This window comes from Diabrotica virgifera, chromosome 1, assembly GCF_917563875.1.
Source record: "Diabrotica virgifera virgifera chromosome 1, PGI_DIABVI_V3a".
Taxonomy (NCBI): Eukaryota; Metazoa; Arthropoda; class Insecta; order Coleoptera; family Chrysomelidae; genus Diabrotica; species Diabrotica virgifera.
The window spans coordinates 263,992,861-265,146,293 of record NC_065443.1 but is presented as its reverse complement, the minus strand read 5'-3'; the positions used below and the strand labels follow the sequence as shown (position 1 = coordinate 265,146,293).

Here is a 1,153,433-nt window from a genome sequence, read left to right as displayed (position 1 = left end):
TGCTCTTTTATAGAGTATCTAGTATTGGCAACTGCTTTTTTCGCAGTATTATCAAAGCGTTTTTTATTATCTTTGTAGATGAGATATCTACGCCGTCAACCGATGTAGTATATTCATGACTGTCACCACGAGGAAATTCTTCATATCCGTATGTGTTGGTAATTTGCAATATGGTATCCGTTGCCTTTGAACTGTTTCCAATGATAATATTCCCCTTTTGGCATTATGTATAAGCAGCGGTACACCTGTATAATAATATCATGATGAAGAAGTAAATTTTGATGCTCTGGAATAATGCGAGCCAAACAAACAACTACATTAGCGGATGCTCCAAGATCGGTAGATGGCAAGCTTTCATTCTCCTGGATGATTTGCTCACTTTCTAGCATTTCCACATTTTCTGTTGTGTCTATCTTTAGCCCCATTGCACGTTTCTTCATCAGATTCGTCGCCATAGTAGGTTCAAATTCACGGTCTGCAATACTACCTTTGTCGGAGAAATCACTTTCACCTTCACTACTCAGGCCAGTGAAATTTGCCCAATATTCCTGCAGATCCTTGTCCGACAAATAATTCTGACGATGATTCTGTAATAAAGAATCAGATGTAAATATTCTGTGTCAGGGATTCTTGAGTGCAAACAGGATTCACTGTAGCAAAACAGCAACAAAAAATGTTTTTTAATTTTCTCATAAATGCGGTAAAAATAACAAGGGAGCATAATAAAAGTAAAAAGTAGATACCTTACCTACTAACTAGGATATTTTTTCAATAATAAATCATAAATCACTAAATATTCTAACTAGATACGACTCACAAACTTCATCAAATAATACACGACGTTACAGGACAGGCATATCAGCCAAACAATTCAATGGGTCGAAGTGCATGTTTATGCCATCTGTGCAAAAAGTGCCAAACTATTTAATATTTACACTATGTAGACTACAGGCAACGCCATGCAGTTACTTCAAATTCGAATCAGAATAGATATTTTATTGAATCGTTTACCTATGTTGCCGAACGGCAACACGATGCATTAATTTAAGGGTTAAATAAAGTTAAAAGTGGTCATAAACTATGCACTGGGCTCTATGTACTTAATCCTAATGCATAAAAGAAGTTTACGAGGACAAAATATAAATTATATTTCAAACAATTGGATTAAAGTATAAGTAAATATAAAATTGGAGGTGGAGGACGACTTACGAGTGTTAAGAGTAAAGAATTGGAAAACCAAGGTGAAGGAAAAGTTAAAAATAATAAGAATACTTAGAAGAAAAACCTTAAAATGTGGCGCATTTCTTTCTGTGAACCCTATTAGAACTTATTGAAAATATAAATTGCCACAAAGAAATTGTGCTGTTAGGAGATTTTAATGCTTGGACATGAAAACACTAATGTAAGAGTCTAAGGAAATGAAGAGGACAACGAAATTAAAGTGGGGTATGGTACACGGTTCTTAAACATTACTAAGACATTAATAAAGTCTAATAACCGTGGGTATGGTACAAAAATAAACAGTTCATCTAATTCTGCGAACGGCACACTCTAGAAATCTTACATAATGAAAACATACATACATAAATATACATAGTCCAACCAACGAAAAACACAACAGAAGTCAATGTTATGTTGTACTGAATTCGGTCTGCCGAAATTAACTTTGACATTCGGAATTCGCGGTGTGCAAGTACTTGGAAGGGAAACGAGAAACGACCGTGCGCGAGTCGCGGAGAAATATTGCAACTATCTTAAATAATTTATTGTCAATTGAAATTGTCAAATTGACGTATATTTCATACCTTCTGTCATTGAAGCAGAAAAATTATATATTGCTCCACAATATTGATATGATATGCAATTATTATATAAAGGTAAATTTAATTAATTGTATTTTGCTTGCAGTACTGCATTTTAATAACTAATTTTATTTACTACATACAATTGTTTACGTTTGCATAATATAACCTGCATCTTATTCTTTCTTCTTATTATTTTTTTGGACTATGGCCTTGACAATTATCCAGCAACCAGGACTAATATAATTGGCCAATATAATTAAAAGTGCGAATAAAAGTACAGAGCGTAGAAATAGAGGTCGCATTGCCGAACTTGCACGGTCCAAATAGGGCTTTTCATTCACAGTCATTTGTTTCGAGCTTCTGTCATGTGTCACATAATATTAATATATCTACGACATACGTTATTGGTATATACAATAATACAAACCAAAGACGTATGACGTAGATATATTAATATTATGTGACACATGACAAAAGCTCGAAACAAATGACAATCGATGAAAAGCCCTATAGGAAACACAACACAAAAATTCCTACCTCACACTATTAACTGCTAAAATCAACTTAATCTTTCATTAAAAAAAGAAGAATTATAAGAAATAGTGGGAGTGTCTATTAATCTTATAAAATTTTGTGGAGTTTATTTCTACAAAATATTTTTATTTTGGACAATAAATAATTTTCTCATTATGATGAAAATAAATAGTTATTGATTGGCATAAGGTTTGTTATTTAATCTTGTTTATTATTAATAATATTGGTAAGAGCAGGTATGTTTGGTTTTGTACTAATAGACGTAGAGGCAGCGTCGAAAAATCTATCTGAATTTACTAAAGCTAGTTTTTTCACACAGAAAAGCAGAAACTAATTAAACAAAAAATAAAAGTAACTAAAGAAAAATGGATGGAGGATAAATGCAAGGAATTAGAAAAGTTGAATGAAAAACATGATACGTTTAATATGTTTAAAAAAGTTGAGAAGTAGCTGGTCTTTATCATAAGAAAACTCCACAAACTATAACCGATTCGTCGGGAAAAATGATAATAGACGAACACGAAGCTTGAACTACCTGGTATAATTATATAAATGAACTGTATAATAATGATAGACCCGAAGAACTGGAGACTTTAGATGAAGGTGAAGGACCAGAAATACTACATGCTATAAAATTGGCAAAAAACAAGAAAGCTGTTGGTCCTGACAACATACCTAAAGAAATGTTAAAGCTCATAAATGAGGAAAACATTGGAATACTAGTCAAACTTTTCAATGATGTTTATTCGACTGGTGATATCCCTGAAGATTGGTTAAAGTCCGAATTCATAACCCTACCAAAAAACAACGTCCTTAGACATAGAATGATAAGCCTTATGAGCCACACTTTGAAAATCTTTCTACGTATCATCCACAGTAGAATCAAAGATAAATGTGAGGAAGACAAGGATGAAACACAATTTGGCTTCAGAAATGGACTGGGAACTCGGGAAAATGTACTAAAATGTATTATTGCAGAAATGCCGAGATCAAAGGAAAGACGTCTTTGCTGTATTTATTGACTATGAGAAGGCCTTTAATCGAGTAAAACATCACAAATTAATTAAAATAATAAAGGATAAAGGAGTTGATAGTCAAGATGTACGAATCATAGAAAAATTATACTGGCGTCAAACAGCGACAGCTTGCATAAATGGAAAATCAACAGAAATATGCAAAATACAAAGAGGTGTCAGACAAGGTTGTATACTGTCCCCACTGTTATTCAATTTATATTCAGATAAAATATTTAAGGAAGCGCTGCATAATTTGGAATGTGGTGTGAAAGTTAATGGAATTCTGATAAATACACTCAGATATGCAGACGATACAGTTATTTTAAGTGATGATATGAATGGATTATAACACCTTTTAAATGCCATTGACACAGTGGGAAGAGAGTTTGGCCTAAACATAAACTGTTCAAAAACAAAATACATGATATTTAGCCGTTTGGTCCATCAAGATTCAAGGTTATATGTTGATGGTCATATAATTCAAAGAGTGCCCAGTTTTAAATATCTTGGTTGCCATATTACTGAACAACTAGATCCAGATAAAGAGATAAAATGTAGAATCGGGATAGTCCGCACGACATTTTTAAAAATGAGGTCATTCTTCTGTAATGATAACTTGCAACTTCAACTTCGAAAGCGCATGATTAAATGTTACATTTGGTCAGTCCTCTTGTATGGTGTCGAAGCATGGACATTAAAAATATCCACCATTAATCGTTTGGAGGCCTTTGAAATGTGGCTGCACAGACGTATACTGAAAATACCATGGACGGCTATGCTGACAAATGTGGCAGTCCTTAAGAGAGCAAATGCTGCCCGCGAGCTGCTTGATAACATTAAGTATAGAAAGATGGCCTATTTTGGACACGTAGTAAGGGGAGACCGGTATAATATTCTTCAACTTATTATGATGGGTAAAATCGAAGGATGCAGAGGAATTGGTAGAAAACAGGCCTCTTTGGTTGAAGAATATCAGAGAGTGGACAGGAATAAAGAAAGCAGAGCAACTATATATGTATAGAATAGTTCGAGACAGAGACAGTTTTGCCATGTTAATCGCCAACGTCAAGGGGACTTGATAGGGCACGTTAAGAAGAAGTTTTTTCACAGTTTATTACCGTGATTGTGTAGAGAAACATACTGCGGTCGGTCAAGCGAAACGTAGAACAGGTGGTACTGTGACAGCTTGTCAAAATTGCTTACCTGCGGAGGTAATTAAATCCATTTACTAAGGCTGAAAATCAGTACACACATTCTAAATTGAGTATAAATAAAAGATATTATAGTCGGTCGGCCCCAGTGAATGTACAGGGTTATTCACTATATTTTGACCCCCTTGTAAACTGCTTTATTTACAGAATTAGAAAAAAAATGTAAAATACAAAAGTTATTCGATTTTTTAATTATATGATTTTTTGACATATATATCGTACTAGTGACGTCATCCATCTGGGTGTGATGACGTAATCGACAATTTTTTTTTAAATGAGAATAGGGGTCGTGTGCTCTCTCTCTCTCTCTCTCTCTCGTATTTTCCCCATTACTGAGGATTATGATTTCCTACAATACTTCTAACAAATTTTCTCAATTTTTCTCTATCTTCAGCGCTGCTCTAAGGCTTTCGCAGAACGAGTGGCGCGTTGAACTCTGAATTTGGTCGAAACTTCTGGTTGGTGACTGTTTTCGTGGTCTTCTCCCCCGGAACGTTTCCAAAAAACAATTAATCTAAATGGATATTTATTATAACAAATTTTTTTACAGGGTGGTCAAAGTATTATATTGTTCTATTGCCACATTCAGGCTGTAATAATGTACTTATTTAAAACGTAATACCTTGTAGTAGGGGAGGGAAGTATGCTAAATTTACAGTTACTCGAGCGTTATGGGAACCTATTGGGTTGTGAAGAGTAGGTCATAAAACCAAAAAAAGTTAAGTTAAGTTTTCCATAAAGTGGGGAAGTTTCCATTTTTTAATTTAATTTTCTATTTCCAACAATAGTTTTTCCGATTATAGCGCCATCTATCCATAATTTGAAAAAAATATCTCGAATAAAAGTTTCTTATTTTTACGTAAAGAATCCAAATCTGCAATTAAAATTGGGGGCCTTTATTTAAGATTTTAATGTAATCCCCCTCCCAACCTCCGTGGGGGTCGTGTTTGGTACCATTAGATATATTTTTCAAAAATATTGAATAAGTATGTGTATTTTGCAGTTTTTCGATTTGATGTTCATTTCGCGAAATATCGCGGGGTTCGTATTTAATATTTTAAATTTACCCCCACTTTCCGTGGGGTGTCGTGTTTGGTATCATTCGATAGATTTTTGAAAAATATTGAACACGTATTTTTTAGTCTTTAGATCTGACGTTCATTTCGCGAAATATTCTCTTTTTTTTGTGAAACTTTGTGACTCGCCCATTTCCTTACGCCCCGCTCAAATCGTCAGACTTTTGAAATATACACTAATTTGCATGTACTTCTTATCTTATCTTAATCTGACAATTTCTAGTTTATTTAAGGATATATTATTTTTCGGACCGCCTTAACGAACTCCTGGGTATTAAAAGACAATATATGGTAGAGGTACATTTACAGTGTGCAAGGTTTCTCCCCATGTGATAATGTGACGCGCTCGAGTAACTACAAAAATCCCCGCTTGGGCTCCCTTACCATTGTATTTATTAGTCTGTTATGGTAGTTTTTTATTAAAGCCCAAGAAAAATTTATCCCCAAATGTTAGATTCGCAGATTTTTAATATTTTCTAAAACTTTACATTTTCAGAAATATCGAAATAAATCAAAAACACTATTATATGTATTAGCAAAAATGTCATCAAATATAGTATGTTTCATAAGAAAACATATTATATAACTTTCATATAGGTACCTTCCTTTTTTGGAGCGCTGAAGAATTCACAATAATTTTTAAATCGTAGAGATAAACGGCCCTGTATATTGTATGAAGAAAGAACTATTGAATATTATGTTATTTTCCGTACAGTGACGTATATTTATTTATTTATACATATAAATAAATGCATTATTTTCGTCCAGGAGTAAATGCACCTAATATTACTCAAACCCAATTGCCACGCATCTAATTTATTCACATAAAACTGTCAGTATAAGAATAAACTGTCGGAATTAGGACAAACTCACAGACAGCAGCATCCTGTTACACAGCGCACGGAGCGATAGATCCTGCAGGATGGCGCCAAGACGTCCAGCGACCTTTCCTTCTCGTCTGATTCAAATCCGGCGCATTCACCAATCCCAGACTAAATTTACCATTCCCAAAGGCCCTTTTGCGGAAAATGCGGTGACCAAGAAAGAAACAGTACGGATTTTTAATAGTTTTTCGTTGAATATCGTGGAAAATATGGAGAAAAGTCGGAGAATGCGATTGTTTTGGTTTGTTGTGATGTTTTTCAATTTTGTAAGTAGTTTTTTTTTACATTTATTAATATTGAAAATATTTTGACCTACGAGTAGTATGACTCATAAATAGCAAAATATACAACAGGTTCAAATATTTTGTGCACTATTATAATATGATCGTAGTTCCTTATTAATGTAACTATTGTTATAGTAAAATAGTAACCCCCCTCAATGTTATAGTAATATTTGAATAATATTTAGAATGGGGTTCTAACTAATCCTCGACATTTTTGGAAATATAAAAAAAAAACAAACGAAAAAGTTACAATCTACCTGCCATCTATTATAGTATTTTCTTTGGTGATAGTATAAGTGATAATGCTGAAGCTCAAGACACAGTTAATTTATTTGGGTAGTTTTTTGTCAACTACCTACATAATTTTAATTCTAAAATTAATAATTAACTCGAAATTTTTAAATATCAGCAGTGTCAATGTGAATAATTATTAAAATATTGAGCTCTCTGACATAATTGCTAGTTTTTTTTGGATGCCTTGGAAATTATCGCTTGGACCAGATTATTTGCCAGCTTATGTACTCAAGCATTGCATTTTTATTCTTGTAAAGCCTATCCGCTACTTTTAATTCATCATTTTGTACTGGTAGCTTTCCTGATTTTTGGAAAACTCTTAGTTATTTAAAACCAATTTTTAAGTCTGACAAAAATGATATTGAAAATTATTGAGTTGTTTGTAACAAATCTGTATTAGGTACCCAAATTATTTGAGTGTCTTGTAAATCATTTTTAACATGGGATTCTGAAGATTTCTATATCTTCATTGCTAATTCAGTTGAACATAGGGGTCATGTTGACGCTATATACATAGACTTCTCTAAAGCCTTCGATAGTCGAGTTAACCATGATCTGGTTATTGCTAGATTACAGTGTTATGGATATGCAGGTAAAATACTTGAGTGGATAGGTAGTTATGTGTCTGGTAGATGTCAGTACGGACAATATGAAAATTGTTTATCTCAGCGAGTATCTGTGACATCAGGAGTTCCTCTCCACATAACAATTTCATGTTCTTAGTAGATTCATAGAACATAAGTATATATATGCTGAGAATATGCGTAATTACCATTGCAAATGTGCACAGCAGATACTGAGTATATACTAAATTACAGTATTTAAACGTTCTATACGTTTAAACGTGTATATACAGTAGAACCCCGCAAATCCGAACCCCTCAAATCCGAACTTTCGGCAAATCCGAACCAACGGAAAGTGAAAAATTTTTTAAAAATTCAAAATAAAAATTTAAAAAACTTATATGTACAGAGAACCAGAAAATTTAGCAATGTAAAATTAATAGGAATTTGGACATGTGAAATTTATTAAAAATAAATACAGGTAGTACATACTTATAAAAAACACAATCAATAAAGGAATGTGCATAATACACATTTCCCATGGTATACTATGAACGAAAATATTGAAAAAGATAAGAAACATGAGAAACATAGTGTAATCAATATCCAGATTACAAATTAAATTAATCCTTTACATAACCGAATTCCCATGTCCCGTGACTAAACAAAACTACTGGCGTTAGCGATTTAATATTTCAGTGATGTAAATATTTTTCAGCTTTAGAATATTGGAGGCATAAACGTGCGGATAAAGTTTCATAAAGGGATCGGGCGCAGTTCAAATCTTTTAAAAATCATCTTCGTTAGCTTCTTAGGCTAACTTTCGGATAATCCGAACTTTTCGGAATCCGAACAGGCTGTCCCCCCAATTAGTTCGGATTTGCGGGGTTCTACTGTACTTAGAATGTACTACCGCACTTCTTTTCAGTATATACTTTTTAGAATATTCCAAGGAGGTGCTATAATAAACTTTCTATTTATATACTTAGAACGTACTACCGCACATATTATTAGTATCTGGGAAGAATATACTTTTAAGAATATTCCAAGGAAGTGCTATATTGCTCAGAAGTATGTTTTCAGCATCACCTAATCTCATCTTAGGTTTTACTGGTTCTACCAAGTACCTAGTTGTTACATACCTATTCTAATTGCATATGAGAATGTAGTTAGTACATTCTACAATATTACTTAAAAAGTAAGTATATATAAATTTGTTATTTATATAAATATTATACAATATTTATCTAAACTAACCTATAAGTAACTAAAATTTATATACTTAAGTATATGTACTTACCTACTATTTAAGTAATATTGAGTTACCAAAATGAAGCATATTTTGAAGCAACGCAAACAAAATAAAGAGATTATGTATGTTCATAGTCCTAGTCCTTTTAGTACTTTATCGTTCGCATTCATCCTTAACACTGCATAATTAGACACAAATAATGTCTGTTTTCGTTTTCATATTTTACCGTTGTTTCCTTAATCCTTATCCAAGTAGGAAATTGTCAGAATGAGACTGGCCGTTTGGTTGGTTGTGGGTTTTGGCACGTTTTGATGTTGGAATGGCCCATATCACGTCGGTATAATTCCGCTCCGATCTTTTATAAATACTTGCTTTTACGATCTGGTGATAAAATGGTAGATGGTGTATTCTTTCAATTCTTTGTAACTGAATGTACCTAATCCAACGATGTAAAAATTACTCATGGTGAACTCGAAATGGTAAATTCATTTCAATTATGAAAACGAACATTTTTGCTTCGTTAATACAATTAATGTTTAAACTGTTTTACCATACAATAATTAAAACAATTTTAAGAAATTAGTTCGTCCAATACTAACTACATACATAAATTTTATTAAGTATTCTTAGGGCCGGTTGTTCGAACGCTAATCAACATTGATCACTATCAAAATACTTAATTACTGTCACAACTGTCAATGTCAACTTTGGTTGGGTTGCCGAAAACATAATTATTGATGACAATTATGAAATTAGTTAATCAATTATGTTAATAATTGTTATGTTAATTGACTAACTAATCTCATAATTATAATTAACTATGTTTTCAGCAACCCAACCAAAGTTGACATTGACAGTTGTGACAGTAATTAAATATTTGATAGTGATCAATGTTGATTAGCGTTCGAACAACCGGCCCTAAAAATAACGAAGTTAATAATCTATAAAGCTAAAATTATTATATAATATTTTTAAGATATTTTAAAAGTACTGATAAGTATGTGTTAAGAATATGCTCAAATATACTTTTAAAGAATATTCGATAAAGGTATATTCTAAGAATAAACTTTTACGAATATTCCGAGATACTACGCAGAGCCGCGCCATCCATAAGGGCGGAGAGGGACAGTGCCCTCCGGCGCCAGACCAAAAAGGCGCCGGTAGGTGTCGAAAAAAAAAAATGACCAATACTGAAGTTACCAGAAATATTGAAAAATATGTAAAATTGAAAATTTACCAATCGTAGGTAGATATAAAAATAGCAGTTATTATTACTTTGATCCCCTAAGTGTACGAACCGTTATTTCTCTCATTAAACTGAACTATTATTACTCCATTCACTCACAATAAAATATTGCAAAACTTCTGAATTTTAAAGAACAGCTTGGATTAACATGAAATTTAGCATATACATAGCCAACATGTCAAAGAAGAAAATGATTATTGTGTCGACGTGTGCTTTTGCCCTAGGGAGTACCACGTACGTTCCTAAGTCAATATCTACTTTTCGAGTTATTTGCGAGTGAATAATGTTTATTTTTCAACAAAAAAAACACGTTTTTAGACGGTTTTTCGCAAATAACTCAAAAAGTAAGTATTTTATCAAAAATATATTCTTGGGAAAAATTTTGAAAAAAAGGCACTTCCTTCAAAATTTCAAGTTATTTTTATTAATTTAAAACCAATTTTTTTTTTAAAATAAGCCCTTTGAAATGGTGAAACTTCCAGATCATATAAATATACATAAGTAAAGTAAATTTTAAAGCTGTAACGATTAATTTCATTGGAGATGCTAATTAAGCGGAGCTTTTTACGATGTTTTTGACGAAAAAAAAAGGACCAACTTTATTTTCAGCGTTACTGGCTTACTTTTGCTACTAGAAACTTTTTTAATAAACAAAAATAAAGCTTTTTCTAAAGACTTTAAAAAAAATTATAACGAGTTTTGCCCGAAAAGTTTTTGGTTATTTCACGTTGAAATGTTCGATTTGAAATTTGACGAATACGAACCCACTTTTCTCGAGCTACAACTCTTCCTCTACTAGATCTACCGAGTTCATGCGTGCATAAGTTTTTTTAATTTTTTTGTAACCTATATATTGCTAAGAACATTTTTTTAATAAAATATACACTTTTTGTGTTATTTGCGAAAAACCGTCTAAAACCGTGGTTTTATGTTGAAAAATGAACATATTCACTCGCAAATAACTCGAAAAATATTGACTTATTGAAAAAACTGTATCTGGAACAAAAGTTGCTTAGAGTTGGTCAGTTTATCCACTTCCGGAATTAATTTTAACGTATATTTTTTCATCCCCGACGACGCAATATCAATTGTTTTCTTTGTTATAAATAGCTATGCGTACCTATGTCAAATTTCATGTCAATCCAAGCGGTTCTTTAATATACAGGGCAAAAACCATGAGCAAATGAGCACTATGGTAATAATAATTATATATTTATTTCTTCTCTGATAATGTAATCGTTGTTTTTTGTAAATATTTATAGTATTCATAATAACTTACCAGTATAATATTACTTTACTGCTGCTGAAAATCTAAGAGCAGAAAATAAGGGTTGCCCAGCGAGGGCCATGCTAAGAATCACAAGGAGACAGAATACAAAATAATATCAGGCAAAGGACAAAAATCAAAGACATAGTAGAACATGTAGAAAAGAAGAAATGGAGATGTGCAGGTCAATGGCAAGAACATCGATCAACAGCTAGACTAGAAGAATATTGGAATAGCGACCGCCGGCGGACAATCGCATAAACGAAGCAGATATCGACCACCAACGCGCTGGAGTGACGATGTAAAGAGAACTGTCGGCAACTGGATAGCTGGTAGCTCAAGATTGGGAGACATGGAGAAACTTAGAGGATTCCTATGTTCAGCAGTGGACGATAACGATTAGGTTATGATGATGATGATGATGATACTTTCCTATCACATAAAAAATAGTTTGTAGGTATACCGTATAACGATTCACTAAGCTACAAAAATCTACTTACAAAGGAAGGAGGAAAGGGGCGCCTAAAATTACTTGCCCCAGGGCGCTTGAAAGCCTTGGCGCGGCCCTGATACTACGTACACGAATGTGCTCAGTATATTCGGTACGAGAATATTCTTTGAAGTACCTATCTGCAAAGAATATGAAATTTAGAATGCTTTTTAAGGTACATGCTATGCTTGTACTGCGCATATACTAAAAATAATATACTCCAGCCAATGTTGGTGGTATATGCTTTGAACATGACGCGAACATCATTGTTATGTGGGTCAGGGATCTCATATTGTTTAACATATTGTGTGCGAGTATCTTAAAACTTATACTTATGACTGACAAAAATAATCATCACTTCTTCCACTTCTTCCTATCCCTCGTCTTGGTTTTCCAATTTCGCACTACTAACACTCTCAAGTCGTCTTCCACCTGCCTCTTCTCCTCATTCCATCCGGTCTCTGACTATAAATATGTTTCGACGGCTCCACCTCATTCATTCTCTCCAAGTGACCTAGCCACCGCAGCCTGTTTATTTTGATAGATCTACCAATACTAGGCTCACTATAAAGGTGGTAAAGTCCAAAATTATATCGTCTACGCCATTACCCGTTTTCCTCCACGCCTTTATAGATATGTCTGAGGATTTTACCTTCAAAACAGCCTAACCGTTCTTCATCACTTTTGGTTATCGTCCACGTTTCTGAAGCGTAAGTGAGGGCGGGCTTGATTAGAGTTCTGTATATCAATATTTTTGTTCTTTTTGTGACGATGTTTGATGTTAAAAGTTTCTTCAATCCATAGTACCTACGCTCTATTTGCTGCTTCCAATGCCGTGAAGTCATTGACTTTACCACCTATTATATCGATGTCATCTGCATACGATAATATTTGTACACTCCTATTAATAATGGTCCCTCTTGTTGTTATGTTAGATTCTTTAATAGCTTTCTCTAAAGCAATGCTGAATAGAAGGCACGATAAGCTATCTCCCTGATATTTCATTCTGCACTCTAACCTTACACTCGACTGTTAAGAGGGTTGCTTTCAGCAATCTCACTAAGTGTATATTGGGATATTAAATTCTATCATTGCTTTGTATAGTGAGTTTCTGTTTACACTGTCATAGGCACATCTCAAATCCACAAACAAATGATGAGAATCAATTCCATACTATTATTGTTTTTTCCAAAGCTTGTCTTAGAAGGAATATTTGAAGAGTACAGGGGAAAAACAAGGAATGTCACATTTTATACATATTGAGATAAACACCAATAAAGGTTTAATTCTTATGTTATCTAAAAACTACTTAGGAGATTCTTAGTAGAATTCTAGCAATTATTGGTCTATAATCTCAATATAATATTAATCTATATTAAGTTATTAATTTAATAGTGCACCAAAAAACTGCTAACACTCCTTATTTTTGTCCAGTGGCGTGCGGACAATCCTGGTCCTTCGCCTGGATACAAATTCTTAAAAAATTATATTGACTTAGTCCAGAGAGCCACTGCGCATCCGCTAGGAAAAATATTCCGATTCGGATTTTTTGCACAATCTTACTCAAAAAGGACCCCTTTTAACAAATTTGCATGTTGCCAGGACCAAAAGCGGGTCAAAAATTGTTTAAACGTTTTTTTTTGTTTTTTTCCTAAAATTATTTTTTTTTGCATGGAACAAAGTTTTTTTAGGTTTTTTGGATCATTCCAAATAGAAAAGGTCTTTAGTGACATTTCTCTAAAGTTGATAGTTTTTGACATATAAGCGATTAAATATTGAAAAATTGCGAAATCGGCTATTTTTAACCCTCAAAAACTATGTGAAAAACTGAAAATTTGAATGTTGCCAAGGTAGGTAGATATTCTTTAAACATCGGTTAATGAAATCCCGAAGAGTTTTTTGCAATACAATATTCAAAACTCCTTTGTTTTTTAATTGATAATCAAGCGTGCGCGACACTATTTTCCACCGACAGTATGGTGCAAATGAAAAGAATAAATTCGTTAAAACAAAATCAATGGGAAAGTCCCCGTAGCTTCAGTATGGTTTAATAAATTCGTTATTTCGTAAACCGGCGACTTTAAGGAAAAATCCCGAAACAGGTCGATTTTTATTTTTAAGTTATGATATTGTGGCATATATGGTATACTAGTGACGTCATCCATCTGGGCGTGATGACGTAATCGATGATATTTTTAAATAAGAATAGGGGTCGTGTGCTAGCTCATTTGAAAGGTTCTTCAATTCTCTATTTAGTAATATAAACATTTATATAATTATTTATACAAGGTGTCCTTCTACTTCTTTTTTTGTCAAATAATTTAATTTAATAAAAATTTTTTGGACACCCTGTATAAATAATTATGTAAATGTTTACATTACTGAATAGATAATTGAAAAACCTTTCAAATGAGCTACCACACGACCCCTATTCTCATTTAAAAAAATCATCGATTACGTCATCACGCCCAGACGGGTGACGTCACTAGTATCCGATATATGCCACAATAACATAACTTAAAAATAAAAATCAACCTGTTTCGGATTTTTTCCTTAAAGTCGCCGGTTTACGAAATAACGAATTTATTCCTTTCATTTGCACCATACTGTCCATACTGTATACACATGCAACAAAACGGTGGAAAATAGTGTCGCGCACGTGTGATTAGAAATTAAAAAACAAAGGAGTTTTGAATACTGTATTGCAAAAAACTCTTCGGGATTTCCTCAATCGATGTTTAAAGAATATCTACCTTCCTTGGCAACATTCAAATTTTAAGTTTTTCACATAGGTTTTGAAGGTTAAAAATGGCCGATTTCGCAATTTTTCAATTTTTTATCGCTTATATGTCAAAAACTATCAACTTTAGAGAAAAGTCACTAAAGACCTTTTCTGTTTGGAATGGTCCAAAAAACCTAAAAAACTTTGTTCCATGCAAAAAAAATAATTTTAGGAAAAAAACAAATTAAAACGTTTAAAAAATTTTTTACCCACTTTTGGTCCTGGCAACATGCAAATTTGTTAAAAGGGGTTCTTTTTGAGTAAGATTGTGCAGAAAATCCGAATCGGAATATTTTTCCTAGCGGATGCGCAGTGGCTTTCTGGACTAATTAATAAAAATACAATAAGATATGATATATCTACATATATAATAACAATAATTGTTATATTCTAGATCTTTGGAGTAACTGGTGTAATAATCTGTAGCCTTAAGTTAAAACATTCCGATGACGAAGAGGTTCAAGCCGGATTCTTCAAGTTGTCCATGTTGTTCGCAGCATCTAATCTTATTCTTAGTGTTTTACTACTAGTAGCGGTTCTGAAAGTAAGTGAACTAAGATAGAGTTTAGTTAAACTAAAAAAAAAAAACAAGATCACTATATCATTTCAATGCATTTAAGACTGCATTACGTTACATTACATAAGACATTAAATTTGTTTTCTGCTTTTAGAAAGACCAAAAGTATGCATTCCTGTATGCCTTATTAATATTCATAAGTCTATTTGCAGCTACAATGCATATAGAAAGTCATACTAGCCATGACTTTACCTATCTCATCATATTTGCCGTTTTTGGTAAGTATATCAAAAATAAGTAAACACAAATATTGACATATAGGATCATTTACTATGTTTTATAATTTTTTACATTATAAGCTTCTTTTTCTTAGAGTGATTAGGGGGTGAAAGAGGGTTGGCTACTACAATTGGCAAACACTCGTCTGTCTTCAGCTGTTCTTATTAGGTGTTCAAAATTTAGTCCTGTCCATTGTCAGATGTTTCTTAGTCATGATCTTCTTTTCCTTCCAGTCCTCTCTTTCACTCGATCTTTCCTTTTGCTATTAGTTGAGCATTATCATCATAGTCATTAACATCTTAGTAGATGTGTTGTGGTTCATAATTGGGCTTCAGCAGCTCGGACAGTTTGATTGATAATATTTCTCCACTGGTCGCGGTCATCAGTTACATGTATTGCCTCAGTATACTGTTTGTTGAGAAGCTTTTTAGTAATGTCCGCCCATCGCTGTGGAGATCTTCCGCGTTGGCGTTGAGTCTGAGGCCTTCCTTGGACCACCAACCGCTCCATTTTGTGATCACTTCGATGGACATGACCAAAGAACTTTAAAATTCTAGAGTAAACGGTACTGCACAGACGCTGATCCGGCTTAATTTCATCCAGAACCGAGATGTTTGTACGGCGAGCCGTCCATGGAATTCGAAGCAGGCGTCTCCATGTCCACATTTCAAAGGCGTCTATACGTCGTCTATCTGATTCTTTGACTGTCCATGTCTCGCATGCATAGTAAAATATGGAAAAGACCAGAGTTGAAACGAGTCTCTTTTTGTTTGTCATAGTAATGTGACGATCACGCCAGACCCCGTTTAGTTCACTCATTGCTGCTCTTGCTAGTTGAATGCGTCTTCTAATTTCGGGTTCACAACTGCCCTTGTTGTTAACTAGAGCTCCAAGATATATCATAGATGAGACTACCTCGCATCCCGATATAGTTTGGGTTTCAGGAAACTGTTGTTGGCGATCAATAACCATGATTTTGGTTTTGTTGTAGTTAACCATGAGTCCAAATTTAGCACTTTCTACCTCGAGTTTTTTTAATAATTCAGTAATTTCTTCTGGAGTAGAGGCTAGAAGTGTAGTGTCGTCTGCGAAACGCAAGTTAGATATCTAAACACCACCTAGGTTTACTCCTCCCTCCCAACCATCCAAGACTCTGCGCATTATGAACTCCGAATAGATGTTAAATAATAAGGGAGATAAAACGCATCCTTGGCGTACTCCATTCTCCAAAGTGCATTTGTCAGACAGGTATCCGTCCATTCGAATATATGCCAGGTTATCTTGGTACAGTTTGCTAATAAGGTGAGTCAAGTGTTTAGGTACACCCATTGTCGTCAATATGTTCCATAGTTTGTCCCATCTAACTAAATTATCAAAGGCCTTTGTATAATTGACGAAACATATAAATATCGGGATCTGGTATTCTCTGGCTTTTTCTATGATGTTTCTTACATTAAGGATTTGTTCTCTAGTACCTCTGCCCTTTACAAATCCAGCCTGCTCAGGTGCTATTTGCCAACTTATGAAGTTTTCTAGACGCCGTTGCAATATGTAGAGGATCACCTTACTGGCGTGTGATATTAGAGCTAATAGCCTGTAGTTGTTACAATTATTTGTTGAACCTTTCTTATGAAGAGCTATGATTATGGTCTTTCTCCAATCCTCAGGCCAGACGCCTGTGTGCCATATTTCATTACACAATCGATGTAATATTTTCACTCCACATTCCGGAAGATGCTTCAAGACGTCTGCAGTAATGAGATCATATCCTGCTGCTTTGTTTAACTTAAGTCTTAAAGCGAATTCCACCTCGGAAAAAAGTATGTCAGGTTCAGATTCAAAACTAGTGTGGTGTGTCTCTGTTGAAGGAGAATGGAAAGTGGAGGTCTGGCAGTCAGGTACAAACGGGGTTCCCGCTGGCATCTGGTCCGTATTGGCGTATAAAGACTTACAATACGCCCTCCAAACATCAATAACCTTGTCCAGATCCGTCTGTACATTACCTTCATCATCTTTGATAGACCAAGATTTCTGCTTGAATTTACGTGTGAGTAGTCTGACTTTATCAAAGAGTTCTTTGGTGTTATTTGTGTCGGCATGTAGTTGAATTTCTCTGCAGATTTTCTCTATATGTTTGTTTTTGTCTCGTCTACAAGCAGCCTGAATAGCTCTAGATAGCTGTCGGTACTGGGAATTCCTGAGAGGGTTCTCGATTCCAGCAATTTTAAGTTTTCTACGTTCTTCAACGAGGTGAAAAGTATCTGCAGACATCCACACTTTTTTTGGTCCGGTTGAGAATGCATTAGACTGTGCCTCGCAGTCAGTCAAGGTCTGTATCAAGGTATTTTTAAAAGATAACCAAATCTTTTCGGAATCATGTGTGATGATAGTTGGTAAAATATTTTCGAATCTTTCATTACATTGGCTTTTAAATTGTTGTGTATCTTTTATTTTTGATATCCTCTTGTTTCGGATCCTAGCACATGCCTTGAATTTTTGCTTTAGCGTTGCAAAAAGAAGTTGGTGGTCAGAGCCGCAGTCAGCGCTAGGTCGTGTTTTACATTGGCTAATAGATGTTTTCCAGCGATGTTTAATCATTATGTAATCGATTTGATTTCGGTGTCGTCCGCTAGGTGAGATCCAAGTGTACAATCTTCTGGGGTGGTGCTTATACATAGAGTTCATTATTGTCAAGTCATTGTCAACGCAGAACTGGATAAGGCGGTCTTCCCTTGAATTACGTTCACCTATTCCATATCTACCCACAATATTTCGTATATGTTCGTCAGCCATAGTAACTCCGATTTTTGAGTTTAAATCACCCATGATGATAGCGATTTCTTTATTTGGGATATTTTGCAGATATGATTCCAGTTCGTTGAAAAAAGATTCAGTTGTATCATCATCAGCAGTTGAGGTAGGCGCATAGACCTGAATCAAATGGATAATAGAGGGAGATCCATTTAGTTTTAAGGAAATTATACGATCACTGATAGCTTGATATCCCAGTATATAAGGAGAAAGAGATTTTGAAACCCAAAAGCCAACACCATTGATACTTTTGTTAGTGTTGCCGGAAAAGCACATGAAATGTCCCAAACTAGTTATGTAGTGCCCCTCGTTACGGAAGTGAAGTTCAGAGAGCCCGGCCACAGATATATTGGTTCGTTCCAGTTCCTTCTCCAGAATAGCTTGTTTGCCCGGTTGTAAAAGACCACGGACATTCCATGTAGCTATGTTGTATGGTTTGCGGTTATTAAGTTTTTGTTTTTCACCAGTAGCACATTTCGCATGTAAAGCCTGATGAGTCACGTCTACATGCCCGGTAACTGATTTCACACATTCCTCCCCGGACGAGAAGATGCGCCGGGTGCCATCCGGATCGCGAAGCTCATCATCCGAGGCCTCGCAGCTCCAATTTATTTACGGTTTATGTTTTAAGGGTCCACGTTTCAAATTCATAGAGAAGAGCCGACCCAGTGCCGGATTAACCATTAGGCAAAGTAGGCAGTTGCCTAGGGGCCTCGCAGAGCTCAAAACGAAAAAGTAATAATTAGAATTAAATAAAACTTAAAACAAATCATTTTATAAAATAAAAATGTGTACCATTTTTATTCAGTTGCAATGCGAAGGCAAAACAATCTTACTTTTCAATTAGAATACGGAGTGCAGTCCAGTCCCTTGAATCGCGATTTTCGGCTCTTATTGGAGCCTCATCGGAAAGAACGTAGGCACTGTTATCCATATTTTAACTGATTCGCATCGAGAGCCTTTCCCACCCATTGCAACCGAAGTGATGATAGTAGGTGGCTGGCGCCATCTGGCATTGAAAGACGAAGTAGTTTTCAATCCTAATAGTAAATTATTAATATTGAAAATATTAAAAATATTACTAAAAGATTTTAAATTTTTTTTTTTAATGAAAACTTATTGGTACACTTTCCTGGTGACACCTCCAAGACTTCTACAATTTGCAAGTCAAATGGATGCTGCAGTGAAGACGAGAGGGAAGGAATTCTACACTATGCAATTCACATCCCCCGTCTGCAGCTGGTAAAGTTCCAACGGAAAACTGCACCTAGTTACTCTACGGAGTAATACGACTATAAAATAAAAATGTATACCATTTTTATTCAGTTGCAATGCGAAGGCAAAACAATCTTACTTTTCAATTAGAATACGGAGTGCAGTCCAGTCCCTTGAATCGCGATTTTCGGCTCTTATTGGAGCCTCATCGGAAAGAACGTAGGCGCTGTTCTCCATATTTTAACTGATTCGCATCGAGAGCCTTTTCCACCCATTGCAACCGAAGTGATAATAGTAGGTGGCTAGCGCCATCTGGCATTGAAAGACGAAGTAGTTTTCAATCCTAATAGTAAATTATTAATATTGAAAATATTAAAAATATTACTAAAAGATTTTTAAATTGAAAACTTATTGGTACACTTTCCTGGTGACACCTCCAAGACTTCTACAATTTGCAAGTCAAATGGATGCTGCAGTGAAGACGAGAGGGAAGGAATTCTACACTATGCAATTCACATCCCCCGTCTGCAGCTGGTAAAGTTCCAACGGAAAAATGCACCTAGTTACTCTACGGAGTAATACGACTATAAAATAAAAATGTATACCATTTTTATTCAGTTGCAATGCGAAGGCAAAACAAACATTTTTATTTTATAGTCGTATTACTCCGTAGAGTAACTAGGTGCATTTTTCCGTTGGAACTTTACCAGCTGCAGACGGGGGATGTGAATTGCATAGTGTAGAATTCCTTCCCTCTCGTCTTCACTGCAGCATCCATTTGACTTGCAAATTGTAGAAGTCTTGGAGGTGTCACCAGGAAAGTGTACCAATAAGTTTTCAATTTAAAAATCTTTTAGTAATATTTTTAATAATTTCAATATTAATAATTTAAAAATGAATAACCATTTTCAATTTCGTATGGCTTGCAAATTGTAGAAGCCTCGGAGGTGTAACCAGAGAAGGTTCCCATTGTTTTCATTCTGGTGGGATATGTTATATGCCATTAGAGTGAAAACTTAGTCTATTAATAATTTACTATTAGGATTGAAAACTACTTCGTAAATCATTTTATGTTAAGAAGTTCAAATATCACGCAATACCATAGAAGTGATAGTGGACGAAGTCAAACTACATTACAATGCATACCTTTGTTCACATAGAAAGCCTATGTTGTGAGAATTAGTCGCTAATATAGAAACCGTTTGGTAGAAGGAACAGTACTGCCTGCCAGTCTGCAGGGTTTCTCTCCCTACCTTCTCCACTTCTACCCATGCCTTTCGCTCTAGTTTCCGCGAAATGTATCATTCAGCCTCTTATTTATTCTTAGTTTGGTTTTGTTCTTGGGAAGAGAATGAATACTGTCGTGTAGTTAGATGTAGATGCAGTAGTTGATCAAATAGTAAGTAAGGTACCCACCGTTGGGAAGTTCTGATCAAATGCTTAAGTTAAACTCCACTAAGCGATCTCATTCGCCACGATCTAGTCCTTAAAAGAACAAGCAGCACTAGATGGCGTGCAAGGGCTGATGCAACAACAGCTTTGTCTAAGGGTTACAATACCTTCAAATCTGCCCTTCATACTCTTGCTGATAACACTAATCAGACAACTGAAACAGTTCATGAGGCTAAGTGTTTGTTAAAGTTATTGTCAAAAAAAGAAACATTCATATTGAATGAGTTTTGTACAGCAAATTTTAGAACGCATCAACGCTATCAGTAAATCATTACACACAAACAAAAGAGATTGGTTCAGCCCCAGTTTAGAGTTCTTAAAATCCCCAAAGGGATAATTTTTGTTATTACGAGCAGAAGGCCTGCCTCTTAATATTCCAACGAAATAAACGAAAGCCAGCAAGAAAACTACATTTTGATAATGCTAATTCCAGTGAAGTTTCTCTACAGGACGTATCTACCAACGGAATGGGACGTTTCATCGCCGCCGGTTCATCACCGCCGTTTCGATGCCGCTGGTTCATCGCCAGTCCATTTCATCGCCGGCCGTTTCATCGCCGGCCGTTTAATCGCCAGTTAGTCAGTTGATCTTGTATTATGGGAGATGACACGACACGACGTTAAATTCAGTTCAAAACTTATAACAAATAAATAGATAAAAAATATTATTATATTAATTTACTGTTCTATTTCTACTTCCCCTAAAGGGCCTAGCCGGGTAAGATGGTAAAAAGTGCCCCCAACTCGATTTAAATTACATATAGGCCACTTTTTAGCACATATAGAGGAACTCACTTTATGAAATTTTTAGCCCCCTATGTGGTCACGTGACCCCCCTAGAGCCTAATTAGGCTTTTTATGTTTTTATTTTTTATCTCAGCCGTATCAAGAGCTAGCCAAAAACTTTATTTAAAAAGTTGTAAGTTTTAAAAAGATCTATATGAAAAAAATTTTTTTTTTTATTTTTTGGCGGGAAATTCGAATTTTTAGAACAATTTTAAACTTTTAAATAACTCTGAAAAAAAAACTAAGACACTCGTTTTTACGAAAATCAATTATAACGTGTATTTTTGCACAATCTTTCACTCTGAGTTTTTTCAGATTTTTAAAATTGGTGAAACGTACCTTTAAAAATTAAAAACCGCATTTTTTCGGTTTTTTTTTCGTTTTGATATAATTTTATACATATTTTTCAAAAAAGGTAACACCGTCACTAGAATAGGTAAAAAACTGAAAAATAATTGGGGTTTGTTTTATAAAATTTTTTTGTAACGCCATCCATTTTCAAGATACAGGGCGTTGAAGAAAACAAAATTTTACACATTTTTTACGATTTTGCTGAAACTACTGGCAACATTGTAATAAAGCTTGGCGGGTTTTAAGAGGTCGTTATTGTGCATATTTTGACATACAATTAAGGATTTGATATTCATCATTGGCGCGCATAGGGGTAATGGTCTGAACTTTTTAAAGAATAAAGATAGTACGCCACTGACATATTTCAAATTAACAATCGTTTTTGAATTCCTCGTTCAATTTGTGACAAAAAATCTATCTTCTTTTTTTTTCATACGACGCGCCATTTTTATTCAAAAAATAAAAGATCTTAACCCTTACAAATCGTTCGAACTTCTAGTAGTTTCTACATCTACATACATGAGGAGCTTTTTTACAAAACTGCATAAATCCATTTCCGGCTAAAATACATGTTTTGTTGAATTTCGAGAGTTTGGTCTGCCTTAGATCTTGTGTATAAGTCTCATGTGTTAAAAGTTAATATTTTCCATTTAAAATGAGACTAACAATCACGTTTCTTCCACAAAACTTAATTAATCCACTCAAAAACCTTTACCCCATGTCCACTCTTTTTTTATACAAAATTTAACATCTCCTTCTTTAGCTAACCATTAAAATTAGTTTTTGTGTTACAAAACTGCATAAATCCTCCGGTCTGCAGAGCTATCCCTCTACTATTTTTGTTTGGTTTTAAAAGTATCCTCTAGAATTAGATGTTGATTCGTGAAACAAAATATAATATTCGTTAGTCTAAAACTATTCACGGCTCGCACTGATAGTGTGTAGCGTAGCCACGCTATGTCACGCTGTGCCCATCTTTTTTTACAAAACGCGATATCTCCAACAGACACATGGCTATATTTTGTTAATGCAAATCAATAACAATACTTAATGTTAATTAACGTTTTATTTCTCCAAATCTAACCTCAATTGATTACGTTCTCAGAAATTTCGAAAGTTTTAGTACAACAGCTGCAGCACGTTTTTACGTCTCCTGAAAATTTTTGAAAAGTGGATTTATGCAGTTTTGCAAAAAAGCTCCTCACATAAACTCGTACATCCATTATAAAAATTAATTCGAATACTTTGGAAGCTTTAAGATATTTTATTTTTTGCAACAAAACGGCGCGTCGTATGAAAAAATGGGAAGATAGATTTTTTGTCACAAATGGAACGAGGAATTCAAAAATGATTGTTAATTTGGAATATGTCAGTGGCGTACCATCTTTTTTTCTTTAAAAATTTCAGACCATTACCCGTACGCGCGCCAATGATGAATATAAAATTCTTAATTGTATGTCAAAAAATGCACAATAACTATCTCTTAAAACCTGCCAAATTTTATTGCAATGTTGCCAGCAGTTTCGGCAAAATCGTAAAAATGGATGGCGTTACAAAAAAATTTTATTAAACAAACCCCAATTATTTTTTATTTTTTTAACTATTCTAGTGACTATGCGGTTTTTTATTTTTAAAGGTACGTTTCACCAATTTTAAAAACCTGAAAAAATTCAGGGTGAAATATTGTGCAAAAATACACATTATAATTGATTTTAGTAAAAACGAGTGTCTTAGTTTTTTTTCAGAGTTATTTAAAAGTTTAAAATTGTTCTAAAAATTCGAATTTTTCGCCAAAAAATAAAAAAAAAATTTTCATATAGATCTTTTTGAAACTTACAACTTTTTTAAATAAAGTTTTTGGCTAGCTCTTGACGCGGCTGAGAAAAAAAATAAAAACATAAAAAGCCTAATTAGGCTCTAGGGGGGTCACGTGACCATCTAGGTGGCTAAAAATTTTAGAAAGTGAGTTCCTCTATATGTGCTAAAAAGTGACCTATATGGAATTTAAATTGAGTTGGGGGCACTTTTCACCATCTTACCCGGCTAGGCCCTTTGATACTAAACAGTATTAAATTTGTAGTGTTAAATTATATTTTATATTATAAAAGTTTAAAAGTCTATTAAAAGATTAAGTATGGCAACGGGAATGGTCATGTCTCGAATTTCCTAGAATTCCTAATTTATACTAAAAATAAATAATAAATGTAACTGTCGAAAATTGGTCAAAAATTCGGAAATATATCAGTTAGCGATTAACTGACTGGCGATGAACCGGCGGCATCGAAACGGCCGGCGATGAATCGGCCGACGATGAACTGGCGGCATCGAAACGGCGGCGATGAACTGGCGGCGATGAAACGTCCTAGACCCATCTACCAATTTTAAATAAGCTAACTACTGAGCTGAGTCGCCGGTTGACAGCGTACAAGTCACTGAACTCAGTGTTTTGGTGTTTTGCGCGTTTTTCCAAAACTGAGTGATACTCAAATAAAGGAGGGTGCTTTAAATCTAAATGAAAACTATCTGATGATACTTATTCTGAAATTGAAGATGAACTAGTGCAGTTTAAATATTTTATAGCCCAGCTCCAAGACTTGAAGGGAAAACAATTTATTCCTGCTTCACAATAATTTTGGGTTATTTATGAGAACAAACTCGAATCCACGTTTCCAAATGTGTCTGTAGGTACAGGACGACCAAGTTTACTTTATATTTGAGATTTGGACAGAGACCAACGACCACATTTGAATCGTTTATTTCAGAAAGGGGTCAAGTGACTAATTTTGACAAAATGAGTTTTTGGTGGAATTTTTTAATTTAAATGTAAATACAGCTTTTGTTGCAGAAAGGAATCAATTGCTGTCATAGTGCAGAAAGGGGCCATGCAACAACGCATGACTCCTTGCTTAAAAATTGTGTAACCACCAACTTTATTTCATAAAGGGGCCAACTGCAAAATATTATTTATTTTTTTCTTAAACAAATTAACAAGGTAAATTTTTGAAAAATACAATATTTTTTGACAAACACTACAGGCTATTAGTGAGAATTTTTATTATATATAAATAAAATTTTTGTTGAAAGTAAACACCAACTTTATTTCAGAAAGGGGCCAAGTGCAAAAAATTATTTATTTTTTTCTTAAACAAATTAACAAGATAACTTTTTGAAAAATACCATACTTTTTGACAAACACTACAGGTTATTAGTGAGAATTTTTATTTTATATAAATAAAATGTTTGTTGAATGTAAACACGTTTTTTTTGTTTTTCTCAAAAGCAGGTTTTTGTGACTTGACCCCTTTCTGAAATAAACGATTCATTTGTGGTCGTTGTTGTCTGATTTGGATGCGCACTGGTGTTGACGTTCGGTTTTTCCAAATTTCTTGAATTGTATTTTGGTAAAGTCTCGCCAAGTATAATACCTGCACGGTACCAAAATAAAATTCAGAAAATGTGGAAAAACCGAACAGTACACATCTAAATCTCAAATTAAAAGTGAATTTTGGTCGTGCTGTAGCTTTTAAGACTTATCTTACGCTAATGATTATAAATGCAACTACTCTGGGCTAATTAGCAAAATTCATGGAAAAGTCATTTACCAGCAATTTTATTGCTGGAATCGAATTATAAGATCCTATATATTAATAATATAGGTATGCAAAGTCCGCAGATAGTGTGCTATTTTTTTTATAAACAAAATGGCGCCGACAAATCGTATTTTTTTCAATTATTGCTCTATAACTCCGAAGATTTTAACTTTACAACAAAAACACTCAAATAAAAATTCACCGCAATTAAATTCTGCATAGAGGTATGTTTTTCACGATTTGCTCCGACGAATATTTTCCTCGGAAAATGCGGGTTTTCCTAACAAAAACTATAATTTTCAAATAAAGTTTTAGGTAAGTAATTATTAATCAATAATTAAATAACTTAGTGACATCAAAGATTTCTTGGTATAGATTGTAATTCCAGAAGCTGGTGAAAATTAAACGAATATTTTAGCAACAATTCAATTGTTAATTAACAATTTACGATCGCAATAATAACCAAAATAATCATGATACATTGATCAAACTTATAAAGATGAGACGCTTCTTTAATATTTTATCGACAAAATATAAATTTTTCTTTTTTTTGCATAATCTTATGCAAAAAAATAAAAAATTTATATTTTGTCGACAAAATGTTAAATAGGCATCTCATCTTTATAAGATTTCAAAGTTTGATCAATGTATCATAATTATTTTGGTTATTATTGCGACCGTAAATTATTAATTATTAATTGAACCCTTTTTTATCTTATTAATTAACAATTGAATTGTTGCTAAAATATTCGTTTAATTTTCACTAGCTACTGGAACTATAATCTAAACCAAGAAGGCTTTTAAGTCACCAAATTATTTAATTATTGGTAAATAATTACTTATCTAAAACTTTATTTGAAAATTAAAGATTTTGTTGGGAAAACCCGCATTTTCCGGGGAAAATTTTCGTCGGAGCAGATCAGGAAAAACACGTCTCTATGCAGAATTTAATCACGGTGAATTTTTATTTGAGTGTTTTTGTTGTAAAGTTAAAATCTTCGGAGTTCTAGAGCAATAATTGAAAAAAACACGATTTTCGGGCGCCATTTTGTTTATAAAAAAAGTAGCACGCTATCTGAGGACTTTGCATACCTATATTATTAATATATAGGATCTTATAATTCGATTCCAGCAATAAAATTGCTGGTAAATAACTTTTCCCAAAAATGGCCTATTCTCCGATAATCAGCCCGGACTAAACAGGCGAACGGTGATTTTCAAAAATGAAAATTTTTAAAAACTGTCACCGTTACGTCTTATATCTAAGGGATACCGCTCGAAGATGGTGAGATTATCCGTGGTTTTAGAAAGAGAAGGCTCAGGCTTCTTAAGGGGCCTCAAAGCTTGAGTTGCCTAGGGGCCTCATAGCTTGAGTTGCCTAGGGGCCTCATGACTCTTAATCCGGGACTGAGCCGTCCAGACCTAGAATTCTGATAAACGTAGTCGAAGTTCGAGTTTTATTCGAGAATCACATGGAAGTATTTTTCACACAGAAAATGTGCCCGTTTCTTGTGCGAGGTTGAGGTACATACTGGTTTTTTGTATTTACATCACTTTGGTTTTCTTAATATTGATTTTTATATCTAATTACTCACAGATCGAATTGGTCCTGTCGATAAATCGTTGTAGACCCAAGTCTCTCAAGGAATTCTAAATCAAGACCGTATATCATTAGCGTATCTGATGCTGTTGATACTTACGACATTTGGAATCCTCCAATGCCTGTTTAAATAGAGGCTCGGAATAAATATTAAATAGCAGGGGTGACAAAACACATAATTGTCTAACTCCAGGCGCGGATCCAAGGGGGGGTCAATGGGGTCAATTGCCCCTCCTTGAGACTTCGCCTGGTGTCGCCTTTTTTTAAGAAAGAGATAATTACGATTGAAAATAAATAGTGAGTTTTGTGTCCCGTTGATAACTGAATAACGGAATGAAACATAAAACAGAATTCCTTCTCCAAAGTACGTGTTCTCGGTCTTACTGTATGGTGTTGAGTCTTGGACTGTGAATAAAATCGATCTACTTACCTAAATCGCCTTGAGGCTTTCGAAATGTGGTTCTATAGAAGAATTTTAAAAGTATCTTTGGTGACGAAGATTCGAAAGTCCACAATACTAGAACGTCTCAGCAAGACTACTAAGATTATAGAAGGCATCAAGAATAGAAAAGTGGAGTATTTTGGACATGTAATGAGAAGTTTTAAATATAGAAAAAAAAATAGTAAATCCTTTATAAAAGGTATATATATTTAAAATCCCTGAAAAGGGCTACATCACAATCACATAACTAGTTTTCGACTAGTTTACCAGTCATCATCAGTGCTTACGTGAAGTTTACATGCTAACCACCAAGATATAGTTTAACAAAAATATGTGGGTCAAAGCCCTGTATAAGTGGTCCGTTAAGGAAACATCAGTTAAAAATGCCAATTAGAGCATGGATGTTTAAATTATTTTAAAAATAATGCCCCAAGTAACATCTGAGATGTGGTGTGACTAGATTACATGGTGAAGGTCTGGTAGCAAATGACTTTTGGTATTTTATAATTAAAATAATTTAAACATCCATGCTGTAATCGGCATTTTTAACTGATGTTTCCTTAACGGACCACTTATACAGGGCTTTGACCCACATATTTTTGTTAAACTATATATCTTGGTGGTTAGCATGTAAACTTCACGTAAGCACTGATGATGACTGGTAAACCAGTCGAAAACTAGTTATGTGATTGTGATGTAGCCCTTTTCAGGAATTTTAAATATATACCTTTTATAAAGGATTTACTATTTTTTGTATTACATGGTATACAGCCAACTACAGGAAAACTTTTTCCTTGTGGATTTTTAAATATAGGCTGCTACAAAATATTATGCAAGTGAAAATAGAAGGCAAACGCAGTCCAGGACGAAAAAGCACTTCGTGGTTGCGATTTAGGGTGGCAGTGAATAAAATTAAGATAGCTATGATAGTAACCAACGTTCTGAAAGGACATGGTACATGAAGAAAATTAAAGTAACAACCCATACCGAAAAAGAATCCTGCGTACGCAAGTGACGAGGAAATGTTTATTTCATTGCCCCCTCCTTGGAACGTTGCTGGATCCGCCGTTGTCTAACTCCCCTCCTAATTTCTACTTCTGCGGACGTGGAAACTTCGATCCTATGGTTGTTGCGCTTATAATGTTACTACATTATAAGCAACTTCTTAATAATAATTCTCTTGTATTCTAAAACTTATAAGGGAACTTAAGAGACTAAAAAACCATTAAAAATGTAAATTTCCCAAAAAGTATCCAGCATTTCTTAATCAAAGTGGCATCAATAAATGTCATAAAATGACACAATAATTTGGTATAGTCATTTTCTGCATGTCCCTTACATCTTCAGAAAGTATGTAGCAGATTTTGATTCTAAGTTCACATAATATTGCTCATTTTCAACTGCCTTTAGGCGCAATTAATGCACTAAAAGTGTGTATTGAACCATTTTGATAGGAAAACATACAAAATATACACGAGAAGTATTTTATTAATATAATAAATGATGATTTTGACCCGCTAGAGGGTTGCACACCCTCAGAGGGTTGCACACCCGCTAGACAGGCTGTTTCTACCATTTCAGGCGTCATCAGTAGCTTTTGTTAGCGTGCACACCTCTGAATCGAAAAATAGCTCCACCATCATTTTAAAGGGAATCTGAAAAATAATTCAAATTTCCCATTAGACGCGATACAGCGACATCTCATAACAAATTGAAGAGTCTCAGATGCAGAATCCACCAATTTAATAAAAATTAAAATGGTAAATAGTAATTTAAACCTGAGACTTTTCGCGTTGAAAGTTCTTACTGGTACATCCTTAATCTGCGACTTTTTCAATTAATAAGACAGCAGACGACGAATATAGAAAACGAAAGGGAAACGATCACATTCCGCCTTCATTCGTCTCGGAAAAGGACAGCAGAGGAACTTTTAGTTCTCAAACCGAGTAAAGAAAATAAAATAATAAATGATGGTTTTGCTTGTTTTCGATTCAGAGGGTTGCACACCCGCTAGACAGGCTGTTTCTACCATTTCAGGCGTCATCAGTAGCTTTTGTTAGCGTGCACACCTCTGAATCGAAACATAGGTCCACCATAATTTTAAAGGGAATCTGAAAAATAATTCAAATTTCTTATTAGACGCGATACAGCGACATCTCATAACAAATTGAAGAGTCTCAGATGCAGAATCCACCAATTTAATAAAAATTAAAATGGTAAATAGTAATTTAAACCTGAGACTTTTCGCGTTGAAAGTTCTTACTGGTACATCCTTAATCTGCGACTTTTTCAATTAATAAGACAGCAGACGACGAATATAGAAAACGAAAGGGAAACGATCACATTCCGCCTTCATTCGTCTCGGAAAAGGACAGCAGAGGAACTTTTAGTTCTCAAACCGAGTAAAGAAAATAAAATAATAAATGATGGTTTTGCTTGTTTTCGATTCAGAGGGTTGCACACCCGCTAGACAGGCTGTTTCTACCATTTCAGGCGTCATCAGTAGCTTTTGTTAGCGTGCACACCTCTGAATCGAAACATAGGTCCACCATAATTTTAAAGGGAATCTGAAAAATAATTCAAATTTCTTATTAGACGCGATACAGCGACATCTCATAACAAATTGAAGAGTCTCAGATGCAGAATCCACCAATTTAATAAAAATTAAAATGGTAAATAGTAATTTAAACCTGAGACTTTTCGCGTTGAAAGTTCTTACTGGTACATCCTTAATCTGCACGCTAACAAAAGCTACTGATGACGCCTGAAATGGTAGAAACAGCCTGTCTAGCGGGTGTGCAACCCTCTGAATCGAAAACAAGCAAAACCATCATTTATTATTTTATTTCCTTTACTCGGTTTGAGTACTGAAAGTTCCTCTGCTGTCCTTTTCCGAGACGAATGAAGGCGGAATGTGATCGTTTCCCTTTCGTTTTCTATATTCGTCGTCTGCTGTCTTATTAATTGAAAAAGTCGCAGATTAAGGTTGTACCAGTAAGAACTTTCAACGCGAAAAGTCTCAGGTTTAAATTACTATTTACCATTTTAATTTTTATTAAATTGGTGGATTCTGCATCTGAGACTCTTCAATTAAGTATTTTATTGTTCATAGAACTATGGACATAGCAGGGTTTGATTCTACGTTAAAATTTCAGTAGTATTTTGAAGAGGATTTAGATAGTTTTGAGGCGAAACCTTGTGCCTGTAGATTAATAGATACTTGAACTTTGAAACTATGTAAAAAAAGGGAAAACGAAAAATTTAGGATTTAGCAGGTTTTGATTCTGATTGCCTCATGTATTGCTTATAACTTTCAAAACATTACCATTTTATCACACTCTTGTGTGTTGTTTTGTTGATTGATTTTTTCATATTTCAGCTTTTGTCTGCTTCATGTGGTTTACTACATATGCTGCATATCAACTGTGGATAAAGGAAACCACATATGATACAGCTACAGCTACATCTTCCCAATGTCAAACACCTGTGGAGGAGGTTTAAAAGACAAGCAACTAAAAAAAATCTTCTTTTATTCACCAAAAATTATACTTGGTGTTATCATATTCAGTTTGTTTTAAATTCATAATAAGGTATAGGTAAGGTGTATTTTAATGGTCCATTATATAGGGTGTAACAAAAAGGTAGCTCATAAATTTAATCACATATCTGGAACCAAAAATAGTTCGGTTAAATGTAACTTAATTTTACCTTAGTACAAATGTGCACATAAAAAATTACAGTCCTTTGGAGTTACAAGATGAAAAGCAATTTTTTCTAATATATCCAAAAGTGTTAGATATTTTATTTTTAGTAAAATGGACATGTGGCTTTCTTATGGCAGGATCATCTTAAAAAAATAATAGTGAAATTTGTGCTCCTCATAAAAATTGTATGGGGTTTTGTTCCGTTAAAGCCCCCCAAATGTTTGTGTACGTTCCAATTAAATTATTATTGTGATACTATTCGTTAAAAACTTTAGTTTTAAAACTTTTTTGCGTCTTAGTATTTTTTCGATAAGCCAGTTTTTATCGAGATACAGCTTTTTATTTCAAAATTTCTGAGTACCTAACTACATGTTACTTATAAATAAATTCTCATATTATTATTATTAACTTCCTTAACTATTTACAAATAATATAGTCTTTTTTATATGGTGGATTTTACAAATGTTCAAAATATATCAATAAAAACTGACTTACTGTTTTAATGTGAAATTTAATTGGAACATACACAAACATTTGGTTAAGGTTTAATGGAACAAAACCCCATAAAATCTTTTTGGGGTGCTCAAATTTCACTACCATTCTTTAAAAGATATTCCTGTTATGTTATAAAAAGGCTACATTTTCATTTTTAACATAAAATCTCTAACAGTTTTCAATGTATTGAAAAACATCGATTTTCATTTTGTAACTTCGAAGGGCTGTAACCTTTTCTATGAGCACATTTTGTACGAATAATGTAAGTTAGGTTCCATCGAACTATTTTTGGTACCGGAATCATCATCATCATTCTCTTTGCCTTGTCCCTATGCGGGGTCGGCTTCCCTAATTGCTTTTCTCTACACAATTCTATCTTGGGTCATATCAATATTAATCCCCTTTACCAACATGTCCTGCCTAATCGTCTCATTTTGGCATCAATTGGTGCCACACCTAGACTTCCCCTAATATACTCATTTTTAATTTTATCCTTTTTTGTCACTCCACTCATCCATCTAAGCATTCTCATTTCCGCCACATGCATTCGTTGTTCTTCTTTCTTTTTCACTGTCCAACATTCAGTTCCGTACATCATAGCCGGCCTAATGGCTGTTTTATAGAATTTTCCCTTTAACTTCATTGGAATTTTCCTTGTCACACAGCACACCACTCGCTTCCTTCCACTTCATCCATCCAGCCCCAATTCTACTGCATGCATCTCCATCTATTTCTCCATTACTCTGTAATACCGATCTCAGGTACTTAAAACTATTGCTTTTTACAATCAGTTTACCATCCAAAGATACCATTTTATTTGTAGTAACTCCATCTTTAAATGAGCATTCCAAATACTCTGTCTGTGTCCTACTAAGTTTTAAACCTTTTTCCTCGAGAACTTGTCTCCACTGTTCCAGTTTTTGTTCTAAGTCTCTTTCACTATTTCCTAGTAACACGACATCATCAGCATACATTAAGCACCATGGAATGTTACCCTGTAGTTTCGCTGTTATCTGGTCCAAAACTAATGAGAATAAATACGGACTAAGCACCGAGCCTTGGTGCAATCCTACTTTCACATGAAATTTATCAGTCTCTCCCACACCTGTCCTAACACTAGTCGTTACTCCCTCATACATAGGTATCCCTCACAATATTTACATATTTACCAGGGACTCCTTTCTTATTGAGTGCCCACCACAGAATCTCTCGAGGAACTCTATCATATGCTTTCTCAAGATCAATGAATACCATATGAGCGTTTGTTTCTTTACTCCTGTATTTTTCCTTCAACTGCCTTATAATGAAAATTGCATCTGTTGTTGATCTGCCTTGCATAAAGCCAAATTGATTCTCGGATATTTCGGTCTCTTCACATATCCGTCTATCAGTTACTCTTTCCCATATTTTCATGGTGTGGCTAAGCAGTTTTATAGCCCTGTAGTTTGTACATTGTTATATATCTCCCTTGTTTTTGTAGACAGGTAGTAGTATACTGCTTCTCCATTCGTCTGGCATTTGTCCAACTTCCATAATTCTATTAAATAAACCTGCTAGCCACATTGTTCCCGCCTCTCCAAATGCTCTCCATACTTCCCCAGGAATATCATCTGGTCCTACCGCTTTTCCTTTCTTTATTTTTTGAAGCGCTTGAGCCACTTCCTCGTTTGTTATTTTGGTGACCAAAATAAAAAACCAGATACCATTCACATAAATAACATATTTAGATACCATTCTGGTATCTGAATATGTGAATTAATTCATGGCGTACCTTCATGTACCCTACGGTATATTTCATGTAGTTATTATAGGCCTAGATCCAGCGTACCAAAAAAAGTTGATTACTAGCAAGTTGAAAATTTGTTAATAGCTTAACGGTGTCTAGTCGGACATACTTTGATGTACGGGAACACTGGAACAAAGGAAGTTTTAATTGTGGAACAGGTTAAAAATATGAAACGTCAGACTACGAAAAAGTTCCATGTATTTTGTCGGACAGAACTTCCAATTGATTTGTTACCCTTAGTCCTGTCGCCAGTGGGGGTACAACGGCCTCCTTAATTCAGATGGACATACCCAAGTTTATTTTATGTATTTTGACCCGTAGAACACGAATTTTTTGGGTAACAGTCGATCCAGATATCGATAAGATTGTTATAAACAAAGAACTTGAGGAATCACATAACAGCGATTTTTCGCAAAACAAAACATTGTTTTGTATTTTTTGGGCCATTCTAAGCAAAAAATGTTTTTACAGCTTTTTTCGTAGGATGCATAGTTTTCGACATAAACGCTGATGAACTTTCAAAAAATCGAAAAGTTGCAATTTTTGAACCCGAATAACTTTTGATTGAAAAATAAAATAGCAATTCTGCTTACCGCATTTGAAAGTTCAAGTCAAATTCTATCGGTTTTGATTACTTTCATTGCTAAAAATTAATTTTTTTATTGTTAAACAAAGCTATAATCACATAGTGATTGAATGATGTTTTCAATGGATTTCCCATTTCAAATCGAACGAGTAGGCGCGCATACAGACAATTTCTACGTAGATTACGTACATTAAAACGCATGCATTGGGCACGGGAAACACTATGTGTTTATGGCTTTGTTTAACAAATAAAAACTTAATTTTTAGCAATGCAAATAATCAAAACCGATAGAATTTGACTTGAACTTTCAAATGCACTAAGCAGAATTGCTATTTTATCTTTAATCAAAAGTTATTCGGGTTCAAAAATTGCACTTTTTCGACTTTTTGAAAGTTCAACCGCGTTTATCTCTAAAACTATGCATCCTACCAAAAAACTTGTAAGATCATTTTTTGCTGAGAATCACCCAAAAAATACAAAAAAATGTTATTTTGCGAAAAATCGCTGTTATGTAATTCCTCAAGTTCTTTGTTTATAACAAACTTATCGACATCCGGATCAACTGTTACCCAAAAAATTCGTGTCCTACGGGTCAAAATACATAAAAAAATTTGGGTAAGTCCATATGAATTAAGGAGGCAGATGTACCCCCTCTGGCGACAGGACTACCCTGTCATTAAACTCTCAAATCAAAAATCAGACTGTCATTTATCACCAACATAATTCCTGTCATTTGACATTTCTACGTGTCGGACTTATTAAAGTGCCCAGTTGGTGATAAATAGCAGTCTGATTTTTGCATAAGGGTTTAACGAAAGGGTAACAAATCAATTGGAATTTCTGTTCGACAAAATACATGGGACGTTTTCGTAGTCTGACATTCCAAATTTTTAACCTGTTTCACAATTAAAACTTTCCCTGTTCCAGTGTTCCCATGCATCAAAGTTTGTCCGACGAGACACCGTTAAGTTATTAACACGTTGACGGACAGAACGTCTATAGACGTCTAATTTTCATTGATGTAATGTGACACAACGTCTAAAGAAGTTGCATTTTTCCCTATTCTACTTTGCAAAATACATAAATATAGTGTCACAACACTTGCTTATACATCTGACTCACTGTCCGTCAACGTGTTAACAAATTTTTAGCTTGCTATTAATCAACTTTTTGTTGTACGCGGAATCCAGGCCTTATTTATGGATTAAGTTTTCATATCGATTTATGAAATCTTTTTTGTTTTGGTTTGTTTTTATTTATCTTAAGATTATCACTTGTGTATAGTTTGTAAATTGTTTATGAATGTGATATTTTTCTTTATTAACTTGGAATATCAATGCTGTGTTTTATAAAAGATCTTCAATGGTATTTTAGCTATATGTGCTCTATATCCTTGTAATATTCATATTGGTGGACTTATATTTAAAATCATAAGATAGCAATTGTAGTTGATAGTGTATAATCAATATTTTGATGTTTTTTATTACATATTGAAATAACATTATGCAGTTTTAATAAAAATAATCTCACAAGTCTGAACAATTAAGAAACCTTCACCTCATCTTTTTTCATTAGAGGTCGCTATATGCATATCTACTTTGGTATATTATTTTCCTATAATTGCCAACTAGCTGGTACCTACGTTTTGATTCAGTTCAGTGTTCTTGCAAGTTTCTCTAATAATGGATAGACCCAGAAACATGTGTAAGAGAATGGTCAAAGACTTGAATTGAACCAAAACGCAACCCTCGATATTTATTTTAGTTAAGAAAAAATTTGGAGAAAACACACCATAACAAAAAAGATATATCTGTTACTCAGCTAGCATGTTTCCGTCCAGACAATCTGTTTACGGCTCCAACAATAGCCTGTCATCATATAGCGATCACATCACACCTTCCTTGATGACAAGTTTTCATAGTTTTAATATCTTTGAAGAAATGTTTCTTGAGAATCGAACTAGATGTAGTAAACTTTAATGCTCGTGTTACAAGCAAGAATATTAAAATTGGAAAACATATTTTCTAGTGCCTATTTCCGTACCTGCCTTATGATCCAAATAAATTTTGTATTAGGTACTTCTACAAATCAACACCAAGCATTCAATTCAACTTTGTTCATTAATGCTGTGTATTGTAGATTTTTAATAACCTGAACCTGTCTTATTTGAGGATCATAGAATATTCTGGATTTCAGTTTTTCTGTTCTTATTCCAGGAACCTTATGTGCTAAGTATCCAAAACATTGTTCATCTTGAACTAAAGCCTTTCTTGATCAGAGTCAGTATCAACCAATTAAGTACTTGTCTTCCAACTTTGTACAAATACTGGACGCCAGAGGTTGGGGGAGAGGGTTTATTGCTAGGCAGCACATAATTATTATCATTGACTTTATATTGTAACATTTTTTTTATAATAAGATTAGTAAATAATTAGTATACCTTTTAGATTAATTATAAATCCCTTTACAAGCAACAATGTTACGCCCATTGCCTAACTGCCGTGGTTATTTCTCTGTCGGAATGGCAATCGAAATTAGTTCATGGGATAATAACGGGCCTGGGTGGTCAGAGTTGTAAACGTTGCCGTTTTCTTATTGCAGCTTTGTCAAAACAAGGAGTTTTGAAAATAGATCAGAGCACTTGGCTACTGTTAACATTTTTCGGACGTAGCGAAATAACTGTTAAAAACCGCTCAACAAGTTCACTACTAAAATCCCGTTAAGTACCCTATTCAAAACGGGGATTTTTATTGCAATATTTTATAACTATTTTCAGTTTACTTTCGATTTCAAAGGAAACCGTAAGCAGGAAAAATGCTTTTTCGGCATTTTTTTTGTTCCGTTATATTGTTTAGATTACCGAGAAACAGCCTGGTTTGTGCGAAAGCAAAGTTTTAAATTTCTTGAGAGGGGATATATCCCCACCTTTTTTAAAGAAAAAGCATCGAAAAGATTGCGAATAGGAAGGGACTTGGTGGCTGAGTATCTTCGAGTGCAGACGTGTCCGTCTCGTATCTAATATCTTATCTGCAATATATCTTGGAAGTGAGAAGTCATTCTATTATCTTATCTGAGTGTGAATTCACTCTATCATCTTCCTGATTTAGATCTAACATCCGATTAGATCCAAATCACAATATAAGTAACTTCAGTGCTTGATTACTAGTTAAAGTAAAGTTAGATTCAGTGCAATTTAAGAGGCAACATCATCGGAATTACTGTAAGTGTCTTAATTATACTACCTACAACTATCTCCAAAAGTAGAGCCAATCTACGGGTTACCTACCTTAAACCTTTCTTCATCTGAGGTTAAGGCTAACCACCAATGTAATCTAGTTCACTAAAGGACAGCGATTTCATTAATAGAACTTTTTAATCATTAAATAAGAACTTTTCATTATCAAATATTAATTACAAACATTCACTATTGAATTAAAAGCTGTGCGACTGGCTTATTTATAAAACCGAGTGCGGGTGGTTTTTGATGTGTGAACTATAAACTTTTGGTAAACAATTTGTATGTTTTGAATTTAATTTTATTATATTTGCTCTTTATATTTTTTATCCATCAATAAATTTACCATATCAGTTATCTCGAGATAAGCCCTAATCAAAGAGAGTATCTTTTATGATAGATGCTTGATTGAATTTTCTTTTTTTAATTAATGGCTCTCTTTACTGTGCTTTTAATTGTGCATGATTTTATCATATGATACCTGTATTTATTTTATCATATTTATTGTTTATTTCTACAGGTACCCAACTAGACATTAATTGTTGGTGCAGTTTTGACTTGTGTATATAGTTTCATGTTTATTACTTGTTTTGTGAGATTCACCCTTCTGGTGAACCATTTGTTCAATATATTGTTTTTTGTTTATTTCACGATTTTTATTTATCTACTCCTAATAAGTTTCCTGATAAGAGATTACCTCTAAATATTTGCTAAGTAACGTAACCTCTCACTCACTATATTATCTTCGACCAGGAGAAAGATCACGCAGAATAAGTTTTGTAGGTAAGTAGGTGCAGTGGCGTGCTGGAACTTTTCAAGCGGCCCGGTGATTTTATAGAAAAGCGGCCTCCGATCCTTATTTTACCTTCTATTATCAGAATTTTTGTTTCCTATTTATAAAATAAAAATACTCCTTCTTCTTCTTCTTATATTTGTATAAATATGACTATCTGTTTTTTAAATGTGCCTCTAGTAGGTTGTCGTTCCATCGTTTTCATGGTCTTCCCACTGATCGTCTTCCTATTGGGAACCTGTCTCTCGCTATCCTTACTACTCTATTTGTTGTCATTTGGGGTATGAGGTCATTCCATTCTATTCTTCTGTTTCTTATTCAGTTATTAATACTGTCCAACTTGAATCTCCATTGTACATCTGTACTTCTAGCTCTGTGTCCCATAGAGTCTTACCATCGATGTTTCGAAGGGTTTTCATCTCCGCTGTTTCGAGCAATTTTTTCCCTCTCCGTGTCGGGTCGTGTTTCTGCATTGGTCTGATGACTACTTTGTAAATTCTGCCTTTCATTTCTTTTCCAATATTTTTTTCACTTGATCTTCCACTTCTGTTTCGAGCCTTCCGTAGCTAGATGATGTGATGCCTAGATATTAAAACTCCATCCCTTGTTCTATTAGCCCTCCAGCTCCAATTTACATCTTATTGGATTTGCTGTTATAACCATATATTTTGTCTTTTTGGGGGAAATTAACATGTTAAATATTCTGGCGGTTATGTTAAATTGGTGCAGCATACGTTGTTAGAAATGTTTGATCCTGCGAAGAGTTGAGTACGAAAGCAATAAAGTTGGTGTGATGTGAAAATCAATAAAGCTAAGACAAAAATAATGATGTTCGACAGATTCGACACTATTCAACTGATTAACATGTTACAGAAATACCAGATAGTAAACATCTTTGCCTATCTCGGGTCTAGTATAACTGACGATGGTAACTGTGAAGTAGGAGTTCGTAGACGTATTGGTATGGCAAAAAATGCGATGAATCGCCTAACTAAAGTTTGGAAAGACAGATTTATTTCTCAAAATATCAAGATGAGACTGGTGAATGCCCTTGTATTCTCAATATTTCAATACGGGGCAGATACTTGGACTCTTTGAGTCCAAGTGTGGTGCTTTTGAGAGCGGATGCCTTTGAGATGTGTTGCTGGAGAAGAATGCTGCGCATACCTTGGACAGCTCATAGGATAAACGTTTCCATTCTAAACCAACTCAAAATTAAAAAAAAAGGCTCTCCACAATATATCTGCAACGAATTCTGCAATTCTTCGGTTACGTGGTTCGCATAGGTGACGATAGTTTGGAGATATTAATTGTTTCTGGAAACGCTCCGGGGAGAAGATCTAAAGGACGATCACCAACTAGATGGTCCGATCAAATTAAGAATTCAGCTGGAAAGTCATTCTGCGAAGCTCTTAGAGCAGCTAAATATAGAGAGCAATGGAATAAAATTGTTAGGAATATTGGTGGAAATCACGATCCTAAGTAATGGGGAAACGACAAGCGAGAGAAATATGTTGTAAATCATCTTTACTTTGAGACATTAGTATTGCATCGTCTGGATAGCAAATTTATTTAAGTTGTTTTTCCATTTATAAAAAATATTATAAAATCTATATTATACATATATATTTTTAATGGATCTATCCTCGCCTATTTCAAGATAACCGTTATACACCGTCTGGTTCTGTCCACTCAGCAAAACCGAAAACATCCAAAAATACTTAACGAACTTTTCCCAGAAACACATATCTGAACAAAATATATACAATTGCTGAGTCGTATTTTGTGTAAAAGTTTGTGTTTATATTATCCTCCGATTAATGCCTATTCATGACTCAATTGAACGTCTTAATATTTTAACCGTTTTGAAATACAGGGTGTGTATAAAACAGAAAACTGGAATTAATGCAATATTTTTCAAATGGCTCGAACACTATGTATGGAAATAAAATATTTTTGAAATGTTTTAGTATCATTCAATTAGAAATTAAAAAAAATTGTTGCATCTAAAATTTTTTTGTGAAAAAAACTTATTTGACCGGCCTCTCGGTGATTGCACCGATTCGTTTATATGGCCAGCACGCCACTGAGTAGGTGGACGACTGTCACCGAATATATTTATTATTTCTTTATGTAGTGTGTTGACAACATTTATTTTTTTACTAATTAACTGTTCATATCTTTTCTCATATTTGGTCTCAGAACCTAATTATAAGTGGCGCCCTGTATCTCTTTTCTTTTCTATGGTAATTTTACCTACCTATCTTTTTATCTGTTTCTCTCTGCTCTAACCTACCTTCTCTTGTCTTATCTTTACCTGTTTCTTCTATTGGCCCCATTCCACGTTCCAAAAGCTAGTTTCGAACCCACGACTCGCTTTCTCCATTGGTGACCTTTCTAGCACCATCCAAAAAATGTTTCCGAGGTTACAATATATTCTTATTATATTTAGCAGAACTTAATCAAATACCTTCCTATAATTAACATAGGTAGTATAAAGATTATTTTATTGGCATATGCTTGACCAGAAATGAGTTCTCTATGAGTTGTTCTTTGCAGTCAATGGAACTCTTAGCACATTCTTTTTGTTGATGCTCTATGGTATTATTTCTGATACATGCACTGGGCTACACAGAATGTGACCAATTTGGCTGTCTGTTCTTCCTTTCCGATTTTGTATAATTTGTTGTTGTGTCTCTGACGTTGGTACATTTACTTCTTTTCCATATCCTAATATTTCTGAAGTATACCATGATGTAGGTGGTTTGACTTTCTCTCTTGCCTTTTTCAGGTCCTGTCATATATATTTTCTTTAATCTATTATTTCTTTTGAGAAGTCTTCATTTATAAATATGTTCGCACCCTCTAATTTCTTGCTTATTTGATAATTTCCCCTTTTATTGTTTCGTTTTTGAATTCAACCTTTACAGGTCTGTTCCTCGAATTTTGCTGGTTTGCAATCCTTTATATTTCAGTTGTATGTTTATCTCCATTTATTTTCAGGTTTATTTTAGATTTTCTATTAGTTATCTATTATTATAGATCTATTAATTATTTTCGTTACTTTGCTCTTTAGGAGTTTGCTATTTTCGTTATTGTTTTCTTCTCTTCCACGAATTATAATATTTTTTTTCCTAATTTTCTTTTCCAACTATTCAATTATTTTCTCTTGTGATATCAATTTTTCTTTCTTTTATTAGTTAATTATCAGCAGTAATTGCACAAGAGCTCTAAAATTATTGAATTTTCCCGAGTGACACTTTGACAGCTTTAATTTCACGACCCGAAGGGGAGAGAAATTATGTCAAAATGTCACGAGGGCAAAATTTCGATAATAATTTTAGAGATCGAGTGCAATTTGCTGCGATTATTTCATGAATAAAACTGTTCAAAACCAAAATTTTATTGTAATTTATTTATGTAAGTACAAATTAGTACAATTAAACACACAGTTTTGAGGGTTGAATGAAAGTCATCACTTTTATAATTTTACCCATGGGCAGGGGGGGGCCGTGGCCCCCTAGCTTTTCCGGTGCTGTTAACTATATATGATTATCCAAAGTATACAAAATATAATGTGCAACATCTTCACGTCTGGCCCCCCCTGAAAATTTTTATATGGGCGCCCGTGATGTCACTGAATGTATTTTTTCGTAGCAACGAAGGGCATCTGACGTAATATACTTGACGACGGGATATTATCAAAAATTATCGGGTATAATATCACCAGAAAGTGAGAATAAATTGAAAATAATGCGACAGTTTTTCGAAAATTTGTGGTCTGGCAATAGACACAAGAGCCCGCAGGGCTCGAGTGGCTATTGCCCAATGACAACAAATTTGAGTAAAAATGAAGCATTATTTTCTTATTTATTCTTACTGTCGTGTGATATTCGTAAGATTATTTTTTTAATACGTATATTATGGATATTTTCTTAAATGTGACAGTTGTCAAAACTAGGAAACTGGTTGCCATTAAACAGAAACAATCTACTTAAAAAAATTCTATCGGTAATTTTCTACAGTAGATAATTCTCAGTATAATTTTAATCTGATTGGACAGAATTTAACACGTGATCAAATATCTTACTATACGATTGGAAGTTAAAATCATTTAATTTTAATTTCTGTAGCTTTCTATTGGTCAGAATCTCCTATGAATGAAATAATCGGTATTATTTTTTTATTTATATAAGTATTTCTTATTTTTTAATCACATGAAATTATTTAAAATAAGGTCATTTGCTGGCCTGTGTTAAAAATATAATTAAAGAAATTAGATTAGTGAAGATTAGAAAATTGAATTAGAAAAGTGAATACTTCAAAAGTATTTAAATTTAAATGCAATTATTATTATAAAAATAAAAGATCATTTACAGACTAATGAAGTTCGCAATTCCATTGCTTCTTGGTAGGTACTAAACACTATACCATTAATACTTAACACTTTAACCAATAAAACCCGCTCAAATTTGATAATATTTGGAGACAAATAAAAATGTGTGCTTGGCCCGTGAATATCGAATCGGGGGTGTTCAAAACATAAAATTTTTCCGTAATTAAAAGCTTATAGTCCAAGAGATGGGAGCGGATTTTGCTCGTAATAAGTAATATGGACAAACTATACGGGGATATATTGAATTAGTTGTGTACATGACTTACCCCTACGGGTGAAAACCGGAGTGGGGGACGAGGGTAGTTATAAGGGGTCAAAATCGCGGTTTTTATTATTTTTTTTTGTGTCGCTCATGATCGAGATAGGGCACCAAAATTTGGAAACACGTAAGTTATGACGTAACTAAGCAAAATCTCCAGGGGTGGAACGTTGCCTGGGTGACAAAGGGGTGATCGGCAGGGATGAATATAAAAATTATAAGGGGTTTTATGTGACACTCATGATCGAGATATTGCAACAAAATTTGGGAATAAGTAGATCATGACGTAACTAAGCAAAATCTCCAGAGGTGGAACGTTGCGTGGGGAACAAAGGGGTGGTGGGCAGAGGTGAATGTAACAATTACATATAAGGACGAACGTCACAAAAAAACCCCGTATAATTTTTATATTCATCACTGCCCACCACCCCTTTGTCCCCTACGCAGCTTTCCGTCTCTAGATATTTTGCTTAGTTTCATGGTCTACTTAATTTCAACTTTGTGTGAACTATCTCGATCAAGAGCGTCACAAAAACCCCTTATTATTGTTATATTCACCCCTGCCCACAACCCATTTGTCCTTCACGCAGCGTTCCACCCCTGGAGATTTTGCTTAGTTATGTCATGATCTACTTATTCCCAAATTTTGGTGCACTATCTCGATCATGAGCGTCACAAAAAAAAATAATTAAAACCGCGACTGTGACCCCTTATAACTAGCCTCGTCCCGTCCCCCACTCTGGTTTCCGTCCATAAGGGAAAGCCATGTAAATACACAACTGATTCAACATATCCCCAATATCCCCATATAGTTTGTCCATATTACTTTAATTCGGTTTTGTTAGTAAATCATATATAGAACAGAACAGTTCAAAAAATACACTGGAATAAATATATTGTTTTCACCCAATTTTGAAAAAATGTGAAAACTTTGAATTATCCACGTCCGTCTGTCCGTCCGTCTGTCTGTCTGTGATCACAACTCCTCCGTCATTATACGTGGTAGAATGACAAATGAGGTGTCAAATGAAAGCTGATAATCCAAGGATGGCACTAAAGGTGAGAAATTTGACCTAGGCTGTCTGTCCGTCTGTCAGTCTGACCGCGAATATAACTCTTCCGTCATTATACCACGTAGAATGACAAATGAGGTGTCAAATGAAAGTTTACAATCCAATAAAGGTGAAAAATTTGACATAGGCTGTCTGTCCGTCTGTCTGTCCGAGCGCAAATATAACTCCTCCGTCATTATACCAGGTAGAACGACAAATATGAGGTGTCAAATGAAAGCTTATAATCCAAGAATATAAACTAAACGTGATAAATTTGACCTAGGCTGTCGGTCCGTCTGTCCATCCGACCGCGAATATAAACTCCTCCTTCATTATACTAGGTATATTCACTATTGACAAATGCGGTGTCGAATGAAAGCTTATAATCCAAGAATGGTACTAAAGGTGAGAAATTTAATCTATGACTTCTGGCTTTAGAAAAGCAACCATAAGTGCCGTGTTAAAGTCACCGGAATAGTAAAAGTGATATATTATTCGACGCGCCTTCGAAAGACGAGAATAAATATACTTTCGGTTTCATGACTGTCATATATGTCCGTCGCGTCGGCGAATACAACTCCTCCGTTATTAATACAGATAGAATGACAAATGAGGTGTCGAATGTAAGCTTATAACCCAAGGATGGTATTAAAGATAAGAAATTTGACATCAGATCTCCGGTTTTAGAGTTTACTGTTTTAAAGTCACCGAAATAGTATAAGCGATATATCATTTGACGTGCCTTAGCAAGATGAGAAAAATGTAAAATTTTGGTTTCAATACTATTTCCGGTTAAAAAGTTCTAACCAGAAGTGCCATTATCGTCGCAGAAATAGTACATGTAACACATCAATCGAAGCGCATTGAAGAGTTCAAATATCGACTTCCAGTTCTACTTTCGATTACTTTAAGTGAAAACCTAGGACTTACGAAGTCCAATTACTTGTTTTTAAATATAACTTCAACATCTTGCATTGTGTTCGGGATCGGGACCGAGATGACGCCAGGAAAATGTCTACAATAGAAAAATGGGTGAAAATGCTTAATTGCATTTACAGTGTATTAATGCATCCAAAAGTTCATAAACGTGTAAAAAATCAGTATATTAAGGGCAAAGTTTTGTTATTCGGGGTTTTTGGGTCGCTAAATATGAATACTCCATCAGAACCGACATCGGGAGCAATTTGTGCCCAGGATTGCTGCTAAGGCACGTCATATGGTGTTTCGAGGTTTTTGGGCACTAAATTGATGCCAAAAACACCTGGTGCTCAAGGTCACTGCTAAGACATGCCATCTTCTGGAGTTTTGAGGGTTTTCGGCACCAGAATTGATGCAAGCAGAATACTCTGAGCATTTTGAGGTTGCTGTAGATAAATACGCCATCAGAAACGACTCTCGGAGCACCTGGTTCCCAGGACGTGCATAGTAGTCATCTTAAACACTGGGATCAATTCTGATGTAGATGAAGCAGAGAGATGATGTCATATTCGGTTCAGCAACCCCAAAAACCCCTGAGTAATCTGTTTCCAACAATTAAGTGTCGAAAACCCTGAAACTCCATATAAAGTTCCTTATCTAGTATTAACCCTGGGCACCAGGTGATCCGGACTCCGGGGGTCGATTCTAATGACGCATTCGTGTTCAGCAACCCCAAAAATATCCGAGTAATCTGTTTGCATCAATTTGTGCCGAAAACCTTCGAAACTCCAGATAACGTGCCTTAGCAGTAACCTTGTGTACCAGGTGCTCCGAAAATCGCTTCTGATGGCGTAGCCATGTTCACCGATCCCAAAAACTCCTCTGTGTCTTGTCGTTTCTCATTAATCAGAATCGTGATTTCTTCCAATATTCCTAAATTTTTTTTTCCATTGGCTCTATCTTAAGCTCCTCTAAGAGCTTAGCAGAATGAGTGTCCGAGTTGGTCGGACCATCTAGTTGATGACCGTCCTTTTGATCCTCTCCCCGAAACGTTTCCAGAAACAATTAATCTCTCCAAACTATCGTCACCTCTGCGAACCACGGGACCGAAGAATTGCAGAATTCGTTGCAGACATATCGTCGGCCTCATATGAAAAGTGCCTTAGTCCCAAAGTAATCAAAAATGTTAAAAAAAAGCCAATAGATGTCGCTAGAACCACAAAAAAGAATTCTACCCAACTCCACGGCGTTGGGTGAATCACATGAAACTTGCCAAAGTCCATCATTGTCATTGAGGTTAAATGTACTTTTGCTGCGCTGCTGTGTTATATCTTCAAGAAAAGTATGTGCTAACATATCTCCATGGAAATAGTGTAAACTTATTGAAGGTAAGTTCAATTTGATCAGTTTTTTTGTTAACTACATTTAAGTACCTAGCATTATTATCCTCAAAACCCCACATTTGTTTTTCTTGTGGGACTTCACCATTTTTCAAAGATTATTTTTGGCGCCTTTTTATGAAAGTTACGCATATTTAAAAATGAATAACCATTTTCAATTTCGTTGCAAAACGAAAATACAGCCGAACCATATTCTAGTCCAATCAGAGAATGCTGCAAGCACCTCTACCGGTTTCGAAACTTATTAGTCTCTCATCAGGAGGCACATATACTGCTCTCAATGATCCAACCAAAACAAACCCCAGCGTGCAGTCCCGTTTCGTTCGTTGCAATCCGGGACTGCACGCTGGGGTTTGTTTTGGTTGGATCAGGGAGAGCAGCATATGTGCCTCCTTATGAGAGACTAATAAGTTTCGAAACCGGTAGAGGTGCTTGCAGCATTCTCTGATTCGACTAGAATATGGTTCGGCTGTATTTTCGTTTTGCAACGAAATTGAAGAATTCCCTCATCTTCCTTAGTCTCAGCATCCGTATGGCTTGCAAATTGTAGAAGCCTCGGAGGTGTAACCAGAGAAGGTTCCCATTGTTTTCATTCTGGTGGGATGTAGAATAGCATTATGTTGTTTTATATGCCATTAGAGTGAAAACTTAGTCTTTACGCATATTTCTTCATAATTTTCGTTATTAAATGTGCCTAACTCCAAAATTTTTTCTTATTTCAAAAATGAAAGTTGTCTAATTCCGTTTTTAAAGTAATAATATTTTAAATATAGATCTATCTTTATGAGAGCTGACGGACACTATTCTAAGTAACTGTGTCAAATAAGATAAAGTTTTTAGTCAAAATCATTCTTTAAATCAGTTTTTTTCGTCTCCTGTAAAATTTGTTAATTTTGACTTTGGCACTTTTCATATGAGGCCGACGATATTGTGGACAGCTTCTTTTTAATCTCGAGTTGGTTTAGAATGGAAACGTTTGTCCTATGAGCTGTCCAAGGTATGCGCAGCATTCTACTCCAGCACCACATCTCAAAGGCATCAATTTTTTGGCACTCGCATGCGAGAAGAGTCCAATTCTCTGCCTCATATAGAAATATTGAGAATACAAGGTCATTCTCCAGTCTCATCTTGATATTTTGAGATATAGATTTGTCTTTCCAAACTTTAGTTAGGCGACTTATCGCATTTTTTGCCATACCAATACTTCTCCGAACTTCTGCTTCACAGTTACCATCGTTAGTTATACTAGACCCGAGATAGACAAAACTGTTTACTATCTGGTATTCCTGTACCTAACATGTTATGTCAGTTGAATAGTGTGGAATCTGTCGATCACCATTATTTTTGTCTTAGTTTTATTGATTTTAAGACCAACTCTATTGCTTTCGTACTCAACTCTTGACTCTTGATTTTGACATGTTTATGACCATTCGGATGATTTATATATATATATATATATATATATATATATATATATATATATATATATATATATATATAACCGGTTATATAGCGTTCTACGCCTTCCGGTACCCAATCGCTAAGCCTGTCGATCTAGCCAGTCATTTTCTTGAAGATTTCTTTCTGATATGGCTTTTGTAATTCCTTGTTTCCAGGAGGTCGGTGGCCTTCCTCTTTTCCGTTTTTCTGGCGGTATCCATCTCATTGTAATTTTTGGTAATCTTTCATCTCCCATTCGTTGGACGTGTCCATACCAGGTAAGTTGGTTTCGTTGTACCTCGTCCACTATTGTTTTCTGCTTACCTACTTTTTCTCTGATCTGTTCATTTCGAACATGGTCCCATCCCCATCTCGATATTCTGGCAGATCTTCTAAAAAAATCCATTTCAGTGGTAAGCAGCTTATTTTCGGATTTTTTTGTCATTTGCCACACTTCGGAGCCATACGTTAAAATTGGTTTCAGAATAGCGTCGTACATCCTCATTTTTGTATTTAAATTTATGTTATGTTGCCATAAGACAGGGTTTAGGGCTCTAGTAACCTTTCTAGCCTTCGTCACTCTATCATCTATACTGGGTTCCGTTCTTCCACTATTTGTTAATTTAATCCCTAGATATATATACTCTGTACAACCCCTGATGTAGTCACTTCCGTCAAGATCTAGGTCCTCCTGTTGTATTTGGTTACCGATGTGTAGATATTGTGTTTTCCTTATGTTTACCTCTAAACCCCATTTCCTGTATTCTTCCATCAATTTTCTGGTCATATATTCTAAGTCTTCCTTATCTTGGGCAACTACCACCTGGTCGTCTGCGTAGTTCAAAGTGTATAATGTTATGTCTCCGATTGGTATACCCATACCACTGCATTTCTGTTTCCAAAGTCTGAGAGCACCGTCGGTATTTATATTGAAAAGAATGGGAGATAAGCAGCACCCTTGTTTAAGACCTTTTGTTACTTGGAAGCTAGATGACAGATGGTTACCTCTCTTTACTCTTGACATAGAATCTTTATAGAGGCATTGTATGGCTTTGATGACAGTTGCAGATATGTGTGTATTGTCCAAAACCTCCCACAGTTTTTTCACGGGCACTGTGTCATATGCTTTCGTTAGGTCGACAAAAAGTATATGTGTATATTATATGTATATTATATGTATATTATATGTATATTATAAATGCAATTATGCATTTCCACCCGATTGTCTACTGTAGACTTTTTTCTTTGGCTTTCACCTTTCTCTTTGTGAAGACAGAGAAATCGACTCAACCACCCACATGCTTCGTGGAATAGTCATATAATGCTGTGAGGTATCTCTCTAAATTTTATCCATTACACATGTCAATGTAAGACTTTTAGTCGACATTTTAAGGGTTTTAACCCATGTATTTTTGTTGGCTTAGCATGTAGAGCTTGCAAAGAACACTGATGATGCTCTCTTTAGAGCGAAAACGTCCTGTTTTTAATGTAGCCCTTTATTAGGGTTTTCAAATAAATATACCTTTTACACAGAAGATTTTTTTCTTCAATTTGTTTTTCTGGTATCATCTCGAACACAATGTAAAAAGTTTCAAGTCGATAGGTGCTGTACTTAAAAATCAATTTATTTTTTCCTAAATGCCCTGGTCTAATACAATTAAAGGTATATTTAAAATAAATTTTCTTTTTGTCCGTTAAAAATAGATAAATGTGATATAAAACCAAGTGATATGATAATTTTGAACGAAAAGATATTTTTAGAAAAAAATATTTGTTTATGAATGATCTGTAAAAGTATATTACTATCTGAATTTTCCCACCTCTAAACATAAAACTGATAACATAAACGGTAATTATTTTGTAATTTATGCAGCTTAGATTCATTAACATCCGGTAATTGTGTGAATGTAGAATATGAAGGCACAAAAAATCAGTTTAATTATGCCGTATTAAAAAAGAACATTATATATTTGTTTATTACATGGACAAGTACTCTTGACGTCTCTAATTGTGGTGGTATTATATTTAGTAATACAGATTAGAACCTTTGTGTCAAAGGTTAGTGTGATTATCTTGTATATTAGAAGAAAAATAGAAGAGTTTTGTGGATTTTCAAAATGACTTTACACAATTCTGTCTGTGTATTGTTGCGCACCTTTACCAGAAAATCTAACCTGACCAGAAGTTTTGTCAAGGTAAGAAAAAGTTAATTGATTTTAATAATTGTTTTTGAGTTTCCATTAGCTGGCGAAATTTTTAATTAAATGTCTGAGTTTCGCTTTTATTTATGTAAGAAAACAATGTTTCTTAATAAGGTTTTATTTGTCGTGTGGTTTGTATATTATATATACGATACTTGTATTTTTTTTTTATTTATATAATATTTCATTTTTTCCGACTCTCTCTTTGCCTTTATTCCTATGTGGGGTCGGCTTCCCTAACTGCATTTCTCTTTACGTGCCTTGACCGTTCCGAACGCCACAATTAACATGGCTATTATGACTTTGTTTACAGCAGATCTGAATAGTTCGGCAGATGGCACGCAAGTTTTGGAGCCACCCCCTGGTGTGTCTTCTCCCCCTGGACCCCTTCTGCTGTCTATTTTCCCTTGGATGATTAGCTGTAGCAGTCTATATTTATTGTGCCTCATGACGTGACCCAAGTATTCCAACTTTATTTTCTTTACAGTTATTGCTACCACTCTCTTCTTACCTATCCGGCGTAATACCTTCTCGTTGGACATCCTCGTTGGAGGAGGTCAAGGTCTTATGCATTTCTCCATAAGTTTCTATCTTGGATCATATCAACATCTCTCCCATTTACCGACATGTCTAAGCATCTCCCCTCAGGTCTTCTTTCGTCTTCCTCTCTTACTCCTTCCAGGATCCCCAATTCAGCAATTCTTCGTATTGGGTGATTAAAGTCTCGACGTTGAACATGACCAAACTATCTTAACATGCTTCCTTATTTGGCATCAATTGGTGTCACCCATAGACTTCCCCTAATGTACTCATTTCTAATTTTATCCTTCTTTGTATACCGACATGTCTAAGCATCTCCCCTCAGGTCTTCTTTGGTCTTCCTCTCCTACTCCTTCCAGGAACCCGCAATTCAGCAATTCTTCATATTGGGTGATTAACATCTCGACGTTGAACATGACCAAACTATCTTAACATATGCTTCCTTATTTGGCATAAATTGGTGTCACCCTTAGACTTCCCCTAATGTACTCATTTCTAATTTTATCCTTTTTGAAGTTATACTTCTTTACGGTAGAGAGTGAAATTTTCTAATGCCGGGCGCATGCGCACACAGACAGTATGTATTTCGTTGCTAATCTTTCAAAATATTTATGTATCAGCGCTGTCAGCGCAAATAAGTCATATTATATCATATAAAAGGATATATTAGTGTTCTTAGTAAATGTATTATTTATTATAATTTTTGTGTCTTTGGATTTGTCTTCATCGGGAATAAGATATTTTATAATAATAGTAAGTATATTTAAAGTATTTTTGTATACTTCACTTGGTCATTAAATTTGTCAGTATGTATGAGAAATCTTGTAACCTGTCAAAGCAAAAGTAATATAGCTCAGTGGTAGAGCGTGTGACCGGAGATCAAGAGGTCCCGGGTTCAAATCCCGGACGATTCATACTTTTTTTATATATATTTTTGGTATCGTTTTCATAAATTTTTTTTAAAAGTGGTAGGTAAAGAAAGTTAGTTTAATATTTAAATAAAATACAAATAACCTGTTAAGTATATTAATTTCGTTGAAATCATAATAATAAAAGTATAACTTCTTACGTGCGTACAAAGTACACACACATTCTTTTATTTGTTACTCTACTCATTCATATTAGCATTCCCATGTCTGCCTCATGCATTCGTTATTCCTCTTTCTTTTTAACTTGCCAAATTCAATTCCATACGTCATAACCAATCTTATGGCTGTTTTATAGAATTTTCATTTCACTTCATTGGAATTTTTCTGTCACACAACACACCACTCGCTTTCTTCCATTTCATCCATCCAACCCTAATTCTATTGCATGCATCTCCATCTATCTCCTAATTACTCTGTACCGATCCTAGGTAGGTACTTAAAACTTTCACTTTTCATAATCATATCCAAAAATATCATTTTATTTGTAGCAACTCCATATTTAAATGAACATCCAAATACTCTGTCTTTGTGCCGCTAAGCTTTAAACATTAATTCTCAAGAGCTTGTCTCCACTGTTCCAGTTTTTCTTCTAAGTCGTCTTCACTAATTCCTACCAACACCACATCCTCATCGTACACTAAGCACCAGGAAATGTTATCCTGTTGTTTCGCTGTTATCTGATCCAAAACTAAAGAGAATAAATAAGGACTACGCATCGAACTTTGGTAGAATCCTACTTTCACAAGAAATTTATCAGTCTTTCTCATACCTGTCCTAACACTAGTTGTTACTCCATCATACATATCTCTTATAACTTTTACATATTCACCGGGGGCTCCTTTCTTATTGAGTGCCCACCACAGAATCTCTCGAGAAACTCTTTAAAATGCTTTCTTAACATCAATGAATACCATATGAGCATTTGTTTCTTTAGTTCCTGTATTTTTCCATCAACTGCCTTGTAATGAAAATTGCATCTGTTGTTGATCTACCTTGCATATATTTTAGTATAGGCGTTACCTTTTCTGACTATAGTTGCTATTTCTAAATCTTACTTCCCTTCGCCTCTTATTGTTATGTCCAGAGTCCAGATAATCAAATATTAATACTTTAGAGATAATCTCGAAGCATGTATTTATTAAAGTGTACATTTTCCAGAAATATTCTTCGGCTCCACTGTTTCCAGGAGCCAGAACAACATGGACAGAAAAATTGGAGTTTACCGGACCTCACACGTATGCGCCCATTCCAGTTTACAGAGTATTAGATCGACAAGGAAACATCATAAACACAAAAGATGATCCGAATTTATCGGAAGACATATTAGTCAAGATGTACAAAGACATGACACTTCTCGGTGTAATGGATAAAATCTTATACGATGCTCAAAGACAAGGTATTTCATTTGATTTTATTTTTTCCCTTCATTCTCATTATTCTCCTTAAGGTTCCATCTTCTATCGAAGGTTGGATATCAACATGGCAATTCTTATTTTACTTAGAGCTCAGAATAAACCATTGCCTTAGATTTCGTAACCAGGAAGATCGTCCTCTTCCTAGATTTCTTTTACCTTGTATTTTACCCTCCATAATCAAAGGCAGCAAAATTTCTTCCTTCTTATTAACTCTAACATGGACCTCAATATGGCTAATCTTCTCTACCCATGATATTCTTAGCATTCTTAGATAACACCAACGCTTAAAGCTTTCAATTTCTTAATCTCTAATTGCTTCAATGTCCAAGCCTCAGATCCGTAGAGCAAAGTTGTAAGAACGTAGCAGCACAAGAACCTTAAATTTTACCCTTGCTATTTCTATATGGCTTTTAATCTCTTGTGTTTGTTCTGCGTTTTGACTAACCAATGTTACTCCATTGATTTTTGTATGTGTCTACCCTTCTATCTGTATATTATTAATATTGAGTGGCTCCAGTATATTTGTCAGACTTTTTAGAGTTGAAGTAAATATGACGGTGTCATCGGCATGTCTTATATTATTAAGCATTTCACCATTTATGATCATCCCATCCTTACACTCTTCTAAAGCTTCTTGGAATAACTATTTGTAATAACTTTAACAAATTTGTACTTCATGCAGGTCCTAATTTAATAAAAACTCAACCTCAAGCCACTTTTTCATGCAATATTCCATATAACAACAAATATTTTTCTCTTATACCAGTAACTATTTCTGAAATTCTTAATATCATATCAAAGCTAAAAAATAAAAAAATGCAGGTTATGATGGGATCTCAGCGAATCTGTTGAAACATTGCGCAGAAGAGATTGCAGAACCATTGTGCCACATTATTAATAACTCTTTTAGTCCAGTCGGGTTAGACGAATAACAGGCCTAACCTTGCATTAGGAGCTGCCCCAAATTTTATTTTTTTAATCTTTAGAGAGGGTCAATATTAGTCCAAATTTAAAATCTCGTCTAAATTCCACCATCTTGATTTTAAACGAGAACCGTTTTTGCTCAATATCTCCGCCATTTTCAATTTTTTGACAAAAAGTGTAGAAACTAAAATTGTTGGAAATGCGATTTTCTATAATTTCATTTATTATAATTTTTTCGTGCGGTCGATATTTTCCGAGTTATGAGGGGAAAATAGTGACAGTTGGAGCATAATTATTGTATTATTGAATTATCTCGTTTATTGTTAGTTTTACAACAAATATGTACCTATGTAAAAATGAAGAGAATTAAATTCTACACAATTTTTATTTCTTTCATTTTTTTGCTAAAATTAATATTTAAGGTAGTACGTATGCGTTAATGGCGCGAGCGTAAAACCGGATTGATTTTATAGCAAATGTTTTTGTTCAATATCTACGCCATTTTCAACTAAAATTGTTCAAAATATAATTTCCTACAATTTCTTTTTAACAATTTTTGTCATGCGGTTGATATTTTCCGAGTTACATGGGAAAATAGTAAAAAGTGGTGGGGGGAGCATAATTATTGAATTGAATTTCGTTTGCGAGCTGCCCCAATTTTTATAATCCTATCCTTTAGGAGAGATCAATAGTAGTTTAAATTTAAAATCTCGACTGAATTCCGCGGTTGCATTAGCCGCCATATTGATTTTAAATGAGAACTGTTGTTGCTTAATATCTCCGCCATTTTCAACTTTTCGACATAAATAGTGGGAAAGAAAATTGTTGGAAATGCAATTTCCTACAATTTCTTTGGCACAATTTTTTTATACGATCAATATTCTCCGAGTTAAGGGGGACAATAATTGAAGCGGAGGGGAAGCATAATTATTGAATTGTCTCATTTATTATTACCTTTACGACATAATTGTACATAAACAAAAATAAAGAGAATTATATTTTATACAATTTTTGAGACTTCCAATGAAACATCAACCAAACTAAGTATATAAAAGACATAAAAAGACATTATATGCATTAAGTTCACTTAATTTTATTAACTAGCGGGTTTTATTGGTTGAATTTGTCTGTCGATATTTTAAGTTTTATGTCAGCTAAAATATCGTGATGTTTCAACATTTTTTTTTTAATTTTGGACCCTGTTGGGGGGGAATTTTCCCATTTCCCCCCTTGTAGACCCGCCACTGGTTCTCCCGAAAAATTATAGTAAATCGTAATTGCAACAATTTCAGTTCTTACACTTTTTGTCGAAAAGTTGAAAATGGCGGAGATATTGAACAAAAACAATTGCTACAAAATCAATCAGGTCTTACGCTCGCACATTTACCACATACGTACTACCTTAAATATTGATTTTATCAAAAAAAATGAACGGCATCAAAATTGTATAAAATTTAATTCTCTTCATTTTTGTATAGGTATATATTTGTTGTAAACTAATAATAAACGAGATAATTTAATAATTCAATAGTTATGCTACAACTGTCACTATTTTCCTCTCATAACTCGGAAAATATCGACCGCACGAAAAAAATTATAATAAATTAAATTATAGAAAATCGCATTTTCAACAATTTCAGTTTCTACACTTTTTGTCAAAAAATTGAAAATGGCGGAGATATTGAGCAAAAACGGTTCTCGTTTAAAATCAAGATGGCGGCTAACGCAACGGTGGAATTCAGTCGAGATTTTAAATTTTTACTAATATTGACCCTCCCTAAAGATTAGAAAAATAAAATTTGGGGCAGCTCCAAATGCAAGGTCAAATGCTATCCCGACTGGGCTATTTTAAGTATGGTATTTTCCCTAACCAACTAAAGTTAGCCCTAGTGAAACCTTTACATAAAAAGGGAGATAAAACCAAATTAGAAAATTATAGACCCATCAGTTTACTACCGACATTTTCAAAAAGTTTCGACTGTGTGCACAAGACTTATAACGTTTTTCAATAATGACCACCTAATTGCTGAGTCACAACATGGGTATCTCAAGGGAAGGTCTGTTGAAACAGCTACATACGAATTCGTGGATAAGATTTTTAATGGATGGGAGAACGGGGAGATTTCCTTGGGAATGTTGCTGGACTTATCAAAAGCGTTTGACAGCATAGATTATAGATCATCATATTTTGATCGAGAAACTAGAAAGATATGGAATTCGTGGCCCTGCTCGAGACTGGATAAGAGATTACCTCACCAACAGACGACAAAAAATTATTATAACTCGAGAAGGACAGCAGTTTTCTTCAGAAGAAGGGAATTTGCAACTTGGTATTGCTCAGGGCAGTGTCATGGGACCACTTCTTTTTGTTTTCTACATTAACAATCTTGGTAGCGAAATACTGAGAAGTGAGTCTCACCTTGTAAATTTTGCAGATAATGCAAACTTATTAACAGTAGCATCAACGTTTGAGGATCTTCTGAGTATTTCTTCAGATCACTTAAAAACAGCTCAGAATTGGTTCTTAAAAAATAAATTGGTTTTAAATACCGAGAAGACTAACTGTGTTTGTTTTCACACAAAGCAAAATAATGAGATAATTCCAGAGGAGATTGAGTTGGATGATCAAACTGTTGTATTATCAACAAATACAAAATTCTTGGGTATTTACATAGATCAACATCTGAATTGGTCAGAGCATCTGTGTGTTGTTCGCAAAAGAATCAACACGGCATGTTATTCATTACGAGTAATGTCTAAGTATGTATTTGAATTTACAACACCTTAAGACAGTGTATTTTGCGAACATCTACTCAGTGCTCAGATATGGTATTATTTTTTGGGGCGGAGGAACTGATGTTGATAGAGTATTCATTGCTCAGAAGAGGGCAATAAGAACAATGCTCAAGATAAAAGGTCGAAGGACCTGTAGGGGAAATTGAAGGAGTTAGGATCATTAACGGTGGCAGGGCTTTATATATATGAGTGTTTACTGTTCCTGTTCGAGAATAGGGATAGGTTTACACATTCTGATCCAAAACACAGCATACCCACTAGATTCTACCCACTAGGTATCTAGGGCTCAATTTCCCTATACATAGGCTAGTCGCAACAGAGAGGGGACCTACATATTCGTGTATAAATTTTTTTTCTACGGCCGTGTTAAAAGAGCCACTTTCACGCACGCATTTCGTTTCCGAATGTTGCACTTTCCCGCACGGCGTGCGTGAATGTAAATTTTCCCGCACGGCGTGCGGGAAAATAAAATACTTTGTAATATGGCATTATAATATATTATAATACATGCAATAAAGTAATATTTAGATATTATTTACTAATTTATTTCAAATTTACCTTATTGTATTCATGTTTTAATGAAATTAGCGCGATTATTTCATTCATAGGAGATTCTGACCAATAGAAAGCTACATAAATCTAAATTAAATCGATAATTTTTGATAATTTCCCGTCGTCAAGTATATTACGTCAGATGCCCTTAGTTGCTACGAAAAAATACATTCAGTGACATTAACGACAATTAATGTTTTAAAATTTATAAAAGTGATGACTTTCAACCGTGAAATATTTATAACAACTGTGTGTTTAATTGTACTTATTTGTACTTACATAAATAAGTTACAATAAAATTTTGGTTTTGAACACTTTTATTCATGAAATAATCGCAACAAATTGCACTCGATCTCTAAAATATATAGAATTTTTGCGCTCGTGACACTTTGAAATAATTTGTGAAATATTTATAACAACTGTGTATTTAATTGTACTTATTTGTACTTACATAAATAAGTTACAATAAAATTTTGGTTTCCAACACTTTTATTCATGAAATAATCGCAACAAATTGCACTCGATCTCTAAAATATATAGAATTTTTGCGCTCGTGACACTTTGAAATAATTTCACTCGCCTTCGGCTCGTGAAATTAAAACTGTCAAAGTGGCACTCGGGAAAAATTCAATAATTTTAGAGCTCTTGTGCAATTACTACTGATAATTCGATGAAATAAAATTATTTTGACATAATATTTAAAAGTCAGATCAGTAGAAAATTACAATGGTTTTGAATCGTCGTCATGGAAACCAATATCGTCGTCGTGGTAACCCATTATATTGAAAGTTTGGTTTTGACAACCTTGCCAAAGAATTAATTTGTGTATTTTCACTTCTAAATAAAAATTGATATCTCCATTTTTTGTGGCTTTTTTAAAAACGTACGGCCCTAGAAAAATATTGTTTCTAACTCATGCGGAAAGTGTCTTCCCCGCACTCGACTGCTTGCCCGAACTCCGCTATCGCGTCGTTCGGGTCAACGGCAGTCTAAAATAACTATTTAACAAATTACCTGTTAGAAATAAATTGCAATAGAATTTTAATATATTTAGAACTGAAATAAAAAGCATTTTATTGGATTTAGAACCATATTCTGTGTATAAGTTTTTAAATCACACATTTTAGCTTTTAACTCATAGTAGTTGTAATTGTAATTTTGTATGTATAAGACACTTATTATTCAACTGTGGCAATTTGCTATAAGTGTGTTGTTTACATTTTTTTTTAATAAATGATACTTTGAATTTGAATTGAATTTGAAGACGGCTTCGCTGTATACAGGGTGTTTCATTAATAATTGTCCATATAGTAACTGGAGAAACTTTAGCACAAAATACGAAGATTTAACATAAAACACTTAAATAAAATGTGGTTGCTTACGGAGTTACAGGGTGTTTTATCTAAAAATTTAAAAACTATTTTTGCTCACCATTTTAAGACTATTTAGACATATCATTTTCATACTTAACAGAAAGTGCGACTACTATACACCCTACTAAATTATGATACACAAAAGTTTCTAGCTACTAACAGAGGCGTACGACAGGGGATAGTGAATGGTTGACCCTTCTCAAATTCTACGCCACTGGAGTAATTACTATTTTGGTTCCATTTTTAGATTCTCCAATACTTTCTACGTAAATAATGTACTCTTGATTGATAACGATAAAGTCATTAGTTTTCGAGATATTTGAAGTTAAATATGAAACGGCACAGTTATTTTGATTAATTGATCATATAATTCATATGATTAAAATTTAAAAAATATTTGTAGCCAATACTTTAAAACTGTTTGGCGTATCCATATCATACTTGGCAGACAGTGTAGGTACTGTACAACCTACTAAATTAAGATAAATAAACGTTTCTAGCTACTACCAGAGGCGTACGACAGGGGATAGTGGCTGGTTGACCCTTCTCAAATTCTACGCCACTGAAGAAATTGCTATTTTAGTGTAATTTTTTGATTTTCCAATACTTTTACGTAAATAATATACTGTTCATTCGTAACGATAAAATGATTAGTTTTCGAGATATTTGAAATTAAAAATGAAGCGACACACTACATTAATCAAAATAACCGTGTCGTTTCATTTTTAACTTCAAAGATCTCGAAAACTAATGACTTTATCGTTACGAATGAAGAGCATATTATTTTCATAGAAAATATTGGGGAATCCAAAAATTACACTAAAATTGCACATGCGTCAGTGGCGTAGAATTTGGAAAGGGTCAATCATTCACTTTCCCCCATCGTACGCCTCTGGTAACAGCCAGAAATGATTTTTTAACATAATTTAGTAGTTTCTACAATACCTATACTTCCTGCCAAGTATGAAAAGGATAAGTCGAATAGTTTTGAAATGCTGGGCAAAAATAGTTTTTAAATTTTTAGATAAAACATCCCGTAACTCAGTAAGGAACCACATTTTATTTAAGTGTTTTAGGTTAAATCTTCGTATTTTGTGCTAAGGTTGCTCCAGTTACTATATGGACAATTATTAATGAAACACCCTGTATATTAAACAGCAGTGGTGACAATATACAGGCCTATCTTACACCCTGAATAATTTATATTTCGTCCGACATTTTTGATCCCCTTTCTCATAATTGTTTGATTTTTCAGGTAGAATATCTTTCTATATGACAAACTACGGCGAAGAAGCTTCTCACATAGGTAGTGCTGCTGCATTAACTAACGAAGATGTTTGCTACGGTCAATATCGAGAAGCAGGTGTATTATTGTGGAGAGGTTTTACCTTGCAACAATTTGTAGATCAATGTTATGGTAATAAGGATAACTTGGAGAAGGGAAAATCTATGCCAGTCCATTATGGTAGTAAGGACATTAATTTTCTTACAATATCGAGTCCTTTGGCGACGCAGTTGCCACAAGCAGTTGGTAAGTTAGTACATACAACAGTACCTACATAATATTTTCATTTTATTCTTGCAGTCTTGGTCTTGTTTTTGTGTTCGAATATATGCTTAGAGACTCTATGAGACGCAAAAAATATGTAACAAAAAATGTGGAAAATTGGTTATGCGCATTATGAACAATACCATAAACATATACAGCGAATCAAAATATCCATTAAAAGAGCACTTGACACATTTGATATTTACTAAGAGGTCATAATAGTTACAATGTAAAAATAAAATATTTCGTACAATCTTTCCCAACAGACGACTTCTTCACTCTGAAATTAATTGTCCAGATTTTGAGAATAGCCGCCATCTAATCATAACATCATTAAATGTGGTACAAAAATCATTAAAATTGAAATGGGAATACCCTGGGCATGTAGCAAGAAGCGATCTAAACATATGGCACAGAACAATTCTAACCTGGAGAACATATCAACACAAAAGACCCAGAGGCAGACCTTCTATGAGATGGACAGATGATCCGAAATGGACTGCCCTGAAAAATTGGCTACAATCAATATTAGTAGGAATCTAAATACCACAACTTTCATCGGCCTAAGCCTAAATATCCTTTCTGCTGAGTGTGCGATGGGATCATTCGGTTAAACAAAATTCGCTGAAAGAGCGCGGTTAATAAATTAATAACAGATACCTAATGTCAGCCACCGTGTGAACAAAATACCGAAATATTTAAAGTAACGAAGTAACGATAATATGTGTAATTCTCGGTTTGGTATTCGGTAACTTAGAGTTTAGAGTATTGGATAGTAACGAGTATAAAGTAACGAGTAATTACATTTACAACATCGCTAAAAATTATTCCCAATTGAGCTTTCTTTTGACTGTAATGTAATACATAATTGAAATTGTCTTGGAACAATGATCAACTTCACAAATGATTACTTCCAGGAAAGAAAAATCAGAATAGAAAAGGCTAGAGCAAAATTTAAAAAAATGGGAAAAGTGCTCTGCACAAGAGATTTGAAGATGGAGCTAAGAGTTAGGTTGGCTAGGTGGTACGTTTTCTCGACTTTGTTTTATGGAATGGAAGCTTGAACCTTGAATGCGGTATCAATGAAAAAACTAGAATCATTCGGGCTGTGGGTGTACAGAGGAATTCTGAAAATATCGTGGACAGAACACGTCACAAACAAAGAGGTTCTGAGAAAGATGCATAACGAAATGGAAATATTAAATACCATCAAAGCAAGAAAATTATAATATCTCAGGGATATTGCACGTGGAGAGAGATACAACTTACTCCAATTGATTATACAGGGAAAGATTCAAGGAAAAAGAAGCATAGGGGAGACACAGAATATCGTGGCTGTACAACCTGAGAGAATGGTACGTTATGTACATCAAATGAACTTTTCAGAGCAGCCGTCTCTAAAGTTCGAATAGCTGTAATGATTGCCGATCTCCGTCGCGGAGATGGCACTTAAAGAAGAAGAATGTAATAATTGTTTTTCATCTAATCCTTGTTCTCGGAAAGTTCACAATTTGACAAGAATGACGAAGATTCGAATAATTCTAGTCGGAGTCATGAGAGTTGGAGTCATAGATCTAAAAGACCTAAAAGCAAATTTGAGGAGTTTTGCTCTGTGTACCTAAATTGTGCCAACATAGAAAGGTTCAAACCCCACCCGGTGTCATATGTTTAGATATTTATTAATTTGCTTGGTCTTTACTATGTCTATGATAATTATAATTCAAGCTTAAAATGTACCTACTCTGTTACGTAACTGCGCGACCTGCAAGACTCTTGCTGTAAGACCAAGACCAAAACCGGGAGCGCAGTACTAAGACCAAGACCAGGTGTATTGGCGCTAGACCAAGACCAAGACTGTCTAAGTCTTGTCTTGTTCTTGCATTTGGGCAACACAAACGAGATGGTACGCCTTTTTTATTGACTTGCCCCATATACTCCAGTTGAAAAATAGCGCCCAGTAATTTTTCGATTTTTAAATGCATCGTTTCCTGTGGGCTCAGCAGAATAGAGAATCTTAATATTTTTTCGGTTTTAGGATCTGCCTATGTCTTAAAAGGTAAAAACCGCGTCGTTATTTGCTATTTTGGAGAAGGCACAGCCTCCGAGGGTGATGCTCACGCAGCTCTAAACTTTGCGGCAACCCTAAACTGCCCAGTTATACTGTTTTGTAGAAATAACGGTTACGCCATCTCTACCCCTGCTGAGGAACAGTACCAAGGTGACGGAATTGCTGCTAGAGGTCCTGGTTATGGTATTAATACTTTAAGAGTAGACGGTAATGATGTCTTCGCTGTCTACAATGCTACGAAGATGGCTAAGGAATTTGCTTTAAAAGAAAACAAACCTGTTTTAATAGAAGCTATGAGCTACAGGTAATTTTAAAGACTGCATTGTGGACCTATCTGTCCATTATCTTTAGAACTCTCACACTAGAACGTTTTATACTTATTTTCAATATGACCAGATTTTATTTGTTCTACTGGTGATGTATTTTGGTCATTCTTAATAAATTGGCATATTTTACCACTAAGGTTTAAAATAATTAAGATTCATTAAATATGTTTTTTTTTTCGTAACTGGATTGAGATATTATAGCCACTTGTTAATCTAGAGGTCAAGCTAAATAGAAAGTAATTTTTCCGTAAATTCAAAAAAATAATTTGTATAGTCAACGGACATGATGTGACCACGGACTTGACAAAGTATTTTTATTTTTGATGTCTATGTACATACGTAGGGTACATAAAAAATAATTTTATATTAAGTTAGCAATAAACTAAGTTAAACATTTCCATTTTGTTTTAATCAAATAGATATAATGTTTCTTGTAAAATAAATCACGTCCGTGGATATTCTGCTACGTCCATGGAAAACAAGAATCTACAGACGTGACGAAAAACACGTTACTAACAATCCACAAATCACATTTTTGAGGTTAGAAAATGTTTTGACTGTGGAATATAAGCAGCTTTGTAAATTTTAGTAGACCGTGTGGTCCTGTTTTAAAATAAAATATAATTTTACTTGTACAATAAATTACATCCGTGGATATTCTGCCACGTCCGTGGAAAACAAGAATCCAAGGACGTGACAAAAATCACATTTTTAAGATTAGAAAATGTTTTGACTGTGGAATATAATTAGCTTTGTATATTTTAGTTACAGTGTGCTCCTAAGATCTAAGTTTAAAATTACACTTACTTTTTTAGGGGTCCACAGATGTGACAAAAGGTATTGACGAAACAAGGTTTCACCAAACAAATCGCTGTTTATACGCAAAATGCCTGTTGAAATAACTTCATTAACGCGTTTAACAATTTGTTTGGTTTTATGCTTGCCTCGCCTATGGTAAACATTTGTGATAATTTGTGCGCTAATTTTTAAATTTATTAAGAATGTCCACGGACATGACAAATATTTTGTGACAAGCTTTAAACCTATATAAATTATTAGCTGATCTAACTAAATTAATTTTACACAATTCGTTTTTTATTTCTAATATGTTGTTTAAAAACAGACTTTTAGTACTATTCACTACAGATGTGACTGTCCACGGGCATGCTAATTCACGTTCCGTGCACAAGATAAATACGCAAAAAAGTAAATTTTTAAAAAATATATGGATTATGTATAACGTTTTTAAAAAAGGGCAAATCTACCGATACAAAAAAATTGTAAGATTTCCTATTTGATAAGAACAACCTATTTATAATAATATTATATATTTTTTCTTAAAGGGTTGGAGATCATTCCACTTCAGATGATAGTTCTGCCTATAGATCATCAGAAGAAATCAATCACTGGAAGAGCAACGATTACCCCACTCACAAATTGAGGTATTATTTGGAACAAAGAAATATTTGGAATGATACTAAAGAAAAATTGTGGATGGAAGAAGCTAAAGGTGACGTGATGAAAGCCTTTATGGCAGGAGAAAAGAAACTCAAGTTAAATTGGGATGCAATGTTTGATGATGTATATAAATTTCTGCCCCAGCATTTGCAGTAAGTACAGTTGCACATCATCATATTTAATTATACATCAAACAATATACAAACACCTTATTCATTTTCATTTTTTTACCCAATTATTTTACTTACTGATACGATAATTATTATATGTTACATCTTCTCCTTCTTCCTCAGTTTTTTCCTTTTCAGAGGTCGCTGTTCATTACTCTTCTTCACCACCCATTTTAGACCAAGAGGCAGCGCTGAAAAATCTCTTTGAAATTACTAAAGCTAGATTTTTCACAGTTGATTACTGTCAGTGTGTAGAGAAACATACTGCGGTCGGTCAAGCGAAACGTAGAACAGGGGTTACTGAGAGGGTATCAAAGTTACTTTCCTACGAAGGTAATTAAATCCATTTACTAAGGCTGAAAATCAGTACACACATTCTAAATTAAATATAAATAAAAGTTATTATAGTCGGTCAGCTGTATGACGGGACAGAGCCGGTCGGTCGGCCCCAATAGTCGATTGAGGAAATGAAGTATTTTGGCTCGCAATTCTTTCGTCCAGCATGGATTTACTTGAAATTTTCACAGAAGGTAGGGAATAGTCCAAGGATAATTTTCTATATCATGCCGTTATCATACGCTAAAACCTTGGGGGTGGTTGCCACCCCATCTCGGAGGTGGGAATTTTTTATTATATGTTAACCATGTAATTCGATGGAAAAAGTGATTCGAAAAAAAAATATTTTTTACGTTTTCTTCGTAAAACTAATATTTTTCGAATTATTCGCGCTTAAAAATAACAGTTTTTAAAAAATCGACTTTTTATAGGGTTTTTTGAGAATACTTCGAAAAATATGCATTTAATCAAAAAAACTGTAGATATCAAAATTGTATATTTTAGTAACACAAACCAAATTCTTTTCCAATAATATCTTTAATATCAATACAAACCGAGATACGGCATGTTAAAGGTTAGCTTTTTTCGTCAAATGCATAATGAAATATTCAAAGCCAAATAATGGCAAATATTTGCATTTTTCGAGGAAAACTTTAATAATATTTTTTCAAGTATACAATTAGACCTTTAAAAAAAATAATAAAAAGTTTCTAGCATGAAAATTAAGCGACTTATAATCAAAAAAATGTCGGTACCTGCTTTTCTCTACGAAAAAATCAGTAAAAACAACCCCCTAACTACCTTCCTAATTCAAAATTGGTCTTCACCTTTCTGTAGTTCCTTTTATATTTATATTATCAATACACTCAAGGAGTTTGACCTATTACAATGCCTAATTTTGGAAAAATTGGAGTTTAAAGAAAAATTGATTTTTTGCAATTTGGTATTTTTCAATTTTTACTTCAAAATATCTCCAAAATACTGAAGATACTGTATTAAATAGTGTGTTGTTACTGCCTTCTGGTTCTAATTAATTAAAAAGACTAAACACGTCTTACTATACATTATATTTTATTCACTGGTATCCAATATCTAAACAATAACATTAATGATTCATAGCGCCTCGCCTTACTGCATACTAACTTCTAATAATTATTTGTATATCTATATCCATACTGATTGCTCAGCGTGTTTTTATACCTATCTGAACCATAACAAATATAGTTCAAGTTCACTCGTAATAAACATGTGATACAAACTATAAGCTATTGTTTTTATGTATGTTCAATACCCTAAAGGTTAATAACATCATATTTAAATTATGATTTATACAGAGGGTTCATAATATACCACATCTCCGCCGTTTTTAAAAAAGAAAGTCCTAAGAAGAGAAGAAGAATATCTGACCTCTTTCTCCTCTTTCCCTTTTACAAAATGTTTATGGTTATCTAATACTATTTTCAAAAATTAAATTTCCTAACTATGCTAACTAACTGTAACATGGTACGTTTCAGAGTTTTTTTTTTAATCCTAAAAATTGTTTATTATTATCACTAATTCACTTTCTGTTCCGTCTTGCTTTTTAGTATTTTCTCCATTCACAAAACAGTGTCTACATAAAAACAGTGACTAAACCTATCGGGATTTTTAATATAGTCTTTTAGTGCCTATATGCATCTCCTAAAAGCAGGGGAATAATCTAATCTACCTAACTAAAAATCTCGTATCTACCTAAAAGTCCTAAGCTAAGCTAATATTACTCGAATAAGTAAAAAAATGTATCCTTTACTCTATTAATAATTCCTATTTCAGTCTTCTTTTGATTTATTTATATATGTCTTACTAACTTTAAAATAATGTACCTATAATAAAAATGTAATCTCTCTAAACATTTCTAATATTTCTCTAAACTTCTAATAACTCTTTTGTAGCTATAATAAAGATTTAATCTCTGTTGCTGAATGTCTAAAAATTTCACTTTTTGTGTCCCTTTGCTTACTATCTACTAACACTTATTGTAAGATATTGTCTATCCTTAATTCAAACACTTCCATTTTCCGCGAAAATTTAACCTGAATTCATTATCTACATTTAAAAATAAGTTATTTATAATTTACGTTACTTTAGAAAAAAAATTTACAACTTAATTCTTAGACATAATTCAATGATTAGCTACTTATTTGCTTAGTATCTTCTTAATTTTGCTTCTTTTCTTGCAATTTTTATGTGTCTTCTTTCATTTTTCCCATATATTTTACTAAAAATTCTCTTTTTTTTTCTATTCTTCTTCTTGTCTGGTACTACAACTATATATTTCTTCATTTTTCTCCACATAATAACACTTATACAGTGTACATAATTCATCTTCATATACATATTTCATATAACAATCATATATCATTTATCTCATATATCATTTCATATAACATCATAATCATCACTTCATATACTAGCTCCGATACCTTCGTTTTACCTTAATAAAAGAGGTTTCACTCGGATGTCTTAGTTCTCCGCCAATATTAACCCGAATTTTCGCCCTGATCTGTACGCACCATTAAGGTGGTATAGTTAACTCAAAACACGAAATAGGTATTTTATGCGGTTCAAATTCTTCTAAAAATATCACAACCTCAATCCCTTGCTTTGAGGCCGTTGTTTATTCACGAATAATCATGAATAAAATAGGTACCCTTCAAAACACAGAGTGGGTCTCTAATAAGCGTTCAAGCTTCTGAGCGTTCTCAAGCGTTCAATGAAGGTACTAAATCATTAGTACCTTCCTAATTTGACAAGAGCAGTGGGTTTCTTATTATCTCAAATTGACTCGTAATATTTAGCTTATAATATTGTTAGTTCTTCTTCTAATCTATATAGTTCTTCTTCAAATTCCTTATCTCGACTCATCAGGTCGGTTCGTTAAAAATATATCTCTTGCTTATAGCAATGTTTGTTGTATGTCATCCCTAATCATTGTTTATTAAAAAAATCATTTATATATCATTTATCACACAAAATTATTAATTCAGGTTCATATCATACAAAATTTAACACAAAATCGATGAAAATGTATCTATATAATCAATAAATATCAATAATAAAATCAACTGGCTAATAAAAATTCAATAATAGTATACATATTCGTCAATAAAAAAAATAGCATATGCAAAAGTTAGATAAAAATATTCAAAATAAGTTTATATCTCAAACTTCGATAGAAATTTTTGGAAAAAAATTCGATATTCCATAAAATATTCAAAAATAACCGTACTAAAAATCGAAATCGGATAGAGATTTTTCAAATAAATTCAATAAAGATTCAAAATTCAATAAAAATTCAAGAATAGCATATATAATAAACTTTGATAAAAAATATTCAATTCAAAAAATCACTTCATGTTTCAAAATTCATAGATAAAACAAAATCGATACTTCATAAATTATTCAAAAATCAGCAAAGATAAATATTCAATGTTCAATAATAATATAAAAACGAGGGAAGCATTTTTAATAAAGATAGACATTCTTACTTACATTTTATTTCCACTTTGTCTTTACACTGTCGCTCACTGGGTTTCCTGTCCATCTTCGCCGTCTCCGTTTCCAATTTGTTGCCGCCATCTCTGCTCCTTTCAGAAGACCTCCTCTAATCTGCAGGATCAGCCATGTATTAAATAGTGTGTTGTTACTGCCTTCTGGTTCTAATTAATTAAAAAGACTAAACACGTTTTACTATACATTATATTTTATTCACTGGTATCCAATATCTAAACAATAACATTAATGATTCATAGCGCCTCGCCTTACTACATACTAACTTCTAATAATTATTTGTATATCTATATCCATACTGATTGCTCAGCGTGTTTTTATACCTATCTGAACCATAACAAATATAGTTCAAGTTCACTCGTAATAAACATGTGATACAAACTATAAGCTATTGTTTTTATGTATGTTCAATACCCTAAAGGTTAATAACATCATATTTAAATTATGATTTATACAGAGGGTTCATAATATACCACAATACGAAAAAAATTATAAACTACTAAATTGTAGCTTTTTAATGACTAAAATTACCCTGTGCATAAATTTTCATTACAGTGAATAGTTAGCCAGATATAGCTGTTTAAAACCTCTATTTACCAGCAAACATCCCCTTATTTGAGCCCTTTAAACCCGCCCCAATTAAAAACTAAGGGATCTTACGGAATTTAATTTACACAATCTTACAGCTCTTTAATAATCCTACAAAATCATTTTTGAAGAAACTTTTTATCGCCAAAAATATATAGAATATTTTTCGAGGTATTCTCAAAAAACCCTCTAAAAAAGTCGATTTTTTTCGTCGAAAAACTGTTATTTTCAAGCGCTAATAACTCGAAAAATATTAGTTTTACGAAGAAAATGTAAAACACATTTTTTTCTTAGAATCACTCTTTTCATCGATTTACATGGTTAAAATGTAATAAAAACTTCCCACCCCCGAGATGGGGTGGTAACCACCACCAAGGTTTTAGCGTATGATAGCTGCATGATATAAAAAATGATCCTTGGACTATTCCCTACCTTTTGTAAAAATTTCAAGTAAATCCATGCTGGACGAAAAAATTGCGAGCTAAAATGCTTCATTTCCTCAATCGACTATTGGGGCCGACCCACCGGCTCTGTCCCGTCATACAGCTGACCGACTATACCTAATAACTTTTATTTATATTTAATTTAGAATGTGTGTACTTATTTTCAGCCTTAGTAAATGGAAATAATTACTTTCGTAGGAATGCAACTTTGATACCCTCTCAGTAACCCCTGTTCTACGTTTTACTTGACCGACCGCAGTATGTTTCTCTACACACTCACAGTAATCAACTGTGAAAAATCTAACTTTAGTAAATTCAAAGAGATTTTTCAGCGCTGCCTCTCCGTCTATTTCTGTCCATCGTGTCTTCCTCGCCTAAGCCTTTCTCTCTCAAGTCCTCTGCCACGTAGTCCTTCCATCGATTTTCTCCTCGATTTTCCTCTACCTCTCCTTCCGTCAACTTCTAACGTCTCTATCCTCTCTATTCTTCGCCCCACCTAGCTTTCATTTCTAGGCACGTCTAACGTGACCCAACCATTGCAGTCTTTGTTCTGGAATCTTTTTGAGCCTGTAGTCATCCCGGCTCTTTTTCTAACCAAGTCGTTCCTATTAGGTATTCCGTCTCAGTCCTGTTTTAGTCTTATCCAGCATCTTTTTCTTTTTCTTCTTCTTATGCAATCCACTAATGGATGTTCGCGATCACGTTTGACAATTTTTCTCTATCCTTTGCCGTATGTATTAGGTCTCCTATGTTTCTTAGTTCTGTCCATTGTTTGACATTACGGAGCCATGACATTTTCTTCCTGCCCACTCCCCTTCTTCCTTCGATCTTTCCTTCAATTAAGGTTTGCAGAAACTCGTATCTTTCGTTTCTAATTAGTCGGCCCAGGTATGCCGTTTTCTCTGTTTAGTTGCGCACAGCAGTTGTCGTTCTGTAATAATTCTTAGAAACAGAACTGGAAAAGAAACTACAAACAGAGATGAAATATTAACAATAGTCGAAGAGTTTTACACAGAGTTATATAAATCGAGAAAAAAATATGACAATACGCAACCCCCAATTACAGTAAAAGCTGGGGTATTAAATCAAGGATCAGATTTAATTCCCGATATAACAAAAACAGAAATCAAAGAGGCTCTGAAGAAAATGAAAAATAATCGAACTCCAGGCTAAGATGGAATAGTATCAGAAGCACTAAAAATTGGAGGAAATATACTACTTGAAAAAATTAAACTACTTTTCAATATCTGCCTTCACAACGCCAATATTCCAACAGACTGGAACAACGCTACTATGATTCTATTACACAAAGCAGGAGACAAAGCCAATTTAGAGAATTACGATTAGCCCCCTCAGCCATTTATATAAGTTATTTACGCGAATAATAGTTAAGAGAATGGAAAGAAAATTAGAGACTTATCAACCAAGAGAACAGGCAGGATTCCGAAAAAGTTACGGAACAAATGACCATCTACAAAGTATAAAAACCCTAATAGAGAAAGTACTGGAATACAATAAACCTCTAGTTCTAGTTTTTATCGATTTTCATAAAGCCTTTGACACAGTTGAGCTTAGCAAAATATTACAGGCATAGGCGTAACCAGGGGGTAGTTTTGGGGGTTATAATCCCCCCCCTTGGATGCACTTTGAGCTCTATACGCTTAACATCATTATTATTCCATACCCCCCAGAGAGCTTCAAGTAGATGTAATCCCCCCCCTTAGGATCATCCTGGTTATACCTCTGATTACAGGCGCTTAAAGAATGCAGGCTAGATTATAGGTATACAAAATTATTACACAAAATATACTTACAGGCAACAACCACTGTTAAATTATATACTAACAGTAATCGCATAAAAATAGAACGGGGGGTTAGACAAGGAGACCCAATGTCACCTAAACTTTTTAATACGGTCTTAGAACATGCTTTCAAGAGTTTTGATTGGATGACAAAGGGAATAAAAATAGATGGAGAATACCTAAACAACTTACGTTTCGCCGATGATATAGTCATAGTAGCTGAGGATCTAGGTATGGCAAGAGAGATGGTACAGGAACTCGTTCTGGCTACAGAAAATGTAGGTTTAAATATAAACATCTCGAAAACAAAAATAATGACAAATTTGGTACCCAATCAGAACATCAGTATTGGTGGGAAGGAAATAGAACTCGTAGATAGATATAAATACCTGGGACATGAAATTACGATTGGCAGGGATAATCAGACTCATGAACTGAAGAGAAGAATAGGTCTTGGGTGGGCAGCATTTGGAAAACTGAGAGAAACTTTTAAAAGTGAGTTGCCCACGTGCCTAAAGAGAAAGGTATTTGATCAGTGCGTCCTCCCAGTATTGACGTACGGATCAGAAACACTTACCTTAACTAAAGCCTCGGCTACCAAACTAAGAGGCACGCAAAGAATGGAGCGGTCAATGTTAGGAATAACTCTGCGAGACAAAATCAGAAACGAAGAAATCAGAAGAAGAACAAAGGTGACTGACGTCATCGAGAGGATAGCCAGGTTGAAGTGGAGATGGGCAGGACACATAGCCAGAATGACAGATGGGCGATGGACGAAGAGGTTATTGGAATGGAGGCCAAGAGAAGACAGGAGAAGCGTCGGTCGACCGCCTACAAGATGGACTGACGACTTAAGAAAGGTAAATAAAAACTGGATGAGAGCGGCGTAGGATAGATGGGATTGGAAACGAGGGGAGGAGGCCTATGTTCAGCAGTGGACGTTTGAGGCTGGATGATGACCAATTCTTCTCAGGATTTCTTCATTTGTTATTCGTGCGGTCCAGGGAACTTTAAGGATTCGTCGATAAATCCACATCTCAAATGCCTCTAGCTTATTCATTGTGTTCATTCATTATCCAGCATCCACGGTAACATTTTCATTTCAGCTACCTTCATCTTTTTTCCTGAATCTTCTTTATAGACCACACTTCACCGCCGTAAACCAACGCATGTCTCACCACACTCTTGTATATCTTTCCTTTCACTGCAGAGGCGGCTTTACCTATTGTGCAGGGTGTGCGGTGCACACGGGCGCCGGCATGTTGGGGGCGCCGAGCGCCAAAGAGCGGGTCCTTTACTATGTTTCAACATAAAATAGGCTTAAAAACGATTAATGAAAAATTACATTGACAATTAGGAGCGATTTATAGATTGCCGCCCGCCCGTCTGTCCGTCCAACGCTCCAATGGACGGGCGTCAATCTTTTGATTCGTTTGAAGACATATTGAAATTGATTTCGAAATAGGTTGTGGAACCTATAAAGGTCAAATTGCTTGGGACTTGCCGGGCATTTTCAAAGGCGTTTGTACACGTGTCGCGGGGTAATTTTGCGAAATAAGCGTTGACGGAATGGATTATGTATTATATTTAAGTTATATAAATATAAAGTAAAACGGCTTTTCTTTTGATTAAAATTATTTAAAATGAAGATTTTCTTTTATTACTACCACAATTATTGCGACTTTCAGCTGAGTCAGAGCTTCTCAAAAATTATCCGTATTAACAATTTGTTGTTGGTTTTTTAGTAATACTGAAAATACGTAGTTCATCCTAGATTAGATTCGGGTAGGTTGTTCTGACGCTGTGAATATCTATTCGCTCCCTACATCATTTATATTGCACTATTTGCATCTGGATTTCTGTGTACATTATAAGCGTACATAACACCCTCTGTACCCTAAGTACTAGTACTAGGTAGGTACCTATTCGACTATTCCATTTTGACTGCGCGTCTACTAAATAGTCCTCGGGCCCACATATAACATTATTATTTATGACCACACCGTCGAAACTTTTTGTACTTGTTATTTGGGTGGAGTCGGACAAATTTGGAGCTTGGCGCATTATGGTAGTGGGGCGTTTGTCTGTCAAGTTGTCACGAAGTTGTCAATTTTAATGCAAGAAAAAAATTTATAACCACATTGGTCATTTTATTTTAATCAATGATATTTATCATATAAACAGCGAAAACAATTTTGTCGGACAAAATATTGGGCCATATGACGCTTCGGACACGCTAAATATGTCAAATTTATGAAAATAATAAATTTATTACCACATGGCTAATTTTAACAGAATCTGCCATAAAACATTTTTACAATAATGTGGTAACCTTGTCGGACAATTTCTACTGGGCTTATGTGCAGTCGGAGGCGCCGAAGATGTCAATTTCCTGGATTGTTTTTATTTACAACCATTTTCCCGACAAAAATAAGAGGTTATAAGTATTTATATTCTGAATCAAAAAATCTAAGTGTCCGACAAAAATATTTGGGCAAATCGACAGTCAGACAAAAAATTTAATTTTTATTAGTAAACTATACTTTTAAACTATGCTGGGTTCGTGCATCCGTTATCTTCACAACCATTTTTCCGACAAAAGTAGTAGGTTACAAGTAATTATATTCTTAAACAAAAAATGTAAATGTCTGATAAAAATGTTGGGGCAAACGAACAGAAAACTTAATTCTTTTAGGTTATCGACGCCCATAAGAGGAGACATTGTCAAAAAAAATTTAAAACAGATTTTCTCGGTTACTTTTGAATCGATTTAGCTGAAAATTGGTACACACACAAGTACAACATTTAAAAGAACGCGACGTAGAGTTGTACCCAAAATTTTCCAAAAAAATTTCCGACAAGAGGGAAAATTTTGGAAAAATTTTGATCTGAAAATTTGTGTACATACTCCTTGAACAATGACGAACATCGTTCTGTAGTTTCTTTTCTCGAATTTTCAAAAAAAAAAATCCGACAAGAGGGAAAATTTCGGAAAATTTTTTGAAAATTTTGGACCCATTATTTTTGTCCGACAAGTGATCCAATATGCATTACACATGTAAAAAACAGTACAAAATAAAAATGACAGCACAAGACAGACAAAATGACAGTAAAAAAAACAGTACTAAATAAAAAATTTCCAGGAAATTGACATCCTCGGCGCATCCGACTGCGCATAAGCCCCGTGAAAATTGTCCGACAATGTTACCAAATTTATTATTTTCATAACTTTGACATCTTTAGCGTGTCTGAAGCGTCATATGGCCCAATACTTTTGTCCGACAAAATTGTTTTCGCTGTTTATATGATAAAAACCATTGATTAAAATAAAATGACCAATGTGGTTATAAACTTTTTTCTTGCATAAAATTGATAACTTCGTGACTGCTTGACAAACGCCCCACTACCATAATGCGCCAAGCTCCAAAATTGTCCGACTCCACCCAAATAACAAGTACAAAAAGTTTCGACGGTGTGGTCATTAATAATAATTTTATATGTGGGCCCAAGGACTAAAAGGGCGCCACGGCATCAACTGCACACGGGCGCCACATGGGGTAGAGCCGCCTCTGCCTTTCAGACCTTCACCGATTCTTCAATCATAGAGTCAGTCCCGCTCATTCGCTTCCAATTAAACCAACCAGCCTGTATCCTGCAAGGTCCACAAAGAAAAGGACTTGCTTTTGTGGACTTCCATGAGGCCTTTGATACCGTTGAGCTGGACGCATCAGTCTTGAGAGTGCTTTACATATATGCCGTATCGATTATATTATCGATATGTTATAGTCAAAGCCCGAATTTCAGGCACTCCTAGGTTTGACTAGGCAATCCTCAGGTCTGACTGACGGTCTTAGTCAAAGCCCGAAATAAATTACAGTTTCGGCCTTTGACTAGTCGAACCTAGGAGAGACTAAGTTGGTCAGGCAAAGGTCGAAATTTAATTTTATGAAATCGGGGTTTGACCAGTCAAACCCCGATCAGCTATTAAAATATCGTAGTTTGTTAGATTAGGTTTAATAACATTTTTTAATTTTAATGTTAATTATTTTTTTTCTACAACCGTGTTAATAATGCAATTTTTAGCACTCCATAGCAGCGTTAAAAATGCTACTTTAAGGCACTAGTGATTTAAAAATTTTAAGGCACTGCAGTTAAAAGTGAATTGTCAAATTGTGAAACGTCAAAATATTTATATTTCATTTAATAACATTAATATTAATAGTACAACTTGCGCAATTTGAAAAAGGTGGTTTAAAAGGTTTTTTAAAATTTAATCTAAACTATATTATTGCATTTTTAACACATTTGTAGAAAAAAACAAGTTTATGTAACGGTATAATATTTTCGCTAAGAATTTTTTGACATTCCCCTCGAGTGTAGACAACCAGTTCTACCTTTTACGGGTCATAGGTTTTATGGTTTCAGCAATTAACAAAAATATTGTATTTTATAATGATATATTGATATTGATATATGATATATTGTATGATATACGTGTTAGAAAGTACATTTTTAAGGCACTCATGTGAATTGCAGAATTTGCTTCGCTCATTCTGCAAACTTTCACATGCGTGCATTAAAATTGTACTTTTAACACATATCATAAATAACTATTATATTGCCGTAATTAAATTTAAAAAATATTGTTTATTCTCGCATGTTGAGGCATTATGGCATTTAGAGTTGCACAATACGGTAGATCTTTTACACGTACATAATTTTGAAGAGAATTTCTTATTGCAGTAGCATTTTATAAAGCCTTTTCCTCCAAATATAGAATCTTTTATACTAATTTCTCTTAGAGACAGCTTAACGCCTGGAAAATCTTCGAAATCAAGAAAATTCTGTTAGGATTCTTTTATTCTGAAAAAAGTATGTTTATTGTTCCTTATTTTGTACCAACTCTGTAAAAACCGTCAATTGTTTTATCTTGTATGCAACCCAAAATATTTCGAGCATCTGCTTTGGCTCTATCAAAGCTGGGTATAGGTATTGTTACAGTTTTTCCGATCGAAATTGGAGGAAATTTTTTTTCACTTAATTGTTTCATAACATTAGCCTGGGCGTGAAGTCCTTAAGCGCATTTCCTTTATTTATTTTAATCTTTTCTGTCTGTGTAACAATACCTATCCCCAGCATTGAATGCTTTGATAGAGCCAAAGGAGATGATCGAAATATTTTGGGTATCACACAAGATAAAACAATTGACGATTTATATAGAGTTCGTATGAAATACGAAACAATAAACACACTTTTTTCAAGAAATCAAATAAGAGAATGCAAAGAGAATTTTTTTAGTTTCGAAGATGTTCCAGACGTTAAGCTGTCTCTAAGAGAAATTAGTACAAAAGATTCTAAATTTGGAGGACAAGGCTTTATACAATGCTACAGCAGTAAGAAATGCTCTTCAAAATTATATAAGTGTAAAAGGTCTAACGTACTGTGCAACTCAAAATGCCATGATGCCTCAACATGTGAGAATACACACTAATTTTTTTTATTTTAATTACGACAATCTAAAAATAATAAAAATTAAAATTAAAATTTTTTATTAAACCTAATCTAACAAATTACGACATTTTAATAGCTGATCGGGGTTTGACTTGTCAAACCCCGATTTCATAAAATTAAATTTCGACCTTTGCCTGACCAACTTAGTCTCTCCTAGGTTTGACTAGTCAAAGGCCGAAACTGTAATTTATTTCGGGCTTTGACTAAGACCGTCAGTCAGACCTGAGGATTGCCTAGTCAAACCTAGGAGTGCCTGAAATTCGGGCTTTGACTATAACAGATATACTAAGCTAATATACAACATCTACATGGGAGTGAAGCTGCATGAGATTACCAATGCCATAAGAATTGGCAGAGGAGTACGGCAGGGCGATACTATGGCTCCTAAGCTGTTTATCACCGTTCTGGAATATGCCTTTAAAATGCTTGATTGGAAAGGGAAAGGTTTAAATGTAGATGGACAAAATCTAACAAATTTGCGTTTCGCAGACGATATCGTATGTAGCTCTACTGGCAGATAATTTAAAGGATATTAGAATAATGTTGCAAGACTTTCAAGAAGTGTGCTGTCAGGTTGGGTTAAAAATTAACATAACCAAGCAGGGCCGCCGATAGGGCGGTACAGCCGGTACATTTTACCGGGGCCCGGCGATGTACGACGTCGACCAGACCAAAGACGTAATTTTTCCCGTCTTTTTGCTCTTCACTGTATGTTCATAATGCTTTAATACTGGGCTATATTTAATATTATGACCTTTTATCGATTTTTTTGTTTTAAAATTTTAACAGCAATAAATCACAGGAGTCAAATACTATACAGTGCAGTCAGATAAAACTATGTTATGGATATGGAGATTACAAATATATCAGGGCTTCTAGAAGATTTACAAAAAATTAGATGAATCTATTTTGAAGAATCTAAATTAGTTACCAGCAATTATGGGATAAATCCAGAATTTACATCAAACGGCCCGACGCAATATTTCGCTGGGAAATATTTAATATTGTCATATAATAAAGGAAAGTGGGGGAATGGTGCGCGGCGGGTAATCGTGCGCTGCATTGTATTTCAAATTCCGTGGAAGCTTTTACGAACTCAACCAATCCTACACCTTTCAACCGATCTCATGAACGGTTTACGCCATTATCTTCAGTGGACCATTGCACGTGGACTAATAAGTCAGATCCGATTATTGAAAATTGCAAGAATTCTTCTAGTCTTTCTGCTCCAAAAAATAGGACGGTAAGTCCTTAGGCTTTATTCAATTGCTTTGGACTTATTATTGATTTAAATCATGTTGTTTAACGTGTATTTTGGTGCATCTGTTGGTTGATATGGTTCAGTAGTTTTCCGTTTGTGATGATGATTAGTATTTAGGGCACAAAGGGGTAATAGTGCACAGGAGTGCGCACGATTACCCCACAAACAATGAAATGGTAAATATAAACATTACAATTTTTATTGCCAGATGCCACGAACCAGACAGAGAAAAGAAAGAAAAACAAAAAAAATTCAAACAAAAAAAGAAGACAGTGCAGAAAGAGCTAACACCTGAGTCGTCTGATGTAACAGATGGTTATTTGTCAGATATTATCGATGAAAATGAATTAGATGATGTTGAATGAAGCTTCATTCCACCACCATTAGAAAAACCAGCTGCACGTAACGAGACATGCTCTATTTGTGGGGAAAGAGGGAAAAAAGGATTATGATATACATGTGTGTTATGTGCCTCGGGGAATCATGCAGAATGTACAGCTGTAAATACCCCAAAAAATTATAAATGCAACTTTTGTTTACGTTAAAAATATGACATTTAAGTATACCATACAATTCTTATTTCTTCATAATATTTTTATACTTTTGAAAGAAGTGTTTTTATTACATTAATTTTAAATTAATGTTTTTTTTTTGTAACATTAATTTAGTGCGCACCATTTCCCAATATGTGCGCATGATTACCCTCAAGGGTGGGGAATCGTGCGCAAAGGCACTTCTTTCCTTTTTTTAATATTATGCTTTTGCACTTTGTATTTCTCTAAAACTTATTTTACATATGCAAAGTAAAATAGTTAGGGCTTACTCTAACGTACTGGATGTTATGATAGATTGAAAGAATTTACAACAGAATCGATTTCTGCTTAAGTGCGCACCATTCCCCCCACTTTCCCTTACGCAATTTAACCAGAAGATTTAATGTGGAAAATAAAATTCATTCGCTATTTAACATTTTATGGATATTCCGAGATGAAGATGACGACAATATTAAGAAAAAAATTGATACTTATATGTATTGCGCGAGTTTTATAAAGAAGACATCAGTGAAGAATTGATAAATGAAATTTTTCATTTGAGAGCGATATACAAGGACAATATTGGTGAATCTCAACTTTCTCCAATAGATTTGGTTAATAAAATTAAACATCTCAAATTTTAATCGTTATATTGCGTTAAGAATATTTTGAACCTCAACGGTGACAGTCGCAGAAGAAGAAAGATCCTTTAGTTTTCTTTTTCGCATAAAAAATACTATTAGGTAATGATGAAACAGGATCGGTTAGCTGCCTATCAACTTTGTGAATTGAGAATAATTTGGTAAAATCATGCGATTCTTCAAAAATTAGAGACATTTTTGTCAATCAGAAAACTCGAAAAACACCTGTATTATGAATATTTTCACTATTATAATTATAATTTTTTTTCCATTTTTTTTTCCAATTTTTGTGATTGATCCAACTACAGGAAATTTTTCTTTTCCTTATGGATTTTATTATAAATATAATCAAAATTTAATAAAATGTATATCTATTTGAAATGTTTATTATTTATTATTAATAATTTTATTTCTATAAAAATTAAACAATTTTTTTCGCTCTTCAGTTTTTGCCGGGGGCCCGCCCTTCACTTTTTACCGGGGCCCGTTCATCCCTCTCGACTGCCCTGTATCCAAGACAAAGCTAATGACAAATCTGGTCCCCAGTGAAAACATTGTCATTAACGACTGCGAAATGGAGTTTGCGAAAAAGTAGAGGAAAGGCGCCAATTATGGAATACCATTTTGTTTTGGGGACATAAAAAAATAACTATATAGAAATGAAAACAGTTTAATGTTATGACAAATCAGTCAAACATTTACATATCGTAATTAAAAGAATTCTATGAAATATCTTAATTAACAAAAAAAAATAAGCAAAAAAACAAAATCACATTTTAGTATCCAAATATGGAATAGGTACCCATATATGGAATACAAGCATAAATCAACATATATCAATAACAGAAACAAACATAACGTATATGAGATCAAATAAATTTAAATAAAAACGTTGTGAAAAATAAAAGAATACTTAATTCACTTGCAAAAATCACAGATCCATGTATCAAACTCTGGACCAGCACAATCATAATGAGCCCACTTACACTGAATCCGCTATTCCATAATTAGGCACCAACGACTGTCCATATTTGGATTTGTACATTAGTTCAAACTAGTATCAACATGTTTTCAAGTCGTAATGTTTTAATTACAGAAGGTCATAAAATATCAAAATAAAGGTACTATTGATATACGCAATAACATAACAAGTCTGTATTCATGCATAATAACCAATAATACTATACTGAATATATTTACGTTTGAAATTTTCTGCGAGACGAGAAAACAAAACGCGCCTGTCAGACACGTATCGTTCACGCATCTGACACAGAGGTGTGAATACGATAATAAAGAGAGCGACTGAAATAGAGGATGGTCTTGTAGTGCGCTTCCAACTTATATTTTCGGAGAAATCAAGGAATTCCATATTAGGGCACTATTCCATATTTGGTTACTTTCCTCTACACGTATCTTGGCCATCAAATAAGAATTACGAGAGACAATCAAACATGCGAATTGAAACGAAGAATTATCCCCTCCTGGACCGCATATTATGGTAAACTCAGAGACCTATTCAAAAGTGATCTTCCAATCTGCTTGAAACGAAGAGTCTTTAACCAATGCGCGTTTTGCCGGTTATGACCTACGCTGATGAAACTCGAACATTAACAACCACATCTACTAAGAAGCTAAGAATTGCTCAACGTAAGATGGAAATGTCGATGATTGATGTGTCATTGCGGGACCATATAACAAACGAAGAACTACGATTGAGAACAAGAGTCACAAATACATGTCAGGTGGCTAAACTTAAATAGAACTAGGCCAGTCATGTGGCCCGTCTATAGATGGGAGATGGACAAAGAGGTTGCTCGAGTGGAGACCAAAAGTCGAAAAAAGAAGTAGAGGAAGACCACTCACGCGATGGACGGACGATATAAAGATAATGACCACAAATTGGATTCAAAGCAGGACAGAAGACAGTGGACGGAAATACGGAAGGCCTACATCCAGCAGTAGATGCAAAGGGTTGATTGATAATGATGATGAACCAGGGTGTTTAAATTCTCCTACTCGTCAGAGTTTTTTCCAAGCAATTATATGTCCTCAACCATTCATATTCCTATCATAATTATTATAGCTTCAAATACAACTTAACTTATATTTATTGTATCTATGTACCTATATACATATTTGTAATTGATTCTTTCTATTTCAGAAAACAAAAAGCTGCTCAGATTGAACACGTAAAGAATTACAAAGAGCATTATCCCTTGGACCAATTTGAAAAACGAAAAGACTGAACCTGTGTACAGAAATAATTGATTTATTTCAATGTATTAAATAAAAATATATGTTTTTTCAATATTATTTTATTATTTCCTTTAATTTCGAAGTATACAACAACCTTAAAGTAGTTTTTTAACTAATCCTATAATTATCTATTATAGTCTGGGCTGATTATCGGAGAATAGGCCATTTTTGGGAAAAGTTATTTACCAGCAATTTTATTGATGGAATCGAAGCTTATGATTATATATAGGGCTTTTCATCGATTGTCATTTGTTTCGAGCTTCTGTCATGTGTCACATAATATTAATATATCTACGTCATACGTCTTTGGTTTGTATCATTGTAAATACCAATAACGTATGACGTAGATATATTAATATTATGTGACACATGACAGAAGCTCGAAACAAATGACTGTGAATGAAAAGCCCTATTATTGTGTTTCAATTTATCAATCAAAGATAGAACAAAAATTTTAATTTTTTTAATATAACGTGGGCACATAAATTTGATACACCCTGTGTATTGATTTGTAAATATTTATTAGAAGTTAGCTATCACGCAAGGTGGTTTCTCCTTAATGAATCTTTCCATGAAGAATATTAAAAACATTTGTAAATAAAAGTGAAGTGAAAGTTATTTAGGAATATTATTTGAAACAGATTGTTTACGGGAAATGTAAAACCACAGGTAGATGTAATTATTAGTTCTTAGAAAATTAAGGTAAAGAAAGTTTGGAATTTTAAGCTATTTTTGTTAGACCCCGAGTAAATTTTGTAGAATTTCCCGAAAGTAATTTATTATGATGGTAGGAATATTTTTGGAAAGTATGAGTGGATTTTCGAATGAAAAAAAGAATGGGGGAGAGAAATGTTTCTGATTGGCTTGGAAATTTGGAATGGGGAAAGTTTTGTTTTGAATGTTGAGATAGTTTTGGAAAGAGGAATTCATTGTGGTGTCGGCAGCCGAGAGGAGCAGTCAAAAGTTTTCGTGAGTAGTTCAGAAGCAAGTACTAGTGGTTGTGTTTGATAAGTGAGAGTAGCTGAAAAGTGGAACGAGAGACAAATCAAATCGAGAAGAAATACCTCTTTGATTCTGTAAAGTCCAAGAGAGTAAGTTACAAGAATTATCGTTATTAAAATTATTTGTGACACCAAGTAAAAAAGATACTTGGGTCTCAGGAGATTATTGTTGAGAGAAAGAGAGGAGAGAGATTTGGAGTTTATTGGACGAGTCCTGGTTAAAAGAAGCCTGGCTTGTGTTTTGGAGAAATAGTTGCTGGTATCCTGCTGGATTGTTTGCTGAGAACGGAGAGGGCTTTGATTGGTAGCCTAACATAATCAAGGAGGAGCTGTTTGGGTCAAGAGGAGACATCATTGTGTGTGAATCAAAAAGGTCAGTCAATAACCTATGTGATAGATTTTTTTTATAATCAGAAGTTAATTTTTTTACGTAAAAGCATATGAATTTAAGATTCCAACATTTCAAAAATTTAATAGGAAGTATAAGTAATTTTGCGAATACCAAATTTGTTTGTTTAGCTGGGTTTATTAATGGTATCAAGAACAAAGCGATAAATATTTGTTTGAATTAGATTAATTTATATGGTAAAAGTTTCTTTTGGACAGTTATGCCCACAGAATTTAATTGATAAATTTACAGAACATTGCTTTTGATAATAAAGGTAATTGTATGTTTTTATTTATGATTTTTCTATTTATTTCCTTTTCCTATTTTATCCCGATAAGGATCAACTAAGAGATACTGAAACCACGAGAGAAGATAAGTATAACATAAGATAATTTAGACATTTTTTTATATTATAAAAAGGCACCCTGAGATTCTTTCTTAATTTTTATGTATGATTTGCGTTAATTAAATAATTGATCAAGTAAATAATAATTAATATAAAAGTAATAGAAAGCAGATCACAACAATATATAATAATATAGGTATGCAAAGTCCGCAGATAGTGTGCTACTTTTTTTATTAACAAAATGCCGCCCCCAATCGTGTTTTTTTTTCAATTTTTGCTCCATAACTCCGAACATTTGAACTTTACACCAAAAACACTCTAATAAAAATTCAACGAAATTAAATTTTGCATAAAGACATGTTTTTCTCCCGACCTGCTCCGACGAAAACTTTCCTCGGAAAATGCGGGTTTTCCCAACAAAATCTTTAAATTTCAAATAAGTTTTAGATAAATAATTATCTACCAATAATTAAATAACTCAGTGACATAAAAGCTTTCTTGGTTTAGATTATAGTTCCAGAAGCCGGTGAAAATTAATCGAATATTTTAGCAACAATTCAATTGTTAATTAATAATTTACGGTCGCAATAATAACCAAAATAATTATGATACACTGATCAAACTTTGAAATCTTATAAAAATGAGATGCCTATTTAATATTTTTTCGACAAAATATAAATTTTTAATTTTTTTGAATAATCTTTAAATGTTAAAAAAAAAAATAGTTATAAACAAATTAACGTTTCTCAGAAAGTTTTTATTATATTCTAATTTTAATAAATAGGTAAAATGCGTATTTCAAAGATCATGAAAATGAATGCTTTAAAACTTTTTTGTAAAAAAATTATGAAACAGCAAAGTAAACATACGATTCCTACGTTGTTTGTAATATTTTTTAATTCTTTCAAAGCGTAAAAGTGAGTTTAAAGTACAAGCTAATTACTTACAGAAAATAACGATTATTAGTTTAATATTTATATTTTAATTAAAGATAATAAATATTTTTTTGTAATTTACACGCGTGAAAGTAGACTAATACAGTACCGTAGCTAAAATTTTCACTCGAAACGACGACCGCCGCGCGACGTGCACTAGTTAATAAATAAAATTATGTATTATAACCCTTCCACGGCTCTGTATCAAGCCTACTTTCGCGCTAAAGTTACAAAAAAAAACATTTTTAATCTTTAATTTAAATATAACCATTGAACTAATGTCGTTTGGTATTTTTGAGAGTAATTAGTTTGTACCACAAACTCACTTTTAAGCTTTGAAACAATTAAAACAAAGTTTAAACAACGGAGTAATCGTATGTTTATTCTGCTGTTTCATAACTTTTTTGGGAATGGTTGTAAAAAATTTTTAAAGCATTCATTTTCAAGACCTTTGAAATACGCATATTAAGTATTTTTTTAAATTATAATATAATAAAGAATTTCTGAGAAATGTTAATTTGTTTATAACTATTTTTTTTAAACCTTTAAAGATTATGCAAAAACAATGAAAAATTTATATTTTGTCGACAAAATATTAAATAGACATCACATCTTTATAATCTATCTAAGTTTGATCAATGTCTCATGATTATTTTGGTTGTTATTGCGACTGTAAATTGTTAATTAACAATTAAATTGTTGCTAAAATATTGATTTAATTTTCACCGGCTTCTGCAGTTATAATCTATACCAAGAAAGCTTTTATTTCACCAAGTTATTTAATTATTCATAAATAATTACTTGCCCAAAAAATTTATTTGAAAATTCGAGATTTTTTTGGGAAAACCCACATTTTCTGAGGAAAATTTTTGTCAGAGCAAATCGGGAAAAACATGCCTTTATGTAGAATTAAATTGGGCTGAATTTTTATTTGAGTGTTTTTGGTGTAAAGTTAAAATCTTCGGAGTTATAGACCAATAATTGAAAAAACACGATTTGGGGGCGCCATTTTGTTAATAAAAAAAGTAGCAGACTATCTGCGGACTTTGCATACCTATATTATTAATCTATAGGATCATAATATTCGATTCCAGCAATAAAATTGCTGGTAAATAACCTTTCTTTGTACTTTACTAATTAGACCAGCGTATAACTATTTTTTTTTTCAAAATTTAAAGATTATGTAAAAAACGAAAAATTTATATTTTGTCGATAAAATATTAAATAAGCATCTCATCTTTATAATCTTAATAAGTTTGATCAATGTATCATGATTATTTTGGTTATTATTGCGATCGTAAATTGTTAATTAACAATTGAATTGTTGCTAAAATATTCGTTTAATTTTCACCGGCTTCTGAAATTACAAACTATACCAAGAAAGCTTATTTAATTATTGATTAATAATTACCTACCTAAAACTTTATTTGAAAATTAGAGATTTTGTTGGGAAAACCCACATTTTCCGAGGAAAATTTTCGTCGGAGCAAATCGGGAAAAACAAATCTCTATGCAGAATTTAATTGCGGTGAATTTTTATTTGGGTGTTTTTGTTGTAAAGTCAAAATCTTCGGAGTTATAGAGCAATAATTGAAAAAAATACGATTTGTCGGCGCCATTTTGTTTATAAAAAAAAATAGCACACTATCTGCGGACTTTGCATACCTATATTATTAATATATAGGATCTTATAATTCCAGGAATAAAATTACTGGTAAATAACTTTTCCATGAATTTTGCTAATTAGCCCAGAGTATTATTTCCTATTTACCTATCTTTCTTACGAATTCAAATTAAAAATATTTGTAAAAATAAATTCTTCAAAAGTTTTGAATTTTTGCATTAATTAAAATTCTGACGTCATCAAATTTAACGCGAAATTTTGTCTAATTCTAATGTCAAAAGTCAGTTGTCAGCAGTAGAGGAGAGGTGTCAGGTGTCAAATCCAAGTCAATCAAACGTGATTGCAAAAATGGCTACAAATAATTATTTCGGATTTACTCATGGAGGAACGCAGTATACGTAAGTAGATCTAGTTTTCAAATTTAAAATAAGGGCTTTATTTCTAATATATCCATTCATTGTCTGCAAAACTGCATTAACGGCGCGAGAATCACATTTGTTTGGTTTGATTACCGGCGTCCTTGGTTGTTGAATATCCGGCATTTTAGTTTGCTATATTCGATCAATACTGGCTAGGTCGTCAATATTCTGCATTCTCAAAGTATATGTACTCTAGTCACCGAAAATAACTTTCTCCATGTGAGAACACATAGTTGGGCTTTTAAATCTAAGGGAACTGTTTGGTTACATCAAAATATTTCCGATTTTAGGGCTGCTGCCACCGGTGCTGCGTATCAGGCCGGGCAAGCAGGGTATGCTGTAGCAACTCCTGCGAGTGCCGCTGCTACGTATGGAACAAGGGCTACTGGCTACGAGACAACCTACCAGGCTCAACCAACCGCTTATGCCACTGTGGGTACTCCGGGGGCCACTTCCTATGACTATGGTTATGGTAACTATTCTTGACTTTTTTTAGTTTTCTGTCTATTTTTAACGGTCACTAAACATTTTGTAATCTTTATCTAACCATATTATTCATTTTGATAATATATTTTGACAGTTTCATCAAAGCTAGGAAACACTGGTTTGTTGGACTGTTAAAATATATTAGCCATTTTAAATGGCATATGTTAATTATAGATTTGTAGAGAGTGTTTATACAGTTCATAAATAGTTTTGTATATATATAGTCTGGGCAGATTATCAGAGATAAGACCATTTTTGGGAAAAGTTATTTACCAGCAATTTTATTGCTGGAATCGAATCTTATGATTGTATATATTAATAATATAGGTATGCAAAGTCCGCAGATAGTGTGCTACTTTTTTACAATTTTTGCTCTATAACTCCAAAGATTTTAACTTTACACCAAAAACACCCAAATAAAAATTCACAGTAATTAAATTCTGCATAGAGACATGTTTTTCCTGATTTACTTCAACGAAAATTTTCTCTGGAAAATGCGGGTTTTTCCAACAAAATCTTTAATTTTCAACTAAAATTTTAGAAAGTAATTGTTTATCAATAATTAAATAACTTGGTAATATAAAAGCTCTTTTCATATAGATTATAATTCCAGAAGCCGATGGAAATTGAATGGACAGTTTAGCAACAATTAAATTGTTAATTAAAAATTTACGGTCGCTATAATAACCACAGTAATTATGATACATAAGAATAATTATGATTTTTGTATAAAAGGACTCTGTACCTATCTAATGTACTTACAGAATTGAAATTGGACTATGAAGTGGCCTCAGGAATATTTTAAAATCATAAACAATTTTTTGACTTATAAACAAATAGAATAGCTCGGGAAATATTAAATTAAATCATGAAAAAGGTATTGGAAAAAAAGCGGCAGGACACTTCTTTTAAAAGAAAAAAACGTTTAATTGTGATGAGTGGTTCCTGAAATACAACCGGTCAAAGTTGACCGGCATTTACAGCAAAGATGTAAACAATAGGATCATAATTTTCAAACCATCACCCTTTTATTTTTGTCCAATACCGTTTTCATGATTTAATTTAATTTAATATTTCCCGTGATATTCTATTTGTTATAAGCCAAAAAATTGTTTATAATTTTAAAATATTCCTGAGGCTGCTTAAATAGTCCAATTTCAATTTTGTAAAGTACATTAGATAGGTACAGTGTCTTTTTATACAAAAATCATAGTTATTCTTATGTATCATAATTATTGTGGTTATTATAGAGACTGTAAATTTTTAATTAACAGTTCAATTGTTGCTAAACTGTCCATTCAATTTCCTTCGGCTTCTGGAATTATAATCTATAAGAAAGGAGCTTTTATATTACCAATTTATTTAATTATTGATAAACAATTACTTATCTAAAATTTTAATTGAAAATTAAAGATTTTGTTGGAAAAACCCGCATTTTCCGGGGAAAGAAGTAAATCGGGAAAACATGTCTCTATGCAGAATTTAATTATGGTGAATGTTTATTTGGGTGTTTTTGGTTAAAGTTAAAATCTTTGGAGTTATAGTGCAAAAATTGAAAAAACACGATTTTCGGGTGCCATTTTGTTTATAAAAAAAGTAGCACACTATCTGCAGACTTTGCATACCTATATTATTAATATATACAACCATAAGATTCGATCCCAGCAATAAAATTGCTGGTAAATAACTTTTCCTTGTATTTTGCTAATTAGCCCAGAGTATTAGTTTTTACCACTAGTACTGACAGTCTGAAAAAACTTTAGATACCTACAGTGTTTTTATATTTAGTATCAACTTACAGTCATCAAACATTTTTCTTTAAACAAAATACAATTAGGTATCACCCTTCTTTTCTTTTTAAATAAAATTATTTAAGAAATGATGTGCCAAAAACAAGTCTTGTATCAAGTGTTAAAAGTTTTGAAACTTCAGTTTTAAATTTCTACTATATTTTTTTGAAAGTATAATTAGTCTTTTAGTTCCATTTTATACGTAATACTTTTGTTTCTGTCTTAATTTTAAGTATATTTCATTTGTATTAAGATCTATTACGTAAATTTGAATGATTTTTAAAATGGATTTCAATCAGTTAGTTCAATTTTTGTGTAAGTAATTTGATATTTTTTTAATTATTTATTTCGTTCCTTTCAATTAAATATAATTATTTCTCTATAAAAGTAAAATTACCAAAATTGTGGTAATTGTGATGTCACTCTTTTGTTGTTTTTTTTCTTTTTATGTTCCAACTGGAATGAAGAATTTTCAATCAACATTACCATTATAATCCCCTCTAATGAATGCCTTTCCTATTTTTTGTTCCTTATGTGTGGGGGTTGTAGCTTTTCATTCACAGTAAAAGTTAATTTTTTGCATTTAAGGGGGGTATAGTATTTTTGATTATTTTTTTCGATTTTTTTTTATTGGCTTATTCGATTGTAAATATTTTCAAGAGTATACCATTAAAATTTCAAGTTAATCCGAGCAAAATTGACGGAGATATGGAGATATGTATACAGTCGAACCCGCTTATTGTAATAGCCTTCGTGCCAATCAAAAGTATTCCTATAACAGGGATATTCTAATAACCGATCATTGGTCCCTAGTAGAAACGTGTCAGGACCTCAAATTTGTATTCCTTAAACGGGATATTCCATTAAGAGGTATTCTAATAAGCGGGTTTGACTGTATATACAAAAATTTTGTTAGTATTGTTGACAAAACTACATTTTTTTTAAACGCGTTTTCTGAAAAACATGTTTTTTTGAGGCGGTGTACATCCTAACTCAAAAAATAATGCACTGATCTTTCTGAAATTTTGCACACTTCTTTTTTAGATATTTTACTAGGTAGTGACGTCGAGTTTTTGCTTATTTTAACAATTTTTTTGTTTATATTACCATTTTTCTCTTTACCAAACACACTTTTTTTTGTTTTTTTCGATTTTTCACTAAAGTTCATGAAATTAGAAATCAATATAATCATAAAAACTCGACGTCACTACCTCAAGAAACTCTTAAACTCAAATAATCTTTTTGGTTTATATGTTTCAAATGATTCTGTCCGAAGATATAGTGTACACTGCAAATCATCTTCTTTTTTGGATTGTCTACTTAAAAATGACGCCACTGCTTCATTTTTTAATATTTGTCAATAAAGATTTAACTGAATAATCTTCAAGTGTTGTTATTTAAAATATCTTTTTACCCATTTAATTTAACTCCACCACTTTCAAGGGAAAACGTTTTAAAATTATTCAAAAAAACTCCGAATTAACTATACCCCCCCCCCCCCCGCCCTTAAATATGCCTTATCATGTTTTTTGTAGTTTATATGAATCTTCCCTTTTGGATTTATTTCTACTAGCTTATGTACATTATTCTATAAGTACACTGACATCTGCTTACCTAAAATGGTGTATCTGGACCTTGGAGGTAAACTACATTACATCGACATGCTGTTGTTTTGAATAAGTTACTTTAATCCACTTATTTTATTAGCTGGATTGTACAAGTTTGGTTATACAGTAAGAGCCACCGTACTAGACACATGGGTATATCCTATTCCACGAATATACGGCCCTCTTGGATTATCTTGAAAACGAATATTTTGCTGTGTAAAATAAGAATGAAAGTAAATTTAAAATTACATTGCTGTTTATTGGAATAATTATTAGAGCCATTTACTTTCGTACTTTCTATGTTGTACACTAAAATATTCGTTGTTGCGATAATCCAAGAGAGTCGTATATTCGTGGAATGATCCATAGGTACCTAATTGCTATGCTTATTACTCCAAGCTGTGAGTGAAAAATAGGTTGATTTCAGGATATAATTCAGGAATTTTTGAAACCTATCAGGTGTTGTAAAGGATGATATCAGGAATAACTTATACTAAAATGTAACCAAAAATTTTGTGCGGTTTTTTATTTATGACAATTTTCATTTGTTAAATTTTCAATTTTTCAAGATTTTTAATTTTGCTGGTTAGGATATTCATTTTAGAGAAAAACTTTTAAATAGAAAATTGTAGTAAATTAAAAAAACCTACAATTTGAGCTATGGCAAGTTTAATTTCTTTAATACGTTAATGCAAAACAGCCTGCAAAAAGTCCAAAATGGCCGTTTTTTACAATTGCCTTATTTATTGTAAAAATAACTTTTATGTATTTTTTAAAGCTTTAAAATGAAAATCTTTCAATACTAAACATAAAAAAATTTGTAGTGCCCGATTGGTGAACTTGTTGCTTAGATATTATAACTTGTTTATCCCAAGAAGTCAAATGTCCAAAGCTATATAAATATACTTTTTGAAAAAAAAAATCGTAGATAGTTAATCCACAATCCACTCTCCTTCTAAAGACATATTTTCATATTCTGATGTAAATAAATGCGTATAAGATTTTTCAACCTCTTCTTTCACGTTTGAAAATAAGGGGGCAAATTTCGTTATAAACATTTAGAACTGAAGCCGGCCCTGTACATCCTATGAGTTTCTAACTTACAGATTATTGTTGCTGAAGATGAAACGAAGATTTATAAAAAATTTCTACAACAGGTCCTGTGTTTCAATATTTTTCTATTTGTTCTTTTCCATTACTTGTCCCGTGATGAATAAATATATTGTTTTGAAGCTATTTCCTTGTGGCATTATTCTAAATGGGAAATAAGCCACAATTGAATTAAAAAAAATAATTTTATTAATGTTTCGACATCCAAATCGGATGTTGTTGTCAAAATAAGGTATTTTGACAACTACATCCGATTTGGACGTCCAAACGTTAATAAAATCATTTTTTAGTTTAATTGTGGCTTATTTCCCATTTAGAATAGTTGATTAATAAATATATTATCTAGATATGATCTGGCTTTACGGAATCTGACTTGTTATTTGCCACAATGGTCTATGTGTTGTTCTATTATGAAGAAATGTTTGTAACTACTAAGGAATGATGTCAAAAGGTCATCTCAAATACTTAAATTTTGTTACTTTTATATAGAGTGTCCCAAAAGTAGCAGAACGGTTGAATATTTCGTGAAATACACATCCGATCGAAATACTGAAAAATATGTGTTCCATAATTTTCAAAAATCTATAGAATAGCACCAAACACAACTGCCCACTCAAACCCCGGGAAGTGGGGGAGGGGGTAACTTTAAAATCTTAAATGGAAAACCCCAGTTTCTATTGCAGATTTGGGTTCCTTACGTAAAAGTAAGCAACTTTTATTTGAGACATTTTTCCGAATTATGGATAGATGACGCTATATCGGAAATAACGATTTATCGTGATACCATAGGTAAATCATAGAAACAGTCTAATATCTCGAGAAATACACTTCCAAATGAAAAACCAAAAAACATGTCGGCTGTCCCAAGTAGAAACACTGTAAGCGCCAATTCGAAAAATGTTCACCAGAGTAGAAAACGTAAAGTGGTGAAGTGAAGATGGAATGTGATATAATGTGTTTCATAGCAATGTTAAATTGTGGTTCTACTCATTTTTTATTTTTTTTTCCTTGGTAAATGGTAGATAACAGCACCCTAAATCCAAAAATGCAATAAAAGTGATTTTGAAAAAAATGGATATACAGTGTTTCTACTTGGGGCAGCCGATGTGTTTAATATTTTTCAAAAACCTATCGAATGACACCAAACACTACCCCCTACTCCACACCCTGGAGGTGAAGTGGGGTGTAACTCTAAAATCTTAAATAGGAATCCACGTTTTGGATTCCTCATGAAAGACCAAATAGCATTTATTCGAAACATTTTTTAGAATTGTTTACAGATGGCGCTAATAAATCTTATCTTTCCGGTTATAGCGTCATGTATCAGCAATTCTAAAAATGTTACTTATCTTTTTACGAGGAATCCAAATCTGCAATAGAAAACGGGGGTTCTTATTTAAGATTTTAAAGTTACCCCCACCCCACCTCCAGCGGGTGGGGTGGGCTTATGTTTGGTGTTATTAGATAAGTTTTTGAAAAATATTAAACCCGTGTTTTTTGGTTTTTCATTTGGAAGTATATTTCTTGAGATATTACATCGTTTCTATAATATACCTATGGTATCATGATAAATTGTTTTTTTTTTCCGATTATAGCGCCATTTATCCATAATTCGAAAAAATATTTTGAATAAAAGTTCCTTACTTTTACGTAAGGAATCCAAATCTGCAATAAAAACTGAAGGTTTCCATTTAAGATTTTAAAGTTACCCCCCATCCCACCTCCAGGGGTTGGAGTGGGGGGTCATGTTTGGTGTCATTCGAATGATTTTTAAAAATTACATATTGAACATGTACAGGGTTATTCACTATATTTTGACCCCCCTGTAAACTGCTTTATTTACAGAATTAGAAAAAAATGTAAAATACAAGTTATTTGATTTTTAAATTATGATTTTTTGACATATATATCATACTAGTGATGTCATCCATCTGGGCGTGATGACGCAATCGACTATTTTTTAAATGAGAATAGGGGTCGTGAGCTAGCTCATTTGAAAGGTTATTCAATTCTCTATTCAGTAATATAAACATTAAGATAATTATTTATACAGGGTGTCCAAAAAATTTTTTTAAGTTAAAGTAATTGACACAAAAAGAAGAATGTATGTAATTTATTTATTTCAAAATACATTCTACTGCTGTCAGAAAACAGAAATAAATGTTTATTGAACAAATAAACATTACTTAAATTCAATATTACAGCTACCACCCATCTGCCTCTTGGCAGTTTGAACATTGAATTTAAGCAAAAAACAATGTTTATTTGTGGAATAAACTTTTATTTCTGTATACTAACAGCAGCAGAAGATATTTTATTTATTTATTTATTTATATACGGGATTACCCCCATTACAACACATACAGTATAAAATCAATCTATGTAATATCTACTTAACTAGAGTAAAATAAATCTTAATTACATATTAAACAAAAACGAAATATTAATAGTTATCCATTACACATATTACATCTATTACACAAATCAGTTCAAATAAACAAAAAGTACCTGTCAAGCTATTTAATCCGATTCTTAAAAGCAGCCAAGGAGACACCAAACATTTCCAAGTTATTCTCGTTTATAATTTTTAGTGTTCGCTCAATGGGCGAATGCATACCATAGTTTGTTCGATGAAAAGGTATATAAAACAAATCAACATGTCCGAGACTCCTGGAGGGAACATATAAATTAATAGATTGGAGAGAAGTTCAGAACAACAAATTAAACCATTTATTAATTTAAACACAAATACCAAATCAGAGTTATCTCATCGAGTTTTTAATAAATTCATGTTGAGTGTTTTTAAAATATAGGTATAATCATGATTAGTAATGCGTATGTTTAATTTGTATGCACAATATCTCAAAAATTTATTCTGCAATCTCTCCAACGTAGTAGAATGAACTTGGTATTGTGGAGACCATACAATAGATGCATATTCCACTTTAGATACAACCAAAGCATAATATACCGTTCTTAAAGCCCCCACAGATAGTCTCAGACAGTTGCGAATGATAACGCCCAAAGATTTTGATGCATTTACTGTTACAGTATTTATATGTTGCACAAAACGCAACTGCTCATCAAATGTGACTCCTAAGTCTTTTATTGTTGTAACATAAGACAATTCATTTTCATTAATTGTGTAAGAAGTATCATATTTTTATTACCCCTAAAAAAGCTTATATAACAGCATTTAGCAACATTTAAATGCAAAATATTATTCTCACACCAAATGCTCAACCAGTCTAAATCTTCTTGAATTAATGTTACATCAACATTTGAATCTACGGATTTAAATAATTTCAAATCATCTGCAAACATCAGGAAATCGCAATTTCTAAAACATTCTGATATATCGTTCACAAATATATTAAATTTTGAATTAAATAAATTACATACATTCTTCTTTTTGTGTCAATTACTGTATAAATAATTATCTTAATGTTTATATTACTGAATAGAGAATTTAATAACCTTTGGAATGAGGTATTACATGACCCCTATTCTCATTAAAAAAAAATAGTCGAATACGTCATCACGCCTGGATGGATGTCACTAGTATAATATACAGTGATAAGTGCACTAATAACCGGCCATATAACGCAAAAGATCGAAAACATATTAAGTTGTGAGATAAAAAGGGATGAAGTCGGTAGAGGCGTTAAATTTAGCGATAGTAACTTAAAAATTGACATTATATTGATTGTTTCCCACCTTTAGACGTATCGGACGAGTTTGAGAAATGCCACTGTCACAGTGACAGTTTTAGTTGACTACTCTTCTGAAAGGTCTAAAGGTGGGAAACAATCAATATAATGTCAATGTATCTGTTACTATCTGTAATTTTAACACCTCTACTAGTTTTATTTCTTTTTATCTCACAATTTAATATGTTTTCCATCTTTTGCGCTATTTTGCCGGTTATTAGTGCGCTCATCACTGTATATGTCAAAAAATCATAATTTAAAAATCGAATAACTACATTTTTTTCTAATTCTGTAAATAAAGCAGTTTACAGGGGGGTCAAAATATAGTGAATAACCCTGTACTTTTCAGTTTTTCGATCCAATGTTCATTTCACGAAATATTCGACTGTTCCGCTACTTTTGTGACACCCTGTATACCTTTAATTAACATAAAATAAAATGTATCTTTCTACAGATCTCTAATCTTTAAACAGCACAATTATACATATTTTCTGGTTATATTACTATTAGCTTGCACCCTGCTAATTTTTTTCCATAAACTATTGTGTACTCTTATATTGTAGTATAATGACATAATTGTAAAAGTAACTGTTTTTACTTTACAAAACTTGTTAATCAGGTCAGACAGCTGCCGCAGGCTATACTACTGGATATGATCAAAGTGCTGCTGTAGCTGCAGCAGCAGCTGCCAAGCCTGCTACATATGCCACAACATACAGCACTCAAAGAACTACACAACCACAAACTGTCCAAGTTTCGGTAAGTTCTCATGCATTTAGTAGACATCCAGTTTTTTACTTTAATTTAATTTAACAAATCTGTAGATAATATAGAGTAAATTTTGAACTGTTAACCAACTTAATAGATGTGAGATACAAATAAACCATTAGATGACTATATAATAATTATTTCTTGTATTGTTAAGCCGGCTTTACATTTACGAGTACTCAGATCTGAGTTATGAGTAGAGCTGTGAACGTTTACATTACATTGACTACGAGGGATTAAAGTAGTTTGGACAATCCAAAAATTTCTCCTTCAAGAAAGAAACGAGCTGTTGTCGTATTAACATTTTAAAGGAGAAAAATAAAGATAAAAGAATGAAGAAAAAGAGAAACATTTGAGTAAAGTAATATTTAGAAGAGCATCATATATTTGGCAATGAAGCCTTGTAGAAATGATTTTAAAAATTTTACTCTTTCTTTACTTGATCTGTGGATATGCCATATTCATAGCTTCATAATATGCATTATTTCTTTTGTTGATATCAGAATACTTCATGAGTTCAACATTCCACCAACATTCAAATGGTAAAGATCAATAAACTGTTCCATCTGTTCTCCAGAAAATCTGAGTTCCTCCATTTTCTATTTGTAATTTACACGTTCTTTCGTATTGCTACTCAGTTTGCATTCTACTTTGATCGTTACTTGTATCCGTAACTAGCAAATCCTCAGCAAAAACTCAGATCCGAGTACTGGTAAATGTAAAGCCGGCTTTAAATGCAACATAGTATGTGAACATTTAGTACTTTTCATTTAAGTTATTAAATTAACACAGGGGCAAACGGGGTAGGAACTTTCGACACCAAGCAGGTAGCGACTAAAATTTAATGGCAATTTTCTACACCAGCCCCAAAGGTCGGATTTATCTTACAGGAATATTCGACACCAAATAAATATAGCTGCGGCAGAAATAAAATACCATAATTAATTTATTTATTTATTTTAATAAAAATAATACACATTTTATTTCTTTGCAACTGTAATAATATCTGAGTATAATACAACTAGTAATTTTTGTACATTTTAGTGTTATGTATAAAATGATTTATTTGCTATTATAAGAATGATAAGATATAGCTTTTATAAAATCTAACCTACGTATTTGTTGGGATCCTAATTTGTCCACTATTTTCTCCAAAAATTCCAATTTAGCCTTAACTGTAGCATCTTTAATTTTTGCTGGTATTTGTAAACTATTTATTTTGACATACCTAAGTATCTACTTGAAATTCTTTTAACTTTTCAATAAAAATAGAAGGATGCGTTGAATAAAAAGACGAATTCAATCTCTAATGAAAGTATTCACAGGCATTCGGGGTCCTCGCAATAGATGAATTCTGATTAGACCATATCTGTGGTTTAAATAGAGTGCTATCGATTATGTAATTTTCCAGTAAATAGCATTCCAGCATTCTTCAACTTGCACTGGACTTAAATAAATTAAACCAAACGTATGCCTTAACCATTTTCCAATTTCTGAATTTGTATCCTTATTTTTGTACCAAACCCAAAGATTGAAATTTTTTAAACCAGTTTTGATGTAAGTGAAAACGGCATCGGCTAATTTTTACATTGAGCCACATATACATATAATAGAACACCATGAATTGCTTTTTCAAAGTCCACAAATGTTTCAGTTGGCTCGACTAATAATTGAAATGTTTCAAAAATCTTAGACTTTAATAAAGAGAATAAATGTTTCTATGTCATTGACAATTTGTCATTTAACAAACAGTATGCTAAAGGAAAATAATGTCCGTTTTCCAAGCCATGTATAGTAAATAATTGGAGAAAAATGTTGGTGGGTACTGTATAAAAATATACCATCCATATACAAAGTTTTTTTAATTTATACAACAAACGAATATTTGTTTCCCATGAAAATACAATTATGTTAAATTCAGAATGGTTTAAAAACACAAAATTTTCATTGCAACAGGTTACCTGCTTATATTACCTGCTCTGCGGTGTCGAAATTTCCTGAAATAAAATTTGACCCTTCGATTACTCAGGTACAAACACAATTTGGTGTCGAAAGTTCGCCCGCCGGGGCAAACAACACTGGATCTGACTGATAACAAAGGAAAAAAAAATCTGTAGGCACATTAGAACAAAGAATTGGAGTGAAAACGCAAATGATACAGAATTTCATAGGGAAGTCACCTGGAAGGAATTATCTGCAAACAGCAGATAATTGATAGGTAAAAACTAGAAGACAAAGTAGAACTATCAGCAAAGTAAAGCCCCCATAAATGATTGTTTTAACATTTCTTAAATACACGATTTCTTTCTAGATCTAAATAAATTTTAATTTGTTGATTGTCAGGCTACCTCCTATGTTCAGCCAGTAACACAGACAACAGTAGTAGCAGCTCCTCAAGTGACGACTCAACCGAAAAGTAAGAATTACCACAATGTTAAGCTTTTGTATTTATGCTTTTTTCAATAAAATCAGTGTAAAGGAGTCACACATTTGGTATTTTAGTGAATCAAACATGCATTATATACAATAGTGATGTTGATTATAGTTACTTTCGAGTATTCGTTACAAATTGTTACTTTTGTATAAAGTAATCATTTACAGTATTCGTTACTTTGATTACCTTTGTATTTGAGGAGCGGTAATCATATCGAGAATCGCATTTCTCAGTATTTCGTATAAGTATAAGATCCGATATAACAACAACCTTCACCAATCTATTTAATGGATAAAAATTAAATGATATGTAATTGTTCTGTCATTGCTGCTCCACAATATCAGTAATCTCGAGTAATCTGTTTGCATCAATTAAGTGCCAAAAACAAACCCTCGAAACTCTAGATGACATACTTTAGCAGTAACCCTGGGCACCCAGGAGGTCGGTTCTGATTGAATATTCGTGTTCAGTAACCCCAAATACCCCGAAATAAGAAAATCTGGCCTTAATATACTGATTTTAACATGTTTATGCTTTTTTTGATGCATTTTCTACTCTTTAAAATGTAATAATGCATTTTCACCTATTTTTCTATTGTAGACTTTTTTCCAGACATAATCCTATTCCTAAATACAATGCAAAAAGTTGCAAGTCTCTATGTACCTACTATATTTAAAAATAGATTTATTCCTGTGTTTTTAGTGTTAAATGCCCTGGTCTAATAAAAACAATGCCATACCTACATGTAAAATTAAAGTTGATGATCATAGTCTAGAAATATTATCATTTCTACATATTTTCCTGTCAATCTAAGCTATTTCTTTTTCTAGGCCTGATAAGAATAGTGTGTATTTATTATTAAAATCTAATGTGTGTGCATTTTTATTTTCAAAGGAACTAACATCTGTAAAATTCTATGAATTATCTTCCTCGACAAATCTTATAGACATCTGTTCTGAGTGCAAGCTTTGTTAAATGATATATAGTTCAAGCAATCTATATAGTGTAATAGGTAAGATTTGTAGCTTTCTTTGGGTTGTTCTTCTTTAATATTAGGCCGGCAGCTGGTGTTTTCTGGTAATTAAATATGTAGTTAAAAATATTTATTTATACTTAGGTAAATACCGTTAAAGCAGGACATAATATTGTATGTGTTAAAATTAATTTTATCAATTTTTTAATAACATTTAACCTCACAGGGACCTCCCTCTTACCGCGTGCTTGCATTAATAACTGATGTAGAATAGCTTTTATAATTAATCTTGTTATTGTTAGAATTACTGATACTAAAAGAACTTTATAAAAACACAGTTAGATCTAAAATTACTTTAGGTATACAGTTCAAAACTTTTAAAATTCAGCACAAAATGCAAGCATGTCCCCGCTCTTTTTTTTTATTAAAAATACAAAATCTAAAAATATTTTTTTAACCGAGTCTTTTCATTAGCACACTTATGCTTGGAAAATGAATTGCACAACACAACAATTAAAATACTGATAATACACTTAACTCATTTTTTCCTTTGTCCGTATTTTCTTCGTCACTATCATCGCCCAATTCAATAATAAATTTATTTCCACCATTAATGTGGAAGTGCCCAATCTTCTTATAATATTCTTCCACTTTGATCACTTTGGCGATTCTTTTCTGCCAGTCTACTTTGGTAATATTGGCTACTTCTTTTTTAATTATCTCAATTACCTTTTTGTCAAATTTAGGAAATTTATTTGAACGCCTTATACTTGGTTTTAATTGTCCCCAAATTAACTCAATAGGATTGAAAACACAAAATAGGGGGGAAGTCTCAATATAGTGTGTCCATGCTTTTTGGCAATACTCTCTAGAGCGTATATTTTCTAAATTGCTTCGTGTGTAGAACTTCAATAAGTTGTTTTTTTGTGTAAAAATCTTCGAAATACAAATCATTTTCCATTAAAAAATTTTGCAGGTCAGCTTTCTTTGAAGATGTATTTGGTATTTTAGTGAGTTGTCGGGAATGATAGGAAGCGTTGTCAAGCACTATTACGCTGTTTTTCTCCAAGTTTGGAATCAGCGAGTTTTCAAACAATCTTCAAAAATGTCAGCTTCCATATTCTTGTGGTAGTCAACGTTACAATCTTCCATTTTCTTCCCACATAATTTTAAAGCATTCGGAACCCATCCCTCACTTCCTCCGCAATGTACAATAATTAGTCGCGAGCCTTTATTTGCAGGCATTTCTGGTATGCACATGCTTGAACCATCTGTCCATCCTTTCTTTACTGTATCGTGGGTATTATACCAAGTTTCATCTAAATAATAAATTCTCCTATTTTCTTGCCTATATTTAGTAATTTCTTCTAGGTACATATTACGTCTGTTGACTATTCTTTGTCTTTCCATAATTGCTTGACGTTTATTTATTTTTTTGAACTTAAAGCCCATTTTTTTTATCCAATTTTGAAGAGTTTTCTCACAGCAGTTCATATTTCGACCGGATGTTTCCAATTTCTTTCTTATTATTTCTATTGTAGGTATTTCATTGCTTTTGTAGCAGTCGTATATTGTGGTTTTCAATAGTTTTACAAGTGAAGGATTTAAAGGTCTTGAAAATTTGTAGTCACATCGTTTCTTGCGATGATAGGGTTCATTTTTAACTATTTTATATACAGTAGAAAGTGGAATTTCTGTTAAATCAGAGGTGGCTTGTGCCAATAGTGTTTCATCGAAGCCGAATTTCGTACGTAGATTTTTGTATACATTCAAACATACTTGCTGTGTTTCTGCATTTAAATGCATTCGAATCTTCTTTACGATCTCTTTTTTTAGTAATTACATTCACACTAGCACTGGCAATTTCTACAATATCAGCGTTATCGTACGCGATATTTACATTATCCCACGGGCGCCACATCACTATTCACATTAATTAAATTACAATAATCAACACTTGACACTCTCTAAACGAAATACTAAACCAATATTCAAAATAATTACAGCAAACAAAACACTCGTATCACTTAACACACGTACACTCCAGTACTAATACACTGCTAGGCTACCGAACTAAAACTAATGTTTTGCACGAAACTTGTGAATAGATATGCGGGAGGTCTGGCCGTAAAAACACAGATGCTTTCACAAAGGGCCGCTTCTTAAACGTTTGACCTAACATCTATATTTGAAGAATATCATATTTCACCGGCTTAAAGCTATTCTACAGTATTTTTTACTTGGACAATACCTCCCTCTATTTCAGCTACTTCTCAGCGCCCTGTAATCCTGTAAAACTCGTCATAGCTTTCGCCCTTGATAGATAAAATTGCAGTTAACTGTACTGATACCGAACACTCGTGGAATACCAGTCTGACTCCGATATCAACTGATTGCAGATACAATACTCAAAATAGTTACTCGCTCTGATACGATTGGTACGAAGTAATCAGAGTAATCAAAGTAACGATTTACCTCTCTGAATAGTAATCGTTACTTTCGGTATTCGTAAGTAACGGTAATTTGTAACGAATAGTTACTTTTTCAACATCACTAGTATACAAATAATCATTGAATATCAGCAAAATTTTGCACTTTTCTACATTTTTTTTTACAATTACAATTTTAACAATAACTTTCAATGTCATAATTTATAATTATTGTAATTTGAATTATCTATTTATGTAATATTATTTCCATATTTTTCATATTATCAATTTCTTATTAATCTTTCCATATTAAATGTATTGCATTGGTACTTACTGGAGGGACTGTGGATGTTCGGATACAATTAGCGTCCCATTGTAAAGTCAATGAAGTCTTTGTAAAGTCGACTTTACTAAATAACAACAATTAATAACAATTTACACCATGCCAATGACCTTGTTTGTTGAGGCATTTAAGCAACATTAAAAAAATGTTTGTTTGATTCACTTTCACTGTACTACAGTACCTTATTTGATGTAGAATTCAATTTTAGGCATGCATATTGTGTATATAAATTGTAACTTTTAATGTTGTAGTATCTTAATTTTTATTTAGAATGTTATTTTAATGCTTTACGAAAAAATTAGCAGGGGTCAATGAATAATCACTTGGTAATGGTAATATTATTTAACGATGGGAAGTTAGATAAAGGAATGAGCATGTGTATAAGTTTTATTGTAGGTTATAGCTTTTGTACAAATTTAAATATTTGGATACATTTGGACACACTTTCTGTTTATATGTACTATTAAAAATATTCATTACTTGATTAATTTTTCTTAATTGTGATACCAATTTTTTTAGAATTGTGGTTTGGAATAACAAAATGTTATTAAATGTTTTTAATTATTTTAACTAATTTTTTTTGCAATTTTTTTATTTATCAACTTGATTCTTAATATAAACTTAGTCATCATCATTAGAGACATCACAACTCATTGTGAGCCAAAGCCTTTTTCAGAACAAGCATTCATTCGCCCCTGTCTCTGGCAACTCTTCTCCATGATCTAGCTCTAATAGATTTTAAATCATTGTCTAAGTTGTCTTGATACATGAATCTCAGTCTTCCTCTGGCCCATGCATCGGCCCTCTTCAATCAAAACCTTTTCTGACTGTTGCACCTTCATTTCAGCTGATTACATGGCCTATCTATCTAATTAAGGGTAAGAACAGAACAAGTGGGTCGAGGTGGAGGTGTAGGTCGCGGTGGATGCCACTAGTTAAGTCGCGGTCGATGTCGACAGCACATAGCAAGGAGATCACCTGCGCTGTCAGTCGAGCTAGAACCACTATCTAGTGAAGTAGTTTAATGAAATTTGAATGACAAAAGACTGTGCTTTTGCGATGTTGTGTCAGTCAAGTGATGATAGTGATGAAATGTCAGCTGTAAATAATCGGATGCTCCTTCATATTTCAAAAATTTACTGAATTTAATTACTTTTGAAATTCAAAAATTAACTGAATACAAAAAGGGATTATATACAAAGTATCAACTCAGATAGCGCAGGTAATGACAACTTGGCTTCGAACGGACCAATCACAGGGAAGCATCCTTGTAGGCCGCGCAGTAGACATCCATGTAAAACAAACTCATTTTATTTTCAAAAGCATCGACGTAAACCTCCTGGATGGCATCGCGCTAAACCTCCACCGCGACTTAACTGCTCTGTTCTCTTCCATTCACTACAATGTGTTTGTTTTACATGGATATCGACCGCGACATACTTTTTCTGTTCTTACCCTAGGGCGTGCTACCTAAATGAATTTTACGTCAGATTCCCTGAATATTCTATACAACTTAAATTTGCAACGGCTATGGTACAAATCTTGCTAATTTATTCTTCCATATACAGTTGAGTCCGCGAATCTTTACCCGTTCTTCATTAATACCTGGCGAGATAAAACACATACTTTTTATCTAGCATCATTCTCTTCCACGCATGAAAGTAATGACAAACCAGCTGCCGCCTGTTATTAAGAAAAAACACATATGTTATTTTTATGACACCTCACGGTAGAAGAGCACCGGATTATATATATACAGGGTGTCCAGAAACTCTACCGACAAACAAAGACGGGAGATTCCTCAGATAATTTTAAGACAATTTAACCCAATTCACCTAGTCCGAAAATGCTTCCTAAGGGAGCTAGAGCTCTTTGAAGATGGCGTCATGTAATTAGTTTTTCTTAAATACCTCCAGAACGGTTCTATTTAGAAAAACGAAAATTGGTATACATATTTACTTTCCAGAAATGAATCGATTCCATCCATTGCGAATTTCTAGTACAGGTCATAGGCGTCCGTTTTGGGTAGAGCAACGGATATTTTATCGCCTAACTTTTTGTCTTTAATTTTTAAGCATTTTTGACTCTGAATTATTAAATTGTGAGTTATTCTAGTACTAAAAGGTACTCTTAGTTTAAGTCGATAGGATACACCGTTTTCTAGAAAAATCGATTTGAAAATTTTTCGTTCCTTGAATTTAAAAAAAAAAATAAAAAAAAACTATTTAGAAAGATGAAAACTGGTACATTTATTTATATTCCAGAGATTAATCGATTTCATTAGTGGCTAATTTCTAGTATCGGTCATAGGCGTCCGTTTTGGGTAGGTCAACAGTTATTTTATAGCATAACTTTATTGTCTTTAATTTTTAAGTATTTTTGACACTAGATTATTCAATTATGAGATATTCGAGTACTAAAAGTTACTCTTGCTTTAAGTTGGTAAAATACATCGGTTTTTTTTAACTTTTTTTTTTCAAAATGCTTAAAACTTGAAGACAAAAAAGTTATGCGATAAAATAATCGTTACTCTACCCAAAACGGACGCCTATGACCGGTACTAGAAATTCGCAATGGATGGAATCGATTCATTTCAGGAAAGTAAATACGTATACAAATTTTCGTTTTTCTAAATAAAAGCGTTCTGGAGGTATTTAAGAAAAACTAATTACATGGCGCCATCTTTAAAGAGCTCTAGCTCCCTTAGGAAGCATTTTCGGACTAGGTGAATTGGGTTAAATTGTCTTAAAATTATCTGAGGAATCTCCCGTCTTCGTTTGTCGGTAGAGTTTCTGGACACCCTGTATATTTATTTTTATGAACAATCTAGACTCAGTGCATTGAAAATAGATAGGTACAAAGAAAGACGATTGGGGATGTTTTCACATATTTTAAGTACAATTTCTGACGTTTTGATTTGTTTACTTTTGTGGCTGTCAGTTTGTTGAATTTTTTGCTGTTATTTTGTCGAATTTTTGCATTTTGAACTTTTTCATAGTATACAAACAGTTGTTTTCACAACTAATTTTATATTGGAGTTAGAAATTTTATGATAAGTTTATGTTATTTTACGATAAATTTTGACAACGTACAAATAACTTCATTGTTGACACATTTAAGGAATGCTTGTGTTTAATGTTCCGCCAAAGAGAATAAAAAAACAAAAAAAAATACGTTTTCGATTTTTTTTATAAATTGTTTATTTATTTATTAATCAATGATAATAAAAGAATTTATTAAGCTACTTCAAATGTAGCTGTAAGTAATTATGCACCAAAATGTTAAAGCAAAACTTAAATTTGACATTCTATTTATTTGATAACGTCAAATTTTATACTATAATCCGTGATCGGAATGATACCCACTTTCTGTCACTTACTGTTGCATTTAGTAAATTTCCGACTTATTTCGTATGCTTTAAATGATGATGCACGGGTAGTCTGGGCTGATTATCGGAGAATAGGCCATTTTTGGGAAAAGTTATTTACCAGCAATTTTATTGCTGGAATCGAATCTTATGATTGTATATATTAATAATATAGATTTGCAAAGTCCGCAGATAGTGTGCTACTTTTTTTATAAACAAAATGGCGCCCGAAAATCGTGTTTTTTCAATTTTTGCTCTATAACTCCAAAGATTTTAACTTTAGACCAAAAATACTCAAATAAAGATTCACCGCAATTAAATTCTGCATAGAGACGTGTTTTTTCCGATTTACTTCGACGAAAACTTTCCCCGGCAAAAGCGGTTTTTTTCCAACAAAATCTTTAATTTTCAACTAAACTTTTAGATAAGTAGTTGTTAATCAATAATTGAATGGTGGGCTACAACAATGTTGTAAGCAACAGAATTAAGATTATGCAGGAGATGGAAAAAACTTATTGACCAAGTCATTTATGACAATACGGATACCAATATTGCGGTACGAAAAACTCGGGGAAGGTAAAATGTTTTTAGCCTGATTGAAAGATGCTCGCATTGGTCATTGGATATACAATAATATTGCATTAAAACCTCACTTTGACCCAATCTGTCGCTTACAACGTTGTTGTAGCCCACCATTCAATTAAATAACTTGGTAACGTAAAAGCCCTTTCCATATATATTATAATTCCAGAAGCCGATGGAAATTGAATAAACAGTTTAGCAACAATTGAAATGTTAATTAAAAATATGCTATAATAACGACGATAATTATGATGCATAAGAATAACTATGATTTTTTCATAAAAAGACACTATACCTATCTAATGTACTTTACAGAATTGAAATTGGACTATTTAAGCGGCCTCAGGAATATTTTAAAATTATAAACAATTTTTTGTCTTATAAACAAATAGAATATCTCACGAAATATTAAACTAAATTAAATTGTGAAAACGGTATTCGAAAGACAGCGGCAGGACGCTTCTTTTAAAAGAAAAAACGTTTAATTATGACGAGTGGTTCCTGAGATACAACCGGTCAAACTTTACCTAAATTTACGGCAAAGATATAAACAATAGGATCATAATTTTCAAACCATCACCTTTTTATTTTTGTCCTCTTTCTCCAGACCAATTTTTATATATTTAAAATCCTCATAACATATATTATTATAATAAAAACTATCGATAATACGTGTGAAAATTGCCAAAAATAGCAAAATTCCAATCAAAAATTAGGTTGGAGAAAATGTAACCCTCAAATTCAAAATCGGTTTACGTTAAAAAAAATGCATTTTCTCGGCTTCCCATGGAGCAATTTCCTTCATTCTTTTTTTGTTCCCAAGTAACTCGAGTAGAGCCATCGAACTAACGTATTATTAAATGTCAAACTTGCTTTTGTTTTGTTATAATAAATTAATTTATTTATTATAACACAATATTTTAATTTGTTTAAATAAAAATTGTTTAAATAATTATACAGCTTTCAAATGAGAATATTTATGTTTTTAACTTTAAAAGGTACACTTGTAGTAAGTTTATCTAAAAAAAAGCCTACAACTGGAAAAAATATGTAATTTTCTGTTCTTATAAATAAATTAATCTATTATAACAAAACAAAAGCAAGTTTGACATTTAATAATGCATTAGTTCGATGGCTCTACTCGAGTTATTAGGGGACAAAAAAAGAATGAAGGAAATTGCTCCATGGGAAGCCGAGAAAATGCCTTTTGTTAACGTATACCGATTTTGAACTTTGAGGGTTACATTTTCTCCAACCTAATTTTTGATTGGAATTTTGCTATTTTTGGCAATTTTCACACGTATTATCGATAGTTTTTATTATAATAATATATGTTATGAGGATTTTAAAGATATGAAAATTGGTGTGGAAAAAGAGGACAAAAATAAAAAAGTGATGGTTTGAAAATTATGATCCTATTGTTTATATCTGTGCCGTAAATTCCGGTCAACTTTGACCGGTTGTATCTCAGGAACCACTCCTCATAATTAAACTTTTTTTCTTTTAAAAGAAGCGTCCTGCCGCTGTCTTTCGAAGACCGTTTTCACAATTTAATTTAGTTTAATATTTCTCGAGATATTCTATTTGTTTATAAACCAAAAAATTGTTTATAATTTTAAAATATTCCTGAGGCCGCTTAAATAGTCCAATTTCAATTCTGTAAAGTACATTAGATAGGTATAGTGTCTTTTTATGAAAAAATCATAGTTATTATGCATCGTAATTATTGTCGTTATTATAGCGACCGTAAATTTTTAATTAACATTTTAATTGTTGCTAAACTGTTCATTCAATTTCCGTAGACTTCTGGAATTATAATATATACGGAAAGGGCTTTTACGTTACCAAGTTATTTAATTATTTATTAACAACTGCTTATCTAAAAGTTTAGTTGAAAATTAAAGATTTTGTTGGAAAAACCCGCTTTTTCCGGGGAAAGTTTTCGTCGAAGTAAATCGAAAAAAACACGTCTCTATGCAGAATTTAATTGCGGTGAATTTTTATTTGGGTGTTTTTGGTCTAAAGTTAAAATCTTTGGAGTTATAGAGCAAAAATTGAAAAAAACACGATTTTCGGGCGCCATTTTGTTTATAAAAAAAGTAGCACACTATCTGCGGACTTTGCATATCTATATTATTAATACATACAATAATAAGATTCGATTCCAGCAATAAAATTGCTGGTAAATAACTTTTCCTTGTATTTTGCTAATTAGCCCAGAGTAGGGTAAAGAACCCGGGACTCAACTGTATTTAAGATTTTTCACTCTAAACGTTTAAGCCGTTCTTGGTCCTTCTGTGTAAGTGACCACGTTTCTGCTTCATATGCTAGCACTCCCAGGTCTTCTTCTCTTCTTCTTATAAGATCAGGTGAGACTCGTTAGTTTCTGGCACTTGGTCATAAGTCCTTTGTACCATACCCTGATTTTTCCTTAGACTCTAATAAGTTCTTTGTCCTTAACGAAGGCCAATAGTTTTCTTATTGGTAGTTTTATGATCTCTTCTGATTTAAACATCAGTTGACCAGTGATCTCCTGCCTCACATCAATTAGCACACTGCAATGGCATAATATGTGTATGACAGTCTCTTCTTCCATTTCGCACTTTTTGCACCATGGTTCATTCTCCATAGCTAGTTTGTATAATTGGTTTCTTAAACGGCACTCACTGGTAGGTCTGGATCCCGCGTACCAAAAAAAAGTTGATTAATAGCAAGCTGAAAATTTGTTAATAGCTTAAGGGTGTCTAGTCGGACAAACTTTGATATATTGGAACACTGGAACAGGGGAAGCTTTAATAATTGTGGAACATGTTAAAAATTTGGAACGTCAGACTACGAAAACATCAGATCTATTTTGTCCGACAGAACTTCCAATTGATTTGTTACGCTTTCATTAAACTATCATGCAAAAATCGGACTGCTATTACTAACCAACATGATTACTGTCATTTGACATGTTCTTCGTGTTCCACTCATTAAAATGCCCAGTTGGTGATAGACACCAGTCTGATTTTTACATGAGAGTTTATTGAAAGGGCAACAAATCAATTGGAAGTTCTGTCGGACAAAATACATCTGATGTTTTCGTAGTCTGACGTTCCAAATTTTTAACCTGTTCCACCATTAAAACTTTCCCTGTTCCGGTGTTCCCATATATCAAAGTTTGTCCGACTAGACACCGTTAAGCTATTAACAAATTTTCAGCTTGCTATTAATCAACTTTTTTTTTCTTATGCGGGATCCAGACATAATATGGTCTTATTAGTGATTTATAGACAGGCACTTTAATTTGTGTAGTTATGTATAGACGGGCACTTTAGTAGGTAGTTTTGTACTCACCTATCTTCTGAAGCCATAGTAACACTTTTGGCATATTGGCAAGCACTATTCTTCTTTTAATTTCTTCGTTGACATTGTAATCTTTAGCCAATATAAATAAAAAAAAAATTTGTTTTTCAAATTTGGTTAGTGGCTCTGAAAAATTTTGATATCTAAGTTATGTTTATATTTATTATTTTTCATCATTATACAATGAATATTTTTGCTAAACTCTTTTATGTATTTAGTTAATATGCTTTATACTTACACAAATATGTACTAGTAATTGCATGTACTGAAAGGGTGATTCAAACAAATAAGAATTAATGCCACTAAATATTATGTTGTCCTCAATTGAGGACACGCTGAACGAAAGGGTTAATATTTATATCTATATTAAAAGTTAATTTGAAGAAAATATTTGTCACATGAAACTGATGTAATTTTTTTCACTTGTTTACATGCTAATAGTACCAATCTACCCATAAAAAAAGTTACAGCCCTTTGAAGTTACCAAATGAAAATCGATTTCTTTCAATATATCGAAAACTATTAGGAGATTTTTTTAGTGAAAATTGATATGTGTAATTTTTATGGCAGGACACCCTAAAATAATAACTGAAATTTGTACACCCGGTTGCGCACCCCCCCCCCCCCTCAGCCTTTGTGTATGTTAAATAATCATGGTAGCACCATTAGTTACACACAATGTTTCTAAAACTTTTGCCTCTAAAAGTATTTTTTTGATAAGCCAGTTTTTCTCGAAGTACGACTTCTTTTTTAATATGTTTACATAAAATTTTTATGGGGGTTTTGTTCCTTTAAACCCCCCAAATGCTAGTGTACGTTCCAATTAAACTATTATTGTGGTACCATTAGTTAAACATAGTGTTAAAACTTTTTTGCCTCTTAGTATTTTTTCGTTAAGCCATCTTTTATCGAGATGTGGCTTCTTTTGTAATATGTTTCAAAATATGCCTAAAAATGTAAATTATAAATAAATTTTCATATTACCAGGTCTCCCTAATCGTATTTAACCATATACAAATATGTGGTAGATTTGACAAATATTCAAAATATCTCGATAAAAACTGGCTTATCAAAAAAGTACTAAGAGGCAAAAAAGTTTTAAAAACATTGCGTTTAAGTAATGGTACCACAATAATAATTTAATTGGAACATACACAAAAGTTTGGGGGGGTTTAAGAGAACCAAACCCCATAAAATTTTTATGGGGTCTACAAATTTCACTGTTATTATTTTTTAAGATGTTCCTGTCATAAGAATGCTTCAAGTCAATTTTCAATAAAAAATCTCTAATGGTTTTCGATTATTGAAAAAAATCGATTTTCATTTGTTAACTTCAAAGAGCTGTAACTTTTTTTATGTGCACATTTGTACTAAGATAAGTTAGGTTCAATCGGACTATTTTTGGTCTCAGAATATGCGATTTAATTTATTACCTGTATTTTTGTTACACCCTGTATATATTCATTTTTTTAATTTCCAACCCTGTATATATTCTCATTGAATCACCTTTTATATGTCAGTTTAAATTAAGCAATATATAAGTTTTATATTCTCCAGCCACAATGTATGTTCCACAACATGCTACTCCAAAACCAGCAGGAGGTTGGCAGAACTTCAGAAAAGCTGGAGTAGGTGTGAAGGGCGTCAGCAGAACTAAAGCCCCTCCGAAACCACAGCAATTGCATTACTGCGAAGTGTGCAAAATCAGGTAACTATTAATAGCAAATATTTCGACTCATGCAGCGAAGTTTTCGAATAAAGCAAGATAAAGTTTTGATTAATGCAAAAAATCAGGGGTTCTTATTTACTAAATTGTTTTTATATTTATCCATTGTGTTTACCGTATTGTTCCACTTGTGCTTTTGAACATGTCAATTTTTTTTCTTTATATGGTTTTTGAATGAGTTAGTACAGTATTCGCTGGAAAAAATCGGGAAAATCCTGGATAGTACATCCTGGATACTTATTTATACTTATAAAATACACCTTCTATTCACATGTATTATTTTTAATAGAAATTTATACGCTGTACAACTTTTATAACGTAAACAATGTTGTTCATGTAGGCGTACTTTACTTAACCTTAAAATGCGAAAACTATACTAACTCATGAGACAACGACGCTTCCGTTCGGAATGCCGAGGAAGACTATACTAACTTTGAGATAGGATAGTTTTCGTTGGATAATGTAAAGATATACAAGTTAGTACAATATTTAAGTGCAAAATTGGTTGCCTAAACGTGAACAAATTAACTTAGAACTTTGTTCGTTGAAAGGCATCACAGTTATCTAATCTTTCAGGGGTGTAACTCAAAAGCGCCAAAAATTGAGTTGTACAGTCTTCGTTGGATGAGTCGATTTGTTGTTTCACATTATTTTGTATTAAATGGTTCTGATTTCTTAAGACTATCTATCTATCTATTAGCCTTGCGACATCCAATATTGGACATAGGCCTCCCCTGCGCACCTCCATCTTTCTCTATCCTGAGCCATGTGCATCCATTTTAAGCCTGCTCGGTGTTTTATGTCATCTACCCATCTCATCTGTGGTCTTCCTCTCTTTCGTTTATATGTCCATGGTCTTCACTCTGTAATAATTTTATTCCATCTTTCGTCTTTTTGTCTAATCACATGACCGGCGAATTTCCATTTTAGTTTAGCTCTTTGACGAGTAGCATCTTTAACTTTTGTGATATTTCTTACCCAGGAATTCCTTTTTCTATCTGACAGTCTTACGTTGATCATTTGTCTTTTCATTGCTCTTTGTGTTTTCGCAATTCTGTCCATATTCGCTTTTGTGAACGTCCATGTTTGACATCCATATGTAAGGACCGGAGGAATACATTGGTCGTAGATTTTCGTTTTTAGATATTAGGGTATTTTTTATTCTTCAATATGAAGCTGAGCTTACCAAACGAGGCCCACGCTAACTTCGTTCGTCTCTTTATTTCTGCTGTTTGGTTGTCTCTATTCAATTTTATTATTTGTCCCAAGTGTACGTATTCATTCACTTCCTCTATTTGGTTTTGTTTAACTACGATTCTTAACTCATCCTCTTGGTTATCACTTTTGTTTTGCTGTAATTCATATTTAATCCAACTTTACTGGCTTCGTGGTCTAGTTATTGTATCATTATTTGTAGTTGTTCCTTGTCTGTAGCGATAATGACGATATCGTCAGCGTATTTAAATGAAAAATTTTCAGATTTGTCTAGAATACATACTACACGGAACACTGGAACATTTCTTCTTCCGCGTCACAGAACTGCGGCTTTCCAAAAATCATTTTTTTATCTAGCTGTCAAAATGTGGAACGGGCTGTCAAAAAGAACAAAAAACTTGTCTCTGGTTAAATTTAGAAAGTATATAAGAAACATGTTATTACAAGAACAACTTAACTAAATTAAATTATTAACAACTATTTTTCTACCATCTATCCAGCTGTCGAGAATCTGCACACTGTCCGGCTTCTCGTCCTTGTCACTTTTTCGTTGGGTCTAGAAGTTATATTATAAATATTATCGTATTTGATTTGTTAATGCCCTTCTCCTTCAACACAGTTCAGTTTTGGTTTAGTTTATTAATTTTTTCTTTTGTCTTATATTAAATATTACTTCTCATTGCGGTCTTTTCGCAAAGGTCTACCTTTGTGGTGGACTTTTTGTAATCGGTTTTATAATCGTGAGAAGATCCTTTTTTGTCTAAAAACGTTTTGTATATTCTCTGTTGTATATTGTAATATTCTGTTTTTTTGGCAAAATAAACTTTTTGTATTGTATTGTATCTTAGGTGATTTAAGTAGTGGCCGTTAATGATGATTCCATATTCTTCCCATTAAGACTACTTCTTTTTAAATACACTTCTCCAAGAAATTAACGCACCACCTTAAAAATTGATCATTTTTAATGTCTCTAATTTCCTAAACCTGTTCTCCCACTTAAGTGGATTTTTTTAACATGTTCTAGCTTTATTCTTTAATAAATTCGCTGTAGTAATATTGTTGCTAGACAGGTAAATTGTCATTGTATACCGGGTGTACCAATCCAACTGTGATTTTTTCTCAAAGTTCGCGTCATCCTGTGGAATATTCTAACATTTATAAAATATTGAAATTAAAACCCAACTATAGCCTCATGTTTTCTTAACATTCTGTTTTTAAAAAATCTGAAAAAATCATATGGCATTTTAAAAAGGAAGGTTTCTTACGTGACAATTTACCACCGCCAGTGAAAAATTCCTCAAGAAATAAGATTTTACGGAAATTTGTAAAATTTTTGTGAAAAAATCTCTCGTTTTTCTTCAGTTTTTCATGTTTAAAAAATATATATTTTTTATTTTTTGATCAAGTTGTCGTAAATTGTCACGTAAGAAACCTTCTTTTTTCAAATGCAGTACGATTTTTTTGATTCATATATCCCAATCCTGAAATTAACTGTCCGCCATCATTTTTCGAGGCCTCGACTTTTGCGCCCTCTACAATATTAGTGTACGTGCATAAATGAAAAAAGATGTATTATTATTTGTATTTTATAAGAGTTAGGTATTAAGATGTAAAAAAAAGTTTATGTTCATTTTTAATAAACGTTCTGAGAAAAAAAATCTTGGAAAAAATGATTATTTTTGGTCTTCTAAAGTGTACTAGTACCTTAAGAGTTAGTTATTGTGCATTTTTTGACATACAATAATTAAGAATTTTATTTTCACCATTGGCGCACATGAGGATCATATTACCCGTATGCGCGCCAATAATGAATATTAAATTCCTACTTGTAGGTATATCAAGAAATGCGCAATAACTACCTCTTAAAACCCACCAAATTTCATTTGCATATTTTAACCGGTTTTAGAGCAATAAATAAATTGCCAGTTTGTAAGAAAAATTTCAACACTCCCTATCTCGGAACCGAAGCATTTGCGAACATTTTATAAAGCAAATTGTCATTATTTTTTCATGTAGAATTACCCCTTGAAAGTTTGCCATAATTATTTAAAAACACCCTGTATTGACGAAGAAAAAGACTAGTTGTTAAAGTACCTAACTTTTTTACTATCCAATATAAGCAAATTAATCAAAAAACAAAATATTAAGAAAACATGAGGTTATAGTTGGGTTTTATTTTCAGTATTTTATAAATGCTAGAATATTCCACAGGGTCACGCGAACTTCGAGAAAAAAATCACAGTTTGATTGGTACACCCGGTATACAACGACAATTTACATGTCTAGCAACAATATTATTACAGCGATATTGTTAAAGAATAGGGCTTTTCATTCACAGTAATTTGTTTCGAGCTTCCGACATGTGTCATCTAAAATTAGTATATTTTATTATTGTGTCATGTGTACAAAACGTCTTTGGTTTGTATCATGGGTATGTACCAATAACATATGACGTAGATATATTAATATTAGATGACACATGGCAGAAGCTCGAAACAAATGACAATCGATGAAAAGCCCTATAAGGCTATAACATGTAAATCACTTAAATTGGACAGCAGGTTTAAAAAATTACCTATTTTTAGGTGGTGCATTCATTTCTTAGAGAAGTGTATTGTACACATATTTTTGTTAATATGACAACTAAAGAATTTTTTTTAAATATCGTGTCTTAAATTATCACTCTAAAGTGGTAAAACTAATAATTGTGAAAAATAATGAAACAAAACCAGTTTAGTAATAATGTATTTATATACTATAATAATTAATACAATTTACATTACTATTTTTATTTTAAGACATACTTAATTTTAAAAATTTATTTCTCCACAAAATATGAAATAAGTCATGTTTATCGTGACGCTGGTTCGTTAAATTGAAGAGTCAGTTTTCACGTTAACAAAAATACAGAATAATTCAATTTTGACGTTACGAATTGTACCGTTACAAGTTGTACCGTTACGAATATGTATAGTTATGAGATATCTTGTCACTGGTATAATTAAAACTATGTTGTAAATTGTAAGGAAGTTTTAAATCTAATAGCACATAAAATAATACTAAAAATATTACTCTACATCCCACCAGAATGAAAACAATGGGAACCTTCTCTGGTTACACCTCCGAGGCTTCTACAATTTGCAAGCCATACGGATGCTGAGACTAAGGAAGATGAGGGAATTCTACAATTTACAATTCACTCCCCATCTGCTCAGCGCGGTAAAGTTCCAACGAGAATGGTTCCCTTCATACTCCACACAGAGTAAATGTAAATCAAAAATAAATAACCATTTTCAATTTCGTTGCAAAACGAAAATACAGCCGAACCATATTCTAGTCCAATCAGAGAGTGCTGCAAGCACATCTACCGGTTTCGAAACTTATTAGTCTCTCATCAGGAGACACATATGCTGCTCTCCCTGATCCAACCAAAACAAACCCCAGCGTGCAGTCCCGGTTTGAAACGAACGAAATGGCATAGATGGCCTAGCGGCAACTGCTACAACAAGACTAACAGCCGGTTTCCGAAAGGATGATCATCTCAAAAATTATGTAATCGATGGTTAATCGTTGATCAAATGCATTTTGAGTTTCAATAACACCAGTTAAACGGGAGTTCAATAACAGTCGATCATATGATTTAACAAACGATTAATCGTTAGTTAACAGCCGATCATAAGTGTTTTGAGTTTCCGAAAGGCTGATTAACCAATTTCGCATGTCACACGGCGACCAAAAGGAACTGTCACCTAATTTGAGGTTATTGGTTGATTAAAGGGCTGTTAATGTTTATAAATAGTTGTTTTTAGTTATTAAATAGAGTTTTTTAGTTATTATATGGGTTAAATAGTTATTAAATAAAGGGTATTTTAGTGTTTAATTAAAATTATTAGTTATTTAGTTATAATTTAATTTTTAAAATTAAATATAATATAGTGTAATTATGCAGTGAGCAGGTAAAGGTTGGAATAAATTCATTTTTTCATGAATGGGCAATTTTGGAAATAAATCCCGAAACAGGTCAATTTTTATTTTTAAATTACGACTTTTTGGCATATATGTCATACTAGTGACGTCACCCATCTGGGCGTAATGACGTCATCCATGATTTTTTTAAACGAGAATAGGGGCCTTGTGATAGCTCATTTGAAAGGTAATTCAATTATCTATTCAGTAATATAAACAATAACATAATTCTTTATAGAGGCTGTCCAAAAAAAATTTTAATTAAATTTATTAACATAAAAAGAAGAATGTGTGTAATTTATTTAATTCAAAATACATTTTACTGCTATCAGAATACAGGAAAAAATGTTTATTTGACAAATAAATATTGTTTTTTGCTTAAATTCAATATTAAAGCAGGTACCCACCTACCTCTTGACACTTTGACATTTAATTTAAGCGAAAAGCAAAGAATATTTTTCAAATAAACATTTCTTTCTGTTTTCTAAGAGCAGTAAAGTGTACTTTGAATTAAATAAATGACATACATTCTTCTTTTTATGTCAATAAATTTAATCAAAAAAATTTTTTTGGGCAGTCTGTATAAGTAATTATGTTAATGTTTATATTACTGATTAGAGAATTCAATTACCTTTCAAATGAGCGACCACACGACCCCTATTCTAATTTAGAAAAATCATCGATGACGTAATCACGCCCAGATGGGTGACGTCACTAGTATGATAATAATGCCAAAAAGTCGTAATTTAAAAATAAAAATTGACCTGTTTCGGGATTTTTTCCCAAAATCGTCCATTCTCGAGAAAATGAATTTATTCCAACCTTTACATGCTCACTGTATATTGGGCTGCACACTGCACACACATGTAGATGGTGCTACAGGGGAGCATTAGTTTAGCTCTACTTCAACATATTGTGTTAGTGTGAAAATAAAAAAATAATGTTTAATTTTAAATATTTAATTTAGAATTACTACTTACCTTTTGTTAAATAATTAAATAAAATAAGGACTCACTACATGGCAAGTAAGCAGATGCACCATCTGCAACTGTTGTATAAAGATTAGATTTGGTTGCCAATTAAATCCAACATTGGGATATGCAATATGATATCTGCTTGATATCACATACAATAGATGATATGAAGAACGTGATAAGGAAGCTGGAAGGAAAGGCAGATGAGGTTGATCTTAAAATCATCACTAATAAGATAGTAGAGATGAGAATAGGAATAAATGAGCATGGTAAACGATACATCAATCAAGAAGAAATAAAACAGGTTAAAGAATTCTGCTACCTTGATAGTATAATAGTACAAAAGTTGGAGTCCAGGCAAACATTAAACATAGAATAGGAAAAAGAACAACAGACAACAGACCTTTGAAATCCTCTCATATCATATCTCAACATAAATTAGCCAAAACACATTTAATAGTATCATCAAATCAATACTACTACATACACTGTGTCCGTAAAGTATGGAACAAATTCTTTTTTAGCTAAACAGAGCATTTTAAGAAATAATCCTGAAACACGTCGATTTTTGATTTTAATTTACCGTATTTTAAAACAATATTCTAATATACAGGGTGAATTACTTTCGAGTAATGACGTCACCGTCATTTTTTTTAAATGGAACACCCCCATTTTGTCTCAATTTTCGGATTACTCTAGCTGAGCTGATTCCAAAAATGTATCACATGTTGATTCAAATTGGTACAGGGTGGACAAAAATACAATAGATTTGTGTGTGTTCATACAGTAACGCGTTAGTTAAATTAACAATATTTTCAAAAATACTTATTTTATTTTTGATATTTTAATTTTAATTAATTTTTGATATTGTTTAGTTGAATATTTTAATTTAATATCAAAAATTAATTAAACTTTAATAATATGAGCATACACAAAACTATTGTATTTTTGTCCACCCTGTACCAATTTGAATCAATATGTGATACATTTTTGGAATCAGCTCAGCTAGAGTAATCCGAAAATTGAGACAAAATGGGGGTGTTCCATTTAAAAAAAATGATGGTGATGTCATTACTCGAAAGTAATTCACCGTGTATATCAGAATATTATTTTAAAACACCGTAAATTAAAATCAAAAATCGACGTGTTTCAGGATTATTTCTAAAAATGCTCTGTTTAGCTAAAAAAGAATTTGTTCCATACTTTACGGACACAGTGTATATGGGAATATGGGAGTGAGACATGAACAATATCAGAAGGAAATGCAAGGAAAAGTTTTTGTAAATAGATTCCCACAAAATATTCTGAAGATGTATTGGCCCAACACCATAACAAATGAAGAATTGTGGAATGCATTAAGACAAAGAAGCAGAGGACGAAGCTAGTAGGTAATAACTCATTCTAACAGGTGGGTAAATAAACTTTGAAAAATACATTTTTTATTAATTTTATTATTTAAAGAAATTACAATTTTTATTTAAAATTACTTTAGTAGGGACATACCTAACCACTATTACCTAATAATTTATTGAGTTCGAATTTTTTTATTTGAAGCTCTACTTCTAAAATTTCTCTTTTTCTTGTTGAAAAAAATACTATCTTACTTCTTTTCTCTAGTCTTGCTGTTTCAATTTTTTTTTGTAAAAGATACATTAAGGGTTTCGCTCCCTACATCTTTTAATTTTTTATTTTTTGAACGAGCCTGAGACATCTTGGCTGTCTTCTTGGGCAGGACAGCAGTTGTCGTGGGTGTACTGAGCAGCACAGTGGAAGTAGAGGGTACATTGGACGTCTGCTATGTGTCTTCCAATTGTAGGTAATCTACTTCCACTTGACTATCTTGTGCAACTATAAAAATAAAAAAAATTCAATTGTTTTAGATGTACCAGATAGTTTTTTCTTTATAAAAAATCTTTCTCGAATTAGGTAGGTAGTTACTTTTATTTATCTACTTTAGCTATCTTAATAGCTAAGTTAATAATCTACCTTAATTTATAATTGGAATAAATAATTATAATAATTAATTCATATTAATAATATTTATAGATATTAATTCTCATATTTTGAGTTTGCTTAAATTTGGTTTACAAAAGATCTTTTTTTGTTTAATGATGTCTATAGATAGGCCTATGTCTGGCTATGGGTAACCCTTGTTATCAGATTTATTATTGATCAACATAGAAATAATATCTTTAACAATCAAACTTTAAACAATAATACCTTTCAAAAAATCTTAAATTGGCTTAGAACTGTAGGATGCAATATCCATTTTAGATGGAAATCTTTCAGATGCCAAAAACATTCTAGATTCACTCAAAAACTTACATCCTGATGTACATACTTTGGAAACAATGGACAAACTTAAGTTTATCTTTAGAAAACCGGCTATACCATACCTCCCTCTTCTAATCATCCTTTTTAACAGAAGGTGGCTTCTTTCTATTGCTACATCCATAGAATACATAATAGCATTATCCGATAATAGTTTTAAATAGTTAAACTAATGGTCACTCTACTACATTTGTGAATAACGTGCTGAACAAAAAAATGTTCTAATTCAGAAGTTTTGTACAGATCAAGACCATATACAGGTTATTGTTCAGATAATATTGGAAATATTGATCAGGCTTTATATATAAATAAATTTAAAATTAGTTACCTTTATTTAAATAAATTAATAAAATAAGGACTCACCAGATGTGAAGAAACCAGATGCACTGTCACAACTGTTGGGTAAAGGTTGGATTTGATTGCCATGCCAATCAAACTCAACATTTGTGCCCCTACATCTGTGCAAGTATGTCTTTCTGAAAACAATTCATTAGTTCATTACTGATTAAGAAATGAATGGGTTAAAATCAAAGTGGTGTAAGTCATATTCTTGAAATGATGTAAGCCCTATTTTATAATCTTGATATTATATACATAGACCTCTTCAGAGAAAAAGTGGTGTGTAAGTTTTTACTGTAAATACTTACACCACTTTTCCTGATGAAAAAATGTCTGTTTATCAAAGTTATAAAGCAAAACTTCCATCATTTCACAAATATGAGTTACACCTCTTTGGCGGTAACACCCTCAAATACTAAACTTCTATTGTCTCAACACTAGGTTAGTTCCAATCATGAAATTAGTTTCATTCGATTATATTTTTATAAAAATATTCCACTCAGAAATAGTGTAATTCGACTGACCTGGTGTTAAGAGCTTTAAATTTAAGTATACCTACTTTGTCCGCAGTTTGGTCTCTCTTCAAATGGTCCAAAACCTTCTGCTCATTATATTTTTGAATCTGCAATGTAATTAATCCATATAGCTCTAAATCAACCGAAAGTTTTATACACTTACATTTTCCTCTTCTACTTTTCAGTGTTCAGCTACTTGGGAGTTCTGGGAAATTCAGCGCTGGCATTAAATTCCAGTGCTATTTTTTCCCAGGTTTCATTGTTTTGGTTGGTGGACATAGCATTGGTACATTATTTGTTTTCAATTATAATATGGTTGTATCTGAAAACAAAAATACAATTAGAAATTTGTTCTATAAGTTAGACAGTTTCGTACTTACTTTCCAATTACATATTTCCAACAGCAAACATTTCTCTCTCTCAGTATAATTTATGCGTTGAGGATTTCCGTTGGTATTGCTCATTTTTAATATATTTTTTAATTTTATAAATTATGTAGTTATTTACTATGGACTATGGATTGAAATTTTTTGGTTATAAAATGAAATTTTGAAGGATGACAGCCGATTGTGACAGTATCGATACCAAATCGTATGTCAGATAATCGATTTTCTACGATCATATAATTTTAAGATGATCGACGTTTGAGAAACTGGTCACTGGTTAACAGTTGATCAAATCTAACAGCTCGATTAGATGATCGAAGATTTGAATAACGTTTCGGAAACCGGCTGTAAGTTTTCACTCTAATGGCATATAAAACAACATAATGCTATTCTACACCCCACCAGAATGAAAACAATGGGAACCTTCTCTGGTTACACCTACGAGGCTTCTACAATATGCAAGCCATACGGATGCTGAGACTAAGGAAGATGAGGGAATTCTACAATTTACAATTCACGTCCCATCTGCTCAGCGCGGTAAAGTTCCAACGAGAATGGATCCCTTCATACTCCAATCAGAGTAAATGTAAATCAAAATTGAATAACCATTTTCAATTTCGTTGCAAAACGAAAATACAGCCGAACCATATTCTAGTCCAATCAGAGAGTGCAGCAAGCACCTCTACCGGTTTCGAAACTTATTAGTCTCTCATCAGGAGGCACATGCTGTTCTCCCCGTTCCAACCAAAACAAACCCCAGCGTGCAGTCCCGGATTGCAACGAGCGAAATGGCATAGATGCTCTAGCGGCAACTGCTACAACAAGACTAAGTTTTCACTCTATTGGCATATAAAACAACATAATGCTATTCTACACCCCACCAGAATGAAAACAATGGGAACCTTCTCAGCATATGTGCCTCCTGATGAGAGACTAATAAGTTTCGAAACCGGTAGAGGTGCTTGCTGCACTCTCTGATTGGACTAGAATATGGTTCGGCTGTATTTTCGTTTTGCAACGAAATTGAAAATGGTTATTCATTTTTGATTTACATTTACTCTGATTGGATTACGAAGGGAACCATTCTCGTTGGAACTTTACCGCGCTGAGCAGATGGGACGTGAATTGTAAATTGTAGAATTCCCTCATCTTCCTTAGTCTCAGCATCCGTATGGCTTGCATATTGTAGAAGCCTCGGAGGTGTAACCAGAGAAGGTTCCCATTGTTTTCATTCTGGTGGGGTATAGAATAGCATTATGTTGTTTTATATGCCATTAGAGTGAAAACTTAGTCTTTTTAAAAATATTGTCCGTAGAAAAAATCATTTTACATATTAGAAAAGCTGGTATTTTATACGAATTTTTAAAAATGTAGTTCAATTGGTGACTAGTCGTGGTAAGTGAAGGGGGAGCTGGGAGCCGATAAATGCACGAGTTCAAAAACTAAAAAAGGCAACTTAAAACTACTATCATTTTCTATATCTCGGGATCTACTGAATATATTTTGATCGTTCTTTTTTTAATTCGTATGTAATTTTTCTGTACATTACAAATGTGCAATTTGTCTAGACATTTATTAATTAATAAACAGTCTAATTTGTTTAAACAATTTTTGAAAAAATAATTTTTTCCCAAAAATCCATGATTTTAATCATACTATCGTTATTAATCAGAAAAATTAAGGTATACTTTAATAAATAAATTATTTGCAATAAATAATTATCTAATAAAAATCATTTATTTATTAAAGTGTACTTTAACTTTTTCTATGATCATTAATGATACTATGATTAAAAAAATAGATTTTTGTAGAAAAAATATTTTTTCAAGAATTGTTTAAACAAATTAGACTGTTTATTAATCAATAAATTTATAAACTAATTGCATATTTGTAATGTACGTAGAAATTACATACAAATTAAAAAAAATAAAGATTGAAATCCATTGAGTTGATCCAGAGATACACAAAATTATATTCGTTTGAAATTGCTTTTTCGGTATTTTAACTTAGTAGATTTGTAGGTTCCCCCTAGTAATCCTGCAACTACATTTTTGAAAAATCGTAGAAGGTGCTGTAAAGGTACAATTTTCGTGCAAGTTGTTTAAGAAAAAATACAAATCCCATTCTTTAAAATGGCATTAATGAGATTCCTTAATTATTATAAACAAATTAGCTGTGAATTAAAGAAAACATATGGCTAACTTTGTCCCAAATGAACCCAGGCTAAATTTTTTTATTTGATAATTCGTGTTAAAATATTATCTTTTCGAATATATAAAAAGATTGTTTCTACTGACAACATTTTTAGTTATTCTAAATGTTAATAAACTACAAAATTTCAAAAATTTGGCATTAGGATTTTAGACTAGTATATTAATTATTTTTTTTTTATCTTTTTTTAATACATTTTGATACTATCACTCTTCTACTTTCATTTGGCCTACTCAGAATTGCCCTATCTTCATTATTTTCTGTCTTATCTTATTGCAAAATAAAGGTCTCTGGGATAAACAAATAGAATAACTCTTAAACTAATTAATGGATCGACCTCAAATTTTGAACGTTTGTTAAGTACCCCAATACCCAACTTTGGGTGAAACACTAAAGTTCTAAAGTAGTTTTAGTAAAAGTTATTAATAAATAACGATTTTCACTTATTTTGCAGTTTGCGTAGCAACAAATTAACTTTTTAACTTTCAAAAATCGGCATTTTGAAGGTTTTTTAATGTTCTAAAAAACTGAATTTTGTAATTTTATGCCAACTATTTAGCTTTTGAATGGAGTGCAAAAAATCGAAAAAATCGCGATTTTTGCAATAAATTGTTAATACAGTAAAACCTCGATACAACGGACTAATTGGGGGGACGGGGTGTCCGTTAAAGCCGAAAGTCTGTTATATAAAAATAGGTTTAAAATAAGTCAGACCATTTAAAAATGTGTCCTCATTTTGCTATAATAAAAAGTGTATTGAAATTCTTTGTAAAATACAACGTTTGGGATCCACGGGGACCCCGTTGTTATGCAATGTATGTTAGTAAAGGCAGGGTTAAGTATGTATAATATTAACAGAACGTTTTTAATTTCTTTACATTTGACCTTATTTTTTGACCGTTATATCCGAAATCCGTTAAATAGAGGTCTTTTATATCGAGGTTTTACTGTAATTAAAAAACGGGCGCGAACTCTAGGCAGGAAACAGGTACGTTTTCTTCCTATAGATATACAATAACTAAAAGAGTAGTTAGATACCTGGATCTTTGAGTGTCCCGAGAAAATCCTTATTACTCTGGACTAATACGAGGCTTCTAAAATTTGCAAGCCATAACGGATGCTGAGACTAAGGAAGATGGGGGAATTTGACAATCAAAATAATTCGAGGTAATATCGTGTATTTAGGGCTTCAACGGACGGGACTTATTTTTTTCTTCCTTTCTTTTCAATGGGAATGATATTTAAGTTAGCCAGGTTCCACTACAGATATTATTAAAATGATCATGTGATGGTTTTCTATTTTGTATTTTGGATGTAGTTTGAATATTATTACATATAAGAAACAACAAAATTACACATTATGTAAATATTTTGATTGTCTAGAGAAACATTGTTGTAATCATTTTTAGCTGTGCTGGTCCACAAACATATCAAGAACATTTGGAAGGCCAAAAACACAAGAAACGAGAAGCAGCCTCAAAAATGGCAGCAGCTGTCACAGTCACAAGTCAAAACAGATCTGGAAACTCACTCAGATGTCAACTATGTGATGTGACTTGCACAGGTATGCAAAAAATCAATAAACGTTAAAGGTACATTCCATGTCAAATCACTTAGGCAAAAACTTTTGGATCTCCGATTTTCTGAAACTTGGTGTATAGCTTCTGCGGGACGTAAAAATAAGATATTTGAGGTCAAAAAATATTCTTTTTTTTTTTTTTTTTCAAAATGATATTTTTGAGAGAAAAATTCTTAGAAAGATTTTTGGGGCAGTAAATGAAAATGGGCTATGGCGTCGAAGATACAACTTTGAACTGTATCAGTTACACATCGATCCAGATATTGTGAAATTCGTTAAAGTGCAGAGACTTAGATGGGCTGGACACATTGCTAGGATGTCAGATCACGAATACACTAAGAGATTAACATTTTCAAAACCAGAGGGTACAAGAAGTAGAGGACGACCACCAAGAAGATGGATTGATGATGTGGAAGAAGACCTAAAGATTCTAGGGGTCAGAAGATGGAGGGAAGTTGCCAGGAATCGACAGGAGTGGCGACTTCTTTGTGAGCAGGCCAAGATCCACAACGGATTGTCGAGCCACTTATGGTGATGATGATATTTTATGTGATTTTACAGTGGTTTGGTGTTTATTTAAACAAATTTGCATTTTCTATCGTAAAGTATCATTGGAAAAAATAATATTTTAATAGAAGGGACTCAAAAATGTCATTATATGGCATTATAACAAGTTATTTTGATTCAAAACGAGTTTTTGATCAAATTTTATAGTTTAGACAACGTTAAAATACCGATTTTTACATTTTCCTCTATTCCCAAAATACATCATAATCGATTTGGTTAAAAATTTGACCACAGATAGCCAAAACATATGACTTTGACAAAACAAATGGTTAGAAGGATTTGAATTATATTACAATACCAAAAAAGTTACATGCAATAATATCAGACTCAAAAGTATATTAGTCCAGTCGGAATAGCATTTGACCTTGCATGCCGAGCTGCCCAAAATTTTATTTTTCTAATCTTTAGGGGAGTCAATAGTCGCCTAAATTACAAATCGCGAATGAATTCCTCCGTTACGTTAGCCGCCATCTTGATTTTAAAGGAGAACCGTTTTTGCTCAATATCTCCGCCATTTTTAACTTTTCGACAAAAATTGTAGGAACTGAAATTGTTCCAAATAAATCAGTTATTACTATTACAATTATTTTGTATTTACAATTATTACTATTTCTTTTTAACAATTTTTGTCGTGACGTCAATGTTTGCCGCGTTAATTGTACTTACAGTAGACGCCTATATTTTTTACTATGATATTGCATGTAACTTTTTTGGTATTGTAATATAATTCAAATCCTTCTAACAACTACTTAAAGTCGTATGTTTTGGCTATCTGTGGGCAAATTTTCAGCCAAATCGATTATGATGTATTTTGGGAATGGAGGAAATTGTAAAAAAAACGGTATTTTAACGTTTTCTACACTATAAAATTTGATCAAAAACTTGTTTTGAATCAAAATAACTTGTTATAATGCCATTTAATGACTTTTGAGTCCATTCTATTAAAATATTATGTTTTCCATTCATACTTTACGATAGAAAATGCAAATTTGTTTAAATAAATACCAAATCACTGTAAAATCGCTTAAAATACCATTTTGAGAAAACAAAAAGAAGAAGACAATTCGACCTTAAATGTTTTATTTCTACATCCCGCAGATGCTGTATACCAATGTCCAGACAAATCGGAGATCCAAAAGTTTTTTTGATCCAAAATTGAGTGATTTGAAATGGAATCACTCTAAAAACTTTTGATTTTAACGAATTTTCTTGTAATTTTTATTATCCTATTGTCTAGGTAATGATGCATATGCTGCCCATATCCGTGGCGCCAAACATCAAAAAGTACTTTTGCTTCACACAAAACTGGGCAAGCCGATTCCTCCACAAGAACCGGAAGTTTTAGGCGGTAGTAAGAAGTCGATTTCAGGTGATTCAAAGATCAATTTCGTGGCAGGGGGTGGTCTAGGTTCCACACCACAAGGCAATGGAGACGCTTCCAAAGATGACGATGATGACACTCCGGAAGCTGATGTGCAGCCGGTTGGACAAGATTATATTGAAGAGATAAAGAGTGATGATGGAAAGGTAGATTTTTTTATTTGAAATTATGTATTTATTCCTGGGTTATGTCAAACCTGTAGGTCATGAGTAGTATTGCCAGGTCCGATTTGTTTTTAATAGGTACATAAGCAAAAACAAATCGGGATTTAGGGTTGTAGACCGGGACAGATAAACAACAATAGCCCAGTAGTAAATAAAAGTCTCTAGCATTAAAACTGAGCGGGTTACGCTTAAAATAAAGTTGGGTCCTTTTTTTTGTAAAATAAAATCCTGAAAATCTCCCCCTATTTAGCACCGTAAATAAAATTAATCGTTACTGCTTTACCATTTACTTTATATGTGTCTTGTTTATACGATCTGTAAGGTTTACCGATTGGGAGTGCTTAGTTTTGAGAAAAGTTGGTTTTATAGTAAAAAAAATCCTAAAATATTGGAAAATGCCCTTTTTTCAAAATAACTTCAAAAGTATTAAGGATACTAAAAATCTCAAGGAGTAAAAAGTAGGTAGGTTTTGCTTTTATGATTCATTTTGTTTTTCCGTTAAAAAGGAGCCAACTTGATTTTGAGCACAACTCGCTTAGTTTTGATGCTAGAAACTTTTTTAAAACATAAAAATAAAGCTTTATTAAAAAAGTTTTAATTGTTTTTTCCCGAAAAGTGCTTCATTTCTTGGTTATTTCACGTTGAAATATTTGATTTGGAATTTGGCGAATAAAAACGTATTTTTCATGAGCTACAACTTTGCTTTTGCTGGGTCTATAGACTTTACGAGTTAACAATTTTTTCATTTTTTTTTATATTATACTACATTTTTGTTAAGAATATTTTTTCGATCAAATACTTACTTTTTGAGTTATTTGTGAAAATCGCCTGAAAACATGATTTTTTGTTGAAAAATAAACATTTTCATTCGTAAATAACTCGAAAAGTATTAAGCAAGTTAAAATTCTATAGAACTAAAATTGCTTAGAATTGGTCAATTTGTCCATCTCCGGACTTAGGGGTGACTGTCACCCCCCGAGTAAAAGCAACCAACGGCACAAGCCGTCCAAATTTTCATGCAATTCGGAGTTGATCCTGAAAATTACATGGTATCGCCGTATTTCCTGTTCATTTACTGGACTACAAGGTGTTTCTATAATCTGTATTTAATCCTACTTAATAATAATAATAATCAGACGGAATTACAAAAAAAAATCGTAGATTAAGTAAATTATTTATTTTTTAATAAAATCATATTTTTTGCATTCGATTTTGCCCCTTTTGGAGTGCCTTATTTTTATAACATAGTTGTAAAGTTCACTGCAAGTCCTCCTGAATTTGGTTTTCTTGGGTGAAAATCGGGACATTTAGTGTCCCGATCAGGTACAAATCGGTACGCGTCCCCAGACCCCTGAAAATTGGGACGTCCCGCGCAAATCGGGACACCTGGTAACGCTAGTTATGAGTGAAGTTATTTTTATTTCTTAGTTCTTAGTTATAGTGCTTTTGCGTTTTTTCAGATTGTTGTCCACTCGTTATTTACCTGCTTCCAATCATGAATTGTCCAATCTTTGTGGTTTTCAGCTCACTTTTTTCTACATGACTGACTGGTATAAGCAGCTGCCTTTTTGTAGGGCAACAGGTTGAAAGTCCCAGATTCTTTATTTGGTGAAATTTGTAAGCCAGACTCCTGCATCATTTTCATTACAATCTTGCGAGGTTGTTCTCCATTTGGCAAAACAATATTGAGAATTTTTCTTTTGTCCTGTGCTGTTGTAAAGTTTTTTTTCTGATGCAGTCCATGGTTGCCCCTGATACTTTAGAAACTGGTGCTATATTTCTGTTGGAGTGATTAGTGTTCAATATTAAGACAAATAAGTTCTGATTTCTGCTTTCTTACTTGGTGAGAAGTTACAGTTCTAGTACACTTGGTATAACTAGTGTGACCAACTAGCCCGAAAAATCCGGGACATGGCCCGAATTACGAAGTCATGTCCCGGCGTCTTGGACCCTTTCGGGTCATCCGAATTGTCAACGTTGTAGTAAAATTCTATTTTGAAATTTTGAATACTTAGTCCAGAAAGCCACTGCGCATCCGCTAGGAAAAATATTCTAATTCGGATTTTTTGCACAATCTTACTCAAAAAGGACGCCTTTTAACAAATTTGCATGTTGCCAGGACCAAAAGTTGGTCAAAAATTTCTTAAACTTTTTTTTTCCTAAAATTATTTTTTTTGCATGGAACAAAATTTTTTTAGGTTTTTTTGGATCATTCCAAACAGAAAAGGTCTTTAATGACTTTTCTCTAAAGTTGATAGTTTTTCACATATAAGCGATTAAAAATTGAAAAATTGCCAAATCGACCATTTTTAACCCTCAAAAACTATGTGAAAATCTGAAAATTTGAATGTTGCCAAGGTAAGTAGATATTCTTTAAACATCGATTGATGAAATGCCGAAGAGTTTTTTGCAATACAATATTCAAAACTCCTTTGTTTTTTAATTGCTATCAAGCGTGCGTGACACTATTTTCCACCGTTGCATGTGTATACAGTTATGGTGCAAATGAAAGAAATAAATTAGTTATTTCGTAAACCGGCGACTTTAAGGAAAAATCCCGAAACAGGTCGATTTTTATTTTTAAGTTATGATATTGTGGCATATATGGTATACTAGTGACGTCATCCATCTGGGCGTGATGACGTAATCGATGATTTTTTTAAATGAGAATAGGGGTCGTGTGACAGCTCATTTGAAAGGTTTTTCAATTCTCTATTCAGTAATATAAACATTTACATAATTACTTATACAGGGTGTCCAAAAAGTTTTTATTAAATTAAATTATTTGACAAATTGACAAAAAATTAAATTATTGTACACCCTGTATAAATAATTATGTAAATGTTTATATTACTGAATAGAGAATTGAAAAACCTTTCAAATGAGCTAGCACACGACCCCTATTCTCATTTAAAAAAATCATCGATTACGTCATCACGCCCAGATGGATGACGTCACTAGTATACCATACCATATATGCCACAATATCATAACTTAAAAATAAAAATCGACCTGTTTCGGGATTTTTCCTTAAAGTCGCCGGTTTACGAAATAACTAATACTAATTTATTTCTTTCATTTGCGCCATAACTGTATACACATGCAACGGTGGAAAATAGTGTCGCGCACGCTTGATTAGCAATTAAAAAACAAAGGAGTTTTGAATATTGTATTGCAAAAAACTCTTCGGCATTTCATCAGTCGATGTTTAAAGAATATCTACTTACCTTGGCAACATTCAAATTTTCAGTTTTTCACATAGTTTTTGAGGGTTAAAAATGGTCGATTTGGCAATTTTTAATCGCTTATATGTGAAAAACTATCAACTTTAGAGAAAAGTCATTAAATACCTTTTCTGTTTGGAATGATCCAAAAAACCTAAAAAAAAATTGTTCCATGCAAAAAAAAATAATTTTAGGAAAAAAACAAAAAAAAAACGTTTAAAAAATTTTTGACCAACTTTTGGTCCTGGCAACATGCAAATTTGTTAAAAGGCGTCCTTTTTGAGTAAGATTGTGCAAAAAATCCGAATTAGAATATTTTTCCTAGCGGATGCGCAGTGGCTTTCTGGACTAACTCTAGAATCTCTTTGAAATCTAGAGTGTAATACTAATACCACATCGAAAACGCATGCGTTTTATATCGTGGTATTATAGTTCTACGAAAACTAAAACAGTGGACTTTTTTTCGTTTCTGTATTTTAATTGTCTTGTGAAAAAAAATGGCCCGATTTTCATTGAAATGTCCGGATTCGACTCAATTGGAGTTGGTCACACTGGTATAACAAACATGTAATGTGTGCTAACTTCACAAAAAATAGTATGCAACAGTCAGAATATCAATAGATAACAATGGAAACTATAATCATTCTTCTTCTTAAGGTTCCATCTTCTATTGGAGGGTGGATATCAACATCGTAATTATTATTTTACTTCCAGCAGTTCTAAATAGTTCTTTAGAGCTGACTAAACCATTGCCTTTGATTTCATAACCAGGTGGTTCTTCTTCTTTTATTTTGCCCTCTATAATCTCTGTAGCACCTCTGAGCACCTCTTACTGTATACCCGAAATATTCCAGCTTTCTCCTTTTAATTGGCGGTATAATTTCTTCCCTATTACTAACCCTGTCCCATGATAATTGCTAATTTTGTCTACCCATAATATTGTATGTCTACCCATAACTATGTGCAAATGTAATTTCAAATTTGTTAATCTTCTACCGTCAATGTTCAGGCCTCTCTCTTCTCAGTTAAGTTTTTTACAAGCATATTCTAGTACTGCGGTAAACAGTTTGGGCAGTAGGTATCGCCCTGTTGGACTCCTCTGCCGATTGGGATATGATCCGTGTTTTTATGTAGTTTCAGTATGTAGTTATGTAGTGTCAAAGGCTTTATGGAAATCTACAAAAGCCAGAACGAGTGGTCGATTGTATTCGATAGTATTTTCTGTTACTGTTTTAATGCTCTGCAGATGATCATTTGTTCCAAATCCGGTAAGAAATCCCGCTTGCTCTATTGACTGGTAGAAATTAAGTTTTTTCTCAAGACGATTCGTTACTATTCTTGTAAGGAGTTTGTATAGGTGACTAAGAAGGCTTATAGGTCTGTAGTTTTCTAATTCATGGGGATCTCCTTTTTTGTACATTAGAATTACCTTAGCATTGTACCATTTGTCGGTTATTATTACTGTCGAAAAGGCACATGTTAAAAAGGTTTTTTATTTTCTTAAGTAGGCAAGTGCCTCCGGTTTTGATTGCATCAGTAACTACACAATCTTCGCCGGTTTTTAATAGTCCATATTAATGGTTCCGAAATTTGTTTCAGGTTATCAGTTTCAATTGTAAATTATGTGAATGCAGATTCAGTGATCCAAATGCAAAGGAAATGCACATGAAGGGTAGACGACATCGGCTACAATATAAGAAAAAGGTCGATCCCAATCTAGTAGTGGATGTAAAGCCATCGCTCAGACAAAGGAAGATACAAGAAGAAAAAATGAGAAGAGCCGTAAGTATATATATTCCCTCTACTTTATTATAATCATTAAAATCATAAGATTAAGAGGCTACATCAGCGCGTCATTAAAACGGAAAAGGCGTTCCAAGATTGCAGCTTTAATTTTGAATATTTTGTTGAGATATTTGGCACACAGATTCGTGGTATAAGGTGTAGTAAAGAATGGCGGTACAGAGCCCAATTTAATGGTCTAAGAGCTAGCAACGTTTTCGAGAAACTATTTTAAGACAGCTTCTTTTAATAATTTGTTTGTAATTGTGAGATTGTTTTTGAGTTATGTTCGTTCATTACTAGAGTATTGTTCAGTGATTTGGAGTCCAAGTTAACAAATATCGAATTGAATCGATTCAAAATAAATTCGTTAGATATCTGCGGTATAGATTAGGTACTAGAGGAATGCAATTGAATTCCAGTCAGATCATGCAGATGTTTCATTTGCACCGTCTAGAGGATCGCAGGCGATACTTTGACCTTAATTTCGTATTTAAGGTGTTAAATGGTACTATTGTTGCACCTAGCATTCTGAGTCGAATAGATTTTTATGTTCCAGCTAGGAATTTGAGAAGATGTCCCTTGCTATCCGCTAGATCATGCAATACACGTCATGCAGAAAATATACCTTTAAATAGAATTGTTTCTAGTGTAAATAAGTTTCCAAATATAGACTTTATGGGAGTCACACTAAATGCTTTTAAAAGGACTATTTCACGTGAATTATTTTAATTTGATTTTAATTTTTTGATGTCGTTAGTTTAATTGTAAGTAATGTAAGTTAACTTGTGTTCAATGTTTAATTTTGACTTTTAATTTTAATTATAAAATGGAGTTTTCCGTCAATAAATATTAATTTAATTTATATATTGTTCCCTATGCTTGCTCAAACACCGTACCGGCCATCTGGCTGCTGATTCAGCTTGCGTTCATTACTGCGCAGCACATTTGTACAGGTAAATACAAAATCAGGGTGATTGATTAGTATGATAAAGCTTAATAGATCCGCTATAGTAATATATAGCAATAAAAGTTAATAAAAATTGTAGTCAACTTTGAGCGTCACATTACAAAATTAGTTAGAATGTTACAGGGTGTTCGATAACATAGTGGCAGACCAAACTTTTGTTTTTTTAAATGGAACACCCCATATTTTATTTTATATTCTAAATGTTCTTAACTTCCCCCATTACAAAAATATTAAGGTTTGTTATGTTATACAGGGTATTTACAAAGTTATAACCAATGTTCTATGAAAATCGTAATAAGTTCTGCTCGCTGTATAAATAAAAATAAGCACAAGGTTTATTGGTGCCAAATTTTTTTGTTGATTGTCAAAATTTATAAAAATGGTTGATATTCTAATTTTCTTTATATCACAAAGCTAAACACAAGTACATTATTTTCTCAGTAATTTTAAATATAACACCTTAATTAATAACTTGCTCTAAGAAATGAAAATATCTCGAAAACTAACAAATTTAGGCATAGGGAATATTATACAAAAATTAAAGTACTGTAATGATACGTTTCTATGGTGATATAAAATACAGGGTGTTCCATTTAAAACTTCTGGGAAAAGAATATACTTGCCTTTTGACTCATCCTGTATTTGATATAAGGAAAATTAGAAATATCAACAATTCTTAAAAATTTTTATAATCAACCAAAAAATATAGCACCAACAAACCATTGCTGTTGTGCTTATTTTTATTTATACAGGGAGCTGAACTTGTTACGATTTTCATAAAAAAAAATTATAACTTTGTAAAAGCTCTATACAGGGTGAGGCAGATAAAGCGCCTATTAGAAATAGCTCGAGAACTAAAGGCAACAGACTCCTGAAAATTGGCATGTAGGGGTTTTGAAGAGTGATCTATTTAATGAAAATATTTTCATCTATTTGGTACTTCCGGTTATACCGGAAGTTGCTTATAACTTCGTTTTTTTAAATGGGACACCCTGTGTATTTTTACATTTTTGGATTCTCCTCGAAGTCTTCTCTCTTAAAATATCAGGTTTTGTATTGTTATACAGGGTAGTTTAAAAGATAATAACGTTTTTTTATTAATTTCGTAGCAACTTTCACACCCTGTAGAATTGGAGTAGTTTGACATCAAAAACTTTATTTATGTTCAAATGATTTTTAATATAGTCTACTATTGTCAGAAAGTATTAGTATAGCTAATCGTTGAATTTTAGTATACAGGGTTGGTCGAAACTCGGAATGAGTATTTTCTGAGTTTTCTTAAATGGAACACCCTACATTTTAGTATTGTAATGAAATGATATTTATATTAATTTTTTATTTCTTAAGCATTCCCTATACCTAACTGCTTTAATTTGTGCTTAATTCTTAATCGCACCAACAATCTTAACTACGTAAGTATTTTGATAGCTCAACCATTATTGGGAATTTTACCGAGCAGTCTAGATTAATATGTATTTATTTCCGAAAAATTATTTGTGACTGGATATTTTCAAGGCCAACCTAATTCAATTTCACGTATTTTTTGTTGCAATTAATGTTTGGCTTGAATCACCAATAACTCACAAATTAAAGCAGTTAGGTATAGGAAATGCTTATAAAATAAAAAAGTACCATAAAATATCACTTCATTACAATACTAAAATACAGGGTGTGCCATTTAAGAAAACTCAGAAAATATTCATTCCGTGTTTTGACCAACCCTGTATACTAAAATTCAATATATAGCTCTAGCTATATTAATAATGTTTAACGATAGCAGACTATATTAAAAATCATTTGAACGTAAATAGAGTTTTTGATGTCAAAGTACTACACTTCTACAGGGTGTGAAAGTTGCTACGAAATTAATAAAAACACGTAATTATCTTTTAAACTAGCCTGTATAATAATATAAAACCTCATATATTAAGAAAGGAGACATCGAGGAAAATCCAAGAATGTAAAAATATATGTCCCATTAAAAAAAAGAAGTTATAAGGAACTTCCGGTATAACCGGAAGTAGAAAATAGATGAAAATATTTTCATTAAATAGATCACTCTTCAAAACCCCTTCTTTTCAATTTTCATGATTATGTTGCCTTTAGTTCTCGAGATATTTCTATTAGGCCCTTTATCTGCCTCACCCTATGTAACATAACATACCTTTATATTTTTGTGATGGGAAAGTTAAGAGAATTTCGAATCTAAAATAAAATATAGGGTGTTCCATTTAAAAAAACATAAATTTGGTCTGCCACTATGTTATTGAATAAAGCTTAAAGTTGGCTACAATTTTTGTTTTCAACTTTTATTGCTATCTATTACTATAGCGGATCTACTGAGCTTTATGACACTCATCAATCACCCTGTATATTGAATTTAAATTATTTTAGGACGAAACATTTTTTTGTCATTACTTTTTAAACCACAAAAATGTCTGGCAATTATAGTTCATATTTCTATTATTGTTTAAAAAGTAATGACAAAATAATTTTTCGTCTTACAATAATTTTAAATTCGATATATTTACCTGTACAAGTGTGCTGCGCAGTAATGAACGCAACCTGTATCAGTAGCCAGATGGCCGGTACGGTGTTCGAGGAAGCATAAGGAATAATATATTAAAGAACCAGTTGTCTTAAAATCATTTTTTTTTCGACGTTGCTAGCTCTTGGTCCATAAGAAATATGTTAGTATGTGGAAATTACTCTGTAACTAAATAAAATATTACAAAAGCGAGCCTGTACCGTCATTAAGACGAACAAAAAATACACTTTTTTCAAATAAACTTTTTTCAAATAAACTTTTTTATCCCATGCCTAGATTTTGTGTCACATTGGAACTACTAAAATTGATTATCTATAACAAGAAATCGAAAATATTATAACTAATAACTGATTAGGCAACATAGCAAAATAGTCACTGTCATTTTGACAAACCTGCGTCGTTTTTCTAAGTGTAATAGCACGATTTTCTTATCTGTTGTGTTATCAGATCTGTTTCTTGTCTTGATGTGTTTCTTATCTGTTGTGGTATCGATATATATGTTCAGTGCAGTAGTGTATTATTTTCTAAGATATTGGCATTCGTTAATGTTGATCCATAGGGGAGTAGTGTTTGTTTATAATTATTGAGTTATTATATTTTTATGTAATAGAGCTAAGTTGTCGGACTATTTGAAAAAATAGATTACTATTAATTGTGAGTTTTATAGGTAAGTATATTTTACGTAAAAATATTTCGAATTCTAATGCGAGTATATAAAGTTTTAGGAGGATTTTTTATTCTAGAAATATCATCAATAGTTTAAAATTTAAATTTAAGTAAAAAACCAAAATACATGCTTTAATAAAATTTTCGCCTATTTTGGTCTATTTTTTTATTTACATACTAATAATAAAATTGCTTTCAATTACATATTTCCATTTAGCGCGCCTATGAGTATATTGTCACAATATTGAGCTAGTGTCAAATACTGCCGACGCACTGTTGCCAGAGTTTCGCAGAACTTTCAAAAAGGGTATGCTACTATCTCCCGAAGTAATAGTAATGACGCGATAATGTGGCCTCTTAATTCGATTAATGATTGATTTAATTTTGGATGTATTTCGTATGTAAACATCTTTGCTTTTTTGAACTTGGATCAGTTGGATTTGATTTTATAGACAGTAGACCAGGGCTGATCTGTGAAAAAACGTCTATTTTTGGATGTGAGAGGTGGCATTCGGATTTTTGCAGATAAAGTTAGGTGACACCTTCAGTAATAATAATTAATTTATGTTTCTTCTCAAATATGCCCGGAACAATAATAAAAAAATTAAAATATTTAAAAATTTCGAAAAACATCGATTTTTTCTACTTTCTTTGCTGATAACTTTAAAACGATTCGTTTTGGAACAAAGTCGTAAATAAATAAAATAAAGATAATTGAATTTTGTATGGTATACGACTGGTTAAAAATGTCTTAAAGTATTACCCTTTGCAATATAGCATTAAATACAAAATAAGGGCGCAAAATAAGCCTGCTGTTGTTCAATGTTTTTAACCACTTTGGTGGCACTTAGAACTTTAGTAATTCGCTTAGAAAATTCTTATAACTTACTTAAAACGTCTACCAAATTTGATTAAAATCGACCTAATAGATTTTGCATAATAAATTTGCAATCTAATTTTTTTTAAGTTCAAATTTTTTAAAAACTCTGAACAAAAAGTAGACCACTTAGAAGTTGGCTAAATTTTTTACATATAAAGAGACGCTCTGCCTATCTAATACACTTTACAGAATTAAAATCAGATTATTTAAGGGGCCTCAGCAATGTTTTAAAATTATAAACAATTTTTTGGCTTATAAACAAACAGCTATGTTTAAAAATAAAAAAATTAATTTTTAGCAATGCATATAATCAAAACCGATATTATTGGACTTAACTGTCAAATGCTGTCAGCAGAATTGCTATTTTATTTTTTGTTCAAAGGTTATTCGGGTTCAAATATTGCAATTTTTCGATTTTTTTAAAGTTCAACCGCGTTTATCTCGAAAACTATGCATCCTACGAAAAAAACTTGTAAGGACATTTTTTTGCTTAGAATTGCCCAAGAAATACAAGAAAATGTTTTATTTTGCGAAGCATCGATGTTATGACATGTAATTCCTCAAGTTCTTTGTTTATAACAATCTTATCGACATCCGGATCAACTGTTACCCAAAAAATGCGTGTTCTACGGGTCAAAATACATAAAAAAAACTTGGTTAAGTCCATCTAAATAAAGGAGGCGTCCCTCCTGGCGACAGCGTAGAGCTCCTGTTTATATGTAAAAAAGTAGCAAACTTTTAAATGGTCTACTTTGCAAAATTATTATGCAAAATCTATTAGGTCGATTTTAATCAAATTTGGTAGACGGTTTAAGTATGCTATAAGAATTTTCTAAAGCGCGTGATACACACGCAATCTTTAAGTACGCGGGTTTAAAGATCGCGAACTTACTCGGCTCGCCGTCGGTGATACACGGCAGACTTAAAGTACGCGGTTTTATAGATAGCGGTCGCCGTCGGTAGCAAAAAATTTAAAAAGTGTCCTCGTGGTTAAATTTTTTATTTTCTGTGTGCCTAATTTTGCTGAAATCTTAGGTTTTTTAGTAGATTTTGATTATTTTTTTGATCAGGTTTTGTTAAAAAGAAGAGTAATTTGATTTTTTATAAGTGTGGTAAGCTGTCAAAATCATGATGTGAAGTATAACACTTGTTTTTGATATATTTTAATTTAATACAAGGTAGGCATAAACAAACAAAATATCATAGAAGATGGTAATATTTTCATCAGGAGGATAAAACAGCCTATAAATAATTAGGTTTACTCAAAAACAAATAATCAAAATAATTTAGTATAGTTTAAAATAGTGTTTTACGGTTTTCTCAAAACTTATAAAATTTAATGTCTATTAAGCCAGATCATCCATTTCATAAGTCCATATTTGGAATAGTTTCATATTTTTTTGCTAATTTTTTGCTAATTTATTACCAAAAAAACAAATTTTTTACTCCACCCCTAACCGAGACACAATGGTTGATGTAGCTTAATATTATGTCACATCATCGATAGCCATATCTCGCGAACCTAAAGAGCTAGAAAATCGTACGACGCGGCATATTTTTTTGCTAATTTATTGCTGTCGATCTGCATATTCAACATACCCCAAAACCACCCCTGCTTTCCTTACAGCTAAACAACACCCCCAAAAAACAACGAAAAATCTTGAAAAATGATTTTTGTGATATAGTTGACGGTTGATATTTAATTGCTAATTTTTTGCTGTCATTAGCCGTAAAAAACAAATTTTTTGCTCCACCCCTAACCGAGAAACAATGGTTGATGTAGCTTAATATTATGTCACATCATCGATAGCCATATCTCGCGAACCTAAAGAGCTAGAAAATCGTACGACGCGGCATATTTTTTTGCTAATTTATTGCTGTCGATCTGCATATGCAACATATCCCAAAACCACCCCTGCTTCCCTTACAGCTAAACAACGCCCCCAAAAAACAACGAAAAATCTTGAAAAATGATTTTTATGATATAGTTGACGGTTGATATTTAATTGCTAATTTTTTGCTGTCATTAGCCGTAAAAACAAATTTTTTGCTCCACCCCTAACCGAGAAACAATGGTTGATGTAGCTTAATATTATGTCACATCATCGATAGCCATATCTCGCGAACCTAAAGAGCTAGAAAATCGTACGACGCGGCATATTTTTTTGCTAATTTATTGCGGTCGATCTGCATATGCAACATACCCCAAAACCACCCCTGCTTCCCTTACAGCTAAACAACACCCCCAAAAAACAACGGAAAATCCTAAAAAATGATTCTCATGATATGATTGACAGTTGATGTTCAATAACAAATTTTTTTCTATGATAAGTTCTATCGATCCAAAGCTTATTTTAAATGTTTTTTAATGATACTTATGCACGTATTATAAAAATTGAGTTATCCATCGCATTTTTTTCGGTATGTCAAAAAAAAAGTTTCATTTTTTGTTTATTACATTTTCTGTTATATCTCGAAAACTGCTCGATGGATTTTAATGATCCTCATCTCTTTTTATTTTGTTAAACGTGCAAAAATATGAATTTTTCATTTTACCATATCAATGTATATCGAACCATATCTCCGAGATTTATCGATCGATTTTTGACTATTATTAAATATAAGTCACTTCGATACCACTCCGGCTACACTCATAAAAAAAGTAGTTACCGATCTTAGAAAAAGCGTTCTTGAACGAAGAAAGGCTGTTTTCTACAGCAAAGAGTAAAATAAACTATAGCCAAGAACTTATTCTTCATAAGAATGTATTGAAAAAAAATTCTTGGTTGTAATTTATTTTACTCTTGGCTCTAGAAAACAGCCTTTCTTCGTTCAAGAACGCTTTTTCTAAGATCGGTAACTACTTTTTTTATGAGTGTAGCCGGCGTGGTATCGAAGTGACTTATATTTAATAATAGTCAAAAATCGATCGATAAATCTCGGAGATATGGTTCGATATACATTGATATGGTAAAATGAAAAATTCATATTTTTGCACGTTTAACAAAATAAAAAGAGATGAGCATCATTAAAATCCATCGAGCAGTTTTCGAGAGATACATATAACAGAAAATGTAATAAACAAAAAATGAAACACTTTTTTTTGACATACCGAAAAAATGCGATGGATAACTCAATTTTTATAATACGTGCATAAGTATCATTAAAAAACATTTAAAATAAGCTTTGGATCGATAGAACTTATCATAGAAAAAAATTTGTTATTGAACATCAACTGTCAACCATATCATGAGAATCATTTTTTAGGATTTTTCGTTGTTTTTTGGGGATGTTGTTTAGCTGTAAGGGAAGCAGGGGTGGTTTTGGGGTATGTTGCATATGCAGATCGACAGCAATAAATTAGCAAAAAAATATGCCGCGTCGTACGATTTTCTAGCTCTTTAGGTTCGCGAGATATGGCTATCGATGATGTGACATAATATTAAGCTACATCAACCATTGTTTCTCGGTTAGGGGTGGAGCAAAAAATTTGTTTTTTACGGCTAATGACAGCAAAAAATTAGCAATTAAATATCAACCGTCAACTATATCACAAAAATCATTTTTCAAGATTTTTCGTTGTTTTTTGGGGGTGTTGTTTAGCTGTAAGGGAAGCAGGGGTGGTTTTGGGGTATGTTGCATATGCAGATCGACAGCAATAAATTAGCAAAAAAATATGCCGCGTCGTACGATTTTCTAGCTCTTTAGGTTCGCGAGATATGGCTATCGATGATGTGACATAATATTAAGCTACATCAAAACCATTGTTTCTCGGTTAGGGGTGAAGCAAAAAATTTGTTTTTTACGGCTAATGACAGCAAAAAATTAGCAATTAAATATCAACCGTCAACTATATCACAAAAATCATTTTTCAAGATTTTTCGTTGTTTTTTGGGGGTGTTGTTTAGCTGTAAGGGAAGCAGGGGTAGTTTTGGGGTATGTTGCATATGCAGATCGACAGCAATAAATTAGCAAAAAAATATGCCGCGTCGTACGATTTTCTAGCTCTTTAGGTTCGCGAGATATGGCTATCGATGATGTGACATAATATTAAGCTACATCAACCATTGTTTCTCGGTTAGGGGTGGAGCAAAAAATTTGTTTTTGTGGTAATAAATTAGCAAAAAATTAGCAAAAAAATATGAAACTATTCCAAATATGGACTTAGGAAATGGATGATCTGGCTTAATAGACATTAAAATTTAACTTGTCTCCTTTCAACAATAAACGATTGAATTATTTCTAGGCAATTTGCTTAATTAGTGAAAATATAAGTGTAACTTTAAACGCAATAACATGATGGCTCGAGGCTCGTGGCAGTGATACACGTACGGGTTACGAGTAAGATTTCAAACTTGTTGGATCGACGGCGTACTTACTCGGCGGACTTAAAGTACGCGTACTTGCGGTGATACACGCGCGAAAAAGGTCGCGAGCCATAAGTTCGCGTACTTACTCGCGTGTGTATCACCCCTTTAAGCGAATTACTAAGGTTCTAAGTACCACCAAAGTGGGTAAAAAACATCGAATAACAACAGGCTTATTTTGCCGCCTTATTTTCCCTTATTTTGTATTTATTGCTACATTGCAGAAAAGGTAATAGTTTAAGACATTTTTAACCAGTCGTATATTATACAAAATACAATTATCATTATTTTATTTCTTTACGACTTCGTTCCAAAACGAATCGTTTTAAAGTTATAAGCAAAAAAAAAGTAGAAAAAAATCAATGTTTTTCGAAATTTTTAAATATTTTAATTTTTTAATGTTCCAGGCATATTTTGAGAAGGAGCTTAAGTCAATTATTATTACTGAAGGGGTCTCCTAACTTTATCTGCAAAAATCCGAATGCCACCTCTCACATCCACCTGAAAACAGATCCGCCCTGGTCTACTTACAGGCCAATTTTTTCTGAGCACTAAACAACCACTATGTTTTAATTTAAGCTCCTTATTGTATACATATCAGTGTATGTTGTGTAATAATTTTTATCCTTGTTTAGGCTATGCGTGAAGAGTTTTGGGCCAGGAGAAATGAAGAAGGATACTGGGATAATAGGAGATATGACGATGAATATATGGGCATAGGTCCCTTCCACAGAGGAAGACCCTATCAAAGTGGTCCAGTAAGTTTACTCGTTTTTTTTAAATAGGGAACTTGCATAAAATTTTAAATTCGAAAAAAATGCTATAAATCACAACACAACATAATTTAAAACATATCAAAGAAAAAAAAAAAGAATGTGTGTGTACTTTGTACGCACGTAAGAAGTTTTACTTCTATTATATGATTTCAACGAAATTAATATACTTTAAACAGTTTATTTATATTTTATTTAAATATTAAACTAATTTTAATACTTACTACTTCTCAAAAATTTTTATTAAAACATTGCCAAAAATTCAAAGAATAAAACACATTGAAAAATGCCACAAATGATTTCTAAAAAATTATATAATTATTCTGCCACAAAAATTATATAATAAACTCACAATCATAAAATCTATAAAAAAAATAAAAGTTTCCATTGGGGTTCGAACCCGCTTATCGGCGCAGTTAGTATTGAAATTCATTCACCTTAAACTTTTACCCACGGAGACCATGTGTCATCATGTGCGAAGATCAACTAACTAAACGGATTAAACTTTTAACGGTTCTGAATTTAACCAAATTATTTTGATTTTGAATTGAAATTATCTAGAATTGAAAGAAATATTAGAATACAACAAAACATAGAGTAAGAAAACAATATATTAGGTGAATATTGATAGAAATTTTGATGGTAATCAAAGTATGTAAATCAAAGCATTACATACTATTTTAGTAGGTTCTTTTTAAATTTTCCAAATAGGTAGGTCCTACCTATGAAATTTTTTATTATTAGGATACTGAAACATTTACAATTATTACGTACCTGTCGCTATTCAAAAAGTCACTACAATATCATAAACATTTTTCTCTGCCATCACAACAATAAAAACTAATATACACAACATTAATTTGTTTATCCAAATCCATATTGAACAACTATGGACAGATGATTTTAACACCCAATCAGATCCCGTATAAAGTTTATACCATACTGTCTGTGTGCGCAAGCGCGCAGAATTATGAAATTTTACTCTCAATCGCGCCTAAAGAAGTACACTGCGCGTCATAGAAAACGGGCACCCTAAAAAATGGGTCATTTTTGATGTCGCGTATCTCCTAAACCTGTTGTCCGATTTAAGTGATTTTTTGAGTATGTTATAGCCCTATTCTTTATTAATATCCCTGTAATAATATTTTTGCAAAACAGGTAAATTTTCATTGTATACCGGGTGTACGAACCAAACTGTGTTTTTTTCTCAAAGTTCGCAACACCCTGTGAAATATTCTAGCATTTATAAAATACTGAAATTAAAACCCAACTATAGCCTCAGGTTTTCTTAACATTCTGTTTTTTTATTTATTCGCTTATGTTGGATAATACAAAAGTTATGTACTTTAACAACTAGGCATGCTCTTTATCAGTACAGGGTGTTTCTAAAGAAGTACGACAAACTTTAAGGGGTAATTCTGCATGAAAACATAATGACCGGTTGCTTTATAAACATATGTCCGCAAATGCTTCGTTTCCGACATACAGGATGTTGAATTTTTTCTTACAAACTGACGATTTATTTATTTAAGACGTAATTTTTGAACATTTTTTTGACATGCAATGAAGAATTTTTTATTCACCATTGGCGTGCATACGAATAATATGATCGGTCATATTACCCGTATGCGCTCCAATAGTGAATATAAAATTCTTAGTTGAATGTCAAAAAATGCGCAATAACCATCTCTTAAAACCTACCAAATTTCATTTGCATATCTCAACCGGTTTTAAAGCAATAAATAAATCATCAGTTTGCAAGAAAAAATTTAACATCCCGTATCTCGGAAATGAAGCTTTTGCGGATATATGATTATAAAGCAAACTGTCATTATTTTTTATGCAGAATTACCCCTTAAAGTTTGTCGAACTTATTTAGTCCCTAAAATCCATTAGACTTATAACACCCTGTACTGATGAAGAACATGGTTAGTTGTTAAAGTACATAACTTTTGTATTATCCAACATAAGCGAATGAATCAAAAAACAGAATGTTAAGAAAACCTGAGGCTATAGTTGGGTTTTAATTTCAGTATTTTATAAATGCTAGAATATTCCACAGGGTGTTGCGAACTATGAGAAAAAAACACAGTTTGATTCGTACACCCGGTATACAATGAAAATTTACCTGTTTAGCAAAAATATTATTACAGGGATATTGACAAAGAATAGGGTTATAACAGTGCTTCCCAAACTGTGCGCCGCGGCGCCCTGGGGCGCCGTGGCTCGACTACAGGGGCGCCGCGAAAGTTTTCTTCCAATATTAGACATAATCACATAATTACCTTCAAGTATTAAACATTAAACTAAAGTTGTTATGACAACTTTTTAACTTTTAAAATATACCTATATAAAAATGTTTCCCATGATAAACGAGTTCAGTTATTAGTAATTTTATTTGATGCCGACAATATATCCTCGATATTTTAAATTCCACGAAACAATAATTCTCTTACTACTGTAAATTGACTTCGGACCGACAGGCCATAAATCACTGCCGGTCGGCAAATACAATCGTCTCCTTGCACGTGCACATTTTAAAACTATGAATTTTTACTTATCTAAATTTTAGTTAGTTGAATTTGTAGTTTCATAGTTTCATTTATCAGTGTGAATATAAACAGGGTTGTTTCACCTACTTGTGTACAAAAGTTGCTGTAAAAATGGAAAAGTTTTTGAATTTAAATAAACAAGCTGGTTCTAAAAATAAAGTGGATGCACCACAAACTAGTGGTAGAGTCGTGAAGAAACGAAAATACCGTAAATATGATGACAGCTATTTGGATTTTGGCTTTACATCAACAAACGTCAATGATGAAGAGAGACCAGAATGTGTATTGTGCCTGAAACTTTTGGCTCCAGAATGCATGCTTCCAAGTAAGTTAAAACGCCATTTGGAAGCCAATCATCCAAACTTTGCTGACAAACCTCGTAGCTTTTTTACCAGGAAGTTAAATGATTTGAAGCAACAAAAAGGTAACTTTTCCAAGCATTTGTCGATACCTAAAAATGCTTTGCTGGCATCATACAAGGTTGCGTATAAAGTTGCAAAGTGTAAAAAGCCCCACACAATCGCAGAACAATTAATTCTACCGGCTGCTGTAGATTTGGTAAACATTAGGTGCATAATTATACTAGGTAAATATACCTTTTATATTTATCTATTAACGATATTATTTATATCATTTTAAAGTGCGCATGCGTTTTGCTGATAATTTGTCGCCGATTAGTCGTCGACAGGCACCCGCGAACGCACTTAATATGATCGGAGAATCTGCGGGAAAACTTCTTTCTGCGGTGCCTTTATCTAACAACACCATCAGTCGCAAAATTCAGCGTGTGGCGGAGGATCTTAATGATCAAATAATTGAAAAAATAAAAGAAAGTGAATTTGCGTTACAGTTGGATGAGGCAACAGATTCTAGTAAAGATGCACACTTGATTTGTTACATAAGGTTCTTGGATGATAATACCATTGTGGAGGATCTTCTGTTTTGTAAAAAAATCACTGCAAGTACAAAGGCACAAGACTTGTTCGAGATCCTGAATACATTTGTGGTTGAAAACAATTTGGAGTGGACAAAGTGCGTTGGTGTTTGCACTGATGGTGGTCGTTCAATGTCTGGCCGTTATGGAGGATTACAGGCGCTTGTTCGAAACAAAGCTCCGGATTCAGTATGGACCCATTGCATCATTCATAGAGAAGCGCTTGCATCAAAGAATCTGAGTCCTTCACTAAATTTGGTCTTAGAACGTGTGGTAACTGTGGTAAATTATATAAAAACTAGGCCGGTGAAAGCAAGGTTTTTCAAAAAAATGTGTGAGGATATGGGTGCAGAACACACGTCTCTGTTATACTACTGCCACTCACGATGGCTCTCTCGTGTGGTAATGTTTTGTCTCGTATGTTCCAATTACGGCAAGAAATGTACATTTTTCTTGAAGAAGAAAAACACCAGTATGCCAAGTACTTTGTAGAAACGGATTTTTTGATTCAACTAGCATACTTATGTGATATCTTTGAAAAGTTAAATGCGTTGAATCTCTCCCTGCAAGGCCGCAACACGCACATTTTAAAATTGGCGGAGAAGATTTCAGCTTTCAGAAAAAAATTAGAAGTATGGAAGAGAAAAATTAATGATAATAATATCAATGATTGTTGTCCCTTGTTGCAGGAGTTTATTATCTCCAATGAAGTTAATATCTCTTGCAATATTAAATCTATTTTTGCGGATTACTTATCAGAGCTTATCAAATGGTTCGAAAAATACTGTTAAACTGATAATATCGACCAGTTTGCATGGATTCAAGATCCATTTAGAGCGGAAGCTCCTTCTGAATTTACTTCTTTAGAAGAAGAAAATCTCATTGATTTGGCTTGCGACAATACGTTGAAGACAAAGTTTGGCTGCACGGAACTAACTGATTTTTGGATATCAGTAAAAGATGAATATCCGCTGCTGAGTGGTAAAGCTCTGCGCATCTTAATTCCATTTGCAACATCCTATTTGTGCGAAGCTGGGTTTTGGGCGGTCGCTGTAATAAAAAGTAAATACCGTGCAAAAATTAGCGTGGAACAAGAAATGAGGGTAGCTGTGTCCAGTTTGATTCCGAGATTTGAAAAGTTGTGTAATGAACAAGAACAAGCTCATTTATCCCATTAATTACTGTAATTATTTTTTCAATAAATTGTTTGTGAATTTAAAGTATGTTTCATTATTATTAAATTAACCTAACCATATCAACTGCAACAGAAACCGTATTAACTACAGTTAAAGTTAGACGTTAAATCAATATTTTGACTCAGGGAGCCGCGGAAAAATTCTAGTTTATTAAGTGCGCCGCGAACTAATAAACTTTGGGAACCACTGGGTTATAACATATTCAAAAAATCATTTAAATCGGACAACAGGTTTAGGAGATACGCGACATCAAAAATGACCCATTTTTTAGGGTGCCCGTTTTCTATGACGCGCAGTTTATAATTTTTTTTTTTTTTCGTTTGGCCCCTAAAGACGATTAAAATGGAGAGAAAATTCAAATTATAGCAGGCGGCCCAAAACGCGCCCTCATTGGTCGTGACGTCATATCATTATAGTATTTGTTGTCCTCGCCATTAACCCATTAGATTTGGTATTCGTTATAACACTCAATTTTATAAATATTTTGATAGTTGCTATTTCTGACTATTATATTATGATTGTTTTTCTTAAGACATATATATTATTACAATGACATACGATAAATGTCATTATACAATATAATGGTGTGACGTCACAAGTGATCGCGCGCGTTTTTGGGTCGTTTGAAATGGTTTAAGTACTCATAAGATTTTAAAATTGGGAGATAGTAATTATTGATAAAAGATTATGCATACAGGGTCAGTCATGAGGAACTGTACATACTCCTACCTCGTATAGAGGCCCCTATGGAGAATAACAAATGACCATTAAAAAGTGTCTGCTCCCATTTTTTAATAATATACAGGGCGAGTTTCGCATTTTGATGAAATTTGTATTCGTCATAATTTTTGAACGGTCAGATCGATGTGTCTCTTATTTTGGTAAATCGTTACACTATTTCCACCTAATCAACTGATTTATTCAAACTAGAAAAAAATCAGGTCCGGCTTTAAAAAAATTAGTTCGTTTGGGTCTTAGAAAAAATTTCACACTGTATACCCTTTTTGAAAACTCTAATATGAATTTTACAAATTAGACAGATAGGCAATTAAAATGGCATATTTATTTTTTTCCGCAAACGATTATGTACTTTATTTTTTATAAAAAAAATCAAATTTGACTATGAATTAAAAGTTTGGTAAAGTGAACCATAGATTTAAAAAAAATAACTTTTATTACAAAAATTAATTTTTTTTAAACAAATATTTAATTTATGTTACCACCCAATCAACTGATTTATTCAAACTAGAAAAAAATCAGGCCCGGATTTAAAAAATAAGTTCGTTTTGGTCTTAGAAAAAATTTCACCCTGTATACGCTTTTTGAAAACTCTAATATGAATTTTACAAATTAGACAAATAGGCAATTAAAATGGCATATTTATTTTTTCCTCACACGATTAGTTAATTTTTTATTAAAAAATCAAATTTGTCAAAATCGGAATTTTAACTTAAAAATGAAAAAAAAAATGAAATCACGGTTTAACTCACTACAACTTTGTTCCATTTTAATATTTTTTTTTCTGAAATTTTTACAGCACATATCTCTTACCATTGATGAAAATTGTTGTAGACTTTCAGTCTTCTTCTCGTAAAAGTTATGAATTTTTAAAAATAAAAGGTGCAGATTCTTGAATTGCAAAGTTAAATCGCAAAAATTACGTGAAAAAATTTAAAATTTATCTATTTGATCACGTCTATGTTAAACTATAGAGTCCAAAAGAAGTGTTATGAGGAGTTTTAGATCTAGACGTTTTATACAAAAAAAAAAATAGTAAAACTTTTAATTTTAAGAAAACCGTTGTTTTTGTAAATTAATTTTTGTAAAAAAAGTTAATTGTTTAAATCTACGCAAAAACTTTTTATGCATAGTCAAATTTGATTTTTTAATAAAAAATTAAGTAATCGTGTGGGGAAAAATAAATATGCCATTTTAATTACCTATTTGTCTAATTTGTAAAATTCATATGAGACTTTTTAAAAAGCGTATACAGGGTGAAATTTTTTCTAAGGCCCAAACGAACTAATTTTTTAAAGCCGCACCTGATTTTTTTCTAGTTTGAACAAATCAGTTGATTGGGTGGTAACATAAATTAAATATTTGTTAAAAAAATTAATTTTTGTAATAAAAGTTAATTTTTTTAAATCTATGGTTCACTTTACCAAACTTTTAATTCATAGTCAAATTTGGTTTTTTTATAAAAAATTAAGTAATCAAAAAGCGTATACAGGGTGAAATTTTTTCTAAGACCAAAACGAACTTATTTTTTAAATCCGGGCCTGATTTTTTTCTAGTTTGAATAAATCAGTTGATTGGGTGGTAACATAAATTAAATATTTGTTCAAAAAAATTAATTTTTGTAATAAAAGTTAATTTTTTTTTTAAATCTATGGTTCACTTTACCAAACTTTTAATTCATAGTCAAATTTGATTTTTTTATAAAAAATTAAGTAATCGTGTGCGGAAAAAAATAAATATGCCATTTTAATTGCCTATTTGTCTAATTTGTAAAGAGTTTTCAAAAAGCGTATACAGTGTGAAATTTTTTCTAAGACCCAAACGAACTAATTTTTTTAAAAGCCGGACCTGATTTTTTTCTAGTTTGAATAAATCAGTTGATTAGGTGGTAATAGTGTAACGATTGACCAAAAGAAGAGACACATCGATCTGACCGTTCAAAAATTATGACGAATACAAAATTTCTGTCAAAATGCGAAACTCAATGGGAGCAGACACTTTTTAATGGTCATTTGTTATTCCCCAAAGGGGCCTCTGTACGAGGTAGGAGTATGTACAGTTCCTCATGACTCACCCTGTATAGGAAAAATGTCAAACAATAAGGAATGCACGTAATTTTCCCCTTTGTTGCCATATCATTCTAAATTTTTGAAAAAATATATAGGAAATAATTAGATTTTTTTGACATGCCTGACGCCATTCCTTTTACAGTGAGCATTTCATTCGGTAGAATTAGTGACGAGTTTATATGACGTCATTATTATATTTGAAGAGTTTCTAAAAGGTAACTGAATGTCAAATGATTGTTTTCAAATTATATTTTATTTATTTAGTTTATATTTTAACGACAGTCTATTTTTTAACCCTTTCCTATCTTTGATTGGTCGATTAGGTTCGTAATAATTTTGTTGTATGGTAGTTAGGCGTTAATTTTAAGAAATGTTGTTGGCTAAATGGACACAGCTCTCAAAGGCCATAAAAGAAGAAGAAAAAAAAATAAATAAACATAAATCTTACATAACCTTCTATATATTACAACATGACTTTGACACTTGTATTACAGATCTTTGTTTCACACTCTTAAACAATGTAGCCGGTAACTGTTTTGGTAAATACACATGTTTTTTATTCGGCAACAGCGGTTTCCTGCTAAACCCAACGGTAGCAAAAAAACTACATAATACATATATGAGGAAAAATTTGTTGATTTTGTTTATCGTCAAGTTTGTACTGATGGGTTATGATGTCATTAAATATGACGTGCATTCCTAATTGTTTTACTTTTATGTTACAAGAACATTTAACGGTTAGATTAAATTTAAACTTCAGTTTTATAACCTGGGGTCTCATTAAAAGTGTTTGTGTACATTGTACAAATAGGATGTAGTTGTTTTTTTACTCTGTGGGATCAATTAGTAGAATGTATATTGTAGTAATGTGTATGGTCCGTCTAATTTACATACTTACCGTTGCACGTCATTATTTACGTTAGAGATCCAAGTTGACATTGTTGCCCAATTACAAAAAATTCTTGAATTCATTTTAAATCAAATACATCACACAATTTTTGCGAAAGTGGATTATACAATACAGCAAAACAAATTAATATTCAATGTAAATAAATAAAAACTTTAGAAATAGGAAGAAGAGTTAAGTTATAATCTTACGTTAAAGTACATAATAAAAACAGTAAATATAATGAAACAAATACTTATAGTAAAGAATATAAACCAATATGAAGTGTCATCACCGCAACTGTAAAATAAATGTTACCAATTTATTCCAAAATATCACCTTCGTTCGATTATAGTTACAGTGTATTCCAAACAAATGTGCTTCATAAAATCGCTTTATAATCCATTTATACAAATTAAATGAAACATATGTGTATTTCTTTAAGTTAACATTGATAGAAATCTTTAAATATTATTTCTACGCGTATATAATAAAATATGCCTAGTGGCTGTAACGCCAATGTACTCGGCAAAGTGATTTTAAAAAAGAACACACCTACCGCCTAAATATTTCGTGTTGGTATCATGTGACGCCTCGGGCTATGACGCGGATGACGTGCAACGGTAAGTAAATTAGATGGAGTATATTATGTAGATATGCTTTAGTCTAATAAATGTTCAATACTATAAAAGTATTTTGTTATTGTTACAATTTTTGTTCGTATAGGCATCGTTCACGCATCATAAAAATGGGGTCCGTTCAGATCCCGGCCCGTCTTTTGTGTAATATTTTGAGGCCCGTCCGATGAAGGTTAAAAAACTGAACATCGTTATGTAATAAAAAATATGTGCAAGTTCCCTATTGCTATGATTGTAAAAATATACACATTTTGTTTTTTCTACTGAGTGATTTAATAATTGTATTTCTAGTTCTTCGTTGGTATGCCTCGCAGAACAGAATCTAGCGATGATAAACACGTGATGGCTCGCCATGCTGAAATATATCCTAAAGAGGACGAAATTCAATCTATCGAATCCATAGTTTCCAACACTGAACGGGCTCTGAAGATTGTATCAGATCAAATAGCAGACGCCAAGAATCCCGTCAAGAAGTTGGATCCTGCTGCAGCAGCCGCTGCGGCAGCTGCAGCCAAAGCTGAAGCAGAGGCCAAACAGTCAGATACTCCGCAGAAGGAAGACGGACGTGATAACCAACTGTAAGTACAATATTAATAATAATTGTTGCTTATATCGTCGATATACAGAGTAGGAAAAATTTAACTTGAGTATGCAGTTTGAATGCTAGAAAGTGAGAGAAACTTGATCGTAGGGGAGGAAAGTATGCTAAATTTTCAGTTACTCGAGCATTATGGGGACCTATTAGGTTGTAAAGATTAGGTCCTAAAACCAAAAAAAGTTAAGTTTTCCATTTTAGTGGGGACTTAACATTTTTTAATTTCATTTTCCAATTCCAACAATCCTTTTTCCGATTATAGCGCCATCTATACATAATTCGAAAAAATATATCTAATGAAAGTTGCTAATTTTTACGTAAAGAATCCAGATCTGCAATAATAATCTGTTTATATCCCTCGTATTTAAGATTTTAAAGTAACCCCCCATCCCACCTCCGTGGGGGGTCGTGTTGGGTGCCATTCGATAGATTTTTCAAAAATATTGAATACATGTATTTTGCAGTTTTTCAATCTGATGTTCATTTCGCGAAATATTGAGGGATTCGTATTTAAAATTTTAAATTTACCTCCCACCCCTCTTCGTGGGGGGTCATGTTTTCCATCATTCGATAGATTTTTGAAAAATATTTAACACCTATTTTTTAGTTTTTGGATATGACGTTCATTTTGTGAAATATTCGCTTTTTTGTGAAACTTTTTGACTCAGGTCTACCTTTGCAAATAGCAGGTGGGGGTGAGTGGGATCCTTCTTATGAAAAGTTAACCGCTTCCAAAGAAATTACATTGTTCTCCATATAAGTGAACTTTTATTTTCATAAAATTAAATAATCTGGTATCGTCGTACAAGAACTCATTCGTGACTTTAGAAATTTGAAACGACTTTAGAAATTTGGAACCCCTTGTTTATTTACTATTTGAGGTGTGATTTTAAGGTTTTTGACACCAGAAATGTAGGTACCTAGGCAACACAAAAAGTTTTATTTCACACGTTAATTTCAAAATATGCATTATTTTTGTCCGTGAGTGTATTTTGCGTCACCCCATTTCCTAAATACATTTTGCTAATGTTGACAAATTTTGTAATATCTTATCATCGTATGTTACGGACAACGTTAAAATTATCATATACATAAAACGATAATTCTAACGTGCTATATACTAAGAGTATAAGCCATAAAGAGATTTTTCTACGTTCTTCTATATTTTGAATTTTATAATTAATAAGGTATTATCAAAATAGAAAGTAAAATAGTTAATTATTACAGTTATTAATCATATTTCATTACCATTTTGATATTTATTTGTAAAATATATTTTAGCAGTGGTAATAAATACTTAAAAAAGCAGTATGTACCTATTGAAAATTTTTCATTTTTGACTTATACTCTTAATACTTATTAAATCTTATACTCTTATTAAATATGGAGGTGCTACCCTGACTAATCAAATATATAAAATAATACTAAGAGCCTGGAATGAGGAACAAATCCCGGAAGAGTGGTGTCTTGGAATCGTTTGCCCGCTACACAAAAAGGGTGATCAATTGGAATGTAGAAACTATAGGGGAATAACCCTCCTTAATACAGCTTACAAAATATTTTCGAGCATCTTATATGGTCGCCTAAGTGCATATTCAGAGGAGCTTCTTGGAGAATATCAAAGTGGTTTTAGGCCTGGTCGATCAACAACAGACCAGATCTTTGTGCTAAGACAAATACTGGAAAAAACCAATGAATTCAATATCGACACATACCATCTTTTCGTAGATTTTAAATCGGCCTATGATAGTGTCCTAAGAAATAAATTGTATGAAGCCATGGATGAATTCCACATCCCTGACAAACTGATAAGATTGGTTAAGGCTACAATGCGTAAAGTCGTTTGCAAAGTCGAAATACAGGGCGAACAATCACAGGCGTTTGAAACGAATATTGGGCTGCGACAGGGAGATGCGCTGGCGTGTCTCCTCTTCAACATAGCTCTGGAAAAGGCGGTCAGAGATGCCCGAATAGACAACAGAGGAAATATTTTTAATAAATCATCCCAAATTTTGGCATATGCCGATGACGTGGACCTAGTTGCCCGCACAACACGCAAACTAGAAGAAATGTATACCACCTTCTCAAATGCCTCAAAAAATATGGGCCTGACAGTAAACGAGGAGAAAACTAAGATGGTGGCTTCAACACCCAACAATAGAGCCAGAAACATCGGTCACCAATTCTCTGTTGATAACTCTACCTTTGAAGTGGTGGACAAATTCACATACTTAGGCTCCCTGATCCCCAAGGAAAACGTCATGACAGAAGAAATCAAGCGAAGGATAATCCTAGCGAACAAATGCTATTTTGGACTGAGTAGACATATGAGAAGCAGAAACTTAAGCCAAAAAACAAAAATAACTATATACAAAACCCTTATACAACCAGTGTTGACATATGGATCGGAGACATGGACCATCTCCAAGGCAGATGAAAACCTTCTGCTTATATTTGAACGAAGGATCCTGAGAGGCATATTCGGTGGCATCTGTGAAAATGGTAATTGGAGGAGGAGTTACAACTACGAGGTATACCACAGATAAACATATATTTGGTGGAAAAGACGTAGTATCTCTTATAAGAATAGGACGACTAAGATATGCAGGACATCTAGCAAGATCACAGCATAACAACCCTCCTAGAAGAATCCTTATGTCACAACCTGTGGGAAGTAGAAATAGGGGTAGGCCAAAACTTAGATGGAAAGATGGTGTAGATGAGGATGGGAGAAAAATAGGCGCAGCAAACTGGCAACGGTTGGCAATGGATAGGACTGACTGGCGTAATAGACTTGGGAAGGTCGAGGCTCTTTCATAGGGCTGTAGCACTATTGATGATGATAAGCCATAAAGAGATTTTTCTACGTTCTTCTATATTTTGAATTTTATAATTAATAAGGTATTATCAAAATAGAAAGTAAAATAGTTAATTATTACAGTTATTAATCATATTTCATTACCATTTTGATATTTATTTGTAAAATATATTTTAGCAGTGGTAATAAATACTTAAAAAAGCAGTATGTACCTATTGAAAATTTTTCATTTTTGACTTATACTCTTAATACATTGTACGATAGAATTATCGTACACCTGGCAACGCAGGGCGTTATTTTAAGCAGTGTTAAATTCGATAGAAAACATTCAGGTTTCAATCAGCAGACTAGGAGGAAATATAATTTTGATCACTCTCTATTAAGTGGGAATATAATTCGAGTAGCTTTGTTGGTATCTCTGGCTAATTTTGTAATACTAACGATAAACTTTTTGCGTATCTGTATAGCATATAATGGTATTTTTAGATTCACTTTCCAACAAGGCGACAACACCAGAATTCTCAAGGGCGTGATGCGCGTAGGACATCTCTCAAAGGGACTGATTCTCCGCGGCGAAATCAACGTCCAGCTGGTCGTCCTCTGCGCCGACAAACCTACCTTAACCCTCTTAAAGAAGGTGGTGGAACTGCTGCCTCCCGCTTTGAAACAGATCGCTCCTGAAGAGGCCTACAGAGTGGCCATCAACGCTCCCGAAGCAGGTTTGAACGTGACCGGCAAGGATGGCAACGTTTTGGTACAGTTCACGAGTCCTGTCATCAGAGAACAGCAAGGTAAATTCACGGAAATTGCGATGTGTAGATACGCCAGTCAATGAGATGAAAAACAGGATATTACCTCTGAATTCTATCCTACTGCATGGATTTTAATGAAACTTTGAGAACAGTCTCTACTTATCTTCTAATTCTAAGCAAAAACTGTTTTATATTTTTTTTTTTGAAAACTCAATACTTTTTGAGTTATTCGTGTGAAAATTTGCCATTTTCATTGAAAAATGTCACCTTTTCGGACGGTTTTGTGCGAATACTTTAAAAATTATGCATCTAACGAAAAAAACTATGTATAGTCGGTTCGCTAAACTCAGACACAACTGGCTAGTGATTTTAATAGGTAATTTTTTGTTTTTTGCCAATTTTGCCAACATTAGAAAAATTACTAACTATTTAGTAATTATTAACTATTTAGTAATTATTTTTTAACAATTTTTCCAAATTGGAAAAATTACTTACTAAAATCACTAGCCAGTAAGTTTAGGGAACCGACTATACATTTTTGTAGCTTATTAAAAATCAATGAGATTCATTTCTTCATAAATCTTCTAGTTATAAAGCCGGCCTCAAAGGACTCGTGTACTTCGCAAGTACAGAATTATTCGCCCACTTGGAAAGTATACGAGTTTGCGATTGCAATGACAAACAGGGCACTCACACGAGGTGTACAATTTACAAGTACGCGAGCGTAAACATTTGGCTTACGACCTTGACAAATGAATCAGTGGTATGATTACTAATAAATAGACCAGGACATTTAGGAAAAAATAAATCGATATTTAAATGCAGCACGTAGAAAGTTACAACTTTTTTCATTGTGTTCAGGATGACACTAGTAAAAAAGTCAACAATAGAAAAATGGCTAGAAATGCATAGTTGCATTTTAAAATGCATGATATGCATCCAAAAGTGCATAAACATGTCAAAATAAGTGTATTAGGGCCAGAATTTGTTACTCGGGGGGTTTTTGGGTCGCTGAGGATGAATACGCCATCAGAACTGACTATCGGGGCACCTGGTGTCCAGGTTCAGTGCTAAGGCACGTCATCTAAAATTTAGAGGGTTTTCGGCACTAAATTTTTGCAAACAGATTAATCGGGAGTTTTTGGGGTAGCCGAGCAAAAATACGCCATCAAAACCGACCCCCGTTGCACTTGATGCCCAAAAACCCTCCAAACTCCTGAAAATAACATGCCTTAGCATTGTGTACCAGGTAGTTGGGGGGTCGGTTCTGATGGCGTATTCGTATTCAGCGACCCCAAAAACCACCTAGTTAATCTATTTGCATACATTCAGTGCCAAAAACCTTAAAAACCCCAGAAGATGACTTGCCTTAGAAGTGACCACGGGCACAAGGTGCTACGGGGGTCGGTTCTGATGGAGTATTCGTGTTCAGCAGCACCCAAATCCCGGTATAATCCGTTTGCATTAATTTAGTACCAAAATCCCTCGAAACTCCAGATGATGACGTGCTACAGCAGTGACACTGGGTACCGGGGGGTAAGGGGGTCGGTTCTGATGGCATATTCGTATTCAGCGACTCCACAAACCTCCAAGTAAACTGTTTGCATCAATTTAGGGCCATTAGCCCTCGAACCTCCAGATGACGTGCCCTTAGCAGTGACCCTGGGCACCAGGTTCTCCGGGGGTAGTTTCTGATAGCGTAGTTATGTTCAGTGACCTCAAAAAATCCGCGAGTAACAAATTTTGGCCCTTAATATGGTTATTTTGACCCTTAATATGGTTATTTTGACATGTTTATGCACTTTTTAATGCATGTTAATGCATTTTTCTATTGTAGACTTTTTTCCTGACATCATCCTGAACACAATGCAAAACTGGCAAGTCTCTAGGTGGTGTATTTAAAAATCAATTTAATCCGGTGTTTTTAGTGCTAAATGCACTGGTCTAAATGAATAGTCGCAGTAAATGCCAATTATTTATACATTTCGTTTGACCGCCTCTGCAAGTATAGACAAGTATGTACTTCGCAAGTGTGCAAGTAATCGTGATCTCTTTGACTCGGGTCATTTTTACCGACAACAGTTGGAAGACGAACGAGTGGCAACGAGTGACAAATAATTGTACGAGTAACTCACTCAGACGACATGGCAAGTATACGCAAGTGACGATTATTCGCCAAGTACACGAGTCGTTTGAGTCCGGCTTAACACAAAAAGGGATATGGTAGGTGAAAAGAGATTTTTTTAACTAAGCGAGATTAGGTGAAAAAAAATTTATGACTAATTATAAAATCCGAAGTATATATATTCTACATACCTTTTATTATAGTGTTATTTCTATGTTCAAAAAGTTGGAAGGTTTTAAAATGCCCGGTTGCACCAACAGATCTTAAGCTTAAGTCGAGAATATCATAAGAATTAATATAATATAATTATAATGTATTACAACAAGAATACCATAATATAATAATAGATATAATCAGTGCTGTTTTTGTGACGGTACGCGCCGGTACGCCGTACCGGTACCTTTTGGGAAAAATAAAAAAAAAACAACAAAATTATAGACAAATTCCTGAATTTTTTCCTTGCTCCCAAATAACTTTAAAACGCCCTTATTGATGCTAAATTTAAAAAGTTTTTCCGGGGGCGGACCCCCCTTATGAACACTTCCAAGACCCTCCAGAACATTGCGTACCGGAACCTATATTATTACAAAAACAGCACTGGATATAATTGATAATAAGGTAAGAATCTAAAATTATGGTGCAACGTAAGTGATACTCAAGGAGACCCTATTAATAAGTAGAGCTTAGCTAAGCTGGAGCTTAAGATCTGTTGGTGCAACCAGGCATAAAATGCATGTTTTTTTTAAATAAGATTAAATTGTAGAGCGCATTTTTAGATTTTCTTAAAAATCTTCATTTTTCTCCATGTAACTTGAAATTGATTAATAGAAAATGATAAACTCGAAGAGATACTGTAATGAAAGAAAAAACAAAATTGTTATTTGAAAAAACCCTACATTTTTGTACTGTATCTTTTATTCGTATCTCTTACCAGTTTCGAGTTACATGGAGAAAAAGGAAGATTTAAAAAAAAAATTAAAAATGCGCTGTATAATTTGATACTATTTTTTTTTCAAAAACCATTCATGTTAAACCCGTTCAACTTTTTGAACATAGAACTGACGCTATAATAAAAGGTATTGTAGAAGGAAAACGATGCATTTAAATTCTGGTGAATAAGGGGTTAAAAACACTTCTCATTTTTCCTTAAAATACATTAGTGATCAATTTTTTTTTTACCATATGTCGCTTAGTTTGAACTTAATCGTCATTTAACGGTACTCATTTTAAAGGTCTTTTAAACCACTACAAAAGGTATTTTTAGCATTATACCCCTAAAATCGACTATTTCTGTTATTTTAAGTTAATAAACCGATTTGAGCAGGCACCAAAAAAATCTCTTCACCTACCATATCGCTTTTTGTATTATAACTAGAAGATTTATGAAGAAACGAGTCTCTTTGATTTTTAATAATTTTCGTTAGATGCATAATTTTTAAGGTATTCGCAAAAAACCGACAAAAACGTGACATTTTTCAACGAAAACGGCAAATTTTCAACCACGAATAACTCAAAAAGTATTGAGTTTTCAAAAAAAAATTATAGAACAGTTTTTGGTTAGATTTAGTCTCTAGCCACTTCCGTAGTTATTTTGACCAAAAAATTGTCCACCCCTTGCAATGGGTGGGAACCACTCCCAAGATAATAGCGCACATTGGCATAGGGTAGACTTTGAATTAGGTGATAAGTAGAGGCTATTTCCAAAATTTCACTAAAATCCATGCAGTAGGATGGAATTCGGAGCCAAATACCCTCACTGGCTGCACTAAGAGGGACGTGGGGGTGTACAGTACTGTGCAGGGTTTAAGCTGGTTCAAGCTGTCAAAGGTTAAGTTTGAGAAGGACGCCGTGGTTCCCGTAAAGAAATTTTTGTAATCAAAATTGTTCGCTACCGAAGGAGCTATTCTTACGATTTTGTTTGAAATTATGTACAGTATGCATTGATTCTTTCTGAAGATTCAAGATAAAATTGGAGACGTTTACTTTTACGTATAACCTGGGTAAACATTTTCTTTTTTAGTGTGTTCCAGATTTATTTATTTTTAAATTATTGTACTTAAATCTTTTATCTCTTTTCATTAGTTAAATCAGCAGCAATTTATCCTCATTTAATTTTGTACTTCTGGATTTGTTTCATCTTTGATGCAGTTAACTTTCTTGCCTTTTTCTTCTATCACATTTTTACGATTTCAACGATTCTTTTACTCATAAACATATTTTTTCTTTGTGGATTTCTGTTTTGTTAAAAAAAGTTATTTACAAAAAATACTTACAAATATGTCTTGTTCAACTGGTCGTATTCTCAAAGGTAATACGAGTATTCTTTCAAAATTAATGTTTCGAAGGTGATTCCTTCATAGGAAGTATTAAAAACAAGAGAGTGAAAGTATACCTGAATCTTGTTAAATTATAAGAATGGCCCTTCTGATGTGAAATTTAATGAAGGTACGCATATTTTTATAAAGAAAATATTTTACAACATGGTTTTAATATGGTTACAAATATTTTTTTAAATGCTTCAGGAATTGGTTAGATACTAACAATAATAATGACAATTATATAAAAAAAATGATAAGTATTTCTCGTTTCTGAATGTGTTTTTAAAAATTACTACATTTCTTACTGTATCGTTGTACTACAATTCAATGATTTTTACATCTTCTGCTTTTCTTAAATAGATAGTCAAAACATTTTGTTGGGAAGTATGAGGTCTGTACCAAAAATATCCAAACTTTACAATTATTCTTTATTTTCAATCCAGGAAGCATCCTTCGAGGTAATTCCCATTTTGCTTAACGCTCCCATCGGTGTTTGAGTTGCTGAAATAGTTCTGGAATTTAATTTTTAGCCCTTTCGCTCATGCATTTTTGTTTTTTAAGATTTATTTGAAATTAGGTAGACATATTCCTTTGATTTTTTTAAACTTTTTGGCGTATTCAAAATTCCCTGTTATCCCTTTTAAGGGATGTGAATTGTATAGTATATTGTACATTATGAACAAACGGTATATACGACCTGTACACTATACTGCACATTGTGAGTAAATTGTAGTGGTTCTTGCAACTTACGGAAAATAAAATACAATTCAATTAAAAGTCGTATATCTGCAACTAATTATTTATTGCCGATCGATATCTGCCTTTCACTTTGTAAAATTCTAAGTTTTCAATCTAATAGGACATAAAACAACATCCAAAAATGTTACTCTACATCCCTACTCTCCCTTATTATCAACAGCAGAACGAATAACTTCCCCGTTGTCTGTACTGCTTTCCTTCAACTCATTATCATCATTACTGCTATCTTCCTCCCCATCTCCCCAGCCATAATCGTCATTGTCATCATCATTAAGCCCGTCAATATCTGATAAGCCCGCCTCAATTAGCTCTATTAGTTGTTTTTCATTTAACGGCTTTCTTTTACTCATTTTTATATGTATTTTAATACTGCAAAATAAAAGAAGTATAAACAATAATTGTAAATAACATGTGGTTTTGTACCATACCTGTCGACCTCCGTTTATTCACAGTGTACAGTATACTGTACACTGTACAGTAATGTTTACTCAAATATAGAAAAAACAAACAAAATTAACGGAAATTGGACCGTAAATGTAGCAAATACAAGTGTTTCTTAACATCATCAAAAATATATCTAATGTTTAAAACCAATCTGTAAATTATTAAACGCCACCATACATCAAGACCATCACAACAACCTACTTCTTTGAATTTCATTTTTTTTTACTTACAACTAAATCAACGCTAGGTGGATCCAACCGTATAAAATTAAAATTAATATGTATACACTACCATTTACATTGTGAATAAAGCGGATAGAAACATCTGATCACGTTATTTTGATACCAGTAAAGTGATGTACAATATACTTTACACCATGAGCGAAAGGGTTAATATGATCTTTTGTGACTTTGTCACTTTCGTTTGAATTATCTTCGAATCACTGTCATTTAAGCGCAATTTTCAATTCTAAAACACGAAACAGTTTCTGTGTTATCTCGGGACTGTACGAAGACTGGGAGTTAACCTTATATTTTGCCAAAATCTGTTGCACAAGGTTCGAAACTGTTGGCTTATTATCGTCATAAAGAAACTAGTCGTCGCTGTTTCACGCAATCTTCTTAACGTGAATATAAAATAATTTTTTGACTGTCTAATTTCTTGGAGAATATCCATGGTGAACACCTTCATAATCGAAAACAACAAACACGGACGCTAGGATGGAGCTTCCATAACGAAGACTGTTTCTGTATTATAAATGTAAATCCACGATTATTTAGCGACTATTTCCAAGGTCGTCCAGACCCGTTTCAAGTGAATATTTTTCTGTTCTGCCATCAATGGTACCAATTTTAAAATTAATTTGGCACACACGCGAATCATTCCCAAGTTCTCAAAATATTTTTGTAATTTCAAAATCATTTTCTAGTTCGTGCACTGTCAAACAATGGTGTTTTGCAATCGCAAGTCTCATACTTTATCTTAGAAGGTTCTCCACAAAGGTTTCCAGTATGACACGCGGCCATTTTTAAATGATGGAACCATTATCTGTGTTTTGCTTGTACAGTAGACTCCCTCTATAACGAGAACTGAAATGGCGGACTAATTACCTCGTTATAAGCGGATCTCGTTATATCAGACAATAATAATATTGAAATGTTTTGACGCCTCTTACGTAGTTTATTAGGTGTCGATGGTCGACCTGAACAATGAGACTTCATCGTAAATTTCCTACACTATTCAATATCGGTCGATAGATAAACAGAAAGGATTTTATGACAGGGGGTGAAGTTTATTACATCACTGGCCTCGATAATAACACAGATGTTGGGCATTTCTATATACATACAGTTGGAGTATTTATTTATAGCCATTACTGCGCTAAAAACAGGTAAAGAAACATATTCTTAGATTTCATTTTTCCTCGTTAACACCAAATATGCCTCGTTATAGAGGTGTTATAGTTCAATAGGAATTTCATGGGACATCTATTGTACCTCGTAATATCCGTGTTCGTTATAGAGAGAGTCCACTGTATATTCTTACACAAAGGACTGTTGTATCATTTGGATTGTTTTCGAATACAGTAAAACCTGCCATATCCGGATCAATGTGGCGACAGACCGATCCGGATATGAAAAAATCCGGATATCAAGACCACTACTTCTTTTATAGTCTCTGAAACGTTTTCTCCTTCATACATTCCAGTAATCAACGCCGTCAATAACTTTCGTCGATAGACACGTTTTATAGATTCTATAATACATTATTTCGCCATCTTTTAGTTCTTCTTTTAGTGCGTTGTCCAACAGCAGGACTGCCTTTCTCGGTAGATTTCGGTAGATCCGGACGGCGCAGAACCGTCCGGATATGGCAGGTTGTACTGTATAAAATTTTTCCTGTTAAAAAAAATTTTACCAAATGAACCAAATTATATGATGGAGATGACCAAGATGCTGCATTCAGATGAAGAATAACAGAATACTGTCCATAAGATAAAGTTAATCACTTTTTTTGTATTAGAAAAATTGCCTCTTCTAACTTTCTTGCATAGCAATTGGGTTTCAATAGGATTTTTAAAAGGTAATATGTTACATGAGAAGTTTATCTTGTGTTTATGAGTTTCCATTAAAAGAAAAGTAGTAAATAAAAAACTTTATTTAATAGCCTATTTATAAATGTCTAACCACATCCTGTTAAATAACAATTTGCATTTTCTTAAACTCGGCGATAGCTAAATTTTAATGTTTCAAACTAAAACTTAATGTTATTGTAAGTACCTAGTAAGAGGGATACATTGCAGCCTTAAAAGTAATGCTAGATCTTTACATACACATGTAAAGAGAATCACCCAAAGTGTATTTAGGCTAGCACATGCTGAGTATATAAAATCTGGCGACTTGACTTAATTTCTAAGATTTGGAACAATGCAATTAATGGAGACGTCCATAGGCATTATGACTTCAAGAGAAGATTTAATTCTCAATATTTTAATATATAATTCTAAATATCTTCAAAATCGATTGTAAGTTGACACATAACGGAATAGTGAAAATGCCCTAATTCATGGGTCGATACACTTGAAGGACTACATCCGTCAAAAGTACAATATTCGTATTTACTGGTCGAAAATATTCATGACCAAATGCAATCAAAATATCAATGTAGAATAAGCCAATTGGCTGCAGTACCAACTGGTTCATAACAGATGGCTTCCAGGGAATAAAAGCAAAATAATATATGTAGGACACTTTAAGGCTAGAGTAGGAAAACAGGCCTATAGTAAACTGGTCGGAATATATGATGAACAATGAATAACAATGGCGAAAGTCTTATAAATATGTGCCAACAGTGTGATTTAAAGACTTAAAATCGATTTTTTGCATAGGCTACACAATAACAAGACCACATATTAAACTTTAGAGTGCAAGATGTAAAGGTAAACAGAGGAGCAGAGTGTGGCTCACATTACCACCTAGTAATAGGAATGCTGTGGTGTTACAGAAGGATGCTTAGAATAGCATGACCACAGAAGAAAATAAACACGGAAGTATTGCGAAGAATGGGCAAAGAATTCGAAATAATAAACACAATAAAAATAAGAAAGTTACAATATCTGGGACACGTAATGAGGGGACAGCGATATGAAAGGCTAAGACTGAGAATACAGGGAAATATAAGAGGAGGAAGTAGTATAGGAAGAAGGAGAGTGTAATGCTTGAAGAATTTAAGGGACTGGTTTAAATGCAGTTCTATAGAACTCTTCAGATCAGCGGTAGGTACAGTAAATATAGTGAGGATGATATCCAACCTCCGATTCGGAGACGGCACTTAAAGAAGAAGAATAGGAATTATATACATACCTTCTGTGGAAAGAGACAACCATCTAGAAGGCACAAAGAGTTCAGAAGCATGGAGAGAGCCATACAAATTATTAACACCTAATAGAAAACAATGTTAGATTAAGTGTGCTACTTTTTACAGAAACTTTATTCTTATATAATTAAATGAACAATTACATTACGTTGACCTTGAGATAGGTCGGGGATAACCCATTTCTCGCTAACTATATCCCCTGACTACGCGCTAGAGAGTGCAACAACGATGTCTCAGGTACTCGACCTTCCTATTTATATCTGTTATAGGTAAAAACAGTGCCAATATGTATGACCATATATGGTGAGGTACTATACGTACATTAAGAAGACGTGTGCTTTCTTTGCAGTCTTTCAAATGAGTTCAATACTTTGAACTTTGCTACTACATATCGTAATAAATTATACAAATTGCAATTATAATATTATGACCTTATTTTTATAACAAATAAATTAGGAAAATTCCGTGAGGGTTGTCGTGTACCATCACAATCTGAAGGCTGAAGAAAGGATAGAGCTATAAATCATGCATTTGGTGCAGCGTTTTCCAACCGGTGGGTCGCGACCCACTAGTGGGTCGCGGGCGGATTTCAGGTGGGTCGCGGCGTGGCTCTTACAGTAGCTGTGTAGCGTACAGTGACCGTGTTCCTTGTGAGGCATGGGTCGCGAATATGAAAAAGCATCAGGTGGGTCGTCAGATGTAAAAGGTTGAGAACCACTGATTTGGTGTATACATAGGTATACATAAAAAATTTTCCAGGTCGTAGTGTCGGGAAAGGAGAGTAATAAACAGAAAGGGCTCTCTTAATTGCGACAGTGATAATGAAAGATTCGCCATTCCTAACGGGTTCAGCACAAAATATATTAGAGTATTATAAAACAAATGAAAATGTTTGTTGAAAAGCAAACAGTAAGGAATCGCTTTATTTTCAATAAAAAAAGAGGCTTACAATATGTAAATAACCTTAAATTGTTGGTTCATAAAGATTGTTATTGTTTGTGTTATTGCCGAGTTTATTAACTGTTAGTACTTTAAATTTGTCACCATTTTCACAGTCGCCGTTGAATTTTATATACTTCAAGAAAATGTTTTAATTTTTATTTTTTGAACTCCTATTACGAATTGACAACTTTGGACAATTCCAAAATTATGTACTTCGAAAAGAAAATGGTGGCAAACATAAAGTACTCCCTTGATTTTACTTCATTATAGATTATACATTTTCTTTTCTTATGCAGCTTAAACCTTGAAAAGACGAAGTGATAAATATTGGACAAGTTGCAGTATTCAGAAGTGTCTTCAAATGTTTTATTTCATGATTATTTTACGATTTTAGTTTTTATTCCAAGATTTTAAAGAGATTTGTTACTAAATTTTTATTAATACTTAAATGTATGTGTTAAAATGTATTATTTGATTTGTGAGAATGAAATACTATTTTTCTTAAATTTGACTTGAAAATTATGGTTTTCAGTAATACTGCATCTTATCTCTCTAGTTCCATGTCTCCCTGTGGAGCATTGAGCACCTATGCGTTTCTTTGCATCTGCGTCTTATAAATAGGACAAAAAGTACAAATCATAACTCAAATACGCAGCCATCATCTTTTAACTATTTTTTCCAGAAACTCCTTCACACCAAATTCGATTTAATTCTTTGCACATACAAAAATTATCAAATTATTCAGCCATCAGTTGACTGGTATCTTTCCTGGCCATTATGTAGTCCTTGTTTCGAGTAGGGTGCAGTCTTTTTCCTGTCTTCTTTAACAGTTTCTTATAGTCCAGTTCTGGACACAGGCCTCTCCTTGTATTTCTCATATTCGATTATCTTGAGCTATCTGATGCCAGGTTCTTCCTGCCTTTTCTTTAATGTCGTCGATTCATTTTTTGCGGTTTTCCTATGCCTCGTTATGTGCTCTTGGTCACCATTGTATTATTCTCTTTGCCCACTTCTCTTCACTTTCTCTTGCCACATGTCCATTTCTATTTAGATTTTGCCATAGCTTCGATAACATCTTTTGCTTTATTTCTTCTTCTTAGATCTTCACACATTAGTTTAGTTTCACATGTAGTTTCTCACATGATATCTTAAGATTACATTTACCACAAGTCTCTCAATAACTCTTGTTGGTGTAAGTCTGGTTAGTAAGTGGTCATGGTCTCCATTCCATAAGTCATGACAGGAAGGATACATGTGTCAAAAACCTTTCGTTTTAAGTTAACTGGGATTTTTTAGATCTTTTATAATATATTTTGCCTACTGCTAACAAAGCTATTCTTATTCTTCTAGTTATTTCTGCAGTTTGATTTTCTTTGCTTTGTTTTATTTTATGTCCCAAGTACACACATATTCTTATACATTTTAAATCTTCTTATTGTCAAGAGTGATATCTACTTCTTCATCTAACATTACCTTAGATTTATCAATATTCATTGTTAGTCCTACTCTCTCCGATGCTTGTTTTAAGTCTATGTACAGTATGTTCTAACTTTAAGGCACTTTCAACATCGACCTATTTCTTACTATATTCTCTATTCTACGCTATGACTTTGTTGGATTTTCTATGCAATATCCGTGGCGAGGAATTTCTTTTGTACTTTGATTACATACCCAAATCATAATTTTTTAATTTTGATATTTTAGTTCTTTTTCTGTTGTCATACGTGTTAAGTTTATTATGAAATTCCTACGTTTTTTCTGGTATAGGCATTTCTCAAATGTGTCAATATAAACGTACAATAATTTTGTATATTGACTTCTTCTTGATGTGCCTATTCTTTGGCGAATGTTGGCGATCATCATGGTAATCTTTATCTTATCTGCAATAGCGTGGAAAAGCTGCACAAATGTTGTGTTGAACCATGTTCTTAAATTATTCAACCAGAATGTTCTTCTTGTTCCTGAACCTCGCTTTCCAAATATTTTTCCTTGCAGGATGGCTTATGGGAGTTCATATCTGGCTTCATTTCGCATCTTCTTCAGATACAAATCCGCTAATGGATGTTATCGATCACATTTTACATTAACTCTGTTTCTTGCAAGATGTATCAGAGATTTTATGTCGTTAATCCCTGTCCATTGCATTATGTTTCGGAGCCAAGACATTTTCTTGCGTCCCATTCCACTCTTACGTTCAATTTTACCCTCAATTATAAGTTTATAAGTAATGTCGCATAATATGTTGGAAGTATTATAACTTTCGAGATTTGATGGTGGTCAGTGCCTCTCAGTTCTTCTTCATTCTTCTGAGGACGTTCTCATTTGTGACCCGGTCAAAGAAGTAACAAAGATTATTCAATTACAATGAAAAACGCATTCATTTCAAATTAATACATCAAATGCAATTAAATGAAGATTATTATTTATATCAAATCTTGGGGTAGAAACAATTTAAATAAAATTAATGTTTAGTTATACATTCCAGTCCAATACTTATGTAACGATAACTGTACTATATCGCATTCCAAAGAAGCAATTTTAGGTGGTGTGGGACTGAAGGATTTTTGACCAACCGGTTCATCGTCGCCATGCGGTTCAGGACTCCGTATATCAGTCTGTGGGCCCCCTCTCACCGCCAATCAAACAGTTATCTGGGCAGGCCCATATAGGCGAAGAAATGAAGCAATATATCTACCAAATTTTTGCAGTTGCACCAATAAAACTTTTTGCATTCGATTCGTAAGAGCTTTAGGAAAGTATTGTGAACAAAAATGATGATGAATAAATGAAAATTGCTTTATTAAACAAGGAAAATGCATTTTCCAAAGGCAGGAAGTGATGAAAAACGATAAATTTGTAATTCAGAAATATTTGAAGGAAATGAGTTCAATATTATTATTCCGGAGTTTTTGGTTTCGCGAACACGAATATCATGACGGCAAAGGAATCCTAGACATAGGGTGGTGTCCATAATGGGTTTCTTGAGTTTTATGGAAATTCGATACAAAATCAGTTGTTCCTGCTTATCAACTGCCTTAAAGACTATCGCTGTCATGATATTTGTAATCAGCGACCCCAAAAATCCCCGAGCTACGAGTTTGTATTGATTTTGTATCAAATTTACATAAAACTCCAAAAGACGAAGTCCATCTTAAGCACCAGGTTCCTATGAGGCTATCGCCGACATGATTTTAGTGTTAATCAACCCCAAGAACCATGGAATAACGAGTTTACACTGATTTTGTATCAAATTTTCACAAAACTCCAAAAGGTGAGGCCCGTCCTACGCATCAGTTGCCTCGGTGACCATCGCCACAATCATATTTCTGATAGCATACCGAATAATGAGTTTGCATTGATGTATCGAATTTTCATAAAACTCCTTATGATACCCATTATGGGCACCAGTATGAGTAAATAGTTTGTATTTATTTTTTATCAAATTTCCATAAAACCCCACGAGACGATGGCCATCTTGGGCACCATGTACCCCAGAGACTATCGCCGACGTGATATTAGTGTTCCGCGACCCAAAAAACCACAAGTAATGAGTTTCTTTTCGAAATACAAATTTTCGTCATTTTTCATCACTTCAAAATGCATTTCCTTGTTCAATAATGCAATTTTTGTTCACAAAGTTTCCTAAGGCTCTTACGAATCGAATGCAAAAAGTTTCATTGAGATTCATCCAACTGCAAAAATTTGGCAAGTTTTGACTTTTCATTGCTTCATTGACTTGCCTAATAGACTTTTTGTTCTGCGGAGTCGTGAGCCGTACTGTATTGTCTTTGATGGCGATGGTGAACTTGTGATGGTCAAACACCCTTTTTCTTGATGTCTAGAAGCTGCAAGCGGTGGGTTCGACCGGGATGTTCTGTCACGCGGCAAGTGTCTCCAGGCGCTGGCAGCCCTCAGACATACCAAATGGTTCCAGGTTTGTGTCTTCTCTCACACCGTTGTCTCTCACCGTAAACGCATATTTTAACAGAAAAAATAGCAATATTATTATATTTTGTGTCTTGCTTGTTCATTTTGAAACAATTAACTGTTACAAGAATTAACAAAAGCTTTTGTTGGTAAAATATATGGATCTCACAAAATTGCAGTTCAAAAGGTACTGTGCAAAAAGTTCAAAAGGTACTGTGTTAAGAGAACCATTATATATAGAAATTTTGTTGTAAATAAATGTATATCCAGTATACTGGAAAAATCAAGTATATCTGCGGTTATTAGCATTTTTAAACTATGTTTCTACTTTCTATTTAGTTTATTTTTTATTATTCATCTAAAATCATTACAACTGTCGAAAAAACAGTCACTTGAATGGGCAATCTTGTCAAAGTGCTTTATTATTCAACATTCTCTCCTCTTATTTGGATATTATTTATTTTTTATTTAGCATATGGCATTTCGACACATTTATGAGAATGTAATAAACAAGTTATACTAAAATTGACTATAAAAATATTTAATCGGATCTAATTTATAGGCAAACATCGAGATTGTTTATGTAGTTAATTGAATCAGCATCGCAAACAGGAAATCTTGGGGACTGTCCTCGTAGTCCCGCTGGTGGCGCTCCTCCGTTTTATGCTTGATGGGTTGGACTGACCCCACCTCCTGTGCGCATATATGCACCTAGACTATGTTAATTTCTGATGAGGTTAAATGTTCACCAGATCTTACTTGATAGTAGTGATGTTGAAAAAGTAACTAATTGTTACTCGTTATAATAAATAAGTACTCGTTACTTATGAATACCGAAAGCAACGATTACTATACAGAGAGACAAATCATTACTTTGATTACTCTGATTACTTCGTACCAATCGCATCAGAGCGAGTAACGACTATTGTATCTACTTTGATTACTTCGGACCAATCGTATTAGAGCGAGTAACGACTATTGTATCTACAACCAGTGCACTTGATTACTTTCTATAAAGAAAATAGCAATCGTATCCCAGCGAGTAACGGACGGGACCGGTATTTTACGAGTGTTATCGAATATCGTTATCGGTATGAAGCGTTTTAAGGGTGTGACGGAATACCTATACAAAATACCTACCTACTGAGAAATACGATTATCGATATGATTACCGGTACTCAAATACAAAAGTAATCATAGTAATCAAACCATTTTTATCCCTTAAACAGATCGGTGAAGGTCGTTGTTATATCGGAATACCTATACAAAATAACTACCCACTGAGAAATACGATTCTCGATATGATTACCGGTACTTAAATACAAAAGTAATCATAGTAATCAAATCATTTTTATCCCTTAAACAGATCGGTGAAGGTCGTTGTTATATCGGAATACCTATACAAAATACCTACCCACTGAGAAATACGATTCTCGATATGATTACCGGTACTCAAATACAAAAGAAACAAAAGTAATCATAGTAATCAAAGTAACGAATACTGTAAATTATTACTTTATACAAAATACCTACCTACTGAGAAATACGATTCTTATGATTACCGGTACTCAAATACAAAAGAAACAAAAGTAATCATAGTAATCAAAGTAACGAATACTGTAAAGATTACTTTATATGGGCCATTCCACGAACATACGCCTGTTTTGGATTACTTCGACAACGAATATTTTACTGTGCAACATAAGAAGTACGAAAGTAAATGGCGCTAATAATTATTCCAATAAACAACAATGTAATTTGCCATTTACTTTCGTTCTTCTTATTTTGCACAGTAAAATATTCGTTGTCGAAGTAATCCAAAACAGGCGTATGTTCGTGGAATGGCCCATACAAAAGTAACGATTTGTAACGAATACTCAAAAGTAACTATAATCAACATCACTACTTGATAGGCCAAATCCAGTAGGTGTCTCTGTGATGCAAGCTATAATTGTATTTTGTTGAGCTTCCGACCATTCATAGGTCCATTGGTGATTATGTTAAACCCGGTGGCTGCGGCTGTTTCTACTGTTTGTATGGGAGATTTTCTGGAGGGTAGAATTATATTATTTGGTTAAGATTGAGTCGGCGAGGGGGGTGGTGTAATGTTGTTTAGCACTTGTAACCAATGAATTGGCGTGGATTAGATTACTCTGACGATCATTCTCATGATGTTATTTAGTTGCCCATCAATCTTTTGAAGATTTAACATTTTGAGCACTGTTAATCCATATTGGTGCGCAGTATTTAGCTACAGAATAAACAAGAGCCCAGCCTGAAGACGTGAGTGTGGATGCCGACGCCCCCATGTTGTGCTGCAGTGCTTCTGAATGATATTATTTATGGTTATATATATACAGGGTGTTCAGAAACTCTACCGACAAACGAAGACAGGAGGTTCTTCAGATAATTTTAAGACAATTTAGCTCAATTCACCTAGTCCGAAAATGCTTCCCGAGGAAGCTAGAGCTCTTTGAAAATGGCGTCTTGTAATTAGTTTGTCTTAAATACCTCCAGAACGCTTCAATAAGAAAAACGAAAATCGGTACGTATATATTTATCTTTCAAGGATTAATCGATTCCATTAATTGCGAATTTCTAGTGCCGATCATAAGCGTCGGTTTTGGGTAGGGCAACGGTTATTTTATCACATAACTTTTTTGTCTTTAACTTTTAAGCATTTTTGACACTGGATTATTAAATTTTGAGGTATTGTAGTACTAAAAGGTACTCTTGCTTTAAGTCGGACACACGGTTTTCTAGAAAAATCTATTTGAAAATTTTTGCCTTTTAAATTTCAAAAATAAATTTTAAAAAAATTCAAAAAACAAACGGTGTATCCTGATCGTAGCAAGACCAGGGCGTTAAGCAACACCACACTGCTGGGAGGAACGAGGGGAGGAATTCCTCGAATATCCCTTAGGATATTCAAAAGAAAAACGTCCACCGTTCCATCCATCAGAATGGTGCTATGCCCGACTGCTCAGCCCTGGGTTCGTTTCCTGTTCATTCTTCCCTCACACCCATCCCAGAAAGGTACAGGAAATAAAAAGTTTACCAAATCATTTTATATACACTATTTATTCAGATAAAAAAATTAACAAAAATCATTATATTATGTACAGGCAACTAAATTAATTTTCTGAAGCTGTGACCAAGACCCTGCTGGTCACCGTTATAAAAATTATAAAGTTAAAAAAGGTACTCAGCTTTAAGTCCTCTTGTCGGAGTCACACAGTTCTTATGGGAGGTCTCCAATCTCTGTAGAACTTTCTGTTGCTGTCGGTATTTGTGGGAATTCTAAGACTATCTTCTTGAAGCCATTCTTCTGATGCATCAGTAGATCAGTAGTTGGATTCAGGATACTGTGGGCTGTTGCGAGATGTCGCTGTCGCGTTCTCCTCTCCAAGATAGTTTTCTCCAGCTACAGTTGCTTCCCCATGTAGAGTTCTCCTGCAGCTTTATACCCAAGGAAGGATTCGCCTGCAGCTTTATTCCCAAGGTAGGAGCTAGAAAAATTCACAAAGATTAGTTTTCTCCCAAAAGAAAAACCTGATCAGAAATAAAGCTGAGTATACAAAAGTAGGTATCTGCTGTGCAAAAGAAATCAGTAAAAAACTTAGGCTTAAAACTAAATAGTCAAACTTACCCGTATATCTAACGGCCTACACACGAACACAATACATAATAATTTATCAGATATTGTCTCTCATTTACGTGGTAATGGAAAATGAGCCAGTACAAATTTGTATCGGTTCAAATACCTTAAAAGAATTGAAGAAATTAATTTGACGATAGTAGGGTCGCTTGTAGAAATATATAGTACGAGAGACAAAGACCAAGCGGAACTTGGTGTAGCGTTCAATCGGCTGATTGAAACGTTACAGTATTTTACCAACTTAAAGCAAGAGTATCTTTTGGTACTAGAATACCGCATAACTTAATAATCTAGAGTCAAAAATGCTTAAAAATTAAATACAAAAATGTTATGCGATAAAATAACAGACCTACCCAAAACGGACGCATATGACACGTACTAGAAATTCACTTTTTCTAGAAAACGGTGTATCCTATAAGACTTTAAACAAGAGTACCTTTTAGTTGTAGAATACCTCACAATTTAATAATCCAGAGTCAAAAATGCTTAAAAATTAAAGATAAAAAGTCATGCGATAATATAACTGTTGCCCTACCCAAAACGGACGCCTATGACCGGTACTAGAAATTCGCAATGCATGGAATCGATTTATCTCTGGAAGATAAATATTATGTGTACCAATTTTCGTTTTTCTAAATAGAAGCATTATGGAGTTATTTAAGAAAAACTAATTAAAAGACGCCATCTTCAAAGAGCTCTAGCTCTCCTAGGTGAATTGGGCTAAAATATCTTAAAATTATCTGAGGAATCTCCCGTCTTCGTTTGTCGCTAGAGTTTCGGGACACCCTGTATATATTATTTCGCTGCTCAACACTGGTACTGAAATGTTCTCTAAGGCCTCTTTCATATAAAGGCGGTTTGCCAACGTTGACGTCGCGGTTTACCTGAAAACCCCAACCGCCGCGGTTCAAGTTAACATAGAAACAAATGCAACCGCTCAGTATCGTACATATGCAACCGCCAGTTTACCAGCGTTTAAATTGGTAAATCGCGGCGTCGACGTTGGCAAACCGCTCTTATATGGACAAGCCCTAAAGCTCAACGTTCTGTCGAAAGTTACGGCTAATTATTTTGGATATAATATATTGTAGTTAAGTAAGGTTACTTCGGTTTTAGAGTCGATGGGTCAGAGTCTCCATTTTTGAAAGTGACTTCCCATAACTTCTAGGTCTTTCGTCAAAATCTCATCATCTTCTAGAAATTTTGGTTGGTTTAATAAAGCTTATTAAAAAAATTATTTTGCTCTTCAAACCAGGCAATCATAACTTCTATCACCTTTTCACTTGTATAAGATCTTTTTCAATCATAAAAAAATGTATTATTATCTTTATACTTTTCTTTAGTTGAGGAAAGACATGATAGTCGGAAGAAATCAAACCTAGTGAATAAAGAGGGCCTTCGATTAATTGAGACCCTAATGAATTGTTTGCGTTGCAATGTTCGATGTGTGCTCAGCGGCGTTGTTCTGCAAAGACAACATATTTTACAAATTTCCGCGTACTCCATCCCTTTTAATTTTTTCTCATGGAATGGTAACATTTTTTTTTTATTAGCGCACTATGTTAAACATTGTCCCTTCTAAGCAACAGATACTGTAGTCTAGGCGCCAAAGGGGTCACCGTGTCCTTTTTACTTCTGATGGACAAACTCAACGGTTTCTTATGAATTTTTGGCTGCTGATTTCGAGGGTGGATTTCGATCCGAGTGGTCAAAAAATTGTTATAAACAATTTAATTGTTTATAAATTGTTTATAAGGCTCTGGCTCATAAACTAAAAGAGATAAAAAAGAATGTTTTAAAAAAAATGTGTTCGTTAATAAAAAAACGAAGAAAAAACGTTTACTAAACTTAAATCCAACAGTTAGAACTCAAGATATTGAAGAATTAGTGCACAATGCAAATTGCAAAATAAGTATTTTTCGAAGCTTGATCGATCGTAACTCAGCTTCTACGCATGTTAATGAGCCTTAGGTCTCATTTTAAAGCTTTATTAATAGGCTTCCGAACAGAGTTTGTTGAATTACTTTATCTTTATTTGTTTTAAAGTTATACCCGTTTGAAGTTATAATTTTCTTAAAAAAATTGTACATTAATTTGTTTTTAAGGGTTTCAAGTAAATTTCAGCTATAAACATTTATACTTTAATAAACAATAATGATAGAAGAACTCAAAAGGAACATTTTGAGCTTTTTAAAATGTTCGTAAGTTTATTTTTGGTCAAGATATCGATATTTTAATGGCGCACTATGAGGCGCAAAATCGGCTCACAGTCAAGTATGTAAGTAGTTTTTGACGCTTTATCGATCGTAACTCCGCTTCTACGCATGCAAATGAGCCAATATGTGATATCCATATAAAAATGGATCGAGTTCTTTTACAGCATCATCATTGCATATAATATGAGCATTTATGTTGTGGCGGCATACACACAATTGACGTGCCTTGATGATGTTGCAAAAGAGCTAGATCCAGTTTATATGGATATCATATAGATTAGATAATTAGACTCTGAAGCCCCAGAAAGTTTTAGTTTTACTGCCTACAAGAACAGACTTAGTACCACCATGTAACTATAAAAATTGCTCTAAGAACTTATGCAGATGTAAAAAGCTGAGATTCTCTGTATATCTCGATGCAGATGCATGAAAGATAATGTTTGTAAAAATAGTATTAATAAATAATATCAACTTACTTTTTAGTTATATTTCTGAAATATTAGTTTTTAATGTTTTTTTGCTCATTTAGTACAAAAAATAGAAGAAAAAGTAAATAGAATGAAAGGTGATACGAGGTACAGTATGATGATTTAATTATAAGAATTATATGATAAAATTTTATTAGTATCTTCAAAAATGAAAAATGAAGATAGCGTATGTATACATAGAAATTATAATTTGCATTGAGAAGTTAGCGCGTGAACCTTTACGCGATGAGCCAATCTCGCGCCTCAGAGCGCGCTATTAAAATATCGATATCTTGGCCAAAAATAAACATACGAACATTTTCTTAAGCTCAAAATGTTCCTTTTGAGTTCTTCTAACATTATTGTTAATTAAAGTATAAATGTTTATAGCTCAAATTTGCTTGAAACCCTTATAAACAAATTAATGTACAATTTTTTTAAGAAAATTGTAACTTCAAACGGATATAACTTTAAAACAAATGAAGACAAGGTAATTTAACAAACTTTGTTTGGAAGCATATTCATTAAACTTTAAAATGAGATCTTTTAAGGCTCATTTGCATGCGTAGAAGCCGAGTTGCGATCGATAAAGCTTCGAAAAATACTTATTTTGCAATTTGCTTTGTGCACTAATTTTACAATATCTTGAGTTCTAATTGTTGGATTTAAGTTAAGTAAACGTTTTTTCTTCGTTTTTTATTAACGAACAAATTTTATTTGAAACATTCTTTTGTATCTTCTTTAGTTTATGAGCCAGAGCCTTATAAACAATTAAATTGTTTATAACAATTTTTTGACCACTCGGATCGAAATCCACCCTCGTAATTCGTAATCAGCAGCCAAAAATCCATAAGAAACCGTTGAGTTTGTCCATCAGAATTGAAAAGGACACGGTGACCTCTATTTGGCGCCTAGACTACTGCTGCAATTCAAAATTTGTCATATTAAGATTTCCGGGCATAGCATACTATGTAAATGTATTGAATCTAAATGTCATGGTTCTTTTAACAAAGAAAAACACTGATTTTGTTCTCCAGTATATTCTTAATGAAAAATGTCAACAATACAATTAATTAGTATAGATGCATTGCATAGTCTTTTATTTCGTGGTAATGTAAAGAAGCCAAGGTTAAAGACTTATCTCGAAATAATAAAAAAAAATCCTTTCGTCCCTTTTTGCATCGACAAGCCTTTTTGAGGAGATTAATTATTCAGTAATGTCGACAAAAAAGGTTTCGAACAATTAGTAATAAACTGTTACCTATAGTAACATTCACGTAAACAATTCAGCGTTAAGCTTATGACAGTTTTTTATGATATGAGGTGCTGTTTTTATGCAAAAAGAAATAAAACATATTCACTAATACAAGAACATTAAACCACAACAATAGCAATAACCCCCTGAAACGTGACCCAAGATTCAACGCTTAGCCTCAGTGGTTGTCATATTCGCGCAGATATTACTGGTTTATTTCTTATTTACAAAGTACTCAGTTAAATTGACTGAAACTTTTGAGGATAGGTAGCTTTGGTCATGCTGATCAAAAGTACTCAGTAACGCAAAAGTACTACTACTGATCAAAAGTACTCAGGACTTCAAAGTGTCTGTTTTTAATCGCATTTTTCAAAATCATAAATTTGGAAACCGTCCCACAAAGTCGAAACAATTACAATAATAAAAAAGTTTTTGATCAATTGGCTGCTTATTTTTATTTCCAATATTTACTAATCGATGACAAGCTGTTAAAATAACAGCAAATTTATTTTATTTCGATTCACAAATTTATTAATCTGTTTCTAATTGGATAATGTTAAATACCGAAAATGCCACACTTTCTTCATTTGTATCTATTGTCTTTTTAATTAATCGCATCACAAGTCGGCTCTGGCACGTCAAGTTTGGAGTACGAAATCGCGTAACATTGTAGCATCATCTGCTACTTGATGTACATTGTCCATGCCAACGATGAATTCGTTTCGTGAATTTTACTATAGTGAGTTACGAGAACATAACGGATTTATAGTCAGCAATCCGTGATTATATAAATATGCGAACAGTTACCAATAAGCTATAAGTTATGTTTGTTTATCACGAGAACATTGTACTAGGAAAATGTTCTGATACTGCGCAGTACAGTAATGTGACTTCACTGCGCATTATGAGAATGTTCTAAGGCACTAATACATTTCTCTTCACAAGGTAAGCGAACAAACCTATATAGTTTATTTAGTTTAAATCTGTAATGCAGACGTACCATATAAGCAAAGTATGAAATAATCGTTTATACTCATTGAAATGTAAAAGATAATTGATCACAAAATGTAACCGCGAATAAATACTTTTTTCTCACCATCTGTCTTAGTAACAATGATGTTTGATTGAAAAAAATATGGAACTATTATAATTTTTTGCCATTCTCAAATCAAATTGTTTTTAATTATATGTTACCTTTTAGGGGTCATCCATAAACTACGTCGTTGAGAAGAGGGGGGGCTTGATTATTACGATGGAGTACGACAGGGGGAGGGGGGATGAGTGCCCATTCGACGTCATTTAGGGCCGGTTGTTCGAACGCTAATCAACAATGATCATTATCAAATATTTAATTACTGTCACCAACTGTCAATGTCAACTTTGATTGGGTTGCTGAAATCATAATTATTGATTACAATTATGAAATTACTTAATCAATTATGTTAATAATTGTTACGTTAATTGATCAACTAATCTCATAATTATAATTAATTATGCTTTCAGCAACCCAATAAAAGTTGACATTGACAGTTGGTGACAGTAATTAAATATTTGATAGTGATCATTGTTGATTAGCGTTCGAACAACCGGCCCTTAATATATTGGTATATTTAAATTTGTCGCTATTGTGTCTATAAAAATAATTTTTTACTAGCTTCTACCAGCATTAAAGTATCAGATATTCATATAAAAACGTATAGTTTTTGATATGAAATTGAAAATAAAACAAAACGTTTACGAATAAATATACCTTTGTTAAAATTAAAAAGAATAATTCTGTTATAGATACTTTTATCGCATACTTTTCATTTCGTTTTTATCAGTCACGGCGTTAAAATAATATTAGGTAGCACTTTTGTACAGGACAACAAACAATAAGACATTGTTCTTTAGGTTTAAGCAATCGCTTCTATAGACAGAACAACGTGTGGAAGCAAAAAAATATTAAATTGTTAGTTCATTTATGTGCTGCATACTGTGTGTGAAACAACAGTTCTGAAAGAACGAATAGAAATAAAATATTGTTTTCTATTTAGTTAGTAAGTCGTATTTATACTTTAGAAGAAATGGCATCGAAATCAAAACAAAATAAATATAAAGATTTATATGATGCAGTTAAGAAAGCATCCCCGCAAAATCTTGGTCCAATGCTATTTAAATGCATTCATTTTTTTTTTAATACTAAGAAAACTAATAAAGATTTTTGAAAAATTTAAACGCAGATTGAAAGACTGCATTATTGCCGAGGGCCAAAAGTTCCTGAAAACCTCTAATGTTTATTTTAATAAGTTACAGGGGTGAAAAAAAAAAGAGAAAATTTTGTCTGATTTTTCATTTCAAATATTTCATTCATAAGAAACCTTTTGTTTATTCTAAGAGACTTTCAACCCTCGGTAATAATGTAATCTTTTATTCAGCGTTTAAATTTTTCAAATATTTATAAGTTTCCTCAGGATTCGAAAAAAATTAATGCATTTAAATAGCATTGGACCAAGATTTTACGCCTACCCCCTCATATTTGATAAAAAAAAAACAGAAATAATATTTGAAACAATGAAAGGGGGGTCGTGAGTTGCAACGACGAATTACGACGGAGAGGGAGGAGGAGGGTATTAAAAAGTTCAAATTTTTTACGACGTAGTTTATGGATGCTCCCTTATTCAGTTAATATATTTTTTCCAAGCAAACGTCTCTTGTATTTGTCTATGAGAAGTTATAAGTATGATATAAGTTTTTTATAATATAAATGTTTTCGGGGTTCATAGTCCATGGTCTGGGATTATTGCTTCCCTAAATAAATGTCGGCACATGAGTCTGGCATTATCAAGGGCGGTACGCCAATGGGAGCTCACTGCGCTATTTATAATAGGCTGCTCAAGTTTTGTAGTTCGATAAGAAAAACACAATTTTATGGTTTGAAATACACTTTATTATTCAGTATAGTCTCCCTGAATATCAATACACTTGTTCCAACGATATTCCGTCCCTGAAGTGAGAATGTGGAAGGGCTGCAAAATACCTCATCATGACCTCATCATTTGATGAAAAACGGTTTCCAAGCATGAACTTTTTAGGTATTGCAACAGATGGAAGTCGCTAGGGGCCAAATCTGGTGAATATGGTGGATGTTCCAACAATTCGAACTTTAATTCATGGATTTTAGCCATTGCCAAAAGGCTATGGCACTGTGATCCTTGTGACCCTTAATAAAAAGGGATTTTCTTGCTTCTGCAAACCGGCTTTTTTCGCGAATTTTTCCTTCAGCTGGTCTAAAAGGTTAGTTAGAATTTATTGTTTTACCAGTTTGCAAGTAATCCATAAAACATACAATAAACAAAATTCCTTTCGCATTCCAAAAAACTGATACCAATATTAGTCCAGAAAGCCACTGCGCATCCGCTAGGAAAAATATTCTAATTCGGATTTTTTACACAATCTTACTCAAAAAGGACTCCTTTTAACAAATTTGCATGTTGCCAGGACCAAAAGGTGGTCAAAAAATATTTAAACGTTTTTTTTTTTTGTTTTTTTCCTAAAATTATTTTTTTTTTGCATGGAAAAAAGTTTTTTTAGGTTTTTTGGATCATTCCAAACAGAAAAGGTCTTTAGCGACTTTTCTCTAAAAATGATAGTTTTTGACATATAAGCGATTAAAAATTGAAAAATTGCGAAATCGGCCTTTTTTAACCCTCAAAACTATGTGAAAAACTGAAAATTTGAATGTTGCCAAGATAGGTAGATATTCTCTAAACATCGATTGATGAAATCCCGAAGAGTTTTTTGCAACACAATATTCAAAACTCCTTTGTTTTTTAATTGCTAATCAAGCATGCGCGACACTATTTTCCACCGACAGTATGGTGCAAATGAAAGGAATAAATTCGTTATTTCGTAAACCGGCGACTTTAAGGAAAAATCCCGAAACAGGTCGATTTTTATTTTTAAGTTATGATATTGTGGCATATATGGTATACTAGTGACGTCATCCGTCTGGGCGTGATGACGTAATCGATGATTTTTTTAAATGAGAATAGGGGTCGTGTTGTAGCTCATTTGAAAGGGTCTTCAATTCTCTATTCAGTAATGTAAACATTTACATAATTATTTATACAGGGTGTCCTTCTACTTCTTTTTTTGTCAAATAATTTAATTTATTAAAAAATTTTTGGACACCCTGTATAAATAGTTATGTAAATGTTTATATTACTGAATAGAGAATTGAAGAACCTTTCAAATGAGCTAGCACGCGACCCCTATTCTCATTTAAAAAAATCATCGACTACGTCATCACGCCCAGATGGATGACGTCACTAGTATACCATATATGCCACAATATCATAACTTAAAAATAAAAATCGACCTGTTTCGTGATTTTTCCTTAAAGTCGCCGGTTTACGAAATAACGAATTTATTCCTTTCATTTGCACCATACTGTCGGTGGAAAATAGTGTCGCGCACGCTTGATTAGCAATTAAAAAACAAAGGAGTTATGAATATTGTATTGCAAAAACTCTTCGGGATTTCATCAATCGATGTTTAAAGAATATCTACCTACCTTGGCAACATTCACATTTTCAGTTTTTTACATAGTTTTTGAGGGTTAAAAATGGCCGATTTCGCAATTTTTCAATTTTTAATCGCTTATATGTCAAAAACTATCATTTTTAGAGAAAAGTCACTAAAGACCTTTTCTGTTTGGAATGATCCAAAAAACCTAAAAAAACTACTCCATAGTAATGAATCGACTCGTAAAATTCACTTTATCGAGAGAGGTTTCTCATGTCATAGATTCACATTCTGTGTGTTCTGCAGCTGCTAATATTTCGCATAATGAAGGTAATAGTTTCTACCGTGTTCAGTCAAATGAGTATTCACGGATGTTTGGAGAGACTATCGAAATCTTAAACCATCCGATCAACTTCAGTCATAAAGAAGAAGGTCTGCATCTGACAGATGTATGTATAGCTGAGTTAAGAAATATGAAACCTCCCCTCAGGCGCACCCACAATTTAATTCCGATTCGGAATAACCAACAAAGCCTCGTTGGCAAACGGATGATAAATAGGGGAGACATTCTAGGGACAGCAGTAATGGAAAGACAGATACAACTCTTACCGTATCACTTTTTGATATTGTTTGACCCAGTTGTAAACGAAACGACAGAAAGAAATAATTCCAGACCACTGCCTATTAACACCGAAAGCAATATACCATAACCAAACCGGGACGCGAATTTACAAAAGCTATACTAATTCAGTCATAGGGTCGACTGAATTCGAGTGGGTTTTGTATGCAGAATATTAGTTACATATTCTATGCTATTACGGTCCACAAATTAACTGTATTGGTGTATGATTTGTAAGCGAAATTTTTGATTATTATTGAGTAAATGTCTATACTGTTTCAGTCTTGGACGTATAAATAAAGATTTATACGTTTATATAAAGATACAAGCATCAGATATCAAATTTTAATAATAGTATACGAGGTATGTAAAAAATATGATTTTCTCTCGAGAGTAAAACACCTTTATATTCCACAATATTGAAAATTGTTATTATCGAAAGTTGTTTGGAATTAAAAATTATGTTCTAATGCGCAATTACATTCTTCTAATTGAAAAACAAATTTTTGAAGATACTAAGCATCATTTTTATTTAAGTATGATAATTCCGAAATTATTAATTTTACCAAAAAAAGTTATTCTTTATAAAAAGTTTTGTACATTCTACAAAATAAGCGTCAATCATCATATTTCACATTTTATCAATTTTATACGGGGTATGTCAAAATATGAATTTCGCTCAAGAGTAAAGTACCTTTATTTTGCACAATATTGAAATATTTTATTATAAAAAGTTGTTCAGAATTAGAAAACATATATGAGAATACAATTTCATCTTTTAAATTGAAATATTGTGAACTATAAAGGTACTTTACTCTTGAACGAAATTCATATTTTTGACAAACCTCACATAAAATTGATAAAATTTGATAAATTATGGTTGTATCTTAGTTTCCAGACCATACAAAACTTTTTATAAAGAATAACTTTTTTTTCGTAAAACTAATATCGGAGTTACCATAAATAAAATGATGTTGGGTCTCGGTAATTTGAGAAAAAATTTCAATTTTTCTTTCAATTTGAAGAATGTAATTGTATATTAGAACATTATTTTTAAGTCCAAACAAATTTTCGTAATAACAATTTTCAATCTTGTGAAATATATAAAGGTACTTTACTTTTGAGATAAATTAATATTTTTTGACATTCCTCGTATCCTATTGATAAAATTTGATATCAGATGATTACATCTTAGGTTTTAGACCACGCAGAACTTTTTGTGAAGAATAACTTTTTTTCGTAAAATCAATAATAAAAAAGTTTTCCATATGGTTCGAACTTACAGGGACATACTGTACATATATACTTGTACATTAGTAGTTATTCATTTGTTTTTAATTTTTAATCATATCCAAATATCTATTATTCATTTTAATTTTCAAAATATATCTAAATTTTATGATATAATAAATACACAACTAATATTCTGCATACAAAACCTACTCGAATTCAGTCGCCCCCATGACTGAATTAGTATAGCTTTTGCAAATTCGCAACCGGGACCGAACAACCAGAATTTTTTGATAACATAAGGCAGATTCAAATCTCACGTATGATAAAAAAATTATAACAATAATTACTAAGGTTAAATAAAATAAAAATCGCGAAATCACATATCGCATCATACTTACGACTTCTCCTTAAAAACCATGAACTAATAAAGATATTAATGTCAAGTTCGTCATATTTTTAGGCTAGGGCTCTGGGTCTACACTCCTGTGTGATCATTATAAGAATCTTGAGAGACTTATGCGAAAGAGTTCCCACATGGGCCCCGTTAACATCATGGGTAAGTATATTTAGTATTGCTTGTATAGAATATACCAAAATATTTTTTAATAAAATGTTGCTGTGGAAAATGTTGCTGTGTGCTTTTTCGTTTTGTGATAATAAATTCACTGTACATTTCTGGACCTCAGAGGTAAACTACAACTACACTATGTCGATATGATGTTATTTTGAACAAGTTCCTTTAATCCGCTTATTTTATTAGTTGGGTTATACAAATTGGTTATATATTGTCATTAAAATATGGCATATTGTCTTTCAACCAATGTTAGGGAATATAGCAGATTTTTATTAACATCCTAAGTGCTCTAAACTTTGTTGCAAACACAGACTAAACACAGTTGCTCGAAATGAGTAGTTTACCTCCGAGGTCCAGGTTATGTCACCTCTCCTCTTTAAAATGCTGGAAAAGGTAGTAAGAGCAGTACAAATTAGAACAGAACTATTGACAGTAGTTGAACCAATGTTACTGCGTTATTTGTCTATTTATACGCTACGCTCCTGTTTCGAGAATCCCACTGAATGCCGTGGAGGCAGACAGCCGTTTTTAAATCCAGTGTGATATCACAATATAATAAAATCTAATTATCATAATTATCTAATCATAATTATGTTTACTATACTGTGATAATATTCTGCAGACGATATGATGCCTCCGAAGCTAGGACAAATAATCCCCGGACAAATAATCACGGACAAAAAATCCCCATAAAGAATCCCCAGACAAAAAATCCCGGACAAATAATCCCCACAAAGTTTTTTGGACAAAATATCCCCACAAAAAATCCCGGACAAAATATCTCCAAGAAATATTTGCTGCCGAACAATTCTCTAAAAGTTTTCAGTAGTAAGCACAAGAGCTCTAAAATTATCGAATTTTTCCCGAGTGACACTTTGACAGTTTTAATTTCACGACCCGAAGGGTAGTGAAATTATGTCAAAGTGTCACGAGGGCAAAAATTCGATAATAATTTTAGAGATCGAGTGCAATTTGTTGCGATTATTTCATGAATAAAACTGTTCAAAACCAAAATTTTATTGTAATTTATTTATGTAAGTACAATTAGTACAATTAAACACACAGTTGTTATAAATATTTGACGGTTGAAAGTCATCACTTTTATAATTTTTAAAACATTAATTGTCATTAATGTCACTGAATGTATTTTTTCGTAGCAACGAAGGGCATCTGACGTAATATACTTTACGACGGGATATTATCAAAAATTATCAGTTTAATTTTTATTTCTGTAGCTTTCTATTGGTCAGAATCTCATGAATGAAATAATCCCGTAAATGCAATCGACGCAAATGTTTTTCAGCCTCAGTGCATGAGAGTTATAGATAGCAATCGCCATGAAACCGCGTTTCGGTACGAAAATATTGAATAGCAATTAAGATTAAACATGATTTGTAATTTTGATTGCCAAATTTCGTATTCCAATTCCATGTGAAAACTTCAAATTTTACATGACAAAAGAGTATATCAAAAGACGATATTCTTGATTGTAATGCAAAAAAATCCTGTTCCTTTTCCGCTGGCACTGAAAACGATAATCTTGATTGTAATGCAAAAAAACCTGTCCCTTTTTATAAATTTAACGTCAAAAATATTTAGTCATCATCATTCGAGATTCTTTGCCGCGTTTACTATTCCCTTCCATGTTTGTCGGTCATGTCCCATTGATTCTAGATCTTCTCTGTCTGCATCTTTCCACCTTTTTCTAGTCCGTCCTACAGACCTTCGATCTGGCCTCTCCCCGAGTAGCTATGAAAGATTTTTGAAAAAACTCACATTTTTTTTGTCATGTAAAATTTGAAGTTTTCGGCATGGAATTGGAATTCGAAATTTGGTAAAATTTCGGGAAAACTTTTAGAGAACTATACGGCAGCCAATATTTGTTTTTGTCCAAATATTAGGAAATATTTTGTCCAAAAAAATTTGTGGGGATTATTTGTCCGATGATTTTTTGTCCGGGAGTATTTGTCCGGACCCCGATGCCTCCATCCCGGCCTCGCATAATGGACTAGTTTTTCGGCAGGAGGGCCAGCACTACTATTAGCATACGCATTCGACATTAGCATTGTTTGAAACACCACTGTCAACAAAACTTTTAACAAAATAGCGGTCAATAATTAAGAGAAAACTAAATACATGTACATTAAAAGACAAAAGACCCATATATCTAGTATCTCGGAGCGTTAATCACCGCAGATAACGATATCACAGAAAGTTGAGAATTCAGGCAGAAAACAGATGTAAACTAAAAGTCAAACAATAAGGAACTTGCATAAAATTTAACTTCAGAACATAATTTAAAACATGTACTTACCAAAGATAAAAAAGTTGTTTTTGTGTTCCGTTTGGCCCCTAAAGACGATTCTAAATTCAAATTATTGCAGCTAGCCCAAAACTCGTGACGTCATATGGTTGTGTGTTTACTTTCTACACCAACAAAGTTAACAAAATTGTATAAAATTTTAAATTGGACATTATAAACGTCAGTAGAAAATACACCTATGTGACGTCACAAGTGTTTTTGATCGTTTGAACTATTTTAAACACATAGAAAACTTGTACTTTTACAAAATGGCACTAAACAACACTTCAGGTGTTTTATTTTCCATAGTAAACCTACTTTCCTTTCATTCAAAAACTGTATCAAACTCCAGTCACAATAAACTGGTATACAGTCGGAAAAATGAAAGAATACCCATGAACGAACATATAAAACACGCTGTATTTTCCTATCACCGTGTCACAAAGAAAATTGCCCAGTGCAAGTTGTAATAATCATTATTATATGTACTTGCGCTGGCCAATTTTTTTTGTGACACGGTGACAGGAAAATACAGCGTGTTTTATAAATATGTTCGTTAATGGGTATTCTTTCATTTTTCCTACTATATAGGGCTTTTCATCGATTGTCATTTGTTTCGAGCTTCTGTCATAATATGTTGTATAATCTGTGTATAATATTAATATACACGGATTATACGACATATGACAAAAGCTAGAAACAAATGACTGTGAATGAAAAGTCCTATATTATAACAATGGCATACGATAAATGTCATTAGAATATAAATATTTTCCCTTATTCCGCGACGATGAGCTGGCCAAATACCCAAGTAGGTGGAGGCCATTAAACTAAAGAAGAAGAATATACCTAAATATAAACTTAAATAAAGTTCAACTATGTGAAGTCAGGGGTTGTTTGAACTATTTTAAATCACAGAAGATTTTAAATTTGTACTTCTAAGTTATTATAAGTTTTTGAAGCGTGAACTTTTGGAAATCTTATTTTTAAAAAAAGCTGAACATTATTACCTATTTAATAAAAAAATTGTACAAGTTGCCTATTAGGAATGCACGTCATAGATTTATTGACATCATATCCCACCGGTACAAACTTGACGGCAAACAAATTCAACAAATTTTTCTCACATATGAGTTTTTTCGTTACTGTCAAGTTTAACAGGAAAGCGCTGTTGCCAAATAAAAAACATACGAAATCAGCTACCGGCTACACTGTTTCTCTTTGTCTTTAAGAGTGTGAAACAAAGATTTATCTGTACTATAGGCTCTGAGCTTCACTGGTGTCGCTCCTAGCGGATTACTAATGCAACTTTCACCGGTAATTTTTAAATTTATTATTTAATTGTTATCGCTTAATATTTACAACCCAAAAAAGTAATTAAATTGTATCGATTTTTTAAAGATTTTGCTAATCATTTTAACGTTCTGTTAATGAAATATTAATTTCTTACTTCGGATACTTTCACAATTATCGTGTAGATGGCGCTTAGATTAATTTATAATTACATATTACGAAATATTAAAAAAACTTAAATTCAGTATTTAAAACGTAAGTATATTTAAGGTAAAAATATACACCACAGCTTTGACCAACTAATATGTTTTCCTATTAATGTTTTTAATTTCAATGTTTTAAATTAATCACTTTGACATTTATGTCGAATTTCCACCGAACGTTCACTGATTTGTCACTACTGGCCCTCAGGAAATTTTAATTATCCCCTCTACCTACGAGCTCACAGCGTATAGGAAAAGTCAAACGATAAGGAATTCACGTAATTTTCCACTTATTGCCATATTCTAAATTTGAAAAATATATAGGGAATAATCAGATTTTTTTGACATGTCTGGCATTCCATTCCTATTACAGCGAGAACTTAATTTTGTAGAATTAGTGACGGAGTTTATATGACGTCATTATTATATTTGGAGAGATTGTAAATGGTAGCTGACGTCTGTCATAATATTGGAGGTTAAATATAATGTCAAATTGTTTTCAAATTATGTATATTTTATTTATTTAGTTTATTTTAACGACAGTTTATTTTTTAACCCGTTCATAATAGTTTTGTTGTATGGTAGGTTTAGTTAAGCGTTAATTTTAAGAAATGCTGCTGCTGCTTAAGACATAGCTTCCAAAGGCCATAAAAGAAAAGAAAAATAAACAAACAAAAATCTTACATAACCTTTATTACAACATGACTTTGACACTTATATTACAGTGAATATTTATCTTTGTTTCACACTCTTAAAGAAAACGAGAAACAGTGTAGCCGGTAGTTGTTTTGGTAAATATGCATGTTTTTTATTCAGCAACAGCGCTGTCCTACTAAACCTAGCGGCAATAAAAAATTGTTTAATTTATTTCTCTTCAAGTTTGTACTGATGGATTATGATGCCATTAAATCTATGACGTGCATTCCTAATTGCAGGGCCGCCGCTACCATGTGTGCAAAGTGTGTATCGCACACGGGCGGCCGATTATAGGGGCGGCCAAAAGCAGTCCACTGACGATAATTTTTTTTAAACGAAAATAAATTCAAAAAACAAATAGTAATGATTCAGATATTTCTATAAACTCTAATATTCCAAAAAATCTAAAAAAAAATTCCGGAAAATGTTATTTATTATATGAACTGCCCTTTTGCAGCTGTAGTTCCGGGCATGCTTTTTAATTCAAAGTGGCTGGCGGTTTTCGGACTTTAGAAGGATATTTTTATCTACGTGGTCCATATGCGAATTTTTCAAATTCTGAACATTTACGATTTGTTAAGAGAGTACGACACGACAATAGGATACTTTCCGAGAGAATTTAGATAAGTGCTTGTTAAGCTGCTCTCATTGACTTATTGACTCTCATTGACTCTCATTTTTTATTACTCTATGGTCTAAAAAAATATTTTTTATTACTCGATGGTTGCTCTGTTATAATATTGTTCCTTTATGCTTATGTATGGTTATAGATGGGTTATAGTTCAGTCTAAGTTGAGAATTTGATGATTTTAGACACGCTTTTGATAAACGATTTTGTTTGTAATAGATATACAGTGATGAGCGCGCTAATAACCGGCAAAATAGCACAAAAGATGAAGAACGTATTAAGTTGTGAGTTAAAAAGAAATGAAACAAGTCGAGCTGGGAAATTTACCGATATTATATTTACATTATATTGATTTAGTCCTGTCGCCAGTGGAGGCACAACGGCCTCCTTAATTCAGATGGACTTACCCAAGATTTTTTTATGTATTTTGACCCGTAGAACACGAATTTTTTGGGTAACAGTCGATACGGATGTCGATAAGATTGTTATAAACAAAGAACTTGAGGAATCACATAACAGCGATTTTTTGCAAAACAAAATATTTTTTTGTATTTTTTGGATGATTTTCAGCAAAAAATGGTTTTACAAGTTTTTTCGTAGGATGCATAGTTTTAGAGATAAACGCGGTTGAACTTTCAAAAAATCGAAAAAGTGCAATTTTTGAACCCGAATAACTTTTGATTAAAAAATAACATATCAATTCTGCTTACTGCATTTGAAAGTTCAAGTCAAATTCTATCGGTTTTGATTACTTTCATTGCTAAAAAATAATTTTTTTATTGTTAAACAAAGCTATAAACACATAGTGATTGAATGATGTTTTCAATGCATTTCCCATTTGAAATCGAACGAGTAGGCGCGCATACATACAATTTCTACGTAGATTACGTACATTAAAACGCATGCATTGGGCACGGGAAACACTATGTGTTTATGGCTTTGTTTAACAAATAAAAACTTAATTTTTAGCAACGCAAATAATCAAAACCCATAGAATTTGACTTGAACTTTCAAATGCAGTAAGCAGAATTGCTATGTTATTTTTTAATCAAAAGTTATTCGGGTTCAAAAATTGCACTTTTTCGATTTTTTGAAAGTTCAACCGCGATTATCTCTAAAACTATGCATCCTACGAAAAAACTTGTAAAACCATTTTTTGCTGAAAATCATCCAAAAAATACAAAAAAATATTTTGTTTTGCCAAAAATCGCTGTTATGTAATTCCTCAAGTTCTTTGTTTATAACAAACTTATCGACATCCGGATCACCTGTTACCCAAAAAATTCGTGTTCTACGGGTCAAAATACATAAAAAAAACTTGTGTAAGTCCATCTGAATTAAGGAGGCCGTTGTACCCCCCCCCCCTGGCGACAGGACTAATTGTTTCTCACCTTTAGACGTATCGGACGAGCTTGGCAACTGCCACTGTCACAGTGAAAGTTTTAGTTGACATACTCCTCCGATACGTGTAAACGTGGGAAACAATCAATATAATGTAAATTTATAAGTTAATATCGCTAAATTTCCCAGCTCGACTAGTTTCATTTCTTTTTATCTCTCCACTTAATACGTTTTCCATCTTTTGTGCTATTTTGCCGGTTATTAGCGCGCTCATCACTGTATAGTAGTGTGTCCGTTTCTTTTGCAGTAGTTTTTTTTTACTGTATTTCAAATAGGCCTGGATCCCGCGTGCCAAAAAAAAGTTGATTAATAGCAAGCTGAAAATTTGTTAATAGCGTAACGGTGTCTAGTCGTGCAAACTTTGATGTACGGGAACACTGGAACAGGGAAAGTTTTAATTGTGGAACAGTTTAAAAATTTAGAAGGTCAGATTACGAAAATGTCCCATGTATTTTGTAGGACAGAACTTCCAATTGATTTGTTACCCTTTCATTAAACTCTCATGCAAAATCATACTGCTATTACTAACCAACATGATTCCTGTCATTTGACATGTTCTTCGTGTTTCACTCATTAAAATGTCCAGTTGGTCATAGACACCAGTCTGATTTTTGAATGAGAGTTTAATGAAATGGTAACAAATCAATTGGAAGTTATGTCCGACAAAATACATGGAACGTTTTCGTAGTCTGACGTTCCAAATTTTTAACCTGTTCCACAATTAAAACTTCCCCTGTTCCAGTTGTCCATACATCAAAGTTTGTAAGACTAGACACCGTTAAGCTATTAACAAATTTTCAGCTTGCTATTATTCAACTTTTTTTTGGTACGCGGGATCCAGGTCTAAAATTAAAGTCGGGGTCAGAGCAATTATTTTTCATATACCCGTTACGGTTACGATGAATCTCCTGCACATTTCTTTAAATACTAGTACATACCTATGTTGAAACGACTAAAGTGTTAAAAGGGGGGCGGCAAATATTAAGTTGCACACGGGCGGCCAACACTTTAGCGGCGGCCCTGCCTAATTGATTGACTTTCAGTTTACCAACTAAATTTTTCTTTATAAAAATTAATTTTTATTATTATAATGTATTGTTATCTTTATTTATATTTACAATAACTGTGATACGCTAAATAAATATTTAAAAAATGTTGTCTCTATTTTTCTTTTTCTTCTTTACATTTGATTTTAAATAAAAAAAATGCAGTCTCTCAGTAGCGTAGCTGTGGTTATGTGACTGTTGTAATATTGCTTTATTTATGAGTTCAGCCCCGATCTTGTTCGTTTTGATTAATCATTTTATAAATTTACTTTTAGGCTATGGAACTACTAACAGAAAAAGTTATTTCTTCGGTGCCCGGCATGTCGCATTTGTCTCCTGGAGACGCCCTACGTCGAGTTATGGAAGCCGTTGCCAGCGGTATTCTTCTGCCCGGAGGTGTAGGGTTAGCTGATCCCTGTGAGAAGGACTCACCAGACGCCTGTATAACATTGACGGCACAACAACGCGAAGATCTCACTTGCTCTGCTCAACATGCTCTGAGATTGATTGCATTTAGACAAATTCATAAGGTGATAATGTTCAAAAGAGGAAAACTTGAATGAAAAACTATAATAATGCTTTAATTTACAGGTTTTGGGAGTGGAACCAATACCACCACCTAAGAACATATATAACAAAGAAAGATTTGGGCGTAAACGTCGTGCTGAAGAACAAGAAGGTATGAAAAAATGACAAATATTGTCAGTTATTATAATGAGTATAGAACTTTTCTTCCATATATGTTTTTTAACTCATTGTGAGTATAATGCCAACGAATATAGACGCATATAGCAGCACGTTTCAAATGGAAGATTTGGTCACGGTTATTATACTTCAAAATACTCCTGAAGGGGGCGACTTCATAAACTCAAATATCATGATGGATGGGCTTGGGGAAAGTGAGAAAGAGCGATTTAATATACAGTATTGTGTAGCGTTGGGAGCGTTCAAGTATTACGTAACGCGGTTTTTAAAGATTTTTGACCCCCCTCCCCCCTACGTAACGCACCTTAATGGGGCGTTCACGTGTTACGTAACGCAATTTTTGAAGATTTTTGATACGTAATACTTTTTGCGTTACGTAATACTTGATCGGTCCCTTTTCATAAGTTGGCTCACCTGCTGCTGTGCCTATTCTGTCAACTGTTTTGTCCAAAAAACAACATAACCTCAAAACGTTATTAGTATATTGTTCAAAACACGTGCTTTGTGTTTTATATCATTATTATATTTTGTTGTATCTCAGTTTATGTGCAAGTTGGTGTTATTTTCATTGATTTTGTGAAAACTGTGTAATCAGGTTTAACTTTTTAATATGGATATCAGTCCTAGGAAAAGAGAAAGGATCATAACACTTAGTGAGCATACACCAATGACTCAGAGGGACATTGCAAAGGAGTGTTGTGTAAGTTTGGGTGCAGTAAACAAAATAATTAAACAAAAAAAGGAAACAGGGTCAGTTGAAGTGCAGTGAAAAGGAAAATGTGGAAGAAAACGGAAGACTGCTCCTCGAGATGAAGCCTTTCTTTTGCGCGATAGCAAACTTCATCCCAGAAAACAAGTTATGATCTCCAGCAAGATTTAGAAAAGGCTGGAATAAAAATTCACGACTCAACGGTACGCAGACGTCTCTTAAAGGAGGGAGAAGAGCCGTGAGACCGCAGAAGAAACATCTTCTGACAGCGCCCATCATGAAAAAAAGACTAAATTGGGCAAAAAATACGCTCATTGGAGTGCAGAAGATTGGAGAAAAGTGTTATTTTCTGATGAGACCCACTTCTTAGTGCAGAACCAGCGATCAAAATTCGTACGAAAGGCAGCCAATGAGTCACTTTCAGCTAGCCATATCAACCAAACAGTTAAAACATCCCACCAAAAAAATGTTCTGGGGCTGTTTTTTATATTCAGGAACTGGCACTCTTATTCCTATTGAAGGTATGATGAACAGTGAAAAGTACAAAGCCATGCTAGGGCAAAGCTTAGCTATAGAGCTTGACAAAGTACAGGCCAAAGGGACTCCAATTTTTCAACAAGATTCAGCTCCGTGTCATGTATCGAAGGTTAGGATGAAATGCTTCAAGGATAATAATATTACCCTTGATTGGCCTGGGAATTCACCTGACCTTAATCCTATTGAAAATTTGTGGGCAATATGTAAGGCTAAACTGCAAAAATTTGACTGTACGACAAAAACAAAAATGGTGGAAGTAGTGATTAAGGTGTGGTTTAGAGAGGAAGCAATCACAAACAATTGCAAAAAACTTGTGGATTCCATGCCTAGAAGACTCCAGGAAGTCATAAAAGTAAAAGGGGGACATATTAAATACTAATTAATGAAAAAATCTCATGTAAGTGTACCTAAATTTACCTTTGGCGTAAATAAATCATATTTATAAATTAATTCTGTTTGTTCACATTAATTCGCACAGTACTGTACATCCAAGTTGAAGGAGCTATCCTAGTGTAAAAGTACGAAATTCATATACTTTTTTGGGAATTTCTAAAATAAAAAGACGTACATGCAAAAAAAAATTCATAAAAAATATTAAATTAAACGATTTATGCACCATCTACTAACTAGCACCGTGAAAATAAAAACATAGCTCCACTGCCAAGGTTGGTAGATATTCGGTAGGTTGTCTCGTAACTATAGACCAATCTAAGCCCCGGCGCATATTGAACCTAAGCGAGTCACAACCTGCGCCGGTGGGACGGGTGACCTGTGCAGTTATTTTTCTAGCGTGCCGCATATTAAACACAAGCTAACCCGACCATCGGCTGTCGCCGTAACGAATAGAGACGGGCAAAATAAGTGCTAACGTGTAACGGTTACTATTGATACCGGTTCTCAGTGATACTGAGTACAAATACTGATTACAAAATACTGATGTATCTGATCCTTGTACTGAATTGAGTAGGCAACTAAAAAACGGTAGTTCCATACATGTAACTAGTAACGTTTTAAAAATATCTTACATGTTCCTAGTAGTCGTAGCGGTATGACTTTCGAAAACATCGAATTTGATCATAAGCGGGTGCATAAAAAGATATCTTACACTGAGTATTCTATTTCTACGTACCTTTATAATAACAAGCATAAGTTAAACACTGCATTGATTGTGATTGCAAAAACGGTTCGCATGTTTTAAATAAGATTTTTGCTGATTATGTTTTTGATAAAATATTAAATCACACAAAAAATACAATTCCCAACCATCATTTAATTTTTAACGATAAACAAAAGTCTAATAAATATATGGTAAGTTTAAAATTGAGTCGATAACAGTGTCATTAATAAATATTTTTTACCATGAATCATTTTCCAATGATTGTGTGGATTTAGAAATACATACTAAACAATTTTTTGATCTGTATAAAGGAGATTATAATTATGACACATTATGGTACTCCTTATTTTTCAAATAATATGCTCTTGTAAACGCATAACTTTGATTTATTGGCTAAAGCCACACTAACTAGATACTTCACAAGAAATTAAAAATACTTAACATGTAAAAAATTCACTGTTTTAATCAGATATATTATATTCCCTACTATTGCGCCTACTATATAATAAAATACATATTAAAACAAATAAACGAAAACTTGTAGAGTAGTGCTGATTGATAAAACAGAGCAATAAAATGTTATTCATTCAAGATAGTGTAAAATATATCGCCGCTTATTCATTTCAGATATTTCCATCTCGCAAAACAAAAACACGTAAAAATTAACATCTGGCGCTGAGTCACCCGTCCCAAGCCCAAGAAAACTGTACGTCGACAGTGTTCCCAGATGACTTTTTTGATAATCAGTAGGTGTCGCTTCAAAAGATCAGTAGATTTCAGTAGTATCAAGTTGCCTCAAAAATCTATCAGTTTATAGGTAGACAACTAGATGTCGCCCCGAAAAATCAGTAGAATTATGGGGGAAGGCAACCAGATGCTTCAAAAAATCGGTGGATTCAACCGATTTTTCGTTAAATTTACCGAATCCCTCTATTAAAATAAAGTATTTTAATAATTTTTAGTATTTCAGTGGGTTTAAGGATGCCAACAGTAGACGAGGATCGAGATCAGTAGGTCTACTGATTTTTTAGTAGGTCTGGGAACACTGTACGTCGATGACAAACCTTCCCAAGCTCGACCTGCGAACGCATGAACTGATAGTAGGATGCGCAGAACGGTCTACGCAACTCGCCGATGCCAGGTTGTGTCTGCTTAGGATCAATTTGCGCCGGTACTAATGCTCGCTTTTTAAAGGCGGGAACACGTCATCCGTACGACAATTTTAAAGTTGTCATAAGTTTCAATGCTAATAAAAGGTTCAAAAACTTATATTTTGGGATTTTATTGGGTATAGGTATATTAAGTGGTTCTTATATCGGTAAATATATCAGTTTTCCCTTAAAAATCAATAGCTTGTTGACAAAAAACTAGAACTGATTTAACACTTTTTATATGTGTTTTAAATGGAGAAAACAGTTTAAATCGCACAAAAACCAAAAAAAAATAAAAGAAAAAGTTTAAAAGCAAAAATACTAATATGCAGGTTTTACCTATTATGTTTTTCGTGGAATGTACAGCATTTTTATCATTTCTAGTGGTATGCAACAACAAAAAAACTAATATAAATAATTTATTATTAGGTAAAATACAAAAAAAAACACAACATAATATTAACATAATCAGACACGAGAAAGTGTTTGCTACATATTTTCTTATGTTTAGAGGCCCATTTATCTTTATGGCAACATTTTATTACCCATTGTTTGATAATGTTAAGGTATTTGAGCAATGTAAAAACATCATTTTGTTTCCATCTGGTTCAGGAATTTTGGAATTGCTTTTACATATAGCGATTTTACAAATATTACCGCCACTCATCTAAAAAATATTTCATTATTATAATTATAACATACAAAACTACAGATTATAATTGTTAAACTAACCTTTATATCACAGCTACGAAAACACACTTCACAAGTCATTATTGTCTTTGTGTAGTACCCAAATAAGTATTTTTAGTAATATTGTCCGCATATGCTTAAAACTCAACAAATATTAAACAAATAAACGATATTATGAGAAACTTCCACAAAAATATGCGGAAATATAACCACAAATAACTGTCAAATTTGACTATCGTACGGGCATTCCCCTCCCCCTCACTTCCGCCCACATAGTTACGAGACAACCTTGCTAGTATCTATGAACCTTGCTTCACTGCTTCAGTGATTGGGACTAATAGAGATCCTAAAACAAAAAAATTCAAAGTTATTATTGAAATATAAGTTATTTTCTATACCATCCACTAGGAGTTTTTTTTATCGGATAAAAAATGTCAAATGTCAAAACACATTTTTAGAAATCGCGACTAGTCGCATTCGATTCAGCGACCAAAAATACACCAGAGAAGACCTTAATTAACACTATCAATTTATTTACTGGGCTTCTAAAAATTCCTGAAAACACCAATTTTGCAGTTCACCAAGAATAGCTGAAAGTCTGAACTTCTAACTGCCTGCGCGAACAATGAAGTGAGAACGCACTCGGAAGGAAAAAGATAGCCTGTACGCGCGGGTGAACTTTAAAATATAGGTACAATCGGAGACAAAAATATAGAAACGTAAAGTTTGAATAGTTTCTAATAGGTCCCGTACACAATTATTATTACTGTCATTACTTTTCTTCAGTATATTTGTAGTATTTTTTTACAAAGTGAGATGTAATAAAATAGATCCAACAAAAACCGCTTGTGTTGCTATAAATTATGGCATTATAAACCAAAAATTATATTTTTATATTGACTATTTATACTTTATATTACCATTATATTGACCAAAAGGTTTCGGAGAAAAAGGGCGTAAGCAGTAGGGTAATAAAGTAGTAATAAAATCGTCTATTGCAATACTAAATAGAAATTAGATGTTCGGTCCCGGTGAAGCATAAATATGGTGTCTTTGTAAATACCAGTACCTTTTGTTAAAAGAGATATTTATAACCTTTCTCTTTCTCGTATCCATTTCCATAGCATTTGTCGTCATCGTTTTATTCAGTCCACACAAACTTTTCACTAATTTAAAATCAAAACTGACATTTTTTTCAGCGACATATTGCTTCATAGAAGCCCATACTAACTCTATAGGATTCAAATCCGAATAATATCTTGGGTAACCGTAAAACTGAATGTCCTTTATCCTCGAGTATTTTGTCAATTTCATAGGTTTTAAACAGAGGTTTGTGTAATTTTATAATGTCGTATAATTCAAATTTCAACATGTCATCTGTAAAGGAAATATTTCGCGTTGTCAGCCACTGCTGCATTTCTGCTTTCCTGGAAGATATAGTTGGACATTTCTCAGTTTGTACGTTGTGATACGGTGCATTATCAATCACTAAAACGCTGTTAGGGGGCAAATTTGGTATCAGTTTATCCTGAAGCCACTTTTTGTAATTGTCGTAGTTCATTGCATCATAATAATCTCCTGTTTTTCTAGTAGCTTTGTAGCGCAGATAAGAGTTTTTAACAAAACCACTTTCACCTCCAGCATGCACTATCACAAGCATATGTCCTTTAGATACTGGTTTTTGTATGCCCTTGTTTGAACTATCAGACCAGCTCTTTTGGTAGGTATGAGATGAATGGACGTATGTTTCATCCATGTATATAATTGGGCGATTTGCGTTCCTGTAACGTTTCATACTACGTAAGAAATTCAGTCTAAGATGTTGAATATTGGGCTTTTTCATTAATAATTTTCTATTAGTTCTGGTTTTTCGCCAACGAAATCCCATCTTTCTAATTACTGTTCGTAGGCTTTCTATGGAACCTGAGTAGTTGTACTCCTCTGCAAATGTTCTGTGTATGCGTTTCACAGTTGGGACTTGTTTCTGTGTTATACAAAATTCCATTATATAACGTCGAAGACGCCCTATATCAAAATCGTCCAAGCACGTTTTTGAAGCGCTTTTTTTTTCTCTTTTTGTTTGGAGTTACAAATGAGGAATATTCGCCATCTTCAATTAATTGCATTTCCCGAGCAATTTTTTGAACGCTGCTTAAACTAACACCTGTTGCCAATACCACACGTTCCTGCACTTTTTTCAAATTTCTACACGGTTCATTGTTGTTCGCTTCATTTATCATAAAATGAATCACGTTTGCTATCACTTCCCATGTCTGATTATTTAAAACTTTTCCCTTCAGATTCGATTTAAACAAAATTTGCAAATTTTAAATTGATTCTCCTTTGCGGTTTGTACTTACAAAAAATATTTCGCAGACTGTACCGACTTGTTCACATTACAAACGGTAGATATTAAGTGAACGGTCAGTGCGAGATCCGTCGGATGACGAATGCGCATCATGGGCGTGGTTATTTTCAGACTTTCAGCTATTCTTGATGAACTGTACCATAATTTGTTAATGAAATTAAACGCACCACATTTGGGCTTCCGGACCACTTCCATTGGATTCAGCGACCCAAAAATAAAACCTATAATACTACCATCAAATCACGGCGAGCTAAAAGTGCCCACGGGACCCCCTATGTTGCGACTAGATTATAATGATTGAAAAAGAGTGATGTTTTGTACACACTTATGATACATGGGAAAAGAAAAGTATCTTAAATGTGTGTAGCGCTTTCGGCTTACAAAGGTCTTCCATCTTCGGAGCTATGGTCAAGAATTAAAAAGTACCACTACTAAAGACGGGTCCCATTGGTGAAAAATTTACAAATTCTTCCTCAGAAGTCAAAAATAGCTTGATAATTGTTAGAAAAAACATCTAGCCAACAGAGCATTAAAGACTTCACAAAAAAACAGAAAAAAGTTTTGATCATGGCACGGGTGCAAGCACCCAACCATCTGGATGGAGTTGAGGCGGCAGACAAAATGTATAATGACCAATAATTATCCAAACGATGTTTTCGATCTTATCAGACCATCATCAGTGAAAACATCATTAGTAATGGAAATTAACCAGATAATAAGGTGTAGTTGTAGGTTCCATATTGAACTTATTAAATGTTAAAAATGATGCGATACGAGTTCGATTTTAAAAGATTTCACTTTATGGGAACTACTTGAAAGAAGACTACGTGAGTGTCAAAATCAAAACGGCAGTAGCATTCATTGATCTGACTTAAACTACTACTTAAACTGTACCAGATGGTACCATGCCAATCATTTAATAAGCTAATAAATCAAATGCAGTGTGACAGATTATTCCAAGTTAGGTTAATGGGAAAACTAGTAAATACAGAAGTTTACAGAATGGGTTACCCCAAGGATCGGTTCTATCGCCGCTCCTGTTCAACATTTACACCTCAGACGCACCCACTATAATCTCACGCAAATTTATTTATGCAGATGACATGGCTTTATGCATACAAGAAAGAAACATCGAGAACGCCCAAGCTATCCTAGAAAGCGACCTAAATACTATTAACACATATTTTAAAAAATGGGGCCTTCAGCCAAATCCCACAAAGACAGAAGTTACTGCCTTCCATCTAAATAACCGGGAAGTGTTAAAGATTTTTTCGTGCCTGAGGGCATCATTAATATTTGCTTTATCGGGACTGTCGCACAGTGGTCCAAAAACCCGAAAAGACGGCCAAAATATGAAAGCTTTTTTTGATTTGCATGAAATTAGGCATCTATGGGTTTTTGAGGTCGCTAATTACGAATCCGAAGTCTAAATTGCAAAAAACAAAATGGCGGATGTAATATGGCGGGTTTATGTATTTTAAATATATGTAATACCTTCGAAATTTGATATCCGGGGGTTTTTGACGTTGCTAATTACGAATCCGAAATCGAAATTTCAAAAAACAAAATGGCGGATGCAATGGCGGATTTTTTATTCCAACGTTAAATTCGATTATTAATCATATGAAAGTCAAAACTAATTTTAATTTTATTTTTCAACAATACTGTACCTGACCCTTTTATCTCTGATTTTACCCTATTAAACTGAAATAAATAAAGATCTAAAGTCATAACAACTACCTGAATGCTGCGATATGATCTGTTTATTCTGCGTTGTTAACGATTCATATTGAAACTCATAGCGCAGAGCGCTTGTACAAATAATTCTCGCAAAACCAAAGGGGCAGATAGTGGCAGCTAATTTTTTTTAATCTTAAAGAGAGAAATATAAGTTAAAAGATGATTGTAGTAACATCTTGGAATTCAGTGGAATATATAACTATTTGCCTATCTGAAAATTTAATTTTTTTAAAATATATACTCTCTTATTACTTAATTTCCACTTAAAATATACTAAATATAACATATATAAATATTTTGATATTATCGGCTTTTATTAAAGATGGATCCACGAATATCTTCCATTTTGCAGAATTGAATTTGCGCACTTCGTTTTCGAGATACACGCACAAGACTGTGCGTATAAAATATTCGTTATTCTTAACTGCGCTTCTGTTCAGTAAAAGGGTCAACTTTGAACTGAACTGGAAATTCAGATATACGAGATATAGCTCTAGAGTTGCCAACATTGAATAGGGAATTTAATTCTCTTTTAGAAAATATAATAATATTCTCGAAACGTTGAATTTTTTTTTTGACTTTTGGCCAGCTTTTCGGGATTTTGGACCACTGTGTGTCGGCGTGAATAATGTTTGCAAGGCTATACTAATTGTTTACACATTTTTGTTTCAGGTGATGGTGGTAAGCAGTTCAAGACCGAGGCAGATATGAATTCTGTCAAGTAAGAAACTAGGAATCTGATTAGTATTTTTTTTTATATATTCAGAATTTAATGTAAACAAATAGATAGTTTATATTAATATTGTACCTATAACTACTTTCATATTAGAAATTCTGTGAAAAATCTAGTTTGGGAAAGATTAACTGGAATTTTTTGTATAAATGCATGATGAATATTTAATTTTTCATTTAGATGAAATTCTATTTTGTCCTCAATGAGTTTGTTTTGTAAGGATACACTGTAATTTAATCTGCCTTTTACTTGGAATTCATTCAAGCAAATAAAAAATTAACAAGACATTGTTCTTTTATTAATATAAACCATATACAGCTCCATTGTGTTTCATTCCGTAACAGAACGGTAAACCGATCACAGTAAAATCACGCAGACACAGTGCTGAGGGTGAACGCACCAAAATGAGGTGAAGAAGCTTTTAAACGATGAACAATAAACATTATTGAAGAAAGTCAATTCCATTTGAGGCCGTTGGGAAACAGTACCAATTTCATTTTATTCCTTTTGGTATTACCAATGGTGTTGCCAGTTTCCAAAGAACAATCGACTGACTTATACATACTCAAAGCCTCGGAAGGGTATACGCCTACCTTGATGACAACTGTTTTTGGCAAGTCGAAGCTAAAACCTGACAAAAATCTTGAGAACTTTCTGAAAGCCACCATTAGTTCAGCACCTACACCCTAAGCCTTAAATGACCCGTATTGAGCTGCCCCCCCCCCACTTGCAAAAATTAAAAAAAGATAGCCCTGATTTATGAGCTTTCATATTCCGCAAATTAAAATTTTTGAGCTCGTTACACTGAGCAGGAATTTAATATTTTAGTGGGGGGCCGAGTCAGCCCCCCCCCCTTACTTAAAAATCGGGATATTGAATCGGTTTTTGCGGCAGAATTACGAGCTATTTATGAGCTCTTGAAATCATATAGTTTCGATTTTTGAGCTCATCCCCTTCACCCCGAAACAACCCTTTAATTGATTTAACTTATGAGAAAAATTAAAATATATCGAATCGCGGATATAATTTGTATAGGTTTTATATTCTAAGAATAAACTTTTACATCACGCGCATTTCGATTATTGAGCTGCAACCCCTTCGCAAGAAAACCACCCCTTCTTCCCGGCTTAAGAGAGAGTTGTACTTAAAATGCATTCAATTAATTATTTGGCGACTACATATCATATATATATATATATATATATATATATATATATATATATATATATATATATATATATATATATATTAACTGTAGCTACAGGCACCCAGTAAACCGACGTCAATATAGCTCCCGGTGTATATTGTATATAGTAAATATTGATATTTAGGCACCCAGAAACTATTTGATAAATAGGCACCCAATCTGTATAAAATTTTGATAATATATTACAAACAAGCACCACGCAGCATTGCCACATTTATGGGGGTCATATTGACTGTTTTTCTGATTAAAGTGTATATTAGTTATTTAAACTCGACACTGATTTTACGTGTTCATAAAATATGTATGTAAAAGTGGGTGCCACTAATTATCGTAATAAAAAAATATGCAATTTTATTCGAATAAAGAAAGACCTCAAACTCATTAAACTTTATTTTATTTTAAATTTGTGCGTATATAATATGTTCATCAAAAATAAACTATCAAAATTGCATAACAGAAAGACATACTTGCTCAACAAACAAAATATACACTAAAGACAAAATAAATAATAATAAACTACGCAATATCTTCTTCTTATACTTGTTGTAGATCTGTCGATTTCTTAATTCCGACGTTGAAGTATTTCTTGAGAGGTAGACTACCAGCTATCACTCCATCTTTTTGGTGCTCTCTCCGGTGGACGCTTGCCTGCCGGCTTTCCTTCTAGTGCAATTCTTTGTAGTCTGTGCTCCTCCATTCTTTATACATGACTGAACCATTCTCTTCATTTTTGCCTACCCCATCTGACTACATCTTGCACACCATATTGTTCCCTGATGAAGTTGTTTCGTATTATATATCTTGTTGTCTTCCCTGCTATTGCTCTTAGTGTCTTCATTTTGTATGTATCCTAGTTGTAGCAATTCCACATCTTCTATTATTTCATCCATTAGTATATTGAATAGAAATGGACTGAGGTGTTAAATCCCTGTCTGATTTCCCCTGGTGTTGGTATGTTGGCCGTAGTGGTGTCGTCTGTTTTAATTTTTGTCGTGCTGTTATTGTTCATTTGTTTTATGACTGTCAAATGCTTTCGTTAGGTTTACGAAACAAATATATGCGGGTGTGTTATATTTTATCTACTTCTCTTTCACTTGTTTCATGAAAAATATTGCATCAGTCGTCGACCTGTGTTTTCTGAATCCTTCCTGTTCTTCTCTGGTCTTTGTCTGTGAATCCAATTTATCCTTGAATATGCCTGTGAATAACTTCATTGTCGTATTTAAGAGAGCTATTCCTCTGTAGTTATCCGGATATGATCTTTGTCCTTTCTTAAAAATGGGTATTGTGATACTGGTGTGCCAATCTTGTGGTATCTCTGTTCTGTCTAAAATTTTGTTAAACAATGTTGTGAGACAATAATTAGTGACTTTCTGACTGCTGTATTTCAGCAGTTCGTTCGGTATTCCATCAGTACCTGACGATCGTCTATTCTTTAAAATCTTCATTTTCGCTTCTCCTTCAGTTTCTTTAGTGATATACCTGTCTTCTGTTTTGTAATCGTGTTCGTCATTGGCTTCTTCACCTTCGTAGGGTTCTTTGAAATATTTTCCCATGTCTCAGTTGGTATCGCTGTGGTCTGTACAAATTCATTTATTGGTTTTTTTCTGTTTTTTAGCATTTTCCAAACTTTCCTCAGTGCGCCATAGATGTAGTGATCCATGTCACTTGTGAACTTGATCCAATGCTCTCTTTTTGTTGTACTTATTAGCGAATTTATTCTGTTTGTTTTTTCTATATAGATGGCGCGTTGTTCCTGCATTCCGGTGCTTTTGTAACACATATAGCATTTTCTTTTTTGCTCTGCGAGTTCTTTGACTTCTTGACAAAACCATGGTTTGTTGTTTCTTATTGCGCTGGTGTTTGTTTTTCTTTGAAGACAAACATTTTATTTTTTATATGATTTTCTATAGAATTTTTGCTTTCCAAGTGTATAAAAACTATATTTTTTTGATATACTGATCTTATCCACAGGACAACTTTTTGACGTCTTGTAAAATTCAAAGCTAAATAAAAAAGCTATCATTTCCACCCCAACAATAATAACTGTACCTAATATGTAGTAACTTTTGTATACATTGATGAGCGCGCTAATAATCGGCAAAATAACGCAAAAGATGGAAAACATATTACGTTGTGAGATAGAGTGAAATGAAACTAGTAGAGTTGGGAAATTTAGCGATAAAAACGTATATATTTAAATTAAATTTATTGTTTTCCACCTTTAGACGTATCAGAGGAGAATGTCAGCTAAAACAGTCACTCTCACAGTGGCATTGATAAACTCGTGCGATACGTCTAAAGGTGGGAGACAGTAAATATAATTTAAATTTATAGGTTTTTGTCGCTAAACTCCCCACATCTACTAGTTTCATTTTTTTTTATCCAATAACTTAATATGTTTTCCATCTTTTACGTGATTTTGCCGGTTATTAGCGCGCTCAGCACTGTATATAGTATATATACACTTGAGTCCACGAGTCTTTACCCATGCCTTATTAATACCTGGCGAGATAAAACACTTACTTTTTATCTAGCATCATTCTGTTCCACGCATGAAACTAATGACAAACCATGCAGTTACCGTCTCTTATTAAGTAAAAACACATGTTATTTTTATGAACGATCTACGCTCAGTACAACGAAAATATATAGGTACAAAAAAGACGATTGGGGATGTTTTCACATATTTTAAGTACAATTTCTGACGTTTTGGTTTGTTTACATTTATGGCTGTCAGTTTGTTGAAGTTTTTTATAGTATACAAACAGTTCTTTTCTTAACTAATTTTATATTGGAGTTTGAAATTTTATGATAAGTTTCTGTTATTTTACGATTAATTTTGACAACAAACCTCAATGATACAGTTAAGGAATGCTTGTGTTCACTGTTCCGCCAAAGTGAATAAAATATCAAAAAGAAAATATGTTATTAAATTTTTTTATAAATTGTTTATTTATTTATTAATCAATGATAATAAAAGAATTTATTAAGCTACTTCAAATGTAGCTGTAATTCTGCACCAAAATTTTAAAGCAAAACCTACATTTGCCATTATATTTATTTGATAACGTCAAATTTTAACCCGTGATTGGAACAGTAGCTACTTACTGTCACTTGCTGTTGCGTTTAATAAATTTCCGACTTATTTCATATGCTTTAACTTTAAAGGATGACGCACGGGTAAATACTCGTGGACTCACCTGTATAGAGATGTTTAAAATAATGGAATAAATTCAATTTATCGAAAACAGTCCACTTTGGAGAAAAATCCCGAGACAGGTCGATTTTTATTTCTAAATTATGATTTTTTTACATATTATATAGTACTATAATAGTGACTTCATTCATTCGGGTGTTTGATGTAATCGATGATTTTTTTAAAATTTAAACGGAGGTCGTGTGGTAGCTCATTTGAAAGGTTAGTCAATTCTCTAGTCAGTAATATAAACAATAACATTATTATTTATACAGGGTGGCCAAAATATATTTTTTTGCAATAAATTAATTGGCGCAAAAAGAAGAATATAATATTATTATTTCATACATAAACACTGCTTTTCGCATAAATTAAATGTCAAACAGTCACTCAACTCACCTACTTGTTGGCAGTTTGAACCTGTAATTTAAGCGAAAAGCAATGTTTATTTATCAAATAAACATATTTTTCTCATTTCTCACTGTAGTAGAATGTATTTTGAGTTAAAAATACATACATTCTTCTTTTTGCAGCAAATAATTTAATTCAAAAATAATTTTTTTGGCCACCCTTTATAAATAAAGATTATGTTTATATTACCAAATGGAAAGTTAAATAACCTTTCAAATGAGCTACTACACGAATCATATTCCCATTTAAAAAAATCATCGATTACGTCATCACGCCCTAATGGATGACGTTACTATTATGGCATATATGTCAAAAAATCATACTTTAAAATTAAAAATCGACCTCTCTCGGGATTCTTCTCCAAAGTAGCCATAAAATGAATTTATTCTATAATTTAGAATCTCTTTGTATATGGATTTTAAACCTGTACACTGTACATTTATCTTGGCGATTCTATTTCATCAAATAAATAAAAAAATTCATTAGATAAAAAACCTCGTTAGTTTCTCCACTTTATTCCACAATAGAATGACTCAGTTCTTACAAGAAAAAAATTAATGCTTTTAGAGTATTCTTTGTGGTAGGGGAGCAAAGTATGCTAAATTTGCAGTCACTCGAGCGCTTTGGGGACCTATTGGGTTGTGAAGAGTAGGTCCCAAAACCAAAAAAAAGTTGAGTAAAGTTTTCAATTTTAGTAGACGCTTGCCATTTTTTAATTTAATTTTTCATTTCCAACAATCGTTTTTTCCCATTATAACGCCATCTATCCATAATTCAACAAAATGTTTCTGCATAAAAGTTACTTATTTTTACGTATGGAATCCAAATCTGCAATAAAAAAAAATGGGCTCCAATTTAGGATTTTAAAGTAACCCCCCACCCCACCTCCGTGGGAGGTCGTGTGTGGTGCCATTCTACAGATTTTTCAAAAATATTGAATAAGTGAATTTTACAGTTTTTCGATCTGATGTTCATTTCGCGAAATATCGCGGGATTCGTATTTAAAATATTAAATTTACCCCCCATTCCCATCCGTAAGAAGTCGTGTATAGTATCATTCGATAGATTTTTAAAAAATATTGAGCACAAATTTTTTAGTTTTTCGATCTGTCATTTATTTCGCGACATATTCGCTTTTTCTTGTGAAACTTTGGGACTCGCCCATTTCCTTACGCCCCAGGTTCAAATCGTCAGATTTTTGAAATATACACTCTTTTTCATTTATTTAACTTGCCTTATCTTAATCTAACAATTTGGAGTTTTTTTAAGGATAGATTTTTTTCGGGCCCCCCTTAACGAACTCCCCTGTAAGAGCCAATATATGGTAGACGTACATCTGCAGGGTACCAGGTTTCTCCCCATATGATAATCTGACTCGCTCGAGTAACTGCAAAAATCCCCGCTTGGGCTCGCCTACCATTAGTGGCTTCCAATATAAACACTAAACGTTAAAGGGTTAATACTTTATTACTATTATTATAATTAGGTTAGGTTAGTTATCTTGTACTTTGTCGTCTAATAATTTAAGTATTCTTTTCGTTCTGTCTCTCATATTAACATCCAATTTAAAGTTTATTGCACTCACTTTGATTTAGGTATAACAAATCGGCGCGAAGTAACATGAGTTAGGTTATATTAGGGAAATGCGGGGTTGTCAGATTTATGGTGCCACTATGCCACTTTTTTTATTGGTGCCAAATTGACTAAAATTATATAGTTACATACAGTTGTATATAGTAGAGCGCCCTCTATCGAAAAATGCCTGAACAAATCAATATGTCCGTTTAGAAAAAGTCTCAATCTGGCACCATTACGTTTTTTACATATTCTGCATTAGGAACACTTGTACTCTCCTAGGACGAAAACATACACGCTGTCGTACTGGCACCCAAAATCGGGTGCCACATCGTCAAATTGGGTGCGACATTGACATGTTTTGCTTAAAAATGGTGCCAGATTGACAGAATATATCTGTATATATATATATATATATATATATATATATATATATATATATATATATATATATATATATATATATATATATATGTATATATATAAAAACACTTTTGAGTTTCGGTGGGTTGGAGTCAATAAAAAGGGGCTGTTAGAATACTATTTTTTATTACTCGAGCTTTCGAATGTGTTTACATTCATTTTCAAGAGCTAAAAAGTAACTGATAAAGTGGAAACAAAGATCATGTAAAAATATAACTCACCAGATAAATCTAGATTGGTTATTAAAACTTGCTAACATTAATACATATAAATAAGAGGAAAACTATTAATATCCATAAAATGAATTCTTCCCAGACTGCATAATATAAATTAATGGCCAAAAGATTTAAATTTTTGAAATGAATTTTGAATTTGAATGATCGGTAAATTGGAAAAAAATTTTAATACAAAAAGTCAATGTCAGTGAAAAAATCAGCCTACATCGACAAGTAGCTAAAAGTAATTTATTTAAATATATTATAACGTGATGATTTGTTAAAAAAAAGAAAGAAGAAATAAATAAGTAGAGAAAAAAATATTTTAGTAGTTTACAGAAGTACAAAAGAAATGTAATAAGGATGTGAAAAAAGTGAAATATTTATGGTGCTCTGAATATTATTTAAAATTATAAGGAAATGATGTAATTATAAATTTTGCTTAAATTTTGAATTTCTGATCTTTTATTTAAACTATGATCACTTCTACTAATAGATACCATTTCCAAAAAAGTCCTTTTGAATTTATTACCTTCATTGCACAAAATTTTTATGTTGTCAAAATCCATGATATGATCTTTGTCAATCACACATATATATATATATATATATATATATATATATATATATATAAGATGGTGGTATTCTTGACTGTAGATTTATATATCAAGTAGTGACTCTTGAGGATGCAGTCAGTTTATTTGGCCCACAAGACAAAGAAAACTCTTTGACTTACTGTCAAGCTTTCGAATTATATTTCATTCTTTTTCAAGACATCTACAAAATTTATAAATATAAAAATTAAGTAATTACAATGTATATTTTGTTTACTCACTAGTCGTTGAGATTGGTTGAAAAAGTTGAAACTTTACTAGAAGGACAATCACACACATATTAAAATATTTAAATAATTTTAGTCAATCTATTACATTATGTTGTGTCCATGGTTCGTTGTTCAACATGTATGAAGTGTATACCATTTCTTTAGAAGGAAAGCAAAACCAGTAACAATAGTTTTTTTTATAATTACAGTTATTAATTTGATTGATGTAAAGTAAATTAGTCCAGTCAATGTGTCTACCAGCATAAAATGAATTTTTAATGGTGGAATGTACGATAGAAAATCAGATTATGATGTTGTGTCAAATGTTTCTTGATATGCTAATATGTAACAATAAATGTTACTTAATTTGTCTATATCTGACTTTCTATTTATACATTTTCTATTTTTCTGGATGTGTGTCATTTCTACAAATAACCTTTTCTGTTCATTTTTCACCCTCTCTAAGATTGACGCTTGTGAAAAATTAAATGTATGATTTAGATTAATTGAGTGATCTGCTAATGCACAAGCTTGCGATTTTTTTGTATTAATATCACTTCTGTGGGAAATTATTCTGCTGTGTAATGTCCGAGATGTTTCTCCTATATAAACCTTATCGCAGTCTGAGCAAGGTATTTGATACACAACTTTTGAACTTTCCTTAGTCGTAAGTGGATCTTTAGTTTTGGTGTATAAATGTGCTATAGTTTTAACGTTTCTGGTAGCAATTTTTATGTTTTCGAGTCCTTTAAATAATTTGAGAAGTTTTGGTGTTAAGAATGGAATATAAGGTAAAGATCCAAATGTTTGTGGTGTTGTTGGTACTAAGGTGTCGATTGTTGGGCTAGTGTTTCTTTCTTGGCTTGCTATATATATATATATATATATATATATATATATATTTGTACAAATATTTTCGACCGTACTGTGTTATAGTGGTTTGAAGTTTCAGCAATTCGGTCATGTGAAATAAAAGTCTATTTGTTATTTCTCAATATTTCGTCACACTTTTGTGAAGAATTGAATTATTTTTCTCCTGAAGAAGTCACAAAAGTGTGACGAAATATTGAGAAATAACAAATAGACTTTTATTTCACATGACCGAATTGCTGAAACTTCAAACCACTATATATATATATATATATATATATATATATATATATATATATATATATATATATATATATATATATATATATATATATATATATGTTTTTATTTTTTGGTAAAAAAGGGTAGTTTTCACCCCTTAAAAATAAAAAGCACACATTGTAGTCATATCACTTTTGAAGAGGAGGGCAAGATAAATCGGACCGGTTCTTTAGAATTTAGAGGTTTGCAATATTTTACCGTTAAAGGACGTACTAAATGCTTTGATTTACATAATTTGATCACCAACAAAATTTCTACCATACTAAGAAGCTGAGGAAGCATTATGGAATATAAAAATAAATGAATATAAAAATAAGGATGCTAGAAGTGCGGCCCTAAAACGAATAAAAATTCACATGAATATTCCCGATTTCACAGAAAACGACGTATTAAAAAAAATTAATGTCATGAGAACTACGTATCAACTGGAAGCCGAAAAAATAAAAGCATCAACTATACTATAGCGTGGTTTGATATCGCAGATCGATTTTTATATGCTGTAAAAAAAAAAAAAAGATCAGAAAAAGATTCTTTAATCTGCTAAGTAATTACGTGTAATAATATTTTTTCATTATCAGTGTGTTAAAACCCATTTGTGGCAAAAGTGCGTAAACGCGACCAAATTGTTATTTTTTTTTGGCACGAGGATAATCTTTTTAATGTTTTCTTTTTGTTGAAGTAACATCTCAATAGATTCAGATTGTGGTATATGGTATCATTTTTCTTTTTCCATTTTATCATTTTTCTGTTATTAAAAATATTACTTATATTTACATATTTTGATTATTTCTATATCAATAACCGGTACTTTATACTCGTTATTTTTGGTACCGACTTAAAAGATAGAGTACCTAATCCACTCAAAGCAAACAAATTTCTCTTTTTATTACATACAGTTGTAGTACAGGTACAGTAATAAATCCATAAATAGTGCAATATCAAAACAACCGTAAACCCACACCTTTTGGCAGGCCATTTTTCATCTTTTCACAGACACCTACATACCAATTATGTTTGGTTCGGTATTACGGACATCTGGTTATTTCGCTATATAAATGGGTTTATTGTTTTATTCAGACTTCTTTTACTCTGTACACCAAAAGTAAGGAGCATTTCTGACAAGGAATCGATATTTATACTTAGGGTATTGTTATATAATATATTATGTACAAATATCCGTTACATTATGTGAGTTACACTACATGATAATTTAATGATTTATGCACATGTTCTTACAAATTTTTTCTCTCTCATATTTGTATCAACTTTTTTAATTTTTGGATTGGACATTTGCAATAGTTGTTCAAATTATTCGGTAGTTATTTTTAAATGTATCTTAATCTTCATTTTTACTACTTCACTTAGAAAATTAGACGAAGCTCCAAATACCTCACGTATCCAATTTTTTTCTGGATCTCAAGCTCATGTATTAACATATCAGCAGTCAGCAACCACTTAAATACCCTCCATAATCACTTTCGCCATGTTTGCAATGGTTATTTTATTTGACATCCAAGTAATTTACACGATCAAAGTAGCTTCCAAGTAGCGCGCGCAGCGTCTAAGTTGACTTAAACTAAGTACACTCGGATGCAACTTGGATCGTGTCAACCCGCTTTTAGCTTTTAGTAAACGATTGGGCCGGTTGTTCGAACGTTAATCAACATTGATCACTATCAAATACTTAATTACTGTCACAACTGTCAATGTCAACTTCGGTTGGGTTGCCGAAAACATAATTATTGATGACAATTATGAAATTAGTTAATCAATTATGTTAATAATTGTTATGTTAATTGACTAACTAATCTCATAATTATAATTAACTACGTTTTCAGCAACCCAACCAAAGTTGACATTGACAGTTGTGACAGTAATTAAATATTTGATAGTAATCAATGTTGATTAGCGTTCGAACAACCGACCCTTAGTGATTTATCAAGCTTATTATTATTGTAATTAATGTCGACTGCAACCAGTCCTCTGGGATTTTTCCGCTATTAGGTATACATGTTTTGGCAGAAGCATAATATAAGTGTATCGCCTCTATAGAGGCGATAGGATATATCCTCTAGGAAGTTTTCCACGACCTCTGCCTTTCACATTTCCTCTGTCAACCTTCGTATCGATATCCCTCATCACCAATGTTCCTTTTCTTCTTACGGTGTCTATCCGTTCCGGATGTTGGCGATCAGCATGGCTATCTTAACTTTGCTTGCGCCTATTCTGAATATTCTGCCAATTTTACTTCCTGTTTTTTATGCAAACATTAAAAAAACACTAGAGTTTATTCCAAAATCTTTATTTGTTCAAACTATGAGACAAAACATTTTTTAAGAAAAATAAACAGTGTTGATTATCAAAAATTTTTGTGAAAGTCTGAAAAGTATCCAGGTTAAGCAACTTCCAAAATGTAATTTTGTTAAATTAAGTTTGCACCTTCGTTTAATTATAACTAGAAAGTCCATTTTTCATTAGAAATAATAAGGACAATTAAAGAGATAATTACTTGACTTTTTAAACCTGAGGAAACTGATCCTTTAAGATTATTATACACTTGCTATTATTTCAACTAACAAATGGTACTGAATGAACCTAAAAACACTCATTAACATAAATTTTAATGTACTATACTCTGTTTTTAAACCAGGAGAACTTGTTTGTAATCGATCCAACCTCAGGCAAGTTTACTCCACTGTTATGAAATTTTGATACTATTGGCATTTTATAGGTTAATTAAGTTATATCAGCGATTTTTGTGTTTTCTGCGTTATTCCTTTAATTTTTAGATTTTTAGTCTGCTTTTACATATAAAACAGTTGTTTTTAAAACTCTTTAGCGACGTATTAGTACCTATAATAAAATATTTATGGATTACCGTTGAAAGCTGATATGATCAACCAAAAAAGATGTATTTGGTGATTTTTCTAGTGACTTTCTTGGGTTTGAATCTGTCTTTTTAGTTTACTCCTCCTGGTTTATGAACAAAGTATAGTCATTTAGATATTAGACTATCTATTGGATGCTAAAGGCGCGTTCTCATGAGTCAAGTTTAGTTGATCAACAAAAGTTGAAAGAAAACTCTAGTGAGAACCTGTCTTTCAACAGAATTGATTAATTTTTAAGGTGACTCAGTCAAATTTATATCCTTCAAGTGATGAATTGTTTTCAAGTTGATGCTTATCTTGAAATGTGTGAACTGGGCAATCAACATTGGTTGACTTTGAAAGCTGCCGTGGTGCACATGTGGTTTCTGTTATTTCAGACTTCTGTTATAAATTTCCAGCAATTTCAAACAACATGGAAGGAGAATATTGATAATATTTCATTTCAAATTATTCACACTACAGACAACAATGCAGGGAGAATTCGCAGAAGTCATCTGATATGATTACTACAGCTGTAGCAGATCTCACAGACTTAGAACAGACTCTTTTATAACATACTTTTGTTAAAAAAAGTTTTATATAAATAAAATCTAATAACACACCGTACATTGCTGTAAATACTACAGCTGTATAATTACTACAGCTATAGCAGATTTCAAAGACTTAGAATATACTCTTTTATAACATACTTTTGTTAAAAAAGTTTTATATAAATAAAATCTAATAACACACCGCACATTGCTGTAAATACTTCTTCCATAGAAATGGTATTTTTAGACACTCGGTATACGGAACTGAGCGTTGCAAATGAGTATGTCATAGCTAAATATCTTAAAGCAACTTGCAGCTTTCTTTAATTTTGGCGATATTGCTGGTCGCATCACTTTTTTATGGCATCCTACACTTTTGACAGCAGCTCCTTGACTTTTCTTCTGATATTCTTAAATGGTTTCTATACTCTTCTTTATCCTCTAATGCTTGCCTCTTGAGCAATGTTTCGAATGCTCCCAGTCTACTTCTAAGAACCCACTGTCTCACCCAAAAACAACGGCCCTTACGACTTTTGTTCGTATTATTAACAATTTTTTTCAATTCTTTTTTTTTTTAACTGCAACAATTTGTTCACATTCATGCACAACGACGTCATTATTAGATTGGCTCGTCGTGAAAAACAATTCATTCAAGTTGATTTCTACTTTTGTTGGTCAACTAAACTTGATTCATGAGAACGCGCCTTAACTAACATAGATATCCGAACACGATTATAAATTATTTTATTTTAATAAAATGTAGTATAAGGGCTTATATTTTTTCATTTCGACCACACTGAGTGCTACCTATTAACCCTGAACATTGATATAATCATCTTGAATAATGTAAAGAGCGATTAGCTTGGGACCAGGAACGCAATGGGGTTGTCTTCAGTAATGAATCTCAATTCTGTTTAGGGATGCATTATGGCCAAGCAACGATTAAATTCACAGTTTTTTGTCGAATAGCATGTAGACCACACTGTTGAGGTTATGATGCGGGGTGCCATTGCTTATGGTTTAACTCTTTAAATGTCAGTGGTAGCTATATTCACCACTGTAGTTAAAAGTAACATTTCTAAATTATAGAAATGAGTAGTAGATCGTAAGTACAAACACTACTGTTACAAAGGATCTTTGGTTAAATTGGACCACATGACTCACGTATATCTGCACCAATCTGAAGGTCGTTGAGCGGTAAAGATAAGTACCAGTGAGCATTTGTATAGGTTACTTTACCGGTGTTATTGCTACAGTAAATTATTCTAGTTTTTCATTAGTTTACTCATTAAAATATGAGATAAAAAAAGTAAGTATTATTGATTTCTAGAAGTTATTTCATTCTATTCAATATACATATCTGACATTTTTTTACAAACTTGACAATTATTTTTCATGAATACAAAAACAAATTGACAAATTGCATGCTGTATGAATGTTAGTATGCCTTCTAGTCTTTTATACAGGGTGTTTGGTAAAGAATGGGCCATAGCATAACCTTAAATTCCTGACTACCACCAGAGGCGTACGACGGGGGAACGTGAATGGTTGACCCTTCCCAAATTCTACGCCACTGGCGGAATTACTATTTTAGTGCAATTTTTTGATTCTGCAATACTTTCTATGTAAAAAACATACTCTTCATTCGTAACGATTAAGCCATTAGTTTTCGAGATATTTGAAGCTAAAAACGAAGGAGCATAATACATTAATCAAAATAAGTGTGCCTTTTCATTTTTAACTTCAAATATCTCGAAAACTAATGACTTTATCGTTACGAATGAAGAGTATATTATTTGCATAGAAAGTATTGGAGAATCTAAAAACTATACTAAAATAGCAGTTTCATCCGTGGCGTAAAATTTGGGAAGGGTCAACCATTCACTTTTCCCTGTCGTACGCCTCTGGTAGTAGCCAGAAACGATTATTTAACATAATTTAGTAGCTTGTACAGTGCCTACACATTCTGCCAAGTACCACACGGATATGTCAAATTATTTTAAAGTATTCTTTTTTTTAATAATTTATTCTATATTTAAAACTTTAAGAACTATGTGTGTCCGGTATTATAAAAGTATTTACCATATCCTTATGGTACTTGGCAGAAAGTATAGGTACTGTACACCCTACTAAATTATGTTAAATAACGTTTGTGGTTAATAACAGAGGGGTACGACAGGGGAAAGTGTATGGTTGATCCTTCCCAAATTCTACGCTACTGATGAAACTGCTATTTTAGCATAATTTTTAGATTATCCAATACTTTCTAGGCAAATAATATACTTTTCATTTGTAACGATAAAGTAATTAGTTTTCGAGATATTTGAAGTTAAAAATGAAAAGGCACACTTATTTTGATTAATGTATTATGGTCCTTCGTTTTTAGCTTCAAATATTTCGAAAACTAATGGCTTTATTGTTACGAATAAAGAGTATGATATATACGTAGACAGTATGGAAGAATAAAAAAATTGAACTAAAATAGAAATTCCGCCAGTGGTGTAGAATTTTGGAAGAGTCAACCATTCACGTTCCCCCGTCGTACGCCTCTGGTAGTAGCCAGAAACGTTTGTTTAACATAATTTAGCAGGGTGTACAGTGCCAGCACCAGTTACCAAATTTCGTGTTGTTGTCCCATGCCCGTCAGGAAATATTCAAAAATAAATAAAATAAAAGTTTAACTTTGACACCCTCTATTTCGGTTATTATCAACTTTCGTACTGAGGTAAGTTAGCTTAAATCGACCTATTTTAACCTCAGGAATCTAAGGTTAAGCTATGGCCCATTCTTTACCAAACACCCTGTATGAGAATAAGATATCTTGTAGACACGTTGTTATCCATTGAGCGAAAATACCACCGATGACGATGGCAACCGCGACATAAAGGAAGATTCAAAATCAAAGGTAAGATACTTACCCTAGATGTGCTAACTGCAGTTCAAATAAGAAACAGAAGAGGACCAATCTCATTTGCCAAAAATGCGATGTAGCATTATGCAATGAATGTTTTTTTATACTTCTATCATTAGAAATGAAGTTTGAAATTAATGGTTTCCTGTTTTACAACCTTTGTTTTAGTGTGTAGATGTAGTAAGAGCAAATTTTACCAGTAATTTGTAGGTGATGGTAAATGATCAGAGGCCCATTGGTAGCAACATTTACCACCCCATAAAAGAAATATTTGAAGCTAATTTCGTTTTTTTACTCAGTTAACTTACTAACTTCTATTTGATTTCACAATTTTCAAAAATATTCGTCTTAAAGAGAAAAAATGAGATCTGCGGCATAAAGGGTTAAGGTCACTTCTAATCTTTGTCAGAGAGAACATGACAGTTCAGCGACAAGTAGAAGAAATTTTGGAACGTCATCTCATACTCTACCTTCAGATTCTTAAACATACAAATTTTTCAGCAGGATAATGCAAGGCTGCACAATGGATAGAGTCAATTTTTTGCCCTGGCCCCCCACATCCCCAAATTTATCACCAATTGAACACATGTGGGGCATGATGAATTAAACACTTCTTAATTTAGAGCATCCTCCGAAGACTTTAGAGGCACTTCAGGAGAAGTTAATAAGGGCATCCTGATACCTGAGATTTTGCTACTCTGTGTAATAACTAATAATGGGTGATCGGATTTCTATGTCACGTAGTATACGTAAAATGCTAATAAAAAATAAAACAAAGTTGTTTATTAATCATTTGGCCTTCTTCCTGTTTTGTATCCAAAATAACAATTTTATTAATCCTATCCTTTTAATATTCCACTTAATGTATAATGGTAATTAACAACCTTTTGACAATTTGTGATTGAAATTTTAAAAAGCGATGTTCAATAAAGAAAGCTTGGGTCCAATTTCAATATAAATGTTTATAAAAACTATAAATTAAAATATTTTATCCACTTTGTAAGTGTTCTGTATAAACATTTGGAGTGAGCTTATACTCTATACACCAAATAAAGTGTAGATAACATACACAAAGAAAAATAAGAAAATAAAAAGAATGTATGCGTATAATTATACAACTTGTGACCAAAAAGGACCATGACCAAACCAAAAAGGACCATGACAAGGAGAACAACTCAAAAGATCCGTCTGGCTCAAAGGACGATGGAGCTTGCTATGTTGGGTGTTTCACTGTGAGACAAGATTCCAAACCGCCAACTACAACGAATATCAGGAGCGGCTGGGCTGACTGAAGTAGAACTGATAGTCCAAGAGGCAGCGCTGAAAAATTTCTGTGAATTTACTAAAGCTAGTTATTTCACAGTTGATTACTGTGATTGTGTAGAGAAACATACTGCGGCCGGTCAAGCGAAACGTGGAACAGGTGGTACTGACAGCTTGTCAAAGTTGCTTACCTGCGGAGGTAATTAAATCCATTTACTAAGGCTGAAAATCAGTAGACACATTCTAAATTGAATATAAATAAAAGTTATTATAGTCGGTCAGCTGTATGACGGGACAGAGCCGGTCGATCGGCCCCAATGAATGTACAGGGTTATTCACTATATTTTGACCCCCTCTAAACTGCTTTATTTACAGAATTAGAAAAAATGTAAAATACGAAACCTATTCAATTTTAAATTATGATTTTTTGACATATATATCGTACTAGTGACGTCATCCATCTGGGCGTGATGACGTAATCGACTATTTTTTTAAATGAGAATAGGGGTCGTGTGCTAGCTCATTTGAAAGGTTATTCAATTCCCTATTCAGTAATGTAAACATTAACATGATTGTTTATACAGGGTGTCCAAATTTTTTTTTAATTAAATTAATTGTTTAATTGATAATTCAAAAAAAACATTTTTGGACACCCTGTATAAACAATCATGTTAATGTTTATATTAATGAATAGGGAATTGAATAACCTTTCAAATGAGCTAGCACACGACCCCTATTCTCATTTTAAAAAAATAGTCGATTACGTCATCACGCCCAGATGGATGACGTCACTAGTACGATATATATATCAAAAAATCATAATTTAAAATTGAACAAGTTTCGTATTTTACATTTTTTCTAATTCTGTAAATAAAGCAGTTTAGAGGGGGTCAAAATATAGTGAATAACCCTGTACATTCATTGGGGCCGACCGACCGGCTCTGTCCCGTCATACAGCTGACCGAATATAACTAATAACTTTTATTTATATTCAATTTAGAATGTGTGTACTGATTTTCAGCCTTAGTAAATGGATTTAATTACCTCCGCAGGTAAGCAACTTCGACAAGCTGTCAGTACCACCTGTTCTACGTTTCGCTTGACCGACCGCAGTATGTTTCTCTACACAATCACAGTAATGAACTGTGAAATAACTAGCTTTAGTAAATTCAGAGAGATTTTTCGACGCTGCCTCTCCGTCTATGAGCAAGTGACGTGGCTCGAATGATATACAGGGTGATTCATTAAGAATTTCCAATCTCTGAGTTGTAGGTTCTAGACCTCAAAATAATAAGATTTAACCCCAATCACCTAAATAAAATGTGACTCCTTACTGAGTTACAGGGTGTTTTATTTACAAATTTAAAAACTATTTATACTCAGTACCTTAAAACTATTTGACATATCCTTGCCATACTTGGCAGAAAGTGTAGGTACTATGCATTCTACTAAATGATGGTAAATAAACGTTTCTGGCTACTACCAGAGGCGTACGACAGGAGACAGTGGATGGTTGACCCTTACCAAATTCTACGCCACTGGCGGAATTGCTATTGTTAGCACAATCTTTCGATTCTCCAATATTCTCTATGTAAATGATGTACTCTTCACTCGTAACGATAAAGTCATTAGTTTTCGAGATATTTGAAATTAAACATACAGTGTGTCTACGGATAGGGTGCCCAAGAGGAAAAACTTTCTTATTTTGAATTTTAGCGAAAAATGTCATTCTTAATAAAAAGTTTTGCTTGTTCTAAAACCCCATGAAATGAAATCAAATTCAAGTTTTTCAAAACCTGCTTAATTTTGTAGCCTATTTTATGTAAATTTCCTATACATTTTTGCACTAAGTTCCAAATCGTAACAATAATCTAGTGTTGCTAAGCTACAATGTTGCCTAAGCTACAATGTACCTAGCTTAGTAACTGTAAACTTCGATAAATAATTTGTGAATTGTCATTTTTTCGACAATGTTAAGCGTTCAAAAAAAATTTATGATTGGATGCTTAACATTTTCTTGTCAAAAAAATGACAATTCGCAAATTATTTATCGGAGTTGACAGTTACTAAGCTACATTGTAGCTTAGCAACACTAGATTATTGTTATGATTTCGAACTTTGTGCAAAAATTTATAGGGATTTGCATAAAATTAAGCAGGTTTTGAAAAACTTAAATTTTATTTCGTTTTATGGGGTTTTAGAACAAGCAAAAATTTTTATCAAGAATGACATTTTTCGCTAAAACTGAGAATAAGAAAGTTTTTCCTCTTGGGCACCCCATCCGTGGACACACTGTATAACGGCACCGATATTTTGATTAATGAAATGGTAAGTTAAATGGTAAGTTAAATGGTAATATTGTGATGTCTAGAATCTGCAACTTAGAGATTGGACATTCTTAATGAATCACCCTGTATAACAGATGGACAATACGGATACTGGAATGGAGACCAAGAGATGATGCCTACCGAAGCAAAGGTCATCCACCAACACGTTGGACTGACGATCTAAAACATTGCCACAGGGATTGGATGCCAGAGGCACAAGACCGAAATAGATATAAAATTATCGGGTAGATCTATGCCCAACAGTGAATACGCGAAGATTGATGATGATGATGTGACAAAAAAATGAATAAGAAAACTCTGCCTTAATATCCTTAATTTTGTTTTTCTATGAAGCCTATTTTTTGATAATACACTAAGCATTAAAATTAACGCACCACCTTAAAAATGGGACATTTTTGATGTCTCGTATTTCCTAAACCTGTTGTCCGATTTGAGTGATTTTTTTAGTATATTATAGTTTTATTCTTCAAGAATATCGATGTAATAATATTATTGCTAAAGAGGTAAGTGTCATTGTATACCGGGTGTTGTTTTTTCCTCCAAGTTTGGAGCACCCTGTGGAATATTTTAGCGTATATAAAATATTGAAATTAAAACTCAACTGTAGCCTTAGGCTTTCTCAACATTTTGTTGTTTGATTCATTTGCTTATGATGGATAATAAAAAAGTTAGGTACTTTAACAACTAGCAATGTTATTTATCAATACAGGGCGTTTCTAAATAAATGACCGTTTGTTTTATGAACATATGTCCGCAAATGCTTTGTTTGTGAAATATGGGATGTTGAATTTTTTCTTACAAACTGACGATTTATTTATCTCTCTAAAACCGGTTGAGATATGCAAATGAAAATTGGTAGGTTTTAAGAGGTAGTTATTGCGCATTTTTTGACATAAAATTAGGAATTTTATATTCACCATTGGCGTGCATATGGGTATAAACATTTTAGATACATCCCGTATGTACGCCAATGGTGAATATAAAATTCTTACTTGTATGTCAAAAAATGCGCAATAACTACCTCTTAAAATCTAACAATTTTCATTTGCATATCTCAACCAGTTTTAGAGAGATAAATAAATCGTCAGTTTGTAAGAAAAAATTCAACATCCCCTATTTCGGAAACAAAGCATTTGCGGACATATGTTCATAAAACAAACGGTCATTATTTTTTCATGCAGAATTACCCCTTAAAGTTTGTCGCACTTATTTAGAAACACCCTGTATTGGTGAATAACATTGCTAGTTGTTAAAGTACCTAACTTTTTTATTATCCATCATAAGCAAATGAATCAAAAAGTAAAATGTTAAGAAAGCCTAATAGTCGAGGAAATGAAGCTGAAAAATGGCAAAACCTCGCAATTTTTTCGTCCAGCATCGATTTGTACAAACATTTGGGATTAGGCTCATTACACCCTCTAGTTCATTTTCTATATTGAGCCGTTGTACGCTTTTGGTTTTGTAAGGGTGAAAACTACCCCTAGTTGTAAAAAATTATAAAATAACATTTTAAACTTTAATCCTGTCAACATTTGGTTCTTATTAGTTACATAATGAATGTTTTATGCTTTAAGATATACTATCATAATATTTCAACCCTTAAAACCACCCTTGTTGGAGCTATATATAAATAATTTACTTATCCTAAAAGAATAATTTCGGCTTGCATCGATTTACATAGAAATTTGGGATTAGGATCATCTCACCCTGTACTTCATATTCTATATCATGCTTAAGGGCGTTGATTATTTTTAGGGGTGTAAGCAACCCCTTATTGTCAAAAATTATAGTAAAACATTGTATACTTTAATATGGGTAAAATTTGGTTTTGATTGGTTAAATAATGATTGTTTTATACTTTAGGATATAATATCATAATACTTCAACCCTTAAAAACCACCCTTAATAACATTACAGTTTTTATAAGTAGATATTTTAATAGGTCTATACAGAAAAAAAAAGTAGAATTAAAGAATTACAAAAACATTTATTTACACCAAAATTTTATTTACACATTTATTTACTTACACAAAGATACGAATTTACAAATATGTACAAATACAAAATAGAAATAGTTTTTTAGTCACTTCCAGTATACGAACCGGTTCTGTGGTATTATACATACATTGAAAATTATCCATAAGCGGACTATCCGAATTTTTCGAAAAAAAAAATTCGTTTTATAGACATACCTCCTTCATTTTTGGCGGTGAAAAGATTTTTCAAAAATAACTTTGTAGGATTTTTGAAGAGGTATAAGACTGTGTCAACTAAATTCCGTAAGATCCCTCAGTTTTTAATTAGCGTGGGTTTAAAGGGCTCGAATAAGTGGGTGTTTGCTCGTAAATAGAGCTTTTAAACAGCTATATCTCGCTAACTGTTCACTGTAATGAAAATCTACGCACAAGGAAATTTTAGTAATTAAAGAAGCTACAATTTGGTAATTTATTATTTTTTTCGTATCTCTAGTATTTTCGGAGATATTTTGAAGTAAAAGGTAAAAAATGGGAAATTCCAAAAAATTAATTTTTCTTTAAACTCCAATTTTTCTAAAATTAGACCTTTTAGATAGGTCAAACTTCTTGGGTGTATTGATAATACAAATATAAAAGGAATTACAGAAAGGCGAAGACCAATTTTTAATCAGGAGGGTAGTTAGGGGGTTGTTTTCACTGATTTTTTCATAGAGAAAAGCAGGTACCGACCTTTTTTTTGATCATAAGTCGCTTACTTTTCCGACTAGAAACTTTTTATTATTTTTTTAAAGGCCTAACTATATACTTGAAAAAAGATTATTTAAATTTTCCTCGAAAAATGCAAAGTTTTTCTGTTATTTTACTTTGAATATTTCAAATTATGCATTTGACGAAAAAAGCTAACTTTTAACATGCCGTATCTCGGTTTGTATTGGTCTTAGCGATATTACAGAAAAATAATTTGGTTTGTGTTACTAAAAGATACAATTTTGATATCTACAGTTTTTTTGATTAAATGCATATTTTTCGAGGTATTCTCAAAAAACCACTTAAAAAGGTCGATTTTTTCATCGAAAAACTGTTACTTTCAAGCGCGAATAACTCGAAAAATATTAGTTTTACGAAGAAAATGTAAATAACATTTTTTCTTATAATAAATTTTTACATCGATTTACATAGTTAAAATGTAATAAAGAATTCCCGCCCCCGAGATGGGGTGGAAACCACCCCCAAGGTTTTAGCGTACAGCGGCTTGATATAGAAAATGATCCCTGGACTATTCCCTACCTTGTGTGAAAATTTCAAGTAAATCCATGCTGGACGAAAAAATTGCGAGCCAAAATGCTTCATTTCCTCGACTATAAGGCTACAGTCGAGTTTTAATTTCAATATTTTATATGCGCTAGAATATTTCACGGGGTGTTCCAAACTTTGAGAAAAAAACACACTATCATTGTGTATACAATGATATATACAATGCCTCGTATACAATGGCACTTACCTGTTTAGCAATAACATTATTACATTGACATTCTTGAAGAATAAAGCTATAAAATACTAAAAAAATCATTAAAATCGGACAACAGATTTAGGAAACAAGAGACATCAAAATGTCCCATTTTAAGGTGGTGCGTTAATGTTGATGCTTAGTGTATTTTTCGCAATATTGGAAAATGTTGAAAGGAAAGATAATAAAAATGTGATAATATAGCTAATAGAATTGTATAAATATGATTAGGAAGCTAAACAATGAATTACGAAAATATTTACAAAGATTTGATTAATTCAAAGACAAGTTCCTCTTCAAAACAAATTCAATATCTCTATAATTGCCTCTTGATATCAGTTAAATATATAAAATCACTAACTCTAAATGAATAACCTATATCTAATCACTCTTCTTTCAGCAAACTCTTATACTTTTTGCAAAATATGTATTTTAACTATAATATATTTAATCATTTATTCATTCACATAAATGCATTCTCCCTCCTTAAAGTGTGGCACTGTAAAATAGTTTAAGCAGGTACTAAAACATGGATGTGTCTTTCCCATCTGGAGGGGCCGTATCCTAAAAATGATAATAACAAGATAAATTAATCGCAATAAAATGGATTCAATCTACTACAGGCTATTGATTATGTTCAAAATAAGAGAGCTAAAAGGAACTACAATGTTAACTGGGTTTTATTGTTTCATACGGTCAATAGACATCTAATTGAGAAAAAGCCATTTAACGGGGTGCGTGTTTGAGAAAGGGGTGAATTAGTCCGTAGGCACAGGGTGCATTAGGGTGAGTTCCATGTACTTTTGGTACAAACACGTCTACAGAAAAATTGCTCCAGGTTAAATTTACTACCGAAATACCACTTTTAAAATTAATTATTTATATGGGAAATAAGCCACAATTAAAATGAAAAAAATAATTTTATTAACGTTTCGACGCCCAAATCCGGGTGCCGTTGTCAAAATACAAAATACTACTCGATTTTGACAACGGCACCCGATTTGGGCGTCGAAACGTTAATAAAATTATTTTTTTCATTTTAATTGTGGCTTATTTCCCATATAAATAATTAATCATAAAAATGCCACAAGGAAATAGCTTCAGAACAACACCACTTTTAAAGTCAAAAATATTTTTCTTTTACAAAAATACATATATTCAAAAAAAGCAAAAAAACACGAAAACGAAAGGAAGCAATTTTGTTTTTTGCCCCATAACTTTTTCTCCTCGGGGTTATAGGTATAGGCATTGCTTCACACAAACAAACTTCTACCCTTCCTCTTTAAAATGACGTTTGGTAGAAGTCTTTAGGATTTATAATTTTCGAAATATGATTTTTAAAAGTTCGATACTCGCAGCATTTTTGGGTCATTTTCCCTGTTATTTCGCAAACATTGTTCTGTAACTTTTTTCTACGCAGTTTTGGGTATATTCAATAACACTTAATATGAAGAGAAGTCAATTGCCTTTAAAATGGTCTAATATGGAAGATATAATGACTATTTTTAAGCCAGATATGGTTTTTCAAAATTTTATACTTTTAACGATTTTTGACATGTTTTACGATTATTTTTAAATTTCTCACTATAACTTTTTTTCTTCTAGATTTAGGTATATACATGGCTGAATACAAAAGAAAGCTTATTTTCTTTACTTTAAAATGGTGTATTGTAAAAAATTCTAGGACTATTTTTAAACAAGATATGCTTTTTCAAAGTGTGACATATACAAATGCAATATATCCCACTAAGTTGGAACCATATGGAAAACTTTTTTATTATTAATTTTATGAAAAAAAAATATTCTTCTCAAAATGCTTTGCATAGCCTAATACCTGAGATGCAATCATCAGATCAAATTTTATCAATAGTATACGAGGTATGTTAAAAAATATGAATTTTGCTCAAGAGTAAAGTACCTTTTATATTTCACAATATGGAAAAGTGTTATTAAGAAAAGTTATTTGGAATTAAAAATTATGTTCTAATATGCAATTATATTTACTTAATTTTTTTTAATTTTTCTCAAATTACGGATACTCTTACTCTTGGATATCCTACGGATATCTTGTTTAAAAATAGTCCCTAAATTTTTTACAATATGTACACCATTTTAAAGTAAAGAAAAGAATCTTTCTTTTTATTCCACAATGTATATACCTAAATGTACAAGAAAAAAAGTTATAATGAGAAATTTAAAAAATAATCGTAAAATAATAAAAAATCGTTAAAATTATAAAACTTTGAAAAATCATAACTTGCTTTAAAATAGTCTTACAACCTTATGCAATAGACCATTTTAATGGTAATTGACTTCTCTTCCTACTAAATGTGCCGTTGCATATACCTAGAAATGCGTAGAAAAAAGTTACAGAACAATGTTTGCGAAATAATGGGGAAAATGGCCCAAAAATGCTTTAAGCGGCGAACTTTGAAAAATATTATTTCGGAAACTATAAATCCTAGAGACTTCTACCAGACGCTATTATAAAGAGGAAGGATGTAAGTTTTTTTCTCTGATGCCTATACCTATATCCCCGTGGAAAAAACTTTTGGGGCAAAAAAACAAAATGGCTTTCGTTCGTGTTTTTTTGAATATATTGTAAAAAAAATATTTCTGACTTTAAAAGGTGATATTTCTATATTAAATTTATTCTGAAACAATTTTTATCTAGACGTGTTTGTACCAAAAGTGCATAGAACTCACCCTAATGCACCCTGTGCCTAGGGACTAATTTACCTCTTTCTAAAAAACGCACCCCTTTAAATGGCAGTACTCCGCGGTTTGCATATTTAGAGGTCCATTGACCATATGAAATAATAAAACCCCGTTAACGTTGTTAGTTAACAAAAGTACATGAAAAATAGCCTACAGTCAATAAGTACGGGGCCTCATCATGAGATAGCGATTCTAATGAATTTTCCATTTTACATTTCGCTAGTCCTAATCTTCAAAAGCATACTGTCAAAATGTTCATGTCATTCGGATTCTTATTTATCGAGTTACCGTGCTTGAAGTGAGGCTACTTTTTGTGATTTTTATAAACAATGAATTCAAAGCAATTTCATGTTTTGATTTATCACTGTTATTTGATGGGAAAAACACCGCCCAAACTGAGCAATGGCTCAAAAAGTATTACTGAGACTACTATATCTATTACAACAGTTAAACGATGGTTTACTGAATTCAAACTCGGCCGCTATTTTGATGAATAAAGAATAATTTTTTCAAAAAAGTGTTGTTTTACTAGTTAGGCCCGGAACTTACTGACTGACGTGTTATACAAACCTACCGGGTTGTGTCCTATATGGATCTGATGTGGTGAAAAGGGATTATAGTTACTAGTAGGGGGAGGTAGTGCGCCTAATTCATTAAAATGAGATAGTTGATTTGTCAAAGCAACTGTGCCTTCTTCTACTACAGTTACTATCACCCACATTGGATCTAAAAACCAGACAAAAGTGGACATATAGAATGTCATTGTATTAATTTGCAAAAAGTATAAACAAATAAAAGAAATGAGCTAAAAAAGTATACTAACAAATTGTAACAAATATCACTGTGTATACACTGTATACAAATGTAACAAATATCCCGCCCCGGAAAATAGTGCGTTCCTTAAAGGGATAGGTATCATGTAAAACAAAAAACTCTTAAAACATTTTTTTCTAAATGGTACCGTTTGACCAAAAAATTAAAATAAATTTTGGTATGCAAATTAAAATCTGGCAACTATGTGAGGTGGGAAAATTTAAACGTAGACAGTCCCATGTTTAGTAAACAGATACTTTGGAAGAATCCTGTGTAGTGAATGCCTAAAATGTTTTCGAATCGTGAGTTCATTACCTATTATGTTATTATGTTGATTATTTATGGCAGATCACTAGAGACATACTTACTATAATTTCTTTCAAAATGTTTTATCGTTATTTCTCGTCATATGAATGTATGTGTTTGTGAAAGTGAGCTACTTTGAACATTTATTGGGTATAATAATTATTTTCAAGTAAGTGCAACTTAATCTGATGTATTTAATTTCCACTGTAAGCTATGTTAAAGCCTTTAGCATTTAACACATTTAAAGCTTACCAAATACATAATACTAGTTCAGTTAAAAGATGTGTTTTTATGTTAAAGATGTATAATTCGTTTAAAATTATGCAATAAGTAAAAAACGCTGGACGGAAGGGCCGCCCGAGAACTTTATCGTACCGATCTATTATCGTTATCGTACTAGATACTGGCATTCTATAAAAATAACAAAGTTACTCGTTATTTTGATATTTTAGAAACAACCATATAACCATATAACCAGAATGGGGGAGACACGTGTGGTCAAAATAGCACGAGATAAATCACCAATCGGCAGAAGAAGTATCGGCCGACCGCGCAAAAGATGGAGCGACAACCTTCCATAGAGGTATCAATCCGCCAATGAACAAGCAGAATTGCTTATAAAGAGGAAGAAGAAGAAGAAGAAGAAGAAACACCTTGTATACTTGAAAATATTTTATGGTTCTACGCATCATTAATTCCCGCATTTGAGAAAATGTTCGGGGACACACTATAGATTATTGCATAAATCAATAGAATATTAGTCATACTTTCATTTCAAATTAGTCCATTTTTCTGAGAAATTAATAGTTTACAATATTTGCATTTTACTGCATGGATTGTAATGAAATTTTGGGAGTAGCCCAAAGCCCAATCTCCTAATTCAAAGTCTATCCTATATACTATGGCGCTTTTATCATGGGGGCGGTTCTCACCACTTCTCGGGGATAGAACATTTTTATTTTCGAATTGCATGGAGCAAAAGGAAGAATTTTAAGAAAATTTAAAAATGCGCTCCATAATTTGATCTTATTTTTTTCACCCGTCCAACTTTTTGAAAGTAGAAATAACACTATATTAAGAGGTATTGCAAAAGAAAAACAATGCATTTAAATTCTGGTGAATGAGGGGTTAAATGTATGTACTTCTCATTTTTCCTTAAAGTACATTAGTCATATATTTTTTGCACCATATCTCGCTTAGTTTGAATGTAACCGACATTTAACGGTGCTCGTTTTAAAGGCCTTTTCAAACACTACAAAAGCATGAGCACATTGAGCATGCACCAAAAAACAAACTCTTTTTACCTACCATATCTCTTTTTGTATTATAAATAGAAAATTTACGAAGGAACGAATCTCTTTGTTATTTATAATTAAAAAAAAATTTTATATAGTGTTTTTAGTTTGATGCATAGTTTTTAAGGTATTCACAAAAAACCGTCCGAAAACGTGTCATTTTTAAATGAAAATGGCCAATTTTCAACTAAGCATAACTCAAAAAGTATTGAGTTCTCAAAAAAAAGTATAGATCAGTTTTTGCTTAAAAATAGGTTCTCTAGCCACTTCCATACTTATTTTGACCAATAAATTTTCCACCCCCTTGAAGGGGTGGGAATTGCCCCAAGATAAAAGCGCCATAGTATATAGGGTAGATTTTGTTTCTTGAGCTATTCCCTACTTACTGTGAAAATATCAAGTACACCGATGTAATAGGATGGAATTCGGAGTCAAATACCCTCATTGACTGCCCTATAATAATGCTCTGCTATGATCGCGTGAGAGGGGACACACACAAGATTCTAGCAAAATTTCAATTTTCTGTAACTTTTCGAGTTTTTGAGTTACAGCAACGAGTTTTATGTCATTGGAAAGATAATTTTACATTCTTTCAAAATATGTAAAAAATATATAGGGCGTATGTAAAAAATTAAGATTTTTTTTCATTTCCGGTTAAACCGGAAGCCATATTGTGGGTAAAATTTATTGTGCTAATAGATAACAAAGTACTATATATGTCTGCCAAATTTCAAATTTTAGTTTCTATTACAGAGGTAGTTACGGGCACTCGAATATTTTTTTATAAAAAATTCATAACTCCCCTCCTATGAGGAGTTAAGAAATCTGACCAATGTTATTCAATTTACCGATAGGATATCAAAAATATATCAAAAAATAAACAAATTCCTTGGAGTCATTTTTGAGAAAATCTAGTTTAAATTTATGTCAAATTTTGACCCCTTAAATATAGGCAACCCATAACTTTTTCTGAAAAACGATAATATTCTTGTTATAGCCCCATCTTTAGGCTATATAAATGTTTTTTCAAATTAAATTTATCTTAAACAAGTTTTTAGATTGGTAGGGAAATGTATCGGGTGGGCGGTCGGCCATGCTGGCCGCCATTTTGGATTTGGAAATGTCAAATTCCGTATTTCTATTTACCTATCGATGAGCTAACTTTAAGTTAAATTTCATTCGTTTCGGTCAAAATTTGCAAAAATGGGCCCCAATAACCCCCCTATTCGGCCCCCCTTTGAGAGGTTTTTTTCAAAAGCTTAGTTTCTCGACAAAATTCTCTTAAACTTACTCATACCGAATTTCATCGAAATCGGTCCAGTAGTTTTTGCTGGGCGGTGGCGACATACGTACGTACGTACATACGTACGTACGTACATACGTACATACTTCCGACATGTTTTTTTTATTTGCTTTTTAGACTCAGAGGGACTCAAAACGTCGAAAAAAAGTGAAATCTGAAAAAATTTTTTTGCACGATCCTATAACTTTATCTATTATACTCATACTGCGTATGTAGTACGATAAAGTAAAAATAATTATAGTAAACAAATAACAAAAAAAAAACAAATAATAGTAAATACATAAATACTATTAGGTTGGATTCTTTTAAATATGCACTGTAAAAAATCACAAACGAGTTCTTATTATCTGTTATTATTCCGTAGTGTTTACGATGTTGCCAGGCTATTCAAATTTATACACATAGTAAAACAATGTAATCTTTTTTTTTGGAAACGGTTAACTTTAGAAAAAAAAAATGGTATTTAACTTTTTTGTACTAAATTGTGTATTCTATTAATACCTTAAAAGAACGCACTATTTTCCGGAACACTATGTATAAAAAAAATGTGCCGAACTATATATAAAATTAAAACTTGAGGGCCGGTGCTTTCTGTTCTGACTAAACTCCGATTAGAAAAATTTTGTAATAATAATAATAGTCTCCCGTTTTATACCGCTTTCGTGGCTTTGAGATTATAGCAGGGTAGTCTGCTATATCTAGGGCCTACGGTATACAAGGAAGGTAACAGGGCCAGTGCTACGTTTCAACCGCCTATTAATACCCCTGGTTTTACCCAAGGTACTCATTTTATTCATGCTGAGTCGACCTGGGGCCTATAGACTTTTTAAAAATGTCTAGTTGTTCTTGCCGGCGCGGCGGTAGGATTTGAACCTTGGCCTACCAGCACTCGAGTCTGAGCTACGCCGGAAAAATTTTGTAAGGCAATTAATTTTAATCAGCGCTAGTCGGTATAGTAGGCTCGGAAATCGGCTAGAAAATTTAAGAGCGGAGGCGCAAAATTTCGTGACAATGCTTTTTAAATCCATTTATTTTTTGGAATTTTTGAAAAATTTAAAAGCAGAATGAAAGATTACATTATTACCGAGGGCCGAAAGTCCCTTAGAATAAACAAAAAAAATCTTTTGAATGAGATATTTGAAATTAAAAATCACACTCAATTTTCTCTTCTTTTTCACCCCTGTAACTTATTAAAATAAACATTATAGAAGTTGTCAGGGACTTTCGAACCTCGGTAATAATGTAATCTTTCATTCTGCGTTTAAATTTTTAAAAAATATTTATTATTCTTCTCAAAACAAAAAAGGAATGTATTTAAAAAGCATTGTCTCGAAATTTTGTGCCTACGCTCTTAAACCGAATATACCTTGGCAACATTGTGTGAATACCAAGTCTTCTCGGATATCAACAGAACCGTAATTTAGTCCAGACAAATTAATATACTTTTTCCAACAAAAATGAGATGTTTTAACCAAATATTATTTCAAATATGATGGCAAAATAATTTTGAATTCGGTTCCGCTAAGTAACTTGCTTTTTTGTCCTAAAAAGTAGAAAAAAAAGTTTAATAATTTCTCTAGCTTAATATTTATCGTCTAATTATTTTAACTACTAATATGCAAGTGTTTACTGTAGATTGACTAATTTACAGTGATTAATGGGCTGTTAAAATACTGGCAAGTGTTATCTCTAAAGCCGCTACTCGAATATCTTAAACATTTATACCAAACATTCATACCGCCCCTTTGCATTCTGACCAATTTCCGTTTCTACTATACTTTCACACCCGACTAGACTTTATCAAGAGTTAATGGTTGAATAACTTTAACCAGCAAAAAGTAGTGTGATTATTATCCATTTAGAGCAGCGGTTCCCAACCTGGGGTACGCGTACCCCTTGGGGTACGCAACGACCTGGTTGGGGGTACGCCGAAAATATTTGGTAATGGCGGACTTTATGTGTTTGTCGTACGTTACGTGATAAATCATTACGTGATTTTATGTTCAGTTTACTTTTTACTTGCTTATTGTGCGTGTTAGTTTTTGACTGATTTGTAAACGATTTAATTGTAATCAAGAAGATGGAAAAGTGGTTAAAAACTGGATCGTTTAAAACAAATCAGACTGATACGGCAAGTCAGGTGCTTAGCAAGCTTAGTACGTCCCGGGACTCAGCAGCAGAACATTCTTCTTGTGTGAGTACCAGTGATAGTAAACCTCAGAAATCTAGTACTAGTACTGGAACTTCCTCAAAGAAACGAAAATATTCAAATGAGTACTTGAAATATGGCTTTTCGTTTACTGGAGAGGAGGAAAGTAAAAACCCACTATGTGTTGTTTGTGGAGAAGTTTTAGGTAATGGTAGCATGAAACCTTCCTTACTTTTGCGCCACCTTGAATCCAAACACGCCCACACAAAATAAAGAAATTACCTATTTTGAACGACTTTCAAAAAATTATGGGAAAGATGGCGTGGTTTCTTCTTATTTCGCATCAGTTAACAGAGATAATGAAAATGCTGTGGAAACCTCTTTCAAAATTAGCTACCATATTGCAAAAAGTGGTAAAAGCCACACAATAGGTGAGGATTTGATAGCCCCTTGTATAAAAGATGCTGTTCAGTGTATGTTTGGTCAGGACTTTGTTCGTAAGGTGAACTCCATCCCGCTGTCAAACAACACAGTTTCACGGCGAATTCAAGACATTTCTAAGTACATTGAACAAAAAGTGGTTCAGCAATTAAAAGACAGTGATTTTTTTTCCATCCAAGTTGATGAAAGTACGGACATTGCTGCCCTAACAATCTTACTTGTTAATGCAAGGTATGTAAATCCCAACAAGGAGTTTGAAGAAAATCTGTTGCTGTGCCATGCATTAACTGAGCGTACTACAGGGGAAGATGTGTTCAATGTGATTTATAGCTACTTCTGTGAAAAAGAAATAGACTGGGGTAAATTGTGTGGTATATGCACTGACGGAGGAAAATCAATGTCTGGCATATATCGATCTTCAAGGGCGCGTAAAAGAAGTGGCCCCCCACGTAGCATGGAGCCATTGTTGCATCCACAGACAGAGTCTTGCAGCCAAAAAGTTTCCGTCTTCTTTGAATGATGTTCTCAATGAAGCAGTTAAAGTAGTCAACTTTGTTAAAGCCAATGCAACAAACTCCAGACTGTTCAAAGTGCTTTGTGAAAGTATGGGTGGCATTCACTCCACGTTGCTTTTGCACAAGGAAGTAAGGTGGCTATCTCGCGGGAAGGTTCTTACAAGACTTTTTGAGCTCAGACATGAACTGCAAGTATTTTTTGAAGAGCATCCTTTTTATTTAGCCTCCAAGTTTCATGATAGTGACTGGCTTCAAAAGCTTGCTTATTTAGCTGACATTTTTTCTCAGATCAATAAACTCAACTTAGAGTTACAGAACAGCTCAATTACAGTATTCAAAGTTGCTGACAAAATTGAATCCATGCTGAAGAAAATTGATTTTTGGAAAACCTGTATTCAAAACAATCAAGCTGAAGTTTTTGGCACGCTTCATGATTTCTTGAGTGACAATAATCTGCCCATATCTGACAAAGTGAAACATCAAATAGTGACACATTTGACAAACCTGAAGGACTCTTTTAGAAAGTATTTTCCTAAACGAGGTGACGGAGAGAACTGGATTGCAGATCCTTTCAATGAAGAAAACGTCAAGACTGCTAGATTGACCGTTCATGAGATGGAAAAGCTCCTAGAACTTTTAAGTGACTCCTTGAAATCCGAGTTCAAGAAGAAACCCCTTGGACAATTCTGGGTGAGCATTAGGGATGAATATGGACCCTTAGCCACAAAAGCCCTTCTGGTTTTACTTCCTTTTACAAACACAGAACTAGTTGAGAGATCGTTCTCTTCCTATGATTTCATTAAGAATAAGTATAGGAATAAGCTAAATGCAAGTCCTGACTTAAGAGTGTATTTATCAAACTTTGATATTGATTTCAAAATATTATGTGCAACAAAACAGGCCCAAGGGTCACACTAAAACAGTTTTGGCTTGTTTTAAGAATAATTTTGATTTCTTTTTTTTTCAATAAACTTATTTGCTAATTCTAGTATATTTTTGTGATAAGAAATATTGTATTTACTTTGTTATTATTTTTTACAGTTGGTATTTAAAATTTACTAAGTTTACTAGAAACATATATAGGCCTAATTTTGGAACAATAACTTTATTGTCAAATAAAAGATAAAAAAAAACTCTTGCGTAAATATTTACTTTCCATGATTAATGTTCTTGCAACTTTTTTTTCTTGGGGGTACAATTTGAAATAAATTTATCTCAAGGGGTACGGCAGTGAAAAAAGGTTGGGAACCGCTGATTTAGAGGATAACCAAAGCATTCTAAGTTTAAATTTATAAAATAAATTATTGTTTTTTGTATTTGAACTATTTTTAGTTGGTGATGATGAAAGAATAATATAACGAAAACAAGTAATTGGACTTCGTAAGTTCTAGGTTTTCACCCAAAATAATCGAGAGTAGAACTAGAAGTCCATATCTGAACTCTTCATGTAACTTTGCGTCGATTGATATACGATTTTACTAATTTTGAGTTACTTTTACTAAACTTTCATCATTTTTTTAAACAGAAATGACTTCAAAACCGGAACTAAAGATTCAAACTCGACTTTTCAATAGGCTTCGATTGATGTGTTACATGTACTATTTCTGCGACTATAATATGGCACTTCTGGTTAGAACTTTTTAACCAGAAAAACAAAATTTTACATTTGTTCTCATCTTGCTAAGGCACGTCGAATGATGTATTGCTTATATTATTTCGGAGGCTTTAAAGCAGTAATTACCATCTTTATACCATCCTTGGGTTATAAGGTTTCATTCGACACCTAATTTGTTATTCTATCTGTATTTAGGAGGAATTGTATTCGCGGACGGACGAACAGACAATCATGAAACCGGAAGTATATTTTTGTTCTCGTCTTGCGAAGGCGCGTCGAATAATATCACTTGTACTATTCCGGTGGCTTTAAAACAGTACTTCTGGTCGCAATTCTAAAACCGGAAGTCCTTATTATTAAGGAAGGAATTATTCACCTTAAGTATCATCCTTTGATCACCTTGTCATTCTACGTGGTATAGTGACGGAGGAGTTATATTCGCGATCGGACGGACAGACAGCCTATGTCAAATTTCTCCCCTTTAGTACCATCCTTGGATTATAAGCTTTCATTTGACACCTCATTTGTCATTCTACTTGGTATAATGATGAAGAAGTTATATCCGTGGTCGGACGGACAGACAGCCTAGGTCAAATTTCTTACCTTTAGTACCATCCTTGGATTATAAGCTTTCATTCGAGACCTCATTTGTCATTCTACCTGGTATAATGACGGAGGAGTTGTGGAGTTGTGCTTACGGACAGACAGACGGACGTAAATAATTCAACGTTTTCACATTTTTTCAAAATTGGTGAAAACAAAATTTATTTGGAAAAATTTGATAATAACGAATTTATCTTATGGTTTCCTTTTCATAAAAATACTATGAGAGAATTTATACAAGAGCTGGGTCCTGTTTTACCTTATATAATTCTTCAGTAAATCTAATAGTTAAAACCATTTTGGTTAAGGTACCATGAGCTTGATATCATATACAGTGATGAGCGCGCTAATAACCGGAAAAATAACGCAAAAGATGGAAAACATAATACATTGCGGAACAAAAAGAGATGAAACTAGTGGAGGTGGAAATGATCGTTATAAACGTATAAATTAACATTACATTACATAGTTGCCCACCTTTAGACGTATCAGAGGAGTATGACAACTGTCTCTGTGACAGTAGAATTTATAAAATACTCCTGTCACAGACGTCTAAAGGTGGGAAAGTATGTAATGTAATGTAATGTTAATTATTTATACGTTTATAATGATAATTTCCACCTCCACTAGTTGCATCTCTTTTTGTTTCGCTATGTATTATGTTTTCCATCTTTTGCGTTATTTTGCCGGTTATTAGCGCGCTCATCACTATATATGTAAACACATGTGGCCAGATTTTTATTTTTAATCATATGGAATTCTTCAAAAATGATATTTGTTTATTTCTAAATCTCTTTTCAAAATTTATCTTTTTTAGCAACAAAAACAATAAGCCCAAATTATACACACAGTATCAAAATTAATTAAGCAACTAATTAAGTTTGATTAGTTATAGGCAGTAAATAAGAGATTAAGGGCCGGTTGTTCGAACGCTAATCAACAATGATCAATATATATAAAACTGATTATGGAGTACAAAGAATATTATCGTTTTTAATGATGTGTTTAATAAACGCTGTGTCTAGGTACACGCTAACGTGTACGCAAATAAAAAAGTTAGGTACACGCGAATTAAACTTCATCAAGCCATTGACGTCATTATTTAGCGTGCGCGGTGACTTTATATTTTGATACACGCTATTTTGATATTTTTAGTGTATTTTTTCCGCAAATCGCCAGGAAATTTTGACATTCCTGTCAAAATTTCTTGAAGAAAAAGTCAGGACTTCCTTACTGTAAGGAAATGTCATTTCCTTACTGTAAGGAAATGATATTTCCGTACAGTTGTTAGTGTTCTACATAAATCCATAAAACGTCTGTATGCATTTTCGTACTGTTCTCTTGATTTCTTTGGCAATAATTCTAATGAAGCAGTATTCACTGCCTCAACCAGCTCTGGAGGAGTCCCAGGAATGGAAATTTCATCATCACTTATCATTTTACTTTCGAGAACACCAGCAATTAAATTTATAAGCGTCAAGTTTGACAATTCAACCTCAATACGTTTCCATAGTAACCCAAGTAATTTTATTAGGAATTTCAAAGCACCACTTATTTGGGAATAAAATTATCGCGTTTTTTTAAATCAATCAATATCTGTCGAATTTTAAACGATTTGCGGAAAAATAGTATGTTTACCTCGTAGGAAAAGCCACATTCCTGGACTCTGTGTTGCTAAGTCTCGGCTTGCGCCTCGACTTAGCAATCTTCACAGTCGTCCAGGAATGTTAAGCTTTTCCTACCCGGTAAACAATGTACTATTATTAAGGGAAGGGGAAGGGAAGCAAAACTATTCAGATGTTTCAAACTTAATTGTAATAAAACAATATGCATATAAAAGTATATATTCAGGTTAGCAAAATAAATATTAGTTAACATGACGTGACATGACATATACAAAATACTGCTAAAATAATTTTTATACGTAAGTTAATTATACCAGTTTATATTGGTGTTTATTTTTATTTATACAGGGAGTTGAACTTGTTACGATTTTCATAGAAAATTGGTTATAACTTTGTAAATACCCTGTATAACATAATAAACCTTTATATTTTTGTGATATGGAAGTTAAGAAGATTTCGAACATAAAATAAAATATAGGGTGTTCCATTTAAAAAACATAAGTTTGGTCCGCCAGTATATTATCGAACGCCCTGTAACACTCTAACTAATTTTAGTAATTTTGTAATATAAAGCTCAAAGTTTACTAAAATTTTTGATACTAACTTTTATTGCTATCTATTACTATAGCGGATCTACTGAGCTTTATCACACTAATCAATCGCCCCGTATATTTTATCTTATTACTTCTGCTACCGTTAATCACGAATTTTTGTCTCTTATCTTTTTCATACTGTTTTAGAATGTTGTTAAACTCATTAAAAGAACTGAATAATTGTCCACACACCATATAGTTAATTAAAAAAAAACACTAAAAAAGTAAAATATAAGGAAACTCTTTACAAATCAATATTAAAGTGTAAACATAACATGATTAGACAAATTCTAACCACACTCTGACACTCGCGATACTTACAGATACTTAATTACCACAGCATACACGCGGCTCAAATTAGCGTGTACCAAAAAACCCAGTCATAGTACACGCTAAATAATGACGTCACTGACTTGATGACGTTTAAGCGTGTACCTAACTTTTTTATTTGCGTACACGTTAGCGTGTACCTAGACACAGCGTTTAATAAACTATTTTACATTTCCTTTAAATTACCTTATACCGGATGCCCATATGCCTCAAAAGGAAAATCTTTGACCAGTGTGTGTTTCCTGTACTCACTTATGGAGCCGAAACATTAACACTCACTGACTTGATGACGTTTAAGCGTGTACCTAACTTTTTTATTTGCGTACACGTTAGCGTGTACCTAGACACAGCGTTTAATAAACAATTTAACATTTCCTTTAAACTACCTTATACCGGATTGCCCATATGCCTCAAAAGGAAAATCTTTGACCAGTGTGTGTTTCCTGTACTAACTTATGGAGCCGAAACATTAACACTCACAAAAAAGGTAGTGAGCAAGATTCGCGTAACTATGGAGCGCCATATTCGCCAATTCGGACTATGAAGCGCCATATGTTGAGTGTCTCCCTGAGAGAGCAAATCCCAAACGAAGAAATGCGCTGTAGAACAAAAACAACAGACGCTGTCGAAAAAAACGTGTCGCTAAAGTGAAACTGGGCAGGACACGTCGCCAGATTGTCAGATGAACAAAACGTATTGTCGAGTGGAGGCCACGAGAAGAAGCACTACGGAGCAGAGGACGCCCACCCACCAACCAGATGGTCCAATGATGTGAAGTATGTTATCGGTAACTGGATGCAAGCCGCACAAAACAGAGACATATGGAAAGAGCTGAGGGAGACCTATGTCCAGCAGTGGAAGCGTACGAGTTGATGATGATGACCTTATACCGACACGAATAAGCGAATTTGGAGAAAAATCCCGAGACAGGTCGATTTTTGTTTTTAAATTATGACTTTTTGGCATATATGTATATCATACTAGTGACGTCATCCATCTGGGCGTGATGACGTAATAATTTTTTTAAATCAGACTAAAGGTTGTGTGATAGCTCGTTTGAAAGGTTATTTAATTCTCTATCTAGTAATATAAACATTAACACAATTATTTATACAAGGTGTACAAAACACATTTTTTGAATTAAATTAATTTACACAAAAAAAAAAAAGAATGTAAGTAATCTATTTAATTCAAAATACGTTTTACTTCTGTTAGGAAAACAGGTAATAATATTTATTTCGCAAATAAACATTGCTTTTCACTTAAATTCAATGTTCAAACTGATAAAAGACAGGTGGGTGGCAGTTTTAACATTGAATTTAAGCGAAAAACCATGTTTATTTGTTAAATAAACATTTCTTTCTGTTTTCTGACAGCACTCAAATGTATTTTGAAATAAATGGATTACTTACATTCTTCTTTTTTCTCAATTAATTTAATTTAAAAAATAATTTTTGGACACCCTGTATAAACAATTATGTTAACGTTTATATTACTGAATAGAGAATTAATAAACCTTTTAAATGAGCTATCACACGACCCCTACCCTCATTTAAAAAAATCATCAATTACGTAATCACGCCCAGATGGATGACGTCACTAATATGATATATATGCCAAAAAGTCATAATTTAAAAACAAAAATCGACCTGTCTCAGGATTTCTCTCCAAATTCGCCTCTTCTCGAGATAATGAATTTATTCCAACTCACACGTCCTCACTGTATAGCAAAATAATGTGAAATTGAAAAAAAAAATTAGAATTTTAATCATTATAATAGTTACACTTACCACCAAAATAAGTTCCTATGTCTGTACACATTCTCCATTTACTTTGATATATGCCAGGTACTGTGGGACTAACCATATCTACAGCCAAATGATATCCCTCTTCTGGATCTAAACAAGGGACAGGGACTCGATCAGCTCCGAAATTATCACCATCTGAACATTGAGCATAACAGTTTGCAGGCCACTTCTCTGTACCACTATTAACTAGGTTCCAGGATTTTGTAAACCTAAAAAATAAAATAAACAAATATTAAAAATCTGACATGGATTTTGTATGAGTACTATCATAATTACTAGATAATAATTATTTATCTTGCCACATACCTGACATTTGGTTCTACATCTGTGTGTTCACTTGCTACAGGATCTGAGATCAATTTCATGGATGGAAGAGGGCATGGAGACTCTATATCAAAATATGAGCAAATTGCTGCTTGTAAATTCCTTAAAATACACAAAAAAAATCATCACAATGTGAAACGATTCTAAGTACAATAAATTTTAATTCACATAATGTAAATGCGCTAAAAATTGCCACCGTACCAGTAGTTGATATATTCCATTTTAATCATAAATAATACACTTTTCAAATTACTTTTAATTTAATTAATACCATCATAGTTAACTAGTATCATGTATACATCTTCTCTGGAACTATAGAATCTTTTAACGTAACCCTCTAGTGCAGCGGTTCTCAACCTTTTTTGCTCAGCGACGCACTAACGTACTCCTTACAGATTCGCGACACCCTTATATGTACAAATTTTTGCTAGTGGTAGGTAAGTACAGATGAATATATTAAGCATATTATTTTTTATTTCGTAAGAACATAACAAGCAAAAAACAAAACAGAAAGAATACATAAAATGAGTGTGAAATTTGACCCTGATGACTTTTGCAAAGTATATCTAGGCGAGGACGAATTGTAGACAGACACACTCTCAGCTCGCTGTCCACATCAAGTAGTCGAGACCAGTAGCTAGATTTTATATTATTTATCGCAGAAAATGCAGATTCACATAAGTACGAGGTCGAAAACGGCAGTAAAAGGGATACTTGCTAAAAGGGATCTTTGCTAATTTTGGGTATTCATTCTTAACTGAAATCCAAAAAACATCCGGAGCTACTTCACTAAATTTTGATTTTAAAACTGTGTCAGAATACACTTCAATAAGTTGTTCCTTTTCAGAATAGGTTAATTCTGCCTTGTTTACGTTGTTCTCGTCAAGTGCAATCAACCATTCACAGTTAGCACTCAAGACAGAGGGAAAGTATTTACTTATCCCTTCTTGCAACTTACATAAGTGCTCTTTCATGCTCTCCTTTAGTAGAGTCTGTTCTTCAGATTTCAAATTAATTATAGTTATAGAGGTTTCGGGAAAAGCAGTCAAATCGTTTTTTTCTATAACCTAGTTCCAGAATGTAAGTTTTTTGGAGCAGGCACTTATTTTATCAGTTGATGATATTATGGTTTCCTTTCGTCCATGCATCGTTGCATTCAAAGAATTTAGCTTATTAAAAATGTCAGAAAGGTAAGCCAACTTAGCACACCAAAGAGGTTTTTTAAGATTTTTACAAAAATCACTTTGGCCATCTTCTGTTTTAAAAAATTCGAGTAGTTCGTCTTTAAGTTCTAAAATTCTGTTTAGTATTTTTCCTATAACGTGGTATAACGTGGTATATACCTAATAGTTAAAAAAAATGGTTGAATGCATGATTGGTATATTATAACAAGTGAAAAATATAAAAAAAAATATCGTATTCGTAAATCTCGCGACACACCTGATAGGTTCTTGCGGCACACCAGTGTGTCGCGACACGGTGGTTGAGAACCGCTGCTCTAGTGCCCTAGTCCGCCTCAAGGCGGACCGTAATAAAAGTTTCTTATTATCTAAGTAACTTTTTCCTTACTATTGAAATATTTTATGGCTGCATGCCCAAACCAGCCTCTGGACTAGATCCGATAAGCACCAGCTGTTAAAAATTTGGCCAGACTAATTTTTACGCTGTAATTTTCAGTTTAGTGTAAAATTTGGTAGTGGTACTGAAAAAATTTGGGCACTAGAGAGTTAAAAATGAAAATTTCCGCCAAATTTTAGTCAGAGATTTGAGTGTACATCAGTTGCAAGAAGTTTTCTAAATAAAAGTATGTAAAAAGAAGGTAAGTTTAAAAATAGTTATTTATGAAACAGTTCGTGAAGTATGCTTTTTGCAAACGCACGCGATATACATCGCGTAAGTTCGCAAAAAGTACTTCACGCACAGTTTCATATAATATTTTATCTACGATAAACAAATAAATAAACTGCAACTCTTCGCCACTGGAATTTATTTCTATTCTACAATTTTTAGAACTTTGACATTTAAAAATTCTAACTTCCTTCAAACCACAAAACTGTCAAAACTTTTGTTGTAATTTATTGCTCACATGTCATCACCATGACAACGCGAAAGTTAAGGATATTTGATTATACGAAACTGTGCCAAAAAACAGTGCGAAAAAGTAAATCCCATTTAAAATACATTGTTACTTCACGCACTGCTATCTATAATGACAGTTTTCACAAACTAAAAACTTATACATAATATGAGATAGAGTAGATAAAATTATTTATTGATTGAATTGTGAATTATTGTGATTATAGTTATAGCACTATATGAAAATTAAGGTAAATCAGGGCCGTGCCGTGCTATGATGCGGCGAGGCAATCGCATCAGGCGGCATCACAAGGGGGACGGCATAATCAGTAATATCAAAAAAAAATTGTCAGATTGTGTTAAAATGTTGTCAGAAACAATAGAAAAAATGAAAAGTTACAGACAATCTGGCTATGACCAAATGAAAATTACTGCTAATGAATATTGCAGAAAACCTTGATATAAGTTCCGAACTTCCAGCCAAAAATAAAATTCGAGCCAGGAGAAAAAAAAAGTTTATTTGATTACGAAAAATCTGTGGACGAGCTCTTAAGGAAGCTAAATTTATAATAAAAATTTTTTTCATCTATATTTTAGACATTGCCGTTAATTCTTTGATTCATCGATTTTCGTTTGTAGAAACTTAATATAAAAATTTTAAATTTTTATATGATATTTTTAAATTGAGGGAAATATATTATAAAACACTAGAAAAATATTGTATGAATCTTCATTCAATACTTTAAATATAAAAAGAAAAAGAATCTATATAGAGGCAAATGGTCTTCTAGAATAATTGATTTATGCCAAATTATGATAAATACCATACTCCATGAAAGCTTTAGAGATTTTGAACTTGTGCCAAAATAACCTAATTTCTTTATACACAAATGTATTGGTATCACAAACGCCCGGTTTCATAATCAATTTAAGTGAACATTAACTAAAGTTCACTTTAACGTTGACATTTACCCATAGGAATTGCATTGTAAAGCTACCAACTTAAATTTAAAGTCCACTTTTACTTTATTATGAAATCGAGCGTAAGAATTTTATTAACACTGCCTGTCTCGGTAGCTAGTGGGGAAAGAAGTTTTTTAAAATCAAAAATTATTAAAAACTATTAACGAAGACTATCAGATAAGACACAACTAAAAAATTTAACACTCATTTCATAGAGTCCTAAGTAATAGCTGCTACTTTAGACTACACCAATCTGATTAAGATGAGTTTGCCAAAATTAAAGTCGGAAGGGTAATATATTGCAATTTTTGTAAATGTTATTTAATGTAATATTAATATATTTAATTTAGGAGCGTAGGCGCAAAATTTCTGTCCAATGCTTTTTAAATTCATTCATTATTTTCGAATCCTGAAAAAAACTAATAAATGGTTTTCAAAAATTTAAACGCAGAGTGAAAGATTACATTACAATAAACACAAGTGAAAGTCCCTTAGAATAAACAAAAAGTTTCTTTTGAATGAGATATTTGAAATTAAAAATCACACTCAATTTTCTCTTTTGCAGCCCTTGAAAAATATTATTGAAATAAACATTATAGAAGTTTTCAGGGACTTTCGGCCCTCAGTAATAATGTAATCTTTCATTCTACGATTAATTTTTTAAAAAATACTTATTACTTTTTCAAGATTCGAAAAAAAAATGAATACATTTAAAAAGTATTAGACCGAAATTTTGTGCCCTTAAAGAAAGTATGTTTTGTTTTTAAAATAAGATTTGTCGTTCATTTTGTGTAGTTTCGTTTAATAATAATAATAGTTAAGTTTCAATAATACTAATTTAAGGGGCGGCATTTCTAAGACTTGCATCATATTTAAAATATGTACCGCGCGGCTCTGGGTAAAATCTTGTTAATGTTAAAGTTTGTTCCAACCTTAAATCTAAATATAGGCTTAGCGTCGAACAGTAACACACAGATACAAAAAAAATACTAATAATTGATATAGATGTCACGTACTACCATTTTAAACTGAAACTATAAAAACATATTTTATTGTTAGGTACTTTCGTCGTATATCGTGTGTATTCCTACATTTTCAACATCACGTAAATATATTTTCTTTATCTAGTAGTTGACACTATGTCAAATATTGAAACTTTTAATTTTCTGTTAAAAACATTCCCCGTATAAAGGGACAAATGTTCTGATATACAGAAGAAACTATAGAGATAGCTATTGTGGGCAACCGCATTTCCCAATAGCTATATGCAATAGTCGTCTCATGTGAGGAAAATTGTCTGTTAAAAGAAAGTTGTCCTCCTAGAAAAGTAGCTTGTATAATAAGGAGCTGTCTGATCTCAAAAAGGAGACAAGACGGCTCTTTAATAGGGCGAAGAAATCAGGCGATTGGGCAGCATATCAGGCTAAAATAAAAACCTATAATAAGGCAATCATATCCGTTAAGGAAAGATCCTGGAGAGAATTATGTGAAAACATTGAAAGTGAACCTGAAAATGCCAGGGTTAACAGAATCCTCAAAAGAGATGACTTTATAATCAACTATTTTTTAGGGAAATAAGTCACAATTTTACCAAAAAAATGATTTTATTAACGTTTCGAAGCCCAAATCGGGTTTCGTTGTCAAAATACAAAATACTACTAAAATAAACAAAAATGTTATTGCTAGGTAAAAAAATTCTTCTAATAATTTATTTAATCTAACTCATTTATATTGGCAATTCAGACGTATATTATACATTTAAGGTAGAAGACTTTAAGATGATATCGCCAATATTTCGTCGTCATGGATGTCAAGAGAGATAACCCACATTTGCATACAAATAAGCTAACTGCAGTATCGCAATCAGAAAGAAATATTTCATATTGTAGTGAAGAGATCTAAGTGAATAAGTTTCATATTCACTTAGAGCTCTTCACTACAATATGAAATATTTCTTTCTGATTGAGATACTGCAGTTAGCTTATTTGTATGCAAATGTGGGTTAGCTCTCTTGACATCAACGACGACGATTTATGAGTTGCGTTCCTGGGACGACTTTACTAAAAGATAGTTCATTCATATGCAACTCATAAATATTGGCGATATAATTTTAAAGTTTTCTACTTTAAAATGTATAATATACGTCTAAATTGCCAATATAAATGAGTCAGATTAAATAAATTACCTATTAGAAGAATTGTTTTACCTAGCAACAACATTTTTGTTTATTTTAGTAGTATTTTGTATTTTGACAACGAAACCCGATTTGGGCTTCGAAACGTTAATAAAATCTTTTTTTGGTAAAATTGTGGCTTATTTCCCATTAAAAATAGTTGATTGTCAAAAATGCCCAAGGAAATAGCTTCAGAACAACATTAAGATGACTTTATAGTCCAAGTAATGACTTAAAATAGGACAAAACCTCGCAATTTTTACAGAATGGATCGATTTGCGTGAAATTTTGAGAATAAGTAGTGGATAGTCCAAGGATCAAAATCTATATGATGCCGAAAGGCGCTTTTACCATGTGGGTGGTTGCCACCCCAACTCGGGCGTGGAAATTTTTTTATTATATTTTGACCGCATAAGTTGGTAAAAACGTTCATTATAAGCAAAAAACGTTCTACACATTTTTTTTAGTAAAATTAATAGTTTTCGATTTATTCGCTATCGAAAGTGTTAGTTTTATATCGAAAAGATCAACGTTTTTAATCAGTTTTCTGCTAATAACTCAAAATGTTTTCGTTTTATCAAAACAACTTTACTTAACAAAAATGTACCTTTTAAAAAAATAAACAAAACCGTTTTTTTAATTTTATTTAAGACCAATAGTAATCGAGCTATACTTTATTATATGTTAGCTCTTCTTCGTCAAATGCTAAATATTGATGTTTCAAAGTCAAAAGACGGGAAAACTATGCATTTTTAGAGGATAACTTGTTCAAACTAATTTAAAGTATTTAAAAATATCTATCTCCAGAAGTAAAAAAGTCTCTAGCTCAAAAATTAAGAAACTTATAATGAAAAGAATGTCAGTCCCTATTTTTTTTCAGCAAAAAGTAATCGGAAACAACCCCCTAACCACCACCCTAATTAAAATGAGTCATTGACCTGATTTGGTCTTCTTTATTTATGTATTGTTAATAGGTTCTAGAAGTTTGATCGGCTTAGAATGATTAGTTTTTAAAAAAATGGAGTTAAAATCGAATACCTAACGAGTTTTTGTAGATTGGTAAAAAATGCACTTTTCTTCAGAATAGAAAGATTAGCATCGGAGATACGAAAAAATATTTAAATATGAAATTGTAGCTTATTTAATTCCCAAAAACTTGGTCTGCAAAAACTTTTTCTACAGCAAGAATTGAGTGAATCGTAAATGAGTATACCATCGAAAACATTTATTTTTTAGATGTAAAACTAACACTTTCGATAGCGAATAAATCGAAAACTATTAATTTAATAAAAAAACGTATAAAACGTTTTTTTGCTTAGAATGAATGTTTTTTTCAACTTTTGTGGTCAAAATATAATAAAAAATCTCTACCCAGTGTAAAAATTGCGAGGCGAAAAGCTTCGGTTCCTGGACTATTAAAAAACCTAAGTCGATTAAATTGGCCAATGGGAAGTATACAGACAGACACAGAAAAGAAGGCCCTAGAGAGCATATTTTAGGTGTTCACTTCACAGGGTCGATGCAATTGGCTGGTATAGTCGGTTCGCTAAACTCAGACACAACTGGCTAGTGATTTTAGTAGGTATTTTTTTTGTTTTTAGCCAATTTTGCCAAAATTGGCAAAATTACTAACTATTTAGTAATTTTTTTTGCCAATTTTACCAAATAATTGTGTCTGAGTTTAGCGAACCGACTATAGTAATAATTATTAAGCCAACGTTGGGACTCTTTGACCTCTGAAGAGATCTTTGGTTCACAGAAGGTCAAATGGGCAATTGAAACTTTTAAACCTTACAAATTTTGTGGCTTATTCTCAACTAAAATAGTAAAATTAATTAAAATTAGTAATTAAAATAATAATTGTTCTGATTTATATGTTTTATCCACTTTGAAAAGATTTTCATTTTTGTGTGCAAACCCGTCTGAGAAAAGAGTATTGTGTCGTTTAGCTGCACAAGTATTCAGTGCCCACAAAAAAATCTTTACAAAGTAAATAAAACTCATAAATCACAAAAATTATTATTTTAATTTGTTGAGAATAAGCCATAAAATTGGGTTATTCTTGCACATAGGCGCCCATACCCATGGGCATGGGGGGCCTTGGCCCCCCTATCTTTTCGGGTGCTTTAAACTATATATTGTTACAGTACATTGTTATGTGTTACATTGTTATGTGTACAAAATGTAGTGTGCAAAATCTTCATGTCTGGCCCCAATGAAAATTTTTATATGGCGCTATGTTCTTGCATACTATAATAGATATGCACAGGTAGAACGCATCCTCGGGGTAGATGGCATAGTATCCACTGGAAGTGTTAACTATGATTATAGGTCATATGGTAGGTACATTCTGACATCAAGTGGAACAATTTTATGTGTATGTTTTATATGTGATTTACAAAAACAAGAGATTATTTAAAATTTTACTGTTAATTTTGTGCTAATGTACATTAGCACAGATTGGCTATACATACTTTATATGGTATAAAATGTCTGATGATGTAATACAAAATCTCAGTTTAAATATAGGAAATACAAAGAGATTTTAAGGCTGGTAGCCCAAGTGTGACGTCACAACTTTCGTATTATTATTATTTATCACTTTGTAAACCAAGGTTGAAAAGCCAGAGATTTGCCAAAGATTTGCCTAATCGCGAACCTATTTAATTCCTATAAAGTTGAAATTTTGCTTCCTCTGTTGCTTTTTCTGCTTAATTGTAGTGTTCTTAAGATAATACCACCATAATTCAGTCTTAAATTTATATGAACTAAAGTTTTTTAATGATATTCACCAAGCAAAGGTTAGGAACTTTAGTTAACCATTGTATTTTGTATAATAAAAATGATAATGTGCTTTGTCCCGGATTGTAAACACTATTTATAGTGAAAGGGGGATAGGTAGATTCTTTGTTTTTCCAAAGAATCTGGTTGAAAAGAAGAGGTGATTTCATTACTAAGCTATGAAAATATAGAGAAGAAAAAGAACTGAATTTATCGCCCATGGGGGACGGCTTACAAATTATGCCACCATGGGGAGCACTGTCAACATGGCATATCCCCTCCATGTTAACCCACACAGTGGATAGTAGCATCCATATTATTAATAACATTCCCAGTAAAGTCAGTTCGCTAATCTGAGACACAACTGTCTAGTGACATTGGTAATTTATTTTTTGGGAAGTTAGGTTGCTAGACGTGACTGGAAATTACTACACAACCAAACATGCCTGCTCATAACCAATATTATTAATAGTAAACAGACAGAAATAACATAAATGTTACGCCAATTAATAATTATTTATTTACATTTACACCATTATAACGTATTGATAATAAATGAGAAAATTATTTATTGTACAAAATAAAAATATTTTGTAGAAATAAATTCCACAAAATTTTATGAGTTTAGTATACACTCCCACTATTTCCAATAATTCTTTTTTAATGAAAGATTAAGTTGATTTGAGCAGTTAATAGTATGGGGTAGGAAGTTTTGTAAAAAATTGAAGAAAAAGAAATTACAAAGAAGAAATTTCAGAATTTTTGTGTTGTATGTTTCCCATTCCGAATGTGTCAAAATGAATTTCGGCTGAGCGAATATGTCAACTATACAGAATTCGCTCAGCCGAGATTCATTTTGACACATTCGGAATAGGAAACATACAGCACAAAAATTCCTACCTCATACTATTAACTGCTCAAATCAACTTAATCTTCCATTAACCGCTTAACGCACACATTTATTTGCAAAAATACGTCAAAAAATTACCATTTATTTTATTACAGTAAAATAAACTACGAACAAGACTATTGTCACTAGATATAATCTAAAGAAAAAAAACGCATATTTTATTAGAAAAATATAAAATAACAAATACCCTCATGCGCTCACCCGAGTTAACTCGGTCGTAACTTTTTACATACAAAATACTACAAGTAAGAGAAGAAAATCGCAATTATTCAAGTATAATACTTTTAAATATTGCTAACAGTGTGATACACTCTAAAACAAGGGGTTATACACAGAGGTACGTCACAGTAAAGGTAGAACGTGACGTCAGCAAAATAGAATTCTACTCATCGTGCTCCCACCCCAGTCGGCAGTCGATCGTAGAAAGTTTAAAATTAGAAACGAGAAAACAAGAGGGCACGGGCGCCCATATAAAAATTTTTAGGGGGGGCCAGACGTGAAGATATTGCAGATTACATTTCGTATACTTTGGATAACCATATATAGTTTAAAGCAACCGAAAAGCTAGGGGGGCACGGCCCCCCTGCCATAGGTATGGGTGCCCACGCAAGTTGGGATACCGTTATTTAGCGCTAGAGGAGTTAAAACGCGTAGACGCCTTATATATCGTACAAATATTTTAAACACGAGTTAACTCGGTTAAGCGAAAATAGAAACGTAGTTTAAACCCGAGTTAACTCGGGTAAGCACGTTAAGCGGTTAAAAAAAGAAGAATTATTGGAAATAGTGAGGGTGTAATTCGGCCACATTATGTGTAATGAAAAATACCGACTGCTACAGTTGATTCTACAAGGCAATGTTGAGGGCAGGAGAGGCCCTGGACGTAGACGTATATCCTAGCTGGCCAATCTTAGAAAGTGGACTGGTCTAACGTCAACTGATCTATTTCGAGCTGCCGTAAATAGAATAAGATGGGTCAATGTGGTCGCCAACATCTCCAGAAGATAGGCACCTTTAAAAGAAGTGAGGGTGTATACTTTACCCATAATATTTTGAAGAATTTATTTCTACAATATCTTTTTATTTTGAACAATAAATAATTTTCTCATTTTTTCTCAATACTTATTGATTAGCGTAAGGTTTATGTTATTTATGTCTGTTTACTATTAATAATACTGGTTGTGAGCAGGTATGTTTGGTTGTGGAGCAATTTCCAGTCTAGTCTAGCAACCTAACTTCCCAAAAAATAAATTACCAATGTACAGACAGCTGTGCCTCAGCTGAGAGAATTCAGTATACCAATCCTTTTCATTTTATCAGTACATTTTTTCAGTATACAGTAGAGCATCGATTATCCGAACTAATTGGGGGACATAGGTGTTCGGAAAACCGATTTGTTCGGATAATCGAACTACAATATATTGATACATATTTATAGTCATACATATTTATCCACAATTGAATAAAAGCCATATTTATATACCTACATATTTATTTATATCTTGATAATGACAACTAGCAACTAAACAAAAAAGTGCAGTCTTTGCAACAACATAATTATTTTTGGATACAATATTGAAGAAAATTGAAGATATTTTAAGCGTCAATTACTAACGCTTGCTTGGTTCGGCTTGATCGGAGTCGATAGTTCGAATAAGCGGTTGTTCGGTTGATCGACGTTCGGATAATCGACGCTCTACTGTACCTATTTCTTATTGACTACTGACACTTTTGCAACACTTTTTGTAAATTTTATAAAAAATATTTTAGAATGCAATTTTCCGATAATTTATTTGTTGAATATTCATAAAGGATTACGGATTAGATTACCTGAATATAAATAATATATTTTATAATTAAGTTCAACACTGTTGATTTGGGCTAAAAAATATTTTTTTATACCTATGTCAACTACGAGTACAGCTGGCTCCTAAAAAAACTGATACAACTCTTAAAGCGTATTTTGTAGAAAATTAAGCAGTGTATTTTGAAGGATAAAAACTTACAAGCTTTTTCCAATACTTCTTTTGTTTTCTTTTCATTAAATTGATATTCAGACTCGTTTTTGTTAAGTCTATTTTCAGCTATCGTAAAACAATTGCCACAAAACCACTTTAAATTAACACAATCTTGTTTAATTTTTAACACTTGATCTTTCACTTTAGCACAATGCAAATGATATGGTTTAATACACAAATCGCAAACGATATACTTATTATTTACAATAAAATTATCAGCACATTGGACACACGTCTGTATGCCCGGCGCCATCTTTGACTACTTAAAGTAGCATGTTCTACTTAAAGTAGCATGATTACTTAAAGTTCTTTGCTAGCATGTGGAGTCATTTTTTTGAGGTTGAACAGAATAGTTAATTGATCTTATTGAAAATAATGGTACACTAACAAACTGTCAGCGTCAATGGAGCGATGTTGTAAAAACGAAAAAAACCGAACCACTTATAAAACCAAAAAATCAAAATCAAAATTGTTTAACAACAAAAACTGTATTAGCACAAAAATTTAGTCCAGTTGATATAAATGTGTCGGTTGAAAATGTTAAATCTTGTGCTAAAGGGTCGATTGCAATTCATTGTAATAATAAGGAGTCTTTGGATAATTTGAAAATTAATGCTGAAAAAGTTCTTGGAGCAGATTATGAGATAAAAATTGCAAGTATATCTAAACCTAAGATCAAGATCATAAATGTCCACGAAAAAGACATTGAAGATATTGACAGCTTTGTTGATAGTTTTAAAAAACAAAATTTGACTGATGGTATAGAAACTTACATTAAAATATTACGTAAATATAAATCGAAAACTAATAGCCGTAATGCACTTAATGTAATAGTGGAAATTTCAGCAGATATATTTAATAATCTAATTAATGAAAAGGAAAAAATACATATAGGATGGAATAGCTACAGATTTTTTGAACACGTAAATATTATTCGTTGTTTTCGGTGCTGGAAGTTTGGACATTTTGCAGATAAATGTACTTCACAGGATGTTTGTCCATTATGTGGAGGTCAACACAAAAAAGATGAGTGCAGAATTACTAACGATAATTTTACTTGTGTTAACTGTAAATATGCAAATGAAACTCTTAAACTTAAACAGGTTAATTATAACCATAATTTATTTGATAGAAATTGTAGTAGTTATCAAAGACAGTTATTAAAAGCCAAAGAAAGAATAGGGTATTGTTGTATTTTCATTTAAATTTGAATTAACTTATTTACACGAGGAAGGCAAATAGTCCCAACAGGACCAAGCAGGACCTCTTTGCGCCTCATTTAATTCATCGTTTTATTCTTTTTTGCTTGAGTTTGGGTTTTTTATTGAACCGGTGTCAGAACTCCTTTAGAAAACAAAGAATCAGCCCCTATTTGAGATCCTAACATCAAAGATCGCACATTTTGGTCACTTCGAACGTGGATATTGTTTTTTTGAGGTGTTTTGATAGTCGGTTTTTAAAGAATTTAAACTTTATTGCTTTTATAATTAATTGTTCAATTATTGTTGGGGTGGCTTGTTTTTCCTCGCTTGTATACAATATTGCTTGTTAACAATTAATTTTGAATAATATAATAAAATTTGCATTTTGAAATAACGCCCAAAAAACATTGCGTACAGTTTTTGCTTCTTTTCTTGTGTAGCAGGTAATGTCAATTGGTTAACCTTGAATGAATTTACAGGTATTCAATAGGTACATAGAATTTTGTAAGTTTCTAATTTTAAAGTCAGTTTGCGGCCGCTTGATAAAAATTCTTGTTTTTTGATAAATTATTAAATTTAATTGTTTAGGTCATTAAACTTGTAAAATATTAGCTATTTGAATTTATTTATAGTTAAAATTGCGTTCTCTTTATGCCAGTGGCAGCTTGACCAGGGGATCGTTGATTATTTGTATTTTTAATTTTATCGTTGATTACGTTAAATAAATTTTTATTCTTTTTTCTCCACAATGGCTGACAAATTGAAAAAATATACCTTTCAAAGGAGAATGGCAATGAACGATTTAGAAACGTTATTGTCTTTATCCAATTCTGCTCTTACAGAGGTTCATAAGCAGTCGCTTTTTCGTGTTCGGTACTCAGAATTAGACGATGTTTTGGAGAGTTTTAATAAAAATCATCAAAACATCGTTACAAATCTTTTGAACTCTGAACCTACGGATGCTCAATTAGATTCTGAGGACATTATTCGTTCCCAATTTTTGAATGATTATTATCAGATCAAGGCTAATTTCGCGGATCTCTTTGAAGATGATGATAATAGTCAAAAGAATGAGGAAAATATCGCCGCTTCGAATGCAGTACAACCTCCTAGTAATGTTCGCTTGCCCCAGTTAGAATTAGTTAAATTTTCCGGTGATTTTACGTCAGCAATTACTTTTTTTGACTTGTTCGATGCGCTTGTGCACCGTAGACCTAACGTTGATGATACGGAAAAATTAACGTATTTGATTCAAAGTTTAGAAGGGCCTCCTTTAAAGTTAGCTAAATCCCTGCCTTTAGCTAGAGAAAATTATGTTAGGATTTATGATAAATTAAAAAATAGGTATTTAAATAAACGTTTGCGTGCAATGGCACATTGGTGCAAAATTGAAGAAGCTCCCGCAACTATGTTTAAGAATTCTGATAGTTATAGTAATTTAATTGATACCTTTTCGGAAAATTTATCAGCTTTAGAAAATTTGGGTTATAAAATTTCGGATTTTGTGTTAGCTTACAAAATTCTCACCAAGCTTGACGAGGAGACTCACCAACGTTTTGAATTATTACATGGGTCTAGTGAAATGCCTACTTTTATTCAATTATCTGATTTCCTAGAAAGTCAATGCATTTCGTTTGACTCATCCTTGTTGTCGCCTTGTTCTCCCAAGGATTCTAATAGAAAAAATAAATCGCCTTCTAAACACAATGCAAATAAAAATGGTTCTAAAGTCAATAATCGCTATAGTTTTTTTTCGAAGCCTAATGCGACGACTTGTTTGTTATGTTCTGCCGATCACCATTTAAAAGATTGTTCTTTATTTTTAAATAAATCTCCTTATGAACGGTACAACGCTTGTAAGAGAATGCGTCTTTGTTTTAAATGTTTAGAAAAACACGATTCTCGTAGTTGTAGTGTCACCTCTCGTTGTGGTCATTGTAATTCATCCCACCATAGTCTTTTACATTTTAACAGTTCTGAAAATGCCACTCCCGGCGCTACTTTTGTTGCTGCCGCTCCGACTACTGCTTCTTCTGATGCTCAGGTTAATAATGGAACATTGAGCTCACACGCTGCATCATTAGGTAGTGTTGCCTCAAAAAACTCGAGCGTTTTGTTAGCTACTGCTGTGGTAGAAATTATGGATGGTTGTGGATTGTATCAACCTGTCCGAGCTTTAATTGATGGGGGCAGCTTGACCTCTTTTGTATCTCAGTCTTGTATTCGTCAGTTAGGTATTAGACATTCTTCTGCTACCTTATCGGTACAAGGTATTGGTGCTATAAAAAGTACAGTGGTTGGTCGAGTTGATCTTCAGATAAAACCTGTGGATAGAGTGGATCCTATTTTTAATTGTGAGGCGTTTGTGTTGCCAAAAATTTGTGAGGACCTACCCGTTGTTAGTTTGGATGTTGGGCATTGGTCTTATATTGCTAATTTAAAGTTGGCAGATCCTCGGTTTCATCTATATGGTAAGGTGGACTTATTGCTTGGAGCTGATATCTTTTCTCAGTTATTATTAGAAGGTAAAGTTCAAACTCCTAGAGGTAAATATGCCTGATGCTCTTAATACCGTTTTTGGCTATGTCCTTATGGGTCCCTGTAGTTCGGTTCCTATGACATCTGCCACCTCGTTGTTTTGTCACGTGGATCAAATGGTTTCGTTGGAGGAGTCTGTAAAGCAGTTTTGGAGTTTAGAAACTGTTCCTGAAGTAGAATGTTCAGCTCCTGAAGATATTCTTTGTGAGAAAAATTTTGTTGAGAATGTTTGTCGAGACGGCTCTGGTCGTTATACCGTTGCTCTACCTTTCAGGGAATTATCTCCTGTTTTTCCAGGAATGTTTGAGTTAGCTGTAAATCGTTTTCTTTCCTTAGAAAAAAGGCTTTTGAAAAATCCTAGTGTTTATCAGGAATATTGTACCTTTATGAAAGATTATTTGGATTTGCATCATATGGAGCTTGTGTCAGAAACTTCTCGTCCATTATCTTGTTACTATATTCCTCACCATGCTGTATTAAAACCTGATAGTTTGACTACCAAGTTGCGAGTTGTATTTAATGCTTCTGCTCGAATTGGAAATCAGAATTCTCTTAATCAGTGCTTGTTTACTGGAAAGAAACTACAACAAGATATTTTAACTATTTTATTGGGTTTTCGACTTCATAAATATGTCTTATCCACGGATATTAAGCAGATGTATAGGCAGATACGAGTTGAGAAAAGTCATTGTGATTATCAGAGGATTGTTTTTAGATTCTCTCCTGATGAAGAGTTACAAGAATTTCGGCTATTAACAGTAACTTATGGTGTATTGTCTGCTCCTTTTCTTGCTTTAAGGACTTTGTTGCAGCTGAGTGAAGATGAAGGTAGAGAGTTTCCCCTTGCCGCTGAAGTTTTGCGTACGAGTACTTATGTTGACGATATAGTTTGTGGTGGTGATACCTTAGAAATTGCGCTAGATCTTCGGAATGAGTTAATATCCTTGTTATCTCGAGGTCAGTTTGAATTGCGTAAGTGGTCGAGCAATGATATGCGATTATTAGAAGGTCTACCGGAGTCGCATATTGGTAAGAAACCTATTTCCTTTGATGATAATAGTTGTTCGTCACCTCTAAAAATCCTTGGACTTGTATGGAATGCACAGTTGGATTGTTTTTCTTTTGAAGTGACAGCTCTGGACAAATCTTGTACTAAGAGAAGTATGTTGTCTGAATTGGCCCGAGTGTTTGATCCTGTAGGGTTTCTAGCTCCCATGACTTTGTTCACGAAGCACCTTATCCAACGTTTATGGTTGTCCGGAATCGACTGGGATGAATCTCCTCCAGACTCAATTTGTAAAGTTTGGAACCATTATAAGGAACAACTGTTATCCCTTGCACAGCTTGAAATACCTAGGTGCATGTTCGTGTCCAGGTATATTTGTTGTCAGGTACATGGGTTTTGTGACAGTAGTGAAAAGGGTTATGCCGCTGTTATTTATTTGCGTTTTGTTCTACCAGATGGTCAGGTTTGTGTCTTTTTTGTTTGCGCGAAGTCAAAAGTGGCTCCCATAAGAACTGTAAGCATTCCACGTTTGGAGCTGTCCGCTGCAGTTCTACTATCTAAACTCATGCAGTTTGTAGTCAGAGTATTAGATCCTAAACTTAAAATCGAAAAATTGGTAGCTTGGTCCGATTCTCAGGTAGCTCTAAGTTGGATAAAATCCTCTCCTCATCGTTGGAAAACTTTTGTTTCTAACCGGGTTTCATATATACAGGAACGCCTTTCTCCTAATAGTTGGTTTTATGTTCCTTCTGCTCAGAATGCCGCTGATTTGGCTTCCAGAGGTGTTTTAGACGCTTTCCATTCCAGACGCTTCCTATTGCTTTTCTGAGTGTGCTGAAATGCTTGATGAAGAGCGTACGGTAACTTTGGCTTGTGTTAATGATGATAATTTTCTTGAGAATCTATTGAATGACCTTTCCGATTTCTCGTTTATACGACGACTTATAGCTTGGATCTTAAGGTTTGCTTGGAATTTAAAATTCCCCAATGATAAGAGAGAAGGTCCCTTAAGTTCAAAGGAACTTTATGAGTCGTTGATTATGCTAGTTAAATATACTCAACATCGATATTTTGAAAGGGAGTTCGAGGGAAATGTTTTTTCCAAACCTTTTCGAAAGTTGTCCTGCTTTATCGATGATCAAGGAGTATTACGGGTTGGCAGTCGTCTTAGATATTTGTCTGTTTCGATTGATAAGAAATTTCCTTGCATCCTACCTCGCGAAAGTCGATTAACTTATTTGCTGATTGATTATTACCATAAACGATACTGTCATGCTGGGCTGCGTACAGTTAGTTTTTTGCTTGCCCAGTCATTTTGGATTTTGTCTCCTACGCGTGCTATACGCTCGGTTTTGTCAAAATGTATACAGTGTTGGAGGCCCAATCCTAGAAATTACCAACCTCCAATGGGTAACTTACCCCTAGTTAGAATTTCCCAGGTTAAACCCTTTCTGAATTCAGGTATGGATTTTGGTGGACCGTTTTATGTTGTGATGAATCGGTATCGAGGAGCTAAATCTTGTAAGGTGTATCTTTGCCTCTTTGTTTGCATGCCACCAAAGCTCTTCATTTAGAGTTAGCTAGTGATTTATCGAGTGAGACTTTTCTCTCTGCTTTGCAGCGTTTCATAGCTCGTCGTGGTAGGGTTGATAATTTATATTCTGATCGTGGCAGTAATTTTGTTGGCGCTGCTAAATACCTTAACCTCATGAAAAATGCTGCTTCAAATGAAAATATTTCCTTCCATTCTAATGCTGCATCTGCTGCCCACTTTGGCGGTTTATGGGAGGCGGGAATAAAGTCAGTAAAGACGCACCTAGCTCGCGTTATAGGCGATCAGATCTTGTCATATGAGGAACTAAACACGGTCGTAATTCAGATTGAATCGTATCTTAATTCTAGGCCCTTGACCCCTATAAGTTCTGATCCTAATGATTTGTCAGTTCTAACGCCGGGTAATTTTTTAAATCTAGAACCTCTTTCGGCTGTGTTTGAACCTCTTGATGGAGCGTATATTCCTGCATCTCATTTGATGAGATGGAAGTTAATAAATCAAATGCATAAAACTTTTTGGGAACGCTGGAGCAAAGAATATTTGCATACTTTGCATCAGCGCAGTAAATGGACTTCATCCGATAATTTAAAACCTATCGAACTAGGAACGATGGTCCTTATAAAGGATGATAATATCCCTCCGTCGCAATGGCGTTTGGGACGAATATCCCAAGTATTTCCGGGACAGGATGGAATTATAAGAGTTGCGGATGTTAAGACCACAAAGGGAATTCTTCGACGCCCCCTGGTCAAGCTGTGTCCTCTGCCTATCTAAATAATTCCTTAGTTTTTTTGTTGATCTTGTTATTAGTATGATATTGTTTAATTTTTTTTGGATTTATTCCAAAGTGCCATGATTTAAGTTATTTTTTTTTGTTTATTAGCTTGTAATAGTTTTAAAATGCACCATTCAAAGCTGCATTTTGGTGGGGGAGAATGTTGTATTTTCATTTAAATTTGAATTAACTTATTTACACGAGGAAGGCAAATAGTCCCAACTCTAGTTATTTTGCTTTTATCGCGATAGAAAAGAGGTTTGCTTTAATGAGTGCAAAAACTGGAGCCTAGTAGTGTTCGTCAAAAGTAAGAGAAGCTAGTGCCTCTACAATCAATGGCTCGCAAGTTGTTCTACAATCAACAGCTCGTAAGTTGCTACTCAACCAACGGCTCGCTAGTTTGCCGGTGTAAAAGCCTAGCTTGTAAGGCTTTTTTTGTGTACGGACTTGGTGCAGTGTTAAATGCAGGTGAGGGCCCTCTTGAAGACCAAATGCAGGGATTGAATTGGTAAGTGGACCTCTTTGCGCCTCATTTAATTCATTATTCTATTCCTTTTTTGCTCATGTTTAAGTTTTTTATTGAACCGGTGTCAGAGCTCCTTTAGAAAACAAAGAATCAGCCCCTATTTGAGATCCTAACATCAAAGATCGCACAGGTATAATATCTAGCCATCAAAGACGCCTTCAAATATTACACGCACAAATAAAAAGTGTACAGATAATCTTCTTCTTTCTTGTATTAATGCTGAAAGTTACTATAAATATTGCGATAAAATCAAACTTTATGTTCAGGTATATGACCCACACATTTTATGTTTAACAGAAACTTGTATCACTAGCGATTTTTCAGATTCTGAGCTACAGATCCCTGAATATGTAATGGCGCGTTGTGATTCTAGTAGTCGTCATACAGGAGGAGTTCTAATTTATACGAAAGAATACATAAAAGTCAATAATATCAAAACATTTATTATTGACAAGAGTTTGTGGGTTTTGTCTTTGGATGTTGTAATTAATGGATCATATTATGGAATAGTGGGTATTTATAGATCGCCAAGTGGTAGTATAAGTGAATTCATTGATGTATTTTTTAAGTGGATGGATGATTATTATGAATCACATAGTAGTTGTAGTATAGTCATTGCTGGAGATTTCAACATACATTATGATAAAAATTGTAAGGGTAAAAGTAAATTGAAAGAATATATAGAAAATAATGGAATGCAGCAACTTGTAAATGAATATACAAGAATTTTTAAAGATTCAAAATCTATGATTGATCTTGTCATAAGTAATGACTATACGTTAACTGCTCATGTAGAAAAAAAATTACATAATATCTGATCACTGTATTGTCCATGTGCTCAATAATAAAGTAACTAAAAGTGAAGTCATTGAAACAAAACAAATTCGTTCTAAAATAATATATGATAATATGGTAAACATGTTGATTGAAAAAGATTGGGCATATTCTTCGTTAAACATCGATGAAGTTACTGATACTTTCATCAATAATATCGTAGATGTTTTGAATAGAGTGTCACCAGTTAAAACTGTGGGAGTTAAGAACTTTGGTAATAAATGGTTTGACAGCACTTGTAAATTGGCAGTTAAGAATAAAAATCTTGCTTATAAAAGATTTTTGTTTACAAACGATTGCGTAGATTGGAATAACTATAAAATTGAAAGAAATAACTGTGTTAGAATTTTAAAACAAGTTAAAATTAGATTTTATGAGTCAAATATTGATAGGAATAGGGGTAATTCTAAACAAATGTGGAAACATCTCAAACAGTTAGTAGGAACTAATAAAACTATATCACAATTTCAAAGTCTTGAACATGAAGGTGTAACATATAGTGTAAATTTGGCAAACATATTAAATCAATATTATGTTGATAGTATTAAAGATATTATTGTAAGTTTTGACCAAAATAGTGATATTAATTTAAATTTGCAGACAGTTGTTTCATCTGATGTAAATTTTGAAACTTTTGAGAGCATATCACTAAACCAACTATATGATATAATCAAATTACAATATAAAAAAAATAGTACGGATGAAGTAGGTCTTGATATTATCAAAAATCTATTTCATGTGTTAGGTTATCCTTTATTAAATTTAATTAATATGAGTTTAGAGAAGGGCCTGGTGCCCAAGCAATTTAAAATATCAACTATAGTTCCTGTTCCAAAAGTTCCTAATACTAATAAACTTGATCAATTACGTCCAATAAATATGCTCCCATTTTGTGAAAAAGTTTTAGAAATTGTGGTGTACAATCAGCTGATTAAATTTATTACTTCAAATAATATCCTGTATAATTACCAGTCTGGATTTAGAAATTCTCATTCATGTGAGACCGCATTACAGTTAGTTGTCTCAGATATGAAAAGTATTTTAGATACGACAGGGGTCGGTATATGCGCAGTTTTTATAGATCTCAAAAGAGCATTTGAAACAATAGATCGTCATATACTTCTTTTGAAATTAAAGAAATATGGTTTTAACGGGACAGTTTTTAATTGGCTGGAAAATTATCTGTCAAATAGGTACCAAAGGACTAAATTAAATAGTGAAATGTCAAATCCACATTTAAATGATATTGGTGTGCCGCAAGGCAGTGTACTTGGACCTCTACTTTTCATATTATACATTAATGATTTGGGAAACGTATTAAGCAAATGTAAAATTCATCTTTTTGCTGATGACACATTAATATATTTTTATGGGGAAGATTTTGTTGATGTAGTGGACACGATGAATCGTGAATTGCATTTATTAACTGAAAGATTTAAGTTAAACAGATTGAAAGTCAATGAGTTAAAATCCAAATACATGTTTATTGGTAATAATACTCGTTTCGGGAAATTCTTAAGTTTGGATGTTCACATTAAATTAAATAATGAAAAAATTGAAATGGTTCAGGAAATAAAGTATTTGGGATTCATATTGGATAGGGAACTAACTTTTAGTAAACATGTTGATTACATTTGCAGAAAGATAGGGAAAAAAATAGGTTTTTTTCGAAGAGTATCACCATTTTTGACATTTCAAACTAAATTAACAATTTATAATTCGTTAATATTACCTCACTTTTTATATTGTTGTTCATTGATTTATACAGGATGTTCTAATTATGACAGGCTTCAAATTCTCCAAAATAAGGCTATGCGAGTAATATTGAGATGCAATCGATATACTCGAATTCAAGATATGCTGAAAACTTTAAATTGGTTAAAAGTTGAACATTTTATGTATGTCCAATCTATGACATTCTTATTTAAGATGGTAAACCATTTATTGCCCGAGTATTTGAACAGTCAGTTGGTCCCGATAGCAAATGTTCATGAGCATAGCACTAGAGCTGCAAATTCAATAAATTTTTATGTTAGAACAACCAACAAGTCCAGTTCAATGAAAAGCTTGTTTCATAAAGGAATTGTACAGTTCAATAATATACCTTATCACATTAAAAATAGCCATAATGCAACTATCTTTAAGAGATTATTAGTCCATTATATTAAAACTAAGACCTAGAAACCAATTGGCAATGTTTGTTGTACTTCCAGTGTTTTTATTTTTATTTTTATTTTATTTTTTCTATTTTTACTTATATATTAAATGTTTCTGTATATTAAATTTTTGTAATACTTTATGATAATTATACAGCGCTCCTTGCCTTGTCAATTCTTATGTAATTTGTACAGGTGTGGAGTGCAATGTTTTTGTTTTGTGTATTATCTATTATGATAAATAAATAAATATCTATACTAAAAGCAATAATTGTAACGAAATTGGAAGATGGTTGGTCACTATCTGCTGTAAAGAACCATAAGGTTCTGGAAGACCAAAAATATCTACCGCTCATGAAGATAGTACGCTTTTAGGAGAGATTAGAAGAGAATCCTTTTGAAGACGCGAAAACTGCAAGAATTCAAAATAATATTAATATTTAGACCTTAATAATTATAACAATTTTTATGAATTAACATATCGACGACTTAGTGTGAAAACCTCGTATCTCAATAAATTACAATTTTACAGGAGAGGCAAAAAACTGATTTTCTGCATAATATAATCTAAAAACAAAAACTACTGTTACACATTTTAATTTGAGCACATTGAGACAAATATCTGATCTTGACGCATAGCTGAAAGTGTTAAATGTTGCTATTAAATTGAAAATACAAATATTAACTATGAAAAACACGTAAATATCCTTGCAGTATATAGAGCCTTTGTCCAAGTAACTATGATAACCTCGTATATCTTGATATACGTGTTTTTCACCTAAAATGAGGTTGTGTTTATGATTATTTACGAGGTTTTCATTTTTCATAGCTTATTGCACACCTCCAAATACTAGGTTGATACAGTACAAATCTTTTGACTTAAGGTTCACCAAATGTTTCTATATGCCGGACTACCTTTTGTTGTTCACAAAAAAACATTTCTCCAAGTCGAATTTCATAAACAAACACTCCAAATTAAGTACCAAATTCTTAGTTATAAATATACGTGGTATTCACACTAAATCAAGAGAGCAACTGATATACGTGGTTTCTTTTTTCGGCTGTAGAAAATAGTCTGGTGTATTTGAATTTTTTCTAACAGTTGCAAATAGTGAGATACAAGGTTTTCAAACTAAAACCACCAAAATGTCATTTTCGAAAAAAAAAATGAGATAGTTGTTTGTTTATTTTATTATTTGTCTGTCATAATAAATATAAAATAATGTCAAACCAATCAAATACACTCAGTTTTTTTAGAAACCAGCTGTACATTTATCTTAGGTAATTGTTGTATTTTTCCATTGTTGTAGTTTTCTTTTTATTACCTTTATAAGACTTTAAAACCTATTCCTTATTCGCTTATTACCTTTCATTCACTTCTAGACTAGAAGTTCAGAATATGTCAAATTTTTGTTTGTAAAATATTAGGGATTTATTTTTGAATGGTAAAACATTCCCAGAAAATTGCATTTAGAAATGAGTGAATATTAATTACATTTATCAATTATCTTTATTGTTAGATATCATAATTGGAACCTGTTTTTTTAGTTACTAAGTGCAGCTTTTATCAAACTCTCACATAAAAATGTTACATCAGCTGACCTGACCTAAACAATAACATTGTCCTCTTACCAGTTGTTCATATCCAAGAAAAAAGCAGCTGTGGAGTAATTAAGTTGGCTGCCAACAAGCTTTTGCAGTTGTTGAATCAATTCATCTTTGTCTGTTGTCCCCATACAACTGAACTGTTGCAAGAAGGACTGTTCAATATCCACACCTGTACCACTGACTGGTACAGGCACCTCTGGTCCATTGTCTATGTCCATATTTAGAAATTGAAGATGAATCGGCCCTAAAATCATTTAGAAATCGACAATGACCTCGCAGTTTTACTGACAATGTCCACAAAATATTAACCTTCCATTTACTTCCTATACAGAAATTATCAGTCAGAAGAAATAATAAAAAGAATCACAGTAGTAGATACTTACAATAATATTAATTTATATTTAGTATACAATCCTCCACTTGTTACAATGTTTTACCAAAATTTTCATTATATCCAAATGCAAATGTCAAAGCAAGTTTTCTGTCTTAAAAAATTAAAAAAACAAAGGCTACTGACGTCATTTTATTTAAGCATGAACTGATGAAACGTGGGACTGGATTACGTTCTGTGCATTTGTTCCGAACCCCTGTTCCGAACACAATCGCATACTCTACTTTCTGTTTATGAAAAAAAAAACAAAGAGGAATATTTTTATTTAATTAACAAAACCGTTAACTGTTCCATCTATAAATTTTAATTGAAATAAATTCCCAAAAGAACGATGTTGTTGTTTAAAATAACATAATAATAGTTGATCACATTTAAACAATTTTTCAGACAGTGGCGGATCTAGACATTTACCTTGTGGAGGAGCAACTTCCAATAACCAATCAAAAGACATAAAATAATAGTATATTAAAGTTTAAGTGGATATTGAGGTCTGTATATTGAAATAAGAGTATATTGAAATAAGAGTATATTAAAGTTTAAGTGGATATTGAGGTCTGTGAAACACTTGAGATTTTTGTAAGTTCAATGTAAATACAGATCTAGTTTTTTACGGTATGATAAAGGGAAGTGCACTAATCAAGTAGTTGGCATAATACATTTCACTGGCGAAGCGTCCATGTAACCACTGTTACCATTGGTAACAGTTAAAAATCTTGCAAATAAATATTTTATGACGATGAATAATTCTATTTACCAATATTTTTACCAATAGAAATATATTATTATATTATGTGGTAATAGTACCTAACTCAGTAAATAGCCAACTACTAGTAGACACGAAAATATTGGCGAGTTTATGTGACTCGCCGATTCAACTAACAGTTGAATTTTTTGCGGTTTTTGTCGAATTTTTGCGTTTTGAAGTTTCTTTATATTACACAAACAGTTGTTTTCACACCTAATTTTATATTGGACTTTGAAATTTTAAGGTTAAGGTATAGTATTTTTACTACAAAAGCGATATTACGTAGGTCAAAATTTTTGACGTAAGAGAACTGTCAAAACATTAGAATGTGACTTTTCATTATTGCCATGTTTATTATAAACATGGCAATAATGAAAGTCACATTCTAATGTTTTGACAGTTCTCTTACGTCAAAAATTTTGACCTACGTAATATCGCTTTTGTAGTAAAAATACTATACCTAGTAGTTATATTTTGGCAATTAGTATTTTAACATACAAAGCTAACGTCATTCACACTCACACAGTAAAGAAATGATTGTGTTTAGGTTTCCGTCAAAGTGAATAAAATAACAAAAATAAAATATGTTAATCAATTTTTTTATAAATTGTTTATTCATTTATTACTCAATAATAATAAAAAAACACTTTACTTCATCACGTTAAGTAAAGGTGGCTATGTCACTGTCAATTAGTACAGACGTTTGAAAGTAGCTCAGTGTTATATTTCAATTTTAGTTTTGTATGAACTGCCTTTTGAACTTACTTAAAGTGTGATATTAGTGTAAATTATGGTATAAAGTGAAAATAAGAATAAAAAATTACAAGCGGAAGAGGCTGTAAGTAAAAAATTTTGAAAATTAAATAATATTAAAAACTGACAACCTATAATATTTATGTAACAACTATCAAATAAAAACATTTGGCTAGAGATAGGAGTAAACATTTTGGAACTGTAGAGGTGGGCGTTACTTCTTACGGTATAATAATAAAATAATAGCTGATAAAACTAAAATGCAAGTCAATATTCCGCCAGAACCACCTGACAGGCGAAAAAATTCTATGATGTCAACAAATGAAAATAATAAGGTCATAAAAAATCTGTACACAAATAATGATAACGGAACTTTTTACGTATATATCGGAAATAAAAACGGTAATTTTGGAAAATGCACTGAATCGGGACAGCCAGAATAATATTAAAGACAGTGCCGGAGGTACAAAATAATATTACATTAATAAGAGTAACTGGTAGGAATAAAGTAAAAGTCGAACTTAATTCTTTTGAAAGTGCAAATAAATTAATAATTAATAATATAACTATAATTTATAATAATAATATAATTTATAATAATATAATAAATTAATAATTAATAACAAAAAAAGGGAGTAATTAAGTTAGTTGATAAAGACCTGGATGAGAAAGAATTAATTAATATAATTCAACCTAGATATGGATATAAATTTGAGGTAGTTAATGTAAAAAGAATTAATAGAAGAGTTAAGAATTCAGATGGAAATATAGAGCAGCGGTTCTCAATCTTTTTGAGTCAGGTACCACCAAATACTTTTTATTATTTTTTGTACCACCTAACTAGAATACCTATCTAGCTAGGTGATCTAATTACCTATAATTGTGCCCATAGTGGTGCTGATATTTTGGCTGTTTTGAGTTTTTTGTACCACCTCAAATAATGAAATGTACCACCAGTGGTACATGTACCACAGATTGAGAACCGCTGATATAGAGTATATCTCTACATCTACCATAATAGTATCTTTTAAGGGTCAAACGATACCTCAGCAGGTAATTATAGAAAAAATTATATATGAAGTCGAAGCATATATCCCCAGATTAGTTCAGTGTTTGAAATGTTTGAGATTTGGACATATAAGTTCCCAGTGTAGAGGAAAAGATAGATGTAAATATTGTAGTGAAGAACATGAGAGTAATAATTGTACCGACAAAAAAGATATAAAATTTGCACTTTGTAGCGGGAATCATATGGCAACAGATATGACGGCACGTTGTCCAGAAAGGGAAAAGCAAAAAGATATTACAAATATAATTAACTCAGAAAAACTATCTTACTATGAAGCCAACGTCAAATACAAAAAAAAAAATTCTACAGTGGTTAAAAACAATCTAGCAACTACCTCGAGTTATTATACAATAGCAAAACGGAAGAGGACTGGAAGTATTAAGGCCGCGTCCCACCATCAAATAATTTGATCAAACTGGTTTGAGCAAACTGAAAGTGACAGTTAGTGACGTCACATCCTGAGTGTTCATTGTGGATAATAATGAAAAATTTTAATTTTAAATAAAGTACAAACAAGTTGGACAACTCAGTACAAAAAATTTGATCAAACTAGACTGATAGTGAGAGCACAGATTTTTAGAATTTCAAAAAACTGCAATTGTGACGTCACTTTGACGTACTTCCGGAGTTTGCTCAAACTGTTTGATCAAAATATTTGATGGTGAGACGCGTCCTTTACGGTACAATGATAAAGGGAAGTGCACTAATCAAGTAGTTGGCATAATACATTTGGATAATGTCCCTTGCAAATTGCACGTTATCTACTAAAATTGGACGATCCGGAGAAATATACGGGACATGCGTTTCGATGTACTACGTGTATTCTGTGTCCATACTACGTCCGACAGTGGCATGACAATAAATCAAATCCAACGACAAGTAGGAGAGAAATCGGCAGCTGTGGCGACTATGGTTACGCCACTATACGCGTTGAAGAGAGTATTACCGAAGAATGTTTCAAACATTATTGGGAGTGCCATTAATGAAAGTTCAACCTCATTGGCTTCCGAGAATGTCGATAGTATAATAGTATTATTTTGAACAGCATTTCTTCTGATTTAAAAAACGGAAGTATAAATATTTCGAACAAAAAGACATATACAGTACACAGCCCAGAGCACGCCAAATAGAATTCTATTTTAGTGACGTCACGTTGCCTAGCAACCGTCGATTCTCCCATTATGAATTTCTATTTTGTGACGTCAGCAAAATAGAATTCTATTTGGCATGCTCTGGGCTCAGGTACAGTATGGTGCAAATGAAAGGAATAAATTCGTAAACCGACAACTTTAAAAAAAATACCGAAACAGGTCAATTTTATTTTTAAATTATGATATTTTGGCATACATGTTATACGAGTGACGTCATCCATCTAGGCGCGATGACGTAATCGATAATTTTCTTAAAAGAGAATAGGGGTCGTGTGCTAGCTTGCTTGAAATGTTATTCAATTCTCTATTAAGTGATATAAACATTAATATAATTATTTATACAAGGTGTCCAAAAATGTTTTTTTTAAATTAAATTAATTGACAAAAAAATAATTTATTAAACTGAAAATACACTCTATTGCTGACAGAAAAAAAATTAGTTAATTCAAAATGCATTTTATTGTCAGAAAACAGAAAAAAATGTTTATTTCACAAATAAACATTGCTCTTCGCTTAAATTCAATGTTTAAGCTAGCTCCCAGCTGCCAGCTCAAATAGGTCTATTTTTATTTTTAAATTGCCATATATTTCATACGAATGACGTCATCCATATGGACGTGATGACGTAATCGATGATTTTTTTAAAAGAGACTAGGGGTCGTGTGATAGCTCATTTGAAAGGGTATTGAATTCTATATTCAGCAGTATAAATATTAACATAATTGCTTATACACAGTGTCAAAAAAAATTAAATTAAATTAATTGACAAAAAAAGAAGAATGTATGTAATTTATTTAATTCAAAATATATTTCGCTGCTGTCAGAAAACAGAAAAAAATGTTTATTTGACAAATCAGCATTGTTTTTCGCTTAAATTAAATGTTCAAACTTCCAAGATGCATGTGGTTCGCGGGAGCTGGTTTGAACACTGAATTTAAGCAAAAAACAATTCATATTTGTCAAATAAATATTTTTTTCTTTTTTCTGACAATATATAGTAAAATGTATTTTAAATTAAATAAATTAAATATATTCTTCTTTTTTTGGCAATTAATTTAAATTAAAAAAATTGTTTTTGGACACTGTACATAAACAATTATGTCAATATTTATATTACTGAATACAGAATTAAATACTCTTTCAAATGAGCTACCACACGACCTCTAGTCTCATTTACAAAAATCATCGATTACGTCCTCACGTCCATATGGATGACGTCACTCTTATGAAATATATGCCAAAATATCGTAATTTAAAAATAAAAATCAACCTATTTGGGGATTTTTCCTTAAAGTCGCAGGTTTGCGAAATATCGAATTTATTCCAGAGATTTGCACCATATACTGTATAATAAACAAAATGCATTAAGTTCCCTTAATTTTCCTAGCTAGCGTGTTTATTGAGTTGAATTTGTCTGTGTGTGGTTTAAGTTTCATGTGAGCTAATATATTTTTATGTTCCAACAACTTTCTTCTTAATTTTTGACATTGTTAGGGGAGAAATCTCCTCAGTTTCCCTCCCAGTATATCCGTCACTGTTTGAGAAGAAACTTTATATTGATCAAAGTGAAATGAACAGGGTAACGATGTAAAATACTCGAACAGAGCTATTAAAACGGTTTGAAATTTGACAGGCTAGCAGTGTAATGTCAATGTCTTCTGTCATTTTCATTTTAGCTTTTATCATTGACCAGAAACAATGTCTTCTGAGCTTGATAATTGGATAGAAATTGCAAAACAATGCAAATATTTACCGGAAAATGATCTTAAAAAGTTATGTGATATAGTGTGCAGTATTTTATTAGAAGAATCAAACGTTCAACCTGTATCTACTCCCGTTACTGTATGCGGTGATATACATGGTCAGGTTAGAGACTGAATTTACCACTTCCTGCCTAGTTCTGTATTAAATTACATCTCTTATGTTTCAGTTTTATGATCTCGAAGAGTTATTTCGGAAAGGCGGACAAGTTCCCGATACCAATTACGTATTTTTAGGGGATTTCGTCGATAGGGGCTACTACAGTTTAGAAACATTCACAAGACTTCTAACGCTCAAAGCGAAGTATCCAAACAAAATCACATTATTAAGGGGCAATCACGAAAGTAGGCAGATCACGCAGGTTTATGGCTTTTATGATGAATGTATGACTAAGTATGGAAATGTTAACGCTTGGAAGTATTGCTGTGGTGTATTCGATTTGTTGACTATTGCTGCGGTAAGTGTTTCATTTATTTAGTAATAATTCGTACATGTTGTTTTCACCCGTTTTACAATAATAAAATGTGAAAACCTTTCATTATCCATATCTGTCCATCCGTAGACAAAACTCCTCTGATATTAGAACCAACGAATATAGGTTATGCTTCTATGCTTATTTCTTATTGCTTCTATGCTTATTTCTTATATATATATATATATATATATATATATATATATATATATATATATATATATATATATATATATATATATATATATATAGAAGGTTATGCTTCTATACAACGAATAAGAAGGTTATTTATGTTTATATTTGTTGGTAGAACAGAAACAATAACAAATGAGGTGAGGAATGAGAGCTTATAAACCAAAGTTGGTATTAAAGGTGAGAAATTTGACCTCAAACTTCCGGCTTCACAGTAGCAACTGGAAGTAGTTTTAAAGTCGCTGTTTAATCACAAATTAGTCCCTTAATTTGCAATCTCATATTAATTTTAACTTTCTAATTTATTATAGTTTCACTGTGTATAATTGTGAGAGATATCAATTAATAGTTTAATTATCAATGATTATGAGTTTATTCAACTTCCTGCAAATTGAATAAATTGCCAAATAATGTTGCAATAGCGTCCTCGTTTAAATGATATTTGTGCAAGTATGAAGGTTCAAATTTTTGTTACTATGTTAAAGCCAATAACCTTTGTGATGAGGTGTACATTAATTGTGAGCATTATAAATTAGGGGTTTCAGACTCTTTTGAGTTCAGTCTGTATTGCCATTTTACCTCACCAACAACTGTAGTGTAATTATTATTAGTAGCTGTCAATAAACCCATTTCTTTACTTACGACTTCAACATTTATTTATCATCATCGATCGAGAAGAAATGGACACATGGCATTTAAATCATTTCGAAACTTATATTATATTCAAATTGTACAGCTGGTTCCAAAAAAAACTGATACGACTCTTAAAGCGTATTTTGTAGAAAATTGAGCAGTGTACTTTCTTCTTCTTCTTCTTTTTGTTTTTGGTCTCGCTGCAATGCAATAACCAGCACGATTTATTGGCGATCTTGATGTAGTCTGGCTCTAAGCCATATCAAAATCGCTGACTATGTTCTTGTAAAAAGCTTTTAATGAGGTCTGATATAAAGAATATGAGTTTAATTATATTTAATTTATTATATTTTGAAGGATAAATGCTTATTATTTACATACTGCCACTGTCACTGCCAAATCTTAAAATTTGTCAGATAACTTCAACCTCAAAAAATGGTTGTTTGTTTGTTTATATTATTATTTGTCTGTCATAATAAATATAATATAATGTCAGACCAATCATACACTGCCCAAAATGAACAAATCTTACTAAGAGTCGTATCAGTTTTTTTAGGAACCAGCTGTACATTGGTTTATTACAGTCGCTAAAACAGTACAAGCAATATATTCTTCAACACTCCTTTGTAAGACAAGAACAAATATATACTTCTGGTTTTTATATCTAAACTATATCCAAACTATTTGTTCTTATTATAAGCTCTAATTTCCAAATGTTACTCTAATATTTATTTTCTAGAATTTGTTTGTGTTTTTAGATAATAGATGAGAAAATTTTGTGTGTTCATGGAGGACTAAGTCCAGAAATTAAAACTTTAGATCAAATTAGAATATTAGAAAGGAATCAAGAAATCCCTCACAAAGGAGCATTCTGTGATTTGGTATGGTCTGACCCTGACTATATAGATACCTGGTAAGATTATTTACTATTTTATCTTATTATTTGACATGCATTGTTATGCTCTTATATATTATTATGATTATATAGATACCTGCAGGAAAGAGAGCAAGTGATGACCCCAGAGGCAGGCACGTAGCCAAGGGAGGGGTCCATGGGATCCGGACCCCTCCCAAAACTGCCTCAGCTTTTGTGCCAAGGCAGCGAGTTTATCCCCAAGTTATTTTTAATATTTTTGAAAAAGTGAACGTAATTATTATTATTTTTACTATGATTATTTCTGTTTTTATTCAGTGTACGGATCAACTTATATCCAATTTAAAAATCAGATTTAGCAAAAACGAAAGTATTCTATCAGCATTTCAAATTCTTTTACCTGCATTTGTCTCTACAGAGAAAGTAAAATTGCTAGAAAATTTGGCTTACTATTATTTCCACGACATTCTCCTTACAGCAATAAAAGCTGAATATATGTATGGAGTAACTAATACAATATCATCTTTGGAACCAAATACCGAAGTTCTCCACGTAATGGAACATTGTAATAAATATTTTTTCCAAACATTTACAAATTCCTTACAATTTTGGAAACTATACCTGTCACAACGGCCAGTGTAGAACCTTCATTCTCAACAATGAAGCGAGTAAAAACTTTATCCAGAAACAAGATGGGAAACGAAAGACTCAGTTTATTGGCTATTTGTTCCGTTCATTGGACGTCGAAAGCCAGATATACAGATATCAAATCATCCTCACAGATGTCTTACAGCGAATAGCATAGCTGAAGTGGAATTGGGCGGGCCATGTAGCTAGACTGAAGAACGGGGGTGGATCCAAAAAAATACAGTGTGGAGACCACAAACAGACAGAATAAATAGAGGTAGACCACCTACACGATGGACAATGTCAAAAGGGTTGCTGGGAATTGGTTGCTGGAAGCCCAAGACCAACTGGAAGAAATTAGGGGAGGCCTATGTTCAACTTTGGATGCATAAGGCTGGATGATGATGATGATGATATATCAAATAAGCAAAAATTTTTGGGTGGACAGCTGAATAGAAGATCAAGTGTACTAACATCATCAGGGACCCTAAAATGATATTAAACATACAATGGTGAAATAAGCTATTAAAAACAACTTACTTTATTAGGGTGAGACTCGTCATATTTCTTAGTAAAGTAGTAAACAGTTCTTATTGTAATTTTAAAATATTAATAAATATTTATGATATAAGTGTTAAAAGTACACATTTAAGGCACGCATGTGAAACTCGCTATCGCTCATTCTGCAATTCACATGAGTGCCTTAAAAATGTACTTTTTAACACGCATATCATACAATATTTTTTCTACAAACATAATTACAGGACAATATCTACAAAAACTTTTACTTGAACTTGACTGACATTCAATTTTTATATTTTTTTGACATTACATCAAAATTGGCTATATGGTCAATACGAACTGCAGTGCCTTAAAAATATTTTAAAGCACTAGTGCCTTAAAGTAGCATTTTTAACGCTCATATGGAATGCTAAAAATTGCATTTTTAACACGGTTGTAGAACAAAATAGTTTTTTCAAATTTTATTTTGCATACGGATCTAAAATTTAGTCTAAATATATTTTTTAATACCTTACCGTCTAAACTAACAAAAAATTTGAGTTGTGTTTGGACCCCCCTCAAGAACATTTCCTGGCTACGTGCCTGCCCAGAGGAGATGGGGAGATGACATTAAGGTACTAGTACACTTTAGAAGACCAAAAATAAGCATCTTTTCAAGATTGTTTTTCTTTTATTAAAACTTTTATTAGAACTTTTATTAAAAATGAATATAAAACTGTTTACATATTAAGGGGTCATATACGTTTCTCGAGCTTAAAAAGTAGTCTAAATGTAATGATAAATTGTACGAAAACTATTGGGCTAATTGATTTCATTTTTTTTAAATGTTAAAGGTGGACTCTTAAGGAGCATAAAGCATATGTTAAAAGTTAAAAAATAATTAAAAGCATGGCGGCTGCGTTCAGTGGCATAGAACTTGTTTTTTTTTCAGGCCAAATGGTGGGCATGATTCAGCTCGTAATGTTTATCTGAAACAAAAATTGTTTATTTGTTATGATTTTTTAGAGTAATAGTTCTCGTGTGACGAGAGGAATTTAAGAAAAAAAAATATTTACAGAAATGGTCGAAATTTAAAAAAAAGTCGTAATTCTCACCAAAAAAATAGTCTATTTTTTTATTGCTATTCGAAAATGGTTAATTTTATTTAAAAAAGCTTTGGTCACACGATAGTGAATCTAATTTAGAATATGTATGCCAAAAATGAAGTTAATCGGACTAACGGTTAAGCAGTTATCATGCCCACTGTATGACCTGAAAAAGATAACACGTTCTACGCAACTGGACGCAGCCGCCATGTTTTTAATTGTTTTTTAACTTTTAACATGTTTTTTGTCCACCTTTTAAATAAAAATAAAAAAAAATGAAATCAATTAGCCCAATAGTTTTCTTACAATTTATCATTACATTTAGACTACTTTTTAAGCTCGAGAAACGTATATGACCCCTTAATATCTAACTCTAAGAGAATACAAAAAATATATTCCTTTTCATTTATGCATGTATACTAATATTGTAGAAGGCGCTAAAGTCGAGGCCTCGAAAAACGTAGTTCCGATAGCGGACAGTTAATCTCAGGATTGGGATCTCTGAAACAAAAAAATTTTACGGCGTTTGAAAAAGGATGGTCTCTTATGTGACAATTTACCACCATTAGTGAAAAATTCTGCAAAAAAAAGATATTACGGAAATTTGAAAAAATTTTGTGAAAAATCGCCCGTTTTTCTTTAGTTTTTCATGGTTAAAAAATATTTATTTTGTATTTTTTGGTCAAATTGTGGTAAATTGTCATGTAAGAAACCTTCCTCTTGCAAATGCAGCACGATTTTTTTGTTTCAGATATCCCAATCCTGAGATTAACTGTCCGCCATCATTTTTCGAGGCCTTGACTTTGGTGCCCTCTACAATATTAGTGTCCGTGCATAAATGAAAAAAGATATATTTGTTGTACTCTCTAAAAGTTAGATATTAATATATAAAAAGTTTTATTTTCATTTTTAATAAAGGTTCTCAGAAAAAAATTCTTGAAAGAAATGATTATTTTTGGTCTTTTAAAGTGTACTAGTACCTTAAAAAGATAGGAGGAACGCACAGGAAACAGAAAGCTCCAAACAAAAGGTAATGGAGGAAACTGGGGGAAGCCTATGTTCAAAATTGGACGAATTAAAGGACAAAAGAAGTTTTTTTTATGAAACTAAGAATTAGAAGACAGGGCTTTTGTGTAATTAAGAAAAGGCGCCATAAGGAGGATCTTCTTACAAAGTTAACATAGAAAGAGAAATAAAACACATCAAAAATAATAATTTAGATTCTCTAATTACATTTTCTCCTTGTCGTTTTTCCATTTAAAAAGGAATAATAAAAGGCAAAAAGGTATCTACAGAAGGTACTAGTATATCAGTGTCATCATCATCATCAATGGCATTACAACTATCTGTGCATTTACCTTTACCATAAGGTACCTTCCATGTTTGTTGGTCCTGTGCCACTAATTCCCATTATCTCACTCCCATTTTCTTCGGAAAGTCCTCTCTGACTGCATCTTTCCACTCTTCCTACACACTTCCCATCTGGTCTTTCCCAAAACACATTGCTTATAAGACAGTTAATGCATATCTCATGTCCTGCCAATCTTAGTCTATTGACCTTTATATATCTCACTAAATTTTTCTTTCCTAAGAGATACTCTAACACTTCTGTTGTGTCTGCACATCCAGTTGTTTGTCAGACTATCTCTGCCATAGGGCCATTTATTATTCTAAGGGTTTTACATTCCCTCCCCAGCTATTTCTTTTGTTGTTAGCATCTATGTTTTGTTTCCATCCAAGGCTGCTGGTCAAATTATGGTTTTGTATATCTGGATTTTTGCATATTGTGAGTGAAATTTTGATCTCATTGATGGTTGCTGCTGCTAGATATTTAATTTCTTGAACCATTTCAAAGTTATGACCATTTATAGTAAGATATTTCCCTATTCAGCAACATTTTTGTTTTAAAGCGACCATATATTTTGTTTTGTCTTCATTTACTTTTAGACTGATATTTAATGCAGCTTCTTGGCAACAATGGCAACAAGAGTCTTTGCTTCCTGAGCAGCTATATCTGGTAGTCTGTTTGATTTTTGCATACATTTCTTGCTTGACATATTGTAAGGCCAGATTAAACAGCAATGTGAGTAGATCATGTCAACTCTAAGAATTTGAATAAAAATATTTATGGAGGGACATAAGTGGAAAAACATTCAAGATGATTTGAATTTATTCAATTGAGGACAATGGATATGGCAACCCGAACCAATGCTAAATAAATAATATCGTCGCCTCAAAGCAACAGTAGGATATGTCATATCCTACTGTTGCACGAGTGCACCGTATATGCGTATATACAAACACATCGCATCAGTCCAATATCACTTAACTGGTTGATCGGTGCACTTGTGCAACAGTAGGATATGACATATCCTACTGTTGCTTTGAGGCGACGATATAAATACATATTAAAATCAATCTAGTTATCAATACACTTTTGCCTTGTGTAACAAATAACAAATGTTAATTTAGTAATACTTTTTTCATTTGCAGGGCTACTAGTCCCAGAGGAGCAGGTTTCCTATTTGGAGCCAAAGTCACTAATGATTTCATGAGAATTAATGCTCTAACTTTAATATGCAGGGCTCATCAGTTAGTACATGAAGGTAAAACATTGATAAAATTGTATAATTTGAGAAGTCTCACAATTTGTATATCGAGGGGTTTGAGTGAAAACCCGATAACTAACAAAAACATTGTTTCGAGATAATCGCGATTAAAGATTTTAGGAAGTTTGAAGAAGATTTCAAATCGTCATAGGAAGTTTAATAAAACATTTGTTATAGCCAAATGGTAGAAAATTTAATATTTAGTTAGAATAATTTATTTCAAGTTTAATTTATAACAGCGTATTTACAAAAAAAGTGATATTTATTGGGTTTTACCTCGTTAAATGAGTATAACATTTGGTTTTATTGGTTTTTGTTTTTAATTTTTTTAATTATAAAATAAGATTTAACTGTGTATTACTCAAAAAAATTAATCTACATTCTTTTTAAAAAATTAAAAGGTAAAATGTCTTCTTCTTCCAATTGTTCTCCCATCATTACGTCTGGAATTCGATCTACGATCTTATTACCGGTTTTTAAATTTGTTATCTTTGCTTCCCTTATTTGAAGGGTACTTTTATATAACTTTGGTAAATTGCCCTGAGTTGATAAGTCTATGGTTGCTGTTTGGGATGAAATTTGTTTTTGCCTTTTATGGCATAGAGTAGTTTTTTTTTAATTCAAACCAATATCTTCTGATATTTTATTAACTGGTTACCGTTTTTCGCGATTGTCTTCTTTAGAATATCTTCCAGTAGAATCACTGTTATAGTCGGTTCGCTAAACTCTGACACAACAGGCTAGTGATTTTTGATAATTTTTTTGTTTTTGGCCAATTTTGCCAAAATTGGCAAAATTACTAATTATTTAGTAATTATTTTTGGCAAGATTACTTACTAAAATCACTAGCCAATTGTGTCTGAGTTTAGCGAACAGACTGTAGCTACAGCATAATTATATTCACAGGAATTCATTCATGGTAAGCTTGTGGAAAGAAACATTTCTTACTAAATGTTCCTTTCTTTCTTTGGGAAGTTTTAGGGACAAAGTTAGTCCTAATTAGTTTGACAGTTATACTGTACAAAATAAAAATTTGTCTAGACTAGACTACTACTACTACTAGACTCCAGTAATTTCTACAGAGTTTGTTTCATGTCCTTCATAGTATTCAGACAACTTTTCAGTACACTTAAATTTAAATTTACTACAATTGATTTGCTGTGGTACCTTGGAAGCTCTGATTTTGTTTTTAAACAAATAAATATGGACCCCATTCTAACCGTCTTTTTTTTCGTAATATTCAATTTCTAATTTACCAAGTTCTATTGGGTTTTCGCAGGAAAAAAGTTTACTGAAATTTAATAAACTATCATAGTCTAAAATTCTTTATAGGATTTTCGCATGAATATAGTTTGTCAAAATTAACAATTTTGTAATCTTCATCCCCGATAAAATTAATTATCAGTTTTTAACTCAGAAATATTTCTAATAAAATTAGTAACTTTACACAGGAAAAAGAAAATAAATGATTTTACCGGAATCTTATATTATAAATATATCTACAACAAAGTATTTTTATTAGTAAAGTTATATATCGGTTGGCTGTTATTTAAAAATAGCAGTTAACGGTTTTTACCATGTTTGATTTTTATTAGTTATTGTGCTTAAAAATGTTAATATCAAATAATAACATTTATCAGTGGTAGGAGACGTGTTTTTAATACCGCAGAAATAAAAATACCGGATTTCATAATTTTGGTACTTATCGGGTTTTCGCTCAAACCCCTCGATATGTAATAGATAGGTGTAGAAGAATATCTGTCTGAGTTTCCTATTTTCTTTAATATACTTTTTTTTTTATTATTGCTAAAGCCTTCACATGATTTTTGTCTGCTTAAAGATATGATCTTTTATTGGTTTTATTTTATATATTTTTTGTGCACTGTCATTTTAAAAACTGTTTTGTGCAAAAATGTTACTTGTTTTACTTGCTTGTGCATAAATTGCATTTACTTGGTATATATTTTTTTATCATGACGTGAGAGACTATTACACATTTAAATAACTTATCTTTTTTTAAGCTTAACTGCAAAAATTTGACACCACCAAAAATTATTTTGATAGTTGATTTTATCATGCATGGATTAATTGATTCTACTAATTTTTTTTATTTTAGATTTTTTATTTGGCATTTACATTGTTGAGCAAATGTTTACTCAAACTTCTCTTTTGAGCTTATACTGGGTGGAAAAAAGCAAATGATTTTCTTATCTTAAGTTTGAGACACCCTGTAGGGAAGATAAGGTACAAGGGTGGGTATTAGCCCGATCAAGGAACACAAAACTTTACGAAAGTCTAAAAAAAAATAAAGGAAGGATGAAAATTTGGGAATAGGCAGTTAAAATTGTCTATTATTATATAAAAAAAGTTTACAATTCCACATCCCCTCCATTTTACAAAATGGATTGAAATACCTCCTTCTTTGGGGGTGAAAAATATACATTCAAAATAAGTCCGGAATTGGATAAAATGACTAATTCTAAGTAACTTTTGTTCTATAGAGTTTTTTCACTAAGTCAATACTTTTCGAGTTATTTGCGAGTGAATATGATCATTAAAAAAACATGTTTTTGGACGGTTTTTCGTAAATAACTCAAAAAGTAAGTACTTTATCGAAAAAAAGATTCGTAGCAAAAATATAGCTTATAAAAAAGTGAAACAAATGGTGTATGCATGAAGTCTTTTGACCCAGTAGAAGCAGATTTGTAGGTAGGTTCTTATTCGTCAAATTTCAAATCGAATATTTCAACGTGAAATAACCAAAAAACGGAGCACTTTTTGGGGAAAACTCATACAACTTTTTTTAAGCATTAAAAAAAGGTTTATTTTTATTAAAAAAAAACCTCTAACATTAAAAGTAAGTGAGCTACGCTCAAAATATTGTTGGTCCCTTTTATTTTTTGGTAAAAAGAATCGCGAAAATCACCCCTTAATGAGCATCCCAAATAAAATTAAGCGTTACCGCCTCACAAATTATGGTAGGGTAGCCCAAGCGGGGATTTTTGTAGTTACTCGAGCGCGTCAGATTATTACATGGGGAGAAACCTTGTACCCTGAAAAAGTACCTCTACCATATATTGGCTTTTAATGCAGGGGAGTTCGTTAAGGGGGGCCGAAAAAAAAATCTATCCTTAGAAAAACTCGAAATCGTTAGATTAAGATAAGGTAAGTTACGTACATGATAAAGAGTGTATATTTAAATAATCTGACGATTTGAGCGTAAGGAAATGGATGAGTCCCAAAGTTTCACAGGAAAAAAGCGAATATTTCGCGAAATGAATGACGATCGAAAAACTAAAAAATACATACTCGATATTTTTCAAAAATCTATCGAATGATACCAAACACGACTACCCTCGGAAAGGGATGGGGAGTAAATTTAATATTTTAAATACGAACCCCGCGATATTTCGCGAAATGAACATCAGATCGAAAAACTGAAAAATACACTTATTCAATATTTTTGAAAAATGTATCGAATGGCACCAAACACGACCTCCCACGGAGGTTACTTTAAAATCTTAAATGGGAGCCCTCCATTACTTTTTTTTGCAGATTTGGATTCCGTACGTAATAATAAGTATCTTTTATTCGAGACATTTTTTCGAATTATGGATAGAAAGTCCCACTAAAATGGAAAACTTTACTTAACTTATTTTGGTTTGAGGACATACTCTTCACAACCCAATAGGTCCCCAAAGCGCTCGAGTGACTGCACATTTAGCATACTTTGCTCCCCTACCATTACTTTGATTATATTATATTCTTTATTTTGACCTGTAAGTTTCATCGGTTCAAAGTACTTGTTTTTGAAAAGGCTATAGTTAAAATGGCTTGAACGAGTCACTAATCACGAGTGTATGCAAATTTTGAACAGCCATAGCATAACCAATTTTTGTCTACCAGGAAAACAAAAAATCCAAAATATTCAGAAAAGCAAAACCAAAACGTACATTTAATTACTCTTATTATTTTTGCTATTACTAGTAATTTTTAAATTATTTTGAAAAAAAATGGATTTTTTTAAAATCTTTTTTTATTTTAAAACCAATTTTTTTCAATAATGAACACTTTGAACCAATGAAACTTATAGATCATAATATAAAGAATACATAAGCAAAGTAACTTGTGAAGCGGTAACAATTAATTTTATTTGAGATGCTAATTAGTTGCTTGGAATTAGTCATTTTATCCAACTCCGGACATGTTTTGAATGTATATTTTTTCACTCTCGAGCAAATATTTTTCACCCCGTATTTCCCAATTTTTGTAAATGGAGGGGATGTAGAATTGTAGAGTTTTCTTATATAATAATAGACAATTTAAACTACCTATTCCCAAATTTTCATTCTTCCTTTATTTTTTTTTGCGGTCAGATTATTATTTGATCAGGCTATATAGGTACATCGAAAAATCATGTAGTCTTATGTTTTGTGAACATTTTCTTATTTTAATTTCCCTAAATAAATATCTTTATTCTTAGAATGAGTTTTATCTGAAACAATACTAAATTAACAATGTAGATCTATGGAGTTTCACCTATCAATCATTACCATAGTTTCTATATCTTGCAGGGAAGTAAAAAAGAACTGACAAAGTCTTAATTGTGTACCGACAATGTCCCATAAGTATTTAATAAGATTTGTGTCAGAACTATGACGGGACCAAGTCATTTTCTGAATATTTACCTCACTTAAATAGTCAGTAATAGCATGTCATTTTAATGTGCAAAAGGAACAACATATCCAAAGAAACAACATTTGTGTAATTTACCTTTCATTATTTTGTAAAGAGCCTCCAAGTAAAGACACAAAAACGGTTCTTGCTGTTAAGGAAATTCAACTACAAAACATCACAGAGAAGGGGGAAACATGGGATATTAGTTTCGTTATCTTTCTTTGTATTATGTTGTATCAGTAAAAGAAAATGTCAAAGAATAAAGCCGTGTATTTTTGTTTTTAAAGATATCACGGTGTTCCGTGGTGGGTGTTAAATGGAATTAAAATAAGTGTAAAAACAACGAACAGTAATATTTATTTATTTTTGGTTAAAAATGGTGTGTGGTCTTATATCTCGTAAGAGGGAATGTTATTGTTTGAGACCAGCGAGGGTTGTATCACCGACCGATGCATGCTGGCTTGTGTATCGACTCGTTGTTGTGGATCGACTGACTGAAAACACATGTCTGTGGTTTTAAGAAAGACTAATTTATTGACATAAAGAGGCTAACCCTTTAGAAGCGTCTTCGAATGCATTTCAAAAGTGATTTATTAAGGTCTGATAAGGTAACTGTTTAATGGGGAATGTGTTTCCCAGAAAAAAACATTAATTTTATACAATCTGGTTTTGTATTTTAGGAGCGAAACACATGTGAATTTTAAATGACCCATATTATTTTCGGTTAGAAAAGCAAGTTAATATTTAAAATTAGCAATTAAAAAAATAATAAATAAAGCATATCGCTATAAGGGAAATGTTCACAAAATAGGAGACTGCAGCATGATTTGCAGTATCTTAATGCCAAAAGGTCAGGTCATCATTTACCTAATTCCTTATTTTACCAGGAACATACAGTTTGTAATGGTCTAGATATAGCCAAGTTGTTTATGAATTTCTTTCAGACAGTGTACATACCTAACAACAATCACTCTCAATTGCCTACAATTTCCAAAATTAAAAACTCAAATGTAAGCATTCATACGCATCCTATTTCTGTTTCTGATATTTTTAATTGTATTAGCTCGATTCCCAATAAGCTCACTACTGGTCCAGATGGCGTCCCAAATTTCCTGCTGAAAAAGTGTGTTTGTACGATTGTTGTGCCATTATTTTTATTATTTAATAATCCTTGGAGACTTCGACGTTTCCGATGACCTGGAAGGAAAGTTATATTGTACCTGTATTTAAGAGTGGTCTGAAGGATAATGTTGAAAATTACCGTGGTATCTGCATCCAATCTGCTATTCCTAAGCTGTTTGACTGCCTTGTGGCTAAGCAGCTTTCTTGGTCTTGTCGAAATTTACTATCTGAGTCACAACATAGTTTTTGCAAAAATAAGTCCACTGCGACAAATTTGGTATGCTATCAGTCTGACCTTACTCAGATCGAGGATCGTAAGCAAATCGATGCAATATACACAGATTTCTCTAAGGCCTTTGATCGTGTGGATCATCAAGTTCTTTTGTGTAAGTTGGTCTTGTTTGGTTTTCATGCTGGATTTGTGGAGTGGATAAAAAATTACTTAACGGATCGCAGTCAAAGGGTGAATATTGGTAGTCATCCCTCCGATGAAATAAAAGTAAGTTCTGGAGGTCCTCAGGGTGGTCATACTTCACCTCTCCTTTTTAACATCTTTTTTAATGATATAATTGACTGCTTTCGTAATAGTAAGTGTCTAATGTTTGCTGATGATTTAAAATTCTGGAGAGTTATAGAAACGATTAGAGACCAAGATTTGCTACAGGAGGATTTAGACTGTCTACATGTTTGGTGTGTTCAAAATATACTTAATTTAAATACCAATAAGTGCTCTTTCATAAGTTGTACACATAAGGTTGGGAGGGTTGAAACGAGTTATATTATATGTAACCAACCACTCAATCGCGTTTCTTCTATTAAAGACTTACGTGTCCTTATGGATGAAAAACTTTCTTTTGTAGATCACATTAATACTATTTCTGTAAAGGCATCTAAGTGTCTAGGTTTTGTTATGAGAAATTGTAAGTGTTTTTCTGTGGTAGCAACGAGATTGGTTTATTGCTCAATTGTTAAATCCTTGTTGGAGTACTGTTCGGTAGTTTGGTCCCCTTACTATCAAAACCATATCGATACGGTCGAGAGGATCCAGCATACATTTTTACGTTACTGCGCATTCAAATCTTATCTAACTATAGTTAACCATGATTACTCAATTGTAGAGTCCCATCTCTCTCTACTTCCTCTCAGATTACGTCGTGACATCTCTGGTGCGGTCTTTCTGCATAAGTTGATTAACGCACAAATTGTTTGTCCAAGGGCCGGTTGTTCGAACGCTAATCAACATTGATCACTATCAAATATTTAATTACTGTCACAACTGTCAATGTTAACTTTGGTTGGGTTGCTGAAAACATAACTATTGATGACAATTATGAAATTAGTTAGTCAATTATGTTAATAATTGTTATGTTAATTGACTAACTAATCTTATAATTATAATTAACTATAAAATCAATGGGAAAGTCCCCGTAGCTGGCTGTATACCATAGTTAAAAAACCATACAGAAATAAAAACTTCTTTTGTATATTGGTATAAAAAGTTTTATTAAAAAACATAAAAGTCCTCCAAAAGGATTTGCAAAACGTTTTCAATCTGAATCAGATCATCCTCAGTGCGTTCTGCTTCGTAAAAGAAACTAGCAACTTTTTGAAAAAGGTTACATCGATATTTATGGTTTACATAATAATTAAGTGGTATTTCTAGCGACTCCAAGTCGATGTTACCACGAAGAACCACGAGTTCTTAACGAGCCGGGAACCATGTTGCCCTTTGAGCACTCCTAACACATTTCATCTTGTAACATCGACTTGGAGTCGCTACAAATACCACTTAATTATTATGTAAACCATAAATATCGATGTAACCTTTTTCAAAAAGTTGCTAGTTTCTTTTACGAAGCAGAACGCACTGAGGATGATCTGATTCAGATTGAAAACGTTTTGCAAATCCTTTTGGAGGACTTTTATGTTTTTAATAAAACTTTTTATACCAATATACAAAAGAAGTTTTTACTTCTGTATGATAATTAACTATGTTTTCAGCAACCCAACCAAAGTTGACATTGACAGTTGTGACAGTAATTAAGTATTTGATAGTGATCAATGTTGATTAGCGTTCGAACAACCGGCCCCAAGTCTCTTGCGCCAAATTGATTTTAATATTCCCAATCGAGCCCTTCGCTATCATAAAACATTCAATGTCTCTTACCACAGAACATCCTATGGTTTTCATAGCCCAGTCGATAGGTATATGGGATTATGGAATATTAGTAATGTCGATGTTTTCAATATTTCATTGGATCAACTGAAGAAATCTCTGGCTTTATGATGTTCATTGTTGCAAAAATGTCTGTTTCATTATTGTTAATACGTCTTGTTAAATTTAGTGTTATAATATGTGAGGTATATTTGTTACATCTTATATTTTAGGTATGTTGTGATTGTTTGTATTATTGCATTGTATCTTCTTATGTGTACTACTTTTTTGTGTTGATGCTAGTTATTATTATTATTATTTACTTTATACTACACTTTTAATGAGGTTTTCCCGTATGATTAATAAATAAATAAAATAAAAATAAATAAAATAAAAATTTCGATGTACAGTAGAACCCCGGTTATCCGTGTGCGGATTATCCGGGCTGCGGATTATCCGTGTTATGAGTTTCTATTACTCAAATTGAATTTTTGAGGTTTTATCAAAGTAGCGTGACCGTATATCACTCGACTTAAACCCTATACGCCGAGAAGGAGACTCATAATGAAAGATTTATTTTTGCTGTTATACATTTATGGCAGGTACATATGTATGTATATACGTACATATGTATTATATATGAGAAATAAATGTTTGGATTATCCGTGCATTTCAATTATCCGTGCCAACGTCCGGTCCCGAGGAGCACGGATACGGATAATCGGGGTTCTACTGTATATCCACCCTTGTACCACCGCATCTGAAGTCATGTATAATAAAATATAGGGGTGAACTACCCTGGTGATGGGGTTGATTAACTGGAAGACACTATGTACTCATAACTACTTTATTCAGTTGATTGGTGATTACATTAATCTGCTCTAACGGTAGCAAACCTCCAAAATTAACTAACTAACTCGACTGACCCACTAATGACTCAAATCTGAACTGAATCTCAACGTGTTACCTTTATTTATCAATACATCGCTATGTACAGATGAGTCCCGGGTTCTTTACCCATGCGTCATCATTTAAAGCATACGAAATAAGTCGGAAATTTATTAAATGCAACAGCAAGTGACAGTAAGTAGCTAATGCTCCGATCACGGGTTGTATAGTATAAAATTTGACGTTATCAAATAAATGAGGCCCTTAGAACACAAGGGGTATAAGTGACAATTTTAGAAAATTATGTTTTAAATACAAAAATGGACTTCCAAACACATAGAAAACAGTGGCGACGCGTGACTTTTTCTAAAGTGTTACCAAAACCAGATGTAAAAAAATCCTCTTCAAAAAAATATTTTGAACTTACCAAATTTAAGTTTTTGTTTTCAATCCTGTGGAATAAAATAAAACAAATCACTATTCCCAAATTATATGTATGTAATTATGTATATGTAACAGGTATAACAATAAATAATAAACAAACTAAACATATTATTCTACCATAAAATTAACATAAAAATGAACCAGTAGGAAAAAGAACAGATTTTGAAAACTATTGTTTATATTTTAATTCGTCTCTTTTCAATAATATCATTTTTTTTTCTTTAAAATAATATATAAAAAAAATATACAAGTAGAATGACTTCAAGTAGTTGATCAATTACGCAATACGTAGCAACACTCTTCCATGTTTAAATGCACGCACACTGTAATCTGTAATAGGTACTAAACTAACTAAACCAACGTTACCAATCTTCAAAATGGTTACAATACTGATATGCACAGCGTGCCCGCGCGCCGTCTCTAGACCCGTCGCTCCTTCAAAATTTTCAGAGCTAGTCCCGAGCGACAGCGAAGTTTCTCCTGCGTTATTTTACCAGTGCCAGTATTGGTAACAGCATATGATAACGTGCCATGGATTCACATATCTCGCCAATATTTTCGTGCGCCTAGTTGGCTATTAACTGAATTAGGTACTATTAACAAGTATTTCTGTTGGTAAAAAATATAAATGGAATTATTTCGTAGTAGTCATAAAATATTTATTTGCAAGATTTGTAACTGTTACCAATGGTAACAGTGGTTACATGGACGCTTCGCCACTGATAGAAAACATGGTGGTTTCAAACTTTCTACATAAACTAACAATAAAATGATCAAAAATGACATGTCATTGAAAACATGCTAAGTAGTACTGCCGTCCTCAATTAAAACGCGGTACCTATCTGCAAAAAATTGAAAATCGACTTTTAGCTATGTTTGGTTTCCTTGTGACCTTATTTATGCTTTTTCCATGTCTGAAAGCGGTATAATTTTATTTATTACCAAAATAAACAAATTGGAATCGGCCGTATGTGCATACAGAATCCTGAGAAAAAAACTTTGAGAGCCGATTTCTCAGTTTTAAGTTGGCTGCACATATCGCGTTTTATCTGAGGACGGCAGAGTACCTACCTAGATTTTTTGAATTCGTCTAGAACTTTTTACAAAGTTTCCTCAAAACTTGGCGCTTAGACCCCTTGTGCTCTAAGGGCCTCAAATAGAATGTCAAATGTAGGTTTTGCTTTAAAATTCTGGTGCATAATTACAGCATGGTTTGTCATTAGTTTTATGCGTGGAAGATAATGATGTTAGATAAAAAGTATATGTTTTATCTCGCCAGGTATTAATGATGCACGGGTAAAGATTCGTGGACTCAAGTGTAAATATATTTGTCTATAGTTTTTCATTACTGTGTCAGTTTATTAAACAGCCTTGTTGATGTAAACAACACGTGCACTTTGTCCATGGCCGTAACTACCATTGGGGGATCCCAACCATAGATTTTAACGAGGAAAATAAAAATATGTATTTTAAAAGCCGACGAAATATTTTCAAATGACACAATTTTAAAAAGACCGCAACATAGTTTTAATTTTTCACTGGGGAAATTAGTCTTTTAGACTAAAATGCAATTGGAACAGAACAGGGCCCCTGAGGCATGAGTTAGCTGGGGCCCCGAGACCTTAACATAAAAATTTAAATTATTACTTAAGAAATTAGCTATTTTGGCGTAATAAAACCTAAAATGGCATTGGAAGAGGGGGTCCCGGGCTAAGCTGAGGCCCCGAGACCTTTAGTAAACATATACATTTTGACTGAGGAAATTAGTTATTTTGGCGAAATAAAAACTAAAATGCAACTGGAATAGGGATCCCAGGTCCCAGCTACTTTGTCTTAATCAATTTACCCCAGACCACATCTTGGTACGTGAAAGGAACCACATATTGGAAAGAAAGGTATACATAAGATAAATTAAGCACATTAGGATCAGTCCCACCAGTATACTGACCAGCTTCACTGAGTGTGCTTGGCTCACACTGCAGTAGCTTAAGGCACCTTAAGGTGCTTTTAAATCAAAGTGAACACGAACGAAGAAACGAATTCGTAGGTGTTCGCTTGGTTATTCGTTCGGTACAAAGTAAGACCATTTACATTGTAACGAACGAACGCATTCGTTGATAATCCATCCACAATGTCAGATACAGATGAAGCTGTAATTTTATAGTTATTGCAGGACATGCTGAAAAAAAAAAGAAAGAAGAAAGTGTGGTGTTCACATATGAGGGAAAATGCGCTTTCAAGGGGTTAAATATCAAACATTTTTTCGGACCCCCCTTGCGCTGGGGGTAAATTACCAGACCTCTCGGTAGGGGGCCCCAGATCACATTTGGCCCGGGGCCACCAACATCGTAGTTACGGCCCTGACTTTGCCTAAGGTTTTCTACTTATGCAATTAAAAAAAAAATGCCTGATGTTTATTGTTGTATAAATAAATATCTAACGATTACCTTAGTCAATTTAAGGATTTTGAAAGATCTTAATAAGTAGATAAATCCTATTACACACGTACAGCATTTCATGCGGTGTTCGGCATACGATAACAGACCGCAACTATCATTTATTGTATTAAACATACAGACGCGACCTGGGGCGGGACGCTGTACGCAGCCTACGGCATCTATTGGAGACCACCGCCTGAGCTTAATTTTTGGTGGTGCAAAACTTTTGCTGTTAGGTGTATATTTTCATGTCGTTGTATTTTGTTATCTAATCTTTTATTTATGTTCTAGGGTATAAATATATGTTTGAGGACCAGCTGGTGACAGTTTGGTCTGCTCCCAATTATTGTTATAGATGTGGCAATGTAGCTAGCATATTGGAATTCACCACTGCCAACAAGGGAAATGCAACACTGTTCAAGGCTGTGCCGGATGCTGAAAGAGTTATACCCAGTAGAAATATCACACCATACTTTTTATAATTTAATTTTAAATATATTTTTTAATACGTTCTTAATAGTTTGTATTATTACCTTTGGCCTTCATAACATACGGAAAAATAAATAGAAGCAGATAATTTCAAATGTGGCAATGGAGAAAACATATATTAATATAAGAGATGTTAGATACTAGAGATGTTAAAAAGTAAATAATGTAAAATATTAAGTCAAATGTTGACTTTTTATTATTTGACTATCAAAAGTCAAATTATCCTTCAAAAGGCCTCACCTTTGCAAAAGGCGCCTCGTGCAAAATGTATTTTTCCACCTCCACCTTTTACAGAGCATTGAAATAAATTGATGTATTTAAGGAAGTCTATGTAGTAGAAGCACAATTTGTGAGTCTCGGCTTTTGAATTGGAAAACAACACCGTGTTATGACGTCATTTGAGCCTCATCAGACACCGGGTCCCACTCAAATGCAGGGCCGCCGCTAAAGTGTTAGCCGCTCGTGTGCAACTTAATATTTGCCGCCCCCCTTTTAACACTTTAGTCGTTTCAACATAGGTACTAGTATTTAAAGAAATGTGCAGAAGATACATCGTAACCATAACGCGTATATGAATAATAATTGCTCTTATCTCGACGTTACTTTTAGAAAAATGATCAATAGCAAGCTGACAACTTGTTAATAGCTTAACGGTGTCTAGTCGGACAAACTTTGATGTACCTATGAGAACACTGGAACAGGGGAAGTTTTAATTGTGGAACGTGATTTTAATTGTGGAACGCGTCATCCTGGACACGGGATACATGGGACGTTTTCGTAGTCTGACGTTCGAAACCTGTAACCTGTTCCACAATTGAAACTTCCCCTGTTCCAGTGTTCCCGTACATCAAAGCTTGTCCAACTATTAACAAATTTTCAGCTTGCTATTAATAAACTTTTTTTTGGTACGCGGGATCCAGGCCTATAAAGCCAATCTACATAAAAGACAAATAATAACTTAAATTAAATTCCCTTAATTTTCCTATTAACTAGCGGGTTGAATTTGTCTGCCTATGGTTTAGGTTTAAGTTTCAAGTCAGCTAATATATTTTTCTGTCTAGCTATCTTATCAGCCCTAAACATTTATTTTTGGACATAGGCCTCATCTTCCATGCCTCTCTGTCTTGAGCATTTTGCATCCATTTTGACCCGGCGTGTTTCTTCAGGTTATCTGATTATCGCATTTGTGGCCTTCCCCTTTTTAGTTTTTGGTTTCACGGTCTCCAATGTATTAATCACTGCATGCCTCTGCCTTAGGGTATGTCCAGCGAACTTCCATTTAAGCTTTGCTACTTTGGTTGAGACATCTCTCACTTTTGTTTTGTTACGGATCCATTCGTTTCTTTTCCTGTCTGTTAGATTTATGTTCAGCATTTGTCTTTCTATGGATCTTTCTTTCTTTGCTATTTTTTTTCCATATTTTCGTTTGTAAACGTCCAGGTCTGAGAGCCATATATGAGGACAGGGAACCCAAGGGGGTTGCTAGTCTTCTACTGGGCGCCTTCTCAAGTGGCGGATAGAGTAATGTCTTCCAGATATGGGTGGTACCGGGGAAATGAAATATCCGGGGCTGACCAAAACTAGCCAAACAGCGCAGCGTCTGACTCAGAATGAGCGGCCGCAAACAGCGTCTGATCTAGAATGGGCGGAAAAACTCACTAACCCATCTGACAAACGTCGCGTTTTAAAGTAAAAAAACCCTTTTCAATAAACATGTCGCATCACAAAAACAAATGGAACATTACCCCAGGTGGGTAGAGATACTAATATTTTTAGTTTCAACAATTTTTGAAGTTATACTTCTTTAGGCGCGATAGGGAGTGAATTCTTATTATTCTGCGCGCATGCGCACAGAGACAGTATGTTGTTTGTTGCTAAATCTTTGAAGTTATAATATGTATCAGTCCAAAAAAGGTGTGGAAAAAATATATTAATGTTTATAAGGTAGGTTTGCCAAATAAAGCCCGGTTCCTAATAACCACTCGCCCTTATTCCTCAGGATGGACAAATAATGGCAGTATGCTGCAATGTACAGACGCAGTAGAGCCATCTAGGTGCAAATTGTTACACTAAGTTGAGCAGCGACGCGAACTGTCGCTTTTATATGATCATTCGTTTACAGTGGTCAATGGGTAAATATATGGTAAATATCCAATCTAATATTGAGGTTAGTATGCTTTTGTAATTTAATACGATTATGAGTGCGATTTTTTTTATTCTGCATGACATTTGTGTACTTATTAGTTGTACTTTCATAGTACCTGAATTATCTTATGTTTATTAAAATGTAAATAATGGTAATGTCTAAAAAACATTGATCACCTACAGTATTCCTAATAAGGCCCGGGTGGGCCTTATTAAGACTACGGGTGGGCCTTGTTAAGACCACTACAATAACACGTTTTATAAGTTTTTAACTTTGTTTTTTCAGAAAGAATACTAAAAAGCTTAAGATGCCTAGAGCTTTATGGACTGAAGAACAAATGGCTTTGGCCATGCAAGCAGTTAAAAATGGGATATCAGTAAGAACAGTCGCCAAAGAATTTAATAATCTGAGTTGTGTGGAAGAATTTTTAGGCTAGCTGACGTTGGAATGCCTCTGACATCAACAGTGATAAGACGTTCTGTCCATGAATATTGCCAAAGAAATGGCATATCTGCACTTTCTATCGATAAAAACTTAGCTGGTCGAAAATGGCTCAAACTTTTTTTAAATCGACATCCCGAAGTAGTTAAAAGAAAATCTCAATTCATGAATCCAGCTAGAGCCGCCAAATTAAACAGATTCATGGTCAATGACTATTTTGAAAAGCTACGCGGAGTTATGTTGAAGCTTGATATCCTGCAAAGCCCTCAACGCATTTTTAATATTGATGAGAAAGGTTGCCGTCTAAACCTTCATAAATCACAACAGGTATATGCTCGTAAAGGTGTCAAACGAGTTCATTTGATTTCGCAAGAGCACGCTGAGAATGTGTCAATCGTCGGTTGTGGAAATTCTATAGGACAAATAATTCCACCTATGATCTTGTTCAAAGGAAAAAGAAAGAAGAATGAATGGTATGACAATCTTCCTGCTGGAACAGTTATTGAAATGACCGAGAAAGGAAGTATGACTACGCCAGTTTTCATTAAGTGGGTACAACATTTTGCTAAGTACAAGCCAATAGGAAGAGTACTGCTTATTTTTGATGGAGCATCGTCCCATTTGGATGCAGGTATTGTTGATGAAGCCGAGTCGCATGAAATTACGCTTTTTTGCCTGCCAAGTAATTGCACACATGAACTGCAACCTATGGACAAGGCGGTATTTAAAGCCTTCGAATCTTACTGGGACGACGAAGTTATCACCTACTGGACAAATAAACCAGATCGAACGATCAATAAATTTTCGTTTGGCACAATTTTCTCAAAAGTATGGCCAAAAGCAACTGCAGCATCAAATGTTATTTCAGGTTTTCGTGCTATGGGAATATACCCGTATGATCCGAGTGTCATTCCTGACATAGCTTTTTGCCCATCAGAAATAACAGAAAATAAATTAGACTCAGAAGATTCTGCTATTCCATCAACTTCGACTTCCGCAACGAATAATCCTATTGGCAGCTCCACTCCAGACAGAAAAAAGAAAATAAAAGCTCTAAAGGAGAAAAATACGCAAGATAGCTCTGAGAGTTCTGACGGTTCTGACAATGAATTTTCAGTACATGACAGCTCAGAAGAACAAAACGAAATGTCAGTAAGTTTCAACGCGGTGTTAATAACACCAGAATTGGAAACTGGAAAACGCAAAGGTGCTAGAAAGAAATCCCTGAACTATCAAGCACAGGAAGTCACAAAATCATTGTTTGATGAAACTGGTTTAAATGACCCTAAAAACCAATCAAGAAAAGGAAAAAACTTGGCAAACGGAAAAATAGTCAAAAAACAACTAAAAAAAGGAGAAGAGAAAAATAAACACTGCTCACTTGAAACCTCAAAAAACAAAGAAGAACGAAAATATAGTTGGTATTGTTTCGTCTGCAATGAGGATGTCGTTAAGGATATTATGAGACTTTGTGACAGCTATATTCATGAAGAGTGTGTAGAACTTTCAGCAGATGATAAAGACTTAGTTTTCATATGTCCAGACTGTTTGGAATAATTATTTTAAGTACCTATTATTTTTTACAAAATAAATGTCCTACATGTCACCTTTGTTTAATTTGATTAATGTATAGTTGCACCAATAGACCTTAAGCTTAAGACGTGGAAACGTCAATGCGACATAAGCTGAACTGGGCTAAACTGGAGCTGAAGATCTGTTGGTGCAACCAGGCATAATTGTCACATTTAAAAAGTGGGCCTTATTAAGAACATGAAGTGGGCCTTATTAAGAACATGGTGTTCCTAATTAGGCCCAGAAGCAACCATTTTTTAAAGACTAAAAAGTAACAACTCATAAAACATTTGACAAAATTTAACAATCTCATATTAAATTTAAATATATGATTTATCTTCTCTGTGGTTTTCAGATATATATCGTGATTTTATTTATCAAAAAACAACTAACAAACATTAAGTGGGCCTTATTTGGTCAACTTACCTTAGTAAATATATTTATTATAATTTTTGTGTCTTTGGATTTGTCTTCCTCGGGAGTAAGGTAATACCTATTATTAAAACATTTTTATTTAATACTTCACTTCGTCAATTTGTTACCGTGGTTTGTCATAATGTCCGAGAAACCGTCAAAACAATGCCTTCGTAGCCTCGTTGGTACAGCATTCGACTACGAATCGAGAGGTCCCTGGTTCAAATGCGGACAATTGCTGTCTTTTTTTTTAACTTTTGGATGTTTGGATAGTGGTAAGTAACTATTAAACTCAGAACTCAGTTTTATATTTAATAAAATAAACATAAACTGTTAAAAATATTTTATTTCGCTGAAATCATACAGGGTGTTTCATGAATAATTGTCCATATAGTAACCGGATAAACCTTAGCACAAAATACGAAGATTCAACCTAAAACTCTTAAATAAAATGTGGTTCCTTACTGAGTTACAGGGTGTTTTATCTAAAAATTTAAAAACTAGTTTTGCTCAGCATTTTAAAACTATTCGACGTATCCTTTTCCTACGTGGCAGAAAGTATAGGTACTATACAAACTACTAAATTATGTTAAACAGACGTTTCTGTCTATTACCAGAGGCGTACAACGGGGGAAAGTGAATGGTTGAACCTTTCCAAATTCTACGCCACTGGCTAAATTGCTATTTTAGTTCAATTTTTAGATTCTCCAATACTTTCCATGAAAATAATATACTCTTCATTCGTAGCGATAAAGTCATTAGTTTTCGAGATCTTTGAAGTTAAAAATGAAACGACACGGTTATTTTGATTAATGTATTGTGTCACTTAAAATTTCATTTCAAATATCTCGAAAACTAATTATTTTATCGTTACGAATCAAGAGTATATTATTTACGTAAAAAAGAAAAATAAAAAAATTAGACTAAAATAGCAATTTCGTCAGTGGCGTAGAATTTAAGAAGGGTCAACCTGCCACTATCCCCTGTCGTACGCCTCTGGTAGTATCTAGAAACGTTTATTTATCTTAATTTAGTAGGGTGTACAGTACCTACACTTTCTGCCAAGTATGATAAGGATACGCCAAATAGTTTTAAAGTACTGGGTACAAATAATTTTTAAATTTTAATCATATGAATCATACCATAAATTAATTAAAATAACTACCGTTTCATATTTAACTTCAAGTATCTCGAAAACTAATGACTTTATCGTTACGAATGAGGAGCATATTATTTACGTAAAAAGTATTGGAGAATCTAAAAACTCCTAAAAATTCCTCCAGTGGCGTAGAATTTGAGAAGGGTCAATCAATTACTATCCCCTGCCGTACGCCTCTCGTAGTAGCTAGAAACGTTTGTTTATCATAATTTGGTAGGGGGTATAGTAGTCGCACTTTCTGCCAAGCATGAAAAGGATAAGTCGAATAGTTTTAAAATGCTGAGAAAAAATAGTTTTTAAATTTTTAGATAAAACACCCTGTAACTCAGTAAGGAACCACATTATATTTAAATATTTTAGGTTAAATCTTCGTATTTTGTGCTAAGGTTTCTCCAGTTACTATATGGACAATTATTAATAAAACACCCTGTATAATAGAACAATGGTGGCCAAGCTCCTTGATAATCAAGCCATTTTTCAAAATTTGAAATTTTTCGTGAGCCGCAATTAAACAATTATTTAAAAAGTGTAAAAAACGTATTTAATTTTTCTCATACTGTTTGGACTACACGAACTTTAAAGTGAAATAAAATGGTTCAAATCGTTGTTTTAATATGCAAATAAATCTACAAGCAGACTTTACTAATTCAGATCAGAATACTTCAATTCCTTATCATCCTTCCATATTTTTCTGGGACGGCCAACTGATCTACTACCGTCTCTCAAAAAAAACTGTCTTTAACACCCTGTCTTCCTCTGATCTTACCACATGACCTGCCCATCTTATCTTAGCTTTTATATCTCTTACGATGTTTTCAGTACCATACAGTCATCAATTCAGCTTTGCGGCGCCTTCTCCACTCTTCTGTCAATTCATCTCTTTGAGGGCCAAATATCATTCTGGGAACTTTCCTTTCAAACACCAGCAGATTATTTTTTTCCCGCTGATGTAGAGTCTATGTTTCACTACTATATGTAACAATTGGGCGAATAATTAACATACAGTCTTAATTTAGATTGAGTTTTTAGTATCTTAATAATGATGATAGGGAGTATGATGCTCTGTTCCACGCAGTTATTCTTTCCGAGATCCCTTTTTATATGTGGTTGTCATCTGTGATTACTGCCCCTAGATATTTAAACTCTTTTACTACTCCGAAGTTGTGGTCATTAATAGTTATGTTCTGCCTAACTCTTGGTCTTGGATTTTTAATTACCTTCATGTTTTTCGTCTTCTCTTCATTTATTCGAAGGCCCAGACTACCTGTTTCTTCCTCGAGTTGTGAAAACACCTCTCTCACGTCCCTTGTAGAATGAGCGACTGCACCTAGATCATCAGCAAAGGCCAACAATAGTTTTGATCCTCAATTTTCAAATCCCCCTGTCAGCTTAGATGATATTTTACTTATATTACCTATTCTAAAAGGGGTCTCCTTGTCTTTTATATTTTTTGTTATCAATCATTTAAGTAATTTTAAAACACAAAAATCAAAAGTAATTCAGGTACATGTATTGAGAGCTACAAATAATCCTTCAAAGAGCCACATGTGGCTCGCAAGCCACAGTTTGGCCACCGCTGTAATAGAAGTATAACTTCTTACGTGCGTACCGGGTACACACACATTCTTTTTTTTTTTTCTTTATTTTTGGACCTTGTTGGGGGAATTCCCCTGTTTTCGCCCGTAGATCCGCCACTGTATCTGTATCAACACAGTTTTCCAATATTCTTTATGCAGACACGTGTAATCTGTTTTCTTGTATATTTCTGTCCCTGTTACGCCCCTGTTTGAACCAGAATACAAAAATAAAAACCTCACGTTTCGAAAACAAACGCGTCCAGGTGCAGAGCCTGTTGCCAAGACAAATATCAAAAAACAGTGCTATTAGAGAAACTTGTTAGATTCGCGAAAATTAGTTTTAGTAGTTGTGTGATCTGGTGTGGTGGTCGCGTTCTAGTTATGGAAGCAGAGAGGCTTCTTGTGTAATCAGAACGGGAACGGGAACTGCTGTTGGTGTCGTTACGTTTATTAGAACAAATTAATTCCGATGGCTTTGGCTCTGGTTCAAGTGTGAAAGTGTTGCATCGACATTAGCGGTGATAGCGAACTTACTAGACCTATTTGTTTTCCTCTAGTTATCTGACGGTTTGAGGTGAGTGCGATAGTTGCGTTTGATGTGGATTTAGCGTAATTCTCTATTGCCTGGAGGAATTTAAGTAATTAGTTGAGTGTTTGAATTTATTAGGTAAAATTGCTATTTATTTTGTTATCTAAAATCTAGACACCGAAAGGTAGATAGATGATTATCGATGTTGGCGTGTTGAGATATTATATAAATACGTTTAAACACTTTCAAAACATAGGTACTATGTTTTCTCAAACATTTTTTTTTAATAAACACCAATAAGATGCTTAAGAACATTACAATCTGATCAAACAATACTATCAATGAGCAACTTTTTTCTACCCTAAATTACTACTAAAAACTTAAGACCAAGGAAGGAAAAACTCACTAGTATCCCTTAGACCTTAGACCTGTTAATTTATTGTGCAAATATTAACCTGTACCATCACTTACACTATACTTGCATTTCACTTAACTAATTCGGAGGGTTTCTTCCTCTTGAACCTTCTAGCCAGTTCCGTGTTGTCGAGGAGCTCGATGGCCTCAATATTGACGTGTTGAAGGAGTCGTTGTTTTTGACCCTTGGCAAATTTTCCAATGGTGTTGTTAACTGTATCCATTTCTAGGACCCTATGTACGGAGCGTTGACAATGCTCCTTAGCACTTTGTTTTGGAATCGTCGGATGACGTCCAAAGTAATTTAATTACTCTTACTAGAACAACCCCATAGCTGGATGCTGGATGCCCATATAGGTTTGTTTAAAGTTTGTTTATACAAAAGTATTTTGTTGTGGATTGACAGAGTGGATTGTCTTCCCAATAGCGAATACATTTTTTTATACTTGATGCTAAGCTGTTCTCTTTGCTTTTAACACGGATCCTCCAGCGTAACCTAGCGTTTAATGTAATACCCAAATTTTTACAGTATCGGCATAATATGGCATTTGAGTATTATTTACATTAATAGAACTGTGTTATTTGTTCTTGTTTGTAAAATTAATGTTTACGACTTCATTTCGTTTAATTTAATTGGCCAAAATTCACTCCAGTTGTTAAAAGAGGCTTGTAGTTTTCTTGCTCCTTCTTCATGATTTTCACCTACGGCCAAGACGGCAGTATCGTCAGCAAATGTAGCAAATGTTATGATCTAATTCAGGCACATCACTAGTAGGTATATAATAGATACAGGACTGCTCCTGTATCTATTATCAGGTTCCTGGTCCTGTATCCTGGTTCAAGTGTGAAAGTGTTGCATCGACATTAGCGGTGATTAGCGAACTTACTAGACCTATTTGTTTTCCTCTAGTTAACTGACGGTTTGAGGTGAGTGCGATAGTTGCGTTTGATGTGGATTTAGCGTAATTCTCTATTGCCTGGAGGAATTTATGTAATTAGTTGAGTGTTTGAATTTATTAGGTAAGTTGCTATTTATTTTTAAAATCTCAACACCGAACGGTATATGATCGATTATGCATATAACGTGAAGATATTATATTATATAAATACGTCAACATTTTCAAAACATAAGTACGGTATGCGGCAAAATAAACAGCACTGAAATGAGTATGCCCCAAATATGTATATTTTGTTTATTATGTCATGCACTGAAATGTACTGTTTGGTTTCCGAATTAGTGCAGTCGCTGAAGGTTTTCACCTCCGATTTCGTTGAACCTCCATCGATTTTCATGAAAATTGGTGAGTAATTAGAGGATACCTCAAGGAACAAAGGTGACATGATGCGAACTTGCGCTTTTACCCTGGGGGTGGATGCCACCCCTTCTCGGGGGTGAAAATTATTTTATTAAAAATAATACCGTAAGTCGATAGAGGGACAAATTATAAGCAAAATTTGTTATATAAAGTTATTAAAATAAATCAACACTTTTTGAGTTATTAAAGACCAAAGATTTTATTTTTTCGTAAAAAAATGCATGTTTTAAATCGGTTTTTCACGTATAAATCAAAAACTATAAGCTTTTACAAAAAAGTTATTATTACTGAAATTGAAGATAATAAAAAATTGAATACATTCCTCACATAAAGAACTAAACTAATGTTAGTTCAAAGTGAGTTATTGGCAATTGAATGTGTATTTTTTTCGACGAGTACTCAAATCTAAGTATTCAAGCGTGAGAACGATGCATAACGGGAAATCGATGCAATGTATAAAATATTCCTGTTAAACATTTGCCAAAGTACTTCGGAATTCCTATAAAATGAGCTTCAGAACAAGGTAATAGCGTCAAAATTAAGCAAGTTATAATGAAAATAAAAGAACCGTTTCGAATTTTTTAGGAAAAAGTGAAAAATAAAACATACGCCATTTCCACAAAAATTAAAATTTATAGTAATCCTTACAAGAACTTCTTTATATTAGCATAAGTAATGTGTTCGATAATTTTGACCGGTTTGGAATGCATATTTTTGAAAAAAAGATATAATTTAAAAAAATCATAATTTTTAAAATTATTGTAATTCTCATATTCTTTTGATAATAACTCCAAAAATACTCAATATACGTAAAAAATTATATTTAACCAAATTTTAGTTTTTTCTGTGCCAAATATTTTACCTGTTATACTATTTCTATAGGGTAAAAAATAACCGAGATAGAAACGTTTAAATCTTAAATTTTGCTGTGGGAACCATGCAAGCGGGGTCATTTAACCTTTAATTTTTAAAAAAGTAAGGGGTTTAAAACATTAGGTTCAACATGTTTAAATAGCACTTGGAATTAACTTTCAAACAGTTTTTAGACGAACCTGATATCGTAAACACGAACGGAGTTATTAAAAAAAAAACAATAACATTTTTTGGAAAAATTTTTAAAAGATAAATTTTGAAAAAATTTTGGAGCATAAATTTTAACGCTATCAACATGTTCGGGGGCTCATTCAATAGATATTTTTAAGTACTTTGACAAATGTTTAATAAGTTTATGCTATAAAATGCATCAATTTCCCGTTATTTCAGCTTGAATACTTACGAGTTTTTTACTCGCCGAAAAAAATATACATTCAATTACCTATAACTCACTTTTAGTTAACATTAAAAGGTTTTTGTAGTAAGGGGTTTATTTAATTTTTTATTAGCTTCAATAACTTTTTTGTAAAACTTACACTTTTTGAGTTATTGATGAAAAATTGGTTAAAAACATGCATTTTTCTCAAGAAAAATAAAATCTTTGATCTTTAATAACTCAAAAAGTTTTGATTTATTTTAATAACTTTACATAACAAATTTTGTTTGAAATTTGTCCCTCTACTGAGTTATGGGGTTATTTTTAATAAAATAATTTTCACCCCCGAGAAGGGGTGGCATCCACCCCCAGGGTAAAAGCGCAAGTTGGGACCATGTCACCTTTGTTCCTTGACATATCCTCTAACCACTCACCAATTTTCATGCAAATCGATGGAGGTTCAACGAAATCGGAGGTAATAGCTCATATCCACCTTCAGTGACTCCACTAAATGTCTATATAACGTTTGTGAATACCGTTTTAACGTTAAGCGCTTCAGGATGGTTCTCAGTTTTCCTGAGGTCGCAAAGGTCGCGAAATCGGTCCAAGCTTAAAATCAACAATGGTTCCAGCAGGATTGGGCAACCTGTCACACGGCCCGGGAGTCTCTTCGAATACTGCACGATCATTTTAAAAGATTCCTGCTCACCAGACCTAACGCTACCTGATGTGCACATATGGGGAATGCTGAAGGAGGCAGACAGATCCACCGTCTGACATTCCGGAATTACGGACTAGAATTTTTTACTACTAGAATAGTTTTTCATATTTGAATTTAAGGCAGGCCAATGTAGTTGCAAATCAGCATGGAGTATTACTTGACTTATGTTTTTGTAATGATGATGCTCTGGAATCAATTACTGTTGACACAGCGGAGGACACTTTATTGTCAAACAATTACCACCATGTTGCACTTTCATGTGAATTAATTGTTAGTGATATTAATCTTTGTCTTGCGATATTCTGTATTATGATTTTAAGAATGCTGATTATATAGCTTTAAATGATTATTTTGCTCCAATTAATTGGGAGTATTTCTTAGCTAATGATGATATTAACATTAGCATTGAAATTTTTATCAGATTCTAAAAATAGCATTAGATTTGTTTGTTCCTATTAGAAGATACGAACCATCTGTATATCCTCGTTGGTTCTCATCGGAACTTAAAAAGTTGATATCTTGTAAGAAGGCAGCTCATGCTAAGTTTAAAAATACTAACTCAGCTGGTGATTATTCAAACTTTTCTAATCTTCGAGCTCAGTGTAAAACTTTGACAAGAACATGTTATGATAATTATACAGGGTGTAACAAAAATACAGGTCATAAATTAAATCACATATTCTGGGACCAAAAATAGTTTGAATGAACCTAACTTACCTTAGTCCAAATATGCACATAAAAAAAGTTATAGCTCTTTGAAGTTACAAAATGAAAATCGATTTTTTCGAATATATTGAAAACTATTAAAGATTTTTTATTGAAAATGGATATGTGGCATCCTTATGGCAGGAGCATCTTAAATAAAAATTATAGTGAAATTTGTGCTCCCCATAAAAATTTTGTGGGGGTTTTGTTCCCTTAAACCCCCCAAACTTTTCTGTACGTTCCAATTAAATTATTATTGTGGTACCATTAGTTAAAGTCAATATTTTTAAAACTTTTTTGGCTCTTAATATTTTTTCGATAAGGCAGTTTTTATCGAGTTGCGGCTTCTTTTTTAATATGTTTACATAAAAATTTTATGGGGGTTTTGTTCCTTTAAACCCCCCAAATGTTTGTGTATGCTCCAATTAAACTATTACTGCGATACCATTAGTTAAACAAAATATTTTTAAAACTTTTTTGCCTCTGCATTTTTTCGAGAAGGCAACTTTTATCGAGATATGGCTTCTTTTTTAATACGGTTCAAAATATACCTAAAAATGTAAATCATACATAAATTTTCATATTATTACCAAGTCTCCATAATCGTACTTAACCATATACAAATATGTGATGGATTTGACAAATATTCAAAATATCTCGATAAAAACTGACTTTTCGAAAAAGTACCAAGAGCCAAAAAAGTTTTAAAAATATTTCTTTTAAGTAATGGTACTACAATAATAATTTAATTGGAACGTACACAAAAGTTTGGGGGGGTTTAAAGGAACTAAACCCCCATAAAATTTTTATGGGGTGTCCAAATTTCACTATAATTTTTTCTTAAGATAATACTACCATAAGAATGCCAAATGTCTATTTTCAATAAAAGATCGCTAATAGTTTTCGATATATTGGAAAAAATCGATTTTCATTGTGTAACTTCAAAGGACTGTAACTTTTTTTATGTGCACATTTGTACTAAGGTAAGTCAGGTTCAATCAAACTATTTTTGGTCCCAGAATATGTGAACAAATTTATGACCTGTATTTTCGTTACACCCTGTATTTCTAGTATTGATCTGAAGGTTAGTGAAAATACAAAATACCTACTTCTGGAATCACATTAACTCATTGAAACAAGATCACGGTATCCCCAATAAAATGCATTATAATGGTACAATTGCTGAAAGTGGTACAGACATTAGTAATTTATTTGCTACTCATTTCTCTAGTGTTTATAAAAATGATAATATAAATGTGTCAAATATGCAATATGTACGATATTTTTAGGCAGCCTGACATTCCATTTATACAATTTTTCCTAAGCGAAGTTTATGAAGGAATTAGCTTTTTAAAAGGTAAACTGGTTAGTGGTCCGGATGGTATCCCTGCGTATTTTTTGATACATTGTAAATATAGTCTTTTCAAACCACTAAATTATTTATTTAATTCTTCGTTAAAATTACAACAATTTCCTGTTAAATGGCGGGATAGTTTTATTACCCCTGTATTCAAAAATGGTCTGAAAAATGATATTGCTAATTATTATCGTCCCGTAGTATTACTTTCTGCAATACCTAAATTATTTGAACTGTTGTTATATAATCCCTTGTCATGGTATTGTAATAGTAGATTATACCACGAGTCAATAATGATTGCTATTATTCCCGAGGAATATTTACGAACCGAGCCGCGTTAGCGGCGAGGGAGTAACATTCCGAGGGAATGAGAGCCATTATTGCGAGTAGTATACTCTACTTTATCTACGACAAATTAATTAACTTAAGATTTTTAATGAACAACTTTATTTGTTAAAAACATTAAAATTAGTAATAGTACAATTAATAAACTGAATTGGTTGAGAATCATCATTAACTTTAGTAGAGTTTTTAATACAAATATTTGGGATCTCGATTGCTGTAGAACAAGAAGATGGTACATTACTGTTTATCTCTTTAGCGATAGTATCTGCTGTAGTTGCGTACGTTTTATTATAAATGGATTTCGATGTTTCAGGTATTAAGGTAGATGCTGTTGCTGTAGCTAGTTCTACAATTTCTGGTGGTGTACAATTAAAAGATTCTTCATTTTCGTCCATCTCAACACAAACTGTCAAATATACTATTCGTTTGACAGTGACACTTTTTGAGGTTGATTATTTTGTTTCCGTGGTGAATTTTGTCATTGTTGTGCCAGAGGGATTAATAGCTATTAATCCCGCATTATTAATCCCTAAGGGATTATTATATGGCATTATATTGCAAACAACAAAGAGTATATACATGAAAACAACAAATACAGTAAGAATGTTAAATATACAGTCAGAACCATTTGAAACAACTCAAGGAGTTAGACAAGGGGGAAGTCTCAGCCCAGTGCTATTCATAAATGTAATAGATGAGATAGTGAAAGAATGTAAGAAAACTTTCAAGAAATACTGCATCGGTTGGAACAGAATGCAAATGATAAACGCTGAGATGTGTATATTTGCAGACGACATAGTACTAATTGCGGAAACAGCAGAAAAACTGAAATACAACTTAGAGAAATGGAACCTAGAAGCAAGCAAATACAACTTAAACGTAAACAAAGAGAAGACTCAGATAATGAAAATATCAAGGAAACAAGGGACGGAAGATCAAATAGAAATAATGATAGACCAACATCAATTAATACAGACAAATTCATACAAATACTTAGGAACAGTAATCAACAACAAAGGAGACATAGAGGACGATCTTAACAACAGAATGGAAAACACAGGAAAACTATTCCAAGCACTAAATAGAGGATTCCTTAATAACAAAGAAATATCAACAAAGACCAAGATGACAATATACAAAACAATATATAGACCTACGGTGACATATGGAGCAGAAAATTGGATATTAAACAAAAGACACCAGAGCAGAATACAGGCAGCAGAGATGAAATACCTCAGAAGAACGATAGGAGTAAAAAGAACAGATAGAATCAGAAATGAAGAAATAAGAGAAAGACTCAAAATCAAGCCGATACTCGACTCAATCAAGAAGAAAAAATTGGCATGGTTCGGACATCTAACCCGGATGGACAATGATAGACAAGTGAAAAGAGTGTGGGAAGCCAAACCAATAGGTAAGAATAGAAGAGGAAGGCCCATCAAAGAATGGAACAGTGACATTTCGCAGATACTGCAGAGTAAGGGTAAGACTTGGCAGGAAGCAACACAGATGGCATCCAATAGGAAGGAATGGAGAAAGTTCGTTAAGAGCTAGGACAATTCAGAAGATTGTAAAATATTGTAATTTATTGAATTGTAATTTAATGAATTGTATTATAAATGGCCCTACACCGAAAGGTATTAATGGGTCTACTGATTAAGTAAAGTAAAGTATATTGCAAACACCACAAGTATAATACATATATTATGTATCAGTCGTAGATAAAAATATTCTGATTGAACAACAGCATGGTTTTACGAGTGGTAAGTCTACCAACACAAACTTACTGCTTTATCAACATTGTATCACTTCTGCCTTTGAAAGGAGGTGCCAAGTTGATTCGATTTACACTGACTTTTCGAAGGTATTTGATACAGTGAACCACGATTTACTCTTAGAAAAACTCGTTAAAATCGGATTTCCACACTATTTAGTGAATTGGTTGGAAAGTTACCTACAATTAGGATTCAGTATGTGAAAATAAAATTTTTACTTCGATTCCTATAAACGCAAGTTCTGGCGTCCCACAGGGATCACATTTGGGACCCTTACTATTTAATATCTTCATTAACGATGTAGCTTCATGTTTTAAATATTGTAAGTTTTTATTATTTGCTGATGATCTGAAATTATTTATGGAAATTTCTGAATTACCTGTTTCAGGTTACAAGATGATTAAAATTACTTTATTAATTGGGCTACCAATAATGCCATGTCTTTAAATCCACGCAAATGTTTTACAATAACTTTCTCGAGATCAACAAATCCTGTAAATTTTGATTATAATATTAATTCTGTTCCTTTAGAGAAAATTAGTGAAATCAAGGATCTAGGAGTAATTTTTGACAGTTCTTTGACATTTGTCTCACACTTAAGATCTATTACTAGTAGAGCTGTGAAAACTTTAGGATTTATAACTAGAAACTCTAGAGAATTTTCTGTTTCTACATTCAGGACTTTGTATTTATCTTTAGTACGCAGCATCCTATTATATGTTTCACCAGTGTGGTCACCTCATTATCGATCACATATTTTATCTTTGGAAGCAGTCCAGAATAGGTTTTTGAGAACTTGTCGGTGGAGATTACATATGCCTCAATTTTCTTCTTATCAGAGAATAAATAATCATTTAAAGTTGTTGTCTATTGAAAAAAACTTTAATTATTAATGATCTTTTATGTCTTCATAAAATCTTGGAGGGTAATATAACTTGCCGGATTTGTTGGAGCTAATCAACTTTAAATTTAACACTATAAATATTAGAGATAAACCATTATTCTCAATTAGTTTTCATTATACTAACTACGGATATAATAGTCCTATACCTAGATTTCATAGACTGGGTAATGAAATTAATAAAACTACAGATCTGCTGGGAGTTAGTCAAACCAGATTTAAGAACCAACTGAGGGAGTATTTAATGTAATATGTTATTGTGATATATTTATTTGTTAGGAACCAACTGAGGGAGTATTTATGTAATTTATGTATTTTATATATTTTAAGTATTTTATGTAGGTAATATGTTATTGTGATATATTTACTTGTTAGTAGGTTAGTGTTAAAAATGTCTATATATCTTTATATTGTAAAAAGGAGATTTTCCGTTAAATAAATAAAAAAAGAATAAAATATCTTTTTGTACTAATACTGATACGTTTGTATGCACTTTGTACTCACAGGGACCATTCCTTCGCTGGAAGGTAAAACATTGATTGTAAAAAAAAATAGTAGTTCATGAGGCTGGTATAGTTAACCTTGTTCATATTTCAGTACCCTTTTTCGATTATCTAACGTTGGCGATCATATTGGCAATAATAGCTTTGTTTACGGCAGTTCGAAACAAATTAGCGGTTGTCTTTTGATACTTCTCTCGGAGATTTCGGAGCCAGGATGTCCTTGGGTCTGGACCTCTTCTTCAGGTGATCTTCCCTTGTATTATGAGGTGTAGGTTATACCTCTCTGGATGGTTATACCTCTCTGGTAACTTTCGAATTTTTATTGTTTTTGTTATTTTTGTACTCTTTTTCATTCGATAAGTCGTTTACCCTTATAGTCGATGAATAACCTCCGAATTAACAACACATACTTTGTCCATCCAATACAACATAAGATCACCTGGACCGATACAAGAGGATGTAACTCTATGATTGACTACATTATAACAAACAGACAAATACACCGCAGGAATATAATAGATGTGCGCACTCTATCATCCGCCAATGTAGGATCCGACCATGGCCTGGTACTTGGAAAATAAATATAGCAATTAACACTCAAGGCAAGCGAAATACAAAAGTCAAAAAAGTTAAACATAGAAAGCTTAGAAGAAGAAGGGACACAAAACTTGTATACAAACAGACTAACAGAAAAGCTCAACAGCCATAACCTAGAGACTAAAAAAGATATAGAGGAAACCTGTAAGATTATTAGAAACCTGTAAAAGCAGCAGAAGAAGCTTTAGGTAAAAGAAAAGTCAACAGAAATAAACGGGAATATAAAACTTCATGGTATTATGAAAGGGTGAAAGGAAATCACTAGCAAATCAAAAGAAACAAGCTTTGAGACTATGTGAGACAAGACTATGTGAGAATCAGGAATAGAGTAAACCAAGAAATAGATAACATCAAAAAGAACACTGGGAGAAATTTACCAAAAATGTAAAATACGATATCTATGGATCCCAGAAAAAGGTGTGGAAGATGATAAGGAAACAAAAAACAGAAATAAATGAATTTGTACGGATGGATAACATTACGGAGGAACAATAGACTGAGCATTTCACGAAATTATATGGAGAAGGAGAAGAAGAGAACAGAGAAAGAAACATTAACGAAATTCAAGATAGAGTACGAATATCAGAGGAAGAGCTACAAGAACGAATAAAAAAAAGAATGTGTGTGTACTTTGTACGCACGTAAGAAGTTATACTTCTATTATATGATTATATGATTATATGATTATAAACGAAATTAATATACTTTTTATTTATATTTTATTTAAATATTAAATTAATTTATACTTAATACTTCTCAAACATTTTTATTAAAACAGTGCCAAAAATTAAAATAATAAAAAAATAAAACACACACAAACACATTAAAAATGCCACAAATGATTTCTGAACATTAATTGTCGGAAATTTTTTTAACTAAATACGTATTTTCTGAAAATAAAATTATATAATAAATATACTTACAATCATAAAATGTATAAAAAAAATAAAAAAATAAAAGTTTCTATTGGGATTCGAACCAACTTACCACGCGGCTGGTATTTGCGTTGTATTGGGATTCACCCGCATTAAAACTGCGCTACAGACACAGCTTGTCATTATGTGCGAAGATCGTCTAACTAAACAGATTAACCTTTTGACATTTTTAACTTATGTAAATCAAATTATTTTGATTTTGAATTGAAATGATTTAGAATTGAAAAAATACAACAAAACATAGGGTAAGAAGACAATATATTAGGTGAATATTAAGGTGTAAAATAAAAGTATTACATACTACTTATGTATTTTGGTAGGTTCAAGGTAGGTATCGGAGCCCGTATAACGACTAATAAATTTCGCAATCAATTGCGTCGTGCGAAGTGGCTATGTTCAAATATCATAACAAAATTTGATCAACTATTTATAAAACACTTACCAGTGAAAGATTATTTAGCTTTGAATAAGCGAGATCTGCGGCACTCATACTAGGCACAGTTTGATGAGCTTTCACATTGGCATGCAACAATCATCTCTTCTATGTAAATAAGTCCAAAAATATAATATGAAAACTATTTAAAAAGGCAGTATAACCATTAACTAACTTTTTGTTTGTTGTTTCTCTTCCTACAAATTTTAAAACGCAACAAGCATACATTATAACCAAACCATGCACAGTCCCACAGCTGTGTCACAGCTGCCATATCGGATAATTTTTGTCATGTCATTTGAACATCCAATCAGAACAAAGTTATAATGCGCATGCGCCCGGTCGCTAGGTTTTCCCATATAAAATTTCACCGTCATTACGCCCGTAAAGAAGTATAACTTCAAAAAATTAAAAAATAGAAAAGCATCTGGTCCTGATAAAATAAACAATGAACTGCTAAAATATGGAGGAACAACACTACTTAAATGGCTCCTAAAATTATTCGTCGATATAATAAATATCGGAGTAGTATAATACCGGGACGAGTTGAGTTCACTCCCAAAATATGATTCCGTAAAAGGTAATGTTTGAATTCACTCCCAGGTGATTTTAAGCCGCCATTAGTAAAAATAATTATTATGCCTTAAAATCTGGACACTGTTGACAAATTATTCGTTTAAAAGTAAAAGTCTTATTGGACGTTCTACATCTTCAGATCTACATCTAATTGGGATGATTTTTAAAAACGCAACTTTGTGATAATTCAAGAAAACAAGTTTCATTGTTATGTTCTTTTTAATATTTGGTCACTAAGTTTCATTGAATACATTAGAGGAAAGATGGAAATTATTTTATTTTTATTTTAAGAAATTCTAAAAACATTTTATATAAAAATTTAAATAAATAAAAAAAAACATGATATAAAAATTAAAAAAATTCGAAATTAAAATAAAATTGATTTATGAAAATTACATTTATACGTAAAATTTCTATTTAATAATTAAATTCTACATTTAACAGGAATTTTTTTTTAAATTAAAAATTGGTAAGTAGGTCATTTTGCAGTTCTTTCAAATCTATAAAGTTTTTTCTCAAAATCACTTTTCTATCGTACATTTTCACAACGGTATCTATACTTTGAAGTTTGATATAAGTATCTAATTGAAAATCTCGAACATGAATCAACTGGTTAAAATTTGGATGTGTATTGTAAAATAAAGCATTATAGCGAGAGTGAAAAGAGTCACATGCATTTCTTGTCCTTTGTAAAGACGAAGAATTTTCAGCCCAAATGTGAGGAGGAAATGTTGACGTTTCTTCAATATAGGTTTCAACTAAATTTCAACGCAAACAACTGGGTATTCACAAACAACTCGGTTTTGCCGAGATATTTTCAACTGCTTTAATTTTTACTAAATTATTTAAAGTTTGTCTGTTAAGAACATCTTTATTTTATGGATAAAAGTACTATTTGGCAACAATGTTTAAATTTCAGAAAAATAATATCATTTAATCATCTTTATTGTAAAATCGCTCGGGAGTGAATTCGAGTAGTGTCGGGAGTGAACTCGACTAATAAAATAACTACCTGCTCTCCTGCTCAAGACGGGAGTGAACTCAAAGGTGCCCTAATACCAGCGGAATGGAAGGAAAGTCTCCTGCTACCGATACTTAGAAAAAGACTCGAAAAATCCTGAAAACTATAGAGGCATTAGTCTGATGAATAGTACATCAAAATTGTTGAGGGCAGTTATAAAAGATAAAATCGAGGAAAAAGCGAACATGGCATGGAAGAACCGCAGCACAATAATAGACGCAATTTTTAGTATCAGACAAATAATAGAAAAGTCTATTAAATATGGAAAACCAGCAAACATGCGCTTTGTAAATTTAAAAAGTGCTTTTGACAGGGTGAGGCAAAAAGACATCTAACATTTATTACAAGCTGAACAAATAGACCATCAGATAGTAAGGATAATTAATGAAATTAACAAGAACAACAAGACCAGAGGTATGATGTCAACAGGAGAAACATAATACATAGAACTAAAAGGAGGAATGCGCCAAGAAGACTCGCTCAGCTCATTGTTATTCAATATGCTGATGAATTAAATAATTCACGAAGTTAGAAAACGACATGGATACCACATGGGAGACATACTAATGGCTGATAACGAGGATGACCTACAAAGGCAGCTCCACACCTTCGATATCACAGCAAACAAACAATATGAGAATATCAGTAGAATAGAACTAAATGTAAAGTAAAGAGCCGCGTAGATGCAAATTAGAAATAGACGGCAAAATTATAGAACAAGTAATGAAATTCAATTACCTAGGAGTAGAGATCACTAGTGATAGGAATATAAGAACAGAGACCACAAGGCAAGCAGCAAAAGCAGCAAGAGTAGGTTGCCTTCGTGCCTCCGAGAAACCATATGTAGAAATAAATATCTGACCACGGAAAGCAAAATAAAAGTAAACAAAACAACACTAAGACCAATCCTAACATATGCAGCGGAGACAAGGACCAATACAAGAAAGACGAAACAACAAATCAACAATATCTAAATGAAAGCATTAAGATCAACAGCGGGCATATCATTTAGAGACAGACAAAACAACAGAAGTATAAGCGAACAATGCAAAATTCAAAACATTAACAGGTGAATAAAAACAAGGAAAAAACTGGAACAAACATGTAAACCGAATGGGACCAGATAGATAAGCGAACATCTGTAAAAACAACAAGCCGTATAGCAGAAGACCCGTTGGAAGGCCGCCGAAAAGGTGGAAAGACAATGTACAGTCAACAACGACTGAAACAGAATAAGGGGCAGACAATCAGGAGTAATCCTAGTCGCACGAAGAAGAAGAAGAAGAACTCGAGTAGTTTGATTATTTCGCTGGGAATTTCATCTGGACCGGTTGATTTTCCCGGTATTTAACCACATATTCATAAATATTTGTGACAATTTTGAAGTAAAAATTTTATTGTGTATATGTTCTAGATTCTAGATCTACATGGTTGATCAATAAAATTTTAAATATAATTTATGAATAATAAAAACCAACATGAAATAACCTTAAAAACGATATCTTTAATGTTATCTACATATATTATTATCTACACTGTAGTAGGGTATGATTATTAGTTTTCAAATTAAAAATATGAACCAATAAGCGATTTTTTTGTGCTATAGTATACCTAAATTGTATTTTTCTAATATGTTTTCCTTTGGTTTTTCAAAACCATCAACATGCATTCACATAAATAGGCAACAATGTGGTGTACAGCTGACAGCACCCACACGTCTTTTATAAATAACCTCGAATAACAGTTTTAAAATTTGTCTGGCAAAAATTCTTGAACCTCGTGGTAGCCAGAAATTTTTTTATTGATAACTTTAAAAATTAAATCTCCCATAGTAGTTCTGTCGCCAGGGGGGCTACAACGGCCTTCTGTATTCAGATGGACTTACTTAAGTTTTTTTTATGTATTTTGACCCGTAGAACACGAATCTTTTGGGTAACAGTTGATCCGGATGTCGATAAGATTGTTATAAACAAAGAAGTTGAGGAATTACATAACAGCGATTTCTCGCAAAACAAAACATGTTTTTGTATTTTTTGGGCCATTCTAACCAAAAAGTGTTCCTACAAATTTTTTCGTAGGCTGCATAGTTTTCGAGATAAACGCGGTGGAACTTTCAAAAAATCGAAAAATTGCAATGTTTGTACCCGAATAACTTTTGATTAAAAAATAAAATAGCAATTCTGTTTACCGCATTTGAAAGTTCAAGTCAAAGTATATCGGTTTTAGTTATTTGCATTGCTAAAAATTTATTATTTTATTGTTAAACAAAAGTATAAACACCTAGTGCTGGAGTGATGTTTTCAATGATTTCTCATTTAAAATCGAACGAGTAGGTAGAGTAGGTACAAGTGCAAGCGAGGCTATTTCTACGTAGCATGCATGTAAACGCATGTATTAGGCACGGGAAACACTATGTGTTTATAGCTTTTTTAGCAATAAACACATAAATTTTTAGCAATGTATATATTCGAAGCCGATAGAATTTGACTTGAACTTTCAAATGCGGTAAGCAGAATTGTTATTTTATTTTTTAATCAAAAGTTATTCGGGTTCAAAAATTGCAATTTTTCGATTTTTTGAAAGTTCAACCGCGTTTATCTCGAAAACTATGCATCCTACGAAAAAACTTGTAAGAACATTTTTTGGTTAGAATGACCCAAAAAATACAAAAAAAGTTTTGTTTTGCGAGAAATCGCTGTTATGTAATTCCTCAACTTCTTTGTTTATAACAATCTTATCGACATCCGGATCAACTGTTACCCAAAAAATTCGTGTTCTACGGGCCAAAATACATAATAAAAACTTGGGTAAGTCCATCTGAATACAGGAGGCCGTTGTACCCCCCCTGGCGACAGGACTATAGGCGTTGTTTCTGCTAGAAATGGCATCAGTATTGAAAGTATAAATTAAAGTAAATGTCGGTAGGTACTACATTGCTTCTACTCTTTTTTATTTCTTTTCCTTCGTCTTCCTTACAGTCGGAAAAATGAAAGAATTCCCATGAACGGACATATAAAACACACTGTATTTTCCTGTCACCGTATCACAAAGAAAATTGCCCAGCGCAAGTACATGTAATAATAATTATTACACGTACTTGCGCTGGCTAATTTTTTGTGTGACACGGTGACAGGAAAATGCAGCGTGTTTTATATGTTCGTTTATGGGTATTCTTTCATTTTTCCTACTGTACTTATAATTGTGACCAGAGACGGATTTGAAGATTTGGCGCCCCCGGGCTATCCATAATTTGCCTCCCTCCCCCCGCCATTTTTTACTTTTTTACTAAAATTTGCCGCCCCCTGAATTTTGCCGCTCCCTGAATTCAGCCGCCCTGGGCTATAGCCCATTCAGCCCATATATAAATCCAGCCCATAATATATAAATCCAGGAATTATGTTGGTGATAAATACCAGTCTGATTTTTGCAAGAGAGTTTAATGAAAGAGTAACAAATCAATTGGAAGTTCTGTCCGACAAAATACAAGGGACGTTGTCGTAGTCTGACTTTCGAAACCTATAACCTGTTCCACAATTAAAAATTCCATTGTTCCAGTGTTCCTGTACATCAAAGTTTGTCCGACTAGACACCGTTAAGCTATTAACAAATTTCAGCTTGCTATTAATAAAATTTTTGTGGTACGCGGCATCCAGACCTATATCAATATTGAATTATCTGCGTAACAGGGAATTTTAAATTGATTGTTCTACATTCTGTATCCTCTTCCTTTATGGACGTTCTTTATGACTTCATCCATGATTAGATTGAATAGTATAGGGCTTGTGAATCGTCTTATTCTATTCTATTCTGACTTCCATGATGAAAGTTCCATCTTGTTGTCTTTATAGACGTTTTCAATTGTTTTATAATATTCAGCGGGATCTCTTTATTATACATGAGATGTAATACATTTTTATGTCTTAATCTGTCAAATGCCTTCTTCAAGTTGATTAAACATAGGAATCCGGATCTATTGTATTCTTATGTTTTCTCTGCAATTTGTCTTATGATGAATATTGCATCTGTATATGACCTTTACTTACGGAAACCTTTTTGCTTATCTGCTAAGTTTATGCTAAGTTTATTTATCTGTTAGGTTTGGATCCCGCGTATGAAAAAAAAGTTGATTAATAGCAAGCTGAAAATTTGTTAATAGCTTAAGGGTGTCTAGTCGGATAAACTTTGATATATGGGAACACTGTAACAGGGGCAGTTTTAATTGTGGAACAAGTTAGAAATTTGGAACGGTCAGACCACGAAAACGGCACATGTATTTTGTCCGACAGAACAGACTTAAACTCTTCGAACAGAGATTAAACTCTCATGCAAAAATCAGACTGCTATTTATCACCAAATGGACGTTTTAATGAGTGGAACATGTAGAATATGCCAAATGACAGGAATTATGACAGGTGATAAATAGCAGTCTGATTTTTGCATGAGAATTTAAGGGCCGGTATTTCAATAGCTACTTAAGCTTTTGCTTAGCTAAGCCTGTGTCAAAAGTTAAGGAGAGGCTTAAGCCAAGTGCCGTATTTCCATCATTTCCTTAACTAAACTGATGCTCAACTGTAAAGTTAATTGATTTGGTACCTCTGAATACGTCAAAATGCCAAAACTAACTGTTTTGAGGTAAAAAACACTACTGTTGACGTTTAATTTTATCTTGTCATCGGTATCAATGTCATTTACTTCACTTAATTTTGTGTACATGGTGCATGTGTTGTTAGTTTATTTTACTGTCGATATTTTCTCTGGTTATATAGTGGAGTCACTGAAGGTGGATATGAGCTATTACCTCTGATTTCGTTGAACCTCCATCGATTTGCATGAAAATTGGTGAGTGGTTAGAGGATATCTCAAGGAACAAAGGTGACATGGTGCCAACTTGCGCTTTTACCCTGGGGGTGGATGCCACCCCTTCTAGTGGGTGAAAATTATTTGATTAAATATAACCCCATAATTCGATAGAAAAACTAACTCTAAGCAAAATTTGTTATATAAAGTTATTAAAATAAATCAAAAGTTTTTGAGTTATTAGAAATTAAAGATTTTAATTTTTCGTGAGAAAAATGCATGTTTTTAACCGATTTTTCATAAATAACCCAAAAACTGTAAGTTTTTACAAAAAAAGTCATTATTACCAAAATTGAAGCTAATAAAAAATGAAATAAATTTCTTACCAAAAAAACGTTTTAATTTTAACTGAAAGTGAGTTATAGATAATTGAATGTCTATTTCTTTCAGCGACTATCCAAATCTAAGTATTCAAGCTTAAATAACGTGAAAATTATGCATTTTATAACATAAATTTATTAAACATTTGTCAAAGTATTTAAAAATATCTATCAAATGAGCCCCCGAACAAGTTGATAGCATTAAAATTTATGCTCCAAAAATTGTTCAAAATTTATCTTTTAAAATTTTTCCAAAAAATGTTATTGTTTTCTTTTAAATAACTCCATTAATTTTGAGACGTCAGACACCTAAAAATCATTTGAAAGGTAAAACTACGGGCTTTTAAACCGCGGTAAACTTAATCTTTTAGACTTCTTACTTTTTTAAAAATAAAAGGTTAAATGGCCTTGGTTACATGGCTCTCGCAGCAAAATTTAAGCTTTAAACGTTTCTATCTCGGTTATTTTGTACCCTACAAAAATAGTAAAAAAGGTAAAATATTTGATACAGAAAGAGCTAAAATTTGGCTATATATTTTTTTTCTTATATTAAGTATTTTTGCAGTTATTATTAAAAAAATTAAAATTACCATAATTTGAAAAATTCTGATTTTTTAAAATTACACCTTTTTTTTCAAAAATATGCATTCTAAACCGGTCAAAGTAGTAGAAATCATTACCTATGCTAATATAAAGAAATTACTGTAAGGATTTCTATAAATTTTAATATTTGTGGAAATGGCGTATGTTTTATTTTTCACTTTTTCCAAAAATTTCGAAAGGGTTCTTTTATTTTCATCATAACTTGCTTAATTTTGATGCTATTAACTTCTTCTGGAGCCCATCTGATAGATATTCCGAAATACTTTGACAATTTCTTAGTAGCTATATTTTGTAAAATGCATCGTTTTCCCGTTATTTAAGCTTGAATACTTAGATTTGCGTACTCGTCGAAAAAAATATACCTTCAATTACCCATAACTCACTTTGCATTAACATTAGTGTAGTTCGTTAAATGAGGAGTGTATTCAATTTTTTATTATATTTAATTTTGGCAATAATAACTTTTTTGTAAAAGCTTATAATTTTTGAGTTATACGTGAATAACAGCTTTAAACATGCATTTTTTTACGAAAAAATAAAATATTTGATCTTTAATAACTCACAAAGTATTGATTTACGTTAATAACTTTATATAACAAATTTTGCTTAGAATTTGTCCCTCTATCGCTTTATGGTATTATTTTTAATGACATAATTTTCATCCCCGAGAAGGGGTGGCATCCAACCCCAGGGTAAAAGCGCAAGTTGGCATCATGTCCCCTTTGTTCCTTGAGGTACCCTCTAACTACTCACTAATTTTCATGAAAATCGATGGAGGTTCAACGAAATCGGAGGTAAAAACCTTCAGTGACTGCACTAATATTGTTATTGTTATTTTGCATAAGCAATAGATCCGTATTTGTAATTTTGTTTATTGGATATATTCCTTAAAATGTCAAATTCGAATGTAAGTTTATTTTTGTAAAATAATTATACCTACCAAGCATTGTAGAAATAAATAATTTTCATCTACACCTTCCAAAAGTAGTAAGAATTTTAATAATCGTTATTACGATTAATAAATTAATAGATTAATAGATTATTTAATAATCTAATAATAACGTTATTACTCAAAAGTTATTTTTCAAAATAACTCTCTAATTAATAATCTATAGAAATAACCTCAAAAAACAGAAAACAAATTTTAAGCAAAGGCTTAAACCAACTCCTGCGTGAGCTTAAAATTATTTGGTTTAAGCCTAGGCTTAAGCCTCAAATTGAAGTGGAAATACAGGCATCTAAGCTTAAGCAAAGGCTTAAAGTAAGCTTTGGCTTAAGTGAGGTTGGAAATACCGGCCCTTATCTCTGTTCGGAGAGTTTAAGTCTGTTTTGTCGGACAAAATAAATGTGCCGTTTTCGTGGTATGACCGTTCCAGTTTTTTAACCTGTTCCACAATTAAAACTGCCCCTGTTCCAGTTTTCCCATATATCAAAGTTTATCCGACTAGACACGCTTAAGTTATTAACAAATTTTCAGCTTGCTATTAATCAACTTTTTTCTCATACGCGGGATCCAGAGCTCCTTACGGAAACCTTTTTGCCTATATGCTAAGTTTATGAGCTGATTTATTCGTTCTTGAAAAAGTTGCAGAGTAGTATTTAGCAAATTCATACTTCTGTAGTACTTTTCTGGCTGTCTTGTTGCCAGCTGATCGATCATTGCTCCTCCACCATAATTCAACAATTCATTTGGTATCCCCTCTTTACCTGCAGCTCTTCTGTTCTTTATTGAGGGTTATTAATAAAAACAAAAACAGAGAACTTAAATTTCATCTTTAAACTTTCAAACTTTTAAACTTTAAAATCAAATACGTACAATTGTTACAAGACAAGAAATCAACTTGTAAATGGTGATCAAACATGTCGCCCACTAATTTAAAGCAAACGTTTGTACGATTTATAGTCCAGGGCGGATCTGTTTTGAGATGGACGTTGACAGGTGACTCAAATTTTTTTGCAGAAATTGCTTGAAAATAAATCAAATAATAATATTTGAGTTATCCTCCCTCTCAAAAAGGTCCGGAACATTGTTTAAATAATCAAAATGTCAAAAATTGAAGGAAAAATTCGATTTTTTTCTTTGTTTTTTGATTATAACTTTAAAAGTATTCATTTCCGAGAAAAGTTGTACTGACATAAAAGTTGCGTAATTCAATTTACTACAATATAGAATTGGTTAAAAATTTAAAAAATAGTAACCCTAGTTGCAAAATAGCAATAATTGCGAAAAAACCATACAAAAACAAGTATTCGCATTTTACGTTTTTCAACCATTTATGCTACACTTAGGAGCTTCATATTTCTCCCTGAAAAACTTTATGACACAGTAAAACAATACTGTAAATTTCATCAAGATCGGTTTAATAGATTTTGCAAAATAAATTTTGCAATACAGCTTTCGCAAAAAAAATTCATTTTTTCAAAATGTTACAGCACTGACAATAAAGCAGATAGCAAGTTCAATTTTTTTTGCTTATAGAAGTGTACTGTACCTTTCATTTGCAATTTTCAAAATTAAAATCGATTAATTACCACGGCGTCAGAAAATTTTTGAAATAAACAATAATTTTTGGTGCTACGCGCAGGACAGCTGTGTTCGATTCACACAGGTTGATTTCCACCAAAATTTCTTCTAATCTTTATCTAATATATTACTTTCTTACTCTATATTTTGTTGTATTTTAATATTTTAATTCCACAAAAATCAAACTAATTTTATTATTGTTTGTGAAATATTGTTTAAACAATTGAATATGTTTAAAAATAATAAACTTTTATTATTTAAGTTAAAATATATGAACAAAGAAAGTTTTTGCTAATAAAAGTGTTATTTCAAAGGATAGAGTATGTGTTTTTATTTTGCAATAAACAAATTTATTTATTTATATCAAAATGTCATAAAAATTAAAATGTATCAATCATTATAAAAGGTCATTGAAATGCCCAATCAGAGCAACCTATCCGCTGTCCTGCGCGTAGCACCAATAATTAATGCTTATTTAAAAAAATTCCTGACGCCGTGGTGTTAAGCGCTTTTAATTTTGCAAAATTGCAAATGAATGGTACAGTACACTTCTATGTGCAAAAAAATTTTCACTTGCTATCTGCTTTATTTTCAGTCCTGTAACATTTTGAAAAAATGAATTTTTTTTCCGAAAGCTGTATTGCAAAATTTATTTTGCAAAATCTATTGAACCGATCTTAATGAAATTTACAGTATTGTTTTACTGTATCATAAAATTTTTCAAGGTGAAATATGAAGGTCCTAAGTGTAGCATAAATGGTTGAAAAACGTAAAATGCGAATACTTGTTTTTGTATGTTTTTTTCAAAATTATTGCTATTTTGCAACAATTGTGAGTATTCCTTAAATTTTTAACTAACTCTATATTATAGGAAATTTAATTACGCAACTTTTATGTTAGTACAACTTTTCTCGGAAATGAATACTTTTAAAGTTATAATCAAAAAACCAAGAAAAAAATCGAATTTTTCCTTAATTTTTTGACATTTTGTTTATTTAAACAATGTTCCGGACCTTTTTGAGAGGGAGGATAACTCAAATAATATTATTTGATTTATTTTCAAGCAATTTCTGCAAAAAAATTTGAGTCACCTCTCAACGTCCAAATGTACTAATATTTTTACAGATCCGCCCTGGTCTATTATAGTAATTGAATTAAGAACAATCTGTAGCATTTTCTCGTCTATAAAATGTAATAGCAGCGTAAATACGAGCTACTAGATCTCTCGGACTATTAACAGGTTCGAAGAAAACCTCTATTTTCAAGAATCTTCAGCAAAAAAAAAATCTAAAAGATTTAGATCTAGAGATCTTGGAGGCTATAGTACAAAGCAACTCTCCCAATAGTCGGGAAATTTTTGATTGAATAAAGTTATCTTCCATAATGTGCAGTATCATATTGGAACCAAGGATATACATAATCTAGTTGCTCATCGAACTTGATCGAGCAATGACAGTGGTCAATTGCCATTAAAAAAACCGAAAAAACCAAAAATTGCCGAATGGAAACAAGTTTAACAATAGAATTGGAGCATTATTTTCTTATTTATTCTTACTGTCGTGTTATATTTGTCTGATTATTTTTTAATACTTACATATAAAATTCAAGTCTTTGTATAAAAACATTCAGTGATTCAGATTTATCCCAATTAATGTAGCACATATTTTTCAACTAGTCAAAGCGAACAGCACAGTTTAGCAAATTTTCAGACGAAGATATCAATAAAACATTAATTAAAATTATTTATAAATACAGTTTTATTCATGAAATAATCTTATCGAAGTAAACTTCTTAAATGTGACCGTTGTCAAAACTAGGAAACTCATAATTTAAAAGAAACAATCTACCTAAAATTATTCCCACTATGATAATGTACAGTAGAAAATTACCTACCGCTGTAATAATAATTTGATTGGACAGAATTAAACACGTGATGAAAAATCTTACTATAATAAACGATTTAAAGTTAAAATTATTAAAAAATAATCATATTGAATTCTTTTGCTCTTATGTTAAATCTGTGGACTTATCTTTGCAGACTATCATTTTGAAACCAATAATTTAATCTAGTTGATAATGGAACTGAATCCAGCAATGCAGTGGTAAATTGTCATTAAAAAAAAATGAAAATACGACACTGAATTAAGTCGGTTAGGGAGAAGGTTTGGAACGAGTAGAATATTATATAGTAATCCAGTCCAAATGTTTATCAACCTAATGATAATCACCTAATGGAAGACGTTAAGCAGGAGATGTTTGTAAAGCTGATTCATTTTGGTTTGACCTAAAACAGAAATATGGAGAAACCTAATCAGGCTTTTCAAAGATTCTCATTTGTTTCGAGATTCTGTCATATGTTGTATAATCTGTGTATAATATTAATATACGACATATGACAGAAGCTCGAAACAAATGAGGATAGTTGAAAAGCCCTATTAACCTTCCGCCGGTAACGTGAATTCTTGTAACATAGTTGGTAACGTCGGTCTACGACACCGACTTTTTTAATAATGAATATCTTAGGTTGTGATTTTCTGTTAATATTTTGATGTGACTAAATGTTTAATATAACTATATTTAAATAACAATATAGTAAGAAATGATCAATATTTATTTATATTCAGGAAAAAAATGCACATTAAAAAAAAGTGGCTAATTTTAGATACTAACATAATTGACAAATAATTTACAAAAAACTGTCAAGTTTTTGAATACAAAATATCAACAAACATATCGACAAGGGTTGAAATGTCACAAAAAAAATAAAATTATTCAACAAATGTCCAACACAAACTGAAACTATTGTCCGTTTTTTTCCTCATTTTTTATACACACCACTGCACCGCACTGTACGGTTCTGGTTCGGAATTAGCAACAATTTCGTCAAAAAGTTGTTGCAACCTGATTTGTTCTCTTTCATAATCAATATTCATATACAACTCCTAAAATAAAAATCTATTATTTAAACTGACTATGGACCAAAAACGACAAAAACTGACCGTTAAGTATAACATAAATGGTAACCTCGGTCTCTCACACCGTCAGGTCAAATAACATATGAACTATCCACACTTGGCCACAGATTTTTTAAGAATAAATAGTGTGATGAGAATTTGAAAGCTACCTGGCCGCGGGGACAAAAAAAATGCTCATTTGAGTTTTACCGCGAAAAATCCGCTACGTCGGTGTCAGGGACCGTACGTTACCACTCGAAGGTTAAAGAATCTCTTAAATCTCATTCACTAAAAATATACTACACTGTTTGTTCATAATAATCAAGGCAGATTAAAGGAATTTTAACTATTTCTTCCTCATTAATATTATATACATTATTTTGGAACAGTGTCAAGTAGTAGACCCCAGTCCAAGAAAAATTATCACATCGAACGTCTATGTCTATCTATAAGTTACGTGTTGATCTGTCGTAGGAACACAAATCTTGTGCCAAAAATGCTTTTCGTTATTGTTTACAGCTCCTACGTAATGAGTTTAAACATACCTTCAAAGTGAATCATACAGTGGAGTCGATGTATATAGTATGTCTTTTAACACGTCATAACATAATGGTAAATGGGACGTTGAATCGGCCATTAAAACTGTTTATTTAGTATTGTAAAATAGGTTTTTGATGTTGAAATATTAGTTTTATCTTTTGTCGTTTTATTATTTGGCCTTTACTAATAATTGACCTAGGTTTTTACAAGCACTTTATAGTCTCGGTTTTTAATATAATATGAAACTTAAAGTTCAGAAGATCAATATTATTACAGGAATTAATATTAAAATAAAACTCGCCAGTCTTCCGGGTCGAACAGCGTCGATATTCACTATCCGAGCTTTCAATGTCCTCTCTGACGTCATCTTCAGGGCTTTCGGGTCTCAGTCTCCTGAGCCCCCAGACACTATACTGTTCACTGTTCACTACAATACTGCTGCTTCGGACGGGAGTAGTGTTGCCCAAAATCGGTCTTGGTCTTGTTCTTGCGTTTTCGCAAGACCAAGACCAAGACCAAGACCAAGACCGCCTAATTTTAGCAAGACCAAGACCAAGACTTACCGTGCAAGACTTGAGCAAGAACAAGACTAAGCCTGCGAGACTCTTGCGTCTTGCAGTTAGAACTGAGGGTCGTTTTAGGGAGTACATATATAAGTTTGGCTGTATTCTTAGATACTCTACGAGAAACAAAAAAAAATTGTAAAAAAAATTTGGAAATTGGATTTATGCGCATTACGAACAATACCATAAACACATACATAGCGAATCAAAATATCCATTAAAAAACACTTGACACATTTGACATGTACTCAGAGGTCATTATTATAATGTAAAAATAAAATACTTTGTTCATTCTTTCCCAGCGTCGACTTCTTCGGTCTGAAATTAATTGTCCAGGCTTTGAGAATAGTCGTCTTCTAATCATAATATAACATTCCTGCATTGCGACGCCTACAGTAATATCGAATAATATCGTATATGTACAAACTTTTTAAAATTAATTTATTAGTTTTCTAGGAATCCAAACACCAGAAATGGTGTATCCGTATACATATACAAACATAATATAGTAAGACCATTATGTATTGTTTATGCTGACTGGTCACTTGGCTAAACAAAATTTGTCGAAACAGCGCGGCTATTATTTAAAAGTATTCTAAGATAATGATACCAGACAAAAGTACACACAATACCGGATATTGTGTAAACAAAATACCGAAAGATTATTTTAACGATATACACTTCTCCAAGAAATTAACCCACCACCTTAAACGGGTCATTTTTAACGTCTCAAATTTCCCAAACCTGTTGTCCGATTTAAGTGATTTTTTTAAATATGTTGCCTTATTCTATATGTAATAATATTGTTGCTAGACAGGTCAATTATTGTCATAGTATACCGGGTGTACCAATCAAACTGTGTTTTTTCTCACTCTGTGGAATATTCTAGCATTATTCAAGCATGCAATAGCATACTAAAATTAAAACCCAACTATAGCCTCATATTTTCTTAGCATTATGATTTTTTATTTTCACTTATATTGGATAAGAAAAAAGTTATTCATTAATACAGGATGTTTTTAAATAAGTATGGCAAACTTTAATGGGTAATTCTGCACGAAAAAGTAATGAGAGTTTGCTTCATAAACGTTTACTTTTTAAATACTTCGTTTCCCAAATAGGGGGTGTTGAAATTTTTCTTACAAACTGACGATTTATTTATTGCTCTAAAACCGGTTGAGATATGCAAATGAAATTTTGTGGGTTTTAAGAGGTAGTTTTAACTTTAGTTAGTTAGAACATAATATGCAGGTATCACTTAGATCGTTGGTTCAAACCCCACCCGGTGTCAGTTGTTTAGATATTTATTAATTTGGCTAGTCTTGACTATGGCTATGATATTCAAGCTTAAAATGTACCTCTCTGTTACGTTGTTCTAAGATATGCAATAGGGTAATGGGCAATTGCGAGACTTGCAAGACTCTTGCTGCAAGACCAAGACCAAGACCGGGAGCGCAATACCAAGACCAAGACCGGGAGCGCAATACCAAGACCAAGACCAGGTATACTGGTACAAGACCAAGACCAAGACTGTCTAAGTCTCGTCTTGATCTTGAATTTGGGCAACACTAGACGGAAGACCGTTCATTTATACCGTCGATGGTATTATTCCCAACCAAAATGGTAAAATGCATTAAGATGCAACAATTAAATTCAGACCATATGTAAAGCTTCAGAAACACCTTTACATATGGTCTTGTTATTATCTTCAAATTCCTTCTTGTGAGCATTTCTGGATTGCTTTTGGTTTTATTAAAGAGATTTGACGATGAAATAGTGGGAAGACTTACGAATACTTGTACTGTGACAGGGCCGGATTTAAGGGGGGGGCAGGCTGGGCAGGTGCCCGGGGCCCCCACATTTTGGGGGCCCCCACAAAGCCCCAAACTTAAAAAATCAGCACATTATTCACATAGAATAATTTTTGTCAATCAATTAACTGTAATATTTCGTTATATGGAAGGTTTCTCTCCTATTAAAAATGTATTTTTGGCAAATTACGGTCATAAAGCAGAAGATATATTGAATACATTCTTGCAAGAAGATGATATCGATTTGAAAAGTTGCAAGGGACAGTCCTACGACAATGCGTCAGTTATGAGTGGAAAATACAATGGTGTTCAGCTAAAATTTAGATAACACAATATCTTGGCGTTGTAGATTCCATGTGTCGCCCACTCTCTAAATTTAGTTGCTAATGCTGCAGCTAAGTGTTGTCCTGCTGCCATAGAATTCTTTGATTTCTTGGAAGGACTGTATGAACCCTATGTATTTTTCACTTCCTCTACATATAGATACAACTTGTTAATCGACTGTTTAAAAACGTCTTTAAGCGAGAGCAACGCCGACCATGGCAGAAATATTATTGTTCCTAAAAAAGAGTAAATACATACTACTAGACGGTCGTCTAGAAGTGATGCCGCAAAAGAACTAGTTAAAGGTTATAATTTGATTAAAGGATTATTATCCAAAATTTCAAAAGACTATGGGCAACAATTTGAAACTCGTAGCGATACAAATGGTTTGTACAATCGAGTGTGTTTACTGAAAACAGGGATATTTGCAATATTTTGGAATGAAATCTTAGAGAGGACAAACAGCACAAGTCGTATTCTCCAAGATCCAAATATTGCCCTTAATTCAGGAGTGGCGGTACTTAAATCAATTAAAAAATTTATATTCTTTTAAGGAATATTTCAGAGACTGAAATGACAACATCTGAGACATTTAGGACTCAAAATATAGCTATTATAGATCACTTCATTTCATCTTCACGTCATAGGCTTTCGGCATATAAATCCCATATAAATCCATTCATTCCAATTTTGGATTTTTACATTATTTGGAAATTTAACTCCCAATGGAATTGAAGCTCACTCACTGAAGCTTACCCACAATTATAGCAATGATTTAGATAAAAAAAACTAGGTGTCGAACTAGTACAATTTGTAGAATTTTTCAATTCATTTAAAGAGGAAATCGGCTCATCAAATATAAGTAAAGAACTTCAAATGTACCGACGGGTAAATGAGAAAAATGTGAATGATGCGGTTCCAAACGTTCTGGTGGTAACTAACTGCAGTGGAGAGAGATCATTCTAAAAATTTAAGTTAATTAAAAATCGACTTCGGTCTATGATAGGCCAAGAGCGTTTGAACCATCTCTTTATAATGAGCATTGACCACAATGCCTTAAAGCAACTAGACATGCCCGACATATTCAAGGAATTTTCAGTTAAAAAATCTCGAAAAGTACCCGGACTTTAACCATACCACAGTCATAACAACAATTTGTTTAATGGTAGGAGGTAGGGCCCCACAACAATTCTGCCCAGGGGCCTCCACTGCCTTAAATCCGGCTCTGTACTGTGATTGATGATGAAGGTCTAGATATGAGACCAATTAGTACAATATCCTAAATTATAGGTTAAGATGATTATCTACCCATTTCTTCTTCTGGTGGTGCTTTCTCCTTTAGTGGAGGTTAGTGATTACACTGGCAAATCTCTCTATGTCCAATGTGGTTTTAAACAAAGATGTTGAATCAAGGCCGGTCCAGTCTCTGATATTTTTAAGCCATGAAATCTGGCGCCTACCGGGACCCCGTTTTCCTTCAATCTCCCCTGGATGATCAGGGTGCGAGGCGGTACATTTCGTTTCTGATTATGTCTTCTAGGTAACTAACTTTTCTAACGTTGATGAGTTTTATCAGTTTCCAATCTGTGTCTGTACCTATTCTCCTAAGGACATATTTTCGTTGGTGGTGTGGATTTTCCAAGGTATTTTCAAGATCCTTCTTGAAGCCAGAGTTCAAAAGCTTCTAACTTGTTCATCAACGTTTTGTTGAGCGTCCAGGCCTCCGTTCCATACAATAGTATTGACCATACATAGCAATTCAGAAACCAGACCTAAGCCTGATATTAATACTATGGTTACAAAATAAATTTTTCATTTTGATAAAGTCTTGTGGGGTTACCTCTATTTATTTATTTATATCCCCATTTTTTCACAACTCTCAGTGACCCTATTCAATATTATATACCCATTTAATAAAAGGAAAATGTTATGATGACGATGAATCCTAATTTCGCATGTTATTAGATACCGTCAGATGGTGAATTCTTTTTTTACAAAGTCAAAGATTTCAACCTAATAAAAATATTCAAAATATTTAAAAATATCCAAATAACTCTAAAAGATATTTAATTAAAAACTTATTGGACCATTTTCCTGGTAACACCTCCATGGCTTCTAAAAATTGCAAGCCAGATGGATGCTGAAGCAAAGAAGACAAGAGGGAATTCTAAAAATTTGCAATTCACGACCCCGTCTGTTCAGTTGGTAAATTCCAACTGAAAATGGACCTATGTGACTCAAAGGAGTAATACTAATATAAAAAATAAACATGTCTTGTTTTTCACTTAGTACAGAGAGCGCAAACCAGCACTCTAAATCGACGATTTTCGACTCTAATTGGAGTCATCATCAGAGAGCAGCAAACCTACGCCTCTCTGATGATGACTCCAATTAGAGTCGAAAATCGCCGATTTAGAGTGCTGGTTTGTGCTCTGTGTACTAAGTTAAAAATAAGACAGTTTTGCCTTCGCATTGCAACTGAATAAAAATGGTATACATTTTTATCTTTTCTTTTACATTTATATTTTTTTCCAGACAATGACAGCCGCGACGGCAGCTCATATGCCGGAAACTATTAAGCTACAACTGCGCAAACCAAAGAGCTGGCATTGGGAGTTGTCAACTTCGAAATCGTCTCCGAACATCATACTTCCCGTCATCCAATTATACGATTACAAAGGTCAACTACTGGTCGAAGCACAGGATCAAGGCAATACTGTCAGAAATGTTTGGGGCTCGAATCTGGGCCTCAACGAGGATGGCAGAAATGGGAGTTCGAAGAGGAGCAGACGTCTGCTGAGATCTAGGTAAGCAAGACACACAAATCGTTATCTAAAGAGTAAATAAGTATAATTTTATCTATGAAGTATTCTTTCTTATCGTCGGTTTATTGCCATTTCAGTAAATGTATTACAGGTATACCCCCATATTAGATAACACTAGTTTTACTCGGATACTTTGCGTATTATCCAAATTGGCTGGATAAAAGGCAAAGGATATTAATAACTTCTTGATTTATCCGGATTATCCAATGTTAAATGGACATAGTACATTTTAAACCTTGGTATACAGGGTGTTTCAAAAAGGTATGTCATAAATTAAATCACGCATTCCGGGGACAAAAATAAATTGATTGAATCCAACTTACCTTACCTAGTACAAAAGTCTACATAAAAAAGTTACAGCCCTTTGAAGTTACAAAATGAAAATCGATTTTTTTTTCATATATCGAAATCTCTTAGAGATTTTTCATTGAAAATGAACATGTGGCAATCTTATGGCAGCAACATCTTAAAAAAATTAAAGTGAAATTTGTGCACCCCATAAAAATTTTATGCTCCCTTAAACCCTCCCAAACTTTTGTGTACGTTCCAATTAAATTATTATTGTGGCATCATTAGTTAAACACAATGTTTTTAAAACTTTTTTGCCTTTTAGTACTTTTTCGATCAGCCAGTGTTTATCGAGATATTTTGAATATTTGTCGAATACACCACATATTTGTATATACAGAGTCGGTATTTTCTTATCGATGGTATGTGCCTTTAATAAGAGCAACAAAGAGACATGCATTTATTATACATTTAAAACGGGTTAGAAGGTATTGGGCGGCCGAAGTGGGAAGGGTCACCAAAAAATTTCGCGTTGTAGGTATGGCTTTGTCAGACAGCGTTGCCGAATTTGGAAATTATCAAAAGAAAATATTAAAGTAGAAAAAATAATATAGTTAACTTTTTGTAAACAGATATAATAAACAAATTATTTAAAAATAACGAAATATTGTTTTCACCCATTTTAAAAAAATGTGAAAACGTTGAGTTATAATTCAACGTTTATTTTTTTACTTATATTTTTCTTTTAAATAATTTGTTTAGTAGATGTACTTATTTGTTTACAAAAAATAATATAGGTACAGTAATGAGTGCGCTATTAAGAACCGGCAAAATAACGCAAAAGATGGAAAGCATAATACGTTGTGAAATAAAAAGAGATGAAACTAATAGAGATGTAAAATTATCGATAGGAACCTATAAATTTACATAACATTACATAGTTTCGCACCTTTAGACATATCTGAGGAGTATAACAAATCTAACCGTGACAGGAGAATTTTATAAAATTCTAAATGTTTTCTGTCACAGACGTCTAAAGGAGGGGAAACTATGTACCTACCTGATGTAATGTAAACTTATAGGTTCCTATCGATAATTTTACACATCTACTAATTTCATCTCTTTTTATTTCACAACGTATTAAGTTTTCCATCTTTTGCGTTATTTTGCCGGTTATTAGCGCGCTCATCACTGTATTATTTTTTTTTTCTACTTTGATGGATAATTACGCATGTCTGTCTCTCTCAGAGACTTTGTAAACACAACTTTTCCGTCATTAGATAAGACAGGACAACTGAGCTGTCGAATGAAAGCTCATTACCCAACGATCTTATTAAGGTGACAAATTTGACCTTGCACTTCCAGTTTTAGAGTTGAAACTTGAAGTACTATTTTAAAGTCGCCCAATAAATATTATAAACGACTTATTATTGGACGCGCTTTAGCAAGACGAAAACCATTATATTTTTCCGGCTTTGTGCAAGTCTGTCCGTCCGTCTGTCTATCGAATATAACTCCTACGTTATTAAAACACTCAACTCCGGTAGCGAGATAATATAGCAGGAGACCTGAAAGCTACGGGCGTGGAGAACTGGACAGAGATTGTCTAGAAGAGTGAAGGCATGCTGTCGAGTGGGCTAAAACCCACGAAGGGTTGTAACGCCACGTAGTAAGTATGAGGTGTCGAATTAAGGATGGTATTAAAGCTGAGAAATTGGACTTCACACGACACGGATACGGAGTTGAGCGTTTTAATAACGTAGGAGTTATATTCGATAGACAGACGGACGGACAGACGTGCACAAAGCCGCAAAAATATAATGGTTTTCGTCTTGCTAAAGCGCGTCCAATAATAAGTCGTTTATAATATTTATTGGGCGACTTTAAAATACATAGTACTTTAAGTTTCAACTCTAAAACTGGAAGTGCAAGGTCAAATTTGTCACCTTAATAAGATCGTTGGGTAATGAGCTTTCATTCGACAGCTCATTTGTCCTGTCTTGTCTAATGACGGAAAAGTTGTGTCTACAAAGTCTCAGAGAGACAGACATGCGTAATTATCCATCAAAGTAGAAAAAAAATAATACAGTGATGAGCGCGCTAATAACCGGCAAAATAACGCAAAAGATGGAAAACTTAATACGTTGTGAAATAAAAAGAGATGAAACTAGTAGATGTGTAAAATTATCGATAGGAACCTATAAGTTTACATTACATCAGGTAGGTACATAGTTTCCCTCCTTTAGACGTCTGTGACAGAAAACATTTAGAATTTTATAAAATTGTCCTGTCACGGTTAGATTTGTTATACTCCTCAGATATGTCTAAAGGTGCGAAACTATGTAATGTTATGTAAATTTATAGGTTCCTATCGATAATTTTACATCTCTATTAGTTTCATCTCTTTTTATTTCACAACGTATTATGCTTTCCATCTTTTGCGTTATTTTGCCGGTTCTTAAAAGTGTAATAATTACTGTACCTATATTATTTTTAATGTTGTTCTGAAGCTATTTTCTTGTGGCATTTTTATAATCAAGTATATTCAAATGGGAAATAAGCCACAATTTTACCTAAAAATGATTTTATTAACGTTTCGACGCCCAAGTTATTTTGTATTTTGACAACGACACCCGACTTGAGCGTCGAAACGTTAATAAAATCATTTTTAGGTAAAATTGTGGCTTATTTCCCATTTGAATATACTTGATTATATTATTTTTTGTGAACAAATAAGTACATCTATTAAACAAATTATTTAAAAGAAAAATATAAGTAAAAAAATAAACGTTGAATTATAATTAAACGTTTTCACATTTTTTTAAAATGGGTGAAAACAATATTTTGTTATTTTTAAATAATTTGTTTATTTTATCTGTTTACAAAAAGTTAACTATATTATTTTTTCTACTTTAATATTTTCTTTTGATAATTTCCAAATTCGGCAACGCTGTCTGACAAAGCCATACCTACAACGCGAAATTTTTTGTTGACCCTTCCCACTTCGGGCGCCCAATATTTTCTAACCCGTTTTAAATGTAAGTATAATAAATGCATCTCTCTTTGTTGCTCTTATTAAAGGCACATACCATCGATAAGAAAATATCGACTCTGTATGGTTACGTAAGTACCTATGATATACCTGTTAATAATCTGAAAATTTATTTATAATTTACATTTTAGGTATATTTTGAAGAAGAAGCCACATCTCGATTAAAGATGACTTATCAAAAAAAGACTAAGAGACAAAAAAGTTTTAAAAACACTGTGTTTACGTAATGGTACCACAATAATAGTTTAATTGGAACGTACACGAACATTTGGGGGGTTTAAAGGAACAAAATCCCCATAAATTTTTATGTAAACGTATTAAAAAAGAAGCCGCATCTCGATAAAAATTAGCTTATCGAAAAAATACTATGAGACAAAAAAGTTTTAAAAACGTTGTGTTTAACTAACTGTACCACAATTTTGAATTAATTGGAACGTACACAAAAGTTTGGGGGGGGGGGGGTTTAAGGGAGCAAAACCCCCATAAAATTTTTATGTGGTGCACAAATTTCACTTTAATTTTTTTTAAAGATGTTGCTGCCATAGGAATGTCACATGTTCATTTTCAATGAAAAATCTCTAAGAGATTTCGATATTATATGAAAAAAATCGATTTTCATTTTGTAATTTCAAAGGGCTGTAACTTTTTTTGTGTACACTTTTGTACTAAGGTATGTTGGATTCAATCAATTTATTTTTGTCCCCGGAATGCGCGATTTAATTTATGACATACCTTTTTGAAACACCCTGTACACAGGGTGTTTGGTAAAGAATGGGCCATAGCTTAACCTTAGATTCCTGAGGTTAAAATAGGTCGATTTAAGCTAACTTAACTTAGTACGAAAGTAGATAATAACCGAAATACAGGGTGTCAAAGTTAAACTTTTATTTTATTTATTCTTGAATATTTCCTAACAGATAATAGATATCAGACATCAGATAATAACACGAAATTTGGGAAACGGGGTTTTTTGGGACGAGAAATCTAAATTCGTCATCAAAAATGATGTATTACCCAGAGGGCGCCACATACGCCTTTCAGCGCTTATTTAATATGTTCAATTTTTTTTATTACCCACTCTACATACTTTTTGAATCAAAACTTTTATTCTCTTAATATTTTTACTTAAAAAAGGTATACTACATTCTTCTCGCTAAACTTAACCGTTTTCGAGATAAACGCATTTTAAATCTGCGAGGCAACGTAATTTTTTGCATATCATTGTAGTTACACCCAAAAAATAACACCCTTTCTACAGGTGTTTGCTTGATGTAAGGGTTGGCCTTCTGTTATTTTTTTCTTGCTAGTTATCATAAGCCTTGTCTTGTTTGCGTTTATATTGAGTCCTTATTGTTGACTGTAATACCTAATTTTGTTCATAAAGACTTGTAGGTTTTCTAGATTGTCCGCAAATAGGTACTATGGTGTCATCTGCAAATCTCATGTTGTTGAGACAGTACCCGCTTAGTAGAATACGTTTCTTAGTTTCGTGCAAATCTTCGATAAATATTTTTTCAGAGTAGTCTGATTCCAGTAAAGGTTTCTAGGTATTTCCAGATGTTGGTTGTTAATTCTTGCTTCTTTTAGTATTGGCATTATCTTGGCGTGCTGTACTCGATCAAACGCTTTCTTGTAATCAACCAGACGTGCGTATAAGTACGTCGTAATTGACATCTCTGGAATAAGACTTGAATTGAGAACAACGCTTCTCTAGTACCAAGAGCATTTATGAACCCGAAGTGGTTGGGGCGAATTTGGCTTTCACACAACTTGTAAATGGACATCCTAAGTCTTGACGTCACAAAATTGGGAGGAGCTTATATTTGACTCCAAACAATTTTGTTTATTGTTTAACACTCATAAGGAATTTTTAATCTTTTGTTTACGTGATTTGTGTGACAAAATAAGACTTTTCATTTAGGTATTTAGTTAAAGAAACGTGTCAATTAAGAGATTTTTATTCGATTTTGCCCAGGTGAGTTAATTTAATGCAATGATTAGAACGTAAACAGTTTTGAGGTTATGTTTATTTTAAACCACTAAGGAATAAAAACCACCTGAGCAAAAACGAATAAAAATCTCTTAATTAACACGTTTCTTTAAGAGGCTACAGTAGCGATCAACAGGTAGCAACAAACGAGTTCCAAGATTGCGGCTCTAATTTTGAATATTTTGTCGAGATATTTGGCACACATATTCGTAATATAATAAAGAATTGCGGTACAGAGCCCAATTTCAGAAATATGTTAGTACGTGGAAATTACTCTATAACTAAATAAAATATTGAAAAACGGAGCCTGTACCGCCATTAAGAAGAAAAAAAATAAACTTTCTTCAAATAAACTTTTTTATCCCTTGCCTAGATTTTGTGTAATCTTGGAACTACTAAATTTTTTTATTTCTAACAAGAAATCAAACATATTATAACTAAATAACTAATTAGGCAACATAGAGAAATTATCACTGTCATTTTGTCATCTTTATCGATATCTGTTCAGTGTAGTAGTGTGTTAATTTAAGAATTCGTTTTTGTTGTTTCATAGGAAAGTAGTGTTTATTGATAGTTAATTTATTATATATTTGTTGTTATATAAGTTGTTGGCCTCTTTGAAAGAATAGATTGTTTTTAATTGTGAGTTTTAGTTATATGTAGATAGGTAAAAAATGTAGATTTTACGTAAAAATATTTCGAATTCTAATGCGAGTATATAAAGTTTTAGGAAGATTTTTTATTCTAAAAATATCATCAATAGTTTAACAAAATGGAAAAAGTAAATCAAACGAAAAATAAAGTGAAACCGTCCAAGAAAAAGTTCATTAAAAACCGTGCCAAAATTATGCGAAAATCGAAATTTGTTTCGCTTCACAACAAAAAATGATTATTTATTATTGTTTTATTATTAGATATTTCATGCAAATACCTTTCTAAATACCTATCTTAACATAATATTTTCACCCATTTTGGTTTATTTTTATAAATATCTATTTATTAATAATAAAATCGTTTTCTATTACTTTCATTTAGCGCGACTATGATATTGTCAAAATATTAAACTTAGATAATGTCAAAGATTACCACTGTTGCCAAAGTTTATGATACTATCTCCCGAAGTTATATTTTTTTGTTAGGTACCTGTTGATCGCTACTGTTTACTCTTAACGAAATACCTAAATGAAGTCTTATTTTGTCACACAAAGTACATAAATGAAAAATTACTTATGACGATTTAACGTTACAAACAAAATTGTTTGTGAGTCAATATAAGCTCCTCCCAATTTTGTGACATTTGTGACGTCAGACTTAGGCTGTCCATTCTCTTTAAGAATATCTTAAGGAATAATTTTAGGAGATGACTCATCAGGCTTACCGTACGGTATTCTTCGCATTTTTTGGCTCCTGGTTTTATTGGAAGTACAATAAACTCAGACTTCAGCCATTCTGTTGGTATTTCTTCAGAGTTGTATATGTTGTTGAGTATCTTTTTGACTATTCCTATTAATTCGTTGTCCATTAGTTTCAGCAGCTCTGCTTGTATATTATCGGGATCTGCAGCTATGCCATCTTTTAGCTCTGTTATGCGGAACAAATTTCCTGCTGTAATATTCTTGGTCCACCATTTAACTCTTCTTCTAACTCAATGGTGTTATCTCTTTGATCTTCAAATAATTTCTCTAGGTATTCTAAATTATAAACGGATATTGAACAATTGAATAAGATAATATAGTATATAGTGTTAACCGGATAAATCCAGAATACAATAAAATATTCACAAATATGTAACTTTATCCAGTATGCTTGGATAATTCTAACTCTATCTGGGTAATTCTTGTATTATTCGGTATTCGCGTTTTAACCGTAATATTATAGGTATACAGTGATGAGCGTGCTAATAACCGGCAAAATAGCACAAAAGATGGAAAACGTATTAAGTTGTGAGATAAAAAGAAATGAAACTAGTCGAGCTGGGAAATTTAGCGATATTAACCTAAAAATTTACATTATATTGATTGATTCCCACCCATAGAGGTATATATTAACATAGAGTGAGCCTACCTTCCGCGCTTCTTGACGACAAGATCTCATGCACTGGTTTGCGGCATCTCTTTCTAACACATTGTATCGACAAACTAAGATTACATTAAGTGTGAGTATAGACACCGAAGGGGAGGACTACTGTCGCAGCTTTACTATGCGTAAGAGTGAAACAGCACTAATCCAAATAAAAAAGATGGTGTCGTCACTTCGCTCTGAATGACACTCTCTCTATGATAATATATAACTCTATGTTCCCACCTTTAGACGTATCGAACGAGTTTGGCAACCACCACTGTCACAGTGACAATTTTAGTTGACATAATTCTCTGATACGTGTAAAGGTGGGAAACCATCGATATAAATTATAGTGAATTAGTATGTCAATATTTCTTTTTATCTCACGACGTAATACGTTTTCCATCTTTTGCGCTATTTTGCTGGTTATTAGCACGCTCATCACTGTATAAAGTCCTTTTCATGAGCATTTTTGAGTGCGTCACAGTCTTTCGATTTCTTTCTAACGCATTAAATTGTATGTGACAGAAGAAAGCCACGACTGTGATTACAGACATTTATAACATTTATTCTAGTTATTCTAGTTGTCGGTAGATGGCGCTATAATCGAAAAAAAAAAATATTTACGAATTATATCATATATCTACGAATATAATCTGTACAATTTATAAGACTATACAAATCAAATAAAATACCATTTTATAAATGCAATAAACACAATTGATTTGTTTTTATGCCAAATTACAAATAAAATGTGACAAATATCAGATTTAACTAAAATGTCATGTTAGAATAAATGTCATAAATGTGTATTATCACGGACTTACCTTTTTCCTATTATTTGTGACGCACTGAAAAATGCTCATGAAAAGGATTTTACCTAAGATACGTTTAAAATTAAATTTTTTACGGTGTTTCTCATAAACTTCTCGGTAAATGGTTACAATTGTGCGCCTTGTATATTGAACTAAGAGAATTATGATAAAACTTTCTAAACGCCTTCTGCTCGAAACTTCTCTCATCTTTGCCTCGATAAATCTACCCAAACTAACGGAATTCTTTCTTTTTGCTTTCCGATATCATCCAGAAGCGACACGTCGAATTTTCTAGTCTCGCCGAACACAAAAACTTCCACAGTTTCTATAAATCCGCAAGAGAGGAAACGTCCAACACAAAGAGGCGATAACTCGGAGAAAGTCGGGACTTCCAAAGAAGGTGGAAAGGATCAAAGAAGCTATGCCGTGATCCGAGAGAATGGACGTGGATTTTGGGAGCATAGACGGGACAAGGGGGTGCTTGTCGACGAAGGGGTTAGGACGAATCCACTGGAGAAGTCGATGAGTGAATTGTTGGGCGAGAAAAGAGGTAAGTTGTAGTGAGTGTTTCTACAAGTTTCCTGTTATCTAATGGAACTATCCTGCTGTGCTGTTAACTTTGTTAAATAACAACTGTTATAAGATATAATTGAACTTTAACACGTTTTCCTGAAAAAACTATTCCGGCTTCCTTTCCGACCCTAGTACAGTCACTGAAGTTTTTCACTTCCTATTTCGTTGAACCTCCATCGATTTTCATGAAAATGGGTGAGTAGTTAGAGGATAGCCCAAGAAACAAAAGGGACATCGTGATAACTTGCGCTTTTATCCTGGGGGTGGATGACACCGCTGCTCGGAGATGATAATTATTTTATTAAATATAACCCCATAAATCGAAAGAGGGACAAGTTCTAATAGTATGATACAATTGATACAAAAGATGGCATAACCCAGACATCCAAAGTGAAAGTTATCCTCCAATACCAAATTGTTCTATATGGTCCACATAATGTTCAGAAAAAAGTCACACCATTTTGGGCGTCGGGTTGGGGGGGGGGGGAGAGGGGGAAGAAATCGGTAAATTCGTAGTTTTTTAGGATGTTCGTCAATATTTCTAAAACTATGCGGTTTAGCACGAACAATCTTCTATATAGGAATGTGCTACATTAAATTTGAAATAAAAAAGGTCCTATGCATAATCCTTCTAAAATGAACGGTTCCAAAGTTACGGAGGTAGTATAGTATAATTGGTCCAAAAAAGGCCTAACCCAGACATCCACAGTAAAAGTTTTCCTCCAACACCAAATTGTTCTATATGGTCCACATATTGTTCAGTAAAAAGTTACACCATTTTGAGCGTCCGGTTTGGGGGGGGGGGAAGTCGGTAAATTAGTGGTTTTTTACGTTTTTCGACAATATTTCTAAAACTATGCTTTAGCGTAAACAATGTTCTATACAAAAATGTTCTACATAAAATTGAAAACAAGAACGGTCCTATACATATAAAATTAACGGTTCCAGAGTTACGGAGGGTGAAAAGTGGAGGTTTTCGATACTTTTTATATTTTTTGGGAAATTGATGATGATTTTGGGTGGTGAGGTTGACGTTTCTTCAACGGCTTATAACTAACATACCATCGGCCTCTGAAATAGCAAATTTTATTTACAAAACACAATCCTGTTAAAGAAAATTTCTTTGATCAGTAATAATAAATTGCCCAAAAAATATAGAAATTATAGAAAACTTCCACTTTTCACCCTCCGTAATTCTGGAACCGTTGATTTTATAACAATTATGTTTAGGCTCTTTTTTGTTTTAAATTTTATGTAGAACATTTTTGTATAGAACATTGTTTACGCTAAAGCATAGTTTTAGAAATATTGACGAAAAACCTAAAAAAACTACTAATTCACCCACTTCTCCCCCATCTCCCCCCAAACCGGAAGCTCAAAATGGTGTAACTTTTTACTGAACAATATGTTGACCATATAGAATAATTTGGTGTTGGAGGAAAACTTTTACTTTGGGTGTTTGGGTTAGGCCTTTTTTTTGGACCAATTATACTATACTACCTCCGTAACTTTGGAACCGTTCATTTTAGAAGGATTATGTATCCAGCCTTTTTTATTTGAAATTTAATATAGAACATTTTTATATAGAAGGTTGATCATGCTAAACCGCATAGTTTTAGAAATATTGACGAAAAACTTAAAAAACTACGAATTTGCGGATTTCTCCCCCTCTCCCCCTCTCCCCACAAACGCCACGCTCAAAATGGTGTGACTTTTTTCCGATCATTATGTGGACCATATAGAACAATTTGGTGTTGGAGGATAACTTTCACTTTGCATGTCTGGGTTTGGGTCTAGTTATTGAGTAAACAGCATTGTATTTAATATACTTTGTTCCCATTAATTTTAATGGTGTTATTTTATTTTCTCTTTCAAGAACAAATTCCTCTAGTTCTGGCTGCCAACCAGAAAGACACAGCATTTAAGCAAATAACTCAAGTTTTTGCAAAAAAATTAACATCACCAAAACTGAAGTTAACAAAAAATCGAATATTCCTTACTTGAAAAACATTTTAATATTAACTAAAAGTAAGTTATACGTAATTGAATGTATATTTTTGTCGGCGAGACTCTAATCGAAGTATTCAAGCTTAAATAACAGGAAAACGATGCCTTTTATAAAATATAGGTACTTATTAAACACTTGTCAAAGTATTCAGGAATACCTATCAAATGAGCTCCAGAAGAAGTTAATAGCATCAAAATTAAGTTATGATGAAAGTAAGAGTATCCTTTGTAATTCTCTTGGGAATAAGTGAAAAATAACTGGTTCTGATTGCATATTTTTGCAAGAGAATATAGGTATATGATTTTGCAAAAATCAAAATTTTTAAAATTTTCGGAAATTTCATTTTTATTTGATAATAACTCCAAAAATCTTCCATCTATGTAAAAAATGATATAATCCGAAATTTGAGTTTTTTTTAACAAATATTTTACTTTTTTTATTTTTGTAAGATAAAAAGTAACCGAGATAGAAAGGTTTAAAGCCTGAATTTTAAAACGGGCCCTTTAACCCTTTATCTTAAAACAATAAATAATTGATTAAAAAAAAAATAAATTTAACACGATTTTATAGGTTTCTTTGAAGTTACCTTTCGAATGATTTTTAGATAAACCTAATGAACGTAATATCATAAAAATTAACGGAGTTAATTATAAAAAACCAAAACATATTTTGAAAAAAATTTTGGAGTATAAATTTTGTTAAAAATTTTTTGGAGCATAAATTTTGATGCTATCTACTTCTCCTGGAGCTCATTTGATAGGTATTTCTGTGTACTTTAACAAGTGTTTAGTAAGTATATGTTATAAAATGCATCCTGTTCCCGTTATTTAAGTTTGAATACTTATATTTGAGTAGATACTCTCCGACAAAAAAAAAAAAAAATACATTCAATTACCTATAACTTTAAATTAATATTAAAAGGTTTTTCAAGTAAGGTATTTATTCGATTTTTTATTCGCTTCAATTTAAAAAAAAACAATATTTTTGTAAAAACTTTCTTTTATAAGAGATATACTTCGACCGTTATAGGACTAGACTGTTTGACTCAACTTTCCATGCAATACCAAAGTTTTAAGTTCATTTTTGCAAAAGTTATGCAAAGTGTTGAGTACTCTAAATGAGTACTCTAAATAAAATATTTAATTACCCTATTTTCACCTGTGGCGATATAAACGAAAAAACTGCTATTTTGACCCTTATTTGTTAATAACTAAAATTGCGAACTGTGACTGGCATTTTTGTATTTATAATAATAATAATAATAAAGGCCTTTATTCATTCTATAATATTATTCACATAATGAATATTAGTTTAGAAAAAAGCTCCAGGCGAGTTTCAGTTCAGGAGATGTATAATGTACATATTTGGTATATAGTACCCAAAAACCCATTTGCAACCTGGCTGGTCAAGTGTCCCAAACATAGTATATTTTTGCCTTATTTCCCTTGAGTATTATTTCACGAGCTTGAGCAATCAAAATTTTTCGCTTCACTTTATACTGTTAATCAATTTTTAGATTAAACGAACAATTAGAAAGTTCAAAATCACTATTTTAAAAATTATTAAAAATTGAGATTTTAGGCAAAATCTGTCGACGTCGTGAATCGGCCTATAGTAAAACTATAGGGGAGCCCAAGCGGAGATTTTTGCAGTTACTCGAGCGCGTCAAATTATCATATAGGGAGAAACCCGGTACCCTGCAGATGTACCTTTACCATATATTGGCTCTTAATACTGTAGCACAACAAATTAAACAATCATAAAAATATACTTTGTGTTACGTAACTTTTCGGAATGCCCCGGTAAGCTACAGTCTCAGAGACCTAGGGGATAGATTCTTAACAGACTTTAAATATACAGTAGACTCCCTCTATAACGAGAACTGAAATGGCGGACTAATTACCTCGTTATAAGCGGATCTCGTTATATCAGACAACAATAATATCGAAATGTTTTGATACCTCTTACGTAGTTTATTAGGTGTCGATGGTTGACCTGAACAGTGATCGAAGGCTTCGCCATCGTAAATTGTAAATTTTCTACAATATTCAATATCGGTGGATAAACAGAAAGAAGTTTATTACAGGCGGCGGGGTTTATTCCGGCATTGGCCTCGATAATAACACAGATGTTGGGCATTTCTATAGTGTACAGGTAGTTGGGGTATTTATTTATAGCAATTACTGCGCTATAATCAAATATGCCTCGTTGTAGAGGGTTAGAGTTCAATAGGAATTTCATGGGACACCTAATGTACAGTTGAGTCCGCGAGTCTTTACCCGTGCGTCATCATTTAAAGCATACGAAATAAGTCGGAAATTTACTAAACGCAACGGCAAATGGATATTATTCCGATCACGGGTTATTATAAAATTTGACGTTATCAAATAAATAGAATGTCAAATTTAAGTTTTGCTTTAAAATTTTGGTGCATAATTACAGCTACATTTGAATTAGCTTAATAAATTATTTTATTATCATTGATTAATAAATAAATAAACAATTTAAAAAAAAAATTCAATAACGTATTTTCTTTTTGTTATTTTGTTCACTTTGGCGGAAGCTTAAACACAAGCATTCAACTGTGTCAACAATGAGGTTAGCTTTGTACGTTGTCAAAATTTATCGTAAAATAAAATAAACTTATTACAAAATTTCTAACTCCAATATAAAATTAGTTGTGAAAACAACTGTTTGTATACTATAAAAAACTTCACAATGCAAAAATTCGACAAAACAACAGCAAAAAATTCAACAAACTGACATCCACAAAAGTAAACAAACCAAAACGTCAGAAATTGTACTTAAAATATGTGAAGACATCCCCAATCGTCTTTCTTTGTATCTATCTCTTTTCAATACACTGAGTCTAAATCGTTCATAAAAATAACATGTGTTTTTACTTAATAACAGGCGGCAGCTGGTTTGTCATTAATTTCATGCGTGGAAGAGAATGATGCTAAATAAAAAGTATGTGTTTTATCTCACCAGGTATTAATGACGCACGGGTAAAGACTCGCGGACTCAACTGTACCTCGTATAAGCAAAACCTCGTAATATCCGTGTTCATTAGAGAGAGAGTCCCCCACTGAGAGGGGTGGGGGGTAAATTTAAAATTTTAAATACGAACCCCGCGATATTTCGCGAAATGAATATCAGATCGAAAAACTGAAAAATACACGTATTCAATATTTTTGAAAATTCTATTGAATGATACCAAACACGACCCCCCACGAACGTGGAGTGGAGGGTTACTTTAAAATCTTAAATATGAGCCCCCATTTTTTATTGCAGATTTGGATTCCTTACGTAAAAATAAGTAACTTTTATTCGAGACATTTTTTCGAATTATGGATAGATAGTCCTGTCGCCAGTAGGGGTACAACGGCCTCCTTAATTCAGATAGACTTACCCAAGTTTTCTTTATGTATTTTGACCCGTAGAACACGAATTTTTTGGGTAACAGTCGATCCGGATGTCGATAAGATTGTTATAAACAAAGAACTTGAGGAATCACATAACAGCAATTTTTCGCAAAACACAGCATTTTTTTGTATATTTTTAGTCATTCTAAGCAAAAAATGTTTTTATAAGTTTTTTCGTAGGATGCATAGTTTTCGACATAAACGAGGTTGAACTTTAAAAAAATCGAAAAATTGCAATTTTTGAACGCGAATAACTTTTGATTGAAAAATAAAATACCAATTCTGCTTACTGCATTTAAAAGTTCAAGTCAAATTCTATCGGCTTTGATTATTTTGATTGCTAAAAAATAATTTTTTTACTGTTAAACAAAGCTAGAAACACATAGTGATTGAATGGCGTTTTCAATGCATTTCTAATTTGAAATCGAACGAGTAGGCGTGCATACAGAATTTCTACGTATATTACGTACATTAAAACGCATGCATTTGACACGGGAAACACTATGTGTTTATAGCTTTGTTTGACAAATAAAAACTTAATTTTTAGCAATGCAAATATTCAAAACCGATGTAATTTGACTTGAACTTTTAAATGCAGTAAGCAGAATTGCTATTTTATTTTTTAATCAAAAGTTATTCCGGTTCAAAAATTGCACTTTTTCGATTTTTTGAAAGTTCAACCGCGTTTATCTCGAAAACTATGCATCCTACGAAAAAACTTGTAAGACCATTTTTTGCTGAGAATCACCCAAAAAATACAAAAAAATGTTTTGTTTTGCGAAAAATCGCTGCTATGTAATTCCTCAAGTTCTTTGTTTATAACAATCTTATTGACATCCGGATTAACTGTTACCCAAAAAATTCGTGTTCTACGGGTCAAAATACATAAAAAAACTTGGGTAAGTCCATCTGAATTAAGGAGGCCGTTGTACCCCCCTGGCGACAGGACTAAGACGGCGCTATAATCGGAAAAAACGATTGTTGGAAATGTAAAATTAAATTAAAAATGGAAAGTCCCCCACTTCATGGAAAACTTAACTTAACTTTTTTTGGCTTTAGAACCTACTCTTCACAACCCAATAGGTTTCCATAACGCTCGAGTAACTGCAAAGGACATCGCACACATCTTATGGAAAATATAATGTCACTCAAATTCAATAAAATTTATACGAATAGATTCGTTTTAAATTAACGGTCAAATCTTATCATTGCGCCAACTCTTAATTATGATTAATTACGGCGCAAATTGCAATTAAAGTTTATCGAAATCACATTTTTGGAGTCAGTAAAAGTGTCACTATTGCTCTGGGTGCTATTCAAAAGGAGCTTAAACCCCGCTGGGCCTAAGCGGATTAGTGAAACTAATCCGCTGATTTATGGAGTACCGAAAATTTGGGTATTTTAAAATATTTTTTCTCTCTCTAACTTATGTACGTACCCATTTGATTTCAGATTTATTTATATCAATTTCTGCTCTTATTATTGAAAATATAGAGTTGGCGCAATGATAAGATTTGACCGTTAATTTAAAACGTATCTATTCGTATAAATTTTATTGAATTTGAGTGACATTATATTTTCCATAAGATGTGTGCGATGTCCTTTAGCATACTTTCCTCCCCTACTATAGTATATCCACAAATTTGCTAGCGCGCACAGTATGTTCAGGTCTATTCCTATATCGGTTCACTTGTAAGTGCGCTTTAACACGTTTTCCGGAAAAACTATCCCGCCTTCCTATCATTTTCCCGCTTCAAAAACCTTTTACGATGTTTTCCTCATCGATTTCCCCTATCAGCACCGTTCTCCCCAAGGAATATCAGACTCATACTATACAATTATTGCAGGTCATTTATCGCTGTCAAAAGGCGTAGAAAGGAGTAAGACGGCTGCGGAAATAAGGGAGCGAAGGAGACATCGCAGATCCAAAAGCGACGATCTTTTTAGAAGGAAATTGAGGTACGAGTCAAGTCCTCTTTTTTTCTTTTTTTTTTGTATTTATTTATTTGGCCCAGAAAAAATATAAATTAAGGTTACAAGATGAAAAAGGGTCTTTTGACCTGTCTTCCTGCCGGTGTGATAATAATAAATCAAAGAATACAGTAGTATACAGGAAGGTTTTGCTTTATGAGAACATTTTATAGACACCTGCCATTTTGCTCTTTATCAAAATGATTTTTTTTTCAGTTTGCAGCAACCTTCAATTTTAGTATTTATTTAAAAGTAGAGTTTTTTAATCACATGCTGTGTTTAAGCAGAAATTAAATAATTAAATAAAAGAGAAATAACACGTTTTTAAAACAGACTACAATATTTAAAATAATTTGCCTATGCGAACTGCGAAAACTATCGAGGAATCAGAATTATGTCGTCTATGTGCAGACTGTATGGAAAGACCATAAAGGAAAAATTACAAATACATATGTATAAAGGAGAAAATTGGAAAAGACCAGGCGGGGTTCACAGCGGGGAGAGCATGCTTAGATCACATTTATACGGTCGAACAACTAATAGAAAAAATAATAGTCAAAAATAGATCCGCCCAGTGGATTTTGCAGATCTTAAGAAGGCTTATGACTCGATACCTAGAACCAAGCTATGGGAAGCAATGGAAGACATGGAAGTTCCACGAATATTAATAAGTAAAAGCACGAATAACAGTAAAAGCATTCTACAAGTATAACAAATTAGCGATCAAAACGAGCAAACGAATATGAATGCAGTCTATTTAAGACCACAAAGGGACTGCTACAGGGCTGATCCACATCTACCCTGTTCAAAATGTTCCTGGAAAATACTCTGAAACCATGGACAAGAAAGTGCGACGGAAAGGGTATACCGGTAAGAAACTACTACCTACATATTTGGCCGTCAGCAAAACTTAGGGTTTATATTATATACCCTAAGTTTTGCTGACGACCAAATAGTGATCGCACAAGGGTCAAACCATGCCAAGTGGTCCAATTTTAACTATTTAGAATGGGAAATAAAAATGCCACAAGAAAATAGCTTCAGAACAACATTAAGTGGTCCAATATAAATTAAGTTGTTTGCTTGACTATTTTTAATATTTTTAATTTTTCTACCTTATAAACTTCAGTCTATAGAGAGTATAAAATTGCATTCATTTTATTTTTAAAAAATTTATTTTGCCGATGACGGCCATTTTTGTTCAAGCGCATTGATCATTTTCACGGAAAACATGGCTTCGCTCTTTAGCCAATATTTTCACTAAGGTTTGTCCTAGAACAATAAATCAAAAACAAAACTTTTTAAAAAGTATGCTCTAAAAAATGGTTTATAGCAGTATTTAATTTCAAACTCCCCTTAAGGCCTTAAATGAACCTGAAAGTTTGAAAAGGTAAACTGATAAAAGTCCATTTTCAGCATTTTTTTAACAGCATAAGGCAAGCCGATAATGGTTTGTAATGTTTCTTTGGAAAAGACATACGTACATACTTTAAATAAAAAAAGTTTGAGCTTTGAGTAAATTATTTCAAAAAAAATTTCAAAAATGTATTTTTTTTGAAAAATCTCAAAGTTTGACCCCTTATATCTCTGATGGGCACGCATGAAAAAATTTGAAATTTGGCTTAATGTTAGCCCCTAGCAAGTAGAATAAGGAGTAAAAACTTGGAGTTGTAGACTTACGTCATATAGAAGTTACAGGTCTGAAAAAATGGTCAAAAATCAAAATGGTCAAAATTTGAGCGTTTGCGGGCAGGGTAATTAAAATTCAAATAAACTGTCTAATGAAATAAAACTTAATCTATTTTCACCAGATTTCACAATGAATACAAATTTATACAGGGTGGGCCAAAGAAAAGAGTTCACCTCGATATTTGGCAATCTATCAATCTATCTAATCAGCCCTAAACATCCATCCTTGGATATAGGCCTCCTTTTCCTTCTTCCATGCCTCTCTATTTTGGGAATTTGCATTAATTTTGACCCAGTGTGCTTCTTCAGGTCATCTGACCATCGCATTTGTGGCCTTCCCCTTTTTTCTTTGTGGTTCCACGGTCTCCAATGTATAAACCAAATAATATTTGGCAATAGTTACCTATTAAATTTTAAGGAAATACCAAAATAGGTCCATTTCTATTTTTATATTGCAATTTTTTGGCATATATTTCATACTACGTGGCGTCATCCATCAGAGCGTGGTGACGTAATTGATGATTTTTTTTAAATGAGACTGAACATATTACTGAATAGCGAATTGAACACGCTTTCAAATTATATATCACACGACCCACATTCCCATTTAAAAAAAATCATCAATTACGTCACCACGCTCTGATAAATGACGTCACGTAGTATGAAATATATGCCAAAAAATTGCAATATAATAATAGAAATGGACCTATTTCGGCATTTCCTTAAAATATAATAGGTAACTATTGCCAAATATCGAGGTGGACTCTTTTCTTTGGCCCACCCTGTATAAATGTGTATTCGTTGTGAAATCTGGTGAAGATACATTAATTTTTAATTCATTAGACAGTTTATTTGAATTTTAATTACCCTGCCCGCAAACGCTCAAATTAATGATTTTTGACCATTTTCTCAGGCCTGTAACTCCTATATGACGTAAGTCTGCAACTCCAAATTTTTACTCCTCATTATACTTGCTAGGGGCTAACATTCAGCCAAATTTAAAATTTTTTCATGCATGCCCATCAGAGATATAAGGGGTCAAACTTGAGATTTTTCAAAAAAATACATTTTTGAGATTTGTTTCGAAAAAATTTATTCAAGTCTTAAAGCTCAATCTTTTTCTATTTAAAGTACATACGTATGTATGTCTTTTCCAGAAAAAAATTACAAACTATTTTCGGCTTGCCTTATGCTGTTAAAAAATGCTGAAAATGGCATTTTATCAGTTTACCTTTTCAAACTTTGAGGTTCATTTAAGGCCTTAAGGTAGTACGAAATTAAATAATGTTATAGGCCGTTTTTAGAGCATACTTTTTTAAAAAGTTCTGTTTTTGATTTATTGTTCTAGGATAAACCTCAGTGAAAATATTTTCTAAAGAGTGAAGCCATGTTTTCCGTGAAAATGATCGACACGCTTTAACAAAAATGGCCGTCATCGGCAAAATAAATTTTTTAAAAATAAAATGAATACAATTTTGTACTCTCTATAAACTGAAGTTTAAAAGGTAGAAAAATAAAAAATATTAAAAATAGTCAAGCAACCACCTTTGGACCACTTAGCTTGGATTGACGCACAAGATGAAGATAACCTCAGTTTTATGATGAGAAAACTGGAACAGGAATATACAAAGAATGGGATGGAAATAAACCCAAAGAAAATTGAACATCTAACTACGGAAAATAGAGAAATAAAACAGCTGGAAATAGATTAATGTAAACAAATCAAAGGAACAGACAAGTACAAGTATTTAGGTTTTATAATATCAAAGAAAGGAACAACTGAAGAAGATATAAAAAATGGACTTGGACAAACAAGAGACTGCATAAGAAAATTGAACCCGGTACTGTGGGATAAGAACATCAGTATAAAAACAAAAAGAAGAATATATAACACCATGACAAGACGTATCCTCACTTATGGGTGTGAAAATTGGACAATAAATACGAAAACCAAAAACAAAATAAGAGCAACAGAGATAGAATTCTTAAGGAGAAGCTGCAGAGTAACAAGAAGAGATAGAATAAGAATAAATAACATAGCGATTAAAAAATGAATGGGAATGAAATCAGATATAATAAACTACATCGAACAGAAGAGATTAACCTGGTACGGACATGCCAGAAGAGCATACCAAAATTGTTGGATACACAGAATAATAGAGTGTCGCCCGATAGGAAGAAGGAAGATAGGCAGACCCCGAAGATCTTTCAGAGATACAGTGGACAAAGCCCTGGAAAGAAGAAAACTGCAGGAAAGGGACTGGCAAAACAGAAAGAACTGGAGAGAACGGTTAAGTGAAGAAATACAGTGAAAACTTTGGAAATCCTTAGTAAATATATACAGTGATGAGCGCGCTAATAACCGGCAAAATAGCTCAAAAGATTGAAAACATAATACATTGCGAAACAAAAAGAGATGAAACTAGTGGAGGTGAAAATTAAAATTATCGTTATAAACGTCTAAAATAAGATTACATTGCATCGTTTCCCACCTTTAGACGTATCAGAGGAGCATCACAACTGTCACTGTGACAGTAGAATTTTATAAAATACTCCTGTCACAGACGTCTAAAGGTGGGAAACTATGTAATGTAATATTATTTTAGACGTTTATAACGATAATTTCCACCTCAACTAGTTTCATCTCTTTTTTTTGCAATGTATTATGTTTTCCATCTTTTGAGCTATTTTGCCGGTTATTAGCGTGCTCATAACTGTATAATAATTTGCCATAAATCCATAAAGACTTATAAGCCCATTTATACCAATATCTGTTGTTCTCAAAAAATTTAATTCACTGTACCTATTAAATAGTGCATTCGTTATTTAACCCTTCGCAGGTAATCGTATGCAGTGACGCATATATTGTCGCTTGATATTGCCAGCGGTACTAGCGTATTTATGACGTGAGATTAAAGTTAAAATTAAAACTGCCATACGTTTGGTTCTGGAGCACCTAAAGCTTTGCTTAGATGCTTAAAATTTAGGCCTTCTTATCTATTTTAATAATTCGTCGAGTTTTAATATTGAAGAATAATAATCAAACAGATGAGAAACATCATTAAGCACAACGTATGTTGGCTTACTTATGAAGCAAAAAGATCAATTTTTAGGCGCTCAAAAAAATATTTAAAAGCTAGGACCAATAAGTAGACCTTGTACAGATAAGAACTACCTTCACCTAAATTTTTAGGCAATTTTAGTTTGTCAAGAAAAAGTACTATCAGTTTACAAATGACAAAAAGTGCGATTTTCAAAAAACGGGCTATTTTTAAAAAGTTGTATCTTCGAACATACTTAAAGGATCTTAATTTACAAATTAATGCTCTTTCGTAAGGTATACAGGGTGAGTCATGAGGAACTGTACATACTCCTACCTCGTATAGAGGCTCCTATGGGGAATAACAAATGACCATTAAAAAGTTTCTGCTCCCATTGTTTAATAATATACAGGGCGAATTTCGCATTTTGACAGAAATTTGTATTCGTCATAATTTTTGAACGGTCAGATCGATGTGTCTCTTATTTTGGTCAATCGTTACACTATTACCACCCAATTAACTGATTTAGTCAAACCAGAAAAAAATCAGGTCCGGCTTTAAAAAATTAGTTCGTTTGGGTCTTAGAAAAAATTTCACCCTGTATACGCTTTTTGAAAACTCTAATATGAAATTTACAAATTAGACAAATAGACAATTAAAATGGCATATTTATTTTTTCCCCACACGATTACTTAATTTTTTATAAAAAAATCAAATTTGACTATGAATTAAAAGTTTGGTAAAGTGAATCATAGATTTAAAAAAAATAACTTTTATTACAAAAATTAATTTTTTTTAACAAATATTTAATTTATGTTACCACCTAATCAACTGATTTATTTAAACTAGAAAAAAATCAGGTCCGGCTTTAAAAAATTAGTTCGTTTGGGTCTTAGAAAAAATTTCACCATGTATACGCTTTTTGAAAACTCTAATAAGAATTTTACAAATAAGACAAATAGGCAATTAAAATGGCTATTTATTTTTTCCCCACACAATTACTTAATTTTTTATAAAAAAATCAAATTTGACTATGAATAATTATTAAAAGTTTCGTAAAGTGAAGCATAGATTTAAAAAAATTTACTCTTATTACAAAAATTAATTTTTTTTAACAAATATTTAATTTATGTTACCACCCAATCAACTGATTTATTCAAACTAGAAAAAAAATCAGGCCCGGATTTAAAAAATTAGTTCGTTTTGGTCATAGAAAAAATTTCACCCTGTATACGCTTTTTGAAAACTCTAATATGAATTTTACAAATTAGACAAATTAATAGGCAATTAAAATGGCATATTTATTTTTTTCCCCACACGATTACTTAATTTTTTATTAAAAAATCAAATTTGTCAAAATCGGAATTTTAACCTAAAAATGAAAAAAAAAAAAAAAATTAAATCACGGTAACTCGCTACAACTCTGTTCCATTTTAATATTTTTTTTTTCTGAAATTTTTACAGCACATATCTCTTACCATTGTAAAGACTATGAAAATTGTTGTAAACTTTCAGTCTTCTTCTCGTAAAAGTTATGAATTTTTAAAAATAAATGGTGCAGATTCGTGAATTGCAAAGTTAAATCGCAAAAACTAAGTGAAAAAATTTAAAATTTATCTATTTGATCACGTCTATGTTAAACTATAGAGTCCAAAGAGAAGTGTATGGGGAATTTTAGATCTAGACGTGTTATAGAAAAAAAAAAATGGCGAAACTTTTAATTTTAAGAAAAACGTTGTTTAATTTTTTTTTATTTTTATGGTAAAATTCCGATTTTGACAAAGGACATCGCACACATCTTATGGAAAATATAATGTCACTCAAATTCAATAAAATTTATACGAATAGATTCGTTTTAAATTAACGGTCAAATCTTATCATTGCGCCAACTCTTAATTATGATTAATTACGGCGCAAATTGCAATTAAAGTTTATCGAAATCACATTTTTGGAGTCAGTAAAACTGTCAGTTACAATCACTATTGCTCTGGGTGCTATTCAAAAGAGCTTAAACCCCGTTGGGCCTAAGCGGATTAGTGAAACTAATCCGCTGATTTATGGAGTACCGACAATTTGGGTATTATAAAATATTTTTTCTCTCTCTCTAACTTATGTACGTATCCATTTGATTTCAGATTTATTTATATCAATTTCTGCTCTTATTATTGAAAATATGGAGTTGGCGCAATGATAAGATTTGACCGTTAATTTAAAACGAATCTATTCGTATAAATTTTATTGAATTTGAGTGACATTATATTTTCCATAAGATGTGTGCGATGTCCTTTGATTTTTTAATAAAAAATTTAGAAATCATGTGGGGAAAAAAATAAATATGCCATTTTAATTGCCTATTTGTCTAATTTGTAAAATTTATATTAGAGTTTTCAAAAAGCGTATACAGGGTGAAATTTTTTCTAAGACCCAAACGAACTATTTTTTTAAAGCCGGACCTGGTAATTTTCTAGTTTGAATAAATCAGTTGATTGAGTGGTAACATAAATTAAATATTTGTTTAAAAAAATTAATTTTTGTAATAAAAGTTAATTTTTTTTAATCTATGGTTCACTTTACCAAACTTTTAATTCATAGTCAAATTTGATTTTTTTATAAAAAATTAAGTAATCGTGTGGGGAAAAAATAAATGTGCCATATTAATTGCATATTTGTCTAATTTGTAAAATTCATATTAGAGTTTTCAAAAAGCGTATAAAGGGTGAAATTTTTTCTAGGACCAAAAGCCGGACCTGATTATTTTCTAGTTTGACTAAATCAGTTGATTAGGTGGTAATAGTGTAACGATTGACCAAAATAAGAGACACATCGATCTGACCGTTCAAAAATTATGACGCATACAATTTTCTGTCAAAATGCGAAACTCGCCCTGTTTAAACAATGGGAGCAGACACTTTTTAATTGTCGTTTGTTATTCCCCATAGGGGCCTCTATACGAGGTAGGAGTATGTACAGTTCCTCATGACTCACCCTGTTTAAAACTCCTTTAATCTGCCGATCTCTACATTTTTTCCTCGTTTAGTTAAATTTTGACAATTAATTAAAAATTATAACATTTTGTAAGTTTTCTTTTCGGGCTTCTTAACCTATACATAGTGTGACCAACTCCAATTCAGCCGAATCCGGGACAAGGCTGAAAAAAATACCTGAAATCCGGGACTTTTCAATAAAAATCGGGCCATTTTTTTTAGAAGACGATAATTTTTATCGTCTTCTAAAAAAAATGTCTTCTAAAAAATGTATCGTCTTCTAAAAATTATAATTAAAATACAGAAACGAAAAAAAGTCCACCGATATAAAATGCATGCGTATTGGATGTGGTACATATTAGAATTAAACTCTAGAAATTGTCGTCGACTTTTTTCCGTCCCACCAATTCAATTCGATGTGAATTAGAAGAATAACGTATTCAAAATTTCAAAATAGAATTTTACTAAAACGTTGAAAATTCGGATGGCCCGGAAGCCTGGTCCGGGACGCCGGGACACGACTTCGTAATTCGGGCCATGTCCCGGATTTTTCGGGCTAGTTGGTCACACTACCTATACAGGGTGTTTGGTAAAGATTGGCCCATAGCTTAACCTTAGATTCCTGAGGTTAAAATACGTCGATTTAAGATTTAAGCTAACTTACCTTAGTACCAGTGGTGTCATGGTGTGGGAACGCGTGGGAACGCCGTTCCCACACTGGTTAAGAAAAGAAGAAAAAAAAAATAAATAGAGAATTTAGGTTTTGTAAACAAAAATTAGCAGTGCGTTTTGGCACTGCTAATTTTGCCATGACATCACTGCTTAGTACGAAAGTTGATAATAACCGAAATACAGGGTGTCAAAGTTAAACTTTTATTTTATTTATTCTTGAATATTTCCTGACAGGCATGGGATAACAATACGAAAATTGGTATTGCCTAGAGGGCGCCACATACGTCTTTCAACGCTCATTTAATACGTTTAATTTTTTTTATCCCCCACTGTACATACTTTTTGAATCAAAATTTTTATTCTCCTAATATTTTTAATTAAAAAGGTATACTACATTCATCTCGCTAAACTCAACAGTTTTCGAGATAAACCAATTTTAAATCTGCGAGGCAACATAATTTTTGGCAAAATATCATTTTAGTTACACCCGAAAAATAACTTAAAACCATAAAAATTTACAAAAATGTATCGCAAATTTCTTCAAATGGAATTTGCGATGCAATGACATAAATATGCGAACTGGCACAATTATTATGGTTTCAAGTTTATTTTTCGGGTCTAACTACAATGATATTATGCAAAAAATTATGTTGTATCGCAGATTTATAATACGTTTATCTAAAAAACAGTTGGGTTTAGCGAGATGAATGTAGTATACCTTTTTTAAGTAAAAATATTAAGAGAACAAAAATATTGATTCAAAAGTATGTAGAGTGGGGGATAAAAAAATTGAACATAATAAATGAGCATTGAAAGACGTATGTGGTGCCCCCTGGGTAATACATCATTTTTGGTAGCGAATTTAGATTTCTCATCCCAAAAAAACCCCGCTTACCAAATTTCGTGTTGTTATCCCATGGCTGCCAGGAAATATTCAAGAATAAAGTTTATTAGAAACTTATATATTTTATTATATTAATACAGGGTAGCAAAGTCATATCCATGATGAACGGCATTCTGTGGGACCAGACAATATCTAAAGCGAACAAACAGCTCATATACAATAGCATACTTAAAAGTATAATCACATATGGCAGTGAAGTTTGGCCACTGAAACAAAGAACGGAGAAAATGCTACTAGTAACAGAAATGGACTTCTGGAGAAGAGCAGCAAACAAATCAAGAAGAGATCGGATACCAAATGAGAGAATACGAGAAATGATGGGAGTTACACATACAATAATTGATGACATAAAAACAAAATAACTAGTATGATACGGCCATGTACAGAGAATGCCAGATGACAGGATCCCTAAGCAGATTTTGGCATGGACACCACAAGGGAGAAGAAAAAGAGGAAGGCCGAGAAGAAGCTGGAGGGAGGGAATTGAAAAAGAACTAGAGGAAAGAGAAATCCCTCCAGGTCTATGGTTAAACAGAGAAGAATGGCGGTTAGGAGGCGGAAGGCGTCGAAGAACGCTGTAAACCGATAGTAATAGTAGTAGTAGTGTATTTTATTATCCAATATAAGCGAATGTAATGACCAATATAAGCGAAAATATGAGGTTATCGTTGTAATTTCAGTATTTTATAAATGCTAGAATATTCCACAGAGTGATGCTAGCTCTGTGAAAAAACACACTTTTATTGGTACACCCAGTCTACAGTGACAATAATAATTGACCTGTCTAGCAACAATAATATTACAGCGATATTTATAAAAATAAGACAACAAAAAAATTACTTAAATCCCACAACCGGCTTAGGAAATTCAAGACATTAACAATGACCTGTTTTTAAGGTGGTGAGTAAATCTTTTGGAGAAGTGTATATTGTTAATTTCGATATTTTATTTACACTGTTCCTTTGTCTCGTTATCATACTATTCATACTTTTAAATAATAGCCGCGCTGTTTCGGCAAATTTTCTGTAACCCAGTGATCTCATAGCATAGGTCATAGCACATTCAGCAAAAATAATACATAATAGTCTTACTATTTTATATACCGATAATTTATCAGCAAGTGACATATTTTTAAAAAGTTTGGATACGATATTTGATATTACTATCGGCGTCGCAAAGCAAGAATGTTATGTTATGATTAGAAGGCGACTATTCTCATAATAGGTCTGGATCCCGCGTTGAAAATAACAAGCTGAAAATTTGTTAAGAGCTTAAGGGTGTCTAGTCGGACAAACTTTGATATATGGGAACACTGGAACAGGGGAAGTTTTAATTGTGGAACAGTTTAAAAATTTGGAACGGTCAGACCACGAAAACGTCACATGTATTTTGTCCGACAGAACTTCCAATTGATTTGTTACCCTTTCATTAAACTCTCATGCAAAAAATAGACTGCTATTTATCACCTGTCATAATTCCTGTCATTTGATATGTTCTACGTGTTCCACTCATTATCATGCCCATTTGGTGATAAATAGCAGCCTGATTTTTGCATAAGAGTTTAATGAAAGGGTAACAAATCAATTGGAAGTTCTGTCGGACAATGTACATGTGACATTTTCGTGGTCTGACCGTTCCAAATTTTTAAACTGTTCCACAATTAAAACTTCCCCCGTTCCAGTGTTCCCATATATCAAAGTTTGTCCGACTAGACACCCTTAAGCTATTAACAAATTTTCAGCTTGCTATTAATCAACTTTTTTTCATACACGGGATCCAGACCTATAACCCGGACAACTAATTTCAAAGAAGTCGTCTCATGGGAAGGAAAGTACAAAATATTTTATTTTTACATTGTAATAATGACCTGAGTACGTGTCAAATGTGTCAAGTGTTCTTTAAATGGATATTTTGACTCGCTATGTATGTTTATGGTATTGTTCGTAGTGAACACAAGTCCAATTTTCAAAATTTTTGTTACAAATTTTTTTTGTTTCTCATAAAGTATGTAAGAATATAGCCGAACTAATATACATACTCCCTAAAACCACCCTCAGTTCTAACAGCAAAACGCAAGAGTCTCGCAGGCTAAGTCTTGTTCTTGCTCAAGTCTTGCACGGTAAGTCTTGGTCTTGGTCTTGCTAAAATTAGGCGGTCTTGGTCTTGGTCTTGGTCTTGCGAAAACGCAAGAACAAGACCAAGACTGCAAGACCAAGACCGATTTTTGGCAACACTACACCCTGTATTTCGGTTATTATCAACTTTCGTACTAAGGTATGTTAACTTAAATCGACCTATTTTAAGTTCAGGAATCTAAGGTTAAGCTATGGCCCATTCTTTAACAAACACCCTGTATAACACAACGTATCTTTTGCTGATTTACAAATTCTTTCATAAAAAAGTTGATATTATAACAAGAAAAATGAGTCCTTGTTCGATAAGATTAAGATCCATCTCTGGCCCAAGGTCACCTAGAGGGCTAAAAAACTAGCTATAGATAGGCTACTTTTTTAAGATACAAATACTAAAATTTGATAAAAATTCGTGAACCCACCCTACAAAAGTGGTCGAAAATTAAAAATATTTTGCTCATAATGTATATATTGTAACGCATATCAGAAACCCTCTCGTACATAGGTAACAACCTAGTATTACAGTTGTGTCGTTTTTACATAAAATTTTCCGTTCTGCTGGCAAACATTTTTACAATTCCCAAAACTTTTGACGAAAATGAAAGGATTTTTATTTATTTCGGCTCATATCGCAGATACAACAGCAGCGAGGAGAGCATAAAGCGTGCCGAAATGGACGGCTACAGGAATTTTATCACCGCCAACATTCCAGACGACGAAAGTCAAATCCGGACGGGAGAGCGGGATGGTGATACGGCGACGGGCAGGAGCAAAAAACCGAGCAGGAATAGGAATAGGGTTATGCAAACGGCGGAAACCGTTTCTCTAGATACTGGGGCGAGGAATATGGAAGTAAGACAATTAAATTGCTTAGATATTAGAACGGTTTGAGTTTGGTGGATGTTTTTTGGTGTGTGCTTCGGCAGAGTTTTAATATTTGATGCCTGGTTTTTGTAATAACCTTTAATTTTTTTTTCAATTAACTAAAAATATAGAAAACACAATAAATTGAAATCAGTCTCATGTAGAAGAAGAAAGAAAAGGATATAGGAAAAGACAATAGACAGCAGTGCTAATGACGATTGTTTTTTGAGTCAACTGTGTTATAATAATTTTCAATGTTGTTCTGAAGCTATTTCTTGTGACATTTTTATAATTAACTATTTACATGGGAAATAAGCCACAATTAAATTGAAAAAATAATTTTATTAACGTTTCGAAGCCCAAATCGGGTTTCGTTGTCAAAATACAAAATACTACTAAAATAAACAAAAATGTTGTTGCTAAGTAAAAAAATTCTTCTAATAATTTATTTAATCTGACTCATTTATATTGGCAATTCAGACGTATATTATACATTTTAAAGTAGAAGATTTTAAAATGATATCGCCAATATTTATGAGTTGCGTTCCTGGGACGACTTTACTAAAAGATAGTTCATTCGATTACGTGAAATCAATCCCAACTCAAGAATATCCGTCACAAAAAATCATAGCATGTGATCTGTCTTTAACAAGACAACCAAATGCAACGATGACAGTAAAATTCTCGCGTTAGAGATTCCATAGTAAATCACGAGGGAAAACCAGGAAAAAACCTCGTGATATGATCCCGACATCGTAAGTAAGTATTTGTAAGTCAATAACATATCGAGTTAGTACAAATTTTATATTTTAGTATTACTTATTGTATATCTATGTATTATTAGCTCGGCCAAGGCCATCAAATTCACTCAAAAAAAAAATGTATTATTAATATTATTTATAATTTAAACTATTAAAGTCAGAATTTGGTATTAGTTTTTTGAAAGTAAATTAAATGTAAGACCAAATACTTACGATGTCAAGATAGTATCACGAGGTTTTTCCTGGTTTTCCCTCGTGATTTACTATGGAATCTCTAACGCGAGAATTTTACTGTCATCGTTGCATTTGGTTGTCTTTTTAAAGACAGATCACATGCGTGACGGATATTCTCGAGTTGGGATTGATTTCATGTAATCGAATGAACTATCTTTTAGTAAAGTCGTCCCAGGAACGCAGCTCATAAATATTGGCGATATCATTTTAAAGTCTTCTACTTTAAAATATATAATATACGTCTGAATTGCCAATATAAATGAGTCAGATTAAATAAATTATTAGAAGAGTTTTTTTACTTAGCAACAACATTTTTGTTTATTTTAGTAGTATTTTGTATTTTGACAACGAAACCCGATTTGGGCTTCGAAACGTTAATAAAATTATTTTCTCAATTTAACTGTGGCTTATTTCCCATCTAAATAGTTAATAATAATTTTCAACTTGACTTATTCGGAAAAATGATTTGAGTTACTCTCTTGCATAGAAACAACTGCCACCAAGATGTACGCCAGGATGAATTTTGATAAAACGTAATATAATCCAGTCGGGTTAGACCATAGACATAATATAACCTAGACTGCGCGCTGCTATCTAAAACTAAGTGACGATTGCGACAGAGAAAATTGAGGTTATTAGGCGGGAAGTCTCTTTCTAATCCCCGACGGGGGTTTATCAAATGACGTTGGGTTTATCGATCACGTGACTTTCCCACTGTCGCCGATTTGATAAACTATTCCGATTAGAAAGAGACTTCCCACATAATAGCCTCAGTTTTCTCTGTAGCAATCGTCACTCATTTTTAGATGGCAGCGCGCACTCTAGATATATGTCTATCGGTTAGATCAAAAAAGGCCTAACCTTAGATGGTGAGCTGCCCGAAATTTTATTATTCTAACCTTTAGAGGGGGTCAATCGTAATGTAAATTTAACTGAATTCCGCCGTTGGGCTATCCACCCTCTTGATGTTAAAGAAGCGTTTTAAAGAACCGTTTTTGCTTAATATCTCCACCATTTTCAAGTTTTTGACAAAAATGATACGGGCTGAAATTGTTGTAAATGCGATTTCCTACAAATTCTTCTTTATAATTTTTTTTTCGTTCGGTCGATATTTTCCGAGTTAAGACGAAAATAGTGGAATATTAACTTTAAAACATAATTGTACATAAACAAAAATGGAGAAAATGGTATTTCAGCAGTTCCATTCAGATTTTTGTATAGACTCTGTCAAGGTATAATCTGTAAAGCCTAGTTGGCCCTAACCCTTAAATGATGAATTGTTGCATAGCAGTCCCCCAGGCAATCAAATGAGTAATTGTTGATTAAATAGCAGTCCCCAAGGCAACCAAATGAGTAATCGTTGATCAAATAGCAGTTCTCCAGGTGATCATATGGTTTCATTTGAGGCTGATGAGTGAATATTGTCTTATCCAAGCTAATGAAGTAGAAGGAAGAGTTTCTACTGCCGCTGGCAGTGATTGTGTATTTCCCCAGTCTTTGTTGGTGGACCTACCGTCTGACGCCTCCTGAAGAAGATCTTGGGGTGTAAATATACCAAAATAACACCGGAAAAAGCCTTCAGACCACCAGCTCCAGCACCAGCACCAAGTTCCTTAATGAAATCTATTACTTGCCTGCCAACAGAGACATATTATTTTTATATAAAGTTGCTCCATAAATACTAAAATAAATTGAATTGTGACTTTACTAAAGTAAGAAAATAAAGCGTTTACACCAAAGTTCATTCTTTTTACTGATAGTGTATTGTATGCGCCGATAATGCAGAGGAGTAGGATATAAGGACCAAGTTTGCAAGTTGGCACTTAGAAATGAATACAACATTTCATCCTCAATATGATCGTGACAGCATTTGCAATAATTTCAGTTCCTACCATTTTTGTCGAAATGTTGCAAAGGGGCGGAGATATTGAGCAAAAACAGTTCTCCTTTAAAATCAAGATGCTGGCGATTTATTTATGCTCTATGCTCTATGTGATTGTTTAAGGAGGTAAGGCGCAAAATCTTCATCCAATGCTATTTAAATGCATTCATTTTTTCAAATCCTGAGAAAAGTAATAAATATTTTTTAAAAATTTAAACGCAGAATGAAATATTGAATTATTTCCGAGGGACGAAACTCCCTTAGAATAAACAAAAAGTTTCTTTTGAGTGAAATATTTGAAATCAAAAATCACACTAAATTTTCTCTTTTTTTTTCACCCCTGTAACTTCTTAAAATAAACATTATAGAGGGTTTAAGGGACTTTCGGCCCTCGGTAATAATGTAATCTTCCATTCTGCGTTTAAATTTTTCAAATACACTTAAATATTAGTTTTCTCAGGATTCGAAAAAAAAATAAATAGCCCAATAAATGACCGTTTTGGAGTGTAATTTTCAGGGGCAACTGCGAATTGCATGAAAATTTTGATTTATGTTCTACTTACCCTCCACTTCAAAGTTGAAATTGTAACGTTGGTTGCTTTTAATTGGGGGGTGACAGTCACCCCTTCTCTGGGGTGAAAAACGCGTGTTTAAAGTAAGCCCGGAGATGGATAAATTGACAGATTATAAGCAACTTTCGTTCTATAAAGTTTTTTATATAAGTCAATACTTTTCGAGTTATTCGCGATGGAAAATGTAGATTTTTCGACAAAAAAAAAAAAAAAAACTACGTTTTCAGACGGTTTTTCGCATATAACTCAAAAAGTAAATATTTTATCGAAAAAAGTGTTCTTAGGAAAAGTGTAGCCTATAAAAAAATGGTGTATGAATAAAGTCTATAAATTGAGTAAAAGCTTAGTTGTAGCTCATGAAATATACGTTCTTATTCGTCTAATTTCAAATTGAATAATTCAACGTGAAATCACCGAAAAATTAAGCACTTTTCGGGAAAAGCCTATTAACATTTTTAAAGTATTTAAAAAAGCTTTATATTTGTTTTTTACAAAAGTTTCTAGCATTAAAAATAAACGAGTTACACTGAAAAAACCAGTTGACCCTTTTTTTTGGTAAAATATTCGTGAAAATCTCCTTCTATTTAGCACCCTAAATAAAATTAATCGTTACCGCTTTACCATTTACTTTAACTGTATGTGTATTGTTATATGATCTATACCTTTGATTGGTTTGAAGTGCTTATTTTTGGAAAAAAAATTGGTTTTATAATAAAAAAACATTACTAAAAATTTTTGAAAAATTTCCTTTTTTTAAAATACCTTAAAAAATATTAGCGGTAAGAAAAATCTTAAACAGTAAAAAAGTAGGTTTTGCTATTATAAATATGCTAGTTTCATTTTGTTTTTCCGTAAGACAAAAATTGGTTAAGATATGGGTGTTCAAAATTTGCATACACTCGTGATTAGTGACCCGTTCTAGCTTTTTCAACTATAACCCTTTCAAAAATAAGCACTTTAAACCGGTGAGACTGACATATCATACATAAAATAGATAAGTAAGTAAATTATTTGTAAATCGGTAAATATTAATTTCATTTTGGGGAGCTAAACATGGGGAGATTTTCATGATGTTTTGACAAAAAAAAGGGGGCGAGCTTTATTTTGAGCGCAACTCACTTATTTTTAATGCTAGAAAATTTTATAAACAATTAAAATAAAGCTTTCCTTAAACAGTTTAAAAAAGTTTAAATGGGTTTTCCCGAAAAGTGCTTAATTTTCCGGTGATTTCACCTTGAAATATTCGATTTGGAATTAGACGAATAAGAACATATTTTTCATGAGCTACTACTTTCTTTCTACTTGATTTATAGACTTTTGCTAAAGATAATTTTTAGATAAAATATTTACTTTTTGTGTTATTTGCGAAAAACCGTCTGAAAACGTAGTATTTTTGTCTAAAAATAAACATTTTCAATCGCAAATAACTCGAAAAGTATTGACTTACATAAAAAAACTCCATAGAACAAAAGTTTTTTAAAATCAGTTAACTTATCCATTTCCGGTCTTATCTTGAACGTATGTTTTTTCACTCCCGAGAAAGGGTGACTGTGACCCTCCAAGTAAAAGCAACCAACTGCACGATTTCAACTTTGAAGTGAAGGGTAAGTAGAACCTAAATCCAAATTTCCATGCAATTTGGAGTTGCCCCTGAAAATTACACGGTATCGCCGTATTTGCCGTTCATTTACTGGGCTAGAATGCGTTTAAATAGCATTGGACCAATATTTTGCGTCTACCACCTTAAGCGCAAATTCTGAGATCTTCTTGGAAAAAATATCAAACTTGCTTTAGATTTGGTCTATTACGCGCAGTAAATTTTTTGATAAGGCAAATAGAAAAAAATCAATTAATTTAATGTCGACAATTTCCATTTTTTCACCAATTCTAAATAAGCTTGGTAAATAAACTTTATAATAAACTTGGTGAGGGTTGCTGTGCGTAAAGTTATCTGTAAAAGTATGTATAAACACGGGACATCCGTTCAGAAACATTTGAAACATTTTTTATCGGACTGAAACAAAGAGATGCGTTGGCGTGTTTCGTGTTTAACTTAGCCTTTTAGAAAGCGGCAATTAATGCCAAATTAAACAACAGGTAAACCAATTTTAATAAATCTTCGCAAATTATGGCCCACGCAGCAGATTATTTGGATTTAACTATCCGTACAACACAAAAGTTAAAAGAAGTGTTACCATGTTTTCAACCGTTTCAACGATTATGAGTTACAAATAAATATAAATTAAAGGAAAATGAAAAAAAATGGAATTTGTGCCAGAAATATTGGCCATAATTTCATTCTGCACAATGCTAGGGTCGAGTAGTAGAGGAATTCACGTATTTATGCTCCCTTGTGACCAATGAGAAATTTATCTACTTTGAACTGAGTAGATAAGTAAACAGGAGAAACGTATCCAGAAAATAAAAATACCATATTATACAAAACACTAACTTTATAAATGCTGACAAAGTACTGGCAAATTTTGTTGTATAATAAATACTACTAATCACTACTAAACAAGATATGAATTGAAGATCTAATGACGGAAAAAATAGAAATTCTTCGAGGTGTAAAACAGGGCTATAAATATATTGTCACCACTGTAGTAAAGTGGACAGTGGAAAGGAGTGGAATCACCTTTACACTGTAAGACTTGAAGATTTTAGTCAGGTATAAAGAAGAAAGAAAAGCAAAGTTGTTCACTAATCCATATATTATTGAAAACGTTTTGTTCCGTGTTTACAGAACATCATCAGTCCATACATGTGAAGTGGTTATAAAAGATCTTATAAGCAACAGATCTGAATAAAGGGATGGCGGTTCAATTAGTCAAATTCACATAATACAATGAGAACTTGAAAGCTTATGCAAGCACGAACCTAAATTTTAAATATAATATGAACATAAGTGTGAGGAATAAAATTTCCAAAGTGGGTGTAAACAAAACCACCTGGATAAGTGAATTAATATGATTTGAAATACATAAATTTTGTTTATAAAATATTTAAACTAAATTGTAAAACACATGTGTTGCATTTTTTTTGTTAACCGATAAAATAGTTCAGGAACCGAAGCTTTTCACCTCGCAATTTTTACAGAATGGATCGATTTGCTTGAAAATTTGAGAATAAGTAGTGGATAGTCCAAGGATCAAAATATATATGATGCCGAAAGGCGCTTTTACCATGGTGGTGGTTGCCACCCCATCTCGGCGGTGGAAATTTTTTATTATATTTTGACCGCAACAGTTGATAAAAACATTCATTTTAAGCAAAAAATGTTCTATACATTTTTTTGACAAAATTAATAGTTTTCGATTTATTCGCTATCGATAGTGTTAGTTTTATATCGAAAAAATCAATGTTTTTAGATATACAGCTAATTTACTATTCACTCAATTTTTGCTGTAGAAAACAATTTTTCAAACCAAGTTCTTGCGAATTAAATAACCTACAATTTTATATTTAAACATTTTTTCGTATCTCTGATGCTAATCTTTTTATTCTGAAGAAAATGGCATTTTTTACCAAACTACAAAAATTCGTTATTCGCTTTTAACCCCAGTTTTTTTAAAACTAATCATTTTAAGCCAATCAAACTTCTAGAATATATTAATAATACATAACTAAAGAAGAATGAATAAGACCAATGACTAAAAACATCGCTAACTTACATTATTATGCTTCCCACTGGATTTCTCGTTTTGTTCAAATCAAATCTTCAGCCAATCAAACTTCTAGAATCTATTAATAATACATAACTAAAGAAGAATGAATAAGACCAATGACTAAAAACATCGCTAACTTACATTATTATGCTTCCCACTGGATTTCTCGTTTTGTTCAAATCAAATCTTCAGCCAATCAAACTTCTAGAATCTATTAATAATACATAACTAAAGAAGAATGAATAAGACCAATGACTAAAAACATCGCTAACTTACATTATTATGCTTCCAAGTGGATTTCTCGTTTTGTTTTTCAAAAAAATATATTGATTTTTTAAACGTAACTTTTTTATTTTTTATCTTAGAAAGTTTAGTAAATAAGAGTTTTGTAGGTTTTTACAATATATAAGTTTAGTAATAGTAAATCTTTTTAAAATCCTCCGTCGCAAAAAGAGGTGACTTTGAAAGGGTTGGTAAAGGTGGTTTTTGCATGTTATTACAAGTTTTAATTGTAAATAGCTCACTCAATTTTTTACGTAGAAAAATTTTTTGCAAACCATGTTCTTGGGAATTAAATATGCTACAATTTCATATTTAAACATTTTTCGAATCTCTGATGCTAAGCTTTCTATTCTGAAGAAAAGGCTATTTTTTTCCAAACTACAAAAATTCGTTATTCGCTTTTAACTCCATTTTTTAAAAATTAATCAGTCTAAGCCGGTCAAATTTCTAGACCCTATCTATAATACATAAATAAAGAAGACCAAATAAGGTTAATGACTAATTTTAATTGGGGTGGTGATTAGATGGTTGCTTCCAATCACTTTTTCGCTGAAAAAAAATAGAGACTGACATTATTTTCATTATAAGTTACTTAATTTTTGAGCTAGAGATTTTTTTATTTCTGTCTTTTAATAAAAAGTAAAAAATAAAAAATATGAAATTTTTTTTTCCTACGACCGTTTAATAACATGCTCATTATTCGCTATTTTTCCATAGATAATAGCACCCATTACTGTACCCGTGAGTAATAATTCATTACTCACGGGCTGAAGTTACTCACGGGTCATTACTCACGGGCTGAAGTTAGATTCAAGGGCGCATGCCCTCTTTTAATATTAATCGTATATAAACTGCATATAAAATTACTTAAACTTGTCTATTTAATACAATAGTTATTGTAATTTATATCAATAATTAACTTCGAAAAATTTTTAAAGTAATTTTAACTGTAACAATGTCAGTATATTTTTTACGTTTATATCTTGTTTACTACAAATTTTGACGTTTATCATTTATTTTAGTGACAGTGACATTAGCGCATTTTGTTTATGTTAATTGGAATTTATAACTAATATTGTGTTTATTTTTTAAGTTATATTGTGTTAAATATGTTATAACATATTAGTATAGTTATATTATTTTATTATATATTATAGTTAAATGTAAATATACAATATAACTATATTTTATAAGAAATATGTCCACCGACATCAGCCATTTCCTATTTATTAGATTCACTGACAGTAGGTACAAATTTAAGCTTATAATTTTTCGGAAACCAACAGAACTTGTATTGACTATTTCTAGTTGTATTGTTACAATAAATAAGAATTTGGTAACAGTAGGCAACCAATTATTCAGCCACGTAATAGGGGTAAATAGCATTTAGGTATTTTTGTAAATTATTGTAATTTAAATCTCGAGAAGTTAATAATTACATTTTTTACTAATTAAATAAAAAAAAAGGTCGTAGAAAAAGTATAGTATTCTACTCGCAAGTAATGGCTATTACTCACTCTGATGAATGCAAACTTCATCATCGTGAGTAATAGCCATCATTACATGCTCGTTGAATAATATACTATTCTTAAAAACGCTTTTCTTTAGTTACGAGTGACTACTATTAAAAATATAAAAAATCAACAAAAAGCAAAAAATAAAAAAAATCAAACTCAAAGGATTATTCGAAAAAAACTATTAGAGAGATTAAATATACAAAAATCTCACACATTCGTTAAAAAATTGAAAAAATCTAACACTTTCGTTAAAGAAAAACGTGGAGCGCGAAAAGTAAAAAAGTATCTATCTTCAAACCGTTTATTCGATGAAGACGCACTCCACGCTTTTCTTTAACGAATGTGTTAGATTTTTCCAATTTTTTAACGAATGTGTGAGATTTTTGTATATTTAATCAGTTTAAACAGTTTTTTCGAATAATCCTTCCAGTTTGATGTTTTTTTATTTTATACTTTTTAGTTGATTTGTTTATAATATTTTTAATTTTAGTCACTCGTAACTAAAGAAAAGTATTTCTTAAAAATTTTTTTTTCATATTTTTTTATTATATCTAAATATAGATATTTTATCTCGAAGTTCCATTAACATGCATGTATTTTGTATTTTAGTTGATTTCTAGTTTTCTCAACCCAGCTTCGCCTTCAATTTGTCGGAGAAGAATGAAATATTATTAACATTTCTATTTGTTTTAGCTCGAAGAATTCCTCCACAATAAACGTTACACGACAAGAACGAGCAGCGCTGGGACTCTTATCATTCCGGAAGAGAGTTTCAAAGAAATCGGAGACGATGTCCAGAAACGACGCCGCAGAAGACGCCGCGACGCCAATACTATTTCGTCGTTGTTAGAAGCGGTCGCCGAGAACAAAGATAAAAGACGTCTTGAAAGTAAGTTTAATTTACTTTTTCATATTATGAAAATATAATTAGTCCAGGGTAAGTGTATAATTATTAACAAGTTAGTGAAAAAACGCGATTTTTTTGATTTTATGCACACCAATCAGAAACTAAATAATTGACACAAAATTACAAAATTTGATATATTATTACATTGAAAAACTTCAAAATGGCGATTTTTTAAAATTAAAAAGTCAATTTGTAGCTTCGTATACTGCAAAATATAGCAAAATTGTTATTTGTTAATAACAATTATTAAAATTAACCAACAACTTTGGTATTTCACCCAAAGCTGGATTTTGGGTACTTAACAAACCCTCAAAGTTTGAGACCGATCCATTAATTAGTTTAAAAGTTATTCTCTTTGTTTTTCCAAGAGATCTTTTTTTTGCAATAACATAAGGCAGGAAATAATGAAGATAAGCAATTCTGCCGGTGCCAAACGACATTAGAAGACTATCGATATGTATTAAAAAAATATAAAAAATAGTCATTATAGTAGAAAATCTTAATTAAAAAATTATTGATATTTTTAGTCTATAAACTTTTACTTATTCCAAAAGCTGATCATTTTTCCACAACTTTAAAAGAAATACATAGTGAGTTATTTATTTAACAAGCTCAATAGACCTTGAAGGCCTAGGGCTAAAAATACAATTGATATAATACAATAATATAATACTATACTGGGTGGGCCAAAGAAAAGGGTCCACCTCTATATTTGGCAGTAGTTATTAGATTTTAAGGAAATGCCGAAACAGATCGATTTTTATTTTTAAATTACAATTTTTAGATATATATGTCATACTAGTGACGTCATCCATCTGGACGTGATGACGTAATCGATGATTTTTTTTAAATGGGAATAGTGGTCGTGTGGTAACTCATTATGGTGTTCAATTATCTATTCAGTAATATAAACATTAATATCATTAGTTAACACGGTGACCAAAAAAAATATAATTTTTGAATTAAAATAATTGACGCAAAAAGAAGAATAAGTGTAATTTATTTAACTCAAAATACATTTTATAACTCTCAGAAAATAAAAAGAAAATGTTTATTTAGCAAATAAACATTGCTTTTCGCTTAAATCAAATGCTCAAACTGTCAAGAGGTAGGTGGGAGGCTGTTTGTGATTTAATTTAGGCGAAAAGAAATGTTTATTTCTGAAATAAATATTTTTTTTCTATTTTCTGACAGTAGTACAATGTATTTTGAGTTAAATAAATCACATACATTCTTCTTTTTGCGTTAATTAATTTAAGTTAAAAAATATTTTTTTGGTCACCCTGTATAAATAATGATATTAACCTTTATATTACTGAATAGAGAATTGAACACCCTTTAAAATGAGCTACCACACGACCCCAATCCCCATTTAAAAATCATCGATTGCGTCATCACGCCCTGGTGCATGACGTCACTAGTATGAAATATATGCCAATAAATTGCAATATAAAATAAAAATCGATCTTTTTCGGTATTTCCTTAAAATCTAATACCTACTGAAAAAATATCGAGGTGGACTTTTTTCTTTGGCCCACCCTGTATATTACAACACTTGTATCAAGTGGGGTGGCTTCTTGTACAATCATGCTCCTTGGCTACTAAATTGACTTAAAATTCTCCTCCATTCTTCCCTGTTTGCTACTCTTTTTTCCCAACCAATAATTCCCTCATTTCTGAGATCTTCCTTTACACTAGCAAGCCATCTTTGTCTGGGTCTTCCTTTCCTCCTATTCGTTATTGGGCCCCTTTTTAGGATCAAATTTGGCATCCTCTTCCTTTCCATTCTCATCACGTGTCCCATCATCACACTATATGTGCCTTTATGAACCGACTGATGCTTGGTTCGTTATATAGTTCCTCTAATTCCCTGTTTGTTCATCGTACCCAAACTTCCTCCGAGTTTTTGCTTCCATATATAACTCTGACCATTTTCCTTTCCCATCTTTCCAATTTCTCCGTGTTTGCTTTTTTCATTGCCCATACTTTATTACCATACGTCACTGTGGGTCTTATTACCATTTTATGTATCCTTAGCTTTGTTTTTCTTGATACTATAACAATAAAACAAGCGATTCGTATTTATATACGACTTTATTAATTTATTTATACAAGTTTTCTTTACAAACTCTCGCTTAAAACTAAACTTATTTACAAAATCCGTTCCTATATAAAGCCCAGCCATTATTTCTCGAAGATTCTGCTCATCTCTAGTTATTGTCCCGACATTCTGAGAATTGCTCGCCTTCCGCTCCGCTACATCGCGTCTGATCTAAAAAAATCGACGTGAAATGCGTGTGTGGAGATGGGACCTGTTATACGAGGGTCGGTCAAAAGTAATCTTTTGTTACAATACATATTTGGATTTTATCAGTGGTCTAAGGCTTCCCATCTTTTTATTTCCCTGTGCTAATGTGGCATTCAGTTCCCATTCATCCTGACCTTTCTCATCTATAATAACCCCCAGATACGTAAAATGATAGTTATTCTGGGAAAAAAAGTAGAAATTATTTTTTAAATTCCCACTAATTTGTTTACAATAATTAAAAAAATATATATTGTTTGAACCGTTTTAACTATTTATATTGTTTGTTAATTAATAATATTATAGGTCTGGATCCCGCGTATGAAAAAAAAGTTGATTAATAGCAAGCTGAAAATTTGTTAATAGCTTAAGGGTGTCTAGTAGGACAAACTTTCATATATGGGAACACTGGAACAGGGGAAGTTTTAATTGTGGAACAGGTTAAAAATTTGGAACGGTCAGACCACGAAAACGGCACATGTATTTTGTCCGACAGAACAGACTTAAACTCTCCGAACAGAGATTAAACTCTCATGCAAAAATCAGACTGCTATTTATCACCAAATGGGCGTTTTAATGAGTGAAACATGTAGAATATGTCATATGACAGGAATTATGACAGGTGATAAATAGCAGTTTGATTTTTGCATGAGAGTTTAATCTCTGTTCGAAGAGTTTATGTCTATTCTGTCGGACAAAATAAATGTGCCGTTTTCGTGTTCTGACCGTTCCAAATTTTCAACCTGTTCCACAATTAAAACTGCCCCTGTTCCAGTGTTCCCATATATCAAAGTTTATCCTACTAGACACCCTTAAGCTATTAACAAATTTTCAGCTTGCTATTAATCAACTTTTTTTTCATACGCGGGATCCAGACCTATTATTAAAACATTACATATTTGCAATATACGCAAAAATACATACAAATTAAAGAAAAGATTAAATCTATCAACTAGAACCAGAGATACAGAAACTTCAGTATTTTTAAGTTCCTTAAAATAATTTTGAACCCTTGAATTTTTATTTCCCCCTTATTATGGTTCAAATAATTTTTATTTTAGCCCCATTTTTAGCAGTAACAGTCAATGCTGTAGAAGTTTAATCTCACCCCTACTTTTCTCATAATCGTTCTAGAATAACTTTGTTTACGATATACGAAATATTTTGTCTACGAATAATAGAATATAAGTACATAGTAATTTTACTTGTTTATATGTTAAAATTAATAGTAAATAGTAATTTTGCAAAACAATTTTTGGTTACAAAATGATTTTTTTAACCTTTTTTGATACATATTCATAATTTCACTCTTAAACTTTCATTTAATATTCGTAGAATTACCGTATCTTCATTTTTTTCTGACTAATATTATTAAAAAAGGGTCTCTGGGATAAACAAATAGAATAACTTTTAAATTACTTTATGTATTGTTCTGAAATTTTGAGGGTTTGTTAAGTATTCTAATACCCAACTTTCAGTGGAATACCAAAGTTCTTGGGTAATCTTAATTACAGTTATTAACAAGTATTGATTTTGCCTTATTTGCAGTTTTCGAATGAACAAATTGACTTTTTAATATCAAAAAATTTAAGGCACTCGTGGGAGTGCCGACAGAAGTGAAAACTTCTGGCGAACTAAGCGTCTTCGTGTACACACACTATCCCTCTTACAACCTTTATAACTTCGGTCGAACTTATAGGCAATTCAACTCATAATATTTATAAATATGATATATGAAAATGTGAAATATTGTAATTTAACTTGTGAAATTGCGTTAATACCAAACTAGACTGGCTAATTGGCTATGCCAAGGCCATAAAGGAGCAAAAAAACCTATAGTATATAAATTACTACTATCTCACCGTAGCGATGACGGTCTCGACCTCATCCAAATGCTTTTTCCCCATCCAAACAGAAGTGCTTATACCTATATTATATACGCGTTGCGTACGTCCTAAGCTAAATTTATGTATATATACACATAATATAAATACGTACAAAATTTATTTCGGCGAAGTGATGACGGTCGCAAATTCAATGTTTTTCCCCCATCCAAAAAGTGCACAACATCCCTAAAGAAGTTTTCACTTCAAAACTTTATTTCGCGGAAGCGGTGAAAGTCGCGATAACGGCAGCTAATTCAATACTGTTTCCCCATCTAAATAGTGCACAAGGTCCCTAAAGAAGTTTTCACTTTAAAAATTTATTTCGCAGAAGCGATGATGGTCGCGATGACCGTGGCTAATTAAATAGATTTTCCCCATCTAAAAAGTGCACAACGTCCCTAAAGAAGTTTTCCCTTCAAAAATTTATTTCGCCGAAGCGATGATGGTCGCGATGACGGCCGCTGATTCAATACTTTTTCCCCATATAAATAGTGCACAACGTCCCTAAAGAAGTTTTCACTTCAAAAATTTATTTCGCCGAAGCGATGATAATGGTCGCGATGACGGCTGCTGATTCAATACTTTTTCCCCATCTAAATAGTGCACAACGTCCCTAAAGAAGTTTTCCCTTCAAAAATGTATTTCGCCGAAGCGATGATGGTCGCGATGACGGCCGCTGATTCAATAAATAGTGCACAACGTCCCTAAAGAAGTTTTCACTTCAAAAATTTATTTCGCCGAAGCGATGATAATGGTCGCGATGACGGCTGCTGATTCAATACTTTTTCCCCATCTAAATAGTGCACAACGTCCCTAAAGAAGTTTTCACTTCAAAAATTTATTTCACAGAAGCGATGATGGTCGCGATGACGGTCGCTAATTCAATAGATTTTCCTCATCTAAAAAGTGCACAACGTTCCAAAAGAAGTTTTCACTTCAAAAATTTATTTCGCCGATGCCGAAGCGATGACGGTCGTGATGACGGTCGCTAATTCAATACTTTTTCCCGATCTAAATAGTGCACAACGTCCCTAGAAGTTTTCACTTCAATAATATACGTACAAAATTTATTTCGTCGAAGCGGTGACGGTCGCGATCACAGTCGCGAAGTCAATCCTTTTCCTCATCCCAAAATAGATCATACATTTATTTTAAATTTAAATACTTCTACACAATTTATATATACATCCACATAATAAATATACGTACAAAATTTATTTCGTCGAAGAGATGACGGTCGCGAAATAAATCCTTTTTCCCCATCCAAAAATAGGTTATACATTTATTTTAAATTTAAGTACTTCTATACAATTTATACAGTGAGCACGTAAAGGTTGGAATAAATTCATTTTCTCGAGAATGGACGATTTTGGAAAAAAATCCCAAAACAGGTCAATTTTTATTTTTAAATTGCGACTTTTTGGCATATGTATCATACTAGTGACGTCAGCCGTATGGGCGTGACGACGTCATCTTAAAAATTTTTAAATGAGAATAGGGGTCGTGTGATAGCTCATTTGAAAGGTAATTTAATTCTCTATTCAGTAATATAAACATTAACATATTTATTTATACAGAGTGTCCAAAAAATTTTTTTTTGAATTAAATTTATTGACATAAAAGAAAAATGTGTGTTATTTATTTAACTCACAATACATTTTACTGCTATCAGAAAACAGGAAATAATGTTTATTTGACAAATAAATACTGTTTTTTTGCTTAAATTCAATATCTAAGCCACCACCCCACCTTCCTCTGGACAGTTTGAACATTTAGTTTAAGCGAAAAGCAATGAATATTTTTCAAATACACATTTTTTTCTGTTTTGTGAAAGCAGTAAAATGTATTTTGGATTAAATAAATTACATGCATTCTTCTTTCTATGTCAATAAATTAAATTAAAAAAATGTTTTCTTGGACACCCTGTATAAATAATTATGTAAATGTTTATATTACTGAATAGAGTATAAAATTACCTTTCAAATGAGCTATCGCACGACCCCTATTCCCATTTAAAAAAATCATCGATGACGTCATCACGCCCAGATGGATGACATCACTAGTATGATATGTATGCCAAAAAGTCGGAATTTAAAAATAAAAATTGACCTGTTTCGGGAGTTTTTTCTATAATTGTTCATTCTCGAGAAAATGAATTTATTCCAACCTTTACGTGCTCACTGTATATACATACACATAATATATACGTACAAAATTTTTTGGCCGAAGTGATGACGGTCGCGATGATGGTCGCGAAATCAATCCTTTTTTCCCATCCTAAAATAGGTTTTACATTTATTTTAAATTTAAATACCTTTACACAATTTATATATACATACACATAATATATAACATAAGCGATGACGGTCGCGAATTCAATGCTTTTTCCCCTATCCAAAAATCGCACAACGTCCCTAAAGAAGTTTTCACTTCAAAAATCGCTATTTTGAAGATTTTTCAATGTTCTAAAAAATCAAAATTTGTAATTTTATGTCAGGTATTTAGCTTTTAATTCGAGTGCAAAAAATCGAAAATATCGCGTTTTGTGCACTAAATTGTTAATATGAAATTTAAGGACGGCTCCGAACTTTTGACAGGAAACAGTTAGGTTTTCTTCCTATACGTTTACAATAACTAAAAAAGTTGTCAGAGATCTGGATTAATTACAGTCCGCAACAGAGTCTTTTTTTGTTAATTTGCCTGGAGTAAATGTATTTAATCACTATTCCAATGCTATTTCCAGCTGTCCCATTATCAACAACGTTGTCTTATCCAACGTTGCTCAACAAAAACGATGGCGAGATTTCGGTTGATCCTGGACCACGTATTTTCCAAACTACAGGGAATAAAAGACATACCAGACAAACCAGCGATCCCACGACATTGCAAACTAAATGCGCTACTTTCAATCGATCACCAGCGTTCAAAGGAGCACAATCGACTGAGAAAAAGAGGTAAGCTGTTTCTTTGTCTTGACCGAGTTTCCTTTTTTTTGTATTGATGTTTAGTCCGAGAGATGATGATCAAATATATAAAAAAGAATGTGTGTATACTTTGTACGCACGTAAGAAGTTATACTTCTATTATATGATTTCAACGGAATTAATATACTTTAAACAGTTTATTTATATTTTATTTAAATATTAAATCAATTTGAATACTTACTACTTTCCAAAAGTTTTTATTAAAACAATACCAAAAATAAAAAAAAAATAAAAGAATAAAACACACACAAACACATTAAAAAAATGCCACAAATGATTTCTGAACAATAATAATTATTTTGCCAACAATTATTGTTGGCAAAAATTTTAACTAAATACGTATTTTATGAAAAGAAATTATATAATAAATATGCTTACAATCATAAAATGTATGAAAAAAATAAAAATTTGCATTTAGGATCGAACCCGCGTATATTAGGGCGATTAGATTTAAAATCCAAGCATCTTAGATTTTATCCACTTCGACACACCCGTTATGTGGGAAGATAGACGAACTGAACGTTTTAGATTTTTACAGTTCTGAATTTAATGATATTAGATTGATTTTTGTGGAATTAAAATATTAAAAAAAAAACAAAACATTCAGTAAGAAAACAATATATTAGATGAATATTGGTAGAATTTTGTTGGTAATCAAATTATGTAAATCAAAGCGTTACTTACTAGGTAGGTACATTTTAAATTTTTCAAATAGGTAGGTACCTACAGTCGAAAAAATGAAAGAATACCCATGAACGATCACATCAATAACATATTATTCAGATTATTAATAATATATATCTCTCTCGTTTGTTATTTATGGAAAATAAAAAAATATGAAAAAAAAATTTTTAAGAAACGCTTTTCTTTAGTTACGAGTGACTAAAATTAAAAATATTATAAAAAAAATCAACTAAAAAGCAAAGAATAAAAAAAAATTAAAAAAATCTAACACATCCGTCAAAGAAAAGCGTGGAACGTGTTCATCGAATAAACGGTTTTCGCCCCACGCTTTTCTTTAACGAATGTGTTAGAGTTTTTCAATTTTTTTTTATTTTTTGCTTTTTGGTTGAGTTTTTTATAATATTTTTAATGTTAGTCACTCGTAACTAAAGAAGAGCGTTTCTTAAAAAAAATTTTTTTCATATTTTTTTATTTTTTACTTTTTAGTCTTACACTTTTCAAACATTAGAATATATCGTCATGTTTATTAAAATATATATAAAACATAAATATGATGTACTAACATGAAAAGTAGTCGGAATCGGCAAAAAATTTAAAACTTTATTGTTTATTAATGAAGCATAACGTAAACAATTAACGTAAAAAGTGAGATTATGTATTGTTCATATCATTAGCTATACAATCCGTAAAAGTTTCAAGTTTTTACATTGTAAAAAACAAGAGAATTTAAGCGTTTTCCATTAAAATCGTTTTTTTTTTATTTAAACAATTAATAAACATGAAAACATTTTTTTATTGACTATTCGTGTATTGTTCCCGCTAATGCATATGTCTGCAAATTTTCATTCATTTGCATTGAAGAAAAGGCAGTCAAATTAACGTCTAAAGATTTGACGCACACTATTGAACTAAATAAAAGCGTTTAAAAAACAGCAAATACAAAATATATGATTTATGTGATCGTTCATGGGTATTCATTCATTTTTCCGACTGTATGTAATTTTTTTTACAATACTGAAACATTTACAATTACGTACCTGTTATTTTTAAAAACTATTTAAAAAGTCACTACAATTATAAACTTGCTTTTCTCTCTGTCCTCACAACAACAAAAATTAATATACACAACATTTGTTTACCTATAACCGACATATTGAACAATTATTGACAGGTCATTGTAATTACCCAATCAGAGCACGTATATCGTTTTAGGACCAAGACTTTTGATGAATTCGCGCACATATAAATTTACTCCCATACGCGCCTAACGAAGTATAACTTCAAAAATAAAAAATATTTACTTTTCTTGCTATTTTTATTTTGCCATACTTAAAAATAAATTTACTAGATCGTTCATTGGACAGTTGTTACCAACATACAAAAATCAATATGATTCGATGTTATGCACAAATTGCAGAAAAATAAATAGTTCTTCTTCTTATTGTGTAGACATGACTATGCCCGTTTTTTCAATGTGCCTCCAGTAAGTTGTCGTTCCATCGTTTTCGTGGTCTTCCCACTAATCGTCTTCCTATTTATTGGGGAACTGTCTTTCGCCGTCGTCACTACTCATCTATTTGTTGTCATTAGGCTTATGTGGTCGTTCCATTCTACTCTTCTGTTTCTTACCCACTTCTTAATGTTTTGTGTTTTGCATCTCCGTCGTATATCTATACCTACTTCTAGTTCTGTTCCATAGTGCCTTACTATCGATTTTTTGAAGGGTTTTCATCTCTGCTGTTCCTATGATTCTTTTTATCCTCTCTGCAAAGAGAGGCACTTTTGCAAAGTCTGCCTTTTGTTTCTTTTCCAATAATTTTATTTCTTTATATTGGTTCATTCAGGCCACCTGCAGCTCTGTTTGCTCTATTCACTTGATCTTTCACTTCTGTTTCGAGCTTTCAGGAGCTAAACAGTGTCATACCTAAATATTGAAACTCCAGATTTGCTGTTATAACCACGCATTTAATTTTTTTTGGGAGAAATTAACATGTTAAATTTTCTGGCGGTTATATTAAATTGGTGCAGCATACGTAGTAACTCTTCTTCATTTTGCGAAGTAAGTAGTGTATGGTTTTTGCATGGACACCACAAGGGAGAAGAAAAAGAGGAAGGCCGAGAAGAAGCTGAAGGGAGGGAATTGAAAAATAACTAGAGGAAAGAGAAATCCCTCCAGGTCTATGGTTAAACAGAGAAGAATGGCGGTTAGGAGTCGGAAGGCGTCGGAGAACGCTGTAAACCGATAGTAGTAGTAGTAGTAGTAGTAGTAGTAGTAGTGTGTGGTCTGCTTAGCAGATTTATTTAAGTTGTTTCTCTCATATTTGGTACCATTTTATAGTTCTTACTTTGTTAATATTTCATTCACGATCAGATTGAACAATAGAGGATTCCGGGAATGCCCCTGTCGTATCCAATTGCCAGCTTCAATTGGGTCAGTTAGTTCTTCTTCTACATTTACTTTTATTGTGTTGTTTTGGTAGATATTTTGGATTGTTTTAATTATTCCTAGAGGACTCTATCTTGCGTATAATAAATGGATAACGTTCTTTATCCTTCTTCTTCTTCTTCTTCAGGTACCATCTCCGCTACGGAGGTGGGCAATCATCATAGCTATTTTAATTTTTAAGGCAGTAGCTCTAAATAGTTGTTTGAGCTGCATTCATACCATTCTCGCAGGTTCTTTAGCCATGAAATTCGTCTTATTCCGATGCTTCTTCTGCCATCTATCTTTCCTTGCATTATGAATCGCAGGATGCCATACTTCTCGCCCCTCATCACCTGTCCGAGATACTGTAGCTTTATTTATTTAATTGTAAGTTAAACTTCCTTCTCTTTACCTATTCTGCTTAGTACTTCAGTACTTCGTTGTTCGTAACTCTATCTATCCAGGAAACCCTCATAATTCTTCTATAGGTCCACATTTCAAAGGCGTTAAGTCGTCTCATTGTTTCTACATTTAACGTCCATGATTCCACTCCATAGTATAGTACACTGTATACGTAACATTTTGTTTTGCGTATTTTAAGAACTAATGTTAAATTTTTGCTACATAGGACCTTTTTCATTTTCATAAAATTAGAACGTGATTTTTCGATTCTGACTTTGATTTCTGCGGTGTAGTCATTATTTTCTGTTATCAGTGAACCTAGGTAAGTGTACTTTTTTACTCTTTCAATCTGCTGACCCTCTACTTTAAGATTTCGTTAGTATTATGGTTGTTTTTACTAATTTTCATAAACTTCGTCTTCTTGATATTAAGAGAGAGTCCGTACTGCCTACTACACCTTACTATTTTACTCATGAGTCTTTGTAGGTCTTGTAAACTATCGGCTATTATTACTGTATCATCTGCATATCTGATGTTGTTAACTAAGACTCCATTTACTCTTATGCCGACTGTTTCATCTTCCAGAGTTTCTCGCATTATCTCTTCAGAATAAGCGTTAAATAATAGAGGTGATAGTATGTAGCCTTGCCGGACTTCTCTCTTTATTTCTATTTCTTTAAATGTTTCTTTTTCAATTCATACTATTGCTCGCTGATTGTAATAGAGGTGTGTCATTAGTCTTAAATCTCTTTCATCTAGGTTTTTAGTTTTCAGACTTTCCATTTTCCATGAGTTGATCATGTTTTACTTTATCAAACGCTTTATTGTAGTCTATAAAACAGACCTAAAGAGGACGGTTAACATCCAAACATCTCTGTGTCAGCACGTTGAAGGAGAATAATGCCTCTCTGCTACCCATACCATTACCGAACCCATATTGAGTGTCACTAATATCCAGCTCCAGTTTAGAGTGTATTCTGGCGTGGATAATTTTCAGCAGAATTTTCAAGGTATGTGACATTAAGCTTATGGTTCGGTAGTCACTGCATTCTTTGGCATTCACTTTCTTTGGCAAACACACAAATGCTGATGTCAACATTTCTCTAGGGATGATTCCCGTAGTATAGATAGCGTTGAACAGTAGTTCTACTATTATGTCCAGGTTTTTCTCGTTACCAACTTTATCAGATCAATAGGTAATTCATCTGGACCAGCAGATTTATTGGTATTCATAGAGTCTATTTCCTGACTAATCTCTGATTTGATTATCTCTGGGCCCACATCTCCGGTTTGGCTATCTACGGATGTACTAGCTTCTCTCTGGTAATGAAATAGTTCCTCGATGTACTCTTTCCATCGTCGTAGTTTTCGTTCTGTCTCCATTATAATATTTCCATTTTCCATATAATATATAATATTTTCGAGCAATGTATTTGACGTTCTTCTATTTCCTATTCCGGCTATTTCTTTGACTTTTTTATGTAGGTTTTTTATGTATGTTCTTTGTCCAGGAAACATAAATATGCCGGTTTGTTGTTCTTAATAAAAACTTGTTCTTCTGCTCGTGTTATAATTTCATTCAGTTTGTTTGTTATCACTTCGGCTGTTAACTTGTGTTAAATCAATTAATTCTTCTGAAACTCCCCGGTCCTATTTGTCTCTCTTTTTGAAGAGAAGTGTTAGGATGCTTGATTTCTATTTGTGTGGTAGTCTGTATCTATATTTACTTACCACGAGAGAATAAATTTTTGTTATTATTATAGCTGTACTTACCAATTCAAATGTTAAAATATGGTTTGAAGAGGGCTGTAATTTTATTTGTCACGTTTACAATGAAGGGCTATCTTTTGTATTTAAAATCTTCTGGAGAATCTCTATCCATTGGTCCATCATAAATAATCCGAGTCTTGGAATTTCATACTTTAAATGAATATTGCCATCTACTCTAATGGCTATGAATGAAATCTACTTGAATTGAGTAGATCTGTACCGAGTCATATTAAAATTGTGATGTTTCGTTGACATTTTCGATTGTAAACTTCTGTTTGCGGTTGTAAACCATTGGTACTGTATCTTGTAGATTAACTTTAATAATCAATATTGCATTAACAGCAACATTTTGGGTTTTGAGATTTTTTATGAGAAGTAACAAGTTTACAGTTAAAACAAAGTGCGATAGATATTATTGGAATACAATCTTCATCAATAGCGTCTATTCCCCCCTCTTTCAATACTTTCAATTAAGTTACGGATCACTTTCTGGTCGACGTTATCGTTATCCCATTCCTGAAATAACAACTCTCGTAGCTCCTGGACAGTTTTTGGAGCGGATGCATGGCTTCGGAGACTTCGACCCAACTCATCCCAGACATGTTCAATAGGATTCATGTCTAAACTGAGTGGTGGTCAATAAAACCGTCTAATTTCCACTTCATCAAAATATTCTCTGACAACTCTGGCAGTAAGAGGTATAGCATTATTATCCATGAAAATGCCATGTTCACTCATGATAGTCATGAAAGGCGTAACATGATCATCTAAAACTTCTGTAATGTATATGTTAGCCGTAAGGAAACCATTTTGTATGAAGACTAACTCTGTGCGTGCTTGTGAAGTAATTCCTGCCCAGACCATAACCGACCCACCGCCAAATGGGAGTCGCTCATTAATACAAGCGGAAGCATATCTTTCTCCGGGTGTTCTCCATACTCGACGACGCCGACGTCCGTCTGACCCATTGAGACAAAAACGCGACCCAGCAAACAGACCGACGTGTTAATTACGTGAATTTTGGGTACATTTGTCACCAATATACGTAAATTGATAACGTAAATTTCACGTGAAAATTTGGTTGGAATGTAACATTGAAAATACGTCTTTAAATTACGTGAATAACTCGTCTTCAATAGACGTGTTATTTACCTTAAATAGCAATAAAATCTTTCGGGAAATTCACGTTGCAAATACGTGTTGATTAACATATCTTTTAGGGAATGTATATATTAGTATTCACGTGAAAGATACGTCCTCGGTTCACGTAAATAATTCGACCTTAATTAACTTATGAATCACGTAATTATTATCCTCATAATATGATATAAATAAAACAAGCATATAAAGTATTAACAATGTATTTATTTAGTAGAATTTAGAGATTTTAAAACATTTGTCCTGTATAATTATTATACAAGATAATGAACCAAAAATGGTACCGACCTAAAGACACATTAAAAAATTTGCCAACATAAAACACAACACAGGTCACTTTTAATTTCGAGGACACTTCGACACTTTCTTGTTTTTTCTAATTGCATCAAGGCACTTCAACCCTCGAGCAGTGAGGTAAACGTTAATACGAAAGACATTACTATAAATAAACCCGCCTAAAATAAAACGAGGGAAATAAAGCCAAATAAAGCTCTTCACGTTTCACTTTTTGTTTTGTTGTGAGAAATGTGAGAAGCCAGAGAAGCTGATATTAGAGGTAATGATCATCGATTATAAAAATCGATTATTTTTAAATTACAGTTAAACTATTCTACTTACTTTAAATTAGTATTACGAATTTTCTTTTTGTTTTTAAATTTCTTCTACTATTAACTAATTGGTCTTACTAAAAATCTATTTCAATACCAGAATAATATAAAAAAATAATCCTATCGAAACGTATCTATTATTCGATAAATCGATTAATTTAGTTTTCGAACCAACTATGTTAGTCACGTGATGGTATTTAAAGGAGGAGAAAGGCTTGATAGTACTTCATCACCGCGCGCGATTTGAAAATAAGACTCAATATCATTTTAGCTCCTGTGATATTTTTAAAGAAAAAAATAGCTTCAAATCAAGGTTGGATTGAAATAGTTATGCTAAATGATCTTAAGGTGAAACAGTAGCGATCAACAGGTAGCGAAAACGCGTTCCAAGATTGCGGCTGTAATTTTGAATATTTTGTCGAGATATTTGGCACACGTATTCGTAATATAATAAAGAATGGCGGTACAGAGCCCAATTTGAAAGATATAATAATATGTGGAAATTACTCTGTAATTAAATACAATATTTAAAAAAACGAGCCTGTACCGCCATTAAGAAGAACAAAAAAATACACTTTCTTCAAATAAACTTTTTTATCCGATGCCTAGATTTTGTGTCATTTTGGAACTACTAATGAAATAAAAAATTTTAGTAGTTCCAAAATGACACAAAATCTAGGCATCAGATAAAAAAGTTTATTTGAAGAAAGTGTATTTTTTTGTTCTTCTTAATGGCGGTACAGGCTCGTTTTTTTAATATTGTATTTAATTACATAGTAATTTCCAGATATTAATATATTTTTTAAATTGGGCTCTGTACCGCCATTCTTTATTATATTACGAATACGTGGGCCAAATATCTCGAAAAAATATTCAAAATTACAGCCGCAATCTTGGAACGCGTTTTTGCTACCTGTTGATCTTTACTGTTTCCTCTTAAAAGCGAAATCATAAACTTTTTGTTTAAATATTGGTATTATTTACATTACTTTTACGTGAAATATATCTAATTTTTCGACGTCCATAAAATACAATGAGTAAAATTCAAGCGATACGTATTTAACCAACACCGTTGTAAAATTTTGTTTCCAAAATATTTCTCAAAATTAAACCAAAGGAAGTTATTTCTGTTTCGTGATTATTACGTGAAATAAACGTACCTTTGCGATGTAACCAAAATTCACAAATATTATAAAAAACATGTACTATATTCGTCATTATGATTTTATATTATTCTAATGTCAAACATGTATAAAGAAAGCACTAATATATAGGTGAATGATTTGGCACTGAAATACGTTTTTTTCCCGTCATAAATCACCGAGTTACGTATTCGTTGAAATTTGCCGTAAATTTAACGTAATTATCACGTAATTGGGCTCAAGTCTGTTTGCTGGGGACTCATCTGAAAACAATACGTTGCTCCAATTTACATTCTTTTAATGGAGGAAGGTCTGAGCAAAATTTGATCTTGCTATCCGTTGCCGGCGTTGTAATTGTGGGCCTGTAGCCACCTTTTTGCAGGATAATCCAGCAGCTTGAAGTCTTCTTCTAACGATCCATTTACTAACATTAACATTTCTCACCTCTTGAAGTTGATTTCGTAAGAAAACAGCAGAGACTCTTCTATTTCACAAACTTGCAGACACTACAAACTGATCGTCTCTTTGCGTGGTGATTCGATTTAGCCCGGATCCAGACTTTCTGGTAATCAGACCAGGCTCCTCATAGCGCTGGTACACATTTTGAACTGCACATAGACTTCTGCCAACAATTCTTGCAGTTTCGCGTTGTCCGCAGACATTCTGTATCAATGCTACAATTCTTGCCACAGTAAAGGATCTAAAGGCATTACGATTGACTAGATATACACCGTCAACAATACACTGTACCACCGATAGGTTTTACACACAAAAACTTACTTCTTGCTTCCACTAGAGACTAGAGTGAATGCAGATATTCATAAAAAGTTGTAAACGTCATAAATACGACGACAGTATGTCACTGAACTAACAGATAACAACAATAATGATACATTTCTCCACATTTCTCGGAAAGCAATGCATCGACCATAGATATGTATAATAACCTGTAGATAAGGTTAGCTATGGGCCACTCTGTGCATCGAGGTGTAACGCCGATATCAAGGACGCCATTCGTCAATATTCATTTAGAGTGGTCTAGCCATCTTTGTCCGTCATATGAGCGGTATCGCTTAGTAAAAGGAGATAGATAGACCACCGATCGACTGCCGCGCGTTACGCTTTTTTGCTCAGTATGCCTTGTCTACAGTTAACATGTCTCTTGACGTTTATGTCAAAGCTGGGAAGAAATTAATTAATGGGTGCGTTCGGACGACCACAGCGGCTGGACAGCTGAGCCACAGTAGCTGTCAGACGTCACCGCTGGAAGTCAGCCGCTGAGAAATTTACTAAGCTTTCCCTATCACGACTGGATACAACCACTCAGCCGATTTCTGCTGACAGTCAGCCGCTATGGTCGTCCGAACGCATCCAATGTATTCGCAGAGACAGTCAGGGACTAGTGGACGACAAGCGGAGCATGCCATGACTAAAAGTCCGCGTCAGGCTCCGCGAACGAACCGCGTATTCTATGTGTTTATATTTTTTGACATTTTGTTTCTTAAATTTTTTACCACTTTAATAGTTTTCTAGTTGTATTTTGAGAACAGTTTGCTGTTGATTTTGTTTAGTTTTTAGTTGTAGAAATACTTGAACGATTTTATTTAGTTTTAAATAGTGTATATGTTACAGTTCAAGTTGATTCTCAGTTAGAGTTGACTCCAACTAGTTGGAGTCAACTCCAACTGAAACGAGCAGTAAAAGTTGATTTTAAAAATTTAAATCAACTTTTACTAGTTGGAGTTGACTCTTCCTGGATCGATTCAGTAAATGTTGATTATACGAGAATCTCAAGTGCATTTTTGATGAGTGTGCGTTTCTTTGTTTTGACCGTTTCAACTACTTATTAGTATGGTCTGTAACGTCGCCCCCGTTAGGTAAATTATTCTAATTCGATTTTGTGCACAAACTTACTCAAAGAACAAAGAAATATATCCGTATAACAATCCTTATAACAAATACACAGGGTGTCACGCCGTACCGCAGTCGAAAAATTGTTTAACCAATTTTTGTTAACCAAAGTCACAAAAATAATTTTTATCTACTCTATCTCATATTATGTAAAATGTAAAGGTTTTATTGTGTGAAAATTGTAAATATAGATAGCAGTACATGAAGAGTTTAAAGTGTGTCTGAAGTAACAATGTATTTTAAATGGGTTTTACTTTTTCGCACTGTATTTTAGCACACTTTCATATAATTAAACATCCTTAACTTTCGCCTTCGGGAGGAAATCAGACACGCCCTTGCAACGGCAACTGAAATGCTCACAAAACAGCGACCACGGAAGCAAAGATGGATGACAGAGGAAATATTGGATTTAATGGATGAAAGAAGAAAATGCAAACAGCACAAAGCAATGTACAAAGCATTAAATAGAACCATTAATCAAAAAATAAAAATTGCAAAAGAAAAATGGATAATAGAACAATGTGAAGAAATCGAAAACTTATATAAAAAACATGATGACTTCCATCTGTATAAGAAACTCAAAGAATTCACAGGCACGACATACTCACAAGGACCAAATAATCTAATTAACGCAGAAGGCAAACTGATTTCAAGGCCTGAAGAACAAATAAACATGTGGGAAGACTATATAACGAACTCTACTATGACATCAGAGAACCTCCTACATTAAATACCGAAAACGACGAAGGTCTTCCAATACTGAAGTCCGAACTGGAATATGCTCTACGTCAACTAAAAAACAACAAATCTGTAGAAAAAGATGAAATACCAGCTGAGCTATTGAAGTTAATCAACGAGGAAAACTTAGAATACCTTGATAGAAAGATTGAACGACATCGGAGTCGACAAAAGAGATTCTAAAATTATAGAGGCTATTTATTGGAATCAGACAGCAATCATAAAGACCAATGGTAATACGACAATGCCAATTGAAAAACAACGAGGTGTTAGACAGGGTTGTGTGCTATCACCCGTACTTTTAACGTTATAGTTATACTCTGAGGTAATATTTGCGAACTCTTTATCGCACCCTTCAGAAGGAATCAGGATAAACGGTCAGAGAGTAAATAACATCCGCTATGCAGATGACACAGTATTAATGACTGATTCGGACCATAGTCTGCAGATACTGTTGGATAGGGTTACTGAGAGTTGTGAAAAAATGGGGATGAAGATCAATACAGCGAAAACCAAAGTTATAAGAATATCAAGGAACAAAAATTTACCTCTTCCAATAAATATGTGAAACACCAACAGCTTGAATACGTAAGCCAGTACAAATATCTTGGTTGCTGGTTCAACAATCAACTTGATTATAAACAAGAAGTCAAGAGCGAGAATAGAGGTAGCCCGACAGGGGTTTATCAAAATGAAAAGCTTATTTTGTAACAGTAGCATTAATATCAGCCTTAGATGTCGTTTTCTGCATTGCTATGTGTGGTCAATACTTTTGTATGGAACGGAGGCCTGGTCACAACACAACACTGATGAACAAGTTGGACGCCTTTGAACTGTGGCTTTATAGAAGAGACTTGAAAATACCTTGGACAACCCACACCACCAACGAATATGTTCTGAGGAGAATAGGTACAGATAGGGAACTGCTAAAAATCATTAAAGTCATAAATCAATCATAAAAGAAAATTGTTTAAACAATTTTTCGACCACAGTACCATCTGACACCCTGTGGATTCGTTATAAGGACCTCTTTTTGAGTAAGTTTGTGCAAAAAAATCGAACTGGAATAATTTACCTAACGGGGGCGACGATACAGCCTAGACTAATTTGAACATATTCAGTAACATTTAATTTCTAGAATCGGCTGTTTGTGTGAATCAGAATCAACTTTTACTAAATGGCATTGGGAAGAGTATACTTTTCCTAGTTGGAGTCTACTTTTACTAGTAAATGTTGAATATAAATCTTCATTTTATATTTATAATCAACTTTTACTGAAACCAGCCGTTAGAGTTGACTCCAACTAGTTGGAGTCAACTCCAACTGGATAATCAACTTGAACTGTAACATATACATAAAGACAAGTCATTATTTTCGAAAGTTGTTGGCAGACAATACAGATGTTGTTTGTAGGTACCCTAGTTAGTTATTTAGCATTATTATAGAAAATTTTATAGCTTTATTATTAAATTTAATCATTTTTTTTCTCTCAGATCATAACTTATTTAGTTCAGTTGGTTTTCTGCCTAAAATGTAGCACTGGTGGTATCCAATAAAACTGAACTTTATCACGATTATTTCGCATTACACACTTCAAAACACAACAGAAATTAAGCATATTATCGATTATTCCAGTAAAGATGTTAAAATAATCCTTGTACAAAACAAAATTACAAATAAATGCAACTAAAATGATCTAAAACCAATGAACTGTCAATACGGATGGAATGGCCATGTCCCATTCAAATAGTGAAGCAAGATTGACACCAACATACAAGAGAGAGGTCCTAGAAAGAGACAGACAAGGTGTTGGAGAATTTGACAGGCCGTGTAATTTGAGTTGCCTATATAAATGGAGCCGATTGAATCAGTATTTACAGTTCGTTGAATATTTTAACTTGGCTAAGGCCTAATGCTGATTGGCAGTACATATTTTAAAATTTAACCACTTTTTTGTATTTAGGGGATAAATAGAGTACACAGTGCCATACTTGGTGTTTAGATACTTTTCAGAATTGTTATTTGTATTTATCAAAACAAATACCTACTTTCCTAAAGTATTTGGGAGTTAAATAATTTTAAAACTATTTAAATACTAAATTAGTGACTGTTTTATACAAAGTGAAGAAGTCCTTGATTATGTTTTTATGTTTTTACTTTTATATTTCCCCGATTTAAGTTGATATAGGCAACTCAAATTACACGGCCTGTCAATGTTTCCACCACCTTGTCTGTCTCTCTCTAGGACCTCTCTCTTGTATCGCGGCTGCATTAGTTGACTTTGTGCCTATTCCATCCGTATAGGGCTTTTCATCGATTGTCATTTGTTTCGAGCTTCTGTCATGTGTCACATAATATTAATATATCTACGCCATACGTCATTGGCTTGTACTATTCGTATTACCAATACCGTATGACGTAGATATATTAATATTATGTGACACATGACAGAAGCTCGAAACAAATGACTGTGAATGAAAAGCCCTATTGACAGTTCATTGTCTAAAACACATTAAGAACTGATAGAATAAATTTATGTTTCCCTCCCAGCCGCCATATTGACTTAATCTTGACAGCATGTTGGAATGGTCTATTGAGAAATTGATACAACCGTAAACAAATTAGTACCTCAAAACACAAAATTTAAATGTGACCTAAATATTTTGCTCGCCAGTGCTAAATATTTATTCTGTTTCCTGGACTGTTCGCTCGTGTTTGGCAAAAAGAGTTTCGATAACTTTGTTACTTTGGCTAGAAGATGAAAGGAAAATGGAGCGAAATTTGTAGCGAAATTGAAGTATATTTTATCAGTTTATAAAGGGCGACCATTATAATCCGCCCTGGGCTCTACTTTTACAAAAAATACGGATACGAAGAAAGACAATATCTAAGCGCAGACAGACATATTGTGAAACAACACCAAAAATTTATTAATTCGTACAGACGTATTCCCTAAGGAAAAGCGTTTTGTAAGTATTAAATTAAAACTTCTAAAGAAATCTAGAAAAAGAACGGTTTACGAAAATGGTGATGCATATGGATTTAACTTGTATTAATAAAGGACAAAGATATTTGAAGGTCGGCTCAAAATTATTCAAGGTGTTAATTTTCGCGACTAGTTTCGGGGTTAAAAATATAACTGTCATAGAAATGAACCGAGGGAAAAAGATTGAAGATAATAATTAAATTGAAATAATTAAAATACTGTTTGAGTATCTACTATTTTTTTTTCAGTACTGTCTCTATTAATAGAGGTGTGCGATTCCTCTGTTAAACTTTTCCTATCCTCTGGTCCTAGTATAAATTCTTGGACGCCTAGTTTAGTCCATTGTCTGATGTATCAGATACAAGAAAAAAGATGACCGGATAGAGATTCTCTATTCGGTCATCTTTTTTTTTTCCAAGATCACGTCTTTCTTCTATCTTATCTTGACTTCATAAAATAATATTGACCATGTAGTATACCACCTTGAAACTTTTAATCTTTCATTGGGTTCATCTAGCTCATATTATCATATATGATAGGCAAAATGCCATAATTCCCAGAATTCATTTTTTTTATTTTTTTTATTTTGTGTATTATTTTATCAAAAACTATATTTCTTATTTTTTCCAGATTTTTTTCGTAAGATTTTTCGTGAGTTTTTGATGATTTTCTTCATTTTATAGACTTCATAATAAATCAAATCCAGGTGTTTTCATAGGCTATATATAATTTGAATTAACTTATTCCTTTAGGGTGTTCAAAAATTGAGCGACACATGTTCTATACAATCTGAATAAATATTTTGCATTTTTCTACGTGTCTGATATGATTAAAAATTAAGACAATGCAAGTTTATCCCAAGACCACCTCCCTGTACCCAAAAAACGTCGTCTATTTTTTAAGTTATACTTCTTTAGGCGCCATTGGGAGTGAATTTGTATTATTCTGCGCGCATGCGCACACAGATAGTATGGCGTTCGTTGCTACATGGTTTAAGTTATGTATGTACCTATTAGTCCAAAAAAGGTGTGGAAAGAATATATTATTGATTTTAGTAAATATATTTAATATAATTTTTGTATCTTTGGATTTGTCTACATCGGGAATAAGATAATAAGTAATATTTAAAATATTTTTATACTTCACTTGGTCGACACTGTGTCGAGAAATCTTGTAGTTTGCACCCGCACAAACACAAGGAGTATAGCTCAGTGGTAGAGCGTTCGACTAGAGATCAAGAGGTTCCTGGTTCGAATCCGGGTGTTTTCTATTTTTTTTTAATTTTTGGTATTGTTTTAATAAAAATTTTTGGAAAGCACTAAGTAAAAATTAGTTTAATCTTTAAATAAAATATAAATAAACTGTTCGAAAGTATATTTATTTCGTTGAAATCATATAATAGAAGTATAACTTCTTACGTGCGTACAAAGTACACACACATTCTTTTTTTTAGGTAAGATGCAATGAATTTAAAAAATTAAAAAAAGTTACAGGCATAGTTCAGGCTTTTAAAAACATGTCTATGTTTTTATAGAGGCCTAGGTTGAGTGTACATAACCTCAAAACCCCTCAACCCCCTTAAAATAGCCCCAACGTTTTTTTGGGATTTGAACTACAGTTTCGCAAAATACTTGAACGTCCTAAAAGAGTTACTTCAAATTATATAACCTACAGACAAAAACTTAATTTGATCTATTTTGAAACCAATAGCATTGGAAAAATCCCCAAAAAACGACTAAAAAATCAGTTTCTAGGGGTTTTGAAGAAGGCGTAGGTACTACGAAAAATCTGGAAAAAATTAAAAATTAATTTTTTGATATAATACATAAAATACACAAAAAAGACCTGCAAGCATCTCAAAAAAAAATTAAAAAAATAAATAAATTTCCGAAAAAAAAATGCATTTTGAGGATATATACCTACACTCAACCTACGGGTCCATAAAAAATATACAAGTTTTGTAAAAGCCACAATTATGCTTGTAAATTTTTTGACATTTTTAAATTTATTGCATTCCTCCTAAAAAAATGATAATAACGAAAAATGACGTCTTATTTTTAGTCTTATTTTTTGATCACATAGAACGTAAACAAATTAAAAAAAATTAATTCTGTGAGTGAGGACATCTTGCCCATCTTAATGATGGTACCTTTACCCTGTAGAAAGGGAACAGGAAGAGAATTAATTAATAATTTTTTTTGCACAATATTTTTTTAAAGCGTTTATTGTTTTTATTTTCAGTTTAATAACATCAAACACCACGCCAACTGGATTATTCTACCTTCGCAGCGAGATCTTTCCATTTCATGGTCTACTCGATCACGAAATTGACAAAAACAACAACTTTGTCTTGTCAAAAAATAACAACAATAATAGTGCAATCAAAAACAATCCTATCGCCGTCGTCGCTTCGTCGCCCAATCGTGAAATCGCGCGACAGAACTGCCAAAACGTCGCGTCACCGCCGTCAGTGAAACAAAATAATAAAAAGTGCCGCGAAAGGACAAAAGTGCCGAAAAGGAGAAGCAGGACTATCGAGAGGGCGAGTTCTTCGAGCAGCGAGGAAGAGCGAGGCGTCAGAAAAGGTGAGTCGATAAGGCGGTTTTTATTGGTTATGGTTTTTTTAAAGGGTACTTTTAGGTAATTTAACGATAATTGGATCGGAAGTTTATCGGTTTTTAGCTAGTCGTAAAAATTTAGAGCCATTATAGAGATGAGGCACAGTTGAATGTCATTATTATTTGCTTCGTTTTACAGAGTGTTCATTGCCTCTAAAACAAGGAAAAAGCGAAACATAAAATGGAGATAAAAATAATATTTTACGTAATTTTATAACTATTAAAAAGTGAAGTGTTGAAAAATGACACGAATAATTTAAGAAAAGAGGCGTATGCGCAAAAAAGAAGCGTTTGCGCAAAAACAAATAGAAAGCAGTAGAAAAAAAAGTCTCTATAGGAATATATAAAAAATATAGAGCAAATAAATCAAGGACTGAAGAAAAGATACAGATTAATACAAGTAAATTTAATGAAAACTTTTCTTGGTAAAAGGTATATTTATTTAAAAAAAAACCCTTAAAAGCCACAAATATCACAACGGAAAGTTTTCGCTTTTTAAAAAGAGCATCATCAGTGTTACAAGATTAACATGCTGAGCCACCCAAAAATACAAAAGTTAGAACCTTTTAAAAGTTGACTAAATGTCTTACATAGTTAAATAAATTTTGGAATCCAAAGGATGGCTACAATCCCTATGGACAAGGCCCTGAGGCAATATAATATGACTCCCACGAGGTACGTGGGTTGCTAGGTTATAATTAAGTCATCACATTGAGAGAAGTAAAAGGCAATTCAAGCTGAAGAAGCTGAGAAGGTTTAGTTGCATTTCACCTCTCTCAACGTAATGACTTAATTATAATCTAGCATCTCACGTATCTCGTGGGAGTCATATGTTACCCCAGAGCTTTATCCATAGGGATTATATCCAACCTTTGGATTCCATAATTTATTTAACTACGATGACATTTACACAACTTTTAAAGGATTTTAACCTTTGTATTTTTGGGTGGATCAGCATGTTGTGCTTGAAACACTTATTATGCTCTTTTTAGAGAGCGAAAACATTCTGTTGTGGTATTTGTGGCCTGTTTAAGGGTCTTTTTTTTAAATAAATATACCTTTTACTAAGAAAAAATTGTTCATTAAATTTTCTTGTAATTAATGGTATACAACCAGCTAGAGGAAATTCTTTCTTGTGGAGATTAATACATTACAGAATGAAAAAGACTCACGTCTTTCTATTAGACTGCCGATTTACGATTAATTCTCGATAGGATAGAAGCGGCATCGGCGCGCTTCTATCGTCCATAAGAAATAGGTAGCCCTATCTACGCAACATTCCGTTCTTAACGTGAAATACTCTACAGAATGAACCAAAACATACATAGACGAACTCGTTGGGAATCGGATTTAGACCGGGCCGCTCTACTATTAATCAGATATTCACAATAAAACAAATATAATAAAATAAATATGTTCATAATAATAAAATAAATAATGGAAAAATGCTGGAAGGCATTTGATATTATAGTATGCATCGTTATATAACTATGTGGATAGGAACTTATTGCCAAAAACTAGTCAATTTCATACGGATGTGTATGGAACGGTTACGAGTAAGGTGAGAGAGAAAGGTAGAAGGAGAAGCAGGACTATCGAGAGGGCGAGTTCTTCGAGCAGCGAAGAAGATCGAGGCGTCAGAAAAGGTGAGTCGATAAGGCGGTTTTTATTGGTTATGGTTTTTTTAAAGGGTACTTTTAGGTAATTTAACGATAATTGGATCGGAAGTTTATCGGTTTTTAGCTAGTCGTAAAAATTTAGAGCCATTATAGAGATGAGGCACAGTTGAATGTCATTATTACTTGCTTGGTTTTGCAGAGTATTCATTGCCCCCAAAAAAGCAAAATGCTGAACATAAAATGGAGATAAAAATAATATTTTACATAATTTCATAACTATTAAAAATATTTGATGGATTCGACCGTTACTTGATGGAAGTTCATTTTATCTAACAATAAAAAACTGAAAACGTTTGTTTTCTATACTTCCACAAAATTTATTATATCTAAGTGACTACAGCTGTTTCGGCGGAGTGCCTTTCTCAAGTAATATAGTTTACAATGTGTTTGCCTTTTTAATCTTCAACTGAAGAGGTTGAGGAGTGGGGAGCTGTTTGTCTCGAGTTGGTCATTCAGAATTATATCTGTATTTTTCAGTTTATTAATTTCCATAGATTCTAAAAAAGATAGCTTAAGGCCTTTATTTTGAATATGTAGAATTTTAAACTCTTCATTGAAAGAATGATTATGATCTAGAAGGTGAAGTGCGTATGTAGAAGTGTCTGTTTTTCTATTGTTGAATGCCCTTTTGTGTTCTGCTATCCGTTTGTCAAAAGTTCTGCCAGTTTGACCGATGTACGTTTTCGGACAGTCACCACAAGTTAGTTTGTACACACCACTCTGTAGTTGCTTTCTCTTTCGGCTTTTATTGTTCTTAATATATTTGCTTAAGTTGTTGTTAGTTCTGAAAGCTGGTGTTATTCCTTTCTTTTTTATGTATCTGGCTATTGTTGTTGTTATCTTGCCAGTATATGTGAGAGAGCAGAAGGTACTGGGTTCTTTCTGTGGTGGTGGATACACTAATTTCAGGGCTTTCTTATGGAGTTTTTGGTTTAAAATTTTGTTAACTGTTTGTTCGTTATAGCCGTTGTTTACTGCTATTTGTTTAATGATGAATGAATCGAAATAGAACTAAACATCATTAAACAAATAGCAGTAAACAACGGCTATAACGAACAAACAGTTAACAAAATTTTAAACCAAAAACTCCATAAGAAAGCCCTGAAATTAGTGTATCCACCACCACAGAAAGAACCCAGTACCTTCTGCTCTCTCACATATACTGGCAAGATAACAACAACAATAGCCAGATACATAAAAAAGAAAGGAATAACACCAGCTTTCAGAACTAACAACAACTTAAGCAAATATATTAAGAACAATAAAAGCCGAAAGAGAAAGCAACTACAGAGTGGTGTGTACAAACTAACTTGTGGTGACTGTCCGAAAACGTACATCGGTCAAACTGGCAGAACTTTTGACAAACGGATAGCAGAACACAAAAGGGCATTCAACAATAGAAAAACAGACACTTCTACATACGCACTTCACCTTCTAGATCATAATCATTCTTTCAATGAAGAGTTTAAAATTCTACATATTCAAAATAAAGGCCTTAAGCTATCTTTTTTAGAATCTATGGAAATTAATAAACTGAAAAATACAGATATAATTCTGAATGACCAACTCGAGACAAACAGCTCCCCACTCCTCAACCTCTTCAGTTGAAGATTAAAAAGGCAAACACATTGTAAACTATATTACTTGAGAAAGGCACTCCGCCGAAACAGCTGTAGTCACTTAGATATAATAAATTTTGTGGAAGTATAGAAAACAAACGTTTTCAGTTTTTTATTGTTATATTAAAAATATACAAAACAAAAATTTTAAGAAACGCTTTTCTTTAGTTACGAGTGACTAAAATTAAAAATATTATAAAAAAATCAACTATAAAGCAAAAAAAAATTCAAACTCGAAGAATAGTTCGAAAAAAAAAACTATTAGACAGATTAAATATACAAAAATCTCACACATTCTTTAAAAAATTGAAAAAATCTAACACATTCGTTAAAGAAAAGCGTGGGGCGCGTGTTCATCGAATAAACGGTTTGAAGATAGACACTTTTTTACTTTTCGCGCCCCACGCTTTTCTTTAACCAATGTGTTAGATTTTTTCAATTTTTTAACTAATGTGTGAAATTTTTGTATATTTAATCTGTCTAACAGTTTTTTTCGAATAATCCTTCGAGTTTGATTTTTTTTTATTCTTTGCTTTTTAGTTGATTTTTTTATAATATTCGTAATTTTAGTCACTCGTAACTAAAGAAAAAATATTCTGAAAATTTTTTTTTCATACCTTTTTTATTTTTTACTTTTTAGTATTACACTTTTCAAACATTAAAATATATCGTCATGTTTAAAAAAAGTATGTATATGATAGACACATTTTTTGAATTTATTTCAACATTTATTTGATACATAGATCTCCTGTAATTTCTTCAGACATTTCTTAAATCAAAATCATTATTTACACCTATTACAGTTTTCGCAGTCTCTTCATCTCTTCTAATGCTTTACTATTGCACGGTGACGACCCTGTTAATTTCTCGCGAATTACGAATTCTAATGTTAATTGTAGCACGAAACGTCTCTACCGGTGGTTTTTCTAAGACTACGTTAAAAACACGAATTTTTGGAATTCGAGTTTTGGTTGACGTTTTGTTTCGTATCGGATTGAAATTTGACACGAATAAGCGCCGATGTTTATATAAACAAAGATATGAGCGTTCAAAATCGTCGCCGCTTAGGATGTTTATAAACATGATGTACAAACATGAAAAGTAGTCGGAATCGGCAAAAATTTTAAAACTTTATTGTTTATTTATTAAAAATTAACGTAAAAAGTGAAATTATGTATAGTTCATATAATTAGCTACAATCTGTTAAAGGGTATGAATTTTTTTTGCGAAAGCTGGATTGCAAAATTTAATTTGCAAAATCTATTAAACCGATCTTAACGAAATTTACAGTATTGTTTAACTGTATCATAAAGTTTTTCTGGGTGAAATATGAAGGTCCTAAGTTTAGCATAAATGGTTGAAAAACGTAAAATGCGAATACTTGTTTTTGTATGGTTTTTTTGCAATTATTGCTATTTTGCAACAAGGGTGACTATTTTTTAAATATTTAACCAATTCTATATCGTAGGAAATTTAATTACGCAACTTTTATGTCAGTTCAACTTTTCTCGGAAATGAATACTTTTAAAGTTATAATCAAAAAACGAAGAAAAAAATCGAATTTTTCCTTAATTTTTTGACATTTTGATTATTTAAACAATGTTCCGGACCTTTTTGAGAGAGAGGATAACTCAAATATTATTATTTGAGTCATTTTCAAGCAATTTCTGAAAAAAAATTTGAGTCACCTCTCAACGTCCAAATGTACTAATATTTTTACAGATGCGCCCTGGTCTAGTACGAAATTCACCATCAAGATCAGGGGTTCCCAACCTTATAGCCACTGTGTACCACCTGATATATTTTGATGATTTTGGCGTACCACCAAACACCGCACCGGTGGAGGGGGAGGGGCATGGAATGGAAAGAAACTATGTTTTTAGAAACATATTTGCTATCAGAAATATGTCCATTGGCTTGTTTCATTTTATCCAGAAGTCAATTAAGCATTTATCTTTAAAACTGTCTTCTGCTGCAACAGGATTTCTGATTCAGTCAAGTTTGGAATAATCTTCAGAGAAATATTTATTAAAACTTTCTTTAAGAGATTCCAAGTGAAGAATTATTATATCAGCAACCACATCTGGTATTGGAGATATTTGGTTTTCGTTAAAAAATGGTGACAGCAAAGGAACTAGGAGACATCCTTCCCCTGTATTTGAGAACATAAAAGAACCAACTTTTTCTTGAAGGAGTTTATTTTCTCATTGGCTCTGAAGGGTGTTGTGTTTGCTCCCCGAAAGACTCATGTTCAGCATGAGTTTTTTACATACATTCCAACAATGAGTCTTAAACGATAAATGAGAGTCAAAAATCACTCCCAAAAACTTCACATCACTACAACTTAAAATACTCTCACCATTGATGGCAACACTTAGATCAGGTTTAGTAGAGTTTGCACGGCATGTAAATGATACAAATTTAGTTTTTTGAACATCAAACAGAAGCGACTGATTACTAGACCAGTCAGAGAAGGTCTTCAGTGAATTTGCTATTTTATCTTAAAAAAAAATTATGTCCTTATTACGATATAGCATTGTAGAGTCATCCGTATAAAGTGATACAAATGCATCAGACATTACATATGGTGGTTCATTAATATACAAGATAAATAATATCGGGCCCAATATGGAGCCCTATGGTACTCCATTCTTATTGACTATCGGATCAGACATTGAAATCTTGGAGTCATGTCTTATTTTAACTATTTGGTGTCGGTCTTTCAGATAGTATTCAAGTTAGAGACTTTAAAGTGCGGACACATAATATAATAGTAAATACATCATTTAAGAAAGGCACTCTGCCGAAACGGCTGTAGTGAAAATAAATTGTAATAAATTTTGTGGAAGTATGTACTGAAAAAAAACAGTTTTCAGTGTTTTATTGTTAAATAAAATGAATTTCCATCAAGTAACGATCGAATCCATCAATTTCTTATTACTTGAAATTACTTCTACAGAGGAACACTCGAATAAGAAAAATATTTCGCTCATCCGGAAGAACAGTGTCCCAACTCAAAAAACACGTTTTTCAGGGGAGACAAAAATAGATTTTTTAGATCTTAATTTAACTCTAAATTTTAGACGGTAACTGCTAAAATTTATAAATTATAGACGAAGAATGTGAATAAGTAAATGTTTCTAATTGTGTAAGAGGTAAAACCATAAAAACTATGATATCTGATTTAACAAAGAAATAAAAAAATATGAAAAAACATTTTTAAGAAACGCTTTTCTTTAGTTACGAGTGACTAAAATTAAAAATATTATAAAAAAAATCAACTAAAAAGCAAAACGCTGGACGGAAGGGCCACCCGAGAACTTTATCGTACCGATCTATTATCGTTATGGTACTAGATACTGGCATTCTATAAAAATAACAAAGTTACTCGTTATTTTGATATTTTAGAAACACTTTCTGTACTTGAAAGTATTTTATGGTTCCACGCATCATTAATTCCTGCATTTGAGAAAATGTTCGATGCCATATTTCGGGGATACACTATAGATGTATAGATTATTACATCAATAGAATATTATAGTCATACTTTCATTTCAAATTAGTTCATTTTTCTGAGAAATTAATAGTTTACAATATTTGCATTTCATTCTATTTCGATTACGCTAGTCAATGCGCGATATTAAGAACAAGATATTATCTTCAAATTCTATCCTACTGCATGGATTTTAATGAAATTTTGGGAGTAGCCCAATCTCCTAATTCAAAGTCTATCCTATATACTATGGCGCTTTTATCATGGGGGCGGTTCCCACCACTTCTCAGGGGTGAAATATTTTTATTTTCGAATTACATGGAGAAAAAGGAAGATTTTTAAGAAAATTTAAAAATTCATTTTATAATTTGATCACATTTTTTACAAAAACCATTCATTTTAAATCCGTTCAACTTTTTGAAAGTAGAAATAACACTATATTAAAAGGTATTGCAAAAGAAAAACAATGCATTTAAATTATGGTGGATGGGGAGTTAAATGTATATACTTTTCATTTTTCCTTAAAGTACATTAGTCATATATTTTTTTTGCACCATATTTCGCTTAATTTGTATGTAACCGGCATTTAACGGTGCTCGTTTTAAAGGCCTTTTCAAACACTACAAAAGGTGTTGGTAGCATCATACACCTAAAACCTACCGTTCCTCTGTTATTTCAAGTTGAATACACCAATTTGAGCATGCACCAAAAAACAAACTATTTTCACCTACCATATCTCTTTTTGTATTATAAATAGAACATTTACGAAGGAACGAATCTCTTTATTATTTATAATCTAAAAAATGTTTTATATAGTGTTTTTAGTTCGATGCATAGTTTTTAAGGTATTCACAAAAAATCCGTCCGAAAAGGTGTCATTTTTCAATGAAAATGGCCAATTTTCAACTACGCATAACTCAAAAAGTATTGAGTTCTCAAAAAAAATATAGACCAGTTTTTGCTTAGAAATAGGTTCGTTAGCCACTTCCGTGCTTATTTTGACCAACAAATTTTCCACCCCCTTGAAGAAGTGGGAACCGCCCCAAGATAAAAGCGCCATAGTATATAGGGTAGATTTTGTTTCTTGAGCTATTCCCTACTTACTGTGAAAATATCAAGTACATCAATGTAGTAGGATGGAATTCGGAGCCAAATACCCTCATTGACTGCCCTACAATAATGCTCTCCTATGATCGGGTGAGAGAGGACACACATAAGATTATAGCAACATTTCTATTTAGCGTAACTTTTTGAGTTTTTGAGCTACAGCAATGAATTTTATGCCATTGGAAAGGTAATTTTGCATTCTTTCAAAATATTTAAAAATATACACTAAAAAATTAAGATTTATTATTTATTTCCGGTTCAACCGGAAGCCATATTTTTGGTAAAATTTATTGTGATAATAGATAATAAAGTACCATATATGTCTGCAAAATTTAAAATTTTAGTTTCTATTAAGAAGGAAGTTACGGGCACTCGAATATTTTTTTATAAAAAATTCATAACTCTTCTCCTATGGGGAGTTAAGAAATCTGACTAATGTCATTCAATTTAAAGATAGGATATCAAAAATATGTCAAAAAATAAAAAAATTCCTTGGAGCCATTTTTGAGAAAATCTAGTTCAAATTTATGTCAAATTTTGACCCCTTAAATATAGGCAACCCGTAACTTTTTCTGAAAAACGATAACATCCTTCTTATAGCCCCATCTTTAGGCTATATAACGACTTTTTCAAATTAAACTTATCTTAAACAAGTTTTTAGATAGGTAGGGAAATGTGTCGGGTGGGCGGTCGGCCATGTTGGCCGCCATTTTGAATTTGGAAATGTCAAATTCCGTATTTTTATTTACCTATCGATGATCTTACTTTGAGTTGAATTTCATTCATTTCGGTCAAAATTTGCAAAAATGGGCCCTAAATAACCCCCCTATTTCGGCCCCCCTTTGAGAGGTTTTTTTTAAAAGCTTAGTTTCTCGACAAAATTCTCTTAAACTTACTCATACCGAATTTCATCGAAATCGGTTCGGTAGTTTTTGCTGGGCGGTGGCGACATACGTACGTACGTACATAATTCCGACATGTTTTTTTTATTTGCTTTTTAGACTCAGGGGGACTCAAAACGTCGAAAAAAAGTGAAATCTGAAAAAATTTTTTTTGCACGATCCTATAACTTTATCTATTATACTATACTACGTATATAGTACGATAAAGTAAAAAATAAAAAAAATTGAAAAAATCTAAAACATTCGTCAAAGAAAAGCGTGGCGCGTCTTCATCGAATAAACGGTTTTCGCCCCACGCTTTTCTTTAACGAATGGGTTAGATTTTTTCAATTATTTTTTTTGCTTTTTAGTTGATTTTTTTTATAATATTTTTAATTTTAGTCACTCGTAACTAAAGAAAAGCGTTTCTTAAATTTTTTTTCATATTTTTTTATTTTTTACTTTTTAGTCTTACACTTTTCAAACATTAAAATATATCGTCATGTTTAGTAAAATATTTATAAAACATATGATGTACTAACATGAAAAGTAGTCGGAATCGGCAAAAAATTTGAAACTTTATTGTTTATTTATGAAGCATAGCGTAAACAATTAACGTAAAAATTGAAATTATGTATAGTTCATATCATTAGCTAAAACACGTAAAAGTTTCAAGTTTTTACATTGTAAAAAACAAGAGAATTTAAGCATTTTCCATTAAAATCGTTTTTTTTATTTAAACAATTAATAAACATAAAAAAATTATATTGATTTTTCGTGTATTGTTCCCGCGAATGCATACCTATGTCTGCAAATTTTCATTCATTTGCATTGGAGAAAAGGAGTCAAAATTAACGTCTAAAGATTTGACGCAAACTATTGAACTAAATAAAAGCGTGTAAAAAGATCAGAATTTTGAGTTATGTCACTTTTCTTTTAAAATATTGGCCACTTTTGTTAAAATTAACGAAAAATACCTAGGATACTTCTCGAAATACAACGGTTTTTGTGTTAAATAACGATAAGTTTACGTCAAATGTCACACCATAACTGAAAAGTGTCATTGTTCCGGAATAAAAGTATTCATTTTACCATCAAAAGAATAATGACACTACCGTCATCTTTCGAAGTTGGAAGTAAATATCTATGTGACATTTTTCCTGATAAAAGTATAGGATATTTGGAGTCAATTTAACAAGATAACTCGATTTATGCATTTTTTGAGTTATGTCACTTTTCTTCCGGATGAGCGATTTATAATAAAAGTTCTTATACGAATTCTTGCCACTTATTTTGAGATAAATAAACATGCTATTTACTAAAATAAGTATTGCTTTTTAAACATTAGTTTCAACAGCTCAACAACTCGGAACTTTTTTTGCGATGACTAAGTAATAGCATTTCTCCACAAAGATATTTTTAAACCGAAAAGTTAATACTTCGTCGTTTCCTGTCCGAAAATCAGTCAAGAGGGAACAGGGTGACGAAGTCACAAGGATTTCAACTCATAGTTTTGTGGTTTCCCTTTTCTTCCCTTTGCGTTTTTTTCGGGATGTTTGTTCCGTTGATTGACGTGAGGGTTTCGGCATCGGATTATGGGGCCACTGTTGTAGAAAGGAAATAAATTGAAAAGGGAATTTTATAGAGTTACGTTATATTGGAAAAGAAATGAAAAGGAATTGTAAAGTCACTTTATGAATTCGGAAAGACATGTCTATCCTGTCGGCACGGATTCCTTGTACGTCCTTTTCTGATGCCAATATCGGGAGTTCCTTGGAAGATGGATGTAGGGAAGGCATCTGTTGTTGAGCGGGACTTACATTTCAAGTAATATTTGATGTATTGTTGCGTCTGTTTCATTATTCATATAAGTATTTCATTGTTTTTAATAAACATTATTTTCTTTGATACATATTTTTTCTTTTTTATTTAGTAAAGCTTCAGCAGGGATTTTATGATTGTTGCTATCTGATCATTACTATGATCAAAAAGCAAGTAGTTCTATCTTAATTTTATACTACAGGAAAACTATCTAAGGTCATATTCACCAACAATCCTTAGGCTCTAATACTAATAACACTATGTACTAACATCTACACTTTAGCCGCACTTTTAGCTCTTACTTTTTCACTTATTGCACTTATTGAACTTATCGCAACTTGAACGGATTCGTTCTCTTAAGTTTTCTTATGTAATTAGCGTTGTCTAGGAGTTTTATAGCCTCGACATTCATATGGTTGGAGAGCCTTTGTTCAAGACTACTTACTTAATAACAAACTAACCGTATTCATCTGGAGGTCTCGATGGAGATTACAGTTTCTGAAGTAGGTACCAGGCGGACTGGGACGTTTCGCCGTCGCCGTTTCGCCGTTGCCATTTCGCCGTCGCCGTTTCGCCGTCGAGCCACTTCGCCGTCGGCCGTTTCGCCGTCGAGCCAGTTCGCCGTCGTCCGTTTCGCCGTCGCCATCCAGGCATTGGTTAAGTTTACAAGAACGTGATAACATACTAAATTTTTTTTTACTAAATGTCGCAAGAACCTGATAACATACTAACTTTTTTTAATACTACATGTCAGTGTAAATAAAATGCGATGTGATAAACAATATTGAGAAAAGGGATTTCAATTTCAATTGTTTTACTGTATCAAAAATAAAAAAATTCATTATGCAAAAGTAATAGTATATAATCGTTCGAAAACCATTCAAAACTTATATACAAGTAATAATCATCCCGAAATTATAAGTACGAATGCTAACAACGAAATGACGACGGCGAAATGGCTCGACGGCGAAATGGCGACGGCGAAATGGCTCGACGGCGACGGCGAAATGTCCTAGACCCGGTACCAGGTAAGAGAGTATATTGTGTCATTACACACAGTTATTGCTACTTTCTCGACGAGATAATAGGCATGATGGAGCAACAAATTATCTGTGAAATCAGAAAAAAGATAAGAGAGACAAAACAAACTTACTATGAGGAAAAATTAAAAGAGATAGAAGATCTTCAGAACAAATACGACCTATTCAACCTGCATAAAAAGGTTAAAGAAATGGCAGGGCTGTAAAAAGCAAACCACAACACAACTCTTTTAGATAAAAATGGAAATACTATTATAACGACTGACGAAAAGCTAAAACGATGAAAAGAATATATGGAAGAGCTCTTCGAAAGAGGAAACCTACAAGACATATCTTTCGAAAACAGAGAAACACGTGTAGAAATTACAAATGAAGAAATATTGTATGCACTAAAGAACACCAGCAACGGAAAAAGCCCTGGATCAGATCAACTACCTATTGATATCCTTAAAATAATAGACAATGAGTACATAGATGTCCTCTTAAAGCTCTTTAATGAAATTTATCAGTCAGGTGACATACCCAATTAATGGTTGATCTCAACATTTATTTGTCTCCCAAAAAAGAAAAATGCTAGAGAATTCACCGACCATCGCACCATAAGCCTGATGTCTCACACACTTAAAATGTTTTTAAAGATCATTATGGCATTTACCAAACACTTGATATGGATATCGAAGGAACCCAATTTGGATTCCGTAGAGGCGTAAGTACCCGTGAAGCTCTCTTTGCATTCAACGTACTAATCCAGAGGTGCTTGGATGTGAACCAGAATATGTACGTCTGTTTCATAGATTACAAGGCTTTCGATAAAGTCCGCCACAAACAGCTAATGGACGCCCTCAAAGCAAAACAATTACAATACAATGTCCTTCGAATTATAACAAATCTATATTATAAACAACAGGCACACATACGCATTAACGAACACACATCAGAAGAGTTCGAAAGAGGAGTGAGACAGGGGTGTGTATTGTCACCACTACTATTCAATGCGTACTCTGAAGAAATTATGAAAAGAGCTCTTGAGGGAGAAACAGCAGGAATAAAGGTAAATGGAACGCCAAATAACAACATTAGATATGCGGACGATACTGTCATAATAGCAGACAACCTTCAAGACCTCCAAAAGCTAATGAACAAGATAGTTGAGTATGGAGAAGAATATGGATTATCAATAAACATCAAGAAAAGTAAATTTATGAGGATATCAAAGACCCAAAATAATGATGAAAGCCTGACAATTAAAGGTAAAACTTTAGAGAAAGTTGAAAACTACAACTATCTTGGTACAATAATTAGTCACACAAACGATTACTTCAAAGAAATCAAAATTCGAATAGAGAAAGCAAGAACAAACTTCAATAAAATGAGAAAGGTACTTTGTGCAAGAGAACTGAAATTAGACTTGAGAGTTAGGCTGGCAAGGTGTTATATTTTCTCGACTCTGCTTTACGGAATAGAAGCATGGACACGGGATAGAAGCAAGATATCATGGACCGAGCATGTAACAAACAACGAAGTCATGAGAAGAGTCAACAAAAGACTGGAAATATTGGAAACCATCAAGACACGAAAGCTGCAGTACCTGGGGAGTGTTATGCGTAATGAGAGATACAACATACTTCAATTAATTGTACAGGGGAAAATCCAGGGCAAGAGAAGTGTAGGAAGAAGAGGAAACTCACGGTTGCGTAACTTGAGGGTATGATACGGATGCACATCAACCGAACTATTCAGAGCAGCAGCATCTAAGATCAGAATAGCCATGATGATTGCCAACCCCCGTCGTGGAGATGGCACGTAAAGAAGAAGATTGCTACTTTACCATATTTCCGTTACCATAGTTTAAATGCTTCTTCCAATTATATTTTAAACAATAGCGACGTTGTGGAACATCTTTGTCTTAAACCTTTACTAATGAGAAAACCTTCAGACGTCGTTTTGTCTACTTTCATTGCATTGATATCCTGAGTACAGGAAATATACAGCTCTAATGTAACCTTTACTAACACCATAGTCACTTGGACAACCACAGCTTTTTTAATGGTACAAAATTGTAAGCTTTCTCGAGGTTGACAAAGGGTAAGTGGATCTGCGAATAATTCTCAACTTATATTGGAATCAGAAAGCTAACATCAAAATAGAAAACGAGATATCAAAAGCAATAGAAATACGTAGAGGAGTAAGACAGGGATGCATTTTGTCACCACTGCTATTTAATGTATATAGTGAAAGCATCTGTCAGGAAGCCCTTTTGCAAGCAAATGAAGGAATCGTAATAAATGGAGAGGTTGTAAATAATATTCGATACGCAGACGACACTGTACTAGTTGCAAGAACAGTAGAAGAATTACAACGATTACTTACAAACATAAATATTGCTTGCAACAATTATGGCATAAACATTAATATCAAAAAAACCAAGTATATGGTCTTCAGTAAAATCATGACACAACCAGCACATATTAGTATAAACGGCATTCAAATTGAAAAAGTATCAAGTTATAAATACTTGGGAACTTTAATAAACGAAACTGGAGACCAAAACAATGAAATAAAAAGACGTATCGAAATTGCCAGGGCCACCTTCATAAAGATGAGAAAATTCTTCTGCAACAGAGATATAAGCATCCCTCTACGATTAAGAATGCTAAGTGGCTACGTATTTAACACGCTATTATACGGTGTAGAGGCCTGGACTCTCAAACAGAACAACATAAAAAATATTGAAAGTTTCGAGATGTGGTGCTACCGTCGAATGCTGAAGATAAGTTGGGTTGAAAGAATCACAAATCTTGAAGTAATACGAAGGATAGGAAGAGACCCAAAAATTTTATTAACGATAAAACGAAGAAAACTCGAGTATTTGGGTCACCTGATGAGAGGTCATAAATACGCATTACTTCAAAATATAATGCAAGGAAAAATAGAAGGAAAACGGAATCCAGGCCGTAGAAGAATGTCGTGGATGCGGAATTTGAGAGTGGACATTTGATACTCTTTATGTGCATTTCCCTATAAGCTGTTACTAGTGAGTTCTCCTTCCATACAAGAGCGACCAGCTTGGAACCAGTTTTGATCTTCTGGTTTTTAACTTGTTCTCCATTTCGAAGCTTTAGTACCCACCTATAAAGCCTGGATACAGAACATATTACACTAACTAGCCTGTAATTTTTGCAGTCTTTTCTGCTTTTCTTCTTATAAGTGGAATATACGATGGCTCTATTCTATACTTAAACTAATAAAACACACTTAAAAATAACTACAACAATCTCCATTAATTTATCCAGAGCTGCTTGGAGTGTTTCCTTATTTATACTTCCTGAACCAGAGGTTTCCCATTTTTTACATGGACGACACTTTCGTGTATTTCTTATGCAGTTATTATTGTTTTTTGTTGAACATTCCGTATATCACTTTGTACACATCCTTTCTTTTTTTTGTTTCTGTTGAAGTTATTACCTATGTCTATATCTGGTCATCTTTCAATTTCTCTAAACACTTCTTCAGGTAAAGAAAAGTGGAAAATATAGGCGAGTGGATACTAAACGGTAAGGGCGAATGGAACAATCATATAAGCAGAATGACAGACGGTAGAACAGTTAAGATATTAAGAGTCAAATCATTGCTGGGTAAAAGAAGTGTGGGCCTACCACGGAAAAGGTAGAGAGACGATATAACATGAAGCACTATTTAAGAAAACAGAAACAGTCGGAGTTGCCCAATACGAAGATATAAGAAGAAGAAGAAGAAGAAGAAAAAGAAAAAGAAAAAAAAAGAAGAAGAATGGTTGAATTTTAGCAATGCATCAACTCCCTCGTTAGTATGAAATTTTGTTTCAAAATGGTTTGCAAAAATATTTGGGTTTTACAGATTGTTACAATGTTGAAGTTGTATTTTGTTGTTTTTTGAATTCCCCCCTTACTGTCAAAGCCGAATGCTGATTTTAAGTGGATAAACAAAAAATAGTTCCTCTTTTATTTTTTTATGTCCTGGGTATTTCCTTGCATCTTGTATTCATTACCTTAAATTCTTAGTTATCGTTTCATTCTTTTGTTGAATTTTCTTACATAGCAATCAATTTGTTATCTCCTGTTTGTGTTTTTACATTTTTATCTGAATTTGATGATTATATTTCGCTTTTCTTTACTTCAATAGTTTGCATCAAATCTTTAGACGTTAATTTCACTGACTTTTCTTCATGTAAATGAATGAAAATTTTCAGACATATTATGCATTCGCGGTAATAATACACGAATAGTCAATAAGAAAAAAAAAATTATGTTTATTACTTGTTTAAATAAAAAATATTTTAATGGAAAATGCTTAAATTCTCTTGTTTTTTACAATGTAGAAACTTGAATCTTTTACGGATTGTAGCTAATGATATGAACTATACATAATTTCACTTTTTACGTTAATTGTTTACGTTATGCTTCTTAAATAACAATAAAGTTTCAAATTTTGAACGCTCATATATTTGTTTATATATAAATCGGCGTTTATTCGTGTCAAATTTCAATACGACATGAAACAAAATTTCAACCATAACTCGAATTCCAAAAATTCGTGTTTTTATCGTAGTCTGAGAAAAACCACCCGTAGAGACGTTTTGTGCTACAATTAACATTACAATTCGTTTTGTCGTATAAATTAATTAAACGCTGTTCTTTAGTTTAATCGTTTGGGTCGAATTTTTGGACGTTAATTTGACTGCCTTTTCTTCAATGCAAATGACTAAAAATTTGCAGCCATATATGCATTCGCGGAAACAATACACGAATAGTCAATAAAACATTTTTTTGTTTATTAATTGTTTAAATAAAAAAATATTTTAACGGAAATTGCTTAAATTCTCTTGTTTTTACAATGAAGAAACTTGAAACTTTTACAGATTGTAGCTAATTATATGAATTATACATAATTTCACTTTTTACGTTAATTGTTTACGTTATGCTTCATAAATAAACAATAAGGTTTCAAATTTTTTGCCGATTCAGACTACTTTTCATGTTTGTACATCATATGTTTTATACATACATATTTTAATAAACATGACGATATATTTTAATGTTTGAAAAGTGTAAGACTAAAAAGTAAAAAATAAAAAAAAATATGTAAAAATATTTTTAAGAAACGCTTTTCTTCAGTTAGGAGTGACTAAAATTAAACATATTATAAAAAAATCAACAAAAGAGCAAAAAATAAAAAAAACTGAAAATATCTAACACATTCGTTAAAGAAAAGCGTGGTGCGAAAACTGTTTATTCGATGAAGACGCGCCACGCTTTTCTTTGACGAATGTGTTAGATTCTTATTTTTTTTTATTTTTGCTTTCTAGTTGATTTTTTATATGTTTAATTTTAGCCACTCGTAACTAAAGAAAAGCGTTTCTTAAAAGTATTTTTTTCGTGTTTTTTTATTCATTGGAACACTGTATACTTTAACGATCTTGTGTAATTTAGATATATACCCCCTTAATTAAAAATATTGATTAAAAAATCGCCAAAGAAAATTAAAATTTGAATAAGAAACTTTCAATTCTCAAAAACTTTCGTTTCTTTAGGCCTCTAGCAACGACTTTTTAAGGAACACAATCCTACAGAGTACGTATCATCCCCCGAGGACTTGGTAATTTATAAAGTCCTAAAATTCTTCGTCGTCTATCTTCGTCCCTTTCGGGCATTTTAATAAATTAGCGATGTAATCCCTCTATTTATCTGGAAACATTTCTGGAAATCTGGGATGCCGTTGATTGGGTTGTATTGAAGCTTTCCCCCCATTAATTAGAATCAGGCGGGCCTGTTGCATAAAGCCTGCGAGAATGAAAACCTTTCGCGAAAGGGATCTGGTGTGTTTTATAGATCTCGAGATTAGTGTTTATATATTGCTACAGGGTGGCTCCCCCAAATCATTAACCTCATTGAAGTTGTATCAGTGCAATAACGGATCAACTTTTAAACAGTTGAATAAAAGAATAAATAAAAAACTTAAAGATACTGACGTAAATACATCCGGACTTATAAATAAAAAAACAATTGAATAATTTTAGACCCTCTACTTGATTTTTCCTGGGGAAAGACGTGAAAAGAATTAATCAAATTAATTAGGTAACGTCTGTTCTACAACATATCTATTACTTGGTTTTATTTCATTCTTTTTCCACTATTTCTTTTGCTCCCATCTGTATACAGGGTGATCGGACAAAATAGAAACGCAGACATTATCAGGAACTACGACAACACTTTTGAAAAAGCCAGCGATAGATTAATTTTTTATTAAAGGGGGACACATTTTCCGGTATTTTCGATAATTTTACTTTGACCCCTAAGTCATGGTAAGAATGCATCTTAATTGCAATGGGGTTCATATAAGATAATATTTGAAAGCCCCTATGCCCTCTTGCAATTCTCTATACATTAGTCTTTAAATTTTTAAATTCGGTTTAATATTTTATTAAATTAAAAAAAAATAAATTCCTCTTTGTAAAAGTATATTGAAAATCCCTAAAAAGGCCTACATCACAACAGAACGTTTTTGGAATTATGATTCCATCATCATTGTTATCACAGGTCACATTACATGTTTTTAACCACCAAGATATATGGGTAATAAACCCTTGTGGGTAAAAGTGGTTTTAAAGTTATTAATAGATTACATTATATTATGAAAATTGATGCGATGTTAGAAATATTCCTGGATTAACTTTCGGCATTACATGAATCTCCCCATGCTGGTTGTAATATCCAGAGGTTGAACCTAACATCGCATCAATTTTTATAATCCAGTGTAATCTATTTATAACTTTAAAAAACTTAAGGGTTTTTAACCCATATATCTTAATGGCTCAAAACATGTAATGTGACCTGTGATAACACTGATGATAGAATCTTAATTCCGAAAAGCTTCTGTTGTGATGTAGCCCTTTTTAGGGATTTTAAGCATACCTTTTTCAAAGAGATATTTTACTATTTTTTGTGATTTATGGTATACAGCCAGATACAATAATTTATTTTCCTTGTAGATTTTATTTAATTTATTTAAAACAATTCATTTTTAAATTAATATGTTAAGCATTTGATAACTTATGTCTAGTTGGCCAAATGGTGAAACTCACGACCTCCAGTGTCCATACAGTGATTGTTGTAATGTAACCAAAGATTGGTATGCAAAGATGGTAAGGATATGCAAAGTGATTCGTAGCTATTCGTTGACGTAAAAATCCAAAACATACGGTTGGTCTTCTATACAGGGTGTTTCATTAATAATTGTCCATATAGTAACTGGAGAAACCTTAGCACAAAATACGAAGATTTAACCCAAAACACTTAAATAAAATGTGGTTCCTTACTGAGTTTTGGATTTACCTAAAAATTTAAAAATCATTTTTGCTCAGCATTTTAAAACTATTCCACGTATCCTTTTCATACTTGGCAGGAAGTATGGGTACTGTACAAACTGATAAATTATGTTAAACAAACGTTTCTGGCTATTACCAGAGGCGTACGACGTTGAAAAGTTAATGGTTGACCCTTTCCAAATTCTACGCCACTAGCGGAATTGCTATTTTAGTTCAATTTTTGGATTCTTCAATACTTTCTATAAAAATAGTATACTCTTCATTCGTAACGATAAAGTCATTAGTTTTCGAGATTTTTGAAGTTAAAAATGAAACGACACGGTTATTTTGATTAATGTATTGTTTCGCTTCATTTTTACTACTAAAATAGCAATTTTGCCAGTGGTGTAGAATTTGGGAAGGGTCAACCAGCCACTATTCCCTTTCGTACGCCTCTGGGTAGTAGCTAGAAACGTTTATTTATCTTAATTTAGTAAGGTGTACAGTACTTACACTTTCTGCCAAGTATGATAAGGATACGCCAAATAGTTTTAAAGTACTGGGTACAAATAATTTTTAAATTTTAATGATATGAATCATATCTTAATGTAATCAAAATAACTGTGCCGTTTCATATTTAATTTCAAATATCTCGAAAACTCACGACTTTATCGTTACCAATTAAGAGTATATTATTTACGTAGAAAGTATTGGAGAATCTAAAAATGGCACTAAAATAGTAATTCCTCCAGTGGCGTAGAATTTGAGAAGGTTCAACTATTTACTATCCCCTGTTGTACGCCTCTGGTAGTAGCTAGAAACGTTTGTTTATTATAATTTAGTAAAGTGTATGGTAGTCGCACCTTCTGCCAAGTATGGAAAGGATACGTCAAATAGTTTTAAAATGCTGAGCAAAAATAATTTTTAAATTTTTAGATAAAACACCCTGTAACTCAGTAAGGAACCACATTTTATTTAAGTGTTTTAGGTTAAATCTTCGTATTTTGTGCTAAGGTTTCTCCAGTTACTATATGGACAATTATTAATGAAACACCTTGTATATTATACTTTTTAGGTTTCTCCCCAAAAAAATTGGGGAGACAAATCTGGTGAACGAGGAGGCCAAAAAGTAAAGCACAATGCGGAGGAGCACCATCCTGTTGAAATGGTAAATAATCTTCATAATATTGATGATAATTTTCAATAGTTACAGTCAAGGCAGCAAATTGTCAGATAAAAGTCTTATCAGTTGATCACCCAAAATATTAGCCCATACTTTTAATTTTTGCGATTGTTTGCACAACCTGCAAACTCCTGAGGTTTCAACAGATTGCCAAACTGTGGATCGACTCATTGATTATTTCACAAAATTGTAAATGGCAGTTTATTCATCCTCAATAAGTTCCTGCACTAAATGTATTTATCATATAAGTTACTTAGTGTGACAAATGTGGCAAAAAACAAAATATGTGCGAATAAAGAAATTAAAATCTAAACCATTAATGTACTAAATCAACAAATTAAGAAGTTAAATATAGGTCCAGTTGTTTAAAATTATTTTTAAATAAATAAAATGTACCTAGTATGGAACAGAATTTAAAAATTTATTGACTTATGCACAGATAATTGAAGGGATTAGATGATAAGGGATACAAGTGATAAAATGGTTTAATTGAGAAAAACGAAGTCAAAGTTAAATTTACGTAGGAAATTCTACAGCGAATTAATCACTTATGGACTTATTTTGAATTAATTTTATACCTTTTCTTTATCTAATTGTAAAAATCTATTGTAAAGTTAGTACTTATTTTCATTCAAAATATTTGAAATTTTGAAAAAACATTCGCACTTGTACCTCTCTGCTTCAAATTTTGCACTTGTTTCTCTTTGCCACTTAAGTACCTTACGAATTTCTTAAATTCTTAATGTAAAATAAAAGAAAAATTACGTACAAAGTAAATGTTTTTATTTATCAATAATTACTTGGTACATTTTGTGTTATTATTTCACTTATTTTGAATACTTTTTTAAGAGCTTGATTTGCAAAGATACTAAACGATTCACCAAAAATAATATCCAACACTTTATAGGCAAAGGGATACAAGTGAAGTTATACGTATTTGCCGCAAACTGTTTTTAAATATTTTGTAATTAAAACCTGCGATATGTCACCACCAGTAGTATAATTCACCTGTATCTCTTTGCCACTAAATTTTTAGTACTATCTAGTATTATTTTGTGCACTTAACTCAGTTTACAATATTTTGTCACTTGTACCCCTTGGCATCTAATCCCCTCAATTGCAAGGGCTTTAAAATGATCTATTGTTTGACTACTTGCTATTTAAACATGTTAAAGTGATTCTTACCCTGTCGTATGGGTCAATGTAAAATAATCAAAAATACTGGAAAAAGTGTCAAGTTCTCGGGGTTTAAATAACCTACAATCTCATATTTAAACATTTTGTTGTATCTCTGATATCCGGCCAATGACTAAAAACACCGCTAACTTACATTATTATGCTTCCAATTGGATTTCTCCTTTTTTTTTAATTAATTGATTTTTTAACCGTAACTTTTTTATTTTTTATCTTAGAAAGTTTGGTAAAAAATAATTTTATAAATTTTTACAAGATCTATAAGCCTATTAATATTAAATTTTTTTAAAATTCTCAGTCGCAAAAAGAGGTGACTGAAAGAGTTGGTAAAGGTGGTTTTTGCATGTTATTACAAGTTTTAATTGTCAATAGCTCACTTAATATTTGCCGTAGACAAATTTTTTGCAAACTAGATTCTTGGGAGTTAAATAAGCTAGAATTTCATATTCAAACATTTTTTTGTATCTCTGATGATAATCTTTCTATTCTGAAGAAAAGTCCATTTTTTCAAACTACAAAAATTCGTTATTCGCTTTTAACTCCATTTTTTTATAAACTAATCATTCTGAGCCTGTCAAACTTCTAGAACCTATTAATAATACATAAATAAAGAAGACGAAATTTGGTCAATGACTAATTTTAATTAGGGTGTTGATTAGGAGATGGCTTCCGATCACTTTTTCGCTGAAAAAATAGGGACTTTGACATTCTTTTCATTATAAGTAACTAAATTTTTGAGCTAGAGACTTTTTTATTTCTGGAAATAGATATTTTTAAACACTTTAAATTAGTTTAAACAAGTTATTCTCGAAAAATGCATAGTTTTCCCGTCTCTTGACTTTGAAACTACAATATTTAGCATTTGACGAAGAAGAACTAACATATAATAAAGTATAGCTCGATTACTATTGGTGTTAAAGAAAATTAAAAAAAAAGTTTTGTTTATTTTTTTAAAATGTACATTTTTCTTAAGTAAAGTTATTTTGATAAAACGAAAACTTTTGGAGCTATTAGCAGAAAACTTATTAAAAACATTGAATTTTTCGATATAAAACTAACACTTTCGATAGCGAATAAATCGAAAACTATTAATTTTATCAAAAAAATGTATAGAACGGTTTTAGCTTAGAATGAATGTTTTTACCAACTTTTGTTGTAAAAATATAATAAAAAATTTCCACCCCCGAGATGGAGTGGCAACCACCCCCATGGTAAAAGCGCCTTTCGGCATCATATATATTTTTATCCTTGGACTATCCACTACTTATTCTCAAATTTTCAAGCAAATCGATCCATTCTGTAACAATTGCGAGGTTTTGTCCTATTTTAAGCTTCATTACTTGGACTATAATATACTCATACAATCAATTAGATTTTTCTTGATTACGTTATTATTTTTTAACTAATAATTACAAATTCAATTAATACACATTTTAGTACGCCATTACATATTCTACTACATTATTACACATTCTACTCCGGTAGTGTACATTCCAGTACACTACTACACATTCGGCGTCCTTAAATTTGATTAATTACTTTGCTACCTTGAGAAACTTTGTAACATTAATCGAATCATTTAAACGTTAATCGTTAGGTAGATCCGTTTCAAGTAGATTCACGCGTTAAACACTCATAGAACAATTCCCTTTGTAGTCATAAACCAACGCCTCTGGAAAATGGAAAAGCAGCAAGTTTAGAAGTCGGTGTCGGCTTCATCCTCTCGCTTGATTTACTTCAGAAATCAGATTCACACCCAGAGTCAATATTAGCCTAGCCCATATAAACACACAGCTCACTCCTCCTTTTATATTAGATCTATCTGGCTTCGTCTCCTCCCGTCTCGACTCGTTCTGGAAGAGAATGCGGACGGAATATAGAGACTGTGTAAATTGTCTCCGACTTTGAGCTAATTTAGACGTTATTGATGCCATGCCGGAGCTGTGGAGAACGCGCTGGATACGTTCTTTGTTTACTTGTTATAATAATGGTCTGTTTACTAAAGAAATGTCGAGATAGAGCGAGAGACAAATCGGCTTTGATATCTGGAATTGCTAGCTCTATTTATAACACTATATTGGTCGCAGCAAAACTTTAGGTAAAACACTTCGATTACTTTGTGAAGTTTCTGTGATAATGCTAATGAAGATTATGATCTTTTCTTTTATATTTTGTAATATTTACAATCTGTGCTTAACCAAGAACAATAGGTAAATTATTTGACCAAAAATTTTACCTGTTGAGGGTGATAGATTTATTCCTCTTTTTACATAAATTAAATTTAAACAAGATTAATAATTATTATAGGTTATTCAAAACTTCTTGCTAGTTCCACTATTTTGAATCTCTTCAAGCGTCTTACATGGATGTACTACATTTATGGATAGCACATTGTGGTCTTGCTCTATTTTGGTACATACTACGGGTCATTCAGCAGTGTTCTCATAATTTTGTTCTGTAATTTATGCAGTATTTCTAACATTGTTTGGCTGGCTGTACACAACAGTTGGATACCATTTGTCCACACTGGTTTAAATATGGCTTTATATAACATTAGACTGTTCTCAAAAGGTAGTTGAGATTTACGACCGATGATCCAATACATTTCTCAGAATTTTATATTTATCTAGTTATCTAACAATAAAACACTGAAAACGTTAGTTTTCTATACTTCCACAAAATTTATTACAACTAAGTGACTACAGCTGTTTCGGCAGAGTTCCTTTCTCAAGTGATATAGTTTACAATGTGTTTGCCTTTTTAAGTCTTTAACTGAAGAGGTTGAGGAGTGGGGAGCTGTTTGTCTCGAGTTGGTCATTCAGAATTATATCCGTATTTTTCAATTTATTAATTTCCATAGATTCTAAAAAAGATAGCTTAACGCCTTTATTTTGAATATGCAGAATTTGAAACTCTTCATTGAAAGAATGATTATGATCTAGAAGGTGAAGTGCGTATGTAGAAGTGTCTGTTTTTCTATTGTTGAAAGCCCTTTTGTGTTCTGCTATCCGTTTGTCAAAGGTTTTGCCAGTTTGACCGATGTAAGTTTTCGGACAGTCACCACACGTTAGTTTGTACACACCACTCTGTAGTTGCTTTCTCTTTCGGCTATTATTGTTCTTAATATATTTTTACACAAACTAACAAAATGGTGCAAACTGACATGTGGTAAACTTTCCAAAAACTTACATCGGTCAAACTGGTAGAACCTTTAACAAACATATAGTAGAACATAAAAAAGCTTTGAATAACAGAAAGACAGATTCAATGTACGCATTTCTCCTTCTAGACTATAATCCAGTGGCGTAGCGTGAGTGTCGGCCGCCCGGGGCGGAAGACAATTTTGCCGCCCTCTTATTTAGGTATTTAATTTATTGTATACTATACATACATTACATACATTAATTATAGAGAACTTTTTGGCCAGAACAGTCATCATTATTTTGCATTATACATGTTGGATTTTAAATAAAAAAGTTTATCTAAGTTTTAAAATCACGTTTATTAAGAGGAAACAGTAGCGATCAACAGGTAGCGAAAACGCGTTCCAAGATTGCGGCTGTAATTTTGAATATTTTTTCGAGATATTTGGCACACTATTCGTAATATAATAAAGAATGACGGTACAGAGCCCAATTTGAAAAGTATATTAATATGTGAAAATTACTCTGTAATTAAATACAATATTAAAAAAATGAGCCTGTACCGCCATTAAGAAGAACAAAAAAATACACTTTCTTCAAATAAACTTTTTTATCCGATGCCTAGATTTTGTGTCATTTTGGAACTACTAATAAAATAAAAAATTTTAGTAGTTCCAAAATGACACAAAATCTAGGCATCGGATAAAAAAGTTTATTTGAAGAAAGTGTATTTTTTTGTTCTTCTTAATGGCCGTACAGGCTCGTTTTTTTAATATTGTATTTAATTACAGAGTAATTTCCACATATTAATATATTTTTTAAATTGGGCTCTGTACCGCCATTCTTTATTATATTACAAATACGTGTGCCAAATATCTCGAAAAAATATTCAAAATTACAGCTGCAATCTTGGAACGCGTTTTGGCTACCTGTTGATCGCTACTGTATCACCTTAATACAAAAATTCTTTTATTTTAAGCAATTAGATACCTACATTGATATAACTTAGGTAGGTATCTATCACTTAAGATTAGGTACACCTTGACGATCGACAAAATTAATAAAATTAATTTTTAATTAGAACTAGAATGATAGCATAATGTTATATTTTTATCTTTATTGAAAAGTAGTATGAGTATTTTGTTAGAATTAAAAACAAAACTTCCGTCTTCAATTAAAAATTTATACTTAGGTCTACTTTTTGTAAGAGCAAAGTCTTTTATTGCACCTTCAATGTTGATCGCATCACACACCTCTTGCTCAATAGACAAAATAGCCAAATTAGTTAATCTTAGAGTACTCATTGTCGATCTTAAATAATTTTTAATAAATTTCAATTTTGAAAAACTCCTTCACAACTGGCATTGCTTATAACAACTATGAAAAATATTCGGAATATGTATTATTAAAATACTGGGCAGAGTATCTTCCAGCTTGGATTTAACAATAAATTTAAATAATTCAAGTAAGTCTGCATTAATCAATTTCGTCGCCTGTAGCAGCAACGAAAGTCCGCAGTCGAAGTTTTTATAGCTTGAAACCCTGCTCGTCAATTTCGTCAGATGCGTAATCTACATGTCTACATTCAGTGTTGTCTAGATCTAATAATATAGCCGCCGTTAGATAAACATACCTATCCGTTAAATTCTGTAGTTGTTGAAAACGCTCACGAATTTCTACAATAACTTTATCTAACGAAGAAAACAGCTTTCGTCATAACTAATTTTCACAAGACGAGTTAGCACCTCTAGTTCCGTCATCAAAAATATGCTTTCTTGTTATGGGCCTCCGAGGTGTTATGGAAATTCCAAGTTCTTCACATATATTTTTGCATAACCTACATCGAAATTTGCCCATTCCTCTCTTTTCTCTGTCAATATCATCTGCAAAGCATTTACTTTCTGAGCGCACAATCCTATGTCAAGTCCCCTTGTTTGTAAATATTTTTGTGCATCATTCACTTCATGTAGCACCGGTTGCCACAGGCCCAAAAAACAAAGAAAGGAAAATGACTGCATCGAAACTAGTAAAGCACCTGCATCTGTCCTAGTGTTTAAGCTTTCACCTGCCTCTGTCAGTTTTTCCAACGTGACGAGAATGTCTTTGTAATGATGCCATTACGACATCGCCTCTTGCACTCCACCGCGTGTCTTGAATCCTTCTTTTGCCTGTAGCTGTTATCAGAACTTCCCAACGATGTGTCGATGAGGAAAAAAAAAAGAATAGCAACGTTCTAAAGTGCCGAAAAAAGTTGTGCTGATTGTTAGTCATAAACGGGGAATTCCTACAAGTCAGTATAGACGTTGTTGCCAGTCGCTACAAAATATCATTCAAAGAAAAGGAATTCCCCGAATTCGTCACAAAATAAGTAATGAAAAATTCCGTGCTCCTTCCAATCGGCCCGAATTTGTAGCTGCGATAAAAATATAAAATGGTTCAAATATTTACAAAATGTTTTTATTATTTATTGTTAAATTTTGCCGCCCCCTAAAAAGTGCCGCCCGGGGCGAGCCGCCCCTGCCGCCCCCACTACGCTACGCCACTGCTATAATCACTCTTATAATGACCTATTACAAACTTTCCATATTCAAAATAAAGACCTTAACGTTAACCTATCGATCTAAGAAACTATGAAAATTGGTAAATTAATAAATACAGATATAGTTTTGAGTGACCAACTTGAGACAAGCAGTTCTCTCCTCCACAACTTATACAGATAAAGATTATAAATTCCAGGCACAGTAAAAATATATAACTTGAGAAAGGCACTTACTGAAGAAAATGAAGTGAAAGTAAATTGTTATATATTTTTTGGATATATACAGGGTGTCCAGAAACTCTACCGACAAACGAAGACAGGAGATTCCGCAGATCATTTTAAGAAAATTTAACCCAATTTACCTAGTCCAAAAATGTTTCCTAAGGGAGCTAGAGCTCTTTAAAGATGTCGTCTTGGAATTAGTTTTTCTTAAATGCCTCCAGAACCGTTTTAGTTAGAAGAACGAAAATTGGTACGCATATTTATCTTTCAGAGATAAAGCGATTCCATTCATTGCGAAATTCTAGTACCGCTCATAGGCGTCCGTTTTGGGTAGGGCTACGGTTATTTTATCGCATAACTTTTTTGTCTTTAACTTTTAAGCATTTTTGGCTCTGAATTATTAAATTCTGAGACATTATAGTACTGAAAGCTACTCTTGTTTTAAGTCGGTAGAACACACCGTTTTCTAGAAAAATCAATTTGAAAATTTTTCGTTTTTTGAATTTGAAAAATATTTAAAAAAATTTTCAAAAAAAGCGGTGTATTTTACCAACTTAAAGCAATAGTAACTTTTAGTATTAAAATACCTCATAATTTAATAATCTAGTGTCAAAAATGCTTAAAAATTAAAGACAAGAAAGTTATGCGATAAAATAACCGTTGACCTACCCAAAACGGACGCGTATGACCGGTACAAGAAATTCGCAATTAAAAAAATCGATTCATATCTGGAATATAAATAAACGTACTAGTTTTCGTTTTTCTAAATTTTTTTTTGAAATTTTTTTTTTCAAATTCACAATATCAAAAATTTTCAAATCGATTTTTCTAGAAAACGGTGTATCCTATCGACTTAAAGCAAGAGTACCTTTTACTAGTAGAATACCTTACAATTTAATAATCCAGAGTCAAAAATGCTTAAAAGTTAAAGAAAAAAAAGTTGTGCGATAAAATAACCATTGCTCTACCCAAAACGGACGCCTATGACCGGTACTAGAAATACGCAATAGATGAAATCAATTTATCTCTGGAAGATAAATATGCGTACCAATTTTCGTTTTTGTAAATAGAGACGTTCTGGAGGTATTTAAGAAAAACTAATTATAAGCCGCCATCTTCAAATAGCTCTAGCTCCCTTAGGAGGGATTTTCGGACTAGGTCAATAGGGCTAAATTGCTTTAAAATTATCTGAGGAATGTCCTGTCTTCGTTTGTCGGTAGAGTTTCTGGACACCCTGTATAAAACAAAAGTTTTGAGTGTTTTATTCTTTTAATCATAAGTATTTTTTTTATTCAACACTATCTATTTTGTTTTTTTGTTGATTTCTAGTATCTGAAACATATTCGAACTTTGTCAAATCCCTTCATTAATTTTATCAAACAATTAATCGAAGTAGCTTCTCAATCGATCTTTAATTACCCTATAATTACCATTTATATTAACCGATCGATTCGGTTTTCTTCTTCTTTGCAATGACGGTGAAATATCGAACACCGCCTCCCGGGAAAATTACTTCCAAGTGCTGTTTGTGGCGGAAAATGAAAATAAATAGACCTTTACTACACCACAATCGTAAAATTTGTAATGGAGAAAGTCTTAATTGCCTCTCCGATGGATTCTTTTTTCGTTTTAGCGAAGAGAAGGCGACGAAATATTGGTTTGAGGGGTCTATGTGTGTTCGTTGATAGAAAACTAAAATTGTCATTTAAGTTTTCAATTTCAGAGGTAAAAAGGTAATTAACCAGAAATTTAAATTTATAGATATCTATTATTAACCTTAATAACTTTTTATTTTCGGAGTCTTTGATCTTGAAACGTATCAGAGAATGTTCAGTGTTAAACTTAATATCTTATATTAGGGAATGTATTGCTTTTAGTTTAACAATTTGTTCAATTATATCTCTTTTTGAGTTATTCGTTATTTTTGTTCGTTCTGCCTCTCTGAATTAGTTTGATGGTGTTTCAGTGAATAAGAGTTTTTGCTACGTAAGTCATAAGTGGTAGCCCACATTTTTAAAGATGTCGCATTCGTTTTCGATATGCTCTCCAACGATGTTTATTCCTAAATGATCTCAATTGATTGTATTAACAAGTAATTGGACTTCATAAGTCCTAGGTTTTCACCCAAAGTAATCGAAAATAGACCTGGAAGTCGATATTTGAACTCTTCGTGCAACTTTGCGTGGATTGATATACGATTTTACTAATTTTGAGTTACTTTTACTAAACTTTGGGTCATCATTGTTTAAACAGAAAGTATTTTAAAACCGGAACTAAAGATTCAAACTCAACTTTTCAATACGCTTCGATTGATGTGTTACATGTACTATTGCTGTGACTATAATGGCACTTCTGGTTAGAACTTTTTAACCGGAAATGATATAAAACCAAAATTTTACATTTGTTCTCATCTTGCTAAGGCACGTCGAATGATATATCGCTTATACTATTTCAGTGACTTTAAAACAGTACTTACGGATGCAACTCTGAAACCGAAGTCCGATGTCAAATTTCTCATCTTTAATATCATCCTTGGATTAAAAGCTTTCATTCGACACCTCATTTGTCATTCTATCTGTATTAATAACTTCTTCTTCCTCTTCTACGGCACTACAGCCCAAATTGAGCCTTGGCCTCCTGTATTTTTTGCCTCCACCCTTGCTTGTCTGTGGCTGCTCTTCTCCATACACGGACTCCTAAAGGGCTTGTGCGTCGCTGTTTACTGTGTCTTCCCAGCGCTTTCTCGGCTTTCCAACCGGTCTCTTTCCCTGCATTTTAGCATTCAGTGCTCTTTTTGGTAGCATATCCTCTCCCATTCTTATCACATGTCCGGCCCATTGCAATCTTTGTATTCTAATGAAGTCTGACAGGGGTGCTTCTTTATAAAGTTGATAAAGTTCGTTGTTATATCGACTTCTGAAAATTCCGTTTTCTCTCACAGGTCCTAGTATTCCCCTCGGCACTTTCCTTTCGAATGTGTCGAGTGTGTTTTTGGATGTTTCTTTCAGGATCCAGGCTTCACTGCCATAGCATGTTATTGGTTGAATTAAAGTTTTATAGATTCTCATCTTTGTATTTCGGTGGACACTTTTAGACCGAAAATATGGGAGAGGGCAAAATAAGCTCTGTTTGCCTGCGTTATTCTCTTCCGCATTTCTCCATCTTCTGATCCGTCGCACATATTTCTACTCCCAGTATGTAAACTTTTCAAGCGTTTCAATGTCATCTTCGTGTTTAAATATTTTGTGGGACTATATTATTTCTTCTCGTCTGAGTCATTTTTTTTGTTTTTTTCTGTGTTAATTTCCAGACCTAGCATTTTTGTTTTTGTTTTTAGCTCTGTGTATGTTTCCTGTGCCCATGTTGATGTTCTACTCATAATATTAATATAATCGGCATAAGCGGCCAGTTGAACCGTTCGGTTGGTCAGTAGGTTTCTTCGTCCAGTTTGCATTTGCCTAACCGCATACTCCAGTGCCAGGTTAAACAATGTTGGGGCCAGCCTATCTGCCTGCTTTAGTCCCTGCGAAATTTTGAAATAGTCTCTCTGGTGGTTTTTTATTTCATCCAGAATTTCATCCATTCTGGTTTTAATGAGTCTTATTAGCTTAATGTTGTTCTGAAGCTATTTTCTTGTGGCATTTTTACAATTTTAACTATTTAATGGGAAATAAGCCACAATATTATTAAAAAATGATATTTATTAACATTTCGACGCCCAAATCGGGTGCCGTTGTCAAAATACAAAATACTACTAACATAAACAAAAATGTTTTTGCTTAGTAAAAAAAAATTCTTCTAATAATTTATTTAATTTGACTCATTTATATCGGCAATTTATGACTTTAGTATTACTTATATATCCATGTATTATTGATATTATTTATAATTTAAACAAAATTATAGTAAAGTCAGAATTTGGTATTAATTTTGAGAGTAAATTAAATGTAAGACCAAATACTTACGATGTCGGGATAGTATCACGAGGTTTTTCCTGGTTTTCCCTCGTGATTTACTATGAGATCTCCAACGCGAGAATTTTAATGTCACCGTTGCATATGGTTGTCTTTTTAAAGACAGATCACATGCTATGATTTTTTTGTGACGGATATTCTTGAGTTGGGGTTGATTTCAAGTAATCGAATGAACTATCTTTCAGTAAAGTCGTCCCAGGAACGCAACTCATAAATATTGGCAACATCATTTTAAAGTCTTCTACTTTAAAATGTATCATATGTATCTGAATTGCCGATATAAATGAGTCAAATTAAATAAACTATTAGAAGAATTTTTTTTACTAAGCAAAAACATTTTTGTTTATGTTAGTAGTATTTTGTATTTTGACAACGGCACCCGATTTGGGCGTCGAAACCTTAATAAAAATCATTTTTTAATAATATTGTGGCTTATTTCCCATTAAATAGTTAAAATCGTATTAGCTTGTGTGGTATTGCCAATTCAGCCAATATGTAGTATAGCTTGTTCCTTTTGACTGAGTCGTATGCCTGTTTTAAGTCTACAAACACGTTGTGAACATCAATATCGTGTTCCCATAATTTGCTCAAGATCTGTTTTACTGTAAATATTTGATCCAGTGTCGATCTTCCCCGTCGGAAGCCGGTCTGATACTCTCCAATAATATTTTCTGCTAGTGGTTGGAGCCGCTGGTTTATAATATACGTGAGGACTTTATATGCTGTACATAGTAGAGAGATTCCACGGTAATTTTTGCATTGGAGTTTGTCTCCCTTTTTATAGATCGGGCATACTATACTTTTCTTCCAGTCGTCGGGTATTTTCTCTTCTTGCCATATGTCTTTGATGAGCGCGTGGATGTGACTTGCTAGGTGGTCGCCACCTACCTTATACAGTTCTGCTGGTATTTCGATTTCGTCAACTCCCGGAGCTTTATTGTTTTTCTGGGCCTTAATAGCTTCGAGAACTTCCTCTATAGTTGGAGCTTCTAATAATAACGGATGAGTTGTATTCGCGGATAGACAAACAGACGGACAGACAGTTATGAAACCGGAAGTACCGGGTGTCCCAATAAGAATGGCTCTCGGCCATATCTCAGGAACCGTTTATAGTAGAGCTTTGAAATAAAAAATTTTATAACAAAAGTTGCCTCAGGAAAAGCCTGGAAATTATTTTCATAATTGTGGGACCACCGCTAGAGGGCGTAATTGAATATCAAAAATTAAAAAATCTAAATTTTACAAAATTTTCCTAATGAAGGGGCACTGGAAATCCGATCGTCGTATTCTTCATAAAATTCTACGCATATTTGATTTGACAAGTTTAGGTCTACCTTTGGAAATAAGAGGTGGGGGTGAGTGGGAACCTTGTTATGAAAAACTGGCTGTGAGTCCGGTTCTGCTTAATCAAATTTTGCAAACTTGGTCTTGTTGAAGACAGATCTTTTTCGTCAATGTAAAAGTTATGATTTCGAACAAACTTAATGAGTAATATGCCAGCTAGAAGGCGTTATTTAATTTTTTTCAGAAATCTAGTGTTCCTTGGAAAATATTAAATACAAACATGCATTTTTAATACCATATTACAAAATTAGACAAAATTAGTAACAGAATAGCGAAAACCGCATGTTAATACCTTTTTTCTATCTCGAGATATCTTACAAAACGTGTAAATTTAAAAACATAACTGTTACTGTCACCGGTAAACGAAATTCATTAAAAGTAGTGTGCTATGGAAACAACAAAGAAACATTTTCCAGCTGTCAACGTATATTAGGTCTTTTCAACGCTTCTCATTTGTTTAGAGCCTCGTTCATATCTCTTATATTAACATTATACACGGATTATACGGCATATGACAGAGGCTCGAAACAAATGAGAAGCGTTGAAAAGCCCCATTACAAAGAAATAAAAACAACTATTTAGTGATGACATAAACGTTCAAATTTTTGCCCATCATTTTCGTTGCAAACATTTACTCTTTCAAGAGTAGATTGAACAGCAGTCTCAATTTCTGCTCTCGATATGCTTTGAATGGCGTTTAGTATTCTCTGGATAATGTATTCTAGAGTAGTGTATGATCGGCAACAATTTGAATATTTAGGTCGTCACTAAGTAGTTCTTTTTGTTCTGTGTTATATTTAATTTTAATAGTATTGTTTCTCTTTATATTGTTGTTTTAATTGATTATATTTTTATACGTTGACATCTGGAAAATGTTATTTTGTTTTTTTCCACAGCACACTACTTTTCATTAACTTAGTTTACCGGTGATAGTAACAGTTATGTATAAAATTTACACGTTTCTCGAGATATCTTGAGATAGAAAAAGGGTATCGACATGCGGTTTTCGCTATTCTATTGCTAATTTAATCTAATTTTATAAAGTATGATTAAAAATGCATACTTGTATTTAATATTTTCCAAAGAAAACTAGATTTCTGAAAAAAATTAAATAACGCCTCCCAGCTGGCTTATTACTTATTAGGATGGTTTAAAATTATCACGCTTACATTGAAGAAAAAGATCTGTCTTCAACAAGACCCAGTTTTCAAAATTTGTTTTAGCAGAACCGGACTTACAGCCATTTTTTCATAACAAGGTTTCCACTCACCACCACCTCTTATTTGCAAAGGTAGAGTTAAACTTGTTAAATCAAATATGCGCAGAATTTGATGAAGAATACAATAATCGAATTTTCAGTGCCCCTTCATTAGGAAAATTTTGTAAAATTTAGATTTTTTTATTTTTGATATTCAATTACGCCCTCTAGCGGTGGACCCACAATTATGAAAATAATTTCCAGGCATTTCCTGAGGCAACTTTTGTTAAAATTTTTTTTATTTCAAAGCTCTACTATAAACGGTTCCTGAGATATGGCCGAGAGCCATTCTTATTGGGACACCCGGTACATATTTGTTCTCGTCTCGCGAAAGCGCGTCGAATAATATATCACTTATACTATTCCACTGACTCTAAAACAGTACTTCTGGTCTCATTTCGAAAACTGGAAGTCCTAGGTCAAAATTCTCATTTTTAGTACTATCCTTGGAATATAAGCTTTCATTTGACACCACATTTGTCATTCTACCTGGTATAATGACGGAGGAGTTATATTCGCGATCGAACGGACAGACGGACAGAGCGCCTAGGTCAAATTGCTCACCTTTAGTACCATCCTCGGAATATAAGCTTCCATTTGACACCTCATTTGTCATTCTACCATGTATAATGACGGAGGAGTTGTGTTCACAGACATACAGACGGACGGACAGACGGACGTGGATAATTCAAAGTTTTCATATTTTTTCAAAATTGGGTGAAAACAAAAATGTGTTCCAGCAAGACTCTAAACTGCTTGGATTAGGTGACATGATAATGCTTTGCCTGACATCTCTTTAGTTTCTTTTTTCCTGCGTGGTCTGTTATTATCGTGGTTGAGTTTTTGTATTGTAAATAGAAATTTCTGAAATCGATTCGGTACTCACTAATCCCTTCAGGACTGTTTTAAGTTCTACTGTTTCAAATGTCTGTAGGAAATCTACACAGTACTAAGGGCCTACTGAATTCCAAAGTTTGTAAATTGGTTGTTAATTCCAAAGTTAAACATTGTAAATAGACAATACCAAATCCAGCCTAGCAGGACTTTTTCAAGTCTTATTGTAATAAATCATAGACATATTAACAATAGACTAGGCTGAGGATATGCCACTTAATGCATCGGGGTGTAACGCCAATATCAAGTAGGGTGGTCTAGCTATATTTGTCTTTCATACGAGTGTGAGCGTATCTACCACGAGGTGGGAGTAATGGAACGACACAGACACAAAGGCAGCGGCCGTCATATGCTGGAGAGAGAAAGCTAAGTGCCGGTAGAGAGAGATAGATAGACCACTGACCCGAACTGCTCCGCGTTACGCTATTTTTCGGACCTCACCTAATCTATGTGTTATTATATCTATGTAATAAACACGGAGAATTAGCCATAAATTAAGAGACGAGGTGATATATTTCAAAACAGTATGTTATTGTATAATATACAACTTCGCATACAAGTCGCATCATATTATTATGCGACTGAAAATACAAAGAGGAAGACAAACACCGTATTTACGAGATACTGGAAGATGTGATGGATCTGACCGTTACCTGATAGAAGTTCATTTTATCTAAGAATAAAACAATGAAAACTTTCATTTTCGTTTTCTACACTTCAACAAAACTAATTTATTACAATTTATTTTAACTAGTTCTAGTTTTCACTAGCTTTTAGTTTAGTTCCACTTGGTAGTTGTGGCGGTTATCCATCGTCGACGATATAGGAAGGTATCCCTCCTAAGAAGGGGGAACAAAAATTATTTATTTAATCCAAACCAAAAGATTAAAGGCGATATAAATCAAATGCGCAGAGAAACACTGCCTTAAGAGGAAACAGTAGCGATCAACAGGTAGCAAAAACGCGTTCCAAGATTGCGGCTGTAATTTTGAATATTTTTTCGAGATATTTGGCACACGTATTCGTAATATAATAAAGAATGGCGGTACAGAGCCCAATTTGAAAAATATATTAATATGTGGAAATTACTCGCCTAAAACTACTAAAATTTTTTATTTCATTAGTAGTTCCAAAATGATACAAAATTTAGGCATCGGATTAAAAAGGTTTATTTGAAGAAAGTGTATTTTTTGTTCTTCTTAATGGCGGTACAGGCTCGTTTTTTTAATATTGTATTTAATTACAGAGTAATTTCCACATATTAATATATTTTTCAAATTGGGCTCTGTACCGCCATTCTTTATTATATTACGAATACTTGTGCCAAATATCTCGAAAAAATATGCATAATTACAGCCGCAATCTTGGAAGGCGTTTTTGCTACCTGTTGATCGCTACTGTTTCCTCTTAAGTAAAAACAAAAATTTTAAAAACACTCCCATCATGGAACTTCCATCTTGACTTACTTTCACAGAATCGGAAGAGAAGTTGACTGACACATGAAGTGTGGCTCAGAAGCATAGAAATTAATATGTCTGTGATCACTTAGTTGTCTTGGAATACGGGTAAGATAAGGACAAGAATAAAAAACCGCTAAACGCCGTAAAAATGAGTGGCGCATACAATATTCCAGCTACAAAAGATCTGATATGAATATTACGTGCCGCGAAAATGTGTTTTCATTTTGATGAAAAACAAAATTCTAGTTTTATTTTAAAATATTTTTCCATAATATTTGCTAACTTTGATACAGTTTGAATTTTGAAACTCTTTTGTGGCGCGTTTACTTCAAATTTAGCAAATATTATGGAACAATCTTTTAAAACAAAACTAGAATTTTGTTTTGCATCAAAATGAAAATACATTTTCGCGCCACGTAATATTCATATCAGATCTTTTGTAGCTGGACTATTGTATGCGCCACTCATTTTTACGGCGTTTAGCGGTTTCTTATTTTTGTATCAGGAGTTTTTCAAAGTTATTTATAAATTAAATATATGAAGTTAAATGCAATGTTCCTCTATTACACGTTAAGCTTTATAAATGGTCACCTTTGTTGCATTATCTCCCAAATGATCTAGTGTATATCGAATGTACACTAGGTTTTTTTCTATTCAAAATTGATTGAAAAAAAATATTGAGATGGCCGATAAATGAAGTCGGATTGCCCGTTGCCAGGTCAAATTTAGCGTCGTAACCACTACAACTACATAAACCATTTCGGGAATATTAGTTAATTGGATTATACTTTTGTAGCTTAATAACTTCTAAACGGCTTAGCCGATTTTGATCAGTAAACATGAGTTTGAAACGTATTGACCACATGAGTTTGAAACGTATTGACCAGTAGTATTTGATGGATCTACGTCAAGTATGATAACTGAAGCTATTACAGGAATTATTGAGCTTGAAAAACCGCTTTTCTTATAGGAAATAGATTTGATCATACTTTTGAAGCCTATAACTTAAAAATTCGAATTTTCCCGGATATGAGGTATACACCGTTAGATTTTTCTAGAGTCCTTCTACAAACGCTCAGTTATTGGCGCAATTCGTAGGTTGAAATTTTGAGTAATTGTCGAAAAACCAAAATTTTCAAAGTTTAGTTTTTCAGTTTTTCGGCTATACTGAACCGTGTGTATGTCTGATCCTGACGGCTTAAACACCATTTAAAAGCATAACTCAACACTATTGATTTGATATATTTGTGATTCTCCTGTCCCTTCTTGAGCCGAAGATATATACCCCCAAAAATATGCCGTTCTGTACCTACCGAGTCCTATAGCTGGTTTATGGGTGGTCAAAAGTCACAAATTAACACCGGTTCTGAATCGGTCCTGACCCCCTCTTTAAACAAAGAAAAAATAATTCAAATCGGTTTAACTTTTCCACACACATACATACATATCGACAAACATTTTCCCTTTTTTAAATAAAAATTGAGTCATAATTCTGAGCTCGGTAACTTTTGAATCGTATAACCGATTTTCAAAATTAAACATGCGTTGGAAAGGTAATGATCAGTACTATCAGAAGCCGCAAAGGCCGGACTTAAATTATTGAAGTTTTTGGAAGTTTTGGGGACGAGAACGAAAAACAGACCCTAAATAGGAATGGCCGTAAAATCCACACCCTTGGATCAAAATGAATGCTTGACATATGAATGGGTGAGTCTTTTCCTGAGCTTTAAGATGGGAGTTGGCCCAATGTTCAATTCAGTCAGACTTAGAAAATCGAAAATTTCGTGTATATATAGTGTTGCATGTAGGGGGGTTTTTGTGTGCGCCACTGTCGAGAACTGACGTTCTCTGGTAACAGTTAGCTAATAAAAAAGAAAAGAACGCCTACTATTTTTTAAAGAAAAAATAGTAAAATAAAACAGACGTTATAACGCTAAATCTTTCCTAGACCTTCAAGTATTCCTCACTATCATCCCTTTACTCTGCGTGGAGTCAATTACTCTTAATACATTGTCATTGCTCTCGGTATGTGAACTATCTGTCTTATTTAGAAGCAAATATTCATTTCCACGTTAAATCTTATATGTACACTTGTTTAACTTCCGACGATGTATGTTTATTCAACGTCGAGACTAGGAAATAGTTTCTTGAATTGAAAATTCCCTATTTCTTTTTATAGCGAAGTTCGTTGTCGAGGTCCGATTTCCTTCGCCACAATTGCATTTTACGAGGGGGAAATAAATAAATTATCTCCACACCGTTTATACACTTCCATAGCACTGTATGTGTGTGCGTGTGTTTGCTTTTTAGTCCAGGAAAATAAGGTTTTTGTTGGGCCACTGACTGAGCTAGAGTGCAAATGGGATATTTGGGTACTATATACCTAATTCTTCTTTTAGTGCCTATTCGTTTCGAATATTGGCGATCATTCTGGCTATAATTATTTTATTAACTGATGCTTTAAATAGATTAGTTGTTGTTGTGGAGAACCATTTCCTCAGGTTCTTTAACCATGATATTCTTCTTCTCCTCGCTTTCCGAATACTTAACCTTGAAGGATTACCTTCAGTAATCTGTATTTAGTGCCGTTTCTCATTATGTGTCCTAGATATTCTAACTTTCTCCTTTAAATGGTATACATCACCTCTCCTTTTTTCCCACTCTTCGTAATACGGTCTCGTTGGTTACCTTTTCCGTCCATGATATCCTTAGGATTCGCCTGTATAACCACATCCCGAAGGCTTCAAGTTTTTTCTCCATTGCTTCAGTGAGTGTCCAGGATTCAACTCCGTAATACAATATTGAGAAGATATAACATCCTAGGAGCCTTATTTTTACTTCCAGATTAAGGTTGTGGTTTTTAAAGAGTTTGGCCACGTTATTGAATGCACTCCTAGTCCTCTCCATTCTACATTTTATTTCTTGTGAGTGATCCCATTGTTCGTTTAGTATTGTTCCAGGATAGTTATACTGTTTTACTCGATCCACTGGCGTATTATTGATAAGTAGTTGGGCGTCTCTAATTTTATTTTTGCTGATGATCATAAATTTAGTTTTTAACATATTTACTTGAAGTCCAAATCTTTCACTTACTTCATTTACTACGTTTATTAGTTGGTGTAAACTGTTCAAACTGTCTGCAAAAATAACGGTGTCGTCTGCATAGCGGATGTTCTTTAAGCGTTCTCCATTTAGAAGTATTCCATGTTCGCATTTTTCCAAGGCTTCACTAAATATTTCCTCTGAATATAGGTTAAATAATATAGGTCAAAGGGTACAACCTTGTCTAACGCCTCGTAGAATCTGAATTGCTTCCGTTGATTCACCTTTAAGATTCGTTCTTATTGTGGCTGATTGGTTCCAGTATAAATTTTGTATTATACGTCGGTCTTTATCATCCATTTGGGCTTTTGTTAGAACATCCATCATTTTTCGGTGTTGAACTGTATCAAATGCTTTTTGGTAGTCCACAAAGCAGGTGTAAATATCGCAAGTCATATCTCTGCATCTTTGAAATAAAACCTATAGACTAAACAGTGCATCTCTTGTATCTACGCCTTTCATGAATCCAAACTGTGTGTCTTGTATTCTCTCTTCGCATAGCTTGTATATTCTACGATGTATAATTTTAAGAAAAAGTTTTAATGTATGACTTATTAGACTTATTAGCCTATATTCTCCGCACTTTTTTGCTCCCTGTTTCTTTGGTAAGGTAATAAATTCTGAAACTAGCCAATCTTTTGGGACATTGCCTGTGTCATAGATATTATTGAAGATTTTACGTAGTATTCGTAAAGATTCATCATCAATAAGTTTAAGAAATTCAGATTGTACTCCGTCTGGTCCTGGAGCTCTACCTTTTTTTAGTGATATTATGGCTGCTCTTATTTCTGCCACTAGTATAGATGGTACTGTTTCCGTAGGTATTGGGCACTGGTTCTCCCTCTCATCAAAAAATAAATTTCGTATGTAATTTTTCCAGGTATTATTGATACTCTCTTTGTCCACGATTATCTCTCCATTGTCATTAACGAGTTTACTTATTCTTCTGTTCTTACATTTGCCTGTAATTTCTCTTACCTTCTTATGCACGTTAAAGTCGTCGTATTTACTTTGCAGAATTTCGATTTCTTGGCATTTTTCTCCAGTTCTTTCTGTTTGGCTTCTTTGATCTTTCTCTGTATCTCTCGCTGTAATGTTTTGTAAATGGAGTTATCGTTCTTGTTTTTCCTTCTTTCTTCCATTAGTTTTAGAATCTCTGTCGTCATCCATGTCATATTCTTACCTTCTCCGTTCTTAATAAAATTGTCTTTAATGTTGTCTATCGTTTTATTAAAGGATTTTATCTTATCTTCTGTGCTTTCCGTTATATTATCGATTTCTTTGAATTTTCTATTTAATGTTTTGCTGACTATTTCTTTTACTTCGCTACATTTCAGTTTTCTCATGTCATGTTTTTTTTACAGTTTTTCCACGTATTTTAACTTTGTTCTATAAACGCCCACTAAAGGATTGTGGTCAGATTGAATATCAGCGCCTGGGTAGGTTTTAACACTGCTGAAACTATTTCGGTATCTTTTGTTAACAAGCATATAGTCTATTTGATTTCTTATATATGTACCTAATACAATTATAAGTACAAAGATCACTTTAACAGTTTGGAGGCATGTACTAGCAGTTATTAACAAATAAGGGTCAAAATAGCAGTTTTGTAGTTTCAATCTAGTATAGGGAAATTTAATATATTATTTAGATTACCTATTCATCTTTTAGTAAATGGACACAGGTTTAAAATAACAGTTTTTGCATTTTGGTCTCATCATTTTTTGCTTCAGAAGTTAAATAAGGCTACAATTTCGAAAACCAAAAATTTGTTATAACTTTTACAAAAATGAACCTACGACTTTTATATTGCATAAAAGGTTGAGGTAAGTAGTTCTTATAATGCAAAAAAAATTCAAGATGCGATTCTTAAATTTAAACCATGTGAAACAAGAAGACTTATATTTTCAATATATTTAAAAAAAATCAATATAATTCATTTTTACCATTGAAAAAACATTTGAATAACTTTATTAGTATCGACTTAATCCACTATGATATTTGAAAAGTTGGTATTTTTACACGAATTTTCACATAAAAGAAATTCGCATAGATCAATTAGGGTAAAAATTAACCCGTTTTTTTATTTCATTACAGCCACTTTCTTTATAAAAAATTCTCCTGTTACAGTGTTGGGCACGTTACTCCTCCGATACGTCTTGACCGATTTTTATGAAATTTTATTATATTCGGTAGGTGTGAGAATCGGTCTTAATCTATTTTTCATACCCCCAAGTAATAAGGGGGTCCCCTTATCATTTAGCCTTTTTCCTTACCCAACTTCCTCATCACCGTTCTATCACCAGCCTCTATTTTTTAATAGCCATCTATACAATATATGTAAATATTATTTACATCTATATACCCATATAAAATTTTTCTGTCACAGAGTTTGTTGCCATACTCCTCCGAGAAGTCTTGCTGACTTTTATGGAATTTTTTATGTATATTCTATAGGTTTGAGAATCGGTTGTAATCCTTGATCTTTAAGTAGCTGTGAATTAAATAAAAAAGTGGTTAACTTTGACCCTATTTGATTAGGCGAAATTTTTTTGTGAAAATTCATGCAAAAATATCAGCCTTACAAATTAATATCATAGTGGATTTAGTGTACAGTCAATATTAACAAAGTTATTCAAATTATTTATAGGCCAAAAATGACTTTATTGTAGTCAAACGTTATTGCAATGGTAAACATGAGTTTTGTTGATTTTTTTAAATACGTTGAAAATATAAGTCTTCTTCTTTCATGTGGTACCAGTAGAATTGCTGTATCATTATTATTTTCTGAGCAATAATATTGTAAAAAAAGCTCTGTGTGATAAATAAATTTTATAAAATTTAAACTAATTAACAAATCGTCTTGAATTTTTTTGTGCTTTATAAGAAATACTTGACTCAACTTTTCATGCAACTTCAAAGTCCTAAGTCAATTTTTGCAAAACTTATAACAATTTTTTGATTTTCGATTTTAGCCTTATTTTGCAATTTCTAAAGCAACAAATAATCAGACCAAAATTCAAAAACTTCTATTTTATCTTTGCCTATCTACTAAAAGATGAATACTCTAAATAATAGATATATTAAATTACCCTATTTTTACCTCTAGCGATGCAAACTACAAAACTGCCGTTTTTGACCCTTATTTGCTAATAACAGAAATATAGCTGACATCCATGTTTGAGCCCTTGAATTTATGAAATATTTTGGTCTCCATACATTTTCAAATATGGCGACAAGAAAACGTTGTAAGCGAGCCAAAATTGTTTTATTAGCATTTCGGAACAGCGTGTGTTTAATTTTGACCAGTAATTTAGCTCATATGTAAGTCAATTTAATAGTTATAAAGTCAAAAAAATTTCAATTTCAAATGCAATATGTCGCGGTTTAAACATTTCTTATTTAGCCGATTATTGTAAAACACAGACATTTTTATATGGTGTCCTATAAACAATAAAAACGTGGTATTATAAAATGTTCTTTATCTACTCTATCTCATATTATGTATAAGTTTTTAGTTTGTGAAAACTAGTCATTATAGACAGCAGTGCGTGAAGGATTTAAAGTGTGCGTGAAGTAACAATGCATTTTAAATGTGATTTACTTTTTCGCACTGTTTTTGGCACACTTTCATATATTCAAATATCCTTAACTTTCGCGTTGTCATGGTGATGACATGTGAGCAATAAATTACAACAAAAGTTTTGACAGTTTTGTGGTTTGAAAGAAGTTAGAATTTTCAAATGTCAAAGTTCTAAAAATTGTAGAATAGAAATGAATTCCAGTGACAAAAAGTTACGGTTTTTTTTATTTGTTTATCGTAGATAAAATATTGTACGAAACTGCGTGAAGTATTTTTTGCGAACTTACGCGATGTATAGCACTCGCTCCGATGTCGCTCGTGCTCTGAACATCGCGTGCGTTCACAAAATGCATACTTCACGAACTGTTTCATAAATAACTATTTTTATAAAAAGGTATATAGCAGGGGTAGCCAAATTGTGGCTCGCGAGCCACATGTGGCTCTTGAATAAATGTTCCTGAATTACTTTTAATTTTTGTATTTTAAAATGTCTTAAATTACGGACAACAAATATAAAAGACGCAAGTGTAACATCAGGACTTGAACAAGGAGACCCCTTATCACTGTTGCTATTCAATTTGGTCTTAGAATATGTAATAAGTAAAATATCATTTGAGCTGACAGGAGGATTTGTGAATCGAGGATTAAAACTACAGTAGACTCCCTGTATAAGGTTCAAGTTGAAGACTCAAATTCATCCGAGGTAAAATTGGGATTACAAAGGCTATCTGAAAACATCAGCGAAATATCTAATCAGATAAGTAATTTTTCCAGCAAACTACCTGCTATACAAACTGAAAAAGAGGTATCTAAAAAAAAGATAGTGTATGTCACTTCAAGCACCCAAACTGAAGGCCCTCAACATTTCCAAACCTGTCCAGAAAGAAAGTCAAAAGTTTCAGAAGATAAGTGTCATTTTGTTGTTATCAGTAACTTAACCGCAGCATACACCCCTATACAAATAGTACACTACATTAAAGAGAGGCTAGGTATCAAGGATTATATTAGATGTTACGCTCTCCCTAAAGACGCCAACACAGCAACTGGTTCCTCATTCAAAATAGGCATAAAATCCAAACCATCTATCGACTTATTATTTAATAAGGAAATTTTGCCACCTGGTGTCAACATTAAATGGTCTATAGAATCACCACACTCTGAACCAAAGACTTCATCTGAAGAAAATATGAATCCGAAGTACATCAGAAGCCAGGTTAGCTTGGAAAACCCAATTACCATTCCAAGCAACAACAAAAATGAAGTTGAAGACACCAATATATTTACAGACAAGCAGGCCATCACAATTTGCAAATCTCAAGAGCCTTTCCGTTCCCATATCAATTTTGTTAAGAAAGATACTTTGGAACCATCCATAAATTTGGATCCTTTAACACCACCAAGAGTTAGACTAACTAATAACTCGAACAGTCGATATCTTCTTGCAAGATTAAGGGAACCGGACATCTTAAAGGCAATTAAACTACATCTTGCTTTTCTTCACGATCAGCCTGCTTCTGTATTTTACGACGGATATACCAACACCAGCGTGAAACTCTTTTTGGCTTCCGAAGGACTACCTACTAAGACTGAAGAACTACGAAAAGTTCTTCTAGAATTTAACCATGCCTATGGAATTGGTCCAGCTGAAGTGGAAGCTGATCTTGCCGCTTATAGGTCCTATCTCACTTCGGAAAGAATTATACACCTACAAAAGTCAAGGGAATGTCACCGAAGTTATTATTCCACTGGCTCTCCAAAGCGAAATTTTTAAACAACACGACGTGTTCTGAGGGACTAGAAACCTCAAATTATTTTAGTGATGACAACTTTGGCATGGTTCTGATTAATATTCGTTCTATAAGAAATAAAACTGATGAATTGTTTTTGTTTCTGGAGGAATTAGGATTTCCTCCGACAGTTGCGGTTACAGAGCACTGGCTTGAAGTTAACGAGCCTTTTTTTGTAGAAAAATATACCACAATTGCCAGGTATGATCGTCCGAGTTCGGCTCATGGAGGCACCCTGATTCTCTCTAGAAATAATGATTTTTCTCTGGTAACAAAATATGACTTTTTGTTAAGTGAATCCTTCTTTGAGTTTTCCTTAGTTTATAATAAAAATCTTAATCTTTACATTATTTGCATTTATAGATCACCTGATTCTACCGTGGAACTATTTTTTCAGAACCTGCTAAATTTGTTAGATGACCTGCCTCATAAAAGCAGAAAAATTCTATGCGGTGATTTTAACATTAATTATGCTGCTGCTAGTGCTACCCAAGTGTCCCTGGCAAATATATTTGAATCGTATGGTATCTCAATGCACGTTGATTCTCCTACAAGGATTACAAAAACTACATCTACCATAATCGATTATATTGTCTCAGATTTCTCACCCCTTGATGTCTGCTCTGCTGTTATTAATGCGGGACTATCTGATCATGAAGCAGTGTATACGAAGTTTAACATCTTCAGCAAACCCTCCTCAAAAACCCGACGTTTAGGTAGGATTTTTTCCGCCCGGAATTTTCGTAAATTCCAAAATTTATGCTTAACTTCTGAGTGGCAATTTCCTTATATAGACGTGGACTATAATTTCAGTGTTTTTCTAGATAAGCTTCTCCACATCTTCAATAAGGCATTTCCTTTAATTCCTATTAAGCCAAAACATCGGAAACCTTGGGTTACGAAAGGTATTCGCATATCAGCTAAGAATATGCGTTCACTACACCCGTGTTGAGCTGGCCCCCCCCACTTGCAAAAATTAAAAAACAAATAGCCCTGATTTATGAGCTATTTATGAGCTCTCATATTCCGCAAACTAAAAATTTTGAGCTCGTTCCACTGAGCAGGAATTTAATACCCTAGTGGGGGGGGGGGGGCTGAGTCAGCCCCCCCCACTACTTAAAAATAGGAATATTGAATCGGTTTTTACGGCAGAATTACGAGCTATTTATGAGCTCTTGAAATTATATAGTTTAGATTTTTGAGCTCATCCCCTTCACCCCCAAACAACCCTTTAATTGATTTAACTTAAGAGAAAGATGCTGAGAAAACTTAAAATTTATCGTATTGCGGATATAATTCCTATAGCTTATATACTCTAAGAATAAACTATTGAATCAAGGGCATTTCGATTATTGAGCTACAACCCCTTCGCAAGAAAACCACCCTATCTTCCCGGCTTAGGAGAAAGTTGTACTTAAAATGCGTTAAACTAATTATTTGGCGACTACATATCATTTAATAATTTATAAGCTTCCAAATTACGCGCATTTAGATCAGTAAATTGCAATTTATTTTGTATAGTGCAGTCACTGAAGGTAAAAATCAACGATTACCTTCAATTTCGGTGAATCTTCATCGATTTTCACGAAAATTGGTTAGTGGTTAGAGGATACGTCAAGAAACAAAGGTGACATGGTACCACCTTGCGCCTTTACCCTGAGGGTGGATACCGCCCCTTCTCGGGGGTGAAAATTATTTTATAAAAAATAATTGCACAAATCAATTAAAGAACAAATTAAAAGCAAAATTTATTATATAAAGTTAATAAAATAAGTCAATACTTTTTAAGTTATTAAAGATCAAAAATTTTAATTATTTGTGAAAAAAATGCATGTTTTGAAGAGGTTTTTTGTAAATCACTGAAAAACTGTAAGTTTTTACAAAAAAGTTAATAGTAGTTTAATTCGTATAGCTTATATTCTAAGAATAAACTCTAAAATCACGCGCCTTTCGATTATTGAACTACAACCCCTTCGCAAGAAAACCATCCCATATTCCCGGCTTAAGAGAGGGTTGTACTTAAAATAATTTAAATTAATTATTTGTCGACTATATATTGTTTAATAATTTATGAGCTCGCAAAATATACGCATCTCAATTATTGAATTGCCATTTTCTTTCTATAGTGCAGTCACTGAAGGTAAAAATCAACTATGACCTTCGATTTCGGTAAATCTCCATTCATTTTTACGAAAATTCGTGAGCGGATTTTGATACTATCAACTTTTTCTGGATCTTATTTTTGATGGGTATTTCTAAGTACTTTGACAAGTATTTAGTACCTAAGTGTTATAAAATGCATCTTTTTCCCGTTATTTAAGCTTGAACCCTTAGATTTGAACAGTCGCGGAAAAAAATATACATTTAATTACCAATAACTTACTTTAAATTAACATTAAAGGTTTTTCAAGTAAGCAATTTATTATATTTTTTATTAGCTTCAATTTTAGTGATAAAAACTTTTTTGTAAAAACTTACAGTTTTTGAGTCATTTATGAAAAATTGCTCTAAAGCATGCATTTTCTTTCCAAAAATTAAAATATTTGATCTTTAATAACTCAAAAAGTATTGATTTATTTTAATCACATTATATAACAAATTTTGCTTAAAATTTGTCCCTCTCTCGATTTGTGGGGTTATTTTTAATAAAGTAATTTTCACTCCCGAGAAGGGGTGACATATACCCCAGGCTAAAACCCCAAGTTGTTATTGTCAATTCGTGAAAATAAATGGAGATTTACCGAAATCGAAGGTAATAGTTGATTTTTACCTTCAGTGACTGCACTATAGAAAGAAAATGGCAATTCAATAATTGAGATGCGTATATTTTGCAAGCTATTAAATTATTAAACGATATGTAGTCGCCAAATAATCAATTTAAATTATTTTAAGAACAACTCTCTCTTAAGCCGGGAAAATGGGGTCGTTTTCTTGCGAAGGGGTTGTAGCTATATAATCGAAAGGTGCGTGATTTAAGAGTTTATTCTTAGAATATAAGCTATACGAATTAAACTACTATTAACTTTTTTGTAAAAACTTACAGTTTTTCAGTGATTTACAAAAAACCTCTTCAAAACATGCATTTTTTTCACAAATAATTAAAATTTTTGATCTTTAATAACTTAAAAAGTATTGACTTATTTTATTAACTTTATATAATAAATTTTGCTTTTAATTTGTTCTTTTATTGATTTGTGCAGTTATTTTTTATAAAATAATTTTCACCCCCGAGAAGGGGCGGTATCCACCCTCAGGGTAAAGGCGCAAGGTGGTACCATGTCACCTTTGTTTCTTGACGTATCCTCTAACCACTGACCAATTTTTGTGAAAATCGATGAAGGTTCACCGAACTTGAAGGTAATCGTTGATTTTTACCTTCAGTGACTGCACTATACAAAATAAATTGCAATTTACTGATCTAAATGCGCGTAATTTGGAAGCTTATAAATTATTAAATGATATGTAGTCGCCAAATAATTAGTTTAACGCATTTTAAGTACAACTTTCTCTTAAGCCGGGAAGATAGGGTGGTTCTCTTGCGAAGGGGTTGTAGCTCAATAATCGAAATGCACTTGATTTAATAGTTTATTCTTAGAGTATATAAGCTATAGGAATTATATCCGCAATACGATATATTTTAAGTTTTCTCAGCATCTTTCTCTAAGTTAAATCAATTAAAGGGTTGTTTTGGGGTGAAGGGGATGAGCTCAAAAATAGAAACTATATAATTTCAAGAGCTCATAAATAGCTCGTAATTCTGCCGCAAAAACCGATTCAATATTCCTATTTTTAAGTAAGGGGGCTGACTCAGCCCCCCCCACTAGGGTATTAAATTCCTGCTCAGTGGAACGAGCTCAAAATTTTTAGTTTGCGGAATATGAGAGCTCATAAATAGCTCATAAATCAGGGCTATTTGTTTTTTAATTTTTGCAAGTGGGGGGGGGGGGCCAGCTCAACACGGGTGTTCACTACTATACATCAAGAAATTTACTACCGATGTTGCTGTCACTGAATATATCATGAAGTACAGGACAACATATCTAAAACTTGTCAGGTCAGCTAAAAAAGCATATGGTCCAAGAGCTGTGAGACATTTTTGAGTAGGTATTTTAGGCAAGCTGAAAATTTTTCAGGTGACTCTTCCATAATAGCCTAATACAAAAATGCCGGTCTGGCTGGAGGGTAGCGGTTATTTTCCCCAAAAATCCCCCCCAAAGTTAAAAAAAGGGTAAAAATTGTTATTACAAAAAATATCATTGACGTGACTTTAAAGTAAATTTAAATATTCAAATATTAGGAAAATAAACAAGCCAGGCGATTTGAGGGCGATTTTAGCTCTGCAAGATACTTGCATGGGCGTCCCAGGATTATTTTCAGGGGATGCATATTAACTTCAGAAGATTTTATCTGAATCTGTACATACTATTAACATGTATAAAATATACAACTATACATGCATAGCTATGTATATTCCTTCTGGACAGGGAGGTACAATTGTTATTTTGACAGGGTATTTTTTAATATTAAAAATAAATATTCTAAAAAAGGCAGCTTTTTGGTGAAATTTTCCAACTGCCATGTGATCAAACAAATTACGGGTTCATATAAATGAAAAGCGCTATAGGTAAGCAGCAGTGTGAGAAAGAGCGTATACCGATAGCTGTTTGCGTCCTCTGTTCTAGCGAAGTGAGTCCGTTCGCTCGAGAAAAATCACGTGACCTGGTGATACCCATGTTGTTGTGCCTCGAAACGTTAGAGTAATTGTTATATATTATAGTTTTTTAAGTAACTTTTCCTTAATTAAAGGAAAATAATACGTACTATACAATAGATTTTGCAAATATGATAGGAAATGACAAATTTATTATTATAAATATATAGGTAGAAAATTATAAAACTATAAACTAAATAAATTCTGTGTCCGAATCTTGTACTTCTTCTTCAAACTCCTCATCTGAGCTTAAATATTCATTCTTTTCTTCTTCGTCAGACTCCCCTCGAGACTCAGATTATTCTTCTACATGAACTGTAGATAGTTGTAATATGCATTTAGAATTTATTAAAAATTAATTACTGATTAATTAATTGATTTGCTACGTATTCTCTGTCATTTTGTACGGAGTCGAAGCCTGCACAACCACGGGCGCATCTGAAGAAAGACTTGCCATTGTTGAGATGTGGTGTTATCGAATAATGTAAAAAAATAATGTACACAACACGTAACAAACGCGGAAACATTAAGAAAGATGAAAATTAGACAAGAAATACTCAACACTATGAAGGAAAAAAATGAGCTACTTTGGTCATATACTAAGAAATAAAAAACCTGATGTGATTGGTTATATAAGGAAAAGTATTAAGTATTGGTTTTAAAAGAAAGAATACGTAGCAACTCAATTAATTAATCACTAATAATCTTTTAATTAACTCTAAATACATATTATAACTATTTACAGATTAGGTAGAAGACGAATCTGAGTCTTGAGGGGAGTCTAACAAAGAAAAAGAGAATGAATATTTAAGCTCAGATGAGGAGTTTGAAGAAGAAGTACAAGACACAGAATTAATTTAGTCTATAGTTTAATACTTTTCTACCTATATATTTATAATAATACATTTGTTTTTTTTTCTATCATATTTGCAAAATCTACAGTGATGAGCGCGCTAATAACCGGCAAAACAGCTCAAAAGATGGAAAACATAATACATCTCGAAACAAAAAGAGATGAAACTCTTTTTGTTTCGCAATGTGTTATGTTTTCAACCTTTTGAGCTATTTTGCCGGTTATTAGCTTGCTCATCACTGTATTGTATAGTACGTATTATTTTCCTTTAATTAAGAAAAAGTTACAACAACATGGTTATCGCTAGGTCACGTGATTTTTCTCGAGCGAACGGACTCGCTCAGTTAGAACAGAGGACGCAAACAGCTATCGGTATACGCTCTTTCTCACACTGGTGCTTACCTATAGCGCTTTTCATTTATATGCACCCGTAATTTGTTTGATCACATGGCAGTTGGAAAATTTCACCAAAAAAAAACCTGTCTTTTTTAGAATATTTATTTTTAATATTAAAAAATACCCTGTCAAAATAACAATTGCACCTCCCTGCCCGGAAGGAGTGTACATAGCTATGCATGTATAGTTGTATATTTTATACTCGTTAATAGTATGTACAGATTCAGATGAAATCTTGTGAAGTTCAGATGCATCCCCTGAAAATAATCCTGGGACGCCCATGCAAGTATCTTGCAGAGTTAAAATCGCCCTCAAATCGCCTGGTCTGTTTATTTTCTTTATATTTGAATATTTAAATTTACTTTAAAGTCACGTCAATGGTATTTTTTGTAATATCAATTTTTGCCCTTTTTTTAACTTTGGGGTGGATTTTTGGGGAAAATAACCGCTACCCTCCAGCCAGACCGGCATTTTTGTATTAGGCTATCATAGAAAAGTCACCTGAAAAATTTTCAGGTTGCCTAAAATACCTACTCAAAAATGTCTCACAGCTCTTATACTAATATTATCAAAATCGTCTGGAAAGCTCTAAAAGTGTTGCAAAAGAGACTTGGTCTATAATAAACGATCTTCCAAATAAAACTCACACAGCTCAATCATTTTCCCTTCCAAATCCTGAAAGTCTAAACGACTACTTCGTTAATGTAAGTAAAAATATAACATCAACAATTTTGCCGCAACAAGATCCTATTTCCTATCTTCCTAATTCAAGACAGGTCTCGAATTCATTCTTTTTACGACCAGTCGATAACTCTGAACTTATCCAAACAATCAATTGTATCAAAAGCAAATCATCCTGTAGTACTGATGGACTATCTATAAAAATTTTCTCTAATCTCACAGAAAATGTGTTGGAAATCCTCCTCTCACTAATTAATGATTCCTTCGAAAAAGGTAAATTTCCAGAGTGCCTAAAGACAGCCATTATTATTCCTCTTCATAAGGGTGGCGAAAAATCTGATGCCTGCAACTATGGACCTATTGCCTTACTACCGGTACTCTCCAAAATTATTGAGAGACTCATTAAAACTCGACTTATGTCCTTTATCGTTGATAACAACATTTTATCACAAAATCAGTTCGGCTTTTTAACAAATAAATGTACCACTGATGACATGTTTTCTGTACTACATGAGGTTTACCAAGCACTAAACAATAATCTTTATACTGCCACTGTTTTCTGCGACTATGCCAAAGCTTTTGATTGTGTAAATCACGACATCTTGATTACAAAACTAAATTTCTATGGAATTCGAGGTATTTCTTTGAATTGGTTCCAATCCTACTTGAATAATCGGAAACAACTTAGTTAGAGCAAATGATACTGACTCTAGTCTCAAAAACATCGTATGTGGAGTACCACAAGGTTCAGTATTGGGTCCTATACTGTTCCTTATCTTTATAAATGACATCACTAATTTAAAAATCAATGGGAAAATTTTTCTTTTTGCTGATGATACCAGTATCACTTGGAGCAACTCAACTATTGCATCTCTTCATGAAACTATAACTTCGGATCTACTGACGATAAAGACCTGGTCTGACTCTAATTTACTCTCTTTTAACGTAAATAAAACAGTAGCATTATCCTATAAAGGAGCTCTTCAACCTTTGCCACTTCATAACAGCCAGATCAGTACCGTTGATTCTGTAAAATTTCTTGGTATTTTTTTAGACAGAAATCTCAAATGGTCCCTTCATATCGATTCGTCAAGTAAGAAACTCGCCTCAGCTTGCTATGCAATACGATCTGTCTCAAGGGAACTCAATTTAGCATCTTCTAAAATAACATATTTTTCGTTGTTCGAGTCTCATCTTCGATATGGTCTTCCTTTTTGGGGTTCTAGTACAGCTGCTCAATTTGATGTCATTTTTAGATTGCAAAAAAGAGCAATAAGATATTTGTTTGGCCTCAGAAGATCTACACATTGCAGAAGTTACTTCAGAGATCACGAAATTTTAACACTTCCATCTTTATATATTCTAGAAACGGTTTGTTTAATTCGTAAACACCTTCATGTCTTTCCATCAAGGCCCAATCATCTTTACTCCACCAGAAATTCAATCTTTGATATTTATTTACCGATTCCATCCACTGAGTTAGTAAAGAAATCTATATTATATTCCGCAAAGAAACTGTACAATCATCTTCCGTTACAACTTAAATCTGCAACATCTTTCCCTAAGTTCCGAAAAATGACAAAAGCCTATCTATCCAAAAGACCATATTATTCAATAGAAGAATTTCTTAATGAATAACTAAGAAAATTGGGTTCCATGCGCAGTAGCATATACTTGTCAGTTCCTTATGTTGTACCTATTTTATTTTATTTGTTGTATGTTCAATTTGCAATTTATATATATTTTGCAATAAATTGTTTTTGTCTTGGCTTTTATATCTTATACTGTACATTATTGACGATTTATCTAATTTTAGTAAATTGTAGTTGTTATTTGTTATTTATATTATGTTTTTCTTTTGACTGTATGTAAGCTTTGTCCATAAAATTGTAAAAATTTTCAGTGGCAATAAAGCATATTTCTATTCTATTCTATAACGAGAACTGAAATTGCGGACTAATTACCTAGTTATAAGTGGATTTCGTTATATCAGACAACGATAATATTGAAATGTTTTGATGCCTCTTACGGAGTTTATTAGGTGTCGATGGTCGACCTGAACAATGAAACTTCGTACCATCGTAAATTTACCATCGTAAATTGTAACTTTCCTACAATATGTATTTAATATCGGTCGATAGATAAACAGAAAGAAGTTTATTGAAGGCGGTGTTTATTACACCACTGGCCTCGATAATAACACAGATGTTGGGAATTTCTATATACAAGCAGTTGGGGTATTTATTCTTCGATTTTATTTTTCCTCGTTATAACCAATTGTGCCTCGTTATAAAGGTGTTATAGTTCAATAGAAATTTCATGGGACATCTAGCGTACCTCGTTCTAAGCGAAACCTCGTAATATCCGTGTTCGTTATAGATAGAGTCCACTGTATTATTGGCCTTTGCTGATGATATAGCTGTAGTTGCTCATTCTACAAGAGACATGAGAGAGATGTTTTCACAACTCGAGGAAGAAACATGTAGTCTGGACCTTCGAATAAATGAAGAGAAGACGAAATAATACATGCTAATAACCAAAAATCCAAGACCAAGATTTAGGCAAAACTTAACTATAAATGACCACAACTTCGAAGTAGTAGAAGAGTTTAAATATCTAGGGGCGGTAATCACAGATGCCAATAACATAGCAAAAAGGGGACTCAGCAAGGAAAGCTGCGTGGGATAGAGCATTATGTCTCCCTATCATCAGTATTAAGATCAAAGCTGCTAAAAAGACAATCTAAATTAAGACTGTACAGCCAATTATTCGCCCAATTGTTACATATGGAAGTGAAACATGGACTCTACATGATGAATTGACAGGAGAGTGGTACTGAAAACATCGTCAGACATAAAAGCTAAGATAAGATAGGCACGTCATGTGGTAGACCAGACGAAGACAGATGTTAAAGACGGTGTTTTTTGAGAGACGATAGAAGATCAGTACGCCGGATCAGAAAAAGATGGAATGATGATGAAGTATCAAAGTATCTTGAATTAGTAAAGGCTGCTAAGAAAGTTATAATATCTCGGCCACGTTATGAGAGGGGATAAATATGTGTTGCTAAAAACCATCATGCAGGAAACCATCATTGCAGGAAAAAATACAGGGAAAACGAAGTATTGGAAGAAGACGCATCTTCTGGCTCAACAATCTGAGAAAGTGTTATAATTGCAGTTCCATCGACTTGTTCAGAGCTGCAATCTCAAAAGTGAAAATAGCTGCGATGATTACCAACCTCCTTAGAGGAGACGGTACCTAAAGAAGAAGAAGCTTGTAGAGTTATTTGCATATTTGAAACAATGATGTAAAATCGTTGATTCGTGAAATCAAAACAGTGAGAGAAAAATTTAATACCTTTTTTACACTTTTTAGATCATTTTTAATTGCTTGTTTACACTTTTTAGATAATTGTTTAATTGCGGCTCGCGAAAAATTTCAAATTTTGAAAAATGGCTCGGACCATCACGGAGCTTGGCCACCCCTGGTATATAGTATCCAAAATACCCATTTGCAACCTTGCTGGATCAGTGTCCCGACAAAAACCTTATTTTCCTGGACTAAGTTCCATGGCACTATACGTGTGTGCGTGTGTTTGCTTTTCTGAGAGAACAGGATACGATCGTAAATTGATGACTCCTCTGCGGTTATCTTTAATAGTTCAGTGCGGTGTGCTTAGGAATTTTCCAAAGCACAAGAACAGCTTTTTGGCAGATTTATACTGGTTAGATAAAGGCTTCCCTGGTACATATTTTTGATAAAGTAAACGCAGGGGAACTTTAGTACATTAACTTACCGTTCTTGAAATGAAAATAAAACTGGCAGGTTGGCATTCCTTAACTAAAATGAATTGTTCTACAAATTATGTGATAGTCATATCTAGAGAGCGGAATATATGCAACACAACATTACCAAAATATGCATTACTTTTACTACAAATATGCAGGTATTTTTTCTAAATTTGTCTAAATATGCAAATGCATATTAAAAATACTCAAAAATAAAACAATATATTAAATATAAACATTTATGTTTAAAAAATTCAACCTACATTTATGTTTAATACATATTTATTTTTCACATAAAAACAAATGAAATGACACACAAAAACTGATATAATTAAATTAAGAATCTAAATTATAGTATGAATTTATAATCAAATATTTTTCAAAATTTTCAACTAGCAACTTTTGCCTTCTATCACTAAAAACGTGTTTGGACACAGAAAAAGTTCGTTCTACATCTACTGATGTTATAGGACAATATTTTAATTTAGGCAGTAAACTAATTTGCCAAGTCGTAAGATCTTCAGAAAAGTTGCCTTCAAAAATACGTACAACTTTCCTCAAACAATCGAAGCCCTCATTTTTTTTCTAAAACATTTTTTAATTTATTTCTAATTATAATCCCTGTATTTCCGGGAATTTTTTGACAATGAGCAGAAAAAGTGTTAACAAGATTAACCGAATCACTTAATTGTAAATTCCTTTGTTCTAATGACTTTATTAGATCTGGTAAAAAACTAAAATTAACTTTTATGAACATAAGTTCTTTAGCAATTTGTACGTTACTTAAAAGTTCTTGACTTTCAGTTACACACTGCGAGTCATTTTGAATATCTAACACAACGTCTTTTATGGCATCAAAATGATTTGCGTAGAAAATTGCTGCTTTAATCCATGTTCCCCATCTTGTAATTACGGGCTCTGGAGGCAAGTTTACACCTGGTAATTTTTCTTTATACATTTGCACACGTAAAGGTGCTTTTAAAAATACTTTTTTAACGTTTGAAATTAATTTATTGACTAAATCAAATTCATCTCTAAGAACTTCTGCTACTCTGTTTATGCCATGTAGAAGACAAGTGACGTGTACCATATTTGGGTAAAATATTTTTAAATTTTGTCCTACCTTTACCATATACGGAGCGGCATCTGATAAAAATATTAAAAAATGTTCACTTTTTATTTCTGTTGGCAAAAAGAAAGCAGAGAGTGTTTGCTGAATGAAACGGCTTACAGTCACATTATTGGTTTTCTTCAGTTGTTTTGCAGCTATTAAATAAGGTTTCCCTGGTTCATCTTCTTTTAAGGCGCCGATTATAAGATGCACCATATATCGACCACATGCATCTGTACTTTCATCGACAATTACGTAAAAGGTGTTATCGCTTAAAGAAACTTTAATTTCCTCAATTACTCCATACAATGCATTCACATTGCCCTTTCTTAGCGTTGCCTCGTTAGGAATATTGAAGTTACAATATTTTTGCAAAAATTGCCTAAAATGTATATCTTGTAATTTTTTTAACGGAATGTTTGCTGCCAACAAAGCTTTACACAGGTCTTGATTAAACAAATGTTTTTCTTTTTTTGATTCATCTTGATCTTGAATATTTTGAAGAGATGTAAGAATGGACTGCTGAAGGGGTCCTAATGCAATCTTTTTTAGCTTCAACTTATGAGTAGCAGTTTTTAAATGTTGGTCGACTTGAAATTTCTTGTCACAGAAAATCTGTAAAAGAAAAAAATGTTCAAGCACCAAAAAGAAATAAATTTTCATACGAGAAGCTGAAGAACAAAAGCGGAATTGTCTACAATTTGATGGATTTTTGTATTTTGATGCTTCTCTCTATGTCCGTCTTTATAGAAGTAAAAACACTCGAAATTTGACGAATAAAAACACTCTTTCCAGAAAAATTTCTTTTGTGGGACATGATGCTTTTGTTTGTCAGTTTCTCATTTAAAAAATGAAATGTGAAAATGAATGTAACTTACGATTTTGGAACAGGCCTTGCAAAATACTTTGTCTCCACTTAGCTTTAACTCGGGAAAACACTTTATCCAAGCACTTTTTTGAATGGTAGACATATTTAAATTTAATATATACCAATCACTTCAAAAACACTAAATACGATACAACGTTTACTTTAAACAAATATTGGCCAGAAACTGACAAAATAAATATTAGACCCTTAAAAGCAGGTAGGTACCTACGACTTGCTACGCTAATAAAATAATATTTTTCTGGGAACACCCATAATTGTTAAATTCCGGTAGTAATGGGAAAGTCCATATAGATAATAATGAGCGATAGATAGATAAATAACGAGCTCGTTCATATCGAAGTTATAAAATTCCAACTAAGAGAGGAAAATTTTAACTTTTATATAATTTATTTTTAAAATATGCAAAATAAATCGTGTTTAGCTTAAATATGCAATGCTGTGTTTGTTGTCTGAAAATATGCAATATATGCATCTATATGCACTTTGCATATATTCCGCTCTCTAGTCATATCCTTTGTATTGAATATAAAGCGTCTGTCAAAAGATTCATATAAAATATATGGGTTTTCCACCATTTCCCCATTTCATATTTCCCCATTCACCCCATTTCATATGGGTGGGAAAACCTCTCGATACGAATCAGTTAAAATATGGAGAACAGTGCCTACGTTCCTTCCGATGAAGGCTCCAATAAGTGCCGAAAATCGCGATTCAAGGGACTGGACTGCACTCCGTATTCTAATTGAAAAGTAAGATTGTTTTGCCTTCGCATTGCAACTGAATAAAAATCGTATACATTTTTATTTTATAGTCGTATTACTCCGTAGAGTAACTAGGTGCATTTTTCCGTTGGAACTTTACCAGCTGCAGACGGGGGATGTGAATTGCATAGTGTAGAATTCCTTCCCTCTCGTCTTCACTGCAGCATCCATTTGACTTGCAAATTGTAGAAGTCTTGGAGGTGTCACCAGGAAAGTGTACCAATAAGTTTTCAATTTAAAAATCTTTTAGTAATATTTTCAATATTTTCAATATTAATAATTTACTATTAGGATTGAAAACTACTTCGTCTTTCAATGCCAGATGGCGCTAGCCACCTACTATCATCACTTCAGTTGCAATGGGTGGGAAAACCTCTCGATACGAATCAGTTAAAATATGGAGAACAGTGCCTACGTTCCTTCCGATGAAGGCTCCAATAAGAGCCGAAAATCGCGATTCAAGGGACTGGAGTGCACTCCGTATTCTAATTGAAAAGTAAGATTGTTTTGCCTTCGCATTGCAACTGAATAAAAATGGTATACATTTTTATTTTATAGTCGTATTACTCCGTAGAGTAACTAGGTGCATTTTTCCGTTGGAACTTTACCAGCTGCAGACGGGGGATGTGAATTGCATAGTGTAGAATTCCTTCCCTCTCGTCTTCACTGCAGCATCCATTTGACTTGCAAATTGTAGAAGTCTTGGAGGTGTCACCAGGAAAGTGTACCAATAAGTTTTCAATTTAAAAATCTTTTAGTAATATTTTTAATATTTTCAATATTAATAATTTACTATTAGGATTGAAAACTACTTCGTTTCGTGATTCATATAAAATTCTAACATTTATAAATATATAAAAGATAATTTGAAAAACACATGGACAGCAAGCTACTAAGAATGATACAAAAAATACACAATGAAAATAACAATGCCGTAATTAAAAATAAATTCAACATCAGATACGTTTACAATAAATGGTGGTTTAATGCCTGCTCTTCACTATCGCTAATGATGGCCGATCGTGTGATTGAATATGATTGTCACAAACATCATGCAAGTGTCCACATAATCGTCCAGCTTATCAACTTATTATTTATTACTCGGAGATTCCCTTTGAAATGTTTCCGAAAACCGACAATTAGATAGAGAGGAATCACTTAGTTCTACACTATTTCTCAATATATAGGGGTGATTCCATTTCAAATCACTCAGTTTTGGATCAAAAGAACTTTTGGATCACCGATTTGTCTAAAAATTGGTAGGCATATAGCATCTGCAGGATGTAGAAATAAAACATTTAAGGTCGAATTGTCTTCTTCTTCTTTTTCTCAAAATGTTATTTTAAGCAATTTTACAGTGATTTTGTATTTATTTAAACAAATTTGCATTTTATATCGTAAAGTATCAATGGAAAACATAACATTTTAATAGAAGGGACTCCAAAAAGTCATTATATGGTATTATAACAAGTTTTTTTTTATTCAAAACAAGTTTTTGATCAAATTCTATAGTGTAGAAAACGTTAAAATACCGTTTTTTACATTTTCCTCCATTCCCAAAATAAATCATAATCGATTTGGCTGAAAATTTGTCCTCAGATAGCCAAAACATAGGACTTTAAGTGGTTAGAAGGATTTGAATTATATTAAAATACCAAAAAAGTTACATGCAATATCATGGTCAAAAATATAGGCGTCTACTGTAAGTACAATTAACTCGGAAAATATCGAGCTCACGACAAAAATTGTTAAAAAAATTGTAATAATTCTAAACATTATCTATTTGGAACAATTTCAGTTTCTTCCATTTTTATCGAAAAGTTAAAAATGGAGGAGATATTGAGCAAAAACTGTTCTCCTTTTAAACCAAGATGGCGGCTATCGTAACGGAGGAATTCATTCGAGATTTTAAATTTAGGCGACTATTGACCCCTCTAAAGATTAGAAAAATAAAATTTGGGGCAGCTCGGCATGCAAGGTCAAATGCTATCCCGATTGGACTAATATACTTTTGAGTATGGTATTATTGCATGTTACTTTTTTGGTATTGTAATATAATTCAAATCTTCTAACCGCTTAAAGTCCTATGTTTTGGCTATCTGTGGGCAAATGTTCAGCCAAATCCATTATGATGTATTTTAGGAATGAAGGAAAATGTAAAAAACGGTATTTTAACGTTTTCTACACTCTAAATTTGATCAAAAACTCGTTTTGAATCAAAATAATTTGTTATAATGCCATATAATGACATTTTTGAGTCCCTTTTATTAAAATATTATTTTTTTCATTGATACTTTACGATCGAAAATGCAACTGTGTTTAAATAAACACCAAATCACTGTAAAATCACATAAAATAACATTTTGTGAAAAAAAGAAGAAGATTTTTGACCTTAAAGATCTTATTTTTACGTCACGCAGAAGCTATACGCCAAGTTTCAGAAAAATCGGAGATCCAAAAGTTTTTGCCTGAGTGATTTGACATGTAATGTACCATAGACTAAATGAATAATACATACACAACAGGGAGTAAAAACTGAATGTACGGTATAGAAATCTAATAAGAGTGAAAATTACAAAAATGACCATCTGGTGCTAATTGCAAAATATGAAAAAGAAGTTCAGAACAATTTGAAAATATGGAAAAGGAGTACCGAAAATGGAATGAAGATAAATATCACCAAAACGAAAGTTATGCAGATAGGAGAAACAAGAGAAGAACTTAATATAGAAATTTTCTCAAAGCAGTTTATAGACTTGTATGGCTGTTAAATAGTGCACGATATTGTTAATTTAGATAATATACCCTACTGGGAAAGCTCTTACTTATAAGGAACAGTCAACTTTCCATGCTTCTCCATCCTCCTAGATGTGGTTACACTTTTGTTTCAATGCATTATGTTATATGTTCTTCCGTGATATAATTCTAGATAACTTTAATTTTGGACTTCTTCACAACAGTGTCAATCTTGCTAAATGCTATACTTTGTTTGTAGACTGACTTCAACAAATGTCAGTCCCTAATTAATTGAGACTGTTTTAGCCAGATAATTTTCAATTACACCAAAAGTTCACACATCAACATGAATAATGCTGGCAATATTTGAGCATCAGTTAACATAATACCTATGTGTAGATATTTTTCTAATATTAAAGTTCCTGTTTTGTAGGCTATTGCGTATTTGTACCAACTCTCAGCCTCAGCCTTCTATGTTTCTTAGCACTTTTCACGGAACCGTATTTCTAAATTAAAATTTTAATAAACTCCGCAGCCATCGCCAGAGATAACCTAAGCATAAGTTGTGAAGGCGGAAATATAGGTAATACCATTCATTCGGTTAAACAATGTGGATGATTCAATGGCATTGTTTAATCAAATTGAAAAGCATAATATAGCCCAATAAATGACCATTTTGGAGTGTAATTTCCAGGGGCAACTCCGAATTGCATGATAATTTGGATTTAGGTTCTACTTACCCTCCACTTCAAAGTTGAATTTGTGCCGTTGGTTGCTTTTACTTGGGGGGTGACATTTACCCCTTCTCGGGGGGTGAATAACGCGTGTTTAAAATAAGGGCGGAAATGGATAAATTGACTTATTTTAAGCACCTTTTGTTCTATAAAGTTTTTAAGTAAGTCAATACTTTTCGAGTTATTCGCGATTTAAAATGTTGATTTTTCGACAAAAAAACTACGTTTTCAGACGGTTTTTCCCAAATAACTCAAAAACTAAATATTTTATCGAAAAAAATATTTTTAGCAAAAGTGTAGCCTATAAAAAAACAAAAAAAAATGGTGTACCAGTAAAGTCTACAAATTGAGTAGGAGCAAAGTTGTAGCTCATGAAAAATACGTTCTTATTCATCTAATTCCAAATCGAATAATTCAACGCGAAATCACCGAAGAAAGAAGCGTTTTTCGGGATAACTTTATTAACATTTTTAAAGTATCGAAAAAAGCTTATTATTTGTTCTTTACAAAAGTTTACAGCATCAAAAATAAACGAGTTACACTGAAAAAAAAAGTTGGCTCCTTTTTTTTGGTAAAAAAAATCGTGAAAACCTCCCTCTATTTAGCACCCTAAGTGAACTTAATCGTTTGGCTTTACCATCTATTTTAACTGTATGTGTATTGTTTATATGATCTGTAAGTTTGATTGGTTTGAAGTGCTTATTTTTGAAAACATTTGGTTTTATAGTAAAAAAAAAAATTTCTAAAAATTTTTGAAAAATTTCATTTTTTCAAAATAACTTAAAAAGTATTAGTCATAAGAAAAATCTTAAAGAGTAAAAAAATGTAGGATTTGCTATTTAATATGCTAGTTTCATTTTGTTTTTCCATAAGACAAAAATTGGTTAAGATATGGCTGTTCAAAATTTGCTTACACTCGTGATTAGTGACCAATTCAAGCTTTCTCAATTATAACCCTTTCCAAAATAAACACTTTAAACCGGTGAGACTGACAGATCATATAAAAAATAGATAGGTAAGTAAATTGTTTGTAAAGCGGTAGCGATTAATTTCATTTGGGGAGCTAAACACTTTAAAAAAGGTTTTTTACAAAAAAAAAGAGGGCCAACTTTATTTTGAGAGTAACTCGCCTATTTTTAATGCTAAAACTTTTGTTAACAATTAAAACAAAGCTTTTTATAAACACTTCAAAAAAGTTTAAATGGGTTTTTCCCGAAAAATGCTTAATTTTTCGGTGATTTCACCTTGAAATATTCGATTTGGAATTAGACGCATAAGAACGTATTTTTCATGAGCTACAACTTTGTTTTTATTTGATTGATAGACTTTACTGATACACCATTTTTTTGGGTTTTTTTTATAAGCTACACTTTTGCTAAGGATATTTTTTTCGATAAAATATTTACTTTTTGAGTTATTTGCGAAAAACCGTCTGAAAACGTGGTTTTTTTGTCGAAAAATCAACATTTTCAATGGCAAATAACTCGAAAAATATTGACTTAAGTAAAAAACTTTATAGAACAAAAGTTGCATAAAATCAGTCAATTTATCCATTTCCGGTCTTATCTTGAACGTATGTTTTTCACCCCCGACAAGAGGTGACTGTCACCCCCCAAGTAAAAGCAACCAACGGCACAATTTCAACTTTGAAGTGGAGGGTAAGTAGAACCTAAATCCAAATTTTCATGCAATTCTGAGTTGCCCCTGAAAATTACACGGTATCGCCGAATTTCCCGTTCATTTACTGGGCTAATATATACATGCCTCAATTATTTTTCATTCATTTCAGTTGAACAGTAGTGAAGGAAACAGAGGTTGAACCTTGCAAAATGGACACAAGTCCGGTTTTATTTTTTTTCTATTATATCAAGGGGTGCTTATTATAAGACTAACTTTTTCTGAAAAAATTTCGCCCCGGAACCCCCCTTTTCACCCCTTTAAAAGGGGTAATTTGTGGTTTTTGCGGAACGTAGCCCTTCCTGTACCTTTTACAAAAAAATTTTTTTATAGAAATATGAAGAGGACTATATTTTCTACGATTTATTTCCCGACAGCATTTGTCTATCATCCACCGTTTAGGGGGGGTGGCGCCCCAAAGTTGACAAGTTTTTAAAAAAGATGTTTTAAAAAAAATATATTTTTCCCTAACTGTCACGGAAATTAAGAAGAAATCCTGCGGCAATTATTTACAGATAATTGATCGATTTTTTGGTACAGGTTTCACTTAAGGCTAATAGCCCTTTTTTTAATTACAGGGTGTTACATTTTAAAAAACCCCTTTTTATACCATCTGACCCGTTTATGCTAGAGTAAAAAAACTTTCAGCGATTACCCATGTACTAATGCTATTTACAAATTTGTATAATGCACCCCCATTTTTCCCGGGAACCACCCAAAAAAAAAGAAGAGTTAATAAATAAAGTGATTTTCTTGGAATCCTTCACACACAATGCCCTTTATTAATATGCTTCATATATCATTTTGTGCAGGTTATTATTACCCATGCATGGACATCAAAAGCGATTTCCTAGTGCAACCCCTGTAACCAAAAAAAATAAATAAAACGGGGGGTTGAAATTTTTTTTTTGTTTTTTGCTTTTTGATCCATATGGGCATATGCTTCATCAATAGTGCTTTACAAAAATATATACGGTTATTGCAACATCCCTGCGGAACCCACCCCTATCCTTGAAAATATACCGCAGAAACTACCCCTAGCCCTTGGCGAGCATGTTTTTACGATTTTCTCATTACCTGTGCATTCTTTTTAAATAAAACTTATACAAGGTTAAAGACCACTATTTACTCTAAAAATTAGGTCCTATTCATTTTTTTCGTATAAGCAACCTTTACGGCACAGTGGCGCCGTAAACCTCATATATGCTTTGGCGGGCTCCAGTTTTTGTTTTTTATTTCGTCATATGTTCGTTTTATTGATAAAGTACTTATGTAAAATAAAACAACACAATGTAACCTACAAATTATGACCTATGCACATTTTACATTCTTTCCGCCCCAAAGCCAGTGGTGGCCCAAAATCAATTTTTGCATATTTTTGTCACCTACACGCATTTTATTGCATTAATGTTACTTTAATAGCACAATATTCACCCTTAAGTGTCACTAAGCAGTGGCAAATCCAGGGAAGGGTGATCGGGGCGATCACCCCCCCCTCTCAAACCAAGTGATATTCTATTTAAAGATTATAAAAATATTCATTTATTTTTGTAGAAATACTTATATTATATTATTATTTTTATAAGAATGGCGTACTTTTTATGCTTTAGCGACAGTGGCGGATCCAGCATCGTTAAGAGGGGGGTGCCAATTGGCTAAATTTTTATAAAAATAAATGAATATTTTTATAATCTTTAAATATAATATCACTTGGTTTAAGAGGGGGGGTGATCGCCCCATCACCCCTCCCTGGATCCACCACTACTTAGTGACCACTTAAGAGTGAATATTGTGCTATTAAAGTAGCATTAATGCAATAAAATACGTGTAGGTGGCGAAAATATGCAAAAATTGATTTTGTACCACCACTGTGGCTTTGGGGCGCAAAGAATGTAAAATGTGCATAGGTCCTAATTTGTAGGTTACACTGTGTTGTTTTATTTTACATAAGTACTTTATCAATAAAACAAACAGATGACAAAATAAAAAACAAAAACTGAAGCCCGTCAAAGCATATATGAGGTTTACGGCGCCACTGTGCCGTACGAAAAAAATGAATAGGACCTAATTTTTAGAGTGAATAGTGGTCTTTAACCTTGTATAAGTTTTGTTTAAAAAGAATGCATAGGTAATAAGAAAATCGTAAAAATATGCTCGCCAAGGGCTAGGGGTAGTTTCTGCAGTATATTTTCAAGGACAGGGGTGGTTTCCGCAGTAATGGGGCTCCGGGGAAAAAATGGGGGTGCATTATACAAATTTGTAAATAGCACCAGTACATGGGTAATCGCTGAAAGTTTTTTTACTCTAGCATAAACGGTTCAGATGGTATAAAAAGGGGTTTTTTAAAATGTAACACCCTGTAATTAAAAATAGGGCAATTACCCTTAAGTCAAACCTATACCAAAAAATCAGTCACTTATTTTTGAATAATTGTCGCAGGATTTCTTCTTAATTTCCGTTACAGTTAGGGAAAAATATATATTTTTTTTAACATCTTTTTTAAAAACTTGTCAACTTTGGGGCGCCATCCCCGCTAAACGGTGGATGATAGACATATGCTGTCGGGAAATAAATCGTAGAAAATATAGTCCTCTTCATATTTCTATAAAAAAATTTTTTTGTTAAAGGTACAGGAAGGGCTACGTTCCGTAAAAACCACAAATTACCCCTTTTAAAGGGGTGAAAAGGGGGGTTCCGGGGCGAAATTTTTTCAGAAAAAGTTAGTCTTATAATAAGCACCCCTTGATATAATAGAAAAAAAAACCGGACTTGTGTCCATTTTGCAAGGTTCAACCTCTGTTTCCTACACTACAATGTGGATGATTAAATTAATTCGTGATTTCTATTTAAGTCGAGAAATATCAGAGTCTTTTAGACTTTCCATCTATATTGTTAAATGAAATTACTACATATTTCTTGTAATGAAGTGCGAAATTCACACATCACAAGTCAAAATGAAATAAACGGTTGAATCGAACAGAATCGACAAACTTCTATAGACGCGTCAATGTGAATGAATGTGGATGAAACATCCCCGTTGTTCAACAAAGTTGAACGGAAGTAGAAATTGTCTCAACTTCTTTCAACGTTCAATTTTGTTGAACGCTTTTATTGAATTGCAAATACATGGTTCATTTTGATTGAATCATCCACATTGTTGAACCGAATTAAATAGTGTATTTTTCCCACTTAAGCAACTAATATCTCTCACGGTAATAATAATATCGTATGGCATTTTTGCCGGGGAGATCCTTTCGGACAGTTCCGGCACCATTTACATCTTTAACCCTGTTTTAAGTAACTAGTGCCGATGTACACTAGCCCAGGGGGACCGACGGCTTAACGTGCTCTCCGAGTCACGGTGAGACGGCTCGTGTCATTATTGGAAATGAAAATGGTTTGTCTTTGGCAGGGCTCGAATCCACGTGCACTAGCGTATGAGGCCAGCGTTTATGCCGTTGCCGTTACTCACGGCCGCTCACATAACTCTACGGTAGAATAACAAATATAGCGAGATAAGAAATAAGGTAGCAAGCAGCAGGCAACATCAGGCGGAGGTGAGGTGATAGTTTATGTTCGAATAATTATTCAAACATAATATAAAACTATTAAAAAATTCTTTGAATTTACTTGTACCTATATATAACTTCATCTTTAACAACACTGCTACCATTGTAAATATAAAAGACTGTTTAATAGTATTTAGTATTCATGTGTGCCTAACAGACATGTGTTTACAAAAAGACTACCCAATATATCAGGGACCCTTATACCATGAGAGCAAATTAAAACCTAGACCAAACAACATTTCTGTTTGGAAGTTCTCAAAGATCCGCCAAGAATCTTTGAGCGCGCTGTAATCTGTCATAGGTTGTCCGATTTGGTAAAAAGCAATCAATTAAAAATTGAGCAGTGCATCCTTTGTGTACCAAAGTATTCAGAAGTTTTCATCGCTTTTCGTAGTCTTAAACCCAAGGTTGCCACGTCTCTACACCTCTAACTTCATGGTAGTGATAGATAGACGATAGTGCACACAAACCTTTGAAAGACTTTTTTTGCCCTTTAAATCGTCCAATTTTGAACAAAGGCTTTCCTCACTTTCCTCCATTTGCTTCTGTTTAGTGCTTTCTGTTTCCAGTGCGTTCCTCCTATCTTTTTAATGTCGTCTCCCCATCTCATCTGGGGTCGTCCTCTTGCTCTCTTTCCTGTCCATGGTCTCCATTGTTGTATCGTGGTATTCCACCTATTGTCCGTTTGTCTGGCGTTATAACCTGCGAAGCTCCATTTTAGCCTGGCTAAAGACTTTAACTAGTAAGTAATATGGTACCTATAGTATTTTGTTTCCCTTGATGATCACATTTGTCGGAATGTCGGATCTATTTTTTGTTTGTATTTATTTTGTTTCTCTTTATTTCCTAGTTGGTTTTGCTTTATTTGTATTTTCGCTATCCAATAAATTGTTAGTACCTACCTTTGGATAGCTTTTTAAACCAGTAGTGTTTGAGATATTCTTGAATTACAGGTAATACTCTCATATTTTGCAAGCAGCAGCCTATGTTTTACATATCTCTCTCTTTTAGTAAGTTCTTCGTGTTCGTCCTATTGTTGTAGATATTAGTTTTATCTACACTGCCTTTTTGTAATAATTATACGTCTTCAATGTTTCTAAATCGTTTCACTGAACCGTATTTCTAAATTAAAATTTTAATAAACTCCACAGCCATCACCCCCACTAGCAGTTGAAGATAACCAAAGCATAAGTTGTAAGCAACTAATATCTCTCACGGTAGTGTGGGTATATAACTCTTTGGTAGAATAACAGATATAGCGAGATAAGAAATAAGGTAGCAAGCAGCAGGCAACATCAGGCAGGCGGAGGTGGAGGTGAGGTGATAGTTCATGCGATAATCAATTTTCCGGCTTGATACGGTTCTAGAATTAAATATCAGGTTTTCGGCGGCGGCGTGCGGAAGTTACCGGGAAATCCGTACGTCATAAAGAGAGAAAATGGGGCTAGGGAGGTTTAATTAAAACCGTCTAATGGCAGTCAGTTTTACATAAATTATGTTTTTTGATATACAATATGACAGGAGGGAAAAAATTTTCGGGGATACCTGTAAAATGTGTAAAAATACAGGTTAGAATGAAAAAAATCAAGTTTAAATCATATTATATGTGTTTATGTGGGTGATGCTTCTTGCGTTTTCATGCGATTTTACGTTTCAAAAAATATATAAAGGGTTTATGTTAAAATATTTTGTTTTTTATCGTCAGTAAACATATCTATACAGTATGGTGCAGATGTTTGGAATAAATTCGTTATTTCATAAAGCAGCGACTTTGAGGAAAAATCCTGAGACAGGTAAATTTTTATTTTTAAATTTTTATTTTTTGACGTATATATCATACTAGTGACGTCGTTCATCTGTGCGTGATGGCGTAATCGATGATTTTTTTAAATGAGAATAGAGGTCGTGTGCTAGCTCATTTGAAAGGTTATTTAATTCTCCATCCATTAATTACAGGGTATCCAAGAAAAATTCTTTGGAATTAAATTAATTGACACAAACAGAAGAATGTACGTAATTTATTTAATTCAAAATAAACTTACGTGCATAGAAATCGGCCCACTTAAAAATTTGGTCATTTTTGATGTCTTATATTTCCTAAACCTGTTGACCGTTTTAAGTGATTTTTGGAACATGTTATAGCACGATTCTTTAATAATACCAGTGTAATAATATTGTTGCTAAACAGGTAAATTTTTATTGTATACGGGGTGTACGAATAAAACTGTGTTTTTTTTCTCAAAGTTCGCATCACCCTGTGGAATATTGTAGCATTTATAAAATACTGCAATTAAAACCTAACTATAGCCTCAGGTTTTCTTAACATTCTGTTGTTGATTCATTCGTTTATGTTCGATAATAAAAAACTTAGGTACTTTAACAACTAGACATGTTCTTCATCAATATCATCAATATCAACGGTGTTTCTAAATAAGTGTGACAAACTTTAAGGGGTAATTCTGGATGAAAAAATAATGACAGTTGGCTTTATAAACATATGTCCGCAAATGTTTCGTTTCCGAGACACGGGATGTTGAATTTTTTCTTACAAACTCACGGTTTATGTATCGCTTTAAAACCGGTTGAGATATGCCAATGAAATTTGGTGGATTTTAAGGCTTAGTTATTGCACATTTTTGACATACACTTAAGAATTTAATATTCACCATTGGCGTGCATACGGGTCATATTACCCGGTCATATTACCCGTATGCACGCCAATGGTGAATATAAAATTATTAGTTGCATGTCAAAACATGCGCAATAACCATCTCTTAAAACTTACCAAATTTTATGTGCTAATCTGAACTGGTAGTCCTGCCGCCAGTAGGGGTACAACGGCCTCCTTAATTCAGATGGACTTACCCAAGTTTTCTTTATGTATTTTGACCCGTAGAACACGAATTTTTTGGGTAACAGTCGATCCGGATGTCGATAAGATTGTTATAAACAAAGAACTTGAGGAATCACATAACAGCGATTTTTCGCAAAACAAAACTTTTTTTGTATATTTTGAGTCATTCTAAGCAAAAAATGTTTTTTCTTACTTCCGGGCCTAAAGTGACAACTTCACTCCCTTGTGACAGGTACTAAAGTGTCACATTTAATCCCTCCGGGATTAAATATTGACGAAACTCCCGGAACGATTAAATCACAAACAAACGAATTTAAGGGATATTTTATTGAAAAATATAATTAATTAGAATGGTAATTAACGTTAATATTCAAATTAATATTGTGACAGTTCGTCATATTGACCAGTCTTTCCTGGGTTAATGCAGCAGGTAACTGACGAGTAACAGATAGGTCCTTTTCATATTGAACTGGTGTTTGTTTCCAAGATCCTGCGGAAACAGGAAGCGAGAATGAGGACTGTGGCATAACTATAGTGGACGAATCGGCGACTTGACCAAATATTTTATCTGAAATTTTTTGTTTATTTTTAATAGACGATTCAATATATCCCTCGGCCACGTTGGAGGATTTCCATCCTCCATGTCTCTTCAGCACGTCTATTGTTGCTCCCGAATCAGCTAACAAAGACGCAGATGTGCGTCTAAAACAATGTCCCGTATAAGACGTCGCATTTTCTAATTTCAAGAAAGCTGCTATTTGCCGTGGAATTGTACCAAACATGTTTTTTCCTACTACTCGCGTAGTACATTCTTTGTTGATGTATTGAACAAAAAATTTTGAATGAGTTGTCCCTGTCTTTCGCAATGCCACATATTTCCGAAATATCGCCACAAAACTGATGGCACTGTTTTCTGAATTTTTGATCACAAAATTTCGGTCAATTTTATTTTTGGTGTTTCTAATCGCAATTAGGAAGGAATCGCCCAAATCTCTCACATCGTCGATTTCTAAATCAACCAACTCTTTTCCACGACAAGCTCCCGCAACGCCCAAAATAAGTGCAACCTACAAAAAAATTGATTTCTTAAAATTTCTGAATATAAACAAATTTCCAAATTTACCTTAAGCATTAAATATTTATCATCCGGAGCCTCCCGTAAGAACTGATCTACCTGCTCAGACGTGAGAATTCTTGACTTCTTTGGCTTAAATCCCTCATTTCTTCTCTTCAAAAAAGCTAATAATTTTGGAAATTTACTTATATCAATATCTTCTCTAATGTTAATAACCGATTTCAGCATTGAGTAATGTACCCAGAGAGTTGAGGCACAAACCGCTTTTGATTTATCATCGAAGTAGACTAACAGCGCATTTTCAGTAGGTTGTCTCACATTTTTTAAGCGGCACCACTTTTTAAAAGCATCGTACTGCTGCTCGTATAGTTTTCTAGATTTCGGTGGTAACAATTCTTCACCTACTTCGGCTGCTCTTTTATCAATATCAGATACACCTTCTTCACTCATGATACCAATAATTATCAATAACAATGTTTCTTTACAATGACACTAGTAATGACAATGTTTCTAAATTATAACTGTCACAACGCAATGTTACTATGGTAACTTATTTTAAAGACAGTTTATTAAATGAGTTGAAGAGAGAAAAAACTGATTGAAATTATTGAAATAATTAATAAAATCATACCGGAAGTACGAAAAGTATCGTATATACCTTGCGACTGAAGTACATTTAATCCTTCAGGTAAATTATGGCCCTCCCTGCGGTCGAGCCATAAACTTTACCTTCAGGATTAAATGTACTACTTCAGTCCCGCGGTATATAATGTACTATTACAAGTTTTTTCGTAGGATGCATAGTTTTCGACATAAACAAGGTTGAACTTTAAAAAAATCGAAAAATTGCAATTTTTGAACCCGAATAACTTTTGATTGAAAAATAAAATAGCAATTCTGCTTACTGCATTTGAAAGTTCAAGTCAAATTCTATCGGCTTTGATTATTTTCATTGCTAAAAATACTTTTTTTATTGTTAAACAGAGCTATAAACACATAGTGATTGAATGGTGTTTTCAATGCATTTCTAATTTTTGAAATCGAACGAGTAGGCGCGCATACAGAATTTCTACGTATATTACGTACATTAAAACGCATGCATTTGGCACGGAAACACTATGTGTTTATAGCTTTGTTTGACAAATAAAAACTAAGTTTTTAGCAATGCAAATAATCAAAACCGATGTAATTTGACTTGAACTTTCAAATGCAGTAAGCAGAATTGCTATTTTATTTTTTAATCAAAAGTTATTCCGGTTCAAAAATTGCACTTTTTCGATTTTTTTAAAAGTTCAACCGCGTTTATCTCGAAAACTATGCATCTTACGAAAAAATTTGTAAGATCATTTTTTGCTGAGAATGACCCAAAAAATACAAAAAAAATTTGTGAGATACTCACAAGAGTACGTTTAGGTTGGGCTGAATTCGGAAAACTGAGAGAAGTGTTCAACCAGTATCTTCTACGAGTCTTCACATACTGAGCAGAAACCTTAACTCGCACAAAAACATTGGTGGAAACATTGACTTCTTCTTCTTCTTTGGGTGCCGTCTTCTTAGCGAAGATTGGCGATGACTTCTGCAAAGTCTTCTCTATTTTGGGCTTTTCTTATTAGACTTTGAAAGTCTAATCCTGTCCATTCTTTGATGTTGCGCAGCAAGGTCATTTGTCGTCTACCCGGGCCGCGTCTTCACTCAAAAAAAATTTGGTTCGTAATATTGATTAACAGTGATTATTGAATAGTATTTCGTTGTAACAACAATTTAATTTTGTGTTTTAACGAACTTTAAGGCCGTCCGCACATGGAGCGACGCTTGAAGCACTCGACTCGATTCAAATCGCATAGATCTCTCCCTACCACTCACTCAAGTTCCTTCGTTGTGGCATTGGGCTACGTACACGAGGCGTTTATTATTCGACAAATGAGACCTGGCGGCTGACCTTGCCTGAAAATACACAGCGATAAATGCACAATACGGCAAGGTCACGCGCCAGGTCTCGCTTGTCCAATTGTACGATTGCAAAATCTCCTCGTCTTGTACGACTCTCGTTCCGTGCGATCTGAAGCGAACGAGAAAGTTCGAGTGAGACGCACGTTTAGTCATTATTTTATTTGTTTGCTTCGCTTTTGTCGATTTTTGCTCTAAATTAAATTTTAGTCTTTTTAAAGATCGGTGAATGTTATGTTCGTTGATTGTAGTACTATTAGCTTTGTGGAAATATATTGTTTGTAATGTAAAATTGTGAAAACATTAAACTTCTGTTTCTAGATGTTTATTATAAAATTCGTTGAGGAAGTAGAAAAATATCCTCAACTGTATAATGCAACTGTATAAAAATGTAATAATACCGTACTCTTCACAGATCGAAATAGTTGTTTTGGTTACTATACAAAAAATGCGTTAATTTATAAAAACAGAATCGACTAGTGTGCGGAGGGCAATCGCTTTTGACGCAGGGTTCGTACAAGACGAGCAAGACGCGCGAACTTCGAGACGTGTCTTCGATCCACCCATGTGCGGACGGTCTTAGACATTGATCAATATATGTGGTTATTGTCACAATTATTGAATAATAATTGTGAAGATAACTAGAGTACACTAATTTATTCAGACAATAAGTTAGTTTCGTATATTTAAGAAGTTTTCGTGTATCTATTATCGTATTCATTTTTTTCGAATCCTGAGAAAACTAATTAGTATTTTTGAAAAATTTAAACGCAGAATAAAATATTACAGTATTATCGAGGGTCTGAAGTCCCTGAGAACTTCTATAATGATTATTTTAATAAGTCACAAGGGTGAAAAAGAGAAAATTTAGTATGATTTTTAATTTCAAATATACCATTCACAAGAAACTTTTTGTTTATTCTAAGGGACTATTTATTCTGCGTTTAAATTTTTCAGAAATACTTATCAGTTTTCTCAGGATTCCAAAAAAAAATGAATGCGTTTAAACAGAATTCGATCGAAATTTTGCACCTACGCTCTCCAAAAGGAATAAAGTGTTATACATTTTTATAATCACTATTTCAAACGCTTTTAAATGAGCTGTCACATGATGTACTTTCCCATTAAAAAAAACCAAAGTTGTGGCTGTCACCTGAAGAGGGATCGCGTACAGTTTGAAACATTGATGTTATAACATACTTTGATTATTTTAAAAATCGACCTGTCCGAGCGTTTTGCTTATGTGCTAAAAATAAATAAGTTAATAAGGGGACAACACTTTTTACAGCGCACTGTATAAGTGAAATCATATGAGAAATCACACAGTGTAAAGTCCATTAGGTTAAGGACCATTAGGTCCTAAACCTAATGGACTTTATACTGGTTTAGGACAAAAAGGGGGATTTGTAAAATTATTATTAATCAATTAATATCATACATTGAGCTAATGCATTCAGTAATTACTATCAATATAAAATACGTTTATAGTAGGGATGAATAGAATTGGTTGTAAGAATAACCGTATTTATTGTGGGAATGAACGGAATTAAGTGTAAGAATAAACGGAAATAATTGTAGAAATAAACGAAATACGTTAGGAGAAATATCACTGTTATTGACACAACGAATAGTCTTCGTCGGTCAATTAACGCCGTTGTTGTTTCAATGAATAGTGTTCGTTGTCTCAGTGAACAGTGTTCGTAATAATAATAAATGGATGTTCATCCATTCAATAAACGTAATACATTGGATCAACTGCCAAAACCTCGCAATTTTTTCGTCCAGCATCGATTTGTACAAAAATTTGTGATTAGGCTTATTACACCGTTTAGTTCATTTTCTATATTGAACCGTAGTACGCTTTTGGTTTTTAAGGGTGAAAACTGCCCCTAATTGTAAAAAATTATACAATAACATTTTAAACTTTAATATTGTCAACATTTGGTTCTTATTAGTTACATAATGATTGTTTTATGCTTTAAGATATAGTATCATAATATTTCAACCCTTAAAACCACCCTTGTTGGAGCTATATATAAAAATTTACTTATCCTAAAAGAATAATTTCGGCTTGCATCGATTTACATAAAAAATTGGGATTAGGATCATCTCACCCTGTATTTCATATTCTATATCATGTTTAAGGGCGTTGATTATTTTTAGGGGTGTAAACTACCCGTTATTTTTAAAAATTATATAAAAATATTGTAAACATTAATATGGGTAAAATTTGGTTTTGATTGGTTAAATAATGATTGTTTTATACTTTAGGATATAATATCATAACATTTCAACCCTTAAAAACCACCCTTAATAACATTACAGTTTTTATAAGTAGATATTTTAATAGATCTATACAGAAAAATAAGTAGAATTAAAGAATTACAAAAACATTTATTTACACAAAAATACGAATTTACAAATATGTACAAATACAAATAGTTTTTTAGTCATCTTCCAGTATACGAACCGGTTCTGTGGTATTATACAACTGTTGAAAATTGTCCATAAGCGGACTATCCGAATTTTTCGAAAAAAAAAAAAATTTTTTTATAAATATAACTCCTTCACTTTTGGCGATAAAAAGTTTTTTCACAAATTAATTTGTAGGATTTTTAAAGAGTTATTATAAGACTGTGTAAACTAAATTGCGTAAGATCCCTTAGGTTTTAATTAGGGTGGGTTTAAAGGCTCGAATAAGGGGGTGTTTGCTCGTAAATAGAGGTTTTAAACAGCTATATCTCGCTAACTGTTCATTGTAATGGAAATCTATGCACAAGAGAATTTTAGAAATTAACAAAGCTACAATTTAGTAATCCATCATTTTTTTCGAATCTCCAGTATTTTCGGAGATATTTTGAAGTAAAAGGTGAAAAATGGGAAATTCCAAAAATATAATTTTTCTTTAAACTCCAATTTTTCTAAAATTAGGCCATTTAAATAGGTCAATCTTTTTAGGTGTATTGATAATACAAATGTAAAAGGAACTACAGAAAGGTGAAGTCCAATCTTTTACTTAGGAGGGTAGTTAGGGGGTTGTTTTCACTCAGGTACCGGCATTTTTTTGATTGTAAGTCGCTTAATTTTTAGGCTAGAAACTTTTTATTATTATTTTTTGAAAGGCCTAACTGTATACTTGAAAAAATATTATTTAAGTTTTCCTCAAAAAATGCAAAGTTTTTCTGTTATTTTCCTTTGAATATTTCGAATTATGCATTTGACGAAAAAAGCTAACTTTTAACATGCCGTATCTCGGTTTGTATTGGCCTTAAAGATATTATAGAAAAAGAATTTGGTTTGTGTTACTAAAAGACACAATTTTGATATCTACAGTTTTTTTTTGATTAAATGCATATTTTTCGAGGTATGTATTCTCAAAAAACCCTCTAAAAAAGTCGATTTTTTCATCGAAAAACTGTTACTTTCAAGCGCGAATAACTCGAAAATTATTAGTTTTACGAAGAAAACGTAAAAAACATTTTTTTCTTAGAATTACTTTTTACATCGATTTACATGGCTAAAATGTAATAAAAAATTCCCGCCCCCGAGATGGGGTGGCAACCACCCCCAAGGTTTTAGCGTACAGCGGCATGATATAGAAAACGATCCTTGGACTATTCTCTACATTCTGTGAAAATTTAAAGTAAATCCATGCTGGACGAAAAAATTGCGAGCCAAAATGCTTCATTTTCTCGACTATAATATTACGTACCTTTTTCGTTGAGTGTTCCTTATATTTTCCCTTCCATAATAAGTTGAAGGAAGATATACCTGTCGTGTCTAAATATGTGTGCAAGATAAGATGTTTTACGTCTCTTGACAATTTCTGTGAGTTCACGTTCTCTATTCATACGCCTTAAAACTTCTTCATTTCTAACGCGGTCGGTCCATGGAATTTTCAGCATACGACGAAATACCCACATCTCAAAGATCTCTAAACGTCGAAACGAGCTGACTGTTAACGTCCAGGCTTCCACGTCGTGTAACAATACACTATATACATAACACTTTATCATGCGATATCGTAGGTACAGATCAAGATTGCGGGCAGTGAGTAACTGTCGCATCTTTAAGAAGGTGTTTCTTGCCTGTTCTATTCTGCATTTAATCTCTTGTTCTTGGTCTAAGGTTTCATGTATCCAACATCGTAGGTACTTAAACTTTTTCACTTGTTCAACGAGATTGTTGTTCACTAGGATGTTTATAACTGGTGTGAGCATCCTCGGTCTTGAATTGGTTTGAGAACTTATGATCTAGTCGTACTGTTGCTATATTGGACTGGTACAGATTTTTAATAAGTGTCACCAGGTGCATTGGTGCGTCCATTTCTATTAAAATTGGCCCCAGATTTATCCAGCTTACACAATCAAATGCCTTTTGGTAGTCAACGAAGCATATAATCATAGGTACTTGAAATTCTCTAAAAATTGACTACATAACGTAAATTGGAGAGATCAGTGCTTGGAGTAGGCCTGAGAACTAGACTAAGAAATGAGGAATTTCATAGACGAACTGGGGTGGAAGTACATTTTCGAACGTATTACAAGGCAAACATGGATATAAGCAGGACATATTGTAAGAATGAAAGACAGCCTCAAAAAACTTGTGATCAAAAGCCGCAGATAGCAGAGACGCAGAACAGAAATTGATAGACATATCTAGAGAAGATCTATGTTCAACAATGGACAAATCAGAGCTGATTGATGATGATAATGATGGTAATAGATAAGTGTTTAAATTTTCACAATCCAATTAATTATTAAACATCTGTCTGCTTGTTTAATTATGTAGTTCGGAAAATTTACTTTTTCATGTTTCACTTACAAATATTTTACTGCTTTATATATGTATATTCACTGCAATCCATTCTTCCTTGAGGTTCTTTAGAAATAATATCAGCTTGATCCACCCCTATTTTTCAAAGTGAGAATTTTTTAATTGTATAACTTACTAATTATTGCCTACATTATGTATGGCGTTAGATTTTTCTGTTTTACTTCTTACCAATCCCCGAAAAATTTCCATCTAGTATACATTTTTATGTCGAAATAGAGATATGTCTAGTCTACCTTGCAGAGAGGATTTCTTGTAAGAATGACGGGAGCATTTGGAACAACTGCAACACAGGTACTCACAGTTTTAACTGGAGTAATGCCAATGCATTTAGAAACACAAAAAAGAGCATGTAATTATTGGCTAAAAAAAGAAAAATATGAAAAAATAATACAAATAATAGGATTAGATTTAAGAAATAAAAGAGAATTAAAAGAAATAATAAATAGAAAAAGACAAAATGAATGGGAAAATTCAACAAAATCTAGACGTTTATACAATTTTATACCAATATTAGAAAACATTCCAAATTATTTTAATCCAAAACAAGGTTTAGTACACTTTTTAACAGGACATGGACCGTACCCAACATATTTGGAAAGATTTAACTTAAAAGATGATGCATATTGTGAATGTGGAGAACTAGGTACACCAGAACGTATAGTGTGAAAATACTATAGAAAATGAAAAACATAGAGAAATGAGAAGAAGATTAGAAATAATTGAAATAAGAGATATATTACAAAATGAAGAATATTTTGGAATATTAAACAATCTAACAGAAATAATATCTAAAAAACAACAAGAAATTTATAATAATAGAAGAAGACAACAAATAATCCAACCCTGATGAAGTTGAGTAAGATAAAGTTAAAATAAATAAAATAAAATATAAATTCAAAAAGAGATATTCACAATTATATTAATAATAATTCAATATAAAATAAATAAATAAAAATAATAATTCAATAAATAATTCATTAAATTAAAAAAAACTACCAACTCTTTTCTGAAAATAGAGGGACTGTCTTTATAACTTAGAAGGGAGTTGATAGTACCAAAAATATTTTAACAAATATATATTGTTTCTTTAACTTTGTTAAATGTAATTAATAGATTATGGCAAATTATTAATTGTAAAAATAGATTTAATAGTTTAGTAAAAAATGTAAAAATATAAAAAAAAATCTGTAATCCCATCAGGAAAAAACGACCTGGATTAGTCACTAGAGGCCAGGTCATATGTATGAACAATAAATAAATTAAAAAAAGTCTACCTTGCATTTTTATTTTTATCTGCCTTTAAGCAGTCTCATAAAACCTAATAACATACTTCACCTATTACAGAAGATTATGACTATTAAACCCCAAATTATTCTTAATAGTAATTCTCCATAATCACATTCGGTTTAAGTAAATGCCCGGAACGGGAGAATTATCTTAGCAATCCTCTTTGATGTGGAGCACTTATTGGATGAATTCATCTCTTAGCTGCTCTAAACGCCAAATCGGGTAAAACAATCTATTCAATCTGCAGTCAAATAAGTTCCGGGAAGCTGGCGTGTGGTAATGATTCTTGTCTAAGTGTTGCTATACCAGGGAAGTCGCTGGAAATCTGAAAATTGTTAAATAAGTTATTAATAAATGACATTCGGGTTACAAGCAAAACACACTAAGTCAAAAAAGTGGCTTTTGAGTTATTGTAGTTTTAAATTTGACTCCCAATCTTATTCATCATTTAAAGATCCGCGTTATTTTTTGAAGTTATACTTCTTTACCGGCGATAGAGGGTGATTTTTTTATATGTTAAAACCTATCAGCCCGGCGCATGCGCATTATAACTTTGTTCTGATTGGATGTTCAAATGACATGTCAAAAATTATCCGATATGGCAGCTGTGGTTTGGAGGTAAAGGTAAACAAATGTATAATATATTAGTTTTATTGTTGTGAGGACAGAAACAAAAAAGTTTATAATATTGTAGTGACTTTTAAATAGTTTTTAAAAGCAACAGGTACGTAATAATTGTTAATGTATCATGGGTATAAACCTACCTATTTGATCTGCCAAAATACATAGTATGTAATACTTTTATTTATATAATTTGATTACCATCAAAATTTCTATCAATATTCACCTAATATATTGGTTTTTTGCTCTATGTTTTGTTGTATTTTTTCAATTCTAAATCATTTCAATTCAAAATTAAAATAATTTGATCAATTTTCAAAATATCAAAATATCACAAGTTTAATCCGTTTAGTTAGTCGATCTTCGTAAATAATGACACATAGTGTCCGTGGCTAAGCGGAGAAGGCGAGTGAATTCCAATACCAACCGCTCTTATCAGCGCTGGTTCGAGTCCCAATAGAAACTTTCTTTTTTTTTTTTTTAATACATTTTATGATTGTAAGTATATTTATTATATAATTGTATTTTCAGAAAATACGTATTTAGTTAAAAAAATTTTCGACAATTAATTTTCAGACATCATTTGTGGCTTGTTTAATGTGTTTGTGTGTGTTTTATTCTTTTATTATTTTAATTTTTGGCACTGTTCTAATAAAAATGTTTGAGAAGTAGTAAGTATAAATTAGTTTAATATTTAAACAAAATATAAATAAAAAGTATATTAATTTCGTTTAAATCATATAATAGAAGTATAACTTCTTACGTGCGTACAAAGTACACACACATTCTTTTTTTTTTAATAAAATCTCCGCTCTGTATTAGGTCTGGATCCCGCGTATAAACAAAAGTTGATTAATAGCAAGCTGAAAATTTGTTAATATCTTAAGGGTGTCTAGTCGGACAAACTTAGATATATGGGAACGCTGGAATAGGGGAAGTTTTAATTGTGGAACAGGTTAAAAATTTGGAACGGTCAGACCACGAAAACGGCACATGTGTTTTGTCCGACAGAACAGACTTAAACTCTTCGAACAGAGATTAAACTCTCATGCAAAAATCAGACTGCTATTTATCACCAAACTGGCGTTTTAATGAGTGGAACATGTGGAATATGTCAAGTGACAGGAATTATGACAGGTGATAAATAGCAGTCTGATTTTTGCATGAGAGTTTAATCTCTGTTCGGAGAGTTTAAGTCTGTTCTGTCGGACAAAATAAATGTGCCGTTTTCGTGGTGTGACCGTTCCAAATTTTTAACCTGTTCCACAATTAAAACTGCCCCTGTTCCAGTGTTCCCATATATCAAAGTTTATCCGACTAGACACCCTTAACTTTTAACAAATTTTCAGCTTGCTATTAATCAACTTTTTTTTCATACGCGGGATCCAGACCTATATATCTTCACACAAGCTTTGAAAACAATATTTTATTAAAAAAATATTAAACTTAATAAAGGAAGAACTATAATAAACTAGTTTTTGTTAACGTCGCAATGACTTAGGCTACGGCTCCACGGGCTGGAAATTGACGCTAGCAGTAGCCGCAAAACGAACTTAAGGTTCCACGGAACGGAATAGGAATAGCCGAACTGAACCGACTACGCACAAGTCCTGTAGTCGGTACAGTTCGGCTATTTCTATTCCGCTCTGCGGAACCTTAAGTTCGTTTTGCGGCTACTGCTAGCGTCAATTTCCAGCCCGTGGAGCCGTAGCCTTAATGTGTTTTACCTGAAATTGAAAAATTAATGTATTTTGCTTGTACTTTTATATTTTTGCATTGCATTGCATTTTTATACTTTGCATTGTTGACTTATTCGTACTTTAAATTTTGGTCTTATAGAAAGTACTTAAGAGGATCGGTACGTTTTTTCGGCTGCAATGCTATTCAAATGGGGATTCATTTTTTTCGAATCCTGAGAAAACTAATAAGTATTTTTAAAAAATTTAAACGCAGAATGAAAGATTACGTTATTAGCGAGGGCCGAAAGTCCCTGAGAACTTCTACAATGTTTATTTTAATAAGGTACAGGGGTGAAAAACTAAAAGAAAATTTAGTGTTATTTTTAATTTCAAATATCTCATTCAAAATAAACTTTTTATTTATTCTAAGGGACTTTCGGCCCTCGGTAATAATTTAGTCTTTCATTCTGCGTTTAGATTTTTCAAAAATATTTATTGGTTTTTTCAGGATTCGAAAAAAATGAACACAATGCTGTGGTAATATTTTCCAACTATATTTGTCATACAACGCGCTTAGTCGAATAGAATATTGTCAGTCAGACACTGACAATCAGTGACAATTTTAAATAATTATTTGACATGAATCGGGAATATTTTTAGCTGTTAATTAAATAATATTGATATATAGTTTATTTGATAAATAATTGATTTAAGAGGTGAACTTTATAAAAAGTTATTTATTGTGTATTATTTATGGAAGATAGAATCAGAGAATACATTAATTAAGATATATTCTGTGATCCAAGTATTTTGTTGCTAAAGATGTTCAAAATTGTAAGCGTTCCATTGTAACAATATATTATTAAAAAATCACTTTAACACTTTTCCTTCTTTCTCGATTGAGTATTAGTTTTTGTTGTAGGTACATATAAATTATTACAATTACTGAATACATAGCTAGTGAAAAAATTATCAAATTTATTAACTGAATTAATAATTTGCAATTATACAAAAAATAACAGTTATCCAAGAACATTCAAAAGCCATCTCTTTAAGCTAGTTATGACATTGTTAGTCCTGTCGCCAGGGGGGGTACAACGGCCTCCTTAATTCAGATGGACTTACCCAAGTTTTTTTTATATATTTTGACCCGTAGAATACGAATTTTTTGGGTAACAGTTGATCCGGATGTCGATAAGATTGCTATAGACAAAGAACTTGAGGAATTACATAACAGCGATTTCTCGCAAAACAAAACATCTTTTTGTATTTTTTGGGTCATTTTAAGCAAAAAATATTCCTACAAGTTTTTTCGTAGAATGCATAGTTTTCGAGATAACCGCGGCTGAACTTTAAAAAAATCGAAAAATTGCAATTTTTGAACCCGAATAACTTTTGATTAAAAAATAAAGTAGCAATTCTGCTTACCGCATTTGAAAGTTTAAGTCAAATTATATCGGTTTTGATTATTTGCATTGCTATAAATTTATTTTTTTATTGTTAAACTAATCTATAAACACATAGTGTTTCCCGTGCCTAATACATGCGTTTTAACGCATGCTACGTAGAAATTGCCTCGCTTGCACTCGTAGCTACTCTACCTACTCGTTCGATTTTAAATGAGAAATCATTGAAAACATCACTCACATACTAGGTGTTTATAGCTTTGTTTAACAATAAAATAATAAATTTCTAGCAATGCAAATAATCAAAACCGATATAATTTGACCAAGGGCCGGTTGTTCGAACGATAATCAAAAATGAACATTATCAAATATTTAATTACTGTCACCAACTGTCAATGTCAACTTTATTTGGGTTGCTGAAAACATAATTATGGATTACAATTATGAAATTAGTTATTCAATTATGTTAATAATTGTTATGTTAATTGATTAACTAATCTCATAATTATAATCAATTATGTTTTCAGCAACCCAACCAAAGTTGACATTGACAGTTGGTGACAGTAATTAAATATTTGATAGTGATCATTGTTGATTAGCGTTCGAACAACCGGCCCTTAAACTTTCAAATGCGTTAAGCAGAATTGCTACTTTATTTTTTAATCAAAAGTTATTCGGGTTCAAAAATTACAATTTCTCGATTTTTTGAAAGTTCAACCGCGGTTATCTCGAAAACTATGCATTCTACGAAAAAACTTGTAGGAATATTTTTTGCTTAAAATGACCCAAAAAATACAAAAAGATGTTTTGTTTTGCGAGAAATCGCTGTTATGTAATTCCTCAAGTTCTTTGTCTATAACAATCTTATCGACATCCGGATCAACTGTTACCCAAAAAATTCGTATTCTGCGGGTCAAAATATATAAAAAAAACTTGGGTAAGTCCATCTGAATTAAGGAGGCCGTTGTACCCCCCCTGGCGACAGGACTATGACATTCTAGTAATACGTACATATCCATACCAGTGTGAATTTTACTACACGTAATTTGCCATGTAAAGACAGAAAAGGTAGGAATAGCCGTAAAATATTTTGCGAATTATGTACCCATAGCCTTAAATAACCTCATAGAAAATTAGTGAAAAAAATTAAAAAATGATTTTTTATTAAGTAAAATATAAAAATCATTTGAAATGTTGAGATTTTAATTGATACTATCTCTTCATCCTCTGAATGACTAACAGATGATGGTTCGGCTGCATTGTCCCTGACTAAGGTTGAAGTTGGTAGACTTGACTTTCATACCAACAGTCAAGAGCAGGAGGTAAAATATTTTTTTACAAAGTTTCACCAAGTCCCTTTTTTTGCTTCAGAAATTGGACACTGCTTAGTGTACAATTTAGGAATGGTTAGAATTTTTGAAACGTCCTCTTTAACGTTTCTCTTGCTAAGGGTTAGTTTAAAATTAACATGTATACTTTTATACTCATCTGCAAAATTATATTTATATTGTATAAGGTTGGACAACTGTTTTTGATATCTAAAACATTTCACGTTTAACCAATTAACAATATTTTCTTTATCTTTTAAATCTTTGTTTTTATTTATTATCATCATCTGAGCCAGTTTCTTCAAATCCAAAAATTCCTTATGTTCAATTTCTCTTATTTTGTAAGCAGATTCATCACCTTTTCTGTTTTTTCTTGCCATTCTAAAGACATTCTCGTATTCATGTACACTAAAAATATCTATTTTGTGCTTGGCGGTTTCGATAGTACTATGCATAGAATCCACTTCCATGTAGGAATGCCCACTATCCATAAACTTCTGTTCAAAGATATCAATGGTTGTATGGCATTGAACAGTACGAAACAATACAGCGGCTATTGGAATGTTTCGATTTTGGCCACCACACGTATCAGAGAAGATAGTTAAATGCATCACATTTTTCTATTATCTGTTAACGATTGTATATAAAGTGACAAACAGGTGCCAATTTCACAGATACCTCTTTTTCCATTTATACTTCTGTTCAAAAATATCAAAATGCGTCATTGGGTGTAGCAGCTTCATAAATTGTAAAATTGTACTAGTTTAGTTTCCGTAAATAATAAAGCAAACTAATTTCAGATGTTGGAATTTGTAACGCACTTTGCATGTCACAGGAAATGGTTATGAAACCATTGTCATCAGTTGCTCTCTGTTTGCCGGCTTCTTTTTCTTTCATTGCTGCATCTATTCTTTCTAAATGCATCTGATTATCTGATATTTTTGTTCCAGCTTTGTTCTGTCCTCTGGAGCGGCTTATTCATATTCGCTGCAAGTCATACATACCTTGATTTTTCTTTGGTTTTAAAAATGAAAAATTGTATTCCTTACAGAAGATTCGTCTGTAATAGTCTACAGTACATCGTCCTTTTTGGAAAATGATTACAAAAGTCTTAAAAAATGGTCTTAACTGCTTCATTTGAGCGAGTCTACCACTTTCTGAAAAATTTCAGTGTGCAGATTGGACACTGGGCACGTTTCCGCGTCCTGCGTTATTAACATAGTTACTTGTCGGACTAACGAAACGCAGCTGTAAATTTGTCGGACAAGAGATCGACAATCTTTATTAATTGAATATAAGTACCTACTTTAAATTGAAAATTAAGAGTTTTGTAATAACAAAATCCTAGAGTCCGACACCTACAAGCCCGCAGGATGTCACTCTCGCGCGGTAGTTTTGTTATTATAAAACTCTTAATTTTCAATTTAAAGTACTTATATTTAATTAATAAAGATTGTCGATCTCTTGTCCGACAAATTTACAATTTCGTTCTCAAATTTTTTAACGTTGCCAAATATTTTGTCAGTACGTTTCATAATGAAGTTTTTGTTTCAACGTCTGGGACTGGGACACGACTGACTAATCAATCACCATACATAAAGCGTAAATTTAACCAGTAAAATCCACTATGTCAAATAATTGCCTTCAGCAAAATCCACTAAATTACTTAATGGATTTTGCCTGAACCAAAATTCGTTGTAACGACTTAGTGAATGTTGAATTTTATTGTTTTGTGTTGTCAAAGATGAGAAAATACTTAGTGGACTTTGCTAGTACATAAACTAAACAAATTTCAATATCAATATGTAATTAAGTCAAAAATGACAAAAACTGACTTAGTGTATTTTGCTTTAGTCCATTGAAATGTTACATTTAGTGTGCATTTCTTAGAGGAGTCAATTTTATTTTTTTATGTGTAGGGGGGTTCAGCAAAAGCTTAAGTTCAAGTTTTTGGGGTTGAGGCCCTTGTCCCCGGCCGCCATCTTGGAAAAAGAGGTGCAAAGGGCTTTCGCGCTGTATCTCGTAAACTAGCTACCCTACAGAAAATTTAATTTCACATAAAATAAAGCAAATTAAATTTTCTACAATTTTGCATCTATTACTTTTTATCGTAAAGTGACCAACAAAAAAGTTATAAACAAAAATAAGAGAAAATTTTGTAAGAAATTTCCTTTTGGAGGTTAAAACTTTTTTTACGTTCATTTCACAATAAAATAACATCATGGCGATTTTGTAGAGGATTTTTCAATAAACAATTTTCACTATAAAGTTGTTTAATTTTATTTATTATCTAGGTTTTACAGCGCTCCAAACTTGACCAGATTCTCGAATTCTCGTAGAAAAATAATGCTTTTCTATCTATATACCGGGTGTCCATTTATTTTTCCCCCATTTTAACTACCTATAACTTCTAAACGGCTCAAGATGGAAACATGCGGTTTTCGCTGAAATGTTTTATTTTACTAAAAGTTTTGTATGAATCGATTGAGTTTTTATATCGCTTTCAATTACGAAAATAAAAATGGCGGATTTTTGAAAAAAACTTTGTTGACTTTTTTTAATGGAACACCCAGTATATTTTTTTGTAAATTGAAAGAACAATCATTTACCTATCCAGCGATATAAAGTTTTTTAAAATCGGTTGTCAAATCACTGAGTAATTACTTTTTAAAATGAGAGGTGCAGCGTGGATATCACATACCTAAATAACATGTATACCCTATTCCACGAACATACGCCTGTTTTGGATTACTTCGACAACGAATATTTTACTGTGCAAAATAAGAAGAACGAAAGTAAATTGCAAATTACATTGTTGTTTATTGGAATAATTATTAGCGCCATTTACTTTCGTATTTATTATATTGCACAGTAAAATATTCTTTGTCGAAGTAATCCAAAACAGGCGTATGTTCGTGGAATGGCCCATAACTAAGCAAAATGATATTATGTTGTGATTTTCACATTGCATCTCTCATTTTAAAAATTAATTTCTCAGTCATTTGAGAACCGATTTAAAAAAAAATTATATCGCTGGATAGGTAAATGACCATTTTTTTAAGTTACGAAAAAATATACTGGGTGTTTTAATAAAAAAGTCAACAACGCTTTTTTTTCAAAAATCCGCCATTTTTTATTTAAAAGCGATATGAAAAATGTTCATTTAGCTAAAAAATTGAAAAAAGATCATTTACCTATCTAGCGATATAAAAATTTTCAAAATCAGTTGTTAAATGACTGAGCAATTAATTTTTAAAATGAGAGATGCAATGTGGAAATCACATAACATAATATCAATTTGCTTAGTTAGAGAGTTGCACCTCTCATTTTAAAAATTAATTACTCAGTCATTTGACAACCGATTTTGAAAAACTTTATATCGCTGGATAGGTGAATGACTTTTCTTTCAATTTACAAAAAAATATACTGGATATTCCATTAAAAAAAGTCAACAAAGTTTTTTTCAAAAATCCGCCATTTTTTTTTCGTATTTGAAAGCGATATAAAAAATTTAATCCATTCAGACAAAACTTTTACTAAAATAAAACATTTCAGCGAAAACCGCATATTTCTATCTTGAGCCGTTTAGAAGTTATAGGCAGTTAAAATGGGGGAAAATATAAATGGACACCCGGTATTAGACGAGCGGCATTAACCGTTATGCCAACCACGAAAATTAGATTTAAGGTGAATGATCAATTTTGGTCTATTTTTATGTTTTCGAGGTCGCTGAATCCGAATATGAAGTTTATTTTTATCTAGAGTTGGTGGAACAAGTTAAAAAAATAAATTTTATACAAAAATGCCAAGAATGAATTTTGATGATTTTTCAAATTTACCTCGCTGTATCTTTGGTCGCTGTAAATATTTCCTTTTAAAAAATTTGACGTGTCATCTTTGAAGTATGTAGATAACAATGAAATTTGTCCAAAATGTTTAGACACATTAAAAAAGGAGTTGTTAATTTATTAACATTTTGTCATCATATTTCGTTAGTTTCATGTTTACTTAAAAAAGTTGAGTGACAAACTTTTTAGTTTATAATTTTAACCAACACAACAATAAAATATAATTCATGAAGAAGTTTTTTGGAAAATTTTGAGTCAAAATATATAAAAGGAAAAAAGTTATGTTACTTCATATACAAGCGGCACACCCCAAAAAAACGCTTGTATCTCGGGATCCTGACCACGGTGTGGTGAATGACTAATTTTTATCATACTTTAAGATTTTGATATCAAAAATCGTTTTTTTGCTCTGCTTAAGAATTTTGCATGTTGCGGTTGCGTCATTCTTCTTCTGAAGCGGCGAATTTGTCCTCAAACAACTTCTTGGGCCTTTTCTATATATGCTTAGAGTTATAAGTTTTATAGTGGGAAGAAAGGTCAAAAACAGATTAATAATAGCATAGTAATGTTAAAATCATAATAAATTGTATGAATAAAAAATATAAATAGATAGAAAAGTAAGCCTAACTTTTGTTTTTATTGTATCCCTATGAGCATTCGAGAATCTGGTCAAGTTTGGAGCGCTGTAAAACCTATATAAATAAATAGAATTAAACAACTTTATAGTGGAAATTGTTCACTGAAAAACCCTCTACAAAATTGGTATAATATTATTTTATTTTAAAATGAACTGAATAAAAGCTATAACCTCCAAAAAAGAAACTTGTTAAAAAAAATTTACATATTTTTGGCTATATCTTTTTTGTTGGTCACTTGACGATAAAAAGTAATAGAAATAAAATTGTGGAAAATTTAATGTGCTACATTTTATGTTTAATTAGATTTTCCGTAGGGTTAGTAGTTTACGAGATATAGCGCGAAACCCCTTTGCACCCCATTTCCAAGATGGCGACCGGGGGACAAGGATGGCGACCCCAAAAACTTGAACTTAAGCTTCTACTGATCCTCCCTACACATTAAAAAAATAAAATTAACTCCTCTAAGAAATGCAAGGTACGGCCTAAAAAATGTAACATTTTAATGGACTACTTGTAACCCGACGATATTATGTTCATACATTGAATAATTATTCAAACATAATATAAAACTATTAAAAATACTTTTAATTTACTTTCTTCTTCTTAAAGTGTGAAACGAAAACGCGATAGACTACCCCAGCTCATTGAAATAATATTCGAAAATAATATTCCAATCATCCAAGATAGCTATCGTTCACCCTGGCCTAGCTCAGTCTCCCAAGATGTGTGTTCGTCTTGTCCTAATCTAAAGTAGACTTTACACTACATGATTTATCATGTGATTTGTCATATGATTTTTCCTATGACGATCCGCGTGACAATGCTTATGACAAAAGGAGCCGTATAACAATGCAAAATCATATGACAAATCACACAGTGTAAACATGTAAATTTCACTCCATGACCAAATTATATGACAAATCACATGATAAATCATGTAATGTAAAGTCGACTTTAGATATAAACTCTGAAAATTTAGAATGGAAGGAAACAAAACAGTATTTTAACCAATCATGTTTACTGTTCAATGAAGATATAATAAAAATGTGACTTATTAAATGCATTAACAAATAATATTCATCTAACAATAAAACACTGAAAACGTTTGTTTTCTATACTTCCACAAAATTTATTACAACTATGTGACTACAGCTGTTTCGGCAGAGTGCCTTTCTGAAGTGATTTAGTTTACTATGTGTTTGCCTTTTTAAAGTCTTTAACTTAAGTGGTTGAGGAGTGGGGACCTGTTTGTCTCGAGTTGGTCATTCAGAATTATATCTTTATTTTTCAACTTATTAGTTTCCATAGATTCAAACAAAGAGAGCTTAAGGTCTTTATTTTGAATATGCAGAATTTGAAACTGTTCACTAGAAGAATGATTATGACCTAGAAGGTGAAGTGCGTATGTAGAAGTGTCTGTTTTTTATTGTTGAAAGCCCTTTTGTGTTGTGCTATCCGTTTGTCAAAGGTTCTGCCAGTATGACCGATGTAAGCTTTCGGACAGTTGACAAGTTAGTTTGTAAACACCACTCTGTATTTGTTTTCTCTTTCGGCTCTTATTGTTCTTAATATATTTGCTTAAGTTGTTGCTAGTTCTGAAAGTTGGTGTTATTCCTTTCTTTTTATGTGTCTGGCTATTTTTGTTGTTATCTTGCCAGTATATGTGATAGAGCAGAATGTACTGGGTTCTTTCTGTGGTGGTGGATAAACTAATTTCAGGGCTTTCTTATGGAGTTTTTGGTTTAAAATTTTGTTATTTGTTTGTTCGTTATAGCCATTGTTTACTGCTATTTGTTTAATGATGTTCAGTTCTATCTCGAAGTTATTTTTTGACATGGGAATGTCTGTCAGTCTATGTATCATGCTATAGTAGGCTGCTAATTTGTGTTGTGTAGGATGGGATGAAGAATTGTGTATAGTTGTATCAATATGGGTATGTTATGATATACGGAGAACTCATGTTTGTTGTGTAGTCTGGTAATTGAGTTCTCCGTATATCATAAACCTACCGATACTAATACAACTATACACAATTCATCATCCCATCCTACACAACACAAATTAGCAGCCTACTATAGCATGATACATAGACTGACAGAAATTCCCATGTCAAAAAATAACTTCGAGATAGAACTGAACATCATATTAAACAAATTGCAGTAAACAATGGCTATAACGAACAAACAATTAACAAAATTTTAAACCAAAAACTCCATCGGAAAGCCCTGAAATTAGTTTATCCACCACCACAGAAAGAACCCAGTACGTACGTTCTGCTCTATCACATATAGTGGCAAGATAACAACAAAAATAGCCAGATACATAAAAAAGAAAGGAATAACACCAGCTTTCAGAACTAACAACAACTTAAGCAAATATATTAAGAACAATAAGAGCCGAAAGAGAAAACAACTACAGATTGGTGTTTACAAACTAACTTGTGGCGACTGTCCGAAAACTTACATAGGTCAAACTGGCAGAACCTTTGACAAACGGATAGCAGAACACAAAAGGGCTTTCAACAATAAAAAAACAGACACTTCTACATACGCACTTCACCTTCTAGATCATAATCATTCTTTTAATGAACAGTTTCAAATTCTGCATATTCAAAATAAAGACCTTAAGCTCTCTTTGTTAGAATCTATGGAAATTAATAAATTGAAAAATAAAGATATAATTCTGAATGACCAACTCGAGACAAACAGGTCCCCACTCCTCAACCTCTTCAGTTAAAAACTTTAAAAAGGCAAACACATAGTAAACTAAATCACTTGAGAAAGGCAGTCTGCCGAAACAGGTGTAGTCATATAGTTGTAATAAATTTTGTGGAAGTATAGAAAACAAACGTTTTAAGTGTTTTATTGTTAGATAAAATGAACTTCCATCAAGTAACTGTCGAATCCATCAATTACATAATTTTCAAATTCTCGCCAAAAACTAACAATTTCTGGATTATACTTATGGCTTTTGGTATCGGTTGATGGTAACTTCTTGATGTCGAAAGGTGCTGCCTGTTTCTACAATTGATACTGGGGTTCTAGAGGCTGTATTCCACCATGCCCACAGTTGTTGGTCGTTGCAGTCTAGATGATATAGTTGCAGTCTAGATGATATAGTTGCAGTCTAGATGACATGTCCCTCGTTGTTGTATCGCCGGCGATTAAGGATTGTTGAAGACCAATTCTGTGCTCAGTTGGTTTGCGCTCATTGAACTGGCAAGAACCTAGTATTTTCGAGCAGGGAAACATGTTGCCCTTTGAGCATGTATTCAATTTAATCTACTAACATCGACTTGTAATCACCATATTTTCTTAAAATATACTATGTAAACCATATATTATGAGGTTACCACTTTAAATAGTGTGCTAGTTCCAATTACTCATCAGAATGCACTGAAGGTGTACTGAATTAGAACGAAAACATTTTGCAATCCTTTTGGATGACATTTTATGAAGTTTTTAATAAACGATTTTATACCTGTATACAACTTGAAGTTTTTACTTCTGTATGAGTTTTTTAAACTATGGTATACAGCCAACGATTGGAATTTTCCCATTGATTTTATTTACATATCTATTTAGTAGTTCCCAATACCACCAAACTTAATACACAAAATACCAGAAATTAGTATTAGTATAAAGATGACCTATGTCTCAATATAAAAGAAAATTATGCCTCATAAGCAAGCAAATTCCTCCCGTTATTTCTCTTTGCAATTCGTATTCTTAGTACAACTACACCTTACTTATTTTTATTATTGTTTATACAATAAAAGTACAAAAGTAAACAAGTTTCTAAAGTAAGTATTGGCGCCCTTGCTCTCTCTGGCATTCTTGGCAAACACGATTGCCAAATATGACGACTCTCTTTTGGAGATTAGATGTACAATAGAGAAGGCAAGAAGGCAACATCATATTTTCGGAGGCCGTAGAATTTATTGCGCAGTCATGACCTTAAAAGAAAAAATGAAAGTTGAGCTACTTAAAAGCTACGTTTTTCCAGTGCATATTAAATAATCCATAAAATAATTTAGAAAAAAATAGTTGTAAACGTTAGCAAACATCGTAAAAAGCAAAAAAACTTTGTAGAAACAAGTCTTGCCTAGAATTATTCTTAGAATCTACTACAATGACCATTTTAAAGGTAATTAATTTTTCTCACGAAAAATCAATCGTAGATTACTTTCTGGTCTCTCTCTCTCTCTCTCTCTCTGTCTCTCTCTCTCTCTCTCTCTTGTCGTTTCCCCATTACTGAGGATAGTGATTGCTTCCATTATTCCTAACACTGTTTCTCCATTGGTCTCTCTATCTTGAGCTGCTCTAATAGCTTCGCAGAATGAGTTTCCAGCTGAATTCTTTATTTGGTCGGACTATCTTTTTGCTGATCGTCCTCTGGATCTTCTCCCCGGAACGTTTCCAGAAACAATTAATTTCTCCAAACTGTCGTCACCTCTGCGAACCACGTGATCAAAATATTGCAGAATTCGTTGCAGACATATTGTGGACAGCCCTTTTTTAATCTTGAGTTGGTTTAGAATGGAAAAGTTTGCCCTATGAGCTGTCCAAGGTATGCGCAGCATTCTTCTCCAGCACCACATCTCAAAGGCATAAATTTTTGGCGCTCGCATGCGCGAAGAGTCCAAGTCTCTGCTCTGTATAGAAATATTGAGAATACAAGGGCATTCACCAGTCTCATCTTGATATTTTGAGTAATAGATCTGTCTTTCCAAACTTTAGTTAGGCGACTCATCGCATTTTTTGCCATACCAATACGTCTCCGAACTTCTGCTTCGCAGTTACCATTAGTTACACTAGACCCGAGATAGACAAAGGTGTTTACTATTGTCGACCACCATTATTTTTTTCTTAGCTTTATTGATTTTCAGACCAACTTTATTGCTTTCGTACTCAACTCTTCGCAGGAAATCAAATATTTCTTGCTAATTTGCTGCTATAAGTGTAGTGTCATCAGCAAATCTTAAATTGGAGATTCTCCTACCAGCTACTGTTACTCCACCGGCCCATCCTTCTGAAACCATCCTCATGACATGTTCACCATAAATGTTAAATAAGTCAGGTGACAACACGCATTCTTGTATAACACCTCTCTCGGTCTTGAATTGGTTTGAGAACTTCTGATCTAATCGTACTGTCAATATATTGGACTGGACAAGATTTTTAATAAGTGTCACCAGGTGCGTTGGTGCGCTCATTTCTATTAAAATTGACCACAGATTTATCCAGCTTACACAATCAAATCATTTGATTCAAATGCCTTTTGGTAGTCAACGAAGCATATAATCATAGGTACTTGAAATTCTCTAGACTTTTCAATGAGTTGTCTCAGGTTCAGGATTTGTTCCCTACTACCTTTACCATTTACAAACTTTACCCTTTACTTTCTGGTAAGCAGCAACAAATGGAAAAGAGTACAAGACACGAAAGTAAAAAGAGATTCAGAGATTGGTAGTGACCATCATCTAGTAATAATGAAAATGAGAACAACAGAGGAAAAAGAAGAAAATAGAAAAAAGATAGTAAGCAAAAAATAAAAAGTATAAATCAAAAGATGAAAGATATAAGAAGAAATTCCAAGAAAAATTAGATAATACTTTGAAAAGTAGGGCAAAAAATACAAATATAGAATAAAAATGGGAATATCTAAAAACTCGTATAATCAAATCAGCTGAGGAAACTTGCGGGAAAGCGAAAACTAGCAAATACTAACATGAGGAGAACGGAATAATGGACGGACGAAATACGGGAGAAAATAAAGAACAAAAAAGACAAATTGAAGAGCACAAAGCACCCGGAAGATTACGAGGCATATAAAGAACAATTGAAAGTGGTTAAAATAGCGGTGAAAGCAGGAAAGGAATAGTCATGGGAGAGGTTTGGACAAAAAACTACACTCTTACACTCTCATGTCACGCCTCTGAGCAAAACGCAGTAAATATTAAAAATATATTGCAATTAACGTATTGCAACCTAGAATTATGAAATTTAAGTACAATAATGAAAAAAGAACAATAAACAAATGATTATTTGCAAGCTTTAAAAATGAAAAAATAGACGGGAGTCCATTTAAATATTTTCGAGACTGTATTATATTTCTGATTTAATTTAGTCACTTCGGGTGGTAGTCACCCCTTTTATGCGGCCCGCCGCCGGTTAACCTCCAAGAGCACCATCATCGCCGCCGTCCACGACGTCGGATTTCCCCAGTCGTCGCTTCGACTATCCCGAAATTCCAGGCCCGATCCCAATTCCTCGGCGAATTTCGTGCGTTATTCTGTGGATATGTGTATGTCGTCATTATTAGCGAGGTTCACGGACGTACGCGTGCGCTCAGAGCGGCGCCGGTCCGTTTCACCGGTCGCCGCCGCCGCCACGGCCACCCCCGACCTCGCCTCTTCGCCTTACTGTCTTTCCAAGAGCAGATGCTATGTTGCCAATTCGAAAAAAAACTAAAAAAATGTGGATATTATATTCTCAAAAAAAGTGACACAATTATAATCTAAGATCCGAATATAGGTCGATCTGTACCCACCTGCTTGCCGAATGAAACATTTTTTTATGAAATTTCATAGATAGACAAATATTTTTAGCCGGTGGCGCCCAAAATCCCGACAGCCAAAATCCCGACGATCAAAATACCGACACTCCACAATCCCGACACGCCAGAGTCCCGACAGGCCAAAATCCCGACATGCAACAATCCTCGCATAAGTAAAAATTCCGACCACTACATTTTGAATTTTTATTTTGATTATTTGAATACCAAATCATATTTTAGAGTATTGAAATTGAAAAATTATTGCTTACTAATAAGTACGGGTACTAATTATTATGTATTTTAAAAGAAAAAATTATTTAAACACTTCATTTTATAATATAAAAGCTATACTTACTGAAATGGAAGGTTGTAAGTGACATGATAATATCTATTAGAATTTAATAGAACATATAACATATTATGAAAGTATACTTGAATTCAGGATTTGATTATTCATATATTATTGGACTATATATTGGCAAAACAAAAAAAAATAATTTAATTCATATACCCTTGTTAAAAATTTTATTTAGAAAATTAGTTCATATTAAATGGTGAATACTTTTGTTTAGTAACAAAAAATTAAAAACAGATGACCATAAACAAAAAACAAGAATAAATGTAATTATATGTTAAAAAGAAACTTATCAAACCTGTCGGGATTTTGGCCGTCGGGATTGTGGCTGTCGGGATTTTTGCTGTCGGGATTTTGGGGTAGACGCATTTTTAGCATGGGTTGCCTATCAAAATCGTGTCATAGCTATCCTTAAGGGGGGACCGTAGGGGTTGAAATCAATATTTCAATCACATTTTTTTAAAAGTATGGTAGAATTATTTTATTTTTAAATGAATTAGGCATATTTAGTACAGTTGATAGATTATTCAAGAAAAAATTCAAGGAAAAATATTGAAAAATAAGCCAACGGTGGCAAATTTTTAAAGACGTATCAAAAACCAAAGGATTTTGCGGTGGACATCAGAACTCATCATCGGATCACGGTAAACAAAAAATTCAAAAAATTTTATTAGCTTATGAGTTTATCTATGTAACGCTGTCGAGTTTTTTTTGACTTTTTGATATCACTCATAAATCAAAACAACAATTTTTTTTGCAAAAAAGGGTGAAAATCAACCTATTTATTATTGTTAAACAAAAAATAAGCATAAACAAATATCTCGACAGCGTTACCTCAAGGAATGTCTAAAGAAAATATATACAAAATTCCAGGTGGTTCGGTCAAGTAGTTTTTGAGTTACAATTTCTACAGCCTTTGAAAAAGGCAGTTTTGGGGAAGAAGCATTTAAAGCATTGTCAACTTTTATTTTAAATTTCTTTTTTGTCTGTTAAATCGTAAAATCATGCACACCGTAATATCTTTTTGAATCGCGGAGTACTTTACAAATGAAAATAAGAACAGCTGTTGACCGTCGTTCACTACGTTCAAGTGTGCTGGCGCGAACCTGCTGCAAAGCACGTAGAAGGTAGGGATATTCATCACTATCTCCCTACCTCCCTACCTTCGACTCGCTTTGCAGCAAGTTCGCGGCAGGTAAGGTAGTGAGGTAGGGAGATAGTGTTGAATATTTCTACCTTCGACTCGCTTTGCAGCAGGTTCGCGCCAGCACGCTTGAACGTAGGGAACAACGGTCAACAGCTGTTCTCATTTTTTTTTGTAAATTACTCCGCGATTCAAAAAGATATTCCGGTGTGTATTATTTTACGATTTGACAGACAAAAATGAAATTGAAAATAAAAGTTGACAATACTTTAAACGCCTTTTCCTCAGAACTGCTTTTTTCAAAGGCTGTAGACATTGTAACTCAAAAACTACTTAACCGACCCACCTGGAATTTTGTATAATATATTTTCTTTAGACATTCCTTGAGGTAACGCTGTCGAGATATTTTCTGATTTATTCTTATTTTTTGTTTAACAATAATAAATATGTTTAAGTATTTTCTATGGGAAATAAGCCACAATTTTACTAAAAAATGAATTTATTAACGTTTCGAAGCCCAAATCGGGTTTCGTTACGTTAATAAATTCATTTTTTAGTAAAATTGTGGCTTATTTCCCATAGAAAATACTTAATTATAAAAATGCCACAAGGAAATAGCTTCAGAACAACATTAATAAATATGTTGATTTTCACCCTTGTTTTTGCAAAAAAATTCGTTGTTTTGACTTCCAAGTGATATCAAAAAGTCAAAAGTCGATAAAACTAAAAAAATCGACAGAGTTACCTCGACTATTTCACTAGACTGTTTTTAACTGAAAAAACGTCATAGCAACGCATCGTTTCCTACTGACAAAACTCCTTAGGCTACGGCTCCACGGGCTGGAAATTGACGCTAGCAGTAGCCGCAAAACGAACTTAAGGTTCCACAGAACGGAATAGGAATAGCCGAACTGTACCGACTACAGGACTTGTGCGTAGTCGGTACAGTTCGGCTATTCCTATTCCGTTCTGCGGAACCTTAAGTTCGTTTTGCGGCTACTGCTAGCGTCAATTTCCAGCCCGTGGAGCCGTAGCCTACGTGGAGCCGTAGCCGTAGGCTACGGCTCCACGGGCGGGAAATTGACGCTAGCAGTAGCGGGAAAATTACGGCAGCAGCACAGCTGTAAAATCTTGGCTCCACGAGAACGACAATTTACAACATGCATAGCGCCGCATCTGGCCGCATCTTGGTTTGTAGTGGTTCCATGCAGAGTCGGCGATAAAGGGCCTGCGATGGATGCACTGCAGGCGGCGAGATTTCAGTTTCTCCAGGACTTGTGTTATGGAAGAATTTGGACCAATCACGGGTCACAGATTTTCGATTTGACACTTGACAGTTCGATCAACTTTTGAAAATATATCCATTTACCACAATAAAAACAAATTTGTTTTTAATACTGTGTGTTTACCTCTTTAATTTTGTTTTTTTTGGTGAATTGGATTTTAGGTGAAGTATAATATTGGATTTACATTTATCAAAATGTAGTGAACTGGAAAAATGAATTCAAATTCAGAAGATGTAAGTGTAATGATATGTAGATATTAATATTAATGATAATAATTTTAATTCTATGAAGATGTAAAATAAATACACCTTAAATATAAATACAAGTGTTTTAATTTATTACCAAAACAAATTTTAAATAGTAATAGTAAATTTAAATAGTACACTTGTTAGATCCAAACCCCCCAAAATAGAAAAGTTACAATCAAAGAAATAAAATGATTGGGGTTTTTTAATTTCCTAATATGTAGGTATGTATTTTACCTTTCATTATAAGACTTTTTCTATGCTTGGAGTCACACAAAATAATAAGATAAATACTTGTGGATTTTCTATAATTTTTTTATGAAAAAACAGCCAATATCATCTTGTTCTTATGGTATTCCCTACAGTACATAGTACATCTATACTTATACAATACTTTTGCTTATATACCTATGCTTATATAAATAAAATATATAAAACTATAATGTAACCAAAAGTGCATTTATACTTTTAAATACATATACCTATACAATTTTATTTTAAGTATAATCATACACATTACCCATTAAACGTACACACAGTTAAAAAATGGACAGGAAAAAACCTACAATGAAATAAACACATAAGTAGGTATCATTCTAAAATTCTTTACCCAAATCCAAATTATTTATTAAGCTAGATTTATAGTTTGACGGACTGTAGACATAGACACTCTGAAAAAAGATCAACATAGAAGTTTGTGTACTCTTGTTTATAAAGCTTGCCACTTGCCACGCATGGGGAGCTATACTATAATAATATATATTATATCATATCGCTCACTATAACGATTCCTAACTAGGAACCTAATTAGTTTAGAAACTAATGGTTCCATGTGTGCAGGTTCACTCATCATTAGATACTATAGTATCATATTGCTCACTACAGCGATTCCTAACTAGGAACGAATGGTTACATGTGTGCAGGCTCATTTATTTACTATAGTGAGCGATGTGATATATTATATGTAGTATAGCTCCCCGTGCGTGACAAGCTGTATAATCAAGAGTACACAAACTTCTATGTTTGACTTTTTCTGGCTATTTTTTAAATGTGTGTATGTTTAATGGGTAATGTGTGTGATTATATATCTTCGCTGATTTGTAAAAAGAGGCCAAGTAACATTTTTATATTTTTACTAAGTGGAACTTTAGCTCCCTTTTACACAACCAGTTTAAAACAAAATGTTACTTGGCATCAAACATTATGAGGCTATCTCAACAACAATAAGTAATACACTTGGCCCCTTTTTACAGAATAGGTAGAACCTTCGTACCTACCTATACAATACTTTTGCTTATATAAATAAAATATATAAAACTATAATGTAACCAAAAGTGCGTTTATACTTGTAAATACATACCTATACAATTTTACTTTAAGTATATAATCATACACATTACCCATTAAACTGTTGAAATGTGCACACAGTTAAAAAATGGACAGGAAAAAACCTAAAATGAAATAAACACAATATAAGTATCATTCTAAAATTCTTTACCAAAATCCAAATTATTTATTAAGCTGGATTTATAGTTTGACGGACTGTAGACATAGACACTGAAAAAAGATCAACATATAAGTTTGTGTACTCTTGTTTATAAAGCTTGCCACGCATGGGGAGCTATACTATAATATATTATATCATATCGCTCACTATAACGATTTTTAACTAGGAACCTAATTAGTTAGGAACTAATGGTCCCATGCGTGCAGATTCACTCATCATTATTATAGTATCATATCGCTCACTACAGCGATTCCTAACTAGGAACAAATGGTTAGGTGCGTGCAGGCTCACTCATTTACTATAGTGAGCGATATGATATAGTATAGCTCCCCGTACGTGACAAGCTTTATAATCAAGAGTACACAAACTTCTATGTTGATCTTTTTCCAGTACGTCTTCCTCTACAGTCCGTCAAACTATAAATCCAGCTTAATAATTAATTTGGATTTGGGTAAAGAATTTAGAATGGTACTTAATGTGTTTATTTCATTTTAGGCTTTTTCTGGCTATTTTTTAAATGTTTGTACGTTTAATGGGTAATGTGTGATTATATATTATTTAAAATAAAATTGTATATGCATTATGTATTTAAAAGTATCAAGGCACTTTTGATTACATTATAGTTTTATATATTTTAATTATATAAGCAAAAGTATTGTATAAGTTATAAGTAGATGTACTATGTACTGTAGTGAATACCATAAGAACAAGATGACATTGGTTGTTTTTGTATAAAGAAATTATAGAACATTCAAAAATATTTACCTTATTATTTTGTGTGACTCCAGCATAGAAAAAGTCTTATAATGAAAGGTAAAATACATACATACTATTTTTTTTTATAGAAAATTAAAAAATCCCAGACATTTTATTTCTTTGATTGTAACTTGTCTAATTTTTACTGGTTTGGATCTATAATAACAAAAATATCTCATTTACTATTTAAAATTTGTTTTGGTAATAAATTAAAACACTTGTATTTATATTTAAGGTGTATTTTATTTTACATTTTCATAGTATTAAAATTATTATTATTATTTATCTACATATAATTACACTTACATCTTCTGATTTTGAATTCATTTTTAGAGTGCACTTCGATAAATACAAGTAAGTAAATCCAATTAAACTTTTAAATCATCCAATTAACCTACAAAGATCAATAAAAGTACAGAATACTACAGAACAAAATAAAAATGGATAAAAATAACAAAATTAAAGAGGTAAACACACAATTATTAAAAACAAATTTGTTTTTAGTTTTATTTTGGTAAATGGATCTATTTTCATTTTCGAAAGTTGACAATCGAACTGTCAAGTGTCAAAAAATCGAAAATCTGTGACTCGTGATTGGTCCAAATTCTCCCATAACACAAGTCCTGGAGAAACTGAAATCTCGCCTGCAGGCGGGCGCTCTTATTTGATGGGCTCCAAAATGAGCTTTTTCTGTATACATGTTAAACAAAATATTGTACTAATTAAAAAAAAACCGAAGGGCGTCTGTGCTAATTTTGCAGACGGGACCTTATGCCCTGGCGCCGGGACCGACTCCACGAGCTTCAGTATGACGCGACTACGCTGACTCTGATTTAAAATCATACAGTCATTATTTTGCACTTCCAATATTAATAGTTCACTATCAATCTCAAATTTTGTTTCCATTATCAATGAAATACAAAATACCAAACACAGCAAAATAAACGTAAAAGAAGAATAGAATCTGATTGAATGGCAATTGCACCTACGAGCGACAAGACACAATACTGCAGTTGAACAGTGAATTGTGGATTCAGAAATCGGCTAGTTGAACCCCAGAATTTTATAATCTGTCTTTACAATAGCCGAGTTGAGTTCCGAAGATGGGTAAATTGATTCCCGTTGCCATCTGGGGCTTGGTCGGTGTACTTAATGTTTTCTAGGAATGAGAAAACAATAAATTATTTTATAACATATTAGTTTTGTTACAAAAATGTATACCTATATATTTATAATAAAAAATATAGCCTACATTGACATGCTAAATCTATGCTAAGGTATTTAAATGCCAGTCTAGGTGTATTATGTACGTTTTTGTCTACTTCGCAATAAGAAGAAAACCAAAGGTACTATCCCTTGCAAGATAATTCGGATGGAATTCCCCAGATTTTTTGTGCTTGATATCGGCCCAGTCTCTTAATCTGGGGAATTCCATTCGAATTATCTTGCAATGGAGAATATATATATATATATATATATATATATATATATATATATATATATATATATATATATATATATATATATATATATATATAGACCATGGATGGAGAACACTTACTTAAAAGAACTTTGGGCAATATTCAAAAGTTCCATCTATATTCATAAATGGTGTCCAAACCTGTTAAAAATTGTAAAATGCTGTTACAGGAAAACATAATAGTTTGGTTTTCTATGTCGTTTACCATTAGAAAATCCTCGTTTTTGTTGGTTTTCACCTAGAAATGTTTTAATGTTTATGAGTTTCTTCCATACTTTTTGGTAATTTAAGCAGAAGAGATCGTCGGGCGTTATACATATTTTTCGGACCAATTCCACATCTTTGGTAGTCAAGATACTAATATCGCCATTTCGTAATTCCTCATGCAAAATTTTCATATCACCCATTTTCATAGGTCCACTGACATCTTCTACGGTCTTTCGCTTCAAGGAGTTACTTAACATTTGACGATTGAGCACATCTTCGTTTAATTCACAATGATTGTGGTCATCCATAATTTCCGTCACTACGTTGTCCCCTTGGGTTTTTAAAAATGCTTTACATTTTTCTTTTGTCTGCGCACAAAAAATCAACGCTTGTCATCATGCCGTCATTTTTTAAAGATTTGTGAAAACGCTATTTGAAGCCATTCCTGAGAAGACTAATAAATATTTTTGAATAAATTAAACGCAGAATTAAATATTACAGTATTATCGAGGGTCAAAAGCCCCTGAGAACTTCTATAATGTTTATTTTAATAAGTCACAGTGGTAAAAAAAAGAGAAAATATAGTCTGATTTTTAATTTCAAATATATCATTCAAATGAAACTTCTTGTTTATTCTAAGGACTTTTAGCTCCCCGTATTAATGTAATCTTTCATTCTGTGTTTAAATTTTTCAAAAATACTTATTGGTTTTCTCAGGATTTAAAAAAAAATTAATGCGTTTAAAAATACTTCGATCAAAATTTTGCGCCTACGGTCTCAAATAGGATTAAAGTATTATCCATTTTTGTAATCAGTATTTCAAAAGCTTTTAAATGAGGTGTCACATGATATACTTTCCCATTTAAAAAAATCAAAGTTATGTCTGTCACCTGAAGAGGCATCACGTAAAGTTCGAAACATTGATGCTATAATATACTATGATTATTTTAAAAATCGACCTGTTCCAGTGTTTTGCTTATGTGCTAAAAATAAATAAGTTAATAAGGGGGTAACACTTATTCGAGCGCACTGTATGTATTACATTTTATATTTGATTACCATAAATGCATAACCAATAAAATACTTACAAATTAAAAGCTATTAAAAGGTTTACGATTCCCGGGATTCAATTCGATCATCTAAATATTTTGACCCTTCTTAATTTAGATATTTATCTCCGCCCCTGTAAATTACTGTAAAAATGGGTCTGGACTTATCCATCTGCGACATGACCTTGACGACGCGTCTTTTACCGATCTTGAGCGATAGTTTACAGCATCGTGGAGCCGCCCAGTATTATCGCTGTTGGTTTCATTTATCACTCTTCATTTTGCTGCTACTGCTAGCGTCAATTTCCCGCCCGTGGAGCCGTAGCCTTAGCGACGTGATTTCTCAGCGACAAAATTATGACAGATCCGTCACGAAAGTGTCTGGTAATAACAAATAAATAAAGATTATATTTCGTTGATATGGTGCATTAATTGTCTCGTGAAATAGTCTTGTCGAATATCATTCGAGAGAAAATTATTTACCGGCAAAATTTTCTCCTGGTTTCATTCAAGTTCGTTGCCTTTTGGTAATTTTCGCTTATGAAATTTTGACAAAATCACTCGACTGACGTCTCGTGATTTAAGTCAAAATTTAATTCGCGAAAATTGCCAGGCAACAAACTTTCATACCAGTCGAAAATATTGCCGCCAAAATTTTCTCTCTTGTGATATTATATACGAAAAAACTCATAAGCTAATAAAATAAGAAATATTTTTGAATGTTTTGTTTAACATGAGCCAATGATGAGTTCTGATGTCCACCGCAAAATTCATTATATTTTGAGGTGTCTTCAAAAATTTGCCAACGTTGGCTTATTTTTCAATATTTTTCTTTGAATTTTTTCTTGAATAATCTATGAATTGTACTAAATATGCTTATTTAATTTAAAAATAAAATAATTCTACCATACTTAAAAAAAATGTTCTTCAAATATTGATTTCAACCCCTACGACCCCACCTTAAGCATAGCTATGACACGATTTTGGTAGGTAACCCATGCTAGAAATATTTGCCTATGTATGACATTTAATAAAAACAGTGTTTCATCCGGCAAGCAGATGGGTACAGATCGACCTATATTCGGATCTTAGACTATTACAGTCGGAAAAATGAAAGAATACGGCTTTTCACTCACAGTCATTTGTTTCGAGCTTCTGTCATGTGTCACAATATATTACTATATATACATCATACGTTATTGGTATATACCAATGATGTAAACCAAAGACGTATGGCGGAGATATATTAATATTGTGTGACACATGACAGAAGCTCGAAACAAATGACAATCGATGAAAAATCACTTATTTTGTATTTGCTGCCTTTTTCTGTAAATAACAAACGTTTGTTATAGAAAAGATAGCAGATACAAAATAAGTGATTGATGTGCTCGTTCATGGGTATAGGGCTTTTCATGCACAGTAATTTGTTTCTAGCTTCTGTCATGTGTTGTCTAATATTAATATCTACGTCATACGTATTTGATGTGTATCATTGGTAATTACCAATAACGTATGACGTAGATATATTAATATTAGATGACACATGACAGAAGCTCGAAACAAATGACAATCGATGAAAAGCCCTATTCTTTCATTTTTTCGACTGTAGGTATCAAATAAGTTACAGTTTTCATGAACCCAAATGTCATCAATAAGTTAAGTAGCATAATAATTTTGCCCACACCCAGCACAGTTGTGTTGTCAACTTTTGGTATCAATATCTAAATCACAGAGTATTGGGTTCTTCTTGTCGCTGCTTTCTGAATTCTTTCGAACAGCCTTTAGCTTTCTAGCTACCACAATCTTTAAAATCTTATAGTTAAACTGTATATATAGGTAATCTGTAAAGTTTACAAAATGACTGCATTGAAACTCTCCGAAAAACACCTCCGAATAAGATATAGTCTGGAGTTCGCACGTTTACAAATAGACTGAATATGGTCGGACCACGTTAGGCTGCTGTTTACGATAACGCACTGAGGTCGTTATACGAGAACACTGAATCTAATAGTTGTCGGTTAACGAAGTACGGCACAAGTGGATTATTTTTACCAATTCTAAGCACTACACATTTTTCTGCGTTTAAAGGTAGTAACCACTGGGAACACCAAGTAAAAATAGAGTCCAAGTCTCTTTGGAGGGTTAACTGGTTTGTGATAGGATTGGCATATATTTTTGTGTCATCAGCATATATAACGATATTTTACTTGAAACATACTAAGGAACATCGCTGGTATAAACCGTAAAAAGCAGAGGTACAAGAACAGAACCCTGCGGCACTACACTTTCCACTAACCTGTCCTGTGAGAAAGATTCGCCAACTCTAACTTTGTAATGTCGATCTGTTGTCGATGAAGGAAATCATCAATCCAACATAATAAAGATTTATGTTATATTGCTGAAATTTATTTCAGAATTTCTTTCAGAAACAGTTTTAACTTTAATGGCATATTAGTCTTTTTGCTAGCAGTTGCCGCTAGGGCATCTATGCCATTTCGTTCGTTGCAATCCGGGACTGCACGCTGGGGTTTGTTTTGGTTGGATCAGAGAGAGCAGCATATGTTCCTCCTGATGAGAGACTAATAAGTTTCGAAACCGGTAGAGGTGCTTGCTTCACTCTCTGATTGGACTAGAATATGGTTCGGCTGTATTTTCGTTTTGCAACGAAATTGAAAATGGTTATTCATTTTTGATTTACATTTACTCTGATTGGAGTACGAAAGGAACCATTCTTGTTGGAGTTTTACCGCGCTGAGCAGATGGGACGTGAATTGCAAATTGTATAATTCCCTCATCTTCCTTAGCCTCAGCGTCCGTATGGCTTGCAAATTGAAGAAGCCTCGGAGGTGTAACCAGAGAAGGTTCCCATTGCTTTCATTATGGTGGGATGTAGAATAGCATTATGTTGTTTTATATGCCATTAGAGTGAAAACTTAGTCTTTTTGCTAGCAGTTGCCGCTAGGGTATCTATACAATTTCGTTCGTTGCAATTCGGGACTGCACGCTGGGGTTTGTTTTGGTTGGATCAGAGAGAGCAGCATATGTTCCTCCTGATGAGAGACTAATAAGTTTCGAAACCGGTAGAGGTGCTTGCTTCACTCTCTGATTGGACTAGAATATGGTTCGGCTGTATTTTCGTTTTGCAACGAAATTGAAAATGGTTATTCATTTTTGATTTACATTTACTCTGATTGGAGTACGAAAGGAACCATTCTTGTTGGAGTTTTACCGCGCTGAGCAGATGGGACGTGAATTGCAAATTGTATAATTCCCTCATCTTCCTTAGCCTCAGCGTCCGTATGGCTTGCAAATTGAAGAAGCCTCGGAGGTGTAACCAGAGAAGGTTCCCATTGCTTTCATTATGGTGGGATGTAGAATAGCATTATGTTGTTTTATATGCCATTAGAGTGAAAACTTAGTCTTTTTGCTAGCAGTTGCCGCTAGGGTATCTATACAATTTCGTTCGTTGCAATTCGGGACTGCACGCTGGGGTTTGTTTTGGTTGGATCAGAGAGAGCAGCATATGTGCCTCCTGATGAGAGACTAATAAGTTTCCCAACCGGTAGAGGTGCTTGCTGCACTGTCTGATTGGACTAGAATATGGTTCGGCTGTATTTTCGTTTTGCAACGAAATTGAAAATGGTTATTCATTTTTGATCTATAGAAATGGTTCTTGGTCGGCATATTATCCAATCAGTCCACAGGGATGACCCATCTCGAGATGATTCTCTTATTCCCAAGGGTGGGAGTTGCAAGATTTGTCGAAAGTTTCACCAAAGACAACGTAAAACAAGAGAACTGTGCCACGATCCATATCAGCCGGTTTGTTATTGTAATGAGCAATCTATAAGCAAATCAATATGTAAACTGACACCCAACATAACGAATAACTTAAATTGTATGTACTTTTTTACGTTTGAATTACATGGTGTGTTTCCATATAAAGACTTGTAATTCATCTTATTCCGTGCAAAAACTATAAAGGCACCCGGGTACCTAGACCATCATTCGAGGGTGTAACAATTTCAGATGTAATAATTTAAACCTGAAAAAACGAAAAATGTTTCATACCTCCTTCTTCCATTCAAGAATCGTATTTTACATGTTACATACCACCGTCATCCACTAGAATATCTCTTATTAAGCTTTTCAGAGGTACAGTATAAGTGTCATATGATAGTGAAGTTACATACCACCTTCATTCACTAGGAAACTAAAAATTTTAGAAAATGTGACTTATTCCTTTCCTCCACTTAGGTGTTAATAAATCATTTACCTACAAAAATGACAAAATAGGTAACAGAAAAGGATATAGTGAACTACAAGACTATCTACAGATGTCACGGAACACGAACTCAAGGCGACTTTAAATTCTTACAAATACATTATTGTAAACTACAAGTACCTTGTAGTTTACTACAAGTACTTTGTCAGTCACGAGTCACATAACGGGATAACAAAAAGTAACAGGAACTCAAATATTGTACACATTCAAATAGTAGTATTTTCTGAAAATCCTGCTACGTAGCTGGCAACGCAGCATTTGAACCGGCAACGGCACTTTATCGCGCGCCGTTTCTGCCACAAGCACCAGCAGCATAGCAGGAGTAATTTCAGCAAAGCAGAAACGCAGCAGACCAGTCGACGATTCAGTTAGTCTCGGTTGTGATGTAGAAGGATTCCATCGCACTCCGACTGGGTTCGTGTAACCACCGACTGTCAAACCAGAGTCACCTCGAAAGACTTAAACAGACATGTTTTTTTAGTTGTCCGGTCAATTTTCGATGTAAACAGATATACATGTTGTCTTAGATAAGTGCGTGTTTTGTGAGTTTTTCCTTTGGTTCGTTTTCTTTTTCGTTGTTTTTTTTAGTTGATTTGTGTGTGATTGTTTGAGAGTGCTGGTGGATTACGTTTTTTTAATCTGGGCCATCGTAATCTTGGAGGTTGTTGGTGCAGCGAAGCAGGTATATAGTTTACTAGACCAGTTATTTTCTAAATTAATGCTATTTCTTGTATAAATCTATTCATTTATTTAAATATTATTATTGCTTTTCTGCCTAAAAGGAACCAAAAAAACACAAAAACCTCAAGTAAATAAACAATAAGTACCTCATAATTAGTTTATTATTGATAATGTCATGTAGGTACTTGTACCTATAAAATTCTTAATGTTTTTTATATTAATTTTTGTACAATTGTGTTGGTAAAAACCGTTGTACAAGAACTACAAGACGAACTATAGTATTATTTTGAACAACCGGTTTTTCTGTTTGGTTCTGTCAACATCATTTTTCTACACTCATTTTCTTCAAATTATCTTATGCCAGTAACTTCTTATTTTATGATATAAGTGTTAAAATTACACGTTTAAGGCACGCATGTGAAAGTTTGCAGAATGAGCGAAGCGAGTTCTGCAATTCACACATATCATACAATATTTTTTCTACAAACGTAATTACAGGACAATATCTACAAGAACTTTTACTTGAACTTGACTGACATTTCATTTTTATATTTTTTTGACATTACATCAAAATTGCCTATACCCCGTCAATACGAACTGCAGTGCCATAAAAATTTTAAAGCACTAAGTAGTGCCTTAAAGTAGCATTTTTAACGCTCGTATGGAGAGCTAAAAATTACATTTTTAACAAGGTTGTAGAAAAAAACATTTAAACTTCATACCTAATTACTTATAGGTCTGGATCCCGCGTATGAAAAAAAAGTTGATTAATAGCAAGCTGAAAATTTGTTAATAGCTTAGGGTGTCTAGTCGGACAAACTTTGATATATGGGAACACTGGAACAGGGGAAGTTTTAATTGTGGAACATTTTAAAAATTTGGAACGGTCAGACCACGAAAACGGCACATGTATTTTGTCCGACAGAACAGACTTAAACTCTCCGAATAGAGAATAAACTCACATGCAAAAATCAGACTGCTATTTATCACCAAATGGGCGTTTTAATGAGTGGAACATGTAGAATATGTCAAATGACAGGAATTATGACAGGTGACAAATAGCAGTCTGATTTTTGCATGAGAGTTTAATCTCTGTTCGGAGAGTTTAAGTCTGTTCTGTCGGACAAAATAAATGTGCCGTTTTCGTGGTCTGACCGTTCCAAATTTTTAACCTGTTCCACAATTAAAACTGCCCCTGTTCCAGTATTCCCATATATCAAAGTTTATCCGACTAGACACCCTTAAGCTATTAATAAATTTTCAGCTTGCTATTATTCAGCTTTTTTTTCATACGCGGGATCCAGACCTATTAGTTGTGCTGATGGACACGATAAATAATTTTTAAAGAGAGACAGAATGGTAGTCTAAAAAATCAGTAAGCAAAGAAAGATTTATTATTTGGATTATTGCAAAATATTTTTATAGCAGATATAGTCTTACAATTATTCTAAGGGACTCAGGGACTCATTAATATTCTGTTCAGAGGGGTGCTATTGATCTAGGTGTGAAATTGCATAAACAAGGGATTATTCCACAAATCATGTAGGTAGATCCCTTGTTTATAGACTTTCACACTTCGAACAATATCAATCTGATAGGCTGAATGGGAATGAGTCTATTAGAAAGATTGTAAGACCATATACCTAGTAAGAATCTAGATGTAGGTCCATTTTGAGTGAAAAGTGCTTCAGCAGTGAGGTGTCCTTACCCCAGTCGAGGAAGAAAAAAAGCTGAAAATATCTCATACAGATATTTGAAAATCCTAAAAAGTATGTGAGCTGATTTTGCTTTATTTTTTTGAAAAAATCTAAAAGTGAAAACAAATTTTTTGGCGTTTCTTATGTGTGGGTAGATTTTAGGGAAAAATGATTCAAATAGAAGTTGCAGATCAACAAAAGTTGTTTAATTTTGAGAGTTTCCAAAGTCTTCTTCTTTTGGTGCCTATCGGTTTCGAATATTGGAGATCATTTTGTCTATAATTATTTTATTAACTGATGCTTTAAATAGATTAGTTGTTGTGGAGAACCATTTGCTCAGGTTCTTTAACCATGATATTACCTTCAGTAATCTGTATTTAGTGCCGTTTCTCACTATATGTGTCCGAGATATTTTAACTTTCTCCTTTTAATGGTATATCTCACCTCTCTTTCTTTCCCCATTCTTCGTAATACGGTCTCGTTGGCAGGGCCACGTTTAGGTCAATTGACGCCCTAGGCAATTCTCTAGTAGCCGCCCTTCAAGCATATACCATTTTTGCGAAAAAAAAGTTGCAAACAGATAAGAAAACATAAAAATTGTCATTTCAGTTCGATCACATCAGATTTCTTTCTTGATTTTTCTTTGGAAAAATCATCTATAATGTCGTCATAATTTATCGCCTTTGCTACGCCACTTTCTATGGACAAAATCGACAAAATGTTAAGACGTTCTTGCGTCATACTTGATCGGAAATTATTTTCATGACTATTTTAAATTCTTGACATTTTCGAAAATGACCTTTCAGCGGACACATTGGTTGGCAACTGGGAGGCACAAATAAATGCGCAAAGCAATATCAAAATTAGGGAAAAGATCTTTCAATCCACTCTTCTTTAAATATTTAGATATGTCAATTGTTGGTGATTGGTGATTTTATTGTGGTATCCAAATGAAGCTTTAAGTGAATGCATTCATGTATTTATTAGTGCAGTCAATGAGGGTATTTGGCTCCGAATTCCATCCTACTGCATCAATTTACTTGATATTTTCACTGTAAGTAGGGAATAGCTCAAGAAATAAAGTCTACCCTATATCCTATGACGCTTTTAACTTAGGGGTGGTTCCCACCCGTTCTCGGGGGTGGAACTTTTTTTTATCAAACTAACACCGGAAGTGGCCAGAGGACCTAATTTTAAGCAATAACTGTTTTATAAATTTTTTTGAAAACTCAATACTTTTGAGTTATTCGTGGTTAAAAATTTGCCATTTTCATTGAAAAATGACATTTTTCGGAGACTGTTTTTTTGGGAATACCATAAAAATTGTGCATCTAACGAAAAAAACTATATAAAACATTTTTGTAGCTTATGAAAAATCAAAGAGATTCGTTCCTTCATAAGTCTTCTAGTGATAACATAAAAAGAGATATGGAAAAATCAGAGAAATTCATTTTTTCATAAATCTTCTAGTTTTAATAAAAAAAAGATGGTAGGTGAAAGAAGTTTTTTTTTGGTGCATGCTCAAATCGGTGTATTCAACTTATAACAAGCGTGTATAATAACAGAGAAATTGTCGATTTTAGGGGTATAATCCTACGAATACCTTTTGTAATGCTTGAAAAGACCTTTAAAACGAGAACTGTTAAATGTCGGTTACATTCAAACTAAGCGAGATAGGGTGCAAAAAAACTTATGACTAATGAATTTTAAGGAAAAAATGAGAGGTAACCCTTCATCCACCAGAATTTAAACGCATCGTTTTTCTTCTAGAATACCTCCTACTATAGTGTTATTTCTATATTCAAAAAGTTGAAGGGGTTTAAAATGAATGGTTTTTGAAAAAAATATGATCAAATTATAGAGCGCAATTTTAAATTATCTTAAAAATCTTCCTTTTTCTCCATGTAATTCGAAAGTGATAAGAGATACGTAAAAAAATACCTTACAAAAATGTAGGTTTTCTTTTAGACAAAAATTTTATTTTGCTTTCATTACTGTATCTCATTATCATTTTCGAGTTACATGAAGAAAAAGGAAGATTAAAAAAAATTAAAAATGCTCTATATAATTTGATCTCATTTTTTTTTTCAAAAACCATTCATTTTAAACCAACTTGTTGAACATAGAAATAACACTATAGTAAAAGGTATTGTAGAAGCAAAACGATGCATTTAAATCTGCTGGATAAGGGGTTAAAATATACACATTTCGCATTTTATCTTAAAATAAATTAGTCATCCTTTTTTGTTGCACGATATCTCGCTTAGTTTGAATGTAATCGAAATTTAACATAGCGGTCGTTTTAAAGGTCTTTTCAGGCAGTACGTACTTACAAAAGATATTGATAGCATTATACCCTTAAAATCGACCATTTCTCTGCTATTAAGTTGAACACACTTATTTGAGTATGCACAAAAAAATTTCTTTTCATCTACCATATCTCTTTTTATGTTATCACTAGAAGACTTATGAAGGAAAGAATCTCTTTGATTTTTCATAAGCTACAAAAATGTCTTATATAGTTATTTTCGTTAGATGCGTAATTTTTAAGGTATTCGCAAAAAACCGTCCGAAAAGGCGACATTTTTCAATGAAAATGGCAAATTTTCAACCACGAATAACCCAAAAGGCTTCAGTTTAAAAAAAGTTATAAAACACTGCGCCCGCCGCCTTTGCGGTGCTGCCGACGGCCCAATAATCCCTAAATTTACGACTTCTGTCCTTTTTGAATGAATAGTGTTAAGAAAATGCAATTTGTTTTCTAGAAATGAATGCCCACTTATATTCCATTGATGGATGTACCATGTAGATGTACTTAAATGTTATTCGATTTTAATTTTTATATACAAATATTTTTTGTACAGTATTTTTGCCGCCCTCTCATAATTTGCCACCCTAGGCAACTGCCTATATTGCCTAATGGATAAAGCAGCCCTGCTCGTTGGTTATCTTGTCCATCCATGATTTCCTTAGGATTCGCCTGTATAGCCACATCTCGAAGGCAAGTTTTTTCTCCATCGCTTCAGTGAGTGTCCAGGATTCAACTCCGTAGTATAATATTGTGCAGATATAACATCGTAAGAGCCTTACTTTTATCTCCAGATGAAGGTTGTGGCTTTTAAAGACTTTGGCCATGTTATTGAATGCACTCCTAGCCTTCTCTATTCTACATTTTATTTCTTGTGAGTGATCCCATTGTTCGTTTACTATTGTTCCAAGATCGATATACTGTTTTACGCGGTCCACTGGTGTATTCTTGATAAGCAGTTCTTCTTCAAATGCCCTGTCCGTTGCGAACGTTGGCTATTAACATGGCAATTCTGATCTTGCTTGCGGCTTTTCTGAATAGTTCGACTGATGTGCATAGTTTGACTGTTCGACTGATAGTTGACTGATAAGCAGTTAGATGCTCAAATTTTATTTTTGCTGATGACCATAAATTTAGTTTTTTGATTTATTTACCGTAGTCCAAATTTTTCACTTACTTCATTTACTTTGTTTATTAGTTGCTGTAAACTGTGTCGTCTGCATAGCGGATTTTGTTTAGGCGTTCTCCATTTAGAAGTATTCCATGTTCGCATTTTTCTAAGGCTTCACTAAATATTTCCTTTGAATATAGGTTAAACAATATAGGTGAAAATATACAACCTTGTCTAACGCCTCGTAGAATCTGGACGCTTCCGTTGGTTCATCTCCAAGATTTGAGATGAATCTCCTTTCTTATTGTGGCTGATTGTTTCCAAAGTTAAAAAACATAAACAATTGACTGAGATAATTGCAATAAACCCTTATTCTTGCAGTAATTTATAAATGTTCATAGCTTTGTTTTTTGCATAACAACATGTAATATATTAGACCAAGAGGCAGCGCTGAAAAATCTATTTCAATTTACTAAAGCTAGATTTTTCACAGTTGATTACTGTGAGAGTGTAGAGAAACATACTGCGGTCGGTCAAGCGAAACGTAGAACAGGGGTTACTGAGAGGGTATCAAAGTTGCATTCCTACGAAGGTAATTATTTCCATTTACTAAGGCTGAAAATCAGTACACACATTCTAAATTAAATATAAATAAAAGTTATTATAGTCGGTCAGCTGTATGACGGAACAGAGCCGGTCGGTCGGCCCCAATAGTCGATTGAGGAAATGAAGCATTTTGGCTCGCAATTTTTTCGTCCAGCATGGATTTACTTGAAATTTTCGCAGAAGGTAGGGAATAGTCCAAGGATCATTTTATATATCATGCCGCTAGCATACGCTAAAACCTTGGGGGTGGTTGTTACCCCATCTCGGGGGTGGGAATTTTTTATTACATTTTAACCATGTAATTCGATGGAAAAAGTGATTCTAAGAAAAAAATGTATTTTACATTTTCTTCGTAAAACTAATATTTTTCGAGTTATTCGCGCTTGAAAATAACAGTTTTTCGACGAAAAAATCGACTTTTTTAGAGGGTTTTTTGAGAATACCTCGAAAAATATTCTATATATTTTTGGCGATAAAAAGTTTCTTCAAAAATGATTTTGTAGGATTTTTAAAGAGCTATAAGATTGTGTAAATTAAATTCCGTAAGATCGCTTAGTTTTTAATTGGGGCGGGTTTAAAAGGCTCAAATAAGGGGGTGTTTGCTGGTAAATAGAGGTTTTAAACAGCTATATCTGGCTAACTGTTCACTGTAATGAAAATCTATGTACAGGGTAATTTTAGTCATTAAAAAAGCTACAATTTAGTAGTTTATAATTTTTTTCGTATCTTCAGTATTTTCGCAGATATTATGAAGTAAAAGGTGAAAAATACCAAATTGCAAAAAATCAATTTTTCTTTAAAACTCAAATTTTTCCAAAATTAGGCCACTTAACTAGATCCAACTCCTTGAGTCTATTGATAATATAAATATAAAAGGAACTACAGAAAGGTAAAGACCAATTTGTGTTCTCACTGATTTTTTTGTAGAGAAAAGCAGGTACCGACATTTTTTTGATTATAAGTCGCTTAATTTTCATGCTAGAATCTTTTTATTATTATTTTTTGAAAGGTCTAATTTTTTACTTGAAAAAATAATATTTAAGTTTTCCTCGAAAAATGCAAATTTTTCCCATTATTTGGCTTTAAATATTTAAAATTCTTCATTTGACGAAAAAAGCTAATGTTTAACATGCCGTATCTCGGTTTGTATTGGTCTTAAATATATTACTGGAAAATAGTATGGTTTGTGTTACTAAAAGGTACAATTTTGATATCTACAGTTTTTTTTAATAAATGCATATTTTTCGAGATATTCTCAAAAAACCCTCTAAAAAAGTCGATTTTTTCGTCGAAAAACTGTTATTTTCAAGCGCGAATAACTCGAAAAATATTAGTTTTACGAAGAAAATGTAAAAAACATTTTTTTCTTAGAATCACTTTTTCCATCGAATTGCATGGTTAAAATGTAATAAAAAATTCCCACCCCGAGATGGGGTGGTAACCACCCCAAGGTTTTAGCGAATGATAGCGGCATGATAGAAAATGATCCTTGGACTATTCCCTACCTTTTGTGAAAATTTCAAGTAAATCCATGCTGGACGAAAAAATTGCGAGCCAAAATGCTTCATTTCTTCGATCGACTATTGAGGCCGACCGACCGGCTATGTCCCGTCATACAGCTGACCGACTATAATAACTTTTATTTATATTTAATTTAGAATGTGTGTACTGATTTTCAGCCTTAGTAAATGGAAATAATTACGTTCGTAGGAAAGCAACTTTGATACCCTCTCAGTTACCCCTGTTCTACGTTTCGCTTGACCGACCGCAGTATGTTTCTCTACACACTCACAGTAATCATCTGTGAAAAATCTAGCTTTAGTAAATTGAAATAGATTTTTCAGCGCTGCCTCTCCGTCTATATATAGCTACTCAAAATTTTGGCTTTTATTAAAGTGTGCTAATTTCAAACAGATCAACCAACTAGTGACTAGTGTATGATATAAGTTGTTTTATTAAGTTATTCTATTATAATTACATTACTTGCCCAAGCAGTTACTCTAGCCCGGTAGCTACCCTAGCCTTAGCTACATTTTTAAAAAAAATTTAAACAGATGTGATGTGTACCAATAAATAAATAAATAAATTAAAAAAAAATCAAATTTTTCAGCCTGTGTTTTTAGGTTCTTTTGATCATTGGAAACAAAAATGGTCTCTTGTAATTTTTCTCTAAAGTTAATAGTTTTCGAGTTATAAACAATTTAAACCTGAAAAAGACGAAAAATATTTCATACCTCCTTCTTCTTCTTCCATTCAAGAATTGTATTCTACATGTTACATACCTCCTTCATCCACTAGAATACCTCTTATTAAGCTTTTTAGAGATACAGTAAAAGTGGCATAATATGATAGTTAAGTTACATACCACCTTCATTCACTAAGAAACTCAAAATTTTAGAAAATGTTTCATACCTCCTTCTTCCACTTAGGTCTTCAATTTATTTAATCTGACTGACTCATTTATATTGGCAATTCAGACATATATTATACATTTTAAAGTATTTTTTACTAACCAACAACATTTTTGTTTAATTTAGTAGTATTTTGTATTTTAACAACGACATCCGATTTGGGCGTCGAAACGTTAATAAAATTATTTTTTTCAATTTAATTGTGGCTTATTTCCCATCTAAATAGTTAATTATAAAAATGCCACAAGGAAATAACTTCAGAACAACATTATTTTTTATGTTGTTCTTTTGTGTTATTTGTGAATGTACTGTTTTTCCAAACCCTAATTAATTTCAAAACCCTAGTGTTAACACACGCTAGCATCTGTAAACGTACTGTTTTTCCAAACCCTAACCGATTTCAACACCGTAGTGTCAACACGCGCTAGCATCTGTAAATGTACTGTTTTTCCAAACCCTAACTGATTTCAACACCCTGGTGTCTACACACGCTAGTATCTGTAAATATGCGCCCGGGAACAAGTAGCGCTCTATTCTGTCATGTAATCGGTCGCGCGTTAGATTTTGTCTAACAATACGAATTTACACGCGAATTTACAACAAATCTTTATGGTAGGTATTAATATTTACTTGTAATGTTAGAAATATTAAAGCTAATTTTTTCTCATCAAAGCCATAAATTTCAAAAAAAGAAGAAAAAAAAATAAAGAAAGAAAACTATGCATTACTACACCCTTCCTCGAGGCACTTACGAGTGGAAAGTTATGTTGCAAAATTTTGCAAAAAGGATAAAATGTTAGATTTTTCCTAACGGCGCGACCGCTCGCGGGCTAGAGGTATTTTGTAAATCGCACTGGATTCTTTGAGGCTTCATATTTAAGGTATATTAAAACAACTTCAACATTTTATTACATTTTTTATCAGAAAACAGTTTGAAAAATGACTGATAGCCTATAAACTTTTATAATAACGTTGATATTGTTTATGTCGCACGTTTGTCACTAGGCTGAATGAAAACCTGGAGAAAAAACCACTTTCCAAATAACATAAACTTCTGTGACCAATAACAAGAAAAAAAAGATATTGCAGCGGAAATTTTTCCCCTCCACTTTTCCGTGGCGTTATTTTACTAGTACCATTACTTTAAGGGGTTATAACTTTTTACTCTTTCATTGTTGGTACCATCTACAAGTTGGATCATAAAATTTAGATGTTCATTTAGGAACGTATGGGTCTTTAATGTTAATAAAAACTGAAATTATTATTCCGTTGATTAATTAATAATTAATTATATAGGCTATCTTTAATAATTTATAATAACATTGATATTGTTTATGTCGCACGTTTGTCACTAGGCTGAATGAAAACCTGGTGAAAAAACCACTTTCCAAAAAACATAACCTTCTATGACCAATAACAAGAAAAGAAAGATATTGCAGCGGACATTTTTCACCTCCACTTTTCAGTGGCGTTATTTTACTAGTACCATCACTTTAAGGGGTTACAACTTCTTACTCCTTCATTATTAGTACCATCTACAAGTTGGATCATAAAATTTAGATGTTCATTTAGGAACGTATGGGTCTTTAATGTCAATAAAAACTGAAATTATTATTAAAAAAATGCTGTCGTGTTTCCTGTTGGTCATGAAGGTTGTGTATTTTTTTGGAAAGTATGTTTTTTCACTAACTTTTCACTGAGCCTACTTGTAAGTCTATGACATAAAAAATGTCAAAGTAATAATTATAAATGTTTAAAAGCTAAAAAATGAACATTTTTCAAATTGTTCTTTAATAGCAAGTTTAATATAATGTTGAGGTTTTTTCTTTAATAGGTCTACATTAAAAATCAAGCATTGAAGAATCGATTGCCATTTACAAAATAAACTAAATTCGCTCAGCCGAGATTCATGTGACGGGTTCAGAGTAGGAAACATACAACTAGTCCGTTCTTTAACGGTAAAATATTGCAAAACCTCTAAATTTTAAAGAACCGCTTGGATTGACATGAAATTTGGCATACACATAGCTAACAAGTCAAAGAAAAAAAGTGATATTGTGCCGATATGTGCTTTTGCCCTGGGGGTGGTTTTCACCTCCTCTTGGGGGTGAAAAAATATTCGTCCAAAGAAAGTCAGGAAATGGATAAACCGGCTAATTTTAAGTAACTTTTGTTCTATAGAGTTTTTTCACTAAGTCAATACTTTTCGAGTTATTTGGCAGTGAATATGTTCATTTTTTCAACAAAGTAACCACGCTTTTATACGGTTTTTCGCAAATAACTCAAATAGTAAGTATTTTGTCGAAAAAACATTCCTAGCAAAAATATAGCCTGTAAAAAATTTAAAAAAGTAGTGTATATATCACGTCTCTACACCTAATAGAAGCAAAGTTATTGCTAATGAAAAATAGGTTCATATTCTTCAAATTTCAAATGGAATATTTTAACGTGAAATAACCAAAAATAAAGCACATTTCGGGGAAAACTCATTACAACTTATTTAAAGTGTAAAAAAAAAGTTTCATTTTTGTTTTATAAAAAAAATTTCTAGCATCAAAATTAAACAAGTTACGCTCAAAATAAAGTTAGTCCCTTTTGTTTTTGGTAAAAAAATCGAGAAAATCATCCCCTAATTAGTATCTTAAATGAACTTAATCGTTACGACTTCACAAGTTTCTTGACTCGTGTATATATTGTTTATATGATCTGTAAGTTTCATCGGTTCAAAGTCCTTATTATTGAAAGGGCTGTAGTTAAAAGGGGTTGAACGAGTCACTGATCACGAATGTATGCAAATTTAGAAACACCAAATCTTAATCAATTTTTGTCCAACAGAAAAACAAAAAAATACATGATATTCAGAAAAGCAAATCTGACCTTTTTTGTTTTTCGAGTTTTTTGGTATCTCTAACAATTTTTAAGTTATTTTGAAAAAAAGCGTATTTTTCAAAATTTAAATTTTTAAAAATTTTACTTTGAAACCAAATTTTTTCAAAAATAATCACTTTGAACCGATGAAACTTACAGATCATATAAACACAACATAAGTAAAATAATTTGTGGAGCGGTAACGATTAATTTCATTTAAGTTGCTAATTAGAGGGTGGTCTTCCAGATTTTTTTTTTGTAAAAACAAAAGGGACCAAATTCATTTTGAGCGTAACTTGCTTAAATTTAATGCTAGAAACTTTTTGTAAAAACAGAAATAAAGCTTTTTTTAAACAGTTTGAAAAGGTTCAAATGGGTTTTCCCCAAAAAGTGCTTAATTTTTTGGATATTTGACGTCGAAATATTCTATTTGAAATTTGGTGAATATAAATCTATTTTTCATTGGCTATAACTCTGGTTCTACGAGATCCAGAGACCTAACGCATACACCATTTTTTTTACTTTTTTATAGGGTATATTTTTGCTAAGAACATTTTTTCGACAAAATACTTACTTTTTGAGTTATTTGCGAAAAACCGTCTAAAAATGTGGTTATTTTGTTGAAAAATGAATATATTCACTCGCAAATAACTCGAAAAGTGTTGACTTGGCGAAAAAGCTCTATAGAACAAAAGTTACTTAAAATTAGTCAGTTTACCCATTTCCGGACTTATTTTGGACATATTATTTTTTCACCCCCAAGAGGGGTGAAAGTCACCCCCAGGGCAAAAGCACACATCGGCACAATATCACTTTTTTTCTTTGACATGTAAGCTATACGTGTGCCAAATTTCATGTCAATCTAAGCGGTTCTTTAAAATTTAGAGCAAAAACCGTGAAATAATGGACTAAACACAAAAATTCCTACCTCACACTATTAACTGCTCAAATCAAGTTAATATTTCATTAAAAAAAGAAGAATTATTGGAAATAGCGGGAGTGCATACCAAACTCATAAAATTTTGTGGAATTTATTTCTTCAAAAATAATTTTCTAATTTGTTATCAAAACATTATATAATGGTGTAAATAAATACAATTATTAATTGGCGTAAAGTTTATGTTATTTATGTCTGTTTACTATTTATAGCATTGGCTATAAGCAGGTATGTTTTATTGTGTAGAAATTTACAGTCATGTCTAGTCACTTAACTTAAAAAAAATACCAACATCCAACCTCACTAAACAAACAGTTGTGTCTCATTTAGCGAATCGACTATATCTCTAGAGTGACTTTTTGGGGAAGTACAATGGTTTAAATATTCGCTCTATGGCATAAACAAATTGAATAATCTATAAACTAGTTGCTAGATCTATTTGAAATTTAGCACACAACTCATTAAGAGCGCAGGCGCAAAATTTCGGGCCAATGCTTTTTAATGCATTCATTTACTTCGAATCCTGAGAAAACTAATAAGTATTTTTGAAAAAAAAAAATACGCAGAATGAAAGAATATATTATTATCAAGAGCCGAAAGTGCCTGAAAACTTCTATAATGCGTATTTTAATAAGTTACAGGGGTGAAAAAGAAGAGAAAAGTAAGTGTGATTTTTAATTTCAAATATTTCATTCACAGAAACTTTTTGTTTATTCTAAGGGACTTTCGGCCCTCGGTAATAATGTAATCTTTCATTCTGCGTTTAAATTTTTCAAAAATATTTATTAGTTTTTCAGGATTCGAAAAATGAATGCATTTAAAAAGCATTGGCTCGATATTTTGCGCCTACGCTCTTAACTGCCACAATTTTCAGTAGTTCTGTTACATATCATTATGCAAAAAACAAAGTTCATATTTTTAGCATTTATAATTTACTGCAAAAGAAGGATTTTTGCAATTATCACGATCAATTGCTGAAGTATTTTAATTTGAAAACTCTCAGAATTAAAGAACTTTTCGTGATCTAGAACTTTTATTTGAACGATTTTTCTTTAAAATGTATAAAGGTACGTATCCATCAGTTGGTGCTCCGTATACTCTGTGTAGCTGCTCGAATGGATATGACATCCGCCACTCTACATTATAATATACAGTGGAACCTCGATAACTCGGATTAATCGGGACCACGGCCGATCCGGGTTATCTAAAATCCGGGTTAGCCGGAGAATACGGTAAAAATTAATAAAGTACGGTATACTTACAGATAAACTCCGTTATAATTGAAGTACGATTGTACTACACACAATACGGTCACAATCGGAACGATGTTATGTTATTTAAGAACAGTGGAGGTGGAGACTAAGATGAGCATCAAGTTAGCTAAACACCTATCACAAATCGATTCGAAAGTAGGTGGATAATTTGCCGCTAATTAGTCGTTAATTAGTTGTGAAAATACCGATTTTGTCGTTTCTTTTTTTTTTTTATTTTTTTAGGTGCTTTGCTAACTTGATATAAAGTTAGCAAAGCACACCTCCGAAAAATGACTTTAGAGCGTTCGTAGGAGAATCGGAATAGGATTAGTTTTTGCCGCTAATTAGTCGCTAATTAGTTGTGAAAAAATTAATTTTCTAAATTAATTTTTTTTTTGTTTTTTTGGGTGCTTTGCTAACTTGATATAAAGTTGGCAAAGCACGCTTCCATAAAATGATTTTAGGGATTTCGTAAAATAATGAAAATAGAATGAGAATTTGCCGCTAATTAGTCGCTAATTAGTTGTGAAGAAATGAATTTTCTAAATTAATTTTTTTTTTGTTTTTTTGGGTGCTTTGCTAACTCGATATAAAGTTGGCGAAGCACGCCGCTATAAAATGATTTCAGAGTTTTCGTAAGGGAATGAGAATAAAATGAGAATTTGCCGCTAATTAGTCGCTAATTATTTGTAAAGGAATTTTATTCACAAAAATTTTTTTTTTGTTTTTCACGGTGCTCCGCTTACTCCATATAAAGTTGGCAAAGCACGACTCCATACAATCATTCTAGGGTTTCCGGAGAAGAATAGCAATGGAATAAGAATTCTTTGCTAATTAGTCGTGCATTAGTTGTGAACACACCAATTTTGTCGTTTTTTTGTTTTTGACGGTTCTTTGCTGACTTGATATAAAGTTCGCAAAGCACGCATCCATAAAATGATTTAGGTTTTTTTGTAGTAGCATGAAAATAGGATCAGAATTTGCCGCTAATTAGTCGCCAATTAGTTGTGAACAAATTGATTTTCTAAATTAATTTTGTTTTTGTTTTTTTGGGTGCTTTGTTAACTTGATACAAAGTTGGCAAGCACACCTCCGAAAAATCATTTTAGGGTTATCGTAAATGAATGGAAATAGAAAAAAAATTTGCCGCTAATTAGTCGTGAATAAGTTGTAAGAATACCGATTTTGTCGTTTATTTATTTTTTTTTATTTTTTTAGGTGCTCTGCTAAATTGATATAAGGTTAGCAAAGCACAACTCCAAAAAATGACTTTCGAGCGTTCGTAGAAGAATGGGAATCGAATGAGAATTTGCCGCTAATTAGTCGCTAATTAATTGTAAAGAAATTAATTTTTTTCAAATTCTCATCCTATTTCCATGCTTTTACGAAAAAACTTATCATTTTAAAGATGCGTGCTTTGCCTACTTAATGTTGAGTAAGCGAAGCACCGTAAAAACCAAAAAAAAAAAACAGAATTTATGGATGAAATACCTTCACAACTAATTAGCGATTAATTAGCGGCAAATTCTGATTCTATTTTCATTCTTTTACGAAAACACTAAAATCATTTTAGGGAGGCGTGCTTCGCCAACTTTATATCAAGTTAGCGAAGCACCCAAAAAAACAAAAAAAAATTAATTTAGAAAATTCATTTCTTCACAGCTAAGTTGCGACTAATTAGCGGCAAATTCATATTATATTTTCATTCTTTTACGAAACCCATAAAATCATTTTATGGGGGCGTGCTTTGCCAACTTTATATCAAGTTAGCAAAGCATCCAAAAAAACGAAAAAAAAATTCATTTAGAAAATTCATTTTTTCACAACTAATTAGCGACTAATTAGCGGCAAATTCTTATTCTATTCTCATTTTTTTACGAAAACCCTTAAATCATTTGATTGAGGCGTGCTTTGCCAACTTTATATCAAGTTAGCAAAACACCCAAAAAAACAAAAAAAAAATTAATTAAAAAAATTATTTTTTTCAGAACTAATTAGCGACTAATTAGCGGCAAATTCTCATTCTATTCCCATTCTTCTACGAACGCTCGAAAGTCATTTTTTGCAGGTGTGCTTTGCTAACCTTATATCAAGTTAGCAAAGCACCTAAAAATAAAAAATAAAAAATAAACGACAAAATCGGTATTCTCACAACTAATTCACGACTAATTAGCGGCAAATTTTTTTTCTATTCCTATTCTTCTACGAAAACCCTAAAATGATTTTTCGGAGGTGTGCTTGCCAACTTTATATCAAGTTAGCAAAGAACCCGAAAAAACAAAAAAAAATTAATTTAGAAAATTAATTTCTTCACAACTAATTAGCGACTAATTAGCGGCAAATTCTGATCCTATTTCCATGCTTCTTAAAAAAAACCTAAATCATTTTATGGATGCATGCTTTGCGAACTTTATATCAAGTCAGCAAAGAACCGTCAAAAACGAAAAAACGACAAAATTGGTATTCTCACAACTAATGCACGACTAATTAGCAAAGAATTCTTATTCCATTGCTATTCTTCTACGGAAACCCTAAAATGATTGTATGGAGTCGTGCTTTGCCAACTTTATATCGAGTAAGCGGAGCACCGTGAAAAACAAAAAAAAAAATTTTTTCTGAATAAAATTCCTTCACAAATAATTAGCGACTAATTAGCGGCAAATTCTCATTTTATTCTCATTCCCTTACGAAAACTCTGAAATCATTTTATAGCGGCGTGCTTCGCCAACTTTATATCGAGTTAGCAAAGCACCCAAAAAAACAAAAAAAAATTAATTTAGAAAATTCATTTCTTCACAACTAATTACCGACTAATTAGCGGCAAATTCTCATTCTATTTTCATTCTTTTACGAAATCCCTAAAATCATTTTATGGAAGTGTGCTTTGCCAACTTTATATCAAGTTAGCAAAGCACCCAAAAAAACAAAAAAAAAATTAATTTAGAAAATTAATTTTTTCACAACTAATTAGCGACTAATTAGCGGCAAAAACTAATCCTATTCCGATTCTCCTACGAACGCTCTAAAGTCATTTTTCGGAGGTGTGCTTTGCTAACTTTATATCAAGTTAGCAAAGCACCTAAAAAAATAAAAAAAAAAGAAACGACAAAATCGGTATTTTCACAACTAATTAACGACTAATTAGCGGCAAATTATCCACCTACTTTCGAATCGATTTGTGATAGGTGTTTAGCTAACTTGATGCTCATGAGACTAAGACCATTGTTTAAAAAATAATTTTTTAAATAGTCTCTTAGTCTTTTTTAAACAATGCCAAGACAGTTTGAAATAAATAAAGGTGCCTGTTGTTTCCGATAATCCGAGACAATGAACGTCTCTCTGCCGCCGTGTGCCATGAGTCATTTTTACTATCGTATAGTTCAAATTACACAAATACCGGAGGTGCCAATTGGTGCTCGGAGCACCGAGCACCAACCTAATGAATAAGTACCTTTATAAACGTTTTATAGGAAAAAAATATTAAGAGTGTTTAAAAAAAAATCCATAATCACCTTCAAGTTTTCACGGATTTTTCATCAGTTATCCCTCATATGATACCTTTTAGAAATTTAGAACCTTCAAATATATATCTGTATAAGATTTTTACGTTAAATCAATGATTTTTTCATAGATGGACTGGTGTACTAATAATAATTTAGCTGTATTTAATTAAAAAAGTACTTCAGCAGTGAAGTGCCCTGATTAATAGTCTACACATACAGACGGTTACAGTTTAAAATTTCGAAATTTTTATTGAAATAAAAACGCGTTGAGGAATTTTCCCCGTAATTCATTCAACTAGACGTTCCATCCAAAGAATGTGTTTATACATTCTTTATGTCTTGGGTAAACTTTTTTCACACATTTCCCAAGTACCTTTGACGTCTTTGATTTGTTGGAAGTTTCGTGAATAACTTTAGCAAACAAACAACCCCCCTTTATGTCCCAACCTCCTATGCTATTTTTCCTGCATTCCATGTTCTGAATGTTCGTCTCATGACTCATGGCTTTGGTTTCGATCGTTTCTTATAGACTAAGAGCCGAGATAGATAAAATTTGAGAATCATTTTAGACATTGTAAGAGTCTATCCAAATCAAAAGAAATAGGATTAAAAATAAATCAATAAAAAACTAAATATCTAACCAACGAATCTCTAATAGTATAACTGTGAATATAACTCTTGGATAATAATAATATAGAAAAATTTGAGCCGTATATAATTAGGACAAAAAATCAAACTGTCAAAGCTTAACCTAAAGGCCGAATTAAATAGAAGATGTTCAACATGATGGGTAGCATTTGTTCGATTACAAACAGTATTTAAATCAAACTTTGATCAGTACGTGTTACTACTTCTGAGGTATGGAACTGAAACATGGGCTTTTAACAACAGCATAGTCCACAAACTTCGGAACAGTGTAGTCCACAAAGTGACTCAGAAAGCTATGGAACGGAGAATGCTCAACATTAAGCTCAGAGATCGGAAATTCAATGAAGGGATAAGAAAACAATCAAAAGTAATAGATGTGATCCAGAAAATTGCCATGTTAAAATGGCAATGTTGAGATGGACTGACGACATCAAGCGAATAGCTAGCCACAAATGGATGCAAAAAACAGCAAATAGATATGAATGGACACACCTACGGGACTCTTACATCCGACGATGAATGGAATAGCTGTTAATGATGATTAAGAGTCTGTTCAGGGGTGTTCACGGAAACACATAAATAAAATAATATTAATAAAACGCAAACAACTGTCAGTAATATATTTATTTTTGGTAAAAAAGGCGTGCTTTGTTTGTATATCGCAAGGGTTTGTTATTCTTTTGCCCAGCGAGGGTTTATGACCGACCGACGCCTGCTGGGTTGTGTGAACCGGCTGGAGGCTGTGTACCGACTGAATTAGACCACAAACACTAATCTGTCATTATGTGGTTCTACCATATGGCCAGACAGGCGACAATTTACTAGGCCAGGGGTTTTAAAAACCGAAAACATTTCTGTGGTTTTTAAGAAGTTGACATAAAGAGGGTGGCTAATCTAGTACCGTAATCTATTATGGAATTTGTGTTTCCCATGAAAAAGCCATTAACTTTATACATTCTGGTCTTGTATATTAGGAGCGAAACACATATGAATTTTAAATGACCCTTATTATTTCGTTTAGAAAGAAAGTTAATATTTAAAATTAGCAATTAAAAAAATAGTAAAATAGTAATTGAAGCGTGTCGCCACAAGTCTATAACTTACGCACATGCGTCGACAGTAGAAAATGAAACTTTCCACTTATGGATCGGATAAATACATTAAAGAGTACCCTCAATAAATAGGCAAAATGCCCTCAATCCCAGAATTCAATTATTTACATTCTATGTGCTTAAAAAATTCCACTGCAATTTCCTCACCTCTCCTTCTTTCCTTCCTTCCTTCCTTCCTTCCTTCTGTCCTTCCTTTCCTTCCAAACTCAACACCTGCTTTCCCCCTCCTCCCACCATAAAAACTTCATTTTCCATTTTTATGTTTTTTAGGTGGTATGCAATCAATTTTGAAATTTAAAAAAAGTCACACGCATAATTGAGGCTTTTACAAAACATACAGTCGGAAAAATGAAAGAATACCCATGAACGAACATATAAAACACGCTGTATTTTCCTGTCACCGTGTCACAAAGAAAATTGCCCAGCGCAAGTACATGTAATAATAATTATTACATGTACTTGCACTGGCCAATTTTTTGTATGACACGGTGACAGGAAAATACAGCGTGTTTTATACAGAGAGGATCTAAATTATAGAATAAATTCATTTTCTCTAAAATGGACGACTTTGGAGAAAAATCCTGAAACAGGTCGATTTTTATTTTTAAATTACAATTGTTTGGCATATATTTCATACTAGTGACGTCATCCATCTGAGCGTGATGACGTAATCAATGATTTTTTTTAATGGGAATAGGGGTCGTGTGGCACCTCATTTGAAAGGGTGTTCAATTCTGTATTCAGTAATATAAACGATAATATCATTATTTATACAGGGTGACCAAAAAATAATTTTTGAATTAAATTAATTGACGCAAAAAGAAGAATGTACTTATGTAATTTATTTACCTCAAAATACATTGTATGGCTGTCAGTAAATAGAAAAAAATGTTTATTTCGCAAATAAACATTTCTTTTCGCTTAAATTAAATCACAAACAGCCTCTCCCCTACCTCTTGGCAGTTTGAACTTTAATTTAAGCGAAAAGCAATGTTTATTTCCCAAATAAACATTTTTTTTCTATTTTCTCGATAGAATGTATTTTGAGCTAAATAAATTGCATACATTCTTCTTTTTTCGTCAATTAATTTAATTCAAAAAATATTATTTTTGCCACCCTGTATAAATAATAATATTAATGTTTATATTACTGTATAGAGAATTGAACACCCTTTCAAATGAGGTGCCACACGACCCGTATTCCCATTTAAAAAAATCATCGATTACGTCACCACGCTCAGATGGATGACGTCACTAGTATGAAATATATGCCAAAAAATTGTAATTAAAATCGACCTGTTTCGGGATTTTTCTCTAAAGTCGTCCATTTTAGATAAAATGAATTTATTCCATAATTTAGATCCTCTCTGTATGTTCGTTCATGGGTATTCTTTCATTTTTCCGACTGTATCTATTTTTCGTATACCCGTAGGTTCAGTGTACATAACCTCAAAAAATTTTTTTTTGAAGATGGCTGCATTTTATTTTTTTTTATTTTGTGTACTTTATCGAACACTATATTTCTAATTGTTTCAGATTTGTCTGTTACGTTCGCCACCTTCAAAAATTCGAAAAACTGTTCTTTTAGGGTATTTTTGAGGGTTTCAACGTGTTTCACTACTTTTGAATGTTAGGTAATTTTTATATAAAGAATTTAGTTACTTTAATTTATCTATAACCTATAAAAAAAACCTTGATTGGATCTATTTTGAAGTCTATAAAATAGGGAAAATTCCCTAAAAAAACAGTTTTCCGGAGGTTTGAAGGTGTCCAACCTTGTCGAAAAATCTGAAAATAATTAGAAATATAGTGTTTGATAAAGAACACAAAATAAAAAAATAGGCCTGCAGACATTTCCAAAAAAAGACTTATATGCTTTTTTCCACAAAAAAATAAAACATTTTTTTTGAGGTTATATACACTCAACCTACAACGAGTCTATAAAAACTAGACATGTTTTGCAATAGCCTGAACTATGCATTTGAATTTTTGAAATTTTATATTTGATTGCATCCTATCTTAAAAAAAAACGAAAATTGACGTTTTTAATGGTGGGGGAAGGGGAGATCTTAACGGGGGTACCGTTTAATTTATTTATCCCTTCCATAAGTGGACAGTTTAATTTTCCATTGTCGGTGCATGTGCCACTGATAGCCGAGGGGTTTACCCCTCAAAAGAGGCTTAGAAACAGAATAACCGACTATTTTTTTTTGTATTTCTTATGCACCAAACCTTTTTTATTCGATCCTATATATTTTTCTAATTTGAAATGTATTTTTTTTTAATTTTTCCAATTGGTCCGGCAATTGTTATTAACAAATAATTATAACAAAAAAGTAATTTCACCGAATTGCTTCGGAATAATTTTTTTTAGGTTTATCTCATCGAAATAAACACTTTTTCTCTCTTAGTAATTTTTGTTTTCGAAAATTGCTTCCTTTTCGAGTTATTTGCAATTTTTTGTTGAAAAAATGCCTTAATTTGTAATTTTTGGGATTTTTTTTTCTAAAAAATTACTAAATGAATTGCAATTCTACAAAAGTTTTATAGTCTTTAAACCTTCAAGTACAAGTAACAATATTCTGACAAGGATCAATGGATTCTATCTCGCTGAAAACACGGACCCAAATACACACAACGCAAAAGTCTAAGGATATTTTAATAATTTGACAATACCAATGACACAAATTTCATAACCACATAAATTTGCTTGTACTATAATTGTTGATGCAGACACTCACTTCTTAAAAAAAATTGTAAAACTGATAGCAATACGTGTTTTAGAATGTTTTATATAAGGGACAAAAAATCGACATTTTTTATGTTTTGTTCATTTTTAATTTTAGTCACTTTATACCATTTTTGCTTAATAGGTGAGTTAAACATATTGTCTTTTTACCATGCAACGACAACATTTAACGTTGGACGAGATGAATAGAGCCGTGGGCCTTCTTCAAGCTGGTATGCGACAAACTCAAGTTGCTGACCAGCTGGGTGTCTCACAAAGCGTCGTAAGTCGTTTGTGGCGTCGGTTTAGAGACACTGGGAGTCCAGCCGAGCAGCATACAGGACGTGGTCTCTCTACAACCGTCGCTCAAGACCGATATTTAATTTTAAATGCCAGAAGGCAGCCAACAATACCTGCACCCGAGCTGGTTAATGAATTACAGCTTGCACATAATGTAACAATTAGCCGCAGTACTGTGAGAAATCGTCTCCATGAAGCCAATCTTCGTAGTCGGCGACCACTGAGATGTCCACCTCATTTAGAGGCAATCGCGCTGCAAGATTAACCTGGTGTCAAGAGTTTCAGAATTGGACTGACAATGACTGGGCCACAGTTTTGTTTAGTGACGAGTCTAGATATGGATTTCATCCAGATTCTCGTCGGACAAGAGTTTGAAGACGACCCGGAAATGGAGAACGATTACGACATCTTCAAGAAGTGTATGCATACAGAGGTGGTACCATAATGGTATGGGCGGAATCATGATTGACGAAAGGACTGACCTCATTTTCCCACGTGGCTTTCTCAGAAGTCAGCAATATTTGGACACTATTCTTGAACCTGTTGTGCGCCCGTTTGCTGCTGCTGTTGGAGAAAATTTTTACTTTATGCATGATAACGCTCGTCCACATGTTGCGCATATTGTAACAAACTGGTTGGATAACGAGGGTATTGATGTATTGTAATGGTAAAATCTATATTCAAAAAGTATGTATTGAACCTTGATCGTAATATTGTACATAAGTTATTTGATTGACTTAACAAGTGAATGAAATTTAAAAAAAAATAAAAAAAAAGTGATAAAAAAAAAGAATGTTTGCAATACAGTAGTTTGTTAAATTTACCCAGTTCCTTTATTTATAATATAAAAAAAATAAAAGAAAATAAATAAATACATGTAAGATAATAGAATGTTTGTACCTTGGCATTTAGTATACACATGCTATATTCAATAACTAAACATTGTCACACACTATCCCCGTGTTCGACCAATATGTTTTAACGGGTAGTGAGTAAATGTTTCTTTATTTTTCAGGATTAACATGTAAAATTAAAAAGTAGAATGTAATAATGTAAAACGTAGAATATAAAGTTGAAATGTATGTATTTAATTCTTGTACTGTGAAATTAATAAACATCCAGATTTAGCCATACGGCTCACACTCCCTCTAAGGGGAAAATTGACTCATCCCAGATACCTACGGTATCAAAAGGATTGAGCTCTGGTGGGACTCTTTCCGTGTTATCGAGCCCTAGGTGACTTGGTATGCAGGTGTATCCCCCAAAAATTTTCGTACACATCTGGCCGTTGCGAGTAGTACTGCTTTCTGCATGGTCTTATAAAGATGTTCATTAAGACCCAGCTTTTTTATGCTTTCGAGGAGGGTCTTCGGAATGACTCCAGTAGTAGACATAATAATCGGTATCGTCTGGGTACTTTGCATTCTCCATTGCCTCCGTATTTGAATTTCCAGATCTCTGTACTTGGCGATCTTTTCAGTAAATTTAGTACGTAGATTATTGTTGTTAGGAATCGCCACATCAATGAGGGTTGTTTGTCTCGTTAATTTATTGACTAATACGAGATCTGGTCAATTATGCGCCACTGTTTGGTCTGTGAGCACAGTGCGGTCCCAGTATAGCTTGTAGTTGCCATCCTCAAGCATACTCTCAGGGACGTATTGATAATATGGGAGATGGTCGGTTTGGAGAAGTCCCAGCTTGATAGCTATCTCCTGATGAAGGATTTTTCCCACTGCGTCATGCCGTTCCTTGTACTCAGTTGCAGCAAATGCCTGGCAGCCCCCTGTAAGATGTTGGATGGTTTCTTGGGCTTGACATCCATATCGGCATCTGTCGTTTTGAATATGAGGGTCTTTGATGATATATTTCAGGTAATTTCTGGTTGGTATAACCTGATCCTGAATGGCCAGTAATGAACCCTCCGTTTCAGGGAACATCTTTCCTGATGTCAACCAGTAGTTCGACGCTATATTGTCGACATAATCTTGGCTGACCTCATTGGGATGTCGCCCGTGCAGAGGTTTACCCATCCAGGCGCGCACTTTTTCGTCCTTGGTAAGGTGGTTGATGCGAAGTTCTGCTTCCCTCAGTTTGATCGGTGTTGTGTCATCTACTGCGCAGATAGCGCGATGTAGAGTAAATGTTTCAGCCTGCATCTGAAAATAAGATCTTAAATTAGCAATTTGTTTGTCTAATTGCTCACCTATATCCATAAGTCCTCTTCCTCCTAAATTCCGTGGTAATGTCGTTCTTTCTACTGCACTTTTTGGATGGTGTTTTTGTGCCTTTGTGAGGTGCGTTCTTACTTTTCGCTGAAGATTCTCTATGTCTGTTTTTGTCCACTTAACAATGCCAAATGAATAGCTAAGCGCGGAACATGCGTATGTGTTTAGTGCCTTAAACAAATTTCTACTATTAAGGTGTGAGCGAAGCAGCTGTTTTACCCTTCGTATAAACTCAGTAATTATCTCTGTTTTCATTTGTTTATGGTCAATTCTCCGCGCTTGCTTTACTCCAAGATATTTATACATATCGTTTTCACCCATGGCCTCGATGTTTTGGCCATTTTGCATATCGAATCCTCCGGGCTGTACTTTTCCTCTGACTATATTTAAAATACGGCACTTGTCTAGTCCGAAGTGCATGCTAATATCATTAGAAGAAGTTTCTACAGTTTTTAGCATCTCATCGAGTTGGTTTCGAGTGGAAGCCATTAATTTCAAATCATCCATATACAATAAATGATTAAGCTTCGCCACCACATTGTTGTTATTTTTGATGCTAAAACCTGCGTCTGTGGAGTTCAATAGCTGAGATAATGGGTTCATAGCTAGACAGAACCACAGTGGACTCAACGAATCTCCTTGAAACAGGCCCCGGCTGATTGCGATATTTTCAGTTTCGATGTTATTTTCACCAGGTATTTGAAGGTGAATTCTAGTCTTCCACTCCGTAATTATATGCTCTAAAAAGGTCACTATATTATCATCGACTTAATATATTCTCAATATATCTATAAGCCATTCATGCGGCACTGAATCAAAGGCCTTCTTGTAATCAATGAAGGCAGTAAAAAGATTCCTCTTTTTGGAATATGCCTGGTTAGAAATGACTGAGTCGATGATGAGTTGTTCTTTGCAACCCATGGAACCCTTAGCGCATCCTTTCTGTTGAGGCTCTATGATATTGTTCAGAGCACAGTGTTGGTAGATACGCCGGGCTACACAGGATGTGACCAATTTGTACAAAGTTGGAAGACAAGTAATTGGGCGGTATTTGGCTGGATCTTGGGTGTTATTTTGATCCTTCGGAATTAAATAAGTGGTTCCCTGAGTTAGGAATGATGGTATATCCTGCGGATTAGAAATAACATGATTAATTAGTGTTGATAAGCATTCATGAACACTCCAAAACTTCTTGAGCCAAAAGTTTTGAACTCCGTCTGGTCCAGGAAATTTCCAGTTGTGAAGCTCTTTGATGGTATTTGAGACTTCTTCAGTAGTGAAGGGTTCGTAAAGGGTGGTAATATAGTGTTGGCAGTTTTTTGTCGTTTCTTCTATCCATCCAGCATTGTTGTTAAGAGCAGCTGGCGTGGAAAGTTGATTTCCCCAAAACTCATGAATTTCTTAAAACATTATTATTATAAAATAAACATTAAATAAACATTAAATAAACATTATTATTATTATCCAGATTTAGCCATACGGCTCACACTCCCTCTAAGGGGAAAATTTACTCATCCCAGATACCTACGGTATCAAAAGAATTGAGCTCTGGTGGGACTCTTTCCGTGTTATCGAGCCCTAGGTGACTTGGTATGCAGGTGTATCTCCCAAAAATTTTCGTACACATCTGGCCGTTGCGAGTAGTACTGCTTTCTGCATGGTCTTATAAAGATGTTCATTAAGACCCAGCTTTTTTATGCTTTCGAGGAGGGTCTTCGGAATGACTCCAGTAGTAGACATAATAATCGGTATCGTCTGGGTACTTTGCATTCTCCATTGTCTCCGTATTTGCATTTCCAGATCTCTGTATTTGGCGATCTTTTCAGTAAATTTAGTACGTAGATTATTGTTGTTAGGAATCGCCACATCAATGAGGGTTGTTTGTCTCGTTAATTTATTAACTAATACGAGATCTGGTCTATTATGCGCCACTGTTTGGTCTGTGAGAACAGTGCGGTCCCAGTATAGCTTGTAGTTGCCATCCTCAAGCATACTCTCAGGGACGTATTGATAATATGGAAGGTGGTCGGTTTGAAGAAGTCCCAGCTTGATAGCTATCTCCTGATGAAGGATTTTTGCCACTGCGTCATGCCGTTCCTTGTACTCAGTTGCAGCAAATGCCTGGCAGCCCCCTGTAAGATGTTGGATGGTTTCTTGGGCTTGACATCCATATCGGCATCTGTCGTTTTGAACATGAGGGTCTTTGATGATATATTTCAGGTAATTTCTGGTTGGTATAACCTGATCCTGAATGGCCAGTAATGAACCCTCCGTTTCAGGGAACATCTTTCCTGATGTCAACCAGTAGTTCGACGCTATATTGTCGACATAATCTTGGCTGACCTCATTGGGATGTCGCCCGTGCAGAGGTTTACCCATCCAGGCGCGCACTTTTTCGTCCTTAGTAAGGTGGTTTATGCGCATTTCTGCTTCCCTCAGTTTTATCGGTGTTGTGTCATCTACTGCGCAGATAGCGCGATGTAGAGTAGATGTTTCAGCCTGCATCTGAAAATAAGATCTTAAATTAGCAATTTGTTTGTCTAATTGCTCACCTATATCCATAAGTCCTCTTCCTCCTAAATTCCGCGGTAATGTCGTTCTTTCTACTGCACTTTTTGGATGGTGTTTTTGTGCCTTTGTGAGGTGCGTTCTTACTTTTCGCTGAAGATTTTCTATGTCCGTTTTTGTCCACTTAACAATGCCAAATGAATAGCTAAGCGCGGAACATGCGTAGGTGTTTAGTGCCTTAAACAAATTTCTACTATTAAGGTGTGAGCGAAGCAGCTGTTTTACCCTTCGTATAAACTCAGTAGTTATCTCTGTTTTCATTTGTTTATGGTCAATTCTCCGCGCTTGCTTTACTCCAAGATATTTATACATATCGTTTTCACCCATGGCCTCGATGTTTTGGCCATTTTGCATATCGAATCCTCCGGGCTGTACTTTTCCTTTGACTATGTTTAAAATACGGCACTTGTCTAGTCCGAAGTGCATGCTAATATCATTAGAAAAAGTTTCTACAGTTTTTAGCATCTCATCGAGTTGGTTTCGAGTGGAAGCCATTAATTTCAAATCATCCATATACAATAAATGATTAAGCTTCGCCACCACATTGTTGTTATTTTTGATGCTAAAACCTGCGTCTGTGGAGTTCAATAGCTGAGATAGTGGGTTCATAGCTAGACAGAACCACAGTGGACTCAACGAATCTCCTTGAAACAGGCCCCGGCTGATTGCGATATTTTCAGTTTCGATGTTATTTTCACCAGGTATTTGAAGGTGAATTCTAGTCTTCCACTTCGTCATTATACGCTCTAAAAAGGTCACAATATTATCATCGACTTTATATATTCTCAATATATCTATAAGCCATTCATGCGGCACTGAATCAAAGGCCTTCTTGTAATCAATGAAGGCAGTAAAAAGATTCCTCTTTTTGGAATATGCCTGGTTAGAAATCACTGAGTCGATGATGAGTTGTTCTTTGCAACCCATGGAACCCTTAGCGCATCCTCTCTGTTGAGGCTCTATGATATTGTTCAGAGCACAATGTTGGTAGATACGCCGGGCTACACAGGATGTGACCAATTTATACAAAGTTGGAAGACAAGTAATTGGGCGGTATTTGGCTGGATCTTGAGTGTTATTTTGATCCTTCGGAATTAAATAAGTGGTTCCCTGAGTTAGGAATGATGGTATATCCTGCGGATCAGAAATTACATTATTATTATTCAGATTTAGCCATACGGCTCACACTCCCTCTAAGGGGAAAATTGACTCATCCCAGATACCTACGGTATCAAAAGGATTGAGCTCTGGTGGGACTCTTTCCGTGTTTTCGAGCCCTAGGTGACTTGGTATGCAGGTGTATCTCCCAAAAATTTTCGTACACATCTGGCCGTTGCGAGTAGTACAGCTTTCTGCATGGTCTTGTAAAGATGTTCATTTAGACCCAGCCTTTTTATGCTTTCGAGGAGGTTCTTCGGAATGACTCCAGTAGTAGATATAACAATAGGTATCGTCTGGGTACTTTGCATTCTCCATTGCCTTCGTATTTGAATTTCTAGATCTCTGTACTTGGCGATCTTTTCAGTGAATTTACTACGTAGATTATTGTTGTTAGGTATCGCCACATCAATTAGTGTTGTTTGTCTTGTTAATTTATTAACTAGTACGAGATCTGGTCTATTATGTGCCACTGTTTGATCTGTGAGCACAGTGCGGTCCCAGTATAGCTTGTAGTTGCCATCCTCAAGCATACTCTCAGGGACGTATTGATAATACGGGAGATGGTCCGTTTGGAGAAGTCCCAGCTTGATAGCTATCTCTTGATGAAGGATTTTTCCCACTGCGTCATGCCGTTCCTTGTATTCAGTTGCAGCAAATGCCTGGCAGCCCCCTGTAAGATGTTGGATGGTTTCTTGGGCTTGACATCCATATCGGCATCTGTCGTTTTGAACCTGAGGGTCTTTGATGATATATTTCAGGTAGTTTCTGGTTGGTATAACCTGATCCTGAATGGCCAGTAATGAACCCTCCGTTTCAGGGAACATCTTTCCTGATGTCAACCAGTAGTTCGACGCTATATTGTCGACATAATCTTGGCTGACCTCATTGGGATGTCGCCCGTGCAAAGGTTTACCCATCCAGGCGCGCACTTTTTCGTCCTTAGTAAGGTAGTTTATGCGCAGTTCTGCTTCCCTCAGTTTGATCGGTGTTGTGTCATCTACTGCGCAGATAGCGCGATGTAGAGTAGATGTCTCAGCCTGCATCTGAAAATAAGTTCTTAAATTAGCCATTTGTTTATCTAATTGCTCACCTATATCCATAAGTCCTCTTCCTCCTAAATACCGGGGTAATGTCGTTCGTTCTACTGCACTTTTAGGGTGGTGTTTTTGTGCCTTTGTGAGGTGTGTTCGTACTTTTCGCTGAAGATTTTCTATATCCGTTTTTGTCCACTTAACAATACCAAATGAATAGCTAAGCGCGGAACAAGCGTAGGTGTTTAGTGCCTTAAACAAATTTTTACTGTTAAGCTGTGAACGAAGCAGCTGTTTTACCCTTCTTATAAACTCAGTAGTTATCTCAGTTTTCATTTGCTTATGGTCAATTTTCCGCGCCTGCTTTACTCCAAGATATTTGTACATATCGTTGTCGCCCATGGCCTCGATGTTCTGGCCATTTTGCATATCGAATCCACCGGGCTGTACCTTTCCTCTGACTATATTCAAAACACGGCACTTGTCTAGACCGAACTGCATACTAATATCATTAGAAAATGTTTCTACAGTTTTTAGCATCTCTTCTAGGTGTTCTCGAGTGGAAGCCATTAATTTCAAATCATCCATATACAACAGATGATTGAGCTTCGCTACCACAGTATTATTGCTTTTAATGCTAAAACCTGAGTCAGTGGAGTTTAATAGCTGGGAAAGGGGGTTCAAAGCTAAACAGAACCACAATGGACTCAACGAGTCTCCTTGAAATAGGCCCCGGTTGATTGCGATATTTTCGGTTTCGATATTGTTTTCACCAGGTATTTGGAGGTGAATTTTAGTCTTCCAATCTCTCATTATATGCCTTAAAAAGGTCACTATGTTATCATCTACTTTGTATATTTTCAATATATCTATTAGCCATTCATGCGGTACTGAATCAAAGGCCTTTTTATAGTCAATAAATGCAGTAAAAAGGTTCCTTTTTTTAGTGAATGCCTGGTTAGAAATGACTGAGTCGATGATAAGCTGTTCTTTGCAACCCATGGAACCCTTAGCGCATCCTTTCTGTTGAGGCTCTATGATATTGTTTAGACCACAGTGTTGGTAGATACGCCGGGTTACACAGGATGTGACCAATTTATACAAAGTTGGAAGACAAGTAATTGGGCGGTACTTGGATGGATCTTGGGTGTTATTTTGATCCTTGGGTATTAAATAAGTAGTTCCCTGAGTTAGAAATGATGGTAATTCCTGCGGATTAGAAATAACATGATTAATTAATGTTGATAAGCACTCATGAATACTCCAAAACTTTTTAAGCCAGAAGTTCTGAACTCCGTCTGGTCCAGGAGATTTCCAGTTATGAAGCTCTTTGATGACATTTGAGACTTCTTCAGTCGTGAATGGTTCGTAGTTAGCAGTGACGTAGTGGTGACAGTTGCGCGTCGTATCTTCTATCCAGCCAGCATTGTTGTTAAAAGCAGCTGGTGTGGAAAGTTGATTTCCCCAAAACTCATGAATTTCTTCTTGGCTTGGGTAAGACTTGTCGACACTTTCTACGGTGGAATTGAGTTTTCGGTAGAACGCCTTCTCAGAGTTCTCAAAAAGTGCATTGTCACATTTTCGGTTGTTACTAACTTTATACCTTCTTAAACGTCCTGAATAGACGGAGAGTTTTTGTTTTAATGTATCCAGACACTGTTGGGCTGTGTTATTTATTATTATTATCCAGATTTAGCCATACGGCTCACACTCCCTCTAAGGGGAAAATTGACTCATCCCAGATACCTACGGTATCAAAAGGATTAAGCTCTGGTGGGACTCTTTCCGTGTTATCGAGCCCTAGGTGACTTGGTATGCAGGTGTATCTCCCAAAAATTTCCGTACACATCTGGCTGTTGCGAGTAGTACTGCTTTCTGCATGGTCTTATAAAGATGTTCATTCAGACCCAGCTTTTTTATGCTTTCGAGGAGGGTCTTCGGAATGACTCCAGTAGTAGACATGATAATCGGTATCGTCTGGGTACTTTGCATTCTCCATTGCCTTCGTATTTGAATTTCTAGATCTCTGTACTTGGCGATCTTTTCAGTGAATTTACTACGTAGATTATTGTTGTTAGGTATCGCCACATCAATTAGTGTTGTTTGTCTTGTTAATTTATTAACTAGTACGAGATCTGGTCTATTGTGTGCCACTGTTTGGTCTGTGAGCACAGTGCGGTCCCAGTATAGCTTGTAGTTGCCATCCTCAAGCATACTCTCAGGGACGTATTGATAATACGGGAGATGGTCCGTTTGGAGAAGTCCCAGCTTGATAGCTATCTCTTGATGAAGGATTTTTCCCACTGCGTCATGCCGTTCCTTGTATTCAGTTGCAGCAAATGCCTGGCAGCCCCCTGTAAGATGTTGGATGGTTTCTTGGGCTTGACATCCATATCGGCATCTGTCGTTTTGAACCTGAGGGTCTTTGATGATATATTTCAGGTAATTTCTCGTTGGTATAACCTGATCCTGAATGGCCAGTAATGAACCTTCCGTTTCAGGGAACATCTTTCCTGATGTCAACCAGTAGTTCGACGCTATATTGTCGACGTAATCTTGGCTGACCTCATTGGGATGCCGCCCGTGCAGAGGTTTACCCATCCAGGCGCGCACTTTTTCGTCCTTGGTAAGGTGGTTTATGCGCATTTCTGGTTCCCTCAGTTTGATCGGTGTTGTGTCATCTACTGCGCAGATAGCGCGATGAAGAGTAGATGTCTCAGCCTGCATCTGAAAATAAGTTCTTAAATTAGCAATTTGTTTATCTAATTGCTCACCTATATCCATAAGTCCTCTTCCTCCTAGATTCCGTGGTAATGTTGTTCTTTCTACTGCACTTTTAGGATGGTGTTTTTGTGCCTTTGTGAGGTGTGTTCGCACTTTTCGCTGAAGAGCATCTATATCTGTTTTTGTCCACTTAACAATACCAAATGAGTAGCTAAGCGCGGAACATGCGTAGGTGTTTAGTGCCTTAAACAAATTTCTACTGTTAAGGTGTGAGCGAAGCAGCTGTTTTACCCTTCGTATAAACTCAGTAGTTATCTCTGTTTTCATTTGTTTATGGTCAATTTTCCGCGCCTGCTTTACTCCAAGATATTTATACATATCGTTTTCACCCATGGCCTCGATGTTCTGGCCATTTTGCATATCGAATCCTCCGGGCTGTACTTTTCCTCTGACTATATTTAAAATACGGCACTTGTCTAGTCCAAAGTGCATACTAATATCATTAGAAAAAGTTTCTACAGTTTTTAGCATCTCGTCGAGTTGGTCTCGAGTGGAAGCCATTAATTTCAAATCATCCATGTACAATAAATGATTAAGCTTCGCCACCACATTGTTGTTATTTTTGATGCTAAAACCTGCATCTGTGGAGTTCAATAGCTGAGATAGTGGGTTCATAGCTAGACAGAACCACAGAGGACTCAACGAATCTCCTTGAAACAGGCCCCGGCTGATTGCGATATTTTCAGTTTCGATGTTACTTTCACCAGGTATTTGAAGGTGAATTCTAGTTTTCCACTCTGTCATTATATGTTGTAAAAAGGTCACTATATTATCATCGACTTTATATATTCTCAATATATCTATAAGCCATTCATGCGGCACTGAATCAAAGGCCTTCTTGTAATCAATAAAAGCAGTAAATAGGTTCCTCTTTTTGGAATATGCTTGATTAGAAATGACTGAGTCGATGATAAGTTGTTCTTTGCAACCCATGGAACCCTTAGCGCATCCTTTCTGTTGAGGCTCTATGATATTGTTCAGAGCACAGTGTTGGTAGATACGCCGGGCTACACAGGATGTGACCAATTTATACAAAGTTGGAAGACAAGTAATTGGGCGATATTTTGCTGGATCTTGGGTGTTATTTTGATCCTTCGGTATTAAATAAGTGGTTCCCTGAGTTAGGAATGATGGTATATCCTGCGGATTAGAAATAACATGATTAATTAGTGTTGATAAGCATTCATGAGTACTCCAAAACTTCTTGAGCCAAAAGTTTTGAACTCCGTCTGGTCCAGGTGATTTCCAGTTATGAAGCTCTTTGATGATATTTGAGACTTCTTCAGTGGTGAAGGGTTCGTAGAGAGTAGTAGTGTAGTGTTGGCAGTTCTGTGCCGTATCTTCTATCCATCCAGCATTGTTGTTAAGAGAAGCTGGTGTGGAAAGTTGATTTCCCCAAAACTCATGAATTTCTTCTTGGCTTGGGTAAGACTTATCGAGATTGTCTACGGTGGAATTGAGTTTTCGATAGAACGCCTTCTCAGCAGTCTCAAAAAGGGCATTGTCGGATTTTCGGTTGTTACTCACTTTGTACCTTCTTAGTCGTCCTGAATAAACTGAGAGTCTTTGTTTTAATGTATCTAGGCACTGTTGGGCTGTGTTGTTTTCTGGATCGAATCTTGAGTGTCTGGGAGTATTCCGTATTATTTCTTCAGCTCTTCTGATGACTCTTGTACTTCTTACACCTCGTATATATTCTGTGACTTGACCAATATCCCTACGCAGTAATTCAATCTTTCCGAGCAGTCTTTTTTCCCAGGGTGCAATTCTGCTACCAGTCCTTCCGTTATTAGTACCCCGTCGTGTTCTGATCTTAATGCCCATTACATTAGCAATTGCTGTTGCTGCACAGTAGATTAGCATGTGCAGATACTCTAATGTGTGGGCTTCTACGACATAATTGGGTAGGACTTCAGTGTTCACAATTTGTAATAGCACACCTAGTCTCTTACAAGAGTTTATTCGTGGTAGCGGTGGTCTGCTAAGTGGGTTTGTTCCATTAAACTCTTGTACAGCACGTGCCATTTCGCTTACTAGGTTATCATGTAGCTCGTTGTTTTCCTGCTCTGTATTGTCAGGTTGAGTTTCTTGTATGGCAAGCTCAGGAATCTGCTCATGAACTTCATTGGGGACTTGATCTTCAATTACAATATTGTTATGAATCTCCCGTTCGACTTCGCTTCTGATGGTATTGCGTCTAGTCTCTGGGATAAGGTTGTTTCTTATAATTACCCGGTATTGGTCTGATACTCGTTGCTCCGATACTTGAATATCTGGGTACGTCCTGCAAAATTCGGCATACAGCTGTTGTCGGTAGCCGATTGTTTCTTGACCGAGGTTTGTCACCTTGTAGTAGAAGCGCAAAATATTTTCATTAATGGACACAGTCCATTTCATGCGCTGCCTCGGTCGTCCCGCTTGAGTGAGCGCCGGCTGATGATCCAGCGCAGCACCTTCGGCGGGTGGAGCTCTTGTTGTTGTTTGGCTCGCTTGTGGTTGTGGTTGTGGTTGGGCTGTAGCTGATTGTATGACAGGGGCCCGCCTCCTCAACACCCTGCCACCGACGTCCCGCATGCTGTCACGTCCAGCGCCGGCTCCAGACGTGCCCTGGCGATCCCCAGGCAGCGATCCTAAACATAAATTATTATTCTCCATTCTCATGGGTGTGCATTTTATACCTACTGCCAGGTGTCAGTTTTTGTTCCACGGCAAGTATCTCTGCTACTCTCTGGGTATTGGCGCTACGAATACCCAGAAAGCATCCCCCATTCGCAGGGGGCCGCGCCTGATAGAAGAACTGACAAAAAACTCCCACAGGTTATTATTATTCTCCAGATTTAGCCATACGGCTCACACTCCCTCTAAGGGGAAAATTGACTCATCCCAGATACCTACGGTATCAAAAGGATTGAGCTCTGGTGGGACTCTTTCCGTGTTTTCGAGCCCTAGGTGACTTGGTATGCTGGAGTTTCTCCCAGAAATTTTCGTACGCATCTGGCCGTCGCAAGTAGTACAGCTTTCTGCATGGTCTTATAAAGGTGTTCATTTAGACCCAGCTTTTTTATGCTTTCGAGGAGGGTCTTCGGAATGACTCCAGTAGTAGAGATAATAATTGGTATCGTCTGGGTACTTTGCATTCTCCATTGCCTTCGTAATTGAATTTCCAGATCTCTGTACTTGGCGATCTTTTCAGTAAATTTACTACGTAGATTATTGTTGTTAGGTATCGCCACATCAATTAGTGTTGTCTGTCTTGTTAATTTATTAACTAGTACGAGATCTGGTCTATTATGTGCCACTGTTTGGTCTGTGAGAACAGTGCGGTCCCAGTATAGCTTGTAGTTGCCATCCTCAAGCATACTCTCAGGGACGTATTGATAATACGGGAGATGATCCGTTTGGAGAAGTCCCAGCTTGATAGCTATCTCTTGATGAAGGATTTTTCCCACTGCGTCATGCCGTTCCTTGTATTCAGTTGCAGCAAATGCCTGGCAGCCCCCTGTAAGATGTTGGATGGTTTCTTGGGCTTGACATCCATATCGGCATCTGTCGTTTTGAACCTGAGGGTCTTTGATGATATATTTCAGGTAATTTCTGGTTGGTATAACCTGATCCTGAATAGCCAGTAATGAACCCTCCGTTTCAGGGAACATCTTTCCTGATGTCAACCAATAGTTCGACGCTGTATTGTCGACATAGTCTTGGCTGACCTCATTGGGATGTCGCCCGTGCAGAGGTTTACCCATCCAGGTGCGCAGTTTTTCGTCTTTAGTGAGGTGGTTTATGCGCATTTCTGGTTCCCTCAGTTTGATCGGTGTTGTGTCATCTACTGCGCAAATAGCTTGATGTAGAGTAGATGTCTCAGCTTGCATCTGAAAATAAGTTCTTAAATTAGCAATTTGTTTATCTAATTGCTCACCTATATCCATAAGTCCTCTTCCTCCCAGATTCCGTGGTAATGTTGTTCTTTCTACTGCACTTTTAGGATGGTGTTTTTGTGCCTTTGTGAGGTGTGTTCGTACTTTTCGCTGAAGATTTTCTATATCTGTTTTTGTCCACTTAACAATACCAAATGAATAGCTAAGTGCGGAACAAGCGTAGGTGTTTAGTGCCTTAAACAAATTTTTACTGTTAAGCTGTGAACGAAGCAGCTGTTTTATCCTTCGTATAAACTCAGTAGTTATTTCAGTTTTCATTTGCTTATGGTCAATTTTCCGCGCCTGCTTTACTCCAAGATATTTGTATATATCGTTTTCACCCATGGCCTCGATGTTCTGGCCATTTTGCATATCGAATCCACCGGGCTGTACCTTTCCTCTGACTATATTCAAAACACGGCACTTGTCTAGGCCGAACTGCATATTAATATCATTAGAAAATGTTTCTACTGTTTTTAGCATCTGCTCTAGATTGTCTCGAGTAGAAGCCATTAATTTCAAATCATCCATATACAACAGATGATTAAGCTTCGCTAGTACAGTATTGTTGTTTTTAATGCTAAAACCTGAGTCAGTGGAGTTTAATAGCTGTGATAGAGGGTTCATAGCCAAACAGAACCACAATGGACTCAGCGAGTCTCCTTGAAACAGGCCCCGGTTGATTGCGATATTTTCCGTTTCGATATTGTTTTCACCAGGTATTTGGAGGTGAATTTTAGTCTTCCAACCTGTCATTATATGCCTTAAAAAAGTCACTATGTTATCATCGACTTTGTATATTCTTAATATATCTATAAGCCATTCATGCGGCACTGAATCAAAGGCCTTTTTGTAGTCAATAAAGGCAGTAAAGAGGTTCCTTTTTTTGGTGAATGCCTGGTTAGAAATGACTGAGTCGATGATAAGTTGTTCTTTACAACCCATAGAACCCTTAGCGCATCCTTTCTGTTGAGGCTCTATGATATTGTTTAGAGCACAGTGTTGGTAGATACGCCGGGTTATACAGGATGTGACCAATTTATACAAAGTTGGAAGACAAGTAATTGGGCGGTACTTGGCTGGATCTTGGGTGTTATTTTGATCCTTCGGTATTAAATAAGTGGTTCCCTGAGTTAGAAATGATGGTATTTCCTGCGGGTTAGAAATAATATGATTAATTAATGTTGATAAGCAATCATGAATGCTCCAAAACTTCTTAAGCCAGAAGTTCTGGACTCCGTCTGGTCCAGGAGATTTCCAGTTATGAAGCTCTTTGATGATATTTGAGACCTCTTCAGTAGTGAATGGTTCGTAGTTAGCTGTGACGTAGTGGTGACAGTTGTGCGTCGTATCTTCTATCCAGCCAGCATTGTTGTTAAGAGCAGCTGGTGTGGAAAGTTGATTTCCCCAAAACTCATGAATCTCTTCCTGGCTTGGGTAAGACTTGTCTACAGTTTCTACGGTGGAGTTCAGTTTTCGGTAGAACGCCTTCTCAGAGTTCTCAAAAAGTGCATTGTCACATTTTCGGTTGTTACTAACTTTATACCTTCTTAATCGTCCTGAATAGACGGAGAGTTTTTGTTTTAATGTATCCAGACACTGTTGGGCTGTGTTATTTTCTGGATCGTATCTCGAGTGTCTTGCAGTGCTCCGCATTATTTCTTCAGCTCTCTTAATGACTTTTCTACTTGTTACACCTCTTACATATTCTGTGACTTGACCAATATCCCTACGCAGTAATTCAATTTTTCCGAGAAGTCTCTTTTCCCAGGGTGCAATTCTGTTACCAGTCCTTCCGTTATTAGCACTCCGTCGTGTTCTGATCTTAACGCCCATTACATTAGCAATTGCTGTTGCTGCACAGTAGATTAGCATATGCAGATATTCCAATGTGTGGGCTTCTACGACATAATTGGGTAGGACTTCAGTGTTCACAATTTGTAACAGCTCACCTAGTTTCTTACAAGAGTTTATTCGTGGTAGCGGTGGTCTGCTAAGTGGATTTGTTCCATTAAACTCTTGTACGGCACGAGCCATTTCGTTTGCTAGACAATCGCGCAACTCGTTGTTTTCCTGTTGTGTATTGTCAGGTTGAGTTTCTGGTAAGGGAATCTCAGGAATCTGCTCATCAAGGATTTCATTTAGGACGTGATCTAAAACTAGCCCTTGGTTGTTAATCTCCCGTTCGACTTCGCTTTTGATCGTATTGCGTCTAGCCTCTGGGATAAGGTTGTTTCTTATGATTACCCGGTATTGATCTGATACTCTTTGCTCCGATACTTGAATATCTGGGTACTCCCTGCAAAATTCGGCATACAGCTGTTGTCTGTAGCCGATCGTTTCTTGACCGAGGTTTGTCACCTTATAATAGAAGCGCAAAATGCTTTCGTTAATGGACACAGTCCATTTCATGCGCTGCCTCGGTCGTCCCGCTTGAGTGAGCGCCGGCTGATGTTCCAGCGCAGCACCTTCAGCGGGTGGAGCTCTTGCTGTTGTTTGGCTCGCTTGTGGTTGTTGTTGTTGTTGGGCTGTAACTGATTGTATGACAGGGGCCCGCCTCCTCAACACTCTGCCACCGACGTCCCGCATGCTGTCACGTCCAGCGCCGGCTCCAGACGTGCCCTGGCGATCCCCAGGCAGCGATCCTAAACATAAATCAATATTCTCCATATTAATGGGTGTGCATTTTATACCTACTGCCAGGTGTCAGTTTTTGTTCCACGGCAAGTATCCCTGCTACTCTCTGGGTATTGGCGCTACGAATACCCAGAAAGCATCCCCCATTCGCAGGGGGCCGCGCCTGATAGAAGAACTGACAAAAAACTCCCACAGGTTTATTATTCTTATTATTATTATTATTATTATTATTATTATTGCCGTGGCCAGCACAATCACCGGACTTGAATCCCATTGAGCATGTATGGGACATGCTCCAACGAAGAATTACTCCACATATGGGCAATATCTACAATGAGTTTCAATTAAAAGAGCTTCTGAGAGAACAATGGACACAACTACCTCAAGCAGACATTAACAATGTGATTCGGAGCATGAACAGTAGATGTAGAGCGCTGTCATAAACCAACGTGGTGGCCATACTTTATTTTAAGTTTATATTTCGTATTTTTGACATTTTATGGTGGTATGTGAAACATGGGTGATTTGCAATATATTTTTTTTTGCTCCAATTTTCTGTTTTTTTGCAATTCATGGTTTTTGACATATTAAACAACAATTTAAACTACAAATTTTGTATTACTTTTTTTAAGTTGATTACAGATAAACAAAATACGTCTATTTATAAAAATATCCCTAGACTTTTGCGTTGTGTGTATTTCGAATACTTCTATCGTTGCTGTGTACCTTAAATGTGTATAATGGTCGCAGTAATTAAGGGACGCGGCGTGTAAATCTTTGTTTAAATTTAAAACTACGTTTTTAGTAAAATATGCACCACTTATCCTGGTCAAAATATTCTTACTGGTACTTGAACATTTATTTAGCAGTTTTTTTATAAAAAACCCAAAAATCACTAATTGAGGCATTAAAAAAATTGCAAATAACTCGAAAAGGAAGCATTTTCGAAAAATTACTAAGGTAGTAAAAGTGTTTATTTCGATGACATACGCCTAAAAAATTAATTCCAAAGAAATTAAGTGAAATTGTTTTTTATATAAGTTATTGTTAATAATAATTGCCGGCCCACTTGGATAAATTAAAAAAAAAAACATTTCAACTTAGAAAAATATATAGAATCGAATAAAACCAGGTTTCGTGCATTAGAAATGCAAAAATTAGTCGGTTGATGATCTGCTTATAGTAAGTAGGCGAGCGGCAACAACCCCTAAAATTACGTTATATCGACCACGAAAATCAACTTTAAGATGAATGACCAATTTTGGTTATTCTTTATGTTTCGAGGTCGCTGAATCCGAATATGAAGTTTATTCTATCTAGAAATCTGCGGAACATGTTTAAGAATCAAATTTTATGCAAAAGTGCGAAAAATCAATTTTAATGATTTTCCTGTTGAAAATTTTACTATGTCATCTTTGAAGTATGTATTTAGATAACAATGATATTTGTCCAAAATGTTTAGACAAATTAAAAGAGGAGTTGTTATTTTTAAACATTTTGTCGTCAGATAAAATTTTTAGTTTATAATTTTAACCAACAGCACTAAAATATAATTCATGTAGAAGTTTTCTGGAAAATTCTAAGTCAAAATATACAATAAAAAAAGTTATGTGACTTTACAGACGAGCGGCACACCCCAAAAAACGCATATTTCTCGAGATACTGACCATGGTGTGAAGAATGGCTAATTTTGATCATTCTTTATGTTTTTGATGGTGTTGAAAACGAAAATTAGGTTTATTTTGAATTTTACGTGGGGAAACATTGTCAAAATCGCAATTTTACTTGTTTAACTCTGTTCCATTTTAATATTTTTTTCTGAAATTTTTATAGTATATATTTCTTACCTTTCTGAAGACAATGCTGCCTGTTTAAATCTTTTTGTCTTATTATAATAAAAGAAGTTATGAATTGTTTAAAGTAAAAGTGCAGGTTCCTGAATTTACTGAATTACAAAGTTTAATCGCAAAAGTTGAGTGACAAAATTTGAAATTTAACTTTTTAATCAAGCAAAAGTCACATAACTTTTTTCTATTGCATATTTTGACTTGAAATTTTCCAGAAAACTTCTTTATGACATGTTTTACTTAATGCTGTGTTGATTAAAATTATAAACTAAAAAGTTTGTCACCCAACTTTTTTAAGTAAATATGAAACTAACGAAATCTGACGACAAAATGTTTAAAAATTGACACCTTCTCATTGTTATCTAAATTCTTCAAAGATGACACAGTAACATTTTCAAAAGGAAATACATATTTACAGCGACCAAACATACAGCGAGGTAAATATAAAAATCATCAAAATTGATTGTTTGCATTTTAGCATAAAATTTGATTTTTGAACATGTTCCACCAATTCTAGATAAAAATAAACTTCATACTGGGATTCAGCAACCTCGAAAACATAAAGAATGACAAAAATTTGCCATTCACCTATCATGGTCGCTTTTTCGATTTTTAAGTCTCAAATTAGGGGTGTGCTGCTCGCTTATAGGGGTAAGGTAAACCGCTCGCCTATGAAAATTGGCGGCATAGTGTTCATACGTTTTCTTTTAGTTTCTACTATTTAAGTTATTATATAGACTCTTACGTGCCTAAAATGATTAGCAAATATTTCCTACCCGGCTCTTAGTCTATTAGATGTGTTAGAGACGTACCAGCTCTTTGTAATACACGAAACTGTCTTGTTATCTTCCAACGTGTTTTGATATCTCGTTTAAGATACAGCAGTAACAGTCAGGAGGAAAATATTTGTTTTCGAGATAATTTGATTGATTGTTGTAAACATTTTCTCTTGATAATTTAATAATTATGCAAGCAATTTGTTATATAGATCAATATAAATTCTATTTCCAATATGTAATGCATGAAATGATGTAGAAGTAGACGTTTAATAATACTGTAATTGCCCTCCTTTTTTATTACAATAATAGTTTTGTTAAGAATCTGACATACTTACTTAATAAAAACTTTATCAACATTTAAAATGCGTAATCAATACATTTAATCCAGAAATAAGACGAATTCTCGAATTATGAAAATAAAAGAAGAATATTGACAAGAACTTGATAAAGTCACAACAGTTCAAGTTCAAACCTCAGACATATACATGAAAAAGTTAAACACAAAGTCCTCAGGCTCAAGCGGCATAGTTTACTTCCTTTTCTTCTTGTGGACACGGTCTTGTTTATTATATGAACCCAGCTCTTGTGATGTTGATGTCCAGCTGTAATGTCACCTCTTCGAGGGCCTTCCTAGTGGTTCTTTTGTATGGGGTTTATGTGCTTTTGTCCATTTCGCGATTCTTCCTGGGTCCATTCTGTTGATAAAATATCTTTACTTGCGGCGTCGTGCTCGTGTTCACCTCACCACATCCTGGACTCCAGTTTCTCTTAATGTATCCTCATTCCTTATTCTATCTTTAAAAGAAATTCCTTTTATGATTCTTAATAGGTTTGTTCTAGCAAACAGTCAAACTAGTCAGAAACCGTCAGCAAACAGTTGGTCAGTGAGAGAACATAATAGAGTCACCAGTGCTATCCCCTCTACTCGCGCTGGTCGACTATTCTCTGATGGTTTGAAACCGTTTGAAACTGATGCTAGAACAAACCTAATACTTTCATTTCTGTATTTCTCATAAATCTTTTGTAAGCGACGTTTCGGCTCTTGTTTCCCCTTTGTATGTTATAAATGATCTTACTTATGCTTAATAAATCCGGATATTACTTTCTACGCTCATATACAGAGTGGGCCAGAGGAAACAGTCCACCTCGATATTTGACAGTATTTATTAGATTTTAAGGAAATGAAGAAACAGGTCGATTTTTGATCTAAGGGTAACACATTTTTACGGTACATAGCTACATCTGTCATTTGTCAATCCCCTCACCCTTTATCTTTGAATAGGGAATAGGGGTCGTGTGCTAGCTCATTTAAATAAATAAATAAATAAATAGTTTATTTACGGCCAAAAATACCATTTACAAAAATACCACATATCACAATAGGTATAGGTAGTATCACAATCATAAATACATATTAAAATATAGAACAATATCACTATATAAAGACTGAAAAATCAAATATATATATATATATATATATATATATATATATATATATATATATATAAAAAGAAAGTCAAAGATCGTAACGGGTTACTGGTAAAAACAAAGACAGTTGAAGGTAACCGGAAACGACCCAATACTACTTTTTATTGCTTCCTTAGTATTGGGTCGTTCCCGGTTACCTTCAACTGTCTTTATATATATATATATATATATATATATATATATATATATATATATTAAATACAGTTTAGCATTTTTTTTTTCAATTTTTTCTTAAAACTAGGCAATGAACAGTCAAAAAAGTCAATATCGATATTATTGGCCCCCTTAGACATTCTTCCAATTGCTTTGTTCTATTTGAAAGGTTATTTAATTCTGTATTCAGTAATATCAACATTAACTTAACTATTTATACGGGGTGTCCAAGAAAGAAATATTTTAATTAAATTAATTCACACAAGAAGAAGAATGTAGGTAATTTATTTAATTTAAAATATATTCTACTGCTGTGACAAAACAGAAAAAAATGTTTTTTGATAAATAAACATTGCTTTTCGCTTAATTTTAATGTTCAAGCTGCCACCCATCTGACTCTTGGTAGGTTGAATATTGAATTTAAGCATCAAACAATGTTTATTTATCAAATAAACATTATTTTCTGTTTTCTGACAGCAGTAGAATGTATTTTGAGTTAAATAAATTACATACATTCTTCTTATTGTGCCAATTAATTTAATTCAAAATAAGATTTCTTGGACACCCTGTACAAATAATGATGTCAATGTTAATACAGTAGAACCTCGTAAATCCGAACCCCGCGAATCCGAACTTTCGGCAAATCCGAACCAACGGAAAGTGAAAAAAAAATTAAAAATTCAAGACAAAAACTTAAAAACATGTTTATTATACAGAGTAAAGCCAGAAAATTGGACAATGTAGGATTACTAGGACTTTGACATTTAAAATCTCTTAAAAATAAATATTATACTTTAATATATAGGTTTATAAAGTGTTTATAAAGGTTAAACACAAACTTACTTTGGTTCTCTCGTAGTCAACTTGAGTCCAAAAATATTGTCCACACTCTTGCGAGAACGTTTGGCTACTCAAAATCACAATGAAAGCTTTGAACTACTAGTTAAAGCTAACTTTCGGATAATCCGAACTTTTCGGAATCCGAACAGGCTGTCCCCCCAATTAGTTCGGATTTGCGGGGTTCTACTGTATTACTGAATAGAGAATTGAATAAGCTTTCAAACGAGCTAGCACACCACCCGTATTCCCTAATTAAAAAAAAAAGGTGAGGGAAGTAGAAGGGAGGGGGTTGACAAATGACATATGTATGTACAGTAGAAATGTGTCCCCCTTAGAGCAAAAATCGACTTGTTTCTTAATTTCCTTAAAATCTAATAAATACTGCCAAATGTCGAGGTGGGCTGTTTTCTTTGGCCCACTCTGTATACATTAATAGGTAATTTTTATTTTCGAAATTATTTGACAACGATTTCCGAATTAAAAATCGAAGCGCCAAAAGAAACATACAATATAATTCTTATTACAGTCCATTGTGATTTAAACTCATCTTTTCACGTCCTAGACCTCTCTTACCCTCTATCCTTCCTTATAGTACTAATAATATGTGCCCTATTTATGTAGTCTCCTTACTTTTTACATAATCAAAAAGTTCCCTATCATGAAGGCACCCTCTTCTCAATACATCTTCATTTCTGACACTCTCCTTCTTACCAGAGCCTATTTTACTTCAAATCAGGCTCGAGGCACTACACAATTTTCGGGCCCCTAAATATGATTTAATAATAATAATAACTTTTTTAAATGAATTAATTATTTAATAGAAATATAGTTGCACCAGAAAACGTTTGGATTAACAATAAATAAAATTTATATAAACAATTAAACATTGTTTAACTACACTTACTTAAATACAGGGTGCTGCATTTAAGATAAAGACTATATATTTCGGCTATCAAAATAAATACAGATTTGAAGTTTTGCACAGTCATACAGGTTGAAAGTTTTGAAGTTGAAGTTGAAGTTTGAAACATTTTTTAAGATACTCAATAAATTTTAACCGTGGCCTACTGCGAATCCACAAACAGGGTAAATCTGTATTTTGCTTCTCTTTAGAGATATCGGAAAAAGTTATTTAAACAAGTACTTCCAAATCTTATTCTAACCCCACATACCAAATTGCATGATAAAATTCGCAGTTTTTATTTTTTTTCATTATTTGTAGTCAGGACCCTAAAATTCATCTCAGCTGTCACGAGATGCATCTCGGGCCAGCCAATAATAAGTTTTAGGGTCCTGACCCTGACTACAAATAATGAAAAAACAAAAATGCGAATTTTGTCATGAAATTTGTTATGTGGGATTAGAATAATATTTGGAACAACTTTTTCAAATAACTTCCGATATCTCTAACGCGAAGCAAAATATCGAAAATTTACCCTGTTTGTGGAGTCGCAGTAGGCTGCGTTTAAAATTTAAATTTCAGCTGAGTTTCTTAAAGAATGTGAATAATCAACATGTATGACTGCAAAACTTCAAATCTGTATTTATTTTGATAGTCAAAATATAGGACTGTCCTTATCTTAAATGCGACACACTGTATCTATGTCATTCTCTTTTGTAAATAATTTAGTTGTTGAACCATAAAAAGATAGACCGTTCTTGGACAAAAATTTAATGGTTGCTATTATTAGTTGAAGAACGTTTCTCTAATGTTCCTTTTCTTCTAAATAACTTTTTTCCAGTAATATTACAAAGTTCTGGAGCTATTTCCTTGTGGCAAAATTATGCAATTTACTGTTTTCTTTGGGATAATTTAAAATAATTTCATTTTTCGATAACAACTTTCGACGTGGAAGTCGAAACGTTAATAAATTAATTTTAAACTATAATTCTGGCTTTATTTCCCAAAGATAACAGTAAATTAATATTACAATTTGTCCTGCTGTACTACTTCTGTTGACTAACGTACCAATTGATAAAATATGTTCAGGAGATCGCTCATGTTGAATAACTGCCCTATTGATATTTGTCTAGTGGTTATACTTACCCATCGAAAGTTAGAAGAACAATAATTTTCGTGGAAATCAGGGCCCGGATTACGTACACTCGATACGCATCGTATCCGCCATGTTTTCCCATAGCGCCTTACGGGAAAACATGGCGGATACGATGCGTATCGAGTGTACGTAATCCCTATGCAGTTTACAAATGTAACACGGCTACATTTAGGACTGTACACTAACCACGCGAAGAAATTTTATCAATACATTGATTCGGTCGATTATTTATAAAATATTGTTTAAATTCCAGATTTAAATGTTTTGGCCAATCCCCTATGCCTAGCTAGGAAAAGAGTTTTTGACATTGTCGTTTTCTATAGGAGATGACGGAGATTTACTTGCAACAAGTGTAGTCGCTTGAAAATCAACAGTGGAGCCATCATTTATGATTTCCGGTTCGTAAAATGAAAGAATTTTGAAATTTTTATTTTGTTATTGCAATAAAAAAATTTTTTTGGTGATTTTTCCGGGCTTCATTAAACTACGGCCCGCGGCAGGTGCCTCACGGGCCTAGTGGTAAAATAGGCCCTGCTTCTTACACATGATACTATGTATAACATTCGGTGCAAGCACCATATTTCAAAAACTTCAAGATTGTTAATGGATCTGGCCTTTAACGACGATGCTTCCATTCCATACAAGAGAACAGGCCAAACGTAACATTTAAATCTTGAAATCCATCTTGCGATCAGTCAGAAAGGCTATAGCGGGATAAGATGGTCAAAAATGCCCCCGCACCGATCAGCCCCGCTATTATTTTTTCGATTAAGGATATAAAATTATGACCTCATGCAAATTTTTAGCTTCCCAGAGGTCCTAAAACGTCTTAAATCAAGAAAAGAAGAATTTTTAGGTTTTATTGTTTTGTGAGCGCAATTTTAATTTAAAAAATCTGAAAAAATTCAAGTGGTTGTATCTTTTGAATACAAACCAACCTAATTTTTTTTCAGATTTTTGTAATGAAAAATGAGCCCATGAAAATTTTTTGAAATTTTCAAACAATTTTTAGGTTATGATAATATGATTTGGCCAACTTTTAAATAGTATTTTTTTGTGTACTTTTTGCCATTCTTTTAGATGGCAGAGGCAGAATTTTTAATATCTGAGCGGAAAGAACGAAAAAATCAAAAAGACCGTTTTTGGCTGTCTCGAGATGCATCTCGGGACAGCCAATTTTAGGATTTAGGATCCTGACTACAACAACTGAAAAAAAAACAAAATTGTAAATTTTGTCATAACATTTGGTATGTGGGGTTATAATAATATTTGGAACAACTTTTCCAAATAACTTTTATCCATATCTGTAACGCGAAGCAAAACGAATCGCATATCGAAAATTCAGCCTGTTTTTAGTAGGCCGCGTTTAAAATTTAAAGTTCAGTTGACTATTTTAAAAATTGTGAACCATCACCCTGTATGACTGTGCAAAATTTCAAATCTGTATATATTTTTATAGCCGAAACATAGAGGTGTCTTCATCTTAAATGCGACACACTGTATCTTATCAATTTGACAATTTATTGCAACTAATATAGTCGTATTATTTATAGATTCAAAATATACAATCAAGGTACTGACTAATTCACTAATTTTATCATAAAAAATTCAAATTGATTGCATTGAAGTATTGAACCAATTATTAATGTGTATTAATAAAAAATAATATTTATATAATTATGTGTAATAATATAATATAATATACTGAGTGAGTTTTATGTATGGAAACCCTCAATTATCTCGAAAATGGCTTGCACGATTTTTATGGATTGTGGTGGGTTGGGGTTTTCTAATATTATAGTAATACTTACATTGTTGTCAGATCTTCCGTTTTTCTGAAAATCTAATTAACTTTCTTATTTCAAATAGAATACCCTGTATATTTTTTGCGTTTTGAAGTCCTTAAGAAATACTGATTATTTTCCATGTTATATTCCTTATACCTAAAGGCTAAAGGCCATAATTTCGGAGTTATTGCTACATTTATTTAAAAAACTTTTTAAACAAATTATAAAAATCAATCTTTTCGGCCTGCGTAGACATTATTTTACATTCTTTAGACCATTGGGAACAAAAAAGTTCTCTTGTAATTTTTCTATAAAGTTAATCGTTTTCGAGTTATAAATAATTTAAAACTGAAAAGAAATCGAATAATTATGATTTTCAAGGTTAAAAAACACAAATCAAAAATATTATTTTTGAAACTGCCAAGTATAGAAATTCAAGCTAAAGCCTTATTTTATCAGTTACCGATAAGTAATTATTTGAGCTAGTTTCATTCTAAAATATTGTTTTTTAGTTGTTAATGCAGCCCGATCGCCCGTCCTCTTATATGCGCTTCATTAACATTTAAAAAGCAATGTTTTAGAATAAAACGTGCCAAAAAATTTTATAGCGAGCCCCTGGAAGAAGGGTTTTGGGTACTCCGCAGTTTCAAAAATAATGTTTTTTATTTTTGTTTTTCAACCTTGAAAATCGTCATTATTCGATTTTTTTCAGTTTTAAATTGTTTATAACTCGAAAACGATTAACTTTGGAGAAAAATTACAGAAGACCTTTTTTTGTTCCCGATGATCCAAAGAACGTAAAATAATGTCTAAACGGGTCGAAAAACATAAAAAATAATCAGTATATCTTAAGGACTTTGAAACGCAAAAAATATTCAGGGTGTTCATTTGAAATAAGAAATTTCATTAGATTTCCAGAAAAACGGAAAATCTGACAACAATGTAATTATCACTGTAATATCGGCTGCATTAGAAAACCCCTACCCACCAAAACCTATGAAAAACGTGAAAGTCGTTTCCGAGATACTTGAGGGTTTCTATACATAAAACTCACTCTATTATAAATATAATAATAATTATAATAATATTATATTAATACGCATTAATTGGCTCAATATTTCAATGCAATCAATTTGAACTTTTTATGATAAAATTAGTGAATTAGTCAGTATTCTCATTGTATATTTTGAATCTATAAAAAATACGACTATATTAGTTGCAATAAATTATCGAATTGATAAGATACAGATACAGTGTGTCGCATTTAAGATGAAGACACCCCTAAGTTTCGGCTATGAAAATATATACAGATTTGAAATTTTGCACAGTCATACAGGTTGATAGTTCACAATTTTTAAAATAGTCAACTGAACTTTAAATTTTAAACGCGGCCTACTGCGAATCCACAAACATAGAATTTTCGATATGCGATTCGATTTGCTTCGCGTTACAGATATCGATAAAAGTTATTTGGAAAAGTTGTTCCAAATATTATTATAACCCCACATACCAAATTTTATGATAAAATTTACAATTTTAGTTTTTTTTTCAGTTGTTGTAGTCAGGATCCTAAATCCTAAAATTGGCTGTCCCGAGATGCATCTCGAGACAGCCAAAAACGGTTTTTTTCGATTTTTTCGTTCTTTCCGCTCAGATATTAAAAATTTCGCCTCTACTATTTAAAAGAACGGCAAAAAGTACACAAAAAAATACTATTTAAAAGTTGGCCAAATCATATTATCATAACCTAAAAATTTTTTTAAAATTTCAATAATTTTTCATTACAAAAATCTGAAGAAAAATTAGGTTGTTTTGTATTTAAAAGATACAACCTCTTGAATTTTTTCAGATTTTTTAAAGTAAAATTGCGCTCACAAAAAAATAAAACCTAAAAATTCTTCTTTTCTCGATTTAAGACGTTTTAGTGACCTCTGGGAAGCTAAAAATTTGCATGAGGGCATAATCTTACATCCTTTATCGAAAACATAAGTAGCGGGGCTGATCGGTGCGGGGGCATTTTTGACCACCTTATCCCGCTATAGCCTTTACAAAGTTTCGAAAAAGCATTTCTGTCTTGTTCTAATATTTCGTTATAAGTAAAAAAATCGCCTGGAAAAGACTTGTCCCACTCACCTGACAGCCAATTTATGAAATTGTTGCATATATTTTTATATCAGCAGGAAGAGTCGTTTAATTGATACATAATTATAATAGTAATAAAACAGCTATCCTTAAATATATAATTTAGGATTATAAAAGTAAACATTATCCATTGTTTTTCATAAAATGACCTTACATTATTATTCAGTTTCAAACGAGCATTTAATAATACACAATTCTTTCTTTCTCTCCCCTCTCTTTATAGGTCAGTAGGTACATGTAAATGAAGGTGAAATACGACGATGCCGTGTAATTTTCCGTGTCACCAATGAATTGCATAAAAATTTGGGATTAGGTTCTTCTTACCTTCTACGTCACATTTGGACTTGTGCCTTTGTTTTCTTTTACCTTTTACCTAGGGAGTTCGTTCAAAATAAGTCAGGAAATAGATTAAACTGATTCATTATAAGCAACTTTTGTTCTATGTAGCTTTTTCACTAAGTTAAGACTTTTATGTGAAAATGTTAATTTTTCAACAAAAAAAAATCACGTTTTTAAACAACTACTTTTCTCAAATAAGTAAAAATGTAAGTATTTTATCAAAAAAATGTTGTTCGAGTTGTAGCTTATGAAAGTAGGTTATTGTCTTACAAGAAATCGAATATTTCGAATATAAAGTGTTTAAAGAAAGCTTCATTTTTGTTTTTTCTATATATAAAATTATGAGTATCAAAATTAAGAGCTATGCTCAAAATGAAGTTGGTTTCTTTTTTTTTGCAAACAAAATCGTAAAAATCACCCCATAACTAGCATCCTAAGTGAAATTAATCGTTAAGCTTTACAATTTACTTTACTTATGTATTGCTTATATGATCTCTGCAAGCTTCACCGGTTCAAAGTGCTTATTTTTGAAGAGGTTGTAGTTGAAAGGGCTTGAAAGAGTCACTAACACTGTGTATGCAAATTTTAAACAGCCATACCTTAACCAATTTTGTCTTATAGAAAAACAAATAATCCAAAATAGCCAGAAAAGCAAATCCTACATTTTTTACTATTCAAGATTTTTCGTATCACTAATACTTCAGTTAATTACAAAAAACATTTTTTTTCAAAATTTTAAAAACATTGTTTTTAAAAATAATCACTCTGAACCGGTGAAACTTACAGATTATAAAACAATATACCTATAAGTAATGTAAATTGTAATAGGCTATTGATTATATTAGGTCTGGATCCCGCGTATGAAAAAAAAGTTGATTAATAGCAAGCTGAAAATTTGTTAATAGCTTAAGGGTGTCTAGTCGGATAAACTTTGATATATGGGAACACTGGAACAGGGGCAGTTTTAATTGTGGAACAGGTTAAACATTTGGAACGGTCACACCACGAAAACGGCACATTTATTTTGTCCGACAGAATAGACTTAAACTCTCCGAACAGAGATTAAACTCTCATGCAAAAATCAGACTGCTATTTATCACCTGTCATAATTCCTGTCATTTGACATATTCTACATGTTCCACTCATTAAAACGCCCATTTGGTGATAAATAGCAGTCTGATTTTTGCATGAGAGTTTAATCTCTGTTCGGAGAGTTTAGGTCTGTTCTGTCGGACAAAATACATGTGCCGTTTTCGTGGTGTGACCGTTCCAAATTTTTAACCTGTTCCACAATTAAAACTGCCCCTGTTCCAGTGTTCCCATATATCAAAGTTTATCCGACTAGACACCCTTAAGCTATTAACAAATTTTCAGCTTGCTATTAATCAACTTTTTTTTCATACGCGGGATCCAGACCTATATTCAAAATAAGATAGCTAAAAGGAACTACAACGTTAACGGAGTTTTATTATTTTATATGGTCAATGGACATCTGTATATGAAAAAACCGCGGAGTGCTACCATTTAAAGGGGTGCGTTTTTGAGAAATTGGTGAATTAGTCCCTGGGCACAGGTTACATTAGGGTGAGTTCTATGCACTTTTGGTACAAACATATCTACATAAAAATTGTTCCTGGTTAAACTATCTAAATATCACTTTTTAAAGTCAATGATACTTTTTTTTACAAAAATATATTCAAAAGAAAAAGCACAAAGAAACCCAAAAGAAAGAAATTTTGTTTTTTGTCCCATAACTTTTGTCCACGAGGATATAGATATAGACATTGCTTTACAGAAAAAAAATCTACATATTTATTCTTTAAAATGTTGTTTAGTAGAGGTAATTAGGATTTATAGTTTTCGAAATATGAATTTTCAAAGTTCGCCACTCACAGCAATTTTGGGCAATTTTCCTTGTTATTTCGCAAACATTGTTCTACGTAACTTTAGGTATATGCAATGGTACACGTGATAGGAATAGAAATCTATTACCTTTAAAATGGTCTACTGTATAACGTTGTACGACTTTTTTTAAAGAGATTATGGTTTTTTAAGGTTTTACACTTTTAACGATTTTTTATAATATAATATAAAAATAAAATAATATTATATAATATATTATATATTATATATTATATATTATATATTATATATTATATATTATATAATATTATATTATATATAGTATATATTATAATATAATATTATATTATATATTATATAATACCTAATATAAAAAAATATAATTTTTTTCATTTTTTACGATTGTTTTTGAAATGTCTCGTTATAACTTTTTTTTCTTGTACATGAATATACTATAATATATTGCTCAATAAAGAGGGCTTACTTTCTGTTCTTTAAAATGGTGTATCATCTTTAAATATGTAATGGAAACCGAGTGATTCTTTGATATTTTTTTACCTGTATTATTTAAAATTATTTCTTTTACAAAAATTACATAAACATTAGTCTTAGAAAACATCACTTTAGTTAAAATTATTTAAACGTTGACATTTAAAAAATTTTCAAAATCAAAGTTCATCTCTTCGTTAGCATTAGCTTTAATATCTTCCTCTGACACTTCAGTTATCTTAGAGTTCCCACAATTAGTACCCATGCAGATGCATTCTTTGCAGAATATTGAACAACTAATTCCTATCTTCCTACAACCGCAGTTTTTTGTACATCCTTTGGTACATTTACATGCTATTTTTTCAAGCAAAGCTTGCAGGTGCAGGAGCTTTGACAGTAAATATTGGAATTAATCCATATTTTGAAGTTTGCCCGGCCGAGTCAAGTGGATCCAAAGTATTACCTATAAAAAATAAGATTCAATCATAACACACAATCGCATAAAAAAGGTATATTGAGGAATTTAAAAAATAATCCTAAAATCAAAAATCGTTGCAAGTACTTATTACATTTTGAAAAAGCATATCTTATTCAAAAATAATCCTAGAATTTTTTATAATATACCATTTTAAAGTAAACAGAATAAGCTTTCTTTTTTATTTTATAATATAAACCTAAATGTAGAAAAAAAGTTATAATGGGAAATTTAAAAAATATTCGTAAAAAATCTTGAAAAAGATAACCTCTTTAAAAGAAGTCGTACAACATTATACAGTAGAACATTTTAAAGATAATTAATTTCTATTCCTCTTACATGTACATATTGCATATGCCTAAAGTTACGTAGAAAAAGCTTACAGAACAATATTTGCGAAATAACAAGGAAAATTGCCCAAAATTGCTGTGTGTGGCGAACTTTGAAAAATCATATTTCGAAAACTGTAAATCCTAATGACCTCTACCAAACATCATTTTAAAGAGAAAATATGTATGTTTTTTTTCTGTCAAGCAATGTCTATACCTATATCACGTGGACAAAAGTTATGGGACAAAAAACATAATTTCTTTCTTTTGGGTTTCTTTGTGCTTGTTCTTTTGAATATATTTTTGTAAAAAAAAGTATCTTTGACTTTAAAAAGTTATATTTAGATAGGAAATTTAACCAGGAACAATTTTTATGTAGACGTGTTTTTACCAAAAGTGCTTAGAACTCACCCTAATGTAACCTGTGCCCAGGGACTAATTCACCCATTTCTCAAAAACGCACCCTTTTAAATGGTAGCACTCCGCGGTTTTTTCATATATAGAGATTCATTGACCATATGAAATAATAAAACCCCGTTAACGTTGTAGTTCCTTTCTGTAGTACATAATCAATAGCCTATAAAGAGGTAACGATAAATTTCATTTGAGATGCTACTTAATTAGAGCGTGATTTTCACGATTTTTTTTGTACCAAAAAAAGGGACCAACTTTATTTTGAGCGTAACTTGCTTAGTTTTGATGCTAGAAATATTTAAAAAAAAAAACCAAATATAAATATTTTTTTTTGAAACACATTCAAAAATTTTGATAAGTTTTCCCCGAAAAGTGATTGATTGAAAAAAATTGACATTTTTAACAATTTTCGGCGACCAAGCGACTAGAATTTTGTAAATTTAAGAACCACTTTAATTTGGTACGTATTCCATTTTAATTATTTACACTTAGTTTTTGTCGGATTGTATTTTAAATGTTTGAGCGGGTAGTGATTTTTTCAATATCTAGAGTTTTTAGAGAATGAAACAATATCTAGAGTTTTTAAAATGCTTATAAAATTTTACCCCATCCAAAAATATTTTTTTTATCATTTGTGACTTTTTTTCGCTTTGTTTAGTGAATTATACTAAATGTAACTTTCTTAAACACGATAAATAGTTTTTTCTTTCTGCCTAAAATAGGTGGAATTTGTCGCTTGGTAATAATTTACCTGCCGTTTTTAAATTATTAATTAATTAATTTGAAAAGGAAGCTTATTATTATTGCACGTAACCTGTTCCTCCGTTTAGAAGGGCTCCAAATCATAGTTTGATTTGTAGTTAATTAGTAACAGAATATCGGTCAGTGTGCTCCGAATTGTGAAATAGTTAAAATCTATATTTTTGACTATTGGGTATTACTTATTATTATAACTCATTTTTTGATCAACGTAATCGTATTGTTTTATTAATATATCTAATGAATAGTAGAACAACTGTGTGTTTAATTGTACTAATTCGTACTTACATAAATAAGTTACAATAAAATTTTGGTTTTGAACAGTTTTATTCATGAAATAATCGCAACAAATTGCACTCGATCTCTAAAATTAATATAGAATTTTAGAGCTCTTGTGCAATTACTACTGATTATTTCATTCATAGGAGATTCTGACCAATAGAAAGCTACAGAAATCTGAATTAAATCGATAATTTTTGATAATTGCCAGTCGTTAAGTATATTACGTCAGATGCCCTACGTTGCTACGAAAATACATTCAGTGACATTAATGATAATTAATGTTTTAAAAATTATAAAAGTGATGACTGTCAATCGTCAAATATTTATAAAAACTTTATGTTTAATTGTACTAATTTGTACTTACATAAATAAATTACAATAACATTTTGGTTTTGAACAGTTTTATTAATAAAATAATCGCAACAAATTGCACTCGAACTCTAAAATTAATATAGAATTTTAGAGCTCTTGTGCAATTACTACTGATAATTACTGTTATTTTTTAGTTTTCTAGTTCAACCATTTTACCTGTTACAAAACATGAATGATTTTTGGATAGGTTATATTTCTTAAAATACAATCAAAAATATATCAGGTTTAGTCAATTTTACCAGTTTCGATAATAAAAATCAGTCACCTTCAGTACATTTTCCAGTTTAAGGTAAAAAAATATAGTCGGTAGTTTTTCTGGTTGCGATTTAGCAGAAAATATTACTAACTGACACTATTTGATAAACTATTAAAAAAAATTGATAGTCTACAAATGGTAGTTTATAAAGTATCTAAACTGCATTTAAAGTTCGTTATAATTACCTATGACAATAAAACCACTAAATCATGTTTTATGAATTTTTTTTAAAATGTCAAACTTTAAACTGCTCTAGTGTAAAGTTAGCCAAATGTCGCTTGGTCATTTTTGCCTTTCAGCCGTCGATATGTACCTACACCATTTTTTCGTTTTTTTTTATAAGCTATATTTTTGCTAAGATAATTTTTTGGATAAAATAGTTTTTGAGTTATTTGCGAAGAACCGTTTAGAAACGTGTTTTTTTATTGACAATGAACCTTTACACTCGTAAATAATTCGAAAAGTATTGACTTGCCGTGAAAGAACTCTATAAAATAAAAAAAACAGTTTATCTACTTCCTGACTTATTTTGAATAAGGTACATGCAGCCAATATGGCCATGCTAATACGTTTTATTTTTTTACATAATAATGTTTTCAGTTTTTCAAAACTTTTGATATGCTATAGTATAAACTACATTATTAGACAGATATTCTAAGTAATCAAAAGTCAACCGTAAAACCGTTACAAAAATATGAGTAATATAAGATATAATATGAGTTGGCCATATTGCCAACCGGGTGTATGGCAATAAGGCCATACAAAATATTCATTATGTACAGAATTACAAAAAAATGTTATTCGGGAATAATTGAAATAAAAGGTCAAAATAATAACATAAGCTCAAAAATTAATTTATTATGACAGGTCAATATAGGGTAACTGCAAAAACAAATTTTTTATTCATAAAAATGAAATTTTTATCCACAATCTGGACACATGAAAATTTCTATGACATCGTCTTTAGTGAGTCCCATGCACTCCTCATGGACGTAAGCCTTGCATTTAACACATAAGCGCATATCTGCTTGTCTATCTTCCCTGCAGAGTTTACAATACCAAGACTCATTTAAAATTTTACATTGTGGTTTTGGTGCTCTAGAATTTTTTGATTTTTTTTTTGATATTCGTACTTGATACTGAAATATCCTTAAGAATTTTGTTTTCTTTAGTGAACAAGTTTCTTGTGACAACTTGGGCTCTACTGTTCAGAGCAGGTTTTCTGGGTTTCTTAGCTTTGGTTAGTACCATATCTGGAGTTGGTAGCATCTCAGTAAACGAATTGTTCTCGTTCAAGGCAGGATCTTGTACAATTTCTACGTCAGAATAAGAGTTACTAGATTCATCGTGTACAGTGAAATGACTGTCTGAATCTGAATCACTGCTGCTGTCATCATGGGTACAAGTTCTGGCTCTAGTACCGTTTTTATTTTGTGATCTTACACCAGATGTGGATGGACCAGCTTCTAAAGGAATTGAGCGATCGACATTATTTTCCTTATTCTCTAATAAACCAGATGTATTAGATGGAACTGTTTCTTGAGACATTTGCTGTTGCTGTTGAGGTTCTTGGTCCTGATTTTGACTTGCAGTGCTTGGAGCAAATGCAATCTCTGGAATTGCTTCACGATTTAGAGGATATATCCCTGTTGCTCTGAAGCCTGCTTTAATATTTAACATTGTCATTGTTTTATCCCAAACAGCTGAAAATATGCCTCCAAAACGCATCTTACTAATTGAACGTTCGTCTGGATGCGTGGAAAAATATTTTACTACCTCATCATTCCAGTAATACTCAAACGCCCTAAATACAGCATTATCCATTGGCTGGAGTTCGTGAGTCGTATTACTGGGCAAACAATACAACGTTATATCAAATCTGTCAGCGGTTTCCAAAATACTGTAGTCCAAGTGACACTTGGCTCCATCAAAAATAAGCAGACATTGACCTTGAACCTTAAACTTTGCAAAATGCTCTATCCAACGGGAAAATGCTGCTTGTGTCATGCTACCTTTTTCGGTCATAAGTACTGAAGTCCCTGCAGGCATTGAATCACTCCATTGTTTCATGCGCTTCCCTTTAAATAAAATTACGGGAGGTATTGCTGTGCCGATAGCATTACCACAGGCTACAATTGAAACATTTTGTGCGTGTTCGTTCGTAACGAGATGTACCCGCCGTGACAATTTTGCAGCTAACACCTTTTGTTGAGGGTGCAATCAGAGCCTGCATCCTTTCTCGTCGATATTACAGATTCTTTCAGGATGTTCCATTATATGTAAAGATCGCAATACTTCTTCTAGCTTGGTGAAATGGTCATTTACAATGAATTTGTTTAGTTTTTGGGCTCTTGCCGGATTTAGATTTTGTGCTTTTCTAACTCGAATTTGAGGGTTTCTTTCCATAAATCCCTTTAGCCAATATCGCCCAGCCTTTTCTTTTTCTTCTCTAAAAGGATTTGGAATATTATTCAACTTGGTATACCGGTAAACACATCGACGAAGTACACTTGCAGTTAGCGGGTAACCTACTTCGGATAACCGAATGATTCTTCGACTTAATTCAGCTTCTTGTTCTTGAGTTAAGATGGGTTTACGACCCATGGCGGCTTTTCCTGTCTTACCTTGCTCGACATAGCGCCTAAGGGTTCTCCTTGGTAGATTATAAGTTGTACTGGCCCTATTTACTGACATACCCGCGTTCACAGCTTGAAGCGCTTGGGTTAAGTCTTCTTCACTCCATTGCCCTCTTATGCCTCTAGAGCAGTGGTTTTCAATGTTTTTCAGTCATGTACCACCAAATTATTTTAAAATTATTCTTGGTACCACCTAGCTGAAATACCTATGGAGCTTAGTAATTTAACTAACTACAAATATGCTGGATTTTGCATGTGTTTTTGTGTTTTATGTACCACCCCAAATAATGATATGTACCACCGGTGGTACATGTACCACAGATTGAGAACCCGTGCTCTAGAGCGAATACGACCCATCGTTATTCCTTAAACAATAGAGAAAACATTACAAAAAAACTGGTATGATACATACGCTATTAGGAAAACGTATGCATAACAATATGGCCATGGCCATATTGCTGTCTATCGATAATGGCCATATTGCTCACATGAACCAAATCAACTGTTTTTTCAAATATAAGGCACTATCATAAACTTATCAAAAAAATAACTGCACTCATTTATCATCGTACCTTTGCACAATCTAAACGTAATATCTACTTAAAAAATACTTACGTGATTGTTACTGTAAAAAGAGATATAATAAGTTTTACGTTTATAATGACGCACTTACGAGGCACTATTTTCTTCTGTAATGCAGCACACACTCACAATGTCGGCTTAAGACTGATTACTCTAGCCTAGCGGCTGTCGTATTTGGCGAACATACTGTTTATATCTATTGCGCCATCTACTTCAAATTCAAGGTAGTTACCGAGTTATAAGGAAGTGGCCATATTGCCTGCTTGGCCATATTGGCTGCATGTACCTTACATGTTTTTTTCAGTCCCGAGAAGTGGTGGCTTTCACCCCCCAAGTAAAAGCGACCCTGGGCTCACGTCCAAAAGTGAAGTAGAGGGTAAGAGGAACCTAAATCCAAATTTTCAAGCGAATCCGTCATGACTAGGAAAATTACACTCTAAAATGGTCAATTACTGGCCTATTATCACTCTTCCTTCTATTTGGTGTATAATTTATTTTAATTAAGCGCACATAAGACGATTACATCTTTTCATTGTGACCGGGTCCGAGCATTGTTTCCGTGTATTCCGGGACAGGGGCGATCAAAGAAAAGTTCTATCGTCTTTCGGTATTGTTCAATTGTATCTTGGCGTGTCCAAGGCGGCACGCGGTGCGAAGAGGCGAGGGAAACACAAAGAAATAGACGATAAAGTCACAGTATTTAATTCCATGTGCGTCCAATATCAAAGCACGAGCTTTAATTTATTAGATGATGTGGATTACCAGAAAAGGACCGGATAAAATTTTAGAGAGCCATAAAAAAATAGTAATTTAAGAAGGTTATTCTAGTTCTTTTTATAGTGCCTATCCGTTTAGGATGTTGATGACCATCAAGGCAATCTCTATTGCACACTGCTGCGTGTGTAATGAGTGCGTTGTATGACAAAGATAGCGAATGTTCGATTTGCAATGTTCGATTTAGAGAGATATTGCAGAGTCACTTTTGCACTTGCTGTATTACAGCATACGTTATTTTGACAGTAGAGCATGCGCAGATGTGATATTAAGCTTACGCTGCGTTATTGGAAATACGGCCTGCCGTTATTAGGGGAGTCGGTACGCTGTGCGGTATTCGTTGCGCTATTTTGTTCTCAGGTTAGGTTTGTTGTTTGTCTTTCATTTAAACCAAATTTATTCGTAATAACTTGCTAAAATGAGTACCTCAGAAGTAGCAAACGAATTAGATTTACGTCTGATGACGATTTGTGTTTATTAAAACAAGTTTTATATCAAAATCCATTGATCTCTCCAGAAAATTGGTCGTTAGTTCAGGAAAACATGAAGAGTGCAACAGGAAAATCTTTTATTTATAAGAACATTCAAGGATCATTTGTTTCTTATGTTCGATATTTGGAAGAAACTACAAACCCTAATTCCATCTAAATTAAATTCTGGATTTTGAGCATGTAATATTATGTTCATCTCCCAGAATGTTATGCACGATGATAAACCCGATGTCTTCATCATTAGCATTAGCCAAAATGAGAGCTTCTAATTCTTGCAAACGAATTAGATTTACGTCTGATGACGATTTGTGTTTATTAAAACAAGTTTTATATCAAAATCCATTGACCTCTCCAGAAAATTGGTCGTTAGTTCAGGAAAACATGAAGAGTGCAACAGGAAAATCTTTTATTTATAAGAACATTCAAGGATCATTTGTTTCTTATGTTCGATATTTGGAAGAAACTACAAACCTTCCTTCCATCTAAATTAAATTCTGGATTTTGAGCATGTAATATTATGTTCATCTCCCAGAATGTTATGCACGATGATAAACCCGATGTCTTCATCATTAGCATTAGCCAAAATGAGAGCTTCTAATTCTTGCAAACGAATTAGATTTACGTCTGATGACGATTTGTGTTTATTAAAACAAGTTTTATATCAAAATCCATTGACCTCTCCAGAAAATTGGTCGTTAGTTCAGGAAAACATGAAGAGTGCAACAGGAAAATCTTTTATTTATAAGAACATTCAAGGATCATTTGTTTCTTATGTTCGATATTTGGAAGAAACTACAAACCTTCCTTCCATCTAAATTAAATTCTGGATTTTGAGCATGTAATATTATGTTCATCTCCCAGAATGTTATGCACGATGATAAACCCGATGTCTTCATCATTAGCATTAGCCAAAATGAGAGCTTCTAATTCTTGCAAACGAATTAGATTTACGTCTGATGACGATTTGTGTTTATTAAAACAAGTTTTATATCAAAATCCATTGACCTCTCCAGAAAATTGGTCGTTAGTTTAGGAAAACATGACGGGTGCAACAGGAAAATCTTTTATTTATAAGAACATTCAAGGATCATTTGTTTGTTATGTTCGATATTTGGAAGAAACTACAAACCTTCCTTCCATCTAAATTAAATTCTGGATTTTGAGCATGTAATATTATGTTCATCTCCCAGAATGTTATGCACGATGATAAACCCGATGTCTTCATCATTAGCATTAGCCAAAATGAGAGCTTCTAATTCTTGATCCATTTTAAATGGCATACAAGTTAGACAAACAACTAATCTTAATCGAGCCGTAAAATACCGCAACCAAAATGTTGAGCAATATCTGCATTTATGAAACGTCTGAGAAATGTCAATTCTGTCAAAATATCTCTCTAATATCACCACGGACATAGTGTCCATTTTTTTCGAATCCTGAAAAAACTAATAAATATTTTTAAAAAATTTAAACGCAGAATGAAAGACTAAATTATTATCGAGGGCCGAAAGTCCTTTAGAATAAGTAAACAGTTTCTTTTGAATGAGATATTTGAAATTAACAATCACACTACATTTTCTCTTAGTTTTTCACCCCTGTAACTTATTAAAATAAACATTATAGAAGCTTTTAGGGACTTTCGGCCCTCGGTATGAACGTAATCTTTCATTCTGCTTTTAAATTTTTCAAAAATACTTCTCAGGATTCGAAAAAAAATGAATCCCATTTAAATAGCATTGGAACGGAAACTTTGTACCGATCCCCTTAAAAATAGTGTGATGTAATAGTTAATGTCCAGTCTAGTCCAATTAGTCTTAATGTAGTTCAAGTGACTGGGGCGGTACAGGGTGCTGTATTTGGTAGAGCAGCTTCCACGTAGATATTTATTGAGATTTAATCATCAACTTGGGGCTTCGTCTTGTCGATTAGATGAGACCTTCGGTATATATTAAAAGAAAAAGCTATTTTTGTCGATGGTTTTTGATCTTCTTCTTTATTTTTGTATGTACTTTTTGCGTGCATTACAAATATGCAGTTAGTTATCAAATTAGTTATTAAATAAACGTAATGTATATTACTGACTAAAGAAAATTTCCAAACCGGTCCTGAAGGAGTGGAGGAGAAGTAAAGACCTCGAGCTGGTCTTATGCCAGGATTTGGCAATTCAATTGTTTTCCCTTTGTGACTTTAAAGGATATTAGATTTCGGTGTGGTAATTAGACGCTATCAAAGCACAGTACGGTAGGGGTCACGAAACACTAAATGGGAAAAGAGACGAAATGGGGAAAGTAGAATTTTATGAGAATTGTTTCAATATAATCGAGAAACGTACAAGCTGTTTCGAAATTGCTTATTCGATGCATAAGACAACGTGTTTACAATGAGGTACAAAATAAGGGCAATAACAAATAAATGGTATACAGGCTGTATGAAAATACTAATAACCAAGTAAGAATAAGAAACAGAACTTCAAAAATCTTTAAAAATAACGATGGAGTCAGACAGGGTGGTCTATTGAGCTCATTATTGTTTATAAGCATGATGGACGAAATAATAAAAGCATGCTGAACAAAAACAAATAATATATTACAGGATACAGAAACATGCAAGTAGTGAAAGTAGAAGCATGCGTATTTCCATATGATATATAGTGCAGTCACTGAAGGTTTTCACCTCCGATTTCGTTGAACCTCCATCGATTTTCATGAAAATTAGTGAGTAATTAGAGGATACCTCAAGGAACAAAGGTGACATGATGTCAACTTGCGCTTTTACCCTGGGGGTGGATGCCACCTCTTCTCGGGGGTGAAAATTATCTTATTAAAAATAATACCATAAGTCGATAGAGGGACAAATTATAAGCAAAATTTGTTATATAAAGTTATTAAAATAAATCAACACTTTTTGAGTTATTAAAGGCCACAGATTTTATTTTTTCGTAAGAAAAATGCATGTTTTAAATCGGTTTTTCACGTATAAATAAAAAACTATAAGCTTTTACAAAAAACTTGTTATTACTGAAATTGAAGATAATAAAAAATTGAATACATTTCTCTTATAAAGAACTAAACTAATGTTAGTTCAAAGTGAGTTATTGGCAATTGAATGTGTATTTTTTTCGACGAGTACTCAAATCTAAGTATCCAAGCTTAAATAACGGGAAAACGATGCAATGTATAAAATATTCCTGCTAAACATTTGTCAAAGTACTTCGGAATACCTATCAAATGAACTTCAGAACAAGGTAATAGCGTGAAAATTAAGTAAGTTATAATGAAAATAAAAGAACCGTTTCGAATTTTTTAGGAAAAAGTGAAAAATAAAACATACGCCATTTCCACAAAAATTAAAATTTATAGTAATCCTTAGAAGAACTTCTTCATATTAGCATAAGTAATGTTTTCGATAATTTTCACCGGTTTAGAACGCATATTTTTGAAAAGAAGATATAATTTAAAAAAATCATAATTTTTAAAATTATTGTAATTCTCATATTCTTTTGATAATACTCCAAAAATACTCAATAAACGTAAAAAATTACATATAACCAAATTTTAGTTTTTTCTGTGCCAAATATTTTACCTGTTTTACTATTTCTATGGGGTAAAAAATAACCGAGATTTAAATCTTAAATTTTGCTGTGGGAACCATGCAACCGGGGCCATTTAACCTTTTATTTTTAAAAAAGTAAGAGGTTTCAAAGATTAGGTTCAACGTGATTAAATATCACTTGGAATTATCCTTCAAACAGTTTTTAGATAAACCTGATATCGTAAAGACGAACGGAGTTATTAAAAAAAAACAATAACATTTTTTGAAAAAAATTTAAAAAAATAAATTTTGAAAAAATTTTTGAGCATAAATTTTAACGCTATCAACATGTTCGGGGGCTCATTTGATAGATATTTTTAAGTACTTTGACAAATGTTTAATAAGTTTATGTTATAAAATGCATCAATGTCCCGTTATTTCAGCTTGAATACTTAAGAGTTTTTACTCGCCGGAAAAAAATATACATTCAATTACCTATAACTCACTATTAGTTAACAATAAAAGGTTTTTCTAGTAAGAGGTTTATTTGATTTTTTATTAGCTTCAATTTTGATAATAATAACTTTTTTGTAAAAACTTACACTTTTTGAGTTATTGATGAAAAATTGGTTAAAAACATGCATTTTTCTCAAGAAAAATTAAAATCTTTGATCTTTAATAACTTAAAAAGTTTTGATTTATTTTAATAACTTTATATAAGAAAATTTGCTTGAAATCTGTCCCTCTATCGAATTATGGGGTTATTTTTAATAAAATAATTTTCACCCCATGAGAAGGGGTGGCATCCACCCCCAGGGTAAAAGCGCAAGTTGGCACCATGTCACCTTTGTTCGTTCCATGAGATATCCTCTAACCACTCACCAATTTTCATGCAAATCGATGGAAGTTCAACGAAATCGGAGGTAATAGCTCATATCCACCTTCAGTGACTCCACTAATAGTGCTTATAGCAAAAACGAAAATACCTTCAAAATAACATGACAATGTGGACAGAAGAATTAAAATAATACAACTTAAGAGTAGACACCGAGAAAACTAAAGTGATGGTTAACATAAAACAAAAATGAACATTAACATTGAAGGAAATAGAATCGAACAGGTTTAAGTATATTATTAGTATTTAGGGATAGCTTTGAATAATAAAGGGATACAAGAAGAAAATATTGTTGCCAGAATAAATTCAGCAACTAGAATATATCATGCACTCTACAAAAACTTCTTGAATATAAACGAAATAAGAACAAAAACAAAAATGATCGTATACCAAATAGTGTACCAACCTGTCCTAACCTACGATGCAGAAAACTGGGTACTCAACGAAAAACAAATAAAGCGACTGCAAGCAAGTGAAATGAAATACTTGAGGAAAGTGCTGGGTGTTAGAAGAACAGACAGAAGAAGAAACGAAGACTTTAGACAAGAACTAGGAACGAAATCACTAAAGGATTAAGCAGAAGAACAGAATCTGAAATGAGGGAGCCACATGATCAGAATGAATGAAACTAGAGAGGTGAAAAAGATGTGGGAAGCTATAAAAATAAAAAAACTGTAAAGAACTACCAAGAAAAATATAGAACAATAGGATAAGCCAGATTCTCGAAGAAAAAGGGAATACATGGAGTGAGGCGAAGCAAACTAGCTAGAGACAGAAAAGCGTGGCGTAAAGTAGAAAAAATTTAAGAGAGCTTGTACACTATGTACATCTCTACACCTTTGAGTATATGTAAGAGGTTTTCGATTATGTATGTTTGTACAAATAAATTATGAAATGTATTAAATGCAGCAAGAGGCGAAATTATGGAAATTCATTTTTTCGATTACAAGCGACTTTTTTGTGAGTTAGCGAATTTTTTCGCCCTCACTCAAACGCCAAATTCCCATCGTCAAAAATCTTCGCTCCAACCCCTATCCAAGCTCCGCTCCAGCGAACCACTGTATAAATTAATGGTATGCCATAGGAAATAACATAATTGCATTGTCAAGTGAATAGTGTAGTAGTGTCTGGGAGTTTGGGGACTCTGGAGACTGAGACTCCGAAAGCCTTGAAAATGACGTCAGAGAGGACGTCGAAAGCTCGGGCAAGATAATATTGGCGCGGTTCAACCTGAAAGCGTACTAAGTTAAATTTTGATATTAATTCTTGTCATATTATTGATTTTGGCTTTAAGTTTCATATACATACACTAGCGCCCCGTAGTGTCTCTGTATCTGTATTTGCCAGTAATACTTTCCATTCATAACCAGCGGTTATGTGAAACCACGGATAGTAACGTACACTAATAAATACTTTGCGTTAACACACGCGTAATACCAATATTTGCTGAGCTTTATAGTATGTATGTGGATATATAAATTTCATAATACGCCATATGGAATCTTAAAAATTATTACACTGCACGGTACATAATATGTAGAGTATCGGGATTATGTACTTTCCATTAGAGGATGTAATGGATTCTCGTCATTGATATCAAGTATAAGTTATATTATTATAATTAGAGTCCGGATTTCTAAGCATAATGCTTATGGTAAATAATACAAGCAGGACTATCTTCTTGTTAAAATGAACGAAATATGCAAAAATAAGTCATTTTGACACCACTTTTTATGCTTTTTTTTTTAAATTGTATGCCTTTTTTGAATTTTGTACTTATTTGGTGTTTTTTATAATCATTTTTGCATTTGACATAATTTTTAGGTGATTCTTTTCTTCAAAACATAGTCTATAAAAGCCTGCCAAAAAATATTAATTATATCGATATTTTTGCCAATCTTTATTTGTCAATATTTATGTATAATATCTATGCACTTATACAGGGTGCGCCAAACCTCTGGTCTTCTTTGATTACGGCTAAACTATGAGATATACAAAAAAATGTTTATAACAAAACTAATGTGTATGAAAGAGGTCTATAATTTAAAATTATTTTCAATTATACAGGGTGAGTCAGAATGACGGTATGAACCAAAGTTGTATTTTTTTTAATGAAACACCCTGTATATTAAATCATTTTTGAATATATTATTTAAAAATATGAAAAATTTGTATAAGGTCTTATAGGCCTAAAGTTAATAATTTTCGAAATATTTACATTTTTATTGAGAAAAATGGTAATATTTATAGGGTTGTGGATTATGTTTCCAAGGAAATAAAAATTTAGGTGATAGGTCAAAGTTTTTAAAATATAGTGTTATTTTTAAATAATTTAATATTTTTTACTTTTAGCCATAAAATATACAGTTTGATCACTATTTGCAAATACAAAATTTTCTCATTTTTTTAAATGGAACACCCTGTATATTAGTTTTGCGTTTGCTAGTAAATATTACAACCTTTCTTTTGGTATAAGGTTGTATGTGCCTAGCATGTTTCGTTTTGTAGATATTTTAAAAAAACTATAGATTTTACGTTTTTGCGGATTTTTTATTTAAAAATTTTTTTGCAAAAAAAATAATTATAATCTGGTTTTAGAAACATACACTAAAATATAAAATATGAAAATAAAAACGTAATTAAAGATTAAAATAAATCGTATGCTAGTACAATTCAATTGAATTTAATAACTTTAAATTATTTTACAAAAAATATTTTACCATATTAATGAATACATAAATTAGTTACTAAATTAAATAAACAACCAAATTTTAAATCAACCGTAGTAATTCTTCTACCGCAGCAACTTTCCTATACCAAATTAATTGTTAGTTATATTGTATTTACGAGTAAGATCAGTTAATAACTTTTTAATTTACCTACATCTTGAGAAACGTATAAAGTATGCTTTGAAACAAATTAACGTTATGGAAGTATATTAAGAAGTAAATAGTATCTATGTACCTACTCGTGTCACAAAATCTGGTAATAATTTCTAATGGTTTCGCCCAAAACAAATGTCATATCCAAAAATGTTTCGGTTAAAAAATTAAAATTTAAAATAAAAAAAATTGTTACAAAAATTTCAACTACAAAAGTATTCCCAGTTTTTGTGACACCAGTAAATACTATTTATATTAATAAATAATTTGGATGATACATTTAACATTCATTTGTTTCAAAGCATACTTTATAATAATTTTTATATTCTCAAGATGTATGTAAGTAAATTTAAAAGGTAAATTAAAAGTTTAACTAAATACAATTTAACTAACAATTAATTTGGTACAGGAAAGTTGCTGTAGTATAAAAATAACTACGGTTGATTTAAAATTTGGTTGTTTATTTAATTTAGTAACTAATTTATGCATTCATTAATATGGTAAAATATTTTTTGTAAAATAATTTAAAGTTATTAAATTCAATTGAATTGTACTAGCATACGATTTATTTTAATCTTTAATTACGTTTTTATCTTCATATTTTATATTTTAGTGTATGTTTCTAAAACCAGATTATAATTATTTTTTTTGCAAAAAAATTTTTAAATAAAAAATCCGCAAACACGTAAAATCTATAGTTTTTTTTAAATATCTACAAAACGAAACATGCTAGGTACATACAACCTTATACCAAAAGAAAGGTTGTAATATTTACTACAAAACGCAAAAGTAATATACAGGGTGTCCCATTTAAAAAAAATGAGAAAATTTTGTATTTGCAAATAGTGATCACACTGTATATTTTATGGCTAAAAGTAAAAAACATTAAATTATTTAAAAATAACACTATATTTTAAAAACTTTGACCTATCACCCAAATTTTTATTTCCTTTGAAACATAATCCACAACCCTATAAATATTACCATTTTTCTCAATAAAAATGTAAATATTTCGAAAATTATTAACTTTAGACCTATAAGACCTTATACAAATTTTTCCTATTTTTAAATAATATATTCAAAAATGATTTAATATACAGGGTGTTCCGTTTAAAAAAATACAACTTTGGTTCATACCGTCGTTCTGACTCACCCTGTATAATTGAAAATAATTTTAAATTATAGACCTCTTTGATACACATTAGTTTTGTTATAATTATTTTTTTGTATATCTCATAGTTTAGCCGTAATCAAAGAAGACCAGAGGTTTGGCGCACCCTGTATTTAGGTACTTTCGGGTATCGAACAAAATACATAGTATTAATGCTTTCCGACTCTGCACCATATATTATGATCAAAACAGCATCAAATCTTAAAGTGTTTTATCCAAATATAATTCACTGTTACGTGTCTAGCACACGGCCTGGGGCCCAGAGCACGCCAAATAGAATTCTATTTTGCTGAAGTCACAAAATAGAATTTCATAATGGGAGAATCGACGGTTGCTAGGCAACGTGACGTCACTAAAATAGAATACTATTTGGCGTGCTCCCACAGCTGAATCGCGTTGCTGAGACTATACGGCTGCAATTTCCACTTGTTAGTGAGTTGATAAAAAATGGAAAAAAATTTTCATTAAAGCTCCTTAAGAGTTCAACTTGTTAGAGAAAGATTCCCTAACACTCCATTACCACCAGAATCAGTGTTAACTCGGTGGGTTACATGGTTAGATGCAGCATTATACTACGCCGATTATTTCGAAAATTTTAAAAGCTTCTTATTGGAACTTAAAGATACTGCTAGCAAATCGATAAAAGATTGTCAGGATGTTTTAGATGAAACAGAATTACAAAACAATCATGCTTCTATTAAAAGCAACTTGTGTTTTGTGAGTGAAACAATATTTGGAGAAGCAGCAAATGTCATTGTCGATCCAAAAAATAAACAGTTTTGAAAAAAAGATGGAAGGTATCCCTGGAAAAATTGGTCAGGTAGTATTAAGAAAAGTCAAAGATGTATTAACAGAAAACGAAGGATTTCAAAAGACGAAGAAAATATTTTCAGTTTTAAATAGAGAACACGTTGAAGATATAAAAATGGATCCGGCACTAGTGGCAAAGTATAAGTATGCACCGATAACCAGTGTGGACGTTGAAAGAAGCTTTTTGATATAGGTACTTACAAAAATGTTTTGAGTGATAGGCGCCGAAACTTTATGATGGAACATTGAAATGAGTATTTAGTTATTTCATGCTTTAAACAAAAATGATATATTTTCCTTCATCTACAGCGTGTCGATAAAAATTAGGTTAAAGCATTTTTGTTTCAGTTATCTATTTTTTTTTGTTTATTCTATTTTATTTTTAAATTTACCATAGTTCCTACTTACTAGTTCTTAAGAGGAAACAGTAGCGATCAACAGGTAGCGAAAACGCGTTCCAAGATTGCGGCTGTAATTTTGAATATTTTTTCGAGATATTTGGCACATGTATTCGTAATATAATAAAGAATGGCGGTACAGAGTCAAATTTGAAAAATATATTATTATGTGGAAATTACTCTGTAATTAAATACAATATTAAAAAAACCAGCCTGTACCGCCATTAAGAAGAACAAAAAAATACACTTTCTTCAAATAAACTTTTTTATCCGATGCCTAGGTTTTGTGTCATTTTGGAACTACTAATGAAATAAAAAATTTTAGTAGTTCCAAAATGACACAAAATCTAGGCATCGGATAAAAAACTTTATTTGAAGAAAGTGTATTTTTTTGTTCTTCTTAATGGCGGTACAGGCTCGTTTTTTAAATATTGTATTTAATTACAGAGTAATTTCCACATATTAATATATTTTTCAAATTGGGCTCTGTACCGCCATTCTTTATTATATTACGAATACGTGTGCCAAATATCTCGAAAAAATATTCAAAATTACAGCCGCAATCTTGGAACGCGTTTTGGCTACCTGTTGATCGCTACTGTGTCACCTTAAGCTAAGCTTAGAAATAATTATAATATTGGCTTATTTTCGTATTGCTTTATTTGTATAATAAAATGCTTTTTTCATACAATCGTTAGGCTTTTTAAGCGCTTTTTTTGTGTTTCTTTATGCTTTTAAATCCGAACTCTAATTCTAATACAACTTCTAAAAATAAAAAATACACAGTTAAAAAACACAAATACAACTTAATCACTGGAAGGAAACAATTACCTGTTGAATCAACTAACAAAAAGGTGTAAATGCCTCGTAAGTTCCATAACTGAATAATAATCCCAATAAATCATGTGAAATGCAAAATTCCAAGTAATTCCAGAATTTCAGAACAATCCATAAGATCATTCAGAACCTTATATAGAAATATGAGATCAGTTTTGCCCCAAACCTAGACAGTGGAGGAAGATGTAAGATGTTGTTGAGATCTTGACCTCAATCTTGAACATCAATCAATGGAAGGTTTTTGGATCAATGATGAAATTTTGACAATGAAATAATTTTTTTCTCGTTGTGAGAACTGTAAACTCTCTTTTCGTTAAACACTTTATTCTTTAGTTAAAGAGAATAAAGAGAAATTTCTTAACAGTGCTAAGAAGAGGTGGCAGCTTTTCAAGAATCATTACTTTAGCATCACCTCCAGAATTTTCTCATTGATCCATCCCGTATAATCACATTGTTCGAGCGACACACTCCGCACACCGAAAGATATAATTTAATTGTAATTGAACAAAACGAAGCCGAGTATGAAATTAATTATGTAAAAGCGTAGTATCAGCTTCAGCTTCAACTGCAGCCCTACAGAGAGACGTACAGTTACAGCGATAGTGGAATAGCGGAAGAGGTCTGCTTCGGAATGCCCTGAAAAATAAAAAGAGTTGGTTTAGTATTAAATGCAAGTTACCAGCGTCGTTGGTTGTTTTGGCACGGATTACGGAGAGTGGACGTAACAGAAATACAAATTTTCTGCTGTACAAATGTAATTATTTAAATTGCAACCATTAAAAAACTGCTAATAACTAGAAACATGCTCATTTTTTAAATAAGTTTCTATAATTTACTGGTAGAATAATTAATGCAATCTTTTGAGCTTGATTGTCAACATACAAAAGTGCTTTTACCTTTTGCTCTACATTTACGATATTGTGGAGTATTCAAATAAAACTAGTGGTTCGAATTTATATAAGACTATTTATTTACAAGTTTACAGTTTGAGATTACCTTATTAACTAACTCTAAATAGCTTATTCCAGAATCATCTAGAATGGGACTTCCATCTCTATTCATTGCGCCTTTGCTTCTGGCTCTACTCCAGAATGGGAGAATTCTCTAGAGTCTAGGCTCCGCGTATCCGTTATTTGAGGTCGGTCGAAATTAACTTCTTTGATACGCTGCTCCCCTATTAGATCTGAGTATTTTGATTAACAACTCTAAATGAAGGTACATAATGGCGGAATAATAGTCTATTGTATTTGTGGGGCACAGCCTGTTCGGGTTATTGCAATACATAGTAATCCATACCTACGCCAGTTTCTCGGAAGATCACTTCAAGCACGCTTCTCATAATCTTCCAATCAGGTTTTCTAGTGCATGGCCTATCTTTGGTAATGCCAAATTTTGGATGTTATAATTACGCACGAGACTTTTTCAAATTAGTTAGAGCACGCCATATGTTCTCGTTGGTTGGCTTGCCTATATAGGACTTCCTGGTCAGCGTATACGGCAAAGATCGAGGACCATCTTCTAATCGCAGTACTCTTCCAAGTCCTCTTTGAAACATAATTCAAAAAGGTCCTCTACCAAACTATAGAAAAGATAAATCATCTTCGTTATGCAGATGACATAATTATTATAACTAATGACCTAGGAGAAGTAAAGGAAATGCTAAATGAGTTAGACGCTATCTGCTGGAAAATAGGTCTGAAAATGAACTTTACTAAAACTAAATTTATGACTAATCTGATTCCTAGAGGGCAGTTTGATTATACGTGAACAATAAGTAGAACTAGTGGAAAAGTACATTTACTTAGGTCATAAAATTAGAATTGGCAGAGATAACCAAACGCGCGAAATAAAAAGAAGATTAAATCTTGCTTGGGCAGCCTACGGAGCGCTGAGAGACATATTTAGGAGCAGTATACCGATCAGTTTAAAAAGACAAGTGTTTGATTAATGTGTGCTACCGGTAATGACATATGGAGCAGAGACACTGACTCTAACCAAGGCAACAGCGTCAAAAATGAGGGTTGCTCAAAGGCGTATGGAAAAATACATGCTGGGCGTAACCCTACGGGATAAAATAAAAAATAAAGATCTCAGACAAAGAACCGATATCACAGGTGTCATAGAACGTGTCACCAAGCTCAAATGGAACTGGACCGGACACGTCGCTAGGCTGAAGGACTCAAGATGGACACGAAAGCCAATATAATGGAGGCCAAGAGAAGATAAACGCAATAGAGGAAGGCCGCCTACACGATGGACAGATGATATCAAGCGGATTAGTAAAAACTGGCAACAATAAACACAAAACCGTGAAGTGTGTAACAATTGGGGCATATGTCCAGCAGTGCACGTAAATTGGTTGGATGATGATGAATGAACTGGGTAAATAGTAATCTAAATGATATCAACATTTTGACAGTACGATTTTAAGGTTAGGATTACCAAAATGTCAAACGGAAAATTTATTAGAGTCGTCATCTCATGGTTAGGACCGGGATTTATTAACTGACGTATTATATACCATTGACATTTTCTATTTATAGGCTATTGATTATGTACTATAGAAAGGAACTACAACGTTAACAGGGTTTTATTATTTCATATGGTCAATGGACATCTTATATATGAAAAAACCGCGGAGTGCTACCATTTAAAGAGGTGCGTTTTTGAGAAATGGGTGAATTAGTCCCTGGGCACAGGTTACATTAGGATGAGTTCTATGCACTTTTGGTACAAACACGTCTACATAAAAATTGTTCCTGGTTAAATTTACTATCTAAATATAACTTTTTAAAGTCAAAGATACTTTTTTTTACAAAAATATATTCAAAAGAAAAAGCACAAAGGAACCCAAAAGAAAGAAATTTTGTTTTTTGTCCCATAACTTTTGTCCACGAGGATATAGGTATAGATATTGCTTCACAGAAAAAAAACTTACATATTTTCTCTTTAAAATGATGTTTGGTAGAGGTCATTAGGATTTACAGTTTTCGAAATATGATTTTTCAAAGTTCGCCACTCACAGCAATTTTGGGCAATTTTCCTTGTTATTTCGCAAATATTGTTCTGTAACTTTTTTCTACGTAACTTTAGGTATAAGCAATGTTACATGAAAGAGGAATAGAATTCAATTACCTTTAAAATGGTCTGCTGTATAATGTTGTACGACTTCTTTTAAAGAGGTTATCTTTTTCAAGACGTTATACTTTTAACGAGTTTTTATATTTTTTAGGATTATTTTTAAATTTCCCATTATAAATTTTTTTTCTATATGGTATATATTATATAATAAAAAAGAAAGCCTATTCTGTTTACTTTAAAATGGTGTATTATAAAAAATTCTAGGGTTATTTTTGAATAACATATGCTTTTTCAAATTGTAATAAGTACTTGCAACGATTTTTGATTTTAAGATTATTTTTTAAATTCCTCATTTTAACTTTTTTATGTGATTGTGTGTTATGATTGAATCTTATTTTTTATAGGTAATACTTTGGATCCACTTGACTCGGCCGGGCAAACTTCAAAATATGGATTAATTCCAATATTTACTGTCAAAGCTCCTGCACCACAAGCTTTGCTTGAAAAAATAGCATGTAAATGTACCAAAGGATGTACAAAAAACTGCGGTTGTAGGAAGATAGGAATTAGTTGTTCAATATTCTGCAAAGGGTGCATGTGCATGGGTACTAATTGTGGGAACTCTAAGATAACTGAGGTGTCAGAGGAAGATATTGAAGCTAATGCTAACGAAGAGATGGACTTTGATTTTGAAAATTTTTTAAATGTCAACGTTTAAATAATTTTAACTAAAGTGATGTTTTTTAAGACTAATGTTAATGTAATTTTTGTAAAAGAAATAATTTTAAATACCTAATACAGGTAAAAAAATATCAAAGAATCACTCGGTTTCCATTATGTATTTAAATATAGATGATACACCATTTTAAAGAACAGAAAGTAAGCCCTCTTTGTTGCGCAATATATAGATAGTATATATTGTATATTCATGTACAAGAAAAAAAAAGTTTTAATGAGGAATTTCAAAAATAATCGTAAAAAATGTAAAAATTAATATTTTTTTATATTAGGTATTATATAATAATATATAATATATTATATATAATATATAATGTATAATATATAATATATTATATTAATAATATAATATATAACATATTATATAATAATTTTATTTTATTTTTATATTATATTACAAAAAAATCGTTAAAAGTATAAAATCTTGAAAAACCATAATCTCTTTAAAAAAAGTCGTACAACGTTATACAGTAGACCATTTTAAAGGTAATTGATTTCTATTCCTATTACGTGTACCATTGCACATACCTAAAGCTACGTAGAAAAAAGTTACAGAACAATATTTGCGAAATAACAAGGAAAATTGCCCAAAATTGCTGTGAGTGGCGAAATTTAAAAAATCATATTTCGAAAACTGTAAATCCTAATGACCTCTACTAAACACAATTTTAAAGAGAAAATATGTAACTTTTTTTTCTGTAAAGCAATGTCTATACCTATATCCTCGTGGACAAAAGTTATGGGACGAAAAAGAAAATTTCTTTCTTTTGGATTTCTTTGTGCTTTTTCTTTTGAATATATTTTTGTAAAAAAAAAGTATCTTTGACTTGAAAAAGTTATATTTAGATATGAAATTTAACCAGGAACAATTTTTATGTAGACGTGTTTGTACCAAAAGTGCATAGAACTCACCCTAATGTAACCTGTGCCCAGGGACTAATTCACCCATTTCTCAAAAACGCACCCCTTTAAATGGTAGCACTCCGCGGTTTTTTCATGTATAGATGTCCATTGACCATATAAAATATTAAAACCCCGTTAACGTTGTAGTTCCTTTTAGCTATTTTATTTTGAATATAATCAATAGCCTATTAGTGTCCACCACCCGTTTATTCCCTGTGCATTAACCTACATCTAGGCAACTAAGAATGATCTTCATATATCCTTTTGAGGTCACATAATCTGTGGATGGTACCCCACTGACGTATGCAGAAAATCAATGTAGGCGAAACAAAGGGTTTTTTTAAAGGGTAAATTAATTGTACATTGAAACGCGATAGAGAGTCGGAATGTGTGTTCGTTCCTAGTCGAGTTTAACTGGAAAGTTTTTAGAGCACCAGATAACAACGGCAGAGGAAATGTTTGCCTACACCTCGTCGTACATACTCGAAAAAGTGCACAAGGGGAAATTACTAGCAAACATTTGCTTGGGCTCTAATCACACCTATTTTGTTACGGGGTGGATAAACAAGAAGTGTAGAGATTATCAAGTTTTTGCTTCTTGCTTCCAGTTGTTTAGAATTTCTTTTCATTTTGTATTCACTAATTCTATGATGTTTGACAGCTTTAACGTATCTTCGTTTAAACGAAGTAATTTAAAATAATCAAGAAATACATTGATAATGAAGTAATCGACTTAATAATTTTACGGCAAATTGTTTATATAGGTACATAATATATTATATTATAACGACCTATGTACAAATTAAACGTTATACGATAAAAATAACATAATTTAAACACTCGCTTTGTTCGCGGAGCCCATGAACTCTAAGGGACTGTCAGCCCTCAGTAATAATCTAATCTTTCATTCTGCGTTTAAATTTTTAAAAAATACTTATTAGTTTTCTCAGAATTCGAAAAAAATAAATGCTTTTAAAAAGAGTTCGACCGAAATTTTGGGCCTGCGATCTCAAAAAGGATTAAAGTATTATACATTTTTAAAATCAGTATTTTTAAAGCTGTTAAATGAGGTGTCACATGATGTACTTTACCATTTAAAAAAAAATCAAAGTTATGCCTGTCACCTGAAGAGGGATCGCGTAAAGTTCGAAACCTTGATGCTATGATATACTATGATTAGTTTAAAAATCGACCTGTCCGAGCGTTTTGCTTATATTCTTAAAATAAACAAGTTAACAGGGGGGGCAACACTTATTCCACCGCACTGTATATAAAATAGTGCACACAAAAAAAGTTACAGCCCTTTGAAGTTACAAAATGAAAATCAATTTTTTTCAGATATCGAAAAAGATTAGAGGTTCTTTTATCGAAAATGGACATGCGGCATTCTTATGACAGGAACATCTTAAAAAAAAACAACAGTGAAATTTGTACACCCCATAAAAATTGGGTATGGGCTTTTGTTCTCTTAAACCCCCCAGACTTTTGTATACGTTCCAATTAAATTATTATTGTGGTACCATTAGTTAAACACAATATTTTTAAAACTTTTCTAACTCTTAATATTTTTTCGATAAGGTACCTTTTATCGAGATGTAGCTTCTTGTTTAATATGATTCAAAATATACCTAAAAATGTAAATTATAAATAAATTTTCATATTATTACCAGGTCTCTATAATAGTACTTAAAACCATATACACTACTAGCCAAAAAAAATCGGGACACCTTAAAAATAGGTCATTTTTGATGTCTCGAATCTCCTAAACCAGTTGTCCGATTTTAGTAATTTTTTAATATGTTATAGGCTTATTCTCTAAGAATATGGATCTAGTAATAGTGTTGCCGAACAGGTAAATGTCATTGTATACCGAGTGTAACAATAATACTGTGTTTTTTCCTGAAAGTTCGTAACACTAACAATAATACTGTGTTTTTTCCTGAAAGTTCGTAACACGCTGTGCCTTTCCTAACATTCTGCTTTTTGACTCATTCACTTATGTTGGATAATGAAAAAGTTAGGTACTTTGACAACTAGCCATGTTCTTCATCAATACAGGGTGTTTCTAAATAAGTGCGATAAACTTTAAGGGTTAATTCTGCATGAAAAAATAATGACCGTTTGATTTATAAACATATGTCTGCAAATGCTTCGTTTCGGAGGTACAGGATGTTGAATTTTTTCTTACACACGAACGATTTATTTATTGCTCTAAAACCGGTTGAGATATGCAAATGAAATTTGGTGGTTTTTAAGAGGCAGTTATTGCGCATTTTTTGACATACAATTATGTATTTTATATTCACCATTGGCGTGCATACCGGTCATATTACCTGTATGCACGCCAATGGTGAATATAAAATTTTAAGTTGTATGTCAAAAATGTGAAATAACTACCTCCTAAAACCTACGAAATTTCATTTGCATATGTCAACCGGTTTTAGAGCAATAAATAAATCGTCAGTTTGTAAGAAAAAATTCAACATCCCATATCTCGGAAACGAAGCATTTGCGGACATATGTTTATAAAGCAAACTGTCAATATTTTTTCATACAGAATTAACCCTTAAAGTTTGTCGCACTTATTTAGAAACACCCTGTATTGATGAAGAACATGGCTAGTTGTCAAAGTAACTAACTTTTTCATTGTCCAACATAAGTGACTGAGTCAAAAAGCAGAATGTTAAGAAAGGCTAAGGCTACAATTGTGTTTTACTTTCAATATTTTTTAAATTCTAGAATATTCCACAGGGTGTTACGAACTTTCAGGAAAAAACACAGTATTATTGTTACACCCGGTATACAATGACATTTACCTGTTCAGCAACACTATTACGACATCGATTTAGAGAATAAAGCTATAACATATTGAAAAAATCACTAAAATCGGACAACAGGTTTAGGAGATTCGAAAAATCAAAAATGACCCATTTTTAAGGTGTCCCGATTTTTTTGGCCATGAGTGTATAAATATGTGGTGGATTTGACAAATATTCAAAATATCTCGATAAAAACTGGCTTTTCCAAAAAGTACTAAGAGGCCAAACAATTTTAAAAACGTTGTGTTTAACCTTTCTATGGGTTCAACTATTATCTCGAACCTTTGAGTCGTGAAACAGTGACTTGGGAAAGATTTGTTATAAACTTATAAGATCTCTACTCTCCATTTGAACCCCAGCAACCTCTAAGAACATACAGTCCACACATCTCATATGTACATATTTCTATTGTACAGTTATACATATTTTGTAATTTTTATTGACCTATCCACGGAAAACTTTGCTAGCATGAAGAAAAATGGATACAAGCATATTTCATCACTGTTCTACGATTCTTAATTTTTGAAGGTATACTTCTTTAGGCTCGATTGAGAGTGAATTTTTATTATGCCACGCGCATGCGCACACAGACAGTAGAGTTAGTTGCTAAATCTTTCAAGTTATGTATATATCAGTGCAAATAAGGTATGAAAAGAATATATTAGTGTTTTTAGTAAACATATTTATTATAATTTTTGTGCCTTTGGATTTGTCTTCCTCGGGAGTAAGATAATAAATATGTATTATTAAAACATTTTTATATTTATACTTCACTTCGTCTCTTTGTAACCGTGATTTGTCATTATTTCCGAGAAATCATGTAAATAGAGCGATTATGGGTCATTGGTAGAGCATTCGACTACAGATCGATAGGTCCAGGGTTCAAATCCGAACGATTCCTATTCTTTTTTATTTTTTTTAACTTTTGGTATTATTTTAATAAAATTTTTTGGAAAGTGGTAAGTATTAAAATTGGTTTACAATTTAAATAAAAAAAAATAAACTTTTTAAAGTATATTTCTTTCGTTGACATCATAATATTATAATAGAAGTATAACTTCTTACGGGCGTACAAAGTACACACACATTCTTTTTTAATAGGGCTTTTCATTCACAGTAATTTGTTTCGAGCTTCTGTCATGTATCGGCTAATATTAATACATCTACGTCATACGTTATTGGTATATACCAATGATACAAACCAAAGACGTATTGCGTAGATATATCAATATTATGTGACACATGACAGAAGCTCGAAACAAATGACAGTCGATGAAAAGCCCTATACGTAAGTCGTCTACTGGTATCACACTCCATTTGTCAGTTGAAAATGACATGCAATTTCTACATCCGTTAACTTCTGTAAATTTGATAAATTATTGAGGTATTTTCCAATCAAAAACTAAAAATAGAATTTGATTGTTTTCGTTGTGTTATTTAATTAGAATATTTCCAATAAAATTCTTATTGAATTTTCAAGCGAATGCAACAGTATTTTCAATTTTGTCGCAGAATCAATTTCCAAGGGGAATTCGAACCGACGCGTCGCGACGACGAGAAATATTTTATTTAAGGTCATTTCGTAAATCGAATATTGTTGGAAATTAATAAAAATATCGAGCAATGAAATTTCATTACGAATATTGAAATCGATAAGGATGTAAATGATTTAAAATTTAAAAATATTAAAATGAAAAATATGACCCAGAATAATTTAAATGGTTTATTAAACGGTTTTATGTACTTCAACCGTTTGGGTCAAATGTTTAGACGTTAATTTAACTGCCTTTTCTTCAATGAAAATGAATGAAAATTTGCAGACATATGGATTCGCTGGAACAATACACGAATAGTCAATAAAAAAATATGTTTATTAATTGTTTAAATAAAAAAAAAACGATTTTAATGGAAAATGCTTAAATTCTCTTGTTTTTTACAATGTAGAAACTTGAAACTTTTACATATTGTAACTATTATATGAAGTATACATAATTTCACTTTTTACGTTAATTGTTTTTTTACGTTATGCTTCTTAAAAAAACAATAAAATTTCAAATTTTTTGCCGATTCCGACTACTTTTTCCATGTTTGTACATCATGTTTATAAACATCCTAAGCGGCGACGATTTTGAACGCTCATATCTTTGTTTATATAAACATCGGCGCTTATTCGTGTCAAATTTCAATACGATACGAAACAAAACTTCAACCAAAACTCGAATTAAAAAAATTCGTGTTTTTAATTTTAGATTTTAATTTAAGATATATATGAAGGAATTACAGCAAATATACTATGTAGGTATGTATCAAATGTTAAATAAAATGTGTGTATCATATACCTACATTTTTTTTAAACATGACGATATATTTTATTGTTTGAAAAGTGTAAGACTAAAAAGTAAAAAATAAAAAAGTACGAAAAAAAAATTTAAGAAACGTTTTTCTTTAGTTACGAATGATTAAAATTAAAGATATAAAAAAATCAACTAAAAAGCAAAAATTAAAAAAAATCAATCTCGAAGGATTATTCGAAAAAAACTGTTAGACAGATTAAATATACAAAAATCTCACACGTTCGTTAAAAAATTGAAAAAATCTAACACATTCGTTAAAGAAAGGCGTGGGGCGCGTCTTCATCGAATAAACGGTTTGAGGATATAGATACTTTTTACATTTCGCGCCCCACGCTTTTATTTAACGAATGTGTTAGATTTTTTGATTTTTTTTTTATTTTTTGCTTTTTAGTTGATTTTTTTATATTTTTAATTTTAGTCACTCATAACTAAAAAAACCGTTTCTTAAAAAAAATTTTTTTTGTATTTTTTTATAAATAATCGACTCAAAATTATTTTGCGAAAGTACGTATCCTGTTTCAATCTAATAAAACGTAAATTTAAAAATAATTAGTGTACAATCATTAACATCATAACTATTGAGTTCTAAAAAATTTTTGTTTTTGGGTGAATCACATGACGTATTACAAATAAAGAATGCAACGTAGAGAGGGGGTCAGAATTTGACTCATTGAAAGTAGCACGCACCGACTTGTTTCGGTTAACATCGTACGCATCAATTTCCATAGCCACGTACTAATACATCTTTCACTTGTACGAAGTTCGCAAGTGCGTTACAAGTGGATACCACATCCGTCAAAGCAGCTCAAGCAGTAGCATTCTTGAGAGAAGGCCTCAGTCAGAGGGCAGTGGCAAATCGACTCAGCTTAAGCCAATCAGCTGTGTCCCAAGTGTATCGTCTCTATCAAGATACTGGTGTGGTTACTAGCATTTGGACAGTCAGAAGTAGATTGAAGACAACCAATCTTATACCAAAAAGGGCAACTACGGGTCCCAAGCTAACTGCAGCCCAGAAGCAAAGGCCATTCGAATTTACTCGCGAACATCTGGATTGGCACGACTCTCATTGGAGTCATGTATTATTTTCCGATCAAAGTAGGATCTACCTACATCTACATGGCAACGAAAAGAGGCTTCGAGCCTATAGAACGCCAGGACAGCGAGTTGCTCAATGTTGTGTACGAGAAACTGTGTCATATGGAGACGGTATATTTTGGGCAGGCAAATTTTTTTTAGATAATTTGGGACATTCTGAGCAAAAAAGGTCTTTTGTGATTTTTCTCTAAAATTGATTGTTGTCGAGTTATACGCAATTTAAAATTTGGAAAATGCGAAAATGGCCATATAACTCGACAACAATCAATTTTAGAGAAAAATCACAAGATACCTTTTCTGCTCAAAATAACCCAAACTATCTAAAAAAAAATCGTTCGCAATGAAAAAATTATTTTTGTGAATTTGTTTAAAAAATGTGTTAACAATTTTTTGACCACGGTACCGGGGCGGTACCGTGGTATCAGGAGCTCTTTTTGAGTAAGTTTGTGCAAAAAAATCTAATCGAAATAGTTTCGCTAACGGACGCGACGATACAGTTACAGGACTATAGCGCTAATTGTTAATAATTAAAAATAGCAGCTTTATAATAAAATAATGACAAAAATCTCTTCAGGACCTTGAAGAAGGGGTTTGAAACTTGATTTGTTCTCTTTTTGAATTTGATAATAATAATTTTTAATCGAGATATTAAGCCATAAAAATGGCCATTTTCGCATTTTTCAAATTTTTAATCGCATATAACTCGACAACAATCAATTTCAGAGAAAAATTACAAGAGACCTTTTTTGCTCAGAATGACCCAAATTATCTAAAAAAAAGATAGTTCGAAATAAAAAAATTATTTTTGTGAATTTGATTAAAAAAAATTGTTTAAACAATTTTTTGACCACGGCACCGCCCGGCACCCTGTGGATATGTTATAAGGACCTCTTTTTGAGTAAGTTTTTGCAAAAAAATCGAATCGAAATAATTTCGCTAGCGGGGGCGACGATACAGCCCGGTATAGTTCTATAATATTCTTTCTTAAAAAAAATGCTAAACGCTCGTACGGTATGTGAACACTTAGACAAACATCAAATGAATATTCGTATATCATGATCAAATAAACAAACTAGATTCTGTATATGTTAGTGGATACATGGAGATGGTTGTTTGTCCACCGCGTACAAAGCTCATATCCGCATCGTTGATTCTATGCAAATTCGTTAGGCCATTAACAATCCTCTAATGCCGGCCAATGCAATCTTGCTCTGCTAAATCATTCATTTTAATCTAAGCCATTGCCGTTGCCGTTATTGGAAAAGTTTGTGGGTCATGCGATGTCGATTTCGTTACGAGTTTTGGACCCTTAAGAAGTACATATTGTATTCAATGGGACCCGCGAGTTTGTATACGTTGTCACGTTTATTACTTAAATTAGGCCAGGGTAATAAGACAAAAATATACCCTGTTCGTGACACTTCAGCAGCCACGGTACTGAAGCGTTTTTTCGACAGGTAATACCTATAGGAGCAAATTATAACTATTTCCTGCGTAGGATCTGGAGGCCATTTTTATTTATAAATAATTAACTGTCAAAAAATGGCATTTTTTCCTTTTTTTTTCAAATCAACGGAAAACAGTGAAACTTATGATTTTTTTAGTACAAATATCTTCGAGACTATGAAAAAAGCTTTAAAATGACGTATTACAAGGTTTGATATACTCATTTATTGTTAATATAATTGCGAAAAAATGTCGGAATTGCAAAAAAATATTTTCTCAATAACTGTTGTAAAAATTAGTGTACAGCTTTGAAATTTTTGTCAAATGAGGGTTCTTTGGTGCTTAATATGTGATAAAAATTTCAAAGTGATTCATTAAATTGTTTAAATTTTATTCAAATTGTTTATCCCAGAGATAAGAGCATTTTTTTGCAATAACATAAGTCAGAAAAAAATGACCTTAGAACCATTCCACAGGTGTCAAATGAAAGAGCATGAGCTACATTTTCAACATGGTTTAAAAAAGTGAATAAAAAATGCATTTATTAGTAATAAATAATTATGCAAAAGTATCGTCAATTTTTCTTTATAAACTTTTTGAATACCTTTTTCCAAAAATATTAACTTTTTTACCCTGTTTTAAGTGCACAACTACCAAGTAATGTTATTTATATCCTAATTGATAGAAAATTGTAATAAATATGTATAATTTCTTATATAACAAAATAAAAAGTTTATAAGGAAAGATTTACGATACTTTTGCATAATTATTTATTACTAATAAATGCATGTAGTACACAACACGGCGACAAATAGACAGTGTAAACATGTTATACCTACATAATATTTTATTATTTTACTACAGAGGAACACAAATCCAAAAACACAAGAATTATAATAAATAATACATTTACTAAAAACACTAATATATTCTTTTAATGACTTATTTGCGTGGATACAGATACATACATACCTATCTTGAAAGATTAGCAACGAACGACATTCCGTCTGTGTGCGCAGGCGCGCAGATTTATGAAAAAATTTAGTCTCAATCGAATCGCGCCTAAAGAAGAATAACTTCAAAAATTTTAGGTGGCGGAATTTTATGCCGGTGAGTGTATTTTAGAAGCTAAGTTATAATGTCCGAATTTTTTTTAAAATATAGAGCGACACCACTTTCCTGTGCGAAATCACCAGCTGAAATGTACTTGAACAGAAGTTTAAGAATCAAACTCAACGCACTACGTCCATCAAATCTTATCAAATCAGAAAATCAAACGTCACATTGACCAAATTCGTAAAATCATGGTACAGTGGAACCCCGATAAGTCGGTCTCCGATAACTCGGAAGTCCGGCTAACCGGGACCGATTTTCATCAAACATTTCAACAATAAAAATGTATGTAATATAATATTTGAGAGATAATGTGTATTTGTGTAATTTGAACTATACGATGGTAAAAATGACTCATGGCACACGGCGCCGGCGGCAGAGCGACGTTCATTGACTCGGATTATCGGAAACAACAGGCATCTGTAGTATTCCTTTATTTATTTCAGACTGTCTTAGCATTGTTTAAAAAAGACTCAAAGACTATTTAAAAAATTCTTTTTTAAACAATGGGCTTAGTTTTCACTGTTCTTCTTAAATAACATAACATCGTTCCGATTGTGACCGTATTGTGTGTAGTACAGTCTTTTATTGTTCGCTTCCGTTTGCTTAGGTTTGTGTTTGCGTGTTTTTAGTAATTTAGATGTGTAGGTACTGTGCGTGTGCATATTATATTATATATTTCATGTTATTTCAATTATAACAGAGTTTATCTGTAAGTATACCGTATTTTATTAATTTTTACCATATTCTCCGGCTAACCCGGATTTTCGATAACCCGGATCGGCCGCGGTCTCGATTAATCCGAGTTATCGAGGTTCCACTGTACCTGAAAAGAATGTAACCTAGGTAAACGAACCAAAAGTAATACCCATTTTTATTAGTTCAATCTTCTCTTGGAGTAAGTAAGTAGTCACAAATAATATTAAGTTGGGGCAGTTGATAATTTTCTTATAATTGTTTTTCTAAAGTACCTAATCTCTATAGGCCCTTTAACTTTAATAAAGGTGTATATAGATAGAATCTTTTAATTAATTCAATTTTTAATTTAATATTTAAGAAAATTTACACATATTTTGTATAATTAAATTATAATAAATTGATTGTCCTTGCTGTTGATCATTTTTATTATATACAGAGTTGGGATAAAGTATGGAACCAAGCAAATATCTTTGAAACGAACAGAACGATATTTATGAAACTTTGCATGCAAGTACAGTGACGTAAAAGGCATTTGATGCCATATTTTTTGTTACTACTCCACTTCCGGTTTCACTGGAAATACCCTTAACTTATTTAATTTAAATAGGACACCCTGTATATTTTTGCAGATTTTAAAAGAACTTTTTATTTTTAATTCATACATACCAAGTTTGGAAGAAAAAACTATTAAAACAAGAAGTAAATCTCTTTACAGTTAAAAATAGGTTAATTTATTTACGTTAGACCAATGATATTAAAAATAAAAAAAAAATGATTTCAAATGTTGAAGATGGTTCCGCTTCACCTCCTGACAACGTGCAAGCCTACAAATAAATTCGTGAGTCACTATTTGCAAGATTTCTCCACGTATTAGTAGTTAACATTCATAAAATTATTCTTTGTCTCCAATCCTGCAAACATGTTGGTCGCCTAACGTAAATACGTGATTTTAGATAACCCCAAAGAAAAATCTAACGGGTTGAGGTCTGGAGAACAAGCCGGCCACTCTATGAATCCTCTACGTCCAATCCATCGATTTGGAAAATCCACCTTCAAACCGATTTATCATTAATATTTCAATACGATATTTTTCACTTAAATGGACCATTTTACAACTCATTTCTGTCAATTAGTTCAGTAACGGTTTTACCTACTATACTATTTCAAATAAGTCATGCAGTGCATGTAATCAACAATTTTAGTCTACAGTATAGATGGTACTCGTTTATTTCCTACTACGTTGTATTAATACAAAAAATTATCTGCAGACACTTTTTAATAAATTTCTTCTTCCAAATTTGGTATGTATGAATTAAAAATAACAAGTTCTTTTAAAATCTGCAAAAATATACAGTCCCATTTAAATTAAATAAGTTAAGGGTATTTCCGGTGAAACCGGAAGCCTAATGGTAACAAAAAATGTGGCATCAGATGCCTTTTGCGCCACTGTACTTGCATGCAAAGTTTCAAAAATATCGTTCTTTTCGTTTCAAAGATATTTGCTTGGCTCCATACTTTATCCCAACCCAGTATATTTGTCAATTATTAATTTTGCAAAAAGTTTAAACACTTACTTGAATCATTGGTGAGGCCTTAAACCTGGTGTTAAATCAATAGATATTTTTTATATTGTTTTTCTATACAATAGTAAAGCAACATTTCTATTGTATAGAAGTCGATGGATATAATTTTGAATATTTTATTGAACACCATTATCAGCATATTTCATTGTGAAAGTGACAGAAAGTTATATTTATGTACATTTGTTTAATGGCTCTAAGTACTGTAATAATTATTGATGTTTCACCGAATATATTAAACATTTTACAGTCTATACTACATTTACATTCAAGATGCAGTAGAAAATAAACCTAGAAATAAACAAACCAAGACACGCTAAATGCTACTAGGAGCACTCCCAAATCATAGTTTATATATATATATATATATATATATATATATATATATATATATATATATATATATATATATATATATATATATATATATATATATATATATATATATATATATATATATATATATATATATATATATATATATATATAGTTTAGCTCTCCAGGCCTAGAAGGCCCATGGCTTGGTTTACTATTCCTTTCCAATCTCTCCTATTTGCTGCTTTATTTTTCCAATTTGTGATTTTCAGTTCTTCTATGTCTTTTTCAACATCTTTCTTCCATCTGGTTTTCGGTCTACCTTTCTTCTTCTTTCCTCCTATTCCTCCCGTTAGTATTTTTTTGGGAAGTCTCGTGTTTGGCATCCTTTGGATATGTCCCAACCATCTCAGTCTTTGTGATTTTACGATCCCTACTATGTTTGGTTCACCATACATCCTCTCCAATTCCACATTTGGTCTTCTTATCCACATTCCATTCCATATCTTTCCGCCAAATATTTTTCTTAGGACTTTTCTTTCCCATACTTTAAGCATGACTTGCTCGGATTTGTTCATCGTCCATGTTTCACTGGCATACAAGACTATAGGTCTTATCACTGTCTTGTATATTCTTATCTTAGCCCCTCTAGATATGTTCTTATTTCTCAATAAGTTGTTTAGAGCAAAGATACAACGATTGCCAGCCATAATTCTCGCTTGGATTTCTTCTTTTATATTTGGTCTCCTAGTGAATGTCGCTCCTAGATATTGGAATCTCTCTACTTCCTCGAATTTATATATTTTTGCCTCTGTGTTTATTGTCAGGTATTGTCCTTGTGTGTATTCTCGTTCTGTCCATTCCATATATTTAGTCTTTTCTTCGTTTATGTATATCCCTTTCTTTCTTCCTATCGCCTCTAGTCTTTTTAGTATTTCTTTTAATTCTTGTTTGCTTCTGGCTATCATTACTATGTCATCAGCGAATGCCAAGCATTGGTGTTTTCGTTGGTATACAAGTCCTGTCCTGTTAATTTCGGCTTCTCTGATGACTATTTCAAGAAGGATACTAAACAACAGTGATGACAGTGGGTCTCCTTGTCGTACCCCTTCACCGACCCTAAACTTATCTGTTTCCTTTCCATTTATTTTAACCCTGTTCTCTGTTTCTCTGAGTGTAACTTTTACCATCTTTATTAATTTTTTACTAATTCCAATTTCACATAGTGCTTTGTATATTTCTTTTCGTTTAACTCTGTCAAAAGCTTGTTTAAAGTCAATGAATAGGGCCATTGTAGATTTTCCGTATTCGTAGCTTTCCGCTTGTATCTCACGCAGCAGGAAAATTTGATCCACCGTGCTGCGTCCTCTTCTGAATCCACATTGATATTCTCCTATGTCATTATCTATCTTTTGTGTTATCTTGTCTTTTATATGTACTGCAAGTATTTTATATGCAACGTTTAGTAGGGCTACTCCCCTGTAATTATGGCATAAACTTTTGTCGCCTTTTTTGTGAATTGGACACAGTGTGGCTTCAGTCCATTCTTTTGGTATGTGTTCTTGTTCCCAAATTTCTTTTATCAGCTTTTCCAAATGCTTAATTAGTACTGGTCCTCCATATTTAAACATTTCAGCTGTTATTTCATCCTTACCTGGGCTCTTGTTTTTCTTTAGTTTTTCTATTATTTCTTTTATTTCTTTTTCATTAGGCGGTCTTTCCTGTATTTCTTCTTGATCAATATTTTCATTCGGTCCTTCTTCTTCTTCTTCTGCATATTCTGTTGTGGGAATTTCATTTAGAAGCTCTTCGAAGTATTCTCTCCATCTGCTCAGTATTTCTTCGTCGCTTACTAAATTCCTTCCATTTTTGCTTTTGTAGTGTACAGGTTTTCTTTGGAACCCCTTTTTCTCATTTTTTACTCCTTGATATAAGTTCCTGACTTCTCCATTTTTATAGTTTTCTTCTATGCATTTCAATTTATCTTCGTTGTACTTTCTTTTCTTTGCTCTTATGATTCTTTTAGTTCGTTTTCTTTGTTCGTTGTATTGTATCTCCATCTCTGGTGTTTTCACTTGCATCATTTTGAGTCTTAACTTATTTCTTTCATCCAGTTCTATTTTACATTCTTCATCAAACCATTCTTTGAATCCATCTTTTATATTTCTATTACTGACTTGCGCTGCTTTGGTCATACATACTTTTATTTGCGTCCATTTTTGTTCGATGTTTTCATTTTTTGCAATATTTTCCAGTTCTCTAGTGACTAGTCTTTCATATTTACTTTGTTCTTCTTCTGACAGTAGTCTAATAGGTTTAGTTACTTTGTACCTTTTTTTCTGTTGATTTCTAAGAACTGGTATAACCTGTTTAAGTTGTATTCCGACTATAAAGTGATCTGTGTCTGCATCCGGTCCTCTATATGTTCTTATGTTCTTTATACATTTTTCCATGTCTTTTTCGATGAGCACATGATCTATTTGATTTATGGTTTTTCCATCTGGTGATCTCCATGTTCCTTGATATATTCTTTTGTGTTGAAAGTACGTGCTCATAACGATCATGTTTTTTTCTTTTGCAAAATCTATTAAGAGGTGACCATTTTCATTCGTTGTTTCATGCAGACTATATTTTCCTATGGTGGGTGTGTATATTTCTTCTTTTCCTATTTTGGCATTAGCATCACCTAGTACTATTTTTATATCGTATTTGGGAATATTTTCGAATACTGTATCTATTTGACTGTAGAAGTCTTCCTTTATCTCTATGTTTTTCTCTTCAGTCGGTGCATGTATGTTTATAAATGTTATTTTTTGGTATTTTCCTCTTATTCTTAGTATGCATATTCTCTCTGAAATTGGTTTAAAGTCAACGATTAGATCTTTCAGCTTTTTGTTTACTACAAATCCTGTGCCTAACATTCTATTTTCGCCTCCGCTATTGAAAAATAAATAGTCATTTATTTCCATTGAGTTTTGGCCTAGTTGTTTCGTTTCTTGTAGTGCTACTATTTCGAATTTATATTTTTTACATTCATCTACTAGGTGTTTCAGTTTTCCTTCTTCGTATGTTCCTCTTACATTCCATGTTCCTACTAATATATGTTCTTTTATGGGCTGCTTTTCATTAATAATCTGTACATTTTGTCTATTTCGTGTACCTGTACTTTGCCATGTCGTCTCCGTTATTTCAGTCTGCTTTCGTTGTATTGCTAGTTTTTTGGTTGTATATTTTTCTCTTTTATGAGTTGTTGTTGGCTGTTATTCCATGTCCATATTTCACCATTAATGATTAGCTTCTGGTATCCTATTTTTACATTTTTTCCATTATGCCTCTCTACCATAGCCTTGCTTCTAATTTCTTTCTGAATAATTCTTTCTTCTTTTGACATATCATCATTAATATAGATTCTTTCGTCCTTTTTGGTTTTTAATTTACTTTTATTTTTCATTACTTCTATTTTGTTTTTCACGCTGTTGAGTTCCACTATGACAGTATTTTCTCCTATTTTCCTTGCTCCATTTACATCTACTGAAACTTGTAGCTCTTTTTCCATAAAATTCTCCATAGCCCCTCGTAAAACTTTCTGATCATTTGTATCAATTTTTATTCCTTGTATTATTACATTTTTTCTCTTTCTTTCTCTTTCCAATTTCTCTATTTTTTCATTTGCTATACTAATTTCTTTTTCTAATTGACCTATTTGATTTATAGCTTTTTCGTTTGTTTCTCGCAGCTTTTTTATTTCATCTTTGTAGCCGCTTTGTTGATCTTTCAGTTCTTTAATTTCATTCTTTAGTTGTGTGATTTCGTCTCCAGATCTATATTGTTCTTTTTTTATGTCTTTTATATCCATTGCTAATTCCCTCATCATTTTCATCATTTGTTCCATTCCACTTATGTTATCTTCATCTGTTTTTTGTGATGTTCTAGCTGTTATTTTTGATTTTTTGCTGGGATGTTCCTCCTCTTCCCTTCTCCTTTTCATTTCATCATCTAATTCGCTATCTGAACTCATTGTTCTTAATTCCTAGTTATTTTTCGTGCTAGAGTTATTAGTCAATGCGTCACGGGTGAAGTTTCGTGGAGAACTCTACTCACAGTTCAAATTCCCACCCGCACCCGCGCTAGCCGTTACTAATTTTCCAGCACTTTTATTCCTAGGTAAAATCAAAATCAAAATCCGGCCCTGGTTATCTGTTTATAATAAAATTAATTATATTATAATAAAGTTTTCTACTTACAGCTGATTCTGTTTATTAATATGCTTTATTTTCCTGTAGAAATACACCATTCACAATATTGTTTTGTTTCCACCTACTGCAAAACCTGCTTTGTTTATATTCGATATCACACAAGTTTTTATCACTTTACACAAGAATTTAATTCCTTATCGTTGGAATTACTTTTTTCCGATTTTTTCACTGTATAATTAGTTAACTAATTAGGTTGTTTATTTATGTACCTCCATATATTGGTTTATAGTTACACTGCACTTTTGTATAACACAATTGTTTTATTGCTATATCTGCCCGAGAATCGAGTTAAGATACGAGCTAAACACCAACAATAAATCATAGTTTACAATGTATAAACTTTGGAAATCATGATTTGTGATTTACAATGTGATTCGGGATTTAACGTGTCTTGGTTTGTTTATTTCTACTGCATCTTGATTGTAAATTTAGCATAGTATGCTATTATAAACATTAAAGTATATAAATAATTGTGTGTGTATGTGTTTAAGCATTATTGGCTTCGGAGTCAATGTCCATTCGCCATCTTAACTTTTTGTAATTATTTTGTAATATTTATGCGGAAGCTCTAAAAAGCCGATGCCGCACTGCAGGATGCTAGATGGTGGCTTGGAGGGTGGATTTTAAAGGTGGATGGTGGGGGGTCGCTGCATCCTGGACGCAGTGAAAGAGTGAAATGAAGTCAGATGTCAGTATCCAACTGACTGCTGAGGAATCGTTTGTTTCATTTGTTACGTTACATTTGGTTTGTTTTTTAGCTTATCGTCATATTAGAGGTAAAACTCACTCACTAAACTTTTCACAAAGTGGAGAAAAATCGACTTAAAGACAAAAATTGTTTTTTAAATTTACCTGACTTGAATATTGGATTTTTTTTAATGCAACTGCAAAGAATAAATAAAACAGATATTTTAAGCCATGTTTCATCACAAAGTGGGTCTGCTGGCTCCCAAATTGCCCTTGTTTTATATACAGCACTTATTACGCTTTTATCCATAGCGAGGCTACCCGGATGGATTATCAAACACGACTGATATGGGTGGATTGTGGATAGACGCCTGGCGGACCACCGGGTGGGTAGATGGCAGTGGGAGGCCACTGCGGCTACCGTCGTTGTATTATTCGTGGTATAAGTAGCTGGATGGTCGCCAGGCGGGTATCTACCATCCACCATCCTAGCAAACTTCCTGCACTGCGGCATCGGCAGGCCGATGTGGAAAGTGCGCACCGAAAGGAGTGCGTCTTGGTTTCTTCTCGTTTGTTTATAGACGAAGCAACGAAGCATTAAACCTAGGAATTTTGTGCAGTAAGATGAATCGTCATGCAACTTTTTGCATTCGATTAGAGAGAGTGTCAGGCAACTTTGTGAACTAAATTCATCTAGGGCAAAAAATTTTGTGCATAAGAAAATGCATTTTAAAAGTGCATCCCGAAGAGGTGAAAATGAAAAATTTAGAACTCTGGCAATATTGATGGAAATGAGTTGAATTTCTATAATCGGGGGTTTTGGGGATCGCTGAGTACGAATTTCATATCGGCGATGGTCTCCAAGGTACCTGGTGCCCACGGTGGAACTCGTCGCCTAAAGTTTTACGTTATAATCATTAAAAATCAGTCAATATCCATTACTCGGGGGATTTTTGCGGTCGCCGGCCACGAATTTAGTGTTGGCGATAGTCTCCAAGATACCTGGTGCCCAGGGTGGAACTCGTCGCCTGGAGTTTTATGTTATAATCATTCAAAATCAGTCAATAACCATTACTCTGAGGGTTTTGGGAGTCGCTGAACAAGAGTTTCATGTGGTCGATGGTCTCCAAGATACCTGGTGCCCAGGGTGGAGCTCGTCGTCTGGAGTATTATGTTATAATTATTCCAAATCATTTAAAACCATTACGCGGGAGGTTTTGGGGGTCGCTGAGCACGAATTTCATGACGGCGATGGTCTCCTGTGTACCTGGTGCCCAAGGTGGAACTCGTCGCCTGGAGTTTTATGTTATAATAATTCAAAATCAGTCGATAACCATTACTCTGAGGATTTTGGGGGTCGCTGAACAATAATTTCATGTGTTCGATGATCTCCAAGGTGCCTGGTGCCCAAAGTGGAACTCGTCGTCTAGAATTTTATGTTATAATTATTACAAATCATTTTAATCCATTACTCGGGGAGTTTTGGGGGTCGCTGAACATGAATTTCATGACGGTGATGGTCACCAAGGTACCTGGTGCCAAGGGTGGAACTCGTCGCCTGGAGTTTTATGGTATAATCATACAGAATCAGTCAATAACCATTACTATGAAGGTTTTAGGGGTCGTTGCGCATCAATTTCATGTTTGCGATGGTCTTCAAGGTAGGTATACAATAATCTAAAAAGTGCGTGTTAAATGAATGTTAGTGCACGTATTCATAATCAATTTATTTGTATAATATATTGAAAAAATTAATAAAAAAGTAAAATAAAATAAAAAAATTTCTCTCTTCCGCAATTTCGAAAACCAAAATTATAAAACAGCGCAGCTATAGACTGTAGGTAATGAAAATTCCTTTAATACCAATCCTAAACAGCTTGATATTATAATATTATTATTTATTCTGTAATTAACAAAACTAATAAGTATAAAATATATGACTTTTTCAAAACACCAACATTAAAAATTTACTTTGCTTTAAATACGGTATCACTTTTTAGATGTTTTTTTATAATTAATTAAAAATTTTTAAAAGAACAGAACTACATAAATGTGTAGCTTGGAGGTATTCACATATATACTATGCTTTGTTTTTAAACCAGGAGCAGTAAAATAAAATGACAGATTCACACCCAAGAAAGTCAATAGAAAAATCACCATATACATATTCTTTTTTGGTTGAGCATATCGGCCTTCGACGGCAATCCATCAACATTATATTTTATATTATACTAATACGTCGCTAAAGAGTTCTAAAAACCACTGTTTTTTTTTATATAAAAGCAGACTACTCTAAAAAATTAAAATAATACCGCAGAAAACACAAACTATCGCTGATATAACTTAATTACCCTTGAAATGCTAATTATGTCAAAATTTCATAAATGTCATTAGTGTCAAAATTTAACGACAACTGCTTTAAAAGCGACAAAATTTTAAAATAATTTTTAAATAGGTAATTTTTTATGATATAATATAAAAGCGTTTTAAGAAAAATTATTAATGAAAAATATATTTAGCGACCCCCAAAACCCCGAAGTGATGGATATTGACTGATTTTGAATGAATATAACATAAAACTACAGGCGACGAGTTCCACTCTAGCCACCAGGTACTTTGGAGACCATCGCCGACATGAAATTCGTACTCAGAGGCCTCAAAAACCTCCCGAGTAATGGTTATTGACTGGTTCTGAATGGTTACAACATAAAACTCCAGGCGACGAGTTTCACCCTGGGCACCAGGTAACTTAGAGACCATCGCTGACATGAAATTCGTACTAAGCGAACCCCAAAACCCCCAGTCCCAGATTAATGGTTTTTCACTGATTTTGAATAATTATGACATAAAACTCCAGGCGACGAGATGCACCCTGGGAACCAGATACCTTGGACACCACCGCCAACATTAAATTGTGTTTAGCGACTCCAAAAACCCCCCGAGTAATGGTTATTGACTGATTTTGAATGGTTATAACATAAAACGCTAGGCAACGAGTTCCAACTCTTGGCACCAGGTACCTTGGGCACCATCGCCGACATGAAATTCGTACTCAATGACCCTCAAAACCACCAGGGTAATAGTTTTTGACTAATTTTGAATAATTATAACTAAAAACTCCTGGCGACGAGTTCCACTTTAGGCACCAGGTACCTTGGAGACCACCGTCGACATTAAATTCGTGGTCAGCGACCCCAAAACCGCCGTGTAATGGATATTGACTGATTTTTAATCATTATAACATACAACTCCAGGCAACGAGTTCCACACTGGGCACCAGGTACCTTGGAGACCATCACCGACATGAAAATCGTACTCAGTGACCTCCAAATCCCCCAGGGTAATAGTTTTTGGCTGATTTTGGATAATTATAACTAAAAACTCTAGGCGACGAGTTCCACCCTGGACACCAGGTATCTTGGATGCCATCGCCAACATTAAATTCGTGGCCGGCGACCGCAAAAACCCCCGACTAATGGATATTGACAGATTTTTAATGATTATAACATAAAACTCTAGGCGACGAGTTCCACCGTGGGCACCAGGTACCTTGGAGACCATCGCCGGTATGAAATTCGTGCTCAGCGATCCCCAAAACTCCCAAGTATAAAAATTCAACTCATTTCCGTCAATATTTCCCAAGTTCTAAACTTTTCATTTTCATCTCTTCGAGATGCACTTTTAAAATGCATTTTCTTATGCACAAAAATTTTTGCCCTAGATGAATTTAGTTCACAAAGTTGCCTGACACTCTCTCTAATCGAATGCAAAAAGTTCCATGACGATTCATCTTACTGCACAAAATTCCTAGGTTTTGGGCTTTTTAGTGCTTCGTTGCTTCGTCTATTAGGTAGGTATCCAATCATAATCCTGCTCTAATTTTATAAAGAACTGTTTTCTAAAGTATAAATTAGAAAAACATTTAATACAAGAACTTACAGGAACTTACATCCATATTACAATGGATGAAAATATCTTGAAAGCGAATGCACAAAGTTAGAAGTAAAATCGAATTTGAATAAAATTGAGATTGTGAGATTATTTATACATAGAATGATCTTATGTTAACTGGTATAGTTCAATGCATATAAAATGTTAATTTTAAGATTGGAACAATGGAAACATAGGTGTTACAAAATTGTGTAACACCTATGCAGACAAAGGTGGACTCCAGTGAGGTACGTTATTGAATTCAAATAAATAAATGATTCCTCATTAGAATATTTTATTAAAATAGAGAGACAGACTTTTGCTAGAAATAAACAAATCATAGTATCAAATAAACAAACAGTTCTTTTTTTAATAACGGGTATTGCCACCCCTAGAACTAGTAATGTTTTAACAATAAACAAACAGTTCTTTCTAATAGCGGGTATTATTTGATGTTGGCGTTACACCCCGATGCATTGAGTGGCATATCCCTAGCCTGGTCTATTGTTAACATGTCTCTGATTGCCATCCCTAAAACTAGTAATTTTTTACATATCGTTGGCATACTTCAAATAATTTTCTAATTTGGGCCTGGTTAATTTGGTTCCACATGTCCACTGACTATTGTCAGCTCATTTAAGTCTTCAGGTGCTGCTTGTAGAGCTCCTATATTTTTCCTAAATGTTAGAAGCGGTTTAAGTCTGAACCTCTTGGTGGCCAATTCATTGTTATGCATTAATTGAAAATCATCCCCAATAAAAGGTGTATACGGTACAACGTAAAGTCACAGTTTTTTTGCTTATACGAAACAGTTAGTTCACTCTAGTTTTTATGCGGTTCCTGCGCTTGCAGAAACTCCTAGCAGACTGCGTAGTAGACTAGGAGGAAAATGTTGCTGTTGCAAGATTTAAAATATTCCGATAAAGAATATTCCAAAATTATAATAAAATAATTATGATTATCGATTTTTTTCAAAAAGCTGAAAATTAAATTCATAAATGGTAAAATCCTTTATGTACACACTTGTATAAAATTTGAAAATTAATATCTTCTAATTATTGATTGAATGTATTCAGAAAATTAATCACAAGTAACTATCTAAATTGGTGACATTTGGCAACAGTGAGTAGATCTGGTTTATTTATGTATGTTTATTCCAAACATAACCTTATATTATAAACAGTTGTTTATTTAGAGTTATTTATTATTGTTTTCTCATATTTTGCAATTGTTAAGTTGGTTTACTTCGAATTTAATATGCATTACTGTGGTATTTCTCCAGTTTTCTAAGAAGTTTGGTGATTTTGAATTGGGATTATGATGAATTTAACCCAAAGGCAATGTGTGTTTATTTATGTGGCAAAATTCCAGGCACCATAAAAATTTGAGTTTCTTCCTGTTGCCCATGGATGAAATCGGTAAGAACGTAAATTCTATTTAATATCATTGACATCATTTTTGACGTGCTGTCGTTTTAGGTTTGCAGAATGAAAAGAAATTGTTCAATGTGATATACTTTCTATGAACAGTCCTCAATATTGTTACATTAACTTTTAAATATGCACTTTACATCTTGAGGAGCAGGCCTTTGCAGAAATACTGAAAAGCGGGTTGCAAAACAACGCAAAATAAAACAAAACGAAATATGTCTTGAGATTAAACATTCAAGTTGAAGGTGTGTTCTTTCTTAAACTGAAATGATAATTTTGTAATTCTGTAGGCACATCTATTGAGAAGTTAGAACCAGTGGCAAAGTGCCTTAAGGGAATCTATGACATATAATTGAAGGTATGAGTACATATATGTTTCAAATTAATTGTTGGATGATTCTGAAAAAGTGTAAATTTTTTTCATGAATTTGGTACATAACTGTCTTTATCTAAACTCTAAAAACCATTGACATCTGTTTTGAAAAACCATGTTCCTAGAAACCATTGATAACAAATATAGACGGTTACCTCTGCATTTATTGTATCATCTTACTACCCTATCCATAGTGAGTCTAATTTTTAAATCTATAATTGCTTACGTGCTGGTTTCATAAAGATGCTTCAAAAATCTATATGGGTCTTACTAGGCAGCACAGCCATGCCTTTAATAGCTTTTCCAATTATATTTTCAATATGCTTATTCTAGTTAAGATTGCGGGATAAAAAGACCACTAAATATTTGAGTTCATTTTTAGCTATCAGCATTGGCTCTACAGCCCATGGTGGGTCTTGGCCTGTTCCAGAATCAGCTTCCACTCTTTCCTATCCTTTGCTTGGCTTTCCAATTTCTCACTCGAGCATGGATTTTTGGTATATATGGGATTATATTGTGATAACGACCAGATCTATGAAAGAATAGTATGTTGTTAAAGAAGATTGTGGTGACACTATTCATGAATATCTGATAATATTGGTTAATGTGAATGGAGTCCAAAATGGGTTTAGGCTGTTATATAAAAAAACTAGGTCATTAGCATATGGAAGTAGGGCGACATTATCTGGTATTAAATTATGTGAATGAGGAGAATTAAACCTAAAAATTTATTCTGCTAATCAATATGATTTTAATATATTTTAATATAAAACATATGTTATTCTTTCTAGGGACATCTCTGAAGGAATTACAATTATTTGCCAGTATGTCAAATGAATTTTCAACATCAGTCATACTTCCATGAATTTATTGATGAAAATAAAACTAGGTACATGATTTATTATTTACTTCCAAGGGATTCTAAGATACTATGTGTAAAAAGTCCAATATGCAGTGATGAGCATGCTAATAACTGGCAAAATATGGGATATAACGCCAAAGATGGGAAACATGGGATGCATTCTGAAATAAAAAGAGATGAAACTGAGAGAAATTATCCATATAAACATATAAATCAACATTACATTACATAGTTTCCCACCTTTAGACGTATCAGATGAGTATGAGAACTGTCACTGTGACAGGAGAATTTTATAAAATACTCCTGTCACAGAGATCTAAAGGTGGGAAACTATGTAATGTTATCATCGGCTAAGAGTGTTAACCTGCTAACCCCATTTTTCACTGTGAGTGATATTGGGGTAGTTTCTAGGTCTGTGTACCTTCATACCATGTCCCACAAGCCCGCTGGTTCCACTGTAGTGTAGAGATAGCTATTTCTAAACTACATTGGTGTCGGCGGGTTTGTGGGGTGGTGTATGAAAATACACAGACCCAGAAACTAGCCCAATATCACTCAAAGTGAAAAATGGAGTTAGCAGGTTAAAACTCTTATCCAACGTTATGTTAATTTATTCGTTTATAACGATAATTTCCACTTCTACCAGTTTCATCTCTTTTTATCTCACAAGTTAATATGTTTTCCATCTTTTGCGTTATTTTGCCGGTTATTAGTGTGAGTGCTCATTACTGTCTATTTACGATTCTGTGATTTCTCAATATGATGCTGAGTAGGTATAGATGAGTATCTACAACCCTTTCAAAACAGAAATTTATGAGTTCATTTTATGTACCTATTAAACTTTATTTTAAGGATGAATTTGAAATGCTTGTAGGGAATATATCTGTAAAAATAAAATTGGTATTGTAAAATTGAAATTCTCAAAATATAATTTATAATTCGAATGTATTATTATTTTTTTCCTCTATAGAAAAGTCCTCTTATTAGTTTCCTCATTAGCTCTTTTAACAAGACATCAGTACTTCGTTTTTTAGATTTCTCACAAGGATTCAGATCCGGAAGATCCTGCGTAGACGCCAGTACTTACTTAATTACTTATTCCTCTTCACTCCATGCGGAGCATAGGGCGTCAACTGTCTGCCTCCATTCTGTCTTATCCTTTGCACTGATCTTTATTTCTGTCCAGGTTTTCCCAATAGGGCTTTTCATTCACAGTCATTTGTTTCGAGCTTCTGTCATATGTCGTATAATCCGTGTATATTAGTATTATATACAGATTATACAACATATGACAGCAGCTCGAAGCAAATGACAATCAGTGAAAAGCCCTATAGCATTAATTTCTTTTTCAACAATTCTTTTCCACATTTCTACGGGTCTACCTGGTCTTCTCTTTCCATGTGGTATATATTCTAGGGCTTGCCTCGCTATGTCTGTGTCAGGTTTCCTTAGTGTGTAGTGTGTGCCCCATCCAACTCTATTTCCTTTTGCATATTATCTTATATATACATAGGTTTCTGGTTAGTTCTTGTCCATAGCTCTTGGTTTGATATACGGTTTGGCCAGTAAATGTTAAGAATCTTCCTTAGGCATTTATTTATGAATACCTGCATCTGTCCAATACATTTTCTTGACACTTTCCAAGTTTCTGCTCCATATAGTAATACAGTCTTCACGTTGCTGTTGAATAGTCTTTCGGTTTTAATTGTCATCTGATGTGAAGACCACATTTTCCTTAGCATGTTGAATGCGTTTGTAGCGTAGACGCCAGTATTGTACTATTTATTTTTGTACTAAGACAAATCACAGAAAAGGCCATCGAGTACAATAAACCAGCATATCTATGTTTTACCTGACAAAGGCTTTCGATCGCATCCAAGTCGAAGACGTCTTACACTTAGTGTATAGAAGAGACATGCCAATCAATACGAACCACCGAAAACATATATTTCCATAATCGAATACAGGCAAAGATAAATGGAAAACTAACACAGTTTATACCAGTACAAAGCCGAGTCAGACAAGGGAACCCGTTAAGCCCACTGCTCTTTAATGTATCTAATAATGGACAAAATAATAGAAGCAGTATGTAAAGATCATGGTTACAGAATGGGGAACAAAAAACTCCAAATATTAGATTATGCAAACGACGCCGCATTAATCGCCGAGACAGAAGACAATCTCCAAAGATTAATACACATCTTCAATACAACAGCCAAGAAATACAATATGATAATATCAGCAGAAAAAACACATGTATGACATCTAAATACCCACTACGAGGTAAAATCGAAATTGATGGGAAAATATTAAAGCAAGAAGCAAGGTTTAGATATACCCAGTTACGGAGATGTTGAAGAGGAAGTACGACAACAAAGCTTAAAAGCAAGTAAAGCGGTGGGATCTCTTAATGACACAATCTGGAAGAACGAACACCTAACCTAAGACAAGACACAAAAGCAAGAATCTATAAAGCAGCAATTAGAACTATATTGACATACACGGCAGAGACAAGACCTGACACATCTAAAACGAGACGACTACTAGAAACAACCCAGATGAAAATACTTAGACGAATATCAGGGAAAAGTCTGTTGGATAGAGAGAGATGCGAAAACATAAGAAGATCATGCAATGTAGAAGACATAAATGGATGGGTGACAAAACGGAAACTGGAGTGGAACGAACACATTAGTAGAATGGCAGAGGATAGGATAGTACGAATAGCACGAGATAAGTCACCAAATGGATGAAGAAGTATTTGCAGACTAAGAAAAAGATGGTGCGATAATTTAAACAATTTAGGAGGCTAATATTGAAGAAGAAACAGTCTTTAAAGCCTACCTACAAGAAGGAAAAAGAAGAAGATTATAAGCTTTCATTCGACACTTCATTGTCATTCAATCTGTATTAATAATGGAAGAGTTATATTTACGGCGCGTCGAATAATATATCGCTTGTACTATCCTGGAGAATTTAAAACCGTATTTCCGATTGCATTTTTAAAACTGGAAGTCCTTTGCCAAATATCTCACCTTTAGTACTATCCTTGGATTATAAGCTTTCATCTGACACCTCATTTGTCATTCTATCTGGTATAATGACTGAGGAGTTGTGTTTAGGGACAGACGGACGTATATAATCAACGCTTTCACATTTTTTTCAAAATTGAGTGAAAACAGTATTTCTTTAGAAATCCATAAATATATTCGCTAATAAGGAAGAAACTAATTTGCAGTGGTTATAGCCAACTTTCATTAGTGGAGTAGGCATTAGAAGAAGACCAATGAAGATAAAGTAGAGCCCATTGTTAGACCAAAATTTTGTTTAAATAGAAAAAATTAGTTAGTTGAAAATAGTAGGTACATAACCTCAATGAATCCATTAAAGCTGATACATTTAGTCTTCAGAACAACAATAATAATTATAATGTTGTTCTGAAGCTATTTCCTTGTGGCATTTTTATAATTACGTATTTTTTATGGGAAATAAGCCACAATTTTACTAAAAAATGAATTTATTAACGTTTCGAAGCCCAAATCGGGTTTCGTTGTCAAAATACAAAATACTATTAAAATAAAACAAACATGTTGTTGCTAAGTAAAAAAATTCTTCTAATAATTTATTTAATCTGACTCATTTATATTGGCAATTCAGACGTATATTATACATTTTAAAGTAGAAGACTTTAAAATGATATCGCCAATATTTATGAGTTGCGTTCCTGGGACGACTTTACTAAAAGATAGTTCATTCGATTACATGAAATCAATCCCAACTCAAGAATATCCGTCGCAAAAAAAAAAAATTATAGCATGTGATCTGTCTTTAAAAAGACAACCAAATGCAACGATGACAGTAAAATTCTCGCGTTAGAGATTCCATAGTAAATCACGAGGGAAAACCAGGAAAAAACCTCGTGATACTATCCCGACATCGTAAGTATTTGGTCTTACATTTAATCTACCTTCAAAAACTAATATCAAACTCTGACTTTAATATGTTTAAATTATAAATAATATTAATATTACATAGATATACAATAAGTAATACTAAAATATAAAATTTGTACTAACTCGATATATTATTGACTTACTAATCGTGGTATTTTCTTTCTATTGACTTCCTCTTTCAGTATGGGTAACCACATCCTACTGCATTCTACCGAGGAATTTGCGACACAATTTGTTTCATTTAGCATAATTAGAGCCGCTTCTTTGATTTTTCTCTTTTTACTATCTGATTCTTTCAGGACTATACTTGAATCTCTCCACTGAACTCAAATTAACAGATATCTCAATTACAAATCAAATCACAACATCAACGTTAAAAAGGGAATCATTAAATCCTTATATGATAGAGCCAAAATTACTTGTTCTAACGAAAATTCATTTTTAGAAGAAAAACAATTGTTAACATCTGTTTTATTAAAAAATGATTATCCTTTATCGTTTATAAATAAGGAATTGACAAGATTAGATCGAATGGAACAGAACAACTTAGAACGGGATCCTACAACATTCACAAGAAATAATACGAGGAAAATAACAATACCATATATAAAAGGACTATCCGAGAAACTTAAAACGATAGGAAATAAATTCAACATTTCAACAACATTCAAAACAACAAACACATTGAGATCTATTCTATCTAAAACTAAACCTAACAATGAACAAGAAAGAACAAAGAATTGCATTTATAGAATACCTTGTGAATGCGAACAATTTTATTTAGGTGAAACATCAAGACCATTAAACGTTAGAATAAGTGAACATCAGTCTTATATTAAAAACAGAGAATTTGATAGATCTCAGATATGTCAACACGCATGGGATAATGAACATAGAGTTCAGTGGAGAGATTCAAGTATAGTCCTGAAAGAATCAGATAGTAAAAAGAGAAAAATCAAAGAAGCGGCTCTAATTATGCTAAATGAAACAAATTGTGTCGCAAATTCCTCGGTAGAATGCAGTAGGATGTGGTTACCCATACTGAAAGAGGAAGTCAATAGAAAGAAAATACCACGATTAGTAAGTCAATAATATATCGAGTTAGTACAAATTTTATATTTTAGTATTACTTATTGTATATCTATGTAATATTAATATTATTTATAATTTAAACATATTAAAGTCAGAGTTTGATATTAGTTTTTGAAGGTAGATTAAATGTAAGACCAAATACTTACGATGTCGGGATAGTATCACGAGGTTTTTTCCTGGTTTTCCCTCGTGATTTACTATGGAATCTCTAACGCGAGAATTTTACTGTCATCGTTGCATTTGGTTGTCTTTTTAAAGACAGATCACATGCTATAATTTTTTTTTTTTGCGACGGATATTCTTGAGTTGGGATTGATTTCATGTAATCGAATGAACTATCTTTTAGTAAAGTCGTCCCAGGAACGCAACTCATAAATATTGGCGATATCATTTTAAAGTCTTCTACTTTAAAATGTATAATATACGTCTGAATTGCCAATATAAATGAGTCAGATTAAATAAATTATTAGAAGAATTTTTTTACTTAGCAACAACATGTTTGTTTTATTTTAATAGTATTTTGTATTTTGACAACGAAACCCGATTTGGGCTTCGAAACGTTAATAAATTCATTTTTTAGTAAAATTGTGGCTTATTTCCCATAAAAAATACGTAATAATTATAATAATTATTTATGAAACTATCGATAAATTGTCAAGAGCTTCGTAAACGTTAATTGTAGAAAAGTATTCCTTATTTGGAAAAATCTATTTCAAATTTAATTTGTCCTATTTATTTTCGAGCAGTGTATCAAAAATGATGTTGAGCAGTATAACACACGCTGTTATGCGCTTGCGTCCGGCTGCAAGGTCTCGATGCGCAGTGGGAAAAATGGAACATTTTTTCATAACGTACTTCACGGCAAGTGACTATACTGATTGTTGTATAAACCCAAGGTTCATAAATAGACAGGTTGCATGGTAACTTTCCACCAATCACGTCGAGAATCTAATGGCGGGAGTGACGTCACCCAGAATGCTGCATTCAAATTCATTCACTTCACTCATTGAAATGAACTCGGAAAGTAGGAATGTATTGAAAATATGTATATTTAAAAAAAATACGTTTGGATTTTTAATGACTATTTATTTCATATATATTCTTTAAAAAATGTGGTAGATACCTGTAGAGTTACAAAAATCATAGAATATAATTGCAATTAAATATATTATGCAGTAGAATAGCATTACTACATACTTAATTAAAGCAGAAGTAGATTCTTCTTTGTGTGTATATGGGACTAAATCATTCAAATATCCTAGGTATATTAATAATGGGTTGAATACAATTTACTTTTTTAAATGATTTTGAGTAGGTATATAATAATTTTGGATTGGGGATAATGCATGTAGTACATTATTATAAATTCCTCCTAACATGTAAACCATGGTGAAAAAGAGATTCAACTAAAGATTTATGTATCAAAATTAGTAGTTTTTCCCTTAAGAGCATCTGCGATTACGTTAGGTACTGGATTATAATATCTAAAACTATTAAAACATTATGATTCCATTCAATTAGGTACCTGTGAAGTCTTACATTAGTAAATTATAAAAAAATACAATTTCAGTGCAATAAAGGGAATTTTCCCCATTTTATATAAATATATTCATTTAGTTTATAATTGTTTATTCAAACGATCTTCAGATGGCTGCAATCCAGTAAGTAGGTACTTAACATAACCACATTAAAATGTATCTTAACACTTGTAAAAGAGTTTTGGGTTTAAGTTATTATACTAAGAACACTTAATCATATCTATAGATACATTATATCTCAAGATATAAACACAAATTAAAACACTAACGATATTTAATAACAAAATATAGCCTCCAAACCACCTATCCTATTATGTTTACAAAAAATTCGTAAAATTGATCGTCTGGGTGACGTCACGATGACAATATTTCATTTGTCAAGGTCAAAGTTACCATACAACCTATGGTATAGGGACCTTGGTGTAAACCTATATACTATATACTGTGGTAAAGTTCTAGAATATCAGAAGTGTGGGCCGTTTAAGCCACATAAACTAAACATGCGTGCATAGACATAGGCCCACTTAAAAATTTGGTCATTTTTGATGTCTCTAATTTCCTACACATGTTGTCCGATTTAAGTGATTTTTTAATATGTTTTAGCCTTATTCTTTATCAATATTTCTGTAATAATATTGTTTCTAAGCAGGTAAATTTTCATTGTACACCGGGTGTACACCAGGATTTATTTATTGCTTTAAAACCGGTTGGGATATGCAAATGAAATTTGGTGGGTTTTAAGACGTAGTTATTGCACATTAGAAATTGTATATTCACCACTGGCGTGCATACGGGTAATATGATCGTTCATATTATAACAGAGCCTACCTTTGGATCCAAGGGTTATGAGTTCGAATCCCAGCTGGGTAGGAAATTTTTCTTTATTAAAAATTTAATAAATTACAATCGTTAATTTCTATCCTTATTGGTTGGGTACTCATCTGAGGGATCGGAGATGTTCGGGATCAATAGGCGTCTCCTTGTAAAGACAATGAAGTCGGCTTTACTAAGTAACAAGACATTTACTAAATACACACACTACACATTACACTGTAATCTGGTAGCGACACGCTAAATGATTAATATCTTTGCCATTAAAAAAACTCATCTCTTTCTTGATCTTAGGTACTAAAGATTTTATCACTGCTTTGATTTCATTTTTCATTTTTCATTTTTTTCCGCTCCTATTGTATTCTTTGTTTCGCGCTATAATAAAACAATCCATTTTTTGTGTTAAAAATCACTTGATTATAAGGAAAGTGATTACAAGCAGCTAATTGTTTTGTGAACACACCAACCATAATTAATAACACATTTATGATTACTCGTACCGTATCCCTTTCCCGCTATCTCATACACAAAAACCGTCTAAACGTCCTTGTAGATGTTACAAGACATCTCTCCCTAATTTCCACAAAAAGCAACGGCAACACAGCAGCCGGTATTAATTTTGCTTGTACTTATAGTCCAGTAAATGACCGTTTTGGAGTGTAATTTTTCTCGTGCGATGGAATTGCTTGAAAATTTGGATTTAGATTTCTCTTACCCACTACTTCACTTATGAACTTGAGCATAGGGTTGCTTTTCTTAGGGGGTAAAGCCACTCTTTCCCCGAGATGAGAAAACATACGTTTAAAATAAGTCAGGAAATCAATAAATTGACAAATTCTAAGCAACTTTTGTTCTATAGAGTTTTTTCACTAAGTCAATACTCTTCGAGTACTTTGCGAGTGAAAATATGTTCATCGGTCAACAAAAAAACCACATCTTCAGACGATTTTTCGCAAATAACTTGAAAAGTGAGTATTTTATAAAAAAAAACATTCGCGGACACGACTGCATTTGCAGACACTTACAAATGGACATTACTGTCTGCATTTGCAGTCGTGTCATGGAATGGGTTAAGTAGGTATTATTTGTTAAGTATGTAATAGACCCAGTAGAAGCAGAGTTAGCTCATGAAAAGTAGGTTCTTATTCGTCAAATTCCAAATCGAATGTTTCAACCTGAAATAACAAAAAAATAAAGCACTTTTCCGGGAAAACTCATTAAAATTTTTTTAAAGTATTTAAGAAATTTTGTTTTTTTTTATAAATGTTTCTAGTATGAAAACTAAACAAGCTAGGTTCTAAATAAAGTTGGTCCTTTTTTTTTGGCAAGAATCTTTGAACAGCAATATCTTAACCAATTTTGATCTAACAGAAAAATAAAAAAATCCAAAATATCCAGAAAAACAAAACCTACCTTTTTTAGTCCTTGAAATTTTTCGTAAGACAGTTTTTTTTAATCTCCAAAAAATTTTTAATTCAAAACCAAATTTTTTAAAAATAAGCATTTTGTACGGTAAAACTAGATCATATACAGGGTGTCCCGAAAAGATTGGTCATAAATTATACCACAGATTCTGGGGTCAAAAATAGGTTGATTGAACCTCACTTACCTATATACAATAGTGCACACAAAAAAAGTTACAGCCCTTTGAAGTTACAAAATGAAAATCGATTTTTTTTCATATATCGAAAACTCTCAGAGATTTTTTATTGAAAATTGACATGTGGCATTTTTACGACAGCAATATCTTAAAAAAAAATTAAGTAAAATTTGTGCACCCCATACAAATTTTATGGGGGTTTTGTTCCCTTAAACCCCCCCAAACTTTTGTGTACGTTCCAATTAAATTATTATTGTGGTACTATTAGTTAAACACATTATTTTTAAAACTTTTTTGCCTCTTATTACTTTTTCGATAAGCCAGTGTTTATCGAGATATTTTGAATATTTGTCGAATCCACCACATATTTGTATATGGTTAAGTACGGTTATAGAGACCTGTTAATAATCTGAAAATTTATTTATAATTTACATTTTTAGGTATATTTTGAAAAAGAAGCTACATCTCGATAAAAGGTGACTTATGAACAAAAGACTAAGAGACAAAAGTTTTAAAAACACTGTGTTTAACTAATGGTACCACAATAATAGTTTAATTGGAACGGACACAAACATTAGGGGGGTTTAAAGGAACAAAACCCCCATAAAATTTTTACGTAAATATATTGAAAAAGAAGCCGCATCTCAATAAAAACTGGCTTATCGAAAAAATACTAAGAGGCAAAAAAGTTTTAAAAACGTTGTGTTTAACTAATGGTACCACAATAATGAATTAATTGGAACGTACACAAAAGTTTGGGGGGGTTTAAGGCAACAAAATCCCCATAAATTTTTTATGGGGTGGACAAATTTCACTATAATTTTGTTTTAAGATGTTCCTGACATAAGAATTATACATGTCCATTTTCAATAAAAAATCTCTAATAGTTTTCGATATATTGAAAAAAATCGATTTTCATTTTGTAACTTCAAAGGACTGTAACTTTTTTTGTGAGCACATTTGTACTAAGGTAAGTTAGGTTCAATCGAACTATTTTTGACCCCAGAATGTGTGGTATAATTTATGACAATTTTTTTCGGGACACCCTGTATAAATAACACATACCTAAGTAAAGCTAATTGTGGGGTGATTTCCACGATTTTTTTTTACCAAAAAAGGGACCAACTTTATTTTGAGCGTAACTTGGTTATTGATTATAGAAACTTGTATAAAAAATAAGCTTTTTTTAAACACTTTTGCAATATTCGATGTGGAATTTCACGAATAAGCTACAACTCTACTTTTCATGAGCTATAACTGTGCTTTTACTGAGTCTATAGACTTCAAACATACACTATTTTTTTAATTTTTTATAAGCTATATTTTTGCTAAGAATATTTTTATCGATAAAATACTTCTTTTTGAATTATTTGCGAAAAACCGTCTAAAACGTATTTTTTTTTGGTGAAAAATGAACATTTTCGATCTCAAATAACTCGAAATGAGTTTGTGAAAAAATTCTACAGAACAAAAGTTGCTTAGAATTAGTCAGTTTTCCATTTGCCGGTTTATTTTGAACGTATGTTTTTTTCACCCCAGAGTAGGGGTGGCTGTCACCCCCACCTAAAAGCCACCAACGGCAAGTCCAAAGTAAAGGATCAGAGGAACCTAATTCCAAATTTTCTTGCAATTCGGTAGTGATACGGAAAATTAAACTCCAATTCGGTCATTAACCGGCCTATTAAATTTGCTTGTACTTAGGATCCGACCCAAATAGCCCCTAACATGCGAGACTTTTCACGTTTTCTGATTCTGATTGTTAGTTAATTTCCTTTTAGAACATGATTTATTATAACGAAGGTTTCCATGCAACGCTTACAACTGACAAAAAGCTTCCTGACAAAAGTCAAACTTTGTTGATTGTTTTTTAATTAAATGACAATTAAGTGTCAACGAATTATGTAAATGATGTACATACTGTCTCGTGGCTTTTTATCCAACAAACGTTTACTTGTTGACAAACTTTTATTAAACGGATTCTCAAATTTTTATTCCCTACTGCCTCATATTGTTCCTTGAACTATTAGTTATGTTATACTGTATTGTACAGTTTATGGTAATGATTTAATCTTTAATTTATGTAGAGCTATTTTTAATTTATTAGAGTGTTTTAACACTTAATTTATTTAATTTTTATTTTACACTTCTAACACTACACTAAAACATACTTTACACATAATTATAATATATTTTTATTAGAAGTTTATATCCCAACAATAATACACTCTTATCAGACTTTACGGTACAATTGGTAAACTCACACTGGATCGTACAGTACAAAAATTCTCTATTTAAATACTCCGGTCCTGATTTCTCGACTTTACCAGAAATTTCGGAGATTTTGTTTGTAGTAAATAGAGTTGCTGATCTAGAACCCGCTACCTGAACAGGTAGGCGAGCGTTGTTTACTTGGAGTCCGATCGAATTCTCTAGTAGGTCGTTCGACTCAAAACAGGCAGGCAGACACAAGCACGTGCCTGTCATATCCGACGTAGTGTCAATATGATTGTTACCTTATCAGACATCCTTGTTTGTGGTCTTTCATGCTTCCATTATTCTAGATTCTAGATTATGGTCTCAGTTTAATTAGTTTTGTGCTACTTCTGCCATCCTCTTGTCGTGCAGGCTGTTCTGCATGTTATGTTGTCTCTTAATTTTTGATTGGTTTGTTATCAGGCCATTTCTTCTTTTTTCGAGGTCAGCCTCGCTCGTTCCATTGCTCTTTGTTTCACTTCAAATCCAACATTCCTTTTTTTTCTTTTCTTTCTTTTTTCTTTCTTTCATTATTCCGGTTTGAGATATATATTATGTGATTACAATCTAGATTCTAGAGGATACGTTAGTTAACGTTGATAGTTCTCACTTTTTATTAGATTGTATGTATAGCTGTTTTTTATTTTTTAATTCCTTCTCTCTTAGAGTGTTTTCTCCTATCGAAGATCATCAACAATTCTGGCAGATGGTTTTCCTCAGCAAATCGAGTTCAAACTAGTCCAATCTCATTTTTTTTAAGTCAAGACATTGTTTGCTCCCTGCTTAATATCTATTATGAGTTGAGCGAAGTGGTATTTATTATTGTGACCAACTATATGACCAGTCTTCTCAGAAAACACGTTAAAAAGTACCTATAGGAATGAGTATACAGCCCTGTCTCACTCTTCGTTAAATACTGATTGGTTCGATTCTATGTTGTTTGTATCAATTAGGGGTTTGGTTCCAGCAAAGTTTGGCAATAAGTTTAATGTCTTTGTCATCTCCTTGGTATAAAGTTGATTGCATACATTTCTATATGCTTCTGCTTTATTGTTTGCTACTGTATCATTAGACAATTCTATGCCAAACTCCTTTCTTAAAATTTTCCTTAGGCTTTTAATTACGTTATCTCTAGTAATACATGCCATTCTTCCTCAAATTGTATTAAGACTTCTTTTCATGTTCCAGTAATTTTTTTTTTACTATTTTTGTTATGAATAAACCGTTTTTCTCGTTTAACATCCACCGGTTGATTTTTTAAGGTCTTCTCCAATATTTTGTTTTAGTTTCAAATTTTACTTTCATGTCTAGCCCAAAGTGTTATCAATCACATTGTTACAGTCCATCCCTTTTTATATTTGTTATAAAACTTATCCAAAGAAATGTATGATTGCTACTTGAAAATTTCAATTGATCTTTCTCGTCAATTTGTAGGTACTCTACGAGCTCCCTAGTGGGAAAGCTTTGGGGTAGTTCTGATTTCTTTCATTATTTATGTATTTTGGGCTGCTAAATCCGAATATGAGGTTTGCGGATAAAATTTCTTGACGGAACATTGAAAAAATCGCGACAAAAGCGAAAAATTTCTGCTTTTTTCCGCTTTTTGGCTCAAATCTCGAAAACTATTAACTTTTAGTAAATGGTCTCTTAACAGAAATTAAAGTACTTAAAATTCTCTACAAACATCGCTATTTACTTTTTTTTTCAGACGAACCGTTCGGTCTAAAGTGCAAGTTGAAATTTGCCAATTTTTAACGGTCTCGGCAAAACCCACTTTTTACATTCTAAAACTTTATTTTTTATTAGAATGCTGTCAATTTATAAATTTCTCCTAGTTTTCTGTACACATAATAAATTTTAGTTCATAATATGAATATGGTATGTCTCTTATCACAGCTTCCATGAATCCATTCCATCCTAAAATACCGAGAATGTCTCTGATTTTCCCTTAGAGCCACAGAAGATCAGGCACAGAAGGAGTCACAGATTCAGTTGGTGTGAACATTCCCTTCGGATCTCTTATTTTGATTTCTAATAAACCTTGAGGTTTTGTCCTTTCAAAATGTATTAGTTGAACAGCTCCCTGACTTCCATAAACCTCAGGCGCGGGATTAGTTTTAACCGAGGAATGGATTGGTTAGGAGCTACTGCATGTTTTGGTGCAATACAAGAAATGCCACCCATGACGTGAAAAGTGTGGTATCCGTCGATTTTATGTACGTTTAAATCAGTGTTATCGTACACGTGTTGTGTAAAGCACGGCTGGTCAATTTTCTGCGGAGCACCTGCGATTGCTGACACTTCCAGACAAGCAACGCTCTTGCTCAAAGTCTTGTAGCGGCAGTAAGGCCCAGATAATTCCTCTCACCATTCCTTGCAGAGTTGGCCGTTTTCTCTACAAAAAAAAAACGGCTCAAGAAAATAGGATGATGTAGTTTCCTTTTTGGGGTTTTGTTAATCCTATACAGAAGCTGTTCATCCTATCATATATATCCTATACAGGAGCTGGAAGTGTCAGCATTCGCAGGCGATCCGCAGAAAATTGACCTGCCGTGCTTTTTACAGCAGGTGAACGATAACGCTGATTTTAATGTTGTTCTGAAGCTCTTTTCGTGTGGCATTTTTGTAATTAACTAGTTTTGATGGGAAATAAGCCACAATTTGACTAAAAAAATGATTTTATTAACAAAAAACCATAAAATCCTTTATAAAAGGTATATTTGTTAAAATCCCTATACAGGACTACATCACAGAACAGAATTAGTTTTCAATCGGTTGACCGATCATCATCAGTGTTTTCTTGAATCTAACATGCTAACCACCAAAGTAAAAAAATATTTGGGTAAAAACCCTTTACAATTCATCCGTCATAGGAACATAGAAATAAGAAGGGAATTTAAACATGAATGTTTAAAATATCCAATGTTTCATGCTCTAGGTACCATTGATCTCGAATTTGACTTGTTCACATCATGATTGTATGGTAGCAAGTCTTTCACTTTAAAGATTTAAAGCTTTGTTTAACAATAAAAAAATTAATTTTTAGCAATTCAAATAATCAAGTCTTGAGTAATATGGTAGCAAGTCTTTCACTTTAAAAATTTAAAGCTTTGTTTAAGAATAAAAAAATTAATTTTTAGCAATTCAAATAATCAAAACCTGTATAATTTGACTTGAACTTTCAAATGCTGCAAGCAGAATTGCTATTTTATTTTTTAATCAAAAGTTATTCGGGTTCAAAAATTGCAATTTTTCGATTTTTTTTTTAAGTTTAACCGCGTTATCTCGAAAACTATGCATTTTACGAAAAAACTTGGTAAGAACATTTTTTGGGATAACAAGGCACCATCGCACCTTCGGCCAAGATTCAGTTTTTCATTGTTCAAGGTCCGAAAGTAAAGTGTTCAAGGTAAAAGAATCCGATCATAGTTGCCGGTCCTCAGGTTTTGCATACTCAAGTACTTTCAGGGCCTGCACTAATTGTTTTCATTTGAGATTTTAATTGTTACAACACGAAATTTTGATGTTTTCCCTTTGTGTAGATTACAATTTATGCGATATCGTTATTAATACACTTCCACTATAGGTATCGATTCGATCTAAACCGCAGAGAGGCCATAATAATGATAGGGAATTCGCTTATTTAGGTGGAAATTCCAAACAAACCTAATTTATCAGCTTGACTGGAATAATTCGATTGAAAACTGATGTTTTCGATAATTATTACATGGCCGATATTTGTGTAGGGTAAATAGCCGAAATCACTGAATGGTTTCATGCTTGATACTTGCTAATTTTGTTTTAGTGGTTGCCTTTGTTTATTTTATAAGACACAATACATTTGAGGGTATCTATAAATATTTTACTATATGCACGAGGTAGCAGAATATACTATTGTGATCTTAACTTTTAAAATCTAATGATGTTCTCAGATGTAATTTATCTTAATTAATTAATCAATAATTATCTCATTAATCAAACAGATCAAATACCAATATAGTGTCAATCTCAGGGCTAAATTATAATATCAATTACTTACTTTCGTGGCTTTAAAGTATTTCTCAGTGGGTTCCTAATCGGGATAGATAAAAGAGAGTAAAATAATACACACATACGGATTTCAATTAGAAATTATAAAAATCGTTTATTTTATCTAAATTGCAATAACTGCTTAATATTTCTAATATCTTATCTTTCTATCTTTATTTAATACAATTACAAAAATAGGAATCTTATTTCTTTTTGTCTCCAAATTTATTTTATTAATAATGAACTATTATGATTTATCAGTAACAAATTGATTGAGGTTTGATGAAATTTTTATAGTGATTGTGTAGCTCAATTTTCAATGTGTTATTTAATACACAAACCATACATTCATGTCATAACAAAATAGACTGACCTTTACTGATGATTTGACAATGTCTTCACACAAAACACGTTTCCTATTGGCTTGGGTTGCGATCCAAAGACTCGTCCAAGTCTTCCAGTAATGCCTCTGCTCCTTTGAAAACTAAGCCTCGTACAGCCCTCGTTCCTGCCTTCTCCTGATGCCGTGTTCTACCTTTTTCAAACACTTCAACAAACCGGGATACTCTAGACTCAAGGAGTTATATCCTATCTCGACTCGGCCTATCACTCGTTCCACGATATCTTACTTTTTATTTTTCAAAAACAAAACTAACCAACCCGGCGTTTCACTTTTTTGTACACTCTTCTCGAAAACTGGACTTCGCCTCTCGATCGCTCAAAACACTCTGACTCTCATTGCTCATTCATTCTCCTCCTTCCAAATACCCTTCCAGCATTCAAAAATCAACCAATCCCAAGCAACTTCAATTATCCGTATTTACCAACACAAACTTTCCTTTTTCTAAATATGTCTTAATGGATTTCAAGAAAAAATAATATTCCCCATTTCAATTTTACTTTCCACATTAATCCTCTTTACAAATTTAATGACCTATTATCTTATTTACTAGAATATTAGTTATCGGTGGTTATTAACAAACCTTTCCACGACCACTTTCTTTTTAAACATCACTCTAATTGTTTACTTGAGTCGTATTGTTCCTGGGGTTCGTAAACACTTCTCCGAAACACTTTCTTAAAAACTACCTATACAAAATTTGTTTTATACAGGGTGTTCAAAATTGACATGCCCGCGGTCGAGAAAAACGAAAACCTTTATTTTTATTTGAATTTTAAATATAACTATAGACTTTTATTTCTTATGTCAAATAGGAATATAACAATACATAGCGCGGTAAATTATGGAATAACTGCAAACCATTTATTTAGACAAATATCCTGAAATAGGTCAATTTTTAATTTTAAATCTCGATTTTCTTAATAATGCGAAATAATGCGAATATGATGACGTCATAAGCTTTGACACGGTGACCCAATCATAAAAGCAGCAAATTCTCAAATTGACAAACAATTTTTTAGGTAAAAAATAAATTTCTGTTCACTCCGTAGAAATAATAATTGGCCAAGTATGTCATTACTGAATACAGTATGAAAAGACCTTTCAAATGAGATGTTACAAAGACACATTTCAATTTGAGAAAATTATCAATTACGTCACAACGCCAAAACTGGTAAAGTCACAATGTTCATCTATTATTTATAAAAATATAGCAATTAAAATTAGGCCCATTTTAGGATTTTTGTAAAAAGTAATTTGTTTGCCAAATAATGAATTTGTATAGTCAAAATGCCGCGCTTTGCATATTTAAAATTATATATCTTTTGCAAAATATTCCTAATAAAATAAAAATGTGTACCATTTTTATTCAGTTGAAATGCGAAGCCAAAACTGTCTTAATTTTTACTTAGGGAGAGCGCAACCAGCACTCTTATCGACGATTTCACCTCTTGTTAGAGGCTCTTCGGTGAATGAATAGGCTGCTGTCTCTACTCCAGGTAAGAATTTTCGACATCTATTAGTCTACTTAAAAAATATATATACAGCGTGTCTACTTAAGTTGGAAACATATTGGAAACTTTTTTATTATTAATTTTACGAAAAAAAGTTATTCTTCATAACAAGTTCTGCATGCACTAAAACCTAAGATTCAATCATCATATATATCAAATTTTATCAATATTGTACGAGGTATGTCAAAGAATATGAATTTCGTTCAAGGGTAAAGTACTTTTATTTCTCTGAATATCGAAAATTCTTATTATGAAAAGTTGTTTGGAATTAAAAACCAAGATCAAATATGTAATTACATGCTTCTAATTGAAAAAAATTATTTTACAAATTTTTCTCTTTATGAATACCCGTCATTTTTATTTATTACAAATTAATATGATACTTAACTCTTTTATTATTCATTTTACGAAAAAAAGTTATTCTTCATAAAAAGCTTGGCATGGTTTAAAATCTAAGATGCAACTATGATGTATAAACTTTTATTAATTTTATACGAGGTGTGTCAAAAATATGAAATTCGCTCAAGATTATTGTACCTTTATATTTCACAATATTTCAATTAGAAGGATGTAATTGCATATTGAAACATAGTTTTTAATTCTAAACAACTTTCTTTAATAACTATTTTCAATATTGTGAAAAATAAAGGTACTTTACTCTTGAGTGAGATTCATATTTTTTGACATACCTCGTATAAAATTAATAAGATGTGATATATGATGGTTGCATCTTAGGTTTTAGACAATGCAGAACTTTTTATGAAAAATAACTTTTTTTCGTAAAATTAATAATAAAAGAGTTATAATAAATAAAACGAATGTTGTTCTGAAGCTATTTTCTTGTGGCATTTTTACAATTTATATAATATCAATATAAATATCAATACCATACATAAAAGGACTATCCGAGAAACTTAAAACAATAGGAAATAAATTCAACATTTCAACAACATTCAACACAACCAACACATTGAGATCTATTCTATCTAAAACTAAACCTAACAATGAACAAGAAAAGACAAAGAATTGTATTTATAAAATACCTTGTGAATGCGAACAGTTTTATATAGGTGAAACATCAAGACCATTAAACGTTAGAATAAGTGAACATCAATCTTATATTAAAAATAGAGAATTTGATAGATCTCAAATATGTCAACACGCATGGGATAATGAACATAGAGTTCAGTGGAGAGATTCAAGTATAGTCCTGAAAGAAACAGATAGTAAAAGGAGAAAAATCAAAGAAGCGGCTCTAATTATGCTAAACGAAACCAATTGTGTCGCAAATTCCTCGGTGGAATGCAGTAGGATGTGGATACCCATACTGAAAGAGGAAGTCAATAGAAAGAAAATACCACAATTAGTAAGTCAATAGTCGAGTTAGTACATATTTTATATTTTAGTATTACTTATATATCCATGTATTATTGAAATTATTTATAATTTAAACAAAATTATAGTAAAGTCAGAATTTTGTATTAATTTTTGAGAGTAAATTAAATATAAGACCAAATACTTACGATGTCGGGATAGTATCACGAGGTTTTTCCTGGTTTTCCCTCGTGATTTACTATGAGATCTCTAACGCGAGAATTTTAATGTCACCGTTGCATGTGGTTGCCTTTTTAAAGACAGATCACATGCTATGATTTTTTTGTGACGGATATTCTTGAGTTGGGGTTGATTTCATGTAATCGAATGAACTATCTTTCAGTAAAGTCGTCCCAGACACGCAACTCATAAATATTGGCAATATCATTTTAAAGTCTTCTACTTTAAAATGTATTAATGGTATCTGAATTGCCGATTTAAATGAGTCAAATTAAATAAATTATTTGAAGAATTTTTTTACTAAGCAACAACATTTTTGTTTCTGTTAGTAGTATTTTGTATTTTGTATAATTCTTCCGTCACAGTGTTTGTTGCCATACTCCTCCGTATATACTCAATAGTATTTTGTATTTTGACAACGAAACCCGATTTGGGCGTCGAAACGTTAATAAAAATATTTTTTTAATAATATTGTGGCTTATTTCCCATTATAAATAGTTAAAAAATAAAACCAAGTTAAGTATCCATAAATTTGAGAAAAATTTGGAATTTTTTTTTCAACTGGAAGCATGTAATTGGATATTTGATCTTGGTTTTAAATTCCAAACAACTTTTCATAATAAGAATTTTCGATATTCAGAGAAATAAAGGTACTTTACCCTTGAACGAAATTCATATTTTTTGACAGACCTCGAATAATATTGACAAAATTTGATATATGATGATTGAATCTTAGGTTTTAGTGCATGCAGATGCAGAACTTTTTATAAAAAATAACTTTTTTTCGTAAAATTAATAATAAAAAAGTTTCCCATATGTTTCTAACTTAAGTAGACACGCTGTATATTATAATATACATACATATTATAATATATAATAATATATATAATAATAATAGTCTCCCGTTTTTTACCGCTCACGTGGCTTTATGAGTATAGCAGGGTAGTCTGCTATATCTAGGGCCTACGGTATACAAGGAAGGTAACAGGGCCAGTGCTCCGCTTCAACCGCCTATTATTACCCCTGGTTTTACCCACGGTACTCATTTTGAAATCAATGATATCGATGAAATAAGAAATTTATGACTATGAATCTGCAATCAATCATAAACAAGTCTGACTAATTGGCTCTGTCAAAGCCATTTTTCAAGCAAAAAAATGCTTATTCGGAGAATTGGCGTGCTCTAAATTTCTCGAATTTATATTACACAAAAATATTCAGTCGGTGGGTATAGTTGTAAAATTAATTCAAAAATAATTAAATTTTTAAACTTAAAAAAATAAATTAATTATGTACGTGAATTGTGCATTGTACGTTTACAATTTATTATCTGATTCGCATTTTAGTACTAATTAGGGAGTAAATTTTAATAATGTAAATATATCATCTGTAAAAGAATAATCAGTGTCAAAATTAAATAACAACCAATGATAACAATATAATGCACCTGTACTGAGAACAATAGAGATGTCAATACAGAAACATTTGATCAATACCGCCAAACTACAATTAATTAGTGACTCTTATAATAATGAATATACAATATTTATTATGAGTTGCGATGAGATATTGCATATATTAGCGATGATGTACGAGTAATACATCAACGATGTAATGAAACTATCAAAATATTTCATTTTGTAGCACAAATAAAATACGTAGGTATAGACCGGGCAGTATCGTCGCCCCCGCTAGCGAAATTATTCCGATTCGATTTTTTTGCACAAACTTACTCAAAAAGAGGTACACAACAGATAACACATCCACAGAGTGCCGGGCGGTGCCGTGGTCGAAAAATTGTTTAAACAATAATTTTTTTACACAAATTCGCAAAAAAATTATTAACAATTAGCGCTATAGTCGAGGATGTATCGTCGCCCCCGTTAGTGAAATTATTCCCATTCGATTTTTTTGCACAAACTTACTCAAAAAGAAGTGCTTACAAAATATTCACACGGTGCCGGGCGGTGCCGTGGTCGAAAAATTGTTTAAACAATTTTTTTTTAACAAATTCACAAAAATAATTTTTTCACTTCGAACAGTTTATTTTTAGATAACTTCGGATATTCTGAGCAAAAAAGGTCTGTTGTGATTTTTCTCTAAAATTGATTGTTGTCGAGTTATGCGCGATTTAAAATTTGAAAAATGGGAAAATGGCCATATAACTCGACAACAGTCAATTTTAGAGAAAAATCAGAAGAGACCTTTTTATCTAAAAAGTTATCTAAAAAAAAATCGTTCGCAATGAAAAAATTATTTTTGCGAATTTGTTTAAAAAAATTATTGTTTAAACAATTTTTCGACCACGGCACCGCCCTTCACTCTGTGGATGTGTTATCTGTTGTGTACCTCTTTTTGAGTAAGTTTGTGCAAAAAAATCTAATCGAAATAGTTTAGCTAACGGGGGCGATGATAAAGTTGGACTATAGCGCTAATTGTTAATAATTAACATAGCAGCTTTCTAATAAAATAATGACAAAAATCTCTTCAGGACCTTGAAGAAGGGGTTTGAAACTTGATTTGGTCACTGTTTGAATTTCATAATAATGATTTTTAATCGAGATATTAACTCTTGAAAATTGCCATTTTCGCATTTTTCAAATTTTTAATCGCATTTAACTCGACAACAATCAATTTCAGAGAAAAATGACAGAAGACATTTTTTGCTCAAAATGACTCAAATTAACTAAAAAAATATTGTTCGAAATGAAAAAATTATTCTTGTGAATTTGTTTAAAAAAATTGTTTAAACAATTTTTGGATCACGGCACCGCCCGGCACCCTATGGATATGTTATAAGGACCTCTTTTTGAGTAAGTTTGTGCAAAAAAATCGAATCGGAATTATTTCGCTAGCGGGGGTGACGATACTGCCCGGTCTATTAATAATACTTGTTTCTGTCCCAAAAACAGTATAAACCTAATTTTGAAAATAATAGAGGGCAAAACAAAGGTCTGCGATAGAGTATATACTGTGAAGAGTGCACTAAGAATCGGCAAAATAACGCAAAAAGCGGAGAACATGCAAGAAGATATTGAAGACACACCAAGAGGAGAGAGATTAAACGAACAAGAAATATTGTTATATATCACAGTAGTAATCAATTAGATAACTAAAAGAATAAAACTACGGGATCAGGTTTAATTCATGGTGAAACAGTTAAACTTGGTGAAACAAAATGACAAATATTATGGACCGTGTATATCTGAATGTTTTTTGAAGTTATAGGTATTTCTTTAGGTGCGATTGAGTAAAATTTCATAATACTGCGCGCATTCGCACACAGCCAGTATGGCGTTTAGTTGCTAAATCTTTCAAGTTAGGTATGTATAAATATATCAGTTCAGTGTAAGAAAAGGTGTGAAAAGAATATATTAGTGTTTTTAGTAAATATATTTATTATAATTTTTGTGTCTTTGGATTTGTCCTCCTCAGGAGTATAGCCCGATCAGGGAACGCAAAATTTTACGAAAACCTCCAAAAAAATAAAGGAAGGATGAAAATTTGGCAATAGGTATTTGAAATTGTCTATTATTATATAAGAAAAAGTTTACAATTCTACATCCCCTCCATTTTTGAAATTTGAAAAAATTTTTTCTCGGGGGTGAAAAAATATACGTTCAAAATAAGTCCGGAATTTGATAAAATGACTAATTCTAAGTAACTTGTGTTCTATAGTTTTTTTACTAAGTCAATACTTTTCGAGTTATTTGCGAGTAAATGTGTTCATTTTTAAACAAAAAAAATGTTTTTGGACGGTTCTTCGGAGATAACTCAAAAAGTAAGTATTTTAGCGAAAAAAATATTCTTAGTAAAAATATAACTTATAAAAATTGAAAAAAGATGGTGTGTGCGTGAGGTCTGCAGACCCAGTAGAAGCAGAGTTGCAGCTAAGGAAATGTAGGTTCCTCTTCGTCAAATTCCAAATCGAATATTGCAATGTGAAATAACCAAAAACTGAGCACTTTTCGGGGAAAATTCATTACAACTTTTTTAAACTGTTTAAAAAAAGGTTTATTTTTGTTTTTTAAAAAAACTTCTAACATTAAAAGTAAATGAGTTACGCTAAAAATATTGTTGATCCCTTTTATTTTTTGGTAAAAAATGGCGAAAATCACCCCTTAATTAGCTTCTCAAATAAAATTAAACATTACCGCTTTACAAGTTACTTTTCTTATGCATTGTTTATATTATATATAAGTTTCATTGGTTCAAAGTGCTCAGTTTTGAAAAAAAAAATGGGTTTAAAATAAAACATTTTTTTAATTTTGAAAAAAATCGCAATTTTTTATGGAATTAACTTAAAAACAATTAGGAATACCAAAAATCTCAAAGAGTAATAAAATATACGTTTTGCTTTTCTGAATATTTTTGATTTTTTGTTTTCTTGTTAGACAAAAATTGGTTATGCTATGGCTGTTCAAACTTTGCCTAATCTCGTGATTAGTTACTCGTTCAAGCCATTTTAACTACATATTTTTCAAAACGAAGCACTTTGAACCAATGAAACTTACAGCTCATATAAATAATACAGACAAAGTAACTTGTGAAGTGGTAATATTAAAACGTATATGTGATGCTAATTAGGGGTGACTTTCGCGATTTTTTTACCAAAAAATTAAAGGGACCAACAATATTTGGAGCGTAATTCACTTACTTTTAATATTACAAGTTTTTTTAAAAACAAAAAAAACCTTTTTTTAAACACTTTAAAAAAGTTAAAATGAATTTTCCCCTAAAAGTGCTCCGTTTTTGGGTTATTTCACATTGAAATATTCGATTTCGAATTTGACGAAGAAGACCCTACTTTTCATTAGCTGCAACTCTGCTTCTACTGGGTCTACAGACCTCATGTGTACCCCATTTTTTTCAATTTTTGATAAGCTATATTTTTGCTAAGCATATTTTTTTTCGCTAAAATACTTATAGGTCTGGATCCCGCGTATGAAAAAAAAGTTGATTAATAGCAAGCTGAAAATTTGTTAATAGCTTAAGGGTGTCTAGTCGGGTAAACTTTGATATATGGGAACACTGGAACAGGGGCAGTTTTAATTGTGGAACCGGTTAAAAATTTAGAACGGTCAGACCACGAAAACGGCACATTTATTTTGTCCGACAGAACAGACTTAAACTCTCCGAACAGAGATTAAATTCTCATGCAAAAATCATACTGCTATTTGTCACCTGTCATAATTCCTGTCATTTGACATATTCTACATGTTCCACTCATTAAAACGCCCATTTGGTGATAAATAGCAGTCTGATTTTTGCATGAGAGTTTAATCTCTGCTCGGACAGTTTAAGTCTGTTCTGTCGGACAAAATACATGTGCCGTTTTCGTGGTCTGGCCGTTCCAAATTTTTAACCTGTTCCACAATTAAAACTTCCCCTGTTCCAGTGTTCCCATATATCAAAGTTTGTCCGACTAGACACCCTTAAGTTATTAACAAATTTTCAGCTTGCTAATAATCAACTTTTTTTTATACGCGGGATCCAGACCTATTACTTTTTGAGTTATCTCCGAAAAACCGTCCAAAAACATGTTTTATTTTATTAAACATGAACATATTGGTAGGGGAGCCCAAGCGGGGATTTTTGCAGTTACTCGAGCGCGTCAGATTAACATATGGGAGAAACCTGGTGCCCTGCAGATGTACCTCTACCATATATTAGCTCTTAGCACAGGGGAGTTCGTTAAGGGGGGCTCGAAAAAAAAAATCTATCCTTAAAAATACTCGAAATTGTCAGATTAAGATAAGGTAAGTTAAGGACATGCAAAACAGTGTATATTTCAAAAATCTGACGATTTGAGCGGGGCGTAAGGAAATGGGTGAGTTAAAAAGTTTCACAAAAAAAAGCGAATAATTCGCGAAATTAACGTTAGATCGAAAAACTAAAAAATATGTGTTCAATATTTTTCAAAAATCTATCGAATGATACCAAACATGACCCCCCACGGAGAGGGGTGGGGGGTAAATTTAAAATTTTAAATACAAATCCCGCGATATTTCGCAAAATAAACATTAGATCGAAAACTGCAAAATACATTTAATCAATATTTTTGAAAAATCTATCGAATGGTATCAAACACGACCCCCCACGGAGGTGGGGTGGCGGGTTACTTTAAAATCTTAAATAGGAGCCCCAAATTTTTATTCCAGATTTGGATTCTTTACGTAAAAATAAGCAACTTTTATTCGAAACATTTTTTCAAATTATGGATAGATGGCGCTATAATCGGAAAAAACGATTGTTGGAAATGGAAAATTAAATTAAAAAATGGCAAGCGCCCACTAAAATGGAAAACTTTACTTAACTTTTATTGGTTTTAGGACCTACTCTTCACAACCCAATAGGTCCCCAAAGCGCTCGAGTGACTGCACATTTAGCATACTTCGCTCCCCTACTATATTCACTCGCAAATAACTCGGAAAGTATTGACTTAGTGAAAAAACTCTATAGAAGAAAAGTTGTTTAGAATTAGTCATTTTATCCAATTCCGGTCTTATTTTGAATGTATTTATTTCATCTTCGAGAGGGGGGTATTCCCCTCCATTTTTGTAAAATGGAGGGGATGTAGAACTGTAAACTTTTTCTTATATAATAATAGACAATTGCAACTACATATTCTCAAATTTTCATCCTTCCTTTATTTTTTTTGGGGTCAGATTGTTCTTTGTTCGGGCTAGTAAGATGAGTATTATTAAAACATTTTATTGTCTATTTATTATACTTCACCTTGTCTGTTTGTTAAAGTGAATTGTCATTAGGTACGTCCGAACCGATACAGACAGAGTCCTCGTAGCGTATTTGGTATAGAATTCGGCTATTGATCGAGAGGTATTGAGTTCGAATCAGGAGCAATCCTATACTTTTTTTTATTTGTTTGAAAGCGGTAAGCACAAAATTAGTTTGGTGTTTAAAAAAAATTAAAACAAACTGTTCAAAGTATATTTATTTTTAGGAAATCATATAATAGAAGTATAACTTCTTACGTGCGTACAAAGTACACACACATTCTTTTTTTCGTTAGTAGAGCTCTACTGATACAAATATATTATTAAAAAAGAACTGGTTATATTTAAATTATTTTGAGGCATATGATATAATTTATGAATAACGTACGCACCAAATGACATTAACTGTCAGTTTAAATCATTTTCCGTGCCGTTTATCTCGTTTCGAGCATAATTTTATTATAAAATTAGAGTAAATCTGGAATAAAACATCGAATATGTACGAAAATTGGAATTATGTGTAATGTTCCCGAATAAATAATAAAGTTGAGCTCGTGTCCCGGACAGACAGCCCCGCAGCATCCAATTTCCATCGAACGATTGCTTTATTCAATGAGAGCATTCAGGAAAATGAACATTCTAAACAAGTTTATGACATTTGCTAAAACCAAATTACACGTGAAACACGCGGGATGACTCAATCAAAAGTGTGTGTTTTTCCTATAGGTTCGTTGACAGTTAGAAACAACAAAATGAATTGCAGAAATATAACGAAATGGATGATCGTACATATATTTGAAAGCATTAATGTCTTAAGCGACCAACTCATGGGATATCAACTTTATTCATCTATGGAAATTAATCCTAACAGAATTTTATCAGCCCGTAGAATTGGCCGGTTTTAGAAAAGGCTATGGAACAAACGATAGCCTACTAGCAATAAAAAAAAATTTAAAGCACTCATGGGAGTGCCGACAGAAGTGAAAACTTCTTATAGTATATAAATTACGAGCTCAATGTTTTTTCCCCATCCAAAAAGAAGTGTATACATACACATAATATCTATATACGTACGAAATTTGGTTCGGCAAAGTGTTGACTGTCACACACTCAATACTTTTTCCCCATCTAAAAAGGGCACAACGTCCCTAAAGAAGTTTTCACTTCAAAAAATTATTTCGTCGAAGCAATGACGGTCGCTAATTCAACACCTCTTCCTCATCCAAAAAGTGTATAACGTCTCTAAAAAAGTTTTCGCTTCAAAAATTTATTTCGTCGAAACAATGACGGTCGCTAATTCAATACTTTTTCTCCATCTAAAAAGAGCACAACGTCCCTAAAGAAGTTTTCCCTTCAAAAATTTATTTCGTCGAAGCAATGACGGTTGCTAATTTAATATTTTTTCCCTATCGAAAAAGTGCAAAACATCCCTAAAGTTTTCACTTTAACAATTTATTTCGTCGAAGCATTGACGGTCGTTAATTTAATAATTTTTCCCCATCTAAAACGGGCACAAAGTCCCTAAAGAAATTTTCACTTCAAAAAGGGTACCCCCCGTTAAGATAGGCAAAATGCCCTCACTCCCAGAATTCAATTTTATTAATTTTTTTACTTTCTATGCAACTAAAAAATAAGATAACGCGGATTTTTAGCTCGCCACCCCCCTTACCCCTCCCCCCACAGCCAAAAACGTAGATTTTTAGAATTAATTTTTTTTAGTTGGGTTGCAATTGATTTAAAAATTTCAAAAAATTCACACGTGTAGCTGAGGCTTTCACAAAACATGTCCATTTTTTATGGACCCATGGGTCGAGTGTACATAACCTCAAATTTTTTTTTAACTTTTTTAAAACCTATAACTTTTTTTCGGAGAGAGCTACAGGTCCAATTTTTTTTGCATTTTGTGTATTTTATCAAAAGCTATGTATCTGATTTTTTTCAGATTTTTCTGTCAGGTGCGCCATCTTGAAAAATCAAGAAAACTGTTTTTTTAGGGGGTTTTTGGGGATTTTCTCCATTTTATAGACTGCAGCATAGATCAACTCAAGGTTTTATTAATAGATTATGTATAACTTAAAATAACTGAGTATATTAGGATATTCAAAAGTTGGGCGAAACACTTTTAAACCCCCCAAAATCCATGTTTTTTTAAAGTTTTGTAAGGATTTTTGCGGGTCTAATTATATTTTTTGTGGTCGATACAGCCTGAATATTTTTTTAATTTTTATTACGTTCTATATGATTTTAAAAAATAGGAGTCACTGTAATTTTAGCCCACTTCCCCTATTCCCCCTCCCCCACAGCCAAAAATGTCAATTTTTCGATTTTATTTTTTTTTAAGTTGGTTTGCAATTACAAATGTTATTCTGAAGCTATTTCTTTGTGGCATTTTTGTAATTAACTATTCTAAATGGTCATTTTTTTTAGTTAAATTGTGTAAATTTAATAATTAATAATTATTAAATTATAATTTACAAAAAATTCACACGCACAAGCTGAGGCTTTTACAGATCATCTATTTTTATGGACCCGAAGGTCGAGTGTACATATTATAACCTCTTTTTTTTTTGTTTTTAATAGGTACGTATATTTTTTTGGTGATGGCTGCATGTCTATTTTTTGTGTTTTGTGTATTTTATCAAAAACTATATTTCTGACTTTTTCAGATTTTTCCGTAAGGTGCGCCATCTTCAAAAATCCGCAAAACTGATTTGTTCGGTGCTTTTTAGGGATTTTCTCCATTTTATATACTTCAAAATAGATTAACTCAAGGTTTTTTTTATAGGTTATGTAGGAATAATTTGAAATAACTGAGTTTTTAGGTATATTTTATATAATTTGCTATTGAATAAACTTAAAAACCACCTGCTAGTTTTCACAATCATAAACTTGCCAGGATGACACGTTCTACAATTAAAATTACGTTTTACAATTAAAACTTCCCCTGTTTCCATACCTACGTCAAAGTTTGTCCGACTAGATACCATTAACGCGGGATCCAGGCTTAATATTTTTTGAGATAAATACAGCCTGAATATTCTTTTTTTCGTTTTTTTTACGTTTGATGTGTTTAAAAATAAGCCTTAGCTCAATTTTAGCCCTCCTCCCTCTCAACCTGCCCAATAAATCATCATTTTTTCGTTTTCATTTTTTTTTCTCAGTATATCTGTTGCTCAGTTTGTCCTCAAGTAAACTACATTTAACAAAATAATTTCAAATTTTTGCAATATTTTTGTATAAAGTAAATATGTCATTGTGATATCTTTTAGGTAGGATACAAAAAACCAAAATAAAACAGAATAATCAATTTAAGAAAAATACATTATTTTAATATATCATACTTCTTGTCGTTTTGTGAATCAAAACATTTTGTTCTTTGTTCATTAGTTTGAATTTAGTAGGTACCCTAATATTACCTTACATTATACATATTGTAATTATTCAAATATGTGCTTGTACCACCTACATAACCTATATCTCTGCTCTGCCTATTAAAATGTCATTTTGCTTCACGTTTACTGCCACGTAAAACACCATAAAAAGAATAAAGAATGTATTACCAAAGAATATATAGCTTCGTATATACCCTTAGCGTATTCGGAGAGTATATTCGTTGGTATTACACTTTACAGTTCTAAAGTCTTCATCGCTGTCTTCGTCTATTACAGGTATAACATCTGTATTGTCAAAGAGTTTTGTAAGATATTCTGCTGGCTTGATGATTTTTGTAAAATATCTTCCATGCGATAAATATCATATTATGGCAGCTTTGGCTCATATTGCAAATAGTCCATGCTGTATGCTTGTCCCCATTAGGTAAATTATTCCGATTCATTTTTTTGCACAAACTTGCTCAAAAACAGGTCCTTATAACAAATCCACAAGGTGAAAGGCAGTACCGCGGTCGGAAAATTGTTTAAACAATTTTTTAAACGAATTCAAAAAATCAATTTTTTCACTTAGGACAAATTTGTTTTAGATTCTCTGGATCAACCTGAGCAAAAAAGGCCTCTTGTGATTTTTCTATAAAATTAACTGTTGTCGAGTTACATGCAATTTAAAATTTGAAAAACGCGAAAATAGCCATTTTCAAGGCTTTAACTCGATTAAAAATTATTATTATGAAAGTCATAAAGTGACCAACTCAAAGTTTATATGTATTCGTTATAAAAGGTTATATGTATTGTACACTCGACCTACGGGTCTAAAAAAATAGATATGTTTTTTAGAAGCCTCATAAAATTTTTAAATTAATTGCAACTAAACAAAAAAAAAAAAATAGAAAAATTGACGTTTTTGTGGGGGCAGGGAAGGGGGTGGTGGGCTAAAAATGCGATTAGTCTTATTTTTTAATCACATATAACGTAAAAAAATGAAAAAAAATATTCAGGCTGTATCGATCTCAAAAAATATCATTAAGCCCGCAAAAACCCTTACATAACTTAAAAAAAACATGGTTTTTGGGGGGGTTTAAAGGTGGTTTGCCCAATTTTTGATAATCCTAAAATAGTTATTTCAAATTATACATAATCTATTAAAAAAACCTTCAGTTGATCTATGTTGCAGTCTATAAAATGGAGAAAATCCCTAAAAACCCCCTAAAAATACAGTTTTCCTGATTTTTCAAGATGGCGCACCTAACGAAAAAATCTGAAAAAAATCAGAGAGATAGACTTTGATAAAATACATAAAATGCAAAAAAAACTGGACCTGTAGCCCCCTCCAAAAAAAAGTTATAGGTTTTAAAAAAGTTAAAAAAAAATTTGAGGTTATGTACACTCGACCTACGGGTCCATAAAAAATAGACATGTTTTGTAAAAGCCTCAGCTACACGTGTGAATTTTTTGAAATTTTTAAATCGATTGCAACCCAACTAAAAAAAAATTAAATCTAAAAATCTACGTTTTTGGCTGTGGGGGAGGGGTAAGGGGGTGGCGAGCTAAAAATCCGCGTTATCTCATTTTTTAGTTGCATAGAACGTAAAAAAAATTATAAAATTGAATTCTGGGAGTGAGGGCATTTTGCCTATCTTAACGGGGGGTACCCTTTATTTCATCGAAGCAATGACGGTCGGGATGACGGTCGCTGATTCAATACTTTTTCCCCAAAAAGGGCACAACGTTTCTACAGAAGTTTTAACTTCAAAAATTTATTTCGCCGAAGCGATGACGGTCGCTAATTCAATACTTTTTCCCCATCTAAAAAGTGCACAACGTCCCTAAAGAAGTTTTCACTTCAACAATTTATTTCGTCGAAGCATTGACGGTCGTTAATTTAATACTTTTTCCCCATCTAAAAAGGGCACAAAGTCCCTAAAGAAGTTTTCACTTCAAAAATTATTTCGTCGAAGCAATGGCGATCACGATGACGGTCGCTAATTCAATACTTTTTCCCCATCTAAAAAGGGCACAACGTCCCTAAAGAAGTTTTCACTTTAAAAATTTATTTCGTCGAAGCATTGACGGTTGCTAATTTATTATTTTTCACCATCTAAAAAGGGCACAAAATCCCTAAAGAAGTTTTCACTTCAAAAATTATTTCGTCGAAGCAATGACAGTCGCGATGACGGTCGCTAATTCAATACTTTTCACTATCTAAAAAGGGCACAACGTCCCTAAAGAAGTTTTCACTTTAAAAATTTATTGTCGTCGAAGCAATGACGGTCGCCATGACGGTCGATAATTCAATACTTTTTCCCCATTTAAAAAGAGCACAACGTCCCTAAAGAAGTTTTCACGTCAAAAATATTTCGCCGAATCAATGGCGGTCGCGATGACATTAGCTAATTCAATATTTTTCCCCATCTAAAAAGTGCACAACGTACCTAAAGAAGTTTTCACTTCAAAAATTATAAAACATCACTAAATAATTGTACAATATTATGGGGGTAGGCGCAAAATCTTGCTATTTAAATGCATTCATTTTGCGTCTCCTTCCAAATACAATGACGTCGACTTTGCAAAGTAACAAGACACTTACTCAACACACACACACTACACATGACACTTTAGATACCTAACTGCAAAAATTCACCGTACCTACCATGCAAATGGCCATTAGTTGTCGAGGCATTAGCTAAATAAAAAAAAAATCCATTCATTTTTCGACTCCTGAGAAAACTAATAGACATTAATAGACATTATTAAATTAAATAAATATTACATTATTACCGATGGCCTTAGAAATCCAAAAGGGCCGAAAGTCCCTTAGAATAAACAAAAAGTTTCTTTTGAATGAAATATTTGAAATTATATCTTCTCTTTTTTTCACCCCTGTAACTTATTAAATTAAACATTATAGCAGTTTTCAGGGACCTTCTGCCCTCAGTAATAATGTAATCTTTCATTCTGTGTTTAAATTAAAAAAAATACTTATTGGTTTTCTCAGGATTCGAAAAAATGAATGCATTTAAATAGCATTGAACCAGGATTTTGCGCCTACCCTTTAAACTTACCTTAAGAAAAGATTGAAACAGTAAAATAGGTTTCTGAATTGAAATTCTGCTTTAAATACATAGAAGATAAATTCCTAATTACTTTGAATTCAATTTGTCACCGACGAGCAGAATTTCCAACACACAAATAAGTTTATAACTAGTTGAAATTAAATTAAAATTAGTATACAGGGTGTGAATACTGGAAGTATACAAAGAGTAAATAAGAATATATCTGAAATAATTGAAAATTTAGATTGAAGGATAATTATTATTATAGCACCTGTTTAGTTGATAGAAAAGTTGTGCGCCAAATTTTTAGAAGAAAAATAGTAAGATAAAACCGAAAGTTAACAAATCAATAAAATAAAAAGAAATTAGAATAAAAGAACCATGAGGTTAATGATTGTTATATAAACTATTTATACATAATTTATATCACATAGTATTTTGACTACTAAAGGTTTATAACTCTTTACGTATTGTCTATATTTATTTCGCAGATTATCTTCATATTAGTTTTACTATTATTTTCCAATTTTTTTCATTCATTTCGTGTACATTCTATATTGTTTCTTTCTGCATTTTTTTATCGGCACCAGTCTTAGCATTTGTTATTTGTTAAACTATTTTTGAAGCTATTTTTTATCGCAGTGAAATCATGGATAATGTTTAAACCATGTATGTGCAATAAGGAAAGAATGATCTTGGCAAAACTTTCTTTTATACGTTTATGTATATTTTATTCAAAATATCTCGATAAACACTGGCTTATCGAAAAAGTATTAAGAATAAAAAAACTTTTAAAAATATTGTGTTTACCTAATAGTGCAACAATAATAATTTAATTGGAACGTACACAAAAGTTTGGGGGGGTTTAAGGGAACAAAACCCCCATAAAATTTTTATGGGGTGCACACATTTCACTTTATTTTTTTTAAGATGTTGCTACTATAAGAATGCCACGTGTCCATTTTAAATGAAAAATCTCTAAGAGTTTTCTATATATGAAAAAAAATCCATTTTCAGTTTGTAACTTCAAAGGGCTGTAACTTCTTTTGTGTGCACTATTGTATATAGGTAAGGGCGGTTCAATCAACCTATTTTTGACCCTAGAATCTGTGGTATAATTTATGACCAATCTTTTCGGGACACCCTGTATATGGGGTGTCATATCGGCTGACGCCGCATCTCCAACCTAACCGGCATCTGTTTCTATCCTGGTCATCTTCCTCTTCCAAATCTCGGTGTTACATGGCTTTCCTTATCGTGTCATTCCAGGATAATCTTGGTCTTCTTCTTCCTACCTGGGGGTTTCAATTTCAATAGTTTCTTTGACCATCGTTGGTCGTTCATTCTTAGTAAGTGACCGAACCATTTTAGGCTTCTTCTCTCGAGCCTGTCTACCGCTGTATCGTGTGCTTGCATCCTTCTTCTTATTTCTTCGTTACGTGCTCTGTCCAATCTGGAGATTGCAGCACTTCTACGTATGTAGTCCATTTCCACAGCATTGATCCTTCTTCTGGACTCTGATGTTAATGTCCAGACTTCGCTTCCATACATTAGCACCGATTCCACAAATGACTTCCCTATTCTTAATTTTGTAGTTCTGGATATATTTTTATCCCACCACTCGGAATTCAAGCAACCTACTACCTTCCTACTTTGTTCAACTCGCCTTTGGATTTCTTTGTTGCCATGGCCTTCTCTGTTTATTACAGCTCCCAGATATTTGAATTCTTCAACCTGTTTAACTGATGTGTTCTCTTTAATTAGGATTTAAAAGTGGGCGTCAGCATTCACGACTAGATATTCTGTTTTTTCTATATTTATATTTAATCCCCATTTTTTCTAGGCTGAATACAGGCGGGTTAACATGAATTTCATGTAATAGGAATCTTGTGCCAGTACTGCTTGATGGTCAGCAAAGTGAATGTTAAACAGGCAGTCATCTCCGATCATGATTCCCATTAGTCCACAACTTCTTTTCCATTCTTTTAAAGCGACTTCCAAGTATATGTTAAATAGCAACGGTGATAAGCTTCCCCTTGCTTCAGTTCTTTTTCTATTTTTATCCCTTCAGATAGTTGTGTGCCAATCTTGACAAATGCTACATTACAATGATTGATAATATGCATAATAGCCGGACTCACTTTAATTTCAGCAAGGGCATGCCACAACTTGTTTCTAGGGACTGAGTCATATGCCTTTTCCAAGTCTATGAAGGCAATGTGGGTTTCTTCATTTACACTCGTCTTTTTCTCTGTACGTTGTTGGATGACGAAAAGGTTGTCCACACATGAGCGTCCCGCCGTAAAAACACTTTGATCTTCACTTATTCTCCCTCTTGTCTCTACGTCTAATCTGTTCTTTATTATTCTCCTAAATAGTCTACTAATAGTACTGTTAACACTAAGGCCTCTGTAATTAGACGGATTACTATGTTTCCCCTTTTTGTAGATGCTCGAAATGTAGGAGATTTTCCATTCTCGAGGAAAATAATTAGTTGCAACACATCTATTCATTAAGAGGAATCAGTAGCGATCAACAGGTAGCGAAAACTCGTTCCAAGATTGCGGCTGTAATTTTGAATATTTTTTCGAGATATTTGGCACACGTATTCGTAATATAATAAAGAATGGCGGTACAGAGCCCAATTTGAATAATATATTAATATGTGGAAATTACTCTGTAATTAAATACAATATTAAAAAAACGAGCCTGTACGGCCATTAAGAAGAACAAAAAAATAAACTTTCTTCAAATAAACTTTTTTATTCGATGCCTAGATTTTGTGTCATTTTGGAACTACTAAAATTTTTTATTTCATTAGTAGTTCCAAAATGACACAAAATCTAGGCATCGGATAAAAAAGTTTATTTGAAGAAAGTGTATTTTTTTGTTCCTCTTAATGGCGGTACAGGCTCGTTTTTTTAATATTTTATTTAATTACAGAGTAATTTCCACATATTAATATATTTTTCAAATTGGGCTCTGTACCACCATTCTTTATTATATTACGAATATGTGTGCCAAATATCTCGAAAAAATATTTAAAATTACAGCCGCAATCTTGGAACGCGTTTTGGCTACCTGTTGATCGCTACTCTATCACCTTAACTTAGTTAAGCGTTCTATATAGTCCAGAAAGCCACTGCGCATCCGCTAGGAAAAATATTCTAATTCGGATTTTTTGCACAATCTTACTCAAAAAGGACTCCTTTTAACAAATTTACATGTTGCCAGGACCAAAAGGTGGTCAAAAATTTTTTAAACGTTTTTTTTGTTTTTTTCCCAAAATTATTTTTTTTTGCATGGAAAAATGTTTTTTTAGGTTTTTTGGATCATTCCAAACAGAAAAGGTCTTTAGTGACTTTTTTCTAAAAATGATAGTTTTTGACATATAAGTGATTAAAAATTGAAAAATTGCGAAATCGGCCATTTTTAACCCTCAAAAACTATGTGAAAAACTGAAAATTTTAATGTTACCAAGGTAGGTAGATATTCTTTAAACATCGATTGATGAAATCCCGAAGAGTTTTTTGCAACACGATATTCAAAACTCCTTTGTTTTTTAATTGCTAATCAAGCGTGCGCGACACTATTTTCCACCGACAGTATGGTGCAAATGAAAGGAATAAATTCGTTATTTCGTAAACCGGCGAATTTAAGAAAAAATTCCGAAACAGGTCGATTCTTATTTTTAAGTTATGATATTGTGGCATATATGGTATACTAGTGACGTCATCCGTCTGGGCGTGATGACGTAATCGATGATTTTTTTAAATGAGAATAGGGTCGTGTGGTAGCTCATTTGAAAGGTTCTTCAATTCTCTATTCAATAATGTAAACATTTACATAATTATTTATACAGGGTGTCCTTATACTTCTTTTTTTGTCAAATAATTTAATTTAATAAAAATTTTTTGGACACCCTGTAGGCTTTCACCCCTTCTGGAGGGTGAAAAAATATACGTTCAAAGTAAGTCCGGAAATGGATAAGTTGACTAATTTTAAGTAACTTTTGTTTTATAGAGTTTTTTCATTAAGTCAATACTTTTCGAGTTATTTGCGAGTAAATATGTTCAATTTTCAACAAAACAACCACGCTTTTAGACGGTTTTGCGCAAATAACTCAAAAAGTAAGTATTTGTCGAAACAAGCATTCTTAGCAAAAATATAGCCCGCAAAAAATTGAAAAAAAATTGTGTATATTTTAGGTCTCTATACCTGGTAAAAACAGAGTTATATCTAATGAAAAATAGGTTCATATTCGTTCAATTCCAAATGGAATATTTTAACGTGAAATAATCAAAGAATGAAGCACTTTTTGGGGAAAACTCATTACAAATTATTTAAAGTGTTTAAAAAGGTTCATTTTTCTTTTATAAAAAAAATTTCTAGCATCAAAAGTAATCAAGCTACGCTCAAAATAAAGTTAGTCCCTTTTTTTTTGGTAAAAAATCGTGAAAATCACCTCCTAATTAGTATATCAGATGAACTTAATCGTTACCACTTCACAAGTTTCTTTACTGGTGTATGTATTGTTTATATGATCTGTAAGTTTCATCGGTTCAAAGTCCTTATTTTTGCAAGAGCTGTAGTTAAGAGGGCTTGAACTAGTCACTGATCACGAGTATATGCAAATTTATAAACACCAAATCTTAATCAATTTTTGTCTTACAGAAAAACAAAAAAATACAAGATATTCAGAAAAGCAATACTGACTTTTTGTTTTTTGATATTTTTGGTATCTCTAACAATTTTTAAGTTATTTTGAAAAGAAGCATATTTTTAAAAATTAAAAAATTTAAAAATTTTATTTTAAAACCAAATTTTTTTAAAAATAAGCACTTTGACTCAATGAAACTTACATATCATATAAACACAACATAAGTAAAATAATTTGTGGAGCGGTAACAATTAATTTCGTTTAGGTTGCCAATTAGGGGGTGATCTTCCCGATTTTTTTTGCCAAAACAAAACGGGGCAACTTTATTTTGAGTGTAACTTGCTTAAATTTAACGTCAGAAACTTTTTATAAAAACAAAAATAAAGATTTTTTAAACACTTTAAAAAAGTTAAAATAGGGTTTCCCTAAAAACTGCTTAATTTTTTGGATATTTCACGTTGAAATAGCCAATTTGAAATTTGGCGAATATGAACCTATTTTTCATTGGCTATAACTGGTTCTACCAGGTCCAGAGACCTCAAGTGTACACCATTTTTTTTTACTATTTCACAGGCTATATTTTTGCTAAAAACATTTTTTTCGACAAAATACTTACTTTTTAAGTTACATATTTGCGAAAAACCGTCTAAAAACGTGGTTATTTTGTTGAAAAATGAACATATTCACTCGCAAATAACTCGAAAAGTGTTGACTTGGCGAAAAAACTCTATAGGACAAAAGTTACTTAAAATTAGTCAGTTTATCTATTTCCGGACCTATTTTTGACATATATTTTTTGGGGTGAACCTAAGTTTACCCTGGGGGTGAAAGTCACCCCCAGGGTAAAAGCACACATCGGCACAATATCACTTTTTTTCTTTGACATGTTAGCTATGCGTATGCCAAATTTCATCTCAATCTAAGCGGTTCTTTAAAATTTACCGGAAAAACCGTAAAAGAATGTATTAAAATACATACCATTAAATAAATTCACTTTAATAATTGCATATCAATAATCATATCAATATTGTGGAGCAACATCTAATTTTTACAATTTATAACACATCATTTGCGAAATCCCATTTTCTTCAATGACAGTAGGTATGAAATATACCTCAATTTGACAATTTCAATTAACAATGTGAATTATTTAAGAAATAATATATGTTAAGAAAGTTGCAAGATTTGTCCACTACTCGCACACGATCGTTTCTCGTATCCCCTCCATGTACTTTCACACAGCGAATAGAAAATGTAAATGATAAATGTTTAATCCAGCATATATACAATTCCTCATATTTACTTAGCATTCACTAAAAGAGTCCAACATTTCATCCGCATATGTATTTCCTAGACACCCCTCTTTCTCGTTACGTTCCGCGTTATATCCACATTTACCTCTCAAAGAGACGAATGCGGCGCCTACTCAAATGATAACAATTTATATGGTGCTGTTGTTATGCCTTCCATTCCAGGACGCAAACGGGAGATAAATTCGAGTTAGATCGAGTCTGGTATACGAATGGGCGCCATGGATGTGAGCGCAGCAACAGGATCAGATCGCTCCCTTTCTCTCCCTCTCTTTCTCTTGCCCACTGTCTCTCTCCCATGAGAATGCAACTTTCATAATTTGATAAATGAGTATAAATGACCGTTGTTGAAAAGTTTTACCCGGCCACAAGTTGAGGGCTTTGTTGGGATGTTTTAACGTGAAATTTCACAATGGTCGTTATGTACAATTTGATTATTATGTCGGGCGGTTATGGTATAGCCCTACATGAACTTTAATACAACTTAAAATGATAGTGATTATGCCTTGACACAAACGCATTTGTCATAGTGTTAGGTTTGTCCTTGTTTTAAGGAAAGTTATAGTCCATTCATCGGGATTTTTCGCTACGTTTTTCATAATTTCTCAATTATAGGTCTCTTCACACGTGAAAATCTTTTCAGGATGCTTAAAATGTTGTATTGCTCTGATGAAGAAAAGCTGGGCTGGGAGAACTCTTTTTCTTTTAAGATAGTTTTTAAGATGTGATAATTTGTCAATAAGTGGTTAAAAGTTTAAGTTCTTTTTTTCTTCAAGGTGGTTTTTGATTAGGTTATCGTTTTAAAGATTTTTAAAGTACATATTAAAGATATTCCTTATATACTTGATACTCTGAAACAGTGAAGTTTTGAAGCATTGAATAGTCGTGTAACTGGCCTTCAAGATGCCCTGATTTTAATCCAGTAGATTATTTATTATATCTATCTAGGTTCATTTAAAATCACAAGCGTATCCTTCCGAAATAAATACTCGTGGCCAACTTATTAGAAGAATACAAGAAACTGTCAGGGAAATAACGAACAATCCTAATTCTAAAATCGGTTAGAAACACCTTAAAACGAACAAGGGAATGCACAGACCAAAATGGAGGAGATTTTGAGAGATTCTTGTACTTCGTACCTTTTTAATTTATGTTAAGTTAAATTGTTGCATAATCAATGAATTTTATTAATTAAAATGAAAATTTTTAAAATTTTTGTTTGATTTTGTTTTAATTTTTTTACTAAAACATTAAACAATAACGATACAATGTTAATTTTTAATATGCGATATGCGTGCAGTTACAAAAAAAAAGAAGCCAATGCAGTAAATAAGAATTAAGTACATATTTTTAAAATGAGTATTGATTCATTAACTTTAATAATTTAGTACTAAAAGTTAATTATACCAGCTTTTTAATCTGGGTTCATAAAAATTTCAATATAATTTAAAATTTAAAGTCATTAAATTGTCTGCGCCAGAAATTAAAGCAAACCATTAAACTTATTTTGTCTTCTTTTCTGTTTGCAAATATGCAAACGGATTTGAAAAGTTAAATGTACAGGGCGTTGTTTCAATGTCACAATTGCTTTATATTTTTTTTGTTACTCTGAACCTGGATTTTTTATGATTGTTAAGTGGGTCGTTTGGGTTTCTGAATGAGACCAAATATGAAAAACCTATACAGGGTGGCTCTAAAATTATGGATTCAGAACGAAATGAACAAAATATATAAAAAAACTCTGTAACTCGGTGATAAAAACCGTTAGAGCCAATAAATGTGGTATATCTAGTAGGCGTGGGAAAAACCTACCGGTTATAACCTAAAATGGGTTTTTTACTCCGCAAAAATCTGGTTTTCCGTTTTTTTTATCCCAGGTATAACCGGTTTTTTCTACTTAAAGTAATAACCGATGAAAAATACCTCTGGAAAAAATAAAGAATTCACAGAAGAAATGGGGAAATATTTTGCCCCCGCGCTAGCTGCGAAAAAAATTGACCGAAACCAAAACCGATTTGACAAGACTGCTGAGTGATTTCTATTTTCGATCCCAATTGGCTAGTTCCAACTTTCTGTTCCCCCTTCACAATTCCACTACGCAGTAGTCAATACTAGTATCGATATATTCTTTAGATACTATCGATATCGATAATATAGGTATCGATTTGAATGGAGTATCGCAAACTAAAATGCATAGTAAATGTAACATTTTAGCCAATTGGGTATTGGCTATTGATTAAAAAACAAAAAACGAAAATACCGGTTTTTGGAATAACCGGTTGTAACAACCAGGTTAAACCGTAAGTAAAATAAACCAAAACCGGTGTTTTGTCAACAACCGCCATCCCGATTATCTTGAATCTAGAACTTCCTCAGTGACCATGGGCGCCCATACCCATGGGAAAGGGGGCGTGGCCCCTGTTTGCTTTTCGGGTGCTTTAAACTATACAGGGTGTCCAGAAACTCTACCGACAAACGAAGACAGGAGATTCCTCAGATAATTTTAAGACATTTTAGCCCTATTGACCTAGTCCGAAAATCCCTCCTAAGGGAGCTAGAGCTCTTTGAAGATGGCGTCTTGTAATTAGCTTTTCTTAAATATCTCCAGAACGATTACCTATATTTAGAAAAACGAAAATTGGTATGTATATTTATCTTCTAGAGATAAATTGAATCCATCCGTTGTGAATTTCTAGTACCGGTCATAGGCGTCCATTTTGGGTAGGGCAACGGTTATTTTAACGCATAACTTTTTTGCCTTTAACTTTTAAGCATTTCTGAAACGGATTAATAAATTGTGAGGTATTCTAGTACTAAAAGGTACTATTGATTTAAGTCGGTAGGACATATCGTTTTCTAGAAAAAACAATTAGTAAATTTTTCGTTTTTTGAATTAAAAAAAAATTGAAAAAAATTTCCACAAAAACGGTGCATTTTACCAACTTAAAGCAAGAGTAACTTTTAGTACTAGAATACCTCATAATTTAATAATCTAGAGTCATAATAAATGCTTACAAATTAAAGACAAAAAAGTTGTGCTATAAAATAGCCGTTGACCTACCCAAAACGGACGCATATGGCCGGCACTAGAAATTCGCAATTAATGAAATCGGTTCATCTCTGGAATATAAATAAACGTACCAGTTTTCGTTTTTCTAAATGTTTTTTTTTTATTTTCTTTGGAAATTCAAAAAACGAAAAATGTTCAAATCGATTTTTCTAGAAAACGGTGTGTCCTACTGACTTAACACAAGAGTACCTTTTAATACTAGAATACCTCACAATTTAATAATACAGCGTCAAAAATGCTTAAAAGTTAAAGGCATAAAAGTTATGCGATAAAATAACTGTTGCCCTACCCAAAACAGACACCTATGACCGATACTTGAAATTCGCAATAAATGGAATCGATTTATCTCTGGAACATAAATAGGTATGTTTACCAACTTTCGTTTTTCTAAATAGAAGCGTTCTGGAGGTATTTAAGAAAAACTAATTACAAAACGCCATCTTAAAAGAGTAGCCTCCCTTAGGAAGCATTTTCGGACTAGATGAATTGGGTTAAAATTATCTGAGGAATCTCTTGCCTTCGTTTTGTCGGTAGAGTTTCTGGACACCCTATATATGGTTATCCAAAGTATACAAAATATAATATGTAACATCCTCACGTCTGCCCCCCCCACCCCCCTAAAAAATTTTATATGGGCGCCCGTGTCAGTAACCGCTGTTCGCCATTTAAGTATTTCCGTTTCTCAAACACCCTGTATAAGTCGTATATTTTAATATTTCTTTTATGCCCTTATTACATGTTGAATTGCTGTGTAGTTGTTGTTTGAAACTCTCACAAAATATTCATAAAATTCAAAGAAGTACGTTCCTTATTTATGTTATCGTTCATATGCGGCATCTCCCATCTCTAGTGACGTCAAAAATATGATTCTGTCACGTAAAGCAAAAACCCAAAAAACGTCAAAGTGACAATATAGAAAAAATTCATCTCCCGTAATTAGCAGATCATCTCGTTCAAGAAAGAAATTAGAAAAATAACCCCAAAAGAGACAAATATTTGTGTTTCTTTGGTCATCTGATTCGTAGCAAAATTTGAGTGGAAATTCTCGTCATACCTCGGCAAGTGGTATTAAGTTGGAGGTAAGGACATTATTTATATTTATGAGCTCATAATATAAAGACATATCGGTCAACGGACTATTTTAGTGCGCGGAACATTTATGTAAGTTTAGATACAATACCGTAGTTTTTCTCGTAGTTTTCGTTCGGACATTTTCATTAGATTTAGTTTATAAAATCTGTCATTTTTGTTTACTGTTCATAATTATTTATTTTTAGGTACATATTATTTTATTTATACGTATATATCTTCTTCTTCTTTTTCATACAGAGGAAGAATTATTTATATATGTATATATTTTTCACTTCTCTTTAATTTCATTGTTTGATTTAGAATAAATGTGTTAAATTCTTATCTTATCATAATTCATTGCTCTAAATTTATCCCTTTTGGAAGCAGTCTCGCTGGTACTTTTAGTGGTATCAGCTAATTACCTTTCTCAGCGAACCAGCACCTATAGAACCTGAGATTGGAACAATTTCATTAAAGTGGGGTCTATTTACCAGCCTCATAACAGTTGTGTGTGTAATTACCTATGTCTTCTGCAATATTTTTCATAGTTCATCATGTAACTCATGAGTGGATCTGTTACCATTTTGTAGTTCGTTTATACAAGATGGGATGTTGTTCTGGTTGTCCAGTTTATCATCTTTTGTTATAATTTAAAGTATTAGTTATACCTGGTTAACAATCATGTAACATATCTGCAACGGTGTTCGTGTCTGCCTCGCTGTATAAACGAGATAGGAACATTACCAACGTTATCGTCCCCATTATACGTGTTGTCACTAATTCTCTCATGTCGTTGATATATTAATACGTGGAATTAATTGAAGGTGACGAGAAGTGGTAAGCGGGGGAGCGGAATATGGGAGAGTCCCACGAAGAGACAGGTGTTTACGAGGGTAGTACACTAAATTATATAACTCAACTGAGCGAATTTAACGTAATGTTGATACGCTAGAATGAATCTTGAGCTTTGTGGTAATAATTCTGACAGCCTTCATAAATACAAGTGGAATGATCGTAATAAAAGCTGTAAAAATGTATTAGTCTAGAGAAATAAGATTTTTCTCCTGACACTGACCCCGCCAGGCAAATGACAGTTGTGAACTTCTATAATAAGAACATATATCTGCAATTTAGTTTTTGGACTTAATGGGGCCGGCTGTTCGAACGCTAATCAAGAAGTTGATTATAAACAAGTCCCCTTAACAATCATTAAATAACAAAATCCGTTGTTCGTAATCCAATCAGTTGATTGTAATCAATTATGTTAATTATTATCATTATGATAATTAACATAATTTATTGATTAATAACATAATTGATTAATTAATTATTAATTAACATAACAATTATTAACATAATTGATTAACTACTCAATTAATCTCATAATAATTGTAATCAATTATGTTTTGAACTGTCAATGTCAAGTTGACTTTGACAGTAATTAAATATTTGATAATGATCAGTTGATTCCATTTTTGATTAGCGTTCGAACAACCGGCCCCTAGTTAAACAAATCAGGGTCAAAAATGGTAAATTTTCGCTTTTTTCGCCTGTCAGCAAAATAAGCATTTGGAACAAAGAGAGTAAAAACCTTATATATAAAAATCTTCAGAGTCGTGTTTTTAATGTTTCTATCTTTTTTGTGGGTGAAAAAATTGCAAAAAAATCAGAAATTGAATTTTTTTATAAATGTTTATAATTTAAAAAAAAATGAACTTCATGTTACATGACTTATTGGGTATTGTGAATATGCTATTAGGTGAATAAAACACTAAAGTTATAAAATCATTTTTTACAAGCAATACCTGAAATATACCTAATTCAAATAAAAATGTAATTTGTGAAAAAATGCGAGCGTTCCAAATATGAAAAAATAATTTTTCTGCAGGCCACGGTTAAAAAGTTATTTTAAATGTTTATCGATTATTGAGTATTTATGATACCCAAAGAGAAATTACGTCTTATACTGAAAGAATATGCAATAGAAACGATATACATATTAGGTACATCTGTGAGTCTTAATTTGTCGAATGCTCTCTTTAAGTCGGTCAGACGTAGAAATGCTGGCCTATTATACTCAACGATATCTCGATAATTATAACGAATACTGCAACATTACACGAAAAACCAGTATCAAAATCTAAAACGTTATTGTTCATCTGCTAAGCTTATTTCACGATTTTATGCGTTCTTGAAAAATTTTAGTTGTAAGTTTTAGGGTACAGCTTAACAAGTTAATACCTCTTTAGTTTTCTGGCTGCTTTTTTAGCCGGCTTTGCATATTAGAATTTATTTGCTAGTTCTTTATTCATCTGGGTTTTTATTGTGTTTTATAATGTTATTAATTAATACTATTAGTTGTGCTGTCATTGCTGCTTCACAATAGTTCAGCAGATCATTTGGTATTACATTTTACCTGCAGCTATTATTACATTTTCAAGCATTTTGGAAAGTCCTGCATGTCCTTCATTGTACACTTATGTGAACACTTTATTGTACCACTGTACACAATTTTTGCACGTGTTTCGTTGCTTACTGTCTTCGAATTGTCGTACGTTCTTTTGTACCTTAGTTGAAATATATTTCAGGTAAGCTTTTTTCTTTACATGTTCCCTCACTTCTGTACTTACAATGGAATGTTTCGTTCTAGTAACAATTTATATTTATTTATCTTTTTCTCGCAAAGAACTTTCTTAGCTGCGTCATATTTGTCCAGCTTTCTTCACCCCAAATCACTTTCTATGTTTCTGCATCTTTCGAATATCCCGTTTTGGGATAGAAACCTTTTTGTTTGTGGTGTATTCTGCTTTTTTAGTTCTATCATGTCAATTTATTCAGGACATCTGTAGAGAATTTATTATTCAGGCATCAAAGCGTGATGAACAGGAAATAACTAGTAAGCACTCATAGGACATCAATTACAAGTTTACATCAAAAGAACGTTACCAAAAATCTTTCCTATATTCGTAAATATCATAAGGCAAATAATGCCAGGAAAATGGAGGTCGCGGGCCCGCACACTCCATAGACCCCTGGATGATATTGACAGGGCAGCGCTGAATTTAAATCCCGAAGACAGAAAGTAGGCAGATGTAAAAAAAAAACTTAGAGGAAAAGACAGCACTAGATGAAGGAAAAAAATGGGAAAATCTTTCACTTCGTAGAAGCTATATATTATTCCTCTTCTGTTCCTCTAGAACAGTTACATTCTGTTTTTACAAAAATATTAAATAAATACGGTATTTAGTTTTTTTACCTCTTATTACATTTATATATAGGTCTGGATCCCGCGTATGAAAAAAAAGTTGATTAATAGCAAGCTGAAAATTTGTTAATTGCTTAAGAATGTCTATTCGGATAAACTTTGATATATTGGAACACTGGAACAGTGGCAGTTTTAATTGTGGAACAGGTTAAAAATTTGGAACGGTCAGACCACGAAAACGGCACATTTATTTTGTCCGACAGAACAGACTTAAACTCTCCGAACAAAGATTAAACTCTTATGCCAAAATCAGACTGCTATTTATCACCTGTCATAATTCCTGTCATTTGACATATTCTACATGTTCCACTCATTAAAACGCCCATTTGGTGATAAATAGCAGTCTGATTTTTGCGTGAGAGTCTAATCTCTGTTCGGAGAGTTTAAGTCTGTTCTGTCGGACAAAATACATGCTCCGTTTTCGTGGTCTGACCGTTCTAAATTTTTAACCTGTTACACAATTAAAACTTCCCCTGTTCCAGTGTTCCCATATTTCAAAGTTTGTCCGACTAGACACCCTGAAGCTATTAACAAATTTTCAGCTTGCTATTAATCACCTTTTTTTTCATACGCGGGATCCAGACCTAATACTCTTTACTATGTAAATTTAAAAAAGTTTGTCTAGTTTTAGTTTATTTTCCTGTTAAGAACGTGATTTTTCTGGTGTTACGAAAAATTCCGAAAGGAGATTAGCTCGGTACGCCGCTGATGCGCAGCCTGCGGTCCCGAAAACATTTATCAAAACTGGAAAATACACTTTTCTCTCTTAGAAAACTTTCCGATATTTCTTCGGATGTGTAAAAATATGTGGCTGAATGAAAATCCTATCTTGGCACAAATTAAAAAGTTTTTCATTGGGAATTTGTCAGTTGGCCTAGTTTCCTCTCGGGGATTTCCTATTACTTCGCTACGAAAAACAATTTTTCTCGCTTTTTCGCAAGTTATAATTTTTAACATGTGCCAGGGAATCGATGTTATTACTTACGTGACTACCGCCCTGCTGCTATTACTGCCGCTATATACGTAATTAATTTATAGTGTAAGTCTAAATCTAATAGGCGCCTCTAATGGAAAAAGAAATCAATTTTCTAATAAAATAACAGCGCAAACTACAAATCAATTACTTGCGGATTTTAGAAGATTATTAGTCCGATCAGAGAACACCACGAGCAAAATAAAATAAATGAAGGATGAAAATTTGGGAGCAGGTAGATGAAAGTGTCCATTATTAAATAAAAAAATTTACACTCCTAAGATACCTCCGTTTTTCAACTGCAATGCTGTTCTTGCTGGGATAAAGACGACAGTCATTCCTAAAGAATACGCAGCCATATATGTGTCTGAGAATGACGTTGGGGCAATAAAAGAAGATCTAATAAAACTTATCTATGCAGTTCCTGGCGCACGTCATTACGAAGATAATCGACTCTGGATGGGTACTATGGATTGATATGTGCTGACGGGGAGTTCTTTAAGATTACAAACAATTTTTGGAAGAAAAGACAAAGTGGTAGGTCTTTAGGGCTGAAGAACTCCCCAAAATCCATGCATCTAGATACCTTCCAGAGACTAAAAATAAGGATCTTAAGTTGCCATTGGCACGAATTGGAAAACAAAATCCTGAAATTAAGGACCAATCGTTGGGCGATTCTGGGCTCCAAACCAGTAACTGACGGAGGACTGCATCTGAGTCTGCGGGTTTCAATGGAAGTCGTATTACCTTCTCCAGTGAGCAAGCCGTTATACCGTTGGAAGAGGGTAAAAAAGGCAGGTACCATTGGGGAATCAAAGCCTGTAACCATTTCTTCTAAACCGTAGGAGCAGGAGCATTTCTTCTAAATCTACGCAGGTGAAAGAAATTACAAGAGAGCCTGTTAAAGGCTCCAAAAAATCACAGCGTAAAAAACAGCATCGGCAATATTGTTCCAGGAAGTAGCTGAGAAGAACAATAATATAGAGCTTATTTAAGAATGGTGGATAAATGGAGGCAAGAGACGGTGAAAATATGAATTTGTCAGTTCATCTAGTTTCCTCTCGACTATTTCCTATTACTCGGCTACGAAAAACAATTTTTTTCGCTCTCTCGCCAGTTATAATTTTTAAAATGTGCCAGGGAATCGATGTTATTACATACGTGACTACCGCCCTGCTGCTATTACTGCTGCTATATACGTAATTAATTTATAGTGTAAGTCTAAATCTAATTAGACGCCTCTAATGGAAAAAGCAATCAATTTTCTAATAAAATACCAGCGCAAACTACAAATCAATTACTTGTCGATTTTAGAAGATTATTAGCCCGGTCAAAGAACATTATGATCCCAAAAATAAGATAAATCAAGGATGAAAAGGGTACCCCCCGTTCAGATAGGCAAAATGCCCTCACTCCCAGAATTCAATTTTATTAATTTTTTTACGTTCTATGCAACTAAAAAATGAGATAACGCGGAATTTTAGCTCGCCACCCCCCTTACCCCTCCCCCCACAGCCAAAAACGTAGATTTTTAGATTTAATTTTTTTTAGTTGGGTTCCGATTGATTTAAAAATTTCAAAAAATTCACAAGTGTAGCTGAGGCTTTTACAAAACATGTCCATTTTTTATGGACCCATATGTCGAGTGTACATAACCTCAAATTTTTTTTTTAACTTTTTTAAAACCTATTTTTTTTTTTTGGAGAGGGCTGCAGGTCCAATTTTTTTTGCATTTTGTGTATTTTATCAAAAGCTATCTCCTTGATTTTTTTCAGATTTTTCCGTCAGGTGCGCCATTTTGAAAAATTAAGAAAACTGTTTTTTTAGGGGGTTTTGAAGATTTTCTCCATTTTATAGACTGCAACATAGATCAACTCAAGGTTTTGTTAATAGATTATGTATAATTTAAAATAACTGAGTATATTAGGATATTCAAAAATTGGGCGAAACACTTTTAAACCCCCCAAAAACCATGTTTTTTTAAAGTGGTGTAAGAATTTTTGCGGATCTAATTATATTTTTTGTGGTCGATACAGCCTGAATATTTTTTTTATTTTTTTTACGTTCTATATGATTTAAAAAAATTAGGACTTACCGCAATTTTAGCCCACTTCCCCTATTCCCCCTCCCCCACAGGCAAAAATATCAATTTTTCGATTTTTTTTAAGTTGGTTTGCAATTAAATTATGAATGTTATTCTGAAGCTATTTCTTTGGGGCATTTTTGTAATTAACTATTCTAAATGTTCATTTTTTAGTTAAATTGTGGCTTATTTCCCATTTAGAATACCTACATAGTTAATAATTATAAATTACAAAAAATTCACACGCACAGCTGAGGCTTTTACAGAACATCTATTTTTATGGACCCGAAGGTTGAGTGTAAGTACATATTATAACCTCTTTTTTTTTGTTTTTTATACGTATATTTTTTTGGTGATGGATTTATCTCTATTTTTTTGTGTTTTGTGAATTTTATCAAAGACTATATTTCTGACTTTTTTCAGATTTTTTCGTAAGGTGCGCCATCTTCAAAAATCCGCAAAACTGGTTTGTTCGGTGGTTTTTAGGGATTTTCTCCATGTTATAGACTTCAAAATAGATTAATTCAAGGTTTTTTTATAGGTAATGTAGGTATAATTTGAAATAACTGAGTTTTTAGGGATATTTTATATCATTTGCTATTGAATAAACTTAAAAACAACCTGCTAGTTTTCACAATCATAAACTTGTCAGGATGGCACGTTTCACAATTAAAATTAAGTTTCACAATTAAAACTTCCCCTGTTTCCATACCTACATCAAAGTTTGTCCGACTAGACACCGTTAAACTATTCAGATATTTTCAGCTTGCTTTTAATCAAAAATAATTTCAAATTTTTGCAATATTTTTATATAAAGTAAAGATGTCATTGTGATATCTTTTGGGTAGGATACAAAAAACAAAAATAAAACAGAATAATCAATTTAAGAAAAATACATTATTTTAATATATCCTACTTCTTGTCGTTTTGTGAATCAAAACATTTTGTTCTTTGTTAGTGTGTATTTAGTAGGTACCCTAATATTACCTTCCATTATACATATTCTAATTATTCAAACATGTGCTTGTACCATCTACATAACCTATATCTCTGCTCTGCCTATTATAATGTCACTTTGATTCACGTTTACTGCTACGTAAAACACCATAACAAGAATAAGGAATGTATTACCAATATATAGCTCCGTATATACTCGTAGAGTATTCGGAGAATATATTCGTTGGTATAACACTTCAGTTCTAAAGTCTTCATCGCTGTCTTCGTCTATTACAGGTATAACATCTGTATTGTCAAAGAGTTTTTTAAGATATTCTGCTGGCTTGATGATTTTTGTAAAATATCTTCCATGCGATAAATATTATATTATGGCAGCTAATTACATGCGAACAACAGCCTATGGTCATGTTGCCGTTTGCGCAACTCGCATCTACAACAGTATCTATCGTTTAATGTTTTCCGAACATCTTAGTTTGGCTCATAATGCAAATATTCCATGCTGCATGCTTGTCCCCATTAGGTAAATAATTTCGATTTATTTTTTTGCACAAACTTATTCAAAAACAGGTCCTTATAACAAATCCACATGGTGCCAAGCAGTACCGCGGTCGGAAAATTGTTAAACAATTTTTTAAACGAATTCAAAAAATCAATTTTTTCACTTAGAACAAATTTGTTTTAGATTCTCTGGATCAACCTGAACAAAAAGGTTTCTTGTGATTTTTCTATAAAATTGACTGTTGTCAAGTTACATGCAATTTAATATTTGAAAAACGCGAAAATGGCCATTTTCAAGTCTTAATAACTCGATTAAAAATTATTATTATGAAAGTCATAAAGTGACCAACTCAAAGTTTAAAGCCCCCCCCCTGCAGGAGCCTGAAGAAATTTTTGTCATTATTTTATTACTATTATTTTTAATAATTAAAAATGAGCGCTAACCACGTATTGAACCGGCCGTCCGCGAGAGAGATGTAAATTCATTGGACGTTTTAAAAAAATATCGATTGGAAGTCAAAAATGCGTTTTAAAAAAATAAAAAAGGAATTTTGAGGTTATATGTATTGTACACTCGACCTACGGGTCTATAAAAAATAGATATGTTTTGTAGAAGTCTTATAAAATTTTTAAATTAATTGCAACTTAACTAAACAAAAAAAATAGAAAAATTGACTTTTTTGTGGGGACAGGGGGAGGGGGTGGTGGGCTAAAAATGCGATTAGTAACATATTTTAATCACATATAACGTAAAAACATGAAAAAAAATATTCAGGCTCTATCGATCTCAAAAAAATATAATTAGACCAGGAAAAATCCTTACAAAACTTTAAAAAAACATGGTTTTTGGGGGGTTTAAAAGTGTTTCACCCAATTTTTGAATATCCTAATATATATATACAAGCTGTACGCTCCCGAGGAAGCTGAAGCTGTTTTCACTTGAAGATCCTTTTTGTGGGGGATCATCCCATTCTGACTTTGGTTTTACAATTGCTGGTGTGACTTCGCTGTTTCCACTACCTTTCTCCATTCTTCTCTCTCTCTGATTTTGCTTCCTATATTTCTAATTTCCATACTTCTTAAGTCTTCTTCCACTTGTTGTCTCCATCTGAGTTTAGGCCTGCCTCTGGTTCTTGTACCTGGTGGTATCCATTCGGTTATAACTCTTAACGGATTGTTCTTCTCTCTTCTCATTATGTGTCCATACCATCTAATTCTCTGTGCTTTTGTTGCTCTTACTATGTTCTCTTGACCCATCCATTCTTGTATTTCGTGGTTCATCCATTGCCTTGCATCCTCTTCGTTTTCCCTCTTTGGTCCCAGAATGTTTCTCATAATTTTTCTCTCAAAAACTTTCAGCTGCTCTTCTTCTCTTGCTGTTAATGTGAATGTCTCCAAAGCATATAGCACTATTGGTCTTATGGTCGTTTTGTAGATTTTCATTTTTGTATTTCGGCTTATCTTCTTATCTTTGAAAATTTTTTTATTTCTGTAGAATGCTTTGTTTCCTGCTTGAATTCTTCTTTTCATATCTACACTTTCATTTCTTCTGTTGACTAATACTCCCAAATATTTGAATGTTTCAACCTCTTCGAAGCTGTGTGCGTCTATTGTCATTTCTGTCAGTTGCGTCTTCTTTTTTTTACTTACATTCATGTATTTTGTTTTATTTTCATTTATTTCCAGTCCTCTTAGTTTGGATTCGTTTTCTATTTCTTGAAAGGTTTTCTTTAATGCCTTTTTATCTGTTGCTACTATGGTTATATCGTCCGCATATCCAATTATTTGTACTGTATTTTTATTTATAGTTCCTGCGTTTGACAACTTTTTTATTATCTTATCTAATGATAGAATAAATAGTACAGTTGAGAGCGCATCTCCTTGTCTTACTCCATTTTTAATTTTTATTATTTCTGTTCTCTCTCTTCCGGTGTCTATTGTTGCTTGGGAATCTCGCATTGTCATTTCTATCATTCTTATAATTTTATTTGGTATTTTGCTCTCTTGTAAGTCTTGGATCATTTTTCTTCTACTTAGTTTGTCAAAAGCTTGTTTAAAGTCTAGAAAAAGTATATGTGCTTCTCCGTCGTACTCGTATGTTTTCTCTATCGCTTGTTTTAGTGTATGGATAGCATCTATCGTGGATCTTCCTTTCCTGAAACCGTACTGGTAGTCTCCTATGCTTTGTTCTGTGTATATTGTTAGTCTGTCTCTAATTATACCAGTCAGTACTTTATATGTTACATTCATTAAATTAATTGCTCGGTAGTTTTTACATATCCTGTGGTCTCCTTGTTTTGGGATTGTCACAATAATTCCTTTCTTCCATTCTTCGGGCATTGTTTCCTTATTCCATATATTCTGTATTAGTTGCAAACCAACTTAAAAAAAAATCGAAAAATTGATATTTTTGCCTGTGGGGGAGGGGGAATAGGGGAAGTGGGCTAAAATTGCGGTAAGTCCTAATTTTTTTAAATCATATAGAACGTAAAAAAAATAAAAAAAATATTCAGGCTGTATCGACCACAAAAAATATAATTAGATCCGCAAAAATTCTTACACCACTTTAAAAAAACATGGTTTTTGGGGGGTTTAAAAGTGTTTCGCCCAATTTTTGAATATCCTAATATACTCAGTTATTTTAAGTTATACATAATCTATTAACAAAACCTTGAGTTGATCTATGTTGCAGTCTATAAAATGGAGAAAATCCCCAAAAACCCCCTAAAAAAACAGTTTTCTTGATTTTTCAAGATGGCGCACCTGACGTAAAAATCTGAAAAAAATCAGGAAGATAGCTTTTGATAAAATACACAAAATGCAAAAAAAATTGGACCTGCAGCCCCCTCCAAAAAAAAGTTATAGGTTTTTAGAAAGTTAAAAATTTTTTTGAGGTTATGTACACTCGACCTATGGGTTTATAAAAAATGGACATGTTTTGTAAAAGCAACAGCTACACTTGTGAATTTCTTGAAATTTTTATATCAATTGGAACCCAACGAAAAAAAATTAAATCTAAAAATCTACGTTTTTGGTTGTGGGGGGAGGGGTAAGGGGGGTGGCTAGCTAAAAATCCGCGTAATCTCATTTTTTAGTTGCATAGAACGTAAAAAAATTAATAAAATTGAATTCTGGGAGTGAGGGCATTTTGCCTATCTTAACGGGGGGTACCCTTTGGGAATAGGTAGATGTATGAAAGTATCTATTTAAATAAATAAAAAGAGTTTGTGTACTTTGTACGCACGTAAGAAGTTATATCTACTTCTATTATTATAATTTCAACGAAATAAATATAGTTTAAACAGTGTAACTGTGTGTTTATGTTAATATTAAACTAATTTTATTATTTAAAATAATACCAAAAATTAAAAATAACCGTAATACGTCTTTTTTTATGAACTGTAGCCTCGCCGTAATTACTTTTCCCTTGATAAATCTTAGAAAATATAAAAAACGTCAGATTTTCTACACAAATTTTTAATACTAATTATCCTATTGTCAATAAATTTTTTCACACTTTGCGTTGATATACAGGGTGTAACAAACATACAGGTCATAAATTTAATCACATATTCTGGGACCAAAAATAGTTCGATTGAACCTAACTTACCTTAGTACAAATGTGCATATAAAAAAAGTTACAACCCTTTGAAGTTACAAAATGAAAATCGATTTTTTCCAATATTTTGAAAACTATTGATATTGTTTATTGAAAATGGGCATGTGGTCAGTAGCATCTAAAGAAAAAATTAAGGTGAAATTTGGACACCCCATAAAAAATTTATGGGGGTTTTGTTCTTTTAAACCCCCCCAAACTTTTGTGTACGTTCCAATTAAATTATTATTGTAGTACCATTAGTTAAACACAATGTTTTTAAAACTTTTTTGGCTCCTAGTACTTTTTCGAAAAATCAGTTTTTATCAAGATATTTTGAGTATTTGTCAAATCCACCACATATTTGTGTATGGTTAAGTACAATTATGGAGACTTTGTAATAATATGAAAAATGTATGATTTACATTTTTAGGTATATTTTGCACCATATTAAAAAAGAAGCCACATCTCGATAAAAGGTGCCTTCTCGAAAAAATCCAAAGAGGCAAAAAAGTTTTAAAAACACTGTGTTTAACTAATGGCACCGCAGTAATATTTTAATTGGAACGTAGACAAACATTTGGGGGGTTTAAAAGAACAAAACCCCCATAAAATTTTTATGTAAACATATTAAAAAATAAGCCTCAACTCGATAACAACTGCCTTATCGAAAAAATATTAAGAGGAAAAAAGTTTTAAGAATATTGAATTTAACTAATGGTACCACAATAATAATTTAATTGAAACGTACACAAAAGTTTGGGGGGGTTTAATGGAACAAAACCCCCATAAAATTTTTATGGGGTGTACAAATTTCAGTATAATTTTTCTTTAATATGCTTCTGCCATAAGAATGCCACATGTCCATTTTCAATAAAAAATCTGTAATAGTTTTTGATATATTCGAAAAAATCGATTTTCATTTTGTAACTTTAAAGGGCTGTAACTTTTTTTATGTACATATTGGTACTAATGTAAGTTAGGTTCATTCGAACTATTTTTGGTCCCAGAATATGTGATTTAATTTATGACCTGTATTTTTGTTACACCCTGTATACGTAACTTGAAAGATTTAGCAACTAACTTCATACTGTCGGTATGCGCGTACTTCACACGGTCGCTTTTATAAAAATTTGTAACTGCTTATATTATTTGTTACCTAATTGTTAAAATTGACACATTTTTGAAATAACTAATTTTTTACGAAGTCATCATCTCAGTCACCACAAGAATCATCTTTGATTTTTTTATTTCTTCAAAAAAATCTTGAAAAACTTGCAGACTCTTTTCTGTACAATTAATAAATGAATAAAATTAAAAAAGATCTAGCGCGAACAATTAAATGCTTTTATTGTTAGAATTTCAAGAAGTATTACCATCATCATCATCATCATCATCAATGGCGCTACAACTCTTCGTGAGTCTTTGCCGCGTTTACTATTGCCGTCCATGTTTGTCGGTCCTGTGCCACTAATTCCCATTGTCGTACTCCCATTTTCTCTAGATCTTCTTTCACTGCATTTTTCCACCTTTTTTTAGACCGCCCTACAGACCTTCTTCCATCTGGCCTTTCCCAGAACACATTGTTTATAAGGCGATTGTCGTTACTGCGTATCACATGCCCTGCCCATCTGAGTCTATTTGCCTTTATATATCTGACTAGATTTTCTTTTCCGAATAGAGACTCTAGCTCGTTATTGTATCTGCGCCTCCATTCGTTTGTCACGCTGTCTCTGCAAGGGTCATATATCATTCGAAGGATTTTACGTTCCCACACCAGCAATTTATTTACTTCTCTTTTTGTTAGCGTCCATGTTTCGCTTACATACGCGACTACTGGTCGTATTATGGTCTTATATATCTGGATTTTTGCACCTCGTGAAAGAAGTTTGACTTCATTAGATGTTTCATGTCAAAGAAAGATCTGTTTCCTGCCATTATTCGGGTTTCAACTTCTCGCTCTAATTTGTTGCCGTTTGTGATTGTTGCTCCTATATATTTAAATTTTTTAACCACTTCGAATTTATGATCGTTTATAGTAATATTTTGTCTTATTCGCCATCGTTCTTGTTTTGAGACGACCATGTATTTTGTTTTGTCTTCATTTATTTTTAGACCGATGTTTAATGCAGCTTCTTCAAAGCTTGAGTATTACCATTTAATAAAATTAGGAAAAAATTCAAATTTTCAATTTCTTGCAAAGAAGTGATTGTGCATATCCCACTGAGAAAGCATGAGCTTGATATCTTCTGACACTGCAGTTATTGGCAATAATATTAAAAATAGCTAATATTGATTCATTGATTATCCATTAAATTGTTAGTTTAGATCAAAATATTAAAACTTATCGAAAAGTTAAAGATTTACACAAAAAAAGACACAGGCATTCAAAGTTGAAATTGGCATCAAATTGATGCCAAAAAAAGTTCTATAAAAAATTAATATGCACAGACGTATGAATCTAAAAATATATTATACTAAATATATAACATATTGCAGTCCACTCGTATTATTATTTATATATAGAATGCCGGAAGAACATGATCTAACATCCCATAAAGCACCGATCCACTGCATTACACAACTTCCCCTCTGTTCTGGCGAACTGACAAGTTCAAGGTTAGTCTAGTGCTATTCTAAATGTAGGCATTCATCCCACTCCTCTAGCTGGAGTCAGCGGATAGTTTGTAACATAGAGATAACTAGGTAGAGGCAGTGGCGGCTCGTCAGAGGAGGCAAGGGAGGCTCAGCCTCCCCATAAATTTTTTACACACTCTATACTGTTTTGTTCATCATGAATCGCGAAAACAACAAGTACAACTCTCACTATTATACAACGTGTAAATTCCATATTATCACTAATTATCCATACGTACGGAGCATTAGCATTAGAACGCTGATCGCGTCTCAGTTTTATTACATATTATTGTAGGCAGGACCCTGGGTTATCCCGAGATGCATGAACGGAGCACGGAGCCTAGAAGCCCAGCAGTCTCCGTTGCTAATGCTCCGTGCAGCGCAGCAGGCGTTTAAGGAGACCCGGTCTCCTAACAGTGGCATCTACGGTGCCATCACACGCTGCCCGGAGATATACCAAGGGAGGCAGAATAGCTTCTCGGCTCCGTTGCGTGGTTGCGTGCGTCTCGGGACAACGAATTTTAGGGTCCTGACTAAAAATAATGAAAAGTCTAAAAGTGCGAATTTTGTTATGAAATTTGGTATGTGGGGTTATAATAATATTTGGAACAACTTGCTCAAATAACTTTTTCCGATATCTCTAACTCAAAGCAAAATATCGGTAATTTATGGTGTTTTTGAATTCGCAGTAGGCCGCGTTTAGAATTTAAAAAATTCAGTTGAGTATCTTAAAAAATTTGAAATTTCATTATGTATGGACTGCAAAACTTCAAATCTGTATTTATTTTGATATGCGAGGTATCTATTTAGGTACAAACAGATGGAATTGTTAACAAATAAACGACACAAACTTTGGTATTAAACTTTTACAATTAGACTAACTATTTTTAAAATGATATGATATCATGAAATTATAAATTAGGATTATATTATGAAATGTAAATAAAAAATGGTAAAAAAATGGGGCCTTAAATTACATTTTGTGGCGCATTTTTGTGCTAGTGCAAATTTGTCTAGATATTTTACAGTTAGGTATAGCCTCCCCTATTGTAGAAATCACGAGCCGCCACTGGGTAGAGGAATAATTTAAAGAGTTATATTCGACTTTATGTTCTATCTTTATCAAAATATCCGACAATGGATTCCAAACACTCCTTGTTTCCGGTTTTCCATACAGCCCTGACTACCGTTTCCGTTCAGGCCGGACAGTGATTTTATGCAGTAGCGTCTTCAGCACTAATATGCTCCTACTTATAATATAAGATAACAGTCAAGAATATAATGGAAACGAGAAAGATAAAAGGAACTATGAAGTAGTAAAGTATACATAAAATAAAAAAATATTTTTAAGAAACGCTTTTCTTTAGTTACGAGTGACTAAAATTAAACATATTATAAAAAAATCAACTAAAAAGCAAAAAAATAAAAAAAATTTAAAAAATCTAACACATTCGTCAAAGAAAAGCGTGGCGCGTCTTCATCGAATAAACGGTTTTCGCACCACGCTTTTCTCTAACGAATGTGTTAGATTTTTTCAATTGTTTTTATTTTTTGCTTTTTAGTTGATTTTTTTATAATGTTTAATTTTAGTCACTCGTAACTAAAGAAAAGCTTTTCTTAAAAATATTTTTTTCATATTTTTTTTATTTTTTACTTTTTAGTCTTACACTTTTCAAACATTAAAATATATCATCATGTTTATTAACATATGTATAAAACATATGATGTACAAACATAAAAAGTAGTCGGAATCGGCAAAAAATTTGAAACTTTATTGTTTATTTATGAAGCATAACGTAAACAATTAACCTAAAAAGTGAAATTATGTACAGTTCATATAATTAGCTACAATTTGTAAAAGTTTCAAGTTTCTTCATTGTAAAAAGCAAGAGAATTGAAGCATTTTCCGTTAAAATCGTTTTTTTATTTAAACAATTAATAAACAAAAAAAATTTTATTACTATTCGTGTATTGTTCCGCGAATGCAAAAATTGTTAGTCATTTGCATTGAAGAAAAGGCAGTCAAATTAACGTCCAAAGATTTGACCCAAACGATTGAACTAAAGAAAAGCGTTTAATTAATGAATATGACAAAACGAATTCTAATGTTAATTGTAGCACAAAACGTCTCTACCGGTGGTTTTTCTAAGACTACGATAAAAACACGAATTTTTTGAATTCGAGTAGTGGTTGAAGTTTTGTTTCGTATCGTATTGAAATTTGACACTAATAAACGCCGATTTATATATAAACAAATATCCGAGCGTTCAAAATTTGAAACTGTATTGTTTATTTATGAAGCATAACGTAAACAAGTAACCTAAAAAGTGAAATTATGTATAGTTCATATCATTAGCTACAATCCGTAAAAGTTTCAAGTTTCTCCATTGTAAAAAACAAGAGAATTTAAGCCTTTTCCATTAAAATCGTTTTTTTTTATTTAAACATAAAATTTTTTTTATTGACTATTCGTGTATTATTCCCGCGAATGCATATGTCTGCAAATTTTTATTCATTTGCATTGAAGAAAAGTCAGTCAAATTAACGTCTAAAGATTGATGCAAACTATTGAAGTAAAGAAAAGCGTTATTTATTTATTTTATTTATTTATTTATTTATAGTACTATACAATTGACCTGGCCTCTTGTGACTAATCCAGGTCGTTTTCTGATGGGATTACAGTAGTTTATTACAATATTATTACTTTAAGAATTTTTTCTATTTGACTAATTAACAATATAGCCATAATCTACTACTAATTATGAAAACTACAAATTGTAAACAATTCTAATAAACAATTCTAATGAACAAATAATAACAACTAAACAAAAACTAATAAACAAAAGATAAATTATTACTTTTTTTTTTAACATATAATTTTTATAAAAGTGCTCCCATTTCTCATTCTCAGATGAGAAATGCCAGCACTATTCATCTAAAAATAGTCACGAATAATTTTAAGTGTACGTCTAATCGACTTTATGATATTCTCAATGGTATTTCGGTAAGCCTCAGACAATTGAGTTTTAAAATTTCAGGTTTTTAGTTTAATTTTTTTTTGTTTGATTAATATTTTTTTTTTGATTTTTGATTTATTTTATTTTATTTTATATTTGATATTAATTTTTAATTATTTATTATATAAATATTTATTTAATTATTCCAATATTTTATTTTATATTTTTATATCTAATTTTAATTTTTTTTTGTATAATTTCTTATTCAAATTCATAGAGGTTGGATATTATTTACTTGATTTCTTCTTCGTCTAATATTATATAATTCTAATTGTTTCTTTGATATTATGTCCGCTAAATTATTTAGTGTATTAAATAATTCTTCATTTTGTATTATATTTTCTATATTTATGCCAACAAGGTCTCTTCTCATTCTTTGTAGTTCTTGTGTATTTGTTTGTCTTTCGCAAATAAATACTATGTGTTCTGGTGTGCCTATTTCTCCACATTCACAATATTGATTGTTTTTTAAGTTAAATCTAGGTAGGTATGTAGGGTACGGAACGTGCCCTGTAAGAAAATGGATTAATCCTTTTTTTGGGTTAAAATAATTTGGTATATTATTTAAATTTGGAATAAAATTATAGAGACGTCTTGCTTTAGGGGAATTATCCCATTCGTTTTGCCATTTTCTATTTAATATTTCTTCTAATTTTCTTTTTGTTCTGATTTCTATTCCCATTAATTGTATTATTTTTTCATAATTTTCTTTTCTTTGCCAATATCTACATGCACGTTTTTGTGCTTCCAAGTGCATAGGCATTACACCTGTCAAGACTGTTAAAGCTGTTGTTGCTGTAGTACTGAAGGCTCCTGTCATTCTAACAAGGAAACCTCTTTGTGCTTTATTCAGTTTTTCAATATTTGTATTATTTGTTAGTCTGTGTGCCCATACACTTGCACCGTGCCCTACAATTGAGGCAAGTATCGTACTCAGGTATACGCGTATATGCTGGAACGGAATTCTATACTCCCTTTGTGCTAGGCACCCGTGTTGAGCTGCCCCCCCCCACTTGCAAAAATTAAAAAACAAATAGCCCTGATTTATGAGCTATTTATGAGCTCTCATATTCCGCAAACTAAAAATTTTGAGCTCGTTCCATTGAGCAGGAATTTAATACCCTAGTGGGGGGGGGGCTGAGTCAGCCCCCCCCACTACTTAAAAATAGGAATATTGAATCGGTTTTTGCGGCAGAATTACGAGCTATTTATGAGCTCTTGAAATTATATAGTTTCGATTTTTGAGCTCATCCCCTTCACCCCCAAACAACCCTTTAATTGATTTAACTTAAGAGAAAGATGCTGAGAAAACTTAAAATATATCGTATTGCGAATATAATTCCTATAGCTTATATACTCTAAGAATAAACTATTATATCAAGAGCATTTCGATTATTGAGCTACAACCCCTTTGCCAGAAAACCACCCTATCTTCCCGGCTTAAGAGAAAGTTGTACTTAAAATGCGTTAAACTAATTATTTGGCGACTACATATCATTTAATAATTTATAAGCTTCCAAATTACGCGCATTTAGATCAGTAAATTGCAATTTATTTTGTATAGTGCAGTCACTGAAGGTAAAAATAAACGATTACCTTCAATTCCGGTGAACCTTCATCGATTTTCACGAAAATTGGTCAGTGGTTAGAGGATACGTCAAGAAACAAAGGTGACATGGTACCACCTTGCGCCTTTACCCTGAGGGTGGATACCGCCCCTTCTCGGGGGTGAAAATTATTTTATAAAAAATAACTGCACAAATCAATAAAAGAACAAATTAAAAGCAAAATTTATTATAAAAAGTTAATAAAATAAGTAAATACTTTTTAAGTTATTAAAGATCAAAGATTTTAATTATTTGTGAAAAAAATGCATGTTTTGAAGAGGTTTTTTGTAAATCACTAAAAAAGTGTAAGTTTTTACAAAAAAGTTAATAGTAGTTTAATTCGTATAGCTTATATTCTAAAAATAAACTCTAAAATCACGCGCCTTTCGATTATTGAACTACAACCCCTTTGCAAGAAAATCATCCCATATTCCCGGCTTAAGAGAGGGTTGTACTTAAAATAATTTAAATTAATTATTTGTCGACTATATATTGTTTAATAATTTATGAGTTCGCAAAATATACGCATCTCAATTATTGAATTGCCATTTTCTTTCTATAGTGCAGTCGCTGAAGGTAAAAATCAACTATGACCTTCGATTTCGGTAAATCTCCATTCATTTTCACGAAAATTGGTGAGCGGATTTTGATACTATCAACTTTTTCTGGATCTTATTTTTCATAGGTATTTCTTAGTACTTTGACAAGTATTTAGTACCTAAGTGTTATAAAATGCATCTCTTTCCCGTTATTTAAGCTTGAACCCTTAGATTTGAACAGTCGCGGAAAAAAATATACATTTAATTACCAATAACTTACTTTAAATTAACATTAAAGGGTTTTTCAAGTAAGCAATTTATTATATTTCTTATTAGCTTCAATTTTAGTGATGAAAACTTTTTTGTAAAAACTTACAGTTTTTGAGTCATTTATGAAAAATCGCTCTAAAGCATGCATTTTCTTTCCAAAAATCAAAATATTTGATCTTTAATAACTCAAAAAGTATTGATTTATTTTAATCACATTATATAACAAATTTTGCTTACAATTTGTCCCTCTCTCGATTTGTGGGGTTATTTTTAACAAAGTAATTTTCACTTCCGAGAAGGGGTGACATATACCCCAGGCTAAAACCCCAAGTTGTTATTGTCAATTCGTGAAAATAAATGGCGATTTGCCGAAATCGAAGGTAATAGTTGATTTTTACCTTCAGTGACTGCACTATAGAAAGAAAATGGCAATTCAATAATTGAGATGCGTATATTTTGCAAGCTCATAAATTATTAAACGATATGTAGTCGAAAAATAATTAATTTAAATTATTTTAAGAACAACTCTCTCTTAAGCCGGGAATATGGGGTCGTTTTCTTGCGAAGGGGTTGTAGCTCTATAATCGAAAGACGCGTGATTTAAGAGTTTATTCTTAGAATATAAGCTATACGAATTAAACTATTATTAACTTTTTTGTAAAAACTTAAAGTTTTTCAGTGATTTACAAAAAACCTCTCCAAAACATGCATTTTTTTCACAAATAATTAAAATCTTTGATCTTTAATAACTTAAAAAGTATTGACTTATTTTATTAACTTTATATAATGAATTTTGCTTTTAATTTGTTCTTTTATTGATTTGTGCATTTATTTTTTATAAAATAATTTTCACCCCCGAGAAGGGGCGGTATCCACCCTCAGGGTAAAGGCGCAAGGTGGTACCATGTCACCTTTGTTTCTTGACGTATCCTCTAACTACTGACCAATTTTCGTGAAAATCGATGAAGGTTCACCGAAATTGAAGGTAATCGTTGATTTTTACCTTCAGTGACTGCACTATACAAAATAAATTGCAATTTACTGTTCTAAATGCGCGTAATTTGGAAGGTTATAAATTATTAAATGATATGTAGTCGCCAAATAATTAGTTGAATGCATTTTAAGTACAACTTTCTCTTAAGCCGGGAAGATAGGGTGGTTTTCTTACGAAGGGGTTGTAGCTCAATAATCGAAATGCTCTTGATTTAATAGTTTATTCTTAGAGTATATAAGCTATATGAATTATATCCGCAATACGATATATTTTAAGTTTTCTCAGCATCTTTTTCTTAAGTTAAATCAATTAAAGGGTTGTTTGGGGGTGAAGGGGATGAGCTCAAAAATCGAAAGTATATAATTTCAAGAGCTCATAAATAGCTCGTAATTCTGCCGCAAAAACCGATTCAATATTCCTATTTTTAAGTAGTGGGGGGGGGCTGACTCAGCCCCCCCCACTAGGGTATTAAATTCCTGCTCAGTGGAACGAGCTCAAAATTTTTAGTTTGCGGAATATGAGAGCTCATAAATAGCTCATAAATCAGGGCTATTTGTTTTTTAATTTTTGCAAGTGGGGGGGGCCAGCTCAACACGGGTGTGCTAGGCTTGCAATGCAATGCATGACTTTCGCTGCCTTCTCACAGACGCTATTTATATGGTTTGTAAAGAGTCTTGGTTCATCGATTATGATACCAAGATATCTAGTTATTTATCCAGAAAAGCGTTAATAATAATTAAGGATACGGCAATTTTACAAGTACCGTATGAAAGGTGAAGACTTTTACTTTTAAGGTGAACTTTCTTCTTCTAGTGCCGCCCCCATTAATAAAGGTTGGCTATAACCATTGCAAATTCGTCTCTATCTTCTACTTTTCTCAAAAGCGTCTGTGTGTATAACTCGGTCCAGCCGCGAATGTTTTTTTGGCAAGATATTTTGATCGTCTATCTATCAGAACCCTTTTTTCTTCGGTTTTAAACTTCATAGTCAGATGAAAGGTGAACCAAACAAGTTAAATAAATCATTTTTATAACCAAAAATCGTTGTGTAAAGTCATTACCTCAGTATTAATTCTTCTTCTGTAAATACACATTCTAGAAGTCATTTAAAAATTGTTTCTTCTTTTCTTTCGTTTTTAGTTTTATAATTTCTATCCCTATTTCTTCTAGTGATGGGAAAATACAGTTATTTAATTTTTTTTGTTCTTTTATTTTCTCTTTTGTTATTTTTTCTCTTTTTAGTATTTTCCCAAAATGCTCTTTTCATTTGACGAGCATCTCATCCGCGTCAGAAATCAGCTCCCCTTATTTATGTTTTATGAAATGTATTTTATTCTGTGTCTTCTTATTTTTATCCCTTGATGCTGAAAAAAATTTTTTCCACCTACCTCTACCGAAAGTATACTTTTCCGGACCTGATTGTAGGGAGCAAAGTTGTACTTTTCCTCCCTAGGGAGGAAAATATTTTTCCTCCCTAGGGAGGAAAAGTAAAAGTGACGTCATAGTATTTCATTCATGAAATATAACTTATTGACGCCCTGTATAATATCTATTTTCTATTACGAAGTATCTATACATTTTAACGTTTATTTATAAAACACCCTCTATTTTGCAGAATGGTAAAAAACAGTAAATTGTTATTTTGATTTAACAATGTTTACATTAATAATTTGACTTATATTTGACAGTTGACAGTTACATTGTACCTACTTGTTGTTTTAGTTTTAATAAATTTTGTTGGTTAGTTACATAAATAAATTAAGTAAAAATGAAAAAATTACTTGTTATTTGAGGAAGGTGGAAAAACCATATGTATAACATGGGAGTAAAGTGCCTTTTCCTCCCTTGAATGATTACTGCCCTCCGCTACGCGTCGGGCAGTAAACTTCATTCTCGGGAGGAAAAGTTACACTTTCCTCCCTTGTTATACAAATAGCTATTACTATTCTTTTCTTTAAATTTGGTTTCTATTTTCAATATTTTTTCCTCAAAAAACGTACGATTTCTTGCTCTACATATTTGTGTTACTATCAAATATATTTTCTTTCTTTCTGTTTGATACCTTTGTTTTGTCTTCATCTTTTTCTGTTTGTACCATCTTCTGTTTCACTTCTCTTTTTTGATTAATTTTTTTGCAGTCGTTATCATTATCAAACCGCTCTGCTATATTTTTATTTATTCCAGTGTTGATACTCTTGACACTCCTTTAATTTTCTACTAGCCACCAATGATCGGTTATTAGAATTACCCTGTTATAGGAATACTTTTGCTTGGCACGAAGGCTATTTCAGTAAGCGGATTCGACTGTATATTATAGGTATAATAAACAGCATAATTTAAAAATAAAAATTGACTTGTTTCGGGATTTGTCTCCAATTCTCGAAAAAATGAATTAATTCTGTAATTCTGTCCCTTACTGTATCTATATGTATATCTTAAAATTGACAAGTAAATTTCAAATAAACTTTTTCAATTTGTACTTGCTGGTCTCTTTTGCTTATAAGCTTTTTTTTGTTACAGGTAAACACCAGTTTCGCATTTCAGCTCATTATCTTGAAGGGTAAGAATCGACTTTATTATTTATTCTTTTACAAAAATATCATGAAGTTATTTATAAAACGTGAGCTTTAAATGGGCCATATTAATTTTTATCTAATCCATCATTTAGTTTTTATTTTGTTGTTATTTAAATCACCACATCACATGTTACTACATGAAGTTTTTGAGGAAGGGGAGAACGGTTCATAAAACTGCATGGATTGCGTAGCCCGTTACCGTTAAATCCTTTTTAATAATGGTTTGGTTAATATTTTTTAAAATAGAAAATGGAAAATACCCTTGCCTTGGTGATATCCCTGCAGAATTAGCGAAAGCCCGTACACACAAACTCGAGGAACAGCTGAGGAAACTCTTAAATAAGAAAAAAAAGTACCAGGTTTTTTGTAAAAGGTATATTTTAAAATACCCTAAATAAGAGCCACAATAATACAAAACGTTTTCGGATTAAGAAATCCATCATCAGTGTTCTAAAAGCCAAAAATTGCATGCCTGAGCCACCAAAATGTATTGGGTAAAAACCCTTTAAATGTAAACGATTATGTTGTTTCACATATTTATATAAAATTCAAATGATGTTAAAGATATGCCTGGATGTTACCCAGGGCAACACATGACTCTTCCCACCTGGTTGGAATTTTTTTTTGAAGAAAACCTCAAAAGGTTTTAATCAATGCACCGGCCTTGGTTTAATATCTTTGTTTAGAGCCGCATTGGACAGAGATATATTTGACAGTGTAGTCGCTAACCTCCACTAAAGGAAACAGCACCACAAGACGAAGATATGTACATAATGAGGGAAACAAAATACGCAATGTACTAATAAAGCTATAAAGACTATATTGGACCATTTTTTCGTAAATGTTGCTTTTTTGGCATTCAATTTAAAACACCGGGTATTTATTTTCGAAAAGAACTACATACTAAGATTAAAGACCACATAGTTTCTATCCGCTGACATTTAACATATTGGCTGTAAACTATAGTTCTTCCTTAGAACCAGAAGAACTTATGTACCAAGTTGCAAGAGTCTAGGACACCCATAGTTAACGCTATGAAATGCAAAGTGGCCTAACCCACCATTTTACCAAAACACTTTTACTACATTAAAGTTGATTTCCTTTATTTAAGTATTTTCAGATGCAGAGTGACTCAAGCAACCAATGCTTGAGCCCCTCTGTATCTGAAAATACTTAAATAAGAGATAACTTTAATGTAATAAAAGCGTTTTGATCCAATTGTGGGTTGTGGGTGTGGGTTAGGCCACTTTGCACCTCATAGCGTCAGTTATTCCACATACAGACAGAATGACAAAATACGATCCAATTTCGAGAACGGTCGGATCCTCATCTGGAAAGATGGAAAGATAATAATTGGAAACCGTATCTAGTATTAAAAGAAGAATTTATTGGCTTAGAAATTTAAGATATGACTTTAATATAAGCTCTAGTAAGTTGTTTGGGATGTCAGTAAATAAAGGGACGTAATCTAGTGATTATTTTGCAACATGTTACGAACTTAGCATGATATTATACTCCCAGCTTTGGGTTTTGTTCCGTGTCATTAATTTTTCGTATCCAACATAATAATAACAGCCATCTTGAAATCCTGATTTTGTACAATTTCCATATTTTTGCATATAAATGAAACATTTTATATTTTTCCGGATGTTTGAGCGCTCTTAAAATTTGTTTCGAAATTCCTCTTGATGATTAAGTTATAGTTTGTTTACAGCAGGCCCTTTTGTATCCATCCTTTTCTCTCGCTCGATACATCTTACTCAGTATGAGGACACCAGCCTCCTAACGACGGAGGCGGCCTGATGACGTCTTCAATCTAACGACGGACGCCGGATAATGTAATTACTTTCTTATGGGACTTGTGACTTTTTAATGGAAGTTTTTTTGTACCTCTTTTTCGGAGACGATTTTTGCAAGAACCATTGTCGGGGTGGAAAAGTCTCGCAAGGGACGGTTTACATTAATATAATGACATTTTAATTGTTTTAAACGAAAATCACGAAAGAGAGATATTACATTTAATTGGCTTCTTCTATTCTGTCTTCTGTTATGTTTTGTATAAAACGTAATCATTGGAAAACTTCAGTGCGTCAGTATCTACATCCACGTAAATAATATTAAGAAAAATGGAAAAGACAGGTCAAATTTGGACAGGATAATGTAATTACTTTCTTATGGGACTTATGATTTTTTAATGGAAGTTTTTTTGTACCCCTTTTTCGGAGACGATTTTTGCAACAACCATTGTCGGGGTGGAAAAGTCTCGCAAGGGACGGTTTACATTAATAAAATGACATTTTAATTGTTTTAAACGAAAATGATGAAAGAGAGATATTACATTGGCTTCTTCGATTATGTCTTCTGTTATATTTTGTATAAAACGTAATAATTGGAAAACTCCAGTGCGTTAATATCTACATCCACGTAAATATTACAAAAAATGGAAAAGACAGGTCAAATTTGGACAGGATAATGTAATTACTTTCTTATGGGACTTGTGACTTTTTAATGGAAGTTGGATGGAATTGATTCTCTTAAACTGTCGAAGTAGAACTCAAATTGATGCAGCGAATAATTCAGTCATACAAGAGAATCTTTTGTATTTTCAGCACAAGGGTGCATCACCTCATTATCCTCTTATCGTCGGAGAGTGGTTAATGGAGAGATTTTCGAATAGATGGATTGGTAGAAGGAAAGCAATTGAATCGATTCTGAGATCCCTGAAGTCCGTTAGATTGGAGAGATATCTTAAATCTGTTGTTTCTAAAACACAACCCGACGATTTTGTGATAAACTTTAAAAGACGAATTACAGCAGTATGCCGTTCAATTTTATCTGAAGTTTCCCAAAATTTTAGAGAGGAGTTTGGAAATACACTTTATTATTGCATAGACTAAAATGGACAACATTTTGTATAATTATTAACATTAGTCCAGAGAAATGAGATTTTTCTCGTGACACATCCCCCTATAGGCCGAAACCAATTTTTTGAGTAGTATGGACTTCTATATTTAGTCCAGAGAAATAAGGTTTTTCTCGTGACACATCCCCCTCCAGGCCGAAACCAAATTTTTTGAGTAGTATGGACATCTATATTATTAACCTATATGTTTCCTGCAGCCGATTTTGATGATATACATAGTTATAAACAAATGAAGTTCGAAAAACGGTAAATTATCGCTTTTTTCGTCTATTACCAAAAAGTTAAGCACTTTAAACAAATTTAAGAGTAAGAAACTCATAAATCGTATAAAAAACTTCAATATGGCATTCGCTGAATATGTCCAACCTTATTGGTTGCTTAGAAAATTGCAAAATAAATCATAAATATTGAGTTTTTATAAATATTCGTAACTTAGGTAAAAATTAACTTAGAATCTTCTTATTACGCGGAATGCCGAGACTTCTTGTACTTAAATTATATTTTAAATTTCAAAGCAATTGGTCAAATAGTTTAAAAGTTATTTAATTTATTTTTCCCAAATTCATTTTTTTTGCAACACTATAAGTCAGAAAATTATGAGGTTACAATAATACTTCGGACAGTTTATGAAAGAAGAACATTTATACTATTACCTTAATTAAAAATAAATGACAAAAAATAATTTTAAACAGTGTAAAATAATTTTGCAAAAACATGTCCATTTTTTGCTTACTTATAAACAATTAGAATAACTTTTTAACCGTTACCCGTAGAAAAATTATTTTTTCATATTTAGAAAGACTGAATTTTTATACACATTTAGAAAGAAAAACAACTGTTCTAGGATATTTAGGGACAAAGTTAGCCCCCCCATTTTTTTAATTCACATGTTTTTGCAAAATTATTTTGCAATATCTATAATTATTTTTTGTCATTTTTTTTTTAAATTAAATTAATACTGTAAATTTTCTTCTTTCATAAATTATCCAAAATATTACTGTAACTTCATCATTTTCTGACTTACAGTGTTGCAAAAAAAATTAATTTTGGATAAACAAATTAAATAACTTTTAAACTATTTGACCAATTGCTTTGGAATTTAGGGTGTAATTTAAGCACCATAAGTCTCAGCATTCCATGTAATAAGAAGGTTCTAAGTTAATTTTTACATAAGTTATGAATATTTATAAAAACTCAAAATTTATGATTTATTTGGCAATTTTCTAAGTAACCAATAAGGATAGACATATTCAGCGAACGCCATATTGAAGTTTTTTATACGGTTTATGAGTCTATTACCCTCAAATTTGTTTAAAATGCCCAATTTTTTAGTAAGAGACGAAAAAAGCGAAAATTTACCGTTTTTTGATCTTCATTTGTTTATAACTATGTATATCATCAAAATCGGCTGCAGGAAACATATAGGTTATTATTATAGATGACCATATTACTCGAAAAATTTGGTTTCAGCCTGGAGGGGGATGTGTCACCAACACGATATTTTTTTTCCTTATTTCTCTGAACTAATTAATAACCTATATGTTTCCTGCAATCGATTTTGATAATATACATAGTTATATGAAGATCAAAGAACGGTAAATTTTCGCCTTTTTCGTCTATTACTAAAAACTGAAGCATTCTAAACAAATTTGACAATAAGAAACTCATAAATCGTATAAAAAACTTCAATATGGCGTTCTCTGAATATGTCTATCCTTATTTGTTGCTTAGAAAATTGCAACATAAGTCATAAATTTTGAGATTTTATAAATGTTCGTAACTTATGTAGAAATTAAGTTAGAACCTTCTTATTACACGGAATGCTGAGACTTCTTGTGTTTAAATTATATTTTAAATTTCAAAGCAATTGGTCAAATAGTTTAAAAGTTATTTAATTTGTTTATCCCCATTCATTTTTTTTTTGCAACACTTTAGTCAAAAAATTACAGTCACAGTAATACTTCGGACGGTTTATGAAAGAAGAACATTTATACAGAAAGTAGAACATTTATATAGAAAAAAATTCTTTAAGATTTCTAACAGCTTTACTTTTTGAAATATACAGTTTTATAATTTTGACAAAATAAATGCAAAAAATTAATATATAAGTCAACAAAATCTTTATTGAACACTATCAAATGACCTTTTATATGATTTTCTTGAATGAACAACTTCAGGTAGATCTCGTTTCAAATTCCAGCAGTAGTCTGCCATCATATGTGAGTCCCACCTTCCCTGATATCGCTCTTCCTTTGTCCGAAGATCCTGATGAAATCTTTCACCCTGCTCCTCACTAAAATCACCCAGATTTTTTGGAAATCGGTCCAAATGTGAGTGTAGGAAGTGGAGTTTTATGCTCATGTTGCACTTTAGCTCTTGCAAGTTCGATAGCATACACTCGACAAGCTCGACATAGTCGTCGGATTTCTTATTGCCTAAGAAATTACTCTATGGCATCCTGCGACTCATAATGCAGGGAAAGATAGATGGCAGAAGAAGCATCGGCAGAAGACGAATTTCATGGCTGAAGAACCTGAGAGAATGGTTTGGATGCAGCTCAAAACAACTATTTAGAGCTACTGCCTCAAAAATTAAAATAGCTATGATGATTGCCAACCTCCGTAGCGGAGATGGCACCTGAAGAAGAAGAAATTACTCATAACCGAAACGAATGAATTTCCAGCTTTGGATTCGACTTCAGTAATTGATTCGACAAAATTAGGATCTTTCACGAGTTGTCTAATCTGTGGCCCATCAAAAATACCAGCTTTCAATTTTTCTGTACTTAATCCTGGAAACTTGCGTGAAAGAAAATTGAAACATTCGCCACTTTTATCAAGCGCCTTCACAAACTGTTTCATTATGCCGAGTTTAATATGAAGTGGTGTAAGTATGATTCGGTCTCGGCTAACTAAAGGCACGTTTATAATATTTTTTGTACCAACTTTCAGCTCTTCCCGCTCTGGCCAAACTTTTTGTGACCAATGATGTTGTTTGTCACGACTGTCCCAGAGACACATGAAACAAGGGAACTTTGTGTACCCCCTTTGTTGACCTAAAAGGAAGTTAACCATTTTAAGATCAACACAAATGACCCATTTGTGTTCTTCATACTTAATTTTTTCCATAACCTTAGAAATATTTGCGTACGCTTCTATTAAAGTCGTCGAATGTGCAATAGGTATGGATCCGTATTTGTTACCGTTATGAAGTAAAACACACTTTAAACTTCTTTTGCTGCTGTCTATGAAAAGACGCCAATCACTAGGTTGGTACTTTTTTAAACCTATCTGTTGCAAAATACCACCAACATCGTTACAAAAAACTAAATCCTTCTCTTCAGAAAAATACGGCAACAGATTTTTTTCTCGGGTACGATAAAATGTAATTTTGGTTTCCGGAGTAAGCAAATTCTTTTCTTTTAAACGAGATGCTAAAATTTCAGAAGCTTCTTTCGGTAAGTTCAGACCTCTTATTAAGTCATTTAGTTCTTTCTGATTAAATGGTTGAGGCTCTGAAAGGCTACATTTGTAGTCTGGATCAGAGTCTTCACTCGATGTATTTCGTTCGATTTCACAGAGATTTGGATCATCAGAAGATTTAGATGTGCTGGGTTGTACTTCTCGTGATTTTAATTGAGGTCGTTGAGCAGAAGGTAAGTTAGGATATGACCACTTGCTTCGATTTCCAGGGTTAATTCCATTTATTTTCACAACGCAGAAGTAGCAGTCGTCATGATGGTTTCGAGGTTCTCGCCAAATCATGGGTGTTACGAACATTATTGCATCTCTTTTTCCATTGGACCACAACCGTAGACATACCACACATTTTTGGCACACAATATGAGGAGCCCATGGCTTGTTTTGATTACACAATTTTATATTAAAATATTGATGGTACGCAGTTTTCACAAAGTCCGATATAGGTTTTCGATATTGTTTAAATATATATTCACCACAAATATAGCAAAAACAGTCTGGATTAAGCAGACAACATCTTCTAGAGGAAGCCATATTGTTGAAGTTTGCCGGGTACGATAGTCGGAAAAACAAACACATGCACGACAAGCCTATTACAAAATTAACAACAATAATGACGCCGGACTCTACGCACACTTTTTTGATACTAATAGTAACTAACAGTGTTGCCAATCCACGCTGTGCTGGTGACAAAAACGGTTGTGCGCATAGGAAACCCAAATAACATTTAAAATCTTAAACGAATATCTAAAACGACGACAAAATTTGTTTTAGTGACCAATAAATAACAAAAATCTAAGTAAAAATAATTAATGAGGGTAGTTAGCTATAACTTAAAAACAAAAGCTGTTAGAGAAAAATAATTGCCGTATTTAAAAAATCTGCGCCAATTTGAGATAGAAACATAAAAAAAATCACAGGAAACAAACAATTTTTTTTCTTTTGTTGACCAGTGTAATAAGTATGCATCACTGCGGCCTGAAAATTTCACAGAAAAATGATTTTTTATCAAGTACCAAAATGGAAAGTGTTACCGAAGCATCATGGGAATACATTCGATCAGCGCAGTAGTCCAAAAAGTAGCTAGTTGTTTAAATTTAAACGATGCAAGCGGTTACACGGGTCACTCTTTACGACGAACTTCAGCAACACTTTTAATTGATGGAGGCGGAAATCTAGAATGCCTCAAACGACATGGGGGCTGGAAATCAAGCACGGTTGCCGAAGGATATATAGAGGATTCAATAAGAAATAAGAACGATAATGCTCAAAAAATTTTAAACCCTCATGATTCGCCAACATCGGGAATGATTGCTGAAAGTTGTGCTCGACCATCAGTATCATCAACAATTACCAATGCGTATCAAGAGTCGGGAACATTTTTGCACGGTTTCAATTTTGAAAATGCCTCATTAACTAATTGTACTTTTAATATTACTATAAATAAAAATGATGTTTAATTGTTGTTAATGACATTTGTATTGTTGCTTTGTGACATGTTTCATATTGTTGCCATGACAACATTTTTCCCTCCGCCGTAAAGAAATGGGAAAAAAAACTGCTGCCGGCGGAGACATCAAACTTTGACAGGATCAAGTTAGATAAGTAATGTCATCATTATTTGACGTTTGAAGAAAATAGTATATTACTTTATGAGGCGGAGAAGCGTGACTTTTCTTGACGCGCCCGATATTACGCGCCGAACGAAGTGAGGCGCGTAATAGAGGGCAAGTCAAGAAAAGTCGCTTCTTTGCCGAATAAAGTATACTATTTTTTCTTCAAACGTAGCAATTTTCAACCATAAATAGTACAATTCATACGATATTTTTACTCGAAATTAACTGTGACAACTATCAAAGTCGTCTAGATGTTAGAAATTAAAATAATTAAGTCGTCGGTGGGATTTGCGTCTCCCTGGTTACAGTTGTTTGACAGTTGTTTGCAATTATTAAAGACAGCTTATTGTTGTTGCAACCGCAAGCGCAAATTTAGTTATTTTTAATTAAATTTTGTTAATGACATTTGTATTGTTGCTTTGTGACATGTTTCATATTGTTGCCATGACAACATTTTTCCCCCCACCGTAAAGAAATGGGAAAAAAACTGCTGCCGGCGGAGACATCAAACTTTGACAGGATCAAGTTAGATAAGTAATGTCATCATTATTTGATGTTTGAAGAAAAAATTATTTTTTCATATTTAGAAAGACTGAATTTTTATACACATTTAGAAAGAAAAACAATTGTCCTAGGTCAATTAGCGACGAAGTTAGCCCCCCCTTTTTTTAATTCACATGTACTTGCAAAATAATTTTGCAATATTTAGAATTATTTTTTGTCATTTTTTTTAAATTAAATTAATAGTGTAAATCTTCTTCTTTCATAAAATTTCCAAAGTATTACTGTAACTTCATTATTTTCTGACTTATAGTGTTGCAAAAAAAATTAATTTGTTATCAAGTATATTCAAATGGGAAATAAGCCACAATTTTACCTAAAAATGATTTTATTAACGTTTCGACGCCCAAGTCGGGTGTCGTTGTCAAAATACAAAATAATACTGACAATTTTATTTACAATTTATTTTGACAACGACACCCGACTTGGGCGTCGAAACGTTAATAAAATCATTTTTAGGTAAAATTGTGGCTTATTTCCCATTTGAATATACTTGATTGTAAAAATGCCACAAGAAAATAGCTTCAGAACAACATCAAAATTAATTTGGGATAAACAAATTAAATAACTTTTAAACTATTTGACCAATTTCTTTGAAATTTAGGGTATGATTTAAGCACCAGAAGTCTCAGCATTCCGTGTAACAAGAAGGTTCTAAGGTAATTTTTACATAAGTTATGAATAGTTATAAAAACTCAAAATTTATGATTTATTTTGCAATTTTTTAACAAACCAATAAGGATAGACGTTGAAGTTTTTTATACGATTTATGAGTTTCTTACTCTCAAATTTGTTTAAAATTTTGCTTTTTGGTAGTAGACAAAAAACCGGAAATTCACCGTTTTTTGATCTTCATTTGTTTATAACTATGTATGTTATCAAAATCGGCTGCATGAAACATATAGGTTATTATAATAGATGTCCATACTACTCAAAAAATTTGGTTTCGGCCTGGAGGGGGTTGTGTCACCAACAGGATATTTTTCTTCCTTATTTCTCTGAACTAGATAGCATGTAAATATTTTATTTTTATCTCCACGTGTAATATGTCCGAGATATTCCAATTTCCTGGTTTCGATATTTAAGACTTCCATTTCTTTATTCATTTTTGTGTTTGTGACGTGTTCCGTCCATGATATTTTCAGAATTCTTCTATACACCCACAACTCAAATGCTTCCAGTTTTTTCATTGGTGCCGCGTTCAAGGTCCAAGCTTCCATTCCGTAAAACAAAGTTGAGAAAACGTAGCACCTAGCCAACCTTACTCTTAGCTCTCTTTAGATCTTTTGTGCAGAGCACTTTTCCCATTTTGTTAAAATTTGCTCTAGCCTTTTCTATTCTAATTTTAATCTCCTGGAAGTAATCATTTGTGGAGTTGATCAGTCAAGAGGTGTAATAGTATTCAACGTTGTATAGTTATCTCTAACTGATTTATTTGCTTAAGTGTTAGAATGGGTGGATTGGTTGGAAGAAACTTTCATGGCTACATAATATTCGACAATGGTGTGGTTTCACTGTAGAAGAATTATTTCACGCAGCAGTTGATAGAGAAAAGTTTTATTAAATGATGAAAACTATACGTATGTTAAGAAGGACAACACTTGGAATACTGATCGGCCCAAATATTTTGGAGTCATACTAGACTGGTCACTAATAATTCCACTGTCAGAGTACAAGACACAAGGTTACCTACTACGAGAAACAACCTTTCCCGAAAACTTGTAGTGAGCAAGTGGGGTGCATACCCACATACAGGTCTTAAAGTCAACAGCTTTAGGCTCTAGGCCTTACGTTTCTCAACAAGGGAATATATTTTTCCATGTAGGGTAGATGTAGACACGCCCAAAAAGTCGCCACTGCATTAAATGAAACATGTATAACTACCGGTTTTATGAAATTTACCACTCTATCTCTACTGTACCGGGCAGCTGGATTCGCATCTTCAGAACACCGTAGATGCTTCCCCTTACACCTAGAATCACCTAATGGAATGAACCTCGACTGAATAACCTGACGGATACTTACAGCTCGTCCACATGAGAGACGTTTGCTAACGTCGACGTCGTGGTTTACCTGTTTTCCTTCAAAGGCGGCATTAGGGTGTGATCAGGAAAAACAGTTAAAACGCGACGTAACCGCTGACAAACCGCCCTTAGCACTCATACATTGAAACATTAATGGCAAATACCAATGCCTCGACGGCGGGCGCCATTTGAAACATTACCACGTCAAATGCCAGTGAAACATTAATGAAAAATAAAATTTTGACAAGATATTGATATGTCATATAAAGATGTGACGTGTTATCACAATTTGGAGAACAAGTCCTCGGTTGCTCAGAATCGTAAGAGATATGGGATGGTTCTTTAAGGGATGTTATTAATATACTCTTATTAGCTTAGAAATAAAATATTGGGCGCCACTGGCTACCTTATGGGAACCAAAAATATACAAAAAATAGAAATATTAAAAGAAATATAGCTAAATCAAAATAAAACAAAAACATAGTCACACAGAATATACACAATAAACAAAATACTTATAACGTAACTTACCTTATCTACTCTATACTCAGCCAATTTTTTATTGTTCTTACGATACAAGAGAGAAGGAAAAAAGAAATAATAAATTTGTATTTTGCAAGTCAAACATTATTTATTAAAACAAAAAATGAATTTATGAATCTGTGATCTCACGGTGTTACAAATAGAGATCGAGGTAACCAAACAAAAAAATGAAAGAAAAGTTTTACATAACAAAAAAATAATACCTTGTACAATCATTTTCCTGATTCTTCTTGGTGGTTGTTAAGTCCAAGGCGCGATTTCACTTCACTAAAGTCATTTTATAAATGATTGATACAGCAACAGTACATAATTGATGAAACCATAGTTCATAGAAAAATTTTTATAGAAAAATTTAGCATTGTATGCATTCCGCATTCTCAAAATAAATTAGCACTACTCGAAGAAAATATTTTAAAAAATTATTCGTTATCTCGTTTTTAAACGGATTCAAAATTATACAAAAATAAGAGCAACTTCATGCTTCAAAAGAAAACTTCTACTTCTGCTTGAATGTCATGAAAGATGGTACCAATAGGGATACGAAAATATCGCGTTCGCTTAAAAGCAGCTGAACGCAGTGGCCTGCAGATTGCTTAAGCCATACTGGAACAAACACTAACTCAAACACAAAAACTTCTGCAATAAAATTGCACAAACTTAACTAGAACTTCAACACAAACTGGTAGCTGGTGTCGCTGCGAGCAGCGGACACTCCGAGGCCTCCACTTCTTGACTTGTCGACAGCTCTAACCAAAACCGAATGTCTTCACGGCACTCTCTGAACTCCTCACTTCACTCTCTCCGACTCTAACCTCGACCAGATTTCTCAACAAAAACGCCCTTTCAAAACAATCAGTAATTTACACTCCCATATTGGCAACCATCAGATACTTAATCGAATAAGAATAAACCAAATATTTTTCTGCCAATAAGATAGCGAGAGAATGATAATAAGAACATCCCACCGAAGCTATAATTCTTCTTCCCAACCAATAAGAAACCACTCACTTTCCGTAAACAGTTTCCTCTAGGCTCCCAGGTTTTTTCGCAACGTTTGCAATACTGCATATGGCGAACTTGATGGATTACATAAACACACTCAGAGCCTCTTATCGACATTCCAACTCAAGTGGACAGAATTCTGTCTCACAAAAACATTAAATTCTTTTGATATTTAGCCCAAGACAAACAAATACTCTATTTATTAAAGAATTATGACCAAAATTCCTTTGTCGGTTGTTAGATAAATTAAAAAATAGAGATACGAACACGCATAAGAATCGAGAAAAACTACGTAATACCGAAGCTTTATGAGAAACAATCGAGGAAATAAGAATTTATCGATTCAATACTGTGAGAAACAAATTACGTCATACCTACACACTCCAAAGCGATAGATTTGCGAGAACTCAACAATCTCTGAAAACAAAAATGAATTCAACGAATCTAACATACAGGGCGTAGCGAAAGTCAGTGATTAGAAAATACTAATGACCTTTGCAACCGTTACAACATATAAGGGCGGTTTGCCAACGTTGACGTCGCGGTTTAGGGCTTGTTCATATTATAAGAGCAGTTTGCCAACGTCGCCGCCGCGATTTACCTGTTTTCCCCCTATTTTCCTTGTATTAGGGTGAAACTTCACAGGCGGCATTAGGGTGAGATCAAGTAAACAGAGGGAAAATAGGTAAATCGCGACGTTGACGTTGGCAACTACCCTATATGAACAAGGCCTTACCTGAAAACCCAACCGCCGCGGTTCAAGCTAACCTAGAAACAAATACAACCGCTAAATATCGTACACATGCAACCGCCAGTTTACCAGCGTTTAAACTGGTAAATCGCGGCGTAACCGCCTGCATATGGAGCGCTTATATGTACAAAGCGTTAACCACATACGCACTGGCGTTGCCTCTATAAAACAGAACTGTATAAGGCGACGCCTACACTGGATCCGTTTTTCTCCGATCCGATCCGACGTCGGATCGATCCGATATCGACCGACGTCGAACTGCTTCTCTGCTGTAGCTTCTCCTATCAATCGCCCAATATCGGCCGATTTACGGATCCAATGTAGGTGCAGCCATTTAATACCATGAGTTTGTTTTCAAACCGACATCGGATCGGATCGGAGAAATACGGATCATATGTAGGTGCGGCCTTAAATGGATGGAGTATAAAGACAGAGAACGACGCATTTTGTGAATGTGAGGAAATACAGAATATGGAGCACCTGAGAGTGTGCACACTTTGTCCAGCACAGTGCACCCTCGATGATATATGGCACCCAAATACAAAGGATGTAGACAGAAAAACTGTAGTCGGATCTAGACTCGAAAAAGTAAAATAAGTTTAAGTCACGGGCATATGCATCTAAAATCATCTGCTATTTGCCCGAATCTGCAACAGATTATAAATATGTGAACAACAGAAATAACATTGACTTTGAAAATTTTACAAATTCTGATGAATATAAATTTAATTTCTACCTCTTAATTAACAAAATTCAAGGATTATCCCAGAACACCGGCGATTAATTAACGAATAGCGTGGAAGAAGAAGGACGCAAAGATTAAATTTGCGTTTTTGAGTTCAGAAAGATACCAAATCCAACTACCAACGGACCACAGCGTTGTGCCGTGAATGGAAAGAAGAAACTGGTCGATTTTGTAATAATTACGAGGATAAATCACTTTAGGCGCTTATCGATCTCTTGTTACGATGTTAATTGAAAGAGTAGATGCGGTTATTGCTCACTTATGCTAAAAGAACATTTTGGATGTTGCTTTTAGACTTGCAATGATGGAGAAAATTTTAATGGATGGAAATACACTACTCTCAAAAAGTGTCGCATAATTTTTGAAACACAAAAAAAAGTTTAAAAATTATTTTTAATTTTTAGCAGAATGTTATAATACTCCTTTATAGTCTCCTTTAGGTGTTGTTCTGAAGCTATTTCCTTATGGCATTTTTCTAATCAACTATTTTCAATGGAAAATAAGCCACAATTTTACCAAACAAATGATTTTATTAACGTTTCGACGCCCAAGTTGGGATACATCTCCTTTAGGTGTCTAAAAACCCATAACATTTAAAGTTGAAACGTTTTTTACCGAAAAAATAAACAGTAAACAAAACGTTGTTAAAGGAGAAAATTTATTTTGTACATTTATATTTGAGAATTTGGCCTGTGCACTATGTCTGCATGAGTTTTCAATGAAGAGATGCGTTCTTACGACAAATGAGTAACATAACGTCAGAACAAGCAACCTACAAATTGTAAGTTTAATTGAGATGAACGATCACAGCAATATCTTGCTGATGTTATGGGAATCCACCGATCCAGCGTTTCAAGAGCCTTAAGTAGGTATAAAGTGGAGGATACACAAGATCAGTTCCAGGACGTCCTAGGTGCACGAACCCCACAGATGAACGTTATTTACATCTGCAGATTTTGCATACACATCATGTTACAGCTAGACAACTACGAAATGATCTTTCCACAGCCCGTAACGTTCGAATAAGTGCCATTTGTGACCAGGTCATTTGTGACCAGGTTGCACTAATACGAACCGTGCACAGGTTCGTAATAAAAATAAAACAAAAAGTGATATCGAACACTCATCCCAGCGCTTTTAAAATTCGCCACGACAATCTAAAAACCTGTCGCCTATTTTAAATTTTATAAAAATACCCAGTTTTAAAAAATTTAAGAATTCGGAAAATAATATTTTCCGAACCTTTGTATTCCACATCACAATATTGTTAACTTGAACACAAAAGATCCCCTCAAAAATTTAAACTTTCAAAGGGAGTTTTCAGATCGCCAAAACACTCACTACTGTATTGAGTGAGCTGGCTTATAGCTTCACCTTCAGACTTTTTGTTTAGACAGCGAGGACAAAAGCCTTTGTCTCTAACTAAACAATGAAGTGCCTCTTCAATCATTCGTTTTCCATAGACGACATGCCACAAAAATTCGAATTGAAGTATTCAGGATTATACGGAGTGTTAAAGTATTGAGAAGAATCTGAAACAGTTTATTTTGTGGCATGTCTAAGTTAGATATCATGTTTACATGGGATTAAGTTACAATTGATTGTAATTAAAATTACCTTTCTAACTACTGTTGACATTTCGATTTCCACTCAAAAAATCGGTTTTAAAAGAGATTATTTGAACACTTAAGGCCATCGGCAAATAATTCGCAAATATTTTACGGCTATTCCTACTTTTTCTGTCTTTACACGGCAAATTACGTGTAGTTAAATTCACACTAGTATGGATATGTAAACATTACTTTTGAATGATCTTGGATAACTGTTATTTGTATAATTGCAAATTATTAATTCAGTTAATAAATGTGATTATTTCATTCATAGGAGATTCTGACCAATAGAAAGCTACAGAAATCTAAATTAAATCGATAATTTTTGATAATTGCCCGTCGTTAAGTATATTACGTCAGATGCCCTTCGTTGCTACGAAAAAATACATTCAGTGACATTAATGACAAATGTTTTAAACATTATAAAAGTGATGACTTTCAACCGTCAAATACATATTTATAACAACTGTGTTTAATTGTACTAATTTGTACTTACATAAATAAATTACAATAAAATTTTGGTTTTAAACAGTTTTATTCATGAAATAATCGCAACAAATTGCACTCGATCTCTAAAATTAATATAGAATTTTTGCCCTCGTGACACTTTGACATAATTTCACTCGCCTTAGGCTCGTGAAATTAAAACTGTCAAAGTGTCACTCGGGAAAACTTCAATAATTTTAGAGCTCTTGTGCAATTACTACTGATTATTTCATTCATAGGAGATTCTGACCAATAGAAAGCTACATAAATCTGAATTAAATCGATAATTTTTGATAATCTCCCGTCGTTAAGTATATTACGTCAGATGCCCTTCGTTGCTACGAAAAAATACATTCAGTGACATTAATGATAATTAATGTTTTAAAAATTATAAAAGTGATGACTTTCAATCGTCAAATATTTATAAAAACTGTGTGTTTAATGGTACTTACATAAATAAATTACAATAAAATTTTGGTTTTGAACAGTTTTATTCATGAAATAATCGCAACAAATTGCACTCGACCTCTGAAATTAATATAGAATTTTTGCTCTCGTGACACTTTGACATAATTTCACTCGCCTTCGGCTCGTGAAATTAAAACTGTCAAAGTGTCACTCGGGAAAAATTCAATAATTTCAGAGCTCTTGTGCAATTACTACTGATAATTTTTTCACTAACTATGTATTCAGTAACTGTAATAATTTATATGTACAACAAAAACTAATACTCAATCGAAAAAAGAGGTAAAGTGTTAAAGTGATTTGTTAATAATATATTGCAGGGGTGGATAAGCTCCTTGATAATCCGAGCCATTTTTCAAAATTTGAAATTTTTCTCCAGCCGCAATTAAACAATTATTTAAATTTAGAAAGTGTAAAAAAGCTATAGAATTTTTCTCTCAGTGTTTGGATTTCGCGAATTTTAAAGTCAAATAAAATGGTTCACAACGTTGTTTCAAATATGGAAATAATTCTACAAGCGGCCTTTACTATTTCAGTATATTTAGATTCTTCATCATCCTACCATCTTTTTCTGGGACGGCCTACTGATCTTCTACCGTCTCTCAAAAAACAATGTCTGTAACATTCTGTCTTCCTCTGATTTTACCACATGACCTGCCCATCTTATTTTAGTTTTTATAAATATATCTTACGATGTTTTTAGTACCATACACTCATCAATTCAGCTTTGCGACGCCTTCTCCACTCTCCTATCAATTCATCTCTTTGAGGGCCAAATATCATTCTGAGAACTTTCCTTTTCAAACCATCAGCATATTTATTTTCCGCTAATGCAGAGTCCATGTTTCACTTCCATACGTAACCATTGGGCGAATAATTGGCATGTACAGTATTAATTTAGAATACATACCTTTTTAGCAACTTGAATCTTAACAATGATGATAGGGAGTAAGATGCTCTATTCACCTCAGCTCTCCTTGCCGAGACCTCTTTTTATATGTGGTTATGATCACCTCCCCAGACATTTAAACTCCTTTGCTACTTCGAAGTTGTAGTTATTAATAGTTATGTTCTGCCTAACTCTTGGTCTTGGATTTTTGGTAACTAGCATGTGTTTCGTCTTCTCTTCATTTATTCGAAGGCCCAGACTACCTGTTTCTTCATCGAATTGTGAAAACACCTCTCTCACGTCTCCTGTAGAATAAGCAACTGCACCTAGATCACCAGCAAAGGCCAACAATAGTTTTGACCATTAATTCGCAAATCCCTCTATCATCTCAGATGATATTTTACTTATTATTACATATTCTAATGCCAAATTGAATAGTAACGGTGATAAGGCGTCTCCTTGTCAAAATCCTGATGTTACACTTAGTCTTTTATATTTTTTGTTGTCAGTAATAATTACTTACTTAACTTATTTAAGACATTTTGAAAGAAAAAATTAAAAGTAATTCAGATACAGTGGAACCTCGATTATCCGTCTCTCTATTAACCGTCACCTCTGTTAACCGTCAGGGTTCATACCTACATAAGTTATATTCACTACATAAGCAAAGATTTAGTCATCAATTCATTTTGTTTGAGCATTGCGATAAGCCAAACGAAATTCGTTGAAATGTACACGTGCAGTTATGCCACCACCGCATTTTTTGCGGAAATAGGTGATAAATGATACCCTGCTTTTAGAGTTTTATTTTTAGAATCGCAAGCTGAAAATAAAAATGCACAGCACAATAATTCTTACAGTCAATATCTGTGTGTCACCATAATTAAATTTGATTCAAATTCGATAATTCTAACATTGATTGTGTCACTTAGTCGTTTGATCAATTAAGTTTTATTAATGTTCTGTTAACCGTCTTTCACAAATAATCCTTCAAAGAGCCAAATGTGACTCGCGATCCACAGTTTGGCCACCCCTGATATATTGTTGCTATGTAACGCTTACAATTTTGAACATCTTTAACAACAAAATACTTGGATCACAGAATATATTATCCTGATGTATTCTCTGCTTGGATCTTCCGCAAATAATACACAATAAATAACTTTTTATTAAGTTAATATAAAACACGCAAATACACTACATATCAATATTATTTAATCAACAACTCAAAATATTCCCGATGCCATGTCAAATATTTAAAATTGTCACTGATTGTCACTGTCTGACTGACAATATGCTGACAATATTCTATTCGACTGAGTACGTTGTAAGACAAAGATAGATTTGGAAAATATTACCACGGGCATTGTGTTCATTTTTTTCGAATCCTGAAAAAACCAATAAATATTTTTGAAAAATTTAAACGCAGAATGAAAGACTAAATTATTACCGAGGGCCGGAAGTCCCTTAGAATAAACAAAAATTTATTTTGAATGAGATATTTGAAATTGAAAATCACACTAAATTTTCTCTTAGTTTTTCACCCCTGTAACTTATTAAAATAAACATTATAGAAGTTCCCAGAGACTTTCGGCCCTCGCTAATAACGTAATCTTTCATTCTGAGTTTAAATTTTTCAAAAATACTTATTAGTTTTCTCGGGATTCGAAAAAAATGAATCCCCATTTGAATAGCATTGTAGCCGAAAATACGAACCCATCCCCTAAGCGGGCCGGTTTTTAAAAAATCACAGGAGTGAGCTCGCTGCGGCACGTTATGCCTCAAGCAGAAAAGTGTATGAATTAAATTCAAAAGATAGATACATATTTATCCTTAATATAGATAATCGAACATCTGAGATAGTTAAATCAACTTTTCTATTTCAAAAAAGTACAAAAATAAAATGGTATTCTGCAACATAATAAACCTTTCTCCTATTTCGAGTTTAGACGAGACATTTTTTGCTGGTCCTTTGGATCTAGGAAGATCTTTTATTATAGTATTTATTTTGATTTTACCTAAAGTTGCTAAAGTACTGTTCCAAATAATATGTCGTCATATTTGTCAACGTAGAATGAATAATCAGATTCCTGTATTTCAATTGAATATGGATTTTGGAAAATTATCGTCTCCGGAGTGTTGCTGTTGTAGTCTCCTAAATTACTTTTTACAACCTTACGTTCATTTTAATCGCTGTCAAACATCTTCAAAAAATTTTATCCCCCAAATGAAAAAATAGTGCAATATAACAAACTAATTCAATAATTTCTTACAATTAATTTTTTACTGTAGCTACCTTAAAAGATTAGACTACCTATTCACACAAATAAAATTTGTACTAAATAAAAAGGAATAAATCCAAATAAAATTCATTTCTAATTTTACTTACATCGTGAGGCGCTCTGCATCAGGCAAAACAAATTATAAACCGGCATGGTATGTTCGTCGTAAGTTAACTAAAGGCGGAAATACATATCCGCGCCGCGAACTCCGCGCCGTGTGAGCGCCGCGCGTTCGTGGCGCGGTTAATGTTCGTTAAAATTTTTCATTTTGACGAACCTTCCCCGATCCAGAGGAAACTTACGAACATTTAGTAATTGTAGATAATTAGTATTAAATGTGGGTGCCTACATTGGATCCGTTTTTCTCCGATCAGATCAGATCCGATATCGGCCGACGACGTCGGGAGTAGCTTCTCCTATTCTCATCGAGAAGTGTTTGGTTTCATTCCGATTGGTTGCAAGTTGAGTTGCAAGTTGGTTGCAAGTTGAGTTGCAAGTTGGTTGCAAGTTGGTTGCAAATTGGTTGCAAGTTGGTTGCAAATTGGTTGCAAGTTGGTTGCAAATTGGTTGCAAGTTGGTTGCAAGCTAACATGTTTAAATATTATTCAATGTCATCATCTCATTTTCACTTTCCACGGTAAACATTAATAAGTTTGATATTTCCTTCCTAACACTACATTACTAACAAATATTCAACTCAGGCGCCCCAAAACCAACAAACCACTCGCAAACCCGTCCAAATACGTATTGCGAACCATCATAAGCCCAAAGCATTTGTTGAAAAGCCGACACAAGTTAGATCGTGGTGCGCCGTGTGCGAGCCGTTTGTGTGCCACTTGAAAACACGTACTAATCTAACAAATATGCTGCGCGCGAGCGGCTCGCACACCGAGCAGAGCGCATATGTATACCCGCCTTAATATGGTCTACGGTTACCTAATATCTACAAGTGTTACAGTGGTGGATGGTGGAATTAATAATAGCCAGTCTAGAACGTTAAAAGACATTCTTCTTATCTTGAGAGAAAGATCAAAATTAAAACTGCATGTGTAAAAAAAAGCAAATCATTTCTTAAATAAGCAGGGTTGAAGGAAAGAAACAGCATACTGTAAACATCATATTTATGTAATATGTAATACAAATAATGTAAACATCAGCATAGTAGTAAACATTAATGTAAATCTCAATAAAACAAACATATTAACAGATTTTTTGCTAAACATTATTAAGATAGTTTTAGTTTTACATCTACAGTTTATTCGCATAGGCTATGTACTAGATGTAAACATTAGTTGACAGCGATGTCGTCATCAGGAACAGAGATATGACTATTTCGTTCAGTTATTGAATATTTTTGGATAACAGTTACTTGTACAATCGCTTAAATTATTCATTAATTTAATTAACAGGATTACTTTTTCACGATCTACGTATTCAGTGATTACAATAATTTATACACTATACAATAAAAACTAATAATCAAGAAAAGAGAAAAAGTGATAAAGTGATTTTAATAATATAGGACTGTTACTATGGAACTAGTAAATACATTTTGAACACCTTTAACCCGGGAGCAGTCGCGCTCACTTCTGTTACGTAGATAATCGCGCGTAGAGAAAAAATCTCACAATACAAACTTAAATAAGAATCTAAAAAATATATATATTTTATAATATTTTTATTTTGTTAAAATACTTAGTTCTAACAATTTTAAAGCTAATTGGTTCTCACCAAAGCCATAAATTCCACAAAAAAAAATAAAAAAATAAAATACGGAGGGATCGCAGACGTTCAGATACAATTAGTGTCTCTTTGCAAAGACAATGACGTCGACTTTGCAAAGTAACAAGACACTTACTCAACACACACACTACACATTACACCTGAGTTAGTGATAAGTTATACAATTACGTGGCTAAAGGTTCTAGTTCTAAACCAAGGCCAGAATCAGAGAAAAAAAAATAAAAAAATAAAAATAAAATTTCCACGCATTACTATGATCCTCCTCGAGTCAGTTACGAGTAGAAAGCAATGTTGCAAAATTTTTCATCAAGTTATCACGGAAAAGGATAAAATGTGAGATTTTTTCTCACGGCGCGACTGCTCCCGGGTTAACAACTAAAATCGTTGTTTACATGCACTGCATATCTTATTGAAATTTAGTATAATCCTTATATTATATTTTACAAACAATTTTTCATTATTCCTGACAACCAGCATAAAAACAATTAACATTAACAAACTTTTCAAAATCTTCCTAACAAGTTATGTTTGCATCTACTCTAAATTTTTGTATTACATTTACAGAATCTAATACTAATAAAGGATATCCTCATTTTATAGTTTAGTTAACGTTGTAATAAATTTATAATTAATGTGCGAAAACAGTATCTGTGTTCGTCGTTCTTTGGGTTCGTATGGTTAACCAAAATTAGGTACTCAGTCAAGTGTGATGCAAAAGTATGGAATTAATTCATTATTTCAAAAACAGATGACTTCAGAAAAATCTTAAAGCATAATTACATTTCTATATTAATGATGACAATGTCATTGTCAACTAATGTTTATATCTACTGTAGCTTCCATACCAGTGAGAATTTTGCTGTAATTTGCCGTGTAAAGAAAGAAGAAGTAGAGACGTAAAATGTTTACGCCTACGCTCTTAACGCATTGCTAACCTCCTACTTACTAATTTTCTTTTTCTAATAATTAATTAACGTTTACTGCTAAGTATATCATCTCATAATATCGTATGTAATGTAGTAGTAGTTAACGGGTGGAATAATAATAGAAGGAATTGTTGTGTATGCCATTATCAACACTTCGCTGCTTCTTCGAGTGGCGGTGTATAAAGTTTGTGAATTTATCGATCCTCATAAGAACACTTGTTTTTGCTCCGTTGCCATGGCTACAACGGCTAAAGAATGAACAGATACGGATAGAGGCCATAGAGGATCCCATAAAACGCTTAACGAGTTTTTTACGATAATATTTTAAATTGTCGCTCAATGACTACATTTCACGAAGGTATACTATTATGTAAAATACGAGAGACATTGGGAAACTTCGTTCTTAAATTCAACTGTTCAACATTACGGTAGATGGCTGATGCTAGAAATCAGCGAAGAAAACGGCTGTCCCTAAATACAAAAAAGATACAATTTATGGTAATAAGTAATAACAAAAACCCAACAGAGCCAAGAAAGCATAACCATACAGTTATGCGAGAACAAATTAAAAAAGCTGAAAAATATAAATATCTGGGCACAATAATTAATTAAAATAATGAATACATAGAAGAGATTAAAGTAAGAATAGAACAGGCAAGAAATGCTTTCAACAAACTGAAAAAAGTATTCTGTAGCAGGGCTATTACAATTTCTTTAAAGATAAGATGCTACGTGTTCTCCGTATTATTTTATGGTTTGGAGGTGAAACAAATTTAAAGAACTTGTGTTGGAGTGAAAGTAAAGAGGACGATAAACTCCAACAGAAGTAAGGAAAAGAAACTAATGTGACAAAAAGGTGTGTCAAACAAAAAAAAGGTGGTTTCGACGTTGAAGAAGCCGAAGTAATGAAATACTGCTAATGAAACACTACTTTTGCAGTAGTATTATGTAGGGGGAAAATGATTAGATGCAGAAATAGATGGACTGATAATAGATATATGAATGAACAAGGCAAACTGAATGGAGTTGGCTAGCAAGAGAACGACAACTTAACACTCAAGGATCGATACGGCTCATTTGCATGCCTGTCGAAGACGGTAGCTCAAAATAGATACTGATGATGACTAGAAAAGGTAAATATTAAGATAAGAATAATGTACTGAAAATGAATAAAGATGAATAACTGCTAAAGAAGAACAAATTGAATAATCCTAACAAATCTTGGGCGCCAAGAAAATGATCTTCGATCACTCTCCCAGGTATCTTACACTGCTGTCAAATATTAAATATAATATAAGTAAATGTAAATATAAAGGAATAATAAAAATAAATGATATACAAAATAAGTAAATATTTATTAAAAATAACTACTAGATTTTTGCCAATCTCTGAGTTAAACCCAATTGAATTATTTAAGAGACTCTAACATGACAAAGTTAACGCTAAACATGATATACAATATAACAACAGTCCTGTTATATGTATGTACAAAACTTAAATACCTCTTACATATACATAAGGTACAACTCACATGAGACTTCTAGCAAAGGGTTATAGTACGCTTGCTACGTACCACTAAATTGAAACCGACAAAGATGAAAATAATACAAATAAATAGGCACAAGCCTGACTAAGAGAAAATACAATAATGACTTAATCAAAGTTAATGAATGAAAGCTAAAGAAATGAAGTTATATAAATATGCAACGACTTAAAAGGACTGAATAAATCAAGTAAAGCGAATAGACAATAAAATATTTGGGAAACAAGCAAGTAATATTACACAATAAATATCCAACCAATAATAAAGTATAAAACCTAATTTTTTTGGGCATATTCCTGTGCACAAGAACTTAGCGTAAATACAACAGTTTGGGAACTAAATACACTAATATTCAAATATGGTATAATAAAAACCAAAGGTAAGCTAAATCTGAAAAAAAAAATAAACAAAGTGCATTAAACCAAAAGTCTGAAATATAAAACCGCAACAGTTACTAAAATCACACTAATTGTTTCCAAACAAATCCAAATGACTTTTAAAAAGTCCACTACTGCATCCCAAAATGAGCACCTGGGTGGTACAAAACGGTACCTCCTGTATGTCCAGCTGTAGAACGAAAATCAAGAGCAGGAACGCCCCATAGTATGTTTCCCAAAAGACACACTCCCAGAGTGACTTGTCTGTGGCTGTCTCAGGGCTTCTTGAGATGTTTAAAGGGCTATGACTTCATATATATTCTTCCAAATGGCGGGTGATTCTTATCCAGATTCCATTTGTGTTTTACACTTCTCTCCTTTCTCCAAACAACAATTGGTAATAACTACTTTTCACTTTAAAATTAAACTGGAGATGTTGAATGTAAGTAATTTAGTTGAAATTATCAACCCGCCATTCGTCGAGACAGCCAGAAGCCAAGTGTCTTTCAATCCTCTCGCGTTCAAAGAGGAGAACGTCAAACGACCACGGAACACGAATTAAACGTCAAGGAACGATTTAACAATATGTTCCGTAGACGCCGAAGTGTGACGTCACGTAAGTAGTCCTTTACGAGAAAATTAGAGAATTTGAAAGAAATCAACAGAAAATAAATTCAAAAATTATTCCGTAACGTGTCAAACCGTTACAGAGGCTTGGACATTAAAGAAAGATGGTTCGGACAGATTAGAAGCCTTCGAATTATGGGCCTACAGTAGGATAAGTTGGATGGATAGGGCCACGAATGTCGAGGTGTTGAGAAGAATGGGAAAAGAAAGAGGGGTTTTAAATACAATTAAAGTTAGGAAACTGCAATATCTGGGACATGTCATGACGGGCTAGCATTACAACTTGCTGCAATTAATAATACAAAGAAGAATACGGGGTAGAAGGGAGACGCATCTCGTGTCGTGGAAGAAGACGCATCTCCTGGTTAAACAATTTGAGAGTTTAGTAACGTTTAGTAAATAATGATAAACAGTAATACAATAATTAATATTTGGTGGAAACCCCATTATTGTCAATACAACTTTGCAATCTTCTGTTCATGTATAGCACAAATCTCTTCATGTCAGGGCCGGATTTAAGGGGGGCAGGCTGGGCAGCTGCCCGGGGCCCCCACATTTTGGGGGCCCCCACAAAGCTCCAAACTTAAAAAAATCAGCACATTATTCACATAGAATAATTTTTGTCAATCAATTAACTGTAATATTTCGTTATATGGAAGGCTTCTCTCCTATTAAAAATGTATTTTTGGGAAATTACGGTCATAAAGCAGAAGATATATTTAAGGCATTCTTGCAAGAAGATGATGTCGATTTGAAAAGTTGCAGGGAACAGTCCTACGACAATGCGTCAGTTATGAGTGGAAAATACAATGGTGTTCAGCTAAAATTTAGATACATAACACAATATCTTGGCGTTGTAGATTCCATGTGTCGCCCACTCTCTAAATTTAGTTGCTAAAGCTGCAGCTAAGTGTTGTCCTGCTGCCATAGAATTCTTTGATTTCTTGGAAGGACTGTGTGAACCCTATGTATTTTTCACTTCCTCTACATATACCTACTTAGATACAACTCGTTAATCGAATGTTTAAAAACGTCTTTAAGCGAGAGCAATGCCGACCATGGCAGATATGTTATAAAAAAGAGTAAATACTGTCGTCTAGAAGTGATGCCGCAAAAGAACTAGTTGAAGGTTATAATCAGATTAAAGGAGTATTATCCAAAATTTCAAAAGACGATGGGCAACAATTTGAAACTCGTAGCGATACAAATGGTTTGTATAATCGAGTGTGTTTACTGAAAACAGGGATATTTGCAATATTTTGGAATGAAATCTTAGAGAGGACAAACAGCACAAGTCGTATTCTCCAAGATCCAAATATTGACCTTAATTCAGGAATGGCGGCACTTAAATCAATTAAAAAAATTATTTTAAGGAATATTTCAGAGACTGAAATGACAACATCAGAGAAATTTAGGACTCAAAATTTTATAGCTATTATAGATCGCTTCTGTTCCTCCTCAAGTCATAGGCTTTCGGGATATGAATCCATTCATTCCAATTTTGGATTTTTACATTATTTGGGAAATTTAACTCCCAATGAAATTGAAGCTCACTCACTGAAGCTTACCGACAATTATAGCAATGATTTAGATAAAAATCTAGGTGTCGAACTAGTACAATTTGTAGAATTTTTCAATTCATTTAAAGAGGAAATCGGCTCATCAAATATAAGTAAAAGAACTTCAAATGTACCGAAGGGTAAAAGAGAAAAATGTGAATAATGTGGTTCCATACGTTGTAGTGACACTTCGTTTATATTATTTAGTTCTGATGGTAACTAACTGCAGTGGAGAGAGATCATTTTAAAAATTTAAGTTAATTAAAAATCGAGTTTGGTCTATGATAGGCCAAGAGCGTTTGAACCATCTCTTTCTAATGAGCATTGAACACAATGCCTTAAAGCAACTAGACATGCCCGACATAATCAAGGAATTTTCAGTTAAAAAATCTCGAATAGTACCCGGACTTTAACCATACTATAGTCGTAACAACAATTTGTTTAATGGTAGGAGGTACGGCCCCACACCAATTCTGCCCAGCGGCCCCGACTGCCTTAAATCCGGCTCTGCCTCATGTTATATTCAACAAGCTCCTCCCACGTCTGCTTAATTGTTTTCCATAGTTCAATTCTACTTCGTGGCGTAAGGTTTATTTCATTATATTTCTTTGACCAGTTTGCACACATATTTTCGGTGGGGTTAAGGTCTGGACTTCTGGAAGGCCAGGGAAGAACATTAACATGAGTTTCTTTGAACCATTCCCGAACAATTCTACTCGTGTGCACTGCGTCATTGTCATGCTGGGAGATGAAGTTTTTATTGGGAAATCTCTGGATAACTAATGGCAACATTATGTTCTCAGGCATAGGCTTTCAGCAATTATCCATCCTCATACGTTGTCCGAAAAATCCTTTACTATTTCTTAAGTGATGAGTATACCTTTCATCAAACCTACGATTTCTCGTTCTATAAACTCTTAAAATTGTGGACCAAAAGTTGTCTTCATTTTTTATGAATTCAGTACAAAATGCAACTCGTCTCCTCTTATGATCCTCAGTCAAAAAAGGTTTTATTGCAGCTGCACAGTTTATCAATTCATTCCCTTAATCCTCCTACGTGAAGTGCGAAAGCTGCCCGGAAACGCTGTCTCTTCACTAACTTTTCGAGCTGTGGCAAAAGGAGCTTCTCTGAGAATGTTTTGGAGACCTTCTGGCTTCTTAAAACACCCAACTATGATATATAGAGTGAAAATGATTCCATCTTTGTTTGATTTTCCATATGCACATATGGCTCACATTCAAATCTACAGCAAATTGCCTTAGTGACCAACTTTCTTCGAGTTTGTTTTTTCTGGTTGAGTTTTTCAATTGCTTTTGTTTTTTGCGCGTTATTCAAAAGCGTTCTAAGCATTTTGGACGCGTTTAATAGCTTTTTATTTTATTATTTAATTTAGCAAATCCGTACAATTTTACAGTTTTACAGTGTAAAAATGAAGATGTAAACTATTCAGTGACTGCAGCACTACCACTTTTTTATGGAAATTCTTCGTTTTGGCTTAACATTTGCATCTACCCTAGTTTTTGTCCTTGATTAATTTTTCCCCTTTTCAACGTACATAAAAAACATAAATTTATTCACTTGATTTGTTTTTCCATTGCTGTTCTTTCGAATACAATCCACCTCTCCCCACTCTTCCCCAATTTTAATTTATTCTTCGCTTTATTTTCCGCACAATGGAATCTGGGCTCTGGGCTCATTACCAAAGTAGGCAGGCCCACGACCATTTCGCCTCAAAAATGATTGTTATTTAGGTCGACGGCATCAAAGAAAGGAAAAAAAAATGCCCGAACGGAACTGAAATCTTTTATTTAATTTTTGTTTGAGGGCGTATTTGGACGCAGTGGTGCGATAAAGGACTTCGCGATCTTTTGTACGACGTTGTTGTGTGATTTGGTGTGTGTACAGATCGTATCTTGGAGCTATTGTCGAAGTTGAGGCTGCAAAACGTTTTCGATGTGGAAAAATGAAAAGTGCAACTTTAAAGGGCTTTATCTCTAGTTTAAGGGACGTCTCTACTTTAAGGGTTTTACAAGTTTAAAGGACAAACTAAGTAACAAGAAGAAAAAAGTTGAAAAACAACCAACCATAAGATAGAAGTAATGTAATTGATTAATAGTATGAGATCTAAAACATAAAAATATTTAACGGGTAGTTCTTTTCGAATAACAGACAGTGAAACACAGGTTCAATTAAAATAAATAAATGTATTCTTGTTCTCTCGATGCAAAGTAAAAATTAAAAGTAATAAAATCAAATAATATTTTGCTCTTCGTTCTGCCCCCGAAGAAAAGCGTATGTCTGTAAAACAAACACAAAATTGCATTTACTACTATCAGAAATACAATAGCAATGTTAGTATAACAAAATAAGCAATCACTCTGTTCTTCAACAATATATCTTCACGTTAATAGTTACGCATGAACCTGAAACCACGTTATTCCTCAATACGGAATAACTTCACAAGGTCTTGCATTAATCTCACGGAATCGAAATTTTAACAATCACACACACAGACCCATGCAACAATTCGACTGGCGGTAGCTTGTCGCTCGAAGCAATCCTTCAATACAGGACTGTTTCGCGTTAAGGCTCTGTACACATGAGGCGGTTTACCTGCAAAACTCAAACACTGCGGTTCAAGTTACCAAGGAACAAATGCAACTGCAAAGTATTGTACACATGCAACCGCTCAACGTTGTCAAACCGCGGGGGTTGTAAGTTACTAGAGGAGGAATGGGACCGCCAGTCTGCCAGTCAAACGCTGTCATGTGTACGGTACACACGTCGGCTAACCGCGGCGTCAACCGCTGACAAATCGCCCTCATATGTACGAGCGCTAAGCTGCGACTCAAAACGTTGCAACAGTGCGGTCTTTTCCAACTCAATCCGTTAGAAACTGGGTGGTCACGGGCTGGTGGCCCGGTTGAGTTCATTTCAACTCGATACGTTGGGTGGAACTGATTTTCTATCGTCTCGATCTCAGTTTTATACCATTTCGGACGGCCCCATCTCCTAGCATCCATCGGCAGTGGAGGGAGCCTACTGGGACTGCATAGATTTATATGCGCGCTCGGTACCTTGCCGACGAGATGGCGAGCTGCTGAATGCCGGGCCAAAAAATGTTGACGTTTCGATTTCAAATCCGGAAATCGTTTTTAGAAACGATTATGAATAAATTGTGTTAAAAATAGTATATATCCGCCAAGGTGTTGAGGAGGTTAAGTCTTTTCAAAATTAAGGTTGAAATACTTGGCCATGTTGTCGTAGGCATCAGCCATTATTTGACTGAAAATATCTGAGGATGTATATATTATGCCCTAGGTACATAAAATTCTGATTATTCTGTGTGTTTCTGCATTATTTATATGTGCATTATGCGATTGTGTGTGTGAGTGTTCGTATTGTGTTTGTGTATTGTGTGCTGCATATGTATTGTGTATGATCAAAGGCGTGTATCCCTCATTTTTTTATCCGCTATTGTTGATCTGTCCTTGTGGGTGACTTTTTATTTTTGGATTGGTAACCAAAGCCTGAGCCAGAGCCTTTATAAGCCAGAGCCTTATAAACAATTAAATTGTTTACCACGCTGCACAGATGAGTTGTGAATTATTTAAAATTCTCTCATCTTAATTTCCTCGGCATCCTGTATGATTTATAAATTTTGAAAATCTCAGGAGGTGTAACCAAAGAAAGTATTCCACCTGTTGTCAATCTGGTGGTATGGAGACGATATTTATTGTCGTTTTCTGTGCTACTTCGATTGATAACTTACTTTGTTTTTCGGTAGATGGCTCTAGTTCATCCGTGACATTTCTTTCTTTGCAGTTCGGAAAGGCCCAAAGTATGACACCTGGGGAAATCGGAGAGAAGAGGATATGGGACTACTGATGAGGAGGAAAAACCTCCGAAACCGGTATAGACTCTTCCTGCACTCTCCGATTTAACCAGAGTATTACGCAGCTGCTGCATTTTCGTGTTGCAAAGAAATTAAAAATGAGTATACATTTTTAATTAATTTACTCTTTTGAAGGAGTATTAAGGAATCTTTCTTGTTGTCTGTCGACGTTTAAATGCGATCTGTGAGCACATATTAAATTAGTGTTAGCAGAAGTGAAGGAGTAAAATAATGTTACTCCTTTCAAACAGACAAAAAATGTTAAATTATTTTAATCACATAAAGTCTTAATTTTCACAAGAGGATGAGGAAATTTTATTTGAAAGCCTTTCAGTAGTAGTTTTATTATAGTATAATATATTACATATAATTTTGTTACAAGTATTTTTGAATTAACAAGTTGAATAAAATAACTTTTTCCACCTACCTGTACCGAAAGTATACTTTTCCGGACCTGATTTTAGGGAGCAAAGTTGTACTTTTCCTCCCTAGGGAGGAAAAGTAAAAGTGACGTCATGGTATTTCATTCATGAAATATAACGTATTGACGCTTATTGACGTTTATTTAAAAACACTCTGTATTTTGCAGAATGGTAAAAAACAGTAAATTGTTATTCTGATTTAACAATGTTTACCTTAATAATTTGACTGATATTTGACAGTTGACAGTTATATTGTACCTACTTGTTAGTTTTAGTTCTAATAAATTTTGTTGGTTAGTTACATAAATAAATTAAGTAATAATGAAAAAATGACTTGTTATTTGAGGAAGGTGGAAAAACCATATGTATAACATGGGAGTAAAGTGCCTTTTCCTCCATTGAATGATAACTGCCCTTCATTCTCGGGAGGAAAAGTAGCACTTTCCTCCCTTGTTATACAAATAGCTATTTTCTTAATGTATTTTTATTACCCTTAGAAACTACCAAGATCAAAAATTTTAAAATAATTTTTGGCAAAATCTGATCATTTTAGCAGTGGCTTAATATAATTTCATATAGTGACATCGGCAACACTGATGAACGAACACATCACATCACCACTGAGATGTATTACGCGACAAATGGCGACTCTGTACTTTTCAACTTCAAAGGCGGCATCGGGGAGTGTCCTTGCTGGTCTAGTTTATTATGCTGTGGTATTATGCAGCTGCTGCATTTTCGTGTTGCAAAGAAATTGAAAATGTTTATACATTTTTAATTCATTTACTCTTTTGTTGAGTACTAAGGAATCTTTCTTGTTGGAACTTTTACCACGCTGAGCAGATGGGTTGTGAATTATTTAAAATTCTCTCATCTTAATTTCCTCGGCATCCTGTATGATTTATAATTTTTGAAAATCTCGGGAGGTTGTAACCAAAGAAAGTATTCCACCTCTTGTCAATCTGGTGGTATGGGAACGATATTTATTGTCGTTTTCTGTGCTACTTCGATTGATAACTTACTTTGTTTCATCTATAATTAAATTGTTTGTAACATTTTTTTGACCAATCGGATCGAAATCCACCCTCGAAATTCGTAATCAGCAGCCAAAAATCCATAAAAAACCGTTGAGTTTATCCATCAGAATTGAAAAGTGTGGATACAGTGCTTTTGACCTCTCTTGTGTGTTGTTGGTTTTAGTTTTGGTCAGGATAGATTTGAGCTTCCAGGAGCTTTCAACTGCATATGTCTTTAAACGAAATATTCCAATAGAGTCTTTTCTTCGATTCTTAAGGCTACGGCTCCACGGGCTGGAAATTGACGCTAGCAGTAGCCGCAAAACGAACTTAAGGTTCCGCAGAACGGAATAGGAATAGCCGAACTGTACCGACTACAGGACTTGTGCGTAGTCGGTTCAGTTCGGCTATTCCCATTCCGTTCCGCGGAACCTTAAGTTCATTTTGCGACTACTCCTAGCGTCAATTTCCAGCCCGTGGAGCCGTAGCCTAAATTCGTGCTTTCGCACTATTTTTTAAAACTTTGGTAGGTATTTTGATTACGGATTTTGGATTTTTCGGGAATAATTGCGGAACACCCTTCTTCCCAAGCCCGTTCAATTTCTTCAAATTCACTTTCGCTCATATTTTAATTTATAATAATCAAAATTGTACTTAAAATTATTGACAACTAAATAAAAACTGAATTCTCCATTGTTGTTATGCACCCTAGTTACTACCTAACAACCAAAGTATCTATCTTGATAAAATGAATGAAACTAGTCAATATGACGAAAATGTTTAATTTTATAATTTATAATGGTATCAATCGTGCAAAAAACGTTATAAGCATGTCGAACGTTAAGGGTAACCGATATCAGACAATAATTGGAGTCGTCGCTCCGCTCCTCCTCCACACAATTGTCTTCGATCGGTATAAAACCCTTACCGTTCTCCATACTTGTTACAAGTATTTTTGAATTAACAAGTTGAATAAAATAACTTATTTCTTAATGTATTTTTATTACCGTTAGAAACTACCAAAATCAAAAATTTTAACACAATTTTTGGCAAAATCTGATCATTTTAGCAGTGGCTTAATATAATTTCATATAGTGACATCGGCAACACTGATGAACGAACACATCACATCACCACTGAGATGTACTACGCGAAAAATGGCGACTCTGTACTTTTCAACTTCAAAGGCGGCATCGGGGAGTGTCCTTGCTGGTCTAGTTTATTATGCTGTGGTATTATGCAGCTGCTGCATTTTCGTGTTGCAAAGAAATTGAAAATGTTTATACATTTTTAATTCATTTACTCTTTTGTTGAGTACCAAGGAATCTTTCTTGTTGGAACTTTTACCACGCTGAGCAGATGGGTTGTGAATTATTTAAAATTATCTCATCTTAATTTCCTCGGCATCTTGTATGATTTATAATTTTTGAAAATCTCGGGAGGTTGTAACCAAAGAAAGTATTTCACCTGTTGTCAATCTGGTGGTATGGGAACGATATTTATTGTCGTTTTCTGTGCTACTTCGATTGATAACTTACTTTGTTTCATTTATAGTTAAATTATTTGTAACATTTTTTTGACCAATCGGATCGAAATCCACCCTCGAAATTCGTAATCAGCAGCCAAAAATCCATAAGAAACCGTTGAGCTTATCCATCAGAATTGAAAAGTGTGGATACAGTGCTTTGACCTCTCTTGTGTGTTGTTGGTTTTAGTTTTGGTCAGGATAGATTTGAGTGTGTCGGTTGTTTTAAATGTTGTTCTGATGTTGTACTTGTTTCCTATTCTTTTTAATTTTTTATTCAGCCCTTCACATATGGTATTATTAATTGTTATCCTTCTTATTGGTGTTACTGTATTTCTTGTGTTGTTTTCTTTCATCACACACGTTTAGTTTAAAAAGTTTTGTAAGTGGTGAACTACATTGCTTATTTAGGAAGGACCTTGGCTTATAATGAATTATTTTTTGTTGCCTAGTTAATTTTTGAGAGATAAATGTGAACTTTATTTTATGCAAATGGTATATTTATAATTAATAGTTATAATTTCCTCCATCATCTTTTACTTAAAAATACATATCTCATCTCAGTAATAATATAGTTTAATATCTACAATGACAAAACTTCATTCTCTTATTATCTACTGAGATAAATCTTTGACGATAGGTACACCAACTTTAGAAACTATTTTCCGTTTCACGCTTATTAAAATTTTCATTACGAAAAAGGAAGAAATGAATGAAGATTTATTTAAAGCATCTAGCTCAGTATTAAGAAACACTGTTAATAATTGTTTCGTTTTAGAGATGGCCTTGTTTTGATCCTGATTCGGATTTCGCTAATCAAATCCTCAAAAGTAAAAGATGACTACTTAGGAACTATCTAATAAATAAGGAGTTTTTGGTTTTTGTACCATTTTATTTGAGTTCATTTATTTACAAACCCGACCTGGATAATACTGAAAATATATTTCAGTCTAAAACGATTTACTCTTTTAAATATTCGTTCCGTTATTTTCCTGGCCCTTACCACCTCTTCCCCTTTTATACCAAGAGTGAAATTTATTTGCCGCTATCCATTTTCCAAGTTTATTAATAAAGTAAAAGTTGGAAAACTTTATTTTTAATTTGATATTCGGCATCTTCGCCTCCATCTCTCGCCTCCATTCTGCGCCTTCGGGTCCGATCTTATTAAAATCTTATTTCTCTACCGAAATTGAGTGTGCAGTTGCCTGTACTCATTACCTTATTTCGTCTGAAAGAGGAATCCGTAGACGGTAACTAATATCTATGACAGCGAGCTTGTCGGAATCTCTGAATAAATAAGCAAATGCAGAAAGTTGCTCTTTATAGGCGGCCTGGTCTTACGTTATTAGGTTTCATGATTTATATGAAAAACATCATAAACTTCCGTTTCCGTGGAAAATTATAAACTTTGATTCAAAATTTTAATAATAGGGATGGTTATTAAAGATGAAAGTGCCGTATAGCCTCCCTTCTAATATACCGTGTAGGTATAAAGTTTTCCCTTAAATCCATTAAATCTTAGAAGCTTAAAATAGGACAAAACCTCACAATTTTTACAAAATGGATCGATTTGCTTGAAAATTTGAGAATAAGTAGTGAATAGTCCAAGGATCAAAATCTATATGATGCCAAAAGGCGCTTTTACCATGAGGGTGGTTGCCACCCCATCTCGCGGGTGGAAATTTTTTATTATATTTTGACCGCAAAAGTTGGTAAAAACATTCATTATAAGCAAAAAACATTCTATACATTTTTTTGATAAAATTAATAGTTTTCGATTTATTCGCTATCGAAAGTGTTAGTTTTATATCGAAAAAATCAATGTTTTAATCAGTTTTTTGCTAATCATTCAAAAAGTTTTCGTATTATCAGAACAACTGTACTTAACAAAAGTGTACCTTTTGAAAAAATAAACAAAACCGTTTTTTTTTTTATTTTCTTTAAGACCAATAGTAATCGAGCTATTATGGGTTAGCTCTTCTTCGTCAAATGCTAAATATTGTAGTTTCAAAGTCAAAAGACGGGAAAAATATGCATTTTTCGAGGATAACTTGTTTAAACTGATTTAAAGTATTTAAAAATATCTATATCGAGAAATAAAAAAAGTCTCTAGTTCAAAAATTAAGTGACTTATAATGAAAAGAATGTCAGTCCCTATTTTTATTCAGCAAAAAGTGATCGGAAACAACCCTCTAATCACCACCCTAATTAAAATTAGTCATTGATCTAATTTGGTCTTCCTTATTTATGTATTATCAATAGGTTCTAGAAAGTTGATCGGCATAATATAATGATTAGTTTTTAAAAAATGGAGTTAAAAGCGAATAACAAGTTTTTGTAGTTTAGTAAAAAATGCCCTTCTCTTCAGAATAGAAAGATTAGCATCAGAGATACGAAAAAATATTTCAATATGAAATTGTAGCTTATTTAATTCTCAAGAACTAGGTTTGCAAAAATTTTTTCTACGGCAAACATTGAGTGAGCTATTGACATTTAAAACTTGAAATAACATACAAAAACTACCTTTACCAACCATTTCAATGTCACCTCTTTTTATGACTGAGGATTTTAAAAGAATTTAATATCAATAGCCTTATAGATCTTGTAAAAAGCTTCAAAATTATTTTTTAACAAACTTTCTAAGATAAAAAATAAAAAAGGTACGGTTAAAAAATTAATATATTATTTGAAAAGAAAAACGAGAAATCCAATTGGAAGCATAATAATGTAAGTTAGAGCTTTTTTAGTCATTGGCCTTATTCAATCTTCTTTAATTATGTATTATTAATAGATTATAGAAGTTTGACTGGCTTAGAATAATTAGTTTTTAAAAAACTGGAGTTTAAAGCGAATAACGAATTTTTGTAATTTGTCAAAAAATGCCATTCTCTTCAGAATAGAAAGATTAGCATCAGATACGAAAAATGTTTAAATATGAAATTGTAGGTTCTTTAATTCCCAAGAACTGGGGTTGAAAAAAATTTTTCTACGGCAAAAATTGAGTGAATCGTAAATGAGTATACCATCGAAAAACATTGATTTTTAGATATAAAACTAACACTTTCGATAGCGAATCAATCGAAAACTATTCATTTTATCAAAAAATGTATAAAACGTTTTTTGCTTAGAATGAATGTTTTTATCAACTTTGTGGTCAAAATATAATAAAAAGTTTCCACCCCCGAGTTGGGGTGGCAACCACCCCCATGGTAAAAGCGCCTTTTGGCATTATATAGATTTTGATCGTTGGTCTATCCACTACTTATTCTGAAATTTTCAAGCAAATCGATCCATTCTGTAAAGATTGCGAGGCGAAAAGCTTCGGTTCCTGGACTATTAGTAAATCAATTTTTACTCCAATAGGATTACGGGGGATCCATTTTCGTTGGAATTTTACCACGCTGAGCAGATGGGACGTAAATTACAAATTGTAAAATTCCCTCATCTTCTTTAGTCTCAGCATCCGTGATGGCTTGCATTTTTAGAAGCCTCGGAGGTGTAACCGGAAAATGGTCCCAGTAGTTATAGTCTGGCGGAATGTAACGTAATATTTTAAATATGATTTTATGTGCTATTAGATTAAAAATTAGACTTTTTTCTAGCAGATGTCGCTAGGGCATCTCTGCCATTTCGTTCGTTGCAATCCGTGACTGGGGGGCCTAGGATTAGTCGGTTCAGTCGTAGAGAGCATAGATAGCAACGGAAAAAATATAAGTAACAAAGGTAAATAACTACGCGGAGTTTCCGTGGTTAATACAATGAAACTTCAGCTAAAATCCCCATTGTTACAAGAATTAATATTAAAATTAAACAACTCACTGATCCGAGCTTTCGACGTACTCCCTGGCGTCATCTTCAGAGTTTCCGGGCTTGGAAGGTTTCAGTTTCCTGAGCCCTCAAACAATACACAGTTCACTGGGCACTATAATACGTATTTCATTCTCTATTTTAATTGTTAATTAAGATCCTTAGCTGCATGATATATTTTTTTGCATCTATGATGGAATTTGTTCTCTGTATCAAGATTGTATGTATGAAAGTCGCTTCACGCAAAGAACGATTTCTGTAGTGTCTTCTTCTTTAAGTGCCATCTCCGAGACGGAGGTCGGCAATCATCATTCAATCAGCTATTCGGACTCTTTGCAGTGTACACATCTTAATTGTTGTTGAACAAGCGCCGCAGCGAATATTTTGGAAACTTGTTAATCTGTATTATGTTGACATTACTTCAAATCTTACCAAAGATAATTTTTTTTATTTAAATTTATGTGTCTCGGCAGCAATGGCCATTGACACAAACAATATTGGTTATACAATAATGAATTACAATAAGAACTTAAAACTAATTATTATAACAGTTAATTTCTAAATCTTAAATAACATTAGGTAAAAATTATGAAGAAAAAAAATTGGATATAAAATCATTGGATACTATAGAGACGTACAACTAATTATAAAATTGCTTTGGTCTTCTTGGGATACTTCGGACGTTGTTTAGTCATAGTAGCAGTTGCATATGAACTAGTAAGATTACTGGAAGAATTGGGATATGGTGTTGCTAACAGTGGGGGAACATTGATTTAAATTGTTACTCATGTAGTCAAAAGTAACTTGAATTTGTTTATATTAACGCTTTGGATGTCTGGAAATAAGTGATAACCTTGGATACATCACTGCAATACTGGTTGCCTAACCGTTGGCGTCCGTTGGGACGGAATAGCAACAGTGAAAAACTATTGACAGTTTGACAATGAATGTGTTTAAGTTGGAAAATTATTTAGTAAATCATCTCTTACTGACCGAAGTTACAGCTTGTTCTTGATGATTAACACGTAACACAATTGTTATTAGTCACTATTTGAGCGAAAACTAATTTTGATAACTTGTATTTACAGTCAAGTATTTTCTATGGGAAATAAGCCAAAATTTTACTAAAAAATGAATTTATTAAAGTTTCGTACAAATTTTATTTTTAAAATACAAATATAAAATTTATTCCAAATTTTATATTTTAGTATTACTTATTGTATATCTATGTATTATTAATATTATTTATAACTTAAATATATTAAAGTCAGAATTTGGTATTAGTTTTTTGAAGGTAAATTAAATGTAAGACCAAATACTTACGATGTCGGGATAGTATCACGAGGTTTTTTTCCTGGTTTTTCCCTCGTGATTTACTATGGAATCTCTAACGCGAGAATTTTACTGTCATCGTTGCATTTGGTTGTCTTTTTAAAGACAGATCACATGCTATGATTTTTTTGCGAGGGATATTCTTGAGTTGGGATTGATTTCATGTAATCGAATGAACTATCTTTTAGTAAAGTCGTCCCAGGAACGCAACTCATAAATATTGGCGATATCATTTTAAAGTCTTCTACTTTAAAATGTATAATATACGTCTGAATTGCCAATATAAATGAGTCAGATTAAATAAATTATTAGAAGAATTTTTTTACTTAGCAACAACATTTTTGTTTAATTTAATAGTATTTTGTATTTTGACAACGAAACGCGATTTGGGCTTCGAAACGTTAATAAATTCATTTTTTAGTAAAATTGTGGCTTATTTTCCATAGAAAATACTTGATTATAAAAATGCCACAAGGAAATAGCTTCAGAATAGTATTTACAGTAATAATTACAAATTTTGGCACCAATTTACAGATCGATACATACACGTTCTGACGTTAGTCTGACAGTCCCAAAGAGAATTAAAAGTTTCAAAATACACATTTATGTTCAATAATATTCAAACTCAAACCACGCAGTAAACTTTAGCAAACTTATACACAACGACCTTTTTGTGGTATTATCTGTTTTGGTATTTTCCAGTAGACATGACTCAGCTTATTTGATTTTAGCAAAGTTTGCTATCGGCGTCCGGTTTTTCCAAGCGAACTGAGAAAAGTTTGGGGCAAGAGTGGAATTTTTATATCGGTGGGTTAACGATCCAATAGCGGATTATTCGTCGTTGTTTTTTGATTGGGTTTGTTAGTACAATAAAAAAATTGAATAAAAATATGTTTTGCAGTAAACAACAAAAAGATAGAGATGAATACCTGGAACTCAAAAGAATAACAAGAAGAACAACAGTAAAAGCAAAAAGAGAAATGTGGGATAAGAAGTGCCAGGAAATTAATACCTACCTGGGAGGCAGAAAATGTACAGAAACATGGAAGTTCCTTAATAAAATAAGAACTAACGAAAGGAAGAGCACAAACATTCAATTAATATCCACACAAAAATGGGAAAAGTACTATGGGGAACTACTGACAGAAAATAGGGACGAATACTTAACTCAATCACCAACAGAGGTTAACATTAAAGGAGAAGATATAACAATACAAGTGACAGAAATTAGAAAAGCTATAAAAGAACTGAAAAACGGTAGGTCTCCAGGACCAGGGGATATCCCAGCCGAACTAATAAAATGTGGATCACAAAAATTGTTTGAAACCGTCACTTGGTGCATAAATCAATTTATAAATGTTTCTCCCGTACCCGACGAGTGGAAAATTGCTTATATTTCGTCGATCCATAAGAAAGGAGATAAGCTTAAATGTGAGAACTATAGAGGGATATCAGTGACTAGTACATTCAGCCGTTTGTATGGACGAATAATTAGAGACCGCATTGAGAAGGAGTACAAAGACCAAGAGGAAGAAGAACAATCCGGTTTTCGAACAGGAAGAAGCTGTACTGATAATATCTTCTGCCTCAAACAACTAATAGAAAAAAAATTAAGCACAAATCAAGAAACCCACCTCATGTTTATTGACTTGCAGAAGGCGTACGATACAGTTCCTGTAAACAAACTCTGGAACGTGTTACGACAGACGAATATTAGTGTCACCTTAATAAAAGCCTTAAGAAATTTGTATGAAGGGTCAACATCACAAATAAAAACTGGAAACAGATTATCGCAAAGCTTCGTGGTTAATAAAGGTCTACGTCAGGAGTGTTGTGTATCACCGACCTTATTTAAAATATATGTTGCAAAAGCATTGAAAGAGTGGAAAGAGAGGCATGGGCGTAGACCTTGGAGAGATTTGCTTATATACATTGCAGTTTGCTGATGACCAGGTTGTTATAGCAAACGATAAAGATGATTTAGAGTACATGGCAAGGAAATTACAAGAAGAATATAGAAAGTGGGGACTAGAAATTAATACAGAAAAAACAAAATACCTGCCAATAGGTACCGAACTATCGAACATCACATTAGAAAATAATGAAATCATCATGCCCTGCGACCATTACACATATCTAGGAATCGTTTTTGACACAACGGGGAAAGATGATGAAGAAATAAAGAGAAGAATAACACAATCCAGAAAAACAATAGGTTGTCTAAACAGCGTACTGTGGAATCATGAAATAGGAAAAAGAAGAAAACACAATATCTACGAATCTCTTATTAAAAGCAGTCTATTGTACGGAGCAGAAACTTGGCGGATAACCGAAAACAACAGAAGAAAACTGGAGGCAGTAGAAATGGACTCTTTTAGAAGATCAGTAGGAGTGTCACGCAGAGAGAGAATACGTAATGATGAGATAAGACAGCGAATGGGGGTTGACGGCTCTCTAACAACAGACATAGAAAGAAAACAGCTGATATGCTACGGACACGTCCAGAGGATGGATAACTCAAGACTCCCTAAAATAATTATGCAATGGGTACCACCAAACCGCAGAAAGAGAGGAAGACCCAAGAAATCTTGGAGAGAGGGAGTAACGAAGGCGATGAGCGCAAGAGATTGATATATATATATATATATATATATATATATATATATATATATATATATATATACATATATATAAAAATATGTTTTTTCGAACTCCTTTTATATCCTAGAACTTTTTTGCTTTTAAGTAGATCAGCATATTTGTATATCTGATATCGTTCCTCTTCCTATTATCTTATACAGCGTTTCTTAACCCTTAGGGCTTGTCCATATGTGGGCGGTTTACCAACCTCGATTGCGCGGTTTACCTGTTTTACTTGATCTCATCCTAATGCTGCCTTTGAAGTTTCACCCTAATACCAAGAAAAGCAGGGGGGAAATAGGTAATCCGCGCAATCGACGTTGGCAAACCGCCCGCATATGGACGGACAAGACCTTAACCACTGACACATGTAGTATATATCATACCTTGCCGAAAATATATTTTGTTGTAAAACCTTCTTCTTCTTCTTCTTCTTTTTGTATAGACATGACTCTGTCTGTTTTTTCAATGTGCCTCTAGTAAGTTGTCCTTCCATCGTTTTCGTGGTCTTCCCACTGATCGTCTTCCTATTGGGGAACCTTCTCTCGCTATCCTGACCATCCTATTTGTTGTCATTCGGCTTATGTGGTCATTCGATTCTATTCTTCTGTTTCTTACCCAGTTATTAATGTTATCCACTTTGCATCTCCGTCGTATATCTGAATTAACATGTTGAATTGGTGCAGCATACGTTGTAAATCATCTTCACTTTGAGAGATTAGTATTGAATCGTCCGCATAGCAGATTATTTTAAGTTGTTTTTCTCCCATTTGGTATCCTTTTTAGTTCTTACTTTTTTTATTATTTCGTTCATGATCAGGTTGAACAATAAAGAACTCAAGGAATCCCCCTGTCTTATCCCATTGCCGGCTTCAATTGGGTCAGTTAGTTCATCTTCCACTTTTACTTTTATTGTGTTGTTCTGTTAGATGTTTTCTATCGTTTTAATTATTCCCAGAGGTACCTCTCTCGAGTATAACAAGTGGATAACGTCCTTTAATGTGACCCTGTCAAATGCTTTCTTAAGGTCCACGAAACATAAATTTATACTACTACGGTATTTTATACTACTACGTTAAACTTCTTGTTCTCTGGCTGAGATTCCAACCATTAACCCAATAGATTACTCACAGCAAAGTAATTGCATTTGGCTATCGGCCGAAACCGTTGCCTATAAATCCACTAAAAGATACAACCGTTGATGGATAAATAGGTTACCATACAATACCTCTGTACATTTATTAATCAACGGTACAATGCCAACGCTAGTGTCTAATCAATACATCGCTGGACCGTCAAGGATCACTTTTATAGTCTCCTGGAGAAGGAGAATCTGGACTCGTCAGTAAAAGCACATCATTCCAGTGCATTAGGTATCAATGTAAATGTATAGTGGCAAATTGCAGTCTTGTTACTCAGTGACGCGGAAGCAATTTGGATCCATTTTCTGGAAATCAAAATCAAACGTAAAGTAAACCGAGATGCCGAGATAACACAAATACAGGAAATACTATTGTTCGGAAGCTATTTTCTTGTTAAATTCTAAGGTTACTGATTATCTTTAATTGTACTTAATCACAAATTCAGTGGAAAATTTTATTTTTGACGTTTCGATTTCCACTTCGAAAATTATAATTTAATTTGTATTTCTAAGATACACCATGCGATTTTCCCATTTTTTTCTCCATATTTATATTCTTTTCTCTATTTTTAACATTATCTAATTTTTTATGGTATATTTTTCTGGGTCTATCTTCTTTATTTTATAGCTGTTTATGCTTCATTTACCATTCTACTCATAATTGGTGAGTGGTTAGAGGATATCTCAAGGAACAAAGGTGACATGGTGCCAACTTGCGCTTTTACCCTGGGGGTGGATGCCACCCATTCTCGGGGTGAAAATTATTTTAGTAAGAATAACCCCATAATTCGACAGAGGGACAAATTCTAAGCAAAATTTGTTTTATAAAGTTATTAAAATAAATCAAAACTTTTTGAGTTATTAAAGATAAAATAATTTAATTTTTCCAGAGAAAATGCATGTTTTAACCAATTTTTCACAAATAACTCAAAAACTATAAGTTTTTACAAAAAAGTTGTTATTACCAAAGTTGAAGCTAATAAAAATGAAATAAACTCCTAACTAGAAAAACTTTTTAATGTTAACTAAAAGTGAGTTATAGTCATAGATAATTGAATGTATATACCCCAGGCTGTGGGTGAAAAAACGTGATATAATTCAGGAATTTTTGAAACCTCTCAGGTGTTGTAAAGGACGATGCCAGAAATAACTTATACTAAAATGTGACCAAAAATATTGTGAGCTTTTTTTTTAAGAGGAAACAGTAGCGATCAACAGGTAGCAAAAACGCGTTCCAAGATTTCGGCTGTAATGTTGAATATTTTTTCGAGATATTTGGCACACGTAATCGTAATATAATAAAGAATGGCGGTACAGAGCCCAATTTGAAAAATATATTAATATGTGGAAATTACTCTGTAATTAAATACAATATTAAAAAGACGAGCCTGTACCGCCATTAAGAAGAACAAAAAAATACACTTTCTTCAAATAAACTTTTTTATCCGATGCCTAGATTTTGTGTCATTTTGGAACTACTATTGAAATAAAAAATTTATTAGTTCCAAAATGACACAAAATCCAGGCATCGGATAAAAAAGTTTATTTGAAGAAAGTGTATTTTTTTGTTCTTTTTAATGGCGGTAGAGGCTCGTTTTTTTAATATTGTATTTAATTACAAAGTAATTTCCACATATTAATATATTTTTCAAATTGGGCTCTGTACCGCCATTCTTTATTATATTACGATTACGTGTGCCAAATATCTCGAAAAAATATTCAACATTACAGCCGAAATCTTGGAACGCGTTTTTGCTACCTGTTGATCGCTACTTTATCACCTTAATTGCGATTTTCATTTGTTAAATTTGCAATTTTTAAAGATTTTTAATTTTGCAGCTAAGGATATTGATTTTAGAGAAAAACTTTTTGATAGAAAGTTGTATTAAATTAAAAAACCTACAATTTGAGCTATGGTAAGTTTAATTTCGTTTATTGGTTATTGCAAAACAGCATGCGAAAAGTTCAAAATGGCCGTTTTTTACAATTGCGTTATTTATTGTACAAATATTTTTTTTTTGTTTTTTAAAGCTTTAATATGAAGATCTTTCAATTCCAAACATAAAAAAAAATTGCAAGGCCGGATTAACGAATTTTTTGCTTAGATATTATAAATTGTTTATCCCAAGAGGTCAAATGTCGAAGGCTATAACTTTTTGAATAAAAATCGTAGAGAGTTGTTGTAACATCGAATTTCCTTCTAAAGAGTTATATTTTCATATTCTGATGTAAATAAATGCGTAAAACATTTTTAAACCTCTAATTTTTGGGTTTGAAAATAAGGGGCAAATTTCGTTAAAACATTTAGAGCTGAAGCGGCCCTGTACATCCTATGAGTTTTTAACTTACAAATTATTGTTGCTAAAAACGAAACGAAGATTTATAAAAAAATAAAAAATTTCTACGAACAACTGAAGCCGAGCTAAATGTTGGGCTTGAAAATAAGGGGGCAATTTTCGTTATAAACATTTAGAGCTGAAGCGGCCCTGTACATCCTATGAGTTTCTAACTTACAGATTATTGTTGCTAAAGACGAAACGAAGATTTATAAAAAAATAAAAAAAATTTACAACCAACTGAAGCCGAGATAATTGTTTATTTTTTCTTAAATCGTAGTGCCTTTATTTATAACAATTAAGAAATTATTTTACAGTCATTGACTAAAGAAAGACTTATATTATCTTAAAATAAAAATTATTATAAACTATAATTACATTTAATTATTAAAAATTATTTTTAAAATCGGTGTTTTTGCGAGCGGCCGAATTTTGCAAATCGCCCGGCTCGCTTCAAATCCGCGCGCTCGGAAAATGTTTACGTAACTTGTATTAAATTTTGACCGAAAACAATTTAATAATATTACCATTATAATATACAGTGTATTTACCACTGTATTTGTTTTTCTTCATAAACTTTTATATCTGAAATCTCATTTCTGAAGAAATAATATTAGAAAAATTATACATATAACTATATTTTTAATTTTTGCATTGTTATATAAATATAATAATAATAATGTTACTTCTTATTATACAATACAGTAGGAAAAATGAAAGAATACCCATGAACGAACATATAAAACACGCTGTATTTTCCTGTCGCCGTGTCACACAAAAAATTGGCCAGCGCAAGTACATGTACTAATTATTGTTACATGTACTTGCACTGGACAATTTTCTTTGTGACACAGTGACAGGAAAATACAGCGTGTTTTATATGTTCGTTCATGGGTATTCTTTCATTTTTCCGACTGTATAAAACTTTTTCTTCTTGTAGTGACTATCCGTTTTGGATGTTGGCGACCATCATGGCAATTTGGCAAACCTCATTTGGAAACTGAAAACCAGGAAGGCGAAGGATTACCTTGCTAGAAAATTTACGTACGTCGTTCAACACAACAACTACAAATCTTTTTAGAGCAGCAGTACCGATTTAGTGTGCAAGTACAGATTGCCATGATGGTCGCCAACATCCAAAACGGATAGTCACTACAAGAAGAAAAAGTTTTATATTGGATAATAAGAAGTAACATTATTATTAATTATTATATTTATATAACAATGAAAAAATTAAAAATATAGTTATATATTTCATACATATGTATCATTTTTGTAATATTATTTCTTCAAAAATGAGATTTCACATATAAAATTTTATCAAGAAAAACAAATACAGTGGTAAATAGACTGTATGTTTATTATAATGGTAATATTATTAAATTGTTTTCGGTCAAAATTTAATACAGAGTTACGTAAAAATTTTCCGAGCGTGCGGATTTGAAGCGAGCCGGGCGATTTGCAAAATTCGGACGCTCGCAAAAGCACCGATTTTAAAAATAATTTTTAATAATTAAATGTAACTATATTTTATAATTATTTTTAATTGAAGATAATATAAGTCTTTCTTTAGTCAATGACTGTAAAATAATTTCTTAATTGTTGTAAATAAAGGCACTACGATTTAAGAAAAAAGAAACAATTATCTCGGCTTCAGTCGGTTGTAGAAAATTTTTATTTTTTTATAAATCTTCGTTTTGTCTTCAACAACAATAAACTGTAAGTTAGAAACTCATAGGATGTACAGGGCCGCTTCAGCTCTAAATGTTTATAACGAAATTTGCCCCCTTATTTTCAAACCCAAAAATTAGAAGTTTAAAAATGTTTTACGCATTTATTTACATCAGAATATGAAAACATAACTCTTTAGAAGGAGATTGGATGTTTCACCAACTCTCTACGATTTTTTTTCAAAAAGTTATAGCCTTCGACATTTGACTTCTTGGGATAAACAATTTATAATATCTAAGCAACAAATTCGTTAATCCGGCCTTAATTTTTTTTTTTATGTTTGGAATTGAAATATCTTCATTTTAAAGCTTTAAAAAATAAAAAAAATTATTTGTACAATAAATAACGCAATTGTAAAAATCGGCCATTTTGGACCTTTCGCAGGCTGTGTTGCAATAACCAATAAACGAAATTAAACTTACCATAGCTCAAATTGTAGGTTTTTTTTTTAATTTACTACAACTTTCTATTAAAAAGTTTTTCCCTAGAATCAATATCCTAAGCTGCAAAATTAAAAATCTTTAAAAATTGCAAATTTAACAAATGAAAATCGCAATAAAAAAAAAGCTCACAATATTTTTGGTCACATTTTAGTAGAAGTTATTCCTGGCATCGTCCTTTACAACAACTGATAAGTTTCAAAAATTCCTGAATTATATCCTGAAATCGACCTATTTTTCACCCACAGCCTGGAGTAATATTTGTTTCGGCGATTTCGCAAATCTATGCTTGAATAACGGGAAAATGATGCACTTTATAACATAAACGTATTAAACATTTGTCAAAGTACTTAGAAATATCTATCAAATGAGCTCCCGAACGAGTCGATAGCTTTAAAATTTATGCTCCAAAAATTTTTCAAAATTTATCTTATAAAAATTTTTCCAAAACATGTTATTGTTTTATTTCAAATAACTCCGTTAGTTTTTAAGATCTCAGATTCACCTAACAACTATTTGAAAGCTAATTATAAGAGCTATTAAACTGCGTTAAACTTAATCTTTTAAACCCCTTACTTTTTTAAAAATAAAAGGTTAAATGGCCCCGGTTACATGATTCTCTCAGCAAAATTTAAGCTTTAAACGTTTATATCTCGGTTATTTTTTACCCTACAGAAATAGTAAAAGAGGTAAAATATTTTATACGGAAAAAACTAAAATTTGGTTTGATATAATTTTTTCTAACGAAACAGTTATCGTGGTTCGGACATATGGCGAGAATGAGTGAAGGTAGAACTGTAAAGAGGGTATGGAAAGCGGCATCCGACAACAAACGAAGAAGAGGCAGGCCAGCAAGAACGTGGAACGCAGATATTGGAAAGGCTTGCGTAAAAAGGAATATTGGGTGGAGAGAAGCAGAAAGACTAGCTACTGACCGAAAGGCATGGAGACGTCTGATTTCTCCACTTACCTCGACACCGTAAGGTACAAGAGGACGGCTTAAGTAAGTAAAGTAATTTTTTGTGTGCATTGAGTATTTTTGGAGTTATTATCAAAAGAAAATGAACGTTAGGATAATTTTAAAAATTCAGATTTTTTTACATTATACCTTTTCTTTAAAAATATGCATTCTAAACCGGTCAAAACTGTTAAAATAATTACTTATGCTAATATAAAAAAAATTGTAAGGATTACTATAAATTTTAATTTTTGTAGAAATGGCATATGTTTTATTTTTCACTTTTTCCTAAAAAATTCAAAAGGGTTCTCTTATTTTCACCATAACTTGCTTAATTTTGATGCTATTTATTTCTTCTGGAGCTCATAGATATTCCGAAGTACTTTGACAAAAGTTTAGCAGATATATTTTATAAAATGCATCGTTTTCCCGTTTTAAGCTTGAATACTTATATTTAAGTACTCATCGAAAAAAATATATATTCAATTACTCAGTTTGAATTAACATTAGTTTAGTTCTTTAAGTGAGGAATGTATTTAATTTTTTATTATCTTCAATTTTGAGAATAATAACTTTTTTGAAAAAGCTTATAGTTTTTGAGTTATACGTGAAAAACAGCTTTAAAACATGCATTTTTTACGAAAAAATAAAATCTTTGATCTTTAATAACTCAAAAGTATTGTTTTATATTAATAATTTTATATAACAAATTTTGCTTATAATTTGTTGCTATATAGGCTTATGGTATTATTTTTAATAAAAGAATTTCCACCCCCGAGAAGGGGGTGGACTACTCACCAATTTTTATGAAAATCGATGAAGGTTCAACGAAATCAGAGGTGAAAACCTTCAGTGACTGCACTAATATTTTCTTATAAGATATAAGATGGCAGAAAAACAAATAAAGATTCTCTGATAATGAGATAGCTGGCAGTCGACATCGCAGCTATCAAAATCTGTGAAAAACAGGTCAAGAGGCCTAATATAAAAAGAAGAAGAAGTCCTGTTTTCAGTAGTTAATGTATAATATTGAAGTTATCAGCTACAGCTATCGATATTCATTGTATTATACGATAAAACCCTAAATTTGACCCTTTCATATCGAATATAATAAGAAAGTCCTTGCTTCATTTTTGCCGTGTATACTCGTTTATATTTTCCTCCCGTTTGAGCTTTTTGATGGTAAAAAGGTAGAAGCCCAAGTGATTTGGCGATTCCTGATATTTTTATCCTTTCCCTTTTGCGAGAAATTCGAATTCGGCTTTCAGGCCCTTTGAGATAAGAGGAAAAATGTGAAGTAAACCGCGAAAACAACGAGACTGTTCGGAAGTTAAACGAACTGTGTGCGATTTCTAAATATTTTGTAATAACTTTGAAAAGTTAATTATAAGTTGTACAAGAACTTAATTATTCTATGAAATTGGAAATGTACAGCTGTATTATTGGTAGTAATTCAACGGGTAAAAAGGCAAAAAGCCTAGGATTTTACTTAATATGTACTGATTGTGTTGTGCAAATCAAAAATTTGCTGGTTATATGGTTAATGTTTTTACCAGCTATTTAGATTTTCTTGTAATTTTAATCAGGTTGGATATTTTGTTCTCTTCTGCTCTAGCACTACATATATTCTTCTTCTTCTTTTGACATCATATCCCTGGATGGATCGTTTCCTGTATGGCTATGTCCTTCCATTCAGATCTCTCTTGTGCCCTTCTCCATTGTCTCATATTCATGGTTTTCAGGTCGTTTTCCACGTCATCCAGCCATCTCGTTCTGGACCTTTCTATCGGCTTCCATTGTAATCTTTTCTTTGCTGTTTTTGCATCTTCTTTGATGCAAGTCTTTTGGGTGATTCATAACTTACCTTAGTACGGAGGTTGATAATAACCGAAATACAGGGTGTCGAATTTAAAGTTTTATTTTATTTATTCTTGAATATTTCCTAACAGACATGGGATAATAACAGGAAATTTAGTAAACGGGTTTTTTTAGATAAAAAATCTAAATTCGCCACCAAAAATGATGTATTACCCAGAGGGCGCCACATACACCTTTCAGCGCTCATTTAATAGGTTAAATTTTTTTTTATTAACATACTTTTTGAATCAAAACTTTTATTTTTTTTAATATTTTTACTTAAAAAAGGTATACTACATTCATCTCGCTAAACTCAACCGTTTTCGAAATAAATGCATTTTAAATCTGCGAGGCAACATAATTTTTTGCATAATATCATTGTAGTTACACCCAAAAAATAATTGAAAACCAAAAAAATTTACAATAATGTATCGCAAATTTCTTCAAATGGAATTTGCGATGCAATGACATAAATATGAGAACTGGCAGAATTATTATGGTTTCAAGTTTATTTTTCGGGTCTAACTACAATGATATTATGCAAAAAATTATGTTGTATCGAAGATTTAAAATGCGTTTATCTCGAAAACAGTTGATTTTAGCGAGGTGAATGTGGTTTACCTTTTTTAAGTAAAAATATTAAGAGAATAAAAGTTTTGATTCAAAAAGTAGGTATGTAGAGTGGGGGATAAAAAAATTGAACATATTAATTGAGCGCTTAAAGAAGCATGTCGAGCCCTCTGGGTAATACACCATTTTTGGTGGCGAATTTAGATTTCTCATCCCAAAAAACCCCCGCCTAGCAAATTTCGAGTTGTTATCGCGTGCCTGTCAGGAAATATTTAAGGATAAATAAAATAAAAGATTAACTTTGACACCCTGCTCGGTTATTATCAACTTTCATACTAAGGTAAGGACAGCTCAGTGGGACTAGCGGCTGACCGCCACTTCACTTCACCGTGAGGTATGTGAGTTCGAGCCCAGCCAGATCATCGGAAAAACAAAAAAGGCTAACGCGTCAGTATAAATTCTAAATATGAATCTGGCGCTTAGACTGGAATATGCGGGCGTCTGTTCGGCCTATGAGAGAGCAGTACGGCAAGGGATAAGGGCTTGCGGCTCGGTTATACTCCCCCATATATCTCTACCGGAAGGGCGTTAACGCCTAAAATACCGGTGTATATATATAGGGTGAGTCACCACTAACGGGACGGAATATTACAGCGAAACGGTAAAAGATTTGAAAAAAATTTAAATTGAATAGTTTGTAAGTTGATAAAAGCTACATTTTAAAACTATTTTGAAATATACAGGGTGTCCCAATAAATGGCGGCGTATCAAAGTTATATTTTTTCTTATGGAACACCCTGTATTTTATTGCATTTTTTAATTGTCCGCAAAAAATAAGGTATAGTTTCATAAGGCTTCCCTATACCTATGTACAGAGTGTTCTGAGTTATGTTGACTTTTCTTAAAATGTAAAGTTTTAAAAGAAGGCTTATTCTCAAGTTATTTAAGAAATTATAAAAACATTATTTTTACATCTAAATAGTTGGATATTTTTTGAATGTATTCCGTGATTAATTATTACACATTTGTCTACATGGTGTTCAAAATTTATAGTTTCATTAGTGGGGTATTCATTGTGTCATATGATGCGTATTTTAAATAGAACACCATGTATATTAATAAACAATTATACTTAACAAATTTACCTCTTTCGAATGGTATATGGATGTCCTATACCTAGGTCTCATAGTTTTTGCGTAATTTACAATTATTTAAATTCTTATTCTGTAAATCGATTTTAAAACAAAAGATGAAGTTAATTAATGTCATTGTATGACATTGTCATTTTATGACAATACGGTCTGGTAATTATCTTTTAATTAATGCATTCCATGATTTATTATTACACATTTATTTACAGGGTGTTCAAAATTTACAGTTTCATTATTAGATTATTCAATGTAGCATAATATGATGGGTATTTTATTAGAACACCATGTATATTAATCAAAGATTGTACTAAACACAGGTTTCTGCGTTAGGAAGTGCAGCATTTACAATATTTTTAATATAACCTTATTTAAAAAAATTCATCTTGGTCAATCCTGGTGACCTAGGTGGCCAAATATATGGACCGAATCAATCTATCCATTTATTTCTAAATTTTTTGTTGAGGTTGTTCTAAACATCACGTCAAAAATAAGCAGGAGCTCCGTCCACCTGGAGCCACATGTTTGTTCGCACGCTAAGTGGAAGGTTTTAAGAAGGATTCAAAAAACTTGTTTTAAGAAATTTGAAAAAGTTGCTCCATTCAGATTTTCGTCAAAAAAATATGGGTCGATAACGTACTGGCTCAGAATACTGCCCCAAACATTAACACTTCATCGGTGTTGGCGATCAACAGTAAAATGTGTGTTTACTATATCATAATAAAATGAAAGCTATGTCTATTAACTAGACGATTATTATTAAAAGTAGGTAGATTCGTCTGTACACAATACATTCTTAAAAAAATCAGGATCTTCTCCAAATTCTAAAGTCTATAAACGAAAAGTTAAACGTTCCTGTTCTGTCTAATGCTGGTGTAGTTGAGTTTTATACGGATGATAGTGGTTTTCTTATGTACTCTACATACACTTGTTAGACTGATCTCCAATTGACTCGACATTTTTCACGTAGGTACTAGTATTTGGGTTTTCCGTAACAGAAAGCAGGACATCAAGTTCGTTGACGCCATCAAAAATAAATGGTTTATTTTTATTTAACTTTTCCTACCTATGCAAAATTACCAGCAGCACGGATTCTATCGAGAAATTTCTCAAAAACGTCCTTTTTTGGGTGTCCTCTATCAGGATACTTTTAAGCGTAAACTTTAGAAGCTAAGAGAATATTTTAAAAATATTCCCCAATGCAAAGTAGCATGTCTACTCTTTCATAGATAGTGTGATTATTCATTTTTAGGAACAATTAAATTTGAATGTAATTGGCTCTTCCAAAGCCATTTTTAAGTAAAAAAAATTGAGTATCATACACGGATGTTTATAGTGTTGATAATTACCAGACCGTACTGTCATAAACTGACAATGTCATACAATGACATTAATCTTTTGTTTTAAAATCGATTTACAGATTAAGAATTTAAATAATTGTAAATTACGCAAAAACTATGACACCTAGGTATAGGACACTCATATACCATTCGAAAGAGGTAAATTTGGTTAGTATAATTATTTATTAATATACATGGTGTTCCATTTAAAAAAAGCATCATATGACACATTGAATACTCCAATAATGAAACTGTAAATTTTGAACACCCTGTAGACAAATGTATAATAATTAATCATGGAATACATTCAACCAATATCCAACTATTTAGATGTAAAAGTAATGTTTTTATAATTTCTTAAATAACTTGAGAATAAGCCTTCTTTAAAACTTTACATTTTAAGAAAAGTCAAGATAACTCAGAACACTCTCTACATAGGTATATTATGAAACTTACTGAACCTTATGAAACTATACCTTATTTTTTGCGGACAATTAAAAATGTAATAAAATACAGGGTGTTCCATAAGAAAAAATATAACTTTGATACGCCGCCATTTGTTGGGGCACCCTGTATATTTCAAAATAATTTTAAAATGTAGCTTTTATCAACTTACAAACTATTCAATTTAAATTTTTTTCAAATCTTTTACCGTTTAGCTGTAATCTTCCGTCCCGTTAGTGGTGACTCACCCTGTATACAGTAAGGTCTCGTTTTATGCGGTGGATACGTTCTACAGAAAAGCGCATAAAAAATCGCATAAAAAAAGACTTTACTTGCATTGAAAAAGTAGGAATACGTTCCGTAGTTTTCTAAAATCACATAAAATGGTGGACGTTTGTCCACCAAAAACTGTATGTGTTTGATGTTTTTTTCTCCATTAGGCCAAATAAAATCTTAAAGAAGGAATTAAAAACGCAAACTAACGATATTGAAATTGCAAAAACCTCTTATAATGAAACATAAAACTTTATGACACTTAATTAAATGTTTCAATCCAGAAATCAAAATGTGCTGTTTATTATACTGCAACTTGAAATCAGCAACATTTACGTCCGGTTTCATAATCAACTTAAAGTGAACATTAACTAAAGTTCACTTTAACGTTGACATTTACCCATATGAATTGCATTGATAAAGGTACCAACTTAAAATTTAAAATCCACTTTAACTGATTATGAAACCGAGCGTTAAACTCTTAAACACTTAAACATTTAAATGTAATTTCAAAAGAATTACAGGTTATACATTTCAATGCGAAACTCAGATTGATGTAATAGCTACATGCTACATCATGGAACAAGAGGAATACCCGAATTGCAAACCCTCAGATTAATGACATCTGGATGGGAATAGTTAATATTAATTATACTAGTTATAACTTATACTTAGTATACTAAGATAAGTTAGCTTAAATCGACATATTTTAAGCTATGGAATCTAAGTTTAAGCTATGACCCATTCTTTACCAAACACCCTGTATAGATTTCGCTATTCTCATAATATTATCATCTCTTCGTAGCGGCGGAAAACTGAACTTGCCAGTGCATCCCAAACCTTTTATTTATCGCCGACGTTGGCAACTTGCAGTGGTAAAAGTTGGCCATGAATTTACTGCCGCCTGCGACCCTGTTTGTGGTTGCGAACCCCTCGAAAAGGAGCTGGACGTGGACGGTCACAGGGAGGTCCCGGGACTCTCCGCCGGGATTGCCCGAGGCGTTTGCTTGGGAGAGCTGTTTACGTTTGAAAAGTGTCTGGAGGAATGGAGATATAATGGAGCACGAGGAGATAAATTAGAGGTAAAATGCTCTTTATGTATTTATCTAGTTTTAATAGAGACAAAATGAAAAGGATCATACTGAAATATTATGGATCAAAGCGATACTTTGCACAGAGCTGGAACTAAAATAAAGAATATAGAAGAGATATATCTTGCAACTCCGCATATGAACATTTATTGTATAGTTCTTTCACTCTATTTTTGCCCATGCATGAAATTATTCACGAATTACTTTTTATTCTATGTATGTCACTTTTTTACTCACAGAAACTAGTATCGCAAAATTAAGCCGCTTGTCTATAGAAATCACAATAAGTTAAACGAGGATAAAAATACTGTTCCGAGAAATAAGGAAAAAAAATATCCTGTTGGTGACACAACCCCCTCCAGGCCGAAACCAAATTTTTTGAGTAGTATGGACATCTATATTAATAAGCTATATGTTTCCTGCAGCCGATTTTGATGATATATATAGGAGTAAACAAATAAAGATCAAAAAACGCTAAATTTTCGCTTTTTTCGTCTATTACTGAAAAGTGAAGTATTCTAAACAAATTTGAGAATAATAAACTCATAAATCGTATTAAAAACTTCAATATGGCGTTCGCTGAATATGTCTATACTTATTGGTTGCTTAGAAAATTGCAAAATAAATCATAAATTTTGAGTTTATATAAATATTCATAACTTATGTCAAAATTAACTTAGAACCGTCATATTAATCGTAATTCTGAGACTTCTGGTGCTTAAATCATACTTTAAATTTTAAAGCAATTGGTCAAATAGTTTAAAAGTTATTTAATTTGTTTATCCCAAATTATTTTTTTTTGCAACACGATAAGTCAGAAAATGATAAAGTTACAGAATTACTTTGTATAGTTTATGAAAGAAGAAGATTTACACTATTATTTAATTAAAAAAAAATGAAAAAAAAAATTCTAAATACGTATTGCAAAATTATTTTGCAAGAACATATGTGAATTAAAAAATAGGGGGGGCTAACTTCGTCCCTAATTGTCCTAGGACAATTGTTTTTCTTTCTAAATGCATATAAAAATTCAGTCTTTCTAAATACGGAAAAATAATTTTTCTACGGGTAACGGTTAAAAAGTTATTCTAATTGTTTATAAGTAAGCAAAAAATCGACATGCTTTTGCAAAATAGTTTTACACTGTTTAAAATTAAGTTTTGTCATTTTTTTAATGAAGTTTATAGTATAAATGTTCTTCTTTCACAAACTGTCCGAAGTATTACTGTAATCTCATAATTTTCTGACTTATAGTGTTGCAAAAAAATGAATTTGGGATAAACAAATTAAATAACGTTTATACTATTTGACCAATTGCTTTGGAATTTAAAATATAATTTAAGCACAAGAAGTCTCAGCATTCCGTGTAATAAGAAGGTTTTAACTTAATTTTCACATAAGTTATGAACATTTATAAAATCTCAAAATTTATGACTTACTTTGCAGTTTTCTAAGCAAGAAATAAGGATAGACATATTCAGCGAACGCCATATTGAAGTTTTTTTATATGATTTATGAGTTTCTTATTGTCAAATTTGTTTAGAATGCTTCACTTTTTAGTAATAGACGAAAAAAGCGAAAATTTACCATTTTTTGATCTTCATTTGTTTATAACTATGTATATATATACAGGGTGGTTCATCTTATCCGCCTCGGTCTCTGTACGGAAAACCACTTGATATTTTAAAAAATTTTCTTCACAAAAATATACAGGGCCTTTAATACTACAACCTAAAAATAATGTGAATTATACAGGGTGTTCCAAAAAAGAGTGGTATATCAAAGTTATATTTTTTCTTATGGAATGCCCTGTATCTGATGACATTATTGAATTGACCTTAAAAAATAAGCTATACTTTCATAAGGGTTCCCTATACCTAAATACAGGGTGTTTTGATTTATTTGGATTTTTATAAAAATGTAAGGTTTTAGAAAAAAATAAATATCTACGAATCTAAGAAGCAGTAACAAATTTTTTCTTGGATCTTTATAATAGACTATTTAGTATACTTAAACAGATGCTTATTGCAACAAAATTTCTTACAGGGTGGTCAAAATATGAAATTGTTCTATTAACAAATTCAAGCTGTAATAACTTACTTATTTTAAATGGAACACCCTGTATCTTACTAGTCTATCGCGTAGAAAATTTGCTTAGCTTTCAATTTGTATTAGGTTTTACTATACCTATCTTTTTACAGGGTGGTCAAAATATTAGATTGTTCTATTAACAAATTCAAGCTGTAATAACTTACTTATTTTAAATGGAACACCCTGTAGCTTACTAGTCTATCGAGTAGAAAGTTTATTTAGCTTTCAATTCTTATTAGGGTTTCCTATACGTATCTCCCTTCATTTTTTAAATATTTAAAGATTTCCTAATTTGTAAGCTTTAAAAATAAAAATGACATAAGTACCTATGTCGTGTTTATTTTATGTACAACACATCACCAACACCGGCAATATACTTAGACAAGATACTGTCATTAATAATAAAATTTTCATTGTTATCATGTAATCACACAGAGTATTGTATTATTTTAGTTGATTTTGGCCTACATGTGAAATTGAATAATATGTTTATTTTAAACTGCATACCCTATATTAGATGCCGTATTCTGGAAGATATTTAAATTATATTTCATTCCGTATAATTATTTTCCATATCTTAACCCAACGTTTATTAAGTAAATTTAAGAACGCCACTTTTTGTTTGAATCTTTAAATCGCAATTACAAACAATTAAATGCAATGGCTACTTTGACGAAAACGAGCCTATTGTACAAAAATATGTAAAAATGGGTATTTACAGAATAACATGGGAATTTATATTTACAGAATAACATGTGTATTGAGAATGTTAACATGGAATTGAAGAGATTTTAAATATCTTCCATTATAAAGAATGGAATATCGAGTATGTCATTTAAAATAAGAACACTCTGTGTGATTAAATGATAAAAATGTGAATTTTATTTAATATGTGACTAAGATATTTAAGTATATTGCCGGTGTTGGTGATGTGTTTTACATAACCACGACATAGGTACTTAATTCTAATTTTTAAAGCTTACAAATTAGGAAATCTTTAAATATTTAAAAAATGAAGCTAGATAGGTATAGGAAACCCTAATAAGAATTGAAAGCTAAGTAAATTTTCTACTCGATAGACTAGTAAGATACAGGGTGTTCTATTTACAATAAGTAAGTTATTACAGCTTGAATTTGTTAATAGAACAATCTAATATTTTGACCACCCTGTAAAAAGATAGGTATAGGAAACCCTAATACAAATTGAAAGCTAAGTAAATTTTCTACGCGATAGACTAGTAAGATACAGGGTGTTCCATTTAAAATAAGTAAGTTATTACAGCTTGAATTTGTTAATAGAACAATCTCATATTTTGACCACCCTGTAAGAAGTTTTGTTACAATAAGCATCTGTTTAAGTATGTTAAATAGTCTATTATTAAGATACAAGAAAGAATTTGTTACTGCTTCTTAGATTCGTAGATATTTATTTTTTTCTAAAATCTTACATTTTTATAAAAATCGAAATAAATCAAAACACCCTGTATTTAGGTACAGGGAACCCTTATGAAAGTGTAGCTTATTTTTTAAGGTCAATTCAATAATGTCATCAGATATAGGGCATTCCATAAGAAAAAATATAACTTTGATATACCACTCTTTTTTGGAACACCCTGTATAATTCACATTATTTTTAGGTTGTAGTATTAAACGCCCTGTGTATTTCTGTGAAGAAATTTTTTTAAAATATCAAGTGGTTTTCCGTACAGAGACCGAGGCGAATAAGATGAACCACCCTGTATAATCAAAATCGGCTGCAGGAAACATAATATATAGGTTATTAATATAGATGTTCATTGTCCATACTACTCAAAAAATTTGGTTTCGGCCTGGAGGGAGATATGTCACGAGAAAAATCTAATTTCCCTTGCCTAATACGGAATGTCTGTGATATAGTCGGTTCGCTAAACTCAGACAAAATTTGTTAGTGACTTTAGTAGGTATTTTTTTGTTTTTGGCCAATTTTGCCAAATTACTAACTATTTAGTAATTATTAACTATTTAGTAATTATTTTTTTGTCAATATTACCAAATTGACAAAATTACTTACTAAAATCACTAGCCAGTTGTGTCTGAGTTTAGCGACTATACACTATACCTTGTGTACTATGAATTTTGACGTTTATAATTTTCAGTGACAGTAACATTAGCGCATTTGTCGTGTTTATTGATTTATTTGCATTTATTGTTTATTTGGTTTTATACTGGCTCATGCTAAATGAACTAGCACAATAGGCAGCCAGACAATCTAGAATCTCTAGATCTCCTGGCAAGAACACATTACAAAAATAAGATATGCCTCCAACCAACAACTTAAAAGGACCTTCTCAGGACCAAGCAACAAAACGACTCGGACCAAGCGTCTAAATATGCTATTTAAATATAGAAGGTATTAGTAGAAGTAAATGTGAGTACCTTCAAAAGGTGCTCATTGAAAATAATATCGACGTAGTCGCAATTTAGAAACCCCATTTAGAAAACGAGGAACAAATTCTCGCTAGAGGAAGAATTCATGGCTACGATTTACTGGGTGCAACTTACCATCCAGCTTATAGAGTAGCAACCTATGTCCGAAACAAAATACAGAGAGAGTCTGTAAAGTGGAATAAATTCAATATCTCAAATACTAATTGTTTTTTTGGAAAATGCTCAGACCCGTCGATTAGTATTTCAAATTGTCCTTTTTGACATTCAATAAAAATGTATACAGGGTGTCCCAATTTAGAGATATGACGTCATCGTCGATTTTCTTAAATGGCAACACTGTCATTTTGATAGCTAATTTGATAGGGTTTGTAAAGTTATACATAACTGCAAAATATCAAATTTTTATTCTCTACCATTTACAAGATAATAGAAAATAACAAAGTTATATCTGTAATTTGGAATATATTCAATAATTAAAATACTAACTGTTTTTTTGAAAAATGCTCAGACCCGTCGATTAGTATATCAAATTGTCATTTTTGACATATAATAATAATGTATACAGGGTGTCCCAATTTAGAGATATGACGTCATCGTTGATTTTCTTAAATGGCAACACTATCATTTTGATAGCTATTTTGATAGCGTGTGTAAAGTTATACACATCTGAAAAATTTCAAAATTTTATTCCCTACCATTTACAAGATAATAAAAAGTAACAAAGTTATGAAGAACAAGAAGTAATCAAATAATAATTGAATTTATTTATTTCAATTAAGCAAATGCTCATAACGTTGCCCATTGACAATTTGACAATAATTGAGGGCAACATTATGAGTTTTTGCTCAATTTATTGAAATAATTAAATTCAATTATTAGTTGATTACTTCTTTTTCATAACTTTGTTATTTTTTATTATCATCTAAACGGTAGAGAATACAAATTTGAAATTTTGCAGTTGTGTATAACTTTACACACCCTATCAAAATAGCTATCAAAATGACAGTGTTGCCATTTAAGAAAATCGACGATGACGTCATATCTCTAAATTGGGACACCCTGTATACATTATTATTGAATGTCAAAAAGGACAATTTGAAATACTAATCGACGGGTCTGAGCATTTTCCAAAAAAACAATTAGTATTTGAGATATTGAATTTATTCCACTTTACAGACTCTCTCTGTAGAAAATGCACACATATGTTCTACATCAGACATAAATAACATTCATACGGTTACCATACAAATTGGCGAAATTACTGTCAGCAATATTTAAAAACGCCCGGCAGTCCTGTGCCTCCGCATGTTATTCACGCCCACCCACACCCCTCAGTGTATGTTGGAGATTTCAATAGCCACCATGAACTCTGGAAGTATAGACAAAGTGATCAAAACGGCGAGGCTTTGATAAACTGGAGCGAAGGGGCTGGCACGTATTTAGTCTTTGACGCTAAAGATAGAGGAACTTTTCGATCTGCAGCCTGGAGGTGAGAATACAACCCAGACCTATACTTTGTCTCCAAAAACGAAAACAATCAACCCCTTGCAGCTTCACGTACAGTGCTCCCAGATTTTCCACATAGCCAACATAGACCAGTTGTAATAGAAGTTGGCATCAAAATACCAATAATAACATCTTTCCCTCGACCTAGGTGGAACTTTAAAAAAGCAGATTGGGCGACTTTTACTGCGAGATTGGACAAATGTCTCGGATGGATAACCCCAACACGTACAAACTATATGAGATATGTTGGCGCGGTTATATCTACAGCGAAGAAAACTATACCCAGAGGATATCGTAGAGATTATGTCCCAACATGGGATGAAAAATGCGAAAAATTGTATCAAGAATACAACGAAAGCCAAGACCGAGAAATTGCGGACGAACTGCTGCACAGTTTGGATGCAGCCAGACGGCGAAAATGGATGGAAACTGTGGAAAAACTAGACTTTAGTAAATCAAGCAGAAAAGCGTGGTCCTTACTTAGAAAACTTGGTAGTAGCAGACACTCAACTAGAGACAAAGTACCAATAGTTCCCAACAGAGTGGCATCCCACATTGTAGTAAACTCAAGGGCACCTAGAGATCGTGACCACACCACCAAAGTAAAACAAAAACTAAAAATACTAAAGTCTGCATGCCCGCCTACATCTGAATACTCTGACGAGTTTACTCCAGAAGAACTTACCTCAGCAATATCAGAAATTAAGTCTGGAAAGGCACCCGGCTCCGATAAAATACATCCAGAATTTTTACTCCATTGTGGCAAATATGCTAGGAAATGGCTAGCTGATTTCTACACATATATTAAAATCAGGAGAAATACCCCATTCCCTTAAAAAGGCCTCCATTATAGCCATATTGAAACCAGGAAAAGCAAATGATCAACCCCAAAACTACCGACCGATTGCACTGCTGAGCTGTGTCTATAAACTATTGGAACGCTTAATCCACAACAGAATTAGTAACAACATATTTGGGGTGATACCTATTGAGCAAGCAGGGTTCAGACCTAACCGCAGCTGCACAGATCAGCTGCATACGACACCGTCTGGAGACAAGGACTAATCTGCAAACTGATCCGTGCCATACCATGCCAAAAGGTAACCAAACTCATTGATAGCATGCTCACCGACAGAGCTTTTCAGGCCGCAATGGGCAACTTAAGAAGTGTCCAAATGAAGCTTAGCAATGGACTGCCACAGGGATCTGTTTTGGCACCCTTACTCTTTAATTTATACATCGCTGATCTACCTAGGACAACTTCGCAGAAATTTGGCTACGCTGACGATTGGGCCATTGCAGCAAGACATAATAACATGAATGTTACAGAATCAATACTGACGGATGACCTTGCTGTTATGGTTGAATATTTTCGCAAATGGAGGCTACGGCCCAATGCAACGAAAACTGAAGTGTGCTGTTTCCATCTGAATAATGCCCAAGCCAACAAAAAACTCTCCGTTCACTTTGAAAACAGACTACTCACTCATAACTCAACACCAAAATATCTTGGAGTGACTCTTGACAGAACTTTAAGTTTTAAGGAACACCTACAAAAAACGTCAGAAAAACTGAAGACGCGAAATAATATAATCCAAAAGCTATGTAGCACCACATGGGTGTCCTCAGCCTCCGTACTCAGATCATCCGCTCTCGGACTCGTATACTCGGCGGCTGAATATGCTTCGCCGGTATGGCTCAATAGAAAACACACGAAGATCATTGACACCCAATTAAACCAGACAATGCGAATGATCTCAGGTACAATTCGACCAACACCGAACTATTGGCTTCCCATTCTGAGTCACATTCCACCGCCGGAACTAAGAAGTCATTCTCTTCTCAGAGAATATCGAAAAATCGAGGCTAACCATCAACTACTCATCCACCATGATAAGCTTGATATCGAAATAAACAGACTGCGCTCCAGATATCCCCCATTGTTAAGGGCCACCTCCCTACATCAGGAACATTTCGACCTCACCAACGCTTGGAGAAGACAAAGAGAGAGCGACTCACCACAGGAAACACACCAAATGGCCTGTATCGATCAGAAACCGCCAGGCTTTGAACTGCCCCGCAATACATGGACGGTGCTGAACAGAATAAGAACAGGTACCGGCAGATGTGCTGACAGCTTGCATAGATGGGGAAAGGCCCTTACTCCTTAGTGTGACTGTGGTGCGCAACGGCAGACCGTCCGCCACATTATTGAGGAATGCCCCCGAAGGCGGTACCCTGGAGTTTTCGATGAGTTCCTGAATGCGACCGAAAATGTTTTACATTATATTAATACATTAGATGTTCGTTTGTGATACTTCATGTAATGTTTTATATTATACTTTTTTTAAATTATGTGTTCTTATTGTATCTATGCCATACGATTAATAAAATAAATTGGTTTTATAAACCAATAAAGTTCTATTTATTTATCAATAAACTTTTTTTGATGTTATATTTGCAAACAATAAATATAATATTTCAATTAAATAAAGAAAGAGTTGCAATTCTGACTTTTGGGTCCCCAGACAAAGACGAGTGGGTATTAGTAATATTGTAGTGTTGATAAATCAGTTTGTGAAAAATTTACACTTATGTACCTATTTATATCACTGTTTTGCCAAAGATGCGATATATTAAAAATATTAATTGTTTTTTATGTAATTCACTCGGTAGTTTTGTATTTCTCAACCTTAGGTAATATTAAATCTTAACTAGATAGAATCTAAATAACAATATTAACTTTGTTGTTGTGCCTTTCTTAATTTATTTATTACCGTTTTATAAGTATGTGTCTTTATAAGTACTAGTAATAGTCAGTATGATGTTTAAGCTGTTTAATGTTGAGTCCATCAATCTCTTCAACAGTGAAAGAAATGTCCTCAATAGTGAAAGAAGTTTGTCTTTCCAAAATTTATGTTCAAATCGACATCCTTACAGGTGGCATCTAGCTCAGAAAGCATAGTTCCAATCTCTTATCTTAGTTTTTAGCGATATAGTTCATATTATTTTATAAATCCTATAATACATTTTTGGATATAAATAATTTTAAACTGTATCTGAAACGATGTCTGGTTAATTTTGGAAATATTTTAATTTGAGTGCCCAAAGCCAAAATGATCGTTCAATCCCTAATGTGTACTAAATGGTGTGTAAACCGCGTGAAAAATGGATTAGGATCAACGACGCTTCCACTTTTCAACAATCCACTTAGTGCCCCAAAGCTTTTTTCAATTTGTTTCGCCCTATTTTTTATTCCCTTTATTACGAAATATCTGAAAGTCATTTCGCTTTTGCAGCTTAAAAATGAAAAATACAATGTGAAAAAGGTTGCATAAAGCATATACACTTTTTAATATAGTAATGGATACACAATTTCGAATAGCAAATAAATCTCACACTGTTTCGTAAAGCTAATCAATAACGGAACACTAAAGAGATCATGTGGATAAAAAATAATGTAGGATATAAAAGCAAACTAAAGACCAAAAAATTAAATGATTATTAGACTGATCTAACAAGTGGTACAACTATCATAAAGAGCTCTAATAATCAACGAAAATCAAAATTAGCTGGTTAATTAATTAAAGTCGTAAACAATGAAATGAATCATGTGATTGTAAGTAAGAAAAAAATCGATTGGCATAATAATTCATACACCATTATCAATTGATACGAGAACTGCGCTTACCGTATGGCATGTAGTACTTGACTGATCAAGAAAGGAGACAAGGCGCACTTAGAAAACTATATATCAATCAGCTTATTGAACCACATCTATAAAATATTTACCCGAATAGTTACTAGAAAAAAGAAGACTAGAAAAAAGTTAGATTTATACCAGCCCCGAAAACAAGCTGGCTTCGCTTCCGCTAAAAACTCGGAGCAAACGATCACCTACAAAAAGTAAAAACCTTAATAGAAAAATCGATAGAATATAACAGATCACTGGTACTTATCTTCGTAGACTTTCACAAAGCCTTCGACACCGTGTAATTATAACTTCGACAGCATTATAACTGCTCTGAACAATAGTAGAATAGACTACCGGTTTACAAAGTTTGTACAAACATTGTACCACAACGCCACAATGCATGTAAAACTACATGATACCACTAGATAAATACATATCAAGCGAGGTGTGAGACAGGCGACACTCTCTTACCTAAATTATTTGTAACGGTCCTCGAATACGCCTTTATAGTATAGTATAGTTGATCCAAAAGATGGCATAACCCAGACATCCAAAGTGAAAGTTATCCTTCAACACCAAATTGTTCTATATGGTCCACACAATGTCCAGCAAAAAGTCACATCATATTGAGCGTCGGGTTTGGGGGGAGAGGGGGGACAAATCGGTAAATTCGTAGTTTTTTAAGTTTTTCGCCAATATTTCTAAAACTATGCGTTTTAGCATGACCAACCCTCTATACAAAATTGTTCTACATTAAATTTGAAATAAAAAAGGTCCTATGCATAATCTTTCTAAAATGAATGGTTCCAAAGTTACGGAGATAGTATAGTATAACTGGTCCAAAAAAAGGCCCAACCCAAACATCCAAAGTAAAAGTTTTCCTCCAACACCAAAATATTCTATATAGTCCACATATTGTTCAGTACAAATTTACACCATTTTGAGCGTCCGGTTTGGGAGGGAGATGGGAGAGAAGCCGGTAAATTAGTAGCTTTTTAAAGTTTTTCGTCAATATTTCTAAAACTATGCTTTAGCGTAAACAATGTTATATACAAAAATGTTCTACATGAAATTCAAAACAAAAAATGTTCTATATATAATTGTTATAAAAGCAACGGTTCCAGAGTTACGGAGGGTGAAAAGTCGAAATTTTCGATACTTTTTATATTTTTTGGGCAATATTTATGATATAACTATACCAAAAACCCAGACATCCAAAGTGAAAGTTATCGTTTAACACCAAACTGTTCTATATGGTCCACATAATGTTCAGAAAAAAGTCACACCATTTTGAGCGTCGGGTTTGGGGGGGAGAAGGGGGAGAAATCGGTAAATATAAAAGTATCGAAAACCTCCAATTTTCACCCTCAGTAACTCTGGAACCGTTGATTTTAGAACAATTATGTATAGAACCTTTTTTGTTTTAAATTTTATATAGAACATTTTTCTATAGAACATTCCTTACGCTAAAGCATAATTTAAGAAATATTGACGAAAAACTTAAGAAAACTACTAATTTACCGATTTCTCCCCCATCTCCCCCCTAAACCGGACGCTCAAAATGGTGTAACTTTTTACTGAACAATATGTGGACCATATAGAACAATTTGGTGTTGAAGGAAAACTTTTACTTTGGATGTCTGGATTAGGCCTTTTTTTGGACCAATTATACTATACTACCTCCGTAACTTTGGAACCGTTCATTTTAGAAGGGTTATACATAGGGTCTTTTTTATTTCAAATTTAATGTAGAACAATTTTGTGTAGAGGGTTGTTCATGCTAAACCGATTAGTTTTTGAAATATTGACGAAAAACGTAAAAAACTACGAATTTGCAGATTTCTCTCCCCTCTCCCCCCCAAACCCGACGCTTAAAATGGTGTGACTTTTTTCTGAACATTATGTGGACCATATAGAACAATTTGGTGTTGGAGGATAACTTTCACTTTGGATGTCTGGGTTTGGGTCTAACTATACCATACTATTAAATGCTAAAGTGAGAAAATAGAGGAATAAAAATAGATGGGGAAATGCTTAACCATCTGCGTTTTGTGAAGCACAAGAAATGCTACAAGAAATAATATAAAACGTATGTTCAACAATAGGTCTAAAAACGACCTCAGTAAGATCAAATTTATGAGAAATTTAGTTCCCAGCGAACACCTAACCATCCAAAATCAAGTGGTCAAATTGACAGAAAATAACATACGAGTATAGTATGTATATCTGTCATGAAATCAGAATAAGCAAGGATAATCAAAATTGTGAATTTCAACGACGAATAACACTTGCTTGGGCGGAGTATGGTTCATTAAGTGACATCTTTAAGAGCAACATCCTTATAGCTATGAAACGGAAGACATGTGAGCAATGCGTTCTTCCTATTATGACATATGGAACAAAAACCATTATGCTCACAAAAACAACAGCACTAAAAATGCGAGTGGCACGAAGGCGCAGGGAAAGATAGGTTCTTGGCGTGACAAAAAAAATGAATGTGTGTACTTTGTACGCACGTAAGAAGTTATACTTCTATTATATGATTTCAACGAAATCAATATACTTTAAACAGTTTCTCTACTACTTTCCAACAATTTTTATTAAAACAATACCAAAAATTAAAAAAATAAAAGAATAAAACACACACAAACACATTGAAAAATGCCACAAATGATTTCTGAACAATAATTGTTGTCAAAAATTTTAATTAAATACGTATTTTCTGAAAAAAATTATATAATAATATACTTACAATCATAAAATCTATAAAAAAAATAAAAAGATTATAACTTGCATTGAGCTTGAACCTACTTACCGTGTATCCCGCCGTACGAGAGTCGGAGTGATTTCAAACTGCACCACCTTCTCGTCTACGTCATGTGGGATTATAGACAAACTGAACAAATTTTGACATTTTGTTTATATTAATTTTTATTAGTTTGATTTTTGTCGAATTAAAATACAACAATATATAGAGTAAGAAAACGATACATTAGACGAAAATTTGTAGAAAGTTTGTTCGTAATCAGATTATGTAAATTAAAGCATTGCCTACTAGGGGTATAGCATAGCAAGTACTAGGTAAATATGAAGATAATTTTTTATTGGAATACAACTGAAACATTTAGAATTACGTACCTGTGGCTTTTCAAAACTATTTAAAAAGTCACTATAATTTTAAATTTGATTTTATTTCTGTCCTCACAACAATAAAAACTAATATATTATACAACATTTTTGTTTACCGATAACCTCCATATTGAACAATTATTGACAGATCACTTCAACACCCAATCAGAGCCCGTATAAAGACTAATACCAAACTGTCGGTGTGCGCATGCGAGCGGATCAATATAAATTCACCCTCAATCTCAATCGCGCCTAAAGAAGTATAACTTCAAAAAGACAAAATAAGGAACCAAGACCTAAGGAAAAGAACAGGTATCACTGATGTCGTCGAACGTATAGCCAAGCTGAACTGGAATTGGGCAGATCACGTAGCGAGAGTAAAAGACTCAAGATGGACCAGAAAACTAATTGACTGGCGCCCAAGAGAAGACAAACGCAGCAGAGGAAGACCACCAACACGCTCGATGGACGATATTAAAAGAATGTCCCAACAATTTCAATAAGACACACAGTATCGTGGAAAGTGGCGAAAAATGGGAGAGACCTATGTTTAGCAGTGGACGGAAGAGGTTGCATGATGATGATGATGAGTTGCTCATAGGAAGTCAGAATCGAAGTGAGCCGCGTGCATCGCGGCGGACAGAAATTAATTATTCGACGCTAAACTGTAGATCGGGCTTCCAGATTGAACCGCATCGTATTCACTGTGCTGAGCTTTCGACATCCTCCCTGACGTCTTGTCTTGCTCAGGGCTTCCGAATGCCTGAGCCATCAGACACTACACTGTTCACTACTCAATGCACTACTGAGTGCAGAACGATTTCTTCAGCTAGTTTTTCTAATTATTTCTGTGTAAGTGAACGGGGCGGTTCATGTGAACCTACAAATAATACATATAATTTGAATACATACTTACACTCCATACACATATGTAGATCCTACCCTTTATACTGGCTATAGATTGTTATAACTACCGGCTAAAGCTATATATCATAAACATTACATGTAAAATACGACAAAAAAAATAATATGTAGATACTGTCCATTTACTGTAATACCCTGTTCCTCCTAATTTAGTTTCCTCAACACATTGTCCAATTGGAAGAACTCCTTGTATATTGCCGAAAACATATAGAAGAAAATAGCTTTATTTAAATCGAGTGGCTGTGTCAGATTGGACCATTTTTGTCTAAGAGATAAATATCTTTGACGTGATCTATCCTGAAGGAACCCACTTACCATACGAAGCGAGTCGATTTTCAGATATTCAGTGGTGTAAATTTTCCCAGCAAATAGTTGCTATGTTGAAAAATCACAAGATAAAATATCCGTCATCTATTTGAACTCACATTTTACGGACCTCCATAAACTATAAGCTCAGGTTGTGTGTCATCCATCACGGCTAACGTTGAAAAACGCCGCTGACTCTATCCCCCGCTCACCCAACTTTTTCATCCAGTGGCGGTTCCTTCATAAGTGCACATGTGCACGTGCGCTTTCATATTTGAACTAACTATACAGTAATTGATATCAGAGCAATTTAAAATTATTTTTTTTCCTTCCTTATTGGCTTTGGATTACTTGATCCATTCAGCCACGATAGATACTAAATTACTGTTCGCTACAATATTCCAAATATAATAAGATTACGTACATATGCGCACATATAATAGTTATGCACGCACATACATACATAGGTAGATACTGAAATCAATAAAAAGAAAAAAAAACAAAAGGGGGGTGGAAACATTAAATTGACCGGCAGGTATACCCTTCATTCATGGCCCTAACCAACTTAAATTAATTTAAAAATAATGAAATTGACAAACAAACTAAATGCTAATACTTAATACTAATAAATATACAGAGAGAGTCTGTAAAGTGGAATAAATTCAATATCTCAAATACTAATTGTTTTTTTGGAAAATGCTCAGACCCGTCGATTAGTATTTCAAATTGTCCTTTTTGACATTCAATAAAAATGTATACAGGGTGTCCCAATTTATAGATATGACGTCATCGTCGATTTTCTTAAATGGCAACACTTTAATTTTGATAGCTAATTTGATAGGGTTTGTAAAGTTATACATAACTGCAAAATATCAAATTTTTATTCTCTACCATTTACAAGATAATAGAAAATACCAAAGTTATATCTGTAATTTGGAATATATTCAATAATTAAAATACTAACTGTTTTTTTGAAAAATGCTCAGACCCGTCGATTAGTATATCAAATTGTCATTTTTGACATATAATAATAATGTATACAGGGTGTCCCAATTTAGAGATATGACGTCATCGTTGATTTTCTTAAATGGCAACACTATCATTTTGATAGCTATTTTGATAGCGTGTGTAAAGTTATACACATCTGAAAAATTTCAAAATTTTATTCCCTACCATTTACAAGATAATAAAAAATAACAAAGTTGTGAAGAACAAGAAGTAATCAAATAATAATTGAATTTATTTATTTCAATTAAGCTAATGCTCATAACGTTGCCCATTGACAATTTGACAATAATTGAGGGCAACATTATGAGTTTTTGCTTAATTTATTGAAATAATTAAATTCAATTATTAGTTGATTACTTCTTTTTCATAACTTTGTTATTTTTTATTATCATCTAAATGGTAGAGAATACAAATTTGAAATTTTGCAGTTGTGTATAACTTTACACACCCTATCAAAATAGCTATCAAAATGACAGTGTTGCCATTTAAGAAAATCAACGATGACGTCATATCTCTAAATTGGGACACCCTGTATACATTATTATTATATGTCAAAAAGGACAATTTGATATACTAATCGACGGGTCTGAGCATTTTTCAAAAAAACAGTTAGTATTTTAATTATTGAATATATTCCAAATTACAGATATATCTTTGTTATTTTCTATTATCTTGTAAATGGTACAGAATAAAAATTTGATATTTTGCAGTTATGTATAACTTTACAAACCCTATCAAATTAGCTATCAAAATGACAGTGTTGCCATTTAAGAAAATCGACGATGACGTCGTATCTCTAAATTGGGACACCCTGTATACATTATTATTGAATGTCAAAAAGGACAATTTGAAATACTAATCGACGGGTCTGAGCATTTTCCAAAAAAACAATTAGTATTTGAGATATTGAATTTATTCCACTTTACAGACTCTCTCTGTATAAGTTTTTTTTAACACAGCGCTAAGGCTTCAATCCGGTTCGACACCGCGGAGGTTTAGACCTTCTTTTTGTTTTTAATCTCTTTCTCTTTTTTATTTTATAATTTATTATAATTTTTTATATATACATTTTTTTCTTTTTTGTTTTTTTTTAATAGTTTTTGTTATTTTTTTTGTTTTCTTTTTTCTTGTTTTTTTTTTAAATATTTTGTATACATATTTTTTTTTATTTATTTTTTAATTTTTTTAATATAAATTTATATACAATTTTATTCTTATTACAATTTAAAAGTAATAGGTAATATTTAATTATTTTATTCTATTTCCACATGCGGAAACTTCACGGGTTCATGATGTGAGACTTATTAGTCCAGGGCGCATCCTGTTTTGAGATGGACGTTGAGAGGTGACTCATATTTTTTTGCAGAAATTGCTTGAAAATATTTCATATAATAATAATTGAGTTATCCTCCCACTCCGGCCCGGAAGATTGTTTAAATAATCAAAATGTCAAAAAATGATGGAGAAATTCGATTTTTTCTTCGTTTTTTGATTATAATTTTAAAAGTATTCACTTTCGAGAAAAGTTGTACTGACATAAAAGTTGCCTAATTAAATTTTCTACAATATAGAATTGGTTAAAAATTTTAAAAATTGTCACCCTTGTTGCAAAATAGCAATAATTGCGAAAAAAACCATAAATAAACAAATATTCGCATTTTACGTTTTTCAACCATTTATTCTTCATTTCTATATATTATATGTATAAAACTATGATAAATATTTAAATATGTTTTCGTACATACACACAACAGGGTATGCAAAAAATTAGTGGGTCACGAATCACGAAGGATAAGAACAAAATAACCGGGCCACGGAAAAATAAGTTTGGGGAACGCTTCTTTACACAATGCACAAGTCGCGCGGCTAATCGGTACGGAGACAATTTTGACCATCTTATCCCGCTATAGCCAAAAAGTAACAGAAAGTTTAAATTATTTTTCTTAATAAAGTAACCAGTATTTGTTCAATTTTGCAAAAAAATGTAATTACTGATGAAGTAGTAAATAAAAAACAATATATTTCTAAATTCTACCAACCTTTTTAACTTTATCAAAAATGAATAACCATTTTCAATTTCGTTGCAACACGGAACTACAGCCGCATCATTATTCCAGTTCAATCAGAGAATGTAGCAAGCACCTCTACCGGTTTCGAAACTTATTAGTTTCTCATCAGGAGGCACATATGGTGCTTTCTCTGGCCCAACTAGGACAACACCCGGCGTGCAGTAACGGATTGCAACGAACGAAATGGCAGGGATTCCCTTGCGGAAATTGCTAGCAAAAAACTAGTAAGTTTTCAATCTAACAGCACATAAAACATCTTCCAAAAATGTTACTCTACATCCGACCAGGCTGAAAACAATGGGAACCTTCTCTAGTAAAACACCTCCGAGGCTTCTACAATTTGCAAGCCATAACGGATGCTGAGATTAAGAAAGATGAGGTATTTTTTTCTTTTTTTTCCTTCTTCTAACTTTAATTGTTAATAAATTCTTTTCAAACTATACTCTTGATTTTTAAACATATTATTTATTTTATAGATAGAATAATTAAAAATGAATAACCATTTTAAATTTCGTTGCAAAACGAAAATACAGCCGCACCATATTCTAGTCCAATCAGAGGGTACAGCAAGCACCTCTACCGGTTTCGAAACTTATTAGTCTCTCATCAGGAAGCACATATGCTGCTCTCTCTGATCCAACCAAAACAAAACCCGGCGTGCAGTCACGGATTACAACGAACGAAATGGCATACTAGCGGCAACTGCTAGCAAAAGACTAAGTTTTCACTCTGATGGCATATAAAACAACATAATGTTACTTTACATCCCACCAGACTGAAAACAATGGGAACCTTCTCTGGTTACACCTCCGAGGCTTCTACAATTTGCAAGCCATACGGATGCTGAGACTAAGGAATAATTAAATTTGCTATAAAACGATATTTATATTTTATAATAATATAAATTAATTCAATAAACTCCATCTGCTAACGCATGAATAAAGCATAGATTGTTTATTTTAACAGAACCGTCAAAGTCAAACTAAATGTTAATATAACATAAATAAATCTAAATAATGAATAATAAAAGTCCTTTTTCTATGGATGCTATACAATGTGCAACTTCTCTCACTACTTACATACATTCAAAATGAACAATTTCCCAGGCAGTGAGAAAAGTCGGCCATTGCAATGAGAAATATTTTTTCTCACGGGTTCACCGCCGGTTTAAATACATATGATCGCTATTTCCATGGTAACATGCACAATACAAACACAATTATTTTTGTCAAACAAAATGTATTCAAACTTGTCAAAACTTATCAAATATTACCTTTTAACGGCCGGTTTCACAAAGTAATGTTAACTTGTGGTTAAGAGATAACCTTAAAATTACCCCAAAATATGCGTTTCAGTTTCATAATTGTTACCCTTCTGGGTATACCCTTTAAGGGTAACCCACTCCAACCTCTGGTTAAAAATTCTGTGAGTTAACTATACTTCGCCGTTGACCTGAAACTAAAACGCATATTTTGACGTAACTTCTGGTTATCTCTTAACCACAAGTTAACTTTACGTTGTGAAACCGCCCGTAAGATTGTTCAACTGTGAATTATAATTTTAAATAAATAAAGTATATAAATATTAAGAATATTAAATAAATATGTGTATATATGTATTTTATTTCAATTTAGGCATATAATATACCTAAAAGCACCTAAATTATTTAATTTTGAAGTTTGAACTCTTGACAAAAACGCATCGATAGAAAAAATACAGTGTACAACACGAGAGAAAATGACATATTTCTCTCTCGCTTGATTTGCGGCACTCGCCTCGTGCATCGGCTCGTGCCAACAAACTTCTGCGCTCGTGAGAAATATGTCTTTTTTCTATCTAGTCCGTTCTTTAACGGTAAAATATTGCAAAACCTCTAAATTTTAAAGAACCGCTTGGATTGACATGAAATTTGGCATACACATAGCTAATAAGTCAAAGAAAAAAAGTGATATTGTGCCGATATGTGCTTTTGCCCTGGGGGTGATTTTCACCCCCATTTGGGGGTGAAAAAAATTCGTCCAAACAAAGTCAGGAAATGGATAAACTGGCTAATTTTAAATAACGTTCGTTCTATAGAGTTTTTTTACTAAGTCAATACTTTTCGAGTTATTTGGCAGTGAATATGTTCATTTTTTCAACAAAATGACCACGCTTTTAGACCGTTTTTCGCAAATAACTCAAATAGTAAGTAATTTGTCGAAAAACATTCCTAGCAAAAATATAGCCTGTAAAAAATTTAAAAAATGGTGTATATATCACGTCTGTACACCTAGTAGAAGCAGAGTTATAGCTATTGAAAAATAGGTTCATATTCGTCAAATTCCAAATGGAATACTTTAACGTGAAATAACCAAAACTGAAGCACATTTCGGGGAAAACTCATTACAACTTATTTAAATTGTTTAAAAAAAGCTTCATTTTTGTTTAAAAAAAAATTCTAGCATCAAAATTAAACAAGTTACGCTCAAAACAAAGTTAGTCCCTTTAAGTTTTGGTAAAAAAAAACGAGAAAATCACCCCCTAATTAATATCTTAAATGAACTTAATCGTTACGACTTCACAAGTTTCTTGACTCGTGTATATATTGTTTATATGATCTGTAAGTTTCATCGGTTCAAAGTCCTTATTATTGAAAGGGCTGTAGTTAAAAGGGGTTGAACGAGTCACTGATCGCGAATGTATGCAAATTTAGAAACACCAAATCTCAATCAATTTTTCTCCAACAGAAAAACAAAAAAATACATGATATTCAGAAAAGCAAATCTGACTTTTTTTGTTTTTCGAGATTTTTGGTATCTCTAACAGTTTTCAAGTTATTTTGAAAAAAAAGCATATTTTTCAAAATTTAAATTTTTAAACATTTTACTTTGAAACCAAATTTTTTCAAAAATAAGCACTTTGAATCGATGAAACTTACAGATCATATAAACACAACATAAGTAAAATAATTTGTGGAGCGGTAACGATTAATTTCATTTAAGTTGCTAATTAGAGGGTGGTCTTCCCGATTTTTTTTTTGCAAAAACAAAATGGACCAACTTTATTTCGAGCGTACCTTCCTTAAATTTAATGCTAGAAACTTTTTGTACAAACATAAATAAAGCTTTTTTAAATACTTTAAAAAAGTTATAATGGGTTTTTCCCAAAAAGTGCTTATTTTTTTTGGATATTTCAAGTCGAAATATTCTATTTGAAATTTGGTGAATATGAATCTATTTTTCATTGGCTATAACTCTGGTTCTACGAGATCCAGAGACCTAACGTGTACACCATTTTTTTTACTTTTTTATAGGGTATATTTTTGCTAAGAACATTTTTTTCGACAAAATACTTACTTTTTGAGTTATTTGCGAAAAACCGTCTAAAAATGTGGTTATTTTGTTGAAAAATTAACATATTCACTCGCAAATAACTCGAAAAGTGTTGACTTAGCGAAAAAGCTCTATAGAACAAAAGTTACTTAAAATTAGCCAGTTTACCCATTTCCGGACTTATTTTGGACATATATTTTTTCACCCCCAATAGGGGGGTGAAAATCACCCCCAGGGCAAAAGCACACATCGGCACAATATCACTTTTTTCTTTGACATGTAAGCTATACGTATGCCAAATTTCATGTCAATCCAAGCGGTTCTTTAAAATTTAGAGCAAAAACCGTGAAAGAAAGGACTACTCTTGTTGTACAATATACTATTTTCTACAAACGTGTAAAAAATGCAATTTATCTACTCTATGTCATATTATGTATAAGTTTTTAGTTTGTGAAAACTGTCATTATAAATAGCAGTGCGTGAAGGGTTTAAAGTGTGCGTGAAGTAACAATGTATTTTAAATGGGATTTACTTTTTCACACATTTTCACGTGTGTGAAACGACAAAATATTTATATTTCATTTATCAACATTAATATTATTAATAGTACAACTTGCGCAATTTAAAAAAAGGTGGTTTAAAAGGTTTTTTAAAATTTAATTTAAACTGTAATATTGCATTTTTAACAACTTTGTAGAAAAAACTATTAAAATTTGTTAGAATATACAACAATAAAAGTAAGATGTTATTCTATAGTTGTTATGATTTACGTATTGACAGTATAGGCAGTTTTGATGTAATGTCAAGAAAAATATAAAAATGGATTTCAGTCAAGTTCAAGTAAAAGTTTTTGTAGATATTGTCCTGTAATTGAGAATGAATAAATTATAGTTGTTGATATATAAGACGTTTGTAGAAAAAAAAAATGCGTGTGTACTTTGTACGCACGTAAGAAGTTATACTTCTAAATATGATTTCAATGAAAATAATATACTTTCGGACAGTTTATTTGTATTTTATTTAAAGATTAAATTAATTTTTACTTACTAGTTTCCAAACATTTTTATTAAAACAATACCAAAAATTAAAAAAAGATTAGAAAACACCAGGATTTGAACCGGGGACCTCTTGATCTCCAGCCCAACGCTCTACCACTGAGCTATACCCTTTTGTTCATACGGGCTGCAAGATTTCTCAGACATAGTGACAAACATACGAAGTGAGTTATAAAATACTTTAAATATTACTTATTATCTTATTCCCGAGGTAGACAAGTCCAAATACACAAAAATTATAGTAATAGTTATTTATGATATAAATGTTAAAAGCACAATTTTAAGGCACGTATGTGAAAGATTCGCGTCGCTCATTCTGCAATTCACACGAGTGCCTTAAAAATGTACTTTTTAACACCTATATCATACAATATTTTTTCTACAAAAATCTTATATATATCAACAATTATAATTTATTCATTCTCAATTACAGGACAATACCTACAAAAACTTTTACTTGAACTTGACTGATATTCCATTTTTATATTTTTCTTGACATTACATCAAAACTGCCTATACTGTCAATACGTAAATCATAACAACTATAGAATGACATCTTCTTTTTTTTTGTATATTCTAATAAGTTTTAATAGTTTTTTCTACAAACGTGGTAAAAATGGAATAATACAATTTAAATTATATTTAAAAAAAACCTTTTATACCACCTTTTTCAAATTGCGCAAGTTGTAATAATAATATTATTGTTAATAAATTAAATATAAATATTTTGACGTTTCACAATTTGACAATTCACTTTTAACTGCAGTGCCTTAAAATTTTTAAAGCACTGGTGCCTTAAAATTTTTAAAGCACTGGTGCTTTAAAGTAGCATTTTTAACGCTCCTATGGAGTGCTATAAATTGCATTTTTAACACGTTTATAGAAAAATATATTTAAAAACACTAATATATCCTTTCCACACCTTTTCTGGACTGATACATACATAAATTAAAACATTTAGTAACGAACTGCATACTGTCTGTGTGCGCATGCGCGCAGATTAATAAAATTTCACCCTTAATCGCGCCTAAAGAAATATAAGTTCAAAAATATTGTATGATATACGTGTTAAAAAGTACATTTTTAAGGCACTCATGTGAATTGCTGAATTCGATTCGCTCATTCTGCAAACTTTCACATGCGTGCCTTAAAATTGTACTTTTAACACTTATATCATAAATACCTAGAGGAAAGGCGCCAATTATGGAATACCATTTTGTTTTGGGGACATAAAAAATAACTATATAGAAATGAAAACAGTTTAATGTTATGACAAATCAGTCAAACATTTACATATCGTAATTAAAAGAATTCTATGAAATGTCTTAATTAACAAAAAAAAAAAATAGACAAAAAAACAAAATCACATTTTAGTATCCAAATATGGAATAGGTACCCATATATGGAATACAAGCATAAATCAACATATATCAATAACAAAAACAAACATAACATATATGAGATCAAATAAATCGAAATAAAAACGTTGTGAAAAATAAAAGAATACTTAATACACTTGCAAAAATCACAGATCTATGTATCAAACTCTGGACTAGCACAATCATAATGAGCCCACTTACACTGAATCCGCTATTCCATAATTAGGCACCAACGACTGTCCATATTTGGATTTGTACATTAGTTCAAACTAGTATCAAAATTTTTTCAAGTCGTAATGTTTTAATTGCAGAAGGTCATAAAATATCAAAATAAAGGTACTATTGATATAACAAGTCTGTATTCATTCATAATAACCAATAATACTCGTTGAATATATTTACCTTTGAAATTTTCTGCGAGAGGATAAAACAAAACGCGCCTGTCAGACACGTATCGTTTGCGCATCTGACACAGAGGTGTGAATACGATAATAAAGAGAGCGACTGAAATAGAGGATGGTCTTGTAGTGCGCTTCCAACTTATATTTTCGGAGAAATCAAGGAATTCCATATTAGGGTACTATTCCATATTTGGTTACTTTCCTCTATTATTCAATTTTTAAATTATTATTTTAATTTAACGTAGGTACCTACAAAATTTGTTTAAAATATAAATATTAAATATATAATAAAATTATCCGGCGGTCATAGACTTTCATTAGAGATTAGGTCTATGTGTGCACCCTCAATACCACGCGCCGCCAGTGCGCTCATCCACCTTTTTCATCCCTATTTTTTTATCATCTCGCCGTTGCTCTATTTATAACCTCTTATCGCGTTCAACTTTTCAGATTAATGCTCCAAATTGCGGATGAAAAGCTAGTAACGTTTAAGACGAACGAGACGACCGACTTGAATTTCTCTCGAGATTAGATAAGTACAAAGGACAAGAGTACAAAAGATTAAATTAGTAGGTGAAGGCTACACGCGGAAGTGGAATTAATTTCTTAATATTCCATTTGTGGCCGAAACGGCAAAAAGTGGAGCTAAAAGATAACCGTTTTAAAGTGGTAAATTGAAACAATGAATTTCCCTTAAATTAACAAGAAAGTACAGGGATGCTATTTTATCAATCTACTCTATCTATAGCCCATTATCTATTCATATTATAAATATATCCTATACTATACAGGGTGAGGCAAATAAAGGGCCTATTAGAAATATCTCGAGAACTAAAGGTAAGAGAATCATGAAAATTGGAATAAAGGGGTTTTGAAGGATGATCTATTAAATGAAAATATTTTCATCTCTTTGCAACTTCCGGTTATACCGGAAGTTGCTTATAACTTCGTTTTTTTAAATGGGACACCCTGTATATTTTTACATTTTTGGATTCTCTTCGATGTCTTCTTTCTTAAAATATGAGATTTTGAATATTATACAGGGTATTTTAAAAGATAATTACGTTTTTTTATTAATTTCGTAGCAAAATTAACACCCTGTAGAATTGTAGTAGTTTGACATCTAAAACTCTACTTACGTTCAAATGATTTTTAATATACTATACTATTGTTAAGACTCATTAGTATAGGTAAATTTTTAATTTTAGTATACAGGGTTGGTCGAAACTCGGAATGAGTATTTTCTGAGGTTTCTTAAATGGAACACCCTATATTTTAGTATTGTAATGAAATGATATTTTATGGCACTTTTTTATTTCTTAATCATTCCCTATACCTAACTGCTTTAATTTGTGCTTAATTGTTAATCGCACCAACAATCTTAACTAAGTAGGTATTTCGATAGCTAAACCATTATTGGTAATTTTAAGGACCAGTCTGGATTAATATGTATTTATTTCTGAAAAATTATTTGGGATTGAGTATTTTCACGGCCAACCTAATAAAATTTTACGTATTTTTTGTTGCAATTAATGTTTAGCTTGAATCACCAATAACTCACAAATTAAAGCAGTTAGGTATAGGGAATGCTTAAGAAATAAAAAAGTACTATAAAATATCATTTCACTACAATACAAAAATACAGGGTGTTCCATTTAAGAAAACTCAGAAAATACTCATTCCGAGTTTTGACCAACCCTGTATACTAAAATTAAAAATTTAGCTATACTAATGATTCTTAACAATAGTAGAGTATATTAAAAATCATTTGAACGTAAGTAGAGTTTTAGATGTCAAACTACTACAATTCTACAGGGTGTGAATTTTGCTACGAAATTAATAAAAAAAACGTAATTATCTTTTAAAATACCCTGTAAAATATTACAAAACCTTATATTTTAAGAAAGAAGACATCGAAGAGAATCCAAAAATGTAAAAATATACAGGGTGTCCCATTTAAAAAAACGAAGTTATAAGGAAGTTATAACTTCGGTATAACTTCCGGTATAACCGGAAGTTGCAAAGAGATGAAAATATTTTCATTTAATAGTTCATCCTTCAAAACCCCTTTATTCCAATTTTCATGATTCTGTTGCCTTTAGTTCTCGAGATATTTCTAATAGGCCAGTTATCTGCCTCACCCTATATATTATGTTATGTCCAATAATATGAAGTAAATTTATGTTCAATATTTTTCCCTCTTTGTTAATTTTATGACATGGTGATAAATTTTTAATTTCTTGAGATTCTCCTCTTCCTCTTCGGCTTTTTCCCATTATGCCCTTCTCTGAGGTAGAGATCTATCATAGCATAGCATCTCCTATCTATGTTTTTCATGTCATAGCAGGTTTTCCTCTTCGTCTTCTTCCCTCCCTTTCTTGAGATTCAAAGTCACTTAATTAAGCAAGAGTCCATAGTTTCCTAGTGACACTTTTTCTAGAACTAGTATCATTGTAACTAAGTTGTTACTTAGGTTTTGTTATCACTAGTACATTATCAGTCAACGTAAAATGGTTTGAGTATTTTTTGTTGACGCAGATTACATTATTGACCTAATCCGTGGACTTGAAAGATTCTTCCAACGCCAGAGTAAATCAAACCGAAAGATTCCACAACTAGAGCTATGATGAACCAATCTTCCCTCGTTTGTGGTCTCATCTAAATACCAACGTTTCGCTATCATTGTAGTTTCCTTCTTCAGGAGCAGGGTAAGGCTGTTGAAGAATATTCGCAGGTTACAAGAATATTCGCACCGTTACTCAATTACGCACCGTATGCAGAGGTGAAAGTTGAATTTAGGATTTAGGTTAAGTATGAGAGTTGCTATGACCAACAGTTTTCTCCTGATCCTAAATAAGTTATCCACTAGTGTAACGAATGCTATGCTAGCGTTGAAATAGATCTGGGTTGCCAAAAAGGCACGTCCCAAACACAGAATACAATAATTATTATTTACAAAAAATTTAAGTAAAATCCTTTATAAAAGGTATATAATTTATTAAAATTCCATAAAAAGGAATACATCATATAATTCAGAACGTTTTCGATCTGATTATAGATCATCATCAGTGCTGAACAATATGCTCACAAGCTAAGCCACCAAAATTGAAAATATTTGTGTAAAAACCCTTTAAAATTACACAGTCATGAAAACATTGACGTGACACGTTGCCAGAATGAAGGACGGAAGATGGACTCGTAAACTAGTTGAATGGAGACCAAGAGCCGATAAACGTAGCAGAGGAAGACCACCAACACGATGGCAAGACGACTTGCGAAAGACAACAAAAAACTGGGTACAGCAAGCACAAGATAGAACACTTTGGAGACAAACAGGGGAGGCCTATGTCCAGCAGTGGATTGAGAGAGGCTGATGATGATGATGAAAACATTGACTAGAATTGTATAAATAACATGGATGTTGTAAATATTACATGATTAGGCCCCGGGCACCAGTTGACCCTCATTTGAGTTGAAAACCTTCAGCTTTTGAACGGTCGTTGGCAACTCAACGTCGTCGTTGGTCAGTTGGAAGTTTTTTGCCACCTTGCCACTCGGACATAAGATGAGTTGGCGCCCTTTTTACTTAGTTCCATTATTTAAATCTACTTTTCTTTCAGTTAGTATGATTTTTTTTATTTTCTTTCCAACCTATCTTTAAATAAATCGTTTCAGTATTCCCAGTTTCCTTACGTCCCTAAGTAGACCTTTTATTACATGGATTTAAAGAAAAAAAATAGTTAACATCGGTTACCAACTTCACAAGAACAGAACAAGTGGGTCGCGGTGGAGGTGGAGGTCGTGGTCGATGTCGATATCCATGTAAAACAAACACATTGTAGTGAATGGAAGAGAACAAAGCAGGTAAATCGCGGTAGAGGTTTAGCGCGATGCCATCTAGGAGGTTTACATCGATGCTTTTGAAAATCAAATGAGTTTGTTTTACATGGATGTCTACTACTCGGCCTACAAGGATGCATCCCTGTGATTGGTCTGTTCGAAGCCAAGTTGTTATTACCTGCGCTATCTGAGTTGATACTTGTTATATAATCCCTTTTTTGTATTTAGTTTATTTTTGAATTTCTAAAGTAATTAAATTCAGTAAATTTTTGAAATAGGAAGGAGAATCTGCTTATTTACAGCTGACATTTCATCACTATCATTACTTGACTGACACAACATCGCAAAAGGACAGTCTTTTTGTCATTCAAATTTCATTAAACTACTTCACTTGATAGTGGTTCTAGCTCGCATGATAGCGCAGGTGACCTCCTTGTTATGTGCTGTCGACATCGACCGCGACTTAACTAGTGGCACCCACCGCGACCTACACCTCCACCTCGACCCACTTGTTATGTTCTTACCCTTAGGCCGGTTTTCACGCTACGTCTTATTGTACGTTTTGTTGGATAGGATAAATCCTATACAATAAAACGTGGCGTGTAAACAGCAAAACGTACGTCTTGTCGAATCGAAATAAAATCCAAGGTCAGATTAAAGATATGATGGGAGAAGCATAATTTTTCGAGAACTGAAAGGATAAGACGTTACGTGAAAACACTGTTCATGTAAGTCGCCCCAGGTTTACTCAGTTGACGACTAGCTCCATTGCAGTTCGCTTTATTTTTCCTAAAAAAGCCTACACAATAATGTTAGACTTGCGGCAATGCACCCACGATTTTCTTGGGGAATTCATTGAATTACGGCAATGCACCCACGATTTTCTCGGAGAATTCATTTAATTATATAAAAATTTTCCGCCTTTGTGGCAAGTGAAAAATAAAAATTAGTTGAGTAACCGCAATAAAAAAAACGTCATGTATGAGGAACTTATCCAAAATACAAAAAAAAAACACGATGCAAATAAAGAGACAGTTGCAAGAAAAATAAACTCGTTGAGATCGGTTTACAAAAAAGAGTTGAAAACAGTGACGGATAAGGAAAGACTGCAAATTTTATCAAAGGCTAAACAAAAATTGGATTCCATCACCCCAGTAATGCGTTTGACACATATGGAAAACACATAGAAGATCGTCTACAGTCTACAGCAAATTAAACGGGCCAAGTAAAATTCGTAAAAAAAAACGTAGTAGTGACGTACTACTCGAAGGAAAAATCTCTTAATACCAACTGCAAGTTGAAAGTTACAAGACACGGAGAAATACATACAATCCATGACATCATCTTTGGGGTACACCTACCCACCTCATTATTGGCAAACAATCTGGCCTCAGCTTTTACAACCCCAAAAACAGGTTGCGCACAAACCTAGCATGGAATAACTTGCACATCTACCTGGCATACAAGGTATTCCTCAACAGTACCGACAGAAATAGTAAGGCCAGTTACCATTTCTTCGTTGGCCGATTATGTCACAATTTTTTCTGATTTAAATCGCTAATTTTTGGAATTTTTCTAAAAAGTAACATTTTTAATGTTTAAAGTAAGTAGTTTCTTTTGTAAAGTTAAGTAAAGTTTTTATCTTAAATGTCTAAAAAGAAAAAAATTGTGATGTTTTATTTTATTCCTTTTGGTGTTAAAATTAAAGAAAAACGTTATTTTTTTAAAACTCTACCTATTTATAACCAATAAACAAAATCATTTTAGTAAAAATCTCCTGCCTTACAACTCAAGAACTCAAGACTCTGGATTGGAAATGAGGTATAAAACGGAAGGGAAAACATTGGACAAAACGTATATTTTTTTCGTACGTTTTGCATGACCGACAAAACGTACAACAAAACGACAAAACGTACAACGTAGCGTGAAAACCGGCCTTTATAGAGACGCTTCCAATCTAAATGGGTCACACAGTATAATACACATATTTTGTACATAAATGTTTTGACACATATTCAGAAATGATCCATGATCTATGAAAACTGAATAACCTTGTAAGAATATACATTAAGTCACCCATACAATATTACTAGTCCTCCAGGGCGCATCTGTTTTGAGATGGACGTTGAGAGGTGACTCAAATTTTTTTGCAGAAATTGCTTGAAAATAACTTAGATAATAATATTTGAGTTGTCCTCCCACACAAAATGGTCCGGAACATTGTTTAAATAATCAAAATATCAAAATATGAAGGAAAAATTCGATTTTATTGGTTTTTTGATTATAACTTTACAAATATTCATTTCTGAGAAAAGTTGTACTGACATAAAAAGTTGCGTAATTAAATTTCCTACAACATAGATTTGGTTAAAAATTTAAAAAATGGTCACTCTTGTTGCAAAATAGCAATAATTGCGAAAAAAAACATACAGAAACAAGTATTAGCATTTTACGCTTTTCAACCATTTATACTACACGTAGGACCTTCATATTTTACTCAGAAAAACTTTATGATATTGTAAAACAAAACTGTAAATTTCATTAAGATCGGTTTAATAGATTTTGCAAAATAAATTTTTCAATCCAGCTTTCGCAAAAAAACCTTTTTTTTAAACGTTGCAGGACTGAAAATATGGCAGATAGCAAGTTGCATTTTTTTTGCTTATAGAAGTGTATTGTACCTTTTATTTGCAATTTGCAAAATTAAAATCAATTAATTACCGCGGCGTCAGGAAATTTTTTAAATAAACATTAATTTTTGGTGCTACGCGCAGGACAGCGGTGTTCGGTTCACACAAGTTGATTTCCACCAAAATTTCTTCCAATCTTTATCTAATATATTATTTTCTTACTCTATATTTTGTTGTATTTTAATATTTTAATTCCACAAAAATCAAACTAATTTTATTATTGTTTGTGAAATATTGTTTACACAATTGCATATGTTTAAAAATAATAAACTTTTATTCTCTAAAATATATGAACAAAGAAAATTTTTGCTAAAAAAAGTGGTATTTCAAAGGATAGAGTATGTGTTTTTATTTTGCAATAAACAAATTTATTTATTTATATCGATATGTAATAAAAATTAAAATGTATCAATTATTATCAAAGGTCACTGGAATGCCCAATAAGAGCAAACTATCCGCTGTCCCGCGCGTAGCACCAATAATTAATGTTTATTTAAAAAACTTCCTGACGCCGTGGTAGTTAACCGATTTTAATTTTGCAAATTGCAAATGAAAATTTCAACTTGCTATCTGCTTTATTTTCAGTCCTGTAACATTTTGAAAAAATTAATTTTTTTTGCGAAAGCTAGATTGCAAAATTTATTTTGCAAAATCTATTGAACCGATCTTAATGAAATTTACAGTATTGTTTTACTGTATCATAAAGTTTTTCTGGGTGAAATATGAAGGTCCTAAGTGTAGCATAAATGGTTGAAAAACGTAAAATGCCAATATGTACTTGTTTTTGTATGGTTTTTTCGCCATTATTGCTATTTTGCAACAAGGGTGACTATTTTTTAAATTTCTAACCAATTTTATATTGTATTAAATTTAATTACGCAACTTTTATGTCAGTGCAACTTTTCTCGGAAATGAATACTTTTAAAGTTATAATCAAAAAACGAGGAAAAAAATCGAATTTTTCCTTCATTTTTTGACATTTTGATTATTTAAACAATGTTCTGGGCCTTTTTGAGAGGGAGGATAACTTAAATATTATTATTTGAGTTATTTTCAAGCAATTTCTGCAAAAAAATTTGAGTCACCTCAACGTCCAAATGTACTAATATTTTTACAGATGCGCCCTGGTCTATACAGCAATTCTTACAATTTCAAGTAAAAGTGAGCAAACTTAAAGTTAAATTTTACTTCTAAGTAATACAAAGCACATTCATTCTCCATTCTCTATTTTTCTCCAGTTCCTTACGTCTATTAGTAAAACATTTGGACCTGAAGATTTATCTGGTACGTCGTGTTTGTTAATTCGTCCAGTGTTTATTGTCCTTGCTGGCATTTTAAGTGAATTTAATTGCGTAAGTAAGCTCCTCCAAGATTGATGGCGCTATGCATCACGGGAGTCGTCTCTTTTTAATAAAAGAAGAAAAACGCGACAAGCAAACATGGTAGTTGTAGAATTAGAACTGTCAATAGAACAGTATAAAGCCAGTAGGGAATAGTTGTTTTTAAGGAAAAATGATTAAAAAATCTCCTGAAGAGAAAACCGATTTAATAATAAATTTTTGAGAAAAACATATTTTATCAAATTGCACAATAGCAGAAAGTATAGTAAAAACATTCGATGCGTGATGTTGGAATTAACTAACTAGGGGAAGAATACAACAAAAGACATTTTTCAATAAACAAAAAAATAGTGTACGCACGTAAAAAGTTATACTAGTCTGGGCTGATTATCGGAGAATAGGCCATTTTTGGGAAAAGTTATTTACCAGCAATTTTATTGCTGGAATCAAAGCTTATAATTATATATATTTATAATCTAGGTATGCAAAGTCCGTGGATAGTGTGCTACTTTTTTTATTAACAAAATGGCGCCCCCAAATCTTGTTGTTTTTAATTTTTGCTCCATAACTCCGAACATTTTAACTTTACACCAAAAACACCTTAATAAAAATTCACCTAAATTAAATTCTGCATAAAGACATGTTTTTCCCGATCTGCTTCGATGAAAATTTTCCTCGGAAAATGAGGGTTTTCCCAACAAAATCTTTAAATTTCAAATAAAGTTTTAGATAAGTAATTATCTATCAATAATTAAATAACTCGGTGACATAAAAGCTTTTTTGGTTTAGATTATAGTTCCAGAAGCTGGTGAAAATTAAACGAACATTTTAGCAACAATTCAATTGTTAATTAATAATTTACGGTCGCAATAATAACCAAAATAATTGTGATACACTGATCAAACTTTGAAATCTTATAAAGATGAGATGCCTATTTAATATTTTGTCGACAAAATATAATTTTTAATTTTTTTGAATAATCTTAAATGTTTAAAAAAATAGTTATAAACAAAGTAACGTTTCTCAGAAAATTTTTATTGTATTCTAATTTTAAAAAAGATTGTGTGTGTACTTAGTACGCACGTAAGAGGTTATACTTCTATATGATTTCAACGAAATAAATAATATATACTTAAAAGTTTATTTGTATTTTATTTAATTAAGAAACTAATTTTGATATTATCACTTTCAAATTTTTTTATTAAAACAACACCAAAAATTAAAAAAAAAATATATAACAATCGTCCGTGTCAGGATTTGAACCCGGGACCTTCGCGTTATGTAGTCGAATGCTCTACGAATAACCCATCAGGGTTTTGTTTTTACGGCTTCTGGGACGTAATTACAAACGACGGTGACAAATAGATCAAGTGAATTATTAAATATAAAAAGGTTTAAAATACTTATTATCTTACTCCCAAGGAAGACAATTCTAAAGACACAAAAATTATAACAAATATATTTACTAAAAACACTAATATACATATTAGGTTCAAACCTTAGTTGCGCTGATACATACATGACTTGGATGATTTATCAACTAACAACATACTGTCGGTGTGCGCATGCACCAGGGAATGTAAAAATTCAACCTCGTGCCTAAAGAAGTATAACTTCAAAAATAGGTAAAATGCGTATTTCAAAGATCTTGAAAATAAATGTTTTAAAACTTTTTTCCAACCATTTGCAAAAAAGTTATGAAACAGCAAAATAAACACAAGATTATTACGTTGTTTATATATTTTTTTAATTCTTTCAAAGCGTAAAAGTGAGTTTAAAGTACAAGCTAATTACTTACAAAAAAATATCGATTATTAGTTTAATGGTTATATTTTAATTAAAGATTATAAATATTTTTTTTGTAATTTACACGCGCGAAAGTAGACTAATACAGTATCGTAGCTATGTATTATGTATTATACCCGTCCACATACACAACTCGCGCGAGTTTAAAGCGTGTCAGTCGCTTCGAGTGAACATCTCCGGCTCTGTATCAAGCCTACTTTCGCGCTAAAAATTACAAAATAAAACATTTTAATCTTTGATTAAAATATAACCATTGAACTAATGTTTGATATTTTTTGAGAGTAATTATTTGGTACCATAAACTCACTTATAAGCTTCGAAACAATTAAAACAAATTATAAACAACGGAGTTATCGTATGTTTATTTTCTGTTTCATAACTTTTTTGCAAATAGTTGGAAATTTTTTTTAAAGCATTCATTTTCAGGACCTTTGAAATACGCATTTTAAGAATTTTTTAAAATTATAATATTACAAACAATTTCTGAGAAATGTTAATTTGTTTATAACTATTTTTTTAAACATTTAAAGATTATGCAAAAAAATAAAAAAATTTTATTTGTCGACAAAATATTAAATATGCATCACATCTTTATAATCTTTTTAAGTTTGATCAATGTCTCATGATTATTTTGGTTGTTATTGCCACTGTAAATTGTTAATTAACAATTTAATTGTTGCTAAAATATTCGTTTAATTTTCACCGACTTTTGCAGTTATAATATATACCAAGAAAGCTTTTATTTCACCAAGTTATTAAATTATTGATAAATAATTACGTGCCAAAAAATTTATTTGAAAATTCGAGATTTTGTTGGGAAAACCCACATTTTCCGAGGAAAATTTTCGTCGGAGCAAATCGGTAAAAACATGCCTCTATGTAGAATTAAATTGGGGTGAATTTTTATTTGAGCGTTTTTGGTGTAAAGTTAAAATCTTCGGAGTTATAGACCAATAATTGAAAAAAACACGATTTGGGGGCGTCATTTTGTTTATAAAAAAAGTAGCACACTATCTGCGGACTTTGCATTACCTATATTATTAATATATAGGATCATAATATTCGATTCCAGCAATAAAACTGCTGATAAATAACCTTTATTTGTACTTTACTAATTAGACCAACGTATTATAACTATTTTTTTTTTTCAAAATTTAAAGATTATGCAAAAAAACGAAAAATTTATATTTGCTCGATAAAATATTAAATAAGCATCTCATCTTTATAATCTTTATAAGTTTGATCAATGTATCATGATTATTTTGGTTATTATTGCGATCGTAAATTGTTAATTAACAATTGAATTGTTGCTAAACTATTCGTTTAATTTTCACCGGCTTCTGGAATTACAATCTATACCAAGAAAGCTTTGATGTCACTAAGTTATTTAATTATTGATTAATAATTACTTACCTAAAACTTTATTTGAAAATTAGAGATTGTGTTGGGAAAACCCGCATTTTCCGAGGAAAATTTTCGTCGGAGCAAATCGCGAAAATCATATCTATATGCAGAATTTAATTTCGGTGAATTTTTATTTACGTGTTTTTTTTGTAAAATTAAAATCTTCGGAGTTATAGAGGAATAATTGAAAAAAGTACGATTTTTCGGCACACTATCTGCGGACTTTGCATACCTATATTATTAATATATAGGATCTTATAATTCGATTCCAGCAATTAAATTGCTGGTAAAGAACTTTTCCATGAATTTTGCTAATTAGCCCAGAGTATAATGTACTTCTATTATTACGATTTCAATTAAACAAATATATTACGTACACTAATATTGTAGAGGGCGCATAATTCGAGGCCTCCAAAAATTATGGCAGACAGTTAATCTTAAGATTGGGATATCTTAAACAAAAAAATCGCACTGCACTTGAAAAGGGAGACTTCTTGCGTGATAATTTACCACAATTTGACCAAAAAATACAAAATAAATATTTTTTAACCATGAAAAACTAAAGAAAAACTGGCGAATTTTTAACAAAATTTTTGTAATTTCTGTAAAATTATTTTTTTGCGGAATTAGTCACTAACGGTGGTAAATTGTCACGTAAGAAACCTTCCTTTTTCAAATGCAGCAAGATTTTTTTGTTTCAGAGATCCCAATCCTGAGATTAACTGTCCGCCATCGGTTACTACTTTTTTTCGAGGCTTCGATTTTGGCGCCCTCTTCAGTATTAGTGTACGTGCATAAATAAAAAAATATATATTTTTTATATTCTCTAAGAGCTAGATATTATTATGTAAAAAGTTTTATGTTCAGTTTTAATAAAGATTCTGAGAAAAAAATCTTGAAACAATGCTTATTTTTGGTCTTTTAAAGTGTCTTCTTCTTCTTAAGGTGCCGAGACCGCTTGTCGATCGTAGGCTCTCATGTTGCGCAGCATATTAACAATCATTGTCTTATTTACAGCCGCACGAAATAGTTCAGTGCTAGTTTTCCCAAACCATTGGCGTAGGTTTTTAAGCCAAGAAGTTGTACGGCGGCCCACACTTCTTTTTCCCATTATTTTACCTTGCATGACAAGGTGAAGTATGTCATATTTTTCTGGGTGACGCATTATATGACCAAAATATTCCAATTTGCGCCTTTTAACCGTGTTCACTACTTCGCAACTTTTATTCAAACGTTGCAAAACCCTTTCGTTTGTGACTCTTTCTACCCAACTGATCTTCAGAATACGGCGGTAGACCCACATTTCAAATGCTTCTAGGTTTTTTAAAAGCGATTCTGTCAGTGTCCATGCTTCAACCCCGTAAAGTAGTACTGGGAATATATAACATCGGACCATTCGTATGCGAAGTTCCAAATTTAGATCATGACTGCACAGGATTTTCTTAAATTTCATAAAACTTGTTCTTGCTTTGGCAATTCTACTTTTTATTTCTGTACTAGGGTTCCAGCTTTCATTAATATGAGTACCCAGATATACAAGATTACTTACTCGTTCAATTGAGTGATTACCGATTGTTACGTTATAGTTATTATTATTTACGGCTGCCTGTTTACTAATAACCATAAACTTTGTTTTGCTTGCGTTGAGTTTGAGTCCATATATCGCGCAGAATGCCACCATTCGATTCAATAACGCTTGAAGATGTTCAATTGATCCAGTCAGCAACAAGGTGTCATCTGCGTATCTGATATTGTTCATAAGCATACCATTAATGACTATTCCCTCTTTTGCGTTTTCCAAGACTTCATTTAAGATTGTTTGAGCGTAAAGATTAAACAACATTGGTGACAATATCTAAATACAATTAAAGTCAGAAAACTGCAATATCTGGGACATGTTATGAGGGGCGAGCGTTATAACTTGTTACAATTGATAATGCAAGGAAGAATACAGGGTAGAAGGAGTCGCGGAAGAAGACGCATCTCCTGGTTAAACAATTTGAGAGCTTGGTTTAATTGCACTTCTGCTGATCTCTTTAGAGCAGCGGTATCGAAAGTGCGAATTGCCGTGATGGTTGCCAACCTTCTTAGAGGAGATGGCACATGAAGAAGAAGAAGGTGACAATATACAGCCTTGTCGAACTCCGCGCTTGATTTTTACTTCTTCAGAGCACTGATTCGCAACCCTAATACATGCAGCCTGGCCCCAATACAAATTTGCGATTATTCTAATGTCCCTACCGTCCAGACCGGTAGTTTTGAGAATATGTAGCATTTTTTCATGGCGAACTTTATCAAAGGCCTTTTCAAAATCAATCGCGCACATGAAAACGTCATGATTTACATCTCTGCATCTTTGAATTAAAACTTGGGTTGCGAATAGTGCATCACGCGTTCCAAGGCCACAGCGAAAACCGAATTGAGTACTTGAGATTCTTTCCTCAATTTTTTCTAAAGTGTACTAGTACCTTAAATGCGCACCTGTCAAGTCGGCGCCGGAGTTAACACGCCATGTTTGTTAAGAGATAAGGAAACTCCTGAAATTGGACCTGCATGAAGACTTAGAAATACAGTAAAACCTCCGTTAACCTAAAGCTGTTTAAACGAAACATCGTTTAACCGAAATGGCTGACAGTTTCAATAATTTCGTCAATAAAAAGTTAATTTAAAAAAAAACCAATAAAATTAAGGAAAATGAACATGTTTAGAGTGTTTTTTTTAAAGAAATCTACTATTTTATTCTGTGTTCTTCTCTTTGACAATGATGTTTTGCAGCTATCTACAGTACTATGTAATTTGATATAAGCAGATTACAAAAGAAAATATTATTTTTAACCGAAAATGTTGTTATCCGAAACAGCCTTCCCCCCAATTATTTCTGTTAACGCAGGTTTCACTGTAGTTAAAGAAAAGCAAAGAAGTCCCAATTATTGTGTTAATCGCCATGTGTCGTTTAATCGAGATTTCCAACCCCTACACTGTCAACTTTTTTCATAACCATATTTATCTTCTACAATTTTCTCATCTTCTTGGCTTTATCATTCATGACTACCCTCTACTTTTCTATTACAATCCTAATTGTCGATAAGCAACATCTTACTTTATCTCTTCAATATATCTCATTCGTACTTCATCTTTCCACATTCTCATTATTTCCCTTCTTCTTAACCAAAAAAATTTTTCCTAAACCCCCATATACCAGCACATCTCTAATAATTAATTGATTCTCATTCCAGCCGACCTATTCTTTTTAGTCTCATCTTACAGCTTATCGATTAGACAACTCTTCGATCATAACATAATACACCGCACATCATTCATGGTCCAATATCACAGCATACTCTGTCCGACCACCTAGACCATCCAACGCCCTTTCTCATTTTCATTCATTTATTTTTAGGCAACTTGATGTCAGGTCTCTGGAGTACTCAGTTTCATCAAGCTACTTGTAGTCTCATTTTTAGTCATATACAATAACAAAATTTCTTTAGCCATATTACATATTCCATCTTTCTCCATTTTTGTTGGGTTCACTTACAATTTTCAAATCAAAACAAATTATCAGTCATCAAAACAATTACCCTTTAATTAATATTCTTAGAATTATTGTACATTTATGTACACATTAAACATAATTTTGTTGTCCTAGACGTTTTAACGTAAAAGGCCTTAATAATAATTTTTTCAAGTGTATTGATATCACATGACCTACATAACATTTATAAGTAAAGCTGACTGCATAACTATCTGTAACCTATCTTGTCTCCCTATTCGCTTATTTTTAATCATTAGATATTTTACATTTTTTTTTCATTTAGGTTCGAATAACTTTTACCCCAATCTATGGATATTTGATACTGTTTTTATTTTAAATATCAATATAAAATTTAAATTCGATGGCTGCAGTAACAATATAACATTTTCTAACGTTGCATTGACAGTTTGTCTTTGACATCCTTCTAAGGTTCTTTTGTATTCAGTTGGCCATTTAACTTCAATATATGATATTTCAATCCTTAAATTCCAACCACGTGGAAAGAGTCCTGTGTTACCCTGGGTAATATCCAGGAAGATTTGCAACATCACTAAGTATTATTAAAAATATGTAGTATATCACAACAATAATTTTCAACATTCAAAGGGTTTTTACCCAAAACATTTTGGTGGCTCAGGCATGCTATTTTTTGTAAGTATGACCTCTTGCATTTTTAACCTTAGTCAACTTTTTAAATCATTTTTGCTTAACTAATTAGATTATACTTATTTTAGGGCTTGTAGTAACACTAATGATGGATTTTTTAATCGGAAAATGTTCTGTGATTTAATGTAACCCTTATTTAGGGAACTTTAAATATACCTTGTACAAAAATCTCGTATTTTTGAAATAATCAGTAGTAATTGCACAAGAGCTCTAAAATTCTATATTAATTTTAGAGATCGAGTGCAATTTGTTGCGATTATTTCATGAATAAAACTGTTCAAAACCAAAATTTTATTGTAATTTATTTATGTAATGACAAATTAGTACAATTAAACACACAGTTGTTATAAATATTTGACGGTTGAAAGTCATCAATTTATAATTTTAAAACATTAATTGTAATTAATGTCACTGAATGTGTTTTTTCATAGCAACGAAGGGCATCTGACGTAATATACTTGACGATGGGAAATTATCAAAAATCATCAGTTAAATTTTTATTTATTGGTCAAAATCTCCTATGAATGAAATAATCAGAGAAATATATTTATGGTATAGGCTCTGAGCTTCGCTGGTGGCGCTCCTGGCGGATTACTAATTCAACTTTCACTGGTAATTTTTAAATTTATTATTTAATTGTTATCGCTTAATATTTACAACGCAAAAAATTAATCAAATTGTACTCGATTTTTTTAAGATTTTGCTAATCATTTTGACGTTCTATTGATAAAATATGAATTTCTTACTTCGGATACTTTCACAATTATCGTGTAGATGGCGCCAAGATTACCGTTTATTTCAATCAACGATATTACGGAACAATAAAAAAACTTAAATTCAGTATTTAAAACGTAAGTATATTTAAGGTAAAAATATATACCACAGCTTTGACCAACTAATATTTTTTATAATTAATGTTTTTACTTTTAATTTTAAATTAATCACTTTGACATTTATGTCAAATTTCCGGTAAACGTTTACAGACTTGCCACTACTGGCGCTCGCGAATTTGTAAATATCCCCTCTACGTACGAGCTCACAGCGTATACGTGAAACAAGCTGTATAGTCTAGAGAATTATGTGACAGTTTTCGTTCAGATATAAAACCCAATTTTCTTTTTTTCGATTCCTTTTTCATTTTCTAGCTTTTAGTGTTTCTTTTATGACATGTTTCTAATTTTTACTATGCTGAAAAGTATTTCTCTCCTTCGTAACTTAAATGCGCACTTGTCAAGTCGGCGCCGGAGTTAACACGCCATGTTTGTTAAGAGATAAGGAAACTCCTGAAAAACCTCATCGGAAAGCAGTTAGAGATGAGAGCCCTCTCGGAAAAATGGCGCTAGAAGCCACTTGAAATTTGTTTATCTAAGGAAAATTTAGGATTTATGGCTTATTGAGACGGAAAATCTTTTCGGGTGCTACGATTTTCTCTATTTGCATTTGACAACGAAGGTCTTTGTAGTTTTATGGGTATATTTTATAGAAGATGGAGCTATATAAAATCGGGTACTTACCAATGCGGCAATATACGCCAGGGAAATAAGGCAAAAATATACCATGTTCGGGACACTTAAGCAGCCAGGTTGCAAATGGGTTTTTGGGTACTATATACCTAATACATTATACATACAAAAATGCCCGTCACAGTTCGGACGAGAATTTTAGTTAGTAACATATAAAGGTCAAAAATGGCAGTTTTTTCGTTTAACTCGCTACAGTAAAAAATAGGGTAATTAAATATCTTATTTATAGTATTCTTCTTTTAGCAGATGAGCAAAGGTTTAAAATGGCAGTTTTTGATTTTTGTTCCGATCATTAGTTGCTTCGGAAATTGCAAAATAAGAATAAAATTTCGAAAAAAAAAATTTGCTATAACTTTTGGAAAATTACCTTAAGACTTTTATATTGCACGAAAAGCTGAGTCAAACAGTCCATATAATTCACAAAAATTTTTAAGATGATTCGTCAATTAGTTTAAATTTTATTCAATTTGTTTATCCCAAAGAGCTTTTTTTGCAATGTAATTTTCAGAAAATAATAACGATATAGCAATTCTGTGGAAACTACATGAAAGAAGAATAGTTATGTTTCCAAAGTGTTTAAAAAAATCATCAAAATGTCATTTTTATCATTCCAAAAACATTTTACTAAAGTAGAGTCATTTTAGCTTATAAACCAATTGAATAACTTTGTAAATATTAACTGTAGACTAAACCTACTTAAGAATTTGAAAAGCTGGTATTTTTACACGAATTTTAAAAAGAAAACTTTTCGCCTAGGTTAATTACGGTCAAAGTTACCCACTTTTTTTATTTAATTCACAGCTACTTTGTTTATAACAATTAAGCAACCTAACTTGCGTCATTTTGAAGTTCAAGGTATATAGTTTATGTGTAAAGGTCTGAGTAAACTTTGAATTTCAACAGAGTGGTTAATAAAGCTTCAAAAATAAGGTCCTAACGAAATCGATTCGTGGTCGGTGGAGGGGAAATACGTATTAAAATTCGTGCAGTCAAAAAATTAATTTGATTCTTCAAGCATACGCTGCGATTAATATCTCCGGAGCTAGATGGATTTTGACCATAATTTTTTTAATTTACATGTACTGGTAGTCTTGCCGAGTACGTTATGTATACATATCCCCACCTAACATTACAAAATGTTAGGGGGAAACCCCCTTATCACTCAGTGATACATAGATAATTTCATAAAAAACACTGTGACAGGAGACTTTTATAGACATAAATATGTAAATGGCTATTAAAAAATAGGGGTTGGTGGTAGAAGAGTGAAAATTAAGGGATATATGTATTCTTTAATGCTACATCATATAAAATTAAAGTTGACAATTTTGTCCAAAAAAATTTAAAAAAACGTGAGGGGGGTAACCCCCCTTACAACTTATGGGTATGAAAAATAGGTTAAAACCTACTCTTAGTCCTACAGGATATGCGTGTAAAATTTCATAAAAATTGGTCAAGCTGTTTCGAAGGAGTATGGTCACTAACACTTTACAGGAGAATTTTATGTATGTATATAGAATTAACTGTGATTTGAATAATAAAAGTGGCTAACTTTGACCGTAATTAACCTAGGCGAAATAGTTATTTATGAAACAGTTCGTGAAGTATGCTTTTTGCGAACGCACGCGATGTTTAAAGCACGAGCGACAGCGGAGCGAGAAAAACTAGACAGCCTGATTTCGCCAAACTGCTCTTTAAAAAATGAGCTTCAAATTAAATAGAATCAGCGACAGTGAGTCTAACAAAATCCATACGAATTGCAGCTTGGCATGAGACTTCTGACTAAGTATCAGCCCCAAAAGGAAACAATGTGTTTCTCATAATTAATCAAAAAATTACGGACAAACGACAGCTACGAAAACATTTCCAATAATCAAGAACGGAAGTAAATACGAAAAAATTTTATAAAGCCTCAACCAAAGACTTAATTTAGACATATAGCCCAATAAAATAAAATAAAATCAAAATGTAATTCCGTACAGATTGGAATAATTTTTTTATCAAAGTTTAGGCCAAATGAAAAGATATTTTCAAGAAAGTATATGATTTATGTGAGGGGAACATTGTTTAAATAATTAAAAATGGGTAATTTTTGCACAAAATTTACTTTTTCAACTGCTGCGGTAATTAATGTTTTTATTAAGGTTTTTATAATTTTTTTCTGCAAAGCTGAAGAAACAATCTTTTATATAAGACTTACAGAATTAAATTTGACCCTTAACTTATTTAAATAATTGTAAATCAAAATTCAAAAACAAATTTCGAAAAAAATATTATTTGCATTATAAATAAACACTACAGTCGGAAAAATGAAAGAATACCCATGAACGATCGCATAAATCACTTATTTTGTATTTGCTATCTTTTTCTATAACAAACGTTTGTTATTTATAGAAAAAGACAGCAAATACAAAATAAGTGATTGATGTGATCGTTCGTGGGTATTCTTTCATTTTTCCGACTGTATAAAACATTACGTTTTGCAGAAAAAGTTGCGCTATGGTACCAGTATAAACTGAAAAAAAAATTAGTTAATAAATATTAAGTAGTTTATGAGATATTTAATTTGTTTAAAAAATATTACCATTTCTTCAATTGCAAAAACGCGGTTGTTACCTACCTATGGAGTATACAAGTTTTTAAGATCTCATTTTTTTGCTTTTATGTATATTTTCGACAGATGTATTGATAAACCAAAATTTCAATTAAACACCCCTCCAATTTGGTACATCGCCATGATTAAAAATTTTTAAATTATTTTTCGATATTCGTGTTCCTGATAATTTTTGACACACTTACAAAAGAAAAAAAATTCTAGATCCATTTTTTGCCGAGATAGCTTTTCCAAGTTTAAAAATTCATATTTTGTTTATTTATCAATATTAACATTTTAAAGTGCGTGAGTACATCTATCAACCCTACTACTCAACAATGTCATTTATACAATGTGTTACAATGTTACTATACAATGTGTTAAATTTTTAGAGTATTTTAAAATACCTTAAATGAAAACTTTTTGCTTGAAGAGTGCTGCAGTAATACTTTGCAATAACTTCGGTAATAATGGACCAATTTCAATGTTTTTTTTTATTTTGGGGTAGCATATATAAAAAAATAACGTCTAAATGACACCTTTTACAATAAATATTCGTCAATTTGTTATAAACAATTTTTTTTTTCAATTTTCTTTTCTCTACGTGTGATAAATAAAAATTGACACAAAAAATTTTTTATAAAAAAATTAACAAGATTATACTGAATTAGCATTAAAAATTTGTTAAAGACTTTTTTCTTTGTACAATATTAAAATATTTATTATGTTGTATTGTACATTTAATTTTACAATCTTTATAACAGGTAGTACACTAAAAATTGTGTATATATTTGTTAATTTTTATTAACTTATATACATAATAGGATAATAACAGAGGTTGTCCTCCATTTTTTTATATATTTTCTTTTATCAAAACTAGTTAATTGCAAAAATGCCACAAGAAAATAGCTTCAGAACAATATTTTCTTTTGTATTCACATTAACTTTGTGAGATTTTGCCAATGATTTGTACAAATAAAAACGTTTTTATGTTTTTTTAACAAAATTTTACTAATTTGAGATTTTTAAAATAAACATTTGTTTTAATACTGTTTTGTGGTTATTTTTGTTGCCTACTTTTATTTATCACAATATTAGAGAAAAAAAATTTCAGAAAAAAATTTGTTTATAACAAATTAATGAATATTTAATGCAAAAAGGGTCATGCAGATTTTCTTATTTTTATATGCTACCCCAAATTAAAAAAAACATTGAAATTGGCCCATTATTAACGGAGATATCATAAACTACTCCTCCGCCAAATTTCAGGCAAAAATTTTCATTTAAGGTAATATGAAAATCAATATTTTTCAAAATATTCTAGAATTTTTATTATGTGTATAAATGACATTGTTAAGTAGTAGGGTTAATATATGCACTTACGCACTTTTAAATGTTAATATTGATAAATAAACAAAATATTAATTTTTAAGCTTGGAAAGGCTATCTCGGAAAAAATGGTTCTAGATTTTTTTTTCTTTTGTTAATGTGTCAAAAACCGACAGAAACACGAATATCGAAAAATTATTTAAAAATTTTTAATCCCGGCGATATTATTAAAAAAACAAATTACACCAATTGTCAAACGTCATTTTTGAGGAGTATTTAATTGAAATTTTAATTTGTCAATAAATTTATCGAAAATATACATAAAAGCAAAAAAAAATGAGATCTCAAAAACTTGTATTACTCTATCGGCAACAACCGCGTTTTTGCAATTGGAAAAATGGTCATTTTTTATAAGCAAACTAAATGTCTGATAAACTACTCAATATATATCATCCAATTATTTTTTCAATTTATACTGATATGATAGCGCAACTTTCTATGTAAAACAAAATGTTTGACACTGCTTATTTATAATGCAAATAATATTTTTTTTTGGAATCTGGTTTTTCAATTTTGATTTACAATTATTTAAATAAATTAAAAGTGAAATTTAATTTAGTAAGTCTTATATAGAAGACTGTTTCTTCAGGTTTGCAGAAAAAAATTGTAAAAACCTTAATATAAACATGAATTACCGCATCACTTAAAAAAGTAAATTTTGAGCAAAAACTACCCATTTTTAATTTTTTAAACAATGATCCCTCATTTGAATCGAATACTTTCTTGAAAATATCTTTTGTTTTGACCTAAACTTTGATAAAAAATTTATTCCAACCTGTACGGAATTAGATTTTGATTTACATGCATTGTATTTTTATTTGATCGGACTAATATAAGAAACTTAAGACTAACTTACACAATTTATGTAAAGCAATATTTCCTTTTTATAAAGGTTTTAAGTATAAAATAAATCCTAAAATTGTAACATTTTCTATCAAAATAGAAACATGACTCCTCGTATATAATTCCCCCGTGATTCTTTGTTGAAAAAAAAACAAGAAAATCTGTAAGTTATTCCAGTAATTCCCTTAAATCGCCATAATTTCCTGACGGCGGCAGCCAGCAGAAAGAAAATCATGAAAATGGTAGGTGGCTTTCCGCCGATTTCGTGTTCTATCGATTATAGTCGGTTAGGAATTGTTCTTGTCAGACTGTCGCCAGAGAAAATGAATGGTCTTTCTAAAAATAAAACACTTTCTCCGACGGAGCTTCGGCAGGGAGCTTTTCCTCGTAAGAGCTTTCAGCTCGGTGTCTAAATCAGACCAATAAACGACTTATGGCTAATTTTCGTCAGCCTGAAGTTTGTATTCCGGATTTACAGACTTGTTTAAACGATATAAATGCCATAATTCTTTATTGCCTGTACCGTAAAAACTGGGACGAAAAAGAAGCAAGAATAAAGCTATTAAAAGGGCTAATAAACAAATGAACAATAATATCATAAAAACAGAATTGATAAGGAAAGTAAAATACAAACATTATGGATTACTGCTTTTGATGTTGACCGGATCCTTCACCCCGTTTTAATAATACTACTAGGTACTAGGTACATGTCGGTTTATAACGTTCTCCGCCGTTTTTCGACTTCCAATCGCGACTTTGTTTGGTTGTTCCATGGGTCCTCTTCCATATTTCTTACTCTCAGCTCTTTTTAAAACTAAGAAATCTAATAAAACTGTCAATGAACAAATCAAAAGTCAGTATTCTAACACAAAAAGGGGAAACACAAGAATTCGAAATAAATAAAGGAATGAGACAAGGTGACTGGCTGTCAGCAACATTATTTAACCTGGCAGTACATTTTGTGTTACGAAAGACCACAAGGGAAACCTAAGAGCATCAGGTTACTAACTAATGGCGTATGCAGATGATATTGCGATAGTAACAAAAAAAAAAAAGAAAAATCATGAAAAAAATTATTAATAGCGATTGAAGAAGAGGGAAAGAAGATGGGACTAAGAATTAATGGAAAGAAAACAAAACTAATGAGACTCGGAAAAGCAGAACAAAGCAGAGAGATAAGGATAGGAAATAAAAAATTCGAGGAAGTACAAAAATTTAAATACCTGGGCGTTATGGTTAACAACAAAGGGGAAAGAAAAACGGAAATCGAAGAAAGAATAACTGCGACAAACCGGGTATACCAAACAAATAGAAAACTACTAAAGAGTAAAATATTGACCAAAAAAACAAAAATGAATATATTATAATATATAAAACAATAGTAAGACAAATAACAATGTATGCGGCAGAAACGATGACTATGACAAAAAAAGAAGAGAAATTAAGGATAAATGAACGAAAGATAATAAGGACAATACTGTGTCCAGTGAGAATTCAAGAACAAGAGTATAGAAGGAGAACTAATAAAGAAATTTTAGAAGAATTAAATGGAGAAGATATAATAAAGAAAATAAAAGTACAAAGAACCAAATGGCTGGGTCATATGTGGAGACAAGGACCGTAATCAGTATCAAAAGCTATGATATTATGGCAACCAGGAGGAAAAAGGAGACGTGGTCGACCCAGACTGATATGGTTAACTAAAGTAGAGGAGGACCTAAGAGGGGCAGGAATTACAATTTGGAAAGAGAAGGCAATAGACCGGAAGAAATGCAGTGGCGTAGCTGACAGGCCCGCAGGGCCCAGTAGGCTTAAAGCCTTCAAGCTTAATACTTCTACGTGCTTCTACTTTCTTTAAATTGGGGACCAAAACATATTTTACTAATAAGCATCAAAATAGGGCATTTGGAAGGATGTAATGAAGCGGATAATTGACGTTTCTCTTACTCTTTCCGGGTGTAATTTAGCGTTCCGTGGACATGTTGGTAGTTTAGATGAAAGTGAATCCCAAAAAGGTAATTTTTCGTCATTGGTTCTTTTACTAGCTAAACATGATCCTGTTTTAGCTAAATTAATCGATAAAAACACTAACTTCAAAACAAATTACTTGAGCCCCCAAATAAAAAACGAAGTTATGAATTTAGGCAAGGCGAAAACGGCGGGTTCTTTGGAGAAAATATTCTCATGAGATTTTTTTGCATAATCACATTCGTGAGACATTCCAGAATAAGATTCAAGAAGTCGCCCACGCGAAATGTGGTCCAAATTTTTTTTAACAACTTTTTTTAATCAAATTGCAAAAATCGATATTTTTGACCGGAACAATTTTTTTTTAGGTTTTTGGATCATTCTGGATAAAAAGAGGTTTTTTTTAATTTCCCTCTAAAGTTAATCGTTTTCGAGGTAAAAGCATGTTAAAATTGAAAAAAACGAAAAATGGCGATTTTCAAGGCTTAATAACTCGGTTAAAAGTTATTACTATGAAAGTCAGAAAGTAACTAAATCAAAGCTTAAAGCGCCCCCTACAAGATATTGTAGAAATTTTTGTCAATATTTGATTACTAAGCTGTTATTTTTAAGTAAAAATAATGAGCGCCATGCACGTATTAGGCGGCCGTCCATGATGAGTGCGAAAGAGATGCCATTCAGGTAGTCCAATGGCGAATCTCACTCGCACTCACATTTATAGCCGCGTCAATACGATCTTACCACTCATTATTAATAATTAAAAATAACAGCTTAGTAATAAATTGATGACACACATTTCTTCAGGATCATGAAGGGGGGGCTTTAAATTTGATTTAGTCACTTTCTGACTTTCATAGTAATCATTTTTAACCGAGATATTTAGTCTTAAAAATGGCCATTTTCGCGTTTTTCAAATTTTAAATTGCTTATAACTCGAACACGATCAACTTTAGAGAAAAATCTTTTTCAAAACAAAAAAAAAAAACAAGGACCTTTTCTGTCCGGAATGGTCCGAGAAATCTAAAAAAAAATTCTCCGGGCCGAAAATATTGATTTTTACAATTTGATTAAAAAATTTTTAAAAAAATAATTGGACCACTTTTCGCGTGGGCGACTTCTTGAACCTTATTCTGGGGTGTCTCACGAATGTGATTATGCAAAAAAATCTTATGGGAATATTTTTCCAACGAACCCGCCGTTTTCGCCTTGTCTAATTTAGTGGCTCAAGAAACTGAAACAAATTCAATGATTGAATTAAAACAAGTTATTTTTATTCAATAATTCTTGATATACCACTCAAGATACCGCACAAGATCGAGAACGATATCGGCAAATTGTTATGGAAGCTACCCACGCCTAAAAATTTGGGCACGGTACTTAAAGAAGAAGAAGATACCACTCAAGATATTTGAAAACACGATCATATCCGAAACATTTGCAGAAGTAGCAGGAATAGCAGAATAGTGGGGTACCTATTATACCGGAATTTACAAATAAACGGATAAAACGTAGGTATAAAAAAAACTACGATGAGCTTAGCTACGACGAAAAAATTACTTGTAGCAAAAAAAGTTTTAAAGTTAATGTTTTCAATGTAAATTTAGATATAATATTAAATAACAACTTACAGGTATTAAGAGACATGTATAATAGGTTTTCATGTCAATTCCCAAAAAATCTATTAACACCAGCTGATGAAGATTTATTAAATAAAGGCCAAATATTATCATTTACACATAGTTGTCGTTATGTTTATAATACGAAGGCCCACAAAAATTGTCGCGGGGGCACCTGATCTTCAGCTACGTCACTGAAGAAATGGAGACATATTAGTGAGCAAATACACTGATCCACCCCATAAAAGGGATCTAGAAAGCGGATCAACCCACATGGGGTGTTAAGCAATATACTATACCTTGTTGTCTCTTTCCTTCTAGTTACTACTTTAGCATTTCCTTTGTAGTATGGTATAACTAGACCCAAACCCAGACATCCAAAATGAAATTGAGCGTCGGGTTTGGGGGGGGGGGAGAAATCGGTAAATTCGTAGTTTTTTACGTTATTCGTCAATATTTCTAAAACTATGCGGTTTAGCATGAACAACCTTCTATACAAAAATGTTCCCCAATAAATTTGAAATAAAAAAGATCCTATGCATAATCCTTCTAAAATGAACGGTTCAAAAGTTACGGAGGTAGTATAATTGGTCCAAAAAAGGCCTAACCCAGACATCCAAAGTAAAAGTTTTCCTTCGACACCAAATTGTTCTATATGGGCCACATATTAATCAGTAATAAGTTACACCATTTTGAGCGTCCGGTTTGGGGGGAGATGGGGGAAAAGTCGGTAAATTAGTAGTTTTTTTACGTTTTTCGTCAATACTTCTAAAACTATGCTTTAGCGTAAACAATGTTCTATACAAAAATGTTCTACGTGAGATTTAAAACAAAAAAGGTCCTATACATAATTGTTATAAAATCAAAGGTTCCAGAGTTACGCAGGGTAAAAAGGGTAGGTTTTCGATACTTTTTATATTCTTTGGGCAACTTATAGAAATTTTCTTTAGCAGGATTGTGTTTTGTAAATAAAATTTGCTATTTCAGTGGCCGATGATATGTTAGTGATAAGCCCTTGAAGAAACGTCAACCTCACCACCCAAAATCATCATCAATTGCCCAGATAATATAAAAAGTATCGAAAACCTCCACTTTTCACGCTCCGTAACTCTGGAACCCTTGATTTTATAACAATTACGTATAGGACCTTTTTTGTTTTAAATTTTATGTAAAACGTTTTTGTAGAGACCATTGTTTACGCTAAAGCATAGTTTTAGAAATATTGACGAAAAACGTAAAAAAAAACTACTAATTTACCGACTTCTCCCCCATCTCCCCCCAAACCGGACGCTCAAAATGGTGTAACTTTTTACTGAACAATATGTGGACCATATAGAACAATTTTGTGTTAGAGGAAAACTTTTACTTTAGTTGTCTGGGTTAGGCCTTTTTTGGACCAATTATACCTACCTCCGTAACTTTGGAATCGTTAATTTTAGAAGGATTATGCATAGGACCTTTTTTATTGCAAATTTAATGTAGAGCATTTTTGTATATTGTTGTTCATGCTAAACCGCATAGTTTTAGAAATATTGACGAAAAACCTAAAAAACTACGAATTTACCGATTTCTCCCCGTCTTCCCCCCAAACCCGACGCTGAAAATGGTGTGACTTTTTTATGAACATTATGTGGTCCATATAGAACAATTTGGTGTTGGAGGATAACTTTCACTTTGGATGTCTGGGTTATGCCATCATTTGGATCAATTATATCATACTATTGGTACTCGTTCATTCATATGCCCGAATCATACAAGTTTTTTGTTAATAAGTCATCCGTGATTGTTCGTTTTATTCCCATTATTTCTCTGTGTTCGTTGTGATCCTTTCTCTTCTAGATCATTCTGCTGCTCTTCTCTAAAAATCCATCTCCGTTGCTCTCAGCGTTGCCACTGTTCTTTTTTTTAGTGGCCATACCTCACAGCTAGTGATACTTTTCACTATAGTCTCATATATCCTCTTATTTTCTTTGCTGATGGATTGGTCGCATATGAGTAAATACTGTTTAAAATTGTGATGGATTTTCTACCCGACGCATTTCTTTCTCTTATGGCTTCTAATGTTCCATCGTGTTCCATATTTTTGTTTTTCGTTTTTTACGATGGCCTGCGAACCGTCTTATCCCTGTAAAAAGGCTCTTTAATATTTTGCCGGTGTTCAACACACTTCTGACAATTTTTTACGAGATTCTCGATTTGTTTTGACAATCTTAGCCACCACACACTCATTTTCGCCCTTTCACGGCATTTTGTAATACCCAAATGCCCTGTGTCAATAAAATCAAGAACTTTTAACTGCAAATTTCTTCGAATTATAATACGCGAATCTTTTAAGAGTAAATAGTAGCGCGTCATCAATATTTTTGTTTTTCGAAAGTTCTGCGAACTTTCAACAGTGAGGCAACAGTGCGTCGGTAATTCGACACTGACAGTGACATTATACTATCAAAACAATAATTTTTATCGTCATAGGCGCGCTAAATGTTGCGAGTCACTCACGTTCGATTTATTTTTCTAGAAAATCGATTTTTAGTAGATCCAATGTGACACAAAATCTAGGCATGGGATAAAAAAGTTTGCTTGAAGAAAGTTTATTTTTTGGTCTTCTTAATGGCGGTACAGGCTCCTTTTTGCAATATTTTAGTTAGTTATAGAGTAATTTTCACATACTAACATATTTCTCAAATTGGGCTCTGTACCGTCATTCTTTATTATATTACAAATATGTGTGCCAAATATCTTGGACCGCGTTTGTTGCTACCAGTTGATCGCTACTGTTGCCTCTTAATAATATAAATCTAATAATCTAGTGCTAGATCACTATGAAATTAAAAATATTGAGTCATACAAGTACCGTGGAGTTACAATTACTATATACGCCTCTAGTGAGATGCTGACGACATGGTAAAAAGCACTGTAAAAAGAAACAACAAAAGCGTAGAATATGCAGTGATGACTCTGTTAGAAAAAGCGAAAATTAGAGAACTAAAAGTAAGTGAAGAAAAAAACGAATCATCTGTTAATCTCAAGCAACATTTGTAACATAGTTATTAATAAAGATTTAACAATGTATATGTATTATAAAAAGTAGAAATCTTTAAATATCTAGGTGTAACAACACAAAACTCAAACGACAAAAACGCCGACATAACTGAAAGAGTAAAACCGAGCAATAGAGCGTATTGGAAATATCAAAAACTACTAAAATACAGAGATATTAGTAAAAACACCAAAATAAAAATATATAAACAGCAATCAGACCCAGAGCCAGATTTAAGGCAGTGGGGGCCCCTGGGCAGAATTGGTGTGGGGCCCTACCTCCTACAATTAAAAAAAATTGTTGATCTACTTTTATAAATATATTTTTAAATAATTAAAAATACCAGTGCTATATCTTGTTACAGTAAAATATTAAATATAAACATAGTAAGATGTATGGTTCAAGTCCGGGTACTTTTCGAGATTTTGTAACTGAAAATTCCTTGATTATATCGGATATGTCTAGTTGCTTTAAGACATCGTGTTCAATGCTCATTATAGAGAGATGATTTAACCGCTCTTGGCCTATCATAGACCGAAGTCGATTTTTAATTAACATAAGTTTTGACTGAATCTCTCTCCACTGCAATGCCTTATCATCAGAACTAAATATAAACGAAGTATCACCTCAGCGCGAGCGTTTGGAAACGTATCATTCACATTATTTTCTTTTAGCGGTCGGTTCATTTGAAGTTCTTTACTTATATTGATGAGCCGATTTCCTCTTTAAATGAATTTAAAAATCCTACAAACTATTATACCAGTTCGACACCTAGGTTTTCATCTAAATCATTGCTGTAAATGTCGGTAAGCTTCAGTGAATGAGCTTCAATTTCATTGGGAGTTAAATTTTCCAAATGATGTAAAAATCCAAAATTGGAATTAATGGATTCATATGCGGAAGCCTCTGACTTAAAGAGGAAATGAAGTGATCTATAATAGCGATAAAATTTTGAGTTCTTAATTTCTCTGATGTTGTCATTTCAGTCTCTGGAGATGTTCCATAATCCAGTGGAGTCAGTCGAATATTCCTGAAAAGAATATTAATTCTGTAAGTGATCTAAGTGCCGCCACTCCTGAATTAAGGCCAATATTTGGATCTTGGAGAATACGGCGTGTGCTGTTTGTCCTCTCTAAGATTTCATTCTAAAATATTGCAAATATTCCTGTTTCCAGTAAACACATTCGATTATACAAACCATTTGCATTGCTACGAGTGTTAAATTGTTGCTCATCGCCTTCTGAAATTTTGGATAATGCTCCTTTAATCTGATTATAACCTTTAACTAGCGTTTTTGCGGCATCACTTGTAGATAATCATCTAGTAGTATTTACTCTTTTAGGAACAATAATATTTCTACCACGGTCGGAGTTTTTCTCGCTTAAAGACTCAACTTTTAAACATTCGATTAACAAGTTGTATCTATATGTAGAGGAAATGAAAAATACATACATGTAGTTCATATTATAGTTCTTCTAAGAAATCAAAAAATGCTATGGTAGCAGGACAACATTCAGCTGCAGATTTTGCAACTAAATTTAGAGTCACGGAATCCACAACGCCAAGATATTATGTTCTCTAATTTTCGTCCGAACACCATTGTATTTTCCACTCATAACTGACGCGTTGTCGTATGACTGTCCCCTGCAGTCTTTTAAATCAATATCATGTTCTTGCAAGAATGTCATTAGAGAATTAAATATCGCACCCTCAGTGCAAGACTGCAGTAACTCAAAATTTTATGAAAATGAAGTAATTATGGAATTCGATTGTAAACATGCATATCTATCCCCTGTAAAACTTTAGTAACTTTCAAATGCTTAATGGGCTAAATATTACAACAACAACATTTTAACTATTTTGCGTTTTTGAACATAAGTTCCGTGCAAAACTGTTGTAACTCTAATGTAACAGAGTTACAACAGTGTTGCACGGAACATTGCAACGGATTCGATAACAATCAATGAAAAAAGTAAGATATTTGTTATTTTAATATCTATATCTGTGGTGTTTAATTTTAATATACAGAGCGTCTACGTAATCCATTAACGGCTGAGACAATAAACAAAGATTTTCGAGACGAATCTATTCATGTAAATTTTATGTCCTTTGTGTAATACAGCAAAACCTGTCAATAACGGTCACAAAAAATGACAGAACTATTGGCCGATATAAAAAGGTGGCCGCTAATACCAGGTTTTGTAGTCCAAAAATTTTGGTTTGGGGAACTTTGAAGCTGGCCGGCTAGTTCAGGTGGCCGGTTTTGACAGGTGGCCGTTAACACAGGTTTTACTGTATTATATTTATTTTCCATAAGTTTTTAAAAGAAAAAACAGTTATCTTAAAACTTGTGTATTGACAATACTGAGAGGTCAAAAATATCTATTCTCAGAAAACTTGCCAAAGAATAGCCAAAAATTCAAATGGCCAAAGAAAAAGATTTGGTATACTTATGCCATTCGGGTATGATACCAGAAGCCCACCATAGTTTTTATAAAAATATTTTGGCACAAGATGATGTACGAGAAGAGGACAACAACTACGGTAAAACCTGTCAGCAACGGCCACTAAAAATGAAAGAACTATTGGCCGATATAGAAAGGTGGCCGGTAATGCCAGTTTTTGTAGTCTAGATATACAGTAAAACCTGTCAATAACGGTCAAAAAAAATGACAGAACTATTGGCCGATATAAAAAGGTGGCCGCTAATACCAGGTTTTGTAGTCCAAAAATTTTGGTTTGGGGAACTTTGAATCTGGCCGGCTAGTTCAGGTGGCCGGTTTTGACAGGTGGCCGTTAACACAGGTTTTACTGTACATAATTGGTTTGGGTAATTTTAAAACTGGCCGTTAGTACAGGTGGCCGTTGTTGGCAGGTGGCCGGTAACACAGGTTTTACTGTAAAAGTAAATGTGTCTACGCTTTTTACAATTTTCTCCGTGCAAAACTGTTGTAACTTTGAAATTCTAATACTAAATGTGTAGTGATTAACAATTTTTTCCGTGCAACAAGTGTTGTAACTTTGAAATTCCTAATTTTTTTTGCGTTAATATTATTTTATTTAAATTTCTATTTTTGGTTAATGTAATATAGGCTGAAAAGCATGCAAAATCATAATTAAATGTTAATTTTTCTTAAAATTTGTGTCTTGTTTCACCGATATTAGCACGAAAATAAACAAAATCGTCTTTATCTCGAAACTTACTTATTTTGACTTACTGCAGTCTTGCACTGAGGGTGCGATATATCTTCTGCTCTATGACCATGATTTGGCAAAAATATGGGAAACCTTTTAACAGGTGTGAAACCTTCCATGTAACGAAATATCACAGTTAATTGGTTGACAAAAATTATTCTATATGAATAATGTGCTGATTTTTTTACGTTTGGCGCTTTGTGGGGGCTGTCCAGCCTGCCCCCCTTAAATCCGGCCCTGATCAGACCTGTCATAACCTATCAGCGGAGGCAATGCAATGTGCCTAACTAACTAATAGAATAGAGAATAATTCAAGTTAGGAATAAGAGAAAGGAAGATCCTCAGAAAAATTCTTGGACAAAAATTCTAAGACGGAGAGTATAGACGACTATTTAACAACGAGATAAATAATCAGAAAAATGGGGAAGATATAGTCAGACCCAGAAAGAAGATAAATTAATAAAGGAAATATTAAAGTGGAAACCTACAAATTCAACACCTAGGGGAAGAAAAAAGTGCAGATGGGAAGATCAGGTAATAGAAAATATCAACAGAGTGAAGATACCTGAAGAACAAAAATAAAAAATAGCAACTTGAGTCACCAATTGGGCGAAATCACACAACAACATGTGAAGGAAGACTGCAGAGAATATGCAAACAAGGTGTGATCCCTACAAAAAACGTTTTTAACTATTTATAATGGGAAATAAGCCACAATATTATTAAATTTAATAATATTGTGGCTTATTTCCCATTATAAATAGTTAAAATTGTAAAAATGCCACAAGAAAATAGCTTCAGAACAACATTACAAAAAACGTATCAGAAGACTAATATTAATACTCTGGGCTAATTAGCAAAATACAAGGAAAAGTTATTTACCAGCAATTTTATTGCTGGAATCGAATCTTATTATTGTATGTATTAATAAAATAGGTATGCAAAGTCCGCAGAGAGTGTGCTACTTTTTTTATAAACAAAATGGAGCCCGAAAATCGTGTTTTTTTCAATTTTTGCTCTATAACTCCAAAGATTTTAACTTTACACCAAAATCACTCAAATAAAAATTCACCGCAATTAAATTATGCATAGAAACGTGTTTTTCCCGATTCACTTCGACGAAAACTTTTCCCGGAAAAAGCGGGTTTTTCCAACAAAATCTTTAATGTTCAACTAAAAGTTTAGATAAGTAATTGTTAATCAATAATTAAATAACTTGGTAATGTAAAAGCACTTTTCGTATAGATTATAATTCCAGAAGTCGATGGAAATTGAATAAACAGTTTAGCAACAATTAAATTGTTAATTAAAAATTTACGGTCGCTATAATAACGACAATAATTATGATGCATAAGAATAACTATGATTTTTTCATAAAAACACACTATGCCTATCTAATGTACTTTACAGAATTGAAATTGGAATATTTAAGCGGCCTCAGGAATATTTTAAAATTATAAAGAATTTTTTGGCTTATATACAAATAGAATATCTCGGGATATATTAAACTAAATTAAATCGTGAAAACGGTGTTCGAAAAGCAGTGGCAGGACGCTTGTTCCAAAAGAAAAATCGTTTAATTATGACGAGTGGTTCCTGAGATACAACCGGTCAAACTTGACCGGAATTTACGGCAAAGATATAAACAACAGGATCATAATTTTTAAACTATCGCCTTTTTATTTTTGTTCTCTTTCTCCACAACAATTTTTATATTTTTAAAATACTCATAACATATATTATTATAATAAAAACTATCGATAATACGTGTGAAAATTGCCAAAAATAACAAAATTCCAATCAAAAATTAGGTTGGAGAAAATGTAACCCTGAAAGATCAAAATCGGTATACGTTAAAAAAATGCATTTTCTCAGCTTCCCATGGAGCAATTTCCTTCATTCTTTTTTTGTTCCCTGATAACTCGAGTAGAGCCATCGAACTAAGGCATTATTAAATGTAAAACTTGCTTTTGTTTTGTTATAATAGATTAATATATTTAAAAGAACAGCAAACTACATATTTTTTCCAGTTGTAGGCTTTTTTTAGATAAACTTACTACAAGTGTACCTTTTAAAGTTAGAAACATTAATATTCTCATTTGAAAGCTGTATAATTATTTAAACAATTTTTATTTAAACAAATTAAAATTTTGTGTTATAATAAATAAATTAATTTATTATAACAAAACAAAAGCAAGTTTGACATTTAATAATGAATTAGTTCGATGGCTCTACTCGAGTTACTTGCGAACAAAAAAAGAATGAAGGAAATTGTTCCATGGAAAGCCGAGAAAATGCATATTTTTTACGTATAACGATTTTGAACTTTGAGGGTTACATTTTCTCCTATCTAACTTTTGATTGGAATTTTGCTATTTTTGGCAATTTTCACACGTATTATCGATAGTTTTTATTACAATAATATATGTTATGAGTATTTTAAGGATATGAAAATTGGTGTGGAGAGAGAGGACAAAAATAAAAAGGTGACGGTTTGAAAATTATGATCCTATTGATTATATCTTTGCCGTAAATTCCGGTCAACTTTGACCGGTTGTACCTCAGGAACTACTCATCATAATTAAACGTTTTTCTTTTAAAAGAAGCGTCCTGTCGCTGTTTTTCGAGTACCGTTTTTATAATCTAATTTAGTTTAATATTTCCCGAGATATTCTATTTGTTTATAATCCAAAAAATTCTTTATAATTTTAAAATATTCCTGAGGCCGCTTAAATAGTCCGATTTCAATTGTGTAAAGTAGGGGAAGTCGGGGCAAAGTGAACCAGTTAAGATTTGTCAAATAATATGACTTATACGAAAATAATAATTACGACTATTTTTTGTTCATACGAAAGCAGAACCATTTGGCTAAATAATCCAATACCTAAAAACTAAATAACAGTTTTATGTAATATGCTGTAAACATATTTCCCAAAAGTCGCAAAAAGTTCACTTTGCCCCTCAGGCGGGGCAAAGTGAACTTTGGTATTGGGGCAAAGTAAAACATATCAGATCAATTAAATATTTAATCAGGAAAAACAATTAAACAAACTTAAAACATAAAAGATTCTATATAAACTGGATTTTTCCATATCTGAGTCTTTTAGAGCGAAGCTTTCCCATGATTTGAGATGCAGTTATTACCGAGATATCATCTACCTCTGGAAAGACGAAGATGTTCCAGTTTCCTCTGTACTGTCTCATAAATTTTACTTCATACCCGTTTTTTAATGGATCTTTAACTTGGGCAACAAATTCTTTTTTTATTTTATCATTAGTTAGTTGAACTAATATAAAATTTTTCGTTTTACTGCAACTTTTTTCTCATAATTCCTGTCATTTGACATATTCTACATGTTGCACTCATTAAAACGCCCATTTGGTGATAAATAGCAGTGTGATTTTTGCATGAGAGTTTAATCTCTGTTCGAAGAGTTTGAGTCTGTTCTGTCGGACAAAATAAATGTGCCGTTTTCGTGGTGTGACCGTTCCAAATTTTTAACCTGTTCCACAATTAAAACTGCCCCTGTTCCAGTGTTCCCATATACCAAAGTTTATCCGACTAGACACCCTTAAGCTATTAACAAATTTTCAGCTTGCTATTAATCAACTTTTTTTTCATACGCGGGATCCAGACCTATAATATATCTATAGTAGTTTTTTTATCCGGTTTAATTTTAGGCGATACAAAAATTAGTAAATCCCGACTAAATATATTATCTAACCTTCAACCTTCAATAAACACCTTCTACAAATCTATTTACTACAAAACAATAGTGGGGGCAAAGTGAACCTAGGATCACTTTGCCCCTTGCGAAAAACTTCACTTTACCCCACACTGGTACTTTTTTGACATTTGATGTTAATGTGAAACTGTCATTACATATCATCTTCGTTTTCTTGACAAACTATCTCTAATTAGATTATTAACATAATAGATTAACAACGTTTGAATGCAATAATAACTAGTTGAGTTATACATTAGTTTACACACTTACCAGATTAGAATTTTACCACGATAAAATAAAAATTACATCCACAACTTAGCAGCTTTCGTCAAACGTGTTCTCGTCGTAAGCGCAATGTTACCAACTAAAATATATTAAATTTACGTTTGAAACTGTATTACTGGCGCGAATAATTTAAAATTTAAAAAGATAGTTCACTTTGCCCCAACGGTTCACTTTGCCCCGACTTCCCCTACAGTAGATAGGTATAGTATCTTTTTATGAAAAAATCATAGTTATTCTTATGCATCATAATTATTGTCGTTATTATAGCGACCGCAACTTTTTAATTAACAATTCAATTATGGCTAAACTGTTCATTCAATTTCTATCGGATTCTGGAATTATAATCTATACAAAAAGGACTTTTATATTACCACGCTATTTAATTATAGATTATCAATTACTTATCTAAAAGTTTAGTTGAAAATTAAAGATTTTGTTGGAAAAACCGCTTTTTCCGGGGAAAGTTTTCGTCGAAGTGTATCGGAAAAAACACGTCTCCATGCAGAATTTAATTGCGGCGAATTCTTATTTGAGTGTTTTTGGTGTAAAGTTAAAATCTTTGGAGTTATAGAGCAAAAATTGAAAAAAACACGATTTACGGGCGCCATTTTGTTTATAAAAAAGTAGCATACTATCTGCGGACTTTGCATACCTATATTATTAATACATACAATAATAAGATTCGATTCCAGCAATAAAATTGCTTGTAAATAACTTTTCCCAAAAATGGCCTATTCTCCGATAATCAGCCTAGACTATAATGGGAAGCCACTTATTGGAGAGTGACATACCCGTAAATATGATACAAATTCATTTGAAGTCTCAAAAAATATGACTGGATCTATATTTTATTTAAAGTTATATGCATGCTCCAAAGCTCTCAAATAGAGCTTCAAGATACGACACAATATCGATACTTTTTAAGTATTGGCATTGGTTATGTCAATGATGTATCGTATCGTGTATTGATGTCGGCATTACTTTCTTATAAAAGTATCGTATTGATATTGATTTCAATACGATATCGATACAATACTCGATACAATATATCGACATTAAAAGGATTGAATTAATAAAAAAAAACAATTCTTTATTCATTTATATCTTTATTAAAAAAATCTCTTAAATATAAAAGAAATAGGATAAATTACATTGTAACCTCACAAATATTATCCCGTAAAGAGAGCTCTTCATCCATCTGTTCATACAAATTAGGTCTTTGAGACTTTTATCTTTTAAAGAGCATCTTTTATTAATTAGTACTAGCGCTGCTTCAGAAAAAAGCCGCTCGACTGGTACGGACGTCGCTTGGACACACAAAATATCCCTAGCCAACCGAGACACAACGGGAAAACCACTACTCTATGATTTCCACCATAACAAAATATTTGTCTCTGGTCCAGGTCTTAGAGATTGCAAGTAGTTTTCAATTTCCTTTTCAAAAACAGCGATATTATCTAATGATTTTAAAAATAAAATATAGGAATTGATTGACTTATTAGGTTCATCGTCCTTCTCTCTCGCACTAATGGAGAGCATACACGCTTGTGCGTCTTATATCTCTTATAATATTTTAACTGTATAATAGGCCTTATGCAGCACTCACGTGACGTTTTATTTTTTTTTCTCGATATCGATATTCTCAATAATATCGAGGGAAGCGTATCGACAATACAAGAGTATTGTATTGATTTCAGATAATGAGTGTCGTATCGACATTAATATTGCTAAGGTATGTATTGTATCGGTATCGTATTTATTTTCGATTCGATATCAATACAATATCGATATTTTTATCGAATATCGTGAAGCTCTACTCTCAAACCTTTTAACCAAGAGGAAATTGGGACATTCTATATATAATAATATCACGTTGCTAACTATGGTCCCATTACCTGCACTTTTGATGTGTCGTGGAAATAGCTACACATCCATTTGCGTCCTCGAGACTTGCACAAACTTTTCTTATACGTTCAAGTCAGCATTTTCCGACGAAGATGCTTCTGCACTGCGACCTCCTTTACACGTAAGAAAAATAATAAAAGGACACGTCTAAGAAGTATATTTTCCGTTTGCGATGTCATATACCGGCTTTAGACAAATTCTTTGCAATTCGCTTTTTATTAGATCTACAACATTTTCGTATGACGTAAAATATTCGAGAACGCCGAGATTGCGTCGTTTTTATTTTAAAGAAGAAATCGTCGCTATCTATCACAGAACACATTATAGAAACAGCTTAAGTTTATCACCCAGTTTCGAATAATGGGCGATATTTTTCGCAATTCTAGCTGCAATAAGGTTAGAGTAATTTCTTTGCCAACCAGGGTTGTATTTAAAATGTTCCGGATAAGCATTAAGAGGGTTTTTGTTATCGTCCCTATCATCTGTTGCTCGTAAATGTAGGATCAAAAAACAGAAATTTGGCAAATATTCTGTGTATGTTCTGCATGTAATATACTTAACTGCCACTCTTAAAAAATGTAGAGATCTCTTTGAGATTAATTCTTGATCAGCAAATGTAACATACAGATTTTTACTTCGCCTAGATTTCTTTGAAATTAATGGTCCACGTTGCTAGTTGTGAATCCGTCGCATCCTTATTAGTGCAGGAACCAAAGCTTTTCACCTCGCAATTTTTACAGAATGGATCGATTTGCTTGAAAAGAGAATAAGTAGTGGATAGTCCAAGGATCAAAATCTATATGATGCCGAAAGGCGCTTTTACTGTGGGGGTGGTTGCCACCTCATCTCGGGGGTGGAAATTTTTATTATATTTTGATCGCAAATGTTGATAAAAACATTCATTATAAGCAAAAAAAAATTTTTTACATTTTTTGATAAAATTGATAGTTTTCGATTTATTCACTATCGAAAGTGTTTCTATCGAAAACATCAATGTTTTTCGATATGTACTCATTTACGATTCACTCAATTTTTGCCGCAGGAGAAATTTTTTTGAAACCAAGTTCTTGGGAATGAAATAACCTACAATTTTATATTGAAACAGTTTTTCGTATCTCTGATGCTAATCTTTCTATTCTGAAGAAAATGGCATTTTTTACTAAACTACAAAAATTCGTTATTCGCTTTTAACTCCAGTTTTTTAAAAACTAATCATTCCGAGCCAGTCAAACTTCTAGAATTTATTAATAATACATAAATAAAGACGCATTTCAAACAGAGAAGTCTTAAACAGAGTAGGTCAAGGCGAAGGTGACTTAATGAAGATGATAAAAAAGAGAAAACTTGAATATCTGGGGCATTTAATGAGAGGTAGTAGATACAGGATGCTGCAGTTAGTACTCATTGGAAAGATCGACGGAAAAAGAGGAATTGGTCGAAAGAAATATTCATGGCTCCGAAACCTTCGTCAATGGACTGGCTTATCAGCAGATCAATGTTACATGCCGCACAAGATCGAGAACGATATCGGCAAATTGTTATGGAAGCTACCCACGCCTAAAAATTTGGGCACGGTACTTAAAGAAGAAGAAGAAATAAAGAAGAAAATATGAAGGGAACCATTCTCGTTGGAACTTTACCGCGCTGAGCAGATGGGACGTGAATTGTAAATTGTGGAATTCCCTCATCTTCCTTAGTCTCGGCATCCGTATGGCTTGCAAATTGTAGAAGCCTCGGAGGTGTAACCAGAGAAGGTTCCCATTGTTTTCATTCTGGTGGGATGTAGAATAGCATTATGTTGTTTTATATGGTATTAGAGTGAAAACTTAGTCTTTTTAAATAAAGAAGAATAAATAAGGCCAATAACTAAAAACACCGCTAACTTACATTATTATGCTTCCAATTGGATTTCTTCTTTTTTTTCTTATTATTTTTTCCTAGAAGTTTGGTAAACCAGAATTTTGTAGGTTTTTACAAGATCTATAAGCTTATTGATAATAAATCTTTTTAAAATCCTCAGTCGCAAAAAGAGGTGACTTTGAAAGGGTTGGTAAAGGTGGTTTTTGCATGTTATTACAGGTTTTAATTGTCAATAGCTCACTCAATTTTTGCGTAGAAAAATTTTTTGCAAACCAGGTTCTTGAGAATTAAACAAGCTACAATATTTTTTCGTATCTCTGATGTTAATCTTTCTATTCTGAAGAAAAAGCAATTTTTTTCAAAAAACACAAAAATCCGTTGTTTGCTTTTAACTCCATTTTTTTTAAAGTAATTATTATAAGCCGGTCAAACTTCTAGAACCCATTAATAATATATATAAATAAAAAAGACTAAATAAGGTCAATGAATAATTTTAATTAGGGTGCTGATTAGGGGATTGCTTCCGATCACTTTTCGCTGAAAAAAGTAGGGACTGATATTTTTTTATTAAAAGTCACTTAATGTTTGAGCTAGAGACTTTTTTTTATTTAAGTCGAAGCAATAGAGCACTGAACCTCCGAAAAAAAAAAGACAAGAAGGTTCTCAATAATTCTTTTTTGCATTCGATTCGTGAATGCGCCAGGAAACTTTGTGACCCCTAGCCATGAGATAATATTGAAAAACTGCATACAAATAATGCATTCCTATAATAGTGCATCTCAAACAGACAATAAAAAAATTCAGAACTCCAGAACAGAATTATCGGTGGAAATCAGGGGTTTTTGGGGTCGCTGAAAACGAATATAACGTCGTAAGTGATCTCCGGAGTACCTGATGCCCAGGGTACCTACTTTTTACCTCGTCTTGTGAAGTTTTCGGCAAATTCATTAAAAAATTAATCTAAAATCATTACTCGGGGGCATTTGGGTCACCGACGACGAATATGACATCGGAAGTTATCAGCGGAGTACCTGGTACCCAGGATACCTATTGTTTATCTCGTCTTCTGGAGTTTTCGGCAAATTCATTAAAACATTAGTCAAAATTCATTACTTTGGCGTTTTTGGGGTCTCTGATGACGAATATGACATCAGAAGTGATCTCCGCAGTACATGGTGCACAGGGTACCTACTGTTTACCTCGTCTTCTTAAGAATTCGGCAAATTAATCAAAATATTAGTCAAAAATTATTACTCAGGGGGTTTTTGGGGTCGCTGACGACGAATATAACATCGGAAGTGATCTCTGGAGTACCTGGTGCCCAGGGTACCTACTTTTTATCTCGTAGCCAATGGTTTTTGACTAATTTTTTCATAAATTTGCCGAAAACTCCAGAAGACGGGGTAATCAGTAGGTACCTTGGGACCAGGTACTCCGGAGTTCACTTCCAAAGGCATATTCGTCGTCAGAGACCACAAAAAACCCCCGAGTAGGTAATGAATTTTGACTAATTTTTTAATGAATTTGCCGAAAACTCCAGAAAACGAGTTAAAAAGTAGGTACTCTAGGTACCAGGTACTCCGTAGATCACTTCCGATGTCATATTCGTCGTCAGCGACCCAAAAACCCCCAAGTAATGATTTTTGATTAATTTTTTAACGAATTTACCGAAAACTCCTGAAAACGAGATAATCCCTGGGTACCAGGTACTCCGGAGTTCACTTCCGTTGTCATATTCGTCGTTAGCGACCCCAAAAAGCCATCGACTAATCATTTTTGACTAATTTTTTAATATATTTTTTTCCGAAAACTCCACAAGACGAGGTAAATAGTAGGTACCCTAGGCACCAGGTACTCCGAAGATCACTTTCGATGTCAGATTCGTCGTTAGCGACCCCAAAAACCCCCGAGTAAAGATTTTTGATTAATGAATTTGCCGAAAACTCTATAAGACGAGGTAAACAGTAGGTACCCTGGGCATCAGGTACTCCGGAGATCACTTACGACATCATATTCGTTTTCAGCGACCCCAAAAACTCCCGAGTAACAAAATTGAATTAATTTCCGCTGATAATTGACGAGTTCTGAATTTTTTTTATTGTCTGTTTGAGATGCACTTTAAGAATGCATTTTTTGTATGCAGCTTTTCAATATTATATCAGGGCTAGGGGTCACAAAGTTTCCTGGCGCATTCACGAATCGAATGCAAAAAGAATTATTAAGATCCATCTTATCGTTTTTTTTTTCGGAGGTAATGCAGATTTTAGTGCTTTATTGCTTCGCCTAAGTGCAAATATCATATTATAAAAGTAAGACTAATTTAAAACTTGACATTTTATTGTATAGGTATGTACCTACTTTTTATTGTAAAATACATTACATTTTATTATAAAATATTTTTTCTACAACCGTGTTAAAAATGCAATTTTTAGCACTCCATACGAGCGTTAAAAATGCTACTTTAAGGCACTAGTGCTTTAAAATATTTTTAAGGCACTGCAGTTCGTATTGACCGTATAGACAGTTTTGATGTAATGTCAAAAAAATATAAAAATGGAATGTCAGTCAAGTTCAAATAAAAGTTTTTCTAGATATTGTCCTGTAATTACGTTTGTAGAAAAAATATTGTATGATATGCGTGTTAAAAAGTACATTTTTAAGGCACTCATGTGAATTGCAGAATTCACATGCGTGCCTTAAACGTGTACTTTTAAGACTTATATCAGGGCTTCCCAAACTGTGCGTCGCGACGCCCTGGGGCGTCGCCGAGTTGTCCCAGGGGCGTCGCGTGTCAGACCGGATTTTAATACAGAAAATATATTTATTACAATACTCATATCCTGCAATTGGCAGATAAAATTACTGGGTTTCAGAAGTAGTTGCTCTTATGGAAGAGAAAATTAGATCAAGAAATTGACTGTTTCCCTGCTTTAAAAGCAGGTATTCTACAAGAAAGGTATTCTACAAGAAAAATCGATAGAAATCCTCGATCCCTCTTTAAAAAATATGTTTACACAACACATGTTATCATTGAGGGAACACTTGAGAAATATTTTCCCGAAGATCTGGAGTAATATGAATGAGTCAGAAACCCTTTCCAGTTATTCACATCATCGACACTTTCAACATAAGAAGAAGAACTGACAGAATTGTCCTGTGATTCCAGCCTAAAGCTTCAATACGAAAAGGACAAACTGTTTGAATTTTGGAGCTCAGTTTCTCATGAATATCATGCCATCAGCACTGCAATATTAAAGGTTTTACTACCATTTGCGATTTCGTACTACTTGTCCAAAACGGACTTTTCTGCAGTGAGTAATTAAAAATAAGCACAGGTCAAACATAAACTTGGTAAATTTTATTGGGGGTTGGGTTGAGGGGCGTCGCAAAAAAAAATAGCAAAGTCTCAAGGGCGTCACAGTACGAATAAGTTTGGGAAGCCCTGACTTATATCATAAATAACTATTTGACATTTTTTCAGTGCCTACTACTGGTTTTAGTTTTAGATTATTTATCTATCAGTGGCGTACTAAGAATAGTGAAAAATAAAAATGAATTAATAAAATTTCAAGTAATATATTATTACAGTTGAGTTTATATGTATATGAGTTAGTATAAATATGAGTTTTCTATAAGTAATATGGTACATTTTTGGTATTGCTGAAAAGAGGAAAAAAATAAGCTTTTCTATGATATATCACTCGACCTAGGTTGCCATTTAAAAGAAATCACGATGGCGGCGATACACCGACGTCACATAAATTTGAAATAGTAGGGGAGCCCAAGCGGGGATTTTTGCAGTTACTCGAGCGCGTCAGATTATTACATGGGGAGAAACCTTGTACCCTGAAAATGCACATCTATCATATATTAGCTCTTAATGCAGGGGAGTTCGTTAATGGGGGGGGGGGGGCGAAAAGATAAATCTATCCTTAGAAAAACTCGAGATCGTCAGATTAAGATAAGGTAAGTTAAGCACATGCAAACCAGTGTATATTTAAAAAATCTGACGATTTGAGCGGGGCGTAAGGAAATGGGTGAGTCCCAAAGTTTCATAAGAAAAAACCGAATATTTCGCGAAATATTCGCGAAACAGATCGAAAAACTAAAAAATACGTACTCAATATTTTTCAAAAATCTATCGAATTATACCAAACACGACTTCCCACGGAGAGGGGTGGGGGGTAAATTTAATATTTTAAATATGAATCCCGCGATATTTCGCTAAATGAACATCAGATCGGAAAACTGAAAAATACACTTATTCAATATTTTTGAAAAATCCCAACACGACTCTCCACGAAGGTGGGGTGGGGGGTTATTTTGAAACCTTAAATGGGAGCCCCCATTTTTTATTGCAGATTTGGATTCCTTACGTAAAAATAAGTAACTTTTATTCAAGATATTTTTTCGAATTATGGATAGATGGCGCTATAATCTAAAAAAACGATTGTTGGAAATGGAAAACTAAATTAAAAATGGAAAGTCCCCACTAAAATGGAAAACTTTACTTAACTTTTTTTGGTTTTAGAACCTACTCTTCACAACCCAATAGGTCCCCAAAGCGCTCGAGTGACTGCACATTTAGCATACTTTGCTCCCCTACCAAAATGTTTCTAGGAAATGTAGAATATCATATCATTCATTATCCTAGAATTTCATAAATATTATATTCATCGGTTTCAGAGAAATTATGTGTTTCCATACTTTTTCGCTACCCTGCATATTGTTGTGAAAACATTTTTGCATGAGTAGCTTACAAGCTGTAAAAAATATAAGAGGAGAAAAATCGAACTGTCAGTAAATGTATTTCACAAAAAGAAATATTGTAGAATCCACTTCGCTTATAAGCTCTCAGCAGTTATATTGGTATTTCACAGAATAAATAATAGTCTTGCTACTTTACTCCAAACTAAAAATAAAAGTACAATGAAAATACTGTGTACCTATAGAGTTCGATTTTATGTGGAATAAAATATGGGTTTTATGGAATTTAGTAAAAGCTCAAACATTCGATATACATTTTAAAGGTTATGAATGAAGCTCGACAAAATAGTTGATATTTACATATACACTATGGAGATGACAGTTTACAATCTACTTACGAAGTTCAGTTCTTTATTTAAACTGTTTCTCACCTTGGTTTCTATTAGCGTTTTCAAAACTTTCTACTTAATTGGCTCCCACGATTACTTTAGAGAAATAGAGAAAGAAAAAAGAAGCCGAAGAAGATATCACCAACCAAATATACAGATCTTATTACGAAACTCACAGGAAGACTCTAGCAAAATCAATAAAAATAGCTGCAGATCGACAAAAATGGAAAATATCCGGAAATGAAAATTTTGAAGACTCTGGTGAGAAAAGACAGACATGAACGCATCCATATGGCACAAGATCGCAGCCAATGAAGACAACAAGCTAACAATATTTAGAGTATCGCCACGCCCTGACAAGGGCTCAACGAATGAGGAGGAGGATCTGGTAGTAATTCTCCAATATTTTTTTTATTCTTATGGGCTAGGAGAGGGTACTCATGGGGTACATATGAATCGAAATGGGCTGAGTTGTCATTGTGTAACTCTCAGTGGCTACACGGAAGGCCTGCTCAAATACGGGATCATGTTGGGGTGATGAATTGAATATGTTTAGAAAATGTCTTTTGGTGGCCTTTGCCTTCTTATGGCTGGAGTTAATTATTTGATTGTTCACCACTAGTTGAGAAGGGTTGCCTGTTCTTTGCTTTGCTAGGATTTTTAATTCTTATAATTTATCTTTTGGTTATATTTTCATAAGTTCCCGTATTTTGTCTGTCTGTCTGTTCGTGTTTTGTCTTCCGTCTAGCTAGAGTCTTAAATTAAAGGAATATCATCAAATGTAATGAAGATCATCAAATTAATGTAATCGTTTTTAATTTCTCAAAAAAATTTACCAAACATTTTGTTTACATTAACTACATTTATACTGTCATATAAAAAAGTAACGGTGTGTAAAATATGTTATAAAAATCGATAAAACTCTAAACCAATTCGTGCATCTATGTAGTTTTTATTTAAATACAACAAATTTCGAAAAGTATTATAAATAAAAAATATATTCTGTTAAACCATAGATATCACGTTTTTTATTGTTCAAACCGGAAAATAAAAATAACACACGTATAAATTGATTTAATCAAATGGATTTTACAAAACGGTATCGGTAATAGCTTTTAAATTGTTTCCATTTGGTAATCGATTAAATGAAAAGTAAATATTATATAATATATAGGGTGTAACGAAAGGAAGGTGGGTCATAAATTAAATCACATATTCTGCGACGAAAAATAGTTCATAGTTCGTTGAAGTTACAAAATGAAAATCTGAAAAATGAAAATGAAAATGAAAACTATTAAAGATTTTATATTGAAAATGGACATGTGGTTTTGTATGGCAGGAACATCTAAGAAAATAACAATCAAATTTGTATTGTTCACAAACGTGCACGGGGGTTTTGTTCTCTTAAACCAACCCCCACCCCTCCATTCCCAATATTCATGCACGTTCCAATTAAATTATTATTGTGGTACCATTAGTTAAACACATTGTTTTTAAAACTTTTTTAAGGTTTTAATTATTAACTAAGTTTTAATTATAAAAAATCCACCACATTTTTGTAAATGTTTAAGTAAGATTATAGAGACCTGAAAATAATATTCTATAATAATTATTATTACTAAGGCTTTTTACAAAGTTATGAAAATATCAAGGAACAAAAACTTACCCCTTCTAATATATGTGAATCACCAACAGCTTAAATACGTAAACAAATACAAATATTGAATGGGTTGCATGTGAGAGTTCATTTGAATGAAATAAAAAAAACAGGCGTACTCTCAATCATTTATTGTAACTTCCGACGACCGGTTTCGCTCTTTAAAGTATGCAGAGCATCTTCAGGTCAACGGTTACAAGTCACTAAATGATTCGGTTACAAGGAGCTACTTCCTGAGTATTCATTAACATGATACCTTGCTTAAGTAACGGGATATGGTGGAATAGACGGAAAATGTTGTAAAGGTTAACAAGTTTATGGAAATTGAAAATTCTTGAGGGTGATGAGATAGTTGGTGAAAGACAACCAACAAATCTGTGCCTGTTATTTTGTTTGTGAAGTAGACTAAAGTGAATGTCATATATACAATTTTAATATGTGATGGTTTTAAATATTTTATTTCCATTTATTAAAAGATTTTTATTTATATTTATTAAAAGACTTCTATTTGTTAATGTATGTGTACGGCTGACAACATTTGGATCAAAACGGGTTGATATCTAATATGTGGACGTGCAGCTGTAACCCAAATTGTTAAGGTCAATACTCATTGATGTCCTAATGAGAGGAGTAGTGGTCGCATAAGGGATGAAAAATCGGAAAGCTTAAAAATTGTAGCTAAATGTTGTCTTTCACCAACTATCTCATCACCCTCAAGAATTTCAAATTTCCATAAGCTTATTAACCTTTACAACATTTTCCGTCTATTCCACCATATCCCCTTAGCATAACTTAAACAAGATATAATGTTAACGAATACTCAGGAAGTAGCTCCTTGTAACCGAATCATTCAGTGACTTGTAACCGTTGACCTGAAGATGCTCTGCATATTTTAGAGAGCGAAACCGGTCGTCGGAAGTTACAATAAATGATTGAGGGTACGTATGTTTTTTACTTCATTCAAATTCAAATATCTTGGCTGCTGGTTAAACAATCTACTTGATTATAAACAAGAAGTAAGAACGAGAATAGAGCTAACCCCACAAGGCTTTATCAAAACGAAAAGCTCATTTTGTAACAGTAGCATTAATATCAGCCTTAGATGTCGTTATCTTCATTGCTTTGTATGGTAAATACTTTTGTGTGGAACGGAGGCCTGGACACTCAACATAATGTTGATGAATAAGTTAGAAGCCTTTGAACTCTGGCTTTATCGGAGAATCTTGAAAATACGAGAAAATACAAGAATAGGTCCAGATAGGGAGCTACTGAAGATCATCAAAGTTAAAAAGTTAGCTACCTGCGACACATAATGAGAAATGAAAAGTACCTACCGCCTCTCGCAACGGATCATCCAGGGTAAGATTCAAGGAAAACGGGGTCCTGGTAGGCGCCAGATTTCATGGCTTGGAAATATCAGAGACTTGACCGGCCTTAATTCAACATCTTTGTTTAGAGCCGCATTGGACAGAGACAGATTTGCCAGTGTAATCGCTAACCTCCACTAAAGGAGACTGCACCACAAGAAGAAGATTTTGCTGCTGTTTTACAAAATTATACCAAGGAAAAAACCGACGGGTATTTTAAAGTGTTGTAATCTAAAATTACAGTCGGACGTCGCGTGGTTTTAATTTAACAAGAAAAGCAGTTCTACTGCATCTGATTTGCTTTATTCTATTGCAACAATCCATCTAATACTAACAAACAATCAACATTCGCTATTGATGCTATTTTTTACAAATTAATCAAATAAAATTTTCAATTCCAAGTATCGAAGTAAATAATTTCCTAAAATTTCTGTCTGGTGCGTTATTTATATCTTTCCCTTGATTAAAGATCCTTTCGGTTCGACAACAGACACACACTATTGTTACACGGATTGCTCTTTCGCAAGATTAATCCCCGCTTTCCTAGATGTATAAGTAGAAGCTCCGACCGTTCGTGTTTTTCGGTTTCCATACATTACCCCAACTGCTTTCCATTTATCCCGAGAGGGTCAAATCAAATTGATGAGACACTTTCGAGTAATTTGCCCAAAAAGTCTTAATCTTGTCGATGACGGTGCGCATTAATCTTGGCGGGTGGATTTTGGGGATCAGAAAAAAACGAACACTTCTGTTGATGAGGTTTTGTGTATTAAACCGAGATCACTCGAAGTGAATAATGGATAAAAGTAATAATATAGCTACAACCAACATTTTTTCTTCACTGATACAACTTGTCTCATTTGGATAAAACAGACAGATGGAAAGAGTACACTCCCCCAAACTTATATGGAATCACCATGTATTTCAAAGCAATATTTATTTCTTTTGAAAAAACTTGTTAATTTTTGCGAAGAATAAATAGTCCTGTCGCCAGGGGGGTACAACGGCCTCCTTAATTCAGATGGACTTACCCAAGTTTTTTTATATATTTTGACCCGCAGAATACGAATTTTTTGGGTAACAATTGATCCGGATGTCGATAACATTGTTATAGACAAAGAACTTGAGGAATTACATAACAGTGATTTCTCGCAAAACAAAACATCTTTTTGTATTTTTTGGATCATTCTAGGCAAAAAATGTTCTGACAAGTTTTTTCGTAGGATGCATAGTTTTCGAGATAACCGCGGTTGAACTTTCAAAAAATCGAAAAATTGCAATTTTTGAACCCGAATAACTTTTGATTAAAAAATAAAGTAGCAATTCTGCTTACCGCATTTGAAAGTTTAAGTCAAATTATATCGGTTTTGATTATTTGCATTGCTAAAAATTTATTATTTTATTGTTAAACAAAGCTATAAAAACCTAGTGCGCGAGTGATGTTTTCAATGATTTCTCATTTAAAATCGAACGAGTAGGTAGAGTAGCTACAAGTGCAAGCGAGGTAATTTCTACGTAGCATGCGTTAAAACGCATGTATTAGGCACGGGAAACACTATGTGTTTATAGCTTTGTTAACCAATAAAAAAATTAATTTTTAGCAATGCAAATAATCAAAACCGATATAATTTGACTTAAACTTTCAAACGCGGTAAGCAGAATTGCTACTTTATTTTTTAATCAAAAGTTATTCGGGTTCAAAAATTGCAATTTTTAGATTTTTTGAAAGTTTAAACGCGGTTATCTCGAAAACTATGCATTCTACGAAAAAACTTGTAGAAATATTTTTTGCTTAAAATGACCCAAAAAATACAAAAAGATGTCTTGTTTTGCGAGAAATCGCTGTTATGTAATTCCTCAAGTTCTTTGTCTATAACAATGTTATCGACATCCGGATCAACTGTTACCCAAAAAATTCGTATTCTGCGGGTCAAAATATATAAAAAAAACTTGGGTAAGTCCATCTGAATTAAGGAGGCCGTTGTACCCCCCCCCCCTGGCGACAGGACTAAAAGGTTTTTATTCAAAATAAACAAATCGAAAAGACAATCAGATAGTACAGCTCGGTACGGAATTGCTTGAGTTGCAAATTGAACGAAAATAAATAAACTAACATTTGCGTCCAAAAACGAAAATATGCCTCATGTGGGGTTATAGAACTTACAACGAGGAAAGATATTGGTCTTGTGGAGAAAGTAATGTTCTCAGAGGGACATAGCTGTAGAGCTATGCGTAACACAGGGCGTTCTGTCCAAAACCTATGCTAGGTAACAGGAACTAGGAAAGCTTAAAAGTAAAGCAAGGGAAAGAGGCCAAAAAGTAATAACGGCTCGCCACGATCGTTTAATTGTCCAATCAGCTGGAAAACACCCAACCATTTCTCACCTGTAGCTCCAAAGGCAGCTTTTGGAAGCTACAGGTGTAACTTTTTCAGTTAAAACGATAAGAAGAAGAGTTCGTGCCAAGAAGTATCCAGCAGGAGACAGTTATGAGTTCCCGAGTTATCTAGGCAGCATAAGATTGATCGCCTAAATTGATGTCTTCACCACCAAAACTGGAACATTGGGAATTGACAAAATATGCTATTTTCAGAAAAAGTCAGGATTGGTGTAAAATCAGATGAGCCACGAAATCGTGTACTTAGAGGTCGAAGAAGAGAAGCAAGAACGAAAACTGTCAGATCTGTTCACAAATATACAAGGGGAAGTATAATGTACTGAAGAGGAATTGTGATCCAAAACAAAAAATCCTTTAATTTTCATCCAATCAATTTTAACTGCTCAAAGGTATGTTGACAACCTGTAGTTAGGTTCTGGAGAGATGGAACAGGAGAAAATTTAATTTTCATGCATGATAATGGACCTCCACATGCCATTAGAGTGACTAGAGACATCATTGAAGCAGAAGGTATCACCTGTTTGGAGTGGACTGCTTTCTCACCCGAAGTTAATCCTATAGAGTAGAGTATTTGTGGGATATGCTTAAAAGAAAAATTAGAGCTCGCTGGGATAAGCCACAAAACACCGCACGGCTAGTATAACTGCTCTTGAAGAATGGAGCAACCTACCACAACCAAATGTTGAAATTTGATTAGGAGCGTGCCCACGCGAACTAAAGCTTGCATAGGACTAGAGGTGGTAACACTGACTACAAAAAAAAAATAATAAAAAAAATAAATAAAAATAATTTAAACATTATTAGTTTTGCATTGAAATTTTGTATTCTATTGACTTTAAAACAACTAGTTTCAATTTGTTTGTTAAATACTTGATTGTTATACTTAATTGTTAAGTATTTGTTATTAAATTGCTTTAATAGTTATTTATGATATAAGTGTTAAAAGTACACGTTTAAGGCACGCATGTGAAAGTTTGCAGAATGAGCGAAGCGAGTTCTGCAATTCACATGAGTGCCTTAAAAATCTACTTTTTAACACGCATATCATACAATATTTTTTCTACAAACGTAATTACAGGACAATATCTACAAAAACTTTTACTTGAACTTGACTGACATTCCATTTTTATATTTTTTTGACATTACATCAAAATTGCCTATACGGTCAATACGAACTGCAGTGCCATAAAAGTTTTAAAGCACTAGTGCCTTAAAGTAGCATTTTTAACGCTCGAATGGAGTGCTAAAAATTGCATTTTTAACACGGTTGTAGAAAAAATAAATTATGTTTGACTTCGTGTGTCCGTTTTTTTAAATTCGCACGAATTAATAAGAAATATCAGATGATTCCATATAAGCTTGGGTGTGTGTACAGGTTGTCCCAGACTAATTTAGCCAGGCTATATCTCCTGAACGGATAGAGATTTTCGAATAGGACGAAAACTGATCTATTCCATTTGTAATACACTTTAATATGGAGTAGAGAAAATCATCCCCTAATTATCCATCCCTTAGTTACAACCCCTAACTTTAATTTTTTAATAGCACCCTGTATATTTTTTATAGTTTTTGATGTGGTCTTCTATCGTATATTCAATAGATTTTTTTAAAATAAAATCGGTTCGTAAGTAGTCAAGAAAATATCAGTTTATTTTTGTTAATTATGTGTCCCAGACTAATTTATCCAGGCTATATTTCTTAAACGAATAGAGATTTTCGAATGGCACAGAAGCTGATCTATTCCATTTTGAATACACTTAAATATGTAGTAGACAAAAAATCATCCCCTAAATATTCATCCCTTAGTTACATGGTGCTATTAAAAGAATTAAAGTTAGGTGTTGTAACTAAGGGATGAATATTTAGAAGATGATTTTTTTCTACGCCATATTAAAATGAATTACAAATAAAATAGATCAGTTTTTGTCCCATTCGAAAATCTCTATTCGTTTAAGAAATATAGCCTGGATAACTTAGTCTGGGACACATTATAATTAACAAAAATAAACTGATATTTTCTTGATTATTTACGAACCGATTTTATTTTTAAAAAATCTATTGAATAGACGATATAAGACCACATCAAAAACTATAAAAAAAATGTACAGGGTGCTATTAAAAAAATTAAAGTTAGGGGTTGTAACTAAGGGATGAATATTTAGGGGATGATTTTTTCTAAGCCATATTAAAGTGTATTACAAATGAAATAGATCAGTTGTTGTCCCATACAAAAATCTCTATTCGTTCAAGAGATATAGCCTGGCTAAATTAGTCTGGGACACCCTGTATATTGAAATGAGGAACTGTTTAACGATGAAAGGCCCAAGCATGAAATTAACGAAGTATTTACAGAACCTGACAACTATGGACGAAATTGAACAAGCAATAAGATTAGCAAAGACCAGAAAAGCGACAGGATCAGATGAAATACCGAGTGAAATAAAGCTCTTAGAAAGTTCAGGTAAAATATCTTTCCTTCGGATTGGTTACTGTCGACTTTTGTGACGATACCTAAAGAAGCAAATGCGAAAAGATGTAGTTAGTGACTACCGAGTCATCAGCTTCATGAGCCATGTTTTAAAGATATTTCTACGGATATTTACCTAGAATGTACACTCTAGAATGTACCAAAAAATAAAGAACAACTTGGTGATACACAGTTTGGATTCCGCAATAACCTTGGAACCAGTGAAGCACTATTTAGTATTCAGGTTATGGTACAGAGATAGCGGACATCCGGTTTATATATGTTTTATTGACTTTGACAAAGCCTTTGATCGAGCAAAACATACTGAAATGATTGCCATTCTTCATCAGGTGGGTACTGATGATAAAGACCTACGCATTATTAAAAATATTTACTGGCACAAAGGTACAAACATCAGGATTGGTCGTGACACTTCTGAAGAGCTTCAAATACGAAGAGGAGTAAGGCAGCGCTGCATTTTGTCTCCACTAATATTTAACAGGTATTCTAAGTTCGTTTTCAATAAAATCAGTGGATAATGTTCAATCTAGTATCAAAATGAATGGCGTCAATATTAATTAATAATGTGTGACAACTGTGACACTGTGGGAATTGCAAGCAGTTACGAAGAATTTCAACATCTGATTAATAGGATTACCACAACGTGTGATGAACACGGATTCAGGCCAAATACTGCAAAGACAAAGATGATGATTTTCAGTAAAACGCCAATACAACCGGAAGTGGTAACAGCTTATGGTAAATAACTGGAAAGAACTAACAGTATCACCTATCTTGGTTGTAATCTAAATGAGAACTGGGACACGAGCAAAGAAATTACAATACATATAGAGAAGGCTAGAGCTGCATTCTGTAAGATGAAGAAACTGTTATGTGGAAACAATATAACTTTTGAGTCTGAAAATTACATTTGTGAGATGTTATGTCTTCTCTACTCTTTTCTACGATGTCGAAGGTCGGACTTTTACGGATACATTTTTCAAAAAACTGAAAGTCTTTGAAATCTGGGTGTATCGGAGAATCCTACGAAAAAGTTGAGTGGAAAGAGTTCGTAACGAATTTGTTTTACATTGGATGGTAAAAGTTATGGAAGTCGTCAGAACAGTTAAAAATCGCAAACTTAAATATTTTGGCCTTGTTATGCGACACCCATTTATTTAACATGCTCTACAGACCTTGGAGGCCTAGGGCTTTACAACTTAACAATAACAATTTTACATAATACAAATAACAATATATACTAATGTCTTATATTTATTATAAATGCGACACCCATAGAGATAAAATATACTTCATTTCAAAGCACAAGACAAGGTAGACGGAAGAAGAGGGCCAAGTCGAAGAACGTCACGGCTTAGAAACCTGAGAGAATGGTTTAACAGATCCTCTGCATTCCTTTTCCAAGCTGCTGTCAACAAAATTACTTTAGCCAATTTGATAGCCAACGCAATCGAGCATGGCACCTGGAGAAGAAAAATATACACATTTTTAGGTACGCAGACGTTATATATGTTCTTCGCCACTTATTTCTGTCCATCGTGTTTTCTTCACCTATATATTTCTCCCTCACCACTTTTTCACTTCCTCTCCTGCTATTAACATCGAACTATTCTTAGTTCCACATCATTTCTACGTCTAACGTGACCAAACCTTGAAGTCTTTATTCTTAAATCTTTTTTGAGGCTGTAATTACTCCGTTTGTTTCCCTAATCAAGTTGTTTCTGATCTTCTCCCTTCTAGTCTTATCCAGCATCTACTATACCATAATCTATACTATAAAATTTTGCTTTTATCTACCTCCATCTTCTTTTCTTGAATCTTCTTTATAGGCCACACTTAACCGCCGTACACTAATTCGGGTCTCACCAAATTCTTGTCGCTCTTGTTAGATGTTCTTGATATACTGCGTTTTTTCTATATTTTCACCGGGAAATATTTTGAGACGTAAGTACGGTTCTAAAAAGGCTTGCTCTCATATATACATAATATGCCTTTGTTTGCATTTGTTTTTCGGTCTCTTCGTTCTCCCACGTTTTCGGCGTTCTTCATTGCTTCTCTAAAGTCTCTCGGTTTCTCTTGTTCTTTCTCTCTTGGTTTTTTTATCAGTTTTAGTCTAGTCTTATTTCTTTTGTTTACAAATGGTTCGCATTTAGTCTCGAACACATGTGATCTACAGGACTTAGTTTACACTCCAAGTATATTGTCCACCACTTTATTTAATATTACTTAATAGTTAATTTCATTATCTCCAGCACTTCAGGACTCCAGTCTAATTTTTTATTTTCTTGTAATCACAATATTAATGCAGCGTTTTTATCGATTTATTGTATAATTTTTAAGCTCACTATTTTCTACAAATTCATCGAAAAAATTTTTAATGAAGGTTTTATTTTTATCAAACCATTATTACTGTAATTATTCCACCAGTCATTCCATAAAAATATACCCACGTTTTTAACGAAATACTGCAATGCATTACAATTGTTTTATGTAAGGTTACATCGTTAAAAATTTAACCTTCGCTATGGTTGCAGAATTGAAGGTAATTGTATTTTTTAAACGTGTTTAAATAAACGATTGCTCGTATTTGCTAACAAAAAGTAGGAAAATAGAAAAAAAGAGACAAATTTTTTTAGATACTTAAGACGATATTTATTATTATAGACATCGGGCTAAAACACAAGTTTAATCTAAATAAAAATATATTCAAAATAAATGAATCAAAACAAACTAAAATTAATTTAATATGTGCAAATTTTTAAATAGAGTCACCGGCACAAAATTCCGCCACCCTAAATTTTTGATTAAGTTTGACAATCTATAACTTTATTATTTGTACTCCGATTTTCAAAATTCTTGCATCAGTTTGTAGGTACATGTATTGATGTCATTTTTTATTATTCCGGTAACAAATTTTTTTTGCTTAGATGGCATTATACAAGGGTGAATGGAAACGTTGTATTTTCTCTTAAATTTAAAAAAGTCTGTGGAAAAATTTTGAGGGCTGATTTTGTTTTATTCTCCTTTAAGTATCACTAAGGTTTTGTTTTTTGAATTATCCAAATACCTCTTTTCTTGTAAGAGCTGTAAATAAAAACACTGCTTTGAAGGTTTTTTAATTAAAAATATCAAACACACTAAAATTAACAAAACAAAACAAAATTAACAACAAAACAAAACAATTCAATAGCGGGTATGTCCACCTCTTGCAGCAACGACTGCTCGCAATCTGTTTGGCATCGAATAAAGATGTGTTATCCTTGCCTCGGGAGTAGCCCGATATTACTCTACCAGGGCCATAACTGTACCAAATTTTCTGGAGGACTAGGATGACGACGAGTAGCTTTTTTTTAATTCATCCCATAAATATTCAATAGCATTGAGATCTGGGCTGCATGCAGGCCATTCTAATCTTATCAATCCAACCTCTATTTTACGAGTCAATCAGTGTTTTTATTTACAAAAAATGGTACAGCTCTTACAAAAATAGAGATATTCGGATAATTCAAAAAACAAAATTGTAGTGATGCCTCCGGGATAATATGACAGGACTATGAAACAAAACCAGCCCTTCCATTTTTCCACATGTTTTAAAGTTAGGAGGAAATACAACACTTCCATTCACCCCCGTATAATGCAATGCAAGCAAAATTTTTGTGTTACCGGAATAATACCAAACGATATGAATACATGTACCTACAAACTGGTGCAAGAATCTTTAAAATAGGAGTACAAATAATAAAGTTATAAATTATCAAACTTAATGTAAACCGTATACAGGGTGAGGCAGATAACTGGCCTATTAGAAATATCTCGAGAACTAAAGGCAACAGAATCATGAAAATTGGAACAAGGGGGTTTTGAAGGATGATCTATTAAATGAAAATATTTTCATCTCTTTGCAACTTCCGGTTATACCAGAAGTTGCTTATAACATCGTTTTTTTAAATGGGACACCCTGTATATTTTTACATTTTTGGATTCTCTTCGATGTCTTCTTTCTTAAAATATAAGGTTTTGTAATATTATACAGGGTATTTTAAAAGATAATTACGTTTTTTTTATTAATTTCGTAGCAATATTCACACCCTGTAGAATTGTAGTAGTTTAACATCTAAAACTCTACTTACGTTCAAATGATTTTTAATATACTCTACTATTGTTAAGAATCATTAGTATAGCTAAATTTTTAATTTTAGTATACAGGGTTGGTCGAAACTCGGAATGAGTATTTTCTGAGTTTTCTTAAATGGAACACCCTGTATTTTAGTATTGTAATGAAATGATATTTTATGGTACTTTTTTATTTCTTAAGCATTCCCTATACCTAACTGCTTTAATTTGTGCTTAATTGTTAATCGCACCAACAATCTTAACTAAGAAGGTATTTCGATAGCTACACCATTATTGGTAATTTGAAGGACCAGTCTGGATTAATATGAATTTATTTCGGAAAAATTATTTGGGATTGAGTATTTTCACGGCCAACCTAATAAAATTTTACGTATTTTTTGTTGCAATTAATGTTTAGTTTGAATCACCAATAACTCACAAATTAAAGCAGTTAGGTATAGGGAATGCTTAAGAAATAAAAAAGTACTATAAAATATCATTTCACTACAATACAAAAATACAGGGTGTTCCATTTAAGAAAACTCAGAAAATACTCATTCCGAGTTTCGACCAACCCTGTATACTAAAATTAAAAATTTAGCTATACTAATGATTCTTAACAATAGTAGAGTATATTAAAAATCATTTGAACGTAAGTAGAGTTTTAGATGTCAAACTACTACAATTCTACAGGGTGTGAATGTTGCTACGAAATTAATAAAAAACGTAATTATCTTTTAAAATACCCTGTATAATATTACAAAACCTTATATTTTAAGAAAGAAGACATCGAAGAGAATCCAAAAATGTAAAAATATACAGGGTGTCCCATTTAAAAGAACGAAGTTATAAGCAACTTCCGGTATAACCGGAAGTTGCAAAGAGATGAAAATATTTTCATTTAATAGATCATCCTTCAAAACCCCTTTATTCCAATTTTCATGATTCTGTTGCCTTTAGTTCTCGAGATATTTCTAATAGGCCAGTTATCTGCCTCACCCTATATATACCTTACGTAATACATACAATAAAAATTGATCTTAAGAAAAGCATCGATGGCGGTACAGTTCGCTGTTGATATGGTTCTTCTCAGAGGCTTTCTACAATAGTACTTACTAGTTAGTAACTAGTCTCTCAAATTATGTGCACTATTGTTTATGAAAATTCACTATCACGCAGATCCTGGATTTAGAGGCGTGGAGATGTGACAACCTTGGGTTTAACGCTACCAGCAAAACGAAGTGAAATTCTAACTATTTGATACACAGAAGGCACTACTAAATTTGTAATTGTAATAAGAGGAATTATACATAAGAGGAGAATCCTTGGTGGAATGTAGAGCATAAATATGGAGAAAATGTATAGTGTACAGTAAAAATCCTTGACGGATCTTTGAGAATAGAGATGTGGCTTTGTCCACGTCTTAATTTAGTCCAGAAAGCCACTGCGCATCCGCTAGGAAAAATATTCTAATTCGGATTTTTTGCACAATCTTACTTAAAAAGGACTCCTTTTAACAAATTTGCATGTTGCCAGGACCAAAAAGTGGTCAAAAATTTTTTAAACGTTTTTTTTTGTTTTTTTCCTAAAATTATTTTTTTTGCATGGAAAAAAGTTTTTATAGATTTCTTGGATCATTCCAAACAGAAAAGGTCTTTAGTGACTTTTCTCTAAAAATGATAGTTTTTGACATATAAGCGATTAAAAATTGAAAAATTGCGAAATCGGCCATTTTTAACCCTCAAAAACTATGTGAAAAACTGACAATTTTAATGTTGCCAAGGTAGGTAGATATTTTTTAAACATCGATTGATGAAATCCCGAAGAGTTTTTTGCAATACAATATTCAAAACTCCTTTGTTTTTTAATTGATAATCAAGCGTGCGCGACACTATATTCCACCGACAGTATGGTGCAAATGAAAGGAATAAATTCGTTATTTTGTAAACCGGCGACTTTAAGGAAAAATCCCGAAACAGGTCGATTTTTATTTTTAAGTTATGATATTGTGGCATATATGGAATACTAGTGACGTCATCCGTCTGGGCGTGATGACGTAATCGATGATTTTTTTAAATGAGAATAGGGGTCGTGTGGTAGCTGATTTGAAAGGTTATTCAATTCTCTATTCAGGAATGTAAACAGTTACATAATTATTTATACAGGGTGTCCTTCTACTTCTTTTTTTGTCAAATAATTTAATTTAATAAAAATTTTTTGGACACCCTGTATAAATAATTATGTAAATGTTATATTGCTGAATAGAGAATTGAAAAACCTTTCAAATGATCTAGCACACGACCCCTATTCTCGTTTAAAAAAATCATCGATTACGTCATCACGTCCAGATGGATGACGTCACTAGTATACCATATATGCCGCAATATCATAACTTAAAAATAAAAATTGACCTGTTTCGGAATTTTTCCTTAAAGACGCCGGTTTACGAAATAACGAATTTATTCCTTTCATTTGCACCATACTGTAGGTGGAAAATAGTGTCGCGCACGCTTGATTAGCAATTAAAAAACAACGGAGTTTTGAATATTGTATTGCAAAAATCTCTTCGGGATTTCATCAATCGATGTTTAAAGAATATTTACCTACCCTGGCAACATTAAAATTTTCAGTTTTTCATATAGTTTTTGAGGGTTAAAAATGGCCGATTTCGCAATTTTTCAATTTTTAATCGCTTATATGTCAAAAACTATCATTTTTAGAGAAAAGTCACCAAAAACCTTTTCTGTTTGGAATGATCCAAAAAACCTAAAAAACCTTTTTTCCATGCAAAAAAAATAATTTTAGGAAAAAAACAAAAAAAAACGTTTAAAAAATTTTTGACCACCTTTTGGTCCTGGCAACATGCAAATTTGTTAAAAGGAGTCCTTTTTGAATAAGATTGTGCAAAAAATCCGAATTAGAATATTTTTCCTAGCGGATGCGCAGTGGCTTTCTGGACTAATTTACTCTGAGGGTGAAAGCGGGTGCCCTGTATTGGGAAGTCTTTTTTGAAATTTATGTCTTAAGGTGGAGTTATATATCTATTATTAAATTAAAAATATTTTTGAATGTTTTTATAGGTTCGAATAATTATATTCTAACACAAGAAAAAACAAAGAAAGAGTAAAACATCGAAGTAAAGAACATTATCGGATTTTTAAACGCTCTTGTTTTACATTCGATTTACAATTATCATTAAAAGTTACAAATTGATCTGATTGTTTACATTACCTATTTATCTAACAAGTGTAACCCAGATCTGGCTTCCTCCTTCTTTGTAACAACAACAAAAAAGGAAAGTTAATTTCAGAATTAGCATAACAATTACTGTAATTATATTGTTGAAATGCTAACGTTAACGTTTTATTTTTATTTGCATAAAGAGAAATTTCATTGTACATTTTCGACCTCGCTCGAATTTTCATTTAGATCATTTATTTATAAAAAAATTGGTCTGCTATTAAATAAATTACTGTTATTTGGTTTTGTTCGCAGTATGACGTTTAGCAGAATTTAACTTAATAAACAAGAATAAAAACCGCTAAACGCGGCGGTTAGCGCACACAATATTCCAGCGAACAAAAGAGCTGATGTGAATATTGGCACATTATGAGCTGCTAGCTCAGGATATCGGACAGAGTTGCGTAGCGGGGCCAATTTGCCACCTAAGCAAATAGTCGGAGACATAGAAGCGGATTTTGCTCGTGATAAGTAATATGGGCAAACTATACGGAAATAGGGATATGTCCAATTAGTTGTGTACCGGGTGTCCCAACTCTGCCATATCTCAGGACCCGTTTATAGTACAGCTTTGAGAAAAAAATATTTATAACAAAAGTTGCCTCGGGAAGACCCTGGAAATTATTTTCATAATTGTAGGTCCACTGCTAGAGGGCGTAATTGAATATCAAAAATTAAAAAATCAAAATTTTAAAAAATTTACCCAATGAAAGGGCACTGGAAATCCGATCATCGTATTCTTCATAAGATTCTGCGCATCTTTGATTTCACAAGTATAAGTCTACCTTTGCAAATAAGAGGTGGGGGTGGGTGGGAACCTTCTTATGAAAAAATGGCGATAAGTCCGGTTTTTCTATCTCGAGATATCTTAAGAAACGTGTACATTTTAAACAACTGTTAATGTCACCGTTAAACGAAGTTAAGAAAACGTAGTGTGCTATGGAAAAAACAAAGGAACAGTTGCTGCCAGATGTAAACGTATATAATTAATTAAAATAACAATAAGACAAACAACACTATAAAATAACACAAAGAAATAAAAGCAACTACTTACTTAGTCTTAGTGACGACCTAAATGTTCAAATTGTTGCCCATCATTTTCGATGCAAGCATTTACTCTTTCAAGAGTAGATTGAACACTTGAACAGCAGTCTCAATTTCTGCACTCGCAATGCTTTGAATGGGGTTTCGTATTCTCTAGATTCTAGATCATGTTTTCTCGGGCAGCCTAGCGGCAAAAACAAGATCTTTAATCCGTCCCCATAAATAAAAGTCTGTTACAGTTAAATCTGTTGCTGCTCAATATACATATTCTTGAAAGAGTAAAGGCTTGTATCGAAAATGATAAGCAAGAATTTGAACATTTAGGCCGTCACTAAGTAAATACTTGGTTTTATTTCTTTGTTATTTTTATAGTGTTGTTTAACTTATTATTGTTTTAATTAGTTATATACGTTTACATCTGAAAAATGTTTATTTGTTTTTTCCATAGCACACTACTTTTCCTTAACTTCGTTTACCGGTGACAGTAACAGTTATGTTTAGAATTAACACATTTCTTAAGATATCTCGAGATGGAAAAAAGGTATCGACATGCGGTTTTCGGTATTCTGTTGCTAATTTGGTCTAATTTTGTAATACAGGATTAAAAATACATACTTGTATTTAATATTTTCCAAAGAAAACTAGATTTCTGAAAATAATTAAATAACGCCTCCTAGCTGGCATATTACTTATTAGGCTATTTCGAAAATAAGACACTTACATTGACGAAAAAGAGCTGTTTTCAACAAGACCAAGTATGAAAAATTCGATTTAGCAGAACTGGATTTACAGCCATTTTTTCATAAGAAGGTTCCCACTCACCCGCACCTCTCATTTACAAAAATAAACTTAAACTTGTGAAATTAATTATGCCCTTCCATTATACTACATTACACTATATTCCAATGCCCTTTCATTAGGAAAATTTTGTAAAATTTTGATTTTTTTATTTTTGATATTCAATTACGCCCTCTAGCGGTGGACCTACAATTATGAAAATAATTTCCATGGTTTTCCCGAGGCAACTTTTATTATAAATATTTTTTTCTCAAAGCTGTACTATAAACGGTTCCTGAGATATGGCCGAATACCATTCTTATTGGGACACCCGGTACAAGACTTTCCCATACGGGCAAGCACCAGAGCCGGGGACGAGGCTTATACAGGGTGTCCAGAAACTCTACCGACAAACGAAGACAGGAGATTCCTCAGGTAAATTTAAGATAATTTAACCCGATTCACTTAGTCCGAAAATGCTTCTTAAGGGAGCTAGAGCTCTTTGAAGATGGCATCTTGTAATTAGTTTTTCTTAAATACCTCCAGAACGCTTCTATTTAGAAAAACAAAAATTGGTACGCGTATTTATCTTCAAGATATAAATCTAATCCATACATTGCAAATTTCTAGTACCGATCATAGGCGTCCGTTTTGGGTAGGGCAACGGTTATTTTGTCGCATAACTTTTTTATCTTTAACTTTTATGCATTTCTGACACTGGATTATTAAATTGTGAAGTATTTTAGTACTAAAAGGTACTCTTGTTTTAAATCAGTAGGACACACCGTTTTCTAGAAAAATCAATTTGAAAATTTTTCACTTTCTGAATTACAAAAAAAAATTTCAAAAAAAAACTGTTTAGAAAGACGAAAACTGGTACATTTATTTATATTCCAGAGATCAATCGATTTTATTAATTGCGAATTTCTAGTACCGGTCATAGGCGTCCGTTTTGGGTAGGTCAACAGTTATTTTATAGCATAATGTTTTTGTCTTGAATTTTCGAGCATTTTTGACACTAGATTATTAAATTATGAGGTATTCTAGTACTAAAAGTTACTCCTACTTTAGGTTGGTAAAATACTTCGTTTTTTGTTGAAAAGTTCTTTCAATTTTTTTTCAAATTCCAAAAACGAAAAAGTTTCAAATCGATTTTTCTAGAAAACGGTGCATCCTACCGACTTAAAGCAAGAGTACCTTTTAGTACTAGAATACCTCACAATTTAATAATCCGTTGTCAAGAATGCATAAAAGTTAAGGACAAAAAAGTTATACGATAAAATACCCGTTGATCTACCCAAAACGGACGCCTATGACCGATACTAGAAATTTGCAATCAATGGAAACGATTCATCTCTGAAAAGTAAATATGCATACCAATTTTCGTTTTTCTAAATACAAGCCTTCTGGAAGTATTTAAGAAAAACTAATTTCATGACGCCATCTTCAAAGAACTCTAGCTCCCTTCAGAAGCATTTTCGAACTAGGTGAATTGGGTTAAATTGTCTTAAAATTATCTAAGGAATCTCCTGTCTTCGTTTGTCGGTAGAGTTTCTGGGCACCCTGTATAGGGTCAAAGTCGCGGTTTTTTATTATTTTTTTTTTGTGACGGTCCTGATCGAGATAGTGCACCAAAATTTGGGAATAAGTATATTATGACGTAACTGTGTAAACTCAGGGGCGGAACGCTGCATGGGGGACAAAGGGGTATCGGGCAGGAGTGAACATAAAAATTATAAGGGTTTTTTTGTGACATTCATGATCGAGATAATTTGGAAATAAGTAGATCATGACGTAACTAATTAAAATTTACAGGGGCGGAACGCTGTGTAGGGGACAAAGGGGTAGCGGGCAGGGGTGAATATAAAAAATTATAATGGGTTTTTGTGACATTTGTGATCGGGATAGTGCACCAAAATTTGGAAATAAGTAGATCATGACGTAACTAAGTAAAATCTACAGGGGCGGAACGCTGTGTAGGGGACAAAGGGGTGGCGGGCAGGGGTGAATATATATGGTGGGCAAGGGTGAATATAAAAATTACAAGGAGCTTTTTGTGACGTTCGTCATCGAGATGCACCAAAATTTGGAAATAAGTAGATTGTGGCGCAACTAAGTAAAATCTCCAGCGGTGGAACGCTGCGTGGGGTTGTTTTTTTTTAAAAAGTTGTCAAAACCAAACTTTCAATATAGTGGGTTACCACGACGACGATATTGGTTTCCATGGCGACAATTCAAAACCATTGTAATTGTCTACTGATTTGACTTTTAAATATTATGTCAATAGTTATTTTCCTTACTAGTGCGGAAAGTGATACTTTCACGCACGAGACTGCCGTTGACCCGAACGACGCGATAGCGGAGTTCGGGCAAGCAGTCGAGTGCGAGAAAGACACTTTCCGCATGAGTTAGGAACAATATTTTTTCTAGGGTCGTACGTTTGGAAAAAAGCCACAAAAAATGAGTTATATCAATGTTTATTTAGAAGTGAAAATACACAAATTAATTCTTTGACAAGGTTGTCAGAACCAAACTTTCAATATAATGGGCTACCACGACGACGATATTGGATTCCATGACGACGATTCAAAAACATTGTAATTGTCTACTGATCTGACTTTTAAATATTATGTAAACATAATTTTATTTCATCGAATTATCACGCTAATTTCATTAAAACATGAACACAATAAGATAAATTTGAAATAAATTAGTAAATAATATCTAAATATTAATTTATTGCATGTATTATAATATATTAGAATGCCATATTACAAGGTATTTTACTTTCCCGCACGCCGTGCGGGAAAATTTACTTTCAAGCATGCCGTGTGGGAAAGTGCAACTTTGGGAAACGAAATGCATGCGTGAAAGTGGCTCTTTTAGCACGGCCGTAGAAAAAATAATTTAATTTCATCGAATTATTGCGTTAATTTCATTAAAACATGAAAACAATAAGATACAATAAGATGTGAAATAAATTAGTAAATAATGTCTAAATATTAGTTTATTGCATTATTATAGTATATTATAATGACATATTAAAAGGTATTCTACTTTCCCGCACGGCGTGCGGGAAAGTGCAACTTACGGAAGTGCAACTGCCGTAGAAAAATAAGTATATTTTATATTTAATAGAAAATGCAAAGCGTTTCTAAACAATGTGCAGATTGTAACAACGCAAAATCCATAAATCGACCTTTTACTACGTGTTACAAATACTTCAGGATTATTGTACAATCGAAGCAAAGACCTTTTTTATCCTCCCGGTACATTTAATATACAAAGCCATAAAAACCGCTACACCCAAAACCTTTTAAAACAATAAGGGCCTTCTGATGAACAGCTCACGATCGTAAAACTCGAAATATTCGAAAATTTTCAGCTTCATCCCGATATTACGACGGCAATTAAGAGTATATTGAACGTTGGATGATGTTGTTTTTTCTCTATTATTATTCGGGTGCAGTCTTGCCAACACCGATAGATTTATTAACGCCGGCAATTTTAGATGAAACTAATTGATTTGGTGATCATTTAAAATTCATGATCGTGATGTTATAAATACTTAATTGGAAATTGGAACAGCGGCATGTACACTATGTACAGAGTCGAATTTTGATACAAAGTGAGGGAAGTAGCAAATATGTACTAATAAATATAAATACGTTGATTAAAGTCTGTCCAGTAAATTTACAAGGGTTTTGAATTAATTAAATAATTATTTATAGTCCAGGGCGCATCTGTTTTTAGATGGACGTTGAGAGGTGACTCAATTTTTTTTGCAGAAATTGCTTGAAAATAACTCAAATAATAATATTTGAGTTATCCTCCCACTCAAAATGGTCCGGAACATTGTTTAAATAATCAAAATGTCAAAATATGAAGGAAAAATTCGGTTTTATTGGTTTTTTGATTATAACTTTACAAATATTCATTTCTGAGAAAAGTTGTACTGACATAAAAGTTGCGTAATTAAATTTCCTACAACATAGAATTGGTTAAAAATTTAAAAAATAGTCACCCTTGTTGCACAATAGCAATAATTGCGAAAAAAAACATACAAAAACAAGTATTCGCATTTTACGTTTTTCAACCATTTATGCTACACTTAGGACCTTCATATTTTACCCAGAAAAACTTTATGATATAGTAAAACAACACTGTAAATTTATTTAAGGTCGGTTTATGAGATTTTGCCAAATAAATTTTGCAATCCAGCTTTGGCAAAAAAAATTCATTTTTTAAAATGTTGCAAGACTGAAAATAAAGCAGATATCAAGTTGAATTTTTCTTTGCGTATATAAGTGTACTGTACCTTTCATTTGCAATTTGCAAAATTAAAATCGAATAATTACCACGGCGTCAGGAAATTTTTTAAATAAACATTAATTTTTGGTGTTACGCGCAGGACAGCGGTGTTCGATTCGCACAAGTTGATTTCCACCAAAATTTCTTCCAATCTTTATCTAATATATTATTTTCTTACTCTATATTTTGCTGTATTTTAATATTTTAATTCCACAAAAATCAAACTAATTTTATTATTGTTTGTGAAATATTGTTTAAAAAATTACATATGTTTAAAAATAATAAACTTTTATTCTCTAAGTTAAAATATATGAACAAAGAAAATTTTTGCTAAAATAAGTGTTATTTCAAAGGATAGAGTATGTGTTTTTATTTTGCAATAAACAAATTTATTTATTTATATCGAAATGTAATAAAAATTAAAATATATCGATCATTATCAAAGGTAATTGGAATGCCCAATCAGAGCAAACTATCCACTGTCATGCGCGTAGCACCAATAATTAATGTTTATTTAAAACAATTCCTGACGCCGTGGTCGTTAATCGATTTTAGTTTTGCAAATTGCAAATGAAAGGTACGGTACACTTCTATAAAAAAATTCAACTTGCTATCTGCTTTATTTTCAGTCCTGTCCTGTAACATATTGAAAAAATGATTTTTTTTTGCGAAAGCTGGATTGCAAAATTTATTTTGCAAAATCTATTGAACCGATCTTAATGCAATTCACAGTATTATTTTACTGTATCATAAAGTTTTTCTGGGCGAAATATGAAGGTCCTAAGTTTAGCATAAATGGTTGAAAAACGTAAAATGCGAATACTTGTTTTTGTATGGTTTTTTCGCAATTATTGCTATTTAGCAACAAGGGTGACTTATTTTTTAAATTTTTAACTAATTCTATATTGTAGAAAATTTAATTACGCAACTTTTTTGTCAGTACAACTTTTCTCGGAAATGAATACTTTTAAAGTTATAGTCAAAAAACGAAGAAAAAAATCGAATTTTTCCTTTATTTGTTGACATTTTGATTATTTAAAGAATGTTCTGGACCTTTTTGAGAGGGAGCATAACTCAAATATTATTATTTGAGTTATTTTCAAGCAATTTCTGCAAAAAAATTGAGTCACCTCTCAACGTCCAAATGTACTAATATTTTTACAGATGCGCCCTGGTCTATCAACTGACCAACTAAAAAACAATATTTAGGTTTATGCTTTGGGTGGATAGTGCCAAATGATAACTTAAAAATCCTAAAAGATATGCAGATTTAAATACTCCTTTTTCTGAATGTAATGCTAACACAGACTATTCATAGAAGTGTCCTGAGCCTATGGTTACTTATCCTTAGTCTATTAAGGATCCCTTAGGACTTGAGATGTTCCCTATCTTCATCCTGTACGAAGACAGTGTATGAGTGAGGATATGCCCCCTCCTAAGGCCTTAGGTTTGGAGTCACCTTCTTTACCCACCAACCCACCTCATACTTGTGTCATCCGGACAATTAAGTTGTAGAAAAACCTGCCTGTGGGTGCTCTTCGCTCTTCAATCAGCGAACCACCTGAGGTGCTGCTTCCCGAATATCTTTATAAGCCACCAAGATGGCTTTTTGAGCTGCCTTAATCTTTTAATCTTATCCACATCCATCTTAGCTTTTGGGAATCCTGTTGGAACCTTACCAGAATCGACAGCTTCACTGAAAGTCACACTCTCGGTTCTTTTCCTTTTGCGTTGGTTTTTGGGTGTCTGCTTCCGTCTGACCTTAGCGTTCTGAGTTTGTTTTCTTTTTTCATGGCCTCTAATGGCTTTGATGATATCTCTTTTGCCCTTTCAGCGGCCTTGACGTAATTGGCATTGACTACAGCCCTTTTGTTGGGTGGATCTTCTAACAAAAGTTCAAATGGATGATAAAGACCAGCGTATAATACAAAATTGATACTGGAACTAATCAGCCACAATAAGATCAAATCTTGGAGATGAACCGACGGAAGCGATCCAGATTCTGCGAGGCGTTAGATAAGGATGTATCTTCTTCTTCTTGTGCCACTCCTATCGGAGATTGGAAATCATCAAGGCTACCCTGACTTTGTTTACAGCTGACCTAAAAAGTTCATTAGTGGTGCAGCCAAACCACTCTCTCAAATTCCGCATCCACGACATTCTTCTACGGCCTGGATTCCGTTTTCCTTCTATTTTTCCTTGTATTATATTTTGAAGTAATGCGTAGTAAGGATGTATACTTTCACCTATATTATTTCACCTATTTAGAGGAAATATTTTAGTGAAGCCTTGGAAAATTGCGAACATGGAATACTCCTAAATGGAGGACATCGAAACAGCATCTGCTATGCAAACGACACTGTTATTTTAGTAGACAGTTTGAACAGTTTACAGAAACTAATAAACAAAGTAATTGAAGTGAGTGAAATATTTGGACTACAAGTAAACATATCAAAAACTAAATTTATGGTATATATATATATATATATATTCGGTTGTATAACGTCTTACGACGTTGTCCGACTCCCAAACGCCACTGTATTCTGTCCTGAGTTAGGTCTTCATTTAGATTTCGAGCGCTAATCGCTTTCCTAAATCCCAGATTCTAGCTCTGTGGTGGTCGTCCTCGTTTTTTCTTCTCTGGGGGTTGCCACATCATAGTTTTTTTAGGAAATCTTTCGTCCCCCATTCTGCTCACATGCCCATACCATATGAGCTGTTTTCTTTCAATATCCTCAACTATAGTGCCCTCTACACCCATTTGTTGTTTTATTATTTCATTCCTTATTCTTTCGGCTCTTGATATTCTCATCGATCTTCTGATGGCATCCATTTCCGTGGCTTCGACCTTCTTCTTATATTTCTCGGTTATTCTCCATGTCTCGGCTCCATAAAGTAGGCTAGTTTTAACCATTGTCTCATATATGTTCCATTTTCTTTTCTTTGATATTTCTTTACTCCATAGAACTCCGTTTAGACGTGCTATAGCTCTTCGGGCTTGTATGATTCGATGTTCAATTTCTCGTTCGTCTTTTCCACTACGGTCGAAGATGACGCCCAGGTATTTATATTCGTCACATGGATTTATTTTTTGATTGTCTTCGATATCGAGTTGTTCTGCTTCAGCGCCAATTGAGAGGTATTTTGTCTTTTCTAAATTGATATTTAATCCCCATTTCTGGTATTCTTCAATTAGTTTTGTAAGCATATATTCCATGTCATCTTTGTCATTTGAGATCACCACCTGATCATCTGCAAACTGTAAAGTATATATACAATCCTGATCGTTCAATTGTATACCCATTCCTTTGACTTTCCTTTTCCATTGTTTCAGAGCTGCAGAGATATAAATCTTAAACAAAGTCGGAGAGGTACAGCATCCCTGTCTGAGACCCTTAGTAACTGCAAATTTTTCAGCTAAGAGGTTTCCGAATTTCATTTGGGAGTTTGAGCCGTAATATAGATCTTTGAGAGCACTAACCAATGTTTGATGTATGTTTGATGTGCCCAGGACTTCCCATAGTTTATTTAGCGAGACTGTATCATATGCCTTCTCAAGATCTACAAAAGTCATATGTAACTCTCTATTTGTCACAACTTTCTTTTCTATAATTTGTTTAAGACAAAAGATGTATCTGTACATGAACGACCTGCTCTAAATCCTCCTTGTTCTTCGTCTTCAGACGATTGATAATCTTCCTCTATCAGGTCCCGTAGTATTCGACCATATAGCCGACTCATTGAACTTGTGACCGATATCCCTGTATAGTTTTTACAATTTCTCCTGTCACCTTTTTTATATATTGGAGTCATATATGCTGTTTTCCATTTATCTGGTGTTGGATGGCCATTAATGTATTTGTTAAATATCCCAGTGATCATTCTGTGTAATTTCTCTGAGCCATTCTTTATTAGTTCCGTAGTTACTCCCTCTGGTCCGCTTGCTTTCCTATTCTTCATCCCTGCTATAGCTTTTTGCTAAATTTATGGTCATCAGCAAAAATAAAATTAGAGACGTCCAACTGCTTATCAAGAATACACCAGCGGACCGAGTAAAACAGTATACTTATCTTGGAACAATAGTAAAAGAACAATGGGATCACTCACAAGAAGTAAAATGTAGAATATAGAAGGCTAGGAGTGCATTCAACAACATGGCCAAACTGTTTAAAAGCCACAACCTTAATCTGGAGATAATACTAAGGCTTCTACGATGTTCTTCTCAATAGTATATTACGGAGTTGAATCCTGGATACTCACTGAAGCGATGGAGAAGAAACTGAAAGCTTTTGAGGTGTGGCTATATAGGAGAATCCTAAGGATATCAGGGACGGACAAGATAACCTGCGAGACCGTACTAAGAAGAATGGGGAAATAAAGAGAGGCGGTGTATACGATTAAAAGAAGAAAGTTAGAATATCTCGAACACATAATGCAAAAAGGCACTAAATACAGATTACTGAAGATAATCTTTCAAAGTAGTCGGAAAGCGAGGAATTGGGAGAAGAAGAATATTATGGTTAAAGAACCTGAGGAAACGGTTCTCCACAACAACAACTAATCTATTTAAACCATCAGTTAATAAAAAATAATTATAGCTAGAATTGCTATTTTGTTCGTTGCCTTTTAGCTTGGGAGATTTCTTTAAAACTAAAAGTTCCCCGCTCTTCGGCTTTAAGAACTATGGTTTTGGTTTTAGAGTCCCCTGGCCTTTTGACCTCGGGAACCCTTTTGCACTGAGTATTTCCTTTTTTCGTTTTACCATATTGGTCTCACGAATAGCAAGGAAAGTGCAGTCCACATGTTAAAGAGCATCGCTTGCGAGCACATTCACACATACAACATTCTGCAATTGATACGCAAAAGCAAAATAAAACACAGGGAACATAGGGAAACAATACGTCCAGTAACCAAACTTGAATAAAAATATTTTACAGATCGACAACTTTTAGATATCAAGAAGAACTAATTAAGGAAGTATCATATATATAATTATCACTAAGAAAACAAAAATCAAAGTTGGTCAGAAGAAACACATTTAAACGTGTTAAACCAGAGGTTCTCAATCTGTGGTACACGTACCACTGGTGGTACATATCATTATTGGCGGTGGTACACAAAATACAGAAAAAATTAAAATAGTAGTAGGTACTTAGTAAGTATTGATAATACAATTTAAAAATATAGGTGGTACCAAAAATAATAAAAATAACTGTAGGTGGTACATCACTCAAAAAGGTTGAGAACCGCTGTGTTAAACTAAAAAATGGTAGTAAATTAACGATATTTCTTTAATACGATCGCATTTATAGTTGTCTGTATCAGGTGGATACCATAATATTTCTACAAATCCATTAAGCTATCTCTCCAATACACTTCCGATTCGGCTCTAATATCATCCTAACTAGCAATCCATTAAGTTAAACGAAATAGAAAAACTAAGAAACTGAATATGGACCAACGTATCGACCTGATCCTGATGTTGAGTAATTTATTGCGGCTCGATTGGAAAAGAATCTAGGAAAAAGGGAAGCGGATGCCGGTTTATAGGCCAGTAAAAATGAACGTGATATATGGCGATACCGTGTAATTTTCACGGTCACCACAGAATTGAATGAAAATTTGTATTTAGCTTCCTCTTACCCTTTACTTCGTTCTTCTACTTAAAGTGCTCTTTCCTCAATGGAGGTTCTTCTTCTTCCTCAGATGCAAATTCACTAATGGATGTTAGCGATCACATTTTCCATTAACTCTGTTTCTTGCAATGTGTATCTTAGTTTGTATGTCTATAGCGATACGCTTTAATTACTATTTTTGCTAATTTTATTTTCTTAATTTTTAATAACTTTTCACAAAACGAAACATCATTAGTCATCGAGAAACGAAAATGTATCCCTAAACAGATTGTATAAAATTAATGTTTGTTTCAATGAAACACTAATTTATTACGATGCCAGATTGCCACACTCTTCATGTCAACTTCTTAAAATACAAAAAGTTTCTCATCTTTTAAAAGGCAGATGCAGTAATTTATCGCCCTTCTGGCTATTATCGCAGAACCGCAAACCAGTTGACATAATAGTTGGTGGTCCGGCAAGCCAGTCTCTACACAGCATGCGAACGATTCAGACACACCCTCGCTCTCGCTAACAATACCCTTTCGAGGTATAAGCAAAATACCACGCTTGTTAACCCAAAATAAATAAATATATTACTGTTCGTTGTTACACTTATTTTAAATTAATTCCGTCAACACACACCACCGGAATATGTCGTTAATCCCTGTACATTGCCTTATGTTTCAGGACATTTTCTTGCGTCCTATTCCTCTCTTGCCTTCAATTTTACCCTCGATTATAAGTTAAAGGAACTGGTATTTTTCGTTTCTCATGATCCAGATAAGCCGTTTTCCTTTTCTTGATGGTTTTGAAAAGTTGGCGTCCAGAGGAGGTTGGCCATTACAATTTCAAACTGTTGTCTGCCTTCAGATATTCTTATTAGCTGTTCAAAATTTAGCCGTGTCCATTGTAGGATGCTTCTTAGCCACGATAGTCTTTTCCTTCCTAGTCCTATCTCTCCCTGGATTTTTCCTTTCACTATTAGTTGAACATATTGGTACTTATTGTTTCTCATTATGTGGCATAGGCATGATAATTTTCTAACTTTCACTGGGTTGGATAGTTCTCGTTCTTTGCCTATTCTTTGCAGCAATTCTTCGTTTGAGCTATGCGAAGTCCGTGAAATTTTGAGGAAATATTTACGGTTGATGTTTTAAGGGTCCACGTTCTAACTGCATAGAGAAGAGTCGACCAGGCGCATTTTGATAAACGTAGTCGAATTTCGAGTTTTATTGAGAATCACACTGCAGTCTTTTGATTATTTCTGACCTATTGTATTCATTATTTGGATTTGAAAAAACATACTTGGAGGAGAAAAAATGTAAGTTCAAGATAAGTCTTAAAAGAGATAGATCTACTAATTCTAAGAAACTTTCATTATATTGAGTTTTTTCTAAGTCAATACATTTCAAGTTACTTGCGAGAGAAAGTGTTCATTTTTCAATAAAAGAACACACGTTTTCAGACGGTTTTTTCGTAAATAATTCAAAAAGTATTTGATCTAAGAAAATATTATTAGCGGAACTGTAGCATATAAAAAACAATAAAAAAATGGTATATAGTCTGTAGATCTAGTAAAGCAGAGTTGTAGCTCATGAAAAGTAGATTCTTATTGGTCAAATTATAAATCGAATATTTCAACGTGAACCAAAAAATGAAACACTTTTCGGGGAAAACTCATCAAAACTGTGTTTAAAAAAGCTTTAGTTTTGTTTTTTTTTTAATTTATATCAAAAATAAGCAATAATTAAGCTCAAAATAATGTAGGTCCCTGTTTTCGGCTAAAAAAAATCGTGAAAATGTATCTATCAATAATTATTATTTACTACTACAAGTACGGCCATTGAAGGTTTTCACCTCGGATTTCATTGAACCTCCATCAATTTTTATGAAAAAGGGTGAGCAGTTGTAGGAGGGTACCTCCAGAAACAAAAGTGATATGGTGCCAATTTGTGCTTTTACCCTGGATGTGGATGCCACCCCCTCTCGGTGTTTAAACATGATTTTATTAAAAATCACCCCATAAATCGATAGATGGACAAATTTTAATTAAAATTAGTTATACCAAGTTATTAAAATTACTCAATACTCTTTGTATACTCAGTACTATTTTATGATAATCAATACTCTTAATATTAATTCAAAGTGAGTTAATTGAATGTATATTTTTTTCGGCGAGAACTCAAATCTAAGCATTCAAGCTTAAATAACAGGAAAACGATGCATTATAATTACTAAACACTTGTCAAAGAACTCAGAAATACCTATCAAATGAACTCCAGAAGAAGTTGATAGCGTTAAAATAATTTATGCTCCAAAAATTATTTTAAAAAAATGTTATTTTTTTTAGAATAACTCCATTAATATTTATGATATCAGATTCATCCAAAACCGATTTAAATGGTAATTTCAAGTTCTGTGAAGATTATTGTTTAAATCCCTTATTTTTTTAACGAAAATGGTTAAAGGGCCCGATGACATGGATCTCGCAGTAAAATTTAGGCTTAAAAAAGTCTCTATATCCTAGAAAAATAAGAAATCAAATAAAATATTTGTTAACAAAAAAATCAAATTCCGTTCTTTATAATTTTTACGTAGGTATATCGGGTATTTTTCTAGTTATCAGAAGACAACGAAATTTACGAAAATATTGGAAAATTTTTTATTTTTTAAATCATTTTTTTTTTCTTCAAAATATGCATTTTAAACCGGTCAAAATGTTTGAGGTCATTACGTATGCTAAAGTAAAGAAAGTTTTATGCGTATTACTATAAATTTTAATTTTATGGAAATGACGTATGTTCTATTTTTCACTTTTTTCCCTAAAAATTTGAAAGGGTCCTTTTATTTTCATCATCACTTGCTTAATTTTGATGCTATCAACTTCTTCTGGAGCTCATAATTTGATAGTTATTCCTGAGTACTTTGACAAGTGTTCAGTAAGTATATTACTGATTTATTTATATACCGGGTGTCCACCTATATTTTCCCCCATTTCAACTGCCTATAACTTCTAAACGGCTCAAGATAGAAATATGCGGTTTTCGCTGAAATGTTTTATTTTAGTAAAAGTTTTATCCGCATGGATTGAATTTTTTATATCGCTTTTAAATACGAAAATAAAAATGGCGGATTTTTGAAAAAAAACGTTGTTGACTTTTTTTTAATGTTGTTAATAGAACACCCAGTATATTTTCATGTAAATTGAAAGAAAGGTCATTCACCTATCCAGCGATATAAAGTTTTTTAAAATCGGTTGTCAAATTACTGAGTAATTCATTTTTAAAATGAGAGGTACAACGTGCATATCACATACCTAAATAACATAACTAAGCAAATTGATATTATGTTATGTGATTTCCACATTGCATCTCTCATTTTAAAAATTAATTGCTCAGTCATTTCACAACCGATTTTAAAAAATATTTAATAAAAATATATATTATTTAAAAAATTTATATTGCTGGATAGATAAATGACCGTTTTTCAAGTTTTTAGGTAAATGACCATTTTTTATATCGCTTTTAAATAAAAAATGGCGGATTTAAAAAAAACAGTTGTTGACTTTTTTATTAAAACGCCCAGTATATTTTTTTACGTGAAAAAAACTGTCATTTACCTATCTAGCGATATAAAATTTTTTAAAATCGGTTGTCAAATGACTGAGCAATTAATTTTTAAAATGAGAGATGCAATGTGGAAATCGCATAAAACATAATATTATTATATCAATTTGCTTCGTTATGGTATTTAGGTATGTGATATCCACGTTGCACCTCTCATTTTAAAAATTAATTACTCATTGATTTGACAACCGATTTTGAAAAACTTTATATCCCTGGATAGGTAAATGACATTTCTTTCAATTTACAAAAAAATATACTGGGTGTTCCATTAAAAAAAAGTCAACAACGTTTTTTTCAAAAATCCGCCATTTTTATTTTCGTATTTGAAAGCGGTATAAAAAATTCAATCCATTCAGACAAAACTTTTACTAAAATAAAACATTTCAGCGAAAACCGCATATTTCTATCTTGAGCCGTTTAGAAGTTATAGGCAGTTAAAATGGGGGAAAATATAAGTGAACACCCGGTATAACAAATGTTGCTTAGAATTTGTTACTCTATCAATTTATGGGGTTATTTTTAATAAAATAAATTTTACCCCCTAGAAGGGGAGGCATCCATTCTCAGGGTAAAAGCGCAAGTTTACACCATGTTACTTTTATTTCTTGAGTTATCCTCTAACTACTCACCAATTTTCATGAAAATCGATGAAGATTCCAGTAAATCGTAGGCAAAAACTTTCAATGACTGCACTAAAAGGGAAGCGGTTACCGGTGTAGCTGGAAGCGGGATGGAAATCGGGAGGAAAGAGAGAGATTGATTCGATTCAAATTTTCTCGGAAGTGTATTAATGTTTTTCTTTCTGATAAATTAAATTAAAAACGAAATAGGTTCTAGTAAGCGGAATCCGTTTTTCGACGGAAATTGGATAAGTGGAATTTTGCGGTAAGACGCGTCTTGCGAGTAAGCTGAAGTCAATGAAATATTATGACTGATATAACCGCGTTACAATATACGACCTTCTAAAAAGATAAGTTAAAGTCATATAGTGAGATATTCCTAAACTACTATTAGTCTTATTTAAATGTAGTTCTAGCTTAAAATATTTGTGCAAGATGACAGCTGTTTCGCCTTCAACCAGCATTTTACAAGTACAGTTAAAGTTATATTATTTTTATGATGCAGTGTTTGCATTGTATACTCAGTGAATTATATTTACAAAAATGCTAATTTGTGACTTTTTTTTACAGGTAATGCCCTGTGCCGTTTGTGTAGGATACTATCGTAAGTACCATTTATATATTGATCAAAATTTTCATATTGTTGACATTCATAATGATTTATTCAAACAAAATATTCGGAGAGAATTTAATTCTTTGTTTTTTTTCTTAATCATAATATAATTTAACAATCAGAGCATACTAGGCTCTTTATTGACGTGATGGGATTCCTTCCAGTGAAGGAGTCCTATGTTGTCTTCATGTCATGCTGGACATATCTCTTTAACCTTCGAGCAATTATTAGTGGTTGTACTGGCGATTGTAAAACTGCATTGAGGTGTGTTTCCATTTTCTCGTGGTGTTTGTTGTACAGTGGAACCTCGATAACTCGGATTAATCGGGACCGCGGCCGATCCGGGTTATCGAAAATCCGGGTTAGCCGGAGAATATGGTAAAAATTAATAAAACACGGTATACTTACACATAAACTCAGTTATAATTGAAATAACATGAAATATATATATGCACAGTACATACACATCTAAATTATTAAAAACACGCAAACACAAACCTAAGCAAACGGAAGAAAACAATACAAGACTGTACTACACACAATGCAGTCACAATCGGAACGATGTTATGAACAGTGAAAACTAAGACCGTTGTTTAAAAAAGAATTTTTTTAAATAATCTTTTAGTCTTTTTTAAAGAATGCTAAGACAGTTTGAAATAAATAAAGGAATAACAGGGGCCTGTTGTTTCCGACAAATCCGAGACAATGGCCGTCGCTCTGCCTCCGCCACCGTGTGCCATGAGTCATTTTTACTATCGTATACATAGTTCAAATTACACAAATACACATTATCTCTCAAATATTATATTACATACTATCCCTTGCAAGATAGTTTGGATGGAATTCCCCAGATTAAGAGACTGGGCCGATATCAAGCACAAAATAATCTGGGGAATTCCATCCGAATTATCTTGCAACGGATCGTAAGTACATTTTTATTGTTGAAATGTTTGTCTTATGAAAATCGGTCCGAGTTAGCCGGACTTCCGGATTATCGGGGGCCGACTTATCGGGGGTTAACTGTACCTATTTTTAATGACATCTGTGATGAATGGCACTTTCAGATCTTGATGTATTGATACATTCGACATGAACCAAGGTACGTTTGTGATCATACGTAGTATTTTTGACCAGCTCCATTAAATGATAGCAATATTAGATTTACTTGTATATCCCCAGACTTAGATACCATTCATCTCTATTGGTTTAATTATGGTGTTATACAGGGTGTTTCATTAAGAATTGTCCATATCATAACTGGAGAAACCTTAGTACAAAATACCAAGATTTAACCGAAAACACTTAAATAAAATATTCTTCCTTACCGAGATACAGAGTGTTTTATTACAAATGTTATAAAGTGATTTTAGCCCATTGTTAAAGCACCTTTTGATATTTTTTGTTCAAACTTGACACACAGTTTACACATGTTAGGATACTTTAATTAGTGTTAAAATATAGTTTTTCGCTGTTACCAGAGGCGTGCTGTAGGGATATATACTTCTCTTTCACCCCTTCCCCCTTACAATCTACGCCATTATCGTAATAATTATTTCAGCATGTTTTTTGATTCTTCGTTACTTCTTACGTAAATATCGTCCTTTTGTCTCAATGCGATAGAGTAAGTAGTTTTCAAGTTACACTGCGCGTCATAGAAAACGGGCACCCTAAAAAATGGGTCATTTTTGATGTCGCGTATCTCCTAAACCTGTTGTCCGATTTAGTTGATTTTTTGAATATGTTATAGCCTTATTCTTTGTCAATATCCATATAATAATATTTTTGCTAAACAGGTAAATTTTCATTGTATACCGAGTGTACGAATCAAACTGTGTTTTTTTCTCAAAGTTCGCAACACCCTGTGGAATATTCTAGCATTTATAAAATACTGAAATTAAAACCTAACTTTAGCCTCAGATTTTCTTAACATTCTGTTTTTTGATTCTTTCTCTTATTTTGGATAATACAAAAGTTATGTATTTTAACAACTAGTCATGTTCTCCATCAGTATAGGTTGTTTGTAAATAAGTGCGACAAACTTTAAGGGGCAATTCTGCATGTAAAAATAATGACCGTGTGCTTTATAAACTTATGTCCGCAAATGCTTCGTTTACGAGTTACGGAATGTTGAATCTTTTTTTACAAACTGACGATTTATTTTATTGCCCTAAAACCGGTTGAGATATGCAAATGACATTTGGTAGGTTTTAAGAGATAGTTATTGCGAATTGTTTGACTTGCAATTAAGAATTTTATATTCACTATTGGCGTGCATACGGATAATATGAACGATCATATTACCCGTTGGCGCGCCAATGGTGAATATTAAATTCTTAATTGTATGTCAAAAAATGTGAAATAACTACGTCGTAAAACCCACCAAATTCCATTTGCCTATCTCAACCGGTTTTAAAGCAATAAATAAATCGTCAGTTTGTAAGAAAAAAATTAACATCCCGTATCTCGGAAACGAAGCATTTGCGGACATACGATTTTAAAGCAAACTGTGATTATTTTTTAATGCAGAATTACCCCTTAAAGTTTGTCGGACTTGTTTAAAAATTTGAATTGAAAAAGAACATGGCTAGTTATTAAAGTACCTAACTTTTGTATTATCCAGCATAGTGAATGAATAAAAAAACAGAATATTGAGAAAACCTGAGGCTATAGTTGGGTTTTAATTTCAGTATTTTATAAATGCTAGGTGAAGCGTCTAATGTCTTCTGATTGATGAGTAATGGTCGCTGGGTTTAATTAGTTAGGTAGTAGAGACAATGGACTGTTTAGATTTGTAGAGATAAGATATATAGGTGCATTTAGTATAGCAAAAATGAATAAATGTGTGTGTTTGTACGCAAATGTGAAAAAGTTGACCTGGCTATATGTTCATAAATTGTATCAATGTTAGAGAAAATATCGCACCTACCTTTAAAATGAATGTAGTTGGATCGCGTCTTCATTAGTGGACCCCATCTCCGCGTGGTCGACGGCCGCCCTTTTATAAGCTAAAGCGAGGTAGTTCGTTCAACTGGTAAATTCGTACTGACTTGAGTTTTGTCTTCCTTGTTCCTTGGCAAGGTTCAGGTACCGCCCTTTCGGGGTAAAGAAAACACATGTGGTTCCTTGAAACACTTTCTAGCCTGATACATGTGCCAAGCAAACTTTGATCCCCTTTTGTCAAAGTGAGTGCATTCTCTCTTTCAACAAGAAAATATTTATGAACAGCCAGTGGTGTAACAAAGAAGGATTTAACTATGAAATCTATTATATAAAATGGAGTTAAACTATGTATATATTTATTATAAGAAAACTAAGAGGGTATTTGCTATTACATAATTAAGTAGTCATATGCCTAACTATAAAAAACTAATAAACTAAAATACTAAAATACGTTGCATACTTTCCCAAACATTCTCCCCCTCCAAAAACGAATGTTTTTAAGAACGATTGGAAGTATAAGTATAAAGATGAACATGAAGAGATAGAATATAACGTAGTAAAGAGATAGAATAAAAAAATGGTAAAAGATATAGGATAGTAAAAATAGTAAAAGAGTTAGAATAATAAAAGTAATAAAAGAATAGTAATAAAAGAAAAGTAATGAAAGAGGTAGTATAGTACAGGAATGCACTGAAAACGAAATATGACTCCGTAAGCATACCTTGACCACCGAACGTCTGAGGTTGCCATGCATGGATGAACAAGCGCGTCGGACGCCGTTAACCGAAAAAGATATCTGATCCAATCGATTGTCAGGATAATACCGTAAGGACGAAATATTGATTGCCAGATAAGCTGTGGGCGTATTTTGACCACCGAACGTCTGAGGTTGCCATACATGGATGAACAAGCGCGTCGGACGCCGTTAACCGAAAAAGATATCTGATCCAATCGATTGTCAAAATAAGACCATTTTTTCCTATATAAATTTTTATTGATTGACAGATAACCGTGGGATGCGAAAGAAAGAAGAAGAACCGCGTCGAAAGCTCTACGAGGGGTCGTAGGTATTAGAAAGAAAGTGTTCGACGATAGCCGATAAGTATCTAATAATAAAGTGATATTTCGACGTGGACCACGGTAGGAAACTGTCAATTGTAGGGAAAACCTGTAACAGTTGTGCCGGTGACCAACCACGACTAACACAAGCTGCGAGGTTTTGATGAGATGGCATTTAATGCCGAGAAAAACATGAGATCAGTCCTTGTATGTGGCTTATGATTGGCAAGAAAATAATTAAGCTAAGTAAACAATAATTGTGAAATTTGACCAAACGTGAAGATTGGACGAAAAACTCGTTGACAAAATGTGACATGGACATTATGAGTGCCAAGAGCTCCAACCCTGCTATTGGTGATCATGTAAAAGAAGACACTAGAAATTTAGCACATACAAGTACAATCTGACATGTTAATATAGATAATATTGTTATTATTTAACATTTGGCCAGTAAAAGACACTGAGAAATAAGCCAAGAGGATAAAAAAAAAAGAAAAGACGTCAGTCGTACGGCTCCATTCCAGGAAAGTACCTTGATAATGGACGAATTCCTCCTTGGCAAACGAAAAGAGAAAAGTGTCAAATTATCTGAACCAAAGTCGCTGAGTACCCCGGGGTAGATTTAGATGGTTGCTTGCTGCGAATCATCGAGCTTTAGAAGCTGAATAAGCTCTAACTGTAGAGAGCGAGTAGATGAAAGAGAATCACTTCCTAGCAAACCGTCATGAATGTAGAAAGTAGCGATAGTGTTAGTGACGGCGTAGGAGAATGTGATCCTGTAGTAAACGAAAACTCTTGGAGTTTTGTAAAGTAAGAAAATATGAAGACGTGACTTGATGCAGACACGTGGAGAATATTCTCTGTAGTAAACGAAAACTCTTGGAGTTTGGTAAAGTAAGAAAAATGAAGACGTGACTTGATGCAGACACGTGGAGAATATTCTCTGTAGTAAACGAAAACTCTTTGAGTTTGGTAAAGTAAGAAGATATGAAGACGTGACTTGATGCAGACACGTGGAGAATATTCTTGGAGCGGTTTACAAGGAGCCGATCTCCAGAGAACTCTCGAATAGTTCCAAAATTCCTTGTTAACGTTAATTTATCGATACCTTTGATTTATGTTGTAGATGAAGAAGTAATGAAAATATCGAAAATTAAGTAACAGAGGAAATGCCCTTTGAGGACTAGTATAAAAGTGGTATGTAGAGACACACCTCGAACGTCATATTACGTAGATGAACGTCGAAGCGAGAACGAATTTTGGATGTAAGTAACGAATTTAATAATTTGTTGTGTAAAAAGCTGCGCAAGGAGCTGTGTAAATAAGTAATTAAGTAACTAAGTAAGTGGACACCTTAAAATCGTATTCAGGAAACGGTGTCATGTGCTGGGAAGAACTTAAATGATTCTTAGACCCGACATGTTTCTCTATGAGATTTCCTGAAACGGTTTCCTAGCATACAAAACGACTATATGCCGGAAAGTAAGTGAGTATGTATCGAAAAGAAAATAAAATAAATTGTGTTGTCGAAATTATAGAGCACCATAAAAACCTTCGTGTTGTCTATTGTAAATAAAGTAAATAAATAGCTTAGAAAATATCCTCATAAACTTGATTATGCTGGGACAAAAACTGCAGATTTAGATATGTTTTCGACTTTCTGAAACCTTTGTAGAAGCAAAGTGCAAAAAGCAAGTGTAAATGTGAAGTAAAAAGAAATTGAAAGAGCCATAGGGACTCGCTCCTATAGAATATTACCGAAAATCGTTTCTAAGGCCACAAGTTGATTTGGTTCACAAAGAATTCGATCAGAATGTAACAGAAGAAGAACCAATTCAGCACCTATAAGATTGCCTATAGGACGTGGTTGTATGAAGAAGAAGAGTTTACTAGAAAAGTCTGAGCTAACTGAACTGAGTGGTTTGAGACATATCTAATACAAAGTTGTGGTTCTCACTTGATATAATGTTTGAAGAAGCGGTTAACTAAGAAGCAAAATTCATTTGCAGGTTGGTTAAAACGAAGAGAAGTGTGAGACGATAATTTGCAACCCTTACTGTGAAACGAATGAATGCATGAATGAATAAGTAAGGTGAAATCAAGCAGTCTACATAAAAATTATGTTGTTTAACCAACGCGAAATGATCTTAAGGCCTTTTAGTCAAACAAAACACGAACCTGTATATAAAATTGTGAAAACCAAAACAAAAGAAACATTATTTAACACCTTGAATAGTAACCCTATAGGGTGATATGTGGCACCAAAGGCTAGAGTTAACGAGATTACGAAGAACGTAGAAAGTAGAAGTAATGAGAAAATGATTGAGTACGAATAGAATGAGTAGAACAAAACTGAATGAATTAAATTGAGATGAAGCGGTGCGATGTGTGAAAATTTCAATAAAAATGGTTTCGAATTTATCTGCCCGTCTACGAATAATTCAAAAATATTGACTTGCTGCTTGAATGTGAGTGTCTGTTTCAATCTAGGGTGTGCTGCTTGGAGCGAAGAATTGGAGGTGTTTATTTTGCTCAACATTGCGAGATAAGAAGTAAGAACGTATGTAAAGCGACAATGCAGTCAAAATTAAACAACGCAAACCAACGAAAAATGAATAAATGCTCTAGAATTGAATAAGACAAATTATACTATTTGATGTGAGACACACATAATCGCAAATGAGTAATAATATTATTGCCAATAGAACTAATATAATAATATTATACCAATAATACAAGACAGCAGAAATAGCAACAAATAGATAAGTACACTAAGGATAACGAAACAGGTACAGATAGAATCCAAATAATTTAAGAAGAAGAACGTGTAAGAAAAAGTATGCGTATAATACCAGATTGAATAAAAAATAATCACTTAAAATCATATAGCACAATAAATAATAACCAATGTTGTATTATTAAACAATGAATGATAAATATAATAATAGAAAAATCAAAATGTTTATATAATCAAATATTATGTAAATTAATATTATATTATGTAATGTAATCAAATAAAATTGTTAAACAGTATGAACACACTTAATTATGTAAATTAATTAGATGTAATTGAAATATGAATATATTTTTCGAAGGACCGTTTAATTGATATTAAGATATTGATAAAGTAAAACAAAGGATGAAATAACTATATTAATTAATTAAAAATGAAAATCCGGCTCGAAGGACCAAAATGAAGCGTCTAATGTCTTCTGATTGATGAGTAATGGTCGCTGGGTTTAATTAGTTAGGTAGTAGAGACAATGGACTGTTTAGATTTGTAGAGATAAGATATATATGGGCATTTAGTATAGCAAAAATGAATAAATGTGTGTGTTTGTACGCAAATGTGAAAAAGTTGACCTGGCTATATGTTCATAAATTGTATCAATGTTAGAGAAAATATCGCACCTACCTTTAAAATGGGTGTAATTGGGTGGTTCCTTGAAACACTTTCTACCCTGATACATGTGCCAAGCAAACTTTGATCCCCTTTTGTCAAAGTGAGTGCGTTCTCTCTTTCAACAAGAAAATATTTATGAACAGCCAGTGGTGTAACAAAGAAGGATTTAACTATGAAATCTATTATATAAAATGGAGTTAAACTATGTATATATTTATTATAAGAAAACTAAGAGGGTATTTGCTATTACATAATTAAGTAGTCATATGCCTAACTATAAAAAACTAATAAACTAAAATACTAAAATACGTTGCATACTTTCCCAAAGACTAGGATATTCCACAGGGTGTTGCGAACTGTGAGAAAAAACACAGTTTCATTTGTACACCCAGTATACAATGAAAATTTACCTGTTTAGCACAAATATTATTACATGGATATTGACAAAGAACAAGGCTATAACATATTCAAAAAATCACTTAAATCGGACAACAGGTTTAGGAGATACGCGACCTCAAAAATTACCCATTTTTTAGGGTGCCCGTTTTCTATGACGCGCAGTTTATTTGCGTTTTAATCTAATGTATTCAATAAGATTATGTATTTTAAACACATAATCTTATTGAATGTAGTTTAAAATACATAAGGCTTATGGAATCCATTACCTTTAAACGCAAATAACTTGAAAACTACTCACTTTATCGCAATGACACAAAAGGATGATATTTATGTAAAAAGTAACAAGGAATCAAAAACATACTGAAATGATTATTACGACAGTGGCCAAGATTATGAGGGGGTAAAAGAGGCGAAAATGATGTATATATCCCTACAGCACGCATCTGGCAACAGAGAAAAACAATCTTCTAAGACTAGTTAAAGTATTCTAACATGTGTAAACTGTGTGTCAAGTTTGAACAAAAAATATTAAAAACTGCTTTAACAATGGGCTAAAATCATTTTAAAACATTTGTAATAAAACACTCTGTATCTCCGTAAGAAAGAATATTTTAATTAAGTGTTTTAGGTTAACTCTTCGTATTTTGTGCTAAGGTTTCTCCAGTTACTATATTATGGACCATTCTTAATGAAACACCCTGTATATCACTAGTTTGTTTTACAAACTGACTTTTGATTTCCTTCCTATTAACCAGTAAAGTTCTTTTACTTTCAAATCGACTTATTTCTTCTTCTTTCTTATGTTCACTTTTCAAGTAACTTTAGAGTCTAGGTGTAAGGCTAGTTATTTGGAGTAGTTTTTTTAGGAATAACTTTGTTAGTCAGTTTGGGTTCAGAAACGGACTAGGAACCAGAGAGGCGTTATTTACTTTTAATGTGTTATCTCAAAGATGCATGGACATGAATGTGGATGTGCATGTTTGTTACGTTGATTTTGAGAAAGCATTTGACAAAGTAGGACATGAAAAATTAGTCCAAATTCTAAAGACAAAGCATTGACAAAAGGGACTTACGAATAATAACAAACCTTTACTGGAATTAAAGAGCACAAATTGTAATATATAACGAACCCAGTCCAGAAATTGAAATCAAGAGAGGAGTTAGACAGGGATGTATTATGTCTCCATTGCTCTTTAATGCATATAGTGAAGCCATTTTTGAAGAAGCATTACTATCTCAAAGTGAAGGAATAATAATTAACAGAAGATCTATTAACAATATAAGAGATGCAGATGACACTGTCATTATGGCAAGCTCTGCTGAACAACTCCAATTACTACTAAACAAAACAAACAGTTTCTGTGAACAATATGGACTAAAAATGAATATAAAAAAGGCCAAATACATGTTAATAACTAAGAAAACAAACATACAAACAAGCATACATTTGGGAAATGTACCGATAGAAAGAATTGATAAATACAAATACCTAGGAACCTGGATTTCAGAGAAAAATGATCAAACAACAGAAATAAGGACCAGGATAGAAATAGCAAGAAATACGTTTGTAAAAATAAAAACAATTCTCGGTAACAAAGACCTTGGATTAGAACTGAGGGTACGAGCTTTGAGATGCTACGTGTTCTCGATACTGCAATATGGACTTGAAAGCTGGACATTGAAGCAAGAACACATAAATAAGCTACAGTCATTTGAAATGTGGTGTTACAGAAGGATGCTTAGAATAGCGTGGACACAGAAGAAAACGAAAACGGAAGTATTGCGAGAAAATGGCAAATGCGGAATAATAAACACAAAAAATAATAAAGTTACAATATTTGGGACACGTAACGAGGGGACAGCGATATGAAATGCTAAGACTGATAATACAGGAAAGATAAGAGGCGAAAGGAGTATAGGACGAAGGAGAGTGTCATGGTTGAACAATTTAAGGGACTGGTTTAAATGCAGTTCTATAGAATTGTTCAGAGCAGCGGTAGATAGAGTAAAGATAGTGATGATGATATCCAACCTCCGATTAGCAGACGGCACTTAAGGAAGAAGAAGCAAAATTGAAAAATATTAAAATATTAAACGTTAAATACTGTATCATAAATCTTTATAAAGCTTTATATTAAGTATTGTAAAAAATGTTTAATACTGTGTAGTGTAGGAAACAGAGGTTGAACCTTGCAAAATGGACACATAGTCCGGTTTTATTTTTTTTTGGTATATCAAGGGGTGCTTATTATGAGACTAACTTTTTCTTAAAAAATTTCGCCCCGGAACCCTCCTTTTCACCCCTTTAAAAGGGGTAATTTGTGGATTTTGCGGAACGTAGCACTTCTGTACCTTTTGCAAAAAAGTTCTTTTATAGAAATATGAAGAGGACTATATTTTCTAAGATTTATTTCCCAACAGCATATGTCTATCACCCACCGTTTAGTGGGCGTGGGGCCCCAAAGTTGACAAGTTTTTAAAAAAGATGATTAAAAAAAATATTTTTCCCTAACTGTAATGGAAATTAAGAAAAAATCCTGCGGCAATTATTCACAAATGAGTGACTGATTTTTTGATGTAGGTTTCACTTAAGGGTAATTGCCCTTTTTTTGCCACAGGGTGTTACATCTTAAAAACCCCCTTTTTATACCATCTGAACCGTTTATGCTAGAGTAAAAAGACTTTCAGCGATTACCCATATACTGCTGGTATTTACAAATTTGTATAAGGCACCCCCCATTTTTCCCCGGAACCACCCCAAAAAAAGAAGAATTAATAAAGACAGTGATTTTCTTGCAATCCTTCACACACAATGCCCTTTATTAATATACTTTATGTATCATTTTGTGAACGTTATTATTACCCATGCATGAACACCAAAAGCGATTTCCTAGTGCAACCCCCGTAGCCAAAAAAAAATAAATATAATGGGGGGTTAAAAAAAAGTTTTTTTTTTCCTTTTTGATCCATATGGGCATATGCTTCATCAATAGTGTTTTTCAAAAATATATATGGTTATTGCAGCATTCCTGCGGAAACCACCCTTGAAACTATCCTTGAAAATATACTGCAGAAACTACCCCTATCCCTTGGCGAGCATGTTTTTACGATTTTCTCATTACTTATGCATTCTTTTAAAACAAAATTTATACAAGGTTAGAGACCACTATTTACTCTAAAAATTAGGTCCTATTCATTTTCTTCGTATAAGCAACCGTTACGGCACAGTGGCGCCGTAAACCTCAGATATGCTTTGGCGGGCTCCAGTTTTTGTTTTTTTTTACGTCACCTGTTTGTTCTATTAATAAAGTACTTATGTAAAATAAAACAACACAGCGTAACCTACAAATTATGACCTATGCACATTTTACATTATTTACGCCCCAAAGCCACAGTGGTGGCCCAAAATCAGTTTTTGCATATTTTCGCCACCTACACGCATTTTATTGCATTAGTGCTACCTTAATAGCACAATATCACAATTAAGTGGTCGCTAAACAGTGGCGGATCCAGGGAGGGGTGATGGGGAGCGATCACCCCCCCTCTCAAACGAAGTGATATTATATTTAAAGATAAAAGTATCCATTTATTTTTATTGAAATACTTATATTATATTATTATTTTTATAAGAATGGCGTACTTTTTATGCTTTAGCGACAGTGGCGGATCCAGCATCGTTAAGAGGCGGGTGCCAATTGGCTAAATTTTTAAAAAAATAAATGAATATTTTTATAATTTTTAAATATAATATCACTTGGTTTGAGAGGGGGGTGATCGGCCCCATCACCCCTCCCTGGATCCGCCACTGCTTAGCGACCACTTAAGGGTGAATATTGTGCTATTAAGGTAGCATTAATGCAATAAAATGCGTGTAGGTGGCGAAAATATACAAACATTAATTTTGGGCCACCACTGTGTCTTTGGGGCGCAAAGAATGTAAAATGTGCATAGGTCATAATTTGTAGGTTACGCTGTGTTGTTTTATTTTACATAAGTACTTTATTAATAAAACAAACAGGTGACGAAAAAAAAAACAAAAACTGGAGCCCGCCAAAGCATATCTGAGGTTTACGGCGCCACTGTGCCGTAACGATTGCTTATACGAAAAACATGAATAGGCCCTAATTTTTAGAGTAAATAGTGGTCTTTAACCTTGTACAAATTTTGTTTTAAAAGAATGCATAAGTAATGAGAAAATCGTAAGAACATGCTCGCCGAGGGATAGGGATACTTTCTGCAGTATATTTTCAAGGATAGGGGTGGTTTCCGCAGGAATGCTGCAATAACCATATACATTTTTGAAAAACACTATTGATGAAGCATATGCCCATATGTTTCAAAAAGCAAAAAAAAAATTTTTTTTCCAACCCCCCATTTTATTTATTTTTTTTTGCTACAGGGGTTGCACTAGGAAATCGCTTTTGGTGTTCATGCATGGGTAATAATAACGTTCACAAAATGATACATAAAGTGTATTAATAAAGGACATTGTGTGTGAAGGATTCCAAGAAAATCATTGTCTTTATTAATTCTTCTTTTTTTTGGGTGGTTCCGGGGAAAAAATGGGGGTGCATTATACAAATTTTTAAATAGTACCAGCACATGGGTAATCTCTGAAAGTCTTTTTACTCTATTATCAACGGTTCAGATATCGGTATAAAAAAGGGGTTTTTTTAAAATGTAACACCCTGTAATTAGAAAAAGGGCAATTACCCTTAAGTGAAACCTATACCGAAAAATAAGTCACTTATTTGTGAATAATTGCCGCAGGATTTCTTCTTAATTTCCATTACAGTTAGGGAAAAATATTTTTTTTAAATCATCTTTTTTAAAAACTTGTCAACTTTGGGGCCCCACCCCCACTAAACGGTAGGTGACAGATATATACTGTTAAGAAATAAATCGTAGAAAATATAGTCCTCTTCATATTTCTATAAAATAAATTTTTTGCAAAAGGTACAGGAAGGGCTACGTTCCGTAAAAACCACAAAATGCCCCATTTAAAGGAGTGAAAAGGGGGGTTCCGGGGCGAATTTTTTTAAGAAAAAGTTAGTCTCATAATAAGCACCCCTTGATATACCAGAAAAAAAATAAAACCAGACTTGTGTCCATTTTGCAAGGTTCAACCTCTGTTTCCTACACTAGTGTTATACCTCGTCAGACGAGTTTTATATGTAATACATTTTAAAACTCTTGGTTGTGACTGCACAGCTGCAAAAGAAGTTTCTTATAGCAGAAAAGTTTGTTGAAAAATTATGTAACTCTTTTGGAACATCCCGTATCATTTAGAAAGAAAATCTCGGGCGTTTCTGGCGAGAACCGACCACGTAACAACAGCAAGAAATGTTTCGTAGACGAGGGAACGCCTTGTCGAAGTTGTAATGGCAAAGTCGGAATGTAAAAATTTAGTTACATTGTTGGAAACTTTGGCCGTATGAAGAAGTCGAGATGGATCGCGAACTTGCAACTTCCCGAGGATTTAATTGCTTCTGGAATAACTTTACTTAATCAAATTACCGTGGAAAGATATGTGGTATATTTCTAAAGCACTGGTGTTTATGGTATTGTAACGACAGTTCTGTAAGATTGATCCTACATACAGTGCGCTGGAATAAGTGTTGCCCCTCCCCCCTCCTTATTAACTTATTTATTTTTAGCACATTAGCAAAACGCTCGGAAAGGTCGATTTTTAAAATAATCATAGTATATTATAGCATCATTGTTTCGAACTTTCCGTGATCCCCCTTCAGATGACAGGCACAACTTTGATTTTTTTAAATTATAAAGTACATCATGTGATGTGACACCTCATTTAAAATCTTTTGAAATACTTATTACAAAAATGCATAATACCTACTGTAATCCTTTTTAAGACCGTAGTAGCAAAATTTCTTTCGAATTATTTTTAAACGCATTTATTTTTTTCGAATCCTGAGAAAACTAATAAGTATTTTTAAAAAAATTAAAAGCTGTATGAAATATTACAGTATTATCGAGGGTTGAAAGTCCCTGAGACCTTCTATTATGATTATTTTAATAAGTCACAGGGGTGAAACGAGAGAAAATTTAGTCTGATTTTTAATTTCAAATATATCATTCAAAAGAAAGTTTTTGTATACTCTAAGGAACTTTAAGCTCTCGGTAATTGTGTAATATTTCATTCTGCGTTTAAATTTTTCAAAAATATTTATTAGTTTTCTCAGGATTCGAAAAAAATAAATGAGTTTAAAAATAATTAGAATGAAATTTTACGCTTACGCCTACGCTTAAAAAGGATTAAAGTATATTACATTTTTGTAATCAGTACTTCAAAAGCTTTTAAATGAGGTGTCACATGATGTACTTTCCCATTTAAAAAATCAAAGTTGTGACTGTCGCCTGAAGAGGGATCACATAAAATTCGAAACATTGATGCTATAATATACTATGATTATTTTGAAAATCGACCTGTCTGAGCGTTTTGCTTATGTGCTAAAAATATATGTATAAGTTAATAAGGGGAGTAACACTTATTCCAGCGCACTGCATAAAAATTCCTTTGATGGAGAAAAGAAGTAGGGGAAACCGGGGCTAGTTTTCACAGTTTTTGGTTCAGGTTCTGTAACTCAGACATTTTTATTTTTTTTAACCAAACTTTCTCCAGGTAATTAGTTGGTATGTAAGCTACCCATTCATATTTTTCTAAAATTTTAGATACCGGCGGTTAAAATTATAAGATGGTTTAACCTTCTACAGAATTTGTGTGACAACATACCCCTAGATGGGGCATGTTGTCACAGTATTACAAAAATAAAGTAAATGAGAAATAAAACGTTTTTATTCAAAGAAGAACTTACAAACTTAGAAGGAACTACATAACGTCCTCCGAGTCACAATTGTGGCACACATAAAATGGATTTCCATTGGAACAGCCTGTATGTGATTTCATAACTATATCATAGCTATTTGAATTTTAGAGACGGCTGCTCTGAAAAGTTCATTTGATGTACATCCATACTATTATCTCAAGTTGAGCAGCCACGCAGTATAGAAGACGCAGCGTGTTAACTTCACAAATAAGGTTAAAATCGGCATTGTGACAACTTTTCCCTGTGACAACTAGCCCCGGTCTCCCCTAATAAGTTCGAGAATATTGGAGATCTCATCGAAAAATACAAAAATGTCTAGTGAAGTTTAGAACTTAAAAAAAATTATATAAACGTAGGAAGTTTATGAAGCAGTAGTTGTATTTGAAGTTTATAGTTGTCATTATGTTCAACGTATTTTGTAAACAAGTTCAAGTTAAATAAATTGATTTAAAAGGTGTGTAATAGATGGTAATAGTATGAAGGTTTATATTTTTATATTTGAATCAATAAATTTAGAATCCTTTGCATCTCTAATATTTTTTAAATCAAACATTAGAAAATATAAGTTAAAACTAAAGTTCTTTTGTGTAGAGATGGAGACTTGCCTCCAGTAAGTTGTCGTTATACCGTTTTCCTGGTCTTCCCACTGATCGTCTTCCTATTGGAGAACCGTCCCTCGCCGTGTTTACTACTCTATTTGTTGTCATTCTGCTTACATGATCGTTGCATTATACACTTCTATTTCTTATCCAGTCCTTAATGTTCTCCATCTTGCATCTCCCTCGTATATCTTTGGATCTAGTAATATCCAATAGTGTCTTACTATCTATTTCTCTAAGAATTTTCATTTCTGCTGTTTTAGCAATATTTTTGTCCTCTCTGTGTCAGGTCGTGTTTCTGCCGTATATGTCATTATTGGTCTGATGACTCTTTTGTAACCTCTGCCTTTTTTAGGTTTTTATTTCACCATAATATTTCGTTCAGGTAACCTGCAGCTCTGTTTGCTCTATTCACTTGATATTCCACTTCTATTTCGAACTTGTTCCATTATCTGGAATTATCTGAACCTTATTAAACTGGATGTTTCTAGAACACTAGAATGTATGTAAACTGTAATATCTAAATATTTATTATTATCAATGGTTTTACAACTCTTCGTGAGTTTTTGCCGCGTTTACATTTGTCTTCTACTCTTGTAGATCTTGTGCCACTATTTCTAATAACTGACCAACTCTATTTTCTCGAGATCTTCTCTTAGTGCATCATTTCCCTTTTTCTAAGACTTTTCCCATCTGATATTTTCCCAAAATACGTTTGTTTATACATCGGCTTTCCCTACCTTATAACATAAGTTCTTCCCATCTTAGACAATTGGTTATTATGCTCTTGTTGAATTTAATACCCAAAGAAAGAAGTTTTGACCTCATTCGATGTTGAATTGTAAAGAAGGATCTGTTTTTCCAAGTTTAACTTAATGCATCACCAAATCTCACCAGAATTAATTTTTGTAATCTTTTTTGATACTATAATTATCTATATTTATCTCATCTCCATTTTTCTATAGTTTTATTTTTGTGCCTTTAATTAACAAACTTTTCATTCTCGATTCTTAATTAGGGAGTTGTGTTTGTTATATCGATATCGGTACAATTTCCATTAATTTTCCTTTGTCCCTCATCAACCTGGCAATCATCGCCAGTCTATTTTCCCAATCATCGCCTGAAAAAAAAACAGAGAGAACAATAAAATCGACAAATATTCCCATGATTGCTCCATCCAATAATCAACTCATAGTTCATTTACTAAATCTCTTGAATATTGCATTTGAGGATGAGGATGAACGGAAAAAGAGAATATTCAGTTTGAACTGAACCGAACTGAACTGAACGACACAAAGCAGAGCAGATATGGATTCGGTGATGGGATGTATTAGAGACTTTTCCATTTTGATGGAATTCGTTGGAACGGTTGATGCATAAATGATTCGTTCCTTGACATTTGATCGATGCCGCTGCCGAGTTGGGAATTTCAGAGGACAACAGACGGTGATTGATGAGTCGGAATGTGATCTATACTTGGGAATAAATGTTTAGAATATTATTTATGCGAAATTAAACAAAAAATACGACTAAAAGCATTGCTCTTCTCATGAATAAATTTAAAGATTTTTTGATACTTCGATCGGTCTAACTATTATAGTCTAAGAGCTAGTGAACCCTCCGACCAACGGTCGTCTGGTAAGGCTAGAAATTTGCCTAGTGATAATTCATAGCACACCAAGGCTAAAAACCATAACCTGGCAGGTATCAGCGGTGCACGTTTATCTACCAGGTGAATCGAAAAGTGCATAGTTTAGGGGTAAAATAAACTTTCTCCTGTAAGGTTTAAATTTAAGTATGTGTTTTAGTAAGTCATTTAGAAGAAATGTGGACAATGACAGGCGATTCTGAAGAGCATAAGACCTTGCCAGGCGAGGGGAAAGATTAGGGGTTTTTCCTAAAATTATTTTTTTGCATCGAACAAATTTTTTTAGGGTTTTTGAATCATTCCAAACAGAAAAGGTCTTTAGTGATTTTTCTCTTATAGTTTTTGTTATATAAGCGATTGAAAATTTTGAAAATTGCGAAATCGGCCATTTTTAACCCTAAATCGGACATTTATCTAAAAATTTCCAAGTTGCCAAGGTAGGTAGATATTGTTTAAACATTGATTGATGAAATCTTAAAGAGTTTTTTGCAATACAATATCGGAAACCCCTTTGTTTTTTAATTGCTAATCAAGCGGGCGCGACACTGTAGTATAAGTGAGGACGTTTGAGTTGGCATAAATTAATTATCTCGAGAATGGGCAAATTTCAAGAGAAATCCTCAGACAGGTCGATTTTAATTTTTAAATTAGGAGTTTTTGGCATATATATATAATATTAGTGACGTCATCCATCTGGGCGTGATGACGTAATCGATGATTTTTTTAAATGAGAGTAGGGGTTGTGTGACAGCTCATTTGAAAGGTTATTTAATTCTCTATTCACTAGTATAAACATTAACATAATTATTCATACAGGGTGTACAACATTTTTTTTTATTAAATTAACTTTGATTAAATTTGACAAATAGAAGAAAAAAATTTTTTGTACACCCTGTATAATTGTATAAATAATTATGTTAATGTTTATATTACCGAATAGAGAATTAAATAACCTTTCAAATGAGCTATCACACAACCCCTACTCTCATTTAAAAAAATCATCGATTACGTCATCACGCTCAGATGGATGACGTCACTAGTATTATATATATGCCAAAAAGTCCTAATTTTAAAAATAAAAATCGACCTATCTGAGGATTTCTCTTAAAATATGCCCATTCTCTAGATAATGAATTTATGTGAACTCAAACGTCCTCACTTATACTACGGTGTCGAGCCCACTTGATTAGCAATTAAAAAACAAAGGGGTTTCCGATATTGTATTGCAAAAAAACTCTTTGGGATTTCATCAATCAATGTTTAAATAATATCTACCTACCTTGGCAACTTTGAAATTTTTAGATAAATGCCCGATTTAGGGTTAAAAATGGCCGATTTCGCAATTTTCAAAATTTTCAATCGCTTATATAACAAAAACTATTAACTTAAGAGAAAAATCACTAAAGACTTTTTCTGTTTGGAATGATTCAAAAAACCTAAAAAAAAAATTTGTTCGATGCAAAAAAAATAATTTTAGGAAAAACCCCTAATTTTCCCCTCGCCTGGCAAGGTCTTATGCTCTTCAGAATCGCCTGTCATTGTACACATTTCTTCTAAATGACTTACTCAAACACATACTTAAATTTAAACCTTACAGGAGAAAGTTTATTTTACCCCTAAATTTGCACTTTTCGATTCACCTGGTAGATACACGTGCACCGCTGATGCCTGCCAGGTGATGGTTTTTAGCCTTGGTGTGCTATGAATTATCACTAGAAAAATTTCTAGCCTTACAGGACGACCGTTAGTCGGAGGGTTCACTAGCTCTTAGACTATTAGGTAAATTGGCATATTGCACACCTACACTCGTGATGTAGCAAACGTAACTCAGCGGCTAAAATACTGGCATTCTAAAGGTCGATTCTCACTATACATTCCGTTTACTTTCCATACCCATTCCATACACTTCCCATTAAAATTCGATTCTCACTATATATATATACGTTCCGTTTACATACCCGTTCCATACACCTCCCATTATTTTTACTACTATTCTCAGACGTCGCGTTTACTTTCCGTCGCCGCGCCGTATAAATATTGTATTTTGTTACAGTTTGGTAACATTTATCTTAAGTTTTTGACAGGTATACTTTTGTTTTTTTCCGGTCTGACAAAATGTGGGTTGAAGAAACTTATTATTATATTGGATGGGAAAAATAATCTTCTTCTTCCACTTTATAAGCAATTCTGCTTGTCATTGGCGGATTGATACCTCTATGGAAGGTTAAGTGGTTATTCCATTATTTTTTTCTATTTAGTGTCCATTCGTTTATACACTGTACGTTCTAATATCTTCACTCCTCTTTCGATCTCTCAGCGTATTTCCTGTAATTCTTCTCAGTACTCTCATCTCTACCGTTTCCAGTAGTCTTTGTGTTGTGGCTGTATCGGGTCTTGTTTCTGATGCATATGGCATTATTGATCTTACATAGGCTTTATAAATTCTTCACTTCATCTCAGTGAATATGTCTCGTTAATAGTGTTATTAAGGCATCCTGCCAGTCTATTTGCTTTTTGTCCTTGATTTCTCACTTCTTTGTCCAGATCTCCGTGACTTGACAATGTAATTCCAAAGTGTTTTACTTCCTTTATTTGTTCAATACCGAAACCATCAATTGAAAACCATTTCTATTGTTTTAGTTTTCTGAGTATTTTAAAACACTACTCCTCAGTAAATGATCAATCAGTATTGAACAAGTAATGGGAATAAAACACCTTGGAACTACATTGTCAAGCTACGGAGACCTGGACAAAGAAGTGAGAAATCAAGTACAAAAAACAAATAAACTAGCAGGATGCCTTAATAACACTATATGGCGAAACCGACATATTAACACTGAGATGAAGGCAATAATTTATAAATCCAGTGTACGACCTATATTAACATAATGCATCAGAAACAATACCCGATACAGCCACAACACAAAGGCTATTGGAAACGAAACTACTAGAGATGAGAGTAATAAGAAAAATTAGAGGAAACATGCTGAGAGATCGAAAGAGGAGTAAAAATATTAGAAGACGAAGAAGAAGAAGAAGAGAAGTAAAGAGATTAGAAGAGAGTAAATGTAACGTACAGTAATGTTTAAGCGAATGGACACTAAATAGAAGAAAACAGAATGGAACAACAACATAGCAGAAAAGAGAGACACGTGTGGTGAAAATAGCTAGAAATAAATCACCAATCGGTAGAAGAAGTATCGTCCGACCAAGCAAAATATGGAGTGTCAATCTTCCTTATAGGTTATCAATCCGCCAATGAACAAGCAGCATTGCTTATAAAGAGGAATAAGAAGAAATAAAATAAAAATTCCATTTTTATTCAGTTGCAATGCGAAGGCAAAACAATCTTATTTTTCACTTAGAATACGGAGCGCAGTCCAGCACTCTGAATCGACGATTTTCGACTCTTGTTGGAGTCTCATCGGAGAGAACGTAGGCCTGCTACTCCATACTTTAAACTCTAAGTGACCAACACCGAGAGTTTATCCCCCACATCGCAACTGACGTGAATGGACTAGGTGACTAGCGTCATCTGGCAATTGAAAGATGAAGTAGTTTTCAATCCTAATAGCAATATTAATAATATTTAAAAATATTAAAATGTTACTAAATGATTTTTAAATTAAAAACTTATTGGTTCATTTTCTTGGTAACACCCCCAAGGCTTCTAAAATTTGCAAGCCAGATGGATGCTGAAGCGAAGAAGACAAGAGGGAATTCAAAAAACTTACAATTCACGACCCCGTCTGTTCAGCTGGTAAATTCCAACAGAAAATGGACCTAGTTACTCAAAGAATGATAAGGAATAAGAAGATATTGAATGAAGAAAATATTTTAATTTCTTCGCTACAGCCGTCCAAAATAGTGTTGGTTTTAAATGTATTACTGTATTTTTTATTTTCAAAATTATAAAACGCATGCCAGACAAGTTCTATAAATATTTTGTCATTCAAATTTATCTCAACAACTTCGACTCAACCGGTATGTATTCCCCTATCCATACGCTACCCGACAAGTCACACCTTGTCGCAAAAAAAATACGTGACTGAACCGACCGCGAGGTAATAGCAATATTCACACTATCCATAGTGTACCCGAGATGTTGCCGAAAAATACGTGGCCGATATTGAACGCAAGGCTTCGGTAATGGTAGGTAAAAGGAACGGAAAGTGGGTATATACTATGTATATGATTTGTATTTAATAATATTTTATGGAAACGGAATGCCACGATGTGGAAAATAAACGGAACGTATAGTGAGAATCGACCTTAAACCGAAACGCATAAGTTCAAAATTCTCGGTACCAATAACCAAATTTTCAATTTCTAAAATTTATGTGAGCCGTCACCGTGTTTCGGAGGACAAGTAAAGCTGTCGATCCTCCTAGTCTAGTGCGTATTGACCTTTACCTGAAAACAGGGTTAACGATCCAATTGTCGCCGGAACAATCCGAAAGGAACTTCCCCGCAAAAATGCCATACAATATTAAGTATTGAGTCGAAATATCATGAGATAAAATGGAGAAGAAAAACCTGAACATCATCGGAGTATGCGGCCCAGAAAATAGCAAGTCTCAAACAACAAGGGAAACATTTTATGACGAATCACAAGTAGTAGATTGAGTTAGTGGAAGATGATAATATTGGGGGATTTTAAAGAGCGAATAGGCAACCAAGTAATACTCAAAACTAAGCAAAAATGTACCGAAAATGGAAAAAGGATGATAAACTTCTGCATGAATAACGAACTTCGAATAAACAACACATTTTTTGACGAAAAAGACCAACACAAATATACTTCAATGACACCCGTGGTCGAAGGTGTCCAAAGATTATGTTATAACCAACAGAGACGTACATCCATAAAAAATAATCGACATAAGATGCCTCAACTCAACAGATATAGGTAGCAACCATAACCTAGTAGTAAGTAAAATAAGAATCATCATGAAATACATTACATTACACCCAAGAGTGCGGCACTAACAAAAATCAGAGCCGAAGGACTAATAGTCTAAGAGCTAGAGGCGAGAAATCATCGTCATAAGTAATATGGAGTTTGGCATGTGAAATGTGTCTATTGTATGTTGATAATTATGACCCCTTTCAGGCTGACACCTCAGTGGATACAGGGAGTAGCAATAAGGGATGAAAGGGGAAAGTCAACGGAGTCATTAAAGGTTTTCACCTCCTATTTTGTTAAACCTCCATCGATTTACATGAAAATTGGTGAGTAGTTAGAGCATACCTCAAGAAATAAAACTGATATGGTGCCAACGTGCGCTTTTACCCTGGGGGTGGATGCCACCCCTTCTCAGAGGTGAAAACTATTTTATTAAAAATAACCCCACTAATCGATAGAGGGACAAATTTTAAGCAAAATTTATTACCTCTAATTATTAAAATAAATCAATACTTTTTGAGTTTTTAAAGATGAAAGATCAGAATTTTTCGTGAAATAAATGCATGATGTAAAGCGGTTTTTCGTAAATAATTCAAAAACTGTAAGTTTTATCAAAATAGTTATAACTACCAAAATTGAAGGTAATAAAAAATAAAAGAGATTTCTTATTCGAAAAACCTTTGAGAATTAATAAAAAGTGACTTATAGGTGATGGAACGTATATATTTTTTTCGGCTAGTACCCAAATCTATGTATTCAAGCTCAAATAACGGGAAAAACGGTGCATTTTATAAAATATATTTACTGAACACTTGTCAAAGTACTTAGAAATATGTATCAAATGAGCTCCCGGAAAAGTTGATACCATTAAACATTATGCTACAAACATTTTTCAAAGTTTAGGCTCCAAAAATTTGGAGCTTAATTATTATATTATTTATATAAGTTTTTAAAATTGTTTTAAGACATTTATATAAAATATAGCAAAAATTTATTTGAATATTATGTCAAATGTGCCCATTATTGGACACCCTCAGTTTCTGTACATATTCAGTTTATACAGGGCGGTTCTAGACCAAAAAAAGTGGGGGGCAAGGGAACACAACCGGTGAATAAACAAGATAACGTGCCTTTTTAACGAAAATTATAGTACAAAAGTACTGTAAAAACTCTGAAGGGGGGGGGGCAGCTGCCCCCCTGCCCCTGGCTAGAACCGCCACTAAGTTTATATCGATAGAAAAAATTCGATTAAATATCGAAATAATATAAAAATAATATTTTAGTAACATACATATTATTTTAAAAATATATTACTTCATATAAACTGTAAAAGAATTGAAATATCAAATAAATAAATATTACTTATTAATTTTAATGTAAGTAATGTTAAATGGCAGGTTACAAATTTTTGGTGCTGTCTACCCAATGATTTATGTATTATGTATATTATATTGTATAATATACAGTGTGTCTACTTAAGTTGGACACATATATTACGGGACTCTTTTTTTATTTTTAATTTTACGAAATAAAGTTATAATTCATAAAAAGTTCTGCATCGTCTAAAACCTACGATTCAATCATCAGATAGCAAATTTTATCTATATTATAGGAGGTATTTTAAAAAATATGAATTTCGCTCAAGATTAAAGTACCTTTTTTCACACTGTTGTAAATTATTGTTACTACGAAAAATTGTTTGGAATTAAAAACTGTGTTCTAATATATGCAATAGTTGTTATTATTATAATTAAATAATTAATAATTATTATAATAATGTAATTATTATCTTCATTCTTCTAATAAAAAGAAAATATTTAATTTTTTTCTCAAATTAGAGATACCTACCAATCATCACTTTCGTTTATAACTCTTTTATTATTAATTTTACGAACAAAAATTATTCTTCATAAAGAGACCTGCACGATCTAAAATCCAAGATGCAATCATAAACATAAGATTATATAAAATTGTATCGATTTTAGTCAATGTGTAAAAAATATGAATTTCGCTCAAGAAATTCGCTCAGTAAAGTGCCTTTATAGCTCACAATATTTAAATAGTAGGATATAATTGCACATTAAACATAATTTTTAATTCTAAACAACTTTTCATAATAGAAATTTTCCATATTAGGAATTTAAAAAACAAAGTTTTCGTTATAATAATGCTCGAATTTTTAACTTGTTATATTTAAATTGTAATAAAACGAACTTGATAATAAATTATAATCCTAACTTCATTCCCGAAATTCCTTTAAAAATTATTCTGTTAACAAATTTTTGAAAATAAATATATAAATAGCGTATGTTTTAATTTTCACTTTTTCCTAAAAACTCGAAAGAGTTCTCTTATTTTCATCATCACTTGCTTAGCTTTGATGTTATAAACTTCATCTGGAGCTCACTTGATAGGTATTCTTGAGTACTTTGACAAGTGTTCAGTAAATATATTTTATAAAATGCACCGTTTTCCCGTTATTTAAGCTTGAATACTTAGATTTAGGTACTAGCCGAAAAAAATATATATTCCATCACCTATAACTCACTTTTTATTAATTCTCAAAGGTTTGTCGAATAACAAATCTCTTTTATTTTTTATTATCTTCAATTTTGGTAATTATATCTATTTTGATAAAACTTACAGTTTTTGAATTATTCACGAAAAACCGCTTTACATCATGCATTTATTTCACGAAAAATTCAAATCTTTGATCTTTAATAACTCAAAAAGTATTGATTTATTTTAATAATTAGAGGTAACAAATTTTGCTTAAAATTTGTCCCTCTATCGATTAGTGGGGTTATTTTTAATAAAATAGTTTTCACCCCCGAGAAGGGGTGGCATCCACCCCCAGGGTAAAAGCGCACGTTGGCACCATATCAGTTTTGTTTCTTGAGTTATGCTCTATATACTCACCAATTTTCATGCAAATCGATGGAGGTTTAACAAAATAGAAGGTGAAAACATTTAATGACTGCACCAACTTTCCCCTTTCATCCCTTATTGCTACTTCCTGTATCCACTGAGGTGTCAGCCTGAAAGGGGTCATAGTTATCAATATACAATAGACACATTTCACATGCCAAACTCCATATTACTTATGACGATGATTTCTCGCCTCTAGCTCTCCGTCTATAAATACGGAATCCACGGAAGAGTTATAAAGAAAATGAATATTAAAGAATATTGCTGAGAACGAAATATTATAAAACGATAACATCGAGGGAAACTAGGAAAAATTAAAAATACCATAATTAACGTAGCAAGAGAATCACTTAGAAAGAGAAAAATAGCCTTATTCTGAGGACGACTGTCAGATCTTTGCTGCTTAAGATCTTTTTCATTTTCACGAAGTTGGTACGTGCTTTTTGAATTATTCTCAGTCTTATTTCTGAAGTATAATTGTTATTTTCGATATTTTCATATAAATGTATTTACATATCGAGGTTTATTAATAATTGCAATAATTCACAGGATGTCTAAAAAAATCAGATCTAAAATACTTAGGTGCTTGGGAAACCCTACCTCTTATAATAATTTTACCGTCTTCTAGTGCTCTTGAGCTATTTTTTCATTCACCGTAGACGAGTAAGTGAAAAACGGCTAAGTATTAGAAAAATAAACGAAAAACGAAATTTGTGAAAGGAATGTCTCGTGTGAATCAGGCCGTTTTCAGCCCATTCATTATCAACAAATTGTGGAATGGAAGCTCTTGGCAAAGAAAACACTCGAGCAGAACAGGACCGGATTCGAACGAGGCCAATAAACATTGTTCTTGCGGTTTTTCCACTGCAATGGGGATGTTTATCTTGCGGATAACTTCAAGAGCTTGAGAGCTCGAAAAGAAAACCGGTGAACAGTAGAATAAATAGTTTAAAAATTATTTTCTTTGATAATTATTTTTACAATGGACTTTTAGTGTTACTACATAGGATAACAAGGATAAAACTAAAAACCCAATATTTATGAGTGAAGTAAAAAATGTCAAATTAATATTAGTAGACGATAAGTCGTATACAGTGACACACTACAGAAAATTACTGAAAAAACACTGTTAAAAAACGATACACTGTACCTGACGTTTTTAGATATGAAAAAGGCGTTTGACATGGTCAATAGAGAAGGAATATGGCAAAGCCTGATAAACAAGGAAGTAGATGAAGAACTTGTAAGTGTAATAAAGAGTGTGTATGTCAACACAAAAACCAGGTCAGGACAAGTAACTTAATCTCAGGCGAATTTTCTAACAACGACGGGGTTAGACAAGGTGGGGTGCTGAGCCCACTGTTATTTACTTCTGTTATGGATGAAGTTACTAAAAAGTGTTGGAAAAAAACTAAAAAATTCGCTGTAGGGTATAGAAATCTGCAACAAATAAAAATTGAAGCCTGTGCATTTGCTGATGACATTATATTAGTTGCAAGAAATGAAAAGGCTCTCGCAGATAACATAAGAACCTGGGCTGAAGAGCTAAAAAACTACAACTTAATAATAAATATAGAGAAAACTAAAGTAATGACAATAGCCAACAAAGAAGCAACTGTAAATATTGAAATCGAAGGGCAAAAAATCGAGTAAGTAGACCTATTTAAGTATTTGGGATTAATGTTAAACAACAAAGGTACGCAAGAAGATGAAATTGGAAACAGAATAAAATTGGCAACGAGAACTTATTATTCACTGTGTAAAAATTTCCTAAACAAAAAAGAAATATCGAGAAAAACCAAAATGACAGTATATAAAACCGTATATATTCCAATTACAATATATGGGGCAGCAAACTGGGTACTTAACCTTTAACTACCCGCGCATCAAGTTATAACATAACTACACGCGTGGCGTACTTTATATTCCACAAGGAAATACACTTAAGAGGAAACAGTAGCGATCAACATGTAGCAAAAACGCGTTCCAAGATTGCGGCTGTAATTTTGAATATTTTTTCGAGATATTTGGCACACGTATTCGTAATATAATAATAATAAAGAATGGCGATACAGAGCCCAATTTGAAAAATATATTAATATGTGGAACTTACTCTGTAATTAAATACAATATTAAAAAAACGAGTCTGTACCGCCATTAAGAAGAACAAAAAATACACTTTCTTCAAATAAACTTTTTTATCCGATGCCTAGATTTTGTGTCATTTTGTAACTACTAAAATTTTTTATTTTATTAGTAGTTCCAAAATGACACAAAATCTAGGCATCGGATAAAAAAGTTTATTTGAAGAAAGTGTATTTTTTTGTTCTTCTTAATGGCGGTAGAGGCTCGTTTTTTTAATATTGTATTTAATTACAGAGTAATTTCCACATACTAATATATTTTTCAAATTGGGCTCTGTACCGCCATTCCTTATTATATTACGAATATTTGTGCCAAATATCTCGAAAAAATATTCAAAATTACAGCCGCAATCTTGGAACGCGTTTTCGCTACCTGTTGATCGCTACTGTTTCCTCTTAAAAACAGCGGATTGGTTTATTTTTTTTGAAAAAGTACACTTAGTTGTTTGTTATAAACCTTATTCAGCATCAGCGAATACTGGGAGTTCCTTCTCACTAAGCCAATTGGGATTTATAACTGGAATCTGATTCCATGATAAATAAAGTTACTAATAAAAAATGTTTTGAAATGTGATTTTTTACATGAGAAAAAGTATTGTTTATAAAGAAAAATATATTTTGTGTCATAATGACTAAAAAACAATTGAAAATGTACTTATATTACTACTTATATCACTATAATTGTGGCGTATATTGTCCACCATCTTAAACAACAAATAATAAACTGTAAATTACGATTTTCCCAAAACTTCGATTATAACGAAACTAATACCAGTTGTAAAGCAAATTCCAGTGATTGGTTAGATAGATAAACAAAGTCAAAAATTAAATGTTTAAATATATTTGCAGTAGAATTCTTATATCTGGCGTACAAAATACGCCAGCGCGTGTAGTTAAAGGTTAATGACAGACAAAGAAAAAAATTACAAGCTACAGAAATGAGATTCTTAAGAAAAGTGGTGGGAGCAAAAAGATTAGACAAAAGAAGAAACGAAGATATAAGACATGAATTACAGGTAAAATCGCTCAACGAAAAAGTTGAAGAAAAGAAGTTAAAATGGGCTGGACGCATGATATGCATGAGTGGTGACAGACAAGTGAAAATGACATGGGAGGCCAAAGCAGTGGGTAAAAGCACGAGGGGCAGACCAAGGAAAAGCTGGAACACTAGTGTAAACGAAATACTTAAGAAAAGTGGAACATCGTGGCAAGAAGCAAAAGTTTTAGCAGCAGATAGGAAGAAGTGGCAAAAATTTGCAGAGAGTATCATATAAAGGAGGAATCCTCGACACCTAATGGTAAAAGAGGCAATCGATTATGTCGTATGTATGTAAGTCGTACAGTGGTAGCTTGGGGCTTAAGAAGGCACCGTTCCTTGAGGCGTGACCTCTTTGATCTTTGGACATGAGAACACCTTACTCCGAGAATCTCATGCTGGAGCTGGGATTTACTTTGTTGTGTGTGTGGGGGGTATAATTTCGTATATTATTATGTATGCACGAGTATATAAATTATTTTTAATTGGGACTGGAAGCTAAAAAATAGCAATTTACACAAAACATGTTTATTAAAAACTTAAAAATACAAAAATATAAAATGACCAATCGAAGTTATTTTGATGTAGAAAGGTTCATAAAATCTAACAAAGTAGTTTGACGATCAAAGTTTTCGTCCCCCTCAAAATTTGAAATCCTTTTTCAATTAAAGTGAGGCCGTTTCTAACCGTCATTTGAACGATTGAATTTCCCTGTTTGAACCGGATCAAATCGATTAATCCCTTCAATGTCTTGTTCTTGCTCTTAGTCCATGTGGTGAGACCGCTCCCATCTGGAAAAATTTCTGATTCGGTTTCTTTGTGGATTCCTATTCAAAAATGCCCCTTTTAAACAAATCTAAGGGGTGCCGGGCGGAATTTTTGGGCAGAAATTGTAATACAAAAGATCACGTTTTTTTGTGCTCCGGAACATATATTTTTAAGTTTTGTGGGTCATTCTAAACAAGAAAGGTATCTTGTAAATTTTCTCAAAAATTGATAGTTTTCGAGTTATAGGCGATTTAAAATCTGAAAAATGCGAAAATACGCATTTTCGAGGTATAAAAACTCATATTCAAATTAGTATTTTTGAGGTTACCAGATACTTAAATTGCAGTTTAAACATTCATCTTCAAGATTCTGAAGAATGATTGCGTCTAACCTTAATTTAATCTGTCGTTTATTAATTGTTAAATATGCATGTCCATCCCATTTTTTTGCCGGTGCGGCGCGCTCTATTTCAAAAATCTCCAATTTTCCACCGAAAGATATTTTTTCTAGATTCTTTGGGAATATATTTAACAATTAAAAAACAACGGTACAAATTAAGGCTAGACGCGATCACTCTTCAGAATCTTGAAGCTGAATGTTTAATCTTCAATTTCAGTTTCTGGCAACCTCAAAAATACTAATTTAAATATGAGTTTTTAAGCCTCGAAAATGCGTGTTTTCGCATTTTTCAGATTTTAAATCGTCTATAACTCAAAAACTAACAATTTTTTAGAAAAATTACAAGATATCTTTCTTGTTTAGAATGACCCAAAAAACCTAAAATTATATGTTCCAGGGCAAAAAAACGTGATATTTTGTATTTGTTTAAAAAAATCGTTTTAAACAAATTCTGCCCAAAAATTCCGCCCGGGACCCTTCAGATTTGTTTAAAGGGGACATTTTTGAATAGAAATCCAAAAAGAAACCGAATCAGAATTTTTTTCAGACAGGAGCGGTTTCTCCACGGACTATCTTACATTTCTATGACTTCTTAATTGCCTGTTCTCGATTGTGGAAATCTAGCAGTTCTTGAATGTCATCACTATAAACTTCTAAATTTATTTTCATGTCGATATTTCTTTAATCGCATTACTGATTTCATCAGGCTCTAGTGTCAATTCCCCTGATGGCTAGTGATAAAACAAATGGACACAGTTTTTTCCAGGCGCCATGAAATTTCAGTCCAAGATCATCCAGTAATTCTCACTGCATCTACAACGTTGAATTGTTTCCAAAAGTCTTTTTTATATATTATATTTATTTTTGCTGCTCTTGGATTTTCTGAGCAATAAACTAATAGAGATTTTAACATTGAAAAAAAATTTTTTTTTTCAAAATAACTTAAAAATTATTAGAGGTACCACAAAACTCAAACAACATAAAAAGTCGGCTTTGATTTTCTAAATATCTTGTATTTTTTAGTTTTTCTGTAAGACAAAGATTGGTTAAGATTTGGCGTTTCTAAATTTGCATACACTCGTGATTAATGACTCATTCAAGCCCTTTCAACTACAGCGTTTTTAAAAATAAGAACTTTGAACCCATGAAACTTACGGATCATATACACAATACATAAACCAGTAAAGCAACTTATGAAATGGTAACGAATAAGTTCATTTAAGATACTAATTAGGGGGTGATTTTCCCGATTTTTTACCAAAAAAAGGGACCAATTTTATTTTGAGCGTAACTTGTTTACTTTTGGTACTAGAAATTTTTTTATAAAAAAAAGTTTTTTTTAAACACTTTAAAAAAGTTGCAATGAGTTTTCTCCAAAAAATGCTTCATTTTTTGGTTATTTCACGTTAAAATATTCGATTTGTAATTTGACGAATATAAAACTATTTTTCATTAGCTATAACTCTGCTTCTATTAGGTCTAAATATCTAATACATACATAATTTTTTTCATTTTTTTACAGGCTATGTTTTTGCAAAGAATATTTTTTTCGACAAAATACTTACTTTTTGATTTACATGGTAACATGGTTAAAACGTGGTTATTTTGTTGAAAAGTGAACATATTCACTCGCAAATAACTCGAAAAGTATTAACTTGGTGAAAAACCTCTACAGAACAAAAGTTACTTAGAATTAGTCAGTTTATCGAAGTCCGGACTTATTTTGGACGTATATTTTTTCACCCCCGAGAAAGAGTGAGACTCACCCCAGGGCAAAAGCACACATCGACACATTATCACTTTTTTTGAGTTGTTAGCTATGTCTATGCCAAATTTCATGTCAATCCAAGCGGTTCTTTAAAATTTAGAGGTCTTACAATATTTTACCGTTAAATAACGTATATTCCTGTCGCCAGGGGGGTACAATGGCCTCCTTAATTCAGATGGACTTACCCAAGTTTTTTATGTATTTTGACCCGTAAAATACGAATTTTTTGGGTAACAGTTGATCCGGATGTCGATAAGATTGTTATAAACAAAGAACTTGAGGAATTATATAACAGCAATTTTTCGCAAAACAAAACATTTTTTTATAATTTTTGGGTCATTCTAAGCAAAAAATGTTCGTACAAGTTTTTTCGTAGAACGCTTAGTTTCCGAGATAAACGCGGTTGAACTTTCAAAAAATCGAAAAATTGCAATTTTTGAACCCGAATAACTTTTGATTAAAAAATAAAATAGCAATTCTGCTTACCGCATTTGAAAGCTGAAGTCAAATTCTATCAGTTTTGATTATTTGCATTGCTAAAAATTAATTTTTTTATTGGTAAACAAAGCTATAAACACATAGCGCTTGAGTGATTATTTCAATGCATCTCTAATTTAAAATCGAACAAGTAGGCGCGTCTGCAAACAGGCAATTTCTACATACCATGCATTAAAACAGATTCATTGGGCCCGAGAAACACTATTTGTTTATAGCTTTGTTTGACAATAAAAAAATTAATTTTTAGCAATGCAAATAATCAAAACCGGTATAATTTGACTTGAACTTTCAAATTCAATACATTACAATTCATAACAATCTTATCGACATCCGGATCAACTGTTTCCCAAAAAAATTCGTGTTCTACGGGTCAAAATACATAAAAAACTTGGGTAAGTCCATCTGAATAAAGGACGCCGTTATACCCCCTGGCGACAGGACTAGTATAATGTTTTGAATTCAATAAATAAAACAAAATCGATAGGATCGGGTGATATTTTATGCACTCTAACAAAAAGATATTATGTTTCCAATGTTTTCCGTACTATCAAAAGAGACATATGCCTCGTGCACGTATTTCGTGCACGAGTGTATATCTTAGAGGATAAAACAATTGTGGTACAAAGGCGAACGAGGACCGTTGAGGCTTTACTCAAAATCCAGGGTTTATTAGATTACCCTGCCGATATTGGATTAGAAAGTTTTGACAAACCTTTTGTTGTCGAAGGATTATTAAGAATTAGGGGATGGTATGTTTCGCCTTCGCACAAAGATGAGTGATTCAAGATTAAAAGGTTTTTGTCAACACCGAGACCTTTTGTTTCCGTTCAGTGGAGTTCATATTGGAATATTTACAATATCTTTCCATGTTTATTTTGTATGGAAGATGGATCAAGAGATATGCGAATATAAGTGTGTATTTATATTATAAAAGAGGGTCAGTCGTGATATATTTATTTATTTATTTATTTAACGGAAAATCTCCTTTTTACAATATAAAGATATATAGACATTTTTAACATTAACCTACTAACAAGTAAATATATCACAATAACATATTACCTACATAAAATACTTAAAATATATAAAATACAAAAATTACATAAATTAGATAAATACTCCCTCAGTTGATTTCTAACAAATAAATATATCACAATCACATATTACATTAGATACTCCCTCAGTTGGTTCTTAAACCTGGTTTGACTAACTCCCAGCAGATCTGTAGTTTTATTAATTTCATTACCCAGTCTATGAAATCTAGGTATAGGACTATTATATCCGTAGTTGGTATAATGAAAACTAATTTAGAATAATGGTTTATCTCTAATATTTATAGTGTTTAATTTATAGTTGATTAGCTCCAACAAATCCGGGCAAGTTATATTACCATCCAAGATTTTATGAAGAAATAAAAGATCATTAATAATTAAAGTTTTTTCAATAGACAACAACTTTAAATGATTATTTATTCTCTGATAAGAAGAAAATTGAGGCATATGTAATCTCCACCGACAAGTTCTCAAAAACATATTCTGGACTGCTTCCAAAGATAAAATATGTGATCGATAATGAGGTGACCACACTGGTGAAACATACAATAGGATGCTGCGTACTAAAGATAAATACAAAGTCCTGAATGTAGAAACAGAGAATTCTCTAGAGTTTCTGGTTATAAATCCTAAAGTTTTCAAAGCTCTACTAGTAATAGATCTTAAGTGTGAGACAAATGTCAAAGAACTGTCAAAAATTACTCCTAGATCCGTGATGTCACTAATTTTCTCTAAAGGAACAGAATTAATATTATAAACAAAATTTACAGGATTTGTTGATCTCGAGAAAGTTATTGTAAAATATTGCGTGGATTATTGGTAGCCCAATTAATAAAGTAATTTAAATCATCTTGTAACTTGAAACAGTCAGATAATTCAGAAATTTCCATAAATAATTTCAGGTCATCAGCAAATAATAAAAACTTACAATTGAACTTACAACTAAGATAGCCATCGTTACACCCTTAGCTTAGCTCAGTCACTCAGGTGTGTGTTCGTCTTGTCCTAACCTTAGAATGAACTCTGAAAATTGGAATGGAAGCAAACAAAACATAGTTTTTAACTAATCATGTTTATTGTTCATAAAGATATAATAAATAAAATGACTTAGTAAATTGCATTAACAAATGTATTTAAATTCTTGCCAAAAACTAACAATTCTGGATTATACTTATGGCTTTTGGTAGCTGATGGTATCTTCTTGATGTCGTATGGTACTGCTGTTGTAGACTTCTCGTAGGCCTGGGCGGATCTTCGGCGCAAGGCCCCTGCAGCTAGAGGTGGTGGTTGTGCAGTCTGGATGTCATTGTCTTTGCCTTCAAGTGTGCATCACCGGTGATGTGAGGCTTAGGTTCCCGAAGAGGGAAAGGTTGATCTCTTTCCAAGAAACTATAAAACAGAGACACATATCAATCATCAAGAAGAAAAACCAAAATATACCTTTGCCAAATAGTATTCAGAAATAGTAATTGGCAAGGGTAAATTACATAGAATTTAGATGAGAATAGTTAAAATTCTGATTACCAAACGTGCATATTAATAAATGAAAAGAAATATAGAAATCAAACACATGTAAATTAAAAAGATTTGAAACTAAAATATTAGAACACATGGTCTGACATTGGAAGTTAGGTTAGATATTTATAAAAAAATGTTATAAGAAGGAATGGAATGGATGGAATATAATGACTGTAAGAAATTATTAAAAAAACTATTTGTAGCTCACCCCAAGAGGAAGATGATTTGTTGAAATAAAATGATCTATTTTTGAAGCTGCTTTGCTTTTTAAAACATTTCCACCTCCATTTTGAGAATGAGATATGGGGGTTGTCATTGTCATTAAAATGACATGACAACGAACCTTGGACGAAATTTGAAATCACGAACATGAAACACGAGAGAAGATACAATGTAAATAGGGTTGCCTATTATAGAACGAGCGCCAACCAATTTTTAAAGGGGAAATGGGTAAACCATTAATGAAATATTAAAGAAAATAAGGCAAAATAATTATTTAAAAATAAAATATCAAAGATGTGACGTTTGCAACGTTACACAATATTTAAAACATGAAGCTCTTTATTGAAAATATTAAATAGTAAGGGTCCCAAATGTGATCCCTGTGGGACGCCAGAACTTGCGTTTATAGGAATCGAAGTAAGTTAAATGTTAAAAACAGAAAATATTATTTTCAGGATAATTTAGTGAGAAAAGAAAATAAGACTATTTAAAATAATCTCTTGTTTTTAAATAATATACTCAGCTACGAATTTTCGATTATAATCTTTTCGCGATCGAGATGAAGTAATACGTTAAACATTTATTGTTAAATATTTTTTACGGTATGGTAGGCTATTGATTATGTATTTTAGAAAGGAACTACAACGTTAACGGGGTTTTATTATTTCATATAGCCAATGGACCTCTAAATATGAAAAATCCGCGAAGTGCTACCATTTAAAGGGGTTCGTTTTTGAGAAAGGGGTGAATTAGTCCATAGGCACAGGGCGAATGAGAGTGAGTTATATGCTCTTTTGGTACAAACACGTTTACAGGAAAATTGTTCCAGGTTAAATTTACTATAGAAACATCACATTTTGAAGTCAAAAATATATTCAAAAGAAAAGCAAGAGAAAAACACGAAAGATAGCAATTTTGGTTTTTGCCCCATAATTTTTCCACAGGGATATAGGTATAGGCATTGCTTCACAGAAAAAAATCTTTTATACTTCCTCTTTAACATGACGTTTGGTAAAACTCTCTATACATTACAGTTTCCAAAATATGATTTTCTAAAGTTCGCCACTCACAGCAATTTTGGCCCATTTTCCTTGTTATTTCTCAAACATTGTTCTGTAACGTTTTTCTACGTAGATTTAGGTATATACAATGTTACATTTAATAGAAATGAAAGTCAATTATCTTTAAAATGGTATATTGTAGAAGGCTGTATGACTATTTTTAAGCAAGATATGGTTGTTCAAAGTTTTATAGTTTTAGTGATTTTTGATATATTTTACGATTATTTTAAAATTTCTGATTATAACTTTTTTTAATGTACATTTAGGTATATAAATTGTAGAATAAAAAGGAAAGCTTATTTTCTTTACTTTAAAATGGTGTATTGTAAAAAATTCTAGGACTATTTTTAAACAAGATATGTTTATTCAAAATGTGACATATTGGGACCGTGCAAGTTCGGCAAAGCGACCTCTATTTCTACGCTCTGTACTTTTATTCGTACTTTTAATTATATTGGCCAATTATATTAGTCCTGGTTGCTGGATAATTGTCAAGACCATAGTCCAAAAAAATAATAAGAAGAAAAAATAAGATGCAGGTTATGTTTAGCAAACGTAAACAATTGTATGTAGTAAATAAAATCAGTTATTAAAATGCAGTACTGCAAGCAAAATACAATTAATTAAATTTACCTTTATATAATAATTGCATATCATATCAATATTGTGGAGCAATATATAATTTTTCTGCGTCAATGACAGAAGGTATGAAATATACGTCAATTTGACAATTTCAATTGACAATATGAATTATTTAAGATAGATGCAATATTTCTCCGCGACTCGCGCACGGTCGTTTCTCGTTTCCCTTTCCAAGTACTTGCACACCGCGAATACACATGCAATAGGTCCCACTAAGTTGGAACCATATTATAGAAAAATTTTTTTATTATTAACTATACGAAAAAAAAATTATTCTTTATAAAATGCTCTCCATAGTCTAAAACCTAAGATCCAATCATCAGATATCACATTTTATCAATATTGAAAGAGGTATGTTAAAAAATGTGAATTTCGCTCAAGCGTAAAGTACCTTTATATTTCACAATATAAAAAAGTGTTATTAAGAAAAGATATTCGGAATTAAAAATTATGTTATAATATGCAATTATATTCTTCTAATTAAAAAAAAAAATAAAAAAAAATTTAAAATTTTTCTCAAATTACGGATACCCTTGGATATCCTACGGATATCTTGTTTGAAAATAGTCCTATAATTTCTTTCGATACGCCAGTTTAAAGTAAAGAAAATAATCTTTTTTTTTTTTATTCTACAATGTATATAACTAAATGTACAAGAAAAAAGGCATAATGAGAAATTTAAAAAATAAACATTAAAAATATCAAAAATCATTAAAAGTATAAAACCTTGAAAAGCATAACTTGCTTAAAAAGAGCCATACAACCTTATAAAATAGACCATTTTAAAGGTAATTGACTTCTCTTTCTACTAAATGTACATTGCATATACCTAATAGAAATGCGTAGAAAAAAATTACAAAACAATGTTTTGAGAAATATCGGGGAAAATGGCCCAAAAATGCTGTGAGCAGCGAAATTTGAAAAATTCTATTTCGGAAACTATAAATCCTAGAGACTTTTACCAAACTTTATTTTAGTTAGGAAGGATGGTAGTTATTTTTCGCTAAAGCAATGCCTATACCTATATCCCTGTGGAAAAAAGTTATGGGACAAAAAACAAAATTGCGTCCTTTCGTGTTTTTTTCTTGATTTTCTTTTGAATATATTTTTGTAAAAAAAATATTTTTGACCTTAAAATATGATATTTTGATAGCAAATTCAACCTGCAACAATTTTCCTGTAGACGTGTTTGTACCAAAAGTGCATAGAACACACCCTAATTCACCCTGTGCCTAGGGACTAATTCACCCCTTTCTCAAAAACGCACTCATCTAAAAGGTAGCACTCTGAGGTTTTTTTAAATATAGAGATCCATTGACCATATGAGATAATAAAATCCCGTTTACTTTGTAATTCCTTTTAGTTCTTTTATTTTGAACATAATCAATAGCCTATGGGTGGCCCAAACAAAATCTTCTTTTTATTTTTGTGTAAATATGTTTCTTTAATTTATAATAATTTTAACTCTATTATCTGATTCTCCAGCTGTAATTTACATGTTAAATTGTCTGGTGGTTATACTAAATTGATGCAGCATAGGTTGTAAATAATTTTAACTTTGAGAGATTAGTACTGCATCGTCTGCGTATCAAATTATTTTAAACTGGTTTTCCCCCATTTGCTATTCTTTTTGAGTTCTTACTTTTTTATTATTTCATTCATGATCAGGTTGAACGATAGATGATTCAGTGAATCCCCCTATCTAATCCCATTACCAGCTTCAATATATCGTTTTAATTGTTCCTAGAAATACTTCCACTATTCGTTTCCAACAAACAATTTCCTCAGTAAATTAAAGCCGCCAAAGTATCCTTCAGTTGTTGTTGTAGATTTCGATCCACATGTGGTTTTCAAAACTTTATGTTGCCACTTACGTTGACAAGAATAGTTGCAGAAGTTTTGCGAAAGAAAGGACATGTATTAAACTTCGAAGTTGATTTAAATAAACCGCATTCTGTGTTCGAGCAATTGTGCAACTTCATCGCTGGTGTGTTACACTTCACCCCTCTACCAGACCAGTAAAGGGAGCGTTCAAGTATTACGTAACGCGATTTTTGAAGATTTTTGACCCGCCCTTCCCCCCTACGTAACGCACTGTAATGGGCGTCTAACTATTAAATAACGCAATTTTTGAAGATTTTTGACCCCCCCCCCCCCCCCGCCCCAACCTGCGTTACGTAATACTTGAATGGTCCCAAAAGAACTCAGATCATCTCTAGACTTTAGGTGCGATACTCATATGTTTTTATATTTTGTAATTAGGGTTTCAATATATTTGTCAAACCCGAGTCATCAGCTAGCTACTAGTACAAAACTACAATTTCAATTTCTTTATGGTCCTTCGAGCCGAATTATTCCTTTACAATCACCAATAATTAAGTCAGTGTACCTATTATTTAGAAAATTCTCAAAAGTTCATCTCTAGACATTAAGTACTATACAAGTATAATATGTTTATATTTTGTAATTAGCGTTTCAATATAATCGTCGAACCACAAGTCTATCAGTTATTATACAACAGTACATTTGCAATTCCTTTATTATGATTTCCCTTACTTCCAACTTCGTTTAACACAATTCCTTTGCTTCCTAATAGTAAAATAAAAAAATATTAAAAAAAAATTAAGAAAGCCTTTTCTTTAGTTACGAGTGACTAAAATTAAAAATATTTTAATATAATCAACTAAAAAGCAAAAAATAAAAAAAATCAAACTCAAAGGCTTATTCGAAAAAAACTGTTAGACAGATTAGATATACAAAAATCTCACACAATCGTTAAAAAATTGAAAAAATCTAACACATTCGTTAAAGAAAAGCGTGGAGCGAAAACTGTTTATTCTATGAAGTCGAGCCCCACGCTTTTCTATAACGAATGTGTTACATTTTTTCAATTTTTTAAATAATGTGTGAGATTTTTGTATATTTGTCTAACAGTTTTTTTTCGAATAATCCCTCGAGTTTGAATTTTTTTATATCTTGCTTTTTAGTTAGGTGTTTGTTCTTCCAGATTGTGTCATTAAGAGATCCCGCCGCTTTACTTGTTTTTAAGCTTTGTTGTCGTACTTCCTCTTCAACATCTCCGTAACTGGTTATATCTATTCCCAGATATCTAAACCTTGCTTCCTGCTTTATTATTTTCCCATCAATTTCGATTTTACATCGTAGTGGGTATTTAGATGTTGTTATACATTTGGTTTTATCTGCTGATATTATCATATTGTATTTCTTGGCTGTTGTATTGAAGATGTGTGTTAATCTTTGGAGATCGTCTTCTGTCTCGGCGATTAATGCGACGTCGTCTGCATAACATAATATTTGGATTTCTTTGTTCCCCATTCTGTAACCATGACGAGCGTGAAGAGCAGTGGGCTTAACGAGTCACCATGTTTGACTCCGCTTTGTACTGGTATAAACTGCGTTAGATTTCCATTTATCTTTGCTTTTTAGTTGATTCTTTTATAATATTTTTAATTTTAGTCACTCGTAACTAAAGAAAAGCGTTTTTTAAATTAATTTTTTTTCATATTTTTTTATTTTCTTTTTACTTTTTAGTCTTACATTTTTCAAACATTAAAATATATCGTGATGTTAATAAACTATATGTATAAAACATATTATGATGTACAAACATGAAAAATAGTCGGAATCGGCAAAAAATTTGAAACTTTATTGTTTATTTATGAAACATAACTTAAACAATTAATGTAAAAAGTGAAATTATGTATAGTTCATATAATTAGCTACAAGCATTTTCCAATAAAACTGGTTTTTTATTTAAACAATTAATAAACAAAAAAAATTATTGACTATTCGTGTATTGTTCCCGCGAATGCATATATCTGCAAATTTTCATTCATTTGCATTGATTTAGCAGTCAATTTAACGTCTGAAGATTTGACACAAACTATTGAACTAAATAAAAGCGTTTAAAAAAACAACATTGCTAAACATTTATGGGACATATATCTTCACATCTTTTATAAAGTTCATAAAAATTTCCTACTATCGTGAATTTTTTCTCTTAAATTTATGTTTCTGTGTTTAACATTTGAACTAAAACTAGTGACCCGAAAATTTCTTCCCTACGGCGAGCATCCATAATTCCAGAATTAACATGACTTGAAAAATTAATTGTGAATTTTTAATTTTATTTCCAATTTTAACGTAACTTCGTCAGCATGAATTCGCTGCCTGGAGCTTCGTTGATTAATTTCCTGTAAAGAGAAAATTTCCAATTTTCTAAAATGATAATCATCTCATAAATTCACATTATTTGATAATCCACTTGATTTGAAAATATTTTACATTGTAGCTGTAGCACGGTTTTATGGCAGAAGATTACAACAATATTTACACTTTATTAGTGATTTTGCACGTCAGTTGCCACCTACAGACATTCCACTAATTTTTTTCAAATTTTTTAGGATCAACAAACTTTCAAAAGAATTAGAAATTAAATTTTTAAAATAATAAATGTATGGCGTGTAAACCAAGTAAATATACAGTGAGCACGTAAAGGTTGGAATAAATTCATTTTCTCGAGAATGAACAATTTTGGAAAAAAATCCCGAAACAGATCAATTTCTATTTTTAAATTACGACTTTTTGGCATACATATCTTACTAGTGACGTCATCCATCTGGGCGTGATGACGTCATCGATGATTTTTTTAAATGAGAATATGGGTCGTGTGATAGCTCATTTGAAAGGTAATTTAATTCTCTATTCAGTAAATAAAAATTTACGTAATTATTTATACAGTGTGTCCAATAAAACATTTTTTTAATTTAATTTATCGACATAAAAGAAGAATGCATGTAATTTATTTAATCCGAAATACATTTTACTGCTCTCAGAAAACAGAAAAAAAATGTTTATTTGAAAAATATTCATTGCTTTTCGCTTAAACTAAATGTTCAAATTGTCCAGAGGAAGGTGGGTGGCGGCTTTGATATTGAATTTAAGCAAAAAACAATATTTATTTGTCAAATAAACATTATTTCCTGTTTTCTGATAGCAGTAAAATGTATTGTGAGTTAAATAAATTACACACATTCTTCTGTTTATGTCAATAAATTTAATTAAAAAAATTTTTTTTTGGACACTCTGTATTAATAAATATGTTAATGTTTATATTACTGAATAGAGAACTAAATTACCTTTCAAATGAGCTATCGCACGACCCCTATTCTCATTTAAAAAATTTTAAGATGACGTCATCACGCCCAGATGGATGACGTCACTAGTATGATACATATGTCAAAAAGTCACAATTTAAAAATAAAAGTTGACCTCTTTTGGGATTTTTGTCCAAAATCGTCAATTCTCGAGAAAATGAATTTATTCCAACCTTTACGTGCTCACTGTATACATAATGTATGTAAAGTAACATAAAGCTCTAATCCTTTTTCTAATAATAAAGTATCGTGTAATCAAGTAACCAATATTTTTGTCAATTTTGCTTCTTCTTCTTCTTCCTTCTTGTATGTAGGCTTTAAAGCCTGTTTCTTCTTCAATATTAGCCTTCTAAATTATTTAAGTTATCGCACCATCTTTTTCTTGGTATGCCAATACTTCTTCGTCCATCTGGTGACTTATCTCGTGCTATCCGTACTATCCTATCCTCTGCCATTGTACTAATGTGTTCGTTCCACTCCTGTTTCCGTTTTGTCACCCATCTATTTATGTCTTCTACATTGCATGATCTTCTTATGTTTTCGCTTCTCTCCCTATCCAACAGACTTTTCCCTGATATTCGTCGGAGTATTTTCATCTTTGTTGTTTCTAGTAGTCGTCTCGTTTTAGATGTGTCAGATCTTGTCTCCGCCGTGTATGTCAATATAGGTCTAATTGCTGCTTTATATATTATTGCTTTTGTGTCTTGTCTTAAGTGTTTGTTCTTCCAGATTGTGTCATTAAGGGATTTCGCCGCCTTACTTGCTTTTAAGCTTTGTTGTCGTACTTCCTCTTCAACATCTCCGTAACTGGTTATATATATTCCCAGATATCTAAACCTTGCTTCCTGCTTTATTATTTTCCCATCAGTTTCGATTTTACATCGTAGTGGGATGAAGTAGTAAATTTTTCGAGTAAAGATATTTGAATCGTCAACATAAAACGACACGTAAAATAGATGGAAGGGTCAATTTGCTTCAGTTAAAGGTGAGTCCGTTATATAAATGTAAACATTTCATTTATAATTATGGTAACGTAGCCCAAGCGGGGATTTTGCGCCTTACTTGAGCGCGTCAGAAAATTACATGGGGAGGAACCCTTTACCCTGTAAATGTACCCCTACCATATATGGACGCTTAATACAGGGGCGTGCATTCGAGGTAGTCCGTAAAAAATATATATCCTTAGAAAAACTCGAGCGCGTCAGATTAAGACAAAGTAAGTTAACTACATGAAGAACAGTGTATATTTTAAAAATCTGACGATTTGAGCGGGGTGTAAGGAAATATGTGAGTCACAAAGTTTCACAAAAAAAAGCAAATATTTCGCGAGATGATTTCGAAAAAGACCCGTAGCCGAATACATTCCTGTACACGTCTAAGCATTAGCAAAATGAGATAAGCGATGTCTGCTTGGGCACCTTGTTCCAAGCAATTTGAATTCAATGGATTAACTGAGTCTGTGGAGGATGGTACAAAGTGTACAGTCTCCTTCCTATCATATCTCATACATGTTCGATAGGATTTAAATCGGGTGAACGGGGTGGTCACGGCAAAACATCAAATTCAGCTTCTTGGAGAAAGTTCATAGTTCAACGAGCAATATGAGGACGCGCGTTGTCTTGCTGAAATAGCAGTAAAGCAGAAAAGGCAGTAAAGTGGTTGGTAAGATGTCATCAACATAACGCGAATCTGTCATATTGCCTCGAGTAAACACAAGTGGTGATCGGCTACCATAGTAAACCATTATTTCAACTGTCCTGGTAGCGTCTTACCATTCCACAACCATCATGCATTCCTAATCAAAATCGCGATTTATTGCTGAATGCTACATTATGCCATTCTGCCACCCAATGCTGCCGTTCTCTGCACCAATTCAAACGTTGATGACAGTGGTTCGCAGTCAAAGAAAGCACTAGTCGTAGGCGGAATAAAACCAGTCCAAAAGCTCGTATGCGACGGTATAGTGAGAGGTCTACCTTCTACTCCAAACCATTGGTCAGCGATTTGACGTGTAGTAGCAAAACGGTCTGGTAGAGCCAGTAATCTAAAGCGCCTATCTTGAGGCTTTGTAGTAAGTCTCGGTTGACCAGTTGGTCTTACTAGTCTTCCTCTACCTTCCTTTGTCCACATACGACACATACGAATAACCGTCAGTACCGTACAATTAACACGAAGGCCAATACTTTCGCGATACGACAAACTCATATCTCTATACGCAACAATTCTTCCCCTACCAAAATCGCTAACATGGTTGTAATTTTGTTGTCTTCGAACTCGAGGCATTTTCTTACACTGAATACAATTAGAGCCCGTTCACATGACAGGCGCTGAACGCGCGTTTTGATAACGCGCGATTACAACTAAGTACATACATTTTACTTGATGCATACATTTTACTTTAAATCATTAAAACGCTCGTTGGCATGTGAAGTGTCCCAAAGTATTTGTTATCGCGCGTTATCATAACGCGCGTAAAGCGCCTGTCATGTGAACGGGGTCTTGGATTGAGGAATAAATATTAACTAAAAATGTCTGTACCAGCCGGTCTTCATAAATCGGTCTCCTCACAAAAAATCTATAGATAAAACTTTACTTTTATAAAAAGTATAAAAGAAAAACGTTAATATTGTTATCGTTGCCTTTAAATACAGTCATTATAATACAGTCATTCTGTTTCCAAAAAATTAAGTTCAAGAAATGATTCCTTCTTGGTACCTATAACGCTTCTAATGTCACTGAGTATATAAATATACCTTATAATTTATATACAGTGTCAATTTTAAAATTTACAATGGCTATATCTCACGAACAAAAGCTGAAAACAAAAAATGCTTGAAACCGTTTCTAGGATAGTAAGGGGGAACTAAAATGACATGAAAGAGAACTCACCCCCATCAATCCCCTAGGCCCCACCCACCACAACCAAAAAAGTTTAAATTGCAAACCCCTACTTGTGATACATCATTGGAAAGGCTATAAAAAATGCTATCCAATGGTATAAACAATAATTATATAGGGTGAAGCAATAATTGTGAAACTTTGGCTTAAATGAAAAATTTAATGAGGTTTTGTTGAATTGCAAATTTGATAAAAATGTCAATTAAGTAAATGTGCAAAGTGGGTTCCGTTGTTTTGTAAACAATAATACAGTCTATTTTCAAGTTCTGCACGAAATTTGGCAAACGTTTTTCTAGTAATGGGGCGTGCTTGAGTAATTATTTCTTGCAATTTCCCAAGTGACGCAAGTTAAACAACTGATTTAAGGCAAAAATAGCAAATTAAGTTTTAATTCAACAAAAAAAAGTTCGAGCCGACATTTACCATTTAAAATAATAGTCCGGAAAATAGCATTACAAATACAAAAGTCATAGTAAGCCAGCTGATATTAACACCCTGTATAATTATTATTTATACCATTGGATGGTACTTTTTATAGTAAAATAGTATATTACTTTTTTCTATGGGGTTACCTTAAATCAATTGTTTATAAAACTCAACTTGCATCACTTGGGGAATTGCGAGAAAGAATTACTCAAGCATGTCGCCCTATTACTAGAACATTTGCCAAATTTCGTGCAGAATTTGAAAATAGGCTGTATTATTGTTTACCAAACAACGGAATTCACATTAAATATTTACTTAATTGACATTTTTAATCAATTTGTAATTCAACAAAACCTTAGTAAATTTTTCATTAAAGCCAAAGTTTCACAATTATTGCTTCACCCTGTATAATTATTATTTATACCATTGGATAGCATTTTTTTATAGCCTTTTCAATGATGTATCACGAGTAGGGGTTTGCAATTTAAACTTTTTTGGTTGTGACGGGTGGGGCCTAGGGGGTTGATGGGGGTGAGTTCTCTTTCATGTCATTTTAGTTCCCCTTACTATCCTAGAAACGGTTTCAAGCATTTTTTGATATCAGATTTTGTTCGTGAGATATAGCCATTGTAAGTTTTTAAATTGACACACTGTATAATGTATTTACTTTTGTTTGCAAAGCAAAGTTCGGCCCTGTAGTTCCACAAACATACATTCTTCCTTCACCTCATATCTCTAATGGTTCGCATGTAAATATCTTTCAAGATACTTAAGAATGGTATGTTATATTGCCACCGTCAGAACTCCCACACCTTTCTACATCTACGTCTACACGCTTTCTTCCCAATTGTATTTTTACCTCATCTTGCTCGATTCGATCTCATTTTATTGTAATTTTTTTAATATAAAGCATCGCCTAATGATGAATTGGTATTAATTATGGTGAAAATGGCAGAATATTTGTTTAGTATCGCAAAAAAAAATGAATGAAATATGATAGGCCAGCAAATGGAGCATTTTGGCTCGCAATTTTTTCGTCCAGCATGTATTTACTTGAAATTTTCACAGAAGGTAGGGAATAGTCCAAGGATCATTTTCTATATCATGCCGCTGTACGCTAAAACCATGGGGGTGGTTGCCACCCCATCTCGGGGGTGGTTGCCACCCCATCTCGGGGGTGGTTGCCACCCCATCTCGGGGGTGGGAATTTTTTATTACATTTTAACCATTTAAATCGATGTAAAAAGTAATTCTATGAAAAAATGTTTATTACATTTTCTTCGTATAACCATTGTTTATCTACACATTAGCTTTTTCGTCAAATGCATAATTTAAAATATTCAAAGCCAAATAACGGGAAAACTTTCCATTTTTAGAGGAAAATTTAAATAATCTTTTTTCAAGCCAACAATTAGACCTTTCAAAAAAAAATAATAAAAAGTTTCTACATAGCATAAAAATTGATATTTGAACTTGTCGAGTAACTTTGCGTCGATTGATATACGCTTTTAGTAGTCAAACTACCCTCGTCTCCCGCTTAGCCCTCCGTCGGTCTGGGAAAGTCAGGTACACGACAATTCAACATATCACCGTATAGTTTGTCCATATTACTGATCACGAGCCAAATCCGCTTCCAGCTCTTGGACTATAATATAATGCATTTTTTATTTTGATTTGGCTACTAGTTTTACCTTATCGTAAAGGTAAAACAAGTAATTGGACTTCGTAAGTCCTATGTTTTCACCCAAAGTAATCGAAAGCAGAAGGAAGTCGATATTTGAACTTGTCGTGTAACTTTGCGTCGATTGATATACGCTTTTACTAATTTTGAATCATTGTTACTAAACTTTGCGTGATCATTGTTTAAACAGAAATTACTTCAAAACTGGAACTAAAGATTCACACTCAACTTTTCAATAAACTTCGATTGATGTGTTACATGTACTATTTCTGCGACTATAATGGCACTTCTGGTTAGAACTTTTTAACCGGAAATGATATAAAAACCAAAATTTTACATTTGTTCTCATCTTGCTAAGGCACGTCGAACGATATATTGCTTATACTATTTCGGTGACTTTAAAACAGTACTTACGATTGCAACTCCAAAACCGGAAGTACGATGACAAATTTCTCATCTTTAATACCATCACCATCCTTGGGTTATAAGCTTTCATTCGGTACCTCATTTAATTTTATCTGTATTAATAACGTAGGAGTTGTATTCGCGGACGGTCACATAGACGGACAGACAGTCGTGAAACCGAAAATACATATACATTTTGTTCTCGTCTTGCGAAGACGTGTCGAATAATATATCACTTGTACTATTCCGGTGACTTAAAAACAGCACTTCTGGTCGCATTTCTAAAACTGGAAGTCCTAGTTCACATTTTTCACCTTTAGTACCATCCTTGAATTATAAGTTTTCATTCGACTCCTCATTTGTCATTCTACCTGGTATAGTGACGGAGGAGTTATACCGGGTGTCTGAGTAACTTGGAACCATATGGGAAACTTTTTTAATATCAATTCTACGAAAAAAATCATTCTTTATAAAGTGCTCTGCTTAGTCTAAAACCTAAGATGCAGTCATCAGATATCAAATTTTATCAATAATATACGAGGTGTGTCCAAAAATATGAATTTCGCTCAAGTGTAATGTGCGTTTATATTTCACGATATCAACAATTGTTATTAAGAAAAGTTGTTTGTAATTAAAAATTATGTTATAATATGCATTTACACTCTTTTAATTGAAAAAAAATTTTTTAAAATTTTTATCAAATTAGGGATACCCAACATCATTTTTATTTTATGATAACTCCGTAATTATTAATTTTGCGAAGAAAAGTTATTCTTTATAAAAATTTCTGAATAGTCAAAAAACTAAGATGCAATCATAATATATCAATTTTTTTTAATTTTATACGAGGTATGTCAAAAAATATGAATTTCGCTCAAGAGTAAAATACCTTTATAGTTCACAATATTTCAACTAGAATAATGCAATTGCATATTGAAACATACTTTTTATTCTGAACAACTTTTTATAATAACAAATTTTAATATTGTGAAAAATAAAGGTACTTTACTCTTCAGCGAAATTCATATTTTTTGACATACCTCGTATAAAATTGACAAAATTTAATATCCTATAATTTTATCTTAGTTGCTAGACTATGCAGAACGTTTTATGAAGAATACACTTTTTTCGTAAAATCAATAATAACGGAGCTATCATAAATAAAGTGATGTTGAGGGTCCGTGATTTGAGGACAATTTTCAAAAAAAAATTTCACTTAGAGGAGTGTAAATGCAGATTAGGTATAACATAATTTTTAATTACAAACAACTTTTCTCAATGACAATTTTCGATATTTTGAAATATAAAGGCACTTTACTTTTGAGCGAAATTCATATTTTTGACATACCTCGTATACTGTTAATAAAATTTGGTATCTGATGATTGCTTCTTAGGTTTTAGGCTATGCAGAGCATTTTATAAAGAATAACTTTTTTTCGTAAAATTGATATTAAAAAAGTTTCCCATATGGATCCAAGTTACGCAGACACCCTGTATTCGCCGTCGGACCGACAGACGGACAGACATCCTTGGTCAAAATTTCTCACCTTTACTGCCATCCTTTGATTATAAGCTTTTATTTGACACCTCTATTTGTCATTCTACCTGGAATAATGACGGAGGAGTTATATTCGCAGTCGGACAGGCAGCCTAGGTCAAAATTTCTTATCTTTACTATGGTTCTTTTCATGAGGATTTTTCAGTGCGTCAAAATGATAGAAAAAAAGGTAAGTCCGTGATAATATACATTTATAACATTTATTCTAACATGACATTTTAGTTAAATCTGACAGTTGTCAAATTTTATTTGCAATTGTGCATAAAAACAAATCAATTGTCTTTATTGCATTTATACAATGGTATTTTCTTTGATTTGTATAGTCTTATAAATTGTACAGATTATATTCGTAGATATATTATATAATTAGTAAATAAATTGATTTCCATTATAGCGCCATCTATCGACAACTAGAATAATCACCGAACTAGAATAATTACTAAAGTAATCACCGACGGGCCTTTTTTTCTGTCATATACAATTTAATGCTTTAGAAAGAAATCAAAAAACTGTGACGCACTGAAAAATGCTCATGAGAAAAAGCATACCATCCTTGGATTATAAGCTTTCATTTGATATAGGTATCATTTGACATTCTACCTAGTACAATGATGGAGGAGTTGTGTTCACAGACAGGCAGACAGACGGACAGACGGACGTCAAAATTTTCACATTCTTTCAAAATTGGGTGAAAACAATAAATTCAATGCAATTTTTAACGCTTTTTTATTATTTTCACTCCAACCATAAACACCTATTTGATGCATAGAAATCGACGATTAAATAATATTTTAAATGTAGGTTGCTAAAAAGTTTTAATATGAGACTCGATTAAATAATAAAAAGAGTAAACGGTATAAACTCGACAATTTATGCAATAGCGGCAATTGATTAATAATTGATTTAGAAATTTGGATATTGATTTAATAAAAGATTAAAATAAACGTTTTAAAATTTACATTTTAAAATAGCTTTACGTATTTTATGAATATTAATGAAAATCCACACATGTTATTCATAATGTATATATAACAAATTGGGGATGAAATAAACAAAAATTTGAATATTTTTTAATTGTTTTGTTCAACTTATTCCACTGAAATGTTAACTGTTTTTTGATAGCTCTTTTTATTTTTGTTTTAAAATAGATATGGCGTTATTTATATTTCTGTATGTTTTTCTTCTTTGCCGGAATATATATGTAAATTTTAAAAAAGCAATTTTAAAATTTCAATTAAATATCATGCAGTAAAAAAATTCTAGAAATTATTATTTTCGAAATAAGAAATAAGAAAACAAAAGATTGGTATGATGAAGAATGTCAAGAAGTAGCAGAAGCAATAAGAAAAGTAAGACTCAAAAATCTCACAAATGACGAAGAAAGCACTAGAGAAGGATACAGAGAATTGAGAAAAATCATGAAAAAAAATGTAGAAGCAAAAAGAGAAAATACAAAGAGAACAAACTGAAAGAAATAGAAGAAAAATTTCAAAAAAAAAAGAAATAAGATCATTCTACCAGGAAGCAAAAAAAATGGAAAGAAGATATCAAAAAAACAACCCATATATGAGAGATGATAAAGGGATGTTGCTAAATGAGCCGGAAAAAATAATGGAAAACTTGCAAAACTATTTCACAGAACTGTTAAATAAGAGCGAAGTACAAAAGGAAACAAGCCATGAAATTGAAGATGATCAGATAGCAATAGAAATACCCACAGAACAAGAAATAAAGAACGAAATAAAGAGCTTGAAAAATAAAAGCCCAGGAATAACAGAAATATCGGCCGAAATGATAAAATCAGGAGGGAAAAGACTACAGAAAGAGATATATGACCTGATAAAAAGAATATGGGAAGTAGAAAAAATGCCAGAAGAGTGGACCATAGCAAGAATATGCCCTATACATAAAAAAGGTGATAGAATGCTATGCGAAAACTACAGAGGCATCGCACTATTAGAAATAGTTTACAAAATCTTGGCACAAAGTATAAGAAAAAGGCTAAGTCATTATTCGGAAAAAATACTGGGGGAATACCAGGCAGGTTTTAGAAACAACAGATCAACGACTGACCAAATATTTGCCATAAAAGAAATACAGACTACCTGTTACGAACATAAAACAGTACTATATGCTTTGTTCATAGACTTTAAGCAGGCTTACGACACAGTAAGTAGACAGCAGATGTATGAACTGATAAAAGAATTGGGGATACCAAGTAAAATTGCTAGGATGATAAAGATGACGATGGAAAACACAACAAACGAAATAGCTTGGAAAGGGTATACATCCAAAAAGTTTGAAACCAAGGAAGGATTACGATAAGGATTACGCCATCAACAATGGCATTCAATCTAACATTGGAAGGAATAATCAGGAAAAGCAGAATAAACGTGCAAGAAACGATATTTAAAAACGGCCACCAATGCATAGCATTTGCAGATGATCTGACGCTATTAGCAACAAGCAAAAAAGAACTACAAAAGTTAATGAAAAACATAATAACGGAAGCCAAAAAATTCAGACTTAAAATAAATGAAGAAAAGACAAAGTATATGATAATGGGAGAGATCCAAAAAGAAAAAGAGAATAACATCGTAGTACAAATAGATGGAGAAAAAACATACTCGTTCAAAAGAGCCAAAGAAATTATTTACCTGGGAGCCAAAATAAATGAAAATGGTCATGAAGAAGGGGAGATAAGGGGGCATCCATAAACTACGTCGTAAAAAATTTGGACTTTTTAATACTCTCCCCCCCTTCCGTCGTAATTCGTCGGTTACAGACGAACCTCCCCCCCATGTCGACGTCGTCATTGCAGTACACGACCCCCCTTTCAGTGATTTAAAAAAATTCAATGTTATTTCTATTTTTTTTAATCAACCTTGAAACTTTATTTGCGAATGTATCACAACAAGAACAATTAAGGGGGTAGGCGCAAAATCTTGGTCCAATGCTATTTAAATGCATTCTTTTTTCGAATCCTGAGAAATCTAATAAATATATTTGAAGAATGTAAACGCAGAATGAAAGATTACATTATTACCGAGGGCTGAAAGTCCCTTAGAATAAACAAAAGGTTTCTTTTGAATGAAATTTTTGAACTTAAAAATCAGACTAAATATTTTTTTTATCCCTGTAACTTATTAAAATAAACATTATAGATGTTTTCAGAAACTTTTGGTCCTCGGTAATAATGTAATCTCTCAATCTGCGTTTAAATTTTTCAAAAATTTTTATTAGTTTTCTGAGCATTCGAAAAAAATGAATGCATTTAAATAGCATTGGATCAAGATTTTGCTTATGCAATATTTTGCTTCTCTAAGTATAAATACGACTTACTACTAAATATAACACAATATTTTATTTCCATTCATTCTTTCAGAACTATTTTTCCACACACAGTATGCAGCACATAGATAAACTAACAATTGAATATTGTTTGCTTCCAAACATTTTTCTGTATATAGAAGCGCTTGTTTAAACTCAAAGAACAATGTCTTACTGTTTGTTGTCCTGTGCTAAACTTTTGCAAAAGTGCTACCTAATATTATTTTAATGTGACTGTGACTGATAAATACGAAATTTATGTGATAAAAGTATCTATAAGAGAATTATTTTTAATTTTAACAAAGGTGTATTTATTCGTAAACGTTTTGTTTTATTTTCAATTTCATTTCAAAAACTATAGGTACGTTTTTATATGAATATCTGATACTTTAATGCTGGTAAAAGCTAGTAAAAAATTATATTTATAGAGACAATAGCGACAAATTTAAATATACCAATATATTAAACGACGTCGAATTTGCACTCATACACCCCACCCCCTGTCGTATATCGTCGAAATAAGCAAGCCCCCCTCCCTCCCTCTTCTCAACGACGTAGTTTATGGATGACCCCTAAAGGCAAGAATAGCTAAAGGAAATAAAACATATGGAGCATTACGCACATGATTGAAATCCAAATACGTATCAAGAAAAACAAAAATAAGAATTTATAAGACTGTTATCAGACCTACAGTAACATACGCAAGTGAAACATGGGTGCTCAAAAAGTCAGAAACAGACCTATTAGAAAGATGGGAGAGAAAAATGCAAAGAGCAATATATGGAGGTGTGAAAATAGAAGGTCAGTGGAGAAGAAGAACCAATAAAGAATTGGAAGAACTATATCAAGAGCCAACGATTACGACGACGATCAAAGCACAGAGAATACGATACTTGGGGCACATAAAAAGAATGGGAAGTAAACGAATGCCAAAAATGGTACTCTCACGAAGACCAATACAAAAGAGGAGGAAAGGCAGGCCAAGGAAAAGATGGAAGGACAGTGTATATGAAGACTTGAAGAAAAGTAGCATTGAGAGATGGAAAGAACTAGCATTGGACAGAAGGAGATGGAGAGAGGTGGTGAAGGAGTGTATAAAAAGACAGAAGTGTATTTAAATAAAATTTACAAGTTTTAAAAGTTATGTAAGTTATACTAAGTTATTTATTATATTATTTATGTAATCAGTAATGTAAACATTTTAGCCCTAGGCCTACAAGGCCTGTTGCGCTTAATAAATAAATTTGACACTTCGTTTGTTATTCTATCTGGTATAATGACGGAGGGGTTATATTCGCGGTCGGACGGACAGACAGACTAGGTCAAATTTCTCACTTTTGCTACCATCCTTGGATTATAAGCTTTCATTTGACACCTCATATGCCATTCTACCTGGTATAATGACGGAGGAGTTATATTCGCAGTCGGACGGACAGACGGACAGGCAGCCTAGGTCAAAATTTCTCACCCTTACTACCATCCTTGGATTATAAGCTTTCATTTGATATCTCATTTGTCATCCTACCTAGTAGAATGACGGAGGAGCTGTGTTCACAGACAGACAGACAGACGGACAGAAGGACGTGGATAATTCAAAGTTTTCACATTTTTTCAAAATTGGTTGAAAACTGTGGGTGAATTCAATGGCAATTTTTAACACTTTTTTATTATTTCCACTCCAACCATAAACACCTATTTGATGTATAGAAATCGACGATTAAACAATATTTTAAATGTATGTTGCTAAAAAGTTTTAATTTGAGACTCGATTAAATAAAAAGAGTAAACGGTATTATAAACTCGACAATTTATGCAATAGCGGCAACTGATTAATAATTGATTTAGAAATTTGGATATTGATTAATAAAAGATTAAAATAAACGTTTTAAAATTTACATTTTAAAATAGCTTCACGTATTTTATGAATATTAATGAAAATCCACACATGTTATTCATAATGTATATATAACACATTGGGGATGAAATAAACAAAAATTTGAATATTGTTTAATTGTTTTGTTCAATTTATTCCACTGAAATGTTAACTGTTTTTTGATAGCTCTTTTTATTTTTGTTTTAAAATAGATATGGCGTTATTTATATTTCTGTATGTTTTTCTTCTTTGCCGGAATATATATGTAAATTTTAAAAAAGCAATTTTAAAATTTCAATTAAATATCATGCAGTAAAAAAATTCTAGAAATTATTATTTTCGAAATAAGAAAAAATGTTTTTTCCTTTGCAGATATATTTTAGAGCTTCTCTTATTATGAGGTTCTTCGGATTAATATTATGCATTCTAGATTTTTAATAATACTGTTCCGGCAAGGGATTTAATATGGAATAAATCGCAACCAGCTGTTGGTAACAGTAAGTTGCATTATTTAAAAGTTATTTCAAGGGTTAAGTTAATTTTTTTTGTATTTTAAATTACACAGACATGGTCATGTCATTATACACATGTATCAACCGAGTGTCAACCCCAGGGAAGTGTTCTTGGACCTTTTTTATTTCTTGTATACATCAATGATCTTGCTGAATCTGTAACAGATGAATCATCTTACTTACTTACTCCGTGGCGTTACAACCCTTCGTGGGTTTTAGCCGACTCGACTACATGCCTCCACTGTTCTCGGTCTTGAGCAACCTCCATCCAATTCTCCACGCCCATAGTGTTCAGGTCTTCTGCTATATTATCTCGCCACCGGAGTCGAGGGCGTCCGCGTGGTCTCCTTCCAGTTGGGACTTCCTCCCACACCAGTCTTACTGCTATTTGGTCAGAATGTCTTCTGAGGTGTCCCGCCCATTGAAGTCTTCTGGACTTTATTTATTTTATGATGTTAACGTCTGGGTAAAGTTCTTCGAGCTCTTTGTTAGTTCTTATCCTATATTGTCCTGATGCTTCATCCAGCACAGGACCAAAGATATTTCTTAGGATTCTTCTTTCCCAAACAAGTAGTCTCTCTTCGTTTGCCTTTGTTATCGTCCACGTTTCGCTTCCATACATCACAACGGGTCGTTTGATTGTTTTATAGACTTGTATCTTCGTACGTCTTGTTAGTTGTTTTGATTTTATAAGGTTTTGGAGGGCAAAAAGACCTCTGTTGCAAAAACACCTCTGTCTGTTGCCGGCCTGTATCCTGTTGTTTATTTTTTGTGATCCGTTATTACTCCATTAAAATGTTACATTTTTTAAGCCGTACCTTGCATTTGTTAGAGGAGTCAATTTTATTTCTTTAATGTGTAGGGGGGATCAGTAGAAGCTTAAGTTCAAGTTTTTGGGGTCGCTACCCTTGTCCCCCGGCCGCCATCTTGGAAATGGTGTGCAAAGGGGTTTCGCGCTATATCTCGTAAACTACCAACCCTGCGGAAAATCTAGTTAAACATAAAATGTAGCAAATTAAATTTTCTACAATTTTATTTCTATTACTTTTTATCGTCAAGTGATCAACAAAAAAAATATAAACAAAAATATGTAAAAAATTTTTGACAAGTTTCTTTTTGGAGGTTATAACTTTTTTTCAGTTCATTTTAGAGTAAAATTACATTATAGCAATTTTGTAGAGGGTTTTTCAGCGAACAATTTCCACTATAAATTTGTTTAATTCTATTTATTTATATAGGTTTTACAGCGCTCCAAACTTGACCAGATTCTCGAATGCTCATAGGGATATAATAAAAACAAAAGTTAGGCTTACTTTTCTATCTATATATATTTTTATTCATACAATTTATTATGATTTTAACATTCCTATGCTATTATTAATCTGTTTTTGACCTTTCTCCTCACTATAAAACTTATAACCCTAAAATATGTAGAAACGGCCCAAGAAGTTGTTTGACGACAAATTCGCCGGTTCAGAAGAAGAATGACGCAACCGCATATTGCAAAATTCTTAAGAAGAGCAAAAAACGAATTTTTTATATCAAAATCATAAAGTATGATTAAAATTAGCCTTTCACCACACCGTGGTCAGGATCTCGAGATATAAGCGTTTTTTGGGGTGTGCCGCTTGTTTATGAAGTAACATAACTTTTTTCCTATTGTATATTTTGACTTAAAATTTTCCAAAAAACTTCTTCATGAATTATATTTTATTGTTGTGTTCGTTAAAATTATAAACTAAAAAGTTTGTCACCCAACTTTTTTAAGTAAATATGAAACTAACGAAATCTGATAACAAAATGTTTAAAAACTAACAACTCCTTTTTTAATGTGTTGAAATATTTAGGATAAATTCCATTGTTATCTACATGCTTGAAAGATTACACAGTAAAATTTTCAAAAGGAAATATTTACAGCAAATAAATATACAGCGAAGTAAATTTGAAAAATCATCAAAATTGATTTTCGGCATTTTTGTATAAAATTTGATTTTTGAACATGTTCCACCAAATCTAGATAAAAATAAACTTCATATTCGGATTCAGCGACCTCTAAAACATAAAAATAGACCAAAATTGGTCATTCACCTTAAATTTGACTTTCGTGTTCGGCATAACGATTGCTGCCGCTCGACTAATATACAGGGTGTCCAGAAACTCTACCGACAAACGAAGACAGGAGATTCCTTAGATAATTTTAAGACAATTTAACCCAATTTACCTAGTCCGAAAATGCTTCTTAAGGGAGCTAGAGCTCTTTGAAGATGGCATCATGAAATTAGTTTTTCTTAAATACCTCTAGAACGCTTCTATTTAGAAAAACGAAAATTGGTATGCTTATTTACTTTTCAGAGATGAATCGATTCCATCCATTGCAAATTTCTAGTACCGGTCATAGGCGTCCGTTTTGGGTAGAGCAACAGGTATTTTATCGCATAACTTTCTTGTCCTTAACTTTTATGCATTTCTGACACCGGATTATTAAATTGTGAGGTATTCTAGTACTAAAAGGTACTCTTACTTTAAGTCGATAGGACACACCGTTTTCTAGAAAAATCGATTTGAAAGTTTTTCGTTCTTGGAATTTGAAACAAAATTGAAAGACCTTTTCAACAAAAAACGCAGTATTTTACCAACATAAAGTAAGAGTAACTTTTAGTACTCGAATACCTCATAATTTAATAATCTAGTGTCAAAAATGCTCAAAAATTCAAGACAAGAAAGGTATGCTATAAAATAACTGTTGACCTACCCAAAATGGACGCCTATGACCAGTACTAGAAATTTGCAATTAATGAAATCGATTTATCTATGGAATATAAATAAATGTACCAATTTTCGTCTTTCTAAACAGTTTTTTTTTTGAAATTTTTTTTTAATTCATGAAGCGAAAAATTTTCAAATCGATTTATCTAGAAAACGGTGTATCCTACGAATTTAAAACAAGAGTACCTTTTAGTACCAAAATACTTCACAATTTAATAATCCAGTATCAGAAATGCATTAAAGTTTAAGATAAAAAAGTTATGCGATAAAATAACCGTTGCCCTACCTAAAACGGACGCCTATGATCGGTACTAGAAATTTGCAATAGATGGATTAGATTTATATCTTGAAGATAAATACGCGTACCAATTTTTGTTTTTCTAAATAGAAGCATTCTGGAGGTATTTAAAAAAACTAATTACAAGACGCCATCTTCAAAGAGCTCTAGCTCCCGTAGGAAGCATTTTCGGACTAAGTGAATTGGGTTAAATTATCTTAAAATTATCTGAAGAATCTCCTGTCTTTGTTTGTCGGTAGAGTTTCTAGACACCCTGTATAGATAGAAAAGTATTTTTTTATTGTATTCCTATGAGAATTCGAGAATCTGGTCAAGATTGGAGCGCTGTAAAACCTAGATAATAAATAAAATTAAACAACTTTATAGCGAAAATTGTTCATTGAAAAATCCTCTACAAAATCGCTATGATGTTATTTTATTGTGAAATAAACGGAAAAAAAGTTATAACCTCCAAAAGGAAACTTCTTACAAAATTTTCTCATATTTTTATTTATAACTTTTTTGTTGGTCACTTGACGATAAAAAGTAATAGATATAAAATTGTAGAAAATTTAATTTGCTACATTTTATGTGTAATCAAATTTTCTGTAGGATTGATAGTTTAGAAGATAAAGGCGAAAGCCCTTTGCACCCCTTTTTCCAATAGGGTGGCCGGGGGACAAGGGTGGCGACCCCAAAAACTTGAACTTAAGCTTCTACTGAACCCCCTACATATTAAAAAAATAAAATTGACTCCTCTAAGAAATGCAAACTAAATGTAACATTTTAATGGACTATATTGTCTTCAGTTATTGTTGTTCCAAGATACTTGAATTCTCTAACGCGCTCAAAGTTAAATTCATCGATGGTAATGTTCTGACCAATTCTGTCTCTGCTTCGGTTATTGCGGTTCATATACATATATTTCGTCTTGTTTTCGTTGATTTGGAGCCCCATCTTCTCTGCTTCTTTCTCTAACCTCACGAAAGTCTCCTTCATCCTTAATCGTGTGTTACTTATTAGATCGATATCGTCTGCAAATGCCAGTAGTAAGTTTGGTCCTTCTCGATGAAATACTGTATTGGGTTTTTCGATTCTTGCACTTCTGATTATGTGCTCAAGAGCTAAATTGAAGAGTTGTGGTGAAAGTGCATCTCCCTGTTTTAGTCCATTGTTTATTTCAAATGTCTCCGAGTATTGTTGTCCAACTCTCACCTTACATAGTAACTGTTCCATACCATATCCGTATCAACCTGACTAGTTTTTTTGGGAAGCCAAATTCCTGCATCGCTGTCCACAGTCTAGCCCTGCAAACTCTATCAAATGCTTGTTTAAAATCTATGAACATCTGATGAAGCTGCCGATCAAATTCTCAGCATTTTTCCATTATCTGTTTTATTGTGAATATCTGGTCAATAGTAGAGCGGCCCGGTTATTGTCCCGTCAACGCTCCCTCCACTTTCTAATCACCGAAATGTTTTGTTAATGTCCCGACCATTTCGTCGAATAATTATCACTAATCGTTTTAATTTTTCCGAAACACTTGTTTAAAAGCAAAATTAAATTCTAAACAAATTTGGCCATATACAGGGTGATGAAAAACTATCATTTCATGGTCGTTGATATAAATTTAATTTTTTGAATTTCCTTAAAAAAACAATTTCACAACAATATATATGCACTAAACAATTTCTTCTTACTCGGGTCTTCCTCTTTTAATCCATACATCTATCTATCTACATATTTATCGTGCTTTATTGTATTTATTTGTTGAAAAAATATCCTGTCGATTGAGTCTTGCAGTGCAACTAATCCAAATATCACAAACATTCAATATTTGCGTTTGATCTTCTAAAAGTTCTGCATAATTGTCTGTCCATGATACGTTCAATACGCGTCTCTAGGTCTGAAATTTGAGTATACATCGTCCAATCTCATTAAAAGAATCGAATTACTGTCCCTTTTTGTCTATCCTTGATAAAGATAGACTTTACAAAGGATTTTTTCGGACAATGCTTTGTTCGACCACATAGTTCGGATCGATGCGGTTTTATCGTTCACTCTATTCATCCGATGTTCTAATCCGCAGACTGTTGTGCTCTAATTGGGATGTGTGTTCGTTAATTTGTGTGAACAAGCAAGAGGGCGCTTGTTTTCCGACGAAAAAGGGAACCAGCTCCAAAAATTCCGATAGGAAGCGGTAAAAAACCTCTGCCTGGAGAGGGTTATACCAGTCTTTTTTTATTACAATCGCACAGATAGTAAAGTGGACCATGTATTTGTATTCAATGTATAGGGCTTTTCATTCACAGTCATTTGTTTCGAGCTTCTGTCATGTCTCGTATAATATTAAGATATCTACGTCATACGTCTTTGATTTGTACCATTGGAATATGCCAATAACGTATGACGTAGATATATTAATATTAGACGACAAATGATAGAAGCTCGAAACAAATGACAGAAGCTCGAAACAAATGACAATCGATGAAAAGCCCTATAAAACATCAGTAATATTTGTATTATTAATATAATGTGTCTGCGTAACTTGGATCCATATGAGAAACTTTTTTATTATCAATTTTACGAAGAAAAACTTATTCTTCATAAAATGTTCTGCATGGTCCAAAGTCTAAAGCCTAAGATGAAACCGTCTTATAATTTAAAATTTTATACGAGGTATGTTAAAAAAATATGAATTTCGATCAATAGTAAAGTACCTTTACATTTGTACATGACCGTCAAAATAATACTTGGCGATAGATATAGTTTCTTGAAATAAGACTATTTTTATACTAAAAAAAGACAGCTTTAGATTTAATTCGATTCGGGGGTCATCACCATCGGCTGACCTAGGATTCTACTTTTCTAAAGTTATGTTTGCTTATTTTATTTTACTAATATTTGAGTACTAAGGATTCAGAATTCTGTTGGAACTTTATCTAGATAGGCTGGCAGGTGATGAATGTATATTGTAGATTCTCCCATTGTCTGCTATTTATCCGGCTGTGTCTTTAAAAAATTTGTAAATACTCTGGACTAATTAGCAAAATACAAGGAAAAGCTATTTACCAGCAATTTTATTGCTGGAATCGAATCTTATGATTGTATATATTAATAATATAGGTATGCAAAGTCCGCAGATAGTGTGCTACTTTTTTTATAAACAAAATGGCGCCAGAAAATCGTGTTTCTTTCAATTTTTGCTCTATAACTCCAAAGATTTTAACTTTACACCAAAAACACCCAAAAAATTTAAAAGAACTTTTCGTATCGATTATAATTCCAGAAGCCGATGGAAATTGAATGAATAGTTTAGCAACAATAGAATTGTTTATTCGATTATTTCATTCATAGGAGATTCTCACCAATAGAAAGCTACCGAAATCTGAATTAAATTGATAATTTTTGATAATTGCCCGTCGTTAAGTATATTACGTCAGATGCCCTTCGTTGCTACGAAAAAATACATTCAGTGACATTAATGACAATTAATGTTTTAAAAATTATAAAAGTGATGACTTTCAATCGTCAAGAATTTATAAAAACTTTGTGTTTAATTGTACTAATTTGTACTTACATAAATAAATTAAAATAAAATTTTGGTTTTGAACAGTTTTATTCATGAAATAATCGCAACAAATTGCACTCGAACTCTAAAATTAATATATAATTTTTGCTGACACTTTGACATAATTTCACTCGCCTTTGGCTCATGAAATTAAAACTGTCAAAGTGTCACTCGGGAAAAATTCAATAGTTTTAGAGCTCTTGTGCAATTACTACTGATTATTTCATTCATAGGATATTCTGACCAATAGAAAGCTACAGAGATGCAAATTAAGGTGATAATTTTTGATAATCTCCCGTGGTTAAGCATATTACGTCAGATGCCCTTAGTTGCTACGAAAAAATACATTCAGTGACATTAATGACAATTAATGTTTTAAAAATTATAAAAGTGATGACTTTCAATCGTCAAATATTTATAAAAACTGTGTGTTTAATGGTACTTACATAAATAAAGTACAATAAAATTTTGGTTTTGAACAGTTTTATTCATGAAATAATCGCAACAAATTTCACTCGACCTCTGAAATTAATATAGAATTTTTGCTCTCGTGACACTTTGACATAATATCACTCGCCTTCGGCTCGTGAAATTAAAACTGTCAAAGTGTCACTCGGGAAAAATTCAATAATTTCAGAGCTCTTGTGCAATTACTACTGATAATTATGATACATAAGAATAACTATGATTTTTGTATAAAAAGAAACTGTACCTATCTAATATACTTTATAGAATTGAAATTGGACTATTTAAGCGGTCTCAGGAATATTTTAAAATTATAAACAATATTTTGGCTTATAAGCAAATAGAATATCTCGGGAAATATTAAATTAAATTAAATCATGAAAACGGTATTGGAAGAAAAGCGTCAGGACGCTTCTTTTAAAAGAAAAAACGTTTAATTTTGGTGAGTGGTTCCTGAGATATAACCAGTCAAAGTTGACCGGCATTTACGGCAAAGACGTAAACAATAGGATCATAATTTTTGAACCATCATCTTTTTATTTTTGTCCTCTTTCTCCACACCAATTTTCATATTTTTAAAACACTCATAACATATATTATTACAACAAAAACTATCGACATTACGAGTTAAAATTGCCAAAAATAGCAAAATTCCAATCAAAAATTAGGTTGAAAATGTAATCTCAAAGTTCAAAATCGGTATACGTTAAAAAAATGCATTTTCTCGGCTTCCCATGGAGCAATTTTCTTCATTCTTTTTTTGTTCTTAAGTAACTTGAATAGAACCATCGAACTAACGCATTATTATATGTCAAACTTGCTTTTGTTTTGGTATAATAGATTAATTTATTTATAAGAAAAGAAAACTACATATTTTTCCAGTTGTAATCTTTTTTTTTTGATAAACTTACTACAAGCGTACCTTTTAACGTTAAAACACAAATATTTTCATTAGAAAGCTGTATAATTATTTAAACAATCTTTATTTAAACATATTAAAAATGTTTGTTATAATAAATAAATTAATTTATTATAACAAAACAAAAGCAACTTTGACATTTAACAATGCGTTAGTTAGATGGCTCTAATCGAGTTACTTGGGAACAAAAAAATAATGAAGAAAATTGCTCCATGGGAAGCCGAGAAAATGCATTTTTTTTAACTTATACCGATTTTGAACTTTGAGATTACATTTTCTCAAACCTAATTTTTGATTGGAATTTTGCTATTTTTGGCAATTTTCACTCGTAATATCGATAGTTTTTATTACAATAATATATGTTATGAGTATTTTGAAGATATGAAAATTGGTGTAAAGAAAGAGGACAAAAATAAAAAGGTGATGTTTCAAATATTATGATCCCATTGTTTATATCTTTGCCGTAAATGCCGATAAATTTTGGCCGGTTGTATCTCAGGAACCACTCATCAAAATTAAACGTTTTTTCTTTTAAAAGAAGCGTCCTGCCACTGTTTTTCCAATACTGTTTTCATAATATAATTTATTCCATATATTTATTTATTATATATTATTATTATATATGATCACCATACAAGATCGAGCGATGCTATTAGAGCACAACATTTTAGGTTGACGAAAAGTATAAAAAACTCAACTGATGTTAGTTTGTACAATTTTTTGCCAGATGAAGTAAAAAGTCTTCATTTACAGTCGTTTAAAAATAAAATAAAATCACACTTTTTAAAACATTGTTTTTACACAAAGACAGAGTACTTAGGTACCGCTTATAATACATTATAATAAGTACACTAGTTTGGTCAGGGTTTTTTTGCCGATTATGACGATATTTCATGTTTTTAAGTTTATTTCATGTCTACGTTTTTACATAGTGTGTTAAATTGTTTAAATTTGTTAGTACCTGTTTGTATATCTGTTCATTATAATTTATAATATTTATCTTTTAAATTTTGTCAAAATTTTATAATGTAGGTACGTACTCTTTTGACTTGTCAAAAACAAAAGAAATTTTGTATATTTGATGAAATAAATTCTATTCTATTCTATTTTAATGTTCCCCGAGATATTCTATTTGTTTATAAGCCAAAAAATTGTTTATAATTTTAAAATATTCCTGAGGCCGCTTAAATAGTCCAATTTCAATTCTGTAAAGTACATTAGATAGGTACAGTGTCTTTTTATGCAAAAATTATAGTTATTCTTATGTATTATAATTATTGTGGTTTTTATAGCGACCGTAAATTTTTAATTAACAATTCTATTGTTACTAAACTGTTCATTCAATTTTCATCGGCTTCTGGAATTATAATCTATATGAAAAGAGATTTTATATTACCAAGTTATGTAATTATTGATAAACAATTACTCATCTAAAATTTTAGTTGCAAATTAAAGATTTTGTTGGAAAAACCCGCATTTTCCGGGAAAAGTTTTCGTCGAAGTAAATCGGGAAAAACATGTCTATTCAGAATTTAATTGCGGTGAATTTTTATTTAGGTATTTTTGGTGTACAGTTAAAATCTTTGGAGTTATAGAGCAAAAATTGAAAAAACACGATTTTCGGGCGCCATTTTGTTTATAAAAAAAGTAGCACACTATCTGCGGACTTTGCATACCTATATTATTAATATATACAATCATAAGACTCGATTACAGCAATAAAATTGCTGGTAAACAACTTTTCTCAAAAATGGCCTATTCTCCGATAAACTGTCCAGACTAAAAAAGTTCAGGCAATAGATAGTCACCAAGGATTATGAATTCCGACCTATAGAGGATTTTCTCTGTCTCTATTTTTATACTCTTGTTTTTTTCTACTAATGCATTAGAATAACTGAAAAACCGTAAATCTCCAGAACCGGACAAGATTCCAAACGAAATGCTGAAATACAGTGGAAACACATTAACTGAACAACTGAGGATACTTGTACCGGGTGTCCCAATAAGAATGGCTCTCGGCCATATCTCAGGAACCGTTTATAGTACAGATTTGGGAAAAAAAATTTATAACAAAAGTTACCTCGAGAAAAGCCTGAAAATTATTTTCATATTTGTAAGTCCACCGCTAGAGGGCGTAATTGAATGTCAAAAATTTAAAAATCAAAATTTTACAAAATTTACATAATGAAAGGGCACTGAAAATCCAATCATCGTATTCTTCGCAAAATTCTGCGAATATTTGGTTTCACAACTGTAACTCTACCTTTGCAAATAAGAGGTGGGGGTGAGTGGGAACCTTGTTATGAAAAATGGCTGTAAGTCCGGTTCTGCTTAATCGATTTTTGCAAACTTGGTCTCGTTGAAAACAGATCTTTTTCGTTAATGTAAGAGTTATAATTACGAAACTGCCCAATAAGTAATATGCCAGCTAGGGGGCGCTATTTTATGTTTTTCAGAAACCTAGTTTTCTTTGGAAAATATTAAATACAAGTATGCCCTTTTAACCATGTATTACAAAATGAGACCAAATTATCAACAGAATATCGAAAACCGCATGTCGATACCTTTTTTCTGTCTCGAGATATCTTAAGAAACGTGTTAATTTTTAAACATAACTGATGATGTCTCCTGTAAACGAAGTTACGGAAATCAAAGTGGAAACAAGTAGCGGAAAAAAATTAAAGCGTGACACTTGCGGAATGCCGACAGAAGTGAATACTTATTATAGATTCGATTATATTCGTTTGATTCAATTAGATTCCATTCGATTAGATTTAATTTTATTTAATATATATTATATCTATAATTTAATATAAATATATAATATACACCTAATTTAATACATACTATTATATACTAGTGATTTTACCCGTTAAAATTAGGATTAATAAGATATAAAGATACATAAAGCTTTAAATTATTATTTTTCTTAATAATGTAACCGATATTTTTTAATTTAAAAATTTAATTGCTGATGAAGTATAGTAAATACTTCGTGTAAATTTTAATCGTAAATAATGCATGGAAGAGTTCATTTATTTTTAGCTATTCTCATTAAAGGGGAGGCCGTTATACAAAAGTGACTTTTTTAAATTTGTTGATTACATTATTCCTTTCAACCTACTTATCCTCAAATTGTATTTTTAAACATCCTATTCATTTTATATAATAATAATTAAATTCACTATCAAATTTGAAGTAAAACTTCTTTTGAAAGTTTGTTAATTCTAAAATTAATGGGTAAAATCACTAGTACAGTTTGTCAAACGTAGCAAAAAGTTTCAAAATTTCGGTGGTTGTAAGATTTTCAAACTCTTTCCTACGTTTGACAAACCATATATATTATGTATTAAATTTGGAATATTTTAAATATATTAAATTATAAGCATAATTATAATAAATAAAATTAAATCCAATTAAATGGAATCGAATTGAATCGAACCGAATATAATTGAATCTATGAGAAATATTCACTTCTGTCGGCACTCCGCAAGTGTCCCGCTCTAATTTGTTTCCATGGCACACTACCTGTTTTCACTTTGATTTCCTTAACTTCGTTTACCGGTGACATTATCAGTTTTTTTACAATTTTTACGTTTCTTAAGATATCTCGAGATAGAAAAAAGGTATCGACATGCGGTTTTCGATATTCTGTTGATAATTTGGTCTAATTTTGTAATACAGGGTTAAAAGTGCATACTTGTATTTAATATTTTCCAAAGAAAACTAGATTTCTGAAAAACATAAAATAGCGCTCCCTAGCTGGCATATTACTTACTAGGCTGTTTCGTAATTATAACTCTTACATTAACGAAAATGATCTGTTTTCAACGAGACCAAGTTTGCAAAAATCGATTAAGCAGAACCGGACTTACAGCCATTTTTTACAACAAGGTTCCCACTCACCCCCACCTCTTATTTGCAAAGGCAGAGTTACACTTGTGAAATCAAATATTCGCAGAATTTTGCGAAGAATACGATGATCGAATTTTCAGTGCCTGTACAATAAATATATTATACACGGCTCACTAAAATAATTAGTTACGCCCCTGTACTACTGATTACTTAAAATTCAAGTAGTATTTATGTAACCTTTCTGGAAACTCCAGGTTATTGTTGAGACTCGCATTTGAACCCCTCGCCGGGGCAGATCGTCAAAAGCTTCCTAACGAGAATCATCTCTAATCTATCGACGCTCCCGCTATTCGTAAAAAGGCCGCATTTTACCGGCTTTTTTTGCTATCGTTTTATACCGCTCAGATAATTCAATCTGCTCAGTATTATCGACGATGATTTATTTAGCGTATTAGTGAGTGCCTTACAAATGAACCAAATGGATTATGGAATTCAATCAGAGCTCTGATGTGACACGTCATCAAGGAATAAAACTGTAAGTACTCTACATGTATGTGAACATAACTTATTAGTCGTGATACTGTATGCATTTTGAACCATATACCTCTCGTAGCAAATATTCTTTGTGCCATTTATGCAGATAATACTTTAAATTACATATGAAAAATCGTTATCTACTCTTAACCAGCTTACCTATGGGAATATACTCTATAACCGTACAATAAGTATAGGTTACTATTGTTAAGGATACTTTACGTATTGCCTAAACATTTCTGTTCCATCGAGCCGTATCATATTAATTATTTATTAATTAAATCCTCAAGGTCCTTCGTATTTGCATATTTTGATAATCTCTATTCTGAGAATAACGGTTTTTCATTTATAGTGTCTTTCTGTTGCATTTGGAAATTTCCAAGCCACGCCGCCCCGGCACAAAAATAAAATATTCCTCTCTTTCTGCACTCAAATTCTCAGTATTTAACCCAGCACGTCTCTACAATAGCTGGTAGGTTGTTAAGCCCGGTCTACACGTGCAATTTCAGAAACTACTTGCTTTGTTCAAATAAAGGAGTCGTTTTGTTTGTATGAAAAAATATTTGCATATATTACATTATTTTATTTTCGTAAATATATTTTTCTGTTTATAGTATACAAAAAGTGTACTCATTTCTTGGCTGATAGTACGGGTGTTATAATTTTAACATTGTTTGTTCAACCTTTTGATTTAAATTAAATTTATAATTTTGAATCCGATTAAGCCTGGTTCACAGGTTACAAAAATTATTAAAAATAATTTTGTTTTCTTGCATAAATTGTAAGTTTTTGCTACATTTAGCTTCGCTTAAGCTCATTTTACACTTCTAGAAAACTATAGAAAATAAATAATTGTTTTTTCCTTCAATTTAATTAATTTAAATACTTGTTAAGGGTGTCTCACACTTGCTGAAAAATACCCATTTTGGAAAATTGCATATATTTTGAAATTTTATAGTTTTGCATTTCATATACTAATCTGCGCTCATACAGGGTGATACTATTAAGCCAATCTCACACTATTAAACGTGTAATATATAATATATTGTACATATTCTCTCATTTTCGCATCGATTTATAGGTTTAGACATTTGCAAATAATCTATCTAATCTCACATTCTCGCAACATGGCTGACCGATCAAAATATAACCGACAGAGGCTCACCGCAAAACTTGATATAACCAAGTTGGCTGATTCGGTTCCCACAACTCTTAATTCTCTAAACAAATATAAAATTCGTGAAATAATTTCACAACTCAAACATTCTTACGGACTTTTCCGCGATGCTCAAAATGTGCTGGAGACGATCCCCGAGGAACCTACCCCCTCTACTGATTCCTCTGTGGTTTTTGATAAATATTTGGATACAATTTCTCTATTGGAAGAAAGGTTAGAGGTCATTGAAAGTTCTAATGTGACTGCTACCCCCTCCCTCCAATTTGACCCTAATTCTTCTCTAACCTCACAGTCTATGGCTAGGCAACGAACAGTAAACCTCCCTCGTATTCAGTTAAAACCATTTAGTGGCTTAGTTACTGAATACAATTCATTCATTGAGACCTTTGATACAATAATAGGATCTGATACTACATTAAGTGATCTGGAAAAACTCATTTACCTCAAAAGTTTTCTAACTTCCGAGCCTTTGACGCTTCTCGAGCATATCCCACTCACAGGTGACAATTACAAAATAGCCCGGGATAACCTGACACAAAGGTACGCCAACTCTAAATCGCTTATCAAAACTCTCATCTCTCAAATTCTTGATGCGCCTCCTATTTCTGGAAACGCAAATCACTCACAATTAAGAAATTTTCATACGGTCATGTCAAATAATTTCAAGGCCCTATTGAACTTGAATAGGCCCCCTTCAGATCTCTTGCATTTACTTCTCATACATATCGCTACTCAGAAACTCGACGCACCTACCATTAGGGCTCTTGAGTTCCAATCCGGTGGTAGCCAAGCTACCCCTGATTTTGTCCATTTTCTAGGGGAAATCGAGACACGCGTTGTTCATCTTGAGAATATTCAATCTCAATCAAAACCAAAATCGACTACTACTTCCAGACACTCTTTACACCTAGCCTCAGACACTTCTACCAGTAACCTTTCGCCTCGCTTAGGTCCTAAGAAATGTTCCTATTGCAACGACTCTCACTCGATCTACTCTTGTCCTCAGTTCAAGCAGTTGAATTCTAAAGAACGTTTTAGTTTTGTCAAACAAAATAAATTTTGTATTAATTGTCTTGGGTCTCACATGCTCGATCAGTGTAAATCCAAATTCTCTTGCATAGTTTGTAAATCTCGTCATCACACGTTGCTCCATTTCGACAAAACGGGTCATAGTAACCCTTCCGCGGCTGTTGGCCAACACAACTCAAATAATCATAATAAAACCGCTATCTCAAATAACTCCCATACACAGGGTAATTCACAACAGGGGCCCTCACATGTTAGAGCTCCTGAAACGGAAGTTAATCTTCAAAATTCGACTCCACATTCAATGGCTCTATCTGCAGCCTCGCTTGATAATCATTTGGTGTTATTAAGCACACTCCAGGTCTATCTTGTCGCTCCTAGCGGCAAGAGGGTCTTCGCAAAGGCACTTTTAGACTCGGCCTCACAGGTTTCATTTATTAGTGCTGACCTCGTAAAGGAACTGTCACTCACCACTAGAGATGGAAAATTACGGATCAATGGAATTAACTCCACCTCATCCTCGTCTCAATCTATTGTAGATACAACAATTTTCGCTGTCGCTAACGACGTTCCTTTTGACATCTCGTGCTCTGTACTCCCAAAGATAACAAATCCGCTTCCTCAAATTTCTATTTCGGCGAGCAAACTAAACATACCCTCAGAGATACCATTAGGTGATCCGATGTTCCATGTAACATCCCCAATTGGTATCCTGCTCGGTGCAGACCTGTATAACGATATCATTCAACCTGAAATAATTCGTTTGGGAAAAGGTCTTCCCGTTCTTCAACGCACTCTACTCGGGTACACGATATCAGGGTCAGTTCCAGACTTTGCTCTTAAGTCGAAAAATACTAAAAAGGCTTTGGAATTTTATTCAAACTCTCTCGTTACTTGTTGTTCTCATAACACTCCTTCCGCCGTAAATGAGCCGGTAGTGTCCAACGAGGAACTATCCGATCATTTACAAAAATTCTGGGAGCTGGAAGAAGCCGCTCCTCAGAACACCGATCTCATTAATGATCACCCCGCTGAAATTAATTTTGTAAAACATGTTAATGTTCTCCCCAATGGACGATATGAGTCCACACTCAATCTCAAACTCCCTATCGAAGATATAGACATGGGAAATTCGTTTCTCTCGGCAAAAAGACGTTTTCTCAGTCTCGAGAAACGTTTTCAACTCAACCCTGATTTATTGGAAAAATATCAGGACATTATATCGGAATATCTCAATAACGGACAAATAATTCAAGTGCCGTTAAAAATGCTAAATGACTCAGGTAAACCTAATTACTTTCTCCCTCACTTTCCCGTTTTCAAATCCAACTCTACTACTTCCACTCGTATAGTTTTCGATCCAAACAATAAATCGTCTACGGGAATCTCCCTCAGTGACGTCATAGACAAAGGTTATGTCGTCCAACATGAACTTTTTGACATTCTCGCTAAGTTTCGTCAGTTTAAATTCGCACTAGTAGGCGACATCAAGGCTATGTTCCTACAAATCGCCATTTGTCCCACTGAAACATTTCTGTTAAATTTTCTCTTTAGGGACAATATTCAGCAGCCTTTACGGTGCTATCAATTTCAAAGATTACCCTTCGGGCTCCCAAGTAGCCCATTTATCGCTCAAAGAGTTATCAAGCACATCGCTGACAACAACAAACATACCCACGAACTTGCTACTAGTGTTCTGCAAGAATCTATCTATATGGATGACCTGATCAGCGGTGCTGACAGTCTTCATGAATTAAGTTGTCTTTTCGAACAATTAACTTCTTTGCTAGAAACCCATGGTTTCCTCCTCCACAAGTGGAACTGCAGTTCTTCAGAATTTCTGTCTCAACACAATTTAAATCCCGTCTCTGAAGTCAGTCTTAACTTCACGGGATCTGATAAAGTCTTAGGCATATTCTGGGATTCAGAACGCGACCACTTTTCGTTTAAAACTCCTATCTTCAAATTGGCTAATGTTGTTACTAAACGTACTATTCTCTCCTACATTGCTACTTTGTATGACCCGCTAGGATGGTTATCCCCTGTCCTTGTGAACGCTAAGCTCTTGATACAGGAAATATGGTCCCAGAAATTGGACTGGGATCAACCCATTGACTCACCCATCATTATGAAAAATTGGCAAAACCTCTTATCGACATTCAAAACTATAGAAGAGGTCAAGGTACCTCGATGCTTACTTTTACAAAAGAAAGTTGTTGATGTTCAATTAATTATTTTCACCGACGCATCGGAAAAAATATACAGCACTTGTGTGTATCTCAAAGCGACATACTCAGACTTTTCTGTATCGTCGCGGCTTATCGCTTCTAAAAACAAAATTTCTCCGCTAAAAAATAAACTCACCATCCCCAAATTGGAACTTTGTGGAATAGTGTTGGGAGTCACTCTGGCTCATAGACTTTTTCACATCTTCAAGAAAAATTTGAGTATATCTTCATCTCATCTCTTTGCTGACTCTACAATTGCCTTGTCTTGGATACTTTCTAAAAAACACATTTGGAACATTTTTGTACAAAACAGAATTCAAAAGGTCAATTCCTTGTTGGAAACTTTTCCTTGTGATTTCCATTTCGTCAGAAGTCACGAAAACATCGCTGACCCCGCTTCCAGAGGGATAAATGTCTTTGATAATCCCCAGACCACCGAAGACTGGTTATGCGGACCTAGCTTTATTAGAGACAATCCCATCGATTTTTCTCTTCATCAAATTCCTCATTTTCAGGATGATCTTCCTGAATTAAGGAAGTTAGTTGTCTCAAACATAGCAACAAATCACGAACTCAACGACACCTTTGAAAATCTATTCGCTAAATCTTCTTCTTTTCGTAAAATTCAAAGAATTGTCGCTTATCTTTTTAGATTCATCAGTAATATTAAAAAGAAAATAAATAACTCTCCACGAGATACGGATATATTGACGCCACCCGAAATGGAGATCGCTGATCACGCGATCATCAGGTATATCCAAAGTATCTACTTTAAAAAAGAGATTCTTGAATTGAAAAATGCTAAACTCGTGACCAATAAAGCCATTCGTAAACTCAACCCCTTCCTACAACATAATGATGGGCTGATTCGTGTGGGAGGACGTCTCCGACACGCCCCCATATCGTATAATCAAAAACACCCCATTCTACTTCCTTCTAAATGTCGAGTTGTAGAACTAATCTTGACTCAAGCTCATCATAAGTTATTACATTCAGGCGCGCAAACAGTACTTTCGTATGTCAAAATGAAGTACTGGCCAATTGACGGATTAAGACAGATTAAACGCTTAATTCGTAAGTGTGTAAACTGTTTCCGATTCATGACACCCAATTCTGTTCAACAGATGGCAGATATGCATCCCGATCGTGTACTCCCCACTAGACCCTTCCAAGTCGTCTCAGTGGACTATGGGGGGTTCTTCTTAATTAAGTCCTCACATTTGAGGAAGGCACCGCTTTACAAAGCATACGTAGCCTATTTCATTTGCATGAGCACTAAATGTGTTCATATCGAACTCGTCACAGGATTAAGCGCAGAAGCCTATATTCTTACTCTGAAAAGGTTTATTGCCAGAAGATCCACGCCCAGTATTATTTGGAGCGACAATGCCACAAATTTCCATGGGGCAAAAAATGAAATGCGCGAATTCTATGATTTTTTCTTAAATCAAAATAATTCGGAACAGATTAAGGAATTCTGTACTCAAAACTCCATAACTTTCAAGATGGGTGTTCCCCGCAACCCCCATCAATTCGGCCTCCATGAGGTAGGAATAAAGAGTGTGAAGTATCACCTCTATCGAATTATAGGAAATTCCCACTTCACCTTTGAAGTGTTTAACACAGTATTATGCCAAATCGAGGCTATTCTAAATTCGAGACCCATCACTAGGATGTCGTCTGACGCCAATGACTTCGCTTTCCTATCTCCAGCTCACTTCTTAGTTCAAAGAAGTTTAACCGCGCCCCCTGAACCAAGTGTTTCAGAGATACCTGAAAATAGGTTGAATCTTTTTCAGCGTATTAGTAAAATTCAACAGCAATTTTGGAAATTGTGGAAAAAAAACTATCTTTGCCTCCTGCAGCAAAGAAATAAATGGACCGACCCTACTGACCCTGTCAAGATCGGGGATTTGGTTCTGTTGAAGGAGGATGGTACTCCTCCACTCTTATGGCCAACTGCCAGGGTAATAGATGTATTGCCTGGTAAGGATGGTCTAGTTCGTACTGTCAAGATTCACACTACTCACGGTGATTTTCTTCGTGGTATTACGAAAATCGCTGTGATTCCCCTGGAAGATTAAAATCTATCCCTAGGGGGAAAACTTATCGTTTTCCTCCATTTTATCGTTGTTACCCCTTGTGTATATAAACTCTAATTTCTTCAAACATTTCTTATCGTTGTGCACATCTTTGCCAATCCCCTCTCTTCGAGGTGATATAGGCCATCTCTCTCGCCTGTCGCCCCCGGCAATATGTACAATAAATATATTATACACGGCTCACTAAAATAATTAGTTACGCCCCTGTACTACTGATTACTTAAAATTCAAGTAGTATTTATGTAACCTTTCTGGAAACTCCAGGTTATTGTTGAGACTCGCATTTGAACCCCTCGCCGGGGCAGATCGTCAAAAGCTTCCTAACGAGAATCATCTCTAATCTATCGACGCTCCCGCTATTCGTAAAAAGGCCGCATTTTACCGGCTTTTTTGCTATCGTTTTATACCGCTCAGATAATTCAATCTGCTCAGTATTATCGACGATGATTTATTTAGCGTATTAGTGAGTGCCTTACAAATGAACCAAATGGATTATGGAATTCAATCAGAGCTCTGATGTGACACGTCATCAAGGAATAAAACTGTAAGTACTCTACATGTATGTGAACATAACTTATTAGTCGTGATACTGTATGCATTTTGAACCATATACCTCTCGTAGCAAATATTCTTTGTGCCATTTATGCAGATAATACTTTAAATTACATATGAAAAATCGTTATCTACTCTTAACCAGCTTACCTATGGGAATATACTCTATAACCGTACAATAAGTATAGGTTACTATTGTTAAGGATACTTTACGTATTGCCTAAACAGTGCCCTTTCATTATGTAAATTTTGTAAAATTTTGATTTTTAAATTTTCGATATTCAATTACGCCCTCTAGCGGTGGACTTACAAATATGAAAATAATTTCCAGGCTTTTTTCGAGGTAAATTTTGTTATAAAATTTTTTTCCCAAAGCTGTACTATAAACGGTTCCTGAGATATGGCCGAGAGCCATTCTTATTGGGACACCCGGTACAAAAAATTCTTTCGGGACATACAATACCTAACAGCTGGCGTACTAGCACAACCATCTTAATCTTTAAAAAGGGTGATAAAACGGTACCCGAAAACTACAGAGAAATAAACCTGCTTAGTACCGCTCTGAAATTGACTACAAAAGTCATAACCACCAAAATCACCAACGAAATAGATCTAGCAGATGAACAGCAAGGCTTTAGATCCGGACGATCCTGTAACGATGCAGTTTTTGTCGTCAGGCAGGTCATGGAAAAATCACTAGAATACAACGTCCCGGTGGACTGCTGCTTCATAGATCTATAAAAGGTATTCGACTGTGTAGAGCTGAATGAGGTAATTCACCTGTTATATAAACGAAACATACCGTCTGATATTATCAAGACTATCGAAAACATATACAGCAGGAATAATATACAGGCCAGAATTAATAACAAACTAAAACAGCCGATACAAGTAGAAAGAGGCACACGTCAAGGAGACTTATTGAGCTTGCTGCTGTTTAACCTCATCATGGATGAAATTATTTATAAAGTCAAAAACCTGAGTATAGGGTACAGAATTGGTGAAGAAATTATCTCTATAGTATGCTATGCAGACGATGCCATACTTATTGAAGAGATTGAAGATGACCTTCAGAGATTTTTATATCAATTGAATGTAACAGCAAGAAAGTTCAACATGAATAACAATTCAACAACCAAATAAAACAAAAAGTATGGTAAGCTGTAAAGATCCAATAAGGTGCAAGCTGGAAGTGGACAGCAAAATAATCCAACAAGAAGGAAGTATCAGCTACCTGGTAGTGCTAATGCACAGTTATGGAGACAGAGAAGCGGTTGCTTCAACAAGTAAACAAAGCCAACAGAATAGCAGGATGTCTTAAACACACTATCTGACGCAACACACATCTACGGACAGAAACAAAGGTCAAGATCTATAGGGCAGTAGTTAGGCCAATAATAATTATGACTTACACTGCGGAAACAAGACCTGACACCACAAGGACAAAAAGACTGATGGAAACGTGTGAAATGAAAATAGTCCGAGATATCACAGGAAAATCAGTATAGGATAGACAACGTAGCACAAACCTTAGGCAAAGCTGTAATATAGAGAATATAAATGACTGGACACAAAAGAAAAAAGAATAATATAGCCATGTAAGCAGAACGGGAGAAGGAAGACTAGTAAAGATAGCACGAGATAGATCACCAAACGGCCGAAGGAGTATAGGAAGGCCAAGGAAGAGATTGAGCTACAACCTGGATATCTGATGAGGATGCATCCGAAGATGGAACAGGCGCGAGCCTATTAAGGAAGCAGGAAGAAGAAGAAGAAGTTTTTTTCTAAATAAATTTGAAGGTAATTAACATTTTGTCACCAATTTCGTAGTTATGAAATTTAAATCTGTCTATTTGGTGGGATTTTTGAGTTGTCATTTGCCGCTATCCACCCAAAGTATCAACCTAAATAATTGTTTCTAGTTAGCGAGTTAAATTGTTGCTTATTTAATATTCTTACAGTGCCTATCCGTTCCGAATGTTGGCGATCAGCAAGGCAATCCTAAGTTTGCGTGCTTCTATTCGGAATAGTCCAGTTTTAAATGTATTTAACCACTTTCTCGGGTTTTTATGCCAATATATTCTTCTCTTCCCTTGGTCCTCTCTTTCCAAATACCATTTCCTGAAGAATTAGTTGCACCGAGCCATTTCTCTGTTCATTCCTCATAACATGACAAAGATATTCTAATTTGCGCTCTTTAATTGGTTTAATTATCTCGCATTCCTTGCCCATTCTACGTAGGACCTCAACATTAGTCATACGATCCACCCTTAAAATTCTTGATATGCATATGTAACACCACCTCTCAAAGGCCTGTAGTTTCCTTTTCCAAAGAAGCTTTCGAACGTGACTAGGTCTCTACTCCATCTAATATCTTAGAAAGTACATAACCTGATGATAGAGATTTTGGTACCAAATGGTAAATCGTGGCGTTTAAAAAGAGACTTAATCTTTACGAACACTGATCTTGTTTTTCCTATGAGTTGTTTTATTTCATTATAGTGATCCCATTGGCTGTTTATGTTTGTACCAAGGTAAGTGTAGTGTAGCTGTCCACCCTATCAATTGGTTGTTGGTTAACCAAAAGCCGTGTATTTAATATTTCGCATTTATTGACTACTAAATACTTTGTTTTTTCCTATTGAGATTAAGTCCATGTTCTCTAAGTATGTCTGATATGCGCGACATTATTCTTTGCAAACCACCTGAGCTATCTGCAAAAACTACTGTATCGTCGGTATATATAATGTTGTTTATACTCACTGCGTTGACTAATATGCCTTCCTGTAGTTCTTCCTGTGCTTGCTGGAAGATATGTTCAGATTACATATTAAATAACACCGAAGACAGAATGTATCCTTGCCTCACTCTTCTATCTATAAAGACTGCCTATGTTAACTGGTCATCCACTTTAATGTTGTGAGTTTAGTTGTAAGATAAATTATATGTGATTCTCAAGTCTCTATAATCCAAGCCTGCTTCTTTCAAGATAAGCTTATCATGTTTTATTGTATCAGATGCGTTTTTGTAGTAATATACAGGGTGTCCAGAAACTCTACCGACAAACGAAGACAGGAGATTCTTCAGATAATTTTAAGATAATTTAACCCAATTCACTTAGTCCGAAAATGCTTCCTAAGGGAGCTAGAGCTCTTTGAAGATGGCGTCTTGTAATTAGTTTTTCTTAAATACCTCCAGAACGTTTCTATTTAGAAAAACAAAAATTGGTACGCGTGTTTATCTTTAAGATATAAATCTAATCCATCCATTGCAAATTTCTAGTACCGATCATAGGCGTCCGTTTTGGGTAGGGCAACGGTTATTATATCGCATAACTTTTTTATCTTTAACTTTTATGGATTTCTAACACTGGATTATTAAATTGTGAAGTATTAGAGTACTAAAAGGTACTCTTGTTTTAAATCGGTAGGACACACCGTTTTCTAGAAAAATCAATTTGAAAATTTTTCGCTTTTTGAATTAAAAAAAAAATTAAAAAAAAAACCGTTTAGAGAGACGAAAACTGGTACATTTGTTTATATTCTAGAGATAAATCGATTTCATTAATTGCGAATTTCTAGTACTGGTCATAGGCGTCCGTTTTGGGTAGGTCAACAGTTATTTTATAGCATAACTTTTTTGTCTTGAATTTTTGAACACTTTTGACACTAGATTATTAAATTATGAGGTATTCGAATACCAACAGTTACTCTTACTTTATGTTGGTAAAATACTTCGTTTTTTGTTGAAAAGTTCTTTCAATTTTTTTTCAAATTCCAAAAACGAAAAACTTTCAAATCGATTTTTCTAGAAAACTGTAAGTCCTACCGACTTAAAGCAAGAGTACCTTTTAGTACTAGAATACTTCACAATTTAATAATCCGGTGTCAAAAATGCATAAAAGTTAAGGACAAAAAAGTTATGCGATAAAATACCCGCTGCTCTACCCAAAACGGACGCCTATGACCGGTACTAGAAATTTGAAATAGATGGAATCGATTCATCTCTGAAAAGTAAATAAGCATACCAATTTTCGTTTTTCTAAATAGAAGCGTTCTGGAGGTATTTAAGAAAAACTAATTTTATGACGCCATCTTCAAAGAGCTCTAGCCCCCTTAAGAAGCATTTTCGGACTAGGTGAATTGGGTTAAATTGTCTTAAAATTATCTGAGGAATCTCCTGTCTTCGCTTGTTGGTAGAGTTTCTGAACACCCTGTATAAAACAAATATATACGTTACAGTTCATTTCCCTGCACTTCTGCACTATAGCGATTCTCGGGTGCCTAACGCATCGCGGAATCCAAACTGTGTCCACGATACGTGTTCTTCGCATTTTTTATATATTCTGCCGTGTATTACTTTTAAAAACGTTTTAAGCAAGTGGCTCATTAGGCTGATTATTCTGCAGTCTTCGGATGATTTTGCATTTAATTTTTTGGGTATACAGGGTGTAACAAAAATACAGGTCATAAATTAAACCACATATTCTGGGACCAAAAATAGTTCGATTAAACCTAACTTACGTTAGTACAAATATGCCTACAAAAAAAGTTATAGCCCTTTGAAGTTACAAAATGAAAATTGATTTTTTCCAATATATCGAAAACTATTATAGATTTTTTATCGAAAATGGCCATGTGGCATTCTTATGGCAGGAACATCTTAAAAAGAAATTATAGTAAAATTTGTTCACCCCATAAAAAATTTATGGGGGTTTTGTTCCCTTAAACCTCCCCAAACTTTTATGTACGCTCCAATTAAATTATTGTTGTGATACCATTAGTTAAACACAATATATTGAAAACTTTTTTGCTTCTTAGTATTTTTTTGATAAACCAGTTTTAATCGAGTTGCGGTTTCTTTTTTAATATATTTACATAAAAATTTTATGGGGGTTTTGTGCCTTTAAGTCCCCCAAATGTTTGTGTACGTTCCAATTAAACTATTATTGCGATACCATTAGTTAAACACAATGTTTTTAAAACTTTTTTGCCTCTTAGTCTTTTTTCGATAAGACACCTCTTATCGAGATATGGCTTCTTTTCTAATATAGTTCAAAATATATCTCAAACTGTAATTATTTATAAATACATTTTCATATTACTACCAGGTCTCTTGTCAGTATACAAATATGTGGTGGATTTGACAAATATTCAAAATATATCGATAAAAACTAGCTTTTCGAAAAAGTAATAAGAAGAAAAAAGTTTTAAAAATATTGGTGCTACAATAATAATTTAATTGGAACGTACGCAAAAGTTTGAGGGGATTCAAGGGAACAAAACCCCCATAAAATTTTTATGGGGTTCACAAATTTCACTATAATTTCTTTTTAAGATGTTCCTGCCATAAGAATACCACATGTCCATTTTCATTAAAAAATCTGTAATAGTTTTCGATATATCGGAAAAAATCGATTTTCATTTTGTAACTTCAAAGGGCTATAACTTTTTTTGTATGCATATTTGTACCAAGGTAAGTTAGGTTCAATCGAACTATTTTTGGTCCCAGAATATGTGATTTAATTTATGACCTGTATTTTTGTTACACCCTGTAGTTAAGTTATGTTTAATTAATGCAAAACCTTTGTTGTAAGTTCACTGAATAAATTTTATCTTTATTGTCATTACGCGGTCGCACCAGGTACTTAATATTTTACAAAATCCTTCAATCATTTTATACAGGATGTTTGGTAAAGAATGGGCCATAGCTTAACCTTAGATTTCTGAGCTTAAAATAGGTCGATTTAAGCTAACTTACCTTAGTACAAAAGTTGATAATAACCGAAATACTTGGTGTCAAAGTTAAACTTTTATTTTATTTATTTTTGAATATTTCCTGACAGGCATGGGACAACAACACGAAATTTGGTAAGTGGTGCTGGTACTGTACACCCTACTAAATTATGTTAAATATTCGTTTGTGGTTAATACCAGAGGCGTACGACAGGGGAAAGTGAATGGTTGACCCTTCCCAAATTATGTGCCACTGGCGGAATTGCTATTTTAGTACAATTTTTTGATTCTCCAATACTTTCTATATAAAAAATATACTCTTTATTCGTAACGATAAAGCCATTAGTTTTCGAGTTATTTGAAGCTAAAAACGAAGGAGCATAATACATTAATCAAAATAAGTGTGCCCTTTCATTTTTAACTTCAAATATCTCGAAAACTAATGACTATGACTTTATCTTTATGAATGAAGAGTATATTATTTGCATAGAAAGTATTGGAGAATCTAAAAATTATGCTAAAATAGAAGTTTCGTCAGTGGCGTAGAATTTGGGAAGGGTCAACCATTCACTGTCCCCTGTCGTACGCCTCTGGTAGTAGCCAGAAACGATTATTTAACATAATTTAGTAGGGTGTACAGTGCCTACTTTCTGCCAAGTATCACACGGATATGTCAAATTATTTTAAAGTATTCTTTTTTTTAAATAATTTATTCTTCATTTAAAACTTTAAGAGCTCTGTGTGCCCGGTACTATAAAACTATTTGACATATCCTTATGGTACTTGGCAGAAAGTGTAGGCACTGTACACCCTATTAAATTATGTTAAATCATCGTTTGTGGTTAATACCAGAGGCGTACGACAGGGGAAAGTGAATGGTTGACCCTTCCCAAATTCTACGCCACTGATGAAACTGCTATTTAAGCATAATTTTTAGATTTTTGAATACTTTCTATGCAAATAATATACTCTTCATTCGTAACGATAAAGTCATTAGATTTCGAGATATTTGAATTTAAAAATTAAAAGGCACACTTATTTTGATTAATGTATTATGCTCCTTCGTTTTTTAGCTTCAAATATCTCGAAAACTGATGACTTTATCGTTACGAATAAAGAGTATATTTTTTACATAGAAAGTATTGGAGAATCAAAAAATTGCACTAAAATAGCAATTCCGCCAATGGCGTAGAATTTGGGAAGGGTCAACCATTCATGTTCCCCCGTCGTACGCCTTTGGTAGTAGCCAGAAACGTTTGTTTAACATAATTTAGTAGATTGTACAATACCAGCACCACTTACTAAATTTCGTGTTGTTGTTTCCATGCCTGTCAGAAATATTCAATAATAAATAAAATAAAAGTTTAACTTTAACATCCTGTATTTAGGTTATTATCAACTTTTGTACTAAGATAAGTTAGCTTAAATCGACCTATTTTAACCTCAGAAATCTAAGGTTAAGCTATGGCCCATTCTTTACCAAAGACCTTGTATAAGCAAATATCATTAAACTGCAGTTACAAATCCTTATGCATATAATACTCCACTATAATAATACTGGATAAGAACCTTTTAGAGCAGGGGTGGGCAAATACTTTTAAGCGCGGGCCAAAATGGTATTTTCAAAATGTCTCCCGGGCCGGAAGACTATTCGCGGTGTGCAAGTACTTGGAAGGGATACGCGAAACGATCGTGCGCGAATAGCTGAGAAAAATTGAAACTTTCTTAAATAATTCATATTTTCAATTGAAATTGTCAAATTGACGTACATTTCATACCTACTGTCATTTAAGAAGAAAAATTATATATATTGCTCCACAATATTGATATGATATGCAATTATTGTATAAAGGTAAATTTAATTAATTGTATTTTGCTTGCAGTACTGCATTTTAATAACTAATTTTATTTACTACATACAATTATTTGCGTTTTAATAACATAACCTAAATCTTATTTTTTCTTCTTATTATTTTTTTTGGACTATGGCCTTGACAATTATCCAGTAACCAGGACCATATGATTGGCCAATATAATTAAAAGTGCGAATAAAAGTGCAGAGCGTAGAAACCAGGTGTCGCTTTTCCGAACTTGCACGGTCCCAATACCGTGAATATACGCTGTGCACCTGCCAATCTTTTTGGTGGAGTTTTTTCCCTGTACTGTTCAAGAACTTTTTTGGCACAAATGCTTTATGTGTCATATTTTACAGCATTTAGACAAAGAAAATTGACAAAGAAGACTTTTTCAACAGGGCCGGATAAAGTAAGCAAAAGGGCCGGATCCTTTTGCCTACTCCTGTTTTAGAGTAACGTTCAAATAAGAACCTAAACAAGACGTCTCTAAAGACGCACTTCCATTCCGTTTGACTGAACATTTAAAAAATGCAAATGTCCCTGAATATAAAATATGTATTCCAAAGTCGCGTTTGTTCATAATGCACAAGGCAATTCTAGAAATTGTTAACATACATGTACATACATTATTGAAACCCCAAGAGAAATACTTCAAGTATCTGCTTTATGTAGCTGTATTTAGCCTCACAAAAAAACAGAAGGAAGCAGAAAGAAGAATACGTGATGTGATACAGAATTCATAGGAATCGGTTTTCCATGATTTTATTCTGATGTACGTTGCTTGTGTATACATTATACATTGGAGAAGATTGTAAGTTCTACACTGAAAAACTTTCTTCCACTTTGTTAGAACAAGCTCTCTTACTATCTTTTGTTGTTTTAAGGTTTTAAGCCTTCTTTTCATCTTCTGTAACTACACTCACAGACAGAAATATTGCATATTTTATTTTGAGTCTGATTTTTGAAGTATTTTTTTGTATTTTGAAAAGTTTTGTACTTTTTATTGCTAAACGAGTTGTGCTGGACTATTCTACATACAGGGTGTCCCCAAAAATAGTGCGCTCCTTAAAGGTATAGGTAGAAGGCACCAAGTAGAGCAAAAAAGTCTTATAACATTTTTTTCTAAATTCAACCGTTTCGCCAAAAAACCAAAATACATTTTGGTATGCAAATTGAAATCTGACAACAATGTATACAAACATCTAAAGATAGACAATCACAATTCAAAAATAGTTTCAGCATGGGCCTTTAGTATTTACATTAAACCCTGTCTTCCTCCTCAACAAACAAACAAATTCTTGTTTTGTTTGATTTTCAAACATGGGGTGGTATAATTATTTTGCAGGTGTCTACCTGTCTGACCTACATTTCTGCTGTTAATAACCTGTCACAAAAAGTTCTTGTACAGTGATGCCAGATTATTTAATTTTGTGAAAATAAAAGATGGAGAACAATGTAATTTTTTTGGAAACAGTTAACTTTAGAAAAAAATGTTATGGGACTTTTTTGTTCTATATTGTGTATTATATCCATACCTTAAAGGAACGCACTATTTTCGGGGACACCCTGTATATTCATTGTCAAGTATAAATATGTATAATCAAAAACGAAAATAGGAAAGAAAATATGGAAGTCTCAGATACAGAGTACATTATTAAAAATAATAATCCATATACACTAATTTAAATATGAAAGTTTCCTTATTAGAACCATTCTCTGTTAACATCCTAAATCTCTGCCTTCCACAATTTACAAGGCATAGAGACGACGAATATAGAAAACGGAAAGGATTCTACAATAGTATTGGGAAACCGTCTCTCGCTGTCCTGACTACCCTATTGGTTGTCATTCGACATATGTGGTCGTTGTGGACCCTACTTATTGTGAACATATCAAGTACATTGATTCATTAGGACGGAATTCGGATCCCTCATTGACTGGACTATAATTATAAGATTAATTTTGTAATTATTTAATTGAGTGTATTTTTCATATTGCCAAAAGATTATTGTTGTTAAACAATTGTTGAACGAGCAAAAACTAAATTATAAAGAGAGGTACGATTCCGACAACGACTGTAGACGGCAACTGCAAACGGCAGTTACATTTATTACCATGACATACGTATTTACTTTGCACTATTAATTATTTGTGTAATGGTTAGCAACTGACGTTCTGCCGATCAGTCTCATACAAATTAATAGTGCAAAGTAGTGACGTCTGTCACGGCGACAACTGCAACTGCCGCCTGCTGTTGCTGTCTGTCGTCTGCAGTCGTTGTCGGAATCGTACCTTAATAGGTAGCGCAACTGCAGGCGGTATTATATATACACCGCCATATAATAATATTTGAGTTATCCTCCCACTCAAAAAGGTCCGGAACATTGTTTAAATAATCAAAGTGTCAAAAAATGAAGGAAAAGTTCGATACTTTTCTTGGTTTTTTGATTATAACTTTAAAAGTATTCATTTTCGAGAAAAGTTGCACTGACATAAAAGTTGCGTAATTAAATTTCCTACGAAATAGGATTAACTGAAAATTTTAAAAATTGTCACTCATGTTGCAAACTAGCAATAATTTCGAAAAAAAAAACATAAAAATACAAGTATTCGCATTTTACGTTTTTCAACCATTTATGCTACACTTGGACAGTGGCGTAGCTAGGGTGGGGCGGAGGGGGCGGTCCGCCCCGGGTGTCACCCTTTTGGGGGTGACACCCGAGAGACCCGCTCACAAAAGAATGAATCGTTAATTTGTAACTCTACCCACTTTATAATCAAAATACAATTCGATATTATTTTGTATACACACGAAACCGAGAAAAATCGAGGTCAAAGAGGCATTTCTTTGATTTTTCCGTTAAAAGGAAAAAAACAGTTATTGATCTAAATAACGATATTCTCAAGAAGCTTGATATATGAAGTGCCGTTCACAGGGATACAATAATGCAGCTGTGGAGAGCGGCGTACATGGAGGAATACAAGCTATTATTAAGGGCGTAGGCGCGAAATTTCGCGCAAATTTGTTTTAAATGTTTTAAAAAACATTTTTTTTCGAGTCCTGAGAAAACGAATAAGTATTTTTGGAAAATTTACAGGCAGAATGAAAGATTGCATTATTTCCCGGGGCCGAAAGTCCCTGAAAACTTCTATAATGTTTATTTTAATAAGTTACAGGGGTGAAAAAAAAGAGAAAATTTAGTGTGATTTTTAATTTTAAATATCTTATTCAAAAGAAACCTTTTGGTTATTTCGAAAGATTTTCGGCCCTAGGTACCTATGTAATAATGTAATCTTTGATTATGCGTTTAAATTTTTCAAAAATACTTGTTAGTTTTCTAAGGATTCGAAAAAAATGAATTCATTTAAAACACATTGGCGCGAAAATTTGCGCCTACACCCTTAAAGCAAAAAACAAAAAGAACATTTTCGTTGGATGTATTGATCATGATACCAATGATTTTTGTGGCAGCACTCTTTTGCGAACAATACATCCTGAGTAACTTTTATCAGAACTGTAGAGGAAAATTTTTATTTTTTTTTCTGCTTCCGCTAGCTGCTGGGATGGGATGTGCTTATTTAACACAGCAAAGCATCTGTTAAACGACTTTCCACAACGCGTTTGAGTACTCACTATGCTGCAGTTAAAGGGTTGGGAGAATATTTTGATAGTTTTATTTCTGCAATTGAGGAACTATGTCATCAAAAAGAAAATTTAGACACCAGAAGTGCATATAGACATACCCTATTGATGCCCGACGTGTGTAATCTCACATTTCTTTGTCATCTTTTCCTTTGGAATGATGTTCTAAGAGGAACCAATTTTTGTCAGATTGAATTTCAAAGTTAAGGCATAACCATTGATCAATCTGCGACCAAAATAGGTGCATTTTTTGAAGAAAAATGTGAGCATATTATAGATGAAGCAATAGATGTTGCCACGAAAAAATATGAGGACGACGATATTCCCACCGAAAAACGAATTCGACGTCAAAAACGAATGGATGGTGACCTAGCTACCGATACAGGACTGACACTTCGAGTCGAACTTCAACAGGATATGTGGGACTGTTTTGACCTATTCAATTTTGAACTCGAAACCTGATCAAAGTCTATTCATAATGTGGCTTCATTGTTCGATGTTGTGCAGACACACACACTTTGATTTTCACGAACAGTTAACAATTGAAGTTAGCTGTTTCAACATTTTTTGACTTCACCATGAAGAGGTATCAGAAGCAGACCTTGTGCTAGAAATATCAAGGATCAGAAGACATTTACAAGCGACCATTATCGTTAGCGTTAGTTGTAGACTTTTTAAGATTCCTTGTGGAGTGGGTTTTCATGGAATATCTCCCAAACTTAATGGTCGCATTAAAATTAATATAACCATTTGTGTATCGGTTACTTCATGTGAGAGATGTTTTAGTAAGCTAAAATTAATCAAGAAATACTTGCGAGCAAAACTGGCGCAAACAAGGCTAAATAACCTCGGTTTATTAACTATAATTCTTAATTTTTTCATTATTCAAAACATACGTTTATAGTATTTCCGTTGATTTTAACAATCCTTAGATATTTTTAGGATTTGGGGTGACACCATGGATTACCGCCCCGGGTGTCACCCATGCTAGCTACGCCACTGCACTTGGACCTTCATATTTCACCCAGAAAAACTTTATGATAGGTTAAAACAACACTGTAAATTTCATTAAGATGGGTTCAATAGATTTTGCAAAATAAATTTTGCAATCCAGCTTTCGCAAAACAAAATTATTTTGTCAAAATGTTGCAGCACTGAAACTAAAGCAGACAGGAAGTTGAGTTTTTTTTACATATAAAAGAATACTATAGCTTTCATTTTCAATTTGCAAAATTAAAATCGGTTAACTACCACGGAGTCAGGAATTTTTTCAAATAAACATTAATTTTTGTGCTACACGCAAGACAGCGAATACGTTGACTCTGATTGGGCATTCCAATGACCTTTGATAATGATTGATAAATTTTAATTTTTAGTACATTTCGAAATAAATAAATAAATTTGTTTACTGCAAAATAAAAACACATACTCTTTGAAATAACACTTTCTTTAGCAAAAATTTTCTTTGTTCATATATTTTAACTAAAATTAGTTTGATTTTTGTGGAATTAAAATATGAACATACGACAAAGTATAGAGTAAGAAAATAATATATTAGATAAAGATTGGAAGAAATTTTGGTGGAAATCAACTTGTGTGAATCAAACCCCACTGTCCTGCGCGTAGCACCAAAAATTAATGTTTATTTAAAAAAATTCATGACGCCGTGGTAGTTAACCGATTTTAATTTTGCGAATGCCAAATGAACAGTATTCTTTAATTTGTAAAAGAAACTTGCTATCTGCTTTATTTTCAGTCCTGCAACGTTTTGCGGAAGCTGGATTGCAAAATTTATTTTTCAAAATCTGTTAAACCGATCTTAACTAAATTTACAGTATTGTTTTATCATATCATAAAGATTTTCTGTGTGAAATACGAAGGTCCTAAGTGTAGCAGAAATTGTTGAAAAACGTAAAATGCGAATACTTGTTTTTTATGTTTTTTTCGCAATTATTGTTATTTTGCAACAAGGGTAACAATTTTAAAAAAAATTTAGCAATCGTAGTGCAACTTTTCTGTTAGTGCAACTTTTTTTGGAAGTTAATAATTTTAAAGTTATAATCAAAAAACGAAGAAAAAATCGAATTTTTCCTTCATTTTTTGACATTTTGATTATTTAAACAATGTTCCGGACTTTTTGAGTGGGAGGATAACTCAGTTATTATTATATGGGTTAACCAAGCAATTTCTGCAAAAAAAATTAGAGTCACCTCTCAACGTTCATCTCAAAACAGATCCGCCCTAAACTATATGTCATGGTAACAACTGTAACTGCCGTTTGCAGTTGCCGTCTGCAGTCGTTGTCGGAATCGTACCTCTGTTTATAATTAAGTTTTTGCACGTTTAACAATTGTTTCACAACAATAATCTTTTTGCAATATGAAAAATATTAATAACCGTAGTAAATATTTTAAAATGCTCTGGCTTTATGCATTGAAATTTTTAAAAGCAATTTAGCCATGCATAAAACAATGCTGATAGTGTAGGTATATAAAAGTGATGTCAAAATTCAAAACGAATGCATTCCATGTGTAATATAAAATGGTCATCATAGCGGAATATGGAAAATGGAATACATTAAATATTTTTTTGTTTTGTTTGTTTGTTTTTCTGCTTGTTTTTTAGGAGAGTTGTTACAGAAAACTCGTTTAAAAATTTTCATTTTAGAGATTGTAATTCACAATGGACAATTCACGTAGGAAATGGAAACTGAGGTCAGATAGATATCATTCAGAACTTTATAAAAGAAGTCAACATATAATTTACCCGTCTGGTGTTTAATAAAAGTCTAAGTATTAATCGACATGTTTTTCTTCTTCTTCTCGTTCTTTTCTGAGCAAGTTTACTTGATCATTGACGGGTTATTGCCTCTTTGGAAGATTGTCACTCCATATTTTGTTTGGTTGGCCGATATGCTATGTTAATAGCTGTTAGGTCGATAATTCTTCTGTTTCGTGTCCACTCGTTTATACCCTGTACTTACATTTCACCTTGTTTTGATCTCGTGACTCCTTAATAGATGTTTAAAAATTCTTTTAAACTACAAAAATTCGTTATTCGCTTTTAACTCCATTTTTTTTTAAACTAATCATTCTAAGGCGGTCAAACTTCTAGAACCTATTGATAATACACAAATAAAGAAGACCAGATAAGGTCAATAACTAATTTTAATTAGCGTTTTGATTAGGAGGTTATTTCCGATCACTTTTTCGCTGAAAAAATAGGGACTGACATTCTATTTATTATAAGTCACTTAATTTTTGAGCTAGACACTTTTTTGTATATAAGGAGATAGATATTTTTAAATGCTTTAAATTAGTTTGAAGTTATCCTCTAAAAATGCATAGTTTATCCGTCTTTTGACTTTGAAACTAAATATTTAGCATTTGACGAAGAAAAGCTAACATATAATAAAGTATAACTCGATTACTATTGGTCTTAAGGAAAATTAAAACAGCTGTTTTGTTTATTTTTTGAAAAGGTACATGTTTGTTAAGTGAAGTTGTTTTGATAAAACGAAAACTTTTTAAGTTATTAGCAGAAAACTGATTAAAAACACTAATTTTTTCGATATAAAACTAACACTTTCGATAGCGAATAAATCTAAAACTATTAATTTTATCAAAAAAATGTATAAAACATTTTTTGCTTAAAATGAATGTGTTTACTAACTTTTGCAGTCAAAATATAAAAAAAAAATTTCACCGCCGAGATGTGGTGGCAACCACCCCCATGATAAAGGCGCCTTTTGGCATCATATAGATTTTGATCCTTGGACTATCCACTACTTATCCTCAAATTTTCAAACAAATCGATCCATTCTGTAAATATTGCGAGGTTTTGTCCTATTTTAAGCTTCATTACTTGGACTACTATCTCTAGTTCAAATCCTTAAAATCTATGGAAGTAAGGATATTTCATATTCTTTGGCTCTAATTAGTAGTTCTCGAAGCGATAATAATATGTAAAATCCGTGTATTGAATCCACTTCTGAAGCCAGCTTGTTCTCTTGGTTATCCAGCATCTAACATATTAATTTGTTAATCTATTGCATTTGTTTGTTAATTTTTGTAAATATTTCACATGTAATTGATTGACAGTGGACGAATGGGTATACAGTTAATTATTTGTATATTTTATTTCTCGATAGTTGTGAGCTACTTTATCTATATACTTCAACTGCTCTTCCATTTCTTGTTTTTACGAGTCAACTTGCAGAACAACCAAAATACTGTTAAATACTCCCCTGCAGAGCACCCTGAAATTGATTGTAATAGCTTTTGGTAGGGATGGCGGTTTTTGACAAAACACCGGTTTTCGGTTATACCGGGTTTTTTGCTTACGGTTTAACCTGGCGGTTATAACCGGCCAAAAAAACCGGTTTTTGGAAAAACCTGTTTTCGGTTTTTTTAATCCAATAGGTTACAAAGTTACATTTACAATACACTTTAGTTTGCGATACTCCATTCTACTCGATATCAATATGATCAAAATTAGTATATACTATCGAAAGAACATGTATTACTTTTAACACGTTTGTATATCTGTAGAATAGATACATTTTAACTCATTTAATACTTCTTGTATGAGTGTATCGTTTTGAAAACGTAGCGAAATTCTTGGAGATTCGTATTCGTAATCAGTAATTCGATATTCATAGTCAGAGCATTATTTTTGGTAATAAAAAAAAAGTCATTCACCCACTTTCAATGTCAAGAGTTAAGTGTGAAAAATAGATAGATGATGTTTGCGTCTAATTCAACCAGATCACGTCTTATGTAAATATTATGATTCCAAATACCTTTTCAAGGAAATATTATAATAAAACTTAATAATTGTTTCTGGCTGATGTGAGATTGCACTTTCAGTGTGCTTCTGTATTTTATAAAATAAAATAAAATTTGAATTATGGTTTTGTTTGGAATAATTACCTGAGCATAATAATTATGATTGGGATCCGAAATAATACCTAACCTAATCCTAATCACCGTAAAAACCTAATAACCAATTTTTACTTTAAAAAGAAAAAACCGGTTATAACCGGGACAAAAAAACAACCGGTAAAACCGGTTATTGCAAAGTAAAAAAACCGGTTTTAGGTTTAAACCGGTAGGTTTTTCTTATCCCTAGCTTTTGGCTTTTTTACTTTATCGTACTATATACGTAGTATAACAGATAAAGTTATAGGATCGTGCAAAAAAAAATGTTCGGATTTCACTTTTTTCGACGTTTTGAGTCCCCCTGAGTCTAAAAAGCAAATAAAAAAAACATGTGAGAAGTATGTACGTACGTATGTCGCCACCGCTCAGCAAAAACTACTGGACCGATTTCGATGAAATTCGGTATGAGTAAGTTTAAGAGAATTTTGTCGAGAAACTAAGCTTTTAAAAAAAACTCTCAATGGGGGGCCGAAATAGGGGGGTTATTTAGGACCAATTTTTGCAAATTTTTACCGAAACGAATAAAATTTAACTCAAAGTTAGCTCATCGATAGGTAAATAGAAATGCGGAATTTGACATTTCCAAATTCAAAATAGCGGCCAACATGGCCGACCGCCCACCCGATACATTTCCTTAACTATCTAAAAACTTGTCTAAGATAAGTTTAAATTGAAAAAGTCGTTATATAGCCTAAAGATGGAGCTATAAGAAGAACATTATCGTTTTTCAGAAAAAGTTATGGGTTACCTATATTTAGGGGTCAAAATTTGACATAATTTTGAACTAGATTTTCTCAAAAATAGCTTCAAGAAATTTGTTTATTTTTTGATATATTTTTGATATTCTATCGGTAAATTGAATGACATTAGTCAGATTTTTTACTCCCCATAGGAGGGGAGTTACGAATCTTTTATAAAAAAATATTCGAGTGCCCGTAACTTCCAAAGTAATAGAAACTAAAATTTGAAATTTATCAGACGTATATGGTACTTTATTATCTATTTCCACAATAAATTTTATCCAAAATATTGCTTCCGGTTGAACCGGAAATGAAAAAAAAATCTAAATTTTTAGATCCGCCCTGTATATTTTTACACATTTTGAAAAACTGCAAAATTACCTTTCCAATGACATACAACTCGTTGCTGTAGCTCAAAAACTCGAAAAGTTACAGTAAATATAATTATAAATATAAATTTTGCCATAATCTTGTGTGTGTCCTCTCACGCGATCATAGCAGAGCATTATTATAGGGCAGTCAATGATGGTATTTGGCTCCGAATTCCATCCTACTACATCGATGTACTTGATATTTTCACAGTAAGTAGGGAATAGCTCAAGAAACAAAATCTACCCTATATACTATGGCGCTTTTATCTTGGGCGGTTCCCACCCCTTCAAGGGGGTGGAAAATTTGTTGGTCAAAATAACCACGGGAGTGGCCAGAGAACCTATTTCTAAGCAAAAACTGGTCTATACTTTTTTTTGAGAACTCAATACTTTTTGAGTTATGCGTAGTTGAAAACTGGCTATTTTCATTGAAAAATGACACCTTTTCGGACGGTTTTTTGTGAATACCTTAAAAACTATGCATCGAACTAAAAACACTATATAAAACATTTTTTAGATTATAAATAACAAAGAGATTCGTTCCTTCGTAAATCTTCTATTTATAATACAAAAAGAGATATGGTAGGTGAAAAGAGTTTCTTTTTTGGTGCATGCTCAAATTGGTGTATTCAACTTGAAATAACAGAGGAACGGTATGTTTTAGGTGTATAATGCTACCAACGCTTTTTGTAGTGTTTGAAAAGGCCTTTAAAACGAGCACCGTTAAATGTCGGTTACATACAAACTAAGCGAGATATGGTGCAAAAAAATATATGACTAATGTACTTTAAGGAAATACGTACATACATAATAAGTACATATATTTAACCCCTCATACACCAGAATTTAAATGCATCGTTTTTCTTCTGCAATACCGTCGTTTTTCTTCAGCAATAATATCTTGTTCTTACTCTCGCACATTGACTGGCGTAATAGAAATAGAATGAAAATGCAAATATTGTAAACTATTAATTTCCCTGAAAAATGGACTAATTTGAAATGAAAGTATGACTAATATGCTATTGATTTATGCAATAATCTATAGTGTGTCCCCGAAATATGGCATCGAACATTTTCTCAAATGCAGGAATTAATGATGCGTAGAACCATAAAATATTTTCAAGTATACAAGGTGTCTCTAAAATATCAAAATAACGAGTAACTTTGTTATTTCTCTAGAATGCCAGTATCTAGTACGATAACGATAATAGATCGGTACGATAAAGTTCTCGGGCGTCCCTTCCGTCCAGCATTTTTTATCTCAATTTTATAATTTTTTGATGCCTCACTTAATGTTTTCAGGGTCTATTTCTAGTAACTCTTTGATAGTGATATATAGTTGGATATAGCACTCCCTTCTTAGTATGTACTCCACCTTTTTCCGAACTACCAAAAACCAAAGTAATCGATAACACCTCAAATTTTTCCATTTTCCCCTGTATTCTTCGACTTATTCTGTCGTATCTAAATTTCTTGTTAAGCAAATTAAATCGCGTCTTAATCAAGTAAGAGAACCAGTCTTAAAAACATTTCGAATCCTTGAACAAAGAATATTAATTATCTTCCCCAAATTGCAAGACCATCTCCTTCTTTCTTTTGAAGCCTCCTACCCTCCGACTGTTCCTGTTTTAATTTTAAATATTCATATTTATTTCGATGCTGTCATTTTTAAAGAGATATTTAGCCCAGTAAATGGCCGGTTTGGAGTGTAAATTTACGATGGATTTCCTTGAAAATATGGATTTATAGTCTAAGAGTTAGAGCCGAAAAATCATCGTCATAAGTAATATGGAGTTTGGCATGTGAAATGTGTCTATTTTATATTGATAATTATGACCCCTTTCAGGCTGACACCTCAGTGGATACAGGAAGTAGCAATAAGGGATGAAAGGGGAAAGTTAGTGTAGTCTTTAAAGGTTTTCATCTCCTATTTTGTTAAACCTCCATCGATTTGCATGAAAATTGGTGACTAGTTAGAGCATACCCCCAAGAAATAAATATGATTTGGTGCCAACTTGCACTGTTTCCCTGCGGGTGGATACCACCCCTTCTCGGGGGGTGAAAACTATTTTGTTAAAAATAACCACACAGATCGATAGAGGGACAAATTGTAAGTAAAATTTGTTATATCATGTTATTAAAATAAATCAATATTTTTTGAGTTATTAAAGATCAAAGATTTGTCTGTTTCAGAGAACATGCGTGAAGTTACGGATGATAAAAAGAACATAATAATTAATTGTAGGTTACTAAAATATTATTTATATATTTTTTCGATATTAAAAATTTAGCAAAAGTGTATTCGAATATGTCAAATGTACCCATTATTGGACACCCCCAGTTTCTGGACATATTCAGTTTATATTGATAGAAAAAATTCAACTAAATATCGAAATAATATAAAAATAAAATTTTAATGACATACAATTAATTAATATGTTCTTTTTGTCATCCGTAACTTCACGCATATGCTCTTAAATAGACAAATTTTTTTCTTTAATAACTCAAAAAGTATTAATTTATTTTAATAACATTATATAACAAATTTTACTTTAAATTTGTCCCTCTATCGATTTGTGGGGTTATTTTTAATAAAATTGTTTTCACTTCCGGGAAGGGGTGGTATTCACCACCAGGGTAAAAGTGCAAGTTGGCACCAAATCAGTTTTATTTCTTGAGGTATGCTCTAACTAGTCACCAATTTTCATGCAAATATATGGAGATTTAACAACATAGGAGGTGAAAACCTTTAATGACTGCACTAACTTTCCCCTTTCATCCCTTATTACTACTTCCTGTATCCACTGAGGTGTCAGCCTGAAAGGGGTCATAATTGTCAATATAGAATGGACATATTTCACAGGAAAAACTCCATATTACTTATGACGATGATTTTTCGGCTCTAGCTCTCCGTCTATTACTCTTACTCTATACTTCATTATTAGGCTTAATAGACCAGGGCGCATCTGTAAAAATATTAGTACATTTGGACGTTGAGAGGTGACTCAAATTTTTTTGCAGAAATTGTTTGAAAATAACTCAAATAATAATATTTGAGTTATCCTCCCTCTCAAAAAGGTCCGGAACATTGTTTAAATAATCAAAATGTCAAAAAATGAAGGAAAATTTCGATTTTTTTCTTCGTTTTTTGATTATAACTTTAAAAGTATTCATTTCCGAGAAAACTTGTACTGACATAAAAGTTGCGTAATTAAATTTCCAACAATATAGAATTGGTTAAAAATTTAAAAAATAGTCACCCTTGTTGCAAAATATCAATTATTGCGAAAAAACCATAAAAAAACAAGTATTCGCATTTTACGTTTTTCAACCATTTATGCTACACTTACATACACCTTCATACTTCATTCACAGAAACTTTATGATACAGTAAAACAATACTGTAAATTTAATTAAGATTGGTTAAACAGATTTTGCAAAATAAATTTTGCAATCCAGCTTTCGCAAAAAAAATTCATTTTTTCAAAATGTTACAGGACTGAAAATAAAGCAGATAGCAAGTTGAAATTTTTTTGCTTATAGAAGTGCTTACTTACTGTACCTTTCATTTGCAACTTGCAAAACTAAAATCGATTAACTACCACGGCGTCAGGAATTTTTTTAAATAAACATTAATTATTGGTGCTACGCGCAGGACAGCGGATAATTTGCTCTGATTGGGCATTCCAATGGCCTTTGATAATGATGATACATTTTAATTTTTATTATATTTCGATATAAATAAATAAATTTGTTTATTGCAAAATAAAAACTCATACTCTATCTTTTGAAATAACACTTTTTTTAGCAAAAACTTTCTTTGTTGATATAATTTAACTTAGAGAATAAAAGTTTATTATTTTTGAACATATGCAATTGTTTAAACAATATTTCACAAACAATAATAAAATTAGTTTGATTTTTGTGGAATTAAAATATTAAAATACAACAAAATATAGAGTAAGAAAATAATATATTAGATAAAGATTGGAAGAAATTTTGGTGGAAATCAACTTTTGTGAATTCTACACCGCTGTACCTGCGCGTAGCACCAAAAATTAATATTTATTTAAAAAATTTCCTGACGCCGTGGTAATTAATCGATTTTAATTTTGCAAATTGCAAAGGAAAGGTACAGTATACTTCTATAAGCAAAAAAAAAATCAACTTGCTATCTGCTTTATTTTCAGTCCTGCAACATTTAAAAAAAATGAATTTTTTTTGCGAAAGCTGGATTGCAAAATTTATTTTCCAAAATCTATTAAACCGATCTTAATGAAACTTACAGTTCTGTTTTACTATATCATAAAGTTTTTCTGGGTAAAATATGAAGGTCCTAAGTGTAGCATAAATGGTTGAAAAACGTAAAATGCGATTACTTGTTTTTTGTATGTTTTTTTTTTCGCAATTATTGCTATATTGCAACAAGGGTGACTATTTTATAAATTTTTAACCAATTCTATATTGTAGGAAATTTAATTACGCAACTTTTATGTCAGTACAACTTTTCTCAGAAATGAATAGTTTTAAAGTTATAGTCAAAAAACCAATAAAAAAATCGAATTTTTCCTTTCATATTTTGACATTTTGATTATTTAAACAATGTTCCGGACCATTTTGAGTGGGAGGATAACTTAAATATTATTATTTGAGCTATTTTCAAACAATTTCTGCAAAAAAATTTGAGTCACCTCTCAACATCCATCTCAAAACAGATCCGCCCTGGACTATAAGTCCTGGGTTCCTTCTACTTGGTTGTGAAAGCCACCCCTTGGGGGTAAAAAACATACGTTCAAAATAATTCCAGAAATGGATAAATTGACTAATTCTAAGCAATTTTTTTTATAAAATTTTTTCACTAATTTAATACTTTTCGAGTTATTTGCGAGTAAAAATGTTTATTTAAGAAACACGTTTTTGGAGGGTTTTTCGCAAATAACTCAAAAAGTAGGTATTTCATCAAAAAAATACTCTTAGCAAAAATATAAGCCTAAAAAGAAACGAAAAAAAAATGTGTTTATGAAGTCTATAAATCCAGTAGAAGCAAAGTTGTAGCTCATAAAAAAATATGTAGATTCTTCTTCGTCAAATCCGAAATCTAATATTTCAACGTGACATAAAAACAACATCAAGTACTTTTCGGGGAAAACTAAGCTAGTTACACTTAAAATAAAGTTGGTCCCTTTTTTTGTAAAATAATCGTGAAAATTTTCCACTAACAAGCACCCCAAATGAAATTAATCTTTACCGCTTTACAGTTGTTTACTTTATAGATGTATTGTTTAATATGATCTGTAAAATTGACCGGTTTGAAGGGCTTATTTTTGAAAAACTTTTTTTTAATGCCTTTTTTCCAAATAACTTAAAAGTATTAAGTAGTGATTCGACAAATCTCGAAGAGTAAGAAAATGTAGGTTTTGCTTATATTTTAACTATTTTGGTTTTTCTGTTGGATAAAAATTGGATATGGATAAAAGTTTGCGTACACTCGTGATTAGTCACTCGTTCAAGCTCTTTAAACTATAACCCTTTTAAAAATAAGGGTTTAAAAAAATAATTTAAACAATTTTATTGTCGTTAAAAACCTACAAAAAGGATTATTAAGCATTTTATAACAAAAATTAACCGAGTTATGGAGATATCAGAACGTGTATACCTACTGGAGCATTTATATACAGAGTGAGTCTGTAATTTGGAATAAATTCAATAGCTCAAATACTAGTTCTTCTTTTAAAAAATGCTCAGATTTGTCGATTAGTATTTCAAATGGACATATTTTTCATATAATAATAATGTATACGGGGTGTCAAAATTTAGAGATATGACTTCATCGTTGATTTTCTTAAATGGCAACACTGTCATTTTGTTAGCTATTTTGATAGGGTGTGTTAAGTTATACATAACTGCAAAATATCAAATTTTTATTCCTTACCATTTACAAGATAATAACAAAAATATGTAACAAAGTTATGTCTGTAATTTGGAATAAATTCAATAGTTCAATTACTAATTTTTTTTTTGAATAATGCTCAGACCTGTCGATTACTTTTTCAAATTAACATTCTTTACATACAATAATTATGTATACAGGGTGTCCCAATTTAGAGATATGACGTCATCGTTGATTTTCGTAAATGGCAACACTGTCATTTTGATAGCTATTTTGATAGGGTGTGTAAAGTTATATATAACTGCAAAATATCAACTTTTTATTCCCTACCATTTACAAGATAATAAAAAATAACCTTAAATCTCTAAATTGGGACACCCTGTATAAAGTTGAGTTCGCGAGTCTTTACCCGTGCGTCATCATTTAAAGCATACGAAATAAGTCGGAAATTGACTAAACGCGACAGAAAATGGGTATTATTCCGATCACAGGTTATAGTAAAAAATTTGACGTTATCAAATAAACAAAATGTCAAATTTAAGTTTTGCTTTAAAATTTTGGTGCATAATTACAACTACATTTGAAGTAGGTTAATAAATTATTTTATTATCATTGATTAATAAATAAATAAACAATTTATAAAAAAATTCAATAACATATTTTCTTTTTGTAATTTTATTCACTTTGGCGGAACATTAAACACAAGCATTCCTTAACTGTGTCAACAATGAGGTTAGCTTTGTACGTTGTCAAAATTTATCGTAAAATAACATAAACTTATCACGAAATTTCTAACTCCAATATAAAATTAGTTGTGAAAACAACTGTTTGTATGATATAAAAAATTTCAAAATGCAAAAATTCGACAAAATAACGGCAAAAACTTCAACAAACTGACAGCCACAAAAGTAAACAAACCAAAACAGAAGTTGTACTAAAAATATGTGAAACCATCCCCAGTCGTCTTTCTTTGTAGTTATCTCTTTTCATAGCTCTGAGTCTAAATCGTTCATAAAAATAACATGTGTTTTTACTTAATAACAGGCGGCATCTGGTTGGTCATTAGTTTTATGCGTGGAAGAGAATGATGCTAGATAAAAGTATTGTTTTATCTCGCCAGGTATTAATGACGCACGGGTAAAGACTCGCGGACTCAACTGTACATTATTATTGTATGCAAATATTTCGATTTGAAATACTAATCGACAGGTCTAAGCATTTTTCAAAAAAAAAGCAATTAGTATTTGAACTATCAAGTTTATTCCAAATTACAGACATAACTTTATTTTTTGTTATCTTGTAAATGGTAGGGAATAAAAATTTGATATTTTGCAGTTATGTATAACTTTACACGCCCTATCTAAATAGCTATCAAAATAACAGTGTTGCCATTTAAGAAAATTAACGTAGACGTCATATCTCTAAATTGGGAGACCCTGTATACTGTATACATTATTATTTATTGTATGTAAAAAATTTAGATTTGAACTACTAATCGACAGGTCTGAGCATTTTTCAAAAAAACAATTGGTATTTGAACTATTGAATTTATCCCAAATTACAGACTCACTCTGTATAATGTGCTATATAACCAACTTTTCATCAGCTACATTTTGCTAAAGCCGGACTCAAACGACTCGTGTACTGGGCGAATAATCGTCACTTGCGTATACTTGTCATGCCGTGTGAGTGGGCTACTCGTACAATTATTTGTCACTCGTTGCCACTCGTTCGTCTTCCAACTGTTGTCGGTAAAAATCACCCGAGTCAAAGGGATCACGATTATTCGCACACTTGCGAAGTAAATACTTGCAGAGGCGGTCAAACGAAATGTATAAATAATTGGCATTTACTACGACTATTCATTTAGACCAGTGCATTTAGCACTAAAAACACCGGAATAAATCGATTTTTAAATACACCACCTACATACTTGCTAGTTTTGCATTGTGTTCACGATGATGTCAGGAAAAAAGTCTAACAATAGAAAAATGCGTGAAAATACCTAATTAATAATTGCTTTTTAAAGTTCTTAACATGCGTTAAAAAGTGCATAAACATGTGAAAGTGAGCATATTAAGGGCCAAGTTTAGTTACTCGCGAGGTTTGTGAGGTCGCTGAACATGACTACGCTATCAGAACCTACTCCCGGAGCACCTGGTGCCCAGGGTCACTGCTAGAACATCTGGAGGTTCGAGGGCTAACGGCCCTAAATTGATGCAATCAGTTTACTTAGAGGTTTGTGGAGTCGCTGAATACGAATATGCCATCAGAACCGACTCCTGTAGCCCCTATTGCCCTGTGTCACTGCTGTAGCACGTGATCTTCTGGAGTTTCGAGGGATTTTGGTACCAAATTAATGCAAACGGATTATACCGGGGGTTTGGGTGCTGCTTAACACGAATACTCCATCAGAACCGACCCCCGGAGCACCTTGTGTCCGTGGTCACGTCATCTTCTGGGGTTTTTAAGGTTTTCGGCACTGAATGTATGCAAATAGATTAAGTAGGCGGTTTTTGGGGTCGCTGAATACAAATACGCCATCAGAAATCGACCCCGACCACCTGGTACACAATGCGAAGGCATGTTATTTTCAGGAGTATGGAGGGCTTTTGGGCATCAGGTGCAACGGGGGGGTCGGTTTTGATGGCATATTTTTGCTCAGCTACCCCAAAAATTCCCGAGTAATCTGTTTGCATAAATTTAGTGCCGAAAACCCTCTAAACTCTAGATGACGTGCCTTAGCAGTGAACCTAGACACCAGGTGCCCCGATGGTCAGTTCTGATGGCGTATTCGTCCTCAGCGACCCAAAAACCCCCCGAGTAACAAAATCTGGCCCTAATACACTTATTTTGACATTTTTATGCACTTTTGGATGCATATCATGCATTTTAAAATGCAACTATGCATTTCCAGCCATTTTTCTATTGTTGACTTTTTTACTGGTGTCATCCTAAACACAATGAAAAAAGCTGTAACTTTCTACGTGCTGTATTTAAATATCGATTTATTTTTTCCTAAATGTCCTGGGTCTATATTTATTAGTAATCACACCACTGATTCATTTGTCAAGGTCGTTAAGTAAAATGTTTACGCTCGCGTACTTGTAAATTGTACATATGTACATGTCGTGTGAGTGCCCGCAATAGGGAACTTGCACTAAAAAATTTTTTTGCATAAAATTGTTAATTTATGTTTTAAAATGTTATATTCAAAATATTACGTCTTAACAATGAATAGTGTACGTACAACATATGGTCAAAGTTCCGCGCCTAAAATTTCCGTTTCAAACAACTTCAAAAGCGAGAGCTGGGCTCTGACGTCACAGGCCACTCGTATCGTTTGCCCGGTCGGTGGGATATTGCATTTAATGCAATTTGATGCAGTTTGCACATAGATAAATAATAATATAGTTAAAATATCTTGTTTTACTCTGTGGCAAAAATGATTTTTTCTGTGACAGGCAAAATATTAACATTTTATCTCTGTTGACATGTATCAAAAAGTTCTTTTTTATGAAATTACTTTTGTCGTTTCTTGTGTTGAAAAACAAAGAAGAAACAAGTAACTTAAAAATAAACAAAACTTTTAGTAATAAAAGTAAGATTAACTAAAAAGTATTGGTGCTACTATAGTATGCGGTCTACAGTCGGGTTTCTACTATAGCTTGCGGTCTACCGAGGGATGCGGTGTAAGTATAAGCTGAGATGATAAAGATATTAACTTGTAAAATTACAATAATGATTCTTCTTATTTATGCGGATTATTAACTTTGTAAAGAAGGATTTTGTTGGCTATGTACACGTTATATCGGTACGTCTGCTAATCCCCATAATCTTTTGTAAGAAGGCTTTGAACACAATAATGAAAGGCTCCAGTAGGTACTAATAAACATTACAATAAAATATAATCTTTATTATAATGCAAATTACACCGTAATATTTTCCAGGATATACGAAATCCTTCGATTAGAGGTAGGTAGATCAAACCCATGGGGCAAACCGTATACTATAATATAATGGTACCAAACTATTGTTATAAACGGTTTAAACATGCTTATTAATAACTCTTACTTATTTGCCTTGACACCTCGCATTTCTCCAATAGAATAGCTTTCACTACTTTTTATAAAAGTTGCCACCATGAAGACATCAACGGTAGGTAAGTTAGTCAGATTGACCTTTTGAAAAACCCTCGTCCGTCATATTATGCGTTTTAAACTCTTTACAAAGTAGCACTCAACTTTATCAATTCCAGTTTAAAACTAAGCTGATTGGGGAACTACTTATTACAATATATAAGATGAACATAAGTAATACCTAGGAATTTTCCATTAAAGACGATTAAAATGTAATATACCCGTGATACCTACCCTAATCGCGTTGTTTCCGACTACTAGGCCCGTGGCCCGTGACGTCGAACCAATAGAAGGACGTTCAAGAGCCTCCTAAGATATTTGAATTTTATAGCATTTTCAAAGTGTCGTAATTAGCGTACGGGATAAAAATATTTGTTTTTTTTTTCGCATGCAAGCGTTTTAAGATCATGTTACCTTATGTTTTTTAATATCATTTTAATATTTAAAAATTTATGCAAGTTCCCTATTGTGCAATCGCAAACTCGTATACTTTCCAAGTAGGCGAATAATTCTGTACTTGCGAAGTACACGAGTCGTTTGAGGCCGGCTTAAGAATATCTTTTTTGATAAAATACTTTATTATTGTTTGAGTTATTTGTGAAAAACCGTCCGAAAAGGTGGGTTTTTTTAATTGTTCATTTTGAAAAATGAACATTTTCAGTTGAAAATTAATCGAACAACTACCTTCAAAAGCACCCGCTCCACTATCAGTTTTGCTTCTCCACCTGCGTTACTCTGCAATGCCTTCCTCCTATGCTCCCTCAAAAAAAGGGAAATTTCGACCCTGGAAGAGGCCTAGGTCTAAACGAGGATTAAATAACGTGTCCCGATTCCCGGCCTATTTTAAATATTCATATTTTATTCGACGCTGTCATATTTAAAGAGATACTCGACTCAAATTCCAAATTCAATTTTACGACGATTTTATTCAAAATTTTCTACCTGAATCTCCAACTTGATTAGGCTGATAATGTTATGTTTGTTCTTTATTCTGATGTAGCGATAAATGGGAAACGAAGAAAAAAATAAACTCGATTATCCGATTTAGGACAAATTTAAACTATAACTAGACGCGCTGGCGTATTTTGTACGCCAGATGTAAGAATTCTACTGCGAATATATTTAAAAATTTAGTTTTTGACCTTGTTTATCTCTCTAACTCTAACCTATCACTGGAATGGGCTTTACAATTTGGTTTTAGTTTCGTTATAATCGGCGTTCTGGGAAGATCGTAATTTACAGTTTATTATTTGTTGTTTCCGGTGGTGGACAATATATGTCACGATTATATTAATATAAGTCGTAATATAAGTACATATTTCAATTGTTTTTTTAGTCATTATGGCACAAAATATATTTTTCTTTATAAACAATTATTTTTCTCCTGTAAAAAATCACAGTTCAAAAAAATTTTTATTAGTAATTTTATTTATCATGGAATCCAGTTATTCCATGATTCCAGTTATAAATCGCAATTGGCTTACTGAGAAGGAACTCCAAGTATTCACTGATGCCGAATAAGGTTTATAACAAACAACTAACTGTATTTTTTCAAAAAAAAAAAAAATAAACAAATCCACTGTTTTTAAGTGTGTTTTCTTGTGGCGTATAAAGTACGCCACGCGTGTAGTTATGTTATAACTTCATGCCCGTGTAGTTAAAGGTTAAGAATTTAACGATGTAAAAAATGTTTTCGGTAGTCTGTGTTTATCGGGGGCGAAGGGGGTATAATTTAGTAAAGGGCGAGAAAAACCTTATATTTAAAAGTTTTTTTAGTAAAAAAGAGGAAAAGAAAATTCGTACTTAGTAACTTATTAAGAACGAAATTATTAACCCAAAAGGTCAATGAATATCTTTTCCTTCGTGTACCATGTCTTTTCAGAACGTTGGTTATCATCATAGCTATCTTATAATTGTATTCACTGCCACCCTAAATAGCATGCTTGTATCAATACCATACCAATCTCGCAAGTGCCTCAACCAACCATTCTTGATGCTTTTTATAATCTCAGCTGTCTTGTTGAAACGTTCTACACTCAACGAAAAAGGTACGTAATACATATCAATAAAAATGTTAATTGAGACAACAAACGCAATACTTAAAATTTGTCCAATTCTTGGTTTTATTGGAACAACAAAGCGATGTTCATCAATTCATTACTTTCGTTAGTTGAGCCAATGTATTACGTTTATTGAATGGATGAACATTCATTATGTATACCATAATATCACTTTATTGGTATTACGAACCCTCTTCTCTGAGTCAACGAACACTATTTATTGATATTACGAACTCTGTTCACTGAGTCAACGAACACTATTTATTGAAACAACAACATCGTTAATTAACCGACGAAGACTATTCGTTGTGTCAATAACAGTATTATTTCTCCTAACGTATTTCGTTTATTTCTACAATTATTTCCGTTTATTGTTACAATTAATTCCGTTCATTCTCACAATAAATACGGTTTTTCTTACAAGCAATTCTATTCATTCTTACAATCAGTTTCGTTCATTCCTACTATGAACGTATTTTACATTAATAATTACTGAATGCATTAGCCCACTGTACGATATTAATTGATTAATAATAAGATGAAGTTAGTTTTCAATCCTAATAGCAAAATTAATAATATTGAAAATATTAAAAATATTACTAAAAGATTTTTAAATTGAAAACTTATTGGTATATTTCCCTGGTGACACCTCCAAGGCTTCTACAATTTGCAAGCCAAATGGATACTGCAGTGAAGACAAAGGGAAGGAATTCTACACTATGCAATTCACATCCCCCGTCTGCAGCTCGGTAAAGTTCCAATGGAAAATGCACCTGGTTACTCTACGGAGTAATACGACTATAAAATAAAAATGTATACCATTTTTATTCAGTTGCAATGCGAAGGCAAAACAATCTTACTTTTCAGTTAGAATACGGAGCGCAGTCCAGTCCTCTGAATGGCGATTTTCGGCTCTTATTGGAGCCTCATCGGAAAGAACGTAGGCACTGTTCTCCATACCCCAATTGACTAGCGTCGAGAGTTTTTCCCACCCATTGCAACCGAAGTGAAGGTATTAGGTGACTAGCGTCATCTGGCAATTAAAAGATAAAGTTAGTTCTCAATCCTAATGGCAAAATTAATAATATTGAAAATATTAAAAATATTACTAAAAGACTTTTAAATTGAAAACTTATTGGTACATTTCCCTGGTGACACCTCCAAGGCTTCTACAATTTGCAAGCCAAATGGATGCTGCAGTGAAGACAAAGGGAAGGAATTCTACACTATGCAATTCACATCCCCCGTCTGCAGCTCGGTAAAGTTCCAACGGAAAATGCACCTGGTTACTCTACGGAGTAATACGACTATAAAATAAAAATGTATACCATTTTTATTCAGTTGCAATGCGAAGGCAAAACAATCTTACTTTTCAGTTAACAGTCAGCTTACATCTATACAATAATCATATATTACTCTATATTAACAACATTCCAAAAATGTATAACACTTTAATCCTTTCTGAGAGCGCAGGTGCAAAATTTCGATCGCATTCTTTTTAAAGGCATTCATTTTTTTTGAATCCTGAGAAAACTAATAAGTATTTTTGAAAAATTTAAACGCAGAATAAAAGATTACATTATTACCGAGGGCAAAAAGTTCCTTACAATAAACAAAAAGTTTCTTTTGAATGGTATATTTGAAATTAAAAATCATTCTAAATTTTCTCTTTTTCATCCCTGTGACTTATTAAAATAATAGTTATAGAAGCTCTCAAGGACTTCAGACCCTCGATAATACTGTAATATTTTATTCTGCGTTTAAATTTTCAAAAATACTAATTAGTTTTCTCACGATAAGTGACACACGAAAACTTCTTTCTACTACGGACTACACTTGGAAACGAAATTAAATTATTATTCGGCACTTCGGTAGAGTAACAGCATTATTTAACAAAGAATTCTTTCTTAAACAATGGTAACTCAGAGAAGCTAGTGATATCACGATAAGGAAAACCGTTACATTTCAAATAGTGAAGCAAAACATTTATTGTCTCAACAACTACGATTATTATCACAATGAACGCATTGATTGTGGGTATTAAACGCAATAGTAGATTGATTAATGCATTCGTTGTCACAACAGTCAGCTTACATATATACAATAATAATATATTACTCTATATTAACAACATTTTTACATTGTTTTAATGAAATCTGTACGTTGTCACAATAAACCAAGGTAATTGCTTGTCATGTACGAAATCAAGAAAGTGAGTTTCTGCCACAATTAACATTATTTGTTAAATATACGAAACTAAGTTTTTGGCTGAATAAATTGAGTGTTATTGATTAATGTACTCTAGTTATTTTCACAATTATTATTCAGTCATTGTGACAATAACCAAATACATTCGTCAATGTCGAAAAGTTCGTTGAACCAACAAATTAAATTGTTGTTACAACGAAATACTATTCAATAATCACTGTTAATCAATATTACGAACTAAATTTTTTTGAGTGTAGTATTGCGGAGTTTCGAATCTTCTCCACCCAAGAAACTTTTAAAATTCTTCTATGGCACCACATTTCGAATGCCTCAAGGCCAATTAGATCAATTTTATTCACAGTTCAAGACTCGACACCATAAAGTAAGACCGAGAACACGCAGCAGCCAAGTATGCGGGCCCTTAATACCAATTTTAGGTCTATGTTACATAATGGTCTAGTCGCAACATAGGGGGTGCCGTGGGCACTTTTAGCTCGCCGCGATTTGATGGTGGTATTATAGGTTTTTTGGGTCGCTGAATCCAATGGAAGTGGTCTGGAAGCCCAAATGTGGTGCGCTTAATTGTTATTAACAAATTATGGCAAAGTTAAGTATTTTTCAGGAATTATTAGAAGACTTTAAATAAATTGGTAGTGTTAAGGTCTTCTCTGCTGTATTTTTGGTCTCTGAATCGAATGCGACTAGTCGCGATTACTAAAAATATGTTCTGATTTTGTTAATAATAAAATAATTGTTTATTCACCGAACAGCTCGAAATAATGCGCTATCTACAGCAAATTTGTAGTCTTTTTCATCGTATCTTTATACTTTAAATCGATTGTCGTGATAGCTTAAACCACGTTTGGACTTTGTTATTAATAAATTATTGCAAAATAATGATTTATATTACGTCTACTAGTCTACTCACAGTTTTTGCTCTAAATTTAAAAAACCACTTGTATTGACATGACATTTGGCAAACACGTAGCTAACATGTTAAACAAAACAAGTAATATTGTGCCGATGTGTGCTTTTAATCTGGGGGTCAGTTTCACCCCTTTTCGGGGGTGAAAAAAGAAACCTTTAAAATAAGTCCGGAAGTGGATAAACTGATTAACTCTAAGCAACTGTTGTTATATAAAATTTTTTACTAAGTCAATACTTCTCGAGTTATTTGCTAGTTAATATGTTCATTTTTCAACAAAAAACCCACGTTTTTAGATCTTTTTTCGCAAATAATTTAAAAAGTAAGTATTTAAAAAAAAATTCTTAGCAAAAATATCGACTATAAAAAAGTGAAAAAAATGGTGTATGTGTGAGGTCCGTAGACCCATCAGAAGCGGAGTTGTAGCTAATGAACAACAGGTTCATATTCGTCGAATACCAAATCGAATATTTCAACATAAAATAACCAAAAAATGAAACCCTTTTTGAGGAAAACTCATTATAACTTTTTTAAAGTTTTTAAAAACTACCTTTATTCTTGTTTTTTGAAAAAGAATCTAGTATCAAAAATAAGCAAGTTACGCTCAGAATAAAGTTGTCCCATTTTTTTTGGTAAAAAAAAACGGGAAAATCACCCCCTAATTAGCATCTCAAATGAAATTAGTCGTTACCGCTTCACAAGTTGCTTTACTTATGTTTTATTTATATGATCTGTAAGTTTCATCAGTTCGAAAGTGCTTATAAAACCACCAAAAACGTGGTTTTTTTTTTATTGAAAATGAACATATTCACTCGCAAATAACTCGAAAAGTATTGACTTAGCGAAAAAACAGTATAGAACAAAAGTTGCTTAGAATCAATCAGTTTTTTTTAATATAGAGCAAAAACCGTGATTAAACGGACTATAAACCGTCTTTTTTGAAATATTTTATTAATAACAAAGTCGCAACGTGGTTTAAGATATCACGACTAGTGGCAATCGATTTAGCTTATAAAAATACTATGAAAAAGACAAACTTGCTGTAGATAGCGCATTATTTCGAGCTTTTCGGAGAATAAACAATTATTTTGTTAATAATAATTCCTGAAAAATACCTAATTTTACCATAATTTGTTAATAACAATTAAACGCACCACATTGGGCTTCCAGACCACTTCCATTGGATTCAGCGACCCAAAAAACCTATAATACCACCATCAAATCGCGGCGAGCTAAAAGCGCCCACGGGACCCCCTATGTTGCGACTAGACCAGGGGTGGGCAAACTTTTTGTGGTAAGGGCCATAAAAAGTTTTTGTTCTATTACTGAGGGCCGCAAAATTTCTACGGTAAAAAATTTTCAAATGTTATACTTTTTTTACTATTAATTCTAATTTTGTTTAAATGACGTTTGCAGCGATTTAGGCATGCTATCTCCCCCCCCCCTTCACCTCAAAATATCTATTTTTCGTTCACATTGCTATTAGTTACTTATATATTTGAAAGGAAATTCCTTGCTTATATAGATACAAACGTCATACAGTGTGTCGCATTTAAGATGAAGACACCCCTATATTTCGGCTATCATACAGAATTTAAATGTTCATGATTTACATTTTTTAAGATAGTCAACTGAAATTTAAATTTTAAAGGCGACCGACTGCGAATTCACAGGGTGAATTTTCGATATTTTGCTTCGCGTCAGAGATGTCGGAAAAGTTATTTGGAAAAGTTGTTTCAAATATTATAACACCACATACCCAATTTCATGACCAAATTCGCACTTTTAGTTTTTTCAGTATTTATACTCCAGATTCTAACGTTAAGTTTGGCTGGCCCGAGATGTATCTCGGGACAGCCAATTGTAGGTTTTAGGATCCTAACTACAAATACTGACAAAACTAAAAGGAATTTTATCATGAAATTTGGTATGTGGGGTTACAATAATATTTGGAACAACTTTTCCTGATACAGTGGAACCTCGATTATCCGTCTCTCCATTAACCGTCACCTCTGTTAACCGTCAGGGTCCGAACATAAGTTGTATTGGATACATAAGCAAAAAATTCAGTCATCAATTCATTTTTTTTAGCATTGTGATAAGCCAAACGAAATTCGGTGAAATGTACAGTGTGGTAACAAATTAATGAAGTCATGGCTGAATCAACTGTTTTGTTTTCGTTGCCTAAAGATGACGAATGGTTAATTTGTGATGAGGACGCAAATGACTATCGATTGCTGACAGATGATGACATTCTTGAAATGGCAAAACAGAGGCTGACGAAACAGCTGACACAAACTTGGAATTTGACGAATGGAAAGCTGACGGTGGCGATGTCGATGATGCTTTTGCAACTGACAAAGATTTGCCTAAAGAAGCTAGAGAAGCTGCATCTCACATGCAACCATTCATTGAGTGGTATTCTCGACAAAAAGAATCCAATAAAGCAGATTGCATGATCTTACGCCGAATAAGAAAATCAGCCCTTGCAAAATGTGAAGCATCAGTAAAACAAACAAAGATTTCAGAATATCTTAAACCAAATTCGACAATATTAACACGAACACAAATTTCTCTTATATCATCAAACAAAACATACAAATAAAATTTGAGAGTTTTATTATCAATTTTTATTTTTTTTAATGTGCTGTTAACCGTCTTTTCGATTATCCGTCATACCCTTGGTCCGGTGCCCTGACGGATAATCGAGGTTCTACTGTATCTCTAACGCTAAGCAAAATATCGAAAATTTACCCAGTTTGTGGATTCGCAGTAGGCCGCGTGTAAAATTTAAATTTCAGTTGACTATCTTAAAAATTGTGAAACATCAACCTGTATGACTGCAAAATTTCAAATCTGTATTTATTTTGATAGCTGAAATATACGGGTGTCTTCATTTTAAATGCGATACACTGTATACATAAAAATAAACAACGATATATGTTTGAAAAAATCTTAGATCCCCTTCGTTGTTTTTGCTCTCTTTAAAAGAATTAAATAATAAACAAATATTTATGAAACATATTATTTATTATTTACAAACTTGCGATAATAATTATTAAATTTTGCGAATGTTGTTCTACATAAAGATTTGTAAAATGCTTTTTACATATTATGTGTCTTCCTTGTCAACTTGCACGGAATTAATTTGAACTGAAAAATGATTTCTGACAAGTGATAAGTAAAATGATATATTTATCTTCAAAATCTTTGAAATGATTTTCAAATTCCTTGAGGACTGTTGCAAATTACAAGTTCTTCTTTGTAAACTTTTAACTTATTTTCTGCGGTACCTACATTATTATTTAATGATTGAAAATGAACTAATTCTTTTTTTTTCACTGTTATGATCAATGAATAGTTTGAGTTTTACTTTAAAAGAATTTATCTGTTATCATATTGTGTGCGTATCAATTTTTGCCATGCAATGATATGCTTAAAATATTTAAATGTCCCCTGTAAACGCAAAATCACATGGATATTCAAAACTTAGTAAATTTAACAAATTAAAAAATTTGATTGTGAATATGATTGTGATAGAAGACATCAGTAGTTTTGTTTCTAACTCTCCCAAAAATGCTACGAATTCACGATGATTGAATTCTCGTGAACGAATAAAATTGAAAAAAAAATTAACAATATTACCTAGTTACAATTGAAATGACGTTGTCTACTTGCAAAATATTTGTGCACAATACCTGCTGATGACGCAGTGAAAGATAATAAATCATGTTCTGAAAATTGTTAATGAACGTAATATTTAAGTTTTCTCGTACTAGTTGGTTAAGGAGTAATTTACAATTTTCCAAATATTTTCTGACTACTTCAAACATATCCTTTCCACTTGTTAGAGATTTCATGGATTGATTCCATTGATAATGGTTCTTCATAAATATTAAAATCGGTATTAGTTGCTCGAATAAATATTAGTAAGTGAGCTGTGTCAGTTGTATCAACACTTTCATCCAATGCAATTAAATACCACATCAATTTACCTTCTAAAATGGATTTAGTTGTTTTTGTACATTATTATTCATCGCTTCAAGTCTTCAGAACGATAGCTCTTCGTGATAAAATTCGTGTGATCTTCTTTTGGGCATAAAATTCAACTTGCTTCAACTAAACGATCTTTTATAAATTTGCCATCTGAGAATGGTTTGTTCACTTTAATTAATTTTTGGGTAATAATAAAATTTGCTTTTACAGTATCTTTGAATTCTTTATTTTGTTTTAAGAAAACATTTTATTCCAGTTACAAATTTTTTAATAATGTTTCAAAACTCTGTAGCAGAAACCCAAATAATTGACCGCGTTAGGTTGAAAATTTGTGGAACAATCATTCTTTAAATGAAAGTAATTCACTTTTTTCCGAGGGCCACAAAAAATGTCCCAAAGGGCCGCATGCGGCCCGCGGGCCGCACTTTGCCCTCCCCTGGACTAGACTATACCTTGGAGATTCTTCTAAATGCGGTTTTGGGCTGATTTATTCTGGATCTAATTTTACCGTAACTCTGTGTGTTACAATTTAACTTATATCCAAGGTAAACAGTTTGATCAACTTGTTTAAGTTTGGTATTATTTACATTTATTATATAGACGGTTTTATATCTTGTTGTTTACTTATTACGAGTATTTTGGTTTTCCGTATGTTCAGATCCAGACCTGCCTCCCTACAACTCTCAACGACACTATCAAGTAATGTTTGCAGATTTTCTCGAGTAGAAGCTAGGAGTACTGTGTCGTCCGCATATCACAAATTATTGATGATTTCACCGTTTACAATTTATTATTCCTTCTTGTTTTTCAGAAAGTGCATTTTCGAAATCGTTGAAAAGCAGGGGCGATAAGAAGCATCCTTGTACTCCTCTTTTAATATTAAGAGCCTGTGATTCCAAACCGAATATCACATATATACTGCATTATAGCGCTCGTTTATTTTAAAAAAGCATTTAATTGTAATAAAACATGTGGAATCACTAAGCCCTATCATATTATTCAGTCTAATATTGATGAAGTCGTGAAGGAAAAGAATGCAGAATGAGAAACAATTAGTACCGGCGCAAATTGATCCTAAAGCGTCGTTTAAACACAACGATAAGTCACAGCAACTAGTTGTGATGACAAGTTGAAACGCTGTTTAGACGCTGCGATTCAATGCGATACCACCTTCAACCCAACTCCAACTTTGATAAGTTGTGCGATGCACCGTTTACACACAATGATAAGTTGCAACAACTCGATTGACCTTGATAAGTTGTTTGATTTATCGCTGTGTTTAAACGATCCTTAAAGGGTCGTTTAAACACAACGATAAGTCACAGCAACTAGTTGTGATGACAAGTTGAAACGCTGTTTAGACGCTGCGATTCAATGCGATACCACCTTCAACCCAACTCCAACTTTGATAAGTTGTGCGATGCACCGTTTACACACAGTGATAAGTTGCAACAACTCGATTGACCTTGATAAGTTGTTTGATATATCGCTGTGTTTAAACGATCCTTAAGCAGACACAACCTGGCACCGGCGAGTTGCGTAGACCGTTCTGTGCATCCTACTATCAGTTCATGCGTTCGCAGGTCGAGCTTGGGAAGGTTTGTCATCGACGTACAGTTTTCTTGGGCTTGGGACGGGTGACTCAGCGCCAGATGTTAATTTTTACGTGTTTTTGTTTTGCGAGATGGAAATATCTGAAATGAATAATGGCGATATATTTTACACTATCTTGAATGAATAACATTTTATTGCTCTGTTGTATCAGTCAGCACTACTCTACAAGTTTTCGTTTATTTGTTTTAATATGTATTTTATTATATAATAAAAACAGTGAATTTTTTACATGTTAAGTATTTTTAATTTCTTGTGAAGTATCTAGTTAGTGTGGCTTTAGCCAATAAATCAAAGTTATGCATTTACAAGAGCATATTATTTGAAAAATAAGGAGTACCATAATGTGTCATAATTATAATCTCCTTTATACAGATCAAAAAATTGTTTAGTATGTATTTCTAAATCCACACAATCATTGGAAAATGATTCATGGTAAAAAATATTTATTAATGACACTGTTATCGACAAAGTCGCTCAATTTTAAACTTGTCATCATATATTTATTAGACTTTTGTTTATCGTTAAAAATTAAATGATGGTTGGGAATTGTATTTTTTGTGTGATTTAATATTTTATCAAAAACATAATCAGCAAAAGAACCGTTTTTGCAATCACAATCAATGCAGTCTTTAACTTATGCTTGTTATTATAAAGGTATGTAGAAATAGAATACTCAGTGTAAGATATCTTTTTATGCACCCGCTTATGATCAAATTCGATGTTTTCGAAAGTCATACCGCTACGACTACTAGGGACATGTAAGATATTTTTAAAACGTTACCAGTTACATGTACGGAACTACCGTTTTTTAGTTGCCTACTCAATTCAGTACAAGAATCAGATACATCAGTATTTTGTAATCAGTATTTGTACTCAGTACCACTGAGAACCAGTATCAATAGTAACCGTTACACGTTTGCACTTATTTTGCCCGTCTCTATTCGTTACGGCGACAGCCGATGGTCGGGTTAGCTTGTGTTCAATATGCGGCACGCTAGAAAAATAACTGCACAGGTCACCCGTCCCACCGGCGCAGGTTGTGACTCGCTTAGGTTCAATATGCGCCGCGGCTTAGTGTTGCCCAAACTCGGTCTTGGTCTTGCAGTCTTGGTCTTGTTCTTGCGTTTTCGCAAGACCAAGACCAAGACCGCCTAATTTTAGCAAGGCCAATACCAAGACTTACCGTGCAAGACTTGAGCAAGAACAAGACTAAGCCTGCGAGACTCTTGCGTCTTGCAGTTAGACCTGAGTGTCGTTTTAGGGAGTATATATATGTTCGGCTATATTCTTAGATACTCTGAGAAACAAAAAAAATTGTAACAAAAATTTTGAAAATTGGACTTACCATAAACATACATAGCGAATCAAAATATCCATTAAAAGAACACTTGACACATTTGACATGTACTCGAAGGTCATTATTATAATGTAAAAATGAAATTTTTAGTACATTCTTTCTCAGCGGCCGACTTCTTTGCTCTGAAATTAATTGTCCTGGTTTTGAGAATAGTCGTTTTCTAATCATATTCATATAACACAACATTCTTGCGTTGCCACGCCTACAGTAATATCGAATATCGTATCCAAACTTTTTAAAATATGTCACCTTAGCACTTATATAAATTTACATAAATAATTTTTTTCATTATTACTTTTCTAGGAATCTAGAAATCTTATCAGTATACATTATTATAGTAAGATTAGTATGTATTGTTTCTGCTGACTCTGTCCTGTGTTATGAGGTCACTCGGCTAAACAAAATTTGCTGAAGCAGCGCGGCTATTATTTATAAATAAGTATCATAACCAGACAAAAGTCTAGAGATAATGCCGGATATCGTGTAAACATAATACCGAAATATTATTTGAACGATATACAATTCTCCAAGAAATTAACACACCACTTTAAAAACGGGTCATTTTTAATGTCTCAAATTTCCTAAACCTGTTGTCCAATTTAAGTGATTTTTTTTTATTTTGTCTTATTCTTTACAAATATCGCAGTAATAATAGATATTGTTGCTAGACAGGTCAATTATTGTCAGTGTATACCGGGTGTACTAATCAAACTGTGTTTTTTCTCACTCTGTGGAATATTCTAGCATTATGCTAACTTATTATTCTAGCATGCAATAGCATACTGAAATTAAAACCCAACTATAGCCTCATATTTTCTTAACATTATATTTTTTTATTCATTCACTTATATTGGATAATAAAAAAGTTAGGTACTTTTTTAACTAGCCAAGTTTTTTTATCAATACAGAATGTTTTTAAATAAGTATGGCCAACTTTAATAGGTAATTCTGCACGAAAAAGTAATGACAGTTTGCTTCATAAACGTTTACTTTATAAATGCTTTGTTTACCAAATAAGAGGGTTGAAATTTTTCTTACAAACTGACGATTTATTTACTGCTCTAAAATCGGTGTCAGTTGTTTAGATTTTTATTAATTTGGTTAGTCTTTACTATGGCTGTGATATTCAAGCTTAAAATGTACCTCTCTGTTACGTTGTTCTAAGATATCCAATAGGCTAATGGGCAACTGCGAGACTTGCAAGACCCTTTCTGCAAGACCAAGACCAAGACCGGGAACGCAATACCAAGACCAAGACCAAGACCAGGTGTACTGGCGCAAGACCAAGACTGTCTAAGTCTCGTCTTGGTCTTGCATTTGGGCAAGACAAGGAATAATGAAATTCAAATTTTCTGTTACGCAGACGATCATCACCATTATATTCATGTAGCTCTACCAACCTGGGTGATTATTGGCTTACTTTTCAACTTGTGTTCAGTGCTTCAGCTCGGTCTTCCATCAATCTAAGGTGTAAATTTCTTGGTTCATGTCTAAGCATCTTTGTAAGAGAACGTTCATTGCAAACAGGGCTTCCCTTGTACCCAGCCCTTTTCTGAATCCCATCGGAGTGTTACTGATGTCTACGTCTAATTTCCTATACTTAGATCCTATTGAGGATTATTTTTAAGAATGGTTTTAAAGCATGACTCATCAAAGCTATCGTACGATATTCGTTGCATTCCTTTGTATTTGCCTTTTTTGGAAGTAGTATAAAGGTTGAACGGAGCCATTCCTTAGGTATTATTCCAGTTATATATATATATATATATATATATATATATATATATATATATATATATATATATTGTATTAAATAGATCTAAGGGTAAGAAGAGAACAAGTGAGTCGCAGTGGAGGTGGAGGTCGCGGTCAATGTCGACATCCATGTAAAACAAACACATTGTAGTGAATGGAAGAGAACAGACCAGGTAAGTCGCGGTGGAGGTTTGGCGCGATGCCATCCAGGAGGTTTACATCGATGCTTTTGAAAATAAAATGACTTTGTTTTACATGGATGTCTACTGCGCGGCCTACAAGGATGCTTCCCTGTGATTGGTCTGTTCGAAGCCAAGTTGTGATTACCTGCGCTATCTGAGTTGATACTTTTTATATAATCCCTTTTTTGTATTCAATATATTTTTCAATTTCTAAAGTAATTAAATTCAGTAAATTTTTGAAATATGAAGGAGGATCTATTTATTATTGATGATTATTATGGATGATTATTTACAGCTGACATTTCATCACTATCATCACTTGACTGACACAACATCGCAAAAGCAAAAGCGGTACTTCTCTGTGATTGATGCGTCCCAAGTTGTCATTCCCCTGCCCCCTGCCATTTCGTGCGCTACGGTACTAGAGTTGCTACCTATAATCTCCTTTGCGTATTCAGTATTTTTGAATTTCAATTGCTAAATATGAAAAAGGATCTGATAGCAATTTTGCAGCTCACTTTCGTATTATGGGACAGGACCCGGATGCACTGTTGGGTATACTAACTATCAGCTTACCACTTTTGTAATCAAAATTTCATCATGCTACTTCACTTGGTAGTGGTCCTAGCTCGACTGAGCAGTGAAGGTAACCTCCTTGCTATGTGCAGTCGACATCGACCGCGACTTAACTAGTAGCATCCACTGCGACTTTCACCTCCACCGTGACCCACTTGTTCTGTTCGTACCCTTAGAGTATTTTAATAGATTCATTCTCCATAAGTTTCAGCAGTTCTATGGGAATTTCATCAGGACCAGGAGCCTTACCACTTTTCGCTTGTTTGATTGCATATTCATTCTATTTCTTCTATGATTAGGTTTATCAGGCCCTGTATCATCTGTGTATTTGTCTAAGCACAGTGGAACCCCGATAAGTCGGCCTCCGATAACCCGGAAGTCCGACTAACCCGAACCGATTTTCATCAGGCAAAACAAACATGTTTTCACTTGGACTGAGTTTTTTACCAAGAAATAAACAATACTGTATACAACTGCACGTAATTTAGATGTACTATGCATATGTACTCGTATTTCATGTTTTTGCAATTATAATGTGTATTTGTTTATTATTTGGGGTAAAGGGGTAGAATGCGAATATATGGAGTTGATTCCAGTTTACTCCACTTAGCCTCTTCTACTCAAATCCGACTCTCACCTTCACGCTGGTACCTCCTGTTAAACCGAGCAACCCCGCCGGAGATCCGGTATCAAACCCGGGTGGAAAGTGGGGTCGGGAACGGACGAGAGCGGGTGAAATGGTCCTCCGAAAAGGGGGTTGTGCTATGGGCCGGCGTCCCGTACATATGAAAATTTTGAAGCCACGAAACAGAAACTATTGCCTCGGAACAAGACGGATACTCGATATAAACGACACACGCAACGGAATAAGGATATTTGCATAGGTACGTGGAATGTGTTAAGTTGGTACAGACCTGGAATAGCGACAAGAGCCATTAGACAACTGCAAGAATATAACATGGATATAACAGCAATACAGGAAATAAGATGGACAGCAACGGGAAATTTAGAAATGGAAGATGTTATAGTCTTTTGGTCGGGTAGTGAGAACAGACATGAATACGGATGTGGATTCGTAATTGCAAAAAGATTAAAAACGGCAGTGATAGATTTCAAGCCAATAAACGAACGTATCTGCTATATTAGACTCAAAGGTAAGTGGTTCAATCTCACTATATTCTCAATTTATGCCCCAACAAAAGATGCCGAAGAAGATAGGAAGGACGAATTTTACGAATTACTAGACCAACAGTATAAAGCAGCGCCAAAACATGACATCAAAATAGTAATGGGGGACTGTAATGCTAAACTAGGTAAGGAAGACTATTTAAGAGAAGTAATTGGTAAATATAGCCTACACGATACAACAAATGATAATGGACACCGGCTAACACAATTCGCAATATCTAATAACATGATTATTAAATCCACCCAATTTGAAAGAAAGGACATTTACAAGGTCACATGGGTGTCAAATGATGGAAGAACACGTAACCAAATAGATCATGTCCTCATTGATGCAAGACACTCTAGTAGCATTATTAATACACGAAGTATGAGAGGAGCTGACAGTGATAGTGATCATTTTCTTGTAAAATCAAAGTTGAGAACACGAATATCAGTACAGAAGATGGAGCAACAAGAACAAAGAGAAAGATGGGACGTAGAAGCTCTTCAAACACCAAATAAAGAACTGGAGTACCAAGTAGCCATAAGCAACAGATTTCAATTGCTGGGAGAGGAAGACCAAAATGTAGACCTAGGAGATGCATGGCAGCGAATGGCATCAGTGATAGAACAAGCAGCGAAAGAAACCATTGGGAAAAAGAGGACTCGCCCAAAACAGAAATGGTTTGACAAACAATGCGAAGAAATGCTGGAAACAAAAACTCACAAAAGAATGAAAATGCTACAAAACCCTACAGATGAGAACAAAGCAGATTTTCACAGAACGAGGGCACAGACAAGGCAACTACTCAGAACTAAAAAGAGAAGCTACATAGAACAGCAAATACGAGTAATGGAAATAAGTGGCGAGAGGAATCAAATAAGAAAATTCTTTAGGGAAGTGAAGACAGTCAGACAAGGTGGAAATGTTGGAGTAACACAAGCTATGAGAAATGAAGCAGGTGAACTGATAATGATGGAAACAGAAATCGTAGAGCGATGGAAGGAATACTTTCGGAATTTACTAAATATTGAAAGTGAGATGGAGGAATCAGAGACTACATTTCATTCTGCAGATGTGGAAATACCATCACCAACACTCCAAGAAGTAAAGAATGCAATAGCATCTCTTAAAGATCACAAAGCACCAGGAAATGATGGTATAAATGGAGAATTGATAAAAAAAGGAGGAAACGTTTTACATCAAAAATTGTATGACATTATTCTCAGAGTATGGCAACAGCAGAAAATGCCTAGAGAATGGAATGGAAGCGTTATAATACCCATACATAAGAAGGGAAATAAAGAGCAATTCCGAAACTACAGAGGCATATCGCTTATTAGTACAGCGTATAAGATTCTATCAATTATCTTACTAAAGAGACTCACTCCGTATTCGGAAGATATTCTAGGCGACTACCAATGCGGCTTTCGAAGTGGAAGGTCAACAATAGATCAAATATTTACCATCCGACAAATATTAGAAAAAAACTGGGAATTCAACCGAGATGTACACCAAATCTTCGTAGATTTCCAGCAGGCATATGACTCGATAAAAAGAAGCAGACTATGGCTAGCAATGCTAGAAATGGGAATACCAAGAAAATTAGTGCAGCTCACTCAAATGTGCGTGGCAGACTCATATGCACAGGTAAAGATAGGAAACAGAACATCGATGCCATTTAGTATAACATCAGGGCTTAGACAAGGAGACCCTTTATCACCATTGCTATTCAATTTGGCTTTAGAATACGCAATAAGTAAAATATCGTCTGAACTAACAGGGGGATTCGCAAATCGAGGATCAAAACTATTGTTGGCCTTTGCCGATGATCTAGATGCAGTCGCACATTCTACAAGAGACGTAAGGGAGGTGTTTTCACAGCTCGAGGAGGAAACAGGTAACCTGGGCCTTCGAATAAATGAAGAGAAGACGAAATATATGCTGGTGACCAAAAATCCAAGACCAAGAGTTAGGCAGAACGTAACTATTAATGACCACAACTTTGAAGTAGTAAAAGAGTTTAAATATCTGGGAGCAGTAATCACAGAGGACAATCACATAGAAAAAGAGGTCTCAGCAAGAATAGCTGCGGGAAATAGAGCATTATACTCCCTATCATCATTATTAAGATCTAAGCTGCTGAAAAGACAATCTAAATTAAGACTGTACATATCAATTATTCGCCCAGTTGTTACATATGGGAGTGAAACATGGACTCTACATCAGCGAGAAATAAATAAATTGCTGATATTTGAAAGGAAAGTCCTCAGAATGATATTTGGTCCTCAAAGAGATGAATTGACAGGAGAGTGGAGAAGGCGCCGCAATGCTGAATTGGTGACTCTATATGGTACTGAAAACATCGTCAGACATATAAAAGCTAATCGGATAAGATGGGCAGGTCATGTAGTAAGATCAGAGGAAGACAGAGTGCTAAAGACAGTGTTCTTCGAGAGACCAGACGGTAGAAGATCAGTGGGCCGTCCCAGAAAAAGATGGAAGGATGATGTTGAAACCGATCTATCTAGGATTGGGGTACAACAATGGCAAATCGAAGCGCAAGATCGCAGACGATGGAGGGCCATAGTGGATGCGGCGAAGACTCACCCCGAGTTGTAAAGCCAGTCAAGAAGAAGACAAGAAGATTTGTTTATTATTTCTGTGTATTTTATTAATTTTTACATTATTCTCCGGCTAACCCGGATTTTCGATAACCCGGATCGGCCGCGGTCCCGATTAATCCGATTTATTGAGGTTCCACTCTATTATGATGCCTATATTCGAAGTTTGTCGGGGTTGTCCGGCATTTATAACTTTTCTGCTTTGAACATTCCTGTGAAAAACCGTTTATTCTGCCATAAACAGCTGTGTTGTTACACAATTCCAAACTGAGCATTTTTTCATCAATAAATTTTTTAGACACATTATATATACAGTATTTTTTTATTTTCAAATAATTGACGAACCGGAACTTTCGTCAGGACACGGCCAAATTACAAGGTTTTTTTTATTCTATTTACAGAAAGCGTCATCGAAAAATAGAATTAAAAGTTTGAATGAGCCCCGGAGGAACCGCTGGAAAATAGGCAGTTACAGGAAAAACACCGGCGCATTTTTGGAACAATTAACGAGAAAATTAAAAATTCTAAAACAATCGACGAATAAATATTCTTTTTTATTTTACGTTCGATGGCAAGTCCTGGTGCTGTTGATTGTTTTTAAAATGTTAACGAAAGACTTGGATGGTGCGATTTATAAATAATTTTGTTTGGCAGGTCTTTATAAAGGATACGTATTTTGTGCGATTTTTAAATGACTGAAATTGACATTTTGTTTTAGAGCTTTTTAATTGATGGTTTTTTTATTCGGTTTTTGCTCCGAATTTTGAAGAACCGCTTGGATTGACGTGGAATCTGGCATACACATAGATAACATACATTATACATACATCACACGTGAAAAAGCATACATTAAAAATAAGTTCGGAAATGGATAAACGTCAATACTCTTTGAGTTATTTGCGAGTGTAATGTTAATTTATTCGACAAAAGAACACGTTTTCTTACGGTTTTTCGCAAATAACTCAAAAAGTAAGTATTTTATTGAAAAAATATTCCGAGCCAAAATATAGCTTATAAAAAAGAGAAATACATTATGGTGCAATTATGAATTCTATAGACCCAGCACAAGCAGAGTTGTAGCTAACGAAAAGTAGGTTCTTGTTCTTATTCGTCAAATTCTAAATCGAGTCGAATCGTGAAAAATCTCTATAGAACAAAAGTTTATTAGAATTAGTCAGTTTATCCACTTCCGGACTTATTTTGAACGTATGTTTTTCACCCTCGAGAAGAGTACTCACTCCCAGGGCAAATGCACACATCTGCACAATATAAGTTTTTTTCTTTGACGTGTTAGCTATGTGCTTTTGTGCATGACAATCCAAGTAGTGTAGGCGCCAGAGGGGTCACCGTGTCCTTTTTATTTCTGATGGACAAACTCAACGATTTCTTATGGATTTTTGGCTGTTGATTACGAATTTCGAGGGTGTATTTCGATCCGAGTGGTTTAAAAATTGTTATAAACAATTTAATTGTTTATAAGGCTCTGGCTCATAAACTAAAAGAGATAAAAAATATGTTTCAAATAAAATTTGTTCCTTTATAAAAAAAAACCAAAGAAAAACACGTTTACTAAACTTAAATCAAACAATTAGAACTCAAGATATCGTAAAATTAGTGCACAATGCAAATTGCAAAATAAGTACTTTTCGAAGCTTTATCGATCGTAACTCGGCCTTTACGCATGCAAACGAGCCTTAGCTCATTTGCATGCGTAGTATTGCTCATTTCAGAGAGAAGGTCTTATTTTAAAGCTTGATTTATAAGCTTCCAAACAAAGTTTGTTAAATTATTTTATCTTCATTTGTTTTAAAGTTATACCCGCTTGAAGTTGTAATTTTTTTAAAAAAGTTGTACATTGATTTGTTTATAAGGGTTTCAAGCAAATTTGAGCTATAAACATTTATATTTTAATTAACAATAATGATAAAATAACTCAAAAGGAACAATTTTAGCTTATGAAATTGTTCGTACGTTTATTTTTGGCCAAGATGTCGATATTTTAATGGCGCGCTATGAGGCGCAAGATCGGCTCACTGTCAAGTATTTTTCGACGCTTTATCGATCGTAACTCGGATTCTACGCATGCAAATGAGCTTTTCAAAGTCTCATTTTAATCCCTAATTGATAGACTAAGCACTTAATTAATAGACAATTTCCTAACCTCAAAATATTCCTTTTGAATTCTTCTATAATTAATGGTTATTAAAGTATAAATGTTTATTGCTCAAAACTAAAAACAAATTAACGTAGGTACAAATTTTTTAAGAAAATTATAACTTCAAACGAGTATAACTTTAAAACAAATGAAGATAAAGTATGAGACCTTGAAAAGCTCATTTCCATGCGTAGAAGCCGAGTTACGATCGATAAAGCGACGAAAAATACTTGACAGTGAACCGATCTTGCGCCTTATAGCGCGTCATTAAAATATCAATATCTTGGCCAAAAATAAACTTACGAACAATGTCTAAGCTCAAATTGTTCCTTTTGAGTTCTTCTATCATTATTGTTAATTAAAGTATAAATGTTTATAGCTCAAATTTGCTTGAAACCCTTATAAACAAATTAATGTACAATTTTTTTAACAAATTACAACTTTAAACGGGTATAACTTTAAAAAAAGAAATAAAGAAATTTAAGGAAACTTTGTTTTGAAGCTTATAAATCAAGCTTTAAAATAAGACCTTCTCAGGCTCGTTTGCATGCGTAGAAGCCGAGTTACAATCGATAAAGCTTCGAAAAATACTTATTCCCGGTCATATTACCCGTATGCACACCAATGGTGAGTATAAAATTCTTAATTTTATGCCAAAAAATGCGCAATAACTACCTCTTAAAACCTACCAAATTTTATTTGCATATCTCAAACGGTTTTAGAGCAATAAATAAATCGTCAGTTTGTAAGAAAAAATTCAACATCCCGTATCTCGGAAACGAAGTAATTGCAGACATATGTTTATAAAGCAAACGGTCAATATCTTTTCATGCAGAATTACTCGTTAAAGATTGTCGCACTTATTTAGAAACACCCTGAATTGATGAAGGACGTTGCTAGTTGTTAAAGTATCTAACTTTTTTATTATCCAACATAAGCGAATGAGTCGAAGAGAATAATGTTAAGAAAGCCTAAGGCTACAGTTGAGTTTTAACTTCAATATTTTATATATGCCAGAATATTCCACAGGGTGTTCCAAACTTTGAGGAAGAAACACACTATCATTTTTACACCCGGTATACAATGACACTTTCTGTTTAGCAACAGTATTATTATCTCGATATTCTCAAAGAATAAGGCTATAACATATTAAAAAAATCACTAAAATCGGACAACAGGTTTAGGAAATACAAGACATCAAAAATGTCCTATTTTTAAGGTGGTGCGTTAATTTTGATGCTTAGTGTAGATTGTAAATCAGATTCAGGAGTGCTCCTTGTAACAGTTAACTAGTCTCGGTTTGTTTACTTCTACTGCATCTTGATTGTGAATGTAGTATAAATGTATAAAATACCGGAATTTTATATTGATAACAAATTCTCATGGGAAAACCGCATGGTATTGCGGCATAACTATTAGCATTGACTATATATTTATTATGCGAAAAATTTTCGTACCAAAACCTTATCTCTTCATAGTTCATCTCAACTCGTTGTTAGTAGCGCAAAATTAGTAAGAAATCTTCTCCATTATCATCCGATTGAATAGTAATTTATTACGGTTAGTTTTAGTTAATGACTGTTAGATACAGTGCTTTGACAATTAGTTGTTTTTCTCTTGCGTGACAAAATGAAGTGAAGCTTGTTGCGTTTCTTAATTGGTCGTTTAGTTCAGGAAACGCTGAACAACAAAAACATATATAAAGTTTTTAAAATGAAATATAAGAAAAATGTAATATGTTTACATGACATTACCCACAGTTCTCCTATTTTTTCTATATTTTTTATATACTCACGGACAAAAATATTGCATATGCATGTGGAATGACATTTTTTGTGCTGCTATCCTTAGCCCCCCTGTATCATAGGAATGGGACTTCTGTTCCGAATGCGATGTTTTAAAGCAGGGGTCGGCAACATGCGGCCCGCGGGCCGCATGCTGCCCGTTGAAACTTTTTTCGCGGCCCGTCAATGCACTAATGTAATTTTAGGAAAAATCAACAAACTTATGAAAAATAATAAATTAAAGACAGAAAGACAACAGACGCTTAAGGGCAACAGTTGCATGGACCAAAATTCACTAAAATGTAAGAAACTTAATAAGGCAATAAAAAAAGGATAAAACAAGACATCAGGGACTAAAATACCGAACAAATCGAGAATATTACAGGGAAAATCAAGAGTATGAAAGTGTTAAAAACTGTAAATAGGAAAGACCGACAACAAATACACCTGATAACAGATATAAATGGAATCACTATAAATGACAAAAATAATTTAATAAATATTATTGAATATTACTATTTATACAGAATTATACTCGTTCAACATAGAAAAACCAGAAAACCGCGGTATGGAAATATTAAAATTCCTTAAAACAGATCAAAGATGAATATAGATTAAGATTAACACAGAGGTTCATCGAACAAGCTATGTTAGGGCTAAGCTGAAAGGACATAAACGAAAATAAGGACGTGTGACGGAGGACGAAGGTGGAAGATGCAATTGGAAAAATTGCGGAAATAAAATGGAACTGGCCATGACAAAGCAATGAAATGTGGACGCGAAACATTATACATTGGAGACCACACGAGCCCAGTCATACTAAAGCAAAACCACAAAAACGATGGCTAGACGGCGTCAAAGCAAGAATGGGTAGATACTGGCACTAAATAGCACAAAACAGAGAGAAGTGAAGAACTCATATGGAGGTGACTTGTGGAGGTGACTGGGTGAATGACAGCTGATATATACATTAAAAACATTTTAGAACATCATGTTTTGCCATTTTCCAGCCATATTGGATAACAAATTCGTGTTAATGCACCATGACGCAAATCTTCATGTCGGTAGAATAGTGAGTAGTGAATACTTACCTTGATGAGATTCAATATAAAAATTATATTGGCTACTATGCAGCCCATTTTAACTTTAAATCCGAGTATACCATTTATATGAGACATTATGCCCGGTTTCACCAACAGATCTTAAGCTTAAGTCGAGAATATCATAAAAATTAATATAATATAATTGTAGTATATCACAATAAGAATACCATAATATAATAAAAGATATAATTGATAATAAGGTAAGAATCTAAAATGATGCTGCAACGTAAGTGATACTCAATGAGGCACTATCTATAAGTAGAGCTTAGCTAAGCTGGAGCTTAAGATCTGTTGGTGCAACCAGGCATAAAACATCGCATTCGGAAAAGAAATCCTATTTATATGACACTGGGGACCGCACAACAATTTTATTTCGCACGTTATTATTTAATACTGGCCCAATTTTTTTCTACCATAATAATTTATAAATTCAATTTATTAAGTTTTCAAAAATTAAAAATAAACATTGCCTTCACTAATGGATATAGGTCTTCTCCTTCCCTTCCACTGTTCTTTATCTTGTGTTTTCTACATCCAATTTGCTACTGTTATTCATAATAATATGTCACCCATGCATCCTGGTGGTCTAACTTGGTGTCTCTTGTTTTCTCTAGATATTTATTGTATGAATTTTTGGTCATTCTTCTACTTTAGTTGGTATGTGCGTATTCAGACGCATTGTCTCTATTCAGTTGGCTGTCATCATGTTTACATTCTCATCATTCTCTTTGCATTATCTCCTTGCAGGTTCGGCTTCCGTTATTGGATTTCTCCACACAATTCTATCTTGGGTCATATCAATATTAATCTCCTTTACCAACATTCTTGCCTAATCGTCCCTTCCCAGGTCTTCTTTTGTCTTCCTCTCCTCCTCCTTTCAGGAATCTGCACTTTAGCAATTATTCGTATTGGGTGATTAACTTCTCGACGTTGAACATGACCAAACCATCTCAATTTATGCTCTCTCATTTTGGCATCAATTGGTGCCACCCCTAGACTCCCCCTAACATACTCATTTCTAATTTTATCCTTCTTTGTCACTCCACTCATCCATCTAAGCATTCTCATTTCCGCCACATGCATTCGTTGTTCCTCTTTCTTTGTCTCTGCCCAACATTCAGTTCCGTACATCATAGTCCGCATTATGGCTATTTTATAGAATTTTCCCATTAGCTTCATTGTAATTTTTCTGTCACACAACACCACTCGCTTCTTTCCATTCCATCCATCCACATCCAACCCTAATTCTACTGCATGCATCTTCATCTAATCCTCCATTACTCTGTAATACCGATCCCAGGTACTTAAAACTATTGCTTTTCACAATCATTTCAACATCCAAAGATATCATTTTATTTGTAGTAACTCCATAACTTCATCCGTCCATCCTCCAACTTTAAATGAACTACTCTGTTTTTGTCCTACTAAGTTTTAGTTTCTGAAACCTTTCTCTATCGGCTGCTGCGCGAAATAATATTATTCTACTGTGGAAGTGGAACCACAGCATTGCCTAATATTACGCAGTCGTGAAAGTTTCTTTTGATCAATTTATTTCTTTCCCTCCACTTTCCCTTGTATTATAAATATTAAGAAAAGTAGATGAAATTTATGTCATCAATGTCAAAATCAAATCAATATACTGAAATTAAAAAAAGACCAAAACTGGCATGTGCCGCTTTCGGTAAACGAGCATATTTATATATCTTGAAAATACATCCATTCCTGTAAAATGGTATAAGTATAATACATGCATAGTACCAGTTTGTACCTACGGCTTGGAGACATAGCAGATAATAAGCTAAAAATTAAACACTACATATTCAAAATAAAGCTATCTTTTTTAGAATCTATGGAAATTAATAAATCGAAAAATACGGATATAATTCTGAATGACCAACTCGAGACAAACAGCTCCCCACTCCTCAACCTCTTCATTTAAAGCCTTAAAAAGGCAAACACGTTGTAAACTATATCACTTGAGAAAGGCACTCTGCCGAAACTGCTGTAGTCACTTTTTGTGGAAGTATAGAAAAGTAACGTTTTCAGTGTTTTATTATTTTTAGATAAAATGAACTTCCATCAAGTAACGGTCGAGTCCATCAATTAGATAATAAGCTGTTATAATTTTGAGACACCGTGTAATCTTTTTTCATTTCTTGTCTTGCCTTTTCAGCTTTTAAATATCTCTCCACCACATTTCATTTAGGATTTGCTCTATAATCTAGTCAAAATATCAAACAAAAATATCAAACTTATTCTTGGTTTGTATTCAAGATTAATTTTTACTAATATCAATTGTGTTCTGTTTGTTCTAGGGCATTTAATCAGAGAACACTCAGCACAACGAGAGAAGACAAGCGGCGGTCCTAGTACTGCAGTAGCTGAAACTAGCGCTGACGCCAACGATCTATTAAAACTAGTTCGACGCCTCTCGTACTCCTACATCGGCCAAAGAAAGGCGCCCAATGATGGCGAAAATGCCTACCAGGTAAGCTAAAGTTTCTTTTTCTTCTAATCATGATAATTGTTTTGTAAATTAATAAAGAAAATAGGAGTTGGGTGTTGTCTCACATTCTGGTAATGCAATAAAATGTAAAACATAATTACCTACTTAATATTCTCTGTGATGTTTTTATTTCCTCCTTTTATATGTTTATTTTTGGGTTTACATTTTTCTTGTCTATTTTCAATGTTTGCTAGTCTGTAGTAAACTGATCATATTCCTTCTTTATTTTATGTACATACATACATGTATTACGTTACGTATATATGTATAAAGATAAACACAATCATACCACTCCTGGACAAAGATATATGATAGATATTATATATATAATATAACCAACACATAGATACATACATCCATCAAAAATAATCGACGTAGATGTCTCAACTGAGCAGATTATGTAATTAGCGACCACATTTAAAATAAGAAACGTCATGAAATACACTGGGGTGCAAAATTAACCGGACACCTTAAAAGTGGTTCATTTTTTATGTCTCGAACTTCCTAAACCTGTAGACCGATTTAAGTGATTTTTTAATATGTTACAGCCTTATTCTTTAACAATATCGCTGTAATAGTATTGTTGCTAAACAGTTAAATTTTCATTGTATACCGGGTGTACCAATCAAACTGTGTTTTTTTTCTCAAAGTTCGCATCACCCTCTGAAATATTCTAGCGTTTATAAAATACTGAAATTAAATTCTAACTATAGCCTCATATTTTCTCAACATTTTGTTTTTTGATTAATTCGCTTACATTGGACCATAAAAAGCTAGTTAATTTAACAACTAGCCATGTTTTTCAACAATACAGGGTGTTTTTAAATAAGTATGGTAACCTTTAAAGGGTAATTCTGCATGAAAAAGTAATGATAGTTTGCTTTATAAACGATATGTACGCAAATGCTTCGTTTCTGAGATAGGGGTGCTGAAATTTTTCTTACAAATTGACGATTTATTTATTGCTTTAAAACCGGTTGAGGTATGCAAATGAAATTTGGTAGGTTTAAGGCGTAGTTATTGCACATTTTTTGACATAAAATTAAGAATTTAGTATTCACCATTGGCGCGCATACGGGTAATATGACGGCTCATATTACCTACATGCGCGCCAATGGTGAATATTAAATTCTAACTTGTATGTCAAAAAATGTACAAAAACTACGTCATAAAACCCACCAAATTGAATTTGCCTATCTCAGCCGGTTTTAAAGCAATAAATAAATCGTCAGTTTGTAAGAAAAATTTCAACACCCTCTATCTCAGAAACTAAGCATTTGCGGATATAGGTTTATAAAGCCAACTGTCATTATTTTTTCATGTGGAATTACTCCTTGACGTTTGTCATGCTTATTTAAAATCACACTATATTGATGAAAAATATGGCTAATATTGTTAAAGTACCTAACTTTTTAACCGTCCAACATAAGCGATTGACTCAAAAAACAGAATATTAATAAAACATGAGGCTATAGTTGGGATTAAGTTTGAGTATTTTGTAAATGCTAGAATATTCCACAGGGTGATGCGAAGTTTGAGGAAAAAACACAGTTTCATTGGTACACCCGGTATACAATGAAATGTAACTGTTTAGCAAAAATATTATCACAACGATATTGTTAAAGAATAAGGCTATAACATATTAAAAAATCACTTCAATCGGACAACAGGTTTAGGAAATGTGAGACATCAAAAATGAGCCATTTTTAGGGTGTCCGGTTAATTTTGCACCCCAGTGTTGTAGATCACACCCAATAGAGCGGTACCAATACAAACAAAAATCAGATTCTGAAACTTTTTAGCATGGCTGTTTTCTTTTTATTCAGTTAGGTGTTCCAACAAATCATGTGTCAGCTGGCCCAAAACCGGGGATTTTATGCAAGAAAAATTAAAATGTGAAACTTGATGGAAAAACGCTACAACTTATCTGTCAATATTTATCTCCGTGACTTACGTGTATAATAGCCAAGAATACCTAGCTACTGGCTTTCACCCAGACGACTCGGGTTCAAATCCTGGCCCTGAAAATCTTTTTTGGGTTTAAAATTGACATTTTGATTTAAAAAATAATACTTTTTTGGCAATACCACGTTTTTATTATTTATACGACACAATATAAAAAAATCTGTATATCTTTTATAGAATCGTAAACTATGCATTTGATCATATACCTATGATAATATCATAATATTATTATGATTGAGCTCCTTAATAAACAAAGTTTTTGTACATAATCCCCTTTAATTTATTTTTTTGGTCCCTAATTTTTCACTTTTCTATCACCAACCCCTTATTAATCTATATATTTCCTTGTTCTCTATAATATATAAAAATGAATGTTTGTCTGTATGCCTCTTATCGAATCGTAAACTATGCATTTGATCATAATTATGATGACCTCAAGCAAAGTTGCTGTACATGAAACCGGGAAGGTTTCTGAGTTAATACGACCAATTTAAGTAATTATTATTTACGCAGACACCACAAAACAATATTGTCTTTTAGAAAAAAGTATACGCAATATTTTTGAGTATTTTTTTGGCTTTCTGGTAATTTTTAAGTATTTAACTTTTAAACATTATTTTTTAGTTCTAAGGCGGTACGAAGTTTGCCGGGTCAGCTAGTTAATAATAAAAAAATATTCTTGAACTATGTAGTTTGGCAACGACTAAAAAGTATAAATCATTAATTTATGAATTTTAGATTGTAAGAAAAAAGCGTCAGCTGAATATATATGATCAAATGCAAAGTTTACGATTCTATAAAAGACATACAGACTTTTTATATTGTGTCGTATAAATAATAAAACGTGGTATTAACAAAAAATAATCATTTTTCAAATCAAAATGTCTATTTTAAAAACATAAAAGATTTTCACGGCCAGAATTTGAACCCGAGTCGTCTGGGTGAAAGCCAGTAGCTAGGTATTCTTGGCTATTATACACGTAAGTCACGGAGATAAATATTTGACATATAATTTGTAGCGTTTTTCCATCAAGTTTCGCATTTTACCTTTTGTTGTCTAAAATCCCCGGTTTTGGGCCAGCTGACACATGATTTGTTAATAAGCTTTGGAATACCTAACTGAATAAAAAGAAAACAGCCATGCTAAAATGCTCCGGTTAAATTTGACACTACCCCGGGCTATTATGTTTATATGGGATTAACCAAAGTTTAGTTGTAATTTTATTAGTGATTATAGGTATTGGATTTTGACAAGAGCTATGAGTCATGCCGATTTAGTACACAAGTTTACGTGAAATTTTCAAGGTCATAACTTTTGTCAATTCGACGGTAGCGCTCTCTCGCGGTTTGAAACTTGTACTTTTCTGATAAAATTGGTGTATGTGAAATATTCAAAACGAGAAAAATAGATATTTATCTAGAAAAATCCAAATTATGAACTGAAATATTATTAGAAGAAAGAGACTAAGTTTTCACTCTAATGGCATATAACATATCCCACCAGAATGAAAACAATGGGAACCTTCTCTGGTTACACCTCCGAGGCTTCTACAATTTGCAAGCCATACGGATGCTGAGACTAAGGAAGATGAGGGAATTCTACAATTTACAATTCACGTCACATCTGCTCAGCGCGGTAAAGTTCCAACGAGACTGGTTCCCTTCATACTCCACACAGAGTAAATGTAAATCAAAAATGAATAACCATTTTCAATTTCGTTGCAAAACGAAAATACAGCCGAACCATATTCCAGTCCAATCAGAGAGTGCTGCAAGCACCCCTACCGGTTTCGAAACTTATTAGTCTCTCATCAGGAGGCACATATGCTGCTCTCCCCGATCCAACCAAAACAAACCCCAGCGTGCAGTCCCGAATTGCAACGAACGAAATGGCATAGATGCCCTAGCGGCAACTGCTAGCAAAAGACTAAGTTTTCACTCTAATGGCATATAACATATCCCACCAGAATGAAAACAATGGGAACCTTCTCTGGTTACACCTCCGAGGCTTCTACAATTTGCAAGCCATACGGATGCTGAGACTAAGGAAGATGAGGGAATTCTACAATTTACAATTCACGTCACATCTGCTCAGCGCGGTAAAGTTCCAACGAGACTGGTTCCCTTCATACTCCACACAGAGTAAATGTAAATCAAAAATGAATAACCATTTTCAATTTCGTTGCAAAACGAAAATACAGCCGAACCATATTCCAGTCCAATCAGAGAGTGCTGCAAGCACCCCTACCGGTTTCGAAACTTATTAGTCTCTCATCAGGAGGCACATATGCTGCTCTCCCCGATCCAACCAAAACAAACCCCAGCGTGCAGTCCCGAAGGGAACCAGTCTCGTTGGAACTTTACCGCGCTGAGCAGATGTGACGTGAATTGTAAATTGTAGAATTCCCTCATCTTCCTTAGTCTCAGCATCCGTATGGCTTGCAAATTGTAGAAGCCTCGGAGGTGTAACCAGAGAAGGTTCCCATTGTTTTCATTCTGGTGGGATATGTTATATGCCATTAGAGTGAAAACTTAGTCTTTTGCTAGCAGTTGCCGCTAGGGCATCTATGCCATTTCGTTCGTTGCAATTCGGGACTGCACGCTGGGGTTTGTTTTGGTTGGATCGGGGAGAGCAGCATATGTGCCTCCTGATGAGAGACTAATAAGTTTCGAAACCGGTAGGGGTGCTTGCAGCACTCTCTGATTGGACTGGAATATGGTTCGGCTGTATTTTCGTTTTGCAACGAAATTGAAAATGGTTATTCATTTTTGATTTACATTTACTCTGTGTGGAGTATGAAGGGAACCAGTCTCGTTGGAACTTTACCGCGCTGAGCAGATGTGACGTGAATTGTAAATTGTAGAATTCCCTCATCTTCCTTAGTCTCAGCATCCGTATGGCTTGCAAATTGTAGAAGCCTCGGAGGTGTAACCAGAGAAGGTTCCCATTGTTTTCATTCTGGTGGGATATGTTATATGCCATTAGAGTGAAAACTTAGTCTTTTGCTAGCAGTTGCCGCTAGGGCATCTATGCCATTTCGTTCGTTGCAATTCGGGACTGCACGCTGGGGTTTGTTTTGGTTGGATCGGGGAGAGCAGCATATGTGCCTCCTGATGAGAGACTAATAAGTTTCGAAACCGGTAGGGGTGCTTGCAGCACTCTCTGATTGGACTGGAATATGGTTCGGCTGTATTTTCGTTTTGCAACGAAATTGAAAATGGTTATTCATTTTTGATTTACATTTACTCTGTGTGGAGTATGAAGGGAACCAGTCTCGTTGGAACTTTACCGCGCTGAGCAGATGTGACGTGAATTGTAAATTGTAGAATTCCCTCATCTTCCTTAGTCTCAGCATCCGTATGGCTTGCAAATTGTAGAAGCCTCGGAGGTGTAACCAGAGAAGGTTCCCATTGTTTTCATTCTGGTGGGATATGTTATATGCCATTAGAGTGAAAACTTAGTCTTTTGCTAGCAGTTGCCGCTAGGGCATCTATGCCATTTCGTTCGTTGCAATTCGGGACTGCACGCTGGGGTTTGTTTTGGTTGGATCGGGGAGAGCAGCATATGTGCCTCCTGATGAGAGACTAATAAGTTTCGAAACCGGTAGGGGTGCTTGCAGCACTCTCTGATTGGACTGGAATATGGTTCGGCTGTATTTTCGTTTTGCAACGAAATTGAAAATGGTTATTCATTTTTGAAATATTATTGTAACCTGATTACTGAACGAATACACAGAATTGATAGTAAAAGTAATTATGTTTTTTTAAAAAGACTAAGTTTTCAATCTAATAGCACATAAAAATCAAAAATGTTACTCTACATCCTACCAGATTGAAAACAATGGGAACCTTCTCTGGTTACACCTCCGAGGCTTCTACAATTTGCAAGCCATAACGGATGCTGAGACTAAAGAAGATGAGGGAATTTTACAATTTATAATTCACGTCCCATCTGCTCAGCGCGGTAAAGTTCCAACGAGAATGGTTCCCTTCGTACTCCAATCAGAGTAAATATGTAAATCAAAAATGAATAACCATTTTCAATTTCGTTGCAACACGAAAGTACAGCCGCATCATATCCTAGTTCAAGCAGAGAGTGCTGCAAGCACCTCTACCGGTTTCGAAACTTATTAGCCTCTCATCAGGAGGCACATATGCTGCTCTCTCTGACCCAACCATGACAAACCCCGGCGTGCAGTTACGAATTGCAACGAACGAAATGCATAGATGCCATTTGTTGCCCTTAGTTGCCGCTAGGGCATCTAAGGGCAACAAAGGGCATTTATGCCATTTCGTTCGTTGCAATTCGTAACTGCACGCCGGGGTTTGTCATGGTTGGGTCAGAGAGAGCAGCATATGTGCCTCCTGATGAGAGACTAATAGGTTTCGAAACCGGTAGAGGTGCTTGAAGCACTCTCTGATTGAACTAGGATAAGATGCGGCTGTAGTTTCGTGTTGCAACGAAATTGAAAATGGTTATTCATTTATGTTTTTTATTTTATTTATTATAATTTTAATATTATAGTTCGTGCGACTGGATGACTGCTTACGCAAGAGACCATTGAGAAAAAGAATAAGTTTATGTGAAATTTAGAGGTTACCTCTGTTTTTATTGGCTGTCAGTTTCGTCGGTAGCGCTCTCTCGCGGTTTGAAACTTGTACTTTTCTGGTAAGATTGTTCAAATTCAATGCACAAAGCTGCCGCTAACAGCGCTGGCGAAAACTGTCAAATCCCCTCTACTCATCGGCTCACAGCGAATAAAACCAAACCTGTGACTAATCCCATAAACATAAATTTTAAACAAAAATCAGAGTCAGACTAAATATCTAGGAATACTTATACAGGAACACATAATACGGAATACTTATACAGGAACATAATACGGAATACTTATACCTACATAATAAGGAATACTTATACAGGAAAATATTATCAGAGAAGATTAATGAGAATTAAAACCAGGAAAACCTCCACAAGAAGCTTCTTCATATAGGCCTATTTCACTGTTGCCTGTCATGTCGAAATTATATGAAAAATTACTCTTGAAGAGACTAAAACCAATTATACAGCAAAAAAATCTAATTCCTAATCATCAGTTTGGGTTTAGAGAAAGCCACTCAACGATAGATTAGGTGCATAGAGTAACTGATGTAGTAGAAAAAGCTCTAAAAGAACGAAAAGTCTGTTCTGCAATTTTTCTTTATGTAGCGCAGGCTTTTGACAAAGTGTGGCATGAGGGATTATATCACAAAATGAGATGCTATTTACCAAAACAATATTCTGAACTACTAGAATCATATATATCCGACAGCTACTTTCGAGTTTAAAATGAGGAAGCACATTCAGAATTAAGAGAAGTTAAAGCTGGAGTTCCACAAGGAAGTGTCCTAGAGCCAGTGCTATATCTGCTCTATACCAGCGATATACCATCATTAGAACCAAACACAATAGCGACATTTGCAGACGACACATGCATTCTAACAGTCGGACAAAACCACGAGGAAGCAGCAACTCTGCTATAAAACTCTGTTGAACAAATTAACATCTGGACCAGGCGATGGCGTATCAAATTGAATGAAACAAAATCTGTTCATGTCAATTTTACTAACAAAAGAGAACAACATATCCCAGTCAGTATAAATAGAAACCAAATACCGTATGCAAATACGGCAAAATATTTGGGTATGACATTAGATTCAAAGCTATACCATATTCCACGAACATACGCCTGTTTTGGATTACTTCGACAACGAATATTTTACTGTGCAAAATAAGAAGAACGAAAGTAAATCGCAAATTACATTGTTGTTTATTGGAATAATTATTAGCGCCATTTACTTTCGTACTTCTTATGTTGCACAGTAAAATATTCGTTGTCGAAGTAATCCAAAACAGGCATATGTTTGTGGAATGGCCCATACGTTGGAAAGCGCATATAAAAAAAAAGGAAGAATTAGAAATTAAGTCCAAAAAGATGTACTGGTTAATGGGGCAAAATCCACTCTGTCTACTTATAACAGATTGTTATTGTATAAGCAAGTCCTTAAACCAACATGGACATATGGAATACAGCTATGGGGCTGTACAGAAGAAAGTAACATCCAAATCATACAACGATACCAGAATAAAGTGTTAAGGAACATCGTCAACGCTCCATGGTACTTCAGAAATTGTGATCTTCATCGAGACCTCCAGATGGATACGGTTAGTCAGACAATAAGTAAGCTTGCCGAGAGTCATGAACAAAGACTCTCCAACCATGTGAATGTCGAAGCCATCAATCTCCTACACAACGCCAACCAGATAAGAAGACTTAAGAGAACGAAGCCGTTTGAGTTAGTGCTAAGTTAAATAAGTGCGTTAAGTGAAAAAGCAGAGCAAAGTGCGGCTATCGTGTACACGTTAGCTAATAGTACTATTATGTATTAGAGCCTAAGGATTATTGCTGAATATGACCTTAGATATGTTTTTTGTAATATTTTGTAGTTAGAACTAACTTGCTTATTGATCATTGATTGACCAGAGAGCAATAATCATAAGATTCCTGTTAGAGTTTTATTAAATAAAAAAAGTGAGAAGACCAGGAACATGACGGAACGACAAATTACTGGAGTCATTGGGTACATTGAAAATCAGACAGAGTCATGTCTACACAAAAGTAAAAGAAGAAGAGCAAGAGTAGTATTTCATTTTCGATATGTTGCTGGTCCGTGCCGGTCCTAGCTTGCGTGGGGGGGGGAGCTTTGAATTGAGTAGGGGCTCTTCAGTACTTCACAGAAAACGGACTGGGAGGGGGATGTCCTCAACCCCGACACGGCGCGTCCCAATGGCTGATAGAGAACGTTCCTGTAGATATGCAGGTCAGGTACGAATAAGGTTAAACCGAATAAGTACCCGCGGATCAACTGAGGGCATGACATAGGGCAGCAGCTACGTCATTATTGCACTGGGGCTGTGTGATTCATACAGGTCTGGTGTAAAATACTCACAGGCGGCAACTACATCGTAGTTCAACCGGCTGTGATACTGCGATCAGGCAGGCAACGGGAAACCACCTGATTATCTTCCCAGAGAGCGTTATGAAATGACGACTAGGCAAGGAAATTCTGTGCTTTGCAATCCGGCTAGCAACCGGCGCCGTATCGATTCCGGGTCGATTGGTGTGAAATGGGCGACGGGCAGATGATTGTGGACGACCAGGCAATATCTGCGAAATGGGATACTGGAAGATCAAACTTAGCATTACGTAAAAAACACCTCATCGTAACATGGAATGTTAGGGGGCTGCTAGAGCCAGGTAAATTGTATATACTAGAAAATGAACTGATCAAGGAGAAGATAGATATCTGCGGGATATCTGAGACACACTGGGAAGGCCAAGGACATTGGGAAGCCACTCACTATAAAGTTTTCATGTCAGGAGCTAACAAATCAGGACAAAAAGGCGTAGTAATATTAATTCAAAAACGTTGGGAAAAATATGTACATGAATACCTTCCAGTAAATGATCGTATAATAAAAATAACCCTAAACGCTAAACCAGTCAAAATGCTATACAGGTATATGTATATGCCAACATCCAAAGCTACAGAAGATATAGTAGAAGAAACATACCATCTGATAAATGAAACATCTCTAATATACCTAAGAAAGAACCAATGATGATAATAGGAGATTGGAACGCAAAAATAGGAAAAACGAAAGTAGACGAACATTTAAAAGGAACGATAGGTGAGCATGGCTTAGGCGAGCGAAATGACAGAGGTGAACGGCTCCTTCAATTTGCCATCGATATGGATCTCAGTATAGTAAACAATGTTTAAACATCATCCGCGAAGATTATCAACATGGTCTTCGCCTGGAGGACGATACAAGAACCAAATAGATTATATTCTTATCACTAAACGATGGAGGAGCTCTGTAACCAATATGAAGACAAAACCAGCTGCAGACTGTGGTTCGGACCATAAAATGCTACAAGCAAAATTTCGCATTAAGTTGCACAGTAAAACAATTGCAAAAAAAAGACAAAAATTGGTTCCAAAACACCCGGAAAAGTTTAGAGAAGCACTAGCAAAAGCTGACCTACCAGTTACTACCGGAGACCCTGAGAAAACGTGGGAATACACAAAGAAGTTGATCACCGAAGCCATCAAAAACACAAATCCCAAAGAAAAAATAGATAGGAAATAACATTGGATGACTGAAGAAACTCTCAACCTTGTAGAAGAAAGACGAAAACTTAGAAATGGCACGTCAAATTCAATACAAAAAGAAATAGAGATAAGCACCATAAATATAACTATAAAACACTTGTGCAGAAGGGACAAAAATTAATTATATAAAAAGCATATGTGAACAACTAGAGGAACATGCTGACCGCCAAGAATCTAGAGAACTTTTCTCCAAAGTCACATATCTAGCGAGAGAATTCAAATCACAGACACAGATCATCAAAGATAATAGTGAAAATACCATAACATACCCAGACGGTATCGCAGAGGTTTGGAAACAATATTGTGAAATACTATTCTCTAACAAAGACCTAGAACATAATAATGAGAAAAGAAGTTATGAAAAAGAACCTCAAATATTGAAATCTGAATTTGAGTCGGCAATAAAAAAGCTAAAATGTAGAAAAGCACAAGGAGAGGATGGAATAACAGCTGAAATACTCAAAGAAATGGGAGAATTAGGGACGGAAGTAATGCTTAGAATTTGCAATGAGATCTGGAATACCGGAAAGTGGCCAAATGACTGGGTTAAACTCACGTTTATCCCCATATACAAAAAAGGTTCTCCGACAGATTGCAGTAATTACCGTACAGTAGCGTTGATATCTCACGCGAGCAAAGTACTTCTAACAATAATCAATGAAAGATTAAAATCCATTCTCTTACCGCAAATTCCACAAGAACAATGCGGATTCGTCCCAGGTAGGGGAACAAGAGAACACATTCTTAATATTCGTCAAATTATCGAAAAATCTCGAGAGTTTAACATAGAAACATATTTGTGCTTTGTTGACTACTCCAAGGCCTTCGATAACGTAAAATGGGATAAAATGTGGCATATACTTAGAGAAATGGGTACGCCAGAACATCTAATCTATCTATTACAAGCACTTTATGTAAATAACACCGCTAATGTAAGAGTTAATAATGTGGTTTCGAAAAACTTAAAATTAAAATCTGGAGTGCGGCAGGGATGTATAATATCCCCCATGCTATTCAATATATATAGTGAACACATTATGCTTCAAGTTTTTGAGGAATGGCAAGGTGGAGCAACGATAGGATGGAAGAAAAATAAAAAACCTGCGTTATGCTGATGACATGACGCCATATATTGGCGTCTTCACCAGAAGAACTGGAAGAAATTATGAATAGGCTAGGAACGGTGAGTAGAGAATATGGTTTGAAAATAAATATAGAGAAAACCAAAGTAATTATCATCGATAGAAGCAGAAACAACCAACCGGAGATAAGAGACTTAGCAGGTTACGAAGTGGTCAGACAATTTAATTACTTAGGCTCCGTTATTACTAACAGTGGAGGATGCGAAGACGAGATCCGTAGGCGCATCATAATGGCCAGATCGGCAACAGCCAAACTCACAAAAATATGAAAGAATACTGACATTACAAAAAACACAAAATTACGCCTTGTTGGAGCGTTAATATTTCCTATCGCCACCGACGCTTCAGAGACTTGGACCATCAAAAAAGCGCAGATGCAAAACGTATAATGGCATTTGAAATGTGGGTCTACCGGAGAATGTTGCGCATACCATGGACCGCACATCGCACAAATAATTCAATATTAGCCGAACTTAACATAAAAACTAGACTCAGCACAACTATCAACCAAAATATACTGAGATATTTTGGACATATAACTAGAAGAAGGGAAGGCATGGAACGAACGATAGTTGAAGGCAACGTAGAGGGCAGAAGATCCAGAGGAAGATCTCCATTACGATGGTCGGACCAAATAAGGGACGTGACTGGTTACTCGTTCTCCGAAGCAAAACAACACGCACAGGAGAGAGAGGATTGGATAGAAATAGTAAAACGACTTACATGACGCCACTACATCCTTACGAAGGATAACAGATAGAGGAGGAGGATGTTGCTTGTACTTTTTGATATTGCTTTGATATATCAGTATATCTTCCTAAATTTTATTCTTGTTCTTCCTGTACCTCGCTTTTCAAATATTTTTCCTTGCAGCATGACTCATTGCAGGATTCTAAATTTTATTTAGATATATATTTTTGCGTACGGTTTTTACTGTAAGTGTTGTTCAAGGTGTTTTCACTTCATTCAACACCTATTCCGCCTCTTTGTTTCCTTTTTTATCAGTATTTTGCAAAATATAAAAATTGATAATTCATTAAATACGGAAAAACTGTAATTCTTTACTACTATATGCTAGTTTTTGGAAGAATATTTTTATATCATCCTACTTGCCTTCAATCAAAGGCGATGATCCCTGCAAAATTCAATAACGATTTTCTTAACATAAGCAAAATTTGAGGACGTCCGTTTTACATGTACATCGTGTGATTATATTCAGAAAACTGAATAACCCTCAACATTCTCCTCTTTTCCACCCTATCGAATTATATTTATCACCTTCACATACTCGTACTCCCATCATTTCACGTTCCATTAAACGTGTTCTCTCCACCCTCCCGTCACCTGTATACTCCAGTGAAATAAGCAAAATATAAGATCCTCTTCGGGACAACGTTTTTAGTTATTGTAGACCTATAGAAAAAAAACCTACCTGTTTTCTGCCAAGAGTTTTTTAATTATTAACAATTTAGTGCAAAAAAAGCGATTTTTTCAATTGATCCCTTTAAAAGGCTAAATAGTTGACACAAAATTACGAAATTTTTTTTGAACAGTGAAAAATCTTTAAAATTGATAGTCTAAAATCCGAATATAGGAGGCTTGCCGGATGAAACATTGTTTTTATTAAATTTGATATATAGACAAATATTTCTGGCATGGGTTGCCTATCACAATCGTGTCATAGCCATCCTTAAGGGAGAGCCGTATAGTCCGTTCTTTAACGGTAAAATATTGCAAAACCTCTAAATTTTAAAGAACCGCTTGGATTGACATGAAATTTGGCATACACATAGCTAACAAGTCAAAGAAAAAAAGTGATATTGTGCCGATATGTGCTATTGCCTTGGGGGTGGTTTTCACCCTCTCTTGGGGGTGAAAAAATATTCGTCCAAAGAAAGTCAGGAAATGGAAAAACTGGCTAATTTTAAGTAACTTTTGTTCTATAGAGTTTTTTCACTAAGTAAATACTTTTCGAGTTATTTGGCAGTGAATATGTTCATTTTTTCAACAAAATAACCACGCGTTTAGACGGTTTTTCGCAAATAACTGAAATAGTAAGTATTTTGTCGAAAAAATATTAGAGGCAAAAATATAACCTGAAGCCTGAAGCAGAGTTATAGCTAATGAAAAATAGGTTCATATTCGTCAAACTCCAAATGGAATACTTTAACGTGAAATAACCAAAAATGAAGCATATTTCGGGGAAAACTTATTACAACTTATTTAAAGTGTTTAATAAAGCTTCATTTTTGTTTTATAAAAAAAAATTCTAGCATCAAAATTAAACAAGTTACGCTCAAAATAAAGTTAGTCCCTTTTGGTTTTGGTAAAAAAATCGAGAAAATCACCCCCTAATTAGTATCTTAAATGAACTTAATCGTTACGACTTCACAAGTTTCTTGACTCGTGTATATATTGTTTATATGATCTGTAAGTTTCATCGGTTCAAAGTCCTTATTATTGAAAGGGCTGTAGTTAGCAGGGGTTGAACGAGTCACTGATCACGAATGTATGCAAATTTAGAAACACCAAATCTTAATCAATTTTTGTCTAACATAAAAACAAAAAAATACATGATATTCAGAAAAGCAAATCTGACTTTTTTTGTTTTTCGAGATTTTTGGTATCTCTAACAATTTTTAAGTTATTTTGAAATAAAACATATTTTTCAAAATTTAAATTTTTAAAAATTTTACTTTGAAACCAAATTTTTTCAAAAAGAAGCACTTTAATTCGATGAAATTTACAGATCAGATAAACGCAACGTAAGTAAAATAATTTGTGGAGCGCTAACGATTAATTTCATTTAAGTTGCTAATTAGGGGGTGGTTTTTCCGATTTTTTTTTTTTCAAAAACAAATGGGACCAACTTTATTTTGAGCGTAACTTGCTTAAATTTAATGCTAGAAACTTTTTGTAAAAACAGAAATAAAGCATTTTTTAAACATTTTAAAAAAGTTATAATGGGTTTTTCCCAAAAAGTGCTTAGTTTTTTGGATATTTCACGTCGAAATATTCTATTTGAAATTTGGTGAATATGAATCTATTTTTCATTGGCTATAACTCTGGTTCTACGAGATCTAGAAACCTAACATGTACACCATTTTTTTTTTACTTTTTTTAGGCTATATTTTTGCTAAGAACATTTTTTTGGACAAAATACTTACTTTTTGAGTTATTTGCGAAAAACCGTCTAAAAATGTGCTTATTTTGTTGAAAAATGAACATATTCACTCGCAAATAACTCGAAAAGTGTTGACTTGGCGAAAAAGCTCTATAGAACAAAAGTTACTTAAAATTAGTCAGTTTACCCATTTCCGGACTTATTTTGGACATATATTTTTCACCCCCATGAGGGGGTGAAAGTCACCCCCAGGGCAAAAGCACATATCAGCACAATATCACTTTTTGTCTTTGACATGTAAGCTATACGTATGTAAAATTCCATATCAATCCAAGCGGTTCTTTAAAATTTAGAGCAAAAACCGTGAAAGAATGGACTAGTAGGCGTTGAAATCAATATTTAAAGCACATTTTTTTTTTGAAAGTATGGTTGAATTGTTTTATTTTTGAATTAAAAAGGCATATTCAGTACAATTGATAGAATATTCAAGAAAAAGTTCAAAGAGAAATATTGAAACATAAGCCAACGGTGGCAAATTTTTGAAGACACCTCAAAATATAATGAATTTTGCGGTGGACACCAGAACTCATCATTAGCTCATGGTAAACAAAAAATTTAAAAATATTTTATTAGCTTATGAGTTTTTCGAGGTAAGGCTCTCGAGTTTTATTAGTTTTATCGACTTTTGACTTTTTGATATCACTCAGAAATCAAAAAGAAGTCAAAACAACCAATTTTTTGTGCAAAAAGGGTGAAAATAAACATATTTATTATTGTTAAATAAGAAATAAGCATAAAACAAAAAATATCTCGACAGCGTTACCTCGAAAAACTCATAAGCTAATAACATCTTATTGAATTTTTTGTTTACCATGATCCAATGATGAGTTCTGACGTCCACCTCAAAATTCATTGTTTTTTGAGGTGTCTTTAAAAATTTGCCACCGTTTGCGTTGGCTTGTTTTTCAATAGTTTTCCTTGAAAAATAAAATAATTCTACCATACTTTAAAAATATGTCCTTGAAATATTGATTTCAACCCTTACGGCCCCCCTAAAGGATAGCTATGACACGATTTTGATAGGCAACCCATGCTAGAAATATTTGTCTATGTATGAAATTTAATAAAATAGTTATTTTCCTAACAAGTGCAGAAAGTCATTCTTTTCCGCACGCGACTGCAGTTTGCCGGACGACGCGAAACGGGAGTTCGGCAAGCAGTCGAGTGCGGAAAAGAGACTTTCTGCAAGAGTTAGGAACAATATTTTTTCTAAGAGTCTTTAAAAAATTACCAAATCTTAATCAATTAATTTAATTAATATGAAAATACATATACAAATTAATTCTTTGACAAAGTTGTCAAAACCAAACTTTCAATATAATTAGTTAGCATGACGACGATCTTGGTTTCCATGACGATTATTCAAAACGACTGTTATTGTCTACCGATTTGACTTTCGAATATTATGTCAAAATAATTTCATTTCATCGAATTGTCGCGTTAATTTCATTAAAACAGGAACAAAATATGATATATTTTATTGCATGTATTATAATTACTTTAAGGCCATATTAACATATCTAAATTAACACGCGTGCGGAAAAGTAAAAACCGCGTGCGGAAAAGTAACACGCGTGCGGAAAAGTAACACGCGTGCGGAAAAGTGAAACTTTCTAAACTAAAATGCGTGCGCGAAAGTAGACATTTTTGCACGCTCGTAGAAAAACAATGTTTCATCCGGCAAGCAGATGGGTACAGTTTGACCTATATTCGTATCCCGTAGTATGAGCTTTTTGATAGTTAAAAAATCAATTTGTTGCTTCGCAAACTTAAAAATAAGTGAAAATCATTATTTGCTTATAACTATTACTAAAAGTAACCTAGAACTTTAGTGTTTCATCCAAAGTTGGGTATTGATGTACTTAACATTAACAAACTCTCAAAATTTCGGAAAAATCCATCAATAGTATGGTATAGTTAGACCCAAACCCAGACATCCAAAGTGAAAGTTATCCTCCAACACCAAATTGTTCTATATGGTCCACATAATGTTCAGAAAAAAGTCACACCATTTTGACCGTCGGGTTTGGGGGAGAGAGGGGGGAGAAATCTGCAAATTCGTAGTTTTTTACGTTTTTCGTCAATATTTCTAAAACTAAGCGGTTTAGCATAAACAACCTTCTACACAAAATTGTTCTACATTAAATTTGAAATAAAAAAGGCCCTATGCATAACCCTTCTAAAATGAACGGTTCCAAAGTTACGGAGGTAGTATATTATAATTGGTCCAAAAAAAGGCCTAACCCAGACATCCAAAGTAAAAGTTTTCCCTCAACTCCAAATTGTTCTATATGGTCCACATATTGTTCAGTAAAAAGTCACACCATTTTGAGCGTCCGGCTTGGAGGGGGGGAGATGGGGAGAAGTCGGTAAATTAGTAGTTTTTTTACGTTTTTTGTCAATATTTCTAAAAATGTGCTTTAGCGTAAGAAATGTTCTATAGAAAAATATTCTATATAAAATTTAAAACAAAAAAGGTTGTATACATAATTGTTATAAAATCAACGGTTACAGAGTTATGGAGGGTGAAAAGTGGAGGTTTTCGATACTTTTTATATTTACCGATTTCTCCCCCCTCTCCCCCCCCCCAAACCCGATGCTCAAAATGGTGTGACTTTTTTCTGAACATTATGTGGACCATATAGAACAATTTGGTGTTAAAGAATAACTTTCACTTTGGATGTCTGGGTTTTTGGTATAGTTATATCATAAATATTGCCCAAAAAATATAAAAAGTATCGAAAACCTCGACTTTTCACCCTCCGTAACTCTGGTACCGTTGATTTTATAACGATTATGTATAGAACATTTTTTGTTTTAAATTTCACATAGAATATTCTTGTATATAATATTGTTTAAGCTAAAGCATAGTTTTAGACATATTGACGAAAAACGTAAAAAACCTACTAATTTACCGACTTCTCCCCCATCTCCCCCCCAAACCAGACGCTCAAAATGGTGTGACTTTTTACTGAACAATATGTGGACCTTATAGAACATTTTGGTGTTGGAGGAAAACTTTTACTTTGGATGTTTGGGTTAGGCCTTTTTTTGGACCAGTTATAATATATTACCTCCGTAACTTTGGAACCGTTCATTTTGAAAAGATGATGCATAGGGTATTTTTTATTTCAAATTTAATGTAGAGCAATTTTGTATAGAAGGTTGTTCATGCTAAACCGCATAGTTTTAGAAATATTGGCGAAAAACTTTAAAAACTACGAATTTACCGATTTCTCCCCCCTCTCCCCCCCAAACCCGACGCTCAAAATGGTGTGACTTTTTTCTGGACATTGTGTGGACCATATAGAATAATTTGGTGTTGAAGGATAACTTTCACTTTGGATGTCTGGGTTATGCCATCTTTTGGATCAACTATACTATACTACAATTAGTATAAAATTTATTCTATTTGTTTTTCTCAGAGACCTTTTCCTTGCAATAACATTAGTCAGAAAATAATGAGGTCATATCACATGAAATCTTTTGAGTTAAATTATCAATATGTATCAAAAAAGGTTACAATAATATCATTTTTATAATCAAAAATCATTTTGGAAAATTACTGTCAAACAAAGTTAGTCTAGAAGAATTAGGTAAAGAGTAGGGATAAAATTAAACTTAGACAGCATTGTCTGTGACTGCTAAAAATGAGGCTGAAATGAAAATTAGTTGGACCATGTTAAAGGGGAACTAAAAATTCAAGCGTTCACAAAATGTTAATGATCTTCAAAATACTGTAAATTTCTTTATCTCGGGTTCTAAATTGATGTTGATATATTTTGATCTTGTTTTGGATTCGTATGTACTTTTTGCGTATATTACAAATATGCAATGTTTTAATAATAGATATTAATTAACAAAAAATATAATTGGTTTAATTAAATGGTTAAATATATATTTTTGTCAAAAAATTTTAATTTTTGATTCAAATCTCATTAATCTTCTACTAATAAAACTTTGAAATCTTTATCTTTAAATGAAACTATTTACTTTATTTAATTATTGTATACAAATTAGTGGGAATTAAAAAATAATTCCTACTTTTTGTCTAATCGACCCAGAATAGTTATCTATTTCTTTCAAATTTGTGGAAAATTTATCAGCTTTTCGAATATGTAAAAAGATTATGACTAAAATGTCAATAATTTTGCATTGACATTTTCGACGATAATGAATAATTTTTTGTCTTTTTCTAATATTGTTGACAGTACAAGTCTTCTACTTTAATTTGACACCCGCGGAATTGCTCAATCTTCATTTATTTTGTCTTATGTTATTACAAAAAAGTCTCTTGGATAAACAAATAATGAATAAAAGGTAAAGTTGTCAATCCTAATAGCAGCATTAATTATATTGAAAAATATTAAAAATATTACTAAAAAAATTTAAATTGAAACTTATTGGTCCGTTTCAAAGACAAGAGGGAATTCAAAAACTTACAATTCACGACCCCGTCTGTTCAGCTGCTAAATTCCAACGGAAAATGGACCTAGTTACTCAAAGAGGTAAAGACCAATATAAAAATAAAATAAAAATTCCATTTTTATTCAGTTGCAATGCGAAGGCAAAACCGTCTTATTTTTCACTTAGAACAGGGAGCGCAGTCCAGCATTCTGAATCGACGATTTTCGACTCTTATTGGAGTCATCATCGGAGAGGCGTAGGCCTGCTGCTCTCTGCTCGAAGTGACCAAACCATGAAATCTTATCCCCGCATTGCAACTGACGTTTATGGAGTAGGTGACTAGCGTCATCTGGCAACTGAAAGGTAAAGTTTTCAATCCTAATAGCAACATTATTAATATTGAAAAATATTAAAAATATTACTAAAAGATTATTAAATTGAAAACTTATTGGTCCATTTCCTTGGTAACACATCCATGGCTTCTAAAATTTGCAAGCCAGATGGATGCTGAAGCGAAGAAGACAAGAGGGAATTCAAAAACCCGATACAATTCACCACCCCGTCTATTCAGCTGGTAAATTCCAACGGAAAATGGACCGAGTTACTTAAAGGAGTAAAGACCAATATAAAAATAAAATAAAAATTCGATTTTTATTCAGTTGCAATGCGAAGGCAAATCCGCCTTATTTTTCACTTAGAACAGGGAGCAGCAGGCCTACGTCTCTCCGATGATGACTCCAGTCGAAAATCGTCGATTCAGAGTGCTGGACTGCGCTCCCTGTTCTAAGTGAAAAATAAAACGGTTTTGCCTTCGCATTGCAACTGAAGAAATGGAATTTGTATTTTATAGTCCATTATTTCACGGTTTTTGCTCTAAATTTTAAAGAACCGCTTGGATTGACATGAAATTTGACATAGGTACATATAGCTTACATGTCAAAGAAAAAAAGTGATATTGTGCCAATGTGTGCTTTTGCCCTGGGGGTGACTTTCACCCCCTGTTGGGGGTGAAAAAATATATGTCCAAACTAAGTCAGGAAATGGGTAAACTGACTAATTTTAAGTAACTTTTGTTCTATAGAGCTTTTTCGCCAAGTGAACACTTTTTGAGTTATTTGAAAGTGAATATGTTCATTCTTGAACAAAATAACCACAATTTTAGACGGTTTTTCGCAAATAACTCATAAAGTAAGTACTTTTTCGAAAAAAACGTTCTTAACAAAAATATAGCCTATAAAAAAGTAAAAAAAAATGGTGTACGCGTTAGGTCTCTGGATCTCGTAGAACCAGAGTTATAGCCAATGAAAAATAGATTAATATTCACCAAATTTAAAATAGAATATTTTGACGTGAAATATCCAAAAAATAAGCACTTTTTGGGGAAAACCTATTATATCTTTTTTAAAGTGTTTAAAAAAAGCTTTATTTCTGTCGTTACAAAAAGTTTCTAGCATTAAATTTAAGCAAGTTACGCTCAAAATAAAGTTGGTCCCTGTTGTTTTTGCAAAAAAAATCGGGAAGACCACCCCCTAATTAGCAACTTAAATTAAATTAATCGTTACCACTTCACAAATTATTTTACTTATGTTGTGTTTATATGATCTGTAAGTTTGGTCGATTCAAAGTGCTTATTTTTGAAAAAATTTGGTTTCAAAGTAAAATTTTTAAAATATTAAATTTTGAAAAATATGCTTTTTTTCAAAATAACTTAAAAATTGTTGGAGATACCAAAAATCTCGAAAAACAAAAAAAGCCAGATTTGCTTTTCTGAATATCATGTATTCTTTTGTTTTTCTGTTAGACAAAAATTGATTAAGATTTGGTGCTTCTAAATTTGCATACATTCGTGATCAGTGACTCGTTCAACCCCTTTTAACTACAGCCCTTTCAATAATAAGGACTTTTAACCGATGAAACTTACAGATCATATAAACAATATATACACGAGTCAAGAAACTTGTGAAGTCGTAACGATTAATTTCATTTAAGATACTAATTAGGGGGTGATTTTCTCAATTTTTTTACCAAAACCAAAAGGGACTAACTTTATTTTGAGCGTAACTTGTTTAATTTTGATGCTAGAATTTTTTTTTATAAAACAAAAATGAAGCTTTTTTTAAACACTTTAAATAAGTTTTAATAAGTTTTCCTCGAAATGTGCTTCGTTTTTGGTTATTTCACGTTAAAATATTTCATTTGGAATTTGACGAACATGAACCTATTTTTCATTAGCTATAACTCTGCTTCTACTAAATGTAGAGACGTGATATATACACCATTTTTTAAATTTTTTAAAGGCTATATTTTTGCTAAGATTTTTTTTTCGACAAAATACATACTATTTGAGTTATTTGCGAGAAACCGTCTAAAAGCGTGGTTATTTTGTTGAAAAAATGAACATATTCACTGCCAAATAACTCGAAAAGTATTGACTTAGTGAAAAATCTCTATAGAACAAAAGTTACTTAAAATTAGCCAGTTTATCCATTTCCTGACTTTCTTTGGACGAATATTTTTTCACCCCCAAGAGGGGGTGAAAACCACCCCCAGGGCAAAAGCACATATCGGCACAATATCACTTTTTTTCTTTGACTTGTTAGCTATGTGTATGCCAAATTTCATGTCAATCCAAGCGGTTCTTTAAAATTTAGAGGTTTTGCAATATTTTACCGTTAAAGAACGGACTACAGTCGAACCCGCTTATTAGAATACCTGTTAAAGGAATATCCCGCTTTAAGGAATGGAAATTTGAGGTCCCGGAACGTGTCTACTAGCCACCAATGATCGGTTATTAGAATATCCCGGTTATAAGAATACTTTTGCTTGGTACGAAGGCTATTCCAATAAGCGGGTTCGACTGTATTATATTTAAATAATGAATAATGAACTTTTAAACTAATTATTGATGGATCGGTCTCTAATTTTGAGAGTTTGTCAAGTACCTACACCAATACCCAACTTTGGGTGAAATTCCAAAGTCGTAGTTTAATTTTACTAATAGTTTATTAACAAATAACGATTTTGCCCTATTTTACAGTTTGCAAAGCAACACATTGATTGATGATTTTTTCACTTTTAAAAATGTTGAAGCTTTTTCAGTGTTCTAAAAAATCGAATTTTATATTTTTTTGTCAACTATTTAGCTTTTTAGTGTTGTGCGAAAAATAGAAAAATCGGTTTTTTATACTTAATTGTTAATAATTAAAAACGGCTCCGAACTCTTGGCAGGAAATAGATAGGTTTTCTTTCCATGGGTCTATAATAACTAAAAAAGTTGTCAGACACTTGGATTATTCAAAGTCCTGACACAAGTATTATTTCCCTGGACTAGTAAATTCTAATTCGGTATTTTGTTGCAGGAGGTGGATGATGACGTGAAGATGGGAGCTAACGTCAGCCGCCACTCGGCCAAAGGGTTGGGGCGGCGCTCGCAGTCCAGTGGCAGCATATGTAACGGCGGTGGCGGCGCGGGTAGCGGTGGCAAGGGTAGACATCCCGAGGGGAAGATATGCAGCAGTCTGCCTAGTTATCTGGACGATAGAGATAAGAATGGGGCCTGTAACAACAACCATGACGGGAAACATCATCTGGACGAGGTAATTTCAGATTTTGTTATGTAAATTGTGTAATGTACGAGAAAAATTTATTTATTTATAAAGCTGAGCAATAAGGCTGAAATACAATTAAATACGTAAAAGATGGTTTTGCTTGTTTTCGATTCAGAGGGATGCACAATCGCGGGACAGCTGTTTCCATCATTGCAGGCTTCCTCAACAGCGCTAGCGTGCACACCTCTAAATCGAAAAAGAGCTCGACCATCTATTTAAGAGAAATTTCAAAGATCATTGAAATTCCCATTGGGACGCGATCCAGCGACATTTCTTGCATATAATGCGATTGCATATAGTGGAGTCCTTTTTGTTTTCTATATTCGTCGTATGCGGTCTTATAAATTGTAAAACTCGCAGATTAAGGATGTACCAGAAAGAACTTTCAACAAGAAAAGTTTCAGATTTAAATAACTATTTACCATTTTAATTTTATTATAATGGTGAATTATGCATCAGACTTTTCAATTTGTTTAATAGTCCAGGGCGGATCTGTTTTGAGATGGATGTTGAGAGGTGACTCAAATTTTTTTGCAGAAATTGCTTGAAAATAAATCAAATAATATTATTTGAGTTATTCTCCCTCTCAAAAAGGTCCGGAACATTGTTTAAATAATCAAAATGTCAAAAATTGAAGGAAAAATTCGATTTTTTTCTTCGTTTTTTGATTATAATTTTAAAAGTATTCATTTCCGAGAAAAGTTGTACTGACATAAAAGTTGCGTATTTAAATTTCCTACAATATAAAATTGGTTAAAATTTAAAAAAATAGTCAGCCTAGTTTGAAAATTGCAATAATTGCGAAAAAAAACATACAAAAACAAGTATTCGCATTTTACGTTTTTCAACCATTTCACTTAGGACCTTCATATTTCACCCAGAAAAACTTTATGATACAGTAAAACAATACTTTAAATTTCTTTAAGATCGATTTAATAGATTTTGCAAAATAAATTTTGCAATCCAGCTTTCGCAAAAAAAATTCATTTTTTCAAAATGTTACAGGACTGAAAATAAAGTAGATAGCAAGTTAAATTTTTTTTTGCTTATAGAACGGTACTGTACCTTTCATATGCAATTTTCAAAATTAAAATCGATTAATTACCACGGCGTCAGAAAATTTTTGAAATAAACAATAATTTTTGGTGCTACGCGCAGGACAGCGGTGTTCGATTCACACAAGTTGATTTCCACCAAAATTTCTTCCAATCTTTATCTAATATATTATTTTCTTACTCTATATTTTGTTGTATTTTAATATTTTAATTCCACAAAAATCAAACTAATTTTATTATTGTTTGTGAAATATTGTTTAAACAATTGCATATGTTTAAAAATAATAAACTTTTATTATTTAAGTTAAAATATATGAACAAATAAAGTTTTTGCTAATAAAAGTGTTATTTCAAAGGATAGAGTATGTGTTTTTATTTTGCAATAAACAAATTTATTTATTTATATCGAAATGTAATAAAAATTAAAATGTATTAATCATTATCAAAGGTCATTGCAATGCCCAATCAGAGCAAACTATCCGCTGTCCTGCGCGTAGCACCAATAATTATTGTTTACTTAAAAAAATTCCTGACACCGTGGTGTTAATCGATTTTAATTTTGAAAAATGGCGAATGAAAGGTACAGTACACTTCTATATGCAAAAAAATTTTCAACTTGCTATCTGCTTTATTTTCAGTCCTGTAACATTTTGAAAAAATGAATATTTTTTACGAAAGCTGGATTGCAAAATTTATTTTGCAAAATCTATTTAACCGATCTTAATAAAATTTACAGTGTTATTTTATTATGTCATAAGGTTTTTCTGGGTCAAATATGAAGGTCCAAAGTGTAGCATAAATGGTTGAAAAACGTAAAATGCGAATACTTGTTTTTGTATGGTTTTTTTCGCAATTATTGCTATTTTGCAACAAGGGTAACTATTTTTTAAATTTTGAACCAATTCTATATTGTAGTAAATTTAATTATGCAACTTTTATGTCAGTACAACTTTTCTCGGAAATGAATACTTTTAAAATTATAATCAAAAAACCAAGAAAAAAATCAAATTTTTCTCCTTAATTTTTTGACATTTTGATTATTTAAACAATGTTCCGGACCTTTTTGAGAGGGAGGATAACTCAAATATTATTATTTGATTTATTTTCAAGCAATTTCTGCAAAAAAATTTGAGTCACCTCTCAACGTCCAAATGTACTAATATTTTTACAGATGCGCCCTGGTCTATAAGAGATGTTGCTGGATCGCGTCCCAATGGGAATTTCAATGACCTTTGAAATTCCCCTTAAATAGATGGAGCTGTTTTTCGATTTAGAGGTGTGCAGGCTACCGCTGTTGAGGAAGCATGCAATGGTCGAAACAGCTGTCCAGCGATTGTGCATCCCTCTGAATCGGAAACAAGCAAAACCATCTTTTAATTTTTTATCTTTACTCAGATTTGAGTACTAGGAAGTTTCTTGCTGTCCTTTTCCTAGACGAATGAAAACGGAATGTGATTGCATATAGTGGAGTCCTTTTTGTCTTCTATATTCGTCGTCTGCGGTCTTATAAATTGTAAAACTCGCAGATTAAGGATGTACTAGAAAGAACTTTCAACAAGAAAAGTTTCAGATTTAAATAACTATTTACCATTTTAATTTTATTATAATGGTGAATTCTGCATCTGAGACTTTTCAATTTGTAACAATTAACCCTTATCCGGGCAACACATTTTACTTACGTAACCGGGCAACTCGGGTTCGTTGGGCCCACCACTGTTCTTGAATTACTCTGGGCTAATTAGCAAAATACAAGGAAAAGTTATTTACCAGCAATTTTATTGCTGGAATCGAATGTTATTATTGTATGTATTAATAATATAGGTATGCAAAGTTCGCAGATAGTGTGCTACTTCTTTTATAAACAAAATGGCGCCCGAAAATCGTGTTTTTTTCAATTTTTGCTCTATAACTCCAAAGATTTTAACTTTAAACCAAAAACAGCCAAATAAAAATTCACCGCAATTAAATTCTGCATAGAGACGTGTTTTTCCCGATTCACTTTGACGAAAACTTTTCCCGGAAAAAGCGGGTTTTTCCAACAAAATCTTTAATTTTCAACTAAAATTTTAGATAAGTAATTGTTAATCAATAATTAAATAACTTGGTAATATAAAAGCGCTTTTTGTATAGATTATAATTCCAGAAGCTGATGGAAATTGAATGAACAGTTTAGCAACAATTAAAATGTTAATTAAAAATTTACGGTCGCTATAATAACGACAATAATTGTGATGCATAAGAATAGCTACTATTTTTTCATAAAATGACACTATACCTATCTAATGTACTTTACAGAATTGAAATTGGACTATTTAAGCGGTATCAGGAATATTTTAAATTTATAAACAATATTTTGGCTTATAAACAAATAGAATATCTCGGGAAATATTAAACTAAATTAAATTGTGAAAACTATCGATAATACGTGTGAAAATTGCCAAAAATGGCAAAATTCCAATCAAAAATTAAGTTGGAGAAAATGTAACCCTCAAAGTTCAAAATCGGTATACGTTAAAAAAATGCATTTTCTCGGCTTCCCATGGAGCAATTTCCTTCATTCTTTTTTTGTTCCTTAATAACTCGAGTGGAGCCATCGAACTAACGCATTATTAAATGTCAAACTTGCTTTTGTTTTGTTATAATACATTAATTTATTTATAAGAACAGAAAATTACATATTTTTTTCCAGATGTAGGCTTTTTTTTAGATAAACTTACTACGTGTACCTTTTAAAGTTAAAAACATAAATATTCTCATTTGAAAGCTGTATAATTATTTAAACAATTTTTATTTAAACAAATTAAAATTTTGTGTTATAATAAATAAATTAATTTATTATAACAAAACAAAAGCAAGTTTGACCTTTAATAATGCGTTAGTTCGATGGCTTTACTCGAGTTACTTGGTAACAAAAAAATAATGAAGGAAATTGCTCCATGGGAAGCCGAGAAAATGCATTTTTTTAACGTATACCGATTTTGAACTTTGAGGGTTACATTTTCTCCAACCTAATTTTTGATTGGAATTTTGCTATTTTTGGCAATTTTCACATGTATTATCGATAGTTTTTATTATAATAATATATGCCACGAGTATTTTAAGGGTATGAATATTGGTGTGGAGAAAGAGGAAAAAAATAAAACGGTGATGGTTTGAAAATTATGATCCTATTGTTTATATCTTTGCCGTAAATTCCGGTCAACTTTGACCGGTTGTATCTCAGGAACTACTTATCATAATTAAACTTTTTTTATTGTAAAAGAAGCGTCCTGCCACTGTTTTTCGAATAACATTTTCACAATTTAATTTAGTTGAATATTTCCCGTGATATTCTATTTGTTTATAAGCCAAAAATTTTTTTTTTATTTTAAAATATTCCTGAGGCCGCTTAAATAGTCCAATTTCAATTCTGTAAAGTACATTAGATAGGTATAGTGTCTTTTTATGAAAAAGTCATAGTTATTCTTACGCATCATAATTATTGTTGTTATAGCGACCGTAAATTTTTAATTAACAATTCAATTGTTGCTAAACTGTTCATTCAATTTCAATCGGCTTCTGGAATTATAATCTAAACGAAAAGGGATTTTATATTACCAAGTTATTTAATTATTGATTAACAATTACTTATCTAAACGTTCAGTTGGAAATTTAGAGATTTTGTTGGAAAAACCCGCTTTTTCCAGGGAAAGTTTTCACTAGTAATACCACTAGAGGTCAAATTATTTCCGGAAATTTTTTTGAGATCATGAATATTTTGAAAATTTCCCGAGTCGCAGACGAGGGAAATTTTCTAAAAATATTCATGATCAAAAAAAAATTTCCGGATATTAATTTGACTTCGCTTGGTATTCGGTAAGAAAATTCCACACCAAATTTGCATTTGAAAATCCAAAGCTGCATGAACAGATTAATAGCGCGCCATAGCTTTATCAGCAATTATTTAGGCTTTCAAATTCGTAATTTCTACTCATTGTAGTTGTATGGGAATACCATTTCAAGATAGAAAATAGTATATTCTTCAATTTTACATAAGTTTTGAGTAACTACAAGTGATAGAAAATGAATCAAAACTAAATTATGTAAACAAATAAAAACCAGTCTGTCAAAAATGTTCTGTTATTGTAAACGTCAAAAAATTTACACTATAATTCGCTGTTGGGTACCCCACGAGCAAAAAATTTCCGATAAAATACCTCCGTTGTCATGGTGATCTGTCAAAATAACGTATTTTGATTGGTTCAAAATTACAGGTGTGGAATTTTCATAGAAGTAAATCGGAAAAAACACGTCTCTATGCAGAATTTAATTTCGGTAATTTTTATTTGAGTGTTTTTGGTGTAAAGTTAAAATCTTTGAAGTTATAGAGCAAAAATTTAAAAAAACATGATTTTCGGGCGCCATTTTGTTTATAAAAAAAAGTAGCACACTATCTGCGTGCGGACTTTGCATACCTATATTATTAATATATAAAATCATAAGATTCGATTCCAGCAATAAAATTGCTGGTAAATAGCTTTTCCCAAAAATGGCCTATTCTCCGATAATCAGCCCAGACTAAATGTACTATTCATATTTAGCCATATATTTCTATTATTATTTTTTGATTTTTTATTAAAGTTGGATTTAAATTGTCTAGATTAAAAAAGGTGCTACTATAGTATGCGGTCTACCTCGAGGGTGCGATCTACCTGAAGGATTTGCACAAAATAATTGGACCCAAATAAAGACTTAATTAATTAACAAATAAAAACTTTTGCAAATCTACCAGGCCATTTTGCACTTTTTGCACTTTGCTTTTTATTATGTCGCAGGATCGAATACGTCCTGTCGGTTGTGGTTGACTCTTCCAGTTAATTCTATCCTTAGTTACTCTAGTAAAAAGTATTTTTTCCCTCGTAAAAATTACACATTCTGAAATCTTGGAACTTGTAGCTACACATTCTTCTTCATTATCACGCAATACTACTTGCTGATCATCCTATTCACTTGCTTCCGAAAGGTGGCCTTCAATTTCAGAGTCACTTTCAATGCCACCTACTTCAGGAGATTCCTCATCATCGGAATCTCATAAATTATTAGCAATATCTTGCAGTCCTGCAGCTGACAATGGTATTCGGAACATTTCACTGTAATTCAATATAATTTTAGGAGCTTAGTTGTCGACACTAACATCGACATCAAACGACTGATAGCAGATGCATTATTTATTTAAAAATATGTATAGGTACCTACCTAAAAATACTATTGCATTCCAACAACGATTATCAGTTTTAAAATTCATTTAGAATAGATGTAATACCTATTGTAAGCATCTCTTTGATGTTCACATCCAAGAGGTTTACATTGTTTGTTACACGTTTAGACTTTAATATTGAATTTCCGGAATTATAAAAGTCGTTTAGATAATCCACAAAAACATTACCTGACTGCCAGATCAACTTCTATAACAAAGATTTAGACTTTAGGTATAAATACAAATAGGTTCCGACGGGCCCGTGTTGCTCATTTACGTGACAAAATTCTTTCGACGCAATAATTTTAAAAATGATAATATATATTTTGAATAGCTCATGACTATGTTGAAGGAAACATACTTCTAAACAAATTCAGTGGTGCATAAAATTCAATAAAATTTTTTTTATCAGTTTATGATAAAATAATTGGCGTTTTGGGCCCGTTGGACCCACCTTGCCCGGATAAGGGTTAAATACATTTATATTATAAAATATAATACCTATATATTACAAACTTGTTTCAAGTGGAGTGGCTTCTTGTCCAATCATGATCCTTGCCTACTGAATTGACTTACTATTCTTCTCCATTCATCCCTGTTTGTTGCTCTTTCTTTCCAACCATAATTGCCTGTTTTCTGAGATTCTGAGACTTTCCATTATGCTATCAAACCATTTTCGTCTGGGTCGGCCTTTCCTTCTTTTGGTGATTGGACCCCGTTTTAGGATCATCTTTGGCATAATCTTTCTTTCCATTTCACCGGGTTTTTGCCTCCATAGATAGCTCTGAGAATTTTCCCATCTTTCCCATTTCTCAGTATTCGCTTTTTTAGTTATCCATACTTCGATACCATGCGTCATTGTGGTCCTTATTATCGTTTTAAGTATCCTTAAGTTTGTCTTTCTCGATATATATTTGGATTTTATTAGCGTTTTTAGTCTTCCCATCTTTTTATTTTCCTTTGCCAATCTGACATTCAGTTCCCCTTCTTCCTGATATTTCTCTTCTATAATAACCCCCGATCCGTAAAATAGACTACTCTCTCGCAATTATATTGCCCTGATTCATTTGGTTTAAAAGTAAACTGTCAGTCTTCTTTTTGCTCTTTATTTCCGAGTATCATGTACTTTGAATTTTCCTGGTCAGTAATTAGGTCAAAATATTTTGCCTGCTTTTGTAATCTTTTGAACACATTTATCAATTCCTTTCTTATTGTTTTTGTTAGAACTGTAAGATCATCAGCGAAGGCCAGACATTGATGTTCATTTTTAAATATAGTTCCGGTCATTTTAACTTGGATATTTCTGATTATTGCTCCCAATACCAAATGCACCGTGGATATCGGATTTCCTTGTCTAAGACCTCTGTTCACTTCAAATTGATCCGATGAGAATCCTCTCCACACTACATGATTTCGTTTGATATTCAGTCTTTCTTACCACCCTAACCAATTTTGCGTGTATGCTCAAAGAGAAAAATGTATATACGTGTATAATAAAAGATGAACATGGGTAAAGCTATTTTACATCAAATACTTTTCTTTTCAGGTTGATAGGATCCCTCCCATTGGCGATAGCGCTCCTCTTCACTGGAAGTTCTCCGACACGCAAACAATTTGCGACCAAGGTTATGGTTCCGAGAGATCACCGGAGGAAGAATATCCTCCGAATCTCACCAGTTTAGAACAAGACTCTCTACAATGTCACCATCATCTTGAACCCCATGCTTGCTACCCCTTCATCACTCCAGGTAAGCGTTTGCATTTTTATTTTTTCTAGGGTTTTGTTATTATTGTCCGTATTCTTTATTACACAACAATTAATATGGAATTAAACTATCTATAACTTCTGCAAGAAAAATAATGAAACTTAAAAAAATATTATCTATATTAGATACAATTGGATCAAGAATTGTTAGATGATGATTTTCACAGACGATTAGTGTTTCGCGAGCGACTGATGGACATTTATACCGACGACAGCTAATTTACTCTTTTCTGATGAGGCACATTTTTGCCATAACTGTAGGTTTGGTCATATGACAATCCTCATTGGATTTGTGAAGCACATACATCCAAAAAAGTTGAATGTTTGGAAGAGAATTATCCAATAGTTCCATTTTTCATAAAAGAAAACTTGATTGACAGTATTAAAATTTACTAATCAACCAAATTATTCCTGCACTTCAACAGACTGGCCAGTTACACAAATTTTTGGCTTTAACAAGATTTAGTGCCTCCCCAATATAATTGACCGCTTAGAGATTTTTTGAATTCGCCTTTTCCAAATCGATGGAGAGTACGTGGAGCAATCATAGAGTGGCCTGCTTGTTCTCAGGAACTTAGCCCGTTAGATTTTTTCTTTAGGATCTTCGAAATGCACGTGTTTACATTACGCGACCAAAACATTATTAGTGTGAACTAATACGTGGAGAAAAGCGAATCACGATTAATAATAGTCTTGCATATTGTCAGGAGGTGAATGGCGTGAAAGAAAGAAAGTACTGAGACGATCATCATTATCACAGTGTGTCCGCCTACAACGTTTTCAATGGGCATTAGAATAGAATAAAACAGCCTTCAAAAAACTGTTGAATGCAAGGATGCCAGTGAAGAGACCTATTGAAAGACAGAGAAAGAAATTGGAGGATGATGTGGATGGGTAGGCAAGAAAATCTGCTTCCTTTATGGCTATAGCATAGACCAGGGGTGGGTAAAGTGCGGCCCTCGGGCCGCATGCGGCTCTTTATACATTTTTTTGCGGCCCGCGGAAAAAAGTGAAATATTTTCATTTAAAGATTTTTTTTAATTATTGCTAATAATAATAAATAAATATAGATAATGCAGCTATTAATTAACACTTTCGCAGCGGGTGATTTTTCCGCAAATTTCCAACATAACACGCACAATTATTTTAATTTCTGTCAGAGTTTTGTCGTCTTCCTGAATCAAATCTACGAAATTACAACAAATTAATGGAAACGATATTTTTGAAGTAGTCAGGAACTGTTTGGAAAATTTTAAATTAACGCTGTAACCACCTACAGTAAGTGTAACAACTGACGTAGCACCAAATTTAAGAGGAGCAAATATTGTAATGTTGAGAAAGCTTAAACATTATGTCCATGAACAATATTCAGAACATCAGTTATTATTTTTCACTGCTTAATCCATGAGCAGGTATTGTGCAAAAATGTTTTGCAAGTAGTCAACGCCAACGTCATTTCAATTTTAACTAATACTGTTAATTATTCGTTCAATAGGATTAAATCATCGAGCATATTTTATATTATTTAATTCTTTCAAAGAAAACAAAAACAATGAAGGGAATCTAAGGTTTTTCAAATTTATAACTTTGTTTATTTTGATTTAAATGACGCGTGTTGCATATTACGTATGATTCTCTTCAAATATTTAAGTAACTAATAGCAATGTGACAATAGAATTTATTATTTTATTTGGTAATAAGCCACAATTTAAGTTTGAAATTAAATTTATTGGACGTTTCCATTTCCACTTCGGAAATCGTTATCAAAATACAAACCATTAATAAATTAAACTAATTAAATAAATGCTTAATTTATTATGTTTTGTATTTTGATAACGATTTCCGAAGTAGAAATCGAAACGTCAAATAAATTTAATTTCAAACTTAAATTGTGGCTTATTCCCAAATAAAATAGTAAATTGCATAATATGTCACAAGCCTCTCAGAACAATATTAGGGAAAAAAGAAATGGGTTCATAAATAAAATAAAAATAAATAAATATATAGATTATATACACATATTTTATATTTGAGGGAAATACCATGCTTAATTAAGTGCGAACATTATTTAGGTGGGAGGGGTACGGTTTGAAAAATTTGAATTTTTTTATTATTTTATAATTTTGATTTTTTTTATTATTTTAAATGAAAGTACATAAATAAATTAATAGATAAATAAACTTCAAGAATACTCTCTAACATTTTCAGCTTGACCGGAGTAAAATTACCGGAAGTAAAGCATGTTTAATATCCCTACCTTCGACTCACTTTGCAGTAGCTTGAGCGTAGTGAGAAACGTTCAACAGCTGTTCCCGTCTCTTTTGTAAATTACTCTGCGATTCAAAAACATATTCCAGCGTGCATCACTTTACAATTTGACAGACAAAAAACAAATTGCAATAAAAGTTGTCAAACCAAACCCGTTTTTCTCAAAACTGCTTTTTTCAAAGGCGGTGGATATTGTAACTCAAAAACTGCCTACTTGACAGATCCACCTGAAATTTTTCATAGATTTTCTTTAGACATTTCGTGAGGTAACTCTATCGAGATATGTTTTGGTTAACAATAATAAATATGTTGATTTTCACCCATTTTTACAAAAATTTCGTTATTTTGACTTGTATTTTGAGTGATATCAGAAACTCAAAAATCGTTAAAACTAAAAAACTCAACAGAGTTACCTCGAGAAACTCATAAGCTAATAAAATATTTTTGAATTTTTTGTTTCATATGAGCCATTCATTGACGAGTTCTACTGCAAAATCCATTTGCCACCGTTTGCTTATTTTCAATATTTGGTCTTGAATTTTTTTTTTGAATAATCTTTGCATTGTACTGAGTATATTTATTTAATTTAAAAAAATTCTACCATAATTTAAGGAAAAGTACTTTAAATGTTGATTTCAAACCATTCACACCCCCCCCTTAAACAAAATTAGTAAAAAGTTAAAAATTCGAACATGTACGGTAACAAATATTGCGGCCCTCGGTAATAGACCAAAAATATTTTGTGGCCCTTACTAAAAAAAGTTTGCCCACCCCTGGCATAGACCGTCAGATTCCTGTTCTAATGATTTTTCTAAACTTGACTCATTATTAATATAGCGTCGGTGCATGATCTTCCTGACCTAAAACCTTGTTGTTCTTTTGTTAATGTTATAATTTCATTTAGTTTGTTTGATAGCACTTTGGTTGTTAGTTTTAATGATGTTGTGTTTAATAAGTTAATTCCTCCGTAATTTGTCGGGTCCGACTTGTCACTTTTTTTGAAGGGAGGTATTAGGATGCAATCTCCATTGTTGTGGTATTCTGTTTTATTTTATTATTTTTTGTATTAGTTTTAAAAGTTGTTAGTCGGGGTCCGGACAAATAATCCCGGACAAAAAATCCCCACAAATTATCCCTGGACAAAAATCCCCGGACAAAAAATCCCCGGACAAATAATTCCCGGACAAAAATCCCCGGACAAATAATCCTCGGACGAAAAATCCCCACAAAAAATCCCGGACAAATAATCCCCACAAATTTTTTTGGACAAAATATCCCCAAAAAATCCCCAAGAAATATTTACTGCCGAATAGATATCTAAGAGTTTTCCGGAAATTTCAACAAATTTAAAATTCCAATTACATGCTGAAAACTTCAAATTTTACATGACAAAAAAGTGTGAGTTTTTTCAAAAATCGTGGAAGATATGGGGAATGAGCTAAGGCCCCGTTTTCATCTCAGGTGCTTAACGCGCGTTAAGATAACGCGCGGTTGTAACTATATACATACATTTTACTGAAGACCGTTCACATGCTAACGCGCGCTTTAGGTCATTAAGACGCGCGTTGGCATGTGAACGGTCTCAAGTAAAATGTATGTAGTTGTAATCGCGCGTTATAAAAATTTGCGTTAAGCGCCTGTAATGAAAACGGGGCCTTAGCTCATTCTTCATAATTTCCACGATTTTGAAAATACTCACACTTTTTTGTCATGTATAAACAATTAATGTTAACAAAAATATAACACAAATAAAGCCTTAAACATAAAATCCTTTATAAAAGGTATATTTGTTAAAATCCCTATACAGGGCTACATCAAAGACAGAACTAGTTTTCGATCGGTTGACCGATCATCATCAGTGTAATCCTAAAATGTGTACAACCAGATAAAATGATGCAAAATATTTAAAATGTTGACTAAGGTCATAAAAAGTTATAGGTTATACTCACTTAGAATCTGCATGCTAACCACCAAAGTAAAAATATTTGGGTAAAAACCCTTTACAATTGATCCGTCATAGGAACATATGAAGAAGATGTGATTTATAACATGGATGCATAAAATATCCAATGTTTTACACCCGAGGTACCAATGAGCTCAATCTGACAAGTTCACATCATGGCTGTATAGGGCTTTTCATTCACAGTCATTTGTTTCGAGCTTCTGTCATGTGTCACATAATATTAATATATCTACGTCATACGTTATTGGTATTGCCAATGATACAAACCAAAGACGTATGACGTAGATATATTAATATTATATGACACATGACAGAAGCTCGAAACAAATGACAATCGATGAAAAGCCCTATAACGGAAATTCTGAATAATGACATGACAGGAATGACATTTCCACAGGAAGTTATAATTTCCCTGTTGTTTTGTGGTATTTATTGTAAAATTTGTTAAATTAATAACAATAAAAACAGTCGTTCCCACTGTGGTAAATAGTCTATTAAAATGGAAATAGACTTGATGTAAATGTTAAAATATTGTAATGAAAGAAGTAGGCAAACCACATTACACATAATACGGAAAACTTAATAAACGTTATCAAACCCTTTATATGTGATATCTACGGCTTAGAAAAGCAGTTGTATGTTTATTTAAAGTTATCAGTTGTATAATATAGGTTTATAATATAGGTAATATATTAGTTGTATAATATAGGTTAATATAGTTGTATAATAAATAAAGGTTTCAGCATGGAATTTGAATTCTAAATTTGTTAAAATTTCGGGAAAACTTTTAGATAACTATTCGGCAGCAAATATTTCTTGGGGATTTTTTGTCCGGGGATTATTTGTCCGGGGATATCTTGTCCAGGGATAATTTGTGGGGTTTTTTTGTCCGGGATTATTTGTCCGGGGATTATTTGTCCTAGCTTCGTCAGATCTTGTCCTCCGTCCTATATGAGTTCGTTCTATATTCTGTCCTTTCCTGGTGTTACCTCTCTCTCCTCTATGTTTATTTCTTCGTCTGTCGTAACTTCAGGGGTTGGTTTGAAGAATCCGTTTGACATTTTAATTGAAAATGAAATTTTTGAACATAGATAATATATGTTTATGTTCTATTTTCAATATTCTATTGTGTTTGTAAACTTTCTTTAAGTACTGGTAATAAACTTACTAGTAAATTTACGTTCATTAAGTTAAAGTACACAATCTATACTACATTCGCTCTCGCGAGATTTTTTTTGAGACATTCGGAATAGGAAACCTACAACACAAAAATTCCTACCTCACACTATTAACTGCTAAAATCAACTCAAATTAACTTAATCTTACATTAAAAAAAGAAGAATTATTAGAAATAGTGGGAGTGTCTACTAATCCCATAAAATTTTGTGAAGTTTATTTCTACAAAATATTTTTATTTTGTACAATAAATAATTTTCTCATTTGCTATCAATACGTTATAATGGTTTAAATAAATAAATATTGATTGGCGTAAGGTTTATGTTATTTTTATGTCTGTTTACTATTAATAATATTGGATATGAGCAGGTGCGTTGGTTTTGTAGTAATTTCCAGTCACTTCTGACAACTGAATTTTTCAAAAAAGAAATTACTAACGTCAGTGTCAAAAAAAATCTCGCGAGAGCGAATGTAGTATAGTAGTATTTTCGCTTCAATTAACGCTACAATTAAACTTCGACGTGTGTGAATCTATACATTTACTGAAGTTCAGGCTTTAACTGTAACATATATACCAAACCTTTTATAAACAGAAGTTGTTTTCAGTTTTCGTACAATTTTGGCGTTTATAATGAAATCATAACAGTTAACCTAATTTTCTAGCTTTGCCATGAAAATAATGGAAGTACTAGAACGCTTTGCGGTCACAATACCGATAATTTACTACATATTAACTTTTAATTGAAAATGCATTAGAATAAACATTTTATGTAATAACACATATTAAATAATGATATTAGTGTTTTAATTATTAACATAGTTAGTTATGAATTATCGAACGTTTAGATACACATATTTTAATAAATCAGTCAGAGAGAAAATGGAAAATACCACGTCATAATTCTGCTATAATTTCACCCCTTTTATTTGTAAATATTGTTACACATATACACTTTAATTGAAACACCTACAATATTACAATACTTAATATAACTGTCAACTAACTATCATCAGAATCTAACTCTAAAGAAACTGCATGTCTTTAGAGTTACGACGTGAGTTGTGAATGCTTCTGCTACTGTGGTATATTCTTGATTAGGGAGGGGTACAATTTCAGCTAATTTTGGAAAATAATCCATTGCAACCGATAAGTACTTGTTTCCTTTCTTTTTCATCGGACGTGGACCGAGAATATGCTATGCAAGTTGTTCAAAAGGCTCGCCAGAAATATTTGTTCCTTTGTTATCACAAATAATTCTTTTTCTAGACCTTTTCTAGCATTAACTAAATCGCGTGTCTTACACCAATCGTCTACATCTCGGCGATAATTGATCCAGTAAAATCTGTCTCGAACTCTGGTCAGTGTTTTTTGACTCCAAACTGCCCTCCAGAAAGGTTACTATGAAGTTCTTGCAATACAAGGGTTGTCTACAGCTAATGCCGTTTCCCTTTCGTCAGCCAGGACTTCCATTTTTTTCGATCTTCCCAGTCTCCGTCTTCCAATCTTTTCCTAGACATGGCTCAGTCGACTTCGTTTTTCGAAGATCTTCTCGGTCGTCCTCTTCTTCTTGTTCCTCTTGGGCTCCATTCTGCAACCTTGTTTATCCAAGTGTTTTCTGTACCATTTTAGTCTTCTTTCGTCTATATATTGCAGAGCATCTTTTTCCACTTGCATTCTTCTCCTTATCTCCTCATTTGTTATTATGTCTCTTCTGGTGAGACCACAGCATTTCTCCAGTATTCCATTTCGGTTGCCAGAATGCTCTTTTGGGTTTTTTTGTTGATGACCCAAATTTCTGCTGCATATGTCATGATGCTTCTTATTATTGTCTGGTATATCATTTTTTTCCCTTGATGTTCTTATTCCAGATTACATTATGGAGTTGTCTGATGCAAGATCTTGTTTGTCCCAATCTATTTTTTATTTCTGCTTCTGTTGTTCCGTTTTTCGACAATATAAAGTCTAAATATTTAAAATTCTTCGTTCCTTTTATTTCTACTTGTTCTTCTATTTCTAAGTTTTTGACGTCTTCTTCCGATATTGCTAAGTATTCCGTTTTCTTCATATTTATTTCCAGGCCCACCTTTTTGTATTCCTCTTTTAGTTTTCTTACCATATAACTGATATCCTCTTCATCTTGAGCCATCACCACTTGATCGTCTGCGAAACACAATGTGTAGAGATAATCGTCCCTTATCGGTATTCCCATACCCCTACATTTTGTCTTCCAAGTTGTTAGTGCGCGTTCTAAAAATATTTTAAATAGAGTTGGTGACGTTGGGCATCCCTGTAGTAATCGTTTTGTTGTTTTGAATTTAGCAACTACCTTGTTTCCGATTTTTATATTTACTTCATTTCCACTGTACGTGTTCTTGATTGCTTGTGTTAGGTTAGGTGGTATACAGTACATCATATGGTCAACAGTACATACGAACACATAAGAGAATGCATGATACAAGGAGGCCTGGAAGCGCTAGGAGAAATAGAAAATACAAGAGATAAAAATTACAAATAAGAATTCCACGAAGATCCCTTAGAGAAAATAAAAGAAAAAAAAACTATACCATAAATACCTAAGCACAAAAGATCCACAAGACCTCCGTAAATGTAGAGATAAGAACAGAGAAGTTAGGGTTATTACAACGAAAGGAAAAAATGAACTATGGGAAAGGTCATGTAGAAGTATAGAACAGAATATGGGAGGATCAAGAAGTTCAGAAGCCTGGAAAATTGTGAAATCATTACGAACCAACAGGAAAGAGAAAACTTTTAATACAATACATACACGACGACGAGTGGGAGAATCACTATAAAAATCTACTGATAGAGCAAAGACCAGAATTCAGCATTGATGGAGACGAACAAAAAATAATGACCAAGAAAGAATTGTCATAACAGACAAAGAGATGAAACAAGCAATAAACTCTATGAAGAACAATAAAGCTGGAGGACCAGGAGGAATTGTGGCGGAACTAATCAAATACGGAACAGAGAAATTAAGAAGAATGATATGCCGAATAATTGAAAGAACAATAAATGGAGAGAACATCCCTAAACAATGCCAGGAAGCCTACATAACATCGATATACAAAAAAGGGAACAGAAAATATTGCGAAAATTACAGGGGGATAACGGTCATCGATATACAATGAGAAGACTGTATGGCAGGATCCTCAGGAGCAAAATAGAGAGAAATATAGAAGATAAAATCGGAGAAGAATGAGCAGGTTTCACAGCAGGGAAATCATGTCTAGATCATATCCATACAATACAACAGACAATAGAGAACTAAAGAGCTAAAAACATGGCGTTTATAGACCTTAGGAAGGCATACGACACCGTGCCAAGGAAAGAACTGTACAAAGCAATGACTAAAATGTTGAACTGTACGTACCCCATTTTGGGACTTTCCCACTTATGATATAATACATCATTAGAAAGATACATAGATTTCCAATGAGCCCATTACGTCTTTATAGTTCCGGTTTTTTAATTTCTGCCAAAGAGCGAGGCCCCATTAGTGCGTTGCGTTGCGTTGCGAACGGAACAATGCATTGTTCCGTTGCGACGTCTCAAAGCAGCGCAACGCAGTAATGGGGCCTCACCCTAGGTTTACTCCATTTTATGCCATTGTCGTATTACTTTTAAGTCATTGTCATTACCTTTCTTTTGACTCTTTTTAAGGTTTTCCAATGAAGTCTGATCCATTGAATACATTGTTTTGTATTTTGATAAGAATTTCCGAAGTGAAGATCAAAACATCAAAAATATTAATTTGAAAGTAAAATTGCGGCCTATCCCACCAAAAATAGTAAACAAAATTTTATTCTGAAGATTTATGATTAATTTGTTCTGCATAATATCCATCCCACGAATGCATTCATCTTTAGTATCGGCTACAAGAAATAGGTGTTTTATCAAGGTGTTACCAATCTATATCAGTGGTTCTTAATCTTTTTGAGTCATGTACCACAAAATACTTTTTAATATTTTTGGTACCACCTAACTGAAATAACTACCTATCTAGATAGGTAATCTAATTAACTGTAATAGTGCATGTACCACAGATTGAGAACCGCTGATCTATATGATTACCGTTTTCTCTAAATGAATTGGAATAGTGTGACTTGAAGCTGTTTCAAGAACTAAGTTTGTTTTAGTTGGCTGTAGTTTTCCATTCAAAAATCCGGTTGGAAATAGAGGATCTGGTTGCACCGATATCAATAATAGAAGTGTATTTTTGATTGTCAACATAGCTCTTCTGTCCATTTTTATTTTAAGTTTATATGCGAATTTGGAGGGCTTTTATTGGATACAGTCAACGCCCGCCCGTAATTGTCGACTTTTATTCGTATTCCTGGATATTGTTTGAATATCTGTGCTCAGTTGAAAGATATCGATTTCTTAGAGACCTATATCTACTATTTTTCTAGTACATAGTATTATGCGGCGGGCTTCTGGATGTCGATCTAGACGACCTTCTGACCTCCTTCTTGCAAATGTCCCATTCTTCTGCAATTAAAACATCTGTTTTTATTTCTGTGCTTAAAATGTCGGATAAAATAGGTTGTTAGTTATCTGCTGTTGTGAGTTCTTCATTTGCTCGAAAACTTATTGCTTCTGATTTTTTGGCTAGATTTGGAAACTCTTTTCGCCCCTTCATACTCCTGGGCTGAGGTTAGTACTCCCTTTAGCGTTTTGTGATGTAATCACAGAGCTTGTTACATTTCGATATCATGTAGTCTATCTATGAATACCTGTACCAATATCAACTGTTCCAGAAAATATTTAGGTGCCTAAGTACAATAATCTTTTAATATCGGCTTCAAATTATCTGGCTTTGGTTACGTTTTTGATATCGAGTTTTCAATTGACTGGAAAACCTATTTTAAATACGGCTAGCCATATCTTGTTTCTAAAACTTAAACTAGAAAGGTATAACTGGATGCATTCTGGGGAACAAATGGCAATATGTTTGCTGCCGGTCCTCAAAACGTCACTACCTTGAAAGCCATCATTTCTTTCTCAGTCCAACCATCTGCTCTAGCTGTAGCCTCGAATTGAAAACGAAAAGTTTCCCATGCTATTTGGCCATCGTATGTGGGTGGTTTTAAAATTTTGCTAGTTTTAATTGTGCCTGGTTTGTCTGTAGAAGATAATAAAGCTGTTTTTTCAGATTCGACATTAGTTACTGAATCAATGTTCGATAAAAAACTTGGGTATTAATTTTTCTTTCTAAGCTATTTTTTAAATTAGTTTTTAAATCATTTTGATGCTGTAATATTTTATTTTCTAAATCAGTTTTTATATCGTTGTTTTTCCTCTAATTTCTCTATTCTGTTAGCCATTTGACCTACCTCTACTTTTCTACGTCGCTCCTTCTCCTCTTCCTCTTCTTACCTACGCTTCTCTTTTTTCTTCCATTTTTAAATATTATGCGGGGGGTCCTACGTATCCATTTTTTACATAACCATAAACAATTACCTAATATATCTTTTATCCCACCGCTATCACCAATTTTACACTTTTTTACATTACTTTTATTGAAACACTAATATTAAATAATCTGGGCAGTATCGGAGAATCGGCCATTTTTGGAAAAAGTTATTTAGCAGCAATTTTATTGCTGGAATCGAATCTTATGATTGTGTATATTAATAATATTGTATGCAAAATCCGCAGATAGTGTGTTATTTTTTTATAAACAAAATGGCGCCCCCGTATCGTGTTTTTAAGATAAATTTACCGTAATTAAATTCTGCATAGAGACATGCAATAAAATTGCTGGTAAATAACTTTTCCTTGTATTTTGACAATTTGCTCAGAGTAACAATACTTATAGAGCTTTTAACTCAATGAAAACTATCAACTTCAAAAACTCAATTACTACTGTTATTTAACACGTTCAATGCTGCTGACGCACCGGTGCGTCAAGCTGTTTCTTGTAGAGGGGCGGATGACGCACCAGTGCGTTATATACCTTATCGAATATAATGTTTAATTGTATGCTAGCACTTGTAGTGTGAGTATCGTAGGAGTGATAGCACTTGGGGTAACGTATGTACGTCTCAAAAAATAATCTGGGATTTAAAATTATGTTGTTGTTTATATAATATGCAGGTATGAAACCATGTTTTAACTTTTTCACTTCTACGTTTATAAATTTTATTTAATCCTCTAGTCGAGGAAATGAAGCTGAAAAATGGCAAAACCTCGCAATTTTTTCGTCCAGCATCGATTTGTACAAAAATTTGGGATTAGGCTCATTGAACCCTCTAGTTCATTTTCTATAGTGAGCCGTTGTACGCTTTTGGTTTTTTAAGGGTGAAAACTACCCCTAACTGTAAAAAATTATAAAATACCATTTTAGACTTTAATATTGTCAAAATTTGGTTCTTATTAGTTACATAATGATTGTTTTAAGCTTTAAGATATACTATCATAATATTTCAACCCTTAAAACCACCCTTGTTGGAGCTATATATAAAAAATTTACTTATCCTAAAAGAATAATTTCGGCTTGAATCGATTTACCTAAAAATTTGGGATTAGGATCATCTCACCCTGTATTTCATATTCTATATCATGCTTAAGGGTGTTGATTATTTTTGGGGGTGTAAACTACCCCTTATTGTCAAAAATTATATAAAAACATTGTAAACTTTAATATGGGTAAAATTTGGTTTTGATTGGTTAAATAATGATTGTTTTATACTTTAGGATATAATATCATAATATTTCCATCCATCCATTCATCCAATGGCACTACAGCCCAAATCGAGCCTTGGCCTCCTTCAATAAGCTTCTCCAATCATTTCGATTTACCACTGTTCTTTTCCATGAACGCGTTCCCAGGAAGTTCCTGGCATCCTTATCGACTTCGTCTTCCCATCTCTTTTTAGGTCTTCCAACAGTCCTTATAGCTCCAACAGATCATAATATTTCAACCCTTAGAAATCACCCTTAATAACATTACAGTTTTTATATGTATATATTTTAATAGGTCTATACAGAAAAAAAAAAGTAGAATTAAAGAATTACAAAAACATTTATTTACACAAAAATACGAATCTACAAATATGATGTACAAATACAAATACAAATAGTTTTTTAGTTATCTTTCAGTATACGAACCGGTTCTGTGGTATTATACATACATTGAAAATTATCGATAAAAGGACTATTAGAATTTTTCGAAAAAAAAAAAATTTGTTTTATAAACATAGCTCCTTCATTTTTGGCGATAAAAAGTTTTTTCAGAAATGACTTTGTAGGATTTTTGAAGAGTTATAAGACTGTGTAAACTAAATTCCGTAAGATCCCTTAGTCTTTAGTTAGGGTGGGTTTAAAGGGCTCGAATAAGGGGGTGTTTGCTCGTAAATAGAGGTTTTAAACAGCTATATCTCGCTAACTGTTCACTGTAATGAAAATATGTGCACAATATAATTTAAGTTATTAAAAAAGCTACAATTTAGTAGTCCGTCATTTTTTTCGTATCTCCAGTATTTTCGGAGATATTTTGAAGTAAAAGGTATAAAATGGGAAATTGCAAAAAATTAATTTTTCTTTAAACTCCAATTTTTCTATAATTAGGCTTTTTAAATAGGTCAAACTTCTTAGGTGTATTGATAATACAAATATGAAAGGAATTACAGAAAGGTGAAGACCAATTTTTAATTAGGAGTGTAGTTAGGGGGTTGTTTTCACTGATTTTTTCATAGAGAAAAGCAGGTACCGACATTTTTCTGATCATAAGTCGCTTAATTTTCAGGATAGAAACTTTTTATTATTATTTTTTGAAAGGTCTAACTGTATGCTTCAAAAAAGATAATTTAAGTTTTCTTCAAAAAATGCAAAGTTTTTCCGTTATTTGGCTTTGAATATTTCAAATTATGCATTTGACGAAAAAAGCTAACTTTTAACATGCCGTATCTCGCTTTGTATTGGTCACAAAGAAATTTCAGAAAAATAATTTGGTTTGAGTTACTAAAAGACACAATTTTGATATCTACCAGTTTTTTTTATTAATTGCATATTTTTCGAGGTATTCTCAAAAAACCCTCTAAACAAGTCGATTTTTTCGACGAAAAACTGTTAAAGCGCGAATAACTCGAAAAATGTTAGTTTTACAGAGAAAATGTAAAAACGTTTTTTTTTCTTAGAATTACTCTTTACATGGATTTACATGGCTGAATTGTAATAAAGAATTCCCGCCCCCGCGATGGGGTGGCAACCACCCCCAAGGTTTTAGCGTACAGCGGCATGATATAGAAAATTATCCTTCGACTATCCCTTACTTTCTGTGAAAATTTCAAATAAATCCATGCTGGACGAAAAAATTGCGAGCCAAAATGCTTCATTTCCTCGACTATAATGGCTGGTTTAACCAACGACGAATAGTAGTATATTCGATGAATAAAATTATTCAGGATAATCAGATGAACTTGGAGGTGCTGGACATGTTATGGCGCCTAATGAGAAATTTCCCAAGTTCTGGGCATGCCGTGTTCATGGATAATTTCTACAATAGTTTGTTTTAGCAAAGTGACTACTAGAAGCACAAACTTACTGCACTGGTACCCTAAGGACAAGAACAAAGGAAAATCCCAAACATGTCGAATCTGCAACATTGGACAAAGGTAATACAACATCTGCCTACAAGGATGGTGTAATGATCGGTAAATGGAAGGATAAGAAGAACGTGTTGTATATATCGACAGGGATTGAAAACAACATTATTGATGTAGAAAACAGAAAAGGAGTAACAAAGAAAATGCATTTACCTATCGGAGAGTGCAATTGACATAAATATGAGCGGTATAGACCGTATGGACCAAATGGTAGCATATTACCCGAGTGTCCGAAAAACACTTAGATGGTATAACATTTTTTAAAAAACATTCCCAAAAACGGCTGTCCTATTACGAGTATCATATGTCAGTTCTCGAAAAACTTCTTCCTGAAAGGTGTACTGCTAAACCTAATATTTTAAAAAAACTACACAGCACCTGCTAGAGAAAATTAAAATAAGGAATGCAGATGGAAGAATTATGCGAAAACGATGCAAAATTTGTTGGAGCAAAAAATAAGAAAATACTCTGCTTACCATTATATTTAATGTGCTGATCAGCCAGGTTTGTATATTGGTAAATGTTTAGGACTATTCCACAAGAGTTAATGTTTTTGCACAAACTAATTTTTTATTTGCATATTTTATAAGTATGTTTTAAGTTTTTCTTCTCTATGTTCATCAATTTGATTTAAATCAATTTTATTTAATCCTCTTAGTTTTTTTTACATTACGAACAACTGTATATTTATGCAACATTGAAAAAGAGGCATGTCTGCACAAAAAGAAAAAGAAGAAGTATATGTAATAATGAACTATTATTATCTATGACGCACCGGTGCGTCATGCGCAAACTAGATCAATATTCGGTCTGTTGTGCTGATGACGCACCGGTGCGTCACACAAAAATTACTCAAATGTTTGTTTAATTTTAACATTTAACTCTTATAGGTCTGGATCCCGCGTATGAAAAAAAGTTGATTAAAAGCAAGCTGAAAATTTGTTAATAGCTTAAGGGTGTCTAGTCGGATAAACTTTGATATATGGGAACACTGGAACAGGGGCAGTTTTAATTGTGGAACAGGTTAAAAATTTGGAACGGTCAGACCACGAAAACGGCACATTTATTTTGTCCGACAGAATAGACTTAAACTCTCCGAACAGAGATTAAACTCTCATGCAAAAATCAGACTGCTATTTATCACCTGTCATAATTCCTGTCATTTGACATATTCTACATGTTCCACTCATTAAAACGCCCATTTGGTGATAAATAGCAGTCTGATTCATGAGAGTTTAATCTCTGTTCGGAGAGTTTAAGTCTGTTCTGTTGGACAAAATACATGTGCCGTTTTCGTGGTCTGACCATTCCAAATGTTTAACCTGTTCCACAATTAAAACTTTCCCTGTTCCAGTGTTCCCATATATCAAAGTTTGTCCGCCTAGACACCCTTAAGCTATTAACAAATTTTCAGCTTGCTATTAATGAACTTTTTTTTATACGCGGGATCCAGACCTATTACAATAAGACACATTAATAGCAATGAAGAACAAAAACTTCAAAAATATGTATCAGGTCGGCAGGAAAGTTACTAGTATTATAACAGCACTGAACGTGTTACTGTCAACCTCCTGTGATTATAACATTTCCTGATGCTCCAGACGTTACTAGACATTTCGGGATTTTTCAATGCAACCTCGAACATTCTAGATATTTTTTAATACTTCTTTTTTGTCAATGGACTTTTCCTATATGGAGTAGATCTCACGAAACTGTCGTAACAATAATATTTACTTACGCACTCAACTTTATTTTGATGTCCTAGATCGAATTTTTTTCTCTTGAAAATAAGAGTCTAGACCTCAATATTTTTAGAGTGTATCAGTCGACCAATCTAGGGAATTCCCTTAGTTACCAACGAAGCCGTCTTAATTAATGACAGCCAGATTATTATTCCCGAACGTCGGGAATTAACGCATTAACTTCTCTGTCTCTTCCTTTTTGTCGAGGCGAACGAGCGAAGAAAGTCTCGGGAATTCTGCGATGTGAAAAAAGTAAATGGCCCGAAAAAGGCAATAGCGATATCTGATGGCATTTATGGACCACATCTTTTGATAGGTTTCATTCCTATAATGATACAAAAACCAGACGGGAAAGCAAATAGATATTAATATTATATAATTAGTAAAAACATACATCAAAAATAAATAATTCGTAGTGTACTTAGGCCAGGGTAATAAGACAAAAATATACCCTGTTCGTGACACTTCAGCAGCTAGGGTACTGAAGCGTTTTTTCAACAGGTAATACCTATAGGAACAAATTGTTATTATTTCCTGCGTAGGATCTGGCGGCCATTTTTAGTTATAAACAATTAGCTGTCAAAAAATGGCATTTTCCCCTTTTTTTTTCAAATCAACGGAAAGCAGTGAAACTTATGATTTTTTAGTACAAATATCTTTGAGATTATGGAAAGAGCTTTAAAATGACGTATTGCAAAGTTTGATATACTCACTTATTGTTAATATAATTGAGAAAAAGGGCGGAATTGCAAAAAAAATTATTTTCGCAATAACTGTTGTAAAAATTAGTCTACATCTTTGAAATTTTTGTCAGATGAGGGTTTTTGGTGCTTAATATGTGATAAAAATTCCAAAGCGATTCATTCAATTGTTTAAATTTTATTCAAATTGTTTATCCCAGAGAACATATTTTTGCAGTAACATAAGTCAGAAAAAATGGCGTTAGGACCATTCCACAGGTGTCAAATGAAAGAGCATGAGCTACATTTTCAACATGGTTTAAAAAAGTGAATAAAAAATGCATTTATTAGTAATAAATAATTATGCAAAAGTATCGTCAATTTTTCTTTATAAACTTTTTGAATAACATTTTCCAAAAAAATTAACTTTTTTACCCTGTTTTGAGTGTACAACTACCGAGTAAAGTTATTTATATCATAATTGATAAAAAATTGTAATAAATATATATAATTTCTTAAAATGATGTTGGATAATCGAGTACAAATAAAAATAAATAAGCAAAATTATTGGCTAATACTCGTAAAGTGAATGTGAATTTAGTTGGAAATATATAAAATGATGAAGGGTCATCATTCCATACATTTCTGTGCAACTATATACACCGGTGTTTCGGCCTATTTGGGCCTCATCAGTATAGTGTAGCAAGTTAAATAATTTATTATTTAACTTGTTATTTATGTTAAATAAAATTAATAGTTTTATAATTTCTTATATAACAAAATAAAAAGTTTTTAAGGAAAGATTTACGATACTTGTGCATCATTATTTATTACTAATAAATGCATTTTTTATTCACTTTTTTTAAACCAAATTGACAATATATCTCATGTTCTTTCATTTGACACCTGTGGAATGGTTCCAACGTCATTTTTTTCTGACTTATGTTATTGCAAAAAAATGCTCTCTGGGATAAACAATTTGAATCAAATTAAAACAATTGAATGAATCGCTTTGAAATTTTTATCACATATTAAGCCATAATCTTCGCAATCTTCTGTTGTTTAGTGGCTGCAGTAATGGTACTATTAATTGGTTGGGGTGGCTTTCAAATTTCTCGTGGTGTCTGCTGGCTCTTTCTTGAATTACTGTGCTGACTAACGGGATGTTTAGGTCTGTATGAAGGGTTTGGTTGAAAATGTACCACGGGGCATTTGCAATGGTGCGTAGAATTTTTGATTGAGTTCTTTGGATAATTTTTGTGTTTTATTTGCTGGCACAACTCCATAGTTCTATACCGTACGTCCATATAGGTTTGACGACTGTTTTATAAATCAGCAGTTTGTTCTCAATTGAGGGTCGAGATTTTCTACCTATAAGCCAATTAATTTCTTTCACTCTCAACTCAATTTGTTTCTTCTTCTTTAAAATGTGTTGTTTCCAGTTTAATTTAGAATCAAGATGGAGCTACAGGTATTTGACGATGTTCTGTTGTGGTATGTTGACTTGATTAAGGCTAATATTTGGGCATTGGTCTTTCCTTAGTGTGAAAGTTATATGTGTTGACTTAGTTTCATTAGCTTTTATCTTCCATTTCTTTAACCACTGTCCAATTTGGTCTAGGTGTTCTTGAAGTTTTAATACTGCAGCTCTTGGATCCTCTTCAGTTGCAAATATTGCTGTGTCATCAGCGAAAGTTCCAATGGTGGTTTGTGGAGAGGTTGGTAAATCGGATGTGTACAGTACATAAAGAAGTGGACCCAATATACTACCTTGTGGGACTCCTGATTGAATTTTGTTACGGTTTGATAGTTCATCCTCCACTTTAGTTTCAAATTCTCTGTGATTTAGATATGATTTTAATAAGTCAAAGTATTTGTTGGATAGAGATTTTTTGATTTTATAAAGTAATCCTGGGTGCCATACCTTATCAAATGCTTGGCTGATGTCCAGAAAGGCTGCTGTGCAATACTGTTTATTGTCCAAAGCTCTATTAATTACATTTGATATGCGATGGCATTGTTGCACTGTAGAATGACCTTGCCGGAATCCAAATTGGTGTTCTGGGATCCAGTTTTGGAATTCTAGGTCGCTCATAATTCTTTTAAGTAACAGCTTTTCAAGAAGTTTTGACGTTATTGGCAGTAGACTTATTGAGCGGTATGATGAAACATCCGTTAAAGCTTTACCAGGTTTCGGTATCATAATTACTTGGGCAATTTTTAGTGATATAGGCCAATAATTAAGTCTTAAGATTGCATTTAATATGTACAATAATCTCATTATATCTTTTTTAGGAAGTTGTTTTAGCATTGTTGCTGTTATGAGATCAGTGGCTGGTGCCTTCTTTTCATTCAAATGATTAATGTCATCTTTGATCTCCTTTGGTGTAATTAAAGTTAGTCGCTCTCGTTGATTAATTGGTAAGGCTAGTTCCTGCTCTACTTCTTGTACTTTGTCATTGTCGTGTGGCTTGAAGACTTCAGTTAGATGATCAGCAAATAAATCAGCTTTTTCTTTGTTGCTTTTTGCCCATGGTCCTGGTGGTATTGATTTTTTCCGAATTGGAGGTGAAGTATTTATTGGTTTATTTTTGTTTTTGATTGGTTTCCAGATAGAGTTATCTTGACGCGAAAGGTTTGATACATAGTTTTTAAATGAGTTGTTTCTCTTCTGTTCTAGAGCTGTTTTTAAGTTTCTAGATTTGTTATTATAAATTTTCCTGTCATCTGGTCTGTGAGTTCTTTGTCAAATTGATCTGGCTTTTCGTTTTTCTGCTACTAGTCTTTTTATTTCAAGAGGAATGTTGGTTGAAACTTTTTTTGTACAGGTTGAGGGGTAGACTGTTTACAAAAAAAAAATAAAAAAAAAACATATTAAGCACCAAAGAACCCTTATTTGACAAAAATTTCAGAGCTGTACACTAATTTTTACAACAATTATTGCGAAAATAATTTTTTTGCAATTCCGAAGTTTTTCGCAATTATATTAACAATAAATGATTATATCAAACTTTGTAATACGTCATTTTAAAGCTTTTTCCATAATCTCGAAGATATTTGTACTAAAAAACCATAAGTTTCCCTGTTTTCCATTGATTTAAAAAAAGTGAAAAATGTCATTTTTTGACACTTAATTGTTTATAAATAAAAATGGCCGCCAGATCCTACGCAGGAAATAGTTACAATTTGCTCTTATAGGCACTACCTGTCGAAAAAACGCTTCAGTACCCTGGCTGTTCAAGTGTCACGGAAAAAAACCTTATTACCCTGGACTAATTTTGAAGATTACAAAGTCGGCCTTCAGATCTTTCCACACTTTGTCTTAAAAAATCTTTTGTGTAAGTATATCTTAACTGACCAGTGTAATAGATGAGGCAATGCAGCACTAAACCTACCACTTTTCTGCAGCAAGATCAATCGCTATGTAAGTTTTTGTATTCGATTGGGGAAAGAACCAGGAAAGTTTATGAACAAAATTCATGATAGTAAAATGAAACTTGCATTTTGTGCATAAGCAAAACGCATTTCCAAAGTGGATAGAAAATGAAAAATTTACAACTCGGAAAATAATGACAGGAATGAGTCCAATTTGGTTACTTTTTGAGGTTTTCGAAGTCGCTGAACACACATGATATCGAAGATAGTCCTCGATATACCTGGCACCCAAGGTGCCCCCCCCCCCCCGTCTACTGGAGTTTCATGTTAATTTTATCCGAAATCAGTCGAAAGTCATTACTAGGGGGGTTTTCGAGGTAGCTGAACACGAATATGATAACAACGCTGCTCCTGGAGCTACCTTGTGCCCACGGTGGACATCTCCTCGTGAAGTTTTATTTTATTTTTATTCTAAATCAGTCGATAGTTAGTACTCGGGGGTTTTCGAGATCGCTGAACACGAATATAATAACGACGATGGCCTTCCAGCTACCTGGTGTCCAGGAGTTTCATGTTAATTTTATTTTAAACTAGTCGAAATTAATTACTCGGTGGTTTTAGAGGTCGCTGAATACGAATATGATAACGGCGATGGTCCTCGAGGTACCTGGTGACGACGTTGACTTCACCTCCTGGGGTTTTTCGAGGTCGCTAAGCATGAATATGATAAGAGCGATGGTCCTCGAGTTACATAATGCCCCCGGTGGACCTCGCCTTCTAGAGTTTTATGTTAATTTTATTCTAAATCAGTCGATAGTCATTACTTGGGGAGTTTTCGAGGTCGCTGAATACAAATATGATAGCGACGATGGCCCTCGAGTTATATAATACCCACGGTGGACCTCACCTTTTGGAGTTTCATGTTAATTTTATGCTAAATCAGTCGATAGTCATTACTCGAGGGGATTTCAAAGTCGCTGAATACGAATATAATAACAACAATAGCGTTCGAGCTACTTGGTGTCCAGTGTGGAGCTCGCCTCCTGGAGTTTGATGTTCATGTCGTCATGAATATGAATGAACGAAAGTTCATTTTCATTTCTTTGAAAAGCAGTATGTCCAGGTACCTAGAATAAATTTGTTACTTTTTTGGTTCTGAATCAGATTCTGTGGACAGTTCCAAACTAACTTGGAGTCAGTCCGATTCTAGTCCAATGCCTTTTATGCCGCCTGGTTATCAGATATAATTTTTATGTATCTTTCTCTGCAGTTCCTCTTTATTACTTCCTGTAGGCACATCTCTGTAGCATAAATTTTCGCTCGGAAGCTAGTAGAGTGATTACCTAAGCTTGCACTAAGGCTTAACCTTGGTTTCACACCGTATACCCTAGTTCCAACTCCTTATAAGGATATCTTTCTATGTTAGTATATTTTTTCTATTTTATAGATTTTCTCTTTGCCATATTGTTTGTTTCCCTTTTCTCCCTTTTTCACTGCCGGGCTACTTTATAAAAAATCCTCATTTCTTATTTGGTTGTCAGCTTGCCAAGTTTGATCCCGTTATTTCTTTGATTTATATTTTGATCTACCTTCCATTGCCTACTTCATTTTTCTACCCCATTCTTTTTGTTCAGATGTTTTTTCTTGTCTAGTTTAATTTTCATAATCGATTCTGTGATTCTCCTCCGTCTCCTTCTTTTTGTATTCCTTTTATACAGAAGATTTAAAGAACGCAAGCTTTCGTAGTTGGTGTTTTGTAATAGTACATTTTATTTGCAGCTTCTAGTCATTATCATCAGCCAGTCCGCTGCTGAATATAGCGCTCCCGTAAATAATTCCATTGCATCCAATTTTGGGCACCCTGAATCCAATTGATAATCGACGATAAAGAACTAACAGAAGAATGGAAAGGGTATTTCAGGGACCTTTTAAACATCATACAGAAAGAACAGCACAAAGAAGAGATTTATATAACAGCAGATATGCCCGTCGAAAATCCCTCTTTTCAAGAAACCCGAAAGGCCTTAAATAAGCTGAAAAATCACAAAGCGCCGGGTACGGACGAGATACCAGCAGAATTTCTGAAATATGGTGGACAAACACTACATCGCCAAATCCACCAATTAATAACACAGATATGGTTAGAAGAAAGCATACCAGCAAGATGGAAGGAAAACATCATAGTGCCCATCCACACAAAAAGGGGACAAAAGAAAATGCGCGAATTACAGAGGAATTTCACTCTTAAACACGGCATATAAAATCCTCTCAAACATCATTCTTAGTAGACTAACTCCTTATGCTGAAAATGTCCTAGGAGAATATCAAGCCGGTTTTAGGGCAAACAGGTCCACAATAGATCAATTATTCACGCTGAGACAGCTTCTAGAAAAGGGGTGGGAGTATAACAGACCCATACACAATCTCTTCATAGACTTTTGACAGGCATATGACAGCGTAGAAAGGAGCCAAGTATGGAATGCCATGGCGGAGTTCTCAATACGAAAGAAACTCATTCAGATGACTAAAGTCTGTATGGAGGGTGGAATATCAAAAGTACGTGTAAATAATAAACTGTCTGAAAGCTTCGAAATCAACAGTGGACTCCAACAGAGTGATGCGTTATCTCCACTACTTTTTAACCTTGTATTAGAGAAAGCCATGAGGTTGGCCAAAATAAAACAGAACTGCTATCGGTTCAAGGTCCCAAATTATTACTAGCATACGCAGATGACATTGATCTCGTTGGAGACTCCATCCTATCCACAAAAGCCATTTTCAACAAGGTGGATGGAGCAACAAGCGAAGTAGGGCTGAGGATTAATGAAGAGAAGACGAAATATATGTGTATAAATAGAACGACACGAAGAGACAGGATAGGACAAAATGTGACGGTCAACACCTTCAATTTCGAAAGAGTATAACGTTTAAAGTATCTGAGGGCCGTAATCACAGCTGACAACGATGTTACTGAAGAAATAAAAGACAGAATCCAATCAGCAAATCGCTGTCTATTCGCACTGGATACGCTTATAAAATCAAAAAATCTTACAAGAAGTTCCAAGATCAAATTCTATAAATCCATCGTCAGACCTGTACTAACATATGGTTGCGAAACGTGGACCATGACCAAATCAAACGAAGAAAAGCTCAGACGTTTTAAATGAAAAATACTTACAACAATTTTCGGACTTCACCACGACACTAACACAAACCAGTATAAGATCAGAACCAACTTCTAGTTAAAAGAACTCTACAATGACAACGATATTGTCCAAGAAATTAAATCACAGCGACTGAGATGGGCATGCCACGTGCACAGACTTTATAACGAGAGACTTTTAACACTGGTATGGGAGGAGATTCCTACAGGCAAAAGACCACTCGGACGTCCCAGAATGCGATGGAGAGATAACATCCAAGCAGATCTCCGAAAAATGAACATCCCATTTGACCCTAGGTTGATGGAAGACCGAACAAATTTGAAGAAAGTTGTACAGTCAGCCAGGGCCCACCAAGGGTTGTAGCGCTACGTGATGATGATGATGATGATGAATCCAATTGTGCTGAATGCGCTTGATGTCGTCCGACCACCTTGTACTTGTAACTTGGTAACATGTCTCGCCAAGTTCCATTTCAGCGTTGTAATTCTTTTAAATGCGTCCCTAACACTAGCTTTTCTCCTAACTATTTTATTTTAAACTCTCTCTTTGAAGGATATGTTCAACATAGACCTCTCCATTGCTCTCTGAGCCACTTGTATTATATTGATTACTTTTCTGGTATGGGTCAGTGTTTCTGCTCCATACGTTAGAACCGGAAGTACACTGAACAAAGACCTTCCTTTTTAATCATATGGGATTATCTCCCATCTAAAGACCTCCCTATCCTACCTAATCTACCCATGCTAGTCCTATTCCTCTGTTTAACTGTCTTATTTGATTATCTGTTCCTAATTAATCTCGTGGCCCAGATATTTATGGGTATACCTACACTTGTTCAATTTTTTTTCAATTTGAAATTTAAATAGAACAAGCTTGTAGTACGTGGTTTGGAATTATTTCTTCCTGACATTTGGTTTACAAGTACGGTTTTTTTGTAGAAAAATATTCCACTATTGCTAGGTACGATCGTCAAAGTTCAGCGCATGGAGGTACCCTGATTCTTTCTACAAATAATGATTTTTCTCTGGTAACAAAATATGATTTTCTATTAAGCGAAGCATTCTTTGAGTTTTCTTTACTGTAAGAACTTTAATCTTTATATTATTTGCATTTATAGATCACCTGACTCTTCCGTGGAACTATTTTTTCAGAACCTGCTTAATTTGTTAGATGACCTGCCGCATAAAAGCAGAAAAATTTTATGCGGGGACTTTAACATTAATTATGCTGCTGCTTGTGCTACACAAATATCCCTAGTCAACATATTTGAATCGTATGGTCTAACAATGCACATTGATTCTCCTACAAGGATTACAAAAACTTCATCTACCATAATTGATTATATTGTCTCAGACTTCTCACCCCGTGATATCTGCGCTACAACTGTTAATGCGGGAATATCTGATCATGAAGCGGTTTATACGAAGATGTTAAACAAACTTTAGCAAGCACTCTTCGAAAACTCGACGTTTAGGCAGGATTTTTTCCGCTCGGAATTTTCGTAAATTCCAAAATTTATGCTTAACCTCTGAGTGGCCCTTTCCTTCAATGAACGTCGATAATAATTTCAGTGACTTTTTGAATAAGCTTGTCTGTATCTTTAATAAAGCATTTCCTTTAATCACAATTAAGCCAAAACATCACAAACCCTGGACTACCAAAGGTGTCCGCATATCAGCCAAAAATATGCGTTCACTACTGTACATCAAGAAATTTACTACCAACGTCTCTGTTACTGAATATATCACCAAGTACAGGGCAATCTATTTAAAACTTATAAAATCAGCTAAAAAATTGTACTATCAAAATCGTCTGAGAAGCTCTAAAAGTGTTGCAAAAGAAACTTGGTCCATAATAAACGATCTTCGTAATAAAACTCACACAGCTCAAACATTTTCCCTTCCAGACCCAGAAAATCTAAACGAATACTTTGTTAATGTGAGTAAAAATATAACATCAACTATTGTGTCACAACAAGATCCCATTTCCTATCTCCCTAATTCAGGAAAGGTCTCGAATTCATTCTTTATAAGACCGGTTGATAAATCTGAACTGATTCAGACAATCAATAATATCAAAAGCAAATCTTCCTGTAGTACCGATGGACTATCCATAAAAATTTTCTCAAATCTCCCAGACAGTGTGTTGGGAGTCCTTATCTCTCTAATTAATGATTCTTTTGAGAAAGGTAAATTTCCAGAGTGCCTAAAGACGGCCATCATTATTCCTCTTCATAAGGGTGGTGAAAAATCAAATGCCTGCAATTATAGACCTATTGCATTACTACCGGTACTCTCCAAAATTATTGAGAGACTCATAAAAGCCCAACTTATGTCCTTTCTCGTTGATAACAATATTTTATCACAAAATCAGTTCGGCTTTTTAAATAATAAATGTACCACAGATGCCATGTTTTCTGTACTACATGAGGTTTATCAAGCATTAAACAATAATCTGCACACTGCCACTGTTTTTTGTGATTATGCCAAAGCTTTTGATTGTGTGAATCACGACATTTTGATAAGAAAACTAGATTTCTACGGAATTCGAGGTATTTCTTCGAACTGGTTTCAATCTTACTTGGATAATAGGAAACAACTGATTAGAGCAAATGATACAGACTCTAGTCTCAAAAATGTTGTATGTGGGGTACCACAAGGTTCAGTATTGGGTCCTCTACTTTTCCTTATCTTTATTAATGACATCACTAGCTTAAAAATCGATGGAAAAGTTTTTCTTTTTGCTGATGATACCAGTATCACTTGGAGCAACTCAAATATCGCAACTCTTCATGCTACTATAACTTCTGATCTACTTACAATAAAATCTTGGTCCGATTCAAATTTACTCTCTTTTAACGTAGATAAAACAGTAGCATTGTCCTATAAAGGAGCTCTTCAACCCTTACCTCTTCATAACAGCCAGATCAGTATGATTCTGTAAAGTTTCTTGGTATTTTTTTAGATAGCAATCTGAAATGGTCCCTTCATATTGATGTGTTAAGCAAGAAACTATCCTCAGCTTGCTTTGCAATAAGATCTGTTTCGAAGGAAATGAATTTAGCCTCTTCCAAAATAACATATTTTTCTTTGTTCGAGTCACATCTTCGATATGGTCTCCCTTTTTGGGGTTCTGGTACGGCTGCCCAAACTGATGTTATTTTTAAATTACAAAAAAGAGCAATAAGATATCTGTTTGGCCTCAGAAGAACAACACATTGCAGAAGCTACTTCAAAGATCACAGGATTCTAACACTACCTTCTTTATATATTTTAGAAACTGCTTGCTTAATTCGTAAACATCTACATGTCTTTCCAGCAAGACCTAGACATGACTATTCCACCAGAAATTCTACCTTTGACATCTATTTACCGATCCCGTCCAGTGAGTTAGTAAAGAAATATATATTATATTCTGCAAAAAAACTTTACAACCATCTCCCTCTACAACTTAAATCTGCAACATCTTTCCCCAAGTTCCGTAAAATAACTAAAGCCTATTTATCTGAAAGACCATATTATTCAACAGCAGAGTTTCTTAACCAATAACTAAGAAAGTACAGTATTCTTATTTATAAGTATAATCTTAATCCATATTTGAGTGTCATATGCAGCAGCTTAACTTAACTTATTAAATTTCTTAAGGTAGAATATGCAATGTGCAATTTTTTTTTTAAATTTTTCAATAGATTGTTACTGTTTTTTTTTTGTTTCTCTTCATTATTTTTATTTATACAGACGATTTATATCATTTTAGTAAATTGTATTTGTTATTTGTTATTGTTCTTATTTATGAGTCTTGTAAGCTTTGTCTATAAAATTGTTAAAATTTTCATGACAATAAAGCATATTTCTATTCTATTCTAAAACGTCATGTGGAAGGAAGCGTATCTACGTATACGTAATATGTTACGTAACCCGCTCCTTTTGCCCACTCCGTATGTGTACAAGATTGTAATGCACCATTACAGAAGCTTTAAGTCTGTATTATGTCTTAATTTTATATGTTATAATATAAAATAAAAATGTATACCATTTTTATTCAGTTGCAATGCAAAGGCAAAACAATCTTATTTTTCACTTAGAACAGGGAGCGCAGCCCAGCACTCTGAATCGACGATTTTCGACTCTTATTGGAGTCATCATCGGAGAGACGTAGGCCTGCTGCTCTCAGGCAGCACTCTATACTTGTCAGTTGCAATGCGGGGATTAACTTTCATGGTTTGGTCAGTTCGAGCAGAGAGCAGCAGGCCTACGCCTCTCCGATGATGACTCAAATAAGAGTCGAAAATCGTCGATTCAGAGTGCTGGACTGCGCTACCTGTTCTAAGTGAAAAATAAGATTGGTTTGCCTTCGCATTGCAACTTAATAAAAATGGTCCCCCTTTCAAACCCTTAAACAGATCTATCCCAAAGGTCCTATTGAGAAACACATTAAATTCGAACTGATGCAGGCTCAAGAAAACGCTAGACGAATCAGACTTATATGGATACCATCCCACATTTGCATTGCAGGCAACGAAAAAGCTGACCAGTGCGCGAGTGAAATTGCCGTATGTGTCGATGTAGAAAAAGATGAGTATCGAAATACCGCGAGTGATATAAAAGCTTACTTTAAGAATCGTGTTTTGTGCAAGTGGAAAAACGAATGGCAATCGTCTCAAACTTCACTGAGACTAATTATAAATGACATTACAGCCTGGGAACCGTCAACTCGTAACAGAAGAGAACAGCTGGTGATAACTCGATTGAGAATTGGACACACGAGACTTACTCATTCATATTTACTGTCTAAAAGCGATCCACCTGTATGTGAAATATGTAATGTCCAAATTATTCTTAATCACTGGTTAATTGTATGCCCCCGTTTTGCCAATTATCGCGCCATGTTTAACATACCTAACTGTATATTATTGGGCACTAATTGTTCAACGGACAATATTACAAAATTTCTAAAATCCACAGGAATATTTTATAGAATTTAGCATTGTATTCTGTAGCCGCCGCTAATCACCATCAAGGTGGATGCGGCTGTACTTTCTAAATAAAAAAAAAGGTATACATTTTTATTTTATATTAATATTACTCCCATACAGTAACTAGGTCCATTTTCCGTTGGAACTTTACCAAGCTGCAGACGGGGGTTGTGAATTGCAACTTTTTAGAATTCCCTCTTGTCTTTACTGCAGCATCCATCTGGCTTGCAAATTTTAGAAGCCATGGAGGTGTTACCAGGGAAATGAACCAATAAGTTTTTAATTATAAATCTTTTAGTAATATTTTTAATATTTTTATATATATAATGGATTTCTACGGCTGTCGCCGCCTCTCCATACCCAGCTTCCAATGTTTTCTATCGTAACACGTATCTTCATCTAATTGCCTCGAATCCATTGCGTCCTAAATATTGTCCCTCCAGCTTCTCCGTGGTCGTCCCCTTCTTCTTCTCTCCGGTGGGACCCACTCTAATATTTTTCTCGGCCAGCGAGTCTCATTCATTCTTTTAACGTGCCCGAACCATGTCAGCTGTCTCTTTTCAATATCGTCCATTATAGTTTTTTCCACCTTCATACGTTCTCTAATTGTTTCATTTCTTACATGTTCTAATCTGGAAACCTGACAACTTCTCCTCAAGAAGTCCATTTCTGTACTAAGTAGCTTTTTTTTATTTCTTGCACTTATGTCCCAAACTTCTGCACCGTAGATTGTAGCGCTCTTCATTATACTTTCATATATTCTTTTCTTTGTTTCCTTCCTGATATCTTTGTCCCATAAAATTGAATTGAGGGATCTAGTGATGCTTCTACCTTTATTGATCCTGTGTTGTATTTCATCTTCACTATTTCCTCGTTTGTTAAATATAGCTCCCAAATATTTGCATTGTTTCACACCAACAATATGTCCTTGTTCCAATGGTAGGTTTTCAATGTCTTCGTTTCCCACTATGAAGTATTCTGACTTATCCATATTTATTACTAATCCTGCCTGTTGGTAATGCTCATTTAGCTTCCGTATCATATAGCTTAAGTCATCTTGATCTTGGGCTATTACAACTTGGTCGTCCGCAAAGTATAATGTAAATAGGGAGTCATCTCCCACTTTCAGTCCCATCGGTTTTACTGCTTTTGTCCACCTCTGTAAGGATTGGTCAAGGTATATTTTAAAGAGAGTGGGAGATAGACAACATCCTTGTCGGAGGCCTTTTGAAGTATTAAATGCCTCAGTGAAATTTTTGCCGTTTTTGATTCTGGTGTTAGTGGTCTCATACAACATTCTAGTTGCTTGTATGAGTTTTCCATCGATACCGATGTCTTTCATTGAATTCCATAGTTCTATAATGGGGACACTATCATAGGCTTTTTCTAGGTCGATAAAAGCGATGTGGGTTTCCTGATTTCTTTGTATTCTTTTTTCTAGTGCTATTTTTAAAGTGAAGAGATTGTCTACCGTTGAACGTCCCGCACGAAAACCAGCTTGTTCTTCAGCTTACTTTCCTTGAATTTCTTGTTCTATTTCATTTCTTAATAGCCTGGAGTATAATCTTCCAATGGTGCTGATGACTGCAATTCCCCTATAGTTTTTGGGGTTATTTTTAGGTCCCTTCTTATGTATGGGAGTAATATGTGATGTTAGCCATTCATCTGGTACTTTTTCTCCATTCAGGCATCTTTCGAAAAGATTTTTAAGCATATCCCATAGTTTGGGTGGTCCATATTTTATTAATTCAGGATTAATTCCTCCAGCTCCGGGTGCTTTCCGGGATTTCATATTTTTATTAGCTTCTTCCACTTTGGTTTTATCTAGTTGTATTTCGTGTTCACTCTGTATATCATTCTCTTTTTCTTGTATTCTTGTTATGTATTGTGGTCGTTTTTCTACCAATAATTCCTTAAAATGTTGTTCCCATTCGGCATCAGATATACTCTTAATTGTGTGTTCACCTTTATGTGATGTTCTGACATTCTTTATCATCTTCCATGCTTCTGAACTCCTAGTTCCTCCTAATTGTTGATCTATGTATTCACATTTTTTGATCCAGGTTGCGTTTTTTCTTTTAATCACTTCTCTTTTTACTTCTCTATTTAGGTCCCTGTATTGTTGTTGAATCTCAACGTTTTCCTGATTTTGTAGACGTTGTAGGTGAAGTTGTTTTTTCTTCTCTATTTTCTCTTCGATATCTTTATCCCACCATTCTGGTTTCTTTCCGTTTTCTAAGTTTCCTAGTGCTTCTTGTGCTGCTTGTTTTATGCATGCTTTTATGTGATTATATTCTTCTTCGGTTGTTCTTTGTTCTTGACTTAGTTTCTGTTCAAGTCTGTTACGGTACAGATATTGTGTACTTTCATGTTGTAAGCTATTAATATTATATTTTTCTATTTCTGGATCATATGAATTCCTTTTGTGTTCTTTTTCTTCGGAGTTATTTTGTTTTGGTATAAATGGAACATAAATTTTACCGATTACTAAACAGTGGTCTGATCCGCAATCAGCCCCTCTGAAAGCTCTAACATCTTGGATGCTAAATTTTGCATTTTGTCTCGAGATTAGATAGTCAATGATTGACTTAAGTCCACGTGTATGTTGGTACCAAGTAAATTTATGTATGTCCTTATGTTCAAAGAATGTGTTGTATATTTTAAGTTCATACTCCTCGCATAGATTGATCAACCATATCCCATTGTCGTTAATTCTTTCTTCTCCATATTTTCCCACTACATTACTGTGGTCTTGTTTGCCTACTCTGGCATTTAAATCTCCTGCTATAATCAATTCGTGCGTATTCGGAATCTGTTCTATTTGATCTTTTAATATGTCTTCAAAATTGTCTTTTACTGCTATCTGGGCATCATCATTGGGAGCGTATACCCCTAGGATTGTAATCGTTCTTCCTCTAATTGAGAGGGCAGTTTTATTATTCTTTCGTTTATAGCATCCCATGATTGTATTTGGTTTTTCCATCGTTTGTTAATCATTATTGATATCCCTGCTTTCGCTCTTTCACTTTTTAATACTCCCGTGTAGCAGTGTATATAATTCTTAAGATCTTCACAGGCGTTTCCCTTCTTTGTTTCCGAGAGGATAATCAGGTCCAAGTTTCTTTTTTCTACTTCCATAAGAATTTCTCTTTGTTTATTTCTAATTCCTTGTATATTCCAAAAACCAATATTCAATGTCCATTTTCGTTGCCGTGTTCGTCTTTGATTAAAACTGTCCCGTTTCCGAGGCCAATTTCTGGGTGTTTTAGCTTTTGTTTATTTTTTTACGGGTGTAGGGTTGCTGGCCCTACGACCTAACCCTCCTCCTTTTTCCGGGCTTGGTACCGGCAAGAATGACCGTCAAGCTACTCGATCCACCCAACAATCATTCCAGGCGGAGTTTTTTAATATTTTTCAATATTATTAATATTGCTATTAGGATTGAAAACTTTACCTTTTAGTTGCCAGATGACGTCACCTACTCCATACGCGTCAGTTGCAATGCGGCGATTAACTTTCATGGTTTTGTCCATTCATGGTTCATTTTTCATGGTTTGTTTTCAATAAGAGTCGAAAATCGTCGATTCACAGTGCTGGACTGCGCTGCCTGTTCTAAGTGAATAATAATATTGTTTTGCCTTCGCATTGCAACTGAATAAAAATGGTATACATTTTTATTTTATGTTAATATTACTCCCATATAGTAACTAGGTCCATTTTCCGTTGGAACTTTACCAAGCTGCAGACGGGGGTTGTGAATTGCAACTTTTTAGAATTCCCTCTTGTCTTCACTGCAGCATCCATCTGGCTTACAAATTTTAGAAGCCATGGAGGTGTTACCAGGGAAATGAACCAATAAGTTTTCAATTTTAAAATCTTTTAGTAATATTTTTAATATCTTTTAATATTATTAATGTTGCTATTAGGATTGAAAACTTTACCTTTATATGTTATATTTTATTATTCCATTTTTGAAGTTATACTTCTTTAGGCGCGATTGAGATTGAGGGTGAATTTATATTGATCTGCGCGCATGCGCACACCGACAGTTTGGTATTAGTCTTTATACGGGCTCTGATTAGGTGTTGAAATGATCTGTCAATAATTGTTCAATATGGAGGTTATCGGTAAACAAAAATGTTGTATAATATGTTAGCTTTTATTGTTTTGAGGACAGAAATAAAATCAAATTTATAATTATAGTGACTTTTTAAATAGTTTTGAAAAGCCACAGGTACGTAATTCTAAATGTTTCAGTTGTATTCCAATAAAAAATTATCTTCATACCTATTTGGAAAATGTAAAAAAAATAATGTACTTACCTAGTACTTGCTATGCTATACCCCTAGTAGGCAATGCTTTAATTTACATAATCTGATTACGAACAAACTTTCTACAAATTTTCATCTAATGTATCGTTTTCTTACTCTATTATATGGTTGTATTTTAATTCGACAAAAATCAAACTAATAAAAATTCATATAAACAAAATGTCAAAAAGTTGTTCAGTTTGTGTATATTCCCACATGACGTATACGCGAAGGTGGTGCAGTTTGAAATCGCTTCGACTCTCGTACGGCGGGATACACGGGAAGTAGGTTCAAGCCCAATGCAAGTTATATCATTTTTTTATTTTTTTTATAGATTTTATGATTGTAAGTATATTATTATATAATTTTTTTCAGAAAATACGTATTTAATTAAAATTTTTGGCAACAATTATTGTTCAGAAATCATATGTGGCATTTTTCAATATGTTTGTGTGTGTTTTATTCTTTTATTTATTTTATTTTTGGTATTGTTTTAATAAAAATTTTTGGAAAGTAGTAGAGAAACTGTTTAAAGTATATTGATTTCGTTGAAATCATATAATAGAAGTATAACTTCTTACGTGCGTACAAAGTACACACATTCTTTTTTTTTTATACATAATTATGATATCAATTTTCCTACACCATCTACAAATTTTTTATCTTGTAGAATGATTTCCTTGCAGAAACCCAAGTCCTATTATTCGGCGTAAATTCTTAAAGACCTTTTTATGAGAGTACGCGTCTTGTCTAATGACAAATAAAAATGTAGAACCTTACAACTATAATGGACTTCATTAAAAATTTACATCTTTCGTTCTACAATAAAAGAATCATCTTTTATTCCGTATGACGTTAGCAGAAACGCGATCATAAATTTTTAACGACATTTCTTAGGATTTGTAAAAAGATTGTAATTGCTCATTAGGGCATCGAGCGTGTATAAAAGTATCTTCTGAAAAGTAGATCTAGTTACCTAATGAGTTAAAATTGACAAGATGTTAGATGACTAAAACGACAATGCATGTCTCTCGATAAAAAATATTCAGGTTAAACTTTTAATTTAGATTAAGATATACACTATTATAGTGTATATCTTAATTAGTTAGTGTTAAAAGTACGTCAAGGGGTCAGAAATGCTTCTTCTTCTTCTTCGCGAACTAAATACGCGCAAATAATTATGATAGGCAAACCTGACAAATTGGCCACAGACGTCTGCTCTTACAGGACAATTCTACTACCAATTATGTCAAAATACTAGAAAGACTTTTGCTGAACAGAATGCAAGAAGTCCTACACCTAGAGGATTTAATTTCTAAGCATCAATTCGGATTTCGTGAGAATCACTCTACAATTCAACAATGCCATAGAATCGTCAATAAAATCAAAGAGAGCATTGAAGGAAAGCCCCATAAATACTTCAGTATTCCTTGACGTACAGCAAGCTTTTGACAAAGTATGACATACAGGACTACGGTACAAAATAAAAGGTCTTCTACCCGACCAACTTTATCTTACCATTCAATCTTAATGAAAGGACTTTTATTGTCAAAGTAGATGATGAAATTTCAACATACTATGTTGTAAAAGCATGAGTGCTGCCGGGCAGCGTAGTTGGACAATTTCTTTAGTTAATATACCAGTGCTGATGTACCACGGATGACAACATTTTAGATGATACTGCTATAATATCCACTGATGCAGATCCAATAAGGGCCACTGAAAAACTACAGAATCATATGAATGTGCTACAGAAATGGCTAGAAAATTGGAAAATTATAATAAATCCAACAAAGTCTGCGCAGATAACATATACAACTCGAAGTGAGTACAGAAAGATAGTAGGTAACGAGAACCTGCCAATCCATCAAGATATAGATGCCGCCAACGGTAACCGTCTACGCTCCAGACGACCACCAATAAAAACAGCAAAGGTTGCTGTGGAGGGTGAGTTCAATTTAACGACAACATGGACTCTAGAATGGATGAAACAACAAAATAGCAACTTACCCTGCATCACACAAAAACCACCAAGCTTTGACTTACCACGCAACACATGGTCTATGCTGAACCGAATCAGAACCCAACACGGCAGATGTGGTTACATGATGCACAAATGGAGTAAACGACCATCCCCACTCTGTGACTGTGGACAACCACAAACCATCTATCACATCACAGAACAGTGTCCCACAAGATTATATCATGGCAGGTCAGAGGATTTCCTGATGGCGACTCCAGAGTCGATAGAATATGTAAATAAGTTAGATGTGCGTTTGTGAACCTATGTATTGTCTTATACAAAATATATGTAAATGTAAATGTGTCAGGTGCCATACGCTAAATAAATAAAATAACTCGAAGAAACGCCTATCCACCGGTAAACTATACAATACCCCCATCGCCACCAAGAGCGTTGTGAAATACCTATGACTCCACCTAGATAAAAAATTAACATGGAAACACCATATACAAACCAAAAGACGCCACCTGGAACTGAGAAGTATGTGCTGGCTAGTAAGCAAAAACTCGCAGGTGTCAATTGAAAATAAAAGATTTACGAATATTTATCTGTACATATGGGATCGAATTATGACGATACAGCAAACCATTTAATACGAAGATACTCCAGATATTCAATCAAAAATGTTGAGAACAATTACTGGTGCCCCATGGTATGTTTCAAACCAGACACTATTGTACATAATGACACTCCACCAATCAATTGATAAGGGAACTCTTCAACCAGCCGAATGAAAGAAAATTGAAACGACTCTGACCAGAAGACTTAGCCATTTGTAGAAAGACGTGTCCAAAATCGACTATTATTTGCTCTATTTCCTTAGGTTGTTAATATCTTCTAAGTATGTAATGACACATTATTTATTCTGCGTCTGAAACAGAACATCTCGATGTGAACAAAGAAATATGTCAACTTGACATTTGGAAAATACCTCACATTTCTTTAATATTCTAATGTTTTGGCATTGCTGTGAGGTTATGACGTCAGAGTTTTTGTAATAAAAAAGCATATCAGTATTCTACCCCCTCTTTCTGAACACACACACGTACACAGTCCATAACGAAACGGATTCGTTGTTACTTTTAGTAAAGGTATTATGGTAATAATTCTTCTTCAAGTACCATCTCCTCAATGAAGGTTGGGTACTACAATAATTGCAAACTCTTCTCTGTCTTCAGCTGTTCTTATTAGCTGTTCAAAATTTAGCCCTGTCCATTGTCGGATGTTTCTGAGCCATGATAATCTTTTCCTTCCTAGTCCGCTCTTTCCCTCGATCTTTCCTTTCACTATAAGTTATGCTTATTACGCCGCCGCCTACGAAAAGTATAAGTTCGAAAAATGCCGTAAAGAGTAGAAGTTTCAATGAACGCCGCGAAAAATATTATTTTCGATTAAATGATTGTGAACATTATAATCCCTAATAAAGTGATAGCGAAAATTTTTATTTTTTGAGGAGTATCAGCAATAAACATCATTTCTAAAAAATTATAATTACTAAAAAGTTCTCAGAAATAATTGTTTTCGTCGGCAGAAATAGAAGCAGAAAGGGAAATAATTGTTTTCGTCGGCATCTATTATGAACTAAATCTTTTCGTTATAAATATTTTGGGAGTTATAATCTTCGCGGACACGCATATAAAAATAATTGTATCGCCAACACTTATCAAAGAGTTATTTTTTTTTTCACTGGAAATGTATTAGGAATCACATTAATCTAGGTAATACCAGCGATTATTTCCCAGTATGTGACTCTTGCCTTGCCTATTCTATGCAGCACTTCTTCGTTTGAGGTATACGATGTCCATGAAATTTTGAGGGTTCTTAGGCAGATCCACATTTAGGCCTTCAATTTATTTCCGGTGGATGTTTTAAGGTTCCATGTCTCAACTGCATAGAGAAGAGTCGACCATAATAATAATCGATTAAAAAAATTAATTTGCTAGTTGAGGCACTTTATTCTTTAATTTTGTATATTTTATTTCAGTAAGTATACTTTCTTCTTTCGTTAGTATTTTTTATATTAATTACATGTTAATAGGTACTTTATTATTATTTATATTACTAACCTAACCTAAAGGCGGAGACAGATATCCGCGCCGCGAACTCCGCGCCGTGTGTGCGCCGCGCGTTCGTGGCGCGGTTATTGTTCGTTAAAATTTTTCATTTTGACGATCCAGAGAAAACTTACGAACGTTTAGTAATTGTAGATAATCATGTCTCTGTCCTGTACTTCTACTACATCTTATTTTGGTATTGTTCTGAAACTATTTTCTTGTGTCATCTTATGCAATTTACTATTTTATGTGGAATAAGCCACAGTTTGGGAACATTTCGGGAACTACCTTTTTCGCTTCCCGGCAACACAAATATAATGGTAGGAGAGCCCAAGTGGGGATTTTTGCAGTTACTCGAGCGCATGAGATTATCATTTGGGGAGAAACGTGGTACCCTGCAGATGTACCTCCACCATATATTGGCTCTTAACACAGGGGAGTTCGTTCAGGGGGGGCCCGAAAAAAAAATCTATCCTTAAAAATACTCGAAATTGTCAGATTAAGATAAGGTAAGTTAAGTACATGCAAAAGAGTCTATATTTCAAAAATATGACGATTTGAGCGGGGCGTACGGAAATGGATGAGTCAAAAAGTTTCACAAAAAAAAGCAAATATTTCGCGAAATGAACGTCAGATTGAAAAACTAAAAACTACGTGTTCAATATTTTTCAAAAATCTATCGAAAAATACCAAACTTGACCCCCACGGAGAGGAGTGGGGGGTAAATTTAAAATTTTAAATACAAATCCCGCGATCTTTCGCAAAATAAACATCATATCGAAAACTGCAAAATACACTTTATCAATATTTTTGAAAAATCTATCGAATGGTTCCAGACACGACCACCCACGGAGGTGAGGTGGGGGGTTACTTTAAAATCTTAAATGGTAGACCCCGTTTCTTATTGCAGATTTGGATTGTTTGTATAAAAATAAACAACTTTTATTCGAAACATTTTTTTGAATTATGGATAGATGGCGCTATAATCGGAAAAAGATTGTTGGAAATGGAAAATTAAATTAAAAAATGAGAAGTCCCCACTAAAATGGAAAATTTTACTTAACTGTTTTGGTTTTAGGACCTAATAATCATAACCCAATAGGTCCCTAAAGCGCTCGAGTGACTGCACATTTAGCATACTTTGCTCCCCTACCATAATATATCTGCTTGTTCCTACAACCAGAAACAAAATTAGAGAACTATAGGTACTTCCAAGTCATGCGTTACCTTTTTCGTTTTCCGGTGACACAATTGTAATGTATCTGCTTGTTTCAACTGCGTAGCTTCACTAGAAACGACATTAAAGAACTATAGGTTCTTCCAAGCCCTGTGTTAACTTTTTCGCTTTCCGGTGACCCAATTATAATATATCTGCTTGTTCCAACTCAGTTGCTTCACCAGAAGCGAAGTTAGGAAACTATAGGCTCTTCCAAGATGTGCGTTACCTTTTTCGCTTTCCGACGACACAATTATAACATATCTACTTGTTCCAACTCCGTTGCTTCACCAGAAGCGAAGTTAGGAAACTATAGGCTCTTCCAAGTTGTGCGTTACCTTTTTCGTTTTCCGGTGACCCAATTATAATATATCTGCTTGTTCCAACTCCGTTGCTTCACCAGAAGCGAAGTTAGAAAACTATTGGGTCTTCCAAGTTGTGCATTACCTTTTTGGCTTTCCGGTGACCCAATTATAATATATCTGCTTGTTCCAACTCAGTTGCTTCACCAGAAGCGAAGTTAGGAAACTATAGGCTCTTCCAAGATGTGCGTTACCTTTTTCGATTTCCGACGACACAATTATAACATATCTACTTGTTCCAACTCCGTTGCTTCACCAGAAGCGAAGTTAGGAAACTATAGGCTCTTCCAAGTTGTGCGTTACCTTTTTCGTTTTCCGGTGACCCAATTATAATATATCTACTTGTTCCAACTCCGTTGCTTCACCAGAAGCGAAGTTAGAAAACTATTCGGTCTTCCAAGTTGTGCGTTACCTTTTTGGCTTTCCGGTGACCCAATTATAATATATCTGCTTGTTCCAACTCTGTTGCTTCACCAGAAGCGAAGTTAGAGAACTATTGGGTCTTCCAAGTTGTGCCTTACCTTTTTCGCTTTCCGGTGACACAATTATAATATATCCGCTTGTTTCAACTGCGTTGCTTCACCAGACACGAAGTTAGAAAACTATAGGTTCTCCAAGTCGTGCGTTACCTATTTCGCTTTCCGGTGACACATAATATCTGCTTATGAATGTTTTTTTGATATTGATAACTATTTCCGAAGTGAAAGTCGAAAGGTCAAGTAAATTTGATTTCAAACTCGAATTATGGCTTATGCCCAAATAAATAGTAAATCTTATTTTTAATACATGTTATTTTTAGTACAACAATGAACTAACATTTTTTAAAAAGGTCCGCATGTACATTTTTTTATTTCAGCTTCTATTTCCGTTCAGATCGGATTTAAGTTGTTTCTTTAAATTAAATGGTTCTTTATTGAGGATCCCACAATAATGATTTTCCACGGTAAACATCAATAAGTTAGATATTTCCTTCCGACAGTTCCGACCATTCCATTACTAACAAATATTCAACTCATGCGCGTCAAAACCAACAAACCACTCGCAAACCCGTCCAAATACGTATTGCGAACCATTAAAGCGTTTGTTGAAAAACCGACAGAATTTAGATCGTGGTGCGCCGTGTGCGTGCCGTTTGTGCGTCACTTGAAAACACGTACTAATCTGACGAATACGCTGCGCGCGAGCGGCTCGCACACCGAGCAGAGCGCATATGTATATCCGCCTTTTTACACGCTTATTTACAACAAACACTACGAATTGAAGCCAATAAAAAGAGAAAGAAGAACAGTACGAAAAATGGCTGAAATTATTCTGTGATGAAAATAGGCCTGGATCCCGTGTACTATAAAAATTTTGGAACAGGTTACAGGTTTCGAACGTCAGACTACGAAAACGTTCCATGTATTTTGTCGGACACAACTTCCAATTGATTTGTTACCCTTTCATTAAACTCTCATGCAAAAATCAGACTGCTATTTACCATTAATATAATTCCTGTCATTTGACATGTTCTACGTGTCGGATTTATTAAAATGCCCACCATTTTTGTCGGACAAACATTTTTTCATATATTATATAAAGTTTGCTATTGAATAAACTTAAAAACAACCTGCTAGTTTTCACAATCATAAACTTATCAGGATGACAGGTTCCACAAAAATTTCTCCTGTTCCAGTGATCCCATACATCAAAGTTTGTCCAACTAGGTACCGTTAAGGTATTAACAAATGTTCAGCTTTCTATTAATCAACTATTTTTTTGGTACGCGGGATCCAGGCCTAAAAGTTCTTTTTTAATTAGAATATTCGCGTGAATTAATTGGTTAGAGACTGATGTCTGACAATATTTGTGGATAATAGGGCTTTTCATCGATTGTCATTTGTCTCGAGCTTCTGTCATGTCATGTGTCGTCTAATATTAATATATCTACGTCATACGTTATTGATATATACCAATGATACAAACCAAAGACGTAGGTATGACGTAGATATGTTAAAAGTATATGACACATGACAGAAGCTCGAAACAAATGACTGTTAATGAAAAGCCCTATATATTTGGGTGATGCAATATATCCATTTTCTTTGAGAAAAAATTACGAATATACACTTATTTGTCGCCTATCTAGTACACGTATTAGAAATAAATAAAGCGCTGAAATAAGTTTTGAAGAGAGATATTTTATTTTTAGTTGCACGATGTTTCTACCGAACGGATCTGAATATATAGTTCTTGATATTTCGGGTCGTGTGTCTGCTATATATTGTCATCCGTATCGGGATTAAGTTTATTCGATGATTTTATGTCCCACGTCTTCAAAATGTTTCATAAATCGATGGAATATCACTAATATATTTTATATTTTACATATTTCCCCAATTTTTCATCATTATTCATGGCGTACCCCGATAAAAAAAGGCACATTCTTACCCAGAAGACATCGTTCTCTTTTTGAATTTAGAGTGATGTATCAAGATTTAGGTTAATAGGGTATTACTTGAAGTAATCCCTAATCGGCTTAAAACGATATAGATGTGGAAGGTGGGTATATAATACACACATCCGACAGTAGTCAGTGTCGCTTTTTACGGCCTCCATTGTGTGCGTGTGTATGTGTATCCGTAATAAGAGAACGGCCGGGAATGACGGACCGGGGATTAGGGCAGATTTTTAACAAAATTCGTTTTCACCCCTGGTTACGATATCTACGAGGAGTAGTCGAACCGTAGACTCCACGTTTGTTTAAAGGTATGAGCACCATCATAAATATACACACACCCAAACTTATATGGAATCACCTGATATTTTTTATTATTTCGTGCTAATGATGCATTTTATAACATAAACTTATTACACATTTGTCAAAGTACTTAGAAATATCTATTAAATGAGCCCCCGAACAAGTTGATAGCATTAAAATTTATGCTAAAAAATTTTTCAAAATGTATCTTTTAAAAATTTTTTCAAAAATGTTATCATTTTTTTAATAACTCCGTTAATTTTTACGACATCAGGTTCACCTGAAAGCTAATTCCAAGGGCTATTAAAGGAAGTTGAATTTAGTCTTTTAAACTTCTTACTTTTTAAAATCTTAAAGGTTAAGTGGCCCGGTTACATGGTTCTCGCTGCAAAATTTAAGGTTTCAACGTTTCTATGTCGATTATTTTTCACCCTACAGAAATAGTAAACAAAATAAAATATTTGAGAACAATAAAGGAAAATCTAAAATTTGGTTTTATCTCATTTTTACCTGTATTGTGTATTTTTGGAGTTATTATCAAAAGAAAATGAAAAATGCGATAATTTTAAAAATTCTGATTTTTTTAAATTATATCTTTTTTTCAAAAATATGCATTATAAACCAGTCAAAATTGTTGAAATCATTACTTATGCTAATACATATATAGTATATTGTGCAACAAGTGCAGAAAGGTACTAATTTCTCACGAGTTTGAAAAGTTGCGGTACGAGCGCAAGCGAGTGCCGCAATTCAAACGAGTGAGAAATTACCTTTCTGCACGTGTTTCACACTATACTTTTTCTACAAGCACAGTTTTTCCTAAAAATAAAAATCACAATTTCCAAACGACGATTAATTATAATAGGTACCTATGTGATAAATTTTAAACTGTATTTAATTAATACCTACTAATCAATTTAAATTCCTTATACCTAAATAAATTGCACAGAAATCAGTTAAAAAATTAATGCACTGCCTTAATTTGTTTAAATTTAAACAATTATTAGACATTATTGACATTATATTTATGCAGTCACGGATTTACACAAAACCTACTTCATTCGACGTCTCTTGCACAGGTTGCTAAATCCTTATTGGTTATTTGATAATTATAAAATGTTTAATAAGAATAAAATTGTAAAATAAAACAGTTGTAACATCCATAATTTAGTTTCTATGCTATAGTTAAATATAATAATTGTCTTATAGGTTATATATTTGTCTAAAGTTTAACCACGGATGTAAACAGAATATAACGTTACTCAGAATGCGGTAGTCCACGGATGTAAACAGAATATAACGTTACTCAGAATGAGGTAGTCAACTGTGCAGAAAAGAACTTTGCGGCACAGAAACGTCACTTTGCGGCACAGAAACGTCACTTTTCTGCACACTAATGTCAAATATCTTATACTGTGAGAAAATATCAAGTTTGCTAACATAAAACCGTGCAGAAAAGTGCACTTTGAATAGTGGTTGTAGAAAAAAGAAATTTGTGAGGTATTGCTATAAATTTTAATTTTTGTGGAAATGGCGTATGTTTTATTTTTCACTTTTTCCTAAAAAAAATCGAAATGGTTCTATTATTTTCATCATGACTTGCTTAATTTTGATGCTATTAACTTCTTCTGAAGCTCATTCGATAGGTATTCCGAAGTACATTGACAAGTGCAGCAAGTATATTTTATAAAATGCCTCGTTTTTCCGTTATTTAACCTTGAATACTTAGATTTGAGTACTCGTCGAAAAAATGTACATTCAATTACCCATAACTTACTTTGATTTAACATTAGTTTAGTTCTTTAACTGACGAGTGTATTCAGTTTTTTATTATCTTTAATTTTGGTAATATTAACTTTTTTGTAAAAGCTCATATTTTTTTAGTTATACGTGACAGTTTAAAAGATGCATTTTTTTACGAAAAAATAAAATCTTCGGTCTTTATTAACTCAAAAAGTTTTGATTTATGTTAATAACTTTATATAACACATTTTTCTTAGAATTTGCCCCTCTATCGATTTGTGGTATTAATTTTAACAAAATAATTTTCACCCCCGAGAAGGGATGGCATCCACCCCAGGGTAAAAGCGCAAGTTGGTATCATGTCACCTTTGCTCCTTGAGGTATCCTCTAACTACTCACCAATTTTGATAAAAATCGATGGAGGTTCAACGAAATCGGAGGTGAAAACCGTTAGTGACTGCACTATAAATAGATATTGCACTATGGATAGATAAATATAATATAAAACTGTTTGAAGTATATTATTCTATAAACAAAAAATTTCCCAATTCAAAATATGTTAAAAATTTGTAAACTCCTCGTAACATGATACCAAGCTCCTCTATAAAATATGTCACACGTTGGATGTTTATCCCGAAACAAGCTTGTCTCCTGCCGTAAATGGGAGGGAATGAATGGGTACGAATAGGATGCACAGGCGGAAACGGAAAATTGATATAATTTGACAATTTTCTGTCGGTAATTTACTGATTGGTTAAGTTATCAAAAAAAATGTTGTTGCCACATTTAATGTTTTGCCGAATATGATCGTTTTTCCGCTCATTTTTTGTCACATACGGAATAGAGAACAACTTGCACATTTACATAAAAAGTACAAAAAAGGTTGTTTCCATGAAAAGTTTCAGCAAAACTAAATAAATATATTGACTTTTAAATAACTTTTGAGGTATTTAGGATTATCTTTAGCACTTAATCTATAACTGCTTACAAAAAGAAACTTAGGTAGTGTAGTATTAGGGGAGTGCATTTAGATTTTCACTTCGAAAAAAATCAAACAAGATGAAACTTTTTGTAATTTCATTAAGAAATGTTTAATAAACAACATATCAAAAAGTTCTACTCGAGAAGTGGGTGCTTCATTTTTTATTAAACAAATGAACAGCGAAGTTATATGTTTTTTTAAATAACTCCGAAAATATAATCTTTAGAAAAAAACTGACTTGACCATTGAAAAATTCAGAAAATTTTACAAAAAAAACCTTATATAAAGATTTTTATAAAATTAAATCTCTAGCTTCTGTAATTTTTTATTTATAACGCTAAAGTCACCCTTCTCACACACATTGGCGCACTGTAATCTAGCGTTGGAAGATGTGCACGGTTGAGTTTTTTTAATGTAATTCTTTAACTAATGGATCAAAAGAAATTTTACAAATTGGACATGAAAGAAGACAGAATAAGCTATCTTATGGTTGTAATAAAAAGAAATAAAATTTATGGACATAAGTACGGTGTGGGCGGAAAGTGAAACTTACATGAATTTTGTTTAAAAATGATTTAAAAATGTGTAACTAATACAATTTTACTTATAAAACTCTCAAATTTGCACAACTTACCTCTAAATCATCTTACTAAACGATGTTTCATTCAAAAAAAATCTCAAAAATTTAATTCAAATAATACGATGTCTCAAAAAATGTAATTTTTGAAAACTTCGTAGTTTTACAGAATTCCCACCAATTTAAGACGGTATTACTCAAGTTTGAATAAATCTAATACAATTTTTTTGCTATTTTTTGAAAGCTTGGGATGTAATCTTTAAATAACACTTAATTATTTTAGTTTAAAAGTGAAATAAACAATTTATTTTTGAGAAAACTAAGAAAGATAACAAAAATGTAATACAAAAACCGAAAATTACCAGCTGAAAAGATGTATATACAAAGTGATCAAAACTTTTTTCTGTAAAACTTACCTAAAATACATTTAATAATAAGCTTCAACAATAATAAATGTTCAAAAAAAAAATTTTTTTAGCTCTTATACAGTATGTCTGCGTAACTTGGAACCTATTGATAACTTTTTTAATATCAGTTTTACGAAAAAAAGTTATTCTTTATAAAATACTCTGTATCGTATATAACGTAAGATGAAACCATCAAATATTAAATTTTGTTAATTTTGTAAGAGGTATGTCAAAAAATATGAATTTCACTCAAGAGTAAAGTACCTTTATATTACACAATATCGAAAAATTTTATAAAAAAAAGTTGTTTGGAATTAAAAACTATGTTCCAATATGTAATTATATCCTTCTAATTGAAAATTTGTTTTTTTTTAATATTCTTTCTAATATATTTTAATTTTTAATATTATTGTGAAAATTTGTTTTTTTTTTAATATTCTTTCTAATATATTTTAATTTTTAATATTATTGTGAAAATTATTTGTTTATCTTTTTTTTTAAGAATGAAATTATATATTTGTTTGATTGGATTCTACTTGTTTTTCATTTAAATATCCGCCATTTTGGATCCGCCATTTTAAAATTTAAATTTTTAATCTTTAATTCAGATTCAACAACCTGTTAAAAATAAAGACAATAAATGTTTTAGAAAAATATTCTTTTTTATGTTCTTTTTAGAAAATCCGCATTTTGGATCCGCCATTTTATAGTTTATAATGTTAGCATTTAAGTAAGGCTTATCAAAGCTCTCAAAAATAAAAATATGTAGAAATAAATACATTTTGTAAAGAAATTATGATTTTACAACTATTTTTTAAGTTATCTGCCATCTTGGATCTGCCATTTTATAATTTAAATTATCAAAATTTGATTCAGGTTCAGCAACCTCTCAAAAATATCCACATATATGTAAACAAACACGTTTTATAAAAAAAATTCGGATTTTACAACTACTTTTTAAGGATTTTTGGGAAAAATCCGCCATTTTGAATCCGCCATTTTGAATTTGCAAATTGTAATATCAGATTCGGGTTCAGCATAATCAAAACTAAAATAAAAACATTTTTTATCAAAATAAAATGTTGAATTCACCCATATTCTGAACATTATTTATACAAAACAATTGTTATTGTTTAAACAATTAATAAACAATTAGCGGCGAAATTTGTGAGTAGAACTTTTTACTTTAATATATTTATAAACTAACAAAAAAAGTTTTAGAAAAATATAACCTTGTTTGATTTTTTCCGAAACATTGTATCTTTTCGTTCTAATTGCACTCCCCTATATACACTAAAATAAACTGGCTCTTTGCCTAACCGCGGCATTTGGCTTGTGACTAGGAAGTCACGAAAGGAGAACAGTTTCTAACACTACATAGGCACTGCTTCTAATACTCTACATTTTCAGGAACTTAAAAAAACCTGATTAAGAACTACGCAGAACTTAATCTTTGAACTTAACTTTCTCAGAAAACCGCCAAAGTGGCTTCTGCTTAGGCTTCAACAAACCTCTCTCTTTGATAGCTCAAACTTGAATTCCTTAATCTCACAACTTGAATGAATCTCCTCAAACCAAAACGCTTCCTTCCAAAACCCTCTCCCATCATTGACTTATAAAAAAATGACTAAGCTTCCTACACTTATTATCGACCAATATGGAAAAACAAAACATATTCTAAGCCCAACCTACTTAATAGGGAACCATCAAAATCAATTAGCAATGTCAGCAAACCTCTTTCAATTCTAAAATTTTCAAGAAAAATATTGCTGAGTCCACGATTAACACCTGCGCTCTCTGATACTCATATTAGCACGTATGTGTATCTAAACTCCAAGATTAGTGGAGCCAATCGATCATCATAATACAATGTAACCATTTTTTACATCACAACTGAACATGCGAGAATTTAAACACAGAAAATCGAATGTATATACCTATGATTGTAAAATATAATAACGTCTTTTTTTAACAAGACGGATAAACTACAATTTAATTATTCTCACGCTTTTTCGGGACAGAAATAAATTCCTTGAATTTATTCTTATGTCTACAGGGTGAGACAAAATATGTAACAATGACATTTACGATTTTTGGTTTCTGGATAAGGCAAAATGATTGCGTTCTTTCGCACTGTTTCAATGGGTAAACAAGTGTTGTGTATATTAGTTTTTATTGTTGTGAGTCCAGAAACAAAAGCAAGTTTATAATTGTAGTGACTTTTTAAATAGTTTTTAAAAGTAACAGGTATGTAATTGTAAATGTTTTATTATTGCTATTACATAGGTACCTATTTGGAAAATGATGTAAAATGTAAGTACATACCTTCTAGGTAATGCTTTGATTTACATAATTTGATTACCAACAAAATGTCTACCAATCTTCATCTAATATATTGTTTTCTTACTCTATGTTTTGTTGTATTTTCATATTTTAATTCCACAAAATTCAAACTAATTTGATTAAATTCAGAACTGTCAAAAATTTTAAAACATTCAGTTGGTCTATCTTCCCACATGACGGGCGTGGCTAAATGCTAAGCGGCTTTGATAGCAAACCAAATCACTCTAATATACGTGGGTTTGATCCCCGATGGAAACTTTTCTTTTTTTTTATTTTTTTATACATTTTATGAGTTTAATATTTATTAAAATATAAATAAACTGTTTAAAGTATATTAATTTCGTTGAAATCACATAAAGGATCCCCCAAACCGACGCGAAACTTTTGCGACGCGAATTTTCCGTTGCGGAACATTCGCAGGCGAAACGGTAGAGGACAAGGCTTTCCCACATTGGCGCGGAAGCTGACGCGACTGTTCGCCATACAAATATGAATAAATTATAATTTTAGGGCCGGTCTTTTCATCTCCGGATAACTTTTTTTTTTATTTGTTTTTAAATACAATGTGTTACATCACAAAAAAGTAACACTAAGCGTTTTTGTTGAACTCAGTATGTGAGAGGAGTTTTAGCTAGTAGGTTTATTACTAATAACTAACTCCGGATAACTAATTAACGAGAAGTTTATCTGACAGATATTTAATAAAACTGTCAGATAAACTTCCCGATAACTACATAGTTACTCGGAGCACAATGGAAATAACGGCAACCGCATTGCTGACCAGCTATCTAGGAAGGCAGTAGGCCTAGAGTTTTAGGCCTGCTAATCTTTTCGGCTGGTCAATTACAACAATCGCGGAAATTGACAAAATGTCACTCCCGCACGCAAACCGTGAAAAGATGGAAACAAGGGCCTGGATGTAGATTTGTAACGGAACACTAAAGAACCTTGGGAGGTCAGCATCAGAAAAGTACTTGAGAATGACCAGGAAAAACCTACGCTTGACAGTTGGTTTTTTAACTGATGTTATCGTTATTGATGTTATCTTTATTTCATAATCATTAATCAAATATTATTTCTGAGAATGGATGACTAGTTCATGAAAATTCATGCATTTTTACTAATTTAAAATATGCATTTTAATTCAATATTTTTCTCCTAATTCTAACCCTATACTATCCTAGATTTTATCCTTTTTTCTTATATTTTTCTAATCTTTACTTAAATCATATATTATAGGATATTGTTTCACAATTTCAATGAGTTTTTCTGTAACAGCCATTTTAATTCATGCGAAACTACAACGGCAGCGGAAAAAACCGTGCATGCAGCGTTTCATGAAAACAACGCTGATCTACCGCGACCGCTGCGGATACCGCCCCCAACTAGTGTGAACACGCTCATAAGTCGCCGTGCCTATCGATTCGCCGCGATTCCGCGTAGGTTGCGGCTGCGAAAGTTTCGCGTTGGTTTGGGGATCCTTAATAGAAGTATAACTTCTTACGTGCCTACAAAGTACACACACATTCTTTTTCTTATTTTGAATAAACAAATTATCGTTACAATACAGCTATTAAATAGATTATTGTTAAATTTAAAAATTTGATAATAGCATTTAATTTTTTATTTTGAATATGATTCCTTTTCAACAATCACATCCACATAACATATTACACAAACTAACAGAAAAGAATACAAAAAAAACCATCAGAATTAGATACATCCTGGTAACTTCATTTCAAACAATGTTTTTTCGACCACAGATTACTAGGTGCCTTAAGATCGAGGCCCAAATTTCATTTGCAAGGAAACATAACCTAAAAAGATCTGGCTGTGAGAATTTTTGCAGAATTTTTCAGTCCTAAATTTTCTTTTTAATTTTCTGAGGACGATTTCAGGAGTGGAAATCGAAACGTCAAAAAATAGTTTCATTTACGAAATTTGGCTCATTGCACCAACAATTGTGGCTCAATCGCATAAACAAAATACTATATCAAGTATTATTATTGAAGTTATCACACAAGTTTTCTGCAAAAATGAGACTGCGACCTCTCACAGCCAAATGTAGTCGTTTTTCACAGATCTACCCTGTCCTATTAACACTGTTCCTGATGGAAGAGTAAACGGTTTTATTAACGCATTATAAAGGTACGCGACGAGCGTCAATCAAATAACATTTTTTATCCGTTGCTCTATTGATGTCATCATCGCAGCGAGCTCAGCCACCATTACTCTATTATTCTCTTTCATCTCAAAAGTTCACAAGAGCGGATTCGATAAATTTATAATGAAGTTTCATTCCATGCACCTTCTGGTATGTTTACTCGTTTGCATGTCGAAAAAGGACACCACAAATGCACCGGATATGCATGCACTAGATCACTCGGTTGCAAATAATCAGCGCTGCTGAAAACAGTTGGCTGTGCACTGTGCACAGAGCACAGCTAACTAGTACGTGTAATCTATTTTATTTTAATGTTTATTTTCGCAATTCCGTATTTGACAAAAAATGAGCAAAAACGAGCCGATTCGACAAAAAATTAAATGTGGAAACAATATTTTGTAAAAATTACTTATTTTAGTTAAAAAGCTCACCAGGCCTTAAAGGCCTGGGGTTAAAAATACAATTAATATAATACAGTAATATAATAATTAAATAAATAATTAATTTAAACGAAAAAGGGGTAGTTCCCTACCAGTTCTATGTAATACGTATATGTATTTACTAAAAATTTTAAAAATCCCAATGGATTGAATAAAATATGTCCAATTCAGAACGTTTCGGACCTATCAGTCCATCATCAGTGAATTCAAATACTTGCTAAATAGCCCCAGAACCAAACAATGGTTGTAATTATAATTTAATCTATATTGGTAGTCAACGTTGGCCTAAGATGGTTGATTAAGTTTCGTGATAGGGTTTCACCATGTTCCCGGAGGTTTTATCTTTAAAGATCGGCGTTTAGCTTTTTCAATTTTACTTCAAAATAATGTAGATTGAATTATAATTACAACCATTGTTTGATTCTGGGGCTATTTAGCAAGTATTTGAATTCACTGATGATGGACTGATAGGTCCGAAAACGTTCTAAATTGGGCATATTTTATTCAGTCCATTGGGATTTTTAAAATTTTTAGTAAATATACCTATTACATATATTGACAGAACAGCAAGAGATACTAAGAAGATGGACAGAACATTTTACGGAAAAGCTTGAAGGAGATGGAAGTGAGACGAACCCTGATATACCATTAGACTAAGCAGACAACAGGGAAAAGAGTCCACCAACGATAACCGAGATTAGAAAAGCAGTAGACAAATTAAAGAACAACAAATCACCGGGATCGGATCAAGTAGCATCGGAATTACTGAAGGAAGGAGGAGACGCACTACAGAAAACCATACATGGATTGATAACAAAGATAAATAAACAGCTACCAGCGGAGTGGAATAGCGGTATTGTACCATTACATAAAAAAGGAAATCAGTTAGAATGTGGAAATTACCGTGGAATCAAGCTGCTGAATGCAGCATACAAAATAATATCCAACGTCATTTATGAAAGACTTAGACCACACGCTGAAAAAATAGTTGGCAAATACCAAAGCAGCTTCTGTAGACAGAAGTCAACAATAATAGACCAGATATTTGTTCTGCGACAGATCCTCGAAAAAACAAGAGAACATAACATCGACACACATCATCTCTTCATAGACTTCGAAAGCGCATATAACAATATAAACCGAGAATTCTTAATAAAAGCAATGAAAGCATTTAATATACCAACACAACTAATAGAACTGATAAAAGAATCTCTAAAAGTAGAAAGTAAAATCCGGATACAAAACGAACTAGCGGAAACAATAGGTGTGAAAAAGGGACTACGCCAGGGAGACGCTCTATCATGCATCTTATTCAACATCGTACTCGAGAAAATAATGAGGGACACAACAGTCAATACTCGAGGAACAATCATTATTAAAAGCGTGAAAATACTAGCATTTGCAGATGATGTTGACATAATCGCAAGATCAAGAAGAGAAATGATAGAGGAATTCAATCAAATAGAACGAGCTGCACAAATTAGTGGCCTTAAAATCAGCCAGATCAAAACAAAATATATGCAGGTAAGTAAAAACGCAGAAATAAGGCAGCCACAACATATAACAATAGGAGAATACAACATTTTGGGATCCATAGTCACGTCTGATAATAACGTAGCGGAGGAAATGAAGAGGCGAATATTTATTGCCAATAAAAGTTACCATGGCTTAATTCGGCAACTAAGGTCAGATAGCGTCGCAAGAAAAACAAAATGCCAAATATACAAAACCTTAATAAGACCGGTACTCACATACGGCTAAGAAACCTGGACACTCACTAAAAGAGAGGAAACATTGCTAGCCACCTTTGAAAGAAAAATCTTGCGACACATATAGGGTGAGTCACAGTGGCGGCTCGTGATTTTTACAATAGGGGAGGCTATACCTAACTGTAAAATATCTAGACAAATTTGCACTAGCAAAAAAATGCGCCAAAAAATGTAATTTAAGGCCCAATCTTTTGACCATTTTTTATTTACATTTCATAATATCATCCTAATTCATAATTTCATGATATCATATCATTTTAAAAATAGTTAGTCTAATAGTAAAAGTTTAATACCAAAGTTTGTGTAGTTTATTTGTTAACAATTCCATCTATTTGTAAATAGATACCTATGCATATCAAAATAAATACAGATTTGAAGTTTTGCCGTCCATACATAATGAAGCTTAAAATTTTTTAAGATACTCAACTGAATTTTTTTAATTCTAAACGCGGCCTACTGCGAATTCAAAAACACGATAAATTACCGATATTTTGCTTTGAGTTAGAGATATCGGAAAAAGTTATTTGAGCAAGTTGTTCCAAATATTATTATAACCCCACATACCAAATTTCATAACAAAATTCGCACTTTTAGATTTTTCATTATTTTTAGTCAGGACCCTAAAATTCGTTGTCCCGAGACGCATCCAACCACCCAACGGAGCTGAGAAAGTACTCTGCCTCCCTTGGTATATCTCCGGGCAGCGTGTGATGCCGCCGTAGATGCCACTGTTAGGAGACCGGGTCTCCTTAAACGCCTGCTGCGCTGCACGGAGCATTAGCAAGGGAGACTGTTGGGCTTCTCGGCTCCGTGCTCCGTTCATGCATCTCGGGATAACCCAGGGTCCTGCCTACAATAAATATGTAATAAAACTGAGACGCGATCATGCGTTCTAATGCTAATGCTCCGTACGTATGGATAATTAGTGATAATATGGAATTTACACGTTGTATAATAGTGAGAGTAATTGTTGTTTTCGCGATTCATGATAAACAAAACAGTATAGAGTATAGAGTGTGTAAAAAATTTATGGGGAGGCTGAGCCTCCCTTGCCTCCTCTGACGAGCCGCCACTGGTGAGTCATGAGGAACTGTACATACTCCTACCTCGTATAGAGGCTCCTATGGGGAATAACAAATGACCATTAAAAAGTGTCTGCTCCCATTGTTTAATAATATACAGGGTGAGTTTCGCATTTTGACAGAAATTTGTATTCCTCATAATTTTTGAACGGTCAGATCGATGTGTCTCTTATTTTGGCCAATCGTTACACTATTACCACCTAATCAACTAATTTATTCAAACTAGAAAAAAATCAGGTCCGGCTTTAAAAAAATTAGTTCGTTTGGGTCTTAGAAAAAATTTCACCCTGTATACGCTTTTTGAAAACTCTAATATGAATTTTACAAATTAGACAAATAGGCAATTAAAATGGCATATTTATTTTTTTCCGCACACGATTACTTAATTTTTTATAAAAAAATCAAATTTCACTATGAATTAAAAGTTTGGTAAAGTGAACCATAGATTTAAAAAAAAATAACTTTTATTACAAAAATTAATTTTTTTTGCACAAATAAGTAATTTATGTTACCATCCAATCAACTGATTTATTCAAACTCAGGTCCGGATTTAAAAAATTAGTTCGTTTTGGTCTTAGAAAAAATTTCACCCTGTATACGCTTTTTGAAAACTCTAATATAAATTTTACAAATAAGACAAATAGGCAATTAAAATGGCATATTTATTTTTTTCCCCACACGATTACTTAATTTTTTATTAAAAAATCAATTTTGTCAAAATCGGAATTTTAACCTAAAAATAAAAAAAATGAACTCACGGTTAAACGTTATATACGTTGCACTATGCAGATGACCAGGTAGTTATTGCCCAAGACAAAGAAGACCTGGAGTATATGGCTAGAAAACTAATGGAAGAGTACAAAAAATGGGGCCTCGAAGTAAATGTCCAAAAAACACAATATCTTTGCGTAGGAGGAGAAAATAATCCAGATGACCTCGACTTAGAAGATGAAACTATTAAGAAATGTGACCAATGTACATATTTGGGGGTAAAACTGACAAAGACAGGACGAAGTGATGAAGCCATAAAAGACAGAATAACCAAAGGAAAACAAGTTATAGGTGCGTTGAATTCAGTATTATGGCAAAAAAATATAAGACCAGAAACGAAAAAACGAATATATAATACCATATTAAAACCAGTAATCGTCTATGGCTCAGAAGTGTGGCAGTTATCACAAAAACTTAAAGGTAACCTATTGGCAGTTGAAATGGATTTTTGGAGGAGAGCAGCGGGAAAGTCTAGATTAGAACATGTGAAAAATGAGGACATCAGGAGACAAATGAAAGTACAAAGATCAATTATAGAAGACATCGAAAAACAACAACTAATATGGTACGGACATGTTAGACGTATGGGGGAAGAAAGACTGCCCAAAAAGATATTAGAATGGGTACCACCAGAGAAAAGAAAACGAGGACGACCACCAACAACATGGATCCAAGGAATCTCAAAAGCAATGTCAGCAAGAAATCTATCTGAAGAAGACTGGCAGAATAGACAGGCTTGGCGAACGGGAACCCAAAGGCGTATTACGCTGTGAACGGGATTTATATATATAACTCACGGTTTAACTCGCTACAACTCTGTTCCATTTTAATATTTTTTTTCTGAAATTTTTACAGCACATACCTCTTACCATTGTGAAGACTATGAAAATTGTTGTAGACGTTCAGTCTTCTTCTTGTAAAAGCTGCAAACTTGTAAATCGCAAAAATTAGGTGGAAAAATTTAAAATTTATCAATTTGATCACGTCTGTGTTAAACTATAGAGTCCAAAAGAAGTGTTATGGGAAGTTTTAGATCTAGATGTGTTATAGAAAAAGAAATGGTAAAAAAATTTTTGTAAAAAAAGTCATTTTTTTTAAATCTATGCAAAAAGTTTGCCAAACTTTTTATACATAGTCAAATTTGATTTTTTAATAAAAAAATAAGTAATCGTGTGGGGAAAAAATAAATATGCCATTTTAATTGCCTATTTGTCTTATTTGTAAAATTCATATTAGAGTTTTCAAAAAACGTATACAAGGTGAAATTTTTTCTAAGACCCAAACAAACTAATTTTTTAAATCCGGGTCTGATTTTTTTCTAGTTTGAATAAATCAGTTGATTGGGTGATAACATAAATTAAACATTTGTTCAAAAAAAATTCATTTTTGTAATAAAAGTTTTTTTTTTAATCTATGGTTCACTTTACCAAACTTTTAATTACTCATAGTCAAATTTGATTGTTTTTTATAAAAAATTAAGTAATCGTATGGGGAAAAAAATAAATATGCCATTTTAATTGCCTATTTGTCTAATTTGTAAAAACCATATTAGAGTTTTCAAAAAGCGTATACAGGGTGAAATTTTTTCTAAGACCAAAACGAACTTATTTTTTACATCCGGGCCTGATTTTTTTCTTGTTTGAATAAATCAGTTGATTGGTGGTAACATAAATTAAATATTTGTTCAAAAAAAATTAATTTTGGTAATAAAAGTTAATTTTGTTAAATCTATGGTTCACTTTACCAAACTTTTAATTCATAATCAAATTTGTTTTTTTTTATAAAAAATTAAGCAATCGTGTGCGGAAAAAAATAAATATGTTATTTTAATTGCCTATTTGTCTAATTTGTAAAATTCATATTAGAGTTTTCAAAAAGCTTATACAGGGTGAAATTTTTTCTAAGACCCAAACGAACTAATTTTTTTAAAGCCGGACCTGATTTTTTTCTAGTTTGGATAAATCAGTTGATTAGGTGGAATAGTGTAACGATTGACCAAAATAAGATACACATCGATCTGACCGTTCAAAAATTACGACGAATACAAATTTCTGTCAAAATGCGAAACTCGCCCTGTATATTATTAAACAATGGGAGCAGACACTTTTTAATGGTCATTTGTTATTCCCCATAGGGGCCTCTATATGAGGTAGGAGTATGTACAGTTCCTCATGACTCACCCTGTAAGGGCACAAAAGAAAACGGAATTTGTCGAAGAAGGTACAACTTTGAACTATAAAAAAATATACCAGGATCCGGATATCATAACATTCATTAAAATAGGACGGCTGCGTTGGATGGGACATGTAGAAAGAATGGAAGAAGGCGAAATACCAAACAAAACATTCAAACAGATGCCAGTAGGAAAAAGAACAAGAGGAATACCGAAGCTGAGATATTTAGAACAAATAGAAAATGATATATAATAACCTTAAAAATAAAAAACTGGAGAAAAAAGTACGAAACAGATCAGAATGGAGAAGAATCCTGGAACAGGCCAAGACCCAGAAAGGGTTGACGAGCCAGTGATGATGATGATGACCTATTATATAGAAGTGGTTTTTACTTCATGTTAAAGTTTTTTAAATAATTATTTCGTTGTAAAATGAAACAAGAGTAGTCTTATTTTTGGTTAGTTCAGATAGAGCCGAAAGCACCCTTACCGGTTTCAATCCTTAGTAGGATATCCTCAGAGAGTGCATATTTGTTTCTCTCTGAACAACCAAGCTTCGGGCGGCCAGCATCGATTCACAACGAAATAACCTGATGGTATGGGTGTCGTAGCGACATCTGCTAGAGACAAGTGTAAGTTGTACTTTTAGAAAAAAATTAAAAATAAAACTATTGGGGCCAATCTTCTGGTAATACCTTCGTGGTTTCTAAAATTTGCAAACCAAAAAATTGCCGGAGCAAAGAAGACCGAGGGAGATTTAAATAGTTGCATCCCACTTCCTGCCTGTCCAGCTGATAAAATTCCAACGAAGATTAGTCGCGGATAAAAAGTTAAAAAAGTTTTAGAGTGTAAAATCAGAACTCTATTCGTAAAAAATATCACTTTAAGCACTTCCTTCGTAAACTATCCCTAAAAACACCAACCATTCCATGTATGTTCCTAGAATGTACACCCAGGACATTGAATACATGGAATGTACTCAAAAGCAGAAGAACGTCCCCTTAATATCTCAGGAAAGTCGTGTGTCAGCATTTTAAATATTCCTTGAATTTCTTGTTGGAACATTCCATGAATGTCTACGAATGTTCTTTGGATGCTCACAGTATATTTTTTAGACATTCCCTGGATATAATCGGTGATGTGACATAATACCTCCGAGTTATTTTTCATGAGTTTTGTAAGAGAGACTAAAAACTTTTTTACAGTCACCTCCTGTTTTCTTTTGATCTTTTTTGACATATTTTATAGTAAATTCAACTATCTATTTGCTACAAACCATGTCAAAATTTACATGTAAAAACAGGAGATGACCTTAAAAATGGTTTTTCGTCTCCTACAAAATTCATGAAAACCCAGATAGGAGGTATTGTCACATCACCGACGATATACCAGAAGTATATATGTGGCCATACCAAATAATACATCCTTGATAAATATAAACATTTTTATTGCACAAAATCTTGTCATATATTTTTTTCCATAATCATCACTACGATGATGATTCATTGTATTGAATTGTACATTACAATTACAATCTGGTCATAACTGACCAATGAGTAATTTTAATTTAACCTAAATTACTACTGTTCCTTAAAATGAAGAGCTTACCCCATAGCGTCTCTTATCTAATCTAACAAGATCGTGCACTATTCTAACATACACAGACACACAAGCACTATGCTCTGCTTTTCACTATCACCTATCACTCAAACTAGTTCAACAGGCTTTGCCCTCTTCAATCTTTTAGTTTGCCCAGTAGTCTCGAGGACCTGGATTTCCTAAATATTCTCGTACTTATAAAGTTGTTGCTCGTGACTTCCTGCCATCTTCTTAAGGACAATATCCAGGTTCCATTTCTAGGTCCTTATGGAGATCACTATTTGTCACATACCAAGGAGCATCTACAATATTTCTCAGTATTCTGTTCTGGAATCTTTGTATAATTTTTTTATTATTTGGTCTAGTACACCCCCATTGTGGGCATTCATTAGTCCATACAGGTCTTAATATGTGTTTATAAAGTAATAACTTATTATGCATCCACAATGTGAAGTTTCTTCCAAGACTAGCCAATACACTTTTTATATCCTGCTTTTGCCTTTCATAGCCACAAGGCTATAATACGTTTCCTTCCTGGTTTTTTGTAGATCACTTTCTACTGATTCTAAAAAAAAATTAAAATGAATGGTAATTTTTCTATTCTTTACAATTATTAAAAATCAAAAGAAATAGGTACTATTTACAGGTAATATGCATAAATAATTTGTTTCATAAAGAATAAACAAAATTGAAAACGGATTTTATAATACTTACATAATTGTTTAAACATAAGAGATCCTGCCAGAGCAAAGCTAACAGACAAAACAGCAAAAAAAGCCACTAATTTCCATTTTCCATCCAATCAGAAATTTTTAGGTTATCATGAAATGTGATGACCTCGCGACCCAACATAGATACACGCGCAGCAAATTTGAAAATGAACGCAAATTGAATAGTAAATGGCCTCTCTTAAAATATAGGACATTGGTAGTATGTTCACAGAATGTCTTGTGGTAAAATTCCACCAATAATTTAATTAGATATTCACCGAATGTTCCTTGAATGTCCAGGACTTTCAAACATTAATAGAACTTTGGTAGTACATTCCTGGAACGTTTTGTGTTGTTAGGGATGTACTAGGAATTTTCCTAATAATTAACTGGGTCCCGATTAAATAAATAAATCAATGTTGTCTGTTTAATATTTTCTTTAGGATTCTCCTTTATCTTATTTTTCTATACAATATCACTCTGTATTTCATCTCTTGCTCTACACTCTTTACAAAATTCTTACGATCGAATTATATTATTCCATGGCATAGCTGCAGAACTTTCTTCTTTTAGTTTTAGTTTTTGTCGTCGCTAGACAAACAACGAAATGGAGTCAACTTGGTTGATTTGATTGCCATCCCGGAAATTAAATTTCTGTTTAAGTTTTGCTGGAAAATAAACGAAATAATCAGCAGCTAACTTATTTCGAAGTCGTGTTCTTTTTTATCTTCTAGAGAGATCTGTAATAATAGTATTTTGAATAACCTCTTAAAACTTTAACGTTATCTAAACCTAAGTTAAACATTGTTTGTGTAAATTTATAAAGATTTGCCTTAAAATCTAACCTAAAGTCTGTGTGATGTAGATAGGTCGGATAGCAGAAGACGTTTTAGCCTTCCATTGGCAACGCGCACGTTTAGTTAGGCGGCTAACCTACTCTTTCATTTTATAGTTGACACTAAAATGATATAGGGCTTTTTTAATGGATTCAGATATATTATACTAAATCTTCTTCTTCTTTTTCTTCTTGTAATAGGACTATGTCCTGTTTCTTCTGTTACAGTCTTTGCTGCGATCCGGAGCTCCAACTCTCGTATCATCGTTTTTTGGGTCTTCCTATGGGTCGCTTGGTGTTGGGCTTCTGTGTTTTCGCCCAATGCGCCATACGTTCAGGGTCCATCCGATCTACGTGGTCTCTCCACATGCGTCGTCGCACTCTTGTCCATCTCACTACGTCTTGAACGCCTAGCTCTCTCAATGTGTCTTCGTTTCGTATTCTATCTCTGAGTGTGATACCTCTTATGGATCTTAGGGTTTTCATCTCTGTTGTTCTCATTATTTGTTTGGTCTTTGTTGTCTCGGCCCTTGTCTCAGCTGCGTATGTCAGTACGGGTCTAACACATGTCTTATAAATGCGGACTTTGCTTTCGGTGCTCATATATTTATTCCGCCAGATTATATCCCTCAGGAAACCAGATATTCTCGCTGCTTTCATTGCCTGCTGTTTTGATTCTGTCGCTAGATATTTCCACACCTAAGTATCTGCAATCTATTACCTGTTCGATTATATGGTCGTCCACTACTAATTTACATCTAATTGGGTTCCTGGATATTACCATCGATTGGGTTTTCTCTTTGGATAGTGTCAGGTTATACTTTTCGGCGGTTATTTTGAATTTTTGTAGTAGGCGTTGTAAGTCATCTTCGTTTTCGGCTATTAAGATTGCATCATCTGCGTAGCAAAGTATTCTCATGGTTCGGTTACCCATTTTGTATCCCTGATTCATTATGTTAACACTACCTATAACTTCATCCATTATTAAATTAAATAGGCATGGACTGAGGCTGTCCCCTTGTCTAATGCCTGCATTGATTTTGATTTCTTCCGTGAGCCCGTGATTATACTAAATGATTTCGTTATTGACGCAGTAGGGAGCATCAACAATAGATCGCAGTACTTTATTTTGGAACCTCTGCAACATGGATATGTTGAAGTTGCTAGCAGTTTCCCACGGCTGTATGCCGTAGAGCCCCAAAAGTTTTAAGATGTTTTAAAATAATGATATATTGTTGTTTATTGAAAGTTGTGTTAATGAAACTAAGACAAGTTTCAAACAGACACAAATAATAAAATCTGAAGATCCAGTGGGCCATCTAAAAATCTTGGACGAAATTCCATTGGATTCTAAGGACAGGCCAGGCCGACAGATACCATTCCAGTCAAATTCGATTTCAAATCACCCTTTGAAGTGGTCATAAATAACCACCAAAGGGGTGAAAAAGTTAAATCTATACTAGAAGATGGTTCACTCGCATTATATACGGATGAATCTAAGACAGATGAAAGGATAGGAGTGGAAACTACCTGGCAGAAATACATTTAATTGGCATTAGTTCCCAAGAATATCTCAACCAAGACATTTGTACGGCAAAAGTCTTTATTTTAGCAGACAACCAAGCCACCTTAAAGGCTTCAAAGTCATTTACTTGTAAATCAAGGTTGGTTTGAGACTGTAATCAATTCCTCAAGAAGCTGGCGGAATTCAACAAAGTAACTTTGATGTGGGTGCCAGGTCACAAAGGAATTGCAGGAAATGAGGAAGCTGACATGCTCCCAAAGAAGGGGCTAATACTCCATTCCAAGGTACAGAACCCTATTGTGGACTGTCGAAAAGCCACATCAGAGAGAAATTCCGGACCTGGGAACTCAATCAACTACGACTACATTGGTTTAACACACCAGGACAAAGGCAAGTAAAAACGCTCATAAAAGTGTCGCCTATTACATCAACTACAGTGGGAAAAATGAAAGAATACCCATGAACGAACATATAAAACACGCTGTATTTTCCTGTCACCGTGTCACACAAAAAATTGGCCAGCGCAAGTACATGCAATAATTATAATTACATGTATGTACTTGCGCTGGGCAATTTTCTTTGTGACACGGTGACAGGAAAATACAGCGTGTTTTATAAGTTCGTTCATGGGTATTCTTTCATTTTCCCGACTGTATGCAACTGCGTAGCACTGTTCTGCAAACGACTAAAATTACTAGAAGAATTTAGTGTAGCGCCCTCTGACATAGGAATTGAGTCACCTAGGAAACTAATTAACTTCATCCGAAGCATTGACATCCTAGAGTTTAATTAGATTAAGGTATGCACAAAAGATCTCTATAAGTTGAAGTGCGGTGCGGCTGCATGATCTTAAAGACCTCACATAATCTATTCTAACGGAGGGCCAAGAAATAAAATATTATTTATCTTTAATATTTTTTTAGCACTCTCCTTGATCTTATTTTCTATATAGTATCACTCTGTATTCTTTTATCTCTTCCTCTACCCTTTTCACAACATTCTTACGATCGAATTATATTATTTTTATGACGTGGCTGCAGAACTTTCTTTTTTTAGTTTTAGTTTTTGTCGTCGCTAGACAAACAACAAAATGGAGTCAACTTGGTTGATTTTATTGCCATCCCGGAAATTAAATTTCTGTTTAAGTTTTGCCGGAAAATAAACGAAATAATCAGCAGCTAACTTATTTCGAAGTCATGTTCTGAAGGGGATTGATTCTCGAAAGAGTTTAAAATAGTTTCGCAACAGAGGGATGCCGATGGAACGGTTTGGAAGTTGATTTAAATTTGAATATTTGGATAATCAAGACTTGCAATCTTGGAATGAGGCAAATAGTTTAAATAACTGGGTTTAATCAAGGAGATTGCACTTCCATTGATATTGTGAAATAATTGATGGATTCGACCGTCGTCGCTTAATGGAAATTTATTTTGTCTAACAATAAAACACTGAAAACTTTTGTTTTCAATACTTCCACAAAAGACTATTCTCGCTGAGACAGCTTCTAGAAAAGGGATGGGAGTATAACAGACCCATACACAATCTCTTCATAAACTTTCGGCATGCATATATGATAGCGTAGAAAAAAGCCAAGTATGTAATATCATGGCAGAGTTCTCAATACCAAATAAATTCATTCGGATCACCAAAGTCTGTATGGAGGGTGGAATATATATAAAGTACCTACGTGTAAATAAGAAACTGTCTAGTAGCTTTGAAATCAACAGTGGACTCAAACAGGGTGATGCGTTATATTCACTACTTTTTAACCTTGTATTAGAGAAAGCCATGAGGTCGGCCGAAATAAAAACAGAATTGCTATGGGTTTAAGGTCCCAAGCTCTTACTATCATATGCAGATGACAGTGATCTCGTTGGAGACTCCATCCTATCCATAAAAGACATTTTCGTCAAGAGACGACTAAATATATGTGTATAAATAGAACGACACGAGGAGACAGGGTAGGACAAAATGTGACGGTCAACACTTTCAATTTCCAAAGAGTACAACGTTTTAAGTATCTAGGGCCGTAATCACAGTTGACGACGATGTTACTGAAGAAATAAAAGACAGAATCCAATCGGCAAATCGCTGTTTGTTAGCACTGGATACAGGGCCTATTTTACCACTAGGCCCGTGAGGCACCTGCCTCAGGCCCGTATTTTAATGGGCCCTCTTAATAAGATCCTCAAAAAAATTTATTGCAATAACAAAATAAATTTTCAAAATTCTTTCATTTTACGAACAGGAAATGGTAAATGATAACAATAAAAGTAGATTCAATAACAATAAACAAAATTGTTAGACACTACTCCAATTGATTAACCAGAGGTAAATTAACCAGAGGTATCTTCACTAATCTTTTAAGTATAAAATATACTACTCATAATATTTATTCAAAATATATAGTTTGATGCCGATTTCTGCAAAGATAAGGTCTTGCTTGCTTGCATTTGTTTTCAGTCCTCTGCTTCCTAAGTTCAATTAATCTATTCATTAATCATTAGTCGTTTTATTAAATTTCTCTAAACATTTATTTTTCTTAATCGTTTCGTTATTATCATGAGAAACAAACATTTAAGTAGCAGTGAAAACGAAAAAAGCAAAAATTAAGAGAACAGAAACGGCAAGCTAAAAAAAATGCAATAATATCATTTTTTACACCCCACAACAGTGCACAAAAAGGAAGTTCGTCTTCTCATCCTCTTTCTGATCAATCTGTGGTGACTAGTGATAGTGAAAATAAATTTTGTGATGAAGAGCGAGTTGCAATCAAAGAAAATGATTGACTTCACTGTTGATTTCCAAGCGACTTCACCTGGCACAAGTGCATCTCCGTTATCTCCTATAGAGAACTACAATTATTTCAGTAAATTTTTTTCCCAGCGATATAGGGGATTAGCCAAAACATTTAAATCTGGAATTTCAACAATATTGTATAAATAATCGACCGAATAAAAATATTGATAAAATTAGTGAATGTGTTACACAATTGGACAATAAAAAAACCAGACATTTGCAAAGTGCAATTTTTTATAACACGAAAGCTCATGGGGAAAAATTCTTCGCGAGTGGTTACTGTACAGTTCTAAAGTAGCCGTGTTTATTATGTCGTTTGTAAACTGTTTTCTACAAAAAATTGTTCTTCTAACTTCCGATTGGTATAATGACTGCAAAAATGTCAATAGGAGGACGTTTATTCAACATGGATATATGGATATATTCTCTTGGATATATTTCATCAATTGGCCCGTTAGTATTATTGTTATCTATAATGTATAGAATAGAATAGAATAGAAATATGCTTTATTGTCACTGAAAATACAAATTTTATGGACAAAGCTTAATTAAAGTCAGAAAAAATAAATAAATAATATCTAACAATAACAATAACAATAACAAATACAATTTTCTGAAATTTGATACATCGTCAATATAAAAAAAATATACATAAATACAAAATATAAGTTAATAAAGTAAAGAAAAAAAAAACAAAATCGATATATTGCAACAATTTATAGAAATTTCAAAGTGAATATACAACAAAGTAAACTATTTATAGACATAGGAACTAATAAGTTTAAGCTGCTGCATGTGACACCCAAATATAGATAAGTTTGGTTACTTGTACATTACTGTAATTTCTTAGTTAGTCATTAAGAAACTCTTCTACTGAATAATATGGTCTTTTAGATAGATGAGCTTTTGTCATTTTACGGAACTTGGGGAAAGATGTTGCAGATTTGAGTTGTAAAGGAAGATGGTTGTATAGTTTTTTTGCGGAATATAATATAGATTTCTTTACTAACTCAGAGGACGGGATCGGTAAATAGACATCAAAATTTGAATTTCTGGTGGAGTAGTCATGACGAGACCTTGCTGGAAAGACATGCATGTGTTTACGAATTAAGCAAACAGTTTCTAAAATATATAAAGATGTAAGGGTTAAAATGCCGTGATCTTTGAAGTAACTTCTGCAATGTGTTGAGGCTTGAGACTTGTTCTGAGGCCAAACAGATACCTTATTGCTCTTTTTTGTAATTTAAAAATAACATCTAATTGGGCAGCTGTACTAGAACCCCAAAAAGGAAGACCATATCGAAGATGAGACTCGAACAAAGAAAAATATGTTAGTTTAGAAGATGCTAAATTGAGTTCTTTCGAAACAGATCTTATAGCATAGCAGGCTGAGGCGAGTTTCTTACTTAACACATCGATATGAAGGGACCATTTGAGGTTGCTGTCTAAAAAAAATACCAAGAAATTTTACAGAATCAACGGTAGAGATCTGGCTGTTATTAACAAGCAGGGGTTGAAGAGCACTTTTATAGGATAATGCTACTGTCTTATCCACGTTAAAAGAGAGTAAATTAGAGTCAGACCAGGTTTTTATCGTAAGCAAATCAGAAGTTATAGTTGCATGAAGAGATGCAATAGTTGAGTTTCTGCAAGTGATATTGGTATCATCAGCAAAAAGAAAAAATTTTCCATCGATTCTTAAGTTAGTGGTGTCATTTATAAAGATAAGGAACAGTAGAGGACCCAATACTGAACCTTGTGGTACTCCACATACAATGTTTTGGAGACTAGAGTCAGTATCATTTGCTCTAACTAGTTGTTTCCTATTATTCAAGTAAGATTGGAACCAATTCAAAGAAATACCTCGAATCCCATAGAAATTTAGTTTTTTAATCAAAATGTCGTGATTTACACAATCAAAAGCTTTGACATAGTCACAGAAAACAGTGGCAATATAAAGATTATTGTTTAGTGCTTGGTAAACCTCATGAAACACAGAAAACAAGGCATCAGTGGTACATTTATTAGTTAAAAAGCCGAACTGATTTTGGGATAAGATGTTGTTATCAATGAGAAAGGACATAAGACGGGTTGTTATGAGTCTCTCAATAATTTTTGAAAGTACCGGTAGTAAGGCAATAGGTCTATAGTTGCAAGTATTAGATTTTTCACCACGCTTATGAAGGGGAATAATAATGGCTATCTTTAGGCACTCTGGGAATTTGCCTCTTTCAAAGGAATCATTAATTAGTGAGACGAGGTTTTCCAACACATTTTCTGTGAGATTTGAGAAGATTTTTATGGATAGTCCATCAGTACTACAGGATGATTTGCTTTTGATACTATTGATAGTTTGGATCAGTTCAGATATATCGATTGGTCTTAAAAAGCATGAATTCGAGAACACTCCTGAATTGGGGAGATAGGAAATGGGATTTTTTTGTGGCAAAATAGTAGAAGTTATATTTTTACTCACATTAACGAAATATTCGTTTAGATTTTCCGGGTCTGGAAGGGCAAATGTTTGAACTGCGTGAGTTCTATTTCGAAGATCGTTTATTATGGACCAAGTTTCTTTTGCAACACTTTTAGAGCTTTCCATACGATTTTGATAGTAGGCTTTTTTAGCTGATTTGATGAGTTTTAGATAGGTTACCCTGTACTTGGTGATATATTGAGTGACAGAGACGTTGGTAGCAAATTTCTTGATATACAATAGTGAGCGCATATTTTTGGCTGATATGCGAATACCTTTTGTAGCCCAGGGTTTGTGATGTTTTGGCTTAATTGAAATTAAAGGAAATGCCTTATTGAAGATAGAGACAATGTACCAATAATGTATTATATTACATTATTGTAATACTACCAATACTACCAATTATTACCTTATACATACCTATTCAATTTTTACTCATGTTTAAAAATAAATGTCATTTATTGTTAATAAAAATTTAAATTTCTGGTGCAACTATACTTCTAAAAAAAGTTATTAGGTATTATTATTATTTAAATTATATTAAGGGACCTGAACATTGTGTAGTGCTCGGGCCAGATTTGAAGTAAAATAGGTTCTGACTGGATAAGCTTATAAAATAAAAAAATCTTACAAGAGGTTCAAAGATCAAAATTAGAAATCCATCGTCAGACCTGTAATAACATGGATGCGAAACGTGGAGCATGACCAAAGCAAGCGAAGAAAAGCTCACACGTTTTAAATGAAACATTTTCGGACATTACCACGACATCACTACAAACCAGTATAGGATCAGAACCAATATCGAATTAAAAGCACTCTACAATGGCGCCGATATTGTCCAAGAAATTAAATCACAACGACTAAGATGGGCAGGCCACGTGCACAGACTTCGTATCGAGAGACTTGTAAGACTGGTATGGGAAGGAGATTCCTACAGGCAAAAGACCACTCGGACATCCCAGAATGCGACGGAGAGATAAGATACAAGCAGATCTCCCGAAAATGAAGATTCCATTTGACCCTAGATTGATGAAAGACCGAACAAATTGGAAAAGAAAAAAGTTGTAGTCAGCCAAGACCCACCCAGGGTTGTAGCGCTACGTGATGATAATGACTTCCTCAAAAGTTATTACTTACAATTTAATGTCACTACAGCTGTTTCGGCAGAGTGCCTTTCTCAAGTGATTTACTTCACTATGTGTCTTCATTTTAATTTTTTAACTGAATAGGTTGAGGAGTGGGGAACTGTTTTTCTCAAGTTGGTCATTCAAAATTATATCTGTATTTTTTAATTCATGTCAGTTTTAATTCTGGCAAGAACATGACATGATAATCGCAAATACATGGTTCAAATTACACAAAAGAAGATTATATACATGGAAGGGACCAGGAGATAACTCACTTCATATAATTAGAAATCAGTAGATTATATTCTAGTAAACAAGAGATTTAAGAATGGTGTCAAGAGATCAACGACATATCCTGGTGCAGATATCGGTTCAGACCATAACCCTCTAATAGCTGACATCCAAGTGAAGCTCAAAAAAGTCGAAGAAAGCCCCAAAACACCACAATTACATATATTAGCATCCAACATAACACTAATAGAAAATTACCTGAATAATCAGCTAAAGAATTCAACAAATAAAAACAATACAGAAATATGGAACACGTTTAAAGATCTTACCTGGAAAGTAATGGAAAAATATACAACAACGATGCAGAGGCACAAAAAACAACAATGGATGACTGATGAAATCCTGGAATTGATGGAGCAGAGAAGAAAACTGAAAGATAACAAAACAGAATACAAAGAAAAACAGAAACTAATTAAACAAAAAATAAAGGTAGCTAAAGAAAAATGGATGGAGGATAAATGCAAGGAGTTAGAAAAGTTAAATGAAAAACATGATACGTTTAATATTTTTAAAAAAGTAGCTGATCTTTATCATAAGAAAACTCCACATACTATAACCGATTCGTCGGGAAAAATGATAAAAGACGAACACGAAATTCGAACTACCTGGTATAATTATATAAATGAACTGTATAATGATGATAGACCCGAAGAACTGGAGACTTTAGATGAAGGTGAAGGACCAGAAATACTAAAATCAGAAATACTACATGCTATAAAATTGGCAAAAAACAAGAAAGCCGTTGGTCCCGACAACATACCTACAGAAATGTTAAAGCTCATAAATGAAGAAAACATTGGAATACTAGTCAAACTTTTCAATGATGTTTATTCGACTGGTGATATCCCTGAAGATTGGTTAAAGTCCGAATTCATAACCCTTCCAAAAAAACAACGTCCGAAAAACTGTAGCGATTATAGAATGATAAGCCTTATGAGCCACACTTTGAAAATCTTTCTACGTATCATCCACAGTAGAATCAGAGATAAATGTGAAGAAGACCAGGATGAAACAGAATTTGGCTTCAGAAATGGACTGGGAACCCGGGACGCACTCTTTGCACTAAATGTGTTATTACAGAAATGCCGAGATCAAAGGAAAGACGTCTTTGCTGTATTTATTGACTATGAGAAGGCCTTTGATCGAGTACAACATCACAAATTAATTAAAAAAAAAAAAGGATAAAGGAGTTGATAGTCAAGATGTACGAATCATAGAAAAATTATACTGGCGTCAAACAGCGACAGCTTGCATAAATGGGAAATCAACAGAAATATGCAAAATACAAAGAGGTATCAGACAGGGTTGTATACTGTCTCCACTGTTATTCAATTTATATTCAGTTAGAATATTTAAGGAAGCGCTGCATAATTTGGAATGGGGTGTGAAAATTAATGGAATTCTGATAAATACAATCAGATATGCAGACGATACAGTTATGTTAAGTGATGACATGAATGGATTACAACACCTTTTAAATGCCATTGGCACAGTGGGATGAGAGTTTGGCCTAAATATAAACTGTTCAAAAACAAAATACATGGTATTTAGCCGTTTGGCCCATCAAGATTCACGGTTATATGTTGATGGTCATTTAATTCAAAGAGTACCCAGTTTTAAATATCTTGGTTGCCATACTACTGAACAACTAGATCCAGATAAAGAGATAAAATGTAGAATCGAGATAGCCCGCACGACATTTTAAAAAATGAGGTAATTCTTCTGTAATGATACCTTGCAACTTCAACTTTTAAAGCGCATGATTAAATGCTACATTTGGTCAGTCCTCTTGTATGGTGTCGAAGCATGGACATTAAAAATATCCACCATTAACCGTTTTGAGGCCTTTGAAATGTGGCTGCACAGACGTATACTGAAAATACCATGGACGGCTATGCTGACAAATGTGGCAGTCCTTAAGAGAGCAAATGCTAGTCGCGAGCTGCTTGATAACATCAAATATAGAAAGATGGCCTATTTTGGACACGTAGTAAGGGGAGACCGGTATAATATTCTTCAACTTATTATGATGGGTAAAATCGAAGGACGCAGAGGAATTGGTAGAAAGCAGGCCTCTTGGTTGAAGAATATCCGGGAGTGGACAGGAATAAAGAAAGCAGAACACCTATTTGGAATAGCTCGAGACAGAGACAGTTTCACCATGTTAATCGCCAACGTCAAGGGGACTTGATAGGGCACGTTAAGAAGAAGAATTTTTTAATTCATTAATTTCCATAGATTCTAATAAAGGCCTATATTTTGAATATGAAGAATTTGAAATTGTTCATTGAAAGAATGATTATGATCTAGAAGGTGAAGTGCGTATGTAGAATTGGTTTTTCTATTGTTGAAAGCCCTTTTGTGTTCTGCTATGCGTGCGTCAATGGTTCTGCCAGTTTGACCGATGTAAGTTTTTGGAAAGTTTACCACATGTCAGTTTGTAAACACCACTCTGTAATTGCTTTTTCTTTTGGCTCTTATTGTTCTCAGATAAAGCGACGGGTTGTGGAATGCATATTTTAGATTCCCCCATGTCTATTCATTTACATCCGTTTATCTCATAGGAAGTACTCCCTACTCCAGGAAGTACATAAAATAATGCCCTCTATTTGTAACGGAACATCACAAGAAATATGGGAGACTTTTAAACATTGTGTAACAACACCAATTGATCATCCAAAGATAAATAATCCTGTGAAACGGAAACACTGGATAATAGATGAAACCTTTCAAATCATTGAGAATAGAAGAAATCTTCGTCAAAGTGGTGTGCATAGTGAAAGGGAAAAAGCTAGTTTAAGAAACCTCAATAAAGAAATGAAACGAAGATGCAAGGCAGATAAAAAACTGTACTATCAAAGTATATGCAAAGAAATTGAGAGACATGATCATAATAATCAGCCGAGAGATCTATTTAGAAAAATACGCTACTTAACAAGAGACTTCAAAGCCAGAACTTGGGCCATTGAAGACAACATGGAACTCTGAGAACAAACAGAGAAGATATAGCAGAGACATGAAGATCGTATTGCAGGGACCTATATAAAGATGATCAACGCCAAGAACCTGTTAACCAAATCTCTGACGAGGTAGAAGAAGAACCTGGTATACTTGAAAATGAAGTAAAACTCGCGATCATTAAGCTTAAATATAATAAAACACCAGGTCCAGATATGATAACAGCAGAAATGCTCAAAGCCACAGAAGAAATTGGCGTAGAATTATTTCATCTACTCTGTAACCAAATATGGAATTCTAAACAATGGCCTGAAGACTGGACAAAATCTACAATAACGACAATTAATAAAAAAGGCAGCTTCCATAAATGCGACAATTATAGAAATATTTCTCTTATATCACATATCAGTAAAATAATGCTACATATAATCAATGAGAAACAAAAGCATTCCTTCAAAGAGAAATTCCACAAGAGCAAACTGGATTTACCAAAGGTAGAGGTACTCGAGAACACCTGTTGGATATAAGAGAGATAATCGAAAAATCTAGGGAATTCAATATTCCACTGTACATATGCTTTATAGATTATCGTAAGGCGTTCGACAGGGTCAAGTGGAGACACTTATGGCGAATACTAAAAGAAGTAGGCGTACCCCAACACCTTATTTCGCTTATAACTGAACTATACGAACACTCTACTGGATCAGTTAAAGTGCTTGACACACTTTCAAACGAATTTCATCCAGAACGGGGTATCAGACAGGGATGTATACTATCTCCACAATTATTCAATATATATGGAGAAGAGCACTTGAAGGATAGGAGAAAGGTATCTCAATAAATGGTCATAAAATAAACAACCTACGTTTCGCAGATGACACAGCCTTTCTTGCAAATAGTCAAGCAGAGCTGATTGATGTTATACGACTGGCTCAAAACGAAAGTCAAATATTTGGTCTGCAATTAAACATATCAAAGACAAAGATCATGATAGTGGATAGACTACATAACAATCATCCATACATAACCACAATTGATCGGTTTGAGGTTGTGAGCTCATACTTATGTCTGGGATCATTAATCACAAACACAGAGTCACTACAGGAAGAAATAAAACGCAGATGTGATCTAGCAAAAGTTACCACAGCAAAAATGACCACAATATGGAATACTGTCAAATTTCAAGAGCGTTAAAGATGAGGTTGATCAACTGCTTAATATTCCCAATACTGACCTACGGATGTGACTCTTGGACCCTGAGAAATTCGGAAAGAAGAAAGATAGACGCCAATGAAATGTTCTGTTGGAGACGAATGCTACCAATTCCTTGGACCGTCCATAGAACAAATAATTCAGTTTTAAGAGAGCTAAAAGTTAGCCAACGACTCTCCAGTAAAGTCCATCTCCAACAATTAAAATACTTTGAACATGTTATGAGAGCAAACACATAAAACATGGAAAGACTCATTATACAAGGAAAGGTGGAAAGCCGAAGATCACAAGGAAGATCCCCAACAAGATGGATCGATCAAATTACGGGAATATGCAAAAGACCTATGCATGAGTTAAAAGAAATGACCAGAGACAGAGATCTATGGAGACGGACAATACACGGCATCACGTCGACCACTACACTCCCTCAGGGGGTCAGGATTGAAGAGAGATCTCGTAAATTATAGCAGGTGCGGATTCAGATTGACAGCAGAATTTAGCTCCAATGTTACAAGTTTTAGATCTTCGGTTCTTTAGACTTCTCGTTGTTGTACTTTCTATTTCATACTTTTTCATACTTTTTGTAAAATCAGAATCCGTCAGTTTTTCTGTATCTGTTGATTGCTCTAATTCTCAAACAGATAGATAGTGTTAGGACAGGTGTGGAAGAGACTGATAAATTTCATGTGAAAGCAGGATTGCACCAAGGCTCTGTGCTTAGTCCGTATTTATTCTCATTAGTTTTGGACCAGATAACAGCGAAACTACAGGGTAACATTCCATGGTGCTTAATGTATGCTGATGATGTCGTGTTAGTAGGAAATAGTGAAAGAGACTTAAAACAAAAACTAGAACAGTGGAGACAAGCTCTGGAGGAAAAAGGTTTAAAACTTAGTAGGACAAAAACAGAGTATCTGGAATGTTCTTTTAAAGATGGAGCTACTAAAAATAAAATGGTATCTTTGGATGGTAAAATGATTGTGAAAAGCAATAGTTTTAAGTACCTAGGATCGGTATTACAGAGTAATGGAGAAATAGATGGAGATGCATGCAGTAGAATTAGGGCTGGATGGATGGCATGGTGATTGCCAACATCCGTCGCGGAGATGGCACGTGAAGAAGAAGAAGGATGAAGTGGAAAGAAGCGAGTGGTGTGTTGTTTGACAGAAAAATTCCAATGAAGCTGAATTGAAAATTCTATAAAACAGCCATAAGACCGGCTATGATGTACGGAACTGAATGTTGGGCAGTGAAAAAGAAAGAGGAACAACGAATGCATGTGGCGGAAATGAGAATGCTTAGATGATGAGTGGAGTGACAAAGAAGGATAAAATTAGAAATGCGTATATTAGGGGAAGTCTAGGTGTGGCACCAATTGATGCCAAATTGAGAGAGCATAGGGTAAGATGGTTAGGTCATGTTCAACGTCGAGACGTTAATCACCCAATACGAAGAATAGCTGAAGTGCAGATTCCTGGAAGGAGTAGGAGAGGAAGACCAAAGAAGACCTGGGGGGAGACGATAAGGCAGGACATGTTGGTACTAAAGGGGATTAACATTGATATGACCCAAGATAGAATTGTGTGGAGAAATGTAGTTAGGGAAGCCGACCCCGCATAGGGATAAGGCAAAGAGAATGATGATGAATAAATAGTAAACTTGGATCCCGCTTACCAAAAAAAAATTTATTAATAGCATGCTGAAAATTTGTTAATAGTTTAACTGTTTCTAGTCAGACAAACTTTGATGAACGGGAACACTGGAACAGGGGAAGTTTTAATTGTGGTACAGGTTACAGGTTTCAAACGTCAGACTACGAAAACGTCCTATGTATTTTGTCGGACAGAACTTCCAATCGATTTGTTACCCTTTCATTAAACTCTCATGCAAAAATCAGACTGCTATTTATGACCAACATAATTCCTGTCATTTGACATGTTCTACGTGTCAAACAAATATGCCCAACATATTTGTCTGACAAACATTTTTTCATATATTATATAAAATTTGCTATTGAATAAACTTAAAAATAACCTGCTACTTTTCACAATCATAAACTTATCAGGATGACAAGTTCCACAATTAAAACTTCCACTGTTCCAGTGTTCCCATACATCAAAGTTTGACCGACTAGACACCGTTAAGCTATTAACAAATTTCCAGCTTGCTATTAATATACAGGGTGTTTGGTAAAGAATGGGCCATAGCTTAACCTCAGGTTGCTGAGGTTAAAATAGGCCGATTTAAGCTAACTTACCTTAGTACAAAGTTTATAATAACCGAGATACAGGGTGTCAAAGTTAAACTTTTTTTTTATTTATTGTTGAATATTTCCTGACAGGTATGAGATAACAACATGACATTTGGTATGTGGGGTTTTTTTGGGTCGAAAAAAACTAAATTCCTTACCAAAAATTATGTATTGCCCAGAGGGCGCCATGTACGCCTTTCAGCACTCATTTATTACGTTCGATTTTTTTTATCCCTCACTCTGTATAATTTTGACATCAAAGTTTTTATTTTCCTATTAGTTTTACTTAAAAAAGGTATACTTCTTTCATCTCCCTAAACTCAACCGTTTTCGAGATAAACGCATTTTAAATCTGCGATACACCATCATTTTTAGCATAATATCATTGTAGTTACACCCGAAAAATAACTTAAAACCATAAAATTATCCAAAAATGTATCGCAAATTTCTTCAAATGGAATCTGCGATGCAATGACATAAATTTGAGAACTGGCACAATTATTATGGTTTTAAGTAGTTATTTTTCGGGTGGAACTACAATGATATTATGCTAAAAATGATGGTGTATCGCAGATTTAAAATGCGTTTATCTCGAAAACGGTTGAGTTTAAGGAGATGAAAAAGTATACCTTTTTTAAGTAAAACTAATAGGAGAATAAAAATTTTAATGTCAAAATTATACAGAGTGAGGATAAAAAAATTGAACGTAATAAATGAGTGCTGAAAGGCGTATATGGCGCCCTCTGGGCAATACATAATTTTTGGTAGGGAATTTAGTTTTCTCGACCCAAAAACCCCCACATACCAAATTTCATGTTGTTATCTCATACCTGTCAGGAAATATTCAATAATAAATAAAAAAAAAAGTTTAACTTTGACACCCTGTATCTCGGTTATTATAAACTTTGTACTAAGGTAAGTTAGCTTAAATCGGCCTATTTTAACCTCAGGAACCTGAGGTTAAGCTATGGCCCATTCTTTACCAAACACCCTGTATATTCTAAGTCTATAGACCGCACAAAAATACAGGATCGATTTTTTTTAACATTGATATCTCGATCCAAATAAAAACAAGGTACTTATCAAACTTACAAAAGGGAAAACGATTCATAAATTTGTGATTTGTATTCACCGTCAATAAAGACGCGCGTTCTGGCGTATATTTTACATTTTTTAGAAGGATACTGAAGCGGCCGAAACATAACCGTAAATCCGGAAAAACGCAACATCAGTAATTTATATCAAAGCCGCAAAATGGTGTACATCTAATGGGCATTTTGCGAGATTTCATTCTGAGGTCCCAACAGACCTCAGACTACGAGTACGACGGTAACGATGCCAACCAGTAAATTTACATGCTCCGTTCTGTAGAGAGAGAAGTTGGAATAAACAACAAGAAAAATATCGCTCCCATGGTGCTCCACATATCCATGATATACCAGAACGGAAATCAAGTATGTACAGATTGTATCAAAATGTTGACAATTTGATGTTGGTATGTACGAAACAAACCTAGTACCTAGCGGAAATATCAATATTGGAGACAACGAAGTAGAGCTAGTGGAAAAATAGATACACCTTGCACACGAAATAAAGATCACAAGAGACAACCAAACATGCAAACTACGAAGAAGGATAAACCTAGCATGGGCAGCCTATGGAAAACTCAAAGACATCTTTAAAAGCGATATACCAATTTCTTTAAAACGTAAAACATTTGACCAATGTGTGTTGCCTGTGATGACTTATGGTGCCGATACTTTGACATTGACAGCTACAACTTCTAAAATGCTGCAAATAGCCCAGCGGATAATGGAAAGGTCAATGCTGAGTATATCGCTTAGTGACCGAGTTAGAAATGAAGACTTAAGACGAAGAACAGTGGTTACCGATGTAATTTCCCGAATTGCCACCCTGAAACGGAACTGGGCCGGACACGTCGCCCGAATCAGTGATGGGAGGTGGACGAAGAGATTACTTGAGTGGAGGCCGAGATTAGACAAAAGAAGTAGAGGAAGACCACCTACTCGTTGGACTGACGATCTCAAGAAAATGTCAAGAAATTGGATGCAAAGTGCTCAAAATAGAGCACAATGGACAAAAATGAGGGAGGCCTATGTCCAGCAGTGAACGCAAAGGGCTGGGTGATGACGATGATGATCTACGAACAAATTCTTCTTGTTCTTCTTCTAGTACCGTCTTCACTAATGAAGGTTGGCTATAACCATTTCAAATTCGTCTCTTTCTTCTGCTTTTCTTAAAAGCGTCAGTGTGTTTAACCCGGTCCAGCCTCGAATGTTTTTCAGCCAGGATATTTGCCCTCTACCAGGACCCCTTTTTCCTTCGATTTTACTCTTCATGATCAGCTGCAACAACTCGTATTTATCATTTCTAAGTATGTTCCCCAAATATGATGTCTTTCGCCTTTTAATGGTCGTCAACAGTTCTCTATCTATTCCCATTCTATGCAAGACCATTTCTTTCGTAATATGATCGATCCATGATATTTTCAAAATTCTCCTAAAAAGCTACATCTCAAAAGCTTTCAGCTTTCTCATTAAGTCAACATTAATAGTCCAGGCTTCGACACCATGAGGAAGAATAGAGTAGATATGTATAACCTTTTGCCATCCGATATCGGATTCGCAGATTGAGGCTTTGGTTACTCGAAATATCCCCGTCGTCAAAAAGGCTGCTCTTGATTACTCTATTCGTGATCGAATTTATGATTTCGGATTTAGATTTTCCGTAATCCAGACTCCTAAGTATTTCATTTTGTCCACTTGTTAAATATCTTCATTTTTTATCTGGATCCTTGTAATGACATTGCCCCTCTTACTGATAACCATGCTTTTTGTTTTCTTTATGTTCATTGTTAAATCAAACTGTTCCCAGTATCACAAATTGTGTTTGGTAACGTCTGCAGGTCTTTCTCACTTTCAGCGATAATAGAGAGATATCGCAGATGCATTTTTGTCGCACGCTAATAATTAGCTGTGAGTTTCGCCGGTAGCGCTCTCTCGCGGTGTGAAACTTGTACTTTTCTGATAAAATTGTTTAAATTCAATTCACAAAAATGCCACTAACAGCGCTGCCGAAAACTGTCAAATCCCTCTACTCATCGGCTCACAACGAATAGCGGAATACGCTGTTTTGACATGTACGCAAGCGCAGTGCGAATGTTACGCTAATACAGGATAACGTGTCCCGCTAATTTAGGTCGAAAGGGACGGTAATAACGTTAACGCTAATTTGACATTGGGGAAGGAACATAAAAATAATTTAAAGAATACAAATTTTATAAAGTAAGAACTGTGAATCATCTTGTTTCTTTGACTACTTGAGTAGACTACTTTTTGTGGTTAAAATATTAGTTATTCAGATGTTTTATATTATTTTTATACTGATTATCTATATTTTTTGTTGGTTAAATCATTAAAATTAAAATTCATGCCAACCTGCCCAATATCCAAATTCATTTTTGAATAAAAAATATTTGTACAGTATTCCTCAACATTAACTTCTAGGTTATATTTAATCCCAAACTTCCGTTGTCATAATAACGTTAAACTCCGCCCCAGAACATTTGCGATAACTCTGTTAATGCCTGTGTTGAAATAGACCGTTATCGGTTATTTGCGTCTTGACGTATTAACGTTTGGCTTTGCGATATCTCTCTAATGACTGTATCGTCAGAATAACGGATGTTATGTATTTATATTTTCACAATTATCTTGATCCCTTCATACAGTTTTCAAATGCTTAAAACTCTTCGGGGTATATATTAAATAGTAATGGCGAAAGTACACTGCCCTGTCTCACATTTCCGTGTAATGTTACCACAGCCTGTGGGTTCCAGTAGACAATTCACTATGTCAATTTCATTTTTGTCGAGTCCTTTTCGCTTTAGACTTTAGACATTTCCTGAGAATGTTATGTTTAACTTTGTCGCAAGCTTTCTCATAATCTATAAACGCTTTTTCATAATCTATAAACAACGTAGAATGAAGTAAACACTTCTGTTGTATATAGGTATATTATAAATTTATTAAAAAATTTTTAAAATTCATCCACAAGGGAGTGGTTGTACAAAACGTTTTCGGTCAAACTGACCATCCTCAGTGTAAACCTGGAAATAAGTGAACCACTTAGATTGAAATGCAAAAGGGTGAAATTTTGACAGTTAAAAAAGAAAATGTGGTTACTTACGTCCAGTGTACAAGTAATTGAAACTAGCCACTTGAATAGGTGTAAAACCTCAAAATAACATTATTGCTACATTATGAGCTGTATAGTAATCGACAATATTAGTAAATCGTCAAGATCGATTACTATACAGCTCATAATGTAGCAATAATGTTATTTTGAGGTTTTACACCTATTCAAGTGGCTAGTTTCAATTACTTGTACACTGGACGTAAGTAACCACATTTTCTTTTTTAACTGTCAAAATTTCACCCTTTTGCATTTCAATCTAAGTGGTTCACTTATTTCCAGGTTTACACTGAGGATGGTCAGTTTGACCGAAAACGTTTTGTACAACCACTCCCTTGTGGATGAATTTTAAAAATTTTTTAATAAATTTATAATATACCTATATACAACAGAAGTGTTTACTTCATTCTACGTTGTCTTAACAAAGGTATACAGCCAACTACAGGGTTTACCCTTTTAATGTTTTATAATCTATAAACGCATCTTTTCTGACGTACTCTTGTGTGTAGGTGTACCCTACACTAGTGCCAGGGTACAGCACAGGCGGTTCTGAACACTCTAAAAAGAAGAAACACATGTAAACAATCAATATAATGTCAATTTATATGTTACTATCGCCACAGTATAAAGAGGGACAGTAGAACCACTCTCCGAAAAATTGGAAGTAAAATCTGTAGTCGCGCATGGCGACCGCGCAATGTTGGCAGTCGCTTTTGCCCCACTCTCGCATTACTAGTCGCATAGAAACGTACGGGTTTCAACATGAAAAACCCGCACCCACCACTGGTGAATTATCAATTGCGTACTGCGGGTATTACTTCTTGAGATCAAAGTGCCGACAGGGAAGTGGTTTTACTGTCTCTCTTTATACTTTCGCTATCGCGAAATTTACCAACTCTACTATTAGTTTTATTTCTTTTTATCTCACAATTTAATAGGTTTTCCATCTTTTGCGCTATTTTGCCGATTATTAGCGCGCACGTTACTGTATAGCAATTGATGGTCATTCAAAAATCAAAATTGATAGTTTTGAAGAAATTGATTTTGTAGTTTTTTTTAAGTCGTCTGTTTCTGATATAGGTACTAAATTTATTTCATAGATTTTCATCATTCTGTATAGTATTTTACTCTGGTAATATAAATATTTAAGAATCCTTATTAAGAGGAAACAGTAGCGATCAACAGGTAGTAAAAACGCGTTCCAAGATTGCGGCTGTAATTTTGAATATTATTTCGAGATATTTGGCACACGTATTCGTAATATAATAAAGAATGGCGGTACAGAGCCCAATTTGAAAAATATATTAATATGTGGAAATTACTCTGTAATTAAATACAATATTAAAAAATCGAGCCTGTACCGCCATTAAGAAGAACAAAAAAATAAACTTTCTTCAAATAAACTTTTTTATCCGATGCCTAGATTTTGTGTCATTTTGGAACTACTAAAATTTTTTATTTCGTTAGTAGTTCCAAAATGACACAAAATCTAGGCATCGGATAAAAAAGTTTATTTGAAGAAAGTGTACTTTTTTGTTCTTCTTAATGGCGGTAAAGGCTCATTTTTTTAATATTGTATTTAATTACACAGTAATTTCCACATATTAATATATTTTTCAAATTGGGCTCTGTACCTCCATTATTTATTATATTACGAATACGTGTGCCAAATATCTCGAAAAAATATTCAAAATTACAGCCGCAATCTTGGAACGCGTTTTCGCTACCTGTTGATCGCTACTGTTTCACCTTAAGAATCGCCCATTTGTAGTGACATATATCAGCTCTATTGTACGCCAGAATTACTTTTCTGTCTATTGTTTATTCTAATATTTTGTTATTCATCTTATTTCTAAACATACTGATTTGAAGTATCCTCGAGCTAACAGGAATGATTTTCACGTGAGCTTGTCATAACGAAGCACTATATTTGTTATGCCAGTCTATTGCTTTTATTCCTCCCTCCTAAAAAGGCTTTGTTGTGCCTCGCAGTGTGCTCAAAACTTTCCACGAACAATCCGGGTATGTATTCTTAGGCATCCATCATCGCCAGCATAATTTCGGGGTAGCGGAAAAAAGAGAAATGAATTTGGGGCGTATTCGCTTGGTGCTTGCCAGCGGTGGTGACTACGCATTAACGGGGTCACATTTCAACCAGTGCAGATGAATGTTGAGTGAGTTTTGTTTAAATTATATACTGACACTGATCTCCGAACGAAAAACAAGCCACTAACTAAATTTAATCTAATTTTTTATTGCATTAGGTGGGAAATATGTAAATCCACCTAGTAGACACATATAGTTTTTATAAATGAAAGAAAAAACAAGTTTCAGGTCTTCCTTTTTCTTGTATTCAATAGAAAAGCAAAACTTAACATTTTATAATAACGTATTCCGCTATTGAATTTCTGTTAATATTTACATTAAAGTTACGGCCCCAAAGGCGCAAAGTACCTATATCTCACAGAGATTAAAATGGCTAGACCAACAACTTTAATTCAAGAAAGTTACTCAATACGCTGTAGAGCAGAAATGTTAAATGTTAGTGTAGAAGATGTTAGTTCGTGCTGTAGAGCACTAACTAGTACTGTAGAGCACTAGAATGTTAGTGCTGTAGAGCAGAAATGTTAAATAGAGCCTGGACCAGACATGAAATGTGTGGAGTTATTAGAAGACAATCTTATACACATCGTGCAAGGGCGACTACAGCAGCTAGTACAGAGAGGATCGACTTTTACAACTATGGGCTATCAGAGATCGTCGAAGTACTGCTCGAACACTACAAAATAAATTGGTAGAAGGTACGGGTACAAGAGTAAATACTCAAACTAAACGTAATTTGCTTCACGAACATGGGTTGAATGTAAGTAGGACAGCTAGAGTAATTCCTTTGACCCCTGCACTTCGTAGAGCCAGACGCTTGGTTGCAGAAGGACATGAATTGGACTACAATGGAGTAACGTGATGATTATTGACGAGCCCAAATTTCTTTTAAATCACATTGATGGACGTGTTAGAGACTGGAGTAGACCAGGCGAGTACTTTTTGAATTCCACAATTAAAAAAATCCAGGCTTCTGAGGTTCAATTATGGTTTAGAGAGATATAATACAAAATAGTGTAAACTTATTTGACTACCCACAATATTAAGGTCATGGAGTGGCCAGCGAGTCCACATTTAAATCCCATTTCACACATTTGGTATAGACTCGGGAAGCATTTAAAAGATCGTCAGCCAAGACAACTACAACATGTGGAGGAAGTTCTCGTGCAATAATAGGAACAACTAAATCAAGAAACTATTCGAAATGTGATTGAAAGCGTGCCTGAATAGACGGAGAGCTAGAGCCGAAAAATCATCGTCATAAGTAATATGGAGTTTTTCCTGTAAAATATGTCCATTGTATATTGACAATTATGATCCCTTTCAGGCTGACACCTCAGTGGATACAGGAAGTAGCCATAAGGATGAAAGGGGAAAGTTAGTGCAGTCATTAAAGGTTTTCACCTCCTATTTTGTTAAACCTCCATCGATTTGCATGAAAATTGGTGACTTGTTAGAGCATACCTCAAGAAACAAAACTGATTTGGTGCCACTTGCACTTTTACCCTGGTGGTGAATACCACCCCTTCCCGCGGGTGAAAACTATTTTATTAAAAATAACCCCACAAATCGATAGAGGGACAAATTTTAAGTAAAATTTGTAATATCATGTTATTAAAATAAATCAATACTTTTTGAGTTATTAAAGATCAAAGATTTGTCTATTTAAGAGCATATGCGTGAAGTTACGGATGATAAAAAGAACATGTTAATTAATTGGATGTTAGGAAAATATTATTTTTATATTGTTTCGATATTTAATTGAATTTTTTTTTTTTTCATTATAAACTGAGTATGTCCAGAAACTGGGGGGTGTCCAATAATGGGTACATTTGACATATTCGAATACACCTTTGCTAAATTTATAATATGTATCAAAATAATATTTTAGTAGCCTACAATTAATTAATATTTTCTTTTTATCATCCGTAACTTCACGCATGTGCTCTTAAACAGACAAATCTTTGATCTTTAATAACTCAAAAAGTATTGATTTATTTTAATAACATGATATAACAAATTTTACTTATAATTTGTCCCTCTATCGATTTGTGGGGTTATTTTTAATAAAATCGTTCTCACCCCCGAGAAGGGGTGGTATCCATCCCCAGGGTAAAAGTGAAAGTTGGCACCAAATCATTTTTATTTCCTGAGGTATGTTCTAACTTAGTCACCAATTTTCATGCAAGTCGATGGAGGTTTAACAAAATAGGTGAAAACCTTTAAAGACTACACTAACCTTCCCCTTTCATCCCTTATTGTTACTTCCTGTATCCACTGAGGTGTCAGCCTGAAAGGGGTTCATAAAAGGCCTGAAAGGGTCAATAAACAATAAACACATTTCACATGCCAAACTCCATATTACTTATGACGATGATTTTTCGGCTCTAGCTCTTACGACTAGGACGTTGTGCAGAAGTTAGGCGAGTTAGAGGAGCCCATACATGCTATTAATTTTGTTTTAAAATAATTTTTAGCAACGCTGTTATTAAAAATATATACAGTGCTAGTCAAAAGTCCGTACCCCCCCTCGTATCTTTTGAACGGTTATACTTATAATAGTGGAATTTGGAGGGAGGAAATAAACGTATATAGGCTTCTTAACTAGTCATGACAGGTGACGTAATAGTGACAGATGACGTTACAGCGCCACTATGACAGATAATTTTAAATGGGACCTTATGGCAAGTGATACCTCGTTTGAAAGGTATTGAAAATACCTATCCAGTCATACTATTTTTTTTTGGGTTTAAGTTGATTTTGATTTTGGTGAATAAATTAAATAAATATAACATTGCAGTTTCGTATTTAACTAATAAAAATTCAAATGTCCGCCTATGGTTTTTTTGTCAAAAAAGTTGACGTTTTTCAGTTCTCTAGTAGTTTTTACGTCAACGTCAACCTTTTTGACAAGTACTCATAGGCGGAGGTTTGAATTTTTATTAATTAAATGCGAAACTACAATTTTATATTATTTCATTTATTCATCAAAATAAGCTTAAACTCAAACAAAATTAGTATGACTGAATAGGTATTTTCAATACCTTTCAAACGAGGTATCACTTGCCATAAGGTCCCATTTAAAATTATCTGTCATAGTGGCGCTGTAACGTCATCTGTCACTATTACGTCACCTGTCATGCCTGGTTAAGAAGCCTACATCCGTTTATTTCCTCCCTCCTAATTTCACTATTATAAGTATAACCGTTCAAAAGATACGAGGGGGGGTACGGACTTTTGACTAGCACTGTATATATTTTTTCACATTTATCACTTTTTATTTTTTTTTCAGAATAATATTTACATTTCAGTAACAACAGCTTTGCTATGTTTATAGCGAACAGCTTTAGATGCAATTAGATGAAAATAATGTAATAATAAAAATAAATTAGTTCAAAACGGTGAACATCCTTAAGTGGCTCCTTTTTCGTTTTGATCAATGTATTCTAGTACCTGTGTTTTTTATTTTGTTTTTGTTTAGAATGTTTAGGTAATTTATGGGTATAGCATTCATGATTCATTAATGTTATGATTGAAATTCCTCTTTTCTATTCCTTTACATGCATTCTTCTGCAACTAGTTTTGAGCTATCTATTTCCCATCTGTGACATCTACATATTTGAACGTTTTAATGGTTTTATTACCTATTAATGTTTTTTAATAATACTAAAATAATGCACAACTCATCCAAAATAACAGTGGATTTGTATATGTTACACTCAAACTCCGAATTCGGGCAATGTCCGAAATTTTTACTCACTTCGCGATGTGGACAACGTGAATTACCCACGTCGCGGAGTGAGCATTTTATTCGGACATTGGCCGAACCGAAATACCCAAAATGCGTTATGGGTAAACGAAAGTACTCAATTGCCGAAATAAACACGTTCACCGGAGATTGAACAAAACCATAATACCCATAACCCGACGTGTGTAATCTACTTTACCCACGTCGGGTAGTGAGTATTTTTGTAATTTGCGCAACGCCGAAAAGCCTTTAAGTTTCAGTCGGCGATAATGTTTTGGTACATTCCTGATGTCGATCGGGGCCGACTAACTCCAAGATATGTAATGGCTATTGTAATAAATAAGAACGATGATTCCTATACTCTTGGTATAAGGCATGGAGTTCTCGACAAATAGTTTTTTAGAAACCTGTTCCAGATAGCTCCTAATAAATTAATTAATAACATCGATGCACCTGGTGAAAAACTCAATGTCTGTATAGAAGCAACGGGGTCCAAACAAGGTTTCATCAGATGTGGATGCAAGTAGAACTGTTCGCGCAAATCTTGCAAATGTGTAAAGTCAAACATAAAATGCAATTCTAAATGTCCCAGTCAAGTGAATATTTTCTGAAAAGAACAACTGTAATAAACATTCAAAGTGATACATGTATAAAAGAGACTCATATAAAAGACGTATCTATGAAAACGTTTAATAATTTTATTTCTATTTTTAATAATAAGATACCTACTTGTTGTATTTTACTGTTTAGCTCTTTTTTTAATTAAATTAAAAGAAACTTCAAGGAAAATTTGTTTTTTGTTTTGCTTATTATTGTGGAATTAGTGTAGGGTATGGTTGTGTTTGGAAGCTATTCGGCGTTTGTGCAAATTACAAATACCCACAACCCTACGTGGGTAAGATAGATTACCCACGTTGGGTCAACCTCCAGTGAACGTGTTTATTTCGGCAATTGAGTACTTTCGTTTACCCACAACACGTTCTGGGTATTTCACTTCGGCCACTGTCCGAATAAAGTGAGTAAAAATTTCATACATTGTCCGAATTCGGAATTTGAGTGTAACATAATATAAAATATACCAGTTGTGCCAAAAGAAGCGGAATGGTAAAATATTTTGCGAAATTTACAGCGGATAAAAAACTGATAAACATGGCGTGTTCAATATTTTTCAATAACTATCGAATGACACCAAACATAACCTCCCACTCCTACCCACTGGCGGTTGACTCGGAAAAACTTTGAAATTTTAAATAAGAATCCCCATTTTTTTACAGATTTGTATTCTTTATGCAAAAATAAGTAGGGAGTAGGGGTGGGGGTCATGTTTGGTGTCATTTGATAAATTTTTAAAAATATTAAACAAGGGTTTTTTGGTTTTTCATTTCGCAGTGTATTGCTCGAGGTATTTGGTCGTTTCTATTTTCCTATGATAACAAGGATAAATCGTATTGTTCCGATTACAGTTCTGTCTGTCATCGATTCGAAAAAATTTACCTACTTTTGTATAAGAAATACAAAATGCAAATCCAAAATCTCAAAAAAATACAAATCTGCCATAACAGAAATGAGGATTCCTATTTAAGATTTCGAATTTCCCATCCGTGGGCTGGGTGTGGTGGTCCTGTTTAGTGTCATTTGATAGATTTTTGTAAAGTATTGAATACGAGTTTTTTATTTTTTGGTCCAATGTAAATTTAAGGCCCGGTATATATTAAACCCAGCCGAGGCCCAAAAATATAAATATTATTCAGTTGTCATATTAACAAAAATATATGTAAAAATTTGTGTTAAATATGTTCCAAAAAAATTAGTCTTGAACCAAGTACATACCTACTACTATTATTAGTGTAGGAAAAGTGACAAAGTATGCAAACTGCATTTTTGCTTACATCCAGTAATGCCAAGATTGCTAAAAACACTAACTATTGGCGTTACGAAGTACCGTCGACGTACGTAACCGTCGATGTTACGAAGTATCGCCCTTACGAATTTACGGCGTTACAAATAATCCTTTACCGTTTGTGTGGTTACGAACTCTAGCGTTACCATACATCATGGAACGTGGTCTGAACAGCTCGCCCTGTCAGAGATGTGCCAGTTTTGAGAACGCTGTTTAGAAATGTAGTTATCATTATGTCTATAACTTTCTAACTTTCTATTTGAAGTGACAAAGGTCGGTTTATTACCTACATTAATTACGTCTAAATTACATATATTAAAACTTTTTGAAGTGAAAACTTCTTTAGGGACCTTGTGCGATTTTTGAATAGGGGAAAAGTATTGTGTTTTAAGAACACAATAGATAGGGAAAGAAGCGAGTGGTGTGTTGTGTGACAGAAAAATTCCAATGGAGCTGAAGGGAAAATTCTATAAAACAGCCATAAGACCGGCTATGATGTACGGAACTGAATGTTGGGCAGTGAAAAAGAAAGAGGAACAACGAATGCATGTGGCGGAAATGAGAATGCTTAGATGGATGAGTGGAGTGACAAAGAAGGATAAAATTAGAAATGAGTATATTAGGGGAAGTCTAGGTGTGGCACCAATTGATATCAAAATGAGAGAGCATAGGTTAAGATGGTTTGGTTATGTTCAACGTCGAGACGTTAATCACCCAATACGAAGAATAGCTGAAGTGCAGATTCCTGGAAGGAGTAGGAGAGGAAGACCAAAGAAGACCTGGGGGAGACGATAAGGCAGAACATGTTGGTAAAGGGGATTAACATTGATATTACCCAAGATAGAATTGTGTGGAGAAATGTAATTAGGGAAGCCGACCCCGCGTATGGATAAAGCAAAGAGAATGATGAAATATACATTTTTGAATGCAGTCTCGAGACTGCTCTCGAGGCTTTTTTGTCTCAAATGTACATTTAGCTTAATGAATTGTAATAGTGATTCCCTTGTTTCGTTGGTTCCGGTATTGGTTGATTCGATTTTTTCCTTAATTCTTTTCCGATGGGACTGTGGTCGGCACATTTTTTTATATGGCTTAAGGCACTGTTTTGTAAAATGTCTATAATGATTTTTGATACATACATATTTAAAACTGTAAAAAAGAAAATAATTGTATCGATCCCTTGCACCCCCTCTTGTTATTACTATGCTCGGCGTCTGGGCGGCACAGTGGAAAAAAGGAGTGGGTAATGGACGCTACTCTCATTTCCTCGTTTCCTCGCTAAAGGCACACACTACGGCTCGGCTCCCGCTCCCAGCTAGAACCGACGACGTGGCGGCGGTAGCGGGGGCGGCGTACACGAAAAATACACAAGGTTAGCGATGTAGTGTGAATAATGAACGAAATGATGTTTCGAGAGGAAAAGAACGTTTACATTACGAATTAAAAATCTCTACAGGAAGAGATAAAAGGAAAGCCCGCCGGGAAAAGGGCGTTAATATTAATGAAGGAGTGAAAAGTGGACTGCTGAAAGAATTATTATAGTGCATCATTACTAAATGAGAGAACGTTTTAATAGTAGATTTTAGATTATTAAAACATGACGGAAAATTCACAACTACATAAAAGAAGCGCATAATAGAGTATACAGTATAATTTAAACAGTATTAAAAATTTTAGTTTTAGTTCTGATATGTAATATTTAGTAGGTGTCTTTTATGTTTTCTTGTTGTTGTACATTCCTTTTAGCGCGATCAGGGAACGCAAAATTTTACGAAAACCCCCAAAAAAATAAAGGAAGGATGAAAATTTGGGAATAGGTAGTTGAAATTGTCTACTATTATATAAGAAAAAGTTTACAATTCTACATCCCCTCCATTTTACAAAAATTGGAAAATACGGGGTGAAAAATTTTTTCTCGGGGGTGAAAAAATATACGTTCAAAATAAGTCCGGAATTGGATAAAATGACTAATTCTAAGTAACTTTTGTTCTATAGAGTTTTTTTACTAAGTCAATACTTTTCGAGTTATTTGCGAGTGAATGTGTTCATTTTTAACCAAAAAAAAATGTTTGTGGACGGTTTTTCGAAGATAACTCAAAAAGTAAGTATTTTAGCGAAAAGAATATTCGTAGTAAAAATATAGCTTATAAAAAATTGAAAAAAATGGTGTTTGCGTTAGGTCTGCAGACCCAGTAGAAACAGAGTTGCAACTAATGAAATGTAGGTTCTTCTTCGTCAAATTCCAAATCGAATATTTCAATGTGAAATAACCAAAAAACGGAGCACTTTTCGGGGAAAATTCATTACAACTTTTTTAAAGTGTTTAAAAAAAGGTTTACCTTTGCTTAAAAAAAAACTTCTAGCACTAAAAATAAGTGAGTTACGCTCACAATGTTGTTGGTCCATTTTATTTTTTGATAAAAAAATGGCGAAAATCACCCCTTAATTAGCTTCTCAAATAAAATTAATCGTTACCGCTTTACAAGTTACTTCACTTATGTATTGTTTATTATTATCTATAAGTTTCATTGGTTCAAAGTGCTCAGTTTTGAAAAAAATTGGGTTTAAAATGAAACTTTTTTTTTAATTTTGAAAAAAATCGTAATTGTTTATGGAATTCACTTAAAAACAATCAGGAATACCAAAAATCTCAAAGAGTAATAAAATGTACGTTTTGCTTTTCTGAATAATTTTGATCTTTTGTTTTCTTGTTAGACAAAAATTGGTTATGCTATGGCTGTTCAAAATTTGCCTAAACTCGTGATTAGTTACTCGTTCAAGCCATTTTAACTACAGCTTTTTCAAAACGAAGCACTTTGAACCGATGAAACTTACAGATCATATAAATAATACATAGCCAAAATAACTTGTGAAGTGACAATGTTAAAATGTATATGTGATGCTAATTAGGGGGTGATTTTCGCGATTTTTTTACCAAAAAATAAAAGGGACCAACAATATTTTGAGCGTAATTCACTTACTTTTAATATTACAAGTTTTTTTAAAAAACAAAAATAAACCTTTTTTCAACACTTTAAAAAAGTTAAAATGAATTTTCCCCCAAAAAGTGTTTCGTTTTTGGGTTATTTCACATTGAAATATTCGACTTGGAATTTGACGAAGAAGGATTACCTATTTTTTATTAGCTGCAACTCTGCTTCTACTGGGTCTGCAGGCCTCATGTATACACCATTTTTTCAATTTTTTATGGGCTATATTTTTGCTAAGAATATTTTTTTCGCTAAAATACTTACTTTTTGAGTTATCTCCGAAAAACCGTCCAAAAACATGTTTTATTTTGTTAAACATGAACATATTCACTCGCAGATAACTCGAAAAGTATTTACTTAGTGAAAAAACTCTATAGAAGGAAAGCTGTATAGAATTAGTCATTTTATCCAATTCCGGTCTTATTTTGAATGCATTTTTTTCATCTTCGAGTGGGGGGTATTCCCCTCCATTTTACAAAAATGGAGGGAGAATTGTATACTTTTTCTTATATAATAATAGACAATTTCAACTACCTATTCCCAAATTTTTATCCTTTCTTTATTTATTTTGGGGGTCAGATTGTTCGTTGATCGGGCTATTTCTGTCCACCTGATGCAGCGTCATGCAACTGACGCAATACTTCTGACACTTTACTTTTAGGTACAATCAACTGAATCTTGGATTCTGTACCATCATCGTTCTTAAAGGTTCTGCACAGGCCATCTTTTAGTACCAGGCAATTCCACTGGCTTCAGTAGGACTTGGCTTCTGGACTTTATGCACTAATGTCTTGGCAAGAAAGTCTCTCACTTCGACGCATCCAATCCAAGAGTCTTTTTACACATGGATTATCTGGTTAAGCGTCTTGTAGCTGTTGAGGCTTCCATTTTATGATTAATGAAGATGGTTCGTCTCAGGGGGCAAAGTCGTTCCTCTAATTTAAGACGGTGATTACAATTTGTACTGCATGACCACCTCGAAAGAGCATCGGTATTTGAACAAACTCTTCCAGTCCTCTTCGCGTGTCTCTTCGGCATCGTGTTAAGAAACACGTTTTGTACCATTTCGTCCAAACATTTATCGTTTTGTTTGTCACCTTTTTTCAGCGGTTCGTATTCGATAGTTCCTTGAAGCTGTTTCATGTTCCAAGGCAATAGCGAACGCTTCATCTAAAACTGTTGTTCTTGCTAGTCGTAAAACTTTCTGTAGTTCACTCTCTTTCAACCCATTGACGAAGGTATCTACAGCACATTCTTCCACAATACTGTCTGTCGCCTCCCAATAAGCCAACCGCACCATACGAGCAAAATCTGCTTTGAATTCTTGCAGATTTTCACTTGCTCGTTGAATTCTACACCGCAGTTGTGCTTTGTAGACTTGTTGTAGATGGGCATCTCCATAGCGCTTTTTTAATCGAATGAACAAAGTCTAGTAACATTTTTCTTAGCCCTTAGGAATATATCTTAGTATATCCGCAGCATCACCTCGTAAAGCATCAGTCAAGGAAACAGCCTTTTCTTGTTCAGTCTAATGATTGGCAGTCGCAATACCTTCAAACTCTCTAAGGTATATGGACCAAGAAGACTTCTCATCAAATTAATCGTGGCAATTTGAATCTCATATGATGTATCATTTCCTATCTCAGTGATTTTTCTTTCACTACAAGATCTAAAACTACTACATTAAGTGGTGGTAGCACTTTCGTACTAGTTATGCTCTCTATTTGTTTAATCTTCTCTTCTACGTCTTCTACATTTTTCTGTATCTTATCAATTGTTCTAAAAACTTCTTCAAATTTCTCATTGTTCTGTGTACATACTTCTTTAACTACTTGAGAAGTTTCTCAAATATTTTGGAAACATTTGTTAAAGTTTCTTAAATTATTTGAGAAACATTTTCGAATTTCTCGTTGTTCTGACTACATACTTCTTTAATTATTTGAGAACTTTCGTCGAATCTTCTAGAAACATTTTCGAATTTTTCATTATTTCTAGAAGTTTCTTTAATTTTTGTTAATACTGGTTCTTCTTCTGACTGAAAATAGAATGTCTCTTTTTCAAAGATTCTGAAACCAAACTGTGTTTCGCTTAGTTGTACTGTTACTTTGTTTTAAATTCTCTAGTGCAGTATTCTTAAGAAATATTTCAGTACATGGCTCATTAGACATTGTTACACTACGCTACATAGACGTGGTCTACATTGTTTAGCGTTTTTTTTTTCGGTATCATTACAAATGTTGACAGTAATCACTCTGTTTCGCTGTTTGAAAATTTGATCCTATTACTGTTTAGTTTTAATCCAAAACTTAAAATTATTTTTGTAATTTTCTGATCGTATTTCTATTTACCAAGTGGTTGGCACATTTTTCATTTATATTTCTTCCCGTATCTCTTTAATCCTATGTTCTAGAAACATGCTTCAGTGTATGTGTAAATAATGTTAGTGAAATGGGACCGCGTTGCCTCTTACCAACCAAGTTAGATAATACTCTCATATATTTCCATTTTGTTACCTCTCTATTTATATTCCCCGACGTATACAAAAACAAGTCCAATTAAACACTTACCGCCACCAGAAGTTGAAACCCTTCCCCTTTTCTCCAGGGAGCCTTCACTGGATTCTCCAGAATTAATTCCCTTTCCAGAGAACAGTTTGTGATGGAGTTTGTTAGGTTGAAATGCGTTTAGAGTAACCCTTGGGTTTGATCAATATTGTCTTGAGGTGCCTTTAATGTACTCGTTCACCTGCTGCGAGACTCCGGCTCACGTCAAATCCAGGATACTAATATACTAGAACTTTCTATATCAGCCGAGGGTCTATTTGAGAAGCGGGATGTGTATTTGAGGTTGACCGATGTGTATTGTGTGAGAAGGCATGATAAGAGCCATAAAAATTGGTGAAGTTGTATTATGAATAAACGAAAAGAAGAGATGGCACTAACAGTAAAGAGGAAGATTTTGGAGGGGAATATAAATTGTCAAATTCAAAACTGGCTTAAACCAACTTTTTATTTTTCCATAGACCAGGGCGAATCTGTTTTGAAGTGGATGTGAGAAGTGGCATTCGCATTCGGATTTTTGCATAAAAAGTTTGATCATAACTTTAGTAATAATAATTGACTTATCCTTCCTCTCAAATAGCTCCGGAATATTAATAAAAAAAATTACAATATTCAAAGATTTTTAATAACATCGTTTTTGGTCAAGGAAATATAAACACAGAAGATATGTATATTGTTCTGGAGAGAAATCAAATCCGTTGAAACCGTTCAGTCCGCCCCCAGCCCGACAAAAAAAATTATTAACACAAATTTTAATTTTTTTAAATAATTATACAGTTTTCGAATGACAATATTTTATGGTATTTAGAGCCTTAAAAGGTACCATGTGGTAAGTTATTCTAAAAAATGTATAAAAGATAGGAAATAGCTAGTTGTATAACAAGGGAGGAAAGTGTAACTTTTCCTCTCGAGAATGAAGTTTACTGCCCGACGCGTAGCGGAGGGCAGTAATCATTCAAGGGAGGAAAAGGCACTTTACTCCCATGTTATACATATGGGTTTTCCACCTTCCTCAAATAACAAGTCATTTTTTCATTTTTACTTAATTTATTTATGTAACTAACCAACAAAATCTATTAGAACTAAAACAACACATAGGTACAATATAACTGTCAACTGTCAAATATAAGTCAAATTAATAATGTTAACATTGTTAAATCAAAATAACAATTTACTGTTTTTTACCATTCTGCAAAATACAGGATGTTTTATAAATAAACTTTAAAATGTATAGATACTTCGTAATAGAAAATAGATATTATACAGGGCGTCAATAAGTTATATTTCATGAATGAAATACCATGACGTCACTTTTACTTTTCCTCCCTACGGAGGAAAAATATTTTCCTCCCTAGGGAGGAAAAGTACAACTTTGCTCCCTACAATCAGGTCCGGAAAAGTATACTTTCGGTAGAGGTAGGTGGAAAAAATATTTAATTTTATTTTGTTATTTGTTATTGTTGTATAAATACAATAAGCATCAAAATTAACGCACCACCGTAAAAATGGGACATTTTTGATGTCTCGTATTTCCTAAACCTGTTGTCCGATTTGAGTGATTTTTTTGGTATATTATAGCGTTATTCTTCAAGAATATGGATGTAGTAATACTATTGCTCAGCAGGTACGTGTCATTGTATACCGGGTGTAACAATGATAGCGTGTTTTTCAAAGTTTGGAACACCCTGTAGAATATTCTAGAGCATATAAAATATTTAAATTAAAACTTTACTTTAGCCTTAGGCTTTCTTAACATTATGCTTTTCGATTCATTCGCTTATGTGGGATAATAAAAAAGTTAGGTACTTTAATATCTAACCATGGCGTGCATATGGGTCATATTCCCGGTCATATTACCCGTATGCACGCCAGTGGTGAATATAAAATTTGTACGCCAAAAAATGCGCAATAATTAGCTCTTAAAAGCTACCAAATTTCATTTGCATATCTCAACCGGTTTTAGAGCAATAAATAAATCGTCAGTTTGTAAGAAAAAAATCAACAATTCGTATCACGGAAACGAAGCTTTTGCGGACATATGTTTATAAAGCAAACGGTCATTATTTTTTCATGCAGAATTACTCCTTAATTAAAGTGTCGCACTTATTTAGAAGCTCCCTGTATTGATGAAGAACCTTGCTAGTTGTTAAAGTACCTAACTTTCTTATTATCCAACATAAGCGAATGAATCAAAAAGCATAATGTTAAGAAAGCCTAAGGATACAGTTGAGTTTTAATTTCAATATTTTATATACGTAAAAATATTCCACAGGGTGTTAGAAACTTTGAGGAAAAAACACGCTGCCATTGTTACACCCGGTATACAATGACATTTATCTGTTTAGCAACAATATTATTACATCGATATTCTTGAAGAATAAAGCTATAACATATTAAAAAAATCACTAAAATCGGACTAGAGGTTTCGAAAATACAAGACCTCAAAAATGTCCCATTTTAAGGTGGTGCGTTAATTTTTATGCTTAGTGTAAATTTATTTATTTTAACAAAAGTACAGCATCTTTGGAATGTGATAATGCGTTAGTTAGGTGGCTTTACTTGAGTTACTTCGGATTAAAAAAAAAAAAGAATAAAATTGCTCTATTGGAAGTCGAGAAAATACTTTTTTTACGCATACCTACTGATTTTGAACTTTAAAATCATATTTTCTTCAACTTAGTTTTTTTTGGCATTTTGGAATTTTCACGCGTAGGTAATACCGATCATTTTTTTATTATAATATATTATGTTATGAGTATCTTGAAGATATGAAATTTTGTATGGAGAATTAGGACCGAAAAATAATGGTTTAAAGATTACCATCTCATTGTTTACAACTTCATAGCAAATTCTAGTCAACTTTGACTGGTTGTATCTCGGGAACCACTTCTCGCAATTTAACTTTTTTTTCTTTTTAAAGAAGCGTCTTGTCGAGTCTTTTCCAACATCTTATCTGCATTTAGTTTAATCTAATAATTCCCAGATATTCTATTTGTATATAAGCCAAATTTTTTATAGTTTTAAAACATTTCTGAGGCCCCACAAATAGTCCGATTTCAACTTTGTAAAGTATGTTGGCAAAAAATTGGCAAATTTCTACATAGTCTAGTTTTTGTTGTGAATGATTTTAAAAAATATATCAAATGGATTTTAATGAAATCTCGTGTACTGTTTTATTATAAATATTCTAGGTGAATTATGAAGGTCCTAAAAGAAATCTTAGTAGTGGAAAAACATTGAATAAAAAATTTGTTTCCTCGCACTTTTTTGTATTTATTGCTATTTTGCACCAAGGGTAATGAATTAAAAAAAAATTTATCGAGCCGTATCTCATAAAAAATTCGATTATCTTTATTTTGTTTCCGTACGACTTTGCTCCAATATGAATCATTTTAAAGCTATAAGCCTTGATAGCACAATAATTAATCACACAAACGATTACTCCAAAGAAATCAAAGTTCGAATAGAGAAAGCAAGAACAAACTTCAATAAAATGAGAAAGGTACTTTGTGCAAGAGAACTGAAATTAGACTTGAGAGTTAGGCTGGCAAGGTGTTACATTTTCTCGACTCTGCTTTACGGGATAGAAGCATGGACTCTTAACGCACCGACTACTAAAAAGTTGGAAGGATTTGAACTGTGGGTGTATAGAAGAATCCTGAAGATATCATGGACCGAACATACAACAAACAACGAAGTCATGAGAAGAGTCAACAAAAGACTGGAAATTTTGGAAACCATCAAGACACGAAAGCTGCAGTACCTGGGGCATGTTATGCGTAATGAGAGATACAACATACTTCAGTTGATTATACAGGGGATTATACAGGGCAAGAGAAGTGTAGGAAGGAGACGAATTTCGTGGTTGCGTAACTTGAGGGAATGGTACGGATGCACATCAACCGAACTGTTTAGAGCAGCAGCATCTAAGATCAGAATAGCCATGATGATTGCCAACCTCCGTTGCGGAGATGGCACGTGAAGAAGAAGAAGAAGCCTTGACTGATAAATATACAGGTATATTTATCAATCAACGCTCTAAGGAAGGAAAGTAGAGAAAAAACGATGTTTTTTGATATTTTTAAATATTCGATTTTTTCATTAATCGGGACCTATTTGAGAGAAAGGTTCAGTGAATTATTATTACTGAAGTTACAACCTGATTTTTTCTGCAAAAATTTGAATGGCACCTCTCACATCCAAACATAGACTTTTTCGCAGATGCGGTCTGGTCTACCTGCACTTATTTTTAAAAAGTAATATGTACAGGGTTATTCACTATTAGTCCATTCTTTCACGGTTTTTGCTCTAAATTTTAAAGAACCGCTTGGATTGACATGAAATTTGGCATACGTATAGCTTACATGTCAAAGAAAGAAAGTGATATTGTGCCGATGTGTGCTTTTGCCCTGGGGGTGACTTTCTCCCCCTATTGGGGGTGAAAAAATATATGTCCAAAAATAAGTCCGGAAATGGGTAAACTGACTAATTTTAAGTAACTTTTGTTCTATAGAGCTTTTTCGCCAAGTCAACACTTTTCGAGTTATTTGCGAGTGAATATGTTAATTTTTCAACAAAATAACCACATTTTTAGACGGTTTTTCGCAAATAGCTCAAAAAGTAAGTATTTTGTCGAAAAAAACGTTCTTAGCAAAAATATAGCCTATAAAAAAGTAAAAATAATGGTGTACTCGTTAGGTCTCTGGAATTCGTAGAACCAGAGTTATAGCCAATGAAAAATAGATTCATGTTCACCAAATTTCAAATAGAATATTTCGACGTGAAATATCCAAAAAATTAAGCACTTTTTGGGGAAAACCTATTATAACTTTTTTAAAGTGTTTAAAAAAAGCTTTATTTCTGTTTTTACAAACAGTTTCTAGCATTAAATTTAAGCAAGTTACGCTTAAAATAAAGTTGGTCCCTTTTGTTTTTGCAAAAAAAAATAAGGAAGACCACCCCCTAATTAGCAACTTAAATGAAATTAATCGTTACCGCTCCACAAATTATTTTAATTATGTTGTGTTTATATGATCATTAAGTTTCATCGATTCAAAGTGCTTATTTTTGAAAAAATTTGGTTTCAAAATAAAATTTTTAAAAATTTAAATTTTGAAAAATATGCTTTTTTTCAAAATAACTTAAATTGTTAGAGATACCAAAAATTTCGAAAAATAAAAAAAGTCAGATTTGCTTTTCTGAATAGCATGTATTTTTTTGTTTTTCTGTTAGCCAAAAATTGATTAAGATTTGGTGTTTCTAAATTTGCATACATTCGTGATCAGTGACTCGTTCAACCCCTTTTAACTACAGCCCTTTCAATAATAAGGACTTTGAACCGATGAAACTTACAGATCATATAAACAATATATACACGAGTCCAGAAACTTGTGAAGTCGTAACGATTAAGTTCATTTAGGATACTAATTAGGGGGTGATTTTCTCGATTTTTTTACCAAAACCAAAAGGGACTAACTTTATTTTGAGCGTAACTTGTTTAATTTTGATGCTAGAAATTTTTTTTATAAAGCAAAAATGAAGTCTTTTTAAAACACTTTAAATAGTTTGTAATGAGTTTTCCCCGAAATGTGCTTCATTTTTGGTTATTTCACGTTAAAGTATTCCATTTGGAATTTGACGAATATGAACCTATTTAGCATTAGGTATAACTCTGCTTCTACTAGGTGTAGAGACGTGATAAATACACCATTTTTTAAAAAATTTTACATGCTATATTTTTGCTAAGAATGTTTTTTCGACAAAATACTTACTATTTGAGTTATTTGGGAAAAACCGTCTAAAAGCGTGGTTATTTTGTTGAAAAAATGAACATATTCACTGCCAAATAACTCGAAAAGTATTGACTTAGTGAAAAAACTCTATAGAACAAAAGTTACTTAAAATTAGCCAGTTTATCCATTTCCTGACTTTCTTTGGACGAATATTTTTTTACCCCCAAGAAGGGATGAAAACCACCCCCGGGGCAAAAGCACATATCGGCACAATATCATTTTTTTTCTTTGACTTGTTAGCTATGTGTATGCCAAATTTCATGTCAATCCAAGCGGTTCTTTAAAATTTAGAGGTTTTGCAATATTTTACCGTTAAAGAACGGACTATATATTTTGACCCCCCTGTAAACTGCTTTATTTACAGAATTACAAAAAAATGTAAAATAAAAAAATTATTCGATTTTTAAATTATGATTTTTGACATATATATCGTACTAGTGACGTCATCCATTTGTGCGTGATGACGTAATCGACTATTTTTTTAAATTGGAATAGGGGTCGAGTGCTAGCTCGTTTGAAAGGTTATTCAATTCCACATTCATTAATATAAACATTAACGTGATTAATTATACAGGGTGTCCAAAAAATTTTTTTTAAATTAAATTAATTGACACAAACAGAAGAATGTATGTAATTTATTTAATTTAAAATACATTTTACTGCTCTTAGAAAACAGAAATAAAAGTTTATTGCACAAATAAACATTGATTTTTGCTTAAATTCAATGTTCAAACTGCCAATAGGCAGATGGGTGGCAGCTTGAACATTGAATTTAAGTGAAAAGTAATGTTTATTTGTTCAATAAACATTTATTTCTGTTTTCGGACAGCAGTAGAATGTATTTTGAATTAAATAAATTACATACATTCTTCTTTTTGTGTCAATTAATTTAATTTAAAAAAAAATGTTGACACCTTGTATAATTAATAATGTTAATGCTTATATTACTGAATAGGGAATTGAATAACTTTTCAGCTAGCAGAATAAGCTAGCACTCGACCCCTATTCTCATTTAAAAAAATCATCGATTACGTCACTAGTACGATATATATGTCAAAAAATCATAATTTAAAAATCGAATAACTTTTGTATTTTACATTTCTTTCTAATTCTGTAAATAAAGCAGTTTACAGAGGGGGTCAAAATATAGTGAATAACCCTGTACATGCTGAAGACGTAGTAACGTTTGCAAAACGACCATTACAAACTCTCCACACGTGCTAAACGTCCCGGAAATATTTAGGACATAAAATAAATAAATGCGTTACAGGTTTCTTTAATGCATGAGCTCTTCAAAAAATAAAAGTCACTACGGTCCCTTTTCACCCTCTCCTGAACGATCTCCTCGATACACCGAAAAGCGAAAAAGGTCGATTGAAAGATCAGGCGGAAAAGAAACACAAAATTTAAATTTGTTTTTATTCGACGATTGATGCCGCAGAGAGGAATTCTAGCATTTTGAGGACGGAACACATGTTCCTAAGGCTATATCTATTCTACTCGTATATAGAGTGGGAATGAAAGACTGAATTATGTAGCCAGAGGTAAAAAATCAGAAAAGAAACAATGATAAGGAAAAATCAGTAGGTCTAAATTCACAAATCATGTCGAAGGTGTAGGGCACATTATGTTGTAAGTGCACTTTTCAACAAAAATTAGTTATCATACCAATAACACTGGTAAACACACAGTTTGCTGCCGAAAATTTTTTTACTGCTTCTAGGTAATTTGGGTCTGCTGAATCCAAAAATGCCACCAGATTTGCTCCATCAGATCGTTTTCAGAAAATAAGACAACATATCACATTTCTAACATGTAGGGTAATTTAACGCAGCACTACCTACATAATATATTAGTGCTGCTACCCATGAAATAAACCAAATACGAATAAAAAGTAAGGTATTTACTGTACAATAATGTACTTACAAAAATCATCACACATATCTGCCAAAAAACCTTAACTTTTCATCTAACCTAACCGACAGCGTCGCAACAAAAATGTGCAAGACAAAACAAAATACATGGTCGTCTCAAAACAAGAACGACGGCGAATAAGGCAAAACATTGCTATAAACGATCATAACTTCGAAGTGGTTAAAGAATTTAAATATCTAGGAGCAACAATCACGAATTACAACAAAATAGAGCGAGAAGTTTAAAAGCGAATAATGGCAGGAAACAGATCTTTCTTTGCAATGCAACATCTAATGAAGTCAAAACTTCCTTCACGAGGTGCAAAAATCCAGATATATAAGACCATAATACGACCAGCAGTCGCGTATAGAAACGAAACATGGACGCTAACAAAAAGAGAAGTAAACAAATTGCTGGTGGGGAACGTAAAATCCTTCGAATGATATATGGCCCTTGCAGAGACAGCGTGACAAACGAATGGAGGTGCAGATACAATAACGAGTTAGAGTCTCTATTCGGAAAGGAAAATTTAGTCAGATATATAAAGGCCAATATACTCAGATGGGCAGTATATAAACAATATATAAACAATATATTCTGGGAAAGGCCAGATGGCAGAAGGTCTGTAGGACGGCCTAGAAAAAGGTGGAAAGATGCAGTCAAAGAAGATCTAGAGAAAAGGGAGTGCGACAGTGGGAATTAGTGGCACAGTACCGACAAACATGGAATAGAATAGAATAGAAATATGCTTTATTTTCATGAAAAATTTAACAATTTTATAGACAAAGTTTACAAGAATCATAAATAAGAACAATAACAAATAACAAATACAATTTTCTAAAATGATATAAATCGTCAATATAAATAAAATATAATGAAGTGAAACAAACAAGAGTAACAATATATTGCAAAATTAAAAAAAAATTGCAAATTGCCTAATCTACCTTAAGAGGAAACAGTAGCGATCAACAGATAGCGAAAGCGCGTTCCAAGATTGCGGCTGTAATTTTGAATATTTATTCGAGATATTTGGCGCACGTATTCGTAATATAATAAAGAATGGCGGTACAGAGCCCAATTTGAAAAATATATTATTATGTGGAAAATACTCTGTAATTAAATACAATACTAAAAAAACGAGCCTGTACCGCCATTAAGAAGAACAAAAAAATACACTTTCTTCAAATAAACTTTTTTATCCGATGCCTAGATTTTGTGTCATTTTGGAACTACTAAAATTTTTTATTTGATTAGTAGTTCCAAAATGACACAAAATCTAGGCATCGGATAAAAAATTTATTTGAAGAAAGTGTATTTTTTTTGTTCTTCTTAATGGCGGTACAGGCTCGTTTTTTTAATATTGTATTTAATTACAGAGTAATTTCCACATATTAATATATTTTTCAAATTGGGCTCTGTACAGCCATTCTTTATTATATTACGAATACGTGTGCCAAATATCTCGAAAAATATTCAAAATTACAGCCGCAATATTGGAACGCGTTTTGGCTACCTGTTGACCGCTACTGTATCACCTTAAGAAGTTTATTAAGTTAAGTTAAGCTGCTGCATATGACACTCAAATATAGATTAAGATTCTACTTATAAATAAGAATACTCGTTTTTTTAATATTGTATTTAATTACAGAGTAATTTCCACATATTAATATATTTTTCAAATTGGGCTCTGTACAGCCATTCTTTATTATATTACGAATACGTGTGCCAAATATCTCGAAAAATATTCAAAATTACAGCCGCAATATTGGAACGCGTTTTGGCTACCTGTTGACCGCTACTGTATCACCTTAAGAAGTTTATTAAGTTAAGTTAAGCTGCTGCATATGACACTCAAATATAGATTAAGTTTCTACTTATAAATAAGAATACTGTACTTTCTTGGTTATTGGTTAAGAAACTCTGCTATTGAATAATATGGTCTTTCAGATAAATAGGCTTTAGTCCATTTTACGGAACTTGGGGAAAGATGTTGCAGATTTAAGTTGTAGAGGGAGATGGTTGTAAAGTTTTTTTGCAGAATATAATATAGATTTCTTTACTAACTCACTGGACGGGATCGGTAAATAGATGTCAAAGGTAGAATTTCTGGTGGAATAGTCATGTCTAGGTCTTGCTGGAACGACAAGTAGATGTTTACGAATTAAGCAAACAGTTTCTAAAATATATAAAGAACGCAGTGTTAGAATCCTGTGATCTTTAAAGTAGCTTCTGCAATGTGTTGTTCTTCTAAGGCCAAACAGATATCTTATTGCTCTTTTTTGTAATTTAAAAATAACATCGGATTGGGCAGCCGTACCAGAACCCCAAAAAGGGAGACCATATCGAAGATGGGACTCGAACAAAGAAAAATATGTTATTTTGGAAGAGGCTAAATTCATTTCTTTTGAAACAGATCTTATTGCAAAGTAATCTGAGGATAGTTTCTTGCTTAACACATCAATATGAAGAGACCATTTAAGGTTGCTATCTAAAAAAATACCAAGAAACTTTACAGAATCAACGATACCGATCTGGCTGTTATGAAGGGGTAAGGGTTGAAGAGCTCCATTATAGGATTATGCTAATGTTTTATCTACGTTAAAAGGTAGTAAATTTGAATCGGACCAGGATTTTATTGTAAGTAGATCAGAAGTTATAGTAGCATGAAGAGTTGCGATATTTGAGTTGCTCCAAGTGATACTGGTAAAAGCAAAAAGATATGCTCCAAGTGATACTGGTATCATCAGCAAAAAGAAAAACTTTTCCCTCAATTTTTAAGCTAGTGATGTCATTAATAAAGATAAGGAAAAGTAGAGGACCCAATACTGAACCTTGTTGTGGTACCCCACATACAACATTTTTTAGACTAGAGTCTGTATCATTTGCTCTAACCAGTTGTTTCCTATTATCTAAGTAAGATTGAAACCAGTTCGAAGAAATACCTCGAATTCCATAGAAATATAGTTTTTTCTCAAAATGTCGTTATTTACACAATCAAAAGCTTTGGCATAATTACAAAAAACAGTGGCAGTGTGCAGATTATTGTTTAATGCTTGATAAACCTCATGTAGTACAGAAAACATGGCATCTGTGGTACATTTATTATTTAAAAAGCCAAACTGATTTTGTGATAAAATGTTGTTATCAACGAGAAAGGACATAAGTCGGGCTTTTATGAGTCTCTCAATAATTTTGGAGAGTACCGGTAGATAGGTCTATAATTGCAGGCATTAGATTTTTCACCACCCTTATGAAGAGAAATAATAATGGCCGTCTTAGGCACTCTGGAAATTTACCTTTCTCAAAAGAATCATTAATTAGAGAGATGAGGACTCTCAACACACTGTCTGGGAGATTTGAGACAATTTTTATGGATAGTCCATCGGTACTACAGGAAGATTTGCTTTTGATACTATTGATTGTTTGGATCAGTTCAGATTTATCAACCGGTATTATAAATAATGAATTCGAGACCTTTCTTGAATTAGGGCGACAGGAGATGGGATCTTGTTGTGACACAATAGTTGATGTTATAGTTTTACTCACATTTACAAAGTATTCATTTATATTTTCTGGGTCTGGAAGGGCAAATGTTTGAGCTGTGTGAGTTTTATTTTGAAAATCGTTTATGGACCAAGTTCCTTTTTTAACACTTTTAGAGCTTCTCAGACGATTTTGATAGCACAATTTTTTAGCTAATTTTATAAGTTTTAAATAGATTGCCCTGTAGTTGGTGATATATTCAGTAACAGAGATGTTGGTAGTAAATTTCCTGATGTACAGAAGGCAATAGTAAACGCGCCAAAGACTCACAAAGAGTTGTAACGCCATTGATGATAATGATGATTTTCAAAACGCCGCACTGGAGCAAGAAATTAGTAACATTCAGTTTGACTTTAGAGACATAATGGGTATAAGAGAGGCCTTGTTTGCCCTTAACGTATTGGCGCAAAGGTGTATGGATATTAACCAACCTTTTTATATATGTTTACTTGATTCCAACAAGACATTTGATAAAGTCCTACGTACTCTCTCCTACAGCTACTTCAAGATAAAAATCAAGATATGAAATGATATTAGAATAATGTCAAACCTGTACTTTAATCTAGTTGCCTCTGTAACGATTGGCAACGAACTATCAGAAGAAATAGTAATATAAAAATAGGTAAGAGGGAAAAGAAACGAGTGGATCCGTAACAAAACAAAAGTGAAATGTCTCAACCTAAGTAGCAAACCCTACAGCAGAAGGATGAAAGATGAACTAAGACGATTATACCTTGGAGATCGTGGAACCACAAACTAAAAAGGAGAAGGCCACAGGTGCGATGGTCAGATGACCGGTAGAAATACACTGGGTTAAAATGGATGCAAATTGCCCAAAATAGGGAAACACGGAAGAAGGAAGAGGAGGCCTATATCCAAAGATGGATGTTTAGGGCTGATTAGGTAGATAGATAGAAGCAGGGATTCATACTTTCTCTGCAACTCTTGAACCTATATTCAGAGGAGGTAGTTCAAAAAGGAGAATCTATAAATAAAATATAAATAACATTAGATAACCGATGATAAGTTAGTAATCGCAGAATCGATTGAAGAATTTTTGGTCCTGATAAATAATATTGAAGACAGTAGCGAAGAGGCCGGAGTTACTTTAAATATAAAAAGACGCAATTCATGACCATACACAACAACCGTTATGGATTAGGGACGAACTCGTTCAAAAGGTGGACAGATATACATACTTAAAAATAATCGTAACCGAAAACAACTATTATACACAGGTGATCAAATCACGTATTGGGACCGTCCAAGTTCGGAAGAGCAACACCTGGTTTCATATAGTCCGTCCGCTATAACTTTTCCCATGCGGTACGATTCATTTTCAATCAAATTAAGTCAAAACATAAGTTGAAACGACGCGTCGATGTGTATATACATGTTGTATGCTGTATACTATATTATACTGCACACATCGGCGTACGTTTCACTTTCTGTTTTGACTTAATTTGATTGAAAATGAATCGTACCGCATGGGAAAAGTTATAGCGGACGGACTATAACTCAGCAACATTTTTAGCACTTTTAATTATATTGCCCAATTATATTGGTCCTGGTTACTGGACAATTGTCAAGACCATAGTCCAAAAAAATAATAAGAAGAAAAAGTAAGATTCAGGTTATGTAATTAAAACGTCAACATTGTAGGTATGTAGTAAATAAAATTAATTATTAATTCCAGGACACTCGAATGTTAAAGGGAACATGGTGGTTGAAAAACTAGCTAATATAGGTAGAACCTTAAATGTAGCTGATGGTATCACTCTTCACTATTCCAACTTTCTACCAGACATCATCGGTGGAAGCAAGAATGGCAGGGGAAAAATCGAAATAATTCATTTTACTCTAAAATTGTAGGTCAGATAGATAAACTCCCCTGGTACCACAATTTTGCACACCAAGAGAGAAGACATATAACCACCATTATTAGAATGAGGACAGGTCATTGTGCTACTCCGATTCATTGTGCTATTCAGGATAGGAGTAAAAGACAACCCATAGTGTGACTGTGTTGGGTCCTTAAATCATCTGATTTTTGAGTGCCCTATAAATATGTCACCCAGTTTTGACCTATATAAAGAATTAGCTAAAACGAATATCCCTACTCCCATTGAAATTTGCCTACTGATGTCCAACCTTAATCCCTGTAGGATTAACCTGTTGCTTAAATTCCTTAACTTAGCCAAATTTAACTTATAAATATCAATTAATCAATTCCCAACTTTGAATTAAAAAAAAATAAATATTAGACCTCAAAACGATGAAAGTTTTAACCCTTATGTTATAATATTGTCTTACCTGTAGGGACTCTCTGTCCCTATAAGAAGATGTTCCTGCTAATAAATATTTAAAAAAATTGAGGCTTTAGCATATATATTTGGAAATATTCGATTGCCCAGAGCAATACAAGAGTATTTCCCTGGTGTAAGCTGGGCGAATTATCGCGAGGGATATAACTCAATAAAAGAAGAACAAAATACAATTAACTAAATTCGCTTGAATATTTGCATATCATATCAATATTGTCGAGCAACATATGTATAATTTTTACAATTTATAACACAGCATTTGCGAAATTCCATTTTCTAAAATGACAGAAATATACGTCAATTTGACAATATGAAATATTTAAGAAATATGTTAGAAAGTTGCAAGATTTCTCCGCGACTCGCGCACTATCGTTTCTTGTATCCCCTCCAAGTACTTGCACACGTCGAATAGGAAAGCCCGTTCCTATTCCTGGCTGATAATTAGCCCGAATTCTATGACGTTGCAATTAAATTCGGTTTCAAAGATTTACAAATAAAATTTGCTTATGTATTTTTACTTTCGCTAAAAAGAAAAAATAACATTTATAGAAATTCCAAACCTCCAAAATACACACCTCTCCTATGTAAATCTCCCTTTGACACATCAACTCTATAAATTCCATGCAGAAAACCAACGCCAGATCGTCTTTCCGCTTTGCTAATTTTACAACGAATGCTAATTCCCGACGAGAGCAGCATATGCCTACGAAGAAGAATCCCTCTTGCTCTTCTCTCGTCCTTCACCTCCTTGCCATTCGCTTTAATTCGTTCTCCAGAAGGACGAAACACCACGAGACAAATTCAAATTGAAAATTGTCACATTTCGGTCGCCTCAAGAATTCCGAATTCCTCGACTGTTCTCATAAAATTCGAATCCGCATCGAACAGTGACTACCAATGAAAGGGAAAGCCGAATTTCCTTAGGAAAAGGGTTTTCGTGACTGAGAGGGTTGTCGCCGCAGACAGTGGGGGTGCAACAATCGAACGCGAAGGGAAAAAATTAAATACACTATTACAATAATAAAACATTACTAAAATGCTTTATAAAAGGTATCATCATCATCATCAGTGGCGTTACAGCTCTTTATGAGCCAAAGCCTTCTTCAGAACAATCCTCCATTCGCCCCTGTCTCTGGCATTCTTTAAGTTGTCTTGGTACCTAAGTCTCGGTCTTCCTCTTGCTCGTTGTCATATCGGCCCTCTTCGGTCAAAAACTTTTCTGACTATGGCATCTTCCTCTCGCCTGATTACATGACCTATCCATCTAAGGCGTGCTACCTTAATGAATTTTACAACGTCAGGTTCTCCAAATCTTCTATACAACTCAAAGTTGTAACGCCTGCGCCACAAACCTTGTTCTTTTATGCCACCATATATTCGTTTTAGAATTTTTCGCTCAAAACGTTTGAGCAGTTCTTGGTCATTCTGAGTAAGTGACCAAGTTTCTGAGCCATATGTTAGCACTGGTCTTATTAGTGTTTTGTAGACAGTCAATTTAATTTTTCTAGGTATTTTTGAGGCCATCTGTTTTCTTAAGTCATAGTAGCACCAAGTAGCACTTAGTGGCGAGCACTATTCTTCTTTTAAGTTCTCCACTGACATTGTTATCTTTAGTTAGCAGCGAGCCTAAGTATATAAAGGTGTCGACACCTTCTAGTTGTAGGTCGTCAATTATATTATTATTCTTGTAGGTGTCGGGTTGCTTGACCTAGTGCCACACATATATTTGGTCTTTTGAACATTTATATTTAGCCCCATTCTCTGTGCAAATGCTCTTAACGACCGAAATGCTTCAGTCAGAGGTTCTTTAGATCTACCTATGATGTTTATGTCATCTGCGTATCCGACAATTTGTACTGGTTTGTTAAAGATAGTACCATTCGTATTAATTTGGGATTCTTGTATTATTTTTTCTAATGCCAGGTTAAATAAGAGACACGATAGTCCATCACCCGGTCTTAGTCTATTTTTGCAATGGAATTGCCTTGAGAAATCGTTCTGGATCTTTACCACGCTCTCTGCTCCTGTGAGCGTAAGTTCAGTTAATTGGACAAGATGAAGCGGTATTTTAAATTCTACCATAATAAGTAGAAGTTTATAGTATTTTTACTACAAAAGCGATATTACGTAGGTCAAAATTTTTGACGTAAGAGAACTGTCAAAACATTAGAATGTGACTTTTCATTATTGCCATGTTTATTATAAACATGGCAATAATGAAAAATCACATTCTAATGTTTTGACAGTTCTCTTACGTCAAACATTTTGACCTACGTAATATCGCTTTTGTAGTAAAAATACTATACCTCTATTATCTGAGTCGTATGCGGCTTTGAAGTCCACGAATATGTGGTGGGTGTCGACGCCGAACTCTAGGGTTTTTTCAAGGATCTGCCTCACTGTAAATATCTGGTCCGTTGTTGATTTATTAGGATGGAAACCGCACTGATATCCTCCTACCATTTCTTCAGCGTAGGGGAGAAGGAGAAGTCTTTTGTACACTACGTTGGACAACGCTTTATATGCCATATTGAGTAGAGTGATGCCTCTATAATTATCACACACCATCATGTCTCCCTTTTTGTGTAGAGGACACAATACACCCAACTTCCAGTATGTGGGTGTTTCTTTCTGTTGCCAAATTGCAGTTATCAGTTTATGCATGTGTTTCAAGAGGGTGTCGCTGCCGTTTTTGAAGAGTTCAGCAGGGAGATTATCCGAACCAGGGGATTTGTTATTTTTAAGTGTTAAGATGGCTTCTCTAATTTCTTCTTCGGTGGGGAGTGGCTGCCGATCATTTTCATTAATTTGCAGCATGGGATCCTCCATCTCGCCATCTTCATATTTGCCACTAAGCAGTTCTTCAAAATGTTGCGCCCATCTGTTTAGTATCTATTCCTTGTTACTAATTATAGAGCCGTCCCTATCTTATAGAGTCTCTTATATGCTTCATTTTTTTGTTGTAATATGTCTACACTCTTCGTCGAACCAATTCTCCTTTTTTCTGGTCTTGATAGGTTTTAATACAGTGTCAGCCGCTGTGTGCATGGCTTCTTTACATTTAGTCCTTCTTCAGGTTCCTTCCCCTATCGGAGGTTGGAAATCATCGAACCACTCTCTCAAATTTCTTAGCCAGGATATTTTGCGTCGTCCTGGGTTTCTCTTCCCTTGTATCTTCCCTTGCATAAGTAACCTAAGTAATACGTACCTCTCGCCCCTCATTATATGACCCAGATATTGAATCTTTCTAATTTTAACAGTTTTTATGACTTCATATTCTTTCTTCATTCTTTGTAACACCTCTATATTAGTTACTTTTTCAGTCCACGATATTCTGTGGATTCTCCTGTAGCACCACATCTCAAAGGAGTTTAATTTTTTGATTTCAGACTGTTTTATTGTCCACGCTTCCATGCCGTATAGTAAAGTAGAAAAAACGTAACAACGTAGTATTCTTGTGCGGATCTCTAGATTAAGGTTACGGTTGCAAAGTAAGTTCTTCAATTTTATGAACGTGTTTCTTGCCATTTCTATTCTAGATCTGATTTCTTTTGTTTGATCTCCATCTTCGGTTAGCCACGTTCCTAAATATTTATAGTCCAAGTAATGAAGCTTACAATAGAACAAAACCTCGCAGTTTTTACAGAATGGATCGATTTGCTTGAAAATTTGAGAATAAGTAGTGGATAGTCCAAGGATCAAAATCTATATGATGTCGAAAGGCGCTTTTACCATGGGGGTGGTTGCCACCCCATCTCGGGGGTGGTTGCCACCCCATCTCGGGGGTGGAAATTTTTTATTATATTTAGACCGGAAAAGTTGGTAAAAACATTTATTCTATCAAGAAATGTTCTATACATTTTTTTGATAAAATTAATAGTTTTCGATTTATTCGCTATCAAAAGTGTTAGTTTTATATCGAAAAAATCAATGTTTTTAATAAGTTTTCGGCTAATAACTCCAAAAGTTTTCGTTTCATCAAAACAACTTTGCTTAATAAAAATGTACCTTTTGAAAAAATAAACAAATTCGGTTTTCTAATTTTTCGTAAAACCAATAGTAATCGAGCTATACTTTTTATATGTTAGCTCTTCTTCGTCAAATGCTAAATTTTGTAGATTCAAAGTCAAACGACGGGAAAACTATGCATTTTTCGAAGATAACTTGTTGAAACTAATTTAAAGCATTTAAAAATATCTATCTGTAGAAATAAAAAAAGTCTCTAGCTCAAAAGTTAAGTGACTTATAATGAAAAGAATGTCAGTCCTTATTTTTTCAGCAAAAAATTTATCGGAAACAATCCCCTTATCACCAGCCTAATTAAAATTAGTCATTGACCCTATTTGGTCTTCTTTACTTATGTATTATTAATAGGTTCTAGAAGTTTGACCGGCTTAAAATTATTAGTTTTTAATAAAATGGAGTTAAAAGCTATTAACTAATTTTTGTAGTTTGGTAAAAAATGACTTTTTTCTTCGGAATAGAAAGATTAGCATCAGAGATACGAAAAAATGTTTAAATATGAAATTGTAGGTTATTTAATTCTTAAGAAACTAGTTTGCAAAAATTTTTTCTACCGCAAAAGTTAAGTGAGCTATTTACAATTAAAACTTGTAATAACATGCAAAAGCCACCTTTACCAACCCATTCAAAGTCACCTCTTTTTGAGACTGAGGATAATAAAAGGATTTAATATTAATAGCCCTATAGCTCTCATAAAAACCTATAAAATTCTTTACCACCAAACTTTCTAAAATAAAAAATAAAAAAGTTACGGTTAAAAAATCAATATATTTTTTTGAAAAAAAAAAGAGAAATCCAATTGGAAGCATAATAATGTAAGTTAACGGTGTTTTAAGTCATTGGCCTTATTCATTCTTCTTTACTTATTTATTATTAATAGATTCTAGAAATTTGATTGGCTTACAATAATTAATTTTTAAAAAACTGGAATTAAAAACGAATAACGAATTTTTGTAGTTTAGTAAAAAATCCGATTTTCTTCAAAATAGAAAGATTAGGTAACATCAGAATGTTTAAATAGGAAATTGTAGATTATTTCATTTCCAAGAACATGGTGTGGAAAAAATTTGTCTGCGGCACAAATTGAGTGAATTGTAAATGAGTACCTATACCGAAAAACATTGATTTCTTAGATATAAAACTAACACTTTCGATAGCGAATAAATCGAAAACTATTAATTTTATCAAAAAAATGTATGGAACATGTTTTGCTTAGAATGAATGTTTTTATCAACTTTTGCGGTCAAAATATAATAAAAAATTTCCACCCCAGAGATGTGGTGGCAACCACCCCCATGGTAAAAGCGCCTTTCAACATAATATAGATTTTGATCCTTGGACTATCCACTACTTATTCTTAAATTTTCAAGCAAATTGATCCATTCTGTAAAAATTGCGAGGTGAAAAGCTTCAGTTCCTGAACTATTATACAGTGCTAGTCAAAAGTCCGAACCCCCCCTCGTATCTTTTGAACGGTTATACCTATAATAGTGAAATTTAGAGGGAGGAAATAAACGGACGTAAGCTTCTTAACTAGTCATGACAGGTGACGTAATAGTGACAGATGACGTTACAGAGCCACTGTGACCGATAATTTTAAATGGGACCTTATGGCAAGTGATACCTCGTTTGAAAGGTATTGAAAATACCGATTCAGTCATACTAATTTTGTTTGAGTTTAAGCTAATTTTGATGAACAAATAAAATAAATATAAAATTGTAGTTTCGCATTTAATTAAAAAAAATTCAAAATTCTGCCTATGATTACTTGTCAAACAGGTTGACGTTGACGTAAAAACTACTAGAGAATTAAAAAACGTCAACTTTTTTGACAAAAAATGCATAAGCGGACATTTGAATTTTTATTAATTAAATTCGAAACTACAATATTATATTTATTTAATTTATTCACCAAAATCAAAATCAACCTAAACCCAAAAAAATTAGTATGACTGAATAGGTATTTTAAATACCTTTCAAACGAGATATCACTTGCCATAAGGTCCTATTTAAAATTATCGGTCACAGTGGCTCTGTAACGTCATCTGTCACGATTACGTCATCTGTCATAACTAGTTAAGAAGCTTACGTCCGTTTATTTCCTCCCTCCAAATCTCACTATTGTAGGTATAACCGTTCAAAAGATACGAGGGGGGGTACGGACTTTTGACTAGCACTGTATGTTGTTACTCTTTCGATCGTTGTCGTTAGTCCAATGCTCTTCTATACTTAAATTTTCACCGATGTTTGGTAATGTTTCGTCTAAGATTTTCATGTAATTAGCTCTAGCAGTTTCAGCTTTATAAAATGTATATTTTATTAAAATTCCTAAAAAGGGTTACATCACAGAACGTTTTTGGAATAACAGTTCCAACATCAGTGTTTTTTTCAGATTAAAGGACATGCTTGAGCCACCAAGGTATGTAGGTAACACCGTTTAGACCTTAAATATTGTTTACATTCTTGTATTAAAATTAAAGTGATGTTCCTGTGGTGCCTGATGTTCTATTAGCCTTGCGACATCTAATATTGGACATAGGCCTTCCCTTCGCTCCTCCATCTTTCTGTATCCTGAGCCATGTGCATTCATTTTGAGCTTGCTTGGTGTTTTAGGTCATCCACCCATCTCATCTGTGGTCTTCCTCTCTTTCGTTTATATGTCCATGGTCTCCACTCTGTAATAATTTTATTCCGTCTTTCGTCTTTTTGTCTAATCGTATGACCGGCGAATTTCCATTTTAGTTTAGCTGTTTGACGAGTAGCATCTTTAACTTTTGTAATATTTCTTACCCAGGAATTCCTTTTTCTATCTGACAGTCTTACGTTGATCATTTGCCTGATGTTAAATCCAGGAATAATTTAAACATTACTTTAAATTGAATACAGTAATGTAAACATTTTATAATTATATAAGGTCTAAAGGGTTTTCAGCCCCATAAGTATCTTGATGGCTCAAGTATGTCCTTTAACCTGTAAAAAGCTCTGATGATGGAATTGCTATTAAAAAAACGTTCTGTGATGTAGGAAAAGGGTGGGAAAATTTTCTTTATTAAAAAATTTAATAAATAAAAATAAAATTCCTATCCTTGTGGGCTATCCAATGAAGTCAACTTTACTAAGTAATAACACATTTACTTAACACACACACTACACAATACTCATTACGAATTACGTGGCTAAAGGTTACCAAGGCCAACAATATAAAAAATAAAAAAACCTTTTTTACATTAATTTTTCACATTTTCGTACACTTTGTTTACAAATTGCAGGAGAAGCAGTATTCAATGCTTCTTGCCACATTTCCAAAACTGCTTCCTCACTGTAACTGTTACGTTCAATAAAGTTATCGTAGTAAGTTTTGCATATTCCCCACATACATTTATCGTGTTCAACGGGATTGAATCCACAATGGTAAGAAGGCAGTCTTCACATATATTATGCCAAAACTATGTATAATCTGGTCAGCTATAAATATTTCTGATTTTTCATCCCTTTTGGTTAACTGTAGTAACTCAGGGTTAAAGGAATCCTGAAGAAATGAAATATTTTCATTCGTTAACCATTATCCGAAACTATAACAGATATAAATATGGTTCATGTAAACTTGGAAGCAGTTTTTCTTTTTTCAACCATTTCACAAACAACATCTCCGTAATCATGTTATCGAGGGTTATTGTGCAAGATGCACACAAGTGCATCAAAATTATCGATAATTTTGCTTTAAAACGTATTGCCTAAAAACTACTGTTCATTTTCATATTTTGGCGAAAGAGCCCGACTCCGAAGGAGGAGGTACTTTCGTACCTACTTCTTATGGAGTAGTACTTTAGAGGAGAAGTACTTTCGTACTTCTTATGCTACAGAAGAGTGGACCGTTGGCTGTTAAGTGTCTAACGGTAATCCAAAACAGTCGCCAATTTGTGAAATATACTTTACTTTTGAATCTTAACAATGTTCTAGGTTACGCTATATATTTTGTACTATAAAAAAGTTAAACCTAATTCTGTATGTTTGGTTTTACTGTATATTAATATATATTTTGTTTTTTTCAGAGAGCACCTTCTTGGTGAAGCTGTCGAAAGGATCACGTGGCCTCGGTCTAAGCGTGACTGGCGGTGTAGACAGCACGGGTTCCTGGCCCGGCTTAATAAGAATCAAAAGACTGTTCCCTCATCAGCCTGCTTCGTCATGCGGCCTACTCACCGTCGGAGATCTCCTACTCGAAGCTAATGGTATTACACTTACTGGACTTACGAATTACGTAAGTACTTCTTCTTCTTTAAGTGTCGTCTCCCAATCGGAGATTGGATATCATCATCACTATCATTACTCTATCTACCTCCGCTCTGAAGAGATCTATAGAACTGCATTTAAACCTGTTCCTTAAAATTTTCACCATGACACTCTCCTTCCTATACTCCTTCCTCTTATGTTTCCCTGCATTATCAGTCTTAGCATTTCATATCGCTGTTCCCTCAATACGAGTCCCAGATATTGTAACTTTCTTATTTTTATTATACAGAGAGGGGCTAAATTATGGAATAAATTCATTTTCTCTGAATTGGACGATTTTTGAGATAAATCCCAAAACAGATCGATTTTTATTTTTAAATTATAATTTTTTGCCATATATATCATATTAGTGACGTCATTCATCTCGACGTGATGACGCAATAGATGACTTTTTTAAATAGGAATAGGTGTCGTGTGGTAGCTCATTTGAAAGGTTGTTCAATTCTCTATTCAGTAATATAAACATTAACATCATTATTTACACAGGGTGACCAAAAAAATAATTTTGGAATTAAATTAATTGACGCAAAAGAAGAATGTAATTTATTTAACTCAAAATACATTTTACTGCTGTCAGACAATAAAGAAAATGTTTATTTGCAAAATTAACGATGCTTTTCGTTTAAATTAATTGTTCAAAGTGTCAAAAGGCAAGTGGGAGGCCGTTTGACATTTAATTTAAGCGAAAATAAATGTTTATTCGTGAAATAAACATTCTTTTCTATTTTCTGACATCAGTAAAATGTATTTGAGTTAAATAAATTATATCCATTCTCATAGGCGTAACCCGGGGGGTTATAACCCCCCCCCCCCATTTGGATGTACTTTGAGCTCTATACCCTTAACACCATTACTATTCCATACCCCCCAAAGACCATCAAGTAGTTGTAACCCCCCCTTTAGGATCATCCTGGTTACACCTCTGTCCATTTTTCTTTTTGCGTCAATTTATTTTAAAAATCATTTTTTGACTACCCTGAATAATGTTAATGTTTATATTACTGAATAGAGAAATAAAAAGCCTTTCAAATGAGCTACCACACGACCCCCATTCCCATTTTAAAAAAAATCATCGATTACGTCATCACGCCCAGATGGACGACATCACTAATATGATGTATGTATCAAAATAATATAATTTAAAAATAAAAATCGACCTGTTTCGGGATTTATCTCCAAAATGTCCCATTCTAGAGAAAATGAATTTATTCCATAATTTTGCTCCTCACTCCTCACTATATGTGCTATTTCGTTTTCTTTCCCAAAGATATTTTTTTTTTAGTAACTCATATCTTTAAGAGGCTACATCAGCGTGTCGTCAATATTAATTCGAGAGATAGTAGCCGCACCGTTTTTCGAAAGTTCTGCGAACCTATGGCAACAGTCGTCGGCAGTACGTGATACTATCAAAGACGAAGGCACAAATATTTTGATAAATATACATTGTGATGACGGTGACTATAGTCTGGTTCTTACGGGGCGCAACGATGCCGGTTCGCAGTCTCGCATGCCAGTTCGCGGCCTCGGTTTATAAGCAGTATGCGCTAGCGAAGTGGACCGGGCTAAATTCTTGTATTTTAAAGCCGCCTCTGGTGCCCGTACCTATTATGTGGCAACACGGCTCCTTTACTTCTCATTTGAAAAGCATTGCCGTATACAAGCTGTACCGAGTGAACACTATATTTCACTATGTTGCCAAATCAGTCAGTTAAGTTCGATTTCTTGTTATAGATCAGTGGTTCCCAACCTTCTATGTCTGGCGGCCCACCTTCCAAATTTTTTTTCATATTCGCGACCCATCCCTTGCCCATGATAATACGCTATTTTTTATTCTGTACGCCACTCAGCTACCGTAAGAGCCACGCCGCGACCCACCGGAAATCTGTCCGCGACCCACTAGTGGGTCGCGACAGACCGGTTGGGAAACGCTGTTATAGATAATCGATTTTAGTAGTTCCAATGTGACACAAAATCTAGGTATGAAATAAAAAAGTTTATGTCAGGATAAATTTTGTGTGTATTTTTTGTTCTTCTTGATGCCGGTACAGACTCGTTTTGTAATATTTTTGAAGATATTCTTCTTTAGCGGCGAATCGATTGAGGGTAAAATTTGATTGATCCGCGCGCATATATTGTATAATATTAGTTTTTATTGATGTGTGGACAGAAATAAAATCAAATTTATAATTATAGTGACTTTTTAAATAGTTTTGAAAAGCCGCAGGTACGTAATTCTAAATGTTTCAGTTGGAAATACCTAATAGTTTCAATACCTATCTATTTGGAAAATATAAACAAAATAATGTAGTTACCTATTAGTAGGCAATGCTTTAATCTACATAATCTGATTACGAACAAACTTTCTACAAATCTTCATCTCATATATCGTTTTCTTACTCTATATTTTGTTGTATTTTATTTCGACAAAAATCAAACTAATAATTTTATTAAATTCATATAAATTTATGGTGTAAACGTTTAGTTTGTGTATATTCCCACATGACGTATACGAGAGTTTGGTGCAGTTTGAAATGGCGTCAACTTTCGTACGGCGCCGTAGACGTGAAGTGGGTTCAAGCCCCAAGCAAGTTATTATTTTTTTATTTTTTTTTTATAGATTTTATGATTGTAAGTATATTATTATATAATTTTTGAAGATACTCTTCTTTTTTGAAAGTGATAGATAAGAAAGTTAGTTTGATTTTTAAATAAAATAAGTACAAATAACCTTTTAAGTATATTTACTTCGTTTAAATTACCTATTATATAATAGAAGAATATCTTCTTACGTGCGTACAAAGTACACACACATTCTTTTTTTTAATTATATAGTAATTTCCACATACTAATATATTTCTCCAATTGGGCTGTTTAAACATTTTATAGATAAAAAACTTTTAATTCCAATGTTCGCAGTGATATAGCGATCAATTGCATTTTATGTTGAATACATTGCTAAAGTATCAGTACTAGCCAACCCAAAAATACATACAGCTTTCTGCGTTAAGGGAAACCGATTTCCTAAAATAATATTATATTTTAGGAAGCCTTGGAAGTCCTCAGAACTGCTCCAAATCACGTAGATTTAAAAATTTGTAGACCTCCTCCAGATGTACTGAACTGTGTAAGTCCTATATCAGAAGTTCCTCCTCCTCCGCCTAGACGAGAACCTCCTAATAATCTTAATCTGCCTTCCAACGCTTATTCTACACCTGAAGATGACTATTACCATGGGGTAAGATCAGTTTTCTTACTTTTTTTTATTCCGTATTAAGAGCGTAGGCGCACTAGTCAATGCTTTTTACATGCAATAATTTTTTTCGAATCCTGAGAAAACTAATAAGTATTTTTGAAAAAATTTACACGCAGAATTATTATTACCGAAGGCCGAAAGTCCTCAAAAACTTCTATAATGTTTATTTCAATAAGTTAGGTACAGGTTACACGGTTACAGGGTTCAAAAAAGAAAAGAGAACATTGAGTGTGATTTTTAATTTCAAATATCTCATTAAAAACAAACCTTTTTGTTTATTCTAAGGGACTTTCAGCCCTCTGTAGTAATGTAATCTTTCATTCTGCGTTTACAAAATAAATGTACCTTCTTTCAAAAATGTGTATTAGTTTTTTGGGATTCGAAAATAACATGGAGGCATTTAAAAAGCATTGGCCGAAATTTTGCACCTACGCTCTTAATGAAAACATGTGGCCTATTCTAAATATTCCTTTTCTACGTCTACAGGAATTTGAAATTACGCTTAAAAAAATTCAAGGATCTTTGGGATTTACTCTACGAAAAGAGGACGACAGCGCTTTGGGCCATTACGTTAGGGCATTAGTCAGGGAGCCTGCTCTTACCGATGGAAGAATTAGAGCCGGAGATAAGATCATAGCGGTAAGTATTTTTAAAATGTTATTATACATTATATACAGAGAGGTTCTAAATTATGGAATAAATTCATTTTTTCGAAAATACACTTTGAAGAAAAATCCCGAGACAGGTCGATTTTTATTTTTAAATTTCGATTTTTTGACATAAATGCCATAATAGTTTTAATAATCATATTTTTATTGTCTGAACTGTCCACTATACTAAATTTTATCTATGTATTATGTTCCAAGTAATTGTTATGTCTTATTTTAAAATTATAATGTTATATGTCTTACTGGGTGCTCGCCACTGGGCGGCTTCCATCTGTGTTATTTTTCAATAATATTGTGTATTGCTTATTGTTTGTGATTAGACAGATTGCAATAAACGTTGGATGTTAAAAAAATAGGGGTCGAGTGCTAGCTCATTTGAAAGGTTATTTAATTACCTATTCATTAATATAAACATTAGCATCATTATTTATACAGGGTGGCCAAAAAATATTTTTCAATTAAATTAATTGACGCAAAAAGAAGAATGTATGTAATTTATTTAACTTAAAATACATTCTACTGATGTCAGAATATATAAAAAATATACACATGAAACATTGCTCTTCGCTTAAATTTGTCATATTTGTCAAATAAACATTTTTTTCTGTTTTCTGACAGCAATAAAATGTATTTTGAGTTAAATAAATTACATACATTCTTTTTGCGGCAATTAATTTAATTCAAAAATTATTGCTTTTTGGTTACCCTGTATAAATAATGATGTTCATGTTTATACATATTACTGAATAGAGAATTAAATAACCTTTCAAATGAGCTAACCATCATCGATTTCGTCATCACTCTCAAATGGATGATGTCACTATTATGGTATATACGTCAAAAAAATCGTAATTTGCAAATAAAAATTGACCCGTCTCGGGATTTTTCTCCAAAGTGGCTTATTTTCGAAAAATGAATTTATTCCATAATTTAGAACCTCTGTATTTGCACTGTTATAGTTCGTTTTAAAATTTCTTATTTGACTTTTAAACTGTTTTATTTTATTTGGATTAAAAAACATCCGGAACCGAATAAAATACCTACAGAAATTTACAGAAATTTCAAGACTAATAACAGAAAAACAGATGGATATACTAGAATTATTCAACGAAATTTACTAATACCTAAGAGATTCTGAAAGAATGGCTGATGCCTGAGTTTATCTCAACACCCAAAAAACCTAACGCACTGAATAGACCAGGGCGGATCTGTAAAAATATTAGTACATTTGGACGTTGAGAGGTGACTCAAATTTTTTTGCAGAAATTGCTTGAAAATAACTCAAATAATAATATTTGAGTTATCCTCCCTCTCAAAAAGGTCCGGAATATTGTTTAAATAATCAAAATGTCAAAAAAAGAAGGAAAAATTCGATTTTTTTCTTCGTTTTTTGATTATAAATTTAAAAGTATTCATTTCCGAGAAAAGTTGTGCTGACATAAAAGTTGCATAATTAAATTTTCTACAATATAGAATTGGTTATAAATTTAAAAAATAGTCACCCTTGTTGCAAAATAGCAATAATTGCGAAAAAAACTATACAAAAACAAGTATTCGCATTTTACGTTTTTTCAACCACTTATGCTACACTTAGGACCTTCATATTTCACTCAGAAAAACTTTATGATACACTAAAACAATACTGTAAATTTGATTAAGATCGGTTCAATAAATTTTGCAAAATAAATTTTGCAATCCAGCTTTCGCAAAAAAAATTCGTTTATTCAAAATGTTACAGGACTGAAAATAAAGCAGATAGCAAGTTGAATTTTTTTTTTGCGTATAGAAGTGTACTGTACCTTTTATTTGCAATTTGCAAAATTAAAATCGATTAACTGCCACGGCGTCAGGAATTTTTTTAAATAAACATTAATTATTGGCGCTACGCGCAGGACAGCGGATAGTTTGCTCTGATTGGGCATTTCAATGACCTTTAATAATCATTGATACATTTTAATTTTTATTATATTTCGATATAAATAAATAAATTTGTTTATTGCAAAATAAAAACACATACTTTATCCTTTAAAATAACACTTTTTTTAGCAAAAACTTTCTTTGTTCATATATTTTAACTTAGAGACTAAAAGTTTATTATTTTTAAACATATGCAATTGTTTAAACAATATTTCACAAACAATAATAAAATTAGTTTGATTTTTGTGGAATTAAAATATTAAAATACAACAAAATATAGAGTAAGAAAATAATATATTAGATAAAGATTAGAAGACATTTTGGTGGAAATCAACTTGTGTGAATCGAACACCGCTGTCCTGCGCGTAGCACCAAAAATTAATGTTTATTTAAAAAATTTCCTGACACCGTGGTAATTATTCGATTTTAATTTTGCAAATTGCAAATGAAAAGTACAGTACATTTCTATACGCTGTGAGCTCGTACGTAGAAGGGATATTTACAAATTCTCGAGCGCCAGTAGTGACAAGTCTGTAAACGATTACTGGAAATTTGACATAAATGTCAAAGTGATTAATTTAAAATTAAAATTAAAAACATTAATTATAAAAAGTATTAGTTTGCCAAAGCTGTGTTATATATTTTTACCTTAAATATACAATACGTTTTAAATACTGAATTTAAGTTTTTTTAATGTTCCGTAATATATAATTATAAATTAATATATTAACCTTACCGCCATCTATACGATAATTGTGAAAGTATCCGAAGTAAGAAATTCATATTTTATCAATAGAACGTCAAAATGATTAGCAAAATCTTAAAAAAATCGATTATAATTTAATTACTTTTTTGCGTTGTAAATATTAAGCGATAACAATTAAATAATAAATTTAAAAATTACCAGTGAAAGTTGATTAGTAATCCGCCAGGAGCGACACCAGCGAAGCTCACAGCGTATAAGCAAAAAAAATTCAACTTACTATCTGCTGTATTTTCAGTCCTGCAACATTTTTAATAAATGAATTTTTTTGCGAAAGCTGGATTGCAAAATTTATTTTGCAAAATCTGTTAAACCGATCTTAATGAAATTTACAGTGTTGTTTTGTGATATCATAATGTTTTATTGGGTAAAATATGAAGGTCCTAAGTGTAGCATAAATGGTTGAAAAACGTAAAATGCGAATACTTGTTTTGGTATGGTTTTTTTCGCAAGTATTGCTATTTTGCAACAAGGGTGACTATTTTTTAAATTTCTAGCCAATTCTATATTGTAGGAAATTTAATTATGCAACTTTTATGTCAGTAAAACTTTTCTCAGAAATGAACAGTTTTAAAGTTATAATCAAAAAACCAATAAAAAATCGAATTTTTCCTCCATATTTTGACATTTTGATTATTTAAACAATGTTCCGGACCATTTTGAGTGGGAGGATAACTCACATAATATTATTTAATTTATTTTCAAGCAATTTCTGCAAAAAAATTTGAGTCACCTCTCAACGTCCATCTCAAAACAGATGAGCCCTTGACTTGAAATGTGAGGAATATAAGATGAAACATAATATTTTAAAAGTTTTATTGCGAGTGATCCATGAACGTCTCTAAAACAAACTAGACGATATCATAACAGGAAACCAACTGGGATTTATAGACTAAGAGCCGCTATAGGTGAAATTTCTTAATCATTTTAGGCACGACGGGACCCTATAACTTAAATAGTAGAACCTAAAAGAAAACGTTTGAGCACTGTGCCGTCACTTTCAGTGGCACATGCGTCTACAGTGGCGCATCAAACTTTCCACTTATGGACGGGATACATAAATTAAAAAATACGCTCCCTTATTACCAGAATTTAATTTTTTCATTTTTTTTTAAGTTCTATGTGATTAAGACATAAGATTCATCGTAATTTTAACCCACCACCGCCTTCTCCCTGCCCCCACCATCAAAAACTTTATTTTTCGATTTTATTTTTTTTTTGGTGGGTTGCAATCAATTTTAAAATTTCTAAAAATTCACACGCATAGTTAAGGCTTTTATAAAATACGTATATTTTTTATAGACCTGTAGGTTGAGTGTACATAACCTCAAAAAATTTTTAAAAATTTTTTTTTGGAAAAAAGTATATAACTTTTTTTTGAGGATAGCTGCAGATCTAATTTTTTCTTAGTCTTGTGTATTTTATCAAACACTATATTTCTAATTTTTTTCAGATTTTTCTGTAACGCTGGTCACCTTCAAAAATCCAAAAAACTGTTTTTTAAGGGGGTTTTGGGGGGTTTCAACGTGTTTTTCTGATTTTTAAATATTCTAAATGACTCAGTTATTTCAAGTTACATGTAACCTATAAAAACAAAATTGATTTGATATATTATGAAGTCTATAAAATAGGGAAAATCCCCCAAAACCCCCCAAAAAACAGTTTTTCGGATTTTTGAAGGTCTTTGAAGGCCTTACGGAAGAATCTGAAAAAAATTAAAAATGTAGTGTTTGATAAAACACACAAGATTAAGAAAACATTAGACCTGCAGCTATTTCTCAAAAAAAGTTATACGCTTTTTTGAAAAAAATGTCTTTTAATTTTTTGAGGTTATGTACACTCTACCTATGGGTCTATAAAAAATAGGCATGTTTTATAAAAGCCTCAGCTATGCGTGTGAATTTTTTGAAATTTTAAAATTGATTGCATCCCACCAAAAAAAAATAAAAACGAAAAATGAAGTTTTTGATGGTGGGGCAGGGGGAAGGGGGTGGTGGGTTAAAATTACGCTGAATCCTATGTGTTAATCACATAGAACTTAAAAAAATAAAAAAAATTTAATTCTATTGTGCCACTGAAAAGTGACGGCACAGTGTTCAAACGTTTTCTTTTAGGTTCTACTATTTAAGTTATAGGGTCCCATCGTGCCTAAAATGATTAAGAAATTTCACCTATAGCGGCTCTTAGTCTATTAGAAAAGGCTATGTCACTAGAGAGACATTATTAACTATACAAGCACTCATATAACGGTGTCGAGATGTTAGTTGTGACGTATTCATATGCCAGGTTGACTTTGAGGAAGTCTTTGACGAAATACATCACAGAAGGCTTGCAAACATTTAAGACGTAAAGGGACTACTACAGGGCTGCACCACATCCCCTAAGAAACGAATACCTATGTACCCTAAATTTTGCTGATGACCAAATAGTGATCACACAAGACGAAGATGACCTCAGCTTTATGATGAGAAAGCTGGAACAGAAATATACAAAGAATGGAATGCCAATAAACCTAAAGAAAACTGAATAGCTTACAACGGAAAATACAGAAATAAAACAGCTAGTGGTGTGAGTTTTTATTTAATCCTACCCCACCGTGGCAAAAAGGGTTTAATTATTACCTTTTGCCTAATTGGACATTACTTAAATATTTTTGGACCATACGCATGTCCCTAAAGTAGAGGATTGTCCTTCGATTATACAAAACAGTGAACTTTTAGGAGAACTTGTTCTAAGAATTTATTTGGTCGGGTTTTATAGTTACTAATTAACACGGTATGAAGGGTTGTGCACACGAGAAATAAAGGTGTTAAGCGAATAAAGCATTTATTAACAACAACGAGTTTAACAAATATGCGGAATTAACGATTAATTGTCTTAGTAGCGAAAGAGAGAGAGTGTATTATACACATTAGGTGCCGTCTTAAAATTTAGCGTGCGAGATTACTTAAATGCGAATTGATTTAACTGTTGTTTTCACAACAGCTAGAAATAGACGAAGGTAAACAAATCAAAGGAACCGACAGGTGCAAGTATTTAGGTTTCATAATATCAAACAAAGGAAAAACTAAAGAAGATACAAAAAATAGACAAGGACAAACAAGAGAAAATTTAACCTGGTACTGTGTGATAAGAACATCAGTGTAAAAACAAAAAAATATATATATTACACCATGACAATAAGTATCGTGACTTATGGGTGTGAAAATTAAGGAGAAGCTACAGAGTAACAAGAAGAGATAGAATAATTAACATAGAGAATGTTAATTAGAGAGAAGAGACTACATAGAACAGAAGATATTTTCCTGGTGTGGACATGACAGAAAAGCAGGAAAGAAACGTTGGATAAACAGAATGACAGAGTGGAGTTCGATATAAGAGAAGGAAGGAAGAGAAGGAAGAAGAAAACTAGTATATATAAATAATAAAACACAAAATTCTATTTTTTTTTAATTTAGATAAAAGTCATAAAACTTTTAGGTAAACGACGTCGAAATATGCCCGATGTCTCACGAGCAGGCGGTCCAATTTCTTCGTCAGTGCCCCGAGATAGTCAAGTTACGCCTTTATAGAGATTCTGCTCAAACTCCAGTTGCCACTCTTTCTCCTACAGAAACTACTCCTAGAACTTCCTTTTCTCGAAAAGCACATTTAAGGTAAGCATTACTTTATAATATTTCCATTAACCAACTCTGCAATTAAAAAAAATCGCATTTAAAGATAAGATGAACTGGAAACCGAAAATAAATCAAAAATTAATCAGAATGCTTTATAAAAGAATATAAAAAGGCCCTTTCGGGCTATATCACAGTACGTTTTCGAATTAAAAATTTCATCATCAAAAAATTCATAAGGATTTACAAGCTAGTCAAATTTCCCCCTACCAGTTCGGGTTCATAAATGCTGTTTGTACGAGAAAGCATTTGATCGAGTACAACACGCCAAGATGATGCAAATACTAAAACAAGCAAGAATTAACATCCAAGATCTGAAAATAATTAGAAACCTTTAGTATAATCAGACTGCAAACCTTAGTTGAAGGTGAACACACCGAAAATATGAAAATCATCCGCGGAGTGGGGCAAAGCTGTATTTTTGCTGTTCTAATCTTCAATCTCTACTCTGGAAGAATATTTATCGAAGCTTTGCACGAAATTGAAAAAGGTATTCTACTAAGCGGGTACCGGCTAAATAATATCAGGTATGCAGATGACAGCGTATTACTTACGGACAACCTAGATGACCTACAAGTCCATATGAACAAAACCACGTATTTCAGTCAACAATATGGATTAAATATTAACTTAAAGAAGACAAAGCTTATGATCATTAGCAAGAAAAGATAAGAGAAGGTCAACTTTACATCAGCCAAACCCCTGCAGGGAGAGTGATGCATTACAACTACCTACCTCGGCACTACAATACATGAATAACGGATCAACAACCAAGAGATAATAGGGCCTATCGGAAAAGCTAGATCCACCTTCAACCGGATGGGAGCCTTCTTTAAGAGCCACAACCTCTCTCTTGGCATAAAAGTATAATGCTGTGATGTTACGTCTTCTCAGTCTTTTTTATGGTGTTAAATCGTGGACCTTGAACGACGGTATGTGCAGAAAATTGGAAGCATTTCAGATGTGGCTATATCGGAGAACTCTTAAAATCACACAATGAGGAGGTAATCACACTGGTTACAAATGAGGAGGTCCTCATAAGAATGAATAAGAACCGAAAGGTACTGACCACCATCAAATCTCGTAAGTTGGAATACTTCGGACACAGTATGCGAAATAAATCCAGATATGCCCTCCTACCAGCCATCCTGCAAGGAAAAATATTTGGAAAGCGAGGTCCAGGAAGAATAAGAACATCCTGATTAAAAAACCCAGAACCTGGTTCAACACAACATTTGTACAGTTTTCCCGCTGCAAATAAGATAAGGATTGCCATGATGATCATCAACATTCATTACGTATATGCACATCAAGAAGAAGAAGAAGAGCGTAGGACTCCCCAACACTGTTTGTTGCTAGTCCTGAGGTAAAAATCTCACAATATTGACTCGAAATATTGACTTTCAATAGCAATTGAACCAACTTGAAATTCAGTTGCTATTTAGAGTCCTTTTTGTTGGGTTCTCACCACAGGACTTAGTGTAGGAAACAGAGGTTGAACCTCGCAAAATGTACACAAGTCCGGTTTTATTTTTTCCTGATATATCAAGGGATGCTTATTATGAGAATAACTTTTTTTTTTAATTCTCCCCGCAACCCCCCTTTTCATCCCTTTAAAGGGGGTAATTTGTGGTTTTTGCGAAACGTCGCCCTTCCTGGACGTTTTGCAAAAAAATTACTTAACAATAAAATGAAGAGGACTATATTTCCTATTATTTATTTCCCGACAGCATATGTCTATCACCCACCATTTAGCGAGGTGGTGCCCCAAAGTGTCATCAAGTTTTAAAAAAGATGTTTTTAAAAAAAATATTTTTCCCTAACTGTAATGAAAATCAAGAAGAAACCCTGCGACAATTAATCACAAATAAGTGGCTGATTTTTTGGTATAGGTTTTATTTAAGGGTAATTTCCTATTTTCTATTTACAGGGTGTTACATTTTAAAAAACCCCTTTTTATACCATCTGAACCGCTTATGCTAGAGTAAAAAAACTTTCAGCAATTATCCATGAACTGGTGTTATTTACTAATTTGTATAATGCACCCCATTTTTCCCCGGAACCACCCCAAAGAAAAAGGAGAATTAATAAAGAAAGTGATTTTCTTGGGGTCCTTCACACATTATGCCCTTTATTAAAATACTTCATATATCATTTTGTGCACGTTCTTATTACCCATGCATGGACACCGAAAGCGATTTCTTGATGCAACCCCTGTAGCCAAGAAAATTTTTTTTTGCTTTTTGACCTATAGGGGCCTATGCTCGATCAATAGGGTTTTTCATAAATATATACATTCCTACTGAAACTACCCCTATCCCTTGGCGAGCATGTTTTTACAATTTTCCCATTACCTATGCATTTTTTTAAACAAAACTTATACAGAATTAAAGACCATTATTTTCTTTACAAATAAGGTTCTATGCATTTTTTTCGTATAAGCAACCGTTACGGCACAGTGGCGCCGTAAACCTCAGAAATGCTTTGGCGGGCTCCAGTTTTTGTTTTTTTTTTCGTCACCTATTCATTTTATTGATAACGTACTTATGGAAAATATAAGAACACACTGTATGCTACACATTTTGATGTATGCATATTTTACTTTCTTTGTACCCTAAAGCCATAGTGGTGGCCCAAAATCAATTTTTGATTATTTTCTTTATTGATTCTCATTTTTTTGGGGGTGGTTCCGGAGAAAATATGGAGGTCCATTATACAAATTTGTAAATAATGGTTATACATGGGTAATCGCTGAAAGTTTTGTTACTCTAGCATAAGCGGTTCAGATGGAATAAAAAGGGGTTTTTTTTTTAAAATGTAACACCCTGTAATTAAAAAATCGGCAATTAATTGACGCCTCTACCAAAAAATCACCACTTATTTGTGATTAATTGCCGCAGGGTTTTTTCTTGATTTCCATTACAGTTCGGGAAAAAAATTTTTTTTAATTTTTTTTTTTTTTTAAACTTGTCAACTTTAGTGCGCCACCCCCGCTAAATGGTGGGTGATAGACGTATGCTTTCGGGAAATAAATAGTACGAAACATAGTCCTCTTCATTTTACTATTAAGCAAATTTTTGGCAAAACCTACAGGAAGGGCTACGTTTCGCAAAAACCACAAATTATCCCCATTAAAGGGATGGAAAGGGGGGTTCCGGGGAGAAATTTTTTAAGAAAAAGTTAGTCTCATAATAAGCACCCCTTGATATACCAGAAAAAAAAATAAAACCGGACTTGTGTCTATTTTGCCAGGTTCAACCTCTGTTTCCTACACTAACCAGCAATCCACAATGTGGGAGAGTCCAAGTTGCTTGATGTAAAATCCAGGAATAGTTTAAACATCGCATATTATTTAATATAAAAATGTAACTTTATAACATTTAAATGGTTTTCGCCCCAATATTTTGGCGTCTCAAGCATGTATGTAAGCAGCACTAATGAAGAAATGTTTATGTCGAAAACGTTTTGTGATGTAGCCCGAAAGAATATTTTTAATATAAATATACCTTTTATAAAGGCTTTTAGTTAATTTTTTGTGACTAATGGTACACAACCGACTACAGGAAATTCTTTTTCCTTGTGGATTTTTTAAAAAGAAATCATGTTTTTAATTAGACTTACTAATAGTGGTTAATTTTACAGACAAGAGGCTGTGGACATGCTCAACGATCTAGCGGGACGCAAATTGTGCATGAATCCGGAGATCTACAATCGTTCTATGTCTCCTACATCGTCACCGAGGCGCCTGAGAAGACAGCCGTTCCCTTCTGATGCTTCGCAAAGAGATTATCTCCCAGAAGGTGACTACATACCTCAACAAGGTGACTACATTGTTTCTCAAGGTGCGTATCACATGTCATTAAGTATCTTAATATTAAGTGTTACGTATTGATCTCTAAACAATAGCCTCCGATCCTTTTTGCAGTCCTCAATAGTCGTCGGCCTCTTTTCTCTTTATAATCATATTATTTATAATTTGTAATTATCTTATTGCACGTGTGTTTGCTGGTTCCATGGCATCTCGTAACGCGACAGTTCGTAACCGGACAAATGGTAACGGACAATTCGTAACAGCGACAGTTCGTAACGACGACACTTCGTAACGGCGACAGTTCGTAACTATAGAAAGTCGTAACGGACAATTCGTAACGTCCAAATTGAATTATTCTGTTTATTTTTGTTAACGTGGAAACTAACTGTTATTACAGATACAAACGAAATTATGTTGATTAAATAATCGGTGATCGAATACCCCAACGGTATAACCAATCACAAGGTTTATTATAATAACAGGTAAATATAATCTTTCTTTTACAAAATATTTACTTAGAAAGTTGGGAATGTCTAAAGACGGTTGTGGGCTTAAAGATTTCACGCATTACTTCATTATACCTTTGTCTATTTATACGCAAATTTAAGGAACAATAAGAGGGATAAACTTTAAAAATATTGTTAAAAGTTTTTATGTATTTAAATATTTGTTGGTGTTTAAAGATTTTTAATACATTCTGAAACACGAAACATAAAATGTGTTAAACCTGTTTATCCCGTTACTGATTGGTTAAATTGAAAAAACATAATTTCAATTATACCTGTAATAGCAGTTGGTTTCCACCATAAACTATTTTCCACCATTAGCAAAAATAAACAGAATAATTCAATTTTGATATTACGAATTGTCCGTTACGACTTTGTATAGTTACGAACTGTCGCCGTTACGAAGTGTCGCTGTTACGAACTGTCGCCGTTACGAGTTGTCCGTTACCACTTGTCCGGTTACGAATTGTCGCGTTACGAGGTGTCTGGTCACGGTGTTTGCTATAATAGATCTATCATAATTATCATATGGCTCTACAGCCTGGTCTCACTTAGAAATCCTCTCCCTTCATTACGGTCTGTAGATATTCTCCTCCACGATGGACTGCCAAGAAGATTTCTTGCACCCTCACACACTTCATCCTCCCATCGCTTTCTCCGCCTCCCAATGGGTCTCTTCCCCTGCATTCTTGCATAACAGTTTTTTTAAACCTGTTTTCTTCCAGTTTGTCTGCCCATTAAAGACGTTGTTGGTGAACATACTGAGATAAAGGTGGCTTTTATGTATATTATATAATTCATAATTGTATCTGATTCACCACCTGTTGTTCCCATTTATGGGGCCTAGTATTTGTCTCGTATTTTTGAATCAATATCCAAGCTTCTGGCAAATCTGGTGCTACAAAGAAGATTCACTTTAGCACTGGCCGCATATGGAACTTTATTAGACATCTTCAAGAGCAATATGCCAAATTATTTGAAAAAGAAGACTGAGCCAATGTGTGCTTCCAGTCATGACTTATGACCAAGCTCAGAGTCGCCCAAAGGAGAATGGAACCCACGTTACTTGGACTGACTTTTGGAAACAGGCTTAGAAATGACGAAATAAGAAGGACAGACGTCACAAATGTCATTGAGCACATAGCATGGCTGAAGTGGAACTGGGCGGACCATGTGGCGAGAATGAACGACGGGCGGTGACGAAAAAAATACATATAGGGAACACCAGCAGACAGAAAAAGTAGAGGTAGGCTACCTACACGATGAACAGAGGCGTCAAAAGAATTGCTGAGAATAGGCTGCAGGAAGCTTAAGATCGAGAGAAGTGGAATGAATTAGGGGAGGCATATGTTCAACTTTTCGGAAAGGAAAATCTAGTCAGATAAATAAAGGCAAATAAAGTAAGCTGGACAGGGCATGTGATGTGCAGTAACACAATATCGACAATAAACAATGTGTTTTGGGAAAGACCATATGGGAGAAAGTCTGTAAGATGGCCTAGAAAAAGGTGAAAAGATGCAATCAGAGAATACCTGCAGAAAATGAGAGTGAGACAATGGGAAATAGTGGTCTTCAAACATAGAAGTCAATAGTAAACGCGTCAAAGACTCACGAAGAGTTGTAACGCCATTGATAATGATGATATGTACAACTTTGGACGCAGATTTAGATGATCATAATAATGTACCTTTGACCTTTGATGCACTTGTCGTCATTTATATATCTGGTTCACACTGAAGTATGCCGTCTAGGTTAGGATGATCCTTCCGCTAAGCTCTGCATCGTCTATGTTGTTCTTTCTGATGTTGATTCTTAAATAGATAGCTATCTACTTTTTCTAAGTTGTCAACTCTCATGTATTGCTCAGGTGTTGCTCTCTCCAATCGGGTTTGTAGGTACTAGGATTTTAGTTTTTTGTGTTTATTGACAGACCTATTTTAGCGTGTGACTTCAGTTCAGTATACACATTCTTATGCCAAATTAAACAGTGTTGATGCGTACCCATTACGCAACTCGGGATGTATCTGTACCTGAACCACTGTGTCCGTCATCTCATTCGGATTAGCCTAACTTGTTCGGATGGTATTTCAAATTCACTTAATATTTTATATAAATGTACCCAATTTGCTATAATAGTGTGCACTTTATACCCAAACTCTTGTTTTAGATCGAAATAAAAATTAAAAAAAGAAACTTCGATATTTTACTTTTGTACGTTTCCTCTATGCGTCTGTTCGCTCAGGGATTAGAGCAGCTAATACTTCAGCGTATATAGGAAAACGGATAGATTCTGAGTCAGTATTAAAAGTTAGATATGTGAGGAAATATTATAAAACCGAATGTTTTCTGGTTCCGACCAAAAAAGAAAAAACTCATTTACTCGTAAACTACGATTTTTATACAGTTTTATATATGGAACGCCTTAATTATCTCGGAAACTGCTTGCACGATTTGTATAGGTTTTAGCGATTCGGCCGATATTATTGTGGTATTAACATTTTTGTCAGATCATCCGTTCTGGAAATCTAATGTACGTTCTTATTTTAAAGGGAACACCCTGTATATATTTGCTTTTTGAAGTCCTTAAGTAATACTGATTATTTTTTATGTACCTATAATAGATAGCTTGTAAAGATTAGATTGATACGATTTTTATGAAGTAGTGTTTACGGTGTAGTGCACTGTAGCTACCTATAGTAAAACAGTTGATTTAATCTGCACAAAGTTATAAAAGAAACATTATTGAAATTAATAATTAAGTAAATCTAAAATACCACCACTTAATGGGAAAGTTAGTTCCCACTTACTACAATCGTCAGTATCATTTTACTTCTCACCAGACGAATTGATAGCGTTTTCTAACCCTTCCTCTGTCTTACTTACTTACTCCGTGGCGTTACAACCCTTCGTGGGTTTTAGCTGACTCGACAACATGCCTCCACTGTTCTTGGTCTTAAGCAACCTCCATCCAATTCTCCACGCCCATAGTGTTCAGGTCTCCTGCTATATTACCTCGCCACCGGAGTCGAGGGCCTCTGCGTGATCTTCTTCCAGTTGGGACTTCCTCCTCCCACAACAGCCTTACTGTTCCTTGGTCAGAATGTCTTCTGAGGTGTCCTGTCCTCTCTCTGAAGAACCTTTTTTTATCGAATCTAGCAGTGTACAGTACACGTCGACGTTTGACTGAAGCTAGGAACTTTTAGCTTTGACTAAAAACACTTCGGTCAAAGGCCGAATATGAAATTTATTTCGAGGTTTTACTAAGGGTCGATTTCTCATACCTGCGTTAATCTATGGTTCAGTTGACCCAGGTTCACCGGTGAACTTCGGTTTTGTTTGGAAACAATTTCTCATTGTCCGTGCACGTTCTTCAGCTTTCGAGAAATGCCAATAGATGGCAAAAGGTAAAAAACTATCGCCATTTTGTACGACCTTTTTATGCTGTTTTTGAATAAAGTTAAATTTAGGTATTTATAGTCAAATAGTCATTTTAATAATTATAAATAAATGTAATAAAAACAAAAATAATGTTATCGTTTATCGTTAGGCTTAATATAATAAAATAGGTTATATTTATATTATGACAGCGTTTCGTGTTAATACAACGCATGCGTAATCCATGAAATCATCTTTGAACGGCCGAATTCCAGCGTTCAAGTTGAACGTAGTTTAAACTGCCATCGGTTGAACGTGCATTGAGAAAGACGATTTTGACTTTAAACTGACGTTCACTAAAAGTTCAGGTTAACTGGAGTTGAACTCGATATGGGAAATTGGCCCTAAGAGGTAACTCAAACCTGAGGATTGATTATTTAAACATAGGAACGCTGGAACTTCGAGGTTTGGCCATAACACATATAATATTATGTCATATATAAAACTCGCTCTGTATATTATGTAATATAAACCATCTTACGTCAAGTTAATTTAATATCCATTGGGCACTGAGCACAGAGATTCGGATCCTGGCCTCAGCATAATATTTTTTTATATATAAAATAAAAATAAAATACAGGGTGTAACAAAAATGCAGGTCATAAATGAAATCACATATTCTGGGACTAAAAATAGCTCGATTGAATCAAACTTACAGTCGGAAAAATGAAAGAATACCCATGAACGAACATATAAAACACGGTGTATTTTCTTGTCACCATGCCATAAAGAAAATTGCCCAGAGCAAGTACATGTAATAATAATTATTACATGTACTTGCGCTGGCCAATTTTTTGCGTGACACGGTAACAGGAAAATACAGCGTGTTTTATATGTTCGTTCATGGGTATTCTTTCATTTTTCCTACTATACCTTAGTTCAAATGTGCACATAAAAAAAGGTACAGCCCTTTCAAGTTACAAAATGAAAATCTATTTTTTCCAATATATCGAAAACTATTAGAGATTTTTTTATTGAAAATGGGCATGTGGTATTCTTATGGTAGGGGCATCTCAAAAAAATAATAACAGTGAAATTTGTACACTCCATAAAAATTTTATGGGGGTTTTGTTCCCTTAAACCGCCCCAAACTTCTGTGTATGTTCCAATTTAATTATTACTGTGGTACCATTAGTTAAACACAATGTTTTTAAAACTTTTTTGCCTCTTAGTATTTTTTCGATAAACTATTTTTTATCGAGATATTAATATGTTTCAAAATATACCTAAAAAATATAAATTCACAATAAATTTTCATATTATTACCAGGTCTCTATAATCTTCCTTACCATGTAAAAATTTGTGATGGATTTTACAAATGTACAAAATATGTCGATAAAAACTAACTGATCGAAAAATTACAAAGAGACAGAAAAGTTTTAAAAACATTTTGTTTAACTAATGGTACCACAATAATAATTTAATTGGAACGTACACAAATATTTGAGGGGGTTTAAGGGAACAAAACCCCCATAAAATTTTAGTCAGATGCACAAATTTCACTTTTATTTTTTTTTTAATATGTTCCTGCAATAAGAATACCACATATCCATTTTCAATAAAAAATCTCTAATAGTTTTCAATATATTGGAAAAAATCGATTTTCATTTTGTAACTTCAAGTGCTACAACTTTTTTTATGTGCACATTTGTACTAAGGTAAGTTAGGTTCAATCGAACTATTTTTGGTCCCAGAATATGTGATTTAATTTATGACCTGTGATTTTGTTACACCCTGTATAATACTTGTATTTTTTATTTTTATACAAAATATAACTTAAATTTTTGTGTCAAAAAGTAAACTTAGTGAAATTAAAAAAAAAAAGAGAAAACTATGAGAGCTAAAACTGTTTTGATAACTGATTCATCATCTCCATGAAAAAAAGCATCTTACTGAAATGTAATATTTTACTTCTATAACAGTAACTTCATATTGAGTGAACTATTTATCTCGATCCATAAACTGTTTTGAAAGATAATATTATCGCACCTTTTTATTTATATTTCATTCCAAATATGATTTTAATATTTTTATCTAACATGTACATACAGGCGGTCCAATGGGCGAATACGAAATCTACCACGAGCAGTTCCACGAAGGCATCATACAAAAGTTTCCCAGACCGTTCGATGAAGACGCTTTTAACTCGTTGTTTTCCATGGAGTCTGAAGACGGAGATAGACCCAACAGACCAAGCTCATTGGAACTATATAACCCCAATCAAACTCCTGTGGCATGTCGCAAACCCCGTTTTAACTTTTCTTTGGCCCACAACGCGTATGAATTGAACAACTTGGATGCCGAAGTTTTAGACGCGCCTAATTTGAAATATAATTTATGTAAGTACCAGAAAATACAACTACAAATATAGATAATAATTATATACGTTAGCAAGAACGTATACAAAGTGCTTCACGACGAGATTACACTATCTATATATGGGCAACTCACCAATTAGTCTAAATTTGTCCACTGCTGAACGTAGGCCCCCCTGAAATTTTACGCCTACCTCGGACTTGAGTTTCTTGCATCTAATTTGTGGTGATGCGCTTTATATCATCCGGCCATATAGTCGGTGGTCGCCCTCTGTTTCGATATGTCTCTTGTCTTGGTTAGTGGCGGCTCGTCAGGGTCGGCAGGGTCGGCTGTGCCGACCCACACATTTATAGACAGATTATAGATTCTTTTTTTTTTTAATTCAATTTAATCAGAGTTGATAATATTCGTTCTTGTAAAATTAAAAAATATCTGTGAGAAAATACAGACTAAATTTTATTCATTGTTTTTAAAAGAATTCGATCGATCCGATACGTTAAGTGATCCTTGTGCGCTGTGCGTAAGAGACTTTTAAAATTAATGATGCTATAGCCATGCACATGCACCCGATTGCGATTGTGCCCAGATTGACGATTTGCTTGTAATCATAAACTATGCAATATTAGCCGATAGGCAACCAATTATACATTCCTTGTATTCATATGAATGGCAAGTTCGGCATATACCAATCTGCCGATCGGTGATCTGCAAACGGCAGCAAGGCATGTACCTAATTACGTACCTTGCTATCACACCCGGGATGAAATTATGAAATAAGTAGTTTTACGTCGTTTAATTATTGATATTGTAATTTTTTAAGTTGTCAGGTATTACTATGAATCGGAGCATTCGTTAAATCAAATTAATTATAGAGTACAAATAAAATTATTTAACAAATACGATCTGGAATTTTCTGATTTACTTTCTGACTCGAAGACATTTAGCCGGCGTACATAAAACAGCACCGAATGAAAGAATCAATTAATAGTTACATTTTACATTTTGATCCTTTTCGGTAGAAGTAGACGAATCTACTGATAGAGGTAACATGTCATTTACAATTATCAATAATTGTTCTTCGATAGGGCTTTTCATTCACAGTCATTTGTTTCGAGCTTATATCATATGTGGTATAATCCGTGTATAGTAATATTATACACAGATTATACAACATCTGACAGAAGCTCGAAACAAATGACAATCGATCAAAAGCCCTATACGCGTTACGTCTAATTGTTTTTATTTCTCTATGGTCTAATATTTATGAGAGGTTTTAGGTTTTCAGACGTGAGTAGAAGTCATAAGACAGAATATATTTTTGGTGTTTTAAATGACAGATTAAAATTTTTTGATATCAAAAATAAATTGGTAAGTAAGGTAAACTTATGACGGCGTTGCCTTGATGTCCGGAGAATTGCATAGTCTACAGGCAGAAGTTAAAACTATTGCCCCCCCCCCCCCCCGCTTTATTTACTAAATGTCATAAGTCATTGACCTCTTTGACGATTCAAAATTTAAAAGTTACGCCAAAGAATTTTCAAAATATCTATTAGACAAGTTCATTAAAAATTATACATCATTCTTTAATCAAATAAAATAAGAAAATGAATTAGCAGTTTTATATGCTGATCCAAATATTTTCGGAAGGTGGGATAAGTTACAAAATATGTATAATTTTATATACTGCCATTCATTAGGTACAACTAACTGTTCCCGAAATTAATAAATAATTATTGTGCTCAAATGTGGGCAAATTCTGCCTCAAATGAACGGGATTTCTCTTGTTTCAAAAGAGTCAAAACGTATTGTCGAAACACCATGAAACAAGAGAGAATGTCAAGCTTGTCTCAAATGTCAATAGAAAAAAGCTTTTAAAATCTCCCCAAAGCAATAATAAATTTTACAATGACGTTATAGCCCATTTTGCTACTTCGAAACAACCTAGACTAGATAGAGTTAATTTATAAACAGGTTTAGGTTCTAAATTTATAGGAAAAAACAAAAAATAATTAAAAAAAACAAAAACCATAAATCTCCTGTGAAATTGAAGCCTTTTAATTCGATGGCATACCTTTCTGAGGAGACAAAACCTTGCTGACCCTGTCCCTAAAGCCACGAGCCGCCACTGGTCTTGGTTCCTTTCCAGAATCGTTCTAGTCCGTCTATCATCCGGCAATCTGACAACACGTCCGATCCAAACCTAGTTAGCCATGGTATTCTTTCAATTGCATCCGTGACTACTGTTCTTCTTCTTATTTCTTTGTTTGATACTTTATCTCTGATTGTAATACCTAACACTGATCTTTCCATAGCGTGTTTTGTAACTCATATTTTATTTATTGTTCCTTTTGTCAGAGTTAGTGTATACTCACCATATGTAGAAACTGGAAACACACTGGACAAAAACCTTCCTTTTTAAACAAACTGGAATATTAGACTTGAAAGTATTGTTCAATCTGCCAAAGGCAGTCTTTGTATTTCAGTTGTCTAATTATCTCGGCCTACGACCAATGGCTTTCAATTTGAATTTTATCGCTGACTACAAGGTTGGTCATAAATTTTGTCTTTGAGGTGTTAATTTTAATCCAATAATATTTTTGACGCTTCGTAGAACGTTTCTAGTATTTTTGTAGTTTTATCAACTGGATCTGATATTAAAACGATATCATCGGCAAATCTTCGGATAAGATAGTTCAGATCCTCTCTATTTATATTATTTCCCATTTTATCCTCCCGTTACATTCGCATAAACCTTTCTTCAAGTACAGCTGTAAGCAATTTCGGAGAGATAGTATCACCCTGTCTAATTATTCCTCTCTGTATTCGGATATCTTCATGAAGTCGGACACACGCTGTAGAAGTTTAGTAGATACTCTTAGTCAGGGCAATATATCGGTAGTCAATGCGGCAGTCAGCCAATGCTCAAAGCATTTTATGATGATCTACAAATCTACAGTATTAAATGCCATTTCATAGTCTACGAATATAAGAAAGATAGTATGTTGTATTCTGTGCTTTTCTATTACACTTTTTCTATGTGCGTTTTAATAATTTGTAGATGATCACTGCTTCCGTATCTGGAAGTATCTCATTTGTTCACAATCCGTTTTGTTATAATCTTCATGGATAATTTTTATGTATGGGAGAGAGAGCAAACTTTTAGGTCTATAATTCTTTAGGTCTGAAAAGTCACCTTTTTTGTGCATTATGCTTATTATTTTATTATGTCATTAGGACACAAACATACAAACAAACTTGTCTCTTGTCAAACAAACGTTGAACTTCTTCTACAGCACATTTCTTAACGTTTCTCCTCCGTCTTTAATTTGTTCTATTAGTATCCCATCTCCTCAAGGTTATTTATTGTTGTTTATCTCTGAGAGAGCTCTTTTTATTTCCTCTGCTATCTTCTCAGCCTAGATTTTGGATTTTTGTTATTTGACTTTGAATAGGATCTGGAGTTCTTCTCGTTTATAAGATTCTGAGTAGGTAAACATCTTGAGTAATTTTTAAGATATATTACTTATTTGTTTTAGTGTCTCCCTTTTTATTTACAAGTTTACAAATGTTTTTCGATATGTTCAGTCATTTTTCCGCGCAGAACCTGAAAATTGGTTTATGGGTACAAGTTATAACGAACTTAAAGAAAATATTTTGACAGAAAAGCCACTTCCGGTTATACCGGAAATGAACAACGACTTTGGTATTTTAAATGGAACACCCTATGTAATATTGCATTTTTAGATTTTACATAAAATTCTAGACAAAATTTGTATGAGGTGCAATAGGTCAAAGCTTCATTTTATCGTTATAAACTATATAAAAAATGCCAATTTTAGACAAACTTTTCAAAATGAAAAGTTCATCCATTTACCAACGTAATGTCTTGAAAACAGTACCCAACAGCACATAAACAGTAGGTAACATTCTTTTATAAATTTACATCGAAATCGAATTTCTAAATAGGTACAATATAAGTACATGGTGTTCACAAATTATACGCCATTTCTTTAAACATCAAACTACAGTAAGTCAATTATTTTAAATGAAACACCCTGTATTTTATAATTTTAATGAAAAATAAGTCAATTTGTCTTACAAATAGTATTAGCGATCCCTATAGGTACAGTCGGAAAAATGAAAGAATAGGGCTTTTCATTCACAGTCATTTGTTTCGAGCTTCTGTCATGCATCACGTAATATTAATATATCTACGTCATACGTTATTGGTATATGTCAATGATACAAACCAAAGACGTATGACGTAGATATATTAATATTATGTGACACATGACAGAAGCTCGAAACAAATGACAATCGATGAAAAGCCCTATACCCATGAACGATCACATCAATCACGTATTTTGTATTTGCTATCTTTTTCTATAACAAACGTTTGTTATTTATAGAAAAAGGCAGGAAATACAAAATAAGTGATTAATGTGATCGTTCATGGGTATTCTTTCATTTTTCGGACTGTACCTAAAGTGGTTTTCGAGATAATTGTGGTTTCCAATATATAGATAGTATAAGCTCGTTGTGAAACACCCTATGCAGATATAATAACTGCAACTCAAATTTACTATAAATACTCTTGTGATTGATCGTACCATGTTTATTTTTTGTTATAAAACTAGAATTAACCTGTTTCCTGTTTTTACGTTGAACGTGTTGAATAGTTGAAACAAATAGGTGATAGACTACTCCAGCTAATTGAAATAATATTCGAAAATATTACCTCAATCATCCAAGATAGCCATCGCTACACCCTTAGCTTAGCTAAGTCTCTCAAGGTGTGTGTTCGTCTTGTCCTAATTTTAGAAATGAACTATGAAAATTCGGTGTGGAAGCAAACAAAACAGTATTTTTAACCAATTATGTTTATTGTTCAAAAAAGATATAATAAAAGTGATAAAGACTTATGAATATAGACTTATAATAAAGACTTATATACCAAATTATATACCACCTACCTACATGTGAGGTTTTTACTTCATTAGAAAGTTTTTATTATGGTATACAGCCAATGAGAGGAATCTTTTCCTTTATATTTTATAATAAAGACTTATGAATTGCAAATGTCACTTATAAATGTTTAAATTGTGAAAATTATGGTAAAAATGGATAAAACACCTTCAAAAAATCATTATAATTCTCATAGAAAATGAAGTTCGTCAAAAGAATCCCATCAGAAATTGTTTGCAATCCTTTTTTGAATATTGTGAGAGATTTTCGGAGGTCCCATAAACAAAATTTAACAGTAACTGAATTAGGTGAGAAGAGGAGCCCAAATTTGAAGTCAGATGATCGAAAAAGACTATATTTTATTCCTTTTTGTTAACCTATAAGATAAATTAATGTTATTTAATATGCTTAATCAAAATTTAACCCTCACGCACAAGTTGTAGTCTATGTGACTAACAACTTCAGTGAGAAACTGGGTTTATTTATTATGTTGTTATTTGCTACAAATAAACTCTATTATTATTATATCCAGATTTAGCCATACGGCTCACACTCCCTCTGAGGGGAAAATTGACTCATCCCAGATACCTAAGGTATCAAAAGGATTGAGCTCTGGTGGGACTCTTTCCGTGTTATCGAGCCCTAGGTGACTTGGAATGCAGGTGTATCTCCCAAAAATTTTCTTACACTTCTGGCCGTCGCAAGTAGTACAGCTTTCTGCATGGTCTTATAAATATGTTCATTGAGACCCAGCTTTTTTATGCTTTCGAGGAGGGTCTTCGGAATGACTCCAGTAGTAGACATAACAATAGGTATCGTCTGGGTACTTTGCATTCTCCATTGTCTCCGTATTTGAATTTCCAGATCTCTATACTTGGCGATCTTTTCAGTAAATTTACTACGTAGATTATTGTTGTTAGGTATCGCCACATCAATTAGTGTTGTTTGTCTTGTTAATTTATTAACTAGTACGAGATCTGGTCTATTATGTGCCACTGTTTGGTCTGTGAGCACACTGCGGTCCCAGTATAGCTTGTAGTTGCCATCCTCAAGTATACTCTCAGGAACGTATTGATAATATGGGAGATGGTCCGTTTGGAGAAGTCCCAGCTTGTTAGCTATCTCTTGATGAAGGATTTTTCCCACTGCGTCATGCCGTTCCTTGTATTCAGTTGCAGCAAATGCCTGGCAGCCCCCTGTAATATGTTGGATGGTTTCTTGGGCTTGACATCCATATCGGCATCTGTCGTTTTGAACCTGAGGGTCTTTGACGATATATTTCAGGTAATTTCTGGTTGGTATAACCTGATCCTGAATGGCCAGTAATGAACCCTCCGTTTCAGGGAACATCTTTCCTGATGTCAACCAATAGTTCGACGCTGTATTGTCGACATAGTCTTGGCTAACCTCATTGGGATGTCGCCCGTGCAGAGGTTTACCCATCCAGGTGCGCAGTTTTTCGTCCTTAGTAAGGTGGTTTATGCGCATTTCTGGTTCCCTCAGTTTGATCGGTGTTGTGTCATCTACTGCGCAAATTGCGCGGTGTGGAGTAGATGTCTCATCCTGCATCTGAAAATAAGTTCTTAAATTAGCAATCTGTTTATCTAATTGCTCACCTATATCCATAAGTCCTCTTCCTCCTAAATACCGGGGTAATGTCGTTCGTTCTACTGCACTTTTAGGGTGGTGTTTTTGTGCCTTTGTGAGGTGTGTTCGTACTTTTCGCTGAAGATTTTCTATATCCGTTTTTGTCCACTTAACAATACCAAATGAATAGCTAAGCGCGGAACAAGCGTAGGTGTTCAGTGCCTTAAACAAATTTTTACTGTTAAGCTGTGAACGAAGCAGTTATTTTACCCTTCTTATAAACTCAGTTGTTATCTCAGTTTTCATTTGCTTATGGTCAATTTTCCGCGCCTGCTTTACTCCAAGATATTTGTACATATCGTTATCGCCCATGGCCTCGATGTTCTGGCCATTTTGCATATCGAATCCACCGGGCTGTACCATTCCTCTGACTATATTCAAAACACGGCACTTGTCTAGACCGAACTGCATACTAATATCATTAGAGAATGTTTCTACAGTTTTTAGCATCTCTTCTAGGTGTTCTCGAGTGGAAGCTATTAATTTCAAATCATCCATATACAACAGATGATTGAGCTTCGCTACTACAGTATTATTGCTTTTAATGCTAAAACCTGAGTCAGTGGAGTTTAATAGTTGGGAAAGGGAGTTCAAAGCTAAACAGAACCACAGTGGACTCAACGAGTCTCCTTGAAACAGGCCCCGGTTGATTGCGATATTTTCGGTTTCGATATTGTTTTCACCAGGTATTTGGAGGTGAATTTTAGTCTTCCAATCTCTCATTATATGCCTTAAAAAGGTCACTATGTTATCATCGACTTTGTATATTTTCAATATATCTATTAGCCATTCATGCGGTACTGAATCAAAGGCCTTTTTATAGTCAATAAAAGCAGTAAAAAGGTTCCTTTTTTAGTGAATGCCTGGTTAGAAATGACTGAGTCGATGATAAGCTGTTCTTTGCAACCCATGGAACCCTTAGCGCATCCTTTCTGTTGAGGCTCTATGATATTGTTTAGAGCACAATGTTGGTAGATACGCCGGGTTACACAGGATGTGACCAATTTATACAAAGTTGGAAGACAAGTAATTGGGCGGTACTTGGATGGATCTTGGGTGTTATTTTGATCCTTGGGTATTAAATAAGTAGTTCCCTGAGTTAGAAATGATGGTAATTCGTGCGGATTAGAAATAACATGATTAATTAATGTTGATAAGCACTCATGAATACTCCAAAACTTTGTAAGCCAAAAGTTCTGAACTCCGTCTGGTCCAGGAGATTTCCAGTTATGAAGCTCTTTGATGACATTTGAGACTTCTTCAGTTGTGAATGGTTCGTAGTTAGCAGTGACGTAGTGGTGACAGTTGAGCGCCGTATCTTCTATCCAGCCAGCATTGTTGTTAAGAGCAGCTGGTGTGGAAAGTTGATTTCCCCAAAACTCATGAATTTCTTCTTGGCTTGGGTAAGACTTGTCGACACTTTCTACGGTGGAATTGAGTTTTCGGTAAAACGCCTTCTCAGAGTTCTCAAAAAGTGCATTGTCACATTTTCGGTTGTTACTAACTTTATACCTTCTTAATCGTCCTGAATAGACGGAGAGTTTTTGTTTTAATGTATCCAGACAGTGTTGAGCTGTGTTATTTTCTGGATCGTATCTCGAGTGTCTTGCAGTGCTCCGCATTATTTCTTCAGCTCTCTTAATTATTATTATATTATTATTATTATTATTATTAACAAATATATTCAAATTTTTGCCAAAAACTAACAATTCTGGATTATACTTACGGCTTGGGTATCTGGTTCTATGGTAACTTCTTGATGTCGAATGGTACTGCTGTTGACTTCTTGTAGGCCTGGGCAGATGTTCGGCCCTAGGCCCCTGCAGCTAGAGATGGTGGTCGTTGCAGTCTGGATGTCATATTGTTGTCTTCGCCTTATGTTCCATCACCGGTGTGGATGGCTTGAAGCTCCCGAAGGGAGAAAAGGTTTTATTCCCAAAAACTAGAAGAGTAAAACACATATCAACCATCAAGAAGAAAACCAAATTGTACCTTTGCCAAATAGTATTCAAAGAGTAGTAGATGGCAAGGGTATATTAAATGGAATTAATATTGATACTAGTTAAAATTTGATTTACACGTGCATATTAATAGATGAAAAGAAATATAGAAACCAAACACATGGTTGAACATTTGAAGGTTAGGTATAAGAAAAAATGATTATAAAAAATTAAAAGTAGACTATAAAAAACTTAGAATACAAAACTCACCACAAGAGAATAATAAGTCTGGAAATAGATAGCTATTATCAGCTCTGTAATTGCCTTTTATAAGATTACCACCACCATTTTGCGAATTGAAATGACAGCGTGAACTGTAGAAAGGTAGGCATGTTCCATATTAAGACATATATTTACAGAGTACGAATATACGAGGTACGTTCAGTATGTTGACTTGATGATTAAGATTTTAGATGAAAAGAGATATATTAAATAGAAGATAATAAAAGAGGGTAATAAAAGAGGATAATAAAAGAGGGCGCCAACGAGTTTTTAACGAAGAAAACAGGTAAAACAAATAGAAGAAAATTATTAATGAAATATTAAAAAAAATAAAATAATTATTTAAAAATAAAATATTAAAGATGTGACGTTTGTAACGTTACATAGTTCATTTAACCTTCTCCACTAGGTATGAAGAGTAGTTGAAGTAAAAAAGACAGTTTATGTTTCCTTTCTATTCAGAGGCGATGCACTATTTCCAGACAGCTGTTTCTGTCTTACGACGTCATCGGTGGAGCTGCGTGCACGCCTCTGAAGCAAAACGAAACCAGACTGGGGACCGTTTAAGTATTACGTAACGCAAGTTGGGGGGGGGTCAAAAATCTTCAAAAATTGCGTTACGCAATAGTTAAACTCCCATAAGAGTGCGTTACGTAATACTTGAACGCTCCCCTGTCTATTTATGTGGAATTTTAAAGATCGTTTAAAATCCACTTTTGGGACGCGTCAGCCACATCTCTTATATAAAAGCGAAAAGTCTCAGATACAGAATTCACCATTATAATAAAAATTAAATTGGTAAATAATTATTTAAATCTGAAAACTTTTCTTGTTTCTGGTACATCCTTATTATTAAGAGTATTTGACTTGACGTGTATTCTATTTATCGCTCTAACCGTGTATTATGCCATACTATGGCATGTATTATATTCTAATTTTATTTCAATGTCGTTGCAACCTATTTGAATTCTTGTTTGACTATAGGCAACGAAGATGTAAAAACATCAGATTCCGAAGTTCACGAACCGGTCAGCATGCCACATATCCCGATTGCCACCACTTCAAACTTCAGTTATAAGCATCCTGCTTATCAATCAGCACACCCCCAGATCAACTCTGAACCAATGGCTGAGCCGCCCCAATCAGTCAGACCCACCACGAAAACTGATGACGGAACGTTGAGGAGACGGAAGAATGCCGCACCAGAAGAAAAAGAAGTCAAACTCGTCCAACCAGTGCGTATGAAGGAAGAATATGAGGTAAGAAAGACAAAAATTTTGGCCTTAGGAGGCCCAAAAGGAGTCCTCTTATTGACATACTAATCTACTTGGAGGACTTTGGAGATTAGTATGTCAATAACATATATTTTGAATTTCACAAGAAAAAGTTAATTTACTGCAGCTGTATACAACATATCACAAAATATTGTTGATCCTGTAGGAAAAATCCTTTATACAGGGTGTCCAGAAACTCTACCGACAAATGAAAACACGATATTTCTCAGATAATTTTAAGACAATTTAACTAAATTCATCTAGTCCGAAAATGCTTCCTAAGGGAGCTAGAGCTCTTTGAAGATGACGTCTTGCAATTGGCTTTTCTTAAATATCTCCAGAACGCTTCTATTTAGAAAAACAAAAACTGGTACGCTTATTTATCTTCTAGAGATAAATCGATTTCATCAATTACTAATTTCTAGTATCGGTCATAGGCGCCCGTTTTGGGTAGGGCAACGGTTATTTTATCGCATAACTTTTTTATCTTCAACCTTTAAACATTTTTGATACTGGATTATTAAATCGTGAGGTATTCTAATACTAAAAGCTACCTTGCTTTAAGTCAGTAGGATGCACTGTTTTCTAGAAAAATCGATTTGAAAATTTTTAATTTTTCAATTTTAAAAAAATTTGAAAAAAAAATACAAATAAAATCGGTGTATTTTATCAACTTAAACAGGAGTAACTTTTAGTACTAGAATACCTCATAACTTAATTATCAAGTGTCAAAAATGCTTAAAAATTAAAGACAAAAAAAGTTAATAATGCGATAAAATAACAGTTGACCTACACAAAACGGACGCATATGACCGGTAATAGAATTTCACAATTGAGGAAATCGATTTATCTCTGGAAGATAAATAAACGTACCACTTTTCGTTTTTCTAAATAGTTTTTTTGTGAAAAGTTTTTTCAAATTCAACAAACGAAAAATTTTCAAATCGATTTTTCTAGAAAATGGTGCCTTCTGCCGACTGAAAACAAAGAGTACCTTTTAGTACTATAATAGCTCACAATTTAATAATCCAGTGTCAGAAATGCTTAAGAGGTAAAGACAAAAAAGGTATGTGATAAAATAACCGTTGTCCTACCCAAAACGAAGGCCTATGACCGGTACCAGACATTCGAAATTGATGGAATCGATTTATCTTTAGAAGGTAAATAGGCGTACGAGTTTTCGTTTTTCTAAATAAAAGCGTTCTGGAGCTATTTTAAAAAAACTATTTACAAAACGTCATCTTCAAAGATCTCTAGCTCCCGTAGGAAGCATTTTCGGACTAGGTGAATTGGGTTAAATTATCTTTAAATTATCTGAGGATTCTCCGGTCTTCGTTTGTCGGGGAGAGTTTCTGGACACCCTGTATAAAGGTATAATTATGCCAAAATGACCTTTTGCGGGCAAAATCACAGAACTTTTCGGAATAAAAATTCCATCTTAAAGAAAACCATCTTAAAGATGGCACTTAAAGAAAAGTCACTGGTTATTAGTAAACAAGACGATGGCCCTGTGCAACTAGTTATCAGCAATGAACCGATTACAAAAATTAACCATATTAAATACTTATCTCGGATGTTAGATAAATGAGACACTAAATACTGAAGAAGAAATTAAAATTCATAAAGAACTTGCAAAATAATAAAGTTCCTAAAATGTTACATGTATCCTGTATTATACTATATAGATGTGAAACCTCTATCATGAAGGTTAAGGTGAACAAATTAGAAGCCTTCGAGATGTAGTTACATCGTATATGGCTCAAAATATCATGGGTTTAACGCATTTCAAACATAGTTCAGAGAAATAAGGAAAAACAATAGCCTGTTGGTGACACAACCCCCTCCAGGCCGAAACCAAATTTTTTGAGTAATATGGACATCTATAATAATAACCTATATATTTCCTGCAGCCGATTTTGATGATATACATAGTTATAAACAAATGAAGATCAAAAAACGGTAAATTTTCGCTTTTTTCGTCTATTACTAAGAAAATAGTCATTTTAAAGAAATTTGAGAGTAAGAAACTCATAAACGGTATAAAAAAACTTCAATATGGCGTTTGCTTAATATGTCTATCCTTATTGGTTGCTTAGAAAATTGCAAAATAAATCATAAATTTTGAGTTTTTATAAATATTTATAACTTATGTAAAAATTAACTTAGAACCTTCTTATTACACGGAATGCTGAGACTTATGGTGCTTAATTCATACCCTAAATTTCGAAGAAATTGGTCAAATAGTTTAAAAGTTATTTAATTTGTTTATCCCAAATTTATTTTTTTTGCAACACTGTAAGTCAGAAAATGATGAAGCTACAGTAATACTTTGGATAGTTTATGGAAGAAGGAAATTTACAGTATTAATTTAATTTAAAAAAATGACAAAAAATAATTATAAATATTGCAAAATTATTTTCCAAAAACATGTGAATTGAATAAATGGGGGGGCTAACTTTGTCACTAATTGTCCTAGGACAGTTGTTTTTCTTTGTAAATGTGTATAAAAATTCAGTCTTTCTAAATATGAAAAAATAATTTTTCTACAGGTAACGGTTAAGAAGTTATTCTAATTGTTTATAAGTAAGCAAAAAATCGACATGTTTTTTCAAAATAATTTTACACTGTTTAAAATTATTTTTTGTCATTTATTTTTAATAATGGTAATAGTATAAATGTTCTTCTTTCATAAACTGTCCGAAGTATGATTGTAGCCTCATAATTTTCTGACTTGTAGTGTTGCAAAAAAATGAATTTGGGATAAACAAATTAAATAACTTTTAAACTATTTGACCAATTGCTTTGAAATTTAAAATATAATTTAAGTACAAGAAGTATCAGCATTCCGTGTAATAAGAAGGGTCTAAGTTAATTTTTACATAAGTTATGAATATTTTTAAAAACTCAAAATTTATGATTTATTTTGCAATTTTCTAAGCAACCAATAAGGATGGACATATTCAGCGAACGCCATATTGAAGTTTTTTATACGATTTATGAGTTTCTTACACTCAAATTTGTTTAAAGTGCTTAACTTTTTGGTAATATACGAAAAAATCGAAAATTTAGCGTTTTTTTATCTTCATTTGTTTATAACTATGTATATCATCAAAATCGGCTGCAGGAAACATATAGGTTAATAATATAGATGTCCATACTACTCAAAAAATTTGGTTTCGGCCTGGAGGGGGATGTGTCACGAGAAAAATCTTATTTCTCTGGACTAACATAGAAGTCTTAAAATTCAAGGCGAAGGTGACTTGACGAACATAATAAAAAAGGGAACTTTAATATCTGGGCATATAATGTGAGGTAGAAAATACTGGATACTGCAGTTAATACTCAATGAAAAGATCGAAGGAAAAAGAGGAATTGGTAGGAAGAGATATTCATAGCTCTGAAACCTTCGTCAATGGACTGGCTTATTAGCAGATGAATTGTTACATGCCGCACAAGATCGAGAATAATATCGACAAATTGTCATGGAAGCTACGCACGCCTAAAATTTGGACACGGTACTCAAAGAAGAAGAAGATAAAATTAGCAGAAATTATGTAATTTAACACCAATTTAATAACATTTATAATGCTTTCACCCATTCACATTTATACCTGGTAAGTATTAAACCACATTTGCTTTTGCCTTGGGCATAATTTAACTTTTTACGTTTTTCTTCATTCTTAAATGTTACGTGTACTCAGTGCTTCTATACGGAGTAGAAACGTGGACATTAAAGGCGGAAACTCTATCGAAATTTCAGGCTTTTAAGCTATGATTGTACAGAAGGATCTTGAAGATACCATGGACAGACAAAGTCACCAATGAAGAAGTACTACGGAGGATGAACACAACTGCAGATTTGGTCAACATCGTGAAGGACCGTAAGCTGCAGTACTTGGGACATATAATGAGAAATCAAGGCAGATAAGAACTACTCCAATGCCTTTTGCAAGGTAAAATTGAAGGAAAAAGGGCCCCAGAAAGAGGAAGAATATTCTGGCTTGCTAATCTGAGAGCATGGTATCAAAAGACCTCAACACAACTATTCCGTATAGCAACCAACAAAATCATCATAGCCAGAATAATCGCCAACGTTCGGAAAGGACAGGCACCCTTAGAAGAAGACGTTTTTCTTAATTAACGAGTTATTTATTCAAGCGGCTTATTTTATGGTAGCAACAGTGAAAATGGAATATTTATTCCGAAAACGTTCTACGATTTGGCCCTTGAGGGTTCTTTTAAATATATGTATATACCTTTTTATAAAGGATTTTTTACTAAAAATACTTTGAATTGGACCGCGTTATGCATAACTCGACCAAGCGCCACTTTTACCTTTTTGAGAAAAATGAATTTAAGTTTATGGCGTTCTGAAAAATCTATTTAACATTTTAAAAATTTGATTTTTAGATATATTTTTAAAAACGGTAAAATGAATTTTGTTGTATTATTATTTAAAGTTTTAAAATTATATTTTAGCTGATATAGACAAAAATGGCGTTTGGTCGCGTATTGCTTTTTTCGTTATTAACATTTTAATAATTTGCATAAGTCGTTTACTAAACAAAACTGTCGCTTGGGAGGTTTATGCGAATTAAAACATGTGGTTTATAGAATATTTTTATTGTTTTATGACAAAACTACATTGTAAAACTAAACATAACAACAGTGTTGTATCATAAGATACTTACTATCTTATAAAACTGTAGTCTGATATAAAAACAAAATTGGTATAAGACCTTACTAAAGTTCATCATCTTCAAGATCAAAATCAAGAGGTCCATTTAACCCATCTATATCATCTTCCATATTTGGATCACCAGTCAATTTTTTGTAAAACTCTTTGGCATCTTTTGGAATAAGGCTAAGCAAAAATTTTAGATCCTCAAGTTTTTTATCTGGTATTGGCTTCCCATCTGGCCATAGCAGCACAAGTGATTCTTTAAAATTTTGATAAAGTTCTGATGATGGTCTTCCTCGTTTCTTTTGTAGACTTATCTCATGAGCTTCTTCGTGGAAAGAATATTTAACAAAAAGTTTTTCGCGGCTTTCTTTTCTGAGTTCAATCTCTTTGAATTTAAGCCAATTAATTTTATTATTAAAGATATCCACTTTTCTATTGACGACTCTTTTTTCCAAATTACAAGTACCGAAAAAGTGTTCCTTCTTCATTTTGTGAACGATTAGAGGATTTTTTTTTCGGCACGAACTCATTACATTCATGTAGTCTACCGGTGAATACATTCTTTGTTGGAATTTTAAGGCGCATTCAGTGTCACCAAAATCTGTATCATTTGGCAAAAAACTATGGCCAGATGTAAGGAAACGTAAAGTGATTCTTTCCAGTAAAGGATGCACATCAAAAATGGCATTTAACATCAAAACTATTTTAATGTTTCGGTTCTGCCCTCCACAGCTGTCCGACCACAAAATTAAATGTTTACATGCCTCCATATCTCTAGCTTTCAACACATGTCTAAATAAACAAGAGCCAACTTCTTGGGCCCCTCTGCCGGCTTCGCCTTCTAACCACACATAACAATGGCCTTTATTATGTTTAGCTGTATGTATACCTAGATTATAAAGCCAAAGTTGGCGTTTGTAAAAAACTACATTTGTAGGTATACGGGGAAGAGGCAGTGTTTTTTCCATATCAAAACACAATACTTCAAGTTGTTCGTCAAATTTTGCACGCTTTCTGTCTGCATTTAAAGCTTGTCTTGCTTCTTCAGCGGAATCGATGTGGTTATCTCTCTCAGTTTTATATTTAACTTGTTCTTCTGTGGCGCTGTTGTTTATTAGAATTTCTAATTTGTCACAAAGGTTACAAGTGTCTTTTTTCAGCGGTTTTCTTCTGAAATTAAAATGAGTTAAAAAAACGTTTTCGTACTTCGAAAACGACACAGGTGAATTGTTAACTTGCTGCTTGTACAAATCGTATATAATGGGCAATGTAGTGTCTGCTCGTAAGTACATTGAACTTGTTTTTTCCCTTGCATAATGAGACTTATATTTTGGAAATTGTTCAATATGTTCTAATATTTCTTGCAATCGTTCTTCTGATATTTTATTTTTTCCGCCTGCTCTTCCTCTTAAGTCTTTAACTCCTTCTATCCTTTTTTTTGATTTTAAGGCATTATCCACTTTTGCACTCGAAATTCTTAGGGTTTGCAACAGAAATGTTTTGCAAACTACGTGGCCATTAATATTGTACACCCTGGAGTGCATTTTTTTAGTAGAATTTTGTTTTCTTTTTCTTTTTATTGGACCTTCTTGAACCATGGCGCAAATTAAGGCACGTTGAGCATCATGCGAACTTACTTCATAAAATTTGTCGTATTCTTGTTTAGCATTTTCAATGCCAACTTTCGATAGACAGTCGCATTTGCACAAATACTGACGAAACTCTTTTTTTAGTTTCATTTCTCCTTTTTGTGTAAAGTATGATTTATTTTGAATGCAGTGTTTTTTGCGGATTTCTCTATTCTGACTAGGGAACTTTCTCTTTCTCCCTTTTTTTGGACGGCCCTGATATTTTTTTTCTTTAGATTTTACGCCATTCTTTTCCCCATCATTTTCTCCTTTATCGGATTGCTCCATCTCTACTATATTGTTATCTTCATTAATATCTCTGTTGACAAAATTTAAATCTTGACGATATTCTTTCCGACCCGACTGTCGGTCTTCTGCTTGATTTTGATTATCATCCATTACTCTTACGTCACCTATTTCATTTTCCTTGTTTGAATATCCATCCGAATTACTTCCTTCCTACAAATAAAGTAAATAAAAATTTAGAAATCTGCTATTTATTTGGTTTTTTATACCTCATAAATTATGTCTGGTAATTTTAGATTAAATTCCACTTCCCGAACCGTTTGTAAATCGCTGTAAGTCTTTGGGGAAACAGCTGCTGTATGAGTACTTTCTTTCTATAAATAACAATAAGTAAAAATTAACAAAACTTAGTTAAACATTAAAACTTATAATAACATACCTCACTAATATCTGTTGCTGAGTTAAAATCAACTTCCTGTAACGGTTCTAAGTTGGTATAAGTCTGAAGCGAACTTGTTTCTTGCCGAATACCTTCTTCCTATAAATAAAGTAAATAAAGATAAACAAAACTACTGTAAAAATTTAAGTTTTTAATTTATACCTCAAAAATTATATCTGGTAATTTTCGATTAAATTCCACTTCCCGAACCGGTTGTATATCGCTGTAAATCTGTAGGGAAACAGCTGCTTTATGAGTACTTTCTTCCTATAAATAACAATAAGTAAAAATTAGCAAAACTTATTTAAAAATTAAAACTTATAATAATATACCTCACTAGTATCTGTTGCTGAGTTAAAATCAATTTCTTGTAACGGTTCTATGTTGGTGTAAGTCTTACGGGAACTTGTTTCATGACGAATACCTTTTTCCTATAAATAAAGTAAATAAAGATAAACAAAACTACTGTAAAAATTTAAGTTTTTAATTTACACCTCAAAAATAATGTCTGGTAATTTTTACAATACAAAATAACTTACCTTCTCCTCGTTTGTTATTTCTCGAGCACGGTTTAAAATTAGAGCAGTCCTCTGCAACATATTTACACGCTTTTTTACACTTTTAAACACAACTTTTATAAAAAATATAACGCGACACTTTTTATATTGCTCAACAGACTGAACTGAATTAACAAATTAACAAGACGGAAACAATGCTGCCAAAATCCCGCCGATTTCCGTTTTTGCATAAGGCGACCAAGCGCCAATATTATGTCGCATAGTCTTATTATGCTAAATCTAAGTCACTTAGTCGGGTATTGTCAAATGTTTACAGACATTTAGTCGATTTGGCGTTTAGCTAAAAGTAAAATATTTTCCAAAATACAGATTTCTAGGCTTTGGTGATTTTTTCCCAAATAGGTAACGTCATTACTTGATAGATGGCAGCATCATTCCAAAAAACTTGAATTTGGCGCTTAATCGAGTTATGCATAACGCGGTCCAATTATTTGTTTATGTTTGGTACTAATTTATGTTATTGCAGATCCTTGCCATAGAACTGAACAGAGGTTGGAATAGCAGATTAGGCTTTAGCTTACAAGGGGCCGCTGGTGTCACCTACGTTAGTGCCGTTCATGCAGATAGTGTAGCTGCTAGAGATGGGCGCCTGAAACCAGGCGATCGTCTTATTAGGGTGAGTTTTTCTGCTTTTTTTGTACGCTTGTGAGAATATTGTTCAGAAGAAGTGCATGAGTCAACCTCCTGTAATTCATGTTGCAAGTACTTTGTATACTGTACTTGCTAGACTGGTTTGGGGACCGAATAGTACCCACTAATTTGGAATCGCACTATCACTTCTTTTGGCACGTAAATGAAACCAAATATCTGTGAATTCTAATTACACGTATACCGGTTAATTTGCCACAAAAACCGGAACCCTTCCTCGAGAACTGCGTGAGATCGCTGGAAAAGAGCTCAGTACCATAGCCACCTTTACTTAACAAGCCATGAAGTTGAAATTTGGCAACATCTATTGGTAGACCGATTAATTCTGACAGTTCTCATTTGTTTTTAAATAATTTTCACTGTATTTACAGAGAAACTGAAATATTTTACAATATTTCGTGCTCCAAATTAAAAGAACATAAAAAGGTATGTTATTAAGATGATTTTAGTTCAATATAATATATTTTTATATAAACTTGCGTGCATATAGGAATCCGTCCACTTAAAATTTTGTCATTTTTAATGTCTTATATTTTCTAAACCTGTTGGCAGATTTAAGTGATTTTCTAATATGTTATAGCCTAATTCTTTTACAATACCGTTGTAATAATATTGTTGCTAACCAGTTAAATTTTTATGGTGTACCGGGCATTTATAAAATACTGAAATTAAAACCCAACTATAGACTCCGGTTTTCTTAACATTCTGTTTTTTTGATTAATTCGCTTATGTTTAACAACTAGATTTGTTCTTTATCAATTCAGGGTGTTTCTAAATAAGTGCGACAAACTTTAAGTGGAAAGGAACAAAATGCAAAATTTTGACGCCTGTATTTTAAATGTAATTATTTTTTTCGAATCCTGAGAATAAGTATTTTTGAAAAATTTAAACGCAGAATGAAAGATTACTTTATTACCGAGGGCCAAAAGTCCCTTAGAATGAATAAAAAGTTTTTTTTAATGACATATTTGAAACTAAAAATCACACTAAATTTTCTTAGTTTTGCACTCCTTTAACTTATTAAAATAAACATAGAAGTTTTCAGGGACTTTTGGCCCTCGGTCCTAACGTAATCTTTCATTCTGCGTTTAAATTTTTAAAAAATAATTATTAGTTTTCTTAGGATTCGAAAAAAATAAATCCCGTTTATATTCTTGTTATTGGTTTTTTTTTGTATAATAAACGTTACTTACAAGGAATTACTTTTAATATTATTCTGTACAAACTTCTAATTAATAATATTTTCTTGTTCGACTCAAAAAATACTATCAATTTTACCAGAATTTTCACTTTAAAATCGTAGTTTCGAAAGCGGTAGTCCGAAAGTCAGACTGCCGACGTCATCCATTGCGACGTTGCCTTTTTCTCTTCATGGCTTGTAAAGTAAAGGTTGCTATGTCAGTACTATCTTATGTATTATTTTATACTGACAACCAGCAAACTTTGAATGGCAACTTGGAAATTTATTTTTTACTCTCTCTGATAATGTTTTTTTTTAATATAAATTAATCAAATAAACACATCATAACTTAGTAAGTTTTTATTTCCTGTACCTTTCCGAGATGAGCGTGAGAAAAATGAGCAGGGAACGAACCCAGTGCTGAGCAGTTGGGCAGAGCACCCTTCTGATGGGTAGAACGATGGGCGTTTTCTTTTGAATATCCTTAGGGACATTCGGGGGATTCCTCCCAGGAGTGTGGTGTAACTCAACGACCTTGACCATGCTACAACATAGACTTTACAAAGTGGCGCCCAACGCGGGTATTTCAAACTGTTCGAAATTGATTTTAGGATTTATTTTTTTGGGCATGAGTATTTCAAAGATTCATAAAGTTTCAAAACATCTTTAACCAAGTATGTGTATGTGTGAGAGAGGGACAAAGAGATGGCGTGAGAGAGAAAGGGAAAGAAAGCTGATAGGAGTGAACAAATGTGGAATTAGTGTGTGTAAGTAATAGTGTGTAAATGAGTGATCTGAGAAATTTGCAATGTAATTCTCCATGTTCTCATTTTCCAGCGCCATTAGTACTCACTTTCATTTACTCTATGTCTTCTAATCTCAATAACTTTATCGTTCTTACTATTTTCCGTTCTTAGTCAGTTATCTCGTTATCACTATATTCCTTTCTTACTCTCTTTTTAAATCTAATCAAGTGTCTTTGAATTTTGATAGCCTTTTTGAACATTCATTACTATAATAGCAGTGTCATTTATACGGTACCAGTTTATCTTGTATTCACTCAAATGAGTATTAACAAAACCATTACTCGCTAAAAATACATCTGTTCGCTCTTTGTGTAAACTATGTTCAAACTGTAAGAATGAAAACATATAAACTTTGACATAATTACATTTTTATTTCAGGTGAATGATGAAAGTATCGAACACATGACAACTAGTGAAATAATAGATTTACTTCGAATAGTTAGAGGTCCCGTATGTATAGTCGTATCGAGAGTCAAATCTAATGAAGACTGTCCAAGAAGCAATGCGGAGAATTGAGCTAACCCTAGTAGTACAATTATCCTTTACTAGTTTTATGGAGCGATTATCAAATATGTGTACACACACCGTACTTTTACCAATATATAGTTTCTTTATCACTTTTTTTCGTCAAATTTTTGTTTAGACACCTGAAGATAATACGCTCAAACGCCATATTGGTGTTAATTTGTGTCACTGTGTTGTGTTAAAACGTTTTCCAGTTTTGTGTCTCCTTTTTAAATCAATTCAAAACAGAACTAACTTCATGATGATTAATGTATCTTATGATTAGAATTATAATTCGAAATATGCTTTATTATTGTCACTGAAAATTGTACAATGTTATGGGCAAAACTTTTTTTTTCTTTGGAGTTGTATGACTACGGGCCCTTCAGGCTCATTCGCCGATTCACCAATTTTGCTCATTTATTTTACAATATATTTTTCTATACCTATCTTCTTAACATTTTCTATCCTACTTATTCTACATACTTTATATATGGACAAAACTTAACAATTATAATTTATTGAAATAACATAAATCGTGAATTTTACAAAATAAAAGATAATGAAATAAAACAAAACAATTTATTGCAAAATTAAATAAATTCCAAATTGCATTAACACCTTAAGAACAAATAAGTGTTAACTTGCAGCTTCGTTTTTTATCTATATTTGGGTATCATAATATTATGATACCTAAAAATAGATAAAAAAATAGTTTAGTTACTTGCATATAAAAGTACTGTAATTTCTTAGTTATTCATTAAGAAACCCTATTACTGAATAATATGGTCCTTCAGTTAGATATGCTTTTGTCGTTTTACGGAACTTGGGGAAAGATACTGCAAATTTAAGTTGTATAGGGATATGGTTGTATAGTTTTTTTGCAGAAGATAATATAGATGTCTTTACCATCTCAATGTACTGAATCGGTAAATAAACATCAAAGGTTGAATTTCTGGCGGAGTTGTCAAAATTAGGTCATGCTGGAACAGCATGTAGGTGTTTACAATTAAGCAAACATTTTCTAAAATATATAAAAAGGGAAGTGTTCTAATTTCGTGATCTTTGAAGTAGCTTCTGCAATGTGCTGTTCTTCTGAGGGCAAACAGATACCATATTGCCCTTTTTTGTAATTTAAAAATAACATCGGATTGGGCAGCTGTACTAGAACCAACAAGGAAGACCATATCGAAGGTGACACTCGAACAAAGTAAAATAAGTTTTTCTGAAAGATACTAAATTGATTTAATTCGAAATCGATCTTATTGGATAGGAAGCTGAGGCTAGTTTTCTATTTATCAAATCGATATGAAGGGCATCATTTAAGGTTGCTCTGTAAAAAATATCAAGAAATTTTACGGAATCAACGGTACTGATCTGGCTGTTATTAAGGAGCAAAGGTTGAAAAGCTCCTTTATAGGATAATGCTACTGTCTTACTCACGTTAAAAGAGAGTAAATTAGAGTGGGCCCAGGATTTTATTTTAAGTAGATCAGAAGTTATAGTTACATGAAGAGTTACAATATTAGAGTTGCTCCAAGTGATACTGGTATCATCAGCAAAAAAAGTTTTTCCATCGATTTTTAAATTTGTGATGTCATTTATAACGATAAGGAAAAGTAAGGGACCCAATACTGAACCTTGTGGTACCCCACATAAAATGTTTTTGTGACTAGAGTCAGTATCATTTGCTCTAACCAGTTGTTTCCTATTCGCCAAGTAAGATTGGAACTTATTTAAATAAATAACTCGAATAACGTAGAAATTTAGTTTTTTTATCAAAATGTGATTTACACAATCAAAAGCTTTGGTATAGTCACAAAAACAATGACAGTGTAAAGATTATTGTTTAGCTTGGTAAAACTCATGTATTAAACATCGCAGAAGAACATATGGCATCAGTGGTATTTTATTAGTTAAAAAGCCGAACTGATTTCATGATAAAATGTTTTCGACGAGAAATGACATATTTATGTAAGTCCCATGATAATTCATGGAAAAACATTAAAATAATCAATATAGAAGTAATTGTTAAATCTAATGTATGAAAGTAAAAAAATGTATACCAGAAAAATGCAATATCAAAAATTTGTACTTTTGCGGGTATTAGATCGATTTATAGAAAAAATATGTAAGAAAATGAAGTTTATGGACAAATATGAGTAAACAAAAATATTTTTTGGATAGCGACGAGAGAAAGATAACGACTGGATACGTTGGTTGAAAGAAGGAAGGTGGCGACAGCTATGAAAATCCTTACATAGATAGCTAGAAAAATATTTTTTTCTTCCTTAAATAAAGAAAAAAATCACGAAAATGTAGAATGCAAATTAAAAAGAAAACAAAATGCTTAAGAGGCTCCTTTAACGTATATAGAATTCAACCAAACTCGCTTCTCTACCAGATTTTCTCCATTTAACTTTTCTTAAGAGTCACATCTTTTATTTAGTGTGTAAAAAAAACTTTTAGAATAGCAAATCCAGAAAGAAATGGATTTGAGAGGGGAACAAAAGGGATACGAACTTTGTAGAAAAGTAGACACAAATAAAGAAGCAATATCTCATTCAGATAAAACTTTAGTAGAATTTGCCCATAATTTCTTAAATGTACAGCCCATTTCTAATTTAAGAAAAAATATAATTATAACAATCTAAAAATTGGAGAACGTTTTACAATTTTTTAAGTTTAAGTTTTAAATACTTGTGATAGTTTGTGTTGAAGAGAACATACAAAAAATATGCAATTCTCTAAAATAAAATTTTATTAAAAAATAAGTTTGTTTTCCCTAACGTTTTCTTGATTTCGAATAAAAATATAAATAGTTTTTGTGGTTTTCTTTTTACATTAGGTTATTGTTGTAAGCGTAGTGAGCAGTCTACATTTTTAAGAAAGTTGATGAACAAGAAGAAGAAAAATAAAGACAATAACAAATGTTGGAATCGAAAAATCCTGCAAAGACATTTTTGACATATTTTTTGTATGTTCTACATAATTTTGTAAATATTTTACAAGTTTCCTGTATACAATGTGATTAATTGAAATGATCTATTTTGTTGATACTGAACTCGATCTTTAAATGATTTGTTATTGGTTATTAGAGTTAATGAAACTAGTCTTATTGTAGAGTGAATTCCAGTCTTGAGATGTAAAATAATCAAAAGAACAAAATCAAAAAAAAAAATTAAAGATGTTGAAATAATGCTAGTTTCTATATTCACTACTTCATGACCACCTGTTGGTGAAATTTGTAACATATCTTGTTGATTGTTTTTAAAAATTATTTAAACCCTTCAAAAGGCAGCACTAGATGTAATGATACGAGGAGTGATTGTACATAGAATTTCCAACAATTAAATATCAATAATAAAAAGTATTACAAAACTAAAACAGGCAGTCAAAAAGAAAAATTAAGTTCCAAAAAATACGTTAGTAAATGATAAACTGTTAACTGGTATATTTTACTGAATACAGAAAAACTTCTCAATAACAATCAATGTTTTCAAATCAATAAATTTATATGCAACTCCTGGTACAAAAGAGCTACAATCTGAGAAAATATATATTGATTTTTTTTATCAATAACCAAAAGGCTTTCGATAATGTACGCCATAGTGATATAGCCAAGTAGATATTTGAACTCGTCGTGTAACTTTTTGTCGATTGGTATATTACGATTTTACACTAATTTTGAGTAATTATTGCCAAACTTCCGGTTATATATTTTTAACCGAAAATTACATCAAAACCGAATATAAATATTCGAGCTCGACTTTTCAAAACCGAAAATATATAACGAGACTTGCTAAGGCGCGTCGAATAATATATCTCTTGTACTATTTCGATGACTTTAAAACAGTACTGTCGGTTGCAACTCTGGGACTGGAAATCGGAGGTCAAATGTCTCACCTTTAAGACTATCTTGTGGTTATAAGCTCTCATTCGATACCTCATTTGTCATTTTATCTGTTCTAATAACCTAGTGGTTGTTTTCATGGACAGACAGACAGGCATGGATAATGAAAGGTTTTCACCATTTAATGTTGTAAAATGGGTGAAAACACTAAATCATTTTCTACGGAACATGTACAAATACCAAGAGGTGTTAGATAGGGCTGTATATTGTTACCAATGCTTTTTTAACATATACGTTGAACAAACATTTTAAATTGCTCTAGAAAACATACAGCGTGTAATTAAAGTGATTGGGGTTGCAATTTACAATATTCGTTACACGGACGACACAATAATTCTAGGAGATAAAATAGAAGATCTGCAATCGCTAGTTACAAGTATTATTCATTTAATAAAGGAATACATCTTGAAGATTAACATCCAAAAGACTAATCATCGACAGGCAGCAACACGAGGAAGTACACCTTGTCGTAGACGATTAACAAATTGAAAGAGATGAGAAATGTAAGTATCTTGGACCCACTCTATCAAGCAAGTACGAAGAAAATTAAAATAAGAGGGAGTGTGGCTAACAGCTTCTGTTAGATTCAGGAAAATCTCATTCGGTCAGAGGTGCCTTTAAATCTTAGGGTACGAACAGAACAAGTGGGTCGAGGTGAAGGTGGGGGTGGAGGTCGCGGTCGATGTCGATATCCATGTAAAACAAACACATTGTAGTGAATGGAAGAGAACAGAGCAGGTAAGTCGCGGTGGAGGTTTAGCGCGATGCCATCCAGGAGGTTTACATCGATGCTTTTGAAAATAAAATGAGTTTGTTTTACGTGGATGTCTACTGCGCGGCCTACAAGGATGTTTCCCTGTGATTGGTCCGTTCGAAGCCAAGTTGTCATTACCTGCGCTATCTGAGTTGATACTTTTTATATAATCCCTTTTTTGTATTCAGTTTATTTTTGAATTTCTAAAGTAATTAAATACAGTAAATTTTTGAAATATGAAGGAGGATCTGATTATTTACAGCTGACATTTCATCACTATCATCACTTGACTGACACAACATCGCAAAAGTACAGTCTTTTTGTCATTAAAATTTCATTAAACTACTTCACTTGATAGTGGTTCTAGCTCGACTGACAGCGCAGGTGACCTCCTTGCAATGTGCTGTCGACATCGACTGCGACTTAACTAGTAGCATCCACCGCGACCTACACCTCCACCTCGACCCACTTGTTCTATTCTTACACTTAGACTTCGCGTGGTTCAATGTTTTGTGTGGCCAATATTATTGTATGGTGCAGACACGGTGTCAGTAAAAGTAAAATCAATTAATAGAATAATTGAATCATACAAAATGTAAATTTTGAGAAAACTACTTTAAATATCTTGGATAGACCGAGTTACCAATGAGGAGGAGGAGGAATAGGCTGAGGTTAAATATGGTGAAACCACGTAAAGTTTTTAATTTGGGGCACGTCTTGTGTCACTTGCGTGGATCTTATAGTCGCATGAGCAATGTTGAGGGTAGAGGAGGCCGGCGAAAAAAATTGCATTCTTGACAAAAACATACGAAACTTTTGTTACCTTGAAGATGCTTATAATAAATAATGATTACGACAGGAATTGCAACCCTTACATGCACATGGTGCTCATTGCATGGCATAACAATAAGAAGAACGGTCAATAAAAATGTCTTTAATTTTTGGTCGCATGGTCACATATGCTGCAACTATCTCTATACCATAGCAATTGATGAGTTTATGATATCTTTTGGATTTTCAAAATTATCAGCATACGGGAGTTTTGACATTCATATTGCAAAAAAAGTTTGTTAATAAAATAAAAATTTAAACCGAGGTTTCATAACTTTTTGAGTTTACTGACCTGAGTAGATTTTTTAGAAAGTGTGCAGTTGCAAAGTTGACACATCTTGTTTTCATTAGATACATCTTGACTTTGGATGACTGTAATATTTTTTATAGGTATACTAACTGTAAGACATTGTTATAATTTTCTACATGTCTTGATTGTCCTCTCCATGTCATCTGTCTAAAATACCAACCTTGCTATATTTATGTGTTACCTAATACTATATAATATAGATATTAATGTTATGTCTTCTTCTTCATTGGATATTGGCAACAATTTCAGCGAATTGTGTGGTTTTGTGCCGCTATCATAAAAATATTTGAATAGAGTCCTGTCCAATCATGGATATTCTTCAGTAAGGAACACAGTCTACGACCAGATCCTCTGTGCCTTCTATGTTTCCTTTTATGGTGAATTTTGCGAGATCATAAGTTCTGTTGTCCGCATACCTTCTAGGTATGCGGTCTTTCTGATCTTGATTAATGTTCACAGTTCTTGATTGTTTCCTATTCTTCTCAAAACACTTCGTCGTCTGACGTGGTTCACCCACGATATTCTAGACTTCGGTATATCTACATTGTGAAGAACTCGAGACCTACTCCATAGAACAAGAGAACATAGAGAGTAAAATGTTACACGTAAGAATACCTACACGTAGAATTTTTTTTCTTAAATGGCACAGCAGTCATTCAGCCAGTTGCAATCGTTTCTAGAGTCAGACAAAGCTACTCAGGGGAGTAGTGTGTATTGTGTGTTTGTTAAGTAAATGTGTTGTTACTTAGTAAAGTTGACTTCATTGCCTTTACAAATAGACGCTTATTGAATACGACTCACATGAGTACCGATCACACAAGAATAGAAATTATTTTCATTTATTAAATTTAATAAAGAAAAATTTCCACCCAGACGGGATTCTAACTACCTTTGGGTCCAAAAGGAGAAGTTTTACTATAATAAGATCGTAGAATGCAGGATACTGTTTCAGCTAAAATAACAGCAGAAAAGAGACTAAAAAGTAAATGCTAAAAATCTGGTCCACATAATACTTACAAAGGTATTTTGTTATCAAGTACTGACAAGCATATTCGAAGAAGATGAATAAGTAAATGATAATCAATACTGTTTTATTTTGGAAATTCTAAGTACATATATTTCTTTCCACTTATATGGGTACACGACAGCTTTGCAGCATTTAAAAGCTATTATATATTGTTAAAAATTCTCACTGGAACTCGTTCTAAATTAAATACATGGTGATTCAGTTAAACAGTACGATTTGGCAACGCTGCTGATGATAAAATGGAGGTGCCGCAAGCTTGCGACGTAAACGTTGTGAATCTAGAGAGTGGGAAGTTTAGTTATCGCGGAGACGTGGTCGGTGGTCGGGTGAACTGATAAATAACACGCATTTGCTGTGAAAGCTAATCACAAAAATGGTGAAAATTTTGTGTGTGTACAACGAGCGTTTCGTTTAGACTACCAATTGCCGCCCCGCGCTGCAGTTCCTTTTAACATGGCTATTTAGACTTGGGTTAGGAACTTTGAAAGTAGTGGTTTAACATCACAGAAAAGAGGTGGCAGTGTCAGAACTGCTCGCACATTACAGAATATTGATGCGGTGAGAATGATGCAGTGATCTTCGAGGACTTGCGTGTAATGAATTTGGCACCGCTTCAGTATTCTGTGGTGTGCGAGCAGTTCTGACACTGTCACCTCTTTTCTGTGATGTTAAACCACTACTTTCAAAGTTCCTAACCCAAGTCTTAATATCCATGTTAGAAGGAACTGCAGCGCGTGGCGGCAAATAGTAGGCTAAACAAAACGCTTGTTGTACACGCACAACATTATCACCATTTTTGTGATAAGCTTTCACGGTAAATGCCCGTTGTTCACCCGACCACGTCTCCATGTAACTAAACTTCTCACTCTCTAGATTCACAACGTTTACGTCGCAAGCCCGAGGCTGCTCTATTTTATCGTCAGCAGCGTTGCCAAATCGTACCGTTTCACTGAATCACCTGTTATTAATATATTAGTAAAAAGTTTAGACTTGTTATATAAGTCTATATACGTATATTATTATAATAAGCAGACTGTCTTAATTACTCAGTACTGCGGATGCGCTGATATTGTTGGAGGCTCTAGAAAGTTTTGTTAATAAAGAATGATGAACGTTTTTAGTTTATATTATTTCGTATGCAGATGCAATAAAAATCTTTGGAGTTTTGTTTATACTTTTCCACTTCACCAAAACTTTTACAAACACCTTTAATTCTAAGATGGTTATAAATTAGAAAAACAGATTCGGTTACAGGATGGGCTATTAATTGGTTGGGTAAGTAATTGGCGCAGAAAATGAGACGAAATATAGCGAAATCATTAAACGGCACAGTAAAATGAATTGAAAAAATACTGTATAACTTCTACACACTTCTAGAACATAGGTCAAACTGGCCACAGGTGTATGTTCTCAAAAAATGTGATAGTGTATAAAATTATTTATTAAAATCAGCTAAGTACTTTTAGCATGTCAAATGCTATCTTCAGAACTTCGTCTTATGGGAGGTTATAAATGCCTCATGGTAGAGTACCTCATTGTCGACACAAAATATATTCAAAAATATTGGAGGACTAAGTCCTCTGTTGTCAGGGTGAAAACTCCTTTAAAGCAATAAAATTAACATCTAAATGTGATTTTTAAACCAATGGTTGCCTAATGGTACTAGAAACTTAGTAGCATTAGGCAGTAATTTAAGTACTAGCCTGGTGTCGGGCGTACATCACCGACGAACATGGCCATTATCTGTCATAAGCAAATTGGAAACCTTTAAATTCCTATGGACCACAAAATTATGGTGTAAATACTTTAATCCCCCCATACTTACAACCAAATACATTTTACTTGATATTCAGTAAATGGAGTCTGGATGTTGTCTACTAAGGAAGCCAAATCTTGTTCACAGTATTCCATAACCCAAAAAATTATTTCTAAACTACTTGCTTCAAGTGAACAATATTTTCATGCTGACAGTTCAATAACCCTCGTATTTCCCTTACACTATTGATTAGAATATTATTTCTCTCTAATATAGACATTAATAGACATTACGTCTTAATAGTGAGTTGATTTAATTGCTTATGTCTTCAAATATACCAAATATAATAGCACTATTTAAATTTTCCTTCCTTTTTTTTATTAGGACTAGGTCTTCTTATACTGTCCTGTTAAACTTCATTATGTAAGTAAGTTTTATTTTGAGATCTTCCTGTGATTATTAGACCCAACTATCATACCCTCGTTTTAGTGGTCTGCCTAATATTCTCCGCGTGTTTGATTTTTGAGTCTCTACAAAACTTATCCATGTTTCTTCTGAAATATAAATAATATATTAAGCGAGTCTTCTACAGCTGACACCGCTTCTGGCATCCTAATTTCCAGCGTTTTCTGTAGAAGCCTTAGAGGATGGAAAATTTTTTGAGAGGGTAAAAAAATTTTCCATGCTCTAAGATAGAAGCAATCTTCAGTTTTTAGATCTCTGGCGGTCATTGCATCTTCGACATCTTCTCTCCAGGATCGTCTTGGTCTACCTCGTTTTCTTCTTGTGGGTGGGGTCCATTTTTCTATTTTTTTGGCCGTCTACTTTCAGGCATTCTCTGAAGGTGTCCATACCAGTTGAGTCTTTTGGCTTCGATTATCTCTATTATATCTAGATCGATTCCCATTTCTCTCCTTATATCTTCGTTACCCACCTTATCAAGTCTAGTGAACCGGCAACATCGTCTCCAATAGTTCATTTCCATGGCCTTAATTTATAAAAATATCTATCTATCTTCTGAAATATAATATCAAAAACCAAGGAATATATAGAAGGATATTCAAAACCGAACTGAGAAGGTATGTATGGATGTACATTCGTTTAAAATCTGATTTTTTAATTATCCAACTTTTTTATCCACAGTGAATATTTTTATTTTTTTTTGTAATGTTTATCATGTTTAGTTGTGCCCTAATATTTTCGAGTTCTTCTATTGATGACACCAATATTACGGTATCATCAGCGTATCGGAGGTTACTGCTTGTGCGTCAACGCATTGTTACTCTGCCTTGCTATTCATAAAAAACAATGGAATAATTTTTTCACTGTATGTGTTAAATATATTGGAGGATACAAGAAGTTACAAGATACAAGGCTGGAAGTTGTTCGAATGTACCTTGTTAACTCTTGCATTTTATTATTTGCATATAGCTGTTTAACAGAAGGTTAAGATATTCTGGAGTACCCATATTTTACATTATCGAAGTCTTTGCGTAATCATCAAAGCATAAGTATGTTGCTATATTGAATTTTTCGACAATTTGACAAATATTAAGGAAGTATTCTAGTGCTTATATATGAAGGGTAGGTATAGAATCAAAACTCACTTTCTCCATCCATGGTCGAAACTGAGTTGTTTATATTTTCTGAATCTGTTTGTTGAACCTTACACGAATCCAGAAATAGTTTGACTCAAAATTAGCTTATCCAATATAAATTCAATGTTAAAAGAAAGCATTTGAATCAAACCGGTCTTTCTCCTATGACAGTTCTGAGTGAAACCCGTCTTTCTCCAACCGACCAATAGGGGGCGTGTAAAGTGAGTGGAGGGGACTCACAAAGATTTAATCACTCTATTTGTCTGATGCAACGTTAGTGTTTGTTTACTACTTTTATCAGCTATCAACTTTTAATACTAACTATTTGTACAGTTTTTTTCTTTTAAAATAAGTAGTATTACATTAATAATTTTTTTCTATTCGTAATGAATGTTCCAGTGACTCCTGTAGGACCTGGTAAAAAGGCAAGGAAAATAACAACGATGCAAAATGAATGGGCAGAAACTTTCACTCATTATGTAATATCAATTTCTATCATTAAATTCTACACCATGAAACTTAAATCCATGTGATAACTGTAATGGCTTGTTTTTTTAATTTAATTAAGTTTTTAAGGATTTGTGACGAACGAAAATTTTGAAGAAAGCAAGTTTTGATTCTATACCCTTCATATGGCAGTTGCTGTCATATTGCGTATCTGTTGGTGAACATTTTTTGTATCTAGGACCAAGAGTGAGTTTACAGGACCAAGAGTGAAATACTTGGGAAAACGTCAGGAAAGAAGTTTGAGGTGGTGGTCAAATGAAGTACAAGGAAAAATAAAAGAGAAGGCAAATAAAAATATATATAAAAAGTGGCAAGAAACCAGATCGGACATAGATCTTCAAAACCATATGGTTCCCAAAAAGGAAACGAAAGTAGCTAAAGCAGAAGCGTATTCAAACCTATACGATCAACTTGATACCAGGGAAGGCGAAGCAAAGATATATAAAATATCCAAACAAAAAGCAAAGAAAGCATGAGATTTTAATCAGATTAGATGTATCCGAGATGAAAATAATGAAATACTAATTCACGAAAAGGATGTCAAAAAGATATGGAGAAAGTATTTTGACAGTTTATTAAATGAAGAATTTGACAGACAGCCTGTGGAGTTAACGGAGACAGTAACAGCAATGGTTACCAGAATAACAAACGGGGAAGTGGCTCAAACGCTTCAAAAAATAAAGAAAGGAAAAGCAGTCGGACCAGATGATATTCCTGGGGAAGTATGGAGAGCATTGGGAGAGACAGAAATAAGTTGGCTAGCAGGTCTATTTAATAGAATTATGGAAGTTGGACAAATGCCAGACGAATGGAGAAGCAGTATGTTAGTACCTGTCTACAAAAACAAGGGAGACATACAACAATGTACAAACTACAATTCTAAAAACTACTTAGCCACACCATGAAAATATGGGAGAGGGTAATTGATAGACGGATACGTGAAGTAACCGAAATATCTGATAATCAATTTGGCTTTATGCAGGGCAGATCAACAACAGATGCAATTTTCATTGTAAGGCAACTGATGAAAAATATAGGAATAAAGAGACCAGCGCTCATATGGTATTCATTGATCTTGAGAAAGCATATGATATAGTTCCTCGAGAGATTCTGTGATGGGTAATCAATAAGAAAGGAGTCCCTGGCGAATATGTAAAGATTGTGAGAGATATGTATGAGGGAGTAACGACTAGTTTTAGGACAGGTGTGGGAGAGACTGATAAATTTCAGGTGAAAGTAGGATTGCACCAAGGCTCGGTGCTTAGTCCTTATTTATTCTCATTAGTTTTGGACCAGATAACAGCGAAACTACAGGGTAGCATTCATAATATATGCTGATCATGAAGTGTTAATAGGAAATAGTGAAAGAGACTTGAACAAAAACTGGAACAGTGGAGACAAGCTCTGAAGGAAAAAGGTTTAAAACTTAGTAGGACAAAAACAGAATATTTGGAATGTTCATTTAAAGATGGAGTTACTACAAATAAAATGGTATCTTTGTATGGTGAAATGATTGTGAAAAGCAATAGTTTTAAGTACCTAGGATCGGTATTACAGAGCAATGGAGAAATAGATGGAGATACATGCAGTAGAATTAGGGCTGGATGGATGAAGTGGAAAGAAGCGAATGGTGTGTTCTGTGATAGAAAAATTCCAATGAAGCTGAAGGGAAAACTCTATAAAACAGTCATAAGATCGGCTATGATGTACGGAACTGAATGTTGGGCAGTGAAAAAGAAAGAGGAACAACGAGTGCATGTGGCGGAAATGAGAATGCTTAGATGGATGAGTGGAGTGACAAAGAAGGATAAAATTAGAAATGAGTATATTAGGGGAAGTCAAGGTGTAGCACCAATTGATGCCAAAATGAGAGAGCATAGGTTAAGATGGTTTGGTCATGTTCAACGTCGAGACGATAATCACCCAATATGAAAAATAGCTGAAGTGCAGATTCCTGGAAGGAGTCGGAGAGTAATACCAGGGGGAGACGATAAGGCAAGACATGTTTGTAAAGGGGATTAACATTGATATGACCCAAGATAGAATTGTGTGGAGAAATGCAATTAGGGAAGCCGACCCCGCATAAGGATAAGGCAAAGAGAATGATGATGACCAAGAGTGAGCTTACATCAATTATTTGGCCATTTTTCTGTGGTTCAGATTTCGTTGCAGATCCTAAGCATTTGTTACCCCCATATCTTTAATTGTTTCAGTCGTTATTCCATCTTCTTCCTTATCCTTTCTCATCCTGAATTTATTTGTCGACCCTCGTTTTTAGCTTCTAAATGTGTGAACAGAGCTTATTTTGCCCTCTACCATATATTGCGGTCTAAAAATGTCCACCGAAATACAAAGATGAGAATCTATAAAACCTTAATTCGACCAATAGCATGTATGGCAGTGAAACATGGGTCCTGAAAGAAACATCCAAAAACAAACTCGACATATTCTAAAGGAAACTACTGCGGAGAATACTAGGAACTGTGAGGGAAAACGGAATCTACAGAAGTCGATACAACAACGAGCTTTATCAACTTTATAAGGAAACACCTCTGTCAGACTTCATTAGAATACAAAGATTTCAATGGGCCGGACATGTGATAAGAATGGGAGAGGATAGACTACCAAAAAGAGCACTCAATGCTAGAATTCAGGGAAAGAGACCGGTTGGAAAGTCCAGAAAGCGCTGGGAAGACACAGTAAACAGCGACCCACAAGCCCTTTTAGGAGTCCGTGTTGACCTTTGCTGAGACTGTGGGTTTGGGTTGATAATGCTCAAATATATTGAGCCCTTTTCTATCTAACCTTGAGCAGTTGCAAAGAAAATTATGCCTTTTAAGTCTGGCAAAGTTTGTAATCCGCACTTTCTGTCAATTCGATTTTATTTATGTGCTCCTTGAGGCAACAATGTCCATGAAGGCATCATCCCTATTCATATCTAGTAAATCTTTGGATCTTTTCTTTGTAGGTTCATCTCCACTGGTAAGTAGGGTTCTGTCTATCGTTATGTTAAATACTAGCATGTTCTGACATCCAGAGTAAACTTACTGCGTTACTTTTTCTGATTCCGATCAGATTCTGATGACAGTTTCAAAGTAAATTGGAGTCAACCCGATTCGATGCCAGTGCCTTTAATGTCGTCTGGCTACCTGAAAAATTTTTTATAGATCTGTCCGTGCAGCTCCTCTGTATTAGTTTTTGCGTAGTCTAGTCGGGTTAGACGAATAACAGGCCTAACCTTGCATTAGGAGCTGCCCCAAATTTTATTTTTCTAATCTTTAGGGGGGTCAATAGTAGTGTAAATTTAAAATATCGACTGAATTCCGCCATTGCGTTAGCCGCCATCTTGATTTTAAACGAGAACCGTTTTTGCTCAATATCTCCGCCATTTTCATTTTTTCGACAAAAAGTATAACTACTAAAATTGTTGAAAATGTGATTTTCTATCATTTACATTGTTACAACTTTTTCGTGCCATCGATATTTTTCGAGTTATGGCGGAAAATAATGATAGTTAGAGAATAGTTATTCAATTATCTCATTTATTATTAGTTTTACGACAAAAATGTTTCTGTACAAAAATAGAGAGAATTAAATTCTACACAATTTTAATCTCTTCCATTTTTTTGCTAAAGTTAAAAGTGGGAAAATAGTAAAAATTGGTGGGGGAGCATAATTAATGAATTTAATTTTGTTTCCGAGCTGCCCCATATTTTAAAATTCTATCCTTTAGGGGAGATTAATAGTAGTGTAAATTTAAAATCTCGACTGAATTCCGCGGTTGCATTAGCCGCCATATTGATTTTAAAGGAGAACCGTTGTTGCTTAATATCTCCGTCATTTTTCAACTTTTCGACAAGAACGGTAGGAACTAAAATTGTTGGAAACACAATTTCCTACAATTTGTTTTGCACAATTTTGTTACGCGATCAATATTCTCCGAGTTAAGGGGGGAAATAGTGAAAGCGGAGGGGAAGCATAATTATTGAATTGTCTCATTTACTATTAACTTTACGACATAATTGTACATAAACAAAAATAAAGAAAATTATATTTTATACAATTTTTAAAACTTCCAATGAAACACCAACTAAACTAAGTACATAAAAAACATAAATAATAAATTATATGCATTAAGTTCACTTAAATTTATTAACCAGCGAGTTTTATTGGTTGAATTTGTCTGTCGATAATTCAGTTTCATGTCAGCTAACATATTTTAATATTTCAACAATTTTTTTATTTTAAACCCTGTTGGGGAGAATTTCCCCACCCCCCCCTCGTCCCCTCGTAGACCCACCACTGGTTCTCTCAAAAAATTGTAGTAAATCTTAATTACAACAATTTCAGTCCTTACACTTTTTGTCGAAAAGTTGAAAATAACGGAGATATTGAACAAAAACAATTGCTATAAAATTAATCAGTTCTTACGCTCGCGCCTTTACCACATACGTACTACCTTAAATATTGATTTTATCAAAAAATTTAAGAAGATAAAAATTGTAAAAAATTTAATTATCTTTATTTTTGTATAGGTGCAAATTTGTTGTAAAACTAATAATACAAAAGATAATTCAATAAATCAATAATTATGCTCCAACTGTCATTATTTTCCCCCATAACTCGGAAAATATCGACCGCACAAAAAAAAATATAATAAACGAAATTATATAAAGTAGCATTTTTAATAATTTCAGTTTTTACACTTTTTGTCGAAAAGTTGAAAATAGCGGAGATATTGAGTAAAAACGATTCTCGTTTAAAATCAAAATGGCGGCTAACGCAACGGTCAAATTCAGTCGAGATTTTAAATTTGTACTACTATTGACCCCCCCCCCCAAAGATTAGAAAACTAAAATTTGGGGCAGCTCGTAATGCTATCCCGACTTAGCCAGCGGGCATGTTTAATATAAACACGAAAATCTGAAAGAATGAAGCAAGTGATAAGAAATCAAAAACGGTCAACGACTAGTATATTTTGGCAATGGCCTTCAAAGAGTGAAGCTGACCGCGTATTTGTTAATAACCGAACTCTTTTGCCAAAGACCCAATACCTACATATTTTCAGCACCTAAAATGTACATGGAATCCATATTCTTTTACTTTGGCTTGCAAATTTAGTCTTTAAAATCAAATAAATGGAAAAAAATTGACAATTGTTGAAGTGGCAACAACCTGAAATGGCGACAGATAATATTTCCACTAAAATTTTTAAGACTAGAAAGTACGTATACATAATATGTTGGTAAATGAATTACGGTACTCCGTCGAAAAAGTTCCGACAAAATAGCCCCGACATAATATCCCACACACAAAACAGCTCCGACAAAATAGCCTGCAGACAAAATAGCCTCGGAACGATAACTCGCCCACAAAATAGTCCCGACAAAAAAGCTCCCTTCAGAATTCATCATAAAATAATCCCTTACAAATACATTTTTTAGGAAATGGTAATTATCCTCTATTCAGATGTTTATCTTATGGTCTTTTCAGAGACCTCGAACCCTATGTCTTCTGATAGTAAAAACCAGGAACAAAAATTCCTGGTTTTTCCTCGTGATTTACTATGGAATCACTAACACGAGAATTTTACTGTCACCATTGCGTGTGTTGATTTTTTAAAGACAGATCACATGCTATGATTTTTTTGTGACGGATATTCTTAAGTTAAAGTTGATTTCATGTAATCTAATGAACTATCTTTCAATAAAGTCGCCCAGGAACGCATCTCATAAATATTGGCAATATCATTTTAAAGCATTCTACGTTAAAACGTATAAATAATATGTCTGAAATGCCGATATGAATGAGTCAGATTAAATTCAATTATTATAAAAATTTTTTTACTGAGCAACAACATTTTTGTTTAATTTATTAATATTTTATATTTTGACAACGACGTCCGAAAGGAAGTCGAAACGTTAATAAAATCATTTTTTTAAGTTAAATTGTGGGTTATTTCCCAATTTGAATAGTGATTTAAAAATGGTATTCTGTTAAAAGCTAAATGTAATTATGGGAGTGTTTTCGCCGGGGCTGTTTTGACCGAGGCTATTTTGTGTGCGATCGATTTTGTCGCGGCTATTTTGTTTACGGGCTATTTTGTCGAGGCTATTTTGTATCCGGGCTATTTTGACGGGGTTTTTTGACAAGGCTGTTTTGACCGGGCCATTTTGACGGGTCACATATGAACATTTATGTTTAAATATACCATTTTTTCAAAAAACAAATAAGTCAAGCGTTCTTAAAAGTACTAAGGACTCGAAACTTACTGGGGTCTCCATTTCACCATAGATTTAAGATATTAAATAAAATAAAGACGGGACGCTCTGTATTCGTTGATAGGTATGAATAAAAACATATTTGTAAAACTAGAATCGATATGAATGCTCTAAGTAAAATAATCGAATCTCAATTGAATATATATACTAAAATACGTTGCTTAAGATATTAAGAGGAATATTGGATTTTAAAGATACGAGTGTTACCTTATCGAATTCTGAAAATTGAGATCCCTATTGAAATATTTTTTTATATATTTACTGCTGTATTTAATGGGAATGAACCACAATATTAATTGAAAATACGGACTTTATAACTTTCGATTTCCACGTGGAATAGGTATTTTAGGAACGACTCTCGAGGTGAAAATCGAAACGTCTAATATATAGCATTTCAATTAAAATTGTAGTTTATTTCCATTAAATTCAGTAGATAATAAAAAAAGCCACAATAAAATACTACCGGGGAATTAAAAGATCGATAATAAAGTATCTTTAAATTATTTTATTTTCAGGGTTTTTTTTTATTTTAAACTATGTTTATTAATATAAAATTTTCAAATCGGCGACTGATGAAAATAAAAACAAAAATAAATGACAAGACTGACATGATTGAAAACAAAAGACTGCTGCTTTACCTACAAGATCGAGGCCAAATAAGTCAACTGTCAAATTGGTATTGCCATCCAGCTCCAATTTATAAGCATGTACATGTACAGTTTAAATCTAATAATTTCGTTTAGAATTTTTTTGAAAACGATTTCCGGATTGGAAATAGAAACGTCAAAACAAATGTATAAATTTAATTATCATTACAATAATTTTGGGTTTGATCCCATGGGAAAATAATATTTAACTTATAAATAGACATGCTGCAAGAGAACAGTTTTAGAACATCTAAGAAAAAAAAAACAATCAAAAATAAAACCATAGTTACACCAAATCAATAATTGAAATGAATGTCGACTCGATTCAAGTTCTCTGTTCAACTCAGATACGACAATATCAAATAAAAAGGCACCGCTAGGAAAATATTCCAATTTGCGGTTCAGAGAACCTGTATGAAACGAGTCTTTGTACTCTAATACAGAGTATGGCATTAGTAAAATTAGAAAATCTACGGTTTAGTTTTGATTTAGGTCTGTCTCCTGCCATCCCCCGATAGTACTATTTCGGGAAATATACTATTAGAAATAGTACTATCCGGGGATGGCAGGAGACAGATCTAAATCAAAACGAAACCGTAGATATTCTAATTTTACTAATGCCATACTCTGTATTAGAGTACAAAGACTCATTTCATACAGGTTCTCTGAACCGCATATTGGAATATTTTCCTAGCGGTGCCTTTTTATTTGATATTGTCATATCTGGGTTAAACAGAGAATTTGAATTGAGTCGACATTTATTTCACTTATTCCCCGTTAGAGGGCGTTCTAACTATACTACGGTATGCATATTTACAAATGCTCCTTTACTACGGCACCAGAGTGCTGGAATCGGTTAGACTTTGATATGCACTAGTACGCTACAAACCCTCATTGATTTCGGCACCTATTAAATTATAATTACATCTATTAATTTATGGTGTCCAAGTTTCTATTGCAATTAATATTAACGTAAGTATTGTCTATTTATATTTCAATTTACTGCTTGAAAAACAGGAATAGAAAAGTCTTTTCTTTTGTGAAAAATGTTTTTGGCACAGCCAATTAGCCAGACCTGTTTTTGATTGATTGCAGATTCATAGTCATAATTTTTTTATTTCATATTATAAGTACGATTATTTCATTCATAGGAGATTCTGACCAATAGAAAGCTACAGAAATCTGAATTAAATCGATAATTTTTGATAATCTCCCGTCGTTAAGTATATTACGTCAGATGCCCTTCGTTGCTACGAAAAAATACATTCAGTGACATTAATGACAATTAATGTTTTAAAAATTATAAAAGTGATGACTTTCAATCGTCAAATATTTATAAAACTGTGTGTTTAATGGTACTTACATAAATAAATTACAATAAAATTTTGGTTTTGAACAGTTTTATTCATGAAATAATCGCAACAAATTGCACTCGACCTCTGAAATTAATATATAATTTTTGCTCTCGTGACACTGTGACATAATTGTCATAAAACTGTCAAAGTGTCACTCGGGAAAAATTCAATAATTTCAGAGCTCTTGTGCAATTACTACCGACAATATTATTTTTATAGGTACATAGGTACATTTTGTTGCTTTGCTTTTATTTTTTTATGTCAAAATGTCGAAATTTTTAATAGAAATGTCTAAACTGCAATAAACCTAGCATACTTAAGAGGAAACAGTAGCGATCAACAGGTAGCGAAAACGCGTTTCAAGATTGCGGCTGTAATTTTGAATATTTTTTCGAGATATTTGGCACACATATTTTTAATTTAATAAAGAATGGCGGTACAGAGCCCAATTTGAACAATATATTAATATGTGGAAATTACTCTGTAATTAAATACAATATTAAAAAAAACGAGCCTGTACCGCCATTAAGATGAACAAAAAAATACACTTTTTTCAAATAATAGTATATTACATACCTAGCGGGAAAGTACTCTATTTCAGCCGAGCGGCAAGGTAGTTTACCGAGGTGCGAAGCACCGAGGTAAACTACAGACGCTAGGCTAGAATGAGTTCCCGCGAGGTTTGTATACTATTTTACTTACAATCGGTTAGTAGTTTATGGATTTCTAATACTCACAATCTACCAATAATAATTTCGTTTCAAATATCTGTATCCATTTTCATTATGTGATAAGATGAATTATTTTAAGTAACCTGTGAGATCGTTGTTAGGTAACAAAACAAGTTTGTTGAATCTGACATTTAGGCGATACACGACGCCATTAATTGTACATATAATCAAATTTTGTTTATTTTACAAAAATGTCTGATAGTGAATTTGAATGTACGCCACCAGAACTGCGGGTAGCTGCAGAGAGAGCTACTGAAGGAATAATTCCTGAAAAAAGCAGGGAGAGGTATGAAAACACCTATGAACTATACAGTAAATGGTGCGTGGCTAAAGGTGTGTAGCATACCTCTGAGACGGTACTTCTTGCTTATTTTTGTGAAATGAGCAAACAAAGTAAAGCCTCCACATTATGGTCAAGATATTCGATGTTGCGAGCAGTATTAAACTTTAGGCATAATGTTGATATTAGTAAATACGCAAAATTGCGGGCATTTTTGAAAAGGCAGAATGTGGGATATCAAGCTAAAAAGTCAAGTGTTTTTTCTGAAGCAGACATCGATACATTTTTAAACAATGACCCGATAGAATATCTTCCTCAAAAGGTAATTTTAATTTATTTAGTGCATATTAAATATATGTTATATTAAATTTTTTTAGGTTGCTTTAATTATTGGCATTTCCGGAGCCTGTAGGTGCGATGAACTTTTAAAAATGAAAATAAGTGACCTGGATATTTTAGAAAATCGAATTATAATAGTGATTCCCGTCACAAAAACCTACTCTTCCCGTACATTTGTAATTACAAAATCGGAATGGATAAAAATAATAAAGCAATACTGTGACCTTCGTAATAACATTGACTCTGATAGATTTTTTTTACAAATAAGATTTGGTAAAATTACACGACAGCCTTTTGGGCATAATGCTATAGGAAGTTTTCCCAAAAAAATAGCAACTTATTTAAAGTTGAAAAATGTTAACAGGTTTACAGGACATTGTTTTAGACGTACTTCAGCAACATTATTAGCAAATACAGGTGGAGACAGCCTACGGTTGAAAAAGCTGGGGGTTGGAAATCCAACACCGTAGCAGAGGGATATGTGGAGAATTCATTGCATGGACAAATAAAAATTGCTAATATGTTGTCTCATGTAGAAAATCCAGAAACCTCGGATTCATCATCTATTTCTGAAACTCATAATTTTGAGCAATACGGTCTTACTTTAACCGTTAATAGTAATCATAATTCCAATGTAACTATTAATATTTATAATTCCAAATAGTTTTCTTTTTGTTATTGTTGTTGTTATTTCTTAATTAAATAAATGTTGAGTGGATTCTATTCTTTCTAAACCATCTTTTAATCAAAAATGACATTGACATTTGCAGGTAGAAAAGTGACAGATGCTAGCCGGGAAAGTACTTTCCCGGCTATCAGGGAAAGTAAAGTAAGTAATAAGTCGCTTCCTGATTACTTCAAAGGTTAGAAATCCATAAATTACTAACCGATTGTGAGTAATAGTGTATTTCAAACGCTAACCGATTTCAGCACTCTGGTGCATCTGTAAATATGCCTACGGTATAAATAATTTTATTTTTGTACCGAGAACTACGGACGTTTTGGTGTAAATTTGTCTTCTGCAGAGCCTCCTTGACAACAGGTAGACCTAGAAATAGTACTATCGGAGATGGCAGGAGACAGATTTAAATCAAAACAAAACCGTAGATTTTCTAATTTTACTAAATTAATAATTGTTCACAATGTTTTTTTTTTTCATTTTTCTCTAACCAATAAGCAAGTCTGTTTCCCAATTCCTCCCTAATAATTTATGAAGTTGAACGACGTGCTGCTGTATCGTCTTTTAAATTTATCAATATCGTCGCATTCACACACATATCTGATAGATACAGATCTAAGATATCCCTAAAAACCGAAGTCTAACGGATATAAATCTACCGATTTCGGAGGCCAATCCATTTATACGGAAATCTGCGTCTGCACTACACGGGACGGGAAGAGAATAATAAGGTAGAGGACTGTCCTGGTGAAAACGTCAAAGATCCTCCTGCAAGACTAAATTACATTCTGCACCAAGTTGAGTTTGCAACTGGATAGTTATAAGAAAATTATTAGCATCTTCAAGCATGGTAGGATAAATATTGCCTGTCAAGTTTTGTTCAATAAATAAAGGCGCCAAAACCTAAACTTGTTATTAAACTTTTTTTTAAAAAACTCTGATATATAATTAACGCTTGTTTGATAAATTAGGCCATGAAAATACTTCAATAAAAATGGAAACGTGGCATATTGGAAAAGATGATTCCTCTTTTTATTTTAGCATTGTACAAATACTATGAGAAATACATTCTAAATTTTTGCCTCAAAATAGGAAATGTGTTATTTTTTGTAAGGTATGTGTGTTATAATCAAAAAGTAAATAGGTAAAAAAAACTAGCTACATAAATATTTCAAAGGTTTTGTATAGAAATGTAACGAATTTAAATATCGGCAGCAATGGAAACGTAAGTGGGGTTCAGTTTGATTTATTTTCGAAAAACATTTCGGATTTATATCAAATTACGAACCTTATTCGATAACTAAGTGGAAGGAGGTCAATAGAAGTAACCATTCCCTTTCATTTTTCTTGGGCTCTTTCTTGCCCAGCACTAGGACTCATATCTCAATTGCAACTCCCTGTCATTTTCCAATTATTCTTTTCTACTAGGTATATGTGCCCTGAATAAATCTCCCCTATTTTTCTGTTTCACTTTTTACTGTAGTGTAATAACAAACAAACACAGTTCCACTATCATAAATGTAATCAATTAGAAAATAACTTTGTTCACTTTTGTATGCCATCGGTTGACTTTTTCTTTTTTTTTAAGAATGTGTTACCCGTCGCCATATCTATTGCTACTGTCAATTACAGCATTGTTTCTAGTTCTAAAACCTAGTGCTCAATGTATCGTTTAATATATATCTTTTTTTTTTTAATATGTATCTATGGACTCTATTGGGTTGATCTACATATGCACTAAAATTGCGTCCTATTCTTTCTATCCTACTCTTTCCTGTGTTAGAATACATTTTAGTATGTGTAATTGATCATAAAAAGATTTTCTTTCGTTTTACCCAGTGTTAGTAGTATACACACACACAACAATCAACACTTCTTTAGCAACTGTAAATTTCACCAACATTTACTCTTCCTTTTCTATCCCTACCAAATAAAATATTGTATTCTCTGTGCTTTGATCGTCGTCGTGATCGTTGGTTCTTTATATAGATCTTCCAATTCTTTATTGGTTCTTCTTCTTCACTGACCTTCTATTTTCACACCTCCATATATTGCTCTTTGCATTTTTCTCTCCCATCTTTCTAAAAGGTCTGTTTCTGACTTTTTCGGCACCCATGTTTCGCATGCGTATGTTACTGTAGGTCTGATAACAGTCTTATAAATTCTGATTTTTGTTTTTCTTGATACGTATTTGGATTTTATGTGCGTAATGCTCCATACTTTTTATTTCCTTTAGCTATTCTTGCCTTGATCTACACTTCTTTATGACCATTTTCATCTATTTTGTCTCCCAGGTAATTAATTTCTTTGGCTCTTTTGAACGAGTATGTTTTTTCTCCGTCTATTTGTACTATGATTTTATTTTCTTTTTCTTTTTGGATCTCTCTCATTATCACATACTTTGTCCTTTCTTCATTTATTTTAAGTCCCAATTTTGTTGGCTTCTGTTATTATGTTTTTCATTAACTTTTGTAGTTCTTTCTTGCTTGTCGCTAATAGTGTCAGATCATTTGCAAAACGGCCACCACGTTTTTAAATATCGTTTCTTGCATGTTTATTCGGCTTTTCCTGATTATTCCTTCTAATGTTAGATTGAATGCAGTTGTTGATAGTGGGTCTCCTTGTCGTAATCCTTCTTTGGTTTCAAGCTTTTTGGATGTGTACTTGCATTAAGTACACATTGAGTACTTGTACTTCCATTAAATACTTGTTTAATACTGAACATAACATTTTCTGCGGGAGAATATTATTTTGGAAAATAGCTTCATGATACAGTAAATAAGTGAAGTATGACATCGGATAATGTATGTAAGTCTAGGAATAAAAAATAAACTAGGTACATTATTAGTATGACGAAGCTTGGATTTTATATGAAGAGAATTACAAATATTGGCAATACAAATACTTATGAATAAAATGAAATTATGTATGGTTAGAAATAAAGTAGAGAAGACAGTCTAGTGCACTTTATTGGTAATAAATGCGGGAGAGTACTTACCAAATGTGGCGCAGTGCTTCTGCTTCATTTTTAAGTGCAGTGCCCCGATTGAAATTTTTCTATCATTTGCGTAATTTTAACTTATATACTGCTTTTCTACAAACTCTGTTTTTCTACGGAATCATAACATTGAAAATGAACCTTTAGTAGAAAATATGTCTCCTAACCGAAGTTATTTGATTTGGATCCTTTGCTTTTTCCATTTATTGTCAGTTTTTAAAGTGCCTAGGCATTATTTCTTACTATGTTTCGAAGGAACCCAAATTTCGTTTTATTATGGTAAGTAAAACTGCAGTATTTAAGTTTATTAATTATTTTAATAAAGGTTTCCTCGCTTTGTAGTCTTCCCATCCCTTATATTCTACGCATATAGTATTTTTACTACAAAAACGTTATTACGTAGGTCAAAATTTTTGACGTAAGAGAACTGTCAAAACATTAGAATGTGACTTTTCATTATTGCCATGTTTATTATAAACATAACAATAACGAAAAGTCACATTCTAATGTTTTGACAGTTCTCTTACGTCAAAAATTTTGACCTACGTAATAACGTTTTTGTAGTAAAAATACTATACTTCAATAACATCGTAAAATGTCTTCATTCTGCTATACATGACATCACTCAGGGCCCATGCTTCTATAATGGCTGTCATATAACAGCGAAGCAGTCGAATTCGCTTTAAGTTCGCGACTACATAAAACTGGCAATCAGTACTTTGCACACTTCTGATCTTAAAAGATTTGTACTTGTTATGTTAAACCGCGTACGTAGATTCTTCAACAAGGGAATTCTTCGCCTTCCTGGTCCTCGTTTCATTGTAGTAAAAAATATCCTGTCATGTTCGATCCTTGCACGAACCTTTTACATATTATCCCAGTTTTCGTTAAGTGAGACTGTTCAAATACAATAGACATAATAAATTACTAGTAATAAGATCGTAAAAGAAATATTCACAGGAATAAGTATGTATGTATTATATCAATATGTTTCTATTGCTGCTACTTTAAAAAACAGTATTGTAAATACGATGGAAAGGAAAACAGTAAACTCAAGTGACGCAATACGGGGGGAAAGTAACATACGTTAACTATAGAAAGAGGACACTTAGGCGATCTCAAAAATACCATACTTAATGGATCTTACTCCATTAATAACAAAGATACTGGGTGTTTTATCTATTTTGCCATTTTGTTTAATTGGTTCATAACTTTTTAACCACACTGTATATTTATTTTATATTTGGCACGCAAATATCATTTAAGGTGTACAATAAATTAATTTATTTACAATTGTAAAAAATCCAGATCCGGATTAAAAAATATTGGAAAAATATTCCAACCCCAAAACAACACCCTGTACATTAAATTTTTTTAAAATGGATTTTTCAGTTGAAAAGAGGATGAAAAACTAAATTCAGTGGTATAATTTGAATTTTCGGCAAAATGATTTTTCTGGTGAAATTTTGAATTTGAATTCGGAAATTAAGTGAATTGCGAAAGCTCTAAGTAGAAAAAAATTGAAATACAGCTTACAACTTGTGAACCTCACTGTATATTAATTTTATATTTAACACGCGAATATTCTTTTAGGTGTCCAATCAATTAATTTATTTACAATTATAAAAAATCTAGGTCCGGTTTAAAAAATATTGTGTAAATATTCCGACCCAAAAAAAAACACCTTGTATATTAATTTTCTTTAAAATGGATTTCGTATTTGAAAAGAGGATGAAAAACAAAATTAGTGGTATACTTTGAATTTTCGACAAAATAATTTTTCTGGTAAAATTTTGAATTTGAATTCTGAAATTATGTCAATTGCGAGAGCTCTTGTAGAAAAAATTAAAATGCGACTTAATTTTAATTAATACCATTATTTAATCTGAATTGGTAAAATGTTAATATTTTAGTGTTTTTTTATTATGTATGAAAAATAGTTTTTGGCGAATATTCATCTTTAAATAATGAATAAATAATAAAGGGTCAATAAAGAATACATCACTTTAATCAAAAAAATAGCTAAAAATTATAGCAAAACAGCAAAAATTTGCAGCATAATCACTATTCAATACTAAAGTACTTATTCAAAATTACCACCATCAAAAATTTTTTTTTATACGTAGGTACGGTAAATTTTTGTAGTTAGGTACCTAGCGTCATGTGTATTGTGTGTGTTGAGTAAGTGTCTTGTTACATTGCAAAGTCGACGTCATTGTCTTTGCAAAGAGACGCTAATTGTATCCGAACGTCTGCGGTCCCTCCGGTGAGTACCGATCCCACAAGGACAGAAACTATTATTTATTAATTTATAATAAACGAAGAATTTCTGACCCTGGTGAGATTCGAACTCACGACCATTCGGACCTTTCGATCCAAAGCTAGGCGCTATTACCACTGAGCCACAGAGGGGGTCATCAAAAATTATTGTTATGTGTGGAAATGTTAATATTTTACAAATTTAGATTAAATAATGGTATTCATTAAAATTAAGTCATATTTTAATTTATTTTACTTTGAGCTTCGCAATTCACATAATTTCAGAATTCAAATTCAAATTTTTACCAGAAAAATAATTTTGCCGAAAATTCAAAGTATACCAAAGGTCATCAAAAGGTAAAAAAGGTCATCAAAAATTATTGTTATGTGTGGAAATGTTAATATTTTACAAATTTAGATTAAATAATGGTATTCATTAAAATTAAGTCATATTTTAATTTATTTTACTTTGAGCTTCGCAATTCACATAATTTCAGAATTCAAATTCAAATTTTTACCAGAAAAATAATTTTGCCGAAAATTCAAAGTATACCACTAATTTTGTTTTTCATCCTCTTTTCAAATGCAAAATCCATTTTAAAAAAATTTAATATAGAAGGTGTTTTTTTGGGTTGGAACATTTATACAATATTTTTTAATCCGGACCTGGATTTTTTATAATTGTAATTAAACTAATTGACAGGACACCTAAAAAAAAAGAATATTCGCGTGTTAAATATAAAATCAATATACAGTGTGGTTGACAAGTTGTAAGCTGTATTTCAATTTTTTTCTACTTAGAACTCTCGCAATTCACTTAATTTCAGAATTCAAATTCCAAATTTCACCAGAAAAATCATTTTGCCGAAAATTCAAAGTATACCACTGAATTTAGTTTTTATCCTCTTTTCAACTGAAAAATCCATTTTAAAAAAATTTAATGTACAGGGTGTTGTTTTTAGGTCGGAATATTTTTCCAATATTTTTTAAGCAGGACCTGGATTTTTTACAATTGTAAATAAATTAATTTATTGTACGCCTTAAATGATATTTGCTTGCCAAATATAAAACAAATATACAGTGTGGTCAAAAAGTTATGAACCAATTAAGAAAATGGCAAAATAGATAAAACACCCAGTATCTTTGTTATTAATGGAGTAAGACCCATTAAGTATGGTATTTTTGAGACCGCCTAAGTATCCTCTTTCCACAGTTAACGTATGTTACTTTACCAATGAAACCCCCTGTATCTATTGTAAATAATATAGGGAATTGAAAATAGATTCTAAAAAACCTGCTTAGAGATTTGGGAGGAACAGTTAAGTACCTACATATATTCATCTATAGATACAAAATTACAACATCCAATATGAGCAAGTACATAGAAAAGTTTAAAAAGAAAAGTCCCTTATAGTCATTAAAGTGCTATAATGATTTTAATTGTCTTTGTCTTTAAAGTATTTTAATGGTAGTTAAATAGGGGTCTGTACTTTAATCTGTTAATGGATTGTGTAATAGTTGTAGCAAGAAAATCAATCTCACCGTCGATTGAAGAAAAATTAAATAAATTCGAAAGCTCAACAGCAACGTCAAGGAGTGTTCTTCTTGGAAAAGGCGGGAGAAGACGCCAGATTAGACAAGAGAGGAAATATTTTTAACAAATCCTCAAACCTTCAACAAAGAAATGTACATCACTTTCTCAAATGCCTCTAAAATATGGGCCAACAAATAAATAAAGAAAAAAATCAATTGATGGCATCAACACCCAACAACAGAACCAGAAAAATCGGTCCCCAAGTCACTGTTAATAACTCTACCTTGGAAGTGGTGGACAAATTCACATACATGGACCCTGATGGATCCCTGATAACCAATGACAATTCAATAACGGAAGAAACGGAGAATAACTCTGGCAAACAAGTGCTATTTTGTCTTGCGTAAACATATGAAAAGCACAAACTTTTCTTACAAAACCCTTATCTTACTGTCAGTGCTGATATATGTATGTATTAGAAAAATTTACCACCTCCAAGTCAGACCAAAACGGTTTAGTGATAATTGAACAAAGAATTCCGAGAGCAATATTCGGTGGCATCTGTGAAAATGGTATTTGGAAGAGGATGTACAACGATGAGATATAGGCACTTTCTATTTACATTAAAATTCCAAAATCATGTTTTTACATCTTCTCAAACTTCCACTACGGAATTAATATCTTCATCTCTCTATTCAATCCTGAGCCCCCGGAGAGTGTGTAGTGGTCGACGTGATGTCGTGTATTGTCCGTCTTCAAAGATCTCTGTCTCTGGTTATTTCTTTTAACTGATGCATAGGTCTTTTGCATATTCCTGTAATTTGATCGATCCTTCTTGTTGGGGATCTTCCTCGTGATTTTCGGTCTTCCACCTTTCCTTGTATAATGAGTCTTTCCATATTTTCTGTGTTTGTTCTCATAACATGTCCAAAATATTTTAATTGTTGGAGATAGACTTTGTTGGAAAGTCGTAGGTTAACCTTTAACTCTTTCAAAATTGAATTATTTGTCCTATGGTCGGTCCAAGGAATTCGTAGCATTCGTCTCCAACAGAACTTTTCAGTGGCGTCTCTCTTTCTTCTCTCCGATTTTCTCAAGGTCCAAGATTCACATCCGTAGGTCAGTATTGGGAATATTAAGCAGTTGATTAACCTCATCTTTAACGCTCTTGAAATTTGACAGTCCTTCCATATTGTGGTCATTTTTGCTGTGGCAACTTTTGCTAGATCACATCTAGGTTTATTTCTTTCTGTAGTGACCCTGTGTTTGTGATTAATGATCCCAGATATAAGTATAAGCTCACAACCTCAAACCGGTCAATTGTGGTTATGTGTGGATGATTGTTATGTAGTCTATCCACTATCATGATCTTTGTCTTTGATATGTTTAATTGCAGACCAAATATTTGACTTTCGGTTTCAACCAGTCGTATAAGATCAATCAGCTCTGCTTGACTATTTGCAGAAGGGCTGTGTCATCTGCGAAACGTAGGTTGTATATTTTATGACCATTTATTGAGATGCCTTTTTCCCATCCTTCAAGTGTTCTTCTCATAATATGCTCTGCATATAATATGTATATTGAATAATTGTGGAGATAGTATACATCCCTGTCTGACACCCCGTTCTGGATGAAATTCGTTTGAAAGTGTGTCAAGCACTTTTACTGATCCAGTAGTGTGTTCGTATAGTTCAGTCAGTTATAAGCGAAATAAGGTGTTGTGGTACGCCTACTTCTTTTAATATTCGCCATAAGTGTCTCCACTTGATCCTGTCGAACGCCTTACGATAATCTACAAAGTATTATGTACAGTGGAATATTGAGTTCCTTAGATTTTTCTGTCTTATATATTTTCTGTCAACAGGTGTTCTCGAGTACCTCTACCTTTGGTAAATCTAGTTTGCTCTTCTGGAATTTCTCTTTAAAGGAATGGTTTTAGTCTCTTATTGATTATATGTAGCAATAGTTTACTGGCATGTAATATAAGAGAAATAGTTCTATAATTGTCGCTTTTCGCATTTATGGAAGCTCCCATTTTTATGTATGGTTTTTGTAGATTTTTACTAGTCTTCAGACCATTGTTTGGAATGGCATATTTGGATAATGTTGTAAATGGTTAATGTTGTAAATGAGTAATGAGCTTTCCCCGAAAAGTGCTTCTTTTTTTGGTTATTTCACGTTGAAATATTTTATTTGAAATTTGACGAAGAAGAACCTACTTCTCATTAGCTACAACTCTGCTTATACTGGGTCAACAGACTTCATGCATACACCATTTGTTTCACTTTTTTATAAGCTGTATTTTCGCTAATAATATTTTTTTCGATAAACTACTTAATTTTTGAGTTATTTGAAAAAACCGTCCAAAAACATGTTTTTTGATGTTAAACATTAACATATTTTGTGTTCCTTGATCGGGCTAACAAGAAATTTACTGATTTCACTCGTTTATATAAATTTTTAAGAGAGATATTAATTATTTTTATTTTTTTTTTCTTGTTGGCATGGAGATTGGTATAGGGATTGAAACACATGGGAATAAATAAGTAAATAATAAAATAACAAAAATATATCAATACACAGACAATTAAGAAAACTTTTTGTGAAAAAGATATAAGAGCAGTAATATTTTCTTCAAGTACCTACCGAAGTTAATATAAGCTATATTTAGAGTATTTTTCATATTAAAATATATTCAGCTGTAATTGACTGATCCTCCAAATATGTCTAGCTCTATAGTTTTTCAGGTTAACTAGTAAATATTATCTCAGCTTTGATTAAAAAGGAATTTACTTCCATATGTCGTATGAAACTACTGTACATTATACTATATAGAATTTTTAGAACCTTCAATGTTTTGTTTTGATTTTAAACCAAAGACAGATAATAAATATCGTTGAATTCAGTCCAATTTTGTGTTTTATTAATTTTTCCTTGTCTCACCATAGGAAATAAACGTATCAAAGTATCGTTTGACACAAGTAACAAGATTGACCGGAACTTAATGAATAAATGAACTCTTTTGTTAAAAAAGCCAATAAGGTGCTGAAGAAATTGGAAACCTTATTCAGAAAAAATGAAAACTCGTAAGATCGACAGTGCTCTAGAGATCCATCTCATAACACTAAAATAAATAGCGCTTTACCCACAAGCTTAAGACTTAGAGCTCAGACTTGGTAGAAATCTGTATTTAATGAAATTAATAAATTGAAAAAGGTATAATTCTGAACGATCAACTTGAGATTTTTCTGAATGATCAAATGAATGATTTTTCAATATTATAATTATAACATATAGTCTAAGAGCTAGTGAACCCTCCGACTAACGGTCGTCCTGTAAGGCTAGAAATTTTTCTAGTGATAATTCATAGCACACCAAGGCTAAAAACCATGACCTGGCAGGCCTCAGCGGTGCACGTGTATCTACCAGGTGAATCGAAAAGTGCAAATTTAGGGGGTAAAATAAGCTTTCTCTTTTAAGGTTTAAATTTAAGTATATGTTTGAGTAAGTCATTTAGAAGAAATGTGTACAATGACAGGCGATTCTGAAGAGCATAAGACCTTGCCAGGCGAGGGAAAAGATTAGGGGTTTTTCCTAAAATTTATCTTTTTACATCGAACAATTTTTTTTAGGTTTTTTTAATCATTCCAAACAGAAAAGGTCTTTAGTGGTTTTTCTCTTAAGTTAATAGTTTTTGTTATATAAGCCATTGAAAATTTTGAAAATTGCGAAATTGGCCATTTTTAACTCTAAATCGGACATTTATCTAAAAATTTCAAAGTTGCCAAGGTAAGCAGATATTCTTTAAACATTGATTGATGAAATCCCAAAGAGTTTTTTGCAATACAATATCGGAAACGCCTTTATTTTTTAATTGCTAATCAAGCGGGCGCGACACTGTAGTATAAGTGAGGACGTTTGAGTTGGCATAAATTCATTATCTCGAGAATGGGCAAATTTCAAGAGAAATCCTCAGATAGGTCGATTTTTATTTTTAAATTAGGACTATTTGGCATATATATAATACTAGTGACGTATGAGAGTAGGGGTTTTGTGATAGCTCGTTTGAAAGGTTATTTAATTCTCTATTCACTAATATGAACATTAACATAATTATTTATACAGGGTGTACAAAAAATTTTTTTTATTAAATTAACTTTGATTAAATTTGATAAATAGAAGAAAATTTTTTTGTACACCCTGTATAAATAATTATGTTAATGTTTATATTACTGAATAGAGAATTAAATAACTTTTCAAATGAGCTATCACACAACTCCTACTCTTATTTAAAAAAATCATCGATTACGTCATCACGCCCAGATGGATGACGTCACTAGTATTATATATACATCAAAAAGTCCTAATTCAAAAATAAAAATCGACCTGTCTGAGGATTTCTCTTGAAATT

General features: G+C 33.1%; 6 protein-coding genes, 2 long non-coding RNA genes and 1 other non-coding gene across 13 annotated transcripts; 7 read left to right on the top strand and 2 right to left on the bottom strand.

The window, feature by feature from the left end:
- The first annotated feature begins 6,635 nt into the window (after window positions 1–6,635).
- On the top strand, window positions 6,636–34,860 carry LOC114344727 (uncharacterized). Its single transcript, XM_028295549.2, has 4 exons — window positions 6,636–6,792; window positions 15,099–15,248; window positions 15,376–15,499; window positions 31,126–34,860. The coding sequence occupies exons 1-4, from the start codon at window positions 6,736–6,738 to the stop codon at window positions 31,245–31,247; spliced, it is 453 nt and encodes a 150-aa protein (XP_028151350.1). The 5' UTR covers window positions 6,636–6,735; the 3' UTR covers window positions 31,248–34,860.
- A 14,833-nt stretch (window positions 34,861–49,693) lies between these two features.
- LOC114344717 (2-oxoisovalerate dehydrogenase subunit alpha, mitochondrial) lies at window positions 49,694–81,083 on the top strand. Its single transcript, XM_028295540.2, has 6 exons — window positions 49,694–50,005; window positions 52,639–52,876; window positions 59,796–60,071; window positions 62,125–62,461; window positions 63,827–64,093; window positions 80,937–81,083. The coding sequence occupies exons 1-6, from the start codon at window positions 49,928–49,930 to the stop codon at window positions 81,019–81,021; spliced, it is 1,281 nt and encodes a 426-aa protein (XP_028151341.2). The 5' UTR covers window positions 49,694–49,927; the 3' UTR covers window positions 81,022–81,083.
- A 4,523-nt stretch (window positions 81,084–85,606) lies between these two features.
- On the top strand, window positions 85,607–200,455 carry LOC114344740 (zinc finger RNA-binding protein). 3 transcript variants are annotated; one of them, XM_028295574.2, is made up of 16 exons: window positions 85,607–85,723; window positions 86,035–86,216; window positions 95,067–95,206; window positions 97,559–97,631; window positions 110,249–110,399; window positions 123,764–123,918; window positions 125,738–126,027; window positions 130,869–131,051; window positions 141,118–141,240; window positions 150,560–150,846; window positions 154,168–154,472; window positions 168,239–168,330; window positions 182,738–182,833; window positions 190,696–190,950; window positions 191,012–191,099; window positions 200,110–200,455. In XM_028295574.2, the coding sequence occupies exons 1-16, from the start codon at window positions 85,674–85,676 to the stop codon at window positions 200,160–200,162; spliced, it is 2,523 nt and encodes an 840-aa protein (XP_028151375.1). In that variant the 5' UTR covers window positions 85,607–85,673; the 3' UTR covers window positions 200,163–200,455. The 3 variants fall into 3 exon arrangements, with proteins under 3 accessions (XP_028151375.1, XP_028151367.1, XP_028151381.1); XM_028295566.2 differs by having other exon boundaries at window positions 110,234–110,399; XM_028295580.2 differs by lacking the exons at window positions 95,067–95,206; window positions 97,559–97,631.
- On the bottom strand, window positions 118,004–120,490 carry LOC126884093 (uncharacterized). Its single transcript, XR_007697845.1, has 5 exons — window positions 120,138–120,490; window positions 119,921–120,079; window positions 119,802–119,864; window positions 119,267–119,379; window positions 118,004–118,420 (listed from the first exon to the last, which is right to left on the bottom strand). It is a non-coding gene; the product is annotated as an uncharacterized LOC126884093 (long non-coding RNA).
- A 22,550-nt stretch (window positions 200,456–223,005) lies between the features above and the next one.
- Window positions 223,006–262,706, bottom strand: LOC114344768 (protein ILRUN). 2 transcript variants are annotated; one of them, XM_028295608.2, is made up of 6 exons: window positions 262,541–262,706; window positions 262,182–262,401; window positions 239,019–239,138; window positions 238,695–238,921; window positions 225,891–226,042; window positions 223,006–223,162 (listed from the first exon to the last, which is right to left on the bottom strand). In XM_028295608.2, exons 2-6 carry the CDS (start codon window positions 262,373–262,375, stop codon window positions 223,121–223,123), a joined length of 735 nt encoding a protein of 244 aa, XP_028151409.2. In that variant the 5' UTR covers window positions 262,376–262,401; window positions 262,541–262,706; the 3' UTR covers window positions 223,006–223,120. The 2 variants fall into 2 exon arrangements, with proteins under 2 accessions (XP_028151409.2, XP_028151402.2); XM_028295601.2 differs by having other exon boundaries at window positions 262,182–262,480; window positions 262,541–262,680.
- A 5,212-nt stretch (window positions 262,707–267,918) lies between these two features.
- Window positions 267,919–287,277, top strand: LOC114344759 (serine/threonine-protein phosphatase 6 catalytic subunit). Its single transcript, XM_028295590.2, has 5 exons — window positions 267,919–268,132; window positions 268,197–268,484; window positions 270,083–270,237; window positions 274,926–275,038; window positions 287,057–287,277. The coding sequence occupies exons 1-5, from the start codon at window positions 267,965–267,967 to the stop codon at window positions 287,245–287,247; spliced, it is 915 nt and encodes a 304-aa protein (XP_028151391.1). The 5' UTR covers window positions 267,919–267,964; the 3' UTR covers window positions 287,248–287,277.
- A 7,606-nt stretch (window positions 287,278–294,883) lies between these two features.
- LOC114344785 (uncharacterized) lies at window positions 294,884–1,129,174 on the top strand. Of its 2 annotated transcripts, none has more exons than XM_028295620.2 (20): window positions 294,884–295,137; window positions 324,972–325,243; window positions 333,740–334,017; window positions 341,321–341,432; window positions 353,502–353,718; window positions 363,340–363,535; window positions 370,488–370,698; window positions 386,794–387,137; window positions 936,971–937,143; window positions 959,436–959,672; window positions 967,522–967,723; window positions 1,079,819–1,080,027; window positions 1,083,103–1,083,294; window positions 1,083,799–1,083,951; window positions 1,090,141–1,090,316; window positions 1,093,977–1,094,176; window positions 1,100,138–1,100,425; window positions 1,110,221–1,110,495; window positions 1,118,552–1,118,701; window positions 1,121,098–1,129,174. In XM_028295620.2, the coding sequence occupies exons 2-20, from the start codon at window positions 324,975–324,977 to the stop codon at window positions 1,121,233–1,121,235; spliced, it is 4,020 nt and encodes a 1,339-aa protein (XP_028151421.2). In that variant the 5' UTR covers window positions 294,884–295,137; window positions 324,972–324,974; the 3' UTR covers window positions 1,121,236–1,129,174. The 2 variants fall into 2 exon arrangements, with proteins under 2 accessions (XP_028151421.2, XP_028151427.2); XM_028295626.2 differs by lacking the exon at window positions 294,884–295,137 and adding an exon at window positions 295,143–295,230.
- Window positions 385,750–385,821, top strand: Trnas-aga (transfer RNA serine (anticodon AGA)). Its single transcript has one exon. It is a non-coding gene; the product is annotated as a tRNA-Ser (tRNA).
- LOC126884075 (uncharacterized) lies at window positions 590,105–591,845 on the top strand. The gene is made up of 3 exons (XR_007697834.1): window positions 590,105–590,739; window positions 590,800–591,109; window positions 591,507–591,845. It is a non-coding gene; the product is annotated as an uncharacterized LOC126884075 (long non-coding RNA).
- Window positions 1,129,175–1,153,433: the final 24,259 nt, after the last annotated feature.

Bases quoted from the DNA above. Each gene is read 5' to 3' on its own strand.
- LOC114344727 (XM_028295549.2), top strand. From the start codon at position 6,736: ATGGAGAAAAGTCGGAGAATGCGATTGTTTTGGTTTGTTGTGATGTTT. The intron at 15,249-15,375 runs GTAAGTGAACTA...TTCTGCTTTTAG, and splicing joins TACTAGTAGCGGTTCTGAAA to AAAGACCAAAAGTATGCATT. The intron at 15,500-31,125 runs GTAAGTATATCA...TTCATATTTCAG, and splicing joins CATCATATTTGCCGTTTTTG to CTTTTGTCTGCTTCATGTGG.
- LOC114344717 (XM_028295540.2), top strand. From the start codon at position 49,928: ATGACTTTACACAATTCTGTCTGTGTATTGTTGCGCACCTTTACCAGA. The intron at 52,877-59,795 runs GTATTTCATTTG...TTGATTTTTCAG, and splicing joins ATACGATGCTCAAAGACAAG to GTAGAATATCTTTCTATATG. The intron at 64,094-80,936 runs GTAAGTACAGTT...TTTCTATTTCAG, and splicing joins TTTCTGCCCCAGCATTTGCA to AAAACAAAAAGCTGCTCAGA.
- LOC114344740 (XM_028295566.2), top strand. From the start codon at position 85,674: ATGGCTACAAATAATTATTTCGGATTTACTCATGGAGGAACGCAGTAT. The intron at 85,724-86,034 runs GTAAGTAGATCT...TTCCGATTTTAG, and splicing joins CATGGAGGAACGCAGTATAC to GGCTGCTGCCACCGGTGCTG. The intron at 154,473-168,238 runs GTAAATTCACGG...CTTGATGTCTAG, and splicing joins TGTCATCAGAGAACAGCAAG to AAGCTGCAAGCGGTGGGTTC.
- LOC114344768 (XM_028295601.2), bottom strand. From the start codon at position 262,411: ATGATTTTAGGGCCGATTCATCTTCAATTTCTAAATATGGACATAGAC. The intron at 239,139-262,181 runs GTAAGAGGACAA...GTGTATTTTAAG, and splicing joins TTCTTGGATATGAACAACTG to GAATTTACAAGCAGCAATTT. The intron at 238,922-239,018 runs GTATGTGGCAAG...TTTATTTTTTAG, and splicing joins GATGTAGAACCAAATGTCAG to GTTTACAAAATCCTGGAACC.
- LOC114344759 (XM_028295590.2), top strand. From the start codon at position 267,965: ATGTCTTCTGAGCTTGATAATTGGATAGAAATTGCAAAACAATGCAAA. The intron at 268,133-268,196 runs GTTAGAGACTGA...CTTATGTTTCAG, and splicing joins GCGGTGATATACATGGTCAG to TTTTATGATCTCGAAGAGTT. The intron at 268,485-270,082 runs GTAAGTGTTTCA...TTGTGTTTTTAG, and splicing joins ATTTGTTGACTATTGCTGCG to ATAATAGATGAGAAAATTTT.
- LOC114344785 (XM_028295620.2), top strand. From the start codon at position 324,975: ATGACAGCCGCGACGGCAGCTCATATGCCGGAAACTATTAAGCTACAA. The intron at 387,138-936,970 runs GTGAGTCGATAA...TGTTTGTTCTAG, and splicing joins AGAGCGAGGCGTCAGAAAAG to GGCATTTAATCAGAGAACAC. The intron at 1,090,317-1,093,976 runs GTAAGCATTACT...TTAATTTTACAG, and splicing joins TCTCGAAAAGCACATTTAAG to ACAAGAGGCTGTGGACATGC.